Source organism: Balaenoptera musculus, chromosome 7 (genome assembly GCF_009873245.2).
Source record: "Balaenoptera musculus isolate JJ_BM4_2016_0621 chromosome 7, mBalMus1.pri.v3, whole genome shotgun sequence".
Lineage (NCBI taxonomy): Eukaryota > Metazoa > Chordata > Mammalia > Artiodactyla > Balaenopteridae > Balaenoptera > Balaenoptera musculus.
In genome coordinates, this window is record NC_045791.1 from 36,576,769 (window position 1) to 37,710,447 (window position 1,133,679).

The 1,133,679-nt window shown below is 36.1% G+C and overlaps 4 protein-coding genes and 2 non-coding genes across 9 annotated transcripts; 2 read left to right on the forward strand and 4 right to left on the reverse strand.

Moving 5' to 3' along the window:
- Positions 1–150,466: 150,466 nt before the first annotated feature.
- On the reverse strand, positions 150,467–151,923 carry RPRM (reprimo, TP53 dependent G2 arrest mediator homolog). The gene has a single exon (XM_036858597.1). It carries the CDS (start codon positions 151,699–151,701, stop codon positions 151,372–151,374), a length of 330 nt encoding a protein of 109 aa, XP_036714492.1. The 5' UTR covers positions 151,702–151,923; the 3' UTR covers positions 150,467–151,371.
- Positions 151,924–221,377: 69,454 nt separating this feature from the next.
- On the reverse strand, positions 221,378–221,503 carry LOC118898610. Its single transcript, XR_005020755.1, has one exon. It is a non-coding gene; the product is annotated as a U6atac minor spliceosomal RNA (small nuclear RNA).
- Positions 221,504–429,732: 208,229 nt separating this feature from the next.
- Positions 429,733–973,958, forward strand: GALNT13 (polypeptide N-acetylgalactosaminyltransferase 13). 4 transcript variants are annotated; one of them, XM_036856919.1, is made up of 13 exons: positions 429,733–430,087; positions 465,197–465,267; positions 494,998–495,243; positions 646,445–646,613; positions 753,830–753,996; positions 754,619–754,826; positions 757,566–757,736; positions 778,530–778,647; positions 807,042–807,222; positions 902,770–902,909; positions 922,867–922,965; positions 953,849–953,983; positions 973,585–973,958. In XM_036856919.1, the coding sequence occupies exons 3-13, from the start codon at positions 495,102–495,104 to the stop codon at positions 973,723–973,725; spliced, it is 1,671 nt and encodes a 556-aa protein (XP_036712814.1). In that variant the 5' UTR covers positions 429,733–430,087; positions 465,197–465,267; positions 494,998–495,101; the 3' UTR covers positions 973,726–973,958. The 4 variants fall into 4 exon arrangements, with proteins under 4 accessions (XP_036712814.1, XP_036712813.1, XP_036712812.1 ...); XM_036856918.1 differs by lacking the exon at positions 973,585–973,958 and adding an exon at positions 970,013–970,203 and having other exon boundaries at positions 429,733–429,960; XM_036856917.1 differs by lacking the exon at positions 973,585–973,958 and adding an exon at positions 970,013–970,203 and having other exon boundaries at positions 430,007–430,087.
- A 43,434-nt stretch (positions 973,959–1,017,392) lies between these two features.
- Positions 1,017,393–1,027,597, forward strand: LOC118897832 (lysocardiolipin acyltransferase 1-like). Its single transcript, XM_036857208.1, is given in 6 exon segments — positions 1,017,393–1,017,526; positions 1,019,075–1,019,245; positions 1,021,114–1,021,581; positions 1,023,481–1,023,485; positions 1,026,478–1,027,083; positions 1,027,086–1,027,597. Coding segments are annotated over 6 exon segments (1,896 nt in total).
- A 44,897-nt stretch (positions 1,027,598–1,072,494) lies between these two features.
- Positions 1,072,495–1,073,083, reverse strand: LOC118898123 (60S ribosomal protein L35-like). Its single transcript, XM_036858093.1, has 2 exons — positions 1,073,078–1,073,083; positions 1,072,495–1,072,895 (listed from the first exon to the last, which is right to left on the reverse strand). The coding sequence occupies exons 1-2, from the start codon at positions 1,073,078–1,073,080 to the stop codon at positions 1,072,542–1,072,544; spliced, it is 357 nt and encodes a 118-aa protein (XP_036713988.1). The 5' UTR covers positions 1,073,081–1,073,083; the 3' UTR covers positions 1,072,495–1,072,541.
- A 45,721-nt stretch (positions 1,073,084–1,118,804) lies between these two features.
- On the reverse strand, positions 1,118,805–1,118,937 carry LOC118898586. Its single transcript, XR_005020733.1, has one exon. It is a non-coding gene; the product is annotated as a small nucleolar RNA SNORA72 (small nucleolar RNA).
- Between the last annotated feature and the right edge of the window lie 14,742 nt (positions 1,118,938–1,133,679).

The window sequence follows — 1,133,679 nt, forward strand, 5'->3', positions numbered from 1 at the left end:
TATCACTTAGATTATGCTTTAAAAGCATATGATTTCCACTTTCAGTGCTGGAAGAATATGATGAAGTCTCATTTGCAGAGATGAGACTGGCTTCTGTGACCCTGGGCCTCTGATTTGGGTAATTCATTAGTTTGGAAGCCAAGTCGAACTGGCTTAAACAATAGAAAGAATTTGCTGGTGCCCATGCTGAAAAGTCCAGAGTATTGGCAGACTACAGACACAGATTAATCAGGCTCCTACTTCATCTTTCTGGAACTCTTTTGGCAATTCCTCCTTGGCTTGTTTGGCCATATTCTCTCAAGGTCTTAGAAGTGTTATAGCAGGTCTTGACCTTACTGTGTGAATTGTGGCTATACAGGACTCACCCTAGAGACTGGAGTGGGTTTAATTCCTAGGAGCAGCCCAAAGAAAGGAGATACTAAAAGGGCCCCTCTATCCTTAGATGTGATTATGCACCAAGGTCTTTTTTATTTTAAGTAAAAATGAGCAAAGTTTATTTTGAATGAATCACTAGTCCATGAATTTGATTCTAATAATGACCAAATAATTTTGCTTTTAGAATAATACACATGTAGGCATGTACAGTATGTCTGTCTCATAATAACCAAGCAAATTTATGACATAGATAGTATTTTTATTTCTTGAGAGCAGTACTACTGTGCTTATTTTGAAAAGGGTAGGAGACCATCTAATTGAGCCTAGGTTTTCTAAGAAGAGCCCACTGGTTGATTTAATGTAGAGATGAGGAATTAAAAATCAATACTTACAAGGTTCCTTTAGGGAAATACATTTTATTAGGTGTTAATCTAGCTGATTAGGCAGAAATCAGGCTTCTTTGTATTCCAAATAAAGCAGTTAATATGACAATATTGTGTCATTTACTCTGATTAGGACTCTCAATTAGGGCATGAAGGATATTTAAGATAAACGACAGGTGTAGGAAGAAGTTAGGATCTGGTTTAGAGCTGATGTTTCCAGATAAGAGCTAAATAAGACATCATTTATATTCGTGTCTTAATATTTATTGCATGGATACAATATTATCTCTGTGGCACAGAATCTCATATATACACTCATTCAACAATCATTTCCTGAATATCCATTATGCATATGAAACCTAAAAATACAAAATTAAGAAAGACACATGCCTTACATTCAAAGATCTTACAGTTTGATGGGGAAGATATATACATACATGAAGATAAGTCTAAGTACTGAAAAGAAATATAAATAAAATTCTGGTAGAAGAAAGAAGAGAGAACAATGTGAATACCCTGGGGGATGTGAAAAGTCTTCCTAAAGGAAGTGATATTTCAACTGGTGCTTGAAAGACGAGAACAGCAGTGATAAGCAGAGGTGAGACAGGACTCTGCCTACCCCCAGGAATTAGAAAGAGTGATGCCATAAATGAGGAATATACATAAATGTAGGTCACATAGTGGTAAATGATGGTATAAAGGTATATTATGACTAAATTTACAATGAAAGATACCTAGTCTCATGCTAAAAATTTTAAACTCCATTTTATGGATAGTGGGGAACTGTTGAAGAATGTACAATGACAGAGTAAAGGATTAATAAAATAGTGATTATATAGACTAAGAATTCTTATGGTTGCCTGAAGCATTGTTCATTGAGAAATTCCAATTTTCAAAGGAAAGGAGGAAGAAGATGGAGGAAAAACAGTTATCAAATGATCACAATAGTCCTATGAAAACCATTTGCATAGTTATCATTGGGGTGAAAAGCAAGAGTCAGAAATGAGAGACATTTAGAAAGTGGAATTAATAAATTTGATGATATGAAGGTTGAGGTAAGTGTTAAAGTCAAACATAACTGTGGCTGAGAATCTTGGTTACCTTTCAATATTTATTCTCCCTTTCATATTTAATAACATTGCCCAGAATTTCAGCTGGACACAGGGCCACCCAGGTAAAAGATTATATTTGGGGGATTCCGTACCTGAATGTGGCTGTGAGATTAAATTTGAGCCTGTGAGGCATGAGTGCAACTTCTAGAAATTCTCATTAAAAGAGAAGTGTTTCCTTCTCCCATTTCTTTCTTCCAGGCTCTGAGATGCGGACGGAATTGCCAAAGCACCACCAACCCTCCTATGCCCTGAAGTGGAAGCCACGTGCTGCAGACGATTTCCCTGCTGGTGCGGAGCAGAGAGGCAGGAGCCTGAGTCACTGATGATTGCCGGGCAGCTCAAGGATGCTTGTTTCTGGACACCTTTCATCTGCCACAAAAAAAGGTAGAAGTATCTTTCTGTCATTCACATTTTAATTTTTTGTGTTGTATATACCTAAGCTTATTCCTGATTAATTCAGTGACATCAGATTTCATATGTGAGAAGTTATATAGCAGTCAGAGTGGACTCAGTTACATTTTAATAACAAACAATCCCCAAATTTCAATGGCTCAGAACAACAAAGGTTTTTTTCTCACTCTGTCACATGATGATGCTTAACTTTAAGAGAATGTAGAAGTGTCATCCTCTTGTGTGCCTAGAAGAGTAGAGAACCAGAAATACTGGTGAACGTCATTAATATTTACTGCAGAAGTTTTTAAAAAATGATGACATTAACCAGAAAGAGAAGGCAAGAAAGAAGATGGTAGAGAAAATGGTTATAATTATGGATATCTTGTCTGTGGAATTCAGGTTTCTTTGTATGCAATATAAAACTGAAAATATGGATCTGGAATTTGAGTGACACTAGATGTAAGGCTGAAATTCATCTCTATATTTATAGAATTTGTGGGGACAATGAGACCATCAGGGGCCAGATTACACAGAAGAGAAGGTATGTAGCAAAATCTTGGAGAATCACTACATTTAAGTGTGCAGAGAGAGGGAAAGGAGCTAGAGAGTGTGAAGACTGGTCAGAGAATTAGCAGGAAAGCCAGGGCAGAGTAGGGTCACAGAACCCAGGGGAGAATTTTGCAGAGAAACCATGTCAAATTTTACAAAAATGATTTGAAGTATTTGAGCAAGCAAGTTTCAGAGCAGTGGTCCTGGGGGAGCAAGCTTGCAGTGAGTTATGAAGCAAATGGGGTGAGATGGAACCTATGATCCGAAAGTAGCAGTGAGGTGTTTAGAGAATGACAGAAAAAAAATAGATTAACTAGGACATACAGGAGCTCAGTTAGCCTTAAAAATGTCTAGGCAGATGCTGATTTTAAGAATTAACATTTTACTGAACAGTCATCTAAATTTTATAAGCACCCACTTGAAACCAGTATTGAATATTGATCCAGCCAATCATCCTGCATTTATACTGTTATCGGTGAGAATTCTTTCTTGACAGAAACATATAGTTACACAAAGGACTTTCTAATCACTTTACCCCAGTGGGACTGTAGTGTGCAGGAAAATAACACCATAAACCCAATGGCAAAAAAGTAAAAACTCAATGTAATGCAGCAAATATCTAGAAACAAGCAATGCCAATAGCCAAGACTGAGATTCTTCTAAAGAAACTGGAGTGATTCTCAGCACGCCTAATAAAGAACTCTGTCTGCTAGGGATGATCTATTGATAGAATCAATTTTCTCCCTGGTCCTGGCCTCCTTTACCTACTTAACCACCTACTTCAGGACCAAATAATTTTTACTTAGCAACAGAATAAATGTTCCTACTTCAGTTATTTGCTTCAACTTCCTTATTTTTTACTGGGTTTATGACTAAAGTGTAACATTGAGGTCTGAATAATAAATGTAACAATCAAGGACAAATCTGAAATAATAGATAATAAATAAACTTTTATGTAAGTTCAAATGAAACTTTAATTTTACTCACTATATGACAAAATTGTGCGTAATATGTGTGTGGCAGAGTGAAAAATCAACCAATGGTCAGTAAGCTAAAAATTGGAAGTATAATGGATTTTTTAAAAAATTTATTTATTTTATTTTATTTTTTATTTTTGGCTGTGTTGGGTCTTCGTTTCTGTGCGAGGGCTTTCTCTAGTTGCGGCAAGCGGGGGCCACTCTTCATCGCGGTGCGTGGGCCTCTCACTATCGTGGCCTCTCTTGTTGTGGAGCACAGGCTCCAGATGTGCAGGCTCAGTAGTTGTGGCTCATGGGCCTAGTTGCTCCGCGGCATGTGGGATCTTCCCAGACCAGGGCTCGAACCCGTGTCCCCTGCATTGGCAGGCAGATTCTCAACCACCGCACCACCAGGGAAGTCCCAGTATAATGGATTATTAACAAAGAGAAATAGTTATAATCTCTAGGTGAATAAAGCTGAATTTTCTATTTAAACTTATGAAAAATCTTTTACTGTTGAAAGCACCAAAAGTATCATAATATACAATTATGATACAATATGGCAATTATAGGAATCTTTAAAGAACTAATTTGGAAGTTGACTTCTGTAGCTATCTATATTTTAATATATTTAAGAAACTGATTCAAATAAATGTCCAGGTTCTTTCAGTAGCAAATTCATAAACTAGACACTGTGCCTTACTTTGAAGCAAATTTGAATTAAATAGTTTTCCCTTTTACAAATAATGAGGTCTCTGGGGGAAAAAAAGTATAGTACATATTACAGTAAGATAGAAGGAAATCCCACTATCTTCCAAGTGCTTAGTAACCATTGCATAGTATGGAGTTCACAATTCAGAGGGCCTATCTACTGAGCTTATAAAATATGTAATGATCACACACACAGACACACACTCCTAAGAAGGTTATATAGAATTATATCAAATATTTCCATTTTGAAATATCCATAATTAATGTTTAGTTGAATTCATTTCCTAAATGAAAAATTCAATTTCATTGGTTTTGAGAAGGTTTAAAAAATTAACCACAGCTAATTATCTAGAAGCATAAGCTTGAATTAGATTGGGAATTGTTGTATGTCATGAATTAAACTGGTACCTGAAAACAACCTAAACAGTATATTGGTAGGAAAGCAGTTTACGGTGGAGTTGAAGAAGGAAAAGTGTGGTATGTTTCCAAGTTTATCATTGGCTTTCTGCATTGCCTCCTTAAAGTTACTTAATCGGTATGTTTTAAATTAATTCATATAGAGTATCATGATAACACATATACCTAAGAATAAATTTGTTCCCTAATTGATTGTTCATTAAAGCCTCCAATTTACAATTAAGAGGCACCACAGTATCAATGGGATGAGAGCATTACCAAAACTCCACTTCCAGAGCTAATATGAGCCACTGATAAGTGGCAGATAAATCACTGTAATTCTTCATAAGACAGAAGAATATTCAGACTCATTGTGAAGATACAGAATGTATCTTGATGGGCTTTGGTATTTGAAGCAGTATGATAAATTAAAAGAATGGAAGTGGGTGAATATTAAAAAAAAATAGGGTAAGAGATGGAATTGGGGGCAGAAGTTTTGAATTCTCACCAGGAGAAATTTGGAAAGAAGTTGACTATGGGAGAACTTAGATAACAAACACCCTTTATCTATTCCTTCATTTGTAAAATACCAGGAACATTTCTGTGGAAAAAAATATTTCACATTTGATGAGTTCTTTCCTTTCTTTCTCCTCTCCAGCCCCTGGAAATAATGTTGATTTCTTGTGGTAATTCCCTGTTTACAAGATCTTCATTACTTGTAGAACTGATTGTATCGAGTAGGTGATTAGTTACTGTGACCAAATGAAATTTTAAGACATTCTATTTCTCTGCAAAACTTCACCCTTATAGGTCCTTTTTGGAGAAATATTGAAAGCAGTAAGGCTATTCTTGAAAGCAGGGATTCTTAATCAGGCAAGTAACATAAATGAGTGAAGCAGGCTGGGTAGAGGACAGCAGGGGACCATGGACTGTAGTAAATTGGAGAGTGTGTCCTGTTCAAAGGAGACATTCACCACTCACTCCAGCTCAGTGTTGCCACATCGAAATTAATGCCCATCTTGCCAGATCTTCCAATTTTTAAAGGCAAGACAAAAATCTGGACCTTTATGTAAACATCTCTTGGTTTTTCAAATAAATTCTTACAAAAATCTAAAGAATAATATTTCATCCAAATAAGACACATCTGTGCACCCTGTCTAGCTGACAGGCTGCTAGCTTACTACCTCTGTCTTGAAGGTGTTTTTGTTTCAGATTTTTAAAAATCTCTTTATTTTAAAATCAATTCAGAAACTAGTCATTAAATGTATAATTTAAGCATGGCAATGTCCCAGGTATTGTGAGGTACCCCAAAAATGTGTAAGATATGACCACAGGCTTTAAAGAACTTGAGAGAACAAGTGAGCACACATCAAAATAAAAACATAAAATGGATCATCAGTGTTTATGTTGCCCACTTTGCTACACACACACACACACACACACATATATTTCAATGGCAAATTAATCTATTTAAAATCCACCCTTGATGTGGGAAAATAAAGACAGAGTAGTAACTTGTATCTTTTCATATAAAAGCAAATAGCTGCTTCATAACATGACAGAATTTCTTGATTCTGGGAATTTTTACTTTCTAAGGAATCAATGCCAAAGTCAAAATACCATCCGACACCTTAAAGGAGGATTTTTATTTTATTTTTTTGTACAAAGCTCTAAATTCAGTACTCAGTGGTCAACATGTGCTACATTTTTAGGAGATTTAAATAACTGCTAAGCATGCAGGGAAATTTTGTGCTGAACTGATGTGTCAGCAAAGCAGTGAACCCTTATCTTAAATAAGCAGAAGAAAATTGGTCTTAAAGTAGCTGGCTTGAACTAAGGGCAATTTTAATTAGGTAGTTCATTTGTAAGTCTTTCTCTTTGTAGTTAAGTGGGGAACTGCATTAAAGGGAATGAGAAGTTTTCAGGGAACCTAAAAAGCGTTGATAATTTATTGTATAGTTTTGAAACGACATTTCTCCAGTCTACTGAAAGAGATAGTATTTTTCTCCCCCAAATTCTCTAGTAGATTTCTTTTTTCTTTCTCCAACAAGGATAATCCTTCCATCTTCTGTACCAAGAGTGAACAAGGATCATCAGAGCTCCAAGTGCCTTGTAACCTGGTTTTTTAACACCCTCCCTCACAATACATCTCAGTCTTTTGCTCCCTCTTGTTCTCTCTTTCCCTCTTGCCCACCAGTCAGGGAGGATTAACCTCCTGGAGTTCTGAGCTAAGGAGCCAGTCAGCTCTGTGTGTGTACCCCAGTTCTGCCTTACTTTTGATCAAAAACCCTCTGAGACTCTACCTGTGAAGTAGAGATAAGAAATATACACATTGCAAGGTTTTTTGTTAGAGTGAAATTAAATGATGATGCCTAGTGTCTTGTGGGACTTGACTCTGTCCCCTTCCCTTTCAGCGCTACTGCTAACTTTATTTTTTCTTTTCTGTCTTGCTGTTTGGTTTTTCAGGCGTGCTCAGGGGCAACCAAAGGAAAAGCTTTGTCCCCAGAGTGGTGAAGATGTTTTATGGTCTGAGACCCAGAAAGGCATCTGTAATTATTCATACCTCAGAATATAAAGTTTGAAGCATACTTAGGTTTTACTCCATTATTGTGATCTTTCTTAAAAATCTATCAGATAGCAAGTTAACAATAAATTGTTGAATATCTAGTATGTGCTGAGTGTTGTACAGGGTCTAGTTAAAGTATGATCTTTACTAGAGTTACCACACACCCAGATAAGCAAAATGAGCTTTAAAAAACAAAAGGAAAAGACAAAGCAACAGAGAAAAATAAAAGGCAAAATAAGCTGGTAAAGGGCAAAAGCACTCCTCTGGATCTTGCGAGCTTTGGAAATGAAATGTGAGTGGAGCTGGAATAGGCAAAGGTGGCTTGTGGTGTATGTGAGACCTGATGTGCTTGGAGAAAGAGAAAGAGGAGAACATTCCAGGGGGTAAATGCAACCCAAGGGGAAGTAGGGAGGAGTATGCCTTATCCCATTTGCTCAAGTCTCCACTCCCAGCTTAGAAACTGTTAGATTCATCAATGCCAACAAGGCCCAGGGCCCAGGTCAACATGTTCCTCCACATGTATTTAGTATAATTGAACTTCTACTTGGACATAGCACTTTATCTCCACAAGTATTGGTGGCCAGGTCTCCGGGGATGTATATTTAGATTCAGGCCTCCTAACAGTTGCATATTTACTTATCCCCTGGACGCTCCAGGCTATTCCCTCCATCCCCACCCAAGCCTGGAATGCTTTAAGTAAAAACAAAAATAATAATGTCAGCAACTATCTCAGGTTTACAGTGCTGAGCAAACTTCAAAAAATAAATTTCTGTCCTTCTTTCCCCAAAACATTTCATTGTTGACAATCCAGTCTCAGAAATTCTGATTTGGAGAAGGAAAAAGAAAAATGATCGTATTGATCATTGCCTCATAGCATTTGGCTCTGGCACTTTATTCTAGAGTCTAAAAAGTAAAGACATGTATTTGAAAGAGAAGAGATGAAAGGTAATCCCTGAAAGGGAGCCATTTTACTTCTGAGACAATGAGAAGACAGAATGATGTGACTCTATAAAAATCTCCTTCTACTTATTTTGGTTTCTGAGCAGATTTAAATAATATACAATGTTATATTTATTCCATGATGATAAGCTTAAACAATATGAGTAGGATTTTGCAGTAAGTGTAATACACAAACATGCACACATAAATACACACACATGCACACATGTAAGTAGATTGTACATGAGTGCTTTTTAAAATTTGCTACCAACAGGTACTTTGATTTAAAATCTGCCCCCATATCCCACTCGGTGTCCTGGAAGATGGGCTTCTAGTTATTGCTTTTCTATTAGCCGCTTTGTTTTGATTTCATTTGACTAACTTTGTTGTAAAGGAGTTTCATTTTCAATGCTTAAGCTATCAGTGTATTTTCCTTCTCTTTAGAAGAGTAGACATCAAATATTATTGGGAAATTTATGCATTATTAGCAACCTACTGAATTTATTTGCTGTCTCTGAGACATTCATAGCTGTATAAGATGCAGAAAAAATGTTTATTTTTACTTATTATATAAATAAAAAGTCACTCAGCATGACTTTTAAATAGTAGCTAAAATTTTATTTTTTACACCTTCAAGGCTATAGATTTTAATTATTCCCATTATCCATGTGTACAAAGAGATGAATATTTGGAAGTGAGATGGTGTAATTAAAAGCACCTGTCATAAAAACACTCCATATTCTTCTGGTTTGAATATTGAGGATTGATAACAGTATCTAAATCAGTAAAGAAAAAGAGGTCACGCTATAGTAGTATTCAAAATAAGTCATAAGGAGCCCTTGGGAGGAAAGGAATATTTATAGCACATAAAAATTCCTTCTAATCTATATGTCATATCATATAGTTACTTTGGGAATTGTGGAATGAACGGAAAAAAGGGAGGTGGAAGGAAGAAGGGAGGGAGGGAGGGAGAAAGGAAGGAAAGGAAAGGAAATATGGATTGTAGAGTTTGCTTTGTTACTTCTTAGCTTGTTAAACATCTTCCCTTGCTGTCATTTTCCACATCCTGATTTTTTAGGAGCTGAAATATGACCTCTAAGTGTACCTTAGCTCCACATTCTCTGACTCATTCATTAATCTAAATAAATGGTAGCAGTATTTTTATATTTGGCTCTTCAAAGCTCTAGTGGTACTACAAGCCAGTTGGTTATGAGAGGCTATGTGGTATGGAAGGAATAAGGACAGAGAACATGCCTCAGAGTCAGACATCCCTTACACAGGTTTCTCCTGAGCCTTAGCTTCCTCAGCTATAAAGCACAGATGTACTGGTTTCACTGGGTTGTGGTGAGGACTGGCAGGAAAGTGTTTAGTTTGGTGTCAGGCATTTGGCTCATTGTCAGGATTTCGGGTATATGGCACATTCTTGATACACTGAAAATCTTTATTAGAACTTCTAGGCATCTATCAAGGAAGGATTAACCATGAATTCATTAGCTAGAGCATAGAGTAATTAGATTTTAGAGTTTGAAGGGATCTTTGCCATCTTTCAGTCCAACTCCTTATACAAATTAAGGAACAGGAATTCCAAGTTTTGGGGACTTGCTAAGACCATAAGTGGTCTAGTTGCAAAGCCAACAGTAGAATTCTGGCCTCCTAACTCCCAGTCTAGGGTATATTTCTTGAAATAACTCAAGCCTAGAAATGCAGGAGGGCTGACTGTCGTAATACAAGTTTCTCTGCTTTGATATCCTGACACTTCTCCACCCCTATTCCCTGGGGTTTTTTGCTTTGAAAAATTGAGTTAGTACCTGAGGTTTACTTGGAGAGAGTAAAGGTAGACCTTCACACAGTGCTACTGGGCATTTCCTCAGGGACCACAATGAAAAATCTTGACCATAAGAAGGTGCCTTAGGTCTGCAACAGAATTAGGTGCTTGGTAAGGTGGCTATGTCAACAGAGTTCATCTTATGCTCTGAGGAACGCTGGCTCTACTCACTGCCTACATGCATGGAGTTGTTAATTTGCTAATACCTGCATAGAAATCTCCTTATAACACTGACTCAAACTGTATCTTTTCTGTTACTAATTTGTACAGTGTTTATTTGCAGCACAGCAAGTTTGAGAGCTACAGTCCTTTTCTAATATTTGAATTATACATTAGGATGTATAAGTTTTGAATTTGAATACTCTCATTAGTGATGGTTTGTTCGAGTTTCTTTTGCTGTACCCAGGTAGAAATTTACATACAAGTAGCACAGGGACAAGCAGGGAGATGGAGCTGGGGAATGAGCTGTCTGAACCAGAAACTCATAAGAGAGAAAGGCTCACCTCGGCAGTCTTAAGCCTACACTCACATCCACTGACTCCAAACTGGGGGTTCAGCTCCAAAGAGGCATAGGATCTAGAGCCAATCACATCGTTCACCAAATATATTGGACCACTATTACACACATTTTATATTGTAATGTCAGCAGGATGAACTAAAAAATTAACATCAGGAAAACTTAAAGGATAAAGGAAGGCCCTGAAGTTTCATTTTTAGCTTATAAAATACAGATGTGAGAAAGAGTTTTACAAAAATTGCCTTGATGGTGGTGAAAGGGTTATGAACCAATTCATATAAATAGGACTTTCCATGGCACCACTTGGGAGAGCATATATTGGAGAGGGCTCCAGACCAGGAGCAAAATACCAGGGCTTGTTTATCTTAGGTAAGTTTCTTAAACTCAATTTCTGAGACTCAATTTCTGAATCCATAATTGAAATAATAATTTTTACTTACTTCACAAGTTTATTATACAAGTCAAAATAACAGTGCTTATAAAAACACTTTGGAGATGATAAAGCTCCAAACAAATGTCATAATATACCCTACATCATAACAAAATCGGTCATAGAAGACTTTTCTACATTTCATAGATAGGCACTGGTTAGATTACAGTCCAGATCAGAAAGCAGTGATTAATATTAGTATTATATTTCATTTATTAAAATTAATGTTATTATATTATTATTTATGTTTCTCCCTATGAATAATACCCACTGAAACAAGCATTCCATGCAGTTCTGGAAGTTTTTGAACTATGTAGTCCAGTTTGGTTTTAATGAAATTATGTTTGGGGATTTCAAAAGTTCCCTATAATGGCCACTGGTATTCTAAGTTACCTTTGGTCAGATTGGTCCATTTAGTTAGAAATGCACATGAGGAAGAACTACAGTTTTTTTTAACATAAAATTGGCTAGAGTGTCTATAGGGGAGGTGCCCTCAAAATACTTAGATAACTGGGATCCCATTTCTCAGATTTTTTTTCTTCTCTAGAGTAAAGGACAACTTTCAAACAGCTTAAACAGCTCACAGCACAAGTGGCTTAACTCAAACGGCTTGTAAGCCAATCCTAGCCAGTCCTAAGAAGACAGATTGGTCCCAGTGGAGGCAGGCCAAAGGCTTTTTTCAGTCATACTCCAAAGGACAGTCTTTCCAAAGGAATAGGCCAAAAGCTGAAAAAACAGCACAGTTTCAAAGAAGCAGCCCCTTCCCGGTAGAAGTGGGCCGAAGGCATTTCAGCCAGCTTTGGTTGCAACAGTCTGATTTCAAGATCAGACTGAAGTACCAAACAAGTACTAGCACATAGAATAAGGCCTTAACCAGAAAGACAAAACATTTAAATAGATCCCCAAAAAAGCCTGGAGAGCTTCAGATGCAAAGATGGCATGAGCTCTGATCCAGGAGAAAGACGCGCCTTCAAACACTAGGGTTGCTGAGAAACGCAGAGTGACATTCAAGTTCAGCTGAGAATTGCAGTTCAAGGTCTGCAACCATGGTGAGTCACGTGCAAGTGCCCCCTCAGCAAGGGAAAGAGAAAACTTTTATAGAAAGGAAAAGGAAGTTGAGAGGGCTAGAGTAATCAAAGAGCGTATGGCTTTTCTTCATTAGCTGAGCTCTTTCCAAGAAAGAAGAGTCTTCTTGCTCTTGGGCTCTGCTATCATCACAGTGCGTGACAGCGCCTCCTTCTGATCTCCCAGCTCTATTTAACTGAGGTTTCTGTGTATTATTTTTTTACATATAATACTTATCACCATCCAGTATGTTTTGTGGCTTTCGAATGTTATCAGGAGTCAAAAATTGTCTCTGTGGAAAGTAAGTTTTTATTTATTTATTTATTTATTTATTTAATTATTTATGGCTATGTTGGGGTCTTCGTCTCTGCGTGAGGGCTTTCCCTAGCTGCGGCAAGCGGGGGCCACTCTTCATCGTGGTGCGCGGGTCTCTCACTATCGTGGCCTCTCTTTTTGGGAGCACAGGCTCCAGATGCACAGGCTCAGTAGTTGTGGCTCACGGGCCCAGTCGCTCCGCAGCATGTGGGATCTTCCCAGACCAGGGCTCGAACCCGTGTCCCCTGCATTGGCAGGCAGATTCTCAACCACTGCGCCACCAGGGAAGCCCAAGTTTTTAAAATTAACTGAGACAAATGAACAATTTTAAAAAGATAAAATGGCTCCCAAAGCCTCAGATTTCTCTTCCTTGGCTTCTTTGTCTCAGGCTTTGCGTCTGGAGTCATCTTCCTCCTCCCTTCTTCGCCACCTGTGCCTCCTCTACACCCTCAATTCCCCCATACTAATTCCCTTACCAGACTTTACGTTTTCTCTGAACTCTTTCCACTCCCTTTTCCTCTGAACTTGTCAGAACCTGTCCCTTTAAAATTAAGGCTTCTGAGGATCCAGAGGCTAAACAATTTCTTATACTCCCAGGACTAAAGCTGAATGTTGAGTCATAGTCAAATATTTTCCCAAAGTAACTGAAGATCCTCACAGATTTGCTGAGAAATTTAATATAGTCAGTCAGACTTATCACCTGGTTTCTCTGACTTACATCAGCTAGTCTGTATGCTTGTCAGCAAAGGCCAGGCCCAGCATTGGATGCAAACCACTAATTGGAAAAATCCTGAAAGGTCTTTAGAATTATAACTGGGAGACCAGCTTGCTAACTTATTATACAGTCAGGCTTGGGCAGTTGATAGGTGACTTTATCGAGCAATTCTTAGGGCTTTTCATTGGTCTGTTGATTAGAACAAAATACAGCCTTGCACACAAATCTCAGGAAGTTTGTCTCTGAAACTATTCCCTTTTATTTAGGCCCTTTGAGAGATGCCCACTCTTTTTTCCTTAGTTCCTCAACCCCCTATCCACTTGCTAGGCTGCTACTCCTTAGTATCATGCTGGAATTTCTTTCTCCCAGAAGGGGGAAATAACTCTAGAAATTGACAGTAGGCATCAAAGCACCCCACCAGGTGAATTAAATTACCCTCTGACATCTTTTATTTGTTCCTTCTCTAAGTGTAGAAGCCTTACAGCTATTACAGTCACAGCTTTTTTGGTTAAGACCACCTAGAAAGTCGTTGTGGGATCCCCTTTAACCATTTTTGCACCTCATACAATAGAAGCTCTCCTGAATTCTCATCACACTCAACATTTCTCAGCCAGCTGCCTCACCTACAAATTCCTTTTGTTAACTGCTCCTCACATAACTGTTTTACAATGTAATCGCCTTAACCTGGCTCTTCTTCTCCCTCCCATCACCAACAAAGTTTCTCATGACTGCTCAGTGCTGACAGCCCACCTCCTAACTGCTCATAATGATCTAAAGGAAATTCCACTGGGTAACCTTGACTTCTCATGGTTCACTGATGGTTCTTATTTAAAAGGTATCAATGGCAAATATGTGCTGGGTATGCTCTTATAAATCTTTTTGAGGTTGTTGAGGCAGCATCTTTACCTGTGGCTACTTCGACCCAATAAGCTCTTACATGGGCTGGTACTTAAGCCAAGGACAAAACTGCCAATATTTATACTAATAATAGATATGCTTTGGGAGTAGCTCATAATTTTGGAATGTTGTAGAAGCCACATGGCTTCCTTATTTCCAGCAGAAATAAAATTAAAAGTGGTTCCTATATTCAGGAATATTGAATGCAAAACTTTTACCTGCTGCTTTAGCTGTTATTAAGATTCTGATGCATTCTAAACTCGGCTCTCTGGAACCTAAGAGAAATCACCTTGCTGATATTCCTCCAAGGAATGCTGCCCTTCAAGGGACCAACAGCAGCCAAACCTCTGTCATGGTCCAAAGGGACATTTTCCCAAACAATAATCTAGAAAAACTGGCTAGAGCAGTTGGCCTCAGAAAAGGAAAAACAAGATTGTAAATTCAACAATTGTTGGTTTGATAAAAAGAGAAAGATTTGGTTTTGACCAAATAACAACCCAGGCCTACCTGAGACTCTAAAATGCTCATTCCTCACTACTGTACATGCATTAAACCATTGGTCTACTGACAAAAATGATACCATCATGAATCAATATTGGTGGGGAAACATTAACAGGGCCACAAAAAGTGCCTACCTCACTGTCCCACTTGTCCAAAGTACAGCCCAGGGAAGTCTGTTCCTACTGCTCCCAGACATTTTAAACTGCCAAATGGACCATTTGAGGTCTAGCAATTGGATTTCATACAACTTCCTCTGTCTAACGGATATAAATATGTTTTAGTCATGGTTTTGTATGTTTTCACACTGGACTGAAACCTTCCCTTGTAGACCGGCTACTGCTGCTTTTGTGGCTAAAGTCCTTTTGGAAAAGATTATCCCTACCTGGAAGAACTCCTCTTGAACTTAATAGTGATCCCATTTTACTGGCCAGATGCTTCCACAAGTCTATGCTGTTTGACCCGTTTTACAACACTGTCACGGTGCTTACTACTCTCCTACTGCTGGTTTAGATGAACATACTAGCAGCATTATTAAGACTCAGTTGGCAAAATTTGTAGAGGCCCTCCAACCACCTTGGCCAAAAGCATCGTTTATGGTCTTTCTAAATCTCAGATTTATCCCTTTTGAAACTCATAAGCTCTAACACTTTCATATAGTGACAGGACATCCAATGCACTTGGCTCCTTCTTTTTTTTTTTTCCCAACAACTGATAAAAAGGTACTCCACCATTGAAAAGGCCTACTTGCTTTTATTAAAAATAACCATGATTTTGTATAGCAATCTTGGCTGCACCTTCGGGAGATCAAGACCTTAAGCATCACACCTTGCAACCTGGAGATTTTGTCTGTTAGAAAAGACACCTCTGGAAGAACTCTTTTCAGCTTTGCTGGAAAAGCCCCATCAGGTACTGCTAACCAATCCTTGTGCCACTAAACTCCAAGGAATAGACTCTTGGATTCAAGTGAAACACCTAAAGAAAATGCCAAACCCTGACTAGAACTACACATCACCTGGTGACCTGAAAGTAAAGATACCCCAGAATTGAAGCAGAGGACATCTGATGAGACAGCTCTCCCAATATAATCCAGACCAGGCCTGTCAGAAGTTTTTGCCAAACTTTTGATGATGACATAATGCTTCAGATGATCTCCAATGTCTATGATCTTGGTAACATATGAACTTTAGATAAAAGTTCCTGAGAGTTCTCCCTCCTACCTCTCCTTATTATATGAATGTGACCTTAATAGTGTTCTAATCGGTGCACTTTTCCTCCAAAGTGAGATATTGTACCCAGAAAATATCTTTCCTGACATAAAGGGACAAAAAGTAGCTGAAACTGGAAAAACTGACTCTTGGTCAGTGAGGCTTTCAGAGAAAGATCTTAATCAAAAGGGGGAAATGTAAAACAAAACAAAACAACAACAAAAACCACAGAAACTTCAATTAAATAGAGTTGGGAGGCCAGAAGGGGACACCCTCACACCCCGTACAAATAGCAGAGCCCAACAGGAAGAAGAAAGACTCCTCTGCTTTCCTGGTAACAACTCAGTCAGTGAAAAGCCATGGACTCTTTCTTTACCATAGCCCTCCCAACTTCCTTTTTCCCTCTATGAAAGCCTTCTCCTTCACTTGCCATGGGGGGATTTGCATATGGCTCTCCATGGTTGCAGAACCAGAATCTCAATTCTCTGTTGATCTTAAAAAACCCAACTTTGCTAGAGGTATATCTGGCAGTCTATTTGTTTCAGATCAACATAGAGAGAAAAGAGAAAGTGGAACATAGTAAGGAAAACTGGGAATGTCATGATTGGGGGAAATTTTAAATAGGGTGATCAGAATTGGCTTTATTAAGAAGGTGCAAAGAACTCAAGTTGATGAGGAAATTTGCCATTCCTGTATCTGAGGAAGAGCATTCCAGGAGGAAGTACTAGAGAGGTTATAGAGTGTGGGGTCATGTAAGGTCTTGCATGTGGTTTTAAGGACATGAGCTTTTATTCTGAGAGAAATGGGGTCTTTGGGAAGGTTTGAGCACTGGAGTGACATGACCTACCTTATGTTTTAACATTGTCACTCTGACTGCTCTCTTGAGAATTGGCCTTGGGGAGACAGAAGTGGCAGCAGGGATAGGAGTTAAGAGGTAACTTAGGAGTCTAGGAGCAAAATGGTGGTAGCTCATTCCACACAGTAGAGGTGGATACACTCAAAGTAGAGCTGTGCAACAGCTTAGCTGACATACTGTTACTTTAGTAACAAGTGCATCTTCTATTTAGTGTTCATTTATATCTATGACTAGCAGCTGGGGAAGGCATTTTAGGGTATATCCTAAGATAAGGCAGACTGTAGGACATTCCTACTGGCAATATCGTGGATACATCCTTTTTTTAAGAACAGGCAGAATGTATCTCTAGTTTATCATTTTGGATTTGAAACATAAAAGCTTTGCAGTCGAGGTTTTGAAATCAAGTCCTTTTTACCAAACCCCATGATCTCCTCCATGAAAAGAATGGATTTTTAAAATTTATGATAGAGCATGAACTTCCTCAATGCAATATGACTCTCACCAGTAAGAAATTTGACAGGTCGTTTTTTTTTTTCAGTGCTAAGGATTGCTCCTGTGCCTTTTCATTTGCAGATTTTGTTGAGGAGAAGGATACTTATATTGGTTTTAGTACATTCATATTGGTAAAAAAATATAGTTACCTATTTTAAAACAACTTTGCAATGGCAGTCCTAATTTCTAAGCCCTATGTCTTCCAACTAAATGATTCTGAACCCACATTTACCCTTTGGAATATATGTATATATATATAATATTAATAACTTAAATATGCAATATATTTTATGTATATGTATAATAAATTTTATTAACTATGTAGTATATTTTAAATTTTAACATGAAATAACAAACATTACAGTACTTTTGTAAATTTCACAAATAACCTAATTTATAAGCATTATACACATTTTTCTGTAAGTTTTTTAAAAGACATAAGATTTTTGAAGTACTTAAATTTATCATCTTTTATTTATCTTTATTTCTTTTACTAGGTAAAAGAAATCAAACAATTAAAAAAAAAACTTTGCTATTTTAAGAGGGCATTTGTTTGCATCTCAAAGCAGACGAACCTCCTTAGTTGAGGATCTTATATAATTTCTTAGGGAAAGGTGTTGGCAGCCACTGAGTTTGTTGACAGGGTTTTACCAATTAGACTAGAGCTGTTTAGGTAGGCAGACCCTTTGAAACTCTGAGCATAAGTATTCCATAATCATGTGAATCCCAATTTGTTTGCCTTCTCTCTTCCCAATTCAATTATCTTCTTGAGATCTTTATGCAAACCTTGTACCGGTTAATCATAAAGTTAGAGCCACAGCTGTCCTTATGGTTTGATGTATAACCGTATGCCAGAAACCTTTCCAGCTTTTCATCAGACGTCTAATCTTAATTTGCTTTGTAGTCTCAACAACCAACTCAACAGTCTTTAATTTTTTGTCCTGTTCAGGGAAATAGATACATGGCAAAACAGATGTCTCTAATTTCTTTGGCTGATTTCAATTTGTTTTTGTGGTGTTCACCAATGTTTTCAGCTCTCTGCCTACCAAACCTATGGTAGCATTGCACTTCCTTGCTTCCTTAGGAGTTAGGTATGGCCGTACAATGAATAATTTTATGTGTTAACTTGCCTAGGCCACAGTAGCCAGATATTTGGTCAAACACTATTTTTCTAGATGTTTCTGTGAAGGTATATTTCAGATGAGATTAACATTTAAATTAGTAGGCTTAGAGTAAGGTAGATTACCCTCCATGTTGTGGTGGGCCTCACCAAAATGATTGAAGGTCTTAAGAGAAAAAAGACTGACCTTCTCAGAAGAAGAGGGAATTCTGCCAGCAGACTGCCTTTGGGCTCGAGTTGCAACACTAGCTCTTCCCTGGGTCTCCAGCCTACCAGCCTACCTTGCAGTTGTGGACTTGCCAGTCTCCACAGTCATGTGAGCCAATTCCTTAAAATAAAGGAAACACACACACACACACACACACACACACACACATTCTACTGGTTCTGTTCTGTGGAGAACCCTGACTAATACCAGCCAATGTGACTTTTTTAGCCAATGAAATGTGAACAGAAATAACGTGTGTCAGTTTCAAGCATAAGATTCAAGATCCAGTGCATGATTTGCCATATTCACTTTTTCTTGCCTCAGAAAAATGTGAAAACAGAGAAATGGAGCCTTCAGAGCAAACCATGATGAACATAGAACTTGTATAAGAATTAAACTTCCATTTTTGTAAGCCTCTATGATTTGGAGATTGTTCATTACTATGATATCACCTATATTTTTGTGATGGATACAACAATCTCTAAATTTACACTTCAGGGTCAGAATTTTCTTCCCCTCCTAGATTTTACTATTTCGCCTAATTCTATTTTTAGCTTGGGACTACAAGAATTTAAATTGGGTTCATGCAAATACCTGAACCACTTGCTTAATTGTCCAGTTGACTCAAAGAAAACTTCATCTCCTCAGGAGTGTAGAGCCAACAAATCCAGGCTACACAAGTGCTAATTCATCCTCACTTCCCTGGCTCAAAAAACTATTTGACTACCCTGCACTTGCAGAGCCTGACCATGAACTTCCCTCTTAGGATATTCTCATCATAAAGTATTCTGATACCTGACAACCTGAGGACTGTACAGAAGATGTTACAATTGTAGTGATCAAAAGATAAGTATTGTCATTCCAAATCAATATGTCTTTGTAACCCTAAGGAAAAGTTTAAATAATCATCTTTGTTTTTTTCCAGTAATAGGGTATGTTAGTTTTCTGTAGCTGCATAACAAATTACCACAAACTTAGAGGCTTAGGACAACACAAATTTCTCTTTTTTTAATAATTTTTTAAAATTAATTAATTAATTAATTTTGGGCTGCGTTGGGTCTTCGTTGTGGTGTATCGGCTTCTCATTGAGGTGGCTTGTCTTTTTGTGAAGCACGGACTCTAGGTGCGTGGGCTTCAGAAGTTGTGGCATGCGGGCTCATAGTTGTGGCTCATGGGCTCTAGAGCACAGGCTCAGTAGTTGTGACTCACGGGCTTAGTTGTTCTGTGGCATGTGCGATCTTCCTGGACCAGGGCTTGAACCCGTGTTCCCTGCATTGGTAGGCGGATTCTTAACCACTGCACCACCAGGGAAGCCCCAGACAACACAAATTTCTGATCTCAGGGTAGCTGTGGCATTCCAGGCCATTCTAGGAGGTTGTCCCACCTGGTGAGTCAGTGGCACAAGTCTGCTTCCCAAAGTCGCAGGCACGTGACAGAAGAAGCGGATGTCACAGTGGGGCCACTAATCTTCCTTGGAAAGGCTGGTGAGCATGTGTGGAGGGGTCAACCTCTTCTCCCACCTCAGTGACACTGGGCTTAGACCTGGCCGTGATGGTACCCCCCAACTCTGGCTGCTGTTGTCCTGACCCTCCCAGGGTCAGGATTCTGGCATGTTTTAGCTGTGTCTTCTGTTGAGTATCTCACAAGGCTAAACTGAATGTGTTGGCCATTTACGTCCTCATCTGGAGGCTCTAGGGAAAGAGAAACTTCCAAGCTCCTTTAGTTTGTTGGCAGAATTAATTTACTTGCAGTTGCATGATTGGGGTCCTGTTGTCTTGTCAGCTCTTAGAAGCCACTCCCAGGTCCTTGCCAAGAGCCCCCTTCTTAGGTGCCTTCATACTCCAATCTCCCTTCAGTCTGCTCTGAAGGAGTCTTATATAATTAGAAGTAATCACAGAATGACTATCCTGTCATCATTTGCCATATAACATAATTTAGTCAGGAGACTGACTGTCCCATCATATTCACAAGTTCCATCCATACTCAAAGTCAGGGGATTATACAAGATGTGGACACAAGGGAATGATTATTTTGGGGGTCATCTTAGAAACACGGGGTCAAAGTTGTACAGAATAGATAGGGGAAGTTGGGGCAACAGATCAGGTGACATTCCTAATTTAGCAGTTATGATCCCTTTCACCACCTAAATGCATAAGACCTTGATGCACAGACCTCCATGGATATCAAGGAATATCCCTTTTGGATACTGTTCCCATTCTACATCTTGTTTCTTATTTTCAGAAACTCTGTTGCAGCCCTTTCTTTTTTATTTTAATCCCTTCCTTGTCCTAGCAGTACCAGCTCAAGAGTTTCTATTTAGAAAGAATGTATAATTGCAAGATGGTCGGAGATATACATTTATGGTATATGGGAGAGTAAGCTTGAAGCTTCATTGTGAAATGTTTTTTCCTTGAAGATTGAGAAAAGGTTATATATGCATATCAGAGGGGAATCAGCTGATGAATATTTCAGTGAAGAATCAGGAAATTGACAAGAACATATTTGTATTTAAGAATGATTTCTTTGGGACCAGTGAAGAAGGGACTGGGATAGGAGAGTGTGTTTAGGAAGGGATGGAGTCGGTAAAGGGAGATTATTATAAACTATTGCAACTGACTAGGGGTTGTAAAATATTTTCTATAAAAAGCCAGATAGTAAATTTTTCAGGTTTTGTGGTCCAGACAGGATCGTTGTCATAGTGATTCAGTTCAGCTGTTGTAGTGTGAAAGCAGCCATAAATCGTATGTAAACAGATGGGTGTGGCTCTGTTTCAACACAACTATATTTACAAAATCAGGTAGCAGGCTGGATTTGGACCACTGGTTGTGGTTTACGGACATATGTAATAGACCATTACTGCACTAAAGCAATGACAGTGGAGTTGGACAGGAGATGGAATTGATTGGCTTAGTTTTACATGTTTGGAGCACCTATTTTGGGCTGGGTGCCCTTCTAGACACAAGGAGATATGCAGTGAACAAACGAGACGAAAATTCCTTCTTGAATAGAGTTTTCATTCTAGGAAAAATTTAAATACAAACATTCTACCACGTAGATTACCTATTAGTAAAGAAAGGAAGATAAATAAATTGGGGGGGGTTAGAAAATCCCTATTTCAATTCACAAAAATCCATTGTGGCTGGTCCAGGATGGTGCAAAAAAAACATGGTATTAATTAGAGAAAGCTTCCTCAATTACACATTGACTCATTTTTAAAAATCTATAAACATATGTTACCATGTGTTTTCTGCTCAATGGAATGTGTAAAAAATAATCAGCATACATAAGAAAATATTTCCATGTGAATGAAATGGAGCTTCAGCTAGAGAATTAATTTTGCACAAGGATGAATAATGTGACCATACAGTGAATTGTACAAGAACCGCACAGCAAAGAATAATAAAACAAATGCTCCTATCAGTAGACACTAAGCATGCAGCCATTCTGGGGGTCAAGTGGCAATTTTCACAGAAAGGCTGGATGATTTCTTACCCTTTTATGGAAAATGTGAAGAGGGCCTTGGTTTATTAGGAACATTGGATTCCCTTTCTTGTTGACCTTTGCCAGCCCTCTGTGTTGTCCAGCTGCCCATTCAGGAGGCCAGGTGAAAGGCTCCTCATAGCTAATAATGCAAGAAAAGTTCGTTTCCAACTATGGTATGTGTTGAGTGTGAGTATGACAAGGAATAATGATGTGAAATAATGAGAAGCTATGACATGGATGACGGGAGAGTAATTTGTAGATGGTTTTATCATCTGCTTTAATCCTCTGAGCCACATTTAGAAAGTAACCACAGGCTTAATAACTGTTTCTTCTGTAAGCTTATAGTTAGTTATATATAAAACATCCAACCAGTGCCTCTGTAATCAGCATCTGCTCTAATGAAAAATGCCCTTAAAATTGTTAGTATCAGAGAGTAAAACGATGCTGTTATTCATTTCTTGTTGTGGGATATTTGTTTTTCCTGTGTCTCCTGGATGAATCTTCAAATCAATGCATTTTATATGAGATATATGTTCAACCTCAGGAGACTTTATATATTTTATCATTACTTCATTAATGACAAGGTACAAGACTCTATGAGTTAATGCAGAGCATGGGAAGAATCAATAAAAATCTGTAAAAGCTCTCCATGGCAGGATTGAATGTCACCAGGAGAACTGTCCTTCCATGAAAGCCAAATAGTCACAACTTATGTGCTGATATTTTCAGGGTGTAGAGAAGTCCAGAAAAAAAATTACCTCACCCGGTGATGACCCACGGCTCCAATATTTTCAGTAGATGCTCCCAGCCTGGCACCCAGAATTGAATTAGGTATGAGAAAGCCATGCCTTGCAGTGGAGTGGGAGAGAGGGCTTGGAGAGGCAGAGTGGGAAAGGCCTAGCCAAGGGGAAAGAACTGGGGTACAGCACTAAGAAGATGAAATCTGCTGCTCTGGTTGTTGCTTCTGCTTGGTGTGCAGCGTCTCTTCTGTCTTCCTGCATCCTGACAGAACTCCAGTGTACTGAGGAATCCACTCTTCCACTGAATGACTCAGAGCTGACTTCATCCCAAGTCTAGTCATGGATTCTGATCCATCTGTAGGCTTCCTAAATTTCCCTGATTATAGGACTCACCTGAGAACCTTGTTACATATATAGATTATCAGACTCTTCTATTTAAATTCTTATTCAGTAGGTTTCAGTTGAGGGTCTCAGAAATCTGTGTTTCTACCGAACACTACAACTCTCCTGCCATTAGGGAAGTTGTAATGAACACTGATCTAGGGCTATTTGTGCAAAACCCAGGTGGCTTGTAACCAGTCCAGGAATGGGCTGGAGTCTCAAATTGGTCCAAGCTGACCGATGGGAAGGTCATTAATTTCAGTGTTTTTGAGAGAGGATTTTTTTTCTACTCTTCTTCCTGAATAAACAGACACATAGCTCCAGTTGTTGGTGACAGCTATCTCATGAAGGCGAGGGTAATTAGCCATAGGATGAAGTCAGTGTGTATTTGTGAGAGCAGAAAAGGAAAATGAACCAGAGATCTTAATAACAAAATGAGCCATCAATCAACTAATTCCGAAGGCTGCCCTGCCTCTGGACTTTTTGTTATGTGACAATCAATGTCCTTATTTGTTAAGCAAGTTGTATTTTGTGTTCCTTGCAGGTAAAAGCTTTCTAATTGATACACCTACTTGTGATTTTGTTTCAGATATATGTTCTTTCAATTAGAAAAAGGAGAATCTAGGAGTAGTATTTCTCATTTTTCTGCTATTATTATGTAAAATTATAATAAACTATTAGTCCTTATTATTTGTCTCTGATAATAAATTTAGCACCTAGGGAAGACTGATCAATTTTTACAATTATGTGATGAACACCATTTCAGGATCAATTTCTACAACTCTTGTGTCTTTGGTATTAGTGACTATGAAAAAATAACTTATTGGTTAATACATACATGGAAGTGTACATATTTGAAAATAAATTCAGGAAACAAAACTGGTTAAATACCAAAGTAATAAACATTTCTAGTCTACAGATTTAAGGGTGAGATTTAATTTTCCCATGAAACAGTGAAATGAAAAGTTTTATAAAAATATTCACATGTATGTGTGATACTCATTTTAGCTGTGAGATAAGCTTCCAGGGCACAGCCTCTGTTTGCTCTGGATGAGGCAGGTGTCACATTTCCTACAAGACATCCATTTGCATTTGGTGTTTGCATACTATTAGTGGGCAGAGTTTATAGGGTTCTTCCCCTCAAAAGCCTTTTGCATCCAGTAGGTTACACATGAGACTGATAAGTTTCCTTGGAGGCAAAAAGGGACTGGATATCTGACCTCAGTCTTCAAAATTTGTTTTTTGTATGTTTATTTTATTTTATTATTAGTCATCCATTTTATACACATCAGTATATACACGTCAATCCCAATCTCCCAGTTCATCACACCACAACACCCACCTCCCGCCGCTTTCCCCCTTTGGTGTCCATACATTTGTTCTCTACATCTGTGTCTCAATTTCTCCTCTGCAAACCAGTTCATCTGTACCATTTTCTAGGTTCCACATATATGCGTTAATATACGATATTTGTTTTTCTCTTTCTGACTTACTTCACTCTGTATGACAGTCTCTACATGCATCCACGTCTCTACAAATGACCCAGTTTCGTTACTTTTTATAGCTGAGTAATATTCCATTGTATATATGTACCACATCTTCTATATCCATTCATCTGTCAATGGGCATTTAGGTTGCTTCCATGACCTGGCTGTTATAAATAGTGCTGCAATGAACATTGGAGTGTATGTGTCTTATTGAAGTATGGTTTTCTCTGGGTATATGCCTAGTAGTGGGATTACTGGGTCATATGGTAATTCTATTTCTAGTTCTTTAAGGAACCTCCATATTGTTCTCCAGAGTGCCTGTATCACTTTACATTCCCACCAACAATGCAAGAGGGTTCCCTTTTCTCCATACCCTCTCCAGCATTTGTTGTTTGTAGATTTTCTGATGATGCCCATTCTAACTGGTGTGAGGTGGTACCTCATTGTAGTTTCGATTTGCATTTCTCTAATAATTAGTGATGTTGAGCAGTTTTTCATGTGCTTCTTGGCCATCTGCATGTCTTCTTTGGAGGAATGTCTATTTAGTCTTCTGCCCATTTTTGGATTGGGTTGTTTGTTTTTTTAATATTGAGCTGCATGAGCTGTTTATATATTTTGGAGATTAATCCTTTGTCCGATGATTCATTTGCAAATATTTTCTCCAATTCTGAGGGTTGTCTTTTTGTCTTGTTTATGGCTTCCTTTGCTGTGCAAAAGCTTTGAAGTTTCATTAGGTCCCATTTGTTTATTTATGCTTTTATTTCCATTACTCTAGGAGGTGGATCAAAAAGGATCTTGCTGTGATTTATGTTAAAGAGTGTTCTTCCGCTGTTTTCTTCTAAGAGTTTTATAGTGCCCTGTCTTACATTTAGGTCTCTAATCCATTTTGAGTTTATTTTTGTGTATGGTGTTAGGGAGTGTTCTAATTTCATTCTTTTACATGTAGCTGTCCAGTTTTCCCAGCACCACTTATTAAAGAGACTGTCTTTTCTCCATTGTGTATCCTTGCCTCCTTTGTCATAGATTAGTTGACCATAGGTGTGTGGGTTTATCTCTGGGCTTTCTATCCTGTTCCATTGATCTATATTTCTGTTTTTGTGCCAGTACAGAATTGTCTTGATTACTGTAGCTTTGTAGTATAGTCTGAACTCAGGGAGTCTGATTCTTCTAGCTCCATTTTTTTCCCTCAAGACTGCTTTAGTTATTTGGGGTCTTCTGTGTCTCCATACAAATTTTAAGATTTTTTCTTCTAGTTCTGTAAAAAATGTCACTGGTAATTTGATAGGGATTGCACTGAATCTGTAGATTGCTTTGGGTAATATAGTCATTTTCACAATATTGATTCTTCCAATCCAAGAACATGGTATATGTTTCTGTCTGTTTGTGTCATCTTGGATTTCTTTCATCAGTGTCTTATAGTTTTCTGAGTACAGGTCTTTTACCTCCTTAGGTAGGTTTATTCCTAGGTATTATATTCTTTTGTTGCAAGGGTGAATGGGATTGTTTCCTTAATTTCTCTTTCTGATCTTTCGTTGTTAGTGTGTAGGGATGCAAGAGATTTCTGTGCATTAATTTTGTATCCTGCAACTTTACTAAATTCATTGATTAGCTCTAGTAGTTTTTTGGTGGCATCTTTAGGATTCTCTATGTATAGTATCATGTCATCTGCAAACAGTGACAGTTTTACTTCTTTTTTCCAATCTGTATTCCTTTTATTTCTTTTTCTTCCCTGATTGCCATGGTTGGACTTCCTAAACTATGTTGAATAATAGTGGTGAGAGTGGACATCCTTGTCTTTTTCCTGATCTTAGAGGAAATGCTTGCAGTTTTTCGTTACTGACTTTGATGTTTGCTGTGGGTTTGTTGTATATGGCCTTTATTATGTTGAGGTAGGTTCCATTTATGCCCACTTTCTGGAGAGTTTTTATCATAAATGGGTGTTGAAATTTGTCAAAAGCCTTTTCTACATCTATTGAGATGCTCATATGGGTTTTATTCTTCAATTTGTTAATATGGTGTATCACATTGATTGATTTGCATATATTGAAGAATCCTTGCAACTCTGGGATAAATCCCACTTGATCATGGTGTATGATCCTTTTAATCTGTTTTTAGATTCTGTTTGCTAGTATTTTGTTGGGGATTTTTGCATCTGTATTGATTAGTGATATTGTTCTGTAATTTTCTTTATTTGTAGTATCTTTGTCTGGTTTTGGTATCAGGGTGATGGTGGCCTCATAGAATGAGTTTGGGAGTTTTCCTTCCTCTGCAATTTTTTGGAAGAGTTTGAGAAGGATGGGTGTTAGCTCTTCTCTAAATGTTTGATAAAATTCACCTGTGAAGCCATCTGGTCCTGGACTTTTGTTTGTTGGAAGATTTTTAATCACAGTTTCAATTTCCTTACTTGAGATTGGTCTGTTCATATTTTCGACTTCTCCCTGGTTCAGTCTTGGAAGTTTATACCTTTCTAAGAATTTGTCCATTTCTTCCAGGTTGTCATTTTATTGGCATAGATTTGCCTGTAGTAGTCTCTTAGGATGCTTTGTATTTCTGTGGTGTCTGTTGTAACTTTTCCTTTTTCATTTCTAATTTTATTGATTTGAGTCCCTCCCTCTTTTTCTTGATGAGTCTGGCTAATGGTTTATCGATTTTGTTCATCTTCTCAAAGAACCAGCTTTTAGTTTTTTTAATCTTTGCTATTGTTTTCTTTGTTTCTATTTCATTTATTTCTACTCTGATCTTTATGATTTCTTTTCTTCTGCTAACTTTGGGTTTTGTTTGTTCTTCTTTCTCTAGTTCCTTTAGGTGTAAGGTCAGATTGTTTATTTGAGATTTTTCTTGTTTCTTGAGGTAGGCTTGTATAGCTATAAACGTCCCTCTTAGAACTGCTTTTGCTGCATCCCATAGGTTTTGGATCGTCATGTTTTCATTGTCATTTGTCTCTAGGTATTTTTTGATTTCCTCTTTGATTTCTTCAGTGATCTCTTGGTTATTTAGTAATGTATTGTTTACCCTCCATGTGTTTGTGTTTTTTACATTTTTTTCCCTGTAATTCATTTCTAATCTCATAGCGTTGTGGTCAGAAAAGATGCTTGATATGATTTCAATTTTCTTAAATTTACTGAGGCTTGATTTGTGACACAAGATGTGATCTATCCTGGAGAATGTTCTGTGCACACTTGATAAGAAAGTGTAATCTGCTGTTTTTGGATGGAATGTCCTATAAATATCACTTAAATCTATCTGGTCTATTGTGTCATTTAAAGCTTGTGTTTCCTTATTAATCTTCTGTCTGGATGACCTCTCCATTGGTGTAAATGATGTATTAAAGTCCCCACTATTATTGTGTTACTGTCGATTTCCTCTTTTATAGTTGTTAGCAGTTGCCTTATGTATTGAAGTGCTCCTATGTGGGGTGCATATATATTTATAATTGTTATATCTTCTTCTTGGATTGATCCCTTGATCATTATGTAGTGTCCTTCCTTGTCTCTTGTAACATTCTTTATTTTAAAGTCTATTTTATCTGATATGAGTATTGCTACTCCAGCTTTCTTTTGATTTCCATTTGCATGGCATATCTTTTTCCATCCCTTCACTTTCAGTCTGTATGTGTCCCTAGGTCTGAAGTGGGTCTCTTGTAGACAGCATATATATGGGTCTTGTTTTCGTATCCATTCAGCATGCCTGTGTCTTTCGGTTGGAGCATTTAATCCATTCACGTTTAAGGTAATTGTTGATATGTATGTTCCTATTACCATTTTCTTAATTGTTATGGGTTTGTTTTTTTGTAGGTCCTTTTCTTCTCTTGTGTTTCCCACTTAGTAAAGTTCCTTTAACATTTGTTGTTGAGCTGGTTTGGTGGTGCTGAATTCTCTTAGCTTTTGCTTGTCTGTAAAGGTTTTAATTTCTCTGTTGAATCTGAATGAGATCCTTGCCAGGTAGAGTAATCTTGGTTGTAGGTTCTTCCCTTTCATCCCTTTAATTATATCGTACTACTCCCTTCTGGCTTGTAGAGTTTCTGCTGAGAAATCAGCTGTTAAACTTATGGGAGTTCCCTTGAATGTTATTTGTCATTTTTCCCTTGTATGTTATTTGTCATTTTTCCCTTGCTGCTTTCAATAATTTTTCTTTGTCTTTAATTTTTGTCAATTTGATTACTATGTGTCTTGGTGTGTTTCTCCTTGGGTTTATCCTGTATGGATCTCTCTGCACTTCCTGGACTTGGGTGGCTATTTCCTTTCCCATGTTAGGGAAGTTTTCGACTATAATCTCTTAAAATATTTTCTTGGGTCCCTTCTCTCTCTCTTCTTCTTCTGGGACCCCTATAATGCGAATGTTGTTGCGTTTAATGTTGTCCCAGAGTTCTCCTAAGCTGTCTTCATTTCTTTTCATTCTTTTTCTTTATTCTGTTCTGCAGCAGTGAATTCCACCATTCTGTCTTCCAGCTCACTTATCCGTTCTTCTGCCTCAGTTATTCTGCTATTGATTCCTTCTAGTGTAGTTTTCATTTCAGTTATTGTATTGTTCATCTCTGTTTGTTTGTGCTTTCATTCTTCTAGGTGTTTGTTCTTTAATTCTTCTAGGTCTTTGTTAAACATTTCTTGCATCTTCTCCATCTTTGCATCCATTCTTTTTCTGAGGTCCTGGATCATCTTCACTATCATTATTCTGAATTCTTTTTCTGGAAGGTTGCCTGTCTCCACTTCATTCAGTTGTTTTTCTGGGTTTTTATCTTGTTCCTTCATCTGGTACAAAGTCCTCTGCCTTTTCATTTTGTCTATCTTTCTGTGAATGTGGTTTTTCTTCCACAGGCTGCAGAACTGTAGTTCTTCTTGCTTCTGCTGTCTGCTCTCTTGTGGATGAGGCTATCTCACAATTTTTTTTTAAAGTTTAGTAAAGTAGGCAACTTGAAAAGAGTGAGTACAGTGAGCATTGGTGGAGGTGGTGGAGGTGCTTTAGATTTCTTTAGAAAATCTAAAGAAATTCTATTTCTCAGGCTGTTTGGAAATTATGATATCACACAAACCTACCTTGTGTTAGTCACAAATTCGTATTCCTATCCACATATTTCTTATATACTTGCCATGCACAGAGCATGCTTAATAATTCAGAGAATAGTCCTCAAGTGTGGGAGCGAATGAGAAATGAACACTGTATTCAAAGAAAAAGAAAACACAAGACACCTTCAGAAAAATATCTAATCAAAATATTTCAGATAGACTATTACATTTTTATAACGTGTCAAGTTATTTCATCTGTAGTTTAAAGTGCTGGAACATAAAGAAAGAATTCACATTTTGAAGGCAATTAAACTCTGAAAAAATTCTTAAAGTTTTGGCTTGTTTCTGAGATTCCCATTTCAGTTTGGACACTGTCGATTTGCCAAAAAAAAAAATTCCATAATTTTGTGTATTAATGGGGCATGCTGGAGTAATGTCAATTAATTAATAAGTAAAAGTCCTGAACTTTAATTAGCTTTCATCAATTTCAGAGATAATTTAGGAAAGCTTGTGTGGAACTACCTCTACTGGTTCAAGTACAGTGAATCTTGAGGTACTATATATAAACCCTCACTGGGAACACAGTTTCTCTTCCCCGTCTAATAAAGAAATTCTCATTAGATGAACAATGTTCTCTTTATCTTTGAAACAATGACCTATACCAGCCAATATCATGGCTTTTCTAAACTGAGGCTGCAGACACCTCCATGTTTCCCATTGCATTTCTGTTTTTTCAGTTCAGTCCAATGAAAATTATTATCTCCGCAAGTCATATACGTTTACTTGGGGTAATCAGAATCTATTTTTCTTATTTCTTCTTTCATTGATGTTTTGAGTGTACCAGATCTTCCAAATTTCTGCCATTTTTCCTAAGACGTGTTCTAAGTATTTTATGCTTGTATGTATGCATGCATGCATGCATGTTAGCTATACCCCTAACTTCTACCCAATAGGTCTCTTCTTCTAAGAGTATATCTAAGTCCTCTAAATGGAGAATTTTCAAACAAAGATAAGAGTCAGAGAAAATCTGTATCGATCCTAGGGTTCAGAAATGGCCCTTTAAGCACAAGGCCACTTTAAGATCCTCACTAACCCTAACTTTCTTACTTGCAGGGGCACCACACAAAGTGGAAAAAACTCATTAAAATATACCTACATGCCATAATAAGTATGATTTTTTTTCTGTAAAAAATGTTTGAAAGATTTTTATAATTTTGCTTTTGAAATTACTTGGCCATGAGTAACTTTCTTAAGCTTGACTATAATTTTTCTGGCAACCAATTGTAAATGATAGCTGGAAATTTTTGTGAAGTGAAAAATATCTAATCCACCAACAGTTTTGAAATGTAATACCGTAAGCCATGAATTAAAAGACTGATAATTTTTCAGTACATAAAATTAAGAACATGTGCACGTGCACACACACGCACACACGCACACACACACACACACACACACACACACACACTAATACATACAAAGCATATTAAGCAACTCTCATGCACCAGTTCAGACTCTCTCAGCCTCAACTGTCTCTTTTTCCAGTGATGGAAAGGCCAAGTTTTCATGAAGGGGGAGGAGACTTAATTTGACAATATTTTTCCTCATATTCATACCAAGCATCTCTCACATCCTCCCCTGAGGCTTCCCCAGGAGACACTGTCCCACACCCAGCATGCTTAATGTGGTAGTTTGGGGGAGTTACAGTTTGTTGGGAAAATTTTCATCAATTGGAGGTAGAGGCTGTTGGGTAAATTTTTTCTTTCTCCCTTTTGGGGGAACCAAAGGTACAATGTTATCTACATATAAAATTTCAGGAAGAGGTACTTAAGAAATAATTAACACTGGTTAACGTCTATGGAGTAGGATTGGTAGTGTGAAAACCAAGGTGATGTATTTTCACTTTTTCATACCCTTTTGCATCTTTCGAAAAAAGTTAACATGTTTATATTATGCTCACGCTAAAAATAATTTAACAAACACTTACATTTTAAAAAATTATTTCATTAAAACAGGGTAAACAAAAGAATTCCAAAGAGCTAAGGCCAAGGCACCTCTGATGGACATTTTTATCAACTCATTTGGGAAGCCCTGTTAAAAGAAATTGCACATGAAAACTGGGAGCTGTAAAAATTCAGGAATATATAAAATTGGTAGTATGGACCAATGGATTTTTGACGAAGTCTGACAAATCCTTCTTTCTCATTAAATACAACTATGACTTTAAAATGTACATTTTACCCTAGGGGTAAAACTTCTTTAACAATCATGGGATTCAGTAAGTGAGAAAGATCAAATTGGTATTGATGTTCAAGAACATGTAGTACTTGTACATGTAGAACATCCTGTTCTGGCTCAAAAATAAACAGCAACCATAGACTCTGTAACATGATCTATATTAAGCCTGAATGAATCAGTACAAATAAATAAGCAGCAACTAAAACAAAGCATATCAACCCAAAATTTGGCTCATTTTAGTAAGGAGTTTTAATTGAATGGATTAAAGGATATATAAATGAGCCCTTTATGGGAATTAGAAATATCTGGAAATAGAAAAAGGACTAAGAACTGAACCGAAGTTAATTACAGTGATTATCTGCATTTTTTTCAGCTGAAGATATTAAACCAAACTTTATTTGGTGTGAGGTGGGAGGGAAGTGGCAACTACACATTATTTATTTATTTTCCTCAGTCATCATCTCACTTCAGCAAATTTAAAATTAGAACTTCCAGTATCCTTAAATGTGTCAGAGATGCAGAGATATTACCAGTCCATGCAAATGACATTAAAGGAAAAGTTTTCATAACTTCAGCCAGTGTTTCTCATAATCCCTTTTAATAAGGCAGAAAAGTAATTTCTCAGCACAAACTGTGTGAAACACTGACACAACCAACAAGTGGTTTTGAAAAGCAATGACCTATTTTGTTGTATTCACTTCTTTATCTCCAGAAGCACAGAGTTTAGGCACTTGATAATATTTATGATTGACTACATGACTGACTGACCCTAAGTCAGTGGCTGGATGAACAAATAAATGGGTGGCTGATTGAATGAGTGTGTAGATGAGTAACTGAATAAATGAGAGGATTAATGAATGAACAGATGCAGGAGTTAGTGAGCTAATGAATAGGTGGATTAAAATTGAAGCTTAAAAATAACTACAATGGCATAACTGAAAGAAAAGCACCACGTTTTCTTCCTTTATGCCAATGGCCTTCAATCCTGCCTGCACATTGGAATCATCTGTGGAGCTTTAAAGTCAAATGTCAGTTGCCTCAGCCATGAGATCTGATTTCATTCGTCCAGAGTGAAACCCAGGTATGGCTATTTTTAAAACTATCCATCAGTAATTCCACTGTGTAGCCAGGGTTGAGAACAGCAGCTAGCTCACTCTTTGGATCACAGAACTCCTTTTTAGCTCTCCGTCTTTTACATATCATCTCTTTCTCTAAAAAGCCCCTGCATTTTCATCTCCAAGTACTAATTTCCATTCTCTTCTCACTCTGCCTAATTCCTGAGGACTTGGTTGAGAAATTGGGGCCATGAAAGCTAACGTATTTTCTAAACCAGTTAAGCTCCTGTGCAATTTACTTCAGGGGAATAGAGTGAGGATCTTCAGGTCAGAGGGTCAAAAATAAAAGGTGGGTGTAGCAGATGTCAAAGATTAAAAATTTATATTAACAATGACTTTCACAGTCTCCCAAGGCAATAGAAATGAAAACAAAAATAAACAAATGAGACCTAATCAAACTTAACAAACTTTTGCATAGCAAAGGAAACCATAAACAAAACAAAAAGACAACCTACAGAATGAGAGAAAATATTTGCAAATGATGTGACTAGCAGGGGCTTAATTTCCAAAATATATAAACACTCATACAACTCAACAACAAAAAAGCAAACAACCCTATCCAAAAATGGGCAGAAGACCTAAATAGACATTTCTCCAAAGAAGACATACAGATGGCCAATAGGCCCATGAAAAGATGCTCATCCTCGCTAACTATTAGAGAAATACAAATCAAAACTACAATGAGGTACCACCTCACACCAGTCAGAATGGCCATCATTAAAAAGTCTACAAATAGCAAGTGCTGGAGAAGATGTGGAGAAAATGGAACCCTCCTACACTGTTGGTGGGAATGTAAGTTGGTGCAGGCACTGTGGAAAACAGTATGGAGGTTCCCCATAAAACTAAAAATACAATTACCGTATGATCTAGCAATCCCACTTGTGGGCATATGTCCTGACAAAACTATAATTCAGAAAAAATATATGTACCCCTATGTTCATGAAAACAACCTAAATGTCCATCAGCAGAGGAATGGATAAAGAAGATGTGGTACATATATACAATGGAATACTACTCAGCCATAAAAATGCTTGATACCATTTAAAATAAAAGATAAATAATAAGTGGTAAAGAATTTAAACCCTATCTTTCTTCCATTTCATTATATAACCTTATCACAAAATATTTTCTAGATGTTCTTACAGCAGTACATCCGACTAATCTTGTGTCATAGATAATATTTCTTGTATCACTGCAAATTCTTTCAGTTGCATAGAAAACCCAATTTGAATTAGCCTCAAGTAAAAAATAGAATACATTGGTTCTAATAATTCAATCATTCAAGGGTATGCCTGGCATCAGGCTCTCCTAGAAACAAAGGATAAAGCAATATCATCTGTATCTAATTTCATTCATTCCAGAGGGCTCTTTCCTCATGGCTGCAAAATGGCTGCTGGAGATTATGGGACTGGCAAACCCAGTCAAATCCAACTTAAAAAAAAAAAAAAAGGTATAGTCTTTATACAGGAACTCTTGCTCTGGGAATTCTGTATAAAGATTTACTCTGATTGGCATGGCTTAGGTTACCTGCCCATTCCTGAACAAATTGATGTAGACATAGGGCACTCTGATTGGCTTAAATCTCTTACATAATCACCCCCAGTCCTTGTGAATAGGGCTCCATCCAGATGACGTGAGTAAAGAATGGAGAGGAGCTGAACTTCCAAATAAAAACGGTGATTCTTTGCATCAGAATGAGTCTTTTTATGCAGAATGAGGGATAGATGCTAATGTCTTCCATGTCTATATTTTACAAAGTAAGAAACTGTGTCCTAATAAATCTTTGTCTATGCTATTTTGCAAAGATATTATTATCACATGTTTTCTTTAGCATTCATAGTTTTGGCTTTTATTTTTAGGTCTAGGATAACATGGCAAAGCCATTAATGCATTATATACTTCAAAGTTGCTAAGAGACTAGATCTTCAATGTTCTCACCACAAAAAAAGAAATGATAATTAAGTGATGTGATAAAGGTATTAGCTAATGCTACAGTGGGAGTCATAGTGCAATATGTAAATGTATCAAATCAATATGTTGCACAACTTAAACTTACACACTGTTATATAATTATATCTCGACAAAAAAATGTTTAAAAATTGGTAGAGCCATTATTTACGGCAGGTTTTTCTGGTTTCACTATGTCACTGACCATCACAAAATTGCCAACCAAGGACTGAGAAGTAGATACTCCAGTAAGGATGCTAGAAAAAATTTGTGAGGCATTGGCGGAAAAATAATCTCTTTCTTGAAAGGTAAGATATAGGGACAAACTAGAAAGAATAGGTTTCAAAACCTGCATTTTATCAGCTGTTTTTATTTCCTGTATTCTCTGATTTTTTTTCTCTTTTCTTGATTATTAGCTTAACTAAAATCTTTTTGAAAATTATGGACTATCTCAGTTGTACTGAAAATATCAAGAGGAGGTGGTTTTATTCACGCTCAAGTGAAAGCTTTAAAAGGTGGAGAAATAGATCCGTGGGGTCAGTGTGGAAATGGCAGTGCGCTGTCCCTATCAAGAGATTCATTTGGCAGGACAACAACCTCAGGGATTCTAGGCTTTGTTTTAGTATGGGATGTTTCATAGCAGTTAATTTTTCACGGAATATTGAAGAGTAATTCAAAATGTCAGCATTAATTTAAAAAAATAGGATAATTCCATGGAAACAGCTTCAACATTAGCAAAATATATATAAAATATTCTCCTTAAAGAATTGCAGTTTGTTTGATTAAAGATTCTCCTTACTCTCAAAATCAGCAGGTGGGAAGTCATAGAGCTTTTAAATGTTTCTCATTTCTGGTTACACACCAGGAACTTTAAAGATACAAATAGAGTGCTTTATAAGCCTCTGCAGGTGTTGGGGGAATGAAGATAAGCATCTCTTCAATAACTTGGCATTTTTGAAGCATAAAGTGTATTGAATGAGCCCTAACCTCCATCTCGGCAGCATAAAACTACAGGAACTCAAAAGGAGCACAACACTAATGTTGAATTTCTAAGGTGTTCTCTGACTTGCTAAATTTTCTTAGCCAAGAGTCTTGAATTTTTCATTTTGTCTCTGGTGTAACCCTAATAGTGAGAGAGAAAAAAAACTGTACTTAGGGAGAAAAAAATAGAAGTTTGCATTTATTTGTGAATATCTTGTCCCTAGAAGCATTTCTCTTTTTATTGTTCATAAAGATATGTACAGATTTTCAGAGAGCAGTTCAGTTAATTTTGACAAATTCATATACCTGTGGAACTCACATAACTATCAAGATAAAGAATATGTCACTCCAGAATTTTTACTCTGGAAAACTACTGAGTCAGTCCCTACCGTGCCACCTACCCCTCACCCCTACCTCTGCAGTCCTGTTAGAATCTTGTTTGTTTCTTCTGGTTGCTGAATAATATCTCATGTTTCTTCATTCTCCTGCTGGTAGATATTTGGACTATTTCCAGTTTGGGGACTTTATGAATAAAAATTCTGTAAACATTCTTGTACAAGTGCTTTTGTGGACATATATTTTTATTTCTATTGAATAAATGATAGGAGTAGGAGTGCTAGGTTAGAGTTAGGGTAGACATTTAACTCTATAAGACATTTGCAAACAGTTTTCCAAAGTGGTTCTACCATTTTACATTCCCACTAGCATGCATGAGAGTTCCAGTTGCTCCATATGCTCATCAATACTCGGTATTGTCAATCTTTTAAATTGTATACCACTCTACGTGCTATCTCATTCATATACCCCTGATAATTAATGATGGTGAGCATGTTTTCATGTGCTATTGGCCATATGTATATCATTCTTTATAAGTGTATATTCAGGTTTTTTTTTTCCGTTTCAGAGGTTTTCTTCTTATTACTGAATTTAAGAGTATTTTATATCATCTAGATACAGGTTCATAGATATAAATTATGCAAGTATTTCCTCCTAGTATGCAGCTTGCCTATTCATTTTCTGATAAGTTTTAAATTTTTATAAAATCAAATATTTAATCCTTTGAATTTATTTAGACTTAATTTATGGCCAATCATAGTGAATGTTTAATGTTCACTTGCGAAGGATGTGTATTTTGCTGTGTTTGGGTTTAGTGTTCTTTTTTGTTTGTTTACTTATTCTATCAATAACTGAAAGAAGGCTTTTAAAATCTTTGTATTTATAGACTTGTCTATTTCTCTCTTTGGTTCTGGAAGTTGTTGATTAATATATTTTAAATACTTATTTGGTTCATACTCACTTAAGTTTGTCATATCTTCCTAATAAATTGACCATTTATTATTATAAAATGTCTCTTTTCTCCCATAATTCTTTTCTTGAAATCTATTTGTCTGAAATTAATACATTTTCTCAGCTTGCTTATAATTAGTATTTCCACAGCATTTTACTTCTAATTAATCTGCATATTTACATTTAAATTGTATGCCCTGTAAAGACCATCTAGTTGTTGTTCTTTTAATTTCTCATCTGATCTCTTTATTTTCATTGAAGTATTTAATCCATTTTAATGTAATTATTTACATGTTAATGTATAGTTCTACTGTCTTACTACTTGTTTTCTGTATGTCCCATCGGCTTTTTTTTTCCTTTTTATCTTCCATTACTGCCTTCTTATGGATTGAGTATTTCTAACTATTCCATTGTATATCCTCTATTGTTTAATTTTACATTGTAGTAATTTTATCAGGGTTAAAATACACATCCCTAACTTTTGAATTAATATCACCTAATTTCCATATGACATAAGAACCTCTTATTACTATATCTGCATTTATACTATTTCCTTTCTTTGTACTATTGTTGCCATGAATTTTACTTCTACACACTTTATAAATGCACCAAGATAACATTTTGTCATTATTTTTGTTTGAACAGTCCACTGTCTTTTTTAAAAATTTAAAAATAAAAAAATTTTATTTTCACTCACATATTTACCATTTCTGGTCTTTTATTTCTTCATCTTTCTATCTGGTATCATTTTCATTTAGACTAAAGAACTTAATTTCTTATAGTGTAGGTCTGCTGAAAACACATTCTCACCTTTGTCAACCTGAAAATTTTGCCTACATTTTTGAAGGATATTTCCACTGTATATATACTTATATACTAACAGCAATTTTTTTCCTTACATCATTTTAAAGATAACATTCCATTGTCCTTTGGCTTATAGTTTCTGATAAGAAGTCAGTAGAAATTGTTTTCATTATTCTAGTTGCTTTTTTTTTAACATCTTTATTGGAGTATAATTGCTTTACAATGGTGTGTTAGTTTCTGGTTTATAACAAAGTGAATCAGCTATACATATACATATATCCCATATCTCCTCCCTCTTGCGTCTCCCTCCCACCTGCCCTATCCCACCCCTCTAGGTGGTCACAAAGCACTGAGCTGATCTCCCTGTGCTATGTGGCTGCTTCCCACTAGCTATCTATTTTACATTTGGTAGTATATATAGGTCCGTGCCACTCTCTCACTTCATCCCAGCTTACCCTTCCCCCTCCCTGTGTCCTTAAGTCCATTCCCTACGTCTGCATCTTTATTTCTGTCCTGCCCCTAGGTTCTTCAGAACCTTTTTTTTTTTTTTTTTAGATTCCATATATGTGTGTTAGCATATGGTATTTGTTTTTCTCTTTCTGACTTACTTCACTCTGTATGACAGACTCTAGGTCCATCCACCTCACTACAAATAACTCAATTTCGTTTCTTTTTATGGCTGAGTAATATTCCATTGTATATATGTGCCACATCTTCTTTATCCATTCATCCGTCGATGCACACTTAGGTTGCTTCCATGTCCTGGCTAAATAGAGCTGCAATGAACATTGTGGTACATGACTCTTTTTGAATTATGGTTTTCTCAGGGTATATGCCCAGTAGTGGGATTGCTGGGTCATATGGTAGTTCTATTTTTAGTTTTTTAAGGAACGTCCATACTGTTCTCCATAGCGGCTGTATCAATTTACATTCCCACCAATAGTGCAAGAGGGTTCCCTTTTCCCCACACTCTCTCCAGCATTTATTGTTTGTAGATTTTTTGATGATGGCCATTCTAACTGGTGTGAGGTGATACCACATTGTACTTTTGATTTGCATTTCTCTAATGATTAATGATGTTGAGCATTCTTTCATGTGTTTGTTGGCAATCTGTACATCTTCTTTGGATAAATATCTATTTAGGTCTTCTGCCCATTTCTGGATGGGGTTGTTTGTTTTTTGATACTGAGCTGCATGAGCTGCTTGTAAATTTTGGAGATTAATTCTTTGTCAGTTGCTTCATTTGTAAATATTTTCTCCCATTCTGAGGGTTGTCTTTTCGTCTTGTTTATGGTTTCCTTTGCTTTGCAAAAGCTTTTAAGTTTCATTAGGTCCCATTTATTTGTTTTTCTTTTTATTTCCATTTCTCTAGGAGGTGGGTCAAAAAGGATCTTGCTGTGATTTATGTCATAGAGTGTTCTATCCTTCTCAAACTCTTCCAAAATATAACAGAGGGAGGAACACTCCCAAACTCATTCTACGAGGCCACCATCACCCTGATACCAAAATCAGACAAAGATGTCACAAAGAAAGAAAACTACAGGCCATTATCACTGATGAACATAGATGCAAAAATCCTCAACAAAATACCAGCAAACAGAATCCAACAGCACATTAAAAGGATCATACACCATGATCAAGTGGGGTTTATCCCAGGAATGCCAGGATTCTTCAGTATATGCAAATCAATCAATGTGATAAACCATATTAACAAATTGAAAGAGAAAAACCATATGATCATCTCAATAGTTGCAGAAAAAGCTTTCAACAATATTCTAGTTGTTTTTAAGGCTTTTTGTAATCTTTGGTTTTCAACAATCGAACTAAGATATGCTTAGATGCAGTTGTATTTATTCTACTTGAGATTCTTTAAGTTTCAAGGACATGTGGACTTATATTTTTTACTAAATTTTCAAACTATATGGACACTATTAATACTTCAAATATTTCTAACATGCCACTGTCTTCCTCCTCTTCTCTGAACTCCAAAGATTTCCAATCCATGAATACAAAATGTTTTTCCACTGATTTGGATTTTCTTTAATTTCTTTCAACAATATTTTAGGGTTTCCATTGTATATGTCCTGCACATTTTGGTACATTTTTAAACTATTTTATTCTTTTTTATGCTATTGTAAATAAAACCGTATCTTAACGTCATTTTCAGATTGTTAATTGCCAGTGTGTAGAAAGAGAACTGATTTTTTTGGTATATTGATCTTTACCCTGAAACTTCGCAGAACTTATTAGCACATTTTTTTGTGAGTTCTTTAGGGTTTTCCATATATATGATCATGCTATCTGAGAAGAGAGATAGATTTACTTCTTACTTTCCAATCTAAATGTCTTCATTTCTTTTTCCTGTCTAATTTCCTAGTCTAGGTCTTCCAATGCAATGTTTAATACAAGACGCATTGCACTGATTGATTTTTGTATGTTGAACCACCTTGTATTCTTCAATAAGTTCTACTTGGTCATGATATATTATCTTTTTAAGATGCTGCTAGAGTCAAAATGCTAGTATCTTGTTGAGAATTTTTGCATCTATATTCATAAGGGATATAAGTCTGTAGTGTTCTTTTCTTGTGATATTACTGCCTAGCTTTGGTATCTGGATAATGGTGGGATCATAGAATTTTGGAAGAGATTGAGATCTGTGTTAGAGATTTTAGTTTGTTTGTTTGTTTGTTTTTTGACTGACTGTTTCTCTTTACTTTCTATAGGTGTTTTCAGATATCCTATTTCTTAATAAGTTTTGGTAGTTTTTGAGTTTCTAGGAATTTGTCCATCTCATTTAGGTAATCTAAATTTGTTGGCATATAATTGTTCATGGTATTCTATTATAATCTTTTCTATTTCTCTAAGGTTGGTAGTAATGTTTGCTCTTTCATTTCTGATTCTAGTAAAATGAGCCCTCTTTTTTTTTTTTGTGGTCAGTCTGCTTAGGTTTGTCAATTTTGTTGGTCTTTTAAATAACCAATTTTGATTTTGTCAATTTTCTCATATTTTTCTACTCTCTACTTCATATATCTCCACTTTAATCTTCATTATTTGTTCCCTGTTATTTGCTTTGGATGTAGTTTGCTCTCTTTTTCTAATTTCTTAAGGTAGAATAGTAGGTTATTGATTTCAGATTCTTTGTCTTATTTTAATATAGGTACTTACAGATATAAACTTCCTTTAGAGCACTGCTTTTGTTCCATACCATAAGTTTTGGTACATTGTGTTTTTGTTCATCTCAGTGTATTATCTATTTATCTTGTGGTTTCTTCTTTGTCCCATCAGTTAGGAGTGTGTTGTTTATTCTCTACATATTTGTGAATTATTCAGATTTCCTTCTATGATTGACAAACAGCTCCTGGAACCAGCTCAGCCTCTGAATTTTTCACTTATTTGAAGCAACATATTTCCTTTCTGTAAAAACCAACTTGATTTGGATTTCCTTTCACTTTCAACCAAGACACTCCCAAATTATTTACTCTTATCACAATTACCTATGTTCAAAAAGGCCTCCCTCACCAGGTTAAGGTTTTAGCAAGCATTTTTACCTAATGGCTGCATCCCCGTGACACAGAAGTTTTAATTCAACTCCAGAGAGCTAAACCTTGTAGCTCAATCTTCATTATTATCTAAATTATCACTTACCCTCTACCAGGATGACTCCATTAGGGCTGGCCCATAGAAAGTCAGAATCTTGGGCCAATGCCAATTTTTTCACATTCTTAGCAATCCCTATAGTGATAAATAATTTAATTATGAGACAAAACTGAATATTCACTTACTATAAGACCTTAAAATTCACCTTGATAATTTATTATTTATTTTTTTACTCTTGTTCTTTAGAATACTAATTGTCATTTTTAAAAATTCAAAAAATACAGATGTGTATAAAACAAAAAGTGAGAGTTGTCCTTTATCAATTCATTGTTTTTCAGAATCGTACCTTATTCATTTTCAGAGTTATGGATTTCCATAGAGATGTACACACTTTTTGTGTCAAGCAGCTTCTGAAATGTCCCCTAATGATCTCATTCTGAGATTAGGTTAAAAAGCTGTGGCTTCCTTCTTGGGCACAGTCTCATTCTCTCTTAGATGACTTGCTCTGGGGGAAGCCAGTTGCCATGATATGAGGCAGCCCTTTGGAGAGGAACACGTGAGTGAGCTTTGAAGCAGATCTGGTGAGGCCTGTCAAAGCCATGTGAGTGAGTTTGGAAGTGGCTTCTCCCCTAGTCAAGCTTGAGATAGCTGCAACCCTGGCCAACACCTTAACTACATCCCATGAGACACTCTGAGCCTAAACTACCCAGTTAAACCGCTCCCAGATTCCTGACCCAGAAACTATGAGATAATAAATATTTGTTGTTTTAAGCTTCTGTGGTTTGGAGTAATTTGTTATGCAGCAATAGAAATCTAATGCACTTTTTTAACCTGCAGTTCTGATACACCTTTCTCCATATTTGGTTATTTGTTTTGATTAAAGTATATTCTTCCTTTTGCATGTTCCAAGTATGAGTCGCAGTCCTCCAAATCTAGATGATGTCCAAACCACCAAAATTTTAAGGTTGTTTTTACTCCTTTGTATTAAAATTTAAATTGTTTCTATTTATTATCAAAACTTTCACTGTATATGAATTTCTAAGGCTATTGGCATTGTTTATGACCCTTGTCTATATGTTTGCTACTAAAACTTACATTGCTTTATTTTTTATTCTGTGTATATTTTATTCCTCAAAAATATGGTCTTGCTTTTTATGTAAGGTATTGCTTCAGGCCAGAACATGAGGGTGATTTTAATGACCACCACATCTACTCCATTGTTTGTAAAGCTGTAGGAGGCATCACAAGTTTCCTCCAGCACTCTTCTGTCACACAATGTAGTATCCCAGGTAGGGACTACTCATTCTGCCTGGGTTCTAGAATGAGAAGTCAAGTGGATCAGAGCTGCTACAGAGGTGGAGCGATCCTTGCATCACTGATTTATAATCCAAAATTCTTAAACAAGATATTGACAGTCTTAATTCAGAAATATTTTTTAGAAAGAATAACTCAACATGACCAAAGTAAGTGTACATGCAAGGTTGGTTCAACATTTAAAAATTGAATAAAGTAATTTACTATATTAACAGATTATAACATAATAGATGAATGAAAATTATGTAGTAAAAATTGAATTCCATGCATGATTTTTAAAAATACTTTTTCTCAAATATTCCATGGTAGCAGAAAATGAATTCCTGGGAAGTGATTAAATACTTCTCATTAAAGCCAAGAAGAATATGATTGTGAGGATAGCCATAAAACTTATCAATGGGACTTTAAAATAAAAATTTTAGGGTTTATTATATCAGTCAGATTTGCGGCAAAAGCAAATAACCCTGAGAACTCAGTGGTTTATGACCATAGACATTTACATGTTTTTATTCCCAGTGTTTTATTTCTTGATTTAGGTGGCGATTATCTGAATGTATGCTTTATAATTATTCTTTAATCTATAAAACTATACATTTATGCTTTATGTACTTTTATTACATTATATTTCAAATATATTTTTTAATTCAAAAAATGGTAATGAATGAATTTTCCCAGGAATAGAATTTAGAGTTTAAAGAAAAGAGGTACCAGAATTTAGCCCAAAGAGACTCTCATTAATAGTTGAAAGTTTTCAGAAAAGAAATTGCTGACAAAGCAAAGAAAAACCAATCAGAGGAGGAATTGGAAATCTAGGAGAATGAGGTGCCATGGAAGTAAAAAAAAAAAAAAAAAAAAAAAAATGTTTCAAGGAGATATTGGTTAACTTCTTACAATGCTATAGAAAAGTTGTGAAAGATGATGACTTTCTATTTGAGCTCTAAAAGGAGCCTTAGCAGTGTTCTATTCCATGCCCTTATTTTACAACTGAGATTTAAAGGAAGGAAGGAAAGGAGCGAAGAGGGGAGGCAGAGAGGAGGGAGAGAGGGAGAAAGGAAGGAAGGGAGGGAGGAAGGAAGGAAGGAAGAAGAAAGAAAAAGGTCCAGAAGGAGGAAAGAACTTGTACCGTGCTATAGAAAAGTAATTCTGGAAATAGAACTGAGTTCTTTGACTTCCCACCCAGTCTTAAAACATAGGAATTTTGTTCTGGCTGGAGTGGTGGGGTTATTACATTTCATGAGTTTATACAGATCTTCTGTCAAATCTCTGATGCTGGCTTCAGAATGTAACAATTAGAAATGTCTATTTTATTTAAAGATACTAGAATTTTTTAGTCTCTTCCATTTTGGGGGAACTTTTGTAGTCTCCTTGCTCTTTCCTTCAGTATTAATTGCTGGGCATTCAGAAAAACTCACATTCAGCTGCTATGGGAAAAGCCTCATATATACTGAATATTGAAAGCTCTCATGATAGAAAAGACTCTCCTTTCTCTCCTGCATTTCATTATTCCATGTGCTAACTTCTGCCCATTTGGAAGTTTTCCAACTCCTGGCTTCTTTTTGGACTACTTCCATTTTACCCATTAACACAACATCCACAAAACATAATTTGCTAATCAGCATTTTTTTCCTGTTTTCTACTGGTTCTGCATTACAGTAGTTCTGTGGCTCTACACTTATGTGGGGGCCAGATTCCTGGAAGCCTGACCATTCCAGGATATAGTTATACATTCAGAATTAAGAGCACAGCCTCTGGCCTGTCAAAAGAACTTTGCAAAAACTCAGACCTTTATTCCTCAGAATGTCATATGATTTACATTATTAACCACATAACATGTGAAGCTCAAAAAAGCTTATTACAGAGTTGACCTGATTAGAGAAAATGGGACACAGGAAATTCAAATGGAAGTATTAGGTGGTTCTATTGAGGCAGCTTCATGTTATTTGTTAAAGAAGTAACATTTGATAGCAAGGGAAGAGATAGAGCAACTACAAAACGAGAATTGTACAAGCTCAGCAGTGTAGAGCCATTAATGTAAGTCAAACCAAAAAAGGTCAGATTACATTCAGTGGATACCATTTAGGAAGGCAGGGAAGTGTGTAATACATTCCAGAAAGATTCCCATCAAAATATTTGTTCGTGTTTATTTGCTCTTTAGTTTTAGTGCTTAAAAGACAGTTTTAAGTTTTATTAAGAACCCCTCAGTACTCAGCAGTGTTAGAATGATGAGGCATTCCTGTAACAAAGAAAATAAAAATAGCCCCTATGTTTTCATCACTTTCATCAGCAGCATCTTTTTCTGATTATTTTTGTCTTGTCTTTCAAAAGAGACATTGAATAACTACCTCTGTCTCTCACCCACACAAATTCTTGTTTGTATTTGAAAATCTGTTTATTTGCAGTAACATTTTACATGAAACATGCAGTACAAAAATAAAAGTAAATTATTGAGTTCATTTACACATCTGATTAGATGATAGGACTAATGACGAATAATAATTGGAAAGGGTCCCTGATCTCTCGTATACAAATTCAGTCTATTTTGTTATATTTTCAGAGTGTTAATGCTTGTTTTCCTGTAAAAGAATGTTTAAAAATATTGAATGAGGGGTGGGACCTTCAAGATGGCAGAGGAGTAAGACATGGACATCACCTTCCTCCCCACAAATACATCAAAAATACATCTACATGTGGGACACCTACTACAGAACAGCTACTCAATGCTGGCAGAAGACCTCAGACCTCCCAAAAGGAATAGAAGCCTAAGGACAACCTACACACAGAGGCGGGGCCAAAACCAAAGCTGAACCCCGGGAGCTGTGCGAACAAAGAAGAGAAAGGGAAATCTCTCCCAGCAGCCTCGGGACCAGCGGATTAAATCTCCACAATCAACTTGATGTACCCTGCATCTGTGGAATACCTGAATAGACAATGAATCAACCCAAAATTGAGGTGGTGGACTATGGGACCAACTGTAGACTTGAGGTTTGCTGTCTGCGACTGACTTGTTTCTGATTTTTATGTTTATCTTAGTATAGTATTTAGTGCTTACTAACACTGGTAGATTTATTTATTGGTTTGTTTGCTGTCTTCTTTTTTTAAATTACTAATTAATTTTTTAATTTTAATAAATAAAAATTTTTTTTTATTTTCATGATTTTATTTTAATTATATTTTTGGAATTTTTTTTCTTTCCTTTTTTTTCTCCCTTTTCTTCTGAGCCATGTGGCTGACAGGGTCTTGGTGCTCCGGCCTGGTGTCAGGCCTGAGCCTCTGAGGTGGGAGAGCCAAGTTCAGTACACTGGACTACCAGAGACTTCCCGGCTCCATGTAATATCAATCAGCGAGAGCTCTCCCAGAGATCTCCGTGTCAACGTGAAGACCCAGCTCCACCCAAGGGCCAGCAAGCTCCAATGTTGGACACACCATGTCAAACAACTAGCAAGACAGGAACACGACCACACCCATTAGCAGAGAGGCTGTCTAAAATCATACTTAGTACACAGAAACCGCAAAAAACACCACTGGATGTGGCCCAGCCACCGGAAAGACAAGATCCAGCCCTCCACACCAGAACACAGGCACCAGTCCCCTCCACCAGGAACCTTACACAAGCCACTGAACCAACCTTACCCACTGGGGGCAGACACCTACAAAAAACGGGAACTACGAACCTGCAGCCTGAGAAAAGGAGACCATAAACACAGTAAGTTAAGCAAAATGGGAGGACAGAGAAATATGCAACAGATGAAGGAGCAAGGTAAAAACGCACCAGATCAAACAAATGAAGAGGAAATAGGCAGTCTACCTGAAAAAGAATTCAGAATAATGAAAGTAGAGATGATCCATATCTTGGAAATAGAATGGAGAAAATACAAGAAACGTTTAATAAGGACCTAGAAGAACAAAAGAGCAAACAAACAATGATGAACAACACAATAAATGAAATGAAAAATTCTCTAGAAGGAATCATTAGCAGAATAACTGAGGCAGAAAAACGGATAAGTGACCTGGAAGATAAAATAGTGGAAATAACTACTGCAGAGCAGAATAAAGAAAAAGAATGAAAAGAATTGAGGACAGTCTCAGAGAACTCTGGGACAACATTAAACGCACCAACATTCGAATTATAGGGGTCCCAGAAGAAGAAGAGAAAAAGAAAGGGTCTGAGAAAATATTTGAAGAGATTATAGTTGAAAACCTCCCTAATATGGGAAAGGAAATAGTCAATCAAGTCCAGGAAGCACAAAGAGTCCCATACAGGATAAATCCAAGGAGAAACACGCCAAGACACATATTAATCAAACTATCAAAAATTAACTACAAAGAAAAAATATTAAAAGCAGCAAGGGAAAAGCAACAAATAACATACAAGGGAATCCCCATAAGGTTAACAGCTGATCTTTCAGCAGAAACTGTGCAAGCCAAAAGGGAGTGGCAGGACATATTTAAAGTGATGAAAGGGAAAAACCTACAACCAAGATTACTCTCCCTAGAAAGGATCTCATTCAGATTTGAAGGAGAAATTAAAACCTTTACAGACAAACAAAAGTTAAGAGAATTCACACCACCAAACCAGCTTTGCAGCAAATGCTAAAGGAACTTCTCTAGTCAGGAAACACAAGAGAAGGAAAAGACCTACAATACAAACCCAAAACAATTAAGAAAATGATAATAGGAACATACATATCGATAATTACCTTAAATGTAAATGGATTAAATGCTCCAACCAAAAGACACAGGCTTGCTGAATGGATACAAAAATAAGACCCATATATATGCTGTCTACAAGAGACCCACTTCAGACCTAGGGACACATACAGACTGAAAGTGAGGGGTGGAAAAAGATATTCCATGCAAATGCAAATCAAAAGAAAGCTGGTAGTAGCAATACTCATATCAGATAAAATAGACTTTAAAGACTATTACAAGAGACAAAGAAGGACCCTACATAATGATCAAGGGATCAATCCAAGAAGAAGATATAACAATTGTAAATATTTATGCACTCAACATAGGAACACCTCAATATATAAGGCAAGTGCTAACAGCTATAAAAGGGGAAATTGACAGTAACACAATCATAGTAGGGGACTTTAACACCCCACTTTCACCAATGGACAGATCTTCTAAAATGAAAATAAATAAGGAAACACAAGCTTTAAATGATACATTAAACAAGATGGACTTAATTGATATTTATAAGACAGTCCATCCAAAAACAACAGAATACACTTTCTTCTCAAGTGCTCATGGAACATTCTCTAGGATAGGTCATATCTTGGGTCACAAATCAAGCCTTGGTAAATTTAAGAAAATTGAAATCGTATCAACTATCTTTTCTGACAACAACGCTATGAGACTAGATATCAATTACAGGGAAAAATAATCTGTAAAAAATAAAAACACATGGAGTCTAAACAATACACATCTAAATAACCAAGAGATCACTGAAGAACTCAAAGGGGAAATCAAAAAAGAGCTAGAAGCGAATGACAGTGAAAACATGATGACCCAAAACCTATGGGAAGCACAAAAGCAGTTCTAAGAGTGAAGTTTATAGCAAGCAATACAATCCTACCTCAAGGAACAAGAAAAACCTCACATAAACAACCTAACCTTACACCTAAAGCACTTAGAGAAATAAGAACGAAAAAACCCCAAAGTTAGCAGAAGGGAAGAAATCGTAAAGTTCAGATCAGAAATAAATGAAAAAGAAATGAAGGAAGCAATAACAAAGATCAATAAAACTAAAAGGTGGTTCTTTGAGACGATAAACAAAATTGATAAACCACTAGCCAGAGTCATCAAGAAAAAAAGGGAGAAGACTCAAATCAATTAGAAATGAAAAGGAGAAGTAACAACTGACACTGCAGAAATACAAAGAATCATGAGGGATTACTACAAGCGGCTACATGCCAATAAAATGGAAAACCTGGAAGATATGGACAAATTGTTAGAAAAGCAGGAGACTGAACCAGGAAGAAATAGAAAATATAAACAGACAAATCACAAGCAGTGAAATTGAAACTGATTAAAAATCTTCCAACAAACAAAAGCCCAGGACCAGGTGGCTTCACAGGCTAAATTGTATCAAACATTTAGAGAAGAGCTAACACATTTCCTTCTCAAACTCCTTCAAAATATAGCAGAGGGAGGAGCACTCCCAAATTCATTCTATGAGGCCACCATCACCCCGATACCAAAACCAGACAACGATGTCACAAAGAAAGAAAACTACAGACCAATATCACTGATGAACATAGATGCAAAAATTCTCAACAAAATACTAGCGAACAGAATCCAACAGCACATTAAAAGGATCATACACTATGATCAAGTGGGGTTTATCTCAGGAATGCAAGGATTCTTCAATATATGCAAATCAATCAATGTGATAAACCGTATTAACAATTTGAGGGACAAAAACTGTATGATAATCTCAATAGAGGCAGGAAAAGCTTTTGACAAAATTCCACACCCATTTATGATAAAAAACTCTCCAGAAAGTAGGCATAGAGGGAACCTACCTCAACATAATAAAGGCCATATATGACAAACCCACAGACAACATCTTTCTCAATGGTGAAAAACTGAAAGCATTTCCTCTAAGATAGGAACAAGACAAGGGTGCCCAGTCTCAGCACTATTATTCAACATAGTTTTGGAAGTTTGAGCCACAGCAGTCATGGAAGACAAAGAAATAAAAGGAATCCAAATCAGAAAAGAAGTAAAGCTGTCACTGTTTGTAGATGACATGATACTATGCATAGAGAATCCTAAAGATGCTACCAGAAAACTACTAGAGCTAATCAATGAATTTGGTAAAGTAGTAGGATACAAAATTAACGCAGAGAAATCTCTTGTGTTCCTATACACTAATGTTGAAAGCTCTGAAAGAGAAATTAAGGAAACAGTCCCACTTACCACTGCGACAAAAAGAATAAAATACCTAGGAACAAACCTACCTAAGAAGACAAAAGCCCTGTATGCAGAAAACTATAAGGCTCTCCTATAAGGCTCTCATGAAAGAAATTAAAGATGATACAAACAGATGGAGAGAGATACCATGTTCTTGGATTGGAAGAATCAACATGTTGAAAATGACTATACTACCCAAAGCAACCTACAGATTCAATGCAATCCCTATCAAACTACCAATGTCATTTTTCACAGAACTAGAACAAAAAATTTCACAATTTGTATGGAAACACAAAAGACCCCGAATAGCCAAAACAATCTTGAGAAAGAAAAACAGACCTGGAGGAATCAGGCTCCCTGACTTCAGACTATACTACAAAGCTACAGTAATCAAGACAGTATGGTACTGGCACAAACACAGAAATATAGATCAATGGAACAGGACAGAAAGCCCAGAGATAATCCCATGCACATATGGTCACCTTATCTTTGATAAAGGAGTCAAGAGTATACAATGGAGAAAAGACAGCCTCTTCAATAAGTGGTGCTGGGAAAACTGGACAGCTACATGTAAAAGAATGAAATTAGAACACTCCCTAACACCATACATGAAAATAAACTCAGAATGGATTAAAGACCTAAATGTAAGGCCAGATACTATAAAACTCTTAGAGGAAATCATAGGCAGAACACTCTTTGAGATAAATCACAGCAAGATCCTTTTTGACCCACCTCCTAGAGAAATGGAAATAAAACCAAAAATAAACAAATGGGACCTAATGAAACTTAAAAGCTTTTGCACAGCAAAGGAAACCATAAACAAGATGAAAACCCTCAAAATGGGAGAAAGTATTTGCAAACGAAGCAACTGACAACGGATTAATCTCCAAAATATACAAGCAACTCATGCAGCTCAATACCAAAAAAACAACCCAATCCAAAAATGGCAGAAGACCTAAACAGACATTTCTCCAAAGAAGATATACAGATTGCCAACAAACACATGAAAGGGTGCTCAACATCACTAATCACTAGAGAAATGCAAATCAAAGCTACAATGATGTATCACCTCACACCGGTTAGAATGGCCATCATCAAAAAATCTAGAAACAATAAATGCTGGAGAGGGTGTGGAGAAAAGGGAACCCTCTTGCACTGTTGGTGGGAATGTCAATTGATACAGCCACTATGGAGAACAGTATGGAGGTTCCTTAAAAAACTAAAAGTAGAACTACCATATGACCCAGCAATCCCACCACTGGCCATTTGCCCTGAGGAAACCATAAATCAAAAAGAGTCATGTACCACAATGTTCATTGCTGCACTATTTACAGTAGCCGGGACCTGGAAGCAACCTAGGTGTCCATAGACAGACGAACAGATAAAGAGGATGGGGCACATATATACAGTGGAATATTACTTAGCCATAAAATAATGAAATTGTGTTATTTGGAATGAGGTGAATGGACCTAGAGTCTGTCATACAGAGTGAAGTACGTCAGAAAGAGAAAAACAAATACTATATGCTAACACATATATATGTAATCTAAAAAAAAAAAATGGTTCTGATGAACCTAGGGGCAGGACAGGAATAAAGATGCAGATGTAGAAAATGGACTTGAGGACACGGGGAGGGGGAAGGGTAAGTTGGGACGAAGCAAGAGAGTAGCATTGATATATATACGCTACCAAATGTAAAATAGGTAGCTAGTGGGAAGCAGCTACATAGCACAGGGAGATCAGCTTGGTGCTTTGTGACAACCTACATGGGTGGGATAGAGAGGGTGGGAGGGAGGTTCAAGAGGGAGTGTATATGGGGATATATGTATATATTTAGCTGATTCACTTTGTTATACAGCAGAAACTAACACATTGTAAAACAATTATACTCCAACAAAGATGTTTAAAATATATATATGAATATATACTGTATAACACAGGGAATATAGCCAATATTTTATAAAAACTAGAAAAAAAATATTGAATATTAAGTAGAAGAAAAATTATCCATGATATTACCTCTTTAAATAATACAATTTTGATTTTTGAATATATACTGTCTTTTTCCGTCTGTGTGTATATTTGCCATAATTGTATCTATTCTATATTCATAACTTATTCTGCTTTTCATCCAATATTATATGCTAATAAGCACTGCTTCCATATTTTATAATATCTTTTTCTTGAGGTAAAATACACATAATATAAAATTTACTATCTTAATCATTTTAAGTATACAATTTGTAAGATTTCTTAAATATTCAATTTAAAAACTTTACAATTGTTCATCCAGTAAATATAATGTCATTTACCTTATTAGTGTCCAATTGTTAGATATTTAGCCCATTTCCTTTTTTTTCAAAGCCTACAAAATATAATGATGAACAAATTTGTGTATACAGTTGTAAAGTTTAAAAATTTTTCAAGATAATTTCTCACAGATGAATCATTAGTTTTAATTTACCATGTTAACAGCAATGTATGACCTTAACACTCTCATAGTTAACTTTCAAAGATCTCTATGGCAAAACATTTTCATAATGCAAACACTTGTTCCTGGACTATCAGATTTCTTAGTTCGTTTTTGATATTTCAGATGATCTTAAGTCAAGGCTACATAAATGCTCTGAAACTAAAGTTCTCCAATATGCAATCAATCCCCCTGACATACAGAATAAATTGCCTTTCTGCTAATCCTTTATATGAGTAAAGCATGATCTGCAATTAATTAATTGTTTCTATTTTAATTCTTCAAATGAATCTTTATATTATTTTTTAAAAAAATAGCAGCACAACAATTGCAGGTATGATGATGACTAGTAATGATTAGGACGGCTGCTTTGAATTCCATTGGAAATTTTCAGACTTGTCTTCAGCATCAGGTAAACAAGCAGATGATTAATTATTTTAAAACTCAGTTTAAAAGACGGAAATACACTTTTATCAAAGGAAAATGTAAATATACATGGGCTAATAAAGTGTGCAGATGTTTAGCAAAAGAAACTGGAAACTTGCTGCCAGTTGTCATGTGATTAAAATTAAAATTAAAATTCTAAATATATATATGGCTATATATGACTTTATCAAATACTCTATTAAACATGAGTAATTTACACTAAATACATTCTGGCAGAAGAAGAATAAGGTAAAATTAATTAACCTCTTTTCAACGCAGTGCTGCTCATGATTGCAATGATAAAATTCCAACCAAGTTATTCCAATGGCTAAAGTATTTTGACTTCACACACCAAAGGAGGCAGGGAACAATCTAACTGCTGGGGAGAGTGGGCAAGATAGCAGAGGGGACTACTGTAGGAAAATGCATCACCAGAATATTCTAAAAGCTACAGGTCATAAAGACAGCCCTTATCACAGATTCTACTGCTATTAATGATTGTGAGGCCTAAAATACCCCACACTAGTCCCTTCTAGTATGTGCCCGATTTGGTAATCTGCTCATTTCATTTTCTGATTTTGACTTCTATGACTATTCCAAGGTTGGTCCTCATAGGTAGAAGAAGAAGGCAAATCCTACAGGAGGCATCAAAGGTTCTCTAGCAAGAGTATCTTCATAGATATTTGCTAATATCTTCCTGGAAGCTGAAAATCCTTCAAAAGAAGAAAAAGTCCCTAGTTTCACAATTCATGATGAGAACTAAAATTTTAAAAAAAAGAAAACCTGTCATGGGGAAGTAATGAACTCTCTCAGCCAATGGTCAACACTGGCTGCCTAATAATAGAATCACTGGGAAGCTTCTAAAATATTCTGAAGCCAAGACCCCAAATCAGCTGGATCAAAATCTCTAGGGGAGGGGCCTGGTAAATGTCACTTTTGAAATTTCTCCATACTCTAAGGTTCAGCCAGGCTGTAAATAATTCTGCTCCTAATTACTCATAGTTTTACAGCAGTTTACAGTTTACGAATCACTTTCTCTTTCATTATCTTGTTTGATCTTCATTAGCAACACAATGAATTAGAGTTCAGAGACTAGTATCCTTACTTTACAAATCAAAAAATTTGAAGTTCTAAGAAATTAAGAAACTTCCCCCCAAAAGTACAACATGCAGATTTTAAGATCAGAAAGAAGGAGCAGAATACAAGGTGTAGAAATTGGAAGGGGTTTGATGCAAAAACTCCAGAACTTAGGAGGAACATGTAGAAAATGAGACTGAGGCCATCAAAGGCAAATTTTGCCTGTATTTTTTTTTTCCTACTGTAAATTTTATAAACCCAGAACGTGTAGGGTCCATCACTGAATACTGATGAGGATGGATATTCAGCAAACCGCAAGAGACCACAATACACAAAACACCTGCAAGGTGAATTCCATGAGAACCAGCACTTGGTTAGCCTTTTGTTTTCCTACTGTCCCTAGTTAATTCCTAACAACATATTTTTGAACGACTAAATCAAGGTAAAATATTAAATTACCTAAAAATATTAAATTGCATTTTTCCAAAACTGTATATAAGATTACATAATCCTCAGAAATACTAATTTAAAATCTTTTGTTTCTGGCCTACCCATGTGTCTCACCTTTCAGCTACTCCACTTACAACTTTCTCCACAGTTCTCCCAATGTGCTTTTTACCTCCAGATTTCTTCCTGCAAATCCTCTTGTCACCAGCTGCAATGAGAAAGAATATTTCCTTTTTAGGAGAAGAAAGGATGGAGGGAAATTGATTTGGAAATCATAGCATTACTATTGGTGGGATGGAGCAAAGGTAAAATCTGTGACCATGCCCGTTTTAATAATTTATGTTCAGCCACACTTTTGCTCAACTGGGAAATGGGTAATTTCCCAGGAAACAAACATGAGGCTCTAGCATTTAACACCTCCATCTCCAAGGCTTTGCCTTCATTAAAGGGAGGAAAGATTGCATGGGAATATTTAGCTACTAGATATCCCACTTGTGTCACAAATCACAGCAATGCTGCTTATGACTCACTGGTAGCATTTAGTGGGTCTATTTCCCATGAGCCTGGCTCTGGGGCATCCTTTAATTAAGACTAGTGGACCTTCTTACACTCACGCAATTGGATTTCAGTTCAAGTGTCAACTTTCAAGGAATAGGGGAGTACTTGGGTGACTTCTGGCTTCTCACATTTGCCCTAGCACCTCAGGATTGAATTTCATCCTGTTCCTTGATGGTCAATAGATTTGATGCCTTTTCACCTTAGCTCAGTTGAGTTCACCTGTAGATGAGATAGGCAAGCTCAGCAGAGCAGCAGTCTAACTCTTACTAATTTCTGCAAATTGCTTTCATATGAAGTTGACTTAGGTGCTTCTGAGTATAAACTCAGAAAGTATAAACTTTTCATACTGTTTCTTGTCAGATGGCATAGTAATTCTTCTAGTATGGACACAAAGACAGAAAAATATTCCCTTGTTCACAAATATTTACTAATAGTTGTAGCATCTGATTATGGGTAATGGTCCAGCCTACCATACATTCATTCCAGGTAGTGAGTCAGTCTCCCCAGAAACCTCATTCTTGGTAACTTTGAGTTCATACAATATTTCAGTGCTAGACCTGGCAGTCTCTTCTAAGAGTAATGGCCATTCTCTGACTCCAAAATGGCCAATTCCTGAACCATGTCTTTCTTAATTTAGTGAATTCTCATTTGATTGTTTCAATCATATCAGTGTGGTCTTTATGGTTTTCTTTAGTTATTCCAATAACCATCAATTCAGGTATGATACCACTTTCTGCCAATACCCTCCCCTCATCTTTCCACAACTGTTCCAACAATTTGGCGATTATGATAAATAATCTCTCAGCTCTGGTATAGTATGGTCATGTGCCTAGGTAAGATCTAGAATCCTGACTCACAGTCTCCAAAAGAATAATTTTTATAAATTTGGTATCTACATAGTCCTGACTCAAAGTAGTGGCATAGTTTGTGGAAGCGTGATTGGGAACTAAAAGGAGTCTAACAAACACTCAAAAATATTTGCTTGCATGAAAAATTATGATAAGGCTCTAAATGCATAGTCCTTAGGAATCCCCTTTACCTGCTTTCTTTATACTCCAGGTATTTTAAACAATCTCATTATATTAACCCCAGCTTTCCCTTCATACCCATCTCCCATGCAAGTATTCTCTTCCTTTCTTCTCTCCTGCAACTCTATCACTATATGATGTTACAGGATCTAATATCTGTCTTATCAATTAAGAACACTCTCTCTACAGAAGGAGAGAGAGGAAGCAAAACATGACTCTCGTAGGATTCTGGAGAAAAGAAAGCTGTGAACATTCCAATGTTAATTCTTGTTGTATCACTAGGGGAAGCCAAACTACATTACAGTTTGAAGTAATGTTTCTTCTACTTACCTGTTCCTTGGACTCCAACCAATTTTCTCTTCTTAGTGTAAAGTCTCAATAATAGTAATTTGAGAAAGCATTACATGTTTCATGGAATATAGCCCTCCCAGTTTCTAGAACAGTTGTGGAATCCAAGAATAGCTGTCAGAATATTGCTCCAATTTGAGACCTACCAGTATAAACCATGACTGTACTTAGCATCATGGTATGATGTTAGTGGGAGGGAGGGTAATAAAAATCTTCTGAAATTATTAAGAACAAAATGAGAATAGAAGAAATAGTCTGAAAACATAGAGAAAACACCAAACTGAAATGCTTCAATGAGGCTGATCTTGAAGATGGGAAAATGAACAACCCAGCTATAAAAATTGAAACGTGTTAAATTAAATTGGATAAAAATTTGGCTTCCCTTTGGTTTTGCTGAGAAGTGGGGACAGGAACTAGTTTGATGGGAAGAGAGGGAGGCTGGCTAAGGTTTTTATTTTTCCTGTTCTCTCCTACTAGGTCACCATCATATGGCTGCTTCCATTACAGAAGGCCATAGGCCTATCAGATAGCCCTTCCCATCTTTTTTCTTTCTCTCTCTTTTTTTTTTTTTGGTAGTATTACATATACATTTTATTTTTTATTTTATTTAAAAAATTTTTTATTTTATATTGGAGTAGAGTTGATTAACAATGTTCTGTTAGTTTCAGGTATACAGCAAAGTGATTCAGTTATACATATACATGCATCTATTCTTTTTCAAATTCTTTTCTCATTTAGGTTGTTACAGAGTATTGGGCAGAGTTCCCTGTGCTATACTGTAGGTCCTTGTTGGTTATCTATTTTAAACATCTCAGTGTGTACACGTCAATCCCAAACTCCCAATCTGTCCCTCCCTCCGATCTTCCCACGCAGTTTCTCGTTCTTGTTTCCTCCTTGTTTGCCCTTTGGTACTGCAGTATCCCTTGTAAACCCCACCCACTCTTTTACAAATGGTTGCTTTATCAAATTCCTCTCAATTGTTGAGTTCAAGTGTGCTGTTTCCTGACAGCACCCTAATTCAGAATTCTTAAAAGGAAAAAGAAAAAGAAGATTGCCATGCTCTGAAACAACATAGTGAATAATTTCCGAACAAAATTATTTTTTGTTCTTATCCTACATCAACTTCCCACAATCTTCTCCCATCAATATTCTTTATAGTGTGATATATCCTCATACATCCAAGCTAAAGGAAAATATTCTATCACATAAAATACAAAAAAGTTTTATTAAAAATTATATTATTTGTCTTTGTATTGCATTATAATTTTTGGTGTGAGATGGGGAATACATTTCTCTTCAGAGATTTCTTGTGTTTGTGCCCCCAAATCCGTTCGCTTTTGAGGGTTGAGAGTGAGAAGACTGCTGATTTATAGAAAAAATCTATCCTGAGATGAAAAATATGACTCTAATTTTAATAAAGTATTAACCTGACCTCCCTGTAACATACATGTTAACTTCCTCCTAAATGCAAGCCATGTTAGCCTCACACAGAAACAGAATGATTTGAAGAATGTTAGGGGAGCCTCCAATAACCCCAAAAGTATCTCCCTCCTACAAGTGTCATAATGTTTGAAAGGTTTCCACTAGTGCTTCTTTGGGTTTGGTTAAGCAATTGGTTAACCATTGCCCTTTTCTTTCTATCCTCTCTCTTTCCTCTTCTTTGCAGAAACATTTATCTATATGGCAGGAGCCACATAATAAATCATTAATAGCTTAGAGCGAATTTTCTATCAGATCGTCTCTTCTTAGCAAGAGTAAGGCCTGCAAGCTGCCTAAGAGAACAGGGCTTTTGTAAACATGAGAGGGGGGACTAGCAAACAGAGAAGGAAAGTGCAGCATAGAGATGCTTTATGTGCTTCATAATTGATGTAATTTACAGTGCACACTTCTGTAGGTGGGCAGCACAAGTTTCTCAGTAAAGCCCTTAAAAAGAGACAGAGAAGGACTAGTAAAGAGGAAAAAGAAAAGAAAACGAGGTATCACTTTGGAAACTTTCCATTAAATCCACATAATAACCCATGAGTTAATTGCCGTAAACTAAATTATGAAATATTTTCTGACTGCCCCTATTCCCTACTTGTGATATAACAAATTGTTCTTTAACCTCTTCCTAAAGACTGAGCTCACAATGACATAAAACACCATTCTCACAAGCTTTTACCTGCATGTGGGTAACTGCAAAACCCAAAAAATTCTTCAAGGACTGAATCTCTAATAGTGGAATATCGGTCCCAATGACAGACGGTTTGAGCTTCAGGAAGCCTCACGTGATCCTCAGTCCCATCACAGAGGTGATCAGGAAGCCTGCAAATATGTAAATCAGCCTTAATCTGGGTATCAGTGATTATGTGAATGGCTCCTCTGCAAAGTTCCACCCTAGTTGTACACTTTCAACTTTTCTACCTTCCATGACTTAAAGTCATAGGCCACCTAAGTATTAAGAAAGTAAAAAAGTAATCAGATTTAGGAAGCATAGTAGATATATGCTAAGAATAACCACAATAACAACAACAGAAGCAGCTATAACAAAACCTTGGTGCTGGGGAGAAAAGGCATATCCTTTAATTCTCTGAGATAAGCTGCTCATTTGTTTGAATATGTTCCAAATTTCTCCTAAATTATGTGCTCAGAGCAAGTCTGGTTTAGCTGCACACAGGTCTCTCTGAGAATTCCTTTATGCCCAGATGAGTGTTCTATTCTTGAATCATAATTTTCTCTTTCTCTGTTGAATTTGTTGAATCACTCAGTTTGAACGATTTTTCTAACTCAGATATCTTTTTGGTTGGCACCTGGTGACACTCTCTGAGAGACCTGCTCTTGCTGTCTTCAAAAGGAACATTTTACTCTACCCTAAACTCTAAGCATATTTATTATTGCTGGCTCAACAATTGTGCTGCAAAGATTTAAGTCCTTTAGCAGCACCCTGAATGGCTCTTCATTATTTACTTATTATTTTTTCTAATTTAGTGTCATGTACAAGACAGAAATCTTGCTTTCTAAACCATCAATCAGCTCAACATTACAGATAATGATAAAGTTAGTGTGTACATGTTCCCAGTTGCCATTACAAAGACAAATATAAGGGGCTACATTTCCATACTTTTACTGCAAGTTTCTAATTCCATGTTGTCAATTCCTGAAAGGAGTATTCATTTCCCTCACTATTGTGGGCTGAACGTGCTGGTAAAATCCTTTCTTGTTCAAATATTCTGCAATTTCATGCCACTTCCAGTTTCCCATTAATACATTTTCATGTAATTTTTCTGGTTTTCATATCTTAAATTATCTTCCCTGCTTCACAGTTGTAAGTAGAAAAATAAAGACCTCCTTTGGGTTGACATTTAAAGGTTTATTATTCTCTCTCTGATATATGAGCTTAATTCTCATTAACACTAAAATGAGCCAGCTGAGAAAAAAAAGCTGCCTGCCTTCAAAGATCCTGGGATAAATAATGTAACATAGTCTCTTCCTTTCCTCCACACTAAAATGATATTAAACAATTCCACATTCTTTCAAAGTAAGCTTTTAAAAGTTTAATACTGTCTGCTTTCACTTTTCAAGGGAGTGCTAATGCTGTCCTGGAGTCTGGTTGCTTTGTTAGGAATTCTTTTTCCTCAGAATAGAGTTAACACATCTGCTTCCATTCCATTTTTTATATTTGTCCTTTAAATTTAAAGCAACCTCAAATCACCAAGTTCTTTGAAATTAAACATAAATCATGTAATCCTTTGGGAAATATGTTCACTTGGTCGTCTTGGGATTTAGGGAGCTCAGTAGTCAAGGTAAATTTTTTTAAATTGAAAACTTAAACACAGGTATTTAAATCAATATTTGTCCTTAATAAAAATTTTTTTCAGAATCCCTTTCTGCTATGTATTTTTACCAGTTTCTTTCTTTGTACATTTATTTCTCTCTTCTGTTAGAATATTTCAGGCTAAAGTCAAAACTACCCAGACTCTGCTAGGAACTACTAGAAACACAATTTGTCTCTTTGGGCCTTTAAATCATACCCTTTCACTCCACATCAGCAGAGAATACATCCTGCCATATTAGTCTGATGGCGATTTTATATAACTCTTCACAGATGACCTATCATATGAATCATGTACAGTTCAGGAAATCTGCTGTGTTTCTCTCTCCATCATGAACCCTAATTACCAAAATGATATTAAAACCTGGGATTTTCTGAGATGGAAAACACTTGGATTTTCTGGAACAAATATTAAATTTCCCAAAGGGATAAGAAGTTGTCAATTTTGCAAGGTGGGTGACAATTATCAGAAGTCCTTCCTCAGGGATTTTAACTTTAGTGGATAGCCTTCTATCCACTATGGTAGTTTTGAAAACAGAAGTTCTCCGGGAATAGGAGGTACAGGTACTTGTATTGGTGCTAACTTCAATTCCGATCTGGAGTCCCCTTTCCAGAATTTTCCACTTGCTCAAATTCTCCTTCCTCAAGTTTCAGTTGTTAATGCTGATCAGGATTATCTCAGGGTTCAGTTTTGTGTAACAGACTGTATGCAGAGATAACAAGATAGCTAGAGTTTTCATATCTGATGGGCCTTACTGTTTCAGCAGTCCAGATAGTGGAGCAACATTTTCCATCAGCTTGTCTGATACGTAGGGTCAAATACTGCGTACCTCTAATGCAGGTTTTGACCCTTCCTATGTCAGACATAGAAATGAGGACCAGCTAACTTGGGCTTCATTCATGGAAAACCAAAAGTCAAATGTATTAAATCTCAACTGTGTTTTCCTCAATTTGACCAGACATTGGCCTTTAACACCAAGTTTTATCAGTGCTTCTCAGACTTCAGTGTGTCTGAGACTCTCTGAAAACCTTATGATGCAGATTCCGATCCAGTAGGTCTGGAATTGTCGTGGGGTTCTGTATTTCTAACAACCTCCCAGGTGATGCTGATGTTGGTCCACAGACCACACTCTGAGAAATAAGAGACTCCAGAAACTTAGAAGTTCTCAGATTTTGGTGTGCCAAAGAACTTCCTGGCGAACTCATTTAAAATGCAGAGTCCCAAACTCCATGCCCAGAGGATCTCAGGTGGAGCCCAGGCATCAAGTTTTTGAAAAGCACTCCTGATGCTTAGGCTTCAGGGCATCAGCAGACCACTTGTTAAGTAAGACAAGTTCGGGATGAGCGGGATTCAACTTCGGGCAAGGCATCAGGCCAAGGTGCCATTCTTGGCTTTATGACTTACTAAGTCTGTGATCTGAGATAAGTAACATCTTTTAGGCATAGTTCCCAAGGCTTTAAAGTGGGTTTTGTATCATCTGCTCCATTGGCTTCCTTGCATTGCTGGGAAGTTCCAGTGGGATCATATATGTTTATGAGCTGCACGACTGTAAGTTTTCTGACCACCCTCACCCTCTGTAATCATTTTCAGAGTCACTTGATACCGAGATGTCACCACCTTCTCCCTGATGTGGTGCCAGTCCCGCTTTTCCGTGCTTTGAAATATTCAGAGAGGATCACAGTAGAATGCTCTGAGGGAGTCCTGGAACCTCACCAGTAAGCCTCAGATGCTGAGAAACGCAGCAGAGCATTTACTTAGGAGAGTCAGCCAGAGAGACAGCTCCACCTGCGTCTGTTAGAGTTGGCTATCGTTCAGGTCAGGAATAATTGCAGAGGCAAATTTGAATCTATAAAGCCCCAATCTCCTAAGAGATCACTTTTCTCTTCACACTCCAATAATACCTTTATATTCTTTTATCCTTGGAGCCTAAGCCTTTGGTTTAGAGACCTGTATGATGCAGTGACGATTTCTTTTTTCCTCCCTGATGAGTATAAAAGAGGATCAGTGACCTTTGGTGTGTGCATCAGACACATCTCTGAGGCTAAAGTGATTGACGGTGTTTTTGATCAACTGAAAACAATGCAAGTGTCAAGTGATACTCTAGCTCTTCTATTTCTTCCATTTCACTGAACATCTATTCAATCTCGTAGTCCCATCAGCCAGCAGAAATATCCTCTCATCTTTCCAAGTGCATCCCCTTCCACTCCCAGCTCCCTCACATTCGACATCTGTTGTTTATTCAAGATGCAGGAAATTCCCTTTTGGGAGAGATCATAATTCAAAGACACATGAATGTACAATCCCTTGGAAATAAGTATCTGAGCCAATACAAAATCCAAAGTAGTGACTTTAAAAATAAAATTAATTGAATATGTAAAAATGCTCTAAAAAGTATCTGAATCCACATTCATGCCAAAAGATGGAGAAACACACATATACACATACATGCACAAACAAATTTTAACCCTTTATAACTCAAAAGAATTTCATATGCAAAACTTGCACTGAACAAACAAGGACCTACTATATAGCATAGGGAACTCTGCTCAGTATTGTGCAACAACCTAAATGGGAAAAGAATTTGAAAAAGAATAGATACATGTATATGTATAACTGAATCACTTTGCTGTACACCTGAAACTATCATGACATTGTTAATCAAATCTCCTCCAATGTAAAATCAAAACTTAAAAAAAAGTATTAGGGATATAATATACAACATGATAAATATAATTAATATAATTAATACTGTATGTTATAGATGCAAGTTTTTAAGAGAGTAAGAGTTCCTAAGAGTTCTCATCACAAAGAAAAACTTTTTTCTTCTATTTTTTCTTCTTTTTCTTTTTTCTTCTATTTTTTTCTTCTATTTCTTTAATTTTGTATCTACCTGAGATGATGGATGTTCACTAGACTTAGTGTGACAATCATTTCATGAGGTATGTAAGCCAAGTCATTATGCTGTACACCTTAAACTTGTACAGTGCTGTATGTTAATTATATCCTGATAAACTGAAGAAGAAAAAAAAACTTGCACTGAGCACAGGTGAGTTGGTGAGTCTCTGTGAGACTTGCAGAAAGAAAGATGATTCCTGGCAACCTGAGTACTGTGAAGGTCTCCAGGAAAGTTCTTCCCATTGTAAATGCTCACCACTCATCTGCCTGCACCCAACCCTACATATCTTCCCTAGAAGACTGATTCCTGAAATTTTAACATTAGACAGTCTTTGGACTTTCTTGGGAGTTAAAAAAGAAAAGACCATATGTTAAACTTTGTCATTTGAATAGAACTTCATGTGAGTAAATCTCCTTCTTTCAGATAGATTTCTGTATTTGTTTCCTGTTGTTACTGTAACAAATTACCACAAATTTAGCAGCTTAAAACAACACAAACTACTTACAGTTCTGGAAGACAGAAGATCAAACTGGGTTTCACTGGTCTAGAATCAAGGTTTTAGTAGGGCTGCATTTCTCCTGGAAGCTGTAGGGGAAAATTCATTCCCTTGCCTTGTCCAGCTTGTAGAGGTCACCCACATGCCTTGGCTTATGGCCCCTTCCTACATCTTCCCAGCCGATAGTATATCTTCAAACATCTCTTTCTTTCTCTGACCTCTGTTTTCACCTTCATATCTCCTTCTCTGACTCTTCTGTCTCCCTCTTCCATCTTTTAAGGACCGCTGTGATTACATTGAGCCAATCCACATAACCCAGGATAATCTCCTCATCTCAAGGTCCTTAATCACATGTGCAAAATCTGTTTTGCCATAGAAAGTAACATATTCGCAAGTTTCAGGGATCTGGACGTGAATATCTTTGGGAGTCCATTGTTCTGCCTACCACTATATCTAGCAAATTACTCTAGAAAGAGGTTGACTTTGATAATAGAACACAGGTAGCAAAGGATTTAGGAGGCAGGACCTGGGTAAGAATGGGTCGACACCAAAGTAAAAATATTGAGCACCTGGGAAAGAGAAGCTCAAATTAGGGAGAAAAGCCCTAACAAAAAAAAAGATGAAAAGCGATGAAGGAAAATTTCACCTACTTCATAGTTTTGCTTTGTCTCTGCTACAAAATAAAAAATATGTAGGTGGTAAGCACAAATATGCTTATGACTATATATACATATATGTATATACATAAATATGTGTATACATATAAACATATTTGATGAGAATTATACTGGTTGTTTATTCATGGTGTTATATGGGTAATTTTTTCTTCTATTTTTCTGTAATTTCTCTTGAATCTACCTTCTAATAGTCTCTGCTCCTGCTGTGAACTGCCCTAGTCCAGGTTATATCTCTTCTCCCTGGGGTTACTACAGTAGCCTCTAAAATTGTCTCTTTATTTTTATGTTTGCTCCTTTAATCTCTTCTCCAAGCATCATCCAAAAATAGAATTCTGAACTGCATATCTGCCACCTTAGTCCCTGCTGCTTCTCCACCCTCAGCTTTTGGCTGGCTTTTCTCACACGCTCTTTTTCAGCCACACTGAACTTCCTGATGGTCATTGAAACCAGACTGCCTGCTGTGTTCTCCCGGAGAACCCTGAATACCTCCCCTACTATTTCACGCTGTCCTGATTTTTCACTAAACTCTATCTCCTTAAAAGCAGAGATTGTTATACCCAGGATTTGACATGATGCCCAGCATATAATAATTCTTAGCAAATGTGCTTAATAAATAATTAATGCATCACTTTTAAAATAAAAATACAGACAAGGTACTCCTTCCTCTCTTCTCAGAGAAGAACATAGAGTGTGCCCTTGCCAACATCTTGCCAACTACTCTTTCTAAGAGAGAACTTTATCCATGACAGCTCAATAGTCATTGGTCTACATCCTTTGGCTGAAAGTGATACACTTCAGAAAGCTAATCATTAAGACAGCAAAGAAATGACTAATTATGTATGAACTCTGGTCACAGTGATAGGAAACATAGATATAAGCAAACACCAGAAAATCTACAGCATCTATAGCAAATCTAAGATAGTTTTGTTACTGTAGTGGCATTATGTGTAGTGAGCTTTCTATTTTTAAAATGATTTTTAATTTGGTTCATGCATCTCCTCTCAGAGAAAGTGCTTGCTATTATTTACAGTGAACTAACCAGACAGAGCATCACATACACACACACACACACACACACACACACACATACACGAAGACATACCCACACACAGTTCAACTCAGTCAAATAGTAGGGGTTCTTCTTACATGTCTCCAGACAATTAGTTATTTTATACACATTTGACAGATTTGATACTTCATTTGGTAGTCCAAAAATGGATTATTTCCTTTTGAAGATAAGCATCCTAACAGCAAATATCCAATAAATCCATTAACTATGACGTGGACATGTTTTTTATTCTATGACCTAGACCATCTGTCAGAAACTCTAGAGCAAGAGGAGGGGTAATGCCTCGTGATTCAGCTCAAGAAACAAAAGTTACCCTTACAGTTTTGTGTAACTCCCAAGCCAGCATAGTGGTGGGGATGGTGGTTTAGGGACGCAGAGCTCAGGCAGTGACCAGAGTAACACTAAGGGGAAATGTTCACATATGAAATCTTTAGAAAATTTTCCTATTTTTTTTGTGCCATTATGTGATTCTAGGTTATGAGTAAAACAGATAAATCACAACCCCCAACTTTAGTGAGTTGGTGAGGAAGACAGATGCTATTTTCAGTACTCTCTCTCTTCACAGTACAGATGTTGATATCTTTTTCAGTCTAAAACTCAAGTTGTAGCATGTTACATAAGTATTGCAATGATAAAAAAGTAGCAACAGGGCTGTTTTCTGAAATGCTTCAGACACTGTATCATTCTGTAATTACAGCCCATCTGGTGAATCATCTATCTTAATCTTGATATTTCTATCAATACTGCCCAATTAACAGTCATGACTGAGACTGGTGACCACAGTCAACATTAACGGATCCTTGAACCTCTGTCAAATCAATCCCTAGAGATCAATTTTGTTTATTTTCTAAGAATACAGAATGGTTTTTTGGCTAAGACATTTAAAGAATCTCTAATAAACAAGGGGGAAAAGGCAAGGAAAATTTAAAACAATGGCTAGATTTAGATCTTTTAAATTTCATAGATCACAATTTAGAAAATGCTATTTATTCTGTCATGTTAATAGCTAATATAATTGCAGCATCAGGTTATATTTTCACAAATGGATAATACTAAATACATCTAATACTGCATTTTCCTTATATATAAAGTTGTAGCACTAAAGTATATCTTCAGTTTTTCTAAAGAAACTGTCAAGAAACTTCTCCATGCAAGGTGCAAGATAAGACTTTTAAAAGACAGAGGATCATAATATGTAGGAATTTAAAAAAATCATGCCTTGGTCTTGCCCTCAGTTATTCTACAAAGAGTACTGAACATGAAAAAAAAGTTCCACCACACAAAGTTACAGAAGTGCAATAGAAACAAAATGAGGAGATGAGTATGGTGCACTGGGCCCTGTTAACACAGGAGGTGCTTAATAATAACAGTTTGGGGGACTTCCCTTCCCTCGTGGCGCAGTGGTTAAGAATCTGCCTGACAATGCAGGGGACACGGGTTCGAGCCCTGGTCTGGGAAGATTCCACATGCCGCGGAGCAACTAAACCGTGCGCCACACTACTGAGCCTGCACGCCACAATTACTGAGCCCGTGCACCTAGAGCCCATGCTCCGCAACAAACAGAAGCCACCACAGTGAGAAGCCCACGCACCACAACAAAGTGCAGCCCCCACTCACCGCAAGTAGAGAGAAAACCTGCGCACATCAATGAAGACCCAACGCAGCCAAAAATAAATAAATAAATAAATAAAATAATAATAACAGTTTGGTAATGACGTATAATAAAGTTAATCTCACTCAGAGGTAACTTCTTTAACAGTGACAGCATTTTTGTAACCAGTGCCACCAAAATTCTTTAATAAATTTTTAGAGAATAAAGCACTTTTATAAAACTGTAACGGCCATGAAGAAACATATAGGGAATGGTTTTCAAACTTTAATTTTAAATAATGCTCTCTGTGTGAAATAGCCATGTTATTAGATCCCTTTGACACTTCAAACATTCCTGCTTAGATTAAGTTCAAGGCTAGCCTACCTTGTGCTAAAATTCTTAGCTAAAAACAATAATCACAGTATTAAAAAATATAGCTAAGAATTTTGGGGCAAAACAAGCAATTAAAAATTTAAAAGACAAGGTCTCTGTTTATGTCTGATTGCATTTATTTATTTAATAATTATCCTATCTGGATTTTTAATAGATAATAAGATGATTTGAAGTTAAGAATGGGATAATAAAAATACAAAAACAGACATTTATTTAAAAATAAATCGATTTCTTGCAATTGTTCAGATGTGAAAATTGAGCTTCACAGAAGTAAGCAAACTGCCTTTAATCACGCTGTTAGAAAATGATGCTGCCAGGATTTTGATCCATGTCCATCTTGACTCCATTTCCATGCTCCTAACTACCTTGCTGTACAGCCTTTGAATATAAGAAAACAAGTTAAAATAATACTCTTCCACTACATTTCATTGCATTTGTTTACTGAAGAGGTCCCACATGGCAGCTCATTGTGTCAAGTTGTGCCCAAAGTATACTCTATTTGGTTGACAGTTTACTTCTTTCCCACCTCATTCTTCCCTGGGACTGAATGTATTTGAGTTACAACCTCTAAGATAGCATAGTCTGTATTTCAAATTATTTTCAATGTATTTTCTCCTAATTGCACTTGCTACTCAGAATAAACTGAAAGGTTAACAGGAGATGCAGTACTATTCCTATACACAGAAAATTTAAATAACTCATCAAGGAACACATGTAAAACAGTGGAAAGAGCACCAGCTCTGACATAGATCCTCATCTGACTACTTTGGGCAAGTTTCCAAAATGGTCTGAGCCTCAGTTTCATCATCTATAAAATGGAGTTTGTATTACCTTTCCCACGGGGTGTGGTGAGGCTTAAATTAGCATATACAGATAAACCCTCCAACGGAATATCATCTAACAGATTTTCAATAAATTTTATTTTCTGTTGGTAATGACTGAGGACTAAGTTAAAAGTATGAAGAAATGAGGTCAGTAGATAAAATAATAAAGATCCCTTCTGCTCTGTCTCCAGGGTATGATCCTACTCACCATTGTGAATACAGATTAGAAGCTTAATTAAAATTGAAGAGTAAGATCAGTATATTCTTGGGCTAAATGAAAAGAGAATCAATTTCTAACTAGATTTTTAATTATAAAAATGAATATATGCTTATGGCAAAATGAAATCCAAAGATTAATAGGAATAAAATTAAAAGTCATCTGACTCAAAGCTACAACAACACTCCAGAAATAATTACTGCCGGTTACATCTATACCCTTATACTTTCTATATTTTTTCTAAGCATTTTTATAACAAATAATCATATGGATATTAGTATTTATATGTAGCTATCTACATAAAACAGATTATAAATACATATTTATGTGAATACAACCACACATACATAGAGACATGCACATATATGCATATATTTATATTAAATATAGCACATACTTTATAACATCTTTGAACTACTCCATAATTCAGAATTTTTCTGGCATCTTTAAACCATTTGAGCTATTATAACAATACTTCAACAAACATAAGTCTTTGCACATGTTTGAAGCTCTATCTCTAGAATACATTCTAGAAGTAGATTTCAGACAATTCATTCTTAATTGTGATAAGTTTTACCAACTGTGCTCCAAAAAGTTGTTTATCCCTCCAACAGTGTGTGAGTGGCTATTCACTCACAGTCTCTCCATTACTGTTTAATATTAAACAATTTGAGAAGAGAAAAATGTAATCTCACTGCATTACCTTAATCATTTGTAAAGGTTGAAAATATTTTTTTTGCCTTTGTAAATCTTTTTCTGTGAACCACCATTAGCTCATTTTCATATTTTTTTTAATTTGTGAGAGATTTTGTATATAAAGAAAATAATCTTTTTAGCATTGCTGATAAATTAAAATCAACCTTTTAAAGCATTGCAATATTTTCTTATATTGTTCCTCATCTTCTCATCTTTTGATTATGTTTATAAGGGTTTTTTTTTTCTTGACAATTTAAAAATATTTTTAAACAAATTTTATGTCATTTTATTAATGAATTTTGGACTCTGGTTCATTTGTATAAAGGCTTTTGCCACTCAAGATTATAAATTCACATAAAAATTTATTTTCATGCCTTTGTTTCAGTGTTTACATATACATATGAACTCCACCTGTGATTCCATTTTGATGTATCTAATGATACAGAAATGTGGTTTAATTTTTTTCCCACTTGATACACAGTCCTCACAAAAAATTATTGAAGCTTTTCCCATTGATTTGAAATTGTTCATATTCTAAAGTCTCATATGCATTGGTGTATGTTTTTGAACTCTTTATTTTGTTTCATTAATTCGCCTTTGTATTTTTAGACCTATATTATACATGTTAGATTTAAATGTATCAAACACATTTAATTGTTCACATTACTTTTCTTTCATGAAATTTTTTTGGCTTATCTCATATTCTAAATGAATTGTGTTGAATACAAATAAAGTCTGATTGATAATTTTGAGAGACAATATGGCATATTTAGGGTCCCTGGGTTATTATTAGCTGTGTGAACATGAGAAAATTATTTAAATGCCCTGTGCCTCTGTTTTCTCATATATACAATGACCATAGTGCTTGTATTTTTTCATAATATTATTGTGAGGATTATGGAGAAACAAAAGCAAGTAAAATACTTAGCGTTATGCCTGGCATATGGTCAACATTATAAATTTTAGTGATTCTATCATTATTTATAATTTATAGAATAATTTAGAGAAAATTGGCATATCTACCATATCACACTTTCTACAATTGAATGGGTTATATCCTTCCATTAGTTCAAAGGAAGGTTCCTTTTACATCATTTTCCAGGGCTTTAAATTTTCATGTATATAGAAGCTGAATGGTTTTGTTCAGCTCGTTTTGAAGGAGTCTCCCTCTACTATTAGTCATTATATTTTCTCATACATTAATTTTATTAGTTGACATTCAAATTATCCTACAGTTTACAGTGATTCCTGGGTTTATTCTCTTGTGTCATATCATTTAAAATAATGATAAATTATTGATAAAATAATGATTATCCAATTTTTTTAGTGTTTTTTTCCCATCCCAACCTCTTTTTTTAGTTTTTAAATTTATATATTTCTTCTAATTACCTTGCCTTAAAATTAAACATGTCATTTAACACTAAGGATAATCTAACCTTATCTTTTCTAGTATTCATACTTATTTTCCTACTTGTCTAATTACATTCGCTAGTACTTTTAGAAAAGGATGAATAACTTTTATAATTTCATAACTTTTATACTTTCATAACTTTTATAGTGCAAGTATGATAACTGACATCCTTCTATAGTGCCTAATTTAATGGTATTGCTTCTAATATTTCACCATTAAACACAATAGGAATTTTTAATTTGCAATGTATATTTTATAATATTAAGTGTATATCCATGACATACTAACATGAGTTTCTCTTACAAATAAATTCCAAAATGTATTAAATATATCTTGCATAATGTGTAAATATTAATATTTTTCTTCAGATCTGTCAGATCTATATAACAGATTTTTAAATATTAAATATTTATAATTCCATTCTACATAATTCTGCTTTCTTTAATGAGAGAAAATAAGAAGGAAAATGAAAATGAGAGAGAGAGAGAGAAAGAGTATGATAAGGAGGAGGATATATTTTATACATGAGTCTCATTCTGTTAAATATATTAGTCACTAATCTGAGCAGCATGGTAATGCAATTAAATTGGGATTTAAAAAAATATGTTTCTTTCTGATGACTCCAAAATATACTATACTGTGAATGCTCATCATAATTTAATGTTTATTTACTAATAGTTGTGGTATAGGTATTCCACAAAGTATTAAATCTCAACATATTTCTCACTCAGAATTTTTTATTTAAAATTAGACAAAGGTAAAAAATTACAACAATTTACAGAACAACTCAGTGAAAGTGACTGGAATATAACAGAAAAGATCTTCTACAACTAAAGATATAAAGAAGGAACCTCAGCAAGATAGGTAGGAGGGGCAGAGTTGCAGTATATTCAAGACCCAGTCCCCCACGTGGGTGATCCACAAATGGTTTCGTTTTTCGTGCTAGAAAAACGAAACCATAGAACATTTGGCTTTAAAGGCCAGCAGGACTTACTTTCAGGAGACCCAGTGGTCTGTCAGAAATAGAGACTCCTTTCTTAAAGGGTACACACATAATCTCACAAGCTCTGGGAACCAGGGCAGAAGTAGTAATTTGAAAGCAGTCCGGATCAGATGGGCAGGAACCAGACCTGGGATTTTCTGGACCCCTACTCCACCCACCAGATCCAGCACTAAACCCAGGGCCCGCCAGGGCTCTGCAGTCAGCCAACTTGTAACCTGGCCCCTCAAACCAGTGGCCAGAGCCTCTGCACAAGGCAAGGCCTGGCAACCAACCAGACAGGGGACCAGCCAAGAATCCCAGACAGCATACAGTAGTCATCCCACCACAACAAAAGAACACACACACAGCCCACATAGGGGGCACCCATAGAAAACATAGTACTGGTGATGAGAGGGGAGTGTACTGCTAGGATGCATGGTACATCTCCTACAAAAAGCCACTCATTCAAGGTTGGGAAACATAAGCAATGTACCAGCTACATAGAAATAAAAACAAAAAGCTAGACAAAATTAGGCAACAGAAGAACATGTTCCAAATGAGAGAACAAGATAAAAACCTGGAAGAAGAGCTAAGAGAAATGGAGACAGGCCATCTACCCAAGAAGGATTTCAAGGTAGTGATTGTAAAGGTGATCAAAGAACTTAGGAGAAGAAGAGCAAGAAGTTAGAAGTTTTTAATAAAGAGTTAGAAAATATAATGAACAACCAAACAGAGATGAAGAATACAATAACTAAAATGAAAAAACACATTGGAAGGAATCAATAGTGGACTAAATGATACAGAGGAATGGATCATTGAGCTGGAAGACAGAGTAGTGGAAATCACTGAAGGTGAATACCAAAAAGAAAAAAGAATTAAAAGAAATAAGGACAATTTAAGAGACCACTATGACAACATTAAGCTATAATGCAAATGGATCCAAAGGAGAAGAGAGAGAGAAAGAGCCTGAGAACATATTTGAAGACATAATAACTGAAAACTTCCCTAACCTGGGAAAAATAAAACAAATATCCAAGTCCAGGAGGCACAGAGAGTCTCAAACAAGGTAAACCCAAAGAAGAACACACCAAGACATACTGTAATTAAAATAGGAAAAATTGAAGATAAAGAGAGAATATTAAAAGCAGCAAGGGCAAAGCAACAAGTTACATGCAAGGGAACTCCCATAAGGCTATCAGCTGACTTTTCGTCAGAAACCCTGCAGGCCAGAATGGAGTGGTATGATATATTTAAAGAAAGAGAAAAACCTGCAACAAGTACTCTATTGGGCAAAGCTCTCATTCAGATTTGATGGAGAGCTCAAGTTTTACAGATAAGTAAAAGCTAAAAGAGTTCAGCACCACCAAACCAGCTTTACCAGCAATGTTAAAGAGACTTCTCCAAGCAAAAAATAAAAGGACACAACTAGAAACATGAAAATTGCAAAAGGAAAAAGCTCATCAGTAAAGGAAAATATACAGTAAAGATAGTAAATCTTCCACATACAAAGCTAGTAGAAAGGTTAAAAGACAAAAGTAGTAAAATCATTTATATCCACAACAAGCAGTTAAGGGATACACAAAACAATTCAATAGATAATATGATGTCAAAAATAGTAATCATGAGGGGAGGAAAGTACAAACGCAGGGTTGCTAAAATGTCTTTGAAATTAAGAGATCAGCAACTTAAAATAATCAAGAATATATATAGATTGCTATATATAAATTTCATGGTAACCACAAAGCAAAAATCTATAATAGATGCACATGCAAAAAAGGGAAAGGATTCCAAACATAACACTAAAGGTATTCATCAAATCACAAGGGAAGAGAACAAAAGAAGAAAGAAACAAAAAAGAATAACAAAAACAACCTCCCCAAATTAACAAAATGACAATAAGTATATACTTATCAATAATTAATTTAAATGTAAATGGACTAAATGCTCCAATCAAAAGACTTAGAGTGGATGAGTGCATACAAAAAACAAGGCCTGTATATATGCTGCCTATGAGAGACTCACATCAGATATAAAGACACACAAAGACTGAAAGTGAGGATGGAAAAAGGTATTCATGCACAAACATGCAAGCAGAAATCAAGAGAAAGGCAGGATAGCAATACTTACATGAGAAAAAATAGACTTTCAAACAAAGACTGTTCCAAGAGACAAAGAACATTACATCATGATCAAGGAATCAGGCCTAGAAGAAGTAATAATAATTGTAAATATATATTCAACCAACATAGGACCACCTAAATACAGAAAACAAATATTAACAGACATATAGGGAGAAACTGACAGTAACACAATAATAGTAGGAGACTTTAACATCCCACTTACATCAATGGACAGATCATTCAGATGGGGAATCAACAAGGAAACACTGGCCTTAAATAAAACATTAGATCAGATGAACTTAATAGATATATAGAGAACATTCCATCCAAAAGCAGCAGAATACACATTCTTTTCAAGTGCTCATGGAACATTCTCCAGCATAGATCACGTGCTAGACTGACCACAAGACAAGCTCAGTAAGTTTAAGAAAACTGAAATCATATCAAGCATATATTGTGACTACAACGTATGACACTAGAAATCAACTATGAGAAAAAAACTGCAAAAAAACACACAAACAGGTGGAGGCTAAACAGTATACTACTAAACAACCAATGGGTCACTGAAGAGATCAAAGAAGAAATTAAAAAATACCAGTAAACAAATGAAAATGAAATCACAATGATCCAAAATGTATGGGAACAGCAAGAGCAATTCTAAGAGGGAAGTTTATAGCAATACAAGATTACCTCAGGAAACAAGAAAAACCTCAAATAAACAACCTAACTTTACAACTAAAAGGACAAGAAAAAGAAGACCAAAGAAAACTCAAAGTTAGTAGAAGGAAAGAGATCTTAAAGATCAGACCCAAAATAAACAAAATAAAGACTAAACAAAACAGGGCTACCCTGGTGGTACAGTGGTTAAGAATCCACCTGCCAATGCAGGGGACACGGGTTTGAGCCCTGGTCCGGGAAGATACCACATGCTGCAGAGCAACTAAGCCCGTGTGCCACAACTACTGAGCCTGCATGCCACAACTACTGAAGCCCACGCACCTAGAGCCTGTGCTCCACAACAAGAGAAGCCACCACAATGAGAAGGCCATGCACCGCAACGAAGAGTAGCCCCCACTCACTGCAACTAGAGAAAGCCGCACACAGCAACGAAGAACCAAAGCAGCCAACAATAAATAAATAAAATAAATTTTAAAAAGACTAAAAAAAAAATAGAAAAGATCAATAAAACTCAGAGTTTGCTCTTTGAAAAGGACCAAACTTGATAAACTTTTAGCCAGCCTCATCAAGAAAAAAGAGGGCTCAAATCAATAAAATCAGAAATGAAAAAGGGGAAGTTACAACTGACACCACAGAAATAAAAAGTATCATAAGAGATTACTATGAACAGTTATATACCAATAAAATGGACAACCTAGAAGAAATGGACAGATTCTTAGAAATGTACAATCTCCCAATACGGAACCAGGAAGAAATAGAAAGTATGAACAGACCAATTACCACTAATAAAATTGAATCAGTTAAAAAAAAAAAACTCCCAACAAACAAAAGTCCAGGACCAGATGGCTTCATAGGTTAATTCTACCAAACGTTTAGAGAAGAGTTAAAATCTATTCTTTCAAACTATTTCTAAAAAATTGCAGAGGAAGGAATGCTTCTGAACTCATTCTATGAGGCCACCATCACCCTGATACAAAAACCAGACAAAGATATCACGAAAAAAGAAACTTACAGGCCAATATCACTGATGAACACAGATGAAAATCATCAACAAAATGTTAACAAACTGAATCCAACAGTATATTAAAAGGATCATATACCATGATCAAGTGGGATTTATCCTAGGGGTGCACGGATGGTTCAACATCTGCAAATCAATGTGACCACATTAACAAATTGAAGAAGAAAAACCATATGATCATCTCAACAGATGCAGAAAAAGCTTTTGACAAAGTTCAACATCCATTCATGATAAAAACTCTCCAGAAAGTGGGTATAGAGGTAACATACCTCAACATAATAAAGGCCACATATGATAAGCCCATAGCTAACGTCATACTCAACTATGAAAAGTTGAACACATTTCCTTCAAGATCAGGAACAAGACAAAGATGCCCAATCTCACTACTTTTACTCAACATAGAAGTCCTAGCCACAACAATCAAACAAACAAACAAGAAATGAGAGGAATCCAAAATGAAAAGGAAGAAATAAAACTGGCGCTGTTTGCAGATGACATGATATTATATATAGAAAATCCCTAAAACATCACCAAAAAACTGTTAGAACTAATAAATCAATTAATGTGGCAGGATATAAAACTCTTATTCAAAAATCTGTTGTGTTTCTATACACTGATAATAAACTATCAGAAAGAGAAATTACAAAAACAGTCTCATTTACAATAGCATCAAAAAAGAATAAAATACCCAGGAATAAATTCAAACATCAAGGTGGAAGATGTGTATACTGAAAATTACAAGACATTAAGAAAATAAATTTAAAAGACACAACTCAATGGAAAAATATTCTATATTCATAGATTGGAAGAATTTATATTGTTAAAATGTCCATACTACCCAAAGCAATTTACAAATTCAATTCAATCCCTCTCAAAATTCCAATGGCATTTTTCACAGAAATAGAACAAACAATCCTAAGATTTGTATGGAACTTCAAAAGACCCTTAGTAGCCAAAACAATCCTGAGAAAGAACAAAGCTGGAAACATCATGCTCCCTGATTTCAAATTCTATTACAAAGCCATAGTATTTAAAACAGTATGGTATAGGCATAAAATGCACACATAAATCAATGGAACAGAACAGAGAGCCAGAAATAAATTCATGCATATTTGGTCAATTAATTTTTGACAAAGTAGCCAAAAATAAACAATGGGGAAAGGACAGTCTCTTCAATCAGTGATGTTGGGAAAGATAGCTTCATGCAAAAGAATGAAACCAGACTACTGTCTTACACTGTACACAAAATTTGTCTCAAAATGTATTAAAGGCTTGAATGTAAGACCTGAAAAAATAAAACTCCTTGAAGAAAACCTAGGCAATAAGCTCTCTGACATAGGTATTGGCAATGATTTTTTGCATTTTATTCCAAAAGTCAAAGCAACAAAAGAAAATACAAGCAAGTGGGACTACATAAAACTTAAAGCTTCTGCACAGCAAAAGAAAACATCAACAAAATAAAAAGGCAACCTACTGAATGGGAGAAAGTATTTGTAAATTATATATCTGGTAAGGAGCTAATACCCAAAATACACAAAGAACACATACAATTCAATAGCAAAAAACATACAATCTGATTTAAAAATGGACAAAAGACTTGAATAGACAGTTTTCCAAACAAGACATACAGATGGCCAACAGGTACATGAAAAGATGTTCAAAATCATTAATCAACAGGGAAACGCAAATCAAAACTACAGTGAGATATCACCTCACACCCGTTAGGATGGCTATTATCAAAACAACAAGAGATAAGAAGTGTTGGTGAGGATGTGAAAAAAGGGAACACTTGTCCACTGTTAGTGGGACTATAAATCGTGCAGCCACTATGGAAAACAGTACAAAGTTTCCTGAAAAAATAAAAATAGAACTACCATATGATTCAGCAATTCCACTTCTAGGCATTTATCCAAATAAAACAAAAACACTAACTCAAAAAAAATGGATGCACCACCATGTTCACTGCAGAACTATTCATAATGTATGATGTGGAAACTACCTAAGCATCCATTGATGGATGAATGGATAAAGAAATTGTGATACACACACGTGCAGGCACACACACACACAATGGAATATTATTCAGTTATAAAAAGAATGAAATCTTGCCATTTGAGACAGTTGGGTGGACTTTGAGGGCATTATGCTAAGTGAAATGTTTGACGGAGAAAAACAAATACCACATGATATTTCTTTTATGCAAAACAAAACAAAACAAAAAAGCTCATAGATACAAAGAGCAGATTGGTGGGGTTGGGGGGTGGAAGAAATGGTGAAGAAGATCAAGAAGTTTTAAAAAAATGTATTCAATGTCAGAAAAGAGAGAAAGAAAGCTAGGTATTTATCTTTAATCAGTGAGGAGTTATTGCAAGTATTGGTCTAGATAAATGGGATCACCAACATTGTACAATTAATCAGCTAAAAGGCATAGAGTGACTTAGGTGGAGAATATTCTAAAGACAGGGATATAAGTTTAGCAAGTAAAATTGGCCATCATGTGGTCAAATTTTTTTTAAATTTTTAAATAAAAATAAAAAGATAAAGGCTCTAAAGTGTTGATTTTTGACTTAAAAGTTATGACTGACAATTTGGATGACTATCAACTTGAATTTATATTTTATTCCACTAATAGTATAAAGACAAGTACATTCTCTACTGTTTGACTTATTACAACAGTGTTGCTTTGAAGCTAGTCAGGTCTGTTTTAGTGATTTGTCAGCTATCTAGTGAAGGATTGCATAATCATTTTAAAATTTGAATTAAATTAAATTAAGGAATTTTTACTTTAAAAAGTGCATTGGAAGTCAAGCTACAAAGTGGGAGAATATATTTCAATACACACAGATGACAAAAGATCTGAATTTAGAACATATAAATAACTAAATTCAAATCAACAATAAAAAGCCAAAAGAACCCAACTTAAAAATGGGCTAAAGACCTGATAAAGGAGAGGATATTCAAATATCCAATAAACATAAGAATATGTGCTCAACTTTAACTGGTCATCAGAAACTACAAATTAAATGTGCACTGTGTCTTCTAGAGATTTGAGACTGTATTAACAAAACAAGAAACAGAATAAGAAATTTCATATATATGTAGACATTTCATTTATGAAAGGTGACATTTCATTTATGAAAGGTGACATTTCAAATTAGTTTGAAAAGGAGAGACTATTCAGCACATGGTGTGGGGAAAATTGGCTATCCATTTAGAAAACATATATTTAGATCACTACCTCACATCATAAAGAAACTTAAATTCTTTTATTTTTTAATTATTTTTTAAGTTTTTTAACATCTTTATTGGAGAATAATTGCTTTACAATGGTATGTTAGTTTCTGCTTTATAACAAAGTGAATCAGTTATATATATATACTTACGTCCCCATATCTCTTCCCTCTTGTGTCTCCCTCCCACCCTCCCTATCCCACCCCTCTAGGTGGTCACAAAGCACTGAGCTGATCTCCCTGTGCTATGCGGCTGCTTCCCACTAGCTATCTATTTTATGAAGAAACTTAAATTCTTGACTGATTAAAGACCTAAGTGTAACATTAAAATTATTAAAAGAAAATATAGAAGAATATATTTTATTTTTCTACTGGGCAAAGTTTTCCTATATAAAGCAAAAAAAAAAAGTATAAAAGAATAAATTTTAATAAATTTAACTAATTAAAAGTATAAAGCTTTCCTATGCAATACAAAGTGTAAAGACAAGTGATAGACTGGAAAGGAAAACATTACAATATATAATAGACAAAGAGATTTTATCAATAATATATAAAATTAATTTATAATCAGTAAGAAAAACACTGATACAGAAACAGGCAAACACTAGAAATAATAAACAGGAAATGAAATGCAAATGACATCTAAAAATATGAAAAGACACTCAAACTCATTAACGTTCAGAAATGCAAATTCAAACAACAATGAAATATGATTTGTTATCATTTGGGTAAAATTTAACAAATAAATGATAGCCCATATTGGTGATGATGTAAGGAAACAAGTACTCTCATAAACTCTTTTTTTTTTAACATCTTTATTGGAGTATAATTGCTTTACAGTGGTGTGTTAGTTTCTGCTGTATGACAAAGGGAATCAGCTATACATATACATATGTCCCCATGTCTCCTCCCTCTTGCATCTCCCTCCTGCCCTCCCTATCCCACCTAGGTGGATACAAAGCACCGAGCTGATCTCCCTGTGCTATGCGGCTGCTTCCCACTAGCTATTTATTTTACATTTGGTAGTGTATATATGTCCATGCCACTCGGTAGGAATATGATTGACACTTTGGCAACTTCAGTGTTTCAATTTCAATGGGAAAGAGCAATAAAAAAATTTTGTCTGTATTTTAGCCCCAAGTTTCACTTCCTGGAATCTACCTTACAGAAACACTGACACATGTATATAAAAGTACACTATTTGTAATGCCAAAAAACTAGAACAAACTCACACACTTATTAATAAATCAGGATATAGCCTCATCATGGAATACTTTCTCTCCATTAAAAAGAATGATGTAGCCAGAAGACAAAAGGATATCCTTTTGTTCTATTTACTTTGGGTAGATACTATCTTCCAGATTTCTCCACTGTTAAAGTAATTACTGTTCCCTTTGCAATTAATAAATATCTTGTGGGGAGGTACTCTGAGACTATATGTACTCTGTTTCCCATCAAACTTTTACTCATTAAAAGTTTCGATTTGGAAAAAAAAAATGATGTAGCAATATCTATTGAGACATGAGAGAGAGAGATGTGACGTAACCTCCAAGACATATTGGTATAATCAAAGAGAAAGTTGTAAAGGAATAGTTTGCTGTGATGCCATCTATGACATTTTAAAAATCCCTAAGTTAAATGTGTGTGTTTCTATTAAAAAGGCCTGAAGAAATGCACTCCAAACTATTACCAGTAATTACTTTTGAGGAACTGGGGTAGGAGGAGTATCAGAAGTTAGAGAGAACTTGATTTTAAATTTCTTACTATTTGACTTGTTTATCTCTATCAGGTATTTCATATATTACATTTATAATTTAAAAAAGAACATACTTGCAGTTAGAAATTTGTAATTTACCAAATGATTAATGATAGAAAGAAAAGAATGCTAACATGCCAAGTCTGATTGACCACAGTGTTGGTAACACCTACAGTCTTTGGAAAGATGGAATGTAGGCAACATTTGTGAGACAGTCTTCATAGTGTATACCTTAAAAATCCATTGACCTGAAGGCAACAAGAGGTGGAAGTGGATAAGATGCTGAGAGTAAGTGGAAGTAGAGGACATGAGGTCTTTAATATTATTCAAACCTCTGGTAGCAAATGAAAGACCAGGGAGGTGAGAGCAAAGAGAATGCATCCATACCTAGAAAACCAGGAGGTTTTGACAGGAAGAGGAAAGGTTCCAAATGCAGAGTCTACCAAATACAGGAATTTGGATTCCCAGCCCCAAGCTATAGAGAAGCCAGTATATGGAGCAGTTACAACTGACGTCAGGTACTGAGGTCCCAGATTTATTTTATCACCACATCTCCCCCCGGCATCTCCTCTTCAGCAGTTCTCTACAGAACTCCCCCACCGTAAACATCTCCTTCTCCTTTGCAGTTACTCACTCTGCCCACTTCTGCCTGTTAGAAGCAAAATGGAGTTGGCTAGAGAATGTCCTGGTACAAAACAGCAAGAACAGAAGAAAGTTCGTACCCATTTCTAGCTGACCACTGCTTCAATCTCATAGTGCCCACCCCCAGTGTGGTGTTCTTACAGTGAAAGACCCAGTGAGCCAGGTCTCCAATAATGGCAGGCAGGCCATGATTGAAAGATATAAATTATCTTAACAACACTTATGAGAATTACCAGAGCTACTCCTGCTGAACATCCCCAAGGAGTCCTCCTAGATGCTTGCTATGGTAAACAATAAATAATAAACTGAGCTAAAAAGGAAAACAGTCTAATCTTCATGCTATTTCTGACCTTTATTTCAGAAACTAATTAGAAATATAAAAAGGATGAAATTTAGTTTCAAATATTATATAAAATTAAGAATCTGAAAAATTTATGTAATCACACATACACAGTATATTTGACCAACAACCATGACATTTGTTTGTTCTCCAGTTGAGACGACTAAATGAAAAACTCACCCTCCTGTGACCATCCTTGAAAACCAGCAGTAGCTTAATATAATCCTCCATGTTACGTCTTCATGAGCAAGGCCATTTTAATTCCCAAATTTGATCATGAGCAATATATAAATATTTCTGCACCAACCATGACTCTTCAGACACTTTTTAATTATCATAGTTAATTATAATAACTATGACCATCATCAATATCACCTTCAGTTCACAGCATTACATCAGCAGATGACAAATCCAGCCATCATGGAGGGCCATTCTTTGGACTCCAGTAAGTAAGAAGTATAGGGTAAGAAGCATTATACTGGAGACAATTTAATTAAAACCATAAAGATGACTCTATGCAAAGGACAAAGAAGCAGCGCTTCTTACCAAATTTCTACCTAGTACCATTTAAATCAGTTATTTTTACCTCATATAATCTAATCTCTTTCTCTTTGTTTTTTGCACGTGTTCACTTTTTAACAATCATGACTGTGTGTCTCTGCAATTTAAATTGCATTTGGAACCAAAGCAAAGGAAACTGGCTAAGAGGTAGACACTGCATATAGTAGGTGAGAGTTTAGGCACGGAAGTCAAACTGCCTAGTTTTGATCTCAGCTCTATCACTTGCTAGTTCAGAATCTTAAGAAAAGTTACTAAAACTCTAACTACCATCTAGGACATGGGGTTGATGCTGGAATTAAGTGAGCTGATTTGTGGGGAGAACTGAGTTAAATGCCTGGCATTAGACTGTTAGCCCATGGGAATAGAAGTGCTGTGTTACTCAGCGTGATCTTTTCAGTACCTAACATGTCTGACACAGAGAAGGTGCCCAGAAAGTATATAACATGTTGGAATGTTTTTGTGGAAACCCAGTTTGCAACATGTGCAGATTACTATATATGGACTGCAGATTACTTGCATCAGGAGTTGAAAATCAGCTTTCAAAACCAAATTCTAGATCTCAAAAACTGGGTCTTTTGAAACAATCATGTGAATAAATAAGGTTTTCCATCCCTGGAGACCCATACTCCAGTTTAATTAGCTTAAGCTTCCTTCTAAAGATCCCTATCTCTCTGATTCAAAGTTACATTTGGGGGCTGTAAGACTGAGTAAGGGAAAGAACTTGATTAGTGGTGTAGAGATGTGTCTTTTCCTAACTTGGTCAAATATCTCAAATCAACATTCCAGTTGAAAATCTCACATTTCATTGAAGCACCACTATCATTCGTTCTCAAATAGATATCAGACAATAATATCAAAGTCACGGATTTCATTATTTCATATAATTGAAATTTAGCTTTATATGCCTTGATTGGGCAACTATGAGATAGGATGATTCTGGATCCCAGTGACCTTTCAAAATTAGATGTGAAGAGGAATGCCCAACCTCAGGACAGTGTGCTGTGCTCTCTGAAAACCCAGGTAGGCCTCCTTAGGAAGCATGAGAGCACATTATGAAAATGAGGCTCAAGTAGACCCATGTTAAGGGCAGATGAAAAATCCCTTGTGTAGATGACACTAAGGTAATACATTGGGATGCTTATTAATATAATTCCTGGAGCTTTAAATTAGTCCCTTTGAAGAATTACTCCTAATGAACCTGTTAGCACCATTGTTGCTATTTACCCAGCTCAGATATTTTTTAACCAGACTGCTCCAGCCATGTAGCACTCTTCTTATGTCATAAAAGTGGAACCTCAAATACCACCTAGTATTCAAAACAGTTGCTCAGGATGCTGCAGCCCTGCCCTCACTGACTGACTTTCACCTGACCTAGATCCTGAACTTAGCTCTGATTTATCATCACTTCTGCTCCTCCCGCCTCAATTTGGCATTCAGCAATACTCTCCTCATGCACCTGGAGCTTGCTCTGCAGCTAGCCCCTCTCTTTCTCCTGGACTGTGTTCCAAGGTAGAGACCCAAATCCACGGAATGAAACCCCCTCTCAAGGCAAGCAAGCCAAAACCTGATCCTACATAAAAAGAAGAAAAATTTTCAAAGCAGAATTTTTCAAATTTGAGCATTAAATGGATGCTATTCAAGGAAAATATTTATTTTCCTGAATCGTAACTTAAAGTATTTTTAAATAGAATGTGACTTTAAAAAGTACAGACATGAGGGTTTCCCTTGTGGCTCAGTGGTTAAGAATCCACCTGCCAATGCAGGGGACACGGGTTCGAACCCTGGTCTGGAAAGATCCCACATGCCGTGGAGCAACTAAGCCCATGCATCACAACTACTGAGCCCGCAAGCTACAACTACTGAAGCCCGCGGGCCTAGAGCCATGCTCCACAACAAGAGAAGCCACCACAGTGAGAAGCCCGTGCAGCACAACAAAGAGTAGCCCCCGCTCGCCACAACTAGAGAAAGCCTGTGTGCAGTAACGAAGGCCCAACGCAGCCAAAAATAATAAATAAATTAATTAAATAATTAAATAAATAATTTTTTTAAAAAAGTACAGACATGAAATTAGGTATATGCTTCTTTTATACCTTTTTGTAACTATTCCTAAACATCTATAAAACCAAATTAAGTAGAAACTACAAAACAAATACAATTCAGATTAACAAAATTAATATAATGTGACTTAATATTGTTTGGCTGAAAATAAATTTTTTGCTTTTGGTATGAATATAACACTGACTGCTTCAAGGCAGATTTTCTTGGGCTCTTCCACAATCCTAATGCCATGTGATGATTCAATTCTATCATCCCCTCTTCCAGATTAAGTTATTATAAAACCTTTTGCATAGAGTACCATATGACATTTGGCCTTCATTTCATGCAAATATATCATTTACCTCTGAGTCTGCGTATATTTTTTTATGTTAACTCATAGAATTTAAAGTAGTTTTGGAATAGTAGGTAAGTATTAAAGGCATCATCCAGGTAATTTCACAGATAGATCAATAGATCAATCGATAAATAATCATTGAACTAAAAGAAAAAAAATTAAGCTCCTGCACAGGTTGAATATTTGTATCCTCCAAAATTCATATGTTGAAGCCTAACCCCCAATGTGATGATATTAGGAGGTGGGACCTTTGGGAGGTGATTAGGTAATGAGGGCAGAAGCCTCATGAATGGGTTTAGTGCCCTTATAAAAAGCTTCCAAGAAAGATCCCTTGCCCCTTGTGAGGATACAGTGAGACAATGGCTGTCAGTGAGGAAGCAGGCCAGACACTGAATCTGTTGGTGCCTTGATCTTGGACATCCCAGACCCCAGGACTGTGAGAAATAGATTTTTGTTGTTTTATAGCCACCCAGTTTATAGTATTCTGTTATACCATATACACAGCCTGAACAGACTAAAACAGTTCCCATCATAAATTCATATGCCACTGAGAATAAGTCCAAGGGCACTGAATGGGTCCACAGACTCCCATTTGAGATCCTGTGAACTTTCCTTTAGAGACAGAATTTTGGTAAGAATCCTACATAGATTTGAGTACTTACAGGAATCAAAAATATTGACACAAGTAGCATTAGCTCAGAAATAATCCTAAGGGGTGTGTGATCTATCACAAACTAGAGAGACAAAGACCTGCCTAAAGAAGAAATTGCCACTCACCACCAGAATATGGTGGCCATGTAAGAACCATGCCATCTTTTAATTTTGCATGGATGTCAGTTTTTTTTAAAAAAGGAGAAATGGAAATCAAGGTTCTTATGTGAAACCTTCTAACTCTAAATCTTGTAAAGTAATTTAAAAATGTTAAGCCCTCTATGGGCCAAACAAATTTATATTTGTAGGCCAGATGTGCCCTGAGAGCCATAGTTTCTAATCTCTGATTAGTGCTGACTGGACACTATTCAGAACTGTTCTGCAGGTCAAGGGTTAAAGGTGACCCCATGGGAGTCATAAAGGAAAGGTTTTTAGACGCGGCTACTTTGGAGAGACATAACCAATGCTAGCCAGTAGGAGAGACCACTGTGACCTATGGCACTAAGCTGGTAGGAACTTGAGTTAAGAAGAGTCTCTAGAAGCCATTGGTTCAGAGTGAGCCTCCTGGGCAGAGAGTAGCTGCCAGTACTACCAAGAAAGATGATCTGCTCTGGGAGAGGCAGATAAGAGGGTTAGGTGGGGGAAACACAGTCCAAGTATTGAAGGTCTTACAACAAACCCTTTCATGTGCTACTCCCACACCTATCTCCAGCATCTCAGAATGAGTTACCATTGATAGCTGAAAGCTGTGAGCTTTGCCGTTTTTCCAATATACAGCTCACTGTGGAGATTAATGAATTTTTTTATGAGAAAACAAGTAGAATAAGATTCTCTGGAATTATGAAGAAACCTTAAATGGTAGGGACTTTCATTGTGGTGGATGTGGCCTAAGAGAAGAGCTCTATATATAAAACAAGCAAATTCACTTTATTAGAGTTTCTACCCAGGAAGTAACAGAAATGAAACACTCTAACCTAGGAGGTACCATGTGACCAATGACAATTATACACTCTCTAGGCAGCCTCTGATGTTTTTAAACAGAGAATCTGTGGTTTCAAAATAGCTTGCTTTGTTCAGCTCTGAATTTAAGGTTTGGGTTTGTGCCCTTGCAACACACATCCTGTGCTGTGAATGAAGTATCACGTCCTATGTCTTTACCACAGATTATTTTACTACAATCTGTTAATTCCTGAACATATCAAAGCATGTGTTTGTGTTGCTTTGAAATTGATTTAAAAAAAAAAACAGGTGCTGAAGTTGTAATTAAAGGTTAATGTTATTCTGACATCCTTGCCGAGCATTGACAAGGGGCAGTGCATGTTTTGGCATTTCCTTTTCCAGCAGTTGAAAACCACCACTCAGCACCATAGAAAATAACAGGACATATGCAACTAGGGAAGGAGATCTTTTCTGAGAGTCAGGTCCTTAAGAATCACAAGTACAGCTGCTGGAACCAATCTAATTTAACCCTAAATTAAATATTCCCTTGCTAGTGGGACCTCTGCATAAAGAAGAGGTAAATTGTCCTTTCTTTCTCATCTAGGAAAAATATGCCTTGTTTTGAAGTTCAGGACAATAATAGCCAGAAATAAAATTTGCTATGTCTATATTTCTAAATAATCCTTCTTATGAACTACTTCTTTGTGATTCCTTCAACAAGAGAAAAATTCTGAAAAGGGAGAATAATAGAGGTAATAGCTGATAATTGATGAGTTTGTGTCATTTATTTCACAAGATAGCTTAAAGGAACCATATCTGCTCAACTGAAAAGTATCTACCCTATTGTTAGTGTATATGTTTAGGCTAGAATCCTAAGAGTCTACTCTGATGTTTATTTAAAAAAAAACAAAAAACTTTCTATGAATTCAACCATTAAGCTGTTCTGTTTGCCTCTCATGCAAATGCAATGAAGAATCTTAAAAGAACATGATTTTATCATGTCCAAATGAGAGCCCTATTCCATACTAACAGCACTATCACATCACTTCACCATCTGCAAATTCTTCCCTGAAAAAGAGAGATATGAGAAACCAAGGAAGATGTGAACTCTCTGTGCCCTAGAGCTAATTTGCCTCTATTTTTTTAAACTGAGTTCAAATTTCAAAATTCTCATTTAAAAACTTCAGACAATTGGTTTGGGGTGGGAGAAGAAACCTAATGCGTCTGCTGGCATTGTTCCAGCCTCAGTATCATTGGCCTACATTCCTGGGAGTATCTCCATTAGCTAGAGGTGAAAAAGCTAAAGTGCAGTTTAAACCAAAGAAAGAGATTGGAGAAGAAGGAAAATGCCTAACATGCAAAGCAGTGGAGGAACATTAATCAATCTCTCCCGCCAGCCGCAGGTTAGGACAATCAAGAAAAGCATCATGAGTTTCCATGCCCAGATCTAAAAGAAATTTGGATGAGCCTAAAGCAAATCAGGAAAGAAGATTTTAAAAGCTGGGGCTTTCCTTAGATAAGTTAATAAGGTCTATAGCTTATCTTGTAGATTTCATGGTACTGTATACATGGGAAAACCCTCCAAATTCAAATCCTGAAGACTGAAAGCCTGTATTCTTCCTTTCTAAGTCTAGAATCAAAAGGGAAAATTGAAGAGGAAAATAAAGAGGATGTGGGAGTGGCCTGTCAACTTGCTAGGGGGAAGATGGATATAGTTTCTTAATTTTGAAAATATTCCTAGATGTGTATGTATCTATTTAAATCATGAGTTGTAATCATTCTAGGAGAAGGTTGCTTTACTGCAGTCCTGAGTATCTGACTGCCCTCTATCAGCCATTGTGAGCAACATAAAAGAAATTAGTCATAACATCACGATGAATTATTTGGGGCTCCTCTGTGTCACAGCTAATAAGATTGTGGCTTTGTGCCATTATTAAGTCAGCATCAGGCAGAAGCTGATTTAAGGCAGCAAGATACATCTTTGTCGTAAGAGGAGCTGCTTAAGAATGGTGTAGAGTGCAGGAAAATATTCACCACTGTTGGCCTGAAAGGTAAAATTGTTCTCTAAATCATAATGCTTCTATATTTCTGAGTATGTCAGATTGATTTACCCAAAAAGAGAATCATACCCAAGGTTCTTTATCTACTTACAAGGAAATTTTTAAAAGAGTAATAATAAGAGCAACTCTTCCCCAAATTCCACTAGAGACCTTGATTCATCCCTATTCCAAAGTTACATTAATCTTCAGCACATAGAAATAAATTAGCAGGCCTGATCATTTATTGCTTAAGTCAATCCCTCCCGACACCCACTTCCTCATAACCACCCAGCATGTACTCAGAGGCTTCTGGAGAGAAACCACATATGAATTCATTTGACCAAATATTTAATGTCTCTATCAAATTTCTTAGAATAGAGAGTCCAGAGCTTTCTAATATCGTCCGACAACTGGAACATACTTTAGTGGGCATCGTGGTACCAAAGTGCTAAGTGAATGAATATATAGCAATGAAACTCCATTAAGAAAAGAGTTTAGCAAGTGTTCTCTGCTCTCTTACCATTTAAGACTGTCTTCTCCCTCTGCTATTCTATAAAACTGCCATAGTTTTGACATCTGTCAAGTGTCATGGCAACTTGTGAAATGGAGGAGAGATCAAAAGACTTTCCAGGGAATTTAAGTGCTTTCTGGGCAGATAGAAATTTGGAGGTACTATTTCCTGACTGAACACTACTAAATGGATACTTTTCAGACTACTATCAAGTCATCAGAAGAAAGAAAAATATATATACCAGTCTAGAAATACTATTCATGCTTATAATAAAAGGAACAACTAAAAATGAGTGACAAAATTAAGTGTATCATGTACAGACCCATTCAACCAATGATCATTTTCAGGAAATAGAATTGGTTTTGCCTCAAAAATGGTAGATGATTGCTCCAGATAAGTGGTCGGCAATTTACTTGCACTTTACAAAAGGCTGCTGATTAAACACCACATAAAGAATTTACCCAGAAGGTTAATAAATATGAACTCAAGAAAAAGATCCTTTGGCATGATAGGAGGCAGCCTGGCTAAGGTACAGAGAGGGTAATGAAGAAGTTTAGCCTGGAGATGAGTGACCAGCCAAATGTCACAAGCTTCAATATTAGAACCAGTTTGCTTATTTATTTGAAAGATTAAAGTCTTGAAGAAGAAAGGTGTGAGAGTGATGACATTTCTGATATAAAGCTGGAGAACTCTCAAATTCAAGTTCCCTTTCATGGAGAATAAGATGAAGAAGGAGGAAAGCTATGCTTTAAAGTGCGTGCACCACTCACACCTGAAAATTAGATCTGGTACAAAAAGCATGAACAGAAAGAACCATAACCTTGTAGAATGGACTCACTCAGAGAAAGCAGTGGGTAGAATGAAAAAAAAAAACAAAATGTCAGTTCACACTCTTTAACTATATTAGAGAGCCTTTGGACCCTGGTTCCCTGTATTTTACTGAAAACAAAGTTGGTCAAAGTAGTTTTCTGCCTCAAGTATCTGGATTTGTATACAAGGTAATTAATTATAAGTCATTTCTACATCCTTAACCGTCTCTTACTCAGAAATTCCTAGCACTGGTCAAAGAATTTAATTTTTCTACCTAAACACAGAGAACTTTTAGAGATGGAATAAAATAAGAGATGGAATAAAATAAGTGCAAGTATATGTTGGAATTGAAAGCCGATAAAGATTAGTATAACTGTGCTTTGCTGATATCCTGGTATTATCTCCATTCATGGAGGTACCCAAAATAATTAAATGCAGGCATTTTCAATATTTAAAAAAAAAAACTAATCTATGCCCTTGACATAGGACAGTAATAGAATTTCAAAGTTAGAAAAGATCTAAGATATATATATAGATAGATATATATATAGATATTTTTAACATCTTTATTAGAGTATAATTGCTTTACAATGGTGTGTCAGTTTCTGCATTATAACAAAGTGAATCAGTTATACATATACATATGTCCCCATATCTCTTCCCTCTTGCATCTCCCTCCCTCCCAACCTCCCTATCCCACCCCTCTAGGTGGTCACAAAGCACCGAGCTGATCTCCCTGTGCTATGCGGCTGCTTCCCACTAGCTAGCTATTTTATGTTTGGTAGTGTTTATATGTCCATGCAACTCTCTTACTTTGTCCCAGCTTACCCTTCCCCTCCCCGTATCCTCAAGTCCATTCTCTAGTAGGTCTGCATCTTTATTCCCGTCTTGCCCCTAGGTTCTTCTGACCATTTTCGTTTTTTTCTTTTTCCTTTTTTTTAGATTCCATATATGTGTGTTAGCATACAGTATTTGTTTTTCTCTTTCTGACTTACTTCACTCTGTATGACAGTCTCTAGGTCCATCCACCTCACTACAAATAACTTAGTTTCATTCCTTTTTATGGCTGAGTAATATTCCATTGTATATATGTGCACATCTTCTTTATCCATTCATCTGTTGATGGACACTTAGGTTGCTTCCATGTCCTGGCTATTGTAAATAGAGCTGCAATGAATATTTTGGTACATGATGCTTTTTGAATTATGGTTTTCCCAGGGTATATGCCCAGTAGTGGGATTGCTGGGTCATATAGTAGTTCTATTTTTAGTTTTTTAAGGAACCTCCATAGTGTTCTCCATAGTGGCTGTATCAATTGACATTCCCACCAACAGTGCAAGAGGGTTCCCTTTTCTCCACACCCTCTACAGCATTTACTGTTTGTAGATTTTTTGATGATGGCCATTCTAACCAGTGTGAGGTGATACCTCACTGTAGTTTTGATTTACATTTCTCTAATGATTAGTGATGTTGAGCATCCTTTCATGTATTTGTTGGCAATCTGTATATCTTCTTTAGAGAAATGTCTATTTAGATCTTCTGCCCATATTTGGATTGGGTTGTTTGTTTTTATGATATTGAGCTGCATGAGCTGCTTGTATATTTTGGAAATTAATCCTTTGTCAGTGGCTTCGTTTGCAAATATTTTCTTCCATTCTGAGAGTTGTCTTTTCATCTTGTTAAGGGTTTCCTTTGCTGTGCAAAAGCTTTTAAGCTTCATTAGGTCCCATTTGTTTATTTTTGTTTTTATTTCCATTTCTCTAGGAGGAGGGTCAAAAAGGATCTTGCTGTGATTTATGTCATAGAGTGTTCTAAGTTTTCCTCTAAAAGTTTGATAGTGTCTGGCCTTACATTTAGGTCTTTAATCCATTTTGAGTTTATTTTTGCATATGGTGTTAGGAAGTGTTCTAATTTCATTCTTTTACATGTATCTGTCCAGTTTTCCCAGCACCACTTATCGAAGAGGCTGTCTTTTCTCCACTGTATATTCTTGCCTCCTTTATCAAAGATAACCATATGTACATGGGTTTATCTCTGGGCTTTCTGTCCTGTTCCATTGATGTATATTTCTGTGTTTGTGCCAATGCCATACTATCTCGATTACTGTAGCTTTGTAGTATAGTCTGAAGTCAGGGAGCCTGATTCCTCCAGCTCTGTTTTTCTTTCTCAAGATTGCTTTGGCTATTCGGGGTCTTTTGTGTTTCCGTACAAATTGTGAAATTTTTTGTTCTAGTTCTGTGAAAAATGCCATTGGTAGTTTGATAGGGATTGCATTGAACCTGTAGATTGCTTTGGGTAGTAGAGTCATTTTCCCAATGTTGATTCTTCCAATCCAAGAACATGGTATACCTCTCCATCTGTTTGTATCATATTTAATTTCTTTCATCAGTGTCTTATAGTTTTCTGCATACAGGTCTTTTGTCTCTTTAGGTAGGTTTATTCCTAGGTATTTTATTCTTTTTGTTGCAGTGGTAAATGGGACTGTTTCCTTAATTTCTCTTTCAGATTTTTCATCATTAGTGTATAGGAATGCAAGAGATTTCTGTGCATTAATTTTGTATCCTGCTACTTTACCAAATTCATTGATTAGCTCTAGTAGTTTTCTGGTAGCATCTTTAGGATTCTCTATGTATAGTATCATGTCATCTGCAAACAGTGACAGTTTTACTTCTTCTTGTCTGATTTGGATTCCTTTTATTTCTGTTGTGTTTTCTTTTTGCTTTGCGTCCTTCGGCAACTCTAGGTACTGTATCTTAAAGCTCAGTATTCTATGTTACATTACTGACTGTCTGAGAGCTTTTTTGGACATTATATCAATCCACATCCAGGTCCAATTTGTAAGAAATATAGCAACTTGAGTCTGTTGAAATTTTTGTCATTCCTATAACTGGCCTTAATTATGCTTAGGCTATGAATAGAAATAATGAATTTTAAATTTCTCAGATTCTGAATTTATTCTACATGAGCCAAAAGAATATGCCCATTTACTCTAGGATTCACCAATAATTCTGTCAAAGCATAATATGTAGGATAATGGATCATCCAGCAATTTTTCATTATCTTGTTTTAGCCAAAATCCCCACAAAGTCAGGACTATCTTTTATTACAGTCCTTGAATCCTATTGGATTCCTAGAAAAACTAGAATATGAGTACATCATCTAAAGATGCAGCCAAGCATATATTAAAGTACAAGAAGAAGTTGAAGGCTTTTATATACAGATTTAGTTACTGTATTTAAGTGAGGTTGGGGAAAATTTAAACAAATTTTTAAAAACTAGCAATGGAATTAAACCATATCAGCTCTCACCCACGTTAACATAATTCTTTGCCAACTCCTGACATCACCCTAAGCAATTACAGCAACCATGTGGTCTATTCATTCAAGTCCTTATTGTTCCTTTACCTCATCAACTCTAATGGTCTTCATCTCCACTCCAAGTACCATGGCTGATTCTCTAAAAAATTCTCTAAAAAGCAATCTCACCTTCCTTACCCTCTCTCCTCTACTTCATTGGCCCTAAAAATTCCCAGTCAGAGGTCAGTCCTATAATTTGCCTGCTCATATTCATCTACCTAGGTGTCTTAGCAAATACGATACAATCACTTGAGTCAAAGCCATGACAGATTTGAGAATTATAATTTTGGTGGCCCACTCAAATCTCTTTTGTCCCCATCTGGCAAATTTCATTCTCATTTCTTTGATGTCTTTTCTAAAACTTTACCAGTTTATTCAAGTATCTTTCTCATCAAATGATATGATCTCCTACTTCACAAAGATAGCATAGATGAATCAGCGTAATCAGGTTTGAATTGTCCAATGCACATTCTTAAGAAAAAAAGCAGACATCTATTTGTACTTGTATTATTCTCCAGTTTCAATGGATGAAATAGCCATGTTGCTGCTTGAAACTACCTCTGATCCCAAGATTCTTCACTGCTCCCCCTTTCTCTTCTGAGACCTTCCTACATGAGTTATCCCTTCCCTTTCTATATCTTCAGCCCCTCCCTGTCAACTGATCCTTTCCCTCAGTTTGTAAAACTGCCCATATTCTCTTGAACTTTTTAAAAACAAAGCCATCCTTTGATTCTGTGAAGCTCCTCTTTTCTCTTCTTCCTATAATGGACAGACTTCTTAAAATTGTCTTCACTTATTATCTTCATTTCCTTCATCTCCTTATACCCATTCCCTTAACTAGACTCAGGTTCTGCTCCCTCTGTACTTGAAGGCAAATGTCATAAATCACTTCCTTATTACCCTCACTTGAAACTGCCCTTTTTGAGATTACCAAAGTCATAATGTCCAAATCCAATGGGCATTTTTCAATCCTAATCTTACTAGCCTTCCCCCCAACCTTTATTTCTGTTATTGACAACCACCTTGTTCTTGAAATTTCCTCTTCTCTTGATTTCTACAACCTCCATCTATTCCTGGTTTTCCCTCAATCTCTCTGACCATTTACTCTTAGGCTTCATAATAGACTCTTTTTAATCTGTCGCTTCTTTATATGTTGCTCCACCCCAGGAGACTGTCACCTCCCCACTTATTTCCTCATTGTACTTTGTATCTCCAAAGGCATCTCCTCTATTCTCTTGATTTTACTGCACTTTACCTGCTTATGACTTCTACTCCTGACTTAGATTTGCTATCTACCTGGGCCTTTCTCTGTTTCCCTAAGGTGAAAACTTAGGTTATGGATTTTAGGTCTCTTTTCTAACATATCTATTTAGTACTATAAATTTCACTCTGAGCTCTGCTTTCATGTTATGCCACAAATTTTAATAAGTTTCATATTCACTTAAATTTAGTTGACAATATTTTTAAATTCCTTTTGAGACTTCTTCTTTGACCCATGTGTTCTTAAAAGTGTTTTGTGTGATTTCCAGAGATGTGGGGATTTTCCAGCATTCTTAATATTATTGATTTCTAGTTTAATTCTATTAAGATCTTTGTATGATTTCTATTCTTCTTCATTTTTATGGTGTAAATGGTGTATTTTATGTTCAGATTGTGTTGTATCTTGGTGAATGTTCTATATGAGCCTGAGAAAATTTTGTATTGTTACTGTTAGGTGGAATATTCTATAATGTCAATTAGATCAAGTTGATGAGTAGTGAAGTTCAGGTCCTCTATATGCTTACTTGTTATCTGCTTGGTCTATCAATTACTGACTGAGAGCTATTGAAGTCTTCCGCTATACCATTGGATTTGTCTGTTTTTCCTTTCAGTTTTATCAGTTTTTGCCTCCTGTATCTTGATGCTCTTATGTTAGAGGCATACACATTCATGATTGTTTTATCTTCTTGTAGAGTTTACCCCTTTATCATTATGTCATGACCTTCTTTATCTTTGAAGTCTGTTCTGAAGTCTGCTTTGTCTAAAATTAATATAACTACTCCAACTTTCTTTTGATTAGTGTTGTCATAGTGTATTTTTATCCATTCCTATGCTTCTAACCTATCTGAGTCTTTATATTTTTAGTGGTTTATTTGTAGGCAACATAGAGTTGCATCTTGTTTTTTTAATCATACTGACAATGTCTTTTTATTGGCTTATTTAGACCATTTACTTATAAAGTGATTATTAATACAGTTATATTAATATCTATCATGATTGTTACTGTTTTCTATTTGTTATTTTTTTCTTTTCCCCCCTCATTTTTTCCTTCTCTGTTTTAAATCGAATAGTATATATAATTCTATTTTATCTCTTTTCTTAGTCTATCAAGTATACTTCTTTTCAAAATTACTTTATAGTCATTGCCCTAGAGTTTACAATATATATTTAAACTAGTCTGGTTCACTTTCAAATAACATTATACTGCCTCACGTGTAGTTCAGGTACCTTACAACAGGATATTCCCAATTCCTCCCTTTGATCTATTATCACATGGCTGACATTGATTTCTCTTATCCACATCCTATAATCACCAATCCACTATTATCATTATTGCTTTAAATAGTTATCTTTTATCCTATGAATGAAAAATATATATATATAGTTTATTTAACCTTCACTCATTACTTCTCTGATGCAGACTTTTTAAATGTAGATTCATGTCTCTGACCCATATTATTTTCCTTATGCCTGAAGAACTTCTTTTAACATTTCTTGCAGGAAAGGTCTGTTGGTGATGAGTTCCCTCAGTTTCTGCTTGTCTGAGAAAGTCCTTATTTCTTGTTTGCTTCTAAAGAATAATTTCACTGAATGTTGCATGCTAGGTTGGTGATCTTTCTCTTTCAACACTTAAAATATTTCACTCCTCTGTCTTCTTACTGGCATGATTTCTGATTAGAGGTCTGCTTTAATTCTTATCCTTGCACCTCTATAGATAAGATATATTTCCCCTTCTGCCTTCTTTCTATATTTTTCTTTTGTCTTTAGTTTTCTGCCGTTTGAATATGAGATAGCTGCATATGTTTGATTTAGTTTGATATTTTTGCTGTTTGGTGTTCTCTGAGCTTCTTGGATCTGTGGTTTGTTGACTGTCATTAATTTTGGAAATCTCTCAACTATTATTACTTCAAATATTTCTTCTGTTCCATTCTCTCTTCTATATCTGGTTTTCCAATCACACATACGTTACACCTTTTTATACTCTCCCTAAATTCCTAGATGTTCTGTTTTGTTTGTTTTTGTTCTATTTTCTCTTTGCATTTAAGTTTGGGAAATTTCTACTGCCATATCTTCAAGCTCACTGAAGTCTGCATCGTACAGCTCTTCCAGCTGTAATCCACTCTTTCTACACTAGGGCCTTGTTGGTATAATGGTAAGGTGTGGGGGAAGTGAGCATTCTGTAATCTTCAGATTTAATCTCAGTATTGAATCAGCCCTGTATCTCTGGCCTGTGAATTTCACATGGGTTTCTCCAATGCCAGCCCTACCCCCTTCCCTGGCAGCAGTGTTCACAATCCATTTCCTTGAAGCCCTAACCCATGTTGACTATTTTCTTCCCTTAACTTAAAGAGGAAAGCTGGAAAGGCCTGGCATTGAAAAAAACTCCCTTCCCTGAGGTGGAATAAAACTTAAAGAGCAGATTTTGTTATGGAGAATGCTCTAGATGTGTAGCATAACTACTCATTAGCTCCCCTTGTCAAAGCCATGAAAGGATATTTCTCAGATCTTCACCATGAATTCCTGACAGTAGAACCCACAAAAATGTGTGTGTGGGGGTCTCCCTAAAACTTTCTGCCCCAGGAGTTTAAACTGTCTCCCAAAGTAGTTGAAAGCATTATATACAATAATGTACCTAAACCACTGAGCTTATTGCTGAAACATAATACTCAATAAATGGTCAATTTTACTGTTATAGTAATAACAGCTCTAGGTTCTACATTATATTTAAGGAATACAAGAATAATTAAACTGCCCTCAAGGAGCTAACTATCTAGAAGGAAAAAAAGAGTTGTAGACAGATGATTAATATATATTACAATAATTGCTATAATATGTACTAGCTGCATCTAACTGCAAGAAAAGTTATATTGGGGATATGTTATATGCTATTTCCTAATAAAGTTATTAATAAATTAGCCAACCAATATTTATTTAGCACCTGCTACTTGGCTAGCACTGGATTAAGGCTTTGTTAATACTCAGCCAAGGTCCTCACTTGATTTTTTGATCTTCAAAAGCAGAAAGAGCAAGTAGTGTTTTCATTCAAAAACTGGGTGTCAAAGAGAACAAATGACTTCCCCAAGTTTTCACAACAAGCTAGTGTTATAAGACAGACCATAATTCAGGACACATAAATTTTGGAGCAACCCCTATCAATTATACCAGACTAAATATATTTACTCCTATATAAAAGAAATGAGGCATTCTGTATTATTTTTCTCTCAGGTTCAGCAATTACTCAGCTTAGAGCACTTTCAAACAGAAAAGGATGAGATTTTTCCGTATCAATGATATGTTTTGAAACAGATTTGTTATCTAGAGCTTTCTACATCAGCTAAAAAGTTTCAGTTGAGAAATGATCATATTGTACAAACTAGTTGTTCTAGTATATTTTTCCCAATCCTAAACTGAATCATACCTAAAGTAGAGACTAGACTGTACACTGTAAAATGAATGGGTAACTTGATATCAGAGGAGACAAAATACCAAAACAGTCTAAAGTGGGTATAAAATTGGAAAATTGGTACTCACTAGGCTCAGCACTTAAATCACCTACAGTGCAGAAAAGGCAGTTCTAAAATCCTTGAGACAGCTGCTCAGCTGAGAAATAATGGATTAAATCACCGGTTGGTTTCTCTGTATTGAGGATCATAATACCCTATATACAACATAGAAATGGCTTATAGATCTGCCTTGAAGTGAGTGAGAAAAATGGTCTGAATTTCAAATGGAAGTTTCCCATTTTCTGCCAATGAACCAGAGCATATTCAGTGCTCAGGGAGATTACCAAAAACATTTTCTTCAAAACTTATTTTATAAGTTTCCATTTGTGCATAGTAATATTTACTATCAACTCAGAGCCCTAGCTTCCTGCTGGTTTCTTGAAGAAAATTCAGAGATAATGACTGAGTGGGTAAAGGATAAATTCTTCATTGGATTGGATGCTTTGGGACACACAGTTTATTATTTATCCTATTAGGTGGCCATCCCAGAAAGAGACTCTGAGATTAAATCTGATTGAAACTGCAACTGTTCTGTTGTATGTACACATAAACTGAAATTAAGGTATATTTCTAGTTTCTTCTTGGAATGTAGAGAGCTGTAAAGAGTGTCACTCCCTTCCCCTTACAACAACAGTGAGAAAGACAAAAGCCAAAGAAGCTGCACATTTTTTACTTTTTTGAACTTATCAGAGAGTCGAGGTCACAGGGCAAGTAACTAGCCCAAAATCTAAGGAGATAAAATACAGAACATGTGTACTTTCTTACCAGAGGACAGTTAGAAGAATTTAGTCAGAATTGTTAACAAATTGGTAGAGGTCAAGTGTGTGCTGGAGAAAGTGTGGACTCTCTGGGGACTGGAGATACAGCATTTCACAGATACTTGTAAGCTCTTCTCCATGGACCTCATAAAAAAAGAGAAAAAAAAGAAGAAAAAACAAACTGGGTGATTCCAAAGAGGGCATCCCTCGTGGTGTAGGTCTTGCAGAGGGGAACATAAGCCACTGTGGGAAGAGAATGAAGCCTCACTCAGATCCTTCTTCCTTATTTTCCTTATCACGTCTAAGGAACAAAAGTCTAAGCGTGGGAGGGAGGACAAATACTGTTGCCCTCAGCATTCTGGTGAAAACCCTTTCCGTCTGGGAAAGAAAATAGGAAAAAGCTGTTAAGAGAGTGGGTCTTAAATGAGACTACCACAAAAAAAAAGATAATTACTTGAGGGGATGGAGGTGTTAACTATCCTTACTGTGTTAATCATTTTACAATATATACATGTATCTAACCATCACATTGTATATCTTAAACTTACATATGTTATATGTCCATAATACCTCAATAAAGCTGGGGAAGAAAATAATAAAATAAAATTATTGAATTAGAATCTGGATGAAAAGATAAACAAATGGATCAATGAAACAAAACAGATTCCAGAATACATGGGCATATTGATTTGGGTCAAAAGTACAAAAGGCAATTGAGTGGATAAAGATAGTCTCTTCAACAAATGGTGTTGAACAGTTGGATATTTGTATGCAAAATAATAAGAAAGAAAAGAAAATTTGATCCTTTTCTCACTCTATATACAAAAATTAACTCAAATTGTAGCTCTAAATGTAAAGCCTAAAACTGTAAGATGTCTATAAGAAAACATACCAGAGTAATTATTATGACAGTGGATCAGGCAAAATTTACTTAGATATTATATTTCATCAAAGTATTAGCCATAGAAGAAAAAAATTGAACTTTACCAAAATCAAAACTTTTGCTCTGTGAAAAACACTATTAAGAGAATTTAAAAAATAAGCCGTAGACTAGTAAAAAATATTTACAAGTCACAAACTAGATACTAGACATTTGTATCTAGAATACATAAAGAACTCTAAAGCACAACAATTAGGAAACAACCCAAAATAAAAATGGTCAAAAAATTCGGACATTTCAATGAAGACATTATACATTGTAAAGCAATTATACTCCAATAAAGATGTTAAAAAAAAAAAGATGTTATACAGATGGTAAATAAACACATGAACAAAATGTTGAACTTCATTAGTAATTAGGGACATGTAAATTTAAAACACAATGAGATACTACTACACACCTGTTAGAATGGGTAAAATTTTAAATTATAAAAAGACTTACAATACCACACACCAGTGAGGATACAGAGCAACTGTAGGTCTTACTTACTGCTAATAGAGATATAAAATGGTACAGCTGCTTTGGCAAACAGTTTGGAAGTTTCTTACCAAGGAAGACAAATACCTACTCTATGACCCAGCAGTCTCACTCCTAGATATTTACCCATGAGAAATAAAAACGATGCTCTCACAAAAACCTATATAGAAATGTTTATAGCAGCTTTATACGTAATCACTAAAAACTGATACAACTGGTAAATGGATCAACAAACTGGGGAACAGTGATACAATGGAATATTACTCATCAATTAAAAAGGAATGAAATATTGATACATGAAACAATATGGGCGAATTTCAATGCATTTGCTAATTCTAAGAAGCCCAACCAAAATACATAGTGTGATATCTCATTTATATGACACTCTGGGAAAGATAGAACATAATGGATGGAAAATATTGCTGGTTGCCAGGGGTTGGGGTAGAGGGAAGTGCTTACTTCAAGGGGGAAGCCTGAAGAAATTTTAGGGGTTGATGGAACTCTTCTGTATCATGATCATGATGTAAATACAGTACTCAAAGTATTTGTCAAAATCTGTGGAATGGTACATCACAAAGTGTGAATTTTACTGTTTTGTAAATTAAAAAATATTTAAAACTATGTTGAAATAAAATTAGATAAAGCACTTTTTAAAACCCCATGGGGTGGAAAAAAATGCTAAAAAGAGTTATTTTGAATTTTCAATCTAATGGAAAAACAGGACATACAGAAATTAACACATACCAACAGAAAATTAAATATCTAAACAGACTGCATGATGTAATAGAAATAACATTAGAGAAAACATCAGAAGATTGTCTTTTTTGTTTTTTAGAAGATTCAGTCTTAATCCTGAACCTGCGCCATCTTCCTATATGTCCTGGGAAAGGTCACGACCTTCTCAGTTTCATCCATGGTAAAGTAAGATGTTAGTATTTTGTAGGGGAACGACATGGATTTTTCTTTTAGACAAACAGGCCTCATTTCAAATCCCCTCACTTTCAATTTTATGTTATATGATATTGAGTAAGTTATGAAACTTTATGGAGTGACAGTTTTATCTATAAAATGACAATAAAAACACTAACACGTAAATTGTTTTACATTTAATAAGGCACTGTATTTGGTGTGGCTGTGTGGAATATGCACCTTCTACATTTGATTGCATTTTAAAAAAATCTCTGATGGATAATAAGAAACTAATTACAGTGACTACTTCTGTGGGAATTTGGGGAAAAGGAGCAAAGAACAAGAGGGACACTTTTCAGAAAACTTTGGTAATAAATCATGTGAATGAATTCATTATCCAAAATACAAATTTAAAAAATTAAATAGACAAGATATAAAGAACCCATCTCGGGACTTGGCACTCAGAAGGCCTTTATAAGATATTCCAGGAATAGCGGTGGTGACTTCTGGCATTGCTGTAATAAAGCTAGCTTAGAAAGGATTCGAGAGGATGGTGTTTGTTCCAACATGTAAATACTTTCACAAGAGATAAGCATAGTCTCATTGGTGGATGGTATTTGGGGACTCAATATCTTTAGGTAACTTTCAGGGATATTTACAAATTAAGACTTCCCTAATAAAACATCCTTATTAATCAAACACTTTCATTTTTCTAATATCTCATTTTACAAATCTAGCAGGCACATTACGTACCTTAATTAAAAGTTTTTCACAAATCAACTTCTAAGTCTTATTCTTAAATGATCAAACTATGCTATTCTAAATATTAAGATACTGGCCTTACTATTTAAAATTTTGAGCAAATGTTTGAAGTCCCATTTACTTAAAAGGAAAAACCCGACTTTATATAGTAGCTATTAAAAGAGAACATTTCAGCATGGTGGCCTGTCATATAACACAGGACAAGGCAGTTTAAAGTCACCTGCTGTAATTCCTTGTGACAACAGTATGCAATCTGCTTTTCATAACAATTGATTTCACAAAAAGTGGGTAAATTTATGCAATAGGAATTACAATGATTGAATATCTGTTTTCTTATAACCTCCTGGCAAACGTTCCTTTTTCCATTTCAAGTTGTCATTGAGTCATCATAAATGTGCTCCCATACAGAAGGGCTGCATAGGATGCTGTCATTCATCAGCTACTGTCAGCTGCCCTAAAAGGCAGATGTTTCCCTGGTTTAGCTTTGCCAATATAGAATTCATCACTGGAGTCTACTATCACCAATACCATTCATGAGTATGATATGCTGTGTGGCGTTCCATTATCCAGGGCCCTGTTCAACATTTTACAGGATTCCTAACCACTATTTAGGACAAATGACTCTTTTAAAACACTTCATTCATTCAAAACTTGGTGGACAAAAGAGAAAAAATTAAATTAAACCAATAAATATTTTTAGTGCATACAATTCTAGAGACCTTCTCTCACGAGAAAAGAACACATGGATTCATTCTTGTCTGACATCAGTGTTGCATCATGACTCTGAGATTTCTTTCCTTCAAAGATAAACTGAGTTATGTCCAGCATAGGGTCTTATCTTCTTCTCTGTTTTTATTTATATGAAAGCACTACTCTTTTTAATGAACAGTGGCTCTCATTAGCATCTCAATACTTCCATTGTCTGCTGATAAATGCTCCACAGTTCACTGTATATTTATTTCATTTCATCCTCAAAGAAATCCCAGAAAACAGATATTGTGTCCACTTTACAGATGAGAGAACTGAGGCGCAGAGAATAAAGAAATTTGACCAAAATCACACAGCTGTAAATAGCAGAAATTGGATTGGAACCTCCATCTGTGTGATTCTCCAAATAAGCTCTTTCCAATACATTATGTTTTCTCCCCTCAAGACCAAGTCACATAATTGGTATCTTCTCCCTTCTCTTATACCCTTACAGCACCTGTGTAATAAGTACATAATGCTGAGAGACAGTTCTTCATGGCATTTCTGCACATCCTTGGACTATCGTTCTGACGTTTGTCTAGCAAACAGCCTTGGAAGATACAGGTAGTGTCTCCTTCTGAGGCAGAGGAAGATTTGTTTCCTGTCCAGAATAATAAAGATCATGTGTCCCTGTGTAGCAAAGGCAGTTTTGCTAACAAGTCTCTTTACAAGAATGAAGGGAGTGGGGTTTCGAAGCTCAGCGTCCTCAACTATGACACAAACCCACTGTGTGTGCTTCATCCATTTGGGCTGCTTTCCACACCCACGTGGGACTTGTGAGGTGGGGCAGAACCGATCCAATGAAAATATAACCTATGGAAACAAACCAATGATAGAAGCTCATGCTTCCTGCTGTGCTGAATGATGAAATCCCAGTGGTCTGGCATGGCTGGCTAACTTGTGAGCTTGCAAGCAGGGCAGAATTACAGCCCCTCACAGTTCTTGACTATAACAGGTACTCTATGTATACCTGCTGAATTTTTAAAGTACATAAGGCAGTATTCAAATATTTTTCAATTTAGTGAATCATGGATGTATAAAAACTCTGCTCTGAGTAATATTTCACTAAAGAATATTTTACTTAGACAGGTAATCTATTTTCTGACACAGTAACAGAACTTGATATAACCAACTGAGCAGTCACACAAATGCCTTATCTCTTTTATAATACTAAAGAGTCATTTCTGTAAGAATAAATAAATCAGGTAAGTAAGTAAGTAAGTAAGTCCATTTTCTATTCTGAGCAGCCAGACTACAGTGTAATCTAATTAATGTTATCAGATTAATAATTATAATAATAAATAAAAAGAATCTTTGATTCCCACTGTCCAAAGCCAATGAGATTAAGTTTCAGATTCTATTTTGTTTAATTATGAAAAGACAGTATGTAATATTTTGCTCTGAAAAAAAAAATGTTTTTTCTAACATCATTTCAAATGTACTTTTTGCCTAGTGAAGATTCTCATATCAGCTGAGTCACAAGTTACCTGACATTGTTTTTAGGAAATTTAAACTGCAAATACCAGCAAGAATTAATCATCCTCTCTTTTCTTTTGCTCTCAGATTATCTTCCTAAATTAGAGGCTTCTTATTTTTAAACTCCCTTAACTTAATTTATGAGCTTAATGATGCAATGTGTGCAATGAGGTGAGCACACTGTGCTTTAGAAGACGATACAGAGTGATAAAAATATTAGAAAAGGTTAAGGTAAACTAAGATGGGGTTTGAGCAGGGGGGAGATAAAATCAAATCAAGAAGCTGGTATTAAAAGATTTTTGCATGGTTCATGTTTTCCTTACTAGGTTAGGTTTTGAACTATTACCATGTTTGTAAATTCTACTAGACTAGTAATTTGAAGAGGATTGGAGAAGGAAGTGTACCTAGAAAGAAAAGAATAGGCCCATTAAATACTGGCAAGTTTTTGAATGTTCTTCGGCATTTGACAGTTGAATATGCCGGCTGTTCGGGAAACTACAGGATAGGCACAGCACCCAGATTCCTGAATACCTGGTTTTGGAGCAAATTTCTCTATTCTCTCCATAAAGTCTGTTTTTTCCCTCAGGGTCACTTTCTGCAGATGGCATAAGTGGGGAAAGAAGAAGCGGGAAGATGTTCTTGAGCGTGTTACCTGTTGTAAGTAACCTATATCTTTTTCTATGGTTCAGACTGCCGCTGACAACACAGTGTATTTTAAATCAATAGAGGGGAACCAGCCCTCTTCTTAGTGTACCATGTTTAACTCTTACTGTTTTCCGCCACCTCACACCCTGCCAGCAGTCTGCTCAGCCAGTGCTCCTAAGCTCTAGTGAACGTCAGAAACACCCGGAGAGCCTGTTAAATCACAGGCTCGCTCCTCTGCCCCTTGATTTATGCAGGGTGGGGAGGGGATGTGGATTTGCTTCAGGAACAGCTCCTAAGTGATGCCGATGCTGCTGATTCTGCAAGCACCACTGTGGCACACTACGTTATCAAGAATGCAGAGTAGGAAATGTACCAGACTTGAGGCTTTTCGCTTCTACATTTTTCTCCTCATGAAGATTAATGTTAAGGTTGGGGGAGAGGGGTAACTATGGCTTTTATGCTATCTTATCACTCTGATGGCCATAGAGAAAAATGTTGCATTTTGGAAGTTTTAAAAAGAATTGTTAATGTTAGAATTCCAAGGGCTATACTAAAGTTATTTTTTACCTTTAAAATTCCATTAAAGCCAAAATGATTATTGCCACATAACTGAGTATAAATGTGTTGTGTCTGGTCTCTGAGAAGTTCTATATAAAACCATTTTCTGCATAGCCTAAGGTTCAAAGTATGGTAGTTAGCTCACTGTAATTATTTATTATTATCATTATCAGTACCTAAGATTTATCAAGCATCTACTAAGGATGAAGGGCCAGAATGAGTGCTTTCTCAAATATTATATAATACAATGTCACTAAATATCATCATAGTAGAAATAGAAGACCCAATTTTTATTTTGGTCATATGATATGGTCTGGTTCTCTACAGGTATAAAGTTGCCTACTAAACCTACAGAACTCTATTTAATTGTGTGTAGACATAACCTTTGAAAAATTATTACATTCTGAACCCATTTTTTTAGGCCGGCATTATCCTGATACCAAAACTAGACAAAGACTTCACCACAAAAATATTACAGACCGTGTTCCTGAACATAGACACAAAAGTCCTTAACTATAAAACTTCTGAAAAAAAACATAGAAAAAAATCTCTTATAACTCAACACAACAAAGAGATACCACTGCGAACCTAATAAAATCACAAAAATTGAAAAGACTGTACCAAGTGCTGCTGAGGAGGCAAAGCATAGAACCCTCATATATTTCTGATGGAAATGCAAAATAGTACAACCACTTTGGAAAATAGTTTGATAGTTACCTATAAAATTAAATATACATTTATATAACCCACTAATCTCACTTCTAGAGATGTACTCAAGAGAAATGAAAATGAATTCTCACATAAAGACTCACATTCAAATGTTTACAGCAGCTTTATTCATAATTGCCAAAAACTGGAATCAGGTAAAATGCTCACCAGTTGAATAAAGAAAGTACGCTGCAGCAGTGCAATGGAAGCTTACTCAGCAGTGAAAATAACAGCCTACTGATGCATGCAACATCCTGGATGAATCTAAAAAGTATTATGCTAGATAAAAGGATCCAGACATGAGAGGCAACAAAAATATTCTGTTTCCATTTATGTATTTTATTTATATGACCTTTTGGAAAAGGCAAAACTGTAGGCACAGAAATTATATCAGTGGTTGCCAGAGACTGGGAATGTGGGCAAGTGATTGATTGTAAATGAGTAGGGGAAAACTTATTGGAGCAATGGAAATATTTTATATTTTGTTTTTGGTGTGCTTATTACACAACTGTACAATTATTAAAGTCATTGATATATACATTAAAATGTGCACTAAATAAAACTTTTAATATTTTTATGGTTTTTTATTTTGGTGGGGGAAAAGTGTTGTACTGAGAAGTGTTTTTGAGCGGCCCAGATGTTAGGGGTTTCCCCATCTCTTCTGGTCCTCCCAGAAATCTACATTTCAATTGTCAAGAGCCTAGTCATGGTCAAACAGTGCATTAACTTTAGTCACAAAAATCTAGTATGGCAAAGAATTTGGTATGGCCTAGAATTTGACAAGAAAAGGATTCATTCTCCTTAACCTAGCCTTAAGTATTTTCACATTACAGGGACAAAGTGTTTTCTCTAACAAAATTACATAACTGCACTGTTATTTTCCCTATGCCTTTTCATCAGAGAAACCTGGAACAAAATGATCTCTTTGGGGATTGTACATTTCCTAAGGCTCTAAAGAATAATCACCACACTGTACTATACTCCCATTTTTCTAACAGAGCCCCCAGAGCTTTACCCTCTCCTGGTTTGAATTTGTCACTGATGACTTCTCAATCAGGACTGGCTTACTCCATTCCAGCCAGTGTCACAGTTCCACTGACAGTCTGTGATTTGCAAACCCACTGTTAGTTATCAGTTTCTTTTCCAGTTGTATAAATAGCCAAGGATCACTGAAGCTAGCTCACATAAGTGAGGACAGGAATTGAAATTTTTTAAATCTTTTTCTTTTTCTTTTTTGACTCCCTTCATCCATTTCTCCCACCTCACGCCTTCTACCTCTGGCAATCACCAGTCTCTTCTCTGTATCTATGAGCTTGGTTTGTTTGTTTTTTAGATTCCACATATTAAAAAGACCATATGGTATTTGTCTTTCTCTGTCTGATTTGTTTCACTTAACATAATGTCCTGGAGGTCCATCCATGTTGTCACAAGTGGGAAGATTTTATTCTTTTTTTAAGGCTGAATAATATTCCATTGTGTGTGTATATATATCAAATTTTCTTTCTTTTTTTTTCTTTTCTTTTTTTTTTTTGGCCATGCCTTGCGGCTTGCAGGATCTCAGTTTCCCAAAGAGGAATTGAACCTGGGCCACGGCAGTGAAAGTCTGGGATCCTAACCACTAGGCCACCAGGGAACGCCCAGTATATATCAGAATTTCTTTATCCATTCATCCATCAATGGACACTTAGGCTGTTTCCATAATTGGCTATTGTAAATAATGCTGCAATGAACATGGGAGTGTTTTTAAAAAGTAATTATAAAGAGTTTTCTTTTTTTGCCTACAGCCTTTATAATTCAGGAAAGGTTATAGGTACTCCTTCATTGAGACTGTTTGCTTGCTTAGGTATTTCAGTCCTTTGTCACAAGCAAAACATTCTCCAAAGTTCTAGAAGGAGCATGAATTTTGAGGGGGGAGGAAGGTTGCACCTTTTCTCATCTTAGATATACAAGTTGTACACAATCCTTGTTTAATAGTTGTTTAATATTTGTTGCTGCCAAATACCTGAATGACACATCAAAAGACAATAAAAGTCACATTCAAAACATATTTTTATTTGAGCATCAATAAGGATAATAATGCTAATGAACAAACACACTTCAAAAAAATTTAAATAAGAGTTTATAATTATACAAATAACCAGTCACCGTGGGAGCATACCTGTAAACCAAATTATCATTTTGAAATGAGTAAATAAATAAGAGAATTAGTCACTTATTCTGTTTTTCCTATGTGAACAGTACCACTGGATAATTTAAAGGTAGATGAGAGGAAATTTAATAGAAGTATTGCAGCTGATAAATGAGGAAGAAATGATAGAATTATAGTATCAGCATTTAGCAATATGTTATGGATCTAGAAATTCGTCATCAATGGCTGTAACATCACCAAAAAAGATAGACAACAAGACTATCACTATCACTATTATGTGTGTTCTCAAGCAAGAAAGAAAACGTGTATTAAAAATAAATACACACACACACACACACACACACACAATCTGAACATGAATCAGATGCTTTGGTCACTACAAGGGACTGAGGAATATGTAAAACACACATGGAAAGGCAAACAGCACAATTCAGGTTGTGGGAAATAACTTTCAGGAGAAAACTGTTCCATTTCTTTGACAAATTAGTTATAAGGGGAAAAAGAGAGTGGGAGCAGTCTATAGATTGAAAAAGCCTTAAGAAATATATCAGCCATTTGCAATGTGTAGTCCTTATCCAGATCATGATTCAAACTATAAATGAAATATGACATTTGCAACAGAATAATGTAAACAGTGGATATTAAGTATCCTTAATAATGTCTGACAATTGTATTGAATTTATGATTATAAAAAGGGTCTTGAGCCTCTGAGAGAGTAAGGCAGTGTTGAGACCATCGGCACTGAATATGCAACTGAAACACAGTTAAAGCCTCTATATAAACTTTTAAGATTCTGGCGGGCAGGTGCAGAGAACTACTTGTCTTAACAGCTGCAGGAGACAAGTCTCTTATGTTTACAGGCCAGGAACATGCAAGAATCAAGAGCAAACGTATTTTCACCCGTGTGGCTGACAGGGTCTTGGTGCTCTGGCCTGGTTTCAGGCCTGAACCTCTGAGGTGGGAGAGCCGAATTCAGGACATTGGCCCACCAGAGACCTTCCGGCCCCACATAAAATCAATAGCTGAGAGCTCTCCCAGAGATCTCCATCTCAATGCTAAGACCGAGCTCCACTCAACGGCCAGCAGACTCAAGAGCTAGACTCCCCATGCCAAACAATGAGCAGACAGGAACACGACCCCACCCATTAGCAGAGAGGCTGGCTAAAATCATACTAAGTTCACAGACACCTCAAAACACACCACTGGATGCGGCCCTGCCCACCAGGAAGACAAGAACCAGCCTCACCCACCAAAACACAGGCACCAGTCTCCTCCACCAAGAAGCCTACACAGGCCACTGATCCAAACTCACCCACTGGGGGCAGACACCAAAAACAACAGGAACTACAAACCAGCAGCCTGCGAAAAGGAGACCCCAAACACAGTAAGTTAAACAAAATGAAAAGACAGAGAAATATGCAGCAGATGAAAGAGCAAGGTAAAAACCCAGAAGACCAAATAAATGAATAAAGGAAAAGAATGGAAAGAATTGAGGGCAGTCTCAGAGACGTTTGGGACAACATTAAACACACCAACATTCGAATTATAGGGGTCCCAGAAGAAGAAGAGAAAAAGAAAGGGACTGAGAAAATATTTGAAGAGATTATAGTTGAAAACTTCCCTATTATGGGAAAGGAAATAGTCAAGTCCAGGAAGTGCAGAGAGTCCGATACAGGATAAATCCAAAGAGAGACACACCAGGACACATATTAGTCAAACTCTCAAAAATTAAATACAAAGAAAAAATATTAAAAGCAGCAAGGAAAAAGCAACAAATAACATACAAGGGAATCCCCATAAGGTTAACAGCTGAACTTTCGGCAGAAACTCTGCAAGCCAGAAGAGAGTGGCAGGACATATTTAAACTGATGAAAGGGAAAAGCCTACAACCAAGATTACTCTACCCAGCAAGGATCTCATTCAGATTTGACGGAGAAATTAAAACCTTTACAGACAAGCAAAAGCTAAGAGAATTCAGCACCACCAAACCAGCTTTACAACAAATGCTAAAGGAACTTCTCTAGGCAGGAAACACAAGAGAAGGAAAAGACCTACAAAAACAAATCCAAAGCAACTAATAAAATGGTAATAGGAACATACATATCGATAATTACCTTAAAGGAAAATGAAAATTAAATGCTCCAACCAAAAGACATAGACTTACTGAATGGTACAAAAACAAGATCCATATATATGGTGTCTACAAGAGACCCACTTCAGACCTAGGGACACATATAGACTGAAAGTGAGGGGATGGAAAAAGATATTCTATGCAAATGGAAATCAAAAGAAAGCTGGAGTAGCAATTCTCATATCAGACAAAATAGACTTTAAAATAAAGACTATTACAAAAAACAAAGAAGGAAACATTATGTAGTTACATAATGATCAAGGGATCAATCCAAGAGGAAGATATAACAATTGTAAATATTTATGCACTCAGCATAGGAGCACCTCAATGCATAAGGCAAATGCTAACAGCCATAAAAGGGTAAATCGACAGTAACACAATCATAGTAGGGGTCTTTAATACCCCACTTTCACCAATGGATAGATCATCCAAAATGAAAATAAAAAAGGAAACACAAGCTTTAAATGACACATTAAACAAGATGGAGTTAATTGATATTTATAGGACATTCCATCCAAAACCAACAGAATACACTTTCTTTTCAAGTGCTCATGGAACATTCTGCAGGATAGATCATATCTTGGGTCACAAATCAAGCCTTGGTAAATTTAAGAAAATTGAAATCGTATCAAGTATCTTTTCCAACATCAACGCTCTGAGACTAGGTATCAACTACAGGAAAAAAACTGGGTAAATCCAAACACATGGAGTCTAAACAATACACTACTAAATAACCAAGAGACCACTGAAGAAATCAAAACAGAAATAAAAAAATACCTAGAAACAAATGACAATGAAAACACGACCCAAAACCTATGGGATGAAGCAAAACAGTTCTAAGAGGGAAGTTTATACCAATACAGTCCTACCTCAAGAAACAAGAAAAATCTCAAATAAACAACCTAACCTTACACATAATGCAATTAGAGAAAGAAGAACAAAGGAAACCCAAAGTTAGCAAAAGGAAAGAAATCATAAAGATCAGATCAGAAATAAATGAAAGAGAAATGAAGGAAACAATAGCCAAGATCAATAAAACTAAAAGGTAGTTCTTTGAGAAGATAAACAAAATTGATAAACAACTAGCCAACAAAAAAAGGGAGAAGACTTAAATCAACAGAATTAAATGAAAAAGGAGAAGTAATAACTGACACTGCACAAATACAAAGGATCATGAGAGATTACTACAAGCAACTATATGCCAATAAAATGGACAACCTGGAAGAAATGGACAAATTCCTAGAAACGTACAACCTTCCAAGACTGAACCAGGAAGAAATAGAAAATATATACAGACCAATCACAAGCACTGAAATTGAAACTGTGATTAAAAATCTTCTAACAAACAAAAGCCCAAGAACCAGATGGCTTCATAGGTGAATTCTATCAAACAATTAGAGAAGAGTTAACACCTATCCTTCTTAAATCCTTCCAAAATATAGTAAGGGAGGAACACTCCCAAACTCATTCTATGAGGCCACCATCACCCTGATACCAAAACCAGATAAAGATGTCACAAAAAAGGAAACTACAGGCCAATATCACTGATGAACATAGATGAAAAATCCTCATCAAAATAATAGTAAACAGAATCCAACAGCACATTAAAAGGATCATACACCATGATCAAGTGGGGTTTCTCCCAGGTATGCAAGGATTCTTCAATATATGCAAATCAATCAATGTGATACACCATATTAACAAATTGAAGGATAAAAACCATCTGAAAATCTCAATAGATGCAGAAAAAGTTTCAACAAAATTCAACACCAGTTTATGATACAGTCTCTCTAGAAAGTAGGCATAGAGGAAACCTACCTCTACATAATAAAGGCCATATATGACAAACCCACAGACAACATCATTCTCAATGGTGAAAAACTGAAAGCATTTCCTCTAAGAGCAGGAACAAGACAAGGGTACCCAGTCTCACCACTATTATTCAACATAGTTTTGGAAGTTTTAGCCACAGCAATCAGAGAAGAAAAAGAAATAAAAGGAATCCAAATCAGAAAAGAAGAAGTAACTCTGTCACTGTTTGCAGATGACATGATACTATGCATAGAGAATCCTAAAGATGCTACCAGAAAACTACTAGAGCTAATCAATGAATTTGGTAAAGTAGCAGGATACAAAATTAATGCACAGAAATCTCTTGCATTCCTATACACTAATGATGAAAAATCTGAGAGAGAAATTAAGGAAACAGTCCCACTTACCACTGCAACAAAAAGAATAAAATACCTAGGAATAAACCTACCTAAGGAGACAAAAGACCTGTATGCAGAAAACTATAAGACACTGATGAAAGAAATTAAAGATGATACAAACAGGTGGAGAGATATACTGTATTCTTGGATTGGAAGAATCAACATTGTGAAAATGACTATACTACCCAAAGCAATGTGCAGATTCAATGCAATCCCTATCAAACCACCAATGGCATTTTCACAGAACTAGAACAAAAAATTTCACAATTTGTTTGGAAACATAAAAGACCCCGAATGGCCAAGGCAATCTTGAGAAAGAAAAACGGAGCTGGAGGAATCAGATTCCCTGACTTCAGACTATACTAAAAAGCTACAGGAATCAAGACAATGTGGTACTGGCACAAAAACAGAAATATAGGTTAATGGAACAGGATAGAAAGCCCAGAGATAAACCCATATACATATGGTCACCTTGTCTTTGATAAAGGAGGCAAGAATATACAATGGAGAAAAGACAGCCTCTTCAATAAGTGGTGCTGGGAAAACTGGACAGCTACATGTAAAAAAATGAAATTAGAACATTTCCTAACACCGTACACAAAAATAAACTCAAAATGGATCAATGACCTAAATGTAAGGTCAGATACTATAAAACTCTTAGAGGAAAACATAGGCAGAACACTCTATGATATATATCACAGCAAGATCCTTTTTGACCCACCTCCTAGAGAAATGAAAAAAAAACAAAAATAAACAAATGGGACGTAATGAAACTTAAAAGCTTTTGCACAGCATAGGAAACCATAAACAAGACGAAAGGACAATCCTCAGAATGGGAGAAAATATTTGCAAATGAAGCAACTGGCAAAAGATTACTCTCCAAAATATACAAGCAGCTCATGCAGCTCAATATCAAAAAAACAAATAACCCAATCCAAAAATGGGCAGAAAACCTAAATAGACATTTCTCCAAAGAAGATATACAGATTGCCAACAAACACATGAAAGGATGCTCAGCATCACTAATCATTAGAGAAATGAAAATCAAAACTACAATGAGATATCACCTCACACCGGTCAGAATGGCCATCATCAAAAAATCTAGAAACAATAAATACTGGAGAGGGTGTGGAGAAAAGGGAACCCTCTTGCCCTGTTGGTGGGAATGTGAATTGATACAGACACTATGGAGAACAGTGTGGAGGTTCCTTAAAAAACTAAAAATAGAACTACCATATGACCCAGCAATCCCACTCCTGGGCATATACCCTGGGGAAACCAAAATTCCAAAAGAGTCATGTACCACATTGTTCATTGCAGCACTATTTACAATAGCCAGGACATGGAATCAACCTAAGTGTCCATCGACAGATGAATAGATAAAGAAGATGCGGCACATATATACAATGCGATATTACTCAGACATAAAAAGGAATGAAATTGAGTCATTTGTAGTGATGTGGATGGACCTAGAGTCTGTCATACAGAGTGAAGTAAGTCAGAAAGAGAAAAACAAATACCGTATATTAATGCATATATATGGAATCTAGAAAAATGGTACTGATGAACCTAGTGGCAGGGCAGGAATAGAGATGCAGTGGTAAAGAATGGACTCGTGGACACAGTGGGGGAAGGTGAGGGTGGGACGAATTAAGAGAGTAGCATTGACATATATACACTACCATGTGTAAGATAGATAGCTAGTGGGAAGCAGCTGAATAGCACAGGGAGATCGGCTAGGTGCTTTGTGATGACCTAGTGGGTTGGAATGGGGAGGGGGGGAGGGGGACTCAAGAGGGAGGCGATATAGGTATACATATAGCTGATTCACTTTGTTGAACGAGGGAGGCGATATAGGTATACATATAGCTGATTCACTTTGTTGAACGACAGAAACTGACACAACATTGTAAAGCAATTATAATCCAATAAAGATGTTAAAAAAAAGGTAATATGCCAATAAAAAAAAGGATTACTTTTGCCAAAGAGACCCTCACTGAAACCAGGCAACATGAATGTGAAGTAAACAAGATCTCTATATTTCTAGGATGATCTAAAGAAAAATTCTATTATAAAATACTCTTTTATAAAATTCCAATGTTGAATGAAAAATTGAATTAGAGATGATTAATATGAAAAGGAATTGAGTAGTGTAGGAAACTGACAAAGAACAGGCAAAGTTTTCCAGTATAGCCAGAAGGCTAGTGAAGATGGTAGTTTGGGTAATCAGTTGACAATTGAGTCTAGTGAAAAAAAGAAGCTTCAGTGGGTCTGGGGAAGTAGAAAACTATGTTTAGAAAAGGGAAGAACTAAGTTTGATGAGGCATGGATGGTGATCAAATGGAGTTTGTCAGTAGACTCTAAAACAAGAAAGGTAATGTGCGACTCCTTTACTGTGAGAGAACATTGCCTGTATTGTAAGAAGCTAAGTTCCATGGAAGTAAACAGTATTCTTTTCCAGTCATCATTTTCTTCTTCCTGATGAGCGTAGCTACTGTGGTTTAGGTACATTTTTTTTTAGATTCTAGTAATCCTTACCCTGCTGTACGCAGTGCCCACATAAATTATCTCATATGATCAATAGGATAATGTTTAAAAACAAAACAAAACACAATGGTCATCAAATACCTCCTGGAGTCCACTCATCACCAATTAAAAGAGTAAATGGAGGGACTTCCCAGGTGGCGCAGTGGTTAAGAATCCACCTGCCAATGCAAGGGACACGGGTTCGAGACCTGGTCTGGGAAGATCCCACATGCCACAGAGCAACTAAGCCTGTGCATCACAACTACTGAGCCAGTGCTCTAAAGCCGGCGAGCCACAACTACCGAGCCCACGTGCCACAACTACTGAAGCTTGCGCGCCTAGAGCCGGTGCTCCTCAACAAGAGAATCCATGGCAATGAGAAGCCGGCACACTACAATGAAGAGTAGTCCCCTCTTGCTGCCACTAGAGAAAGCCTGCACGCAGCAATGAAGACCCAATGCAGCCAAAAATAAATAAATAATTTTTTTAAAAAAAGAGTAAATGGAAAAGTTGTTTTTCTTTTTATACTGCAAGGATTTTAGCCTGAAAAAGAGTTTAAATCATTATTATATATTTTTTTGTGACAACATCAAAAATATGCAAGCAAAGCTTTGTTGGCCTAAAGTTCATTTTAGGAAGTCAGAGATGTCTATTTCTTTTGAATGTCCTGATTCCTCTCCTTTATTTGTTGGTATATCATACAGGCATAACAAACATAACTCCTGTGAATTACTGTGGACCCTTAGTGAACTGAAGAGATTTTAATGTGAGTTTTGTCTACAAAAACAAATATAATTAATTTATAGAACTTTTATTTTGTATAAGTTTGGAGTTAATTTAACAAAAAATGACTTCTTTATATAAAATATGTTAAGTGATCAGAAAAGTAACTTTAAAAGAAAACATAGTGAATTTAATCTTAATTTAGTAGATGATAGTTATATCATCTTGGCAATGCCATTTTACAATATCAACTACCTTACAAAAATGGAGGCAGCAGCATTAGTTAAAATCCCAGAGCAAAATTAATCTCAGACTTCAAAAATGAAAAAAAAAATATTAGTTTTCTTTATTTACCTGCTGCAGGTACTTATCTAAAGAAAACTAGATTTTTTTTGTGTGCCTTCTATTTCATGGAATGACTTCATTTCATGTACTGTCTATTTCTTTTTGAAACTCAGCAATCTTTTAACATCATAAAATATTTAGTAAACTTTGAAGTTTAAAATTTCTCTACCCCGTATTATTGCTACTATATCTTGCATTTATAAAACACATTTGCCTTCCTCATCCAAATGCTTTGACATGTATTACCTCACTCTGCCCTCACAATTATGTATTTTTTCAAAAGGTTTTACCCAGATTTCAAATATAAAAATGGTAACAATCACTTAATATTACTTTTAAAGTCATCACAACAAATGTAAATTGTATCCTCGCGAAGAGAGTGAAATACTAATAGATACAAGAATATGTTCTGTTTACAAGGAATTTCATAGGAATTTCTTTGCATGCATTTATACTGCAAGTGGGAACTGCAGTCACTGGAATTGTGTGAATCATTAGGTTTTCACAGTATGAGAAGACTTGCCTCAATGTTGAGTGACAAGTTTTGGATTGGACCATTAAATGTGTAATTCTATAGAGAGACAGCAGTATGGATTATTGAGGTTTGAGAAACAAATTTACGTACTTTAAATCCTAGAGCACATGACTTCTAAGAAAAAACTGGAGCCATGATTTTCAAAATGAATAGCCAATTTCAGTCTGAGTTTTTCTGTAGGGGAAAATGATGTTTAAATATTATAGTGAAAGCTTGCTAAAAAATTATAGCTATTACTTTAAGGAAATAGTCTCTTAGTGATAGTGGTTATGATACTGTGTGCTGTTGTAAGCATCAAGATTAGACATTGAAATAAGTAGCATTAATAATTGACTCTTTATGTTTGTGATTCACAGAGTGTTGGGGTAATTGTATTCTCTTGAGATTCTCATGAAAACTAGGAACCTCTTTCCCCTAAAATATAGGTGAAAGATAAACCGGTAGGTTGGTAGGTAGATACCTAGATACACAGATAGATACTATAACTAGTTTATATTTCTAGGGAGTCATAGACCACTTGAGTCTTTAAGTATCCATTGACCTCCTATGACCTTTGCTTCATATATTTGAATATGTCAGTAAACTGCTTAGACCCTGGGTATAGAGAACTCACCTGAAGATAGGTGAGTATATTATATTATATAATATTATATAATATTATATTATATGATATATTATATTATCTTGATATGAGACCCCTTGATTGACCTACTCAACCATTTAATATTTTATAAATGAAATATACTTATTTTAATCCAAATTCTCACCCGTTACTCTTATATTTTTATATAGAAGTTAAACCATTTATAAAGAGGAACAATATTTAAAAGTCTTGATACACTTAGGAACATTCTGTTTTATTAGGACAGTTTTTATTGATGTTATTAACTTAAATTAGGCAACCCTAGGATTGCCTAGTTAAAGTTAATAACCTACTTTTACCCTTTCTTTTCTTAGGCCTCAGGCATTGTTCCAGGTTTTCTCTGTTGAGCTCCCCGTTATTTTGGCTTTGAGATTTAACATGTTAGAGATAAGCATGGGGGAGTCGTGTGTCAAAGTCTTTCAACTAATAAATGACAGTCCTCAAACTGAGCCTGTAAGTGGTGGCTGTGCTGATAATGGCACTGATTCAAATTGCAGTTGCACAGAAAGGTAAAGAAGATGGCAGTTGTTTTGTCCCTTGGTTGTCGAGGCCATGTTTTGTCCCATTAAAGAAGACACAGTATGTGTGAGTCATCCTCCATTCCCCCTTGGGGCTTCTAGCCCCTTGGTTTTTGCTTTAGGTGAGAGCTCTGCTGAATAGACAAGTAGCAATGGGACTAGAGTAGGTGGTTCTCCAGTTTTCTGCTTCTGCCAAAGTCATGGGGAAGAGTTGCTTTTTCAGTTCTTTCTTAAAGGAGATATTTTAAAGGGGTCACCCACTTTTTTAAACATCTAGTATATTCCACATGCAATGGCTATGAAAAACTAACCAGTTACATGCATAACACTATTGTTTTCTTAACAATTGCTGAAGACAGTTGGAAATACAGCCAGAAGACAATCACATTATATTGAATGGCATTTGCATACTTCATTTATTTCCCCCTCAAGCACTGCAGCTGGAATAGCTGTTAGGAAGCTTTAAAAATATGCAAGAACATTTTAAACCTCCAGGAACACTCAGACTTCAAACTACTTTTTCTTCTTGTATAACATCTTTAAATAATTAATTATTTCTTTTGTTTCTTTTTTAGTCTTCTGGTTTGGGAAATATTAAGGTAACTGGAAACGAAAGGAAAAATCACAGAGGAATTTATCTGTGATTTTTCAATTCCCATAAAATCAACAACCTTGCTTTTGAGACTGCTGGAGCAGAGTCTGACTGAGGTCAATAGTACACTTATGTGTCACTGACATTTGTTAGCACTCCTACCTAAAAGCCACAGGACAGCATTCTGAAGCCTCTGCGAGCAACAGCACAATGGGTCCCCAGGATTCTCAGTTTCTATTACCATCCATGTGTTTCTTTCAGAAGCATTTTTGAGAAATGGTCGTAAGCTAGCATCAAATGGTTTGGAACGAATCTGTTTTGTTGGAGGAAGGGGTTTAATTAACTTTTGAGCCACACGAATTAATCTGGACCTGAGTGAGCACTCAAAAATTGATTGAACTGTGAGCACCTATTCAGAAAGTATTTGACCAGTAAATAAATTCATTTCTTCAAGGTCAGTGACCCTACAAGTTGATGGGTAGCTTAGATTAACGCACAGGGGGTTTCCAGTTTCAACCACTGCTTGGCAGAGCTTCCCACCCCCTCACCCCCCCTCACCCCCCCTCACCCCCCCACTCCCCTGCCCTCCACCCCCACCCCATGCTGCTGGCCGTCTACCTGATCTTGCTGTCACTTTTTTCTCTGGACCAACATTTTCTCGCAGAAAGTTTTAGCACCGTTTTGTTTTATGGGAGCGGGGTGTGTGTGAAAAAGGCATTGCAATCAGTGCAGTGTTTCATTTTATCCAAGGATGAATCATAACAGGTAATGATTAAAAATAAGACAGAGAATGGTCTTACTCAGATTCATTTTTCCTTCTGAAAAATATTAAATGGACATCAAATAGAATGTGTTTATCAGACAGTTTCATAAAATCCCACTTGATTTAATGGTCTGCCTATTTTTCAGCAGTATCTTTTTTTTTTTTTTCCTTAAGGCTAAACGTAAACAACACTCACACACAGAAGCATTTGGAGACTCTCTGTATATTATCTAGTAATGCAAGCTGGCAGGTCAGGTATTAACTGTAAGAGAATATTGAAATAATTAGAGAAATTTTGTTTAAGGAATGAGTGAAAAGACTCACTGTTTATTCTAAGAGGAAAGGAAATGCCCACCGCCCCCAGAAAGTCTCATTAAGTTAAGAGAATTTGAAACACAGTTCAACCTTGCTACCCTCTTTTAAAAAATATTAAATTGTGGTCTTATAAGGTTCTCATCTACTATATTCTTCCATAGTTTACATGAAGTGGCAATGGGATGATTTAAGGTGTTTCTGTTTCCCCTTGATTTAATGTCAAGTATAATTTAGCGGACAATTATATACAATACCTTTGATAATTAATTTCCCACACCAAATTAGGTTTGGCAACTCTTATCGTTGTATAATTTTTCTTGTAGAATAATATACACTTTCCTTTTTTTCTCTTTCTATATATATTTTTAATTATTTTTGAAATAAACATTAACTACTCCACACAATTTCTAAGCAAATCTTCATATTTTAATAATAAATTTGTTTCTTAATACAGAGTGAAACATATTCTTTGCAAAAAATAGTTAGCAATACCTCAGAAGTAAGTCAGTTTAGTAAAACAAAGTTTTTCTTTTTTAAATTAAAAAGCTTAAATTAAAAAATTCTGTGTACTTTAACAACTTCTTGCTCTGCAGGAGAAGAGTTTTAATATGACTAAATCAAAAAATACATTTGAAAAAAGTAGAAATAATGTCCTTATCAGATTTTGATATTTATGCTTTTAGAACAATTCAAAACATTCCTATGAATTAATGAAAGAAGTTATAACTTTGTTTTTCATAAAATAACTTCTGCTATCAATAGTATCTCCAGTCTATGGCCCAAAGTGTCTGATTAAATGCTGTTTTACTTCCTAATTTTTATTCCAAATATATGACTTGTGTCCCCAGTCAAATTGTAAGTTTAAATCAGAGACATGGCATAACTCTTTGGATTTCCTATTGCGTTAACATGATGCTCAGCAGATAGCAGATTCTCAATAGATTTGTGAATTTAATTGAAGAGGCTGGGATAGCACTGAGAAGCAGTGAGCAGCTGGCCAAATGGGTAGCTGAGGTCTCATAGCTTTGGGCTTCCAAACTACTGTGCCAAGTCAAGGAGACTGGAGAGATACCAAAAAAGATGAATGGCGTGGGGTACTAGCAATGATTAATTTTTTATAACCTTTTTTCCCCCGGAAGTATTAGATGGTCAATGTGAAAAATATACACCCCAGACAAAAGGAGAAAGGGGAAAAAGACATCCATAATCCCCAAACTCAAAGACAACCACTGTTAACATTTGTAACATTATAACCTAAGTATTAACACTTGCTGCATTCCACCCTGTTTTTTCATATCACATTGCTCTGGTAGTACTTGTGCAGCACCGTGTTATAAATTATCTTTATAATTACAGTTTTTATTGATTATATAATGGTCCGTTATCATGGCTTCTTTAAGCACTCTCTTACTGTCAAAAGTGCTAGACTATTTCTAATTTGTAATATTATGAATAATGACTTGATGAACACTTCTATGTGTAAAGTTTTTCAGACTTTTTATTTCCTTAGATTCCCAGAAATGAAATCAATGCATCAAAATATATGAACTTCTAAATATATGAACTTGGATCATTCATTGAGATCAAAGTTAAATGAGAAGGCACCATGTTCTAGGAAACCCCACTTAAAGGGCCACTGTACTTTTCATATGGATTGATTGTTGTTGATTCTGATTAGCCATATGCATTGCCTCCTTTGTTACCTGAAACAGTATCTGCTGAGTGTAGTCTAAAACTGCCTTGACTGATCTACAGAGCAATTGTAGCTTCTCCTACTAAGGGTTTGCAAAGCCAGCATAACTGGAAGTTAGGTTTGTGCATTTGTATTTGGATTTTGTGTGACTTACCAGCTTTAGGGTACTGATTGGGATAAAAGACCCCTTGTACAAACAATTATAACAGACTTTCTTGTGTTTTGATCCTATTTAAGTGAGAAATATTGCTTTTCTATATTTGTCAATAGCATCTGCAACCATATGAGTGGGTGGGGTGGGAGGATTCATAAGGAAATCTTGAAATCAACCTATTTTTATGTGTTTTCCAGCTTATTAGAATAGAATCCTATTTTTATTTTATTCCTATAATAGTTTATCTTTTTCATCAGGCAGACAAATCTTTGTTGTGTAGAAAGAAAATTTCTATAATGCTTCAGTAATCATAAAATTTCAGGTTTAGGGGGAGTTATTTTTAGTGATAAATTAGCCACTTTCTGTAGCCAAGATTTTGATCACAACTGTCAAATTTATGAGTATATACTGATCTGCCATTTATAGTAATTAAGGAACACATATTTCACCAAATTATATTATGTCCACTCAATGCTACTATTTGTTTTTCTCCAAGTTCCATTAAAAATCAGATTAAAATAATTCTGAATGCAATTTTACAGGTTAACACCCTCAGATCTATTCTGCCCCTCCCCTATTTCTATATCTCAGAACATTTCCTAAGGTCCCTTGCCCACTGGCATCTCAGAAGATTCAGCCAGAGGCAGTATTATGGACTAAATGTCTCCCCCACATTCATATTTTGAAGCCCTAACCCCTAATGCAGCTGTATTTGGAGATGGGGTGTCTAAGGAAGTAATTGCGATTAAGTGAGGTCACAAGGGTGGGGCCCTGATCTGATAGAATTAGTGTCCTTATAGTCAGAAGGCACCAGAGAGCTCGTTCTCTTTCTCTCTCCCTGTCCATGCCCTCTGAGGACACAGCAAGAAGGCTGTCTAACAAGCCAGGAAGAGCGATCTTACCAGAAACCTTGACCTTGTACTTCTAGCCTTCAGAACTGTGAGAAAATAAATTTGTTTTTTAAGCCACCCAGTCTATGGTATTTTGTTAAGGTATCCCAAGCAGACTTATACAGGCAGGCACTGCCCAAAGATTAGAGGGCAGAAGGAGGAGAGAAGTCTATCTGTTTCTGCCCCTTCTGCTTCCTGTGGTATGTCTATCAGTGACTGCTTCTCCATAACTCCAGTTCCCTCCAGGAAGCCCTTCACTCTGAGGTTACAGTTCTGACCAAGACATTTCCACTGTGACTCTGGTTCCCACCAGGTGGATAACACTACCTGCCATGGTTCCTCCTGCTCTTGAGGTAGTAATGGCTTCCTGCTATTGCCTTACTTGCCTCTGTTTGCTCCTCAACAACTCTATCATCTGTGAAACAAGTTTCTATATAAATATTTCTGAATTAAAGACCTAGAGTGGCTTCCACTTTCTTGGATAGGGTTTGACTAATACCCTAATACCAGGGCCTTTTACTTAACAAAGCTTATTCTTTCAGGGGTTAGAATGAGTCTTTTAGGTAATACATCTTTCAGGCAATAATTGTTGGAAGGTCCTTGCAATCCACTTGGACTTGATTAGTTGGTAATGTGAAATATGTTTCTCATTTTCTGCTAAAGTCTGTCTCTCTTTTTTTCTCATAACTCATATGCATTAAAAGAGCAAAACAGCATAAATTACGGTGTTCACTTTTATTTTCTTTCATGTTCTTCCTCCTTCTTGCTCACTTATTTTTTTGTTATAAATATGTCAGTTTGAATAAAAAAATGATGGAACCAAAATGATCCATGATAAAATTTACTGCTAAGAGACTCTGAAAAATCATGAACTCAGACACTGATTTTGTCACTGTGATTGCTTCTCTAAGCAATGGTCCTTTAATTGTTGCACTAGGTGATGAGTTCTGATTCCCATAGATGGTTTAATTTTTTTTTTTGTCCACCCTTTAAATGTACCTAGAAAATTCTCTGGATGGAATTTGATTGTAGATGTCTGTTATATTCTGATGAATGCATATCCAGTCAGTCTTCTAAAGCTTTTTCTATTAGCATGAAGCTAACCTTGTAATATAGTAGCACACAGGCCACTGAAATATCTCTCTTATGTAACAGTAGCCAGTCACAATTGACTAGGAGAAACTTTGATGGGGCTATACTGGAAACTTGTCTGAATATGTTCTTCACTTTGATTTCTTTCTTCAGGACCTTGAGTTTTCTTTAGCATATTTCCAGTGAGGGCTGCAAGGAAATGTGATACAAGATTTTAAATAAGACCTATCTGTCTAGTGTCCCACAGAAAGTGTTTTCTATAGATTTTGGCTATAAATACAAAGCATTTATTATACACAATTCATTATCATATTTCAATATTTATCAATACCCCTGGGAGATGTGGTGTGCTTTCTTCTCAGTTGCTATATATTTTTAGCCTCATTCAACCAAAAAGGCATTGTTTAATTATATAAATGTTAATAAACCAATACTTTAATTGGAACTATAAAAATAATCTAATTTATACCCTCATAAAATATATTTTGACCTAAAATTATTAGCATTTATTAACAAATTCTGTGCTCCTTTGTTCTTCCAAATTTTCATCTAAACAAATAGGATTCTTTTCTCAACTAGTACTGGAATTGGCATTAGCTTGGCCTCAATAACCTCTTCCAATCCATATGTGACACCATCTATTGTCACAAAGACCCAGTTAGCTAAACTATCAGAATTTTAAATATATAGAACTCTTTTCTTCTCAAGCTTGGGAAGAGGGTACCAATTTATCAATACCATTGATACCATCAATACCATTATCATTATCAAATAATACTTATTGCTCTCCCCCAAGTTCATGATGCTGGGCTGGAGACAACTAATTATGTTAACTGCCTCTGTCCCTTTTTTAGTAAGAGAAGTTTGCCCAACTGTTATGCAGTATAAACAGAGAATGTGAGAGTTAAATATCAGATCCAGATCATGTGTTCTGATGTGCCCCACCACAACCAGTATTTTACAATAATTCAAGTATACTGTATGTTTTTATTTTGAGCTAAAACTGAGCTTGGGAGAAATTTTTACTTTCTACACTGTAAATTTGCTATGCAAGAAATGGGAAGGAATGTCCCCAGGCAGTGTCAGAATGACTGCTGTTTCCCTTCTCACTGCAATTAGAGCATTCTGGCCCCAGGTGACTAGGTAGGTACAGACACAGGTGACTCATTCTTGATTGACAGGCTCTTGAAGCCAGATGTTTGGGGGATTCCTGGGAGTAAGTGGAGGATTCCTTTGCCTTCAGGGCCAGTTTTGGAATAAGCCCTGGCTTCCTGACTAAATAAAAACTTGGATTCTCCTTTCTATCAGTCAGCATCAGAGTTAGAGTTGGAAAGCACCTAAGTGACAACCTCTTAAAAAGCCAGCATCACTTATAAATCTTCTATAGCAGATACTGATTCCATCTCTAGCTGACATGGTTCTATGAGAATTTTAAAACTTTGGGTTTGCAGTTTCAGTACTTGATTCTTTTTTGCCTGCTTAGAAGTTTCCCTCCAACTGGTGCTGTGGACCAAACAACAAAACATATGGCATAAGAGTATGCTAATTTTCCTGAAATTAACATGTGGGTTTGTGACCAAATTGAAGAATTTAGGGTAAAATCTTTCCATAATTTAAACATAAAAGAATATAAGTATCAAAAAATATGAATTTAGGCTTAATAAGTGAAATACATGACTACTGTATGGCAGTAAATCTTTTCAAGTTGGAAGTAATCTCCTTTTATAAGTATTATTATTCAAACCATAATAGAACCACATTCTTCCTTTCTGACTCATCTAGAAGCCTACTTTAAGTAATTCCTAGACCAAGCTACTAATTTCTGACACTGTTCATTTTTACAGTCTGCTACAGAACAAACTTGGCAGCCAAGACCTATTTCTTGAATTTCAGGCAATTATATCTAATTACTTACTGGAAAGCTCAACTTGGATGTTCCATAGACTAACTGAAACTTAACCTGTAAAAAGTTGAAGCCATTATTTTCCCCTGTGAAAACTCTTTCTATGCTGGTATTCCTTAGTTCAGAGAGTGTCATCCCATATAATTATTTACCTAAGAAAGAAATCTGGAAATTGCCCCTTTGTATATTTCCATCTCTCTTGCCATCTCCACTGTCAACAACTTAGTTCAGGTCTCCTGCATGTCTTTTTTTTTTTTTTTTTTTAATTTATTTATTTATGGCTGTGTTGGGTCTTCGTTTCTGTGCAAGGGCTTTCTCTAGTTGTGGCAAGCGGGGGCCACTCTTCATCGCGGTGCGCGGGCCTCTCACTATCGCGGCCTCTCTTGTTGAGGAGCACAGGCTCCAGACGCGCAGGCTCAGTAATTGTGGCTCACGGGCGCAGTTGCTCCGCGGCATGTGGGATCTTCCCAGACCAGGGCTCGAACCCGTGTCCCCTGCAGTGGCAGGCAGATTCTCAACCACTGCGCCACCAGGGAAGCCCCATCCTCCTGCATGTCTTGAATGAAGAATATACCAAGATGCATGAACATATATATATATATATATATATATACACACACATACACACACACACACACACACACACACTGTAACATTATTTTAATGTCCAATAATAGAGGATTTGTTACATAAATCACGTACGCATGTCTCATTCAATAGAATACAGTGCAGCCATTAAAATGTTGATGTGTATATAACATTTACATGTAAAATTTTACAGAAAGAGATATGTGGTATAATTCCATTTGTAATTAAAAACGCACACACGGGGACTTCCCTGGTGGCGCAGCGGTTGGGGGGTCTGCCTGCCAATGCGGGGGACACGGGTTTGATCCCTGGTCTGGGGGGATCCCACATGCCGCGGAGCAACTAGGCCCATGCACCACAACTACTGAGCCTGCGCTCTAGAGCCCACGAGCCACAGCTGCTGAGCACGAGTGCCGCAACTGCTGAAGCCCGTGTGCCTGGAGCTTGTGCTCCGCAGTAAAGAGAGGGCACCGCGGTGGGGGGCCCGCACGCCACAGTGAAGAGTAGTCCCCTCTCGCTCCCACTAGGGAAAGCCCGTGCACAGCAAAGACCCAACACAGCCAAAAATAAATAAATAAATTTATGGGGGAAAAAAAAAACGCACACATGTGTATAGTTGAATGAACTTGATTTTTTGGGGGGAAGAAGATAACCTAAAACTGACAAAGTGGTTATATTGGAGAGCAGAATGAAGGATTGGGTGAGGAAGAAAGATTTTCCTTTTTCTTCTCTTTGTTTTAGGTGATGCTTGAATTTTTTTTCTTAATACAGTTCTTCCTTAAAAAACTATTTTAAAAATTCCAGTGGACTTATTCGTATGATGATAATTTATAAGGGTTAACAAACAGGAAACAAAGTTTAGTCTCAAGGAACATAACTATAGGAGTAAAACACATTACATGGGATGAATGAGATAGGAGGGTGGCTGGTAATTATCAATATCTTTTCAGAAATACTGAAATTGCATCAAAGTGTTGGCCCCTTTTTCTAGAGTCACTAAAATGGGCTGTATCTAGGCTTTCATAGAGCCCAGATTTGAGTCATCCTCTGGAAGAAAAAACAGAAAACATGAGTTGCAAGTGCCAAAATCTAGATGTGCTGATAAGGTGTAGCTGAGTATTGATAACCCGTGGTTAAGGGAAGCTCCAGAAAGTGAGTGGTGTTTACTGGGAGTGGCTTTCTGAGGCAGTTGTACCTCTAAAAACATCCATTTGTATGTACTCTCAGAAGAACACCTAAGAAAAATATTACTCACTTCTTCACTACCCAGCCATGAGCAGTAATCTGTTGTCACACTGTCCTGTTGGCTTTATATATACATTATGCTTTTAACCCACATGACAACTTTTAAATTAAGTAATTAGGGTCCCTGTGTTACAGATGAAAAAGATATAGTTTAGAAAGGTTAAATAACTTGCCTATGGTCAGATACGAAGAATCAGAGTCAGGATTTGAACCCAGGTGTTAGTGAAAGAAAAGTTTGGGTGACACACTTAGAAAAATGCAGGGTCCAGGCAGGTAGTACAAGTGAACACAAAGGACCAGGTGTAAGGTATCAAGCAGGAACTGGTGGGAACTATGTGAACTAGAGAGCTGAAAGCAGATCTGGTGTTGTCAGATCTCCTATTTTCTATGAAAAGCCAGAACCCAGCATGATCCCCTTAGAGTTGGTATGTTCAGGCCTTATTGCCTTATTTTGGGCTGGTGCTTACTTTCTTGGATATTTTGACACAGGATAGCCAGGCAACTGGCTGTTTCTTTGGCATAAACCAATTTGCCACAGCCTGAAAACTTTCATTCCTCCTGAGTGCCGTATATTTGGATGTATTGTCAAAATGACAACTACGTTTTGTGTGGAGACAGTTTGGACACTTTCATAAAACAGGTCAATAATTTTTTAATCTCAGTCTCAAAATTTATGTTACTGCAGCATGTGCTAGGAAAATGCCAGCTTGCCTGCTGGACTAGTACTCAGAGAACATACTTAACTCATAAAGGTCTTTGGAGACAAATCATCTAATCTCCTTCTTTCTTTTCCCAAACATCTGAAATAGAGACTGTGATAAGCAATATGTAAGGTTGCAGCTCAGATTGAAAATGGGACCTCGTTTCTCTCTCCCTTTACTCTTAAAAAAAAAAAAAAGTTATTAAGCACTATTGAACTAGGCACTTCACCCATATTATCCCATTTAACCCTCATAAGGATCCTATGAGTGGATAGAACTTTATACTGTTAATATGAGAAAACCAAGACTCTGAGAAGTAGTTGTGTATCTTAAAAAATCACCAAGTACGTGGTCATACACAGCCTGGTTGTGCATGATTCTAAATATCACTGCCTGAATTACAGTCACTTTTTTTCTGCCTCTTCCCAACCCATTTAATTTTCATTTTTATCGCACCAATCTCCATTAGGCATTTTCAGCTGCTGCCACGTTGATATCATTGTCATCACCTGCATGTACAGTCCATTCTCAATGACTATGATAATGTCATGAACAGAACTCATGATTGACTTCTGCTCCATACCCTCCCCATCCTGTTGAAGAGGCCAGAAACCCTGGAGTACTTCCTTGACACATCCATCTCTTTCTCATCCCATATCCAATCCATCTTAAAGCCCTATTGATTTTGCCTCTTAAATATTGTTCCACTACAAATTGTTCTTTCCATTTCAATGCTACCATGCTAGACAAAACTACTGTGATCTCTCAGTTGCACTTCTGCAGCAGCCCCTTCCCCTATGGCTTCTCTCTATGCCTTGAATCCATTATCCATAGAGGGAGAGCCACGGAGATCCCTCCAGCTGGAGGGATACTCCTAAAATGCAAATATTGATCAAATCAATCAACATCATTCTACCCTCAAGTCCTCACTCTATTTAAATATTTCAGTAGTGTTTCCTATCCTTTTAAAGACAATGATCAAAATCTTTAACCTGACCTAAAATGCCTATCTTATCTCGCTCTAGTATACCTCTTACTGCTTCCCATGACATGTGACCCCTTTCTCTTTTCATTCAAGCTTCAAAGAGAGGTAGGACAGGCCAGGTGCCCCCTGCCTTGGAGCCTGAGCCCACACTGTTCCTCTGCCTCATAAGTACCCTCCCACCACTCTTAATTTTGACCTCAGTTTAATATTTGTACTTTGGGAAAGCCTTTCCCACCGGCCTAACCAGATTTTCCCTCCTACTGATGATCCAGCACTTCACTTTTTGGGTACAAAACTTAATTTTATACCTGCTCGGATGATATAATCTCCTGATAGACTCTAAGCTTCATTTTATGGAGCCATTGTTGTACACTATTGTATTTCCAACACATCTCAATTCTTGGAAAAAGTAGTCACTCAGTCAGTGTTTGTTGAATTGAATGAATTGTTGAACGAATGTTTTCGTTTATGTTATTACCCATAAAAAAAACAAAATGGTCTTCCTTTCATTCATTAACTAAAAATGTCCATGTAGTTCATTCTGACTATTCCAGTAAGCATTATCTTCCTTCTTTGAATGTCACACATATTATAAATTTCTATTGGCATTTACTTGTTTTTCTTTTTCTCTAGGAGATATGCCCCTTAAAATCAAGGGTCATATTTTACACTTTTTTTGATTCACCCCCTCCACTGCCTCTCTCCATATTATGCTACTTCTTGTTGCACAAATACTGCTAATTTAGATTTGGTATTAAAGAAATACTAATTGATGTGAGGTTTCATGAAACTCATTAGGAAATGGATGGAGGGAGTATGAGGGAAACAACTTTGGCAAATTAACATCACTCTCTTTTTGGAATTTTATGTGTACCCGACTTTGGAAGTTTAAAAAAATTATATGGCAAAATGCAAAGATTTATTGAAAAGAGAAAAATGGAAAACTACATAATAGACAAATGCCAACAAACAAATTAAGGGTAGAAATATGAAAGTTATACAGAATGGAACTTAAGGAAAAATTTATTTTTAAATAAAAAGGAATAGTTTATATTGATTAAGAGCCAATCCATTAAGTACTTTTTGCATGTAAACTCATATGCACTGAATATAAAATCAACATAAATATAGTACAGACTGACAGAAGTACAATGAGAAACTGAACTAACAATAATTCTAGGAAGCTTTAACCTATCGTAAAAATGGTCATGCACACACACAGACACACAGGAACACACACATTCTCTCATACAACATTGAACCAAATAAGTAGGGACCTCACATCATTTGCTAATGCCTTCATGGTACTTATAGAAGTTTTTCATATGCTAGGGTCAAAGTAAATTCCCATAAATTGCTAAACCTAGATACTGTTAAAGCTATGCTGTATGGAGATAGTGCAAAATAACTAGATAGTATAGTGAAAAGTTATCTAATCACTTGGAAAAAGCACAAATTAATTTCTTAAATCTTGAAGACGAAATCACAAAACCAAATGTGTGGAATATATAAGCAAATTATACTGGATGCAAAAAGGTGGTATTTAGAAGAAAATTTATTGTATCACATGAGGACTTTAAAATTAAAATAAGTGTATTTAAATATATAAGATAAAATATACTGATATTTGGACTAATGTTGATACTTTGTGATATTTACTATAGATCTTTTTGTGATAAATAAACAACTTCAGATAAGGTTGAATTTCCCCCCAGTTTCCTCCAAGGTCCATCACCCTCTATCACAAATTTGATGTGCTTAAAGTACTTATTTTTATACTTATAATAATTATTTATAGTATAAGAAACCATAGTATAATTTTGCTTTTAATTACATATATGGTGGGTAACAAAATTCAACTTGCTTTTATGCTTAACATTATATTTTCAGGATCAGCCCAACTGATAAATGCATATAGAGATCACATTCACTCATTTTAACTGCTCTACAATATCCCATTTAGTTTATTTAATCCATTTTTCTACTCTTAGTCTTATAGGTAGTTTTTATTGTTTTTGGTTAGAGACAACATGGAGAAAATGATCATTGTACTGATTCCTTTGTTTACTTGTGAAAGAATTTCTCTATACCTAGAAGTGGATTTATACTTAAGAATTGGCATTATTTAGGTATATATTATACTTAAAAAGTGAATTACAGTGTAATTACAGGATGGTGGAGTACACGTTCTTCCACTTTGCTAGATATTGTGAAATTGCTCTCTAAAATAGTTGCAACAATTTATACTATAGTGTGCAGTTCCCATTTCCTCAAATCCTTAAGTCAATGTTTTTAACACATTTTTATTTTTGCCAATTTTATAGGTACACAACTATCTCATTGTTGTCTTAATTTGCATTTTCCCTGTTTACTATATGTTGAAACGATTTTCTTGTGCATATTGTTTTTTTGTGTATCCTCTTCATATACTTTCATCATTTTAAATCATATTATTTTTCTTATTCTTATGAGATTGTTAGTTACTATGGATTCTCATTTTTTGTTGTACAGATTGAAAACATCTTCTCCTAGATGGTGGTTTCTCTTTCACCTTGTATATGTTATTAAATATAAATCTCCATTTTAGTCTAGTAAATATGTTTACTACAAAAAGAAAAAGTCTGAAAACACTCTACTAAGTGTTCAATTAGAGAAACTATTTTTTAAGCCAAAAGGAAACTATAAGAATAAAACAAAATCAGAAGTGAATTAATCAGAAACTACAAAACTTATACAGAGAACAAGAACTGCTTCTTTGAAGATACCGGTAAAACTGACAAACTTCTTGCATGCCTGAGTAATAAAGAAGAGGGCAAATACAAATGATATTAGAAAGAAAAATAAGATAATCATAGAAATAAAATTAACAGATAATGAAAGAAAAGCATATGTAATATTTTACTAATGTTTTTAAAACTATGAACTAAAGGGACAGAATTCTTCAAAAATATAAAGGACAAATTTGACTCAAAAGAGTGAGAAGACTCAAATAGATCAATAACCATAGAGGACACAGAAGAAAATAGACAAAACATAGATATCCTCCATCTCCAAAGGCACCTGACACCAGTGGTGTATGCTGTTTTATCCCAGTCTTCAAGGAGCAGTTAATTATGTTATTTATGCTTCTCTCAATCACTGGAAAAAATATAGACATTCTCAAAATTGATTCTATGACTTTAACCCTGAAAAATTAATTCTAAAGTTCAAATCTAAGAGGAAATACAGTTGATCCTTGGACAATGTGGGGGATTAGGGACACCCACCCCCTGCATAGTCGAAAATCCACCTACTGCTGTCTCTGCCTCAGAAACAAAGGAATTAAAAAACCTAAGGGGAAGGAAGCTGAAACAGTTTGGATAGAATCAGGATTCAAATGCTAGTTCTTTAGATTCTACATACTGTGATCTCTAATCAAACACAAACTTTTCCCCACACTTAGTAACTTAAAGATCTGTAAAATAAAAATGCACGTACTGTATTTATTAAAAAAAATTCACAGACGTCCCTGGTGGCACAGTGGTTAAGAATACACCTGCCAGTGCAGGGGACACGGGTTCGATCCTTGGTCCGGGAAGATCCCACATGCCGCGGAGCAACTAAGCCCATGCGCCACAACTACTGAGCCCGCGTGCCACAACTACTGAAGCCTGCGTGCCTAGAGCCCATGCTCTGCAACAAGAGAAGCCACCGCAATGAGAAGCCCGCGCAATGCAATGAGGAGTAGCCCCCGCTCACTGCAACTAGAGAAAGCCCGTGCGCAACAAAAAAGACCCAACACAGCCAAAAATAAATAAATTTATAAAAAAAAAAAAAGAAAAAAATTCACATATAAGTGAAACTGTGAAGTTCAAATCCTTGTTATTCAAGGGTCAACTGTACTCCAGAATTGTTAAGCATATTTAGAAAAAGTAATGAATTCTGACTTGCTCTAACCCATATCAGAGTATAAGAAATACTTACAGTAATTTAAGCAACTTGGTATTTTTCTTAAATAGACAAATATCTTCATTTGGAAGAATATGCTAATTATCATTTCAAATCAGTTGTGAAAATAGTATAAGATTTGAAAAACTATTGGGATAACTTGGGGGAAAACATGTTAGCATTCACTTCACACCATGTCCAAAAAGATCTGTAAAAATTCAAGATCTAAATTTAAGAACCAAATATTATAAAATAATTTTAAAATGAAAGATTTTTAACTAACACAGGAAATACAACAGTTAAATAGAAAAAAAAAATAGATGTGACCTTTCAGAAATGTAAAAGTTTTATATGAGGCAAAACACATAAGTAATTGATAGACTCAGGGAAAATATTCCCACATATATAAGATTCCAATAAACTTATATCACTAACAGAGAGCATCTATAAATCAATAACAAAAGTCAAACAAATAGAATTTTAAAAATAAATAAATAAATAAAGCGGTAAGTTTGAGAAAAAGTGTCCAAGTGTCCAGAAAACACAAGCCCTGTCATACTAGAATAAAAATTAAAATAATAGCTAATATTCTTCACCTAAAAATTGGTGAACATTTAAAAAATTATTCAGTGCTATCAAGGGTGTGGACAATGGGGCATACCCATTCTTTTGGTAGATAAGTAATTGGTAAAAATGTTGGAAGATTTTAAATGTGTGTACCATCTGACCTTCTGAGGTTCTGCAGGGAGGGACCTATATGAATCTACCACCCAGCACCGTATTAGACAAGAATCATCTCAGTAGAAGCCACAGTGGAAAGATAAATTAGGATGAGAACAGGATGCCACCATTGCTCTTCCCAAAGCTTGGCATTTTGTAAGCTCACAGCTGTGGGCCCAACTCTGAGGAAAGAGGTGGGGTGTGATTGAGGGGAAGAAGTTATTCAGTAGTAGGGAAGCTCCTATTCTAAGTTAAGTGGTTGTAGGAAAAGAAAATTATCATTTTGATATACTTGAGTTTGTAGAGTGAAATTTGTGTCCGTCATCACCTGAATCGTTCTCTTTCTTCTCTCACTTTCTTTACATGCCAAACTCTCACTGTAGTAGCGTTCCCCCACCAAGAGTTTTTATGGAGCAGGTGGAGATTTTCACTATTTTCCTTATAAATGTCTATGTTGTGTTGAACTTTTTACAGCAGTACACATTTCTTCTGTAATTAAAAACCATAAAGAAAATAATAATTGACATTCTCCCACCCCCATACACATAAAACAGCAGGGTAAAATAAATCTCAAATGACCTGAAGGTTACATGTTTCCAAGGTAAGCATTCCTTTCATTATTAGCTGCAGTAATTGTTTGTATTTCTTCATTTAAATTTAAGTTAACTGACCAAATAATATAGATGAAGCCTTAAAAAAAAATGAATACTATGAAATGCTTTAGTTGGACCTTCTTCTTTTCGTAGCTTCAATTTTCGCAGCAATTGAAGTAACTTTTAACTCTGCTCATGCCTGTTAATGACCGGATGCAGTCTTTCAGAATTTTCTCCCTAAGACAGCAGGGCAGAATTAATGGCAGTTTCAGCTCTCTTGAAGATTGATGCAGCATTGCAGTGCTTAGCAAAACATGCGATCTTTTAATCAATCACTGAAATAAATCTATGCAACTGGTGTCAGGAACAAAAGTCATTTTACACTCACCTTCCCAATTCCCTGGAATCAAAGGAAATGGAATCCAGATTAGACTCACTGAGCCACACTACTGAGCCTCCACTCCCAAAAGGATTTCAAATTTGTCACTGTTCAGAAGACTTGTCTTGCAATGAAAAAATGGAGGTTGGCACATTTATCTATAAATACGAAAGTGATGGAGCATCCCTTATGGTCCTGGCTTATAAATAGGCTAAGTCAGAATATTATCGCATGAATCCATAATTCCTAATCGCTGCCATGTAGACTGTATCTTTTCATAGGCTGCTAGAAATATTTTGCAGAAATCTTATCATTCATTCCACTCACATAAGAGTTAATGAATACTTCTACACAGATTATTTTTTTACTTTTAAATATCTCAAGGAAAGAAGTTTCTCTAAAGGTATAATTTATAGCCTCACCCTCTTTACTTCTAGTAATTCCTTCCCCATAAAATCAACTCTTGATTTAACCCAGGTAATGGAAAACATGAGTGAACCAGTGAGTACAGAAGATAAATAATTTAAAAAGTAATTTAACCTTGCCCTGCAGTGTGGTGGGACCATTATGTAGTGAAGAACAATGTAATATTATCTTAGTAATGTTTTTAAGAGCTTTATTAGTTGACCCACCCAAAATTCAAGTGTGTATTAAGGGAGTGGCCATATTCAGCACTCTTCAAATTCAGGGCCAAAATAGCATCTTAAATCATCTTCTTGGCCTCTGTGTCTGAACACGTAGCCTCTCCCTGAACACTTTGTTATTTGCCTAGGATCTCACTGAATATGCAGGTAGAGAAAGCAGCACAAATGTATAGTTGACATGAGGAGATGTAGCTCTCAGGCTTACATTTGTCCTTTTTCTTTTGATTCATATCAGTCAGCATGGCATACATATAGACCCCCAGGATGAAAAGCACACTGGGGTCTTCATAGCAGATCAGAGGAATGGAAAAGAAATAGGGAACAAGTGACCAAAGTTGGGAAGCTAATTCAACTGTAATTTTGGCTCCAGATGAGAGGAGCCATCAGCTGTCCAAATCCCTGTATACATAGAAATATGGGTAACTTGAATTTATCCTGACTATCATACGTACCCAGAGCACATGCTGTAATTGTTGAGACATAATAGAAATAGTTTCAAAGGAACATTATGCTCTATGTAAAGAGCATTACAATACTAGATTGTCACAGCAACAGCTAGAAGTATATCCAAACAAAGTTCCAGCTTCCTGAGAGAAAAATTTTGGCTGGGTATCAGGATCAGTGCAATTCTGCAGCAGAAGCCAGGACACTGGGCAGAAACCAGCTATGTAGACTAGACAAACAAGTGGACTTCAGGGGAAAAGCTGTGGTTCTCTGGAATCAGGATTGTCTGGGCATCACCTTGAACACACCAGATATTGTAAGATCCCACCAGCTAGTCCTCTGGGAGCTACTATAATATTCTCTAATTGTCTCAGAAACTGGGCAGAAATGAGCCTTTGGTGGAGGGCCTCAGGGCTAAAGATTCAGCATAGTTGAGAAAGTCAAGAGCATCAGTTATTTCTATTAGCCAGATGTTTATAGAGTCCTCTCCCACCCAACCATTGTGCTTCCAGGTGCCCAAGAGACCTAGGACATGGATGAACCACAAGATTCTTTCTATGAAGCATGTCTCTCCCCATCGGAGTTTAACACCAAATCATCTGTTTTTTTTATGTCTAAGTTTGAAGATGATTTATTGTCATTTCAAAGCATATGCTACTTTGTGTTTTATAAATGGACACTCGGTGAGATATATCCTTTGAAAGACATTCTTTAAGGCTATGTTTAATCAGACTCTAGCACTCAGAATGATGGTGTTCTTGGCAGAATTTCAAAATAAAGGCCACTCTGAGGACAGGGCATGATATTATATTATAGCAAGGAGTATCTAAGCAAGATCATAAAATGGCAATGCCAATTACAGCGACTTTGGAATACAGGAATGAGAGGGCACACGAGGCTGTAAAATTAGGTCATTTTTGATAATAAGGTATGTTTAAGAGCAGTGTCACTTAGAAACATAGGCAACTCAGGTTTTAGGATTAAATGATTTTTCTCCTTTTATCATAAAATGTAAAACATATGCCATTAAGAAGACGTTTAACCAATGTTAAGTGTATAACATTTTCTTTATTGAAATAAATGATAAAAACCAGATGATATGTGGAGAATATTATAAACTTTCCCAAAACTATAATAGATATTTACATACTAGAAAACCCATAGTTAAGGCTTTTGTGCCAGGGATCAGACAAGCAGCACAGTGACACAATTCCAACAGGACTGATTTTAATTCAGGGTGACTGAGTAGTCTCCTGCTCAGTGAAACTTATTACCTCCTCTCTTTCCAGTGAGATGAACAGAATCAATCTGTATTCAGAAAGGCAGTCTTCATGTCTCCACTGTGTCTGTATCAACTAAGAACATCTCTGCCATCTGGAAAGAAGTCTATCCGAAAACATTACTCTTGTTGGAAAAATATTTTTAAAAAAACTTTTAGGAGTCATGACAAACTAAACTATAGTATTGTGGAAAGGTATTTTGGAATTTGACAGCACATTGGCGAAAACCTCATATCTATTCTTCAGAGCAGTGACTGTGTCTTTGCAATGCTGTGCAGATTCTGAAATACAATGCTGTAATTACAGGCTTGGATTCTGTGTGTGTTCTCAAGGCTTGAGACATAAAAGTATTAAATTTTCTTCTCTAGAAACAATGAAAGGTTTCTTAAATCTGATTATTTGGTGTGGCAGAGACCACATCTTGTGCTGTATTAGAAAGAATGATTTATCCATTAACACCTTTCACCCATACAGTAAGGAAACAAAATCCTGCTAAATCTATGAGAGTCTGTACCTCAGGGATCCTTTTGTTTGGGATAAATAGGTGCCCCCAAGCCAGCTTAGTTTTTCTTTAGAGGCAGGGAGCTTAATGGAAGAATTAGCCTTTGAACTTGGAGAAAGCTGAGAGGCTATGTCTGCACCTGAGTAAAATAATCTCAAAGTCATTTTGAGTGTAACTTCTAGACGAACCAATTAGGAGTGATCCATTTAGAACTGAGGTCAGAAACTTATATTTATGGCCAAGATATAATGAAAGATGGTTTTAGCACAATGGGAGAGTTATGAGAAAATGCAGGCATGTGAGTGAGAAAGGAGGATTCAGCCTTCGTATTTGTACCTCAGGTCTGGTTACTTCTGCCAAAATCCTGTAACTCAGGCAGGCTTCCTCCCAAGTCCCTAAGCAGGCCGCTGCTTGTTTGAGCTGGGCAGCAGAGCCACCTGCTAGGTGCCTGTGCTTTCCTGTCCCCCCCCAGAAAAGAGTCGAGAATAATGAAAGCGCAAGATTGGAAGGTGCCTCACAGATCTAGCCTAACCGTCTATTTCTTGAATCTCCTGTAATATCCCTGCTGAATGGACATCCAGAAACAAGAAATTTATTCTTTCCAAAAGCGGTTCACTTCATATTTGTCCAGCTCCAATTATTAGAAAAATCTCGTCTGTTAAGAGTTGAATTCTCTTTGCGTGTAGCTTCCTCTACTCCTCACTGTTGCCAGTTTTACTACTTGAATTCATACTAAACAAAAGTAAGCCTTCTTGTTTGTGGCAGTTTCTCAAATGTTGAAGCACAGCTATCTTGTTATCCCCGAAGCTTTATTTATTTATTTTTCTTCAGTGGTAAACACTGCCAGCTCTTTTGACCATTTTTCATCTAACATGGTTTTAGAACCTTTACCAGCATAGTTGTTTTCTTTTGAATACACTGACTCTGTTTACAACTTTTTAAAAATAAGGCATTAGGACCAGAACCACTCTAAAACTGGAAAAATCTAGAAACAAGAGAGGTGGCCTCTTGCTCCCCCTTATAAGATTTTTTGTTTCCATTAATGCAGACTAAGTTCACACTATTTTTTTTTTTCTTTTTGGCAATCTCAATATTTCATTGGCCTGTCCAGAGACTCTTCTTGAACAAAACTCTACATCTCTTATATTTATGGTCTGTTGATAAGCCACATTTCCCCCCATTCTATACTTGCACAGTGGTTTTAGACCCAAGTATTTTATTCTAAAATGTTGGGGCTTATTTAGATGATGTCAACAATTATACTTTAAGGTTAAAAGACTTGTTTTTAGACTGGGCTTGCTTACAAAATGATAACAATATGCTTTAATGAGCACTTACTATATATTTGTCCCCATGCTAATCACTCTCCATGTGTTGGATCACACAGTCTTCACAATCATCTTATGAGGTAGTTTGTATTTTCATTTATGAGGAAACTGAGGAGTAGAAGTAGAATATATTGACTGACTAAATCTGGGTACCAAAAGATTCTGAGAGATTTTAGTAATAGTCTGATTTTAGCAAGATACAATTTAATCTGGAAAAACACAAGGTCATGGTCAAAACTATATTGTAGGCTGAGTTTGAATGAAAAAATTTTAGAGCAACATGAAATAAGTGAATTCTAGAGGCCTTTACAATTATAGAATTAGAAGAGAAAAAAAATTAAATCTCTATGCATTTCCAAGTAAGAAGGCTACCTAACTGGATGAGTTGAGGCTCATTTTGAATTGCCTCCTAAAATCTACATTTCCACCTCCTAGGGCCATCTGCTACTGGCAAACTCTAAATCTACCAAAATGATAAATTGCTTTGCATTTCCTCTATGTGAAATCATTACTCAAAGCTATAGGGGTGAGTTGTTAATGACAAATCTCCATGTGTGTGAGAAAGTTGAAATTTTCCTTACTGTCAATTCATTACCAGAAGAATTAGCAGGATGACATATTGAAAATGCTCTTGGCTTGTAATGCTTTCAGATCTGGGTTCACATTGTAGCACAAGATCATTTTAACTGTGTGACCTTGGAAAATTTACTAACCCTCAGTCCCTCCATTTTCTCATTTATGGGAATGGGGTAGCAGTAACTTCTAGAATTGTAAGGAATTTGAAGTAACATATGAAAAAGTAACAACTATGATTAATATTAGCAGTTTTATCAATCACTCATATGCATGATGACGACAACAATCAACTAGAATTTATGTGATGCCTACCCAGTTTCCATGAGCAGAATTTGAAGATCAGCCATGCCAATAATATAATCCAATAGAATATAATAGTAAGAGAATATTAAAAATAGGAATATATTGTATTGTGTTTAAGTGCTTTGGAATCACTGTGAAAGTAAGATTCTCTTAAAATAATAACTTTTCTTAATTGAAAACACAGGATAGAAGAAAGCCAGATGAGCTTATAGAATGGCCTAATATTCTGGCACGTAATTTCATTAAAACATGGGAATACTAAAATTTCGTAACTTCACTCAACCTTTCTTAAGTGACTGCTTCATGCCAGGTAACCCACACTCTAAGAAGGCAGTGTCCTTGGTGGTCATAAAACCTTTCTCATAGCACTCTTCAAGGTCTAAAGCACTCTTTAGGAATCCATAGAATTGTAAATTGAAAATATTTTATCGGAAATCATTGAATCATGGAACACTGTTAACTTTTCCTTTCTTTTACTACATAGCACTTTAAGCATGAAATGAAACAATACCAATAGCAAATGTTCATCCTTTGAGTAGCTTTTCTTTATCTTAATAGTCAGTGAAGTCTTTATTTGCTTTGTAGAATGAAGTATGATGTTGGGAAATTAAAATACATTTAACAATTGCAAAGAATTCAATAAAATTTAATCTCTGTATTATACTATTTGAGGTGTACAATCTCATCCAAAAGATAAACATGGATTTACTGTAATTTTTAAATAGATGTTTGTCCAAAAGCTAAAGGAATCCTTTAACAAATCTCCTTTAAAATGAAGAATACATTTCAATTGTAAATTTTCAAATTTGGTTCTTTATATATGATCATTTTAAAGTGAAACATCTCATATTTACCAGAGTTAATTGTTTTGCCAACTCTAAAAGTTTTTACTTATAAATATTCCAAATAGTAGGGAATTTTAATAAAGAAACATTAAAAAAATATATTTATTGGGGGTGTGGCCAAGATGGCAGAGTAGGAAGACTTTGAACTCACCTCCTCCTACGGGCACACCGTAATTACAACTACTTACAGAGCAACTATCTATGAGAATGACCTGGAGATGAGTAGAAAAGATTTTGCATAACTGAAGAGATAAGGAAGGAGCCACAGATAGACATATGGGGGGGGTGGGGACACTGTATAGTTAGGACCCACCCTCCCAGAGTTGGTGACCCGCAAACAGGAGGAATATCACAGCCACAGAGGTCCTCCCCAAGGAGGGAGGGATTTGAGTCCTACATTTGGCTTCCCAGCCCAGGGGTCCTGCACTGGGAAGACGAGCCTCCAGAATATCTGGCTTTAAAAACCAGCATGGCTTACACATGGGAGAGTTGGAGGGTTAAAGGAAACAGAGACTCTACTTTTAAAGGGCACATACAAAATCTCACATGCTCTGAGTCCCAGAACAGAGGTAGTAGTTTGAAAGGAGCCAGAGTCAAACCCATTTGCTGATCTTGGAGAGCCTCCTGGAGAGGCAAGAGGCAACTTCGACTCCCCCTGGGAATGGAGACACTAGCAGCAGACAGTTTTGGGAATTCTACTGCAATGACCCTGGTGCTGGCAAGTGCCATTTTGGAATCTTCTCTCTAGCCTATTAGTGCCAGGGGCTTGCCCTGCCCATCAGCGGGTCCGCGGCAGCTGTGCACCACTAGGCTATGCAGCTAACCATGTAGGGATCTTGCTCCATGTGGCAGCAGGTGCAAGGTAGCTGCATGCTGCCAGACTGCACAGCCAGCCACATGGGGAGTCGGGCCCATGTACGAGCGGGCCCGCAGCCACTGCACAAGGCAGGGCCTTGTAGCCAACCAGGCCAGGGGCCAGTCCCACCTGCCCCCACACCCACAGTAGTCAGTCCCACCACAAAAGAAGGGAGCGTGCAGCCCACATACGGGGCATACCTAGAGGTGAGAATGCTACTTGGCCCCATAGGAAATCTCCTACATAATGCCACTTCTGCAAGATTGGGAAATGTAACCAGCCTACCAAATACATAGAAATAAACACAGAAATTTTGCAAAATGAAGAGACACAGGAATATGTTTCAAACAAAGGAACAAGACAAAACTTAAGAAAAAAAGAACTAAATGAAGTGGCGACAAGCAATCTACTTGATAAAGAGTTCAAGGTAATAAAAATGTTTACCAAACTTGGGAGAAGAATGGATGGACACAGGGAGAATTTCAACAAAGAGTTAGAAAATATAAAGAAGAATCAAATAGAGCTGAAGAATACAATAACTGAAATAAAAAATACAATAGAAGGAATCAATAGTAGATTACATAATACAGAGGAACAGATCACTAAACTGGAAGATAGTGTCATGGAAATCACCCAAGATGAACAGAAAAAGATTTTTTAATGAGGATAGTTTGAGAAATCTCTGGACAACATCAAGTAGAGTAACATTCACATTATAGGGGTCTCAGAAGGAGAAGAGAGAGAGAAAGGGGCAGAGAAGTTATTTGAAGAAATAATAGCTGAAAACTTTCCTAATCTGGGGAAGGAAGGAAACAGACATCTAGGTCCAGGAAGCACCGCAAGTGCAAAACAAGATAAACCCAAAGAGATCCACATCAAGATACAATTGCAATTAAAATGGCAAAAGTTAAAGACAGAATCTTAAAAGCAGCAAGAGAAAAGCAACTAGTTAGGTATAAGAGTACTCTCATACTACAATCAGCTGACTTTTCAGCAGAAACTTTGCAGTCAATCCATAAGACAGTGGCTTGACATATACCAAGTGATGAAAGGAAAAAACCTACAACCAAGAATACTCCACCAGGCAAGGTTAGCATTCACATTTTAAGGAGAGATAAAGAGATTTACAAGACAAGCAAAAGCTGAAAGAGTTCAGCACCATTAAACCATCCTTATCAGAAATGTTAAAGGGACTTCTCTAAGTGGAAAAGAAAAGGCCGCAAATAGAAATATGAAAATTATAAAAAGAAAATTTCACTGTTAAAGGCAAATATGTAGTAAAGGTACTGGATCAACCACTTATAAAGCTAGTTGGAAGGTTAAAAGTAAAAAGTAGTAGAATCATCTATATCCACAATAAGTAGTTAAGGGATACAGACAACAAAAACATGTAAAATATGATGTCAAAAACATTAAAGGGGAGAGGGTGGGCAGTAAAAATGTAGGGTTGTTAGAATGTGTTTTAACTTGAGATCATTGACTTAAAATTATATACTATAAAGACACAGTAATCTAAACATGTGGTACTGGCATGAAAATGGACACATTGATCAATGAAACAGAAAAAAAGAGCCCAAAAATGAACCCACACCCATATGGTCAATTAATCTATGACAAAGTATGCAAGAATATACAATGGGGAAAAGATACCCTCTTCAATAAATGGTGTAGGGAAAACGGGATAGCTACATGCAAAAGAATGAAACTGGACTATCTCTCACACCACATAAAAAATAAACTCAAAATGGATTAATGACTTAAACGTGGGACCTGAAACCATAAAACTCCTAGAACAGTGGCCCCCAACCTTTTTGGCACCAGGGACCGGTTTCGTGGAAGACAATTTTTCCTCAGACCAGGGTGGGGGGGTGAGGGGATGGTTCAGGTGGTAATGCGAGTGATGGGGAGCGGCAGATGAAGCTTCGCTCGCTCGCCCGCCACTCACCTCCTGCTGTGCGGCCGGGTTCCTAACAGGCTGTGGACCAGTACTGGTCCGTGGCCCTGGGGTTGAGGAACCCTGTCCTAGAAGAAAACATAGGCAGTGAGCTCTTTAACATCAGTCTTAGATGTCAAATATTTTTTTTTGAATCTGTCTCCTCAGGCAAGGGAAACAAAAGCAAAAATAAACAAACTAAAAAGCTTCTGCACACCAAAGGAAACTATCAACAAAATGAAAAGACAACCTACTGAGTGGGATTCGTTATTTGTCAATGCTATATCTTATAAGGGGTTAATATCCAAAATATACAAAAAGCTCATACAACTCAGCATCAAAAAAAAAACTCAATTGAAAAATGGGACCTGAATAGACATTTTTCCAAAGAAGACAAACTTATGGCCAACAGTCACATGAAAAGATGCTCAACATCACTAATCATCAGAAAAATGCAAACAAAACCACAATGAAACACCACCTCTCACCTGTCAGAATTGCTATCATCAAAAAGACAACAAATAAGAGCTAAGGTGAGCTTACCTGTTGTGATGAGCCATATGAGAAACACGCTCCTAAACACCAGTCTTTATGGTTGATCGATTTCCTCTCTGAGCCCCACCATCAGCTCCTCTTCCCACTTGTGAATACGAATGAAAAGGTTCACTCATACAAGTCTCATGGGAGGAGAAGATACTTGCAAAGCAGCTAGTCACAGTTAGCAAGGTAATTTCCCTAAGTCAGACGTGTGGAGCAGGCAAAGCAGCTGGAAACCCCCCAAAATGAACAATGACAGTTCAATTTCTATACAGATGAGAAAGCTAAGTGAACTGTCTGAGTTAGAATGAATTTAGATGAGGGGCAGTTAAGGAACAGAGAATAAGGAAGGATTCAAAGAAAGGTAATAAAAATATCACATGTACCTATAGGGCAGCAGCATTTCCAAGGAAGATGGGTCATGGCAGAGGCTTCATCAAAGTGAGTTTGTCAGATCACCTTGGGAAATGCTAAATATTTTCTCTATCCCATGGAGAGTCATGAAGCCTAGAAGAGAGATCCTGCAGCAAATGAATCTGCCTAGTTTTGTCTAGTACTACTTTATCATATTAAAGACACATTTTAGCACAAAATTTACCATCTCATCTTGAAGACATTTTTATGCCTTGTCAGGTCTATGGAGGGGGGATGATTTTATTCTCACAAACAAACAGAGATGTCAGATAACTGGTAGAAATTCATATCACCAGGTACAAGGTGGTGGCAATGCCTGTCCTCCAAATCCAGGTTGTTGTCCAGGCTCCTAGAACATCAGCTCAGACACAGAGACTCTTGGAAGAAATTATAAAAGGCTGCTGAGCCTTGCTGAAAGACAGTTGACAGAATAAATAGAGTAAATAATTTTAAAAGGAATGCTAAATTAAGAGTCAAGAGATGCAGGTCCCATTACTGGCTTCACCACTGGCTGGCTGTGTAGAACCTTGGGGAAAAAATTTACCTTCTCCAGGCTTTGGTTTCCTTGAACGAAGTGACAATCATTTTAGGCCATGCAGCAACATCCCTACTGCTTCTTCTAATAATAGAATCTCTTTCTCATGTAAGGACTCGTGGCCTTGTGGTTTGACTCTTGTGGAAGTTGAACTGACTCTATTTCCCCTTGCGACCTCCCCTCTCACCACACGGGTGGTATTGGCTGAGCACACCCTTCTTCTGGCACCTACCTCAGTCACAGAGATTTGTTCAGGGATGGATACATGACCCAAACAGGCCAGAGTTTGCCCAGGAAAAGACAATTTCTTCCTGCTATGGTTGTTAAGCTGGTATATATGGTAAGATGTGAGTGTGAGCCTATCGGAATCACTTTTATTCTTTTCTTTTTCCTGCCATGTGGAAAGAGCTTTACTGAAATATGGAGAGAATGGAAGAATCCGGTAACATCCTATATCAGCTTTTCAGACAGCTGAAGCACCGTATCCTTGGACGTGGGAGTTACAGAAGTCAGTAAATTCAGTTTTGTTTTTCTTTTTTAATTAGCTTGAATTGGGTTTATGTTGGTTGCGACCCAAAGAATCTTAATTAATCCAGCCCATTCTCGCTTGGACATTTCATGAATTTAGAAGATACTTATGTTACTTAAAACAAGGAGAGATTATTTTCTTAGAAAGTTCATCTATGAAGTTGGGGAGGGAATTTCACACTTGATCCTTTTGTTAATTATTCATTCACTGAAAATTCCTGGTAAGGGCAGTGAATAGAACACTCATTCCCAACCTGAATTTGTAGAAAAATATAAGTAGCCTCCAGAAATTCATTTGCAGCATTTTCTTCCAGCTTCCACCTTCATGCTCATTTTGAGCTTGAGTATATAATGTACAGTGAGCCATGTGTATGATACCTAAAGACAGGGAAAAGTCAAATTAAGTTGAGTAGGTCAGATCCCCCAAATCAATATAGAGAAGAATGGAGGATACTTCATGTGTAAGGGGAAAAGTCACAAGTGTGCATGGCTCATACAGCTGGATCTCCAAGGACACATGGGCACAAATCAAGCAGAAGATAGGATGGAAACGTAGAAGGCCCCTTTAAATTCCATGATATTTTGCAGTCAACTTCCAAGATCTAAGTTAGTACCCAGTGCAGAGTCATGCCATAATGGACACTAAATAATACATATTTATTGATGATAAAGATAAGAAGATCTGGCAAGTCCTCTTTGACCTCTGGGTATAAGAAAATTGAGCTGGCTAACAGGATGCTTGCAATTAGTCCAAGACTTTACAGAGTAGAAGAGAGAAATGGAGAAGGAATTAGCAGTCTTCCACATTCTGCTCACATTGCTGAGCTCAGTAGTCTTTGATCCTTTTATTAAGTCCTCTAAATGTAAAATTTTTTAGTCACTGTTTTGAGAATTCAGAATCTGCCTGTCAATTTCTAGAGACTTAACTAGATAGGTTCTTTTTGTTTTCATCGATCTTCTTCAAATTTAGGGTCCCCTCTCATTTCTCTTAGCTTAGCTTTTAAAGATTTTCAAGCTTGTACAATATATTATCTTTGACTTTTCTGTTCCTTGGGGATTTCGCTTCTTTTTCTTTCCAATTCTTAGATGAAGATTGAAACATATATCTCAAAATATAGATGTAAGACTCCAGGCACCTTCTATAAATCTTATTTACTGAACATTTTGGGAGTATTTACTTGCAACTTTTTCTATGCATTGTTTTATTGTAAGCAAGTAAATAGTGTAAAACAAAGAACTGGGGAATATGTGATGCTTACATTTAGTCTGCAGCGAAATGGATGTGTTTCATCGGTATACAATACAAGAAACACAGAGTGCGAGTGTGCGCGTGTGCGCATATGCGCCTGCCTCAATCAATACTATTTAAAATATGAACTACAAGATCCCGCTCAATTTATAGGAAAATAAATAAAGCCAAAGAGACACTCTGTATCCCAGAGGGATTCTTTTCCCAAAGCAATCAGACATCAAGAGTCTTGGTCTGATAAAAATCAATGACTCTTTCAGGGAAGTAGATCTTTAGATGTGGGTCAGGGAAGGAGTACATAATGAGAGAGGAATTGGTGAGGATAGAAGGCAAATACGAAAAATAATTGGTAAGAGAAACTGTAACATTGTCTCACTGTAATTAACCGTGTCAGTGCATGGGCTATGGCATGATTACGTATGTATACTGATATCACTGTGACTTCCAGACATAGTAAATAGAAACAGTTTATTTATTATTTGACTTTGTGGGTAGATCATATGCCTTCCCTTATGTGTGTTTATCTGTGCCTGTGTTTCATGGCTCAAATGAATAGAAATCATCTCATTTTTTTTAGTAATAAGTTGTACCACATACACATGGGTGCTTGACAAATACTATCTAATTGTTTGAATTACAAGTTCAAAACATATTACTATCTAATAGAAATCACTTTTAAAATGGGGGCAGGGCAGACTTTGGTTCCAACATTATCACAGATCGTTTGACCTTCTATATATTGATCACTCTGTGCCTGCATTTACCCACACAGAAATATTCAGCAACTGAGCGCTTACATGTATTTAGGAAACTATTTACCCATAATCCCTTCAAAGTATATATAAACAGTCAAATAAATGAAAATATAACTTGTTTATTCTCATTTAGGATGGATTGTTATTTGAGTTGGCAATAAGCCACTGTTTACAAGCTTACTGAGGAATATTTTAAAATGCATTTAGTTATCCTTACAATAATAGTCCTTGTAGAGCTCCCCTCCGATATATTCTGAATTTCTCAAATATAAGTAATAAATTTAGATTATTCTATTATGATCACCAGAAATGTTACATGACTTGCTGGTAATATTATATACTTTATTTTTTCCTGAACTATACTTTGCAAGAATTTTTAAATCTAAGCTGATGCTATAAAATTAATCCTGGACTTTTAAACATTTTAAGCATTTAAAACAATACAAAAATATCTGGAAAGAAGGACAGAGTGATATTGGCTATGAAAGCAGTTAACCATTGAGCCTTTAAATTCAGACATTAGGTAACTATTACTACTGTTGGAGCGGACATTAAAACACATCCCATTTGAGCTATCGTGCACATATCTAAGTGGAATTTATCAGGTGGGTAAAAGATGTATTGATTCCTGTTTGGGGTATTGCTGTAGACTTACTTCTTCAACAGGCTTTCAAACTAGATTTGAGTCTTCCAGAACAAACTGAACCCTGGATTCCTTTCCTGGCATTGCAACCCCCAAAGTGACAAGTCTAATAAGCCAGGGCTAAGGAGGGCTATAAACTGCATGCGAAACAGCTGTTGTGTGCTCTTGCAGAAGCTCAAAGGGAAAAAAAATGCTTTGAGGGAGAAAAATTGGCTGTTAATTAATCTTCGAACACCCAAAAAGTTTCTATAAACAACAATGCATATTAGTCTAAATGTATATGGACCTAGAGGAATCATTTGTTGATTATGTGCTCCCCGGTTCACTGGGCTTTCCTTTCATTGCTTCGTCCAGTGACAACACAGAGATCTGGGATATTTAAGGCACCGGTTAGATGATGTGTGATCTGTCAGCATAGAAACTGCTGTCTACCTAGGCCTGGCTAGGTGTCTGAAATTTTGCTTTGGCTATTGTAAATAACATCCCGAGTTGAGGAGCACTTGACTTTAGCGGGAGGGTGTTTCCTACCTGAAGGACCAAGATTGGAATGACAAAATATATTCTAAGATACCTATTGAAATGAGCTAAGAAACCTCTTAAGAGACAAGGAAATATTAAACAAATTAATTCAATAGAATCGTTGAATAGGAGTATCCTTTTATAGATAGAATCTATCTTCCTCATTTTAGGGCTGATGCCACTCAGTTATTTAGAGACCAGAACCAAACTTTGTTACATCATAGGCCAGTATGCTTTTTCCTCCCTCACTCAGAATTAGTACAAGAAGACACAGTAACAGACTGGCCCAGGATCCAATGAGAAGCCAGGGTGGCTTGAAAATCAGAAAACAGGCACAGGGAGCATTAGACTTAATACAGTAGTGTGACCTTTATGCTTAGACTCCCTCAAGCAGACTTGAAGGTGCTCAACACTCAAGTCCTTATACATTTTCAGAGAAAGTGGGAAGATTCATAACAACAGTCTTAAGAAAAATAACATGTATTAACAATTGGCTAAGCTACTTATGTAGAGGCCACCCAATTAGGCTCAGAGTCATCAGTGGCTATCTGCACAGCCTGAGAGGGGTTACAACCCTGCTAATCCACTTGCTGTGTCTCACAAAAACCTCTCCCTGTTTCTGCTGTATTTCCAGAAGCGTTACAGGAAGTATCAGATGCCTCCCCATGGACCACATGCCAGATCCAGCAAGCTTTTACAGGAAGCCATCTCCCTCTCTCTCTCTCTCTCTCTCTCTCTCTCTCTCAGGACTTCCCACTAATTACTGACCACATGGTGGACTTAAGTGTGGAATGATAAAATCTGCCTGTTTGCATCTATCCCTCTCAATTCCCAGTCTCTTAAGGCTGACATTGTTTTCTTATATGAAACCCAGAAAGTGACTTTTAAAACTTACTTTCCTTGTAGCACATCTGCGGGAAAGGATCAACGTGCCATAAACTCTAGGCAGGCTTTAAAAGTTTCATTTAATGCATTTGTTAGGATCAGGAATAAAGACAGTCAAAGGCAGAGTGAGACAGGGAGTGGTATAGGGCCTGAGAAAGTGGTTGCCGTGTGGCCACTGGGGAATAGGGAATGTAAAAAGCTTCTTGCACACATCGCCTCATCTATAAAAACCAGAACCACTTGGCATCTCTCTAAGTAACAAATGGATCTAAGGGCTGTCGAGAAGAGTTGGCAGGAAATGGTCCCCAGGGCTATGATATTTTCAGATCATGTGCATTTCCCTATAATGCATAGTTCATGGATTACAGAACTCTGTTCACATGTCTTTTCTATCTAAGAACTAAATTTTGCAGGTTATGATTTGTCTGACTATCACAGTTTCTGGTGGTAAGAGAAAAAATCTGGATAGTTGAGATAAGGAGAAACTGTAAATTTTGCTTTCGAGGTGCAGGGAAGAGGAAAGCAGTGTGAAGAAGTATTAAGAGGAAAAAGGATGGAGAGTGATCATAGTGATAGTGGAGATAAAGAGTATTAGTAGAGGAAAGAGTAGTAGGGGCCTTGGGCAAGCCCCTCTCTCAACTTTCAGGAATTTGGCTTTAAATGGAAACCTCTGTTCTTTACGAACAAATACAAATTGACCTGTAGGTTTGAGACCTTTCTGTGTCTGACATTCACTGTAAGCAGGTACCTTGTACTCAGCAGAGCACAATGTAAGATTCCTACACACACACTCTAGCTGATTGGTTTTTGATCCTAAATCAGTTTCCACTACAGCACTGTGGGCTAATAAATCTGTGGGAGGAAGAGATCCTCAGCAAGACATTGCAGCCACAAAACCCAAAAACTAAAACAAAAACAAAAAACTGAGTTTAATTTTAAAAGTCTGGTTTGTCCTTGAGTGAACTGGTTGTTCTGCTTTGTTTCTTTCTTTGAAATATGGAGGCCACAGAAACTGTCTACAAAATAAGAAGTCTCCATTTCCTATCTTACTCATTAAAAAAGTAAACTGCTTTCCACGACTCACTCTTGACTACATGTTGACCCTGCTCCCCTGCCCAGACATAAGTAAACAAGCAAACACTACCTGCTGAAAATACAGGAACAATAGGCAAAACTTCAAAGTCCTTGCTTTTGCAAGCCTGATATCTATTAGCAGTCAAAAAACCATTCTAGGTCATAATTCCTGACAAGATTTACTTTGGGAGTGAAACAGACACTTTAAGCAGACAGGATGTCAAAGGACACTCAAACCTTTCGATCCCAACCCTTGATCACTGACATTGTTTATACCAGTTGTGCCTCTTCCCAATTAAATGGGACACTTCGTTGCTTTTTTAAAAATTTTAGTCCATCTTATATCTGCTATTGTGAAACCTTTAATTGCTATAGCATAGTAGAGGATTCTTTATATTCTTGAAAATATTTAGGATCCTACCCCAGGTGTAAAAATAAACTGCTCAAAACCTCTTGTCAAGTTTAAGCTTGAAGCTATTGTTTCCTTTGGGTTATTTTCACATTCACGGTTTTCCAGGCTCTTCTTTCCAGATTCCCTTCAATTTCTGAGCCCAAAGACCATCTGTAGCTCCCTCCTGCCCAACTTTCCCAGTTTCCCAGTTTTAACACACATCTCCTGTATTCAGGACCTCGGCTAACTCCTCTGAACCTTTTTGCCCGGCCTGGGGCTGGTAAACCAGGCCGGGTTTCTCTTTTAATACCGCCCTTTAGCTAGAAACGTAATATGGCAAAGACAATGCATGTCTTGTTTTAGTAACAATGGTTTACCCCGGGGAGAATTAGCGTCACTATGTACTTTAGGACCTACTTTTCTTCGTTTTTTTTTATCAGCATCCTGACGCCGTTTTGCTGACGTTGGTCAGGGGAAAGATGCCCTCCCTGAAGGCTGGACAAGCCGTCTCTTCCTTTCATTAGCGGTGTAACCCTGTGTTCCCACCGGAGCCCTGCACGGAAGTGTAATCTTCCCGCGGGGGCATCCCGTCGTCTCGCCTGGCTCAGAGAGCTGAGCCTAAATGAAATATAAAATATTAACTGTAAAGGAAAACAAAGGATGCTGCCTCCAGGACGGCTCCTGTGCTGCGGCTTGGCCATGTCTCACTCGTCCCTGGGCCTCTCTGTCTCGCTCCCACCCTCGTCCCTGCGTAGGATCCACGAGTTGAATCGCAGCTCTCCAAAGCGAAATCCACCCCGGACCGGTAACCCGAGTCCTCACCGTCGCCCGTTCCCTTCTGCCGGGAGCGCAGAATGACCACCAGGAGGCCAGGAACAAAACACTTAAATGTTGCATTTATTAAGGAAATGTTAAATAAGGGGGGGAAAAAAAGCCAAAACGGTGTCACGAATGTCAAGAGCACTTTTGTGGCGTAAACCGTGCGGTCACGAGCTCTGAGTTCTATTCTGAGTCTTTGTCCCGGGGCCAGCTGGAGGGCCAGCCCCTCCCCCCGCCCCCCAAAGACCCAGTTGGAAATGCATGAAAAGAAACAACTCACCCCATTCACATTCACAGGCTCCCCCTCCCCCCACCCCTTCTCCCAACACAAAACTCTAACCCCCAGGCAGGCAAACAGGCCACTAGAGCGGAAAAAGACTTATCAAATATTTGTATTCAAGCAAACAAACACAAAATCCCTTAAAACGGCACGTTACAATCAATCATAGGTATTTACCGCCCCTCCTGCCAGGGCTGGGAGGAGCGGGAGGGAATGGGCGCGAAGCCGGACACGGATTTGTGTGTCCCCGTTAGTTCGGTTAAGTGGAGTATACGCGGGTCACTTTTCCGGTCACCAGGCAAGCGGTGCCGTTCGTCTCTCCCTGCCCGCCCTCTCCACCTGCCCCCAGAGCTTGGCCCACCTGCGGGTGGAAAGGGGCCTTGGACCGGCCGGTGTCCCCGCATCCCGCGCCAGCGGCAGCTTCCAAAGTTCTGCGCCCCAATCGCCTTCTTCTTGCCACTTGCTGCTGGAGTCCAGAGTCAGGGCTCTCTTCTCCTATAGCCAGGCCTGGGGACTTTCAGAGAGCCAGCGAGCAACGGGTCGCTTCATCCCGAAAGGCATAAGTCGAGAGAAATAATTGACTCCGACAGGTTTGCTTCGCCCAGTCTCGGATGGTGAGGGGGCGCGGCCCGGCTGGTGAAGTGGGGAGGCGTGGGGCGGCTGCCGCGGGGGCCGGGGGCCGGTCAGTAGGGCCCCACGACCACCGCCTCCACCTCCTTAGACGGTCTCCGGTCCTTCACTAGGAAGTTGATCATGCCCTCGGACTTGATGAGGAGGTTGCAGCCAAGGAAGAAGATACCGAAGACCACGGTGAGCGAGAGCACACACATGACGGCGATCTGCACCACGCGCATGATATACAGGCTACGCTCGTCCGGGCCGCCCTCCGCGAAGCCGTCGTCGGTCACCACGGATGCCTGGGTGCAGCAGCGCACGGCGCGCTCCAGCGCCTCACTGCTGTTGGCTAGGAACAGGCCGGCCACATCGGTCTGGTTGCCCAGCGCCGGATTCATCGCGGGAGCGGGCGGGCACCTCGGGAGGCGCGGGTCCGAGGGGTGGGAAGGCGGTGGCGCGGGAGAAACAGGTGAGCTGAGCGCTCACTTGCAGACTTGAGCGCGCGGGGACAGCTCGCTCTCTCCTTTCCAAAGTCGCCGGGGCCCTGGGAGTTTCCCCGGAGCCTTTCCGACGAGCGCCGCAACCTGGGCTGGTCTGCGCCGTCTGCTCCTGCCCGGGCGGCGCTCGTTCCCGGCGCTTGCTCGACTGGGGGCTGTTGGAACTTGGCGGGGCTGGGCCAGCGGGGCCGTGGGAGGTGCGGACGGCGGCGGTAGGGCGGCTACTCTGAGCGAACAGCGGCCCCTTCCGGCCGTGCCGCAGCTCTGCGCCCGCCGCCGTTGGGCGGTGTGGGAAGCAAAGGGGCGAACCTCTTCCTGCTTTTCTTGCTTCGCCTATTTTCCAGCTCCAAAGGCTAGGCAGAGGTCACTGTACATTTCTGGGCTTGATGGATGATTGAAGCGTTTCGGGTGGGGGAAGGGTTGCGACCAGCTGAAAGTTTCCTAAGAACTGGGTCACACCAGCTCTGCGTGTCCTTTGCCTCCCGCCCCTCTCACCTCCAGGAGGTGGAAAGTGGCGATGAATCGCAGGTGCCAGATGGTGCTGGCGAATGCATGGACCCGCCGCCTGTGCCTGACTTTGTCTTGCATGCGACGTATGTCTAGTGGTGTAGGGGTGTATTTTTACAAAAGCAATGATTTTAGGAAGAAAGAAAGAAAAGCTGGGACGGAAGGAAGGAGAGAAAGAAAGGAAGAAAAGGAGGGAGAGAGGAAGCGATTGGAAGACAGAGTAAGGCAGGCTTTATAGTGACTTTTGAGGCAAAGGAAAGGGGATTAGGAGAAGGAGGGGTTCTTCCGTGGCCTTTGTGTGGAGGTGGTCGCCAGGAACAGGGTCACCTCTCTGGTGAGGGAGGGGAAGGTGGACAGAATGGATATCCTTGTAATCTCAATTGCAAATGAGCTTTTGGATGTGCTTCCAATGTTTTTCTCTGTTGGCAGTAAATCAGTTGTTTAAGGGAATTGCTCATCAACATCCATCACCTAGAACACTAGCCAGCTGCTGGAAGCCCTCCCCATTTTCCGTAAGCTGATATATTTCACCTTAGTCATTTTAAACAAAGCTACATATGTTGTAGGGGCCTGATTGAGACTTCAGTCCGTTATGATTCTGCTTCTGGTTTCAGTGAAATGTTACGAACCTGTCAGATTGTTTCTTGAGCTCTAGAAGAATACTTCAGGTTTTTGTTTTATTTTTTTAAATCTTTTCTACTTTTTTAATTTTCTTCCCCCTCTCTTCTTTTTCATCTCTCCCTTCCTTCCTTTTTTCTTTCAACTGTGACAGCTGGAAACCAGTAACTTGAAGCCCAGTCCAAATTTCTGATAGACTATATTTACTAAATTTCTACTAAAACAAAGTAGCTGTCTTGCCATTTTCAACTCTATTCTCAATTCCATTATATTTTCTTGTTAAACCCTCTGATTTTTGTCTCCCCAAACATTATTTACTCCATGTTCAAAGGTTTCCTTAAATGTTTTCATAGTACTTCGTGACCACAATAAAACAGTGAACTGTATTTTACTGAGGAGTTTTCAACTTTTGGATGTTGATTGTATATCAGCCTCAATAAGTTTAGACCCTTCCAAATAGCTGTTTTTGTTTTGAAGGGATGTTTAATAGCTGAAGACCCAGGCTTCTGGGCCTCATCCTCAATTCACCTGATTTATTGCTCTACTTTCCCGTGGTTATAATTGCCTTGAAGAATGCTTCCACTCCCAACAATTTCTTCTTTGGACAAATTTATTATTTATTGATTGGAAAAAAAACATTTATATCTCACTATACAGACTATCTTAGTTTAATATGGGTGATACTTAACAGTAAAACATAATGCATATGTGAAAAAAATTATAGGAGATTTTAAGATAATATAAAGCAATACTACCATGAATGGTAGAGGCAAGTAGTAGAAATTTAGAAAAACAAAAGGTGGAGAATAGAGGTCCACTTCCAGGGATATTAACTTGCACAGGATTGTATGTTCAGTAGAAGTTGGGTGCAGATGATTAGAGACAATAGCCCTCTCTTTATGTGACAAAAACAAAGAGAATTATAGTACATTTGTAAGGTCCGGTTACAAAAAGTTCCTAAAAGTGTTAATTGAATCATTTCAGCATTTGAGTATATTTATTGATATTAACAGTATTACTGTTTTAGTCAGAAGTCATTGTTAAAAGGATCAAATTTTGGAGTCCAGTAGAGGTTTTATATCTTTAAACCTCTGGATTTGAGGGGTATGTTCTTAAAAGAAATAACGTAACACTCAGACTTCATTTTGTTTCAGCTTTACTCCCAGCAGCCTCAGAGCTGTGGGTAAGATAGCGCTCTTCCCATCAGCTAGTTCAGATCTCTCTTTTGTTTTCTTTACGCCTCCCGCCACCCCCCCCACCCCACCCCCACTCCCACCAACCTGATTTTGTTGGATAAGATTGCTTGGAGCATTTAGATGGAAATTAACTATAAACCTAGTAGTACAAAACTTACATTTATCACTCACTTATTACTGGATTTAAGGGGATACGGGTGGCTAGAGCTTTTCTACAGAAATTGTTTATCTTCCTCTTGTATTTGGAAAATTTTTCTCTCAGCTTTACTCCAGTTATTCACCTATTTCCTAGAAAAATCTTAGAGATGTGGAAAAGAAATGTTGATATAGAAAAACTTAATTTCTAGAAAAACAGATGGTGATGTGAAATGAGGTAATGTATTGCTAACTCACTTAAAATAAAAGGATTTTGATACATACAATGACTCACTGTTATATTTATTTAACTAATAACCTCTCCTACTTTATTGGAAAGAATGTTTGATTGCAAAAAAGTAAATACAGTACTCAGCATTTCACAATATACATGTTACACAAGGAAGGAAACATTTGTCTATTCTTTCCCAAAAATATATCTATGACATAATAAATTCTATAAAGATACTCCAGGCTGTTATTGATGGGCATCTGTGATCAGTAGACATTGGATCTATAGTTTGAATAGTCTTGCTATAGGACCAGAAACTTTCAATATCAAAGGTCTTTTCCTTGATTCTCTCTCTGTGTATATCATGAAAATAGTAAGTAGACATTTTTAAAAAGAGAATATCAGATATTTAAAGGATCTTTATAACTTTGAAGCAAACTTTTTAAAAGATAAATTACGCTATATTACACAAGATAAGCAGAAGTAAGAGTAAACACTCATATTCATTCATAAAGGCAGACTCAGCACCTGGAACACAAGAAGAAAGCCAGAAATAAGCCAAATAGGTCATCGAACCACCAAAATAGATATCATGAAAGCCAAGTACCTAAGCTTGTATATTTTTCTCCTGAGGTTGATCCCTCAAATTCCCTCAAATCTATGCATTTTTACTTCTCACACAGTTTTAACTCTCTCTTTTATCTCTTTTTCTTGATGACAGGACATCAGTATCAACATGTGGGTTGGAGAGGAGAAAACAGCCAGAGGTAGGTGCTTTTACAGCCACAAGGAATAACAGCAACAACCAGAAGGAAAAACATTAAACAACATATACAAATTTTCTAAGAGTGTACAGTATTGGTTTGGGGACATTAAATATAGAGACAGACATTCTTAGATGGTTAGGAGTCTAGCAAAATGTGTAAAGACATGGACTTTGAATCCTGCTGTCTTCACTTACTAGCTGTGTGATCTTGGAAAAGTTCCTTTACTTCTTTGTACCTCATTTACTTATCTGTGAAATGGGGTTGATATTTCACAGGAGGTTGAAAGGATTGATCTAATCTATGGAAATATCTGAGAATAGTTATTAAAAAAAATAGTTATCAAACAAAATAGTTACCAAATAAAAATATATTGCAATAGCTCCCGAGGAGACATCAATTGTATAGTTCTTTTAAAAAAGGCTGAATTTTGTTCAATATATTCTTTTTAAGAAGGCTGGAAAGTGAGTGATACATTTTAGAAATATTGCCATATGAAGTGATTGACCTTGTTAATGAAAAAAATTGCAAGGATGTGGAGAAATTAAAACCCTTGTGAGTTGCTGGTGGGAATGTGAAATGGTGCAGCCTCTGTGGAAAATAGTATGGCGGTTCCTCAAAAAATTAAACATAGGGCTTCCCTGATGGCGCAGTGGTTGAGAATCTGCCTGCCAATGCAGGGGACACGGGTTCGAGCCCTGGTCTGGGAAGATCCCACATGCCACGGAGCAACTAGGCCCGTGAGCCACAATTACTGAGCCTGCGCGTCTGGAGCCTGTGCGTCTGGAGCCTGTGCTCCGCAATAAGAGAGGCCGCGATAGTGAGAGGCCCGCGCACCGCGATGAAGAGTGGGCCCTGCTTGCCACAACTAGAGAATGCCCTCGCACAGAAACGAAGACCCAACTCAGCCATAAATAAATAAATAAATAAATAAAATTTAAAAAAAAAAAAAAAAAAATTAAACATAGAATTTCCATATGATCCAGCCATTTGACTTTAGGTATATTCCCCCCAAAATTGAAAGCAAGGGCTTGAACAGGTATTTGTACACCAATGTTCATAGCAACATCATTCACAGTAGCCAAAAGGTGGAAACAATTCAGATGTCCATCAGTGGATGAAAGGATAAACGATATGGCGGTATATACATACAGTGGACTATTATGCAGCCTTAAAAAGCAATACAGTTCTGATACATGCTGTAACATGGATAAATCTTGAAGGCATTGCGCTAAGTGAAATAAGCCAGACACAAAAGGACAAATATTGTATGATTCCATTTATATTAGGATAGTCAAATTCATAGAGACAGAAAGTAGAATACTGGTTACCAGAGGCTAGGGAGAGGAGGTAATGGGGAGTTATTGTTTAACTGAAATGTATAAAGTTTCAGTTGGGGAAGGTGAAAAAGTTCTGTAGATAAATGATGGTGATGCTTGCACAACAGTGTGAATATACTTAATGGCACTGAATTGTACACTTGAAAATTGTTAAAATGGTAAATTTTATGTTATGCATAACACAATAAAAATTCTAAATATTTTAATTAGATCTAACATAAATACTATATAAATTTCTGCAATTCAGGGAAGTTAGAAAATAACCCCCAGAAGTCATTATTCTTCTCCCCATAGCTCAAAGCCCTTAGAAATTTAGAGTATTTTCCTCCTGTCTTTTGCTATGGTTATTTTAACTTAGTCTTGACCATGCAGTAAATACAGTTTATACATTACTTTTTCCCCTTAACCCTATATTTTCCCATAGCATTAAAAAATTATTATACGCACATTTTTAATGAGTGTATAGCACTTCATTATTGAACATACCATTGTTTATAAACCATTACTTTGTAGCAGGGCAGTTATGTTCCTCTCACATATTGTTATTGAATCAATTACACACAGAGAAGTTCTTGCTCATTAATGTTTCTATATTTAGATTACATTGATAGGATAAATTTGCACAATTGAAATTTTTGGTGAAAACAATATTTTTTTTAAAAAAACAGCACACAGCCAAATCGTTTGTAAAAACGGTATTACCAATCTTCACTCTCATTTGAAAAGCATACAAATACACATTTTATCACGCCCTCTAGGTATTCTCAACTTCAGCTACTTTTAGAAACACCTAAAGTACTTAAAAAATTTTTGATATCCAAATCAAACCCACAAGGATTAAATCAGAATTTCTGAGGATAGGACCCGTGTCTGTATTTCTTAAAATTTCCCAGGTGATTCAATAGACCAGCTATAGCTGAAAACCACTGTTCAGAGCAGTGTTTTCAAATTTCCCCTATCTTAAGCTCACCTAGATTGGGCCGGGAAATGACTGATTCCCAGGTCCTACTGCAACCCAGTTGAATTAGAATTTCCCTAACTTGATTTCTGGGTCCATCCACTGGGATTCTGCTTTGGTGGGCCTGAGATGGGCCCCATAAATTTGAATTCTTAGCAAGTACCGTTCGGAAATGCTGTTCTTGAACACCAAGTATGATTTTAAAAATTATCATTGCATGCTTGATAGGGAAAAAACCAGTACCTTGTTTGAAGTTGTGTATTATCAATTATAGTGGACTATGTTTCTACATATGTATTATAAAGCTGTATGTCCTACTTGGTAATCTTTTTATTCAGGTTCAGGTCCTTTGTCTATTTCTCATTTGACATTTTATTGTTCATATTGATTTATTGATTTATAATAAGTCTTTATCAAATATATTAACCTTAAGTATGGCGTATTTATAAATATTTTTCCAGTTCATTTGCCTTTTAAGTTGGACTATATCCTTTTTGGGTACATGGAATTTTCTTACGTATGTAAATACTTCAACATTTTCATCTGTGATTTCTTTCGTTGCTTTTTTTTTTTTTTTTTAAAGGGGAAAGCACATATTTATTACATCAGAGAAAGTTCTTTCACATAAGACCCATCCTGGGGACACAGGTTCAGGCAAGTCTCTACCACAGCTGCTTTTGGCAGGTGACTCACTGGGGACATACACTTTGACCTGGCTCAGCTTTAATGATCTTGCAGAATGCTCCCGTAATATCTGCCAAGGCATCAAACTAGGATGTGAAAATGTTGCAAATTCATGTATGGGTTTTTCATCTTATGAACAATCTAGCATTGCTATCATAAAATTAATAGTTTCCCTAATAAAACACAATATCTGCATTTTATATCCAACATCAGCTCCTTCATAGCCAGCATTTTGAGTTTGCTTCCTTACTAGGTGCCAGGTACAGGAAAGCCATTCTGAATCTCAGATTATATAGGTTATCCACAGCCATCCACCAGAAGACATTTAGAAATAACCCACCCTAGGAGACCTTTCACATCCACCTTGTAAATTGTTTGGCTGATCTTGGAAAAGAATGGTGAGCAGTGGATGGTGTAGGCAGATGGTCCATTCACACCGGCAAACAGATCTATGGTCTCATTCTCCTGGTCAGCCATAAAACTTTAGCACAGAGATGAAAATAAAATGAAATAAAATGAATCCCTATGATGTACAAAGTTTAGCCAGCCCTAGTAATACATAAAGCCCACCTCAACTAAGTGAAATAAGCCAGTCACAGAAAGACAAATACTGTATGATTCCATTTATATGGGGTATCTAAAATAGTAAAACTCATAGAAGCAGAGAAAACAATAGTGGTTGCCAGCCGCTGGGGGTGGGGAAAATGGGGAGTTATTCAATGAGTAGGAAGTTTCAGTTATGCCAAATGAGTAAGTTCTAGATATCTACTGTACAACATAGTGCCTATAGTCAGCAATATGGTAATGTGCACTTCAAAATTCATTAAGAGCAGAGACTCACATTGTGTTCTCACCACAAAACAAACAAATAAAACCCAAAAAAACAAAACTAAGGGATACAAGGGAACTCTGAGAGGTGTTAGATATGTCTGTCACCTAATTGTGGCAATGGTGGTATGGGTGTTGCATATGTCCAAACTCATCAAATTGTACACATCAAATATATGCAATTCTTTGTATATAAGTTATACCACAATAAACCTGTTTTTTAAAAAAGAATTAATTAGTTGTCTAAGAGATAGAAAGAAGAGTGTCTCCCAGAATTCACTGAAGAAAGAAAAACAGGCTGAAGCATTTTGCAGAGATAGGTCCCTAACCCCATGCAGAAAAATTATCTGGTGAATTGTTACCATCAGCAAAGCTAGTGTGTGCTATGTATTTGGGAAGTTATGGATGGAGGGGGGAATTTTTTTATTGCTTCTAAACTTAGAAAATTTACCCTCATCCAGAATTTATTATTTATGTATTATTCTTTTATTTTTAAAACATTTTTTGTATTTACATTGCTTTATATTTAACATAATGATCTATCTGGGAGGCATTTTGGTATAAGTTTGCTCCCACCCTAAAGGGACCATAATAGGTAAATAATAACACTGACAAAATGTTAAAGTTTAGAACTTAAGGGATTTCAGGTATCAGTTTCTTTATAATAGAAAATATGCAAACTCATTTTTTTTAATATCTTTATTGGAGTATAATTGCTTTACAATGGTGTGTTAGTTTCTGTTGTACAACAAAGTGAATCAGCTATAAGTATACATATATCCCCATATCTCCTCCCTCTTGCGTCTCCCTCCCACCCTCCCTAGCCCACCCCTCTAGGTTGTCACAAAGCATCGAGCTGATCTCCCTGTGCTAATGAAAACTCATTTTTAATGAAAATTTTAAACTTTAAGCTTCTAAAGTATAGAGACTATATCTGCTTAATTTATCTTTTGATTTTTGCATCTACTTTGTTCGGAGGAAATACAGCCAGCAAGTGAAGGAAACAGTAACAGTTAAACCAAGTGTCTTTCCCTTCCTCTCGTATTTAAATACACGCCCTGGATCTCTGACCTGAGGCCATCTGGTGACAGTAAACTTCTTTCTGTGGAAGGAGAGTGAACACTGTCCTTGTGTTACACAGGTGACCTCTTTGAGTCAGAGCGTTCTTTCAGTGCATGGGCACATGGAGTAATATGGTGAGTAGCGGCCACAATGTTCTCATCTGTTAATACCTTTTTACTGCTGTTGAGTTAAAGGGCCAAGAAAAGCATGCAATAACTCACCCCCAAGCTTGATTAAAAAACCCTGACCACTGAACGTGCTGAGAAGTTCTCAGAATGATACATCGTAGGCCTAAGGTATCCTATTTTTAGATGTGCAGCATAGACAACTTTGGTCTCCATGGAATTTTTTCATTATTTCATTCTGATTTTCTGTCCACTTTTTAAAGTCTGCATGATTTAGACTTTAAAGTGAAAAAGCTACTGAGCTGCTTAAAGCCTTTAGTGCCGCTGGTGCATCCCTTCCCACATTAGAGAAACAGGACCTGTACCAGCCTCCAAATGGGGAGAAGCAGGTGGCTGCAAAGAGGCATGAAAAATGTAATTTCTCCAATTTCTAAGCTTCAGCTCAATCTGAGGCAGGATTATATCTTTCATTTCCATAGGACAAGTGTGTACTGTTTTCCTTGACTATATAAAAATATGAAGGAGAAATCAGACTGGAAGTAAAGGATGAAAACAAAATCTTTCCCATAGCATGTTGAATTTAGACTTATATATTTGAACTTATAAGGATTTATGTCTTCTGCAAATTTGTACACACAATGGAAGGAAACAATGCAAGTCACTTATTTTCAAATAACAAGTGGTGTTGTTTCTGTTATTCAAACACTGATAATAGTGGTAACAGTAGCCCAACATTTACTATATTCACATCTGTCACTTACCAATATCACTGCTCAATTTCCTTACCTGTCAACCATTTCTCTTTCCCCTCCCAAGACTTTTATGACAAGTAATTAGTGTATTTACTTGGGAAATAGTTATGGACTATTTTTTTTAACATCTTTATTGGAGTATAATTGCTTTACAATGGTGTGTTAGTTTCTGCTTTATAACAAAGTGAATCAGCTATACATATACACATATCCCCATATCTCCTCCCTCTTGCATCTCCCTCCCACCCTCCTTATCCCACCCCTCTAGGTGGTCACAAAGCACTGAGCTGATCTCCCTGTGCTATGTGGCTGCTTCCCACTAGCTATCTATTTTACATTTGGTAGTGTATGTATGTCCATGCCACTCTCTTACTTCGTCCCAGCTTACCCTTCCCCCTCCCCGTGTCCTGAAGTCCATTCTCTACATCTGTGTCTTCGTCTTTACTCCTGTCCTGCCCCCAGGTTCTTCATAACCATTTTTTTTTTAGATTCCATATATATGTGTTAGCATATGGTATTTGTTTTTCTCTTTCTGACTTACTTCACTCTGTATGACAGACTCTAGGTCCATCCACCTCACTACAAATAACTCAATTTCGTTTCTTTTCATGGCTGAGTAATATTCCATTGTATATATGTGCCACATCTTCTTTATCCATTCATCAGACTACTTAGGGTTATATAGCTGCTAGGGACTGAATGTGTCCCCCCAAAATCCATATGTTGAAATCCATATGTTGAAAACCATCATATGATGGTATTAGGAGGTGGGGCCTTTAGGAGATGACTAGGTTATGAGGGGTCCACCCTTATGAATGAGATTAGTGCCCTTATAAAAAAGACCCCAGAGGACTCCCTTGCCCTTTCCACCATGTGAGGTTATATGGAGAGTACAGCCATCTCTGAACCAGGGAGAGGGCCCTCGTCAGACACTGAACCTGTCAGCAACTTGATCTTGGACTTCCCAGCCTCCAGAATCATAAGAAATACATGTTTGCAGTTTAAGTCACCCAGTCTATGGTATTTTTGTTATAGCATCCTGAAAGGACAAAGACAAGAACTAAGAGATGCAGCCTCTGCCCTCCACTAATTGGGAAGGCAGGCCAACAGAGAGACCAATATTGTAGACTTTGGTTCTGTGGGAGATATATGAAGAGCACCTAATCCAGACTGGGGCATTGGGAAAGTGGTAGTGAGCTGAGCCTTGAAGGATGAGTAGAAGAGGGGTTAGCCGGGTGAAGTATGCTGAATACACCAAGGTTTGAGAGAAGGTGTATTTTACTGTTTTGTATCTTCAAGTAATTCTGTATTTTTGGAGTACTGACCACTGCAAGATGGAGAATGATTAAAGAGTTCAGAGAGGCCAGACTGTGGAGGGCTTTTATGTTATCTTATGGAATTTGGATTTCCACCCGAAAACCATGGGGGTACACTGAAGGGTTTTTAGCAGCAGACAGAAAAAGTCATATTTGCAGTTTAGAAAGAATCTCTGCAGGCAGTGCTAAGGATTATTAAGGTAAATGAGTCTCCATGAAGAGCATAGGGTCCTGTGATATTAAATAAATCACACCAAAGATGCCTGGTAGAACATTGACAGAGGTGGCTCTTCCTTTTTAGAACTCATTTAGTAATTCACAGAAGATAGCATCCAGAAGATAAACATTCACTTTTGTGAATGTTTGTGCTGGACACTTTTGTGAAAGAGGACATTGTCTCCACAGCGAACCTGACTAAAATGACCAAAGAAGGCATTTTCACCCTGTGAACTTCAGTTCTTCCTCTGTCATGACTGCTCCTCTTCTTGCAGTTTGTCTGCATTCAGCATGTCACATACACTCACAGTGAGCAGTGACTCTGAGTCCTTCCTGCTAGGGTGTTCTTTTAGGCACTACTTGTCTCTGAGCAAACCAGAGCTGTAATACTCTGCTTCAAGTGGAGCTTCTGTGATGCTTTCCAAATCATTTTTTTTTCAGTTTGCTGTGTGACCCACTTTCACTGTGATAGTTACCAACCAGTTCCTTGTCCTGCTCAGCTAATGATGTCTTTGGTGGTTCATGAATCCATCTAGTGGTCTGACTGCATTCTGCAAAGCCATTGCTGGAGAGCCTGCCTTGTATTGAATCTCTATGGAGCTCGTGTAGTAGCATTGTTGAAACTCATCCAAATTCTGGATGATGCATCTATGATACATCCAAAGCTATTTTCAATATTAGAAGAGTTAGACAATTGAGAATCCCAAGAAAAAACATAATGGAGCCCCATCCCATCCCTCTTTTAAAATTGTTAATCCTTAAATGTTAAATACCTCTTCATGCCCCCTATTGTCCAAGGATTTTTTGGATAGCACTTAGACATTTAGAGAAAAATTGGTGGGGTATATTTACTTTTTCTTAATCCTAGCTTATATTTCATTGTTGCAGGGTAGACTGTCAGTAGTAATTACTACATACAAGTGGAATTACTAACCTCCAAACTTATTTTTTCCCAGCTTTGTTGAAGTATAAATGACAAATAAAAATGGTATATATTTAAGGTGTACAACCAACATGATGTTTGGATATACACATACATTGTGTAATGATTACCACAATCAAGCTAATTAATATGTCTATCTCCTCATATAATTACCTTTTTTTGGGGGAGGAGGTAGTGAGAACATGTGAGATCTACTCTCTTAGTAAATACCAAGTATTCAATACTTTATTATTAACTATAGTCACCATGCTGTACATTAGGTCTCCAGAATTTATAAACCTTATAACTAAAAATTTGTGCCTTTGGATGGATATTTCCCCATTTTCCTTACCCCACCAGCCCCTGGTAACCACTCTCTTACTCTGTGTCACTATGAGTTTGACTTTTAGTTTGCACATATAAGTGAGATCATGCAGTATTTGTGTTTCTCTGTCTCCTGATTTCTCTTAACATAACATCCTCCAGGGTCATCCATTTTGTTGCAAATGACAAGATTTCCTTCTTTTCTTAGGCTGAATAATATTCCAATGTATGTATGTATATATTTGTGTATATTTAACAATTTATTTATCTATTCATCCATGGATGGGCACTTAGGTTGTTTCCATATCTTGGTAACTGTGACTAATGCTGCAATGAACATGGAAATGCAAATATCTCTTCAAGATAGTGATTTTATTTCCTTTGCATATACACCCAGAAGTAGGATTTCTGAATTATATGGTAGTTCTATTTTTCATTTTTTGAGGAACTTCCATACTGTTTTCCATAATGGCTGTACCAACTTAGATTTCCACTAACAGTGCACAAGGGTTCCCTTTTCTCTACATCCTTGCCAATACTTGTTATCTTTTGACTTTTTTGATAATAACCGTCGTAATAGGTGTGAATGATATCTCATTGTGGTTCTGATTCGCATTTCTTTGATGAATAGTGACATTGAGCACCTTTTCACATATCTGTCATCCATTTGTATGTTTTTTTTTTTTTTGGAAAGTGTCTAGTCAGGTCCTTTGTCCATTGTTTTTTATTAAATATGTGACAACGGGTTAATAGCTTTATTTTATTTTGTTAACTAATTAATTAATTTATTTATTTTTGACTGCATTGGGTCTTCGTTGCTGCGCATGGTCTTTCTCTAGTTCCGGCAAGCCAGCGCTACTCTTGGTCGCGGTAAGCGGGCTTCTCATTGTGGTGGCTTCTCTTGTTGTAGAGCACGGGCTTTAGGCATGCAGGCTTCAGTAGTTGTGGCACGCGGGTTCAGTAGTTGTGGCTTGCAGGCTCTAGAGCGCAGGCTCAGTAATTGTGGTGCACGGGCTTAGTTGCTCCATGGCATGTGGGATCTTCCCGGACCAGGGCTCGAACCCATGAGTCCCACAATGGCAGGTGGATTCTTAACCACTGTGCCACTAGGGAAGTCCCCCTTTGCCCATTTTTTAAAAGGTTATTTATTTATTTATTTGCTACTGAGTTGTATGAGTTCCTTGTATATTTTGAATATTAAACCCTAATCAGATATATGGTTTGCAAATATTTTCTCCCATTCCATAAATTGCCTTTTCATCTTGTTGATTGTTGCATTTATTGTGCAGAAGGTTTTTAGTTTGATGTAGTCCCACTTGTTTTTCCTTTTGTTGCCTTTGCTTTTGGTATCAAATACAAAAAAAAAAAAAAAAAAAAAAATCATTGCCCAGACAGATATCAAGGAGCTTAATGCTTACGTTTTCTTCTAGGAATTTAACAATTTCAGGTCTTTGTTCAAGTGTTTAATACATTTTGAGTTTATTTTTGTGTATGATGTAAGCTCATTCTCATTCAGAATAGACCACATGTCCTCTGGTGTACTTAAGAATTTAAGTGAGAAAATAGAACTATTACAAATCAATAGGAGAAAGGATGAGTTATAGAATAAATGGTGCTATAATTTGGATTAAATTAAGTCTAATTAGATTTCTATTCCATGTCATATATCAAAATAAAACCCATTCCATAAATGAGTCATAATATCTAGACTAAAATAAAAGGGATTTCTCATAATAAAAGTAACAGAAACTGAACAAATAGCATTTGACTACATTGAAACTACAAACAAACAAGCCATCAGCACATTTTTTGACCACAGTGCAATGTAATTGCTCTAAAAGTTAATTTAAAAGAATAATTTTACAATCATAGTGTGGAAATTGAAATGCCCCTGCAAATTATGTCTGTGTCCTGATCCCCAGAGCCTTTTTTTTTTAAATTATTAGCACCTTTTTATTATTTATTTATTTTATTTATTTTTTGGCTGTGTTGGGACTTCATTTCTGTGCGAGGGCTTCCTCTAGTTGCGGCAAGCGGGGACCACTCTTCATCGCGGTGCGCGGGCCTCTCACTATCGTGACCTCTCGTTGTGGAGCACAGGCTCCAGACGCGCAGGCTCAGTAGTTGTGGCTCACGGGTCCAGTTGCTCCGTGGCATGTGGGATCTTCTCAGACCAGGGCTCGAACCCGTGTCCCCTGCATTAGCAGGCAGATTCTCAACCACTGCGCCACCAGGGAAACCCCCCCAGAGCCTTTGAACATGTTACCCTACATGGCAAAGGGGAAAGTTGCAGATGGAAGTAAGGTTCCTAAGCAGTTGACCTTAAAATAGTGAGGTTATCCTGAATTATCTGGATAGGATTAATGTAATCACAAGGGTCCTTAAATGGGGAAGAGCGAGGCAGAAGAGGCCAGAGTGATATGACATGAGAGGAACTTTAATCACTATTGCTGGCTTTGAAGATGGAGGAAGAGGGACATGAGCCAAGGAATGTGGATAGCCTTTAGAAGCTGAAAAACTCAAGGAAATGGACTCTCCCCTGCAGCTTCTAGAAAGTAAAACAAGCCTGTCAACACCTTGATTTTAGCCCAGGGAACCCCATTTTGGACTCCAAGACTGTGAGATAACAAATTTGTATTGTTTTAAGCCACTAAGTTTGTTGTAATTTATTGCATCAGTCAAAGAAAACTATGATCTAGAGGTAGTTTTCAAACTTATAAGAGAATATTGTAGCAGTTTTATTCAAATACAGTTTAAAGCATTGTTGATTTGTTAGACAAATGTAAATTATCAAAATTGGCCCAAGAATAAGAAAACCTAGCAGGTCAAAACTCAGGTACTATATTTGAAAAGTAATCAAAATTTTCCATTCAAGAAAGATATCTGTTGCATTTTTATACACTAACAATGAAAGATCAGAAAGAGAAATTAAGGAAAAAATCACATTTACCATCACATCGAAAAGAATAAAATACCTTAGGAATAAGCCTACCTAAGGGGGCAAAAGACCTGTACTCTGAAAAGTATAAGACACTGATGAAAGAAATTGAAAATGACACAAACAGATGGAAAGAAATGCCATGATCTTGGATTGGAAGATCAATATTGTTAAAATGACCATATTACCCAAGAAAATTTATGGATTCAATACAATCCCTATCAAATTATCAATGGCATTTTTCACAGAACTAGGACAAAAAAATTTTTAATTTGTATGGAAACACAAAAGACCTCCAAATAGCTAAAGCAATCTTGAGCAAGAAGTATGGAGCCAGAAGAATCAGGCTTCCTGACTTCAGACTATACTACAAAGCTACAGTCACTCAAACAGAATGGTACTGACACAAAAACAGACAATAGATCTATGGAACAGTATAGAAAGTGTAGAAATAAATCCACACACCCATGGTCAATTAATCTATGACAAAGGAGGCAAGACTATATAGTGGAGAAAAGACAGTCTCTTCAACAAGTGGTGCTCTGAAAACTGGATAGCTACATGTAAAACAATTAAATTAGAACATGCTCTAACACCATATTCCAAAATTAAACTCAAAATGGATTAAAGACCTAAATGTAAGACAGGATACTATAAAAGTCCTAGAGGAAAACATAGGAAGAACACTCTTTGACATAAATTGCAGCAATATCTTTTTGGATCTGTCTCCTAGAGTAATGGAAATAAAAACAAAAATAAACAAATGGGACCTAATTAAACTTTAAATCTTTTGCACAACAAAGGAAATTATAAACAAAATGAAAAGACAACCCTCAGAATGGGAAAAAATATTTGCAAACGAATCAATGGACAAGGATTAATCTCCAAAATATAAACAGCTTATGCAGCTCAATACTGAAAAAACAACCCAATCAAAAAGTAGGCAGAAGACCTAAATAGACATTTCTCCAAAGAAGACATACAGATGGCCAAGAAGCACATGAAAAGCTGCTCAACATCACTAATTATTAGAGAAATGCAAATCAAAACTACAATAAGGGGCTTCCCTGGTGGTGCAGTGGTTGAGAATCCGCCTGCCAATTCAGGGGACACGGGTTTGAGCCCTGGTCTGGGAAGATCCCACATGCCGCGGAGCAACTGGGCCCGTGAGCCACAACTACTGAGCCTGTGCGTCTGGAGCCTGTGCTCCACAACAAGAGAGGCTGCGATAGTGAGAGGCCTGCGCACCGCGATGAAGAGTGGCCCCCACTTGCCGCAACTAGAGAAAGCCCTCGCACAGAAATGAAGACCCAACACAGCCATAAATAAATAAATAAATTTTTTTTAAAAAAGAAAAGATGACTACTGTCTTTAAAAAAAAAAGAAAAAAAACTACAATAAGGTATCACCTCACACCAGTTAGAATGGGCATCATCAGAAAATCTACAAACAATAGATGCTGGAGTGGGTGTGGAGAAAAGGGAACCCTCTTGCATTGTTGGTGGGAATGTAAATTGATACAGCCACTATGGAGAACAGTATGGAGGTTCCTTAAAAAACTAAAAATAGAATTACCATATGACCCAGCAATCCCACTCCTTCACATATACCCAGAGAAAACCATAATTCAAAAAGAGTCATGTACCACAATGTTCATTGCAGCTCTATTTAGCCAGGACATGGAAGCAACCTAAATGCCCATCGACAGATGAATGGATAAAGAAGATGTGGTACATATATACAATGGAATATTACTCAGCCTTAAAAAGGAACGAAATTGGGTCATTTGTAGAGATGTGGATGAACCTAGAGATTGTCATACAGTGTGAAGTAAGTCAGAAAGAGAAAAACAAATATTGTATATTAACACATATATGTGGAATTGAGAAAAATGGTACAGATTAACCAGTTTGCAAGGCAGAAGTAGAGAGTCACAGATGTAGAGAACAAATGTATGGACACCAAGGTGGGAAAGCTGGCGGGGGTGGTGGTGGTGGTGGGATTAATTGGGAGATTGGGATTGACATATATACACTAATATGTATAAAATGGATAACTAATAAGAACCTGCTGTATAAAAAAATAAATTAAAAAAAGAAATTGTTGCTGGGCAACTGGATAAATATATGAGGAAAAATGAATATTGAACCTTACTTTATACTGTACAAAAAACTAACAAGAACTGGATTATTGACCTAAATGTAAGAAATATAATATTTTAAGAAGGAAACATCTCTGTGAACTTGATGTAGGCAAATAATTCTTTGACAAGACACAAAATACATAAGCCACAAAAGAAAAAAAAAGTTAAATTGGACTTTATACAAATTTAAAACTTTTGCTCTCTGCAAGATAACTTTAGCAAAACAGAGGTAAGCAAAATAATGGGAGAAAATATGCATGTCCAAAATATGTACAATACTCTTACAAATTAGCAATAAGGAGACTGGAAACCTAATAAAAATGGACAGAGGATTTAAATAGACATCTCCCCCCAAAAATGTATCAATGACCAATAAGTACAATGGAAGAAGATTCTCAACATCTCAGCTGGCAAAATGAAAATGAAAACCACAATGAGATGTAACCATACAACCTAATCAATCGTGTCAAAAAATAGACACAGTTTTACTTCTTTTTCATGATTATTTGGCTTTGGTCTTTTTTTTTCTTCCCTTATTGTAATGGTTAAAATTTAAAAGGTGAAAATACTAAGTTCTGGTGAAGATGTGGAAAGGGACAGCTAGAATTCCCATACACCACTGGTAGGACTGTACAATGCTACAGCTACTTTAGAAATCTATAAAATGTTAGACATTCACCTACTGTAGGACTAATCCATTCTGCTCCTTGGAATTTACCCAAGAAAATAAAATATTTGTCCACAAAAAGACTTATCCAAGAATACTAGTAGTAGCTTACATCATGTTAGCCCAAACCTGGAAACAGCCCTACTTTCCATCAAGATATAAAATGGGTAAATAATTCTTTTCTATGCATACAACAGAATACATCTCAGAAAAACAAAACAAAAAGCACAAAGAAACCTATTGATGCAAACAACAAATTGAACAAATCTCACAATGCTAAGTGAAAAAACCCATACACAAAAGAGTACATAATATTTGGTGTTATTTGTTTAAGATTCTAGAGAATGCAAACTAATTCATAGTACCAAAAAACAGAACAGTGATTTCCTGAGGCCAGGAGGGAGTGATGGAATGCAAAGGGGGCATCAGGAATTTTTTGTCTTGGTCTTGTTTGTGATGGTGGTTTTCTGTGTATATATAATACATGTGTCCAAACTTACTGAAGGCCGACCTGAGAGGAGCAATGACTTTCCATGGAGGGAAAAGTTAGCCTGAAGTAACCTTGCAGGGAAGGAGCCAGGAAAATAAATATCCTGACCTCACTCTTCTTCTTTCCTTCGTCTCTTGCCAGACAACACTCCCATTGACTAATAAGTGACAGGAAACTGGAGGTTATGGCAGCCCTGTTGATGTTGTCCGTACAGACCAGTCTTTGGCAGCAGAAAGCAGGGTGGCAAAGGGAGGAGTAGAAATGAATGGGGCAAATGGAAGATACCTGGCACTGATCGTTTACCAATGTTCAGACAAAATATTAGGACTTGACTCTCCCTAAGCCTCAGTAACAGACTCTGTTGCAATGTATTTTTTCATAGCACTGCCCCATTTTTCTTTAGGTCAACAAATTCACATCAACCATGGTTTCTCCGAAGACAATGCTTTTTGAATCTCTTCTTTTCAAGGATCCTTAATGGCAGAGGAGAATCAATATTTACCCCCAGGAAATCTGGGAGCATAGCTTAAAGTTTATTGTGCACGTGAAATTTCTTCTGTTTCTTTTTGTTTGTTTCGGTTAAATAATTGATGTGAGTTTTGAATTGTACTGCATAAAACATTTATTTGTTTTTATATCAAAGCTACTTACAAAAAGGAAGAAAAAATCAAACTAAAAAATACCCTAGCTTTTTTATAGTCTTTTCAGATCTGTTAATTTCCAATAATTAAGTAAAAATAAGATCATGTTTTTTCTCAAATCTATAAAATATTAAAAGTCATAAATATTAAACCTTCACATTCCAAGCATCTACTGCCATTTCTTCTACTGCTTTTCAGTAGAACTCTGTTCAGTGAGAGACCAGTATTCCTTAAGATGGTATCATTTGTTAAATAAGACATGATAGGTACTGCATTCCCCTTTTAGAAATTTACAATCCATATTTAAATATTAGAAACTGAGAATTCCTAAAAATGTGCTTCAACAAAACCAACTTTTTAAATAGCCAAATGTTTCTCAAACTTATTTGATATTGTGAGTCTTTTCTGCTGAACACCTATTAAAATCTCACAGAGCACTAAATATCATTGATAAATATTGCTATAAGCTAAGGAAGGACAAGTAATAAACCACTTCAAACATAGATGAGTTTTTTAAAATGAAGACTAGCTATATTTCTTTTGGGCCTGATGTCTATGGTTTAAATCCCTTATGAGCCTCTTCCTCTATGTTCCCACAGATTTTGTTTATACCTCCTTCATGTTTCGATCTCCTGCTGCCTATGATGTTTGTCATATAGAAGGCACTCAATCACTATATGTTGAATTAGCTAATTTTTACTTTCTTTAAGTCTTTCCCAATCCCAGCATTTTTTAGAACAGGGACCATTATTTACTCATCAAATGCAAACACTTCTATTTGATATTAGAATTTGAGAAGGAGGGAGTTGATGATGAATAGAAAAACTATAATGTTGTTTTGTAGTTTAATGTATAGAATTGCTGGGGAAGGTGAAAAGAATTTATTTTTATGGATACAATTGACCAGATACAAGCAACAGTGCCTGCTCTTTGGGAAATATACCTTGAGATTATTGTGTACCATGTGCTAATCTTGCCTATAAGGATAGTAAAGAAATAGATCAAATTACAGCCAATATTTCAGGTCATACAGTGACCCCTAGTGTGTGTAGGAGACAGTGTGCTGGATTCACATATCCATCTGACTCTCAAAAGATAGAACTTTTTATTTTTTAACCTTTAAAGATTTTACCCTAAAGTTGTAAAGTAAAGGTAGTGATAAGTTTTGCTAATATAAGAGCTTGAAACTGTTTGTCATAAATAATTAGAAAATTTTAATGCACAGGCAGTAAAGAAAAAGCCTGGATAAAATATTTAAAGAAGTTTTACAAATAAATTGAGTTGATGGAATTCGCTAAAAGTATTATTGTAGTGTCAGTTGTGCAACAGAAACTAACACAGTACTGTGAAGTAATTATACTCCAATAAATATCTATTAAAGAAAAATAAAGTATTATTGTAGATGGTCATTTAGTTGCTACCATGTAAATAGGAGGTATCAAATTTCAGAATTCAGCACTGTGTTTGGGTGTGTATGCGTGTGTGTGTGTGTGTGTGTGTGTGATCTTATTTTAGCCAAGGGAGTAGCTAACTCTAACAGTCACTAATTACAACTAATTACAACTAGTTTCTTCCTCTCTCAGGGTTATAACATGCAAATCTTTTGTCCCTAAGAGATTCTCAGAAGTGACTCTGGCAAAAGGTCTTTATTTTTTGGCTCAGTGGATTATAAAGTTTTTCTGGAAGAAGTCCAACTTCATTTCATTAATTGCAGGAGATGGAGGGGCTGGAGTTCTTGTAATTTAAAAGTTTTAGTGCAGATATAGGACTGAATTTGGTTTTTAGTGAGACTTATTTTTACTATCCAATATATTTTTATTTCATTTTTACCCTGCACTGTGTTATTTGATTTTACTTATTTGATGAATGTTTTGGTACTAGTACCAAGACTTATCTCTCAGGAGCTGTGGTTCTTTAGGGTCTTAAAGAATTTCAGAAAAAGACAGAGTATATAAATGCAAGCAGAAAATGTTCCAGCTCAAGCGTGACTCAGAGAATACAAATCCCACAATGATTTATTTTAAGCCACAGAAATGTAGTATCTTTTTTAGTCTTGTCCCAATCTCCCCACCCAAATCAAAGGGATAATCCTAATGAAAGGGGCAAGGGCAAAGGTTTCTGAGGTGTATTGTTTCCAGAAGCCATGTCTGGTCTTTTGGTGTTCCATGACTTACGATAGCACCACATAGGCTATGGCTAGAATCCTTAGCTTCCCAGCTGGACTCATTTGTTCAGAAAGTGATTACTGAATGTCTAGGAGAAGCCAAGAACCATTTCAGGCTTAGCCTCGAGGCTCCTGCCCTCGAGGAGCTTGTATTTTATTTGGAAAGACTGAGAACAAACACACATACAAAGCAAAGATGGATAATAGGGAGTATAGGTTGAGGAGATGCTATTTTATTTAGGGTGGCCAGGGAAGACCTTGGTGATAAAATGGCATTTGAGTGAGTCAGGGGAGATATTTGAGAGAAGGACGTTCCAGGGAGGTAGACCACCAAGTACAAAAGCAAGAGCGTACCTGTCATGCTTCAGGAATAGTACACATACCTAGTGTGCTTAGAGTGGAAGGTGTAAAAAGAGAGAGAGTGGAAGGAGATGAGTTCAGAGTGGTCACAGGGGCTCATATCATAAAGGAGTTTAGGTGATTGATGCCATTAGATGTTTCTAAGCGATGGCATGACATGGTCTAAATAATATAAAAAGATTACTCTTGGGCTTCCCTGGTGGCGCAGTGGTTGAGAGTCTGCCTGCTAATGCAGGGGACACGGGTTCGAGCCCTGTCTGGGAGGATCCCACATGCCGCGGAACAACTAGGCCCGTGAGCCACAACTACTGAGCCTGCGCGTCTGGAGGCTGTGCTCCGCAACAAGAGAGGCCACGATAGTGAGAGGTCAGCGCACCGCGATGAAGAGTGGCCCCTGCTTGCTGCAACTAGAGAAAGCCCTCACACAGAAACGAAGACCCAACACAGCCAAAAATAAAAAAAATAAAAAAATAAAAAGATTACTCTTACTGCTGTCTTTGGTACAAGGATAGGATCAAGAAGACCAGCTATAAACTATAGCAATAATGCGGTAAAAGAAGATAAGGGCTAAAATCAGAGTTTAACATGGAAAGTGGTGAGAGAAGTAATCATAGTCTAAATTTATTTTGAAATAGAATTGGCTGACAGTTTGGAGATGAGACAGAAGAGTAAGAGAGGCATAAATGATGGCTCCAAGATAACAACATTTACCTCTGCATGGGTCCCTGTGGCTGGAAAGATGGAATTGCTAGTTACTTAGACAGGGATGAATGCAGAAGGACATGTTAACTTTGGGAACTATATTATACATCCAAATGTAGATGGCAACAGGGAGTCATATATAGAATTCCACAGTTCAGGAGAAAAGTTTGGGCTGCAGATATAAATTTAGAAGACACCAGGTATTTATGGTATTTGTAGCCAGGAGGTTGAATGAGATCACCTAGGGAAGTAGATGGAAAATACTCAAGGTCTGAGATGGAGCCCTGGGGGAACTCCAAAGTTTACAGCAGCAGGTCTCAGCCTGGCTGCACATCAGAATCACCTGGGAAACCTTTAACAAAATTGTCTATGCCTGTCACCTCGCCCTTAGAGACTCTGATTTAATTAGTCTGGTTGAGGCCTGGGCATCAATGTATTTTAAAAAACTTACCAGGTGATTCTTATGTGCAGCGGGAATTGAGAAGCCTTGGTTTAGAAGCTGGAGGGAGTAGAGTGTATCAGCAAAGGAAACGAAGATAGTGTGGTATCAGCAAAGGAAAGGAAGAAGCAAATGACAGAGCTGCATTACAGGTTTCAACTGAAGAAAATGCTTCAAGAAAAAGAGGGTAAACAGTCAGATACTGCTGAGAGCAGAGAATTGACTGCTGCATGGTATTTAGCAACAGGAGGGCACTGCTGGAGGCACAGACTCGTCAGAGAGGTAAGGATGAAAGCTCGCTCTCTCTCCCCCTTCCTTCCTTTCTATCTCTTTTGACAGGAGATATTAAAGTATGTTTGTATGCTCATGGGAGTGATCCAGTAGAAAGGAAGAAATTGATGAGACAGAACAAAGGAGACATTTTGAAGAGAATGTCCTTGCATGGGAAGAGGGGCTGGGATCTGGTGCAAAAATAAAGGGAGTGGTTGTAGATGGGAGCCCAAGCAGATCATCCACAGGTAATAGGCAGAGTGTATGAGTGCAGATTCAGAGGGCTTGCAAGGGACAGTGGAACTTCTCTTCAGACTATTTCTTTTGTCTTAATGAAATAGAAAGCCAGAGAGGGGAATGTGTTAGATGTCTGAGGCAAGAGAATAACATAATTCTAGGAGAGAGGGAACGTGAATGGACCAGGACCACATGAGATTAGTGGTTACGAATTAAGTTTATGCCAGTTAGCATGGTTGTGTATTTTTCACTAGCCACTGTCAGCTACGTTAGTGTAGGTGCAGAGTAAATGAAGTAAGTGAATTTGTAAATGAAGTAAGTTGATTTTTACCAGGGTTGGGGTCTTGCCAAACTCATACTACAAAATGAGGGAGGAGCCTGAGTTTCCTGCGTGAATACAAGAAGGTGTTTATAATGATGATCGATTTAATCTCATATTGGTAAGAGAGAAGCTAAAACCGGAAGGAGAGGTGGGGTCAGGAATAGGTGGTCAGTAAAATAAAGCAGATTCCAATGAAGATGAAGAGTAACTGGAGTCTGGGTGCTAAAATTAGTGTGCTGGAAAGATAAGAGGTTGTGGTCATAGAGGAGACTTCGTGGATATGAGATGATGGGGGAGATGCAGTTATTGTTCATCTATGCATGACCTCTTGCATGACCTTGGGTGAGAGGGGCTGAGATATGTTGGGCACAGGGTGATTGGAGGAGTCGGGATAACTGAACTGAGAGGCCAGGGAGTTGGAAGGGTTATGTATACAGACACTGGGACCACTGAAACCCATGGCCGGGGGAGTATTGGTGAGACTGCAGTGGTCAGGCTCTCAGTGTTTGAGGAAGGGAGGAGGACAGAGTCTGGAGTTGACTGTGCAAAGCAAAGGAGCTTATGGTAGACACTGATACGTTTTGAACTTAAAACTGGGTTTGGGGGGAAGAAGGAGGGTCAGTTGTTTGGAAGTAATAATGAGGGACGTGAAGAACACCTATGCCACTTTCAGGCATAATGAATGAAGCCTGTGGAAGAAAAAACAGCCGCCACTTGAGAAGGCTACAGACTTTTTACACCAGATGAGAATAAAAGCAACCTTTGTGAATCCATTGACAGCAGGGATATGTAATGATGGTTAAGGGCATGAGCTCTGGAGCCTAATTGTTTTATTCCAGTCATAGCTGCTTTACTTATTAGCTTTGTGATATTAATGCCTTAGTGCCTTGACTTCTTCATCTATAAAACTGGGAGAATAACAGTATCTGTCTCATAGGGTTACTGTGTAGAGCAAATGAGTTAATAGACATTAAAAGACTTAGGATAACACCTGGCCTGTGTTAAGAGTATGCAGTTGATAAACAAACATGGTTATTATGACGATTACTCATTTTTAATTTGCCTTTGAGGAACAAAAAAGATTATTATTGTTATTATTATTATTATTATTCATTCTTAATTTGCCACTAGGGAGAGAAAAACAGATGCCTGGCAAAGAAGAAGTGAAACAGTTTTCTGCCCAGCTGAGTTTACTCCAATGTTGTTTAAACATTTGGTCTTCATATGATATATATTAGGCATCTGTAGCATCAGGCTTCTGTAATATTAATTAATAGTTCTCAACATACGTTATTTGTTAATTTTTTAAAAAAATATTCTAAAATCTTCCAAGAAAAGAAATCCCAAAAAAGTGGACCATCTGTTGGATGCCTGAGCCTCGGACATAGTATCGAATTTTAACCCATAGGATAAAGTAAATATCCACTGAATACATACTGATAAAGATAAATAATTGAACAAATATACTATTCCCCCTTTTTTATTTTCAGTCTCTCTGTCTTCTTTTGAGTTTAATATGTTTCCTACAGACAATGTATTCCTGGTCCTTTCCTCCTTCTAATTTGAGAGCTTCTAATCTTATTTAGTTACTTTTATAGATTTATATTTATTGAAATTGCTGCTCTCCTAGAACCTAATTTTGCCATTCTATTCAGGGAATTTATTTTCCATAATTTCTTTTTCTTGCCTTCCTCATTCCCTTGAACAAATCAAATTCCTCTGCTTCTTCCTAAATTTTTTGGTCTAAATTACTCAGACCAAAACTTTTGCTTATTTTCCTTATTAATCTCTAAAGGTTATCAATACCTATATCTAGTGAATAAGAAAGTAATCTGAGCAGATTTTCACTTCCCTCAGAAAACTTCCACCCTTTTTTTTTAAAAAAAACACTTTATTGAGGTATAACCGACATGTAAAAAGCTGTACATATTTAATGTATACAACTCAATGAGTTTGGGAATAAGTATACACTCGTGAAACCCTCACCATCAAGGCCGTAAATATATCACCTCCCAATGTTTCCTCTCACCCTTTTATTAACAACATTCTTCTTTTGTCAGTTTGGTGCCTGAGTTTTGGTTGTGTTTATTTTCCCACTGGTTGTCATTCATCTAGAAAACAAAACACTTTATTAATTCAGTTACTGTACTTTCCAAATCTGTTTCTTCCTCCTGGACAATCCTTTCTTCTTGCTAGAGAGTAACCTCTAAATGTGAGAGAAAAAAAAAGACAAAGGAGTTTACTTTGTAAATTGCCGAAGACCTTATTATGCCAGAGAATATCTTTGTTTTACTTTTAAGTGAAATTTTAACTCTAAATAAAGATGTAAATTCAAAGTCCTCTTCCTCCCAAGCTGTGAAAATAGTGTTCCATTAGCCTCTTGTATCCAGTTTTGTTATTGATAAGTTTGGTGTCACTTTTCTTTATAAGTGATCTTCTTTATCTCTGGAAGCTTTTATATTTTGTCTTTGTTTTGCGTGTGTGTGTTAATAGACTTTATAGTTTAGAGCAATTTTAGGTTCACAGCAAAATGTAGTGGAAGGTACAGGAAGTTCCCATACATATATCCTCTGCCCACACACATGCATAGCCTCCCCCTTTGTCACCATCCTCCACCAGAGTGATATGTTTGTTACAACTGATGAACCTACGTTAACACATCATAATATCACAATCACCCAAAGTCCATAGTTTACATTAGGGTTCACTCTTAGTGCTGCACATTCTATGGGTCTGGATAAATGTACCATGACATATACTCACCAATATAGTATCATAGAGAGTAGTTTCACTGCCCTAAAACTCCTTTGCGCTCCACCTGTTCATCCCTCTCCCTTCCCAAGCCACTAGGGAAACACTTATCTTTTTACTGTCTCCATAGTTTTGCCTTTTCCAGAAGGTCATATAGTTGGAATCATATAATACGTAACCATTTTAGATTGGCTTTCGGTTAGTAAGGTGCATTTAACTATCCTCCATTTATTTTCATGGCTTGATAACTCATTTCCTTTGGGCATTGAATAATTTTCCATTGTCTGGATGTATCACAGTTTACTTATTCATTCACCTACTGAAGAACATCTTGGTTGCTTAACAAGTTTTGGCAGTTATTATGGATAAAGCTGCTGTATACCTCCATGTGCAGGTTCTTGTGCGGACATAGGTTTTCAGCCCCTTTGGGTAAATACCAAGGAATACATCTCTGGTGGTTTTAAAAACAGCTATACTATTTTATTGGGTGGTGCTAGGGTGGTGGAGAGGCTGTCTTCTATCCAATTGGCATTTGTATTGGATCCAGTTTATGGACCTTCTTGGATTTGTTTGGCCCCTCCTGTCCACAGTTTTTGGCTACCTGCTTGTGGAACATCCTGGACTCCACTAAGGCCGATAGCTGTCTCAGCTTCCCCAGATTAAGGCCAGAGCTTCAGCACTGCCTGGATTATGCCAACTGATGTGGTTTTCTTGATCAGGGTTGACGTGATGGGATTCAGGTCGGCTATGAGTTTTCCCGTTACTTTCAATCTCAGAGGAAGTGCAGAAGTGTTGGGTGAGGCAGCCCGGTTGGAGGGTAGGAGGAGCACATAACACAAACCAGAAGTTCAGGGAAGTTTATGCCTCGTGAGGCAATGAAGGACGGAAAATGGGAGGAGTTGGCAGATAAATCCTATTGCCTGAAACGCTTGCTTGTCTGGAATACAATGTGTATACCCAAGCGCCAAGCTCTGATTTATTTTTGTGAAGCTGTGGTGAGCTTGGAAGCACACCACCTTGTATTTGTTTTCCCTCTTTCCTTGCTTCACTTCCCTTTTTCACTCATTCTTGCCACCCTCGAATTGCAGTTGCCAAAAAATCTTCAGCCTATGAGTGTTGCTTTAAGCTCTGTTTTCTAGGGGATATTTATAACATTGCATTATTTCCAATCTAAGCTCTTTTATTTTTCTCTAATGCTGGGGAATTTTTTTCATTATCTTCAAATAATTCTGTTTATTCTTCTCACTCTGGAATTCCTAATGTTGACATTTTAACTTAATCCTCGTATTTTATCTCCATTTTTCCTCCCTCTATCTTTTGCTCATTTCTTTTTCAAGAGTTCCTTGCCCTAATCTTCCAGCTTATGAAATCATTTTTTAGGTCTATTAAATTATTAAATCTTTTTTTAAACACATTCATTGAGTTCCTTACTTCAAGGACTTTATTTTCTAAGCCCACCATCACCAATTGGTTGTTTTCTTGCTTCATGTTCCTTCTTTATCCTGCCCATATCTTCCCCAGCTCTCTGAAAGCAAATGGTTGTTTTATATTCTTACTTTTCTCTGTTCCATAGTTCTGCTACTCCTGTTTCAGACTTTTGTAGTGACTGGCCAACTTATCACCCACTTCTTGCTAATAATAGTAACTTTGGAAGAAGGAGGTAAAATCCTGGGCCCTGGCTTCTCCTCCTCTAGAAGAGTTGCAGGGTTTGGTGATGAGGGCCTTTTAATGGATGAGCATTTCTAGAGTTAGAATCTAGGTTCAAACCATCCCTTCTCTTCTCCTCCCCATCGTTCACCTCCTCTCCCTCCCAGGGAACTTACCAGGACTTCTACTTCAGTCCTTGCTGTTATCCATGGGCCACCATTCATGTTGCAATTGTCCATGGATTTGTAAAGAAGTCAGAATCCAGGACACTCAGATGCTTGTTTCTTTGTGCTATTAGCTTCTTCCTTCATGCTGTTAGATGTCTATGATTCTGCTGCCTCTAGAAGGTGCTATGCTTAGAATGTTGATTTCCTGCCCAATAATCCTGGTCAATAATCAGTCCAGGGCAACGTAGGAGAAGAAAAGTTCAGTTGACCCTTCAACAACGCAGAAGTTAGGGGCGCTGACCCTCCACTTAGTGGAAAATCTGGGATATCTGCAGTTCCTCCACATCCTCTGTTCCTCCGCATACGTGGATTCAACCCAGCTTGGTTCATGAAGCAGTGTAGCATTTACTACTTAAAAAGATGCACATATACGTGGACCTGCACAGTTCAAACCTGTGTTGTTCAGGGGTCAACTGTACACAGACAATGCTTTTCCTGTGGCTATTCACCCCCACGCCAATCTTTCTAGTCTCATGTCTCCTGGCCTTCTCTCAGAAGTAGACATCTTTTATCACCCCTCACCCCAAGATCTAGGGGTTTCTAAATGTTATAGTTAAACGCTAAGTATCACCCTAGGATCCATTGTCCTTCCCATCTTTCTGGTCCATTTCCAGGTTGGATTTTGGGGAAGGGATTGTAGCCCCAGCTTCTTCACTATCTTTTCTCCATTAGCAAAATTAAAGGGGTTTAAACCCTTCATGACTTCCTAAAGATACACTCTAAAGTATAAATTGCTTGATAGATCATCGTTTTTTCTGGTCTATCTTGTTACCAGCCAAACGCCCCCACTTCTCTGGCCTAGCGCCCTCTGCTCCAGCAACAGGGAGTCCTTTGCAGTTCCTGGAACACATGCTGCTATTTCAGGCTTTGGTGCTTTGCACTTGCTAGCCCCTTTGCTGTGAAAGTCTTCCTCTTTTCTACAAAATTCTTCGAAAATATTTACCCTTCCTTTCACAGCCAGCAAGCAATGAACAATCTTGATCATTGATCAAGATCAATCAAATCAATCAAACGATCTTGATCATCAAATAAAAAGCATGTAATTTTCAAAAAAAAAAAAAAAGCAATGAACCATCTTGATAATTCATTTAGTTAACAATATTTGCTAAGCAACAACCATCTACCAAAAACTGGGATATATGCTAAGACAACAAGGTGAGAAAGATGTTTCTTAGAACCTCATTTGGTGAAAAACGACAGCTCTTAATATAATGAATATAAAATCATAATACAATGTGACATGCGCTACGATCAGTATGTGATTCTGTAGGATCACTTAGTGCTGGTTCCCAGTGTAGCATAACCAGGGGAATTTAGGAACCCTTGCTGCTTGAAGTAACCTAAATATTGATTAGGAGTTAGCTGGAAAAAAAGATCCAGAGACAAAGAGACTACTATTTTATGTTCAAAGATCCTACAGTAAGAGGAAAAATAAGTGTCTGAGAAATTAAAAGGGCTCATTTTTTGTGGGAATGTATGCTGGAAGAGTGGCGAGAGGCTAAATAGATGGACCGGTGCCAAGTCACTGTGAACCCTGGTGGACACATGAAAGAGCTCTGCCTGTATCCTACCAAAGGGCCGTGACAGCAATTACATGATTACATTTATTATTGAGGAATCCCTCTGGCTACTGCATACAGAAAGAACTGTGGGGTCGGGGTGACTGTAAGGGAAAGACCAATTGTGAAACTGTTGCATTCTAGTCCAAATAAATGATATGACTGGAATTAGGGTAGGAAGGGCAAAGTTCTCTTTCCTCGATGCTGCTTCTGACTAGATATGTGCCATTATTATCATATTTATAGCTCAGTATTTTAATTATCTGTTTAACACGTATGTCTCTAAAATTTAGACTTGACCTGCTTAATGTAGCTATTATCTTTTTTTTTGGACCATGAATTCTCGATGCCGAATATACAATAAATCCCCAAGAAATATTTGTAGAATGAGAGTGAATTACTTTACTGGATGATTAATTTGGCTGAATGGTTTAAGGAGGTGAAGGATCTGAAAGCAGGGACCTAATCAGTTAGAAGTTACGGAATTTGCAGTAGTTGGGGGATGGAAGAGGTTGAGTGGTAGCCTTTTATAGGAACAGAGACACTTTATTCATAGTAACAGGAGGAAATGAGAAGTGTGAATATAGCTTTGGGTAGATTGCAAGTTAGGTGGTGGGCAGAGGAGGGATTTCCTGTGTGGTTGCTTCTATTTTCTCAATGGAATATAAGGAGAAGGCATCAGATGGGTATGGGTGGACGTAGGATATTTGGGGTAAGAGAAGAAGACGTGAAATAGCCATTCTAGGGAGTGAGAACATCCTAGAAAATTATAGTAGAATTGCCGTGCATTGAGTTCTTTTTATGTTTGAGAAATTGTTAAATAACCTAAATATTTATAAATGAATTCCGTCATTTACTCATGTCTATAGAAGAACATAAAGGATGAAATTCAGGGCCCACAGAAATACTAATGGACTCCCTTGATTCTTACAATTTTCTTGTACACAGTATTCAGGTGGGGGTCTTTTATTTTCTCCCCACAAATAAACAACTGGTCCTCTTATGAGGTGTAGTTGTATCTTCTACGCTTTTCTCAATTCTTTATTTTTTAAATTTAGTAATCATTCTTCTATTCTAGGTCCTTAGTATCTTCTGTCCCTGTGACTAGCCTTTTCTGCCCACGCTTCGATTCTAGGTCAGAGGAGTAGCTGATCTGGATAAGAGGCTGGGAGAGTCTGGGAAGGGAGATACATTGGGTTTGCTATTAGAGGATTCTCTACCAGTGGGCTAGTGGTAGTAGATGGGTAAGTCTATGAATATTTTCACCTTCATTTTTATTGTTATAAAAATTGCAGACACTTCCCATGCTGTTCAGGATCATGAATCTCAACCAGGAAAATGTACATGCTTACCTGTATAGCTTTTTAAAGATTCAGGTATCTAGGTTGCATCTTCAGAAATTCAGATTCAATAGACCTTCAGTTTCAAAAGCCCACAGGTGAATCTAATATGCACTCTGAGTTAAGAATTGCTCTTATTATCCAATAAAAGGAACCAGAGATTCTAGGCAAAGTGGTTGGTTTCAGGGCTGGAACAGGAAAAATATAAGTCTGGAACCCTTTGTGGTTCCAGATAACAAAGAAGTGCTCAAAAGAGATCGAGGCTTGTCAAAACAACACAGGAGGCAAAAACGAGGGAACTAATGGCCAAAGATGGAACAATTTGAGCAACAAAAACTGATTAACAGTATTGAATTTTAACCCATAAAATAAAATAAATTTCCATGAATCCTTACTAATATAAATGAATAAGTAAATGGGAGTTAAGAGCATTTCCTCACAGTAGAATTTCAGTTAATGCATGTAGAAAGAAAAGAAAAATAGAAAATAACCATTAGGCAAGTACCACAATAATAAATATTGCAGACAAGATCCACCAATGGATGCTAAAATTAGTGGGCAAAGGCTGAAGAGAAATGGGATTTGTATCATCTCCAAGTATCTCCATCAAGATAACTATCAACTACAGAGGGAAAGTAATACATGTACATTGAAGTGATCCAGCACACCGCAACTTAATGATGTGATCAAGGTAAACATCACTAGTGATAAGACATAAAGACATCATGAAACCTTTGATATGATACACTGAAAAGGACACATCATTTAAAGTTTTTTTGACAGAAATGAATATTTTTTCTACAGCCATGAGAAAACCTGATAGTTCTGCAGTCACACATGTTTTTTTCTTGAATGGACTGTCCTGTTTCCAGATCCCTGCCCAACACACATATTTTGTATTCTTGCTAAGGTTGGTTCTTTCTCATTTTTCAGTTCTTTTCTTCCATGATTCAGACATGTTCTCTGACTAACCAACCTAAATATGCCCTATTTTTTTTCATAGTTCTTTCTTTTTAGTTCTTATAATAATGAGACTCACCCTGTCTGTTTACTTATTTAGTGTCTACACTCTATGCTTCTTGATGGAAAGCACCATTTTTATTTTATTCATCAAGGTACATGGCATACATTTTTCTGTGAAAAAATGCCATTAGAATTGTGATAGAGATTGCATTGTATCTATAGATGGATTTTCACAATATTAGTTCTTCCAGTTCATGAGCATGGAATACCATTCCATTTATTTGTGTCTTCTTTAACTTCTTTCATCAAAGTCTTGTCATTTTCAGTGTGCAGATCTTTCATCTCCTTAATTAAATTTATTCCTAAGTATTTTAAATTATTTTTGATGCAACTGTGAATGAAATTGTTTTCTTTGTTTCTTTTTCAGATGTTTCCATGTTAGCATATATAAACACAACTGATTTCTGTATTTTGATTTTGTACCCTGCAACTTCAATGAATTTGTTTATTGGTTCTAACAGTTTTTAGTGGAGTTTTTAGGATTTTCTTGATAAAAGATCATATCATCTGCAAACCAAGGCAATTTTAATTCTTTCCACTTTGGATGCCTTTTATCTCTTTTTCTTGCCTGATTCCTTTGGCTTAGACTGCCATAACTGTGTTGTGTAGGAGAGGTGAGAGTGGGTACTCTTATTGTCTTTCTTATCTTAGAGGAAAAGCTTTCAACCTTTCACCATTGAATATGATTTTAGCTGTGGGTTTATCATATATGGCCTTTATTATGGGCAGGTGCAGCTGTTGGACAGAATGTTCTGTATATGTCTATTAGGTTTATTGGGTCTAAAGTACAGTTCAGTTCTAATGTTTTCTTGTTGATTTTCTGACTGGATGATCTATCTGTTGATGCAAATGGGGTATTGAAGCCCTCTACTGTTATTATATTGTTTATTTCTCCCCGCAGAGCTATCAGTATTTGCTTAATATATTTAGGTGCTCCAGTGTTGGGTGTATATATATTTTTGATTATTATATATGTTTAATGAATTGACCACTTTATCATTATATATTGACTCTGTCTCTTGTTTCTGTTTTTGGCTTAAAGTCTATTTGTCTGATACCCCAGCCCTCTTTTGGTTTCTACTTGCATGGAATATCTTTTTCCATCCCTTCACTTTGAGCATATGAAGTCCTTAAAGCTGAAGTTAGTCTCTTGTAGGCTACATATAGTTGGGGGCTGTTTTTTAATCCATTCATCCACTATGCCTTTTGATTGGAGAATCCAGTCCATTTACATTTTCAGTAATTATTGATAGGTAGGAACTTAAACAATATTTTAAATTGTTTTCTGGCTGTTTTGTAGTTCCCTTGTTACTTTCTTCCTCTGGGGCATTCCTTTGTGAATTTATGTATTTCCATAGTGGTATACTTTGATTCCCCTCTTTTAATCTTTTGTAAAAATACTGTATGTTTTTGCTTTGTGGTTATCATAGGCTTACATAACACATCTTATAGATAGAAGAGTTTATTTTACACTAACAATTTAACTTCAGTTGCACACAAAAACTCTATCCTTTTACTCCCTCCTTTTATATTTTTGATATCACAATTTATATCTCTCTATTTTTTATTCACAAACAAATTATTGTAGCTATAGCTATTTTAATACCTTTGTCCTTTAACCCATAGAGTAAATTTAAGTAATTAACAAACTACCATATTACAAGTGTTAGACTATTCTGAATCTGACTCTGTGCTTACCCTTACCAGTGTGTTGTATATTTTCATATGTTTTCATGTTACTAATCAGCATCCTTTCATTTCAGTTTGAAGAACTTCTTTCAGCATTTCTTGTAAGTCAGGTCTAGTGATGATGAACTCCTTCATCTTTTGTTTGTTTGGGAATGTCTTTGTCTCACTTCCTTTCTGAAGGACAACTTTCCTGGGTAAGGTATTCTTGGTTGGCAGTTTCTTTTACCACCTTGAATATATCATCCTGCTCTCTCCTGGCTGACCAAGTTCTCTGCTGAGAAATCTGCTTATAGCCTTATGGGGGTTCGTTTGTATAAAAGATATTTTTTTTTCTCTTGCTGCATTTAAAATTCTCTCTTTGTCTTTGATTTTAGACAGTTTTATTATAATGTCTCAGAGAAGGTCATTTTGAGTTGAAATTTTGGGGTAACCTTCATGTACTTGTATGTCCACATCTTTTTTTAGGTTTGGGAAGTTCTCAGCCATTATTTCTTTAAATAAGCTTTCTACCCTTTTCTCCTTCTGAGACTAGAGCCAGTTGTGTGCACACACCCAGCTCTGGGGTCCTGCTGCAGGTACGTGTGTAATGTCAGGGACAGACACATATGTAGTGGTGTGTGCCAGGGCAGATAGCAGGGACTGGGGCCAACCATGGACTCACAAGCACCTGCAGGGGCCCTGGCTGTTGGCTTGCAGTCCTGTGGCTATTCGGTCTCACCGAGGATGCATGGTAGTGGAGGCTGGTGATGGGGTTCAGGCTGAAGGTGTGCAGATGCACAGCGGCAGGGGCTAGCTGCAGGTGAGCACAGTGGTGCAAGCCAGTGACAGAAGACAGAGACTGATCTGGGCCCACAGGTAGCTGCACTGGTCCTGGCTATTGGTGCAATCTCCCATGGTTGCACAATCTCCCCTTGGGCAATGGCATGCAGTGGAGACCAGTGATGGGTGTCAGGACTTTGGCATACAAGTACTTTCAAGGGCTAGCCCCAAGCATGGTGATGGGGGTCAGCCAGAGGTGTCTAGGCTGGCGTCTTGCATTCACATAGCCACAGAAGTCTGGACTAGCTGTCAGTTCAGCTCCTGGGCTCCAGTGGTAGTGGTGGGGGTGGGGAGGGACTCGGGTGGCTGTTCTTAGTGAATGTGAACACCTGTGGGGTGAAAACTAGTGAAATCTGCAAAGGGTCATGGAGGCTGCTGGTCATTGGTTTCTTCGGTGTTGAAAGCTGCTGGGTGTATCTGTAGAGCAGGTCACTGTGAACCATGATTGTTCCTGCTGTGTGGCTGCTACTGGTAGCTCCTGCTTTTCTTCCTCATTCGTGTTTGTCCCTTTATGTCTCGGTTTTGCCAGTCTAGGTGGAGGCAGGACCTTTGTGCAGTGCCCTGAAAGGCTATGGGAGCTGGTCACTCTCCCTGCTCTTGTTTTCCTGGTGAGGGGAACACTTTGTAGCTGGGAAGTTCCCTGATGGCACTGAGCAGTGCCAGCCTGGGGATTGGATGATGCAGGCAAAATTAAGCTGTCTTCCTTCTCTTCTTGTACAGTTGTTCTCAGGCTTTTTGTTCCACCACATTGCTAAAGTTCCTTAAGTGGACTCCAGAGCTCTCCCAGAGCTGTTTTTGTTCTTGGATAGCTGTCTAATTATTGATCTTTGTCAGGAGATGAAGACTGGGGTCTCTTATGTTGCCATTTTGGTGATATCACTTTGGGCCTTGTTTTTCTTATCAATCCTAGGGATGACAAATTGATTTCATCTTAATTAAGAACTGTATTGAAAAAAAGAGGCTTGATTTGGCTCAGCACAATACAGTACTATAATTGGTTATTGATTTCTGCCTTAGACACATAAGGGTACATAATATTCATATGTTAGCCAGATCATTTTGATCCTTGGACTAAACGACTTATCATGTTCCTTAATTTTCTGTTAATTATGTCATTCTATACATGTTAAATTGCTTACATCTATAAGTGTCCCTAAGACATATACTTAGGAGTTAATGAGTGAGTCTATTGTGTCCAAGGCTCCTATGATTGTTAGCTACCCATTTAACCTAACTTTACACTGAAGTGGTGCTAGTTCATGCATGTTAACATCTAAATAGGATTCTTTTTATGAACTGTAAAATAGATATTTTCCAAAGTTTAAGTGGCTTTGCCTACTAATCCACAGGGCTGATAACATGTTTATTATAAAATATTGACAGTTGACTTTGTTAGCAGAGTTAATCGATCAGTCCTGGAGGTTTAACAATTTCCTTTGAGTTCTTTGCTTATTTGGAAAAAAACTGGGCACAGCATGACATAATGCCCCAAGTTAAAAAGATAGGAAAAATTCAAATAGGAAAGTAGACGTAAGTAAACAGGATCGTGAAAGTAGTTCATAAATCTCCAATGGCTAACAATGGTGGATTGCAGCGCCACCTGCTGGTCAGAAGTACTGTTTTATTACTGTTTCATGAGTTCGTTGCTCTCTTCCCAGGTTGTTCCAAGTACCTCATCTTGAAGGGTTTATTCACATAAAGTTTCTTTTTCAATTAATTGTAAAATCAAGCCATTCTATTGCCAGCCCTTTCTTGCTATAAATTATACAGCAATAGGCTTGAATGGGAAATATGTCTGTGACAAAAGTTATAAAACCGATTTTTCCCCCACCTTATGCCACAAATAGAATGCCACTGTCAGAAGCTAAAGTTGTGGTAGTTAGAAAACGAAATGACAAGGCACTGACATAATCTATTACATTTAGTCGCTCTGGGTTTATTTTAGCACTTTTGTATTATTTCTTAGATGAATCTAGAATACCTAGAGTGTTCTGGATCTATCATAAATGATGACTAGCATCCCAGCATCACATAATGTGGCCTGAAGATCTTTGCTTTTTAGAGCATGACTGCTTTTGTGGCTATTAATAACTGCAGATGTGGTCAATCTTTAGCCTCTCTCCGTGTTGGGCTGCAAAAGCAGCAGATGCTAAATTGAATACGTAAACATATGATGATGTAAGTATGAGCTGGACACCCACCTGTATCACCAGAAAAAAAACTCACTCATTTAAAAAATGATACATAACAATGAATTTGAGCTATCATTTATATTAATTATTTTGTTAGGTATAGTGACTTTTATTTTAGGCAGTAAGTCACCTAAGGAATGGATAATTGTTGCATCTTTCTCTCCAGGGATCATAAAGATAAGATGCACACTAAGCAATTCAGGCAGGTTGAGTTGCTGATTTGTTGGGAAGATTAGTGGCTAAATTTAGTGACCTCAGGAGAGTCATTGAACCTTGTAATTCTCCAAAATTTTCTGGTGACTAAAGAATGAAGATCTTTTTTCAAGCTTAATTTGGGCTCTCAAAACTTTAGGGATTGTTAGCTTCCTTGAGGATCTAAGGATTTACACAAAAATGCAGTCTGAAGGAGTCTGAACTCAGTCTGTCCTCAGTAATGCTTCTTTTCTTTTTTTTACTCTGTGGTAAGAGAAGGAGAACTCATTAGTGGTTCCAAGGATGGGTTTTATCTTGATGCTTGAGAAATAAAAGTAAACACTGAAGGGCTAGCATAGTGACTTTTCCCATTTCCTGGTACTGCTACCCTACTGCGTTTCATTTCTCTTATTAAAGACTCATTTTAAAGACATTTTCTCTTCTATTTTGATAATTTCCAAAACAGTTTAAGTGCCCTTTAAGTGGCACGTTATTATCTTGATGGGAATTACTAGAATATAATCATCAAATCTGAGTAATTCCCTGGCCGTAGACAAAAGTATGTGGACAGAAGAGACCATGAGATATTATGTAAATCACAAATAGGTTATTTTATTGATAAATATGAGCTCATTGAGATAATTAAATGGAAATTGCTCTTAAACTGCACATTTTGTCAGTGGATTTTTATGACATCCATTATAGCTTCAAAACTTTCCTTTTGGTATACAACAGATTTAATTATAATCCTGTTTTATACTCTTAAATGTGCTTATTTTCTTTTAAAGGAGGACAGTGACATTTAGGAAATATATCTAAAAATCACCATATAAAGGGTACTTACAAAGAGTATTTGGTATAGATAGGTATCTCAGTGCATAGTGCTTCCTACGATGGAGCTCCAAGCATTTCTTAAAGCAGTCTAATTAATTTATGCAGGAACATTAGGTAAAGTGAATGATAAACACTATTAGATAATTTTTCTAATGGAAAATTTACAGCATAAAATTTAAGTTCCCTGCCTAAGTTTATATAGTCCGAGGGCATAAAGTATATCAATTTTTAAATTGAACAAAACAGATATTTGCTTCTTATTTTTTTCACATTTTTATATATGTATCTTTAATTAGTAGCAAACTGTTATCAAACTACAGTTGTAGAGTTTAAAAGCATTTTTAATAAAACCAAGGTGTTTGATTAATAAATTTTATATTTAAAATTTTCTGCATACTATTTCCATTACCATGTTTGCATTAACTCTTAATACATAGGCTATCAAATAATTTTAACCATAAATAATAGAAGCAATAAAAACATCTAGATTTATGATAATATTGTAAATAAACTCTAAAGCCCATTTTTTTCAATTGAGAAGCTGAAAAAATTGTTATTCTCACCTATTAATTAGTTTAGATATATTCCTTTTTTCTCCAAACTCACAATATTCCCTGAAAGAATATGTTTACCAGTTCCGATATTTATTATTCTGGGTGTTCTTGCCTCTCCATATCTGTGTCTCTAGCTTCAGCCTTAGGTAAACTTCTGAGCCCTGTGTGATAGAGGAGTGGAACCAGCTTCCACTCTGCTTATCTCTTTCTTTTACTAAGGCACCTGTAGGTCCAGAGTCTAGTCTGACTCTTTTTCTTCTAAAACATTCTCCTTTTTTTTCTCTCTCTCTCTAACTATTTTTTATTATTTTTTATTGGAGTATGGTTGTTTTACAATGTTGTGTTAGTCTCCACTGCACAACAAAATGAATTAGCCAGACACATACAGATATCCCCTCCCTTCTGGACTTCCCTCCCATTTAGGTTACCACAGTGCATTAGGTAGAGTTCCCTGTGCTATACAGTATGTTCCCATCAGTTGTTTATTCATAGTATCAATAATGTATATGTGTCAATTCCAGCCTCCCAATTCCTCCCACCCCACCCCTTTCCCCTTGGTATCCATACATTTGTTCTCTACGTCTGTGTCTCTATTTCTGCTTTGCAAATAAGGTCATCTCTACCATTTTTCTAGATTGCACATATATGCGTTATTATATGATATTTGCTTTTCTCTTTCTGACTTACTTCACTCTGTATGACACTCTCTAGGTCCATCCATGTCTCTACAAATGACCCAATTTCATTCCTTTTTATGGCTGAGTAATATTCTAATATATATATGTACCACATCTTCTTTATCCATTTGTCTGTCGATGGACACTTAGGTTGCTTCCATGACCTGGCTATTGTAAATAGTGCTGCTATGAACATCGGGGTGCATGTGTCTTTTTGAATTATGGTTTTCTCAGGGTATATGCCCAGTAGTGGGATTGTTGGGTCATATGGTAGTTCTATTTTTAGTTTTCTAAGGAACCTCCATACTGTTTTCCATAGTGACTGTATCAATTTACATTCCCACCAACAGTGTATGAGGGTTCCCTTTTCTCCACACCCTCTCCAGCATTTATTGTCTGTAGATTTTTTGATGATGACCATTCTGACTGGTGTGAGGTGATACCTCATTGTGGTTTTGGTTTGCATTTCTCTAATAATTAGTGATGTTGAGCAGCTTTTCATGTGTTTGTTGGCCATCTGTATGTCTTCTTCAGAGAAATGGCTATTTAGGTCTCCCGACTATTTTTTGATTGGGTTGTTTGTTTTTTTGATATTGAGCTATATGAGCTGCTTGTATATTTTGGAGATTAATCCTTTGTCAGTTGCTTCGTTTCCAAATACTTTCTCTTAGTCTGAGGGTTGTCTTTTCGTCTTGTTTATGGTTTCCTTTGCTGTGCAAAAGCTTTTAAGTTTCATTAGGTCCCATTTGTTTATTTTTGTTTTTATTTCCATTTCTCTAGGAGGTGGGTCAAAAAGGATCTTGCTGTGATTTATGTCATAGAGTGTTCTGCCTATGTTTTCTTCTAAGAGTTTTATAGTGTCTGGCCTTACATTTAGGTCTTTAATCCACTTTGAGTTTATTATTGTGTATGGTATTAGGGAGTGTTCTAATTTCATTCTTTTACATATAGCTGACCAGTTTTCCCAGCACCACTTATTGAAGAGGCTGTCTTTTCTCCATTGTATATTTTTGCCTCCTTTGTCATAGATTAGGTGACCATACGTGTGTGGGTTTATCTCTGGGCTTTCTATCCTGTTCCATTGATCTGTATTTCTGTTTTTGTGCCAGTACCATACTCTCTTGACTACTGTAGCTTTGTAGTATAGTCTGAAGTCAGGGAGCCTGATTCCTCCAGCTCCGTTTTTCGTTCTCAAGATTGCTTTGGCTATTTGGGGTCTTTTGTGTTTACATGCAAATTGTAAAATTTTTTGTTCTAGTTCTGTGAAAAATGCTTATTTTTCTTTTTGACTATGATAATCCTTTCCAATTTAGTTTGTCATTTGTTTATTCAATTAATATACACTGAGCATCTAATAGTATAGAACTCTTTATTATGAAATAAATGATGATTTCTACTCTTAAAGTACTTACACTTCGGTGGGAAGACAAACAGACATGTAAATCAGGAATTTTAACAATGAGATAAAGGTTTTAGTCCAAAGATAATATATATAATTACAAAATTGTGCAAGTAAGACACACTTATAAAAGAATGTAAAGTAAAACATATTAAACTGTAAAAGACATTATATATAATAACCTATGAATAAATACATACTTATGAAACAGTGTAATTAAGGCTTTGACATTATTTTGCCTACAGTGCTATGTGCATTTAGTTAAAAACTAACTACATCTGACTGGAAAATCACTACACACACTTTTTTTCCAGCTTTGAGAGGTAATTGGTGTATAACATTGGAGGTGAATATTGAGCTGCCTTTTGAAGAAGTGTAGGATTTAGTAGGCACAGTAGGGAAAAGATAATCCAGTAAGAGAAATCAGTGTGTATGGATGCTCAGAGGTGTGTAATGTCTCCTGTGTTCAAGGAACCACAGCTGGTTATCTCTGGGTACGTGAGAGGAAGAGATGAGGCTGCAGGAGCTGGCAGGACATGAAGATGAATACTAAACTTGGCCTTGGAAACTTGGGGGTGATCACTGAAGTATTTTTAAATGGTTCATAGTTGGGTTTTCCAAAGAGCACTCTGGACTCTGTTGAACACTGCCCCTACCACGAGGCAAGAGCCTGAATAAGGCTGTAGCTGTCAGAATGGGCGGCTGTCAGAATCTGTTCATAGGAAAAAAGTGTTCACATCTGTTTGTAGGATAGATTCTTTGGCAAGTGGGTGATTGTGCAAGAGGAGTGTGCCCTCTGTCTTGAGTGGCTGGTGGATACTGGTGTCATTTGCCAAGTTGGGGAAGTGATCAAGAGGAACAGATTTGATGAGAAAGATTATGACTTGTACCCCATTGGGGAGGCAGCAGATATATTTTTTATTTTGCATATTTACCACCTCATCAATAAAAATACATATCCAATGAAATTCTGAGCTTGCATCCAACTTTATATATGTTTATCATGACTTAAATACCTATACATTTTGTGTGCAGTGCACATTATAAATAGAAATTATAAAAGACTGAGATTGAAAAATATCCATAGATAGAAGTTCTGATATTTTCTTTCCACGCTCCATTGATTGCCTTGAATATTGCAATTTGGAAGCCTCTGCTTTAAAACAAGTCTGTAGATGAGGTCCCCCAAGAATAATTGTTGAGTGAAAAGGCTAGAGAGGTGAAGGTGGATGCTTGGCAGTGCCCACATCTAAGAATTCAGTTAAGAATTGAACGGTTTACCATTGCAACAAAAAGAATAAGATATCTAGGAATAAACCTACCTAAGGAGACAAAAGACCTGTATGCAGAAAATTATAAGACACTGATGAAAGAAATTAAAGACGATACAAATAGATGGAGAGATATACCATGTTCCTGGATTGGAAGAATCAACATTGTGAAAATGACTCTACTACCCAAAGCAATCTACAGATTCAATGCAATCCCTATCAAACTACCACTGGCATTTTTCACAGAACTAGAACAAAAAATTTCACAATTTGTATGGAAACACAAAAGACCCCGAATAGCCAAAGCAATCTTGAGAACGAAAAATGGAGCTGGGGGAATCAGGCTCCCTGACTTCAGACTATACTACAAAGCTTCAGTAATCAAGACAGTTTGGTACTGGCACAAAAACAGAAATATAGATCAATGGAACAGGATAGAAAGCCCAGAGATAAACACACACACATATGGTCACCTTATCTTTGATAAAGGAGGCAAGCATATACAGTGGAGAAAAGACAGCCTCTTCAATAAGTGGTGCTGGGAAAATTGGACAGCTACATGTAAAAGTATGAAATTAGAACACTCCCTGACACCATGCACAAAAATAAACTCCAAATGGATTAAAGACCTAAGTGTAAGGCCAGACACTATCAAACTCTTAGAGGAAAACATAGGCAGAACACTCTATGACATACATCACAGCAAGATTCTTTTTGACCCAGCTCCCAGAGAAATGGAAATAAGAACACAAATAAACAAATGGGACCTAATGAAACTTAAAAGCTTTTGCACAGCAAAGGAAACCATAAACAAGACCAAAAGACAACCCTCAGAATGGGAGAAAATATTTGCAAATAAAGCAACTGACAAAGGATTAATCTCCAAGATTTACAAGCAGCTCATGCAGCTCAATAACAAAAAAACGAACAACCCAATCCAAAAATGGGCAGAAGACCTAAATAGACATTTCTCCAAAGAAGATATACAGATGGCCTACAGACACATGAAAGAATGCTCAACATCATTAATCATTAGAGAAATGCAAATCAAAACTACAATGAGATATCATCTCACACCGGTCAGAATGGCCATCATCAAAAAATCTAGAAACAATAAATGCTGGAGAGGGTGTGGAGGAAAGGGAACACTCTTGCACTGTTGGTGGGAATGTAAATTGATACAGCCACTATGGAGAACAGTATGGAGGTTCCTTAAAAAACTACAAATAGAACTACCATACGACCCAGCAATCCCACTACTGGGTATATACCCTGAGAAAACCATAGGTCAAAAAGTGTCATGTACCACAATGTTCATTGCAGCTCTATTTACAATAGCCAGGACCTGGAAGCAACCTAAATGTCCATCGACAGATGAATGGATAAAGAAGATGTGGCACATATATACAATGGAATATTACTCAGCCATAAAAAGAAATGAAATGGAGGTATTTGTAATGAGGTGGATGGAGTTAGAGTCTGTCATACAGAGTGAAGTAAGTCAGAAAGAGAAAAACAAATACAGTATGCTAACACATATATACGGAATCTAAGAAAAAAAAAAAAGCCATGAAGAACCTAGTGGCAAGACGGGAATAAAGACACAGACCTACTAGAGAATGGACTTGAGGATATGGGGAGGGGGTGGGGTGAGATGGGACAGGGTAAGAGAGTGTCATGGACATATATACACTACCAAATGTAAAATAGATAGCTAGTGGGAAGCAGCCGCATAGCACAGGGAGATCAGCTCGGTGCTTTGTGACCACCTAGAGGGGTGGGATGGGGAGGGTGGGAGGGAGGGAGATGCAAGAGGGAAGAGAAATGGGAACCTATTGTATATGTATAACTGATTCACTTTGTTATAAAGCAGAAGCTAACACACTATTGTAAGGCAATTATACTTCAATAAAGATGTTAAAAAAAACAAAAAACAAAACAAAACAAAAAAACAAAAAAAAAAAAAAAAAAAAAATTGAACGGAAGGAAAGGAGACTGACTACCAAGGTGACTGAGATGGTGTGGCCAGAGGCTAACGCACAGTCTCACAGAAGCTGAAGGGAGACAGTGCTTCTTGTGTTTATTGCACCAACCGACACTTTATTAATGAGTGCATGCTCTGTGGCAGAAACATTCGGAGGGTGAAGGGCTGGAGACTCAGTGTAAAATGAGACATTGTCTTTGCCTGAGAGAGGCAAAAAGTAAATCAATGATAATATTACAGGGTAATAAGTGCCTTAATTTAAAAAATACACATTCTGTATTCTTAATGGAGGTGTGCTTATGTGTGTTAGGGAGGTGAGATGCTTAAGAAAGTTTCTTAGAGGATGTAGTAGCTGAACTGAGTTATTTTGTTGTATTGTAGTTGTTGAGCAGTAGTTAGGCAGAGAAAGCTTAAAACATCTGTGACTCTGATCTTCTCGAAGAACAAAATTTTCAATACAGTACAAGGAATCACCTTCCTCCTGTCTGTCATCATCGTGAATACATGCAAGTACTGGCTCATTTATATTCCTGAAGAGTATTACATTCTTGCAAATTGTTACAGATGACAGTACTCACATTTAAATGAGAACTTTTAAATACCTTTCTCTATTTATAGCAGGAAAGGAAAGAAGTTTCCTGGTTCTACTCCCTGGAGGCGTTCATTAGGGGAAGTTTAATGAAGCAGGCAAACAGGTGCTTTTTATGTGCCTCTTATAAAGGGCTGCAACCGTGCCTTTCCCATCCCTTCAGCTTCCAACTGAGAGCACACGTCATCCACTGAGCTAATAGCTCACAGCAGGGTCCTTTCCTGTGCTCCACATAAATATTCAGAGGTTTATCGTCCTCTGCCTGGTGATTGATCATATGCGCAATAGAGAGAGAAAGATGAAAAGAATAAATACAGAAATGTACGATTTCTGTAAAGAAGTTAGTTTTGGCACAGTATGATTTAAGAAATATATACTGAATATGGGGTTCATGTTTGAATTTAATAAATCAATGCTGATGATTAATATTAGAGTTCCCTAAACCCCCAATATCCAGGGGAAAGTAATTCTAGTTTGTGGCCCTCTCTCTCTTCCATTGCTTTTTGATCTCTTCCCCTTGCTAACAATTCATAAGTCTGTGGGCACTTGAACATTTACAACCATTCTTAGCAGGTTGGACATAATATAAACATTGCATAAACTCTTTATTGGTTTCACTTAAATCAGGAAGTTATTTTAATCAGTTGGATACTTGAATACCTGTCAGTTTGCTAGTTCTGTTTCCTTATAACTTCCAGAGTGGAGAGTCACTTTAATTTGTTTCCCAAGCTCACTGAAGAAAAAGCCTGAATGAGGGAAATTAACAGAAATTATTGTCCAGTTTAGATAGCAACCCATGATTCAAGTGAGGTTTCTCATTATTTATTTAAGATTGACTTTGGAAAAATTTCCTAAACAATTTCTACTGGGTTACAAGAACAAAGTGTTCTGTAGCTGAAACTCAATTTCTCTATAATAGTGGAGACTGGAATATGTAGTTACTCCTAAATGGTCAGCATTGCTACTTCTTTTCAGGAAAGGAATCGAATCTTAATAAGAGCAATTACAATCCTGTTGAGTCATATAAGGTAAGATAAAGCTATGGCAAAATGCGAACATTGAAGAATATCCTTCTCAAATAGCTTAAAGAAAAACATTGATAAGGCAGGGGTAGAGGAGGGAAGAGATCTTACAGTTGGATGTTATCTTCCCAACAGGGGTCAGTGGTGAGCGCAGTAGCATAAAAAGCAGACTATATCTTTTATGCTATGCTTGGGATTACAGTTCGTCTGTGAGAAAGAGATCCAGAAAAGAAAGGCTTAAATGTTTAAGTTAGACATCTCTATCTCTTTTCCTTAAGATTGGTGGTGGGCAGTCCACAGCTGGTGAGGTGTCTTTGTGGCATGAAATCCTGAGAAACTCAAGTCCTTTGAGCTTCCTGCTCAGTCATCCCTGAAGTATGGCCCTTGCAGATACTGATTCCATGCACACATCATTAGCCATGACTTAGTCACACTGCATAATTATCTGCAAGGCTGACTGGAAAAATGCCTGCTTTACCCTAGGTGTCCTTCTGCCCAGCTAAAAGTCGAGGGGTCTGTAACTGTAGAAGAAGGGGAGAATGGATATCAGAGGGCAAACAGCAGTCCTGCCCAGGCTGGAAACGATGCGTTAGCAAGCAGAGCTGTTTCATGGGTGTGGACCCGTGCAGTGCCTAAGCCCCCAGGGATGAGTTCCAGGTTGCTCACTTCTCCATGCTCTGGAACCCTGGACACCATCCGGCCTTCTCCTCTTTACCCCACCCAGTCACTGCTGCCACCCTGCCCTACAGAGAGGGCCTGGGTATGGCTGTAGCAAGGGCTGGGGTAATGACCCTGCATCTGCATCACGGTAGCAGCCATCCCCACCCTGGCCCGGCGTCACCACGGCAGCCTCTCCTCCACCCGACCCGGTACTCGGGTACTCAGCACTGATGTTGTGATGGATTGGAGCGGCAGCCCTTGGGGAGAGCATATGCCTGACTCGACTTCCCCACCCTGGCCAAGGCAGGGCTTATCAGTGTGGTGGCTGGCAGGAAGCAGAGCCCAGCTGTGGTCGGGTCCCGACGTGTTAGCCCTGGGGTGTGAGCTGAGCCCCTGGCAGCTGTGGGGATCTGCACTTGCCCCATGAGTATTCAAGTTCACCTTGGGGGATACTATCTTCCTGAAAATGTCTTAAGGTCTCTTCTGGTCAGCTCCAGGTACTCTCAAGGAATAAGCCACAAAATTAGTCTTAATTTCAGTCATTCCTCATATGAGTTAAATGCTCTGTTAATTGCATTTAAAACCGGCATTTCCTCAAACTATTAAATTTAGAGTGGATAAACAACAAGGTCCTACTGTATAGCCCAGGGAACTATATCCAGTCTCCTGGGATAAACCATAACTGAAAAGAATATAGAAAAAGAATGTATATATGTGTATAACTGAGTCATTTTGCTGTACAACAGAAATTAGTGCAACGTTGTCAATCAACTATATTTCAATAAGAAAACTTAAACTAAAAAAACTGGCATTTCATCACATAAGGATGAATGGTAAAATCATGCTAATAATTAAAAATCTTAATATTCTTTACTAAGAGTGAAATTAAGTAGAAAATATAACAACAGCATGACAAATTGGAAGAGAGACTGCAGGAGAAAGGAAAAAGCCTTATATTTAAATGCCTTTAACGGCATTCTCTCCCCTACCTCGACCTCTGCTTTTTTGAATAGGAAGCTCCACACTTTCACTTTGCACTTGGCCTCACACATCATGTAGGTGAGTTTCCCTACTGAAATATAAGAAAATTTTGCTTTTGAAGTTTTGGACGCAAGTTTGTAGAATTCTATGAAAGGATTAATTAGAACAGCTACCCTTTGGCTGTGCAGGTGTGCCCTTCTTGTCAGGTGTCAAAAAAGATTATATGCTCACCTTCATCTCATTACCTACTTAGCCATTCACCATCCATGGCCAAATGAGATAGTCTCATTAATGCCAATGACTTGTGTGCAGATCAAATTTGATATTAGCATTAGATACAAAATAGCCTTGTCAATAAATCAGTGTGTATATTGCCTAGATAACCATAATGAAATTTCCAGCATGTCTGCTATAGATTTATCTCCTTTTATTATATTAAAGAAATACTGAAGGTCTTCTGTGTTTTCCTAAGTATTTTTGAGTAATTGCACCCTTTCCTACCTCTCTCAGACTAATTCTGGCAGTTCCCATATGTATAAATGGAAAAGACAACTTCTGCTCTAAAAGATGAGATTACATAAATGAATTTATTCTCTTGTTTTCCTTGGGCTATGGCCCACCTATTCAGGGTTCTATTTATAAAGCTAGCTTGGCATGTAATTTGGTTGCCTAATGAAATGGAGGTGAATAACAAGTGATCCCACTGTAAAATAATCATGTGTAAGATGGATGAAGTAGAATGTCTGGTTTCAAAAATTTCCTGCACTATTAGTCCCTTGGGTAATACATCATAACTTCTCCCAGTGCATATTGTACCACCAGTATGCTGCACATTTTCAGTTCTTGCAAAATGCACCAATGTGCCAGGTCCAGACTGACATTTACACATTGATGTTTTCTAAGAAAACAACAACTGACAAGATACATTTTCAGCCACAATACAGCTCCTTCAAGGTTGTACTGTGTCAAAATGCTCTGTGATAAGACGGCATGGTGAGGAGTTACTGCCGATGTATAACACCGTATTACTTCTGTTTTCATGGAGGATAAATGCATCAGTGCCACAACAAAACAGCCATTTGCATTCATGTTACAGGTAAAGTTGAAGGCTGAAAAATTGGAAGAGAAATAAGTAAAGATGAAATTTTGCTCATTTTAATAAGCCATAGGTGAGGTTTTGATGCATAAATTTGTTTGCTCATTCAACAAGTCTAGTGAGGACTTAATACATGTTAGGGTCTATTCTAGATACTGGCAGTGACAAGGACAAAAATTCCTACCTTTATAGCGCTTTAGTCCTCATGAATAGGTAAAAACACATGTAACTAGTTAAGGAAGTTTAGAAATTATATGGAAAGATCTTATTTATTTTTCTTCCTTTTTATGAATTAGACTCTGGAAATACTATTTGCAGGAATTACTGGGAAAGATAGAGTAATGGCGAGGAGCTTGAGCTCTAGAATTAGATAAACTGGAGTTTGACTCCTGGCTGTTTCTCTAAGAGCTGTGGCTTCTGGCAAGAAACTTGAGGTCTCTGAGCCTTGATTTTGATATCTGTAAAACGGCAAAAGTAGTTGATCGCCATAAGGATGGAATAACAAAAGGCCGGGAAAGCACATGGCATAGTGACTGAAGCATAGTTGATAGTCAGTAATTATTCTCTGTATTATTGGTAATAATAGTATTTAATGTCTGTATTCTCACAGAAGACTTTGACTAGGAGACTGAGCCTCTAGCTTTTTTTTCTATAGGAGCTCGATGAATTAAGATTGCTATATGGCATTGCTTCTCAAACTTTGATGTGCATGCAAATTCATAGGGATCTTGTTCAAATGCACATTCCTATTAAGTATATCTAGAGTGGGGCCTGCCATTCTGCATTTCTAAGAAGCTCACAGGTAATGCCTGTGCTGTGCCTACTGCTCTGTGGATCATACCTAGGTAGCAATGTTATAAAGCACCTTGATTTGACAATGATAAGAGAAATAATAAGACCTGACACTATAGGTTGATGTTAAGCAAAGTGTGTGCCTCCAAACAATAGGGGATATCAATGACCTCAGTTGATGAGGTATATTAATAACACAAAGACAGTAAGGGAGATACCTTGTTTATTGTAATATATACATATGTGAGAAGTGGAGTATGCAGAGGATTGAGAGTCATGGGAACAGAGATCACTGTCCTCTGGCTTCTTCCTATGGTGGATTGTCCTGTGCTAATTACCTTGGATCACACTAGTGAATTTGAACTTGCTGGGATAAGGGCCCCTACTAGAAACATATATCAACATGGACTTTTGTTCTCATCTCAGTATCTATGAGAATGTATAAAACACATTGGTATGCCTCAGTCAAGCATCCATCTAGTAAAAACTACTGAGTATTACAGTATAGCAAGACCCAACAATCCCACTTCCTATGTATACTCCAGAGAATTGAAAACATATGTTCATACAAAAATTTGTAGGCAAATGTGTCCATAACAGCGTAATCATAATTATCCCAAGGTGGAAACAACCCAAATGTCCATCAATTGATGAATGGATGAACAAAATCTTTATATTAATACAATAGAATATTATTCAGCCAAAGAAAGGAATAAAATACTGATACATCCTACAATATGGATGAACTTTGAAAACATTGTGGTAAGCTAGACACAAAAGGCCACATATACGATTTAATTTATATAAAATCCAGAAAAGGCAAATCCTTAGAGACAGAGAATACTTTAATGGTTGCCAGGGGCTGTGGGAAGGGGAGAATGTGGAATGACTGCTAATGGGCATAGGTTTCATTTTCGGGGTAATAAAAATCATCTGGAATTAGATCATGATGATGGTTGTGGAACTCTGTGAAGATATTAATAACCACTGAATTGCACACCTTAAAATGGTGAATTTTATGATATGTGAATTATATATCAATAAAAATGCAAAAAGTAAAAGTATATCAAGTGCTAGATGCCTCAACAGCTGGAGACCTACAAACAAAATACAGGAAGACTTTACCTATATTCTTTAATTCTGATTTAAAGGACCCAGTTTCATTATATAGGTCAATGGTAGAATGAAAATACAAATACATTCTTTGCAATTCCTCAACTCAAGAGGTGGAGTCTATTTCCCCACTCCTTGAAACTGGAATGGTCTCTTGGCTTGCCTTGTCCAGTAGAATTGACAGAAATTGATGTGTGAGATATTGATGGGCCTCAGGAGAACTGTGCTTTCACTCTTGTTTTCTTGGAAAACTACAGGCATGTGACCAAGCATAAGAAAGAGAGAGCATGTGGGGAATAGCCTTAGCTTTCCCAGCCATCCCAGCTCTCTTAGCTGGTGGCCCAAATACAAAAATGAGATCAGCAGAGACAAACTATCCATGAAGAGCCCAGTCCTAATTGCCTATCCATGGAATCTTGAGCAAATATATAGTAGTTGTTTGAAAACACTCAGTTCTGGGGTCATTAGTTACATAGCAAGTTCCTATTTGGTGGGATGGCTATCATTTCTTAACAGGACTTTGCTGAAAACCATACTAAAAATAAGAAAGACTAAAATATCTGGCAGCATCTGACTAGACATTTTTTTATATCTTTTTTATAACCTCCTTCTTCTCTCCAACCTTGGTTTTACAAGACCTTTCTAGCTCAGTCTTCTTCTGATTGAATAAAGGCCTGACCTCTAAAAGACCACAGCATCTTTAAGAGATTTCATGGGATAGGTCCAAATGGGCACCTGGTCTTATGCCAGAGAGAAGGATCTTGACTGAAAGACATGGAGGTCATTCCTTTTCTGCTCCTTGTTTCTTAGAATACCATTTGAGAGCCTGGCTCTACAAGATGCCAACTAGCTAGCAGCAAAATTATATATAAGTTTATTTTGGGCAGTTATTTCCATACCTATTTGCATGCTGACAATATATAAAAGCAGTCTTGGTAACTGATTGGTCATCTGTCTCTACCCAAATGTTCAATATATAACGAAATTGCTCAAGACTATCCTACATCCTTTTCTTTCTCAAGCCATATTGTGAAAACCCAAATGCCTTCAAAGCCAGCAGGTATTGCAAATGTGTTAAAATGGCAGAAGAGAGGGAAAATTGTTGAACTGGAAAATTCATGCAATATCTAAATACTATTGAATTCAGAAAAATTTAAAACATTTGGCTGGTAAAATTCAAACAATTTAAAAAATTAAATAATTAACCCTCTCTATTGGCTTGATTCAGCTCACTGAAGGCCTCCTCTACTCCCTCCCTTTAGGAAATCTCATGTCTGCCTCTGGCCTCATTTACCATTTGGCTAATGGCACTCAAATTTCTAGACCTTTTTTTGAGCTACATATTTTTATATCCATTTGCCCATTTGACATTTCCAGTAAGATATCCTATATTCAACATATCTCAGACCAAACCTCTCCAAATCTAGTTTTCTCCAAATGTTCCTTATCTCCACAAATTGACTCCCATCCATTCAGCTGCACAAACAAGACATCATTAAAAAGTCTACAAATAACAAATGCTGGAGAGGATGTGGAGGAAAGGGAACCCCCCTACACTGATGGTAGGAATGTAAATCGGTGCAGCCACTGTGGAGAACAGTATGGGGGTTCCTCAAAAAACTAAAAATATATAGAGTTTCCATTTGATCCAGCAATCTCACTCCTGGGAGTATATCCAGAAAAATCTATAATCTGAAAAGATATATGCACCCCTATGTTCAATACCAGCACTATTTCCAATAGCCAAGAAATGGAAACAACCTAAATGTCCATTGATAGATGAGTAAAGAAGGTGTGGTACATATATACAATGGAATATTACTCAGCCATAAAAAGAAATGAAATAATGCCATTTGCAGCAACATGGATAGACCTAGAGATTATCATACTAAGTGAAGTAAGTCAAAAGCTTATATGTGGAATCTAAAATACGACACAGATGAACTTATCTATGACACAGAAGCAGGCTCACAGACATAGAGAACAGACTTGTGGTTACCAAGGGGGAGGCGGATGGGGGTGGAATAGATTGGGAGTTTGGGGTTAGTAGATGCAAACTATTATATATAGAATGGATAAACAACAAGTTCCTATTGTATAGCACAGGAAACTATATTAAATATCCTCTGATAAACTATAATAGAAAAGAAAAAAAAGACAACTATGGGTTTCCTTGATGACTCCCTCTGCCTTACCTCACTTCCCTCCTTCTACTTTCCCCTATCTGATCCCTTACCAAGGCCTGTCAGTTACACCTTCTTAACATGTCTTTTCAGCCTTCTCTTCACCTCCACTCCACCAACTTTGTTTCATTGTCTATAGTATCTTGCTTGGACTTTTGCGACACCCATTTACAATCTTTTCATCTATTCAGCTATCACTCAATCCAGTTCTCTACACTGAAACTAGAGTAATCTTCTTAAAATATAAATCTGATCTTATTACCCCACTGCTTAATACCCTTCTACGGCTTCCCACTGCTCTTAAAATAAAATTTGAACTCCTTAACGTGGCTCCAGCATTCTGTAAAGTTAGGCTTACCTCATCCTCAAACTTCATCATTCTCCTCTTAGTTCTTTGCACCATAGCCCATCTGGCCTCCTGTAGCGGCGACTTTACTCCTTCAGTCCCTTCTGCCTCGAAAGTTTCTGCTATACTAACCTTGCCCAGAGCACACTCTTCTTTCAACCCTCAGTTAAGTGTCATTCCCTAGGAAAGCCTTTCCTGAAACTGCCCAGCCTAGAAAAGGATTCCTTTGATATATACTTATGAAGAAATATGTCTTTTCTTATCACAGTTTGTGAGTATGTGTGTGATGATTTGGTGAAAGCACGTCTCTCTCACTTAACTGGAAGCTCCAGCAGAGCAGAGTTTTTCTGCTTTTGCTCAGAGATGACATGCATCGTAAGTATTTTTGAGTGAACATATGTTTAAATAAAGTATAACCTAATGCTCAGTACAACCAGTGATTAGAAAGACTTTCAACTTAGAAAGACCGTAGGAACACCTAACAAGCAGCCGAGCTTCTCAGGCATTTACTGTTAGGGGATGCTGTTATTTTCCACTGCTCTGCTTGAGCCTAAGGCAACTCCATATATCCTCAGTGGGCAGAGTTTGCAGGTAGACCTAACTGGGGTTCTCTGAGAACAGAGCCAGCAGCAGCGTAGGAAGAGTTGTTCTGTTATTTGCAATAGCACCTTCAGCTGCAGCCCACATATCTTAGAGACGGCATCGTAAACATCCAGTGCTGACCTCCTTTCTCTGGTTTCCAACAGTGGTTTGTACTTTAAGTAGCAAATTGAGCTCTGCTGTCTTCCCCTTCCCAAGTTTGTTTGTAGGTTGGCATTTGTAAATCCACACCAAGTTCTATTGTTTTTAACAATAATCCTAAAACAGGTGTAGGAAAAATCAACTGCTTTCAGGCAATGACCCTCCCCAAATGGGAAATAATTCTACAGTATTCCTGTACATGCATACCTTCTGTTAAAATATATTGGTCGCATATTTCTCAAAGTATGTGTTATAGTTCCACTGAAAAATCATAAAATCTTACAGGTCATGTGATCATCAATTTCACTTTCATTTCTTTTCCAACTGACAAATGCAGTGTTTTGAACACAGTGGAAATTTCATAAATATAGATAACTAAAACATCAGGAACACTGGACAATTATAACAACAAGATATGGTAGTCTGTCTGGGAAGCTGGATATTTTGGCATGTAGAAATTTCATTATATTTTGGTGGTGATAAAAATGAATATTAGCAACTCTGAAAACCCTACATGTATTACTTTGTTTTCAGGACTGTATTAAGGCAAATCCCAAGCATTATGTGAACTCACCCTTAAATATATGCGTATGCATCTCTAGTGAGTAAAGGCATTTATTTTTGTAATATAACCAGCATTATTACAGCTAACAAAATTAATGATAATTCCCTAATGCTAGTTAATACCTAATTTGTGTTGAAATTTTCCTAATTGTCTTAAAGATGTCTTTTTACAGTTTGTTTGAATATGGATCCAAGCAAGATACCACATTGCTTTTCATTTTTATGTCTCTTAAGTGTCCTGTGCTCTAACAATCCCCCCTCCTTTTTTCCTCCATGCCACAGTGTAGTTGAAGAAATTGAGTCTTTTATCTTGTGGAATGTCCTATACCCTGACTTTGGCTGATTGTTTCTTTGGGATATCATTTACCTTGTCTTGCTATCCCCTGTATTTCTTGTAAAATCATAGTAATATAGAGAGAGATAGATTCAGATTCAGTTATGACAAGACATAGGTTGTGCTCTGTACTTGTAAATACATCACCTTAGGAGGCTTCACTTTCATTAATGCTTACAGTTAAGTAGTAAAAGCTTGACTCTTTCACAGCAATTTTTTACCTAGTAATTGAAATCCTTGATTATTGCCCATTAGTTTGTAAAATGGTGATGTTCTAATTTTATAATTTTATCTGCATTTACGAGCTGTAACTTCTCCAAAGAACTTACTTTATTTGGCTTTTATTTGGCTAGGAGGTTTTTAATTTTTCTCTTTTCTTAAAAAGATCAATTTTGAAGCTAATAAGATGTATTCTAACAAGTTTTGTTATATCTAGTCAGTTTTAAAGATATTATTTCTTACAGGTTTTACTATATCAGGTGTTTCAATCCATTGCAAGTTTTATACTGTCTGATGCTCAATCGCATGTAACTTAGACCAGTGGGATCCCATCACGTTGGCTCCTACAATGTTTAGACATGGTATCCTGGGATCATTTTCTACATTTCCCACCCCAGACCTGGTATCAGCTATTTCTCCCAAAGAGCACTACTTCCTTTTAGTGAGAAACAATATTTAGAAACCACAATCTGGGCCTTGAAGTTATCCTTTGCTGGTGAGTTGATATTGCTCTTAGGCTTTCTCAATGGGCAGAGCTGGACAATGTAAATATATTAAGGGAAAATTTTTGAGTGTATATGAGGTTTTATATTCAAATGTACAGTTACAAGGTTTATACATCTCTGTTTTTTTTTTTTAGTATCTAAGTCCTTGAATGCTGGGTGGGTGGATGAATGGATGGATAGATGAATGACAGATAAATAGATAGGTAGGTAGATAGACAGAAATGAAAATGTTTTCCTCTCCCAGGTTAAAAAACAAATTCAGGTTTTCTAGTAGTTTTATAACTTTATTTTTTATTTTGAAATTTCTGATCCATTTGGAATTTATCCTAGTATACTATATGTGGAATAGATACAATTTTATTAATTTCCATATGCTTATCCACTTGTCCCAATACCATTCACTAAAAATTGATCTCCCATTGACTTGAGATGACACTTTTATCATTACTAAATTCTATACATATCTGATCTTGTTTTGCATATTCTATTTATTTTCATTGGTCTTTCAGTTTATTAGTAAAATAACACCATGCTGCTTTAATTCTGGAGGCTTTGAAGTGTTGTAATATTAGGTATAAAATTCCTTCACTGCATACTTTTTCAGGATTTCCTTTGCTGACTTTGCTTATTTATTCTTTTTATGAACTTTATAATCAACCTGACTTTTTCCAAAGAACAGTGTCATGGTATTTGGTGGGGTGTTGATTATATTTACACAATTAACTTAGAATTGACACCTATATGAAGTTGAATTTTCATACTCAAGAATAAGGTATACATTTCCATTTGATCATGTGTCCTTTGCTTCTTTGATGAGTATATTTTTTCTCATATCTTTTACTGCACTTTTGAAAGTTTCTACCTAAATACATCATCATCATCATCATCATTATTTTATCTTAAATAGAGCCTTTCTTTCCATTATATCTTGAAAGTGGTCATTGCTATTGTTTGTAAATACTAAGGCTATTGTTTTAGGAATGTTAATTTTATATCCTGGCACGTTACTAAACTCTTTTATGGTTTGTAGTAGATTCTAATTGATTCTTTGGGTTTTTTTTTTTTTTTTGTAATACAATAACTTCTGCATATAATCTTCTAGATTCTTATGAAATAAACACACACACCCCAACCGGGTTAGATAATAGCTCCAATTTAATGTGAAATACAACTGAAGATGCTAGGTACACTTGTCTTGTTGCAGACTTCATTGGTAATATCACTAGAGTATTCCCATTGATTAAGTGTTAACTTTTGAATTGGAGTAATACAGATTTTATTATATTTAGGAAATTTCTTTTAACTATTAATTTAGTAAATTATGTTTTTCTTAGATCTATTAATATGTATTGTATTAAATTTCCAAATTTTGAATCAAACATATAGAACAATAATATTTTGGCCATTTTATAAGAAACTCCTATTTTCCCTTTATCAGTATTCATCAATTTTTTACACTTTTGCCCCTTTGTTTGTCATTCTTCCCCTTTCTCTCCCTCTCCATACATATGTATTAATATGTATATATGTGTGTGTGTGTGTGTGTGTGTGTGCATGCACACATGTGGGTGCGTGCACAGGGCATATGTATATATATTTTTACTGAACCATTTGTAATTAAGTTGGAGGTACTATGCCCTTTATTCAGTGTGCACTGACGGCTAGTGTTTTTCCTTAATAGTTACCTTAATATGTACACTTAGTCCATTATTTTACCAATCCACCACTTACATAATGTAACAATAATGGAATTAGTGAGTAAATTCCTTTTCATTCTTCTCTCCCTTTCCCCCAGAATTGAATTAGACATGATAGCCTCTAACACAAATTCACATCCTGTGAGCCAACAAACTTGTATATTCCATACACTCTGCTTTTCGTACCCACTGTTTTTAGCTGTAATACATTTCTTTTGTCAGAAAGCATATTTATGCTCTCTTTGTCATATTATCCCTATTGATTGCTGTTAGCTTTACAGTTACGTATATTCAATTTATTTTAGTCATAATTTTGCAGTGAAAATGCTAAAACTTCACCTGAATTCGTGGTGGGCTCCTTCTCTAATACATTCTCAGGAATGGATCATGGGATCAATATTCCCTTGTCCTTTTGCAAATTTATAACAGTATGATTTAAAATGAGTTTGGCTCCATTTAAGACCTGAGCCCATACTTTTTCCTTGAGTATTTACATCTCTCTTGTCTTATGTTATGAAGTGTTGCTGATGATGTCTGTTGCCAATCTCATTATCTTTCCCTTATACATGATTTGGTCTTTTTGCCTATATGCTCAAGAATTCTTTCTTTAACTTTAAACCCAATAGCTTTACTAGCAGTTGACTCAGTAGTGACCATTCACCAATAATTTTCCCAACTGCACGATGTACCCTTGTAAATATGTAGGTTCAAGCCTTTTATTATTCAAGATTATATGAATTATTAGTATTTGTGATATTTTTTCCTTCTTAGAATCACCTATTATATCTATATGACATCTTCTTTTATTCTTTATCTATCTAACCATCCATCCATCCATACATACATACATATAATTTCTGTTTGTTATTTTTCCTCCTTTTTATCTTTTGTTTTCCTTACTTTACCTTCCATGGTATTCATTCAAGTTTATTCTAGTTGAGCTTTCCTTACTGAAAAAAATACTTCTTTCTTTTTTGTTCTAATTTTGTACTTAGCTCTGAAAACTCTATTTTCAAATCCTCCTCTTGTTTTATAATCTCATTTTTGAGATTTTTGAATTTGTACTTTCAATTAAGCACATTAGAGTTTTCTTAATTTACATGATTTACTTCTGATTTGTAGTCAGACTTTTTAGTGGACCTTCCTTCATGTCTGTGTATTTATAGTAAGTTCATTTTCTTTCTTTTTTTTCTTTCAACTTCTTTGTATAAAGTTTGATCATAATCCATTTCTGTTATTCATGTTAACTGGCATGGGTTTTCTTGTACTTTAGAGGGATGTTTCTGTGATGGTGTGTGGGTCAGGGTAGCTTTATTTCTTGATAGCCCTCTTCCATCATAAAGCATTAAAAAAATGTCTTCTTTGTGTGGCCATGTCCACAGTTCTAAGAACTACCTCCTTAGGACCTTCTCCCATCTACTACTCAGAATCTGAAACTTCTTGCACCTTTATGCCTGAGATTTTTGCCTCACTCAATTTTCCATCTAGTCACAGAAATTTTTTTAACCCCCTTGGGTCTCTGTTCTTCCATAAGAGAGTTTTTGTTCAATAATTCCAAACTCCTTCATGGGCGAACTTAACTAGCACCTTCTGATATTTTCCTTGTTTTGGAACTCACTCTCAAATTGGAGCCGGTGTATCCTTATCCAACTTTCATGAATATTCTTAGCTCTGAATGGCTAAGGATTCCAGAAAAAGAGAGTTCTTTCTTTTTGCACGTGAATCTTTTGGCTTACTTATTGTTTCTGAGGTCTTAGTACCACTGGAGCTCCCTTTCTCTATACTATCTTTGTCCTGTACAGATCATGCTACCGGTGATGGTTTGACACCACCAATTTGTATTCTCAAAAGTTGATAGGGATATTTTGTCACTAGATTTTTTTCAGATGTTTGTGGATTTTTTTTTTCTTTTCACTACTCTGATTATTTGTTTTATGAAAAGATTGAGGAGATTTGAAGACTACACTAATAAATCTCCTTTTTACACACTGTCTGCACTCTCAATTCTCTATCCTCTCCATTTTCACAACTTTCTGCAAATGCTAATACTGTACTAAAATAATATTCATCTTGGCTTTTAAAAGAAGTGGAGAAGTATATCTTCATTGTCATTATAAAGAATAACTTTTCAGTATAAATTTTAAATAAAAAAGCAATATTCTCATGAGATCCATGCTGTTTTTTGACAGCATAAATATTTTATAAAGTGCTTGTCAATCAAACTTGTGAATACAGTAGGTGTAAATATTTAAATGACCCTGTGGAGGTTAAGGTCAAGTGTGGTCAACATATTAGCATTAGTTTCTTTTTTGAAGTTAGAAACATTGTTTCTGATTTTAAAAAAAACTCAGTGGACCCTATTCTAAGGCTGAAGTTCAGCAGTGTGGGTTACTAGTGATCTTTGGAAAAGAATTCTTAGCAAATTGCTATCATACAGTGTGGCAAACACACCCTAAGTGGACTCTCAGTGAATCACATCCTCGTGCCAAAGGGCATTCCCTTGATTAGGTTATATTATATTGCAAAGGTGTTGGAAAGTTCCTCCTATGGTTATGTTTATGTTGTGTAAGATTCTGTATTAGCAGAATTTGGCCGGAGATTCTTCTGATGGCCTTGAAGAAATAAACAGCTAGGCTGTGAACTGCCTATGGAGAGGGCCCCACAGCAGGGACCTGTGGGCAGCTTTTAGGGCATGAGGGTGTCTTCCAATAGCCACAAGGAAATGCATTCTTCTAACAGCTGATGCTTGGATGCAGATTCTTACCTAGTTGAGCTTTCAGTTGAGAACCTGTGAAAGCCTGAGCAGTGGACCTACCTAAGCTGTTGTGCCTTGACTCCTGACCTACAGAAGCTGTGAGATAAAAGATGTGTGTTGTTTTAAAGTGCTAAGTTTTTGGTAATTTGTTGTCCATCAGTAGAAAACAAATACACAGAGCATTACGAAGAGAAAAAGTGAAGGGAGGAGAGAAGGGAAAAGAGAGAGGAGAAAGGAAATACACACTGACATGGATGTTTTGACTATGTGATCTCAGTAAGGGTTAGAACCTCTCAAATCCAGTGGCTTTTCTTCAAATACATTAGAAAATGATAGTGAACTTTCAGAATTACATTAATTACTAGGCAGATATGTTTTTTTCTTAGTGGTTGGCATATCTTGTGTGTACTATCTCTTTGCTTGCAGATTATTTTTTAGCAAGTTTTAGGGCCTAAAAATTGTGTGTGTGTGTGTGTGTGTGTGTGTGTGTTTGTGTGTAGATAAGAGCATGGATTTATATCTCTATAATATATATAATATAATACCTCTCTAATACATCTTGTGCATAACCAAGTATACACATACACATACATATACATACACCTTTATACATATGCACACATAATTTAATCTGAAGTTACTTGACATTCAATTCCCTTATGGCTTCTAATGAAAATTTCTTCTCTACAAGGTTTATTAATTATTTTAGGCAAAAACAACTGAGAAGAAAATACAAATTCAAAATAAAGACTGGTAGGTAAAAAATGTATAGTGAAATACATGCAACTATATTGTACTGACGCTTTTAATATAGTTTTATTTCTGCCTTTTTTTTTTTTTTTAAAGTCTACAGTGGGGCTGGGAATCTGTATTTTTTTTTAAATAAATTTATTTATTTATTTATTTATTTTTGGCTGTGTTGGGTCTTTGTTTCTGTGCGACGGCTTTCTCCAGTTGCGGTGAGCGGGGGCCACTCTTCATCGCGGTGCGCGGGCCTCTCACTGTCGCGGCCTCTCTTGTTGCGGAGCACAGGCTCCAGACGCGCAGGCTCAGTAGTTGTGGCTCACGGGCTTAGTTGCTCCATGGCATGTGGGATCTTCCCAGACCAGGGCTCGAACCCGTGTCCCCTGCATTGGCAGGCAGATTCTCAACCACTGCGCCACCAGGGAAGCCCTATTTCTGCCTTTTTTATGCCCCTTGATTGTACGGTTTCAAAGTTTATTCAGTACATCTTTAATAATAAAATACTTCTTTTGTTATTTTAAACAAAATTATTTGGTAAACCTGGCAGAAAGAAAAGCATGATAAATATAAACTTCATCGTATCATGGTAAATAATATTTTAAAACAGAATTCTTTATTTGGAAAATATGTTTATTATAATATGGGTTCCTGGAGTTCTTATGATAAGTCTTGGTGCTGAACTACAGTAAGGTAAGATTCAGTCCCTACTGAGCCCCACAAATATTTAAAGACTTTTTCCAAAATAACAGGCTAGGTAATTACAGCACGTAGAATTGGAAGATACCTTAGAAGTTTCTATTCTAATCACATTTCAGAGAGGAGGAAGTGTCAGGTGAAGTCACTCCTCCAAGGTACCACAGTGGCCAAGTAGCCAAAGTAGGATTTGAAACTGTGTCCTGATTTATTTGTACTTCACTGTTCTTAGCATTATTCTGAAACTTTTCTAGTTAGACTAGTAGATCTCAAAATAAAAATTTTTAGTGGCAAATGTTTATTGAGTGCCTTTTATGTTCTAAGTCATAACCCAGTGGAGTCAACCCTAATATTATTTGTGTTTCATAGATGAGGAAACTGAGGCTGCTTGAATCTATGTCTGACTATCATGGTGAGTAAATGGGAAAGCAAGGATTCAACCTCTCTTTATCTGGCTCTGGAATCTGGAGTACTCACCATGGTTCTAGCAGTCAGTCCTCTGTCCCTCATTTCACTCTGACTAAGTCAGGGACGCACCCTAATTATTCTCATGAACTTTATGACTTTAGTAAATAAAAGGAATTTTACTCTCCTAAATAAAGAGAACTCCTGATCTAATCCAAACAAGCCATTTTTAAATGAGGAAACCAACAAGAGTTAGTGATATTTCCAAAGTCATGTGGTTAGGTCTGAGGATAAGTCAAGGTCTAGGACAACTGAAGCCTGATCTTCGTAGTTAAAGAAAAAATGCAAAGTTGAATGGACACCCAGTGATTGATTAAACAGGGCAAAGCCAGAATAAGCAAATAGTGGAGAAAGAGGCTATAGCAGTAATGTCCTCTGTTGAGTTGGCTAAAAAGTTCGTTCGGGTTTTTCCATAAGACATTATGGAAAAACCCGAACGAACTTTTTGACCAACTCAATACAAAGGAGACTTCAAAGTAACAGCTGAATAAGTAACAGTGCACAAATTGCTCTGACATATTCTTCCTTTTATCTCATACTCTTCTTTTTGTTTCTTGCATCTTCTTTTGTTTTCTCAGCCTTTCCTGTCTTTTAGTTCCATCTCAATGCTCTGATGCATGCCCAAGTGGGGCAGGATTTGGTAAACATTGTTAAGGATGGAGAATTCCAGGCTGTTCCTTGTCTTGTCACATCCTGAGTCTGACTGAGTCAAAAATAAAAGTATTCTGTTCTTAATTTCTGCCACCTTCTTGCTGCAGTTTTCACAAAGGCCTGGTTGAAATGGTTGCAACTCAGAGGTGAGAAGGATCCACTGGGCTTGTCATGCCCCTCAGAAATCAGCACTGTGAGGGATTCTAGAGGGAGGAAGCATAATGCATGTCAGGCTTATGGCTACCTTAGGATACCTTCCCAGGTGAGGTGAGATGGTTGAAAAAGAGGTTTGGAAACTAGCATTGGTAAAAGTCCGTGCAGGGACACAGAGGTCTGGGTGAGGAGGAACAGGTGAATGTCCTGGCTTGCAGGCAAAGCAGGGTTTTGGTAAAGCTTGGGAATAGGCAACGGTTCATTGTCCAGGAACACACTGGCAATCAGCACCAAGCAAATCCAGTGAGAACCACACAGACTGCAGGCCACAGGAAAAATAGAAGCACAGTGAGACTTCTGTCTAGAAAGTGCTCTGATGTGAGGCAGGACGTCAAGCAGGACACTCCACGGATCACTCAAAGCAGAAACCAGTGAACAGGAACTGGGTTACTAGGCAAGAACTGCTTAACAAGGAAAAGGCAAGAGCTGGTTATAAAAACATGTTATATAAAAGAAAACGAATTATAAAAAACAAATAATGCTAGTCTAGAGAAATATCGAGGACTACAAGACTGACATTATCAAACTACTGAATTCCTGGATAGGATTCTTTAAAGAGCTCCCTACATTTGATTCCAGAATCTGTGGCAGGGCGAGCATGTAGGTCACAGAGCTTAATTAGCATTTGGTTTGGGCATCTGAGGAATGCAGGACAGAGAAATGCTTCAGCTTCCGTAAGGCTTCCATTGAATTGTTGCCACTTGTTCTAGCCAGGTGATTTCTGTTATTTCTAACTGCACCTAAGGAAATTTTCAAATGATAAATTGGGCCTGAAATTCTACTTTTGGGTTTAGTCTCATGAGGGGAAAGTTTGTTTAACTTTGAACTTCAAATCTTAAACATAGATTAATTTATGTCATGAGGCCAAATCATCATTTATTTCTTTGAAAATGCTATTTTATATATTAAAATTTAAATATTTTATCAAGGCTTTTATTAACAAGATATATCTCACAACAAAAAACTAGCCCTTAATCTAATATAAAAATAAATGTAAAATAATAAATACATATTCTTTATTACATATTTTTATATTATATATTAATAGAATAAATTTTCCTTATTAATATATGTATTCTTTTGAGTCTAATTTTTTTCTCTCAGCATCATTTGAAATTCACCTGTAATATGGAAACATGTTTATAGTTCATTTATTCTCATTGTTGTGTAGTATTTCATTTGGCAGATGTGCCAGAATTCATTTATATTGATGAGCATTTGGGTAGTTTCTGACTTAGGGCTATTGTGAATAGTGCTGCTATGAACACTTCAGTGCATGTTTTTTTGGAAAATATGTAAATGTATTTCTGTCAAGTGGAGTGGAATTCTGGGCCATAGGTTATGCTCATGTCAGTTTTAGGGGAAGCTGACAAATAAGCAGTGCTTGAGAGTCTGAGTTTTTCTATGTCCTCGTCAACACTTATTTTCTGTTTTTATTATTTTAGCCATTCTGGAGCCTGTGTACTGATGTTGTTTTGGGTTTTAACTTTTATTTCTTTGATGACTGGTGAGCTGAGCAGCTTTTTCTATGTTTATTAAATAGTTGAATATAATCTTTTTTTTTGATTTGCTTCAGATTTTTTGCATTTTTATGTTTGGTTGCCTTTTTCGTTTGTTTTTTGATTTTGAGTTCTTTATGTAATTTTATATGAGTCTTTTGTTGAATATACATGGCATAAATGTATTCTCCCACTCTCTGTGGTTGCCTTTTCATCCTTAGTGGTCTTTTTTGATAAGCAAGAGTAATTAATTTTAACATAGTTAAATTTATCTATTTTTTTGTCATTGTTGGTGTGTTTATATCCTATTTAAGAAATCTTTGTTTACTGTAAGGTTCAAAAGATGTTCCCTGTTTTTCTCTAAATGTTTCATTGATTTACTTCCCAAATTTACATCTGATAACCATTTTGTATTTACTTTTTGTGAATGGTATGAGGTAGAGCGTCAAGATATTTCCACACCCCTCATATGGACATTAATTGCCCCAGAACTATTTATTAAAGACACCATCTTTGCCCCACTGTATTGTAGTGATGTATTTTGACATGACATTTCTAGAGGAATTTTTAAAAGAAAGACATGTTCAAGGTACATGCCATTACCTTTCCCATTGTTACTTAAACTTTTTTTGACTTATCCTAAATTGTAGATTGCAACAAAAAAAACCTTAGCTAGTAATGTGTCAAAATTATAAGGCCATGGTGTCAAAGCGTTGCTGGATTGCTTAGCTTTTAGAAGCCAAACATCCTGTCTTTCTCAGACACAGTCTGTTTCCTTATCACTATTCTTCCAGTCAATTATCTAATTTCATTTAATTTGCCTTTCTAACTCACAGAATAGCTACTTCCTTTATTTGAAAGAGAAAAAAAATTAAGAAATATATAAATATTCATATTAAGCCTTTGGAAACATTAAAAAAAAGAAAAGCTTGCTTTTTTTGTACTCCTTTCCTCAGTTTTCTTTGTTGGGTACTACAATCTCTCTCTCTCTTTCTCTCTCTCTCTATATATACACGCGTATATATAAATATATATATATTTATTTATATATATACACACACATATATGTATATGTATATATATGTATATATAAATATATATTTGCAAAAGATGCTCTTGTTTTAATCACAGTCTTGGACAAAATTGGACTAGTGGCTTTAGGCCACTAACTATTTCAAACACAACATTTCTTTCATAAAAGACTGCATCCTTGTAATGGACAAAATATTTTTTTTAAAAGTCAAAATGTCTTAAATATAAAATATTGTGTTCCTATGTCTGACTGAAAGTTTTTACTTAAATATACTCAACAAATGTATATTGACTGAAATTTACTCTATACTCTAAAGATTGTGACAATCCATCTCTGTATGTATGTTTATAAACATACATACATATATATTCACATAAGCACATATAAAAGACTTTTATTCAAGGAAAATATAATCAAAATGTATTTCTGTGCATACATTTATATGCAATTTTATACACATGCATATTATTTTCTAAGTATTGATATGTGCTTAGAGTCTTTTTTTAATGTTTTAAACTCTAAATTCCTAAGGGAGCCTGGCTTTAAAATAGTTCTCTTTGCACATTTATCACAACACCAATATATGTAATAAATGATTTTTATGTCAATTCTTGAGGTTAAGCCTCAAGGTTAGATCCATAACTGAGTCAATAAAACATTTTTACTTTCATGCTAGATTGTTATAGTTTAATTTTATCTCCAGGAAAATAGTACATACAAAACTAATTTTAATCTTAAGTCTTATTCCACTGTATGACCTAAAATTTAAATTCATAAGTTGTAATGTCAACACTAAGAAAACACATTTGGCATAGAGTGATTTTAATAGCAGCCTAGGAGATGTGATAACATTAGACCTTGAGGAAGTTAAATTACCCAGAGCAGAAAACGATGAATCACTTGTTAGGTCAAACCTCTTCTCCAGCTGAAAATTCACAACGGGAAAATGAAGTGTATGAAGAAGACTGATTCTCGGCAACATTGATGGTAGACCTGTCAGAGTGGAAATAAAGACTTAACGATTCTGAAGACACAAAGGCAATAACTTTAGCTGTTTAAACCTAGCCAGAAGACACAGGCTGAGAACAAAAGGTGGCTGTTATTTCATCCCAGGGGATTAGAACTATTTCGTCTGTGGATAGTAGAGATCCAGGGACTATAAGTCAGCAGAGCAGTATGTATGGTCTATTGCAATGGTCAGTAAGTAATATTTTATAGAGTTAAACTCACAGATGCTAAGATTGATCAGGTGTGTGAAACACATGGACATTACTCCTGGAATTATTAGCAGTCACCTGCAATTTAAAATGGAGTTTCACAGGAGACCATAAAATAGACGTAAATGCTATGAGCACTTACATGATAAAGTTTTCATTGCTAACATGACAATTAAATCAGACAATGAACAAAAGCCTTGGCTGTGCTAGTTATCTGGCTAATAAATTCTAGTCAGTCTCAAGTAACAACCTTAACCTTAAGGTTCTACTGTCTCCTAGGGTCTCTTAGGCATATTGGTTTGTATTGAGTGGGAAGCAGGAAAACTGCAGCTTTCCCAGAGGTTTTAGCTCATGGCATGGGGAAACATAACATCCCTGTTAGGTGATGGATTTTTGTGCCACTCTCCCTGATCTAGGGATTAAGATCTATCCTGGGTGTAGTTGACCCCATATTTATTGGAAAATCTAACCAGGACATAAAAGGGGCTTTGCCCATGAGTATTCTGGCTTTAAAAACAAAAAGACATCGAAGATTTTTTTTTCTAGCACAGAATTCCAAATTTTTATTTGTTAATATAGGCTTCCAAGTCTTATGGCTTTCTATTTACAATTAAGATGATTATGAGGGCTTCCCTGGTGGCGCAGTGGTTGAGAATCTGCCTGCCAGTGCAGGGGACACGGGTTCGAGCCCTGGTCTGGGAAGATCCCACATGCCGCGGAGCAGCTGGACCCGTGAGCCACAACTACTGAGCCTGCGCGTCTGGAGCCTGTGCTCCGCAACAAGAGAGGCCGCGATAGTGAGAGGCCCGCGCACCGTGATGAAGAGTGACCCCCGCTTGCCACAACTAGAGAAAGCCCTCGCACAGAAACGAAGACCCAACACAGCCATAAATTAATTAATTAATTAATTTTTAAAAAATTGCAGTTATAAAAAAAAAAAAGGTGATTATGAAACATATTGTTAAGGCATCAATAGAAGTGAGGTCAATCAGATACAGAAAGTCGTATGTCTTTCAGAGGAACCATATGGGGAGGGAATATGCTACTGTTCTGACTGTAATGTTATTTTGAATATTTTTTTTATTTTTAACTTATAAAATGACCACATGTTAAAAATGATCTGTAAGGCATAATACAGAGATGATGGAGAGTATACTTTGAGACAAGGAGTAGAACGGCACTGATGCTTTCCTGTTTATTCTTTACAGGATTTTACATAATTCATTGACTTTAAGTGAATTGTAACCTACCTCCGTCTTTGTGATTTCTTGAGATAGGGAAAGCATCCTATCTAGAGCACCCAGGGAAAACTCCCATGAATTTTAGCTTAGCTCAGACACTCAAATTTAATTTTTGGTATTTTCTCATCTCTTCAGGGAAACAAAGTGTCATAGTCACATGAAACACAGAATGGGCGGTAAAATGAACCATTTAGGTGAATCCTAACAGTTTTCTGCAAAGTAAGCCATCTTTACAGAGTACCTGAGTCGTCTGTAAGTTATTTCATTTTGTAGAAAATTTCACGGTTACAGAGCAATTTCTGGAATAGTCAACTTGAACAAATGCTTTCTAGCAGCAAACAAATTCATTTGACCAAGAAAAGTGCTGCTAGAGATAAGCCACACCATCTTGTTTCCAGTTCTCATTGGAGAACGAGTGAATAATCCATAGGCCCACCTAGAAACTCAGCTTTAGCTGAGGGACTCCAACATATCCACTGATACACCAGGTAATAGAACCAAGACAATGAAGTATGGACAGTGAGTTTTTTGCTAGAAAAATCTAAACTTAAGTGGACAACTGATGCAGGAGGACTGAGAGGGGACAGAAAGGACCATGAGTTTAAAAAGACTATACAGAGAAGAATAAAATGAAAATTTATTTTTTCTGGTTTTATTGAGATATAATGACATAATGTATTAGTTTAAGTTGTGCAACATAATTATTTGATATACATATATATTGCTAAATGATTACCACTTAAGTTTAAGTAACATCTATCACCTCACACACCTTGCAAGTTTTTCTTGTAATGAGAACTTTTAAGATCTAAACTTAGAAAACTTCAAATATACAATACAATATTGCTAACTATAGTCACCATGCTATATATTACATCCCCAGAACTTATTTATCCTATAACTGGATTTTGTACTTTTTGAGCACCTTCACACATTTCTCCCACCTACCCCCTGCCTCTGGCAACCATCAGCTTGTTCACTTTTTCTGTGAGTTTAATTTTTCAGATTCCACATATAAGTGAGGTCATACGATATTTGTTTATCTCTAACTTATTTCATTTAACGTAATACCCTCAAGGTCCATCCATGTTGTTGCAAATGGCAGAACTCCTTCCTTATTATGGCTGAATAATATTCCATTGTATACATATATATACCACAATTTTTTAATCTATTCACGTATCAATAGATAGTTGTTTCCACGCTGTGACTACAGTAAATAATACTGCAATGAACATGGGGGAACAGAAAACTCTTTGAGATCGTGATTTTGTTCCCTTTGGCTATATACCCAGAAGTGGGATTGCTAGATCATGTGGTATTTTTAACTTTTTGAGTAACCTCTACACTGTTTTTCCTACTGGCTGCATCATGTTACATCCCAATCAACAGTGCACAAGGGTTTCCACTTCTCCACATCCTAACCAGCACTTGCTATCTCTTGTCTCTTTGATGATAGCTATTCCTACAAGTATAAGATAATATCTCATTATGGTTTTGATTAGCCTTCTGGGATGATTAGCTCTTTTCATGTACCTGTTGGCCATTTGCATGTCTTATTTGGAAAAATGTTTATTCAAATCCTCTGCCCATGTTTTAAATCAGATTGCTTGGGTTTTTTTGCTATTGAGTTGTCTGAGTTTCTTATCTACTAACCCCTTGCCAGATATATAATTTGCAGATATTTCTCCCATTTCATATGTTGCCTTTGCATTTTGTTGATGGTTTCCTTTGTTGTGCAGAAGTTTTTTAGTTTGATGTCATCCCATATGTTTATTTTTTATTTTATTATCTCTGTTTTTGGTGTCTAAGCCAAAAAAGTCATTGCCAGGAGTGATAACAAGGAATTTACCTCTGTTTTCTTCTAGAATTTTTATGGCTTCAGTTCTTATATTCAAGTCTTTAATCCATTTTAAGTTGATTTTGTGTATGGTGTAAGATAAGGATCCAATAACATTCCTTTGCATGTGGCTGTCCAGTTTTCCCAACACCATTTATTGAAGAGATTATTCTTTCCCAATTGTATATTCTTAGCTACTTTGTTGAAAATTAATTGACCATATATATATGGATTTCTTTTTGGGCTCTGTATTCTGTCCCATTGATCTATGTGTCTGTTTTTTTAAATTCAAGTATAGTTTTTTACAATATTATATTGGTTTTAGGTATACAACATAGTGATATATTTTTATAGATTATACTTCATATAAAGTTATAAAATATTGCCTATATTCCCAGCGCTGTATATTACAACATTGTATCTTATTTTAGACCTAGTAATTTGTACCTCTTAATCCCCTTCCCCTATCTAGTTCCTTCCCCCACCCCTCTTTCCTGTGGTAAACACTTGTTTGTTCTCTGTATCTGTGAGTCTGTTTCTGTTTTGTTATATTCGTTCATTTGTTTTATTTTTTGATTCCACATGTAAGTGAAAACATACAGTATTTGTCTTTCTCTGTATGACAGTTCACTAAGCATAATATCCTCTAGGTCCAGATATGTTGTTGCAAATGACAAAATTTTATTCTTTTTTATGGCTGAGTAATATTCCGTTGTATGTATGTGTATATGTTTGTGTTTATATATATAATCTTCTTTATCTATTCATCTGTTGATACAAACTTAGGTTGCTTCCATATATTGGCTATTGTAAATAATGCTGCCATAAACATTGCTGTGCATATATCTTTTCAAATTAGTGTTTTTGTTTCTTCAAAAACAGTGGTTAGAGGTCATGAAGTAGGTGGTAATGCCTTAACCACATGAATATTGTCAGGCCTGAGAGGCTCTGCCATTCTTGTCAGGGGCAGTGCTAATCTTCTCTCCTTTTATACAACACTCTATGTGTCTGTTTTTATGCCAATATCATACTGTTTTGATTACTATAGTTTTATAACATAATTTGAAATCAGGAAGTGTGATGCCTCCTGCTTTGTTCTTTTTCAAGATTTCTTTAGCTATTTGGTGTGTTTTGTGGTTCCATAAGCTTTAAGATTATTTTTTTTTCAACTTCTGTGAAAAATCCCGTTGGAATTTTCTTAGGGATTGCATTGAATCTGTAGATTGCTTTGAGTAATATGGGCATTTTGACAATGTTATGAACATGGGATATCTTTCCATTTATTTGTGTCTTCTTCAATTTATTTTATTAATGTCTTACAGTTTTAAATAAACAGACTTTTCACCTCCTTGGTTAAATTTATTTCTAGACATTTTATTCTTTTTGATGCAATTGTAAATGAGATAATTTTCTTAATTTCTCTTTCTGATAGTTGTTAGAGTATAGAAACACAACTGATTTTTGTATATTGATTTTGTATCCTGCAACTTTACTGAAAATCATTTATTAGTTCCAGTAGTTTTTAGTGGAGTCTTTACGGTTTTCTGTATATAATATCATGTTATCTGCAAATAGAGACAGTTTTACTTCTTCCTCTCCAATTGGATGCCTTTTATTTATTTTTCTTGCCTAATTGCTCTGACTAGGACTTCCAGTACTATGTTGAATCAAAGTGGCAAGAGTGGGCATCCTTGTCTTGTTCCTTTTCTTAGAGGAAAAGCTTTCAGCTCTTCACCATTTAGTATGATGTTAGCTGTAGGCTTGTCATATATGGCCTTTATTATGTTGAGGTATGTCCCTCTATACCCACTTTGCTGAGAGTTTTTATCATGAATGGATGTTGAGTTTCATCAAATACTTTTTCTGCATCTATTGAGATGTTCATATGATTTTTATCCTTCATTGCCTATGGTGATATATCACATTGATTGATTTACAGATATTAAACCATCCTTGCATCCCTGGAATAAATCCCACTTGATCATGTTGTATGATCCTTTTAATGTGCTGTTGAATTTGGTCTGCTAATATTTTGTTGAGGAGTTTTGCATCTGTGTTCATCAGGGATATTGGCCTATAATTTTCTTTTCTTGTGGAATCCTTTTCTGGCTTTGGACAGGGTAATGCTGGCCTAATAAAATGAGTTTGGAAGTAGTCCCTCCTCTTCAGTTTTTTAGAAGAGTTTGAGAAGATTTGATATTAGTTCTTCTTTAAATGTTTGGTAGAAGTCACCAGTGAAGGCATTTTGATCCTGGAGTTTTCTTTGTCAGTGGTTTTTGGTTACTAAATCAATCTCCTTACTGGAAATTTGTCTTTTCAGATTTTTTGTTATTACTTTCTGATTTCAATCTTGATAGATTGTATGTTTCTAGGAATGTATCTATTTCTTCTAGATTGTCCATTTTGTTGGTGTATACTTTTTCATATTAACATCTATGATTTTTTGTATTTCTGTGATATAAATTGTAGTGTCTCTACTTTCATTTCTAATTTTATCTGTTTTAGTTCCCTCTCCCCCGCTTTGGTGAATCTAGCTAAAGGTTTGTCAGTTTTTTCAAAAAAACAGCTCTTAGTTTCATTGATCTTTTCTGTGATCTTTTCTATTGTCTTTTCAGCGTCTATTTCATTAATTTCCACTCTGATTTTTATGTGCTTCTTTATACTATCTTTGGGCTTTGTTTATTCTTCTTTTTCTAGTTCCTTGAGGGGTGAAGTTAGGTTTTTAATTTGAGCTCTTTCTTTTTTCTTAATGTAGGCCTTTACTGTTATGAACTTCTGTCTTAGAACTGCTTTTGTTGCATCCCATAATTTTTGGTATGTTGTGTTTCCATGTTCATTTGTCTCAAGACATTTTTTGATATCTCTGTTTTGATTTTTTTCTTTGACCTATTGGTTGTTCATGTTGTTTAATCTCCACATATTTGTGAATATTCTACTTTTGTTTTAGTAATTGATTTCTAGTTTCATATCATTGTGTTTGGGAAAAAATGCTTAATATGATTTTAATCTTTTTAAATTGACTGGTTTTTTGGTTTTGTTTTGTTTTTTTTTTTTTTTTGGCTGTGTTGGGTCTTCATTTCTGTGCGAGGGCTTTCTCTAGTTGTGGCAAGTGGAGGCCACTGTTCATCACAGTGCGCGGGCCTCTCACTATCGCGGCCTCTCTTATTGCGGAGCACAGGCTCCAGACACGGTGGCTCAGTAGTTGTGGCTCACGGGCCTAGTTGCTCTGCGGCATGTGGGATCTTCCCAGACCAGGGCTCGAACCCATGTCCCCTGCATTAGCAGGCAGACTCTCAACCACTGTGCTATCAGGGAAGCCCCAAATTGACTTGTTTTATGGCCTGGCATAGGATCTATCATGGAAAATGTTCCATGTGTGCCAGAGAAGAATGTGTATACTGCTGCTGTTGGGTATAATGTTTTATAAATATCTCTTAAGTCTGTCTGGTCTAACGTGCAGTTTAAGTCTAATGTTTTCTTACTGCTTTTCTTTTTGGATGATGTACCCATCATTTAAAGTGGGGTATTGAAGTCCCCTACTAGTATTGTATTATTGTCTATTTCTCTCTTTAGGTCTGTTAGTATTTGCTTTATATATCTAGGTGTGTCTATGTTGGGTGCATAAATATTTACAAATGTTATGTCCTCTTATTGGATTAATCCCTTTAGCAATATATAATGACCTTTTTGCTTATTATTAGTCTTTGATTTAAAGCATTGTTTTGTCTAATATAAGTTTGGCTATCTCTGCTCTCTTTTGGTTTCCATTTGGAAGAATATCTTTTTCCATCCCTTTACTTTCAGTCTATGTGTGTCCTTAAAGTGAAATGAGTATCTTGTAGGCAGCATATATTTGGGTCTTGATTTTTTATCCATTCAGCAAATCTGTGTACTTTGATTGAAGAAATAGCCCATTTACATTTAAAGTAATTATTGATAGGTATGTATTGCCATTTTGTCAATTGTTTTCTGGCTGTTTTATTTCCTTTCCTCCTTTCTTCTTCCCTTGCTCTCTTACATGGTGATTTGATGATTTTCTGTAGTGGTATGCTTAGATTCTTTTCTATTTGTCTTTTGTGTACCTACTATAGGTTTTTCTTTGTGGTTACCATGTAGCTTATATAAAACATATTTCTAACAGTTTATTTTAAGCTGATAACAACTTAACTTCAGATGCATACACAAGGTCTACATTTTAACTCTCCCCCGGTGCATTTCATGTTTTGATGTCACAATTTACATCTTTTAGCTTGTGAACTCATTAACAAATTATTGTAGTTATGGTTATTTTTAATACTTTTGTCTTTTAACCTTCATACTAGATTTATAATTTACCCACAGCCATTGCACATTAGAGTATTTTGAATTCAACTTCATATTTACCTTTAGCAGTGAGATTTATACTTTCATATGTTTTCCTGTTACTAATTAGCATCCTTTTGTTTCTGCTTGAAGAAGTCCCTTTAACATTTCTTGTAAGGTTGTTCTAGTGGTGATGAACTCCTTCAGTTTTTGTCTGTCTGAACAACTCTTTACCTCGTTTTAAATTCTGAAGGACAGCTTTTCTGGGTAGAGCCTTCTTGGTTGGTAGGGTTTTTTTTTTTTCAGCACTTTGAATTTATTCTGTGGTTATTCCCCTTAAATACATTGAAATCTCCTTCCTAATGACTTAAGAAGCACTCACACCACACTGATACGCTGATCTGGTTGTTACCAGTTGGAAAAAATATAAATGAACATCTCTTCTTCTCTCTCCCTAGTCTGTTCTCTCCTTTCTTCTTCCTGTGTGTTGCTTATAAGTAAGGACCTGATAGATATTACTGTTGCAGTTGTAACTAGTCTTTTCAAATCTATAATAATAAGGTTAAGGAGAGAATTTATTTCAAAACGTATACAATTAAATCAAGATTTCTATAGTAGGCATTGTGAAAGAAATTAAGTCATGTGTGGTTTTATACAAAGTTTTGAATATTTAAAGTATAGTACATGAGAAACTTAAAACAGGATCACAATATCTGTATTGTCATTTAACCCAGTTAAGGAAAATAATAAATATTTTGACTGCAAAAAAAAAAACAAACAACTTTTTTTGGGGCTGTAAAGTTTCTGCTGAAAAATTTGGTGATAGTCTTTTGGGTATTCCCTTGTATATAAAAAGTTGCTTTTCACTTACTGCTTTTAAGATTCTCTCCTTGTTTTTAACTTTTGACAATTTAGTTATAATGTGTCTTGGTGTGGTTCTCTTTGGTTTTTCTTTTTGGGGACTTTCTGGGCTTCCTGGATCTGCATCTCTTTCTTCCCCCAGGTTAGGGAAGTTTTCAGCCATTATTTCTTTGAATAAGCTTTCTACCCCATTCTCTCTCTCTTCTCCTTCTGTGACCCCTATAAAGTGACTACTGGTCTATTTATGTTGTCCCATGTGTCCCTTGAGCTATTGTCACTCTTTTCATTTTGCTCCTCTGGATTAATTTCACTGCCCTGTCTTTGCATTCACTAATTCTTTCTTCAGCCTGATATAGTCTAGTGTTGAACTCCTCTAATGAATTTTTCACTTTAGTTATTGTATTCTTCAGCTCTCTGATTTCTGTTTGGTACACTCTTATATTTTCTATCTCTTAGTCAAAATTCGCACTTTGTTCATGCATTGTTTTCCTGACCTCAGTGAGCATCCTTGTGACCATTATTTTGAACCCTTTATTGGGTAAATCACTTATCTCCATTTCATTAAAGTCTATTTTTGGAGTTTTATCTTGTTCTTTTATTGGTATCATATCTCTCTGTTTCTTTATTTTCCTTGACTCTCTTGTTGGCTTCTGCACATTAGATAAAACAGTCACCTCTTCCAGTCTTGACAGAAAGGTCTCATGCAGGAGATGAAATTTATTGCTTAGCCCAGTCCAAGTTCTTTATTGTCTCTCAAACAATTGTGATTGTCCAGACTACCTTCTTTGTTCTTAGTAGGTCTCAGTAGTGGAGGGCATGCCAAAACCTGTCCATGTCCCAGTGGGGAGGATCTCAGACCTAGGTGTAGGCTGATCGGAAGCCAAAACCTCAGGCAGTAGCTTTTGAAGTAGGCCTGTTTCAGGGAAAGACTGAAGGATGGGCTTTTCTGTCTGTCCCCTATGGGCTGAGTTCAGGAGGAATAGCTGGTTAAGAATTCATCTGTTTGCTAAAGTTGTACGAGGCCTGTGAACATAAGCCCCACTGGCCACCAGAGCCAGGTGATCAAGGTGCATCCCCTGGTAGTAGTTGCAAAAACCAGGGTACCAGACATGTGATAATTTCCCTCTAAGGAGACACTGGTGTCCTATTGTAGGCCAGAGGGAAAATTCAGAGGTGGTGCCCCTCACCATGACCCCCAGTCTCCCAAGTCTCTGGGGAGGCTCACAGTCAGCCCCTATATATGTGCTAAATCAGAAGCTTGACCGTTAAACAGCAGCTTTTGAAGTACACAAATAGGCCTGTTTTAAGGAAAAACTGGGAGTAGGAGTTTTGGTCTGTTCCCTCTGTGCTGAGCTCTGGGAGGATAGCCTCAGCAAGGCCTCGTGGGCCCATCAAGAATTGTTTCTTTCTGCTATGGTCTTATGGGTCTCATGGATGCAAGCAGGCCCTGTTGGCTTTCAGAGCTAGGTATTCTGAGGGCCCATCCTCCACGTGGAAGTTTAAAAAATTGGGGCCCTGTATGTTGGTCCAAACCTCTCACTCTTCAGGAAGAAGCTGGCAGTTGGAAGTTCCCTCCTAATTGCATGTTGCTGTATTAGGGATGGGGTGTATGGCAAGAGTGTGTCTCAGCCTCTCCAACCATTTTGATGTGAGTATTTTCTTGTTTACCCAATGCATGTGATATGAGTCTCTCAGCCAGGTTCTAGATTTCTTTCAGAGGGAATTGCTCCATGCGTAGCTGTAGATTTGGTGTGTCAATAGAAGAAAGAAAGTTCAGGAGTCTCCTATGTCGCTATTTTGGACCAGAACTCTGAAAATTTATAAAAATCAAAGAAAGGGGTTTTGCGGCATCTTGTTAGAGAAATAAAAATGGAAATATAACCTTTCAGTAAAAATGCTTTTAAAATTATGGATTTTTTTGTGACAAATGCTTAAAAAGAAACAACTTTTGGCACAGAATTACTAATAATAGGACTAACAGCAAAAATGTACACTGTAGTAGTAATAGCAGTTCCGGCAGTAGCATATACTCCAGTCATTCCTGTTTAGGTATATACTTGGTTGCGTATAAAGGAATTATTTTGGTTACCTCTTTTCTGAACTATTAAATATCGTTGTCCATATGTAAAATTCCTGTCACCCTTCAAAGCCTAATTCCAAATGACACCTCCTCTCTTGCCTTTATTGATCTAATCCGGATCCTTCCCATTTAGAGATCCTTAGGCATCCTCTACGATAGTGTTCAACTTCTTATGTTATAAGTCATTGTTACATGTCTTTGTCTTCCTCATATCTTATGTCATGTTTATGACCTTTCTTAATGTCTTGTTTGTATCTTCAATATTGGGCAGTGTATAGGACATTGAGTTGCCCGATAAATGTTCATTAGATTACTAAATAGATTGAAAAATGTCTCTTCTCTAGACTGGCACCTAATTTTTTAAATAATTCTCTTTTTGACTCAGAGTAATTTGATCAGTGAATAAATATTAAGTACCTAGAATTTTCAGGCACTCTGCTACTCTAGTGTGTTCACCATAAGTATCTTTGACTTTTTTCTTACCTTTTCCATTTTTTTTTTCTTCCATGTTTCTTTCATTGGCAAATACTGAACTGTTCATTTGTCCTTTGTCTTTATTCATATTCTCTTTACAAGCTGGCATAAAATAAGTACCCCAAAATGAAAATAAAAGCTAATACTTCTTTTCAAAAATAAGTATTAGTACCTAAAATTTCCATCTTCTCTGTGTATGAATGTGTGTGTGTCTGTGTGTATGTTTTACTGTTTTCTCTTGTAATATCCCTAAAGACTGAATCTGCTGTAATTAGAAGTAAGATTCTGAATCTTCTTTATATAAAAGTAAAGCTTGGTGTATAAGAAAAAAGATACACAGCCTTCAATTCATTCATTTAACAAAGATATATTGATGACTTACTATTTGTAAGAAACTAGAAGCATGCAAAAGGCCTAGGTTTTATCCTTGGAGATCATTTGATTCCCTGCCTCTCCCTTTTTTTTGCAATAATGGAATATGCAATAATTTTGGTTCCATTTATTTATTTTCTCATTCCTTTGGCCTTTATCTCTTCATAAATGGAAAATATTTAGAATTTATTGTTTATAAAACTGAGTCCTGGAAGAACTTTAAGTCTTCTTTTCAGCTGTCACTTACAAGGCAAAGCAGAACCTCCAGTTCCTGTAAGGAGAGGGAAGTTTGTTCTATGTACCTTTTAATATCTGTATGTTTATTTGGTGGGAACTCCTAAAATATTTGGGAAAGTGCTCAAAATTTCCTGGGTATTTGCCAAAATATTTCCAATTCCACTGCATGCTTACCACGCAATGCAGAATCAATCAGCCATTTTTCAGCTTAGTCAAGAGAATATTTGTAGTTCCTAAGCCATTAATCGCATTCAGTTTTCACTTGACTTGATTAATGTTCTACATTGATGACCATCTCAGAAGTAAATACACACTTGCCTAGTTTGGCACATTGTCATTTCTAAGGGATTTTATTTATCCGTGTAAATAATTATTCTGCTATATGCTATTGAATTTTGAACCATTCGAATACCTGAACAGAGTGTTTTTAAATTAGTCTATTAGAATTGATTATAACTGAGTAATGAGTCAAACTCAGGTGATACAGCAATTCAATAACTTCAGTTGCCAAAAACCATTTAAAGTTTTTGGCCAAAAGAAGTATACTTATCCTGTTTAAAATAAATCAAAAACTTATTTTAATAACTAAAATTCAATTAAAATTTTTTTAGCAAGCATTTTCTACCATTTTAATTATCTTAAAGATATTTATAAGAATATGGTTTAAAAATTATATGTCTGAAAATTATTTATGCCTGTAGAATTGCTATGTTTGATAAAGTATCTACAAATAACTCAGTCTTTTAAGTGAGTCAGATTAACTTTACATCTCCTTGAAATAAAAAATAATAGACTAGAAAAATAAAAATTCATTTTCCTATTACTAAGAAAGTTGAATGTATAAGGTACTTTAAGCTTTTTCTTTACTGTATTGTATTTTGTAACTTTAATGGGCATAAATTTTTCAGTGCAGAGTACATTTATTGAATATGAAAATAATTATTTTATTTTTAAGATTATTCATTTCATCCATCGCACAATTATTTGGCATATACTACATGCCAGGTGCAGTGCTGGGTACTGGAGATAAAATGCTAAACAAAACCAGACACAGTTTCTACTTTCATGTTGCTTAAATTCTGATGGGCAAGCTGGGCATTAATCAAATAATCACAAACACAATTTTAAAATTATAGCTGTAATACCTGCTAAAGGAATGTGTATGAGCATCCACAGTAGAGAGATTTAACTTATCATGGAGGATGCTATGGTCTGAATGTTTGTGTTCCCTCAAAATTCATATGTTGAAACCTAATCTCCAATATGAACATATTTTGAGGTGGGGATTTTGGAGGTGATTAGGCCATGAGACTGGAGCCCTCATGAATGGGATTAGTACCCTTATAAAAGAGTCTCCATAGAGAACCCTGCCCTTCTGCCATGTGAGGACACAGAGAGAAGACAAGAGTTAACGAAGAGGCAGGCTCTCACCAGACACTGAATCTTTCAGTCCCATGAACTTAAACTTCCCAACTTACAGAACTGTGAGAAATAAACGTTTATTGTTTACAAGGCACCCAGTTTATGGTATTTTTGTTATAGCTGTTCAAATGAATTAAGATAGAGGTCAAGGAAGGCTTCTAAGAGGAAGCATCACTTACACTGACATCGAAGAATTAATAGGCTCCATGGAGCTAGTAGCTCCATCTTTACATTCTTCCAATCTTATACTCCCCAGTAAGGGAGACTTTCTCAACTAAAATTTAAATATTAAGGCTTTAAGTCCTGGTGCCTTAACAAATTCATTGTTTCAAGGCAGTGGATGTATCACTCGTAAACAGTTAACTTTCTTATGCAACATCTTAGCTGGTAATAGTGGGGTACTATTTTGGGGAGAACTGAGAAAGTAGACATTGAAATCATTTTCTATGCTGTGATTCAGAGAGGAATCCCAACTATGAAAGGCTGAGGGAATTCTAAAAATATCCAGATCTAACTCTTAATTGTTTGAGTTATGCCAGATAATCCTCCATGATTCAATCATTATGGCCAGAAGCATGAAATATACAGATTGGCCAGACCTAATGCATCTGAAGGTCATATGCTGGGTGGCTTAAACTACAGAAATGTATTTCCTCACAGTTCTTGAGGCTTAAAGTTTAAGATCTGGATGCCAGCATGGTCAGGTTCTGGTGAGAGCTATCTTCCAGGCTTTCAGATGGCCACCTTCTCTTTGTGTTATCACATGGTGGGAGAGAGATGGCTCTCTCCCCTCCTCTTCTTATAAGGACACTAATCCCACATGGAGAACTCCACCCTCATGACATCATCTAAACTAATTACCTCCCAAAGGCTCTACTTCCAAATACTATCACCTTGGTGGTTAGGGCTTCAACATATAGATTTTGAAGGCACACAAACATTCAGTCTGTAACAATCAAGAAAGGAGTCAAAACTAGCCAATCATATACAAATTGTGAAAGGAGAAATAATGGTTCTGGGAAAGAAATACAAGGCATTGTTAACCACAGAACAGAAAAAGATGTTAGATGCTAAATAGAACAATAAATCTTTACCACACCATATTTAGATCTATTCCATGTCTTTTTTTTTTTAAACATCTTTATTGGAGTATAATTGCTTTACAATGTTGTGTTAGTTACTGCTGTATAACAAAGTGAATCAGCTATGTGTGTACATAGATCCCCATATCCCCTCCCTCTTGCATCTCCCTCCCGCCCTCCCTATCCCACCCCTCTAGGTGATCACAAAGCACTGAGCTGATCTCCCTGTACTATGCAGCTTCTTCCCACTAGCTACCTATTTTACATTTGTTAGTGTATATATGTCAATGCTACTCTCTCACTTTGTTCCAGCTTACCCTTCCCCCTCCCCATGTCCTCAAGTCCATTCTCTATATCTGTGTCTTTATTCCTGTCCTGCCCCTAGGTTCATCAGAACCTTTTTCTTTTTTTTTTTTTATTCCGTATATATGTGTTAGTATACGGTATTTGTTTTTCTCTTTCTGATTTACTTCACTCTGTATGACAGACTCTAGGTCCATCCACCTCACTACAAACAACTCAGTTTCGTTTCTTTTTATGGCCGAGTAACATTCCATTGTATATATGTGCCACATCTTCTTTAACCATTCATCTGTCGATGGACACTTAGGTTGCTTCCATGTCCTGGCTATTGTAAATAGTGCTGCAGTGAACATTGTGGTACATGACTCTTTTTTTTTTTTTTTTTTAATTAATTAATTTATGGTTGTGTTGGGTCTTCGTTTCTGTGCGAGGGCTTTCTCTAGTTGTGGCAAGCGGGGGCCACTCTTCATCGCGGTGCGTGGGCCTCTCACTATCGCGGCCTCTCTTGTTGCGGAGCACAGGCTCCAGACGCGCAGGCTCAGTAGTTGTGGCTCACGGGCCCAGTTGCTCCGCGGCATGTGGGATCTTCCCAGACCAGGACTCGAACCCGTGTCCCCTGCATTGGCAGGCAGACTCTCAACCACTGCGCCACCAGGGAAGCCCACATGACTCTTTTTGAATTGTGGTTTTCTCAGGGTACCTGCCCAGTAGTGGGATTGCTGGGTCATATGGTAGTTCCATTTTTAGTTTTTTAAGGAACCTCCATACTGTTCTCCATAGTGGCTCTATCAATTTACATTCCCACCAACAGTGCAAGAGGGTTCCCTTTTCTCCATACCCTCTCCAGCATTTATTGTTCCGTCTTTAAACTTACTTCTTTTGTAAGGTTTTTTGTTCTGCCAATTTATAGTACAATGTTGGTTAGAAATTTATTCCTAAATCAAGAACTATTTTAAGTACCTTGCCCACAGTTGAGTTTTCCTACCATGATTTTAATAATACATATTCCTGAAACAGAGTTTATATTAGTAATGATGGCAAAATATTGTCTTTAGTGATTTGAGACTATACAACATGATAAATACACATTATACTTAAGTGAACTATAATAAATAACTTGCAAATGATGCTGACATTTTTAATTGGTAAAAAACATGATATATATGCTTTTTTCCTTGAGGAGAAGGCAAAGAATGGTATTTTTTCTTTGAGAAAATTTCACTGTTTTTCTTTTCTCTCTCTCTCTCTCTCTCTCTTTTTTTTTTTTTTTGGTTTCAACCTTTCCACATATTTCCTTTCACTTCATGTCAGATGCAGTTTTGCAAACTGAGCAGGAGTAAACTCTATTCATTTCCACAATGTCACTCCTGTTCAGTTTGGTTATAAATGAAATGAAAGCATATTGTACAATAGACCCTTGCGTGTGCTGTAATGCCAGAAAGTGATTTCAATGCACAGAAACAAATGTTACATACACTTAGGCCTTATATGACTTTTTAGTATCACATGGGCACACATACGATGTTCCTTACTCTAAAGAAAAATGCAAAAAGACTCCACCAAATAATAGAAGACAGAATATAAATTGAAGAAGAATATACACCAAATAATCTTAAGTATCTAGGCAAGGAAGAGTTCTAGAATGCTGCATGATTCCTATGTAATCAAGGGACTTAACCATGGTAAATTGCTTGATTCATTCAGCCATGTGTAATAGGTCAATTAAAATGCATACACTGGCAAATTCTCAAAAAAGCAAATATTTAGTCCAATGTGGATCTATATCCAACAGATCTGTTACTACTGCATAAATAAAACAAAAATAGGGAAAGGCAAAGAGCAAACCAAGGGAATTTATAGATCAGTAAGTCCCCATTAATTATGCATCTGGCTTAGCAAACAGAAGGGTAGATAGGCGGAGTCCGTACCAGTCGTTTTATGCTTTTTAAGCTAAGATATAACATGTCATTAATATTATTATGCATCTTCTATGTTATAAGTACTGCTCTAGGCACTAAAGATGAGTAAAAGCCCCCCCACCCTGAAATTCCTGCTTTCATGGTGATTATTTCTAGTTTGAGGAACAGAAAATAAACCAAATACATCATGTCGTAGTAGTTAGTTGGTGAAAAGGGCTTAGGAGAAAAATAAAGCAAGAAAGGTGGATTTAGATTATTGGATGTGTGAGGGAGCTAATTTTAAATAAGGGGTCAGATAATACCCTACCAGAAAGGTAACATTGGAGAAAGACTTGAAAAAGGTGAGGGGGTTAGCCATGTGAATATATGGGGCAAGAAGTTTTGAGGAAGAGAGAATAGCAAATGCAAAATCCTTGAGGTAAGAGCATTCTTGATGTGCATAAAGGCTAGAAGTAAACAATTGTGGTTGACAGGGGTGAGCAAGGGGAGACTACTAGGAAATAAGAGGAAGTGATAATGGGCAACCTGATTTTATAATGTTTTGGAGATCATAGTAGAGACTAATTATCTGAGTAAAAGAAGAAGGCATAGGAAAGTTACCATCATAGAACTGACATGATCTGATTGTTAAATATTGTCTGGCTTCCGTGTGGAGATAGACTGAAGAACCCAAGTAATTTGCTATTGGATTGGATATGGAAGTGAAAAAAAAAGAGGATTGAAGGATGACTTTAAGACTTCTTGGCCTGAGACACTGAGAGATGGAGTTATTATTAATATAAACTAAAAAGACTATAGAGAAGTAGATTGGGATGAGGAGAGCCAAAGTCTTCATTTGGACATAATAACTTTGAGATGCCCATTTGACATCCAATAAAAATACTGAGAAGGCAGTTGGATATACAGGTCTGGAATTTAGGGGTAGATCTAGGTTGCAGATACAAATTTTGGAGTCACTAGCAGATTGTTCTTAAAGTCACAAAACTGGATGATATCACCAAGTGAACGGGTATAGATAAAGATAAGTAAAGATCCAAGAAATGAGCTCTGGACCACTCCAATGTTTTGTGGTCATGGAGACAGTGTATAACTAGCAAAGGAAAAAAAAAAAGGATAAGAGACCAGTGAACAAAAAGAATGACCAGGAGAGTATGGAGTCATGGAAAACAAATGAAGAACGTTTCTAGAGGGAAAGAATAATCAACTTAATACATACTGCTGATATAGCGTGCTGTGATAGAATCTGACACATATTGTCCTTTTGAGTATAATGGACTTACTGATTCTCTGTTAGAAGAATATTAATTTTAAAATGGTTGATTTTGTGGTGTGCTAAATTTGAAATTCTGACCTGGTTTCCTTTATGATTAATGGAATGCATTTATGAGATGGATTTTGGGTATTGTTTGCTTTTAAAAATAGAACCAAAGAAACTGACACTTAAAGGGACATGATATCTGGGCATTAGTGTTATTAATGTCATCTTTTAATCAAGGAACTTAAGAATGGGTTCAGATGTTGGTAATTAAAAGACAGGTCTATATTCAATACAACTTGATTGTCATAGCTATGCAGTTATTATATCTTGGGTAGTTTAATAGCAGATTATATTTATGATTCATCTCAAAAATAAGTGTATTGTTATAGTCTTCTAGTTTTCCCCCTTACATCACATGATTTGCAGGGTCATATGACCACTTACAATAAAGACCATGTTTTCCAGCTATGTTTACTGTCAGGTGTAATCTTATAATTAAGTTCTGACCAATGGAACATAAGAAGTAGTATGTATGCATCTTCTGGGAAGTATCTTCTAAAGAGGGGATGTATCCTTATCGTTCCTTTCCATAAGACATAATGACTGGAGAAAAAGAAGCATTTTTTTAACATCAGGTAATGTTGTGAATGCAAGCCACTAACAACACAAAAACATGAGGAAAATACCTGGAATCCTGAGGAATTTATTAATCAAAGCTGCCATATGTAGGTAGCCTACATCAAGATTAATTCTAACTTAGTTAGATCCATTTTGGAATGGATATCCAGATGTCACCATATGTTTGTGTGTATAGTGTGTTTAGAAAATAGTTATCTGACTCAAGATAATAATAACCCTAGTCTTTTACATTTTTGTATAGATGGGACCACAGTATTATCTACAGACTAAAAATTTTCAAGATTTCATTCATTTTCAGTTTTTGCTGGTTAAAACTACCATAGGCTTTGGTATGAAAATAATTACCCCTCAATTTTTCCTATTAGCAAAGAGAAAAATATGTCTCCTTGTAATATCTTGAATCTTGACAACTGAAGTTCTCCATTAGGCTATTTTATTAATAATATTTTAAAATCAAAAAGCTTGAGGTGAGATTATACTTGAAGTAGAAACAGTAAAACTCCATGTAAAAGAGCCTGAGGCTTAGGTCTCAAGAAAGTCACCAGGTGGTTTAGAGTCTTGTCTCAACTTCTAGACCCATATTTAAAACTCTGGATATAAGAAAATTCAAAAGAAGTCCTTAAGTCTTCTGTGTATTCATCATTATCTGTTGTATCTTTGTTAGGAGAGCTTCCTCTTCAACACAAATACCTTTTATGTTTGTCTTTAATATTCATTTCATTGGTAAAATGGTTTAATCACCATCACCATCAAATGAGTTACTTACAATGTAAGGATAGCCAGAAATCAAGATATTATTGACCAGGGAAAACACTTGGAGAAGGTGTAGCATTTGCAATGATTTTCCCCTTTCCTTCTGTCATTGTCTCCCCTTGTGTTCTGACTGTCTCTGAGGCCATCACCCTATGTCTATAGCCCTTTGGTTGTATTAAGTGTCACAAATGACAGCACCATACTCCATCTCTTTGAAAGGGGCATCAGTATAAACTGAAAATTTGTGAAAATAAATGGCATACTATTATAGGCATGTGAAACTTTTATGCAAATATCGTTTTTACCAGTTCCCCTCTCTCTTGTATCTGGATGGGACCTACAGAAAAAAAATAATTGCTATCAGACTTCAGTGCAACCAATGATTTGGTCTCATCCTTCAGTTATTTGGCTTTTGACCATTTTTAACATTAAAGTCTCAGCTGAAACAAATTTCACCTCGTGAGCAAGATACCTATTTAAATTGATATCCAGACAAATCTTCTGGAAAATATTCATTACACTTACTAGTTAGAGCCTATGTCAAAGTGCTATTTCAATTAAGCTTAATATTTCAAATTATGTGTGGCTTCTTCGGTTATGTAAATTGATATTCTAATAACTCAATGTATATTATCAATATATTTTAATAATTATTTTAATCTCTCTATATACAATACATGAATAAGCATGATGCCTTTCTCTGAGAAGAAATTTAACAAATAGTTTTTCTATTCACATAAGGAGTATTTATTGGGTGCCTATTGTGTGCCAGGCCCTTTGCTAGTTACAGAGGCTAAGAAGAAACACTTTGTCCTTGTTTTCCTGAAGCTCATATAGTAGAGCTTAGAGACTATCTAGTTCAATTGTTCATTTTTATGGCTGAGAAATACAAGACCCAGGTAAGTTAAATGACTTTCTTAAGATCATACAATTAGCCAGGACCAGAAGTCAGGTCTTCCAACCATCTGTCTGCTCAGTGCAATTCTACTTCTACAATATTTTGACTCCCTTTGTCCAATCTGGGTGCTTTAAAGCACAGAAAAGAAAAACTCTATATGCTCAGTCCATTTTCCTCCATTCCTGAAATTCCAAATAGCTTTTTGGCAGCTGTCAATTCTGCTCAGTCTAAATCCCATTCTTTTTGCTGTCAGGTAGCAAGTAATAGATAGGCTCTTTACACAGAGCTGGTAATCACTTCTTGATTGACTCCAGACCAAAATTAAACTCTCTCTTGTTAAGCAAGCTCATCTGGCCTTATGGACATAGGCTTTTCAATTATCCAAGACCATCGTACCTGCTCTTAAAATTGTCTCGTTTTCTCTGTTGTTAAGAATTGCCTCAGCATACAGCAGTGAGCTATTAGCACTGAAAAAAAATTGAAAAAAACTTTGACTTCTTACATATAAGGTTGTTCTTAGAGAGACCATGGCATATTTGATGAAAGTTTTTTAGTAGATTTTTTTCCCCTTGACTGGTCCAGATTCAAACAGTCTAAAATCAATTCCTCTGGAGGCACTTGTCATTTCTTGTCTTCACTTTAGCAATGTGGGTGAGCGTATGTCAGACTTTACTTTTACCAGAGTAAAAAAAAAAAAAAATCGGTTATCAGTTCTTGGCCTCTCTTCTACTGCTGTATAAAAATAAATTGGCTTCTTTCCACACATTTAAGCAAAACTGTCTCCAAGAGAGGTTGGTCAGAGTTTTGAGGATAAGGTAAGTAAATATATTTCTATGTTTAGAGAATTCAGGAAATTTAAGCTGTTCTGAGTTAAACCACTTTGAAAGGAGAAGATCAGAGGAGAAGAGGAAGCCAAATTTGCATTCATGCTGAGATTTCATGCAGCATCCTTATATGTCATGGACTTCATGAATTCTAACAGTAGAGGGTCTGTGATATGCTGTGAGGGTCCTCATAATTAGAACAACAGTGAGGAAGAGGAACATGAAAAAGGAGGGGGAAAAGGCAGCCAGAAGGCCAGTTCTAAACCAGGCAGTATTCAATTTCTCATATTTATATTCTTACAACCATCTGTTGAGGGCAAAAATAGTGAAGGAGTTTCATGCAAGAGCAATGAGTACCCATTAGATCCAAAGCAGGACATGTTCATTCTATGTAGAAGCCACCAATAAATACTACCCAATGATGAAGGGATGAAGGCATGGAACTACCCTTAGATTTACTCTAGGGAGGTTGCCTAACCTCTGATGTCACTCACCAGAGATTATATGATATATATCATCAAACATACACACATAATTATCTATCTATCTATCTATCTATCTATCTATCTATCTATCTATCTATCTATCTATCTATCTATCTATCTATCTATGTACTACTCTGCATGCAGTCAAAGCCTTGGGAGTCTATTGAAGGCATTGTTTCCATAGGCTATTTCTGGCTATTAGAAACACAGACTTTTAAGAGAAGTCTGCTGCATCAGCCAATAAACCCTACTCTAAGATGATATTTTGGAGACTAAGAAGACATAACTTTGAACTCTCAGGCCAAACCAGATATCCCTAATGGATTTCCCACTGTGAACCCTGGACTAGTGACCTTCAAAGTGGTATGACTAGTCACATGGCCCAGACTTCAGGCTTCTATCTCTACCTCAAGTTGGAGATCTGGTTCCTTCTCACCTCCGTAGTCTCCCCTTTTGCTTCTCTCCTCCTCATATTCTGCTCTCCAGACTTACTGAGCTGTTAAATTACCCTAAACATTCTGTGTTATCTTTCTCCAAGTATTTTTCATTTACCAGACGGGTTCTATCTCCATGCCCTCCATCAACCACTTCTGTTCTCTTTATCTCTTCACCTGAATAACACTTATGTAGCCTTCAAATTTCAGTATATATACATCCACTTCCTCTGGCCCAGTGTGTGAGGTGCCACTCAGTGTGCTCCCATAGCACTCAGTGCCATCTCTGTATGGGCAGTTACTGAAGTTGCTTGTCAGATTTTCATCCACTAGGACCCTATGTTCCATGAAGCTACCATGGCTACTTTGCCATGAAAGTCTCAGAACACACATTGTAGGTGTCCAGTGTTTATTGCTGAGTGACACCAGAAGTTAGGCAAGCCCTTAGAATAAGTTTAGTGGTGGCTCCATTCCTTCATCATTGATATTTATTGGTGCCTTGTATATACGAAGAATCATTCTAGACACTGGGTAAACAATGATTGAATAAAAAGTAAAGTCAAAAAAAAAAAAAAGTAAAGTCAGACAGACAGTAAAACAGACTGCCTTCATGATATGTATAGTCTTATTTTCTAAATACAGAAAATCATCAGAGAAAATTCATATTGAATGAATTATTCTGTGGTTTAAGGCAAAAATAAGAAAAAATACACAGCAAAGTTTCAAGTATGACTAAAGGCAGAAAATATTCAATTAGGATCTCTTCTAATCACAACTCTTAGCACCACCAAAACAAGACTAAAAAAATTATTGTCATTTTTTATTTCAACTGAAGTATTATAAATGTTATCTAAAATTTTAAAAAATTCCTAGGAACTACAAAATTGGGCACGGAACCTAAGTTGAATATAAGTATGTATTTGCACTAAAATAGACAAAGCTCTGTTCTTCTGTTTATTCCTTTTAATTTAATGAAATCAGCTATCAGGTATTTTTAGCAGGAAAATGTGGTGGTGTTTGGTATTAATAAAACTATCAAATGATTATTGGTAGTTTTGTAGCTATGATCTCCATAGCTCTTAGATATACCCCTATTTTTTTTTGGAAATCTTCATAGATATTCCCATCATAATTTTTAAAAACTATATTATGGAATTGGGAATCAAGCACATGAAACAAATGCCCCTAGGAGGGTCTTCCAGAAAAAGAGTTTTGAACACTTACCAGAAAAGGAAGACAAGTAGAAGTTAATATCATTATCTCATTTTGATCAGAATAAAATGAGTTTTTTTCAACTCATACATATATGAGCTCTTGTTTAAATTTAAGGTGCTTAGCACTTAACTAGAGCAAATAGCTACATGTACTTAAAGTATAACAGTTATTTAAAGGAAAAGCCACACATATTTAGCTAGATCCCCTAAAGTTTTCTTCTGTTTGTATCCAATATATATTTTTCTTCTTTAAAAATGTCTTCCTAAAGGAAACACTCCCATTAACCATTGCAACAAAAATAATAAATTACCTAGGAATAAACCAACCTAAGGAGACAAAAGACCTGTATGCAGAAAACTATAAGACACTGATGAAAGAAATTAAAGATGATACAAACAGATGGAGAGATATACCATGTTCTTGGATTGGAAGAATCAACATTGTGAAAATGACTATACTACCCAAAACAATCTACTGATTCAGTGCAATCCCTATCAAACTACCAATGGCGTTTCTCACAGAACTAGAACAAAAAATTTCACAATTTGTATGGAAACACAAAAGACCCCGAATAGCCAAAGCAACCTTGAGAAAGAAAAACGGAGCTGGAGGAATCAGGCTCCCTGACTTCAGAGTATACTACAAAGCTACAGTAATCAAGACAGTATGGTACTGGCACAAAAACAGAAATATAGATCAATGGAACAGGATAGAAAGCCCAGACATAAACCCACACACATATGGTCACCTTATCTTTGATAAAGGAGGCAAGAATATACAATGCAGAAAAGACAGCCTCTTCAATAGTGGTGCTGGGAAAACTGAACAGCTATATGTAAAAGAATGAAATTAGAACACTCCCTAACACCATACACAAAAATAAGCTCAAAATGGATTAAAAACCTAAATGTAAGGCCAGACACTATAAAAATCTTAGAGGAAAACATAGGCAGAACACTCTTTGACATAAATCATAGCAAGATCCTTTTTGAGCCACCTCCCAGAGAAATGGAAATAAAAACAACAATAAACAAATGGGACCTAATGAAACTTAAGAGCTTTTGCACAGCAAAGGACACCATAAACAAGACGAAAAGACAACCCTCAGAATGGGAGAAAATATTTGCAAATGAATCCACTGACAAAGGATTAATCTCCAAAATTTACAAGCAGCTCATGCAGCTCAATATCAAAAAAACAAACAACCCAATCCAAAAATGGCCAGAAGACCTAAATTGACATTTCTCCAAAGAAGATAGATTGCCAACAAACACATGAAAGAATGCTGAATATCACTAATCATTAGAGAAATACAAATCAAAACTACAATGAGGTATCACCTCACACCAGTCAGAATGGCTATGATCCAAAAATCTACAAACAATAAATGCTGGAGAGGGTGTGGAGAAAAGGGAACCCTCTTGCACTGTTGGTGGGAATGTAAATTGATACAGCCACTATGGAGAACAGAATGGAGGTTCCTTAAAAAACTAAAAATAGAACTACCATATGACCCAGAAATCCCCCTCTTGGGCATATACCCTGAGAAAACCATAATTCAAAAAGAGACATGAACCACAATGTTCACTGCAGCACTATTTACAATAGCCAGGACATAGAAGCAACCTAAATGTCCATCAACAGATGAATGGATAAAGAAGATGTGGCACATATATACAATGGAATATTACTCAGCCATAAAAAGAAATGAAATTGAGTTATTTGTAGTGAGGTGGATGGACCTAGAGTCTGTCATACAGAGTGAAGTAAATCAGAAAGAGAAAAACAAATATCGAATGCTAACACATATATATAGAACCTAAAAAAAAAAAAGCTTCTGAAGAACCTAGGGGCAGGACAGGAATAAAGACACAGACATAGAGAATGGAATTGAGGACATGGGGAGGGGGAAGTGTAAGATGGGATGAAATGAAAAGTTGCATTGTCATATATACACTGCAAATGTAAAATAGATAGCTAGTGGGAAGCAGTTGCGTAGCACAGGGAGATCAGCTCAGTGCTTTGTGACCACCTAGAGGGGTGGGATAGGGAGGGTGGGAGGGAGATGCAAGAGGGAGGGGATATGGGATATATGTATACGTATAGCTGATTCACTTTGTTATACAGCAGAAACTAATACAACATTGTAAAGCAATTATACTCCAATAAAGATGTTAAAAAAATCTTTTTTTTTTCCCTTTAGCAACCTATCATCAACTTTCTTTCTGTTCTTAAAGGGGATAAGTGGCCCCTTGGTGGATCAAGACGTTTCTGAACAAGCACCAGGGTCTTTAATCTGAAATGTTTATAGCAGAAGTGTCAGATTCTAAAAGCCTTCTAGATTGTTCCTTGTTCGGTGACAGCATACTGCAGAGGAGGTTAAGAGATTAATAGCAGATGAATCACATTTTAAATATCTTCTAACAAGCTGTATTTAAGCTTGTATCTGGTTCTGTAACATATTTAAAGGTGTTTCATTTCTCTGAGGGATTAATAAAAGTAATGATGACAAGTGTTATTTTTTAAGTCCCACAACTTTTCTCTCCTACATCACACCCATGGTGGTGAAATGTATTGAACATAGATTGGGAAAGAAAGAAGATTATGTGGCAATTTCAAAACAGGTAGAAGATTAAAAGGGAAATATTTTGTTCGTTTTTAAAAAAACATATTCACACTCAGTGTTTGGTTTAGTTGCTTCTGAAATCTAAAATGATACCTGAGTACCCATAACAATGATAGTACTTTATGCTTTAGCAGCAGCTTTTGTCTGAAAAGACAGAAGGGTTTTGAAGATAATTATTTTTGTGCCTTCTTTTTCATATATGTGTGTGTGTGTATATATGTGTATGTGCATATATATGTATATATATGTGTATATATGTGTGTATATGTGTATCTACATATATGTGTATATATATCTGAGACTATATATTTATATTGATATATTATTGATGTATAGATATATGTATTTGAGAATCCCAGAGGTGCTTACAGGCTCAAAGAAATGTTCTTTAAGCCATGCTAATTTCTGGGTCTTGGGTCACTCTCCTTCACTGAGGAAAAAGTGTTAGCGTAAAGGGATGATGATTTTAGTCATAACCAGATATACTGCCTGCACTTCTAAAGCTTCCCTGTGCTACAGTGTAGGAGTATAGCCAACCTTCTGCTCTGCTGTCTATTGTTGACTGCTGGGAGTGGGATGAAAGTCCCAGGGGATACGCTCATATTTTATCATTCATAGTGAAGATTAGTTAAAGAATATTATCAAAGTTGATGAAAAAATAAATAAGATTTTAAGTGTATTATATAAGGTTGGCACTATAGCCAGTAGAACTGAAACCAGATGAGAAAGTACCTAAAGTATCATACTAAACATGCACATACAAACACATAAGGAACACAAAACAAAAATCTTCATTTATTAAAATAAAGAAAATAAAGGATTAGAAATAGGAAACTTGACATTAAAGAAAACATTTTAATATGTGTAAATAAACAGATTGGGTAAAAAATCAAAGCCCAATTGTAAGCTGCATGTAATAAATATAGCTAAATGAAATGTTTCAGACACATGGAAAGTAAAAGATTAAAGTGAGAATAATGATATACTAGGAAAATGCCAACAATAAGAAAATATGAATCATATCGTTAATATTAAAAAATATCAATGCCAAGACAAACTTTTTCAATGAGAGAAAGAGGAAAAAGAACTTTTAAAAAGGTTACAGTCCACATTGGGCCTCAAGAATTTTTTTGGACCAAGACGCATAGTATTGAAATAAAGGGAAAACTACAGGAAATACAAGGAAATGTGACAAAATAGAAAGCCCAGAAACAAATAAATCAGGTAAGGAATGTAATTATGATAAAGGTCACATTTTAAATCAGCAGAAAAAGAATTATTATTTTACTTAAATGGTTTTGGGACAATTGGCTAACCATTTGAAAATATAAAGTTAACTCCCTAAGTTGTACTCTGTACAAAATTAAATCCAAATGGATTGAAACTTCACCTGTAACATATATAATAAAAGTACTGGAAGAATAGCCAAGTATTGTAGGTTCTAAGTGACTTGGTATTAAGTCAAAATGAATTTAATTGAATTGTCTTAAATGACACACCTAATATGTAGCTGACTGAGATTTGAACCTAGGCAAACTGGCTCCAGGGTCAATGCTTTTAAAGTACGCTTTGGGTAAAAACCATAGACAAAGAAACCATATATAATCCTAGGATGGAAAGTGCATTTTAAGAGTAACATGGAAGATTGGCCCTTTAAGGAAAACTTGATGAATTTGACTACATGAAAACTGCATTTCTTCTGATGTGAAAAAATGCATAACAAAATTGAAAGTCAACTGAGAAAATAGTTGCAATATATATGAAAAAAATTATTAATATCCTTAGTACATTAGAGGTCTTTTATCAATAAGAAAACAAACCTGAAGAAAAATAGGCAAAGAAAATGCAAGAAAATATACAAATGGTTAATAATTTTAGTAGTCACTAAATTAATAGCCAGTCAGTAAAAATGTTGTAAGAGTCTATTAATTTTCACGGAAAGATGAACAATCTACTGTTAAAAGAAAAATGACAGGCTATAGAAACAATAGGATAATATTATATTTGTACATTATTGTCCATGCTATATAAACATATATACATATATGGCATAGAAAAATTGTGTATAGTTGTTTGTAACTTCATCTCTCCTTGTCTCCTTATAGAGGATTTCATTTGTAGGGTCTTTTCGTAGGGCTGAATAGGAATAATGAATAGTGGGATATTGCAAGAGTGAGAGAGAAGCTGCGTAGAAAGGGCAGGTAATAGCGACTAATGGTTTCCTACTCAAAAATATGTCTCCTCTTCTTTCTGAACAAATCAGCATTTTGTCAGGTACTCCATGGACTCCTCTCCAGCCTCGTGACTTGAGTTTTGATTAGACCAGCTAATAATAGTTATTCCATTCCTCTTACCTGTGATTAATTTATCCATGAGCACATGATAAAATCCTAACCAATGAGACATTAGAATATTAGTGGGTGTTTCTGAGAAAATGTTCTTCATTCTTATGAAGGGACATGACTAAGGGGCTTAGTCCTATTCTTGCCTTTAGATGCTTTGGGATAAGAGTGTGGTATTTGTAGTTGGTGCAACCATCTTACTGCCATGAAAGGAAAACAGAAACAAACCAAAAAAATTGCAGAACAACGAAACTGAAAGCCTCACGTTGGTGAGCTGTTAAATAAGCACTGTGAACTTACCTTGCCTCCACTCTTCTTATGTAGGAAGATAAATTCCTCATTATTCATGTGATTTCTGTCAAAAAATATATTTATTTACCTGCAGCTGAAAGCATCCTGATACAGACAGGGAGATACTTATGCAGAAAATTAATTTGGAAGTTGACAGGAAGGAGAAGGAAGGAGAAGAGAAGGGAATAGAATCAGGGCAGATCTGAGATTTTGCTAGAGCATTTTGAAGGCAAGAAAGCAAATAGATTTTTTTTTAGCAGATAGCATGGGAATTTGACAGAGTACACCAACAGGGTGTGGAGGTTTTAAACAAGCTTTGCTGTATGTAAATTTAATATAATTACCCCTCTGTTGTCAATTTTAGAGTTCCATAAATATGTGCATTACTTTCTGAATATTAAGTTTGGATTTGTCTTTCTATGGGATGCAACACCATGCAAAGAGTGGCACTCAGATAATTCAGCCTATTAGGGTTATTATCTCTTATGTGAGATGAGAAAGTATTTTCCTTTTAATATAAGCTTAAAATATTTTCTGGGGAGACAGATTTCATAACCAAATTAGTTCAGGAAAATATATATCCTGTTAACTTCTTAGAACTTTATAATGCTCATGTTTTAGAAAAAAATAAGAAATCCTGACATAAGAAAAGCGTTTAACCAGGCATTCCCAAACTGACAAATGGTTATCACTGAAGGAATTCCAGGAACTATTATCTGAGTGGTTCCTAAATGGGGATGAGGAATGAATGAAGGCATAATTATTCTTTTACAATGATTTGTAAATACTCATTGTCTAGGACTGCTCTACAGATGACCAATGCCAAATCAATAATAGCATTAGAGTGAAGTCCCGTCTCAGCTTTAAAGACGTTATGCATAAAATGAAATTCATACAATCCTTACTTGATAGGATTGTTGTGAGAGTTAAACTGGATTATTATGAAGATTAAAGGAAATATTTCATTTAGGAAGTACTTGGCCCATTATAAATATGCATCATAATTATTATTAATATGATTACTACTATTATAATTATCATTTGTGAAGAAACTAGTAAAACAATGTGGATTTCTCCAGCACGTTGGGGAAAGTGGTTTAGCATCCTCCAGAAGACTGGAGTTGATGCCACAAGTCAGAGGTCAGCTTCCTACCTTGAACTGAATCATAGGCACAAGGACTTGAGTGGTGACTAGTGTTGCAAGGACATTTGGGAACTTTATTTCTACTTTACTTTTATTGCTATTTTCTCAAAATATTTTTGAATTTCTGTTTTGGAAATGCTATCAATCCTTAAACACATTGCTTTTTTTTTGTTGTTGTTGTTGTTGTTGGTTTTGCTTTTTACTTTTTATACTGGAGTATATTTGATTAAAAGTGTTGCGTTAGTTTCAGGTGTACAGCAAAGTGATTCAGTTTATACATATACATGTATCTATTCTTTTTCAAATTCTTTTCCCATTTAGGTTACTACAGAATACTGAGCAGCGTTCCCTGCCAGTATACAGTAGGTTCTTGTTGGTTATCTATTTTAAGTATAGCAGTGTGTACATGTCTATCCCAAACTTCCAATATATCCCTCCTCCCCGGGTAACCATTAGTTAGTTCTCTAAGTCTGTTAGTCTGTTTCAGTTTTGTAAATAAGTTCATTTTTATCATTTTTTTTTAGATTCCACATATAAGTGATATCATATAGCCCCTCTTTTTGTGGATTTCCTTCCCATTTAGGTCACCTCAGAGCAATGAGTGGAGTTCCCTGTGCTATACAGTAGGTTCTCATTAGTTATCTATTTTATACGTAGTAGTGTGTATATGTCAATCCCAATCTCCCAATTCATCTCACCCACCCTTTCCTCCTTGGTATCCATATGTTTGCTCTCTGCATCTGTGTCTCTATGTCTGCTCTATAAGAACATCTTTACCATTTTTCTAAATTTCACATATATGTGTTAATATACGATATTTGTTTTTCTCTTTCTGACTTCACTCTGTATGACAGTCTCTAGGTCCACCCATGTCTCTGCAAATGACACAATTTCATTCCTTTTTATGGCTGAGTAATATTCCATTGTATATATGTACCACATCTTCTTTATCCATTCCTCTGTTGATGGACATTTAGGTTGCTTCCATGTCCTGGCTATTGTAAATAGTGCTGCAGTGAACACTGGGGTGCATGTATCTTTCTGAATTATGGTTTTCTCTGTGTATATGCCTAATAGTGGGATTGCTGGGTCATAAGGTAGTTCTATTTTTAGTTTTTTTTTTTTTTTTAATTTATTTATTTATGGCTGTGTTGGGTCTTCATTTCTGTGCGAGGGCTTTCTCTAGTTGTGGCAAGTGGGGGCCACTCTTCATCGCTGTGTGCAGGCCTTTCACTGTCGCGGCCTCTCTTATTGCGGAGCACGGGCTCCAGATGCACAGGCTCAGTAGTTGTGGCTCACGGGCCCAGTTGCTCCGCGGCATGTGGGATCCTCTCAGACCAGGGCTCGAACCCGTGTCTCCTGCATTAGCAGGCAGATTCTCAACCACTGCGCCACCAGGGAAGCCCCTATTTTTAGTTTTTTAAGGAACCTCCATACTGTTCTCCATAGTGGCTGTATCAATTTACATTTCCACCAGCAGTGTCAGAGGGTTCCCTTTTCTTCACACCCTCTCCAGCGTTTATTATTTGTACCTTTTTGAAGATGGCCATTCTGAACGGTGTAAAGTGATACTTCATTGTAGTTTTAATTTGCATTTCTCTAAAAATTAGTGATGTTGAGCATCTTTTCATGTGTTTGTTGGCAATCTGTATATCTTCTTTGGAGAAATGTCTATTTAGGTCTTCTGCCCAGTTTTTGACTGGGTTGTTTGTTTTTTTGATATTGAGCTGCATGAGTTGTTTGTATATTTTGGAGATTAATCCCTTGTCAGTTGCTTCATTTGCAAATATTTTCTCCCATTCTAAGTGTTGTCCTTTCATCTTGATTATGTTTTCCCTTACTGTACAAAAGCTTTTAAGTTTAATTAGGTCCCATTTGTTTATTTTTGTTTATATTTCCATTACTCTAGGAGGTGGGTCAAAAAAGATCTTCTTGCTGCAATTTATGTCAAAGAGTATTCTGCCTATATTTTCCTCTAAGAGTTTTATAGTGTCTGGTCTTACATTTAGGCCTCTAATCCATTTTGAGTTTATTTTTGTGTATGGTGTTATGGAGTATTCTCATTTCATTCTTTTACATGTAGCTGTCCAGTTTCCCTAGCACCACTTATTGAGGAGACTGTCTTTTCTCCATTGTGTATTCTTGCCTCCTTTGTCATAGATTAGGTGACCACAGGTGTGTGGGTATATCTCTGGGTTTTCTATCCTGTTCCATTGATCTATATTTCTGTTTTTATGCCAGTACCATACTGTCTTGATTACTGTAGGTTTGTAATATAGTCTGAAGTCAGGGCCCCTGATTACTCCAGTTCCATTTTTCTTTCTCAAGATTGCTTTGGCTATTCAGGGTCTTTTGTGTTTCCATACAAATTGTGAACTTTTTTGTTCTAGTTTTGTGAAAAATGCCATTCATAGTTTAATAGGGATTGCATTGAATTTGTAGATTGCTTTGAATCGTGTAGTCATTTTCACAATATTGATTCTTCTGATCCAAGAACATGGTACATCTCTCCATCTGTTTGTGTCATCTTTGATTTCTTTCATCAGTATCTTATAGTTTTCTGAGTACAGGTCTTTTGCCTCCTTAGGTAGGTTTATTCCTAGGTATTTTATTCTTTTTGTTGCAGTGGTAAATGGCATTGTTTCCTTAATTTCTCTTTCTGATCTTTTGTTGTTAGTGTCTAGGAATGCAAGAGATTTGTATTAATTTTGTATCCTGCAACTTTACTAAATTCATTGATTAGCTCTAGTAGCCTTCTGGTGGCATCTTTAGGATTTTCTATGTATAGTGTCATGTCATCTGCACACAGTGATGGTTTTACTTCTTCTTTTCCAATTTGTATTCCTTTTATTTCTTTTTCTTCTCTGATTACCATGGCTAGGACTTCCAAAACTATGTTGAATAATAGTGGTGAGAGTGGCCACCCTTGTCTTGTTCTTGATCTTAGAGGAAATGCTTTCAGTTTTTCACCGTTGAGAATGATGTTTGATGTGAGTTTGCCATATGTGGCTTTTATTATGTTGAGGTCGGTTCCCTCTATGCCCACTTTCTGGAGAGTTTTGATCGTAAATGGGTGTTGAATTTTGTCAAAAGCTTTTTCTGCATCTGTTGAGATGATCATATAGTTTTTATTCTTCAGTTTGTTAATATGGTGTATCACATTGATTGATTTGCATATATTGAAGAATCCTTGCATCGCTGGGGTAAATCCCACTTGATCATGGGATATCGTCCTTTTAATGTGTTGTTGGATTCTGTTTGCTAGTATTTTGTTGAGGATTTTTGTGTCTATGTTCATCAGTGATACTGGCCTGTAATTTTCTTTTTTTGTGATATATTTGTCTGGTTTTGGTATCAGGGTTATGGTGGCCTCATAGAATGTACTTGGGAGTTGTCCTCCCTCAGCAATTTTTTGGAAGAGTTTGGGAAGGATGGGTGTTAGCTCCTCTCTAAATGTTTCATAGAATTCACCTGTGAAGCCATCTGGTCTGGACTTTTGTTTGTTGGAAGATTTTTAATCACAGTTTCAACTTCATTACTTGTGATTGATTACCGTTCATATCTTCTATTTCTTCCTGGTTCTGTCTTGGAAGGTTGTACTTTTCTAAGAATTTGACCATTCCTTCCAGGTTGTCCATTTTATTGGTATATAGTTGCTTGTAGTAGTCTCTTAGGATCCTTTGTATTTCTGCAGTGTCAGTTGTAACTTCTCCTTTTTCATTTCTAATTTTATTGATTTAGGTACTCTCCCTTTTTTTCTTGATGAATCTGGCTAAGATTTATCAATTTTGTTTATCTTCTCAAAAAACTAACCTTTGGTTTCATTGATCTTTGCTATTATTTTCTTCATTTCTATTTCATTTATTTCTGCTCTGATTTTATGATTTCTTTCCTTCTACTAACTTTGGGGTTTTTTGTTCTTCTTCCTCTAGTTCCTTTAGAAAGTTAGGTTTGAACACATTGGTTTTGATGGTAATACAGAGTGAAACCTGCAGGGTGACCTTAATTTTTGGAAGCAGCTTAATATTAATTAGAAGAGAGTCTGGTAAAATGTGAGTGATAGATTGGACATACCATTTTTTTAAAGTAAGGTATGACTATAAAGGGAGCCCATTACTGATGAGTATTTACACTGATATCTGCGGTGTTTTGAAAAAGGTAACATCATTGGAATTCACTTAAAGTGTTTAAGGTCACAACTTTGAATAATAGCATTTCATGGATATATAAGTTCTAACATATTAATTATGAATAACTATTACTACTTTTCAATACTCTCACCCACACATACACTTGGATTTTATAGTGATATTAGAATAAGATATATGATTTAACTTTCAGAGATCAAAAGGTCTTATTTACAAAGATTTTAAGTGATTTTGACGGGAAGTGAGTCATATTAATTTATAACTAAGAGGCAAGATTAAGGTCATATTTTAAGATATTCCTGAGATATGCTGAAGTAGTTGCTTGAATCATGAAGCATTAAAATTGCCAGAGAAGCACATTTTATGGCATTTCTTTAGAAACAGAGTGAACATGCCCTCTCAAGGTTAAGGTGAGGCAAAGATGATTTGTGTATTTAATTTATGGTCTAGCCCGAGGGCCAAGGCACTATGATTACTGGTGCCACAGTCACACACAATAGATATGAAAATGGAGACATTCTATAAATTTTCCTAGAAAAAGTGTCCAAATGTCTCAGGAAAATCCAAGCACAATGTCCTTTATCATTCTGCTGGTGATCATATTCATATTTATTATGCATGCCCAGAATTGTACACAAAATTTTAAAGTTCTTGTTAATAAAAGTTATATCTTTAATATATAATGTTCAACAGTCTCATCCTTCATAAGTTTCCACAGTGAGCTCATCAGTAAACTATATTTTGCTCTTATCTTTATCCCCAATATTAAAGTTACATTATATGGCAGATAAATAATAATAAGAATTTTTAACCTTATATATGAAATTAACACATATGTACTCTGGCCTTGGAATGACTTCTTGGTAAATAAATGAATGATGTGGCCATCCCTGTTGAAAATAGAAGAGCGTAGGCACATCGTGAGTTCTGTAATAATATAAATTTTCTAGTTTTTATGTTTAATATGTGCATTGAAGTGATGTGGGTATTGTGACTGTTCTCTATTAATTTTGAGGCTCAGCTACTTAAATTTGTACTCCCCATACAAATTAGATATGTTTAATTTAATCCCATGGATGAGGCTATTTATTCCTGCAATAGAAACACTATAATATGAGTGAGAGGTTTATAATTTCTATAATTGTCTTTTTTTCACTATAATCTATTAGGGCCCTATTCCAAGATCTACTTCTGACTCCTTTGACATTGGGCAAATTACTTTGCACTCTTCCTCAGCCTTGCTTTCCCTCATCTGTAGAATGAGTATACTTAGCACTACTTATCTCAACAGGAAATGTGTTTTATTAAAGGCATATTAGCTTCTTGAAGTATAAAATTGTAGTTTTGGTGGAGTTTGCTTTACTATGGCACTTGGCATCAGATTTTCTTTTGAAATCTTTATAAATGGCTTTCTCTGTAAATGTGCTTTCCAAGGACAAATGAGAAGTAGTTTGTTCTGCTACAAAAGAAGAGACTGACTTTATTCTAACAACAGCTGAACCTAAGCAGGTTCCTTCCAAATGATGGCAAATATTTTTTAGGCCCTTAACATAAAATAAAAATGGAGCAGTTATATAGAGAGAATAGGGTTAAATATAATTGTTATAGAAATATATAACCTGTGTGATAAAGAATAATATGCTTTGGTTTATTTAAAATCTTGTGTAACGTGGAGAATTCATGAAAATGAGAAACAGTTGAATTTCTAGTGAGAGATATATATAAGGGATGATTTAAAGATCAGGGATAAAATTTTATATACCCTTAAAAGTGAATTTCCTACTTGTTTTTTTATATCTTTACTGATATAATTCTTATTTAGGATCTAGTAAGGCAGGTACTTATTTGACAAGTGAGGAACTGTAGAAATTTCTTTAGGGATGATACTCTCCGCAGAGCCCATACACAGATTGACCTAAATATAACACCTCTGCCTGTGTTATGTGGAAGTCATTTAGAAAAGCTCTTTCCCATTACAGGTCTTCAACTATCTGTTTTAATCATGAAAATGTTTTTATCTTCTCTAATGAAGATGGTGTAGAGAAGTTGGGTGAAGGAGATGGTTAGGAGAGGAGAAGAAGAATATGAGATATTTAACTTACTTCAGATACTATCTTGATTATTTGAGCACATTATCCCAAAGGATTACAAAGTTAAATGAAAAATGGAAAGTCTTATTGTGATTCTTTCTACCCTATTTCAGAGCTTTTCTTATGATCCAAATAGTTACTCATTCACAAAATGTATCTCACGAGGGCCTTCCTGCTATACAGCATTTGTCTGAAACTATATTACAGGCATGTTGCTGCCTCTCTTTACCTCTCTGCCCATTGCCTTGTGACTTGGTGCCTCCCTCTAGTGGGAGATACTTCCCTGCCCTCTTTGGCCGATAGACATGAGCAAATGTGACAGATATTTTGAAAGAGCTTTCATGGTTCATCTCAGCCTCTTTTGCCCTCTGCCATAAAAACATGTCCCAGACAGGGACTGTACCTCCACCGTGAGTCCAGGAATGAGAAGGCTCACAGCAGAGCCAACCACAGTTAAACACTGTCAAAGCAGCCATAGCCAAACCCCAGTTTGCATGTAACGTGAGAGAAATAAAATGCTTCTGAGGTAATCCACTAAGCTATGGGGGTTGTTTGTTACAGCAGCAAAAATGTCCAGTTGAGAAAATAACTGCTAAACCTTGTGGGTTGATGTAACAAAAATGCCAAATATATGTGACAGAGATTTTTCTGGACGCCAGGAGATGGAGAAACTATTATGGGAAACTGGAAAAGTGTTATACAGTGGCAAAGTGTTTTGTAATATTTTTGTTTGAGATTGTTTGGAAGGCAGTTGATGTACAGTGAAGGGCTGTGGCTTTGGGCAAAAAGGTTTCAAAACAGTACATTACTAGCATGAGTCGGTTGTTATTAGGTGCATTTGAGAAAGCACTGTAAGAAAGCTGAGGTCGGAAAAGAATTGATGTGTTTGAAGGTGAGGATGAAAGGAAGTACAGATCTCAGCAATTCTGGAAATTGCAGAATTGGAAAATGGAATGATTCCTCAATTCCAATCAGTAAAACATAAAATTAGGAAATCTTTTGAACTACAGTCTAAATGCCAAACATGGCTATGTCATACACCATGTTAAGATTTCTGAGTGGATTAAGGTGGTCTTTCAGTTGGACTCTGAAAATGGCTCTGGTAAAGAGAAGGGCATGATTCTACAAAACTCCGATAGGCTCAAAGTACCTGAAATTAAGTCAGGAGAAAGAGCTATGCTCAAAGGAAATTGTAGAGGTAGTGATTGCTTATGGAGCTGACTGTCATGAAATAGAACTTTAAAAAAGTAACCTGTTTTTGAAAAATTGTATTGGCAAAAGTAAAAGGAGACTGGAACAAAAACCCTGTGACTGTTCAAGATATCAGTAAAACTTGATCCTCCAACTTTTATCTTTATATCATTATTATTGTTATTGTTGTTGTTGTTATTATTATTATTCTCCTTGGTTACATCTAAAGAGAGCAATGGAGAATGTTTAGACATGATTGCTTGATTCATCTTGGTCTTTTTTTCAGTCCTCTGCCATAGGAACAAAATATCCCAGATAGGAGCTTTTTCTTCAGTCTGGATTTCAGACTGAAAAGTTGGCAGAGAACTGATCAGTCCCAACACAGACATAGCCTACCTACAGCCTGCATGTCACATGAGTGGAAAAAAATGATAATGTAGGACACCCACTGAAATCCTGGAGCTGTTTATTGTCCAAAACTGATCAAGGCATCATTCATCTCTTTTATTCACAAGCCGTTACTCATTTCTATGTACTCCTTCAATTTTGCAAATTGGAAAACTTGTTCTAAAGTGAAATCATAATCTTTCAAGGGTATGATATATACACCCTCATAAGAGATGTATACCATAGAGATACCATCCCAATGCTCCACGAAGGTCACCAGCTTCCTAATTCCCACATAAGGAATTGGTTCCTAGCTGCAGATATAGAGGTTTTCCCAACCTGCTCAAAGGAGAGATATAAACTTATTCATGGAGCATATAGAAGGTGAAAAGTGAAAAGAGGAAGAACCCAACAAAAAGATAAATGTTATCATATTGAAACACATAATTCTTCACACAGGCTTGCACATGAAGATAATCAAGGAATGCTTGGTATTTGAAAAAAAGAGCTAAATAAGAAACATATTCTTCTGAATATGAGCTTTTTTTAAAAAAGCAAAATTTCTGAATGCTGCTTTCTCTTTTATAAGGGAGCCTCTGGAATCTAAAGATTCACTATATTCAGTGATTTCCTCTAATTATATAATTACTTTCTCAGTTCAGTACTTTTTTTTTTTAACATTTTATTTATTTATTTATTTATGTATTGGCTGTGTTGGGTCTTCGTTGCTGTGCACGGGCTTTCTCTAGTTACGCAGAGCGGGGGCTACTCTTTGCTGTGGTGCAAGGGCTTCTCATTGCAGTGGCTTCTCTTGTTTTGGAGTACGGGCTCTAGGTGCGCGGGCTTCAGTAGTTGTGGCACACAGGCTTCAGTAGCTGTGTCTCATGGGCTCTAGAGCACAGGCTCAGTAGTTGTGGCACACCAGCTTAGTTGCTCCGCGGCATGTGGGATCTTCCCTGACCAGGGCTTGAACCCATGTCCCCTGCATTGGCAGGCGGATTCTTAACCACTGTGCCACCAGGGAAGCCCTCAGTTCAGTACTTACTGTCTGAATAGGAACCTGGCTCACTTATGCATGGTTGCATTCTCCGTGCCTGGCACATAGGAAGTGCTCAACAATTTGTTGAATTGAACTGTATTCATGATGAAAACATAAAACATTGTATAGTTTACCATCGTTATTGTTGAAAGCCAGTTTTTGCTCAGCCTTAAAGCTAAGAATAGCTTTTACATTTTTAAAAAGTTGTAAAGAAAAACAAAAACAAAACAGAAGAATATGCAATAGAGACCATATGTGGACCGCAAAGTCTAAAATTTTTACTCTCTTCCCTTCTACAGAAAATGTTTGCCGGCCCTTGGTCTAAATTCAAAGAATATTTCCTGGTCTTAGTCCCAGACATCAGGAACTTATGCAATGACACATGCAATTTTATTTAAGATTATGAAACAATATTACAAATAGAGGAATATGCATATGGAAAGAGGAAGTTGCTGGAAAGTTATTTTCAGTCTTAAAATGGGACAAAGAAGAGATGCAGTGTTTCTCCTTTATTCTTGTGTGGGGATATAATGCTTGAGGGTGCTTGCAGCCATCTTGAGACCATGAAGGGACAAGCCTATTGATAAAAGCTAACACACTGAGCATTGTAGAGCAAAAAGATGAAGAAAACCTGGATCCTTAATAATGTCATTAAACCTCAGAATTGACCATACCTAGAAGTATCATAATTATGTATCTTGCTATGACTGATAATAATTTTCCCCTATTGTTTAAGTCAGTCCATTCAAATTTTATGTTCCTTGCATCTGAGAGCATTCTGAATGATGCTATAATCGAAATCTGATTGTAAAGTAGAATAGTCAGATATTCTTTGAAATACCTTGTTGGGGTTTGTGAACTGCTTAGATAATAGAGGACAGCTAGGCAAGTGAGCATGTCAGGTACTTTAGTTCTACACCAAGCAAGACTTTGTGTGATTTATTCAGTTGTTGTCATGTTATTATAGTGAGCGAGTAAAAAACAGTCCCAGTAACATCTAAGCCATGATGGTCCCAATTAAAATAAATGATCGTAAAATATAGACCATACTTGGGCAAGTCCTCTCTGTAGCCATGTTTGGGAAGACAGACATGAGGCTTTAACATAACCCTCAAAATGACTTAAACGTCCCTCTCTTTTGATTAACATAAGTGACTACTGCTTCTTTACTTATAATATCTATAGACTAGCTTTAATCCCCCACCTCTTGGATTAAAAATGATTAATATACCTGTTGTTCCCACCTCTGATAGCATTCAATCCAGAAGTGGCCCAAGAGTCCCTAGTCCCTCTTTAAAATTATCAAGCTCAATCTTATAATAAGCCATTCCCGAGACCCTATTACTGATAATCTCTCAAAGTTTCTCTGGTTTATGTTTTTCTTGCTGTAAAAAGTTAATTCTAAAATTTTTTACTACAAATATTTTCCTGGTGACCTTTTTATTATTTTTTAATCAATAGACTTTATTTTTTAGAGCATTTTTAAGTTTACAGAAAAACTGAGCAGAAAGTACAGAGAGTTCCCATATATTCTCCCTCACCCCTCTTCAGTTTCATCTTGCATTTGTGTGATATGTATGTTACAATTGTTGAACCAATATTGACATATTATAATTAACTAAAGTCCACAGTTACATGAGGGTTAATTCTTTTTGCACGTTTCTATAAATTTTGCCAAATACATAATGTCATCTAGCCACCATTACATTATCATACAGAATAAGTTCACTTCCCTAAAAATTCTCTGTGTTCCACTTATTCACGCTCCCCCCACACACACCACATGCCCTGGAAACCGCCGACTGATGTTTTTACTGTTTCTATAGTTTTGCCTTTTCCAAAAGGTCATACAGTTGGAATCATATAGCATGTAGCCTTTTCAGAATGGCTTATTTCACTTCATAATATGCATTTAGGATTCATCATGCCTTCTCGTGACTTAGTAATTCATTTCTTTTTATCACTGAATAATATTCAATTTTCTGGACGTACCACAGTTTATCCATTTACCTACCGAAAGGCATCCTGGTTGCTTCATATTTTGGCAATCATGAATAAAGTGACTGTAAATATTCTCATGTAGGTTTCTGTGTGAATGTAGGTTTTCAACTTATTTGGGTAAACACCACGGAGTATGATTGCTGAATTGTATGGTAAGACTGTATTTAGGTTTGTAAAACCTGTCAAGATGTTTTCCAAGGTGGCTGTACCATTTTGCATTCCATTTTGCAGTCCCAGTAGCAATGAGTAAGAGTTCTTGTTCCACATCCTCGCCGACATTTGGTGTTGTCAGTGTTCTGGAATCTAGTCATTCTAGAAAGTATGGAGTGGTATATCATTGTTTTACATCTGTACATGATTTTGGTGAGGTGTCTGTTCAGAAATTTTGTTCCCTTTTTAATTGGGTTGTTTGTTTTCTTACTGTTGAGTTTTAAAAGTTCTTTGTATATTTTGGATGCGGGTCCATTATCAGATATGTGCTTTGCACTTGGTGGTCTTTTGTTGTTGGGCTTTAACAACAGAGAGGAGACTTACCTTCTGAACAAGTAGATGCAACCAAAATTGAGAAATTATGAAAGAGGATTGGTATTGGTGGTGAAGGACAAAGGATATTTTCAAACATTAAATCATCACAGTAACAAATCTAAAAATGTCTCACTTCATTATGTCTATATTTCTAATGGAGAGCTGCTTGAGTTCTTCCCAGGTGATAGTCTCTTGCTTAATGAAACCTCTTGAGAGGCTTTTAATTCTATCATTAATAGCACTTTCCTTGTCTGTCTGTTCTAGAATTGTAAGAAAATCAGCAGGGTATAGAATAGCTGTGTTGATATGAGAGAATGGTCATGCCTTTTGCTTCTCATCAAACCATCCAACCGAATTTCAAGGAAATTGCTAAGCATAGTTTTAATTTCCAACATATATAAAATAGGAAATACAAGCTCTGTCATCCCCCACAAGGTTGAAATTGTGTACAGTTCAATGCATATTTGTAAATTGCATAGCTGAGAACATAAAGCCTTCTTCTTAGAAGAAATAAATGTGCTTAAGCTAGAGGAAAAAAGGCATTGTCTCACCAAGTGGTCTTTTTTTTTTCTCGTTCAATTTACTTCCTTTCATCATTGCAGATGATAATAAACTTGAGTAAATATTAGGTCTTTTTCCCTTGAAGGTTTTAAGAATGTTCCAATTATAAAGAGACTAGAAATATATTTAGAGAGTTTCTGTTATTTTTAGACACCCTAAAACCATAGCCTCTTCCAAGAAATGTCTTCTTTTTGTTTGCCTGCTACAATATTCCCCCTCTGCCCCCAGGAAACATTCATCACTTGGTGGTGAGTAACCTGCTGCAGTTTCTTAAGAAGTTGGTCTTTACCAGGTTTTTAAGGAGTGACTAAGTAATGGGTCCAGTGGGTAATCTATTTATAAGTATAGTGTTCATTGCTTATTTGTAGAGTACACCAAGCTTTTGAATTCTGATGCTGGAGATTTGTGAAAGCCTTTAACATTTCCTTGGCATCCTATATAAAAACCCCTGAATTTTTCATAGCAAAATATTTATAGTACTTTTTTTTTCTAGTGTTGTGGTCTTATAAACATCTTATTGTAATCAATAAAGTCTGTAGACAGAACTGTCAGTCTCTTTTCTTTTAATAATTCCTGATGTCTGACTTTTCAATTCTGTAGATCCTAAAGATTTAAAAATCTAATTAGCTATCTTTTGAGTGTTGTTGACGTAAAGATCATGATTTTCCATCATTTTATTGAAAGATGTCAGATGCAATGTAGAAGAATTTCTATAACTTTGTGTGGTATATTGACAAATTGTCAGGAAAATAAACAGAAGTTATATAGGGACTCAGTAGTCCAGAACCACTGGGGAAATTCTTAAGTAAAAGTCATACATAATTGTGAGTTTTATGATTTTACCCAGGAGAAACACATGTTGAGCATAAATAAGTAATTAAGTATAAATAATTAATCAAACTAGAATTTTTACCTTGTATGTTACCTACAATTATACATCTAGAAGGGCATTTTTGTTGAAAGTAGTATGAATGTTGCAAGTAATAGAATGTTGTAGCTGCCCATTCAATTCATACTCTTCTCTGATAATGAATATACTGTTGGGGCATTTTTATAATTGTTCTTTATAATATCCACTCCAAGAGGTAAATACATAAAACCTCTACTCTTATAGACTCTCTTCGTCCATACATCCTTGAGAAAAGTCACATATTATGTCACTAACTTGTGAGTATGATTTAAGGATTGGAAAACGAAAAGATCTTTATTGAGCATAAATTACACACTAAGCACTGTGATAGATTTCTCACATGCATTATCTCATCTTCCTCTGGGAGGCAGGCATCTTTAGCTCCAATTTGGAAGTACGAAAATTGAAGTTGAGAGATATTAGGCGCTAAAGCAGTGTGATTTTGAAAATCAGATATTCTAGGAAGCATGAGACTGACAATTACTTTGGAGGAAAGTGGATGTTGAAAGAGAAGAAAAAATAATTTCTAAGAAAGGGAATGGAGGTGAGACTCTTGAAACAAAACATATGCTTTATTATTTTCCTTTGTCCTTTAGTCCTTTCCTTAAGTAGACCCAGGTCTGGGTGTCTACCCAGCCGAAAATTATTTTTTTTTCTGAGAACTTTTACATTATTCAAGTGGTGGTCGTGGAGCACAATATCCTTCACAATACATTTCTTTTTCTTCAGGTAATTTGAAGTGAGTTCCTGGTATTTGTAATCAGAGGACCTTATACACATGATTTTTTTTCTACCCGTAGCATAGTTGAAAAAATTTTGTTTTCATTTTACCTTTTCAGCCTTCAAGATCAAACGAAACTATTATTTGGATGACTATAAGAAATTCCATGACACTAAAACTAAGCTAGGGCAAGAAGTTGGAAATGTAGATATTTAAAATCTTATACCAAGGTATTTAGCCTAAGGATGAATTTTGCAGAGTTAGAGGGGTACCTCTCACTCCCTTAAGAGCCATTCATGGGCTTCCCTGGTGGCGCAGTGGTTGAGAATCTGCCTGCCAATGCAGGGGACACGGGTTCGAGCCCTGGTCTGGGAAGATCCCACATGCCGCGGAGCAACTGGGCCTGTGAGCCACAATTACTGAGCCTGCGCGTCTGGAGCCTGTGCTCCGCAACAAGAGAGGCCGCGATAGTGAGAGGCCCGCGCACCGCGATGAAGAGTGGCCCCCGCTCGCCGCAACTAGAGAAAGCCCTCGCACAGAAACGAAGACCCAACACAGCCATAAATTAATTAATTAATTAATTAAAAAAAAAAAAAAGAAATACTGGCCTTCCATTGGACCTTCCCTTTAAAAAAAAAAAAAAAAGTCATTCATATCTTTGCCATGAAGAGGTCTGATGGTTCTGTGTCCATGCCTGCTCTCCCCAAGACTCTACTAATTTTATGCTACTGACTAGAGATCTATGAATTATATGCTTCTATATAGTTTCCATATTTTGTAGGTTAATGAACTTCAATGGACTCAAAGGACTCACAGGTTATTTGGGGGTTCTAATTTGTTTCTAGTATCATATTCTCGTGCACGTTTTAGAAAATGAGTTTTTAAATATCAGATGACTTGAGACAGGGAGAAAAAGAAACAAGAGAAATGCTTCATTTGAATAACATATTAAATAGAAACTAAATGTGTAACCATGAGAGGGGTGCGTGTGTGTGTGTGTGTGTGTGTGTGTACGCGTGTGCGTGTATGATGGGAGGACTGTAAAGAGGAAATCCCAGACTGTGCGTTTGTATATCACATTTGGTGATTACATTTTTAGCGTGCTGGGAAGGAAATCAACCACAAAACACCCATTACATAAGAAGATTTTTTTCTAATTCCCCGGCACCCCGCTGAATACATACCCATTTATGTTTAACTCCACACAATCAAAACATAGTCACATCTTGAATGGGAAAAGAGTTTAAACCAAGACAAGCAGTTACCTAGTTATCTTTTTATATTCCTCTCTCCTCCCTATTATTGCCTTTAACAAAGACATGAACAGCACAATACACATTTTAAAAAATTAAATATGTCTTGGTAAATAGGTTCAAAGAGTCATATTTTATATGATAGTCTAAAGGGAAATTTTGCCAATTAAGTAAAAGCCACAGGAGGACTTTTTACACACTAATATCTGAGAGTACTAATTTTCTGTTTTTAGGAGAGTAGCAAACTATGTTTAGCTGGAAATATAACGGTATATTGTTACAAAATGCTTTATATTTCAGGAAGCATTTTCCTACCCCAAAGTCCCTATTAGATAAAATGGGATATTTCCCTGGTTTTTAAAACTTGGAGAAATTAGGGCTCAGGGTGGTAAGTGCTTTGCCTAAGGCAACTCTAGTGAATGATTGAAATTGTACTACAATCCAGGCCTTTCATCCCTTAGGTCAGGGCTCTTACTGCTTCTCATTGTGCATCATTTAAACCCTCTGAAATAATGTGTCCAGTTATTTGTTCCTAACTATCTAGAGATTTAAGAAAGAAAAAAAATTAGAACTTAAGGAAATTATTACAGTAAGAAAGCAAAATCTGTGAAGGAAAGATAGAGCAGTTGAGGTAGTTTAGCCTGGAGAAGAGAAGGTTGAAAGGTGACTTGATATGTATCTTTAAGTAAAATGGTCCTGTGAAGAAGTGGTCTATATCTCTGTCAAGGAGATGGTGTAATACAGTGGTGAACTACTGGGTCACATGTAAGATAACATGGGGTGCATTAAATTCAAGAATAGGTGAGAAAAGGGGTGAAATTTCTGTTTACACTGAAGTAAAGAAAATAAACTCTTAGGATCCCTTTTACTTGATTATAACATTGTTTGTGGTTATTCAAGCTTGTCATATACCAAATTACCGAATTTCTAAAATGCTTAAATCTTATGTATAAAGATATTTATATGATGTGTTAATTTCCTTTGAAGTCCGCATTGCCTCGTCCCAATTGAATGAGTATTCTAACTGGAAGGAAGCTCAAGATATTGTAATCTATCACGTGATGTTTAATTAACCAACAGTACCTCAGGGTAAATCCAAAAGATCTGCTCATGCAGTAGGAATTCCAATTCTGGTTTCCCTTCTGCCTTTTTTCTCCTTTTGCTTCAGTTATTCTTCTTCCACATTTCATCACTGATAAGCTCCTCTCTGGATTATAGGATAAAACACAGAAGAACTGAGAATTTAAGATTTCCTAATGAGATTACTTCTTAGCTGACTTTGTTTAAAAAAATAGCAGGAGGGGGAAGAGGGAAATGACTTTGTTAAAAAAAAAAATAGCAGGAGAGGGAGAAGGAAATGAAATTTGTCGCATTTTCTTGGAGCTTTTAGATCCATGCTATCAGTGAGTATTTTAATGTATACACAAGATTTTATGAGCAGCTATCAGTAATTGAGCAGTAATTAAAAGTACTGTGGAGGGCTTCCCTGGTGGCGCAGTGGCTGAGAATCTGCCTGCCAATGCAGGGGACACGGGTTCAAGCCCTGGTCTGGGAAGATCCCACATGCCACGGAACAACTGGGCCCGTGAGCCACAACTGCTGAGCCTGTGCGTCTGGAGCCTGTGCTCCACAACAAGAGAGGCCACGATAGTGAGAGGCCCGCGCACCACGATGAAGAGTGGTCCCCACTTGCCGCAACTAGAGAAAGCCCTCGCACGGAAATGAAGACCCAACACAGCCATAAATAAATAAATAAATAAATAAAAAAAAAAAAAAAAAAAAAAAAAGTACTGTGGAGAATGTAAGAGAAGTCTAAAATATGGTCTCTATACATGAGTTCTTAGTAGTAGCTATTGATAAAAATAACTTTATAATTAGATGCTACTGACATGATACAGACTTTATGTGTTATAAATGCTTACAGGAGAACAGGATTGATCACATTGTACATTAATATTTGAGCACATACTATGTTCATTCATTCACTCATTCAATAAACTTTTATAGAGTGCCTACTAAGTGTTATGCATAGAGGACAGAGCCATAAATTCCTGCCATCATGAAGCTATGGTTTTAAAGAGGGTTGAAGTGAGAAAACACATAATAAACATGTAAATAAATGATCAGATATTGGTGAATGTTATGAAGGAAACTAAAGCAAATTAAGAAAGCTAGGGAGTATTGGGGGGCATGAAAGAAGGGTGCCATTTTATGTAGGTGGCCAGGAAGGCCTCACTGATTCCTTGAAGAAGCTAAAGGAACAAGTCTTTTAGATACCTTGGCAGGGTCATTCCAGGTAGAAGGAGGGAAAAGGCTCGGAGACATCTGAGGTGACTGGAATGGAGTAAACTTGGGTCAGAGCAGTGTGGGGAAGGGGGAGGAAATGTGAGGAGTACTGATGGGCAGATCATCTGGGTTCTTGTAGATCATTGTAAAGACGTTGGCTTGATCTCTATGATGGGAAGTTATTGGAGGGATTTAAGCAGATAACTGAGATCATCTGACTTATATGTAATACAGTCATTCTGGATGTCCATTGAGAATGGGCATTGGGAGGGTGAGAGGGAAGGCAAAGCAAGGAGACACATAAGGAGTTACTGTAATAACCAGACTGGAGAAAATGGTTGCCTGGGCATTGAAGGTAGCAATAACAATGGTGAAAAGTGGTTAGATTATATTTTAAAGTTAGAATGTGCATCAATTCTGATAGATTGACTGTGAAGTAGGAGAGAAACAATGAAATAAAAAATAAACTTCGAAGTTTTTCATATGGTCAAAAGAAAGATAATGTTTCAATTTGTTGTGTTTGGGATAGTGGTATGAGGATCAGATTTGTGGTGGGTGGAAAAATCAGAAATTGGATTTTTGGACATGTTTAGTTTACAACACCTACTAGCCATCCAAGGAAGCATATTGAATAAATATTTGTACATACAAGCCTTGAGTGCAGAGAGAGATCCAGGCTGGAAAAATAACTCTGAAAGCCATCAGCTTAAAAATAGCTTGGAAAACATAAGACAACATGATATTATCAAGGGCTTGAGTGTAGAAAGAGAAGAGGTCTATAGACTGATATCTTGGGAGAATCTACCATAATATGCAGACTGAGAGAAGAGCTCACTGAGGTAGGATGAAAATCAAGAGAGTGTGGCACCCAAGGGGAGAAAGTATTTTGGGAAAGATAAAGTAATTGATTATGTCCAATGTTTGCTGATAAGTACATAAGATGAAGACTGATCATCGAATTTAACACTATTAAGTTTATTGGTTACCTTAAAAATAGATATTTCAGTGAATCGGTAAGAACACATAATTTTTTGTTAGTAAGTTTGAAAGAGAATAAGGAGTGAGAAATTTGAAACATTAAATATAAATGTTTGAGGAGCTTTGATGACAAGGGGAACAGATAAATGAGGCGGTACCTGGATGAGAGTTGAGAGAGTTGAGATTATAATATTTTTGTCGATGGGAATAATCGCTAGAGGATGAACAACTGATGAAGTAGGGACAAGAAAGAAGAATTGCTGGAATAATAGGTCTTTGCATACGTGAGAGAGGATGAAATCTAGTACACAAGCAGAGGGTTGGTTATGAGCAGTTCTTCCATACTAAGAGCAAAGGAAGAGTAGCTTTCATAACCCTAATCCTAACCTTAAACCTAATTTATGTGGCCACAATGATAGTTAGGTGTATAGGTATGATAAGTATAGTGATGGGAATGGTAGAAGTTCTCTTCTGATGCCTCTGCTTTCTCAGTGGCATAGAAATAAATGTAATTGCCTAAGGGTAAAGACTGGCAAAAATCCCAGTGATTTGAAGAAAATGCAAAAAGTGCATTTTTCCTTAAAGGGAATGGGAGAGTAAATGTACTGGTACAATGAAGCAGGATTGTTGAGCAACATTAAGAGTCACTTGAGGTTTTGGTCATGAAATGAATGTAAACTAGAGAACACATCTATGTGTTTTTCTCCAGTCATATTTAATTGCATGTGTCTAGATGAAGAGTATTTAGAGAATTAGATTTAATCAGAATTGTGTTTTTGCCAGGCACTATTGTGAAGAGAGGAATGCTGAAGGCAGCAATAAATAGAAGAGGGTGATTGTAATTATGGTACATGGTTTTTAATGGGTGAAAAGGAAGGACATGAAGGCTACTAAGGCCAATGAAAAGGAGCTTAGGATCAATAGGTCTATATCTTGGTTTAATTAAACACTTACTGGAATTGAACAACAAAACTGAGGTAGCTAGAAGGCAAGGAGTTGATAGGTGGAAGAATTAAGATGCAAGAAATTACAATTTTGGAGGGAATAAAGTAATTGATAATGCCAAGATTTCTAAGAATATGATTGTGAAGAGCTCAATTTTTGGAAGAGAAAAATTCAAGGAACTAGATGGCCAAGAATTTGAATGACCACATACATGAACTTGGAACCACAAAGAATAAAACAGGGGTGTTGTTGGAAAGAGTGACAGCAATGTACAAGGGGATAAAATTATCAAGGAGTGAGAGGAATTTACCATGACAGCTCTGGCAGGAGATTCAAAGCTAGGAGAGTATAGGGCTGAGGAAGAATGCTCTGAAAGTGGCAATGAGGAATAATCCACTCCATCTCAAACACTGGAGATAGGAGAGGTGTGAGGGTAAACTTTGCCTACTTGTGAGGATTATAGGCTTAAACTGATTTTGGTTAAAACAAGGAATGGAAGGAAGAGTTCAAAGAGGGGTTTGAGGATGTGGGAGAGTCTGCTGATGACTGGCCACCAGTTCAGAGAGTACAGCTGTGAAAGTGTTTCAGGAGATGGACAGGTTTGGAAGATGGAGCCAGAGTTGGTGTACAAGGCAATCTGAGGGTTAGAGTTCTGAGGATGAGGGATGGTCTGGGAATTCTCAGCTTCTGGTAGTGATGATACATTCAGGGATAAAGAGCACAATGGGATTTGTCCTGATGATCTCAAGGCAGGCGCTGTTGGAGAGACTTGAGAGCTGATAGGAGGGTCGGTGAGGCAGTTTCAAATTACGCTGGGTTCTGGAGGCCTGACTTCACCTAGTAATGGTGTTTGAGAGAAGTAAACTGGTCTTAAATGTGACATCGAAAGCTCTGTGGCTTCCTCTTGTCTTTAGCTCTCAAAGATGAGGAAGCTGGAGAAAGGCAGTCCTTAGCAAAGCTCAAAGAGCACCAGTATTCCTTCTTGTCTCCTTCCAGTGGAGACCTGGTGGCCAGAGTAGGGTTATCACATCTTTAGCTCATGGACCACTCTAAATTTCAGGGATAGGAGGTGGTATGGGAAACATCCAAGAAAGAGTAGTGTTCCACCCTGTTTTTGAGAAAGTGTTCATTGTGGACTTGCTTACAACTGAGCTTAAGTATTGACTATATTTGGAAATAAAAAGTCAGTATAACTCAATGAGGAGACCAGAATCAAAGGCATTGTGGGGAATGTGAGAAGTTTGTCAGATGCAAGGTGGTCTTTGCTGCAGTGGAGGGCACATGTTGCCAAGTAGTGGAGAATGATGTTAGCTTAAGAAGTGGCAGCTTTCATATTAATCTTGAAAAATAATAGGTAGAGAGAGTAAAATAGCATTATTTCTTTCCAGCTCTTATCATCATGGCAGAAGACAAAAGACTGTAGGAATTCTCTTTGGTGCGTCTAAATGGTAACCCTTTGTGTATTTCTAGTACAGGAAGAAAAGTGAAGTGTGTGAGATGGCAGTGCTTCAGATGTTCTTTCTCAAATAATCTTTTCTTGTATCTAAACTTGTATTCAAGTAATCATTCCTTACAAACTTAATAATGATAAGCACTTCAAATATTATCTACTTTAAATCTTACCTTAATGCTCTGAGTTATTGTACAGTTTGGGAAAGTGAGGATCTACTCTAATGTAAATATCATAAGAACTAGAACTCTCCTGTTCATACTATATCTTATGTCTGATAGTGTCTCACAGTTAGTAAGTTCTTTATAAATATTTGTTAAATGAGTAGTTTTATTCAAACTTATCCAAACTGACATACAGATAGAAAATAAAAGAGCATACAACTTTACATGGGTAATAATCTAGATTTTCATGATTTATTAAAAAAATATTACTATCATGTTAACCTTGACCATATCATCTCTATGAGTATTGCTTCCTAATTCTCACTCATTCTCTCCACCCCATTTGGAACTGCCCAAATTAGGAAGGAAGAGTTAACAATTTTTGTTAGTTAAATGCAATGTTAGTGCTTGCTCTGTATTTACCTGTGATTGGGGACATTGCATGTTAAAAGATTATACTTATGGGTATAGCTCTCAGAGCAGCCCTGATAATTTATATGGGTCTCCTTTATTATTGCTTGCTTCTGTTGTCATGCTTAGAAAATACACACCTTTTCTTCTAGTTATATCATTTTCTTAATGATTACTTAGACACTCTAACAAATACAAAATCTACTTGGGAATATAGCATGAGAAAAAGTACAAATCAAACTGTGTATTTCTTTTCAATTCATTAAACAGTTATTCCTGTTAGTATATTCTAACTATCATTTATAATATTCTAGTTATTAAATTTATATCACAATTATTCTATTTAATAACATTTCTGAAGGACTTAACATTTCACTTCAATCATACATCAAATTCTTATACTTATTTAGGTGTTTGGGGATAGAGTTTCTGTTTTCTTCAATTGATTAGGTTGGTTATTCTGATGGGAATACTAAACTATTTAAATTATTTTATCTTCATACTGCCATGGATTAAAGTCTGGATTTTAAAAGTCTGGATTTTCAAGCCCTCATTTATTGTTATTATTTTCCCATATTTTCTTGGCTATTCTAGCTGATTTATTGCTGGGCTTGTTGCCTTTTGATAATTTTTAATAAATTTTTGATGTTTTTCAAGTTTCTTCTTATTAAGTTGAGGTGACCTTATTTTGTGTATTTTTGTGTATATATGTTAATTGTGATAGAACACATTTTTACTCCAATTCTATATGTTGTTTACAAGAGACATTTAATATACAGGAATGTGGAAAGATTTAAATAAAAGAATGAAAATATATGTAGCAGGAACATACTACCCAAATAACAAGTACCAATTTTAATCAGATAAAATAAATGCCAACAACGAAGTCATTTCTAAAGAACAAAAGTCACTTCACTACAAAATGATGAAAGGTTTAATTCTCCTGTAAGATACAGCAATTCTAAAATTGTATGTACCTAATAATATATCTTCAAAAACATATACAGCAGAATTTTACAAGACTACAGGGAGGAAACAAGATGAAACAAGATTTCATTTTGTTAATTATTAAAAGGACAAATATTCAGTAATTATTGAGCAAAACAATAACAAGTTTGCCTTAATTGAACCTACAGTTAAGACACATGATTTTACTGCATAACTGAAACCTTTACAAAAATTGCTCATGAACTAGGTAGTAAAGAGATTTTCACAAAATTCAAATACATTATCACACCAGTTCTCCAATCAAATGCATTTGTATTAGAACTTGATAAAAAATATATAACAACCCTCACATTTGTTAAGAAATGGATCTCAGTAATTGAGGCCAAGAAATTTAATAACAGAAATTTTAGAAATTATTAGAATTTACTAGTAATTTAAATACTACCTATTGTAACTTGTGGGGTGAAGCAGTCCTAAATTCCCAAATGTTAAACTTTATGTTAAAAAATTCAAATAAAGAAGTTAGAACAAATAAAGATGTTAAAAAAAAAAGAAAAAAAGGACAAAAAAAGAAGTTGGAACAATGTAAAGAAATATAAACACAAAGAAATTAGAAGTAAAGATATGCAAAATTTAACAGCAGAAATAATAAAATAGAACATAAACATATGATCAAGTAGATCCACAAAGAAAAAAAATTCTCTGTAAAGACTGGTAAAATAGACAAATCTCTAGTAAGACTAATTTGGGAAAAGATGGAAAAGGCAAAACTAAGCAATTCATTAGGGTTTTTATTTTTTAAAGGGGTCATATCTATAAATAGAGCAGCAATTAAAGAGTCAATAGAAGAACATAAATAGCTATATAGCAGTAAATATTAAAACAGAATAACTGGAAAAATTCTGAAAAATATATAATTTAACAGAGGTGACTCTTGGTGAAAAAGAATGTCTATATAGTTTTATAAAAATTAAATACATTGAATTTATTTTCTAAATCTTAGCCCAAAGAAACCACCAGATCCATATTCTATCAAATTTTCAAAGAACAAGTAATTCCAATCTTATAGAAAATTTCCGTATTATAGAAGAGTAAAATTCTAAAAACTACTGTAAGATATTAACACCACCTAGCAATGGTTAGAAAAAATAAAAGTGGGTGGAAATTTTAGTCTAATCTCACTCAGGAATATAGATGAAAACATTTAAAAATATTAGCAAACTGTGTCCAGAGTATATCAAAAGATAAATACATCACAATCAGTTTTGGTTTATCCTAACACTGGAATGGTAGTTTGACATTACAAAATCATTGAATATAATTCATTGTATTAGCGTATCATCTCAATAGACACAAAAAAATGTTTGATAAAATTCAATAGACGCTTACTATAAAAGATCTGGCAAACTGGCAATAGAAGAGAATATTTTTAAACTTCATAAAAATATCTAACAAAAACCTAGAACAATTATTCTTAATAGTTTTCTGTACTGTTCTCTTCAATATCAGGAAGAAGGCAAGAACATCTATTGTCAACATTTCTTTTCAACGTTTTTGAGGAGATCTTGGCCAGTAAGGTAAGACCATAAAAGAAATAGAAACTATGAGGGTTGCAAATGAAGGAGAGACACTGTCATTATTTGTATATGATATGATTGTTTAAGTAGAAAACTAAAGTACCAACAAAAATTATTAAAATCAATGAAAAACTTCAGTAAGCTGCTGGATATAAGAAAATATATATAAGATATATTTCATTTTCATATATAATTAGTACGAATATTTTGTTAATGCAGAGAGCCTCCTATCTAATATATGCAAAATACAGGAAATAAACATATTCTGAATGACAGTTCCTTAACTTTTTCCCCTCCTGAACAATGAGAATGCATTCTTCTTTGGCCCTTTCACTGTTCAGTTTGATTTTATTAAAATCCTTTCCTCATCTCTGAAGCTTAAGGGCTGGATAATTATAAGATCAGTTCAGTTATCTCTCAGACTGAGGTAAGTGGGGAGGAAACTGGAACTGTGGGTAGTACTAGTAGGAGGATGTCCAGAATTTTGGGTTTGTTTGTTTGTTTCCTGTGATTGTTGATACCTAGGATCCAGGGACATTGTATATAATGGTTTATTTGTCTTGGTCTCCACTCTAGCTATGAGGTATAAAACTACCTGACTTCCCTTCTTCCACTCCCATCTCCAAACCTGAACCTACTTCTTGACTCACTGGCTATACTCTCAGTCTTTCTGGTCCTGTACAGTTCTCCTACATTAGAATCCAACATGATGTATACGTGCATTTTCAAGATCAGATAAAGTGTATAAAAATTCTACATTCAGACTGGGACCAAGCCAATGATAGTACCAATTTGTCACTATTAAGATTCACTTCTTGGGCTTTTAATAGTCTTTCTGTCCACTTTGCTTCATGAACAAATGTGTCCATGGGGCAAAATCTGTGGCCATGATATTCTATATGTCCCTTTGCTGTGCTTACATTCCGATTTTTACTATTTCAACACTGCTATGAAAAATTCGTCAGTGTGGTTCTTTTAAAATTCATGTCAGAGGAAACTCTGTCTGCATGTGGCAAGTTCCCAGCTCCTTACTCTTGTGAAACATTTTCCCTAATTAAAAACATTCATAAAAATTAACTGTAAAGAGTTAGAGGCAAGGTTACTTCTGATTATATCCTATAAGAATATGAAGAAAAATGTGTGCTTCATGGTATAATGCTCTCTGCTGAGCAAGGGGCCTGATGTGGCTTTGCTCAAAGCTCGAGTTATATACTTAATTTTACACATTAAAATTTAATGATATTTTAAATGTAATATGCCTTTCCCAAACAGAATTTTTTTCTTTTTCAGTAGCCTAATTTCATAGTATTGCAGGAATAACATTTTGGAGTATAGTTGATAGGGTTTTCTTTCCCAGTATACATTTAACTATTTTTCATCAGTTTTAAAAAGCTTTTTCTTTAATAGCACTGCAAGTTTTTTCCAGTCCTGACAAAATTCTGAGGCAAAATTGTTTAAAGCAGGATATTATGCTTCTTTTGGCTTGGAAAAAATTTTTAATCATGCAAGTACCTACTTTTCTTTGACTGATTAAATCTATCTTCATATGTACATACAAAGCTGGTTTTCACTCATCAAAATTTATGGGTTTTGGGGACTTCCCTGGTGGTGCAGTTGTTAAGAATCCGGCTGCCAACACAGGGGTCACGGGTTCGAGCTCTGGTCCAGGAAGATCCCACATGCCGCGGAGCAACTAAGCCCGTGTGCCACAACTACTGAAGCCCGCGCACCTAGAGCCCGTGCTCCACAAGAGAAGCCACCGCAATGAGAAGCCCGCGCACCGCGACGATGAGTTGCCCCCGCTCGCAGCAACTACAGAAAGCCCACATGCAGCAACGAAGACCCAACACAGCCAAAAATAAATAAATAAATTTTTAAAAAATTTATGTGTTTTGTAAATTAAGATAATCTTGTATTAGAGAAAGCATATCTTGAAAAAAAATGCCTCCAGAAAATTTCAGGGACAAGTAGATAAGGAAAAGCATCTTTATAGGGGGTGGGAGGAAAGCTTGTTTCCCAATAATGCACTTATTTCCAAATGTTCCTGGCAAGACTTTCACAGGCTCTTAATTTTACATTCCTTTCTCCTGTGCACTTTTTTATTTCCCACCCAACAAATGAGGTAGTGAAAAGAGGTTACAGAGCAGCAGGGAGGCCTGTTGTTACACTAGGTATCTAGGCAACCAACATCCATCTAGTGTGTCACACAATGTGCTACTAAAATCTTAAATTTGTGGAGAGTGCTTTACACTTTACAAAATGGGTTCACATTTGCATGATCTCACTTGACCCCTGCCTTGTGGGGTATGCAGGAAAAATATTATCATTATTTCTATTTTGTGGTTAATAATGCCAAATATGGAGTAGATTGAGACTATTTTGGGTATCATAGTGAAAGGTGAAGATAAAATTTGACCCAGGAATTCTGATTCCATATCTGTTCTTCCTCTACCTCACTGCATACAGTGAACTTTCAAATAGTTGTTGGCTGACTGACTGAATAATAACAGAATATTTTCTTACAGCTTAAAACCATATATAAATAATTTTAAGAAAATTTTAATGACCCTCTCAAAAATATTATTCACTAGACGATTATAATGTTAAGATTTTGGCCTCTGCATTTCCAATAAAATTATTATTTACTCCAATAATAAAGAAAAATGTTCCGCAACTGAGAGAAAAAAATCTACAAAATGAAATAACTTAGAACTCTGGCTAAGTATTACAAAGTTTATGTGATACTGGATAAGTATCACAAAGTTTCTTAACTGAGGAGCTGTGTTTAAACTATTTTAAACAAAGTGCTATTCCATTCAAGTTTAAGAATTATAAGATTAAAACTTGGGTGTGGTGCACATTCATATTTCCTGTTATCAAACTTGTTGAGATAATGGGTTGAGAAATGGGGGTTGATAGCATCCATTACTTAAAATGTATTAGGTGGTGGTCTTACAGTTTTTATCAAGGGAGAAGATATAGTATCTGTATATCTCTTATTGTTATATTTGCTTCTGGTTACCAACATCAACATAATTTTTGCATAACTTTTTCAGTACTAGTGGGTGTCTTCCTGAGTAAATGACCTGTAAGCTTTCCAGTATTATCTAGCTGATAGGGTTACAGACTGTGAAAAAAAAACAATGACTGTCATAACCAAAGACAGAAGCAGCAATAGTCATCATTTCAAAATCCTTTTCTACCTCTTTTTAGTCTAGTCTACACTAGTCTATAATAGATGACAGTTTTGTTGTATGTGTCACATAGGTCATGTATAAAGTTCGATTTGCTAAATTTTTCATTTTGGTGATATCTTGAGAGTTTAAGCAAATATATTATGTAATAAATTTGTACATTCAAATATCTGAACCCATTATCAAAACTTGTAAAAGTATTTTACAATGAACTTGAACTTGATAATATATAAAACAGATGTAAATTTATAGGCAAAAAACCAGTGACTATGATTAATATATGTTCCTCTGCACTCTTGCCATTAGTTGAAAACTAAAATGCAAAATGGCACCAGTTCTTCTAAATGTAATTAGTCCTATATGCATTTAGAAATCCCTTCTAGTTTCTTTACCATCTGAAGCTGAAATTCTGATATTCTAAAATAGGAAAAAGCTATATTCAGATTAATACTATGTTATCAAAGAATTCATGATTAGGCAATAGAAAATTCATAGAAAGAATAAAAATGTTCATTTCATTTTCTTTTAAAAAAATCTTGGGTGTAGCTATTGATAATAAAAATAAGATAGTCTAAATTTTACATATATATGAACTTATAGGTCAGAAATACATATCGTAGGTAGAACATAATTTTGAGAGATTATTCTTGCAATTGGATCAAATTTGAGGTTCAAATTCCTGGAGTATTTGTGCCATAGTTTGGCTTCCCTGGGAACAGATACTGAAATAACAGTTGGGGTGAAATATGTTTATTAAGGACCAACACATGTGAAGGGCAGGAAGGAGGAGCATGACCAGATAGAGGAAAAAATTAACTGACTCAGGCTCAACAAAGTCTCCATTAACCCACTGGGGAGCTTTGAAGACAGAACTGCCCTTTAGAGACTCCCACACTGAGTCAAAATGGCTGGACCTTTATAAACCTTTCTCATTTTGTCATCAGATGTGGGCTTCCCTGGGAAGAACATTACATTGTGAGGAATTATTGTGAAATTATTTGTTCTAAATATTGTGCTTATGTTTGAAAAAGAGTCCTTATTTTTAAGAAATACTTACTGAAATATTTATGAATATAATGGCATATTGTGTGAGATTAAGATAAAGTGGAAATGTTCATTGCAGCACTATTTACAATAGCAAGCACATGGAAGCAACCTAAGTGTCCATCAACAGATGAATGGATAAAGAAGATGTGGCACATATATACGATGGAATATTACTCGGCCATAAAAAGTAATGAAATTGAGTTATTTGTAGTGAGGTGGATGGACCTAGAGTCTGTCATACAGAGTGAAGTAAGTCAGAAAGAGAAAAACAAATACCGTAGGCTAACACATATATATATATGGAATCTAAAAAAAAAAGTGGTTATGAAGAACCTAGAGGCAGGACAGGAATAAAGACATAAAGACACAGATGTAGAGAATGGACTTGAAGACATGGGGAGGGGGAAGGGTAAGCTGGGACAAAGTGAGAAGGTGGCATGGACTTATATATACTACCAAATGTAAAATAGATAGCTAGTGGGAAGCAGCTGCATAGCACAGGGAGATCAGCTCAGTGCTTTGTGACCACCTAGAGGGGTGGGATAGGGAGGGTGGGAGGGAGACGCAAGAGGGAGGAGCTATGGGGATATATGTATATGTATAGCTGATTCACTTTGTTATAAAGCAGAAACTAACACACCATTGTAAAGCAATTATACTCCAATAAAGATGTTAAAAAAAATAGATAAGGTAGAAAAAACAAGAGAAGAACCAAGTTCAAGTGGTTTCCAATGACCAAAGATGGGACAATTTGAGCATGACACCCTGCCCCCCCAAAAGACAATAAAGTATCAAAATACCTATATATATTTTTTTGTTAATAATAACCTTTTTAAATACCATCATATTGGGAGGTTACTTGGTCGCACCTACTCATTATTTTGAAAATAAATAAAGGAAACAACCTAGCACTTTTTCTGCTTCTCTTGTACAAATATATTTCAGAGTAACCAAACATTTGAGAAAAAAATTTTTTTAATTATTATTTATTTATTTTTTATGGCTGTGTTGGGTCTTCGTTTCTGTGCGAGGGCTTTCTCCAGTTGCAGCAAGCAGGGGCCACTCTACATCACGGTGCGCGGGCCTCTCACTATCGCGGCCTCTCTTGTTGCGGAGCACAGGCTCCAGACGCGCAGGCTCAGTAGTTGTGGCTCACGGGCCTAGTTGCTCAGCGGCATGTGGGATCTTCCCAGACCAGGGCTCGAACCCGTGTCCCCTGCATTGGCAGGCAGATTCTCAACCACTGCGCCACCAGGAAAGCCCTTGAGAACAATTTTTATAAGACAGTTTCAGGTAATTTATGCAGACGGAATGGTTGAATAGAAAAAATTATCATTTAGAAACACAATAAAATAGTGGATTTAGGAAATGATCACCAAGGAATGCTCAAACATTAGGAGAAAGATTGATGGAGAAGCTAATTGATGAATCAGGTTTAAACACCTGAACCAGCTATTCAGTCTTACCTAGCTGGACAAATATATTCCTCCTGGTAAGATGCATTAAGGCATACATGGTACCTCCTAAGGAGTAGCCGCACCAGTAATTAACCCTGTGTCTGATTACATCTCTAGCTCTAATTGAGTTTATAGGAAATAGGAAAGATAGAGAAACAATATAGGTAACAGCCAAATGCTAAAGCAAGAATGTGGAAAATATTATAAGACAGTTTTTTTCAACAAGTAATTTCAACAAGTGACTAATATGAAAAAGAAAGGGAAGAGCTATTATAAATTTAAAAAGACTTTTAAGATGTATAAACCATATGCAATTGTGCAAATCTTGTTTGGATGCTGACTTGAACAGATCAACTATATATAGAAATTTTATCATGAAATAAGTATTAGATGATATTAACAAAATATTGTTAATTTCGGAGGTATAATAATGTCATTGTGGCTTTAAAAGTTTATTAGAAGTCTTATTTAAACTAACACACCAAAAAAATGTCATAAATGACAGAAACTATGTTGTATGACAAATCTGGTTCAAAGGAATCTTGGCAATCGTCATTGTAAGCTAAATCCCACAAGATAAAATTTAACAGGAATAAACGCATTGCAAACTGTCAGAATGAAGGTAAGCTAACTTAACTGCAATTTGTGAAAAAGAGCAAGCCCACATTACTTGAAATGGATTACACTGTGTCTCTGAAGATTTTTTTAAACAGTCGATGCAAAGTAATTTTTCTTTTGCTCTCATTTCATAATAACTGAGGTTGCTTGGTTCTGCAATTTTAGTTGTATAATTAACGGGCTTGAAAATTCTGGGTTTTGCTTTCTTATCATCTTAAGATGTTGAATCAGGTTGTATTGGGCATAACTTGTGCACTATCTTGATGTCTAACATCACTGTTGCTCATCAAATGTACTTGCTGTAATATGCGTGATGATCCCTCTGGATACTAGGTTGGGTAGAAAAGTTTGCTTTACAGTAGCTAGTCTGCTACTCTTACTGCCTCCTTGGCTCATTGCTAAGTTCTCACTTCTTAGTATTTCAGCTCCCCAGGCTCAGGTCATGCTCCCTCCCCAAATGCCCAAATAATGGAGCTATCCAGCTTTACCTTTCCAAGTCATAGTTTAGTTTGAGTGTAGATCTGTTTCACAAGGGTAATTTCTTTGGGAGGGCTCTATTTCTTCAGAGTCTCCCTCCTTCCCCTGCTAAAATTTTATTCGGCTAGCTGAAATTGAGAAAAGGCAACACCTCATTTGAACACAAAGAACAAGGGACTGTTACTGAATATAGTAATCATTTGCACAGTAATACATTTTTTTCCTATTGGATTTAAGTCTCTGGAAGTTCAGTCTTTGGCTTGGAAAATCTGAGGGTTGAGAGTAACATTTGATGCTTGCCAGTCAAGGTTTCCCAAACTTGAGTCATTAGTATAAAATCCTTCACAATTTTTACTATATGAGCACAATTACTTATAAAATACACTTCATTAAATTAAATCTATTTTAACATAAATTTATTTAAGTAGAAAAATGTGTATCAGCACCACGATTGTATCTTTTTTTTTTTTTTTACAAAGTGGCTTTGAAATATTTACAATGAGCAAAAAACAAATTTTCAACTGTGTGCGACCTAAAATTATCTTGCTTACTACTGCTGGAGGAAAATTTAGTGTAGTAGATCCACACGTTACCTGAATTGTTGCCACCTCCACATTACATGTAAATTCCTGCTGTGAGAGATATTTTACTCTAGTTCCCAGTCACCTAGCATGCTGTCTAGCTTACATTAGGACTCAGTAAATGCTTATTAGACATGTTTATTGCATGAATAAATGCACCTAACTAGAGACATCATAATTTGAAAATCCATGTTATTACCAACTTTGATAAACTTTCACTTTGAGGAGTGACATTATTGAAATAATTGCCTTTTACATCGTTCCACACCAAATTCTCTGACTGTTCTATTGGCAAACACTGCTCTGATTTCTCTTGAGAAATAGCACAGATTTAGATTGTAAAGTTGACTTATTCATCACCTGTAATTCATCCACCCCAAAATACTTGAGATATTAAACATATTTGTGTTTGTTAGTAGATAGAAGGTAACAGTAGCAGAAAGCAGACAATTTCTTCATAATTGAAAGTGTTCAGTTGACTTTTATCTAAAATATGATTTCACAGGTATATTTTTCCTGTGTAAGTTATGTTTTTAAATTTTGGTATTCCCTAACAGCAACTTTTGACCCTTTGATTTAAGAGATGTATTGATTTTTTGATGTTAAGTGATGCTGTAATGCTCTAAAAAGAGAGATTTTTATGACTACCAATAAATAGATCCAAATTATGAACATGAGAATTGTAGATATCTATGGATTTGAAAACTGCCACCCTAAATATCAGGAAAAATGGCCCAAGTGAAGGAACAGCAGGTTATGTAAAGCCACTTAGAGTTATTGGTGCCTTGAAGATCTGGGAATAGAATATTTGTGTATTTTGTCCAGGAGGAAACTGAAAATCTGACATTTTATAGAAGCTGGGACATTTAGAAGCTGACAGCTTTTAAACCTTATTTCATATAAGAAAAAAATCTCACTCTTATTAATAGAATATTTGAAAAAAATGCTTATTTTCTTATAGTATTATGTCATTGATTGATGGGTGGGGAAGGGTGACTGAAATCCAGGAAGTGAGATTAACGTAGATGCCACAAAGTGAGCAAATATACATCCACAAAGTGAGCAAATATATTATAAGGAGTGTATAATATAATTCAAGAGATATCTTAAAGTAAATCCTTTAATAGGTATAGTGATTTCACATATAAAAATTTTCTATCAGTATTTCATTTAATCTTTATCATTGGAAGGGCTTTCCTACTACATTCAACAAAATGTGAAAGTCTCAGCAGTTAAACATTTTAATTGGCTTATGAATTAAATTAAAAATGTCTTAGTAATAAAGAGCTAATTTTAAAATTCTACCAACAGGTTTATTACTTCTGTACATATTTATTTAGCACCGAATTTACAGATGATGCTCTGCCAGATTCTAAAGAACAAGATGGATAAGACAACTAGACAATGTGCATACATTTTGCCCACAGTGATTGTCACAGTGCACTGTGATTGCTTTTTTGCATGTTTGTCTGACCACCTTTGCTCTTCCATTGTGTGTGTGTGTGTGTGTGCACGTGTGTGTGGTCATAATGTAAAAAAGTATTCTAACTGGGTAATAATTTTTAAAAAGGCTTGAAAAATATTGCACTTAACTGAGTTGCCTCCGAACAGAGAACTGTGGGCTGTGTGAGAAGAGACTCTTTCCTCTGTTTCTCCTGCAACCCACAGTATAGCTGGAATATTGTATAGACCCTCAATGTTTGTTGAGTCTTAGGCAAGAGAAAAAAGGAAACGTTGTTACAATAGTGATAAAGTTCCTCTAACCATTAAACCTCAAGACAAATGATGCCATAAGCAATAAGGTGGGATTATTTTTGTTGTAAATGCCATCTAGGTAATTTTAATGCTTCTATATAGGGAAAAGAAATGTTGGGGGGAAATTCCATCATAATGAAGAATGTTTTTTGAATGGGTTGAAATTTATTGAGGAAGCGGGCAACACTCAGACTTTGGGATGTTTAAGTGAGGTTAGCGTCCTAGGGTGCAGATGGAATAGGATGTGCAGCTCCAGCTTTAAGTGGCATAGACATATACACGCTACCAAATGTAAAATAGATAGCTAGTGGGAAGCAGGCGCATAGCACAGGGAGATCAGCTTGGTGCTTTACGTCCACCTAGAGGGGTGGGATAGGAAGGGTGAGGGGGAGGGAGATGCAAGAGGGAGGAGATATGGGGATATATGTGTATGTATAGCTGATTCACTTTGTTATACAGCAGAAACTAACACACCATTGTAAAGCAATTATACAATTATATATAGCAATTATATAAAGATGTTAAAAAAAAAAAAAGACGGCAAGGGTTTGGAAGCTGTCGCAATGTGAAAAAAATTAAGAATGGCAAGAGTCTAGATCCTCAGCTGGCTCAGTGACCACATGATGATGAAAAAATGGAGAAAAACGGAAAAGGGGTGAATGAATCTTGTAGTCGGGTTGCACGTGGTAGTGATTCTTCAGATGAATCTCTATGAAGTTATTGGCTTTCCCATAGGGAACCCAGAGCGTATTGAGAAAACTGTAAGATATGTTACATTTGGTTCAGTGAAGATGTTCTAGAAAATTACACAGCAAAGCCAGGTCTCAGATGGAAAGTCCAGGGTAAAGAATGGAGGATGTTATTTTTAGGCATTGGGGTAGCTATTAAATGTTTTGAACAAAGGAGTTAAGATCAGAAGTATGCATTATGGCAGTGCCCAGAATGAGCAGAAGAGGGAAGGGAATTAAGGTCGGAGTGGTAGGGAACTATTGCAATAGACAGTAGAAATAATAACCTTGGCTATGTGAGAGGCAGAGCACTAAGCAATTTATGTGTATTGCCCCCATTTGATCTCACAGTAATCTTATGAGATAAATAATAATTTTATCTCCGTTTTACAGTAGAAGAATCTGAAGTACAGGGAGCCTGTGTGATGCACTAAGGTCAGAGTGCTGGAAGGTGGGAGGGTACAGTCAGGAGGCAATGTCTGTTTGAGTATTAAGACAGAGCTCTCAGTTACCAAGCCACGTTACCTCCATGGATAGCATTCTATATCCAGAGTTATAATCATTACACATTTTAGAACAAAATAGCTCTGTGAATCAAGTTTTTCACAGTTTAACTTATTTTTTAATCTCTAATTTGTTTCTTATAGCATAAACCAATTAAGCATATGTTTGAGACCAATTTGGCAGATTTCACTGTAGTGTAACGAGCCTGGGCTCTTATTATGCCTTCCATGGTGTGTCCTTTAGAGCCTTAGACAGCCTCTGGCTGACTTCGGGTATTGATTCCAGGCAGATCTATTAATATACCCAAGTCTACGTTCTGTAGCACAGGCTTGAAGTTAATTTTTAAAGAATGAGCTTGCAGGCAGCTGTATTTCTTGGCCTTTCACATAGGATCATCAACAACTTATTGTCCAAAAATATAGACACCAGTCTCATTCAGGACCCCTCCAGAATTTTGTCTTATAACACTTCTCTAGCCACATCTTCTCTATTATTTTATATACATCTTTAATTCTGTCATCTGACCTAACTACCCTCTATTCTTTAAAATGCTTGAATACTATGTATCCCTTTTAATATATTCATTGCATAGCTGAATCCCACTCATTCCTTCAAAATCAAGATCACATCCCACCTCTGCTGGTGGCCGACCTCCTAGGCCCTGGGGTTGCCTCTCTGCACTCTCATATCTCTGATTAGAAGTAGCATTTATTAGTAATTTCATCTTTGACTCCTTTATGTGGTTAATCATATTTTTATGTGACCATATCAGTTTTAGTTCAGTAGATTATAGGCACCCCTACCCACCCAACTAGAGCAGGATCTTAGCCTTAACATTTATTTATATTTTTGAATACTATACAACACAGTAATTTCCGCATAAACCTCCAATAAGTATTTTTATTGTATCGACATCTTTAAAAGTTATCAAATTGTTTTTATTTTATTATTATTAAGTAACAGTGTATATTTTATATGTATTGTTGGAGCCCCAAACTCAGGAATGAGATAGATAAGAGTTTAGCAAGTCATTTGGAGATTACATGCCTTACCTAAAATGGAAAACACTACTTTATAGTGGCAAATTATTCTAATGCAGGAGTGAATGTTCAGCGTTACCAGACCTTGTTTATTTTTCAAGACAATCCAGAAATCCACACTTTCATGAGAAGTTTCTTCAATGTTGAGTATTTGCTGAAATAAGTTTTAAACACCCATGCAAGGCAAAATAAACACATCTGTTGGTCCATCTATCAGCCCACATGTTTTGCCTCCTAATGTATGTGTATCTGTCATTTCAACGTAATATTTAGAACATTGTACTCACAAGCATGATCATCATAATCTAATGCATTAAGATACATTATTTGTTCCTGCAGACTAAAATGTAATCTAAAATAAAACAGGACTTAGCACTATTACAAAATTCCATTCCATACATACATTTCAATGAGATTTGAGGAACAATTTCCTGTTGCACTGAAATGCAGTAGTGGTGGGAAATGCAACCATCAATTCTAGCATGAATTACTATACCATTTATAGAAGTATTAATATAGATATTTGTCAGGCCCTAATAGCAGTTACCAGATTCTATATCTGCAATAATTAAGCATTTCTGTGAAAATCCAAGAAAATGTAATTATTGCTCTCTCTTTTTTTCCTGAGTTTAAGTTTCAGTTCAATTCAACCAACATATACTGAACGTCTGCTTTGAGTGAGACCTAACAGTAGGTGCTGTAGAGAACACAAAAATGAGTAAAATGATTTACCCTCTGTGCACCTCTGTTCTCATCTTCTTTGCCTATCTAAATTCTGCCTATTCTCTCAAAGCCCAAATCTTATCCAACATTCTTTGAGTCTAGTTGAGAGGTAAGACCAATACTCAAATAAGTATTATACAAAAGATATTATGGCAGGTTCTTTAAAGGAATTAACAAAAATTTATCTGAGTATATAAACATTTTAGTATATGAAAATAAGCATAATGTGATAGAAAGTATCTAGTATGAACTGAAAGCAACGTTATTTAGGTTGATCATACAAACTCTCTTTTTGGAGATGTTATTTGAGCAGAATTCTAGTAATAAGGGGTTAACCAGATATGTTACCAGGGAGCCAGGCAGAGGGCACAAATTTGGCATATTCTATGAATAGAAAGAAGACAAGAGGGATAAGAATCAGGGTCAGCAAGGAGAAGAGTGTCAGGAAATAAAGGCAAATCATACAGGATCTTGTCGAGCATAAAGACTTTGGAAGTCCTCTGGAGTGTAATGGGCAGCCGTTGAAGGGTTTTAGGCAAGGAACTAATACTACATAATTTACATATTTAAAAGTCCACTTTGGCTTAAGTGGACTGAGTAGATGGTATTCATTTATTGAGATAGAAAATGTGGGCGGGAGCAACAGCTGTAGAGTGTATTAGCTCTCCTGTGGTAACCAACCCCTAAATGTCTATGGTTTACCAAACCATTTCTCATTCCATGTTATCTGTCAGTTGCTGCAGTTCTGCTGTTGTGGATCTGCTCTCTGTGCCTTTTTATCACTTGGCCAAGTTGAAGGAGCAGACCCTATTTGGGACATGTTATTCTCAAAGCAGAGAGCAAAGAACAAGAGCTGAAGCTTAATTTTGAAATTGTTAAAGTTTCTGCCCAGATGTGGTATAAACACATTCACTTCCATTGGTCAAAGCAAGTCACATGGCCAAGTGTGACAATGGGATCACTCTCTTCTTCTCTAAGGAGCTGCCGGTCAAACAACAACACATGAGTTTATGTAACCCTGTTACAGAGGAGGGAGTGAATAGTTGGATATACATAGTAGTAACATAATCCATCACAAGAGGTAAAGACGATAGGTTTAAATGGGAAAATAAAAAGGTGTTCATGAGAATACAGAAGAGTACAAATCATGTAACAGGAGGAAGAGTTACCTGGGATCTAAACTTGCTTTACCACTAACAAACTTGTGACCCTGAACAAGTCACTTAACCTACCTGGGCTTTATTTTCTTCATATGCAAAATAATAAAGTTATACTAGAATTAGGGAAGAGTAGCTTGGCTTTTGAGAGGCCCATCTCCCCTAATATTATAGTTATATAGATAGTTATCTTTATGTGGTATTATTTGACTATGTATATTTTCTGTGAAAAGGATGTTCAGCTGATCAAAACACTGGAACCTGAAGAAAGATACAAAAAACAACTAGGGAAAAATGACTTTTAATGTGTACAGTCAGCTTTTAAAATTCTGCATACATACCTGCTGAGGCACATAGAATCCCCAAGTTTAATAAATCCCTTTTTTCCATTTCCATTTTTTCAATTAAAGCATACTGATATAACAAGAAAACCAATACAAAGGAACAATTAATAGTCTCTAAACAACCCTGTAAATAATTGATGTTTACTCCCTGGTATGAATCCTTCCATGTTATTTTCCATGAATATGCAAGCATATATAGCCACTTCTATAATGCATAATTTAAATCATGCTTACTCCTTACAAAAAGGATGATGCAAATAAATTTAGACCAAACATATTTTCCACAACGGTTTTCCTCCTATGTAATATATTGTGAAGATCTTTTCAGAGTAGTATACATTATGTACTAATTTATCTTCACTAGCCTTATAATTGTTCATTGTGTGAATACACTGTAATGCATTTGACCATTCACCTGTTTAAGCACATTAAGATTTTCTTCATAAATTTTTTATTATAAAACATTAATATAAATATCTTTGCACATAATTCTTTACATGTTACTGCCTCTATTTTTTTATGATAGATTCTCCCAAGAGGGATTTCTGTGCCAAGGGTATGTGCACTCTGTTTTGTTGGAGTAGTGAATGTCATGATTCATTGCACAGATCTCCCCTCCAGGACTATGGCATTCATTTCCCAGCTGCTGGGAATGTTGATGGCCAACTTCTCTCAGCTGAGTTCCTCTCTGGATGAACAGAGCTGAATAACCCAAAAATTATTGGACTATGACCCAAAAGTTATTGGGTTATGAAAGTTCATGCCCCTATCAAGAGTGCATTTCACATCTAATGACTGATTGATGCAGGGGTATAAATGTCTAGTCTTCTTGCTCCAAACTGGGACAAGTCTATAGGGCCATCCCAGCTCTAGATCTCCCAGTATGGTTGGCTGGGTCTTTGTTGCAATTGCGACAAAGTTCAACTACTCCATTTGCCCAATTTGGCTTCCTTCATTCCCTCACATGTACTTATACCGAGAGTATTCTCCAACAGACTGCTGCATGTTAATCCCACTGATCTCCATCTTTGCTCCCCAGGGTGCCCAGTCTGTGACAGTGACGGATTGATTTCCATATTGACGATTTAGATCTTTCTGATAATCAGGAAGTCAAGACTACAACATTGCTCTGTAGACTTCTTAACAAAGTGCAGTTACCATAGAATGGCGCATCCTGTCACCCAGACTTCCTCAGCAGCAACTTGTCTCTTGGTTTTACTGAGTCTTCTCTAATGAAAATTCACTGCAATAAATGATTTGTTCACTTTGTCCAAATAATAATCATCTTCAGTAATCAAAGTGCCTGGTTTAGGATATTTATATAAATCATTTATTTGATATCAGTTGTCTTCAGAGAGATAAGGGTTTACTACTTACAATAAATGAAGCAAATGTTTACAAAGTATTTACAAAACCAGAATTTATATTTATTAGGTATACAAAACCAAAAGATAAAGTTTTTATGATTACCCTCATTTTTCTGTGTTCAGCTAGATTTCTATCATTTTGTCTGAAACCTCAATACTATTTCCCAGAGTCAGACTATTAAGTAGGAACTTTATTAATAGTGGGAAGCAATCCATTCCCATAGCAACACTTTCAAGGTGCTCCCCAGCTCTCCTGTCAGTGATACATATAGACCCACTCAGGGAGACTTGTGAAAGGAAGATGGAGGGAAAAGAGCAAGGGTGGGAAGAAGGAACTCTTAAAAGCAACAATAAAAATAAACGCCGGGATTGCTTTTACTGTGGGATTGAATATCTGGCAATAATTTTGTTAAGATATTTGATGTTCCAATAGACACAGCTAATTTGAGAAGTTTCTATAATTATTAACTTTTCCCTTTAAAAGTGTAATGATAATACAAAATGAGCGTATCCAGAAGCATATAAAATGTACTCAGTAAAATCAGCAGAGAAGTATGGTATAATAACTACAATGTTATAAAACTAGACTTTTCAAGATTTCCTTTAGTGGGTAAGAGGGGGCCGATATGGAAAGACTCTACTTTAACTTGATAAGCTTCCTTGCAATGTGCTGACAATAAATCACTAATTAATTTTGGCCATGTCAGAAAAAAAGTGAAAAGAAAATGTTTACTGAGCTTTAAGCTATTCCGTGTACTGCACAGAAATACAATAGATCGATTTCATTACCTGAAAGCAAATGATTGGCATTTTGAGTGTCAGTTTGAAATATGATTGCAACAAATCTCATCCAGTTAAAGAATTCCCCCCCAAAGAACAATCTTCCGTAGCTCTATGCTGAGGGACAGCATCGCGCTTATGATAATAAACTAAATGGCAGCAGCTGACGGTAGAGTGTTCTTCCTTTATTATCAACATCTTGCCCTGCTAATGAGCTCAACTTCACCCTGGGAGAGCTGTCTATTTGGGGCAGGGGAAGTTACTCTTTCTCCTTGCCAGCTTGTTTCTAATTCCTTCCTGAAAAGAAAATGTCAGTCATGCTTAATTGCATTAAATTAGGTGTGATAGTTTAAAACAGCACCAGGTCTTTCTAAAGTTCAACTAAATCACTCAAATTCTCACTTCTTTCTGAAGCCCCAGGTTGGGGTTTTAGGTCATGTCTAAGAAGTGTCGCTGTAGGGAATTAACATGGTGTATGTGTCCAAGGCACCTAACTTCATTTTCTGACCACATGTCATAATCATTGTCAAGAGGAATTAAATACCACCATGTGTACGGAGCTCTTCTAGGGACAAGCCAGAACAACAGACACCTGGTATGGCTCTTTCATAGAATTCTGAACCAGACAATAGGGTTGGTCACATGCACAAGTGTAGTGAAGAATATAAAGTCTTTATTAATTTGAATTTGACTCATTTGGGATCACTAATAATTCATGCCACAGATTTCATTTCATCTTTGAAGAAAGAATTTCTGAGAAGAGTAATACCAAAGATTTCACAAAGCAAGCTTGCCTACACAGAGAAATATGCTTTCCAAACATGGATGTATTTATTTCTGCATTCATTTATGTATGAATTCATTCATTCAACCTTAGTTCTAAGTGTTTATTGAATGCCTTCAATGATCATATAGGGATGTTAGAGGATCTGAAGTGATATACACTAAAGTAAGGTGAAACAACTATAGTCTTTGAGAAGCTGGTCATTTAGCTAGAGCTTATAGATATTTGTTGTTAATAAGACTGACTTGAACTAATAGGACATATTCTTTCAAAGTTTTTTTGACTTGTTTACTTTTGAGTTTAAAGTTTGGTTTTGCAGAATAAAGTTTTGTTTTTTATCTAACCTGAGCTGCTTCATTCTAGCTGATATTCACAATTAATTCCAAGAGATGTATTATTTATTATTATGTTATCTGAATTTTACAGATGCAGGTAACAGATTCTGAGATAAACAACATTCACAAAAAATGCATATGTATACTGTCCAAATATAGGTATGCATTAATTTTGAGAGCATTTATCATAGTACCAGGTACAAAATACGCATTTAATATGTTGATTTTTCCAATAAAATTTTGAAAGAAAAAAATACTTTATCTCAGTATTGCAGTCAACTAGCTCAGCTTAACTTATAGAATTTTTCTCAATTTATTTTCCATAATAGACGTTGAACTTTCTCAGAATTCTCATTTCATTTTATAGCCTAGTCTCTCTGTCCCATCTGGGTATACACCTGAAAGAGTTTGTGTGAGTCTTAGGAAAGGGGTCATTGTAGCATGTAACTTCTATATTGTTGATAAAGACATTCTCTCTATTAGACATTCTATCTAAGACATTCTGTCTATACTACAGCGGCAAAAGTAAAGCCACTTTTGAACTTTATCTGTTTCTGCACAATTAAGGCATTAAAGGAAGATCTTAATTTCTACTAAGATAAATGAAAATGAAGTCATTTATATTCCTGTCTTAGTTCATCCAGCTGTCAGTCTACCTGTCTATTTGTCCACCTGTCCAGCCAGACAGCCATTCAGTCACCCAGCTATCTCTGCCACTAATAACGTCTGTTCAATAAAGTGTCGTAAATTTAGGGGTAGAAATACAAGATACATTCACTGCATTAAAAAAAAAAAACATATAATTGGAGTAGAGGGAGAATAACATAAATCAGACTTGTTATAATTTAAGACAGTAGTTAGAGAGGGCAATTTGAGTTTAATGAATAACTTGATGACTCAAGAAAGGGAAAAATTCACCTCTAGGAAAAGGCATTTGGATATGCTTTTTGAAATCTAAAGTACCTTAATATTTGTTGGATGAGTGAATGAATGAATAAAGAAAGAAATGAATAATAATTAAAGCACAATCTAAAAACAACAGAATCTAGATAGGAAGAGACACAAGCTTAAGATGTCACTGGAGCAAAAAGCAATGTAAGTACTACTGCTCATACTTTTGAAAACACAAGGTAATTGGAAAATTGTGAGTAGTCTAAACAAACAGGAGTGTAAAGAATGTGAAAGAATCAAAGTCTATTATCATAGTTTTTACAAATATGGTCCCAGGTTCTTCAACATTCTTCCATCAGAAGTTAGGGTCGGTATACCCTTTCCTCGAAACAAGTCAAGCTTGTGACTGCTTTGACCAGTAGAGGACAGTGGAACTTCTGAAGCCAGGTCGTAAATGACCATGCAGCTTCTTCCTAGTTCTATTAGGGTATTCACTCTGGTGGACGCCAGCCACCATGTAAAAAATATGACCAAGCAAGACCTGGAGTTGATAGCCCACCTGAACTCCAGCCTCACCTACCAGCCCTATAAGCAAACCATTTTTTACAGCACGGGCAGCCCACTGCCACCCCTGCCAACGGCTAACTGCAACCAAATGAGAATTTCCCGAGTGGGCCCTTCCCACCTTCCTGACCCACATATAGTGAGCAAAATAAAATAGCTGTTATTTTACACCACTAGGTTGTGCACTTTTACAGGCAGCAATAGTAACTACACTAGTAACTACAATAAGATTTTGGTACCAAAAATTGGATCCAGACTCACACAAATATTAAATACCTGGCCAGTCTGGGCTTCTCAAGCCAGTCAATCAACAGGCTAGGAAGAGGTTTACTCTGCTGGCTGGGTTGATTGATCCTGACTTTTAAAGAAAAACTGGGATGCTTTACATACCTAAATTAGGGAGGAGAATGTTTAGAATAAAGATCCTCTGAAGTCTCTCCTCTTATGTCCTGTAGTAAAAGTCAACAACAACAAAAGAGCTACAACCCAACACAGGCAGTACTACTGATGTCCCAGTACTACTACTGTCCCAAATGAGGATTTGGGTCACTCCACCTGGCAAGAAACCGTGATCAGCTGAAGTGCTTACTGAAGGAAAAGAGAACTTAGAGTGAGTAACAGAAAAAGAAAATGATAAATATCAGCTCAACCACATGATAAGTTGCAAAAATCAGAATCTGCAATAGTTATGAATATTTATTAATTTTTATGTGAATATATATGGGTAACACAAGTCAATTCTCTTCCCCTACCACATCCCCCTATTTAACATAGACTGTATTAACAGTTGCCAACGTCATATCTCTTTATTTAAATGACAGATGTCAAAAGGGAAGAGTGACTCAGAAGAAAAATAAGCATTGTCCAAAGATGGATAAAGGGACTTGACATCTTTTTTTTAGGGGAGAGGGTCAGACGTTTTTGGTTGTTATGTGGCATAATTGCATCATACTGAGTAAAAACACAATTTGGCTATTGTATTTACTTGGAACTTTTAGGTATGATTAAAAGAATGGTTTAAGATGGTATAATGCTAAATTGTCAAGGGATAGACTCTGGTGGCTTTGCGTTATGTCAACTTAGCTAAGTTGGAACTATATTTTCCAGAATTCCCTTCCTGTATGCTTCCTAGTGGGCCACAGGAGAAATTAACTCAGGGTTTGGAAAGTGAAAGTGAAGCAGCAACCATCTCTTTATGCTCAGTAGGTCAAAACAGAGCCAGGCATTGTCGAAGCCCACGCACATTGCTGAGTCTGCTGGTTCCTCTTGTTTGTGTGAGGCAGTGTTTGTTTCAGCAGCTTCCCAGGTCCTGTTGGAGATCCTCCTGTTGGATCAGTTTCTTAGAATTCTGGGCCAGGTGCATGACCAGTTGTGGAGGAAAGAGAGCCAGCTTATCATGAGTACCATCTCTATCACCATGATTGGAGATTGTGAGAGACAGGCGTGGGTACCAGTTTGTCTTTGGGAGTTCCTGTTTGTTTTCTTCATGGATTCCAGCTTTTCCTTGCTTCCAACTCTGTACATTACATTTCCTTCCCAACCTCCAGCCCTGCTGACGACAAGAAAACACCAGATACAGGGGCAACAGCATTACACTAGATTGCCTAAGTAGCTCCCATGACTGCTTAGAGAATAATTTCTATAATAAATCTCATATTCTGTAATACCCATAGTGATTCTGCTTCTCTGATCAAACACTGACTGTTAAAATTTCAGAAACATATAACAATAGTTTGATGAAGAAAACTAGACTTGTATTTTTCTCCTGTCTGTATCATTGATCCACTAAATATATCATGGCAAACATGTTTACCTCAATTTCTTCATGTGTAAAATCAGAAGATAAACTCAATCCATCCCAGAAATATGCACATTTTATGCATAATCTACATCATTCATTTGTATATATTCAGTTTTGACAAATCTATCCAATTTGAGTCCTTTTCTGAGATTGCCTTCACCTGGTTATCCTTCCCACAAATTCAAGATCTTCCTTTTCATAAATCTTCTCTTCTGCCTTTTTAAAAAATGAAATATAGGTGACATATAATATTATATTAGTTTCAGGTGTACAACATAGTGATTTGACATTTATATACATTACAAATTGACCACCATAAGTTTAGTAACCATCTGTCACATACAAAGTTATTGCAATATCATTGACTTTATTCCCTATGCTGTATGCTACATCATTGTGACTTATTTATTTTTTAACTGGAACTTTGTACCTCTTAATCTCCTTTATCTATTTTGCCTAACTTTCCAATCCTCACTCCCAACTCCTCTGGCAACCATCAGTTTGTTACCTGTACCTATGAATCTATTTTTAGTTTTTGTTTGTTTTTTTTTAGATTCCACATATAAATGAAATCATATGGTGTTTGTCTTTGTCTGACTTATTTCACTCAGCATAATGCCCTCTATGTCTATCCATGTTGTCATAGATGGCATGATATCATTCTTTTTTATAGCTGAGTATACACCATTGTAATACACAATATATATACACACCACATCTTCTTTATCCATTCTTCTGTTGATAGAAACTTAGGTTACTTCCATATGTTGGCTATTGTGAGCAATGTTGCAATGAACATGGGAGTGCAGATATCTCTTCTGGCCTGTAATGTTGCTGCTAAAAAATCAGCTGATAGTCTAATGGGGGTTCCCTTGTACATAACAAGTTGTTTTTCTCTTGCTGCCTTTAAGATTCTCTCTTTATCTCTAACCTTTGACATTTTAATTGTAATGTGTCTTGATGTACATATTTTTGGGTTCATCTTGTTTGGGACTCTCTGTGTTCCCCGGACTTGGATGTCTGTTTGCTTTGCCAGGAATTTTTCAGCTGTTATTTCTTCAAGTAGGTTTTCTGTCCTTTTCTCTCTCTCTTCTCCTTCTGAGATCTCTATAATGTGAATGTTAGTATACTTGCTGTTTTCCCAGAGGTCCTTTATAGTATCCTCTTTTTTTAATTAAAAAGAAGTTTTTTAATATTCCAGTTAGTTGATTTCCACTACCCTGTCTTCCAGATCACTGATCATTCTTCTACATCCTCTAATCTCCTGTTGATTCCTGGTAGTGTATTTTTCATATCAATTATTGTATTATTCAGTTCCAATTGGTTATTTTTTATATTTTCTATCACTTTGTTGAAGTTCACACTGAGTTCATCCATTCTTCTCCTGAGTTCAGTGAACATTTTTATAACTATTACTTTTAACTCTGTATCTCGTAAATCACTTATCTCCATTTTATTTCATTCTTTATCTGAGGTTTTGTCTTGTTCTTTCCATTGGAAGATATTCCCTTGTCTCCTCATTTTGCATAACTCTCTCTGTTTGTTTCTATGTATTAGGTATACGACCCCCAGCCCTGCTGTCTATGAGGCCTGGCCGCAAATGCTGCAGGTGCATGCTGATATATAAGGTTGGCTCTGGTGCAACTGGCTGTGACTTTGTAGGGACACCAGTCCTGGCCAGGGTTGCCTGCTGGGTGGGGCAGTGTGGCAGCCAATTTGGAAGGGCAGGTCCTCAGGGGAGTGCTGGAGTGGGATGCATAGCGTTAGCTAGGATGATGAGGAGTGAAAGAAATGGTGTCCACCAGTACCTGGGCCAGCTAGGTGAAAGGAGATTTAAAAAATAAAAAAATGAAAATGGCCCTAGTCCCGCTTCTATTCCCAGAGAAAATTCCACCAGCTCCCTGCCCTTCCAGCACACACCCTAAAATTATTCAACAAATCTCCTTCTCATATGACCCAGGCATTTTCAAGGTGTTGCCTCTATGCTGGGGCTTGGTGCAAGTGAGTTTGTTCACAAGCCCTTCAAGAGCAGAGTCTTGGTTTCCCATAGCCCTCTGACTCTCCCTGACATAAGCCCCACTGGTTTTCAAAGCTACATATTATGGAAGATCATCTTCCTGGTGCAAGTCCCCACGATAGGGAGCCTGACATGGAGCTTGGACCCCTCACTCCTGGGGGGAACTCCTGCAGCTGGTGATATTTCTCCACTTGTGGTCACTGCACCAGGAGTGCCTAGACCATGTGTCTGCCCCTCCTGCCCATATCAATGTGGCCTTTTCTTTATATCCTCAGTTATAGAAAATCTGTTCTGCTCATCTTCAGGTCATTCTCAGGGTGTGGTTGTTCTATATGTAGTGGTAGTTTTGTGTATCTGTAGGAGGAGGTGAGCTCAGCATCTTCCTACTCTGTCATCTTGAGCTGGACTCCTCTTCTGCCTTTTTTTAAAGCTGTTAATTGTGTCACTCTTTTCCTAGTAGTCCAGACCTCAACAGATGAGTTTAATTCTGCAAATCGTTGTCAGTTTGGTTCTGCAAATCCTTTAAATTTGGGCTATGATATGGTGGTCTCTCATGTTCATTCTTTCCCAGTTATCTCCCTATCCCCACACTCCATCCTTCAATCACAGTCTAAACTCAGTTTCTTTCATGAATCTTGCTTAAACTTCCTCAATACACTCCCATACCTGCACAACAATTCCACTCTAATATAATCCTTCATTATTCTAAACTCCATAACATAGGTTTTCTCTTATGCAGAGTTTATCATCTGCCCAAAATTTTATTGTTTTATGTTTTTATCACCTGTCCTCTACCTCCATCCCAAAAGACTATGGGTAGAGATCAGGTTTCATCCTCGATTAAGAAGGCACTAAGTAATTTTTGAATGAAAAAATGAATGAATAAATGTAGGAAAAGATGTGGGAAAAGAAAAGAAGTTTAAGAATAAAACGAGTGGAGTACATTGTGGAGTGAAGTGGGTAAATGTTATATCATGCCATGTGATAAATGAGAAGTGGCGCTATGAAAAGATAACTGCTGTTTTATCTCTTGTCCTATATAGAGAGAAAATAAATGTGCCTATTTCTACTACCCCAAAGAAAGTCAACAAAAAGATTTCTCCCCTACCTAGAGAAAAAAATAGATTAGAATTTTTAAAAATAGAATACAATAAATAGCAGTTATATGTATTATATATATATGTATGTGTATATATATATGATTAGAATTTGTATAAAATGGAGTGGAAATAATGCTCAATGTGTAAATGTGTAAGTGGTAAGAATACAGAAATTATGGATTCCTCTCTCCACATAAATTTTGCGCAAATGCATAGCCACCTTCAAAGAATAACAGAATGCCCATAGGCTGTCTTAAACTTGATCACCTCTGACTTAAGCATGAATAAATGCATTTCCAGATAGCTGCTTACAAAGTCAGTTAGAGTGACCATGAAAATTCTAATTGTCTTTATAGGATTTTTTTTTTTTTACCTCTCTGCCCATGTGACCCACATTCTGTATGTTCCCAGACCAGCCCCTTTCTTTCATTCAAGACTATAATATTTGCCCATCCTATGAGAGGGCAACTGTGTATGAATATCTTACCATGTTGCCATTTTTACCATGAGTCCACGCAATTAAAACAACGATTAGAAATACACTGTACATAAAACCCAGATACAATTAGTATTAGTTTGCTAGGAATAATAGACTTTAGTGAAGCTAGATAACTTCTTTTTACTTCCCAGGCCTTTGGCCAAAACACTACCTCTGACGCTGAGAAGACAAGGTTATAAAGAGAAGTCCTCCAACAAACTGGTGCAACTCCACCAGATTTCCTGGGGACATTCACTACAGTAAATCCTTGATAAAGCTAGAAGAAGTGCTCCATCCTGTCTGTCATGGATAGAGACACTTTGTGAAGGGGAAAATAAGAACAGACCCTCAGTCCTGCAGGGATTACACCTGGCATAAACTGATAAATTTTTTTTTATAAATGGTACCTCTCAAGGGTTTAAACAAACCAAGTAGTTATAGGATTCTGTGCTGAAAAGACCAGATTCTGGCCTTGGATTATGTCATAGTAATATCAGTCTTAGAGATATTTGGAAGACTAAACTACTTTTCTGCAGTTTTGTTATCATTCCTGTAATCTTCTCTGGAATATTATTCTACCAATTATTTCCTCACTTTAATATTCTTCTCTTCAGGAGTGATGACATCCCTTGAATCTACAGATATGCTCACCTCCTCACTCCTCATCATTTAAAAAAACAAGAAAAAAAAAAAGACAACAAAGCTTTCCTCTTCATGCTACTGCACCGTTCTCAATTTCCCTTCAATGTCCCTCCTCAGAATAATCTTCATTCACTATCTCTGTTTCCACATTCTGCTCCTCTATCACCCACTCTTTGGCGCTTTGCAATCTGTTTTCTGTTCTCAACATCCTACTAAAATGCTCTTTTTATCAGTCAGCATCATGATCTCCTGTGAAACCTAGTGGCTGTGTGCTAGGATCTGAGCCTCATTCCAAAAGTTCACATTTAGGAGATACACACCAAAGGAATGATGTCAGGTTTTTCTTCACAAGGCAAAAATGGTCTGGGATTAAAATGCTACAGAGCATAGAGTTCTTATACACATATGCACAAGTAAGTCTCTATCACTGAATCCTCAGTTTCAGGAGATAATCCTTGATACAGTTTTCAAGCTGTTTCTCCTATGTACCGGAACTGGATGGTGTGGACCACTTTCTGTTGAATAAGGTTATTGGACATTCTTGCTCTAGCATCTAAGCATCATCCTGAATGTTCAGTGTTATGACATACACACTAGTGTGCACTATATGCTATTTCTTTTTAGAGAATTACATTGAGATCATCAGAGTGCATGTTTGGAAGCTTGCCTATAGATGCCTCATAAACTCTTCTTTATCCATATCTGTTTTGTTTTTTGCCATATTTGTGACATTTGTTTCACAGTGGAAAGTGTTAATATCCCCTTTGTTGAGTCTCCAGTTTCTCTTCTTTAAACTTCTCTTGTTACATATGATCACCCAAGATTGTATAATATCTGAGTAATGATTACCTCTTATTTTATACTCACTCCCTTGACTATTTTATAATTCAGCCATCACCTTTATACAGATTCCTACCTAAATCAGTATCTTACAAAGGTCTTCCCTTTTGAACTCCGGCTCAGATTTCCAACTGCTTACTTGACTTACCCACATGTGTATACTACTACTTGTGCAAACTATGCACACTTCTCTATCCTCCAAAGGCAGTAAGAAAACCCGACCTCATATAAATACATGTAAAACAAATTGATCGTGTAGTTCCTTAGAAATTTATATTCAACATTTTCATCAATGATTGGGTGAGACCCCAAGTGACTTTCTCACAAAATCTACAGATAACCGGATAGTGTACCATTGTTATGTATGACCAACTTGTTGTCTTGAAATATTTAGCAGGTTGAAATTATTTGATTTGTATAATAATATAAGATGTAATTGGGAGAAAGTTTAAATCCTACTTTTGGTTCTGAAACATACGCCCACACGCACACACACACACACACAACTACAGAATATGTTGTCATGGTTGAACAGTATGGCTCAATGGTCTAAAGCAACAAGACTCCTGTCCAATTTAATTAGAAATGCAGTGACCAGAAGGGAGAGCATGACCTTCTCTGTGCTGGATCGATTACAACACATCTCTATTAATATATTTAGTTATAGTTTCTACACTTAAAGATCTTGCACAGTTGGAAAGAAATATTTTGTGAAAGCCAAGTAAATGATTAGGAAAAAAGGAAAACAATGCTGAGAATACTTTGCTTGAGGGAGAATCACAAAAGCTCCATTAACTGATTTCAAATACTTAAAAGGTTTTGATATAGATCAGGGAGATGTACAGCATACTAAATAATGCTCAAGTTCTGATATCAAGCCATCTTGGTCATGGCCTTCCATAGTTGTATGAAATTTGAGCAGTTCATTTAAATCTCCAACCTTTAGTTCCTACAACTTCATTAAATGACTGGAAGAATTAAAATGAGAAATATAGGTGAAGTTCTAGGCATTGTGCCTGACAGGTATTAAGTGGTCAATAATTGTTAGTTATAATTATCAGTGAGTGAAATAACTTAAAAAAGTTTTCATAAAAAAGTATAGTTTGTATGCACATAATTGGAGAGTTTAACTTCAAGAAATTTCTCTTTATAAAGTTCAAGATTATCTTCATCTCAACAACTTCTCAGTGCTTTTGAGGGGATTAATGAATTGTATTATACAATATCTACTGTGTTATAATCTATTATGATTCTCCAATGTTAGTTATCTAATATATTTTTTTGGAAGGAATGAGTAGATAAACATAATAACAAATCCAGTGAGAGAAATGTCCTTGCCCTTTTGATGCCTCTTAAATTGTACCACCACTCCAAGGAGGCCATCTCTGCCTTCAGGTACAATCTGCTTAGGTAGGTTTGAACTCAATGGTAAAAATATCTTTTGCCAGTCTTTATGATTTCTAATCTTTTGAAAATAACTTCTTCTAGGATCTGTATATCCTCAGTGGTATGTTTTGACACCTCCTAGGAGCTTTTGTGTTTTCATTTCAAACCTGTGATGTTAGAAAGAAGCAAATAAATGGATAAAACTAAGTAACAACATAAGGAAAAAATATATATTTTTTTATATTTCTTTAATTTTGTATATATATGATGGATGTTCACTAACCTTACTGTGGTAATCATTTCATGTTGGATGTAAGTCAAATCATTATGCTGTACACCATAAACTTATACAGTGCTGTATGTCAATTATACCTCAATAAAACTGGACAAAAGAAATAAAAATTTCAAATGTATAACAAAATTGAATCATTTTGCCAGAAGAAGCGCCTAGAAAATAAAAAAAAAGTCATAAATTGTCCATACTGAATAATAAAATGTTGAAAGCCAACTTCAAAGAGTAAAAACAAACAAACAAACAAACAAAATTAAGTAACAAGAAAAAATTACCCCTCACATCTAACTACCGCTCTCCTTCAGAAACTGGAAATCAGCATTTAAAAAATCACCTGGTAGGAGCTTTTGATGAAATCATCAGCTCTTACTGACATATCAATATTTCCTCTTCACAATAAGAATACACAGGCCAGTAAAATAGTCAAAGCTTTTATTTATAAAGCTTTATATCATTTTATAGTTAGTGTGGGAGAAATTAAAATTTGACATAGGTAACACAGAAGTGATACAGTGGAAGCAATGGAATCAAATTTGTTATGATAATTATTAGTGTGAATTTATGTATGTTTTCTTCATGTTGTTTTCCCATTGTTCATTGTTCCTAGCCTATTTCCATAACAGCTGTCTGGGGTATTGTGTCTGTATTATGCCTCTTTTGACTATCATTATACATGAACTCCTCATTGCCTCACAGGGGAAAGTGGACTATTTTATTCCAACTAAATGCTACAAAAGGGATAATTAACCTAATTTTTTTTTTTTTCTGCTTGAGAATTGCATCACATTACATATGAAAATATTTAACTTGGGTATCAGGGAGCTCCATTAAGCATTCAACCATGCAGGATGGTGACAAGTGGTGTGAAACAAAATTAGAACACATTTATTTTGGCTTCAATGATTCTCTCAAATTATTTGTTTGTTCTTGATTGACTTCATTGTTGATAGTGTCAGAAGAAGAAATATTCACCACATCTTCAAAATTCACTATATTTCTTTTCTACCTTAAAAAAATTTTCTTTGTATGGAGCCTGGCACTCACTCATATCAGTATATTGTTTTCATCTGCATAACAATTAACAGTAATTTACTAAATCTTTGATCCTGTTGGAACTTCAGTAATTCTCTAGTGCAATAATTTGGAGCCAAGTGAAAAACACCAACCCTATCAAAAGCAAATGATTTAGCATATATGGAAGAATCTCTCTGTCAGCTTCCAAATGTAAGTACCTTAAGATACATCCTAAAAGCACAGATTGCCTTTAAAAGTTATAAAATATAGGAAATAGGAAGAAAAGACAGTATGGGGTATATTCTTTATACATATCCTTTCACATTCTGGCTTATGAAAATTACTAGTTACTTTTCAAGGTTGCATATTTACAAAAAAACATAGGAGACACTAAAGTAAGTATGGACATTACCCCCAAATGTTGAAAATATGCCAAAGTAACTACAGAGTTGTTTTTGTTGCTCTTAACCCCAGTAAAGTTTTCAAATTCTTTTCAGGCTGTTACTTTAATTGAAAGTAGAGGTCAGCAAACCATGGCCTCCCACCTGTTTTTGTAAGCAAAGTTCTGTTGGAACATAGCCTCATCCATTCATTCACTTATATGGTATCTATGCTGTTATCCTGCTGTGGTGGCAGAGTCCTGTAGCTGCAAGAGACTGTATGGCCTACGAAGCCTCAAGTATTTACCATCTGGCTCTTTACAGAAGAAGTTTTGCTGATCTTGTCTTAAAACCTTCTGATGGGAGAAAATTTTCCTAGAATAACTTGAGGAATCACCATGTTCTCTAACTTTAACAAGATGGTAGATTCCCAATATCACTAAGTATTTTTACCCTCTTCTTAATTTTTTAAAAAGAGATTTTTTTTAGTGAACTTTATATTGAAATATAGCACACACGCCAGAAGAGATGAAAATGAAAATGATAAAAATGATAGAAAATAAGTCTTGGCGAGGATATGGAACAGCTAGAATCTCATACATTGCTAGTGATTGTGAAAATCAGCACAGCCACTTTGGGAAAAAAATGTTTGGCAATATCTGGTAAATCTGAACATATACATGCTCTATGAGCCAGAAATTCTGTTCCTAGATATATACTCAACAGTATACTGATATTCTCCAAAAGACATGTATTAGAATGTTCATAACAATGCTATTTGAATTAGCAAAAAACTGGGAATGGCCCAAACACCCACTAACAGTAGATTGATAATATAACATGTAATATATTTGCATAATGGAATACTACACAATGATAAAAATTAAACATCTCTAACTCCACACAACAGTGTGAATAAATCTCTCAAATACAATACGGGCTGAAAGAAGCAAGATACAAAATTGTACACATTATTCCTTTTATATAAATTATATAAACAAGGAAAAGTAATCCATTTTGTTAGAGGTGAGGATAGTGGTTACCTTTGGGGTTGGTAGTGACTGGAAAGGAGCACAAAGGAGGTTTCTGAGATACTAGTACTGTTCTGTTATCTGGCAACTGGTTACATGGTGTGTTTGTTCTTTAAAATTTATCAAGGTGTATACTTATAAGCATTGTAGTTATGTATAATTTTTTAAATAAAAAAATAGTGTATCCCTGGAAATATCAAAGGTTGGTGCCATCTTCAAAGACTTGAAAACCATATATATATGACGATTCTTTTTGGCCCATACAGGAGAAAAATAGGTTCTTAGAGAATGACAGTGTATTATCATAAACTTGATCAGGTCTTGATTTAAGTTGTTGCTGCTATTTCAGATACCGCTTCTTTGGTTGGACTAAATCAACTCAGGCTCTGGCTTCTGGTATGCAGCTATTGATCTGGCAAAAGCTGTTTTCTCTATATTGCTTAGCAAAGACCACCAGAAACAATTTGCTTTCATCTGGCAGGACAGCAGCACACCTTCATTGTCTTCCCTCTGTCTCTTTGTCTTAATCTAATACCCAGCAACCTTGATCAACTGCCATCCCACACATACTGGGGACATCTATTTGTTGTCTTACCTCTGGCTCTTTGTTTTAATCTAGTGCCCAGCAATCTTAATCAACTTGCCATTCCACATATATTGGGGACATACGTGTGGTCTACTATATTGATGTTATTTTATTGTTTGAAAATGATAAACAGGTTTCCTGGGTGCTTTTATAAGACACAAGTGTGCCAGAGGGTAGGGAAGATTATGCCTCATGAAAACTCTTGCACTGCTTCCTTGGGAAGTTTCTAGAGCTCCAATGGCAAGGCTTATGTTGCGATATTATCTTCTAGTGAAAACAATGTTGCACGTTGTACTCTCAACACTAAAAGCTTGGTGGGCATTTTTTTGTATTAGAGGCAATATATAGGTTGTCTGAATGTGCTCTACAATCCATTTAATATTTAATCCAGCTTTGAGAGAATGCCAGAGCAAGAAAGTGCTCTGAAGATGGTTCTAGATACAGTGTAAGCTGCTCTACACTGGAATTTTCTGACCCAGCATATCCAATGGTACTTAAAATTTTGGGGGTTGTTAGAAATGCTGACTATCATATCTTTCGAGGCCCAATAGTAGAATTATAACACAGATGCTTTGGATTTGGGGGAAAAAAAGTCATGCCTTCTTCAAATAACTGTTCTATTTTTGTGAAAGAGATTCAGCTTTACTCCTGAGCCCTAGGAGGTCCAAGAAGCCCCTCCTCAGTGGGTATTTTCCCCTCTCATCATGCCATAATATTGGGCAGGTATAACAGCCCAAGACCAAATGCATCTTAAATTGGGCTAAGCAGCTCCTAAAGGTGCAAAGAGATTGCAAGTGTAGGTGACTCTTAGGATCCCATGTGTGTATGTGTGTTGCTTTGCCTATCTTTAAAGTACATCTATGACCTCAGAAGAATTTCCTAAGATCTGTAGACAGAAGTTTAAAAACTAGTGCTACATGTAATAATACTAATCTCACAGATATAATGAATAAAAGAAGCCAGACACAAAATGGTATATATTATATGATTCCATTTACAGACTTTTTAAGAATAGACACAATTATTCCGTGGTGTTAGAAGTCAGAACAGTGTTTAACTTTGGGAAGGTATTTATAGGATAGCACACGGAACCCTCTGGGGTGTTAGAAATATTTGTTATCTTGATATGGATGAGTTATGCATATATTGTAAAACTCACTGAGTTAAACACTTAGAATTTGATTTGCTCAAGTAAAAAAAATTTAAATATTAGAATGAGAGATCAGAGAGAATTTTCACAAATCTGCTCCTCATTTCTATATGATGGGTCTATCTAAGATGTTATAATTGGATAATAAGTTTTAAAACATGGTTTTTAAAAATAATAGAAGATCACAGCCATGGTATAGGGTCCCCAAGACAACCTCCAGGTTCAATGATTCGCTAGGAGCGCACACAAAACACAGCATGATGTTGTACTCACAAATATGATTTATTGCAGCAAAAGGATACAAAGAAAAATTAAAGAGAAAAGGCACATGGAATAAAGTCCATAGGAAACCAGGCACAAGCTTCCAAGAGTCTCGTCCCATTGGAGTCACACAAGATGCACTTAATTTCTCCAACAACGGATTATAACAACACGTGTGAAATACTGTCTACCAGGGAAGCTCAATAGAGACTCAGTTCCCAGAGTTTTTATTGGGGGCTTGTCACTTATGCATCTACTAGATATGTAACAAAAATCCAGACTCTTAGGAAAAAAGCAGGTGTTCAGGATAAACCACATGGTTTGAACAAAAGGTATAGGTACAGTGAGCCATTCTTATCAGGTAATGGTGGGAACCCTTCCCAAAATCCAGGTCCCCAGATATTAGCCAACCAACCTTGCAAGCAGGCCTTTCTAAAGATAGCAGTCTCAGGCCTGAAGAGTTAATTATTTTCTGCATAGCAATGAAATACGGGCAGGTCCACTACAGTCTCCAGTACTTGAAGGATGGAGATTTGATTTAGTCTACTAAGGAAGAATCATGCCTAGCTGAGCTGATGGATGAAGGGTAAGGATACTCAAAACATGTGGTAGAAAACAGAGGATAAAATATCAATTATGGCCTCATGATCAATTTCAATTACAGAAAGGAGGAAATTAGTAGTTGTCGATGTTCTTTTCCTGCCATTATAAGAAAGTTATTGTTGATTTAATCCATAGATTAAATTGTATTTTTATGAATGTGGGTTGTAACTAAATTGGAAGAAGTTATCATCACACAGAGGATGGGACTTGGGGTCTCCTTTTTGAAAGGAAGTAAGCAGATTTTTATTTTACAAGAGTTGATTGCATGATGTTAGGCAGAGGCAAGTTGTTTTAGGTCTTTTTTGTTTGCAAGGATAATATGGTTAGAATATAGATGCCGAGTAACCAAAGTAGGGAATTATGCTACTTTTTTTCTTGGCAAACTTATCCCTTTATAGATCTTCCCCTTTTCTGATGGGCTGAAAATGTGGGCCTACATTTCTCAGAGTCTCTTGTCTCTAAGGATCTGAATTCTGCCGCACTTTGCCAAGGAGATGTACTCTCATAAGAACTGAAAGGGGAATAGGGGTCAGAAGCCATTTTCTAAAAGTAGTAACATAGAGTGATGGGCTCCTGAAACTGTGAGAATTTGCAGAAGCCTTTATGTGTTTCCCTGAAAGTAACCTGCTCCGTTGCCAGGGCATCTGATTTCAGAAGTAGTTCCCACAAGTCTAACTAGCGTAGGAACAGCAATTTCTTTCTTCTTAACACCACAGTGATGGTGGTAAGTCTCAAAGCTAGCAGTGGTCTCTTCTGTCTGTTTCTCCTCTAGCACTTACACTGGTTTTGTAAACACCTAATCCCCTACATTAAATTCTTTCTGCTTATAAAGCCAAGTGTGGCTTCTGCTTTACTTGACTTTCTGTCTATGTATTTTTTTGGTTATAAATTCTAAAATCTTGTGCCTTCCCCAAATCAACACAGTTATTTCTATATTTACCACAGCAAGAGAAAAGAAAGACAAGAACATCATGCAGGGCTTGACCTAGAAATGACATCACTTTCACTCAGATTTAATTGCCTATAAATAGTCATATCACCCTGCCCCCATCCACAAACAACAGGGACCCAGTGAGGTGTAAGCTTCAGTATGCTTAGAAAGGAATGGAGAACTAGATGTTTATGAGCATGACATGTGAATATGTGGGGAGAAAAATATTCCAGATAAGGATAAAATAAATTACTAGGAACCTGAGGCAGGAAAATATCTGACATATTCAAGGACCAGTGAGGATGCCAGTGTAGTTAGAACTGAGTGACTGAGAAGAGAGTCGCAGGAGATAAAGTCAGAGGTAATGGTGGGTCAGATCACAAAGTGATTCCAAGGTCCTAATGAAGATTTAGACTTTTAATCTGAATAACTCACAAATATACTAGAGAGTTTTAAACCTAGGAGTGACATGATCTGACCTGTATTTTAAAATTGATTTGCTTTTGTCACTCTGGCAAGGAGACTACCAGGGTGGCAGCTGTGGGAGTAGTGAGGAGTGGTGTGCTTCTGTGTATATTTTGAGTATGTAGTCACAGGATTAATTGATGGACTGAATGTGCTATATGAGAGAAAGGAGTGAATTAAGGATGACTTCAAGTTTCTGGCCTGAACAACAGCAGGAATAGAGTTGCTTTTAACTTGGGTGGCATAGTCTTCAGAGGAAGCAATTTGGGGGGATATTAGAAGCTTGGTTTTAGGTGTGTTATGTTTGAGATGAAAATTCCAAGTAAAAAGATTAATATGTGAGTTTGATGTGCAGGACTAAGATATATTTTAGAGAGGTACATTTTGGAGTCATCAAAAATTAGATAATAATTAAAGACATGAAACCAGGTGGGATCATCTGGAGAGTGGACATAGACAGGGAAAAGTAAAAGAGCAAGGACTGAGCCCTAAGATGCCTCCACATTAAGAAGTTGTGGAGATGAGGAGGTACCAGCAAAGAGACTGAGAAGCAGAGGCCAGTGAAATAAGAGAAGAGCAAGACAAGTAGGGTATCCTAGAAACCAGGTGAGGGAGATGTTTCAATGGGGAGAATGAATAGATAAGTCAAATGATGCTGCTAGTCAAGTAGCAAGAGGCTTGAGAATTGACTTTTAGCTTCAATGATATGAAGCATCTTGATAATAGCAATTTCTATGAAATGATGTGAGTTAAAGCATGATAACAGTTTTCCATACACATTTTATGCTTTCCAAATATTTTACCATCATTCTTTTTCCTCTTCATTAAAGAAGTTATCTTAATTCCTTATTCCAGGTTACTGACTCTACTCCTTACTGTATCTCATTTATTATTTCTTAATGGTGTAAGTTTTGTCTTAAATTTGCTTTCTTCTTTTATTCTTGTTTCATATTCTTTAGGTGGTTCTCTTCCATTCCTAGAGGATATAAACTTAATTGGCGTACATTTTTCTTCTATTTCCTGAAGGTATATATTCTTTCTAGAACATATTTTTTAATCTTTCCTTTCTTCCTTATTCCTTTCCCTTTCTGCTGTCAATCTGTCTGCCTGCCTACGTTTCTTAGTGCTTTTGAAGAGTTGCTTTTCATTGTATCTAGCTTGTTCATGAACATCTCTAGTTGGAATTTTTATTTGCCTAAATGTAGCATGGTTAGATAGTGCTTGAAATCTGTTTCCTCTTTGCCAACTTGTCTGGTTCTTACTTATGTTTAGCGTCATCAATCTAAGATGAAAGTAGAATCAAATTAATTGCATCCTACACATCCTTTTATAGCAACTATCAAAAAAATAGCTCACAGACAGCAGTATACACTGCTTAGTTAGAGACTGTCAAATAATGGAGAGAACATGGATTATATTATTATGATGTAACACTCAAGTCACCTGAATCACTGTGGCACAGCTTCTCCTGAGTGAAATAAGGTATTAGATTCAATTATTTCTAAAGCCACTCTGCATGAAAATTTCTGTTTCTGATTACTTTAACATATGCCTTGACATAGAATGGAATAGTCCATTTTTTTTCAATTCCACAAATATTTTATTACATTTTTCAATATATTAAATCTTTAGGACACCAGTGCACTTTGTTCTGGTTAAAAACTTACTTTACAGAGATATTAATATAATAAGAATCAGAGAACATGGCTGACTTTTACATATAAGGCATTATAATACCCTAAACTTTCTTTTTTCTCATCACCAGAACATTAACGCACAAATATCGCTCAACGGTTTCACTCATAGAGAACCATTTTTTAGTCCAATTACAAAAAGTTATGATTAAATGCTAGCCTATTTGTAGACATATTAAGTAGGTTTAAAAAAATTGTGTTTACTTAAAAAAAATTATAGTTAAGGAAAATAAGCCATTCACTTGACTGACACTAAACACAACTGTATTATTTGAACATCATATTAACTTTTCCTTAAATACCTTCAAAAACTACCACTAATTTTATTCTAATTTTCAGTGCACAGTGAGTGGCATGAGTGTAATTTTCTGATTGAAAACACAATGCACTTCCCTCTCAATGTACAAATGCACTTCAGTTTTCAATACAGCAGAGTAAAATCTTCCTTCCTAAAACTTTGGAGCTTATTGCAATTATAATGAAATAGACAAGGTGGCTTTTGTTCAAGTGCATGTGTGACTTTGGAGAACTACTTTGGAATGAATAATATTTTCATTTTTCTGCTTCTCAACAGCAGCTACCGCCTTTCTGGGACATAAATGCCATCTGAACCAATGACTTATTTCCAGTCAGATAGCAAATGTAGACTGAATTCTTGCAGTTAGGTTAATAGAAACCCAAATATTTTCATACAGATTAACAACACAAGGATTTATTGCAGCATGAGAACGGAGCATTATCTTTCCAGTATTTATTTTTAAATGTAATAAACAGATCCCAATGACTGCCACTAAATTAATTCTTGGATCCACTTACTAGTCCTATGATAAACACTAACAGTAAATTTCCTAGAATTGTGGGGAAATTCAATAATTTCATTTATACTGATTGAGTTAATTTTGGAATGATCATGTCAGCCACTGATCACTGCATACCTCAGCATTCTTTAAAGCATCCAAGTATATTAGACTGTACTAAATATTATGCCATATGTGTAGATTTAGCAGAAGATGTTGATTTGGTACAGAAATTTGTTTTTGTACTGTGTAGCTAACACAAATATTGATAAATAGTAGGGTTTCTAATAGAGCCCTGAAGTGGGAGTCCAAAGTTGGTTTTGAGTTGTGACTCCTGCATTGGCTAGTCTTGGGAGAGTCACTTGACTGTCCTCAGTCTCTACTTTCTCCCTGTAAAATAAAGATTATAATACTATCTGTCCTAACTAGGTCATTAGGTTTGTTGATGAGAGCCATGGCAGCACTTCCAGGAGATTTTATGAAGAAATGTCTAGTTTTTAATGGAAGTATCACTATTAAACAAGGTGATGAAACTATTACAACTGATACCATAGCCTACATTAAATGACATTAAAATGCCAGACATTATACCAAATGACGTTTGGTATAATGGAAAGAAAGAAATCCACAGATACAGGGAGAAAGAGAGCAGTAGATTGGAGTAGACTCAATATATTGAAAAAAGTTCTTTCCATCCCCTTTGTCTTCCCCCATAGAGGGAAATCTGGTTCACTTTTACATTTCCAATTCTATGTTCTGTATAAGGCAGTCCTTGGACAATCTTTATTTTGAAATGAAAAAAAAGTAATTACCATTAGAATAGAAGTGTAGACTAGAGGACAGAGGACCTCCTGCAGCAACTGGTGTATGTTTGTTCTCTTCAGAAACAAGAAAAAGCCTGGATAATGCCAGGGTATGAGTTCCATAGTCTTTGCAAGGACTTCAAAGCAGCTTTATTTTGCCAGACAATCCTAACCCTGTGGGGTGTGTGTGTGTGAGAGAGAGAGAGAGAGATTGAATATAAAATAAAACTATTATCTATCCTTAACTATTATACAGTTATGTAACAATTATGCATTTGATCAGGTATGTATCAATTAGCTTTATTTTATGTATAAGCAACTCAAAATGTTGCTATCATGTCATTCAGTCTTCCAGTTTCATCAGGTGAAAGAATATCTGCTAATAACATTTAGAAATGGAAGAAGTGTTAGATTTAATGTAAATCAGTGGTTCTCAGGATCCTTTACATACCTAGCCTAAATTTTTTTGAGGACTCAAAGAGCTTGTGTTTATACAGGTTTATCTATTCATATTTATCAATTAAAAATTTAAACTGAGAACTTTTTAGAACAGAAAAATATAAAAGTGTTCATTCCACTTGCTGTCACAGAGGTGGTATTATCATACATGTGTAGCCTCTGGAAATTCCACATATACTCACTCACATACACTCATTTCACTTTCACAGTGAAAGTGAAAAAGGAAAATATCTTTTTTTTTTTCTTTTCTCATAATTGTCCTTTTTTTTTTTAACATCTTTATTGGAGTATAATTGCTTTACAATGGTGTATTAGTTTCTGCTTTATAACAAAGTAAATCAGTTATACATATACATATGTTCCCATCTCTCCTCCCTCTTGCATCTCCCTCCCTCCCACCCTCCCTATCCCACCCCTCTAGGTGGTCATAAAGCACAGAGCTGATCTCCCTGTGCTATGCGGTTGCTTCCCACTAGCTATCTATTTTACGTTTGGTAGTGTGTATATGTCCATGAAAATATTTTTGACCTTGTGGACCCTTTAAAAGGTCTCGGTGACACCTAGCATTTCCTGAACCACACTTTAAGAACAATTGGTGTAAATCTTTCTCCCTTTATCTGAACTGCACACATTAACCTTAACGGAAGAAGGAATGTGTATTTTGATTTCTCAGTTAGATTACAGCTCCTGGAGGAAATATCTTTGTTTTATGCTTCACTCTACTGCACAGTAGTAGGCATCCAACCATCCAACAATCTCAGTTCATTTACTCTGTGTGCCTTGCTTTAATACTGTTATCAGTTTGTCAATAAAACGATTATCATAGACATTGGGAACTATTTAAGCGACCTTGTTATGGTAAATGAATATATCAGTCACATTAACAAGTTCATACATTTCTTATTGCCACTGTGAATTTGATTACTTTTAAGAGTCAAGTGGTCTCCAAGAGTACAAATATCCAAAAGCAATGCCATCGTATGCTGCAAAAGGTCACTATTCTCCAGTCTATTTTTATTCTTAATCTGTTTCCTTTAATAATAAACATCTTGGAAATTGGACTTGATATTATTGAAAAAATAAACAAGAAACACTTGTACTGTGAGCGAAAAGACCTGCCTTTATAACAATATTTTAAGGTCCTTTTTTTCTGAGCTTTTTTTCATAGGAGTTTTGTTGTATAATTACTCAGCTCTAAACACAGCTCTCTCAACCATTTTAGTCACTAAAGCCAAGCTTTTGAAGGAGCCATTTATCAAAATTACTAAGCTCAGGATGCTGAAATGGATTCATAAAAGTTACTATCATAATTTGGCCTAAATCTGTAGCTTTATAACATTCATAGAGTGCATGGGGTTACATTAGTGGAAACATTAACTGAAAACCTGGCCTCAAGTTAGAACTTGATGTCATCATAAGTAACCTGAAATAACTTAAGCTATAGTTTTCTCTAGAAGGTAATTATAATAAAAGCTACCATGTATTGTGTAGCTTAATAAAATACGTTAGGAACTGTGTTCAGTTCTTATATATCTCCATTGTAATTGATTCAGTCATCTTGGGATGTAGCTATCATCATACCCATTTCATAGATGAGGAAATGAAAGTTCAGAGAAGCTGAGAACCATAACAATGTCACCCAGCTAAAAAGTGACAGAATCAGGAGTTGAACTCCCATTTGTTTGACATTAAAGCTGTGTTTTCTGATATATGCCCTGGTGCAAAGAAGTTAACAATTATACTGATCAGGAGAACTTCAGTTAGTAGTAGCAAATAAATCCATATTTGCAATGTCTATAATGCAACTAAACCTTGTTGCTCACTCATGCTATATGTCCATCATGGGGCAGCTGTGGGCTCTGCTCATGTTGTCCTTACTCAGAAATGCAAGTTAAAAGGGGTCCACCCTTTGGATTATCAGTGTTTGCTGTGCCAAGGAAAGGGGACATGGAGAATTGTGAACTGACTGTTAAAGACTTCGATTTTATTTGCCAAGGCAGATGTCCACACCTAACTTTGAGGGGTTGCTGAGGTGCAATCCTCCTGTACGCTGGGAAGAAGAAAAACCATAATCACAGTACACTTTTTGAATTTTTGAGTAAAATGCCACTATTTCTCCAAATGTCAGTTTTTTTGATACCACTAGAAATAAAGAATAAAATTGTTTGGTGGTTTGTGATTATTTTTGAGGCGATAGACAATTACACTTGCAATTGTAATTTTTTTTCCTTCTTTAGAAACTTCAGGGATAAGTAATGTATCTAGAAAATATAAAATATCCAGAAAAATAATTGGCAGTGCTTATACCTCCAATTTTTATTGACATGTTTAGAAGTACAGTGTTTATATTATTTCAATATGATAGTTACACTATTGCATATGACATTGTTAGAAATTATGGCTTGCCTTTTGAAAGAAGCTACTACTTTATTAGTCCTTCAAAGAAGAATAAGCTCATTGTGATTTAATAAATCCATGTTTTTTCATGTCTCCTTTCTCAGCCCTTAACTAACGTCACTTCAGTCTGTATCCAATCTACCCCTCAGTTCGTATCAAAGCTCACGAATCACTGTAACACATAATCTTTTCATTTACAAAAAAGGAATCTCATTATATCATTGAAGTTGTAGCCAAGTTCATTTATTTATTATAATTAGAGAATAAGTTATTGGTTTGAAGAGAATGGATAGGACGTGGTACCAGCATGGGAAATTCTCAGGCTTTTTGCCTGGTGATTTGTGTTAAAACCTGTTCCTCTTGCACCCACAGAGGTGAGGAGGGACAGAGGTCTGCCACCCCAGCACATGATTATTTCTGGATGCATTCACATGCAACTTTGAGGCGCACTATATGGAAATGGCCCGTTTTAAGTGATGAAGACTGCTTTCATGCATGGCCGTCTCCTCTACCATAATTTTGAAAATCATCAGTGACAGGTAGCTGGTATCTAATCACTGGAGCAGACATTTGACAGTCAGCCCAGGCAGAAACCCCTGCCCCCAGAAGTCAAATATATCTTGGCCCACCATTTTGAAAAGGCTGTCATCCTGCCTCACAGGGGGATCTAAATAAATAGATCCATGTCAGCCTTCTTGTGAAAGGATGGGTGGAGGCTAACACAATAAGCAGTCTGTGCTGTGGTGACTTGTTGTCCAACTGTGCAGAAGCTCCTACCGAGGCCGACATATAGATGAGTCACTCCAGGCTCTCTGTTAATGGCATGAACCAAGATTTATGATGGATATAGAATTTAAATTACAGAGATATAGAGGTTAAAGTTGTGTTGGTAAAATATTAGCATTTCTGAAACCAGAACAAGTACTACTATCAAATAATTTTATCTTTTAGATAAAATATAAAATATGTTTTAACATTCTACTTTATATGAAATAGATGCTACCCTTATTTAGTTCCTTTGAACAGATCGGCTTGAGAGCCAGCAAAGCTTGAGCAGCCATGGCAGTACTATCGATTCCCAGTTCTCCACCATCCACTCAGGAACATCATTGGAGCTACAAACATCCTGAGTCCTGGGTTTCCTCCTTGCTGGTGTCTCAGTGTCTCTCATTGCTACTTGGCTAAAGTCAGTTCTCTTCTATTACTATCTGTCTCTTATGGCTCTGTGCTCTTCCATAAAGAGGCAGTGTCCTTCAGTGACCACAGCGAACAGGAACAAAGTCAAATCTTAAACAAAAACTGCCAGCACCCTGACAGCTACTCTGCCACCACTTAGATCTCCAACTTCCCTTCTTGCTAAAATTATATTATTCACTGCCTCTTCCACTTGCTGGCTACCAGCATCTCTGAAGTTCTTAAAGAGTGCCTCCTCTTCTCTAGCAATAAATACTGCCCTAAATAAATTGTTCTCTCTCCTCCAAGTGACCTCTCCCAAATTTTAAGTCCCCATCACTGAGTCTGGGGAGAGTTCCTTTAGAGAACTTTAGAGTTGTCTTTAGAGACTAGACATAAGGCATTGAATGACACCAGTGTTGTATTGGAACATCACTTCTCCCTGTAGTTCTGTATCCCACAACAAACTCCTTAAATCTATCCTACATCATGATGAGTTCTTGCTAACCTGGGACCCTCCTCCAGAGATTTAGACACATTGGTTGTCTTTTTCATTTAGATTTGATATTTCCACTGAGATAGAACATATTTATTATTACCAAAATCCCCTTGACTTTTTCACCTAGGAGAGCCTTCATGTGCAAATGAAAAAACTGAAGGCCTGTTCTATATCACTGAGTTTTCATGGTAGGTTTTTGATTATGTAATTAAATATAATACTTTATAGGCATGTATATGGCTATCATATTTTAAAATAATGAATGAAGTCCTGCCTTCACTCACTCAACTATTTCACCATAAACTTCCAAAATTTTCCCATTATTTTGCCATATTCAAGACACCACATTCTAATGTGCACCCCTAGGCTCTGAAAGTCATGTTTCCCACTATCCTAAAAGTAACAAATATATCATAGCCATAGACCAGTTTTTTTAATGGTGAAACACTGGAACTGTTAAGCTTAAACAATTTGCCATGTTATAATTAAGGAAGTGGAAAATAGGCAGTGATCAAGTACTGCAATAAAAAGCAATTAATGTATCTATTCAATCTTCCCAAGAGCCTCCACCAGCCTAAATGAAGCAAGGCAAAGTGAAAATGGCAAAATTTAAAATCATGGGTCTCCACAGTTCTAAGGCTTGTCTATTTCATCCTACTATTTAGTCTGAATATTAATTGTCAAGAAACAAACAAACAGGGGATACTACTATAGACTCAGCCCTTACCTCCTTCTTTTCATTCATTTCAAGTCTCCTTCATTATACCTTTTCTCAAATGCCAGTGGTAGAGAATATCGCCATGAGCTCTTAATTAAGAGCTAATTAAAATTTCAAGTGCCAGTTGGGAGTTTCACATTCCTTATTTCACTAGTTTATCCATGAATATAAAATTATGTCTGAAGTAGTTCATTTTCTCTGTCATTGTCTAACTGTCATTTTATTTTGCCATGGCTCTGAGGGGTATCGCTTTTAGGGAACAATCAGCTTTCAAGGAAAAGGAGAGCTCAAGATGTCACACTGGTTTCACTCAAAATCCAATTGTCAGGCTCACACACCTCAGTTGTAAACTTCACTGGGATGTATGCAATTTATTATTTTAACTGATCTATAAAGGGTTAATTGTAATCAAGGGTATTTTCATGTGCCTACTAAGTGTTAATTGCTACCAATGGCTTTGCCGGTGATTGAATCCTGGAATGAAGTCTAGAACAAACTGTCTTTGGAAATACACAGAGCCCCAGAGGCAGTGGCTGATTGCTCTGCAGCCCTTCAGTCTCCTTGGCTCCCGGGGGTTTTGGCTGGCTTTGGCCCCTCTGCAGTGTATCGGCAGCTCTCTCAACTGTGACTGGTGCACTGCTTTTTTTAACAGCCTTAAATGGTAGATGCTAATGGCTTTGCAGTCTTGCAGTTCTCCCAGCAGGTTCTGGTGCCTCGTATTGCTTTAAACACAATGTACTTTGAAAACATACATAAATTAAGGCTATAATTCCATCTCCAGGCTTTGGCATGTTTTACTTGTCAACTTTTCTAAAAGCAAATGGCTGATGTAAGGCATTCCAGCAGACTGGGGTCAGAGTATTTCCCCACTCTGCTTCCCAACTATGTCCTGGACCTTCTGTCTTTAATCCATCCGTTGCTCTTTTCTTACCCTACATTTTCACCCTCAACCGGAAATTCACAGCCTTTTTTTGTTTACCTCTTAACTCTCCCTTTTCCCTATCTTTGTTTTGTCTGATTTTTGGCTTGGTTCTCAGAGCTGAAAGTGGCCACAATTTCACACTGATGTTTTAACATTTTACACACATATAGGGAAAAGGGCCAGGCGATGGTTTCTCTGGGGAAAGGACTTTGGGGTAACTGAGTATTCTTTTCGTTCTCTTATCATTGAAAGGGCAGTGATTGTTTCATTGATAACAAGGTTTTGAGAATTCATAAGAGATGCGGGAGATGCAAAGAAAACCCTTGCTCTGTAGGGTATGAATTGGGCCGGTTACTTTCTCACCTGTGGCCGGACCTACTACCATTATGTAAAGGAGTGAGTAGGAGCCAGAGAGAAAATGAGATGGAACTTAATTTCCTCAAGGAGCTTTGGGCTCACTGAATATCTCAGATCCTCGAGAGCTTACTCAATGTGGTATTTTCCAGTCAGCCAAAGTAGCCAGTCGTAACATTTAATTCTGAAATTCAGAAATGATGGTTTTCGTTAAGCCTCTATGAGTAGGAAATATTCTGTATTACATACAGCTCAGATTAAAATTTTTAAGTAAGGTGTTGCATTATTGTGCATTGGTCTCCACTGAAGACCTAACTTGCATATGACTGAATTTAGGGAACATTACAGTGACTGCCAGAGACCTTTTAATGGCTCATTAATGATTTACTGAGTTTCAAATGCCATACCAACACTACAAAAGAACTGCTATATCTAATAAACCAGACTGTGAGTAGCAGTAGTAAAATTACTCCTAGATCCATAGAAAGGGAGCTGAAAAATGAACAGCTTCAGGCTTCTCTGTTTCTAAATCAAGCGAACAGGAACACCTTCTACTCAAAGCATAGAGTAGAGGATAGTATTTTCATGTTCTTCATAAAGAGACTCTGTTCCTTTCAAGATGAATCCTGAATCCTAATAAAACCACTGACTCGAAAACATTGGTTTGCCATCTCATCTGTCATGCTCTGAACCACACCCTTGTCACTTCATCTATAGCAGTGAAGATTAAGGGGATAAAAAGTGTTTTAATAACTTTGTTCAATAATGCCAGGGCGCTTTGAAAGCAATGAAGTCTTCCTGCTGGGTGGCAGTGTTTATTCCCCTGAGGTGAAAGCATTCTCTGATGAACCTCTCAAAATAATCAACATTCTGCTTTGCCTTTTTTTCCCCCCTCTGTTGGTTGGTTCTTGTTTCTAATTGCTAGCAATGTTGCCACTTACAGGAAATAAAAGTGCATATTAGCCAGTTCCACTTCCATTCCACAGGGATTCCATTCCACTTCAGCGTTGTTTCAAACAATAGGTGAAGCAGACTTTCTGCTACTATTGTGGCATTTTTAGTAGAGATTTAAGCATCTATAGAAGAAATAACTCCTACATTATTCCAAAATAGCAATTTATACATTTTAGGTTGGATTTATACATTTCAGGTTTGGCTTTTAAATTATTTGGATTTGTGTGTGTGTGTAAAAACTCTTGAACATGGTGTTATGCAGAGAAAGAACACAACTCAAAGAACTATTACAATATTATCACTTACACAAGATACCAAGAATGCCTGTATTTAACCTTTACAGTTAATTTTTAAGTTTCTACAGGCAAATTTTAAACCTTTCTGCTCTGGTAGAACATTTCATAGCAAAAAAGAAAAGGAAGAAGAAGCACAAATGTTTAATGTTTCAATAACGTGCTAATTTTTAATGATTGAGGGTTTTATAATGACTGTTAAGCTAATCTAATGGCAGTCTGGTAACTGGCTTACTCTGAATAAGAACTGAACAAATTGTATAGCAACAAGCCAGAAGTCATATTTAATCATCAAGTCGAAACTTTCTCAACATTTAGCACTGAGTCATCAATTATTTACAGCTAAATTTACTTACTAAGTCCTCAAACCTAGTAGAGATGAGAAATAAAAATACCTAAAAATTAGTAAATTTTTTACTCAAAGCCACAAGAGGTCTGTAAACTCTTCTTTTGGTGTTTCTCTGGAATCATTTGAAATTGTGAGAATACTGTTTACCTCACCTTTTCCCTTAACCACGTCAATAAGATTCAATGCTTTTTTTTTTTAACTTACTGAAGAAGTCCATGATTTTCAAAAAGTAATTTTGAAAATAAATGCAGCTTTATTATTATTACTATCATATTGCAAACCTAACATAGATGCTTAAAAAATAAGCTAGGATATCATATGAGAGGTGAAGAGATGAAACTGATTGATAACAGTCAAATGCAAAAAAAGCAAAACTAAAACAAAAACAAAAATCAGAACTGAGACTGATTAAAAGCTAGTACCAGGACACAAAGTAAGATAGTGAAATTTGTCTTGGTTGTCCTTCACTGTCTCCCATAAACTGTCTTCCTGCTACAAGGTATTCTGGTGTAAGGTTAAAATTCGTTTTTGTTTTGTTTTGTTTAATTTTACAAGTTATTCTTAAAAAGTTAGAAAGCTTTTAAACTCCACAAGAATAAATCCCTATTTTGGAGTTTGAGGCTCACAAAGGTAATGGAGTTGATCTTTGCAGCTATGGGCCTTCTAGGTGTCCTTCAAAGCATGTTCCATAATCCTCTGCACATTTGTTTACCTACATGATGTGAAAAGGCAGGAAAGTGTGGTCAGAATGAGCGTGAGAAGAAATCCTGGGTGGAGGATTTGTTTTCATCCCCCCCCCCCCCACCAACTGTGAGAACTTGTATTCCCTTTACCTCTGTGAACCCTAGCTTTCTCATCTCTATGTTGTCAAGAACAATAACACCTATTCTGCTGACCTCTTGTGAGGATCAGGATTAGAATGTACTTTGAAAAACGAGAGGCACTATATAAACACAACGTGCTGCTATTGAACAGGATGTTTAAAGTCTGTATCTGAGCCATGTGTTTTTATACTCAATATCTCATTAAACTCTGGGATTCCATGTTTATGAAGGAACGAAAACCACGGAGATTTCCCTTGAGTTCCAGGGAAGAATTGTCTGTTGGTTGTAATTAACTAGATCAGGTTAACTCCCACTGGGACCTCTTCTGGGGTTTTTATTCCACTGAATATCTGACAATGATGGCAGGGAACCTAAGCCTTAGTTTTCTGTCTTTACGTTTGGTGCAGATACTATTAGGATGATTGCAACAACCATCTGATCAGTAGTGGTTTAAAGAAGCTGAGAATGTTTGGCTTGGAAAAGGGAAGACTAGGATGATAAGTTGAGACAGAAATTATGGTTTGGGTGTTATATTATTCAGGGTTCTCCAGATAAATAGGACCAATAGGATATATAGAGACACAGAGATATATATATAAGAGGAGATTTATTGGAGGAACTGGCTCACAAGGTTATGGAGGCTGAGAAGTCCCACAGTCTGCTCTCTGCTAGCTATAGAACGAGGAAAGCTGGTGGCGTAATTCACTTGAGTAAGGCTTAAAAACTGGGTGATGTGGTTGCAGGAGGACACAGGGAGAGGTACTGGTGTAAGTCTCAGAGTCCAGAGGCCTGAGAACCAGGAGCTCTGATATCAGAGGGCAGGAGAAGATGTCCCAGCTCAAGGTGAGAGAGAGAGAGAATTATCCCTTCCTTTGCCTTTTTGTTCTATTTGGACCCTCAACAGATTGGATGATGCTTGCTCACATGGGTGAAAGGGGACTTACTTTATTCAGTCTAGTAATTCAAATGCTAATCTCTAATCTTTTCCAGAAGCATTCTCACAGACACTCCCAGAAATAATGTTTTACTACCTATCTGGACATCCCTTAGTCCAGTCAAGTTGACACATAAAATTAACCATTACAGGTGTTATCCAATGTTAGAATTCCTGTCACATGAAAATAGATTGGATTTATCTGCAGTCCTCTCCAACTCATTAGATTCTGTGTTCAGGTGGCTAGCTTGCAAAAATCCTTTATCTGGGGGCTTAATTGACATTGACTGAAAGGTACCTCTTTACTATGTAACTGATGATGTGGAGGTATCTGCTTCTGTATTTGTCCAAAATCCCTTTGAAAAAGCTAATATGACTAAGATGCAGATGTTCTGCCTTTAAATTCCAAGATAATATAAAGTCATGGAAAGCTTTCAAAAATAAATGGATAAGGATAGGTCGAGAAAAGTTCAAGGAGACATTTTTTGTGGGGAAAAACATAAAGCTTATGATACTCTACCCCATAGTGTCCAAAACTCTGGTCCCATGCTGCCAGCTTCACAGATGTTACTTTTGAGGAAGATGGATGCCACTGGCAGTTGTTTCCAAAAATGTAATTTGAAACTTTAATTGGCATTCTTAATGTGCTGCACAGTTTAATCATATGAAAAAAGGGGTGTTTCTTGAATTTCCACTCTACAGAGTATTCACATTATGCTGAATGTTTAAGAGGTCTTTTTTTCCCCCTTTTGTTTGGAGTAAATTATAAAACATTCTTCGTACTATCTTTTGTGTGCATATGTGATAATCTTAATTAGTAATAATTTTTTAGTGTACAGCATTACTAAGAAATGCTTAGAGCCTCTATTTTTTCTTTAATAATGTTTTTTTGTTGTTGATACGGAGTTATTATTCTGTTGAGGATTTTAATTCCAACATAATAAATCTTAAAATGAAGACTTCTGAGGAAAATATTAACAGATTTCCTGTCTATTTGGAATGGTTTTTATAGTCCTTTGCTGGAAGTGCACACACAAACACACATACACATATATGTGAAAAAATGACCCAAGTGTGGTACACATCTCCATGTACATGGACATCATATGTTAGTTATTCTAAATTATAACTTGAGCCATTGTGAAGGTTCAATTTAAGTGACTGATTGGAATGATAAGCCAATGCTGTGTCTAGTTACTCTCACAGACATATCTTGCGTAGATTTTAAAAATTGCAAATTTATTTTTTTTTCATGGAGAATCAATACTTTAGGTTAATTTTTCTTTAGGCGTTCCCTAATGCAGCCATAATTTGAGTGTAATGAAATATGGCTTAGCCAGCCATATTGCATGAAATTCCTGCAAAAAGTAAATTTGATAAAGGATACTCCAAGCTAGGGGTTGATAGACCAAATAAAACTCATTCAGACAATGAAGGCCCAAACTTCTGCCCCTTCTATTTTCTACATAAGAAATTTCTTCATTTTAAAGTTATATACAACCAAAGCACAGCATTTAGCTCACACGCTTTCTCCCTCTTTTTTCTGTTAAAGAAATGCATATTAAGTAGCTTGTTTCCTGTTTAGAAGAATAGTAGCAACTCATGGGGTCCCTGCTGCTGACTTGAAATCACAAAATTAGAGCTTCTAAATCATAATATTGAGACCTGTGTAACATTAGCTAACTATCATATGAATTTAAGTTTTCTGATATAGATTCTAAAGCTTACTTTTCTCAGAAAACTGTAATCGAAAAGACCACACTTAGGGTTATTCTGAACTCGTTCATTTCTCTTGCATTTTCTGAAATCCTGCTCCATTGCCATATTAACTTTGCGATGGGTAAACGTTGCTCTGATTTCTAACAGAAGAGATTGGTTTTGTCTCTTTAGAAGCTTTGCATGAATAGAATTGCAAGGTATTGTTTCTGGATTCTTTTGATCAAAAATAGATTTATTATATTTACTCATAGTTTTGTGCATAGTTGTACATCATTCATTCTCATTGTTGTATATACTATTCCATTGTGTGAATGGGCCACAATTTATCCATTCTGTTGATGGATACTTGGTAGTTTTTTTGTTTTTTCTTTTTCCCTTTGGCTATTACAAATACTGCTGCTATGACCATTTAACATTCATTTCTGTTAGGACTGGAGTGCAATGGAGTTGCGGGATAATAGCGTGTGCATGTTCAGTTTTAAAGATACTGTCACAGAGTCTTATAAAGCAGCTTTACCAATTTCCATTTGTACCAGCAGTCTATGAGCATCCGAGTTTCTCCACAGCCTAACACTGGGTATTTTCTGTAGTTTTCATTTTCGCCAAACTAGTAGGTGTGTAATATTATCACACTCTGGTTTCACCTTATATTTCCTAATGACTAATGTAGTTGAGCCCTTTTTGTGTGCAGTAAGCATACAGTAAGGTCATCTGGATATTTTCTTGTGTGGAGTATATGTAAAAGCCTTTCACCACTTTCTCTCGTGGATATTCTGACCTTTTCTTATTGATTTGTAAGAGTTATTTAAGATATTCTGGATACAAATCTTTTGTCAGATGTATGTATTATGAATATCTTTTTCTTTTTATGAATTGACTTTTTACTCTTAATACTACCTGTAAGAACATAAGTTCTTGATTTTAATATAGTATAATTTATCATTTTTAATTTTATGGTTACTGTTTGTTGTGTCCTGTTTCAGAGATATTTGCCTATTCCATTACAAAGTTATTATGCTATGTTTGTCACTAAAAGCTTTATGGTGTTACCATTCATATTTAGATCTGTATCCCTCTGGAGTCAAGTTTTATATAGGGTGGGGAGTCAACTTTTTTCCAGTGGATTACAGTTGACCCAATACCATGTATTAAGAAGATTATCCTTCTTCCAGTGTACTGTGTTTTACCTTTGTCACAAATCAGATGAATATGTTAACACCATGTATGATATACATATACATATATATCATATACATATGTATACGTAAATACATATACTATATATAAGTTTTAAATTTGTAGGTTGTATTTTCTTCTGCTGGTCAGTTATCTATCTATGCCAATAACACACTATTTTAACCACCATATTTTATCAAAGTTTTTGTTCTCTGATAGATAAATCATCCAGTTTTGTTCTTCTTCAAATTTGCCTTGTCTATTCTTGACTTCTCTTCCATGTAAATTTTAGAATCAGATTTTTAATTTCTACAGAAAGTTCTTGCAAGGATATGCTTTTATGTATTGGATCCAAGAGCAGTTAACTAATTTAAGATTGAGACTTCCAATCCATGAACATGTTACACTTCCATTATTTGTTTTCTTTAATTTTTCTCATGTTTTGTCATTTTCAGTATAAAAGTTTGGTTAACTTTTAACCATGCTTTCAATGCACATAAGATCCCCCAAGTAATTAGCCCTTCATGAATTGAATTTTGTGTTGTTAAAACAACAACAACAAAAACAAGCTATGATCTGGGTACAAGAATTGGGTTTTAGTTTTAGCTCTGCTCCCAAATTGCAAGGAAGTCATAAACAGTCCTCAGTATCTTCAACTATAAAACTAGTTCAAATCTGAAATCTTGTCTAGCTCTATGATTTTAAATATATAAATTTGGAAAATTTATAGGAAGCTGGGAAGGTACATGGTTGCTGTTTTCTGAAGTTGGAAATACTGGAAATATTTCTTATTAAATAAAGTAGCAATATATTTGATACACTTCAGGTCATCCAGATTGCCTTATTCATGTCTGAACATGGCAGAATCAGCTTGAGGCCTGAGGTTAATATCAAAAAAACATGTAGTTTCAGTGGTCACATTAACTTACTCATTTACCAGGTCCATACCTGACTGATAGTGGCACATGGCATTGCTGAAGTGTATTGTATAAATATAAAAGTAGAGTGATATAAATATGGGATTCAAAATTTACCATGGAGGAGACTAATTCTATTTTTGTTGGTTAAATCTATTTTTTAGATAATTATTAATTGCTACTGTGACACTAAGGTTTCAAGTTAAGGATTGAGGTTAAGAAATAGTTTACATTTGTCAGTTTCAAATTTTGACATCATTTTGTCTGCAGTGTGGAGCTACTCTAAACGAATGTGAGAAAGATACCCTCTAAATAAAACTGGAGAAAAGATTCTTTGGTCGGTGAAGAGACTAAATGCACGTAACCAGTTTGCTTTGTTTTATTTTGTTTTAAACAATGTGCTTTACCGTGGTTATGTATCAACAGCCACTCACACTCACAGTGCTAATAAATAGTGATAGGGTCATGTGCTTCTTTTTGAAATGAATAGAAGACTCTTTTTTCTCATTTTAGAAAAAAGAAATATATTGAGACCTTGAATTACCTGATACTCTGTAGAGGCAACACAGTGAGATCTCAGGAAAATTTATCATTCTAAAAGTTTCTCTGGGCTGAAAATATCACTGGATTGTGTGCTAAATCCATAGTAGATGGTTAAGTGGGGTTCAAGGATACATCCCTAAGTTTTTGAGACAGCATTGTAAAGAGAGCCAATAACACCATCTTGTTCCAACCTCTTTTGATTTCACATTTAGTAGTTTTGAATCATTTGCCTAGTTCATGTGAGCATGTGAATGTGTGCATTAATTCTATTGAAAGAATATAAATAGAACATTATACATTATAATTGTGTTTGGGAACAGTTATCACAGTTGGTTATCATAAAGGGCTAATGAGGCAGAAGGCATGGGTTTAATTTTTGGATAGACCAGTTTTTGTGTTGTATTATAATCATGAACTCTACTCTAGCACCTTCCAGACTTGAAGATGAGTACAATGGCTGAATCAAGGTCCATGTAGGAGGATACAAATTTATCTTCTATATGGAGAAAATAATTAAAAGTGCATATTTTTCTATTAGTAAATGAATGGGAACATATTTGTATAAGAGAAACCCATACCATTGAAGAGTCTGCATATGGGTATTAAAACATGTGCAGAATCTGTGGTTGCTTATCCAAGTAGTCTTTCTTTCTTTACTAAATAAACCCTGATTATTTTTTAGGTAAATGAATGGAGGACTGAATTTCAAGAAAGGTGGATTTAGCCTCCATACTGGGCATGGACATATGACCCAATGCTGGCCAATGACATATAAAGAAATATTTGTCAGTTGGAAATTTTGGAATATTTTTCTCCCTAATGAAAGCATAGAGACAGAAAAGTTCTTTCTCAGCTATGGCCATTCTCCTACCCTTTTTCTTTTAAGGTGTTGTGTTGCTTGGAGTTGTAATAGCCGTATTGTAACCGTGAGGCAACAAGCCCAAGGTTAAAATTCAACACGTAGAAATGGCAAAGAAGAAGAATGGAAAGACGTTGGGATCTTGAATCACTGAGGACATGAACCAATGTTAGTCACTGCTTACCTTCGTATCTCTTCTAATGCAAGGAAAACTGAACCCTTATTTGATTAAGCTATGAATTATTATGGATGAAAACACTCCTACCTAATAAAACATAAACATTATTGGGTTGTAGATAATCTATCCTTTTCATCCATCATGTGTCCATTGATGTAGATTAGACTATGCAAGAAATTGAGCTAGTGAAGTTAGCCTGCCCCTTAAGTTGTCCTGTAAACTTCAAGAGGGCAGGACCTGTGTTTGTTTATTCATATTCAGCTCCTGATACAGTTCCTTACATGTAAAAACATTTCAGCAAGTATTTGTAGAGTGATTTTCTTTAAGCCACAGTGATAAGATCAGTTGGGTGCAGCTCCTCTTTTTCCTAATTATCCCTTTTCATACCCAATACCCACATGCATACATATTTGCACATTCTTGCTGCCATGTTTCTGTTCCCTATAAAAGGACTAATTCCAGCAACCTTGCAATACAGCCCTTTTCAGTGAAGACTTTTAGAATTAGTGTTATTAATCTCAGAAGTAGTTTTCTCTCTGTGTAAGGCATTTACAGCTGCTATTGAGCTAATGGTTATTGGCAATATCATGGTGGTCTAAAGTGGAAGCCACTGCAGGCATGTGGTGGTAAAGTGTTCATTTCATAGCAGGTGAACTTGTGGAGTAAAACTTAATGTAAGTTAAATCCTTTTGAGATCCCCTCCACTATGCAACCGTGTTCTCTTTCATATTGCTGAATTCATCTTAGAGCCGTTTCTTTTCATTTCATCAATGTCTGCACTTTCTTCCTTCACAGGAAGGTAGTAGGTTGTTTGATTGTCTCAGACACTCTGGCACAACTCAGGACCATATTGGGTGTCTATTTTATGCTTAGGAAGATGTTATTTAATTCACAAAGGCTTGTGACTACCTTAAGCTATGTAAGCCAGAAACCATGTTTCAAGTACTTCAATTAAGTTTATTGGCCTCTGCTCGCCTCCACGTGCACCCAAAAAATGTGCTTGTTTTCTTTTCCTGTACTTGGAGGCCTTTTCCTCAGCCCTGTAAAACATTTACCAGGAAGAGGTTTTAATTTTCAGTTTCATATGTTATAATTAACATACCTTCACATAAATAATTGTTTTCCCTTTTCTCTCATGTGTGAGCCCCTTATGATATTCTCCACTAGAAAACTTGTAGCTGCTAGTGAGAAAAAAAAAGACAGTCACCTGAATTGTTAACTGTTTTGACTTACTGACTTATCAAAACACAGCTTTGCCAAGTCTCGTCTCCTGAATTTACTGTATGCAAAGAAGATTGGAGTGGAATCTAAAGGGACATAAACAAGGGCTCAGGGATACGTCTGCACACAGGAGCAGCTTGCTTAAACTGCAGGCTGTTAGTAGATGTGCATAGTCGGTGTCACGCACATCTGCTAACATCCTAAAGACTGATGAGTTTTGATTGGTTACAAAAGGGATGGATCCTAACCAGTAACTTGCACTGCTGCTTCTTTAGGAGCAACCATGGGGTTTACATCTGCATAACATGCATTCCTCTCTAGGCTGTAACTTTAGATAGAGTTTGTATTCTGTGCTACTTTTGAGGTCAGAAATTACACTCTGATCAAGCTAATATATTTTGGCCCAAGTCAGAGTTAAACGTTTCCGGGTCATTTTGTTTGTTTGTTTGTTTGTTTAAATTTTTCCATACACATTGGCATTCTGTTTTTAATTGAAAATACCAGCTTTTGAATTTTAGATGGTAAGTTACTAGAAGTCCACAATCAAGACGTAGATCTGTCTTTTCATTTGCACCTCCCTGAGTATCTGGGGACATGACCTTAAACCAAGAATCTCCATCAGGACTTGTAGTTCCCTAGCTGTCTGGCAGAGTGACAGAACCACTGCTTGATATTACCTGAAGGACAAAACATAAGTGTCATAGCTGCAGGGATTCTTTACAGTGTGTTCTGTGTCATGTTTGGAACTGCATTTCTGAATTTTTATTTTCAGAGAATTTAATTAATACCCATAGATGTGCCCTACCTGCTTTTATTTCTGAGAACAATTCTTGCTTAATGGAATTTTTAAAATAAAAGAACTTTGAATTTGGTCTCTTAGAGCTTACTATTTTTTTTAAAAAATGGTTTTAGGTTGTTGTTCTACAGAGAGAATAGACTTTTTCCCCAAGCTCTCGTGTACCAAAAACATTAAGTTGTCAGACACATAGAAGTTTTTGAGTGACACACAAAATAAATTGCCTTTTTAAGAAGTTGCAGTTTAAAAATAGGTAAAATTGATGTTACTGGAAAGAAAATCTAAATATAGTTTTTTTTCATATTATCATGCCAGTAGGCCATCTCGATGATGACAGGCATTGAATTTGCCTTTAGTAATAAGCTCTGATGAGAGAGATATTACTACCATGCATTCCACAGACCCCCTCAGGCCTCCCCAGTTGTCCTAACAGTGCTCTCCATAGCCAGAGCATCCAAACGAGGATCATGTGCCATGTTTTGTTGTCATGTCTCTTTAGTCTCCTTCAGTCTAGAAGAATTTCCCAGTGCCCCATTGGGAACAATTTTTAAGATCCCAGGGCAATAATTTTGCAGAATATCCCTCAACCTGATGTTTTCGTATGATTAGATTCAGGCCATGCGTTTTTGGCAGAGATATAACAGAAGTGATGCTATTGATTTATTGATGCTAGTGATTCTATTGCTTTCTAGCAGGTAGAATATGATTTTGATTTGTCCCATTACTGGAGATGTTAACTTTGATCACTTGATTTCAGTTGGCGGTTGCCAAGTTTCTCCATTGTAACATTATTCTTTTTATATTTGAAATAATAAGCGTTTTATGGGGAGGTGCTTTGAAACTATGTAAACATTCCATTCCTTATCAAACTTTCACCCTCTAGTAAAAGCATCCATTGGTGATTTTGGTTACCAAAGATGACTTTCCATTTCCTCTATCATTTCTCCTATACTTGTGAACTGGCACTCCATCTCAGACAAAAGCTTTTTCCTCTCATTCATTTATTTATCCATGCATTTAAATCTAGATGAAGTCATGGATTCTCACTCTACTCAATGGATTTTAATCCATTGCTATCATTATTTATTTTGATGTCCAAATTATCTCAGATTTGGTCAGTGGGAGCCCCTTTGAGAGAGCTCCTGTGTCCTTTGGACATGCCCTACTAATCTTTAAGCTGTTATAAGTTCGCCTTGTTCTTTGCCTTCTCCAACCCTGGAATCAGATATTTCTCTCTCCCAAGAACCTCGGTTCCTTTCAATGTTGAATTGTATTTAGAAACCAAGATCTAGGGACCAGATATGCCCTGTCAGTAGGCAGAATATGGGATCATATGTATGTGTTTACGTGTGTATTCACAACAAAACACCAACATTTTCATGTGTATCTCTCTCATCTATCTTGAAAACTTTAGTGTAACACTGATACATCCAATTGTAATCCACCTCCAAAGGATGCACTTTACATTTCACCTTTCCAGCTACTCATATTTGTTCCTCTTTTCTTTGACAGCGACAAATCTGTTACATTATTTTACATCCCTCTGAATGCAACTTAGACCTCTCACTGCTGTCCTTGATGCCATGTGCTGCCATGTAGATGTCCCTGTCAACACATGCAGCCTAGCTCTGGGGCTGCTGTTATTACTGTGTTCCTCTCTCTGTGGATTCCTCTTCATTTCCACAACCTCTGACATCCTATCCTGGGCTACTGTTATGGTATCACCATTGGCCTCCCAGAGGGAAAGTCCTTCTTGAACCCAGTTGGGATGCAATATTCTGTGCTGGGCTATTGTCATTTCTGCCACAGACATCCTCTTCATCCTAGTCCGGCTGCAGCATCCCACACAGGGCCAGGCCTCCCTCCCAGGCATGCACTCTTTTTTTCTGAATGATCATTCATGTTATTCTTTCCTTTTTGTTGATTAACTTTTTATTGGAGTATAGTTGATTTACAATGTTGAGTTAGTTTCTGCTGTACAGCAAAGTGAATCAGTTATACATATACATATATCCACTCTTTTTTAGATTCTTTTATAGACTTAACTTATTCAGGAAGGCAGGAAGGAAGGGAGATAAGGTGAAAGGAAGAGAAGAATTTTAAAGAATCAGGGACCCAAGAAATCTTTAGGAAATTATTTTTACATTTTCTAATGGTACATTTTTTTTGATTTTTTCTACCCTTAATATCTTCGTTCAATTGTATTGTTTTTCAACAGGCTTTCTATGTTTCACTGGAATGTATTGGGTCTTTTAATTTTTGGTGGCCTAGCATATTATCAGGTTTTTTTTGACATTCCCCATGTGAGTTTGAAAATAAAGCACATTTTCTGTTTTCATTGTAATAAAATTGATAAATATCTACGAGATTTTATATATTCCTTAGGATATTCAGATTTTCTTCTTCCTTACAAAGACTTTAAAAATGTATCAAAATTTTATATAACAATTCTATTTCAATTTCTCCTTTACATTCAAAGAGTTTTGTTTATATATTATAAAACAATATTATTTAGCATGTGAAGATCTAGGAGAATTTCCCACAGGGATTAAGAACACAGAGTAGGAGTCACGTTTACCTACTGTATTAAACTCTACACTTTCCTCATCTGCAAAACTGAGGTAATAATTTAAATTCCCACATGGGTTTGTCGTTTGTATCCGACAGCTGTAAAGTTTTTGGAATAGTGTCTAGTTTCTAATACATGCTACTTATGTATTTATTATAAAAATAAACGTAAGTAATATGCTTTGGGGATTATATATTTCATAAATATACCAAACCATCTTAATCATTATTGTCCTACTTAATACCTTTTGATTTATACTTTATCTGATCTTAATCCTTCTATCTCTTTTGTTTTACTTTGCTTTGGTTTTGATTTTTATTTTTCCAGTATGTTTTTGTTAATATTTTAATTAAAAATTTTTTATTGATCATTTTTTCTCAAATAGAACATTTAAATGGGTTTGTTTAATCATTTAAGAGCCTTTGACTTTAATATATGATTTGTATATGTCAATGCTTTATATTTATAACAAATATTTGGACTTCCTATTTTCATCATAATTTACATTTTCTGTTTTTATTCTTACTCTCTTTTCTATTTCAATCTTTTGCTATATTGCACATGTTTTCTTGAAAGTGATACTACCTTCCCATTTCCCCAACCTAACAATTTGAAAGTTCTATATTTCACTTTTTTTTTTTTTTAATTTTTATTTATTTATTTATTTATGGCTGTGTTGGGTCTTCGTTTCTGTGCGAGGGCTTTCTCCAGTTGCGGCAAGTGGGGGCCACTCTTCATCGCGGCGCGCGGGCCTCTCACTATCGAGGCCTCTCTTGTTGCGGAGCACAGGCTCCAGACGCACAGGCTCAGTAACTGTGGCTCACGGGCCTAGTTGCTCCGCGGCATGTGGGATCTTCCCAGACCAGGGCTCGAACCCGTGTCCCCTGCATTGACAGGCAGACTCTCAACCACTGTGCCACCAGGGAAGCCCTATATTTCACTTTTATTAGTCCCATAATTACTTTTAAAGCATTACAAATTGCTTAAAATTATATTTTTTATTTATCAGCTTTTGAAATCTTGCCTCCCCCATGAATTCCTTTAAAAATTTTATTTTTATTTCTTTCTACTTTCTGTATATGTACCACCTCTGACTTCTGAATGATATACAATGAGCTTTCTGTTTTACACTATTATAATTGTTCTCATATTTACATTAATTTGTATTTTTAAAATTATAATATTTACAGTCTTTATAAATGTAAATAAACATGATAGCTATATATCTTTTTTTCTCTGTTGTTTGGATTATGTCTGCAAGTTGATTTTTTAGGATAGATAAATGAGTAATATACTCCTTGGGCTCTTTCATATTTGAACATGTATATTTATTGCCTATGTGTTTTACAATCAACTTATCTTAATATACAATCCTTGAGTCATCCACTTTACCCTCAAAATATTATAGATATTGCTCCATTGTCTTCTTTTTCCCCCAGTATTTTTTAATGAACATTTTCAAACATAGAGGGAAGTTGAAAGAATTTTACAGTGAACACCCAAATACTGACCAGTTAGATTCTATCATTAGCATTTTACCATGTTTGCTTTATCATATATCCATCCACCTATCCACCCCTGTATCCATTTCTTAATCCATTTTATTATTTGATGATTTTGAAATAAATTGAAGATATCAGTACATTTGTCTGTCCAAATACTTCACATGTAAATCACTAACTACATTTCGATATTTATTTATAATTTTTAAATTACAGTAAATAAAATTTACTGTAAATTACAGTGAATAAAATGCACTAATCTTAAATGTATGTTTTCAATATTTTGACAAATGGGTACCACTGTATAACCCAAATCCCTCTTTAGATGTAGAATATTATCCCCCACCCCAGAAAGTTCCCTGATGCCTCTTCCAAGTCAATCCCAACCTCACTCTCTGAGACAATAATTTCCAGCTGCTCTTTTTCACATCAGTATAGATTTGTTCAATGTATTTTTTAATTTAAAAAAATAGAATTATGCATTCAGTATTTTTTGTGTAAGATTTTCTTCATTTGGCATGCTTTTAAGATTCAGTCAGTTATTGCAAGTATCAGTATATGCTTTGATTCGTATTTTTTAATTTGATTTTTGTTCTTTTTTAACTTGCATACTAGTTCTCCTTCTATTTGTGTCTGTACACATACCTAGATATATCATGAATATTTTATACCAGTTAGTGTCTGCTTATTCCTTTCCTTACAGGTGTTTTTAAAAGCTTAAGAATAATTTGTCAACTATTTCTTTTATGGTATTGCTTTCTTTATGGTATTGGTGTGTCTTTAAGAAACGTTGGCCTATCTCCAAGTCAATAAGATATCCTCCTCTAAATGCTTAATGGTTTTTGATTTTACATTTAAGACAATGATCCAACTTAAATATACTTCTGTATGTGGTATGAGGTAGAAGTCATATTTGCTTTTATCCCCTATGGATTTGAAGCTATTTCAGCACCATTTGATGAAAAAAACCTTCTCTCATTGAATTGCTTGGCACCTTTGTGAAAATGATGATATACATGTGAATCTATTTCTGTACTCTTTTCTGTTCCACTTATTTGTCAGTCCTTTTATTTTTCTTTTTTAGTAAACCATATCTCATTGTCTTAATTTCTGAAGTTTTATAAGAAATCTTAAATTCAGATAGAGCAAATATTTCAACTTCATTCTTTTTCTAGAATGCTTTGGATATTCTAGGTTCTTTGACTTCCCATATTCATTTCAGAATCAATCTGTTAATTTCTACAAAATATCTGAGACTTTATCCTTATTTAAAGTTAGATTTTAGGGCTTCCCTGGTGGCACAGTGGTTAAAAATCCACCTGCCAATGCAGGGGACACCAGTTCGAACCCTGGTCCAGGAAGATCCCACATGCCACAGAGCAACTAAGCCCGTGCGCCACAACTACTGAGCCTGTGCTGTAGAGACCATGAGCCACAACTACTGAAGCCTGTGCGCCTAGACCCCATGCTCCACAACAAGGGAAGCCACCGCAGTGAGAAGCCCGCGCACCTCAATGAAGAGTAGCCCCCGCTCCCCACAACTAGAGAAAGCCTGTGCATAGCGACGAGGATGCAACGCAGCCAATATAAAGAAGTAAATTCATTTTTAAAAAATTAGATTTTAGTTTTAATTTAATTGAATCTACAGAATGGTTTGACTACAACAGTGAGTCCTCCAAACCATGAAAATGGTTTATCTCTCAATTTATTTAGATCTCCTTTTATTTATCTTAGCATTATTTTTAAATTTTCTAATCAGAAGTCTTGTACAACTTCTGTTAAATTTTTTCACATTTTTTATATTTTTGATGCTATGGAAATGGAATTTACTAGTGTTTAATTTTTATTTTTCAATATATTGCCTCTACTACATAAAATTCAATTAACTTCTGTTACTTTGAAACCTGAAATTTAAAAGAACTCATTATCAATTCTAGTAATATTTTTTGTACATTCCTTAGGAAATTTCATATAAATTCATGTCATCTGAAAATAGAGGCAGTTTTTCTTCTTTCTTTTCAATCTGAATACTGCTTTTTTGTTTGTTTGTTTGTTTTGCTTCTTTTCTTGCTTTATTGCAATGACTAAGATCTCTAGTATCATATTGAATACAGGTGTGAGAGAGGGCATCCTTGCCCTGTTCTCAATCTTAGAGGAAAGCATTCTAGTTCACAATTAGTCATGATGTTAGCTTAATAATTGTTTCATATATGTCTTTGTCAGACTGAGGAAGTTCCCTTCTAGGCCTGGTTTTAAGAGAATTCTTATCATGAATACATCTAAAATGCTGAAATGATGGTGTGATTTTTTTTCAATCTTTAATCTTTTCATATGATAAGTTACATTGATTTATCAATGTTACCACATAAACTTCCTGGAGATAAACTCTACTCCATCATAATAAATTATCATTTTTGTATGTTGCTGCCTTTAATTTGCTAATATTTGCTAAATAATTTTTGCACTCATAGTCATGAGGGATATTGGCAGCAAGTATATATACTTTTTTCCAGGACATGGAACCAACCTAAATGCCCATTGACAGATGAATGGATAAAGAAGATGTGGAACATATATACAATGGAATATTACTCAACCATAAAAAGAAATGAAATTGAGTTATTTGTAGTGAGGTGGATGGACCTAGAGTCTGTCATACAGAGTGAAGTAAGTCAGAAAGAGAAAAACAAATACTGTATGCTAACACATATATATGGAATCTAAAAAAAAAAAAAAAAAGGTACTGATGAACCTAGTTGAAGGGCAGGAGTAAAGAGGTAGACATAGAGAATGGACTTGAGGACACGGGGTGGGAGGGGGAAGCTGGGGCAAAGTGAGAGTAGCATTGACATATATACACTACCAAATACTTTTTTTGGTACTGTTTCTATCAGGTTTTGATAGTAGGTTTATACTAGTCTCTATTTTCTTATAGAGTTTGCATAATGTTGGTGGTTTTCATTTATTAAATATTTAATTGACTTCACCAGTGGAATCATCTGTACCTAGAGTTTTATTTGTGGAAAGACTTTTGATAACAAATTAAATATGCAGTTTCTTCAATATATATAGGAATATTTAAATTTTCTCCTTTATGTCAGTTCCAGAAAATTGTATTTTACAAAGAATTATCTATATTATCTCAGTTTTAAAATTTGTTGCACTGGAATTCTCTATGATTCTTGAATATTTAAATGGCTTTTTCACTACACTTGTGAAACTATTTTTAAATACATTTTCTGTTTCATTATTTCTCTTCTCTCCCACTTCAATTCCATTTATGCTTTGCATTTTGATATTACCCCCACAGGTTCCTGAGGGACAGTTCATCTTTTAAAATTATTTCTTTTTATTCATATTGGATCACATCTATTAATCCATCTTCAGATTCACTGATTCTTTTCTCTTCCATCTCCATTCTGCTGTTAAAACCATCTTGTGAATTTTAAATTTCAGATGGGGTATTTTTTTATCTCTAGAATTTATATTATATATATTTCTATTTTTAATTGAAAATTCTTATATCTGTATTCATCTTGGGAATATTTTTCTTTACTTAATGGCTTCTTTTAAATCCTTCTCTGCTAATTCTAGCATCTGGATCATTTTGGCATTATTCTTTTCTTTCTAGACTTATTAAAATTTTCCTGATCATTATATGTTGAGTAATTTTGGATTATAGCCTGGACATTATGAATGTTTTGCTGTGAAAACTTCGAGTTTCATAATATTCCTTCAGAGAGGCTATTTGCATTCAAGTAATCAAAGAGATATTGTTATTGTGTTAGAAGGCTATTAACTTTATTCAACTTAAATTGAAACCACTATCTCTTGGGTGGCAGTTCACATCTCAGTTGGGCTGCTTTGTGAATGCCCTATATATGCACAGTTCGGATTCAGCCAGAAACTTGAGGAGAGTTTCTGTATAGAATTTGGGAAAGCTTCATGCTAGTTCTGTTTTCCAATATTTCCCTTTCAATTTTGAGTGGTTTTCCTCTTATCTTTAAGACCAGAAAGACTGGATTTTCTACCACAGTTTTAGCATTCCCATGCAGTACCTTCACTTTAAAAGTTTTAAAGCTGGGAACCTTAGCTGCCCCAGAAGCAAAAGCCCAACTGCCTTGTATTCTGTCATTTAATGTTGATTAACAGAAATTGGCAAATATTCTGTATTTTTTCTATGCATTGAACTTCTTCCATCTAGGTTTCTTAAGATTCTTTCTTTGAATTTGAAATTTGTCAAATTCATCAGTATATGTCTCAGTATTATATTATTATTTTTCTGGATTATGATGAGCCATTTCAGTCTTTATTCATTTAGGAGTGTTATCTTGTATTATATGTCTAAATATGTTTTTCTTTTTCACTATTTCAGTTTTCTTCTCCAATCATGTCAATTATCTGTATGTTAATCTACTTTCCATTATAACACTGGTTTCAGTATTGTTGTTGTATTTTCTCTTTTTAGTTCTCTATCTTCATTTCAAGCTGTTTTATAAAGGAAAATTGTGAATCTACACATATGTTATAATTTTCCCCAGAAATGGGGCTCGTCAGTTTTCCCTAGAGCATCCTACTCTTCATAGTTAGCAATTTAGGTATGATGAATATTCAAACTTTATTTCTTTATTTAACTGGACTACATTTATTGTGGTTGGTTATTTTTTAAATATCTTACAGTAAGTGCCCAAACCCTCATCTCCCACTTACCCACTTCACCTGAGGGTAAAGTAATGAACATTTCCTGTAGCCTTAAGTGATTATTCCTGATTAATGTTTATATCATATTGATTTTGAAAGAAGTTGCTTCCTGTTATTCACTACCACATTTCCAACAGAGAATGATCTGTAAGCAGGTTGTTGGAAGAGTATGTTCCTACAAAAACCTTCAACCTAAGGAGGGAGGGAGACGCAAGAGGGAAGAGTTTTAGGGATATATGTATATGTATAGCTGATTTACTTTGTTATAAAGCAGAAACTAACACACCATTGTAAAGCAATTATACTCCAATAAAGATGTTAAAAAATAATAAAAAATAAAAATTAAAAAGCAAAAAAATAAGTTATAAGATTATATAGTAAAATTGTAGAAGTCTGGTTAATATACATTTTATATTTCTTAATTTCTTAAAGTTGATTGAGAATAAAAAGCATTTAAGCATGAAGTATATACAAAACATTATCCTCAGAGGGCAATCATATAAATAAGATCACATACATGAATAATTTACTAGGATCAATTTAATGTCTTTTGTGGAAAAGGTGATTATCAAAATAAATATTTTGCCTTGTTTAGATAGAAAGGGAAAAATACTTTGGTGACAAAACATATTTATAAGCCATGTCAATAAATATGTTAATTTAAGTGTTTATATGCTGTGCTTTGCTTTGTTAAATGAATCATTTCAGATGACACATTTGGTTGCAATAATTGTTTCATACAGTTAAACAGATTTCAATTTACTTTTGTCTCCTTGTAGTAGAACTAAATAAGACCAGTAACTCATATTTTATCAGCCCAATTTATTTAAATTTGAGCTTGCTTTTAAATCATACCTTAAGATTTCCCTTAAAAGAAAACTACTATACAAACAAAACATGCTTCAAATACCTTCTTTTTATTTCAGTACATGTTGGGTACATATATTTTCTAACTAAGAAGAACATTTGCTCTGTATTTCAACAGACTTTTCTGCTTCCCAGGCATACCATTTTCGAACTCACCATTGACTGGGCCTTCCATTCTAGACCAGTGTTTTCACAATGCTTTGTGAAACTTAGCAGGCCATTGTTTCATCTCTTTAGGGACCACAGGTGGGCTTTCCTCAGAAAAAATTTAAAATACACGCCCCAGTGCCCTAGACTTTATTTCTATTATCCGTTTATATTTTTAGAACACCCAGAGCCAGGAACACCAAATGTGCATGCATTCATTCATTCTTTCTTTTATAATTATTGATATTAGTTAATATAATTGATGATTAATAAATAAATAATAAATTGATGATTAATTTATAATTATATTTTGCTGATGGGACAGAATTTAATTGTTTTTAATAAATTTATTTATTTATTTATTTTTGGCTGCGTTGGGTCTTCGTTGCTGCACGCGGGCTTTCTCTAGTTGCGGCAAGTGGGGGCTACGCTTCACTGTGGTGCATGGGCTTCTCATCATGGTGGCTTCTCTTGTTGCGGAGCACGGACTCTAGGTGCACAGGCTTCAGTAGTTGTGGCTCACGGGCTCTAGAGCGCAGGCTCAGTAGTTGTGGCAGACGGGCTTAGCTGCTCCGCGGCATGTGGGATCTTCCCGGACCAGGGCTCGAACCCATGTACCCTGCATTGGCAGGCGGATTCTTAACCACTGCATCACCAGGGAAGCCCTAGAATTTAATTTTTAATGAACCTCTCTGGAAAGGTAGTTGAAATACATAATGTTGACTCTTATGTTAAAGTATATAGACTAACATATTTATAGTATTCAAATAATACATATAAATAATTTTAATAATGGGGAAGGTAATTATAATATATCTAATAAATCATAAATATGTATAAATAAATCATGATAAATGTTATCTTGAGAAAAATCAATTAAAAAATCCTGAAATATGGCAAAACTTGTTTAGTCTACATCACTGAACTATGGGCTTATAGGTGATGTTTCTTTTTTTTCTCCCTTTTAATTTTTTTATTTTTCCAAATTTCCTCTGATTTGTATAAATTAATTTTATAATCAAAAAATATTATTTAATAGATGATGTCACTGCAATTATCAGGAAAAATAGAAGATAAATTACACATTTAATTATATCTTACATAAAGGAAGCTGTATGTGCTTTTCAGGTAATGCAGAGTTTACTTGATTCAGCAAACTATTTATAAAGGTATAAAATCCAAATGTTCACTTTTCCCTGATCCCTTTGACAGAAAAATTCCTCTTTTTGTAAACTTACCCATGTTAAAACTTACTGAAGAACATAAATAATTTCCGGTACTTACCTCTGATGAAATTCTGCAAATGTGCAAGCATATTTTCTGAAAGTAGAAAACATATGAATCGTGAGTCATTTTTTACAGAAATGGAATTAATTAATCCAAAGAATTTTTACAAAAAGGTAATTGGCTTAATGGGTCAAATAAGAAATAATGCGATATTTTAAAAGAAGTAAATACAGGAGGATGGGGAGAGGTAGAGACAGAAAAGGAAAGTTTCTCTGCTCATTAGGACACCGAATGTATTACTAAAATAATGTCATGCAGAGTTTTAAAAATAGGTCACGATGCTTTCACCTTTTTAAAACTTACTAGGACATTAATTTGGATACAGTACATTGACAGAAACAAAATAAAGTCAAATACTGACACAGAACATAACATAATTGAATAAGTATTGATTTATTTACTATGGCAAATTTGAAATTTAGTTCTTCAATGTATTGTTAAAACCCATAAGGAGGGTTCATAGTAGCTCCACACTGCCTCATTAATATGTTGATATAGTCTACTCACTTTTTAGATTTCTATTAAAGGTAGAATTCGCAGGTATGAAATGAAAAGCACTCATATTATCATACAAACTATTCAATTACTAACAATACCTCACCTCTTCCCTGTAAACTTTCTTCATTCTTTCCCCAAACATGAACCTACCCTGGACCAAAATATATTATTTCCAAGATTAAGAACACTAAGGTGGATGGACCTAGAGTCTGCCATACAGAGTGAAGTAAGTCAGAAAGAGAAAAACAAATACCGTATGCTAACACATATATATGGAATCTAAAAAAAAAAAATGATCATGAAGAACCTAGGGGCAAGACGGGAATAAAGACGCAGACCTACTAGAGAAATGGACTCGAGGACATGGGAAGGGGGAAGGGTAAGCTGGGACAAAGTGAGAGAGTGGTAGTGTATATATGGATATATATACACTACCAAATGTAAAATAGATAGCTAGTGGGAAGCAGCCGCATAGCACAGGGAGATCAGCTCGGTGCTTTGTGACCAGCTAGAGGGGTGGGATAGGGAGGGTGGGAGGGAGGGAGACACAAGAGGGAAGAGATATGGGGATATATGTATATGTATAACTGATTCACTTCGTTAGAAAGCAGAAACTAACACACCAAAAATGCTTTACATAATTGTAAAGCAATTATACTCCAATAAAAACGTTAAAAAAAAAAAGAACACTATGTCTAACATCTTTTTTCTTCATCATGTACTCAGCTCATATCACACTACTTATATTTAATTTTATGCTGTCTTAAAAATATTCAAAAGTTGTACATTTATCTAAGACCAAGAATCGTATCATCTTTCTAGAGCCTTCCTCAAACACCATGTAGTGCGCTGAATAATACTGAATAACTAAGTACTGTACAATTGCCAGAAATTGTCCATGCTAAATATGCATCTCTAAGATTTCTTGGAATTTTTTCTTTTTTATTCCACTGTTTGCTTGTACCTTTAGTAAAACCCTAATATTAGTCATTGGAAAGTTTGTTCATAATAAATTATGAAATCATCCTTCAAATGAGGTGATGACCTCCTAACTGAAAATACAGGTGATTGAATAGGAAGCAAGAGAAGAAAAATTTTATTACAGATGCTAGTATTAAAATAAGGAAAATCTAGCCTGCCTGTTCAAGCACTTTTGTATTTAATACGGAGCTTTTACATAGGTGTGAATATTATGGAAAACAAGCAAAACACAAATTATGAAATCTACTATTTCCTTTGAAGTGTGCTTTCATCTACGAAGGTGGTTGAGAATAAAATACTTTTAAAGTTTGTATCCAGATATTTTTAAAAATCAAAGTGCAAAAAGATAGAGAGTTGTTTGTGTTTTACTTGTCACAGCTGGTTGTATGCATTTTTTGTAAACATCTGTACAAGACTGGTGATCCTACTCGAAGTCAATTTTTAAAAGCTCCAAAAATTTCCCGTGAAATATGTGCCATAAGGCCAAAGAACACCAACACTTTAGGTTCCCCCCACACCCCCGCTTTATCCTCCCCATGGCACTCTGCTAGTTTTCTCCAAGGGCAAAACATCCTCAGTGCTTCACTGCAGCTACTAAATGACTTTCTGTAGCTCTAAAATGTCAATTCCAGCAAAGCATTAACATCTGAAAGATGCTTCTTCAGTTTCTCAGTTGCTCACGCCTTTCATTCCTGATGCTCTCTATCCCAAAGATTTCTGAACTAACTACCTCTAAAGCACATATTTACTGAAAACAGTTGAAAAGTGAATGTTTAAAAAAAAACAAGAAAAGCCTGTCACCCTCTATAAGAATCTTTGTAGCTTCCCTTTGCTGTGCAGCCCTGACATTTCAGTAATTGCTTCAACCTTAGTGCCACCAGGCTTTGTGCCTTCCCTAGATGAAACATTTACTAGACTCCTTATTTTAGAAGTTCTCTGCTTTGATTACTAAGGCACTAAGTTTCTCCTCTGCCCTGGCCAAGGCTGCTTTTAGCCTGTCAACATGTCTGAATCAAGTTTTTTTCTCAGTGAAAATGGAATACCCATGGCGAAAAGTGGTTTCTTCATTTCCTGTCTTCTTTTAAGGCTCAGTCTGGTGAGCTAAATTTACTTGTGGAAGTTTTTGTTTCTTCTTCTGCTGCTTTTTTCTTTGTTTCTGTTTTGTTTTTGTTTTTGTTTTTTTTTTTGAAGAAGCTGATTGGCATTTTGTAATAACTGCAAAGCTAGTGGAAAAATGTTTATAATAAGTACCTCTGAAAGTTAGTAGCTTCTTTATAAGGTTTGTTGCCAATCAAGATTGTTTCAAGTTGAAATAAAACACTGTAAGGAATTATAAACACTTAGGGAGGAAATACACCAAAATTAAAGGAAAGAATAAGAAGTTACCCCTATTATCTTTCTTTCAGTGCACCAAACACTTTTCAGTGTTTCTGAGTGTTACCTGTTCCCGTGAGAGGTGGTGGCACAAGGAAGGGCGTGGAGAGGACTTAGATGCTGTACATTTCAAGAATAGTAGATTTTCTAGAGCAATCTAATGCAATCCTCTAATAATTTTGAGGGTAATAAAAGATGAGATTGAGATACTAGTTAAGCAACTAGTTATCTGATTAAGGGCATGGTTACAAAACCTCTAATGGCAACAGTAATTTAGAAAATTTAAAATTTTGAAAATTACTTGAGTATTTTATTCATACTCCTTCATACTACTTTATTTTTATTCATGACTATTTTCGCATGCAATCAGGTAAGCATTCTGAACCAGGCTTCAAGGAAGGGATAAGCACTGTAAAAGAAAGAAGAAACAAGAATAGAAGTCCATTCTTGGGTTTTGAATTTCATAACCTAGGCTACAGACAAATAAGAAGCATTCAAGCTATGAGCAATAGATTTCAGATATCATAAAGAATCTTGGCAAAGTTTCCCTGCCACAAACTCTACTTCTTATTCCTACCCTATTCTTGACTGTAAGGGGAAGCAGATTGAGGGCTAGTGAGGGTGGAGAAAAGAGCTTAAATTCTAAACTTAGTGATTCAATTTATTTACCAAGCTTATATACTAAGGTGTGAGCCCAGAAATTACTACATGATACTTCTAAGCCAAAGGGGCTTGAGACAGCCTCTCAGAAGTACTCCATACCCTGGCATTGCCCAGGATCGGTGGGTCTATTCTTGTGCACTTCAGGGTAGCAAGTGAGTAGTACAGCCATTTCTGCCCTCTTTTGTTACACTTGAGAGGAACAGAAGTGTAGGACAGAAAAGGAATAGATTCCAAGATGGCTTAAGGCCAAAAATAGGGACCACTCAGCTTATACTTTGTGAGTTCCATTGGTTGCCAGTGAGCACAGATAGTAAGATAAACCAGGTGTGCCCACCCAAGTTTTGTGGTACCTAGCCCACCTCTTAACCTGAAATCCCAGGAATTAAAGATGAATAAATGGTCAAGGGTAATAATTCTAAAATGTCTTGACTGAGAATCCTCAATCCAGTGAGAGGTGGAGTGAGAAATCATACTAAAATTTAAGTATTACCAGAAAATAAAGTTATATTTTCTTCTCTGAGTTAGTGAACTAAGACTACATCATCATTTGTTTATACAGTGGCAAGCAAAATTCCTTGGTGTATGTATAATACAGAACCATTACTTCAAATTATGTCTAAAACCAAAACTGAGAGACTGTTCTAAGAACAATCTTAATATCAGAAGAAAAAAACAAAATCTTTATATAATTTTCAGAAGCATAGAGGTAATATATTAGATTCACTGCTAGTCCTAGTCTAACCAAAGAGAAGATGATAGCTATTTCCCTTTTTTTGGCAGACATTTTGAGTTCACAATACATAAAGAAGTCAGAAGTGTTCTCCTTTGTACTAAATTTCCTATTTTTGTTTCCAACTCTATTAGGCTGTGGACAAATGCAGCAACAAAGTATTATCATCATGGTTTTCTATTTCCTCCCTTATCACTGCTTTCTTCTCTTCCTTATTTGTTTTTGTTTCTAGTGCATTTGTATGTATCATCTTTATCTTACTTCCTGCTCATTCAGTTTCTACATTTCTTTCTTCTCCCTCCTGTCTTCTCATAAATCAACAAGATAAATGTAAAAATATAGCACAGAACAAAATGGATTTAGATACAAGATAACTTATTTTTTGATAAGCTAAATAAACCTTCTCCACTTACATTAATTACTTTAAATAAATGACTACAAATTATTAACAAATTGTTGATAAAAATTTAAAATGAAAGCATAAAGAAATACTCAATCTCATTCATAATTCAAGGACAGCAAATCAGTGAAAGATATTAATTTTTACATACAAGAATTGCAAAATTTTAACATCAGTGAAATTATTCACTTAAAATAACTTACAATTTTATTTGTCAATTATATATAACTCATTAAAACTGAAAGTTGGCAAGACCTAGTTCAGGTTAAGTAAGGGATGGAGAAATAGACATACACATATTCTTTGGTGGAAGAGTAAATTGATGCAACATTTTTTGGCAATATCTATCCAACTTGCAGAAATTCCTAAATTCAGCAACTCCAGGTCTAAGAATTTACCTCAAAGATGTATTTTCAAATTAGTGACAAGGTATATGAAAAAGGATATCTATTATTATATAATATTTTATATATTGCAAAACTAAAAACTCGTGTCCTCCAGTAGAGCACTGACTGGTTGAATTAAATGCTTGGTGACTTTATAAAGGTGAGATATGTGCTGCTATGAAAAGCTTTCCATAGTTATTATTATGAGAAAAATAATCAAGGTATTATCTTTGTATGATGTGATGCCTCTTCTATAAGTACAAAGAATATATATGTATATCTAGGATTGAATAAATAAAAATCTAGATGAAGATAGACATGGAGTTAGATGCTGTTATATGACAATAATTTTTCAGAAAGATATATGAGAATTGGTAATAGCAGTTAACTTTGGTGAAAAAGACAGAGGGCTGGGATGAAGGAGATCAGACTCTAATTTTGTGTTTTTATTAACTATTTGAGCATTCTGTGCATGTGTATGTATCCCTTTTTCCTGTCAAAAGCGGTTGTCTGAGCTGGGACATTAATGCACATTCATATTCATTTAAAACTTTTCTGTATTAAATAAAACCATGTAAATGTCATTTTTTTTTTTAAAGGTTGAGCAGTCAGAGATTAACTCTCCAAGATTATGTTTTGCTGTTCTTTTGGTGTGGGTCAATTTAGCAGCTACTGTTTATTTATTTATTTATTATTATTTTTAAATTAATTAATTTATTTATTTTTGGGTGTGTTGGGTCTTCGTTTCTGTGCGAGGGCTTTCTCTAGTTGCGGCGAGCAGGGGCCACTCTTCATCGCGGTGCGCGGGCCTCTCACTGTCGCAGCCTCTCTTGTTGCGGAGCACAGGCTCCAGATGCGCAGGCTCAGTAGTTGTGGCTCACGGGCCTAGTTGCTCTGCGGCATGTGGGATCTTCCCAGACCAGGGCTCGAACCCGTGTCCCCTGCATTGGCAGGCAGATTCTCAACCACTGCGCCACCAGGGAAACCCAATGTCATTTTTAAAATGAAAAAATAACCAATTTCTACCTCATGTCTCTCATGCAGTTTGAAGTATAAGTTTTTAAACAATAGAATCTTTAGTACAATCTCATTTGGGGCCCTGCACTGAAATTAACTTTTTATGGTTTTCAACACTCCTCTTTTTTATCATTCTTCTAGATTCTTTTAATATAAACCATTTTGTACATTCTTCCTGTCCTCATTCTGACCAGGAATTGCCCAGACACACCACATGCATGCCTAATATTTACATGGAATTACTGTTAGCTAGAACTATTTAATGTACACTAAAATGTTGGTAATTGATAAATTTTTATGTATCATTCTTCCAAAAGTATTTGCATTTTAAAGACAAAAATGATTAATAACTCATATTGTCTGTTTTGGTAGAATTTCAGATATGATTTATATGTTGAAAAGGTATGTGTGTTTTAGAGGGAATTCCTATTCTCCCTGAAATGGGGTCATATAAGAATAGCATAGTCAGTTTAGGAGTAACAAACAGGGTCCATACAGGTCAGAATAGGGTAAGGTTTTGCTAAAGTACAATAACAAAATGCAAAAATGTCACTGGCTTAATACAATAAAGCTTGTCAAATGAACTCTCTTGACAGTGATGGCAGGAAAGAGTCGGCTGCAGAACTGAGCCAAGATAAGTCCATAGACATAACTGACACATTCCTCTCCCACTCACATTTCATTGGCTAACACAGTCACATGGCAAGCCTAACTCTAAAAGGCATGGGAGTGCAGTTTTCCTTCCATAATGGGAAGAGAACAGGATATTGGAAACAGTAGAAGTGTTTACTAAAATAGTCTTTTATTTAACCTACCAAATTCTATCTCCAAGTATTTGAAAACTAGTAGTAGAAGAAACTTAGCACAAAAATTATCATATTAAAAGACTTTTTAGTCCTATTCGCTTTGGTAAATTATTCCAACTCTTCTCAATCTCTATTACAAACTCTATTTCTACACTTTTAATTGATTTTTCTTTATTTTTTTTCTGAACTCTTCTTTGAAAGCTAGAAGTTAATCCATATAGTAAAGCAAGGACGGAAAATAGAATAGTGATAGGATAGCAAGTATTCAAGGCAGATCCAGATTAAAATCTCAGCTCTAAAATTTATTAGCTGTGTGGTCTTGGACCCATTAATTAATCTCTCAGAATCTGGTTTCCTCAGCTAAAGTTTGGAATGACCTATTACTAGGGTTTTACAAAGGCCAGCTAATGTTTATGAGTTCTTAACCCAGCCTAGTACGTAGTAAGTACTCATTAAATGAATTGACTTCAGAGATGGGCACATATATAGGGCAGTGACATTTTTTTCCCCTTGTTTTCACTGTAAAGAATTCTATGCATAGAGGGGAAGAATGCAAGTTCATTTATGTTTTTCATTGAAAATTCGACCTGAGCCTGTGAAGAGATGCTAATTAGTAGCTAAAGTGTTAGGAGTGTATTGTCTTTCTATTAAAAACTGAGCCAATGGCACACAATTTTTAAGTTATGGATTTGATACAGTTACTACAAAGACAATTCTGATTCTCAGGTGTCTCTTTTTAAAAATTCACTGCTGTGGTTTAATTCTTCAAGTGCACATACCATATTATTAGTAATTGGATTTTAAAACTTCAGTAAAATGGAATATAAAATACAATTCATGTAAAGCATCTTTTAACTTCATCTCCCATGATATACAAGAAAGATTTTTTAAATAGTACATTTATTATTTCAATATATTCTTATGAGCATTATATTCTTATGATCTCAATGTAAGTCCCAAATGCATTGCTATGTTCAATTTTTATATTATAAGATAATCTGGAAGGCAAAGCTAATCTGTATATCTCCAGGCTCACAGTAAAAAGAAAAGGTGTAATTTCTCATGAGTGATGGTTTTACTAGAGACTGCAGTTTTCGTAAAACATCTGGATTACAATAGCTAAAATGGTTTTGATTTTTCTTAGATGTAAATATAATATCCATACATAGCATAACAGGATTTTCAGCTTTTCTTTCTTTTTGTCAGCCCCTGTAATCACTGAATAAATCACGAACTGTTTACATTTTGTTCACTGTTCAGCTTCATTTCCATCTAGTTTAACATGTGTGGTGAATGTAATGTATTCATTTTTCAAGAAAATTCTCTGTTCTTCTGACACCATGCATGATTCAGCAAAACACCCTCAGAGTCAATGATAGCTTTGGTGAACTGCCCTTCTATCTCAGTCTGAATACCATAATAGTCTTACAAAGTAGCTGGCATTTTTTTCTCTTCCATGCCAGTGATCCATTATATAATGTTTCCATACAGCTCATATCTTAAGTCACATCTTCTTTACTAGCATCATCTTCTTTTGGACAGACTTTTAACATTTATACATTTGAAGCTATCTTCCTGCACATTTGACTTTAATGTTTAATTCCTCTTAAACATCACTTTAATCTACTTCTCAAACAACGAAAGTCATTTAAATTATCAGTATGGGCTACAGCTGATCCCTCAATGCTATAAACTGTAATCACACTGGGCAGTGCTTGCTTATACCTAACCTCTTATTGCTACAAATCTTACCCAACTTCAAACTTTTTATCCTGTGTTTCCAATTTTCATCATATTTCTGGCCTTAGGATTTAGTATAAATCTTTGCTTTTACTAACAGACTCTTACATAAAAGAATCTCTTGCTCTCTCTACTTACAATATCTTCTTGATGCTTACAGAGTCAAGTGCTAACACCAACCACTAGATAAAGCCTTGTAAGTTAGAGAAATAAGAGAAATAGTTCTGGGTGGGAGGACTACAGGACACACAATTAACGTTTCTTCAGGAGATGTTTTCTTTTTTAATGATATGCCAAAAATATAGACTACTTTTCACCCAAGTTTGAGAGCAAAAAAATACTGTCTACTCATTTGTTGCAGTAGTTTGAGGTCCTATCATGTGCCAAGCAGTGAACTAGGTGCCAGGGATACAGTGATCACTGAGAGACATGATTTCTGCCTCCCAGAAGTTTATAGTTTAATGGGGAAGATGGGTAACTGAATGTAGGACAATTCAGTATGATAAAACATATTTGTTGGTGAATATACAAAATGGTCAGATGCATGTTTCCAAAGCACAATCATAGGACCTGAGAGATAATTAGCTGTTAGCTCAGTGAAGTGGCAGTGGTGTGAGCATTCTTGGCAGAGAAAACATCATGTGCAAAGGGACTGAGGATTTTTGTTCATGTGCTTTCAACAAGTCTTGTTGCATAAAACATTAGAATCATCCAGTAGCCTTAATATTACACTTTTCCATTTTGGAGGGCAGCATATTGGGTTGAAAGCAATTGTAGTGTCAGAAACTATAAAGTTGTCACATTAGCTTTGTCACAGGGCAGGTTCAGGAGTGTGGCATGACTTTCTATTGCCTCATTTTCCTGATTCTCACCCTGCCATCTCACATTGTTACAAGAAAACGCACTTACAGACTTCTCGGTGTCACAGAATTAGAATGCACACTTCTGTAGAGAATTGATTAGTTTTCTTTCTAGTTGAGATGTACAACATGCGCTGGATGATGAAGCTTTGGCGTGCTTGCCAGACAAGAATAAGTAGGTAGTTACCACCCAGAGCGCGGATATCTCTTGGTGACGAGGAAAACTGCCATTTGAAAAGGAGGCTTTCGTTTAGCCAACATATGAAGTAGGTATTCTTGATTGTCACAGATCTCAGAAAGAATAAAAATGGGGCACTTTTTTCCCTCGAAAAACCGTCTTCAATTATAAAAAAAAAGCCAAAAAACTTAAATCTAAATGGAACAGGATATCAGATGTGACGTTTTCTGTTGTCGCAGAATTAGTCAATAGGAGTCAAAGTTGAGACAAGAGGTGACAATTGCTCCAAATTCTACAGAGAATTACACACAATTGGGGTTAGACACTGCTTCTTAAGAATAGAATATGGCAGAAGTGATACGGTGTCACATTTCCAAGATCCAGTTGCAGAAAGACTCTGGCTTCTGTTTTACTTATTCTCTCTCAATTTTTAGTTTGCTTGCTACGAGGAAAGCCAACTGCCTAGTTGCAAGTTGCCCATGGACAGGCCCTGAGGACAAGGATCTGATATCTGTGGGCAGCAGCCAGTGAGGACTTGAGTCCTGCTGTTATGGGCTGAATCGTGTCCCCTCACCAAATTCATATGTTTTAGCGCTGTAACTCCCCAAACCTCAGAATGTGGAAGTATTTGGAGGCAGGGTTTCTCAGAGGTAATTAAGTGAGGTCATTAGCATGGGCTCGGATACAATGTGAACCAAGTCCTTATAAAAAGAGGAAATTTGAACACAGCTACAGAGGGAAAAGGATGTGAAGACAAAAGTATAAGATAGCCACCTATAAACCAAGGGGAGAGGTCTGGAACAGAGCCTTCCCTCAGAAGGGACCAACCCTGCCAACACCCTGTTCTCAGACTTTTAGCCTCCAGAACTGTAAGAAAGTAAAATCTTTTGTTTAAGCTACCCAGTCTTTTATACCTAACAAACTAATACACCGGCCAACAACCATGTGTGTGAGTGTGTCAATAGATGTTTTGAGGCCTGTCAACAGTCAGATGAGTGAGTTTGGAAGAAGGTCCTCCCCCAGACTGAGACTTGAGAAATGGTTGCAGATCTACTGGAAATAGGCAAGTCAGGAAGGGGAATCCAGTGTGTGGTGAAAAATGATGGATGTATTTGGCTGTGGTGTAAATGTGGAAGTGATTTCATCCAAAGGCGTCACAGCTATTTGAGACTGGGGTTTAAGAGTGAGATGACTTCACATTGATAGAAACATCTTTGAATACATTACATATTTGATGCAGAAAATACATAGCAAGAATATCAATGTGGTAAGAATAAAACTTTGGAAAATAGCATAAACACGGAAGAGAGGCTCTGGCAGGAAAGCCCAGGAAGGACAAGTTCTAGAAGTGAGATAGCTACAAATGTATCTTGAAACCAAGGGGAGATGACCTAATCTTGAGGTTAACAAGACAAAAGAAGAAATAATCCCTGGAGCAAAGGTTTCTGTTTCTTTTCCTAGTTGAGTATATATACCAGAAAAATCTTCTACAACCCTCATTTTCTCCACTTCCCTTCTTTCATCAGTCACCTTCAATGGCTCCTTATTGCTTTGAGGGTACATTTTACTCACAACCTGGATTTCCACCCCTCCTTCTAATTGGCCAGGACCAAGCCTTATATCTGTCATGTGTATGTCATCTCTCTGCTCTACTTCATCATATCTCCTTATTACTGCCTCCTATATACAGTTTATTATTTCTAATTCCATAACTCAAAAAATTGACATATGCTACATTTGAGTGTGTGCCATTTGTATTGTTTTCTGTACGTTTCTGTGTATGAAATATTTCATTATTTATAAACTAAGCCAATGAAAAAAATATTTGGGAGCCATGGGAAATAATTTTTTATTAAATAGGAATTGTTCATAATTCTACTACCTGTTGGTAACCACTATAAAATGTTGGCCCATATCTTTTCAGTCTTTTTCTGTATATATGTCTGTATGTAATTATTTTATTGAGTGTTTAGATTATTTATATTGGGATTATGCTTTACAGTGTACTGTAACTTACTGTTATCATGTAAAGGTCATGCTGAAAGTTTTACAAAGCTTTATTTTTCCCAGCATGATTTTTGAAGGCTACATGTTAAAGTTTTGTATGCCCAAGTTTATATAATCAGTCTGCTACTATTGGTCATGAAAGTGATTTTCCTGTATCATAGAAATGCTTATTTGAATCACACTCTATCTTTAAGATAAATTTCTAAAAGCGGATAAGCATGTTCTTAAGGAATTTGATTTGTATTGTCAAAGAGTTCTCCAGGAAAGTTGTATATTCAATTTGGGAAGAATTGGCATATTTACAATATACGTGCTTCCTGGCAGAAACATAGTAGATTTCTTCATTGATGTGACTTGGTGTTCTGAAGTAATATTTTACAGATTTTTTATACAAGTTTTATACAATTTTCCTGTGCATTTTTAATACTCTTCTTTGAGATAAAATTGTTCTTTCACTTTCTCTCTACAATCAAAACCCAGGACATTCTTCAGAAAATGAGCACAATATTCTATAATCTATAACTCAGCTTCCTAATCCTTTAATTGTATAGTAGAATGTTTCTCAACTGATAGTTCCTCAAATGACAAAGATAAGCTATACTACTTCCTACTGCTTGTTCACTCTGCTTTCTCACTTCTGGAATCAAAACTGTAAAACTGAAACCTATTTTGAAAATACTCTTCCAAGGTTGGACAATGGCGTTGTTAGTTTTCTTTGTTCTTTTCCACACAAGAAAATTGCCTTCCTGTTTGACATGTTATGTATCAAAGGAAATTTCACATCTTTGGATATAAGGACTCATAATCTAACCTGGCAAGTAAAATGAAAGAGAGCATTTACTTATATTTTATACCAACCGTATTTCATGCATCTCCATAAAACCTAAAATGCAAGCAAGATAGAAACACTAGTTAAACAGATGAGTGAATACTCTAGAAATTTGGCAGTTTCAGGATGTAATTTCCCACAGTGTACATAGATTTTCTCTTCTAAGGAAGTTGATCCTATTAATGCTATACTTATTGTGATACCTCTTATCAGATTACTTTGAATTTTCAGAAGGTGAAAGAAATGTCCTTTTTACTATGAAATGTCTGTTTTAGCAGTCAGTATCAAAGTGTTGAGTTCAGTCTTGAAGACAGGAAACAAAGATGGGCAGCTTCAATCTTGGAATTTAAAATTACCCATCAAAAAGGACTTTTATTTCTCTTTCTTAAGATCTAAGTTAATAAACTTTAAAATTAAATCTCACCTAAAATTCAAAAAAAATGTTTCTTAAAAATCTTAACATTAAAACATTAGGTGATAATTTAGTGTCCTACCTTTATTTTTTTTTAATTCAGAGAATTTCACTGGAATTTTCTTTAAAATTTCTCTCCTTTCAATTTTTTCTCTTTTAGAATTAGTTTATCATCAGTTATTCAGAAAGATCTCTAGCACCATAAAAAATAATTTAATATAGCAATGTGCAGCTAAACAGATCTATGCCTAAAATTTTTTAAACCAGTGAATGTTAGCTTAGGTTCTCAGAACATATTCTGTTAAGTATATTAGGAAAACTTCACATAAAAGCAATATATCAGAAATTTTTTGAAGCAGAAATAAGACAGATTTACGCAATGATAAGCATAGTAAAAAGATGTGTTATTTCTATTTCTGGTAAAGAAATCTTTCACTTATAGATAAAATAATGCTTTAGCACAGTTCGTTCCATTTTGTTCCTTACCATAGTTTCAAAACACAGGTGACACAAATGAAAAAGAAGGTAAGAAAAGGTTAAACAAGCCTAGCAAATTTGACTTTTATCTGAGGGTGGTGGTGAGGGGCCTAAATTTGTTTGTTTGAAATGTTCCTCACTGTGTCAGTTTGCATTCATTTCTCTTTTTAAAAGAGTCACACAACTAATATCTTGCAATTGATTGACAGTCTGTTTATAATATTATAATTTATAGACAAAATAATCCTCCTGCATTATTTAAACTTGTTGGTTGGAAAATTGGCTGAAAATTGGGTCAACTTGGGGGAAATTTTAACACAGTAGCTAATTTTGTAGAAACCTTCCTTACGAAGCTAGTAGGAAATGCACTCCCTGTTTACCGCCATCAAAGCTGAAGGGATTATTCTCAGTGGAGGAAACAATGAGCCGAATTACCTGACCTTGGACTTGCTACACACCTGCCAATGATCACAGGAACTACCTGATGAACTCCTGGACACAAAACAAGAAATATATTCAGAAAAACAAATCCAGTTAGACATCTTTTTTGTCCCATTCATAAAAACCAATCTTTGGAAGTTTTCTTTATGACTTCTACAAAAAATACAATTTCCTCTTGGATTCCACCCAATTTAAGGTTACAGCTGATTCCTCAAAGAGAGCCAGTTGTGGATATTCACTATTAGAAAATATTATTTCACATTTTTATCACCGGGTCTGTTTCTTTTTTCTAGTTAGTTAAAGGCTACTCTCAATGTCATAAGCTTCTTAAATTCACCTGCTATGTCAAGGATGAAAAACCATGCCCACAGGCAGTCAATTCACAATTATTTACTTAAAATAAACTATCTGTGGTCCATTTTATACCCATAATAGGGTATGTAGGTTGGAGTGCTCTCTTCTAAGCGTGTGCTCTTTCCTCCGCCCTTGACTGGCATGCACTGGCAGATAAAATTGTACCAGAGTGCAAGGAAGACAAAAGCCCTCTCTTAAACTCCATAGATCAGAGAGTACAAAATTCACTTGACTCCTTTCTTGCACACATGCAACTTTAGTAATGAGGGCATTTCTGTGCAGATAGGGAGTTTATATAGATGATGTGTTTCATGCAGGAAAGAACCCATTACAGTGCACATCATCAATGTTTTCCACTCGACTTGTGTCCCATGGTCAGGCAGATTCTGGGATGCCACAGATTGGGAGAATGTGAGGCCAGTTACTGTGGAACAGAGGAGAGAAGAGAGGGTAGAGTGGGAAACGTTTCCTCCCGAATACAATGTGAATCTCAAAAAAAATAATAAAGAAAAGAAAAAGGTATCTGTGCTGTGATCTGCACTATGCATTATTTAATAAAACACATTATATCTGTCATAACGAACTCCAATGTTTATATTCTGCAAGCAATCTAGTGACACTGAAATTGCTCATATGGAGTAACTAATTGAAGCCCTGGCTTACCAATTGCCATGGCAAATGATCTTTTACAACAATAAAGATGATCAGTTAAGCATAACAGAAATTATATCATGAATTTAGTACACTGAAATTTAAAGAAAACATCTTTGGCTGTATAAGATGTTTGAAATTCAATGCATGTTTCCAAATAAGCATAGAAGACATTGCTATAAAATACATTTTTTGGCCAAAATATTCTGTTTCCAGTGTAATGAGGTGTCTATTTATAGAATTTTGTATAATATCTCATGAAGGTGAAAGTGGCCTTGTTGCCTCTCAATATTTTCTTTGGTGCCATAAACTTAAAAAAAAAAAAGTTAATGTCGATTCTTTCTCTACTGCCTATTTGGTTACTGAGCCCTTCTATTGTGAACAAAAAATACGTTTTATATTTTCAGAAAATAAATGTAAATCATTAAAGGGAGTAAATTTCTCTTCCCTTACATGTTTGGTGCAATGAATTAAAAGGTTTATTTTTTACCATTAATTTCATTTTAGTCACATTTTTTTCACAAATGGAGAGAAATGTTTTAAGCTTTAGTTTTGTATGACCTGTATTATCAAAGGAAGAGTTAATAATGCATTTGCTGATCATTAACATGAAAGCTAGCACACGGGCTACAATTAAAGCTTACCTAGTCAGCAGACACAGAAGAGAGGTGAATAGAAGAGAGCCTAATGGCAAGTCTGTTAAGTGTGCCATTGACAGAAGGGTTTAAAAATTTTTTTTAGACAGTAAAAGCATCTAGTACCCAGCTTCAGTCTGAGAGAGAAAATGTCCAGGAGCATTGCCATTAGGCTATAAATCACTATTGGAAAGAGGTAAGCTGTGTTTCCATAAGTAGTTTAAAAAAAAAAAATGACTTGGTGTTGCTCTTGGTCTTTTAAAAAGTGTTAGGTTGTCATCGGACCAAAGGCCTTTTTTGAACCACTCTCTGAACTGACAAAATAGCATTCACTTTGCACAGGTTAGAGACGATCAAACTCTCCTAAGAATTAATCACATTGGCTAAACATGTTTAATCTCATGGGATCCCTCTAGGACGTTTCCTATGACTCTGCTTCCTATTTCACCTCCAGTCGGCAGGGGTAGAGATCAGAGGCTTAATGTGTTTCCCTGAAGAGCCCGCCAACTACATTTTTTTTGGTCACTAGTAGTACATTATAAAAGAATTACAAACCTCCCCTTACAATCAGAGGTAGAACTCCTGTGGGATTCAGTTACACCTTTGAAATGAAGTAAAGATAAAATTACAACAAAGACAAGCAGTGCATAGGCCTGCCGTCTGACCTTACTGAGTCCCCTCTCTCATGCTATTGTTGGCCTATTGAAGTATTCTCGTAAGCGTATTAGAAATACACTGATATTTGGCCTAAAGCCAGTGGAAGCACGTGGTGTAGAGAGCCTTCTATACTCTATTGTGTCTTTCTGGAGTAATTCTGACATAGGTTCTACCATCATCTAGCCCCCAGCTACTTGTGGGCCACACCACTGGAATTACCTGGAAGCTTGTTAGAAATGAAGAATCTCAGCCCCTTCCCAGAACTACTGAACCAGTATCTGCATTTTTAAAACATCCCCAGGATATTTGTGTGCACATTGAAATTTTAGAAGCCCTATTCTGTTTTCCCTATTTGATTTAAATCAATATATAAATTGCTCTATGCTAACCAATAGTTTCTCTTAATCTTACAATTCAGGGTTTCCTGTGCTTTTTCTCCTGCTGCCTTTTTACTTTTCACTGGATGCATAGAAAATCACTTAAACTTTTCAGTTTTCAATTAAATTTTTTTTTAATAAATTTATTTATTTATTTTTGGCTGCATTAGGTCTTCATTGCTGCACATGGGCTTTCTCTAGTTGCGGTGAGTGGGGGCTACTCTTCGTTGCAGCACGTGGGCTTCATCATTGCGGTGGTTTCTCTTGTTGCGGAGCATGGGCTCCAGGCGCATGGGTTTCAGTAGTTGTGGCACGTGGGCTCAGTAGTTGTGGCACATGGGTTCAGCTGCTCCGTGGCATGTGGGATCTTCCCAGACCAGGGATCAAACCCATGTCCCCACCATTGGCAGGCGGATTCTCAACCACTGCACCACCAGGGAAGCCCTCAATTAAATTTTGAACAAAGTTTACTGGTGATAAATGTAACAAGGAGTAGAATAATTAGAGGTAAAACAGAACATATAAGTGAATTATATATTTTCTGAGTTATTCCTGAGGGTGTATGTGTGTCACTGTTTAATCCTATGTTTTATGTGTACTTATCTCTTAAGATAGATGCAGTGTTTACTACTGATGATTCAGTAATAGTAAATTGGATTCCAAAATCTTCAAAAATGAACTGGGACTTTAACACAACATAAAAATGTCCTGTTAGATTTCATAAAGATATACTTGCAATCAATTAGCTCCTGTTTCCTAGTGAATAGGGAATAATTAAATTTCCAAAAAGACTCCTTTAAGAACCAGTTTTAAGGGGAAAATTCATTATAGTGTTGTTGCATGGGAAAAGATTCTTTTACCTAAGTTATTATAACAGATGTATTAATTTTCAAATTGGACTCTTTAAAAAGTTGTTTGGTATCTTTCCATGGTATAGATAAACCAACAGTTGTTTAGAGTTTACTACCTTTTACTTAAAAATAGTTAAGCTGATTTTTCCATATTTCTATCTGTATAGCACTGAGTGCATTATTGCTGATGTTTTAAAGAGGATATTATAAATGTTTCTGAATAAGCATGTATGTGCATCTGAAAAGTACTGGTAGATTATTTTCACATCATACAGACACCAAGTCTATATTTATTAACTAGTTCTAACAGGTTTTAATTTTCCAGAATGCAAAATGCCAGCTCATAAGCCTACCCCATCTATTGGATGACTTAATAAGTGTCCATATGGAGAAAAATGAGGATTATGAATGCCATAAGAAAAGCCAAACACAGTTACAAATAAAGTGAAACCTTGGTGGATATTTTCTGTTAAAAGTCAATATTTATTTTGTCAAGTTGTATGTGTTCTTGTTAAATTTAAAACATCAATCTTGCTTCATTTCCCTGAAAGGATTAAAAGGGCAGCTGCATAAGCCAGAGCTTCTTGGGGCTTCTTAACCTCTTATTTAGGTGGCTCCAGACTCTGCTTACCTCCCCCCAGCCTCCCTGACCAGAAAGCCTCCTAGAGTTGCTGGAAATTCCATTCATTTCAACACACTCAAACCCTGAAAACATTCGTATGTGCTAATGAAACAGGGAGTGATGTAAAGGAACTGGACAGACACCCAGGAGTCTCAACAATCGCCAAGCCAAACCTCTTTCAGAACCAAGAATTGTCAAGTAGCTATCCATTGCTTCCTATTCTATTGCACTGCCATTAAGGTAACTGTCCTCAATCATGTTATTGTTCCAAATTACTTACTGTCTATTCCTATGAAGAACATATATTTCCCTATCCCATATCCCTATATCAGGCTTGATTGTATGATTTAGTATGGCCAATGAAATGTGAACAAAAGGTGACAAATGCTATTTCCAAACAGAAACTCTCCCTCTTTAGAGGAGATAAATGCTATCTCTCTTTTTTTTTTTTTTAAACATCTTTATTGAAGTATAATTGCCTTACAATAGTGTGTTAGCTTCTGCTTTATAACAAAGTGAATCAGTTATACATATACAATATGTTCCCATTTCTCTTCCCTCTTGCATCTCCCTCCCTCCCACCCTCCCCATCCCACCCCTCTAGGTGGTCACAAAGCACTGAGCTGATCTCCCTGTGCTATGCGGCTGCTTCCCACTAGCTATCTATTTTACATTTGACATTTGGTAGTGTATATATGTCCATGACACTCTCTTACCCTGTCACATCTCACCCCACCCCCTCCCCATATCCTCAAGTCCATTCTCTAGTAGGTCTGTGTCTTTATTCCCGTCTTGCCACTAGGTTCTTCATGGCCTTTTTTTTTTTTTTTTCTTAGATTCCGTATATATGTGTTAGCATACTGTATTTGTTTTTCTCTTTCTGACTTACTTCACTCTGTATGACAGACTCTAACTCCATCCACCTCATTACAAATACCTCCATTTCATTTCTTTTTATGGCTGAGTAATATTCCATTGTATATATGTGCCACATCTTCTTTATCCATTCATCTGTCGATGGACATTTAGGTTGCTTCCATGTCCTGGCTATTGTAAATAGAGCTGCAATGAACATTTTGGTACATGACTCTTTTTGACCTATGGTTTTCTCAGGGTATATTCCCAGTAGTGGGATTGCTGGGTCGTATGGTAGTTCTATTTGTAGTTTTTTAAGGAACCTCCATACTGTTCTCCATAGTGGCTCTATCAATTTACATTCCCACCAAGAGTGCAAGAGGGTTCCCTTTTCTCCACACCGTCTCCAGCATTTATTGTTTCTAGATTTTTTGATGATGGCCATTCTGACCGGTGTGAGATGATATCTCATTGTAGTTTTGATTTGCATTTCTCTAATGATTAATGATGTTGAGCATTCTTTCATGTGTCTGTAGGCCATCTGTATATCTTCTTTGGAGAAATGTCTATTTAGGTCTTCTGCCCATTTTTGGATTGGGTTGTTCGTTTTTTTGTTATTGAGCTGCATGTGCTGCTTGTAAATCTTGGAGATTAATCCTTTGTCAGTTGCTTCATTTGCAAAAATTTTCTCCCATTCTGATGGTTGTCTTTTGGTCTTGTTTATGGTTTCCTTTGCTGTGCAAAAGCTTTTAAGTTTCATTAGGTCCCATTTGTTTATTTGTGTTCTTATTTCCATTTCTCTGGGAGCTGGGTCAAAAAGAATCTTGCTGTGATGTGTGTCATAGAGTGTTCTGCCTATGTTTTCCTCTAAGAGTTTGATAGTGTCTGCCCTTACACTTAGGTCTTTAATCCATTTTGAGTTTATTTTTGTGCATGGTGTCAGGGAGTGTTCTAATTTCATACTTTTACATGTAGCTGTCCAATTTTCCCAGCACCACTTATTGAAGAGGCTGTCTTTTCTCCACTGTATATGCTTGCCTCCTTTATCAAAGATAAGGTGACCATATGTGTGTGTGTTTATCTCTGGGCTTTCTATCCTGTTCCATTGATCTATATTTCTGTTTTTGTGCCAGTACCAAACTGTCTTGATTACTGAAGCTTTGTAATATAGTCTGAAGTCAGGGAGCCTGATTCCCCCAGCTCCATTTTTCGTTCTCAAGATTGCTTTGGCTATTCGGGGTCTTTTGTGTTTCCATACAAATTGTGAAATTTTTTGTTCTAGTTCTGTGAAAAATGCCAGTGGTAGATTGATAAGGATTGCATTGAATCTGTAGATTGCTTTGGGTAGTAGAGTCATTTTCACAATGTTGATTCTTCTAATCCAGGAACATGGTATATCTCTCCATCTATTTGTATCATCTTTAATTTCTTTCATCAGTGTCTTATAATTTTCTGCATACAGGTCTTTTGTCTCCTTAGGTAGGTTTATTCCTAGATATTTTATTCTTTTTGTTGCAATGGTAAACGGGAGTGTTTTCTTAATTTCACTTTCAGATTTTTCATCATTAGTGTACAGAAATGCAAGAGATTTCTGTGCATTAATTTTGTATCCTGCTACTTTACCAAATTCATTGATTAGCTCTAGGAGTTTTCTGGTGGCATCTTTAGGATTCTCTATGTATAGTATCATGTCATCTGCAAATAGTGACAGCTTTACTTCTTCTTTTCCGATTTGGATTCCTTTTATTTCTTTGTCTTCTCTGATTGCTGTGGCTAACACTTCCAAAACTATGTTGAATAATAGTGGTGAGAGTGGGCAACCTTGTCTTGTTCCTGATCTTAGTGGAAATGGTTTCAGTTTTTCACCATTGAGGACAATGTTGGCTGTGGGTTTGTCATATATGGCCTTTATTATGTTGAGGAAAGTTCCCTCTATGCCTACTTTCTGCAGGGCTTTTATCATAAATGGGTGTTGAATTTTGTCGAAAGCTTTCTCTGCATCTATTGAGATGATCATATGGTTTTTCTCCTTCAATTTGTTAATATGGTGTATCACATTGATTGATTTGCATATGTTGAAGAATCCTTGCATTCCTGGGATAAACCCCACTTGATCATGGTGTATGATCCTTTTAATGTGCTCTTGGATTCTGTTTGCTAGTATTTTGTTGAGGATTTTTGCATCTATGTTCATCAGTGATATTGGCCTGTAGTTTTCTTTCTTTGTGACATCTTTGTCTGGTTTTGGTATCAGGGTGATGGTGGCCTCGTAGAATGAGTTTGGGAGTGTTCCTCCCTCTGCAATATTTTGGAAGAGTTTGAGAAGGATAGGTGTTAGCTCTTCTCTAAATGTTTGATAGAATTCGCCTGTGAAGCCATCTGGTCCTGGGCTTTTGTTTGTTGGAAGGTTTTTAATCACAGTTTCAATTTCAGTGCTTGTGATTGGTCTGTTCATATTTTCTATTTCTTCCTGGTTCAGTCTCGGCAGTTTGTGCATTTCTAAGAATCTGTCCATTTCTTCCAGGTTGTCCATTTTATTGGCATAGAGTTGCTTGTAGTAATCTCTCATGATCTTTTGTATTTCTGCAGTGTCAGTGGTTACTTCTCCTTTTTCATTTCTAATTCTATTGATTTGAGTCTTCTCCCTTTTTCTCTTGATGAGTCTGGCTAATGGTTTATCAATTTTGTTTATCTTCTCAAAGAACCAGCTTTTAGTTTCATTGATTTTTGCTATTGTTTCCTTCATTTCTTTTTCATTTATTTCTGACCTAATCTTTATGATTTCTTTCCTTCTGCTGGCTTTGGGGTTTTTTTGTTCTTCTTTCTCTGATTGCTTTAGGTGCAAGGTTAGGTTGTTTATTCGAGATGTTTCCTGTTTCTTGAGGTAGGCTTGTATTGCTATAAACTTCCCTCTTAGCACTGCTTTTGCTGCGTCCCATAGGATTTGGGTTGTCGTATCTCCATTGTCATTTGTTTCTAGGTATTTTTTGATTTCCCCTTTGATTTCTTCAGTGATCACTTCGTTATTAAGTAGTGTATTGTGTAGCCTCCATGTGTTTGTATTTTTTACAGATCTTTTCCTGTAATTGATATCTAGTCTCATAGCGTTGTGGTCGGAAAAGATACTTGATACGATTTCAATTTTCTTAAATTTACCAAGGCTTGATTTGTGACCCAAGATATGATCTATCCTGGAGAATGTTCCATGAGCACTTGAGAAAAATGTGTATTCTGTTGTTTTTGGGTGGAATGTCCTATAAATATCAATTAAGTCCATCTTGTTTAATGTATCATTTAAAGCTTGTGTTTCCTTATTTATTTTCATTTTGGATGATCTGTCCATTGGTGAAAGTGGGGTGTTAAAGTCCCCTACTATGATTGTGTTGCTGTCGATTTCCCCTTTTATGGCTGTTAGTATTTGCCTTATGTATTGAGGTGCTCCTATGTTGGGTGCATAAATATTTACAATTGTTATACCTTCCTCTTGGATCGATCCCTTGATCATTATATAGTGTCCTTCTTTGTCTCTTGTAATAGTCTTTATTTTAAAGTCTATTTTGTCTGATATGAGAATTGCTACTCCAGCTTTCTTTTGATTTCCATTTGCATGGAATATCTTTTTCCATCCCCTCACTTTCAGTCTGTATGTGTCTCTAGGTCTGAAGTGGGTCTCTTGTAGACAGCATATATATGGGTCTTGTTTTTGTATCCATTCAGCCAGCCTGAGTCTTTTGGTGGGAGCATTTAATCCATTTACATTCAAGGTAATTATCGATATGTATGTTCCTATTCCCATTTTCTTAAATGTTTTGGGTTTGTTATTGTAGGTGTTTTCCTTCTCTTGTGTTTCTTGCCTAGAGAAGTTCCTTTAGCATTTGTTGTAAAGCTGGTTTGGTGGTGCTGAACTCTCTCAGCTTTTGCCTGTCTGTAAAGGTTTTAGTTTCTCCATCAAATCTGAATGAGATCCTTGCTGGGTAGAGTAATCTTGGTTGTAGGTTTTTCTCATTCATCACTTTAAGTATATCCTGCCACTCCCTTCTGGCTTGCAGAGTTTCTGCTGAAAGATCAGATGTTAACCTTATGGGGATTCCCTTGTGTGTTATTTGTTGTTTTTCCCTTGCTGCTTTTAATATGTTTTCCTTATATTTAATTTTTGACAGTTTGATTAATATGTGTCTTGGCATGTTTCTCCTTGGGTTTATCCTGTATAGGACTCTCTGTGCTTCCAACACTTGATTAACTATTTCCTTTCCCATATTAGGGAAGTTTTCAACTATAATCTCTTCAAATATTTTCTCAGTCCCTTTCTTTTTCTCTTCTTCTTCTGGGACCCCTATAATTCGAATGTTGGTGCGTTTAATGTTGTCCCAGAGGTCTCTGAGACTGTCCTCAGTTCTTTTCATTCTTTTTTCTTTATCCTGCTCTGCAGTAGTTATTTCCACCCTTTTATCTTCCAGGTCACTTATCCTTTCTTCTGCCTCAGTTATTCTGCTATTGATCCCATCTAGAGTATTTTTAATTTCATTTATTGTGTTTTTCATCATTGCTTGGTTCCTCTTTAGTTCTTCTACGTCCTTGTTAAATGTTTCTTGCATTTTGTCTATTCTATTTCCAAGATTTTGGATCATCCTTACTATCATTATTCTGAATTCTTTTTCAGGTAGACTACCTATTTCCTCTTCATTTGTTAAGTCTGGTGTGTTTTGACCCTGCTCCTTCATCTGCTGTGTGTTTTTCTGTCGTCTCATTTTGCTTATCTTACTGTGTTTCGGGTCTCCTTTTCACAGGCTGCAGGTTCGTAGTTCCCGTTGTTTTTGGTATCTGTCCCCAGTGGCTAAGGTTGGTTCAGTGGGTTGTGTAGGCTTCCTGGTGGAGGGAACTAGTGCCTGAGTTCTGGTGAATGAGGCTGGATCTTGTCTTTCTGGTGGGCACGTCCACATCTGGTGGTGTATTTTGGGGTGTCTGTGACCTTATTATGATTTTAGGCAGCCTCTCTGCTAATGGATGGGGCTGTGTTCCTGTCTTGCTAGTTGTTTGGCATAGGGTGTTCAGCACTGTAGCTTGCTGGTCATTGAGTGATGCTGGGTCTTGATGTTGAGATGGAGATCTCTGAGAGATTTTTGCCGTTTGGTATTACGTGGAGCTGGGAGGTCTCTTGTGGACCAGTGTCCTGAAGTTGGCTCTCCCACCTCAGAAGTACGGCCCTGATGCCTGGCTGGAGCACCAAGAGCCTTTCGTCCACACGGCTCAGAGTAAAAGGGAGAAAAAATAGAAAGAAAGAAAGAAAGAAAGAGGCTATAATATAGTGAAGTAAAATAAAGCTATTATAAAGCAAAGCTATACAGACAAAATCTCACCCAGAAGCATATACATATACACTCACAAAAAAAGGAAAAGAGGAAAAATTAATATGTCCTGCTCCCAAAGTCCACCTCCTGAATTTGGGATGATTCGTTGTCTATTCAGGTATTCAACAGATGCATCACATCAAGTTGTTTGTGGAGTTTTAATCCGCTGCTTCTGAGGCTGCTGGGAGAGATTTCCCCTTCTCTTCTCTGTTCGCACAGCTCCTGGGGATCAGCTTTGGATTTGGACCCGCCTCTGCGTGTAGGTCGCCTGAGGGCGTCTGTTCCCCGCCCAGACAGGACGGGGTTAAAGGAGCAGCTGCTTCGGGGGCTCTGGCTCACCCAGGCCGCGGGGAGGGAGGGGTACAGAGGAGGCGGGGCGAGCCTGCGGCGTCAGAGGCTGGCGTGACGTTGCAGCAGCCTGAGGCGCGCAGTGCGTTCTCCCGGGGATGTTGTCCCGGGATCACGGGACGCTGGCAGTGGCGGGCTGCACGGGCTCCCGGGAGGGGCGGCGCGGAGAGTGACCTGTGCTCGCACACAGGCTTTTTGGAGGCGGCAGCAGCAGCCCCAGCATCTCACGCCCGTCTCTGTGGTCCGCGCTGATAGCCGCGACTCGCGCCCGTCTCTGGAGTTCGTTTAGGCGGCGCTCTGAATCCCCTCTCCTTGCGCGCCGCGAAACAAAGAGGCAAGAAAAAGTCTCTTGCCTCTTCGGCAGCTGCAGACTTTTTCCCGGTCTCCCTCCCAGCCAGCTGTGGTGCACTAGCCCCTTCAGGCTGTGTTCACGCCGCCAACCCCAGTCCTCTCCCTGAGATCCGACCTAAGCCCGAGCCTCGCTCCCAGCCCCGCCCGCCCCGGCGGGTGATCAGACAAGCCTCTCGGGCTGGTGAGTGCTGCTCGGTGCCGAGCCTCTGTGCGGGAATCTCTCTGCTTTGCCCTCCACACCCCTGTGGCTGCGCTCTCCTCCGTGGCTCTGAAGCTTCCCCCCTCTGCCACCCGCGGTCTCTGCCCACGAAGGGGCTTCCTAGTGTGTGGAAACCTTTCCTCCTTCACAGCTCCCTCCCACTGGTGCAGGTGCCGTCCCTATTCTTTTGTCTCTGTTATTTCTTTTTTCTTTAGCCCTACCCAAGTACGGGGGGAGTTTCTTGCCTTTTGGGAGGTCTGACGTTTTCTGCCAGCGTTCAGTGGATGTTCTGTAGGAGCAGTTCCACGTGTAGATGTATTTCTACTGTATCTGTGGGAAGGAAGGTGATCTCCGCGTCTTACTCTTCCGCCATCTTCTCTCCTCTCCCGCTATCTCTCTTTATACTTGCCCAGGAGAGCGGCGTGTACCTGAATCCTAGAATGAAGAAATGGAACAAAGCTACAGCTAACCTATGACTTATGTTGTACATGATGTGAAGGAGAAATAAGCAATTTTTTGTTAGGCATTGAAAATTTCGGTTGTTTGTTATGATACCATGATCTTGACGAGGCTGACTGATAAAGTGATCAGCTATCCTCTGTCGTTGTCAACTAATTTCTCTTCCCTTTAGTGCTCTCCTCATTCTTGCTCTCGTGTGTTCTCTTTCTCTCTTTTATATATAACATTATATATATATTTTTTTTCATTGTTTCTGCTTATGTATATAGTATCATGTCTTCTCCTATTGTGACTTTAGTTATTTTTGGACTTCTACGTCTTTCCTCTTCTGTTTCTAACACCTGCTACCAACCCTCTAAGACTCTCATTAAAATGCCCAAGAGCATAAGTCATTTTATCATCCTTGTTGAATGGAATTCTCCTGCCCAGCCGGTTAACTGGCCACTAGTCAGCCTTTATATTGGTATATATAAGGAATCTGTTCTGGCATGGCATTTGCTATGTGGATATTATTTTGGTAGCAATTTCTATGATTGAAAAAATATTGCATAGCTTTAAGTTTTCTTAGAAATAATGAATAGTTATTAGAGTCTCCCTCTTCAAGCCTTTTTCAAAACATTAGCATCTATTTATGGAGTAACTGTACAATATTACCATGGAATTTATTAAGGAAATCCAGAAGTAACCAGAAGCTATAATAAAATTACTGTGTTATGAGTCCATCTAATCCTTAAAACCACCTTTCAGGTTTACAATTCTTAAAACATCAGTGGATATGGATGCCAATTTCATGAAACATCCCTGAGAATAATACATCCTGAGTTATTTTTATAACTTAGAGTGTTCATCCTGCAGAGGAGAAATAGCTTCAATGTTCTTTCATTTGTGTTCAATCAATTTTTCACAAGTTAATATTCCTATACAGGCCTGTTTCATTTAGTTACAGCATTACAGAAACCAAAGGTTCAAAATACCTCTAGGAAAAACCCTCAGAAAAACTGTGAAGTTTGTAATCACAGCAGAGGGAGAAAGAATGCATTAGAAATAGTACTGGGTCTTGGCCTTAAATGTTTCTGCTATTTTTTGGGTGTGTGATCTTCACTTCTCTGAATTTCAGTGCTCAAAACCATAACACAAATTAGATTCAGTATTCAGTACAACTAATTGGAGACTCTCATTTTGATGACATCCTATATTCCCCTAATTCAATGTCTACAATTACAGGCTGCCTCTGTAAACTTAGTCTTCCTCAGGACCCATGTTAGCCTATTAGGCCAAACAGTGTCTCACACTTTCACCTTTCTCAAACTCAACTTTCCCCTGTTCCTAATCCAGATGAATATTTTCATTGTCTTATTTAAGAAATTAATTTATTTCATTGTACTAATGCTATGGACTGAACTGTGTCCCCATAAATTTCATACGTTAAAGCCCTAACTCCCAGTGTGACAGTGTTTGGAGATAGGGCTTTCTGGAGGTAATCAGAGTTAAATGAGGTCATAAAGGTGAGTTATAATCTGATAGAATTGGTGGCCTTATAAGAGGAGGAGGAAAAAGAGATTTCTCTCTCCCCGTACATACAAAGAAGAGGTCTTGTGAGCACAGCAAGATGGTAACCAATTACAAGCCAAAAAAAAAGGTCTCAGAATGAAACCTACTTTCCTGGCACCTTGATCTTTGGGCTTCCCAGCCTCCAGAACTATGAGAAGTTTCTGTTATTTAAGCCACTCAACCTGTGGTACTTTGTTACGGCACTCTGAGCTGACTTCGTAATTAATCACTATATTACCTCCCATCCTCCTAACACACAACCTGCTGGAGTGGAAATGTCAGCTTTTGTCAAAAGCCTCTTTAGACATCCTGAAACCAGTGAAATGGCATAAATAGTAGGGCTGGAATGTCTGGCTTGGAACATGCAGCAGAATAAAATTAGCGTTAATGTGATGATAATAAAGAGCAGATAAAAGATTCTGCCAACAAGGGGAATGTGTCAGAGGTGACAAGACTTATGTGGAAAACCCTCAATCTGATCATCCTCTTGTTCTCCTTCCTTGGTTTTCAAAAAAGCTAGTGACTAGTTAGAATGGAAAAGGAAGAGTAGTTATTTCTTTCTTAATTATTTAAAGAAAATGTTTAATTTTTTCCCTATGGTCTGAAGAAGTTCTGAGCAAATGATGTAGAAATAACTAGAAGAAAAATGTAATTATTTCATGTTAAAATAGGGGACAGAAAAGTATAATGTCAAACCCCATACATTTTTATAATATAAAAGAATGGATCAGAATGACATCTACAGAGAATGAAGCAAATCAGAAAGATATACTCAAATGAAGTATGAACAGTTTCACATTTTATTTCTAAGTGAATTGAAAGACATAAAAATGTTATAAAATAAAAGAAATAACTTTAATAGGACTTAGAAAAGCTTGGAACATGAGTGACAATTTAAGAAAAAATTAGATATAAAAGAAAATATTATTAGAAACTAAAACTAGACTAAATTAACACAAGAACAAATGAACAAAAATTTGGAATATAAGTATATATGTAATTATGTAACATGTATAATATAGCATATGAAATATAATGTATAATGTATGTGAAATAAAAATGAAAAAGTAAAAGTAGAAAAATTAAAAATCAAAAAGAAAAGAGGGGTGGGATAGGGAAGGTGGGAGGGAGATGCAAGTGGGAGGAGATATGGGGATATATGTGTATGTCTAGCTGATTCACTTTGTTATAAAGCAGAAACTAACACACCATTGTAAAGCAATTATACTCCAATAAAGATGTTTTAAAAAAAAAAAAGATATGGAAAAGGAAAAAAGGATTAAATTAGGAAGTGGGAGCTATTAGTAGGTAAAGAAAAGCCAATATATGCATAACAGAAATCTCTGAAAAAAAAATCAAAGCAAGGGTATAGAATAAATATAGCAAGTAACTTATACTGAAAAGAAAAACTTATATTGTCGTTAAACTTTTCCACACCAGTGATTTATATCAAAAGAAAATTGAGCAATATAGTAAGATACTCAAGGTATGAAAATGTGAGCCACAAATTTTACAGCAAGCACAACTTACTTTCTCACATAAAGGTGACAGACTAACTGTTGTTGACACGTATAAATTCAGGGAAAATTGTTCCCTTTTCTGAGGAATCCATTAGAGGGCAGCCATTCAGAAAATCAAAATGAGTAGGGAGACATTGACATAAGAACTAGTGATGAACTGTAAACCTAGTTATTTGTAGAATTAATTTTAAATGAGAGTTAAAAGGGAGAGAATATAATATCTTCAGACCATCTATATATAGTACACCTATCCCAAAAATAAGGGGCGGGGAGTATGAGAATAATATATGCAAAAATATTTTTTGAGAATTATCAGTGGAAGTGGTGATATTAATATTGTTATTATAAGACTTTAGTATATGTAATGTGTGGGAAAAATTAGTAATTGTGGAATTTTTCATTTCTAAAATCCCCTGTGTTCTTTAAAACCAGGATTCTAATTCATGGTGAGGAAGAAAACATATTTAGATGTAATACAAATGATTAATTTTAAAATCCTGTAGTACTAAATTTGAAATGGAAGTATGAAATCAAGAGTATTTATCCTGATACATATTATATGTATATATGTAGTGTGTACATACATGTGTGTATATATGTACATATATACACAAATAGTATGTGTATGTGTGTGTATATACATATACATACATACATATAAATATAAATGTATTCATAGCTTTAGCACCAAAAAGTCTAGAAACAGTGGCCAACTCAGGAATAATTAGAATTTTTAGCACCAAGTATGCAGGTTGTAGTCTTGAAATATCTCTTACCATCAAAATACTATGCTTGGAAAAATATCTGATGGCAGATCTGGGGCAGCCTATGTACCAGCTAAGCCTAGAACACTTCGTTATACCAGTTGGTTATGAAGCTATCAAAGTTTACTAGGGTAATGTTTAAAATGACTACGGTTATGTCAAAAGGAGCAAATTTGAAGAAGCTCCCACTGGCCAAAGATGGGATAATTTATACTTCAATAAGGATAATAATTGCAATTGATTTAAATTTATAGATAAACTATCTTTAAAATAGTTAAATAAGGGGAAAGAAACAAGCACATATCTTGTACCACTGACTAACTAAGTAATAGATGAGGAGTATCTCTTTTAGTAATACTTCAGCTAAAAAATAAGCAATAAATGATGGAATTGAAATACTATTAATTTGGCAGCTGTTGAATGGCTATACAGTATTCAAAGGATCATAAAATTATTTTAATTGTTTTATCAAATACTATGTATTTACAAACATTTATAAAAATATGAAAGATATAAAGAATAGTGATACAATGAAGACTTGTGTTCTATCCCCCAGTTTAAGAAATATGTTAGTAACTTGGAAATTCTCTATATGTCAGACCTCCCATTCTTTCTCATAGGTTATTTCATAAATCAACTTGGCTACTGTCAAAGTTTCTTGTTCTGTGCTATTTCCAAGATTTCATTCCATTGCTTTACATATATTATGTACAGTTATTTTAAAGTCTGTGTCTAATAATTCTAATATCTAGTCTTGAGATCTTGAGATTATGCTGTCTAGAATTTCCATTTGACCATGGGATCTTGTCTTCTTGTACATTTTGTAATTTTTTTTCCATGAGTCCATAATTTTTGGATCTTTATTTATGAAAATGCAGTTTGAAACTTAGATTAAAGGTGTCTTTTTTCCTAATGAAAAAGCATTTTTTGCATATGCTTTTGATAGATGCCTGGCTAAACTATTAACCTGGAAGCATTTTCAAATGAACTCTCAACTTGAGATTTTTAAGGCTACCCTACAGAGGTGAATTTTCTTATCACTGGCTCTTCAATGTCTACTTAAGAGTACATGGAACAAAGTAAAAATCAATACAAACAGCCAAAAGAGCTATATTTAATATTGTGGGTGGCACTTTAAAATGTGAGTTATAGGGATATGACTATGTTTTTCATCCTATAATACTGACAACCTTCTTGTGTTTTATATGGTATCTCATTTTATCCTCAAACTACTCTAGACAGTTAATATTAGCCACATTCTATAGTTAAAGAAACTAAAGTTCATAGAATTTAGCTAACTTTTTCCCACAGCATTAGCAGTTTGTGCCTGGTTTTTCTGTCACATTCCATTACTGTAGGACTTGGAGGTGGAATAATTTTTCTCCTTAATTCTCATTACCAATTTCAGCCCATTTCTCTTTTCTGCTCCCTTTTCTTAAAGACAGTCCTTTGGAGTGCCTGATTTCAGACTAGATTTCCTATTAGTTCTCCATTTTGCTGTCATCCAAAGTTTTGAAAGTTCTTCTCTTAGTTGTTAAATATCTTAGTACCTAGCTCATTCCCTTTGCAACTTTATGCCTATCATTTTCCCATGATTTTACCCTCCATTTTATTGACGTGTTTAGTACTTAGCCTCTCACAAATGTCATATATAAGCACCCTCCTCTGACCACCTCCATACTCTTTTGAATTCACTTTAGCTTCTTCTCTCCAGCAATTCTTTTGCCTTCACTGAAGCATCCAATCTTTTGACCCAACCTATTATTCACTGTCATCTGCCTTATCTTATTCTCAATTTTCTCTTTAACCATGTTAGCTTCCATGATTAATCACTTTAATCACTCCCTCGTAGAAGCCCTCAACTCCTCTGCCTTTCTGCAGTGCTTTCAAAACTTGCCTGACAAAATGCCAAACCTGATTTTGCACATCACTCTGCTTACTCTGTACACTCACCTGAATATCTGAACATGCCTGGAGAGAAAACAGAACCATACTGACTGTTTTGCTCTTTAGATTTCTAGTCACTAATCTTCAGTGGGCACTCAGGAGTGCTAAGCAATCCTCTAATTCCCTAGTAAATTTGCTGGTCTACTCATCAAGATGATTCTTTCTTATTTCCCCTCTCTCAAACATCTTAATCCCTCTCATTTTCCTCGAGGACAGTCAGTAACATCTATTCTTGCTTCACTGATAACATAGAAGCCACCAGGAGACAATTCCCTTGTCTTTTTATCATCAAATCTTTCAAACTCCATGCACATGCATCCAATACTCATTGAACCAGTTAGGATGCTTTTGCCAGCAAGCAGCAAAATACACTATTAAAACTGTTTTTTGGGTTTTTTTAACATCTTCATTGGAGTATAATTGCTTTACAATGTTGTGTTAGTTTCTGCTGTATAACAAAGTGAATCAACTATACATGTATATTATATCCCTATATCTCCTCCCTCTTGCATCTCTCTCCCACCCTCCCTATCCCATCCCTCTAGGGGGTCACAAAGCACCGAGCTAATCTCCCTGTGCTATGCAGCTGCTTCCCACTAGCTATCTATTTTACATTTGGTAGTGTATATATGTCCATGCCACTCTCTCACTTCGTCCCAGCTTACCCTTCCCCCTCCCCGTGTCCTCAAGTCCATTCTCTATGTCTGCGTCTTTATTTATTTCCTGGCCCTAGGTTCTTCAGGACCTTTTTTTTTTTTTTAGATTCCATATGTATGTGTTAGCATACGGTATTTGCTTTTCTCTTTCTGACTTACTTCACTCTGTATGACAGACTCTAGGTCCATCCACTGAACTACAAATAACTCAATTTCATTTCTTTTTATGGCTGAGTAATATTCCATTCTATATATGTGCCCCATCTTCTTTATCCATTCATCTGTTGATGGACACTTAGGTTGTTTCCATGTCCTGGCTATTGTAAATAGGGCTGCAATGAACATTGTGGTACATGACTCTGTTTGAATTATAGGTTTCTCAGGGAATATGCCCAGTAGTGGTATTGCTGGGTCATATGGTAATTCTATTTTTTGGTTTTTTATGGAACCTCCATACTGTTCTCCACAGTGGCTGTATCAATTTACATTCCCACCAACAGTGCAAGAGGGTTCCCTTTTCTCCACACCGTCTCCGGCATTTATTGTATGTAGATTAAAAAAAATTTTTTTTAAATTTTTTAACATCTCTATTGGAGTAAAATTGCTTTACACTCGTGTGTGAGTTTCTGCTGTATGACAAAGTGAACCAGCTATACATGTAGATTTTTTGATGATGGTCATTCTTACTGGTGTGAGGTGATACCTCATTGAAGTTTTGATTTGCATTTCTTTAATGATTAATGATGTTGAGCATTCTTTCATGTGTTTGTTGGCAATCTGTATATGCTCTTTGGAGAAATGTTTATTTAGGTCTTCTGCCCATTTTTGGATTGGGTTGTTTGTTTTTTTGATATTGAGCTGCATGTGCTGCTTGTAAATTTTGGAGATTAATCCTTTGTCAGTGGCTTCATTTGCAAATATTTTCTCCCATTCTGAGGGTTGTCTTTTCGTCTTCTTTATGGTTTCCTTTGCTGTGCAAACGCTTTTAAGTTTCATTAGGTCCCATTTGTTTATTTTTGTTTTTATTTCCATTTCTCTAGGAGGTGGCTCAAAAAGGATCTTGCTATAATTTATGTCAAAGAGTGTTCTGCCTATGTTTTCCTCTAAGAGTTTTATAGTGTCTGGCCTTACATTTAGGTCTTTAATCCATTTTGAGATTATTTTTGTGTATGGTGTTAGGAAGTGTTCTAATTTCATTCTTTTACATGTAGCTGTCCAGTTTTCCCAGCAACACTTATTGAAGAGGATGTCTTTTCTCCATTATATATTCTTGCCTCTTTTATCAAAGATAAGGTGACCATATGTGTGTGGATTTATCTCTGGGCTTTCTATCCTGTTCCATTGATCTATATTTCTGTTTTTGTGCCAGTACCATACTGTCGTGATTACTGTAGCTTTGTAGTATAGTCTGAAGTCAGGGAGCCTGATTCCTCCAGCTCTAGTTTTCTTTCTCAAGATGGCTTTGGTATTCGGGGTCTCTTGTGTTTCCATACAAATTGTTGAAATTTTTTGTTCTAGTTCTGTGAAAAATGCCATTGGTAGTTTGATAGGGATTGCACTGAATCAGTAGATTGCTTTGGGGATTATAGTCATTTTCACAATGTTGATTCTTCCAATCCAGGAACATGGTATATCTCTCCATCTGTTTGTATCATCTTTAATTTCTTTCATCAGTGTCTTATAGTTTTCTGCATACAGGTCTTTTGTCTCCTTAGGTAGATTCATTCCTAGGTATTTTATTCATTTTGTTGCAATGGTAAATGGGAGTATTTCTTAAATTTCTCCTTCAAATTTTTCATTATTAGTGTATAGGAATGCAAGAGATTTCTGTGCATTAATTTTGTATCCTGCTACTTTACCAAATTCATTGATTAGCTCTAGAAGTTTTCTGATGGCATCTTTAGCATTCTCCATGTATAGTATCATGACATCTACAAACAGTGACAGTTTTACTTCTTCTTTTCCCATTTGGATTACTTTTATTTCTTTTTCTTCTCTGATTGCTGTGACTAAAACTTCCAAAACTGTGTTGAATAATAGTGGTGAGAGTGGGCAACCTTGTCTTCTTCCTGATCTTAGTGGAAATGGTTTCTGTTTCTCACTATCAAGAACGATGTTGGCTGTGGGTTTGTCATATATGGCCTTTATTATGTTGAGGTAACTTCCCTCTATGCCTACCTTCTGGAGGGTTTTTATCATAAATGGGGGTTGAATTTTGTCAAAAGCTTTTTCTGCATCTATTGAGATTATCATATGGTTTTTATCCTTTGATTTGTTAACATGGTGTATCACAATAAGTGATTTGCATATATTGAAAAATCCTTGCATTCCTGGGATAAACCCGACTTGATCATGATGTATGATCCTTTTAATGTGCTGTTGAATTCTGTTTGCTAGTATTATGTTGAGGATTTTTGCTTCGATGTTCATCAGTGATATTGGCCTGTAGTTTTCTTTTTTTGTGACATCTTTGTCTGGTTTTGTTATCAGGGTGATGGTGGCCTCGTAGAGTGAGTTTGGAAGTGTTCCTCCCTCTACTATATTTTGGCAGAGTTTGAGAAGAATAGGTGTTAGCTCCTCTCTAAATGTTTGGTAGAATTCACCCGTGAAGCCATCTGGTCCTGGGCTTTTGTTTGTTGGAAAATTTTTAATTACAGTCTCAATTTCACTGCTTGTGATTGGTTTATTCATATTTTCTATTTCTTCCTGGTTCAGTCTCGGAAGGTTGTGCTTTTCTAAGAATTTGTCCATTTCTTCCAGGTTGTCCATTTTATTGGCATAGAGTTGCTTGTAGTAATCTCATGATCCTCTGTATTTCTGCAGTGTCAGTTGTTACTTATCCTTTTTCATTTCTAATTCTGTTGATTTGAGTCTTCTCCCTTTTTTTCTTGGTGAGTCTGGCTAATGATTTATCAATTTTGTTTATCTTCTCAAAAAACCAGCTTTTAGTTTTATTGATCTCTGCTATTGTTTCCTTCATTTCTTTTTCATTTATTTCTGATCTGATTTTATGATTTCTTTCCTTCTGCTAACTTTGGGTTTTTTCTGTTCTTCTTTCTCTAATTGCTTTAGGTGTAAGGTTAGGTTGTTTATTTGAGATTTATCTTGTTTCTTGAGGTAGGATTGTATTGCTATAAACTTCCCTCTTAGAACTGCTTTTGCTGAATCCCATAGGTTTTGTGTCATCGTGTTTTCACTGTCATTTGTTTCTAGGTATTTTTTGATTTCCTCTTTGATTTCTTCAGTGATCTCTTGGTTATTTAGTTGCGTATTGTTTAGCCTCCATGTGTTTGTATTTTTTACTGGTGTTTTCCTGTAATTGATTTCTAGTCTCATAGCGTTGTGGTTGGAAAAGATACTTGATATGATTTCAATTTTCTTAAATTTACCAAGGCTTGATTTGTGACACAAGATATAATCTATCCTGGCGAATGTTCCATGAGCACTTGAGAAGAAAGTGTATTCTGTTGTTTTTGGATGGAATATCCTATAAATATCAGTTAAGTCCATCTTGTTTAATGTATCATTTAAAGTTTGTGTTTCCTTATTTATCTTCGTTTTGGACGATCTGTCCTTTGGTGAAAGTGGGATGTTAAAGTCCCCTACTATGATTGTGTTACTGTCGAGTTCCCCTTTTATGGCTGTTAGCATTTGCCTTATGTATTGAGGTGCTCCTGTGTTGGGTGCCGAAGTATTTACAATTGTTATATCTTCTTCTTGGATTGATCCCTTGATCATTATGTAGTGTCCTTCTTTGTCCCTTGTAATAGTGTATTTTCAAGTCTATTTTGTCTGATATGAGAATTGCTACTCCAGCTTTCTTTTGATTTCCCTTTGCATGGAATATATTTTTCCATCCCCTCACTTTCAGTCTGTATGTGTCCCTGAGTATGAAGTGGGTCTCTTGTAGACATCATATATATGGATCTTGTTTTTGTATCCATTCAGCCAGTCTATGTATTTTGTTTGGAGCATTTAAGCCATTTACATTTAAGGTAATTATCCATATGTATGTTCCTGTTACCATTTTCTTAACTGTTTTGAGCGTGTTATTGTAGATCTTTTCCTTTTCTTGTGTTTCCTGCCTAGAGAAGTTCCTTTAGCATTTGTTGTAAAGCTGGTTTGGTGATGCTGAATTCTCTTAGCTTTTTCTTGTCTGTAAAGGTTTTAATTTCTCTGTCGAATCTGAATGAGATCTTTGCTGGGTGTAATCTTGGTTGTAGGTTTTTCCCTTTCATCACTTTAAATATGTCCTGCCACCTAAAACTGGTTTTAAGATAGGGTTTTTGATATTTCCTTAAGGAAAACCAGAGATATGTGGTTTCAGGAATGGTTAATTAAACATCCACCCCTCTACTTATCTACTGGATCCCATCGCCTCTTAACTTGCTCAAGGATTTTATCCCTCAAATAACCCCCGTTTCTTTTGCATCAGCAATTTCTCCCTTCTAAGTAATTATTCCCCTTATCATACAAATATGCTTTAATATTACTTCATTGAAAAATTCTTCCTTTTAACCTGAAGATCCCCACCAATTACACCAAAGAAACAAACATTTTTGAAAGTTGTGTATGATCACTGTCTTCACTTTCTCTTTATTCCCTCTAATGAGATTAAATTATTGGCAATTTACGGTACATTTTAAGAACTTTTATCTAGTTAAAATTTTTGTATTATTATGGGTTACTGTCATCACAGGTGTTCTGAATGTGTTTCACTAAGTTCCATTGACTTTGTCTTCTTACTTATATCTTTGTTATTTTATAATAGCATCCATTATTTTAATTAATACCAAATAGAAAAGAAAGAGAGCTGGGAAAAGAGAATTGAAGAATAAGGAGAGGATAATGAGTGTATGGAAAAGATCAGCAAAATTCTTGGAAAAGTGTAGGAAAGGATGGAGTGAAGGGAAGACATCTTTATATGAGGGACTGTCATGGCCATTGTCTTTAGAGTCATGACCTTTTATTAAATCAACGCAGAGTACCATTTACATCTTTGTGGACTGCAATTTGTCTAGTAAAATGCCTTGCTTATGAATAGGTACAAAGTAGTTATTTGTCCATTTAAAATTTTCAAATTATAGAGTATTTTCAGAAAGACTAACCAAACATCACATGTAATTTGCACAATCACTTGGTGAGGAAAACTGAATAAGAATGACTATCTTTGTTTTATTGCATCTGTGATTTGGGACCAGTCATTTAACCTCTCTGAGCCCTAATTTTATCATCAGTAAAATGAGTATAAAGGCCCATATTAATAGAGCTTTAGTGAGGATAGAATTAATTTAGCACCCAGCACATAGCAAGGGTATTTGTGTTATCTGTTTTTTTTGTTTTTTTGGGTTTTTAAAATTTTTTATTTATTTATTTAGTTAGTTAGTTTTGGCTGTGTTGGGTCTTCGTTTCTGTGCAAGGGCTTTCTCTAGTTGCAGCAAGCGGGGGCCGCTCTTCATCACGGTGCGTGGGCCTCTCACTATCGCGGCCTCTCTTGTTGTGGAGCACAGGCTCCAGATGCGCAGGCTCAGTAGTTGTGGCTCACGGGCCTAGTTGCTCTGCGGCATGTGGGATCTTCCCAGACCAGGGCTCGAACCCGTGTCCCCTGCATTGGCAGGCAGATTCTCAACCACTGCGCCACCAGGGAAGCCCCCGTGTGTTATCTGTTAATATTATTATCATTATTATTTTAAAGAAAGGTTAGACTTACCCAACTGGAGAATGATGAATTCTTGATTGTAGTCCAGGTATTTTCATTTTTAAATGATCTTCTGCTTTACCATATCGTTGGATTCAGTGGGTATCACTTAGCATGGGTTTAAACATAAATTTAATTCCAGGCAAATTTTTATTTCCTTTGGGAGATTGATATTTGTCTTCTTTCCAGATAACGAGAATTAAAAAACTGATTAGCTTTACCTCTGTTCACTGGCTGCTGAGAAGCTGAATCAAATTTAAAGTGTAATCATAGCAAATTATCTGTCTTTATTGCCTTTATCTTCATTGCTTTTATCTATTTCTTATTAGTATTCTGCTTTTCCCTGGTAATTATTTTTTACATATATTTTCTTATTAGCTGTCCTTCTGAATTTCTTAGAAGAATTACTCACCACTGTTGAACAAATAAATCTCTGCTACTACTATTGTTGGAAGTTGCAATGTAGAGTTACCCATGTGAGAAGTAGGTAAATTGCAAGCCAAAGCCTACAATTTGAAGCTTCCACCCTTGTGGCTTTTTATTTAGGGCTCATAATTGAAACCATTATTTGTTTTCTCTGTCTGTGATGTCTTAATATATGCGGAATAGTTCTTCCAATTGTCAGTTACACAAGCCTTTTTTGTTTCTCAGGCTCAGCTGCTCTGGGGGATGACAGTCTTTCTTTTGAAGTGCTCACACCAGGGTTCTTCAAAATTAACACATTTGCCACAGAACCTGTACCTTTTTTCAATCTCTATCTCTTTCTAAATTGAGATATAATATACATAGTAAAGTGTATAAAGTACAGTACTCTTAATTATGCAGTTTAAGAATTATTTGCATGTTTACACCTTTTAACCACCACCCAGATAAAGATATAAAGCATTTCCAGCACTCCATGAGATTCCTTTGTGCCTATCTTGTCTATACCACTTCCCCCAAGAGGTAACCACTATTCTGATTTCTATCATCATCAGTTAGTTTTGCCTGTTCTTGAATTTTCTGTAAGTGAAGTCATACATACAGTATTAACCTTTTTGTGCATCTGGCTTTTTTCTTCCCACTTCACATGTCTATGAGATTCATCCATATTTTTTCTTGTGCCTGGTATTTGGCTGGTGTTATTTGTTTGATTGCTTGCTACACCTAAAAGGCTCTACTTAGCTAATACAACAGATTATTCTATTTTATTGTTATGTCCTATTCCATTGTATGAATATAACTCAATGTATATTTCAATTCTCCTTTTGATAGACATTTGGGTTGTCTCCAGTGTGGGAGTATTATGAGTCAAGCCACTTTGAGCACTATATATTGGCTGTAAAACCATCTCCATCTAGGTATTTATACGATGTAGAAGAGACAAAATTACAGCAACATACATTATTTTACTTTCCTTCACTCCTGGGTTTTTGTTGTGAAACGCCTCGATTCTTTGTAAAAATGTGATAAAGATGGAAGTCTTGCAAAGGAAGAGGAAAGGAAACTAAAGGACATAAAATACCAGTTAGAAGGATAGAATGGGAGAATTTCATTTACTATGAAAAATATTTCTCTACACAATTTCTTCAGAATCACAAAACTAATAGAAATTTTAGTTTTCTTTACACCATGTTTTACCTTATTACTTTGCACCCACAGCATAATAGAGAGAAGAAAAGACTTGTTTAGCTGTGGCCATCTCCTACAGATTATTTTCCTCCCCAGCCCTAATTTATATTCCTTTCTGTTTAACGTTGGCCCCTTACTCCTTTGCTTATCTGAGGTAGAGGCAGAGAATACCCAATGGTTTTCCTAATCTGATCTTATCTGGCAAACACTGGCAGTTTCTCTATAGTGTTTGTACTGCTTTCTCTATGCACAGAAATTGTTCCCTTTCTTATATAAATTATGATATCTTATAGGAATGTGACTTTAAAAGATCCTCCAGGTTTTCTTCATCCTTACAAAATTATCTGAACCATTTTACATGCAGACATATAGTTATTGTGTTATCTTATTCAATGATATTGCTGATAGATTAAAATATATTAAAAAATTCAAAAGGGTTTTCCCCTTCATCTTACCTTTTCTCTTTTTATCTATGTTTCATTTCTTATCAACTTTGTACAGAGATCTGACTTCTTGTTGAGTTCATCACCACATTATCATTCTTTACTTACATTAGAGTCTGTATATGAGTTTTGCATTCTTATCTATTTTCTTGACAGGGATTCAGAATCTAAGTATACAGTTCTCTATTGCAAACCAGTGGAATAATATTACCAAACTGGAGGTAGAAAGAGAGTGAACAAGTGTAACACTGTTTTTCAGGATTTGGGGGGACTGAAGCATTTATATATTGATAAAACAAACTTAATATCATGCAATATTGTTACTTAAAATATATTTTAAATATTTATTGGCTATCAAGAAAACTAGAAAAGTGTTCTCAATTTTCCTAAGTCTTAAACCTAAGCAACTTTGAGTAAATTCTGGAATCAGAAAGTAACAGATCACCCAGACCAATTCCCCTGCCTTAGTCAGCTCAGGCTGCTTTAAAAAAATACCAAAGACTGGGTGGTTTAAACATAAGAAATTTATTTCTCACTGTTCTGTAAAATGGGAAGTCCAAGATCAAGGTTCCAGTCAGCCAATTCAGTTCCTGGTGAGAGCTCGCTTCTTGGCTTGCAGACAACTGACTTGTAGCTGTGTTCTTACTTGGTGTTTCCTTAGAATATGCACGCAGAAAGAAAGAAAGAGACAGAGACAGAGAGACAGACAGAGGCAAAGAGATGATTTGTTATAAAATCACTAATCCCATCTTGAAAACCCCACAGATTAGGGTTGTTGCTCTAACTGCATATTGTCAATGAGGTCATTCACTTGGTTGCATTCGTCTGGAAGCCAGGCTGGGCCTGAAGATTCACAAAGGCAATTTGGTACTTCCCCACATCATCTCTCTTTCCTTGTGGTGTCTCATCCTTTAGTCTCTACATGGTCCTCTCCCCAACAGGCTAATCTCTAACTCCCTGTAGCATGGCATCTGCCTTCCAGGAGAGAAGACAGAGCTGCCGGGCATCTTAGAGTCCAGATTCAGAACAGGCACATTGTCACTTCTTCCACATTCTATTTATTGAAACAAGTCCCGAGCAGTCTAAATCAAGGAGTGGAGTGGGGGACAGTAAAAATAGACTCCATTTCTTGATTAGAGGAGCCACAGAGTCTCATCACCAAAGGTTGCAAGATAGGATATCATTGCAGCCACCTTTGGAAACATTCAACCACATCCAGAATGTAATAAAAGGGACCAGGACTACCTCTTCTCCCTTACCCTCTGCCAATCAATGTTCCTGATTGTTTTCATTCCCATGTTCTCTCCACCCAGTTTCAAAGACCTTCTGACTCAGGCTTTATGAATTCTAATCTTGAACACTAATTCTGACCCAACTGAATTTTTTATAATATGTTAATAGACTTTAGTTTTTAGAATGATTTAGGTTCATGACAAAATTGAGTGGATGGTACAGTGATTTTGCCTGCTCCCACTCATGCATAACCTCCACCATCAGAGTGATACATTTGTTGCAACTGATGAACCTACGTTGACACATCATTATGTTTGGACCCAAAGTCCATAGTTCACATTAGGGTTTGCTCTTGGTGTTGTACATTCATTGATTTTGGACAAATTTATAATGATGTATGTCTACCATTATAGTATCAATTGATAAACACTTGTATTCTTCTGAAATACAGCTTTGCTCATTCTTTTAACTGCCTGAGGTTGAAAATCCCACCTCACTGAGAGGAAGTAGGGAAGAATTGATCAGTGTTGAAACACCTCTGCTTGTCAGAAAGATTCTCCACAGAGTGAATACAATTCAGTGCCTTATAAATATTATTAATTTTTCTTAGTTTTATATGTAAGCTCTATTTAAGTACTAAAGACCATTACCACACTCCCATCTAAGTTTTGCTTGCTCTTTTCTAAACACTCCTATCCTCTGTCATTGTTTCCAAACCCTTCACTAGCCTGACCATTGTCTTACCTATGGGCTTCATTTGGCTGATACATCTCTTAATGGGAACACAGTTCATTTGGAGAGTCTGGGCAGTGCAAAATAGAGAGTGTCATCTATGCCCTAGTTCTGGACACTATAAATCTATTGACACTCTTGTCTTTGTTTGAGCTTGTGAACAAACAAAAATTCTTAGGTTTTGTTCACACTTTCTGTCCAGTCGTCTCTTCCTCATCCTAGAGACAATACATCCATTTTTCTGTGTATAAACTTAAGTGAAGTGTCTGGGGACATTTGAAGAAACTATTGAAAATTTACATTCACCTCACTCAGGTAGAGCCTGACAAAAAAATTGAGGTATATACATCTTCAAATAAAACTTCTAAATGAGAAACTCATAATTTTTAATACTGTTAAAATTTACTCCTTCCGACTCATTAATCTCCAAATATACACATTTTGATACTGTTAAGTAATAGCTATAAGCTACCTCATAATGGGGGCAATGCAGATCTGGTTAAGTAAGGTCATTAACTCTGCATGTCTTAAAATAAGAATGGTTCCATTCTTAATAAGTTTTTGCTAAACATAATGGAGCATTTAGAAAAAAAATGTTCTCAAATAGTTACTTGTCATAAAATCCTGAGGTAAGATTTTGTTATAGGTCTCAACTCCTATTATTGTGTTCCATTAAAATGTGCTGAAGGTTTATTCTTTTGTATTAAGAAAAGTCTTCACACCTGAGATTCTTCATTCTAATACCCATCCAAGTTTTTAATCTTACACCCTGATATACATTTATTTATTCAGTTAAAAATGTCAGTTTCTTCTTTCTATAAAATGACTATCCATGATAATCCCTCTATTTTCTTCATTCCCTCATTCAACACCTGTGCTAGATGGAAGGCATATACCAGTGGTCCAGGCAGGCAAGTTCCATGCTTCTGTGGAGCTTACATTCTTATGGGAAAAAATAAATAACTAAAAATATGTTATAATTTTAAATATAAGTTCTATAAAGAAATGAAAGAGGGGATTAGAATGAAAAGTAATGCAAAGCAAGGAGAAGTGAATGGAGGGAAGAACTACTTTACAGGCAGTCCGGGAAGGGCTCTCTGAATCTGTGGTGGTATCTGAAGAGAGACCTGACTCCTGAGAAGGAAACAGTCTGAGGAGATGTGTAGGCATTCAGGTCAGAGGCACAGAATGTGTGAAGGCCAGAAGGTGGACCAAATTTTGTAAGAAAAGGGGAAGTGATAGGAGCTGAGGTCGGGGAAGTGCGGAAGGACAGTTCATGAAGTGATTTGCATGCCATGCACATATTGTTCAGCTTTTAGTTTTGAATACAGTGGAAACTGTAGCAAAAACTGCTGGTGCCACACTTAGAAGTATTCTTAGATCCATTTATCAGGCTACTTAAAAGGCTGTCATTTTTTAGTAGGATCTACAGCAAGAGACAATTTTGTGACAAATTCAGATTGTGGTGCAAGCAGTCTTGCCACTTGATGCACAAGGTCTGGCAAATTCCAGAGTTCTTTAAGTATTTGTGGTAAATAATGGCAACATGTTGAGTCTCAGGCAACCCCCAATAAGAGAATTCAAAGCAGAGTCTTTAGCTTCTAGAGCAAGATCAGACATTATACAGAAGAGAAACCTACATTGTTCAAAGAGCATCTCCTGCCATGGTATTGGGCCCTGGTAGAGAAAGTAACTGACTGCAGAATATCAAATGTCTGTGCAACCAGAGTTTCCATCATAAATTAGTTTTTTTCACCCACCAAGTTATAATGTCTGGCAGGAACAGCAACAAACCACCATATAAGAGGAGTGCTACATGTGGGATCAGCCCTTAGCAGATGGCTCAGAGCCCAATGACATTCCTGCACCAGTGACTCTCCCTCAGTATAATTACATACAGAGTTTAATAAGGTGTTTATTAAGTCTGTCTGATAGAGGAGGAAAACTCCTGGCTGGGTTCAAAGGTGTATTGACCCACACAAAAATTTGTACATGAATGTTCATAGCAGCATTATTTATAGAAGCCAAAAAGTGGAAACAACCCAAATGTCATCAATGGATGAATAGAGAAAAACATGTGGTATATCTATAAATGGAATATTATTCAACCATATAAAGAAAGTAGTACTGATATATGATACAATATAGATTAATCTTGAAAATATTATGCCAAGTGAAAGAAGTCAGTTACAAAGGACCACATATTATATGATTCCACTTATAAGAAATGTACAGAGACAGAAAGCAGATTAGTGATTGCCCATGGCTGGGGGAGATGGAAGGTTTGGTGGATGATGGATAGCACTTTTTTGGAGGGAGGGTCATGAAAATGTTCTAAAATGGCAACATTGTGATGGTGAATGCACAATTTTGTGCATATACTAAAAGTCATTGCATTGTATACTTTAAATGGGTGGGTGAATTGTATGGTGCATGCTTTATATCTCAATAAAGCTGTTTTAAAAGAAGATGGATTGGCTTGTTAGCATGCTAAAAGCTTAAAATTGGGTACTGATACATTATAGCTATAGGTAGCAGTGGTCCTGAAAGACAGTGATGAGGGGGGTAATCCTCCCAATTGGCAGAACTTTGAGCAGGACTCCTAGTCACCAATTTAGAGGGGAGAGAGAAGTGGTTGAAATTAAGGATATACACAGATTCTTCATCAGTGGCAAATAGTTTGATTGATTGGTCATGGACATGGAAGGAGCAGGCCTTGAAGATCCAATGCAGTAAGGTCTGGGAAAGGAGCATGTGGATAGATCTATAGGAATGAGCACAAAATGTGTGGATCTTTTTGTGTCACATTAATGACTACCAGGAACATCCACCATACTGAAAATTGGTGGATAGAGTGATCAGCCCACAGAGATCAACCAATTTCTGCCCTCAACCACTTCACTGCTTGCACAATGGGCCCAAATTGGAGAGGCTCTGGGAACAAGGATGGGGAATATATATAGGTCCAAGGCTGACCTAGCTACCATTGTTGCCAAACATCTAACCAGCCTCAGAAAAAACTCTGAGACCCCATTCTTCCAGGAGATTAACAAGTAACTTGGAACAAGTTGATCACATCGGACCTCTTCCATCTTTAGAGGGGCATCAATTCAACATTATTTAGATGGATACATATTATGATATGGGTTTACATTTCATGCCAACAGTGCCTCAGCTAGCACCACTATTCAAGGGTTCCGAGTGTTTGATTTATCAAGATGGGACTCAGCATAATACAGCCTTGGACCAAGGAATCCACTCTTTTTGAAGGAGGTGTGATAATGGGCATATGACCATGGACCCCACTGCTTCTGCCTTATACCATATCATGGTGAAGCTGAGAGACTGATAGAACATTGGGATGGTGCGATAGGCAGAATTCTAAGATGGGTCCCCAAGAGTTCCATCCCCTGGTGTATACAACACATTTTCTCCCACTTATTCAATCAAACACTAATCTAGCTTTTCTATAAAGGGATTTGCTTATGTGATTAATATTCCAAATCAGTTGATCTTAAGATAGTATGATTATCTGGATGGATCTAGTCACATGAGCCCTTAAATGCACACAGTTTTCTCTGGCTGGTGACAGAAGGGGAAGTTAGAGATTCAAAACACCAGAATGATTTGGTGTGCTGTTGCTGACTTGAAGATGGAAGGGGCCACTTGGCAAGGAATTCAAACACCCTTGATGAGCTGAACGTAGCACCCTGATGACATCTAGCAAGGACTTTACAGGGGACTTTAGTCCTAAAACCACCAGGAACTGGATTCTGCCAATAACCTGAATGAGCTTGGGAGTGGGTTTTTGTCCCTGAGCCTCCAGATGAGAACTAAGCGCAACCAACTCTTCGATTTCAGCCTTGTGACACCCTGAATCCAGCCAAGCTGTACTGAACTTCTGACCTACAGGAGTGAGCTAACAAACGGGAGTTATTTTCAGCCACCAAGTTTGTGGTAATTTGTTACATAGCTATGGAAAACTAATACAGATGATCTCCGAAACGTACACCTAGAATGCCAATCTTATGGAGTTGGGACATTTTCTTTCAAGCTGCAGCATATACTTTGAATTATCAGCTATTATATGGCGTTGTGTCCCAATAGGTAGAGTAATTAGGTCTGGGAACAGAGAGGTGGAAGTAAGAGTGGACTATCTAATTGTCACTTTGTACTTTTCATCTCTACAACTTTAGGCTCGTTTGGACTAGAGATCTTGGTTCCAGGCATGACATGATATGGCCTTCCACCAGGAGATGCAGGTAAGGTTCCAGTAAACCTAAAGCTATGGTGGCCACCTGGTCATTTATCAATCCTCACACCGGTAAGTACAGATAAAGAATGGAATTGCTTTACTGGCATGAAGAATTGAGCCTGATTTTCATGAAGAAATAGTGATGATCCTATATAATGGAGGTAGACATTATTATGCTCGGAACTCAGGGAACTTATTAGGGCTTCTCTTGTTTTATTTTTGCCCAGTAATAGCCATGATTAGGCAATTACAACAGCTACAGCCTGCCAGATTCAGCCTGACAAGTGTACAGTAATGAGAGGTTCAAACCCCTAAGGGTAGAAGGTAACGATGACCCAAAAGGCTATTCACCTAGTGCTTCTCAGCTTGGAGAAGGGGAAAATTTTGTCCCCTGGGGGACATTTGGCAATATCTGGAGACTTTTATGATCACAACTTGGGGGAAGGGGTACTACTGGTATCTGTGGGTTGAGGTCAGGGATGATACCTGACATCCTACAATGCCCAGGGCATTTCCCATAACAAAGAATTATTTGTCCCAAAATGTTAATAGTGCTGAGGTTGAAGAACTCTAACTTAATTCAACATAAATGCTGACCAATGTTAAATGGAATGTAGAAGCAGTGATAGAGGAAAATGATAGATATTAATCTCCACCTTGAGATCAATTTCAGGAATGGACTCGTACTGTTGTATGTCTATATGTATGTAAAGGATACAAGCCATTTTCCTGAGATTAAGTAAGTCATGCATGGATCAGAGTGGTACAAAAGGTGCAGTATCATTTAGCTCTCAGGGTTCCATCCTTGATGGAACTTAACTTTTCTAGGCCCTCAGGCCTGCCTTCCAGTTGTCAGTGTCTATGACTCTTTGCTTGAGTGCTCTCTCTCTCTCTGTCTCAGTCTCTCCCTCTTGGTCCACGGAGGCTGTTCCACATGAATGAGTGGCAGGCCAGAAATGCTGGGGAATCAATGCCTACGGTCCCCAACTACCATCCCTTGTAGGAAAAACCTCAACAAATGTCTAACAGGAACTGACTTCTTTGCTCAGCCAAGTGGGATTACATGAGGCACGTGTTCTATGCTGGCTTCTAGAATTCCCTACAGGATTCATCTTCACTTGCTCACCGTGGCAGTTTGCTTAGGAATGCACTGTTTATGGCTTCTTCCCTTTTTCTGTCTTATGTCCCCAGTCTGACTGGTATTCCTTGGGATCAGCTGTCAAATAAATTATTTGTACTTCATCCCTTACCAAGGTCTGCTTCTGGGGAAATCCAAATTAAGACAAACTTTTGGAGATTTTTAAGGTGGAGAATGATGTCATCTAACTGACATTTTTAAATAGCTACTGTAGCTGTTTCATAACAAATGGGCAATTGGGAGGGTGAGCCATAGTGTAAGCAAGAAAAACAGATAGAAGGCTGTTTCAGTAGTTCAAGAAAAATGCTGGAGCCTTGGACCCAGATAGTAGCATTGGATTAGGTTACAGCTGGGTAGATTAGGGAGACAGCTGGAGATTGAGAAAAATGTGAAAATTTTGGCATGAATAATTAGATGTGTTCTTAAGAAAATGAGGAAAAGGAAGCTGCTGACGCATGGGTGCTGAGGATATAAAACATGGCAGAGGGAATAAAAATTTCTTTTTTTTACATGTGGTCATTTGGTGAACTTTAACTTCTAAGGTTAGGTGCTGGGTAGACAGTTAAATGTGTGAATCTGGAGCTCTGAGAAGAAGTCAAAAAATTAATCTTGAAATAATAAACATATGACTGGCGTTTAACCTATTAGTTAACCTAGAAAATAGAATTTGATAGTTGATATCTGACAAATGCTCAGAAAAATGCTTGTATACTACTGAACTTTAGAGAACTAGCAGTTGAAGTCTGAATTTAGAGAAGTCTGAATTCTTTTATTTTGCTATTGTAGAAGAAGTCTCAAGTCTCTCCAAATTTAGTTTTGGGGGTAATGAGGAAACCTATTGGCTCTAAGAATGATGTTCAATTTCTGAGTAAATATTTCCTTCTTATACGAAAAGAACAACTATACCTTAGCAGTCTGATTTTATAAATGGCAACTTTTAAAAAATATTTTAAGAAGTAAAACAATCACTAATCATTTCACCATACTGAGACAATAACTATTAATTTTTTGTATATTATCTAACATCATACCCAAAACATTATTTTGTATTTTGCTTTTAATTTTTACTTTGCATGTTTTGAAAGGTTTCTGAGTTTATCAAATGTTTATTTTTAGAACACTAAAACATATCAGTGCAACATATTTCATCACATAGCTCTACTACAATTTACTTATTGTTAGACATTGAGTTTATTTACAATTTTCTATTACTATAATAGAATATACCCTTACCAAGCCTTTGACTACACCTCTGTTCATTTTCTCTGGTTAGATACCTAGAAATGAGAAAGTTGTTTAAGGTTGTAGGCACATATTGTTATCATGTATTCTAAGCAGGCTGTGCCAATTTAATACTGCCAGCTGAGTGTGCGAATGTCCTTATTATCGCCTTGGCAATTTCATACAAAAAATATATATAAATTTTTCATCTTATCTGCATTTCTCTAATTACTAAAGAGAATTAATTTTTCATATATTTTTTGCCATTTTTATTTCTTCTTTCTCATTACATGTTCAGATACTTTGCTCATTTTTCTAAGGAGAAATGTTTGTATCTATCATTTGTTTGTAAAATTTTTGCATGACAAGAACTGTGTCTCGTTTTCTGTACAAATTTGCAAAATTGCCCCTATGTACCATCACCCTTTCATTTTTGCATGTAATGACTTTGTTTACAAAATTTGCACATTATATGTAGTCAGTCGAACTCTTCCTTTGAAGTTGTCCTTTCTTTGTGTTCTTATATATTATTTCCATACTCTGAACAAGTAAATGGCAATCATTATTTTCTTCTATTTTTTAGTGTCCTTATTTTACATACTTGAAATTTTAATTCAACTGAAAATAAATTTGGTTTCAAGTGTGATATATAAAATAAAGGTATCTTAGGTTTCTTCCTAACACCATATATTAATTAATCATTATAAATTTGAAGATATAACAGAGTCTATTTCTCAACAGTTTGTTTTATTTAATTAATTTCACTATTTATATTGTGGAGTATTGTTTGGAGTATTGTTTATCATGGATTTTCATGTTCATAATATAAAGTCACTTTTATTATGTTTGTTGATTATCTCTGCCAATTTTTTTTTAATTACAGTTGAACTCTAAAATATTTGTTACCATCATTCTGCCACCCAAACCATTTATATCTATAAAGGTACTTGGGGAAAATGGACATCTGTTGTACCATCTACTATGTTATTGTCTCTCAAACCCAAACCCACCCTTCTACACCCTGCTTTGTGATGCTGGAGCTCAGGCTCTACAAGCCACCTTTCCTCTTTGTGTCAGCTTCTTGGAGGGAGGCTATAAGGCAAGAGAAGGGTCCAGGAACTAGCTCCTTCTTATCTGCTTCCTGTGGGCTCCAGGTATACTTCCGTTCCTGTGAGCATCTCCCTAGCAACACTTCTCCCCTTTGGCAGCAGCAACTGTATTCATTTTGCAGATTTTCCCACCTTCACAGAATCAGCCTAACTATGTCCCCTCCGAGACCTCAGCACCAACTGCCAGTGCCCCCTCCTCAAAGGTCTTTCAGTTCTGTGAGACCTCCGCAAACGTCAAAGTATTAATAAATCCAACTTCTTTCCTTTGTTTCCTCAGCCCTAGGAGTGGTATCCTTGTGAATTATAGAGTTCTCTTTTTACCTCAGTGATCTAGTTAGGAGCTTTTTAACTTTCTCTTTTAATTGGGTCGATTATTTTCCTGACTGGGCTCTAATAACTGGAACAAAGTATTTCTCCTCTGTATTCATCAGGGTTTTCCAGAGAAACAGTACCAATAGGATGTATACTTATATATGATTATATACAGTTATGAGATGGGCAAGTCCCGAGATCTGTAGGGTGAGTCAGCAAGCTGAGGACCGAGCAGAGCTGCTGGTTTAGTTCCTGCGTGCGGGCTGGCAAGCTCGAGACTCAGGAAGAGCCAGTGTTTCAGTTCAAGTCAATCAGTCAGGAAGAATTCTCTCTTACTCGGGGGAGTATCAGCTTTTCTATTCAGCCCTTCACTGGTTGGACGAGCGGCACCCACGTTAGGGGGACAGTTTGCTTTACTTAGTCTATTTAAATGTTAATCTCATGCAAAGACACGCCCACAAAAACACCCAGAGTAATGTTTGACCAACTATCTGGGCAACCCAATGCCCAGTGAAGTTGACACATAAAATTAACCATCACATCCACATTTATTGACTTAACTTTTAAGTCTTTCAACAGAATTTCATAGTTATAGCTATACATTCTATATTATGCATTTCTAGTTAATTATGAAGTATTTTATGCTTTGTTGTTTGTATGCTGGGAGTAGCTTTCCAATATGCTTTCTAGCAGATTATTGCTGGGATAAAGGAAAACTTTATTTTCATTTTAAGTGTTTCTTTTTTTTTTTTCTGCAGTTAATGAAAAAAGAGAACTATACATTGAGAGGACAATTATGTTTCTAACAGTATATATTAAAGCCTTTGCTAGCATAAATTGAAACTACCTGTTTCATCAATGCTTGAACAACCTGACTGTCTAGGTGAAGGTCTATATCGTAATACACATTCACTGGTAAAAAAAATGGGGAAGGCTTAGTGGAGACTAGTAAAGGCAGGAAATGTCACAGGAGGCATTGCTAGAACTGACAATTATTTCCAAAAGAAATTCTATTTATAATGAATTACGAATGTTATTGGTGGATGTGAATTAGAATTAGAATTAGAATTAGTATTGGCTGTTTGCTAACAGAGTTCAATATGAATAAATGTCATTGGTGATATTGTGTTACAGTCCTTCATTTCAACCAAAGTCAAAATGAAGGGATTAAATTAAACTGAGCCAGAATTTAGATTAGGTAGGAGAAGAGCCATTCTCCTACCTAATTGCATTAGAAGGGCCATTTTGTAATATATTTATATAACATATCTGTAATATATTTATTTAGTATGTCTTTCTTTAGAATAGGGATAGGCAAGCTTTCTCTGTGAAGTGTCCCATAGTAAACATTTTAGGCTCTGTGAGCCAGTCAGTCTGTCACAGTTTCTCAACTCTGACTCTGTAGTGTGAAAGCAGCCACAGACAATAATAAACAAATAGGCAGAGCTGTGTTCCAACAAAACTTTGTTTACAAAACAGGCAGCAGGCCAGATTTGGGCCCTGGGTTGTAGTGTGCCAACCCCTACTTTAGAATATTAGAAGAGAGAATGTAAAATCTACTTGCCAGGGAGAAACATTTTGGTTTTTAGCAGCTCTCAAAATATGGTGAGAGTTCAGGGCTTTGTACCACCAAGCTTTCTCTTCCATGTGATCCCCTTCTGAGGCTACTACTGGGTATCTGCACCCTGCAGTCTTCTGACTTATCACCCTGAAAAGTGTTGTATGATTTCTAAGTCATGTTACTGATAAAAGTTGTTGAATCTTCCTCCAGTGGAATTTTTCTTTTGTTATTTAAACATACTTAAGTTTGTTTTCATTATGATAAATTAGCTATGTTACTATATTGGCCTGCCTATCCTTACTCTCTTGCAAGGGAAATTGCATCACCTGTAGCTTCTTTTAGTTACGTAGCTATATTTTCTGCTCTAAAGCCGCCCTCACTTTCTGGATCAGGGGCCTGTGGTTTCTTCTAGAGAAGCTCAGTCACAGACTGGCCACTGTGTTGTGATGTACCTAGTGTGCCAAGATGAGATAAACCAGGAGATGCAAACTGGAAAGCTCCCAGAGGCCAGGCAGATAATATAAAAGACTGAAGGAGGCCAGGGTAACAAGTAGTTTCCTTTCTGCTGCTTAGAGGTTCTCCTCTAAAATAAGTCAGTGCATAAAGACAAAGGTAAAAGGCAAAAGAATTTCAGCTTAGTGTGGGACACAACTGGGAGAGGTGGCAACCTGGACTCACAAGCTCTGTCTAGAGGGCTGTAGCTAATCAGCCCCAAGTCATTGTTACTTTGAAAAGAATGTCTAGTGTTGCCAGAAATTCTCCCTACCCCCTTCCTCCAAGGGATAGCAGAAATTAAATTTTTTTTCTGGAAGAAGTTTTCAACTTGTAAATATCAGGATAAAACCCTGTTATGGGGCCAATAATGTGTCAGTTTCAAGCAAAACAGATCTGGATGGCTTGAAATAACCCTTGAGCCACAATTTACAGCTTCTGTAGTAGAGAGCAAGTTTCTTTTTGGAGAATTTAAATTTGGAAACATAAAGAGGCAGGTAATAGGCTTGTGTCAGAGGCATAAGAGGAGGAAAGAAACTGACAGAAAATGAGACAGAGTTGGAGCCATGGCAAAATGAAATCATCTGTACCTAGAACACAGGTTGTGCTTAGTAAATATTTGCTTTTCAAATTGAATAAACAAATCTTCAAGTTAGATATTTGAGCTACCATAAAGTATGAGTCAGCAGGGTAAGTCAATTGGCAGTGTCTATTGAGAGAAGAGCAGAAAAGACATGCAAAGAAAAATAGAAACTCAAAAGGTGATCATTTACTCTATGAGAGAAAAAGGAAGAGAATGTGGTCACTGGAGTTGCCTCTTTTCATGATGCTTATTCATTCTAGTTCTGGACCTTTACCACGCATAAGCTTACAATAAAGTCTTCTTACCCTGGGCTAACTTCAGTGGATTTCTTTTCTTTGTAATTAAAGAATCTTAACCAAGCATATAACATTACTGAGTATACCTGGTTGTTGTAAAATCAGTGAATATAGGATCATAGTGGTTCATCTTATCTGTGGGGTCCAAAGAAAGCCCATAGGCAAAATATGTTCAACTCCTAAACATAGGAATTATTCATCATCCAATGATGTACATTGTTGTCAGTTAATTTAAGATTATAAAAGTCGTTACCTATCATTCAAAGACTCTTATGCAATCTTTGGTGCAAAAATTTCAAAATACATAAATGCTTTGTTATCCAATAAGTGTATACTTCATAATATAAAAAAGACTATCCAACTATCACATATATTTATATCATTATTTTAGTGCTATCATTTCATGTCATATTAAAATATTTTAAATATACATTTCAAGAACAGATTTTAGATTTATGGAAACAGATGCCAAAAACTCAGCCTTTGTACACCAGTGCTGAATTGAATCTGGCAGACAGAATTTTGGGTGAAGTAGAAAAGAATAGCTTTATTGCTTTGCCAGGCAAAGGGGGACACAGTGGGCTCCTGCCCTCAAAAACTGTGTGTCCCCACCCGGGGGATTTGGTGAGGAGTTTTATAGCAATAGTTCAAGGGTGGGGTTGCTGATAAGATTAGGTTGTGTGCAGGGCTTTCACTACTTTAAATTGGCTTCAGGTAATATCTTGATGAGTTTCTCTGGTTCCTTTAATCTGGCCTCAAGTGGTCTTCTCTGGAATGAAGAATGCTACATCTTCCAATTGGGGGTTTTAGTTCTATAAAGAGCTCAAAAGATATTATTATGTGTATCCCTTGAAGGGGACCCAGGACCTTGCTCCAAGGCTGCACTATTGTTTCTTGGCTGCTCCTCTCTTATCTCTGCATCCCCTCCCTTCCCTGATTAGCAACTGTTTGAATCTGCCCTCTGGAATTCAGGGAAGGTCATGGAGGCTGGAGTCTATTCCCTACAAGAAACGGGGGACATGTAAAGTCTTCCGTGCCCAGGAGCCCCACAGGGTCCTGCTTGGTTTCAAAACTAACAGATTAACTCAGATTTTGATGGGTAATGAGGCCACTTGTTCCACGTGACTTGAGACAATTTGCCTACTCTAAGATTGCATATCAGATTAATCTATACTAAGTCCATTTTAGTCGTGCCACTTTTTGGAATAGTGAACTTAGCAGGAGCACTAAACTCACCTTAATGTGCTGAATAAAATAAAGCAGTATGGGTTGATTTTTTTCCACCAATCCTTGCTTAAGATAATATAATTTTAAAGACTTTAATTTTAGACTTCCATTTCCAGTTGACAAATTATCAAAAAAAATCTGGAGAAAACATGCAGCTTTAGCTATGGCTTTAAAATCTGAATGCAATGAAGGTGAGATAACACAAGAAGAATTTATTGATGTGATAAGAAAAAAAGTATTATAAATTTTTATTTTAATTATAAAACCATCTCACGGTATTTTTGAACTTGAAATCCATATACCTAACAGATTACTCATAATTTGTAGCTTCATTCGATGCTGAACTTTTCCTGAACTGTTTTGAAATGTACATTTTTATTATTTTTTAATATTAATAATACAATTAGAAACTGGAAAATCTGGGCCCATGTTAGATGGACTTTCTCTTCTGAATCACCATGGAGACTTTGCATGTTCATGAACTAAAATACTCACAACTTCAAGACGGGGAGTAAGGAGCAAATAAAACACAATTTTAAAGTTAGTAAATGTACTGAAACAATCATGAAAATCTGGCTCTATAAAGAGTTTAAATTTGCCATTAGAAGATGTCTTAGTAATGGTGAGAACATAAAACATTTTTTTCAAAAAGTGGTGGGATAGGAGATGGGGTGAAAGGTACTCTTGGTAAGTGATTATGCATATTTTTCTCTACTGCCAAGTAATGTGGTTGGCACGTAGAGCTATTGCGTGTTCATTTACTTGCATTTTTCTATGTAAATTTGCCCCAATGCACTGAAGAACTTTAATTACAAAAAAGTATATACAAATAAAGTAACACATAATATAATGTAAATCCATTGGCAAGAGCATTTCACTGGACTGTTTTGGATACATTGTTTTTCTCAGGGTTTTGAAAATTTTTGGCATTATGTAATTATTATCCTAAAATATCTATTTACATAAATTTACTTTCACAATTAAAATTACATGTTAAGAAACAAAATAGGAATATGTGACATAATGCAAGAGTGATTGGCCTTATGAACATACTTGAGGATCAGAACATTCTATGTAATCTATGTAGTAAATCAAAAACTTTTCAGGAAGCAACAATCTGATCATACTGAGAAGCATAAAATGTTTAGTAAAGAACCACAAAATTCTGAGCTTCCAGTTAAAGACTTTCTGTATGTATCAGGGTCCAAACAGAAAAAAGATGGAGCATGCAACTGGGTAACTTGAAAAAAGCTTAATAAAGGGAAGAACAGAGGTAAACCACAGGGATAGTGCAATACCCTGAGGCTTGTAACAGCAGCTTTTAACAGCTATGTTGTGAGGACTGCCTGGCAAACAATATATAAATAAAATAAAACCTTAAGCAAACAATAGAGTCAGCCCAGAGTGACCATGGAGGGAGGCGATACAAGGATTATATACATTGACCTCACTCTCTTGCCTCCCTCTAATCTCCTGATAATGTTGCCCATTGGGTGAAGTCAACCAGAAGCCTTTCAGACCACAGTTCAGATTACACAAGAATGGAGAGTGTAACTGAAGAGGTAGATCAAAGGTATTCAACACAGATTCCAATTTCTTATTTCTCAGCCTTTGTATGTGTGTAACCTTGGAAAGTTACTTAACCTTTCTAGGTCTGATAATCTTTTAAATACCATCTTTTAAATACCACCCCTTACAGTTCTAAGCTATCATGATTCTCTGAACACAACTTTAGAATGAGTTTTGCTTTAATTTGCAAGGTTTTACACTACTTAAAATCTATTTTTAAAATATACTTTAAAATCTCATAACAATTTAAAGGTTTATTTTCAACTACTCCTAATTTTTATATGCCTTTATGACCCTATTACTTACTCTTGGCAATTAACCTAACCTTAAGTACAAAGGTTCTCTAGTAAGAACTTTAGCTATTTAATATTTTTCCTTCCTATAAAGGAATTCTTTTGAGCCTCAAATCATTTCTCCTCTATAATTCATTTTTAAAAAAAAATATATACGTTTACCTACTTTTCTTTCTTCTTTTTATTAATTAATTAATTAATTAATTAATTTTTGACTGTGTTGGGTCTTCGTTTCTGTGCGAGGGCTTTCTCTAGTTGCGGCAAGCAGGGGCCACTCTTCATCGCGGTGCGCGGGCCTCTCACCATCGTGGCCTCTCGTTGCGGAGCACAGGCTCCAGACACGCAGGCTCAGTAATTGTGGCTCATGGGCCCAGTTGCTCCGTGGCATGTGGGATCTTCCCAGACCAGGGCTCGAACCCGTGTCCCCTGCATCGGCAGGCAGATTCTCAACCACTGCTCCACCAGGGAAGCCCTTCATTTTGTTTTATATGTAAAAATTTTCATCACCTTTAAAAATATGTAGATATTTAACCTAAAATAATCTATTCCCTTATGATTTTAAAACCCAGAATTCCAGTGTAATTCTAATTTATTGCTAGATACTTTTACTTAGCATGAAAAATTATTTTCAAAGAATATGAATAAGTGACTAATATTGATTGAGCAGTTTGAGTCAAGCAAATTTTGAGTTACACATTTTATACCTATTTTTTCATTTAAACTTACAAAATCCTCATATTACATATGTTACATATGTTGTTACATATGTCGTTACATATGTCATTACATGTTACATATGTTATTACGTGCATAACATATGTTGTTACACATGCTACACGTGTTGCTGCACATGATACATATGTTATTACATATGTAACATGTTGTTACATATGTTACATGTTATTACGTATGTTACATATGTTGTTACATATGCATTAATGACTGATTTAACAGAAGAGGAAATTGAGGAGTAAGGATTTTAAATCCTAGGTCATATAAGTAATAAGTGGTCAAGCCAGGATTTGAGCACATATCCATCTCATCCATCTCACTTCCTGAAATACACAACATAGTATTTATACTCTTCTCCAGCTTTCTCTAATAATTTTTACTATACAAGATATGCCTATGTTTTGAGAAAATCACATGAACATCTGTGTTATGGTTAGATTTAAAGTTTAAAGTGGAGCATCTGTAAGTACAGAATTATATTGAGGTCCTTTTTTAGTAAGTGATCTGTGTCTATAACAATGTATTTTTGAGATCTAGAGAGTTCAACACTCAAAGTACACAAAAGATGGTGTTTACATTTTTAATTTTTATTGTTGACATATTTCAGGTTTAAGATTTAAGCTTGTTGATCCAAGGGAAAACAAATGAGGCAAGTACAAAAATCTTAGGGAATGTGTTTTCCTATACAAAAGAAAGTACAATGCATGTAGAGGAGGAGGGTAGAAGTTTAGAGTGATTATATTTCCAATAATGGTAAAATAGCTTGTTGGTGAGCAACTACACCACTGAGAACAGCTAGAAAAGATGAGAAAACAAAAACAAAACAAAATCTGACCGGCAAGGTAGCCAGAATGTGAAGAAAGGGAAATAAATTGAAATAAGCCCAATATTTAATCCCTTTTTCTTTTAAAATTATTTGCCAATTCATGTCATACAGAGGTGAGAGACCAAGAACTTAAGCAAAAAGTGGCATTTAATGGATAAGTAACTGCACAGATTTTCAGACGTCTCATAAACTGATGAGACAAATATTGAAGAACAGAGAGTATCGAAGAGAAGAGGTCCTGGATAGTACATTTGGGAACCTGAAAGTGTCACAACCTGAGAGCAAGAGTGACCTGGAAATACACCAGCTTTCACAAAGGACTGAAAAATATCTTCAAACTAGCTCAGTCCCCAACTGGATGAAGGTCATCTTTTCTTACTCAAACTGCCTGCAATAAATCAGAAGTATGTATTTTTTTCTTATGGAAAGAGACTATATCAGTTAGAACCTGATTAATTTTTTAATTTTTATTTTTTATACACAAGGACTGGCATATAATAAAAAATAAAAATATCAACAATGCCAAAAGAAAGGCAAATTATAAAATAAAAATCAGAGGAAAAGGAAAACAAATTACTCCACCAAATAATCCAAATATTGGAGTAATCATACATGGACTTTAAAATAACTGAGCTTAAAGTGCCCTGGAAAATGTATCACAAAATTGAAAATGTCACCAAGAAACTGGAATATATAAAATGGAATATATTGGACATTCTAGAACTGAAAAAAATACAATAGATTTTATTAAGAATTTGATACATATATAAATATATAATAGCAAATTAAACATAGCAAAAAAGAAGATTAGTGAACTGGAAAATATGTCAATAGGAACTATCTATACTGAAGCACAGAGAATAAAAAGAATACAGAGTATGTAAAAAGAGCTTATGAGACATGATAAAAAGATAAAGCATTGGTATTTTGGAGGTTCCAGAATAAGAGAAAGGAGAATGGGCAGAAGCAATATCTGAAGACATAGTGGTGAACATTTTCCAAAATTGGCAATAGATATTGTGATGGTTAATTGTATGTGTCAACTTGACTGGGCCATGGAGTGCCCAGACATTTGGTCAATCATTATTCTGGATATGTCTGTGAGGGTTTTCTGGATAATATTAACCTTTGAATTGGTGGACTGAGTAAAGCAGATTGCTCCCCCTAATGTGAGAAAACCTCATCTAATCAACTGAAGGCCTGAATAGAGCAAAAAGTCTTAGTAAGAGGGATCTCCTCCTGCCTAATGGCTTGAGTTGGAACACTGGTATTTTTTTGGCCTTCAGACTCAGACTGAAACATGAGTTCTTCTTGGTTCTTGAGTTGGCCAGCTTTCAGACTGGAACTTATCCCATCAGCTCTCCTGGTTCTCAGGCCTTTGGACTCAGACTGGAACTACACATTGTCTCTCCTGGGTCTTTAGCTTGCCAACTATATACAGATCTTGGGAATTCTCAGCCTCCATAATCACAGCATGAACCAAATTTGTTTTATACACATACGCAATCCTATTTGTCCTGGAGAACACTGACTAATGTAGATATTAAGCTATTCAAGAATTTCTTTGAAACCCAAGCAGGATAAATATAAATTATCACACTTCAGTATACTACTGTCAAACTTTTATAAACCAAACACAAATCTTAAATGCAGCCAGGGTAGAAGTGTATTATTTTCCAAGAATAAACAACAAGAGAGCTGATTTCTCAACAGAAATAAAGGAAAAAATAAGACAGTAAAATTACATCTTTAAGGTGCTGAGAGAAACTGCCAGCCTAGTAAAATATCCTTCAAGAATAAAGGCAAAGTAAAGGAAAGGCTTTTCCAGACTAAAAACAATTTAGAGACTTCTGTATCAGTATATAGGTACTAAAAAATTACTAAAGAAAGTTCTTCAGGCAGAAGCAAAATGATTCAATATAAGAATAAAGAAATAAAGGAAGATGCATGAAAAATGTTAAATAAATGGGGAAATCCAAATAGATGTTTTATAAAACACTGATAATTATTGTTTCAGGGGTTTAAATATACGTAGAATTCAAAGAGAGGATTAGAATACATACAAGGTGGGAGGGAGGTAAAGAGAGAGAAAGTTATCAAAACACTACCATTGTCAGAGAAGAAACAAAAATAGAATGTGTGTTGTAATATATACAGATATTCATCACGAAAAAAAAATAAATGCATACTTAAAAAGTGAATGAGGGGCTTCCCTGGTGGCACAGTGGTTGAGAATCTGCCTGCCAATGCAGGGGACACGGTTTCGAACCCTGGTCTGGGAAGATGCCACATGCCACGGAGCAACTGGGCCCGTGAGCCACAATTACTGAGCCTGCGCGTCTGGAGCCTGTGCTCCACAACAAGAGAGGCCGCGATGGTGAGAGGCCCGCGCACCGCGATGAAGAGTGGTCCCCACTTGCCGCAACTAGAGAAAGCCCTCACACAGAAACGAAGACTCAACACAGTCATAAATAAAAAAATAAATAAATAAATAAATAAATAAATAAATAAATAAATAAAAGAATGTGAATTTCTTTAAAAAAAAAAAAAAGTGAATCAGATCACAGCAAGATCTTTTCTGACCCACCTCCTAGGGTAATGGAAATAAAAACAAAAATAAACAAATGGGACCTAATGAAACTTAAAAGCTTTTGCACAGCAAAGGCAACCATAAACAAGACAAGAAGACAACACTCAGAATGGGAGAAAATATTTGCAAAAAAATCAATGGACAAAGGATTAATCTCCCAAATATATAAACAGCTCATGCAGCTCAATATCAGAAAAACAAACAACCTGATCAAACATTGGGCAGAAGACCTAAATAGACATTTCTTCAAAGAAGACATATAGCTGGCCAAGAGTCACATGAAAAGATGCTCAGCGTCACTAGTTATTAGAGAAATGCAAATCAAAACTACAATGAGGTATCACCTCACACTAGTTAGAATGGGCATCATCAGAAAATCTACAGACAATAAATGCTGGACAGGGTGTGGAGAAAAGGGAACCCTCTTGCACTGTTGGTTGGAATGTAAATTGATACAGCCACTATGGAGAACAGTATGGAGGTTCCTTAAAAACTAAAAATAGAATTACCATATGACCCAGCAATCCCACTACTGGGCATATACCCAGAGAAAACCATAATTCAGGAAGACACATGCACCCCAATGTTCATTGCAGCACTATTTACAATAGCCAGGAAATGGAAGCAACTTAAATGTCCATCAACAGAGGGATGGATAAAGAAGTTGTGGTACATATATACAATGCAATATTAGTCAGCCATAAAAAGGAATGAAATTGGGTCATTTGTAGAGATGTGGATGGACCTAGACTGTCATACAGAGTGAAGTAAGTAGGAAAGAGAAAAACAAATACCATATATTAATGCATATATGTGGAATCTAGAAAAATGGTACAGATGAACCGATTTGCAAGGCAGAAATAGAAACACAGATGTAGAGAACAAATGTATGGACACCAAGGGGGTAAAGGGGGGAGGGGGGGTGGGATGAACTGGGAGATTGGGATTGACATATATACACTAATATGTATACAACAGATAACTAATAAGAACATGCTGTATAGGACAGGGAACTCCTGTGCTATACAGCACGGGAGTACACTTCACTGTACAGTAGAAACTAACACAACATTGTAAAACAACTGTACCCCAATTTAAAAAAAAGTGAATGAGGATTTTAAAAGTGCTGAAAACAGCAATTAATCAAAAAAAAAAAAAAAGGAAAATAGGGGGAAGAAATAGAAAACATTTGTAAGATAGTAGATTTAAACTTAAGTAGAAATCACATTAAATGCAAATGGTCTAAGTAATTTAATGTGAAGATGATAATAGATAATTCTCATAGCAAATTAACTCATGAGTCTAATATAGAAATAAAAAACACTTATTATTGAAGAGTTTAACTCAGATTCATGAGTAAACTTGGCATATGTTATAACCAGTTCAAAAGAGAATTCTAAGAACAGGCATATTTATAAATCAGGAATAATAAAATCAATATGTATATAGTGGGAAACTTTTTTCCTCAGTATGGGAGGAAAGATAAATCTCCACCAAACCAGACATCATTTGCATATATACAAATTTACTGATTTACGAAATAGCTCAAAGATAACGAAAGGCTAGAATTAGTTAACCTGGAGAGATGTCCACATTAAAACAATTTTTTTCCAGTAAAGATTTCTAAAATAAATATAGAAACAAAATATAAGTAATGCTGTTTATAAAAGAAACAAATACAAGGATACATGAAAATTGAAAGTAAAAGCATGAAAAAATATATTGCATGTAAAAACTAACCAAAAACCCAGTGTAGTCAAATGATTATCAAAGAATTTAAGAAAAAAAGTATTAATATAAATAATATATTTCACAATGATAAAGGGATCTGTCTACCAGGATAGGTTATTTATATTGCAATTGTAAATTTTAATGCGTCTAATACTAACCTCCCCTCAAATTATATAGAAAGAATTGACAGATTTGAATAAATAGACAAATCTACAAGCATAACCAAGGATTCTGAATACAAGTCTCTCAGTAACTCATAGAAGCAGACAAAAAAAAAAAAAAATAGAAGATTTGAATAACATGATTAACAAATATATGTGCTCATTAACACACATACCCAACACACATAATATTGCACCCCAAACTAAAAAAGAGTGATGTAGATATGGAACATATACCAAAGTTCTAAAAAAAAATTGAAAAAAATGAAATCATACAGAATGTTTCTCTGATCATACTGGAAATAAACTAAGAATCAGTAATAGAGATATCATGAAAATTCCACATATTTAGAAATTAGGCAACATAATTCTAAATAATCCAGGGGTAAAAATGTAATTATAATGAAAATTTGAAAACATTTTGAGCTAAGTGATAATAAAATTAAGGTATGTGTCAAATTAGTGTTATCCAGCTAAAGCAGTGCTTAGAGGAAAATGTGCAGTATGTATTAGGTTTGATTTTCCCAGAAGCTCTCCCTAAGCCAAGGATGTACTGGGAAATGCTCCAGAGAGAAACTGATAAAGGAGTGAGTGAGAAAGCAGGTTGCTGAAATGTAAAAAGCCACAAAATATGTGATTTCCTCTAAAAAACTCAACCTCAGTCTGATCCTGTGAAGAACTCTAGAGAGAAAATTTCGTCTCAGTGTGAGTCTCCTCTGGAAGCCAGAGAGAAGGCCTCTGGACCTCTGAATCAGTTAGCAATTGACTAGTCTGTTCCAGGAAGGTGTAAACTTCTAGGCACTTCAACCTCTCCAAATAGTCAAGGTGGCTTAAGTATTCCAAAGGGAATTCTTTGAGGATGGTCTCAACTGCAAGCCAGAAACTGAGAGATTCAAAGGCACTGGTAAAAGGTATTTGAGGGAATCTATGTACCATACAAGAGGGATTTAAGCTCCTGGGCACTTATGGATCTTCATGGATGAGGTAGTTTCAGTATCCTGAGGGTAATACTCAGAGAAAGATTATAGCTATCCACAGTCAGCAACAAAGAAGATAGAAACTAGGAGATGGGTATATAGCACTGGTAAAATGAATACAAGAGGATTTGAGCAAGGCATTGATGGTGTCCACCAGATACACTTAGGCTGAAAATTAGTCTCTAAGATTCCATCTCAAGAAGTCAGAAAACTATAAGTAAATTAAATGTGAACAATGTAGGAAGACAAAAATAGTAAATATGAGAATAGAAATTAATGACTAGAAAGCAAATATGAAATAGAGAAAACCAACTAAGCCAAATGTTTCTTGGAAAACACTAGTGAAATTAACCTGGTAATATTACCTATCAAGAAATCTGAAGAAATACAATTTACCAATAACAGGAATTTTAGAAAAGGTGAGTATCATTACAGACCTTACAGGTAATAAAAACATAATATGAGGAAATAATGAAAAAAAAAACCCTATGCCATAAAAATTAAAATTTAGAGAAATACACAAATTCTTAGGCTGTTACCCCAAATGGAAACAATATGAAATAGATAATCTGAAGTTTTCATAGCTATTAAAGTAATCAAATCTATATTTGAAAACCTTCCCAAAGAAATTACTGGCTCAGATGGTTTTATTGGTGACTTCTACAATATATCAAAGAAAGATATTGTACTAATATTATGAAAATTCTTTCAGAGAATAGAAAAATTTATTTTCCAAGGCCAGCAAAATCTTGATCTCAAAACCTGACAAGGACATTAGAAGAAAGAAAATTACAGGTCATTCTCTCTCATTTATTTAGCTGTAAAAGTGTTTAAATACAGTGTTAGTGGGCTTCCCTGGTGGCGCAGTGGTTGAGAATCTGCCTGCTAATGCAGGGGACACGGGTTCAAGCCCTGGTCTGGGAAGATCCCATGTGCTGTGGAGCAACTAGGCCCGTGAGCCACAACTACTGAGCCTGCGCGTCTGGAGCCTGTGCTCCACAACAAGAGAGGCCGCGATAGTGAGAGGCCCGTGCACGTGATGAAGAGTGGCCCCCACTTGCCGCAATTAGAGAAAGCCCTTGCACAGAAACGAAGACCCAACACAGCCAAAAAATAAAAATATAAAATAAATACAGTATTAGCAATCAAAACCAATGAAATATGGAAAAATACTATATCAAGATCAGGTTGGATATATTCCAGGAGTGTAAGATTGTTTTAATATTCAATTCACTGCACTAACAGAATAAGGTAGTAAAAACTATATTGTTATCTCAATGGAAGCAGAAAAAGCACATGAGAAAAGTTAAAATATTCAGGATGAAAGTAGGAATAGAAAAAACTACCTTAAGCTGAAAAAGAACATCACAAAATTCTACAACAAAAATCATACTAAATAGTGAACTATCTAGAGCTTTCCCTTAGAAAATAGAACAAGACAACAATGTCTGCTCTTAAGTCTCTTATATCAATAATGAACTGAATCCAATATTGTATTCTTGCTTAGCAGTGAAATGAGGAAGGAAAGGGAATAATGTTCAAAGGGTTAGAATTCTGCTTCCAGCGACATGTATGAAAAAACAGTTTTCAGACAGCGATGACTGGGCAATGGAAGATACCGATCTATCAGAAAGGGGAAAACAACAAGGTGAGTTCTACAATTACCACAGTTTGTGACCTTGAGAATGTAGGGAGGGAAAACCGAGATAGGTCTCAGCAGTCTCCCTGAGTTGAGGGGACAGAACTGGGAGGACAGGGAGGGCAGAGAGGCCAGGCTAGTAGAGTTTGCAAAGCAGACGTCTGGAGAGCTGCACAGAGAACTCCAGAAATCTGTAACGGGCTCTTTAAATAGTCAGCTGTGTACTAATAAGCATATATGTGTAGAACCTACCTGGGGCTGCCAAAGCAGAAAGAGCAATCCTTGGAGTTCACACAGGTCTGGGAATAGATTCTGTTCCTATTAGTAGGATGCTGGATAGAGTCATCAGAATGGTTTCATCTCTGTAATGGGGAAAAAGCCTAGAATAAAAGCTGTTCTGGTCCTGTCTAACAAATCTCAAAATCTAGCCTTGAAAAATATCAGTCTATCGCTAGACAAATTAGCTGTGTTTCAGAACAAAGCCCAAGGAAATGTATAGAAATACAAAAATTTCAGCATTCAATGTCTGTCATCCAAGCAAAAATTACCAGGAAAGAAGCTGGAAAATCTGATTCATAATGTGGTGAAAAATCAATCAGTAGAAGCAGAAACAGAGGAGACATGTATGGTAAATGATAGACATGGACATTAAAACAATTTTTATAACTATATTCCATATATTTAGATGATGGGGAAAGATTGTGCATAATTAGGAAATGCGAATATATATTTTAAAAAATAACCAAATCAGACACCTAGAGGTGAAAAATAAAATTTCTGAGATGAGAAATGCACAGGATAAGAGTAAATGCAGATAAGACATTGTAGAAGAAAATGTAGAAGAGTAACAGAAACTAAAATGATACAGGAGATAAAAGACTAACAAAAACAGTGGAGGAGCATCAGGATCTATGAGACATCTTCAAGTAACCTTGGTGTAACTAGAGATCCCAATGAGGGTGGAAGGAGGTGATAGAGGAAACAGTAAGAAATATTTACAGCTTCCCAGTGCCCCAACCCCTCCCAGCACCACCAGACATGGGCATGCCCACCAGAAAGACAAGATCCAGCCTCATCCACCAGAACACAGACACTAGTCCCCTCCACAAGGAAGCCTACACAAGCCACTGAACAAACCTTAGCCACTGGGGGCAGACACCAAAAACAAAAAGAACTACAAACCTGCAGCCTGCAAAAAGGATACCCCAAACAGTAAGTTGAGCAAAATGGGAAAACAGAGAAACACACAGCAGATAAAGGAGCAAGGTAAAGACCCACCAGACCTAACAAATGAAGAGGAAATAGGCAGACTACCTGAAAAAAAATTCAGAATAATGACAGTAAAGATGATCCAAAATCTTGGAAATAAAATGGAGAAAATAAAAGAAACGTTTAACAAGGACCTAGAAGAACTAAAGAACAAACAAACAATGATGAACAAAACAATAAATGAAATTAAAAATTCGCTAGAAGGAATCAATAGCAGAATAACTGAGGCAGAAGAACGGATAAGTGACTGGGAAGATAAAATAGTGGAAATAACTACTGCAGAGCAGAATAAAGAAAAAAGAGTGAAAAGAATTGAGAACAGTCTCAGAGACCTCTGGGACAATATTAAACACACCAATATTTGACTTATAGGTGTCCCAAAAGAAGAAGAGAAAAAGAAAGGATCTGAGAAAATATTTGAAGAGATTATAGTTGAAAACTTCCCTAATATCGGGAAGGAAATAGTTAATCAAGTCCAAAAAGCACAGAGAGTCCCATACAGGATAAATCCAAGGAGAAACATGCCAAGACACATATTAATCAAACTATCAAAAATTAAATACAAAGAAAAAATATTAAAAGCAGCAAGGGAAAAGCAACAAGTAACATACAAGGGAATCCCCATAAGGTTAACAGCTGATCTTTCAGCAGAAACTCTGCAAGCCACAAAGGAGTGGCAGGACATATTTAAAGTAATGAAGGAGAAAAACGTACAACCAAGATTACTCTACCTAGCAAGGATCTCATTCAGATTCGATGGAGAAATTAAAAACTTTACAGACAAGCAAAAGCTAAGAGAATTCAGCACCACCAAACCAGCTTCACCAGAAATGCTAAAGGAACTTCTCTAGACAGGAAACACCAGAGAAGGAAAAGATCTACAATAAAAAACCCAGAACAATTAAGAAAATGGTAATAGGAACATACATATCGATAATTACCTTAAATGTAAAGGGATTAAATGCTTCAACCAAAAGACATAGACTGGCTGAATGGATACAAAAACAAGACCCGTATATATGCTGTCTACAAGAGACCCAATTCAGACCTAGGGACACATACAGACTGAAAGTGAGGGGATGGGAAAAGACATTCCATGCAAATGGAAATCAAAAGAAAGCTGGAGTAGCAATTCTCATATCAGACAAAATAGACATTAAAACAAAGACTATTACCAGAGACAAAGAAGGACACTACATAATGATCAAGGGATCAAACCAAGAAGAAGGTATAACAGTTGTAAATATTTATGCACCCAAGAAAGGAGCACCTCAATACATAGGCAAATACTAACAGCCATAAAAGGGGAAATATCAACAGTAACACAATCATAGTAGGGGACTTTAACACCCCACTTTCACCAATGGACAAATCATCCAAAATGAAAATAAATAAGGAAACACAGCTTTAAATGATACATTAAACAAGGTGGACTTAATTGATATTTATAGGACATTCCATCCAAAAACAACAGAATACACTTTCTTCTCAAGTGCTCATGGAACATTCTCCAGGATACATCATATCTTGGGTCACAAATCAAGCCTTGGTAAATTTAAGAAAATTGAAATTGTATAAAGTATCTTTTCCGACCACAACGCTATGAGATTAGATATCAATTACAGGAAAAAAATTTGTAAAAAATACAAACACTTAGAGGCTAAATAATACACTACTTAATAACCAAGAGATCACTGAAGAAATCAAAAAATACCTAGAAACAAATGACAGTGAAAACACAGTGACCCAACACCTATGGGATGTAGCAAAAGCAGTTCTAAGAGGGAAGTTTATAGAAGTACAATCCCACCTTAAGAAACAAGAAACATCTCAAATAAACAACCTAACCTTACACCTAAAGCAATTAGAGAAAGAAGAACAAAAAACCCCCGAAGGTAGCAGAAGGAAAGAAATCATAAAGATCAGATCAGAAATAAATGAAAAAGAAATGAAGGAAACAATAGCAAAGATCAATAAAACTAAAAGCTGGTTCTTTGAGAAGATAAATAAAATTGATAAACCACTAGCCAGACTCATCAAGAAAAAAAGGGAGAAGACTCAAATCAATAGAATTAGAAATGAAAAAGGAGAAGTAAAAACTGACACTGCAGAAATACAAAGGATGATGAGAGATTACTACAAGCAACTCTATGCCAATAAAATGGACAACCTGGAAGATATGGACCAATTCTTAGAAAAGCACAACCTTCCAAGACTGAACCAGGAAGAAATAGAAAATATGAACAGACCAATCACAAGCACTGAAATGGAAACTGTGATTAAAAATCTTCCAACAAACAAAAGCCCAGGACCAGATGGCTTCACAGGTGAATTCTATCAAACATTTAGAGAACAGCTGACACCTATCCTTCTCAAACCTTCCAGAATATAGCAGAGAGAGGAACACTCCCCAACTCATTCTATGAGGCCACCATCACCCTGATACCAAAACCAGACAAAGATGTCACAAAGAAAGAAAACTACAGGCTAATATCGCTGATGAACATAGATGCAAAAATCCTCAACAAAATACTAGGAAACAGAATCCAACACACATTAAAGGGATCATACACCATGATCAAGTGGGGTTTATCCCAGGAATGCAAGGATTCTTCAGTATACACAAATCAATCAATGTGATACACCATATTAACAAATTGAAGAAGAAAAACCATATGATCATCTCAGTAGATGCAGAAAAAGCTTTCAACAAAATTCAACACCCATTATGATAAAAACCCTCAAGAAATTAGGCATAGAGGGAACTTACCTCAACATAATAAAGGCCATATATGACAAACCCACAGCCAACATCATCCTCAGTGGTGAAAAACTGAAACCATTTCCACTAAGATCAGGAAGAAGAAAAGGTTGCCCACTCTACCCACTAGTATTCAACATTGTTTTGGAAGTCTCAGCCACAGCAATTAGAGAAGAGAAAGAAATAAAAGGAATCTAAATCGGAAAAGAAGAAGTAAAGCTGTCACTCTTTGCAGATGACATGATACTATACATAGAGAATCCTAAAGATGCTACCAGAAAACTACTAGAGCTAATCAATGAATTTGGTAAAGTAGTACGATACAAAATTAATGCACAATCTCTTGCATTTCTATACACTAATGATGAAAAATCTGAAAGTGAAATTAAGAAAACACTCCCATTTACCATTGCAACAAAAAGAATAAAATACCTAGGAATAAACCTACCTAAGGAGACAAAAGACCTGTATGCAGAAAACTATAAGACATTGATGAAAGAAATTAAAGATGATACAAACAGATGGAGAGATATACCATGTTCTTGGATTGGAGAATCAACATTGTGAAAATGACTCTACTACCCAAAGCAATCTACAGATTCAGTCCAATCCCTATCAAACTACCACTGGCATTTTTCACAGAACTAGAACAAAAAATTTCACAATTTGTATGGAAAAACGAAAGACCCCAAATAGCCAAAGCAATCTTGAGGAAAAAAAACGGAGCTGGAGGAATCAGGATCCCGCAATTCAGACTATACTACAAAGCTACAGTAATCAAGACAGTATGGTACTGGCATAAAAACAGAAATATAGATCAATGGAACAGGATAGGAAGCCCAGAGATAAACCCACACACCTATGGTCACCTTATCTTTGATAAAGGAGGCAAGAATATACACTGGAGAAAAGACAACCTCTTCAATAAGTGGTGCTGGGAAAACTGGACAGCCACATGTAAAAGAATGAAATTAGAACACTCCCTAACACCATACACAAAAATAAACTCAAAATGGATTAGAGACCTAAATGTAAGGCCAGACACTATCAAACTCTTAGAGGAAAACATAGGCAGAACACTCTATGACATAAACCACAGCAAGATCCTTTTTGACCCACCTCCTAGAGAAACGGAAATAAAAACAAAAGTAAACAAATGGGACCTAATGAAACTTAAGAGCTTTTGCATAGCAAAGAAACCATAAACAAGATGAAAAGACAACCCTCAGAAGGGGAGAAAATATTTGCAAGTGAAGCAACTGACAAAGGAGTAATGTCCAAAATTTACAAGCAGCTCATGCAGCTCAATATCAAAAAAACAAACAACCCAATCCAAAAATGGGCAGAAGACCTTAATAGACATTTCTCCAAAGAGGATATAGAGGTTGCCAACAAACACATGTAAGAATGCTCAACATCATTAATCATCAGAGAAATGCAAATCAAAACTACAATGAGATATTATCTCACACCGGTAAGAATGGCCATCATCAAAAGATCTACAAACAATAAATGCTGGAGAGACTGTGGAGAAAAGGGAAACCTCTTACACTGTTGGTGGGAATGTGCTTTGATACAGCCACTATGGAGAACAGTATGGAGGTTCCTTAAAAAACTAAAAACAGAACTACCATATGACCCAGCAATCCCACTACTGGGCATATACCCTGAGAAAACCATAATTCAAAAAGAGTCATGTACCACAATGTTCATTGTAGCTCTATTTACAATAGCCAGGACATGGAAACAACCTAAGTGTCCATTGACAGGTGAATGGATAAATAAGATGTGGCATATATATACAATGGAATATTACTCCGCCATAAAAAGAAACGAAACTAAGTTATTTGTAGTGAGGTGGATGAACCTAGCATCTGTCATACAGCGTGTAGTAAGTCACAAAGGAAAAAGAAATAATAGGCTAACACATGTATATGGAATCTATAAAAAAAAAAAAAAAGGTTCTGAAGAACCTAGGGGTAGGGCAGGAATAAAGACACAGACATGGAGAATGGACTTGAGGACACGGGGAGGGGGAAGGGTAAGCTGGGACGAAGTGAGAGAGTGGTATGGACATATATACACTACCAAATGTAAAATAGATGGCTAGTAGGAAGCAGCCGCATAGCACAGGTAGATTAGCTCGGTGCTTTGTGACCACCTAGAGGGTTAGGATAGGGAAGGTGGGAGGGAAGGAGATGTAAGAGGAAGAGATATGGGGATATATGTATATGTATAGCTGATTCACTTTGTTATAAAGCAGAAAGTAACACACCATTGTAAAGCAATTATACTCCAATAAAGATGTTTAAATAATAATAATAATAAAAAAAAAAATAAAGAAATATTTACAGATTTACCACATTTGATGGAAACTCTCTACCCATAGTTTTAAGAATCTCCGCAAGAAAGAAGAAAACTACACTGTAACTTATCATAGTCAAATTGCTTAAAATAAGTAATAAAATCTCAGAATTACCAAGAGAAAAAAAAAAGACACATTACATTTAGAGGGATAAAGAAAAAATTTCTGTGTAATTCTTGTTGAAAAGAATTCAAGTCTAAGGTAATAAAGCAATGCCTTTGAAATGCTGAGAAAAATGAAACCCCACAATCAATCTTGAATTCTATATCCTTATCCTATGTGAGGGAAAATATCTTTTTAAAAATGTAGCCAATTGAGGACTTTTAGAGAGAAAGAAAAGCTGACAGAATTAGTTGCCAGCACATCTCCACTATAGCAAATTATAATGAAACCTCTTTAGGCAGAAGAAAAATGATGCCAGATAAAAACATGTATCTACTCAAATGAATGAAGGGCACCAAATATGTAAATATATAGATAAATATAAAAGACCATTTTTCTTAGTTTTAATATCTTTTTTTAAGATACTAAATGATTTAAAGCAAAAGTGATAACAATGTATTATAAAATTTTCAACATATGAAGAAATAAGATGCATAACTTGAATAGCACAAAGGTTGGAAGAAGGGAAATAAAGTATACTGTTGTAAGGCCTATACTATATGTGACATATAATGTTACTTGAAGGCAGACTGTGGTAAGTTAAAGATATATACTATTAATCTTAAATCATTTGTCAAAATAACAAAGAATTACAGCTAATAATCCAAAAAACGAGATATAATGGAGTCATAAAATTACTCAATCTAAAAGGAGGCAGAAATAGAAGAAAAAGGAAACAAGTAATTTATACATGCAATAAATAGAAAACAAAGAGCAGGATGATAGATTTAAATTCAACTGTATTAATAGTCACATTAAATGTAAATGGTCTAAACACAAAAATTAAAAGGCAGAAATTGCCAGACTGGGTAAATTTAAAAAAAAAAAAAAAAGACTTAACTATACACTGTTTACAAGAAAGATACTTTAAATATATATCAATACTATGCAAACATTCAGGCTGCAGTGGTGATGGTAATATTAGATGAAGTAGGTTACCTAGTCAACAAGGTTTTCAGAATTTCAAAATACATAAAACAAAAATGCAAAGCAATGAAAGGAGAAATAGACATATTTATAAATATTTAAAGATATCAACAGTGCTCATTCTATAAGTGATAGAAGGACGTGGAAAATCAGTACTTACATAAAAGACTTGAAAAACTATCAACTGAATTGACTTAATTAAAATTTATTGAACAACCCATGTAACAACAGTGGAACACACACTGTAAAATGGTATAAGTACTGAAAAAAAAACACTATGGTGATTTTTTAAAACTTTAAACATATAACAGCCATTTAATTCTCAGGTATTTAGTCAAAATAAATGAAAGCATATATCCACAGAAAGACTTGTACACAAATGTTCATAGCAATTTTATTTGTAAGAACCCAAATCTGGCAACAACCAAGTATCCATCAACAGACAAATGGATAAACAAATTTTGATATATATATGGAATACCCCTCAGCAATGAGAAAGAATGAACTACTGATACATGCAACAACATGGATTAATACCAAAATAATCAGACAAAAAATAATATAAACTGTGTAATTCATTTATATAAAATTCTAGAAAATGCAAACTAATCTATGGTGACATAAAGCAAAATAATGATTGCCTTAGAAAAGGGAAGGGAGTTGGTATGAAACTCATGAGGGAGCAATTACAAAAACACATGCAGAAATTTTGTGGGCTGATGGATATGTTCATTATTCATTGCAGTGATAGTTTTAAGGGTGTACACATATGTCAGAATTCATCAAATTGTACACTCTAAGTCTCTGAAGTTCATTATATGTTAATTATACCTCAACGAATCTATAAATATGTATGTATTGGAAAGAAAGAAATACAATGGTCATTATTACAAGTAACAGTTAAGGACCTAGAAAATCCAAAAGTAACCACAGATAAACTGTTAGAAATATGTTGCTAGATATAAAATTAATATATAAAAAGCAATTATGTTTCTAAATTTCAGAAATAATTTTAAAATAAATATAAAAATACAATTTATATTATCAAATAAAGTCAAATTCCTCAGGATGTAGTAAAAAATGCACAAAATATTTGCAAAGACAACTTCAAATATTATTGAAAGTAAACAAAGGAAACAATAAATGGGAACATATAACATATTAACAAATAGGAAGAGTCAATATTTTAAAGATTCTTTTTTGTTTTTTTTGGCCGTGCCACACGGCATGTGGGATCTTAGTTCCCCAACCAGGGATCGAACCCATGCCCCCTGCATTGGAAGTGTGGAGTCTTAACCACTGGACTGCCAGGGAAGTCCCTTTTTTTTAAAGATTCAATTCTTCACAAATTAATATATAGTTTCAGTATAACTCAAACAAAACCAAGCAGATTTGGAGGGAAAATGGACAGAATGATTCTAAAATGTATACGGAAATGCAAAGGGCTAAGAATAATCAGGTCAATCCTGAAGAAGAGGAAGAAAAATGGACAACTTCAGCTACAGAAATCAAAACATTATCATACTACATTAATTCTGACAATGTGATATTACTATGAAATATATCTTGCAATGATATAGACTCTGGAAACAGTTCTACATGTATATAAACACTATATTTGTAACAAAGTTAGAATTTAAGAATAGTGAGAAATAGATTGTTTTCCCAATAAATGGTATTGAATCAATTAAATATCCACATAGAAAGGGTTAATCTTGACCTATATCATATATTAAAAATTAATTCCAACATAATATAAATTCAAATGTCAAAGATGAATCAGTAATGCTTCTAGAAATTAACATCAGAGAATATCTTCATGACCTAGGAATGGGGAAAGGATTCTTGAAAAAGACATCTAGAGGAGATTAACCAAGATGGCGGAGTAGAAGGACGTGCTCTCACTCCCTCTTGTGAGAGCACCAGAATCACAACTGGCTGCTGGACAATCATCGACAGGAAGACACTGGAACTCACCAAGGAGGATACCCCACGTCCAAGGACAGAGGAGAAGCCACAGTGAGACGGTAGGAGGGGCGCAATCAGAGTAAAATCAAATCCCATAACTGCTGGGTGGGTGACTCACAGACTGGCGAACACTTATACCACAGAAGTCCACCCACTGGAGTGAAGGTTCTGAGCCCCACGTCAGGCTTCCCAACCTGGGGGTCCAGCAACGGGAGGAGGAATTCCTAGAGAATCAGACTTTGAAGCCTAGTGGGAATTGATAGCAGGACTTCGACAGGACTGGGGGAAACAGAGACCCCACTCTTGGAGGGCACACACAAAGTAGTGTGCGCATCGGGACTCAGGGGAAGGAGCAGTGACCCTGGGGGAGACTGAACCAGACCTACCTGCTGGTGTTGGGGGGTCTTCTGCAGAGGCGGGGGGTGGCTCTGTTTCACCGTGGGGACAAGAACACCGGCAGCGGAGGCTCTGGGAAGTGCTCCTTGGCATGAGCCCTCCCAGAGTCTGCCATTAACCCCATCAAAGAGCCCAGGTAGGCTCCAGTGTTGGGTTGCCTCAGGCCAAACAACCAACAGGGAGGGAACCCAGCCCCACCCATCAACAGTCAAGTGGATTAAAGTGTTACAGAGCTCTGTCCGCCACAGCAACAGTCAGCTCTACCCACCACCAGAGCCTCCCATCAAGCCTCTTAGATAGCCTCAACCACCAGAGGGCAGACAGCAGAAGCAAGAAAAACTACAATCCTGCAGCCTGTGGACCAAAACCCACAGTTACAGAAAGATAGACAAGATGAAAAGGCAGAGGGCTATATATCAGATGAAGGAACAAGGTAAAACCCCAGAAAAACAACTAAATGAAGTGGAGATAGGCAACCTTCCAGAAAAAGAATTCAGAATAATGATAGTGAAGATGATCCAGGACCTCGGAATAAGAATGGAGGCAAAGATTGAGAAGATGCAAGAAATGATTAACAAAGACCTAGAAGAATTAAAGAACAAACAAACAGAGATGACCAATACAATAACTGAAATGAAAACTACACTAGAAGGAATCAATAGCAGAATAACTGAGGCAGAAGAATGGATAAGTGACCTGGAAGACAGAATGGTAGAATTCACTGCTGCGGAACAGACTAAAGAAAAAAGAATGAAAAGAAATGAAGACAGCCTAAGAGACCTCTGGGACAACATTAAACGCAACAACATTCGCATTATAGGGGTCCCAGAAGGAGAAGAGAGAGAGAAAGGACCAGAGAAAATATTTGAAGAGATTATAGTCAAAAACTTCCCTAACATGGGAAAGGAAATAGCTACCCAAGTCCAGGAAGCGCAGAGAGTCCCATACAGGATAAACCCAAGGAGAAACACACCGAGACACATAGTAATCAAAATGGCAAAAATTAAAGACAAAGAAAATTATTGAAAGCAGGAAGGGAAAAACGACAAATAACATACAAGGGAACTCCCATAAGGTTAACAGCTGATTTCTCAGCAGAAACTCTACAAGCCAGAAGGGAGTGGCATGATATACTTAAAGTGATGGAAGGGAAGAACCTACAACCAAGATTACTCTACCCGGCAAGAATCTCATTTAGATTTGATGGAGAAATCAAAAGCTTTACAGACAAGCAAAAGCTAAGAGAATTCAGCACCACCAAACCAGCTCTACAACAAATGCTAAAGGAACTTCTCTAAGTGGGAAACACAAGAGAAGAAAAGGACCTACAAAACCAAACCCAAAACAATTAAGAAAATGGTCATAGGAACATACATATCGATAATTACCTTAAACGTGAATGGATTAAATGCTCCAACCAAAAGACACAAGCTTGCTGAATGGATACAAAAACAAGACCCATATATATGCTGTCTACAAGAGACCCACTTCAGACCTAGGGACACATACAGACTGAAAATGAGGGGATGGAAAAAGATATTCCATGCAAATGGAAATCAAAAGAAAGCTGGAGTAGCTATACTCATATCAGATAAAATAGACTTTAAAGTAAAGAATGTTACAAGAGACAAAGAAGGACACTACATAATGATCAAGGGATCAACCCAAGAAGAAGATATAACAATTATAAATATATATGCACCCAACATAGGAGCACCTCAATACATAAGGCAACTGCTAACAGCCATAAAAGAGGAAATTGACAGTAACACAATAATAGTGGGGGACTTTAACACCTCACTTACACCAATGGACAGATCATCCAAAATGAAAATAAATAAGGAAACAGAAGCTTTAAATGACACAATAGACCAGATAGATTTAATTGATATTTATAGGACATTCCATCCAAAAACAGCAGATTACACGTTCTTCTCAAGTGCTCACGGAACATTCTCCAGGATAGATCACATCTTGGGTCACAAATCAAGCCTCAGTAAATTTAAGAAAACTGAAATCATATCAAGCATCTTTTCTGACCACAATGCTATGAGATTAGAAATGAATTACAGGGAAAAAAGCGTTAAAAAGACAAACACATGGAGGCTAAACAATACATTACTAAATAACCAAGAGATCACTGAAGAAATCAAAGGGGAAATCAAAAAATACCTAGAGGGCTTCCCTGGTGGCGCAGTGGTTGAGAATCTGCCTGCCAATGCAGGGGACACAGGTTCGAGCCCTGGTCTGGGAAGATCCCACATGCCACGGAGCAACTGGGCCCGTGAGCCACAATTACTGAGCCTGCGCGTCTGGAGCCTGTGCTCTGCAACAAGAGAGGCCGCGATGATGAGAGGCCCGCGCACCGCGATGAAGAGTGGTCCCCACTTGCCGCAACTAGAGAAAGCCCTCGCACAGAAAGACTCAACACAGTCATAAATAAAGAACGTGAATTTCTAAAAAAAAAAAAAAAAAAAAAAAAATACCTAGAGACAAATGACAATGAAAACACGACGACCCAAAACCTATGGGATGCAGCAAAAGCAGTTCTAAGAGGGAAGTTTATAGCTATACAAGCCTACCTAAAGAAACAAGAAAAATCTCAAGTAAACAATCTAACCTTACACCTAAAGAAACTAGAGAAAGAAGAACAAACAAAACCCAAAGTTAGCAGAAGGAAAGAAATCATAAAGATCAGAGCAGAAATAAATGAAACAGAAACAAAGAAAACAGTAGCAAAGATCAATAAAACTAAAAGCTGGTTCTTTGAGAAGATAAACAAAATTGATAAGCCATTAGCCAGACTCATCAAGAAAAAGAGGGAGAGGACTCAAATCAATAAAATCAGAAATGAAAAAGGAGAAGTTACAACAGACACTGCAGAAATACAAAGCATCCTAAGTGACTACTACAAGCAACTTTATGCCAATAAAATAGACAACCTGGAAGAAATGGACAAATTCTTAGAAAGGTATAACCTTCCAAGACTGAACCAGGAAGAAACAGAAAATATGAACAGACCAATCACAAGTAATGAAATTGAAACTGTGATTAAAAATCTTCCAACAAACAAAAGTCCAGGACCAGATGGCTTCACAGGTGAATTCTATCAAACATTTAGAGAAGAGCTAACACCTATCCTTCTCAAACTCTTCTAAAAAATTGCAGAGGAAGGAACACTTCCAAACTCATTCTATGAGGCCACCATCACCCTGATACCAAAACCAGACAAAGACACTACAAAGAAAGAAAATTACAGACCAATATCACTGATGAATATAGATGCAAAAATCCTCAACAAAATACTAGCAAACCGAATCCAGCAACACATTAAAAGGATCATACACCACGATCAAGTGGGATTTATCCCAGGGATGCAAGGATTCTTCAATATACGCAAATCAATCAATGTGATACACCATATTAACAAATTGAAGAAGAAAAACCATATGATCATCTCAATAGATGCAGAAAAAGCTTTTGACAAAATTCAACACCCATTTCTGATAAAAACTCTCCAGAAAGTGGGCATAGAGGGAACCTACCTCAGCATAATAAAGGCCATATATGACAAACCCACAGCAAACATCATTCTCAATGGTGAAAAACTGAAAGCATTTCCTCTAAGCTCAGGAACGAAACAAGGATGTCCACTCTCACCACTATTATTCAACATAGTTCTGGAAGTCCTAGCCACGGCAATAAGACAAGAAAAAGAAATAAAAGGAATAGAAATAGGAAAAGAAGAAGTAAAACTGTCACTGTTTGCGGATGACATGATATTATACATAGAGAATCCTAAAACTGCCACCAGAAAACTGCTAGAGCTAATTAACGAATATGGTAAAGTTGCAGGATACAAAATTAACGCACAGAAATCTCTTACATTCCTATACACTAATGATGAAAAATCTGAAAGAGAAATTATGGAAACACTCCCATTTACCATTGCAACAAAAAGAATAAAATACCTAGGAATAAACCTACCTAGGGAGACAAAAGACCTGTATGCAGAAAACTATAAGACACTGATGAAAGAAATTAAAGATGATACCAACAGATGGAGAGATATACCATGTTCTTGGATTGGAAGAATCAACATTGTGAAAATGACTATACTACCCAAAGCAATCTACAGATTCAATGCAATCCCTATCAAATTACCAATGGCACTTTTTATGGAACTAGAACAAATCATCTTAAAATTTGTATGGAGACACAAAAGACCCCGAATAGCCAAAGCAGTCTTGAGGGAAAAAAACGGAGCTGGAGGAATCAGACTCCCTGACTTCAGACTATACTACAAAGCTACAGTAATCAAGACAATATGGTACTGGCACAAAAACAGAAACATAGATCAATGGAACAAGATAGAAAGCCCAGAGGTAAACCCACGCACCTATGGTCAACTAATCTATGACAAAGGAGGCAAAGATATACAATGGAGAAAAGACAGTCTCTTCAATAAGTGGTGCTGGGAAAACTGGACAGCTACATGTAAAAGAATGAAATTAGAATATTCCCTAACACCATACACAAAAATAAACTCAAAATGGATTTGAAACCTAAATGTAAGAGTGGACACTATAAAACTCTTAGAGGAAAACATAGGAAGAACAGTCTTTGACATAAATCACAGCAAGATCTTTTTTGATCCACCTCCTAGACTAATGGAAATAAAAACAAAAATAAACAAATGGGACCTAATGAAACTTCAAAGCTTTTGCACAGCAAAGGAAACCATAAACAAGACGAAAAGACAACCCTCAGAATGGGAGAAAATATTTGCAAACAAATCAACGGACAAAGGATTAATCTCCAAAATATATAAACAGCTCATTCAGCTCAATATTAAAGAAACAAACACCCCAATCCAAAAATGGGCAGAAGACCTAAATAGACATTTCTCCAAAGAAGACATACAGACCGGCCACGAAGCACATGAAAAGATGCTCAACATCACTAATTATTAGAGAAATGCAAATCAAAACTACAATGAGGTATCACCTCACTCCTGTTAGAATGGGCATCATCAGAAAATCTACAAACAACAAATGCTGGAGAGGGTGTGGAGAAAAGGGAACCCTCTTGCACTGTTGGTGGGAATGTAAATTGATACAGCCACTATGGAGAACAATATGGAGGTTCCTTAAAAAACTAAAAATAGAATTACCATATGACCCAGCAATCCCACTACTGGGCATATACCCAGAGAAAACCGTAATTCCAAAAGACACATGCACCCGAATGTTCATTGCAGCACTATTTACAATAGCCAGGTCATGGAAGCAACCTAAATGCCCATCAACAGACGAATGGATAAAGAAGTGTGGTACATATATACAATGGAATATTACTCAGCCATAAAAAGGAACGAAATTGAGTCATTTGTTGAGAAGTGGATGGATCTAGAGACTGTCATACAGAGTGAAGTAAGTCAGAAAGAGAAAAACAAGTATCGTATATTAACGCATGTATGTGGAACCTAGAAAAATGGTACAGATGAGCCGGTTTGCAGGGCAGAAGTTGTGACACAGATGTAGAGAACGGACATATGGACACCAAGGGGGGAAAACTGTGGTGGGGTGGGGATGGTATTGTGCTGAATTGGGCGATTGGGATTGACATGTATACACTGATGTGTATAAAACTGATGCCTAATAAGAACCTGCAGTATAAAAAAACAAACAAAACAACTAATACTAAACTTTCATTGGGTTATTTGTATGGAAATATGTTAATATAAATGTTTCAGACATTACATGAAATTTCTAAAAATCTTATATGTTCTGGTATAATGTTATAAGTCATAATCCTAGTTATTACCTTAAAATGTATATCTCAGAAATAACTAATTTTCTTGTCAACTGCATTATTATGAACTTTCATCAAATTTTTAACTGTGGTCATTTTTAAGTCTTTTGTCATTTACAGACAGTTCTGTGTGTACTCTGATGCTTTTGCAAATATGTTCCTATAAAAGGGTTTCATCTTTAAGAAATTCATGGAAAAGACTCTGACAAGTACAGGTTTCTGGTAACTGACTGTACTGCTGAACTGAATGAATAAGCATTTTCAGAACTCTAATGAAAAACTGATGAACTCATAAAAGTGCTAACAAAAGATCAAGATGAAAAAAAAAATTAATTACATGGGACTGAGTGAACTGATGAGGATGAGTATAATTTTTGTGACTTTCTGTCTGAATTAAAAAAAAAAATCCAACAAGGACTCAGAGGCAAAGAATATACAAATCAATTTTCACTGCAAAGTAAAGGAGCTGTTACAGTGGAGGATTACTGGACTGAATGTCAGTATTATGACATAGTATGAGTGTGTTTCATGTTTGGTAATTGCAATCATTGTTGCTTTTGTTGTGGTCATCCATGTACAATGCTTGGTGTCAGTCTATTTATCTCTTGTAAAAATAAAATACAGTGTGTGTGTGTGAAAAAGACATCTAATGCATTAATCATAATAAAGATTGAGAACTCTTAGAACTCAATAATAATAAGAAAAATAATCTGATTAAAAAGTGGGCAAAGGAAAAACAAACAAAAGATGGGCAAAGGACCTGAATAGACATTTCTCCAAAGAAGATTACGAATGCCAATAAACACATGAAAAAATATTCAACATCATTAGCCATCAGAAAAATGAATATCAAGGCCACAATGAGATATCACTTCACACCCACTAGGATGGCTATAATCAAAAAGACATAATAACTAGTATTGTCAATGATATGGAGAAATTGTAACCTTCACACACTGCTGGTGGGACTTTAAAATGTTGCAGCTGCTTTGGAAGAGGGTCTGGCAAATCCTCAAAATGTGAAACATGGAGTTACTGTATGACCCAGCACTTCTACTCCTAGGTATATACTCAAGAAAAATGAAATCCTATGTCCACCCAAAACTCATATATGAATGTTCATAGCAGTATAATTCATAATAGGAAAAAAAGTGACAACAAATTCAAATGTTGAATGAATTAATAAATATAATGTAATGTATCTATGCAACTGAATATTATTCAGCTTTAAAAAAGAATAAAGTACCAATCTGATCTCAGCAGTCATTAGGGAAATCAATTGAAATCCAAATGAGATATATCATGCCAGAATGCATAAAATTTTAAAAGACTAAAAATTTCTTGCCTAGATAAAAATGTGAAGAAACTGGAATTCCCACACACTCTAGTCAGTAGTGTAAATTCATGCAATTACTTTGGAACCATTTTTGGCCATTTCAAATAAATCTGATATATCCTCTGATTCATCAATTCTTCTCTAAGGAAGAAAGTGTGGCGAGTATCAGCCCCCAGAAATGAGTGTATGTGTTTACCAAAGGACATCCATCAGAATTTTCATAGCAATATTATTTGTAATAACCAATGACTAGAAACAAACTAAATGTTTGCCAACTCTAAAGAAGAGTATAAATCATAGCATCATACAGAATACTATACTGCATTGATAATTAATGATCTACCAGTACTTTCAACACATGGGTGCCTTTCATAAACACAAAAATGAGAGAAAGAAACCCGATGTGAAAGAGTGTGTATGATTACTTTATATTAAGGTTAAAAAATAGGTGTTAGAAATCAGGATACTGGATACCTTTGGGAAAGAGGGAAGTAGTGATTCGAGGAGAAACATGATAGAGCTTCTTGGGTTTTAGTGATATGTTGCAACTGCGTTGCATCAAGTTGCAAGAACTGATTGTTAAATTTTTTAATTTTGCAAGCTGGTTGGCATCAATTTGGTAGCTTGAAACTGGCCATGCTGGGAGTATTCACATTATGGATGTTGTGTTTTTCCAGTGTGCTTTTGTTTTTTGTTTTGTTTTGAGGTGGGGGGACTAGTTGTTATATACTTATCAGCATAATACTGGTCCAAGATATGCTCACTTTGTGAAATTCACAGAGTTATGCACATGTGATTTGTGAACTTTTCTTTATTTATATTCTACTTCAAAAGATAATTCATATTTCAAATGAGAAAAAAGTGTAAGTCACTATAATTTCAAACAAATATCCTTAGTATAGGTTAATCCTAATCCAGAGAAAGTGGGGCAGGAGAGCTAGGTAGGCAGCTGTGAGAAGCAATGGGGCCAAAGCACTAATACAATCATTGATTTATCTGTTTTCACTACTTAAGTCAAAGGTCATGACCTTTTATTTTTAGAGGTCAGACAGGTGACATAAAAGAGTGAAGATAGAGTTTGCATATTTATGCACATAGGAATATTCTGTACCTCCACACAGAAATTTTTTTCTATTTTCCTTGAAAATCACATACTTCTTCTTGATATATTTGTAACCTGGTCATTAGGATATTGAGCCCTTATATCAGACTGACAAGGTTTGAATATAGCTTTTTTATTTTTTAGTTATGTGATCTTGGACAAATTATATAACTCTAGCTTCTAGTTTCCTCATTAGCAAAGTAGTGAACATAATCATACCCCATCACTTATTCATTCAAAGAAACTTATGGAGCAAGGGCTATGGGCCAGGGATGATTCTTAGAGAATGGGATATAGCAAGAAGTAAAATATACAAAGATTCATCATCTAAAATTGTTTCTATTATAAGAGGGACACAAAATAAATAAGGTACAAAAAATCTGTATGTGGTGCTAGCCATGAAGGGAAGTCAACTAGGGAAGGGAAATAGGGGTGTTAGTGGCTTAATATTCAATTACCTGGTTAGTTTTCACAGAGAAGATGACATTTAAGTCAAAACTTAAGATACAACTCTTTGGGGGAAAGGTGTTATAGGCAGAGGGGACAGGAAATGCACAATCATGCTTGAATTATTTGAGAAATAGCAAGGAGGCCAGCATGACTGGAGTAGAGTGAGAAAGTGTCAGAGATATAGGCCACCATAAGGATTCTGAGATGCGGGTGTGTGCAGAGTTTTGAGCAGAATAGTAACGTGACCTAACTTGTATTTAATGGGATCAGTTCAGCTGCTTTGTTGACAATAGATTCAAGGAAGGCAAGGATGGAAAAAGGAGGCTGTTATAATAATCCACATGAGCAATGACAGATGCTTAGTCCAGTGAAGTAGCTCCATTTTGCATTTAGCAAAGTAGGTTCAATTTTTCTAGATCTTCTAATTTTTAAGACAAGCCACATATCAAGATTTTTAGTGAAAAATATCCTAATTTTCTAATATTGAATTAATTTGTTTTGTTTTTTTAACACATGAAGACACATATACAAAACCTGTATCTACAGATGTTTTACTAGAATCATTGTGTCGCTGGAATACTGCTTCTAGTTCTCATGACTGCTCTTTGTAGCTAGGTCTATTCTTCATAAACAGGTGAGTCTCCAATCAGGTTCTGGCTTGATGTTTCTCCTTACTTATTCCCTACTTTTTGGTATTGGATTTCATTTCCGGTACTGAATCTTGAAATATGACACATTATTAGAGAAATATATCCCTTACTAGAAGAAACAAATAGGAAACTTACTAGTGTTCTTTTAGCCCCGGAGAGCTATTTTTGGCAATATTTTTTCTTTGATATTTATCTCAAAATATGAGAGGTTAATAACTGACAGAGGAAGTAGATGAGTAAAACACTATCCAACTATTAATATTAGAAGAAAAAAAGCAACAACATAGATTGGCTCTGAACCACAGATAGTGACTCTAAAGTGCAGATTGGGGAACACTTTCTAATGTTACTGACACACCCATCTAAATTTCTATTTAAAAGTGAATATTTATTTTAAAATTTAAAAATCATCATTTCAGGGACTTCCCTGGCGGTCCAGTTGTTAAGACTTTGTGTTCCCACTGCAGCGAACCGGAGTTCAATTCCTGGTCGGGGGACTAAGATCCCACATGACACGCTGTGCGGTCAAAAAAAAAAAAATCATCATTTCAGAACTTTCTAATGGGAGACTTTGCAAAACCTTGTAGTAAATTCTGCAGTATTATTCAGTATTAATAGAATAATTGGCTTAGAATCCAGTTCAGATAGTTCTGTAGCATGGTTTATCATGGTGAAGTTTATAACTTATATGTATAAAATTGGCTCTTTTTTCCTTTGGAACCAATAACAAAAAGTCAGTAGTTAAAAGGTAGATTTAAAAAGTGGGAAAAAGAAGTCCTAGATATCTACTTCTCAATAATGGGTAAATAAATCAAACTAGGAATATGAGAGAGAGTTACCTGCTTATTTACTTGGTCCTAAATTGGTTGGATTGTATCCTCCTCTTCTATGTGCAAAGTTATAGAGGATTCAGCAGGTGGTTGTTGGCAAGATGTTCTTCACAGAGGAGCATTCATTGCCTAATTAGGGGCCATTAAAAAGGTTGATCATGAAGAGACTGATAAAAAGCTAGTTTTCTCCTGGTATACAGTGGTTATTGAGGAGAGAAGAATATAGGCCTATGTGATGATACATGCTACTTATTGGGCCCTTATTAAGTGGCAGGCACTCAGTTCTGTCTACTGGGGCATTTTTATGACCAATGCAGACAAAGCCCATGGAGCTTACATTTTAAAGTGGAATCTGTATGCATATGTGTGCTCAAGTAGGGTTGTGTGTGTGATGCTTGCACACATGCACTTGTGCAAATGATAGGGGTAGCAATTAAGACTCGGCAACTCTTCATACTGCAAATGTTTATTCTGATTCTTGGTTAGAACCATTACTGAGTTTAGAGATTTGAGGAGGGGGAAAAGCAGTGAGAGAATTTCTGATACGTACTCAGTTTTGATCACCTTAGCTCCTATCCCAACATTGTTCCCAAAGCAGGGAGCATGAAATCTAAGATTCACCTTAAGAACCCATTATATTTGAAAATTGATAACAACAGCATTTAAAATACAGGAAACTTAGAAATAGTATCACTTCTTGGGTACCTAGTATGAGCCAGGTATATATACTGCATCATTTAATTCTTAAAACATCTACTTTGATATATAGTGCATACTTATTTTACCAAAAAAGTGACTACTTCTCAGAAAGGTACATGCCCAAGGTCACATTGTTGCTAGGTGTCAGAACATTTGCTCCATGTCTGTTTTGCTTTAAAGTCTACAAACTGATTGTGGCCCTCTGAGCTTGAGAAGAAAGATGATGTATATATGAAAACACATACACGCTCAATTTTGTATAGGTTGATGAGTAAATATGAGTGTGATTTTTTCATTTACTAATTTCTGTGCTTTGTTTATGATGGAAATGGAAGCGGAAGCACCCCCTTTTGAAAAGCTGATTCTAATATAGTTAACTTTTGATGTGCTTTCCTTTCTTCAATGGGTTTCTAGAGGCCATGAAACTAAGTTTTATATCAATTTTTAAAATCTAGCTACTGGCAGCTCACATGGCTTGTGGATTTGGGGGGAAGGAAGTATTAATTTCAATTATTCACTCTGAAAAATTTCATCATTGAGTACTGAAGTATCCTTGAAAGTCAATATAACGCCTACATGTTACGTGGTGTACTTAGTCCCAGTCTGTGTTTAATGAGAGGTAACTCTAAAAGCTGATTTTCACATTCAAGAATCTTAGAGGAATTGCACACTTAGAAAGATAACTCTGGGCATTCATAAAATTAAAAGTTATAAAAGTTAATTTTACTATAATTCATAGATTCACACACACAGACACACATGTACACACATACATATGTACATATATAATGACGTTTTGTTCAGAGAAGCAGCAAAAATATGTCAATCAAATTTATATAGCTGAAAATATGGAAAGATTTTGAGAACTGTTTTGTATATTCTTGGAGCAAAGATACACTTAAATACATTAAAATCTATTTTCTTTTCAAACTTGAGTAATTGTTAACATCTTAGTATATAAATCGTGAAAGGTCAACTCCCTTGTTTATGAAATTCTTCTTGGAGTCTATTATTATTCTCTCTCTTTTTTTTTAAATTTTATTTATTTATTTATATTTATTTATGGCTGTGTTGGGTCTTCGTTTCTGTGCGAGGGCTTTCTCTAGTCGTGGCAAGCGGGACCCACTCTTCATCGCGGTGCGCGGGCCTCTCACTGTCGTGGCCTCTCTTATTGCGGAGCACAAGCTCCAGACGCGCAGGCTCAGTAGTTGTGGCTCACGGGCCCAGTTGCTCAGCGGCATGTGAGATCCTCCCAGACTAGGGCTGGAACCCGTGTCCCCCGCATTGGCAGGCAGATTCTCAACCACTGCGCCACCAGGGAAGCCCTATTATTATTCTCTTTATGGCTAATACAATTGATTGCTTTTATATGATACTAGTGATTGTTGCAAGACAATAGTACCTTAAAACATCATTGCAAAGCAGCCGCATAGCACAGGAAGATCAGCTTGGTGCTTTGTGACCACCTAGAGGGGTGGGATAGGGAGGGTGGCAGGGAGACACAAGAGGGAGGGGATATGGGGATATATGTATACGTATATCTGATTCACTTTGTTATACAGCAGAAATTAACACAACATTGTAAAGCAATTATACTTTAATAAAGATGTTAAAAAACAAAACAAAAAACAAAAAACATCACTGCATACTCTGCCCTAACATGTCTTCCTTAATATTGTCTATTAAGTTTAAAATCATGGGGCCTATTGTTTAAATGTTCCATAATTTTTCTTATTCTTAATCTGTTAAGTTTTAATTCTATACTTGTTATTACAATACCTTACATTTGTAAAATGCTTTCTATTTTTCAAGGAAATATATATATATATACATATATACACATATATATATTTCCTCTTTCTATATCATAATATAACTATTACATATTTCTGACTTAATAGATTATTATGCATTTCAGGCTAATTAATGAAAAATCATAATAACATGTTCACTTTTTATATTTAACCTGTAGTATAATATGAACTACTAATCTTTCAAAATAAAGTGAAATATATCTTTATTTAAATTTCATAAATTCCTCACAGTTAATTGTAGTCCCCTTTCTTACTAAATGATAGTCATTTTTCTGTCATTTAATGTTGAGACAGTTGCCTCATCACATAAATTTGGCAACACAAATGGATTTAAAGTGAAACAGATTCTCTCCTTTTATCCAGACTCTAACTGGATATTTAGATAGAGTTCAAGACAAAGAATTTGTGACACTCTACTGAATATTTTCTACTTCCTGTTCCCTGTTAAACACTGAATAATTTATGAACTTGACTATTTAAAATTTTCTTGTCCAGTACACATAATTTTTGTTTTGTACATTGTGTAGCAGCATAAATAATTTGCCTTGAATAGGATAGCTGAAGAAAAATGAGGCTGAAAAAGAAAACGTCATATGATTCTGGGAATCATTTTTTCATATTTAAAATTAAAAATAGTGGCTTTGATACTTTTCTTTGTTCCTTATATCTGACTTTCACTCTGTAAGACGATAGCTTTTAACTTTGTGCATTGATGGAGTAGAGAGCTATGGTAGCTATTTGTTGGCTAAAATATTCTGTGGTTGTTACATTAATATGCTGGAGTTATGAGTAAAGCTTCAAATAACTAATTAAAACACACTGGAAAATTCTTCATTACAAGAGGGTGATGTTTTAAATATAGCTTTAAAATACAGAAATCAATAAAGTTTACCTGCCATGTAGTTGTTTCCAATAAGCATTCATATTCAAATTTTAAATAGAGAGTACTAGATTTTTAGATGTGAAAATAGTTTTGCCAATATAATGGATTATTCCTGACCTTTAACAAGCAAGTGAAATATTATTGACAGGATGATATAACTTAGTACATATATTTAATGAATACATGGCTAATACTCATTATGTGCCAGGCATTGTACTAAGTGATACAGTCCCTGCTTTCCAGGGATTTATCTTCTAAGAAGGGTTACGTCCACATGGTATATATATATAAGTGAAAAACTCCGAGGTTGTGGATATGTGATTGCTTCATGTTTTGAACTCTGATGGTACTTAACATTTTACTTCATATTTGCCTTTTGATTTAAAGGAGATACAGAGAGGTTAAATGATAACAAACCCACATTCCCTTAAGTGAATGCCAATGATTTGCCACATTGTCCTGCTTTCCGTCTACTTATTTATCTCTATTTATGAATGCTGAATAGTGGCTTAGTTTCTTCCACATTGGTCTGCTTACTATCTATTTACGTATCCCTGTCAATATATGTTAAATAATAGCATAGTCAGGCTGGTGTGACCCCTAAGTTAGTTGGGAGACACTCATTTGTCGCTCTCCGTGGTGCTGAAAGATTTTAGTGGGCTAAACATGAGTTGTTTCCCCTAATTCTTTGGCACTAATGATTACTGCCCAATCAAGAATTCAAAACAAGGAGAGAAAAAGTCTAGGAAAGGGAAGGAAAGATAACATAGGACGATAAAGGAAAGGGAAGGATAAAAAAGAGAAAGGTTTACAGGAAAGGCATAGCTGTTGATTAATAGGTGGTTGGATTGATTTATTCATTAACAACAAAAGTTTACTGTACAACAGGCACCCTGCTTGGAGTGAAGTTACAACAACTCCCTCCACCCCCACTGCCACCTTATAAACCTATACTTTACCCTGGTGTATCCTACTGTATATTGGAGGAAACAGACATTAATCACACAAATATGGAAAACTAAATTTGCAACTATGTTAGATGCTAAGAAGGACACAGGTCTTTGTGGATCATGAAATAAACTAGAGCAAATATTAGTGTATCAATATGGAGCTTGGTTAAAAATTAGTTACATTTTCTTCACATTATTAAATTATTATTATAAAAATAATATATCAAGGAAGATAAGATCTACTGAATTGTTTGACTTCCAAATAAAATCTTTAAAAAATATTTTAATGAGATCTTGCCTCCATGAACTCAACTTTATATTTATGCTTGAAATAGCTATAATATTTCCTAATCATGACATTTTCAATGATGATATAATAGTTGGTCAACATCAAAGGTGAGAAAATTTGTTTGCACAAGTAGGTAAAAAGGAGTTTAAACATTTACTTTTATGACCAAATATTTATATCTGTTAAAATGGTATTTAAAATATATCAGCTCTACTTTTATTTCATTAATAGTTGTGATTTTGAATGTTTGTGGATATAAATGGATTTCAAATATGTTCAAAATGATTATCAGAAAAATAAAAATAATTATAAAGTTTGAGTTTAAAGAATGCCTGAGCATTATTAAAATAGCCAATCTGCAGTTGACATGGCTACCACAAAAAATAGCAAATCAGCTGCATACAGAATAGGATTATCTGTTATTTCTGTTGCTGGAGCTTTGGGTCATTAACTGGAGCTATGCTCACTAGAAGTTCCTGCCCAATCTCCTTGCTCCCCCATCTGCAGTGGGTCACATTTTGAACTTCATGTGATGTTCCTTTGCTCCTGAAAAAAAAATCCTCAAATCATTCCATGAGCCCTTGTCAGTTGTTTGCAGCTGAATGCTGAAGCAGATGTCCAGAAGTAAACACCTCTTTATCTATGCCACAGGAAGAATTGAACACACACTCAGATACCACTTGCTTAGGCCATTATCCAAAGAGCTGTGAACAAGTTTCTAATGATCAGAGGCTGCCTGACTATGGACTCTGGCAACTTGAGGCCACCCTACTTGGCAACTCCTGATGGGTGAGGTGATCAATATATCATGTGATATCTAAATATCATTTGTGGCAAACTAGTTTGAAAGCTCAGCTCTTGGCCTGTTTCAATGTTCTTCTGAGAATTTGTTACCACCTGCCATAGTTACATACTTGCTTATTTGTTTAGAACATAGCACAACAAAACGTAGCATTCATGAAAGCAGAGTCATTGTCTTTTTGCTCACTGTTGTAGTCAAGTTGCATGGTCTAAGTATTCCATACATATTCATTGGATGAAGGACTAGACTCTAAGTTCAATGGGACTGTCTTTATTCTTTATCTTCAGTACCCAACCCAGTGCTTAGCTCATCGTAGGTACTAAGGACGTAAGTAGGGCCCAGATTATAAAGGTTTTGTAGGACATGTTTTAGACTTTAGACATGTAGGAATTTTAGACTATTTCTTAAAAGCAATGAAAAGCCACTGTAGTATTATAATTAAAAAAAAGTATTGCCCTCTCCCCGCCATGCGGGGTCTCGGGCGGCCAGCGGACCACGTGCTGCCCCGGGCGGGTCGGGGTGGGGGCTCTCCCGGGCAGGGGCTGGTTCTCTCCCGGGCAGGCATTGGTCCCAAACAGAATTCTCAGCCCCTCGGGTCTCTCGGTGCCCTTAGCTCGTGGATCTAGCCTGCTTCGACTAGCGTTCCTGCCGAATGTTTTCTAGAATTTAATTGTACCGACCCAAGGGTCTGCTGTGTGCCAGGTGCTGAGGGTACAGCGGGGAACATCGCCTGATGGAGTTGACAGTCCCGGAGAGGGCCAGGCACCAAACTAATCCCGTAGATAAAACTCCCAAGACCCTGGCGATGTAGCACAACAGGAAGCAAAGCAAAGGGAAGCAGAAATGAGAAACAGTATCTTAGCCCAAGTTCTGGATCAGTCAGCCCGGGCCCGATTAAGTAACTTAGCACTTGTAAAGCCTGAGAAAACTAAAGCAGTAGAGAATTACTTTATACAGATGGCACGGTATGGACAACTAAGTGGGAAGGTATCAGAACAAGGTTTAATAGAAATCCTCTAGAAAGTAAGCCAACAAACAGAAAAGAAAACAACAGTTAAATTCAGCAGAAGAAAAGTAATGGACTCTGATGAAGATGACGATTATTGAATTTAAGATGTCTAGAGACTGGGACTTAATGGAGCAATTCTAGGAGAGATAATACTTGGCAGAAGTTAAGATCTTGATGGGATGTTTGCTTTGTTTACTGTCTATATGCCTTTTAAAAATAAACTTGTTATGCAAAGTAAAAAAAAAAAAAAAGAAGTATTATTTCACTAAAGTAGATTTTCACTTTAGAAAATAAAATTCTTGCTTTCTGATTCTCTTAACAGAGAAATGTTAGGCATCTCCTTTCTCCTACTCATCCAATCTTAACCTCTCTGAGTTATATAATACATTTTTCCTTCTCCTTCACTGCTAATAATTTGCCCAAACCTGACAATTTAATTTCAGCATATATATGTGTGTATATGTAATTTGCCTTCTTGGTTAACCACAGGATGGGCAAGTGTACCTGATAAACTCATATTCATATCTTCAGTATATTCTCCATCTAAGTCACTCTGTGCCTTATAACTGATTAATTGTACAGTGTTGGTCATCCCATTTATGTAAACAAATACTTGCAGTAACTCCTTATGGATTAAGTATAAATTTTTAGTGTCCTATTTGAAACAAAGTACAATATAAATTTTTATTATATTTAACACTCATTTACATAAATTATTACATCTAACCTTCTTGTAAGATAAGCAGACTGTTTCTGCTCTCATTTGAAAGAAAAAGAAGGAAAGAGAAAGGAAGGAAGGGAGGAAGGAAGGAAGGGAGGGGAAGGGAAGAAGGGAGGAAGGAAAAGGGAAAGAAAATAGCAAATGTTGGCAAGGATGTGGAGAAATAGAAACCTTTGTGCACTGTTGGTGGGAATGTGAAATGGTGCAGCTGCTGTGGAAAATGGTAGGAAAAGTTTAAAAGAGAATTACCATAAAAAATAAATAAATAAATTCAAACTTAAAAAATGTTGCAAACTTACTACAAAGAATTCCCTTATATTCTTCACCCAAATTTAACAACTGTTAATATCATTCTCTCTATAGATGTTTCTGAATCATTGTGAACAAACTGTAGCCACCAGGCCCTTTTTATTCCAAAATATTTCATTAGAGTAATCACAAAAACTAGGACATTTAATATTGATACAAAAGTAGTTGTAATTTAACACAGATAAAAGACCTAGAGATGAGATATTACAGAGTTTATTCATATTTTGCCAATTGTTCCAACGTCCTTTATAGTTATGTATTTTTTCCAGTTGAGTATTCAATTCACATTGTATTACATGTTGCATTTAGTAGTCATGTCTCTTTAATATCCTTTAGTCTATAACAGTTCTTCACCCTTTTATTTTTTTAACTTTCATCACAGTGTCATATATGAAAAGTACAGATATTTTGTGGAGTTTCTCTGTTTAGGTTTGTCCTTTGCTTCCTCATGATTATAGTTGCTTATGCTTTTATTTTTTGGTCTGGAATACTAAATAAATTATATTGTGTATTTCTTAGTGCATCACATCATGAGGCTCATAATGTCACTTGATACCATTATTGGTGATTTTAATCTTGATCACTTGGTTAAGACAATGTCTACCAGATTTATTCACTTTAAGGAATATTTTTTCCTTATAAATTTCCCTTGTAATTGAGGAGAAACTATGGATTACAAAAATGGCCTCAGGTACTTCCTTCCCCTTTGTGTGTACATTCTTCTCTGCAATATGATTTTGCAGTTTCACCCATCAAGACATGGAGTATATTACTTCATCCTTTGAATCTGGGCTTGGCCATGTAACTTCCTTGGGTAAATGTGTGTCAGCAGAACTATGAAAAATGCTCTACATTGGAGTTTGCACTATTCTGTTGCTTTTCGGAACAATTTGGAAATTATAGATGTTTATTGTTTTAAGCCACTAAGTTTGGGAATGGTGTGCTATACAGCAAAAGATAATAATTCGCAGGGAGATACTTTGGGACTACATAATTAACTGAATGTATAACTTTTACCAACTAGTTTTATGATTCTTGCCTTAGTTAAGTATTACTACAAAGCTTGCAAAATGCTATTGCTATCTTTTTTAGAGATGAAGAATGTAAGAATGGGGGCTTATATGTTTTTCAAGGACATATGTCTAATAAGTGGCTCTGCCAGCGTTAGAAGCTCAATCTTTTACCTGCTGGTCCATAACTTTTCTCAATATGCCATACAGAGGTGAGTGATGTGATGACAGAACTCACAACAGCAAGCAATAGAGAAAAAGACCAGTGTCCTTGGTGTTATGAGTGGCACCCTGTGTCCTCACACATGCACAGAAACCCCTCTGGTAGATGCTCCCTAATTGATGAGATGGGGGCGGGGGGTTGGGCAGGATGGACAGTGTAGGAGGAAACATTAAATATAGTTACTATCATACCAGTTTAGATAATAATTGATTCATAAAAGGATATAAAGATAACATCTCTAAAAATTGCCTTTCATGAATATAATCAAGAATGTCATTGACATACTAGATTAAAATTAATATTTTTGTACAATATGGCTCTTAATAGTTTTGGAGTAGGTCTCATATCCTCCCCTACTTTTGCCACATAAACTAAAAAGACGGAGCTAAGACAACATGAAGTGACCCTGTGAGAGGAGGAAAGGACCCCTATGTTACCCCCTCTTACAAATAAGAAAACTGAAACTGTATTAAGTCAAGAACCAAAACTGACCAAGAGCCAAAAGTGAATAAATGGCAAAGCAGAGACTTGAACTCAGCAACCCCAATTTCCTAGAAGAGTCCCTCCCACATGGCAGTGGGGGATAGGTCCCAAGTCTCAGAATGCTAATAATACCTCAATCTTAAATTTGTGCCTTGTTCCATGCACTGTTCTAAAATCCTTACATGTATTTTAACTCATTTAGTATCATGGACTTTTTATGACACTACACAGTAACTTTACTCTGAAATGCAAGCATTCAGGCGCCTGTGTGTGTGCATGTGTGTGTGTGTATGTGTGTGTGTGTGTGTGTGTGTGTGTGTGTGTGTGTGTGTGGTGTCAAAGACCCTATCTTCCTGACTGAGAAAGGAATTCAAAGCCTCGCTTTTTTCTTTACCGCTCCCTAAAAAATTCAAGAGCACAAGGAAGCGCTTTGCGTTTCCAAGTCGCTTACAGTGCTTTTGGTGGCAGCAGCTGTCGCTAGCCAGAACACTAGGATCCTGGCAGGGTAAACGAACTGTAATGGACAGGAGGTCAAACTCTTGTCTGTCCTTTCTGCTTCAGGGCGCCTAAACCTCAAGTTCCCCGCAGCCTCTCTCCACTGGAGAGCCGACAGCGGGGGTGAGGTTGCTAGAGCGTTCCCCGAGGGCCGTCTGCGAGCCCCTGCACCCCCCCTCCCCACGCCAGCACCCCTCTAAGAGGCGCTCTGGTGCACTGGGCCGACACAGTGCACGCAAGCCTGTTTTCTCACGGTGGGGCCCAGGGGCGGCCAGGGGTCGCCGGACGCTCTCGGCGGAAAAGAGCCGACCCCTCGGTTGCAGCTGGGGGCCGTGACTGCCAACTATCGCGGGACTTGTGCACATCGCAGGAGCGCCAGCTCCAGAAGCAGCTGGAGCGCGCTCTGTGCGCACCGCCCAAGCCCGGGGAGGAGCGGGAGCCGGGAGGGAGGAGGGCCGGGGGGGGCTGGTTACGTAAATGATACTAGCCCAGTGAGAGGCCTTCAGGCTGTGGCTACGGGAGGGGGAGGAACCACGCGAGGAGGAGGGGCTGGGAGGGAGCGGGCTGGGGTGGGAGGGGGCAGGGGGGCGAAGTGACCAGGCGGTGGCGGCGTCTCTGCCGAGGTGACAATGTGCTAGGAGCCCTCGCTTGTTCTCCTGCGCGTCCTCGGCCTCGGCGCCCGCTCTCGCGGAGCCCCTCCAGCCCGCCGCTGCGCTATGAGGGCGCCTCTCCGGGGCTGGCCGAGGCCGGAGCCGGCTCGCTCTGCTCGCGGGGAAGTGTGAAGAGAGAGGCGCGGGCGGGAAGCGGGGCTGCGCGCGGCGCTCGCGGGCCGGCGCGGGTTCCAGGTGAGCGCGGGCTCCGCGCGCCCCGCACTCGGCGCGGCCGGCTGGCGCCTGCCGGTCTGGGTCGGAGGCTGAATTCCGTGCGTGGACCGCCGTTCCCTCTTCGCGGGATCCCTGGCCACGATAGCAGGTCTCCGTCTCTCTCTTGCTTCCCCTCTCTTCCTCTGATTGTCTGGGGCGAGTCCTCTCTGGGCGGCCCGGAGTGCCCGGGTGGGCGCCGCAAAGTCCCGCAGCGGGTGGCAGGGCTCAGAGCCGAGCGCCCCGGGTCGGTCCCGGGGCGGGGGCGCCGGCGAACCCGGTAAGGCGGCCTCCCGGGCTCTAGAAGCCCGCTCTCCCGCTGCTGCAGGTGCCGAGGGAGGACCGAGAGGCGCGGAACTTTCTACCGCCGCCCGCCCTCTACCCTGCTTTCTCCGCTACCCGGCCGAGCTGGGGGGCGCTGGCCACCCTCTGCGTTCCGGTGGCGCTCGGCGCCGGGGGCGGCTCGGCCTTCCCGCCCCGGCAACTTTCTCCCACTAGCTGCGGGCGGCCGGGGGCTGCGGTGCGCGGGCGCTTCTACACCGTCCGTCCGACACCGGGGACGCGCTGGGTCTCGGGTGTCTTCCTCGACGGTTGCCTTCCTCTCTATTTCTGCTTTCCTTTGCCTCTCAGTCTCTCTGTCTGTTTCTGACTCGGTTTCTTTCTCTGATTCTTTCTCTGGCTCACCGCACCCGCTCCGGGTCTCACTGTTCCTTTTTCGTTCTCTTTCTCCCTGTTTTTCTTGGGATGTCCCCGTGTGCCTGTTATTCTGTCTCTTACGTTGTCTCTCCGTCTTGCCGTATTTTCTCTTTCTGTTTCTGCCTCTCGCTGCCTGTCTCTGTCTCCCTCTCTTACCTCTCCTGCCTGGTCCTCCCGAACACCACCAGCTCCCAGATCCCGAGGCTCCTTGTCCAGGAGAGCACACCCCGGCCGGCCCACCTTCTGGGCACCTCCAGGTACAGAGATCTCCAGGTACGGAGACCTCCCTTCTCGGGGCCGGAAGGGACGAGGGGATTGGAAACAGAGGGCTCTTGTCTGGGCTGTCATAGAGTCGAGGGGCTGAATGAGGGTCGCGAGGGCCGCCTCCCCTCCCTGGGTCCGAGGGAGCTGCGCTGCCACGAACCCGGGCGCACGGAGGCTGCTGGTTTGGACAGCGAAAGCTGCGGGCGCCCCTCCCCTTACCCCGTTCTTTGACTAGGATCAGTTGAATTTCCAGGTGGAGAGCCTACATCTCCAACCTTTACAGGCAGCCACAGGAGGAGACAGTGGGCAGATAAACACAGAAGCTTCGGGATCCAGGGAAAACTAACCTGGAAAGGGTGGGAGCTTTCCTGAGGCAAAGGTGTTGCTGACGGAGGAGAGGAGCGCTGGGGATTGCCTGCTTTCGACTGTCATAACACTCAATCCTTGTGCGGTTTCCTTGGGAGAGAGCGCGGTCACTCTTCCCACAAATACAGCATGAAGATTTTATTTGCAGGGGTAAAGACACTTGGCTGCCCGAGCCCCCTGAAATTTCGAGCATCCTTGGGGCCCCCAGATCTTCAGCTTTGTATGAAGGCTGCCTTTGCTCAGGGTTGCCCCCACCACCGTGTGTGTGTGTGTGTGTGTGTGTGTGTGTGTGTGTGTGTGTGTGTGTGTGTGTTTGCGTTCATGCCCTCTAGTGTTAGAGAAACCTGCTGGTTTCAGACTATTGCAAAGTAAGGTCAACCTATTGGTGACTTACTTTTGATCTCTCATCTTCCCAGATCATTCTCCTTGCCTTCACCCATCCTTTCCTTTTCTTCATCTTGACTTTTCTGTTGCATTACTAATCTTTCCTTTCTCCGGATCTCTGCAAACTCCTCCTCTCCTGCAGAATTAGAACCTTAATATTGAAACTGTTAGAGTGATTTCAGAGGTGGATAGATTTGGAGAATTTTCACAGCCTAAGGCGGGCTTTGAACATAAGAAACGTGCATTTCTCTGCACCATTCACCACAAACCAGGATTTCACATCTCTTCCTTATGCCCCTGCCCACCTTCAACTCCATTGAGAATTTTCCCTGGCTGCTTTTGCTTGTTTAGTTAAATGTTTTTAATTCACCATTTCTGTGATGCTCATCCCATTCTAGGGCTTAAGCTGCTTGCTTAAGTAGAGGCACTGTGTCTTAGATAAGATTTGGGGGAGAAGAAAAGAAAGCTTTTCCAAAGGAAACACAGTGCTGCTGGTATAGATTAATTCTGGATCCCAGTGTCCAGAGTGGGACAGGTGCTGTTTCAGATATGCAGGCCCTAGCACAATGTAGGAAAACTAGTAAATGCTTGCTGGAAACTTGTTGGTTGATTGATTACCATGGAGCTAATTATTGGCTTTGAAGTTACCTAGCTATGCTTATAAGCCTACATACAAGAACTTGAATTCTGCCTCTCTTTTTTGTTTCATTTAGTCTTTTATGAATGGGAGTTGAAGACTAGTAGAAGGGATGTTGAAACGTGAGTCCTCTGTGTCGTTTTAACTCATTCGCTGCTTGAATTTGCCCCTCTGGGCAAGTGTTTAACTTGACTGATATTCTTTAACAGTCACTGCAGAACTAAAGAAATGAGTTTAGAGGCTCTGATGGGTGGCCTCTCTCAACCTTCTTACCTGAAAGTGAACTAGGGCATGACATCATTTGCGAGTGAATACTTTCCTGTGTGTGTGTTTTTTTTTTTTTAAATTAATTAATTAATTTATTTTCGGCTGTGTTGGGTCTTCGTTTCTGTGCGAGGGCTTTCTCTAGTTGCGGCAAGCGGGGGCCACTCTTCATCGCGGTGCGCGGGCCTCTCACTATCGCGGCCTCTTGTTGCGGAGCACAGGCTCCAGACGCGCAGGCTCAGTAGTTGTGGCTCACGGGCCTAGTTGCTCCGCGGCATGTGGGATCTTCCCAGACCAGGGCTCGAACCCGTGTCCCCTGCATTGGCAGGCAGATTCTCAGCCACTGCGCCACCAGGGAAGCCCTTTTCCTGTGGTTTTAACAAGTGAAAAGTTCTCTTTTTTAATATAAAGAACAGATGTATCAGCTTAAAATATTTGGGGGCTATAAACTGGTCTTCAAACTGAATCACTTACCGTGAATAATTTATAGGTTTCCTTACTGCTTCAAATATATATGAGAGGTGTGATACTACATGTATATGAGAATTTGCCAAAGTACCTGGAAATGTAATGCCTCCTGATACAATGTACTAGTAGGAATCCCTGTGCTGCAATATTGCTGTTTTGATGATATGTTAGTTACTTCTTAAAATAGTTGGGGATTTACCATGAGTATTGTTCAGGAGCATGTTCAAGGCAATTTTGCTTTAAAAATATTACTTATAAATCAACTCATACTCTATGCAGTTTTTTTTGTATTTAAAAATAGCAAAGACATAGTGAAGGTGGACATGCTGATATTGGTTGAGTTACATTCTGATTTCTAACTGATAAGAATATTGAGACACATTTAACTTTCTAACTTAATGTACATGACTTTCAGGTTAAAGTTATGTCAGAGTGAAATACAGTGCTTCCATTTTGCCACCTTGATTTTTAGAAGTGGTAGTTGTACTAGGAACATTTCCATGTAATAGAGATTTTGCAGCTTTTTAAAACTTTGGCATTTTAGGAAGAGGGTGAGAGAACATGAAATAAATGAATATTTTTATTCTTTCTAGTTAGGAAAATGAAGAAGATATTGGTATTTCTGAATAACAAGAAAAGTATAGAAAATGGCTGAGAGTAAAATATGAATAAAGTCCCACCATGTGAAATAAATAACAGTACTACATGTCTCTGATAAGTGTTTATTGTGCTTTATGAAAATGAACAGATCCTATAGTTTTGTCCTTTAATTTGCCTTATTAAACATCCTGTTTTCAAGAGGCACCTTTTGCAATAAACAACAAATTCTGGATTGTGACTTTTAATACATCACGTTTTTGGGCTTATGTCGCCATCAGTAGTAGGAACGTGTAGACATCTTAAACCTATTGAGATCTAGCAGGACCACTACTTTGAAATCTGAGTGACCATATGCCTAATTATTCAAGAATTTTAATTGGGCTTTGGTTCTAAATGCTTCCTGTCATCAGAATAAACACATGTGAAGCATCAAATCAAGACTTAAGTATATTTATACTCATATTGACTCTGAAGTCTATTTGATGACATTTCTTAATATCCCCCCTGCCCTCTCCACCAGATACATAATAAGCATATGTTTGAACACATAAATCACATTTAAAGATCCTGTACTGTCTGCTTTGATAAACCATTTACCATTTTAGCAGATTAGACTTCTATTTACAATTTCTATCTTAAAGCACATTGTTTAGTTAAGTATTTCTGCCATTCAGTTACAGGCATACATTTTTTTTTCAGGGTTTAGGTGGTGATTTTATTTATTTTTTTAAATTAATTTTTATTGGAGTATAGTTGCTTTACAATGTCGTGTTAGTTTCTACTGTACAGCAAAGTGAATCAGCTATATGTATACATATATTCCCTCTCTTTTGGATTTCCTTCCCATTTAGGTCACCACAGAGCATGGAATAGAGTTCCCTGTGCTATGCAGTAGGTTCTCATTAGTTACCTATTTTATACATAGTATCAATAGTGTATGTATGTCAATCCCAATCTCCCAATTCCTCTCACCACCTCCCCTTACCCCCTTGGTATGGATACATTTGTTCTCTACGTCTGTGTCTCTACTTCTGCTTTGCAAATAAGATCATCTATACCATTTTTCTAGATTCCACATATATGCATTAATATACGATATTTGTTTCTCTCTTTCTGACTTACTTCACTCAGTATGACAGTCTCTAGGTCCAGCCACATCTCTACAAATGACCCAATTTCGTTCCTTTTTATGGCTGAGTAATATTCTGTTGTAAACAGGCATATATATTTTTGAAGAGTCCAGCTTTCCATTGCGAAATTTAGTACTTAGAGAATTCAAAGAAGTTTGTGAAAATGAATACACATATGAATTTAGTAGTAGTTGGTCATTCATTGAGGGCATTATAAGCAGTTATCTTTGGGAGCAAAGTATAATCAAATAGGTTTTATTCATTTGATACTTCTTCTTGATTCAAATTTATATCTATCTGTATGTTTTCAAGGTAGTTTATTTATAATAATATGTTTAATTGGTCCAAGATGATTACCAAGAAATAATTACAGGTGGCTAAAGACCTCTGTGTGATTAATATGTATTCTAATGTCCCTTTTAAATACAATAACTAAAATTCATTTTTAGCTATGAGTTTTCCAATTTTTTTTTTAGTATATCTGGGACCAATTTATTGAAGCTGAAATTCTTAATTTTTAAAAGTTATTACTGCAGGTTATTAAGAGATTACTGGAGCCTAACTTTCCTCTGAGGGCCCAGCTTTACTCAAATGTCCACATAATTACAGACCTCATGAACTATCAGGTTCTCTCTTAATGTTTACTATAATTGTCCTCCCTTCACAATAGACCTAAAGCAAGATGCAAAGTATCAATTGTTAAAAATTGTTCCGTATTAACGGTTAATCCTCCCAACATAGCTTGAGAGGGATGTAGGGAAAGTAGTGACTGTTACCATCATAGGTGTGAACATATTTGTGATTCTATTTTCTGTTATGTGAGAAAATTAAACACACTGTCCATATTAAATACTCAGGCTTCTTTCCTGTTTTTTTTCAGGAGTGCTTACTGTTAAGATATATGGGAACTGTCCAAGATATATCAGGATTTTTAACATGATGTAGAATTAATTGGGACTCTGTTTAGTACATTAAACTACATTGAATTGTCACTTAAATCTTATTTAAGATCTTGTAGAACATTATAGGAAGAGTGTGATTAAATTCTTCGTTGGCACTTTGGTGAACATAATACATGTGCTAAGTAGCCACTGTAAATAGAAGAATTTAAAGCACAGCCTGCACATTCAGAATCTTCTAAATTACACCGCAGAGACTGTAGTAAATGTCAACTTAGTCTCTTGCCTAATATTAATTGCCTTGATATTGTAAGCACAGTGCTTTTTTTTGGTTAAGAAATGAATTTTGACATATGGGGAGAATTATCTTATTGTAGATCAGAAGAATAATAACTTAATTTCCTCTTGAGATTTTTGTTATATAATTAGTTTTAGATAGAGAGGATGAGATTTACATGACTATCAAGACCCGCATGCAGTACTGCCATTAGTCGAATGCAAAAAAATTGGGAATAAATACTTGGAAAAAAATATATGTAAAGTTACAGCCATTTCAACTTTTTATGAGGGAGTTAAAAATGAAGAGTTACAAACTGATAAAATAACTAAAATTTATTGGATACATACTTTGCACTTGTATTGTGAGTAAGTAAACATCTAATAGCTTGAACTACATTTTATCCTCATAATCGTATGAGCTGTAAGTAGTTATTACTATCCCCACTGTATAAATGAGGAGTCACTTGCTCAAAGTCACACAGCTAATATGTATCATTAAGGCCAGGGATCACATCAGTTCTGTCTGTCTCTGAAGCCAGTACTCTGATAGTTCCCAGTCTGACATTTTCACTAACTAATAAAATTAAAAAACAAAAATGAGCATCAACCTCCATGTGAACATTTTCTTTTGCATGGTAAGAATGATTTTTAAAAGTCTATTATCACCATCATTTTATGAAAGACCGCACATTGTAACACCAACTAAGGTGGCAGTACTAAATCTCAAAATATAGTTCTTAAAATAGAATAAATTTAGCTCCCTGTGCATTTTTCTACATTGCATTTATTTTTCTAATTTAACAAAGACTGAAGAAAATTTCATCACAGTCTGGTAATTTATTTCACCACATTCTGTAGCCTGCGATTGGGAACACTTCCTTAGTCTGAACCACTAGATGTACTGCCTACCCAGTGGATCCCGAGCACCCAAGCAGCACAGGCCAGCATGGTTGTGATACTCGTGACTTTGTCCTTATAGCTATTCCCTTCTCTTTCTACTTGGAAGTTTGGGCAATAAGATTTGTACCTAGGAAGGATGCTAGCAATTACACTAGCCTCAGTTTATTGCATCAGTGTTTATTGAAAGGATTGGAGAATTGGAGGCAACTTGCTCCGTCGTGGCACTTAACCACAAATCACTGTCACTAAGATGGTGCCAATCTGTGTCCTTGAATAAAGAATGAATGCTGGGCAAAAACAAAAGGAGCATGTCTTAAGAACTTATTCTGTCCTTCCCTTTAACCAGTATGTCCCAGCCTTTAGGGATCAGTTTGCTCCTTTTTTACGTCTTTGTTTGCCTTGGTGAGGACAAAGCAGTTTTGCTTTAGGTAAGAAAGAAAATTCCAAAGCTAAACTTCTGCTCTTGGAAAACTGGCTGATGCTATTAAATTCCAAGTTGCTTTGGATAGTGACTATTGCGGCCATTGAAGAGGAAAAGGACACTGGTGGAGTGTGTGAGATGTAGTTAAACTGAACTGTGGCATCGTATAATGTCACTGCTGACAAACCAGTTTGGAAATTGAAATTACCTCAAGAGATTTTTGTTTGTTTGCTTGTTTTAATACAGGTTGTCAGATCCTACTGATACAGATTCTCATTTGCCTGGGATGGATCCATAACGATCTATCTTCATAAACATTTTTCCAGATGAGTCTGTTGTACAGTGAGGTTACAAGCAACCAAACTACATCTAGTACATTTTTCAGATTTATTTAATTTTTTTTCTTTAACAAAATATAGAAGCTACTATGTTCTGGACATTGTTCTGAGTGCTTTACAGATATTAATTCATTTAATTATAACCACCCTCCAAAATAGGTTTTATTAGTACCTCTATTTTACAGGCAAGGAAATTGAGACCCATAAAGGTTAAGTAAGTTGTCCAGGGTAAGCTGATGAGTGACGGGGTACGGACTATGCTATTTTGATGAAATGATTTAAATGATCTGCTTTAAGTCACAAAGTATGAAGCAACAGAATTGGAAATGGAACCCGTGTTTCTATGTTTTGTTTCCTATTTGAGTAAGTTTTGCCTTTGAAAGTGAAGGAGGAAAATCTGACCAACAAACTCAGATTTGTAGAGTTGGAAACAAAAAATATTTACCTTTTAGAAGTCATAGCACCAGATTAAGAAAGAAAACTAATTATGAAAGGGACAATAAAATAAATATGGAAAAATCAGAGTGATTTTCTTCAAGTAGATTCATTCTTGTCTCTTCATAGGTGCAGGCCACCCTCCCCGCTCCCCGCCCCAGTCCCCAGTAAAAAAGAAAACAAAAAACAAGTTAACACACAGTGATGCAGACCAAAGAAAAAAAATTAAAATCTATAAGTAGGATTTCTATATATAGACTTCAATCTATAACTAAGATCTACATCTGTAACTAACCTAATAAGAAATAGCTTATTTTCCTGCAGTACTATTCATAAATTGTTTAAATTACATTAGGAAATACTAATATTTTCATAAATATTAGTATTGGAAAAATCCTCCTGAAACTTCCGGATTTTTTTCTCCAATATGTTTTTTGTAAGCTTTATACATTATAGAATATCTATATTAATTTGTAATCACTGTTAATCTGTAAAGAACTGATGTATTAATCTTTGATGAGGTACATTTTTCTCCTTACTTCTGGCCTTTGGTTGATTTTTAGCAACTTTCTGTTACTTATTTTGGTTTAATACACTCCTGCAGTGTTTAATGACGTTTCTTCAGTCTTAAAAATATTATTTTAGACTGACTGATACTTGATTAGATTGTGTAAATTATTTGAATTCGATACCCTAGTAATGAGTCACTCTGGTTTTTTTAAAAAACAAAAATCTACTTAAAAACAGTTCGGTTTTCAGATTCTTTAAGTGAAGTGAGGTTTATGAGATTACTGACTAGCTGAGTTTTAACACTTAGTACTGCAGTCTTTTCTCTTTCTCTCATGGCAAATTCCACCTCTTTCTGAATCCTCAAGGCTCATGTTTCTTTGATTCTCTTGATAGTTCAGTCTCAAATGGGACTATACATCCCTCGTCCTGAAAAATATTAGAAACCGGCCTGTGTCTGTTCATAATTCAGATTTCACTCATATCCTATAGATTTTCAGTGCAGCTCTGCGTTTTCTTCTCAAGTAAATACTGTTTCATCATTTCTCAATACACTTTTTCTTCCATATCTTTTTCCCGCTCCTCTTTCCCTTTCTTCCTTCTTCATGATGCTCTCGACTTTCAGTTGCCTTTCTTCTGTGGCTTAATACATCCTCATGTAGCAGGCCTGGACTATCTAACTATCTATTAGTTCTCTTGATTCTATATAAAAATGTAAATAAAAAAGAGCTCCTGTTCATTTCATCATTTAGTCCCTGAGTAGGTAATAGACAGACTCTCTAGCTCTTGCATCTGGGTCATTTAACCGGAGGATGGGGATTCTAAATTCGCATCTCATTACCTTTGTCTGCTTTTAGAATTGTGTGCTTGGGCCCCGTGGTCAGTTGGCAGGCCCTGGCTCCAAGGGACCACTGTATTATTTGAGGGGATGCCAATTTCAGTGGCCACACAGTTCTCACATTCCTTGGTCAGATTTTCCTTATAAAATTTCCAATATGTATTTCATTATTAACTCTAGACTATTGACTTCATGTCAGAAATTCGTTGTGATATTAATTGATAGATTGTGATGGATAATTTTTATAATTTATGTTCTGTGGCTCCTACTCCCATTTCGGGATAGTATTTTTCCTATGAGTTAAACCTAGAGCATATATTTTGTCACAGATTTTTAAAGAATTTTATTGTTGTGCATTAAGTTGAGATGAATTGTAGGTAATTGGATGGTGCAGCGGAATTAACATGTTGAATTGCTGGTTATGAGATACTTCATTTGCTGTTGCAGACAACAGTAGACCCATTTTGCTTCTACAATGCACAAATTCTTATTACCTATATAAAATTCTAATTCAAGTGGGATAATATGTATGCATCATTTCCATTCCTTTTGTAGGGAAAAATAACCTCCACAAATATAAGATATTTGCAACTATCTCATTAAATAATTTTGAACTTCAATACATCTTTTTTTTTTTGAGAATGTTAGTGAGTTATTGCCCACAAAAAGGACATTTCAGAAACATGAAATCAGTAGTCCTTTTTACCCTGTGTACCCTAAGATACATGCAGATGTGCAGTTTGCATTTATTTCAGTACAGAGCCTTGTCTGAATGATTCTTAATAGCAGTGTCGCCATGATGACTATGGTGATGTGCAACAGTATAATAATTACGTTTGTTCTTGGGTTTTCTTCATTTTAGGTGTTTTAAGGGCAGCTTCTCTAGGTCAGTGAAAAGGCTTTTAAACAGATGAGTATTTATTTTACAAGGAAGGATTGAGGCGTACCTTTATCTAAACTTCCTCCTGAAACCTCATTAATTTATGCATTAAATTAAGGAGTTAAAAAGATATCAAACTGTTACAAATTGGATGCAATGAAGCAAGGCAGAGGAAACTGCCAAAGATGGGGCGAGGAGGGAGCCCTTTTGCCCGAAACAAGCACCCAAAGGCTTAAGGTTCAACAGTGCCAGGAAAAATAGAGGACAGAAGTGAGACGCTGGGGCTGAAACAAAATCATCAACGTGGATAGATGGACTAGCCACCCTTCTATTCACCAATTCTACTTCCTACACAAATATCCTTGTAGCAAGATTTTTTTCACTGCCCCTCCTGACCATCCCCCCCTAGACTAATGAAATTACATGGACTGCTGAGGGACAATAAGGGCAATTAGGAATGCATCTTACAACGGTAGAATAAATTCTCTTTTATTTTGATACTTAGGGACTTTAAGCCTAATGATTAGCTGCTGGCTTACCCTAAAGTAAAGTCTTCTAAACAACAAGACCCACTCAAGTACAGAGGGCTCAGCCATTTCTGTTCCTTTATTCTTAAATATAAAACAGCAACCAAGTATCACCAGACATTTAAGAAATAATTTAAGAAAAAAAATTAACAAAAATATGCAACATGAAAAAGAGACAGAGCCTTGGCTTCAAGATGGTGGAAGTGTAAGACATGGAGATCACCTTCCTCTCCACAAATACATCAGAAATACATCTACATGTGGAACAGCTCCTACAGAACACCTACTGAATGCTGGCAGAAGACCTCAGACCTCCCAAAAGGCAAGAAACTCCCCAAGTACCTGGGTAGGACAAAAGAAAAAAGAAAAAACAGAGGCAAAAGAAAAAAGAAAAAACAGAGACAAAAGAATAGGGATGGGACCTGCACCAGTGGGAGGAAGCCATGAAGGAGGAAAGGTTTCCACACACTAGGAAGCCCCTTCGTGGGCGGAGACTGCTGGGGGTGGAAGGGGGAAGCTTCGGAGCTACGGAGGAGAGCACAGCACAGGGTGTGGAGGGGAAAGCGGAGAGATTCCCACACGGAGGATCGGTGCCGAGCAGCACTCACCAGCCCGAGAGGCTTGTCTGCTCAACCACTGGGGCGGGCGGGGGCTGGGAGCTGAGGCTCAGGCTTCGGTTGGATCTCAGGGAGAGGACTGGGGTTGGCGGCGTGAACATAGCCTGAAGGGGCTAGTGCGCCACGGCTAGCCGAGAGGGAGTCCGGGAAAAGGTCTGGAGCTGCCGAAGAGGCAAGAGACTTTTTCTTGCCTCTTTGTTTCCTGGTGCGCGAGGAGACGGGATTAAGAGCCCCGCTTAAAGGGGCTCCAGAGACGGGTGCGAGCAGCGGCGATCAGCGCAGACCCCAGAGATGGGCATGGGACGCTAAGGCTGCTGCTGCAGCCACCAAGAAGCCTGTGTGCAAGCACAGGTCACTCTCCACACCTCCCCTCCTGGGAACCTGTGTAGCCCGCCACTGCCAGGGTCCTGTGATCCAGGGACAATTTCCCCGGGAGAACACACGGCGCCCCTCAGGTTGTTGCAAAGTCACGCCGGCCTCTGCCGCCACAGGCTCACCCCGCATCCGGACCCCTCCCTCCCCCCGGCCTGAGGGAGCCAGAGACCCCGAATCAGCTGCTCCTTTAACCCCGTCCTGTCTGAGCGAAGAACAGACACCTTCAGGCGACCTACACACAGAGGCGGGTCCAAATCCAAAGCTGAACCCTGAGAGCTGTGGAACATTCTCCAGGATAGATCATATCTTGGGTCACAAATCAAGCCTTGGTAAAGAAAATTGAAATTGTATCAAGTATCTTTTCTGACCACAATGCTATGAGACTAGATATCAATTACAGGGAAAAATTTGTAAGAAATAGAAACACATGGAGGCTAAACAACACACTACTTAATCACCAAGAGATCACTGAAGAAATCAAAGAGGAAATCAAAAACACCCAGAAACAAATGACAATGAAAACAAAATGACCCAAAACCTATGGGATGCAGCAAAAAGAGTTCTAAGAGGGAAGTTTATAGCTATACAAGCTTACCTTAAGAAACAAGAAACATCTCAAATAAACAACCTAACCTTACACCTAAAGCAATTAGAGAAAGAAGAACAAAAAAACCCCAAAGTTAGCAGAAGGAAAGAAATCATAAAGATCAGATCAGAAATAAATGAAAAAGAAATGAAGGAAACGATAGCAAAGATCAGTAAAACTAAAAGTTGGTTCTTTGAGAAGATAAACAAAATTGATAAACCATTAGCCAGACTCATCAAGAGAAAAAGGGAGAAGACTCAAATCAATAGAATTAGAAATGAAAAAGGATAAGTAACAACTGACACTGCAGAAATAACAAAGGATCATGAGAGACTACTGCAAGCAACTCTAGCCAATAAAATGGACAACCTGGAAGAAATGGACAAATTCTTGATTGAATGATGAACCACCTTCCGAAACTGAACCAGGAAGAAATAGAAAATATGAACAGACCAATCACAAGCACTGAAATTGAAACTGTGATTAAAAATTTTCCAACAAACAAAAGCCCAGGACCAGATGGCTTCACAGACGAATTCTATCAAATATTTAGAGAAGAGCTAACACCTATCCTTCTCAAACTCTTCCAAAATATAGCAGAGGGAGGAACACTCCCAAACTCAATTCTATGAGGCCACCATCACCCTGATACCAAAACCAGACAAAGATGTCACAAAGAAAGAAAACTACTGTCCAATATCACTGATAAACATAGATGCAGAAATCCTCAACAAAATACTAGCAAACAGAATCCAACAGCCCATTAAAAGGATCATACACCATGATGAAGTGGGGTTTATCCCAGGAATGCAAGGTTTCTTCAATATACGCAAATCAATCAATGGGATACACCATATTAACACATTGAAGGAGAAAAACCATAAGATCATCTCAATAGATGCAGAGAAAACTTTAGACAAAATTCAACACCCATTTATGATAAAAACCTTCCAGAAAGTAGGCATAGAGGGAACTTTCCTCAACATAATAAAGGCCATATATGACAAACCCACAGCCAACATCGTCCTCAATGGTGAAAAACTGAAACCATTTCCACTAAGATCAGGAACAAGACAATGTCACCCACTCTCACCACTATTATTCAACATAGTTTTGGAAGTTTTAGCCACAGCAATCAGAGAAGAAAAAGAAATAAAAGGAATCCAAATCGGAAAAGAAGAAGTAAAACTGTCACTGTTTGCAGATGACATGATACTATACATAGAGAATCCTAAAGATGCTACCAGAAAACTACTAGAGCTAATCAATGAATTTGGTAAAGTAGCAGGAAACAAAATTAATGCACAGAAATCTCTTGCATTCCTATACACTAATGATGAAAAATCTGAAAGTGAAATTAAGAAAACACTCCCATTTACCATTGCAACAAAAAGAATAAAATATCTAGGAATAAACCTACCTAAGGAGACAAAAGACCTGTATGTGGAAAATTATAAGACACTGATGAAAGAAATTAAAGGTGATACAAATAGATGGAGAGTATACTATGTTCTTGGATTGGAAGAATCAACATTGTGAAAATGACTGTACTACCCAAAGCAATCTACAGATTCAATGCAACCCCTATCAAACTACCACTGGCATTTTTCACAGAACTAGAACAAAAAATTTCACAATTTGTATGGAAACACAAAAGACCCCGAATAGCCAAAGAAATCTTGAGAAAGAAAAACCAAGCTGGGGGAATCAGGCTCCCTGACTTCAGACTATACCACAAAGCTACAGTAATCAAGACATTATGGTACTGGCACAAAAACAGAAATATAGATCAATGGAACAGAATAGAAAACTCAGAGATAAACCCACGCACATATGGTCATCTTATCTTTGATAAAGGAGGCAAGAATATACAGTGGAGAAAAGACAGCCTCTTGTATAAGTGGTGCTGGGAAAACTGGACAGTTACATGTAAAGTATGAAATTAGAACACTCCCTAACACCATACACAAAAGTAAACTCAAAATGGATTAGAGACCTAAATGTAAGGCCAGACACTATCAAACTCTTAGAGGCAAACATAGGCAGAACACTCTATGACATAAATCACAGCAAGATCCTTTTGATCCACCTCCTAGAGAAATGGAAATAAAAACAAAAATAAACAAATGGGACCTAATGAAACTTAAAAGCTTTTGCACAGCAAAGGAAACTATAAACAAGACCAAAAGACAACCCTCAGAATGGGAGAAAATATTTGCAAATGAAGCAACTGACAAAGGATTAATCTCCAAAATTTACAAGCAGCTCATGCAGCTCAATAACAAAAAAACAAACCACCCAATCCAAAAATGGGCAGAAGACTTAAATTGACATTTCTCCAAAGAAGATATACAGATTGCCAACAAACACATGAAAGAATGCTCAACATCATAATCATTAGAGAAATGCAAATCAAAGCTACAATGAGGTATCGTCTCACACCGGTCAGAATGGCCATCATCAAAAAATCTAGAAACAATAAATACTGGAGAGGGTGTGGAGAAAAGGGAACCCTCTTGCACTGTTGGTGGGAATGTAAATTGATAGAGCCACTATGGAGAACAGTATGGAGGTTCCTTAAAAAACTAAAAATAGAACTACCATATGACCCAGCAATCCCACTACTGGGCATATACCCTGAGAAAACCATAATTCAAAAAGGGACATGTACCAAAATGTTCATTGCAGCTCTATTTACAATAGCCAGGACATGGAAGCAACCTAAGTGTCCATCAACAGATGAATGGATAAAGAAGATGTGGTACATATATACAATGGAATATTACTCAGCCATAAAAAGAAATGAAAGTGAGTTATTTGTAGTGAGGTGGATGGACCTAGAGTCTGTCATATGGAGTGAAGTAAGTCAGAAAGAAAAAAACAAATACTGTATACTAACACATATATATCGAATCTAAGAAAAAAAAAAAAAGTCAAGAAGAACCTAGGGGCAAGACAGGAATAAAGACACAGACCTAATAGAGAATGGACTTGAGGATATGGGGAGGGGGAAGGGTAAGCTGTGACAAAGTGAGAGAGTGGCATGGACATATATACACTACCAAACATAAAATAGATAGCTAGTGGGAAGCAGCCGCATAGCACCGGGAGATCAGCTCTGTTCTTTGTGTCCACCTAGAGGGTGGGATAGGGAGAGTTTGAGGGAAGGAGATGCAAGAAGGAGGAGATATGGGGATATATGTATATGTATAGCTGATTCACTTTGTTTTAAAGCAGAAACTAACACACTATTGTAAAGCAATTATACTCCAGTAAAGATGTTAAAAAAAAAAAAAGAAAAAGAAGAGACACCAAGATAAATGAATACCAATGACAAAAAATGACCTTGCATGGTACAGATCGTTTAAAAAAAATCATAAAAGAGACCAAAAAATTAAAATTTTTTAAGAGATTCAAGAAAATATTACATTCATAAAACAAGAAGATGATAGGGAAGAGACAAAAACTAAACGAGAAAAACTGTTGGAAATTAAAGATTTTCAATCAGTAGTTTTAAGGGACATTTGTAATTTCAAATAGAGAAAATCTCTCAACAGTGCAAAGAAAAAGAACAAAAAGATGAGAAAGATGAGTCACTGAATCTCCCTGAAGTGTGACTTCCTGCTAATTGGAGTTCTGATTGTAAGAAAAGAAAAAAATAAAGTCAGAACATGTTTTAAAAATTAATAGAATAATTCTCAAATTTATGAAGGAAGGTGATTTGCAACTCAAAATTCCAAAGAAAACTAAGAGAAGGAATAATTGACTGTATTAATAGGAAGAGTATGGAGAAATGTGGAGTGTGGTATGTGAGATAATTTAGATAATGTCTAAAGTACTCTGGGTCTATTTGTTTGGTCAATGTTTTAACTTGATTTTTTTAAAAAATATGGTTTCTTTAGGTGTGTCTGTACTAAATCTGTACCAGATTTCCAGAGATTCCAGTCACTCTCTGTTGAATCCCCCTGGTCCATAAAGACATTTGAATTTAAGCTTTTTGTTGTGGAACTAATAAACAATTAAAGGTGATTCCTTCTGAGGAAAGAAACAGGTTGGGGTTCGGGGAGGGGGCTCCACTGTATAAAGAAATATAAATCCTTGGAACTTCTGTTACTAAACACAGTAGCAGTCATCCCTTACAGTATGATAAAGATTATGGGACTAAGAGGAGAGAATTGGATTCTAGTCTTGGTAAAACCATTACTAAATTCTGTAGCGTGTCATTGAAGTTCTTTGGATCTCCGTTTCCTCATCTTTGAAATGATGCAACTGGTAAAAAAAAAAAAAACCTAGTATGACTCTATATTCTAGTGTTTATTTATTTTGCAAATATAGGCCTATCATTTTCTTTGAGAATGAAATGAACTATAAATTTTCTAGGTCTTATTTTCTTATAATTAAAAAAATAACTTTTATTTTTGCTGATGTAAAAATGCAAAGCCTTACCGAATGATTCTCTAGAAGATTTTATCTCCATTCCACCTCTGTTTTCCTGAACATTTTAATAGTACTAAACAATAATTTTAAACAACATTTTGTAGTGGTTTCCAGATAGAGACGGTAAATTTTATAGTCCTCTGCGTTATTAAATTATACCAGTTATTCTGATTACCTGATGTGTCTGCAGATTCACAGAGGAATTGATAGATGAAGGATGGCCATTTCAACATTGCACAGATGTGAGGATATTGCCAACTTACATCGGCAGCTGCTCTGGAAGTTCTCACTGCTTCTTATTATTTGGACTAACACTTTAATTTTGTAGCTCATCAGAAATAGTTGCTTTAAAGATGCTAGCTATTCCTATTGAATGTGAGAACACAGATGGGTCCCATAAGAAATGTCTAACCTGCTGGTTGTTAGATTTCTCTGTGTGTGTGTGTGCATGCATGTGTGCTTTAGCATCTTTTAACTACGAATATCAATTCAACAAACCAAAAGAAAATTGTAATAGCTTTCTATAGATAGATAGAAATAAAGAGATTGACAGAAAGAGAGAGGGACGGAGGCAGAGACAGAGACAGGCAGAGAGGGAGAGGAAGAGAGATAAGGAGGAATGAGGAAGTTTCCCAGTCTCTCCCCACCACCAACTTGGGGCTTGTATACCACAATAATGTATTGTGAAATTTGAGAACACAAATTACATATTAAATAATATGTTAAGATCAATTACGTATTAAATAATATGTTAAGATCTAGTATTTTTATGATTTGGAAGGATAGGGGATTCTGAAATGAGAAAAAAGTTAACAATGAGAGGCATTCTTTAAAGCTGTGGATATCTGGTTTCTGTTGACAGGTTGTGATAATAATCCCTTGGGTCCCCTCCTTTTACCATTTGCTGAGTGATCTGGTTTTTGGACAGTCACTGGGGGGCAGTGAAGAGCTCCTCTGTCCTGTTATCTCACCTGGTTCGATGAATCGAGGGTCCATTAAATTTCCTTTTAAAGGTGAAGTTCTTGGCCATTAATTAGAACCGTTAGCATATGAACCATCCCTTGATTCTAAGATAAGGAAAATGCCTGGACTCAAGTTTGGAAGAGGCAGTGGAACATGGTTGTGCTAAAGCTACAAGTTTAAGACTATGGTGCCTGCATAAATGCAGTTCACAAGTTCTGAATTATCCAATTACTTAGCAGAATGACAAAGCATAGTTAGATAGCCTCTGTGGGATTTAGTTACTTCATCTTTAAAGTGAAGGTAATAGTAATAGTGGCTAACACTAATACGACCCAGGTTTCTAACTGGTTTTGCGGGTTTCTTTTAAGTGCTTTACATAATACTAGCCCTTTTAATTCTCACGATTCTAAGAGCTAGATGTTTATTTTCATCTACCTAATAATTATAACTGCTTTAATGTGTTGAGGTGACAATGCATGTAATGTACTGATTATTGTGCTTGGCACTTAGCATGCGCTTAACAAATACTAGCTGTTATTAGTGTATCTCCTCTTCCAGGGTCCTCTATGGGCATTTAGTATGGCAGGTGCCTAGTAAATCTGGCCTGCTTAACCGATTTCTGAAATAAAATTCTCAGACCTGGAAGAGTTATTGTGAAGAGTAACTGCAAAATCAGATCCCAGGAGGCAATAAATAAATACCAGTCAAAGATAGGATTGAAGCCCAGCAAAATAGAAACACAGTAAAACTGTATTAGTGAAATATTTATAAATCTTGTTTAATAGAGAGGTGAAGGTAAAAGAGGGAAGGCAAAGGAATATCATCATGATAAATATATCATAGTATTGCACACGTTGTACACAGTGCTGAACACTGAAATGCCACTTTGCAGAAAGTGCATCTAGCTTAAAAAAAGGGTGGTAAGATTCTTCTATTTCCTTTAACTTCTAGTTAAAAAATTCTAGTGTCACTGCTGATTTTTGTTAGGTGTTCTTGGCTATGTTGAGCGGTCATCCTCCCCTTTCCCCTTAGTTTTTTGATCAGCTTTGACTTATTTTTTCTTGGCTGATTCTTAGAGAAATTGAAAAGTGAGTGCTTTTTTTGTGTGTGTGAGTATGAAAAATAGTAACAATTTTAAAATGTTTCCAATCCTAGCCTTAGTCCCTTGAGTGAAAAAGATGAAACATTATTATTTTTTGTTCTTTAGAGACACAGACTTCATTTTTAGTATGTGATGTCTTGTTGTTTTTAGTGATTTTTATAAAAGCTTAATTGGAGAATTTCTATTTTTTTATGTAGAAGGACATAATTTGAGATAACAAATTGCAATTGATTTCTCATTTAGAAATATTTGAATTCCAGTTCTCTTTTCTTGTCATATGAGGAGAATATGTTGTTTTGAACACTGATAGTTTGTCAGTTCCTTCACAATAATTTGTACAAATGATAATTGTACATAAATTCATAAACTGCTGGTGGGAATTTAATGATGCATCATGCTGTTTTTGATTTATTTCTGAATCATTTGCAGTCTGTTGAAATGTACCAGGACTAATTGTTTAATGTAACCTGTAACTTCCTCAACTCCAAAAACATGTTCAGTAAAATAGAATATTTATTTTTAAAAAATGATGAAGGACTCAAACAAAACAACTAAAAAAAAAAAATGATGAAGGACTAGCTTATCTTTTGTGAGAGTTTATAAGAAGTGGTTGTATGGGTTATTAAATAGTTTATGTGTTTTATCTGTGTTTAAAAATCCTTTGCATATTAAAAATAATGAAATTAGTTAAATAACCTTTTACTACTTTTCTTATTGTGATCCAAACAGTTTTCTAGAGCTGCCTAAAATAACGTTGGGTCCTTAGCTTACATTTGCCTAGTACTCCTGTTGCCTCCCATTCTGAAGTTTTGTGTTTGAATATTTTTTAAAAGTGATTAAAAAGAAAAGTTTAACTTAAACTTCAACAACCTTTCAAGAAATCTCTACATGAGAAATAATTACAATCAAGTAATAACTCCTTCTGTGTCTGGGAACCATGTATGAGGTTAACCATTTTCAAACAAGGTTACATTAAGTCACAGACAGACAATTGATTTTTTTGTAGTGTTGCATCTATCTGCCAAAATACTCCACTTGTAATTATTTTATAGTGTGATAGTCCACCGATAATTAACCTTGTAAACTCACTTTGTGAACAGTTTTCATTTTATTTAAAAGTGCTTTGGAAGTTAGTAGCTCACAAAAATATTCACCATCATTGTAAATATAAAACCAAGATATAGAAAGATTTAGCATTATCATTGGTTTTGCAGTGTGTTTTTGACTAACACTAAATCAAAGATATATACTCTTTCCTGTCACAGAGCAGGGCTGATGCCCACTATGTGTGTGTGTGTGTGTGTGTGTGTGTGTGTGTGTGCCCATGCACGCACGAGCATGCGTGTTCCACAAAGGGCTTCTACTGAAAGTTGAGTTTTTCTTTTTATGGGTTTCCTGGGTATTTATTTTATGGACTATTGATTTACAATATTGTGCTTTAGGTATACAGCAAAGTGATTCAGTTATACATACATATATACACATACAAATTATTTTTCAGATTTTTATCCATTGTAGGTTATTATAAGATATTAAATATAGTTTGCTGTGCTGTACAGTAAGTCCTTGCTGTTTATCTATTTTATATATACTAGTGTGTATCTGTTAATCCCATACTCCTAATTTATCCCCTCCCCCACTTCCCCTTTGGTAACCATAAGTTTGTTTTCTGTGTCTGTGAGTCTGTTTGTTTTATAAATAAGTTCATTTGTATCATTTTTTTAGATTCCACATATAAGTGATGTCATATAATATTTGTCTTTCTCTGTCCGACTGACTTCACTTAGTATATAATCTCTAGGTCCATCCATGTTGCAACAAATGGCAATATTTCATTCTTTTTTATGGCTGAGTAATATTTCATTGTTTATATATACCACATGGTCTTTATCCATTCCTCAGTTGATGGACACTTAGGTTGCTTCCATGTATTGACTATTATTGTAAGTAGTGCTGCTGTGAACATTGAAGTGCATGTATCTTTTCCAATTAGAGTTTTCATATTTTCCAGATATATGCTCAGGAGTGGGGTTGCTGGATCATATGGTAGTTCTATTTTTAGTTTTTTAAGGAAACTCCATACTGTTTTCCATAGTGGCTGCACCAATTTACATTCCTGCCAATAGAGTAGGAGGGTTCCCTTTTCTCCACACCCTCTCCAGCATTTATTATTCGTAGACTTTTTAATGATGGCCATTCTGACTTGTGTGAGGTGATACCTCATTGTAGTTTTGATTTGCATTTCTCTAATAATTAGTGATGTTGAGCATCTTTTCATGTGCCTGTTATCTATATGTCTTCTTTGGAGAAATGTCTATTTAGGTCTTCTGCCCATTTTTTGATTGGGTTATTTGTTTCTTTGATATTAAGCTGTGTGAGTGGTTTGTGTATTTTGGAAATTAAGCCCTTGTCGGTAGCATCATTTGCAAATATTTTCTCCCATTCTGTAGGTTGTCTTTTCATTTTGTTTATGGTTTCCTTTGCTGTGCAAAAGCTTATAAGTTGGATTAGGTCCCATTTGTTTATTTTTGCTTTTATTTCTTTTGCCTTGGAAGACTGATCTAAGGAAATATTGCTACTATTTATGTCAGAGAATGCTTTACCTATGTTCTATTCTAGGATGTTTATGTTGTCATGTCTTATATTTAAGTCTTTAAGCCATTTTGAGTTTATTTTTGTGTATAGTGTAAGGGAGTGTTCTAACTTTATTGGTTTATATGCGGCTGTCCAGCTTTCTCCTGGGTGTTTTTGAGTGTGGCTCTCCATGATCTCTTGGGCACCACTCAAGTTACTTATTTTATGATAATTCAGATTTATTCTTGACTGTTAGTTGTTTTATTAACTTTAGGGTTTGTTTTGACCTTTTGTTGGACCAAATTAAGTTTTGGTCTAACTTTTTTAAACTTCTCTATCTAAAAGCTTATCTTCATTATAACTTTCTTTTCAGGTTTAATTCAATAGTTTTGAGTTTTTAGCCAATCTTCCAGGTTCACACCTTCTACTTATTAGAAAGTTCATGAATTCCTATCTTTTTGCTGATACCCATATATAGAGCTCCCTTTGCAGGGCCAGGTGTGTTTATTGAAATGGCCTGATGCCAACAACATTTCACCACCACCAACTCTTCATATACCCTTTCACTTTCTCACTCCTCTTCACAATAACACACCCTAAAACCCCCCCATTTAGTCATTTTTTAGCTGATGTTATTTTCTGTCCATCTATTTTTTTTATCATACATGTATTTAGCACTTGCCTAGGAAAAAAAATTATGTGATTTTAATAAAGTTGTATGCATCTGTATTTTATTATAAATCTCTAAATACCCGTGCACTTTTAATTGGCCAGAGGACTACATCTCACAATAACTTGATATATAAAATTGTGGGCTAATAAAATGTTGCCACATTTTAATACGGAAGTGCACTTCATTGCTGCATGAAATGATTCCTGCTTAAGCAGTCAGTATACATAATCAGTTAATAAATCTGGCTAGTGGTTTTGGGGTCTACTTGGTTTAAGACACTATGTAAATGCAAGATCAGGAGCTTCCAAAATTTCGTTAAGAGGCACATACTTACAGATGGGTTTTCAGCAAGGGGTTCATGTGCACTGCATGCAATTACTGAGTGCTTTTGCAATTCTAAAGCCCTGGGGGGTCCACGTGGCAAAATCCTTTTTTCTTTGGGTCTGCCCTTCTTTCTTTCTGTCAAGTCTCTGCCTTACTGAAGTCTCATACTATTAAAAAGATGACTTTCTCTTTCCTGCTTCTAGGGGTTATGTCCTCATTCGAAATGAACATTTGCAAAATAGAGCTACATATTTTCATAAGGCTAAGCCATTCTGTCAAGAAAGGGTCTCTTATACCATAAAAAATATAAATGTCAAATCTTTCCATGTGAACAATATTACAAATTTATTAATAAGGGGCATTAATTAGAGACATTGTTATCGTGTAGAATGTTTACTTTTTCTTCTCTGTGTTTTTCAGCAGAGGCATTCAGACTGTGTTATTCGTGGCTGTATTCTATAGGAAAATGTGTGCCTTTACCACTGTGCGGGGGCTTCAAGGACAGTGAGCTTCTTCAGTAGCTAAAATTCTCATCTGATGATATGCTTGGCTGATTGCCATCAAGCAAGTCATTCAGAGTACTTAAGAATTCTGATTTCACACACCGTGTGTCAGTCTCAGGGGTAAAATTCACACTGCACCCCAACTTCAAACTTTTTCACGTGTTAACTTTCTCAATCCAGGTTCACACCTTCAAGTCATTAGGAGTTTCATGAATTCCCGCCTCCTTGCTGACACCCATATATAGCGCTCCCTAGGCAGGGCCAAGTGGCCCAATACCAACATCAACAACAACAGAAAGGAAGGAAGGCAAGAAAAGGAGCTTGTATCCCTAGAATGATTCCGTGCTGTGGTTGGCCTGTTCTCCCTCCCTTTAAGCAGCTGCAGTCCTGTGGCTTGTTGTGCCTCAGACCCCTTCACTGACCTTGGCTTACAGTGCTGTTAAATCTGAGTAAGGCAAAGCTTTCCTTTTTCCTTCCAGCAAGTCTCGGGAGTGAGATCGTGTCACTGGCATTTATCCTCTGACCCTCAGCTCTGTTTCTCCTTGAAAGGGCACTAATCAAGTTGTCCCACTATGGATGCTCATGAAGCATTTAACATAAGTACATACATTTTTCTTTCTGCAGTTTAATGAATCCTTCCTTTCATCGTCCTAAATTGTAGATGTATGTCTACATCCATCTGTCTTTAATAGATTATGAAATGCGAGAAGGCAGTCAAACGTAGTTCTTTTTGTGCTGTACCTAGCAAAGTGTCCTACACAGTTAAGTCCTTCCTACATGCATTAATTAGATTGCACATGTACAGAGAGGTCCCCTAGGCCTTCCAAAGCTGTAGACGCTACTTTGGAAAATGATGCAGGCCCAGAAGGATTTGGGTCAGTCAAATTTTTATCTGGCTTTCCCAGAAGGATAGTTGAAAATGCTTCTACTGTGCTGTATTAATCTCTTCCTTGTGATGTTCTTCCCTCTCACGTTCCATTGTCAGCTCGTCAAAGATTGTGCACTTTCTGTACTTCTTGTCAAACTCATTGGGTATTTGAAATAGCAATGTCTTTGTGAATTTCACCAGAGTGGCCCAAGAGTTCTGCCACCTCTGTCATTTTAAAGAATTTGTCTGCAACTTGTTTCCTTTGCAAGGGACATAAGTCACAGAGTTTAAGATTGAAAGGGATCTTGAGGGTGATCCTGTCACCCCACCTTCCCTCAGTCAAAGTGGTACCTAATCTAAACCCAAGACTGACATCTTTCTTTAAAATAAAGTTACTCCACATCGTGTAGTCCATTACCTACTCCACACTGCCAATAGGGGGATCTCACTACATATAATTCTGGGCATGTAACTCCTGGGTGTAAAAACCTATGAAAGTTCTACAGGTTAAATTTCAAATTCTTTAGTATTGATATATCATTCAAAACCCTTCATAGAAATTTATCCCAATGAGCTTTGCAGCCTCACTTCTCATTTGTTACCCTCTCCTAATCTATTTCAAGGATTCACTGAATTATCTCTCTGTTACCTGGACATGGCATAGATATCCATGACTGTTTCTTTGCTCATACTGCTTTGTAGCCTTGAATTACCTATCTTGTCCTTTCAAGGATCAGCTTAAATGCTAACTCTTTTTACAGGATTTCGCCAATCTCTAGGGCAGAATTTTTTCTATTCCTTTTTCCAGTTCCCACAGTACTTTGTTCTTACTGCTGTTGCTAACTTATACCATGTTATCATGGTTTTGTCTTCCTCTGTCTCCGATTTTAAATTATAATCTTTTTCACAGTGGAGGCACCACATTCCTCATTGTTCCCCCGAGGCCTACTAAGGTCCATAATATAGCTAGTTATTCAATAAATGTCTTGAAAACATTGATTCAGTAGGATAAAGGGCTGTGAATTTAATGATGCTCTATTGAATGAATCTTTGTGACACTCCTCATATCTGTTTCTAGAATATGATGGGAATATAAAAATATTAGCATAATCTATTCCAAAGATAATCACCACAAATTTATCAAAATAGTGGGTTCAAGAGGGTATTTAAAAAACATTTAATTCCAGCAACAAGCCACAACTTGAAGTCCCTTTCAGCATTTCTGGAGAGTGGACCTTCAACTTCTTGAACTCTTCATTTGGCCCTTTCTTAGGGAAGCCCATTCTATTTTGTCATTCTTTATAGTAAGAGGGCTTTTCCTTATGCTGAGCTTAAATTCTATTCCTTGTGACTTTTCTCATTGGTCTTTTTTTTTTTTTTTTTTTAATTTTATTTATTTATTTATTTATGGCTGTGTTGGGTCTTCGTTTCTGTGCGAGGGCTTTCTCTAGTTGCGGCAAGCGGGGGCCACTCTTCATCGCGGTGCGCGGGCCTCTCACTATCGCGGCCCCTCTTGTTGCGGAGCACGGGCTCCAGACGCGCAGGCTCAGCAATTGCGGCTCACGGGCTTAGTCGCTCCGCGGCATGTGGGATCTTCCCAGACCAGGGCTCGAACCCGTGTCCCCTTCATTGGCAGGCAGATTCTCAACCACTGCGCCACCAGGGAAGCCCCTCTCATTGGTCTTATTGGTCTTAGTTCTGCTTTTTGGGAGCACAGAAAACAAATTTAAGCCGTTTTCCACATTGTCAGTTCAGCCTTCAGGTTTCTGCTATATATTCTGTTTTACAGGCTGAATGGCCCCGAATTCCACTGTGTGTGTGTGTTTGTATGTGCACATAAATGCACACACACACACACACACACACACATATATATATATATCTCCATGTTTTATACATATATATATATAAAACTTCTGTGTTAGTGCACGATCAGCCAGAAAGCAATCGGAAATCATTTTAACTGGATGTAAGATAACTTGCATAGATAGAGGTAGAGACAGAGACAGAAAAATAGGTTACCATATAAACAATTCACATTCTGGTCAGTATATGTTCATATATACAATTTTAGATTTTACATAAATAAAGGATGACAAATATTGCGTTATACTTCTAGATTTTAAATTCTAGGATGATCACATTTTCTGGTTATTTTATTGCTATGCAAGAAATTATCCATACATTTAGTGGCTTAAAAATAGCAATTTATTCTAATCTCTCATCGTTCTGTGGGTTGACGGAACTCAACTGGGAGATCCTCATTTGGGGTCTGTCATGCAGTTGCCATCAGGTGGTGGCTGGGACCGGAGTCACCTAAAGGCCGGATGAACTGGACGCCAGTATGGTTTCTTTACTCACATGTCTGATACCTTGTGCTCCTCAAAATGGCCACTCTCTCCAGAAGAGTGGCCTGAACTTCTTCCATGGCAGCTGAGGTCTCCAAGAGGCAGAAGACAGAAGATGCGAGTTAAGGGTTCACTCCTGGTCTGGTACAGTGTTGCTTCTATCATATCCTCTTGGTCAAAGGAGTCCTAGTGTCTGCTCAGATTCCAGGAGGTAAAGAAATAGCTTCATCCTGTGATGGGCGAGTGTCAAGCTCACACTGCAGAAGACCATGCAGGATGGAACATGTTGTGGTCGTCTTTGGAAGATACAACCTGCCACACTCTATATTTGGATGGTGTAGTGGAGTTAAGGATGCACTTTCAATCAGTTTTAACTTATTCTCAGAAGAATTGAATACAAATGTGTACATTTAAACAGTGGTGTAAAACATGAAGAAAGCACCAAAATTGTCCATAAAACATAATAGAAAACTAACTCACATCCTCTACCTAAAGTTCATCACATATTTACACTACATTTCTAATTGGATCTCATGACTTGAAAAGTCCCAGTTCTAAATTTAGGTTCAAAAGAAACTTCACTTTAAAAAAAAGCTAATATCTAAATAATCTTTAGTTTCTGGAAATTCATTTTTAGTGTGTAATATAATCTCTCCTGCTACTGTTAAAGCAATTTCATTACATGGAGTCTAACTTTAAAAATAATCCTTCATACAATTAAATATAACTAAACTACTAGGTATTTCCTTTTATGAAATATAAATTTTTCTATCTGAGCCATTTTTAATGTATTGTAATTTCCTAAATGTTAATTCTTTCCATTCCTCTCCTCTGAATTCCTTTGAATTTTTTTTCATTTTAAGTATTATTTGACATATGAACCCTAAGATTTGCTAATATATTCTGGTCAAATAATCATTAAATCCTTGACAGAGAAACATTTTCTTTATTCTTACCTGCAAATTCTCAAGTAGTTGTATGTTTCACTTAGAAATTGTGTCCATTGTTTGCCCAGAGTGGCCTGAAGAAATTAGTGCTTTATTTTTCCCTCACAAAATATGAAGTCTTGATGTCAGCAGTCCAAGCCTGAGAAGCCTGGCTCTTTAATGTCACCAGGGATCTTGGATTCTTGTAGACATTTTAAGATCTCAAAATAGCTGCCAGAGTTCCAATCATATCTACATGTTGGGCAGGCAAAGGCCAAAGAGCGTGAAGTACATATAGCGTCTAAGGCCGGAGAGAATAAATATTGGGGAGGCAACTGGTAGGTACAGCCATATCACATCAAAAAAATCACATTTTATTAACTTTTTGAGAATTTAATCTTACTGCTTATTTATGCCCCAATTTTGTCTATACTAGTCTCCAGCTCTTTTAATGCTGAAGTTCTGCCTGATTTATAGCTCTGTATTTGGTTCTTACATATGCAGTGTGTTGCTTTCGTTCCCTCTGAGTTTTCAAGCTAGTATTCTTTCTTTTTGAATTATAAGATTATATATATATATATATATATATATATTTGCAGAAGGTTTGCAAAATTAAGTAAAATATTAAAAAGTAAGTTCATATTACTTATATTTTTACATTATTCAGAGATTATAACTATTAACATTTTGCTGTATAGTCCTCCAGTCTTTCTGAATTTTATACATATATTTGTGTATATGTAAATACATGTGTGTATACATATTTATAATTATTTACACAATTGCTACTTTATTCATCATGTTATTTTAGAAAGTATTTATATTGTTTTAAAAATATATTGATATATTGAAGATTTCTGCATATAAATAAATACTGTTTGAGACATGAGTTCTGTGGGTGCCTGGCATTCTATCATCTACACAAACCACACCTTACTTAGTTGATCTCTAGTTGTTAGACACTCTAGTTGCTTTTAAGGATTTACAGTTATAAATATTATAAATGACACTGATGAAGTTCTCTGAACATAAATCTGCCTGAATCTCTAATCTGTTCTTGGAAAAACTTCATGAAAGTGAAGTGAGTCAAAAGATAGAGATATGTAAAGGAAGAGGTGAAATTTTTACAGTGAGTAGAAAGTAATGAGGGAAGGATATAAAATAAGTCATGCTTTACTGTGTGTTTGCTGAGAGTGGGGTTAAGTGAGTTAAGCAAACATGCTTCACCTTTCATCTCTGAGGATGAAGGAACCAACATCTTCTCATATCTCTGCCAGTGAAGCAGGGGATGAAGGTGAAGGCATTCAGTGTTCTTTACAAGAGAGGCTAGTGAATGTTTGGAACAATCACTTTGCCAGTTCCTTGAACATTCAGTGGAAGAAAAGTGAAATAAAGTAAAGGGAACAAAGAATTGACTGAGAACCCCCTTGAGTTAGGAAACAGGTCTTGACTTCTCAACTGGATGAATAGAGAAGAGGGACGGATGAAACAGTCTTCAGTTAGGGAATGCCACAGTGTAGACACTGTCTGCAAGGTAAGCACACTGTCAAAAATCAAGGGGTGAGGGTGTTCAGGATCTTGGTCAAGGCATTGCCTACTGTTTGAACCATGGAGTAGACCCGATATGGAATTATGCAGTGACTTAAATTGGCTAATGGGCTTCAGGAGAATTACATTTTTAAATGCAATGTTGAGGAGATCCTGATTCGGCATGCTGTTCATGATAGAAGTTATCATAGGGTTATTACCAAGCCGTATTTACAATAGAAAGTGTACAAGGAGTTGACTTAGGGTTCTTGAATGCCAAATGAAAATGGGGAGGGAGAGAGAGAGAACACAGTGATGACTTTAGAAGTTATAGATTAATCAGCTTGCTTTGATACTTGCTTTTATTCTAGGAAAATAGAATAAATCAAAAAGACATTTGATTTTTCATACACCTCAAAGGGCAGAACAAATGGGGGTAACAACCAACATGGCTTTAAAAGAAGTAAATCACTGCAAGTTCATCTAATTTTATTATCTGACACAATGACAGGACTTAAATATGGGGGGAAGCAAAGAGTTCATGTATCTTCATTTCAGTAAGGTTTAGTTTTTATCTCATATGACATTCTCATCAACCAGTAAAGAAAATGTAGTCTTGGGTAAGGGGAGGCATGGTTTGTTATGTGTTATTGAATCAGTGACCTGCCAGGGCAGACCAACTGGGACTCCAGAAGGGTTGATTGGGTGCTTATACTGAATAATATTTGTATTAATCTCCAGAACTTAATAATACAAAATATGGATTCTACAGACTAGGAAGGTTGCTAAATCTGTGTGAATTTGCAAGAATACAAAGTAAATATAGGAAAAAAGAAAGGTGGCTAAAGTAACTTGAAGACTGATGAAAACTATCAATTAAGGTGGCACTTAAAATGCTAATATCTAACATAATAAAATGTAAATGGTAGTATCTAGACATACTGATGCATTGTTGCTATAAATTAGAAATGAGACTTGGTAGAGGGGCTTGGATTATTCAGGGGTCTCTAGTGTTTTCTGTCTTTGCTTGCATCACACGTCATGTAGTAATCAATCCTCTTGTATGTTCTCAGTTACAAGACTGTAACATATCTTCATCTATTTTCTTCCTTAGGTCCTGTAAAATCTCAACTGTTGCTTCCTAAGAAAATAGGAAGTGTTAATTCCTCCAAAAATAAATAACTATTTTACTTAAAACTGCTCTGTTTCCATGCTTTTCCATACGAACAATTTTTTATTTCAAGGTCAAATTTTTGGCTAACCTCTTTGTAGACATTTTAAAAGGTAAACTCAACACTTGTAACACCAAGAATGCATAAAACTCAATTCAAGACATGACAATTTGAAGAGCTAGGGCCAAATCAGGACACAAACATGCAAAAAATACTGTGTCACAACTGCAAATGGCTGCAGTGACTGTAAAATATAAACTGATTGTGGGGTTGTTCAAATATGAAAATTTTGTGCATCTGTGTTAATAAAATATAGTTGAGCAAATTTTAACAGCCTCATGCTATTTGATCTAGCAATTTCCCTTCTGGGTATTTTATCCTGAGGAAGCAATCATGCTATGGCAGAAGATACATTCAGAAGGACCTTTGCAGTGTTTTTTATTTTTTGATAACTGATACTTGATAACAAGTTATAGATAAAAAATATTAAATCAATGATGGCATCGATGGGATACCAATCAGTGAAATAATTTTGCATTGTAACGATAAACAAACATGTCACGGAACGAAATTCACAATAGAGTAAAAAAAAAGAATCTAATTATGAGTTTATATTGTATAATTCTTTAAATAATGGTTTGGAAATAAAGACAGTAAATATATTGTTTGAAATGAAATATATTGTTTTAGGAATTAAGGGTGATTTTTATTTTTTTATGTTTCTTATTTTTCCTGAATTTGAAAAAAACAGAAGTTGGTAATTTTGATTTAGCAAAACAGTTATATAAGGAAGAAACACACTGATGAACTTCAAGGACTGTTTGATAATCTTTTTTTTTTTCTTTAATTGCTGAACACTTTTATTTGTGCATATCACTTTATTATTTAACTTTACGTTGCTGAATTCACTGACTGTAAATTGTTTGTATGGTTTATTTAAAAACCCAAAGCTAAATTACATATTTACTTTCATTCTCCTTTATTTTATGAATTTAATATGCATATATAAATATATGTTATTAAAAAGATATCTGATTTAAATATATGCATATTTAATATATGAATTATATATAATATATAAAATGCAGGAGAATGTGTATATATATCTGGATTTTTGTTATTTTAGTTGTCCAAAAACATTGAGCAATGATTCTGATTTGTTTTTTAACTTCTTAATTTTTTTCTTAATTTAAAAACACTTCATTGATTATCTCTTTGGCTATTTTTCTGTGATCCCAAAATATCTCAATGAAAGTAAGACATTTATTTATTTCTACCTATTTCCTCTAATTTAAAATTTTGATATAGCTTCAAACATACAGAAAATTGTAATTATTATACTTAAGAACCCTGAATACTCTCTGTCCAGATTCGTTAGTTATTTACATTTTACCCCTTGTGCTTTATTATTTCTGCTTGCTCTTTCTCTCTCCATATATGTGCATATATATAGATAGATATAGATATGCATTGTATAATTACATAATTATATATACATATATGTATGTATATATGTACATATATATATATAATGTTTCCCTGAATCCTTTGAGAATAAGTTACATGCAACATGCTTCTTTACTTGAAGTATTTTAGTGTGTATTTCCTAAGAATAAGGACATTTTCCTATATAACCACAGTACAGTTGTAAAAATTAAGAATATCATTTTTAACAAAATACTATTATATAACTCACGGTGCGTCTAGGATCACACGTGCATTTGGTTATCATGTCTTTTTAAAATTTCCTTCAATCGGGAAAATTTCTTCAGTTTTTAATGACTTTGAAGAGTTCAGGCCACATATTTTTAGACTTTCATCAATTTGGGTTTTCCTGATATTTCCGAATTATTGATTCAGTTTACACATTTTTGGCAGACATACCACGGATTGATGTTGTGTCCTTCTCAAGTGCATCATACTTGGAGACTTGTCACGTGTGTTTGTGCCGTTTTGATGATGTTGTCTTCGATCATTTAGTTAAGGTGATCTCTGCCAAGTTTCTCCATTGTTTTCTCCATTGTAATTAGTAAGTGATTTGGGGAAGATACTTTAAGACTATGGAAATATCTTGTTTGTCAACACACTTTCACCCATGAGTGCTGATCCGCAGGTGTTTTCTTGACTAAATCAGTTAACTATAATGTGCGCTTAGTGGTGATTTTCTGACTCCAAGGTATATTCTACAGAAGGGGAGAGTTTCCCAATTCTTCCTTATATACTTTCTTTTATTTATATTTTATATTCTGTAATGAAGTTTAATTCTTTATAATTATTTATTCTGATTTTCCAATTGTCCCAGATTTGACTTGTGAGAATTTCTTGAAGCTGGGGCCTAAGTCCTTTTGACTTAGCCCCATCATTTTAAAATGCCTTATTCCTCCCCAAGAAAAAAAATGTTGTCACCTTGAATTCCGTCTACTTTTTTTTTTTTTTTATTAATTTATTTTTGGCTGTGTTGGGTCTTCGTTTCTGTGTGAGGGATTTCTCTAGTTGTGGCAAGCGGGGGCCACTCTTCATCGCGGTGCGCGGGCCTCTCACTATCGCGGCCTCTCTTGTTGCGGAGCACAGGCTCCAGACGCGCAGGCTCAGTAGTTGCGGCTCACGGGCCTAGTTGCTCCGCGGCATGTGGGCTCTTCCCAGACCAGGGCTCGAACCCGTGTCCCCTGCATTGGCAGGCAGACTCTCAACCACTGCGCCACCAGGGAAGCCCCCCTGTATATTTTTAAGTCTTCTCCCTGTGTTCACATTATAATATGTCAGGATAATTTTTCAACATTTTCACAGTTTCAGTGGACTTTCTGAGAGTGAATTTTGTGTCACTCTTAGGACCTTTGTTTTCTTCTTCTCTCTCCCTCAGTTTCTAGACCCTTTAGATAGATCACTGTAATACATATAGTGGGAGCTTGAAAGGTAGCTCTGTTAGAAATTGGTGTTTAATTTTCTGTTTACAGGTAATCTGACATTTTTATTATCCTCCAACTTCCAGTTATGCTGAAGGCCTAGGATTTGTGTGTTTTTATTTGTTTTTGTTGGCCGTATATTTTACAACGTGTGTGAAGAATTTCAGATTTAGGTGGCTACTGTTACCACAATTATCCCAAATTACAGGTCCATATTTTTTAAGCATTCTACAAAACATATTGATATTTTAAGTTATTTGCAATATGCCATGATATAACCAGAATGTGTGGGCTGCATTGCTTTACCTTTAGTGGTCACTGTTCTCTTAATCTAGTTTATTTAATTAAATTAAAGGTTTTTTCTTTATCATTATAATTATTTTGTCGAATAGTACACCTATCAACCCAGGAGGTATCTCTCTGAAAGATGTGTCCATTGTAAATGAAAAATCATGATTTGAGATGATTAATGCTTATGACTATGTACCAGTCAACTGTGTTTTAAAATTTCTCCTTTAGCTTTAAAAATTATCAACTATATATTTATAGTTTCTGGAATTTCAAGCTCTGGAATTTCAAGCCCATGAAATTTTAAATTGTATATGTAGGTTAAAATAAGGTAATCAATAACGCCTGATTAGGAGAGTATAGTGAAATGTAGTTAGAAGCAGTCACTTCAACTAATGAAATATGCTCTTGGAGGATAATTAATATTATTCTTCCTGTTTCACAGCAAAGAGGTCTGATAGTAGTTGGTAGGTAAAGGGGTTTTTTGGATCAGGAGCAAAACTCTCTGGTGCTTGACAGCTGCAGAGTAGAAGACAATTTGCAAAAGTAGGAATTAGATGAGTGCAGGAGGCATGTCCCATGTGAGACTGGCAACGATTTCTCTGCTGTCTGGAAGCTGTGAACCCAGCCTTAAGATATCTTTGCTCTTTCAAAAAAAAAAAAAAAAAAAGAAAGAAATTAGAACTCTTATGAGAAATCTCTTGCTTTTGAATATTTTTTAACATGCCCCAGTTTGCAACTTCTGCCCTGCATGAGGTGTAGGCACTAGTAGGTGTTGTAGTGGAAGAAACTGGGGTCGGAAAAGCTGGGTCTGAGTCCAGGATCACCCCTATTAGCTGTGTCAGATTGGGCAAGTCATGGAATTAGTGTTAACTTCAGTTCTCTTGCCTAAGAGGATGACTATACTAAAGCATGAAGAAATACACAGACCTGCTAATTGTTATAACTTTATAATTCTATTGAAATTATGTGTGGACATGAGTTTGTATCTTCTATTAAGCTCTGAGTTTTAAACTTAGAAAAATGAAATTTATAAAAATACATGGTTTCTTAAAAACTTTTTGACTGACTTTTGACCTTTAACTATAAATTCGCTAACTATCTCTAGTTTCCTCCTTTTGAGAAGCTCTCTGTTGGGGATTAGTAAAATCATTCATTCCTGTACCAGGTAGAGGCCAGTGCCATCCTTTTGTCTTTCACACACTAGAGGAAGATAAATTAATTAGACGTTCGACTCAGAATGCCTGTTCTGCTGTTGAACTGTTGATTTGGTAAGCTAGTATTTCTGCTTAGTCCTATAAACAACTAAATATCTGGGCGGAAATTCTGCTGGTTGCTGAAAACTAACGTCTCTCTAAAGATGTTTGCTACTTTGTATTGTCCATAGTGTGTTTAATCTGTCTGAAACAACATGTTGTACTTTGAAGGGTTACTTTAATTATCATTAGGTTGTGTTTTGTTTTGTTTCATCTGAACAGTTCTTTTATAAAACAGTATACCCAGAAGCATAAAATTCACTTAAGCTGAAATATTTTGCACTTTGAAATTACTGTGCTTTCCCTAACACCTCTCCGCTAAAAAGAGCACATTAATTAATGAAATCTGATTAAATAATTTTCTCCTTATAATTGGCCTTCTGAAAAAAAAAGAAATGAATGTTTGTCTATTTTTGTGAGGTGTTCAAGTGGCATGCCTGCATTTTTCTCAGTACATGGTTTTCAATTAGAATTGAAACACAGTTACAAAGTGAATTGGTGTAATTCTCTGAATAAATCAAGCAAAATTCTCCTCCGACTCAGTGATCTTCATATATTAGACAAAAGTACATTTGCAAAACTTGAATTATGTAATAACTACTTAAAATCTCCAACTAAATTTACTTATAAATATCTCAGTTTTGAATAGCTTTTATGTTATTCTGACTTGTTCTAGGGGCCTGTGTTTCTTGCGTGTATTTTGGAAGCCAATGTGCAGATTCATCTTAAGAGTGTCCTCCTTGACTGATGTGTAGAATGTTTGCATATAGTTGGGAACATTTCTGTTCATCAGCCCATTATAATATATTAGATGTATAATCTATATTTTGCAAAAGCTCATTTCGGTATGTTAAAATATGTGGTGTCTAAGGGAGTGTTGTTCTGGATTAGTTTTTCTGTGACCTTGGCAAATTGCTTACTCTTTTGCATTTCTTTCTTTTCACAGATGCATTTTGTAGGAGTATTTTGAGGATGAATGTTTGCAAATCATTTTGAAATTGCCAAGTGCCACATACAGTAAGTAATATGTATTTTTATTTTTCCACTCAATTGCAGTCATGCTGAATAAATTTGGCAGACAGTCATGAAAGAATACATTTCTATTTACAGTTCTTGATATTTGTGAATACTGAGGAAAAATGTATATAAAAGATAAAGATTTGAGCTATTTGCTAGTCTGAATTAAGTTGTATAATTTCAAGATTTCTAATGACTGATTTTACATTTGTTCTGTGTACATAACTGGTACATAATATTTATCACTTTTTATTTAAGTGAGTTTTTTTCCTTTTAATCATAAGCTGACAAGCATGAAGAAAAATTAGTGTTATTAGCCAGTGTTGCTTTGGAGATTTTAAATAGGAGTACAGAATTAAATATTTGGATTTGCTGAGGATTAAGATTTGCTGTGTATCAGGCATTTATATACTTTGTCCTAATTCTCCCCAAAATATTTTAAGATTACTATTTTTATTCCCATTTGATAAATGAGAAAACTGAGATCCAAGAAGTTTTAATAACTTGCTCAGTATCTATTCAAAGTGAAGACCTGGGCTTTGATCAAAACACACAGCTTTTCGAAAAATATTACCTTCACCAACAACTTAGAAAAAGTTAAATTAATTTTATTTAAGAGCCTGAATATTTAAATATTTATTTAATATTTAATAAGAATACAAACATTTTCTAATTATTTCTTTGGATTTTTGTTTTGCTTAAGCAGTATCATGGAAATGTTGCAAATTTTTTTTCTGTATCGTCTGTCATGTCATTGCTTCCATTTCAAATGATGCTTTCAATTCCTGACTTGGATGGCTTTGAACTAGTAGGAAATAAGTGAAAATGTTAATTCTGAAAGAAAGTTAATGAATCACCTAAATTATTCTTTGATGAAAAGTGTTTAGAATTAGAGTTCTGAAATTCTCTAAAAGTCATCTTTCATTTATTAAAAAAAGCAAGTGCTCTTATAGTATCATTTTAAAGTTGGAAGGAACCATAGAATCATAGAGTCCTAGCCTCTGCATGCTCAAATTCCTTCTTTGGTGAATTGGGATAATCTGGAGGACAATTCTAAATTAAAATTTCCAAAAAATGTAGAGGCAATGATGGCAGTATTGATGTTTGTACATTGTCTCCCAGTATAACTACTTCAAAAAAAAAAAACAAAACAGGTGGCATAGTGTAGTGTTTTAAGAATTTTGACTCTGGATCCAGACTTCCTGGGTTTAAATTCTGGATTTATCTCTTTTTAGCTGTATGACTTTGAATAAATTACTTTAAAATGTCTCTTTAAAATGGATATAAGATTAGGAACTACTGAATTTGTGGTGAGTTAATACATGTAAACTATAGCACAATTCCATCTACATAGTTAATGCTCGATAAATGTTCATGGTTATTAAATTGGAATTGATTCATTTGGATATTTCAATTCAAGTATGTTTGTTAATAAGCATCATAACTTCATGATCACGTCATATAAAATATACAACAAAGGTACTCAGTGAATACTGTTGATTGATACGCTCAAAAAGAAACTAAACTTCAGCTTTCTTCATACACAAATCAAGATGCTCTTAGTGGATGCTTTTCCTCCTTGAACTCTTAGTGAAGAAACAAACTATTTAGTCAAACAATATGTATATCCTATTATGTGGTGATTGCAAATCTAGACTGAAAGTGTGTTTGTGTGCTTTTTGGAGAAAAGAGGGGGAAGTTGTGTGCTTATGGAATCTGAAAAGCTTGTTTTGAAGGAAGCCAGGCAAACTAATAGATACAGAATAAAGAGAATTGTTAAAATGATTGTCAAATAATTTGGAGGAACAACCTCATCCAATGTTTTGTTAAACGATTCATGGAAATTGAAGGGATGTGGGCAAGAAAAAATATATATTAAGTATCGACTCTATCCCATGTACTTTGCATTCAACATCTAAGTTAATGTAAGCAATAATATCATGAGGTAGATATGATATCTCAATTTTCATGTGAGGAAAATGCACCACAGAAAGTTTAAATCTATCATTCATGGGAATGAAGCTTGAGGTTTATCTAACTTTTTATTGAAGCATAATTGACATAAACATTGTGTTAGTTTCAGGTGTACACCATGATTCAATATTTGTATATATTGCAAAATGATCAGCACAGTAAGTCTAGTTAACATCTATGACCACATATCCTTATACATTTTTCTTCTTGTGATAAGGACTTTGAACATCTACTCTCTTAGCAACTCTCAAATATGCAATACAATATTATTAATTATAGTCACCATGCTGTACATCACATCCCCATGACTTTTTATTTTATAACTGGAAGTTTGTACTTTTGACCCCCATCACCCATTTCACCCACCCTTCACCCTCTCCTTTGGCAACCACCAATCTGTTCTCTGCATCTGAGCTTGGGGTTTTTGTTTGTTTTTAAATTCCACATGTAAATGAGATCATATGGTATTTAGCTTTCTCTGTCTACCTTATTTCACTTAGCATAATGCCCTCAAGGTCTGTTCATGTTGTTGCAAATGGCAAGCTTTCATTCTTTTTCACAGCAGAATAGTATTCCATTGTGTGTTTATATACATCTTCTTCATCCATTCACCCATTAGTGGACACTTAGGTTGTTTCCATATCTTCATCATTGTAAATAATGCTGCAGTGAACATGGGGGCACATATATCTTTTCAAGTTAGTGTTTTTATTTTCTTCTGATAAATACCTTGAAATGGAATTGCTGGAGCATGTGGTAGTTCTTTTTGTAATTTTTTGAGGATCTTCCATACTATTTTCCACAGTGTTTGCACCAATTTACATTCCCACCAACCGTGCACAAAGGTTTCCTTTTCTCCAGATCCTCACCAACATTTGTTATTTCTTGTCTTTTTGACAATAGCCATTCTAATATGTGTGAGGTAATATCTCATTGCCGTTTTGATTTGCATTTCCCTGATGATTAGTGATGTTGAGCATCTTTCATGTGTTTGTTGACCATCTGTATGTCTTCTGTGGAAAAATGTCTAACTTGAATCTTCCACCCATTTTTTTAGAGGTTGATCTAATTCTAAATCTTCTTTTCTTTATCCTCTTAACCTGATGTTGAGCACTGAAATTCAGTGACTGATCTTTCTTTTATTTGCCTAAAAACCTTACTCTCAAACCTCAGATCATAGATATTAATTCTTTAGTAAATAAGTAGTTGATAATTGAATTTCAACTAAATAAATGACAATTGCTTTATATTAAGTGTTGGTAGGACCACTCAGCAACCCAAAACTTATTACCTTGAAAAAAGTGCTGTTTGAGTACAGAAAACTTGAAAAATACCAAAGTTTCTTCCCTAAGGCCAGAGATCATATCTTATGCTTCTATTAATCTTACTTCATAGAATCTGAAGTGACTGAATGAACACACCTTTTTCTTGCAGTTCTTCAGCCACTTCATGCAATGCTGAGAGATTTGAAGAGTCCAGCTTGACTTAATCATTCTCCTCCCTAGTCATCATTTTCAGGTGTGTCCAAACTCAGGGACATCCTTAGCAACACACCAGTGACACTGATACTTTCCCTTTCGCTCTTTGGTGATCTTCATCTTCTTCCATTTCAGTCATCCATCAATCCCAGTCCCTTTACACATCACTTCTTGAAACAAACCATTAGCAACATTTTACCTCAGGGATATTTTCAAACTTACTAGTATACAAAATATTATTGCTCTAAAAATGAATGGGTCAAGTCTTTGCTTGTTCTCACACTACTCTTGGTTTTGAGCCTGAAGGACTTATGGAATTCTCCTACTTTCAATTTCCAGAGTTGATCCCTGAAAGACAAAGCTAGTGATTACATTTAATAATTCTATTTCACTCAATTCAATAAATACTTATCACATGCTGCCATAATATGAGAGGCACTGTGTTGGTTAAGTATGAGAGCAGGTGGGAGGGAGAGACAAAAATGACTTTCAAGAAAACTCTGTCTTCAATTTGAGGAAATAAGATATGCCCAGGCCTAAATAAAGCAGAGGATGTGGTATTAGTTTATGATATCATCAAAATAGTCTAAACTAGTCAAATTAATAAAGTCATTTCAAATAATTTGAGAAATAATAAGGTTATATTAATGTATACATATATATGAAAAATAAAGCATTAGAGGAGATTTATGAAAGGAGATACATTTCTAAACTGCATTCATTCAAGGTTTCACCATGGAGATTGCATTTGTGCTAGATCTTTATGCAGGTGGAAAATATTAACAGAAAAATCAAGGAAATGACATATCCAGGGTTAGAGGTGAAAAGGTATACTTCACATTCAATGAATGGTCAATTAATTAGTTTGACAACAGAATAAGTTTCTTGTCTTGGACTGAAAACAGAAAACACTGGAAAATAAGGCTGGAGCTAGTTTGTAGGAAATACTGATCATCAGAATAAGAAATTTGAATTTACTAGGCAATTGACAAAACAAAGAGAATATTTTGTAAGGCCAATCCTGTGAACAAAAGTTTCTTATTTGAATATTAATCTGGTGTTGTCTTCACGAAGGAGTCCAGTCGTAGTCAAGAAGAACAATTTATAGGAAAATGTAGCACTATAAGAATGAAGGAATGAAGGTGAGACCTAGGTCATAGCAGTGGGAACGGAGAGAAAGGAATAGACTTGGGTGAGATTTTGAAGGCAATAGGTCAGGGAGTAATAATAGTAATTAACACTTGTGTAGCATTTACTATGTACTTGGCTCTGTTTTAAATGATTTACATTTATTATTTAACTTAAACTCGAAACAACCGTGAGCAGTAGACACTAATGTCATCCCCATTTGCACAATAGAAACTGAGGCAGAATTAACTAAGTAAATTGTCCCAGTTCAAATAACTAGAAAATAGCAAGGCTGATACTCGAGCCCATTCAGTCAAACTCCAAAGGATCCATAGTTCACCACTGCATATCATTCCTCTAAAAAATAACTGAGATTTCCAGGTTGACTGAACTGGAAAATGATGTTACCAATAATCAGAGAAACATATTTTTTTTGTTTTTTAAGAGTTTTCCCCTTGTTTAGTTAAGTCTTTGGTAGGGAGAAAACTCTTCTGACCTTTGGGGAAGAATATCCCTGTGGTTGGGATGAGTCTTCTATACATATTCACTTCTATGCTGGGCAACAGGAACAGTGTAATTTATGATATTGCTCAATTATAAATGAGGAAAGTAAATATGTCATCTTAATGTGATTTGTCTCCCTTCCTTAGCAGAGCTTACAATGAAACAAGGATAGAGTGCTAAATTAAAGATTTAATATCTTGTATCCATGAAAGATTAGTATTTCAAACTTAGTTTACCTATCATACTAAACTGTAATTTTGACAAGAGAAGAAAACTAACACCTAGCATAGGGAGTATCTCTCTTTTTCTATATTGGAGACATAGTAGAATGCACTACTTAAGAGCATGGACTCCAGAACCATACTAATGCATGGGTTCAGATCTTAAAATGAGACCTCTGTAGCTGGGTAACATGTAAGCTCTCTCTGCCTCAGTCTCTTCACCTCTGAAATGTGACAGTAATAGTACTATGTCTTCTGAAAATTGTAAAGATCAAATGAGATAAGGTACTTACAGTGGCTCCTAACACAGTAAATTCTCAGTAGATGTTAGTTATATTCATTGAACTTTGTCTCATATATAGTTGACCCTTGAACAACATGGGAGGGAAGTTAGGGATGCGCACTCCTGTGGAGTCAAAAGTACGCTTACTGCTATCTCTGCCTTAAAAATAAAGGAATTGATAAATGATTCAACCAAAGGCAGGAAGCTGAAACAGTTTGGATAGACTCAGGACTCAAACACTAGTTCTTTTGATTTTACATACTGTGATCTCTAATGAAACACAAACTCTTCCCCACACTTAGTTAAAGAAAATACAGGTACTATATTTATTGAAGAAAATCCATGTATAAGTGGACCCACATAGCTCAAACCCATGTTGGTTAAGGGTCAACTGTATCATAATTTTTAATTTGTAAAATTTAATTACAGAATTATTGCCATTTTAAACTCTTTTTACTGTAAATTTTTATACATTAAGCACACAAAACAATAACTTTTATAAGCAAAGACCCATGCATCCATCATACAGATCCAGAAGTAGAAAATTTTCTGCATTCCAGAAACGCTGCTTTTTCTTCTCCTAAAGATTAACCCCCCTTCCGTCAATTCCCTGACAGATAACATTTTTGTGACCTTTGCAGTAATCATTTCCTTGCTTTTCATTAGAGTTTTAACCTTTCATTATGTGTCGCTAAATACAAAATTTTAATTTAGCTTGATTTTTGAATTTACATAGATAATAGTCATATAACAAGTATTCTATTGTGTTTGGTTTCCTTTCCTGAACATGTATTTCTACGTTTCATTAATTTTTTTATGTGGTTCATTAATTCTCATTGCTGTATGGTATTCCATTGTATAAAAATACTACATAGTATTTATCCACTGTGTTGTTGATGGACATTTGGGCTGTTTCTAGGTTTGGGCAATTATGAATAATGCTACTATGAACATTCTTTTAAATGTTTCTTGCTGCACATGTACATGCATTTCTATTGGATATATACTTGCCAGTGAAATTGCTGTTATATTTTATGCAAATTTTCAATTTTAGTAGCTATTGCCAAACAGTTTTCCATAGTAGCTATACCAATTACACTCCAGTCAGTAGTATATGAGAATTCATAACTGTTTCATCCTTACCAGTACTTGATTTAATCAGTCCTTTTAATTTTAGCCATTCTGATGAAAGTATAGTTTACATTTCCTTGTTGAATAAGGCGGTCATGCTATGTGGTTTAATTGCCATATGTTTATTATTACTTATAAATTGTTCAGGTGCTTTTGCTTATTTTTCTATTGTGGTGATTTTTAAAATTGTTAATATGCAGAAATTAGTTATATTTGGATTAAGAACCCCCTATAAATTAAATGTTGCAAATACCTTTTCCTTCTCTGTGACTTGCTTTTTCAATTTCTTAATGGAGATTTTGATGAGGAAAAGTTTTTAAGTTTAGTCTTAATTATATTTTTGCCTCTTTGCATTTAGATTATTCCAGTTAAATTGATTTTCATGAATGGTTTGCGGTAGAAGTGAAATCCTATTTTCCTTTCAAATGGATATGTAGTTGTTACAGAATCATACTGAAAATTCTCTCCTTTGCCTACTACTCTTCATTGCCAGCATCATAAATTAAATGTCCATATGTCTATGTTTTGGGGGCAATTATTCTTTTTAATTGGTCTTTTAGTGTCTTCTTACTACTTATGACACTATTTTAACTATGGTCACTTTTTCATTATTCTTGATATCTATTAAAACACACTCTCTGTCTCTCTTACTTCACTTAACATAATACCCTAAAGGTTCATCCATGTTGTTGAAATATATGTGGAATATAAAAAATAAATAAATACATGAACAAACCAAACCAAACCAAAACCAAATACATAGTTACAGAAAACAGAGTAGTGGTTACCAGAGGGGAAGAGGTAGAAGGTGAAATGGGGAAAGGGGGTCAGCAGTACGGTGACTTATGGAAACTAAACTTTTTTGGTGGTGAACACACTGTAGTGTATACAGAAGTCGAAAAACAATACTGGGCACATGAAACATATAATTTTACATACCAATTAAAAAATATTCTCCCACAATATTTTTATTCAAGGAATCTTGACTTTGCCTTATTTCATATAAATTCTAGAATTACTATGTCAAATTTGACAAAAAAGTTAGGATTTTAGTTGGGATTACATTCAATCTATTGCTAAATAAATTCTTAAAGAGTTGGCATAATTACAATGTTGACTCCTTTAATCTATGAACATATACAAAGTACATACTTTATATATTTAGGTCTTTTTAATTTCTCTCAATTATATTTTCTGGCTTTCTGCATAGAGGTCTTATTCATTGTGGTTAATTTGTTCCTAGAAGTTTTACACAGCTTAATATTATTATGTATTATATATTTTTAAAAACTTAATTTTCTTTCTGTTCCTCATATAAAGAAATGTAAGTTTTATATTGACCTTGCATACAGCAGGTTGTAGACTCACTTATTAATTTTTATAGTTTTTGAGTGGATTATTTTGGATTTTCTACATAAAGAACTATGTTGTCAGTGATCAAAGATAATATTATTTAATAGTTTTCAAATTTTATACTTTTCCTTTTTTTTCATATCTTATTGAATTAGCTAGAATGTTCAGAACAAGGCTGAATGAAAGTGGGAAGAAGAGTGGAAATTCTGTTGTTATTTCCAAATCAAAGGGAATACTGTCACCATTTTGCTATTAAGCATGATGTTTATTGTAATGTATTTTGTAAATATCATACATTAGATTGAGAAATTTATTTTTATTCTGATTTTGTTGGGATTTTTAATCATAACTGGGTTTTGCATTTCATTAAGTGCTTCCTCTGTATCTATTGAGATTATCGAATGATTTTTCTTTTTTTCTTTGTTCATCTAACAGTTTATACGGATGGGTGTTTTTTTTAAAGACTTCCAGTTCCAGCAGCAGTGCGGCTGCTTCCTTGTGCTTAGTGTGGGTCCTAGAGGGCCAGAGGATTTTTCTCGGCGTCTGTTCTCTACCCTCCTACGCTTGCAAAATGCAGGAAGCCTCGTGTCACATCTTGTACCTCCCCAGGGTAGACTGCTGGTGCTTGTTACTTGGCGCTGTGCTCCTGGTGGGAGCGGAAAAGTTCTGGGTTACTTTGCTCCGGTCTTAATCTTACGATGTCCTGTGCATCTGGGCCTTAGTTGTGTGGCTTTTTCAGTATTCCTACCCATTCCTCTCATCATGCTCACCTTCTTCCTTGATTCTGGGGTTATTTGGTGAGAGAAAGTGTCCTGCTCTTCCCCCAGTGGGAACAGATCTCTGCATTGCGTTAGGGTGAGATTCGGGGCTCAAGAGTGTTACCTGCTCCTCCAGCAGGGCCTGATGACTTTTGCTTCTACCTCTTTCCCAGAGACTGTGCATCTTTTCCAGGGCCCTTGGGGGTATGAGGGTTTTCTGTCCTAAAAGGCTAAATTTTGCTTTTTATTAGAGAAGGGTGTGGGGGAAGCAGAAAGGGTTTTGTGCCTTTGTGAAACCAAAGTGCTCTCTCTGGCTTTCTGCCCTGACCTTAATCTTGCTGCTGAGCTGCCAGGAGATGCCTAAGAAAAAGAGCTTATGAATGAATGTGTATGCCTTTGTGTCTGGGAGATCCCAGGGTGTCTACACTATTCTGTCAGCCCATTCTGGCCTTTGAGTATTTGTTACCATTTTAGCTGTTTTCTTCTTATCCACTTTCAAAATGAGCACCCATCCCTCTCATGTTCTGCTAAAGGTGAAATCGTTCCTATGTCTTGTCTCTCCTCAGAATGGCTGTTACCCTTTGAAATTGAGTTAATCTCTTGGCCTTGTGACCCCAGCTCTCAGATGAGCTCAAGAAAAGTTATTACATTATAGATTATCTGGCCCTTTCTCATTGTTACGATAAGAGTGATATTCTGTTGTGGCTTTTCACCTTCTAAGTGGTAGCAAAACTGCAAATTTTTTTTCATATATGTATATTTTAACCCAGCTTTTTAAGTTTTCCAAAGCAAGATGAGTTGTTGTTTTTTTTTTCTCTATACATTACCTAGTCTGCACTTACCAGAGCCAGAACTCTTGAGTCAATACTATTTTTAGTAGTCTTTCCACACAAAGTGAATTGTTGCTATCACAGTTTTGTGAGCAATTGAGGCTCAGTGGGTTATGTATAACAAAATTTCATTGGTTTAAACAAGGTAGAATTCAAGTTTTCTCCTGCATAAAGGAGTCTGGTCACTGGCATGTAGGGCTGGAATTGTGGTACTTTGGTCATTAGGGAATCAAGTTTCTTTATCTAGTTCTGTTCCAACATTTTAGCAGTATGACTTCATCCTCAAGGGTTTTCCAATGGCTAAGCTGACTCCTGGATCCCAGCCATCATATTTGGGTTCTATGCAGCAAGAATGAAAAAATAAGACACAAGAGGGAGGAGATATGGGGATATACGTATATGTATAGCTGATTCACTTTGTTATAAAGCAGATACTAACACACCATTGTAAAGAAATTATACTCCAATAAAGATGTTAAAAAAAAATGCAATGGCAAAAGAGCATGCTACCAGCTGGTTTAGCCCTGCTCAAAAATATTCCCTGGAAACTTTACCCAATATTTTCTACCTGACCATCATTACTCTTTGCTGCAAACAAAACTATTATGTATAGTGTTTTAGCTGCACACACGACTCCTCTGAATGTGTCCCTAGTAAGGAAGGGGAAGATTAGTATTGGGTAGGCTCTTAGCAGTCTTAGACACAATTAGAGGATGGGGACTACATTTAAGTAATCAGATTTCTGAGGCAGGATGGTGTGGATTAAAATACACAGCTTCTGTCATCAAACAGAGCTGGGTTCTGATCTCAGCTCTGCAAATTACTAGGTATGTGACCTTGAGCAAGGTCCTTATCCTAACTGGTCCTACTTGCTCAGCTGTAAGAGAGCATGATAGCAACTACTTGAAACATTTTTGTGAGGATTGAATATGATAATTCATGCAAAGGGTCTATCACATAGGAGAGGATCAATAAGTGGTATGTTTTATTTCACCCACCTTATATTAACATAAGTTCAGTTATTTAAGGGAGGACAGAGTCTATTCATGACTAATACTGATTGAGAGCGTAGAAAGGCAATTTGCCTTGTTTCTCTTGGGTAAAGCTTTACCTTTTAGCTGGGATGGAGAGTCTCAATTTCTACCCTTTAAATAGATCCATTATATTCTTTGAACTATACTGAAATATTGCTCAAAATTTAGGTTTATGATAGTAATATGTATGTAATGTCACACCGAGAAACAGATAAGAGGAGTTCTAGTTTGAATTCTACCGCTAGAAGTTATGAAACTTGTGAAAGTCATCAGAACTCGCTGGACCTCAGTTTTGTCAGCTGACAATGAATTAGGTGGACGAGTGGACCTCCACTACCTATTCCACAGCTTTAAAGCACCACAATTCTATGCATTTTTATTTGCCCCAGACAGATCTTCTTGTCAAAAGAAATATCCTAAAGACCAGGAAATAAGTGATAAAGACATATTTAGTCAAACTAAAGTTGAATTTTTACAGGAACTGGCTTGGTGGGGAGGTTTTGCCAGTTCTGAAAGAAACAATAGGTATTCGTTAAACAACATGGTGTGTGTTAGAAAACTGGCTTCAAATTCTGGTTGGGAAGATGCTGGCTTAGATAAGTGTGTCATTTGGGGCAAGTCACTTAAATTCTCTGAACCTTAGATTACTTATTTATAAATTGGGCAATATTTATTAAAGCCATGATGAGCGTAAAGAACAACATAAAAGTACTTTTAAAAGCTGTGCAACTTTAGTGCTAAGCTCTTTAGAAGGTCCAATGGGTAAAGTACAGAAAATACCCTCACTCTTTGGTATGGAGAGTGTAAGATAAAATTTTATAAATAAAATACAGCAAAATAAAGCTACTAAGGACCACTGTTTTAAAGTTTGTGTTAGATTTTGCCAATGTATTTTTCTGTCCATGTTATGTTGTAGCAAGTGGTACGTCTAGCTCACCCCAGAGAGGCCAGACCAGCAAGGCATGTGTATGACTTGTGTATGAAGTCTCTCCTTGAGGTGAATTTCTAGATGTGATCTTTCTCTCCATCTGAGGCATTCAGCTTGCGATCCAGTGAAGCTGAAACAAAAAGCAAATCATCTGCAGTGTGTGGCTTTTAGGGCTGTCTACTCTCCTCAATTTGTCCAGTCGAAGTGACAGTTAAGGTTCCTTCTCTATAAATAGCAAGTTGTTAGTAAAAGCATGGTTGCCATATGGCAAAACAGTCTCTGTTGTTAAACTGATTAAATGCAACAACAGTGTCTGGTCTTTAAGAAGATGTTATGTTCTGTGATAAAAGCCTAGAGATTATTTTTGTTTTAAAACTTATACCAAGCTTATAGAGCTTCTGTTTCTGTATGTGTATGTGTGTTTATTCATCTTGTCAGCACCTTTTAAAACTCTAGAAGTATGCCATATGTATATTAAAGTGTGTAAAGTGCACTAATATTAAGTATACAGATTGATGAATTTTTACATAGTTATGTACTTGTGTTACTACTACCCAGATCAAGATACAGAACATTTCCAATCCCCAAGAAGTTCCTCTTATATCTCTTCCCCATCAATAACCTTTTGGTTTTTAATATTCTTTAAAATTTTGGCTTTATGATAGCGCATATGAAAAGGAAGGAAGTCTTTTGAAGGGCAATCCAACCTCTTTAAAAATTTTGGAAGTATTAATAATAGTTTCAAAAAATAAAAACCTCTAAACAATGATGAATAATGCAATGAACTATAGTAATAATATTGTAAACAATAAACTTCATTACACATTCACTGGAATGAAACAGAATTGCAATGTGGAAACCTTATGAAATTCTATCCAAATCTCCCACCTGCGAACCAAAAAATAGAGCCACCACACAGGCTGGTGAGTGTTCCATTGGTCATGTTGCCAGGCAACCTCAGTCAGTACCAGAGACACCCAATTGAGCAGCAGAGAGTCAAACTATAAGGTATCTTGGAAACAGTAAAGTCCAGGTGAAAAAGAGGGAGGGAGGAGGGAGAGAGAGAGAGAGAGAGAGAGAGAGAGAAAGAGAGAGGGAGAGAGAGGGAGAGAAATCGAGTCACTTGGGCATTTATCCATGTTAGTCACGACCACAGTTTTTTTCCCCCCCAGTAACCTGCAGCTAGCTTAGAGCAAAATTCTTTGGGTTTCTACTTACTTCACTGTGCTTTCCTCCTTTGCTGTGTCTGTAGGTATGAGTGCAAAGGTTTGGCAAGATGCATCATCATTAATTTTTAGGAAAGAAGGGTGTTACAAGTCATTTTCAGCCCATCCAAATCAGGTTAACTAAGAGTTCATTGAGATTTGAATCATACAGTATTCTGTTTGCTTTAGTCATACTTAATTAATCTGATTTTTAAACTGATATACTTTGTTAAAAAAAATGAAAAGTATAAAATAAAATACCTACCACCTGGAGTTAACCCCTTTCATGGAAGGCATAAAGGAATAGCGAGGGAGGCATGCCTGAGTCCCTCTGGGCAGGCATCAGAGGTGATATACCCCAGGCAAACAGGGTGAGAATCTGGGATGACAACTTCGGCTGAGCCCTCTACTCTGAGATGCAACTTCTATGTATTTTTCTAGAGAGATATATCTTCCATTCTCTATAATTTGGTATAAAACCTTTTCTACTGTCCTGTGCTCTAACCCCACACTACTCTCCTTTTCTCTTTCTTAAAAGATGCCATACAGAGAAAATAGCATCTGTGAACTTCAAGGTTCCTGCTAATTTACTTCTATCCATAAATCCTTTCATTCTTCCCTTCTGATGTGTCTTCCTCTGTGAGCCGGTGCCATCATGCATGCTCTGGACCTTATACCTGTATGTGTCCTAAGAGCCCTATAACTCAAATGAATATTTTCTTCCTCTTCTGTATCTTCAATCTTCTCCCTCTTTCCTGATTTCCTTCGCATTGGCATTAAACATGTCAAAGTATCTTTCTGCTTAAAAACAAATAAGCATCTATGCACAAATCCTCCCTTCATTCCAAGTCCACCTTCAGCTATACAGTAACTCTTATCTCTACTCACAATTAAACATTTCCAAGAATTGTTTCCATTCTCTGTCCCAAATCCTCATCCTCCATTCACACCTCAACACACGGGGGCTTGCTTTCCCTGCTTGTCTGAAACTGTTTTTTCTTACACCACTGAAGTTAGTCCTGGGACTACATATAGACTATACTTCTTTGATCTCTTAGCATGATCTTGTACCATTAATCATGCCCTCTGTTTTACAATATTTCTTCTATTGGAATCTTTAACACTACACTGTCATGATTTTCTCTTCCCTTGATAGACCTCGTCCAATTTCACTTGTGGGCTTAACTTTCTTTTAAATTGGACTCCATAGGATTCTTTGTGGAAATTTTGATGCCTTTAATTAACATTGGTTTGCTAACTCCCTCATCTTTATCTGTCCTAAAATTCAACTCCTATACTCACCTGCCTTCTGGGCAGTCCTACTTTATGTCTCATAGGTGCCTCAAAATCGTCAAAGTCTACCAGCGAATTTATGAACACCCCTAATTTTTTATATAATAAACTTAATTAAGAGATATATAAAGTGATGGAATGCATAAAGAACAAAGTAAAAATAATAAAATGGGTACTCTTAACAGTGGACCTGCTCTTAGCAGGTCTTTGATTTTATCTGGAAGTACTGTATTAAAAGCTCTGAGAGGAAAGATGTCCCAAACATCTAGCATAGGGTTGAGAGACTTTAGGTACTTAAATTTGCCAAATAAATGAAATAAATAGCTTATATTTGAAGGAATCTTAAATACTTTTCTCTTTCTGAGTTGTATTAACATATTATTAACATAATATTGATCACAATAGTAGCAATGGCTAAAATGTACTGATTAGCTACTATGTGCCGGTTCCTCTGATTCTCATTTTATGTGCATACTCTTTCCCATAACCTTTTAAGTAGGGAGAGCTCTTATTGCTATTTTATAAATCTGGGAACAACTGGACTTAGTTGGGCAAATTAACCTCTCCAATATCTCCAAATTAAAGGATGGCAGAGATAGGACTTGAATCAAAGTCTGTCTAATACCCCTAACCATACTGCATATGGCTGCATTTTTAGAAAAAACAACACTTTGTATGTTTCTGTCTCTTTCATATAAATGTTCATTGTTCTGGTATTTTTGCTATTATTTAGCCTCCTCAATGTCTTAGTAGTAGCACATGACTACAAGTACAGTCTTTCTTAGGGATCATCAATTGTCATTTTGGTTTTGGTTGGAATAAAGAAAGAACTTAGAATATGCATTCAGGCGCTGGGTAAGAGAAAAGGAGCTTCTGTATAATGGCAAGTGGAGATTATGGAGAAATATTGGGATGGTCAAGAGATATGGTGTTTTCTCCATAGAAGAGGAAGAAAATACAAGAAAGCTGGAAAAGAATGGGAAAAATAATTGACATGTGGAAAAAACAACTGACAAATATATCCTGCAAAGCCAATTGTAAATTGAAATGAAAAATCCTGGTTCGGTGACTTTTATAACTGGAAAAAGAGGACAATATGGCGAGGAAATGAGATGAATAAAAAAGGAATATACGAAATATGATGAAGAGTAACATGATTAAATCTGATCAAAGAGAAATGTAATTTAATACAATGAGAGAGTGTGAATAACCAGGAATTAAAATTGGTATAAAGAAAAAAATCCCATGCAGCGCTTAATAGGTTTCATTGATTCAGATTGCTGCCTTTGTACCTATCTGCCAGAAATGTGAAGCAAAAAGAAAAATAAAATGTTGATTGCTGTTCTGCTGGGATGGAGCTGAATGGATGTGGGAAATCTGATAATTTTTATATTGATTATGGTTTTTTGCAAGAGAAGAATCGTACCAGCATTTTCTTTCCCAGTTTGAACACTTTCATTTCACAGAAATTAATAGATAAGAGATTTTGATGTGGAGCACACCTACTTATTTGTTCGGAGGTCAATCACTGGTTGGAATTATTTATTCTGCTTATTAACATCAAAAGAAAATATCATAATCATTCAGCCACATAAATAGTGGAGCTTTTCCTTGTACTAACAGATGTTATTGATCTTGACGCTTTATACTTTGCTGTTTAAGCTATGAAACTGTAAAACCTTTGCAGAAAGTTTATGAGTTGTTTGCTTTTAGAATTTGACTCTAAAATTTTGACCTTGACTCAAAAATAAGCTGTAATAAGAAAAACTGCCTATTAATAACATTGTTTCTTACTGCTATGATATAATCTATAAAAATACCATTTCTAGAAAGGAATCTAACAATTGAGATAAGTTTGAGTAGGGTGATAATCACTTTTCTCCTGCCCCTTACTACTCCCTAGCCCCCTACCATATTCCCCATTGCTAATTTCTGGTGAATAATACTGAAAGAAGAATTGTTTCCAGAAGTTGAGTTAATTGGCAACAATAGGCACAAAATGATAAATGGACATACATTTTTTTGTACCCCAGAGATGTAGTGTTATTTAATTATTGCATTAAAATGATAACTAAGGTCACTTAAGACAGTATTTTTAGATTGGTTGTTTAAAAACAGACTGTAGGATAGATTGTATTAGCTGTATACTACATCTGGTTGTTTTTTTTTTTTTGGACTCTGCATAAAAACAAATACTGGGGTGCCTTGCTTTTAACAGGGAGGTTTTCTTGCTCCTGGTGATTTGATTTTTCAATCTAATCATTTTTGCCATTATCTCAGTAATGATTTTTTCAAATGACAGTATACTATTGATAGGAGACTTTTTCTAGAGTAGCAATCACTGTAGTTCTCAGGTATTTCAATTAACATGCCATTTCAACCTAAATCATTTATAAGGGAAGAACATTTTGGGGTCTGAATAGGTATGTCTTCAATATATTACAGTTTCCTTACATAAGTGAAATACAAAATCCATTTGTGTTGTTTCTTTTGTAAAAATGTAGTTGGATTTGATGAAATGCAGGCTGCAACACTGAGAGTGATTAGAAGTCCTTAGTCTTCCCCAGTTTCAGTAATTGCTTTTAAATATTGGTCCTGATGGTTTTAAGAGGGTATTTATTTGGAAGAAAGGCCACAAATGCAAACAGAAAAAAAATAGCTCCTGCATCTTGGGTGAAACTCCAGGTTTGGAAAGTTAGCCATTTTTTAAAAAGGAATGTGGAGGTTAATAGAATATGACATGTAGGGTGAAATTTTATCTTTCCAAAGTCACATAGATTCTCTAATACTGGAGACCAGTAGAAGAGAGAAATTCTGAAACAGAATACTTAAATCAAGCTTTATTTTTAATGGGAGGTTCTGCCTTCCTTTTCTTTCTTATTTATTCTGTTTTGTGAATAACTTTTGACAATCCTTTGGGTCTCTCTATTTGTTATAATTTATCATAACTGTGTATACCTATGTACTCTTTTTATAAATAATGCTGTCATAACATTGTCTATGAAGCCTTTTCTTTAGTATGGCGTTTTAACAAGAGAGTTTTGCAGTGGAGAAATTTAGGATTATTTTTAAGAAAGCAGGTCAAAAATCATTTTTATTTTTGATAAACCACATTTCTCCCCAAAAAAGTTTTTACCAATTTACATTTCTACCTGTAAGGACCCATTTTATCCCATCTTCGAGAAAACATAATTTTCTCAAAAACAGTATTTAATTTACAGTTTTTTAATTGGCATAATCCCTAATTAAATGAAATAATAGTTTCTCCAGATGATAGGGGAAATGTAACCTTGTTTTCCGCTTGCTTATTCATGTGCTTATATATCATGGTAATCTCTGCTCAATTTTTAAATTTTGTAAAGAGGCATATTTTTCTCTTTCTCATGTATTTTTGGCAAATATCCTTACTTTATAATATTTCTGTGTTTTCTATTATTGGATTACATACTTCGTTATATTAGATTGCTTTATATTGATTAACAAGTTACAGTTTTTAGCAATTTCCTATGACAATGTTGCTCTGCTAATAAGAATATGAATGTTAATTGTTGGGGGATATAATAATTTTACTTTACTTTTAATTAATTGGAGGCTAATTATTCAATATCCTGATTTTTAACTATTTATTTACTTCTTTCCTCTAATTGCCTGTCTTTTATGGCACTTAATTTATGGTTAATAACTTTACCAGGAAGGTTGCAGAAAAAACCCCGACAAAACTGAAGCTGCAAATCAAACTAATAAGTAAGGATATAGTGGCTTTAATAAAGTGTTTTTTGGTTTTGATTTTTGTTTCTTTTGAGTGGAAGAAGTTGAATATTTTACTTGTTAATAATTTTAAAACTAGTTTTAAGAAAGGTGTGCATTTCTCTCATGTATCAATTATGGTAAAAATTTTACTAAATTAAAATATTCAAGCCGACAAATAAAATTTTATTTACATTTGTGTAATTTTAGGATAGAATATCAGAAAGCAGCTTTATTTAGTCTATTTTACTTTTGGAGTTTTCTGTAACCAAGACCCTTCTGCATCCTTTCCTTTGTGCTGCTGGGATCCTTTTGTGCCCTAGAGTTCTGGGCTTTTGTTTGATGATACTTCACTCTCTTTTTATCTCGCACTAATTGCTTGTTGAAACAGAGTGGCTGTGATATAATTTTACAAGCTAATTTAATATTATTCTTCATTATTTTCTACAAATAAACACCCCTGTTTTGAAAAGAATATCTAGACTAGAAATAGCCACATTACCCTGACTATTTCAAAGAAGGAACACTTGTAATTCATTCCTTACATCTTTTGTCATGAAGAATTCAAAATCCTTAAGGCCAGCTAGGAAGTAGAAAGCTGAGGTTAAGATTTTCTAATGGTTTAATGTCTCAGGGGATTCATTTATTTTCTTTTTAATCATGTGATTTATGGCAGAAGATGGCCAGCTTGCTGGTGAAAGTCTACTGGGAACTGTCGAAATGCTCTACTGTTGTCTTAAATCTCTGGGTTTTATATCCAGTTGAACACTTTGGATTTCTGTTTGCCTCTCTTGGCAACTATTAATGAACAAGCTTAAACCACTGGTATGTCATGTTATAAAATGAATACTGAGCAGTTATTAAATACCTTAAACAAATGAAAGATGAGCAGTTTTTAGGTTGATACAGTTTTTACAGCACTTAATTTCATTATTTTTTGAGGGTCATGTATTGCTTTTTATAAGCTTTTTTAAAATGAAGACTTAATTTCATTATGTTTTAATGAGAATCTATTGCTTATAGAGTCTCATTAACATATATTTTAGGCTTTAACATTCACAGTATCTTCATAGAATGCATATTGCTATACCCAAGCGTGACTGAAAAGACCAGTGTGTAAAAAACTGCCTTGAAAAATGATGTCTGCCACATACACATTCTCTATAAAGTTTCACCTTTCTTTCACTCTCTCTATGCCCAATTATCCTATCTGTTGCTGTATTCTCTTAACATTAATAATTACACATTATAACTATCTGTTGAAAAGAGTTCCACATCTTGGAATCACTCCAAATGTTTCGCTTACCTCTTTTCTTATCCCTACTCTGACGCTCTTGTCTATCTCCCCTACTGGATCGGAAACAGGAAGGCAGAGATTGCATCTTTGTATCTGTTTTATCTTTGGTGCCTAGCATAGATGTTGGTATCTGTGTAGATACTCAGTTTTGTCTGTAGGATAAATGAAAGGCGTACATTACTTTTTATAATTAAAGTAGTAGTTTTATTCTGGAAATAATACATGCTTTTATTAAAAATTCAGAACTACAGAAGACTATAAATCAATTCTCCTCCTAGAGATTATCAAGTTTAGCGGGTGCATCCTTTTAGAAAAATTTCTATATGTATGAAAATCCACACAACACACATACACACTTCCTGATTTTTCTGTGTGATGATTTCAGGTCTCTGAAGGGTCTGGAATTTGATTGTACTTAATTAAACACTACTAAGTTAGATTGTTACTGTTTCATGGACGTTGGCAGAATAGACTCCTGTGTCAGGGCAAAGGACATTTTTAGTCATGGCACAGCAAGTAGCTTAAGTTTCAACATGTTTGCCTCAGCTCCCCTTGCCTCCCAGATGCCACAGAGGTAATGGGTACTGCACCAGTGGATGCCCGCACACATGACAGGCTGCATTTCAGGAAAAGAACGATAACCATAGGGAACCCACCCTTTTATCGAAAGCAGTAAAAGGTTGCTCTTTGTCCCAGAGAAAGACCTCACCTCATTCTTTAAGTTGCTCGCTGTAAACACAGCCCTGAGAAATGGCCTGTGTGAAGAGTGTTTGGGGCCCTGCCTATAGGCATACACAGCGAGAAGTGTAGGAGTGTGAGAGACCCTAAGGAGGAGGGTCTCCCAACAATAGCTACCTTTGGGTCCTCCATCATTTTGGCTTCTGGTGAATTTTCACATGAGTCTGCCATTCCGTTGAACATCTTGATTAATCTGATAGAGGCTGGGAACGATTCCATTCAATTTTTCTCATACTGTATTTACTTAAGGTTATTACGAGCAAAACTTAAAACAGCAGGATTAGGCAAACCTGCAGTTTTGACTTCAATCATGTCTCCCAGGGTCCTGGACTCAATCGTTGTAAATAAGTCTCAGAGGGTATCAGTAGGTCTTGTTTTATGCAGCCCAGATGTAGTCTAAGGCCACCTTATTATCCAGGGTGACTAGTGCAAGAGAATTTAGTCCGATTTGCCGATCCTTGGTTGTCATTGCAGTAGGCAATCAAGTACCTCAGTCCCCAATGGCAAGATAGTCCATAGGCCATTCTGCCCCAGATCCAAACATAAAGTCCAAAGGGACATGGGTCACTCTAGTTCAATATTTGTTGATAAACTTGATTTGGATCACCATTACATTGATATGGTTAAGCATGTGCCGTGTCACTGAAGACTTATTTATAGCCTGGATTGCCATATAGAGCATAACCCAAAGCTGCTCAGACATCAGGAGAAGCAGAGAAAGGGTCTCTTTTTGGTAGCTGCCATTGAGGGCATCAGGCACAGCAGGCTAGTTCAGGTCTGGTCATGCCCATATGAGTGTTTCGGTTTTATAGCATATGGATGAGGTGACAAAGAGATAGTAGTTCAGACTGCCAGCTGCGGAAGCTGCTTCACTCGGGCAGGCCATGTGATTATATTGCCAGGCTCTAATGTTAGGGTGACAAAGAGAGTATGAATTGACCGCCCCCCGCCCACCGCTTCCCTCCACCTCTTTGGATACAGTTTGTTTTCTCCTCAGATATCAGGGTTGTTAAGCTCCCTCCATAGCCATGACATTTTGTGTGTCCTAGCCTAATAAATATAACATCATCTCTTTTTTTCAACATCTTTTACTGTGACCCAGACCTTTCATACGGAAGGGTTAAATATGAGTGGGACAAGGGCATTTTTACAAAAACTACAGATACCACCTATGTTGGCTCACATTGTCCATTGTAGTTGGATTCCATTAGCAGTGTACACAACAAAGAGCTTATTACCCTCATGGTCTAGGACCATGTCAGTCCAACACAAGAATCCAGGTGGTGGAGTCAGAATTAAGTTTTAATGCTCCAGGCCTCTCTGTGGCTGCACTGCCCGTTAGAGGTATGCCAACCGGACTGACTCGAGGTTGTTGTTGGGGAGAGAAAAATGCACCATGTTCAGGAATGGACAGGGTGGAATCCATATGTTCAAAAATAATTTTATAAAATTCCCCACCCATTTCATCCTGATCATTAATCAGTAGGCGGCCACGAGAGGATGAACTTTCTTTTGGGAAGGCCAAACTTAGGAAGCCACTGTCTTGCTCAGGTGAGTGGACCAGGAGTTGATTAGAAGTTTGCTCAGATATCTTTTTCAGTCAGTTTCTGAGGAGGTCATTCCAACATTCAGCAAAAACTTTGGTAGAGTTTATGGAAAATCTAATACCTTTACTATTACTCCATCATTGAGTGGCCTTTGCGACAAAAGACACAGCATTGTCAGACTGTAGGCGGTCTGGAAATCAGAAAACCGACCCAGTTTAGTTTCATGGGCCACAGTACTGTTGCCAGAGGTGGCTGATGGGACGAGAACAGCAACAGTGTAACCTGAGACTGGGTAAGATGATGACTTGGATGCCTGTACCAAACAGAGCCATACTCAAACAGAGCTGTAGGTGGAAATTGTCCTCCCACCATCCCCCCTTAACTTCTGAACCATATTTATACAGGTACATATGAACTTCAGTCTGCTCTGGTAACAACCTCCCTCACCTTCACCCTTAATCATATTTTTGTCTTAAAGCAGTTGAAGTCAGGGTAGAGGGGACCAGAGGTTTCAGAGGGCATGGAGCAAGAGAGCAGCTTTATGCTGGTGAACAAGTTATTTTCAGTTTAGAGCACCATTCACCCACAGCTCAACCAAATGAATGTTTAATGTTTTCAGTTTTCATTATTATGACTGCCAGGGTTTGTTTAATTTTCCCCACGTTTTTACCAGACCTTTTACTTCTCGGTCCTTCTTGCATTCATTCATTTAACAGGTGTTTATCAAGCACCTATTTTGTGCCAGAAAATGTTTTTGGTGTCTTAAGGATAGCACAGAGAATAATAGACATAATTCCATGGGGGGAAGCAGGCAATAAATAAATTAACAAGTACTAGTGATATGTATTCCGAATAAACCACATAAGTATATTGCATAGATGGTGGAAGGGCATTATCTCAGATAAGTTGGCCGAGAAAAGAAGACTCTGGGGATGTTTGAGCAGAGATCTGAATAAAGGGTGAAGGGTTGTGCCATTGGATTACTTAGGGGAACGGCGTTCTAGAGGGTACTTCAAGCACAAAGAGTCTGGAGTGCATTAAGTAAAGGAGAGAGAGTTAGAAGATGAAATCTGAAAAGTAGTCAAGGTCCAGATTTGTTTGTGTTATAGTGAAGTTAGGGATTTGGAATTTACTTTAAATGTGATAAAAAAGCCATTTGTCAGTAATGATCAGAACATAGAAGAGATCTGATCAAACTTAAGTTTTAGCATGATCAGACTGCCTTCTGTGTGGAGAATAGATTTCTATGGGGGTGTATTTAAGAAAATAATTGAGTGATCCCACTCCTATGTATATACTTGAGAAACAAATACATATGTCTGTATAAAAACTTGTACATGAATGTTCATCACCAAATTATTCATGATAGCCAAAAAGTGGGAACAACCCAAATGGGGATCAACTGCTACATGGATAAATAAAATGTGGTATATCCATACAATGAAATATTATATGTCAAGAAAAAGAAATAAAGTACTGGTATATCCTACAACATGGATAAAGTCTTGAAAACATTATGCTAACTTAAGAAGACAGTCACAGAGGACCACATATTGTATGACTTCATTTATATGAAATGTTCAGAATGGGCAAATCTATAGAGGCAGAAACTCAATTAGTGGTAACTTAGAGCTAGGGGCAATGGGAGGGTTGGAGGGTTATAGCAAAGGGGAGTTGCTTTCTTTCAAGGTAATGAAAGTGTTCTAAAATTGATTGTGGTAATGGATGCACAACTCTGTGACTATACTACAAACCATTGCATTGTACACCAAATGGGTGAATTTAATAGTATGTGAATTATATCTCAGTAAAGATGTTTAAAAAAAAAGAAGTTGAAACAATATGTCAAGTTGGTGATGGTGGCTTGGTTTAGAACGGCAGCAGTGGAATTGGTGAGAAGTGTGTTAAATCTGAAGGTAGAGCCAACAGAATTTGCTGTAAGATCAAATAGAGAATGTGAAAGAAAAGAGTTGCCAGAAAAGAGTACAAAGTATTTTGGCTAATTTACGTCAAATCCTGCCTAGGAGTTTTGTAAGATGATTGAGAATTGACAATTGGACTTGACCATGACTGTATCCAAAATGTTTTCCATATAGTGGAAGGAGCTTAAGCCTGTTGAGTTTAAAAGAGAATGAGAGGATAAGGATATGGGATGTGTAGACAGTGATTATACATAATTCTTTGCAGAATTTTGCATTACACGTGAGCAGAGAGCTGGAAGGATCGCTGAAGAGGAATGTGGGTGGGGTCAACTTGGTTTAAGATGATTTTCCATATAGCATCTTTGTATTGATAGAAATGACTCATTCGAGAAGAAAAACTGGTGCAAAAGAGACAAGTGCATCAGTAAAGTTCGTGCATGTGTGGGAGCGGAGGGTGTCGTACTCCTAAAAGGAAAGTTCCTCCATTGTCACACTTGGACTTGCAGATTTAGGGGTGGCAGTAATAGGAACCAGCAAGTTGATACACTCCATGTGGCAGTATGCAAAATTCTCTTCTGATTGTTTATATCTTCTCTGCTAAATGAATACATGTGGTGATGAGCTGAGAGGAAATAGTATGGAGATGGCAGTCTGAAGGCAAACAAGGTGCAAATGTTATCTGAGGGATGGAGATTGATTTGACTAGAACTATTGCAGCATGGCTGCCAAGCACTGCAAGTCCAGTGTGAATTCATAGATTTAAAATGAGAACAGGCAGCATATTTTTGGGGTTTCTTTCTAGTCATGTTCATCTGTTTGCATGTAGGAGTGGTGTAGGGGAAAGTTAAATTTAACCAGTGTATTGGTTTGCTAAGGCTGCCATAACAAAGTATGACAGACTGGGTGACTTAAACAACAGAAATTAATTTTCTCACAGATTTTAGAAGTCCAAAATCAATGTGTCAGTAGAATTGGTGTCATTCTGAAGCCTCTCTGTGTTGTGTGTAGATGACCACCTTCTCTGTCTTCACATGGCCTTTCCTCTGTGTGTGTCTGTGTCCTAATAACCTCTTCTTAGACAGATACCAGTCATATTGGATGAGAGCCATTTGTATGACCTTATTTTTACTTAATTACCTCTTTAAAGGATCTATCCCCAAATACAGTAACATTCTAAAATACTGGGGGTTAAGACTTCACATATGAATCTTTTGGGGGGAGGGAGGAGTACAATTCTGCACATAAAACACTGCTAGAATTTTAAAATTTAAATATATTGAAGTGAGAGAGGGCATATGTAAGAGATATGAAACCTTGTTCTCATACAGCTTACTATTTAAGAAAAAGGGACAAATAATAAACAAATTACAAAAAAACTTTTTTTAATATGCTGGGAGGTTGTTAATAGGTACAAAGAGAAAAATAAAGTGAGCTAAGGAAATATAGAGTGATTAAGTTGTGTGCTCTTTTATATAGGTTGGTAGGAAAGCTCTCCGTGTGCTAGAAGCTAAGATTTGAAGTAAGTAAGAGCAGGGAGCTATGACCATATCAGTGGGCAGAGAAAAGGGACTGGTCACTTGGTAAGAAATGAGATCAGAAAGGTCATAAGTAGAAGCACTCTTATCTGATGCAATTGGACTATAATTTCTTTAGTTAATCAAAATGTCATTAAATCAGGGAATCATATAATAGGTACATAACCATTTTGGTTTTGCCTTAAGAAAATGAGCTATAATTTACATAGAGTGAAATGCACAGATCTTAAGTGTAGAGTTCAATGAGTTTTGACAATTGTAAAATCCTGTGTAACCCATACTCCATCAGCAACTACACCTGTTAAATATATTTTTCATAATTAAATATAAAATATATTTGTAATGCTCAAATATTGAATATATTTAACGTTAAATACATTTTCAATTTAATATAAATATACTTTAAATACTGAATATATTTGTGATGCTCATCTTGTCTCCTGACCCCCTAAACATACATACTGAACATATACTGCTTCTAGAAGGATTGGGGAAGAGAATTCTCATTCTTTTTTTCTTGTTCTTTCTATGCTGTTCATGATGATAATATTACTACTAATAATAACTAGTGTATATTGAACTCCTCCTATGTGTCAGGCACTGTTATAAGAGCTTTATGTGTATTAATTCATTAGATACTCAGAGTCTTATGAGGTAGCGCCTACTGTTCATATTTTGTGAATAGAAAAATGGAGGCATAGAACATCTAAGAAACTTGAATTAAGCCTTACAATTAGTGAGTGTGGGAACCGCGATTCAGATCATGGCATTGTAACTCTGCAATATAGAGTCATAGGTCTTATGCTTGGTTTCATTCTAATAGTCAAATTTTATGAATATTTGAAATTTCCTTAGTTTAAATGCAAGTGAAGTAATTTTTTTTTCTTCTTTTCTGCCATCTTTCCACATGAGGCATTCATTTAACATTATCATTGACTGCTTCTTTGTCTCTTAGTGTATCTTTCCTTGTGGCATGGGTTTTACGGTTTACAGTGGTTTTTATGGTGGACTCTGGTTTAGGCTGCAGATAGATTCCTCTAGCCCACCTGAATTTTAAATCTTCATTCATGTGAAGATCAGACTTTCTGTCAATAAGACATGTAACTAATTCAGGGTATTTTTTCAAAGCTTACTCACTAGATGTATCAGTCCTTAAACCAAACTGCATAATTGTTCAGTCATCAGCTCTCAGAAGCTCCTGCCTAGCTATTTAAAACATTTAAAGTGTGTTGGGTCCCTGAAAGTTCTGGAAGTACTGCCCACAGTCTTCCACGAGCTTCATCCTTCGGCAGCCTCAAGTATAGCCTCATAAAACAGATTTAATAAATTTGCACCTATTATGCAGTTTTCTACAAAAGAAAATATTTGGCTACAGATAAAAATATGTCTAATAGCAACTAGAGTAGATTCCCCGGGTAAGTGATAACTTCCTAATTAAAAATAAAAATTTCTTTCTTATTTTAAAAACATAGTTACCAAACTCCTAAGCTTTACTTAGATCTTATTTTTTTATATTTGAAATACATTTTTTTATAGAATAGTAAAAATGGTGTATATTTTCAAACAAAAATTCTGTAATATCTCAGAATTTCTGGCTAACACCATTATCTAGTGGGCAAGAAGAAAAGGAAAGGCAATATGACTAGCAAGATGGCACTTGAGGACTTCCCTGGTGGCGCAGTGGTTAAGAATCCGCCTGCCAATGCAGGGTACACGGGTTCGAGCCCTGGTCCGGGAAGATCCCACATGCCGCAGAGCAACTAAGCCCGTGCACCACAACTACTGATCCTGCGCTCTAGAGCCTGCAAACCTCAACTACTGAGCCCACGTGCCACAACTACTGAAGCCTGCACGCCTGGAGCCTGTGCTCCGCAACAAGAGAAGCCACTGCAATGAAAAGCCCGCGCACCGCAGTGAAGAGTAGCCCCCGCTCGCCGCAGCTAGAGGAAGCCCACGCGCAGCAACGAAGACCCAACACAGCCAAAAATAAATATAAATAAATTAATTAATTAATTAAAAAAATAAAAAGATGGCACTTGATAGCTTTCTAACTCCTGACGTTTTCCTATCTAGAGAAATATTTTTAAAGAGGGGAATAACTGTGCTCAAAAGATTTTGAAACGATTAGAAAAGGGGTCGTATTTTTGGATAGAAGAGCCTGTAGTTTATGCAAAGTTAGTCATGCTGCACACTGATTTGGCAAGCCAGGGATATTGCAGAACTTGGATTTGGCTTGAGAAACAGAGTAGTGTTTGCAAATAAATAGGGACTTACTGGAATAAAAACATAATACAGATGCTGATTCTCTTAAATAAACCTGGGCCACCAACTGTGCTTATGTTGGTTAGTGTTACTTTGTATATGGTACCATGCTTCTGCTCAATCAGTTTTGTTCTTATGAAGACGAGTATTGAAACAGTGTAGGAGATTACTATTTTACAAGTACCACCAGATAAAGAATGACAAAATTTAGTATGTTTTAGGTAGAGGTGTTTTCACAGTAGATAGAATTAAAAACTTGAAATATATAAGGAAAGGTTGTTTCATAAATAAACAAAAATATTTACAGCAGCTTAGTTTTATCACATAAAATAGTAAAGTCAGAGTTTTCTCAGTGTTAATATCTTGACATATAGATGTACCAGGGTATGAAGTTAGAATAATTTGAATGATGCTTGAAGTGGCAATAAGATGTGATTTTCACTTTCTATTATGGCTAAAGTTTAAATTAAATTCTCAATAACCTCTACTGTTAGGCTTTTATTAGGAAATGACTTATCTTAGACATTTTAATATTTAATATTAAGTGATTTCAGGTTTTCTATTATAATAATATTCTTTATATTTCTTTTAAAAAATGTTCTCATTCGTTATTTTGCTTAAGCCTTACAAGTTTGTGAGATGGATGGGGAAGGAAATATAAGTAAAGAAAATGAAGCACAGAGAGGCAAAATGCCTACCTAAACTCATGTTTCCATTTTATGACACAGCCAGGGATGGTTCTTTTTATGTCTTTTATTATAGATCTTTATGATAAAAAGATCCTGTAATATATAGATCTTATATAATATATAGATTTTTATTATAGGATATTTTATTTTAAGGTATTCCTTCTAAATCTGGGAATGGCCATCTAGTTACCATTAGTGTTATATATGCTTTTCCATAGGACTTTTTTCTACAACAAACTGAAGGCACCTGTTCCATCTTAGGACCAAAGAAAGACAGAAAATTTAACAGCTTGAATTGTTTCAAATATCATATTCAGTGAAATATACATAAAGTAACAGGAAATATATATATGGGAATCCTTCCCTTGTCGTCAGGTTTAGAGGTTGAGTTCCAGTGTTTAGTTATAATTTTTACAGAAAAATGAAGTTGAAACGAAATAAAATAATTAGCATGCCATTTTTTCAAGAAAAATAACAAATAAACCTCAGATATCATGCATTCCTTGGATTTGTACATTTTGTATCTTTCTGTTTTAAATATATGTTGAATAAATGTAAATTTTATGTAGACATTGAAAGTAGAGTCTTTGTTATAATAATTTTTTAAATTGTCACTTCATGTAAACTTTGAATTTGTTACTAGTCTGGTTAGATTTGTAACAGGCAACAGCATTTGTGTTGCTTTATGATGCAAAGTCAGCTGCCATTAATTTAAAGAACTTCTGCCTCAGCAAATTGTACTTTGATGTTTTTATTTTGAGACAAGTGTTTCTGAAATAGTCCAAGTATCTTTGTATTTAATAGCTGTTCTCCTCAAATATCTGTCAAAACTGTTACTTATCTTATTCACATCAATAAATATATACTTCAGTTTCTATTATTTTAATGTAGCAAATTATATGAGACTTTTATTTTGATATAGTTACTGTATAGATAGAAATGAATTAACCAGGTAGTTATTGTTCTATGTAGTGTAAATAAAACAAATATGTGTATGGTATTGAATATCTCTCAATAATTGCACACATGTCTTTGTTATGCCTTTAGAATTCTTGCTCTGGTTATTTTAAGTCACTTTATATTAATGTATTATCCTCTGAAATTATTCTCTGATAATTTCTTTGAATGTGTACTGCCCATTCTCAAATGCACATTTGTAGTGGATACTTTCTATGCAGACCAGATGGGCTTTTTAAGTCTAAATAACTGGTGACTTATTCCATGTAATTGCCCTTTTTGAGAATCTGAGAATTTTTTGTGTGTGTTTGTTTTATATCTTAACATTAATAACTATGTGTTCTGCAGGACAGTTTGCAAGTGTTATCGTATTTGGTCCTCATAGCAAATCTTTAAGTTTGGCATTATTATTTTCATATTATAGATGAGGAAACTGAGGCTTAGAAAGTCTCCCCTACATAGGAAGTAAATAGGCCCAGGCCTATCTATGCATAAAGTCCAGCTCTTAGCCACTGCAATATATAGTAGTCCAGGATGATTTCTAGTTCAGCAGTATTGGCTCCTTAAAAGTGCTGAATCACAGTAAATTTAGAATTGCACTATTTTACAACCTGGTGCTTTACAGAATACCATGACTGGTCTTTAAGATAAAGGCAATACAACTTGAAGAAATCAAGTAGTTGTCAAGGGCCCAGCAGAGTAGTGGCAGATCTAGGATTAGCTGTTAGAATTTTAGCCACCTGGCTTATTTACAACTTTCATTTATTTGGGCTTTTAATTCTGAACTTGAAGGCCAAGTGCCGGTATATATGGGAGCATTAAATAAGTCATATATTTCATGTTATATCACATTTATGCAAAATAAACTGTTCAATAATTAATTTTTCTTCTTCTTCTTTTTTTTTTTTAAATACAGTGGGATGCATCCTGCCTTTATCCTGGAGTTCACCCCTGTGGCTTGGATTTATCACAGTTGTATCTGTCTTCGATCTCTGTGTTAACTAGAAATCAAGGAAAGACATGAGGAGGTTTGTTTACTGCAAGGTGGTTCTAGCCACTTCACTGATGTGGGTTCTCGTTGATGTCTTCTTACTCCTGTACTTCAGTGAATGTAACAAATGTGATGACAAGAAGGAGAGGTCCCTGCTACCTGCCCTCAGGGGTAAGTGCTTATGAAGCAAATGTTTCTTTCATAGCGATAAAAATGGTGGTGACTCATGACAAAGCATGAAATTTCAAAATAGAAGTTTATTGACTCAGAAGTACATTTGGGCAGAACTATTAATGTACATTTAACCATGGGAAAGCTACTTTACGTTTCTTGGCCTCAGGTGTCTTGTCAGAAGAAATGAGGAGTTAGCTAACCTCTAAGGTACCTTCTAATTCTAATAATTCCAATGTTTTGTGACTGTAGTGAACATTCAAATTGGACAGAATTTTAAATTTAGGCTTCCAGAAGCATAAGCCTTTAGAGTCCAAGCGCATAACATAAAAGAGGAAAACTACTGAAGTGAGATGGTGAGGATTGTAGCAAAATGAGACTACACATGACAGCCCTTAAAACTTCCAAAAGCAATGCAAAAAAAAAAGGCACAATGTATTTTTAACAAAACACATGTTGGTGGCCAGATTTAACCTGTGGGCTACCAGGTTGTTGCCCTATGTTAAAGGCAAAAGATAATTTCAAGTGTATTATAAAGTCACTTTAACTCAATATTCCCTATTTAGGAACCAGTTTCAATGACTAGATAAGAGTGAATGCTAAAGAAACATAATAATTTATATAAATGGTGATTTATTAAGTAAAGTCATAGAGATTCATTTCCTGAAGTTATTCCAAGTACTTTTTCTATGCTTTCTATTGACTTAAATACCTATTAATTTACTTCTAAAATATTCCTAGTAAATGAGTGCTTCTAAAGTACTTAAGCATGCTTGAAATTAGTTTTATTCTCATTGAATTAAACATTTAAAAAAAAATCTAGTTTACATTAATTCTCTACTTAGCAAAATGTTTCTTTATAAACATGACAAAAGGTAAACTTTGAGTCCCTGTTGATATGTTTGTATCTTTTGGAAAAGTGGATCTAAATTACTGACTTGAGATTTGCATTTATTTAATGAATGTAATCTGCTTTTAATGTTACAGATATTTTTGAGGTTATTTATTAATCAAAATATGCTAATGAAATGAATTTCATTGATACTATCAGTTGTGTGAGGTTTAGGGAAACAGAGAAAAGCATTTCCAAAAATTAATTTTTGTCAAAAGAGTTTGTTGGACATCTTTAGTTTGCTTTGCAATAATGCTCTGGCCCAACTGGAGAAATTCTGATTATCTTCCTCTTTTCAAAATGAGTCTAATTCTCTCACTACAGTTTTTGACTAGTACAAAGAATTGAGAGAAAGTACTTTGGAACTGACAGAACTTAGACCCATTTAGGTAGTTTATATACATTTTTTATGCCTCTAACTAGAATTATTCAAAGAGGAGAACTTTATGAGTCCATCAGTTTTTGATAAATGAATATGGGGATTAATTTGCTGAACTTTGGTTAGGATCCCAGAATAAATCAGCCTTTTTTGTTTTTTTGTTGGAACCAGTTGAGCTGATGCTTGGCTGAAAGTGGAAGTGTGTTTTGATGGATCACATCAGTTTAGAATGATCACTTTGTCATTTGTTGAACGGAGACTTCTAGATTGGTCACAAAAAATGTTATAATCTGATTCAGCAAAACTATGACAGCCTTTTCTGGAAGTACCAAAAAAGCAGTTTTGCTGATTTAAGTGCTTAATGCTCAGTTTCAAATCTCAAAATGTAAAATTTAATGATGCAAGGCAAAAATAGTAATTTTTCCATGTACTTAAAATGTAAAATTAAACAATACTCTCTTTATTTTTAAGACTTATTTAATGTTATACAGTAATATTTGTCTTCAAAAAATGAAAATTAGGCTTTATGGTTTTTAATTTCAACTTCTACTGTTACTTATTATTTCAGAATATTACTTTATTTAGGAATTTGTGCCATGTATTTCAAATAATATTTTATTTACAGGTAGGTGATGTTGTGCAAAGTGCACTTGACTGAAACTTTCATGTTCTAGATATGTTAAAAACAGGCTTTTTTGACAAAAAAGTTGATCTTTCCGGACCTTTGTGTCTCCATTATTAAAACAAAGGGCTTGGAATAGGTGTTTTCTGAGATCCCTTCTAGTTCTAAATTTTAAACAATTTATAAATACCCAATATTAGCATACACTCTGAATTAATTTTTGAGATATGTTCATTCATTCACCAAATCATCAATTATTTAAGTGCCTCTCAAGTTAACATGTTGTACATCTTAAACTTACACAAAGTTGCATGTCAATTATATCTCAGTTTAAAAAAAAAGAAGAAGAACATAGCCCAGTAATGGGCAAAGAAAAAAATCCCAAGCATCAGGACCTCTGGCTTCATAGGTGGTATAACAAGATTACCCCACAGTTAAAAGCCCAGCTTTGTTGACCAACCTGGTCCTCACCTCCTCTGCCTTGAATTAGTTGTGTGACTTTTGGCAAATTCCTTAACAAAATCTTGGTGATCAAGACTGTAGTAATTGGCACAAAGGGCAGACAAACTGCACAATGCAACAGAATAGAGACCCTAGAAGTACACACACACACGTTTGGAACATTCAGTATATGACTGAGGAAGCACTACAGATCAATGGAGGAAAGAAGAGCTCTTCAATAAATATAGCTGAAAATAAAATAGTAATCTGGGTGGAAAACAGATAAAGCTGGATGCTTAACTCATGTCATAAACCAAGATATACTTTGGAAATATTAATGTCACAAGAAAACTTAACTTTTAGCAGAAAAAAAATAGGCATTTATAAGACCATGAATTAAGGAACAATTCTAAAACACTATACAAAATCATTGACCATAAAAGAAAATATTGATAAATTTGACTATATTAAAATTGAGAAAGTTGATTCACTTAAATATACCTTAAAAAAAGTAAAAAGGGAAGTTACAAACTGTAGAAGATGTTCAAAGAACATGTAACTGAGAGGTTATTGTCAGGTATATATAAATAACTCCCGTTATTAGTAAGAGAAGCCCACATAGGCCAACAGGAAAAAATGGGCAATAAACATGAATAGACACTTCTTGGAAAAGGAAACAAATATAACAAAACTAAAAAAGAACCTTATGAAAAAATATTTAACATTAATTGTGATGAGGGAAATGCAGACCAAGACTTTAATGATATATTTATATTCATTCAATTGGCAAAAATTAAAAAGGCTGATAATACCAGTTGTTAGAGGTGATGCATCTCCACATTTTTATAGTAACTTCAGATAATGGTTTGGCATCATCTCTGAAATCTAAAAAATTCATGGATGACTCAGCACTCCTAGTGATATAAGTTTTTCCATATAAACAAATGTTTCATAGTGCTACTGTTCATAAAAATAAAAGCTGAAAATAATCCATAGGTCAGTCAAAGGAAAAGCTGATGTATGAATAGTGATATAAAATGAAATAGAATAGTATATTTTAGTCAAAATGAATGAACTACAGCAACCTGTACCAGTATGAATTAATCCTCATGATACAATAGTAAGTACAGAAGTTATATTGATATCTTTCAGAGATGATATATGGCATGGTACAGTTTGAAAAGCTAAAACTAACTAAAAATGTAAAATATACACTTTAGGACTCTACAGAGATATGACAAGACTTTTTATAAAGCAATAAAGCTAATTATGAACATAGGATTTAGGATGTCGTTTGTCATGTGTAGGGGGCAACAGTGGCATGGGGTGGGTGTGAGTACTTTGACTGAATGTGGGGCGTAATTAGGGTCCTAGATTTGTTTTGGATGTGGGTTTGATGTATCTGTTACATAATACAGATAACTAAGCGAGTGAATAAGAGCCACTGAATGGATCTGAAAAAAATGGGAAGCCACTGAAGAGGTTTAAAAGACAGCAGACATGATCACCTCTGTGTTGTGGAAAGATCACATGTGGAGACTAGACTGGGGAAGAGCCACCTCTTCACGGAGGCAGGGTAGGAAGTTGTGGTAGCCTTTCGTGAATTCTCTGTGGGAAGTGAGGCCTGCTTAGAGTGGAGTAGTGCCAGTGAGTTGTGAGAGAAGTGGGTAAAATGAAGAGGTATTTGAGATACTGGGAGCTTGCTTGACTGGCTCTGGCAGGTGGAGGAGATGGAAATGTCAAGGACAGATCTCAGGTTTCTTGCAGGGTATTCTTTGATCCAGGTTCCTGAGAGCAGAGATGGAAGAGGAGACGATTTGAGGGTGGATACTGAGTTTATTTTGGACATGTTGAGTTTGAGACACGTGTTGGGCAACTGAATGGAACAGTTCAGTAGGAAGTTGACTACATTATTAAACTCTAAATATCAAACTTAAAAGCCATCATTATTCTTTCTAAAATGGATTACATTCTTCTCTTCCTTATTAAATGGAGTATATGGGATATAATTAAATCTTTGCTTCTGAGTCAGCATTATCATTTCATACATCAATTATTGAACGATGCTGTAAAAAAAATGATTATTTTAGGGACTTTCATGGGAGCACAAAGACTTGTTCCAATATTAGATACAGACCCATGAATCCTTTTCCTTTTCCTATTTTCTAGAGGATTGCTTTTGGGTCACATAAGTTCTTGTTAGGGGAGTGTGTTAACTCTTTTATGCCACTCTGGGGCCACTTAGAGCTAAAATGCACTGAAGGATATTTCTTTCTTATTTATTTATTTATTTATTTACTTATTTATTTATTTATCTATGGCTGTGTTGGGTCTTCGTTTCTGTGCGAGGGCTTTCTCTAGTTGTGGCAAGTGGGGGCCACTCTTCATCGCGGTGCGCGGGCCTCTCACTATCGTGGCCTCTCTTGTTGCGGAGCACAGGCTCCAGACGCGCAGGCTCAGTAATTGTGGCTCACGGGCTCAGCCGCTCCGCGGCATGTGGGATCTTCCCGGAATAGGGCTCGAACCCGTGTCCCCTGCATTGGCAGGCGGACTCTCAACCACTGCGCCACCAGGGAAGCCCTGAAGGATATATCTAACTCCTAACTGGTATGGAGTACTAAGTGGTGCTGCTCCCAGGTTGGAAGAGTTAGAATAGCTATTTGAGAGAACAGGTATTTAAAAGGACCAGTGCTGCTGCAGTGCACCCACAAACGCTTTGGGGACGTCTGAGGTCACGTGGCCAGTCTGCATGAGCACCATGCATAATGAGTCCTCCTCCACCTCCTCCGCCCAGGGCCGCAAGTCCTCAGGCAAGTTAATTTGTCTCTCTGGGCCTCAGTCACCATCTGTAAAACGAAATGGATATGAGTCATGGTTTTAAATCACGCTCATCTCCAAATGAAGAATTATGTTTCTGGCTATTTTTTTCAATAAAACTATGGGAAATGAACTATTTTCGTATCTGGCTTTTGGTCAGTCCATAGACAATGTGTAGTCTGCTATGAGAACTGGCGATGTGGAAGTGACATGGGGAGAGGTCTGCTTAGAAACCCCAGAAGAGCCTTCTCATCATCACAGAAGACAAAAGGGATATAAAGTTATGAAGGGAAGGAACCTGCAATTCTTTAACTGATCTTGAATCTCGAACATATTACACATACTTGGGAAATGAAATAAAATTTACCTTCAAGAAAAGGGGAGGGAGAGGAATATCTAAGAAAGAGTTGTTGCTTGTATATAGACAAAGATAAGTACATTAGCCAATGATAACAAAAATAATTATAAGCTATGATTGTTCTAAATTATTTACACATGTTAACTTAATTTTCACAAAAAATATGTGAAGTAGACGTTCTTCTTCTTTTACATATAAGGAAACTGAGGCAGAGTGAGCATATGGGGAAATCACTTCTGTGTTTCTCTTTTACTCACACACACAATACTTCTAACACCAGATGTGTGGACTTTTCCCCCACACCAAGCAATTCTCTGCGACATCAGCTGAGTGTCCTACAATTCTGACACTGCCTATCTGGAGTGAGCACCAGACCCCACAAGTTAAGGGCTCAGTCCCACAAGGATGCCCCCACTTCATACACGGATCGCCGGTCCCAGGTTGTCACCAGTACTTCTGATTGACCAGCTATAACTTGGTGTTTCCTTGACCTCTTCTTGAGTTTGATAATTTGCCAGAATGCCTCACGGAACTCAGGGTAACATTTATTTACATTTACCAGTTTATTATAAAGGATATAGTAAAGGATATGTGTGAACAGCCAGATGAAGAGTTACATAGGTTGAAGTCCAGAAAGGTCCCAAGTGCAGGAGCTTCTGTGCCCATGGAGTTGGGGTGTATGACCCTCCTGTCATGTAGGTGTGTTGACCAACCCAGAAATTCTCTGAACCCTATACTTTTGGGATTTTTATGGAGGTTTCATCATATAGATATGATCGATCACCAACTCAGTCTCCAGCCCCTCTCCCATTCCTGGAGGGTGGGAGGTGGAGCTGAATATTCCAAGCATCTAATCATGGCTTGGTCTTTCTGGTGACCAGCCCCATCCAGGAGCTATCCAGGAGCCCACCCAGAGTCACCTCATTAAAACAAAAGATGCTCCTATTAGATGCTCTAATCCCAGGAAATTCCAAGGGATGTAGGAGCTCTGTGTCAGGAACCAGCGTCATGGACCAAACATTAGAACAAAAGATGTTTCTGGTGCTCTTATAACGTAGGACATTACAAGGGTTAGAGCAGTGCTGTGCCAGGAGCTGGAGCCAGAGACCAGTACCTCCTATGATTTCACGGTGTGGTTAAGAGGGAGTGCCAGAATTTTAACAACCAATGGAACAGGAGTTGGGTATTACAATGCAAGTTCAGTAAAGGGCTTTGTTATCACTTAATGCCAGTTTGCACTGGAGTTTAAGTGCCATGCTTTCATTCAAATACCAGTATGGAGTACACAGTCTGAAAATGTGAATTGAGTGTCTTGTCTTCATTCTCAGAGACACTAGAGAGACTTAGCCAAAACTCCCTGTCTAGTAGGATGTATAAATCCCAGTCAGGAAAATATTTCCTAGGGACCATTATGGTTTCAGGTCGTTTATAAAACAGTATCACCTTATCTGGTATTTTAAGGTTTTGCAAAGTTACTTTCATCCACTTGTATCCCTTAAGACCTCTTCACTGCTGCTCTGAATTGGGGGAAATCAAGAAGATGAGTGGAATTGTTGACTGGAATCTCAATGCCATACCTCCACGTTTCCCCTGGTCCTGCCTGGGACACTCCCTGGTTTCTTCTCATAAATCTGGGGACACAGGTAGCCTTGCAGGATCTTAGTTTCCCAGCCAGGGATTGAACCTAGGCTCTGGCAGGGAAAGAGCAGAGTCCTAATCACTGGACTGCCAGGGAATTCCCTCTTTTGTTTCTTTCTAAATGATCTCCTCGTAACATTAATGCCTAGCCATGTACTTATTTATTAAACAGTAAATGTTTGTTGATTTTGTTTGATTAATCTTTAGTGCTTCAGGGGAGAGTTCCTGTGAGTAGGTGTGAGAGGAAACTGAAAACTTGTGAATTAAAGTGTTAAAACTGACACCACATTTGGGACTTCCCTGGTGGTGCAGTGGTTAAGAATCCACCTGCCAACTCAGGGGACACGGGTTTGAGCCCTTGTCTGTGAAGATCCCACATGCCCCGGAACAAGTAAGCCCATGCGCCACAATTACTGACCGTGCACTCTAGAGCCCGCGAGCCACAACTACTGAGCCTGCGTGCCACAGCTACTGAAGCCCATGTGCCTAGAGCCTGTGCTCCACAACAAGAGAAGCCACTGCAATGAGAAGCCCGTGCACCACAACGAAGAGTAGCCCCTGCTCGCTGCAACTAGAGAAAGCCCGTGCACAGCAACGAAGACCCAACGCGGCCATTAAAAAAATTAATAAATTAATTAATTAAAAAGAAAAAAAACTAACAACACCACATTTTTCTTGTTTTTTAAAAATATGACTTTACCTTTTGCGGGGAGGATAGAAGAGTGTGATTGGTTAAAATGCACTGTCAGTATTGGAATTGCCCCGCATAAATTATGATGACCACTGGAACTTTCAGGTGATAATATTTATAGTCATACAAAAAGTGGGACACATGGACAGTCACCTTGGATTAAAGGCATGTATGTCCCAGATAATTTTCGATCAAGTTTATAAATAGTTTTCAAAAGTTAATAGACTTTATAAAATTTTGACCTTTGATTTTGCTTTTGCCTTTCATAGTTTTATTTATAATTCACTCTGAGCCCTTCTCCAGTCCACACGGACATAGCAATGTCAGGAAGAAAAATAAATTGTAATAATGAACAATTATGAGGTTTACTGTGCCAAGTGCTTTATAGATACACTGTTTCGATTAGTTCTCACAGTGGCATTGAGGGTAGGTACTATTATTATTCTCATTTACATATAAGAAACTGAGATCTGAAAAGGTTAATTAATTTCCCCAAGGTTGCAAAACTAAGAAGAGGGAAGAAAGGGCTCACAGCCTGGTTTGTCAGACTTTTGAGCCCACGCTTTGAACTACAGTGTTATGCCGTGTCCCTGACTCAGGTGCCTAGACTCCTTTAAGGCAAAATAATCATGACATTTATATAGTATTTATAAAATATTTACGCATATAGGAATATTTCTGGAGGACAAAGAAGGAGGTGGCCACGACCTTGGGTAAAAAAATGTCTTATTTGATTAGGAGAAAAGTACTCTGGCAGGCTTACCCGTCTGAAACGTAGGCTTTCAGACTTTAGCAATTTTACATTTATTGAGTTTCTACAGTATACAAATTAATTTAGGTTGCAATTTTCCTCAGCAGTTTCCTTTGGGGCCAAGCCTCTGAAGTCTTACAAAGAATGATTAAAAGTTCTGAGTAGTGAAGCACTGTTTTTTCCCAAGACTTTAATAAAAACAATTGATATAATTTTTGCATCCATTTATTCAGTGGTGCTGGGCTAGGTACTATGAAATATCCAAAGTTTAATCAAATAGAACATCTGTCTTCAGGAATCACACAGTCTACTGGAGACATGACATGTACATTACAAGATAGAGAGTGGTGGCTGCTATAAGAGAGATACCAAGTAAACTGCTGTGAGAGGCCCTGACAGATATAAATTATGTGGACATCTGAAAATTGGGAGGGAGCAAGTACCAGGAGGGAATAAATTATCAGGGGAAAGCTACTGGCTTTCCCAAAATGAGGATGTAAGAAATCAGTGAATTGGTTGATTGGGGCAGAGTCAGACTCAAAGGGGATTTCTAGATTTTAGGTTGAAAGTTAGGATAAAGACAGATTTTAAAGGACTTTGAGTGCTGGGGAAATGAATTTTTAACTTTGTTCTTTAGGAAATGGGGAACCGTTGAAGGTTTCTGGAAAAGAAAAGATGTGTTTATCATCAGATAAGGTTTGGAAGGGTAATGCAGTGCTGTTTATTAAATATGCAAGAGAATAGCACTAATACATTTTTATTTTTATTTATTTATTTATTTATTTTAACGTCTTTATTGAAGTATAATTGCTTTACAATGGTGTGTTAGTTTCTGCTTTAAAACAAAGTGAATCAGTTATACATATACATATGTTCCCATATCTCTTCCCTCTTGCATCTCCCTCCCTCCCACCCTCCCCATCCCACCCCTCTAGGTGGTCACAAAGTACCGAGCTGATCTCCCTGTGCTATGCGGCTGCTTCCCACTAGCTATCTATTTTACATTTGGTAGTGTATATATGTCCATGCCACTCTCTCACCCTGTCACATCTCACCCCTTCCCCTCCCCATATCCTCAAGTCTATTCTTTAGTAGGTCTGTGTCTTTATTCCCATCTTGCCACTAGGTTCTTCATGACCTTTTTTTTTTTTTTTTTCCTTAGATTCCATATATATGTGTTAGCATACTGTATTTGTTTTTCTCTTTCTGACTTACTTCACTCTGTATGACAGACTCTAACTCCATCCACCTCATTACAAATACCTCCATTTCATTTCTTTTTATGGCTGAGTAATATTCCATTGTATATATGTGCCACATCTTCTTTATCCATTCATCCGATGATGGACACTTAGGTTGCTTCCATGTCCTGGCTATTGTAAATAGAGCTGCAATGAACATTGTGGTACATGACTCTTTTTGAATTATGGTTTTCTCAGGGTATATGCCCAGTAGTGGAATTGCTGGGTCATATGGTAGTTCTATTTTTAGTTTTTTAAGGAACCTCCATACTGTTCTCCATAGTGGCTGTATCAATTTACATTCCCACCAACAGTGCAAGAGGGTTCCCTTTTCTCCACACCCTCTCCAGCATTTATTGTTTCTAGATTTTTTTTAATCTTTATTCAGATAGAGACTCAGACGCTTAAGTTTTATTTATTAATAAAACCACTTGAATTAGATGGTAACTAAATGGAATATTAATTCATTTAAATTCTTTGCTCTGTAAATTAACTGGTAGAACAAGAAAGTTTTCTGTTTTTGTAAAATCAAGTTTAGATAGTGTATAAAAAAGTAACTCTTCAAAATCTTTACTTATTTAGTATGAAATAAAATGAGACAATCCATTCAACAAACATTTGAGTGCTTGATTGTGTCAGAGCTGGGGTTAGAAAAATAATCACTCTTATTTTCACGTTTAGAGGGGGAGAAAGGAATTCAGAATTGTATGAATGAAATGTCAGCATATCAATGCTGTGCTATCAGGAGGAGTGAGAATATATGAAATAAAGAGAAAAAACATCAATAAGCCAATATCTGCCTTTTGAGGACAAGATCTAATTTTCAATTCCATAAAGACTAGAGTAGACTGAGCAGAGAATGGAGGACAAAACGTATTACCAAATAGTCCACCAGTAAAATGGAAATGGACAAGTTTTATCTCTACCCACTGGAAATCATGGTCACTAAAGGGCTGTGTTGCAGCAGAGACAGGTACTCATCCTGGGTGCTCAATTAATAATTGTTGAATGAATGAAGAATGAAAGCACAAGCAGCGTGGCACTTTCTGAGTGTTCTCGTGATAATGGAGTATCCAGTATAGGTGGATGATTAAGCAACTTGAAATAACTCAATTATCATGGCAAACATATTGTTGTTGTTGTTACTGTTTACACACATAGTCCAAACATTTTCTTTTGCTTTTTATTGGCTTATGTAGTTTGATTTACAGCCCCAACTGGCAAATGTATAGCCAAGGGACTCTCTTTTTTTCCTTCAGAATGTGTCTTGCGTTGCACTGTTATACACTGTGATGCAGGGTGTCTAAGAACACTGCATATTGACACATGAGAGTGCTGTCATTGAAGAGAGCTCTGATGGAACAGGCAGATCAGGTAGGATGTGTGGAATGAACTAATACATAGAAGACCCAGAGGAACATTTACGAAAGTTCGACTGAGGAATATTGAAAAAGATGTAAGTGTGTGGTAGATTTTATTCATCTGTTAAAAGAAGATGGGAAAATGGAGATGATGGAAAATGAATAAAAGAAAGTAATACTGGACAGGTTTAAAAGTGAAAAAAATCCAATCAAAAGGGAAAATTACCAAGAATAAAGTGATGGAGTTGTAGAACAGGACCCACGGTTAGTCAATAAGTAAGGCTCTACGTAAATATAGCTTTGGGAATGATTGAGGATAGTAGCTAGATAAGGAATATTATTTTTAAATAAGTTGTATTGAGGTATAACATAATGCTCCCTTTTAAGTGTGCAATTTGATGAGTTTGACAAGTGAATCCCAGGGTTCAACCTCACAAGGATGATCCCCCCCTAAAATGTTCCCACATATCCAAAGCAGTCAATCCCTCCACTCTAGCCCCAGACAACCACTGATAGGTCTTTTGTGACTATTTGTTAGTTTTTCCTCTTCTAGAAAATCTGATGATGACTATGCATTTTTGTGTGTCTGGTTATTTTTGCTCAGCATATGGGTTTTGAGATTAATCTTTGGTGTTGAGTGTATCAGAGCTTCTATTTCTGATCAGTATTCTGTTGTATGTATATATTACAATTTGTTTATCCTTTCACCTGTTGATGGACATTTCCATTCTTTCCATGGCTGTTGTGAATAAAGTTGCTACATTTGTACACAAATCTTTGTTTACATATGTGGACATATGTTTTTACAACTCTTGGGTAAATATCAAGGAGTGGTAGAGCTCAGTCATATGCTAAATGTATTTTAATTTTGTAAGATACTGCCAGTCTGTTTTCCCAAGTTGTTAGACTTTGCTATTCCCATCAGCAACATAGGAGAGATTTAGTTACTCACATCCTGGCCAACACTTCCTAGTCAGTGTTTGTAATTTTAACCATTTTTGTGAGTTTGTAATGATATATCATGGTGGTTTTAATTTGCGTGTCATGATAACTAGTGATATTGAGATTTTTTTCATGTTTTTTTTTTGGCCAGTTTTCTTTTATGAAGTGTTGGTCAGATTCATTTGGCTATTTTGTAATTGGGTTGTTTATGGCTTGCCTTTTAAAAATTTTTTAAAGGTATCTTTCAAAGAGCAGAGATTTTTTATCTTGATGAAGTCCAGTGTATCTTTTTTTCTTCTTTTATTGTTCTTTTGGTATCCTATTTAAGAAATCTCTGCCTATGCCGAGGCCACTCTGTATTTCTTCTAGAAGATTTATGGTTGTAGTTTATAAGATTTGAGTTAATTTCTATGTATGATGTGAAGAGAGTCAAGGTTATATTTTTCCAAAATAAAAACTCAGCTGTTCCAGAAACATTTGTTCCTTTTTATGTTTTATTGTATTTACATTAAAATTTTACTATTAAATACTGAACATAAATATATGCTGTCCTCATGTTCAGAGTTTTGAAATGTAAAGATAAATGGATGAAGGCTTAAAAGATGTGATATATTAGACATTGTAGAATATATTAAGCAATTACAGAATCTGGGTGTTGGTAAAATTCTGCTTCTAACTATGACACATTTGGTGGTACCAGTAAACTCCATAGAGAAAGGAAGATAAATATAAAACTTTGGGCTGTAATTGGAGGAAAGACCTGTTCAGGACTAAACTGAGAGGTTCTTGTCTTCACAAATTCTTTGAGTTTTTCTGTTTTTAATTTTTTTCACATTGAATGATTTGATCAGTATATATTTTATTTTTGTGTAATAATGAGGATGTATTTTTTTCAATAATTACTTGTGACGTCTTTCCTCTCATTACTGATTTGTAATGTTAAAATTGACATGTAGAAAATCTTTATATCTAGCAAGGTCTTTATATGGTCTATTTATTTGATTCCGTTGATTCCTTTCCATATGACTAAAAATGATACGATTTTAAATCATATTCCAGAGTTAAACTATTTTAATTATTTAGCTTTATATTATCTGATGAAACACTTGACAAGTTGCAAACTGCTGTAGTCAGGAAAATGAGTACATTATAGTTCTAATCTTGGCTTTGCTACTTTTAGGGTGTCTCCCTCTCCCTGTATCACTGTGCCTTGATCTATAAAATGAGAGGCTTGGAGCAGACCTACTCTTCTCTGTATCTAAACTTTATGATTTTTTTTCATGATAAATGAATGGAAAGTATTGTGCTATCATTGAATCTCACCATATTTCTAAATAGAATCAGGCTGTGGAAATGTGCTAGAATATTCATCTAAAAATTATATTTGGCATTACTAGAACCAGTATACTTAATCTTTTTTGTTTCATACTTTTTGGAAGTACTTTCACATGAGTTTTCTTATAGGTCTGTCTCACTGATTCTATTGAGTTGGTATAATGAGTGGGGATATTGGATATAAAATAGTATAGTGGCAAGAACACCCGTCCTGTGGTTGGAAGATCTGGACTTTATTATGGCTCTGGCCTTAACTAGAAGTCTTATCCAAACAGAATCTCACTTCCTCCATCTTTTGAGGATTAAATAGATGCACTAAAAAAATGCTTTAGGAATCATAGAAAACTCTACAAAAAGAAATTAGTGCAAAAAGACCCCTAATTTACCTGAAGTTAATAATTCTCAAAACAAAATCTTATTCCTTTAAATAAAAATACTTTACAAATATTGTTATTATTAAAAATCCCTTAGGACTTCCCTTGTGGAGCAGTGGTTAAGAATCTGCCTGCCAATGCAGGGGACACGGGTTCAATCCCTGGTCCGGGAAGATCCCACATGCTGTGGAGCAACTAAGCCCGCGTGCCACAGCTACTGAAGCCTGCATGCCCTAAAGCCCGTGCTCCGCAACAAGAGAAGCCACCGCAATGAGAAACCTGGGCACCGCAACGAAGAGTAGCCTCCACTCTCCGGAACTAGACAAAGCCCGCACACAGCAACGGAGACCCAACGCAAGAAAAAAAAAAAAAAAAAAAAAAAATCCCTTAAATATAATACATGATTTCCTCTTTGGAAGATTAATTCTTCTTTCAAGTTACAGTAACACACAATCTTTATTTAAAAAATGTTTTTTCAATGTAGAAAAATATAAGAAAGGATATAAATATACCTATAAGCGAACCACATATAGATTATTATAATTAAAGTTTTGGTTTTTTCCTTTATATTTCTAATAGGGATCCTACTTTATTTCATTTTTATATTCTGCTTAAGTCTTTGAATTTATATTTTGGACATTTTCCTGCCACATCAAATATTCCTTAAAACAATTTTACTGGCGGTACAATATTCTATCTCATACATCATAATTTGTTTCCCTCTAGCTTTTAAAGGGAGGATAAAAAGTATCAAAAGTCTTTATTAGTTCCTCACTTATAACTGTCTTCATTATTTGCTGCTGTGTAGTATGTTTCTATTGTAGTTTTGTCTTTTTCTTTAGGGTAATTGATGAGTTGTAATTTATTTCATTATTAATGTACCCATTTTGGGCATGCCTAATTTACTCATTCTTACATGAGATATAAACTGGATCTCAAAAGATAGATTCCTGGAGGTGAGAAATTGTTGTTGAGGAGATTGGCACTCCTATAGAATTAGAAGTTTTGTGTGCATAATTAACAACATCTTTACCATCATTAGAGCTACTGCTTATTGTCTACTGTATGCCGAGCCTTCCACTCAACCATGTGCTGTATCGTTTAGTCTTCAGACATCTTCATGAAGAAGTTAAGAGAAAATTATCTTAATAGAATTTTCTGAACTCACTGTTTTGAATTATTGCTTTAAAATATAAACTACTCCAATCAGTTTCTTTCCACTATGACTTCACCAAGAAGACTTTTTATGAAGACAACTTACCTCCTCCCTCTTACTAAAATCCAATGGCCAATTCTCAACTCGTATCTTACTTGACTATGAATAACATCCGAAACACCTTAATCATTCCTATCGCCTTGTAATACTTTTGTTACTTGTCTTAGAGGGTATCACACTCTCCTGATTTTCTACCTCATTGACTGCTCCTTCTCAGTCTCCTTTGCAGGTGTCCTCCCTTCATGTCACCTTTTAATGTTGAGGTAGCTCAGAAAATGGGATTGGATTTATCTGTTCTTTATCTATACTCACTTCTTTAGTGATCTCATCCAATCTGATCTCATTGCTTTATATGCCATCTTATAATTTTACAACTTGAAAATTGATAAATCCAGCTCACACGTTTATCTTAATTTTTAGATATTTACAACCAAGGCTTACTAGATATATTCTTTTGGATTCTGAGACCTCTCAAACTTACTGTGTTTGAAATTGAATTATGAATCTTCCACCAAATACTTCCCGACTTGCAGTCCTCTCTACCTCAGTTTTTAGCAGTTCTGGCACTCCAGTTGCTTAAGCCAAAAATCTTAGTCATTCTTAACTCTTCTCCTTCTCTCACATTTTATATTAGCACATCCTATTTATTCTTCCTTCAGAATATATTCAGAATTCAAGCACTTCTCACCAGTTCATTGGCCTCCCTGTTTCTACCCTGCTCACCTATAATCTATTCTCAACAGTTCAGCCAGAGTGATTCTTTTAAAACTTAAGTCAGATAATGCCTTTCCTCTGCTCACACCACTTTGTTGTCTGTCACTCACTCAGCTGGAAGCATCAATGATTATTTTCCTTTTTCATATAACTTTATAACATTAATAAAAATTTGTGCCTTGATATATATGCTAATTTATATAAATTGGTAGAATATTTCATAACTGCTTTAATAGGTTGAATAATGTCTGAAAAAAATTCATGTTCACCTGGAACCTTAGAATGTGACCTTGTTTGGGAATAGGATCTTGGCAGATGTAAGTAGTTAAGATGAGAGTTACTGCCTTAGGGTGGACCCTAAAGGCAATGAACCGTGTCCTTCAAAGAGAAAGAGTAGACAGAGAGAGACACAGAGGAAGAAGAACACCATGTGTAAATGGAGGCCGAGATTGGAGTTATGCTGCCGCAAGCCAAGAAATGCATTCCAGAAGCTGGAAGAGTCAAGGAAGGATTCTTCCCTAGAGCTTTTGAAAGGCTCATGGCCCTGCTGACAACCTGATTTTGAACTTCTAGCCTCCAGAACTGTGAGAGAATAAACCTCTGTTTATAAATCTCACGTCAGTGCGGCTTCAAACTTGGCGGAGGAGCTGCTGGTCACATTTGCTATATATTCCTGGGCTTCCATTACAGGAATGCATTTGCTTTTTAGCTTCTCTGGATTTCCACATTCAAAATTACCTGCTTGGATGGCCAGAGAATAAACCTGCCACCAGGTTTGTGGTAATTTGTTAATGGCAACCCTAGAAAATGAATACAACCACTAAGAACCATTTTTAAAATGTTCCATAGTCTTGAAAGCATAGAAAGAGTGAAGACATGGCTTGTCCCAAATCACAAAGTAGCTCAGTCAGGATACTGACAGTGATATTAAGAAGTCTTCATCTCTGGTTCAGGTACTATCGCAAATACAATTCTCCATCTTTCTAACTTTGATATAAAGATAAAAATAAAATATTTTAGAGTTATGTAGGAATACATATTTCAGAAAGTCACCTCTGCTAGAAAAAAAAAATTAAGAAATATTGAGACTATATAAACTTTTACCAACTTATATAAGCAGATTACTGGAGTGATTGTCTTATTTCATAATTTGAAGTTCTCATTTCTCATGACAAAAGGAGCTACAATGAATTGGGAGCTATGATGTCATAATATGTGCATGTAACTCTTTATAGTAGGTACGCAGTGTAAATCTCACTAGTATGGGTCACTCAGGGTTATCTATAAAGTGGCCTATTGGTAGAATTTATATTATATAGCATTTTAGAATTGATACCCATATGACTAAGAGCAAATGAGAAGTGGTTACTGGTTCATAGACTTTATTTTTTCTAACAAAGAAATGAAGATCCAAGGAGGTTATATCAACTATCAAACTTAGACAAGTAGTAGAGGCCAAGGTAAACCTACTGAGAGTCTTGAGGATTCCAACCTAGAACCCTACTTAAAAATTATAGTGACCATGAAAGGGCCTGTACAATTTGCAGTCTTGCTTTTGGCCTCATGAGTTTTACAATGTCTCTTCCAGAAATGCATCACGATAGTTATATTTTTTTGTTCCCAGTGTCATTAAAAGTTATTGTGTTTACCAAGAATTACACACAAAATCCATTAATGCATTATTTTGGATGTACTTTGGTGGAATATATTTTATAGCTCAGTTACTAGCAATTCACTGAAGATTTCTGCAATCCCAAGTTTAAGGTTATCTGTTTCTCCTCTCAGTTCACATAGTACTTTATCTAAACTTCTTCCATCATAATGTCTTTATTTTCAGGCTATTTATGTGCATTTTGTTGTTGTGGTATTGTTCTTACTAAGGGCACTTTGTATTCGGGGATTAAGATCCATTTCTGACTCAGGAAATAATCTGAGTGTCTTTCATAGAGTAAGTACAGAACCAACATTTGGTGAATGAATAAACTTTTTACTACTTTGGATATCCTTTTCTACTTTCACTTTTATTTTTACTGTGGTTCTTTGAAGATCTTTCAGTTATCTATGCTATTCACATGCCCACCAAGTGGAATGAAATGGACATGACCATGTACAGATGATCTTGTCTTATTACTTGACATAAAATGTTTGATAGAACCTGTTGATGACTGTTATGAACGTTGTGTGCCCTCAATAAATATTTGTTGAATGAACATTTATAACAGGTCTGCATTTCACAGGTGAAGAATAATTTGATGTTACCAGTGATTTATAGACTTTATTTTGACAAGTTCCTAAAATTATCTGGACGTCGTGCTTTTTTCTTTGAACTATATTGCTGCCTTGTTGTTCTTCTCCTTCCCATCTATTCTCCACAATGATGGCAGATAAATCTTCTTGAAACATTACTTTGATGCTGTTACTTTCCTGCTCAGTGTCCTTCAATAACTTCCAACTAATGGCAGCTCAAAGTCATAACTCCTTACTCTGGTACTAGAGGCTGTCTGCAGTCTGACCACAGCACAGAATTCTAGTCTCAGCTTTAAATGCTTTACTAAAGATTAGTGTGTAGTGGTTAACACACGGACTTTAGGGTGAGAAAGATGTGCATTTTAATCCTAAATTTGTTATTTCCTAAGGATGTGACCTTATACACTTCATTTGCCATTTTGAGCCTTAGTTTCTTCATCTGAAAAATAAGAATAATGATCACATCTACTTTCATTCCATTCTTCAATAAGTATTCATTTATTGAATCACGAACTATGTGCTAGGCACTTCTCTAGATGTTGGGATAAATCAATAAACAGATTTGACAAAATTATTATGGAGCTTGAATGCCAGTGGGGAGGATAGACAAGAAATGGAATAAATGAATGAATAACCTAAATAAAAAATAAGAAATCTTATTTCAGAAGGTATAAGTGCTATGAAAAAATGTGGGTAAGGAATTTTAAGAATTGGGAAGAGGTGGCAATGAAGAGGGAGGATGGAAATCAGTCGTGGAACTACTGAGGTATTTTTCCTGCCTTGCTTTCCAGAAGTCACAGAGCTACCAGAAGAATTCAGATTTTAGAGATAAAACGGATTCAAGTTTCCTATTACTTGTTGGTCAGAGGGTCCTAGGACACTGGAGTTATGTGTCAGGAAAAGAATTTGGTTTTGACACTTTAATCTTCCTGAGTCTTTGTAATGTAAAATAGTCTAGATGAAGAAAAAAATGAATGTTTTTTTCTTATGTGATGAGAAACTTTCAGAATTCTTGATCAGTGTATTATATGGGTATCACCATTAGAAAGAATAGAAAATGCTTTTATACCATTCTCTGCTTGCACGTGACCAACTTTGTTTTCTCTGTGTTTGTGTATAAATACACAAATTAGGTAGAAGGAAAAACACATGAAGAATTTGGGCAAAGTATTTATTCTGAATCTTAATTCAAGGCTATATACATCTTCATGACATTATTGATTTCCCCCTGAAAACCCTGACAAGGCATTCATTGGCATTCATTGACTAAAACCAAAATTCTTATTGTGCCTTCAAGTCTGTGGATCATTGGTTCTTAACCTGGAGGACTTAAAAACAAATGCTTCTGTTTGAATACCACTTCTCCCTCCCTCTGCTGATGGGGCTTCTGGTGGGGCATAGGCACTGGTGCTTTGTAAAATTCCTCAGGTGACTTAACGTGCAACCTGGCCTGAGAACTATTGATTTAACTGATCTAGATTTTGCCTTTCTTCAACCTCATTTCCTACCATTCTCTCCATAAATTACCTTTCTCTGCACATAGGCCTTTTTTCCATCCCCCGAAAACTGCAAGTTACTCTCATCTCAGGATCTTTGCATTTTCTACTTTACTGAAAATGCTTTCCCACAGATGCATTCACTTAACATTTCAACAAATGTTTATTGATCACCTTCTCTCCCTACTGTGGATAAAACGGAAAAAAAAAAATCCCTCTTAGCTTGGCTGCCTCTTTCTCATCATTAAATGATTCAATTTAAATATCAAATCCTGATGCACCTTGCCTAACCATTTTAGCGTAAATAGCCAGTTCTAAACTATTCTCTATCTCCTTACCCTTTTAAATTTATAGCCCTTATCTTGTTATGTATTCTGGATTTGTCTAATCTATTTATGTATTATTGTGTCTCTCACCTTTAGAACATATGCTCTAGGAAGATGAAAATTTTGTATGTTTCATTCAACATTTCATTCTCAGTGCCTAGAATAGTATTGGTTATTCTGTAATATTGGAACATACTATTGGAACACAGTAGGTACCCAATAATTAATGAATTAATCAACAATTATATAATATTGTACAACAAAATTTGGGCTCTAGAGTTCCTAAACTGAATCTTACTGGCCATAAAGCTACTGAAGCATAAGCTTTAGGGTCCATATGATCAGGAACCATTTTTGATTTTATATTCTTTGTAAAGACGTCCTCCAAAATTAATACATTTCAAGCTTTGTAAAACCTGGATGTCACATGTATCTCAACTAAATTTTCTGCCAAGCTAATCAGATATTAATCTATCAGAATAATATTTGTATTACCTTAATTACACAAGTAAAATAATTCTCCTGTAAAGAACAGGCTGTGTTGGAATCATGTGAGGTGAGTGAATAAAACATTTGGAACCAATAATAAATGTCTGAGGTAATAGCTCTCTTTGGAAAACAAGAGGAGTTCATTTTAGCTTTTATTTCAGAAACAGGTTTTTCTGTCAGTCTTCTATGTTGGGCTATTTACAATAACTTACTTAGTAAATATATTTAATACCATACTGTTAAGTAATTAATTGCTGCAGAGCATTTGATATTTGTATATTTACTAGAACATTTTCGGTAAAAAATGAATGACATGGAAATATGTGAACTGGCAGTCTTCAATGCTTGATTGAGAGTGGTGTGGTACTCATACGCATGTTAAAATTACAGAAGTAAGGTTCAGTTTTTGAGATTCTAACTTTTTTTCAAGATCACACTCACATCCGTACCTGTTGAAGTCTTCCCTGAATCCTCTAGAGAAATATAATGTCTCAAACCTAGGAATTATTGTATTTTTAAAATATTGCCTTTAATTACTATTATTTGTATACAGCGTTCTTCCTTGAGGATACTATTCATGCCTAAATCGTCCTGTAGCAAAATGGGTTTCATAGATTTCCCAAAAATGTTCTGTCAGTAATGTCTATGCTTCCCAGAACTTTGCAAATGGAATACTGAATTTAATGCAAACTAAATTTCTCTGAGGTAAGAAGACAGAGTATTGTCTATAAACTCCATAAGCTATTGATTAATTGCTGGCATTGCTGGTTCTGAGTCAGAAACTTTCCACTTTCTCCCTCCCTAAGATGGAAAGAAAAGTTGAGGAAAGAAAAGCTGAAGAAGCTCCCTACATTTTCATTATGGCCGAGGCCCTATAGAGTTATGCTTGTATCATCATCTCTACTTGCAGTGAGACAGCCTGGGTGTGAATTCTTGCTTTGTGTGATTTTTGGCAAGTTTATTAGCTTTCTAGGTCTTAGTTTCCTCATCTATTAGATAGGGATAATAATAATACATTAATATACTACATACTTCATAGGGTTATTATTAGAATTAAATTATGTAATATCTGCAGAAAATTTTGCATAGTCCTGAGAACATTCTGAAATTACTATTATTAATTAAATTAGTAATAGTAGTAGTATTTTGTTATTTTAAATCTAGGTTACTTTAGTGTAGCTATCCAGGGAAAGCTCATGCAAAATTTCTTAAAATTAAATTAATTTATATTCACCTTTAATAAAATTATACAAAATCAATGGTTTTGAACTTTAAATATGGATAATTTCATGAATCTTATCAGTAATTCAGCTAGCCACACTTATTTAAATAATTGCCAGGTTGTTGAGGGGCAGAGGATCAAAAAATTAATGTGGTAATAAAGGCTTCCTTGCTTTTGAACAGATCAATATCTGTAAGTGAACAAGAGGCATTTACAGCTAAATATTTAGGAATGAAATAAAAATAGATTCACTGTTGTTGGATGGAGCTAGGGATCTAAGATTATGGTCTCTGCCAAAACTTAGTGGCCTGAATACATATTCCTCTTCTACCATCCTCCCTTTCTGTAATTCTTGTTAATATCAGTAGGTATTGATATGCTTGGATGCTTAAAAGATACTAAAGGGTCAAGCTCTTTAATCAGTAAAAACTTTGAAAATACAAATGCAAATCATAATCATTCTCTAGTAGAATCTTTGTACATAACATCATATGTACAAATAAAACATTTGTATGTATGATTCTAGACATTCTTCAACCTCATTAAATGTATAAGATAGCGGAAATAAAATAGAGAAGAGCAATTTCAGAATCTAAAATGAGGCTGATCTGCTCCTTGAAAAGAGACTAAAAGGATTTAAAACTTTAAATCTTATCAAAAGTCTACAAAAATCAAATGAAAGATAGGTCATACTCTTCTCCAGATCCCAGATTATCACTTACAAATTCAGCCGATAAAGGCTCATGAAGCTCTATTATGTGCAAGGCATTAGGCTATGTGCTGGGATATGAGCGTAAGCCAGACAGTCCAGCAAACATGAACATAAACTTTAAAAACAGAATTGCATGTTGATTTACAGTTGTGATAAATGCTTCTAATCCAAAGTGATATGACAGCATTTAAATAAATGACCAGATCTTATCTGCATCAAGGCCCTGCAGCAAACAGGAACTGACAGATTTTCAAGACTGAGAGAATGGTAATATTGCTGGAGGACAGAGCCCAAGGAAGCTAGTGGTGTGATCAAGTCATTCTAGGTTATATTAAGAGGTTTGCTTTTAATTTTAAAAGCAGTGGGACACCACTGAAGGATTTTAAACAGGGAAGACCTAAGGTCATAACTAACTGCTGTGTGAAAAAATAGATTAGAAAGCCTGAGGAGTGGGTGGGAAGGAAGACCTGTTGGGAAGTAATTGCCGAAGGACACATAATGGTAGTTTGAACCTTTTAGTAGCAGTAGAGCTGGAGAGTGGGAAAAATAGATGGACTTGAGAAAGAAACATCTAAGAAGAGTAATGGGCATAGCTTATAGACAGCTGGAAATTGAGGATGAGTGAGAGGGAGGTGATGAGGACAATACCAGGTTTCCTTCTTGAGCTAGTACACGGGTGATCGTGATCTTTGCTAAGAAAATGAGTTTAGTCTTGGATATGTTACACTTCAGGTGCCCTTGAGAGATTCATGGAAGAGTGTTGAGTAGGCAGTTGGATACATGTTTCTGAGGCTTAAAGAACTAAGAGGCAACTTTAAAATTTGAAAACTATCATTTTAAGGCAAATGAAAGGAAATACTTCTGTACTCATCCTATGAACCTAGGAAACTTGTCATCTTACTTTTCTTGAAATGTGAGTAGGAAATAGTAGGCTTGCAAAGGATTTAGAAGCATGCAGTGGTTTGCAAGCTTATTTTTTTTCTTCTTCTTTTCTCAGGGCTCTAAGGTATTGTGAAGGAGCCTCAGAGCACCCTGTGTACTAAAGTGGTGCCTGGGCATAGGAAGCTAGGCCCTTAAACTCCTTTTCAAGGAAAGGAGTTCTCTCACCTAAAATATGAGTTGCAATTTCAAATATTATACTTTTAAAAGGATGCATTTTTTAAATTAAAAAATACTTACATTCCTGGATGGAAATGCTCTGATCCATTATTAAAGATGAGTGAGGGGGGGTCTCAGTTCACATCCATAACACATGAAGATGAAGTCTTGAAGGACAACTACTCATAATTATCTCCCAAATTATTTCTTTAGAGACTAAATATTGGATTGGAAGGATTGTTTGTTTGGTCTCATGCAAATTTATTTTCATCATTGTGATAGTTTTGAAAGATAATTTTCAGAAATGATAGAGCAAAAGTAGCTTCAATTTGCAGGTTCATATTGTGAGTTTTGCCTTGTCACCTGAGATTAGCAATTCACTGAACCAGATTATCGCCTTTCAGCCTGCAGATTTTTTCTAATTGCATGGATTATAGACTAGTGATCCATATCCAGTATTCCTCTTCTTGAGATGGAATGGCTTATTTTGTCTTGCCTAGTTACTTTTTTCTAAAGTCTTATTATTAATATACTATACATTTTATCATGTCTATTAATGTAATGTCATCTGCAGGATTAGTGAGTCGTCTTGCCCTTTTTCTTGCTATGAAGGACAATTACCACACACAGAATACCCCTCTACTACAGTACCTGTAAAGGTATAATTTCAGCTTTCTGATGTTCTTTTAAACTAACACTCAACTCTAACAAATCTATGCTGGGAGAAATTAACATTTTTTTTCTCTCATATTTCACTACAATCCACAAGAACAAACACAGTTTCAACGTTGATCATTTTAGGCCAGTGAAACATTAGGAATCAAAGTGACAGGCTCAAAGAGAAGTTATACTGTGGAATTAAACTTTATGATCCATTTGCAAGGATGAAAATGTACGTGGCTCATCTTAATACGTAAATACTGCTAAATTTATTTAAATATTGATCTGTTTTCAGTAGAAGGATTAAATGAATTTCAAAATGGGGAAGTTATAAATAAATATATGCAAAACATTTTCTACTGTATACAAATCCTGTGCCGTTTCCCTTTACAAGTCTGTAAATAGATTGCTGATAACTGCAAATTCTGTTGTAGGTTGTAACCATCATCTATCACCAAGTTTATATGTTGAAGTCAGTGTTCCTAAGAAAAAATAGTGACAGGGGCAGATTAGTTTCTTCATAGCATCTGTCAGTATAGATAGCTACCTCATTTTATAGGTGAAAAGCTTAACTATCTTTAGCAGGTATTATAGGGCTGACTCTAAGATCCACTCTCTATTTCCTTTAACAGGTAGCATGATGAAGCTATAACTTCTAACTTGACTTTCAGAGATAAGTTGAATGATCTTAACCACACATGATGTTTTGTTTATCAAGATGATGCATAGACGATCACATAAGTATAACTTTATACAAAAATGAAACAAAACAAAACAAACACCACACAGACAACAGCAACAAAAGCCCCCAAAACAGATAATAGTAGTTCTTAATCTGCCTGGAGAAAAAAAAAATGTATTCGATAAAAAGTTTTAGTGTTTTCTGTACCAAGGTGCTGAGAGTATTTAAGGTACTGGGTATATTTAAGATGCTGAGAATTTTTGTTAGCACTTGGAAAGAAAAAAAACAAGAAGACTAAATTTACTTAAATTATTGAAAGGTGAGCTATTTCTATCTGGAAATAATTCAGGTAAAAATAAGATGTATTTTCTAGAGTTAATTTTTCAGAAACAAAAAGAAAATTTGATATGTCTATTCTATCTATAAACTGTCTAATTTTCTCTATTATGTACAGAGTGAAATTTGGTATCAGTAGTGTGTAGTGGGATGTGCTATAGTTTTCTGCAACTTTTACTCTTTTTAAAATAAATACAAATGTTACTTTAATCTTTATCAATTCTGAGCTGGGGTAGAACGTCCAAAGGAATTTGATAACAGGTTATTACATTAGCTTAAAAATATAATTATTTATGGCATTGAAATGTTATCATCTCCACATTATGTAATTTTAAGAAAATTATTTTCTTTTTCTTTCTTTTAAATATATATCTCAGTTTTTTCTACCTAAAAACTAAGGTATGTTAATCAGGCTAAGATATATATTTATAAACTTTGTAAATATTAGAAACTACAACTTAGATTATAAATTTAAAATAATGTAATTTAGTTCCTTTCACCCTCTTTCCTCCATTTAATTTTTGCTTTGGTTAAGATTATTTGGGGAAGAGGGGCAAGATGGCGGAAGAGTAAGACGCGGAGATCACCTTCCTTCCCACAGATACAGTAGAAATACATCTACACGTGGAACTGCTCCTACAGAACACCCACTGAACGCTGGCAGAAGACGTCAGACCTCCCAAAAGGCAAGAAAATCCCCACGTACTTGGGTAGGGTGAAAGAAAAAAGAAATAACAGAGACAAAAGAATAGGGACGGGACCTGCGCCAGTGGGAGGGAGCCGTGAAGGAGGAAAGGTTTCCAGGCACTAGGAAGCCCCTTTGCGGGCAGAGACTGCGGGTGGCAGAGGGGGGAAGCTTCGGAGCCGCGGAGGAGAGCGCAGCCACAGGGGTGCGGAGGGCAAAGCGGAGAGACTCCCGCACAGAGGCTCGGCGCCAACCAGCACTCACCAGCCCGAGAGGCTTGTCTGCTCACTCGCCGGGGCGGGCGGGGGCTGGGAGCTGAGGCTCGGGCTTTGGTGCTAGCCGGGAGGGAGTCCGGGAAAAAGTCTGCAGCTGCCGAAGAGGCAAGAGACTTTTTCTTGCCTCTTTGTTTCGCGGCGCGCAAGGAGAGGGGATTCAGAGCGCTGCCTAAACGAAATCCAGAGACGGGTGCGAGCCGCGCGTCTATCAGTGCGGATCCCACAGCAACAGGGGCGCAGAGGGAAAAACGGAGAGATTCCCGCACAGAGGCTCAGCGCCGAGCAGCGCTCACCAGCCCGAGAGGCTTGTCTGCTCACCCGCTGGGGCAGGCGGGGCTGGGAGCTGAGGCGCGGGCTTCGGTCGGATCGCAGGGAGAGGACTGGGGTTGGCGGCGTGAACACAGCCTGAAGGGGTTGGCGTGCCGCGGCGAGCCGGGAGGGAGCCGGAGAGGAGGTCTGCAGCCGCCGAAGAGGCAAGAGACTTTTTCTTGCCTCTTTGTTTCACGGCGCGCAAGGAGAGGGGATTCAGAGCGACACCTAGACGAACTCCAGAGGCGGGCGCGAGACGCGGCCATCAGCGCGGACCCCAGAGACTGGTAGGAAACGCTAGGGCTACTGCTGCCGCCGCCAAGAAGCCTGTGTGCGAGCATGGGTCACTCTCCACACTGCCCCTCCCGGGAGCCGGTGCAGCTCGCCACTGCCAGGCTCCCGTGACCCGGGGACAACTTCCCCGGGAGAACACACGGCGCGCCTCAGGCTGCTGCAACGTCACGACGCCTCTGACGCCGCAGGCTCGCCCCGCCTCCTCCGTACCGCTCCCTCCCCAGGCCTGAGTGAGCCAGAGCCCCCGAAGCAGCTGCTCCTTTAACCCCGTTCTGTCTGGGCGGGGAACGGACGCCCTCAGGCGACGTACATGCAGAGGCGGGTCCAAATCCAAAGCTGAACGCTGGGAGCGGTACGAACAAAGAAGAGAAAGGGAAATCTCCCCCAGCAGCCTCAGAAGAAGAGGATTAAAGCTCCACAAACAACTTGATGTGCCTGCATCTGTTGAATACCTGAACAGACAACGAATCATCCCAAATTCAAAAGGTGGACTTTAGGAGCAGGATATATTAATTTCCCCTTTTCCTCTTTTTGTGAGTGTATATGTGTATGCTTCTGGGTGAGATTTTGTCTGTATAGGTTTGCTTTCACCATCAGTCCTAGGGTTAGGTCCGTCCATTTTTTTTTTTTTTTACTTAAAAAAATTTTCTTTTCCTAATATATGCTTTCTTAATAATTTTTTCCGTATTTTCTATTTTTAGAAATTAAAAAAATTTTTAATAAGTTTTTTCATATTTTTTATTTTAAAAAATCAAAAAAATTTTTTCTTAATAAATTTTTTTCTTAAAAATTTTTTTCTTATTTTTTACTATAAAAAATTAATAAATCTATTTTTAAAAATTAAAAAAAATTTTTTTCTGAATACATTTACTCTTAATAATTTTTTTTCTTATTTTTTATTATAATAGCTTTATTTTATTTTATTTTATCCTCTTTTTTTCTTTCTATTTTTTTCTCCCTTATATTCTGAGCTGTGTGGATGAAAGGCTCTTGGTGCTCCAGCCAGGCATCAGGGCTGTGCCTCTGAGGTGGGAGAGCCAACTTCAGGACACTGGTCCACAAGAGACCTACCAGCTCCACGTAATACCAAACGGCAAAAATCTCTCAGAGATCTCCATCTCAACTTCAAGACCCAGCTTCACTCAACGACCAGCAAGCTACAGGGCTGGACACCCTATGCCAAACAACTAGCAAGACAGGAACACAGCCCCATCCATTAGCAGGGAGGCTGCCTAAAATCATAAGGCCACAGACACCCCAAAATACACCACCAGACGTGGACGTGCCCACCAGAAAGACAAGATTCAACCTCATCCACCAGAACACAGGCACTAGTCCCCTCCACCAGGAAGCCTACACAACCCACTGAAGCAACCTTACCCACTGGGGACAGATACCAAAAACAACGGGAACTACGAACCTGCAGCCTGTGAAAAGGAGACCCCAAACACAGTAAGATAAGCAAAATGAGGCGACAGAAAAACACACAGCAGATGAAGGAGCAGGGTCAAAACACACCAGACCTAACAAATGAAGAGGAAATAGGTAGTCTACCTGAAAAAGAATTCAGAATAATGATAGTAAGGATGATCCAAAATCTTGGAAATAGAATAGACAAAATGCAAGAAACATTTAACAAGGACGTAGAAGAACTAAAGAGGAACCAAGCAACGATGAAAAACACAATAAATGAAATTAAAAATACTCTAGATGTGATCAATAGCAGAATAACTGAGGCAGAAGAAAGGATAAGTGACCTGGAAGATAAAATGGTGGAAATAACTACTGCAGAGCAGGATAAAGAAAAAAGAATGAAAAGAACTGAGGACAGTCTCAGAGACCTCTGGGACAACATTAAACGCACCAACATTCGAATTATACGGGTCCCAGAAGAAGAAGAGAAAAAGAAAGGGACTGAGAAAATATTTGAAGAGATTATAGTTGAAAAATTCCCTAATATGGGAAAGGAAATAGTTAATCAAGTCCAGGAAGCACAGAGAGTCCCATACAGGATAAACCCAAGGAGAAACACGCCAAGACACATATTAATCAAACTGTCAAAAATTAAATATAAAGAAAACATATTAAAAGCAGCAAGGGAAAAACAACAAATAACACACAAGGGAATCCCCATAAGGTTAACATCTGATCTTTCAGCAGAAACTCTGCAAGCCAGAAGGGAGTGGCAGGATATACTTAAAGTGATGAAGGAGAAAAACCTACAACCAAGATTACTCTACCCAGCAAGGATCTCATTCAGATGTGATGGAGAAATTAAAACCTTTACAGACAAGCAAAAGCTGAGAGAGTTCAGCACCACCAAACCAGCTTTACAACAAATGCTAAAGGAACTTCTCTAGGCAGGAAACACAAGAGAAGGAAAACACCTACAATAACAAACCCAAAACATTTAAGAAAATGGGAATAGGAACATACATATCGATAATTACCGTGAATGTAAATGGATTAAATGCTCCCACCAAAAGACACAGACTGACTGAATGGATACAAAAACAAGACCCATATATATGCTGTCTACAAGAGACCCACTTCAGAACTAGAGACACATACAGACTGAAAGTGAGGGGATGGAAAAAGATATTCCATGCAAATGGAAATCAAAAGAAAGCTGGAGTAGCAATTCTCATATCAGACAAAATAGACTTTAAAATAAAGAATATTATAAGAGACAAAGAAGGACACTATATAATGATCAAGGGATCGATCCAAGAGGAAGGTATAACAATTGTAAATATTTATGCACCCAACATAGGAGCACCTCAATACATAAGGCAAATAGTAACAGCCATAAAAGAGGAAATTGACAGCAACACAATCATAGTAGGGGACTTTAACACCCCACTTTCACCAATGGACAGATCATCCAAAATGAAAATAAATAAGGAAACACAAGCTTTAAATGATACATTAAACAAGATGGACTTAATTGATATTTATAGGACATTCCACCCAAAAACAACAGAATACACATTTTTCTCAAGTGCGCATGGAACATTCTCCAGGATAGATCATATCTTGGGTCACAAATCAAGCCTTGGTAAATTTAAGAAAATTGAAATCGTATCAAGTATCTTTTCCGACCACAACGCTATGAGACTCGATATCAATTACAGGAAAAGATGTGTAAAAAATACAAACACATGGAGGCTACACAATACACTACTTAATAACGAAGTGATCACTGAAGAAATCAAAGGGGAAATCAAAAAATACCTAGAAACAAATGACAATGGAGATACGACGACCCAAAACCTATGGGACGCAGCAAAAGCAGTGCTAAGAGGGAAGTTTATAGCAATACAAGCCTACCTCAAGAAACAGGAAACATCTCGAATAAACAACCTAACCTTGCACCTAAAGCAATTAGAGAAAGAAGAACAAAAAAACCCCAAAGCTAGCAGAAGGAAAGAAATCATAAAGATCAGGTCAGAAATAAATGAAAAAGAAATGAAGGAAACAATAGCAAAAATCAATAAAACTAAAAGCTGGTTCTTTGAGAAGATAAACAAAATTGATAAACCATTAGCCAGACTCATCAAGAGAAAAAGGGAGAAGACTCAAATCAATAGAATTAGAAATGAAAAAGGAGAAGTAACCACTGACACTGCAGAAATACAAAAGATCATGAGAGATTACTACAAGCAACTCTACGCCAATAAAATGGACAACCTGGAAGAAATGGACAGATTCTTAGAAATGCACAAACTGCCGAGACTGAACCAGGAAGAAATAGAAAATATGAACAGACCAATCACAAGCACTGAAATTGAAACTGTGATTAAAAACCTTCCAACAAACAAAAGCCCAGGACCAGATGGCTTCACAGGCGAATTCTATCAAACATTTAGAGAAGAGCTAACACCTATCCTTCTCAAACTCTTCCAAAATATTGCAGAGGGAGGAACACTCCCAAACTCATTCTACGAGGCCACCATCACCCTGATACCAAAACCAGACAAAGATGTCACAAAGAAAGAAAACTACAGGCCAATATCACTGATGAACATAGATGCAAAAATCCTCAACAAAATACTTGCAAACAGAATCCAAGAGCACATTAAAAGGATCATACACCATGATCAAGTGGGGTTTATCCCAGGAATGCAAGGATTCTTCAATATACGTAAATCAATCAACGTGATACACCATATTAACAAATTGAAGGAGAAAAACCATATGATCATCTCAATAGATGCAGAGAAAGCTTTCGACAAAATTCAACACCCATTTATGATAAAAGCCCTGCAGAAAGTAGGCATAGAGGGAACTTTCCTCAACATAATAAAGGCCATATATGACAAACCCACAGCCAACATTGTCCTCAATGGTGAAAAACTGAAACCATTTCCACTAAGATCAGGAACAAGACAAGGTTGCCCACTCTCACCACTATTATTCAACATAGTTTTGGAAGTGTTAGCCACAGCAATCAGAGAAGACAAAGAAATAAAAGGAATCCAAATCGGAAAAGAAGAAGTAAAGCTGTCACTGTTTGCAGATGACATGATACTATACATAGAGAATCCTAAAGATGCTACCAGAAAACTCCTAGAGCTAATCAATGAATTTGGTAAAGTAGCAGGATACAAAATCAATGCACAGAAATCTCTTGCATTTCTATACACTAATGACGAAAAATCTGAAAGTGAAATTAAGAAAACACTCCTGTTTACCATTGCAACAAAAAAGAATAAAATATCTAGGAATAAACCTACCTAAGGAGACAAAAGACCTGTATGCAGAAAATTATAAGACACTGATGAAAGAAATTAAAGATGATACAAATAGATGGAAAGATATACCATGTTCCTGGATTGGAAGAATCAACATTGTGAAAATGACTCTACTACCCAAAGCAATCTACAGATTCAATGCAATCCCTATCAAACTACCACTGGCATTTTTCACAGAACTAGAACAAAAAATTTCACAATTTGTATGGAAACACAAAAGACCCCGAATAGCCAAAGCAACCTTGAGAACGAAAAATGGACCTGGGGGAATCAGGCTCCCTGACTTCAGACTATATTACAAAGCTACAGTAATCAAGACAGTTTGGTACTGGCACAAAAACAGAAATATTGATCAATGGAACAGGATGGAAAGCCCAGAGATAAACCCACGCACATATGGTCACGTTATCTTTGATAAAGGAGGCAAGCATATACAGTGGAGAAAAGACAGCCTCTTCAATAAGTGGTGCTGGGAAAATTGGACAGATACATGTAAAAGTATGAAATTAGAACACTCCCTGACACCATGCACAAAAATAAACTCAAAATGGATTAAAGACCTAAGTGTAAGACCAGACACTATCAAACTCTTAGAGGAAAACATAGGCAGAACACTCTATGACATACATCACAGCAAGATTCTTTTTGACCCAGCTCCCAGAGAAATGGAAATAAGAACACAAATAAACAAATGGGACCTAATGAAACTTAAAAGCTTTTGCACAGCAAAGGAAACCATAAACAAGACCAAAAGACAACCCTCAGAATGGGAGAAAATATTTGCCAATGAAGCAACTGACAAAGGATTAATCTCCAAGATTTACAAGCAGCTCATGCAGCTCAATAACAAAAAAACGAACAACCCAATCCAAAAATGGGCAGAAGACCTAAATAGACATTTCTCCAAAGAAGATATACAGATGGCCTACAGACACATGAAAGAATGCTCAACATCATTAATCATTAGAGAAATGCAAATCAAAACTACAATGAGATATCATCTCACACCGGTCAGAATGGCCATCATCAAAAAATCTAGAAACAATAAATGCTGGAGAGGGTGTGGAGGAAAGGGAACTCTCTTGCACTGTTGGTGGGAATGTAAATTGATAGAGCCACTATGGAGAACAGTATGGAGGTTCCTTAAAAAACTACAAATAGAACTACCATACGATCCAGCAATCCCACTACTGGGCATATACCCTGAGAAAACCATAGTTCAAAAAGAGTCATGTACCAAAATGTTCATTGCAGCTCTATTTACAATAGCCAGGACATGGAAGCAACCTAAATGTCCATCGACAGATGAATGGATAAAGAAGATGTGGCACTTATATACAATGGAATATTACTCAGCCATAAAAAGAAATGAAATGGAGGTATTTGTAATAAGGTGGATGGAGTTAGAGTCTGTCATACAGAGTGAAGTAAGTCAGAAAGAGAAAAACAAATACAGTATGCTAACACATATATACGGAATCTAAGGGGAAAAAAAGCCATGAAGAACCTAGTGGCAAGACGGGAATAAAGACACAGACCTACTAGAGAATGGACTTGAGGATATGGGGAGGGGGTGGGGTGAGATGTGACAAGGTGAGAGAGTGTCATGGACATATATACACTACCAAATGTAAAATAGATAGCTAGTGGGAAGCAGCCGCATAGCACAGGGAGATCAGCTCGGTGCTTTGTGACCACCTAGAGGGGTGGGATGGGGAGGGTGGGAGGGAGGGAGATGCAAGAGGGAAGAGATATGGGAACATATTGTATATGTATAACTGATTAACTTTGTTATAAAGCAGAAGCTAACACACCATTGTAAGGCAATTATACTTCAATAAAGATGTTTAAAAAAAAAAAAAAAAGATTATTTGGTAAAGTTTGTCTGTGATCATACACTGAAGTGTCCATTAGATGGTTTATGTTCATAGTAATGAAAGGTTTAGGCTTTAAACATTCTCTCAGACTGATTTCCAAATATGACAAACTAAAATTCATTTGCATAATGAAGTAATAAGAAAGATTTTGAGTGGGATTTATTTCATTGCAACCCTTTATGTCCTTGGCATTCTATTTTAACTTTTAATGCCCATTTAACATGTGGCAGTGTGTATGGTCTAAATGAAATAAACATATTTCATTCTGTTCCCTTTGTAGTGTGACATACTGGCAATTTCAAGAAAGGTGGTGTCACTTACCTTGTTCCCTTTAGAGAAAATATTGTGCTGAATCCTAAAAGAAAGGAAAGATAACATGAGACTAGAAATAGGTAACTGTTTAATGGTGTCACAGAACTGCAATAAATTTTACTGTTTAGCTTAAGGAAAGATCTATCATATTTGAGTATACCTGTCATCTTTAATTTTAAAGTTTTATTTTTTACAATAAAATGCTTCTTTAAGGAAATACATTGAATGCTAATTTTTTATTTATAGAGACTGCAGCTTTAAAAATTTAATGACATACCTAATTCTTACATTGTATTGTGGTCAGGGATGATTTCCAATAATATAATGCTTTCTTTGGGTTCTTATGTCTTAGGATTTATGTGGAATTTGAAATTAAATAAAATAGAGGCCACGTTTATGGAAACCTTATTTTTGTGATTGACTACTTAGATCACTGGCAATAGTTCTGATGTAGAACACAACCACTGTGTTTGTAGTTTCATCCTAGATACTTAAAAGTGTATTTGGAGGCTAGTATAATAAAAGGTACTATACTAGCTCCAGAAGACTTTGATGTACTGAAGGCAGCAAGAGAAGTTAACATTCACATATATGTATATTAAAAGTGAAATTTAGAGAAACAATTACCTTTAATATTATCTAAATATTACTAGTAATAATATTAACATTAATATTAGTAATGTTTTAGTAATATTGTTTAGTATTACCATTACCTTTAATAATATTTAACTCTTACTAATTGAATTACATAAATTCCAACTTTTAATTTCCATGAGATGTATCACAGTCTTTTTTTAAGCCAAATGGTAAGTTACCCCCTTTCAGTTTTTTCTTTAATCAGCTTTATAAACAATTACATTCACCAATTTTAAGGGTGCACCATGATGAGTTTTGACGAACGTACACAGTTGTGTAGTCACCAACATGGTCCTCTCCCCTCACCCCAGCCCCTGGAAATCACTGACCTTGTTTTTGTAACTATAGTTTATGTCTAACATGTCACTGATGATTCTGTTTACTTCTTAAGGTGTTTTCTTTTCCTCTCTTTGTTTCATTTTGGATAGTTTTCATCACTATCAGTTTCACTGCTCTTATCTTCTGTAGTATTGAAACTACTGTTAATTCTACCCAGTTCATTGTTCATTTCTATTACTGTATTTTCCATCTCTATAGGGACTTCAATAATAAAATATGCATAATTTTTCAAATGACTATGCAGGATCAAATCCTGTCTCTGATGTTTGAACATGGGGACTTTCATTTGTAAAATGAAAAAAAAAATTATATGTGCCTCATAGTATTAAATGCAATTATTTATTTACGTATAGCCCTGAACTGTAAATAGTAAACTCTCCGTGGGTACTCTCCATGTTATTTTTATTATTACTCAGTATTCACGACTTATTAAATGATGATTCTTGGATAACTAAATATGTTCATTATTTCTAGTTGTCAGGTCAGAGCATCACTTTCCTAAGAAAAAGCCCCTTGCTTCCTGGTTAATTCCTCTTCCTTCCAAAGTTCGAATGTCAATTTCTTTTGAAGTCCTCTTGAGAGCATTCTGCTCAGATTTCTCTCCTCACCTCCACACATACAACATAGCTTCTCTACTGATAGTTGAGTTTTGTGAAGAATTCCTTTCCTATTCACTTGGTATTCTTTTTTATACCAATTTTTATATTAAACTTAGATTTATTTATGAATTCCTCTCCTTTGGACTGGGAACTCCTGGAGAAATTGGGTTTTCATCTTATTTGTTGTATTTTCAGTACCAAACATAATATCTGGCATAATAGTTATACAATATTGAAGGGTAATAGGTAACAAATTCTGGAAAAAACAATTAACTTTCACATGTGTCATTTTCATTTTAGCAGTTGTGATGGAATACATCAGCTTCACACATTAATGGCCTTCCTTCTTACCTATGTTGGCAAATTGCAGAATATGAAGAATTCACCCCAACAACTCCTTGACAATACATGAAAACATGTCCTGACCAGATGCCTCCAGAAGCATTCCAGGCCTGTTTGCCCAATGCATTTCTCTGTTTCATTATTTGTAAAAAAGCTCTTCAGGATGCCAGATTTGGTGATGGTTTGCAAAGCTGTGTTTTTATTGGAAATCTTTGGCTGTATATAGTTTCTTTGGTATAACTTGTTATGTGATCTCAGCACAGTTGGACAGGTTAGAGCACTTTTCTACTCTTGTGGTAGTTCTAAAACTGGCCCTCAGCCAGATTATCAAGCATTATCTACAAGTAATGTGAAGTTGCTAGATAGCATTTCCAATGATGAGGTACTGAAACACTGAACAGGAGCCCCTGGGACCTAGCTTTCTCCTACTCTTTGATTCTGGCAATAAAAAGACAACTATATCTCTGTGACTTTGCCTCTTTTCCAAATCATTACCCTACATTTGCTTTTTAGAGTTAATAGTTGGCTTCCAAATATCGAATGCTACATGCATTGATATGGAGGTTGATTTATTCTTGGAAGAGTGTCACCTAGAGATTACAATATTTTCTTCTTGACTCTGGGCTTTCAAATCAGAGGAGAAACATGACATTCTCAAATAATGTATATATATCTTATTCAAACAAAAGGGAAAGATTGCTACTGTTCCAAAGGAGATGTTCCAGTTTTAATTAGCTGTAATATGATTAGTGGGTACTAGAACTACAACAGTATATTTGATCATATAACAACCATCAGCTATATGAACATCGGGATTTAGTAATCACACATTTGAAAATCATTAAGATGGAGACATAATCTTGGCATCCCAATTTGAATTTATGGACATTTGCAATTGTAAAATTGCCTTGGTGTTTATTTTTAACCCCTCAACCCTGAAAACCTTTTATCTCAAGTTTATCCCAATCACTTGTGGCTAGATTTTCATGTCAGAGTGGAAGACTCAGTGTTCTGTACTAGTGTTTTGAAAAGTAAAACACCCTCTAATTGTGGAAACCTCTACAAAGAGCCCAGCCTGCCCCCCAAATTAAGGCCATATTGGGTTTAGCCCAGTGGATGAAGGGGGGAAAGTGAAAATTGTAGAAGGTTAGGCCAGAGGCAGCTAATGCAGGATCTTCTAGGTCCTGATAAAACTTTGGATTTTATCTGAAGTATAGTAGAAACCATTAAAGAATATTGACAATAGAGGAGGTGCATGAGAGGGAAATGACATAATTAGCTTTACATTGAAAAAATCTCATTGTGGATAGTATTTAGTAAAGAGTTGGAGGGAAATAAGAGGAGAAGCATGAGGACCAATAACTAGTCTATTACAGTAATCCAAGGGAAGAGAAGAAGGGGGTTTGAACTTAGGAGGAAGAAATGGAGATGGAGAGAAATGAGTGAAGTTGAGATACATTTATACACAAATGTGTCTTGTTAATAGATTGGATCTGAAAGATGAATGAGTGGGAAGAATCAGGATGAGATTCAGAACTCTGGCCTAAGCAATGTATAAATGCTGAAGTCATTTAAATAAAATCGAACAACCTTGTGGGGAGAGGAATTGATTGGGAGTAAGGGGAAGGAGGGTTCTTGTGAAACCCCAGTTTGGTGTTGGCTATTAGATTTGAGAGGCTCATAATCCATCTGAGTGGAGTTGTTAGGTAAGTGGTAGAAAAATTAGTCTGGGCTTAGGTAAGAGGACTTTGCTGCTTCTACCTTGGAAACAAAATAAATACTTCACAAGAAAATAGGTACATATCCAAACATTAAAGGAGATCAATATTATTAGACACAATCTTTGTGTTTAAAGATCTTATATTTTAATTGGAGAGATCAAATGTATATATACATGTTTAAAGAGTCCCAGGATAGAGCCTATGTTGTGCTTATTGTAAGGAATTTGGGCATGTTAACTCATGCCAGAGCAAAACAGGGATTATATTAGTGTGAGGTGTCTTTGGAGAAATTATACTACAAAAGTAAGTGCTGAAAGATGACCTCAAAGTCTTGGCCTCATAGTAAAATCATAGAAATAAGATTTGCCCCTTAATTTCCTAGGCATAATACCAGATGGAATGGAACTCATCCTGAGTTTGGGGACAACTGACTTTAAGCCAATGGAAATATATTTTTTGCAGAGAAGGATGTTATAGAATCATTCGTTTGTTTTTCTAACTCTGTCGCATCTTTTGCAATAGAATTAAATTGAAAAGATTTGGTCAAATAAAAGAATTGTAATATTAAGGGCTCTTTGTCAATCCGCAAAGTAAGCACTAAGTTCCATAAGAACATGGTGGGAAAGAACACTGTGAACCAGGAATTAAAAATATGGACAATGTTGGAATAAAGCACTGGCAGTGATGTCTAAGTCAGCTGACATCATGTGGTTGTGAGAAGCAAGGACATTAGTGGCCCTCTGAGTAGTATGTGTCCACCACCACTCTTGAGGAAATTGTAAAATTTGAGAGGACAGTGAGGACCTAAAGTCTTAATATGTAGTTAAGGCTATACATATTTTTTTTAAAAACCTTTGAATTATTTATTAACTTTTTTTTTTTTTTTACTGAACTCAGGTGATGAAGTGAGAAGGGTGGTTTATGCATAAATCAGGAAATATATTGAGTCTATGAAAGAGTAAATGCCAGAGATGGTAGTGAAAAAGGATGAGCCCTTCTCCCTGAGAGAGTTACCATGTTGGATTTAAATTGAATCCTACCAGATGGGGTAATTTATGTCAAATTTGATTAATCCTGGCCATGGTACATGCTTGCCATGATAGATAGAGGTGTGATTATGGAGCAACTATTAGATATTATTGTTAAAATAGCTTGACCAGTATATCCGGAATCCCTGAATCCTCTCTTAGTCAAACTTTCCCAGAAATTTTCTAGGGAATTAATGCATAATGATTCAAACCAAGGCAAAGAAATGTTTTATGAAGATAGATTTGGTTCTGTTGAAAACTCCATTATCTGACTTGTGGCCTTAATAATCTAGATCAAATTACAATGATAGGTCTGCATTGTACATGTCAAGGTCTAAGTATAAAGCTAAGTCTCAAATCATACCCCCCTATTGCTTGAAAAGGCCACATCCTTTAGGGCCAGAAGGAAAGAAGCAGAGAGTGGAGAGTTCTTGGTCTTTGCCTGATTATTTATATGCCTTCCTCTAAGCCATCAGTTATTAAATAAATGTGGCCCAATTATGACACTAAAAATCAATCCATTTAATTTTCCCCTTTGGGGTGGTGCACAAGGAAGCATGGAGATGAAGTGAACTTTGAAGCAAACTGATGGGTAGAATTTGGATATCTGTAAAGATGTGGAATGGTCTTGGCCAGTTGGATTGTGTGAGGAAATGTATATGAATGTAGAAAGGCCAGGACAATTTCAGGGAGAGAATGAATATCACAGAGAACTCTCTGCTGAGCATTTTCCATATCTATTCACACTCTAAAATACTGCAGCAGTAAAAAGATGCCTTAGGAACTTAGTTAGAAATGTTAGGTAGTAAAAGATACTGATTGAAGTGATATTTTAAGGTATGTTGATAGGATCTCAGAACTCATGAAGTTTTGGACAAAGAAAAGTCTAGAGGTAAATAAACCTGTCAGAATACAGGTAAATACACTTGTCAGAAGACAATAATATTAGTTCCTTTATGAGAAGGATGATACCTGTAGAGAGAAAACAAAACAAAAAAGATCAACAGTGTATCAAAATATGCTCATTGAAATGTAGCAGCACATCAGAGTTTAATCTTTCTTGGGTCTAGAGGAGGTATACTATTGATAGCAAAATGACTAGCATTTATTGAAGGCTTCCAGTGAACAGTTCTATACAGCACAAGTATTATTTTATTTACTCTATCTATAGGTTGGTGCTTCACCCCTCCCCTATTTTTTAGATGTAAAAAAATTGTCACACAGAGCTTCAATAACTTGCTCAAGATCATACAATTAGTAAATGGTGGAGCTGGCATTCTAAATGAGTCAGCTATCATTTAAGAAAAGATGAAAAATATGTAAAAATGTGGCAAGCTGTCGCAGAGGAGCAAGAGAGAAGATATATTTACCAACAATGTGTTCTTGTATCATAATTTGTATTTAGAAGACTTTCCACACTTAATTATATGGATTGCCAACATTAGAATCCTAAATCTCTGTGGTATACAGCATACTTGGAATAAATAAATGAGTAACTAATATGTGCTTTCAGTTTCTTAGAATAAAGTCTTTCCACATTTAATGTAGAAATGAAAATGAGTCACTGGAGGATGATAAATTTTAGAGATCCCTACAAGGGAATTAGCTTCACTTAATCATATTTTAAAAATATGTTTCAGAGTCTGGCGTGACATTCATTACAGAGAGTGGTGCTCAGTTACTTTGGAAAGTAAAACAAAAGAGTAGGCTTGAGAATATGGAATGATAAATGATAAATAAACTGTGCTGGAAGCCAGTTTAAATGAATAATCTAATGTGCACTTTTCTAGTCATACAGTTTACGAAGCAGAACTTAAAGCTTTCTTCTGAAACTTTGAGCTGGTTCAGACTAACATTTTAGAAAATTGTTGTACAAATGATGAAAGCTATTGTCTCAACATTTGTTGAGCAGACTGAAACACAAAATCGGCTATTAGCCTAAAGCTTAAATACTTTTTAGGAGGGGGAAAACAACTGAAACTAGCAAATCGACTTCTGTTTGGGGTCGGTGCCCAGAGTTCTGCCTCAACTCACCTGTGGTAACTTTCAAATCTCTGGAGACATGTGCTCAACTGACCTTTAGGAAATGGAGCAAAGAGAAGCAGGGCAGATTTATAGAAAACCACACTCGGAGTTTCACTCAGCAAATCCTTCTCCGGGATAGTCAACCAGAACAAATCATCACATACATTTCATAGAACTTGAAGCCTAACTGGGAGAAGGACAGAACCATTCTTCTCTAATGTTGGGAACAGTGTACAACTCGTTCCAATAAACCATTTGGCTGGGGCAGGATTGTGCTGGGACAAAGAACGTGAGAAGGAGCTGACTCCTGGCTGAGAGGAAGACTGGTGGAGAGGACTGAGCATGAGCCTGAATAGGGTAGCAGAGAGAGAGACCAAGAGTACAGAGGGTCAATCCAAAGCAGAGAGATTATGAGACCTGAGCCTGCACTGCAGGACGTGGGCAAGATTCAGAAGAGAAAGGGTGAACTTTTGCCCAAGGTGCAAGTCAGGGAGGAGTCTACGGGCAGGGGAGTGTACAGAGCGTTTCTCCCTCAGAGACTGGTCTTCACTCTTCAAAGAAGGAACTATCATTCAAGCACTGTTGAGTTATGTTACAAGAAAAGAAGGAATTTGGGGGACTTCCCTGGTGGCGCAGTGGTTAAGAATCCGCCTGCTAATGCAGGGGACACGGGTTTGAGCCCTGGTCTGGGAAGATCCCACATGATGCAGAGCAACTAAGCCCATGCACTACAATTACTGAGCCTGTGCTGTACAGCCTGTGAGCCACAACTACTGAGCCTGCGTGCCACAACTACTGAAGCCCGCGTACCTAGAGCCTGTGCTCCACAACAAGAGAAGCCACCGCAATGGGAAGCCTGCGCACCGCAAGGAAGAGCAGCCCCCGCTTGCCGCAACTAGAGAAAGCCCACACGTAGCAACGAAGACCCAATACAACCAAAAATAAATTAATTAATTGTTTAAAAAAAAAAGAATGGATTTGGTGTAGTTCATTCTACTGAAGAGTTTAGAAGCTAGTGGTGAATATAGACCTATAAACATAATTACTGTATAATGTATTAAACAGAGACATTATCATGTAGTGGTCAAGGGCATGGGCTTGTCCCTCATTTGATTCTTATTTCTGCCACTCCTGGACAAGTTAACCTTGAGAGATTATTTAGTTTATAAGCTTCTATTTCCACTTCTTTAAAAGGGGTTAATAACATTACTGATGTTATTGGGCTGTTGTTGTGGATCAGTGTTTTGAAGATTATCAAACCCTTCCACTTTACTAGGGTCAAGATTAGACTTAATGCCAAAGATAGATGTAAACTTTGTGGAAGGCTGATGGCATCAATAATGTTTGAAATAATGCGAGAGTGAAGTCACACTACTGAAATATTAATTTCATAATTGTTACACTCCTTGGGAAAACTAAACCTTTTACAGAAATAATATTATTTTTCCTAAAATTTGAAGAATGAGTCAATTATCATTGGTATATTTTTATGCTATGCTTTCAATCCATGGGTTCTTCTAAATAACAACAATCAACCACTGTGTTTATTTAAATATTTGAATATCACGGGGTAGAAGAACTCAAAATGAAGTGATAAGTAATAGTTCAGTGTATTTTAATATCTCATATGCATGTTTGCAATTAGTGTGGTAAGATAACATATACTTGTTCATCTGACTAATTTCTAAAGGAAAAGTTCTGGCACAAACCATGCTTTGATGAAAATAAAATAACAGTGAATATCAGGAATATTTAAAGCTATTTAGAATGCATATTGCAAACTACCTCAGTCTGTAGAAACATATCTGGAGCTAAAATAGAATAAGACCAAGTAATTTAATACTAAATTATTCATTTTATATATAATTCATTGAAAAAACATGTATGGACAAAGTTGGATTCAACCTGAACACTGAATGACGTGATTTTACAACTTCCTTCTGGGCTTCTATGGTCACAGAACTGTTTTCTTAGTAATAATGGTGATTCTGGAATAAGTGTATCTGTTTCTAGTAACTTTCCTAAAATACAAAGTGCATTTGTAATATAATGTCCTGGATTATCATTTTAGTTTGGGAAAATATGACAGTACTCATAATTTTTTCTATTTTAGAAAACAAGGTGGAATAAAAACTCCTGGCAGCACTAAGAGCAAAAAAGTCAATGTGTTCTAACTGCTGCTTCATCACCCATGCCTACTAGTCAAGTTAATTATTATCCTCGAAGCCCACAGAAGTAAACTAATTTTCATGATTGTTTTCCTTGCACACCTTGTATCTTTCCCTAATTCTCAATTTTCTCCCATCATTAAAACTTTAAAACCTTACAAATGTCTACTTTATAAGAAAATATACTGTGAAATCAGACATGATATAGTTTGGGGAAGCATTTACTTGATTAGGGAAGGTTAGTCCAAGCTTTTCTTTACAGGGTAATTTTGAGAAATTCAGAAGTCCTCTATTAGGACTAATATATTTTATATTCTTACCAAGTATGTAAAGTCAATTTTTAAACACACACCAAAAAGTTTAGATAATTCAAACACCAAAGTGTTACAACAATTAAATATTTTAAGTTGCTATATTTAGCGACTATAGATTTTTGCAATAAATTAAATATCCAATTCATGCTGAATAGGTGGATAAATTTTTTAAATGGCTGTAAATTCACTAAGTAAAACAGATTAAAATATTAATATTATTTAATGTACTGAATTGATTACGGCTATACTAGAAAAATTAACAAATGATTTTTTCCAAAATTCACTGTAGAAGCCAGCATTAATATGGTTAAATTCTACTAATATTTTAGAAGAAATGCTGTAAAAATGCAAACATTTTGTGGTAATGATTTTTATCCTCTTGCTTTTCAAAAAATGTGTGTAAGCCCACTGTGCATCCATGATCATACTTTAATTACTTAGAATAAAAGAAAAATTTTCTTATTATTTAACTCATGTATTTTAAAAAAACATTTTAAATAGTATAAAATATCAAATAATTTAAGAAAGTTGAAGTCTAGTGGAATGAACCCATATATATCTAATTAAGATAAAGAATATTGTCATGGATACCTCTTAGGTTAGTATAGATGCTTTTGAATTATTTGCACATGCAAAATTATTATTTATCAACTTTTAAATAGATTTGTTATAAACATTTGCTTATCTATTTGAATCTTTTTTTTTTTTTTTAAATGCAGGTATTTTTTTTTTTTTAAAGAAATTCACGTTCTTTTATTTATTTATTTATTTATGACTGTGTTGAGTCTTCGTTTGTGTGCGAGGGCTTTCTCTAGTTGCAGCAAGTGGGGACCACTCTTCATCGGGGTGCGCGGGCCTCTCACCATCACGGCCTCTCTTGTTGCGGAGCACAGGCTCCAGATGCGCAGGCTCAGTAATTGTGGCTCACGGGCCCAGTTGCTCCGTGGCATGTGGGATCTTCCCAGACCAGGGCTCGAACCCGTGTCCCCTGCATTGGCAGGCAGATTCTCAACCACTGCGCCACCAGGGAAGCCCCAGAATCTTTTCATTTTTTAAAGTTCATTTATATATTTAACAATTTTAAAACACACATTGGTAACTTGTGTAAAATAAGTAAATCAACTCTTGAATTGCTTAAGTGGTAAAAAGAAAAACCAAACTTTAAAGACTTTCAATTCATTTTAATTAAAACACATTTCACTTTATTTTACTCTTCCGAACTTAGTCCCGTGTCAGATATACAAATAAACACCAACTGCCTATTAATTTTGGAACCAATAAAGCATTTTTTAATAAATTAATAAGACATTGCTGTTGCTCTCAACTTAGAGGCAACTTAGACATATTTTCAGTTATTTCATAACTGACGTTTTAATTTTATTTTAATCATGTTGAATACATAGTATTCTTGTCTACGTAGTATTCTTATCTACATTTGATTTTTTTTTCCCACAGGATTATGCCTAATTGTTACTAGTTTACTATAGAGTATCCAAATAAATTATTCAATTCCCCTGAAATTCTAAACTATTCACTATGGACCTGACTTCATAAAATGGAGTTAAATACAGTACATTGAAAATGAGATTAGTTTCTAACAGAACATGGAATTAAAATAAATATGGGTCACCTTTTCTTGCTATGTATTGTAAATTGGTCTTTCAAAAATTTTTTTATTTGCCGCTACCATCTCAGTGGGTCCAAAGATTAGTACTTACCTTTAATGGTACCAGTGCCACAAAAATTGATCTGCTTTCTCTCAGTTAGCTCGTTGATGGCATAGGATGAGCAGCTATTACAACTTTTCCATTGGTGAGAATACTTATAGCATAATTATCTTTCAAATGTGTATCCTTGATTGTGAAGAGAATAAATCTTTACAAAATTCTAATAAGCAAATAAACATACCAGGTGGATAGTGGCTCAGTAATATCTGGATTTTACATATTATTTTATTGCTTGTAGTCTCAGGAAAATATTTAGTCACTAAAGAGTTATATTTCAAGTTAGAAAAATATGGAATGGCAAATTTAGTCATTTTAAATTTAGGATTTACATAATATGTAGCTTTAGAATTCAGTCACTGTGAGGAAAGATGATCATATTCTGTGTGTTTCATTTGTGACCTTAGGTTTTACCGCTTTTAATTGCTGTGGATACTACATATTTTTGAATTTTGTCTTTTTAGGTCATTTTAAATAATTAAACTTTAAATTTATATCACGGTTTTATTGAAAATGGTTTAAGTTGTTGGTGAAATGGCTGTCATATTGATATTGATATACAAGCAGTAATTAACTTACCTTTCAGAGGAATTCCAAGCAAGATACTACTATATTATTGTTTTGGAAGCTTGATTACTTATGTCATTTCTTTTTATTGGTTGTGAATTTTATTTTCAGGGTTATGCTTTTACTCTGTGAGTTCTTGGTGTGTTGGAAACTTGTACCCACTATTATATTTTTTAAAATCCACTTTAAACTCTTCACTACATAATCTGCGAGACTGAAGTGTTAGTATCTCTGATTTATCTTTCAGTTGTTTGCACTGTGACAGAATTTATGGCCCCAAACCGTCATGTGGAAATGAGAAATAACACTGGAATCTACATGCAGTCTGGGACCCTTTGCCCTGTGTCCCAGAGGTGTATCCAAGCATGGGTGGATTTATTATCCTCTTTCTTCTTGATGGGACCGCTTGTGGACTAATTCAAAGATGGGCACAAATATAAGGGGGAAATTTCACATATACGCTTTGATCTCTTTGTTTGGTGGTTGTTAAAAATTCCTGCTGCTATCGAGAGAGCTAGATTAATGCTTCTCAAACTTTAGCATGCCACAGAATCACCTGGAGAGACTGTTAAGACACAGATCCTTAGCTCTAAGCCCCAGAGATTCAAATTCAGTAGGTGTAGGCTTAGGGTCCTTAAGCTCCCAGGTGTAGCTGATACTGCCTGTTCATGGACCACTTGATGAGTAGCACTGAGGTGGATAACGTTAACCAAGCAAAGATATCAACCAAATGTTTAAACCTTTGAGGAGAATGAGTACATTTATTAATTAGGCACACAAAAACATCTTCCACATGTTTGAACGTTAATAATTAACAGAACTTTAAGGGCCCAAATTTGGTGGTAATTATGCTGAACATCTATTTTGTTTCATAAAAATTTTACATTAGAATAATCCTGTGAGATTCTTAATTCCCAAAACTCACTGAACTAGTTTAAGCCTCAGAATAAAAGCTGTTTCTCTTAATGATCACTTATCAAAGAAAAATAATAACATGCAAATTATTGATTATTTTAAAGAATATTTTTTAAAATATCATGTCTGATGCATACACTAAAATTTTTGCTTAATGTCCTTGGTGGTGTGAATTACACTTAAGCAGAATGCTTAACATTAAAAGCGGATTTTTAAAATCTATTTTCTAATTAATTTATCACAGATGTTACTGATTAAAAGAGCAGCTTTTCTTCAAACTTTACAACTTGCTAGCTTATTATTGTTATGCTACATCTTGTAAATTCACCTTTTGCAAATAAAATCTCAAGAGATACCCGAATAAACAATTTCGGGGTCCAGTGATGGTGGACCATTTTGTTGCAGATTAGCATTCCTAATAAGAACAACCAGGAAACCTGGATGCTATTTTTTTTTAATAAATAAATTTAGCTAACGTGTTTGAAAATCAAGCCAAGGCAGGGAGCACACGAGGGGCCAAGGATCCTGGAAAGCAGGGAAGCTGAGATGGGAGCCCAGCATTCAGATTTATTTCTCCGGTAATTGCTAATTTGCAAGTGATAGTTACTAGACTAGGAAGTCAAGCAGAGCTTCTGATAGTTTTCCAGGGCTATGGAGTATACCAAGCACCCCAAGGAGGAGCTGTGATAAATATGCAAGCTTTCCACTTGAAGCACGGAAGGGTGCATCTTGGATATAAGGGTTGTGCTAGGCAGAATTCTAAGATCACTCCTCAATACTGGGGTCAGCAGAATTCTAAGCTGGCCTGAATGATATCCACATCCTTGTATCATCCCCTCCTCTTGAGTGTTAGAGAACCTCTCAGTATGATAGGATATCATCCTGTGATTCGATTTAACTGTGTGACAAAGGTGAAGAGATTTTGCAGATGATTTTGAGTTAATCACAAAGGAGATTTTCCTGGGTAAACCCAACCTATTTACATAATTGCTTAAAAGAGTGACTAGGCACTTTCTAGTGAGAGAGATTCTCCTACTGGCCTTGAAGTAAGAAGTAGCCATGTTGTGAGACGGCCCTGTGGCCTCTAGAAGTTGAGAACCGCGAGAAAACTGAGACCTTACTCTTGTAACTGCAAGGAACTGGATTTTGTCAACAATCATGTGAGCTTAGAGGAGGATTCTAAACTCCAGAAAGGCACATGGCCTGGCAAACAACTTAATTTCAGCCTTAGTAAGACCCTGAGCAGACGGCATAGCTCAACTTTGCCTGGAATACTGACCCATGGAAACTGTGAGAATCTTCAAAGGTAAGATGAAAGGTTTTGATTAGGTAATTTGTATAGTGCCTTTCATTTCTAAGTGTTATATTCCCTAATTGTGTTAATATTACATCCTGAATTGAGGTTTTTAGAATGGACTCTGTGTGAAGAGATTTGTTCTTTGTTTCATTGAAAAGGATTTTATATACCTAGGAAAAGCCCTATGAGAAAATTTGCCGAATCCTTAACATTTGATGTCATTTTGGCTACATTAGGCATAGGATTAGAAAGTGCTGGATGGGAGAAAGAGAAGAAAACTCTAACATTTTCTTTATACACTTCTATACTTTTGACTTTTTGGTAGGAGTGTTTACTCTTCAGCCTCTTGCACCCTGATATTAACTTTGATATCCACACTAGGGCCAAAAATTATTTCCATGTGCAGTCCTGAGGGAGTCCATTACCAACTACAGCCTAACCTAGATTTAATGCTAGTGAGGAATCCATTCTGTATTCAGTGAAAAGAAAGAGCCCTCATGTTGCACTTCTTCCCCATATCCACTCCTTCTTCGGTGCTTCCCAACTACAACCATAACCATCAAATTTTGGTTTCTGGATGTCCAACCTCAGTTTATAATTTACTTCATTATTCTTTATTAGAATCTTATTATAGTTGGTAGAGTGATCCAAAATCTTTCTCTCAAGAAACAGGGAATTGAGTCTGCTTACTTACTCCATGCTCCTTTATGGACATTTGGGTTACCCATTATCTTGCAACATAATGCCATATTCTCTTCCTATCTGACCTTAGTGTATTACCACTTGTGCTAATGATTTATTCCTCTTTGGGGTCAATTTTCTAGTTGTTTTTTCTGCAACTTTTTATCTGTCTGACAGTTACCTGTATCTACCCGACTAAATATACCAATAGAAAATATATATGATTTCCTTTTATTGACATATATATGAAATAGAAAAACAAAACAGAACATGCACATACTATGTACAGAAAAATATTTATCCAATCTTTAAGCCAGGAAACAAGCATTCATATATGTCAGCACAGGAAATTTAAAAAGATAATAGGTACTGCTTTTCCAACATCAGAGTTTGAAGTGCTTCAATTTTTACATAACTTTAAGATTTGCCATAATAACTTAAAATATAAAATCGCCATCAAAAGAAATCTAATTTAGCAGATTTAAGCATCTTATTTTTAAGTTGTGAGTGGAGAGTATGAGAAAAAAAATTAACAAAATTACTTATTTCCTGATACTAGATAAGACCCAAGGCATGGCATCACTGATTAATTTTTTAGGAAATCCCTTTGCTGAAGTAAGGGTTTGCAGTTAATAGGTGGGATTCTGCCATTTATATCAGTAAGGGGTATCTGTAAACTGTGGCTGGTGACATCGCCATGTTCTCTTCTCCTTAATGAAACCTCCGTGGTTTCTCAGTTCCTCTATGAGAAAAGCCATCTCTCAGTGAACAACGTTATTTAGTCCGGATTTTAAAAACTAATTTTTTAAAATTTCACTTGGAAACATATGTTACTCACCACATTGCCTTCTCTACACTAGTCGCCCTGAGGCTTGGAGGAAATGAACAAAAGCTTAAATTTAAAAAAGATAACGTCTACAGGGAGGATTTTACTCCCAGATATTTTGAATGTTCCTAATTGCAATCATGTTTTTTTCCCTCGGGTATTTAGCTTGTTAGTGCCATAACTTTGTATTCTTCTACCTGAAAAATAAATCCTATGTTCTTTCTTTAAACTTTTAAATCTTTGTAGTCCCCCTAACATCTTACATAACAAAAAGCAAGTACCTGTAACTATGCGAATTCTGATGTGAAAATGTGAGTTTTAGGTACAGCCTCAGGTGCCAACCAAAATGAAACTAATTAGTATCTACTTGTTCTAGGCAGTTACCAACCCATATGTAGCAAATTAGGTTATTCTTTGTCTTAAGATACGTTGTTGGCCTGAAATAAATAGACAGCTAGATATTTCTCCAGCATAGATGAGTTTATTTGGGATCAGCAGAGAATTGCAGTAGGGGATCCACAACTATGGTGAGCCACGTGCAAGTCCCCTCACTATAAGGGAAGGAGAACTCTTCTACAGAGAGGAAAAGGAACTTGGGAGGGCTATAGTAATCAAAGAGTCCCAAATTATATGTGTCCCACTCTGGAGAAATACCTGACAGACTGACATGGACCGCTTGAGAAGCATGCGCCTTTGATTGATAGTGGAATGGGAATATTGAATATTATAACTATAAATTAGCTTAATACAGTCTAAATAATTTTAGATGGCTCCCTCTCAATTTTCCATGAACAATTGATCTCAGTTTCCAAGATTGGAAGCTGGGACAAAGTGAATGAAACAGAAATTAAGTTGCATATAGGATTATAATATTGGATTGTTTGTTCATGAACGTGGAGGCAATTTTTACAGTTTTAGTTTTTGAAATTTAAGTTTTTATTGTTAGCCTCCTCAGAAGAGATTGGGCAGATTGTCATTGTGCCAGACCCTTAAATCAACAAATCAAGCCAACCAGATGATTTGAATAACTTATATGAAACAGCTAGGAAACTGAATAACAGTAATAATTTCTACTTTTAAATGAGATAAAAAGTCAATAACTGAATGCTAACGGGTGTGATGTAGATGATCATTATTGAAAGGACAAAGTGATAAGTCAAGAGGAGGTTTTTCTTAATGTGCTAGGGCTTAAGAATGAAGAAAATGGAGTTAATAGGAATTTCCTGAGCGTGTGGGTAGGAAAGTACAAGTAGAGACATGGAGGAGTTGTATAACGTATCTGGCAGGATTATCACACAGATAATAGAAGATCGATGAGGAGCCCATGATCTTGGGAAGAACGGTGTATCCATAGGCAGCGTGGTATCCCATAAAAAGCACTGCTAGGAATTCAGAGACCTCCTTTTTTATTCATAAAGTGGGAATTGTTGATTCTGTTTAGTCTAATATGAATTTTTTTTTAAATTAATTAATTTATTTATTTATTTTTGGCTGTGTTGGGTCTTTGTTTCTGTGCGAGGGCTTCCTCTAGTTGTGGCAAGTGGGGGCCACTCTTCATCGCGGTGCGCGGGCCTCTCACTATCGCGGCCTCTCTTGTTGCGGAGCACAGGCTCCAGACGCGCAGGCTCAGTAGTTGTGGCTCACAGGCCTAGTTGCTCCGTGGCATGTGGGATCTTCCCAGACCAGGGCTCGAACCCGTGTCCCCTGCATTAGCAGGCAGATTCTCAACCACCGCGCCACCAGGGAAGCCCCTAATATGAATTTTTGAGTGTATTTTTAAAGCTAAGTTATGTGAATGTTATAATTGGTATTATTAAATGTAAATGAACTTATATCTGCATATACTCTTAACTTACCTGTATAAGTGGGAATGGGAAGTGTGGAAGTACTAGCTTTGGAACCATAATATGCTCACTGGTTTAAAAAACCATCAAAAGCCATTCTCTTCTTAAATAATTGCTATGATATTACAGTGTAAAATGAAGAACACTATCTTTGGAAATAACAAACACACTACTTTAGGTCTTATTCAAAGCTTTGTTATTTATAAATTACTAAGGTGTTATTTATAATAGTAACATTTGGAAATCTACATAGTTTACAAGTAATTTGGCATGGATGTAATGACTAGTATTTTTTATTGCCTAGATGCACAAAAATTAACTTCCTATATATGACTGACAAAAGTATTTAAATCTCCTGCCAAGCATGAGCAAAACCAGCACTTTTCTGAAATACAGGGTTAACTTTTCTTCTCTAAATAACCATTTTTAATACGTTTGAAACTTATTGTGTTTGTATCTTGCCACTGCGACTTGACGTGCACAGTGTGGACTTTATTTTGATTCTTCATATGGACAATATTTGGCATTGCATTATAACTGCCTTCTGAAATGCTGAAATGAGCTTTAGTTATGACATGTACTGTCTTCAAATTCTAACTTGTATCTTTAGTACATACAGGTGAAAATGAGGTTATTTGCTGACACTTGTCATTGTGTATTGCTCTTTTATGCCCCCCAAAGTTGTTCTTTTTAATCAGTGTACCTTTATTCCACTTCAGTTTTCATAGCAATGTAAAGATGTAATCATGTCAGATTTCATTCTCTCCCTTTTGCAACTGAGGAAACTGCTAATTAGAGAAATTATTGGATTTTATCATTGTCACATATATTCTAAATGGGAAAACTGGTTTAGACTCAAGTTCTTATCTCATGTCTTGTGGTCTTTATTATATATCTCTCTAATTTGTTATAATAAAATTTGAGTGATTTTTAGAGGATTAGGTAGTTGTAGTCAAACAGAAGAGCAAATAATGTATACTGACATATCACTATTTTTGTTAGCAATATTTGTTCTATTGTTTCTAATTGTTTTTATTTGTTTTTTAAAAAAATTGAAGTATAGTTGATTTACATTGTTGTGTTAGTTTCTGGTGTACAGCAAAGTGATTATATATATATATATATATATATATATATATATATATAAACATATATATGCTGTTATATATATAAATATATATATGCTTTTCCATTATACTTATTACAAGGTATTGAATATAGTTCCCTGTGCTATATAGTAGGACCTTGTTGTTTATCTATTTTATATATAGTAGTATGTGTCTCTTAATCCCATACTCCTAATTTATCCCTCCCCCTGCCTTTTCCCTTGGTAACCACAGTTTGCTTTCTGTGTCTGGGCATCTGTTTCTGTTTTGTAAATAAGTTCATTTGTATCATTTTTTTTTAGATTCTACATATAAGTGATATCATGATATTTTTCTTTCTCTGATTTACTTCACTTAGTATGATTATCTCTAAGTCCATCCATGTTGCTGCAAATGGCATTATTTTGTTCTTTTTTATGGCTGAGTAATATCCTGTTTGTGTGTGTGTGTGTGTGTGTATATATATATATATATATATATATATAAAATCTTCTTTATCCATTCATCTGTCGGTGCACACTTAAGTTACTTCCATGTCTTGGCTATTGTGAATAGTGCTGCTATGAACGCTGCGGTGCATGTATCTTTTCCAATTAGAGTTTTCATCTTTTCTGGGTATATGCCCAGGAGTGGGATTGCAGGATCATATGGTAACTCTTTTTTAGTTTTTTAAGGAACCTCCATACTATTCTCCATAGTGGCTGCACTAATTTACATTCCCACCAACAATGTAGGAGGGTTCCCTTTTCTCTACACCCTCTTCAGCATTTATTATTTGTAGACTTTTTGATGATGGTCATCCTGACTGGTGTGAGGTGATAGATACCTCATTGTAATTTTGATTTGCATTTCTCTAATAATTAGCGATGTTGAGCATATTTTCATGTGCCTATTGGTCATCTGGATGTCTTCTTTGGAGAAATGTCTATTTAAGTCTTCTGCTCATTTTTTGATTGGGTTGTTTTTTCTTTGATATTGAGCTATTTGGGCTGTTCGTATATTTTGGACATTAAATCCTTGTCAGTCGCATCATTTGCAAATATTTTCTCCCACTCTGTAGGTTGTCTTTTTATTTCTATTTTTATATGTAAATATTCAAGGGTGATAGCAACCTGAGAATTATCCTTTTGGAAATCTCAGATGGTATATTCCCAGCTATAAATTCAAAATCCTAGTAAATGTATGAGTGAAAAACAATTTTTACATTTTCATTTGTTTTGCTATTATTGCATTGTTATTTATTGCTTAGGGTTTATTCTCTCCTATAAACTGGCATTCACAACTGTAGGAGGAAAAAAAAATGTATTTGTAAAATATAATCTGTTAGCCCCTCCCCAGCAATCTAGACACAGCTGATTGGCCACACATTATCCAAGCTGAGCCAGTCAGATTCTTTCAGAAGTTTAGAATTGGGATTCATTGATGTTAGTCTCTATGGTCACTCAAACTAAAGTAATATGAACTCAAAATGGAAGGGTTCAGCCTTGCTTAGTCTATGTGTACAGAAAAGCACAGAAAGCCAACCCAGAGAGAGAGTGAGGAGAGGGGGATATTCTAAGAAAAAAACAAACCAGATGTATGGAGAACAGCATGATCAAGAGATTAGGTATCCTCAGAGAAATAAAGATTCAGGTTGCAGACATCTTTTATTCCCTCATTCTAGTTCCCAGCATCTTGACTGAACAACTTGCTCTTGGCTTCTTTGAGTTGCACTTGTATTGTTTGTTCATTTATTTTGCTTCATTCTTACAACCCTAAGAACCTTAACTAAGACATAAATTAAATCAAAGCTTTACCAGTCTCATATTTTGAAAATACACACGTTTAACAAAAATAAAATTCACCTCTAATCCCACCATCTGGAAGTAGCTTCTGTTAACGTTTGGTATATTTTGCTGTAATCCTCTGTGTATGCCAGCATGCACTTGAGCGCACACACACTCACACATATTAATTCTAACTGAATCATGATCAACAGCATGTATAGTTTTATGTTTTATTATTTTTATTTAACAAAATTATTTTTGGAGATGGTTTTTATTTATGTAACACCATTTAATGAACCATTTTCCTGTTTATGATCATTCTGATTTTTAACTTAAAGGATATTAACTGTAGCCTCATTGGTTCTTTGATTTTTTTTTAATATCTTTTTTATTCAACAAAATCTTGTGTCCACTGTGTACCAAATAGTTTGATACAACTAGCTAATAAGATCTGTTTGCTTACCTTGTGGGGATTAGAGCCTTAATGTAAAAGAGCAATATGTTCATCAAATTTAGATCAGTCATTTCTTTGAGGGAAAAGAGGTGAAGAAGTGCTTCTTAGGGGAAAACTGGGTCTTGAACTGAATATTGACATATGAATAAATGACATAAATGACTGGAGAGGAGGGTACATGTGAAACAACAAGAGATAAATTAGAAAGGTAAGCAGGGCCCAAATCATGGCCATTATATAAGCAATGGATAAAACTGACAGTTTCAAGGAGGAGGGGGGCTTGGGAGATTTGCATTTTCAATTGATTATGTGACAGCAGAAGATGGATTGCTCAGGTGTAAACCTTGATGTGAGGAAGCTACTCGAAGCGAGAAATCTGCTAAAATAGTCCATGTAAAAAAAAAAAAAAAAAAAAAAAAAATGAGATCCAATATCACCACATTAGGAGTGGAGAGAGATTAAGTTATGGATATATTGAAAAGATAATTTATGGTAGTTGATGGCTGTCAGAAGGTGAAGGGTAAGGAGAATCCCAGATTGTTCTCAGTCTTCTGGCTGGCTGCTATTACTTGTTACATAGAATACAAGAGAAGGGGCAGGTTTAGTGAAAGATGATGAGTATTAATTTAGATGTGTTTGGCTTGAGTTACCTGTTGACATCCAGGTAGAGATGATCAGTAGTCCGCTGTGTACTCGTCAGTTCAGGCTGATTATAAAATTACCATAGACTTGTGGCTTAAACAACAGAAATGTATTTTCTCATAGTTCTAGGGGCTGGAAATCCAAGATCAGGGTGCTGACATGGTCAGGTTCCGGTGAGAGCTCTTCTCCTGGCTTGCAGTGCCCACCTTCTCTCTGTGTCCTCACATGGTGGAGAGAGAGCGAGCAAGCTCTTTCACTCCCTCTTCTTCTAAGGCCACAGTCCTATCAGATTAGGGCCCAGCCCTTATTACCTCATTTTACCTTAATTATCTCCTAAAGATCCTATCTCCGTATACTGTTACCTTGGGGCTTAAGGCTTCAGCATATTAATTTAGGGGAGACACAATGTAGTCCATAGAAGCTAGATATAAACCTAGAATTTAAGTGACATCTTGGAACTGGAGATATAGTTGAGTATGCCTCATGAGAATAGATGAGTATGCCCAGGTTGGACATCCAGAGTAAGAAAGGAAATGGGTCAAAACTCAAAGATTCATGTTGCGCTCTATGATTCTGTTACATTGTTTGTAATGAACATTGTTAATGGCACAGCATTTAGACTTGCCAACTATATAGAAATGTTGTTTGATGTCTACTCTTCCATAGTCAGCAGATTACAATTTTTTAATGTTAGATCTTTTAAAAAATGGTCATTGATGAAAGTTTGCATGGGATTAGTAGGGACAGATTGTCGAATAGGCAGACAATATCCAACTGGAGAAAATCTGTCACAGATGTGTCCCCCTTCAGATGCCAAACCATGTTGGTTCTCTATTTGGAGTCATTCGAATGATACACGAGATATATAACTCAGAGGACATGAGCTTAGAACTGTTCAAGCATGAACTTTCCTGAAAGAAAAAATTTTTTAAAGAGTTTGTTTTCAGAAGGAAAGATATTGAGAGTTAGTGTTAAGAGAACTTAACATTTTTCGTGTTAAGAAAAGAATGTTAGGAAAAGATTTACAAAATAAATTCTGTATAATATATAGAAATATAATGAAGGAATGTATAAGTAGGAACTGGAAATCTGTCTCCAGATATTCCACAGAACAGTTTGATGACAAAGGCATTTCCATAAGCTTAAATTTAACATTATGTTGAATTTAAAAAAAGAAATTAAACAATATTTGTTAAAATTCATCTCATATGTTATTAAATATTACATATCAAAAGTATATGTGAATGACATGAATATTATATATCTTCTTTTTTGGTAAACTTTGCCTATAAAATTTTGATTTTTGCCATCAAACATGAACCTTGGTTATCACATGGTAATAGCCGTATCTCTAGAGCATTGTGGCCAAAGAAGTATGGCAAACTATTAGTTAATGCTGAACCTCCTAGCATGTAAGGACGTTTGGTATTTAGACAATGATATGAACTGAAGGGAATATTGACTTTGTCTTAAACATTACTTTCTGGATTTTTAAAAGTATTTAATTGAGGCCCAAATCAGAAGCTATGTAAGGTCACAGTATATTATAGCTTATCATTTTGCCTATAATATTTTGCTACAGAAATAAATTTGATCGTTTGATAAATTTATTCTTCACAAAGGCATGATGATATTTTTTTCTTCAATAGCCTGTAATTTTATTATAGCTTGCAAATTGATTTTTTGTTTTATGATTTGCACCAGTATATTTGCAAGCATGAAACTTTAGTATCCCTATCAATTGGGGTGTTATTCCTTCATTTGCTTCTTTCTACATAAACATATGGTTTTAGGAAATGCAACATAATTGCCCATTTCCAGTCTTCTAACATCTTAATAATATTCCATGAGTTCTAATAAGTAATAGGTAACTTTTCTGTAATTATTTTTACCAATTCTTTCAGGTAATTGGAGCCTTGCCCAAAGTACATAAAATTTATTTATAATTTAACCTGACATGTGTTTATGAGAATTTGCTTATACTTTAGTTATGGCTTTTAATTCTGCTGCGTTTTAAGGGACATGATCATGCCTTTATAAAGACATATGATACAACGTATGGATCAGTAAGTAAACAAGAGACTTCTAGTTTCTGCTTGGGATATAGAAATCTGGATGGAACATTACTCTAACCTTTAAAACAGCAATAATAATAAAAGCTGGACAATCTGCAAATTCACAGTTTTTCTTGGACACATCAGAGAGCTGAGGTGATAGGGCAACCAACTAACTTGAAACTTAAGACAGGACACAAGCACTTGTTTGCTTGGGTCCGATGCCATCAGTCAGAAGTCATGTATGAAATCAGTTATATGTGGAATCTAAAGCAGCTAACTCATAAAAACAGAGTAAAATTGTGCTTACCAGAGGCTGGGGGTTGGGGGGATAGGAGAGATGTTTAAGTGTACAAACTTGCATCATGTAGAAAGTAAATCCTAGAGATCTAATGCACAGTATAGTGAATATAGACAACAATATTGTATTATAATCATCAAACTTGCTAAGAGACTGATCTTAATTATTCTAACCACTAAGAAGAGATGGTAATTATTTGATGTGAGAGGTGCTAATTATTGCTACAATAGCAATCAAATTACAAATATAAATGTGACAAATCGATGTTATATACCTTAAATTTACACAAAGTTATATGTCAAATATTTTTCAGTAAAAACAAATTTAAAAATGAATTTAACTGAACTCTTTAATTAATAAAGGCAATGCAGGTTAGAAAGAGAATATAGTATACCCAGAGGCCGCAGATTTAAGGGGGATTTTTGTTCACTTGTATGCTTTTCTCCATGGACCTTAATGGATGCTCATTAAGAAAAATAAAGGTTGGCTGGCTGGAGTCCTCAGAAAGCATCTATTCTAGCACAGGCTTAGTGTAGGATGCAGCAGCCACTCTGGGAAGGGCAGGAAACACCACCTGGATTTTTCATTCCTCCTTCTTTATAGAAGAAAAGCCTCAAGCTGCTAGGGGAAGGGCAAACCATGACTCATAGCGTCCCAGCTGAAAACCCACTGAAGCAGGGGAAAGGCAGCGGGAAAATACCCTCCTTCCCTAGAGAAAAGGCAAGAATACGCCTAGTTTCAGATCTACAGCTGGAGGAAGAAATTGAAGTGCTGAGAGGACCACAACCTCTAGGCCCAGAGCCACAGAATCTAGTTAAGACTGAGGGTTAATCAGAACAAAAGAGAATACCCATCATCCCGGTCTGCCACCAACCAGGCTAACAAGCTTCAAATGAAAGTAACAGTGCAACACTGCTGGGTGAGTAAAAGAACATGCAGAGAGACTTTCTCAGAGGCACAGAGCAAAGGGAAGACTAAAGTTGAGGGTTGAGAAGCTATTGAGGAAAATCCCTCCATACAACTAGTCCCTACCCTAAACAAAGATAATACTTGAAGAATATGAGTCCTGTGATGCAGACAGTAAACTTGGTAACAATAAATGCCAAATCTGGCTCAACTCCTGAGCATATTGATCCAAACCCTAGCACTAACAGAAGGACAGTCACTCTCATTTAAAAACATAAAAACTATTTACTCAGTCTCTAACGTCCAGCTTTAAAAAAAATTCATGAGGCACACAAAATGAGACAATAAAATGGACACACTGCCAAGAAAAAAAATTCAACAGACATATGACCCAGATAATAGAACTATCAGACACATTATAAGTAAGTATTATTAATACTTTAAAGACCCTAATGTAAAAGGCAGATAATATGCATATCACATAGGCAATTTTAGCAAAGCTGGAAACCATAAGAAAGAATCAAACAGAAATGTTAGTAATGAAAAACACAGTAACGGAGTTGAAGAATGCCTTTATGGGCTCATCAGTATGCTTGGTACAGCTGAGCAAAGACTTATTGTACTTGAATAGTAGGTTCATAGAAATTACTCCGACTGAAAAACCCAGAGGAAAAAAAGTTTAAAACATAGAAAAATCAGAAAAAAACAAGAGTTATAATATCAAGTAGTGCATTTGTAATACCAGAAGTAGTTTTACATATATGTAATTGTAATCCAAGATGGAGAAGAAAGAGAACAGAACCAAATAAAATTTGAAGAAAGAATGGCAAATAATTTTTTTAAATTAATAAGAAAAACGTTGAGAATTTAATGAGAAAAAAAACGAGAAACACCAAAGCACAGATTGAAGAAGCTCAAAGAAGAAATTACAACCAAATGACAAATTAAGACAAACAGAAAATCTTGAAGACATCAGGAGGAAAAGACATATTATACACAGCTGACTTCTCATCAGAAATAAATCCAGAAGATAAAGGAGTTGGAAGTCAAACATCAGGATTTAGTATAATCTAGAACTTTAAAATGGCCCAGAACTAGGTTATATTTCACCTACACTGGTTAATGTCACTGCAAGTTGTCTCTCCATCACTGAACTATATATATAGTAAGAAAATTAGCAGATGTCTAGTGTGCTGTGATTGAACAGTTATTTTTTTTAAAGTAGGAAAACTATTTCAAAGTGGAGTCATTTAAACTACTAATTGATTTTAGTTTAAACAGTATGTGTGATCCATGGAGGCAGACATATTTTGATCACTGTGTTATTTATTAGTGCCTACATCAGTGATTGGAACATAGTAGATATCTGATGCATATTTGTTGAAAATTTTGTTAAATGAATCTGTAATGAGAACACATCATAACTAAATATAACAAAACCATTTTTCTAAGGCATGCTTTAGTAAAATCTAGAATACACACACACACACACACACCCCTTGAACATGTTTTAGGATTTTAGTATTATTGTGCTACAAATATTGATTGAACCTTACTCATAGTTGGGGGACAGAATAGTGAAAAATAATTCGCTTTTAGGTGAAGACCTCCTTCCATGCCTAATATTGTAGGTACCCAATAATCTTTGCTGTTGATAGACTTATAAACCTGGCTTTCTATTATGTCCTTATTTTTTTGATGATTTCTTTGTTCTGGTGTTTCTAATTTGTCCCTAATAAGAGCTGAATGGTTATTTCTCCTAAATATATATATATATTACACACACATATATATAAATGTATCTATTTTGAAGAATTATTGATTAAGAAAAATTTTTGTCCCATTTATTGATGCAGTTTCCCAACTCTTAGTGTCCAACTTAAATACTGCTATAGCAGCAGTGACTTCTCTAGAGACCTTCTTCAATCTTAAAGTCAGAATAGTTAATATTACAGCTCCTTTGTTTATATTTATCTCTACTGAAAATAGCAAAATTGATCCCTCGATATATTCTAATTGCCTAGAATGTGACCACAAATTCTGCATTGCAGTTACCGTCATGGTAAATGCTGTTTACCTTATGCAAAATTTATAGAATGATGACAAAACAAAAGCTTCTGAGAGAATAATTGTTTCACCACAAGATAGTTTATACATCTCAGACTCCATTCCTAAAGTGGAAATCAGCCTTGACTTATCATTGACTCATTTGATGCACACAAGTAATGGCAAGAAAATATACAGTATTAAAGAGACATTCTATTCTTCAAGTCCCATGTGTGTGTGTCTGTGTGTGTACACACATGTATATATATGTATATTTTTTCACATAAACTTTCTTCTTTTAACTATTTTTTTTTTCATTTTTCTTTATACCATCATGTGTTGTTGCTTTTACCTCTACAACCTAACACAAATCTGCCCTCTAATCCAATAAGGGGAGAAAGACAACACTGCCAGAGTTGATGAAAACTCAGAAGTCCACAAACTTGGCTGCACATTGGAAACACTTGTGGGGTTTTAAAGAAATATTGATGCCTTGGACACAGCCCCAGGGATTCTAATTTAAAATTTCTGGTGCGTAGATGGGATATTAGGATTCTAAAAATATCAACTCCCCAGATGTTCCTAATGTGCAGTAAAGTTTGAAAACCACTGCTCTAGAAAACGTAGTATATATAAGTACCTAATAAGCAAGGCTTCTTGTGTATTTTAAAACAAGAAGCAACCATTTTATTAATGTTTTACAACATTAATAAATGTTGTAAAATCATTTTATTAATGATTTACAAATGTGCTGAAGTTATTTTTATCAGGAATTTAAAGTGATTTGATGTACCACAGCAATCTTCAAGAAGGGGTAGGAATTAAAGTGTAACTTGTTCTTTTTGTGGAGTGTACGTAAGGGAAAATGACCCGCCTTAAAAGTCAGAAAACATGGGTTTGAGTGGTGATTTTACCAGTTCCTAAGTATATTGCTTTGGCTGGGCTTCTTATGAAACTTCCTTATGTATAAAGTACAGGTAGTATTGTAGTCCTTATGGTATTTTGCAATTTCAATGGAGTATGTGAAGGAAATTCTTAATCTTATAAGTACTGCACAGATTTTAGATGTAATTATTCACTGTTATCTCTAGCCTTTTTGTGTACAATGTATGTTTTTGAGATCATTTTACTGACGTATTTACTGTTAACTCATTCATGTATGTTTTCATTAAGTAGTCCTTTATTCAAATGCCTGCTATGTGTTTTTCAGACCCTTGCTAGGTATTGTAGATACAGAGCCAAACCTGGTTCCTGTCTCAGTTGAATCACTGTCTAATGCAGAAGAAAGATACACACACACACACACACACACATACGCAATTGTATTTTTGATGGTGAGAGAAAGCTAAAAGTCCAGGATACGCATCACTAAAATATGAAAATGCCAAATCCAGAAGGTCATTTTGAAGTCCTTTAAAGCCTAAACCAAATGTATTCAAATATAAGACATTTTTCTGATGTCTCTTGGGCATTGACATTTTGGTCCATTGAGTGGAATACACTGTGATTAAAAAAACGTTTTTATTGGGAGGTAGTATAAACTACTAATGGATAAATGTGTAGGCTCTGAAATCATGTTGTCTTGCTTCAAATCTTTGCTCTACTGGAAGTCAGCCACACAACCTCGGGCAGATTTTTAAATTCTGTTTTACTCTCCTCATCTGTAAAATAACAATACCTACCTCTCAGAATTGTGAGAATCAAAGAGGTAATACCTTTAAATTTCTTTGAATGATGTGTGACACATAGGGAATGGGCATTAGTCACAATTTATTGTAAAATTGCTCTGATGATATTGCTTAGTCAGGGAGAATATCCTTTCTGCTTTTGTATGTGTCAAAATATTTAAGTGGAACTATATTACTCTTAAGGTAGGTGCGAGCCATTACTGAACTAGAGAAAAAATGATTTCATTAGCAAGATAAAGGAAAAAGTTGGCAAATGTGAAATACTTTTATTTTAAATCATCATATTTTCTTTTTCTGCTTTCTGACTCAAACCTATTCATTATTATTCATAAGACACTCATATCCTTTATAATACCATGTGGTAATTTTAAAGAGAACATCTGTTTTTGTAGAAAGTGCTGCTATGAAACTTCATCAGTAGAAAAATAGTAAACCTCCTATAAAAAGTTTAGGACTACTGCTAAGGCATGGGATTTATATTGATTTGATTTGACTGTTTATTATGTGTAGGACACAGTTATAAGCTAAACTACACATTTCAGATGGATTGGTATTGTAAATTCAGTGGTTATCTTGTTCTTTGATAAAAATCTTTATTTTATAGATTTCAGGGCTTCTGAAGGGTCTTATGAAATGTGGCTTCCTCTTCCGTGGCTGAATGTGTTTTTTTGTAAAAATTACTCAAGCTAACTTAAATGGGGAACTCTCTGGACATTTTTTAGACTATGGTATTTTGCTTGTTTTTTCCAATAAGTACATTGTTACTTTTAGGCGTTACGCTCTTGCTTCTTTTATATATATATATATTACGAAGGAGTCTCTTGATAGATTCAAAAAATGGAAATTTTTCATTGCCTTTTTAAAAAAAATTTTATTGGGGTATAATTGATTTGCAATGTGTTACTTTAAGGTGTACAGCAAAATGAATCTGTTATACAAATACATATATTCTCATTGCCTTTTAATTGTAATTTTTGTCTTAGAAAATGTGCTGTGGTTTTTTTCTGGGCCAGTATTATGACAGAATTGAACTAAACCAATGTAAACACAGTATTAACTTTACACATGAGAGAAGAAGTATACCATGAATTAATTTACATAAATCATCAAGATGGCCATAAAACCTATTGAAAAGTGAGAAGTTCAGAATTCCTTCAGCCTAGCTTATCCTGTTGAGAGTACATATTTTTAAACTGACGTAAGGATTTATACAGATACTCCAGAAAATTTCTCTTACAATATAAAATATAATTTGTATATAGTTACTGCTGATATAGGAAACCTCTAATGTCTTCCAAAATCATCATGATGTTGGAGATGAGCTTTATAATACATAGCTAATTCAGATATAGATTTTACGACTTTTTCTTCTTTGTTTCTACACAAGCTGCTACACCAACCAAAAATAAAATTGAACTAAGGTATGATTTTTTTCCTCATCACAAGGCTATGTCTAAGACTTAATATTAAATCACCATAATACGTGTACAGCCACAAATCAACTGCTAATTTTATTTTTTTCCTGACACTTAGAAATAAAGACAGAGAAAAAGAAAAACAATTCAGAATAGGTGAAACAACTTTATCAACAAGAAACATCTAATTTATTCAGTTAAACAGTTTATTGGTGCATTTTCCCCTTGGATTGTAAGCTTCAATAAGCCTTTTAGGGCTAAAGCTTGTGTGTTTTCTTTTGTTCTGTACCTTGAACAGTTCTTTGAACATTTGGATGCTAACTTCTGCTATGTTTCCATCAAACTTCATGCCTTATAGTGTTTATAGTTAGTTTTTCTCATGTTTGTCTTTCTGACTAGTTTTTAAATCTCACGACAATAAAATAATATTTCTTTCTTTCCATGGCATTGTATAAACTAGGTGTTTGGTGAATTTATGGAACAGATTCAAACCGAAAACTTTAAACTGCAATGTTTTCTAATTGATTTAAACACATCACAATGCAAGTGGTATTCTTTCTATACAATAACTGTACTCCATCTACTACAAATATATCAACTCTGTGACTTGATACAGAAGACTTACTGGCAGTATATCATAGCTTTTAAAAGGAGGAGCAAGGTCAAGATTTTGATGGGTAAAAAGATTGGAGAAGCAACTCAGGCAGAACTTGGGTTCTACTCTGAATATCCATTATGATTTAACTTCTTTGGATCTCTTACCTTGCAAAGAAATTGGAAATGATCACATTTGCCCCATTTAATCAGTTTTTTTTTTTTTCAGCCACCTTAAAGATAGGTACTGAGTACTATTATGTGCTACTCATTCTTCAAAGTACTAAAGGTTTAATCCCTACCTTCAAAGAAGGATCTTACAGTCAGTGGGGTAGACAAACTAGCAGACTCTTTTATTACAGGGTTACATGTTACAGCATTATAATTTGAGTTTTATTTCTTGGTCACAGCTTAAATGACACATCTTCAGAGAGGAGATCCCTGACCACCCAGTCTAAAGCAGTCTCCCTGACAATATCATAATCATTTTTAAAGTGCACAACACTCTCTAAATCTTCCTTCCTTCCTATCATTCGTTTGTCTATCTATATCTATCTATCTATCTGTCTATCATTTATCTATCTATCTAATCATCTGTTTTGTTTCTCCCAAATGAAATGTCAGTCCTGTGACAGCAGATGCTATTTTATTCACTTTTTTCCCAGTTTTATTGAAAAATAAGTGACATACATCACTGCATAAGTTTAAGTTGTACAGCATAATGGTTTGATTTACATATATTGTGAAGTGATTACTATAATACATTCATCTAACATCCACCTTCTCATACAGGTACAATAAAAAGAAAAGAAAAAGATGAAAAGAAAAGGAAAAAAAAAACTTCTTATTATGATGAGAAAAATTAGGATTTACTGTCTTAAAACTTTCCTATGTATCATACAGCAGCATTAGCTACAGTCGTCATGTTGTACTTTACATTCTAGTACTCACTTATCTTATAATTGGAAATTTGTATCTTTTGACTTCCTGCATTTCTCCTTCCCTCACACTTCACTTCTGGTAACCACAAGCCTAATCTCTTTTTCTCTGAGTTTGGTTTTTATTTTAAGTGAGATCATAACAGTATTAGTCTTTCTCTGTCAGACTTATCTCACTTCACATAATGCCTTCAAGATCTACCCATGTTGTCACAAATGGTAGGATTCCTCATTTTTAATGGCTGAATAATATTCCACAAATATTTATACAACAACTTCTTTATCCATTTATCCATTGATGGACACCTAGGCTGTTTTGATGTCTTACCTATGTCTTGCCTAAATAATGCTGCTATGGCCATGGGAGTGCAGATATTTTTCCCAGTTAGTATTTTTGTTTACTTTGAATATAATCCCAGAAGTGGAATTGCTGGATTATATGGTAGTTCTGTTTTTAATTTTTTGAGGAACTTTCATACTGTTTTCCATAGTGACTCTACCAATTTACAATCCCACCAACAGTGCACAAGTATTCCCTTTCCTCCACATCCATTCTAGTGTTTGTTATTTCTTGTCTTTTTGATGATGGCCGTTTTAACAGATATGAGTTGATATTTCATTGTGGTTTTAATTTGCATTTCCCTAGTGACTAGTGATGTAGAGCATCTTTTCATGTACCTGTTGTCCTTTTGTATATCTTTTTGGAGAAATGTCTATTCAGGTCCTTTTCCCATTTTTAATTGGGTTATTGTTTTTATTGCTGTTGAGTTGTATGAGTTCCTTATATATTGTGGGTATTAACCCCTTATCAGATATATGGTTTGCAAATATATTTTTATATTCCGTAGGCTTTCACTTTGTTGATCGTTTCTTTTGCTGTGCAGAAGCTTTTTAGTTGGATGTAGTCCCACTTGTCTATTTTTTATTTTGTTGCTTATGTTTTACATGTCATATCGAAAAAATCATTACCAAGACCCATGTCAAGAAGCTTTATTTTTATGTTTTCTTCTATGATGTTCATTGTTTTGGGTCTTACATTTAAGTCTTTAATCCATTGCAAGCTAATTTTTGTGAGTGGTGTAAGATATAAGTCAAGTTTCATTCTTTTACATGTGAATATCCGATTATCCCAGCACCATTTATTAAGGAGACTATCTTTCTCCGTTGAGTATTCTTGGCTTGCTTGTGAAATATTAATTGACTGTATATGCTTGGGTTTATTTCCAGGCTCTCAATTCTGTTCCATTGGTTTATTTGTCTGTTTTTATGCCATACCTGTATGTTTTTAAGACTACTGCTATATAGTTTAGTGTGAAATCAGGAAGGTTCTCCTCCTTTGTTCTTGTTTCTTAGGATTTCTTTGGCTCTTTTGTGATTCCATATAAATTTTAAGAGTGTTTTTTCTACTTCTGTAAAAAAAAAAAAAAAAAAAAAAAAAAAAAGAAAAGAAAATGCCATTGGAATCTTAATTGAGATTACATTGAATCTATAGATGACTTTTGTTAATATTGACATTTAAACAATATTAATTCTTCCAATCCATGAACATAGGATACCTTTTCATTCTTCAATTTCTTTCATCAGTGTCTTTTAGTTTTCAGCATAGAGATCTTTCATCTCCTTAGTTAATTTATTCCTAAGTATTTTATTGCTTTTGGTGCTATTGTAAATGAGATTTTGTTTATTTCTTTTTCAGGTAACTATTGTTAGTGTATAGAAACACTACTGATTTTTGTATGTTAATTTTTTTATTCTGCAACATTATGGTATTCATTGATTAGATCTGGAATTCATTGATTGGATATGGCAGTTTTTTTGGCTGAATCTTTAAAATTTTCTATATATAAAATCATATCACCTGCAAAGAGACAATTTTATTTCTTCCTTTCCAATTCTGATAACTTTTATTTATTTTTCTTGCCTGATTGCTCTAGCTAGGACATCCACTACTTTGTTGAATAAGAGTGGTGGAAGTGGGCACTTTTTGTCTTATTCCTGGTCTTAGAAGAAAAGCTTTCAACCTTTCACCATTAAGTACGATGTTAGCTGTGAGCTTGTCATATATGACCTTTGTTGAGATATGTTCGTTTCTTCTATGCCTAATTTGTTGAGAGTTTTTATCATGAATGGATATTGAGTTCTGTCAAATGCTTTTCTGCATCTATTGAGGTGATCATATGATACTTTCATTCTATTAATGTGATGTTTCATGTTGATAATTGTATAGTGACCTTCTTTTTCTCTTTTTACTATTTTTAGTTTAAAGTCTATTTTGTCTGATATAAGGATAGCTATTCCTGCTTTTTTTGGTTACCGTTTGCTTGAAATGTCTTTTCCCATCCTTTCAGTTTCAGTCTGTGTGTGTCTTTAAGACTAATATAAGTCTCTTGTAGACAGCATATTGTTGGATCTTGTTTCTTCATCCATTTAAGCCATCTGTGTCTTTTGATTACTTTCATTCATTAACATTCAAAGCAATTATTGATAGGTGAAGACTTACTACTGCCCTTTTGTTAAATTTTTCTGTTTTTTTTGTACATCCATTGTTCCTTGTTTCTTATCTAGCTGTCTCTTTTTGTGTTTTGATGTCTTTTGGTATCAGTATGCTTTGACTCTTTACCATATTGTGTTGTATAATTACTACAGGATTTTTCCATGGTTACCATTAAGCTTACATAAAATATCTTAAACAAATGAAGCCCTATTTTAAACTGATAACAACTTAACTTCATTAGAATTCATAAACTTTACACTTTCACTTCTCCTTCCCTTCACATTTTAGGTGTTGCTGTTACAATTTGTATGTTTTTTATGTAGTGCAGCTAATAACAAATTATTGTAATTATGGTTATTTTTACTACTTAAACGTTTAAGCTAGAGTTTTGACTTATGTACCGCTTTTACCATATTGCAGAATTTAACCATGACTGTATTTACCATTACTAATGAGATTTATGCTGCCTTTTTATATTTTTATGATGTTAATTAGCATTCTTTTACTTCCACTCAAAGAATTCCCTTTAGCATTTCTTGTAAATCAAGTCTGGTTTTAATGAATTCCCTCAGCTTTTGATTGTTTTGGGGATGTCTTTATCTCTCCTTTGTTTCTGAATGACAACTTCACTGGATATAGAATTCTTGGTTGACATTTATTTTCTTTTAATATTTTGAATATGTCATCTCATTTCCTGGCCTGAAAAGTTTCTGTTGAGAAATCTTCCCCTAGTCTTATGGGGTTTCCCTTGTATGTAACTTTTCTCTTTTCTCCTGCTGCTCTTAAAATTTTTTCTTTGTCTTTGACATTTGCTAATTTAATTATAATGTATCTTGGTATAGCTCTATTCAGGTTCTACCTATTTGGAGTATTTATGGATCTGGATGTCCATTTTTCTCCCCAGGTTTGGCAAGTTTTTAGCCATAGTGCTTTACATATACTTTCTGTCCCTGTCTCTTTCTCTTCTTCTGGAATTCCCATAATGTGATTTGTTTTCCATTGTGTTTCATAATTCCCATAGGCTTTTATCACTCTTCTTTATTCTTTCTTTTGCTCCTCTGACTGGGTAATTTCTAATGTCCTATCTTTCAGGTCACTGATGCTTTCTTCTGCTTTGTTGAATCTACTTTTGAAGCTCTTTTGAATTCTTCAGTGCAGTGACTGTATTTTTCAACTCCATGATTTCTGTTTTTTGTTTTAGTTTTTTTTTTATGGTTCCTATTTCATGGTTGAACTCATGCATTGTTTTCCTAATTTTGTTTAGTTGTCTGTTTGTGTTTGCTTGTAGTTCACTAAACCTCCTTAAGAGTATTATCCTGAATTCTTTGCCTGACAGTTCATAGATCTTCATTTCTTTAGGGTCAGTTATTGGAGCTTTCTTAGTTTCCTTTGGTGTCATATTTACCTGACTTTTCATGATCCTTGATTTCATATGCTGGTATCTGCACCTTTGAGTAATGGGGCTCCTCTTCCAGACTTTACAAGTTTGCTTTGACTGAGACAGTTCTTCATCAGTCAGCTCAATTTGGATTTCTGGGTGTGTCTGCTGTAATGTCCTTGATCAGGTGGGGCCTGCTATTATGGTCTATTTTGGAGCAAGGCAACTGTTCGAGCTCTGTGGACAGAGAAAGGGAGATGTGGCATTGGCTGAGAAAGTTAGATAGGACTGCTGGCTTGGTTCCCTGCCCAAATAAGGATGAGTTTGGGGTTGCCTGGAATCTCTAGTCAGACGTACTAGATGGTCAGGACTGGATACTATATTCAGTAGTAGATGGGACTATGAATTAGCTTCCCTGCTCTGGCAGGACAGCAGGCCAAGTCCCAGGGCCTGTACAGCTCATTGTTTGGGGACCTGAATCAGGTCCTGAGTGTGCAGTGTATTCCCTGATTAGGTGAGGCCATCAGTTTTACTCTGCAGTTGGGAGAAACTACATGATGTTCTCTCTGTTCAAGTGTCACTGTATGTAGGGCTGGTGAATGGGCTTTGTAGCTTCCTGTGTGCTCTGTTTAGGTTGCCTAGTCAGACCCACTGAAAGCTGTATTTAACAATGAGTAGGGGTATGGATTAGATTCCCTGCCTGGATGCAGTAAGAGAAGCAGCTCTAGAACCAGTAAAGCACTTTGTTTGTTGTCTTAACTCAAGCTGACCTGCACCCCAAGTTCCTGGCTGAACAGGGCTACTGGCTTTGCTCTGCAAAACTATTGGATCTGCCTTCCTTTCTCTGTTTGAGCACTGCTGGGTCACACTGCTTTCAGGTGTATTCACCAGCCCTTCTGGCAAATAAATAAGCACAGATAAAGCAACTTCATTCATTGAATGGGTATTTATTATGTGTTTACTGTGTTTCAGAAACATAGTACTTGCTCCTGGGAATACTGTGTGAATCTTAGCTTGCTGGGGAGACAGACGTCAACCAACTATATAATTACAAATAATTGTAAATACAATGAATGAATAGTCCAGGGTGGCAAACAACCATGTAACAAAATATAACCTAATATGAGAGATCAGAAGCCTTTTGAGGAAGTTTCATTTGGGCTAAAACTTGAGTGACTTGAGTTAACCATGCAAAGGTAGTGATACTGTCATACGCAAAGGCACTGTGGTGGTGGTAGCCGGGGTCGAAAGTGAAAGAAGTATAGGTGACCTCTAGGGAGCACATGGTACAGTAGGAGAGATGTGACCAAGATCTTGAACCCAGAACATGTAGAGCATTTTGCTCCATATTAATAGTTAATATCAAAAAGCAAAATGTATATAGAGGAAATAATATAAGCAAAGGAAAAGAGAAAAAAGTCAATGATACATATAGTCCTGAGCTATAAATGGGTTACTTTGAAAGATCAACATTTTCAAAATCTCTTCTCCTACTTCTACTGTAAGGATTTAAATGTGTTACACACACACACACACACACACATGCACAGGCACACACACCCATTGCACACAGAAATAAGATATCTATGAAACAGTTGTCAACAGTTATTTGCTAGTCGCTTATATTTAGATGGGTAAATCTTTGAGAAAGTAAACAGCTATCTGTCCAACTGAAGTAAAGTAAAAACAATAGAGAATGGAAAATTGCAAATACATTTACAAATAAGTCAAACTATTTATTGAATATCTACTTGGCATAGAAGGAGATAAAACAGCTAGTTCTACTTTCAAAAAAATCAACTGAGAGCTAAAACTTATATACGTAAAAAGTATCATAGCAAACACAAGGCTGATACATAATTTAAAAGGGAAGAGATGAGTAAGATCTGGGCTTAGTTAAGTATTTAAAGCTCTGAAAGGGGTCAGATTTGAATTTGATTTTGAAAAAAAAGGTGTATATTAATGAATAAGTGGGGAGAATGGGAAAAATGTTAATAACAAAGGCACAAGGTCCAAGTCAAAGAAGTAAGAATTAGCTAGATGTGTAAAGTTAACGTAGATTGATTTTTATGAAAAGACTAAGTTCAAGAGTATAAAAACCAAGACCTTAATTGAAAGTTACCTTGACAAAATATTATAATGAAGTAGATCTTGCACTATGAATTACAAAGGGAAAATAATTCAACATCTAGTTAAAATTCTAGAGAAACTGGCTAAAAAGCTTTCTAAAGCATAATATTATCATTTATGTATGAGTTGAAACTTTGAATTATCTTCAAATATAATATAAATTGATCTCTTAAAAATATTGCCTTCAAAGTAATTTTCCTATTTTTGAGATAAACACCTTTCTTGTTTCATGGAATTGCTTCTTAACATCCTACATTTTTATTTTCAAAAATATTGAGCCTAAGTAACAATTTTTGCTAAAACATGTACAAATACTTCTTCACAAGGCCCTTTAAAATAGCAAAATATTGCTTTTCTTTTTGTTAAATTGGTTACAAGCTAGTTATTTACTGATATAATGGACACTTTTGCTATGGATATTACTTTGTATCAATTTTATATCTCATGTAATGGTAAGGTATTTTCTTCTAGGATTTCTGTGGAATATTTCACAAGATATCATGTCACATGTAGTAACATTGTTTTTGCTTAAAATATTGTTAGAGTATCATTAATATACTCCTACACATTTTAATATAAAAAGATACCAAGGCTTACCATTTTCTTAAAACTCTGAAGTTAAGTAATGCTTTAGGTTTTTAAACATCAGAATTACTCTTACATCTATAAAAGTTGTTTGTGGATTATCTGTTTTTATAATGCTTCCAACTAATATGGTACTATACATATATTAGATGATTAATCCTTGTTTTGTCAATCAGTTATCATGCATCTATTTGGAATCTTCTGTGGAATAATTACTTTGATATATTCTAGGAATATATAACTGAAAAAAAAACTGCATGATCCAAACCTTCAAATTGCTCACAGGCTACTTGCTGGGATAATGTACAAGGAATATGTTTTAAGATTATCAGTGTAAAAACAGAGTTTGTACAAAATAGAATTTTGGAGAAGATGTGACCAAGTCTGCCTGGTGAAGTCAGGGAAGACTTCATCAAATAGGTGCAATTGAAATGCTTTAACACATATATAAGAATTTATGTGAAGGATAACAGAAGAAAAGGCATTTTAGATTGAATCTCCCAATGTAATAACTTGGAGACATTCACCATCAGTCATGTGCCAGGATGATATTGCTGGCTTGGGGATGTCACAGTGGTAGAAGTTGACCACTACTCCAGGTGCTAGATCAAGATGGGCCTTGGTTCCCCTGCTTAGAGCTATAGTTTGGTGCATTAAAAAAGGATGGAGTGACAAAGAAGAGAGTTAGGATGCTAACACACTGGGCTAGGTGGGGGATGATGAATAACATGGTGAAGAACACAAAGAGGCAGTACTAGATGTGAGAGGCTTTTAAGGAGTCAGTTCAGTAGTATTTAATGAATGACTGGATGTGGGGGAGGGTGAAGTGGAGGGATAGTGGAGGTTGATTCTTCGGTCTGTCTTGGCTGAGTATGTAAAGGGAACCCTGGGACAAGAGCAGCTATTTTTGGAGGAGATAATGAATTAACTGTTATGTTTAACCCGAGGTAATTGTGGGAGATACAGGGTAAGATATCCAGAGGGTAGATGGATTTTTAGGTGCAGCTCTGGTATTATCCATTTGGAAGGCATCAAGTGGAAATGGACTGTCTATTAGCTGGGCTTCAGAAGATGTGGTGTCTATGGTCAGTACAGGGGAAAAGAGAAGACATTCTGGGCTGACTGGTGACATGATCTTGGAATAATGAGGAGACAGACATTACTAAACTGAGTGTGTTTTGGAGTAATGAGTAATAAGGATGGATCGTGGACCTACAGGGCGAGGCCAAATTATGCAGAGAAGTAATAGAATGATTGAGTCCTTTTTAATTGAAGAGACTTTTAGAAAAGGGGAATGAAATCACATGATGAAAGAGCTGTTTAAGTAATCAAGTTGAGGTTGAAGGGGGAGAGCTTATTACAGTCAAACCCATGTGAGTTTTGGTTCCTGTGGTTAGAAGAGATAGAGGAACATGACAGACATGATACAGGAAACTAAGAAAAATAATGAAATGGAAATTTATATTAAAATGACACAAGATTGATAATTATTAGTGATTTGCTTATACTTAACAAATGTTCTTTGTTGTTATCATGCTTCTTCTTATCTTGCTCCAATTAGCCGTTTTTCTAAGAAAACATTATGATGCTTGCTTCAGTCATCTCTCCATTTGGTCTTTTCCTTCTGTTCTGCTTGACTCTCACTCATCTTTTCCTCTTTGTTTTTGCTGTCCTGCTGAGTAGGCAGACAGCTCTGGAGGCAAGTTGTGTTGCTTCAGGAGTATGGGGAAGAAAAACATGTCCTGCAGTTATGATCTTGCTTTCGTGGCAGGCACAGAGAAGCAGGCTTTAAATTCTAGTGAAAACAACTCCCTTAGTTTCAAGGCAGAAGTTCTGAGGTTCCTGTGAGTTTAGGGAAATTAAAAAAAAAAAAAAAAAAAGCAAGAACAAAGAAACAAAAAAGAAACCTAGCTGAAAGCAGAGGGACTCCAGATTGCATTTATCTCTTCCTCACTGACACAAAGATCCAATACACTTTGACTGTCAGTGCATTTTTGCCATTAAGGTCTTTCATTTATTAATTTATTTTTCTGTCTAGTAAATGTGGGGAAAACATTACAGGGCTATTGATGAGACCATGATTGCCATTTGTAGACACAAATTTCAACATGGGTCTGGAAAAAGTTGAATCTTGGCCATCTCCCTTTAGGTTTAGTGCCTGTGGTGCCACCTTGGAATGACACTGTGCTATTTATTCTCATAACTGTTTTATCGATTTTTCCTAATATCTGACAAACTGTTCTTTTAATCCTCCATAAAAGAGTTCTGGGCAGGTGAAACCCCATGTGTTCTCAGAAATTGTCCTTGGTAGTTTGGCAGAATTATGTACCCCCAAAATCTAATGCTGAGGTCCCAACCCCCAGTACCTTTAGAATATACCATATTTGGAAATAAGGTCTTTAAATAAGTAAAAATGAGGCTGTTAGGGTGGGGCCCTAATCCAATGTCACTGGTATCCTTATAAGAAGAGGAAGTGAAACAAGTGTTGTGCACACAGAGGAAAGGCCATGTGAAGACACAGCCATCTGCAAACTAAGGAGAGAAGCCTCAGGAGAAACCAAACCTGCCAACACCTTGATCTTGGACTTCTAGCCTCTAGAACTGTGAGAAATAAATTTGTTGTTTAAGCCACCAAGTCTATGGTATTTTGTTCTGGCAATCCTAGAAAACGAGTACACTGTATTTTCCAGGTAGTAAGTTTGTATTTTTCCTGAGAGAACTTTTGGTAGCCTATAACTTGTCTCTGCTGTACTGAAAATATGAGACCTCCTCATGATTTGATGAGGCTTTCTCTTATCCTAACTTGCTTTTACACTTGTAATATTATACCAGAGCTAAGTGTTTTCTGTTCTCATTTTCTTGTTAGTGTGATGTGTTTCACTTAGTTGCATCTTTCATTCTTCTAGACATTGTGAGTACGTTTGCTAAAGCTGCAATGAGAATCTCAGTAAATAAATAATGATTTAGTGACATCTGCTGTGTCTTAAACTTTTATTGATCTTCAAGAATGGGATTTTCAAAAAAAAAAAAAGAATTGGATTTTCTAGTAGAGAATAATACATCAGGGTTTCTATAGATTTTATTAAATATGATGCATTTTCAAAAACCTATGTCAGAAAGCATGTTCTCTGATCAACACGAAGACTATACAGTTGACCCTAGAACAATGTAGGGGATGGTCTGTGCAGTCAAAACTCTGAGTATAACTTCACAGTGGGTCCTCCGTATCCACAGTTCTGCATCTGCAGATTCAACCAACTGCAGATGGTAGTACTCTAGTATATATTTAGGGAAAAAAATCCACGTACAAGTGGACTGGTGCAGTTCAAACCTGTGTTGTTCAAGAGTCAACTGTATAGTGATGTAGTCGAGAGTATATGATCTAGAGTTAGCAGGCTGTGGTTGAAATCTTGGCTCAGCTTCTTGGAAGATGGGTAACACTGAGCAAGATAATTAAGTTAAAGTCTCATTTTTGTCATCCATAGAAGAAGGTTGATAATAATGGTGCCTAACACATAGGACTGTGGTTAACACTGATAAGAGAATAAAACAGCACTGGCTCATGATAAATACTCCCTACATCTAAGCTATTATTATTATTTTCCTGAATCCTGTTGCTTGCTGGTCTGAAAAATCATTTGTATTAATATTCCTATTAGAACCTTATTGTGGTATTAACTTAAGGCAGGGTTTCTCCCCCTTGGTTCTGTTGACATTTTGGACTCGATAATGCTTTATTGTGAGGGCTATCCTGTGCATGCAGAATGTCTAGTAACATCCATGAGCTCTGTGTATCAGATTCCATTAGCCAATGCCAATGGCCTCTAGTTATGACAACTAAAAGCACCTGCTTGACATGGCCAAATGTTCCCTGGGGGACAAAATTGTCTCCAGTTGAGAATCACTGGAAAATATTTGATTGACAAATAAAAACCTGATTTGGAAAATATTACATCTATTGCCTGCTGCTTAAGTAAGCTAACCTGATGCTTGATTTATTTTAAGTGTTACTATTGGGATTTTGTAAGACAGTTTTTCTTTTAAAATACAATTAAGCTAGGTCAGCTGAAATGTAACACAATTTCTTTTATTGTGGCATAAGGCCAAAATATCTTGGTATGTCTTTTTTTAAAAATGATAATGTATAGTAATGAAAACATATAATTGACTGAAAAATTGATCAGATACATTGTCATGAAGATCTCTATTTGGATAAAACAAGTTATACCCACATCTTATCAGAGTAAACTCAAATATTATCAGCAATGGAAGTAACTACTGTCTGATGTTTCTCATGTACTGTAGAAAACTTTGACTAAAGTAGTATTGGGTGTAGGAGAGAGAAATTTAAATATTCATCAAAGTGTGCTGCCATATTTCATGGTCAAAGGTGTAGAAAGATGAAGTATCTGGGGAATTTTAGAAAGTACCATAGATGTATATTTTGTTAGAGAAATAAAATACATGGTGGTTATACAGATATGAATAATTCCATCCTCTACATTACAGTATTAATGTGATGTTCTTGTGTTTTAAACAATAGAACCAGTAAAACAATAGAAAGTTTTTTTTTTTAAAAGTCCAATGTATTTGTGTAAATCCCAAAGTTTAATATATCAAATCTTATCTCTGACATTTCTTTGGGATCAGTCAAAATGATGAGCACCTGTCAATTACCATCCATTACTCCTTTGCTCCTTGGAAGTTGGGGTGTATCATTACTGTATACTGGTCCATGGAATAGTAATATATGTGTGTGTATATATATGTGTGTGTATATATATACATATTTCTTTAATACATGTATCATACAGCTTTTGTAATTCTCAGAATTTTAAACTTACTTCTTTTATTTTCATTTTCTTGGATACATTTTCTCTTGGACCAATTGCAGCAGGTCTTTCCAAAATAAGAATATAGCTCTACCTAAACATATCTTCCTTCCTCAGTTATTTTAAATGTTTATTATTGGTTTGGGTTTTTTCTCAATGTTATTCTAATTGTGCCATCAAAAAATTAGACGCAAAATTTTTTTCAATCCTACTTCCTTTCTCCTTTCTTCTTTTTGTCTTATAGAGTCAACATTGAAATCAATAATAGAAAGAGAAACAAGGGATTTTAAATGTAATGGTAATTAACATTTGTATAATTTCCCATGCATGACTTTTTTAAAACTTTCATAACAGTACGGTGATGCAGATGTAATTGCTTGTGGTGGGAAAACTTGAGCCTGTGGGTTGAACAGGGCTTGGTAGGTGGAGCAGAAAGAGGCAGAATTGGTATTTGATCCTCGTTTCTCCAACTCCATAGCTGGTGCTCTTTTGTTGCACCACAGTGTCTGCTGGATAAACTTCTCTCACATTTGTTGCTGAGAAAATGAACTTGGGTTCCTTATTGTAATGTGTAATTCCTTTTGGTGGAGTCTTTGAAAGACCAATAAAGAGAGCCACAAGGTTTTGGAGGATGATGAAGTACTGCTCCCCCCAGCTTTTCTTCATTTTACAAAGCCTTGAGAATCTCTCCTTCTGATGCTGAAAAACACAGCAGCCAGTTTAGAAGGGAAATAATATTGAAATATAAATATTCATTTTAACAGTTAAATATCAGATATGGTGGAGTGCTCAAAGAGGGAATATGTGAATAGATTGCTGCTTTATTTTCAAGGGTTAACAATATTAGGAGATATACATGTAAATATATATATTACATATATACATACTATAATTGATATTTATACTATATATATACTATACTATCATACTATATGATATTTATGATATGTATATATGATATATGTTATGTATATATGATATATATTATGTATACTATATATGATATATAGAGAGATATATAGTTTATATACTATATATATAATAGAGAGAAAACTGAGTTGTTTTACTTCATGGGATCCAGCATAGTGAAATATTTTAATGCTTAATATTTTCGTTATGGCATTTTTCTACATACTCATCATCTTCAAAATCAATTAATCATCATTTCAGAAATACTGTGTCCTTATATTGTACTATACTGGAAAAGCCCTGAATACATCATTGAAAAGTTTAAAAGAAATCACATGTCATTTGTTTCAATAACCAAAGCTGAGTATTTTCTGTCTGTTTTATAGCACAGACACACTATTTGACCCCCACTGTGAGGACATAGGACATTATAAACTCCTGAATAGAATTTCTCTTGGAAACTTTGGGAGCATTGTGTCAGACTGAGGGGTGGTACTCAGATAAGAGCCAGCAGTAGTTCTCACTCTCAGTAACAATATCTGTCTGATCATCTCATGAATCCGGCATTGTCTGAGTGGAAATCAGAAGATAATGCCAAGGAGACATCAAATGCGCAGAATGTTCTGTAGAGTAAAACTTGTTAAATTTCACTCCTGTTTAAATCTCAATTACTGAAAGAAGCAGGTGGTGAAAAATTATCTCCTTTCTAGAAGTTAAGCCTTTAACAATTAAATATTAATTGAGGTTTGAATCTAGTTAAAGAATCTATTTAATTTAACTTTTCTCCTCTAAATAGAGTGTACATACTCATTGGTACAAGTATTATTAGGTGGATGGAAGTCATTAAGGTGTTTAGATACAAATTACTTTTCTTTCTAGATTAACATATTATAAATTCCACTCCACTATATGAACTTTATGCTCTATATGTAAACCTGCTTTATTTTCAAGGTTTAACAATATTAGGAGATATACATGTAAATATATATTACATATATACATACTATATATGCTATTTATACTATATATATATACTATACTATCATACTATATGATATTTATGATATGTATATGATATATATTATGTATACTATATATGATATATAGAGAGATATATAGTTTATATACTATATATATATGGTACTCAGATAAGAGCCAGCAGTAGTTCTCACTCTCAGTAACAATATCTGTCTGATCATCTCATGAATCGGGCATTATCTGAGTGGAAATCAGAAGATAATGCCAGGAGACATCAAATGTGCAGAATATTGCACATTATAATGTGATTCTCCTATTTAGCAAAACATTTTATTCAGGGTACTGTCCCATCCAAACTCTAAACGTTCAAAAGTCTATTTAGAAATGATTTTCGTTTATAAAACACTATATATTTCTCATTGTTCACACTTTTTAGCAAAATCAAAGTTAGGATGCAAAAGAAAATAGTTTGAATTTTTTTTACTTGTTTTCCTGGTTATACTAATATTCCTCTACCATCTCACCTCCCAAAACCAGCCTGACTGCTTGAAAATCTTCATTAAGAGCCATTGCTTCTTTTTTTTTTTTTTGGTCCCAGCTTACCCTTCCCCCTCCCTGTGTCCTGAAGTCCATTCTCTATGTTTGCATCTTTATTTTTTTATTTTATTTTATTTTTTTTGCATTTAAGAAAGCTGTTTAATTTTGTTAAATCTAGTATTTACCAAATTTTTTTTTTTAACATCTTTATTGGAGTATAATGGCTTTACAATGGTGTGTTAGTTTCTGCTGTATAACGAAGTGAATCAGCTATACATATACATATATCCCCATATCCCCTCCCTCTTGCCTCTCCCTCCCACCCCCCTATCCCACCCCTCTAGGTGGTCACAAAGCACCGAGCTGATCTCCCTGTGCTATGCAAGAGCCATTGCTTCTTGAATAAAGTCCAAACTCCGGAGCCTCTAGACTTTGCCTTCATGAGGGCAGGCACCTTGTGTGTCTTGTTTGTGGCTAATATTGTCAGTTCCTGCTGTTGTGCCTGTCTTTTGGTAGGCACTCAGGAAATATTTGTCATAGGAAGAATAAATGTCATAGCAAGGCATGCATTATCTGACCTCGGTCTACTTTCCCAAGGTTATCTCCCATAACGTATCTCCACATATTCTATGTGTTAACCCAGTGAGCTTATTCTTTCTGTTTCCTGTACATACCCCCACTTTCTCCATGCATTTTAAGTGCTTTTTCTCCTTAACATGGCATGTCATCATATCTGCTTCTCGTTCTAAGAACCAACAGCTCAAGTGTAGTCTGTTCCTACGGTTTCTCTAATCTTCCCATTTAGATTTTTTTCTTTTTGTCTTCTTAAAACTACCTCAGCATTTTGTTTGCATTTCTTTTACTAAATATTTTTCTCTATTCTTTCAAATCATGGTTACTGGATATATCTTTTCTCGCCTCCTTGAGGTGCCTGAGTCTAAGAGGTTGGAGTGTGTCTTAACTCCTCTTGCTTCAGTGGTACCCAGCATAGGCCCTTCAGTGTGCTGATGCTCAATGATTGTTGAATGAATGGACACATGGCTTCCTTGTCCACACTTCACTACAGAATTGATTATCTTTTAGTTTGTCACTTTTTTCCTGGATATCTTAAAAACGTCCCACAGTTCATGTGATTCATTAGGAATTCAACAGAATTTGGCTCTTAAAGTTATCTGAAGAATAACTTTTGATTTGAGATACATAACAGGATTGAACATTGAACTGGGCAGAAGAATCTTGACTTCTATGATTGCCTTCTCTACAAACTGGTTAAATAAACTGGTATCAGAAACAATGATTCAAAATAACTAACATCACGTGAAAAAACACCTAATATGGTGTATGGTAATAATAGGTGCTCAATAAATGCCCCCCCTTTTTTATCATTTTCTATTTTTCTTTCCCTTCACTTTCCTATTCTCCTTTCCTTTCCTTTTCTGTCATCCCATTTGAAAATAGTAATTTTCTTAAATAAATTTTAATCCTTTTAAACTTTTAACTCTTTGAAAACTTCTATGACCTGGATTTTATATCAATTCATCTTTTTTTCTTTTAGAGCCGTAAAATTTGTCCAGTTTTTGCATATGGGAAATCAGTTTGTTTTATGTTGACTATATAAAGCAGAAGACTAGTGAAACAATACTGCTTTAAGCTCCTAGGATGAAGTATATGAACACAACTATTTTAAAAAACATTATTGGTTGGCAATACCTAGATATGCTTCTGGCATCTACTTCCTAAGTCTCCTTCAGAATGAATTGCTTAAATAGAGAGGCCAGATGTAGACTCACACATGTATGGTCAATTGATTTTCACAAAAGATGAAAAGGCAATTCAAAAAATTACATTAGAACAATTGAACATCCATATGCTGAATAAATGAACATTGATCCATATTTTGCACCATATATAAAAATTAACTAAAAAATGGGTCATAGGCCTATATCTAAAACCTAAAACTATAAAACTTTCAGAAGAAAATGTTGTAGAAAGTTTTTGTGACCTTGTGTTAGGCAAAAGGATTTCCTAAATAAAACTCCAAAGCATAGCCCATAAAATGAAAATACTGATAAATTGACCTTCATCAAAATAAAAAAATCTGCTATTCAAAGACACTGTTGAGAAAATGAAAATACAATCAACCTACTTGTAAGTTATCATATACCTGATAAGGTTCTTTTACCCAGATTATATAAAGAGTTCTCAAAACCCAATAATGAAAAAATCCAAACAACCCAATTATTAAAAGGTCAAAATATTTGAATAGGTATTCAGCAAAAAGGTATACACCAAGTAAGCACATGAAAACATGCTCAGCATCTTTAGTCTTTAGGGGAATGCAAATTAAAACCACACTGTGATACCATCTTATGCCTACTGGAATGGTTAGCAACAACAAAATTGATAATACCATGGAGAGCAAATTGGACTTTTAAATCCATACATTGCTAGTGGGAATGCAATATAGTATGATCACTTAGGAAGACTGTTTGGCTGTTTCTTAGGAGGTAAAGTCACAGTTACTGTGCAACCCAGCAATTCCATTGTTAGGTATTTACCCAAGGGAAGTAAAAACTTAGGTTTACCCAAACACCTGTATGCAAATACTTAGAGCAACTCTGTTCCTAGTCACTTGCAGACAACCCAAGTGTCCTTCAACTAGTGACTGGATAAACAAACTGTGGTACATCCATTTAATGCTATACTTCTCGGCAATTGAACTAACTACTGATAAATGCAACAACTTGAATAAATTTCACATTCATTATGCTAAGTGGAAAACTGGACTCAAGAGGCTATAAACTGTATGATTCTTTTTATATGACATTCTGGAAAAAAAAGATGTTTATAGAGACAGAAAACGGATCTATAGTTGCCGAGGGAAGGGGACAGAGGGTGAAATTTTCTACAGAAGGGCACAAGAGAGTCTTGTGGGGATGGAACTGTTTTATGTCTTGATTGTGATAGTAGTTACACAACTGTGTGTGTTTTCCAGAACCGATAGAACTATACGCCAAAAAGGGTGAATTTGGGGGTAGTGGAACTACTATTTTATAACTCACTTTTGGTGGTGATTACATGGCTGTAACTCTTAGAACTGTACATAAAAAGTGGTAGGTTTTTCTGAAGGTAAATTATGCTTTAATTTAAAAAATAAATTATTTCATAATCATTCGGAGAAAGTTCACTTCTGGTTACCTTGGAACCAAAATTACATAAGTCAGTGCTAAGTAAACTCTGGTTTAAATAGAAGATTGGAGGGTAAGGACCGGTGTTGCCACAGCTGATGCGATTTCTGGGTCCTATTATGGGTATTTCTACCTCTACTAAGATATCTGGGAGGTTAAGAGTTATTGGGTGTGGGGTCCGTGTTTCTGGTTTGATGCAAAGAGTGAGTAGGCAAAGGAACTCTGGCTGGAGGACCCTGCAGGAGGTACATTGGCCTTGGCCAATTTAAATGACACTCATAAACTTTGTGGGTTCCTTAGTGAAGAAACAGAGTCAAGTCTTTTGTGGCTTCTTTCTTTATACTTATGGATTCAGGAAGAGAAATATTGTTCTTTCCTATCCTCAGAGACAAGTACGTGTGAATAAATATGAAGAAGAAAGAAAAAGTATTTTTTTAAGAGAAAAGATCTCTTATATCATCATATTGCCTCATAGGATGACTCACTCAATGATGGTGCTTAATTCAAATTGTTTTTATTTGAAACCTAGAGAATTTAGCTATTGTGAAAAACATTTAAAGTGACTTTACAATTAAGGAAAATTGAGACATGGCAAAAAACCTAAATAATTTGCTGGTGGTTGCATAGCTAGTTAGTTGCCAGGTCAGCCCTTTAACATAGGATGCTTCATGAGTAAAAGCTCAGCCTTATGAGTTTACCCACATCAGGTTTATATTATTCTCACCTCCCCCAACTACAGGACTTAAATCCTTGGACAAATTACTTAACTTTTTGTACCACAGTTTCTCAAAGTAATTGTAATGATAGCACTTATCCCATAGGATCATTGTGAAATAATACATGTAAATAACAGTGTTTGACACATAATAAGTGTTCAATAAACTTAGCTTGTTTTTATTTAAAACAAGTTCTCTTTCTATAGGGCTATCTTGCCTCCCTGCCTGAGACAAGTATCATTTCTAACATTGAGTTCTTTTTGTGTTAAGGTATTTAGATCCTGTGTCAAACAGTAGAGTGGATGTTTTTAGATATTAGAGTATTCGTAAAGGAGTTTAGATAATTTGCAGTTTTATGACTTCGATTTTAAAGAAATAGGGTTTAAAGAAACTTGTAGTTTGAATTTGGGCTAACAATGGATGAAAGGCCAGTGTTGAGAGTCACTTTTGAGGTAAATGCTCTTTTTTGGTTTCTTTTTCTGACTTTCCTTTTCTTATAAAATCAAAGAGTATATCTGTTCTACTATGTTTTGGGTGATGATAAACATTTAACAGAATGGGTAGATTTTCCTATTAGTGTACCTACAGGTAAAACACTGGGTTCTTGACACTTCTCTTTCTCCTTTTACCGCCTTCTTGCATGAGGAATTGATTATTTCCCTTTATATTATAATCACAGTAGTTTTCTTCTTTGCTTTTACTCTCTTCATATGAATACAATGCATTGTTTTTGCATGAAACTTCTCTTTTACGTTCACTTTTAATATTTTATCATTTGAATATCTATTATACTGATGGGAGGTTTTCTATGTATGATTGTTTCCTTTTTATAGTGCAGGTTCAGTGTCTGTAAATGTAATATATATATATATATATATAAAAGTTTCAGGTGTACAGCATAGCATTATAATTTGGCATCTGTATACACTACAAAGTGATCAGCACAAATCTAGTTACCATCCATCACCATACAGCTGACCTCCTTCCCCATTTCACCCACCGTCCAACCCCCTTCCCCTTTGGAAACCACAAATCTATTCTCTGTATCTATGAGTTTGTTTGGTTTTTTTTTTTCTTTTTTAGATTCCACATATGAATGAAATCATATGGTACTTGTCTTTCTCTGTCTGACGTATTTGACTTAGTATAATATCTTCAGGATCTGTCCAGGTTGTTGCAAGTGGCAGGATGTCATTCTCTTTTTTTAATGGCTGAGTCGCATATATATAAATATACCACACTTTCTTTATCCATTCATCTGTCCATGGACACTTAGGTTGCTTCCATATCTTGATTATTATAAATAATGCTGCAATGAATATTGAACATAGAGGTGCATATATCTTTTTGAATTAGTGTTTTCATGTTCTTTATATAAATACCCAGAAGTGGAATAGCTGGATCATACAGTATTTCTAGTCCTAGTTTTTTGAAGACTCTCTATACTGTTTTCAATAGTGGCTGCACCATTTTACAGCCCCCATCAACTGTGCATGAGGGTTTTCTTTTCTCCACATCCTCTAATATCTGTTATTTCTTATCTTTTTGATAATAGCCATTCTAACAGTTGTGAGGTGATGTCTAATTGAGGTTTGATTTGCATTTCCTTAATAAGTAGTGATGTTAAATCTTTTCATATGCCTGTTGGCCATCTGTATGTCTTCTTCGGAAAAATGCGTATTCAGATCCTCTGACCATTTTTTAATTGTTCATTTGTTGTTGTTGTTGAATTCTATGGGTTCTTCTACATTTTTGTTATTAACCCTTATCTGATATGAATTGCCAATATCTTCTCCCGTTCAGTAGGTTGCCTTTTCATTTTGATGTTAATTTCCTTCTCTGTGCAGAACCTTTTTGCTTTGATGTAGTCCCATTTGTTTATTTTTGCTTTTGTTTCCCTTGCCTTTGGATTCAGATCCACAAAATCATTGCTAAGTCTAATGTCAATAAAGTTACTGTCTGTGTTTTCTTCTAGGAATTTTATGGTTGCAGGTTTTACATTCAAATCTTTAATCCATTTTGAGTTAATTTTTGTGTATGGTATAAGATAGTGGTCTAGTTTTATTCTTTTGTATGTGGCTGTTCAGTTTTCTCAGCACCGTTTATTGAAGAGACTATCCTTTCTCCATTGTATGTTCTTTGCTCCTTTGTTGTAAATTTATTGTCCATATATGTGTGGGTTTATTTCTGAGCTCTTAGTTCTGTTCCATTGATTTGTGTGTCTGTTTTTGTGCCAGTACCATACTGTTTTGATTATGGTAGCTTTGTAGTATAGCTTGAAATTATGGAGCATGATACATTCAGCTTTGTTCTTTCTCAAGATTGTTTTGACTATTCAACATCTTTTTCTTGGTTTTCTTTTTGGTGCCCCCCCCACCCCGCACTGTGAATGTTTTCCATGCTACTTTTTTCTTATTTTTTTTTCCAGAATGCTTTCTGAACAATTGTGTTGTGAATTTCAAATAATATACTTTTATTTTCATGCTCTGAAGCAACATTCTCTGTCTCTGCTACTATCCATATGAGAAACAAAGATGGAAAAGTGATAAAAGAAACATAAACTCAACTATCAAAGTTGCTGCCAGTTGATTACTTATTCTAGTATTTAAGAGATTTATTCATGAAATATTTTGCATTTCACTTAAAAACCCATGATAAATAGGGAAAAAATTCTTAATATTCATTAAAAAAATTAAGGTATAAATCATGTGTGCAAGCATATGTACAATTCCTCAAAATTATATTTGTGTACCAATATTCACAAGAATAATTTCCCCATTCTGTACTGACTCCCTTCTTGGCCTTATTCTTCCATTTATAACATCCCTAAGTGCCTTATTTCCATTTATAACATCCCTTGAGGAATGTATGCTGGTAGCCAACAGAGCAACTTCTATGTAGCAGGAAAAAAGCAATCAAGCTGATCAAGTTGACAATAAAAATATTGGTAGAAGTTTCTTTACAGGAAGCTTTATGAAGTGAAAACTGTATCCATAATAAAATATCTAAGCAATTAGAAATTATGAGAACACCTTCAAATGGTCTTTAAATGCTCTGTATAATTTCAGTGGGCTGTATGACATGTTCAGTGTCTAATTATATTGCTAAAATGTGATGTGGGACAAATTTTGTTAAAAGTAAAAGAATTCCTATTGTAACCCTTTGCATATGTATGCCAAATTACTCTCCTCAGGCAAAGTTAAGTGGAGGTTTGATCAAGGATCTAGACTTTCTGGGTCACTAAATCCCACATAAGTATTTCTCTACTCATATGATTTCCCTTATAAGTAGGAATTTTTGCCATACAATATTTTACTTTGCTACTTATGTAGATACAGCTATCACTCTGAAGCAGCAGTTCTCCCTATGAGAAGGCAAGATACTATCTTTGATAGGTTTATCCACAGCAGGAATCCTTCTTCTTGAGCCACATTTTCTAGCCTGTAACCTGTAGATCTTTTTTTCTTTTTGTTTAAACCAGTATTGTTCAGGAAATACAGACTGAAATAAATACAATGCCTTTTTTTTTTTTAATTTAATTAATTAATTTATTTATTTATGGCTGTGTTGGGTCTTCGTTTCTGTGCAAGGGCTTTCTCTAGTTGCGGCGAGCGGGGGCCACTCTTCATCGCGGTGCGCGGGCCTCTCACTATCGCGGCCTCTCTTGTTGTGGAGCACAGGCTCCAGACGCGTAGGCTCAGTAGTTGTGGCTCACGGTCTTAGTTGCTCCGCGGCATATGGGATCTTCCCAGACCAGGGCTCAAACCCGTGTCCCCTGCATTGGCAGGCAGACTCTCAACCACTGCGCCACCAGGGAAGCCCCTACAATGCCTTTTTTATGGGACTGTGATCAGTCCATTAGTCATCTAGTATTTATTATCTCACCACAGCATTCACAGCAATTCAGACATATCCCTTCCTCTGCAACCTGTACAGAGTTTCAGAAACAAAACAAATGTATAATCATTAAAACAGGGATAAGCACATAATTACAAGATTGCATTGAGTTTCAGCTATAAGAATGGGAGTGACTATTTAGCGGAAGTATCCTAGGTACAATTTTAGGGAAGAAAGCTCTATGGATAGGAGGAAGGATGCTGTTCTATGGAATTAAAACAATCTGAGTAGAGTAGAGGAGGTTCACTTTTAAAAATAAGCAGCTAACTACAAAGACAGCACAAAGACAAGTTAGTGTCTGTATTCATAAACATATGCTTGTTAAATTTCCAGTTTCAGACTCATTCTCATTAAGAATATTACATTTCAAATAGGCTTTTAGAGGCTTGTGACCTAACCAGAACAAAGGCAATAGGGTATGATCTAATGGTCATTCTCCAACTTTAATGCATAATATATCTGTCTACTGGATCAAGCATTGGCTATTCCGTCAGGCAAAGAGATTAACTGAAATCTAAATTTTATTGTTAAATAAACCAATAAGAAGTTTTATCTTTGTAGTTATAATTCTGTGATAGGCTTTTCTTCATGACAGAATTACTGATCCTCCATAAAGGCAAAAGCTTAGGTAAGAAAAATGTGTTAAGCTGATTTTATCCCTATTTCTTAGAGCTGTGCATCTTTTTATATTGTCAAGTTGAAAAGAAAAAGAAAACCAATGAGTTATTTTTCTGGATAAAATAATTGGAAAACATGTTGGCTAAAGTCAGTACAACTCTGAGTTTTTCTCTGAAAATGCTCTCCAATTTGAAAATAAATAAATAAATTCCTGAGTTGATGATACATTTTATTTGCCTATAATAATTTAAGTGTTACTGGAGAGTTAGGTTTATCTTATTCATCATAGAAATATCTTAGTAGCATCCTTACATTTTTAATCTAAGGCAAAATATTGATCAGCCTATCCTAGGATGTAGTTAATACATTAGCTGATCAATTTAACTGTTCTGATAGCTTCAGATTCATAGATCAAGTGCTTGATTCTTGTGCTTGAATTAGTTTTCAGTCTTCTTGCTGTACTTCAAGTTATTGTTGATAGAGCCATCATTAAATAAATGGGAATTTGAAATCAAACCCATAGCTGATACTGAAGAATTGCTCAAATGTTAGTTAAGCTCTTAAATATGCCTTTGCTTAAAGCACCATGACCCAGGATCCCTGAATTTGTTACAAACACTAGTAAAATTTTCATGGTACTCGAGGGGTGATAAAGAGTGTTAAAACAATAAAAATATTAGCATGTTTATGTGACATTTTGAAAACAGTCAATTACCTACATGTAGTAAAACTAAAACATTAGAAAAATTAATTCATTTTAGTCTTAGGTTGAGTTTTCATTCTTTTGTCTGGGCTTTTATATAGGCTTCTTTTATCTGACTACTTACAACTGAAGAAAACTTTAAGAAAAAGGCAAGAAGGAAACTTACTTCTTCTTTTTCTCAATTTTGAAACAATTAATACGTTGACAAGTTGCAAAAAAATATAGAGGGAGGTCTGTGTGCTTTCTTATTCTTCTCTTTTTTCTCCTTTTTATTCATTAAACATTTATGCAGTACCGACTTTAAGTGCTGGGAAAACTAAGGTGAATGCAATAGACATAGCCCTGGAAAATTTCTTAATCGATTATGGGATAGAGACACGTTAAGAGATAACCCCAATCAAATATATTAAGTGCCATGGTGGTACAAAGAGAAGTAGAACCACGTAATCCAGCTTTGGAGCTGAGATGGGAGTGGAGAGCAAATATAAAGGGGAGTAATGACAAGATAAATCTTTCTGTTTTGGTATGTTTGAAATATATATACAGAAATATTTGAGTAGGATTTACTCAGAAATTAGAAATTCCTTTTTTGTGAAAAAATTGTATTATGATTTTAATACATTTAGATATTCAATATCATTAACCTACAGAATATGTTTATTAGAAAAAACCTTTTAGAGTACCTAACAATTTTGGAGGCATTCAATACATATTTTTTTGCATGTATTAATTCATCAATTCATTCAACAAATTTTTATTGAACACTTGCTTAGAGCCAGTCATTGCACTTGAGTCACAGGAGGCCATAAATAATAAATGGAATATATAAATGATATAGAAAGTTATAAGACAATAATTCTTGTGAAACAAAGAAAATAGAAAAGAGTGGGGGATAGGATGTTTGGGATGAGGGACATCTTAGAAATATTAAGTAGGAGGTCTTAGTAGACCCCTTGAAAAGGTGACATTTAAGAAAATACATAAAGTTTATCTTGTGGATCTTTGGAAGTTGAGCATTCCAGGCAGTGAGCATAGCTAGTATAAAGGTGGCAATCATGCCTGCTGCATTTGTGGGGCAACAGGGAGACCAGTTTGGCTAGAGGAGAGAGAACGTGTTGAAAATTAGTAGGCAGTGAGTTTTGAGAGGTAATGGGAAAAAGATCACATAGGGCCTTTTAAGCAGGTGTAGACTTCGGGTTTTACTTTGAGTGAAGCGAGGAACCATTGTAGAGTTTTGAGGAAAAGTGTGACATAGTCTGTCTTCCTTTTAAAGGGATTGTTCTGGCCACTGTGTTAAGAAGAGATATTAAGAGGCAATTGGAAGGATATTATAGTAACCTAAGTGAGAGGAGAAGGTAGTTCAGATGAGGGTGGAGCAGTGGAGAAAGTGATGAGTAGTCAGATTTTATATTTTGAAGTCAGAACCAATAGTTTTTGCTGATGGATAGGATTTGAGGTACAAGACAGAGATAGGAATCCAGGATGACTCCAAGATTTTGAGACTGAGCAACTAGAAGATGGAGTCAACATAAACTGAATGAAAGAAAATGTCCCCTTTTACCTAACCTGCTGATATTAATATTCAGTGGTAGAATTCAGGTAGATTTTGTTAAAGAATATGGACAGAATATTTTGAGAAAAATGAAGAGAAGATAAAGAAAAATTAAGGAAAATAGCCGTCTTTTGTATTTAAATTGCTTTTAGTTACTTTGACCCTTCCTTTCCCTTGAATGGTCTTTAGGATGTTAACCATGGCTGCAAGGAGAGTGATAAAATTTAAGTGATAATAATTTATAATGTAAATGATCAGAAATAGCATGGGCTTCATTTCGTGTTTAAGGTGTTGCTTCTGGTATCCATATATAAATATTTAATCCCTACCAAACTATATATGCACCATTACATTAAGCTACTCTGTAGAAATCTTTTGAGAAAACATATGATGCTTTCTTAACACAATTAGTTTCATCTTTTTTTCTTCTGTGAAACAGTCCATGTAGATATTTCAAAATGATTAATGTTACATACTATTTCACTGCTTCTACTAATAATTGCATTTTTTATAATATACAGTTTTCAGAATATTTTCATCACTTAAGTACATTCCATTTTTTTGTAGGTTTTTTTGTTTTTTGTTTTCCATTAGTATTTTGTACCAGACAAGATCCCTGCAAGAAAGATACAACACTCTCAAAAAAGAGTGACTGCGGAAAAGCTTAATAAAGGGAATATTTACAAAAGTGTGGGCAGGGTTAAAGGAAACCAACAAGCGGCAGTGAAGCTTGGCAGTAGGCTCACAGACTAAGGTTGCAGTTACATCCCCTAAGCAAGGGAAAGAAACAGTTTTGCAGGTTCCTGAAGATAGAGTTGTAGCTTTAAGTACAGTTGTGTCTGTTCAAAAGGACCACTCAAAAGACATAGTAAACTTTAGTAGAGGAACAAAGCAAGCTTGACCTAACTTATATCACACATGGTGATCCTACTTGCATATCTCATTGGATAAACACAAGAGAATACCTTAGGAAAAGGGAGCCAATTCATTCAGTCCATAAATGTCAGCATCCAGAGGGACACAGCAAACTGTAGAGAGCCAGAGACCAGATTTGGAGGAACAGAGAAATCCAGCCAATGTGAAATTATATTTTGTAAGGGAGGAATTGATTTATATTGAGATCCACAAAGACATCAAATGTTATGACCCCTCATTATACTCCCCAGTAAATACATTTTGCAAATAATTTTACTTTTTTAGTTTATACATATTTTTGAATTTTTTTAGAAGATATTTTCAAACATAGAAAAGTTGCAAAAATGAGTATTATGAAGAATATCTGTATATCCTTTAACCAGATTTATTCTTTGTAAACATTTTACTGCTTTTGCCTTACCATATGCTCTTTACCTCTTTCTCTAATATATTTTATGTTATACTATTCTGTTCTAAGAACATGGCCAGCCAGTAGGACCTGGGTCCTTGACTAACAACTTCCTCAGAGACTGCAATGTGCTGGCATCCACCAAGTCTGGTGTGGGCAGCTTTCCCCCATGAGGCCCGAAAGATCACACACCCAAACACTGGACTTTGGCCAGGAGCCAGACTCTTCAAACTTTGTCATAAATTATAATTTCATGAATATTATTTTTCTACCTGTGATTCCACCTTTGTTTTAGTCTTAATTCTAAAAGAAAACATATGGAATGCTCACCATCAGTGCCTTTGCAAGTTTTTCCAGTCCTCTCTTGGTTAGATGAAGCTCATCCTCAAGTAGACTCCTCTGGGAGTGTACACGTGTACAATATTCCCTGAGTCCTTCACATTTAAATCTGTTTTTCTATAGCCTTGATACTTAAAAAAAGGTTTTGACTAAAGATAATGCCTTTGGCTCATGCTTTTATTCTTTAACTTTCTCAAAAATAGCCCTCTACTTGTGCCTTGCTTTGTATTTGTTTTTGAGAAGTCTATTAACATTCTAATTCTGTTGAATTTGCATCCCTTTGTTTGAAGGTTCTGAGGACTTTGTCTTTAAACTTTAATAGCTTTGCTAGATATGTGCCAGAGTTTACTGTTCTGTTCGGAGTAAATTCAATATGTGGAGTCAGGTATTCTTTTGTTTTCAGAATGTTTTTTGATTATCATTGTAAATATTGAAATATTAATTTTTATTCTTTTGATTTTCCTTTTTATAGACTATAATTATACATGCCTTGGACTATTGGTTTTTTAAAAATTTTATGTATTTATTTATTTTATAGAGCATGTTCTTATTAGTTATCTATTTTATACATATTAGTGTCTATATGTCAACCCTTATCACGCAATTCATCCCTCTCCCACCCCTGCCTTGGACTATTTTTGATTGTCTTCCAATTCAAACACTTTCTCTCTGGCCCTTTTTACTTTTTTTAAATATAATTTTTTATTCTCCTGGGGATTTTACTTCTTTTATACAATGGCCTTTATTAAATTTTCATTTGAACCTCTTTTCCCTTGGGAATCTTTTCCTTTAGTCTTTATTTCTGATATGTTACTCTTTTTCTTTTATTTCTTTTGTGAGTTCATTCAGTTCTCTTTTCTTCTAATTTGTCCATTTCTGGTATTAGTTTTTGTATTTATAATTCAAGGTGTTTTTTTCATGGCCCCAAATACATGTTTTAGGATATTTAATTCAACTTGGAATGTTTTTGTTATTTCTTTTAGCTTCATGTTTGTTTCTTAGGAGATAGTTTTCATCAGTAGAATTGCGACTAAAACAATTAAAAAATTTTAAGTCATTTTATATTGACATTATCTGCTTTTTTCTATTGTTTATTCTATGAATAGCATTCCTAATTCAAAAGTACAGTTTGTCATTTTTGCTCTTTTCTGTTCAGTTTTTAAAAGAATGTTGTTGTTGATTGGTGTTGGAGAGTTGGAGAGTTGGTGTTTTGTCACCTTTTTCTGCAAGAAGCATTAATTTTGCCCTGTTATTTTCTCATATTCCTTCATGCCTCATTCCAGCCTCTTTATATTTCTTTCTCTTCAGGAAGCAATGCTTCTTCCAGGCTGCCACTGCTGATCCTATATACTACCAAGCCCCTTCTCTATAGCTAGTGTTATGATCAACCACATTTTACCTGAACTTATTATTTTGGAATATAATGCTGCAGTTTGTTTTTTGGGAATGATTTGGTCTGTGTTTCATCTATGTCCTCTGCTTCCTTCACATATTTTCTTGGAGTCTCTTATGCCTTTTCTCTCTCGCTCTTCATACCTGCAGGCTTAACATCAGGTGGAAACTCTGTTGGAATCTTCTTTTCTCTGTTTTTAAAGATTGTTGTATTCTCTGTCTCTTAGGGATGTTGAAGTCATGGGTTATTTTTGGATTTATTTGCCATTATTGTCATTTTTATGATTTATTTGGAAGGGTGTGTGGGGGAGATTCAGTGTCAGTTGGCCATCATTGTTCTCCAAGCCCAGCAATATTCATTTATCTTTATTTTAAACAATATCAACAACAGCAGCAAACTTCAAAAACTTTAGTTATTTTGTTTAAATAATCACAAAGTTTTACTGTTAAAAATGCTGATTATGAAATGAGAGATCTGGTTTCAAAAGCAAGGGATTTTTTGCAGAAATATGTATTCTATAAAAGAACAATATATAAAGTTTCTTATTAGCATAAGACAAGTAACAAGAGACATACTTCTTTAGAATTTTGATACTCTAATGACATTAAAATATTTGTGACACAAAGCTAATCTGCTGCTTAGTAGTGATATAATTAATCATGAATAACATTAAGAAAAATGTTTAGTAACCAGCGTGTATTTACAAGTTTCTGAGAAAATGTTAAGTATTCTAATTTATCTCTGACTTTTTCTAAAACAGTTGGCATACTTACTGTTTTGACTAAATTGACAGGGCAATTTAGTCATTCTACCAGTTTGATAGACATTTTAATGTAATTAGCCACTTCTTTGAATAACATCATTATAACTTAGAGTATTTAGAAGTCAGTAAGATCTAACTTTAATGACTGTCAAAAACTGAACACGAGTTTAAGTGGGATGTTCCTACCTTGAAAAAATGAGATAAATTTTCAGATAAATTTCCACTATTTGGTAGAATGAAGTTGATGGTAGCATGCCATTGTTGTCACTGAGAGAATTTGGGGAAGAAAATGACAGATATATTACAGATTCCTATTTTTAAAGGATGTCAGAAAGCTGTGAAAACAAAGAGTATTTGAATTAAAGTTTCAGATAGGGAAGAGCCTTTCTCAGGTGTCCTGAAATTATGTCATTGGCTTTTCTTCTCTTTTTCTCTTCTTCAATCTCTCTCTCTCTCAATCTTTCTCTGTTCCTCCCACCCACCCTGGACATAGGATGGGTTTGGGTTAGACAGAATTAGTCTCATGGAGGAATGAAATATCAGAGCTTTTCATATTTTGTCATGTCACAGATCAAAAACTAAAGGACAGCCAAATGGCAGCTCTTCCTATCCCCTCCCTCATGGGCATGTGCTGAGCTCTGGGATCGTAAAGGAGAATAGGTTCTTAGTTAGGAAGGTCAGAATCAACTTCCCTTCTTATTATGTTGCTTGGGAAACAAAGTCCCACTAGAGGGAGGAGCCTGAAATAACCACGAAAGAGATTTCATCCTTTGGATAATTGAAAATAGAGGGTGGGCTAAGTGTAAGTAAAGTTCCAACCCAGCCTTGACTCAGCTTCTCAGTCTACCTGCCTAATGGAAGAAATGCAGCCCACTTGAGGAATTATTGTAGGAATTTTATCTCAAAGTTATTTTTAGTGTCTACATAAACTAATAAGAGAAAAATACTAGACATGCTAAGAGGCAAGAAAATGTGGCCAGTAAGAGAAAAGGCAGATAATAGAAGCAGAACCACAGGTGATCCAAACAAGGACTCACACATGACTATTATAAATATGTTAAAGAAAATAGAAGGAAGAATGGAAAAAAATCAATGACAAGAGATCTTAAACAATATCTGAATATATATATGTGTGTATATATATATATAAAATATAAAACCAAATGGACATTTTAGAACTGAAAAATACAATATATAAAATTAAAAATTCATTGGATGAGGATTAACTGCAATCTTGACAGAATTAATGAGCTCAAGTCAGGCCAGTGGAAAACATACAAAGTGAAGCTCAAGATGAAAAACTGAAGAAAAAGAAAATATATTATAGGAGAGATGTATTATGTAGTCAAAAGGGTAAAAAATGTAAATGATTAAAATCTCAGAAAGAGAAGAGATAGACAGAATGGGACAGAAACAATATTAGAAAAAAATAATACATGAGACATTTCTAAATCTACAGATTTAAGAAATTTAGTAATCCCTAAAAGGTATAAATGTGAAGAAAACACCACCAAGACATAGCAGGGCCAGATGTTTGATGCCAAAGGTAAAAAGAAAATCTTGAAAATAGCCAGAGTAAAAAATATACATTACCTTTGTAAGAGCAACAATAAGACTGGTAACTGACTTTTCCCTGTTGCAGCAAGAAAACATGAAATGATGTATTTAAAGGGCTAAAAGAAGAAAAAAAGTCAACATAGAATTCTACACTTGACAAAAATATTCTTCAAAAACGTGTACAAAATAAATACTTTTTAAACAAAACAATGTGTCTATAGCAACTTTCACTACAAGAAATACTAAGAAAGTTCTTTGGCTTGAAGGAAAATAATTCCAAATGGAAGCACACACTGCAAAAATAGTAAAACAGCTCCAGAGTGGTCAATTATAGATACAGGTCAGTATATAAAAATCACTTCTATTTTTATATACTAGTAACAAATGCTTACAAAATGAAATTTTAAAAATACCAGCTATGATAGCATAAAACCACAAAATACCCAGGAGAGAACTTCACAGATGTGTGAGATCTCTATACTGAAAGCCTTAAAACATTGCTTAGAGAATTTAATGAAGAGCTAAATAAATGAGGAATATAATTGATCTATAGATTTATTACTATTCCAACTATAAGTATAGTTTTTCATTTTGGTGGATATTAATTAGATAATTTTCATGTTTATATGGAAATTTAAAAGATATAGCATAGCTAGTACAATCCTTAAGAAGAATACATGCTACCAGATTTCAGGACTCATCATAAAGTTTGAGAAGTTAATAGAGTATGGGATTAGTGCAGGGATCAACAGGTCAACCAGTAGGACAGACTGAAGTATAGAAATAGACCAACACATATACATTGGGGAAAGGATGATCTTCTAATGAAAATAGTGATTCTTTCTTTCCATACATAAAATTAACTTGAAAAATGGCAATTGACAGAAATATACAGTATCATTCATTTTCTATCCCAGGTGACTCACACAGTTCAAGGAGTATATTAAATAAATAGTTGATAAATCAGTGACACTTAACATAAACCTCATTACTGAGAAAATTTTATTAGAATGCATAGTTAAGACTAGCAATATGGCTGACCCAGAGTTTAGCCTCCTAGAACCTTCCCTATTGAGGGTTAGAGGAATATAAATGAGGGCTGTTCCTACAGGTGCTTGATATATGACCCCAGGTTTAACTTAAGGAGATTCATAACTGAGCTGTCATCCAAGGATTTATAGTTTTGCATTAACTGAGCCTATCACAAAGCAGAGTTGTTTACTTGGTTTTGAGGCTGGTAGAGCAAAGAAGAAGTGGAAGGGTAGTCTTTCGTGTTGCTTCTCTGTCACTAAATAAGGGAAACTTCATCATATAAGATGATTTCTTAAATTTCTGAGGTTTAACATTATACTATCATATAGTTCCACATATTGATAACTCCATACAAATTAGTTGACTCAAGAAGGTTTAATCTAACTTACCATGAAAACCAGATATAGGAGAGACTAATATGGATGAAATAACATGGGGCTGGTATATTTTAAAGAATATGAGAGGACTTGGAAAAAGAAACAAAGAAAAACTGTTAAGTCACAAAAAAAAGAAAAAAAACTACTACTTTTTCCTCTTCATATTGTGATAAAGCATGATTCAAGTCTGAGATAAGAAAAGTTGTAGCATTTAGCCATTATTAAGGAGATCTTAAAATACTTATGGATGATTTAAAACAGATAATAATGAGGTTTTTCTATAAATTGTGTTTCTACATTTGGTTGCCTTCTCTAAAACTTCTGGAATTAATCCTAGTCAGGGAAATTGTAATTTTCCAAAAATGAATTTTCAAAATAAAATTGAATGCTTCATAAATGTTTTCTGATTTATTTTTTATTCAAGTTGGCACTTTTTCTTAATTCAAGCATCATAGCTTTTCTACCAATATTCCATTCAATACGAAAAACTAATAACTGAAATGTATTTTCTTTCATTGGACTTATACTGGGAATTGATGCATTTGGATGAAGAGCTCATAATTAAAATTGTTCAGAATTTCTGGGTTTTTAATGTTACACCATATGTAACAAGCTAATTTAATATCCTTAATAGTAATACAGTGTCATCTCTAAACATTAGAAATTTATAGGTGAACACTTTCATTACCGAAAGCAAAAAAAAAAAAAAAAATACACTTGCAGTTTCATCTTTCTGTTCTTGGTTATATCTTTTTTATAATTCCAAATACCTTTGAACTTTAAATTCTGTGTAAGTACAGTAAAGCCTCATTATTTGTGGATTTTGTGTTTGTGAATTCACCTACTCACGAAAATATACTTGTAACCACAAAATCAATACTTACGCTGGTGCTTTTATACTTATTCTTGCACATATGCAGAGCAGCAGAAATTTTTAGTTGCCCAATATACACATTCCCAGCTGAGAAGGTAATGCCTGCCTTCTTGTTTTAGTTCTTATGCTGTAAAAAAGCATCCTTTTAGCAGTCTATTTAGTGCCACGTTCTTTGCTTTTTTTTTTTTTTTTTCTTGGTGCTTTTGCTGCTGAAAATAGCCCTCAAACATAGTGCTGAAGTGCTGTCTAGTGTTCCTAAGTGCAAAAGGCTGTGATGTGCCTTATGGAGAAAATACATGTGTTAGATAAGCTTTGTTCCACCGCGAGTTATAGTGCTGTTGGCCGTGAGTTTAATGTTATTGAATCAACAATAGGGTCCACCCAGAAAAAGGAAGAGAAAGTTCACTGATCTGTACATGAGGCCACTGTACAAAGTGCCAAACTAACGTGTAGTGCATGATAAAGCTGTGGAAAAGACGAGAAAGTGGCTAAACTTGTACATTCATGAGATGATGACCCATAGAAAGCATAGTGGGCAGCACTGTCGTGAGGCTGATAGCCAAAGAAATTGACCGTCACGTTACCCAGGGTTAGGAAAACGCTAAACACTTCTCGGCTACTGCTAGCTGCCTTGCTCATTTCGAAGGGTAATACAGCAAGAAAATGTTAAACTTGCAAGTGAGGCAGGTTCTGCAGATAGGAGGCTATAGAACAATTAAAAAAAAAAAACAAACCCTGCGAAAAGGGTTATGTAGAAGAGTGGATTTTCAAGGCAGATATGTCTACCTTAATTTATAAGGAATTTAGCAAACAAACCTATATGACGCAAATAGTGTTTTGAATGACAAAAATGCTGTGACCACAGGCTTGCAGGTACCTAACTCTGTATTACCCCTGAGAGCAATAGTTCAGTATTGATTAATTCAGTATTCACAGAAACTCTATAGAACATAACTACTGAAAATAATGAGAATCAACTGTACTTTATCTATTACATATGTGCATAGTAATCGTACTTGAGCATCAGACTTCTGTATGGGACTGTTTTTCATATCTAGGGTGGAAAACAAAACATTGACATATAGCTTATAGCCCTACAGCTCATGACTGTTAGTAGTTGATCAGAGCCCATACCTATACTTCCTTGTTTAATGCTCCCTCATCTACAGCATTTCACCCAAGAGATTATGTCATGCTTTAACAGAATCAGTTGAACATTGTTGCCTTTTCATAAGTAAGCTTCGTAAGACTGAAGCTACCCATCTGTCTACCCCTGGGAAACCTTAGGACAGGTAGAGGTGGGTCTGCAGCTTCAGCATGTAGATAAAGTTGATACGATGAGACTGAAATCTGCTAACAAATTTTTTACTGGAAAATTATTCACTGGCTCTCAGGAAAGTGAAGAGTTAAATGATGACAGGAGAAATTTCTCCTAGAAGGATAAAGTGTAACAAATTCCTCCCTACCTTGGAGAAGTAAGAATATGTAAACATTTGTATGACTCCAGGACTTGTATATGTTCTATGTTGGTGATTCTGAAATTGAGGTCTGTGGACCTCTGGAGATTCCTGAGACCTTTCCAGAGGGTCCATGAGATCAATATTTTTTTTTCATGATAATACCAGAATATTCTTTGCCCTTTCATTTTGTTAAATTTGCTCTTATGGAGATAACAAATAGTGAGTTGAGTAGAACTGCTGATAACCTTCATAAGAATGAAGTCAGTGAGTATATATCATTTATGATAAAATGGGACGTAAACATAAAGCACTTACACCTCATACTGTCTATGCAGTGGCTGTCTAGAGTAAAAGCTCTTGTGCAATTGTTTGAGTCGTAAGCTAATCTAACTACTCTTTTCATAGCATCATTTTAAACTGGAAGAATGACAGAGAAACTGTGGGGATTCAAAGTTGGTTATTTGGCAGATATTTTCCTTGAAAGATAAAGTGAGTCATTCACCTCAGAGAAAACAATTAACAGTATTTATTGCCAATGATAAAAGTCGAGCTTTCAAGTGGAAATTAGAATTTTGGAAAACTTGTATGTCTTCTACTGTGAAGTTCATAGTTCCCTAATACTTAAAGGCTTTTCAGAGGAGATCAGTGATGATATAAGCAGATGTGATTTTTTTTATATTCTATATGAAATGTCCCAACATTCGGAAGATCTGCATAACTCAAACCAGTATTTCCTATGCATAATGTTACAGTGCGTGATGTTACAAAATTATTCATAGATTTAAAAAGCCAGTTCAACGTGCAAGGTGGACCGGCAAATTTAATCTACTCTAGTATCAAATATTCATTGTATGGCTTCCATTTCCTCATTGCAAGTAACCTTTCAGAAGCTATTACTTGTTGAATTTTGATGTAGTATCAAAGAAGCGTATCCACAATTATTGGAAAAATGCTACAAAAATACTTCTGTTTTCTAACTGAATATATGTGTGCAGCAAAACAGTGTAACCAAAAATAACATATTGCAACAAATTGAATTCAAAGGCAGATATGAGGATTCAGCTGGCTTTTCTTAAAGATAGATACTATAGAGATTTTTTTTTAATGTATAAAAATGTTACTCTTCTCACCAGTTTTTGGAAAATATTATTTTACATTAAAATATTTTATGTGTTAACATGTATTAGGTTTATTATTATTTTACATTAAAAATAATTTTTGAAATGGGTAGGCTTAATTTGTAATACAGTAATTGTTGATAGCTATGGCCAAAACAAACAAATGCTCTTTGGGTCCTTAATCATTTGTAAGAAAGTAAAGAAGTCCTAAAAGCAAAATTTGAGAGCTGCTATACTACATGTTGAAGATGTCTCAATATGCGTATAAATTTTCATTATTAAGTTATGCTTAAAAGTAAAGATGGCAGTTATACAGAGTAATCAAAAGGAAGGTCTCGAGACTTAGCTATTTTATTACCAATTGAGGTAGTACTGTTTGACACAGTCCCTGGAGTAAGTACATGGGAAAAGAATGACAGCAAAATTCTTATTCAGTTGTTATGTGGTGAAAGGATGTAGACAAACCACAAGAACAGAAGAAATATTTTGCTTGCTTGAGGTCTGGAGAATCAGTCAACTGGTATAGCGTAACACCTCTTCTTATTCATGAGTGGGCAGTAAGATGCTAACATTTATTGAGAACAGTTTTTACATATATGATTTTGTTTCCTTTCCACACAACCAGTTGAGGTGGATACTACTATCATCATTTGGTGGATGTGGAAAATGTGGCTCATTGACTAAGCTGAAATCACACAGAAGTGAGTGAGTTAAGCCTCAGCCTAGGTATTCTCAACACCACAGTCCTTGCTATTTCTGTTGCACCACATTGCAATGAGACGGATTTCTGTTTTTTTCCTTTTCGGTTTTACATACATATACATACAATAAATAAAACCTGGTATGTTTTAATTTTAAATGATTTTTATTATTATAAAATTAATGCATGTAAAAATTGAAAATATAAAAGGCAAGAAAATTACCCATGTTTTTCTGAAATGGAATTACTGTATACTCCATTTAATATATCTGTCTATAATATCTTTATAAATATATATATATATTTAACATTCTTATGTATCGTTGATATTCCTCTATATCCCTCTGTAACAGTTTACTTTCCTAAGAAGAATTTAACTGTATGGCTATACCAGAATTTATTTAATGGATTCCTCTTATTAAGGATCAATATGCTTCCAGTATTTTGCAACTGTAAATAATGTAGCAGTAGATACTCTTCAATTAAAATTTAGAATATATCCATCATTCCTTCCCCAGAAAAATATTGAATCTAGAATTACTGATATATACCTCTGAATTGTACTGCAGAATACATTAATATAAATCTATTCTGATATCTATTGTTAGGTTACTACTGCAATAAATATTTTTGTTTTAATGTTAATTTTTAATTTTTATCGCTAATATCACAATGAGCTTTACATTGTTTCATATGATCATAAGCTATTTACAATTAAAAATATTTATTAAGATATTACTAGAAGTAAGCATCATCAATTATATATTAATTACTGTGTGCCATGCACTGTTCTAAATGTCATATATATATATGTATGTATATACACAAATATATATATTATACCGATGTAACAAACAACCCAAGATCTCAGGAGCATACAACAGCAACTGTGTTTTATTTCTTGCTCACATTACATATCTGTTGTTGATCAATAGCAGCTCTGCTCTACCTTTTCTTCATTATAGGACCCAGGCTGAAGAATTAGTCTCTATTGGGATTTTGTCAATTTTATGACAAATGGGAAAGAGAAAAGGCTTAACCATACAATGACTCTTAAAATTTCTGTGTATAAGTCACTTTTGTTCACATGGCTTGACCGAAAGAATTAAATGGCTAAACGTATCTTAATGGGGTGAGAATGTATAATCCTTTCATGTGGAGGGGCAACACAAATCACAGATCAGTCATACTTTCAGTGGGGAATGGAAAATATTACCTTCTTCATAAGGATGGGTGGAAAATACTTAGGAACAAAAATATCTGTCACATTAGATACTATCACTTTCCACATTTTATGGTTGAGAAAACAGAGTTCTAATGTTTCTAACAGCAAGCTTAAGTAACTTGCCCATACTCAGAGATTTAGTAAGTGTTGGAGCCGGGATACAAGCCCAGGCACTCTGGTTTTAGAGACTATGCTCTGGTCCAATGATACAAAATAAATTACATCCAGTAAAAATCACCTAGCACCTCATAGTATTTTATAAATATGACAGATCTATAATTTATTGTCCAAACCTGGGCCCCTTTTCTGATAATGCTTAACTGAATGGGCTATATGGACCAGTTTTAACCTAGGGCTATCCCAAGGAAACCAAGATGAGTGGTTAAACTAGAGACAATTTTTATAAAACATTGTACTATTTGACAGTAATTAAGGGCTTTGGCAAGTTTGGATAAGGAATATTAATCATGTAAACCCAGAGGCTTCACTGCAAAATACATGAAGTAATACCATTCAAGGCATAGTAAATTTCTAAGTTGGCTTTGCTTGTTTGCTGTACACTGTAAGTGAAACTTATTAATCTTTGTAGTGTTTTCCAAGATGGTCTCTAAAATTGGCTCTATTTTAGTTTAACTACTCTGAAGTAGTAAATATCCCTAAAGGATGCTAAATAATAGTTCCAAAGTTTTAATATTTAGAGTAGAATAAATAATCAAACCTAAACTAAGAATTGATTAGTGTAACAATGAAAAGGACCAAGATTTTCTGACCTGAGATTCTGTACCTATTGTTGTGTGTGCTTAGTGAAGGGATTTATAAATGTAGCTGAGTATACAAACTATAAAAGCTTATTAATTTTAATATTGCTTATTCATGTACTAGAAACCTTTAGGGGAGTTTTGGTTTATAAGCATTTATAAGCTTACCAGACTCATTAACTGCCCTGGAGAACTTTTATTTACAAGGCTTCTATTGGCTTCTAACATTCAAAATTGGAAAATACAGGATCTGAAATAAGCAGAATATTCCCAAAAGAAATATAAAATAATAGTAAACAAAAATATATTCCATATCACTTGTGATGTTATTTGTGAATACCCCTTTAAATTATGATAAGACACCATTTTCATCTACCAAACTGGAAAAAATTTTCAAAAATATAACATTCAGTGTTGGTGAGGGTGTGGTTAGATGAGCATTCTCATATACTGCCAGTGAGAGTTTAAATTGACACAACTTCTGTGGAAAAAAATCTGAAATAGTAGAGCAAGCTTTTATAAATATTTCTACACATTGACAGCAAGGAATTTATCCTTTGGAAATACTCATAAATTTGATGAAAATGTATCTACCAGTATTATTTATAATATTGAAAAACTGGAAATAATAATGAATGGTTAAGCAAATCATGCATCGTCTCTTCATATGATGTCTTGTTGTGAGTGTCTTTATGTTCATCTTATTTGGGATTCTGTGTTTCCTGTGCCTATAGATAAGTTTTCTTCTTCAGGCTCAGGAAGTTTTCAGCCATAATTTTATCAAACACACTTTTGACCCTTTTCTCTCTGTCTTCTCCTTCTGGGACCGTCCCCACCCTGACCTCGTCCAATGCAAAAGTTAGTATGCTTGTTGTTCAGAGGTTCCTTAAACTGTTCTCATTTATAAAATTTGTTTTTCTTTTTGCTGCTCTGATTAGGTGATTTCCATTATTCTGTCTTCCAGGTCACTTATACCTTCTTCTGTGTCACCTAGTCTGCTCTTCATTCCTTCCAGTGTGTTTTTCATTTCAATTATTGTATTCATCAGCTCTGACTCGTTCTTTCTTTATATTTTCTAGTTCCTTGTTAAAATATTCAGTTAACAGCTTTATTACTGATGCTTTGAACTCTTTATCTGGTTAATTATTTATCTCTGTTTCATTAGTTTTTTTTTTTTCAGGGTTTTTTCCTTGTTCTTTCATTTGAAACAAATTCCTCTGTCTTTTCATTTTGTTTAACTTTCTCTGTCTCTATGAAATTAGGTGAAACAGTTACCTATCCTGGCCTGGAAGGAGTGTCCTTGTGTGGGAGCATCCCTATGCAGTCTGTGTGTGCCCAGTGGCTTTGGTGGGAGAGCTAGATCTGAAGTGAGCACTGGCTGTGTCTTCCCCCAGGGTGTGCTGGCAGCTATCATGTTGGTGGGAGGTGGGGCTGGATATGGAGGGGCTAGAGCCAGAGCCAGGTGTGAGCTGGGGCTTCTTTTATATTCAGTGGCCATCACCACCTTATCAGTGGTGGGGTTGGGTCCCAAAGTGCTGGAGCAGAAACCATGAATGTAGGGTCTAAGCAGGGTCTGCCGTTCCCTCTAAGTGTGCACTCTCCCCCTCCCAGCAATGGCAGCTTTGCCCCAGAGGGAAGCAGTACTGAAGCAAGAGGGGCTGGAAGGGGCACCTTGTGCAGGTTAGGGCATGCCCTGGGCCAGTCCCTTCACAGCAGTCAGAGTTCCAGACAGCTCCAGATCCACTGCCTCTGTGAGAGCCAGTAATGGCCGCACTCACCCCATTCGGATGCAGTGCCAGATCGAGCTGGCTCCGTCCCTTCCCAGTGTGCACCTTCCTGGGCAAAAGCAGCCTTTAACCTAGTGGAGAGCTATGCTGGAGATAGAGGGGCCAGAGTCCCGGGCAGTGTCAATCTGCTTCCACTGCCTTGTTTCCAGGAGTAAACAAGTGTGTGTGCTCTTCGCAAGCTGAGTCTAGGTTTCTTACAGCCCTCCTGTAAGTCCCACTGATTTCCAAACCAGCTAAGGGGACTCGTCTTCCTGGTGTCAGACCCCAGGGCTTGGGTACCCACCATGTGGCTCAAACCCCTCACTCCCCAAGGAGGGTCTCCAAGCCCTTGATATCCTTCTCCTCCTCTGTGACTCTTCCTAGGAGGGTGGGTTCTTAGCTGACTGCTTTCCTCCCTTCCTACCCGACTCTGTGTGGACTTTTCTTTACAGCCTTGGTTATAGAAAAGCCGTTCTACCAGTCTCTGGTTTGTTTTCAGTGAGAGCTGCTCCACATGTAGATGTATTTTTGATGTGTTCATAAGGGAGGTGAGCTCAGGGTCCTCCTACTCTGCCATCTTGATCTCTTCCCTTTCTGTATCTTTCCAAACTACCAAATACATTGCACATGTGAGATAAATGATTGAGACTAAATTACTAACACATGTTTGCATTCACACAGACAGGCAGTATACAATGCTTGAAAGAGCAAACTCTGGACCCAAATCGCTTGTGTTTGAATCCCAGTATGTATTACTACGTGACCTAAGGAAAATTACTTAACTTCCTGTGCCTCAGTTATCTCAAGTATACTTATATGGGGAAAACAATGCTACCCATCTCCAGAATTGTGAGAATTGCCTGAGTTAATGCTTACAAAACACTTAGAATAGTTCCTGGCACATAGCACGTTTAGTTATTATTACTGGAAGATAATTTCCTCTCTCAATGACTACAATGATTTCAGTATAAACATAAACATATACAAACCTGGGAATAATTTGTTGGGAGCTCTACTGTTATATGTAGGGATGTTGGAGATAATCGACATGTAGGCTAATCAGGAATGTGTGATAACCTGATTGCTTATTGATTAATTTATAATTAGATAAAACTTTTTAATGATATCCCATAACATTCATGAGCTTTTAGAGGATGATACTCTTACAGTATGTTGATAAATATTCGTGGAGCAGGGTAAAAGCAAGTCTTTAATCTCGATAGAAGACATTATGCAAATAGTTTTCCTTAATTGAAATTTTCTTTTTTAAACTTAGATAATTGATAAATAAGAATACTTTGAAGTACAGAAAATAACCTTTTAAGTAATTTACAAATGTAAGTTGTTACTACTTTTCTTATTAACTATCACTATCAAACATAAAAATTTAATACAAAAAATCAAATAACTTTGAACCCTCTTTAATAACATTGAAAATATTGAGAAAGAATATGGAGCTAAATGAACATTACATTTTACCCTTTTGTTTATTTTTAAATAGTTTTTTTTTTTTTTTTTTAGGTAATCCATATTATGGACTTGAGAATATTTGAATATAACGTGCCCCCAAAATACTTTGGACTCCTTCCATCCCTTTGTTTTCTTAACAACCTTTAGTTAATAGAGTTGATGATCTGCGCAAGTATTATTTCAACAAAGCATGCTAGGAAGGAAGTATACTGTGGAAGTCTTTATCTAGGCAACTTGGCTGCTTTACTTGGCATCATTTATTTATTCTATAAAAATTCACTGGGTATGGACGAGAATATGGGTGACTCTCGTCCAGTCCTCCCCACTGATGATTGAATGAAACTAAGGGGGGGAAAAGAAGAAGAAGAAGAAGAAGAAGGATTAGGGGTTATCTTTATGACCAAGGTATTGAAATGGTTGCTTTAGCGTTTAATGAATAAATTGAGAACAGAGAGTTAAATAGCAATAAGGAAAAGTTAAAATGCACCTGGACTAGGATATCAGTCTGTAAATATGATTAAATTCTAGACCCAGCAATCAGTAGAAGGAAATTTTAGATTTTTTTTTCCCCTTAGGGTTCTTAAAAAACATGGTTTTCCTATAAGGATGTGGCAAGGGGAGGAGCGTTTACTTGATTTCTAACTTGGCACCCTCTATAGATTCTCCTGACATATTACATTGCCAAATTCCTGGATATCCAGAGCCCAAAGCATCCTTCCATACTCCAGAGGCACCTGTATATTCACTTTCTCCCTAATCCTTAGGCTCTTCTAATGATGTTATCAAAGCGTGATGATTTCAGCTATTCGTCTCTGTGCACTGGGAACCTACGTCAGCAAAACTAACTACTAGTGTTAGTAATTTTGCAGTTCCTTGGGTAAATTCAGAGATCAGGCTCTCTAAGCAGAGCATCACATTTATTCTCTGAAACAGAGAGCAGAAAGTGTTGGATTTTGAAGAAAGTTTATTTTTTCATTCTTTCCATGGCCTCTAATATATGTCACCATGTTATGTGGTCACACTGCAACATTTGATATTATAGTTTATGTTGCTCTGCATACAGGATTCCCTGATACTTCTCATACATCCTGAGTTTTATGCCCTCGCTGTCTGGCTGTACCTGGGGAGCCTCTATAATCTAGTTGATTTTAGTATAAACTCCACGAAGACGTTATGAAGCCTGCAGGACTCATCCTCTATCCAAGTCTCTCCTTCATTTCTGGATACTGATCTCCACCCTAGCACCCTTCTCTTGACTTTTTCATTTCTAATTTCCTTCTACATTCTTTTCATATTTGATACCACCTCAATATTAGCATACACACTTCTTTTTGAGACAGAAGCAGGCATTCTCTTAGCCTTCTATGTCTGCTCTCTGCTCCACGACTGCCTCTGTTCATGACTCACCTTCTTATAATGACTTAAATCAGTTTTAATTAAGCAGTGCCTTTGTGTCCTCTTACCAGAAAATCCACATCACTGCCCATGAGTTCCTTTTATGTAGCAGAACCAGCAGTTCTATTTCAGTCCTTGCTATGAGTGAATGATAGTAGAAAAATGGACTCTGATGGACCAAACTCAGGTCATAGACCCTGAACACACCCTGAATTACTTGCTACTGCTATTCCACACCCAGATTATACCCCTTTACCCCACATTGCAATGATTTTTCCCATACTACTGAGTGACTTCCCATGGATATGAATGTTATCAGAAACCGAATGCAGTTTACTTTGAAAATAGTCCATTGTCAAATGACCATTGATTTATCTTATTCATGTTTGGATAATATGTCTGGTGTTTAACAATATGAGGTAGCCTCAACCTTAAATGGACACTTGTGGTCAAACCACAATAAAGCAGTGTGCTTGAGCCTTGGGTTCTCTTAGTCTCTGGGCTCTAATTCAAGCAATTTCCTGTCTCTACAACCAAAAGATTCTTTAAACATTCTATAAATGAGACAGATTTCTTCTCAACTAACATAGGTTATTAGTACCTGGCTCCAGGGTAAAATCCAGAAACCAGTATACTATTCCCTGTCCAAACAGATTTTCTGGGTACAGGCTTATTCTTAACTATTAGGAGTGCCTTATATCCATGAGTGTAAAGAAAAAGAACATGATCATGGTTTTATGAGCTGACATTTGGCCAAGTGCTGTGTGTCTTCAAAGCAAGAAGCTTTCTCTACCATGTTTCAGAGCAATTGAAATTTCTATATGACATTAAAAATCTCTTCATATTTATTTCATAAACTTTGAAAATTAATTTGATTATTGATTCTATTAATTTCCTTGTACCTCTGTTTCCTCACTTCTTAATTTGGGTTGTTGAACACAATGGTGTCTAAAGTTCTTTAATGCTCTCACTTTCTGAATTAGCAGGAATGGTTGTGTTTTGAACATACCTTATCTGCACCTCTGTTATGATGAATATCATGAAATGTAGTAAATAATTCCTTCCCTCAAAGGAAGAAATGATAAATATCAAATGATTGGTAAAAGATATAAGTGGTGTTGTTCCGCTCTCTAAGTTGGAGAAAGAATAGGCTTCCTTGAGGAGTGAAAGGTGAGAGAGACATCTTCCTTCTGTCCTCTGCTGTCTGATGCATGTATGCCTCTTTTTGGGACTCACCTTTTTATAATGACTTGCACACTGATAATTAAGCAGTGTCTGTGTCCTCTCATCTGATAGTCACATTCTGTGTGCCATTTCCCTTTCTGTGGGAGCAACAGTTCTAGTTTAGTCTCTGCTGAAGTGAAAAAGGCAGCAAAGTAATGGTGGGGGAGGTACGGGTGACAATGACAGGATTTAGTATCAAGAGGAGATGGCCAGGACAGGGGAGTCCTGGAAAATAAGTGTTAAATGTCCTGAAGAATAACTCAACCTTGATGTTTTCATGGATAATAGGAAGGGAGAAAGGGCTGTATTCTGAACCCAAGGGCTGAAGGGGCAGCTATTTTGAGACTGTCCATCTGGTGGAAGTGGAGAGCAGATTGGAGGGGTTTGAGAGAGTTACCGTGTATGCAAATGGCTGCCTCAGGAATACTAAAAATATATGCTTTTCAGTTTTTACTATAGGAGAGATTTAACTTAAACACTATCTGTTGGTGGCTATTTTTAGAGGCCCAAGCAGTAATGCTCCATAAGTAATATTTTAACTATAAATGTCGCTTTTTATTGTAATAGATTAAAGGATATGACAAAATCATTTTTATTAAGTTCCTTATATTTGTTTTCCTGGGATTCTCTCTATAATCTAATTATGAATTTATTACAGGAAATTTGTTACTGAACTGGTTAACAAGATTCTTGGTTTATATAGTTTCTACTATACAAATCCGACTTGGATTTTATTTTAAAAAATTGCTTGATATATTTGAGTATGAAAAGGACTGTTTAAAACTAAGTTAGATCCATAAAACAGTATTACAACTCTAAGGTAAGCTCACTAAATTTCAGGAAATTAATTTTAAGTATAACGTAATCCCTAAATTATTTAAATATTCTTAGAAAGGTCATATTTTATTTAAAACTGCTTACTATATAATACTAATGTTTTCACTTGCCTCTATCACAAATGCTGACAAACCCATGTATGAAAACAAATTCATCTTTCATGCCAACTAAAACAAAGGTATTGGTTTTAGCTAAAATAATAGGGAAGCTTGCTCTTAATGTTCAGATAAGATTTCATGCTATGAGTACTAAGATAAACTAAGATAAACTTCAGTACTAAGATATTATGAATATTTCCTTCGTCATTCTGAATGTTATTCTTTCATTTTTACTCCTCTTCATAGACCAATGATTAGTCACGTTTTATTTAAAATTGTTCAGAAATCTTTTATATTTTGAGTAATTTACCACAAGCATCAATTTTGAACATTCACATCAAATTTTGTGGCTAAGAATGAAATTCCTATATTGTCTGTCATGGTTCAATTTTTTTTTTTCTTTTTTCTCACTGAGGCAGTTTAATTGCTTTCAAGCAATTTCAAGGTCATGCTTAGTTATTGGTCCTGTGCCTGGTCCTACAGAGGATTTTCCGGAATGAAAATGCCAGAGAACCCAATTCCATACAATTGATTTATATTTATATTCCTGCTGAGCTGTGTTAGTCCCCTTTCACCCACCCCTCCCCTTGCTCAGGAAATAGAAATATTTGGCAGGACTAATTCTCAGAAGATAAAAACACTCTAATGGAAGAAAAGTGCCAATTTAGATAATTTCTTTGAAGAAGAAAAATGTTCCTTATTTTCTTGCTTAGGTTTGAAATAGTGGGAACTGAAAATTGTGGATTGGGACTCACTGTTATAACAATGAACAATTATGATTTTAATATAAGCTGAAAGTACAGTATATGAATGACTTTGTTTCTGTAAACCTTTGTTGTTTTCAGGTGCAGCTTAGCCTCACAAAGCTAGTTGTAGTAATAATTACATCCAAAGGAACAAATTGGAGAAACCACACTTAGAGGTTTCATTCAGAATTCCTTGACTTTGTGAGAGACAGGAGGGTGTGTTAAGAGTCTGTGTGCCCTAACTGATGAGGTACAAAGAAGGCACTAAAGCCTGGAGAGTTCCAGAGTCTTGGGTTTGATTTCTGCTTCCATCATTTAATTGAAGTAAACTTCAGGCAAATTACCTAAACTCTGAGCCCCGCTTTCTCATTGATCAAATAACAGAGTTTCTATGAGGATTACATGTGATAATATATTTTAAGCTTTAGGCATAAATAGGATTCATCTCCCTCCTACCTTCTGATTTTTTCAAATGAAGATTAATTCATGAAAATTTTATTTTCTCAAGTCCTTTGTAATCTGGTTTGTTTAATTTTACAGTGTCATTATTAGTCTATGTTAAAAAGTTATTATACTGTGTTTGTTGCCCATTGTCAGTAGACAAACTTTCAGCAAGCTGTAGTATGAAACTGACCAACCCTTCATCCATTTGCCTTTAGTGAGATGTATACTTTTCTCTTTGCACAGAAAAATCTTTTTATATATACTTTTAAGGTTTTGTCTCAGCTAAAGATATGAGTACTTGTAAATTTATAATCAGTATTCTACATACTCATCTACTTAAACTTTTGATTGTGTGCATCTTTATTCAGAGCACTAATTTTTTTTTTTCACCCAATAAATGTAACTCTGTCCACAGAAGATTTACCTTTGAATTTGTTTTTGGTGATACCTTAAAGTATGAGTTAACTTTTAGAAAACTGCTGTTTAAATTACAACTTGGAAACTAAATATTTACTAAAGCAAGGTATACCTATTTATATTTCTAAATGTTATCAACATAACATAGAGGGAACTGGCAGATTTATAGCCTCAAGAAAGTGACTTTATTAAAGAAGATGGAATTAATTTACAGACGTACTATTAAACACAACTAAAACAGCTTTCTGGATGATAAAAACAAATCTAGCTTGTGATGAAATAGGTGGAATTAGTTCACTACATGGACTATGTCATCGTCATTTGTTTTTCATGAAAGAATTTAGTTATCTGTATAGAAACCTTAACTGTTTGTCAAAAAAATTGTTCTTCTAACAGTGTTACCTATACCATTGGCTCATAGGCTAATTTTTCAGAAGTTGTACAGATTAGTGGAGCCTTAGATAAACACTATGGTACATGATTTTTTTAAAAAAAGTCTCTGAATCATTAAGTATCAAAATATGTTGCATGTTAACTGAAGGCACATTGTGTGTGTAATTCATAGCACTTATATTCTGATTATACAGACCTTTTTTATTTTTTACAGGGTCCTTTTTTACTTTAACATTCATAAGTCTGCCTTGGAGTTTCTTCAAATTCATTTTATTTTAATGAGACTATGATTTGATATCATAATCTATTATAAGTTTACTTGTCTAGGTCTTGCTGTCAATTTGTCACCATCGCTTCTTTTTTTTTTTTTAATTTTATTTATTTATTTATTTATTTATTTATTTTTGGCTGTGTTGGGTCTTCGTTTCTGCACGTGGGTTTTCTCTAGTTGCAGTGAGCGGGGGGCTACTTGTGGTGTGCAGGCTTCTCATTGTGGTGGCTTCTCTTGTTGCAGAGCCCGGGCTCTAGGCGTGCGGGCTTCCGTAGTTGTGGCACGCAGGCTCAGTAGTTGTGGCTTGCGGGCTCTAGAGCATAGGCTCAGTAGTTGTGGCACACGGGCTTAGTTGCTCCGCGGCATGTGGGATCTTCCCGGGCCAGGGCTTGAACCTGTGTCCCCTGCACTGGCAGGCGGATTCTTAACCACTGCGCCACCAGGGAAGTCCACGGGGGCCACTCTTCATCGCGGTGCGCGGGCCTCTCACTGTCGCGGCCTCTCTTGTTGCGGAGCACAGGCTCCAGACGCGCACGCTCAGTAGTTGTGGCTCACGGGCCTAGTTGCTCCGCGGCATGTGGGATCTTCCCAGACCAGGGCTCGAACCCGTGTCCCCTGCATTGGCAGGCAGATTCTCAACCACTGTGCCACCAGGGAAGCCCATCACCATCACTTCTTGACTCCAAACAGTTGAAAGACTTTATTCTTCTAAAATGTGATTATGTTTGCTTGACTAGTAGTCTTCAAATATATTTATTCATGCACCCCCTAAAATAACGGAAATTGTGTAAATTCGATAACATTTTCAAATTTGATAAATTCAATTTAGGATGCTACTATATTTATGGTGCACTTTCCTGTTGTTACTCAATATTCCCAGAATGAGGACTTGTTGGACATGTTTCTGTCAGACCTCAGTGCTGGGATAGGCTGACCTTTAGAGCAACAGTATAATTTTCTTGGAATAAAAATGTGTAACTAAAACTCTTCATGTTTTTCTCTTTTCTTTGTCAAAAAAAGAGTCAGAACTAAATCTGTATCTTGACTTCATAGTTATTTTGAATCTTATAACATTTTTGCAGGAATTATTCATGGCTTTATGCTACTGATTGTTTTCCACTTTCCATTAATGCTTTTGTTTTGGAGAGTTTTCAAAGTGTTTCTGTAAATTGTCTTATATCCTTTTTGAATGAAGTAGATTATAAAAAAAAAATAAACAGAGAACTATAATACAGTGTGAAAAGTTTTACCATTTGGTGAAAATGTATTAACAAAAGTGGTCACAGGCTGTGTTCTTTATACTTGATTCTTTACAGTAGCCTTGAGGCTCTAATTTTGTAAAAGTAACCCCAGACTTCATCTCTTCTGTTCTATCCTATTATTCTTTTTTCTTGTTTAATCTTTAGTAGATATGGAGAAGAAACTATTCTGTACTTTCATTGAACTAGATTCAGATCCTATTTCCTTTGCCTGTTGATCTTACTTTAATCGTCCATTTTCTATGTATTTTAAAAATATTTGTCCACCTTTTCTATGAGTGTTCTGTATATAGTTAGTCATTTCTATATACAGCAAAAAGTAGAGGTAACCATGCTTGTTTTAAAATAAATATCAGGACAACTTTGGGAAGCATTTTGCACAAAGTATTAGAGCTGTGTTTGTTGTTCAACACCAATTGCCAACTGATTGCTCTATTGTTTTTAAAAATGCCTGGGATTATAAATTTCTGCAGAGTCTGATCCAATTGCATTGACTCCTTTGCAGAGGTAATGTTAGAGACTAGTCTTTGAGATTTGTTCTGAAGCCAGGAGGACTCTTCTTGCCTGTTTCTTTATCTGGTTTCCTGCCCCCTCCAGTTCTCACTTCCCAATAATTCTCGTTATAGAGAATGCCTTTAAGCTTGATCTTCTCTGCACTCTGTTCTAAACAAAGCTTGTTCCTTTGGGAAGAACTTTGGAGCTCTCTGTTTTTATGGCCTGCCTTCCCCCTGGCCAAAATCTCTGTGCCTGTCTGCTCTGAAGCTGAGGGTGGGACAGTGGTCTACTTTTCTTAGGAGTGACACTCCTGTTTCACAAGAAGGATACTGATGGAGGTGGTAGCTTCTGGTCTTCTTGGTTTGCCTCTCCTAGCATAGAACTTTTGGCCTATGGGTGTGTGTTGGGGCAAATGTGATTAGGCCCCACTATTTTTGGCCTGCCAGGTGTTTTTTCACCCTGCCATACCTGGGGTATGGGGTATGGCATACCCAGGCCACTCAGCCATTATTGTCTGGAATAGAGCTTCTGCAACACAGACCTTTGGTGGGGGAGGGGTGGGTGATAAGAATGTTGTCTGTCTACAATTTAAAATTTATTTTATTAATTCAAGCCCCAAATGTAAACCCATTAAAAATAGCAAACTTGTTTTACTCATTCTATCCTTTTGAAAACCCAGATTTTCTATGCTGCAAAATGTACCTTCAGCACTTTTCCCAGTCTATTTTAAAATAACCTCTGTGGTTGAGCTTATTCCACAGTCTCAGGAAGCTGTTCCATAATTCATTTTATTGTTCGTAGTCAGGAAGTTGCTCTCGATATTCTGAGTAATATTGAGTAAACTCAATATATTGAGTTTAAGTAAACTCAAATTTAGTTTAAGTAAAGTTTAAGTAAACTCAAATTTCCTTTACTGTTAGAAAAATAAGTTTTCTCAATTAGGATAATTTATATTTATCCTACTCCCTTTTATGCCCCTGTTTCGTTCCCCATTTTGCATAAACATGTATGTTACAATTGTCCAACAGAAATATCTATACATCAGCACCCTTTGAAATTTAAAAAATCTAAAATGCAGCATTAAAGAATGTAATGCACCGTATTAGATTTCTTTGATATAGGAAGAAAACAGCAAATGTTCTCATTAGAATCTTTTGCATAATGGTTTAGGTTCTTAATTTGATGGGCCAGACTAAATATTAAATATAGAATTATCAAAATTATTAGCAGGGATGAAAAAGGGTAATTCAGTAAGAGCCAACTGTTGTTATAAAAATTGCTTAAAATGATTTAGACTACATAAATAAACTATAATATTGTAATGATATACAATAAATAATATTTTCCCTGTTTTATTGCTAAGACTATATTTGAAGTCTAGGGCTCAAGGTATTTGAAGTCTCTGATAATATTCTTGTTGAGAAGATTTCACTTTAGAATGGAGACAATACAGTATATGCTGAATGACATATTTATATAGGTTTATTCACCTATGTCTATATAGTTTTATTAACTTATTTAACTGATAGTTTTATTTTTAATATTTATATAATTTTATGTACTTTTATAAATGTATAAATAAATTTGATTTGTATTCAGTTTTTAATCTTCTACTCTTATTATTGATTAGAATGATGATAAAAGGGCATGCTTATTACATGTTAAAAGATGGCCACCCTGGGGAAGATATTGATTATGTGGCTCAAAAACTCAAGACTCTCAAAATAATCTTCACAAGCTGAAGAAAATGATCATATCAGTATATACATATAGTCTGTATTAAACATTAAAATATGCTAAATAAAAGGGATGACATTACCGTTTATCATTTTTATAGCATACATCATGTTTTCTGGTTGTATGTTATTAAACCTGTGCTTTCAACAGTTTTAAATAGAAGAATTGAAGACCATTGATTAAGAACTTTGCCATTTTCAGTATCTTTTGTAATAGGGGATTATTATATTAAATCATTTTAAATAATCTAATTTATATATAAAAGTGTTCATAAACCCTTTCCTCGGAATTATAAGCATTTCTGTCAGACAATGACACATAATGGTTAAACTGAAAGTTTTTATTTTTCACTCTATTGGGGTAATTATAAATATTTATTTAGATATTAATTAATGGCTTAAGGAGATCAAGTGACCAGTGTAAGGCTCTATAGTCAATAACTAAATGGGTCAGTTAGATTACAGAACTGATTTGAGCTAATCAGATATTTAATGGTATCCTGAGTGTTTATTATCAAAATTTAGATAGGCAGAAGCCCTGCCTGGCAATGCTGTTATCACAAGCTAAGTATAGAGAATCTTGCTGTCAGGGGAGGCATTTTATGCTTCATGTCCGCAAAAAATGCTGTAATTTAGTTGTGTACGGTTGTTCAGATGGTTTCAAGTCGGCGCTTTGACAGTCTAAGTTCCAGCTGCTCAGGCCTCTGAGTCCTCCTGTGAAAAATTGTAAACTCCCAGCCAAGTTAACTGCAGTAATTTTTGACAGATCTCATTTATATTGGTAGGGATTACTCTACACTGCTCTCTTTAAAACTAATTTGGTTCTAAAATAAGAGCCAATTAAAATTATTAAGAAGAAAATTGAGGCAACGTTTGACGTTTTGTATGCATTAGAAGGCCCTATCTTTTCTGTGAAGGTGTTTTGCTAGACTAAATGAGATATGCAAAATGTCTGTTTTAATATGGATCTTTTGGAGTTTAAAAGCAACTACCCAATTTGAAATGCCTGCTCCATGTAGGCTATATCTCCTGGAATGCTGAAAATATCTCCTCCGATTAACTTAATTAACTGAAAACTGTCACTGTTGGAATTGCGCTGGCATAGTCAAATACTTAAAATGTACAATTATTCTTGCTAGAACCAGAAGTTGCTTTAAGAGGACCTAGGACTGTACTTAGCATCAAGACTAAGAAATTTATGGTTGTACAGAAGGATCGTTTACTCTATAATCAGCACTACCAATGGTAACTGAGATGAGGTTAGGTTAGCACCTAATTTTCAATAAGAAAAATAAATTGTGTGTACTCGGTAAGAGGCATGAAACATGAGTACAGGGAACATTGTAGGATGTAGGCAGCTGAAGGTACTTCTTTACTTTAAAGGACTCCTTGCAGAGAAAAATGACTTGTTTCTGTGCTGTGCCCAAGTAAGTATCTGGATTGTGTCCCACTGCTTGTTCAAAAAATATACAATATTCAACACATCTACTTTTATAGCACTAAGTAGAAAAATTTAAAATATAAATTCAAGTACTTAAAGGCTCAAAAGATTTCATGTCCCATTAAATGAAAATAATATAGTCCTACTTATGTCTCAATAGAATCTCAATTGTAGAAGAAATAAAATAATATGAATAAAGAAAATGAGATGTGAAATAGGTAGTAAATGCTGAATATTTCTTTTAAACTGTATTTTTATCAACTATTTGAGGACAGAGGATTCTCTTTTATCTTTTTCTTTGGTGCCTTATCTTTAAGTGATATTTGTAACCAAAATATTAGTGATTGTGGAGATTAAGAGAAACCCAAAATACAATTAATGCTTATCTGTAGTCAACACTAATCCCCTTAAGCATTTAAAAAACATTAATTTTAGCTTAATGCAGTTCATCAGTATTTGTTTAGCATCTGTAATATACTATGCTGTGCCAGTACAAAAATGAATAGTACATACTTGCTGTGGGTTTGGTGAGGAAGATGAATTAGTGACTCATTTGCACTAGCTTCAAAAAAAAGTCCAAACTGAAAGTTTAGGGGAGACTTCTTGGAAGAGTTGCCACAATAAAGGTAAAACAGTTAAATAAAAATAAATACAGAAAACCATTTACAAAATATCCTGTTAACATTTAAATTATTTTGCCAGACTTTGTTTCATTTGAATCTCATAGAGATTCCAGACATTTCACAGGATAGTTTCCTCATTTTGCAAATGAGACAATTTCTCATAATATGGTAAATATCCTTGCTCAATATCTATATACTTCAGTATACAATTAGCATATCATAAAACTTAACTCCAACCCAGGAAATCTTGTTCTAAATACTTCCCCCCCCTACCCCAAAACTACATCAAGCTGTTTGTTAAACTGAATAAAAGTAGTATATAAATGTGACCACATAAGGCAATAAGTGGAACTGCCTGTTGACTTATTTTAAAAGTAGTATCTTTTGATGTGATGGTTTTGTGCCCATTTGCTACATGTAGAGTCTGTCACTGTTTAGAGGTTGGCATTTAATTTTCCCAAGATGTTGCAGAGAGTTATCTCCGAGTTCATAAATATAAAGTGTCTTTAAAACTGGGTACATGTTCTGTGTAGATAAGTTATTATTATTGTTTTTCTCAAGCTTGTTTCTTCTGTATAAAACTCAATGCTATTGAGCAGCCTGTTAAAGCCAGCTGGACAAGTTCTTATAAAACTAGGCCACCAGGCAGTTTCCAGGGTAGCAAAGTATAGTAGCTTCCCAGTGAGAGGAGCAAAAAGTGCAGTCACGAAAGGAAATATTTGGGCAATGAGGTTCCCTTCTGTGAGATGGCTTGCTGGGCTCAAAGCCTTGATGTAATGCTGTGCAACTTCAGCATATACTCTTACCATCCTTTATTACACTAGTCGCCTATGATTACTAAGGCATTGACTTTAAGACACAGGATAGCAAATGTGTAAAAATTATTTGCCAGCAGTAACTCTTGTCTTAAAATTGCCACTTCAGATAAACTCTAAAGACCTATTTGGTTGAAGAATAAATGTATCTTTTAAAATAAAAAGTAAGATATTTCATTTTAATTGGTACATATCATAATCTTGTATTCAATCAATTTTTCTTTCTCTGTGTCTCTGCCTCCTTTTCTCCCTCCCTCCCTTCCTCTCTCTTTCTCTCTCTCTTTCTCTCTCTCTCTCTCTCTCTCTCTGTTTCTCCCCAAATACATTTCAATATTTAACTTGGCACTGAGTAGTTATGTACAATACTTAACTGGCTGACTGATTTCACTTCCGAAGGAAAATATTTATTTAACACATTCTCTTGGTTTACACGTTAACTATTTCTCTCCCAGTTAATTATCTTGCTTGCCCTCATCTTCAGTATTTCTATTTTCAGAGCTCTCAGTCTTATATAACCTAATTTATTTGTTGAATTAAGGAGAAAAGACGAATAAAATAATTTTATGTTCAAAATAATATAATGCATATTACTATTTTTGTTACTATACAATGCTTTCTGTCAGTTAATTTCCCAATACCTACACTTATTTCATTGACTCCAGGTCTAGTTTTAAAAGCTGAATATTTTTGGAAAATAATATGGAAAAGAATATATATATATATGTGTGTGTGTGTGTATATATATATACATATATATATATATATGTATATATATACACACACACACACACATAAATATAAGTGAATCACTTTGCTGTGCACCAGAAGCTAACACAACATTGTAAATCAACTATACTTCAATTTTTTAAAAAAGCTGAACATTTTTTTGTTTCAATAGAAAAAACACTTATTTACAGAGGATGAATGTCTGTCAGCTCTACCTGATGCAAAATTGTCTGATGTGAGCGATGTTTTCGAAGTGAGAATTCCTATCGCAAACATCTAGTACTTAATAAATCTGACCTGTGTTGTTCAGATATAGCCAATTTAATGGTGCACCGACAATTTTAGTGGCTAGATCTTTTCTGTGATTCTTTGAGCTGTTAGTTTATTGTCCAGATGTTCTGATATCTTTAAGTATCATTTAGTCTAATCACTACTTCAAAATTATTGGAGATAGTAGATTTGGTACTTCGTCATGTTATATGATGAGTTAGAGAAGAATTTATATTACTGTATCATAAATTTGCTTTTTTAATATTTTTATAACTGTATTTCAGTAGAATTAATGTCTCGTATAACCCTATACATTTTATTTTATATATTTAAAACATTAATCTGAAAAGAGCTATAAGAGCTTCACTGGAATGCCAAAGGGATGTATGGAACAAATGAAGGGTGATGATGACTCCTATTTTTAAAGGTTTAATTTAATATTTACTTTCAAATCATTGCCAAAAACAGGCTAATTTTTGCACTCCACTCCCAATTCATTTTTGTCCTGAAATCTCTTTCTTTATGCATAATGCATATGGTCTCTCTGCAAGAAGAGAAAAGGAAGAGAACAGCTTTTTCTTTATATCTGAATAGAATTCAGTTCTATTTATTTAGTTCTATTTATTCATGGGTTGTGCCCAAAAGTGTTCTATTTATTAAACTTAGAAAAGAAGTGAATAACATGGATTACTTATGGGATTATTTAGAATTTGCATGTTTTTATCTGAATAAATTTTAGGAAATTAAATCATATTTTATCATATTTTAAAAGGCACTGGCTTTAATATTTATAATATTGAATACATTGATTTTGATTTTGTACCTTATGAAAGATTTCAGTGTTAATCATGAACCCCATAAGTTGAATACTGTCTTTTTTCAAAGTATGCTCATCAGCTCCTATAAACCATAAAATATGTAGATTCAATAATTGAGTTTATTCTCTCCAGATACCACATCTGTTGATAATGTTTATCTTCTCATTAGCCATGTGCTAGACCCGATAATGATTTGAAATTTCTCTCATATCTGAGAACAGGTATTCTATTCTATATATTATTAGTGTATGTATAGTAAGGAAAATTATATTTATCCTTAAGATATCACTTTTATTAAAATACATATTTTGTAGACAAGCAAATTGAAACAGGATTTGAAGTCTCCCAGTGAAATTTATGTAACATATTGAAAGAAAATAAAATCACAAGAAAATAAAATCACAAAATATTGTTTTTCATCCTCATTCCTGACACCATTCTTGGCACTAGGTACATACCTACTCCTCTTCCGGCTTCTGGCTCTAGAACAAACTCAACTAGCATAATCAGTAGAGTGGAGAAAAGAGACAAAAACTTTTGTTATGAATCAGAAGAAGTTCATAAGAGACATGCCATCTTTCCAACTGGCTGTGGGCAATGACATTGAAATGGCTATAGTAATCTCAAACTGAGTTAAAAATAACAAATATGTCTCAACACTGAAATGGTTCTCAAGCCTTCTCATCGCATATATACAGTGGCTCAGAGACTTGGATACACAGAAATGTTTATCATCACTTACAGTATTTTCTCCAATGATATTCTTGCTTTTCATTTTTATCATAAACAACCATTCCCTTTGCTAACACTGATTAGTTATAAAATACTATATTTACACCATGTAGTTCAAATACGATTAATAACTTCTTCTTGCTTCCAGGATAAATCCAAAATTAGTAGCATAGTTATCAAGTTCTTGCGGGCAGTGTCTGTGAGGAATACCAATAAATAGCAGCCCTCTTCCCTGCATGGGTCCTAAAAAACTGAAAAATATAAAAAGGTGTTAGTATTTGCAGGTTAAAATAGGACTTCTATTAATGATAAAGATTAAATTGCAAGACAGAGCTTCGTATGAGAACCAAATGGTCCTATTAAATGAATCAGAGAATCAAGCACACCTGTCCAGTGTGACCCAGGGTACTTTGGGAATACATATCTTGTACCATCAACATAAGTAAGTAAGTAAGTAAATAAATAATTTTTAAAGCCTTGAAACACACAACAGATCACATCCAGAGTGATCTTGTTTGTTGTGATTGTTAGGTCTTTAACAGGGGATTTGCTGTACATTTACACAGTTTTGTTTCTTTCAAATTAGCGCTAGATTATTGTTTTATTGAAATTTTATTTTGTGCTTACTCTGTTGAAAGCATCGTACTAGGTTTAATGGGGAAATAGAGACTAGGAAAGTCTCTGTGCTCCCGTAGTTCATAAACTAGTGGGTAAGATGGATGCACAAATAAAAACAATAACACAAAACCTCTGGGATGACACTAAATATGGGAAATGCTATTACATGTGAATGATGTGCTATGACAGTAGGAAGGAAGAAAGTTAAATTTCTGTTCAACAGGAGATTCTACTTAAAAGAAAAATGTTTGAAATAAATCAGAATTAAGAAAAATCTTGTTTCTGTATTTTTCTTGATAAACCTAACATGGAAGATAATATACACTATTCATTAAAATAATCATATTATTGAAACATCTCTCAGGAAATATTCTGAAATTTGAAACTTTAGTACCTGTTCCATTGTGACCCTTCATCAAATACTGCAGTACTCATCATCTCCGTTAAATATGCCTAATACAATAACTGTTAGGTTGTGAAAGGTCCTTCAGATTTAGATTTTGCTTAGGAAAAAAATAAGAAGCTTAACAACATCTTATTTTTTCATATTATAAAGAACTTGGACAGGACTTTTAAAAGTTTATTTGGACCAGTCTAGAGAATCTAGATAGTGCTGTCCCATACAACTCTCTGCAAAGCTAGAAATATTTTAAATTCTCACTGTCCAGTAAAGTACCTACTAGCCCCATGTGAGTCTTGAGTACTTGAAATGTGACCACTGCAACTGAGGGACTGAATTTTTATTTTATTTCAATTAATTTAAATTCAAACAGCTACATATGGCTAGTGGCTACTATATTGCACAACACAGCTTTAGAGAGTATTTATGAAAACTATCTGGGGTATTCTTGGTTAATTGATGAGACAAGGAGGCCAGAATGACAAACCAAGGTAGAAACTGTTGCAGCCTCTCCTAGTCCCTGAAGCCCATTCAGCCCTCACTCTTCTCCTTCAGTACATAACTAATGAGGTAGGTTTCCCACTGAATGTAAAGAACAAGTAAAGGAACAAGTGATCCAGACAATTGGAGTCATGAAAAATGATGCATGTAGGAGGTGGCAAAGTGAAGCCACCTGCATCAGGAAAGTGACAGCTAATGGATTTCATAGTTTCCTTATCTATGTGCATGTCCAGTAGGAAACACTCGGTTCCTTGCTGAGTAGATCATCAAAGTGAATTAGCTCTATAATCAGAAAGGAGTAAATAAATGGGAAAGATGGCAAGTAGAATGCCTAGCATTTGGAGTTAATGGAATGGAGGGGCTCTGGAGAGATTTGTTCAAAGTTGACCACAAAGAAAAATTGGGAGCCATTAACAGAAATACCCAGGGAAAGAGGTTGGTTTGAAGGACAAGATGATACTGTTGTAGTCCTGGAATTTACTTGAAGGACCTGGTTATGCTTGCCTACTTTGGTAATGTTTACTATCCACGTTATTAAAAACAAAAAAGAAACCATCCCCCGTATTTTGGTTAAATCAAACACTAACTAGATTGGGTATTTTTCTTGTATTTTTTGTTTTAAGACTACCATTGTTGTTTTTTATTCACAACTATGAGGTACATAAAGTGAAATAATAACATCAGTTTTCTTTTTCTTTTTTTAAATCTTTATTGGAGTATAATTGCTTTACAATATTGTGTTAGTTTCTGCTGTATAACAAAGTGAATCAGCTGTATATACATATATCCCCATATCTCCTCCCTCTTGCATCTCCCTCCGACCCTCCCTATCCCACCGCTCTAGGTAGTCACAAAGCATCAAGCTGATCTCCCTGTGCTATGCAGCTGCTTCCCACTAGCTATCTATTTTACATTTGGTAGTGTATTTATGTCCTTGACACACTCTCACTTCATCCCCACTTACCCTTCCCCCTCCCTGTGTCCTCAAGTCCATTCTCTACGTCGGCGTCTTTATTCCTGCCCTGCCCCTAGGTTCTTCAGAACGATTTTTTTTTTTTTTTAGATTCCATATATATGTGTTAGCATACAGTATATGTTTTTCTCTTTCTGTCTTACTTCACTGTATGACAGACTCTAGGTCCATCCACCTCATTACAAATAACTCAATTTCATTTTGTTTAATGGCTGAGTAATATTCCATTGTATATATGTGCCACATCTTTTTAATCCATTCATCTGTCGATGGACACTTAGATTGCTTCCGTGTCCTGGCTATTGTAAATAGAGCTGCAATGAACATTGTGGTACATGACTCTTTTTGAATTATGGTTTTCTCAGGGTATATACCCAGTGGTGGGATTGCTGGGTAGTATGGTAGTCCTATTTTTAGTTTTTAAGGAACCTCCATACTGTTCTCCATAGTGGCTGTATCAATTGACATTCCCACCAACAGTGCAAGAGGGTTCCCTTTTCTGCACACCCTCTCCAGAATTTATTGTTTGTAGATTTTTTGATGATGGCCGTTCTGACTGATGTGTGGTGATACCTCACTGTAGTTTTGATTTCCATTTCTCTAATGATTAATGATGTTGAGCATCCTTTCATGCGTTTGTTGGCAATCTCTATATCTTCTTTGGAGAAATGTCTATTTAGGTCTTCTGCCCATATTTGGATTGGGTGATTTGTTTTTTGATACTGAGCTGCATGAGCTGCCTGTAAATTTTGGAGTTTAATCCTTTGTCAGTTGCTTCGTTTGCAAATATTTTCTCTCATTCTGAGGGTTATCTTTTCGTCTTGTTTATGGTTTCCTTTGGTGTGCAAAAGCTTTTAAGTTTCATTAGGTCCCATTTGTTTATTTTTGTTTTATTTCCATTTCTCTAGGAAGTGGGTCAAAAAGGATCTTGCTGTGATTTATGTCATAGAGTGTTCTGCCTATGTTTTTTTTTTTTATTTAGTTAGTTATTTTTTTTATTTTTATTTATTTATTTTTTATTTATTTTTTATTTATTTTTTGGCTGTGTTGGGTCTTCAGTTCTCTGCGAGGGCTTTCTCCAGCTGCGGCAAGCGGGGGCCACTCCCCATCGCGGTGCGCTGGCCTCTCACCATCGCGGCCTCTCCCGCTGCGGAGCACAGGCTCCAGACGCGCAGGCTCAGTAGTTGTGGCTCACGGGCCCAATCGCTCCGTGGCATGTGGGATCCCCCCAGACCAGGGCCCGAACCCGTGTCCCCTGCACTGGCAGGCAGACTCCCAACCACTGCGCCACCAGGGAAGCCCCCTATGTTTTCTTCTAAGAGTTTTATAGTGTCTGGCCTTACATTTAGGTCTTTAATCCATTATGAGTTTATTTTTGTGTATGGTGTTAGGGAGTGTTCTAATTTCATTCTTTTACATGTAGCTGTCCAGTTTTCCCAGCACCACTTATTGAAGAGGGTGTCTTTTCTCCATTGTATATTCTTGCCTCCTTTATCAAAAATAAGGTGACCATATGTGCATGGGTTTATCCCTGGGCTTTCTATCCTGTTCTATTGATCTACATTTCTGTTTTTGTGCCAGTATCATACTGTCTTGATTACTGTAGCTTTGAAGTACAGTCTGAAGTCAGGGAGCCTGATTCCTCCAGCTCTGGTTTTCTTTCTCAATATTGCTTTGGCTATTCGGAGTCTTTTGTGTTTCCATACAAATTGTTGAAAATTTTTGTTCTAGTTCTGTGAAAAATGCCATTGGTAGTTTGATAGGGATTGCATTGAAAATGTAGATTGCTTTGGGTAGTATAGTCATTTTCATAATATTGATTCTTCCAATCCAAGAACATGGTATATCTCTCCATCTGTTTGTATCATCTTTAATTTCTTTCATCAGTGTCTTATAGTTTTCTGCATACAGGTCTTTTGTCTCCTTAGGTAGGTTTATTCCTAGGTATTTTATTCTTTTTGTTGCAGTGGTAAATGGGAGTGTTTCCTTAATTTCTCTTTCAGATTTTTCATCATTACTGTATAGGAATGCAAGAGATTTCTGTGCATTAATTTTGTATCCTGCTACTTTACCAAATTCATTGATTAGCTCTAGTAGTTTTCTGGTAGCATCTTTAGGATTCTCTGTGTATAGTATCATGTCATCTGCAAACAGTGACAGCTTTACTTCTTCTTTTCCAATTTGGATTCCTTTTATTTCTTCTCTAATTGCTGTGGCTAAAACTTCCAAAACTATGTTGAATAACAGAGGTGAGAGTGGACAACCTTGTCTTGCTCCTGATCTTAGAGGAAATGGTTTTGGTTTTTCACCATTGAGAATGATGTTGGCTCTGGGTTCGTCATATATGGCCTTTAATATGTTGAGGTAAGTTCCCTCTATGCCTACTTTCTGGAGGGTTTTTATTATAAATGGGTGTTGAATTTTGTCAAAAGCTTTTTCTGCATCTATTGAGATGATCATATGGTTTTTCTCCTTCAATTTGTTATTATGGTGTATCACAATGATTGATTTGCATATATTGAAGAATCCTTGCATTCCTGGAATAAACCCCACTTGAGCATGGTGTATGATCCTTTTAATGTGCTGTTGGATTCTGTTTGCTAGTATTTTGTTGAGGATTTTTGCATCTATGTTCATCAGTGACATTGGCCTGTAGTTTTCTTTTTCTGGGACATCTTTGTCTGGTTTTGGTATCAGGGTGATGGTGGCCTCGTAGAATGAGTTTGGGAGTGTTCCTCCCTCTGCTATATTTTGGAAGAGTTTGAGAAGGATAGGTGTTAGCTCTTGTCTAAATGTTTGATAGAATTCGTCTGTGAAGCCATCTGGTCCTGGGCTTTTGTTTGTTGCAAGATTTTTACTTACAGTTTCAATTTCTGTGCTTGTGATTGGTCTGTTTATATTTTCTATTTCTTCCTGGTTCAGTCTCAGAAGGTTATGCTTTTCTAGGAATTTGTCCATTTATTCCAGGTTGTTCATTTTATTGGCATAGAGTTTGGTTTATCAATTTTGTTTATCTTCTCAAAGAACCAACTTTTAGTTTTATTGATCTTTGCTATTGTTTCCTTCATTTATTTTTCATTTATTTCTGATCTGATCTTTATGATTTCTTTCCTTCTGCATACTTTGGGTTTTTTTTTTTCTTCTTTTTCTAATTGCTTTAGGTGTAAGGTTAAGTTGTTTATTTGAGATATATCTTGTTTCTTGAGGTAGGATTGTATTGCTATAAACTTCCCTCTTAGAACTGCTTTTGCTGCATCCCATGGGTTTTGGGTTGTCATGTTTTCATTGTCATTTGTTTCTAGGTATTTTTTTATTTCCTCTTTGATTTCTTCAGTGATCTCTTGATTATTTAGTAGGGTATTGTTTACCATCCATGTGTTTGTATTTTTTTACAGATTTTTTCCTGTAATTGATATCTAGTCTCATAGCATTGTGGTTGGAAAGGATACTTGATATGATTTCAGTTTTCTTAAGTTTACCAAGGATTGATGTGTGACCCAAGATATGATCTATCCTGGAGAATGGTCCATGAGCACTTGAGAAGAAAGTGTATTCTGTTGTTTTTGGATGGAATGTCTTATAAATATCATTTAAGTTAATCTTCTTTAATGTATCATTTAAAGCTTGTGTTTCCTTATTTATTTTCATTTTGGATGATCTGTTCATTGTTGAAAGTGGGGTGTTAAAGTCCCTTATTATGATTATGTTGCTGTCAATTTCCCCTTTTATTTCTGTTAGCATTTGCCTTATGTATTGAGGTGCTCCTATGTTGGGTGCATAAATATTAACAATTAAGACATCAGTTTTCATAGGCAGAAGAATACATTAAAGCTTCAAATGAGAAGTTTGATTTATTGTTAACACAGGATCAGCAAAAAAAATCAGTATCAGTTACATACATCAGTGGGATCATATTCAAAACATTTAAGAGCTCTTCCCAAATTTATGTATGTGTGTATGTATATGTGTGTGTGTGTTTGTGTATATGTGTATATATATATATATATATAAAAATTATACTATGAGCCTGTATATAGAAACGTCTCAACACCTTTTCTTTTTTTGACATCTGACACCATATCCTTTCATTTCTTTTTAGAAAACTGTAGGGGTGAAAAACTTTTCCTTTCTCAAGGCTCTTTGGGTGATTTAATAATTATATTGTCATAAGCCAGATTAATGAGAAAAATTTAATTTCGTATGTACAGGAGCCCCATTAAAAATATGAGACTTAAAGAAGTGATCAAGGCAGACAACTTTTATATCCTTTAGTCAAAGAAACAATAAATATGTGAAGAATTTAGAAGACAAAGAAATTTGGGCTTGGTGTAATAAATTAGTGAGGAAGTAACAAGGTTTATTTTTATGGCCTTCTTGCCCCTAAATTCCCTATCTCTGGTGATAAGGATGTCTCTCTTTTTCCTGGTACAGGAGGGTACCTTTTACATGGGAGATTTATTTCCTGTTTTCAGGGGCATAAAGAAGGGTCAGAGTATACTTCTTGCACTGGCTGTTTCTCAAGCAACTTTAATTCAAATAATCCATATGCCAAAGTAGCAACTTTGGGGATACCGTATTTTGCTCCACTTAAAAACAAAGGATAACAACTTTTCATGAACATAATATGCAAAAGAATGTATTTCAGACTAACTTTAGTCATCTTAAGCTTTTTAAAATGATTTTGCTTTGTTAGCAATGATCTCATTTAGGCTCAATGGAATTAATGGATATATTGAGGTAGACTTGAAAAGGATGTTGTTTGAGAGTATGTTATATATATTTATTTCAGTTGGGGTTGTATGATATGTTTATCAAATCAAATTGAATTGAGGCTTGTTAGTGTTGCTTTGGTCAGACGTTGTTTATTTCATTGTTAACAAGGGATAAACTCTAGGACAAGGCAATGCTCAGACTTGAGTTGTTTAGCAGTTATACTTCAGATAATAAGCTGAAGCTGTTTATATCACAGCACAGGAAGTACTATGAGAAATGAAAAATATATGGGTAGAAACAAATATTCAAAATTATGTGGAAACTAATTCTGCTCTTCTCTAGCAGAATTTGTCTCTGGCAAAATATTTGGAGTCAGTAAAATATACTAAAATAATATGAATTATTACTATAAAATATAGTGTCATGTAATTGTAAAAGTGTTGCTCATAGATTTTGGTGACTATAAATAAATCTGCTGTAAACATTCACACACGGGTTTTTATGTGAACAAAAGTTCTCAAATCAGTGGCTAAATACCCATGAGTGTGATTGCTGGTTTTAAACATAGTGTTTAGTTTTGTAAGAACCATCTTACAGTCACTTGGAAGCCAGACTGTCTTCCAAAGTGACTGTACCGATCTGACATGTGAGCTTGAGAAGAATGTGTATTTTCCTGTTATTAGAGTAGTCTATAAATATCAATTAGATCAAATTGATTCATAGAACTATTCAGGTCATCTGTATCCTTACTGATTTTCGACCAACCAGATCTATGAGTTACTGAAAAAGGAGTGTTGACATCTTTAATCATACAGTGAGTTTCTCTATTTCTCCATACAGTTCTATCAGATTTTGACTAATTTATTTTGGTGTTCTTTTGTTAGATGCATATATGTTGAGGATTATTATCTCTTTTCAGACATTTGACCACTTTATCATTATGTAGCACCTTTTTACCCCTGATAATTTTCCTTGTTCTGAAGTCCACTTCGTCTGAAATTAACATAGCTAATTCAGCTTTCTCTGACTTGTGGTAGCATAATCTGTCTTTCTTCATCCCTTTACTTTTAACCTAGTTTTTATATTTAAAGTGGTTTCTTGTAGACAGCAGAGATGCAGTTCCATTTTATTAATCCACTTGGACAGTTTGCCTTTAGTTGGTGTATTTAGACCATTTACACTTAAAATGTTTATTTGTAGTGTTGGATTAATATCTTCCATGTTTGTAACTGTTTTCTATTTATTACAGTTGTGCCTTGCATCATTTTTTCTCTACTACTTCTGCCTTCTCTTAATATAATTGTGGTTTTATATGATTCTATTTTATTTTCTCTTACTGTATATATACTTTTAAAAATTTGCATTTCTCTAATAATTAGTGATGTTGAGCAGCTTTTCATGTGCTTTTTGGCGATCTGTATGTCTTCTTTGGAGAAATGTCTATTTAGGTCTTCTGCCCATTTTTGGATTGGGTTGTTTGTTTCTTTAATATTGAGCTGCATGAGCTGTTTATATATTTTGGAAATTAATCTTTTGTCCGTTGATTCATTTGCAAATATTTTCTCCCATTCTGAGGGTTGTCTTTTCATCTTGTTTATGGTTTCCTTTGCTGTGCAAAAGCTTTTAAGTTTCATTAGGTCCCATTTGTTTATTTTTGTTTTTATTTCGATTACTCTAGGAGGTGGATCAAAAAAGATCTTGCTGTGATTGATGTTAAAGAGTGTTCTTCCTATGTTTTCCTCTAAGAGTTTTATAGTGTCTGGTCTTACATTTAGGTCTCGAATCCATTTTGAGTTTATTTTTGTGTATGGTGTTAGGGAGAGTTCTAATTTCATTCTTTTGCATGTAGCTGTCCAGTTTTCCCAGCACCACTTATTGAAGAGACTGTCTTTTCTCCATTGTATATCTTTGCCTCCTTTGTCATAGATTAGTTGACCATAGGTGCATGGGTTTATCTCTGGGCTTTCTATCTTGTTCCATTGATCTATGTTTCTGTTTTTGTGCCAGTACCATATTGTCTTGATTACTGTAGTTTTGTAGTATAGTCTGAAGTCAGGGAGTCTCATTTCTCCAGCTCCGTTTTTTTCCCTCAAGACTGCTTTGGCTATTTGGGGTATTTTGTGTCTCCATACAAATTTTAAGATGATTTGTTCTAGTTCCATAAAGAATGCCATTGGTAATTTGATAGGGATTGCATTGAATCTGTAGATTGCTTTGGGGAGTATAGTCATTTTCACAATATTGATTCTTCCAATCCAAGAACTTGGTATATCTCTCCATCTGTTTGTATCATCTTTAATTTCTTTCATCAGTGTCTTATAGTTTTCTGCATACAGGTCTTTTGTCTCCCTAGGTAGGTCTATTCCTAGGTATTTTATTCTTTTTGTTGCAATGGTAAATGGGAGTGTTTCCATAATTTCTCTTTCAGATTTTTCATCATTAGTGTATAGGAATGCAAGAGATTTCTGTGCATTAATTTTGTATCCTGCAACTTTACCAAATTCATTGATTAGCTCTAGTAGTTTTCTGGTGGCATTTTTAGGATTCTCTGTGTATAGTATCATGTCATCTGCAAACAGTGACAGTTTTACTTCTTCTTTTCCAATACAATATATATTTTAAACTAATCTAAGTATATCTTCAAATGATGCTATACCATTTCACATATAGTACAGGTAATTTTTTTTTCCGTTTTAAATATGTGTTTTAATAGAAAGTTAAAACCTAACTACAATAGCTGGTCTTCCTATACTCTAAGACATTTATAGTACAGGTAACTTTTAACAGAGTATTACCATATACCTCCATCCTATGCCTCATGACATTTCTTTCATTCACTACTCTTATGTGTATGCTATCATCAACCAGTATCATATTACTATTATTACTTTAGACAGTTATTGGTCATTTTAAACAATCTTGGAAAGGTGATTCAAAAGAGATAGGACAGTCTTTCCAACAAGTGGTGCTAAAACAATTGGCTACCCACATGCAGATATAAAACAACAACAGAAAACTGAACCTTAAACTAAACACTTATCTATTAAAAATTCATTTTCAATGAATTATACAGCTATATGTAATAGGCATGACTATAAGAATTGTAGGAGAAAATCCAGTGACTTAGGGCAGTTAAAAATTTCTCAGGTAGGACACAAATGAGCAAATAATAAAGGAAAAAGACATTGATAAATTGGAGTTGATAAAAATTTAAAATTCTGTTTTTCAAAAGATACCGTTAAGGAAAAAAAAATCACAAAGTGGCAGACAACATTTGCAAAACACATATCTTATAATGTACTTTATCCAGAATACATAAAGAACCCCTATAACTTTATAATGAGATGACAGACTACCCAAGTAAAACAAATGGGCAAAAAATTTGACCAGACGCTTCACCAAAGAAGATCATTTGATGGCACGTATGCATATAAACAGATGCTGAACATCATAGCATTAGGGAAATTCAAGTTAAATTCAAAAGAAGAACACACATGTACTAGAGTGGCTAAAGCCAAAAGACTAAAAATATCAAGTTCTGGCTAGAATGCAGAGCAACTAGAAATCTTATTAATTGCTGGTAAAGATGGAAAAAGATACACTTTGGAAAACAGTTTGATAGCTTCTTGTAAATTTAACCATGTACTTACCATATGCTCCACCAATCCAATTCCTTAATATTTAACCAGGAGGATATGTCCACACAAATACCCATGTGCAAATGTTTATAACTGCTTTATCTTTAACATCTAACAATTGGAAATGATCAAATGTCCATAAACTAGTGAATGAATTAAACAAATTTTGATACATACTTACTGAGAAGTACTACTTAATAATAAAAAATAAATTAATGCACAGAGGAACATGGCTAAATATCAAAAACATCATGCTAAGTAAAAGGAGGCAGATACACAAAAAGACACAGAAAACTGAATAGTGTGCAGTTCGATTTATATGAAATTCTAGAATAGTAAAAATTGTAGGAACACAAAACAGTTACAGTGGCTATTGGGCTGGAAGTGTGAGAAGTGGATTGTCTGCAACTGAGCACAATGAAACGAATTGAAGTCTGGAAGTAGTGTATATTTTGATTTTGGTGGTGATTATATCTATATACATTTGTCAAAACTAATCTTAAGGATGAATTTTATTGTATGTAAATTATATTAATATATCTGATTACAAAAACTTTAATGGGATAGATAGAATAAACATCAAACAACCCAACTCTTGGCCAGATTCTCATAAATTCTCACAGTAAAGGCCTATTTACTTCAGTATTCATTACCCTCTACAAGTTTGCCTTTCAACAAAAATTTCTAAGGCGTGCCAGAAGGCAAGATAAAATATATTGAGAAGCAACAAAGTCATCATCAGAACCAGACTCAGATATGGTTCAGATGCTGTAAGTATCAGATATGGAATTTAAAATTATTATGATAATGTTACACACTCTAATGGAAAAGGTAGACAACATGCAGCATCACTTGGATAATGTCAGCAGAGATATGGAAACTATAACAAAAATTTAAAAGGAAATATTAGAAATTAAAAACACCGTAACAGAAATATAGAATGCATTCAGTGTGCTCCTGGCAGACTTAACTTAAGCAAGGAAAGAAAGAACAAACTTGAAGATAGGGCAGTAAAAGTTACTCAAACTGAAACGCAAAGAGAAAAAACATTGAAAAGTTTTTTAAAAATCCAAGACTATAAGAACAAGTAAAAAGTGTAACATTTGTGTAATTGGAATAACAGAAAGAGAAGAAAAGGAAAACGAGCAGATAAGATATTTGAAGAAATAATAGTTTCCTTGAACCACAGATCCCACAAGCTCAGAGAACCCTAATAGGATAAATAACAAAAACACACACCTAGGCAGGTCATATTAAAATTGCAGAAAACCAAAGACAAATAGAAAATGTGAAGGGGGAAAACCTTACAAAGGGATAAGAATTATAACAAACTGCTTATCAGAAACCACGCAAACAAGAAGAGAATGGAGTGAAATCATTAGAGTGTTGGGGGGGAAAAAAAAAACTACCAGTGTAGACTTCTATATCTAATGAAATTATCCTTCAGTAATGAAAGTGAAACAAACATTTTCTTAAACATAAACTGAGGAAATTGATTGCTTGCACACCTGTACTGTAAGAAATTTTGAAAGAAGTTCTTTTAAAGAAGCAAAATAACATAGCAGAAAGTTGGATCTACATAAAGGAAATGTGTCAGAAAAAAAGCAGATGAATATCAGTATATTGATAGTGTTCTACATGCAAAAGATCTATTTTTACAAACAAGGACCACGAGAGATAGAGGTGATATCTATTGAAATATCTGAGATCAGCAAAAATTGGAAATGGGATCATGTGTGACTGACACACAGAGAAGCATAAGTCAGCTTTTATGATGTCCAGCTAGAGAAAGAAATTTTTGTCATGTGGACATAAAATGTATTTCTATAGTGTCCTCTCTAGAACTGTGTAGGGGAGTTGAAGCTAATTGTTTCCTTATTGATGCCCCTACAATGCCTCAATCTAGGCTCACCTCCAAAAGTTTGCCAGATGGAGCTCAAGACAACAAATATGACACTCATACTACTTATCTAAATATTTACAATTTATAAATCAATATCAAACTATCAAATAAAATATATTTTACTCTTAGAATAAAAGCTACAATGAGATGTAGCTGCATACTCATTTTTAGGCCCAAATCAGAAATGATAACAACATCTAGTAGTGGTGAGGATGTGGAACAACTGGAACTCTCACACATTGCTGGCAGGAATGTGATTTGGAGAAAGATTTGCAATTTCTTATAAATTTAAAAATACTCTTACCATACAATCCAACAATTTTATTCCTAGGTGTTTACTCAAGAGAGATGACTACTGATACACTCAGTAGTCATCTCTACAGACGCATCTTAACAATATGCTGAGGGAAAGAGATCAGACACAAAAGACTACATACTGTATCATTTTATTTATACAGATGCTATAAAAAACAAATCTAAACTCTATTGACAGAAGACATAGGAGCAAGTTTGAGCATCTGTGTGGGCTTGACTGGAAGGGCACATGGGGACTTTGGGAATGATGGATATTCTGTGTTTTGGTTGGAGGGGTGGTTAAATAGATATATACGTTTGTCATAATTTGTTGAACTGTACACAAAATGAGTGTATTTTATTGTGTTTAAATAATATTTAGATAAAGTTAGTTTTGAAAAATATACCTTAACTATGAGGGCCAAGAATTAACCTTAAGACTAGTGGCATTTCTGGGTTTTCTTTTCTTTTTTTTCTCTTTTTTACCTGAAGATGGATATAACTAGAATCTACTTCATTATCTCAGGAGATATTTAATCATCCAAAAGAGGGCAATCTCATTTATACGGAAGTTAGGGAAACTATATTTGTATCTAATAAGTATATAGATGTGATAAAAAAGAAAGAGATATCCAGCATTCACAGGTTTCTAGCCAGGAGAAATATGCTCACAGGCTTGGAACAATGGATTTAGAATAAGAACCAGGTACATTTGTCATTAGGTATTAAATTGATTAACTTATTCTGACTCACTAAGGTTTGCTCTTTTATGTTTTATTATATGTCTGTGTCAAATTAACAATATGCAAATTAAGCTACTATCTAAAGGGACTTTATGTTTCCTTCAGAAATAATTATACAATTATTAGAATCATTTTGTAAGGATGAAATATTTGGTTGTATAGACTGCCTATGCTTTGTCACAAGGCAGAAAAGTCATGGCATTAGGGAGTAGTAAAATATATACACTATTCTCTTAATACAATATATCTCTCACTTGTAGGGAAAATTTAATTATTTTTAACAGATGTGAATTCTCTGAGTTAACATGAAGAATATCAGTTCCATATTGAAGAGGGACATTTTAAATCAGTGACCATGAGATTAAGTTAAATTGATTACAAAAAGGAAAAATACTGTGCTCTGAAAATTATTCAGTAGAATTTGATGCCTTTAGATTGATTTTAAATATACAGCATATTTTCAGCTAAATCAGAGATCCTGAATTGAGTTTTGGATTGCTTTGCTATCAAACAGATAATTAAAGTAACCACATTAAAAGGAATGCTATAAAAACCTTTCTGGAGAGATTTTGGGCTGATACGGGGTGTGTGTGTGTGTGTGTGTTTACTGGTAAATAGCGCAAACTCTGAGGTTAAGCTGCCTGGGTTTGATCAGGACTTCACTTATTAACTGGGCAAGCTTTGACATTATTTAAGTTTTCTCTATTTCTGTGTTTTCTCTTCCATAAAATTGGGATTGTGATAACTAGTGCACATTCCATAAACTTGTTATGCAGATTGAGTTAAGTATTCTGCTAACAACAGTGCCTAGCACATGAACACAGCTTAAGTTTTGCATGTTTTGTTCTTGTTTATATTGGACAGTAACACAACTTTCCAACGAAAATTTTCTAGTGGTACTGGTAAGAAAGATATCATAGAAGAATGAAAACTGTTGGTGGGTGAAGCAGAACTGTGGAATGTATAAGATGTAAGAAACACTAGGGTAGAAATTTTTTCTGTATTGTTTACTGACACGTGCCCAGCATCCCAAATAGACCCTGGCATAGTGAAGTCAATAAATGCTTGTTGAATTAAATTGAATTGAATGTGAGGAGATGGTTCCATCATATCTTATAAGAGTTAAGTGTTCAGTTATATCTCAACAATTATAACTAAACATGCAATATACATAAAAACAGAACTTGAAACTGTTTAATGAAATACTACCCCACACACGGGGCTTCCCTGGTGGTGCAGTGGTTAAGAATCTGCCCGCCAATGCAGGGGACATGTGTTTGAGCCCTGGTCCGGGAAGATCCCACATGCCACGGAGCAACTAAGCCCATGTGCCACAGCTACTGAGCCTGCACTCTAGAGCCCCTGAGCCACAACTACTGAGCCCACGTGCCACAACTACTGAAGCCCACGTGCCCCAACTACTGAAGCCCACCCACCTAGAGCCCGTGCTCTGCAACAAGAGAAGCCACCGCAATGAGAAGCCCACGTGCTGCAACAAAGAGCAGCCCCCGCTCGCCACAACTAGAGAAAGCCCGTGCACAGCAATGAAGACCCAATGCAACCAAAAATAAATAAATGAAATAAATAAATTTATAAAAAAAAAATACTACCCCACACTTGAAAAAGGAAATCTGCATGAACTGAATAATTTGTAGGCAGGAAGAAAGGCTACAAAATGTCTTGATAAGTTGTTGGGATCTGACAGGACAAAGAGAGGGTGACAATAATTCACATTAGATGAGAAAAATGGGAAGAAGAGGAAAAACTCTAAGAAGAAAAAATTTTATTAATCTATGAATTTCTGAGTTGTACTCTGTGGGGAAATATATCCTGAACCTTGCACAGTTAAACTTGACAAAGTTTGGTTCTGTGTTCCCTGCTTGCTTTCTTCTAATCTGCATAGTTTAAAATGAAGATTACCTAAATAATTACAGTTAAATAATTATAACTTCTGCCTTGCACCTCCTCTTAAGCTTGCTTTAAATTTATGGGAACATCTTTTAGCAAGAGCAGAATGCTTTCACATAATGATCCCATATTCTTTCTTACAAGGGAGATATCGTACCATCTTTACCATCTCAAGCTGGGGATCCCTAAGTAGTTTTCAGTGAGTGAACATGTTATGTCAGTTAATGCAAGGCAATAACAAGTTGCTACTATCACATGATTCTGCTTATTTGGATGTGATACTCAGTATGTAAAGGAACTTTGCTGCATTAGTTTACCTGCTTTATTTTCCCATGAATCTATTTTTCCTGAGACACTTTTTATTGTTAAGATCATAGAGATAAATTTGCAAAACATTTGCAAGCTAAACTCTGTTTTGTATCTCAGATAGCTGAGGTAAACTGGCTCTAAACAATTCTCTGTTGAAAACACTTTTGTGCATTCAGACAAAACACCTAAATTTCCAATCTTGAGATATTGTGAGTCTATAATTTTATAAGCTATGTAGGTGTCTGGGTTTTGATGAATACAAGTCAGTATGGCAAAACGTGATGCATATAACCTGTCCAGATTAAGTCTTTTCATCCAATTGGTCTCCCATTTGAGACTGTATGAATTAGCAGAGTACATAGGAAAAAAGAAGCCAGAATGAAGAGACAGAGCTGGAAGGAAACGATATTCTAAAGGATAGTGAAATTTTTTTTTGCTGTGCCACAATGGACAAGGAACTAAAATATGGTCAATAAACAATCTTAAAATCCACTTATTAAAAAACTCATAGCTGCACTTCAAAAAAAGGAAGCAAAACCACCTCATTTTGAAATCACTGGAGTATTTTTACCTCTTTGAAATAAAAAATAAGAAAGGTAATAATTCAAATCAGTTTATTCATACAGAGGAATAAATATAAAATAACTGAAAATAAAACAATATAATGATACATATGAAATTAGCTGCTCCTTCCCAGTAGCATGAATAAAGAGCTATTAACCATAAATTGCAATGGAATTACCTATTGGATGACATTAACTACTAATGCAAACAAATTTTAAAGTTGTTTCCTAAAGTGACTGCTATTACTTATTTCTACAGAAAACTGGATCTATTACAAACGTTGGAAGGCAGCTATGCCAGAGTAAACTGCTTTTCCTTCAGGTTAAAATAATTTCATGGGAAAAATTACTCAAAAGATTCATAGTTACCTTGAAACTCAAGTCCTAGGGCAAAATCTCCATAAATAAATGTTAACCTCAATAGGTTTTATGTAGTGGAGGATTAAACTAGCAATGTGTATGTAATGAAAATTAAACACTTCTATAGGTAGTTATGAAAAGGTGACAATGAAATTATTAAATACGAAAGAAAAAAGTAGTATCGGTAAAGATATTTTAAAACATTACCATCCCCCAAAATCTGTGTATGTATGTATGTGGGTATACATATATATTTTTGCACAAATATAAACATATATGTGTGTATATGCATACATATATATGATATACATATTATATATAGTCAGGTAGAATGTTAAGGATTTTAAGAGTAAACTATAGAGAAAGATGAAGAAAGGGGTCATTGTTTCTCCTCAGGCTCAGAGCACCGTCTGTTGTTTTTTATTGGGTCACTAATTTAATCTGTAGCTTGTCTAGGTGAGTAAGCACCCACAATTTGCCCTTGACCTTACGAAGTAACCAAAATTTCCTTTAATAAAAATGGTTTAGATAATAAAAGCCAGGGTATATTTGACAGTATTTCATATAGATCTGATGAGTTTTAAGGAAGAGTGTGTTCACTTAAATATGTACCTTACTGGTGGTTGAGCATTGTGTTGATTTTTATAACAGCATTTAAATTTTAAAATTATCATACTTCTTTGGCACAGACAGTAAATGCTTATTAAGTGAATTTTGATTTAGGCCTTGTGTATTTTGAATGGTGAGTTCCTGGAATATTTGAACACTTAAAAAAGGACAAAGGTAGTATATGATGGATTTCTGAAATTTTAATGACTGACATATTTGCATTATTCAGCCAGCACATTCAATTTAATTCTATTGACTATTAAATAGTCACCCTTTATTATAGCATATTATTAGTATTTTGGTTATTTTTATTATTATTAACTAACAAAATGCCTGGAGGCAATGGAAAACTCACAACTTAGTATAAAGTAATGCTAAGTAATAAGATTTATAATAACTGTGAATAAATGCAAAGATCAGCAGCTGGTTTATACAGATGGCCAATAAAATGTGTGAATGCCCAAAACATATAAGGGGTAGCGGCAGGAGGCAGGTAATGATTAGCTATGTGATCACTGAGGTTAGCTTTTAGTTTGGGTAGAACATTGGACTTTTTTTTCCTTCTACCAGAAATTGTCTCATGAAAAATAATTATCAAAATGTTACATTTCACATCATGATGCCTCTTGCAGCAAATTTACATCAGTTTGTTCTGATGGCCTGAAATTATTGCTGGAGCTTCTGAAAAAGATCTGATTTAAAAATCAAGTCACCATTTAGGTAATAGGAAATCTGAGTCCATTACTCGACAGCTAAATTGAAGAATTGATGTAATTTCATTTTTCGGAATTTACTGATGAAAAATGCAAGCTTCCTGTGAGGGTTACATCTGATAATTCTGAAATGCAAACCTTACAAACCTTCAATTAGCCCCATGATGTTTTTAGCATCATAGAAACTGGCAGTATTTCCTACTTCAAGGAATATATTGTGATTAATACTTTAAATGAAACAAGAAAATTTACTTTCATGGTTTCATGCTATGTGCCTCACCATTCTAATCTTCCTTTTTCAGTTTTTGTCCTCCCCACCAACCCCACTCACCATTCCACATCAGAATATATACATATATACAACACCTTAACACACCTTATGCCATGAAATGTGACAATGTGATTATCAGTAAAGGCAGCAGAACATGTCTACCATTTGAACTTAATCCATATATTTGCCCTAAGAAATCCTATCCAGTAATTTTATTTTTTTCTTGATATTGTACCATTAAGAATAATCAGTAAGAAGGTCAGCCCTATGCCTAGCATCAAGAGGTGAGTACCAAAATGAAGTAGTACCTACATAACAATCAACCAACGATGACAACAAACAGACAACATCTTTTGACAGCAAAATGTCTTGAGACAAGAAGAAATGCGTGTTATCATCATTGTATTTACAGTAATTTGCAAAATGTGCTATAGGCACCCCATGTTACTTCATTGGGGTGGGAAAAGAAAATATTACAATTTTTCTTTGTTTTTTTACCTTACCTCTAATTTTTTATTTTTGGTTTGCTGCGATACCTATATTCATCATCAACAAAAAACATGAATTATTATGAATACATGCTCGTACAGTTTTTAATTGATTAGAGAGCATGGCTGCAAAAGAAAATGTTGAAGACCGTTAGGAAAGTATATTAGAGAGTTAAAGTATAATTCAATCCAGAGAAAATGATGGGTTAAGTGCTAGTTAAACTGGTCAAACCATAAACTTTGTCATGTAAGTGGGGAATCCACTACAGCTCCCACATACCTTTTTAAACTTTTATAAGCAGGAAACAGATGGCACTTTCAAGCAAGTAGCCAAGGAGAGTATAATTACAAGGCTGTTTACAAAAGAATCAACAGAGTTTAGAGAATGCAACAAAAGATGGTTGTACACTGGCGCTAGTAATCAGGGGTTAAATCATTACCACTCCTGGACTTTAAGTGGGAGGGGAGGAAGCAATTATATGAACTCGTAAAAAATACCTCTATGGAGAGGGCTACCTGAGAGACTATGGCCTGTAGTTTGAGGACATAGCCAGTTTGTGGCTACTACACAAGAAAAACCCAAGGGAGTAAATGTCTTGATTTTATTTTGTCTTACTGTCCAACTTCTTACTGGTTAGTCTCATTGGCCAAATCCAATCTGAAGCCAGAGAAGACAGTGTATAAAAGTCAGCCTCGGGCTTCCCTGGTGGCGCAGTGGTTAAGAATCTGCCCGCCAATGCAGGGGACACGGGTTCGATCCCTGGCCCAGGAAGATCCCACATGCTGCGGAGCAACTAAGCCCGTGGGCCATACCTACTGAGCCTGTGCTCAAGAGCCCATGCTCTGCAATGAGAGAAGCCACGACAATGAGAAGCCCATGCACCACAACATAGAGTAGCCCCTGCTCACCACAACTAGAGAAAGCCCGTGCGCAGCAATGAAGAACCAACACAGCCCAAAATAAAAGCAAATAAATAAATAAATTTATTAAAAAAAAAAAAAAGTCAGCCTCCTGGGGCATAGTTTGAGAAAGGTTAAGAGTGGAACGTGGATCTGGAGGAACAAATGGAAAATTTTCTGCATTCCATTCCTCTTTTTTTTTTTTTCCAGCATATGCTCTTTTCCAGGTAAAAAGTATGTGTCCCTAGTACAAGGGATATGTGAATCATATTAACTACCATATTCTTATGAATTGATATCAGTTTTATCATAGTCCCAAACAAAATCTAAAATGTTAGTAAACCTCAGTGCTCTTTGTATAAGGTAATCTAGAAAAAAAAAGTAAGGAAAAAAATTCTTAACATAAACTATAGCTGTTATAGTCTTATGACATGTAGCTGCTCATGGGGTCTTAGATGATAATTATACATTCTTTTAGCTACAATTATTCTAAGTGTATCCTAAGCTGTGTCAGTAACTAGTCTGTATGGTATGATCAGACTAGTTACTGGTGGTATGATCCTGTGTTACAAGCCTGATTGGTCTACCTTTATTGTGTTGCCTCATTATTCTATTACCCAGCTTATCATATAAATAAGACACTCCAGAGAAACCTCTAGGTTCAGAAATAGTTCTCCTTGCCCCCATTATGTGGCAGCAATCTAATTTCCTACTGGTAAATAATATCAATCACCTCAAGCACTATTGTTGTCCCTTTCTCTGTAGAGAAGGTTAGACAGCTTAAGGAGTTCATAATGGCCAGAGGACAGACTCAATTTCCAATTTTACAGATCCTTGATTGTGTTCTCTAGTGGAAGCATTTTTTCCCATGGAAACTAGTACCCTTCTCCCCATAAAGGCTAGGTTGTAGACATAGAAATTTTCCTTCAGTGACTTAGCTGATAGAGGCCACTCTCACATCCTCCCTTGGTTCCTGGACCTGTGCATTCTGTCTTAGGAGATATGACATTATCCATTGGATAGTGCTTTAAGGTACATAACATCCTGTGGGATGGCACCCCCAATCCACAAGATTTTTCTCCCCAAAGTTTCTATAGTAGTCTAACACATTATTCCATTCTATCAAGTCAATTGCTTCTAGATGTTGGGGGCTTGAGATTTTTTTCTTTTGGTGAGCCCGTGGTCATTTTCTTTTTCCTCCCATAAATTATTTCCCCTGGTCTGTGGTAAGACTATGTCAAAACCCAAGTAAAATAAAGATTTTGTAAGTCTACAAATGGTGGTGCTGACAGAACTGTGGCCAGAGAAGACAGATCCCAGACATCTGTTTCTCCCTTTAAGAAGACTTTTTTTTTTTTTTTTCCCACAATGATGAAAGGGGTCCAATAGAATTGACCTCATACAAATTGGTCAAGAATGGTGCCGTATGATTGGCTGTGTGTTGTCTTTTACTATTGGCAAGTCGGGTGGCCATAACCATGTCAACTGTGGTGAGAAGTTCATGTTGTCAAATCAGTGCATAGTGTGCATTTGTGCCATCCTGGCCTATTAGTACTTCTCCCATTGAGCAAGCACTGGATTAATTGAAAAAAAAAAAAAAAAAAGAATGACAGCTATAGGAAGGATAATTTTGTCCATGTGATTATTGAGAGGCTCCTCTACCATGGAAGCCCTCTCTGGGAGATTACATGCGACCTGAATCTCCATCTTTTGTGCCCATTTCAAGGGGACCACTCATATACTCCTCCATCATACCTCTTTGCCATTGATTTTCCAGTCTTGGTGTTTTAAGTCCCATATCAGTTGTCCAACCTGTTAGCCATGCTCATGGATGAGTGTAGATCCCTAACTCAAGCCATCTCTCCTGTCACACAGTATTCAGCCAAATTTCCTCTCTGACTTTCTGCATGATGGGAGGATTTCCTTTCACCCACTGACTTTCAGGACCAACCCTGAGTAGAGCTGTAAAGTAGCAGCTTTTAACAAGGACTAGTAGATTCTTAGTTAATCCAGCCTTGCACTGTTTCTTCCTTCATTAACTGGTCATAGGGCACTCCCCATGAAATAAATTATAGTTGTGAGTGAGAGAACCAACCGTCAGCAACCCCACAGAGAAGGAACCAGGGAAATAAATACCTCAACCTCTTTCATCTCCTATCCCCTAATATCTGTCAGTGCCTTCCCAACCAGAAGTCAAAGGACAGGGGAACCTGGATGATGTGAAATAGAGGTCAGCAACCCTTGAAACAGCAGGCTGGAGATGTTGCAGAGGGAGACCTAGTGGACCAAATAGACATTCAGCACAACTGCCGTCAAAAAAGCACAATCCAGCAGTAAATTTAATTTTATGGCTTAAAATACTTTAGGGTATTTGAGATGAACCATTTTTCTGCTCACAGTATTATAATTTTTAATTGCAGACCTTTGTGAAGGATTTTTTTTTTTTTTTTACTTCTGACATGTGGAATCATAAGAACCTCCTGAGTAATATTTGCTTCACATTTTCTGTGACTAATAGTAGCTAATAAATTTCGAGCTTTATCGGACATCTTATGCAGTTTCATAATAAGTAAAATGTTACATTCAGAAATCATTTTAAAAATATGTATCTACTACCTCAATTAGATGTACAGTCAATGAATGCAGTGCTTTTCTTTTTTTTTTTTGGCCAAAGTGGGTATATTTTTGCGAACTTGGTGAATCATATGTGTGATGATATATCAAATGCTGAGAGTTTATTATTGTGTATTTTAGGAATAATTTGTAGTGTTGGGTTATGTAAGGGGCTTCTTTAAAATGGCCATTGTTCCACTGCGATGTCTCCTTACAAAGGGCTTCCCAATGCATCTTGAAGCCAAAATTCGTGTTCTGTTTCAAAAAAAAAAATTTTTTTTTTTTTTTTGGCAGTGTAGGCAGAAGTTGGGGGATGGGGAGATTTCCTATTTAAAGCTGAGACTAAGGTTATTACTAGAGCCATTGCAAGCTGAGGACCTTTTCAATACTTTTAATGAGGAATCTCATTCTTAATGCAGAAGAAAATAATTTCATGTTTCAGCATTATTATATTACCTTAGTGAACATTTTAAAAGTTGGGTCTGTTGTTTCCAGGAAATATTTATGACTGTAACAGGTGCCAAACAACCTCTTAATGTACAGAAGAATAGCACTGGCTTTAATAGACATGTAGATGGTTTTGTAAGGATGATTGTGAAAGGAGAGTGAAAACATTTTATACTAATAAAGAAATTTGCTTTTTCCTAAAAGAGGAACCAAGAACTTTGCTATCTGTCCTTACTCAAATAGTTTTCCTTATCTGTAAATTATAGTGGAGCTCCTATAATTTCCTTATCTGTAAATTATAGTGAAGCTCCTGTGAGAACTTTCCTGCTAAAACAAACCATAATTCTTTATGATACTCTTCTACCTGCTCGTCATCTTAGGTACATTAAGTAGCTTTCCTTCTTTCAGGAACTCCACTCAACACTGTTGCCTTCTTTTTCATTCCCCCAACATCCACTAACTTCACCTTCTGTATCTATCACCGTGAAAGCCATGTTATATCCATCATCACTGAAACCAGAGTTTTGGTTAATATGCAGCTGAAATCCCCGTATTAAGTACAGTTGAACTGATTTAAACAATACAGATGATGCTAAAGAAAGAATGTAAAAGTTCTTCTAATCTAAGGAACCACTGCAAGTCTCCGTTGGTGACAGATGTTTATACATCATATAATTTTTTTTCATAGAAATGGGCGTATTTTTTAGTATTGTTTCATGACCTCTTTTTTCACTTAAGTATAATATGAACATCTACATAATTAAATATTTTTCTATAGCATAATTTTAATTACTTTATGTTTTCTGTATGTGGATATAACATAATTTATATTGTATTTAAAATGTAGTATATGTAGTATTTAGTATAATATATATGTAGTATATAGTATCTATATGGAGAGGGAGAAAATATACATTTATTTTTTTCTTGCATGTAAAAACATATAATATTACTTTAATTATCTATGCCAGTAAAATTTGGGACATATCCATATTTCCTTAGAATATATTTTTATAAAAGATTTCTGAGTCATAATTTATAAGCTATGTTTCATTTTCTTTTATAGAATATTACAGGAATGTGTGATACGGGCATCTACTGTAGTACATATATGCATTGGCATATAACTTCCATTTATGTAACACTGTGAAGTCATTTAAATATTTTACAAAAGAAGAAATTATGGACAAGAAAGAAGAGTCCATTATTGTAAGGCTAATTGCTGCCAGTATTTAAGCAGCCATACTTTGTATTGAGTTATTATTGAGAACCATTTGTACTAGTTACACAAACTACTATTTTTAATAAAAATTACCATTGGGGTCTGAAATAGATTAATTGCACACTCCACTTTATTTAAATGGTTTCTTTAACTATCTGCTTAGGGTCTGATTTGTGATCTAATTAAAACCTCTTAAGGCCATAGTCTTCACACATTTTAATTGTGTGCCACTATCTGTAGAAATTTTTCAGCTTGTATTAATGTATCTAAATTTATTTAGTATGCATACATATATTATTCTCAACCTAAATATTAAATACTAGTGAGGACTAATTTTTAATATAAAAAAATAGGTATGAAGCAGAGATTTTACTTTTTTTTAAATACGACATGGATCATTTTATACATCTGAGGTGGGAAAAACCTCTACTTTAATTGCTCTGTTCATCAGTCTCTCGATAGAACTAGATTGTCTCAAAGTTTCCTTCTACTTTTTTGAACTTATTCACTGATTGAATGAATGGTGTCAGGCACTGAGCTGAGTCAAAGTTGAGGCAGAATACATTGGTGAGTCTTCATAGACCAAAGGGGAAAGAACAAAGTGCTCTAATAAAAATAACACTACCAGGTATAACAGATAGGTCTGCAGTCCCAATGGTTTAGCAAAATAAAGTGTTTTTGCTCTCATATAAATTATGCAGTGGGCGTACCTGATCAGCTGGTGGCTGTCGTCCAAGTGGTGATTCAGGAATCTATGTTACTGCCTCCTTGTGATGGCTCTGCCGTTTTCAACACGTGGCTTCCAAAGTTGCTATAGCCAAGAAAAGAGCATGGAGAATTGCACATGGGAAATTTTTATTGGCCAGGCCCATAGCATTTCTATCCTCAGTTACAAAACCACACTTAAATGTAGGGGAGGCTGAGGAATGTTGTATATCTGTGTATCCAGGAGGAACTAAAATGGGACAGTTCACTAGGTAGACTCTCTGCCATTACATGTAAACAGTGGTAATGGAGTATTATAAAAGGCGTAATGGAATAAAGTAAAAGAGCTATAAAAACAGAGAAGAGAGAGTGTTTACCTTATCTGAAAGTTGAAATTGGTGAACAGAGATTATTTCAGTCATCAGACATAGGAGGAAATTCCTAGCCAGAGGAATATCAGAAGGAAAAGTCAAAAAAGATGAGATAAACAATAATTATATTATAGCATGGTTAATCTGTAATTTCCTCATTAAATTTCTACCATATTTTCAAAACAAATTCTTAAACAAATTTTTAAAGATGTAGACTAAGGAAGAAAATTAATTGAATCATCATTTATAATAGAGATTATGGAAACAATATAAATGTTCAAAGGCAAAGAATTAGTTAAATAAATCATGGTAGAGCCATGTTATGCTATATTTTGCAGCCATTATAAGGTAGGTATGGATTCACATATTTATTTGGGTAGATTTTCACAATTGCTTTTTAAACGATAAAAACAAGTATGTATGATAATGATAAATGAAGTGATAAAATTCAGCATGCATGAATGGTCATATTTTAAATACATAAGTATGTTTCTGAATAAATTAAAGTTGACCATTCAAGCAGAAGTTTAACTGATTTTTCACTTTTTTTTCATCGTGGCTAACTACCTATCTCTCTCTCTCTTTCTTTCTCCCTTCCTTCCTCCCCTTTTCTCTCTTTCTTTATTCTTTCTTTTAAATGAGCATGTATTATTTTTATATATAATAAAAAGAATATATATATATATTTTTTTTTAAGAATATATTTTTGATTTAAAAAATAAGTAAAAGACAGTTTTGGAAATTAGTGTTCCCTTGGTCCTGTGAATGATCTCTCACTTAGCTGGTGGAAAATGCTGCCTTATTAATATCTAAAAAGGGGTACCACCCTACTGGGAAATAGTAGCTAATATCTGCTGGACTTGATCCCATTGGAGCTTGCTATTTGCAACATTCTTGCTGCATAAAAATCTAGTTACTGAAATGTAATGAGCAGAAACCAGAACACCACATATGGCCATGTTAAAATTTTTAAAAAAGTATTATTGACAGATGTATGAGATTTATAAAAATGCATAGTTTTTTTAAAAGTGTAGTAAATGAATTGCCATTTATTCCCACATAAAATAGAATGAATTTTGTTTGATATATATATATATATATATATATATATATATATATATATATATATATATATATATATATATATATTAAGCTCTGTATTATAATATTGATATTTGAAGTCTATCATTGTTTCTAATAGAAATGGGCCAAAGTAAAGATATACTGAGTTCCTTTACTTTAACAAGAATTATTCTTTATAAACTCAGGGTCTGTAGATTTGCAAAAGAGCATGGCCCACGGAACACTGAGTGGAAGGCAAAATGGTTTGGATGGTGGGATGGTGATCCAAGGGCTAGTGTGATTTCCTCATCTTCTGACTCCACTGCAGACTTGTTTATGATTGACAAGACAAACAGCATTGTCTTAGGGAAACTGATTTATTAGCCATGAAGTATGAATATTCAAAGATGAGAGAGATTAAAAGTCAAGGTTTTAAATTTATTTCAGTTGACGATTTGGAAGAGATGAAAATTAGAGAAGAGCTGCAGTATCATTGAAAAGAAAGATTTTAAAGACAAATATACAGAAATTAACAACTGAGTAGATCTGAGGATAGAAATATAATTTGAGGTAATTTTTTGGAAAGTATGGCAGATGGGATAACATTTAGATTTTGGTCCAATGTAATGCTTTTACCAATATGCATCATATATTACTGTGTTCTTTAACATAATAAAATCACTACTTTAAAATGACTTAAATTTTATTTTACTCAAGTTTGTTTTTAAATATAAACTGTCTTATCTCTCTTTTTTCAAATAGACAGTGCTTATTGTTAATGGGATATTTCTGCAACTGAAAAAGTGTTCATAATGTACATAAGCCAATAATGCAATTAATATGTAGTATTCGTTTTGGTAGACTGATCAGTTGGTTTATTTATATTTTTGTGGCCATCATTTTATCAATGGGAATTCTGTGATAAAAATAAATCTCATTTAATCTATACGGTATGCACTATGTTAAAGAAAATGAAAGATATATGTTATATATATGTACATATATATAATGATTCTGCTTTTATATTTCAACAAGTTTTATAATGTCATATTGAGTCAAATTATCTATCATTTTTAATTATTTAACCATATTATTAGGAAGAAAATACCTTCCAGCATAGTATATTAATTTATTTTTACAGTCCAAACCAGATTTGGAATTGGGACATTTCCATCCATATTTAAATCAATAGTCAAGGTATAATGTAGATTTAGTTGCCTTCTCCATTATATTTGCCTATTAAGAGTGGAAAAGTAACACCAAAACTTCAATGACTTTTCTTTCTGTTTTTTTACTTTGGCCGTGGAGGAGCATGGTATCTTGTAGGTGTGTGGGTGGATTTTTTTTTTCTTTAAACTATGTAGAGGTGAGAAATAAACAGGTGAGAAAAAAAATAAAAGTTGCTATTTAAAGGTACTGGAGATCAGAGATAAACTACATACTAAACTGCACAATCTTTTCTATTTCCTATTTATATTATTTGAACAACAACAACAAAAAACTGCTTCTTCTAGCAATATGTATTCTGCCAGGTAAGAGCCAGGAAAAGAAAAAGGCTGGTTCCACGTTATAATCCCTTAGCATTTTTTCCTTGAGCAAGGTGAAAAATACCAATAGGTCTGCTCATGGATAAGAAAAAACATTTTGTAAAATGTCAAATATGCATTCATTAGAGGCTATTATAGAAAAATATATTTAACTTTGGGGAGGAAACATTTAACCTGATACACATTAAGTTGTCATCTATTCTTCACTAAGAAGTGAGAATAATTAAGGAGAATGATTATATGTGCTTGCAAACTAGTTCTAAGTATATGGATACTGTTTATGACAATTTTATTTTTATTTTTTATAACACTACAAGATGATATACTTACTCTACCACTGACAAAACTATAATTTTCATAATGCTAAGCAAAGGAAATGGTCACAGCTTTGAATATATTACAAAAAGCAAGTACTTCAATGTGCTATAACTTGATCTTCATTCTCTACAATGATGGAGTTGAGCCCCATGGTTTTTCTACATAGCGTAAAAGTCATTCCTATCTATTTCATAGTCTTGGTAGCATTGCATTGATGCTAGCGCCTTTCTCTGCAATGTAATGTGTTTTTGTTGGAATTTATAGAGGACATTTTAAAGAACTGTGAATGGTGAATGAATTGCTTTCTTAATTTCTAAAAATTCTAATTTTTTAACCTCAAATTCTTTAAGCTCTCTTTAATGTATCAAAAATCAAAAATTCTTTTTCCCAGAAAAAAACTAGTCCTATATTTTCTGACATTAAGGTTACAGACCAGAATATGTAAAATATCTATTATCTACCTGTCTATCTATCTATCTATCTCTACCAGTCTAGATTGAGAATCTATTTCCTTCTAGATAGATATAGATATAGATACAGACACATACATAAAATATCTATGGTCAGTGGGTAGTATTATATAGCCTGATTATGTCCTTTACTTCAGAATTAGAAGGACTCCTATGGAAACTATAAAAATTCTTTTTAACAGTTTCTATGGAATCAAAACTTAAAGAAATCCTAGAAATGAAAAGTACTTTAAGCCCTATCTAAGTCCAGCGTCTCACCAACAGCACAAATTCACCCAAAGCCAACACCAACAACTCCATCTGATTTCAGGGACAATAGGCTTACTAACTCCTGAGGGAACATATTACTGTTAGAATTCTAATTCATAAATTGAACAAAACATGCTTTTTCATAAAATTCCTGCCATCATTTCTATTTTTGCTTCTTAAAGTGAATGAGAGTCTTCATAAGCTTTAAGATAACTTTTTTTAATAGTTTTAGGTCGAATACATATATCTTTTTCATTTAAAAATTTCCCGGTTCTTACCATTTTTCTACGTATAAGAGGATTTACAGGCTAATTACCTTCATGATACCCGTATCTGAAGTTCCCCAGAGATGCCTAAATCTCTTTTATAGTTTGACTCCTGCCATTCCAAAGTCAGAATAACCTTTCACAGAAAATAATCTACTGGAAGACCCATTGTATATTAGTACTAGTAATATCAGTCTCGATGTTTTATAACTATGGTCAAATCAGAGGAAAGTCTCCTTATTGTGTTCTACCCTAGTTTTGACCATATTCTTATATTATATTAGAATTTATATTCCATGAAATGCTATAACTTATGGATTATTTTCACATGCTTTTTATCCTCTAATTTTATATTGAAGTATAGTTGACTTACAAAATTGTGTTAGTTTCAGGTATCCAGCATAGTGATTCAATTTTTTTTTTTTTTGCAGATGATATTCCATTTTAGGTTATTACAAGATATTGGGTGTAATTCCCTGTGCTCTACAGTAAATCCTTGTTGCTTATCTATTTTATACATAGTAGTTTGTATTTGTTAATCTCATACCCCTAATTTGTCTCTCTCCCCCTCCCTTTCCCCTTTGGTAACCCTGAATTTGTTTACTATGTCTATGAGTCTCTTTCTGTTTAGTATGTACACTCATTTGTATTATTTTTTATATCCCACATATGAGTAATATCATATAGTATTCATCTTTTTCTGTCGGTCCTATTTCACTAAGCATACTATTCTCTAGGTCTATCCACATTGCTGCAAATGGCAATATTTCATTCTTTTTTATGGCTGAGTAATATTCTATATATATACATATATACACATATATATACATATATATACACATATATATATGTGTGTGTGTGTATATATATATATATATATATATATGCTTGCCACATCTTCTTAATCCAGTCATCTGTTGATGGGCACTTGGGTTGCTTCCATATCTTGGCTCTTATACACAGTGCTGCAATGAACATTGAGGTACAGTGCATGTATCTTTTCAAATTATTGTTTTAGTTTTTTCTGGATATATAGCCAGGAGTGGAATTGCTGGATCATATGGTATTTCTAGTTTTAGTTTTTTAATATTCTTTAATTTTTAAAATACATTTTAAAGTAATCTGGGTCCAAATATTTGCCCTTTAAAGTATATGGAAATTAAACTCAGTAAGATTAATGTGTTAGGTGCTATAATACAGCAAAATGTTGGAAGAGTCAAGGCCAGAACTACCAGTTTCTTTCATGGTAACCTAATTTAATATCATTATGAGAAGTAAGTTAAGGGTACATTAGGATTAACTGGAACCTTGGCTTATTACTATATGTTAGCATACATACAGACATATGCATGCATGTGCCTACACACACACACACACATTGAACCATGTATTTTATAGCTAGAAGGGACATTTTTGTGGTGATAACTTGGAGGAAATGGCAAGAACATTAGCTTGTATAGAATCCTGAGTGTTCTTAATAAAAACAGTCAAGCCCAGAATATTGCTCTGAAATTCCAGTTATGGAACACATAGCCTCCAAATCCAACTTGACATTTAAAATTACATGTCACTGCTATGAAAGTTCTTTTCACTTATTTGAAAATGATTTGACAAAGAAATCAAATTCTGTTGGGGATAAAGCATTGCCAACCTTACTTGCTTTTATAAAGATATAATGGCAGTAGATATTTGAAATACCAAAATATTTAAGTGGATGTGAAAATAAATTAATCTTGGTAAATTTTTTAAATTTCTCTTTTATCATTTTGCACAGCTTAGTCTGCCCAGAGCTCAACTTCATCCCTTTCTAATTAGTGTATTAAAAGACATGAAAGAGAAGTTTTAAGTTTTGGTGTTTTGTGTTGCTTAATTATTAAGTCTTAATGATTAGTCAGATCATATATATGTGATAGACTTGAAGAACAACATGCAGCATTGAGTTAATGAATTAAAATAAGTTGTTTCTTTAGTGTAGTGCATGGTTTGTAAGTGGCAATAGAGATTTGATGATTGTATCATTAAGCCAGTTTATAAGTGATACCCTTTAGAATCTAATCCAACACATGAGTTTATATTTTCAGTTCATTATCTGTATGTTTGTATGTATGTGTGTACCTGTGTGTGTCTTACAGCTGTTATTTCAAGAAACCAAGAAGGGCCAGGAGAAATGGGAAAGGCTGTGCTGATTCCTAAAGATGACCAGGAGAAAATGAAAGAACTGTTTAAAATCAATCAGTTTAACCTTATGGCCAGCGATTTGATTGCCCTTAACAGAAGTCTGCCGGATGTAAGATTAGAAGGGTGAGTTTACATTTGTTTTATAATCTTATATATTAGCAATCCCCAAATTTCAGAATATCTCAGAACTTCAATTAACTCAGATTATTTGAAATCTAGAGCTATATGGTTCTGAATACTTTTGCCATAGCAGGAATTAACTGTGCATACGTATGATGAGAGATATGAACTGTCTTTCTCTGGCAGAGCAAAATATGTTACTTGCAAAGACATTGCAGAATACACAAACCTAACAGGTTTTTCCTTCATGAGATGTCTTTTTGTTTTACTTTGCTTTATCTTGCTAAAAATAGAGCAAACATGATCTTTGATAAATTATTTTCTTGCCTGTATAAAAAGCTCTTATACTTTGCTTTGAAAAACTATATGCTTTGCTATTCCAGCATAAAAATAGCCAACTGCCTGTGTGATTCTTTGACCCTTTAAAATTATTTATTGTGAGCTCTTTAGCAATTTATGATGCTATTTATCGATATAATTAGAAAGCTCAGTTAATCAGCCATGGAGGAAATACTCGCTTGGAAATAATAATACTGCATGAAAAATTATGTTGAAGAATTCAACACTTATGTGATTAACTGTAAGCCATGCTCTAGATAGTTGAACATATTTTAAATGGAGGTAATAAAAATCAGAATATTTAGTGGGAGTATTGTCATCCTTGTATATAGTCCTTATAAAGAAAACTCTTGGCACTTAGAAAAGATACGTCCTCAGTTTGTAGAAAATCTCCAAGTTTACAAATATCCTCCAGAACACACTTCCATTTAAAACGAAGTTGTTCTTTTAGACATGTAATGGCCTATACATAGTTGATGCATACAAAGTTTGCTACATATAATGGCTTATATTACATTAGTGAGATGGTGACATTGACATATTTACTAAACATGATTTTTTTCTCCTTTCTGAATTACTTCAAATAAGACCAAAATAAATTAATCCAAGCCTTGTTGAGATGCTGGCCTGGGTTGTCAGAAGGTTCATTTGATAGCTAAGTAACTGGTTTTGTATACCCCTGTATGCTTTTGAAATGTCTCTCTCAACAAAACCACAAATAACTACATATTATGGATATTTTTGGTTCCTAGCAAATAGCTTAAGCATCAAATTTAACATTTTTGCATTCCAAAGGCCTAAATAATTTTACAGGTAGTTCTGTCCTTATTTGTATGTGTGTGTTTGTATATGTTTAGATACATTTGAATTTTTAAAGAAATACAGTAAGCATATTCTTCTAAGTAATTTTGAGCATTTTATATGCTGAGTTCATAATGTTATAATGTGCATTTATTACCTTGTTTTATATACTATGTTGTGATAAAATGGGAAAATGTGATACGTGTTCAGGAAAACCATGTACACACTATTTCAAATTTTTTTAAATCTTCATTTTCAACTATCAGAACATATAAAATTAAATTTTATATCAGATCTGGTATAAAATTAAGGTAAGAACTATTTTAATACAGAGCCGTCACAAAAGAAAAAAAGAAGCAACATCATTATTGAGCATCCATTTAAAATATCTGTGGCCAGTGGTATTACTTGTTTTAAGAATTACTGAGTGTATTAAGTACTTGAAGATTTAAGTCTTAAACTATGGAACAATTCAACATTTAAAAAATGTAGGATTCAAATCTCAGTATCAAAACTATAAAAAAATGCCATACCTACTGTAGATATTATTGCTTGAATTTTGAGATTTTGCAAATAATAGTAGTGAAATAAATCATTTTCTGTTTTATTCTTATGACAGCACAGTGTGTGCAATTAGTAAAAAAAAAGAAAGAAAGAAAGAAAGAAATACCATCTACAATTCCTAGACAAATTATAAAGTGTGTGTGAAGTTCACTGAGGACATTTGCAAGTCATCTTGAATGACTCAATTGTGTGACTGCCTGGAAACAACTAATGTTGAGAAACACACCATGAATCAGATATCCAAACTTATTTAAAAGATGTAAAAAGCTGTTAATACTCATTTGATGTAGAAAGCTATATTTTTTCCAATTTTGGTATTACAGTTCAGTTTTTGGATAGTTACATCTCAAGAGATGACACATAAAGCTAGCCTCAGTGATGACTGACATATCAAGATGTAAAAAGATGGGATTTATAAATAATTAGTTTAAAAAAATCTTATTTTAGTGAAAACTGGAGTCGATATTTATTTAGAAAGGGTCTGAACTGCCCAAACTGTGAATTCATTAAAACATCTCAGCATATTTTATGACTGCATTCAGAAAATTGTCCAAATAGTTTAATGTTGTGTTTGGCTTTAACATCAATCTACAAATATTTGAAGATGTGTTCAGAGTGTTGACCTGAAACAAATAGATTGCCAGATATTTCTCCAGCAAAAATGGGTTTATTTAGGATCAGCAGAGAATTGCAGTTCAGGGTCTGCGACCATGGCAAGCCACATGCAAGTCCCCACACAGCAAGGGAAGGAGAACACTTTTATAGAGTGAAAAAGGAAGTTGGGAGGGCCATAGTAAACAAAGAGTCCATGGCATTTCAGTGGCTGAGTTCTTGCCAGGAAAGAAGTCTTTCTTTGTCCAGTTGGACTCTGCTATTCTTGCAGGGTATGAGACTCCCCTTTCTGATGCCCAAGCTCTATTTAATTGAGGTTTCTGTTTATTAATTTTTTTACATATCCCTCTTTTGATCATGATATTTCTCTAAAAGCATCACTGATCAAGAGTCAGGTTTTCAGGTTTCAGTGGCTTTTTGTCCCTCAGTGTCAGGAAGGATCTTTCCTGGGTGGTGTCTCATGTCGGAGGGAAAGTGCTCAGATTGGAAACCTATTAAAGTCATATTCAGGTAACAAGGAGGGTGAGGAGGGAGAACTCTCAGGCATTATTATTTAAAGTCTGTATGTTGTCAAGATCATAGACATTGGAGATCATCTGATGTGTTATATCATTATCAAAGGTTTAGCAACAAACTCCCAACAGGCCTGCTCTGGATATCTTGGGAAAACTGTCTCATCAGATGTCCTCTTCTTCAATACTGGGAATTTTTTTTACTTTTAGGCCACCAAATTATGTGCGGGTCCAGTCAGTGCTTGGCGCTCTTTTTTAGGTGTGTCATGGAAATCCAAGAGCCTCTCCTTGGGGTTTGGTGGCACAAGGGTTGCTTAGCAGTAACCTGATAGTGACCTTTCCAGCAAGGTTGAAGAGAGTACTTCTGGAAGTGTCTTTTTCAATAGAAAAAATCTCAGGTTGCAAGGTGTGATGCTTGAGGTCTTTGTCTCGCAGGGGTGCACTGTGAACAGATTGCTCTACGAAAACTCATAGTGATTTTTAATAGAACGAATTAGGTCTTTGCAATATTGGAGGGTCTCTCCTTTTAGCAGTTGTGGGTCAAAAGAAACAAGAGCTAAGTGCACTGGTGTTCTATCACTATCTCAAAGGGTGAGAGTTTATGGGTTCAAAAAGGGGTGAATTTGAGATTTAGAAGGATCGACCACAGTGCTTCTGGCCAAGCTATTTGGAGAGCCTCTACAAATTTTGCCTGTTGAGTCTTAATGATGCACTGAGTGTGTTCTTCTAAACCAGAGGATTGAGGCCACAATCCACACCAGTGACAGTACTGTAAAACCAGCCAAACAGCAAAGACTTGGCAAAGCACCTGGCCAATAAAATGGGTTACTCGAACACTATGAAACGCAAGAAGACTTCTTCCGGGAAGGAATAATCTTTCCCAACTTTAGCCACGGAAGAGGCAGTAAATGGTCTGCAAGGGAAGGTTTCACTCCACGGCGAAGACATATAGACTGTGACTGAGACATATTTATATCCATTAGACAGAGGAAGTTGTATGAAATCCAGTTGCTAGACCTCAAATGGTCCATTTGGCAGTTTCAAATGTCTGGGAGCAGTAGGAACAGACTTCCCTGGGCTGTACTTTGGACAAGTGGGACAGTGAGGTAGGCACTTTTTGTGGCCTTGTTAATGTTTCCCCACCAATACTGATTCATGAAGGTCATCATTTTTGTCAGTAGATCAATGGTTTAATGCACGTACAGTAGTGAGGAGTGAGCATTTTAGAGTCTCAGGTAGGACTGCATTGTTATTTGGTTCAAACCAGAGCCTTCTCTTTTTATCAAACCAACAATAATTGAATTTCCAATCTTGTTTTTCCTTTTCTGAGGCCAATTGTTGGACCTCTCTAGCCAGTTTTTCTAAATTATCATTTGGATAATTTGGAAATACCTTTTGGACCATGACAGAGGTTTTGGATGCTGTTGGTTTCTTTAAGGACAGCATTCCTTGCAGAAATATCAGCAAGGTGATTTCTCTTAGCGACCAGAGATTTCAAGTTTAGAATATCCCAGAATCTTCATAATAGCTAAAATGGCAGGTAACATTATTGTGCACAATAATTCCTGAACGTAAGGGCCATTTTTAATGTTATTGCCACTGGAAATAAGGATGTTGTGGAAATGTTGCTTCCACAACATTCCAAAATCATGAGCTACTTCAAAAGCCTATCTACTGTCGGTATGAACAGTTTTGTCCCTGGCTGAAGTTCAAGCCCATGTAAGAGTGTGTAATTCAGCCTGTTGAGCTAAAGTAGCCACAGATAAAGATGCTGCCTCAACAACATCATAACAAATTACGATAGCATGCTCAGAGCACTATTTGCCATTGTCACCTTTAAAATAAGAACCATTGGTGAACCTTCAGAAGTCAACATTACCTAATGGAATTTCTGATAGATCACTATGAGGAGTCAGGAGGTGGTCCATCAGTGTGAAGCAGTCATGAGGAACTTTGTGGGTGATGGAGGGGAAAAGAGTAGCCAGGTTAAGGTTATTATAACAGAAAAGAGTTATGTGAGGGGCAGTTAACAAAAGGACTTCATAGGAGGTAAGACAGCTGGTGGAGAAATATTGAATGTGGTGAGAATTCAGGATAGCTTCTAATGCATCAGGTACAAAAATAGTTAAAGGGAATTCCACAACAATTTTCTTGGTGGCTTTAACCAAAAAGGCAGTGGTTGATATGGCACTAAGGCAAGACAGGTATCCCGGTGTCAGAGGGTCTCGTTGCTGGCTATAATACCTTATGAGTCGATGGTGGTCTCCATATTTTTGGGTGAGTACCCCAAGGGCATTCCCTTCCTTTTCATATACAAAAAGGAAAAAGAAATCCGATAATTGGGATGCCCAAGGACAGGTTGCTTCATCAAACTCTCCTTTAGGGCCTTGAAAGCTGTGTCTTCCAGTTCTTTCCATAAAACTAGATAAAATTGGGTTGGGGTTGTTATTGTTGAGTAAAACATGCAGAGGTTTGGTCATAAGAGAGAAATTTCAAATCCAATTTTGGCAAGAATCAAGTAGCCCAAGGAAACCTCACAGTTGGTGCTTACTTTTGGTTTTGGGGAAACTTAGGATACCATGAAGTCTCTGTGGATCTAGGTAGAGCCCTGTTTTTGATAGCATATGCCCTAAATATCAAACCTGGGGGACTTCCCTGGTGGCACAGTGGTTAAGAATCTGCCTGCCAATGCAGGGGACATGGGTTCAAGCCCTGGTCTGGGAAGATCCCACATGCCATGGAGCAACTAAGCCCGTGCGCCACAACTACTGAGCCTGCGCTCTAGAGCCCGTGAGCTGCCTACTGAGTCTGTGTGCCACAACTACTGGAGCTTGCACACCTAGAGCCTGTGCTCTGCAGCAAGAGAAGCCACCGCAGTGAGAAGCCCATGCATCGCAACGAAGAGTAGCCCCCACTCGCCGCAACTAAAGAAAGCCCGCATGCAGCAACGAAGACCCAATGCAGCCAAAAATTAAAAAAAAAAAAAAAGAAAAAGAAGAAAATATCAAACCTGGGTTTGGCCAAACTGCAATTTTCCTTTGGTGCCCTTATGTCCCTTTAAGACTAAAGGCTTTAACAAGCAGATGCTGTCTTCCTGTGAGGGCACTTGAGAAGGAGAGTAAAGAAACAAATCATCCAGATATTGCAACAGAGTAAAACCTCTAGGGAACTTGATGTCATCCAGATCCGCCTTCAGGATTTGCAAGAAATAAGAAGGACTCTCAGTAAAACCTAAGGCATTACTGCCCAGGTGAATTGTTTTTTCTTCCCAAGTGAAGGCAATAAGTACTGGCTAGCTTCATCATCTGGAATACTAAAAATAAATTGCATAAATCAATTACATTAAAGAATTTACTTCCAGTGGGAATGGATGTTAGTAAGGTATGAGGGTTAGAAACAATAGGGTGTCCAGGGATAACAGTGTTGTTTATTGCTCTGAGGTCCTGGACAAACCTCTACCCTCAGCCCTTAGGTGTTCTCACCAGTAAAATGGGAGTGTTACAAGGGCTAGTACAAGGGGTAATGAGTCCTTGAGCCACGTAATCTTCTGTTATGGACTTTATGCCTTGAAGGGCTTCTTTACTTATAGGATATTGATTAATTCTGGGAAGAGGTTTTGAGGTATCTAATTGAAATTTGACTGGAGGTACGCTGTGAATTTTGTCACATCAGTTGAAGATTTTGCCCATATGGAAAGTGGTAGTTGATTCAGTAGGGACAAGTGACCAGTGTTTTCAGAATCTGCTTTAGTACCATCAGAGTAAGAACAAATAAAAGATGTCAAAGGGCTATTTAATTCACCTGGGGGTTACTTTGATGACTACTGTCAATTTTTAGAATTATTTCCCCTCTGGGAGAAATAAATTCTGGCATGATACTTCTCTAAGCCTCAGCTTAATAACTGAATAGGGGCAGAGGAACTAAGGATAAAAGAGTGAGGATCTCTCAAAGGACCTAAACAAAAGGGAATAGGTTCAGAGACAAGAACCTCTTGAGGTTCATTAGAAATCCCCACTATTTGAACTATTTTAGTACTCCGAGGGAGGGGTTGCTTTATAGTAGTGGGGTTGAGCACTAAGCATGTGGCTGTGCTGTCATTTAGGACAGGAAGAGATTCCTCCCCAGTCGGAAGAAATGTTTCTCCAAGTCAGGAGGGAGAACTGGGAAGAGCCCCTGTAGATCCCCAGAGCCCTGTCATTGAGAATAAGGACATTGGGAAGGCTGGTTAGAGGGCTGAAGGTGCCTGAAGTGCTTAAATTTGTAATAGTCTCTTTTCCAATGTCCTGGCTCTTTGCATTAATAGCAGAAACTAGAGGGTTTCGGTTTTGTGTAGGAGCTTCCATTTGCTGGAGTTGAAGATGAAGAATTTCGGTGGCCTTCTTTGGAGGTGACTCATCTAGAGTAAGAGAGCTACTTTCCAGATTAAGTAAATGTGGAGTGGACATAGTTTCCCATTCCATCTGGGTCCTTTTTAGTAGAAGGAAGAGGTCCCAGTTCAGCCCATTAATAAACTAGAGTTAAGAGCTACTTGGATGGAATCAACATCTTAAGGAAGACCAGAATTTTCTTTGAAAACAATCTGAATTCAATAATAAAAAATCACGAACAGGTTCAACATATTTTTATGTGCAAGCCTGAATTTTTTTCTAATCAACAGGCTTTGGAAAAACTCTAGGAATTGCTCAATGATGTCATCTAGCAATTGTCTGAGACTGATCATGTAATAAGTTAGTGGGCTGTTCTCCTGGTTATAATTCTAGTGACCTTGCAGAACTTTCCCAATTAGTGGTTTTCATCCAATACTAGACCTGACCTTAATTGACAAGCATATGATCTAGCTGATATAAGTCAGAGAAACCAGGGTGATAAGTTTGAATGACTATAAAATAAATTTCTCCACCATCCGAGAGGATCTTTGGTTACTTTGGGAAAATCTTTGACTATGGCTCCTAGTTCAGCTTTAGTCAAGGGAAGATAAGAAACTAAGGGTTTAGCCTCTGGAACCTCAGAAAGCTTAATTTTAAAGGTACATGTTCTGACAACTTTAAGAGGAAAAGGGAGAGGGGACAGTTTCAGAGAAAAGGGAAAGATTGGCAAGAAAATTAAGTATGGGGGAATTGAGGGTATATTGGAGGCAGCATAGAATGGATGGAGGAAGGTGGCACCAAAGGTGGAATCTGGACATGAGGAGAAGAGCAATCGAGACAAGATGGGACGAGAAGCAGAGCCTAAGACAAAGAAGCCAAGGAAGGAGAGCCTGGGGCTTTGGGAGCCATTGTTTCTCTCTTTAATCATTTGTTTGCCTTAGTTAATCTTAAAATCATACTTTGCAGAGAGGCAATTTTAGATACCTGATAACATTGGGAAGCCTCAAAATACCAATTGAAATAACTGTTCCAGTCAGTTTTGGAAATTTTTGAACCAGTTCAGTTTTAAGGAAATTAAGTTTAGGGATTTCAAAAGTTCCCCATCATGGCCATTGAGATTCTAAATTGCCTTTGGTCAAGTCAGTCCATTTATTTAGAAATTGTGCATGGGGAAGGACCTTGGTTTTAAAAATAAAATTAGCCAGAGTCCCTGTAGGGAAGGCACCCTCAAAAAAGCTAGATAACTGGGATCCCATTTCCTAGAGGTTTTTCCTTTAGAGCAAAGAAAATTTTCAAACAGTTTAAACAGTTTGTAGAACAAATGGCTTAATTCAAAAGCTTGCAAGCCAGTCCTAGCCAGTCCTTAGAAAACATTGGTCCTGGAGGAGCCAGACTGAAGGCTTTTTTTGTTTTTTAGCCAGTCTTCAGAGGACAGCCCTTCTAAAGGAATAGGCCAAAAGTTGAAAAACCAGAACAGTTTCATCTGAAGCAGCCCCTTCCTGAAAGAGTTGAGCCAAAGGCATTTTTAGACAGGTTCAATTGAAATAGTCTGATCTCAAGATCACACCAAAGTGCCAAAGGAGTAGTTACACACAGAACAAAACCTTAACCAGAAAGACAAAGCCTTTAAATAGATCCTGAATAAAGCCTGCAGGGCTTCAAACACAAGAGGATGTGAGCTGAAATCCAGGAAAAACTTCACATTCCCGTGCTGGCGAGAAATGCAGTGAGAAACAATGGGCTCAACTGTAGGTACCACCCCTGTTTGTTCCGCAGCCCTGGAGCCATAGGGAGTCTCCTCTGGTCCCTGAAAGAGCCACCAAAATTTTGACCTGAAGCAAATAGACTGCCATCTCCAACAAAGATGTACTTATTCAGATCAGCAGAGAATTGCAATTCAGGGTCTACAAACATGGCAAACCACAGGCAAGTCCCTGCACAGCAAGGAAAGGGAGACACATTTATAGAGAGGAGAAGGAAGTTGGGAGGGTGGGAAAAAAAAGTCCATGGCTTTTCATTGGCTGAGTTGTTGCTGGGAAAGAAGGGGAGTCTCTCTTCTTCCTGTTGGTCTCCACTGTCAATGCGGGGCATGAGAGCTCCCCCTTCTGATATCCTGACTCTATTTAATTGAGGTTTGTCTTTATTAATTGTTTTACAAGAGGAATAAATCTAAGTAAATATCCCATGTTTTCAAAGAGAAGAAACTAAATAAAAAATGTTTTTCCATGGAGGCAATTGTGATGAAACATCAGGACAAATTGGAGTTAAGTTCTAGAATGTCCATCCCTAGGGATGTTTAAATTTTTATATTAATTTGCTTATTTACTTAATATATTTATTAAATTTTATATTACACTTATATATTATCTTTAATTATTTGAGGGACATAAAATGATAGTATCACAAAGAATCATGGTACTTGGATATTTTAAGTACAGTCAAGGCTGAAGCACTTACCAAATTTCTTACTTTTTTGAAGGCCCTCAGTTTCTGGGATTCTTGTGGTTAAATCTATATAACTATAAATAAAATTCCAGACAGCTATAAGCAATCCTCTCTCCCCTTTGCCCATCCTCCATAAATTAAAAAAAAAAAAAATAGTACAATGTCATAAAATTCTATTCAGAACTTTGAGAAAAATGACTAGCAACTTGCGTCAGTGGATCAGCATTAGGGATTAGTTAGCATGTTTCTCATCTATTACGGGTCTAATATTTTGTAAATTGACATAGTTTGAATTTAAGAAACTGGGCCTAAATATTTCTGTTTAAAAAAGCAGCAAGTAAATAAGTGTCATTTTGTTTGGTTTTCAATGTAAGAGTTTTCAAGTAATATTTAAATAAGAGAGAGAGAATATATTACCAAACTAAAGAAACCCATTAAGTGATATTAAACACATTATTTTAGCACCTAATATGCTGGTTTGTGCCAAATACTGTTCTGTGTGCTGGGGATATAGCAGTAAACAAAACTAAGTCTCTGCTTCATGGAATTTAGAACAAATAAAAGAATGAAGAATGGTAAGCGATAGAGAATAGAGCAGTAAGGGGAGGCCTCTTTAAGAAACTCTCATTTGAGTAACCTGAGTGGACCTTAAGCAACTAAAATGTTATAATTTCCTTTTACTGATAAACAGAGCTGTTACATATTTACTGGGATCCTGAAACAGACAATGCTAGAAATATAGCAGACCTATGCATATATAAAACTCCATAAAGATACAAAAGCAATGGAACAAATGTTAAGCAAATGCATAGATATATGTTTGTTTGTGCATGTGTATTTGTATCATTTTTTGAAAAGAGTGTTTGAGCTATATTTCCATGAAATCCAGCAAAAATCACAATTTGGTTTGCAAAAGCTGTCTGCAGCCAATGTTATCCCATGCCTCTAGGCTTTTCTGAAGCAGAGAAAACAATATGACTATGATTATAATCAATGACGTACATGACTCTATTCCATTATATGCAAAACAAATAGGTGGAACAAAAAGCCTACTGTGGAGAAATTTTTCAAATAATTAGGGGGAAAATCTCTAGGTATGGAGCCAAAACACATAGGTTTAAGATCTGGCTCTGTGGCTTTCTACTGGATCTTGGGTAAGCCATTAATTTTCTAAGCCCCAGTTTGCTTTCACTGATGAAACCAAGTAATCAGTTAGTCAACCAACCAATCCCTGTCATTTACCTAATATAGGTTTAGCCTTGAGAACAAGAAAATGGATATAATAGCCCCTGACTGTGAAGAGTAAAAAGAATATATTTACATAAACAACAAATTATAGTATCGTATGAACACACCAAAAATGATGAAGGATAGAATTGTGCTGAGTTCCTAGTGAAATTTTTAGATTCATTATCATTATTATTCTGTGGAATTCTTTTATGTCCTAGCCTTCTTTTTTGGACTAAGCAAGGAAACTTTTTAAGCAATTGGCTTCTCCCTTTACTCTGCCATTCTTTTTGAATAAGAAATTAACAGTAATTATTGAGTGAATATTTATAAAATAGCTGTGGCCAATTAAAACAAAATGTTAAGGTTTTTTAGCATTTACTTGTATTCAGACATTTAATAGCACTTCAAGTTCTGGTATTGAGTTGTTTGAAGGTTATAATGCAGCTGGCATTTAAATATATTTCATCAGGGGAAAAAATGAGGAAATAGGAAATTTATTTCAGCTATTTATATCCTAGACAAATAACTGCTTCTTACGTATGCACACTTGCAAGGTGATAAAGAGAAAAAGACTCTAGTGGTCTTGCGATATTAGTGGAAAGGAGCTCTAGCATACAAATTCTGAATAAGATGCTGTCAGAGGACAAAGAGTTTATTTACTACATCAAACAGAAATAAACCATAGTATATATTTTTTCTGTGTTCAGTCTCATAAGTGTACCTTTATATGGATTATCTTTCCTATGAATTAAAATACAATAAATACAGCATTGATTGCACAAGGAGACATAGAAAATGAGACTATTAATTGGATTTCTGAACTCTGTTCCACATCTTTTCTTTATAATTTGAGAATTACTACAACTTTCATATGCTGGCAAAAATTTTGCCTCTGAAGATAATAATAATTTCTATAATACTTTGATTTATGTAGTGTGCTCATGTGTAGAATTAATTTCACTTCCCCAGTTAGAAGTGGTGTGTAAGAATCTCTGTCTCTGTGTGTTTGTGTATGCACATAAATATATACATTTAGATATATTTATTTGAAGAAGATAAAGATGTTGATAGTTCAAAGATAGATAGATAGATCACAGATACTTAGATCAAAGATAGTTCTGTTCTACAGAACTCTGATCTACAGAACTATAAAATAATAAATTTATACTGTTTAAGCCCCCCCCCAAAAAAAAGATAGAGATGATAGATATTATTATTATCTTTGAAATAATAATACTGTTTCACTATAACTTTCCTTTCAAATAAGAAAGTTGATTACAACATGTCTAGGTATGTTTTCAGGGGCACATTTGTGTACCACTGTAGGCAGAAAGCATGCTGCATAACTCCATTTACACCTGAACTATCCCTCGACAATCAATTTAATTTTCTAACAACTATTACTTTGACTTTTAAAAAATTATAATAAGCTATACAAAACATAAACTTTACCATCTTAACTATTTTTAAATATATAGTTCAGTAGTGTTAAGTATGAAGGGGATCAGAATATGCCATCTTTAAATATACCACTTTGGCATGAAGATTATTTTGACTAAAGGCAGTTTAGAAAAAACAGGCACAGGAAAAGCTGTCTTCACTCCCTCGTCTGCCTAAAAGCAAGGCAAGTTTCCCCTGTGAAGATGCCCCTGTCTCTTGAACAAGAAAAGGAACAATAACCTTTATCACTGGTGATGGACATGGCACTGAGATGACTGCATAAACTCAACCTTACTAAATAACCCTTATCTTCTGTTAGTTTCCCCCATATATTTGCCTTCCCACATTTTACCACCCCTAAAAGCCCAGATACCTTTTCCTTTGTCTTTTCCTTGATTCATCACCATTTGTTAAAATGACATCTAAGACCCCCCAACCCCAGCCCGAGTTTAACCACTTCTTTTGGGTCTTCCTTTATTTTCTAAAAGACCTCCATATACATAAAAACCAAAACATTAACATCAAAATAAAATGTATATGCATTTTCTCCTGTTACTCTTTCTTTTGTCAGTTTAATTGGCTGGCCTCTAGTACTAACCCAAGGTGAATAACCCAAAGTTTTTTCACTACCCTACAAGTATATGCGCACTGTTGAGGGACCAGTCTCCAGAACTCTTTATGTTGCAGAACTGAAACTCTATACCTATTAAACAACAACTCCATATTCTCCACTATCCCCAGACCCTGGCAACCCCCATTTTAATCTCTGTCTGTATGAATTTGGATATTCTTGGTAACTCATATAATTGGAATCATACAGCATTTGCCTTTTTATGAGTAACTTATTTCACTTAGCATAATGTCCTCAAGGTTCATCCATGTTGCAGCATGTGTCAGAAATACCTAACTTTTTAAGGTGAATAATATTCCATTATATGTATATACCACTTTTGTTTATCCATTAATCTGTCAATGGACACTTGGTTTCCTTCCACCTTTTGCCTACTGTGAATAATCCTACTATGAAGATAGCTGTATAAATATCTCTTTGAGATCCTATTTTCCGTTCTTTCGAGAAATGGAATTGCTGGATCATATGCTAATTCTGTGTTTTGAGGAAGCACCATACTGTTTCCTGTAGCAGCTGTACCATTTTATTTGATTTTATTTTTTGACATGAAATAAGTCTATGACTTCTTTTTTTTAAGTTTTTTTTTGATGTGGACCATTTTTAAAGTCTTTATTGAATTTGTTTTCCTTAATGTTTTGGTTTTTTGGCCACGAGGCATGTGGGATCTTAGTTCCCCCACCAGGGATCAAACCTGCACCCCCCACATTGGAAGGAGAAGTCTTAACCACTGGACCACCAGGGAAGTCCCTATGGCTTTTTTTTTTTTTTTAATATATATTGATGCTAATTCTTTTTTTTTTTTAATTTTTATTTATTTATTTATTTATTTATTTTTGGCTGTGTTGGGTCTTCGTTTCTGTGCGAGGGCTTTCTCTAGTTGTGGCAAGCGGGGGCCACTCTTCATCACGGTGTGCGGGCCTCTCACTATCGTGGCCTCTCTTGTTGCGGAGCACAGGCTCCAGACACGCAGGCTCAGTAGCTGTGGCTCACGGGCCTAGTTGCTCCATGGCATGTGGGATCCTCCCAGACCAGGGCTCGAACCCGTGTCCCCTGCATTGGCAGGTGGATTCTCAACCACTGTGCCTATGGCTTATTTTTAAATGAGAAAAACAAATTACAGGGCAGTTAAAAAAACAAAAACAACTGAGAAAAGTAAAATTATTGATCACGTCTAGCTTAGAAATGAGGCCTTGCCTCATCACCACTGTAATACTTGTTAAATGACCACCTCCAGCTGAACCTATATACTGACCTTTTTTGTTACAATGGAAAAAACATTTCATTATAGATATGTGGAAAAAGTTCTCCAGAAGTAGCTGAAATAGCTTGGTTGTGAGAGCCTTAGACTGAAGATCTAAAGGTCCCTTGTTTGATCCTGGGTTTTGGCAATGGTTTTATTATTTTTATTTATTTATTTTTTATTGAAACATAGTCGATTTACAATATCATATTAGTTTCAGTTGTACAGTATAATGATTCAGTATTTTTACAGATTATACACCACTGAAAATTATTACAAGATAATGGCTGTAATTCCCTGTACCTTGTTTCTTATCTATTTTATACATAGTAGTTTGTATCTCTTTATCTCATACCCCTAATGTGCCCCTCCTCCCTCTCCCCACTAGTAACAACTAGTTTGTTTTCTATATCTGTGAGTCTATTTCTATTTTGCTATATATGTTCATTTCTATCATTTTTTAGATTCCCCATATAGGTGATATCATACAGTATTTGTCTTTCTCTGACTTATTTCACTAAGCGTAATATTCTCTAGGTCCATTCATGTTGCTGCAAATGGCAGAATTTCATTCTTTTTTATATTGGGTTTTTAATATTTATATTGCTTGTTTCTGTATTATGGCTATTGTAAATAGTATTGGTATGAACATTGGGGTGCATGTATCTTTTCAAATTTGTGTTTTTACTTTTTCCAGCTATATATCCAGGAATGGAATTATGGTAGCTCTAGTTTTAATTTTCTGAGGAACCGCCATACTGTTTTTGATAGTGACTGCACCAATTAACATTCCTACCAACCATGTTCAAGGTTTTCCTTTTCTCCACACCCTTTCCAACATTTGTTATTTGTCAATTTTTTGATGATAGTCATTCTGACAAATGTGAGGTGATACCTCATTGGTGTTTTGATTAGTGTTTCACTCATGATTAGTGATGTTGAGCATCTTTTCATGTGCCTGTCAGCTATCTGCATGTCTTCTTTGGAAAAACGTCTATTGGAGTTTTCTGACCATTTTTGATTGGATTGTTTGTTTTTTTGATATTGAGTTGTATGAGCTGTTTATGTTTTGGATATTAACGTTACAAATATTTCCTCCCATTCAGTGCGTTGTCTTTTCATTTTGTCAACAGTTTCCTTTGCTGTGCAAAAGCTTTTAAGTTTAATTAGGTCCCATTTGTTTATTTTTGTTTTATCTCCTTTGCTTAGGAGACAGAATACTACAATTTATGCCAAAGAGTGCTCTGTTAATGTTCTCTTCTAGGAGTTTCATGGTTTCAGGTCTTACATTTAGGTCTTTAATCCATTTTTAGTTTATTTTTGTATATGGTGTGAGGAAATCTTCTAATCTCACTGTTTTATATGTGGCTGTCCAGTTTTCCCAGCACCACTTATTGAAGAGACTGTCTTTTCTTCATTGTATATTCTAGCCTCCTTTGCCATAGATTAATTGCCCAAAGGTGTGTGGGTTTATTTCTGGGATCTCTGTTCTGTTCCATTTATCTACATGTCTGTATTTATGCCAGTACTATGCTGTTTTGAATCCTGTAGCTTTGTAGTATAGACTGAAGTCAAGGAGTGTGATACCTCCAGCTTTGTTCTTTTTTCTCAAGATTGCTTTGGCAATTCAGAGTCTTTTTTGGTTCCATATGAATTTTAGGATTATTTGTTCTAGTTCTGTGAAAAATTTCATGGATGTTTTGATAGGGATTTCTGTAGATTACTTTGTGTACTATGGCCATTTTAATAGTAGTAATTCTTCTGATCCAAGAGCATGGGACATCCTTTTATTTCTTTGTATCATCTTCAATTTCCTTCATCAATATTTTATAGTTTTCAGAGTATAGGTCTTTCACCTCCTTGGTTAAGTTTATTCCTAGGTATTTTATTATTTTTGATGTGATTTTAAACAGGATTGTTTTTTTACTTTCTCTTTCTGATAGTTTATTATTGGTGTATAGAAAAGCAACAGATTTCTGTATATTAATCTTGTATCCTACAACTTTGCTGAATTCATTTACTCTAATAGTCCGCAGATGGAGACTTTAGGGTTTTCTATGTAAAATATCATGTGTTCTGCAAATAATGACAGTTTTACTTCTTCCCTTCTAATTTGTATGCCTTTTATTTCTTTTTCTTGTCTGATTGCTGTGGCTAGGACTTTCAATACTATGTTAAACAGAAGTGGCAAGAGTGGCCATCCTTGTCTTGTTCCTGAATTTATAGGGAAGGCTTTCAGCTTTTCATCATTGAGTATGAGATTAGCTAAGGTTTGTTATAAATGGCCTTTATTACATTGAGATATGGTCCCTTGAAATCCTTTTTGATGAGCGTTTTTATCATAAATGGATGTTGAATTTTTTCAAAAGCTTTTTGTGTATATGTTGAGATGATCATGTGATTTTTATCCTACCTTTTGTAAATGAGGTGTATCACATTCATTGATTTGTAAATATTGAACCATCCTTGAGTTCCAGGAATAAATCCAACTTGATCATGGTGTATGATCCTTTCACTATATTGTTGAATTTGGTTTGCTAATATTTTGTTGAGGATTTTTGTGTCTATATTCATAAAAGATATTGGCCTGTATCTTTATTTTTCTGTACTATCTTTGATTGTGGTATCAGGGTAATGGTAGCCTTGTAAGATGAATTTTGGAATGTTTCATTCTCTTTGTTTTTTTGGAATAGTTTGAGAAGGGTAGGTATCAATTCTTCATTGTATGTTTGGTAGAATTCCCCTAGTCATTCTATGCTAGGCTTTTGTTTACTGGGAGAATTTTTTATTACAAATTCAATTTCACTACTAGTGATCAGTCTGTTCAAATTATCTGTTTCTTCTTGATTCAGTCTTGGCAGGTTGCGTGTTTCTAGAAGTTTGCCCATTTCTTCTTGCTTGTCCAGTTTGTTGGCCTATAACTATTCTTATTCTCCTATTTTTTGGTATCTCTATGATATTAGTTGTTATTTCTCCTCTTTCATTTTTAATTTTTATTTTTTGGGTATTCTCTCTTTTCTTCTTGGTGAACCAGACTAAAGGTTTATTGATTTTGTTTCTCTTTTCAAAAAACCAGCTCTGGGTTTCATTGATCTTTTCTACTGTTGTTTTTTAATCGCTACTTTATTTATTTCCTCCCTGATCTTTATAATTTCCTTCCTTTTTCTGACTTTGGACTTTGTTTGCTTTTCTTTTTCTAATTCCTTTAAGGTGGGAGGTTAGGTTGTTTATTTGAGATTTTTTTTTTTTTTTAAATGAGGAAAGCCTGTATAGCTATAAACTTCCCTCTTAGAAACTTTTTTCTGCATCCCATAGATGTTGGAGTGTTGTGTTTCCATTTTCATATATCTTGAGTTAATTTCTTATTTCCTCTTTGATTTCTTCATTAACCATTGGTTTTTTTTAGTAGCATGTTGTTAATCTTGTTGTTGTTTAGTGTTTGTTCTTTACCATTTTTCTTTCTGTAATTGATTTCTAGTTTCATACCATTGAAGTTAGAAAAAAAATGCTTGATATAATTTCTGTTCTCTTAAATTTGTTGGAACTTGTTTTGTGGCTAGCATGTGACCTATCCTGGGGAATGTTCCATGTGCACTTTAAAAGAATGTATATTCTGTTGTTTTTGAATGTAATTCTGTAGCCATCTATTAAGTCAAACTGGTTTATTGTGCCATTTAAAACCACTGTTGCCTTATTGACTTTCTGTCTGGATGATCTGTCCACTTATGTAAGTGGGCTGTTAAAAGTCCCCTACTATTAAAAAAAAAAAAAAAAGTCCCCTACTATTATTGTGGTGTTGTCAATTTCTCCTTTTATGTCTGTTAGTATTTGCTTTATATATTTATGTGCTTCTGTATTGGGTGCAGATATGTTAACAAATGTAATATCCTCTTCTTGTATTGACTCCTGCATCATTATATAATGCCCTTCTCTGTCTTTTGTTATAGCCTTTGTTTTAATGTCTATTTTGTCTGAAATGAGTATTGCTACCCCCACTTTCTTGCTGTTTCCATTTGCATGAAATATCTTTTTCCATCCTCTCCCTTTCAGTCTATGTGTCTTTAGCTCTGAAGTGAGTCTTTTGTAGGCAGCATACATAAGGATCTTATTTTTTTACCCAGTCAACCACCCTATGTCATTTGATCAGAGCATTTAGTCCATTGACATCTAAAGTACTGGGTTGGCCAAAAGGTTTGTTCGGTTTTTTCCATAAGATAGCTCTAGTAGCACTTAGTTCTCTTTAACGTCATTCAAGACAATTTTGTTAGATTGTGCGTGACAGCTGTCATATCAGTGTGCACCTAAAAAAAGACATCAAAATTGGTGAATTTTTGTGTAGCCATTTTAATATCAAAGATGGAAGATAAAAAGCAACATTTTTGGCATATTATGCTTTATTATTTACAGAAAGGTAAAAATGCAACTGAAACGCACAAAAAGATTTGCACAGTGTATGGAGAAGGTGCTGTGACTGATCGAACATGTCAAGAGTGGTTTGCAAATTTTCGTGCTGGAGATTTCTCACTGGATGATGCTCCGTGGTCGGGTAGACCAGTTGAAGTTGATAGCAATCAAATAGAGACATTAATTGAGAACAATCAACCTTATACCACATGGCAGATAGCCGACATACTCAAAATATCCAAATCAAGCATTGAAAATCATTTGCACCAGCTCGGTTATTTTAATCTCCTTGATGTTTGGATTCCACGTAAGTTAAGCAAAAAAAACCTTCTTGACCATATATCCCCACATGCAATTCTCCACTTAAACGTAATGAAAACGTCTGTTTTTAAAACAAATTGTGACGGGCAATGAAAAGTGGATACTGTACAATAATGTGGAACAGAAGAGATAATGGGGCAGGCAAAGTATACCACCACCAACCACATCAAAGTCCAGTCTTCACCCAAAGAAGGTGATGTTGTGTATATGGTGGATTGGAAGGGAGTCCTCTATTATGAGGTCCTTCTGGAAAAGCAAACAATTAATTCCAACAAGTACTGCTCCCAGTTAGACCAAATGAAAGCAGCACTTGATGAAAAGCGTCCAGAATTAGTCAACAGAAAATGCATAATCTTCCATCAAGATAATGCAAAACTGCATGTTTCTTTGATGACTAGGCAAAAACTGTTACAGCTTGGCTGGGAAGTTCTGATTCATCCACCGTATTCACCAGACATTGCACCTTCAGATTACCATTTATTTAGGTCCTTACAAAATTCTCTTAATAGAAAAAATTTCAATTCCATGGAAGATTGTAAAAGGCACCTGGAACAGTTCTTTGCTCAAAGATAAAAAGTTTTGGGAAGATGGAATTATGAAGTTGCCTGAAAAATGGCAGAAGATAGTGGAACAAAAGGGTGAATACATTGTTCAATAAAGTTCTTGGTGAAAAAGAAAAATATGTCTTTATTTTTACTTAAAAACCGAAGGCACTTTTTGGCCAACCCAATAATTATTGATAGGTATGTAATTATTGCTGTTTTCCAGTTGTTTATGTAGTTCTTCTCTGTTCATTTCTTCTTCTTTTTGTTTCTTCCTTGCAATTTGATGATTTTCTTTCATAGTATGCTGTGTTCCTTTCTATTTAGTTGTTGTGACTCTATTGTAGGTTTTTAAAAAAAATATCTTTATTGGTGTATATTTGTTTTACAGTAGTGTGTTAGTTTCTGCTTTATAAAAAAAGTGAATCAGCTATACATATACATATATCCCCATATCTCCTCCCTCTTGCATCTCCCTCCCACCCTCCCTATCCCACGCCTCTAGGTGGTCACAACTGTGGTTGCCATGGGGTTCATAGTTGTTGACCCATAATTATATCTACTTGTTTCAAACTGGTAGTCATTTAATCTTGCTGGGTAGAATATCCTATGTTGCAGGATTTTCCCCTTTCAGCACTTAGAGTATATTATGCCACTACCATCTGCCCTGCAAAGTTTCTGCAGATAAATCAGCTGATAGGCTTAGGGAGGTTCCCATGTAGATAACTTTTTGCTTTTCTCTTGCTGTCTTTAGAATTCTCTCTTTAACTTTAACTTTTGCCATTTAAATTATGATATGTCTTGGTGTGGATTTGTTTGGGTTCATCTTGTTTGGAACTCTGTGTGCTTTCTGTATCTGGATATCTGTTTGTTTGTTTTTTTTCCTTCAGGTTTGAGAAGTTTTCAGCCGTAACTTCCTCAATACATTTTTGATTTGCTTCTCTCTCTCTCCTTCTTCTGGAACCCCTATAATGTGAATGTTGGTATACTTAATATTATCCTAGAGACCTCTTAAATTCTTTTCGTTTTTTATAATCTTACTTTTTCTTTTTGCTGTTATGATTAGGTGATTTCCATTATTCTATCTTCCAGATCCCTTATGTGTTCTTCTGTATCACTTAGTCTGCTATTCATTCCTTCTAGTGTGTTTTTATTTCAGCTATTGACTTCTTCACTTTTGATTGGGTCTTTTTTTTTTTTTTTTTTTTTTTTTAAAGAGAATTTTTTTTTTTTTTTAAATTTTATAGCTACTTTTTTAAAATTTTTATTTATTTATTTATTTTTGGCTGTGCTGGGTCTTCGGTTTGTGCGAGGGCTTTCTCTAGTTGCGGCAAGTGGGGGCCACTCTTCGTCGCGGTGCGGGGACCGCTCTTCATCGCGGTGTGCGGGCCTTTCACTATCGCGGCCCCTCCCGTTGCGGGGCACAGGCTCCAGACGCGCAGGCTCAGTAGTTGTGGCTCACGGGCCCAGCCGCTCCGTGGCATGTGGGATCTTCCCAGACCAGGGCTCGAACCCGTGTCCCCTGCATTAGCAGGCAGATTCTCAACCACTGCGCCACCAGGGAAGCCCTGATTGGGTCTTTTTAAAATATTTTTTAATATCTTCTAGTTCCTTGTTAAAATGCTCACTGTATACATTATTTTTTCCCCTAATCTTTTAACATTTTTATTACCAATGCTTTGAATTTTTTATCTGGTAAATTGTTTATTTCTGTTTCATTATTTATTTTTTCAAATGTTTTTCTCTTGCTCTTTCAGTTGAGAGTAGTTCCTCTGCCTTTTCATTTTGCTTAACTTTCTCTGCCTCTTTTAATTTAGGTGAAACATTTACTGATTGTGGCTCTTGTGTGAGAGCATCCCTATGCAGTCTACATATGCCCAATGCCTCTGTGAGAGAGCTGGATTTGATGTGGGTCTGGAGGTAGAGGGGATAGAGCTGGCATCGGGTGTGAGTTGGGACTTCCTCTCAGTTAAGTGGCCATCACCACCCTATAGAGGGTGTGGTCTGATCCAAGTTGCTGGAGCAGAAACTCTGAGGGATGAGTTCAAGCTTGCTCTGTTCCCTTTAAGTGTGTGTTTTCCCCTTTCCCTGTACTGGGACCCTTGCCTCAGAGGGTCATTGTGCTGAAACAAGTGGAATCCATGTGGACTCTCAGCTCATGTTGGCTACAGACCAAAGTCCTGTTCACTGCCTGTGCAGGTGACCACAGCTCTGCTCAGATGCAGCCTTGGGTGCAAGTCCCTTTTGTGCTTCACAGCAGATAACTGCCCCCAGCCTCCATTGCCCCTGCCCTATTGTGAACTGTTCTGCAGGGAAGGTGGGGCCCTTGTGGCCTCTCAGTGTGTATGGGGCAGGTGAGCTGAAGTTTAGTAGCTGCCATCAGAGATCTGGGCCGCTTTTTTTGCACCGGGTAAGCTCCAACAATGCCACTCCCTCCCCATCGATGCTAAGCCCTGGGACCAGGTCGCATCTGTGTCCCACAGTCGAGTCTTCTCCCCAGTCATGGCTGTCCCAGATCCAGTGCTGCACTGTGATGTGGAGTGAGTGGGGCCAGAATTTTTGCCCAACTTGGTCTGAGGTGTGCTGTGAGGCAGTCTCAAGAAACTCAGCAGCCGGTAGAGCAAACCTCTCTCCTCCCTGCCTCGGGGGCAAGCCAGTGTGCACACTCCCTATGAGCAGAGTCTGGGCTTCCCACAGCCCTTCCGTTAGTCCCAAGGGTCCTCCAACCAGCCAAGGGGGCTTGTCTCTCCCACATAGGACCCCAGGACTGGGGTGTCCAGTATGTGGCTCAAACTGCTCACTCCTCAGTGTGGGTGTCCCCCCCCCTTGTAATCTGCATTTTCCTCTGAGTCCGTTTCCAGGGTCACAGTTCCCAAACTAATTGCTTTTCTTCCCTTCCTATCCAATTATGTATATATCTTTCTTACAATCTTCATTGTACAGCAGTTCTTCTGCCAATCTCCAGTTAGTTTTCAGTGAGAATTTTTCCATATGTAGATGTATTTTTGATGCGTTCATGGTGGGAGATGAGCTTCATGCCCTCTTACTCCATCGTCTTGATCTGAACCTTGGGGCTGTACCATTTTACATACCAGTGCGCAAGGGTTCCAGTTTCTCCACATCCTTGCCAACATTTTTTTAAATTTTCTTTTTTTCTTTCTTTCTTTCTTTCTTTTTTTTTTTTTTTTTGATAGTAGCCATCCTAGTGGGTGTGAGGTGGTATCTCATTGTAGATTTGGTTTGCATGATTAGTGATGTTGAACTTCTTTTCATGTGTTTTTTGGCCATTTGTATGTCTTCTTTTGAGATATGTCTATTCAGGTTCTTTCCCCATGTTTTAATTGAGGTATTTGTTTTTTTGTTGTCACTGAGTTGTATGAATTCTTTGTAAATTCTGGATATTAACCCCTTATCAGATATATGATTTGCTAATATTTCCCCCCATCTACAGGTTGCCTTTTCACTCTGTTGATTTTATCCTCTGATTAAAAACAGAAGTTATTAATTTTGATATCATCCAGTTTATCTATTTTTATTTTTTGCCTGTACTTTTGATGTCATATATAAGAAAATATTGCCAAATCTAATATCATGAAGCTTTTCCCCTATGCTTTGTTCTAAGAGTTTTAGAGTTTTAGCTCCTGTGATTAGGTCTTTCATCTACTTGAGTTAATTTTTCTATGTGTTATAAGGTAAGGGTCCAACTTCATTTTTCAGCATGTATATATACAGTTTTACCAAGATTTCTTGAAGAGTGTTCTGTCCCCATTGTGTAGTTTTGGTACTCTCGTCAAAAACAATTTGACTGTATCTGTAAGGGGTTACTTCTGGGCCCTCTTTTTATTCCATTGGTCTATGTGTCTGTTTTTATGCCAGTGCTAGAGTTTTTTGATTACTGTAGCTTTGTAATAAGTTTTGAAACCTGGAAGTGTAAGACTTCCAACTTTGATCTTTGAACAGTTTTTTTAAAGGTAGACACTTTCTTCCCAGAATTGCAATTATAGTTTTCAGCTTTCATTCACAGCCTCATCTTTGTATAAAACAAAAATCTTTTATTATCTTATGTATTTGCACTTATCAAGATCTAGTTGTATAACCATGAAAACCAAATGATACAGTTCTCCATTAGAGAATGTTACACATGCAAGACAGAAAATGTATTAAAAAATATGGTATATGGAAATATGAGTTTAGAAGTACCATTGTATGGAGGTGAGTTGAAGGAAAGCTTTATAAGAGGGTGTATTTGGAGCCAGGCTTTATAGGGTGGATGTGTGTGGAACCACGTTAGATAGAAAGGAGATAACATTTTGGGCAGGAAGAAAAGCATATTGAGGAGAAAGCCAGTTCTGATTAGATCAAAGACAGTGAAACTACTTGTTAAGAACATGGATTATAAGCAAACTGGGCTTTGTATCTGGCTATTATTTCATTTTTACTCTTAAGAGTTTATATAGTCAAGCTGACCAAATACATTTTTTCTTTTGTTTTGTAAATTGTGATTGAGAAAGCAGAGAACTTAATTTTTATTTTCTAAATCTACCATGGCAATTATATTTTTATTTACATGTTTCCTCACGTAATTTAGGACTAAAAGGGTTTTTATACTTACCCACTATTATGGCTGTTAAAATTTTCTTCTGTGTGTGTATGTATATATATATTACATATATGTATACATATACACACACACACATATATATATAGTTTTCTACATATGGATTCTCTGTAATTTGGGGCAGAATGTTTATTTTTTAATCTTCATTAAAAAATAGAGCTCATATAAATAAAATGAGATAGTTTTTGTTCTAAAAAAATAAAGAAAAAATTTAAAAGGTAATGAGAAAAGCAGTCTTTAAAATGCAGAAATTTTGGATGATTAAATGGAAAAAGGTGATAGAGTCTAGACAGAAACTGTATGAGGCCTTGTTACACCTTGTACAACTAGAATGGAAGTTGTAACAGCCATTCTGGATCACAGGCCTAGAGAAGATGATGAAGAATCTTAAAAATAATACCTCTGCCTTTGTTTAGACATGTCATGGTAGGCAATGTGGAGGTGTTGGAGCAGAAATTTGCCATGAACAAAATGATACTTGGAAGAGATATATCTGAAGTTTTATATAGCAAATATTATAGATAGGAGAATCTTGAATTTAACAGGATTCCCTACTGGCTATTATATTCATGTAGATATGATTAGATAGGAATTTGTCTATAGCAGTTGCCTTAGAAATATAAAGCAATGTGTAGTAATATGCTAAAATGAAGGGAAATGATAAAGAACAAATTCAGGATAGCTTCAGGAGAGATGGGCATGTAATTGAATTTTCAGTTGTATGTGTGTGTGCATGTGTCTGTGTTTTGAACCTGAAGCAGATAAGGAGGAGGGACAGGAACTATAAGTAGAGATGATCCCAAGTATATTTTGAAGTGACATGTCAGAACTGGTGACTGAATACAAGGCAAGAGAAAACAGAGGAGTCACAGATGACTCTAATGTTTCAAATTTGAGTGACCAGGAGATGGGTGGTATTGCTGATTTCATACACACACATAATCCCACTCACACATACACTCTCTCACATATACAGAGGCATACTTACCACTTTTAATCTGGGTAGTGAAATTAAAATGTACACATTAGATAAAACCAAGGGTTATAGAAACTATTGTTATCCATAGTTTCTATAAAAGTTTTTGCCAGCATATGAAAGTTGTAGGAATTCTCAAATTAAAAAGAAAAGATGTGGAACAAAGATTAGAAATCCAATTAATATTCTCATTTTCTATTTCCTCTTTGTGAAATCATTACTATATTTATCTTTACAGTGTTAGCAAAATTGAGTAAAATATAAATTAAGAAAATTTTGAGATTCTAATATTCCTAAAATTGGCCCTTGCAAGTTGATTTTCTCATTAAAATGTGGAGGTTTTTCCTTACTATATGAAAAAAATCCAATTTCAAAAGTAAAGAAAGTTTCTTAAGAAACATTTGCATATTGATTCAACTTAAGAAAGTATGTAGTTCTGCTATTGCTACAAAAATCCTATGTGAAAGGAATATATGACTTCTATATAAAAATCTTCCAATTTTTTTTCCATGGACAGATGTTTTCTATACACATATTAGTGCCTTAAGGGAAGGCTAAATTGGTCTAATGCCAACTTGCAATGTTATTTTTCTGAGGAAGAATTTGATTTCATAGTTAATATAATTTAACCCATGAAAGTAAGACAGTTCCATTGACATGGAGATGTGGCATGTCTAAAATTCTCATAATATATTGCAATTAATATTTTCATGACCTTGAAATGTCTCCTATAGAAGCCAATCCACTTTCTGAATGACAGTTGCTTTATAAATAAGACAATTTGTGATTAGTCTTTGAATTTAAATGTTTAATATCTTAAATGCTATGTAATTTTGTTGTATCAAAACATATTGAAAACAATGTCAAAAATAAATTTCTCTATGTATACTCCAAGTTCAACTTGAACTGTGTAGAGCATATGTAATTGTTATAATTTTAGGACAGAAAATATATGTGTACAAATACATGTCCCACTATACCCTTATTTATTGCATTTAGCACATCTTGCTTTATTTTTCCCCTGAGGAAAGGCATTCTTTCTGTTCCTTTTTTGTCTTTTTCTTTCTTAGCAGTGAAAAAGTATACACATAGATGGAGACATTTTCACTAAAATGTCATAGGAAACTATCTGGTTATACTTTATGAGATAATTTTTTAAGATGGTATTCTAAGAAATTCAAATGGAAAGATCCAGTATAAAGTAATTATTTTATCATCATACTAAGTAAGATAAAGTTAAATTTTACAATGTAAGTTAATAAGTAAAATTCAATTTCATAAACACTCATCCAGTGCCTCCTTTCTGATGAGTATTTTGTGAGAAATTTTAAAGCAAATATAGCACACCATCCCTATACTTAATGAGCTTACATAACATAGTGGTTAGGGAAAGATTTTTTTCTCCCATGACTCAATATACATGAATTAATAAATTGTGTAATAATAGTAAATGTAGCTAAGAGTCAATATTTGTTGAACTTTTACTACCTGACAGGCATTGCATTAAGTAGTTTACCTGCATTATCTCATCAAATTCTCAGTGAAAGCCCCATGAAGTATATTCTATGTTTTATTGTGTTTGTTTTATGGATTTAGAAACATACCCAAGAGGTGAAGGAACTTCTCCAAGGTCATGCAGCTGACATTTGAATCGAGGCAGTATAACTCCCAGTGCGTACTCTCAACCACCAGAGAACACCAATGAATTTAACAGGGTAAAAAACAAGATAGAGAGTTATGTTACAGAGAGCTTTGTAGAAAACATGAGCCCTGGGTTAGCCCTTGAATAATTATGTGAGACATACAGATATAAGAGAGCACAGAGTGTCCAAGGGAGGAAGAGATGAGGAGTGGACAAAATATGATGACTATATGGTGTGCTGAAGAGAATGACCTAATACAATAGTGAGTTATTTTAAAGACTACTTGTGTAGTCCTGCTGACTCATACAGTTATGGTCACTACATTCAAGGAAGCCCCTGATGCTATCCATCAACTACATGAAACTTCCCTTGTCTATTTTCTCTTCCACTTTGTGCATTATTATTTCATAATTTCAGCACTCCCTTCACACTTTTGATACCTCTTCTCCAATCCTTACTCTCAGCTTATGATATTACTTTCTTTTTTATTGAGAAAAATAGAAGGAAATAGAAGAAAACCTCCAGTAGTCCCACCATCACATTCACCCTCTTACTTGCATTTGCAGCCCTGTACTCTGCCTTCTGTCCTATTATTATGAGTGCATTGTCCCTGCTTCTAATGACAGGCAGCCCATCTATTGCACACTGGATACCCTCCCCTCTAAATTATGCAAGTGCATTGTTCCAAAAACTCTGCCCACCTCTTCGACATCAATTGTTTTTTCTCTCTTGGTTATTCCTAGCAGCATGGAAGCACCCTGTGTATTCTCCCTTAAAAGCAAACAAACATATAAATAAAATACCTCTTGAGACAACACTTCTCACAGGTACATCCACTTCTCTTCTTGTTCAAAATCTTGAAAGAATTGTCTACATTCACTGTCTTTGACCACTCCCCACCTCCATTTTGTCCTAAACCCACTTCAGCTAATTTTATTCTTCACAATGCCAGCACTACTGCTCTTGCCAAGGTTGTTGATGATCTCTATGTTGCTCCATTTAATCATATATTCTCAGATTTCATAGTTCTTGAGCTAGCAGCATGGTTTGACACAGTTGATTTCTATCTCCTTTTTGAAACAAATTTTTCACTTGGCTTCCAAGTTACTATGGTGTCCTAATTTTCTTATACCTCTATGGGCTTATATCTCTTTGTTATTTACTGGTGCTTTTTTGTTTTCTCTCCCTAGCCTCTAAACATAGGTATGTCCCAAGAATAAGTCCTTGGAGCGGGCCTATTTTCTGTCAGTACTCACTCCCTTGGCAATTTCTATAGTCTCTTCATTTTAAATATCCTCTTGACCTCCAATCTTGACCTCTCCTCTGACATCCAGAATTGAACATCTAATGGTGATCTCTTTACTTGAATATGTAACACTCATCTGAAACTTAACATCTCCCAAACTCAGCACCAGATAATCCCATGAAACCCCCTCTTTTCATGGAGTCCATCATCTTAGGAAATGGAAACATCACTCTTCCAGTTGCTCATGCCAAACCTTGGAATCTCATTTGAGCCTGCTCTCTTGCAACTCACATCTGACACATAGCAATTTCAAAATATTAGCTCTTTTCATCATCCCCACTGCTACCATATTAGTCAGAGCCACCAACAGTTTTCCCCTGAATTATTGTAGTAACCTACTAAGTGCTTTTTGTTTTGTTTTGTTTTGATTTTTGCTTTTCCTTTGGTGTACCCTACAGTCTCTAATTCGATATAGTGGTCAGAGTGATCCTATTAAAATTTAAGCTAGTTTTTGCTACTACTTTGTTTAAATCTCTCCAATGCTTTGCATCTCCTTCAGTGAAAAAACCAAAGTCCTTTTAATGTCCAAACAAGCTCTACATGATCTAGCTTCCCATTACATCTCCCACATCCTGTGTTAGTACTTACCCACCTTCTCTCTCAGTTCCAGGTACAGTGAACACTGGAGCACACGGGGAGCACTCCCACTTCAGGGCTTTAGAACTTTCTATTCCCTCTGTCTGGGATGTTTGTTCCCTGAATATTCTTATGGTTTGCTCCCTTACCTTCAAGGTGTTTGCTAAATGTCACTTGCTCTCTGGGGTCTTCCTTGGCCACATTATATAAAATTATACACCCATGACACATTCTATCTCCTTTCTCTACTTTATTGTTCTCCTTTATACTACTGGCTACTTAACATAGAGCATGTTTTACTTATTTATCTTCTTTATTTTCTGCTTCCCACACTAGAGCATAAGTTCATTGAATGTAGAGATCTTTCTATGTTTTATTCACTGCTGTATCCCCAGCTCTTAGAAGAGTTTTTGCTGTATGATGGGCACTCAATAAATATTTGTTGAGCAAATTTATAAGTTAATAAATGATAGGATATATTCTGATGGTATATAGGGAATGTGACAGGCGGAAAATCTTGACTTTGATTTTGTAATCAAAAGAGAGCTGTTACAGGTTTTCAGAGGGAAACTGACATGATGACAGAAGTATATAGATCTGCATTGGGCTAGGCTGGCATTTTTGTCATCTTTTCTTTCAGCAGGACAGTTAGCCTGGAGCAGAATAAGAAAAAAATGAAAATTGGAAATTGTTCCATGTTGGGAATACTACAATGTGTTCTGTGAAAAAAGATCAGAAATAAATGAGTAGCTAGAATTTAGTGATAGCTAAGACAGTGCTAACAAATTGTTAAATTTTAAGTTGAAGTGTCCTTTTTTTAGTTTCCATTTATTGAGAAATTACTGGGTGCAAATCACTATGCTAGGTACTTATAAACCATCAGCCTTTTGTTCTCCTTCTCAATACTCAAATTGGGCTTTAAAAGTAAGTGGCATTATTCCCATTTTACAATTAAGGGAACTGAGGGGAGAAGAGACATTTTTGTTTAGGCTGAACTATTGGAAATGGGTGTTTTTCCATAATTTCTTCTAAACTTGCTGCCAGAACTGTCTTCCCAGTCTTTGGATGATTGATTTAGTTGCATCTTCTGGCTATTTTCAACTAGTACAAAAGCCACATTTTCAAATAGTAATGGTGTAACCTAGTTTTTGGGTAAAAGTGAGTGGCCATCATATTCTCCAATGTGGCAGGCATCCATGTTTTCATTTTTAGTGAGGGGCATTTTGGAGACTTCTTCACTGAACAGTTGTCAGCATGGACCAAACACCTCAGCTGGCATCTTTTTGTCTCCCACCCCAGCCCAGGTTTCTGCTTCAGGCAATAAACCAGCCAAAGACTTGCTTCTGGGGCTCCCTGCCTCAGCAGACAGTCCCATAGTGCAGAGCCCAATCTAGAGGGCTTGAATCCAGCTACCTTTTACCCTGTCCAGTTGTTCTTAGAAACCCGTGGCTCCTCGCCACAAGAAAGTGTGGAAATGTACTTCTTCAACCACTGATACTTCTTTTCCCCACCCAGTCCTTCAGACTCCTCTAGAATATTTCCTGCCTCACATATCTCCAAACATCAAGGAAGTCATGCCACAGTTCCCCAAGTGCTTTCTCATTGTATGAGACCAGCGCATTACTACAGGTTACAGTTTCACAGCCAATAAATATCTATGCAAGAGTGAGGTGCTGATCTCTAAAAAGCAGTCACAACCTCTGAAAATTAATATCTTGGGATCCCGGTCATTTGGCTTGAGAAGTGAAAAGTACCTTTCTTCCCTGCCCCAGAAGTAGGAAATACCACCACATATCCAATGCCTTTGAATTTCTTTACTTCATTGAACACTTCTTCAAATTCCTACTCTTCTCTCATAGAGTCTGGAGGAGGGTGATAGAGATTCAGAGTCACAGTATCCGCTCTGATATCTTTCCAGCAGTTTCTTTTAGAATTTGGGTTACCTATCACTTTCTGGCTTCAGTTTTGAGACTTGCTGCAATTCCAAAAAAGTATTTTTCTTATGCCATTATACCTATCTATATTTATCTTTTATCAGACAGCATACAAGTTGTAAAGCCAGAATTTGTACAAGGCTCTATGACTCCAAAGTTGTACCCTTCCTGTTGTTCCTTACTTGAGTTCCTGGAGAGGGCAGAGGACAATGAAATATGTGTAGAACAATGAAGAGGCAATGGTAAGAAGATTGAGATTATAAAGGGCAAGCATACATATCTATGAAATGCTTCAGTGTATCTTGTTCAATGTAAACTTGAGGTCCAATTAATGTGTACTGTACTATTAACGAGTACTCAGCTAGAATGGATATGTCTGCATTTAAGGCATCTAGAAGTTCATGCCAAATGCATCTCAAGACCAGATGATTTAAGTGGACTCTGGCATAGAAAGGAAAATGAATGTGAGTCCTACAGTGGTACCATTTTAGGGAGTCCAGAATTGACATGCATTGTGGTGGGAGTGGGGCAAGAGGCACAACAGGACTGATTAAGTGGGTGTCTGAGACAGATGGTGTAGACTTCAAATAAAGAAATCCACAGGGTGGTGGGTAAGTAATGATGAGGGTAGCATTGAGGAATAAAGAAAAACTGGCCATGGACAACCCCGTTTCAAGAATTCAAGGAATGTAAGATGAGATAAGATCTTTAAATGTTTACTACCTTTGACAATAAAAATTATGCAAGATCAAATAACACTTGGAAGAATGTTTCTTTCAGTGTTTTTGTTATAACCTCTTATTATAGTCAAGAGGATCAGGTAATAAGAAAAGATAAGACTGAGCAACATATCAGAATCAAGCATATCTTTTTAGAAAAAATTGTTGTTTTTCCATCCTAACATAAATACTCCATCAGAAACAAACAATAAACTGAAGTTGAGTGAGAAAAATTGTCGTATACCTGGAATTTAAGTAATAAAGAAAATTTCATTGGTAGAAGAGCCACCAATGTGCATATGTGGGGAAATGTCGATTTAATTGTGAAATTTTTGTGTCATGTACAATTCCAAAATAATATAATAACTTAAAAAAAAAAGACATTTAGTGCCTTTCATAAACAGTGTCAGTCATCTGAGAGTCAGTTCAGCTGTGAGTGATTTTAACAGAAGTAAATTGCTTCAACTGTGTGTTTAATAGACTGTGTCACAAAACTGCAACTCGAAAACAGGAGGCTGAAAGACATGAGGCAGGCATGAGATGCATATGTTTCAGCCATAGCCTGGCTGTGGCAGATACCTCCTGGGAGAGCCTGGCTGGGGCTACACAACTACCATGTTTTCATATTTATTCTTGATAATATAAGGAGTAGACAGAGATAGGGTCTCCCTAATAAAGCATATTCCTTTGTTTTTATATATGCATGGAATATTTGTGTCTTACAGAGAACATTGTTAGAAAGAGATAAAGTAACACAAGGTAACCATTTTCACTATGCTTAAAAATGGCAACCCAAAATACTTATGGGTAGATTATTAGTTTTACCTTTATGAAATTACAATGATGAAAGTTTTAGTTTGGTGCCACTTTGAAAGATGTGAGTAGATTTCACATGGCCCTTGTTGTGTTTGTAGCGACCCTTACCCTTACAATTATGTTTCCCACTCACATGTTTCATTACATTCAGTACACAAAATGTCAGATGAGTTAGTGTCATCATCATCACGTATAATGGTTAGCTGAGTTTCCCAAAGTCATTTATGTAAAAGGACCACACTATGTCTCAACCCACAGTCTTTGAATACATAGGAGCTCCCTCTTCATCTCACTGCTGTTGTCCATTTGACACCCAGGCTGTGGCAGCTATGTGACCATTGGGGCAGTTTTCCATTTGACATACGATAGCTGTGCATTCTTTGGTACAGAGCACACCAAACTAGTTCAACTAACTCATTCAAGAAATACGTGTTATTAGAGCCTACCACATACCAGGAACTGTGCCAGATCCTATGACTGCACATATGAGTTAGACATATTCCCTGCCACTGTGGGATTTAAATTCTAGTTGAGGTAAAGAGAAACATACACAAGAAACACCTTGTATGTTTGAAAACTTTGCATGATCAATTGATCTGTTTCTCTAACACACACATATAGCACTTTTAAAAATTGTATTTTTCGGGCTTCCCTGATGGCACAGTGGTTAAGAATCCACCTGCCAAAGCAGGGGACACGAGTTCGAGCCCAGTTCCGGGAAGATCCCACATGCCGCGGAGCAGCTAAGCCCGTGCGCCACAACTACTGAAGCCCACGCGCCTAGAGCCCATGCTCTGTAACAAGAGAAGCCACCGCGGTGAGAAGCCCGCGCACCACAATTACTGAGCCTGCTCTGTAGAGCCTGTGAACCACAAATACTGAAGACCGCACACCTAGAGCCCGTGCTCTGCAACAAGGGAAGCCACCGCAATGAGAAGCCTACACAGAGCAGACAGGAGTAGCCCCCGCTCGCCGCAACTAGAGAAAGCCCGCGCACAGCAGCAAAGACCCAACACAGCCAAAAGTAAATAAATAAATTTTTTTTAAATTGTATTTTTCAAGGGCTGATAGAAGACTTTTAATACTAATTGAGCTTTTGATGATTAAGCAACTTTGAGGAATTAGTTTAAACGTCTGAAAGTTTAAAAAGAAAAGGCAAAATTTTCTTCGAATGAGCTTTTTGGAAGTAGTCACAACAGCAGCAAACTTCTCCTTTGCCAGCAGCAAACTTTTCTTCTGCATTCAAATAAAGGAAAAGGCTTTTTTCTTTTTCCTTTCCTGCTCATTCCCCTTCTCTTCTCAAAAACTAAACATTTTGGTCCAAAAGCCATTAGGTAGGGCTGAGCCTGGGAGGAGGGCCATGGTCAGCCAATCAGAGTCAGAGGCCATGCAGGATGAGGAAGGTGTCCGTGTGTGGTGCTAGTGTCCGAGCCTGTGGAGTACAAGGAGGACAAACACACGGGAATCCGAGCCCAAGCAGGGTGAGGAGAAAGGCCTCATAGCTAAGTGCACTTGTATGGGGTATCAGAAGCTGGGTAAGTTCAGATGCCAGTCCTGTGGGAGGTGGCCTGGAATGGCATATCAGAATGTGAACAGCACTAAGAAAGCATCCTCACAGGAGAGCTACCAAGAATGGTTAGCGCCTGATTGAGGTGAACAGTGCTTTCACATGAGGGCCAGCCTGTTGGAGGATTCATAGCCAAGTCAGATCTGCAGGACATCAATGCATGAGGAGAGGCATTTTGCATGAGGAGTCCAAGTGGGGTGAATAGGTTTCCATGCAGAAGCTGGCTCAGGGCAGGATGCTGGATCCTAGGTAAGGTTGAGGAGGACTGCTGGGTGTCAGGGTAGTCCAGAGCTGCATGGATAAGGTGTGGACGCAGCTGGCCACATAGAGTTAGGGCAGCACACTATGCTGAGTTTCAGAGGTCATGTATATGGGGGAGATGATGACAGAGGTGATGGGAGATTGGTTTCATACAGTGGGATTGATCAAATAAATCAGGATTCTTACTGTCAAAAAAGAGAGAGAAAAACATGGAAAGGGAAAATTTAGAATGAACCCTGTGGAATTGGAATGGAATTGGGGATATCAATATTAACTTCTAGATTCTATTATAGAAAGAAAGGTAAAAAGATATTTTAAAGGCAAGTGTGCATGTGCATCCTATGTGCTTGGGTATGTGTGTATACACACACACATACACACACATATATTCCGACTGCTGTCCACTGAGAGGGCTTGGGAACAATGACATCCCAATAACAGTGAGCATACCTATCACCCACATCTTGAATTTCTTAATAAATCTAAAAGGATTCAGAGCTCCTTAGAGAAATGCCTGATTGCTGTCTTGGGTCAGGGATAGTGTGAGTTTAGAACATCTTGTCCCGAGAGCAGGGGAGGGCAAACAGAGTGATGGAGGATCCAGAAGCCAGGGTGAAGGGGCTCCAACTACCCCAATTTGGGACAAATTTAATGTCAAATAAATAATGATATGAATGGATCATAACCTATTGAAAAAAAAATAAGATTCCATGAATCTATACTATTGCAAATAAATGAATACGTAAGTAGACATTTTGGTGAGCAATGGAACATCTAAACAGCTTTAATTGTCCTCCACACAAAAATACTTATTAATTACAAAGGGAAAATAGAGGATACTGTGTTAATTAATGAAAGTGAACACCATCAGCAATCGGATGAGTCAAAATCTTACCCCATCTGATTGTGTGTAGCAGCTCTTATTCAATATTCCTGCCAGAGATGTGTAATTTGAATCTAATCATGAGGGACATTAAACACATCCAAGCTGAAGGACATTCAACAACAACAAAAACTGGCCTGTAAACTTCAAGATGTCAAGGTTATAGATGTCAAGGATAGCCTGAGTTTGAAGAGCCTAATGAGACATGACAGTCATATGCCACTCATGAATTTGAACTTGAGCCTTTTGCTGTAAAGATATAAAGACTTTATTAGAACAGTTGGTGAAACTTGAATAGTGTCTGAGGATTAAGTGGTAGTAATGGGTCAATTCTAATTCCTTTATTTTAATTGTTATATTGTAGTTATATAAAAGAATATCCTTATTTGAAGAAAATTCTAAAGTATTGAAGTTGATGGCTCATCATGCGAGTAACTGTATCTCACATCATTTGTGCTACTTTGTGTTTTTGAAAATACAATTTTTTTAAGTAGACATAATTGAAGATGGGTCATTTGTTCAAAATTATTTCAGAAGCTGAAAAAAATATGTGTGTAGTATCTTAAGTATTATAGATTAGTTTCCTTATGAAGATTATTCTACAGTAGGTTTATTAGAGAGTGCTCTTGGGATTAATATCTTTGGGCAGGAAGAGAAGGAAGCAGGATTGTGCAGATGGGAAATTCCAGTGGTTTGCTGATAAATGTTTAATATATGGTTCTCTGAAATAATAGTGATATTTTTAAAGCCCTGATTTATATTGTTTATACTTTCCCATAGTGTGAGTACTCTCACTGTGGCAGATTTTAAGGTACCCACTTGACATCACTGGATGTAAAGTAGAGGAACAGTTAGATGCACAAACCAGCCCTGGCGTGCTGCTACTAGCCAGTTCCAGCACATCACTGAGTTGAGCTGTGATGCAGTCTGAATGGAAGCTTCAGCCACTCCTATGGGAAGAGTTTTGAAGATAGAACGCACTTTCAAAATGGTCCCAGATTGGCATAAGTGGGCCAGATCACTATACCCATGGATTGATCAGCCATTGAATACAGGTGCCTTAGGAAGAGGGCATGCCATTGAGAAAAATCAGCTCTCTTCCCCCCAGGCAGTCTTCAAAGCCAGCCTGGCAACTGGGGCTATTTGCCAGCAGCACTCAAGCATTTGGATGTTTGTTTGTTTGTTTGTTTTCCCCTGTGTGAAGAATCTAGGTAGCAAATCATAGCACCCATCATGTTCAGTGATGAATCCTCATATTTGGGTCTTACTCAATTCATAAGAAGAAATCAGGGACCATATATATATATATATATATATATATATATATATACACCATATATATAGAGAGAGAGAGAGAGAGAGAGAGAGACAGACTCTAAGAAACTCTTCTCACTCCCAACTCTGTATCTGCTCACACCATATCAGGAGTTCCAATCAGTTTTACTTAAAACTCCTAACTTTAGCGCGTTCAATGACATTTAAAACAAAAAAAGTTATGAAAAGTGTACATTTTTTTAATTCTGAAGAATCTTTATAAATAGAATGATAATCTGGGATATATAGAAAAAGCAATTTCTTTCCCTCTTTGGAGGTAGCTTTTTGCAATGATAGTCCATCTTTATTCCCATAGTGTTTCATTAAGTTGCCAGCTTTTGGAGGCTGAATGGTGCCATTCCCCCCTCCCCCCGCCCCATATGTCTACATCCAAATCCCCAGAACCTGTGAACATTATCTTATATAGCAAAAGGGACTCTGTGGATGTGATTAAGTATATTGAGATGGGGAGATTATCGTGGATTATGTGGGTGGGCCCAGTGTAATCACAAGGGTCTTTAAGAGGCTGCAGGAGGGGTCAGAGTGAGAGAGAAGGCCATGTGACAATGGAAGCAGAGACTGGATTGACACATTTTGAAGAGGGAGGAAGGAGTTGCAAGGCAGACTGCAGGAGCCTCTCCAAGCTAGAAAAGGCAAGGCAGTGGGTTCTCCCCTCAGAGCCTGCAGAAGGAACCAGCCCTTCTGATGCCTTAGCTTTAGCCTAGTGAAACTAATTTCAGGCTTCTGGCCTCCAGAACTATAAAAGAATAAATTTGTGCTGTTTTAAGCCACCATGTTTGTGGTAATTTGTGACAGTAGCCATAAGATATGAATACACCAACCTACCCAAAGGAGAGCCCCAGAGTTGAAGGTGTTCTTCTAGGTCTGGCATTCAAAATCTGCTTAAGGATTACAAGGACTTGAGATGCTGATTGTAGGTGATGAGCAGCTTTCGTGGGATGTAACGAGTCCTCTAGGTTGACCTTTGTACCAACTATTTTTCTTTGGTTTCAAGGATGAGAAGCCATTTCTAACTGAAACACAAGCTAAATATATTTATAGTATGTGAAGTAATACACAGAATCCAAGGGAAGAGGAAAAGTGAATGTCTAAATGCACAGAAACCCAAGCATGTCCAGAGATTGGGGGAGCAGGAGCCTGACTTCTGGAATGAATGAAGCTCACCTGGTTTTTGGGCAGGCCAAGATTCCGATTCCCAAAACAGGCTTTTTATTGTCCAACTTGGGTCACAGAAAAGGTGTACTTTTAACTGATAGGTCTACCAAGACTATGGTCAGTGGGGGGGACGTAGGAGATATCATTCTTGACGGCTCTCCACTTTGTCTATGGTGACCATAAATCTGATTGACTCAGGTCTATACCTGCTGCCTGGAATAATTATTAATTATTAAGAGCCCAGTATGGACAATAAATCATATAGTTATTATAACTCTATTGCTTCTGCCAGAGAGGCAGCATAGCGTCATGGCTAGTGTCACAGACTTCCTCTTTCATCTGTACCCTGGAAATAATAATAATGCCTACTTTTAAGATTGTGGTGAGATTTAAGTGAGCTAAAATATGCAAAAATATGAATGCTAAAATGTTGGAACAGCATCTGAGTATTATTACATTTTCCTCGTGATGTCATTTTATATTCTCCCGAAATGATTAAATAATAAAATAACCCTATAATAAAATTCCAACATGAAAACATCCAGCACTGGTGATTAAAGAAAGGTTTAACTTAACAAATGATGCCTCCAGAACAACTTGTGTAATTTGATGGGAAATCTTTGCATTCAGAAGGCCTTAGTCAACTCCAAAATTGAACAAGCAGTAGTCGTGCCTTGGGTATTTTACTTAAACTTTCTCAGCCTCGCTCTTCTCAACTGTTGGGTTGTTAATGATCAAAAATGATATCTTTAAAGCACATAGTATCTGGCTGGCCTTATTAGACACTCAGCCACGTTGATTTCCTTCTCCTGGCTGAAAAAAGTGACTAAGCCTAGAAATATTTTTTCAGACTGCACAACTACATAAAGGGCTTGGAAGGAGTCTTCTAAACAAACTTCCCCAGCCAGAGGAACCCCAACCGCTCTTTATCAAGTTACAAAATTCTCATTCACAGGGTGGGACGGGAAGGGGTTAACACTACCTGCCATTCTAGGAACTCCTCCTCAATCCCACTTGCTTCCCACCATTTCCCTGTAACTTGAAACATAATAACCCATAATAACTATATTATAAATTTGCATGCTTTCAATCTATAAAATGGTTTCACATACTACATCTCAAATGAATTTCATAACAGCACATGAGTTGGCAAGTTAGATAATAATCCCATTTCACAGATGGGAAGTACGAAATTCCAAGAGGTTAACTGACTTGACATAGCCAATATCGTTAATAATTGGAAGAGACAGGTAGGATAGGAAGCTAGTTTTCTTGACTCCAAAGTGTCTGTCTACTTTGAACACTCTGAGGTCCTTGACTCTGAAATAGAAGCTCCTGGATGTCTTATCAAGGTGAGCAGCAGTGAAGTATGAACACATAAGTGCTAAACTGTTTCTCAGCTTCACAACTTGTTTTATCAGCTATTTCAAGATTATTCCACTTGAGAGTTTTGTACTTCTGGCCTGCTGTGAGTCACTAATGATATAATCCATTTGTGGAAGTGGTGGTAAATTGTGGATTATGATAACTTTGCTAGGAGTTTCTTATTAATTACTTGCCCTCACTTTCCATCTGATACTTTGCTGTTTAGTAGACGTGGTACTTGTGCTCAACATAGAATGAAGTACAGAAACACATACATATACACACACAGTGTTAAGCTAAGCAAGTGAGGTTTTACTTTACTTGACCTTGAGTTTGAATATCAACTATGAATCTGGATTCCTTAAAACTGAGTTTTAAATTACTTCAAAAGAATTTTGAGGGTCAGTTTCAAATGGCCATTCCCAATAAAAATCTTCTTTGAACTTAAATTAGGCATAATTTAATTGCAACAAGTTTACAGTATATGATTTTCTTAGCTTGTTATCTTCAGGAAGGAGATTTAAGGTGCCTTGAAATTGTGCAGGCTCAGTCTCTTCACTGATAGGTTGAATGATCGAAGAGTAGCTAGACAGTGTCAGCAAACCTCTCATCAAATACCAGTGTCCGCGTTAAGGGGAGGTGGAGTGAGGCAGTTGCAGCCACTGTGTGAGCTAGGTTACATAGCCCTAGCCTAGAGCACAAAATCTGTGGAGCCACACAGAAAGCAGATACCAGTCTATAGAGTAAAAAAGGCTGAGAAATCAGGGAAATATGGGATATAGGGGGTATGATTAAATAAGAAATTCAGGGAAATAAATTCTAGGATTTTCTAAGCTTGCATCCAGTTCTATGAGCATGTTGGAAAGCATTTAATGGAGTAGACACACATAAAATTTGAAAACTTGTCTAAATAATCCTTTTTAGTCAAAGGAAGTTTTTAAGCAAGACTAATAGGAGTTTTTGACTTTTATTAGGTTTACTTGAAGGTATAACTTATATATTTTAGCCTCTATGTAAGGATACACAGGAAATTTGACTTTTGCTTTACTCACTTTTTAGATTTGGCATTGAGAAAGAAAGCTGAAGCTTTTTGAAAATTCTAAGCAATTGTGAAAGTAGGATTTTGTTTTTGTTTTTGCTCTCTCTCATTTTTTATTGTTGACTACAATAGATCATCACCACACTTTTCTGGCTGCATATCTATTATCATAAGGAAATGTTTTTAGTCTTAGGGAAATAAGGAAATTCTTCTTGTCAACATAACTACATTGCTGCCCATATGCTTGATTAAAAAGTCTCTGCCTATTAAAAAGAGATTTATCATGAGTTCTTGTGAAAACTTGAGCTGATATTATTTCATTTCAATTTGGTTGTAATAACCATTATCTTTTTCCTAAGCAAATTGTGGTAATATTTCCTATCATTTTGTTAGTTTGATTAGAGAAGTTGTAAATTCAGGTTTTCTAGTCTTTGAAAAGAACCAGTGAGCCAAACATCTGCCTAGTCTTACCAAATAAATCTATGACATCATTGAGAATTTAACTAATAATTTGAAAATTTTTACTTTTAGCTTTCTCTCCTCACTTTCTGAGGAAGCTTGGTTTATGCAACGAATATATCTGTGTGTGGCATGACTAATCTGTTCATTTCAGCTATTCTCCTGATCAATACCCTGGTCAACTCAATTTATAGAGAACCACATCGATCATATCACTTTTGACATCCAGAGGTTCATTGAGAAAGACCTGAGTCTTCCTATTGCCTGAAAAACCACATTTCTAATGTACATACCAAATATAAAAGGCAGTAATCAAATGGCAGGATTGAGAACTATTCTGGATGGAATAATTCAAGCCAGTGGGATCCTTAGGGCTAACTTGGAACAGGAAGAATATTTTTACCAAGTTCTGCAGGGTTTCTTAAACTTTAGGTGTCATGGACTCCTTGGGACATCTGGTTAAACCTATGGGCCCTTTCTCAGAGTGTACAAAAATATGAAGAAAAGGAAAAAGAAGCCAATTGTATAGAAATATATCCACTAAACTATTTTAAAATGAATTTTGTAATAGAATAACATGGCCTGCCATGTTACTTCTATCTTGAGGTACTTCTAATAACTACCATAATTTCAAAACAGTGTCAAATATAGATGCAACTATGATATGCTTATGAAAATATCTATGATTACTATTAGAGTCAAAGTAATAGGTACTACAATATGTCCATAGTTTGTTGCCTACATTTATAATTAAAGTAAATGCTGTTTCTCATTTAGAAATATGTATTTTTCCTATCCAAGTTTATGAAACCCTGATTTATATCCATGCACCCTCTTTGGGGTAATAGAAAGCCACAGTAGGCAACCTTGTGTCAATCGTTCCCCTGAGAGGTAGAAATTATAATAAAAGTCTTGGACTATGCTATTTAGATTACACACACACACACACACACACACACACACCACTGTCCCATACACACGCAGGAAAAAAAGGAATGTTTCCCATTTTGTATTTGAATTTCTGTCCCTCTTTTATGAGGCTATATGCCTCTTGGAAAGTCTGCGCGATCCAGAATATTTTTGTTGAAGTTCTAGTAGAGAAACATATAATTTAATTAATAAATAATCATCTTAAGTAACCCTGGTATCAAACGAATGAAAAGCAGTTACTTTGGTTTAAGATACAAATCTATTAGGAATACTGGTATGAATGCTTTTATACAAAATGGAAAAGAGGAAACAATTCTGATGGAGATGTTTCTTTATTCTGTAGTGTTTCTGTTATGGTTATTGCTGTATTCATATTCCCCTAAAAATGTGGATGTTGAAAAATAGTGTCCGTTATGTCTCATTTACCACGTCAACTAAAGCTAAGGAAAAATTCTTCATGAGAATACTATCAGTGACTTAATTTTAACCAAAAATTATTCTTAAGCCATATTTATAGTTTGGATGATCTAGACCAGTGTTACTCAAACTGTGGGCCAGGGACCAGCAGCATCTGCAGTGGCTGGGAAAGTGTTAGATATGCAAATTCATGAGCTCCCTTATGATCTGTTGAGTCATAATTTGGGGGAGTATGGCCAAGGGAAATTTTTTTGTCTTTTAACAGACACAGAGAATGGTAAACAACAGTAACAACAACCTGAATTAGTTGCCAATATTTAAACAATAAAAAATCTTCACATTATAAGAATCTAGAATTCTAGTTTCATGAAAAAAAGAAAAAGGAGAAGGCCAATCTTCTGTGTTACATCCAGGCAATAGAGTATTACTTAGTGATAAAAAGAATGCGCTTTCAAGCCGCAAAAGGACATGGACGAAACTTAAATGCATAATGTAAAGTCAAAGAAGGCAGTCTGAAAAGGCTACATATTATATGATGCTACATGACATTCTGTAAAAGGCAAAACTATGGAGATGGTAAAAAAATAAATAAAAATCAGTGGTTGCCAGGGCTTAGGGCCTAGGCAAGGAAGGATGAATAGGTGTAGCCCAGGATTTTAGGGCAATGAAACTATTCCGTATGACACTATAATGGTGGATACATGTCATTATACATTTGTTAATAATGATGTCTCTATACTGGCTCAGCAATTGTAACTGAACATCCCACACTCATGCAGGTTGTTAATGACTGGAGACACTGTGTTGTGCAGGTCGGGGGTGTAGAGGGAAAGGTGGTATAAGGGAAGTCTATATTTTCTGCTCATTTTTTCCGCAAACTTAAAACTACTTTAAAAAATAAAGTCTTTTAAATATGTATGTAGACACCAGACCAAAAAAAAAGGATCTGGCAACACTGGGCTAGATTTTTAGTATAATAATACCTTGCAGCTGTGTAGTAGCCATTCTCTTCTGAAGGGCCCAGACACGTCAGTTTGCCTCAATGCCCAACTTGCCATTTTAGGAATTTGATTTATATACTCCAAGCCCTCCCACCTTAATCACTCAAATAATCCAAAAGTAAGTTTTAAGAGCAGAATTGTCATTCCATTCATTCCATAATTGAAGTCCTGTCCTCTTGAGCACTCTTGGTGAAATGACCTGCCGCCATATCTGCTACTCCTACACCTCGCTGTGATCATTCCTCGGATGGACCAGGATGTGCCTTGCTTATTCTAGCTGGTTTACTACTCTTAGGTTGACCTCTATGAGTTAGGTGCTAAAAGATAGAAGCTACTTGCTTGAGGTCATAGGAGCACTAAAAGGAAGAAGTGGTAGCATTTGTCTACCTGCCTTCCAGCATACAAAGCCAGTGCTCAGAATTGCCCGCCTTGACCAAAACGTCCCTGACAACTTTTGCATTTGACAGGTTCGACAGGGCTTTTTCAAGTGGGAAGTAGAATATAGAATGAGGAAATAATGTCTAAAACATGGGAACTGCTAAGTTTGAGAAATAACTCAAAACTTTGCATGTCTTCCCTCTCATGACTACCTCATATTGATAGTCACTGTGTCCTTAATTCTATCAGTGACATATTCCTCAAGTCTCTCTCCACTCTTCCAGTTGCACTGTCCTCATCATTTGCCGCCTGAGGGTTTGCAATAGCTTCTTAATTTATCTCCCTGCCGTCAGTTTTGCGGTCAACTTCCTTCCCCATTCAGCCAGCTCCAATTTCTTTCACAAGTCTGCTAGAATTATCTTCTAAATGCAAATATGATCATATGGCTCCCTACCTAACATCTTTCACTGACATCCTAGTCGAAATGCCTTGGCATCATTTAAAACTCCTTCAGACACCCTTTCTAAGTTCATCTGCAGCCACTGCTCCAAAGGTGCCTCAGAATCCAGACATACAGGATGCACTTGGCGTTTTTAAAGCACTCAGTTTTCTCTTACAGACATAACCTTTTTACTGTGTTGTTCTCTTTTCTAGAATTTCCTTCCTCACCAAGTCTGCCTGATAATCTCCCACTTATCCTTCACCACCCAACAAACGCATCTCCTTCCTCTAAAATCTTTTCTAATTCCTTCCACCCCTAATTCTACCCCAGGTCTGGTAAGAAGTACCCCTCACCAGAGCACCCTCTTTACACCTTTTTAATAGCACTTATTATACGGTTTATTATGATTATTTTTTTTTACATGTCTGTTTCCCTCCTCTAAAGTACAAAGCAGGGACTATGTTTCCTTCGTTTCTCTTTTCCTAACGTATAGTAAATATTTAGTAACTGTTCAGTCAGCAAACAGATACATGCATACATGGGTGAATTAATCTGCATGTGAAATCCATAAGGTTATTTTTTTCAGCCTGATTTCATTACAGTTAAATTACAGAAAGGGAAATTTTGTGGCAAATTGCACATATGATTTAACTTCTTGTAGGTTTTCTCTTAGTCACTTTAAAATTAGAAGTGTGCGTAAAGTTTTTCCAAAGTGAGAGAGGGTAGGGAGAAATTATGTAAAATGTGGAAGATAATCCCTGAAACAGAGTGATTTTTCCAGGGTTGTAGGATTGAGTGTCAAATGACTTTACTAACACACTTGTAAATTTTTTTTTTTTTTTACTCTGAAATAAGCCCTGAGGATACGCTAAATGTTAATTTTTAAGGGCTGTTCCTTTCATCTGACATTTATAACTTAAAGAGGCTTCAGCAATACTTTCGTATCCAGGCTGAACAGCATTTCAAGAAAAACATTTAACTGTCAGTGTTGTTGGGTTTAGGGCCCTCTTTCATGATGAAAATTTTGAAAAGTGTTTTTGGCTAACTCTGACATAATTCTATTTGTTACTTGACTGCATATCCAATTAGATACTTTGGGAGGCAGATATTTTTGGACATGCATTTCTCTATAGCTGACTTAGAGTGCATTTTATTATGTGCTTGATTTGAAAACAAATATCACAGCAAAATTTACAGAAATATGCTGCTTAGTTTGTAGTGTAATTCACATACTCAGCATGAATACCCGATTTATGAAGGTGTCATCAAGCTGCTTAAACCAACCCAAACACACATAATACAGATGGCATTGAAGGCATCAGTGCCTGAAAAATAATTTGTGACATCTGTAGCCTTCTCATAATCATTTCAGGTTTTTGTGATTTTTGTTCAGTGACTATTTTAAGCTATTTCAAATACATGGAGATTCATAGCAACATGGAAATTGTTTTCCTGAGCATTAAAAATTAAAAAAAAAACTGTATATAATTATTCTGTAATCTTCTATTACTTTAACATAACTAGTATGTTAAATATGTTTTGGTAGTTCATTTTCTTTCCTTGTTTGTGTGTGTGTGTGTGTGTGTGTGTGTGTGTGTGTGTGTGTGGTTTTATTTCTCAGTCAGTTCAACAAACCACTTATTTTAAAAAATCAGTGTAAATATTCCTTCTGAATATCTACAGTTACAATTTCTTAATGAAAGGTACACATTTCTATCATTATGTATTTGTTGAAGCAAGTAGATTTATTTCTGCTTATAAATGTAATAAATGCATTTGGGAATTTTTCTAAAAAATTTATAACCACGTAACAAAAAAATCTAAAAATTACCACCCAAAATAAGCATAGTTAAACATTTGCTATTCATGATTCCAAGCTTCTTTTTCTAAACTAATACCTCATATAACTATCTCTATCTGTACATGTAACTAGGCAATTCATCTATGTATGACTTAGTCAGATTTTATGGATACTTTTAAAAAAATCTGCTCTGTGTATTTAATTTCGTGGCTATCTTTCAATATCAATTAACTGTAGATTTTCATAATTATGATAATGATAAAAGTATTCAATAGATATACTCTTATTTAATTACTCTTTTATTGTTGTATATTGAGTCATTTTTATGTTGTTGTAGACCATATTGACAAGCATTTAATAGGAGAATAGGCTTTAGAAGTAAGATCAGAATCCAGAAGCACATTAAGAAAATGAGAATCTAGTCTTTAAAATAAAAATATTTTATCTTTGAAGAGAAAGCATTTTAAGGCTTAATGACCAATAAGGCATTTATTTAATACTCATATTTGTGGCATTTCTCCCATTTACATTAAAATTTTCCTTTCTGGTAAGTACTTTAGTAAAATAACAATTTTAGGTTTTATTACGTGATTTAAATTGAATTCGTGCTTTTCCCAAAAAGATAATTAAAACTTGAAGATGAAGCAATGCCATTTTGCTTTTTTAAAGCCAGTAAGCCAGTACTTTTGATAAAATTTCACAACATGAGATATCGCCGTTTTTTTTTTTTTTTTTTTGGCCCTGCGGCACGTGGGATCTTAGTTCCCCAACCAGGAATGGAACCTGGGCCCTTGGCAGTGAAAGGATGGAGTCCTAACCACTGGACAGCCAGGGAATCAAAGACATGTTCTTTTTTTATATATATATAATTTCATTTATTTATTTTTGGCTGCATTGGGTCTTCGTTGATGCGCGTGGGCTTTCTCTAGTTGCGGTGAGCAGGGGCTACTCTTCCTTACAGTGCCCGTGCTTCTCATTGCAGTGGCTTCTCTAGTTGCAAAGCATGGGCTTTTGCCACGCGGGCTTCAGTAGTTGTGGCACAAGGGCTCAGTAGTTGTGGCGCGCAGGCTCAGTAGTTGTGGCACACAGGATTAGTTGCTCTGCGGCAGGTGGGATCTTCCCGGACCAGGGCTTGAACCCGTGTCCCCTGCACTGACAGGCAGATTCTTAACAACTGCGCCACCAGGGAAGTCCCAAAGATATGTTCTTTTTAAAAACTGGGGTGTGGGGGTATATGGGCATGTGGGGGAGAAGGAATTCATTATAATTATTTTTACCACAGAGTTTTTAGAAATACGCTTGGAAGCTTTTCTTAACAGTTCCAAAATTTTAATAGATGCAATGTACAATAGACAGTAAAAGAGAGGGAGAGAGGGAAGACACAGAGAGGGAGTATAGACAGTGGCAGAGAGGGTGTAGACAGATTCAGAGTAGAGACAGAGACAAAGAGAGAAGAGACAGAGGCAAAATGTAGATGGGACAGAGTGTAGACAGATGCGGAGACGGATGGACAGGGGCAAAAAGCGTGGCTGTATGTCATTCACTGCTCCCAAAACCGGAAGGAACCCCCTACCTACTGTTGAGAAGGTTGAGATCTCAAACCTGAGAAGGTCCAGACACGCCCCACTCTGGGTGCCAGCCTTCCCTGTTTCCATTTCTGTCTCTCCGTTTTGAACTTACGATGTCACCCTCTCTTCTGTGACAGGGTCCTTCCCTGCCCCACCCCCTCCAGGGCCCACCCCTGCATCTTGGGGTGGAAATGTGTCCTTTTCTCTAAGTCTTGCCCCCTATCCGTAACTGCCTCTACATCTCCCTCCCCAGCCTGAGCGATCCCCCCACCCTTCCCTTCCCGGTGAATAATCTTGGGCCCGCCATTCATTCATTCATCAAACATTTATAAGCAGTTCCCATGTGCCGGGACCCTGCTCAGCAATGTCGGGGACCCCTTGACCTAGGCCCTGTCTTCCCCCACCGCCATCTATCTAGGAGGGGTGGGGTATGGGAGGGCCATGTAAGCAGTGATAACAGCGTGCTCTGAGTTTGATGGGGGAACATAAGACACTGTCAGCCTCAGAGAAGATACCTAACCTGGCCTAGACAAGAGAATGGGACAGGCCTGAGTCTCCGATGTGACACCCGGACCACCCAAAGCCCCGCCCTCAGCACAGAGCCGGGCTCAGAGAAGATGTGGTCCCTCAGCCTAAGGGATTTGTGGCCACGCCCCTTCTCAGACCCAACCCATTAGCGAGAGATACCGCCTTTTAAGTTTTCACTGCAAAACACTTTTTGCAGTTCACTATAAACAGCTACTAGATTTCATAAGTAAAAATAGAAATCATTTATTTTCTTATTTGATCCAGGATAACTGCAAGTTACATTTACATGTCTCTTGGAGGTTGTCAACAATTTTTCTTACTTTAAAAAATGCATTACAGATAAATACTTAATATTAACAGTATTTCATCATTTTAATCATTCCCTTAATATCTAAGCCAATATTATGAATGTCAAAGTCCACTAATTAGTGTATTCTTTAATAACATTTTTAGACGTTCTCTTTTTTTACTCTTATATTATTAGTAAGTATCTCTCCTCTCTCAGAAAGTCTTTTAATCTGGAAACCTAATAAGAACAATAAATAAGAGTGAAAACATAATTGAAATACTGACTAATACTTAGAGGATTCTTACTGACTGTGAGATGCTATGCTAAATATTTTATATGCGTGGTCTATTAAATCTTTTTGGGGCCGTTGAGGCTGGTACTATCACAGCTCTCTTTGCTTGTAAAGAAACAGACTTATTATATAGAGGTCAAATAAATGGGCCAGGCTGACAGAACTAGTAAATTGAGAAACAGTTTCAAACTCAGGCTGTCTGGCTTCCAAAGTTGTGCCCATCATTTGACTACCAATTCATTCTATGACAATGTTTTGTTTCTTCCATGCATGTATAGTTACCCAAAGGGCAAAAGCACAGAGTACTGCAATTGTTTTGTGAATATGGTGGCAGTATTTCTAGATATTTGAAAGTTGTCATCCTATTCTACATACCATGATCAGAACTAGTCTGAGCCTCAAGGGCTGCTCTGGTTTACAGTGATGTCGGTTCTATTCTGGAGTCATTAAGGATCTTTCTTTCCCACTGTCAATGTGGAGAATAAACCAATAGTTCTTCAACTTTAATCTTAAAATTTGTTAAAGGACCCTCAAATGGTTTATATATGTCGATTATAACAAATGATATTTATTGTATTAAAAAATAAAACAGAAACTTTTAAATAAATATTTATTGATTCATTTAAAATAACAATAAACCCATTATATGTTAAATAAAATGTTTTTATGAAAAGTATTTTACAAATTTAGAAACTGAGTATTATTAACCTCTTTAATAGCAGTTTTAGAAAACTACTGATATATCTGCTTGTGCGTTCAATCTGTTGGAAATGTTGGTTTGGTTTAAGTATATGAGGAATATTAGACCTCACAGAGATGTATAGTTGGAAAGGGGAGATGTATTTTTATAGTCCTTGAAGATAATTATGGATATTTAAAATTTAATACTCTACCAAAACTCAAAGATACTACACCAAAACTTTAAGAAAGGTAGTTTCTTAAAGATCACCTGCGATGTAGCATCTGAAACAATATCAGTGAACTTTCTATACTCTGCTGTATTAAAGTCTTCTACTCATGCAATATTGGTAACATTATTTATTGTTTACTGAGGAAATATTTGTTCACTGAATTATGTTTGTTTTCCAAATTTAACCCATTTCCTATCACACAGTTTGACAGATTTACAATAGCAAAAAATCTCATTGGTAAATATCACAACCAATCTCATCATATAACTTTTATGAAGCTGTTAAGCTATTTATGAAGCTGTTGAGCTCAAAGAGATGGATCCAAGTTCTCCCAGACTGTAATTTTTGCTCTAAGTCTTGACTTTTTATCATTGGCAAAAATCTACTACCATCATTTGTCTTCCTTGAAAAAAGCAATGATTTTTGTTAATTTTCAAGAAAACGTCAGGCAAATTCCCAGTTGTTAAATGATAGCTTGTCTGTCAGTTGTTCCTTCAGGTAACAGTAACATTCCATGAAACAAGCAGCTAGTTAATTTGCAACTCAGGTGATCTCAAGAGTGCTTTTCTTTAGACAACCATTAAATTTAGGTATGTTGCAGGAGTGCTTTAGGCATTGTATTAGTCTGGATTCTCCAGAGAAATGGAACCATAGAAGGTGTGTGTGTGTATGTGTGTGTGTGTGTGTGTGTATAGAGAGAGAGAGAGAGAGATTTATTATAGGAATTGACTCACTCAGTTATAGAGGCTGAGAAGTTCCACTGTCTGCTGTGTGCAAGCTAGAGAACCAGGAATGTGGGTGGTGTAATTCAGTCTGAGTCTAAAACTTGAGAATGGGAGTTGGGGGGTGGCGGCAAAGGAGGCTGATGGTATAAATCCCTATCTGAGTCCAAAAGCTCAAGAACCAGGAGTGCTCATGCCCAGGGGCAGAAGAAGATGGATATCTTAGCTCAGACAGAGAGAGAAAGCAAATTCTCCCTTCCTCTGCTTTTTTGTTCTATTCAGGCCCTCAACAGATTGGATGATACTCACCCACATTGTGGGGGGGTGGGCATCTGCTTTACTCAGTTCACCAATTAAAATGCTAATCTCTCCTGGAAGCATCCTCACAGACACACCCAGGAATAATATTATATTAGCTATCTGGGCATCCCTTCACCCAGTCAAATTGACACATAAAATTAACTATCAGAGGCATACTTTCCATTTCATCACACAGAATATTTAAAAGGTATTTGTTATTGTTTGTATTGCTTGTTTGCTGGGAGATGTGTTACTATTGCTTTTTACTGGGAGGTATATTGAAGGATTTAATGTTCTCTCATACAGTTTGGTGCTGAAGGAGCCAACAATTACTCACCATTGATTTTAAACCATCAGTGCAAATGTCAACTCTGAAATAAAGGCAAATAACATCTTAGTTTTGTTTGGAAGCTATTTGAGAAACGCTGCAACAATCCATCCACATTTCTTTACTTGATTCTCCTTGAAATTAGCTATGGATATTTGTGAGCTAAAGTTGTAAAATTGTTTTTCACAGTTTTAAGGAGATTTTCAGATTAAACCTATGACTTTGATCCTGAATGCACAGGAGGACCAATTTAGAATAATAGGTTGCATAAGAACCTGCTGTATAAAAAAAAAGTTTTTTCATAAAAATAAATTAATTAATTAAATAAAATTCAAAAATAGAATAATAGGTTGCATTACTCGTAGTCCCTCTCTTTGTCTTCAAACTTAAGCTAAACCATATAGGAAGGCAGATGTCAAGGAAGTGTTCCAACATCTCTTCAAAATTTATATAAACAAACTGTATATTAGGAAAGCACTTTTCTCGCTAGCCACCATATTAGCCTGAGTAAATGTAAGAAGCATGATAAAATAAGAGAACCAAAAGAGACTGAGTCTATTATGAAAATGAAATTGCACCTAAGCAGTCTTGCGATATTTCTAGTTTTATACATTTTACAACAACGATCTGAATTGGTGAATTTATTGTGCTACAGAAAACTGTCATGGTTATATGAAGAACAGCAAATTCTGGACTGCCAATCCATGTTGCTTGATCAAGACATAATAAAATCCTTGAACTTGATGCTTTGTGTCAAATATATATGATTTTAAGTTATTTTAAACTGTCCACATAAATGTGGTTTTGATTATTTAAATATAATTTTAATAACTCTTTTTGTTTAATCATTCTTAGAAACTTCTTGAAATAGATGAGTAAATGAATAAGGACAAGATAGAAAAAATTTTTTGAAACGTGTGTGGAAATCTCTAGTGGAATCAATTCTGAGCGGCTTGAGCCAGAGCAAGCATCTAATATATCAGCACTCACCTCTTGGTGATTTTGGACATTTCCCTCTTTTGAAAATGCTGGTTGAGGCAAGTAAGTCCAGTGGTACATTTATAAATGTATAAGTATAGATAATCTATCCTTTATAATTACTACAGCACATGACTCAGTAATCATGCTAAAAGTTCTAGTAGAACAGGGATACATATGAGTTCAAAACGATTAGATGTGAAGCTTGAACAACTACCTGAGATCACACTTAGAAATGAAAAACTGAAAATGGGGGAAAGAAGTACAACTAATTTGTAGTACATATTGAATATATTAAAGATGGAGTTTTGTTTATATTACAGTTAAAAATAAAGTAAAAATCTTTTCTGTTCCTATGGCATTTTTATTAGGGTTCTTTTGACTATAAGTAACAGAAATACAACTCATATTAGTTCACCAGTATGAGGTAAATAATGTACATTGTCGTCCTCTATTAGTGTTGATGAGAATAATTTCCTTATTTTACAGAATAATTAAGCCAAGGAAAGAGTAGTGATGCAGCTGGGAATTGGGCATCTTTCTCTGTTTCTCATTTCCACTCTTTTCTCTGCACTAACTTCATACGCTCACACTGTTGTACCACTTCCCCAAACAGTGGAAAACATGGCCTTCCAAATTTTTATCTTACAGTAACTTGACTCCTCTGGAGAGATGGCCAAAAATTAACAGGGAAGGGACTCATTGGACCACCTTTGGTCAGACAAACACTGTGGACCACACAGAATAATGACCAAGAACTAAAATCATGGAAGTCCCCATTTGTACTAAATGGATAGAGTATAGGATGATGACAGTATCCAGATAAAGAATAGCATTGTCCCTGAAGAAGGGAGTAGCTGGTAGGCAGAAAAATAAATGTATGCACTGCAGAGATTCATTGTTACAAGATTTTTTAAATTAGTCTATTAAAAGTTATTATAAATTATAGTCATAAAATGTATCCATTATGAATAAAAATGAAATCCATTACTAGGCTGACTACCAGCTGAGGAAAACAAAAACACAAAAAAATGCTATGATTATTAGCCCAGCTGAAGCTTTGCATGTAAGTTAATTAGTACTTATTAATGTTAAAGCAGGAAAAGATAAGCATATTAATCTCCTAACAGCAAAGAACATTTGATAAACAGCAGACTATTTCTCAATTAGATTGGTGAATGTTTCATTTATACTTGCATATAACAAATGGAGTAAGATGTGACTTTTATTATTTTCGTTTACTTTTGAGTTGGAAACAAAAAGTCATCATAGGGAAAACAAGTATTTTATTTCATTCTTAAAATATAAAGCATTATCTCACACTCAAAATACGGCCTTTCATTTTTCTGCACCTTGCCTTAAATTGAAATTATTTTTAAGTCTCTGCTTTCTCCACTTACTAACTATAATAGTCTTGAATCAATTATTTAAATGTAGTGTGCCTCAGTTTCCTAATATGAAAAACAGATCTAATAATCCTATCTCATAGGAGTGAAAGTTTTGAATGAGGTGATATAAGGGAAACACTTTGAACTGGGATGATTAAAGTGTTTCTCTTCATACATAATTCTTCTTCCTGACCTTTCTTTTTTTTTTCTAACCTTTCTGACAGTAGCACATATAGAGAGAATGGAGACATTCTCAGTCATAAATAGGACATATAAAACTAAGAAGTGGGATAAAAATTAGAAGTTAATTTAGAAAAAAATAGATTGAGACTAGATATGTATGACTAACAGCACACATCACCCGCTCTTACTAAGGTGGAGTGCAGGGAAAATGTTTTAGTGATAAGTAAAGCTGTTTTACCAACAATAGTAAAAATTGCCTCATCTCAGAGAAAAAAAAATAGAGAAAGAGGCACATTTTTATAACTACAATAGTGCTGCTTGAATTCTTCTGTCATTAGCTTTAACTTGAAAAATGCAAGGGGTAATCAAAACCATAAAAAGTATGAAAATAAAAGTTTTAAGCCAAAGTGTCCAATCATAAAAGAAACTTTGTTTTTCTTCTTGTGTGTTTGTGTTTTCACTGTCTTGTTCTCAGTGAAATTCTCTCAAATGCTCCTCAGAGGCAGGCTTGCTTGCAGCAGGTTCCGTGATGTGAGAGAACTGTAACGCAATTTTCTGATTTCATAGTGCAGGGCTATTCAAGCATGAAATTAACTCCTTCATGTAGAGCAATCCCCTTTGCCTGGCAAGTCAAGGCTCAAAAACTTGATGTCTACTGTGATTACAGCTGTTGACCCAACCAGTTGTTGCTGGAATCAGAGTTAAGCTTTTCTGTTTACCCTACTGAAGAAAATATGCCTCTTCAGACAGTTACAAGGTGAAAATAGATATGGGGCTTTTATTAGAATCTAAGCACTATGTGATTAACATGCTGGGTTAAAAAGAACCAGATAGGATTATAGCACAGATGGAAAATGTTGTATTTTTAAAATTGACTAGAAAATGTTTTCATTAGGTATAAACAAGTTTCTTTTAATAAAAATTCTACCAGGTTTAAAAATTATAAAGGAGGCAAAGTCTAGCTCAGCTTTGTCTCTGACCATCTGCTATGCTGGAAACAGTCAATTTGTTTTTTCCTCATTAACTTAAACACCCTAAGTGCTGTTTTTTTTGTTTTGCTTTGTTTTGTTTTTTCCACTGAGGCCTGTGAAGTCTGAAAAAGGTAATAGTGTACAGAGCTGTTCAGTAGCAATCTAATTTGAACCACAAATGCGAGCCGAATATGTAATTTTATTTTTTCTAAGGGGTCACTTTTAAAAAGTAAAAAGAAACAGGTGAAACTCATTTCAATAGCATATATTTTAATTCACCCAATATATCAAATACATGATTATTTCAATGCAATCAGTAAAAACCATGTTTGATGAGAGATTTTATATTCTTTTTATATACTAAGTCTTTGAAATGTGGGATGTAGTTTACACTTATTGTAATCTCAATGTGAAGCAGCCATATTTGAAATACTCAGTAGCTACATGATCCTGTTATTGGGTGGTACAGATCCATTATCCTTAAAATCCTAAAACAATCTGGACTCAAGAGTTCTTGGAACCCTTTAATAAGTGGCAAACACTGGAGATGTGGAATGGTTGGGAGGAAATGACAAGGATACTTAATTTAGTTGGGGCCTTTTTCAATATGATAAGGCTATAAAGGATGTTTCCTTTCATGTACAATGGAAACAATAGCAAATATTCACACACACACACAGAGCACTATTTCCCTGGCTCACTTACTTTTCTGGTCTTGAGCAAAATATAGATTAAGAAGTTTAGATTTATTTAGATTTTAAAGGATAGAAAACTACTATTTCAGAAGAAAAGGTAGATCTGGAAAGGTTACAGTTGGAAGCAAGAAAAGAGTCATTGTTGGATGAGATTTAGGGAGAGTGATGGGAGAGGTTGAAGGAAGAGAACATTTCCTTGTGCGATAGGACTGTAATCACCCTGAACTATCCATTCCATTGCCTCTGGTAAAGACTTAAATCACTTTTCAGCGTGATGAGATGTTGAATTAATGGTTTTTAGAATGTGACATGATACCTAGATGGCTTATGAAGCTGGCTAGGTTTATTTGGGTTACGTTTATATTCACAGGGGTTAAGTGATGGACGGAATAGCTTTATTTTTAACAAATACTGAATGTGCCTGTCACCAGTTAAATAGTGTACACAACTGTCTATACTTGACAGAAATACGAACTAAAATTGTGTTTTGCCTTTTTGTTTTTGTAAGTGAACTTGGAAAAACACTACGTCTATCTTTATAAAATTTACTTTTTCATTATCCTTCTTAGCCAGAAATTAGGTTGATGTTCATAGAGGTTTCTAATAAATAATTTCCGTTTATGTCAAATACATAACATTTTCAGAAACACCTTTTAAATTTTTTAAAGTCAGTACTTGGAAGACGAGGAATTTTCTCAGCAAATTCTAAAAGTTTTAAGGTTGTTGTTTCGTGATTTACTTAAGACTTAGGTGTAGCTTGAATAAAATATTAAAATACCTTTGTTGCCAAGGGCTTGTTTCAGTATTTTAGAACCACGTTAACTTAAAAATGACATTAATAATTCACATTCACAGCAACACAAATTGAAATTTGTCAAGTTCTTTAAATTGGCTCTAAGTTCCATGTCTTGCATAAAAGAGCTATTGACAAACATTAATTAAAGTAGTTAAAGAGTAAATATCACACATGCGTTTCTGAACAAAAAAATAAAAGCATCATGCATGTGTTTTGCTTCAGATCACGATAAGAAATCAGATGTCTCTGGCTATTTCTGAATAACAATGGCAAATAATTTTGTTTGAAAATACCTGTAAAGAACTTATAATTCTTGCCCACAGAATCAGATAAGCATATATATATGTATATACCTATGTGATTCACCCCATCTTCTCTCCAACAAACTTAGATGGTACTGATATCTCTAGCTGGTTGTTTTTCATTATTACTAAATAGAACCCATGGGCTCAGGCTGGAGGTATCCAAGTTTGTGTCCTTCAGTTGTCTCTCCAGAATTAGGGCAACCATCTTTCTGGGACAGTTGCTGGCCTTCCTTAGAGCTGACCAGTCTGCTATAGGCAATTAGTTCCTGAAGAACCATGACTGAATATCACTTGAACGTTAGAAGTTTTCCTCCTTCTACAACTTTCCTCAGGGGGCCTGATTTCCTCCAGACACCTGGTCTGCGGTCAGTCACAGTGCTATCTTGACAGGGTCTGACAGAAACACACTGCTCTGTCCAAAGAAGCTCCCACTGGAGTGCTGCACAGAATTCCCCTTTGCCATAGAGATAATAACTAACGACAATTTTCCTCACCTAATTTACCTCCACTAATTCCTTGAGGGTGAATGCCAAAAGTTTGCTTTGCTTTCTAATACTTCCAGGCAATAAGTGGCCTCTGGAGCCAGACTTCCTGGGTTTCAATCCCAGCTCCACTTCGTACTAGCCATGCTGCTTTGGGCAAGTTAGTTAACCTCCCCATGCCTCAATTTTCTCATCTGTGAAATGGAATAACAATAGCAGCCTACCTGTTAGGATCATTGTGAGGATTAGATGAGTCGAGGGTCAAATGAGTTAATTCATGTAGACCACACTGAATAGTGCCTGGCACTTGGTAAACGACCAGTGGATGTCAGTTACTATCATTACAGGATAATAGTATTCTCACAGCAGTGATTTTAGATTGCACATCAGAACTACCCAAAAAATTCTTAAAAATCACAGTATTTTAGCCTCAACCTAGACTTACTGAATTAGCATCTTGAGAAGTAACCTCCATCATGTGTTCTTTTTCAAAAAAGTCCTACAGGTGTTTCTGATATGCAACCAAGTTGGAGACTGACTGCTTTAGGAGACATTATCATTCTAATGGATGTCCAGTTTTGAGTGGTTATAAACTGATCATGTACTAACAGCGAGCACGTTGTGTTTTGATGCTAGACCGCTATTTAATATCTGTATTTACCTGGAGATCTCAAATGAGGGGATGAGACTAATTTTATCTATGCCATACACATGTAGTGAAAACAGTGGAATTAGAAAAAGGTGCACAAGCGGTTAAAGTTTAGCCATGAAAAGAAAATGTAGGCAAAGAGAGAAATCAAGATTTCTGTTAAGCACCTTGGAATGAACCATCATTTCCTAGGGGACTGATGGTGAACTTGTTAGGTCTATTTGAACCAGATGGTGCATCTAAATCTTTTTACGTCTTTCTTTACCCCTAGACTTCCACAGTTCCTTCCAGAGTACAACTGCACTCTACTCAGGATAAACTTCTTGGGTTATCCCCATTATTATTGTTAGCTCAGATTTATTAAAGGCAGTCAAACACTATTTACTGGGAGTCAAACACTATACTTGTATGGGCTTTGCATGATTTTATCACAACAATGCAATGAACCAGGAACTAGTAATATCACCATTTTACCTATAAGGGATGTGTGGCCAAAGAGCTTAAGCAACTTGCCCAAAGCCATACAATTTAGAAGTGATACAGCCAGGATTTTAAGCATTTTAACCTTAAAGAGTCAACCCCAGAGCCACATTTTTAGCCGCTGCTCTGTGCTGCTGTCTCCCCCAACTGCAATTCCTCAGCAAGATCCTTCTGAGATAAATATATCCCTTTATATAGACTACTGTTTCTGAGAAATGAAAATATTCTTACTTAGGAATTTCTCTCTCCTGACTTTTGTCTTTAGCTCCCAGATTTGGCCAATACCATACCTCCTTAGCTGAAATGGCTGTTCTTAGTATTTCAAGTCTGAATGCTATTGAGAACTGTTTTCCATTTTCTTCTAAAAATGTACCACGGGAGAAATACAGCCATTTCTCCTTCAGGGTTCTTTCCTTTAGACATGATTAAATACTCTATATCAATATATGTGCTCAACCAGGTGAAACAGGGAATTCCTAAGAAACCATAATTCTCATAAGTTTTAAAGCTGCTTCTCACTTCAAATTGTTCAGATAAAATACTTCACCTTAAATTCAGCTTTAATCATATCATTCCAATCTTCTCTGCCCTTAGCACTTCTCAGATTTTCAACACTTTGGTCTGACAAAGAAGGTTTCATATATCTTTCTTTGTTTAGTGCTTAAGGCCTTCCAACAGATGGGGAATATAGCACATAGCTTCTTAGTGGTAATTAAACATGAACTTCTTCAAAATTTGAAAAAGTCGCAGCTATTAGACTTGAATTATTCTGTCTCAACTTTTAGACTAGTGGATAATTATATGTGCAAACCAACCCTGCACAACTAAGTTCTTACCGTGAAATGTTTTGCCACTGGCAAACATTCTTCCTGCTGCCCACACCCACTTCATGGTAACAGAACCCCAACATCACTCTGAAGAACTGTACTACTTCTATTCATAGAACTATGGTTTGGGTAATATTGACCCAACCAGGCTAGAAGCTGAATTTATGAAGTCCACTCTTCTGCCCACATTCATTTCATCAGGCATGGGTCTGTGAGTCAGTTTGGACCAATAAGACATTGCAAATATTTGCTGGTGTTCTCTGAGTATGAAGGTTCCTCTTTCCTCTGAGGAAACATGGGGAAATATGGGCTCTTTTCTTTTGGACATTGGGATATAAGATTGTAAAGGGACTGTTGCAGCTATTTACTATAGAGAGAGAAAAGCCAGTCCTAGAAAGGATATGATATTAAGAAAAAAAAAAAAATCTCTAACAGCGTTGCGAGAATTCAGATCAAACCATATGGGAAGTCAGAGAACCCTGAACTTTTCTTGCTTACGGCTATGTTGTCTGGGAATTTGATTACACACAACATAAAGAGTCCTAATGATACTTCAAGAGAGAAAAAGAGGAGTTCATTCTTGAATTATAAATCTTTACAGTAGTTCTTTTATTTGTTTTTAATTTTTTTTTAATCTACCAGTGTTAGTCACACCAAAGACACAGGGAAGTGAATTCCTTATCTAATCATAAAGTCAGAGGTAACATCAAGACAGAAATATGTAATATAATAGAATTCGATTCCTGTTTAAAGGCTTTGATTAAATCAAACGATTGATGTGTATTTGAAAGCAATGGTGAAACTAATAGGAGGCTACTACTGGTCACTGTTGGTAAGTTTACTTTTAATTATATCAACTGTGATCATTACAAATAAAACCATGTTTGAATAGTTACATTGTAATTGTAGATGTGGACTTTTCTGTTTTTTGATGCTCTTTGTATTCCAATTTCAAATAATGAAGTTCTCTTAAAACCATCATTTCGTGAACTTTCTTTTGAATACCTTTGGCAATGTAATTGCTAAGGGGTCATCAGCCTATGTTTAAGCCCCATGAGTTCTAATTTTGTTTGGTTCTGTTATTCTCCTGCTTTCTACATCAAAACATGAATTATTCCATTGCTATTCCATTGCCTTGGTGCCCAATAGAAATTCTATTTACACATGAAAGCCTTTTAGAAATTTAAAGATACATTTCATAACTCTTTTTTCCCCAATCTCTAACATCTTCTTCAGGATAAATTCCCTCAACATTCTCAAGTTTTTGATTACTTTTTCAATGTGTTATAAATATAACAGGGTGCTTTCCCCTTAAGGATGTGACTACAATCTTGGAACAGGAAATTGGGATGGAGAAGGTAACTGACAGAGATTGTAACTTCCTCCACTTTTATGGAATGCGACTTAGAGTTCTAAGGGATACTTTGAGCATATAGCCCTTTCAGCTGAGATTACAGAACAGAATATAAATGTTATTAACCTCAACAAAATAAAAAGTAAAATGACAACAACAAGAAGACAGAATGGGGTAGAGTTCAAGGGTTGAGGCGTTAATATGCTCATCTTAAAAACTGGAAAATCAAGATATACTATTTGTGGTTGACAGAGCAAGAAATAGAGATTTAAATATGGTACTTACAAATATACAAATATCACTAATAGAGTAATTGACAATAGTATTAAAACTATATTGCAAAGAGGAGCATGATATAAATGAACTAAATATTAACCTATTATAGCTGAATTTCAATGGTTATTTTTAAATAACAATAAAAATGAGCATATATGTTCAAATTTAAAAAAATAGTAGTTTATTGTTTGCAGCTATGGAAAAATAACAACAGAAAGGGGCTCCAAGTATATATATATATGAGGAGCTGGACACAGTGGGGAGGATAATCAGGAGATTATGGCTTATAATTGTTAAGTTCCTCTATAATTTCTTTAACCATTTGCATGTATTGCTTTTATTAAAAAAATTTTTTTTTTCAATCATCATTTTTTTAAGTTCAGAAAACTGATTCTGTTCTGCCACTAGTGACTCTCTTAAATGTGTGTTATATCTAAATTTTAATTTTTTTTTGTTAATGGAAGCGTATACCTATTATAGGATTACTGTAAAAAATGGAATGCAAGAGGAAAGGGGAAATATTTTCACTCTAAGAAGTAGAATAAAATACATTATAAATAAATGTTTTTAGGTTTAGTATATTGGAAATACCTTGATTTTAGGGAAGATTTTAAGCTGTATTATGCTTTCTTTATAATCAAACACAAGCACACAGTGTGTACATTAAACTTCAGGAAGCTTGAGATTTAATCACTTTGCTTTCCTTAACACTTTATCCAATATCACAATGGTTTACTTAATTTGATTTTTAACTTTTATGCAATTTAAGACAAAGTAGTTAGTGAGATGGTTTTGCAACTATTTAACAGTAGAAGCTAAACAAGGTATGTCTGAGTGGAGTAATTTTTGCTTATTTATATGTTAAAATATTTTATTCGTGCAAAAATAATCAGTCTTATAATTTTGTCATAAAACTTGATTAGGGACATAAAACCGGAGAGTGTAATGCTATTAGAGTTCGGATACTCTGCATTTTTTTTAAATCTAATTTTAAATGTGTCTCCTTTGGATTCCAAAACAAGATTTTTTGACCCCAGGGTAAGAAATCTTTTATCTGAACTCTGTCTTGAATTTTCTAAGACTTGTCATAATCAAGGCTTAGATTGAAAGCATAATACATTATTCAGATATGCAGTATGTCCTTCATCTTATAATTGCAGAGCAAGAAGCCCAGAGACGTGCACAGTTGCCATATTCCACGTAGACTCCTCAGAAATCATATCTTCAACATATGTAAAATTATTTCCACTAGCAAGACATTTTTTTTGGCTGAAGGTGGTGGAGGGATTAACTCAAAGAAACTTAAATATTAAGGCATTGAAGTTTCTATAAATTGTTATCCCTAAAGATTTTATTTTAGGAATCATAATGATACGTTGGGCAGTGAGCATAGAATTGCACGTTGTCCTTGCATATTGAAGTCAATTCTCTAGGTATTAAACTTAGGCGTGAAGAATACTTTTTCTTGTCTCCTTTACTTCGAATTAAAAGCTTTTGCTACTTAAACCATGGCAGTGGGTGTGGCGAATAAGGAGAGGATCCCTCCAAAGATAGCAATGTGTGGTTTGGTGAGGGTGTGGCACGAGGATGGAGGAATGCCACTGCACTACTTTTAAATGCGTTTTCCCATGGAATCTATGCTATACAGTTTGGCTAACGTATATGACGATACTGTTCATCTTTTTACCTATACTGTGAGCTAAAGAGGCTTTAGGGGCTTAGCCTAGAAAATTCAACACCTTATATAATTTTGTTTTTCTAAGAAAGTGCAATCCAATTTTGCAACAACTAAATGAACTTTAAAAAGATGTTTTGGAATATTATCAGTTCTTACATTTGAGGTCACTTTATATGTGTGCGTGTGTGTGTGTGTGTGTGTGTGTGTTATCATATTGGGTGGTATATGTGTAAATAATATGTTTTGTATTAGTTCCTGAGAGTTGTTATCAAGTTCAACTGCCCGATTGAAGGAATCATGGTCGGCCTATGAAGAGTTGTCATAGGTTTTAATAATTTAATCTGAATGACTGTGCAGTGATGAAATTATAATGACAGTAGTTAATAAAGACAATAGAAAGTCTTGCATGAGTGTATATCGATGACAGCTGTGGGAGAATAATTCTCTCTAGGTGCACTTTTGAAACCCTGGCATGTCATAGAGGCTTTGTCTGATTTGTTGATGTTGCTTTCTTGACAGAAATTCAATTTAGGAAGGAAGTTCTAAGACCAACGCATCTGTTACTTGCTTTGTGAAGCATGGCATTGAAAGCTGTCTCACACCTATTAGCAGTCATGACAAGAAGACATTTGTGATGACAGCACACATGTGTATTGTCAACCTTTAACTTTATTTAGAGTGACATGGGATTGGTCCCCTCAAATAACTATCCCAAATGGGCTTAGATAATTTTGCCACTTCAACACAGAGACAATCAAAATCATAAGCCATAAAATGTTGTTCTTTAGATCACATTTTTTTTAAACATCCTTCATTATCTGCTCCTTTCACAGGCTTCCTTTATCTTCATTTGTGTTCTGATAACGGTTAAGAGTCAATGTTAAATGTTTTTTGCCACAAGCATGTGTATTTGAGAATTCTTTGTTTTTCACATACAGAACTGGCATCTAGTTGAGCAGGTATGTCCAGAAAGATTGATTTGTCTGTCAGTGGTTTCCTTTTACCTAAGCTCTTGTTCAGCTGGAGTGACTCATGTTGAAGGATACTGGTGCCGTCTGTGATTCGTGCTTGACATCTCAAAGACTGAGAGATTTACCTAACTTTATTATTGCTGTTTACAATCTGTCTCTTGACAGTCACATTTTCACAACTAACCTGCATGGAGGAAAGTAACCTTCTGGCATTTATACTGCTGATACTGCTTACCCTGAGATTTAATTCAATCCAAAATGCTTTTATGAAACACCAACTCTACGCCTGGCTTCAGGAGAAGTTGCTCTTTGTCTAGCAGGGGAGACAGATAGATAAATACATGACTGAAGAAAAATGCAGACATATATAAAGTGTTAATGGAGTATCCGTAGTGGAGAAAATGAGAACTTTGCCTTTCAGTGGAAGAGGCTCAATCAGGGTAGTCAGAGAAACCCTAGTAAGGTAATATTTGAACTAGACTTTGAAGGATATATGTATTTAAACTGCATATAGTAAGTATGGTATGTTCCCTGATTAAGGATCTTTTTTTTCAGGGAACACTGCATCTCTGAATGTCCTTGAGAAAACAATTCTGCTTTTGGATTAGTATAAAAATTAATGAAAGCAGCATTTTTTTTTTTTTAATACAGATCCTTCAGGTGGACTCTTCACAGATTAGGACGATGGCTAACAGTATCCTCTTTCTTTGACCAGTGTCGGAAACCCAGAATAACTTAAAACCATATGGTGAAGTAGTAGATTATTAGCTTGAGAGAATTTAGGAGGTTTATTGGCAACCTGATGGCCAATACCAAGGTCCAAGCTTCTGTCACTGAAATATTTACTAATCATAATTTTATCCATCTTTCACCACCATGACATTCTATATAGAGAGATGCTTTGTTTATGTTTAGAATCTAGACTCTTGATATTCCAAATAGGCTAAGACCATATTCCTTAGCACTTCATGATATATATTAATAATCCCTATTGACCACTGTGAGTGATTTCAACCTAACTGGGCATCAGATTCACCCAGGGAAATTAATAAAAAGGCAGAATCTTGAGCCTAGCATTGAATGTTTTGCTGTAGTAGGTCTGGGGAAGAAAAATAAAATAAGGACTTTGAATATGTAATTTAGGTGATTCTCATTGTTAGTCTGTGAACTGGGCCTGGAAACCATTGATTTAGATTTTGTATACCAGTTGGTGAAATATGCATTTCTTACATTTTCTAGTCTGTGCTTTTGTTCTCAGGGGCTGTGATTAGCCCCCAAACAAAAATATCCCAGCACTTAAAACTTACTGCAACCCAGTTAGGGGAGATACTTCATAATGAAATTCATTGTGAGTACTCATAACCATTCAGCCATTTCTGTCTTGAGCAGCCCTGGCAAAAGATGATGGGGGAATGAATTGTGAGTGTTTTATATTTCTTCTTGTTCACTTCCAATTCTGTTTTCCTGTTAAACCTCTGGATGATTAATAACTTATTAATATTTTGCCTTAGGAAGCTCTTAATATCTTAATAATAAGGTTGAAAACCATGCTGTCAAGCTATCAGGATTGGCATCCCCAGTTGTAACTGAATTGTCTTTTCTGTGATATGTCGCATGTCACATATCTACATATATGTATATTTTTAATGTCAATTTTTCCTTTTGCTTCAAAACCACCTCCTACTCTTGTAATTTCTTTCAAAGTCATTCACACTAGAAGCCTGAGGCTTGCCCTAACTTCTGAATCCTAGGGGACCCCCTTCATCTGTCTGACCTCCGGTCTTCCCTACATGAGTGAGTAACAACACCATCCACCCAGTGCTTTGGAGAAAACTCGAGGACTCTTTCTAGATACTTCTCTTTCAATTATACCCCATCCTCAATTTCAACTATCTGAAACACTTATTCATCTAATTCCGTAATGCATCCTGAGTCAGTCCACTTTTCTCTGACTGTTAGGCTGTCACCCTACATCACTGCCATTGCCCTTGTTGCCTATCTCCAATCCATTATCCACAGAGTAGCAAGAGGGGGGGACCTCATAAAAATCACATATGACAATGTCACCACTCGGTAGCGACTTCCCAGTAGATTCTAAATACGTTAAATGAAATGCAAAATCTTTACCTACTAGGTCATCAACAATATGGCTCCATCCACTTCTTTGACCATACTTACCACAGTCCCACAAGCTCACTGTGGTCAGATGTACAGGACATAGTACCGTTCTTTGGACACTGAAGCTCATACACTCTGGACCACTGCCCTTTGTTATCCTCTGAGGCACTTCACTCCTGACTGACTCCTTGTTAATCAAGTCTAAGTTCAAACATCAACCACCTCAGATAGCCTTCTCTAAACAGCCTAACTATAGTGCTACCGTTTCATTCTCTCTCTCAATACTTTACCCCATCTAATTGTTTCATGGAATTTAACTTTTTTAGATTGTACATTGATTTAATCCAAACTTGCTCCCCCTTGAAATGTGAGATTTTCTCTGTCCTGTTATTACCATACCCTCACCCTGGAAAAGTGCCTTATACATTATAGGTACATAATAAATATTATTTGAATAAATGAATTAATACATTTCAATGCGTGATAACTTGAATTCTTGACTTTTTTTTCCATTCTAAAATCTGAATTATGAGAGGACTTTAGTATGTTTTCTTTTTTTAAACTCCCGATTATTAATATTCTAACAATTCTTTCTCCAGTTTTGATTTCTCTGCAGTCTCTCTTCCACAGAGTTGCCAAAGTTAAATTTCTAAACGAATAAGATGATGGACTTTTACAGTCCCCCAGATCCATAAGATAAAGTCCAAAGTCCTGAGCACGGCCTAAAGGCATTTTGTAGTTTAGTCTCCATCTTTATTTCTACCTTCATTTTCGCTACTTCCCCTTATGAACCCTACTAACCAATCACATAAAACTATGTATAGTCTCAGACATACCATAGTACTTTGTGATCCATGCCTTTGCCCATGTGAGTACATTATTTCTATGGGCGTTCACCTCATTGTCAGTTCTCCCCTCTTCATGGGCAGTTAATGGCTTGTACAAGTCTCCATTTTAGCAGTTACTATGCCAAATGGTCATTAACTCTTTATGTGCTACTGTAGCTCTGGAGACTAACATAGTGATCAGCATATGTTCCAAATGTGCAAATTGAATGAGAGATGGATGGGTGGATGGAAGATGTCTTCCTAGTAATCCATGATTATCATGTGGATAGAATCCTTTCTAAATCATCTGAGTTTTGCCTTGACACAGGGCTTTAAATGTGCTAAGGTCTTAAAACTCTTTATCAAACGAGTGTATAAAATAACTAATTACTTATTTTTTTATAAGTTTTTATTTTACTTTTTAAATTTAATTTTATTTAGTTTTTTATACAGAAGGTTCTTATTAGTCATCAGTTTTATACACATCAGTGTGTACATGTCAATCCCAATCTCCCAATTCATCCCCCCCCCACCCCCCGTCGCTTCCCCCGCTTGGTGTCCATACGTTTGTTCTCTACATCTGTGTCTCAATTTCTGCCCTGCAAACCGGTTCATCTGTACCATTTTTCTAAGTTCCACATATATGCGTTCATATACGATATTTGTTTTTCTCTTTCTGACTTACTTCACTCTGTATGACAGTCTCTAGAGCCATCCACTTCTCAACAGATGACCCAATTTCGTTCCTTTTTATGGCCGAGTAATATTCCATTGTATATATGTACCACAACTTCTTTATCCATTCATCTGTCGATGGGCATTTAGGTTGCGTCCATGACCGGGCTATTGTAAATAGTGCTGAAATGAATATGGGGTGCATGTGTCTTTTGGAATTACGGTTTTCTCTGGGTATATGCCCAGTAGTGGGATTTCTGGATAATATGGCAATTCTATTTTTAGTTTTTTAAGGGACCTCCATACTGTTCTCCGTAGTAGCTGTATCAATTTACATTCCCACCAACAGTGCGAGACGGTTCCCTTTTCTCCACACCCTCTCCAGCATTTGTTGTTTGTAGATTTTCTGACGATGCCCATTCTAACTGGTGTGAGGTGACACCTCATTGTAGTTTTGGTTTGCATATCTCTAATAATTAGTGATGTTGAGCAGCTTTTCATGTACTTCTTAGCCATCTGTATGTCTTCTTTGGAGAAATGTCTATTTAGGTCTTCTGCCCATTTTTGGATTGGGTTGTTTGTTTCTTTAATATTGAGCTGCATGAGCTGTTTATATATTTTGGAGATTAATGCTTTGTCAGTTGATTCATTTGCAAATATTTTCTCCCATTCTGAGGGTTGTCTTTTTGTCATGTTTATGGTTTCCTTTGCTGTGCAAAATCTTTGAAGTTTCATTAGGTCTCATTTGCTTATTTTTGTTTTTATTTCCATTACTCTAGGAGGTGGATCAAAAAAGATCTTGCTGTGATTTATGTCAAAGAGTGTTCTTCCTATGTTTTCCTCTAAGAGTTTTATAGTGTCCGGTCTTACATTTAGGTCTCTAATCCATTTTGAGTTAATTTTTGTGTATGGTGTTAGGGAGTGTTCTAATTTCATTCTTTTACATGTAGCTGTCCAGTTCTCCCAGCACCACTTATTGAAGAGACTGTCTTTTCTCCAATGTATATCCTTGCCTCCTTTGTCATAGATTAGTTAACCATAGGTGCATGGGTTTATCTCTGGGCTTTCTATCTTGTTCCATTGATCTATGTTTCTGTTTTTGTGCCAGTACCATATTTTCTTGATTACTGTACCTTTGTAGTATAGTCTGAAGTCAGGGAGTCTGATTCCTCCAGCTCCTTTTTTCCCCCTCAAGACTGCTTTGTCTATTCGGGGTCTTTTGTGTCTCCATACAAATTTTAACATTTTTTGTTCTCGTTCTGTAAAAAATGCCATTGGTAATTTGATAGGGATTCCATTGAATCTGTAGATTGCTTTGGGTAGTATACTCATTTTCACAATATTGATTCTTCCAATCCAAGAACATGATATATCTCTCCATCTGTTAGCATCATCTTTTATTTCTTTCACCAGTGTCTTATAGTTTTCTGCATACAGGTCTTTTGTCTCCCTAGGTAGGTTTATTCCTACGTATTTTATTCTTTTTGTTGCAATGGTAAATGGGAGTGTTCCCTTAGTTTTTCTTTCAGATTTTTCATCATTAGTGTATAGGAATGCAAGAGATTCTTGCATTAATTTTGTATCCTTTACCAACTTTACCAAATTCATTGATTAGCTCTAGTAGTTTTCTGTTGGCATTTTTAGGATTCTCTATGTATAGTATCATGTCATCTGCAAACAGTGACGGTTTTACTTCTTCGTTTCCAATTTGGATTCCTTTTATTTCTTCTTCTTCTCTGATTGCCGTGGCTAGGACTTCCAGAACTATCTTGAATAATAGTGGTGAGAGTGGACATCCTTGTCTCGTTCCTGATCTTAGAGGAAATGCTTTCAGTTTTTCACCATTGAGAATGATATTTGCTGTGGGATTGTTGTATATGGCCTTTATTATGTTGAAGTAGGTTCCCTCTATGCCCACTTTCTGGTGAGTTCTTATAAATGGGTATTGAATTTTGTCAAAAGCTTTTTCTGCATCTATTGAGATGATCATATGGTTTTTATTCTTCAATTTGTTAGTATGGTTTATCACATTGATTGATTTGGGTATACTGAAGAATCCTTGCATCCCTGGGATAAATCTCACTTGATCATGGTATAAGATCCTTTTAATGTGTTGTTGGATTCTATTTGCTAGTATTTTGTTGAGAATTTTGCATCTATATTCATCAGTGACACTGGTCTGTAATTTTCTTTTTTTGTAGTATCTTTGTCTGGTTTTGGTATTAGGGTGATGGTGGCCTCATAGAATGAGTTTGGGAGTTTTCCTTCCTCTGCAATTTTTTGGAAGAGTTTGAGAAGGATGGGTGTTAGCTCTTCTCTAAATGTTTGATAGAATTCACCTGTGAAGCCATCTTGTCCTGGACTTTTGTTTATTGGAAGATTTTTAATCACAGTTTCAACTTCATTACTTGTGATTGGTCTGTTTATATTTTCTGTTTCTTCCTGGTTCAGTCTTGGAAGGTTATACCTTTCTTAGAGTTTGTCCATTTCTTCCAGGTTGTCCATTTTATTGGCATAGAGTTGCTTGTAGTAGTCTCTTAGGATGCTTTGTATTTCTGCGGTGTCTGTTGTAACTTCTCCTTTTTCATTTCTAATTTTTTTGATTTGAGTCCTCTCCCTCTTTTTCTTTTTAAGTCTGGCTAATGGTTTATCAATTTTATTTATCTTCTCAAAGAACCAGCTTTTAGTTTTATTGATTTTTGCTATTGTTTCCTTTGTTTGTATTTCATTTATTTCTGCTCTGATCTTTATGATTTCTTTCCTTCTGCTAACTTGGGGTTTTGTTTGTTCTTCTTTCTCTAGTTCCTTTAGGTGTAAGGTTAGATTGTTTATTTGAGATTTTTCTTGTTCCTTGAGGTAGGCTTGTATAGCTATAACGTTCCCTTCTAGAACTGCTTTTGCTGCATCCCATAGGTTTTGGATCGTCGTGTTTTCATTGTCATTTGTCTCTAGGTATTTTTTGATTTCCTCTTTGATTTCTTCAGTGATCTCTTGGTTATTTAGTAACGTATTGTTTAGCCTCCATGTGTTTGTGTTTTTTACGTTTTTTTCCCTGTAATTCATTTCTAATCTCATAGCACTGTGGTCAGGAAAGATGCTTGAGAAGATTTCAGTTTTCTTAAATTTACTGAGGCTTGATTTGTGACCCAAGATGTGATCTATCCTGGAGAATGTTCCATGTGCACTTGAGAAGAAAGTGTAATCTGCTGTTTTTGGATGGAATGTCCTGTATATATCAATTAAATCTATCTGGTCTATTGTGTCATTTAAAGCTTCTGTTTCCTTATTTATTTTCATTTTGGATGATCTGTCCATTGGTGTAAGTGAGTGTTAAATTCCCCCACTGTTATTGTGTTACTGTTGATTTCCTCTTTTATAGCTGTTAGCAGTTGCCTTATGTATTGAGGTGCTCCTATGTTGGGTGCATATATATTTATAATTGTTATATCTTCTTGGATTGATCCCTTAATCATTATGTAGTGTCCTTCCTTGTCTCTTGTAACATTCTCTATTTTAAAGTCTATTTTATCTGATATAAGTATTGCTACTCCAGCTTTCTTGTGATTTCCATTTGCATAGAATATCTTTTTCCATCCCCTCACTTTCAGTCTGTATGTGTCTCTAGGTCTGAAGTGGGTCTCTTGTAGACAGCATATATATGGGTCTTGTTTTTGTATCTATTCAGCAAGCCTGTGTCTTTTGGTTGGAGCATTTAATCCATTCACGTTTAAGGTAATTATCGATATGTATGTTCCTATGACCATTTTCTTAATTGTTTTGGGTTTGTTTTTGTAGGTCCTTTTCTTGTCTTGTGTTTCCTACTTCGAGAAGTTCCTTTAACATTTGTTGTAGAGCTGGTTTGGTGGTGTTGAATTCTCTTAGCTTTTGCTTGTCCGTAAAGCATTTGGTTTCTCCATTGAATCTGAATGAGATCCTTGCCGGGTAGAGTAATCTTGGTTGTAGGTTCTTCCCTTTCATCACTTTAAGTATATCATGCCACTCCCTTCTGGCTTGTAGAGTTTCTGCTGAGAAGTCAGCCATTAACCTTATGGGAGTTCCCTTGTATGTTGTCATTTTTCCTTTGTTGCTTTTAATAATTTTTCTTTGCCTTTAATTTTTGTCAGTTTGATTACTATGTATCTCGGCATTGTCAATTTGATTACTATGTGTCTTGGCGTGTTTCTCCTTGGCTTTATCCTGCCTGGGACTCTCTTCACTTCCTAGACTTGCGTGGCTATTTCCTTTCCCATGTTAGGGAAGTTTTTGATTATAATCTCTTCAAATATTTTCTCTGGCCCTTTCTCTCTTTCTTCTCCCTCTGGGACCCCTATAGTGCAAATGTTGTTGTGTTTAATGTTGTCCCAGAGGTCTCTTAGGCTGTCTTCATTTCTTTTCATTCTTTTTTCTTTATTCTGTTCCACAGCATTGAATCCCACCATTCTGTCTTCCAGGTCACTTATCCGTTCTTCTGCCTCAGTTATTCTACTATTGATTCCTTTTAGTGTAGTTTTCATTTCACTTATTGTATTGTTCATCTCTGTTTGTTTGTTCTTTAATTCTTCTAGGTCTTTGTTAAACATTTCTTGCATCGTATCATTATTTGCCTCCATTCTTTTTCTGAGGTCCTGGATCATCTTCACTATCATTATTCTGAATTCTTTTTCTGGAAGGTTGCCTATCTCCATTTCATTTAGTTGTTTTTCTGGGGTTTTATCTTGTTCCTTCATCTGGTACATAGCCCTCTGCCTTTTCATCTTGTCTATCTTTTTGTGAATGTGGTTTTTGTTCCACAGGCTGCAGGATTGTAGTTTTTCTTGCTTCTGCTGTCTGCCCTCTGGTGGATGAGGCTATCTAAGAGGCTTGTGCAAGTTTACTGATAGGAGGGACTGCCTAATTACTTATTAAGTGGTTAAAATAATGGTATTCTAATATCTTTATCTGAAGGAGAATTATCTTCCTCTTAAAAAAGTATATTTTCCTATGTTTTACACCTGTGTTCTCTAATATAGTAGCCACTAGTCACTTGATTCTACTGACCACTTAGAATGTAGATTGTGCAAACTGAAATGTGCTATAAGTATAAAATACTTGCATAGACATAGTAAAAAACAAAGAGTGTAAATTACCTAGGTAATAACTTTAAGTGGATTACATACTGAAATGTTAATAATTTGGATATATTGTGTTACATAAGCTAAATAATTTAAGTCAGTTCTACTATTGATTCTATTTAAATCAATGTTACTTTTTTCTTCTTTAATTTGGCAACTAGAAAATTTAGAGTTACATGTATGACTTGTGTTTTATTTTTATTTTATTACAAGTGTAGTTGTCTTTTTCCAACATGTCTCTTATTTGTTAACAGCAGTCATTTCTGACACATGCCATGTTTATCCCCATGATGCTATTCTGTTTCTAGGAGTTCCTCTTTTCATCATATTTTCTTTTTGTTGAGATTAAATAATGAAGTCAGATGAGTGTCTCTATCAGTTACCCTCCCAAGTCATAATAACCAAGAGTGACTCAGTTTCATTTTTACCTCCACCACCTGAAAAATCTAGAGATTATTTATTTCCAAAATTTTGGAATATGCCCAACTTTAGTATCAGAAAACAATTTACGGCTTTAGTTTTCTTTATTTAAATTTCATTCAGCTTTATTTGTAAATGTTTTATTTTGCATTGTGTCCTATGTATAAGATCTGCCTTACACGGTTTGGGACATTTATGATTTTTATGTTTACTTATAGTAAGGCAAGTTCGGTTTTTGAAAACTTTTATGTATTTTCTTTATTTGAGTGAGAGTCATGGTTCTAAAAAGGTCTGCTTATTCAGGCACAGATATTTACCTACTAAACATCCTATGTTTAGGGTCACATTTGTCTCAGAGTGAAAGAGGAAGTGGACTTTGAAGTTAAGGAGTAAGTATAAGGTCAATAGTAAAGAGTCTACTTCACCAGGTAGAATCAGCCATCAGGATGCATGTATAAAATTTGTTCATCTGCCTCACCTCTGATAGCATGTCCTATTCTAGGACTTTCTTATCTTTTACCTGGATGACTTCAAAAATCTCCTGACTGCTACCCAGTACTCTCTTCATCAAATTTATTCTCTGTACACATGACTACCAGAGAGTTGATTAAATATTTATAACCTGAAAATACAACTTTTCTATGTAAGAGCCCCTGTTAATCATTAACTATCAGCTCATTAAGTACAGAGATGAAGTCTAAACCCCTTGATAGAGCATTCATGGCTCCCATGTAGTTGAACTTGTGGCTGCTTCTCCAACATTGTGTCTTGCTGGCTACTCTCTACTTCCTGACATTTTCTAGCAGCACAATAGCATCTTTCTCATCTCCACACTCTGCTCCTCTGTTTGCCATTACTCAGTTCTACTGTTGCTCTCTCCTTAAAAACCTGTTACTTTATCTGTCATTTCCAAACCCATTTTATTATGTATCTGTTTATTATAAATCTCCCCACTTGACTTTTCTATAAGGCTGAGATCTTGCCTTATTTTTTGTGGCTTAGTTTCCTCATAAGTGAGAATGACACATTACTTACTTTATAGGAGGATGGAGTGAGTTAATACATGTACCTGGCAAATAGTCAGTGTTCACTGTGTTAGTTATATTGAGATTATGTTGTCGTTATTATAATTATCAATAGCAGTAGTAGTTTGTTATTATCACTTTGTTAACACATAGTAGGCACTCAGTAAATGTACGTAGACTGAATAAAATTAGGTAATCAACTTCACCGAGGAACCCAGGAATAAGGGACAGGAAGAGAACTGATTGAATTAAGAAAGACAGAACTGTGATAAGGAAGTTGGAGGCCCGAAAACCTCAGCTAAAACTAGTCATGCCTCCATCCTTGTCTGAACCTTGATCACTCAGTTCGACTGTCCCCTGAGGACTCATTTTTCACATAGTCATTATAAGTTCCCTCAGAGACCATAGTAAGTATTAGCTGATGTTGGATAGGATTAAGGGAGCATATGTAATGATGAAATGGGACTTTTCAGTGTACCCTCTATAGCAATATCCTGATTTACTTCCTACAGTTCTGTACTACTAATTTGACTCTTTTCTACTTAAACAATAAATAGTGTAATTTTTTAAGCAACCAATAAAGCTGTTAGCAATTTTTACTAAATTTTCAATTAGATGAAAGAGGAACTATATCATGTAATTTCTAAAAACAGCATTAATTACCAAAAGATCATCCCAGAAAAAGCTGTAAAAAGAATAATTCTATATTAATTAATAGTTGGTTTTTTCTTTGTGCCTGGCATTCATTATTCAGTAAACGTAACATGTTGATTTATAGGATAGGACTAGTTCCTGGGCTTTTGAGTGTTTATTATGAGAAAAAATAGAACTTAGAGTCAGAAAAAATGAATCTGTATATTGTATTTATAAAAAAAATGAATATAGTAGTATTGAATATATATTGTTATAAATGTAATATATGAAATGGTATGTGAAATCTAATAATATTAGATCATTTTATTGATTATTTATTATGTTTTCTTATTTAATCTTTACAGTAAGATGGGGCTAAGGTTAAGTATGTTTCCTAGAGACATGAAGTCACAAAAGCACAAGGTCCAACCTAGATCTGTTTGACCCTGGAGTCTGATATTTGAAGCACTGCACTATCTTCTTTTAGTCACTTATGTGTGTATGTCTGTGTGTGTGTGTGTGTGTGTGTGTGTGTGTAGCTTATTGAATATTTATGCCTAGAACAGTGCTAATCATACTTTAGATGAGCATAATATGTTTTTATCACCACAAATGCCCTCAAGTGTCGTAGCTTTTCATAATCACTTATTATAATTTCCCTTCATGATCCCTTTGAATATACATATATTTTATATCCCATCTGAATATTTTTTATAAGGAGACCATGACTGTGTTACTTGTATTGAAGTACAAAGAAGTAGAAATTCTTTTTATTTCAACTAGGTCTCTGTTGTGCTGGAAGGGGTACCCATGATAATAGTACTTAAGAATTTGATGAGTAGGTCTATATATCCCCTTTATATTTTCTGTATGACTTTAAAAACAGTGATCAAGTCCCTACCAACCTGTCCTAATTCCAGATCAAAGAGTCAGAATCTTCGGTGTGTTGATGTATTAAAACAAAAACAGGAAGGATTAAAGGGAAAAAAAGGAAAGGAAAAGAGTTTGTGAAAGTTCAGGAAAAAGAAAATCAATAAAGGGGAGTAAATAGGTTTCTGACTGGATAAAATGAGAATACCCAAATCCTTCATAAAAGCCAATTTAATTAAATCTCAGGATACATGGGGTTCTGCTGTTATGGTTTGTTGACCTATTTTTAGGTCACAAATCCTCAACGGAGGATTTAATGAAAGCTTAGATTCTTTTCTCCCAAGCAAAATGCATGCATGCAAATAAATATGAAATTTTTTCATGTAATTTCAGGGAATAAGACCCAAAGGATGGACTTTAGGTAAATAACTTCTGACCATATCTATAAATTAAGATTCACTTTACTGAAGTGCACTCAGCTTCCACTCCCTCCTGCTAAAGATGTTTTCCTTCTAAGCTATAACATTTTTTCTTTTTTTACTGCTTTAGCACTCATCTCCTCCCATCATTTACATAATGCTGATGTTAGAAAGTTTGTTCCCAGTAAAAAGTTTTAGAAAAAAATCCAACCTTTCAAATATTGTCCTCCATGCCTAGGACAATATTTGAACATCTTCTGAGTGATCATTGCATGTTTCTTCAATTCTAGTCATATGTCCATATATCTCTCATGACAAAATCAGTAAATTTAAACTTCTTGAGGGATATTATGTCAACCTTCTATCCTAGTTTCTACACTAGAGTGATATACAGTCTTTCTGTATTTTAACTTTCTTACATGTTCATGTAAAACATTTAGATCATTAAAATTCCTTGAATATTCAGGTCGTTTATCTTAACAATTGTGTTCATAGGTTTTTTCCCCCGTTTTTTGTATTTTCCTCATATTTTATGAATATTTAGTTATTGGAAAATGCTACCAACTTTTGGTGATAAGGTATAGAGTGCATTTTAAATAACATTTTATTAATTTATGTACTTACGAAATATATGTACCCAGGAACTTGCTACATTCCTGGAATACAATGTGATTGATACAAAATAGACTCTGCCCCAGTGAGGCCTACAGTTTAGAAGAAGATAGCTGATAAATCATTAAGCCACAAAAGGGACCTGTAATTATAATTTATAACAAGTGGAAATGAGGAAATGTCAGGGTATTATGAGATAAGATAATTTATGAAGGGACTTAGTTCACAAATATATCTGGGATAATATATGTTTATAATATTTGGGGGAATATATATATTCAAGCTGAGGACAGTAGAATGACTAGCATCTGACCAGATGAAAATGGAGAATAAAATTTGCATTAAAGAGAAAAACCTGACTTGAAGCTAGAAAAATCTTGGCACATTTAAGGAATTAAATGAAGGTCCATATGCCTACATAGATAAGTTATTGGGAGAATGTCAGACAACGTGGTTTGAGAGGTAGGCCTATTCCATATTATGCAGGGTCTTGAGGGTTATGTTGAAGAGTTTGTATTTCATTTAAATGTAATGAGGACCATTTAATGGTTTCACAGTGGGGAATTATATGATCATAATTCCATTTTTTAAATATTGTTTGAATGGTTTTTGAAAAGTGGGTTGGAATTGGACAAATATGGTGGCAGGGAAAGCCTTTAGGAGGCTATTTTTCTACTATTGGTAAGGGAATTATGGTGATTTGAACTAAGAAGGTATAGTGATGATAGGAGCAGATAGATTCAAGATATATTTAGGAAATATAGTTGACAGAATGAGGGTGGGTGGGGCAGTATTAGAAATGACTCATAGGTTTCTAGTTTAAATAACTTAATGGATATGGGTATCATTTATAGAGATGCTGAAAACTAGAAGCGTGGTAGGTTTGATAGTTGAATTTTGAGCCTGTTAATTTTGAGATGTCTGTGGGACATCCAGGAAGTACTGTCCATTCTTTGCCCTTGTCCTAAGCTTATCTTGAATCCAGCTCTAATTTTCCATCTCCTTAGGGTAAAGCCTCATCATTTATTACATGGTTTACTAAAACCTTCTCACTAGTGATCCACCATATGGACCTAGCTTGTCGTGCTTTTGTTTTTCCTTCTCATCCTCACTCTCATCTTATTTAAATAACATTATCCCAGCTCATAATAAGGGGAACCATCTTTTCGCTACTATCAGTCTATGTTGATTAGAGTGGAATTGCTGCCAACTCCCTGCCTTGAGGGGTGGGCTTGTGATGGGTGTGCTGTTAAGAGCAGTGTGTTCCTCTAGCCACAGTGTTGGATTCCGGAATGGCACTTGACTAAAGATGATCTATGAGAACACTCACTCAATTTGAATTTGGGCTGCTTGGGGAAATGCCATATTTTTCAGAAGTATTGCTGAGCTGGGTGGCGTATATAAGTCAAAAGTTTCTGGTGGCTAATTCTGCAACCACATGTGGAAAGAGAAATCAATATAGAGGAAAATTGAACCTAGATGGAGGAGAGGGTTGCAACTTGCAACCCCCTCCCCTGACCTCCATGGAGGGACGAGGGGCTAGAGATTGAGTTCAGTCACTACTGGTCAATGATTTAACAAATCATGCCTATGTAATGAAGACTTCATGAAAACCGTAAAAACCCAAAAGGAGAGAGAGCTTCTGTGTTAGTCGACACATGGAGATGTGGAGAGAGTGGCACACCTGGAGAGAGCATGGAAGCTCCATGCTCCTTCCTTCATACCTTGCCTTTGCATCACTTTTATCTGGCTGTTCCTAAGTTATATTCTTTTATGATATACTAGTAATTCAACAAGTAAACTGTTTTCCTGAGTTCTGTGAGCTGCTCTAGAAAATTAACTAAACCCGAGGAGGGGGTTGAGGGAACATCTGATCTAGAGCATATCAGTCAGAAGCACAGGGAACAACCTGAACTTGTGTTTGGCCTCTGAAGTTCGGGGGTAGGCAGTCTTGTGGAACTGAGCCCTTAATCTGTGAGATCTGACTCCCAATTCCAGGCAGCTAGTGTCAGAATTGAGTTAAACTGTAGGATATCCAACTGTGTGCAAAGATTGCTTTATATTTGAAAAACTATCCCACATTTGGTGATCAGAAGTGACAAAAGTGAAGCTGAATATTAAAAGTAGAGAAGACACCCTGGGTGAATGTTTTTCTTTTAAAATTTGATATTCAAGACTAGATTCAGAGTATGTCATCATTATAAACTGTGACATCTGAAGGAGTGACTGAAGGCTCTTCATTCTTATAGACCAAAAACCTATTTATATTGCAAATACCGCATAACATTAGAGAGCTGTTTTCCTTATATATTTCCATATTCATCACCTTCCAGGTATAAAAACTGATTGGCTTTTGAGTATTTTTTCAATAATATTCAAGAAGTCAGTGAAATAGAGTACCACTGTACACATGAGGTTATCAAGCAGTTGAAATATGGCTAGTCCTAATTGGGATGTTCTATAAGTGTAAAATATACACTGGTTTTGAAAACAGTGCAAAAAAGGTATGTAAAAAACCTCAACAACTTTAATTTTGATTATGTGTTGACATGATGATATTTTGGACATACTAGTTTAAATAAAATATATTAAAACTAAAAAAAAACTATATGTTAACTATCATTGTTTTGGAGTGACAATATAATATATGCGTAAGATTTTCTATATCATTTTCAGCATTTTTTAAATTAATTAATTAATTATTTTTTTTTTTTTGGCTGTGTTGGGTCTTTGTTTCTGTGCGAGGGCTTTCTCCAGTTGTGGCAAGCGGGGGCCACTCTTCATAGCGGTGCGCGGGCCTCTCACTATCGCGGCCTCTCTTGTTGCGGAGCACAGGCTCCAGACGCGCAGGCTCACGGGCCCAGTTGCTCCGCGGCATGTGGGATCTCCCCAGACCAGGGCTCGAACCTGTGTCCCCTGCATTGGCAGGCAGATTCTCAACCACTGCGCCACCAGGGAAGCCCCATTTTCAGCATTTTTGACGTTTTCTACAATGGATGTCTAATGCTTTCACAATCAGAAATAACACACACACACACGCATGCACACACACACGTGCACACACACAAAAGAAAGAGAATGTCCTCCAAGGAGTCTTTTTCTTCTTAACTAATGGAAGCAAGAACAACGCTTGCTTTGGTGGAGGGGAAGGAACAGCATTTGGTTTTTTGGGTTTTTTTAAATCTCTGTAGCTTTTAAAGAGAAAATGAATGCTGCAAAACACTCATTTCTTCTATGCTAGTTAAATTCGGCACTCAGGGCAGAGGCTAAAGATCACATTGTTAATTTTGATTTTGATTTTTCTGAAGGGCAAGAGATCAAAAACCTTTTAAGGAATTAATGTCCATTCTCAATTTTGTTAAGAGGGTGATGACTTATTGGGTCAAGAATGTTTACTTTCTTCTCCTGTTCTTCCCTCAGTTTCCTCATCTGCAAAATGAAGAGGTTGATGCAATGATCTCTAAGGTGTCTTTAAGATCTCACTTACAGTAATTCTAAGATTCTTCCTGCAACTCATTTATTTACCATTTGAAAATGCATGCTCCAAAGTGAAAGGTCCAATTCTTTAATTTGCTTTATACTGACATTATTCTAGTAACTTTCACAGAAGCCCACACGGGCAGTTCTTTGAATATTGTTTTCTAGTTGTACAAATATTAATGTGTATAATAGAAATTTAAAAATATAGAGAAAAGAAAATAAAAATCACCTACAATCCCACCAGTGTAAGAAATCCCAACCTTTCACAGTGTTTCCAGTATTTTTTCAGTGCATGTGTAATTTATTTTTAAAAAATTGATCTAATTTTTAATTTTATCTATTGTGACATATCCCCATGCAATTAAGTTATCTTCTAAGTAAGCAGTTATCTGAAATGGCTAGATAAGATTTAATAATTAAACATTTTTCTTCATTAACTATAAAAAAAAACTAAAAAAAAAACTTAGTAAGAATGTAGTTGTTTTATAGATCCTATTTCCTCCATATGAAAAAAGTTTTAATTGTTTTTCTGATTATTCATTATGATAACAAATTATGAATTTGAAATGTAAATGACTTCCATTTCAAAAATACCCCAAATATTACCCTTCCATTTATTAAAATGAGACTAAACCAGGAAGATCCAAAATATTACAATATTATTTTACTTTGTTTTTATTTTTTTATAAATTTATTTATTTATTTATTTATTTTTGGCTTCATTGGGTCTTTGTTGCTGTGCGTGGGCTCTTCTCTAGTTGTGGAGAGCAGGGGCTACTCTTTGTTGTGGTGCACGGGCTTCTCATTGCAGTGGCTTCTCTTGTCGCTTAGCACGGGGTCTAGGCACGCGGGCTTCAGTAGTTGTGGCATGTGGGTTCAGTAGTTGTGGTGCGTGGGCTTAGTTGCTCTACAGCATGTGGAATCTTCCTGGACCAGGGCTTGAATCCATGTCCCCTGCATTGGCAGGCAGATTCTTAACCACTGCACCACCAGGGAAGTCCCACTTTTCTTTGTTTTTAAATCATTGCAATTTTGTATAGGTAGAACTTTTAGGATAACCACTTTCCATAGATTTTTATCAATGTTTTTGCATATATGTATTAGGAAGAAAATACAATATTAATCTACTTCCCTTCTTTAAAGTGCTTTGTAAATGGCAGGTATATTAAATATCTTCCATTTATTTTTATTTCTATTTTTTAAATTTATTCAATTTGCTTCTATCTTCCTAAAAGACTTTTATATTTTATACTAATGGAGAGGGTGGGAGATAGGAAAGGTCTTTATCATTTATCTTACCTCTGGTAAACACTACCTTGAAGAACATGTCAAATATCAAATAAAATTTAAAATTCAGTTTCTAGTGATGAAATTCTCACTATTTAGTACATAACTCACATTTAGCCTCTTATTTTGAAACATAAAATTGAGCAAAGTACTATTTCTGGAGGGGATTATATCTGGCCATACACTTGGAAACCAGCCTGGTGTGTTTGAAGGGAAAATGTAATTGTGTAAGTTAGTGGAAAGAAAGGTTATCAACATTTTAAAATGTATATGTTAATTTTGTATATTATATGTTTTATTCTAATTTATATACCTCTTGATTTCAGTGGCATCAAATGATATTATACACACGTTCTGGCAGTTGTTAGCTTCATGAATTTTATAGCCCAAGCTGACTCTGATAATTCCCTTACATACATAAAGCTTTGGAAATAGCTATCCAAAAAAAATCCCTTGCTGAGGAATTAGCACTCCAGTAATATAAAAATTATGCAATGTTAAGATTAAAATAATTTTCATTTTTCATGATTCTAAGCAAAGTGAATGCTCATGGCTAAAAATAAAAAAGCAACAAATTAAAACTGCACAGTATTTAAAGTAGAAAGTAAAAAAACAAACAAACAAAAACCCTTTTCAGAAAAACATTTCAAGACATTTTCAAAAGAGTCTGTGTGAACAGAATTTGTTAGACTAAACCTCTGGCCTTAGATGACAATAGAAGAATCATCCAAAATAAGATCTCACCTAAGCAGTCTAGGAGGTATACACTGCAAGGAAAGACCAGGAATATTCACCAAAACAGGAAGCATCTAACAATGACATAGTGTGGTGATATGAGGACATTTCAGCTTCCAGGACACCAGAATATGACAGCAGATATGGATCAGATACTAGATTCCAGGAAATAATAGAAATCTGATGAAAGAGCTAGTCAATAGAAGGTCAAATACATAGATCAGTGAACCCAAACAGAGAATGGTCTGACAGTGGAGTGTCAGTAGTCAGCCTGAGACACTGGCATTCAAGCAGGATTATATTGATATTTACTCAGTTTACTCAGAGACTGTGAAGAGGTGATGCTATCTATACATTCTGGTATCAGCCATAGACAGAGATGTGTCAGTAACCACAGTTCTTTCCTCATTCTTTGAACCCTCCTTCCCTACTCACTCCTTCGACAGCCTATAATCACTCTGACATCACTTCTATCATATAAACAACCAGGTAAATTAGCCTACATACAAGAAATATGTCCTCAACCCCCAATCCTCCAAATGTTGCACTATTTCTCACTGTTCCTTAACAGCCAAAATTTTAGAGAAAGTAGTCTTCACTGACTGTCTCTACTTACTTACCTCCAATTTATAACTCTATCTAGTGTAATCTTTCTGTCCCCAAGACTCTGTATTGAAATTTCTCTCAGTAGGGTTACAGAGGGTCTCTGTGTTGAGACATCCAGCAGGGACTTTTCAGTCTTTGTCTTACTATGTGCTACTGACTGTGCCTTCCATGAAAGCACTTTGTCTTGAATCTTATCTAAATTCTCTGAGTTCTTCCAAGGCTCCTCCATGAATTCTTCTTTTGCCTCTCACATCTTGACCATTAGAATCCATTCTTGACACATATTTTTTCATGCATTATTACCAATTTGTGAGAGATTATCTGTTGATAATTTCCCATTATCTGTCTCAACATTTGACTAACCCCAGAGCTTCAAGGTCAAATATTTTATCTTTTGCTTACCATATCTTCTTGTATCTATCAAAATCAAAGTCAACAAATGACCTAAAATGATGCATGATCTCTCTCTTTGCCTCTTCCGTACCAGTTCCTCTTAGGGTATTGCTTATGTCTGTTAGTGATACTTGAAAATCTGAGGTCTTCTCAAACTCCTCCATATCTTTCCCCACACATCAAAATTAATCACCAAGACTCAAATATCTACTGTGTGACTTTAATTTTTATCTTCTTCCTAGCCTATTTTAATAATGATTATAATAATAATATCTAACATTATTAGCTATGTTCTCACTATGATGCAGTCACTGTGCCAAGTGCTTTACATGTTTCAATTCGCTTGATACAACATCTTTATGTGTTGTAATTAATTCCATTTTAAAAATGAGAAAAGATGAGAGATGATAAGGTCACTCTACCAATTTGCCATCCCAAGTAAATGATGGGGTCAAGGTTTGAGTCTAGGTGTTCTGATTCCAAAGCTTGCCTCCTAATCTCCTTACCTGTCTCCATCTTTCAAATATTACCACTTCCCAAACTTAAATCTAAATCTATATTTAAATCTTGCTATGCATATTTTTAAGGCAATACCAGTTGGAAATCCACATTAATAGTATGTTTTACACCAGTAGCATGCCTCAAGTTTAGTTTCACTATTTCAAAAGTCTCTTACAAACAAACCACTTCAGCTTCTACTTATGATGAAGTCACGCCTCACCTGATCCTGCTCCCAGTTGAGCTGTTTTGAGATGGCCTTGGCCTTGGGAGCGCTTTGGGAGCTAACATTTTGCCAACACACCTCTATGGTCTCTGGCCCCAAATGTGCCATGATCAGACCCTGTTCCCTGCTGAGGTAGAAGAATGCCACTCTCCACCTGAGAATGATGGTTTTTAGCAGAGTTTGTGGTTTTCTAAAACAATTAGTGCTGAAATCTCAGTCTGTGGGCACATATGACCTCTAGATGCCTGATGCACTGAGATAAAATTGTGTTCAGCGAGAAGGAAGCTAATTTCTGATAAGTGAGGAATGATGAAATATCTCATATACTTCATACTCAGCTTCCAGAGCAGATCTTTGTTTGTGGCCCTTGAAACAAACTATTTGGGGGTCTTCTTTAAGAGAAAAATAATAAAAAATGAGATTATAAAATTCGATAGTGTGCTGAATAGGCTGTGCAATGGGCTCTGATGCTTGATCTTCTTTGGCTTTATGGTACGTCTGCCTTGATCCACTTCATTAAGTATCAGAATCATGTTGACTCAACAGTTACCCCCATGAGTGAATGTTCCATATGTTCCAAGAATAAATTTTATCCATGAGACATAAATGAGAAGTTTGACTGTATAGTAAAAAAAGACTTGAAGTGATTTTAGAGGTTACAATGTAGAATAAGAAACTGAAAATAAATATTAGGATTAGGAAAATCTTGAAGCTCAAAAAACTGATGAGAAACCAAGTTACTCAATGATGTACTCCCTCCCCCCCCCAAAAAAAGGAATCACCCACTTTCCAGTACTCACATTCTCTCAGAAATTATCAAATCATTTTCTTCTAGATCACAGGCTCTTATGTTAATTTCCTTTATGTTTATTTCTTCACTTGAGATCTAAAAAATACATGTGCATATATGCATACATGTACATGTGCATATAAACAAACATATATGTATTTCTGAAGAATCAAATGTTATTTTAACTTGGATATTTATATTATGACCTTGTGTTAGAAGTTCTTAAAATGTTAGTATTATGCAAAATCCTACACTGGTATTTCTTATTATGAATTCTACTATTTTGGTGTTAATAACACTAAAAAACAAGCTGTAACATCAGCAGTCAAGCATGAATCATCTTCATCACTATGTTCAAAGCCAGTATCTACTGTAATTAGGATTCTTATGAGAATAAATCCTTGACTTAGTACTTCACCTAATTGAATTGTTCTGTTTTGGGGGTGGGTATTTCTTTTGACTGTTGGCTTGAGGTTAATTTTGTTTCCTAAAATTGGAATCCATAATGTACCATTTGAGATCTGAGAGAGGAGTGACATTGAGTATGTAACAATTTGACAATCACACTGCAGTAATTTCTCCTTGAAGTATGAAAGGCAGTAAATACTAGTTGAGGTTTCTAGTAACAGATTCTAATGATAACTCACTTATTCCTTCAGCATGTGGAAAAAGGAATTAGATCTGACCCTAACTCTACTCACTGCTCTTGAAACCTTTCTTACGACATGGAGACATTCTCTTTCGGAACACAAAGATTGCTGTTAACATGAAGTTTGTTGTTGTCCTGGCTAAAAACACCTCTTATTTCTCTTATTATAGCAAATCATGTGTTTTACTTTTGATTAGTGTTTGAAGTGGGGCACAAAGTGGCCTTTCCTTTTTTCTAAGAGGCTACTATAGTCCTCCAAGAGATGGGATCACCCCAACATTTCTCTGTAATAGTTTGCGGTTCCTCCATAGTTGTCTCAGTTCAAGCTTTGTTTGTTATATTGGGAAAAATTTTAAATGCTAGGTATGACTGCCTTTTACTAACATTTCAGGAACATTTTAATCTTTTCTCTTCACCATTTATTCTGTATATACCTTTGTTCTATTCCTGCCTGCTCCCTTTGTACAATTTACAGGTTGATCTCACTCTCCCTAGAGAAGAAAGCATTGAGTATTTACTCTATAAATCCTACACAGGAAGTCTTAATGAAATCAAGTATCTAACCTAGATAAAATTTAAATTCCTAAAAGAATGCTATAATAAATTCTACAGTGAATTATAAAAATTATTGGTCAATGAGAAAAGCTTTTGAAAACTTTCACTCCTTTTCCTAATCAGTACTATGTTGTTTCAATGAAAATATGTATTTTAAACAGCCAACATCATGAGAGATAAACAAGGTTTAATAATAAGAAAACCAGACAAGGATAGACTATACAAAAATGAAAGAAAAAGTACCTTATAGTAATCCCTAAAATTATTTTTGAAAAACCACTGAATGAACTTTGACCTGGCCTGTTCCTTTGGTTTTTAATATGTTGCTATATGTTTCAAAGGAGGTGAAATATGTAAAGCACTCGTATTTTATGGGTGAATTTCCCCCAGTAGCTCCTAGATATACTGAAGAGACAAGGTCACTGTTCAGGGATTTCAAAGACCTAGAATTTGATCACAGCACAGCCACCAACTATTTGAGAGATTTTGTCAGGTTGTTTTCTTTGTCTGTGATTCAGTTGCCCCATCCATAAAATTAAAGTTATTAGGTGGTCTGTAAGGCCCCTTCTTTGTCTGTGATTCTGCGGATACTATTACAAATATAATATAAAGCAAGGGAATAGGAAATATACACTCACACATAGCTTTGCTCATGTGGCAAGAAGCATGGTTTCTTAAGGGTCTTGGTTCCTTAGTAAGACCCAGTCTTGATATCAGTCATTTCCCCCTCCTCTTTTGCTAGCTTCCACCTCTGCTTCCTACATCATGGGGCCAAATGTCTCTATGGATATAATTCTTCAGAAAGGAAATTGGGTTAACTGTCCCAGGGAGTAAATTCCATTGCTGGTACCAGGAGTCTAAGCCATATGAAAACTAAATGAAACAGGGGTTGCAATGAGAAAATAGAAGCTAAACCTCCCCAATGTGGTTCTCTCTCAGGAGGAGAAGTTAGGAAAAAGAGTCAGTGCACAAATGTTGTCTCTTCAAGTCGGGACTGATTGAGCAAATGTAAGTGTATGGAGTAGCTTTATGAGCAGGAGAGCACCATTGATGGAGTAGGAAATACAGATGTGAACAGAAGAGAGAGGCAAACAGTTTTTTTTTCCCCTACTTTATTCCCAAAGGAATAAAAGCAAAGGAGCGTGTCAATTAAATAAATCATAAAGAAGACTAAATTATGAAAAATTTCCAGGCCTAGTCCAGAGCTTATGTGTGGCAGAGCAGAAATACTTATTTTAAGTATGTGATTTCTATTTTTAAAATATAAAATTGTAGCTTCTGGTTAATTTATTTGAACATAATATCTATAATTTCTTTAACATATAAAACTAGAAAAGTATTCACCTTTAAGTATTTAATCAGGTGGTCTAAAGTCTTAAATATGATTTAAAAGAGAAACCCATTATACTGATATTCAATTTGTTTTATGGAATACAGATCTGAATTTTTTAAATACTGAAATTAAGTGAACACGTACATGTTTTAGATAGCTCAATACAACAGACACCAGCAACATGCAAAGGCTGCTGGACGGATAACAAACCTCTTGGGCAGTAATTATAGTCACTATTTCTCTTCACTAAGTGATTGTAGATGAATAGTGGTCTACTTTGCTAGAATTCCTTACTTCATTTTTAATAAATCATTTGGAAATTATCTTATTACAGGTAAAACTATTTATCACCCAGGATTCTCATTCTTTAATAGTAATAGCTGCTCTTAACTAACATTACATTGAAATTAAGAATAGATGTATTTGACATTTTGATATTGCTTGCAGTCACTGAAGCATGATATTTTATGTTACATTTAGCAATAACAATTGAGGCTCAGGACATTTATGAAGTGTAATGATGAGAAGGGAGTAATTGATATATGGAGATTGCTTTGACTTCAGTTACTCATTACAATTCAGGAAATGCTTGGTAATATGTTGTTCTTCAGATTTTTTAGGTAGAAAGAGAAGTTTACTTTTTTTTTTTATTGGGGGGGTGTGTGTGTGTGTATAAGAGAGAGAGAGAATATAATGTCTTATACAAAAGAGCACATAAGATTTACATATTTCATTGTATTTAAATTTTATACTAAAAGGAAAAAAAACTAAGAAAAAAGTAATTAAAAATCAAACTCTAATAATTGTGCTGCAAACTTTAAGGGGGAGTGCACTTATACTTTGAAATGCATTAACATAAGATGGATAGGGAATAAACATGCCAGAATAACGATGCAAAAAAAAAAAAAAAAAAAGCTGTAAGAGAGAACTTGGCTTACCATACAATAAAACATAGTATAAAGCTCTATAATTAAAACAGTGTGATAGTGAAACATAGAAAAACAATGAAATGAAATAGGATGTATAGAGATAAATAACAAGAATAAATGGAAGTTTAATATAACAAAGTGACATCTCAAATCGCTGCCCTGCTCCTAATAATAATAATTGGTTAGTCATTTGGAAAAAGATATAACTGGATCCATACTTCACACCATGCTAAAGAATAAGCACCGTATCAATCAGCAATCTAAATTAAAAAAAAAAAGGTGAATTCCTCTATAACCTTGATGAAGAGAAATACTCTTCTATTTGTCATTATAATGCATGTGCATAAAAGAATATATTGATACATTTGAATACATGTAATAAAAAGCCTTTCACATGGAAAAATATAAGTAAAATAAAAATATAACTATCAACCTGATAGAAAATATTGAAAGATATATCACAAATAAAGGGACCATTATTTCTATAATTGAAGATTTCTGAAGAATCCAAGAGCACAAAGCAAAACAAACAAGCAAAGAAACAAAAAACCTTCAAAACAAAAACGGACAAAAAACTAGAACAGATATTTACACACACCACACACACAGATGGAAAGTTGACTTTTAAACATATTAAGCACATTGAAAGATGTTTGACTTCATTCCTCCTTCGAAAAATGCAAGTTAAAACTTCTTTGAGATATTTTCACTCACCTATCAGACTGGTAAAAATTTTAAAGTTTGATAACACTTCCTGTTTGCATAACTATGGGAAAACAAAAGCTGTCAAGCATTGATGATGGGAAAGCAAATTGGCACAGCGTTTATAGTCAGAGATTTGTCAATGTCTAATAAAATTGTATATGCATTTACCTTTGAATCAGCAATTATACATCTAGATATTTACCCTGAGACAACCCCTTGAAATATATGAAAAATATACATACACAAGACATATATTAGAGGCAATAATCATCAATGGATGGTATAACTAGTGAGTGAAATTTTGATAAAATAGAATATTTTACAAAATCTCAAGTTATCTCCTCACAAGAGATTACAATGGGAAAATACATTGGGGAAACCTGGCAGACTCCACCCTACTCAAGTGGTCAACATTAATATTAGTAATGACACAAATCAACGTCATGAGCCTCCTGTTATGATGCACTAAGAATGACACAACATCATTTCTGTTGTACTCTTGCCCCCAGATGGTGACCTAATGATGTGGAAACACCAGACAAAACTCCCTTCCCCCAAAATGATGTGCCTGTTGTTGCCATTGATAAGAATGGTTGTATTTAATGGGAAATAATGGGGACAGAAAAGAAATTATTTCTTATTTAAAACTGGGTGGGAGAAATATTAAAAAAAAGAATTTCATGATGCATAGTCTTTTAATTGATACTTAATTTAGCAGCAATTAAGCCTTGCAATTACTATTTGATATTTTTAAATTTTTATCTTAGTAGATAATGAAACGGTTTCTATTATTTAATTTCTTCACTTGTTTCATACATGAGACTTTGATCTTAATTTTGTTCTCATTCATGGATTTAAAATATTTTTGTAAAAATATATAACATATGGTATTTATGTTCTGTGATAGGGGAACAAAGTATAGTTGTTGCCTGAATCATTCCTTCAGTGTCAGAAATCCACGATATTCAATTTCATAGAGTATTATTGAGTATAACTTATACTGTTTTACTTAGGTATTTTTATAAATAAATATAAATATAGATATAGATAGGTATATAGACATGTAGTGCATTATAGCAAACAAAGCTAGAAATAAGTGAAAACACTAAGCCAAAGGGAAAAAAATAAGTTCTTACAAAGCCCACATACTTTACTCCATACAGATAGGCTTTGCACATTGACCCCATTCAAATAAAGTGCAATGACCTGCCTGAGTTTTTGCCCCACTAGTCATTATATCCCCAATTCTTAATCTAAAGATACAACTGTGCATTTGAAAACAGAACTAATCACCTCTGTAGTTAGGATAATTAAAGTATTTTAAGCCTTAGGGCACCCCTGTAGAGTTGTCCAGTGTGTGCACTGCACAAAGTCATCCTGCTGAAGGAGTGAGTGGTGCAGTCTTACGATGCTGTGGACCTCAGTGAGGGGCTGTGTCTCACTGGAAGAAAGAGTGCCTCTTTCTGGGTACAAAAGCCAAATTTGCTATTAAGTCTGTTGTAGCAGGACTCCTCTGTCCAGAAGGCACACATTTTTCTAATCACACAGTGTAAGCTAGCTGTGGCCCTGATTCAAGTTCAGCAAGTCCATTTCACATCTTTCCTCATCCTGTGTATCACTTTCAGATACCATGTTGATACTAAGACGTAGTTCCTATGTTATACCCTAATCCATGAACTGAGCATGCTTCCTGTACTTGTGTGTCAATACATTTAGCCCAATAAAGCAGAACCCCAGTTTTTTCATGAGTGAATTCTTTACTTTCTCTGACCTTTCAGGGACTATGGTCTTCTATTTCTGAATATATCCCCTGGATTTGACCCTTGTTACTTGATACTATTCCCACAAATATCACCGATTTCTCTGTTAGTATCTTTCTTTTGCTTGTTGCTAGGCATCCCATGGCAGTGCTTTCATGCCTTGCCAACACTGCATTGTTCTTTTTTTTTTTAATCTTTTTTTTTTAACATCTTTTTTTTTTATAACATCTTTATTGGAGTATAATTGCTTTACAATGGTGTGCTAGTTTCTGCTTTATAACAAAGTGAATCAGTTATACATGTACATATATATCCCCATATATCCTCCCTCTTGCATCTCCCTCCCACCCTCCCTACCCCACCCCTATAGATGGTCACAAAGCACCGAACTGATCTCCTTTGTGCTATACAGCTGCTTCCCACTAGCTAGCTATTTTACATTTGGTAGTGTATATAAGTCCATGCCACTCTCTCACTTCGTCCCAGCTTACCCTTCGCCCCTGCCCGTGTCCTCCAGTCCATTCTCTACGTGTGTCTCTTTATTCCTGTCCTGCTCCTAGGTTCTTCATAACTAATTTCTTTTTTTTTTTTTAAGATTCCATATATATGTGTTAGCATACGGTATTTGTTTTTCTCTTTCTGACTTACTTCACTCTGTATGACAGACTCTAGGTCCATCCACCTCATTACAAATAACTCAATTTCATTTCTTTTAATGGCTGAGTAATATTCCATTGTATATATGTGCCACATCTTCTTTATCCATTCATCTATCGATGGACACTTAGGTTGCTTCCATGTCCTGGCTATTGTAACTAGAGCTGCAATGAACATTGTGGTACATGACTCTTTCTGAATTATGGTTTTCTCAGGGTATATGCCCAGTAGTGGGCTTGCTGGGTCGTATGGTACTTCTATTTTTACTTTTTTAAGGAACCACCATACTGTTCTCCACAGTGGCTGTATCAATTTACATTCCCACCAACAGTGCAAGAGGATTCCCTTTTCTCCACACCCTCTCCAGCATTTATTGTTTCTAGATTTTTTAATGATGGCCGTTCTGACTGGCATGAGGTGATACCTCATTGTAGTTTTGATTTGCATTTCTCTAATAATTAGTGATGTGAGCATTCTTTCATGTGTTTGTTGGCCATCTGTATATCTTCTTTGGAGAAATGTCTATTTAGGTCTTCTGCCCATTTTTGGATTGGGTTGTTTGTTTTTTTGATATTGAGCTGCATGAGCTGCTTGTAAATTTTGGAGATTAATCCTTTGTCAGTTGCTTCACTGGCAAATATTTTCTCCCATTCTGAGGGTTGTATTTTCGTCTTGTTTATGGTTTCCTTTGCTGTGCAAAAGCTTTTCAGTTTCATTAGGTCCCATTTGTTTATTTTTGTTTTTATTTCCATTTCTCTAGGAGGTGGGTCAAAAGGATCTTGCTGTGATTTATGTCATAGAGTGTTCTGCCTATGTTTTCCTCTAAGAGTTTTAAAGTGTCTGGCCTTACATTTTGGTCTTTAATCCATTTTGAGTTTATTTTTGTGTATGGTGATAGGGAGTGTTGTAATTTCATTCTTTTACATGTCGCTATCCAGTTTTCCCAGCACCACTTATTGAAGAGGGTGTCTTTTCTCCATGGTATATTCTTGCCTCCTTTATCAAAAATAAGGTGACAATATGTGTGTGAGTATATCTCTGGGCTTTCTATCCTGTTCCATTGATCTATATTTCTGTGTTTGTGCCAGTACCATACTGTCTTGATTACTGTAGCTTTGTAGTATAGTCTGAAGTCAGGGAGCCCAATTCTTCCAGTTCCGTTTTTCTTTCTCAAGATTGCTTTGGCTATTTGGGGTCTTTTGTGTTTCCATACAAATTGTGAAATTTTTTGTTCTAGTTCTGTGAAAAATGCCATTGGTTGTTTGATAGGGATTGCATTGAATCTGTAGATTACTTTAGGTAGTATACTCATTTTCACAATGTTCATTCTCGTTCTTCCAATCCAAGAACATGGTATATTTCTCCATCCGTTTGTATCATCTTTAATTTCTTTCATCACTGTCTTATAATTTTTTGCATGCAGGTCTTTTGTCTCCTTAGGTAGGTTTATTCCTAGGAATTTTATTCTTTTTGTTGCAATGGTAAATGGGAGTGTTTCCTTAATTTCTCTTTCAGATTTTTCATCATTAGTGTATAGGAATGCAAGTGATCTCTGTGCATTAATTTTGTATCCTGCTACTTTACCAAATTCATTGATTAGCTCTAGTAGTTTTCTGGTAGCATCTTTAGGATTCTCTATGTATAGTATCATGTCATCTGCAAACAGTGACAGCTTTACTTCTTCTTTTCCGATTTGGATTCCTTTTATTTCTTTTTCTTCCCTGATTGCTGTGCCTAAAAATTCCAAAACTATGTTGAATAACAGTGGTGAGAGTGGGCAACCTTGTCTTGTTCCTGATCTTAGTGGAAATGGTTTTAGTTTTTCATCATTGAGAACGATGTTGGCTGTGGGTTTGTCATATATGGCCTTTATTATGTTTGAGGTAAGTTCCCTCTATGCCTACTTTTTGGAGGGTTTTTATTATAAAAGGTGTTGAATTTTGTCGAAAGCTTTTTCTGCATCTATTGAGATGATCATATGGTTTTTATCCTTCAGTTTGTTAATATGGTGTATCACATTGACAGATTTGTGTATATTGAAGAATCCTTTCATTCCTGTGATAAACCCCACTTGATCACAGTGTATGATCCTTTTAATATGCTGTTGGATTCTGTTTGCTACTATTTTGCTGAGTATTTTGTCATCTATGTTCATCAGTGACATTGGCCTGCAGTTTGCTTTTTGTGTGACGTCTTTGTCTGGTTTTCGTATCAGGGTGATGGTGGCCTCGTAGAATGAGTTTGGGAGTGATCCTCCCTCTGCTATATTTTGGAAGAGTTTGAGAAGGATAGGTGTTAGCTCTTCTCTAAATGTTTGATAGAATTCGCCTGTGAAGCCATCTGGTCCTGGGCTTTTGTTTTTGGAAGATTTTTAATCATAGTCTCAATTTCAGTGCTTGTGATTGGTCTGTTTATATTTTCTATTTCTTCCTGGTTCAGTCTCAGAAGGTTGTGGTTTTCTAAGAATTTGTCCATTTCTTCCAGGTTGCCCATTTTATTGGCATAGAATTGCTTGTAGTACTCTCTCATGATCGTTTGTATTTCTGCAGTGTCAGTTGTTACTTCTCCTTTTTCATTTCTAATTCTATTGATTTGAGTCTTCTCCCTTTTTTTCTTGATGAGTCTGGCTATTGGTTTATCAATTTTGTTTATCTTCTCAAATATCCTGCTTTTAGTTTTATTGATCTTTGCTGTCGTTTCCTTCATTTCTTTTTCATTTATTTCCGATCTGATTTTTATGATTTCTTTCCTTCTGCTAACCATGGGGTTTTTTTGGTCTTCTTTTTTCTAATTACTTTAGGTGTAAAGTTAGGTTGTTTATCTGAGATGTTCCTTGAGGTAGGATTGTATTGCTATAAACTTCCCTCTTAGAACTGCTTTTGCTGCATCCCGTAGGTTTTGGGTCATTGTGTTTTCATTGTCATTTGTTTACAGGTATTTTTTGATTTCCTGTTTGATTCCTTCAGTGATCTCTTGATTATTAAGTAGTGTATTGCTTAGCCTCCATGTTTTGCATTTTTTACAGATTTTTTCCTGTAATTGATATCAGTCTCATAGCATTGTGTTTGGAAAAGATACTTGATACGATTTCTTAAATTTCCCAAGGCTTGATTTGTGACCCAAGATATGATCTATCCTGGAGAATGTTCCATGAGCACTTGAGAAGAAAGTGTATTCTGTTGTGTTAGGATGGAATGTCCTATAAATATCAATTAAGTCCACCTTGTTTAATGTACCATTGAAAGCTTGTGTTTCCTTATTTATTTTCATTTAGGATGACCTGTCCATTGGTGAAAGTGGGGTGTTAACGTCCCCTACTATGATTGTGTTACTGTCGATTTCCCCTTTTATGGCTGTTAGCATTTGCCTTATGTGTTGAGGTGCTCCTTTGTTGGGTTCATAAATATTTACATTTGTTATATCTTCTTCTTGGATCGATCCCTTGATCATTATGTAATGTCCTTCTTTGTCTCTTGTAATAGTATTTATTTTAAAGTCTATTTTGTCTGATATGAGAATTGCTACTCCACCTTTCTTTTGATTTCCATTTGCATGGAATAGCTTTTTCCATCCCCTCACTTTCAGTCTGTATGGGTCTCTAGGTCTAAGGTGGGTCTCTTGTAGACAGCATATATACGGGTCTTGTTTTTGTATCCATTTAGCCAGTCTATGTCTTTTGGTTGGAGCATTTAATACATTTACATTTAAGGTAGTTATCAATATTGTATGTTCCTTTTACCGTTTTCTTAATTGTTTTGGGTTTGTTATTGTAAATGTTTCCCTTCTCTTGTGTTTCTGTCCTAGAGAAGTTCCTTTAGCATTTGTTGTAAAGTTGGTTTGGTGGTGCTGAATTCTCTTATCTTTTGCTTGTCTGTAAAGGTTTTGATTTCTCTGTCGAATCTGAATGAGATCCTTGCTGGGTAGAGTAATCTTGGTTGTAGGTTTTTCCCTTTCATCACTTTAAATATGTCCTGCCACTCCCTTCTGGCTTGCAGAGTTTCTGCTGTTAACCTTATGGGGAGTCCCTTGTATGTTATTTGTTGTTTTTCCCTTGCTGCTTTTACTATTTTTTCTTTATATTTCATTTTTGATAGTTTGATTAATATGTGTCTTGGAATGTTTCTCCTTGAATTTATCCTGTATGGGACTCTCTGCACTTCCTCGACTTGATTGACTATTTCCTTTCCCATATTAGGGAAGTTTTCAACTATAATCTCTTCAAATATTTTCTCAGTCCCTTTCTTTTCCTCTTATTCTTCTGGGACCTCTGTAATTCAAATGTTGGTGAGTTTAATGTTGTCTCAGAGGTCTCTGAGACTTTCCTCAATTCTTTTCATTCTTTTTTCTTTATTCTGCTCTGCAGTAGTTATTTCCACTATTTTATCTTCCAGGTGACTTATCCATTCTTCTGCCTCCATTATTCTGCTATTGAGTCCTTCTAGAGCATTTTTAACTTCATTTATTGTGTTGTTCATCATTGTTTGTTTGCTCTTTAGTTTTTCCCGGTCCTTATTAAACGTTTCTTGTATTTTCTTCATTTTATTTCCAAGGTTTTGGATCATCTTTACCATCATTACTCTGAATTCTTTTTCTGGTAGACTATTTCCTCTTCATTTGTTTGGTCTGGTGGGTTTTTACCTTGCTCCTTCATCAGCTGTGTGTTCTCTGTATTCTCATTTTGCTTAACTTACTGTGTTTGGAGTCTCCATTTTGCAGGCTGCAAGTTCATAGTTCCCGTTGTTTTTGGTGTCTGCCCCCAGTGGCTAAGGTTGGTTCAGTGGGTTGTGGACGGGACTAATGCTTGTGTTCTGGTTAGTGGGGCTGGATCTTGTCGTTCTGGTGGGCAGGTCCGCATCCGGTGGTGTGTTTTGTGGTGTCTGTGACCTTATTATGATTTTAGGCAGCCTCTCTGCTAATAGATGGGGTTGTGTTCCTGTCTTGCTAGTTGTTTGGCATAGGGTGTCCAGTACTGTAGCTTGCTGGTCGTTAAGTTGAGCTGTGTCTTAGCGTTGAGATGAAGATCTCTGGGAGAGCTTTCGCCGTTTGATAGTACGTGGAGCCAGGAGGTGTCTGGTGGACTAGTGTCCTGATCTCAGCTCTCCCACGTCATAGGCACAGGCCTGACACCCAGCCGGAGCACCAAGACCCTGTCAGCCACACGGCTCAGAAGAAAAGGGAGAATAAAAAAGAAAGAAGGAAAAAAATACAATAAAATAAAATAAAGTTATTGAAATAAAAAATAAGAAATAATTATTAAAAATTAAAAAATTTAAAAAGTAATAATAAAGAAAAAAAGAAAGAAGAGAGCAACCAAACCAAAAAACAAATCCACAAATGATAACAAGCACTAAAAACTATACTAAAAAAAAAAAATAACGGACAAACAGAACCCTACGACAAATGGTAAAAGCAAAGCTATACACAGAAAATCACACAAAGAAGCATACACATACACACTCAGAAAAAGAGAAAAAGGAAAAAATTATATATATAGTTGCTCCCAAAGTCCACCGCCTCAATTTTGGGATGATTCGTTGTCTATTCAGGTATTCAACAGATGCAGGGTACATCAAGTTGATTGTGGAGATTTAATCCACTGCTCCTGAGGCTGCTGGGAGAAATTTCCCTTTCTCTTCTTTGCACAGCTCCTGGGGTTCACCTTGGGGTTTGGCCCCGCCTCTGCATGTAGGTTGCCTGAGGGCATCTGTTCCCTCTCAGACAGGACGGGGTTAAAGGAGCAGCTGATTCAGGGGCTCTGGCTCACTCAGGCAGGGGGGAGGGAGGGGTATGGATGTGGGGCAAGCCTGCGGCGGCAGAGGCCGATGTGACGTTGCACCAGCCTGAGGCGCACCGTGTGTTCTCCCAGGGAAGTTGTCCCTGGATCACAGGACCCTGGCAGTGGCAGGCTGCACAGGCTCCCAGGAGGGGAGGTGTGGAGAGTGACCTGTGCGTGCACACAGGCTTCTTGGTGGCGGCAGCAGCAGCCTTAGCATTTCATGCCCATCTCTGGGGTCCGTGCTGATAGCCATGGCTCACGCCCATCTCTAGAGCTCGTTTAGGCCGTGCTCTGAATCCCCTCTCCTCGTGCACCCTGAAACAATAGCCTCTTGACTGTTACACAGTTCCAGACTTTTTCCCAGACTCCCTCCTGGCTAGCTGTTGGGCATTAGCCCCCTTCAGGCTCTGTTCACGCAGCCAACCCCAGTCCTCTGTCTGGGATCTGACCTCCGAAGCCCGAGCCTCAGCTCTCAGCCCCACTCGTCCCAGCGGGCAAGCAGACAAGCCTCTTGGGCTGGTGAGTGCAGGTTGGCACTCGTCCTCCGTGCGGGAGTCTCTCCGCTCTGCCCTCTACACCCTTGTTGCTGCGCTATCCTCCGTGGCTCTGAAGCTTCCCCCCTCTGCCACCCACAGTCTCTGCCCGTGAAGGGGCTTCCTAGTGTGTGGAAACCTTTCCTCCTTCACAGCTCCCTCCCACTGGTGCCGGTCCCATCCCTATTCTTTTGTCTGTTTTTTCTTTTTTCTTTTGCCCTACCCAGGTATGTGAGGAGTTTCTTGCCTTTTGGGAAGTCTGAGGTCTTCTGCCAGCATTCAGTAGGTGTCTGTAGGAGTTGTTCCACATGTGGATGTATTTCTTATGTATTTGTGGGGAGGAAGGTGATCTCCACGTCTTACTCTTCCTCCATCTTGAAGGTCTACCCCACTGCATTCTTCCTGATATAGACTTGTACTCTGAAACCCCATCCATCACAATTCACTCTGGATATAGAGCCCCACTTGACCAATTGAACTTTCTTTCGTTATCTATAACTCCATCTTTCCTCAAGAATATATGGTTTATAATATATATATGTATGCACTTGATACACAAATGAATATTTTATATTCAGAGAATCCTTTAGCTAGAAAGTCTCATTAGAAGAATACTGAGAAGAAAGGGTTCTTTTCTGGGAACATTTCAGACCTTTTCTTGAAAACAGTAGCTATAGTATGATAGGGAGTTTTCCACACACTTCAGAATGACTCCATTCTCGATAGTTAAGTAGGTTACATTGAAACTGGAAAATGTTTGACACAGTGAAAACCCAAATTTTGCAATGTGGTCATAATCATGCAAAAGATGTAAATGCACAAAAACCAGAAAAAAAAAAACCCTTGTGAAAATGAAAAAAAAGAGAAGGAAAAGGGAATAAATACATAAAATGTTCTGGGAGTTTAGGAGAGTGAACAGTTGGATATCCGTGCAGGAAATACAGTTTCATTGAGGAAGTGTGACTTGAGTCCTACCATGAATAATGTGTGTGAGCACTTCAGGGAAGACAGCATTCCAAATATGAGGAATTCTAGAGATTGAGGAAGATAAAGGCATGAGAGAGCTTTGTTTCCTGAAGGAACTTTGAGATGTTCAGTATTGTAGAAGAGTTAAATGACATGGTGAGAGGAGAAGGTGACATGTGTGAGACTAAGCCAGGAAGAGCCTTTAGATTTTAACATTAGGCAGCGAAAAGCCATCAAAACATTTGAATAAAGGAGTGGCTGCTTAGATCTGCATTCTGATCTGCAATGAGAAGGATATACTTTGGGGGTCAAAATGTCCCCCAAATGCACCATATTGATGCCATGCAATAACTTAGAGAAGGGATGATAGTCTATGCAGAGGACATAGTAACAGTGAAGGACAAGAAAGATACTGAGGGAGGAATCATCAGGATTGGTGACTCATGATGTCAACATCACCACCATAATGTCAACATCAAAGTTTCTGCCTGTGAACCTGTACGGTGGTTTCATTGTCTAAGAGAAGTGAAACCTATAAGGCTTAGGGTGGTCAGTTGACTTGGATAAGGCCATGAATGAGGACAGAAGCAAAGCTTGTTCCAGATTCCAGGCCTTATTGAAATCAGTGTTATTTTCACTAACAAATGTGAGAGTTTAAACTTATGAATGACAATAGTGAGTAATTTTGTTGCAAAGTCACTTTAATTATAGTTACTGCATTCAACAAGCACATTCATTTTAGACAACTCACTGTTAAGTACTTTCAATAGCATGAAAGAATTATATTCAGAGGTCATAGAAAGAGAACAACCTTCTAAATTCATGTTCCAAAACAACAAAGGCCACAACACTTACTTGAATGGTGTTCTTTTACTTCTAGATACAGAGTTGAATTATAGTTCATTTCCAAAAATGAGAGTTCTTCACAATAGAAAAAATATAAAACTTGCTTGTACAGTGCTTATTTTTATGTGCTGGAAAAAAGAGATTGTTTAGCAACTGTTGACATGGAAGTAACTCCAGTGGGAGTATACGGTTGCCATTTATTTGGTAGAAATTAGACTTATGATAAGTTTTATTTTTTAATATAAAGCAGATGTCAACTTAGTGTACCCAGTCTGTTAAAGTCAAGATAAGTCAGCTTAAACCCAAAAGAATCGTCCTCCCAAGATTTACTCAGTTCCCTGGTAGACATTCTTTTGTGATTGCTTTTGTGACTGCTTTCTCAGTTCCTCACAGTGCAATCCAGATACTACACCTGGCTTCTTTCTTAAATGAGAGACATACTTATGTAATTACCAATGCAGTGCATTTATGAGTAGGGCAAATTTAATGGATAATAGGAAGGGAGGTGGGGTTGCATTATAACATTGTAGTCAAATATGAATTTTAGACATAACTCATCTTTACAACATCTTGCAGTTGTCACATCACTGAGGAAAGTCCACTGGCCACTTTAGCCTCTCATCATTTTACTTGCTCATCTCCTCTCCCTAGTCCCTTTTTACTCCTTTCTTTAGTCTTTCCCACCTCAAGTGCCCACCCCCCTGGAGCAAAGCAAAATTTCCCCTCACCTCATTCAAAGCAATTAATGTTTTCCGGGAATGCATACCTTCAGGCTCCCCAAGTACCTATTCTAAGAATTCTCCCTAACAAAGGCAGTTTCTTCTCTAAATGAGAAAGGGCCTTATCCTATCAGGAAAGAGGTTGAATAGCAGCTATTAAAGTCAGATTTCCAGGGTTTGAAACCCAGCTCTGTCACTTAGAAGCAAGTTACTTAACTGATCTGAACATTATGTTATTATCAAATGGGAGTAATTTAGACTATTATAAGCATTGTAATTATAATTATTATAAGAATAATTATTATATGATTATTATATAATAATTATTAATGATTATTATAAGAATATTATAAGGACTCCACAAAAGATCACCAGAATAACCACCACCTTAACAGACAGTTCTGATGAGTTCTAGTAGTCTTGGAAAGAGAGGCCACGTTAGAGATTTATCGAGATTGGGGATCTGGGTTTAAGTGGCTTAAGACTGGTCTTTTAATGCAGGAATCTTATTGAGCCTGGTCAGTGTGTGATGTAATAGTTTAGGATTGGTGGACATATTGAGGAAAAAGTCTTGAGGTCAACTGATAAGCAGTTTGTTTAGTTAAGATACACATTGTCCTGAGAAGACAACCAAGCAACATACTCTCCTTAAAAGGGGATTGTTTGAGCAATTAATTGTTTGAATAAATTTATTTTCTGGAAGTTCTTGAAGCATGTAGTGAAGCTATTTATGAGTTCATAGCCTTCTCTTAGTTCTGATATTTAACCTGTGGGGTTGCAGGAGATTTCAGTTCTCAGGGTCAAATGAGATGATACATAGAAAACATATAGTACAATGTCTGCTACGTAACTAAGAGTTCAGTAAATGTTCGCCACTTAGTACTAGCTTTCTTATTATGATGTTTCTTAAATCAGAGCTTGACTACAGGAGGAGATGGCCTAACCGTAGCTGAGGAATGCAGGATTTGATCATCAGACCGACCTATAGGGTGGGGATCTATTCCAGCTTTGGTAATAGGAGGGAACACAAGTTGATAGACTTAACTCATGGATATTCAAGAGCAGGCAAGAAGCAGAGATCTCAGCAGAAACTGACCCTTTGAGATCTTCCAGCAGAAAATAATAAGCAGAGATTAAGGTGAGCAGGAAGATTTAATAGCAAGCAGCCACAGCCAGCAACAGAAATTTCAGATTACGGCAATAAATGATATTTATTTATTTATTTATTTATTTATTTATTTATTTAATCAGTCATCAATTTTATACACATCAGTGTATACATGTCAATCCCAATCGCCCAATTCAGCACACCACCATCCCCACCCCACCGCGGTTTTCCCCCCTTGGTGTCCATACGTTTGTTCTCTACATCTGTGTCTCAACTTCTGCCCGGCAAACCGGTTCATCAATAATAAATGATTTAAAAGAACTAAAAGGGAAAGAGGCAGGACCTTTATTCCACACTGCTACACTGGACAAAGAAGTAAACAGTTCTCAAGCCAGGATGGTCTAGACACCAGACCTGTTATTGAAAATGCATTGGAAGCAAGGAATAAAAGGGATGCTTGGCCACAGAAACTAAGAATAAAAGACAAGTTAATATAGCTATGGTCAGAATCCTATCAGCAGCAAGGCTGAGCCAAATAATTATAAGACCTTATCTCTAATATTTCATATAGTGCTTGATAATATAAGAATAGTATAATAATAAATTACATTCATATAATTCCTTAATAATTCCATTTGTTTCCTCAAAAGTCCTGTGATATAGATATGGCAAGCAGTTTTACTCCAGTTTAGGTGATGACAGAACTGAAACTTCAAGAGTTTGCTCATAGATCCTAATGGCAGAATGAGGAGATAAACATAGATTTTCCAGACACAGAGCCTCCTCCAGTATATCAAAATAGAATGATGTTACTTATGTTTGAGGGGATGTGTTATAATAAAATGACTTGCAGACCAATTTTCTGATACTCCTCCCCTTTCCTATCCCTAGCTCATTTATTTGCCCTGGCTCTAGAAGCTTGAAAACCAAAACCAACTGAAAATATAAAAAGATGTAGAAAAACTGGTATTTCTACACCTCTAGTTCAGATTATAATAGTGTAGAACTATGGTTGGGGGACTTCCATGGTGGCACAGTGGTTAAGAATCTGGCTGCCAGTGCAGGGGACACGGGTTCGAGCCCTGGTCCAGTAAGATCCCACATGCTGCGGAGCAACTAAGCCCGTGCGCCACAACTACTGAGCCTGCGCTCTAGAGCCCGTGAGTCACAACTATTGAGCCCTCGTGCTCCACAACAAGAGAAGCCACTGCAATGAGGAAGCCTGCGCACCGCAACAAAGAGTATCCCCTGCTCACCGCAACTAGAGAAAGCCCATGCACAACAACGAAGACCCAACACAGCCAAAATTTAATAAATAAATAAATAAATTGATTTTTAAAAACTACGATTAGGAAGTTAATCTGATAATTAGTACAATAGCCTGCCTCTTGGTGAAGTTTTCATGCGTCAACCCCTTACTAAATATATTTTGTGATATGCAGAAGTCTAGTTTCTGGAGACACAGAGATAAATAAGATTAACCTTCCCTCTTCTTTTTAAGAAGCCCCTAGTCTACTGGATTAGATGTATTTGTTGTGAAAGAGTATAATAAGTAAAAGGATTGAGGCATATATGAAGTACAAGGTTGGGGGAGGGGCTGAGTAGTCTTCTCTGGGATTAGGGAAGTAGAGAGAAAGAAATTCCCTGGCTCCCTGTTCCTCCTTTCTGCTGCACAGCGCTCTCCACCCAAGGTCCTCATGGCATATTTCAAACAGAAACTGACAAGCAGGGGCGTCTTGGAAGAGCATCCTGCTCAATAACTCTCCTGCTCCGCCCACCCCAATACTTAGAAGAAAACAGAAGGAGCAAAGAGTAGATCTGATAGCAAATAGGCAAAGGATGAGTACAGGGTCTACCTGGATGTTAAAATAAAGGTGATTGGGACAGGTGAATAACAATTTGATTTTGTAAAAACAGAAAAAAAATTGAAATAGTCAAGTAATTATGACTTACAGGAACTTACTTTTGGAAGGTTTAACACAATGGAAGTACAAATCAACATATAGAAACCCATGCAAAATTAAGTGCTTCATTTTACTGAGGCACCAAGCTTTCAATTATGAAAGAAACACTTTCCTGTTGCCCAAGTTTTCTTTGCAGGGGTGCATTGGAAAATGATGGAATTTCTCTCTGTGAATATAAATGTTAATGATGGGGATACATGGAAACCACACATAATTCTGCACGGTTCAGTGCAATTCCCACAGCTCTTAAAAATAAGTATATAGAGGACTTGTAAGTCTTTATTTTAAATCACTGTTATTACTCTTCTTTGTTTGAGGCAGTTAAAGGTATTCACTGAGCAGCAATCCAAAAAGGCATGCAAACTACAGTGTTGACAGCCTTTGTTTGGAGTCCAAAATGCACTGTGTCTAACTAAACCACTGTGTCATTATGGATCCTTTATGATTTCCCATTCTCATCTTATAGTCAGTTTTTCTTTGATATGGCATGTTGTGTTCAGTAGCTTATCTGAAATCATCAATATGGTTTTGAAAAGGATAAAATCAAATTGTAACAGTCTGTGTTCCCATAATGTGTGCATAGCCAAAGGAAAAGATGGTAAGTAGGTACACTATCTCACTGTTTCCATGTTCCAGACAGTGGAAAAATGATTCTACCCCCGAATTATCTCCAAAGAAGAGCAGTTGCATTTATTTCTCATATATTTACAAATCAACAGCTGATATACAGAAAACTGAATGAACATTAATATGTATCCAGATGACAGAAGAGATTGTAAATGAAGTAGAGACTTTCTGACTCCAGTACTTATAATTAAAGGAAATAGTGCCTTATTTTAGTTCATATAAACACAAAAAGAGATACTAACCTTATACATCCTATTTTAAAATGTTGATGTAAGCAAAAAGAAGGTTTTACGTACATATATATGTATGTATATCATATCACTGTTTCTGTTAAATACATTTAGGTAACAGTTGTCAGCTTTGGCTGCACATTTAAATCCCCAGGAGAGATTTCTTTTTAATCCCATTACCCATGGCCATACCCCAGACCCCTAAATCAGAATCTCTGTGGCTGAAACCCACATATCAGTAATTTTTCTTCAAGCTCATGGGATGATTCCTATGTGCAACTAAGAATTAGAGCCAGAGATAAATTATTACAGAATTAAAAGGAAATAAACTTTCATTTTCTTTCAACTATTATAGATTTAGAATGTCAAAATATAGTGCAAATATGAAATGCTGCTGTGATAAAGCTTATGATCTTATTGGAATACCAGATTTCAGGACCTTAATTTGAGTATTGGGTATCAGATATTCCTTTCAAATTGATGAAAATTGCTGTTGCAGTCTGCCACTTTTACTCTCAAAGTTAATTACATATACATTGTGTTCCCACAATTATGTCAAATTTTCCAGTTCTATTTAGATGTTTACATAAAAGAGAAATAATGTCTTTGAAAGACAGGTTGCTAAGAGTATTTGATCTATATGTACCTAATTTCAATGAAAGCTGTCTTTCTATGCTTAGTTTTAATAAAATGATCCTAGGAGAATCTACTTCTCTTTTTGACTTAAAGATAAATATTTATAAAGATATAAATTATTTAAAAAAGCATAAAAATGCTTTTTTTCTAATTTTTCAGACACCAACAACATCATTTAAGACATCTAGCATATAATATGGAGCAGAAATCATTACTATTACTAATATTATTAAATAATAAATTATTTTATTAGTGGTATTATTTATTACTTTATTATGCAGAGTATTGAACTAGCTCTGTGACTTGAGACTTGTATTCTGTGAAACAGATATTTGAATTAGTCAACTTTGAAAGTCCTTTGCAATTCCACCTTTTGGAGATTCTGAGCTTTACTCTGCTGTGGAGACCAAGCAATGTCTACCACACATTTCAGAGTACATACTTTAATCTTATTATGAGAGATGTAAAAGCTGAGGTGAACAGTGGTGAAATTCTTCCTGTAATACCACAGAGAAGAAGTTTGTCATGTGTGAGGGTGAAGAGATTATTAGAGAAGTCCAAACTATCTATTTATTTTAAGTACTTACCTCCACCTACATCATATAGGTTCCTTGTTTTGTTTTGTTTGTTTTTAACTATTTCTGGAAAAATCAGCCAGTTAAAAAAACTCTGCCAGTTTAGATACTAAAGGCATTAAAAAAAAAAAAATTTGAAAAAATCAAACAACACTTTAGTACTTATCTGTGGCTAAAGAAAAAATTATTGTATTCACCTGTTTTAAGTGTACGCTTTATACCTTTTATATGTCTGAAATCAGGATGAGTTTTACAATTAATGATTAGTTACAAACATTGTCTACCAGCTGGCAGTTGTCATGTAGGCAATATTCCTTAAGCTTGTGTGAATGTGGTCATGGCCGTTTACATAGTCAAACTTCAACTAAGTTATGTGCACTATTTGTACTGTATGTGTAGAGTTTGTCATTCAACATTTCTTCAGAAAGATTACAATATGATTCAGTATTAGAACAAAAAGTTATTGTCTGAACAGAAAGGCAAGGAAACAGTGGCAAAAATTATATTTCATTTGATGAAGCCAATATTTATGGTTGGAGCAATGACTGCAATTTCATATTTTCTTGTTAATCAACAGCTGACTGATTTATAGAGCCTTGTTGCTTATCATGTCAACTCAGGACCAGCAGTGTCCACATCACCAGGCATCTTATTAGAAATTCAGAACCTTGGGCCCATCCCAGATCTACTAAATCAGAATCTGAATTTTATCAAGATCCCAACATAATTCTTTTGCAGCTAGAAGTTTACAAAGCACAGCTTTATAGTACCACTGAGGAGACTCACAAGATGAAGTTGTTTTGTATTTTGTTACTGAGGTATGTGCTAAATGCATGCCTCTCATTTGTTAAGCAATACAACCTAAAGCTGGAGAAATCCCCTTAGAATAGATGAAAGAAACTTCAAAGCAACAAGAAACTCGTGTGACTGATTTATAAGCAAGCCTGAAAATATTGATAGGAATCTATGTCCAAATAAGTTTAAAAGCTTTTTCTATAGGCTTTACTTAGGTATTGAATAGAGCCTATTCAAGATAAGAAAGCATTATATTTTAGTTTATTTGACAACATTTTTCTAGTGGAACGTAAAATTTTTCCTAGTGAAACATTTTTCTTTCCTAGTGGAACATAAAATCATGATGTATCTAACCCTAGGTGAAACAATAGGTTTGATGTATTACGGGCAATAATTCAAGTTCAGTGTGTCACAAATCCATTAAAAACCATGAAAATAAAAACTCTTGTTCATACGTATCTATGCACTTGAGATAACTGGGTAAACTGACATAGAAAATGATTAATTTGTGTAACAAGAATTATCCTATGAATTATTTTATTATTATACAAAGTTTTCTTTGTTAAATAACAGTTTACATAGGAGGAAGAGGAAGAATTAATAACATTAGCCACATTTTATTTTTATGCTACATTAAATAATGACATGGTGGAAGTTTTCTCTTAAGTAAGCAAAATAGCTACATTAATAGTAAATTAGTTCATTAGAACTTTGTCACATATTATGAATATAAAATTAACATTTGTGAGTGGACTTTTTTTAACCACAAAAATAAAGCATGCTGGAAATAGTTTAAGAAGCTGGATCCAAATGTCTGCTTTTATTTCGATATTTTAAATGATTTATCTAAGTTAATATCTCATGCATTTTTTCTTTATTAGCACTTAGTGTAACATCTGAGAGATTTAGTTTAAAAGAAATGATTTGTGTCCAAATGATACTAAGTAGACTTTATAGACTGTTATCCTTGGGTTAAACCAGTATTTGTTGACTGTTGGACAGATTTCAGCCTGCTTTTCCAGCTTTACTTCTTTATTGATGATAGTGATTATCTTTATGATACATTTTGTTCAGCATGCTGAAAGTGAAGGGGGTGTTTTGCTGAGACAGAAGAATGGAGGTTTGAGGAAAATCATGGCAAGAACCTTTCTGACTTACCAAGACAGCTTTCTTTCTTTTTTTTTTTTTTTTTAAACATCTTTATTGAAGTATAATTGCCTTACAATGGTGTGTTAGCTTCTGCTTTATAACAAAGTGAATCAGTTATACATATACAATATGTTCCCATTTCTCTTCCCTCTTGCATCTCCCTCCCTCCCACCCTCCCCATCCTGCCCCTCTAGGTGGTCACAAAGCACCGAGCTGATCTCCCTGTGCTATGCGGCTGCTTCCCACTAGTTATCTATTTTACATTTGGTAGTGTATATATGCCAAGACAGCTTTCTAAGTTCATTTAGTGATGAACTGCCTGGAGGCACAAGTCAAATGATGGTGAAGCATATAGAAACCATTTGAATCTTGCTACCAGAATGGGAAGAGATGACTATGAATCAACCTACTTTTCACCCCCTACATTTTGATTTTTCTTATATACACAGTGTCCTATATAGTGTGTCTGCTTAATGAATGTTATTCAAATAAATATATGCTGAAAAAATGTTATGGTTAGACACATGCACATTCTTATCTGGCTATATTGCAGAGCACTTCACTGAGTAGGTGATATTTTACACTGTTTTAAAAGATGATTAAAATCTCAGCAGGCATGCAGTCAGTATTTGTTTTATTACATGCCTTTGATGCCCACACTTTAGTGGATTTTTTTTCACTCACCTGTGAAGGAGACTAATTTTAACGATGCTAGTTTTGTGTCATAGATTAGGTCATTTATTGGTGGGAGGGTGTATCTGGTTCATTTTACTTTATGGAATTATTTTTAATTTTCTAGCTCTTTAGAATATTTTACAGGAAAAAATAACCTAAGGTGAATAAACGTCTATTCCTGTTCTGGATACCCAGTGACATTCTTTTTTTAATATTCTGTAATCACAGTGATTTAACATTACGTGACAGAAATGTCTAAATGTTGAAAGTTGATATGGGTGAGAGCCATCTGCATGTTAAATTTGGGGTGACCACCTAGAACATGCTGCATGTTATTTATCAAAATGTACCTTTTTCAATTGATGGCTTGAAAAGTAAAATCTGGAGTTCTTTTAACTTATAAGCAAAATTAAAAGTTTTTCTCAAAATATCAAGTTCTAAAAGTAATAACAATTATGATGTAACCTCTTACTAAATAGTGTGCTCCAGTGATCAGAAGCATCTGAATCATCTGGAAACTTTTTAAAAGCTGCATATTCTCAGGCTGCACCCCAGATCTTCTGAACCAGAATCTGCATTTTAACAAATCCCTAGGCAATTCCTCTGCACATTAAAGTTTGAGATGTTCTGGTAGCCTATACCCTTTCATAATCTCTGATTTTGATTGTATAGTACTCATTGAGAATCTGTAAAGTGTATCCTTGCCCCTAAATCTTTACCTCAAAGTAGACATGAATTATGGCATTCTCAAACAGAATAGAAAGCATACGTGACTAGATTTTAGAATAGAAAAAATCATTTCAGTTTTACAAGCTTCAAAACCCTGTGAACATATGCCTTTTTATGTTCTTAAGACTTTTTGAGTTAAACAATAATTCTTTTTCTAAACAAAGAAGACAGTTATATCTACTAAGTGAATTCATCTGTCCCTGTTGTACCTGGTCTTCTATTGATAGACTCAGAATGCTATTTTAGCTTTCTTAGACTTTTATAAATCATGCCTCTTTGTTCCCTGGAGTTAATGTAAAATTAGTCAAAAATAAAATCAGTTAAAATAATATTAATAAGTATGCATATTTAATTTTCAAAGTGCCGAGTGATTACTCACAGCAAATATTAAAAGGAAAATAATTTTAGATAATCATAAAGTGTTTCTGTAGTAAGGGGCTTTCAAGTCTAAAGTTGTGTCATAATGGATATTTTTATTACAATGATCAGAATGAAAAATGAACTTCTTAGCATGTCCCTCTTCTTTCCTCTCTTCCAGATGCAAGACAAAGGTCTACCCTGATGAACTTCCAAATACAAGTGTAGTCATTGTATTTCATAATGAAGCTTGGAGCACTCTCCTTAGAACTGTTTACAGTGTTATAAATCGTTCTCCACACTATCTACTCTCTGAGGTCATCTTGGTAGATGATGCCAGTGAAAGAGGTACAAATATTTTTTTTGTATATTTTTTTAATTAGAAAGCTTTACTGTGTTCAAAAAGATAAATGGGCAATGATCTGTATTTTCCTTGTAATTATACTAACTCTGTAACCACCTATCAAATTTTCGTTAATATACCAACTCCAGAAACAAGTAACTAATTCTTTGTTTATCTCATGATTGCATGGTTCTTACTAACCTAAGGAATCAGCCAAAATGACTTTCATAAGTGTTTCTTTTTTTTTCCAAGCTCAGTTGATCTTATGACTGAGCATTTATATGACTTCATGGATATTTGTCTTTTTATTTTTTTTAGTGTAGGTAAAAGAAAAGTAACTTCTAATTAAGGAGATTGCATTTGCCAATGTGGCCCAGTTTCTAAATTAGATTCTGGTATATTAACTTCCTAGTATATCCTTATCCTTGTCAGCCAAGTGACAGAGTCATAATGAACTGTATACTAATTCACTGATGAAATCTCTACATCTTTATTTTGTACAATGCAAAAAATGTTGATAGGAGTTTACCACCATTTCTGCGTGTTGAATTTCCATCTGGGTAGTAGTATCTCTTCTCTGTCTTAAAACAGTTTCAAAACTTTATAAATTCTTATTGCACGTTACAGATTTTCTCAAGTTGACATTAGATAATTATGTGAAAAATTTAGAAGTGCCGGTAAAAATTATTAGAATGGAAGAGCGCTCTGGGTTAATACGTGCCCGCCTTCGAGGAGCAGCTGCTTCAAAAGGACAGGTCATAACTTTTCTCGATGCACACTGTGAATGCACGTTAGGATGGTTGGAGCCCTTGCTGGCAAGAATAAAGGAAGACAGGTAAGAATTATGTGTTATGTCTGTCTGGGTTTTGACTGAACCTGTTAGGACATTTTCAGCTGTCCATCAAAACTTTTCTTCCAAGTTGCTATTTTCAGAATGTTTATTTCCTAGCTTTTAAAAAAGTAGGCCCCCTACTCCGTATTTAATAAAGATCTTGGCTTATTTATGCTGAACCTGAATATTTGATTAAGAAATAGTCAAACAATTCAAATAGTAAAGATGTGCTGAATATTCATTTTATAGGTGATGGAAATCAGTCCAATCAAAAATAGTATCATATTTTATAAAATACATTTTCAAAGCACCTTTGTCTTCACCATCACCCTGTGAGGTAGGTAATAAAGGTATTCTTGTCTGTATTCAATAAGAGGGAGGAACAAATGAGTTAAATAACTTGTCCCAGTTATTGGAAGTGATGGGAACAACAGTTTAGTTCTTCCCACTCCCAGAACAGTCTTTCCTCTACTACGTCAGTGCCCTTATTCAAAGTCTAGTCCAAAGCCACCCTGAAGATCTTAAAAATAAACTCACACTCATGCACCCCACTGAAATGAAATCGGGATTTAAAAAAAAAAAAGCATAGAAAGCACAGCTGTAAGAATGTTTAATTATTTAAATAATATTGTCCTTTTGTACAGACATATTATGAAACCTGAAGAGTTGAAGAATATAGAAATTAAGAACCCTCATAGTTAGCTGAAATTCTTTCTGATGATGATGGTATGAAGTGGGTTTTTTGCAGATACTCGTAAACATGGGTGGTAAATGAGTATCATTCCTAAGCGCCTAACGAAGACAGCTATGCTGATAGCTGTCTGATATAGTAACAAAGCATTGCATAACACCTTGCTTGCATAGTCATTTCACCTACAGTAGAAAGGTCTTTTTAGAATTGAAGTTTTTAATTAAGCTTCCAAGACAGGGGCTGCTTAGTGTGAGCTAGTGCAGCTGTATCACATAAATGGCAGGATTTGGTACTTGCCAGGAAGATGGATAGAAGTTGTCAGTAAAATGAACCATAGCAGTTGAAGAAAGCAGTGGGAACCTTTTAGTCAACTGAGTGTAATATATGGCTAATAACATTTTTCCATTCTGTGTATTGTACAGTATGCACAGGAAGGTAAGGCTGGCAAAGTAAAATGAACTTAGAACATCTTAAATTCATTTCCTGGCAGCTTTTCATACATTATGCTGCTTTTTAAAACATGTGTTTCGTATTCAACTTAGTGAGTTTTTAATATAATGTTGTTTCACTATGGTCATGAATGGATCATTTATTTTTTCATCTAACAACATATTTAGGTTGTATTTGCATATAGTGAACTCTAATGCCTTGTCCTGCTTATATATTCTAAAGTTGCCATAACTAGATAATAAGGTCCTATGCAAGGTTATTAGATCTAATTTCATCTCTCTATAATTTAAATTATTAAATGTAATGAAGAAAGAGAGAAAGATATTGCTTTTATAAGGGCCAAAGTTACCAAGAAGCTTTTCCAAGGCTAAATTAAATCTATTAATTTCAGAGAACTCCACGTGTTGGCCAATTGTGTGGCATATAAGACCTAATAGAAAATGAGTGTTGGTGATGCTGGTGTTACAAAACCAGAATAAATAATGGACAGCATGTCCTTGCTTTCCACATCTATGGGTGATTCAATTGTATGTTTACCTTCTATCTTATATGAAAAGGAAGCTCTACTCTTAGGAATTAGCTACAAACAAGGCTCAGTTGTTTGAACATTTACTGTGGAGATGACAAAAGGTTGATCCCATAATAAAACATATAAGCCTGGAGTAGGGGAAGACTGGAGAAAGCACAGCATGGATTAAAAGAGTACCTAATGATCTCCCACAGTGAAAAGTTCCTTACCCTAAAAAGCCACCGTCAAGAGTATCAAATCTGTATATGTATAACTGAATCACTTTGCTGTACAGCAGAAATTAACACATTGTAAATAAACTATATTTCAATAAAATTAAAAAAAAAAACCAAATCTCCTGGCTCTTCCTCTTACTTTAAGAAAAAATGGGTCATGAAACACCAGAAACTGAAGTTGCTTATCTTTTCCCATCTTAAAATATGTAGATTGTTAGTGTAAACTTGTTTTTTTTTTATTTTAGTGTAAACTATAAGTCTAGGACAATTCACTCAGAAATTGTCATGACACTAATGTCATTCATAGGAAATATTTACTTATACTGATGATCATGATTTTTATCGTTGCTTCTTGGATTTTCATTTGGTTGTTTTTCTATGAAGATTTTCTCTGAACTATCTCTTTAAACTTACCTATCGCCTTTGAGAGTCAAACTACCAGATCTAATTTGCCATCATTCATTCTTCACTCCCTGCATGCTGTTGCTTTTCAGTGGTCTATAGCTAAAATGATGCATAATATCAAAGCAGCTCTACTAATCATGCTGTGAGTGGAGGTTTTATGAAAAATAGACCATGTTCATCCTGCTGAGTTAGTATTTAGAATGCATTTGGAAGTCAGTTTGAAGATCAATTAGTATATTTGATTAGATTATACATGATAGAATAAAAGTAGACTGAAGTAAGATGCAGTAAAAGGAAGTAATTTTACAGAGAAAAAGGATAACATGAAAATAAAGGAAAATTAAAGTCACAAAATAATTAAATTTCAACATATCAGCTATATTAAGTTTAAAGAAGCTAAGGTAACATTTAAATTATTATTTATATGTAAACTAATTTTAATTTTTCTGCAGGAAAACAGTTGTATGCCCCATCATTGATGTGATTAGTGATGATACCTTTGAATATATGGCTGGGTCAGACATGACTTATGGGGGTTTTAACTGGAAACTGAATTTCCGTTGGTATCCTGTTCCCCAAAGAGAAATGGATAGAAGGAAAGGAGACAGAACATTACCTGTTAGGTATGTAGAGCATATCTTCCAAAGCATAGCATGTGTATTCCTATAATAATTAAGGAATATTATCAATTTGTAAGCTCATTTTTTAGACTTTTGAAGACATACTTTTTATTCATATGCATATATGTATTATCATGTTTTACATGATCATCTAAGAATCAATGACAATATTAAATCTAATTTAAATTGCACAGACAAATTAAGTACTGGAAGAAGTGCCAATTTTTTCAAAATTGTGTATTCTTATATTCAAAATATATGTATTGTGAATTTTCTATGTGACAGGTATGTGTTAACCTTGATACTTCAGGTAGATGTAATATAATTTATAACAGAGGTATAACCAAAAATGTTTTAGTAAATATTTTAAATTTACCAACCTTAAAGAGCTATCTTCCCTATAGATACAAAAGAAAGATCCATTTGGAAAATTTTAATATATGAACAATTATGAAGGATTTATTGTTTGTTCCAAATTATTTAAAAAGCTACTTAATTTGAAATATTTATGTTTAAAATATGTGTTGCCCTTAATACAAAATAAGAACTATCATATAAATATTTAGTTGTCTAGATAAGCATTATCTACTTTATTAACATAAAATTATCACCTTCTTATTTTAACATATTATTGTGTACCTCTTGCCTGCAACCAAAAATTGATTTCCTGAACAATACCTGGGGAGGGAGTTCACTAGTTTAGCTCTTTAAAGATGAATTTGGTAAATCATCATTTGGTTGGAACAATAAAGAAGTACCCTAACATTCTAAAACAATATATATAACCTATTATCTAGACAAGAATGTCTCCTAGCCTACTGAGAGAATGACTTATCCATTGGCAAGACTAATTATATAATAATTAATTAAAACTAGCTCAAAAAATTGCCTAATGGAAGTGAACAGCTCTAAATGCTTGTTATTGGACAATTAAATATTGGGACTGTTAACCCTCTTAAGGATACATTAACTACATCAAAGAGAAAATAACATGTAGTTCCAAACAGTTGCGTAAGGATGCAAAATTATTATGTCAATATTTGGAGTGTAATTTAGCAGTCCTTAACTCTTGCTGTCATCTTCACATTCACCTTGTATTATTGATCCTTGCCTCTAACAACTTGAGGAAATACAATGGCTCATATTACCATTGTTTGTTAGAAATCCTATTTTCTTAGATCATGGTTTCATTTAGTGTTAGATAATTTTTCAGCTTCAGATCCCAAGTGAAAATTATCAAAATACATGACCAATACACTCAAATATAGACAATATGTTATTTATTTGAAAAAGAGGTTTAAAAGATTGCATGTGCATACTTATTTTTTTAACACATTGGCAAAAGACATACTTTTTTAAACTTTATCTTCTCACAGAGTCAAAAGCTAAATAATTAAGAGCTAGCCAACATTCATAGTAAGAAATTGCTCATCTTATTCATAAAAGTAAAGATCTACATAGAGATCTACCATTATTTCTCATCTTTCATTAACTAAAGCAAAAGAGGAAACATCCAAATTGCTATATTTTCATCACAGTTTATGTGATTTTATTGTAATACCATGGAGAGATATGAAATCTGAGTATATTTTATTTGTTTGCCTTAGTAACTGCACAGTATTTCACTGTGAAGGAGCAGTGTTTCAATGTTAAGAAAGCTGGAGCAAGAGAAAGAGAAAGCTCAGTCTTTGCTGAAGTTGCTAGATTCTTATGGCAAAAGGTTAATTAATTCACTGGCTCTGTTGTTACAGCCTGCAGGTAATTTTCATCAGCATAGCTGTAATGTGAACTTTCTTTGTACTTGTAATCTATTACTCGAGGATGTGATCATTTTTCTCACATTCATACAAATAGATAAATCATTCTAGGTGTTAAAGACAATTTTTTTCCTACTTGATTAACAGAATTCTGAATAGCTAAAGTGATTAAAATTAGGTTGAAATTTTGGTTTTCTTAGCTGAATGCTTTATTTAAAATGTCAGTTATGACAGAACTTTCTAGTGACTATAATTGGCTAGTTAGTCATCATTTAGAAATACAATCATTCATTTGCATACATAGAGGAACAACTTGAACTTGTAACCTAACCTTAGTTATACCTCATTTAAAGTAAAGTTTATAATGGTTATACTTATTATTCTATTCTCAACCTCTGGGCTTTGATATTTTCTTTTTGATAATAAATGGAGTTTGCGAAATGCTTGGCAATTGTGAAGTTATGAGTATGGAATAATAGCATAGCATACATAGTCCAGCTTTGTTCTTCTTTCTATTTAGTTTTCTTTAATCAGTAAACTGTCCTTGATATTAATTTAGTAGTCAAATTATATGACTTTTCAGGAATATCTCAATTATATGTGCAACAATACAGTAATCAAATCGTTAAACCAGAGGTCATAAACCAGGAGCCTGTGTGTCAAATATGCTCTGTTGATGTGTTTTCTTTAGCCTACATAATGTTTTGCACTTATTAAAATTACCAACATTTAAAAAATGAGATATTTTAACTGGTAGCGTAAGTTATCTGGTAGTGCAGATAATCTCCCAAATCATTTAATTAGTTTGGGGGTGTAGTATGCATTTTTTCTATATAATAAATATAACTGTTCAGCTGATTTGGTTCAGGCTATTGAAATGAGTTGGATTCCACATGCAAAAACACATGCGCGAACACTGTTGAGCACTGTGTTAGGTTCTACACATGCAAAGCTGAATAGAGCTATCTCTGCACTAAAGTTGCTCACTATCTGGCGCCAGCTATAAGTCTGCTGGATAAGGGGGAAAGGCCAGCACAACTGACTAGAGAGTGGATGTACAGGAGTTAAATTGTGTCAACTGATAGAGTGGTGTGTGCTTCTGGAAGAGAACCTGGCTCTTTAATCTTATTGATGGCGTTAGTCTCCTAATTATGCTCTGTAAGTAACCCTAAATAAATAGTTATAAAAGTATTAGTTTCTACTTTAATTTCTCACTGATTGAAATAGATTATTTAATTAAAAGCCTACGGGTTATTTATCAAGTCTATTTATCTTTCTTTACCCTTTTTGTCTTACCTTATGGACTTTTTTCACATTTAGTCATTATTAATATTCTCAGTATGACTCCCCTCTTTCTTACATTTGAGTACCATGTTCAGTATTTTTCTAAAGTAAAACAAAAGAGTTTTAGATTTTCTTCTAATCCATGCTAGCATAATAAATGAAACATAGATGTATTGATAACTATGAGTTTTTATTTCTGACACATTTGACTTTGGTATCCATTTTTATTAACATTTGTCTGATCTCATACATTTATTTTTCTCTCAATTGGAATTAGGAATTTATAAAGAAGATCAAATAAATTAAACAATGGTATTAATAACAACTTGGATTACAATCATTGTGAAAACTCTTGGAATATTCACATATATTATTTCCTGTATCCTTCTAGTATGATATCATAGAAGAAGCATTAAAGCTGGCTTTGGAGGATCTGGGTTTTATTTCAAGCTACTCCTATTGGGAATTTACCCAATTCTTCTCAACTATAAAATGGAAAATTATTCTCCCTGCCTTGCTTAACTGGTGAAGTGCTATAAAATATTAAATGAAATTTGAAATTATTTGCAAATAGTTATTTTAAATTTATTTCTGGTAATATAAGTAACAGATATATGCATTGAAAAATAAATGTGACAAGTATCTATAAGTTTAAAGAAGCAGAACACCAATGAACCAGCTCTTTTAGTATTTTGTTATATTTACTTCCAGAGCATTTCTTTCCAGATACATTTCCCCACAATTTAAAAATTGATATATCATTAGTATTTTTCTATTCCATTAAAATTTTATCACAAATAAAAATTTTAATGGCTGTTAATATCTAAATGTTTTACTAAACCCTGTCTCTATTTTTAATAGTCTAAAGTCAACTAAGAGTTTTACACTTTGTTTTTGCCATGTATGTCTGTGATCTACAGTTTTTGCAATAATGTAATCTCTTTAGAATTATGCAATCAAGCAATATGAAATTTGTTTTAGTATTCTTGATACCTTTTGCCAATTTGATTTTCTCGCCCCAAATCATCACTGACTCCAATTTATAGTTCCTCTAGGAAGTATAATAAATGAAAAACACCTAGTTTATTCTGTAAAATCTTATACAAATATAAGACAATGTTTGTAATTCTATAATAGCAACTAGTAATATATTTCTTAATTTTTATCTATCAGGTTTTCTTTATTGTATTTTCCTCAGTCTAATGAAAATACACTTTTAAATTGGAGGAAAGAAAGCAGAAACAGATAAAGCCTGTGAGACACTTCTTTACAATAGGAGATACTAAAACAACAGCACAGGGAAAGGTCAAGGCTGTGCATAGAACAGACTTTGAAAGGACTTCAGAATGTTCAACAGTTCAACATTCAACCCTACTTGTGTTAAAATCTAATGTATGTTGACTTTGAGAAAAAAAAAAATTCTACCTCAGGTGGAATCTTTAAATATGTATTCTTTGGAGAAATTAGTACATTTACAGTATATTACTTCCTAATGGTTTAGGGGATAATTTACAAGACTTTCCTAGCAGTCTGTTGAGATGAGAAGAAAACAGGAGTGGTATAGAAAGATTACAGGGTGATGAACTAAATATCACATTTATATACTGAATAATTGTATCACATTAACAAAAACATTTTAAAACATCTGGCCCCATTGTTATTTTGACCCCTCTGAAGCATTAAATGAAAACAAAAGGAAAGGTTAAAATTTGCACCATTTACTGTACATTCTCTTTGGAAGCTTAAAGTTTTATCAGGTGGTGAGGATTATGAAAAAGGATTAAGGAAAAAGGAAAAAATAACTATTCCTTTTTTGGTAATATAGGTCTTTAAGCACAGGTTAAGGTATTTGATTCCAATATTTCATGGTAAATGGATTCTTTGGCAGAAAAACGAGCCATTTGCCCATACTAAGCAGAACTATCCTTTAAAAATCGCTTTGATTAGGCTTGGAAGAGGGGCTGGAAAAAGTTGCTGCTGCAGGCGGCCTGACTTTAGGAAGACCAGCTTTAACTACATGTTGAAAATTTTATCCCATAAAACAAAAACCTAGGTCTGAGGGGGCTAATGGCAGACTCTGGGAGGGATCATGCCAAGGAGTACTTCCTAGAACTTCTGCTGCCAGTGTCCTTGTCCCCATGGTAAGCCACAGCCAACCACTGCCTCTGCAGGAGACCCTCCAACACTAGCAGCCGTGTGGCTGACAGGGTCTTGGTGCTCTGGCCGGGTGTCAGGCCTGTGCCTCTGAGGAGGGAGAGCTGAGTTCAGAACATTGGTCCACCAGACACCCCCCTGGCTCCACATAATATCAAATGGCTAAAGTTCTCGGAGAGATCTCCATCTCAACGCTAAGACCCAGCTCCACTCAACAACCAGCAAGCTACAGTGCTGGACACCCTATGCCAAACAACTAGCAAGACAGAAACACAACCCCACCTGTTAGCAGAGAGGCTGCCTAAAATCATAATGAGGTCACAGACACCCCAAAACATACCACCGGACGCGGTCTGCCCATCAGAAAGACAAGATCCAGCTTCATCCACCAGAACACAGGTACCAGTCCCCTCCACCAGGAAGCCTACACAACCCACTGAACCAACCTTAGCCACTGGGGGCAGACACCAAAAACAACGGGAACTATGAACCTGCAGCCTGCAAAAAGGAGACCCCAAAAACAGTGAGTTAAGCAAAATGAGAAGACACAGAAACACACAGCACATGAAGGAGCAAGGTAAAAACCCACCAAACCAAACATATGAAGAGGAAATAGGCAATCTACCTAAACAAGAATTCAGAGTAATGATAGTAAAGATGATCCAAAATCTGGGAAACAGAATGGAGAAAATACAAGAAACGTTTAACAAGGACCTAGAAGAACGAAAGAGCAAACAAGCAATGATGAACAACACAAAAAATGAAATGAAAAATTCTCTAGAAGGAATCAATAGCAGAATAACTGAGGCAGAAGAATGGATACGGCACATGGAAGATAAAACAGTGGAAATAACTACCACAGAGCAGAATAAAGAAAAAAGAATGAAAAGAATTGACGACAGTTTCCCAGACCGTTGGAACAACATGAAACACAGCAACATTCGAATTATAGGGGTGCCAGAAGAAGAAGAGAAAAAGAAAGGGACTGAGAGAAAATTTGAAGAGATTATAGTTGAAAACTTCCCTAATATGGGAAAGGAAATAGTCAATCAAGTACAGGAAGAGCAGAGAATCCCATACAGGATAAATCCAAGGAGAAACATGCCAAGACACATATTAATCAAACTATCAAAAATAAAATACAAAGAAAATACATTAAAAGCAGCAAGGAAAAAACAACAAATAACACACAAAGGAATCCCCATAAGGGTAACAGCTGATCTTTCAGCAGAAACTCTGCAAGCCAGAAGGGAGTGGCAGGACATATTTAAAGTGATGAAAGGGGAAAACCTACAACCAAAATTACTCTACCCAGCAAGGATCTCATTCAGATTTGACAGAGAAATCAAAACCTTTACAGACAAGCAAAAGCTAAGAGAATTCAGCACCGCCAAACCAGATTTACAACAAATGCTAAAGGAACGTCTCTAGGCAGGAAACACAAGAGAAGGAAAAGACCTACAATAATAAACCCAAAACAATTTAGAAAATGGTACTAGGAACATACATATTGATAACTACCTTAAATGTAAATGTTCCAACCAAAAGACATAGACTGGCTGAATGGATACAAAAAGAAGACCCGTATATATGCTGTCTAAAAGAACCCCATTTCACACCTAGAGACACCTACAGATGGAACGTGAGGGGATGGTAAAAGATATTCCATGCAAATGGAAATCAAAAGAAATCTGGAGTAGCAATTCTCATATCAGACAAAATAGTCTTTAAAATAAAGAATATTACAAGAGACAAAGAAGGACACTACATAATGATCAAGGGATCGATCCAGGAAGAAGATATAACAATTGTAAATATTTATTCACCGAACATAGGAGCACCTCAATACATAAGGCAAATGCTAACAGCCATAAAAGGGGAAATCGACAGTAACACAATCATAGTAGGGGACTTTAACACCCCACTTTCACCAATGGACAGATCATCCTAAATGAAAATAAATAAGGAAACACAAGCTTTAAATGGTACATTAAACAAGATGAACTTAATTGATATTTATAGGACATTCCATCCCAACACAACAGAATACACTTTCTTCTCAAGTGCTCATGGAACATTCTCCAGGATAGATCATATCTTGGGTCAAAAATCAAGCCTTGGTAAATTTAAGAAAATTGAAATAGTATCAAGTATCTTTTCCGACAACAATGCTATGAGAGTCGATATCAGATACGGGAAAAAATCTGTAACAAATACAAACACATGGAGGCTAAACAATACACTACTAAATAACCAAGAAATTGCTGAAGAAATCAATGAGGAAATTAAAAAATACCTAGAAACAAATGACAATGAAAACACGACGACCCAAAACCTATGGGATGTAGCAACAGCAGTTCTAAGAAGGAAGTTTATAGCAATACAGTCCTACCTCAAGAAACAAGAAACATCTCAAATAAACAACCTAACGTTACACCTAAAGCAATTAGAGAAAGAAGATCAAAAAACCCCCAAAATTAGCAGAAGAAAATAAATCATGAAGACCAGATCAGAAATAAATGAAAAAGAAATGAAGGAAACAGTAGTAAAGATCAATAAAACTAAAGGCTGGTTCTTTGAGAAGATAAACAAAATCTATAAACCATTAGCCAAACTCATCAAGAAAAAAGGGGAGAAGACTCAAATCAATAGAATTAGAAATGGAAAAGGAGATATAACAACTGACAATGCAGAAATACAAAGGATCATGGGAGATTACTATAAGCAACTCTATGCCAATAAAATGGACACCCTGGAAGAAATGGGCAAATTCTTAGAAAAGCATAACCTTCCGAGACTGAGCCAGGAAGAAATAGAAAATAAACACAGACCAATCACAATCACTGAAATTGAGACTGTGATTAAAAATCTTCCAACAAACAAAAGCCCAGGACCAGATGGCTTCACGGGCGAATTCTATCAAACATTTAGAAAAGAGCTAACACCTATCCTTCTCAAACTCTTCCAAAATATAGCAGAGGGAGGATCACTCCCAAACTCATTCTACGAGGCCATCATCACCCTGATACCAAAACCAGACAAAGATGTAACAAAAAGAGAAAACTACAGGCCACTATCACTGATGAACATAAATGCAAAAATCCTCAACAAAATACTAGCAAACAGAATCCAACAGCACACTAAAATGATCATACACCATGATCAAGTAGGGTTTATCCCAGGAATGCAAGGATTCTTCAATATATGCAAATCAATCAATGTGATACACCTTATTAACAAATCGAAGGATAAAAACCATATGATCATCTCAGTAGATGCAGAAAAAGCTTTCGACAAAATTCAACACCCATTGATGATAAAAACCCTCCAGAAAGTAGGCATAGAGGGAACTTACCTCAACATAATATATGACAAACCCATGGCCAACATCATTCTTAATGGTGAAAAACTGAGACCATTTCCTCTAAGATAGGAAAAAGACAATGTTGCCCACTCTCACCACTGTTATTCAACATAATTTTGGAAGTTTTAGCCACAGCAATCAGAGAAGAAAAAGAAATAAAAGGAATCCAAATCAGAAAAGAAGAAGTAAAACTGTCACTGTTTGCAGATGACATGATACTATACATAGAGAATCCTAAAGATGCTACCAGAAAACTACTAAAGCTAATCAATGGATTTGGTAAAATAGCAGAATACAAAGTAAATGCACAGAAATCTCTTGCATTCCTAGACACTAATGATGGAAAATCTGAAAGAGAAATTAAGGAAACACTCCCATGTACCATTGCAGCAAAAAGAATAAAATACCTAGGAATAAACCTACCTAAGGGTACAAAAGACCTGTATGCAGAAAACTATAAGACACTAATGAAGGAAATTAAAGATGATACAAACAGATGGAGAGATATACCATGTTCTCAGGTTGGAATAATCACCATTGTGAAAATGACTATAATTCCCAAAGCAATCTACTGATTCAATGCAATCCCTACCAAACTACCAATAGCATTTTTCACAAAACTAGAACAAAAAATTTCACAATTTGTTTGGAAATACAAAAACCCTGAATAGCCAAAGCAATCTTGAGAAAGAAAAACGGAACTGGAGGAATCAGGCTCCCAGACTTCAGACTCTACTACTAAGCTACAGTAATCAAGACAGTATGGTACTGGCACAGAAACAGAAACACAGATCAATGGAACAAGATAGAAAGCCCAGAGATAAACCCATGCAGCTATGGTCAAGTAATCTATGACAAAGGAGGCAAAGATATACAATGGAGAAAAAGTCTCTTCAATAAGTGGTGCTGAGAAAACTGGACAGCTACATGTAAAAGAATGAAATTAGAACACTCCCTAACACCATACACAAACATAAACTGAAAATGGATTAAAGACCTAAATTTAAGGCCAGACACTATAAAACTCTTAGAGGAAAACATAGGCAGAACACTCTATGTCATAAATCACAGCAAGATCCTTTTTGACCCACCTCCTAGAGAAATGCAAATAAAAACAAACAACAAATGGAACCTAATCAAACTTAAGAGCTTTTGCACAGCAAAGGAAAGCATAATCAAGATGAAAAGACAACCGTCAGAATGGGAGAAAATATTTCCAAATGAAGAAACTGACAAAGGATTAATCTCCAAGATTTACAAGCAACTTATGTAGCTCAATATCAAAAAAACAAACAACCCAGTCCAAAAGTGGGCAGAAGACCTAAATGGATATTTCTCCAAAGAAGATATACAGATTGCCAACAAACACATGAAAGGATGCTCAACATCACTAATCATTAGAGAAATGCAGATCCGAACTACAGTGAGGTATCACCTCACATCAGTCAGAATAGCCATCATCAAAAAATCTTCAAAGAATAAATGCTGGAGAGGGTGTGGAGAAAAGGGAGCCCTCTTGCAGTGTTGGTGGGAATGTAAATTGATACAGCCACTATGGAGAACAGTATGGAGCTTCCGTAAAAAACTAAAACTAGAACTACCATACGACCCAGCAATCCCACTACTGGGCAAATACCCTGAGAAAACCATAATTCAAAAAGAGTCATGTACCACAATGTTCATTGCAGGTCTATTTACAATAGCCAGAACATGGACGCAACCTAAATGTCCATCAACAGAGGAATGGATAAAGAAGATGTGGCACATATATACAATGGAATATTACTCAGCCATAAAAAGAAATGAAATTGAATTATTTGTAGTGAGGTGGATGGACCTAGAGTCTGTCATACCGAGTGAAGTAAGTCAGAAAGAGAAAAATATTGAATGCTAACACATATATATGGAATCTAAAAAAAAAAAAGAAAAAAAGGTTCTAATGAACCTAAGGGCAGGACAGGAATAAAGACGCAGATGTAGAGAATGGACTTGAGGACACGGGGAGGGGGAAGGGTAAGCTGGAACGAAGTGAGAGAGTAGCAGTGACATATATACACTACCAAATGTAAAAGAGATAGCTAGTGGGAAGCAAGTGCATAGCACAGGGAGATCAGCTCGGTGCTTTGTGACCACCTAGAGGGGTGGGATAGGGAGTCTGGGAGGGAGATGCAAGAGGGAGGAGATATGGGGATATATGTTTATGTATAGCTGATTCACTTTGTTATAAAGCAGAAACTAACACACCATTGTAAAGCAATTATACTCCAATAAAGATGTTAAAAAATAAAGGAAAAAAAAAGTAGCTCTGATTAAAAAAAAATAGCAAATCAAAAAATGGGCAGAAGACCTAAATAGACATTTCTCCAAAGAAGACATACAGGTGGCCAACAAACACATGAAAAGCTGCTCAACATCACTAATTATTAGAGAAATGCAAATCAAAACTACAATGAGGTATCACCTCACACCAGTTAGAAAGGGCCTCATCAGAAAATCTCCAAACAACAAATGCTGGAGAGGATGTGGAGAAAAGGCAACCCTCTTGCACTGTTGGTGGGAATGTACATTGATACAGCCACTATGGAGAACAGTATGGAGGTTCCTTAAAAAACTGAAAATAGAGCTACCATATGACCCAGTAATCCCACTACTGGGCATATACCCAGAGCAAACCATAATTCAAAATGAGACATTCACCCCAATGTTCATTGGAGCACTATTTACAATAGCCAGGACATGGACACAACCTAAATGTCCATCAACAGAGGAATGGATAAAGATGATGTGGTACCCACATACCATGGAGTATTACTCAGCCATAAGAAGGAACGAAATTGGTTTTTTTGTAGAGACGTGGATGGACCTAGAGAATGTCATATAGAGTAAAGTAAGTTGGAAAGAGAAAAACAAATATCGTATATTAACGCATATATGTGGAATCTAGGAAAATGGTACAGATGAACTGGTTTTCAAGGCAGAATTAGAGAAGAAGATGTAGAGAACAAATGTATGGATACCAAGGTGGGAAGGTGGGGTGGGGGATGGGTGATGGTGGTGGGATAAATTGGGAGATTCGGGTTGACATATATACACTTATATGTATAAAATAGATAACTAATAAGAACCTGCTGTATAAAATAAAATAAAGTTCAAAAAAACAAAAGTAAATTAAACCTTGTCAAAACCTAAAAAAATAAAATAAACAAAATAAAGAAAGAATAAAAATAGCTTTGAAACTGTGTTCCATAAACTCTACAGGATTTGAGCAAGCTTCCTTTTCTCAGAGCCTAAGTCAGCATAAACTTTTAAGGTAACAGTTTCTTCTCTACCAAAATCTGCATCTCCTTACTCAACATATGTTCAAATGAGTGTTGTGGTGTGCAGTATTCCACGAAACTTCCTATTTTTTTCTCTGAAAAAACCTTTAATTACATTCAACATGCAATTATTCGTTACTCTAGTAAAAGAATGGCTATGCCTTTGATTCCTTTCTTCTGTTTTCTATATTGAGTATAGTTGACAGAATATGGAAGGACAGAGAGATACTCACAGCGTCTAATTTTCCTTTGGTTTCTAAACCTTCACAGAGGTTAACAAAATGAAGTCATTGTATTTTATGATTTGAAAAAATCAAAATTATGGCAATGTTTCAGCTATTTGCCTCACATTTGTGTAAATAATAAAATACTTATGCTTATCATTTCTCTTTATCATGGTTTATAATATATGGGAAATGTTATTAATACAGAGCTAAACACTAACAGTCTAGATATTGTGTAATTTGACCATTTCAAATAACAGCCTAAAGCTGTGCTATGGTCTCACAAATCTTCTTTACACTTTTTCTCCAGAGATCTTGGTTATTTGCCAAGTAAGATTAAATAGAATCCTGATATATCAAAGGATTAGTGAGAAGAAATGATGTTTCAATAACTTTAAAAGAAATTGCTTTGAAGAGCAGTACTAACATTCACAGGAAAACATGGTACATAAATTTGGAGCTTGAAATCAGAAAAAGTGTATCTTGAATTAGCTACCTCAAATCCTTTGTTGTGTGAGTTATAAGGATAAATTGAGAGATGACGGATTGGCAGATGATTAGATAGATAGATAGATAGATAGATAGATAGATAGATAGATAGATAGATAGATAGATAGATGATAGATAGATAATTTATATGTAGAAAGAAATTGTTTTCCTAACTGGACCACTAACTACCTGGGGGTGTCCTTGAACAAGTCATTTAAATACATTGCAATTAAATTTGGTTGACCAAATCTGTAGGGCTTTTAAAGCTCTAAAATATTACAATTCTATTAAAAATTGATTAGACTCTGAAAACAATAAGATAAAGCTGATTATAATCTTGATAAACAGATGTTTTCCTCTTCTTCATTAAAATTAGTATTTAAATGTGCAGTACTTGCTTTGTGTTGATAGTATTCTAAGAGTATTACATTAAAACGTATATCCCCATTTTACAGACGATCAAATTAAAGCATAGAGTTTAAGTGACTTGCTGAAGGTCACACTGTGGGACTGAGTTTTGAACCCAGTCAATCTAGATACAAAGTCTATACTCCTAAAAACGAATTGGCTGCCTCTTAGAGTCTCTTTACTGTCTGCCTGCTTTTCACACACATGGTGGTTATCCCAGTGTGAAGTACGGGATATATTGTCTTATTGGAGAAAATGCAGGCCTTGCATTTTAGCATTACTGAATAATCAAATGTATTCTATCACAATTTCTTTGGACTTATCAAGTTCTGCTGAAAAGCTTCAGTATTTTTCCAGGTCAAATGCTTACTTTTTGAGTCCTTTACTACTCTACATTGTTATATAAAGCTTTATATCTGTAATTCTAAAATACTATCAAACTCAATCCCCAGAACTCTAAGTAGAGGATAAGGTCTTTAAACACCCTAGAATTAGTGAAGGCATCTTTATTATCAATTTAGCAGATGTAAGCAAAGAATTTTTTTTGCAATTTCAGAAATAAAATTGCAGGTAATTTTGACTTTCAAACATGGAAGGCAAATACTCAATATTCATAATACTCAATAAGAAGTGACAATTGCCTTGAGAGAAACAGAGTGCTATAGTACAAGGTAGAAGGGAAAGATTACAACCAAACTGGAGGGAAGAGGCTTGTACTAAGGCCAGCCTGTATGGAATATATAAACTTTGCATTGACCTAAGAATGGAGCAGGTTTGAACATATAAGGGGAGTTTACAAAGGAAAATTCAAGTGGCAAATTGATGTGAACAAATGCACCAAGGTGGGAAAGTATGAAGCATTTACTGGTATAACTAAACACTTTAAGTACAGATAAATAGTTAAAAGGAATGGAGGAGCTCATTGGGTAGGTCCAGATCCCTGCTGCCAAGATAAAAAGCTGGAATTTATTAAAATAGGTTTTGGAACATCTGGTTAACAGTTTCAGAGGAATTCTGATTTAGAGAAATTAATCTGGCAGTGATTTGTAGGATACATTTTAGAAGTAGCAGACTCTAGAAGCAAGAGAGTTCCATTAACAAATGGTTAGAAATAAAAGGACTAAAATTGGAAAGTGACCATGATAACAGAGATAAGTGTCAAAAATACTTAAGAAAAAAAAAGGAAGTATTTGGGAAATGACTGAATGAGGCAAAAAAGAAAAAGGTGCTGGAAGGTGGTTTGATGAAATAAGGTCTGATGAATAAAGTCTTAGGACGCTAGAAAAAAATAGAGGACTTTGAAAGAGAAACAGATGTGGTAGCACATTCTCAGTTCTATGTTACATACACTGAGAAGAGTCAGAAGGAGTTTTTTAAGTAAACATCTATTGAGTACTTAGAAAAGCACAACCAATGCAGAGGAGGGAAGAGAAAAGACAACATAGATCAGGAGTCATCCTCATAGAGGTGATGGTTAAAGGCATATGACCGATGATCTGATACAGGTAAAGAGTTAGAAAGAGAAAAGTGCCACTGAGAGACCCTTGAGAAGACTACATTTTGGGGAAAATAAGATAATTATTAAGCACATATATCTGCAAAACAATACTGTACTGGTATATTATACTCATGTCACAGATGTGAAACTAAGAGCTTGACTGAGATCTGATAGCCAGCAAGGGAAAGGAAGAGGAAGGGGAATCAATAAGCATCATAAAATAAATATTTAAACTGATAGAAGGAAAAACCTCTCTAGAACAATGCAATGGGAGTCAGAAGTGCAAAGAATTTAAGCAAGGAGATCGGTAAATTGTGTTAAATGGTTTCAAAGGAAGAAGGCAAGGAAAGGCTGTTGAAGTTCATAATCAATGGGCCCTTTCAGAAAGAGGTTATTATAGAGATGGGAGCAAGATCCAGATTCTAGTGAGAAGGTCAAGAGGAGTTGAGGGAGTATGTAGAAAGTATCCTTTCAATAAGGTCACCAGTGAAGGGAATAGAAAATATATGTCCCTGGTTTGAATGAGTAGTAGGATGGAGTGAAGATGTATTATGGTTTAGGGTAGAACTTAGTTGAGCAGTTTTGTAAGCTCAAGGGGACAATCTAGAAATCAAAGACATAAAACACAAATGTAATAGTCAATGAACAAGTAGCTGAAAGAGTACAGGCATAGCTCAGAGATTGTGGGTTTGGTTCCAGACCACTGCAATAAAGTGAATATCACAATAAAGCAAGTCACACAAATTTTTGGTTTCCTGGTGCATTTAAAAGTTATGTTTACATTATGCTGTAGTCTTTTAAGTGTGCAATAGCATTGTGTCTAAAAAAATATACATACCTTAGGTAAAAAATACTTGCTAAAAAATGCTAACCATTATCTGAGCGTACAGTAAGTCATAATCTTTTGATGGTGAAGGGTCTTGCCTCAGTGTTGATCCCTGCTGACTGTGGGAATATCATAAAATAAGCGACAGTAAAGTTTACCCCATCGATTGACTCTTCCTTTCACAAATTATTTCTCTGTAGCATGCAATGTTGTTAGATAGTATTTTATCCATAGGACTTCTTTCAAAATTGGAGTCAATCCTCTCAAATCCTGCCACTGCTATATCAACTAAATTTATGTAATATTCTAAATCCTTTGTTGTCATTTCCCAGTTTTCACAGACTCTTCACCAGGAGTAGATTCCATCTCAATAAACTATTTCCTTTGCTCATTCATAAGAAGCAACTCCACATCTGTTAAAGGTTTGTTATGAGATTGCAGCAATTCAGTCACATCTTCAGGCTCTATCTCTAATTCTAGTTCTCTTGCTATTTCCACCACATCTGCAGTTACATCCTACACTGAAGTCTTGAACCTCCCAAAGTCATCCTTGAAGGTTGGAATCAACTTCTTCCAAATTCCTATTAATGTTGATATTATGACCTCTTCCTATGAATCATGAATGTTCTTAATCGCATCTAGAAGGGTGAATCCTTTCCAGAAAGTTTTCAATTAACTTTGCCCAGATCCATCAGAGGAATCACTGTCTATGGCAGCTATAGCCTAATGAAATGGGTTTCTTAAAGAATAAGAATTGAAAGTCAAAATTACTCCTTGAGCCATAGGCTGCAGAATGGATGTTGTGTTAGCAGGCATGAAAACAACATAATCTTGTTGTACATCTGCATTAGAGCACTAAGGTGACCAGGTTCACCTTAGTAAGTCTCAACAGTGGGCTTAAAACATTCAGTAAACCATGTTGTAAACAGATTTGCTATCATCCAGGCTCTGTTGTTCCATTTATAGTGCACAGGTGGAGTAGATGTAGCACAATTCTTAAGGGCCCTGGGATTTTCAGAATGGTAAATTAGCATTGGCTTCAACTTAAAGTCACCAGTTTCCTTAGCCCCTGACAAGAGAGTCAGTCTATCATTTGAAGCTTTGAAAGTCAGGCATTGACTTCTCCTCTCTAACTATGAAAGTCTTAAGATGGCATTTTCTTCCAATATAAGGCTGTTTCATCTACATTGAAAACCTGTGTTTTAGTGTAGCCAACTTCAATAATTATCTTAGCTAGATTTCTGGATAATTTGCAGCTTGTACATCAGCACTTGCTGCTTCACCTTGCAGGTTTATGTTATAGAGACAACTTCTTTCCTTAAACCCAATAAACCAACCTCTTCTAGCTTTAGAAGTGTTCTTCTGCAGCTTTCTCACCTCTCTCAGCCTTCATAGAATTGAAGAGAGTTAGGGCCTTGCACTAGATTAGGCTTGGGTTTAAGAGAATTTTGTAGCTGGTTTGATCTTCTATCCAGACCACTCAAACTTTCTCCATATCAGCAATAAGGCTGTTTTGCTTTCTTAACATTCATGGGTTCACTGGAGTAGCACTTTTAATTTCCTTCAAGAACTTGCCATTTGCATTCACAACTTGGCTGTTTGGCACAAGAGGCCTAGCTTTAGGCCTATCTCGATTTTCAACACGCCTTCCTCACTAAGCCTAATCATTTCTAGCCTTTGATTTAAAGTGAGAGATGTAGGACTTTTTCTTTCACTTGAACACTTAGAGATCATTGTAGGATTATTAATTGGTCTCAGGGAATAGGGAGGCCCAAGGAAAAGAAGAGAGACAGGGGAACAGCCGGATGGTGTAGAAGTGAGGACACACACAACATTTATTGATTAGGTTCACTGTTTTATATGGGCGTGGTTCGTGGTGCACCTAACTACAATAGTTAACATCGAAGATCACTGATCACAGATGAGCACAACAAATATAATAATAATTTAAAAGTTTTGAAATAGTGTGGAATTACCAAAATGACACAGAGACATGAAGTAAGCAAATGCTGTGGGAAAAATGATGCCGATAGACTTACTCAACTCAGAGTTGCCACAAACCTTCAATTTGTAAAATACACAATATCTGCAAATCTCAGTAGATCAAGGGGTAATAAAAGCAAAAAAAGTATGCTTAGAGTCAGAAAAGAGCTGGCTGAGGGCAAAAGGGTGAATGCTATCCCACAGTGAGAGGAAAGGAGACATTGTTTTCTCTGAGACAAGAGGAAGGAAGAGGCCCTGAGAAACACACATATTAATGTAGAGATTGAGGGAGGTTAAGAGTTCATGATTGAGAGAGTTTAGATTTTATGCATTGCCTCAATCTTCAATTTCTTGAGAAGAGTCCAAAACTTTTGGAAAATATTCAGTTAAAAATGAGACAGGTGAACAAATAGAGGTAAAAGGATTGTTAGGTCTTTGTGGACTTGCAGAGGGTCAATAACATGGACTTGTAGCGGGACCAGATGACCTCAGCTTATTACTTTTTAGTGATTCTCTAGGTCTTAGGAGCAGAGGTAGATGAGGAAGGGTAAGTTTACCCAGGAACTAATATTTATAAAAAGAGAATGGGATCAGTCAGGCAAGGACAGAGAACCTAGGGTGCTCAGCTAGGTGCTCGCTGACATGGCAGGGTCTTGGAGAGGGGGTGGGAGGAGGGAAGCAAACAATTTCTGCAGGGAGTTATTCTGTGAGAATATGGAGTAGCTAAGGAACGATAACCATCAATGAAGGATAAAAAGTGACTTCCATAGGATTGAAATAGGAGGGGTTAAAAAATTAAAAGGTGTGTTCAGAGAGGCAGATTTCAGAGTTCAACCTGTTGGATCTGAAGTGTTTTTAAATGATTTTGAAATCCAAAATGAGAACATGTATATGGGGAGCCAAAATTAATTGAAGGACACTTAAGATTTTGATTGAATGATTAATATCAGCAACAACAAGAAAGATGTATTACCCAGCCTTATTAACTATTTATAATGTACCAAGTGCTGTGCCAAGTGCTTCAGTTCTATTAACTCAATTCATCTTCACCTACTTACTGTGTGGTAGGTAATATTTGCAGCCATTGGGCTGATTATATTTTCCCCAATAAAATTGATGGAATTGATTGGTCTGACATTGCAGAGACACAACCTTAAAAAGACAATTTTAGCTAACTCAACTATAATCAAGGTTTTTAATTTTCTAGGTACCCTGAAAACTTAAGGTCTGCACAGGAATATGTAAATAGTTCATGGGGGGACATTACAGAGCAGTTAACTTAGAACAGAACATGCTACACAGCACTGTCTGTGGCTGTAGATATTATTTAAGGCACCATCTCCGGACTGTTTGAGAGAGCTAACTGACATTGCAAATACAAAAAAAAAAAAAATTCTCCCTAGGAACATCCATCTTCAGAAAATACAGGAATTTTTTGAGCAATATTTTTTTAAGCTTTTGTTACTTTTCAACTAAAAGTAAAACTTATTTGAGTCATTTTTATGGTTAAGTATATAATTAATTGTAGCCATTTATAATATATTTCTCACATATTTGTAGGAATTATCACCAACTCTAAGATGAAACTCAATACATGTATTTAAGTTAAATGCATTAGTTCCCTATTAGTAAATAGATAAGTGAACAGGCACTCTAATTGTTAAAAATGCATCCTTAACATTCTTAAGCACCTGGTTACATTATGATAGGATAATTGCAGCAATTTCTGTTCCTCATTTCATTAGACTATTCAGCACTATAATACCTTATACAGTTATTTCCATGGAGTTCCAAAACTCCAATCAGGTGAGGGTCATGGCTAGTCCATAATTACCATCTGCTTAGCTTTGTTAGTGTTTCTCTTTATTACTCGGTAGGTCAATGATACTGTTCTTGATAGGAAGCCAGCAAGACCAAAAGTAATAAAACAGCTCAGACCAAGTGAGGCTCTGCTACTCCAACTGATGGACAGTTAATTACCTGAGTATAAAACAGTGAGAGCACTGGGAGAAATAGAGAACTCTGTGATACTGTAGATATCCAAGTACAATATTATTTGGTGGTTTTTCAATGAGCTACACTGTTCAGTTAGAAAACATGATCATATCCTGTGGCAGAAGAGGATATAATTTTGAGAAAAATAGAACATTTGGTTTTCTAACAATCTCAAACTATCCTTGAATAACTCAGGGGTTAATCTGAGTATAATTTATAGTCAGACCTTGGTATCCAGGGTTTCTCCACATCAGAGGATTCAACCAACCATGGGTTGTGTAGTATTGTAGTAGTTACTGTTGAGAAATATCTGCATATAATTGGACCCAAGCAGTTCAAGTCCATGTTGTTCAAGGGTCAACTGTACCTGGATGAGCATTCCAAATCTAAGTTATTAGATCAATTTCTCCTCTTTAGCAGCACAGTAGACTTATCTGGGAACTTTATACAATATCAAAGATCTGACCGCACTCCTGGCCAATTAAATCTAAATCTGCAGAGAGTGGCACCCAAGCATGGAAATGTATTTTTTAAAGTTGCCTCAGGTGCTGCTAATGTGCTACAAAGGTTGAAAACCTCTATTCAAAAATAATCATTGCTAGTATAGATTCATTTGTGAACAACTAGAACTTTCTTTTTCAGTTTCAGTTCACATTGCTTATACAGAAAGACTTGTGTGGTTCATACATTAACCACTGATTTTAATGAAACTTTTCAAATTAAAAATTAATTATTCTTTTTGAAACTTAACACCTGACTTCTTAGTTTCTATAGAGAAAGTTTGAATATGAGAACCAAAAATATTTATTCCTAGTAAAAAGTTTTGGATCTTGGCCAACTGTCCTTCTAAACCTGTGAATAGCATACAGGATTTATGTTTATCCATAGGGTTATATGATTCATTCTATCATTTTAATTAGGTAAACAGCTGTAAACAATTAGATATAAAGTTCTATGGTACTTATGATACTTATGTAACTATCATTAGATACTTATTGCCTATAAACATTTTACAGCATTTAATATTTTTCATATTTAAATAGGCTATAGATCTTTTCATAGAGAAACCACTTCTATATGTTTCTAGAGTTCATATTAAAATAATTTATAATTAGGTGACAAAAGACAATTGGTAGTTTCATGACCAGTTCATCTCTTTACGAATAGTGCTAAGAGCCCTAACTTCTCTTCACTATGCCTTTCAGAAAGGATATATATGCCTCTGTCTTAAATGGCCAGTGTTCCTTCCTTGTATCTGTTTGATCACCTATAAGAAAAATATAGACTAATCTAGATATAGTTTTACAGAAAGTGTGAAATAAAATGCTATTTATTAATTTTAAAACCTCTAACAACTTGGCTTTATGTTTCCAGTTTGAGATTTTTGAGTACTATTTTTTTAATTTAAAATGTCTCAAAAATATTTGCTGTAGTCTCATTAAACTCCACACATTGTTTTCAAAAGATATTCTTTTCTTTTTGTTTTTTTTCAACTAGGACCCCTACTATGGCTGGTGGCCTATTTTCTATTGACAGAAACTACTTTGAAGAGATAGGAACTTACGATGCAGGAATGGATATCTGGGGTGGAGAGAATCTTGAAATGTCTTTTAGGGTAATTGCATTTTACTTTATTTTGTGACTCTGAACATACTATGCTGTAGCATGCACATATAGACTCAGTAATTTACTGTCAAATATTTTTTGTAAAGTGATAGAAATTACTGATCAGTTGGTCATTTTAATACTTGTTTAGAAACTCTGCTAGAGTCTTTTTGCATGCAATATTTACTGTTAAATGGGAAATTAGAGGCAATTTTTAAGTTTTCAAAATAATTCTTTTATACATAATTCAAAGACACTAGGGCTTTTCTAAAAAGACGGGCTTTATTTTTTAATAAAGCATTATCCTATGAAATCACTTTGTGTTTTTGAACTGAAACTTGGAAGTGTTTGTGATATCTGAATTTGCAAGTGCTGCTTGAGGTTATTCTCAAATACCTTTAAGAATAACCTGTGGTCAAAGGAATTCTGGGTAATTCAAGTAACATGACTGTTTTCACAATCATAGACATTATTGTTTGATAAATCAGTTTTAATAATGCAAATGCACTTATTAAATGGCCTTCCAAGTAAACAAAAATTAAGAATTAATCCCTCGTATAACCAATACTAGGAAGCATATGAATAATTTTAATATATTATTACATTCAAAAATTTTAAATACACATAAATGTTCCTTACTAAGAAACAATAAGGGATAGCATACTGTTTTTTTCTTCAAACCACATTCAGTATCATTTAAAAAATGAGTTAAATTAATAATACTGTTGTTTTTTTCTTTCCTATAATTTAACCTGAATGATTTGAAACACTGTATCGTTTTGCTGGCATTATTTGCACAACAAAATTATTAGAGTTTAGATATATTAATCTATGAAGTTCAAGAGTTATACCTTTTAATTTCTTATTTAGAAAGTAAACTTTGTTTTTCACAAATATAAATATGTTTGATGTTGTGTAAGCGAATGTCAAAATTTGAGAATAAGAATTACTTTGAATTTATATAATGTGGAAATTAATGGATCTTGGATAATCTGAATTATTTTAGAAGGACTAGGATGTCCTTGTTATACAACTTTTTGCCTATAAATCTTCCTAATAGTCCAATGCCTGAGAAGATCATTAGTTAATGAAATTTTATTCTTCCCATATTTGCTTATATACTCATAGTCGGACGGAGCTTGCTCCACAAGACTTAGTAGCATACCCAGGAATGTCTTCTTGTTATGAAGTACAGAATACATCTTTGCACAATCTTTGGGACATTTGGGGACCCAACTTTTTTACTCAGTGTAGTTCTCAAAGTACAGAATATAAGAGCTGACAGTTTAAAAAGGAAGAAGAAAAAAGAAAGAAGGAAAGGAGGGAGGGAGGGGGGAAGAAAGGAAAGATAGTATACTCAAGACCTGAAAAACAATTTTCTCTTACCCTTAGATTTAATGAAGAGAATATTTATACATTCATTAACCAATATTCCTTGGATGCTGTGCTGGAAATTCATAAGCAAAAAAAATTAACATAACAATACTACTCTTACCTAGTGATCCTATTACCCATCTTTTTTTCCTTCTTTCCTAACATTCTTATTCACCTCTTTCCTGCTCACCTGTTAAGCTTGATTCTCTGCCAGTAGACTCCCCTTACTTTCATCACAGAACTCCCAGATTAGATGGATGCTCTTCATCTAACTGATTGAAAGATGTGTCAGGGAGGAATGTATTAGGAAGGAATTTAGTGGAATAATATGATATGCCAGGAGAACATGATCAGGAAATACAACAGAGATATTAAGGTATCAGAAAGGAAGATTTGAAAATATGGTATGTGATGCAGATACCAGGTGAACAGAGTGAATGCAACTAGTGGCCATAAGAATGATCAGATCACTAAATAATAACACAGGAGGTTTTCTGTGATTGGTTGTTTGAGATTATTAAGAGATAAAGTACTCCTAAGTGATTGGTCTTTGATTTAGTTTCCGTATGCTATCAATAGAAACAAAATGTATATTTTGCTTTTTATTAGACTCTTGATTCATGTTTTACTTTACTTTTCTCTCTATGACATGAATATGTGTTAGCTTAATAGTTGGTACCCTGGCTGAGGAAGATATTGAGTGAGAGAAAACGCTGGAACAGTACATTAGCAAAGGGATGACACTCTCCTTTAGATTAATTTCATAACAAGATGTGTGACTTCAGGAAATGAGAATATGTTGGAGATTTATAATCAGAATATCTATGTCTAATATCCAGCTTAATTATTATACAACAAACATATATTGAACATGTAGTATGTCCTTTACACTTTCCGGATCCTGAGACTGCCAAAGTGAAGAAGGCCTGATGCTTTTACTCTCAGGGAAGCACATCTCAAAGAAGAGGTACATAGGTATCAGTGACAGTAAAATGTGATCATTTCTTTTGTAGATTTATGTATGAGGTTTTCTTGTCTCCATCATGTTAGTATAGGCAAATTACTTAACCTCAACTGTGAAAAGGTGATTATAATAATAGTAAAGTTATAGTTGTCTTATAGCTCTGGTCTATGTAGATTTGAGGATGAAAAACATAGAAATATTAAATTCCTGCAAAAAACTAGTACTCTGGCTGGCCTTATGGGAGTTTAAGCCAATTCAAAAGAATACAGTTTGGGGGATTTATTTATAACAGTATCACTTGATCTTTGATGCCCAGAGTATTGTAAGTACTGATAGACCTTGAATATCTGATGAAAACTGTAGACCTTCCAAGAAAAATGCATCCGTCTCCTACACACAGTAGGTTTGAACACAGTTTCAAAGGGTTGAAAAATCCCTTGAAGTCTCTGGATAAAAATTCTTGGCATAAAATAATAGTGACTTCTAATATTTATAGAGCTAGTAAGTAGAGTAGTTGAAAATTGAACCCCAGCATTCTGAGACCAGTGGCCGTGCTGCTAATTACTGTACCACTACCTCCCCTATAAAGGTCCATCCCTCCCTAACATGGCAGTCCTGACAGCTGATGGTGTTATCAGGAGAGAGGGGAGAAGCTAACATGCAAATGCGATCTTCCTGAACAATGCTGAGACGGTTGTCTCATCTAGTGACTTTATCTTCTTCTTATACGCTTCAGCCTCTTATGGATAATACATGTCCAATATCAGTGAGAATATGTACAAGTAGATCCTAATGCTCCTGAAAACTTAGTCTCAGATACTGTTCTCCACTCCTTTACACAACAATCATCAAAATAACATAAATTCCAAGATGTAAATGTAAATTTTAACTGATATTATTGATTTCCTACTCAATAGGTACAGGGCACACAGTTGTGAACAAAATAGACAAAACCGTGTGTCCTTATGGAACTTATATTTTAGTGAAGGAGACAGACAATAAACAAGAGAAGCAAAATACATTAATATATTAGTGATAGGGCTTTCCTGGTGGTGCAGTGGTTAAGAATCCGCCTGCCAATGCAGGGTACATGGGTTCCAGCCCTGGTCCAGGAAGATCCCATATGCCACGGAGCAACTAAGCCCGTGCACCACAACTACTGAGCCTGCGCGCCGCAACTACTGAAGGCCGTGAGCCACAACTACTGAAGCCCACGTGCCTGGAGCCTGCTCCGCAACAAGAGAAGCCACCGCAATGAGAAGCCCGCGCACTGCAACAATGAGTAGCCCCCGCTCGCCGCAACTAGAGAAAGCCTGCGTGCAGCAACAAAGACACAACGCAGCCAAAAATAAATAAATAAATAAATAAATTTTAAAAAAATATATATACTGGTGATAAGTGTTAAAGAGAAAAAACTAAGGAAGAGAAGAGGAATATGAAATGGTAGATCTTGGAAATTGTTAGGGGTTGAAATTTTATATAGGAAGAACTCAGAAATGAATATTCATATAAAATAGTTTATGACAAAATTAACCCAGTATAGTATGAATTTATCATCAAAGGTATCACCTATCTTTAGAAGTCCAATGCACTATCCATTGCGCACAGAGCCACTCATCTATCTTTGAATAATATCCCTGATGTTATCAGTACCACCCAATAAGCATCACCACCTGAAATCCTTGCCTTGCATGAGGCAATAGTACAAGAGCATTATTTCCAAAAGCGCACAATATGTGAGATAATCTGTTACTGTAGAACCAACTGAGGTCGTTAAAAAGAGTCAGAAGGCAGCAAAAGACTCAGAAGAGTGTCCCACTGCCCTGAAGGGTAGACTAGTGGTTACAAGAATGGTCTGGGAGGGAGGCAACCTGGGTTCAAGACCTAGCTCTAGCACTTATTAGCTGTGTGAGTTTGGGTAAGGTAGCATGTCTCCTAAGCTCTAGTATGTTTGCATCTAGGCCTTAACCATAGATAATCAAATGAGAGAATGTTCATGAAAAGCCCTTTAAAACCAGAATATGCAATACGTATATAAAATACTGCTGCTCTAAGTGTTAGTCAATATGTGGTTCTAAATCTCTCCTGACCAGAAAGAGATTAAATTTTAGAAAAAAACAAAAAACAACAACAACAATAAAAAAAAACCTTTCTTTTTAGACTGCTGCAACATCCTCTGAGATAACCACTGACATTCTAAGAACTTACAGTGTAAAATGTTTACCTACACTCATAAAATGGCTTAAATAAAACAACTGAGTTTAAAAAGACAGGAAAGTGTCATCTAGAGTTGGTGTAACAGGTACTGAATTTATACATACACACACAGAGACAAACCTAAGTCAGTTTTTTAAATGGACAAAATATATATGAAAAAAGAGTTTCAAGACATTGGACAGTAAGTCATAAATGATGATGGTCTCTGAGAGATGGGAAACAAACAAGGAGGGACCTTGAGTTGCCTTGGCTTACTGCCTTGAGATGGTGTCTAGACTTCAGCAACATAAAGGGAGACTTAGCCAGATCCCAGTGGACTCCATGAGTTGAGGAAATGGACCTGAGTGTCTGGAGAGCTCAAGGCAGCTAGAATTTAGTGGACAGAGTAATGGAGAGGAGAGAGCTGCACAGACAGAGAACTCATGAAATATGGAATACTGAACAGTGCACATGTGTGAGAAGATGACCCAAGTTTGAGGAAAAAACTCATAAATCTTAGAGGTCTCACTGCCCCAGTGCTCACTTAGGACCAGCAATAATGCCTGTACCCTCCAACCACACTGATTTGTGGAGCATGGTGTAGAGTAAATATTGGGAAACTACATAATATGCTTTGACATAGGCCATGCAACAGAAAGAAGTCAAAAGTAAGAGTAATAATATTTTGGACTGAATGAAAATTAACATAAAGCATATCAAAGTTTGTGGTGCCACTAAAAGCAATACTTAGGGGGAATTTATAGCACTAAATGTCTATATTAAAAGAAGAAAATATAAACGATCTAAAATCAATGACTTCAGCTTCTTCCTTTAGGGACTGGAAAAAAAGGAGGCGAGTAAATCCAAAGTATGTAAGAAAGGAAATAATAGAGATCAAAATAGAAATTATGAAATATAAAAGAGGAAAAGTTTAGATAAAAGCGAGTAAATCAAAAGCTGTTACCTTGAGAAAATCAGTAAAACTGATAAATTTCTGACCACACTTAATAGGAAAAATAGAAGATACAAATTACCAACACTGGAAATGATAGCAGTCACATCATTATGGATTCTACAATTCTGTAAAGGATTAGAAAATATTATTTACAGTGTTATGTCAATAAACTTGGCAACTTTGATAAAATAATTTCCTTAAACAACAAAGACTATCAAAGAAGAAGAAATAAATCACAAGAAGAAATAAATCAACCCAATAATCATATATTCAGCAAAAAATAAATAAATAAATAAATTTGTAGTTTAAAAATCCTTTTCACAGAGGAAACTCCATTGCCAGCTGACCACACTGGTGGATTCTACCACACGTTTTGGGTGGAAATAAGAACAGTTCTATACAAAGTTTTAGAAAATTGAAGAGGAGATAATACCTCCTGACTCATTTTATGAGGTCAGCATTTTCAAAGAGCAAAACTTGACAGAGACATTACAAGAATTGAAAATGACACACCAATGTCCCTCATGAATATAGATCCAAAAATTCTAAATAAAACTTTAGTAAATCCATCTTCTCAATATGTAAAATGAATGTACATCATAACTTAGTGAAGTTCATCCCAGGAAAGCAAGACTGGTTTAACATGCAAAAATCAATCAACTTAATTCACCAAATTAACAAACCAAAAAAAGAATAATCAAACAACCATTGGAACAGATGCCGAAAAGTATTTGATGAAACCCAAATTCTATTCCTGATTAAAAAATAAAAAGAAAGTGAGAAAAAGCCCTGAGCAAACTAATTATAACAGGGAACTTCCTCAACCTAATAAAGGGCTTTTGTAAAAATCCTACATCATTATTTAATGTTGAAATACTGAATGCTTTCCCCATAAGACCAGGAAAAGATAAGGGCATTGGCGTTTACCTATTCTACTTAACGTTACGATGGAGGTTGTAGGCAGTGGAATAAGGCAAGAAGAATAAACAAAACATTAGAAAGGAGAAAGTAAGCTGGTCATTACAGATGACATGATTGTCTAGAAAATTCAACAGAATGTATTAAAAAAAAGCTACTAAAACAAACATGATCTTATGTTTGCAGGATACAGGAATACTATAGTTGTATTTTTATATACTTGTAACAAACAATCAAAATTAAAATAAAAAGTAATTTAAAATAGAATCAAAACTATGAAATAGTGATAAATCTGACAAAAGATATGCAAAGACCTTTACTCTGAATACCACAATATATTGCTGAGGGAAATTAAAGAGGAACTACAAAAATAGACAGATATATACATTTATGATTTGGAAGACTCCATATGCTATTAAGATGTCACGTGTATGGACAACTAATTTAAAAGAAATAGGCAAAGGCTATTTAGTGGAAACAGGATAGTATTTTTAATAAATAGTACTGAAACAACTGGATATCCATGTGGAAAAAGTATCTAAAATGCACACCTCACACTATATAAAAAGTTAACTTAAAAGTAAAACCTAAAATTATGAAATTCTAAAGAAAACATAGGAGAAAAATTTTTGTGACCTTTGATTAGGCAACCCATAAAGGTAGAAATCAATAAACTGGACTTCATCAAAATGAAAAAAAATTTGCTCTACAAAGCCACTGTTAAGAGATTGAAAGGACAAGTCACTGACAGGAAGAAATTGTTAGTAAATAATATATCTGATAATGGACTTGTATCCAAAAAAAAAGACCCAAAGGTTCTCAAAACTCAGTAATAAAACAACCCAAGGAAAAATAGCTCAAAGATTTGAAGAGACACTTTACTAAGGAAGGTATATAGATGGCGAATAACCACATGAGAAAATCTTTAACATTATTCTTTATTAGAGAAATGAAATTAAAATAATGAGATAGCACTACACATGTATCAGAATGGCTAAAATTTAAAAAGACCATGTTGGTGAGGATGTAGAAGAGCACATATGATTGAGGTGGGAATGGTACAATGGTACAATAACTCTGGAAAATAATTTTACTGTTTCTTAAACAGCACCTAGGTATTTCCCCAAGGGAAAGGAAAACATGTCCATACAAAGAGATGTACAGTAATTTTCATAGTAGCCTTATTTGGAATAGCCAAAATCCAGAAACCATGCAAATCTCCATCAAAGGTGAATAAACTATGATTTATCCATACATGGAATTCTAGTCAGAAAAGTGAGTGAACTATTGATACACCCGAGAACATTGTGAATCTTGAAATAATTGCGAATGAATGAAACAAACCAGACAAAAGGATAACATACAATATGAGTCCATTTACATAAAATTTTAGAAAATATAAACTAACCTGTGAATGGCAGGAAGCAGATAAATTGTCTAGGGTCTGGAGATTGGGGTGGGAGAGGAGAGCTGGAGGGAAGGATTACAAAGGGTCATATGAAGACTTTGGGGGCTAACGGAGATATGCATTATCTTTTTTTTTTTTTTAATTTTATTTATTTATTTATTTATGGCTGTGTAGGTTCTTCATTTCTCTGTGAGGGCTTTCTCTAGTTGCGGCAAGTGGGGGCCACTCTTCATCGCGGTGCGCGGGCCTCTCACTATCGCGGCCTCTCTTGCTGCGGAGCACAGGCTCCAGACGCGCAGGCTCAGTAATTGTGGCTCACAGGCCTAGTTGCTCCGCGGCATGTGGGATCGTCCCAGACCAGGGCTCGAACCCGTGTCCCCTGAATTGGCAGGCAGATTCTCAACGACTGCGCCACCAGGGAAGCCCCATGCGTTATCTTGATTGTGGGGATGGTCTCACGGATTTCACATATGCCAAAACTTATCAAATGGTACAATTTAAATATATGCAGTTCAATGTATATTAATTATACTTCAGGAAAGCTATTAAGTATTAAAACACACACACACACACACACACACACACACACACAGGCATCTTCCAAAGAGAAACAAATGAAGGAAAATATTGTAATTGATGGTAACTAGTCAGCTGTAGACCTCTATAGTTTAGGGGAGATTCTCATTATTCTCATTATATCTTAGCCTGGTTTCTTTTAAATACACTGGATATGATTCTAACAATCTACTTCTCAGGACAGCTATGTGGATTAAATAAGACAATACTTATTGAATTTTTTATAAACTGTACCATACTGTGGACATTTTAATTTTATTATTATCACTACCCTTTAAAAATAAGCTGTTTTGTCAACAACCAATAGTTTAATTAACAGGGTGGAATTTACTTTAAATGCCCCAATTTTCTTTCCTTCCAAGTCACTATGTAAGCAGCAATATATTTATCTGAAGAACATAACCAAGTGAAATGTTTCATGATGTGAAATCCATTTATTTCCAAATTGCACAAGAAATGAGGTAGAAAAGAAATGAGAGTTGACATAATAAATAATGGAAAAATGAAAGGCAGAAGTTTTCATTGAACAGAATAGCATGGTAAATGAGGTGAAAATATTTGTAGACTTTTTGGGGATTGTGGTACCCAGGCTTTTGAAAGTATTAAAAGAAAGTAAAGAATTTTCTAGAAATATCCGTGCAGTTCTAATTTTGACAAATGAAAATGTCAGTCATAATAATTTGTTAAATAGAAATCAATTTTGACAAAAGTCTAGTTGAATTATTTGTTAGCATTCTTTGCTTTTATTTAAACTTAATTCATGCAAATCTAAGCATACTGGATTTTCTATCAGTATATAAAACTTGACTGTTTTTGTTTTATTTGGCTGGTCATAGAAATCAGACTATAATAGAAATCTTTTAGTTAAGTTAACTTAATCTAACTAAGTTCATGTGTTATCCACATGAACTTAGTTATCCTTAGTTATCCTTACTTATCCTTACTTATCCTTTTCGTGGAGATGGTTTTGTGAAATAGTTTGATTTAAATATAATAAAGTACTCTCTTAATATTAACGTAGAGATTTCTTAGCCTCTTTTCCCCCCCAGATTTATTGAGGTATAACTGACAAAAATTGTATATATTTGAGGTTTACAACATGATGTTATACATATGTGACGTGGGAAATGATTACCACAATCAAGCTAATTAACACGTTCATTACCTCACATAGTTATCTTAAGATCTACTCTCAGCAAATTTCAGGTATATAATACAGCATTATTAACTATAGTCACCATACTGTACATTAGATCTCAGAATTTATTCATCTTATAACTGAAAGTTTGTACCTTATTGGCCTCTTTTTTAAAAAAGTCTAAGAGGTCATAAACTTAGACATAAAAGTCCAAGAGATCATGTTCACGTACAGCCTCCATAAAGAATATAAACCAATATCAATGATTTAGTCCAGCAAACTACTCTAAGGTTACCTATCTGGTGCAGGATAAACCTTAAACACATTGCAGATGGCTTAAAATTTTTGCTTCTGTGCTTACAATTAGATTTTCTGGCATGTGGGCCACCACTCTAACTTAAACAATTGTTTAAGCATCTCTCTTTATTCAGTCTCCTTATCCTTTGTTTAATTGATATTATCGAATAAAATATTTCTAGATAAGGGATAGCTGAGACTTTGTTTCTAGGGACTATGTTACATCTATTATATATTTTTAGAACATTGGGTCAGTAGGATCATATAATGGTATTTAATTAAGGTGTCTATAGAGAACTCTATTTTTCCAAAATAAATGGGTTAGAATTTTATTTTGAATGTTAAGTACAATACACACCTGATTTCCTGTGCTCCCTTAGAAAGCACAAGTTAACGACAGGAAAATTAGATATTAATCAAACTTTAGGATAGTGTTAGAAAATGTTAGCAGAACTTGTTTTGCTTTTAAAATTATAATAGCCTAAGGCTTGGTAATTTTCATAACTATACCTCTTCATTTGAACTTTCTAGTTCACTGAAGCAGAATATGAGAACAGACTTACACTGGATAGCCATCTATGTGATGTTTCACCTCGTAAACATTCACTACATGGAGACATACTTAGTTTTTGAAATATAAGGCATTGTAGGAGACTTAGGTACACTAGAACTTGTTATTAATCTCTGGTTCCCTTTTACGGTCACTTAGTTATCTCTTAAAGTGATTTTTTTGAAAAATATTCTTTGGGGTTGTTAGTACCACTCACAGTTTAGTACCTTCTTGAACCAATAACATTCATTGCTTCTTTTTCATGACCTCATAAAGTCTTATCATATGAGTGTTTCTCTGAAAATGTAAACATATACTATATATGTCAACCTGCAAATATACTCATCTAATGTCCAACTTATTCTGTCTGCTCTCTGTTTATTTTATCCATTTATCTGTCTATCAATCATCTATCGATCTACCTATCTATCTAAATTTATGTGTATGTGAGTCTGAGTGCAAATAATTAAATATTCATGAAGACTCAGAATGCAAGTCTCGTAGTTATTGTAAAGGATATAATGTGACAATAAATATATGGATTTTAAAGTTTACAACTTAAATGATCTCTATTGCAAATGAGTATTGAGAGATACTCACCAGACATCCTGAAGGAGTTGGGACTCAGATAATTAGGAGAATTAGTGAACTATGAAACTCTGAAGATAGATAGAAATGAAATGCATAAAATGAGAAAGAAATGGAATGAAAATGATATAAAAATAGTTATCTGTAAAATCTACATTTTTATTTCCATTAATATATAAACCAGAGTTGAGTGATATTTTTACAGGGTTTATTCAGAAGTACTCATTGGGAATACATTTTACTGCAAGATCACTCTAAATTTTTCTTCTGTCTTCTTGAATTAAACCATTAAATGGAAATAAAGATACAGGAAAGAGGAACTATTGATTTCTGAACTATGAGAGAAACATTTTTTTTTTTAAATTTATTTATTTATTTTTGGCTGCATTGGGTCTTCGTTGCTGCCCATGGGCTTTCTCTAGTTGCGGCGAGTGGGGGCTACTCTTTGTTGCGGTGTGCGGGCTTCTCATTGCGGTGGTTTCTCTTGTTGCTGAGCACGGGCTCTACAGCGCAGGCTCAGTAGTTGTGACCCACGGGCTCTAGAGCGCAGGCTCAGTAGTTGTGATGCATGGGCTTAGTTGCTCCGCGGCATGTGGGATCTTCCTGGACCAGGGCTCGAACCCTGCATTGGCAGGCGGATTCTCAACCACTGCGCCACCAGGGAAGTCCCGAGAGAAACATTTTTGATGATGTTATTCTTTAACAAATGCAGGTACATTTCAGAGATACTAAGAGGAATTTCCCTGTATATAGCAATAGCAATAAGCCAGATGTACCTAGCTTTTTACTGAGTTTTAGCACATTAAGAAACCAACAATCTTTATTAGAGACAAATATCTGAAATGTCACTTTTGGGAAACACACTACAATTCTTTGACTGTTTTCTGATCCTTCTCTGCTAATGTGCTGATATCCCATGTGTATTCACGTTAACTATAAAAATCTTTATGATCCTTCTGATGCTAAATATGAAAGACTTCAATTTAACTGTTTGAATTTATGGTGACACAAAGCACTTTTTGAAGAATTTAATGTGCTCAGAATTATTGCAAAGAAAAATTTGACACTTTCTGCCATGGCCATATTTTACTAAAGCTTCCCATTAAGTGTACTTAATCATACAAAATGGTGCTAAGAATTAAGTCAATTATCCTGCTGATTTACATTTAAAGTGTGCCTAAAATATTTTGATAATGAAATGTTTAACTTTCTTTTTGTATCTAAATATGTGCTCAGTGAATTAACTTTGAACTATTTATTTTACAAATTAAGGTTCCATTTTTTTTCTTAATGGAACAGGAAAGTTAAAGCAAATAACTTCCAAAAATATTTCTAGTTTTGAAATTTTAAGGATCATTTATATATCTTGGGTTTGGTGAAATGAAATAAACCTGCCATTAAATTCAAACAAAGTTTGCAAGTAAATTTAGTTTGGAGAATTCACTAATTAACTCAGAAATATTTGTTAGTAGTTGGACATACAGACATGTAGAAGATCAGTCCCTGGTCTGATAGAACTTGTGCTAGAGGAAGATGATAGACAATAAATGAGTAAGCAGAAAAATAGTCTGTTAAATTCAGATCAAGGTGAGTGCCTTGAAGAAAGTAAAATGAGAGGTAGAGCATTGCATTACCTTAGAGTGGTCAGGGAAGACCATTCTAAGGAAGCATTTTAGCTGAGACCAAACTGACAGGAAGACTCCAGCTGTGCAAGGCTTTGCAAAGAGAACATTCAATATAGAGCATAATGCAAGACAGAGTATTACAACTCTCATTCCAAGTCTGTAGGAGCACAAATATCCTAATGCTTTGGGGGAGGGAAATCTTTCTTATTCAACAGTTAAGAACAATTTATTCTCTCAGAACAATATTTGCTGAACAAACTAAACTCCTCTAGGAGTTTATTTTTTGAGGAGGCTTTACATTTGAATAGCGCTTTATAGAATTCTTTTACACATATTATCATAATGGATCTCAGTAGGTTTTCTCCCCCCATATATTTGGTTTTAACTTTAATGCATTTGTAATGTTTGCATTATACTTCAGATTACCTCTCTATAGCAGTCAGGTATCAATCTACCCTCATCTTATCCATCAATCAATATAAATAATTATATACCTAGACCTGCACTAGACACTCCGGATGGTGTATCTGCAAGGTATACCATCTCCAAATTGATTGAGAGTTTGGAGAGTATAATGGCATCTAAGATCATTTCAAGTTGCAAACATAAAACTCATTACGTTCAAAGAAGGGAGAGATTTCTGTGATCTAAGATAACCAGGGAAGAATTTATAAATGAAAAATTCAAGAGTCTTGCCTTATAGACAGCAGGGCAGAAGAGGAACAGGGGCCAGAAATCAGTGAAATCTCAGATCTTTACTCTTGTGATCCTACTTTGTGCTTTGAGCCATACCTATGTTTAGGCTAGAATGTCTGGTTCCCCCGCCTTTTGTTTTCCCTCTTGAGAATAAAATATCAGTAAGCCATTAAATATATATTTTGCCAAACTAGGCTTCACGTGACAGAGTTAATGAAGTATCCATTAAAAACTCCAGAAATTGAACCTATTATTTTTTTTATATACCTATATTTGACCCCTTGAAGATTTCTAGGACAAAATTCCAAAACTGTTGTTTCTATATATGTTCATTCAATTAGGAAACCTAGTGTACCTTGCTAACCAAAATGAACACATTCAAAATCAAATTCATGTACTTTTTATTAAAGAGCCAAATTTAAATCTCTATGGTAACTACTGCAGTAAATGTACAACATCTTAAGCTATGATTATACTGTCACTCTTAGTGATGTCTGTCTTAAGTACATGACTACCAGTCGTTTCACTGTTGTTCTAGTCAACCAGAAATGTAGTTTAAAAAGGAAACCTATGATGAGATTTATTTAAATAAGGCTGAATGATTTCAGCAATAACTGATTCTAGATGCCAGGAATGATTCTTTTGAGGGTGTGAGATAATGTGGAGGGAAGACTTTGATCCAACTGTTCAGAATTTGAGTATTATGTACCAATGAAATTGAATTTTAAGTGCCATTGAAAACGTAGTTGGAGTTTTTAAATAGATTTTTAAATCACTCTTAAAAATATATCTATGTTGAAAAATTTCACTATATCTGCAAAAATTCAAACTTGATGAATTAAAAATTCTTAAAATATTTTATTACCGAACAACCACTGGTTTACACTGAAAAGACTCTAAAATTGAAATCAAAATTTGGTGTAACCTTTCTCTATTGCCACCATCATGTGCCTGGATACTAAAACATGTTTCTACATGAGCTCCTCCATTGTCAAAGATTTGACTACACTTTTCTACTCATTTTTATTATTTCATAGTTCAACGATATGCAGTCTTGATCTTATATATTTTCTTTATTTTAATTGGTCAACCAAAATTTTGTTTTATTTTAATCTTTTTATTGAACTAGAGTTGATTTACAATGTTGTGCCCATCTCTGCTGTACAGCAAAGTGACTCAGCTATACACATTAGACATTCTTTTTTTATATTCTTTTCCACTATGGTTTATCATAGGATATTAAATATAGTTCTCTGTGCTATACAGTAGGACCTTGTTGTTTTATTTATGTTTTTAAATTCTGTATTTTAATTGGTCAACCAACTTTATATTCTATATTTTTATTTGGGTTTGAGAAATCATCTTAACCTCTGGAATTCCTGAATTAAGATAGGAATCTATAAATAAATTGTTTAAGGGTAAAATGTCCCACACTAACCCTGTAATGATGAATGGTAATTAGACCTGATGAAAGACTAGTGCTCCTTGATCATTTCCCTGGCCCTGCAAGAGAAGACCCCAGGAACTACAAGCTTTCTTTTCATTTTGGGAGGACAGAATGGAAACTTGACTCTTTAAGGTCATGGAAAGTTAAAGGTGTACCTGAGGAAGTTGGAAATGTGTTACAGAGTGGAGGCAAAGTATAAGGCAGGTGACAGATTTGAGAGTTAGCTTTACAGAATTGATAGTTTAATGAGCATATGAGAATGGATGTTTGCCAAGAAAGAAAATACAGAGGGCGGAATAGCAAGGCATGTCCTTAGGTAGCACCTACATTTAGGGGTGGGAGAAAAAAAGAGAAAGCAAACGCTAGGACAAAGCTGTCAGGGAAGAACAAATATATATATCAGAAGAACTTAGAATGTTATGGTGATTGTCAACAGTGTCAAATGCTGCAGAGAAGTGAGAAAGAATAATGAGAGCTCATAAAAAGTTTCATGTGTAGTTTCAGATGATAGAATTGAGATACTAGAATATAAGATGTTAAGAAAATTGAACTGTAAAGATAACGTAGAGAAAAGCCAAACTTTTTAAGAAGTTTCTCAGCAAACAGGAAAGAAAATGCATGGTAACTTAAAGGGTAAATATGATCAAAGTAATTATTTTATGTTAGCTATTCTTTTATTTTATCATAGGAGATAAAGTAAATGTAAGATGATAGAAAGGATTTAAAAATCTAGAAGGTACTGAAGAAGAAAGAGAAAGGAACAACTGATGAGATAAATATCTACAGATGTTGGAAGAATATTCTAGATATAATAAAGTACACCTGTGTAATACTTTTTAGTTTACAACACAATTTTATGCTCACTATTTCACTATGTTCTTACCAGAGCACTGTGGGTGAGTCGTTGTTATTGTCTTATTCTATAATTAAAGGTTTTGAGTTGCAAAGAAACTAAGTCATGTGGCTGGAAGTTGTAAGGGCTGAGCATCAAACCCACACCTTCTGCTTCTAGTCTACAATTCCTCTATTTGAGTTTAAGGTCCTAAAGGCAGGATATTTAACTTTGGAGAGTTGACTCTCTTTCTTAAAATGGAGAGAAGGAGCTAAGGCTATATGAGATATTTCAAGGTGGAAATGAATAGAAAGTTGGAGCAACTGTTTCTGAGCTCAAGAAAAGTGGAAAGCAGAAGATTATCTACAGAGAGGATGGGATTGATATTGGGAGCTTGATGAGAGGAGACAGATTTGGATTAAAGGCAGCTTCTTCAGCAAGCATCTGAATGAGCAATGATGTTCTCTATGAAACAATCTTTAAATGTCCTAAGGATGACATCTTGCAATTTTAATGAAACAGAGAAGAGGAAATTATCTTCCCTGTGCTTTGAGCATTATATCTGGAGAAATAAACCATGCACTGCCTTCTCCTGGTTTGTGAAGCAAAGTAACATTCTACGTGTTGCTATTTCATGGTTCCTCCTTTACTCTTCTTCTAAACTGTAATGTAACCTACATTGACTACTACCAATTTGTTTTTAAAAAACTAAAAACTGTCAAAGTAGAGTATAACTTCCCTTCATAGTGAGTTTTGTGGGTATTTGTAATGAGCGCCTGAGGTGATATCAATGTGGGTAATTTTATATGTTTCACATTTATCTCACTAAACATTTTACAGCAAAAAAAAGATACCTGTAAGATGATTTTTGGAAGGGAATCATAGTGTTCCATAGATGGCATTCTAGTTTTATAGGTGTTGTCAAGGGAAATTCTTTATCTGAAGCAAAATGTATAGCTTTGTATGAAAATGTCTCAGGTCCTTGATAAAAAAACAAAATGTCTCCAGCTGATTAAAAACCAGGAAAAGAAAATTCTGTCCATGAAGGGATTATGGTTGAAGTGAGTACCTCTTAAGACAGTCCTTTTCTTGTAGGCATGAGAGACAGTTCTTCAACTGTCAAGTGCAAACTGATGACTAGACATTAATATGCTCAGTCCTAACACTCACAACACCTAGACTGGCCTGTGAGCTACTTGAAGACAGAGAGCCGTGTTTTATTGTCCTTTCTCTATGCCCCAGAGCCCAGCATGGTGCTTGACACAAAGTCAATGGCTAGTAAATATTTGCTCGGTAGATGCCAGCCAAGTTCTGAGGGAAAATGCTTGAGAGGAGAGAGGTCATTCCCTCTCCTCAAATTTATCACGGGCCTTCGATTTGAAAAGCACTTGACAGCTTTGCAAGTTATACAGGAAGTTTCATTTAAACTAAAATGTTATAGCTGCAATCAGGGGAGGTGGATGGTTTAAAGATGGAGAAATTGAGTCACTGAAGGATAACTCTTTGGGAGGTACCAGGTTTTCTTTTCCTACCCCATCCAAGTTCTTTTTAAGTATCTCTGGCGTTCGTAAAGAGCACGAGATGTTGTCACGCACTGTAGCTGGATACCCAGGTGGTCTACTGGTATTCAGAGGGGACCGTTCTGGCGTGAATTCTAGGGCAGCATCACACAGCTGTCATGCGCTGCTCTGTGGCTGCAAGCGGCAGATGTTACAGATGCCTGACAGGCGGTCAGATCGTCAGACACAGGAGGACACCAGTGTAAAATGCAATGCAAAATATCTGACCCAAATTTCATTTAATAATCACAGACCCTTTCCATCTAGTTCTCAAAAATCTCATCTATATACAATTTTTCATCGTTTAAATGTATTTGTAGGATTAATTATACAATGAGGAAAGCACAAATTCCAATCATTCTAGATTTTTCTTAGTCACTAGTCCCCTTAAAAGCACTAACAATATTCCAAAACCTCCAGTATTATCAAACTTTAAGATTATTGATTGTTGGGCTTCCCTGGTGGCGCAGTGGTTGAGAATCTGCCTGCCGATGCAGGGGACACGGGTTCGAGCCCTGGTCTGGGAGGATCCCGCATGCCGCGGAGCGGCTGGGCCCGTGAGCCGCAATTGCTGAACCTGCGCGTCTGGAGCCTGTGCTCCACGGCGGGAGGGGCCGCGATGGTGAGAGGCCCGCGCACCGCGATGAAGGGTGGCCCCCGCTTGCCACAACTGGAGAAAGCCCTCGCACAGAAACGAAGACCCAACACAGCCATAAATAAAAAAAAAAAAAAAAAAAAAAAAAAAGATTATTGATTGTTGAAAGATGAAAAAGTGTCACTGTATTGCATATTATCTGTGTTCTTTTTTCATGAATTATCTGCCTGTGACCATCTATGCTAATAAGAAAGCAATACTTTATTGTAAACATGAAAAACTAGGCCCTAATTTTCTTAAGCAGAACCACCTTATCTTACATCGTCGTTTCAATATACGGTAGGCTACTCGATGGTCTTCATTTTCACACGTCATTTAAGCAGCAGATGGGAGATTTGCCATAACACAGTCAGGACTATGTGTTGCTCTGTTGATCTAAAGGGGAACTGGGAAATTCTGCAATACCAGCCGTCCTAATAAGATGTGGAATAACAACAGGTAACAATTCTCCTGATGCCAGGAAACACAGTGGCTATAATGTGTGGTAATTCTGAAGGTCAGAATGCTCCAAGTCTAAGAAAGTTGTTGAGAGGCAAGAAGTTAATAGTGGAATTTATATATTAAAATGTTGGCCTGTGTACATTTAAAGGTATTTCCACTATTCTTTTTTTTTATTATTAATTTATTTTTGGCTGTGTTGGGTCTTTGCTTCTGTGCGAGGGCTTTCTCTAGTTGTGGCGAGCGGGGGCCACTCTTCATCGCGGTGCGCGGGCCTCTCACTATCGCGGCCTCTCTTGTTGCGGAGCACAGGCTCCAGACGCGCAGGCTCAGTAATTGTGGCTCATGGGCCCAGCCGCTCCGCGGCATGTGGGATCCTCCCAGACCAGGGCTCGAACCCGTGTCCCCTGCATTGGCAGGCAGATTCTCAACCACTGCGCCACCAGGGAAGACCCATCCACTGTTCATTTTAACTGCTGAGAATGGGTGTTTGTGTTTGAGAGGAGTGGGAGATGAGGTTAAAAGGACTCCATCTGTGACCACAACTACCTCACTATACTTGTGATGCACACTGGTTCAAACACAGACTGCCTCAGTTCCTTTTCAGAATAATTCCTCCACTTCGTCACATCCAGTATGAGCACACCTTTTCGTGCTTCTGCTCTGTGTTGCTTCTCTCCCTTCCTTGTACCTCATCCCCTACACCTCAACCCCCAAGAATCACTTGCTAAGTCTTTGGCAAAGGAAAAAGATTAACTGGCTTGGGAGACTGCCCTTAAACTCATTTCAGGATTAGTTTGTTAAGTCCTTTATCAAATGAGTAGATATAAGAGGGTCCATTTTGAATTTGGGGCTTTCAGGAGGTTCAGTTCTAAGTTAAGAGACAAAGTATAAGGGAAAGCAGTTGATAACTGGATATTTTTAGAACCAAATTAATGGGATATATGAAATGGTATAGATTCAACTCAGAATTTTCTACATTTAATGCCAAGGTGAAAATGAAATCTTCAAACAAATTACTCTAATATATGGCTATTTCTTGAAAAACTCTTGGAGAACAAAAGTGCTTTTGTTGTTTTCCTTGTTTTCATAACATTTGTGACCTTTCTAAAATAGAATTCCCAAACTTGAAGGGAGAAGACACATTGATTGCCTCATAATAAGTTTTGCAAACTCAGACTTTCTCTTGTTCAGAGAATGGTATCTTTACCATGTACTTCTAATTACAGCTAAAGTAAAGTAAGCTCATCTAAGGAGGAAAATGTGGATTCAAATTTTGGAGAGTTTTATCATTCCCATCTAAAAATCTGATCTCTGAAAGTGGTATTTACTCTATACAAAGAGATTAATCTGAATCCTAGAAACCCAGAAGAAAACTTAGTCTTCTTTTACATATGAATTTTCTGAGGACTGTCAAGCTTAAGTGACTTGTTCCAAATCCTGCAATCAGTTTGTGTTGATTTCAAGTCCAGAATCCAGCTTTCCAATTTCAAATCAGATGCTTGCTTCTCTTTTTCATACAAATAATAATTCTATTTAAAAAATTGAATTATCAAGTACTGGATAGATTCCTCAGACATGTTGAATCTGTGATCTCTGGCAACTCAGGTGAGCACTTAAAGGCCACAGCAGCTTGATGTACAAGAGTCTTCATCTTGAGTTGTTATGGTGATATCAGGATATGACTTGAGCTCTAGAGACCTCTTCCAGATCACATAAATGGCCTCAATTACACTATGAAGTGAAAACTAGGTTAAGAGACAAACCAACCAATTAAAGAAGACATTCCCCAAATCAAGCTGACTATGAAGAATAACTGGGAAGTCTCTTGTCCAGAATGAGTAGAAAATGCCTACTGAGCCCCTTATCATGCCTTCCATACCTCCTGTGTTTCTGCCAACTTATCAAGGATCACAGCGCCTTCAGGATGTCACTGAAGGCTCTTTTAGACTTTGTTTCAACTGTAAGAATTAAAGGATTTGTCATCAGTCTACTTGAATACATATAAACAAAGTGGAGACTTGAAGTGCTGAAGGGGATTATTTGAAACAGACAATGAATGTAGAGTGAGACAGGTTGAAAACTGAGTCATAGTAACTTGTTTCATTTTTCGCTTTGCCAGAACTAGGAAAATAATAGCTTTTGTTCCCAATTCCACTTTATAATAGATACATTTTGTGTACACTCTGTAATTTTCCAGATTTCTCTATATCAATATTAAGAGATCAATCAGTTAATATGTACTGAGCACCAATATTTCAAGCACTTTTTAAACTTTGCACACACTTATGTCACAGTATATTTAAGCTGTGATTTTTTTCACTATGTGTGAATTATACCAGTTACGTAAAGTGAAACACGTGATGATGAAATTCAGTTTCATAAAGTGACTTTCAATTTCATGTGATGATGATGTTTAGTCTCATAAAGTGAAATGTGTGATATTTTTTCTCAAAGAGATAATAATGTGGTCAGGGAGATAAGACTAATATATACAAATAATATATTTATGTCAGTATGCACACACATAAATATACATGCACACACACAAATATTTATCAAGATGGCATACTATATAGAACTGAGAGCTAAATGGGGTAGAGTGGGATGGATGTACAGTAGTAAATGCTATGAGTCAGTGAAAATTAAGATCAGTGAAAGATAGCATAGTTAAGAACTGGTTACTGGAAGAAAATGTATATGAAATGAGCTTATTAGAGAGGACAAAATAGATAAGGGAAAGCACATACACTAATTCTTAATTTTAATCCCCCAAATTATGTCAAGTTATTGAATTCCCTTCTGTTTCCCTTGTCATCACTCTGGTCCCGGTCATTCTCATCTCTTTCCTAGATGATTACAATAACCCCTTAATAAATCTCCCCTATTTGCTTCCTTCCAATTCTTTTTCACATAAAGGCTAAGTATTGTTACGTTCACTGCTTTGCCTCGCTCCTCACAACAACCCCCTGAGGTGGCTCCTTCAAGACATGTTATTACCTGAAACCTGAAGCACAGAAAGATGAGTTCACCCAGCTGGTAAGTGGCAGAGCTGGGATATGGTCTCAGGAACTAGAGCCTACACACTCATAACCATTGTGCTTCATGCCCTCCGTGATGTATTGTTGTGGTGGTTGCTATTAAAGCCGTATTAAGCAGTGACTTTGTGCCAGTGACAGTACGTGTGTGGGCTGGGGGTGGGGGGTGAAGGTTAGTATAAAATAAAGCAGCTGCATGAGTTTGGCATAACATCTGGACAGCTAGAAACCATCGTAGCACCAGAACTGAGATTGCGAAGTTGGAGCTTGTGAAGTTTATGAACCTTAATTAAAATGTCACTGATGGGAATAAAGATGCAGACATAGAGGATGGACTTGAGGACACGGGGAGGGGGAAGGGGAAGTTGGGACGAAGTGAGAGAGTGGCATGGACATATATATACTACCAAATGTAAAATAGATAACTAGTGGGAAGCAGCCGCATAGCACAGGGAGATCAGCTCAGTGCTTTGTGACCACCTAGAGGGGTGGGATAGGGAGGGTGGGAGGGAGACGCAAGAGGGAGGAGATATGGGGATATATGTATATGTATAGCTGATTCACTTTGTTACACAGCAGAAACTAATACAACATTGTAAAGCAATTATACTCCAATAAAGATGTTAAAAAAAAAATGTCACTGATGTAGGTACCAAAAAACATGAAAAGGATAATGTATGTTAGTTAATTGTCTTCTTTCTAGGGGAAGAAAATCAGGTACATAATCAAATGAGCAATGGGCATTTTGCATTTTGATTAATAACCTTCTCCATCATCAAAAGACTCTCATAAAAATATCTGGGAACAAAGACAAGTTACCAACTAGCTTCAATCCTCTGTGGATAAAAGGACAGTTTGTATGTTACACATGGTCAAATTTATTTGAGAGAAGTAATATACAAATATTAATCTTTTTGGAAGCCTAGAAAATAACAATCAGATATGCTCAATGATACAAAGTAATTCGGACATCACATGTTTATGTGGATGAGACATCATGTTTTATTCAGTTTATATTGTATGTTTAAACATTGTAAAATAATTTCAGAGAACAAAATGTAGTGTTCTAATTGGGAATGAATTGGCAATTCTTTTAAACTCCTCACCTAAGTCCCCAGACATTGATATTGCAATTTCAAAAAGAGGCAAAACTCACCAAAATGTAGCTAAATATTTTTTAAGAAGCAAGAATCAGCTAATAATCTACATATATTGGTTTTCCTGAACAGCAGGAACTAATATACAAATAACATTTTATTTCCTCCCATATGAGGTGTCAGGCATGGTGCTTGATACACACAATCTCATTATGGTCTTAGGAAGCAGTTATTATTATCCTTGTTTTCCAATGGGAACATCAAGGTCTTGGAGATGTAAATAATTTTCACCAGTGTACATAGATAGTAAGTGAGAGAGCCCCTAGAAAATTCTGTTTGCTTATTTCCAAGCCCAAATTCTTAATGACTGTGTCATACTCTTCCTTCCTTTTTTTCTTCTTTCTTTCCTTTCATCCATCCTTCCAAAATATTTATTAAAGATACACTAAGGGAAATTATCATGGTAGTCATTAGGGACTCCACTCAATTTGAATTCTCTCCACTTTAATATTTAATCATATAGTTTTCTGGGAACTGTTTATTTTTTAATTATTTCACATTACCCAAATGTCTACTAAGTACATAGCAACTGTCTGGTCAATATTTGATCAATTAAATATTTTGTTTTTATATTAACTGGGTATTATCATGACCAGATATCAGCCTAATTAATGCATAATGTTATGCTTTTCTACCTTGATCTTTTTATTTTAGTGTAAATTTGGGGGAGATGCTTTACTTTGGAAATGCAATATGAGTATTTATTCACACATTCTATGAGCACAGATGGCAATGGGAAAAGTACGCATTTTATTCCAGGAGTCAGTAGAGTATGATCCACAAGCAAAACACAGGCCAGTATCCACTGAGTTATAGAACAGTTACCTCCACCTCTGTTATCTCTCCTAAATATACTAAAAAAATCTGCCTCCATCTGTGAGAATCAACATCAGGGGCAGGTTTTCCTTCTGTCTTGTAAATCAACAGTCATTATTGAATTATGCCTTTACATGTACACACAAAGATCTCATTGCAAGTTAGAGGATAACCAAAAATCAGCACTTTCATATAAGGAGTGAGACCACTGGAACTCTACTTTTAAAGGATTTCAAACTAGATTTTTTTTTTTTTCTTTTCTGTGTGCAAGCTTGGGCCATAGAAGCTATAAGGATACAAAGCCAGGGTAGGGCCGAGAAGTGGCAGAGTAGAAATAAAGTGCCCTCACACAACCACAGTACTAATCCATATTTGCAAAAAGGCAAATTGGGAACCCTGAGGACAGCTGTAAATCACTGGTTTGTTTGCAGTAGGGCTTATTGCATAGTCTGAATTTAGTAAGCACACACACTTAAAATGGTTTTCCTTTTTCTCCAATCATTGCTTCATGCTCTGAAGAATATTCCTTTCCAATCTGACATCATTTAGCACAGATTCTATAGCTTTCTGGTCACTTTCAGTTATTAAAAATACTAGTAATGTTCAGCTTAAAGGCTTTGATTTTGTAAGCAATCACAGTTTACCTTCTCTTCTCTCCCCAGGACAATGCTGATAGAAGCTCTTGGAATGGGGAAGGGCAGGGTTCTCTGGGTTGCCACTTCTACAGTGTATGGGGTCAAATAAGAGGGCTAGAGAAACAGCAGGTCTTACCTGAAATATTTTATGATGTCTGCCTGTTGTTGGCTCAGTGTGGTTCCACTTGCTACTAGTGGCCTCCATCTATATGATAGGCTTCTATACATGGTTTCATTGTTTTATTAAAAGTGTTCTGAACTTCACCTTTTACCGCGTCTGTTATCCAAGGCCCTTTTGAAGAGGGAAATCTTAGTCTCCATCTCTCACCCTGTAAGGTCCCCAGCTGCCTTTTTCAGTGGTACATCTCCTTGCTGATCTGCCATATTGCTAGTCCCACAGATCACTCTTTTCTAGTCTATATTCCATGCTCTATAGAGTTTTGAAACCACTGAAGTCTTGTCCAGTCGTCTCCAAAGACCACTCCCTTCCAGGGTCACTGCATCACTGGACCTATCAATTTTGCTGGAACAAGCTTGTTCAATAAACCCCAACCCACCTTCAGGATTCTCTAGACTAGAGGTGGTCCCCATTTTACTAGGGTCATGTTTTTCCCCACACTTGAGGCTTTCCCATAGACTCACTCACCGTATTCTGCTATGTTCCAATGGGAACACCAGGCTAATCTGCTGAGTTTGCTGCTCAGCAAGTGTCCAGCCAGGAGTGAAATGCCAGTCTCTCCTTCATTCATTTAGTTCCCTTATATGACTTGCGTGAAGGAAGAAAGGAATTCTTTAGTCATACCTAATCCATAGAGGAGAAGGGAAAGCTCTACGACTCACACTGTGCTCCTCACAATAAGGAAAAGGTTTTCAATTCCCCCTCAAGTATAACATATCATATGCGATTTCTTCTGAATGCAGGGCACCTTGCTGAATGGTGTGGTCGCCGTACAAACACCTGAGTACTTTACTAAATCATGTTTTTAAGAGAGTATGAGTTGGACTGAATTGTTACTTTGAAAACACATTAAAAATTAAGAATATGTTATTGAGCAACCTTGTTTGCCATAAACCATCAACCATTTCTGATGTTTATTTGTTGTGTTGTGACCTCCAAAGACCTTCCTCAGTTCCCAAGACATGTGGAACAGCAGTTGCGTATCATTTTACTAGACTACTCTGCCTAGTTTGGTACTAAAAATATTTCCTTAAAAAATGCAATGTAAAATCCCTCCAAAAATATGTCTGTTTAAATCTCATCATTCTGCCAGGGATGCTTTTTTAATGTTAGTCTTGGTAGTTAAATTTGAGTTTCCATTCTTCCATTCAACCAACATACAGTGACACCTACCATGTAACAAGCGCTGGGCTGGGCTCTGGGGGTGCAACCATGAGTAGACCTCTCCACTGCCCTTTTAGAGTCTACATTCTAGTTGGGGGAAAATGTGCATAGCCAAACAATTAGAGAAATAAATTGCAGATTGTGATAAGCAATGAAGGAAACAAATAGGGTGCTATTAGAGAAAATAACTTGGGTGGGGCACTTTAAATATGGCAATTGGGGAAAATCTGATGAGGTGATATGTTAGCTGAGATGAGAAGTATGGGAGAGAGGCAGTCCAGTGAAGGGCTGACAGAATTGTTTTCCGGGTATAAGGAAAGCACGTGTTGAGGCTTTGGTGTGTGAAAAAAAATATGTGATTTGTTATTCTAGGAAATGGCAGAGAGCCAATATCATCGTAGTTTATTGACAGAAGGGGAGAGTCATGTAGTTCTTAGAGGTCCTGACAAAGGATTTTATTTATATTCACAGTGCAGTGAAAAACCATTGCAGGATTTGAAGCAGGGAAGTAAAATGACATGATTAAGAATTTTAAAGACCACTCTGATTTCTCAGCAGAAAACAAATTATAGAAGAGCAACAGTGAAAGTAGAAAAACAATTAAGAGCCTATTACAACTGACAGACAAGAGATGTTGATGATTAGGACAAGGATGGTGGCAGTAGAGACAGAGAGAGATGGATATACTGAGAATTGTTTTATAGATAGCACCACCAGGATTTGTTAATGGATGGAATATAAGTGATGAAAGAAAAGAAGAAATCGGCGATGACTTCTAGGGGTTTTTTGGGGGGGAGAAGGGAGTTCTGTTGTCATTTTTGTTTTGTTTTGTTTTTGGATTGACTGCCTGGGTGAATAGTGGCTCCATTTATTGATGGTTTACAAAAAAAAAACTGAAAGAAAATAAGATCTGGCTGACAAGGTGGAGATAAATTAACAATTCCACTTCAGACACGTTTATTTGGATGCCTCTGAGTCTTGCAAGAGGAGGTATCAAGTCGGTGTTTGGATACACAAGTCTGGATCCCAGAGGAAAAGTCTGGGCTGAGATGTTACTGCGGGGGTTTTGTGTATTCAAATCATGCATAAAATAATAAGAACAAATAAGACCACCTAGAGAATGAATAAAGAAGGAATAATGCCAACATTTAAATAAAAATTTAGAGTGAAAATGTATAAATAATGAAGTAGTAGGATGGAAAGCAAGAGGATCCAAGAAAGGAGTTGGCTAGATATACATCAAAGGAAAAATTTGTGATTTTCATCATGGCAATATTGTGGGACTGCGGAAATAAACAGCATTTCACAATGAGTAGAAAAACGGATGAAAATTGAGGAAGGGATATAACGTATATCAGTAAAAATTTTATATTAATTATAGTGAGGGGAAACAGAAAAAAGAGATATGTTGGATGGGAATATAGATCAAGGGATGAACTTTTTGTTGTGTTTTGTAATTTTAAAAATTTGTTTATCTCTATTTTAAATCTGTTTGAAAGATAGGAGGTTTAGGAGGTATTATGCAAAGATAGGCATAATCCAATTATGAGGGAAATGATTGATGTTTCAGGAGAAACTCAAGGGGAGGACCAAATCAATGAAGTCGTTAAGACAGACTTAAGTAATATGCTCTAGACTGACATATAAGTATTGATTTGTCTTTGGTAGGAGAAGGATCAACTTCCTCCATTTTAATAGAAAGGAGGACTGTAAAGAGTTGTGTAATTACAAGAAAGTTTATAGACTTTATGCTAGAAAGATGAGAAAGTTACCAATCAATTAAGTAATTTGATTATTTAAGAATGAGCCACCCGTCTTTCTAGGGAAATGGTGAATTCCATTCCTCTTTTATATTGTCCATCATTTCAGTGTTGGGTTGGAACATCTTTTCTATTAGCATCACACTGTTTAAACAATTAGAAAATGAGATAGAATAGATTGTACATGTAATGCACAAACATTGTTGATGAGTACAACTTATTTATCATCTTTCATCTTCTAGAAAAAATGTCTCTTACTGCTACCCAAGACCAATAGCAGCCCTCTTCTCAGATGAATATTACTTGAGGGATCAATAGGAGAAAACCTTTTCTTCCAAAATAAGCAGCTCTTCTTAAAATAAAAATAATGTTATTTATGGTATAAAGCCAAGTCCTTCCAATTACAGATGGCAGGAATTATGACTTTCATTTATTGGGATGAATAAATGTAGTATATGTATATATATATCTATATATTTTATATATTTATATGTATAATATACATGTATAACACACATACACATACATACTATTATTGTAACCTATGGGTATATAATATAATTTTATAGAAATAAATGTTTTATGGATACTTAATACCTATCCTCAACTGAACAGTAAATCTAGGATACCAAGAAATATATAGCATTTGTCTTTCAAGGGTTTATAATTTTAAGGGAGCAATAGTGAAGTAAACAATTTAAAATATTGAATTGGCCAAAAAGTTCATTTGGGTTTTTCCATGCAATGTTACAGAAGAACCCGAATGAACATTTTGGCCAACCCAATACATTGTAATATGTTCTTAATACAACTGTGTTTAAAGTACAAAAGTCACACAATACTAAATCTCCCCACAGAGCTTCCTAGAAGAAATGATCTTGGAAGTGGGCTTTAAAGGATACATAGAAGTTGAATAGATGTAAAGGATACTTAACATGCTTTAATAAAAATAATAGCGTATTCAAAAGCCTAAGATACAGGAGATATGGAGAGGTGAAAATGAATGGTTACTTGAAGTTCCAGGTGGATGGGGTATAGCAGATTCATTTTCTCCAAATCAGACTTAGTTATTGACCATGGCATCCAACATGTACAAATTCATTTATTTATAGAAAATTTTGGATACCAAATATCTATTAAATAGAAATTAGGTTAACTATTAGAAACTGAAAATTAGGTAGTCTAATAAAGGCACACAAAAATAATTACATCTTCCTCAATTCCAATACTACAATATTTAAATACATCAAACTCTTCCAAATTAGAATCCTTTGCCAAACCCAAGTATACCCATTCTAAATTTTGTGTTCATCTGATGTTTGTTTGAACCATGTAAGATCTGAAGATTTGGTCTTAACTGAGTTAGCCTCAGTTGCTTCTCAGACAATATTACTGCATTATCTGCAATGATTGCTATACAACAATTGCTCTTTTTTCCAGATTTGGCAATGTGGAGGCTCATTGGAGATTGTGACTTGCTCCCACGTGGGTCACGTTTTTCGGAAGGCAACTCCATACACTTTCCCTGGTGGCACTGGTCACGTCATCAACAAGAACAACAGGAGACTGGCAGAAGTTTGGATGGATGAATTTAAAGATTTCTTTTATATCATATCCCCAGGTAAGCAATTCTGACATTTTCTTCCTCTGCAAGGTAAAATAAAATATTAAACATGCTGAGTATGTGTTGCATTATTGCTCCTCTTCTACTAGTTTAAATAAGATATTGTTTATCACCACAATATTGTAGAAAATTGTGTTTGAGAAGTTGTCCTATGAAGTCAATTTTGACCTAAAATGAGAAAGACTATATTTATCTCAAATGCCTAAATATTCTTTTTTCTTTGTTTCTTTCTGGGCACAAGTATTATGCTAAAAAAATGAAGTAATCAATATATAAGGCGATCCAAATTTAACTGACATGTACCAGCTCAATTTAAGAAAAAAAATTTTAAGGGAATAAGTCTATTTCTATGTTACACACATAAGGCTGACTGAGTTGGTAAGGAATTTTTTTAATGTTTATAAAGAGATGTTTTCTACTGCCTTATTTTCTTAAATATCTGAGTAGGGAAAGATGAAATGATTTCCTACAGAAACAAGATGGAAAACTGTGCAGATATAAAAATTTTTATTTTTAAAGAATATTAAATGACAGTAAATTACTCATCGATAAATATGTGAAAAAGCATAATATGGGACAATAAAATATTATCCTACTTTAGTTACAGAGAAGGATAGATATGGAAATAGAAGTAAATTTAGGCTATCGCTGGGTAGTGAGATTATGAGTAATTTCATTATTTTCCTTATACTTTTCTATATTTTATAAATTTTCTTTATAAAACAATTATTTTTCAAAATTCATTAAAAACAAATTTTAAAAGAAAATAAATAATTAAAAAATTTTAAACATCATTAAAAAAGAGAAAATAAATAAATCATTGTGAGAAAACCCCATTACTGGTTGGCATCATTATGAGTTATTGCATTCTTTAAAATTTTCTAGGATTTCTCCAACAGTCATATTAATTATTAAAAAAACCTCTGAGATATTACATTTTTTAAGGAAAAAAAGAAACATATGAGAAGATACAAATAAGAGGAAGACACAGGTATGTCTTCAAGATCTCAAAGTCCAGACAAAGAAACCAAAGCATAAATTAATATAACAGGAATTCAGCTGTATTTATAAAATAATTTGTAATGTTCTATTTTTGATAGTTTATGATAGGCCTTACAGTCATCAATGCCATTATTATGTAACCTGTAAGAACAACAACAAAAATCCATGCCCACATCCTCTTTTCTACATTATCATCTATCACAGGTTTAGAAAAGTCAGTATGGGTTCTAATTGACATGCTCTGGTTCTGAAAGTATATATAAGGCTGTGAACATCCTTCTTTTATAGATGAAAAAGGGAATGAGCAGTATGAACTTTCTTATTAAGATCCAACATTACTCCACAGAAAAGAAAAATTGGGGCAATGCATGTGTAATGTGTGATTAGGAGATGGATTTTTTTCACGCATTTTTAACCCTCCTCTATGTCAAGAAGCTATTGCCAGGAACACTATTTCGCATATAGTTGTATTTCTCTTTACAACAGAAACCCAGTCCAGATGTTATATAACCTTTTCATTTTCTTTTGATGATACTTTTTGAATTCAAATCATTACTTGTAGAAATATATAAGCTCAAATATGAAAAAAGAATTAATGGAAGAAAGAAATGTGTTATGTGTGATTATATACAGCGTACATTCGAGAATGTAAGTGATTGAGAATAATTGTAACCATATGTATTCTATTCACTCATGATGAATATTATTTGTAAAAAGTCAGGTGTTAGTCTTTTGTATAATTTCCCATTGAGTGCAAAAGGCAGGTAAGTGGTAGAACCATTTCTCAAAACGTAATGAAATATCAAGCTTTAGAGTTTAAAGGATGAAAAAGAATGCCTGCTATCTGGAACTAATGACTTGCTGCTCAAGAGGGACTGTTTGTATATTCTGGAAAATGTAGTTTTTACCTTACAATAAATATCATTTGGAAGGTTATTATTCTTATAAAATGGGCTCATTTAAGCCCAGAAATTACTTTGGAAAGCAGTAAAAGGACATTTGGGGAATATGCTGAAAGTATCTGGGAATTTCCTAAGGGGCATTTATGCTTCTGGATGTCTCAGAGACAGCATCGCTGAGTGTGAAACCTGCCTGCTGTGTGTGGGCAAAGAGGGAAAACCAAAAATGTGAAACAATAAATTGTTTCTCAGTGGAAAAGGAAGAAGAGAAGTAAACTGGAAACTAGAGTTGGATGCCTATAAACAATGCTAGCCCTAGCAGGTTTCAAATCATCCAAAAATCAGATAAAGTAGGCTGTATTGGGGAAGTCAGGAATCTGTCATTTGTATGATGGCAAGCCTTTGTTGAGTGGATAACTATTTTTGTCATTACTGGCAGTCTCTGTTACTCTTAAAATCAAAATCATGGATTTCTTCGCTATCATCTAAAATTGTTGGGTTTCTGTTTTTCATCTAAGTTTGTAAGAAGAGAAGTTGGTATGGGGGAGTTTGGAGGGACACATGCTTGCACCTTTACACTTAGAATTATACCTTTTTCTATAGTATACATAAACACACACGGAAACACACACATGTTTACGAAAAACTCTAAAACAGTTTATATTGAGTTTTGTTTAAGTCTCCAGAACCTCCATAATAATCTGGCTAAGGAAAATGTTACAGTTCTTTCTAGAAGCACCTCCATGTATCTGTTCATTTGCCCAAGATGTTTTATAAGGAGACTCCCATTTTTTTATACCAGGGTTTCTAGTACCACATCTTATTCTCCACTTATGCAGTTGTTCGAAATGTGATCTTTAAGTACTGAGTCTTTATGATTGAATTTTGACAACAATTTTGCTTCCTTCCAATATGCTCCTACCTACTTTATTTTTTGGTTTCAGGGATGCTTCAGTTCTCTCTTGAACTAACTGGGTATTCTTTCTCTCTCAAAGATGTATTTCCTGCAGTTTCGATACCATGGCCAATCCATCATTGCTATGTACTATATTGTTTTATTTTTATTACCTATATCTATTGCCAAAGTAGTTCAGAGACTTGTATTTACCATGCTTAGCAACTTTCCTGTCACTTTGCAGTCCTTGAAAGAAAATATGTGTTGAATAATTAGAAGAATAAGTGAATGACTAAATGAATGGGTGAATTTTTGAAGGGAGCCACTTTTGTTTCTTCTTTTCTACTGAATTCTCCATGGATATCTCCTCTATACCAGGGAATCTCTTCATAAGAATTGCAGCAAATCGGAACCCTTTGTCCCACTTCTCTAATCCAACCTGAGAAAGGACCCACTGATAAAAGAGAGGTGAAAGGTATTCTTCATATGCCTGTACTATCATTCCTCTGAGTCTGCCATCAGAAAAGAAGGTTCCATTGGCTTATCCGTGTGCTTTGGGTTCTGTGATTCCACCGTAATCACTGGCACACATAGTCATATAATCTTACCTTCCAGGACTAATACAAAAGTCTAATAGGCACAATTTAGAAGGACAATGACATTTTCTAATAGAGCAGCATAATACAAGAGCTCATAAACTTAAAATAAGATACTTTTACACATGTTGATTTGTATTTTTCTCATGACCCCCATTAATTTAAAGTTAAAAGGAGTCATATAAATAGCTACATGTGTGAATTACTTTTATCTGATTTTTTTCAAAATATTTACTCTATGTCCTAATCGTCTTGCCCTATGTCCATTAGCCATCGGCAATATTGATAGAGTTGCAGTGTCTAATTATGTCTCCTAAATGGGCATATGAATGAAGAGTAGAAATACTTTGAAATAGTGTTGAAGAATGCATTTTCAACATTTGTTTAGTTTGCTTTTCGGCTGTATTTTTAAGGATGCAAATACTATAGCATCACGATTTTTAAAGCCCTGTAGGCTCTTAAAGCCTGAGGCAGTTTTTACTAGTAATTGGGCTGTTTCAGCTTCAGCCAACCTGATTGTCCTAGCAAGTCCTTTGAAATGATGTGATGTAAGCAGAAACCACTCTGCACAGAACACCCCATTATAAATGGCAACGTTTTTTTTCCTATTGGTCACAGGTAAAAAGCTGAAGAATTTTAAAATAGAGAGTAGTCACAGAACTAACCATATATTTGAAATGCTGGCTGTTCTATAAATATTGATTTTCTTTCTTTGGGGAGGTAGATTTCTAACAGTGTATCAATTGACATGGTGATTAGATGCAGCTGTCCTTACATAACCTCCCGTTGTTCTTTTTCCTTTTCTTTATGGACAGCTGTACTCTTGTTTTGAGCACAAATTGAAGATAAAATGGTAAAGACTCCCCAAACATATCTTTAAAGGTATTTATATGTAACTGGGAAAACAGCTTATTTTCCTTGACATTATTGTAGTATTTTCATCTGTATTCCAAGTAAGCATTTAAAGAAGGATCCTTGAACTTATTTTGAAGGTTAACTCTCAATTGCTAACCTTTCAAAAATGCTTTTGAAAACTCAGCTCATCAAAGGTAGTCTTTGTTAATAGCATCTTTGGATCATTATTAAAGTTTAAGGACTTTATTCATTTCTATCTCTTGAAATTTGTATCTATAAAATATAAATGTTTTTCAACACGCTGATTTTTTTAAAGATACAATATTTAATAACCAGCCCTTTGCGTTTAGGGCCTAATTTCTTTTATGAGTCATAAAAATGTGGTTCCAGGCTGATTTCATAAGCACAGGTTTTGATGTTTCCAGCAAAATGTGCAGCATGTAGATATATTTTTTTTTAATAATCCAGAGATATCAGATTTTGGTTGGGTTAACATGAATTCATCTGAAAAGAGTGTGGCACTTCTGAAAGTAAAGTATGTTTGTACCTATGAATATTGGATTTTTATTACTTAATAAATGCTTTTTTAGCAGTATCAACCATGGTATCGCTGAGCGAATATGATATTATGAGGAGGAAATTCTAAATCATTTTGATATGCTATATTGTAATAACACAATTCATATACCTGTGTGATTCCCTTGAAAAGCTAAATGTTGAAGTTAATGATGACACCTACATTCAGTATTGTTGTAGTGGACAGACAACTGCTTTTCCTTGCTGTAGTCGATCACTGGTCAATTTTTTTTTTTTATTAAAATAGTAATTTATTTACAAATGAAGAAGTTAAGATCTACAGTAACTCCCCTACATAGAAACAAGTTCTGTTCCGAGAGCATGTTCATAAGTATAATTTGTTCTTTTTTTTTCACACACACACACTGTATTTTATTTTTACAAGAGATAAATAAACTGACACCAAGCATTGTAAATGGATGACCACAACAAAAGCAACAATGATTGCAATTACCAAACACGAAACACACTCATACTATGTCATAATATTGACATTCAGTCCAGTAATCCTCCACTGTAACAGCTCCTTTACTTTGCAGTGAAAATTGATTTGTACATTTTTTGCCTCTGAGTCCTTGTGGGATTTTTTTTTTTTATTCAAACAGAAAGTCACAAAAATTATAATCATCCTCATCAGTTCACTCAGTCTCATGTAATTAATTTTTCTTTCATCTTGATCTTTTGTTAGCACTTTTATGAATTCATCACTTTTCCATTAGAGTTCTGAAAATGCTTCTTCATTCAGTTCAGCAGTATAGTCAGTTACCAGAAACATGTACTTGTCAGAGTCTTTTCCATGAATTCCTTGAAGATGAAACCCTTTTATAGGAACATTTGGCAAAAGCATCAGAGTACACCCAGAACTGTCTGTAAATGACAAAAGACTTAAAAATGACCACGGTTAAAGATTTGATGAAAGTTCATAATAATGCAATTGACAAGGAAATTTAGTTATTTCTGAGATATACATTTTAAAGTAATAACTAGAATTATGACTTATGACATTATACCAGAACATATAAGATTTTTAGAAATTTCATGTAAAGTCTGAAACATTTATATTAACATATTTCCATACCAATAACCCAAAGAAAGTTTAGTATTAGTTGTTTTTTTTGTTTGTTTGTTTTTTTATACTGCAGGTTTTATTAGTCATCAATTTTATACACATCAGTGTATACATGTCAATCCCAATCACCCAATTCAGCACACCACCATCCCCACCCCACCGCAGTTTGCCCCCCTTGGTGTCCATACGTTTGTTCTCTACATCCTTGTCTCAACTTCTGCCCTGCAAACCGGTTCATCTGTACCATTTTTCTAGGTTCCATATACATGCGTTAATATACGAGATTTGTTTTTCTCTTTCTGACTTACTTCACTCTTTATGACAGTCTCTAGAACGATCCACGTCTCAACAAATGACCCAATTTCATTCCTTTTTATGGCTGAGTACTAGTCCATTGTACATATGTACCACATCTTCTTTATCCATTCATCTGTCGATGGGCATTTAGGTTGCTTCCATGACCTGGCTATTGTAAATAGTGCTGCGATGAACATTGGGGTGCATATGTCTTTTTGAATTATGGTTTTCTCTGGGTATATGCCCAGTAGTGGGATTGCTGGATCATATGTTAATTCTATTTTTAGTTTTTTAAGGAACCTCCAGACTGTTCTCCATAGTGGCTGTATCAAGTTACATTCCCACCAGCAGTGCAAGAGGGTTCCCTTTTCTCCACACCCGCTCCAGCATTTATTGTTTCTAGATTTTTTGATGATGGCCATTATGACTGGTGTGAGGTGATACCTCATTGTAGTTTTGATTTGCATTTCTCTAATGATTAGTGATGTTGAGCATCCTTTCATATGTCTGTTGGCAGTCTGTATATCTTCTTTGGAGAAATGTCTATTTAGGTCTTCTGCCCTTTGTTGAATTGGGTTTTTTTTTTTTGATATTAAGCTGCATGAGCTGCTTGTAACTTTTGGAGATTAATCCTTTGTCAGTTGCTTCATTTGCAAATATTTTCTCTGATTCTGAGGGTTGTCTTTTCATCTTGTTTATAGTTTCCTTTGCTTTGAAAAGCTTTTAAATTTAAATAGGTCCCATTTCTTTATTTTTGTTTTTATTTCTATTTCTCTAGGATGTGGGTCAAAAAGGGTCTTGCTGTGATTTATGTCATAAAGTGTTCTGCCTATGTTTTCCTCCAATAGTTTTATAGTGTCTGGCCTTACATTTAGGTCTTTAATCCATTTTGAGTTTATTTTTGTGTATGGTGTTAGGGAGTGTTCTAATTTCATTCTTTTACATGTAGCTGTCCAGTTTTCCCAGCACCACTTATTGAAGAGGTTGTCTTTTCTCCATTGTATATTCTTGCCTCCTTTATCAAAGATAAGGTGACTATATTTGTGTGGGTTTATCTCTGTGCTTTCTTTCCTGTTCCATTGATCTATATTTCTGTTTTTGTGCCAGTACCATACTATCTTGATTACTATAACTTTGTAGTATAGTCTGAAGTCCAGAAGCCTGATTCCTCCAGCTCCGTTTTCCCTTCTCAAGATTGCTTTAGCTATTCGGGGTGTTTTGTTTTTCCATACAAATTGTGAAATTTTTTGTTCTAGTTCTGTGAAAAATGCCAGTGGTAATTTGATAGGGATTGCATTGAATCTGTAGATTGCTTTGGGTAGTATAGTCATTTTCACAGTGTTGATTCTTCCAATTCAAGAAAATGGTATATGTCTCCACTTGTTTGTATCATCTTTAATTTCTTTCTTCAGTGTCTTATAGTTTTCTGCATACAGGTCTTTTGTCTCCCTAGGTAGATTTATTCCAAGGTATTTTATTCTTTTTGTTGCAATGGTAAATGGGAGTGTTTCCTAATTTCTCTTTCAAATTCTTCATCATTAGTGTCTAGGAATGCAAGAGATTTCTGTGCATTAATTTTGTATCCTGCTACTTTACCAAATTCATTGATTAGCTCTAGTAGTTTTCTGGTAGCGTCTTTAGGATCCTCTATGTATAGTATCATGTCATCTGCAAACAGTGACAGCTTTACATCTTCTTTTCCAATTTGGATTCTTTTTATTTCTTTTTATTCTCTGATTGCTATGGCTAAAACTTCCAAAACTATGTTGACTAATAGTGGTGAGAGTGGACAACCTTGTATGTTCCTGATCTTAGAGGAAATGTTTTCAGTTTTTCACCATTGAGGATGATGTTGGCTGTGGGTTTGTCATATATGCCCTTTATTACGCTGAGGTCAGTTCCCTCTATGCCTACTTTCTGGTAGATTTTTATCATAAATGGGTGTTGAATTTTGTCAAAAGCTTTTTCTGTATCTATTGAGATGATCATATGGTTTTTATCCTTCAGTTTGTTAATGTGGTGTATCACTTGTTTGATTTGCATATATTGAAGAATGCTTTCATTCCTGGGATAAACCCCACTTATTCGTGGTGTATGATCCTTTTAATGTGCTGTTGGATTCTGTTTGCTAGTATTTTGTTGAAGATTTTTGCATCTATGCTCATCAGTGATATTGGCCTGTAATTTTCTTTCTTTGTGACATCTTTGTCTGGTTTTGGTATCAGGGTGATGGTGGCCTCATAGAAGTTTGGGAGTGTTCCCCCCTCTGCTATATTTTGGAAGAGTTTAAGAAGGATAGGTGTTAGCTCTTCTCTAAATGTTTGATAGAATTCGCCTGTGAAGCCATCTGGTCCTGGGCTTTGTTTGTTGGAAGATTTTTAATCATTGTCTCAATTTCAGTGCTTGTGATTGGTCTGTTTATATTGTCTATTTCTTCTTGGTTCAGCCTCAGAAGGTTGTGCTTTTGTAAGAGATTGTCCATTTCTTCCAGGTTGTCCATTTTATTGGCATAGAGTTGCTAGTAGTAATGTCTCATGATACTTTGTATTTCTGCAGTGTCAGTTGTTACTTCTCCTTTTTCATTTCTAATTCTATTGGTCTTCTCCCTTTTTTTCTTGATGAGTCTGGCTAATGGTTTATCCATTTTGTTTATCTTCTCAAAGAACCAGCCTTTAGTTTTATTGATGTTTGCTATTGTTTCCTTCATTTCTTTTTCATTTATTTCTGATCTGATCTTTGTGATTTATTTCCTTCTGCTAACTTTGGGTTTTTTGTTGTTCTTCTTCTTTGTCTAATTGCTTTAGGTGTAAGGTTAGGTTGTTTATTTGAGATGTTTCTTGTTTCTTGAAGTAGGATTTTATTGCTATAAACTTCCCTCTTAGAACTGCTTTTGGTGCATCCCATATGTTTTGGGTCATTGTGTTTTCATTGTCATTTGTTTCTAGGTATTTTTTGATTTCTCTTTCGTTTCTTCAGTGATCTCTTGGTTTTTAAGTAGTGTATTTTTTAGCCTCCATGTATTTGTATTTTTTACTGATTTTTTCCTGTTATTGATATTTAGTCTCATAGCATTGTGGTTGGAAAAGATACTTCATACAATTTGAATTTTCTTAAATTTACCAAGGATTGACTTGTGACCCAAGATATGATCTATCCTGGAGAATGTTCCATGGGCACTTGAGAAGAAAGTGTATTCTGTTGTTTTTGGATGGGAAGCCCTATAAATACCAGTTAGGTCCATCTTGTTTAATGTATCATTTAAAGCTTGTGTTTCCTTATTTATTTTCATTTTGGATGATCTGTCCATTGGTGAAAGTGGGATGTTAAAGTCCCCTACTATGATTGTGTTACTGTTGACTTCCCCTTTTATGGCTGTTAGCCTTTGCCTCATGTATTGAGGTGCTCCTATGTTGGGTGCATAAATATTTACAATTGTTATATCTTCTTCTTGGATTGATCCCTTGATCATTATGTAGTGTCCTTCTTTGTCTCTTGTAATATTCTTTATTTTAAAGTCTATTTTGTCTGATGTGAGAATTGCTACTCCAGCTTTCTTTTGATTTCCATTTGCATGGAATATCTTTTTCCATCCCCTCACTTTCAGTCTGTATGTGTCTCTAGGTCTGAAGTGAGTCTCTTATAGACAGCATATATATGGGTCTTGTTTTTGTATCCATTCAGCCAGTCTATGTCTTTTCGTTGGAGCATTTAATCCTTTTACAATTAAGGTAGTTATCGATATGTATGTTCCTCTGACCATTTTCTTAATTGTTTTGGGTTTGTTTTTGTAGGTCTTTTCCTTCTCTTGTGTTTCCTGCCTAGAGAAGTTCCTTTAGCATTTCTGGTAAAGCTGGTTTGGTGGTGCTGAATTCTGTTAGCTTTTGCTTGTCTGTAAAGGTTTTGATTTCTCCGTTGAATCTGAATGAGATCCTTGCTGGGTAGAGTAATCTTGGTTGTAGGTTTTTCCCTTTCATCACTTTAATTATGTCCTGCCAGTCCCTTCTGCCTTGCAGAGTTTCTGCTGAAAGATCAGCTGTTAACCTTATGGGGATTCCCTTGTATATTATTTGTTGTTTTTCCCTTGCTGCTTTTAATATTTTTTGTTTGTATTTAATTTTTGATAGTTTGATTAATATGTGTCTTGGCGTGTTTCTCCTTGGATTTATCCTGTATGGGACTCTCTGTGCTTTTTGGACTTGATTAACTATTTCTTTTCCCATATTAGGGAAGTTTTCAAGTATAATCTCTTCAAATTTTTTCTCAGACCCTTTCTTTTTCTCTTCTTCTTCTGGGACCCCTGTAATTCAAATGTTGGTGTATTTAATGTCCCAGAGGTCTCTGACACTGTCCTCAATTCTTTTCCTTCTTTTTTCTTTATTCTGCTCTTCTGTAGTTATTTCCACTGGTTTATCTTCCAGGTCACTTATTCGTTCTTCTGACTCAGTTATTCTGCTATTGATTCCTTCTAGAGAATTTTTAATTTCATTTATTGTGTTGTTCATCACTGTTTTTTTGCTCTTTAGTTCTTCTAGGTCCTTGTTAAATGTTTCTTATATTTTCTCCATTCTATTTCCAAGATTTTGGATCATCTTTACTGTCATTATTCTGAATTCTTTTTCAGGTAGACTGCCTCTTTCTTCTTCATTTGTTTGTTCTGGTGGGTTTTTACCTTGCTCCTTCATCTGCTGTGTATTTCTCTGTCTTGTCACTGTAACTTACTGTGTTTGGGGTCTCCTTTTCGCAGGCTGCAGGTTTGTAGTTCCCATTGTTGTTGGTGTCTTCCCCCAGTGGCTAATGTTGGTTCAGTGGGTTGTGTAGGCTTCCTGGTGGAGGGGGCTGGTGCCTGTGTTCTGGTGGTTGAGGCTGGATCTTGTCTTTATGGTGGGCAGGACCACATCCGGTGATGTGTTTTGGGGTGTCTGTGACCTTATTATGATTTTAGGCAGCCTCTCTGCTAATGGGTGGGGTTGTGTTCCTGTCTTGCTAGTTGTTTGGTGTAGGATGTCCAGCACTGTAGTTTGCTGGTCGTTGAGTGGAGCTGGCTCTTAGCACTGAGATGGAGATCTCTGGGAGAGCTTTTGCCATTTGATATTACATGGAGCTGGGAGGTCTCTGGTGGACCAATGTCCTGAACTCGGCTCTCCCACCTCAGAGGAACAGGCCTGACACCTGGCCTGAGCACCAAGACCCTGTCAGCCACTCGGCTCAACTTGGTACAAGGGATGCTTGCCAGTGAATTAAGGTGCGAAAAAGACACAAGGCATAAATACCTCAATCTTATACTTTAAGTCTTGAATAACTCTGGCAGATAGAAATCCAGACTTTAATGAGAAACAACACACACCTTATGTTCCAGGCACTTTGCTCTGCTTTGATTTCTTTGTCCTCGAGTAGCACACAGTCCACAAAAGTATTGCGTGTGGTGCCAACTCTCTGTGTCCAAGGACCAGAAACATTCTTGAAGCAACATTTTTGTGAACTTGAGAGGTTAATTCTAAGAAATGTAGTAGCATTAAGAAAGAGAGCTCTAGCAGAATTATAGATCAGTGGAACAGGATAGAAAGCCTATAGGTAAACCCACACACCTATGGTCACCTAATCTATGACAAAGGAGGCCAGAATATACAATGGAGCAAAGACAACCTCTTCAGTAAGTGGTGCTGGGAAAACTGGACAGCTACACGTAAAAGAATGAATTTAGAACATTTTCTCACATCATATACAAAAATAAACTCAAAATTGATTAAAGACCTAAGTCTAAGGCCAGACACTATAAAACTCTTAGAGGAAAACATAGGCAGAGCACGCTTTGACATAAATCTCAGAAAGATCTTTTTTGACCCACCTCCTAGAGTAATGAGAATAAAAACAAAAATAAACAAATGGGACCTAATTAAACTTAAAGGCTTTTGCATAGCAAAGGAAACCATAAACAATATGAAAAGACAACCCTCAGAATGGGAGAAAATATTTGCAAACAAATCAACTGACAAAGGATTAATCTCCAAAACATAGAAACAGCTCATCAATATCAAAAAAACAAACAACCCAATCAAAAAATGGGTGGAAGACCTAAATAGACATTTCTCCAAAGAAGACATACAGATGGCCAACAAACACATGAAAAAATGTTCAACATCACTAATTATTAGAGAAATGCAAATCAAAACTACAGTGAGATATCACCTCACACTGGTCAGAAAATGATCATCATCACAAAATCTACAAACAATAAATGCTGGAGAGGGTTTGGAGAAAAGGGAACCCTTTTGCACTGTTGGTGGGAATGTAAACTGGTACAACCGTTATGGAGAACAGTGTGGAGGTTCCTTAAAAAACTAAAAATAGAACTGCCATGTGACCCAGCAATCCCAATATAGGGCATATACCCAGAGAAAACCATAATTCAAAAAGACATATTCACCCCAGTGTTCATTGCAGCACTATTTACAATAGCCAGGACATGGAAGCAACCTAAATGTCCATCAACAGAGGAAAGGATACAGAAGATGTGGTACATGTATACAATGGAGTATTACTCAGCCATAAAAAGGAACGAAATTGGGTCATTTGTACAGAGATGGATGGACATAAAGATTGTCATACAGAGTGAAGTAAGTCAGAAAGACAAAAACAAATATCATATATTAACACGTGTATGTGGAATCTGAAAAAATTGGTGTAGATGATCTTATTTACAAAGCAAAAATAGAGACATATGTAGAGAACAAACATATGGATACCAAGGGGGAAGGGGGGAGTGGGATGAATTGGGAGATTGGGATTGACATATATACACTATTGATACTATGTATAAAGTAGATAACTAATGAGAACCTACTGTATAGCTCAGGTGCTCTGTGGTGACCTAAATGGGAAGGAAATCCAAAAAAGAGGGGATATATGTATACATATAGCTGGTTCACTTTGCTGTACAGTAGAAACTAACACAACTTTGTAGAGCAACCATACTCCAATAAAAATTTAAAAAAAAAAGAAGAAAGAAAGCTCTGGTGGCAGACTGCCTGGATTAGTTCAAATCTTTGTTCCATATAACCCCTCTATATTTACTAAACCTCTCAGTACTTAGTTCCCTTACTGTCAAATGGAAATATTATAATAGGGCTTTCCACATAGAGTTTTTTGAGACTTAATTGAAAAAAAAGATACATAAAGCACTTAGAACAATGCCTGGCAAATATTAAACATTCAATTAGTGTTAGATATTTCTGTAGTTATTGACCAGATTGATTCATAGAAGTAGATTTATTGGATCAATGGATATGTACATTTATATTTTGGTAGACATTTTCAAAACTTCCATCCCAAAAGACTGCAACAGTGCTTGAGCACTTACACTATACTATTAATATTCCAGATTCTCAATCCTTATTTTTGCAAATATATTTCTGTGTGTACATATATGCAAGCATTCATTTATATTTGCATATATTTACGTGTATATACAGTTTCTCTTCTCACACTGCTGCTAGAAATGAACGTCTTTCGCCACTTTTTTTATTTGGATTTCTTCTTTTCATTCATATCCTTTTTTCATTTTACTCTTGGATCTCTTTTGTTCTTTTATATATTCATAGATCTTTATGTATTCTGGAAATTCATCTTTTGTTTGTTATATACATTTCAAGGGTTTTCTCCCAGACTATTACACATGTTGTAACTCAATTGATATAAAAAAAGATATTTTAAAAAATAATTTGTTTATGTAAAATCTGTTTATCTTAGCCTTTATGGCATTTGGGATTATTTGTTTTTGTAAAAAGTTTCCCCCAAGCCTAGTACATTGTATGTGCCCCGGAAGTATTTGTTGAATGATTTAGGTTTTATTGAGTAAAATGCATGCTTTTTTTTTTTTCAAGTGGTCAGTGAGCTCTCTGGGCAATAAGCATGAGCAGAATGCCAGAAACAGATAACACTCCTTATACAAAATATTGTTATCTTTATCCATGGAACATAAATAAAACTATCAGCCATAAAAGTTATGATTTTAAATAAATCTATTAATATGATTATACCAGTTCCCATTACAGTAATTCTTTCCAAGTGTCTTGAATTGTATTCATGGTTCATAAAGTTAATAAACAGGTGGTATAAACAGTATTTATTGAATCTTACAAAAATATTGAATTGAACAGTAAGAGTGGATCATTGTATTGTCAGAGTCTTTGATTAGCAATTCAACAACTATTTCTGATAATTAACCCCTTATATAATGTTACTATTATCAAATCTGGGCAAGTTCAAAGTATTTCTAGAGTGAATAAATATAACTTAAGTTCTAGTATAGATCTGTTCACAGAATAATCAGTACCTTCTAGGGTTTAGATACCAAAATCATTTATACATTTAGTTTTTGCACCCCCCTCAAACAAAGTGTGTATAGCCCTAGTCTAATCAGTGTGTGTGTATATGTGTGTATGCAACCAATGTGGTACTCTGAAGTTTCCAATTAGTAAATTCTACCCCAATTGGATTGGATGGATCATGATTAATTTTCATTTCCTTAAGGCTTGTTCAACTAGTCAAAGTAGAAGATGTCAATGTTTTTTAAATTAGTACAAATGATCAAGAACACTTGTGTAAGATTCATGGGTTTTTACTGTCAGGAGTTGGCTGAGAGTTTTTGTTTTATGTAAGAGCATTAAATATGAATCAAACATGACTCAGGTGCATACAGAGGTTTTTATCATACCTACTTTCATCTTGTCGTCTTCAGAGTGCCCTAACTTCATTATTTAATTTTAGAATAACTAAAATTGAACAGCTTAAAAATTATATAGTCAGTACATTGCATTTCAATCCTAATTCTTAACTGAATTAAGTGGATCACTCAATACTCAGCAGTGGTCATTACATAAATTTACTGGTGGTCAGGTAGTTACACATTGCAGATTTCGTATTTCTAATACTCTCAGTTTAAGTCCCCCTCATAAGGTGTTCTGGTGGACCATCTTTGCCTAATTTCTATGTTATCATCATCCTTTAGCTATTTTAAAATAAAATAGTAAAATATGAGTTTAATTCTGGAATTACTTAGTTACGTCAACTCATGAAAGTGAGCAGTGTCAAGGATAACTTTTAGAGAATTAGGAAACCCAATCTTTTCTAGATCCAGTAATGATATATCAGGTAGTTTAAACTTTTCAGATGTGCTAAGTTGAGGCTCTTTAAATAGTCCCCTGAAAAAATAAGACAAAGCCAAAAAAAAAAAAAAAATAACCTACCCACATACTTGCTTACCAGACATTCAACTCTAATGAAAGACTACCTCAGCATCCTAATAATTTACAATCCATTGCCCTTGGGAGTAGCTCTTCTTTAGCATAATAACACAGATTCTCTAGAAAATAAAAATTTTATTTTTAGTAGTTGTCTTTATCTAGTGGGGTTATGAGTTGAAGAGAGCTTTGCATCAAGTCCTTGGTAGGAAGGAATGCCGAACAATGGATATAGACCAGGATGAAAAGGTGCATTAGGGAGAAAAGGGGAGGGCTTTGCAAAGGGAAGGGGAGACAGTTTCTGAAAAGGTAGGATGCCTGTTTAACAAATAGGCTTTCTGCATAATTTTATCAGAAGCAGCAGTAATATGGAGTAGTTACTGTAGATGTGGGTTGTCAATGCCTAAGAGCAGGTGGCTGCCATATTGATAACTGTCTGGCTCTGAGTCACTTGATGAAAAGCTCTACTTTAGCATCTACTTGGCTCTATTTTATTTCACTGGGCTTTCCCGTCTTTAGAATCACTGTATTTTATTAACAAAGAAGTGAACAGGAAGGAAAGCAATGAGGTACGGGCTTCTTGGCAGGCTTCCAAGTGCATGTACCACAGGGATGTTGTCCAGAAATGTTTGTGTCACATGCCACAATGTGCGCACAGAAGTCTTTTTCCTCGTGGCTGTCAGTAAAGAGCAGTAGAGGAGGTTGGTGGCTACGTGGTAAAAACTACAAATGCATGGTCTAACGCAAACCATACCATAAAAGCTTTATTTTATTTGTAAATATACTAACGTTCCCCAATGACGAACCTTCTCCACATTCAGTCTCCACAGCTTTCTTAATTATCTTACACGGCCAGTCTAGCCTGTCCGAGGCATGGAACAGAGAGATTCAAGAAGGCTCTTTTTTTCTTCTACTTTCAGATGCCATCTCATTCTGGTACTGAAAGCTGGATGTCTCTCTGCACAAACCTAGGTCATCCAAGATTCTAAATTTGATTGCTAACCTCATCCCAGATTAGATTCCTGGGGACATTAACACTGAAAGGATGTTTTTTTTTACCAGTAGAACCTTTTCCAGTAAGAGTTACTTGATGTTTTGGTTTCCCATTTTCTTCTGGTGTTTATTGGCCTCACTTGGGAAAAGCCTCAAATCTAGGTGGGAAAGACAGTAAATAGAAAACCAGCTCAGGGAAAAGGTATTAGCTACTAGCATCATAGATGTGTTTTGCTTAAGAGTGGTCCAGGTAAGTGGAAGATGAGAGGGGATGCCAGGATCTAGCATAAGCGATTATAGGCCAGGGAGGAGCAGAGATGGAAGAGGAGAAAGAGACCCTAGGGTTGTAACCCAGGAGTCAGCTTGGCTGCATCATGATGAAGGGCACTACATCTGGATGAAGAAAGAGTTGGAACAATAGTAGCTGTCTCTTACAGGTGGAGCTTTGGTGGTGTTTTCCATTATCAGCCTTTCTTCCTTTCTCCTAATCCATGATCCTTGTTAGGTGACCCCTATTTTTCCATACCTGCTTCCAACTGCTTTTATTCTACCATCTTTTTAAACTCCTTAGTTAGTTGAATATAATCAATAACTGCTATTTCTTCTCATCCTCTTGTCTTCTCTGCAAATTAAAACATTAATATAGAAAATATTTCAACTTTTTTGATCAAACGTATTAATATAGAAGCAAAGTCATAATCCAGAATTAGCTATGTAACCTTGGACAAGTATGTAATCTCTTTATGCCTCAGTTTCTGCATCTATGAAGTGGGAATTTTATAATATTTATCTCACAGTATCTCTTTTGATATTTTGAGATTCTCGTTTATCTCACATATTCCATTTTTGTGAGCAATAATGAGATAAATTATGTAAAGATATTGGAACTGTATCTGAAGCATACTAAGGACTTAATAAATTATAGATAATAATAAATATCTGAAGAAATAATAAAAGCACTGGCCCAGGGTCAAGTATTTTATATGTAAATATGTGTGTATTCTATTATTTTTGGAAAAGTTATTTAAAATATTGTTGATAAATAACATATATGTGACAAAATATTTGTATAATAAAATGACATCTTCTTTGATATAAGAATACACTTCTGGCTTACTTTAAGACAATGTTTGTCAACTTGGGGCAGAGATCACAAACTGCTTTGAAAATCTGTGAAGTGTATAATAAACTATTCCCAGTCAGATACATAAATACACAACCTTATTCATACAGATTTGGAATTCATGGAAGCTTTCATTCCTATTTATGGAATTTGAAGGTACCTAGAGCCCAGGACCCTGGGTCTAGGACTCTAGCTTTAAAGGCAAGAAGGTAAATTAGAAATCTTGTATTCGAATTTAAGATCTAAACATGTAGATTTTTAAAATTATTTTGGGAAAGTGACAATCTCTGGGGTATTGAATATTTTCTTTAAATTAGCAGCTGAAAATGCTGATCTCTAACTTTATTTCTAACTTTCTATATTCTTATGAAACAACTAGCTTCTCCACTCCTTTGGAAAGATGAGACCATTTTCAGCCACCTGATTATGTTGATATAAAGGGGAAGATTCAGCAGCACTCACTAAGGAGGTATGCCTTCCTCCGACTCAGATCTTTTAAATTGGGACAAGGCACAGGGGGCAAGAGCCAGAAACAGAGAGGATCAAAGCCTTGCTCTCAGAGACTAGGAAAACAATTAAGTAGGAATATATCTGGATGTTGTGGCAGCCTTAGTTTGAAAGGCTCTGACTCAGGGTAGAAAGCAGTTTCAGATGTTATAATACCATTTTGTTTATCTTTGTCTTTTAGTCCTTCATAATTTTATCCTTGATACCTAGACTTTAAAATTGGTGGTAGTCAGGTGTTATTATTAGTTAGTGTTGATTCTTGTTTTCTATTACCGCATAGCAAATTATCCCAAAACTTAGTGGCTTAAAACAGAAGATTTCATTATATCTCACGATTCTGTGGGTCAGGAATTAAGGCAGGGCTCAGCACAGTGGCTCCTCTGCTCCGTATGGCATTGACTGAAGCTGCTCAGTGGTATTCAGCCGGCACGTGGGATGGTCTGGAGAGTCCACCATGGCTCCTCTTGCATATCTGGCCCCTTGCTATGATGGCTGAAAGGCTGGACTGAGGTAGGATGGTCAGCTGAAGTGCTTATCAGCGGCCTTTCCAGCATAATGGTCTCAAGGTACTCAGATAACTGTCAAGGAAGCTGTCTTCCCCTAGAGTAAACGTTTCAAGGGGCCTGGGCAGAGCCGCAAGTATTATAACTTATAAGAGCCTTGAGAATCCCAGAATGGCCCTTCAGCTACATTCTGTTAGTTTAGCAAGTCATTAAGGCAGACAGAATCAAGGAGAGAGATTTTAGACCCTATGTCCGTCTCAAAGGAAGGAGTAACAAAGTATCTGCGACCATCTTTAATCTATCACAGATTTTCCCCCTAAACTTTGGGTAAAGAGGATTTAGTTAATCATACTTTTTGGTTCATGGCTATGGCTTTCTTTCTTCTTTTCTTTCTTTCCCTTCCTCTCTTCCTCCTTTCTTCTTCCTCCTCCTCCTCCTCTCCCTCCTCCTCCCTCTCCTCTTTCTTTCTTTCTTCTCTTTCTCTTTCCTTCCTTCTTTTTTTCTTTCCTTTATCCCTCATTATAGATAACATAATTTGTTTAATATGTATATTTTGTTTGAATGATTTATTGAACTGTGTATTGTTAGGGGTTAATTTATTTTTAATTAGTATAAATGGCATTGAGTTATATATGTCATTTTTTTCTTCTCTTTATAACATAAACATTGTGATTTTAACACCCATTCCAGGTTTTTAAGCACACGTCTATGTGCTGCAAAGCACTCAGTGGTGGGAATCCACTGCATTTTAACTATTCACTTTCTTAATGATGATTACTCAAAGTAGCTCCAATTCCCTGCCACCATTAACATTACTTTCTTCAACAAATAGTATCAAATATTAACTGTGTGACAGACACTGTTCTAAGTACTAGCAACATACATGTTTTTATGAACTTATATAAGAATGGGAAAGGGGATTTATGCTCTGGAGCAAAATTTGTGAGTCGTAGAATTTCATCGGATGTTTTTCAGAATCCCAGTATCTTATTCCAGGTTCCTATTAACTGTCCATGTTTTTTTCATTAAGCAGGATTCATTTTTTAAAAATTTTTAAATGTTTATTCTATTTTGAATACATAATGTATTCAAATAGTTCAAAAATAAAAATAATATAATGAGGTCAATATGGAGAAATCTTGATCCAACCCCATTTCCACCTATCCCATTCCTCTTCCATTCTTTGTCTTAATTTCTTCTGCATCATTCCAATGAGAAATCCTTGATTTTGATGTAACCAGATTCGTTGATTTTTTTTTTTTTCCTGCCTTTTGGTTTATGCTCTTGAAGACTTTTTAGAAAACATTTTCTAGTATTTTTTATTCTTTAACATTTCATTTCTTTATCATCTTATTAGTATGAGATATTGTATTGTCTTAAATATTCTCAACTATGTCTTGTTCTTACTAACTTTAAAATCATGTGCAAAGGGTACAATTTTACTTTACTAATTTTTTAATACATAGAATCTGATCTTTGTCCTCTGGAGGTTATTGAGCAGCACAATGCATGAAGATTTTTGTTTTTATATTGTGCTATATTTAAATGACACTTTCTGAGAAGCTTTTGCAAATGACTTGGCAAATGCTACATCAGCATCTTTTTTGCAGCTCTGATCTGTGGAGATAAGGCAGATTGATTTGCCTCAGGAGCCCATGGTCTTCCTGAAGGGAAAGAACTAATCCTCTTTCAAGTTCCACAATTAAGGGGTTAATTGGCCCCTGTAACAGATGCACAGGTTTTTATTCAACATTGAGCCCCTTAATTCTAAGATCAAAGCACTAAGCTTTATAATATGATTTCTCCATATACAAAGGGATTCCAGGACCCCTCCTCCCAAAATAAGACTCCATGTTAAATTTGAATGTCAGATCAACCACAAATAATATTTTAATGTTCTGAGTAATACTTGATACTTGGGTCATATGTATACCAAGAAATTAATTGTTGATAATATGAAATGCAAATTTAACTGGACATCCTGTATTTTTATTTTCTACATCTGTCAACTCTACCTATAGACCAAAACTCCCCATTGTAGAACTAGTAATTTCTGCCAGCATCAATATGAATATTTGCTAAAACAGTTGTATCTTTTTATATAACAGTTTTTCAGTTCCTTGCAGACAGAAATTGAAATCCTGGTCTCTGCCCTCTACTAAGCCAGCATCTATATGCCTTTGTATACCTACAAAAGATGTCATTGAACAGAGCCTTATTATCTTAAACAGGAACTGGCCCTGAGATACAGAACACCCTACTCTCTAACATTTGTCAGAAGAAAGGACTGAAAATTAACTATGAAAAGCCAAAAAATCCTGTTTTGAAAATATTCTCCAACATAAAATATCGGTAGCAACTAACTCTCTGCAGTAGATTAAATCTTTCAGGTGCCAAGGGTACATGTCACAACTAAGTCATTCTGGCATGCCCATCAGGAGTCCCTCTTGCTTTAAATGTGATACTCTCCCTGCTGGATCACTACTAAAGGTTAATCTAGTCTTGGAGGATGACTGGTAACACCTGCTTTGAGTGGGTTTTTTAAGGTCAAAATTGTCTCTGCTATAATCTGTGCTGGGAATTTGCAGCTGAATACAGGATTGGTGCTGGGGGGTAACTAAGACGTTTTCCTGAAGAAATCTTTTATTGGTCGTCCTTGGGCCCAACTCTGTGTGGAGATGAAGTGCACTTTTATTTGAATGAAAGTACTGGATGAGAGCACTCTTTAATTTCAATAATGTAAAGTCTGTCCCTGCTCGCCAGGTTTCCAGAACTTAGGTAAATGACCTTAATCAGCAATATTATTACTGCAATTTAAACTGTGACTATAAGAGTATTATTGATGTATAATTTGTAGTTTCTACCTAAAGTCTCATAGAAGATAATTTAAGGCATATGCTGCTAACAATGCACCCCTCTGTATATTTAAAGTCTATTTTTGGATCAAATTAGAACATCAGAGTGATATAAATGTAATCATATCACTGGTAGAATGGCCCCTTCTGAATTCTCTTTTTAGGTTTTGTCTTCAAATTTTATCAATTGTCATATAAGATATGGTCGCATGCATTTTAAAATTTTCACTTTTTAGTCTTGTTAACCTCATTTTCCCCTTTTATATTACATTTACATAATATTTATATTAATTTATATTGATATTAAGGACCTAGTGTAGAAGATTTTGTTTGTTTTTATTATGCAAACATTCATGTGATAAAGTACAGTTGAAAGAATAATATCAAAATAAACATCTTTGTACACAAATGCTGTTTAAAAACTAACTACTAACTGTACATTAAAAGCACCTGTGGGCCTCTTCTTAACTGCCTCAAATTGGCCATCCTGCTGCTAGAGTTGGGTGGTATCCTAAATGTTGTGATAAATATTCTCTTGCTTCCTTCCCTTACTGATTTTTACCACATACATGTTTATTTGCTTGCTTTTCATCTTTTATATAACTCGAATTATTTTGTATGTATTCCTCTGAACCTTATTCTTTTGCTCAGTATTTTTATTTTTAATGTTCCTCCACACTGATTCATTGTCACTGCTGCATAGTATTCTATGGTCTGGCTATATCATAATGTTTATTCCTGCTACCAAACATGGCTATGTGGGTTGTCTCCAACTATCTCATTGTAAATGATGCTGCTCTGAACATTCTTTGACATGGCTCCTGGTGCACAGGTACAAGAGATTCTGTAGGGCTTGGTACCAAAAATGTGTGGTCCAAGGATTAGCTGCATTACCTGGAGCTTGTTAAAAATTCCTTACCCTAGATCTACTGAATCAGAATCTGCATCTTACTGTATCTTCTATGGATATTAAAGGTTGAAATGCACTAGTCTATGGGATATATCTAGGGGTGAACTTGCTAAAGCCCAGCGTTTTTCCCTTTTTGATTTTAAGGTATTCTTTATATATTCTGTTTATTATTCCTTTGTTGGCTAATAGGTGTTGAAAGTATTTTCATCCAGTTTGGGCCTTGTAATTTTAATCTCTTTATGAGGTTGTTGATTAACTGAAGTTCTTATTTTTAATAATAATGAAATTATCAATTGTTATAATGGTCATCAGTGTGTGTGTGTGTGTGTGTGTATGTGTATATGTGTGTGTGAGATTGTGTGCTTTGCCAGTTTGGTTCCTTTGGGCATCTAATTCTTTACATTTTTGGAAACAGAAGTCATAGTGAGGTTCCCATACCTGGACCTTCCACCCCCTTCATATCGTAGCTAATGAGTTCTTAGTGGTAGTAGTGTACAGACAAGAAAAAAATAGCCATATGGGAAACAAAGATCACATCATAGCCAGGCAGATGATTTGCACCCATCTTCAAAGCAAGATTCCAGAGAAGACACAATCTTACTAGGAACCCAGTCAGAGGCAATTAACACACACACACAAACACACCTGGAGCAAATGCTGTCCTATAGGAGAATGGGCAAGTGGTAAATGAATGAACAAATGAACAAAAGTAGTATTTAATTTTTCGAATATATTTGAACACTATGTATTTATAATTTATGTCTAATCACCCAATATTGTCCAGCATGTAAGTTGCTTCAGACATTATGACCTCTGAGAAAAGCTGAAGGGTTTGATGGTATTAAAGAGAAAAGAATTGAGGTTGTCATTAAGTGCATGTGACTATGAATGTTGTATATGTATATTAGTGTTGTATAAAAGATAAAGAGATATTGTTTTCTACATCAGCCGAATCTAGATAACATAAACCCAGACTTTGTAGCCAGATGGTTCAAGACCTGGTTTTACAAGACTTGTCTAGTTACAGTAAATCCTTGAATCTTAATGGGTCTCAGAAACCCATCTGGAAAATGGGAATAATAAATTCTGTCCTAGATACCCCACAGAAAAACTGAGTATCTAACCAAGTGAGACATTAAAGGAAATGATAAGTTGTCTATAAAGCCCTGTTTCGTGGTTTGCAAAGGAGATCTCTTTTTTTAAGTAATATTCTTTACTGGGCCCAATACTCTAGATGCTGAGAATTCAAACAAACAAGTTGAGGAGACGCTTTACAGTAACACACCTACCTATTCTAGTTGCTCGCCCAGCAACACAGATATCACCAGAAAGTGAATGGATCTCCCTGTGCTCAAACTTGTCTGTAGCTGCAGCCTATGCTTCCCCACTCCCAGAGCCAGATGTCTGGTAAGGTATCTGTTGAGATCCGGCAGAGTTATGAAAGTATATTCAAGCCTAAAATCAAATGAAGAAAATTCATTTGTCTTCTTATCTGGCAGCAAAAGAAAATGAATGAAAAATAAGAAATCTATTTACCATATATCTGTTTTCTATTACTCAAATATTCTGTTGTAGGAAAATAAAAAGCACAGAGGTATGTGCTGCCTCCTTTGGAAACTTTTCTACATCTCACGTCTCCTTTTCCTAATTCTTCCTGAGCAGAATTAGGCATTTTGTTCTCAATGCTTCTGTGGAATTGCTCAAACCTTGGATTGGAAATGTCGTACTGATTTGAAATGATCTGTTTATGAGTCTGCCTTCCCCACCAACAGGGACGTGTTTTAGGAAGCCAGTCTTTTCCTCTTTGTATGGCCAGGACCTGCATAGATCTGTACCTGGGATTCAGAAGGGCCTCAGGAAACACTGACTCTTGAAAAATAATGAAAGTTTTAAACTTTTCCTTCAGACCCTTTAGTATGAAGTATGTTCTGAAAGAGGCAAGGAGAGAACAGAGCTTGAATACATGGCAGAAAATGGAGAGGTTTGGGAAAAGAAGAAGCACATGACTTTATTTTTCAGAAAGCTTGGTAATAATAGAAGGCTGTGTCGCTGCTTCCACTTAGCCCTGAGCAAATGAGGATTTTTCACTTGTCGAAGCAATACTCTCTGTTTATGTGGATACATTTATGGAAGGGACATAGGAAAGAGAGAGCTACTCCAACAAAGGCCATTACAGAGAAGGGTCCTAGGAGTCTGTTATTAAGCTTAATATCCTCAGTGTTCTGGCACTGTAAGGGCTCAGCTATAGAACAAATAGGAAACATGCTTGTGAGAGAAAAATGGATTTTATTTCTGCAGAAAGCAGAAAATAACCCAGCCGTTGAAAGGGGAGAATAAGAAAACATTGGAACAATAGAAAAGAAGTGGGATGCCTTTGGAATGATATTATTTTAGACACTTAGGATAGGGCTAAGGAGTTTAAAGCCCTGAGCTGGAAGAAAATTAGGTAGTTCTGTTTATGTGGCAACAAATTTGAGTTGTAATGAAACGTATATGAATAATTTTTGCTATGAAATCTTGAGTGCATTTTTTTTGATGAAGAAATGTTGAATTAAAAATCATACTCCCCATTCTCATTAATTTTACCACATAGAGGTGAATGAAGGCAAGTAAATAAGGCATTAGGATGCAGTTTAAAAAGTAGGATGGGGGATGGAGAGATGTAGAACAGAATGTATAGAAAGTCTTATGAAAATAGCTTTAGGAAGCCAGAGCAGTCTTTCTGAGTGAAGCGATTTCAAAGCCAAAACATAAATGATAAGCAGAAGTTAGCCAGGGACAAAGGAGACAGTGGGGAAAAATAGAGTTTTCCTGACAGAAGGATCAAAGTTTGTCACTGCAGGGAATTAAGAGAGAGCATGATGCTTTCCAGGAACTGAAAGTGAGAACTTTAATATGTTTGGAAGAGTTAAGCAGCAACATGGGAATTTATCTCAAAGGGCAACGGAGTGTCATTGAAGGACATAAGTGAAAAGTGAATTATTTTGAGAGATCACTCTGACTGTTATATGGTAAAGGAATTGCAGTGGGGATGAGACTGAAGTTTGCAGGATGTATTCTAAACCAAGTGTAAAATGTTGACCGCCTAAATTTGTATAGTAGTGAGAATGGAGAGATGTACAAAAAGTCCAGGGGTACTGTGAAGTAGAAATAACAAAAGGTAGTGAATGCTTGAAAGTTTTAAATTAAGAGAGAGGAGGAGTCAAAGATGGTGGCGAGTCTTCTGAAGCAAGCAACTAGATGGACAGTTACTGCCTTTGTTTGAATGGGGACCCCAGGAAAAAGTTCTGGGGTAGTGGCTATAGGGTTTAGATGACAAGGACTGAAAATCCACATCCATTACCCAACATTTTTTGCTGTGTCATATTTATAGCTCAGATTTATTAAGTGCTTAGAATGCTTCTAGTTCTGATTCAGTTTAAAGATTGTTTATTGATTTCTTAGACATCAATGAGTTATCTTGGTGGATGTTATAGGAATCCATATTGAACTTATGATGTGTCGAATACTATGATATCCTACAGCGTTTCAAAGTGCAGGCAAAAAAAAAATCTCAAGATGACAGGGAAAATGATTTATAAAAATTTGAGATTAGCTTGAAGAATCATACCTTGAACACTAATGGAATGAATGTCTTAGTTTTCTGTTATGGCAAAGAAAATCTTATGGGAATCTTCTAGAATGTCGTTTGTAAGGAGACGGAATGGAATGTTTAAACATCTTATAAAAGAGAAGAGAAAAAAAATGTCCATGAGGAAACATGACAATGAGAGTTCAAAAGCTATATAAATGACTGGCTGTGTGATTGGCACCCCCAACATAATGAACTCAGCTGTCTTTGAAGCTTTGCAAGTTACTACAATTGTAGATAAAGGCCTCTCTGATATGATCTTTCATGATTAGTATCCAAGCAAAGGCACTGGATAAGTTTCATTTGTTAAAACAAAAGGCTAGTTTCAAACAAAGCATCAGCTGCCACTTTCAGATTTGGTAAGAGAACAACTCACTTTTTCCTTTAACAGAGAGAAATATTCATCATTTTAATTTGTCTAGGAGAAGGGATAAGCTGCTAATTGCCTTTACAATAGCAAGAACTATTCATTTATAACTTAGTCATTGCTCAACAATGATGTTTTGAACCATTTTTGGCATTTCTTTTGTAAATCAGAGATATAAAGAATTCATTGCTATTTTAAATGAATTCAAAATTAATATTATAATATGAAATAACAGAGGAAAGTAGGACAGTGTTACAGAAAATAAATGCCTGCACAATTGAAGATTTGCAAAATTATTTGCTTCCTTCAATGACTTTGTTCAACAAATGGCAAATGCTAAACATCATTATTTTGAACCCAATAATATAATTGTATTTCTTACTTTCAAAGAATAAAGCTTTCTAGATAAAGCATTTTCTTTAATGCAGCACTAGAGCAACTAGATAAAGAATCACTTTGATCATTAAACCACTTCATTTAATCATTTTTAATAATTTATATTTCTGTTATCATAAAAAGAATATGTCTGTGCAGGAAAAGTAGAAATAAAAAGATTTTTTTGAAAAAAGCAATGAGAAACAACTATAAATCTAATACCAGTGATAATCACTGTGAACATTTTTGTATATACTCTTGTAATCTCCAGATAGAAAACAAGAAAGAAAAACAAGTAATCTACATATCTTGAACATCTTCCAATTCAGAAATTATATTTACACTTCATTATGACTACATTATGTTAAACTATGTGGATTAATCAAAATTATTTATTCAAACCCTAATTACTGGGATTCTGGGTCATTTATTATAAATGGTATAGCAGTGAACTTTTTGGAATTAAATCTTTACCTAACCTTAGTATAAACTATTAGAAATTAAAATTTTGGGATATCTAGTAAAATAAAAGAATCACGTTTCCTCATGATCTGACAGCTTCCTTTATCTCTTTTATTTCCTTTAAGTCTACATTTATGTCTTTTTGTGTCTATTCATTAAGTATCTACCTGGTACTTTAATTTGTTAGGAAACCTTAGGGATTCTAATATGAATAATGTATAGATAATGGCTATAAATAAGCATATGTATATCAAGATGAATGACAAATACACAATAATACCAAAGGGCAGAATAGCATGAATAGTGGGTCAGAGAAGGAACTGAGTGCCGTCTGCATACAGAACTATTAAGCACACCTAGAATTTTGATTCAGTGAGCTCCTGCTATGTTTGGGATTAAAAGAACAGACTATGAGACACAACTGGAATGGTTAGTGGTAAAAAATATTTTAAATTAGAGGTACAGTTTACATAGTCAACAGCCATAGACTTCGCTTTTCTTTTAAAAATGGCCCTCACCTGGCCAACACAAAGACCATCAGGGAAACCAGAAAGCTTTGCCAACCCAGGCAATTAGAGACCGTGCACATGGGTGATAACTCCTGCGCTCTAATCAAGGATATTCTTGGCTCCTAGCTCATTTGTGAGACCACAGGGGTCCATTTCAATTTCAAATCATCAACTGAGGTTATTTCATTTGTAGAACCTCTCCTATTAAGCACCAAAGGAGTACAAAGTTATTCAATAGGCAGAACATTTTATTTACAGTGTGGTTATATTTAAATGATGCTTTTCGAATTCAGAGATCATGGACAATTTCTTTTGTCTAAGCAAACTAATAAAACCACAATCTTTTAAATATATTTATAACATTAGTTTGAAAATGATCAAATTCATTTTCTAATTAAAAGCCCTTGTTTGTAATTATAGCTTGGCATCTAGTTTAAAAATTTAACGTCCCAATATTTATTAGTAAGGGAAGCTACAGTGAAATTAACTGAGCACTCCTCTGCAGTGGGACTTCCTACTGCAAGAAACTTCTGGTATACCTAACCGTGTAAATCCCTGGAGCAACAGTTCTAATTAGTTCAGAGTGTTAGAGTGCTTTTCTGGGGGATATGACCAAAATGGCAGAGTAGGAAGACCGTGAGCTCACCTCCTCCCAAGGGCACAGCCAAATTACAACTATTTATAGACAAATATCTTTGAGAACAACCTGAAGACTAGAAGAAAAGATTTTCTACAACTAAAGGTATAAAGAAGGAACCACAATAAGACAGGAAGGATGGGCATAGACATAGTAGAGCCAAGACTCACACCCCCAGGTAGGTGTCCCACAAACAGGAGGAAAATCACAATTGCTGAGGTTCTCCCCAGAATTATTGAAGCAAGATAAGTGTTTATCAATAGACAAATGGATGCAGATGATGTGGTATATATATATACAATAGAATATTACTCAGCCATTAAAAAAAATGAACTCTTGTCATTTGCTACAACAGCGTGGATAGACCCAGAGAATATTATGATGAGTGAAATAAATCAGACAGAGAAAGGCAAATACCACATTATCTCACTTATATGTGGAATCTAAAAAAACAAATAAAACAAAATGAAAACAAATTCACAGATACAGAAAACAAAAGAGTGGTTGCCAGAACAGAAGGGGTGGAGAGGTGGGTAAAATGGGTAAAGAGAATTAAGAATTACGAAACTCCAGTTATATAATAAATAAGTCACTGGGATGTAATATACAGCATAAGGAATATGATCTATAATATTGTAATAACTTTGTATGGGGACAGGTGGTTATTAGACTTATGACCATTTCACAATGTGTGCAAATGTCAAATCATTATATAGTACACATGAAACTAACATAATATTGTATGTCAACTATATTTCAATAAGTAAATAAATAAATATAATGTTCTTTTCTGCTTCCATGCTCTAAATGTTATCTAAGCAAAAAAGTTATAATCAGTAACTTTGCAGATATACTATCTCTAACTATTAATAAACGAATATAAATTTTAAATGGTTAAATATTTTACTATAATGACTTATGTATGTATTCCCATCAAAGAATCCCTGATATGCCTGGCAGCCTCTGGTGGAGTTTCATGTCCCTTATGTTAAGCATTCCATGTTAGGGCCAAGGTTTAAGTGGAAATGCTACTAGTTAAAATGTAAAATGGTGATGCAGATTAGTTCAGTATGAAGAGACATTAGAATGCCACACCAGATATATTTAATGCGATTTTCCTAATTACAAAGTAATATATGTTCACTGAAGAAATTTTTTAAGTATAAATGGACGATAATGGCATTATAGGTAAATTATGGGGAGGCAGGAAAAGAAGAGGGATAAGTGGGGCGTTTAGCTGTGTAATATTTTGTTTTTAAAAAATAGATCGCAAGCTAACATGGTAAGCTATTTGCCTTTGTTACACCTAGATTTTGGGTACATGGTTTAACTTATCTATTTTTTAACATTTAAAAACCTAAAATAAAACATTTTAAGACACCCATAAACTCACCACAGTGTTACTCATTCAGCATTTTAGTGTTCAGCCTTCCAGCCATTGTTATATGAGTAACCAAATACATGTTTTGTTATAAATGTGGAATTGTAATTTTTTTATCTTTGTGTTTGAACAATGTGTTATGTGTTTCCATGTAAGATATATTACATATTATAGGTTATATATGTACATATATGTACATATCTAGACAGAGAGATAGATAGATAGATGATAGATAGATAGATAGATAGATAGATAGATAGATAGATAGATAGATAGATAGAATTAACATCACTCTATTCCATTAGGCATTTTAGTTAGTTGTAGGGTTTTTTTTTCTATCACACATTGAGTTAATTGTTGCAATACTGATTTAAGTACTTTCAAAATGTCTTTTAGGACATTTGCGCGAGACTATACTCAGAATGATCAGTTTAAAAATCTTGGCCAACTTCATAGGTGAAAAATCTCTCATTGCTTTTATATGAAATTAATTTTTTTCCCAATTGTGGAGTTGTGTTTAATTTGCCCATAGTTTAAATGGAAATACTGTCCCAAAGAAATTGTGTTTTAAGGATACTGGTATGTTTTAATCAGGTATAGTAAAACATGTGGACATGTAAACGACTGTCATGAAATGTTTGTTATACTCACAGATCCCTAGAAACAGGAGACATGGCATACCATACAGGGGGGCAACTTGGGAAAGTTCCAGAATCAGTCAGGAGGCAGAGGGAATGAGAAAAATGTGGACAAGAGCCTCAATTGTGGTTTCCATGGGAAGGCAGGGTGAGCAGGCTTAGGATTGGCTGATTTGAATATTTTCATTAGGCTCTGGTATTAATATATATGGACTGTCCCTAGTTGTCTGGTACCTGGGTGACTGGAGCAAGTGGTAGTAGTGGCCACAGAGTTTGAGAGCCCTGTGGAAGAGGTGGCTGGGGTGTGAGCTCTGTACTGGTTGGTTTGCACTTGGCAGGCACACATCCTGCTAAGTTGTTTATCTCTAGAAAGTAACTGACCCTGGGAGGGTCAGTCCATCCAGGGTCAGCAAGGTCTCAGATGTCAATGCATCAGAATACAGAAAATAAGAAGGCATGGTTAAGACAAATTAGTATAAAATGTGGTGCTTTTAAAGAATGAGCAGGTGTGCGTAATGCACTTGGTGGATAAGAGACCTAGACCAAAGATAAGGTGGTTGTGAAAAGTATTTACTCATTCATTAGGCAGTTATTTTCTGAGCACCTACTACATGTTAGGCATTCAGTCATGGGCAAAACCAGATGCAGGCCCTCCTGTCATATACTCTGAACTTCATTTTCTAACACGTTATAGTGGAGTAGCTTTCTCATAGTTTATATTAATAGAAGAAGTTTCAAAACCAAGTGTAACTAACATGTAGTTGGTACATCTACCATTATTTTCTATATCCTCTCTATATGAGAGTTTTTCAAGTTTGTCTTGCTCTTTAACAGAGACAATAGTTTATAATCTGTTGATCACAATTTGGAGGAATTTTAGATAATTGCAAGCTTTTTTTGCAGTGACTCCATAAGCCAATAAACATATTTTAGGCTACTATTCCATTATACTAGGAATGAAACTGCAGGCGTTTTTTCCCTAATATAGAAGTTTTTACACAGACATATTTGACTGGAAATAATGAATAATAAGGGTTAACATTTGCTTTGAGTTTTTAGGGAGAGTTTTAGCCTTGAATACTATTCAGTTCACATGCAGAAATGGATATCCACTTTAATGGCATTGGGAATTAAATGATTAGGTTTTGCCAATTACTGATTTAAATTCTGATTCCCTAAGAATGATTGCAACCCCATTTAGTAGTGAAAACTCTATTTTGATAATCAGTTTTGGTTCCTAAGCCTTCTCTCTCTGTATACACCAGAGTTTCTCAGATTGATGGCGTGATTCCCAATGACTAGAAGGGATTTTTATGTTCAATCTACTAGAAGTTTATTGGTAGATAAAATATACTTTCAGTTGTAATACATGTCTTATAAACATATGTTTCACGTTGTTTATCACAGGAATATTTTGCAGGTACATTAATACCTTGATATAATACAAACTGATTTTAAAAGCAGCTATCCTATTTCTGTTTTTAAATGATAGACAGGGAAAGAATTGGAATGTTGTATGACTTTGAAGTAATAGAACCCGTTGACACTTTCTAAGCCAGCCAGCAGAGTATTGTGTTATTCCCATTGCCTGTCTCCTAGCAGATCTCCATTGCCCCAACTTTCTAACTTAATTAGATGATGGTTCCCTCATCCCCCATCTTCTGCTTATGACTCCATTAACTGTCCTTGAACCCCTTTATCCCTTCTCATCCTTCCTCATGTGCATAGTACACGTATATTCTTCAAATGCAGTACATGAAAAGCATTTAGCTCTTAATGCCACTTGACACTGTTTCCATAATGACTTCAATTTAATTTTTTTATTAATTTTTATTGGAGTGTAGTTGATTTACAATGTTGTGTAAGTTTCAGGTGTACAGCAAAGTGAATCAGTTATACATATACATACATCCACTCTTTTTTTAGATTCTTTTCCCACATAGGCCATTACAGAGTATTGAGTAGAGTGCCCTGTGCTATACAGTAGGTCCTTATAGTTATCTATTTTATATATAGTAGTGTGTATATGTCAATCCCAATCTTCCAATTTATCCCTCCCCCACTTACACCCTGGTAACCATAAGTTTGTTTTCTACATCTATAACTCTCTTTCTGTTTTGTAGATAAGTTCATTTGTGCCCTTTCTTAGATTCCACATATAAGAGATATTGCATGATATTTGTCTTTCTCTGTCTTACTTCACTCAGTATCACAATCTCTAGGTCCATCCATGTTGCTGCAAATGGCATTATTTTGTTCTTTTTTTATGGCTGAGCAATATTCCATTGTGTATATGTACCACATCTTCTTTATGCATTCCTCTGTTGATAGACATTTAGGTTGCTTCCATGATCTGGCTATTGTAAATAGCGCTGTAATGAACATTGGGGTGCATGTATCTTTTCGAATTATGGTTTTCTCCGGGTATATGCCCAGGAGTGGGATTGCTGGATCATACAGTAGTTCTATTTTTAGTTTTTAAGGAACGTCCATACTGTTATCCATAGTGGCTGTACAAGTTTACCTTCCCACCAACAGTGTAGGAGGGCTCCCTTTTCTCCAAACCCTCTCCAGCATTTATTGTTTGTAGATTTTTTGATGACGGCCATTCTGACTGGTGTGAGGTGATACCTCAGTATAGTTTTGATTTGCATTTCTCTAATTATTAGTGATGTTAAGCATCTTTTCATGTGCTTTTTAGCCATCTATATGTCTTCTTAGGAGAAATGACAATTTAAATCTTCCGCCCATTTTTTGATTGGGTTGTTTGGTTTTTTAAATATTGATTTATTTCTTATTTATTGTTCCTTGTGTCACCTGATGTACTATAGTGATGTTGATGGTGAAATTGAATTTTTTCAAGATTCTTCTCCCTTTGCTCCTTCCATATCTGGAGAAAACTCACTATGCTATCACCTTGAATTTAGATTCAAAACTAGTCCTTCATTAAATTCAGATTACAGAGGCCATGAGACAGAAATAAATATGTGAGTGTACTTGAGTCTATTGTTTATCATAAAATGATTAGTAGAAAAATATATAGTAACCTCTCTTTGTAATGATCTCATGTTGAGCAGCCTTTATTTTATAAAATATTTTCAAAAACATTTATCATATTTTATCATCACAATAATATACATATAAGTTAGGCAGTTATAGAATATCTTTTTGCTTTATCATATATTTGTATATATAGGTATATATGCATATATAGGTATATATATGTATACACGTGTGTGTATATATATAATAGATAACTTTTTATCTTATTTTAGTCCTACAGATAAAAATTCAAGTTATAGACTTTTGAACTTACTGAAGTTCACACAGATGTAAAGTGACATATTCAAGACTCGAGCCCAATATGTGTGTCTCTTGATCTAAAGTCTGCCCTACTTTTTCTTCTTTTTAGTAGGAAATATAGGCATGCACAAAGAAAAGAAATAAAAATTGCCCACAATTCCATCACCAAAAAATGCTCAGTTATCCAACAAATACATTTTGAATTCTTACTATGCCAGGTACAATTCTACTCCACTAGGGTGAACTACAGTGAAAGAAGCAAATAAAAATGTGTACTCTCATGGAGGTTACATTCTAGTAAGGTGATTTAAATAGTTAAAATGTGCAGTATTTGTCAAATGGTGAGAACGTGATGGAGAGAAGCAGGAAAACAGGAACATACTGGGATTGGAGATATGGGATGTAGTATGAAATCGATCAATAATCAAGAAATACGTCATTGAGAAATTAACATTTGAGCAAAAACCTATGTTCCAAGCATTAGATACAGTATTCCAGACAGAGGTGTGACTGTCATGCTTCAAGCGCCACAAGGAGACCAGTGTGGCTGCAGCAAGGTGAGCAGCAGCAAGAGCTGAGGAAGATGAGGTCAGACAGGTTGGGAAGGGGGAATAGAGGGCATGGGGAATGTAGGGAAATTATGTAGGACACAGCAAGGACTCTGGCATTTTCTCTGAATGAAATAGAGCCATTAGAATGTTGTGAACCCATGAGTGACATGATCTAACTTAGATTGTAACAGATCACTCTGAATCTTGTATTGAGAATAGACTGTAGATGGCTGAGGGGAGGGGACATAGTGGCACCAATTGGGAGCCTACTGCAGTAATGGTAATGGTAAATGGCATTGATGGTAACAGTAGGGACGACATGAAGCGATTATATTCCGGGTATATTTTGAAGTTAGAGCCAAGAGTGTTTGCAGGTGGAATAGATGTTGTGCTGTAAGAAAAATAAAAGAATCAAGGGTAGACTCAGGTTTTGGCCTGAACAAATAGAAAGAGGAGTTGCCATAAATTGGGATAAGAGGACTATGAGAGAAACAAGTTTAGGAGAAAGATCATGAGTTTAGTTTTGGACATGTCAAGTTTGAGATGAACTTTAGATATCCAGGTGGAGATATTAAGCAGGGTTTTTGAAATATGAGTCTAGGGTTCAGAAAAAAGTTCAGGTTGAAGATATAAATTGGAAGCCATCGACGTGTAGATGATTATCAGGTCAGAACACTGGATGAGCTCACCAAGAGAGTAGGTGTAGAGAAAATGAGATCTAATAAGGAATGAGTGCTAAGGCAATTCAAAGACACTAATAACAGAAGAGTTAATTCACCTCTCCAAAGGTGATTGAGTTATTAAGTCAGCATGTAAGGAAGGAAAACTGTATAGTAAACATTAATCTTAAAAATTCCCTAAATCACCCATAAATTTCAGTATACATGGCTTGGTTTATGCCAGAGGTTGGCAAACTATGGCCATGGGACAAATTCAGCCTGCTGTCTTTTTTTAAATGAGAGCTAAGAATGTTTTTTACATTTCTAAATGACTAGGAAAAATCAAAAGAAGAATAATATTTTATCACACATGAAAATTCTATAGAATTCATATTTCAGTGTCCATAAATAAAGTTTTATTACAATATAGTCATGTTCATTTTTTTATGCATTATTTAGGGCTGCTTTAACACTGCAAGAGCAGAGCTGAATAGTTGCAACAGAGACTGAATGTCCCACAGAACCTGAAATCTTTACTACCTGGCTCTTTACAGAAAAGGCCTGGCTCATACAATTCTATACAGTTGTTTGTATGTATGTATGTACAGTAAAGTGCATTATATAATTAAGAGTATATATATATATATATATATATATATGCAAGGTATAACTCCAGCATTTTAAAGACATTTAAAACATTTTTTTCTTTTGTAATGAGCATACATTTAATTCACCTGAGTTAAGCTCACTGCACTTATTATCATGTCTTGAGCATCTGCTATGTGCCTAGTGCTTTGTAAGTTATCACATTTAGCATGAATTTGCTATCCCCGTTTTACAGACAAGAAAGTTGAGGATCAGAGAGATTGAATATGTTACCAGAATACAAGCTCAGGCTGATCTGGGTTTTAAGTCTGAGGTCTCTTTTATCCTACCACAACCCTGCCATGTGGAGCTAAGCATGTGGGGCGTCAGCACCTGACATACTGTATGCAGATCCAGCAGGTCCTCACAAAGGAGATCCAGAGATTTGGAGAATATTCAGAAATTTGGAGAAAGGTGAGAGAAATGGTTTTTAAGGTGTCAATATTAAAGAGCTGTTACCTGACTCAGAAGACTTAGAACTATGTGTTTTAGTGGGGACTTGAGTACTATCAGTAAGTGCATACATTTACTCATTCCTAAGTTCATTCATTTTAAGAAAATGGTTTTAATATATGGTATTAGGCAGTTTCCTGAGATCTGGAGATAAAAGAGGTAAATGACGCGTTCCTTGACTCCAAGAAATTTTCAAACCAGTGAGCAGATAAACAGGCAACTTTATTACGAATATTAAAAGAGGTAAATGACACGTTCCTTGACTCCAAGAAATTTTCAAACCAGTGAGCAGATAAACAGGCAACTTTATTACAAATAAGGTACAAATAAAATGTGATTTCATAGGTCTGATGCATTAAAATATGAAACATTTCATTTTTTTAAAGTGTATTTAGATATTCATTCCTAACCCTTGACATTTACAAGAAGTCAGTCAACAAACTACAGCCATACCTTTCCCAGCATGCCTTTTGTGGCATCTGTCAAATGGCATTCTGACTTGACTGAACCTTACATATGATGACATCCTGGAAGTCCTAGGTAATCTTGAATGTGCTATCCCAAATTGTGGATACAACATCATGCTCAGTAAAATGCACTTATAATGACTGGTATAATTAGAAAGAGACGAGTCCTCCTACAGGTTTTTGGTTGCTTGAAATGAGATAGTAGATTATGAAAATATTTTGAAAAAAAAAATTTCATGAGCTATTCAAGCTTGGGAAGGTGGCTGTTCTTATTGATGTTACTGTACTTAATCCACCCTTGAGAAGAACATTTTTCATTTTGAGAAGACAAGTGATTCTGTCACTTGTCTATTTATAGACGATATTTCAATTTTTTGAGTGGCACCTTAGTGGCTTGGAAATATGAATACAGCTGCAAATATACACTCTTTTCTCTTCCTTTTGAGAGCCTTATGACCCTTTACTTGATAAAATATGTTTTTAAGAAAGGTTTTATGCTTCCTGTCTCCATGATCTTTACAAATTCTTTATTAGGCAGTGACAGTAAGCTCACATCTAAAACTGTCTGCTTTTAAAACACAAAAGACTTTGTTTGCAAACTCTATAATCACATGGTGTAAATTTATACAATTTAAAGTAAATTAACTCATACTACACAGCTCCAAATGGAAGGGGTTCTTGCTTGTTGAGTGGCCTGACAAAGACTTTTAACACGCCATTATGTTGCTGTTATTGTCATCCTTTTATCTTCGAACTAACATAACATTCTGACAGTGTTAAAGGACATCTGAATTTTTCTGCAGAAAGCAGCCCTGAGCTGACATCAGCGCTTTCACAAAGTCATAAAATAACACTGGCAAAGATATTAGCTTGACATCATGGGGAAAAATTGTTAGGATGGATTTATATCGAAATCCATCATCCCATTTAACCTTCACAGAAACCATGTGTTGTAGGCATTATTGTCCCCATTTTTCACATGAAGAATTCAACTCAAGACAGTTAAATACTATGCCTGTAGCTACATAATTAAGAGGTGGTGGAGGCAGAACCAAACTCAGGTTTTCTTATTCCATTTTTTTGTTCTTTCAATGATATAGTCTTGGGGAATTCCCTGGCGGTCCAGTGGTTAGGACTCCATGCTTCCACTAAAGGGGTCCCGGGTTTGATCCCTGGTCAGGGAATTAAAAAAAAAAAAAAAAAAAAAAAAAATATATATATATATATAGTCTTGGAATACTACTCCCCACACCAGAAAATCCAAGTACTCTTATTTCTAAGGTGTTCTCATTATGCCATCACCATTAATCATTAACTACACAGACAAGAATTAGTTAATGAAATTAGCTGGAGAGAATAGAATTCTAGAAAGGTGTATTTTGTTGGCCAGTGGAGGGTAGAGGAGGCAGGATAAATTTTAAGCTTGGAAAGAGTTCACTCGGATCAGGTGATAGGCTTCAGGACCATGGGAGGATATTGTATGGGCTCCAAGAATACTGTGGTTAAAAATATGGAAAAATATAGAGAGACTCAGAACAATAGGGGACTGTTGCTAAAAAAACTCCACATTCTGTACAACTTTGCTCCAAATTGGAATGCCTTGGGATCCACTATTTGGGGAATGAAGTCAACAAGGGTAGGATTTTCCCATGAGCAGCCTTTGTATATCTCCTGAGATAGGACTCTCCAAAGAACTCTTAGATAACTATGCACTTCACTCCTAATAGTACATATTATTGATTGAGAGTGATTCTTCTATCCTTTGCTGTTCTTTCCTGACCGCTTAGTAGGTGGAAAGTGCATAAATAATTCCCAAACAGCTGGAGCATGAGACAGATGGTCCCCTGAGATCAAGAATAATCCCACAGAAAGAATCCAAGCTCACCAAATGGTTCAATAACTTCCCATGTTCCCTGAGTTGAAGGTTTTCCCCCAACAAAGAAGTAGCCAGTCTGTAGGAAATTTGTTGCTCAACAGCATAGTCTGCAGAGATGAAAATGCTCTATAATCTTGCACTGTTCCATATGGTAGTTACTAGCTATATGTGCCTATTGAGCACTTGAAATGTACCTAAGATGACTAAGGAACTGCATTTCTAATTTTATTTAATTTAAATTAATATAAATTTAATTATGTGGACAGCACAGCTCTAGAATAGACAGGATGAGGCTTGACCCAAAGCATAGCCCTAAAATCAAATCACTTTTGAGACCTAGAATGCTAGTGTCACAAACTCCCGATAATTATAGACGTTCAGTCTCTTCTGGGATCTTCACTAACTCTGGAATGGACATTCTCAGAGTCTCTGTTGTAAAGACTTTCAAGTCAGAATTTACTGACAATGCTTCTAAGCTTCACTGCAGTCTAACTCCTCCTTTAGCCATCAGTAGGACTTTTTATCCCAATGTTGTCAAAACAGCAAGTTTGAGAAAACTTCATTTATATGTGTTCACTTTCTCTCTATTTACCCTCATCCTCTGTCCAAAATCTCTATGATAGTCTACAGTAACACTTGATTCTTTATCACTGAAGCTCATATAATAATACTTTTTATATCCAGGTCAGCATAGTGGGAAGCAGAGAACCTTCATTTGGGAGACTTAGGTCCAAGCCCTAGCTATAGTTCTACTGGTTTCTGAGCTTGGGGCAGGGAATTATTTAACCTCTTTGAAACTCAATATCCTCGTCTGTAAAAATGAAATAATATATATTGTACAGAATCATTAGAGGGATTAAATTAGAGAAATGTATATGACGGTGCTTTCCAAGAAATAAATAAATAGAATACTAGGAAAATATCAAAAATTATAATTACTTTGTCAGTCATCTACTTTCTCACAGACTTCCCCCTTCTTCCCATTGCTAAAGTTGCATCCCTAATATCTTATATTCACAGCAGACATTATTTTTTCAACATACTTTTAAATATAACACCATGTATTTACTGTCTAATGCATAGATTCTCTCTTAGACTCTGATCGAATGTCTGTGCAATTTAGAGTTTCCAGAAATATTCTCAAAAAATATATAATACATAATCATTGTACACAGCAACCAGTGCATTCCATGGTCTCATTCTGGTATGAAAATTGTCCACCACTCCTGCATCTGTTCATCTGTTATCCAGTTAATTATTACAAATTTACAGTTAAGAATAGTATAACCTCATTTAGAAAATTTGAAGGGGGAAATTCAGTGTTAGAAACTTAGAGTTTTATTAGGCATCAACACCAGCAGTAATCATCATTAATTTAAATTTTAAAATAATTAATGGGTGATTAATCCTTTCTCAATATTTTAGTTTGTATCCTTGGATTAATAAAAATTCTGGATATTTTGTTTTATGTTTATTTAATAGTTGTATTTCCCCTTTTGTAAAGTCTGTCCTTTTGCCCATTTATTTATCAAGGCCTTAGTGCATTAATTATCATTTATGTGAGCACATACTATATAAAAGATAATAACCCTTGATCTCTCATGTTTCTTATAAATATAACGTTTTATTCCAAATTCCTTTCTTGTTCTTATTTTGGTAACAGATATTTTGAAGATCTGATTTTTAAATTTTTATGTATTCAAAACCTGCAATTATTATTATTTTTTTTAACATCTTTATTGGAGTATAATTGCTTTACAATGGTGTGTTAGTTTCTGCTTTACCTGCAATTATTTTTCTTTGTAATTTTTTCTATATCTTCTCAACTTTATAAATCATTCATCCTTCCGTGGTTTAACCAATTACTGTGAAATCTAGTCTCTCCATACCAATCAGTCACCTATACAGTATATTTTGTTTGTTCTTAACTTTGTTTTTTTCTGCTAATATTGAAGCTAATAGAATTAAGAGGTTATATTGCCAGAAAAGAGTCATGGAAGAGAAATGTCTAGTCTTTTCATTTCTGCCCAACTGAAATGACGGACAAAGATCATAGCAATAGGTTTCCAATGAAGGCACAAGGGACTAGCCAAGTACTACAGTAGGTACTTGGCATATGTGACCTTATTTCGTGTTCACCACAACTTTCAAAAGTAGGTATTATTCTTATTTACAGAGGAAGCAACTGAGGCTATGAGAGGCTAAGTACAGTGGTAAAATCATACAGCCAGAAATCAGAGGAGCTGGCTACCTAAGCCAGATCCAGCTGGCTCAAAGTAAGTATTCTCTTCACCAGACAGGTATTTCTGAAGTCTCTAACCTTACCAGGACTTTCTGTTTATCCAGTACCTTCATGTGAATAATAATTCAGAATAATGATTCAGAAATAGCTAATAATTATTGACCCTTCCTAGGAAGCAGGCACTCTGCTCAAGATTTGTCATGCTTTATCTTATTTGATAATGACCACAGTAATGTAGAGTGGTATTATATGTCTATTTTTAAAATGAGGAAATAGAGACTGAAGGTAACAAAGTTATGAAGTATTAGAGGCTTATTACCATGGTCTTGTTCCTAACTCTTGGCCCTTAACCACTCAATAATCCTGCCTCATACTTACTCTGTACTTGACTCTTGTCTCATACTTTAAATGCCTTCCCAGTCATTGAGAGTGGAAAAAACCTACTCTTATGAATCATTGCTCAAATAATTTTTTAGCACATTTCTTTGATTAGGCACTCAATATATTCACTGCCAATTTAATAGTGTTAGTAGTGCTTAATAGTTTTGCAGTGTTAAAATGTGCTTTCTTTGTTTGCTTGTTTAAGTGTATTTTTACCAGGCAGAATTTACAGTCAAGAGGGAAAAAACACCCACATCAGTGTTAGGTTTCCTAGCATGTCCTAGAGCTCCTTTGAAAAACAGCATGCATTCCCTCCACACAGGAGTGTTGACCCTGAAGTCTGCCATATTCATAACAAAGCCACAGTGTCTGTTTCATGTTTGGGCCTGGCCTGTCTCTGATGTGCTATGAGCTGCCTCCTGACCGTGTGTCCCGGCAGGGGAATCTATTTGAGGAAGTCCCAATACTATTTTATACTAGACAGTCGGAAAGCCTTCACAAAGCAGTCCCTGACACTTTTAAATCTGCAAGGTCTTGGAAATGCACTTGAATATCTGGCTCTCTGGAGTCTGCACGTTATTCAGAGGTGAGCATTAAGGATGAAAGAGCATAGTCAGAATCAAACAGAGCCTTTCCAGAACTTTTTAAAGGGTCATGGAAATGAAAAGACTAGTGGATTCATTCTAATAATTCTTCTTTTCTCCATTTTTCACTAAATTTTTAGAAACACATAGCGTGATTTCAAGATCACCACTGTTGCAGGTTCACTAAAATACTTTAGATACCAAATTATTTGAAGTTATCATAGTATTTTAAAATATCATAACAAATTATACTGGTTCTATTAATCAAATGCCATTCTAGAGAGTACCAAGAATGTCCCAAAGAATGTTCACATGAACAATCATCAATAAACTGATTTGTATAATCCAAGGAAAGAGCCATAAAGTGGGAATCAAAGGATCTCCATTTAATTATCATCAATAATTAAACACATAAATGAGGGAACAAGTCACTGGATTTATCCTGTTATAATTTCCTATCCATGAAATGTGGGTAAAATAACACTATCTTATCTTGCTTACAGACACACTGCAAGGATCATGTAAAGTACCATGTAAAATAATTCAAGGCAGTTTTAACAAAAGGGACTGAATTCCAGGTCTTCCTGCTCCTTGGCCAAAATATAGATGAATATGATAAAAGTTTTTAGTTATAAATATTTCCCTTAGAAGTTGGAAGAAATCAAAATGTTATTTGCATAAAATCAAATTATTCACAAACAATACTGTGTTAGATCCAACATTAAAATTGTCACAAGTCATGTTTTAGGATGTGGCTGACCATGGCTCAGTTTACTGTGAAATCATTCAAATTGGTAAAGACCTGAGAACTGATATAAATCCAAACACTAGGGTGACACAGGTGCAGGAAAATAAGCCAGGAGGGAAGGAGATGGGCGTATCCAGAATCTGATGCTAGGAAGTGTCAAATCTAACAAACAGACTTAATATCCTAAATCTACGGACTCTGATAATAGGTGGCCACCCAGGCCCAAAGGCAACATAAAATGGATCCAGCATTAAGTAACTCTGAGTCTTGCTCATGATTGAGGAGCATAATGAAGCTAGATGAAAAGCAGGAGGAGGACCGCGCCAGTCGAGTCTGCTCAAAGTGTCAGGGCTCTGCTCATTAGACTGTGTGCAGATCAGAAATAGAAGTCAGTTCTCTTAGGTGCTACTAAGAGCAAGAGAAACACTCAGTAACCTAGAGCCTCTGAGATTCAAGGACAAAAGAATAAAGCTGTATTAAAAATAGACCGTTAATTCAGAGTCAGAACAGCAGTAAGAGTGACTTTTGTTTATTTGTTTGTTCATTCAAAAATATTCATGAATTCCCTACTCTGGACAAATGAACATACTGGTTTCAGGAATGTAGCAGTAAAGGGCACAGTAGCCCTTACATGCTCACATTCTAGTTAGGAGACATGCAGGCAAACAGACAGGAAGTAGCATTGTGTGGCAGGGAGCACAAGACATGTGGGGTTGAGGCAACGGCTTCCCAGAGAACTTGACACTTGCATCATGTCTTAAATGACAAGTAGAAACTGGTAGTGACACTTCAAGAAGAATATGTAAGACAGAGGAAATGTGTATATATGTATGTGTGTGTGTGTGTGTGTGTAAAAGCTTGGTTTATTGGAGTATAGTAAATACTTTGCTATTCCTGAAGATTAAGGTACATGTATGGGGAAAGGGGTTTGAGCTGGAGGTGTGGATGCAGAATTTGAAGCTGAAGAGAAAGAAAGTTTACAGTTTCATGAAGGTCCATATATGCCACATAAAGAGCTCTAGTCTTTATCATGAAGAACATAGGGAGGCATTGAAGGACTTTTAACCACAGGAATGACAGCACAGTTTTCATTCTGAGTCAGTCTAAGCATTAATGGCAAGGCCCTGCAATATCTTTTGGAAATGATGTAAACATGACATTATTTTTTGAAAGATCTCAGATTTAATAAACCTGAAAAAATTTCATTTGGAACCATGAGTTAGCATTATAATATTGTTTGCATCTTGTTGTAGAAGTTTTCAGTTGTGAGCTTCTAGAGCTGAATTGAAAAAAAAAAAATTCGGTAAAGACCAGAGTTCTATTTCATGAGATCATTCAGTCCCTAGTACACAAATAAATCTCTTATAAAATCATATTTATCCATGCTTCTCTATCACAAGGAAAATATAGTTCTAAACACTTTGATCAATAAAACAAGTAGTTTTATATAAGCATATAAAAAGGAAAAATAAAATACACATATTAATCAATCATAGAAATCATAAAAACTTCACCATAATGTCATTTTTCTTTGAAACAAAGTATTTACTAAATGCACCATCTTTCAGGAAGTCTAATTATTTCATGTGAAATTTTTCTACATTTCAGTTCCATGAGGATATTTTTTTTCATACTTTTTCAGTGGTGGTTGACAATAATAATACAAAGTTAGATTATATATTATTTCAATTTAAGGAGTGTATTTACACAATTTTATTTGGTTGTAAGTCTTATAACATTCTATGAAATAAGAATCACTACCCCTTTTAATAAATGAGTATATTGAAGCCAAAGGAGGAACAGAGACTCACCCAGTGTCACTCCATGTACATGCCTCAACCCCATGGAAGTCAGCCGGCCTCGCCTTTGCTCTAATAAACAATAAAGTGAACCACTGATGTGTCATTGTAACTGCCCTCCCATAGCTCTACCCAACCTGCTCCTCTTCTGGGCCAGTCTCTCTCTAACTTTGTACCAACTTTGGTTTCCTTAAAACTTGTTTTCAATTCTCAGGTAAATGAAATAGGTGTTACCTTTACACATTGTCTGAAAAGTAAACTGTGTTGCCTTCTAGTCAACAAATGCTACTATTTATTTAGTGTTTGTTAATACTGTCAGACATAGTTCTATGTGCTGTCCATGCCTTATCTCATTTAAGCCTCATAACCCATGAGGTAGGTCCTTTTTAATTTTTTTAATTAATTAATTAATTTATTTATGGCTGCATTGGGTCTTCGTTGCTGCGCGCGGGCTTTCTCTAGTTGTGGTGAGCGGGGGCTACTCTTCGTTGTGGTGTGCAGGCTTCTCATTGCAGTGGCTTCGCTTGTTGCGGAGCATGGGCTCTAGGTGCATGGACTTCACTAGTTGTGGCACACGGGCTCAGTAGTTGTGGCTCGTGGGCTCCAGAGCGCAGGCTCAGTAGTTGCGGCGCTTGGGCTTAGTTGCTCTGCGGCATGTGGGGTCTTCCCAGACCACGGCTCAAACCCGTGTCCCCTGCATTGGCAGGCGGATTCTTAACCACTGCACTACCAGGGAAGTCCCAAGGTAGGTCCTTTTCTTTTTCTCACTTTACAAATGAGAAATTTGAGGTTCAAAAATGTGGAAGAACTTCTGATGACAGTCTGCCACATAGGACGTGGTGGAGCAAAGCTTGAATTGAATCCAAGTCAGTCTGACTCCAGGGCTGGTGTCCTTGCCAATACCGCATTGCCCCTCTCTTCTATGGCCACCATTATAAGAAGTGATTCTCAGTCCTCCTACTTATGTTCCTTCTGTGTACCTACTAGTGTAGGAATCTTCAGTGTCCCTCCTCCTCCGTGTCTCCACTTGCTCTTCTCCAGCTCTGCCTACTAAAGCTTATTTAGCCTCCCTGGGCGCTCTGAGGACTTAACAAGTCCAGTGCAGAGTCTAACTGAGAGCGTCTTCTCTGGGCAGCATCCAGTTACTCTTACCAGTAGTATCTTTACTTATCTTGTTGCTCTGGTCCTCTGGCAACTAGAGACTAACTTTGAATGACAGCTCCTCAGGAATGAGTGCTGGCCTTTTCTCTGGTGAATGGGTAATTTTCTTGTTTAAGGTCATGGAAAGATTGTGAGTTTTGCATTACAATGACCCGGTTTCAAACATCAACTCAACCGTTTACTAGGTGTGCAACTTTCATCAAGTGACTTAAACTCTTTGAGCTCAATTTTACTATCTGTATAATGGATATTACTATAAAATATAGCCCATTAGGCTTATTGTCAATTCAAATTAAATAATGGATAGAAAGGACATTAGCATAGTGCCCCCTGTATACAATAGTTAGGCTTCAAAAAGCCCTTCTTATCATAATTCTTAACTCTAGGCTTTCACCAATTCTCTCTTCTCTACTCCAGCTCTTTCATGCCTGGGTTCCTGTACTTGAATACTAGTGTTTCTATGCCTGCGACGTCCCATTTGTTTCTATGATACCAATTCTCTAGCTGTCTTGGTCTCTGCTATAATCCTTCAAAGACAGAAATTAGACTGGAATTACTAGTTGGAATTTAATAATAATCATACAATTCCTAACTTCTGTGGACTGATTTTGAATTTATGAACAACTTTTAAGCTTTAGTCCCCACTCACCTGCTAGCAGAATAATGCACTCCAGGCTTGCACCCATGCTGACTCCTATGTCTTGCCTCTTCCCAAGCTCAGGTTGTATTGCCTGTACATATAGGTACTAAGTACTTTCGGATTTGCCATCTCATTTGATTGTTTCAATAAGTCAGTTAATGGCTTGTAAAGGGTCAGATGAAGAAATAGAGACCTGCCTTTTTAAAATAATATTTAATCGAACCGTATGAAATTGCCGATATTTGAACATTTTTGACCTACACAGTTTCTTATGATTCAATCTAATACCTTCTTAAACATGCAGGATGTGAGTTCTTTTTCTTGGTTCTTGAAGTGCATCAGCACAGTTACCTGTAAATGTCACACTTCATCCTGACGTTATGGCATTTGCCACATTGAAATGAGAGAAGCCATCTTTAAGCTTTCTACTTTGGCACAAAACACGGGATTCCAAAAGACAGATGCTGTCTTGATGTCATCAACTGGCACAACATGAAACCCTCCTCAGCTTATTGCTTCTCTTCTAGAACTCAAGAAGCTAAATTCTTGGCCATACTTAGAAGGTTGCCTAGATGTTCTTACCTAGTCTTATATCCATTAACGCTTCTTCTGTTAAGTGTTCGATATGAGAAGGACTGGTAACCTTTTGTGGAAACCTATAAAGCACAGTATTAACCAATATATCCCTCTTAGCACAGTTAAGTGACACATTGTAAACTACTTAATAAATCTTCTTTAACTGAATTGATAAATTAAATAAAATAACTTAATTGGGTACAACTTAATGAGTAGTATAAGTATATTAATATTTTATTATGTAAAATAGTTTCATATCTATTCTGTTGTTAAAAATAGGAACCTGAAAGTAAATGATTTCTGGAATATATTCGTTCTGAGATGTTCTCTTGTATGAAATTAGCTCAATCATGTTACCAAAACATTAATTTTCTCAGAATAGATAAAATAACATACATCAGTTAGACATTGTGCCTTGGGCACTTTACTTAAAAGTGTTTGTGCTTTTACTGATTTATTTTATAAGCACTTCTTAGCACTACTAAACAAGATTCTTGAGAGTCGCATAAGTTTTTTTTCTAAATGCAAAGAATAATTATGATTATATTCTAATAATTAAATTCAAAGCTTATGTTTAAAATGAAAGAGAAAGGTAGTTTTTGTATGAACACCCTTTCACTAAAGTTGTGATCAAAGATACATGGACAAGTGCTACAAAAATACTGTTTATGCTTTAGTTTACAAAAGCCACTGGGTGCCTCTAACCTTCTCATGAGGATGTTATTACAGAATTTAAATGATTTTTAAAATCTTGTTGGTGAGTGTGGTGTTTAATGAGGAACACAGAAGTCTTTGTCATTATCAAACCAACTTTAATGAATAATAGCACTGTCCTTATAGTCTCCATATTAAGCTAAAACACCCTAAATAATTTTGTTTTGTGGCAATATGTTATCCAATAAATTTTTTATGTCCTAGCAGTGATTTTACCTGTCTACTATTCTATCTGTGGATAAAATAGTATTATTTTTTCCTCAAAATTTTATGAAAATTTTCAAACACACAGCTAAGTTGACAGAACTTTACAGAGAACAACTGTATACCCAACCACCTACATTCTGCTATTAACATTTTACTATATACTTCCTGTATCACATACCTATCCATCTACCTAGCTTTCTATCTAATAATCCATCCTATTTTTAATCAACTTCAAAGCAAATTGAAGACATCAGTACACTGCCCATAAATACTTAAATTTAATACTTTAAGTATGTAAATACTAAATGTTTAATATTAAATATTTAATACTTAAGTACTTTAAAAGCACTAAACACTTAAATAGCACCAACTAAAGTCAGTATTTGTTTAGAGGTTTTTTTTGAGGTGAAATTTACATACAATGAAATATAAATATCTTAAGTGCATATTTCTGAGTCTTGACAAGTGTATACAATTGTGTAAACCAAGACTCTGTTCAAATTATAGCACATTAACATCACTGCAGAAAATTCCCCTGTGCTCTTTACTTGTCAGTCCATCCTCCCAAAGGCTGATGTTTTTGAACCATGGATTAGTTTTGCCTGGTCTAGAACATCATATAAATGAAATCATATAGTAAGGCCTCTTTTACTGTGCAAGTTTTTTTCGACTTATCTATGATACTGCATGTCTCAGTTGTCTCTTTCTACTGCTGAGGAGAATGCCATTGTGCAAATACACCACAGTTTGTTTATCCATTCTCCTATTAATGAATGTCTGGGTAGTTTCCTGTTCTGTTTGGTCTTGTTTTGCCATTATGAATCAAAATGCTATGAACATTTATGAACAAGCGGTGCTAAGGCAGCAATCAGGTAGCTGGTGACCCTTAAGATATTTATATTTCACCATTCCGGGGAATGTATGGTGGTATCTCATTGTGGTTTTAATTTTTATTTCCCTGGTAACTAATGATATTGAGTACTTTTCTTGTGTGCTTATTGGCCATTTGAATGTCTTTATTTGAAATATCTCTGTTCAGATATTTTCCAGTTTGTAATAGAGTTGTCTTTTTATATTATTGATTTGTAGGAGGGCTTTATGTATCTTGTATATCAGTCCTTTATCAAATATGTTTTGCAAGTATTTTCTGTTTGTGGTTTGCCTCTTATTTTTTAATAATGTCTTTTGGTGAGCAGAATTTTCAGAATTTTGGTGAAGCCTAATTTGTCAATGGTTATTTTATCCTAAGAGTTTTTTCCCTACACCCATGTCACAAAGTTATTTTCATAGGTTTACTTCTAAAAGCTGTATGGGCTTAGCTTTTATATTTAAGTCTGTGATCAATCTTCAATTATTTTTTATGTGTAGTGTGAGGGAGGGGTGGAGTGTTTTGTTTTGTTTTGCCTGTAAAGTTACTCAGTTATTTCAGCACCATTTTTGAAAATATTTTCATTTCCCCATTGTGTTGGTTTGGCACTTTTGTTGAAAATCAAATGTCCATTTAAATATATGACTATTTCTGGACTCCTCGTTTTGTTCCACTGACCTGTGTGTCTGTGCTTTTGCCTACCACACTGCTTTGATTACTATAGCTTTACAAGTCTTGAAATCAGGTAGTTTAAATCTTCTAAACTGGTTCTTTTTCAAGATTGTGTTGGGTAGAGTAGGTCCCATCATTTAAATTGTCCATTTAAAAATAATAATTGGCTATTTTACACTGTTGGGAGGTACAGCAGGAACTGGCAAAAGATATTCACTTTATATGAATACTTTTCTAAAATAACTCAGTTTTTGTTTCTCTTCAGTGTCTGTATATCTAAAAATTTAACTAGAGTTTTGTCATTAATGGATTGGTCATCTTAGGAAGATGTAATGTTTCAAAATATTTCCCTAGAAGGTAGGGATTCTTTAAAAGTTCCTAATAAGATACTCTTCAATTATTTAAACATAATTTAAAGTAGTAAAACACGTAAAACTTCTCAAACGTTGTAAGTAACATGATTTCTGTGTAAGAATGGTTACAAGAGACTTCTGATTACATAAGCCTAGTGCTGATTCTTGTAATGTTCATGTGTGTCTGGGCTATTTCCTTTTTTTAAATTAATTAATTAATTTATTTATTTATTTTTGGCTGCGTTGGGTCTTTGTTGTTGCACACGGGCTTTCTCTAGCTGTGGCGAACGGGGGCTATTCTGCGTTGCGGTGCACGGGCTTCTCATTGCGGTGGCTTCTCTTGTTGTGGAGCATGGGCTCTAGGCGCGTGGGCTTCAGTAGTTGTGCAGTAGTTGTGGCACACAGGCTCAATAGTTGTGGCTTGTGGGCTCTAGAGCACAGGCTCAGTAGTTGTGGTGCACAGGCTTAGCGGCTCCGCAGCATGTGGGATCTTCCTGGACTAGGGCTTGAACGCCTGTCCCCTGCATTGGCAGGCAGATTCTTAACCACTGCACCATCAGGGAAGTCCCTGGGCTATTTCTTATTCATTCGTGTACTATGTAACTCTTAAGATGCCTAACAACAAGTTGTCTGTGGACCTAATTTATTGGCCTTTTTGGTTATTTTAACTATTGAGCTTAAAAGAAGATGCCATGTATTCCTAATGAAATTGATGGGACAACCCAGGCTTTTGAATAAGACATGTTTAATTCTAGGCACCTAATAGGTATTTGGGATATGTTCTTAGGTACTATTGATGAGAGCCCCAATTCCTTGAACCATCATCACTACTGCAGATAATTCTAGATTGAATTTTCATTCTTATTTTAGATAATGTGATTATTGTCTCTCTTTAGGCAAATGTAGTTTTCCTTAAGCCATATGAGATGAATTACAACTCTGTTTGGCATTGTTTAAAATTTGTCTTTAGGAAATATATTTCAGATTTTGGTGGATGATACCTCAGAATATATGTTACATAATACAGTGCAATCTGCCTTTTAAAATCATATGTGAAATCATATATATGAAACATAATCATAAAACATATGTATGATATAGTAAAAGTTTATTATACAACAGTGAAAAGTAAGTTGTTCATTTTCATTATTGCTGATATGCTTAACTGATAACCCCAGAGTTTATTTATAAATGTAATAATAAAATCTCACAGCACCCACAGGACAGCTTTCAGTTTGAGAGACTGCATAAAATGAGTACTTTCCTCAAGCAAAACTATCTACTTAATAATGTTCTAGAAAGTTAGACACTGTGTTCTGAGGTTAAATTGTTTTTGATAATGGTCTGTGAGGTCACATTTTCTTCTTGCTGCCAGCGGACCAAAGAGAGGATTTAAAATTTTACTGGTTAGAGCTAAGAGTCTCAGTCTCAGCGTTCTGCCTTTCTTCCTGCCAGTATCTTTAATTGCCAGTTATTCTTATTGAGAGCAGAATTTCTTGTTTGTCATCACATTCCCCTTGAAATTAAAATGGTTTCAAACATCTCAAGTGGACTTCATTTAGGTCTGATATTGTTCACTAAATCCCTACTAAACACAATTTCTAGTGATTTCTCTTTGATCACCGTTCTATTATTATTTGTGAGCAAAGCCTCTGAGTTGGTTGAAAACCTTTTTACTTTATTTTCTACAAAGTTATCTACAGATTTTCCCCTTAGCTCTCTACTGTTAAGCAAGTAAATTTAAATCTAACTGCTATTAAGTAGATTTTTCTTAGCACTCTTTGGAAAAAAAAAAAAAACTTGAAGAAATGTGTCTCTGGTGTATTATTCTGATTTTCTAAACTCAGACTCTAAAATCCTGTGCTTTCACTTAAGAGCCTGAGAACTGCCAGTTTTCAGTATGTTCAGATTAAATTTTAGTTGTGAGAAATCTAGATCCATGGAAAAAGTGCTTTTTGATCAGTTCTTGAAATCAATAATGCAATAAAGCAATACATGAGAAAAATTATTTTTAAGAAATTTATAGGGTAAATATCATGGAGTATTCTAGCTCATTTCATATTTAAGTAAGTTATTTTGTCCCTCACACTAAATTATTTTATTTAGGAAACCCCATCACTGGTACAACTTCTGGTAAATAAGTACTCTTTTCAATTTTATATGGCCAATATATTCTACTTTAGATCAGTATTCCCCAAACCTCTGTCCTTAATTTATCTCTTTCATTACTTTTGCCATATCATAATCTATATTTACATTTTTAAAAATTGATTTTAAATCTCCTTACAATTTAACTGAGCCTTAAACTATGAAACTGTAGGTTGATACGTGTTAAATAAATACTTAGCTATCAAGATGTAAATTGATATCCGTATACCACCTAAAAGTCATCATTTTTTCCACTAGTGGTACAGGTATCTCTGTTTAAGAAAAGCTTTCAGTTGTCTTATATGATCTATTATATATAAATGCATGCACTTGACAATGCATGTTTTTATTAACCTGGGGTTGATTGAAAATACAGATGTGGAGATTCAGGCAGTATGTTGAAAATAATATTGTATTGGAAATTAGATAAATTAGATCTACCTTCTAATTGCCATTGTATCTTTTTTTTGTGATATAATTTTGAGTACATATTTTTCTGAGGCCAAATCAGTTGTTTCACATCCACATTAAAAGTATATATTCACTTACATAATCTTTAAGATCCCTTCTAGCTTTTAACTCTCTAGGGGAGTCAAAAATACTTTATAGCACTCTTGAAAGATGAGTGCTTAATATTTGGCAATGCATTTTTTTTTAAGTTGTATTACTATTACTATCTTTTTGGTTTTGTTTTTCTTGTCTTGTAGTACTGATAAGAGTGCTACCCTTTGTTTTAATAATCAATCTGAGTTCTTGTAACCTCATTAGAGTTCACTGTCTGCTTTGGGATCCCAAGTCGATTCGTGGTTTCTCATTTGGCTACATGTTCAGTTTAGGACATAGCGCTTCTGATATTCAATGAATGCAAGTTCTTTAGTTGGCTGAGTTAAGTCACTACCAGGAGGCAATGATGAGGCACTGTGCTTTGGCAGAGAACAGTTGGAGAAAGACTTGACTTTGATATTCTCTGTAACATTGGGAAAGCTACTCAAATACTCTGGTCTTCCACATTCTCCCCTGTAACAAAGCTTCATTTATTAAAACTGCCACGAAAGTATTGCTCAAGGGATAGCTGATCATTCAGTGGGGGTACTCAGGACACTCTCTAATACCCCAATATCAGTCATGTTTGACATTCAGCTAGAGTGATGGCAGGAGTAGGTAGATATCACTGGTCTTTTGGTGTGTGCCTTATAAAGGATAAAGAATGACTATGAACCTCTGTTATGTTCCAATGGGCCTTATAAAAGAGACTGTTAATTAAATGACTAACTAAGATAAATTACAAATATTTTAACTTTTCTCTTTTTATTTAAATTTACTAATTATTCTTTGGTCCTCTATACTGAGGTTCCAACTTACTCATATCAGTAAATTTTGAGTATATGTGAGCTTTAAGTGGACTCTGCCCTTGCAAACTGTAGATATTTCTGTAAAATGTGACTGTTTTTGCATATTGCTTAAGGAATACTTGACTTATTAAAATCATCCTCTGATTTGCTTTGCCCTGACACAAATTACATGGTGTTCTAAATATACATATTAAAAATAAGAATGCTGCTCTTCCAAACAGCAAGTTTTGTTACCATAGAAGAGTGATCCAGTTATCTTTGATATTATTTTTCTTCCCTTATTTCCTTTAGAGAATTACTCAACTTAGAAAAATCTGTCATTTTTTTCATAAGGTGATTTCTTTTAGGTGAATTGTGGTATTTCAAAAAAAATTTGTTCTCTCTTCTTCATAATGTGAACTCAGAGCTGGTTATCTTTTACTAGATACTTTGGTTAAAGATCAGCAAACTGAGAGATCACTTATAATGCTAAGCCATTTCTATAAACATCCATAGAACTATGTTCACTTTTATGTAAAATTTTACATAAAAATGTCAAGGTTCAAAATCACTTAATTTGACATTTCCATGTTATATAAGAACTTACTCTAAACAATTGGAAAAGGTTACACAGGACTGAAAGTAAGAATCATAATTGGTGCTGTCTTGGTTTTGTTTACTTGTTTGCTTTTTTTTTTTGTCTTTTCAGAATTTAAAGAAATGAATCTTACCATTTTTCAAAATATTTCCTCACTTGCTGATTTGATTCACATATTTGTGTGATCTTTTAACAAAGGGCCTGCCCATTTTCTTTGTGTTGTTCCAATTTTCATACATCTAACTTTAGTACTTAGATACTTGCCAAGTGCAGTCTTCAGCATTTTTAAGTCTACAAGTAGCTACGATGAAAGAAATGCATGGCCTTCATTCACAGTACTATGAAGTTTTTTTTAACTCACTGAAATTCACTAAAAACAGAACCTATTTTCAGCCATTCCTTATTTCAATCTGCATTCCTTGCCTGAATAACTGTAATAAAATAGGACAAAACAAATTTTGATGGGCAATTTCACCACAGCCCATCTGTTTAGTTATGCTGTGAGGCAGAAACCTGGACTTATCTGTCCCAGTGCTTGTAGGGCTGCCTTACTAAAGTGTGGAGAATCAGAATGACAAGATATTCATTTATTTCTATTTCTGTGCTGTTGGTTGACTCCCCTTCCCGCCCTTCACAGCAGCACTAAGGCAGCAATCAGGTAGCTGGGTGATACCAGAGATGAGAGCTCAGATGGAGTTGGAATAGACCAGGTATCCTGTTCAAGGCGGTCCTGACCAAAAAGCATTAGTGGAATGAATCCAAGCTATAATCCGCTAGGGAGAACTGAGATTCAATCACTAGAGAGACCAACTATATACTCCAAGTTCAGATGACAAGAGGGATAATTAAAGTGAGGGTTCAGAGCCAACAGTGAGCAGGTGGGCAGAGACCAGATCGGCATCAGAGCTGGTCATAATCCAGCAAAGAGGATTGCTGCCTGGAGCCATGGTGACTGGAACTACTGTTTACCAGCTGGAGGTTTCCTAGGATTAAAAGATCATGAAAATGCTGACAACTGCTTCAGTACTTGAGGACTAAAACTAGGCAAATGTGAGAACAGGACTTTCTCCTTACTTTCCTGGTAAAATTCCTCAGATATTCTGCTTCATTTGACAGACTGAAGGGAGACAATCTGCTTGTGATTCATGGGTCACTTGTTCTTTCTCCAAAATGGCCTTGCACATTTTATTATATTTTATTTGAATGTAAACACAATTACTGAGCAATAAATAATGATTTTCCCTACCCACTGATTACTGAGTGCATGTTGATGGTAGAGATGCATTGATCTGTACAAGCCCAGCTTAAAATGGGGCAGATGGGTATGTAAAGGTTTACTCAAAATCGATGTGAATTCGATTGCTGCTCCCCAGTAAAATGGATTATAAGTTAGAATGGATTATAAGAAAATGGCTATTTTCTTAAACCTAATGTGATAGAATGCTGTCTAAGGCAATCTGTAAAGGTGGACTGACTCAAAATGTAGCCCTTGATCTTAAAAGTCAGCATTCCAAAAGAAACATATGATTTAGTGAGCAGAGACATAAATATCAGATGAAGGGACCATATTGTGTCTCTGAAAGTGTAGTTAATGAATTTTAGCAAATCTCAGGGAAAAAAATGCTTGGCAATAAATCTTGTACAAAAGAAATATAAGCATGTTCTTTTGCGTTAAACGGTATTACATTGACTGCATTTCTTCCTAGATTGGGTGTTTGCAAATATTCACATATATATATATATATATATATATATATATATATATATATATATATCTCACAGTAGTTTAGTCATTGTACTGTTCTGAATGCAAGAGTGCTGACTGGAGGGCTTCGGTTAAAGGAAAGTCATTAACATTTATGTCCTTGTTTACTGCTGTCGCTTACAATGTAAAGAAAATGATCATCTGTGTACAGTCCATTGGCTGCCTATTCGGGCTACTTCCTTCCTTTCACACAAAAAGGTCTAGCCATTCAAGTCCCTGAATATTAAGGGAATAGACTATTCTTTGTACAGGTCTTTTCCTAGCTAGATCTTGGAGGTTTGGAAAGGCCAGGCAGGAGAGGAAGGTGCCAGAGGGAGTGCAGCCAACAGGGTTTTAGCCCAGTACGGTGTGCTGCTTTGGCAGAAAAGCGAAACACATTCTAAAATGATTGTGGGCTTCTGGTTTCCTACCAGAGATGCGCATCAGATGGGTTGTGCTTATGATTCCATGTCCATTTTTAGAGTGATTTGCAACAGTGTACCTATGTGTGGATAGATATCCCCCAAAAAGTCCATTTTCATAAATGAGACTGCTCAGTAAATCTTTATTGAGTATATATTTTGTACCAAGTAGTATACTGTGCACTCAGGATTTAAAGAAACATAAAGCAGAGCTCCTGCTTTCAAGGAACCCCCAGTTTGTTGTGGCTCCATGATAACCATCAGGCAGTATAAACCCTATGCAAGCTGTGTGAATACAATGCTCCAAGAACTCAGAGGAGAGAGTGTGATATTAATCCAGCCAGGGAGGATTGTAGCATTTGAGTTGGGTTAAAGATGAATCATACTTTGCAGGATTGGAATAGCAGGGAGAAGATGGGATTGGTGAAAAAGCTAGGGAATTCAAAAGAGAGAAATGAAGATACAATGCAAAATTTGGAAGGGTGGGTTAAATAAGTAATTAGAACATAGATGGTTGGTGGGAAAATAACCTAGAGGGATCTTGAATATACAGCCTGTTTTCCCTGTATATTTTTCAGACTAAAACCTAAAGGAAAATTATTTATTTTTGTCTGATTATTTAAGTTTGAGAAAGATTTTATTGAGCAGAATATGCTCACCACTGTGGGGTGTAATAAGGAGTGGGCATATTTGTAGATCAATAGATTTAACCATGTATTTATATACAGTTTACATACATTTATAGTATAAACATTCCTTTCAAGGTTGGTGTGTGTGTGGCCTTAATTAGATGATCATTTCAGTTCTGACACTGGCCAAATAAGTAATTTTTGCTTAAGTTATTAACCCTTTTGGAATGTAACTAGATGGTCTCTAATATTTATTTCAGCTATAACCTTCTTTGGAGTGACCATATAATTTTTTGGTTCAAAGCAGAATATTTGGAGTCAGACTGTCTTGGGTTCAAATCCTAGCTCTGATGCTTACCTGCTGTGTAGATGTTTTCATTTTGCTGTAATACGGGGTACTCTCTAATCCTCAAATTTCTCTTGTATAAAATAGGATTAAAAATAGTGCCTACTTATAAGGTTGCCTTCAGGTTAAATGTAAAGTGTTTGGGTTACTTTCTGCCACATAGTGAGTCCTTAACCAATGCTACCTATTATTATGATGACACTGGATTGGTTAGTAAAATAATAACGTCGACTTAATTTCTTAGCCTTTGAATGTAGAAAACCTGCCTTTTTATCAATATTACTCACCTCAGCCTTGGTCAGTGACTCCTCAGGCTTGCATTTTAGTTCTGGCTCTCCTAGGACTTCATAGTTTAGACTCCCCTAAGGTCTGATTTATTTTTGGAAAACTAATTAGACCCATTTCTTAAGGTAACTCTCCCTTGACTGCCAAACTTGATCTAGTTGTTCACACTTCTGGGTAAGAGGCACCACCACTGTTAGCCTAGTTGCATGGAATTGACGCTGACTAGGCTATCACTTCAGAAAGAGAAAATAAGGAGTAAAGTAGGCAGTGAGGATACGTAAAGAATTGAGGGACCATAGAGAAACGTGGCACCCTATTATTTTCACAGAAACAAAAGAATGGGAGTGGTCCTTAGAAGTTTCTACTCTAACATGCATTGTGAGAGAGTGGCAAAAATGACCACAGATTCTTCCCCTCCCATCAAAAGTGAGTCTAGTTTTGCACCTCTTGAGTATGCACTTTGCCTTTGTGGCCTAAGTGACATAGAGTAAGTTCTGATCCTAGGACTGAAGAGGCCCATATGCTTCATCTCTCTCTTTTGAAAGGGAGAAGGCTTGCTGTGTGAGGAGGTCACTTCTAGCCCATTGGAGGCTCTGAGAGACGTGCGGAGAGACGCTCTGTTACATCCTTGCCTTCCTAGCCAAAGTCATCATAAACTAGCCAGCCCTCACCAACCTAGCAGCTCCTCACAAATGCAAAAGGAAGGAAAGAAAGAAAGAAAGGAAGGGAGGGAGGGAGGGAGGGAGGAAGGAAGGAAGGAAGGAAGGAAGGAAGGAAGGAAGGAAGGAAGGAAGGAAGGAAGGAAGGAAGGAAGACAAAAAGCCCAGTTAAACCCAGCCAGATTACTTACTGACTTGCAGAATGGTGAGCTAAACAATCGGTTATTGTTTTAGGCACTAAGTTGGGGACGATTTGTGCTATAGCGAAAGCTAACTGCTACATTTACCAATGCATGAAGCACCTCTAAACTGTCCTCCACAAGCGGCCAACTAGCTTTTGCATTCAAGAAGACATTCCATTCGTTTTCCCCATATTCATTTTCATGACTGAGGAGACTGTATTGGCTCAATAATTAGTTTAGGTCAATCTTTAAAGTCCTTTAAAATGTTAAATACATTAATTGAGTTTTCACTATAACAGATTTTTTTTTCCCCCCAGGAAATTGCTGACTAGATGGCCACAGTTTGTTGGCCCAGTTTGGGAATATTGAGTTGGGAGATCACTGAGCTAGCAGGATTTAAACTCCACCTCCCCTCTGGGTCTCCTGCTACTTTCCTGCCAGCCTCCTCCCTCCACCCCTGTCATATTCCATCCCCAACCTCAGAATAAGAACTTTATTCTCCTTCCTTCGTACCACCTGTGGGGTTGGGTGATGGATAGGGGCACTATAACAGATTTAAATCACAAAATGTGCAGTCTGTTTTCGAGGTACTAAATTCCATTGTGCAGCTTTTAAAGTGTCATTGTCTTAGTGTTCATTCTGATGTCTGATTTACTTTAACCCAGTAATATTTTCTAGGCTTAAATGCATTCAAAGCTTGTTTTTCTGTTTTGTTTGTTCGCTTTCTCGCCAAGCATTTCAGATCTCTGGGGTGCTGAAGTTTTCTGAAGCCAGTTTTTATTTTTCTGACTCTCTCTAGTTGTGTCATACCTTAGTTGTGTCAAAAACCCAATAGGCTTAGTAAACTGGATGTGTTCCTGTCCAGCCAGCTCACCCCATTTTGACTCACTGCTCTTTCATCACCCATCTTCACGTTATGGCTTAGATGTGCTCAAACTTTGGCTTGCTTCCAGCCTTTTCGGAGTGGCACTCTGAACTATGTCTATGGCATTTGCTTCATCTTTTTTTGGGTAAATGTCCTGATCATTTATTTTATGGATTTCTGTGATGGACTAGTGAGGATTCTGCCAGCCATAGTTATCTCTATCAGTGCATCAGCTAATTGCACGACCTTTTCTTAAAAATGCAATTTCGCTGCCATCACTGTTCTGCACACTCTGACCCATTATAGTAATGAAAGAAAATTAAACCATGCTCCGAAATATGAAAAAAAGCTAAGAGCAGCATGTTGAAATGAAACGGTTATGTCTGTAGCCTAAAATTTAAATGTTGGGCAAATTCTTTGTCTGCAGGGAGTTTTTACGTGAAGCTCTTTTACTATAAATATAAAAGATAAAGACTGGAGTTAAATAGAAGTGTTGAATTGACTCCCCAGGCCTATGCCTTCCACATCATGTTTATGCAATCGTGTTTTTAAGTCAGTGTCTTTATTCATCTGAAAATATCATCCAAGTGCGTTATCCCATCTACAAAGGAATCACAGTTGAGCACTGCTCAGTGGGTTGGCATAAAAGTTTTAATCCCTTTATAACCATCAGATGAAACTAACTGGTGGTCTAAAAAGTGAAACAGTCTAAATCATTTACCTTTCACTAATTATTTTTTGATGTAAAAATCATTTAAAATTCACCATCCTTGAGCTGCAAATAACATAAGGTGAAAATCACACAGGTTATGTATTGAATGGAGTACAATGAAAAGTATCTTATATTGAGCAAATAGAGGTGAGATACTGTTTTCTATCTTTACAGAATTCAGATGATAACAGAATATCTATTTGTAAGCAAGCAATATTGCATTGAGAGACAAAGAAATAATTTACAACTCTTATAATTATGAAAAGGTCATTTCTAATTTTATCTCATGGAGTTAAAATAGAAACTTAATGTTCAATTAATTAACCTCAGTTCTGGGAACATTAATAATACAACCTTGTTGTTGGCAAGAAGATATTTAACCTAACGTAACTTTATGATGTATTAACATATTGTTCAATATTACTTCTCCTGTGAGAAATGAGCAAAACTTGATGGTTATGGAGGAGTGGGCTTAAAGGTTCAAGGGATAGCATAACATTTCCAGGAATTCCACCAAAGCTATGAGAATAGTGTGATAGCAATTAGAAAGTACAGCAAAGTAACATCCTAGAAAGACTACTTTGGACCCAGTGAAATCAGATCTTACCTAAAATGCTTTGTTTTCTAATGATGTGTTTTAGAAATTAGATTTTAATCCATTTTCCTCTATGACTGTTAAGTATTGTTATCTTACCCTTTCTTTGCGCATTTGCATTTTCTATTTTCTGCAAAAATATAACTGCCAATTTTGTACCTCATAGATAATCTAGTTCAACACCCCCTTACTTTACATATGAGAAATAGAATCCCATTTAGTTGCGGTGATTTTCCCATTCTGCTCTACTGCTTTCTTCTTCTTGAATGGGTAGAATCATTAACTTCATCGAGGCTCTGTTTATCCATTTACTTCATTCACTAGACACCTTTGTCAAGTCTGTTACTACATTAGGTTCTGGGAATACAAGAATAGACATGTTCTTCCCATAATCCAATCAATTGTTGGATGTAAATAAATAGTTTTTATACAAATCATTCCTGCTGTAACCTTCAATTTAAACAAACCAGAAAAACACAACTATACCATTATCAAAGAATAGAAAGAAAAATATAGTTGTTCTGTTTATAAGCTTAAAATATTTAGAAAAGAGAATAAAAAATGTTTCAATACATGTAATTAGATTGATTGACTGACTAAACAGTCTTTACTGCACTGAAGGAACTATCTCTATAAAAGGAACCCCCTTTGTAGCCAAATCTTCTGAACGATGTCTTCAGTGCAAAGAAGAATGAGTATTTCCCTCCAGAAAAAACTGATCTAATATCTTGGTGAAGAGACCTAGACCTATGTCCATTATTCTAAAGTCAATGCTATTGACATCATCAAATGGTTTTATTCTTTCCACTAGAGTACTTAAGAAATAAATATCATTGATGAGAACTAAAGCCTGTTGATGTGTTCCTGTAATTAATCTTAATTAATAATACATTAAATATTTTCCTGATTGTGTGCACATACATCACTTAACATTGATTTATGCCAAAGCCATTAGGAAGGATTTTGTGGCATATCACAGCCAAGGTTATTCTTTTCTTTATTTATTTTTTCTTCCTTACCCATCAAAAAATGTCACAGTTACCAAGAATTAACTAATCTGATATTTTTATTTGAAATGAAAGTATGGCTCCTGCCTCCTTTAAAAAAAAAAAAGATTTCAAAAATTGTGTCTTTGTCTAAAATATATAGTTTAGAAAGTATGTGTATATGTATGTGTATACATATGTATACATACATATACACAATAATGCATATATATGTGTGTGTGTGCACGTTTCTCTATATGTATAAATATATATATACAAATTTTATACATTTGTCACATATGTATATATAACAGAGAGAATTTAGTCATGAACACCATGCCTGTCATACATGCACAGTTTCAGACAAAAGTCATGCTAGGTTCACCTACTAAAGAGAGGAATGTGATACTGACAACCAGAACCCAGTAGGAAGACTGGGTAAACCAACAGACATCTCCTCTTTTGGACTGATGGGATAACAAATGCAATGACTTAAACTGTTAAAGCAAATTCAAATCTACTCCAAATCAGCATCAATTTCCAAAATGTGGACATTATATAATATATATATTATTATATAGTATATATTATATATATTATATAATATATATTATAATTATATATTATTACATATAATATATAATATATATTATATAATTATGTAATATAATATATATTATAATATAATATATAAATTATATAATATCAAGACTTCTGAGCACAGTTAATCAAGTGAAAATTATCAGGTGACAATTAAGGTGATCTGTAAAGGGACTAAGGAGAAATACACACACAATGGGAGGAACCCTGTCCATAAGATGGATAGAGACTGGGATGAGCAATGACCAATGTATTAAAAGAGGTCACCAGGGAGGAGAGAAAGAGAGAATAGTTACACAAGAAAAGCAAGGCCAAGTCTGAGGTCAGATAGTCATAAATGAGTCACTTCCAAGATGTCACTAAAGGTGCAGGAACCCTAACAAACTGGGTCAAATATTGAAAGTAAGCATATGAGGACTGATTAGTTTGGATTATGGGTGATGTAAATCAAGAAATACCGTGCAGTACTCTTTCCTTGATGCCTGGTTGGATACTATGAGAAGAAGGAATTTCATTGCAACTACCTTTTATCTTCAATTATTTAAGTACCATAGGTACTGTGATATCTTTTTTAAATTTAGGCTATCCATAACTAAGTTATATATTATATTAATAATAGAGCCCAAAGTTGATTTGGTCTGCAAAATAGAATTTATCCTTGGAGATGAATAGCATAGAATTTGACTATATCCTTGGAGGAATCAAAATAAAGTAGTTAAGAGCACAGGTCAGGAACATCTGCCTTTACATCCAGACTCCAATCAGTTATTAATTATGTGACCTTGAGAAGGCAATATTGCCTTATTCATCCTCACTTTCTTTATATATAAAATGGAGAAAATACTTTTATCTCAAAGATTTGAAAGAAGATTAAATGAATTACTATACATAAGGTGATTTTTCACCACAGCTTGGAACATAGTAAAATCTCAATAAACAATTGTTGTTGTTGCTGTTTATTAGTGGTGTAACCCTCTGAGTTATGACAAGGTTTTAGAGATCACCATTAAAAATACATATTAAGAAGATTAAAGAGGGGCTTTCCTGGTGGCACAGTGGTTAAGAATCCACCTGCCAATGCAGGGGACATGGGTTCAAGCCCTGGTCTGGGAAGATCCCACATGCCGTGGAGCAACTAACCCCATGTGCCACAACTACTAAGCCTGTGCTGTAGAGCCCGCAAGCCACAACTACTGAGCCAGAGCGCTACAACTACCGAAGCCCGTGCGCCTAGAGCTTGTGTTCCGCAACAAGAGAAGCCACTGCAATGAGAAGCCCGCGCACCGCAACAAAGAGTAGTCCCCGCTCACCACAGCTAGAGAAAGCCCGCACACAGCAACGAAGACCCAACACAGCAAAAATTAATTAATTAAAAAAAGAAAAAGAAAATGGACTTAAAAAAAAAAAAGATTAAAGAAAGATCGAATCCTAAAAGAACAGGAGAAAACGTGTTGCAAATCAAAGAGAAACATGTCAATAAAAGATGGTGTTTGAAGGCAATAAAATGAAGAAATGAACTTTGTCTTTTAATTAAAATTTCTGTAATGGGGTAGAAATAGAATTTGCTTTATACAGTGTGGAAAGTTCCTGGTTTGAGACAAGGGATGTTTAAACTGTGAATGAAGAGATAAAACACAAGTGATGCAAATCTAAGCAGGATCAGTTGGCTTACTGACAAGGAACAAAGAAATTCAAGACTTTAAGAACCTTCCTATATGCAAGGAAAGGGAAGTTAACCATATCAACAACCTCCCATCTGGATGTGGTACCTGGAAATAGAAAAATAATCTTAAAAATTAAAAGAAAATTAAGGGAAGGAAATGATAATGTAGACAAAAGGTCCAGAAATGAGTCAGACAACAGAAACCAGGATTTTGTTAGCCACTAGTTACATAGAGCTGGTTACTTTTGTCCCCAACTGAGTAGTCAGACAGTATTCCTGAAAACCCTAGCTGATTACCAGTAAATTGTGAAGAAGATGGTTTACTCTCTGAAGCCAAAGGTCAGCATTGTTATTTTTTAACCTGATATACAATTTCATTGTTTACAATTTCAAGAGTAAAAAATAACAATGAAATGGGCTGTTTTCCTAATCTGCATATTTTGGAAAATCACATGTTTTCCTGGTTTCTATTGCAAACATGAATAAGGATGGTCCTGACTATAAAATAATCAAGAGGCTTTAACTTCTATCTTAATGAAAAAATAAGGCTAAATTTTTAGGACCTTGTCAATTTCTCTATTGATAAAGCAAGAGTAGGAAGGGAAGATATGATCCAGAACCATTTTTAAATGACAGGTATGGATAAAAAATTGTTCAAAGTAGAATAACTATGAAACAAAAGCATTTAAGGATGAAAACATTTGTCATAGGAAATGGAAATACTGGGAGATAAAAAGAAAGTTCAATAGTAAAGTGTGAAAATTTATGATAATAGAGTTTCACACAATATTTTCTGAAATGGGGTTGAATAAAAATGAGTAATAGTAGATTGTAGCAGTCAATAAGCCAGTAATACAGATAGGAAAGATTGAGTTTTGGGAAAGAATGAATTTTAAAAGGTTGGTGTTTGTTTGTTTGTTTTTCCTTAGAATGAACTATTTGTATATGTCTCTAATGAATTCACTTTGATTAAAAGAAAATCCAATGGATAATAAATTGGATAAAACATGTAACAAAATGTTTCTGGCTCTGATGAAAAATCTCACAGATTTGCTACCACAACGTATTATAACTTGTTGATAATGAGAAGCCCACATGAATTTTTTTACTAATATTCTTAATAAGAGCTTGTTCCCATAGGAGATTAGACAACGAAAAGGGCCAGTATTGCTTAGAAAAAGCTGGCCACAACATAGAAATCCCTGCCAACATTGAGAAACTAGCAAAGCCCTCTCTGGGTGAGTGGCTGACCAGTGCAGACCAATCTTTCTCTTAAGGAACCATGGGTGCTGCTTACGCGGGGTGAAGAAAATTCTTTTATGAAGGATATTCAGTCAGATGCTTCCCTAACATTACCTTGTTTATGTTTTCTTTGTGGAGTAAAAACCTCCTGGGTTTTAACTTTGGAGGAATTGGCCAGAGTCAAGGAGATGGCTTCAGTTGGCCTAACTGTGGAGCTCAAGAGCCAGAGCTCTGAAGTCAGATTTGTCGTCTTGAATCCTGTTTCTGTCATTGCCTTGCTGTCAGATGGCTCACAGTTAGTTGATTTCTCTGAGCCTCAGTTTTCTCATTACTAAAATAGAGAAAACACTTGCATGATACAGCTATGGGAACGGGGCCTAGGACAGAGGAAACTCTCAATAAATGTTGACTATTGTCATTATTACCTCAGTGTAACATCCCAGAAAATTCTCCACCACTTTCTGGCAGCTAGTAAGAGATGAGGGCAACAAGATGTTACTGGGGGACCATTCTCTTTAACTTCCATCAAAGGTCAGATCTTGCTGGTTTTGTACCACAATTCATCAAGTGAATGTTCCATTGTGTTCTAGAATCATAGAGTATCTGGTGGAGACTTTAAGGGGCCACCAAGTTTACTTTCTTGAGGGTTGTGCTTAATTTATCCAAGGCAAATCTTTCCTTGGCAAGCCCTAAAAGCCCGAGACAGAATTTCTTTCAGATGACACTGTGTCTAGTTGTATCTAAAAAGGACTTTGAGAGAGGCTGCATAGTGCTGTTGAGTGAGCACACACTTTTTTTTTTTTTTGCTTTTTTTTAAAATTAATTTTTATTGGAGTATAGTTGCTTTACAATGTTGTATCAGTTTCTACTGTACAGCAAAGCGAATCAGCTATATGTACACATATATCCCATCTGTTTTGGATTTCCTTCCCATTTAGGTCACCACAGAGCATTGAGTAGAGTTCCCTGAGCTATACAGTAGGTTCTCATTAGTTATCTATTTTATACATAGTATTAATAATGTATATATGTCAATCCCAATCTCCCAATTCATCCCACCTCCCTTTCCCCCCTTGGTGTCCATATGTTTGTTCTTTATGTCTTTGTCTCTATTTCTGCTTTGCAAATAAGATCATCTATACCATTTTTCTAGATTCCAGATATACATGTTAATATATGATATTTATTTTTCTCTTTCTGACTTACTTCACTCTGTATGACACTCTTTAGGTCCATCCACATCTGTACAAATGACCCAATTTCGTTCCTTTTTATGGCTGAGTAATATTCCATTGTATGTATGTACCACATCTTCTTTATCCATTCCTCTGTTGATGGACATTTAGGTTGCTTCCATGTCCTGGCTATTGTAAATAGTGCTCCAATGAACATTGGGGTGCATGTATCTTTTCAAATTATGGTTTTCTCCAGTTATATACCCAGTAGTGGGATTGCTGGATCATATGGTAGTTCTATTTTTAGTTTTTTAAGGAACCTCCATACTGTTCTCCATAGTGGCTTTATCAATTTACATTCCCACCAGCAGAGGGAATGTAAAGCAAGAGGGTTCCCTTTTCTCCACACCCTCTCCAGCATTTACTGTTTGTACATTTTTTAATGATGGCCATTCTGACTGGTGTGAGGTGATACCTCATTGTAGTTTTGATTTGCATTTCTCTAATAATTAGTGATGTTGAGCATCTTTTCATGTGTTTGTTGGCCATCTGTATGTCTTCTTTGGAGAAATGTCTGTTTAGGTCTTCTGCCCATTTTTTGATTGGATTGTTTGTTTTTTTGACATTGACCTGCATGAGCTGTTTGTATATTTTGGAGATTAATCTTTTGTCAGTTCCTTCATTTGCAAATATTTTCTCCCATTCTGAGGGTTGTCTTTTCGTCTTGTTTATGGCTTCCTTTGCTGTGCACATACTTTTTAAACAGCCTGGGCTAAATCCTGCTCACTTACCTGTAACTTTGGTTAAGGTTCACTTATATGAGCTTCAGTTTCCTTAAATGAAATGATATCATAATACACATGTGCCTGAGTTTTGTGAAAATTATTTAATAAACAGGTATCTAAGAACTATACAAAATGTTTATCCAGTCAGCTCTCGGGAAAGGAGGGAAGTTGAAGACCTCTGTTTAATTATTGTGTGTTTGCCAACACTGTATCAATACCTCACATAGCTCTTTGAAATCACTTGAATGTTTTTCAGATGATGGAATTTGTCTCCTTTTACACAGGCCTTTTGGCTTTATTAAATTTTGGTTTGAGTTCCAGATATTTACTCATTCAACAAGCATCTGTTAAGCTACTACTACATACTAGGCATTGTTCTAAATGCTAGTGATGCCACAGTGAACAGGGTAGATACAGTTCCACCACTCATAGAGTTTAAATTTAGTGGAGTAGATGAATAATTTACGAGTAAGAAAATAAATAGGACAGTTTCAAAGACAAAGCGCTGTTGAGAAAATAAAATAGTGTAAGAGCAACTGGAAGAGATGGCTGCTTTTGATTGAATGATTCAAAAAGGCCTCTCTGTGAAAGTGGCATTTAACCAATGAATAGGTGCAACCGTATAGCAATCTGGGAGAGAATGTTTAAGGCAGAAGACAAAGTGCAAAACCCTTAGATAAGGATAAGCTTGATATTTCTGAGGAAAAGGAAGAAAATCTGTCTTAGTCTTCTCAGTCTGCCATAACAGAATACTGTAGACTGGGTGGCTTAAACACCAGAAATTTATATTCTCACAGTTCTGGAGGCTGAGTAGTCCAAGATAAAGGTGTCAGCAAGACAGCTTTCATTCCCAGGCCTCTTCTCTTGGTTTGTAGGCAGCTGCCATCTTGCCGTGTGTTCCAAACCTCTTTGTGGGTGCACGATGAGATCTCTCCCTCTCTCTCTCTTCCTCTTCTTATAAAGTCTATAAGATTATAATCCCTATTGGAGTGGGCCCCACCCTTATGACCTATTTAACATTAATTACATCCTAAAGGCTCTATCTTCAGCTATAGTCATATTTGGGGTTAGAGTGTCAACATATGAATGGGGGGGTAGGGGAGGGACATCAGTCTGTAGCAGCTAGTGAGGCATAATTAGTGAGGGAGGGATTGATAAAAGACACAGGTGGAGAGGTAGAGAGGGACTAGGTCATGAAAAGTCTTCTAGATTATTCTAAGGAGTTTGATTTTATCCTAAGTGATGGGAACTCATTGGAGGATTTGTAAAGCATATTAAAATATGACTTACGTTTTTGAAAAATTACTGTGGTGGCTCTGTGGAATATTGAACATAAAGGGGAAAGAGAATAACTAAGAAAACCAGTTTGAAGGCTACTTCTACAGTCAAAAGGAGAACTGATGGCAGCTTCAACTGGGACAGTAGTAAGAGGGAGGGCATAAGTGATCTGAATTAATATATGCCATAGAGGTAGAGTCAACAGGGTTTGCTAATAGATTGGATGGAGAGGAATGTTAGGAGAAATAAGGTAAAAATCTTTAAGATTTTAGTTACTTATGAGCTTACTGGGTGGTTGGAGGTGCCATTTGCTAAGATGGAGAGACTGGAGGAAGGGCAGTTTCAGGTTGGGTAGGGCTGAATCTGGAGTTTTGTTTTGGACTTGTCGAGGTGCCCCCCCCTAGATATTCAAGTGCAGATGTCAAAAAGGCAGTTGGACTCAAATCTTGAGTTGTTAGGATTAGTGTTAACAATTTGAGTGTCATCTGCTATGGATAGCATTTAAACCCATTGAACTGAATGAGATTTCCTATGAGAAAGCTTAGATTAAAACAAAGAGAGTCTCAGAATTGAACCTCAGGGCATAGCAACACTTAGAAGGCTAGCATAGGAGGAGGCACCAGAGAGAATCCAGGGTAGCTGCTGAGGTAGAAACAAAGCCAGAAGAGTGTGGTGTTGTGGACGCTAAGAAAAGATCAGCTGGCAGAAAGAGAATAATCACTTGCCTGGAGTGCTGCTGAGAATATAAAGTGAGGATAAAAAGTGACTAGTATATCTGGTAGCGTGGAAGTGATTGGTGACCTTGCTGAGATTCAGTGGAGAGCTGTTGATGGAAGCCATCTTAGAGTAGATTGAAGACCGAATGGGAAGTGTGGAATTGGAAACAGAGAATACACACCCATGTTTTTCAACCCTGGATTCACCTTGGAATCACCTGTTGAACTTTGGAAATTTCCAATACGTAATCTCAGAGCAGGCTAATCTCAAATCAATCATAAAAGAGCTTCTGGGAGGGAGGGGGAGGACCTCGGAAGTATTTTCGGAGCTGTATTTTTAGAGTTCCCCAGATAAATCTAATATGCTGCTGGCATTGAGAATCACTATAATCAACAAATGTTTTCAGAAGTTGTTTTGTGTGTGTGAAAGAGAGCAGGGAGGTGACTATGTAGCAAGAAAAGTGTTTGTTTTTGTTATTATTGTTGTAGTTTTGACGATATTTTTTTAATCAAAAATACTGGAGGATACTTATGTACCCATGAGAAAATCTAGTAAAGAGGGAGAAATTGATGATTCAGGGTAAAGGTAAACAATAGCAAGAGGAAAGTCCTTGAGGAGGCCAGAGGGGACAGAAATTGTATAATTTCAAGCATCTTATCTTCTGTTGGCAGCAGTAGACATTTTTATTTCCCACCACTGGAGGAATAGATTTTGCCCAATTTGCAGCTATAGTCTGATCCTGAGTGGGGGAAAAGGTATGAAACAAGTCCTTAGTAAAAAAAAAAAAAATGCTTTCCCCGAAACAATTTTAAAGGATGTCTCTAATTTTTAATATCTTTTTTAAAAAATACTTTTAAAAAGACAGTCCTCATACATGTTAGTGCTTTAGTTAAATATTAATTTCCCATAGAAACATTAGTCTTTTGGGGTCATTATGATCAAGAGCCTGGGCATAACATATAGAAATACTCATCTATACCATATTTAGTTAATTAGGACTGAACTATTTATTTGATACAGAGCTTTTCAAAGTTTAAGAGCACAAGCCTAAGACCTTATACCTCACCCAGACAAATACATAAACAAAATGAAAATCCATTACCTAAAATCAAATTTGATAAGTATTATAACGTATCAGAAAAGAAGAGATGCTTTCATCAAAATTGGCAGATATAGAAGGCTACTTTTTGGTGAATAGTCCAGACATCTTTGTGAAGATTCTAAAGCTTAATGGCTTTATAAAAAACAAATAAGCCTTTTTTTTTTTTCAGTTTATAAGAAAATTACTTGGATTTATACAGATGGTTTAATTCAAAACTTCCAAGAGTCATCAAATTGAGTGAGGCTTTATTGTCACACTAACTTGAAGCTTGTTTAATTAGAGAGGAGAATAGAATTTGCTCAGACTAATAATCATAAAGGTCTCAAGATCTTAGGGTGTGGAAGAATTCACTATTTCCTCTGCTTTGCTGATATATTTGTGTGGTTGTACATTTTCCCTAGTAACTAGAGGCAATAGAAAACAGAATTTTGGTCTCTGAAGCCCTATTAAGAAAGAGGTTATTACAAAATTCATGCAAATATTTATGCACAAATGCATTTATCACAGTGTCATTTGTAATACTGTTCAGGGATAAGCTCTGACAACAGTAGGGACCTAAATAACTAAATAATGGTACATTTAATAGATTATCATGCAGCCATTAAAATATTTACAAAGTGTTTTTTATTAGGAAATTGCTTAGGAAACAAAGTAAAATAAAAATGCAAAATACAGTAGGTTTTCAGCTAGGTGAAAAATACATAGATGATAAAGACTAAAAGGAAATGTCATAAAATGTTTCTTTTGCTCATTTCTGGGTAGTGGGATTATATGTGATTATTACTTTATTCTTCCTTTTCTGTATATTTTCTGTATATCCTTCCTTTCCATATATTCCACTGAAACTTTCCATGATGACTGTACACTTCCCCATGTTAAAAAAAGGTCATGACTTTTATAGGTGAACTCAAATCATGGAAATGTTATAAACAACCACACTTACTTTTTATTCCTTTTCAATATATGTTAAAATAAGTTAAAAGATGGATTCCATCTTTCATATAAACATTAATATATGTCTAAAAATATTTTAGAACTTTTTTTAAGGACACTATTTCCAGGAACTAAAGTAAACTAAAATTGAATTTTGGTTTTATAAAGTCAAAACACTAATTTTAAAAAGTATTTTAAAACCAAAGAGTCATGAAAACATTATAAAAAATGAATACTGTGCAAAAAGGATTCCTCAATTTATAATAAAGCTTCACCACCTGTAATTTATTACCAGATGTTAATGCTGAGATCAAGACATCTGGCATAATATATGAGAAAGCATACTAATTAAAAAGGGAAAAGAACATTGAATTTAGCTGTTTTAGTAATCAAACTAAATACAGGAATGACATGACAAAATTGAAGTTGTATTATATGTAAGTTCTTCAGACTTGAATCTGAATAACACCAGAAATTTTCTGTCCCTTTCTTCTTTGATTCTGTGTGTTCATGTCTCTATAATTCAAAGCCTTGAAGGTAATTTAAAGATCATTGAATCCAGTGCCCCTCCCTAATTTACTAAGAAAAAAAGCAGTGTCCCAAAAGTCATATTCCTTATTGAAGATCACAAAGATTATAAGAGGTAAACAGAGAGCTTCCTCAGTAGACTTTTTTCCTTCAAAATCTTACAAAAAAACCATACCTATTTTTAAATTTTATTTATTGAAGTACAGTTGACTTACAATATTATATTAATTTCAGGTGTACAATGTAGTGATTTGATATTTTTATAGACAACACACCATAAAAAGTTGTTATAAAATATTGACTATATTCCCTGTATGGCATATTACATCCTGTTACTTATTTATTTTATAACTGGTAGTTTTTACCTCTTAATCTCCTTCATTTATTTTGTGCCTCTCCCCACCTGTCTTCCCTTTGGTAACCACTAGTTTCTTCTCTGTATCTGTGAGTCTCTTTCTGTTTTATTATATTTTTTATTTGTTTTGTTTTTTAGATTCCATATGTAAGTGAAAACATATGGTATTTGCCTTTCTCTGTCTGACTTATTTCACTAGGCATAATATCCTTCAGTCCTATCCATGTTGTCACAAATGGCAAGACTTCATTCTTTTTTATGGCTGAATAGTATTCCATTGTGTATATATATCACATCTTCTTTATATATTCATCCGTCAGTGGGCACTTAGGTTTCTTCCATATTGTGGCTATTGTAAATAATGCTGCTGCAATGAACATGGGGGTGCAGATATCTTTTCAAGTTAGTGTTTCATTTTCTTCAGATAAATACCCAGAAGTGTAATTGCTAGATCACATGGTAGTTCTATTTTTAATTTTTTGAGAATCCTTCACACTGGTTTCCATAGTGGCTGCACCAATTTACATTCCCAGCAACAGTGTACTAGGGTTCAAGCTACAGTATTCAAAATTGTATCCTACAGGCACAAAAACAGACACAGACCGATGAAACAGAATAGAGAGTCCAGAAATAAACCTACCCACATGGTTGATTAATCTATATGAAAGGAGGCAAGAATATACAATGGGGAAAAGACAGTCTCTTCAATTAGTAGTGTTGGGAAAACTGGACAGCTACATGTAAAAGAATGAAACTAGAACATTTTCTCATACCATATACATGCATAAGCTCAAAATGGATAAAAGACCTAAGACTTGAAACCATAAAACACCTAAGAGAAAACATAAGCAGTATGCTCTTTGACAACTGTCTTAGCGATATTTTTATGGTCTGTCTCCTCAGGCTAGGGCAACAAAAGCAAAACTAAACAAGTGGGACCTAATTAAACTTAAAAGCTTTTGCACAGCAAAGAAAACCATAAACAAAACAAAAAGACAACCTACAGACTGGGAGAAAATATTTGCAAACAATGTGATGAACAAGGGCTTAACTTCCAAAGTATACAAACAGCTCATACAGCTCAATATCAAAAAAACAAACAAACCTATCAAAAAATGAGAAGACCTAGATAGACATTTTTCCAAAGAAGACATACAGATGACCAACAGGCACATGGAAAGGTATTCAACATCACTAATCAGGGAAATGCAAATCAAAACCACAATGAGATACCACCTCACACCTGTCAGAAAGGCTATCAACAAAAAAGACAAGAAATACCTGCTCTTAAAATAAGCATCCTATGTTTAATTTTTTTTAATTTAATTTTTTAAAAATTGCTTTGTCTTACAAATAGCTGAGTCAAAGACATAAAATCAGTTTTGATCACAGAGTGGTAACAGCAAATGCTTTTCCATCTTAGGTATGAATCTCACCTTGGCCTTGTAACAGTGGTTTACAAGTGTGGCAGGAGTATTGCTTTGATGACTTTTAAGGATTTATAAATAGAGTGTGAGTAACAACAAAGATATTCAGAGCTCTGTGTGGTTTATGTGTAAGTTGCTTTGTTTGTTTAAGGCAGATTTCATACATCTGAGCGCCAGTTTTGGTCTCTTAAGTTGTGAGACGACAGTTGAGTTCAGATATGCTATAACTCCCCAAAGACTTTTGTGAGTTCTTCCTCCAGACTTGTCAACTGAGACAGTTCACCAGTTATAACAAAGTATTATCTTTGTTTCTGGCCTCCTCCCTTTTCCTCTTTCCTTCTTTCTTGGCTCTTGTGCAGTATAGAAATTGGGGCTCTGGGAGATGAAACCCTCCATTTTGCAAAATGGAACATTATTTCACTGTATTGCTATGAGCCTTTTAGATACATGGCGAAGCTCCAGTATTCAGTAAACAACATCCAAATAGTTTATCCAGATCTCTTCCTGCTAAAGAAAGGACACTTACATACTGTTAACCTAGGGACGTTGTTGTAGTTGCTGCTTTTCACATCTGAATTCAGTATATTGCCTTTTTGACCTTAAAAGTATACAGGAGATGGTTAAATGAGTTTTCAATGAGACGTGACCTGATGACTCTTGCTTAGTACAAGGAAAAGTGATGAGCAGTTAGAAGCCATTACCAGAGATAAGGCTCTAAATTAAAGCTCAACTGTACACTTCAAAACTGAGTAACGAAAAGGGAGTGGGGGACCCAATACCTAACTGTGATGCAGTTCAGTGGAAAGAGGGTGATACTGATGTCAGGTACCCTGGCTGCCCTTGCAGAGGTTGCCGCCGTACATAATTGTTTCATTAGTTCGACTTATAAAAACATGGAAAAACCATTCAATGACACCTTTAGAATTAAAGAAAAGTGTGGTTTTTCTGTCAAAGTGTAAATTCCATATTGAGATTTGAACTGAAAAAAAAAAAAAAAAATACCCAGCTTAGACTGTACATTGGAATGCCCCAAACCCAGACTTTTTATTTTTTATTTATTTATTTTTTTTAAATTTTTTTTTTGGGGAGACTTTTTAAACTACCCTGGTTTTTCATATCTTTCAAAGAGACAGAGAGCAACCTAATAGACTAATAGTGATTTAATTCATCTAATAATTAAATCTGATCAATTATTTAGAATGCAATCATTCATTCCCTGGACAGTCAAGTGTAAGGATAATCTACGGATGTTCTCAGAGATAATGCTCAGGACTCTGGTAAGAAGGCAGAGGTGACCAGCCTAAGAAAGGCAGAAAGAGGCCATAAACAGGGACAAAGAGCAAACACTGTGTGGCCACGCCCACGAGCCTCACCCCTCAGGAGAACACTTTGCTCATCCCAGAAAGCCTAATTCAGAATGTCTTTCTCTGCTCAGATTGCTCCAAAAGAACTCTAATGTAAGGAAACAGATGTAACCACTAGCCTAAGGAATGTATCACTGAGAAAGGGCAACAAGAATGTGGACACTAATGCAGGAAGACAAGCAAGATTGCAGCCACCAAGAGCCCGGCTTCAGGAGTCAACGATTTATTTATTCTTTCCTTTCTCATTCAGCTCATAGGGGTCAAAACAACTTGACTTTGATAATGAAATTTTCAAACCACTTACAAAGCAGGTAAATTGTGGTCTTTCTGACATGCTCTCAGGAGAGCAAGTGCTTTTTTTCCCCAGCTATTTCCAGCTACTCTTTCAGCAGGAATAGCAAGTCCAACTGCAAGCTTTGGAAGCAGTTTGAGTTTTAAAAGGGAAAGGCTTCCATCTACTGGATTCTTTGAGCAATAAAGAGTATGAGAGTCCACAGCAGATTTTCTTCTGGTGTTGGCCATGCATAACCTGCCATGTCCACTTAGAGGTTTCATAATTCTTTTAACTTGCATTTTATTTGAAGAATCTATCTGTTAATGAATACATTCAGCTTTTACAAAATATAAACCCCACTTTATGTCACACAAAGGAGTCAAAAGAAATATATAACTTGCCTCTCTTTTCACTTGGAAAAAGTGATATGGAGCAGTAATATAATCAACAAAACTTATATTTATTAAGAAAATTCATAATAAAAATAACCTTTCCTGCAATATCAAGATGATTGGAAAAAATGAGGCGTTTTATTTATACAGACAGTCACTTCACTTTTTTTCATTTCTGAAAATTATCTTTTCATGAACAAATCTCATCTTCATTAGAGTGCCCCTACTTTGAGTTCAGCTAATGCTACTTAATGACATACCATCTTGTTCATATGTTGCATCACCCAGTTAGATAATAGCAGGAATCTTTTGGGGACATACTTTGAAGTACACTAGAGGGTATATATACAGTTTAAGATAATTCATGTAATATTTCTTTTCTGTAATCTTTCACTGAGTCAGTACGAAGAGGTAAAGATCATTTTTTCCTCGGTAGAGTTGGATTCTTAAAAAGAATGTAAGAGTTTAGAGTTTTATTTAAAACAAATTATGTAACAGAATGAAGATGTGGGTGCAGCATAACTTTTGGGTGTCTGGTCTTACTGAACTCTCATGAACTTGTAATCCCAATTTATGTCAAAGTCATACTGAATATCTTTTACACTGAATAAAAATAAGCAGGAATTGGCAGATTAATGTCCATTTATAACTATGGGCATTATATGAAAAAATAGACAAAATTTTAAAACCATGACAATTTTTTTTTACTTCAAACTCATAGATATTGAAGACAGTCTTGTTTGTGGGTTTTCCATTGTCCTATGAGGCCAGATTGAAGAAATAAAGCAGAAAAATCTTAATATCTGTCTCCTAAGTTACAACAAATATCTAAGGATTCCCAGATGGGTTCTCTATGGCTTTAACTAATTCCTTCCCTTCTAAAGTAGTGAATATAAATTTTATACCTAGAAAATAATAAATCTTGGGAAAGTAGAATTCTGTTAGGGTTGCTATAGACTTCATTTTGAATACTCCTAGCACCAGAAGCTGGAATATACTAGAATGTTAGGATTGACCCAGTCAAGATAGGACCTTAAATGTACCTGCAGGATTTCCTAAAATAGTACTTTTGAAGACAGTGAAATGATTTGCTGAGAATAATAGGCAATGTAAATAGTTTATGTTTACATATATTAGCTTGGTAAGTATATGTAACAGATATTAAATTATAAAATGATGTAATAGTAGTTCCTCTTTAGTAAGGACCTCTTTTACTCCTGTGGCTTCCTCTTTTTGATTTTTCTGTGTTCTGTTGTCTTTTTTTGTGACCAACCTCTTCACATATCTGTGACTCACGTTGATTGACACTGGGATTTTTTTTTTTAAACTTTGTAAGTATTTTAATAAAGCTTAATTTTTTAAAATACAAAACCTATTGTTTTTTCATATGTAAAAAGATCAATTGAAATTTTTAAAAACCAAACATATATATCTTATTTATATTAAGTCAAATATTTATATTAAACATGTGTTCCCAGACACCAAAATAATTTTTTTTAATTCTACTATACTAATAGACCTATCTCATGTATGTCTTTTTTTTAAAATAAATTTATTTATTTATTTATTTTTGGCTGCTTTGGGTCTTTGTTACTGCACACAGGCTTTCTCTAGTTGTGGTGAGCGGGGGCTACTCTTGATTGTAGTGCGCAGGCTTCTCATTGCAGTGGCTTCTCTTGTTGCGGAGCACAGGCTCTAGAGTGCGCAGGCTTCAGTAGTTGTGGCTCGTGGGCTCTAGAGCGCAGGCTCAGTAGTTGTGGCACACGGGTTTAGTTGCTCCGCGGCACGTGGGATCTTCCCGGACCAGGGCTTGAACCCGTGTCCCCTGTGTTGGCAGGCGGATTCTTAACTTCTCTGCCACCAGGGAAGTCCTGTGTCATGTATGTCTTAACTAATTTGTCCTTCTGCAGGTGTGTGGGTTTCATGAGCTTCTCATGAATGATATATGTGTATGCATATGCTAATACATGCATGTAAATGTACATGTTCATGTGGGAGTGTGAGTGAACATGCTTATTAAGAAGAATTATTTTTTTACATCTTCATTGGAGTATAATTGCTTTACAATGTTGTGTTAGTTTCTCCTTTATAACAAAGTGAATCAGCTATACATCTACATACATCTACATACATCTACATATATCCCCATATCTCCTCCCTCTTGCGTCTCCCTCCCACCCTCCCTATTCCTCCCCTCTAGGTGGTCACAAAGCATCGAGCTGATCTCCCTGTGCTATGCAGCTGCTTCCCACTAGCTAGCTATTTTCCATTTGGTAGTGTATATATATCCATGCCACTCTCTCACTTCGTCCCAGCTTACCCTTCCCCCTCCCCATGTCCTCAAGTCCATTCCCTACGTCTGCATCTTTATTCCTGTCCTGCCCCTAGGTTCATCAGAATCTTTTTAATTTTTTTTTGATTCCATATATATGTGTTAGCATACAGTATTTGTTTTTCTCTTTCTGACTTACTTCACTCTGTATGACAGACTCTAGGTCCATCCACCTCACTACAAATAATTCAATTTCATTTCTTTTTATGGCTGAGTAATATTCCATTGTATATATGTGCCACATCTTTTTTATCCATTCATCTGTCGATGGACACGTAGGTTGCTTCCATGTCCTGGCTATTGTAAATAGAGCTGCAGTGAACTTTGTGGTACGTGACTATTTTTGAATTATGGTTTTCTCAGGGTATATGCCCAGTGACACTGGGAATTTTTTTATCTTATTTTTACATCAGATAATTTCTTGGCATTTGTGAGAGAGATTAGCCTTTTCTTTGCACTTGGTCCACTAACAAAATCAATCCTAGACCTTCTAAATTTAACAATAAAGGAAGAATCACTCTGTAGCTTTAGTCTATGCATTAACATTAAATTATTTAAAAGAGACTTTAAAAAGGAAATAAAATGAAGTTATACAGATGTAGTTCCTCTGACTTAAAAGTAATAGTTCATTCACTCATTCACTTAACAAACATTCATTATTTAATATGTGCCAGGCATTCTTCTAGGTCCTGAGGATGTAGAAGCACAAGAAACAGACAAAGATATTATTTTTATGAGCTTACCTTGTAGCATGAAGACAGACAATAAATGAGATAAGTAAATAGTATGTGTGATTATGATAGTAGCTAAGGAAATTAGTGGATAATGAAAGGGGACTAAGCGGAATGGCCATGCCATTTTAGATAGGGTGGTCAAGAAAGGCCTCACGGAAAAACTTTAGTGATTTGACCATCCTGGCACAGTGGACTCCTGCTGGAATGAAGCTCAGGGGTCTCTAAGGACATGCCAGCCTTTTGAGGTGCATTCCATTTTAGCTGGGTTATTCTGACCTACCTCCCCATGACCAGGTACCTATGACCCCCATCATCTGGGATTACCCTTAAACCCAAGCAGACTACTCAAATTTCAGACCCCATGACCATTTCACCTCCAGTTTCCTGTCCAGGGAACTGACGCAGGGAACACCAATTCTCTGTAAGAGAATCCTATCCCTATATACCACACTTACATTCAATCCCCGTTCAAGAAGCTCACAGCAATCATAGCAGGATACTTGCTCAACGTTCAGATTAAAATTGATTATTTGTTCCAGATGTTACTGTGCCCTCCTGGCTGGCTATCTTACAAATGACCTGAAATGTGCTGCTTTGTGCCTCTTCTCTTGAGACAGTCTAGAAGTGTATTATAACTAATATGTTAGAATGTCTTCTTCATGAGCTTCCTTCTCATAAGAAAGCCTGAACTCTAGGAAAGTTACTTCAAAACAATTATTCAGCTTCTCTGTTGTAGGTGCCAAATCTAATGTAGTTTACACATGCATAAAAATTGCATTTCCGTTTTTCTATGTTAAACAATGCAGAGGGCAGGTTGGTTGCAACAATTTCGTGTATTACAAAGGCATGTATTTAAAGTCATGTATTACAATGTCAAAGAGTTTTTCTCTGATTAACCATAATTACTTTGTCTTACATAATTAAGAATCTTCTCTCTGCACTTAAAATTTGATAAACTGTGACTTAAAAAAAATGTTAAATGCCCAGTCTCATGAAGATTTCTTGTTATGCTATATAAAATGGAACCAAAATAATAGCAATAATTTCAGAGAACATATAATATGTGGCTGGAAATACATAATGTATGCTTAATAGATGATACCTAGCTCTTTTAAGCAGAAAACAAAACTACATTAGCAGCACTTTTTTTCAAAACCACCTAAATTTTAGTCATTTGCCCATCTTGGCAGGACAGTTGAAAAATTTGTATTTGTGTATGCTAATAAAACATATGTCATATTGGCTAAGGACTAATAGTATGTTCTAATAAAATAAACCCACCATCCAAAATGCTATGTAGCTTTTCCTCCTTTTTAAGAAAGCTTTAAGTTGGATTTTATTAACAAGGTTTGATCAAATGTTCTTAATCTTTTGTTAGTGTTACTATTAACCATCTTTAAGAGTAGAGACCTTGGTTATGAAGCTATGAGTGAAAGTTAAAATATTGCTTTAGTGTAAATAATTTTAAAGTAATTCATCTTTGGTCTATTACCATTGTCAATATTCTCCCACATTTTCAGTTCCTTAGAAGCCTGTTGGATTCTCATGTTGTATATCTAAAAGAAACTTTTAATAATCATCTAGAAACTATTTAAATGTAAAAGCATACTGATGTGTTAATAATTACTGAATATTACTTAATTACCTAATATTACATAAGTCCTGTAGTGTCTGTATTCTGTAAATGTTGAAACAGCATTGGTTTATTGTCAAGCAGAAGTCTATAATTATACCATATAGTAAGTAACCATACAATTTTAATGTTCTTAAAAATTTGTGATGAATTTGGTAATACTGCCTTGCAGAGTATTTAACTCAGCAAACACTGAACATTGGGAAGGAAAAAAAATACAAGATTGAAGACTACCTAAAAAAGATTAAAGGGATTAAGATTGGTGAGCCCTGTGAAAGTATTAATAACTAATAACTATTATCTGAATTAGCAAATATCTTAATCCATGACTCAAATCACTGAAAATTGCTTTAAAATTTTTCCAAGCCAGCAGAAGGAATGCAATTATATTAAAAAAATTTCCCATTTGTATCTAAAAATTCAAAAAGTGGAATAAATAAGACTGTAATCTATTATTAGGTTATGAAATACTTTACTGCAAAGTTTATATAACTGAACAAAAGCCATTTATAATTTTCTGACATAACAATAGTTAAAATATTTGAGCTCTCACTTTGTGCCAGGGTACTTTGTATACAATATCTCATTTATTTTTTCACAATGATTCCATGAAGTAGTTACAATTATTACCTCTATTATACCTTATACAAGTAAAGTAGTTTATTCAAGGTCATATGGCTAGTATGTGGTGGATCTGGAATTCATAGTCAGGTGGATCATTCACACATGCAATACTGTAATTAGTCATCTAAGTTTCTGTTGCTCTAGTTTTCAGCCTAATCCTTTTAAGACTCCAGTACGATATTTCAGAAAAATGGTGTTAGAATATCTTTCTTTATGTATTCTTAAATGGATCATGTATTAATACTTCCAGATGTTCAACTTTAAAAGACTTTTTAAATGTATATATTAAGAAGTAAATGATTATCTAAATAATTTCAAAATATTCTCCCCTAGTTTTTTTTTTTAGGTTTTCGTAGTTTTCTAGGAAGTTTTTATAAGATGATAGATAAAGAAAACATTTCAGATACAGTCTAAAATGACACAAAAAGGCAATGGACTATCTATTGATGTGTAATAACTTACCACAAACCTAGTGGCTTAAAACCACACACATTTTATTGTCTCACATGTCCTGTGGGTCAGGAGTCTGGGCAAGGCCTAATGGGGTCCTCTGCTTCAGGGCCTCTCACATGGCTGCAATCAACATCTCAGCCAGGTCTGCTGTTTCACTCAAAGCCCAACTGGGGAAGGATCCGCTTCCAAGTTCACGATTGTTTTCAGAATTTAGCTCCTTGCAGATTGTCAAAGTGAGGGGTTCAGTTCCTTGCTGGTTATGCCAGCAGTTTCATGCCTCTCCATTGAGAGAGTTGCATATTGCAGCTTACAACAAGGCAGCTTAATTCACCAAAGCCAATAAGGGAGACAGCAACAAATCAGCTTAATTCACCAAAGCCAATAAGGGAGACAGCAGCTTAATTCACCAAAGCCAATAAGGGAGACATCTTGCCAGCAAGGTGTAAGTTACGATCTTAATGTAACATCATCACCTTAGTGACATCCCCTCACCTTTGTCATATTCTGTTAGAAGCAAGTCACAGGTTCTGCCCACACTCAAGGAAAAGGGACCACAACAGGGGCCTGAATTCCAGAAAGTGGGGGCAATCAAGGCCGTTTTAGAGTCTGTTTGTCACAGAAAATAATACAGAAATAAAGCATGATTCTTGGTAATAGCCACACAACTTTTATTTCCCTAAATATTCCTAAAAAATAAAACCAGATGGCATTTTGTGTAATGCCCATCCAATTCACTCTCCATCTCACCCCACCCATAGTTGATTAACATTTCAGCTCAATGATCACTTCCTTGGAGAAGCCTTCCTGACCTCTCCTCCCTAACCACCAGCTAGGATCAGCTGCCTATTCTATGCTTTTATACTCTGAACATATCTCAGATACATTTGTAATTTTACATTTGGTAATTTTCATTTGTGTTGGTTATTTGATTAACTACTGACTAAGCCGTGAGGGAAGAAACTGTATGTAGTTTTTGTTCAACACTTTATTTCTATCACCCAGTACAGTATATAACACAGAGAGAGAAACAATGAGAACATATTGGGTGAAGAAACATGTTAAAAGCACTGAACTGAAGTCGAGAGACCTAGGTTCCAAGCCCTTTCACTTATCAGCTGTGCTACTTCATGCAGGTCCAATTAGCTTTCTGAGCCTTAGGATTTTTTCATCTATGAAAGGTCAGTTCTAACTCAGTTAAAATTTTGATGCAATTTTGTGATTTTATACCGTTCTTAATCAGTAAATATTTACTGCATTGAAATTTTTTCCCTGAGTTTTCAGTAACTACCTCCTTTATTTTCTGACCAATGATGTTGAGGTTTTAACCTATTTGCAACAAGCAAAGTCAAAGGACAGGAGAAATAATGTGAGACACTTAAATCAACATTTGCAAGTTTATTTATATTTTAAGAAACACTCCTGATACTCTTCAGAGTTTGTGCATTTGAATACCATAGCTATGGTATGATTCAAAATGCTTTCCTTTCCCTTAACGTTTTCCTTTCCCTTAACATTTTCCTTTCCCTTAGACAAATCAAACCTTCACCAGAAAACAAAAAACTACATTATACACATGCTATTCCTTTCAAGATGTTGGCATCCTGCCTTCCCCTTCAGCTGCCCAAACCCCCAGAGGGTTTGTTGAATTAGATGGTAGCATAGACTTAGACCAGTGACATCCTAAGAAAAATACGAAGCTCTAAAAAAAAAGAAGAGAGGCATCTTAGAATTCTCTGTGTAATGGAGTACTAGACTCTAATGTAGAAGAATATTTTAGCATCACAATAGTACAGCTGACACACTTGGCCTGTTTTCATCATTACTGAACGTTGCCCTTACTTGGTAACTGCGGAGAAGTTCTCACACCAAGCAGTATTAAGTGTGGTTTGTGAACTGTATCTTTTGTATGCAGTAAATAAACTTTGCTTTGCTTTCACTATCAAGTCTTTGACATGACTGGTGCTACAAGAAGATAAATACTGCATGGGAAACCCAGGAACAATATGTTACTCTACCTTTCCCCCCAATCATAAGTCAAACTCATGCTTATTGAAATTTTTGTCATGGGTTGCTCCATAGTAAGAGTGCACAGTGTCCCTGGGGTGACTAATGGCTCTTCTCTAGCCTTTTTCAGCTCACTCATTTGTAGTAGCTCAGGACAGAAGGGGGAAATTTTGTTGTTGACAATGGAGGTTGAGAATATTTTTATAATTTTTATTTCAAAACAGAAATCGATATGTTCTCTTAGAACAGTTTTTTTCTTTTCTTTTTTAATCTGAATTCCTACTGTTTTTAGTAGTTTTCTTCTTAACTGAAAAACCATGATTACGGAATTGTGTTTTTCTTGTGTGGCATATGTGTCAAAATCACCATAATGCACAAACGTAGTAGGGGAAATATAAGTACAGAGATGTGTGGAGCTTCAGCTTCATTTTACTAGTACTTTGGGGTTAGAAAAATGCTTGGATTGAGACCTTAAATGATACCTGTAGGAGTGCAATTCTGAGAAGTCTTGAAAGTGAGGTATGCTATGCTTCTCACTGAAAGGGCATCAGGGCCAATGTTAAAGTTGTTGATTCCCACTCCATCTGATACACAACAGAAGTGCACAGGCTCAGAGAATTACTAGCCTACTCTTCTGTGACTGGATGATGTGCCCCTTGAGGTCCATATCCACATTAAAACAATCATCCACAATAAAACAATAGCAAACATAATAGGTAACATTTAGTGAACACTTACTATGTATCATGCGCTGTTTAAGTGTTTTACTTGTTAACTCATTTAATAATCACAATAACACTATAAGGAAGATGCTATTATTATGCCCATCTAATAGAGGAAAAAACTGAGGCCCTATGAGGTTACATAAATTGTTCAATATCACACATCTAGTACATTGCAGAGCAGAATTCAAACCCAGGCAGTGAGAACCAGTCTCTCTCTAAGTGAACTGGTGTGTTCTTAATGTCCTTTAATCATATCTCCGTATATTCAGAATTATTTTCCTTTGCTGAATAAACAAATATTTAAAAGATACAGAAGTCATTCCTGTTGAAATATATATATATATATATATATACACACACACACACACACACACTGTAGGTTTACATTTTGTTAGCCTAAATAATCAAGAACTGCCTATGTGTACTTAGTATTTCTTCTGTTTGAAACGTGCTCCATAATATAATCTCAGGTATTGCTTTAGTTTATAAAATGTAATAACCAATTCACACTAGTCTTCCTGGGCCATATTAGTTTTTTTTTTTTCTAATAACTCACAATCCAAAAACATAATTAGATGTACTTATTGGCTTTGCAGACAAGGCTGACAAAATACAGACTAGGAAAATGCACTCAAATATTTAAAATTGTTAATGATGTTCTTTGTTAATGAAACCAGATAATGCTCTGGAGCCAAATTTTGTATATAATTATTTCTCTCCCCACACCCCCTCCCTCTCTCTCTCAACACTTTCAGTAAGTGTTAAGTAGTAATTCTAAGTCATGAAAGCAAATAGAGACATACTTCTTAAATAGAGACATACTTCTCTCTTTTTTCTAATTTGTATTGGAGTATAGTTGACTTACAATGTTGTGTTAGTTTCAGGTGTACAGCAAAGTGAATCAGTTATATATACACATATATCTACTCTATTTTTTTTTTTTTAGATTCTTTTCCCATATATGCCATTACAGAGTACTGAGTAGAGTTCCCTGTGCTATACAGCAGGTTCTTATTAGTTATCTATTTTGTTTATAGTAGTGTATATATGTCAATCCCAATCTCCCAGTTTATCCCTCCCCCTCCCCCTTATCCCCTGGTAACCATAAGTTTGTTTTCTATATCTGCGACTCTACTTCTGTTTTATAAATAAGTTAATTTGTACCCTTTTTTTTAGATTCCACATATAAGCAATATCATGATATTTGTTTTTCTGTGTCTTACTTCACTTAGTATGACAATCTCTTGGTCCAAACATGTTGCTGCAAATGGCATTTTCATTCTTTTTTATGGCTGAGTAATATTCCATTGTATATATGTACCACATCTTCTTTATCCATTCCTCTGTTGACGGACATTTAGGTTGCTTCCATGTCCTGGCTCTTGTGCTGCAATGAACATTGGGGTGCATGTGTCTTTTCGAATTATGGTTTTCTCTGGGTATATGCCCAGGAGTGGGATTGCTGGATCATAGAGTAGTTCTATTTTTAGTTTTTTAAGGAACCTCCATACTGTTCTCCATAGTGTCTGTACCAATTTACATTTCCACCAACAGTGTAGGAGGGTTCCCAAGACATACTTCTTACACACACATATATGGGAGAAAGTGAGAGAGAGAGAATGAGATGGAATGAAAAAGAGGGAAGAGAGAGCATGTGCCAGAGATTAGTACAACTAATATTTAAAGAATAACTATTGGCACCAGGTACTGTTCTAGGAACTGAACATAAATACACCCATCAATGAATATATGTGTTTGTATTTACTACCATTGTCTCGGTTTAATTAAAATCTTTTTAAAATAAATTTATTTATTTATTTTTAGCTGTGTTGGGTCTTCGTTTCTGTGCGAGGGCTTTCTCTAGTTGCGGCAAGCAGGGGCCACTCTTCATCGCGGTGCGCGGGCCTTTCACTGTTGCGGCCTCTCTTGTTGCGGAGCACAGGCTCCAGACGCACAGGCTCAGTAGTTGTGGCTCACGGGCTTTGTTGCTCCGCGGCATGTGGGATCTTCCCAGACCAGGGCTCGAAACCGTGTCCCCCGCACCGGCAGGCAGACTCTCAACCACTGCACCACCAGGGAAGCCCTAATTAAAATCTTGCAATGGAAACTTGCTAATGAAAAAATCTGAAAAGCATATAGAATTTTTCCCCCCACAAAGGTTTTTCTCTAACAGGATCAATTTATGTCCTGTAAATGACTAATTTTTTTGCTTAGACATAGAAAATACAATAAAGCTATGTTTCTCAAAACGTTTTCAATGGAGTATTATTGTCACAAAATTTTTCAGAAAGGACAGTTAAATTTGGGAAATATTACTTTCGATATTCAAAATGCACTGTAACATAGTAAAGGTTATGAGAAGTCTTGTAGTAAAGATACTTATTTGACTTTAACTCATTGTTTCTATTAAAATATGACCAGCTAATAAATGTTTAAGTACTATATTTCATCTAATTTAAGCTGTCATCAATTTAAAGATCACCATTTTCTTATTTGCTGCTAAGAAAAAGTCTCCACTTTAAGTATAATGTATCACTTCCTTTTCACTTAAAATTATTTTGTCCCTATTACGGGAACTCTTTCAGACATAAACTATCCAGATAGCTTTTTGATCATATGTTATTCTTGTACTACATAGAATTTGTTTTAAATAAGCAAAATAAATTGGTCAAGCAACTTCTTCATATTTGGAGGCTGACTCTTTTGAATCACTTTTCAATGCAGATTTACTGCTGTGTATGTGTTTTCCATCCACTGTCATTCTCAGTACCATCAAGATGATTGATAATGTGGGCTTTCTTAAAACATTGTTATTCCTGGGATTTTCTTTAAAGTCCCTAAAACCATTCACGAAATTTTCATCTTAGCACTTTCTTGTTCTTACCAGAAGTATCAAAGGAAAGTTTTTCAGACAATAATCAGGACGTATTTAAATGCCTATTGATTTAAATTTGCATTAATTAATTACTGAAACTGCAATTGGCTTGTTATTCTACAAAGAGGAAAACAAGTTTGCACATGTTCAAGCAGCATCAGTTACAATACAATGTGTTTTGCGCTCGAGCAATTGTAAGATGCCATTGATTATAAAATATATTGCTACTTCAGAGAAGATATAATAATGTGTGTCATGAAACTGAAGAAACAGTTATCTCCAGCATCCTGCAGAATGAGGAATGGATAGTACAAAATTCATGAAGCATTTTATGGAAATATTTTGGTTGATCATTCAATTGCACACTGAAACTTTCTGGCTTGTATTTAATTGTCAAATCAATAGAAAAACTCCCAATTATATCATTACTGATCATTTATTTCTATGAATTCAAGTTTGTCCTGGATCTTGGATCACATTGATCTGTTAGGACTGGGAGAATTTGCCAAGTGGATCCTATCCTTCAAGGAATGATAATTACCATGTCGTGTACCACTATCCAGGGAAAGATATCTCTGTACAGGTTTTTCAAAGTTTCTCCAATTTTTCGATGTTGTTCTAGTAGAATGGGCAAGAGCTTGGACTGTGAAAAATGGATGTGAATGACTTCTGATCCTCCTCCTGATATTTTCTAAGTAAGCTTGAGCATGTTATTTAACCTTTTAAAGTCTCAATTCTTTCATCCTTAAACAAACAAAAAATAACAATAATAGATAGGGATATTACAGAGATTTAATGAGAAAGTATGTATGAGAGTATCTATAGTGGACTTCAGGAAAAAACATGAAGTGAAAAAATTTAAGAATTACTTTACGTTTAAGGTAATTACTGATAGGTATGTACATACTGCCATTTTGTTAATTGTTTTCTGGTTGTTTTTGTAGTTCTTTTTTGTTCCTTTCTTCTTTTGCTCTCTTCCCTTGCAATTTGATAACTATGTTTAGTGTTATGTTTGAATTCCTTTCTGTTTTGGGTGTGTATCTACTCTAGGCTTTGGATTTGTGGTTAGTATGAAGTTCATATATAACAGCCTTTATATATAAATATTTTAAGTTGATGATCTCTTATGTTTTAATGCATTTTAACAACCTGCATTTTTACTCCCCCTTCATGTTTGTTATTGACATATTTTACATTTTTTTGTTTCATGTATCCTTTAATTACTTATTGTGGATATAGATATTACTACTTTTGTCTTTTAACCTTCCTACTAGTTTTATAAGTGGTTGATTTACTTTTACTGTGTGCTTGCCTTTACCAATGAGATTTTTCCTTTTGTAACTTTCATATTTCTAGTTCTGGTCTTCTCTTTTAGCTTTTGCTTGTCTGTAAAACTCATTATCTCTCCTTCAAGTCAAATGATAGCCTTTCCACGTAGAATATTCTTTATTGCAGGTGTTTTCCTTTCATCACTTTGAGTATAGTGTGCCACTCCCTTCTGGCCTGCAATGTTTCTGCTAAAGTCAACTGATAGCCTTTATGGGAGTTTCCTTTAAAAATGTAACTAGTTGCTTTTCTCATGCTGCTTTTAAGATGCTCTCTTTAATTTTTGCCATTTTAATTATAAATTGTCTTGCTGTGGACCTCTTTGGGTTCATCTTGTTTGGGACTCTCTGTGCTTCCTGGATCTAGATGTCTGTTTCCCAGGTTAGGGAAGTTTTCTGCTATTATTTCTTCAGATAAGTTCCCTTACCCTTTCTCCTCTTGGGACTCCTATTATGCAAATGTTAGTATACTTGATGTTTTCACAGAGGTGTCGTAAACTATCAGCATTTAAAACTTTTTTCTTTCTCTGTTCAGCTTCAGTGATTTCTACTCCTCTTTCAGTCCACTGACCTTGTCCTCTGTGTCATCTCTGTACTGTTGATTCCTTCAAGTGTATTTTTTTATTTCAGTTACTGTACTCTTCAGCGCATTTTGAGTCGTCTTTATATTTTTTAACTCTTTGTTAAAATTCTAAGTTCATCTATTCTTTTCCCAAGTTTGTTGAACATCTTTATGATTATTACCTTTAAGCCTTTGTCAGGTAGGCTATTTATCTTCACTTCATTTAGCTTTTTTCTATGGTTTTATCTTGTTCCTTCGTTTGGAACATATTCCTCTCTAGCCTCATCTTGCCTAACTTTCTGTGTTTATTTCTATGTGTTAGGGAGGTTATGTCTTCCAATGTTTGAAATGTGGCCTTATTTAGGTGGCTTCCTATGGGGCCCAGCAGCACACTCCCCTCTGGTCACTAGAGCTTTGTGCTCTTTATGCTCTATGTGGCAGCATGTTGCCTTCTGCTGTGGCAGAGCCGACTACTGTTGGCTTGCTGATAGGCAGGGCTGGTCCCTGGCCAGGTTGATTGCCAGGCTTTGCCTGGTGTGGTAGCTGCTGGCCCCCTAGTGGGCAGGATTGGGTCCTGGAGTGGCTGGCTGCAGAGCCCAGTGGGGTGCAGGGCTGGTTTCTGCCTGCTGGTGGGCAGGGCCAGGTCTTAGAGTGACTGGTTGATGACCAGGGATGCCAGGGTTGGTGCTAGCCCACTGATGGGCTGGGTCCCAGCATGGCTGACTGTGGGGCCCGGGGGTCATGGGAGTGGTGCTGGCCTGCTGGTATGCATGGCCCAGTCCCCACTCAGCTATCTGCATACCACGCAGAATTGGGGCTGTTGCTGGCCCCTGGCACTTACAGGGTAGAGGGAGGATTTCAAAATGTCACTTGCCAGCAATAATGTTATAGGAGTAAAATGATCCCCCAAAAATAGCGGCCTCCAGTGGCCATCTCCTTCTTCATCCCCAGAAGGAGACCCAGTTGTCTCCTGCCTCTCCAAGATCAGCAAATGGGTCTGACCCAGGCTCCTTTCAAACTACCATCTCTGGGCTTTGATTTGGATTGTATGAGATTTTGCATGAGCCCTTTAACAGTGAAATCTCTGTTTCCTATAGCCTTCCCACTCTCCTAAACATAAGCCCTGTTAGTCTTCAAAGCCAGACATTCTAGGGGCTCATCTTCCTGGTGCAGGATCCCTGGGCTAGGTGGCTCAATATGGGCTCAGACCCCTCATTCCTTGCAGAGAACCTCTATAATTGTGATATCCCTTCCATTTGTGGGTTGCCAACCCTGAAGTTTTGGATTCTGACTATACTGTGTCTCCATCATTCCTACTAATCTTATTGTGGTTCCTTCTTTTTTTTTTTTTTATTTTTATTTTATATCGGAGCATAGTTGATTAACGATATCGTGTTTCAGGTGTACAGCAAAGTGATTCAGTGATACATATGCATGTATCTATTCTTTTTCAAATTATTTTCCCATTTAGGTTATTACAGAATATTGAGCAGAGTTCCCTGTGCTATACAGTAGGTCCTTGTTGGTTATCTATTTTAAATATAGCAGTGTGTACATGTTAATCCCAAACTCTCAATCTATCCCTTCTCCCCACCCAGTAACCATAAGTTCGTTCTCTAAGTCTATGACTCATATCATACTATGTGGTTCCTTATGTCTTCAGTTGGAATAAATCTTCTGGTCATTTGCATAGATAGTTATTATGCAAATAGTTTTGGTTTGTCTCTGGGAGGAGGTGAGTTCAGGGTCTTCCTACTCCACCGTCTTTGCCACCTTCTGACCTGCCCACACTTTTGACTATAAAGATCAGATAGACTTAAATAAATTGAGAAGTTGTCTGATACTTGATTCTTCTATGTGCTACTGCTCTCAGCAGAAGCTGTGATCTTTGTACAATTCATTATTTCATTTTTATTCCGTTAAAATAAAATTGAAGTAATAATAGTAAATGATAAATTTAACAGATAATCACTGTGTATTATTAGCTGGCATGGGTCATCAGCCTCTTAATATAGTTCTATCCAGTGACTTCCTAATGAACGGTTATGAGCCTGGGTAACTTGTATGCAAATTAAGAATGGGTAAAAATTAAAATGGCAGATTAAAAGAGTATTTTTTAATTAAAAAATATATTCCAACTAATCTGCTAAACATCTGACACAATATAGTACTTAGATACTCTAGAACACAGTAATCCCTAGTTGGCTTAAAAATGATCTTTTCATTACACTTGAGAAGAAAGAAATGTAGATCCTTATTCAAAAAGCTTTTGATGACAATTTTTCAAAGAAAATAACAAAATAAGGACGATTTTCTCTTTATAAGGAATTTTGAAAATATCAAAAAATTCTTAGCTGAAACTATGTATACTTATCTATAATAAGCAAGTATATTGTTAATATATCATTGTAAATAAAAAACTTTGGCTGTACAGTTTTAACTTTTGTGCTTAAGGAAAAAATAGATTTTTTAACGTTTTTTTCTTTCTCATTTTTTAGTAGCAAAGGGAATGTGCTGTTTTTATTTTTGTTATTTTTGTTGTTCCATATATTTTCATTCTACTCAGTTATAATGACAGTGTAATAAAAATTCTTTATATTTTATTTACTTTTCCCATATTTTATAGACATAATTATTTCAATACAGCAATTATATTTTGTCAGTTAGGTATAGCATTGATTTACTTAAGAATTCCCTTATTGAAGGAAATTATTTCCCCTTTTCTCCACTTTAAGCTATGCTGCAATATGTATTCTTATGCACAAAACTCTAAACTTTAGTCTATAATCAGGCTATTCTGTCATCAGGTACTTTGATTACAGGTAACCAGAACTATTAGGCTTATTAGGTATCTACTTGGGAAGAACTTAACTGAGATTATTATGACCTTCTATCTATTATCTATTTAAAGAATTAAAGCATAATTGTTCTATGTATCTAAATTTATTACCACCATGAAATAGATTTTAAAATGATGAATGACAGGTTATTAAATAAAACTGACCATAAATGTTATCATTTACCTATTAATCAAACCTGCAAATGTAGAGTTACTTAAAATACTTTTCATTCTAACTCATCATGAAACTCAGTCAGAGCTTCTCCAGCATTTGTGCAAGTCCCATTGAAAAACTTACCTTAAAAACTTGCAACTCCTGTAAGTTGCCTTTGAAAAAAATCATAATTCATTGATTCCTTCTATTGCAACCTTCTTCCCTCACCCTATTCTATTTTTATCATAGCACGTATCACCTTCTAATGTATTACTGTTTGCTTATGTTTCCTTACCCTAGAATGTAAACTCCATTGAGGAAGATACTTTTGTTCACTGATGTATCCCAAGTGATTAGAAAACTGTGCCCTGTATATAGCTGGAAGATGATAAATATCTGCTGACTTAATGTTGGCCTGGCTTATGCTCTCTATCGTTGCCTGCTTTTCTTTCCATGTTTATCTTACTCCTGTATCGGCTTCACTGTCTTAGGCATTCTCTCTATGGTAGCCTCAGCAGCTCCAGGCTTTAATCATCTTTATAGCTAGTAATTCCAGAAGAAACAGAGCTTCAACTTCCTAACAGTCCTAGAAAGTTGTCAGAGTATACTTTTATTAGCCTGGATAGTTCACGTGCCCAATCCTGAGCCAATCATTATGATGGTTGTTGAGTAAGGCTGAGAAACGGACTGCTTTGATTGTCTTGGGTGTTACTCAGAATTTGGCCTGAGCACAGCAGCATCCCCTGGGAACTTGTTAGGTATGCGGACTCTCAGGCCCACCTCTAGACCACCTGAATCAGAATGTGAACTTCAGCAAGATTCACTGGTGATAATGCCTTTATTCTATGATCCCAGTGGAGCTGGAAAGGCAGGAAGGGGAACGCGGTCACCAAGACACACAAAGTGAAAGTGGGGCTGTGATGGTTGCCCAAAGAAAACTTGAATGCTCTTACCAAAATGCAGAATGGATGTTGGGCAGGCAAAAACAACAGGTGTCCATTACAATACATAATATGTATTCAGTAATTATTATATACCACGTACTGTACTATGCCTTTTTCAGACATTATTTAGTATTCACAACATCGTACAAGATATCATCAGACAGAATACCTTAGGCTTCAAGAGATTAAATAATTTGTCCAAAGTTTTCGTTGGGGAGGCAATGAGAGAATTAACCTGTGATATGATATCACGTACTAACAAGTATGCTGGAGAATAATTAAGCAGGATAGAGGGATAGAGCATTACCAGGATGATAGGAAGGGTGATCAATTTAGATAGGAAGGTCAGGGTGAACCTGAGGGAGTAAAGTTTGAGCAGAGATTTGGACAAAGTGAAGGACAACTCATCTAAGTTCCAGGGTAATACCTTTCCAGACAGGGGGGGAAAAAGAGAGAGAAAGAGAAAGCCAGTGTTGCTACAATGAAGTGAATATAGGTGATTAATTCAGAGAGATAACCAGAGTCATTTCATGAAGAAGCTTTGGCCATGGCTAGGATATTGTCAATTACTTTTAGCACAATGGAAAACTACTGGAAGCTCTGGAGCAGAGGAGCACATGATTTTATTTATATTTCAAATATATTGCCTAGGGAGCAGGCAACAGTAAATAAAGGATAGATGCAGAAATGTAAGATGTCAGGAGGACGAGTGAAGAGGCTATGGCAATGCTAGTCTAGGCAAGAGATGAGAGAGAGTGGGACGAGGATGGTGATGGGGATGGTAGAGGGGCTGGGGATATACAGATAGTCCCTGACTCATGATGATTCAACTTAATTTTTTGACTCTACTATGGCATGAAAGCAATATGTATTCAATAGAAACTCTACTTCTCAAATTTCAGTTTTTGATATTTTTCCTGGCTAGCAACATGCAGCGTGATGCTCTCTTGAGAAGCTAGGCGGCCCCAGCTCCCAGTCAGCGTGCAGTCAGGAGGGTGAACAACTGATATACTTAAAACCATTCCGTACCTACTCATTCATTTCTGTTTTTCACGTTCAGCTATTCCGTATCCATTCAATCATTCTGTTTTTCACTTTCAGTACAATATTCAATAAAGTACATGAGATATTCAATAATTTTTTATAAAATTGGATTCATGTTAGATGATTTTGCCCCCTTGCAGGCTAATTTAAGTGTTCCGAGCACATTTAAGGTAGGCTCAGCTCAGCTATGATGTTTGGTAGGTTAGGTGTATTGACTGCATTTTTGACTTAACGATATTTTCAACTTATGATGGGTTTTTCAGGATGTAACCCCACAGTAAGTAGAAAGATCCATATTGTGAATTGCTAATGAATTGAAAGTGTGTGCGAGATAAAAGGAATACTCCCGTGTTTTTGCCTTGAGAAAATGGGTGGATATTTGTGCTACTTACTGAAATGTAGAACCTTGAAGATGGATCATGTGGGAAATCAAGAGGACCTTTTTGGACATGTCAAATTTGACACACCTATTAGAAATCCCAGTAAAACTGCTGGGTAAACAATGGGATAAACTACTTCAGAGAGGTTTGGGTTGGCAATAGTTTAGGAAACAAGTGAGAAGGTATTTTAAGCCATGGAAATGAATAATCTAATTCAGACTCTGTTTCATAGTCACTCATTGACACTAACAAAGGTCTCACCATCTTGTAGCTGCACACACAGGAGTATGAGGCCTGTGGCAGAGGAAAAGAGCTGACGAGTCTCGTACAAGTCCTTCTATTCTTACAACCAGAGGGACATTGGTCAGAACCAGTCAGATGTCCTTGCCTAACTGCAGCATTCTGAGAAATGTGGAGGAATTGATGAAAGTTTGGTGAGCACTTCTGTGTCTTACATAATACTGAATATCTTACCTCTAAGTAGGAAAATATCCATACAGAGGGGGAAAGCAATGCTTACCAAAATATTAAGTCCATGGTATTTTTGTGCATTTCTAATGGTAATCTCAATAAGCTCTATCATTCTCTACCAACCACCCTTTGAAAAATCTGATGTGGGCAATTAACATTTTCTCTTATCTCATGTAAAATATATGCAAATGAACCTTTAAACTTTCTTCCAATCAGAAAAGTGCTCATAAAAGCCTCCTAGGAAAAAATTCTGGAGTCAGGAATACTAAATCTGAACATGATGAAAAGGGAGCATACTGATATATAAATAAGCCACTTTGAGTAAATTTGCCCACCTCGAAAATGAAACGATAACCGTAAAACTAACTGTTGAACTAAGTCCTTTGAAGCAGCAGTGCCTTTTTTTTCTGGGTCCAATAGCATATTTTTATAAGATTTTCAAGACCATATATTTGTGTAGCTCTTAACACAAAGAGAAATTCTTTTAGTGATCTATTTTGTAAATGTTTTTGAACCTCTTCTTTTGAAAGCTGCACTCCAGATTGGAAGTTCTGGATAGAATTATTTTGAAGGGAAGTATTTATCTGTCTAAAAAGCCCAAAGATCACATTGTTTTCATCCAAACACTAGCTAGAAAAATCAATATTTTATCTTAGAAGGAAATGGTTTGGCTGCTTAAGCACAGCAGAATGCTTTCTAACAACAGTAAGACATTTAATTTTGAGAAAACAAAAATTCTGAAAGAAACAGGGGTGGTGGGGGGTGGGAAGGACGGGCAGGTGATTGAGCTTCAAGAGTATCGCCTCATTTGAAAATAGTGACCCAAGTAATGGTATTAGTTACAGACATTTCAATTTCCTAAACAGTTGTTCCTTTCTTACAAAATGACTAATTGGCTTTGCTGCTTGGTTGGGACAGAATATACTAAATACTGGGCCATTTTTTTCCTGTGCTAAAGTCTGGTTGCTTACTAGTCTTAAACATGTTAAACAGAGACCTTTTCAAAATAATCTAAGAAATAATTGTCATCTTATCACAGTTATTTAGTCACTTCAATTGTCATTTTAATATTAATGAGCAATTCATGTCACCGTATCTTTTATATAAAACTTAGTGGCATTGTTATTTTTCTCAGAGCATTCTTTTATGATCTTCAATGGAAATATTCATTTTAAATTCATATAGTCTATTATATGAAGTACAATTAAGCAATTTTAATATACACATGTAAGTATATTTCATTTACTTATGTTTCTTTATGCTTATATATTTACTAACTTACTCAAGGATTTGAAGTGGTTTACGCTAACTTGTAAAATAAGATAGGAAAAAAAATCAATAAAAAAAATATTAGGTCTATGGTAAACCTAGATAGAATAAAAATTCAAGAAGAAGTAAAATTTAGAACACATATGTGCCGTCCATTGTGAGGACTATATTTATGTAAATTTCTCATGAAATCCACAAGTGGTGAATAAATGACACTAAAGGGAAAATATGAGCAATAATAAAAATAGTGGAGCTACTGAAATTTTTATTAAAGAGAAACAACCACGTTATTACACAGCTCAATTAAGCTTTGATTATGAGATACTAAATTAATACCAAATTACACTTAGTTGATTAATTATTGAATCTAGGAAGTACAAGTACTTGGTGATAAATATTTGCATTTGAAAAGTCATAACCAATGGAAAACCTTTTAATATCCATTTAATGTACTAATTGGATGATAGTAAGAAAATCAGTGTAGTAGCAGCTGCATATGCAGTTCAATTTGATGAAAGTTTAATTATAGAGAAAAAAACTGATAGCAAAGTAAACAGAGTGAAACAGTGCTGAAATGAAAATAGCACAAACTGATTTGTGTGTTTCTCTGCAAAATTGCAGGTGTTGTCAAAGTGGATTATGGAGATGTGTCAGTCAGAAGAACACTAAGAGAAAATCTGAACTGTAAGCCCTTTTCTTGGTACCTTGAAAACATCTATCCGGACTCCCAGATCCCAAGACGTTATTACTCACTTGGCGAGGTATGAATTATTTATTTTGGTTAAGTTATAAATATATTTTGCAAAAGGAGCAATTTCTAAGGAGCTCAATATTTTTTTAACATCTTTATTGGAGTATAATTGCTTTACAATGGTGTGTTAGTTTCTGCTTTATAACAAAGTGAATCAGCTATACATATACATATATCCCCATATCTCCTCCCTCTTGCATCTCCCTCCCACCCTCCCTATCTCACCCCTCTAGGTGGTCACAAAGCACCGAGCTGATCTCCCTGTGCTATGTGGCTGCTTCCCACTAGCTATCTATATTACATTTGGTAGTGTATATATGTCCATGCCACTCTCTCACTTCGTCCCAGCTTACCAATCCCCCTCCCCATGTCCTCAAGTCCATTCTCTATGCCTGTGTCTTTATTCCTGTCCTGCCCCTAGGTTCCTCAGAAACATTTTTTTTTTTTAGATTACATATAATATGTATGTGTTAGCATATGGTATTTGTTTTTCTCTTCTGACTTCACTCTGTATGACAGACTCTAGGTCCATCCACCTCACTACAAATAACTCAATTTCATTCCTTTTTATGGCTGAGTAATATTCCATTGTATATATGTGCCACATCTTCTATATCCATTCATCTGTATATGGACACTTAGGTTGCTTCCATGTCCTGGCTATTGTAAATAGAGCTGCAATGAACATTGTGGTACATGACTCTTTTGGAACTATGGTTTTTCTCAGGGTATATGCCCAGTAGTGGGACTGCTGGGTTGTATGGTAGTTTTATTTTTAAGGAACCTCCATACTGTTCTCCATAGTGGCTCTATCAATTTACATTCCCACCGACAGTGCAAGAGGGTTCCCTTTTCTCCACACCCTCTCCAGCATTTGTTTCTAGATTTTTTGATGATGGCCATTCTGACTGGTGTGAGGTGATAACTCATTGTAATTTTGATTTGCATTTCTCTTAACGATTAGTGATGTTGAGCATCCTTTCATGTGTTTGTTGGCAATCTGTATATCTTCTTTGGAGAAATGTCTCTTTAGGTCTTCTGCCCATTTTTGGATTGGGCTCTTTGTTTTTTGATATTGAGCTGCATGAGTTGTTTGTATATTTTGGAGATTAATCCTTTGTCAGTTGCAAATATTTTCTCCCATTCTGAGGGTTGTCTTTTCGTGTTATGTTTTCCTTTTCTGTGCAAAAGCTTTTATGTTATGAATAAAATGCTTTAAGGGTTTTTAAACAGATCTATTTTAAATGACTTCTCATAAATTACAAAGACCATAAAGGTGTATATCACTGGGATTTGTAAAAAGTAAGAACATAGTTGAAGATGGAATAAATAGTATTTTCTTGTTTCTTTAGAGAACTTTAAAAAGTTCTCTAAAACTTTTTAGTCATATGGAACTTACACTCTTAAAATTTATTGTAAACCATGAAGAGCTTTTATTTATGTGGGCTCTAATTATTAGTATTTATTATGTTGAAACAAACTGGAAACTTTAAAATTTATTAATTTATTGAAGGTAATATGTAATAATCCATTACACATTAATATAAGTAACATATTTTTGAAAAATATAAAGCAAAGCCAAATAGTAAGAAGAAGATTAGCATAATTTTTTTTAATTGCATTAAAAACTGGCCAAAAAAAGATAGTTGGATTCTTACAAATGCTTCTATATTCAGTCTAACACACCATGTAGCCTACGGAAGACTCCTTGCACATTCATGAGAAGTGAGTGAAAAGTATTATCATTATTATTATCAAAATCATATAGACTTTGTGGACACACTGAGAACCCTTGATCTGCACCATCCTTTTTCAAAATTTTTTTTTATAAATATTTTCACTTCTTTAATAAAAGTTTTTCACTCACACTCATCCAGAAAGCTACTTTTTCTAATTACCATGTGCAATTCAGAGAATAACCCTACCCTAACTTTATTATCTAGAGAAGAATAAAATGCTTTTGTCTTCTTTATTTCTTCTTTCTCTATGACTTTTAAAATTTTTATTGGAGTATACTCGATTTACAATGTTGTGTTAATTTCAGTTGTAGAGCAAAGTGAATCATACATATACATATTTCCACTCTTTTTTAGATGCTTTTCCCATATAGACCATTACAGAGTATTGAGTTCCTTGTGCTATATAATAGGTCCTTATTAGTTACCTATTTTATATATAGAAGTGTGTTAGATATCTTTCCCAATCTCCCAATTTATCCCCCCCCCCCTTTTCCCCCATGGTAACCATAAGTTTGTTTTCTACATCTGTGACTCTGTTTTGTAAATAAGTTCATTTGTACCTTTTTTCAGATTCTACATATAAGCACTATCATATGATATTTGTCTTTTTCTTTCTGACTTACTTCACTCAGTATGACAATCTCTACGTCCATCCATGTTGCTACAAATGGCATTATTTTCTTTTTTATGGCTGGGTAATATTCCATTGTATGTACGTACCACATCTTTATCCATTCCTCTGCTGATGGACATTTAGGTTACTTCCATGTCCTGGCTATTGTAAATAGTGCTGCAATGAACATTGGGGTGAATGTATCTTTTCGAATTATGGTTTTCTCCAGATATATGCCCAGGAGTGGGATTGCTGGATCCTATGGTAGCTCTGTTTTTAGTTTCTTAAGGAACCTCCATCTGTTCTCCATAGAATGTACCAATTTACATTCCCACCAACAGTGTAAGAGGGTTCCCTTTTCTCCACACCCTCTCCAGCATTTATTGTCTGTAGATTTTTTGATGATGGTCATTCTGACTGGTGTGAGGTGATACCTCATTGTAGTTTTGATATACATTTCTCTCATCACTAGTGATGTTGGGCATCCTTTCATGTGCTTTTTGGCCATCTGTATGTCTTTGGAGAAATGTCTATTTAGATCTTCTGCCCATTTTTTGATTGGGTTGTTTGAGCTGCATGAGCTCTTTGTATATTTTGGAGATTAATCCCTTGTGGGTCTCTCTGTTTGTAAATATTTTCTTCCATTCTGAGGGTTGTCTTTCTTTTCATTTTGTTTATGGTTTCCTTTGCTGTGCAAAAGCTAAAAGTTTAATCAGGTCCCATTTGTTTATTTTTGTTTTTATTTTCATTATTCCAGGAGGTAGATCAAAAAAGATCTTGCTATGATTTATGTCAGCGAGTGTTCTGACTATATTTTCCTCTAAGAGTTTTATAGTATCTGGCCTTACATTTAGGTCTTTAATCCATTTTATTTTTGTGTATGATGTTTGTTAGGGAGTGTTCTAATTTCATTCTTTTACATGTAGCTGTCCCGTTTTCCCAGCACCACTTATTGAAGAGATTGTCTTCTCTCCATTGTATATTCTTGCCTCCTTCCTCATAGATTAGGTGACCATAGGTGCATGGGTTTATCTCTGGACTTTCTGTCCTGTTCCATTGATCTATATTTCTGTATATGTGCCAGTACCATACTCTTTTGATGACTGTAGCTTTGTAGTATATTCTGAAGTCAGGGAGTCTTATTCCTCCAGGTCCATCTTAAGATTGCTTTGGCTCTTCGGGGTCTTTCTGTGTTTCCATATAAATTACAATTTTTTTGTTCAAATTCTGTGAAAAATGCCATTAGTAATTTGATAGGGATTGCACTGAACCTGTAGATTGGGTAATATAGTCACAAAATATCTATTATCTTTAGAAATTTAAAAATTGGCTTTATCATAACTATACAGGCATATGTACCTAATACATATTCAATTGCTCAAAATAAGAATTAATTATTCCTTTATGAATTATATGTTCCATACTGATAACTTCCCACCTAATGGGGATTAGGTTTGAGAATCAAAACTAATTTAATATTGGTTGTAATTAAAGCATTTCAACAGCAATAATACATGCATTTCAAAAATATTTATTACATTTGTTGAATGCCATTTTTATAGGTCATAACAGTAGAATATCTGAAAATTCAGTCTAATGCTTTTTGGTACATTTGCCAAGATATCTATGACTTTATCCACTCCATAACTATAAACATCACTTGTGATTAACTAGAAAATAATTAAAGAAAAAAAAATGCAATTTGTTCCTAGCTGAATTGTTTTTAAAGGCTGTTTGTTTTTCTGTGCCTTATCCATGCACTGTTTGCCAAATCTTCACTTACTCATCAGCCAGGTAAATATCTCTATAGAATTTTTCAGTTTACATCTATTCAACATTAATCTGAATACTGCAGTGCAAAGGTTCATGTGTAATAACACTGAATACACTACTTTCTAGGTGTAACTTTAGTCACTAGTCCTGTGCCTCTGGTGTTTTTGGTTTTGTTTGTTTTCATTGGGAGGGTGTCATTGCTGTTGTTTTCAAATATGCAGTATTCCCATGTTAGCACTAATGTCACAGGGATTTATTTATATTCAGTACATAAAATATATGAGAGTGTTTTTTAAACTGGAACACTGTTTGCATGCGAGTTATTATTATAATCTAGTTCCACTGAAGATCCCCAATAAAATACCTAACATTCATTTCTTTACTGAAAAGTTTGTTGGACCAAGTGTGAATCTGACTGTACCTTTAGAAGAAGGGAGTTTTTCTATTCTTGTAGTAGAGTATTTCTCCCACGGTAATCAATGGACCCAGCTGATGAGTAAGCACTGATAACTCTTTCTAAAAGAAGGTATGACCAGGGCCTATATAACAAGACAGATATGAGTAAAGAGGGCTTTTTGGAAATTCTCTGAGGCCACCGGGGTGACTCCTGAGAAAGATTCAGGGCTCTGAAATGGAACCTAGATGTTTACTTCCGTGTTAAAAATTCAGTTTTATGCTTTCCTGCACTACATCAAGAAACCTAATTAATTGACTTTCTGAAAAAGTGAAAATGAAGTGTGGGAAAATTCCTTTATACAACCTACTGATTTTAAAGTAACTATCTTCTGTAATGAATCTTATAGAAATCGTTTGAAAAACTTTTAAAGATAGAGATTACACCTTTCAGGGTTTTTGAAACATATGCAGAAGAGGCAGCACGTTGTACTGAAAAAATCCCAGGCTTCGGAATCAAGCAGAGGAGGGTTTAAATACTGACCTCACAGTTTAGGACTCAGGTAGCACTAGGTCTTCTCTCTGGTACTTGTCAGCAGCAGGAGGGTAATCATACAAGGTTATAGTGATGATTGAGGATACAGAGCATCTACACCACCACCTAGCAAGAATTAGTAGCAGCACCAGTAGTTACAGGTATTGTAATTATTATAGCTACTATTTACTGTTTTCTTACTATGTCAAACATTATGCTAGATGCTTAATAATAATTGGAGTATTTAAAAATCACAATTCAGGTTTTGTTATTATCCCCAATTAAATATGGAACCTATATGGAGAAAGTTCATGTGACTGACCTAATGGTTACAGAGCTAACTAAATATTGGAGTCAGGATTCAATACATTTTAGTCTGACACTAAAGCTCACTTTTTCTTATAACTAGAAGGAGAAAATAGATTATATTACTATATGTTATTCATTCAAAATGCTTTTATTAAATAAGAGATTAAGCTAGAACCTGTGTTATATGCTAACAATGCAAAGTCAATAAGGAAAGACCTTTACTCTTAAGCCATTCTACTGAAATGGGGGTGGGGGGAATGGCAAAAGAGAATCAAACAGGTAAGAAATTAAGTAGAAATAAACATGTGGTATATAGGCATGCTATAAGCTGCTGTTTCAAAAACCCAATAAATTCAAAAATCTATGAGATATATTAAGTTTTGAACTTTCTGGAATATTAATGTACTGCAATTTTCCACTTTAAAACCATCCTTAAAGAGATGCAATCCTGCACCTGTTTCCTTGGAAACAGAAGGACAAATTCACCAAGCATTGCTTTCTAATTCGATTTTGCCTAGTCATGTATACATAATTTGATGGACACTTTGATAATGAGTTCGGGATGAACTGTTAATGGACAACAGTCATTTACTTAAATCTTTTTCTTTCTTACTACCTGTCATTAACCATCAATTAAAAAATGTAAAAAACTACCTTTCCTTATATATGAAGGTACTCTCTCTCAAATAGTTAGTCTCAAAGTGGTATCAGGTGTCCAAAGCTATTATCTAGAGGACAAAGTTATTTCTTTGTAGTAATTCATATGTACTCCTCACTTAATTTCAAATGAAATTGTTAGGATTTAACAATTTACAATTTCCTTGAGTTTCAATGTTTTTCAAAGCCTAGATATTTAATATTGCAGTGCATTGGTGAATATAAATATTTTCATGTCAATTTCTCTTTATAACTTTCCTAGTTGTATTGCAAGATAGAGGCAAACATGGTATTCAGTTTCTATTATCGTGTATTGTCACCAAAATAATCATCAGTATTGATATCAGATAGCTGTTTTAATTTCTTACATTTGCATTTTACTCAGGTAACTGAAATATTACTTTACCCAGCCCGTGAATTACATGCAGCTTCCAATGGGAAGTTAAAAGCTGTGCAATTGCTTTGAACTAAAACCTTTAATTAAGTAGCTTAATGAAGCATATGCCTTTTAGACTTAGTAAGCAGATCATAATGGAATAAGGAAGTAGAGCTTCTTGCAGCATTAAATTCTCTCTTAAGTAGCCCTTTAGCTTATGTATATTTAGTATGTCAGCTTCTGATCTTGTAAATATAAAAGCTAATTCAAGTATAAGATTGAAAAATGGCTTTCTAAAGTAGTAATGCTTCACCCTAAATTTTTGGCCTCAGACGGGCCAGCATTTTGGAAAAAATGTGAGCTATGTAGAACACAAGAATAGAGAGGGCAAGAAGGGAGAGAAGAGGATTGCTGGAGCCAAGTGACTTTTAACTCCTGGGGCTTAATATTTGCATTTGCATGCTGCTTGGAAAACGTTTTGACATTAGTCTCTGCATTTTGTACTGCCTGCTTGACCTCAGCACTTCCTTTTCCTCTTGTATTCTTTAACCTTATCAGCTAGTTAAGATCCTTGCACACATTGACACTGTGTTCCTTAAATATTGTTAAAGAGCAAATTTAAGTAACTAAAAATAGACATCATCTATTGAAGCTGCTAGGCTGCAGGGATTAAGGATAAAATCAGTTACTGCCAAATGCAGAGGCTAAAACCCTGAGAGTGTTACCCTTTCTGTTGGTAATCAGGAGATCTATTTATAAATTCACCATCTTCTTGACCCTTTAATAGGATAACCAGTAAGAAAGCCTCATTTTATACAGCTTGGCACAAGTGGGGGCATTCTCTCTGCCCATGATGATATTTCCAAAACTCCTTGGGACCAGTAGCTGATTTTTATCCCAGTGTAACTAAATATGCACATATACAGGCAGAATATATTACTCTTCATCAGATGTTAACCTTAAAGAATGTTGGGCTGGGTAACCCACCTATGGACAAAATGAGTATCTTACTAGAAAAAAAAATTTTTTTTTTTTTTTTTACTTTACACTGCTGATAAATAAATTAGAATCAATTCTATCACTTAAATATGTATTGGCACAAACAACTGCAACAAACTATATTCCAGTTAAGCATTTAAGAATTCTCCTAGGATTGTTTGCTTTTGTTATCCACCAAAATAAATGAAATTGTTCAGTTTTCTGTATTCTTTACTGTTTTGTTGAAGGAGGTTAAGATATCACATACTCATAATTTTTAAATCTCACAGTCAGGACATTCTAAACCCAGGTTTACATAAGAGAAGTCAGCTTGGGTTTGTTAATTAAATAGATTTTGCAAATCTGTGTAAAATCATCCTTCTGATTTATTCATAATTTGGTAAAGAGAAAATATACTTAAATGCATATTCACTGCAGCAATTAATTACATGGAAATATTAACATTAAACTCTGGAATTCACTGCAAATGTGCCTATTTCCTTCTTTACAAAGTAAAGAGAAACCAGAGGAGGTTGACATATTTAAAATAATGATAATGAGTAACAATGTGCAGTTGAAAGATAAGCATGTGCTGGAGTAATTAAAGCCCAAAAAAAAGCTACTTTAAGTTTAGACTCTTATTTTAGAATGAAGTTTACCTGTTAGTTTTGAAGTTCAAAGGTGGTGAGGGTGGGAGTTTATGACTCTTTTTTAGAATTGGAGTTCTCATTGTTGCTTGCTGTTACAATCCAGTAGAGGGAGCAAAAGCTAATGAACAAACCATGCAAGTGGTAAGAACATTACCAATGATACTACCAATGAGTAGAAACATTTAGAAAAAGACTTGCTGATTTCAAATATTAAAACACAAGTGGGAAAAATACTCCCAAGTTTATGTCATGAAAGATTGTTCTCAGGCAATAAAAGATTATGTGTAAACAAAGAAATGTCCAAGCAGACAACAAAGTTAAAACTACATTGGCCCTACACCATATATTCAAAGCTATACCACAACATAAGGAATGAGTCACAAGAATTTCTCAGAATGCAGAACTACCTGTATGTTCTACTTATGTTGATACAGGTTGGATTCTGTAAGGAGTTTCTATGGATGAAGTTCCTCCATGTTTGTTTGCCTAGATTTTTCTCAGGATTAATGAATGGTATGATCAAGCAATTGGTGTTGTCAGGTAATATGACACCAGTGACAAGATCAGGATCTTTCCTGAAATTTCATTTCTTTGCTTAAATAGCATTCTTTGGGAATATATATATTTGCCTCAGTTCCAGGGTGTTCTTACAATGGTTCTGATTTTAAAATCATGCAAAATCATCCTATATCTGATCATCCTTTGCATCTCAAAAGATGAGATGCATAGTTTGAACTTTCCTGTATGCCAGTATCTTATATTGTGCATTAAGATTTGCTTGTTGAGGACTGTCAGAAGACACTAGTGACTATTTTTATGTTTGAAGAAAATATTACAGATTCCCACTGTTAGGCTCATTGACTTGAGAATAACCTGATGTACATCAGGCTGCCTTCTAGATGTACATGCATTTTTAAAAAAAATCTGGATATCATAGGACTACTCACAAAAACCTCTCAGAGACTGTCTCTATCCAGATGATATGTCCTTCTCAATTTTTTAAGATGGGTATTGATAGCCCTGTTCCCTGACACTCCATATTGGTATCCAGTGTCATGATAGCCAGAAGTCATTTTCATGACCTGGGCCCAACAGTCTGACAGACACTCAGCATGGAAACCACTTTGCTTCTAGCCTTTTTGACCTGGTTCCTCAGGTCTGATCCTAGGCCCCTTTCATGTTCCATGTGTCTTTGCCACTGTCTGGATGACCTGTCATTTACCTTTACCTTTATTCAACTAGAACTTAATCCTCCCTTCCTCCTTATAGGACTCCTTTCTGAACAACACTGCCTACCTGTCTGGATGGCAGGACTAGGCAATTCCCAAACTCACTATAATAACTTTTAATAACTTTTAATAACTTATTTGGACAAACTACTTAACCTCTTTGTATCTTAATGTTTTCATGTGTAAAATGGGGATAATAGGTTGGTTTTGAATTAGTTATTACACATAAGTGCTTGGGACAGTTCATGGCACATACAATTACAATTATAAATAATAATTATTATTGTGGTGATTGTGGTGGTTGCCATCCCTGTCTCATTCTGACAGCTTTCCTAAAACCACTGACTCCTAATTATTTCTAGTCTCCTAGAACCCATGTCCAGCCAGCCTCACCAGATTCGACTTGGGTTCCTATACTATATCCTCTTAGCACCTGCTGCATTCTAAGGGGCAATTAATATTACATGTCTGGAAACCATCAAACCAATTTTTAGAAAAGTTAGAACATGTCATGAATAAAACAAACAGGCTCCGAAGTCCCCAAAATGAGTCTATTCTGGAATTCTGAAAAAATAGCAGCAGCAGTGACACTGTTTGAATCTCTTTGAATTCCTCCATTGAGGCAGAGAGAGCATCCAGGTTAGCAAAACCAAAAACTGATGGACAACTTTAACAATAAAATTAGGTGACAAGATATTCTCACCAATCCCAAAATATGACCTGTAAATTTCATGACCATATGATAATACAATCATTGCAGCAGGAAAAAAGGGAAGCAATGGGGTGTCATCTGACGGAAATGAGACCAGGATAACACCTGAGTTGCCAATAGATACTCATGAGAAATTGTTTTATGCCAATTTAATAATAGTAGTTGAAACTGGGAGAAGTGTTTTCATAAAATCCAATGTGCAAGTCAGTGAAAAGTCCCCTCTCTAAATGTCTGAAGGGTCTGAAAACTCTGCAGCCTGTGAATTCTTACAACTCAATAGCTGAAGCTCTTTCTCAGCAGCAACTTCAGGGAATAAAGCCCAACTTAAGGAGGTAGGGACAACAGTGACAAAGTCCAGATAAAAATGGGAGAGGTCAGGGTGGGGCAGGGGGGTGGCAGTAGAGACAAGATAGCAGAGTAGAAGGACCTGAGCTTGCCTCCTCTCACGAAAACACCAAAATCACAAATAACTGCTAAACAACCACTGACAAAAAAGACTGGAATGTACCAAAAAAGATAGTAGTCTACATCTAAAAGACAAAGAAGCCACAATGAGACAGTAGGAGGGGGCCCATGTGCAAAACAATCAAATCCCATACCCACTGCGTGGGTGACCCACAAACTGGAAAATAATTACATCATAGAGGTTGTCCGACAGGAGTGAGAGTTCTGAGCCCAACATCAGGCTCCCCAGTCTGGGGGTCTAACATTGGGAGAAGGAGCCCCCAGAGCATTTGGCTTTGAAATCCAGTGGGGCTTCATTGCAGAAACTCCACAGGACTGGGGGAAAGAGAAACCACCCTTGGAGGGTACACACCAGGACCCATGGAAAAAGCAGGGACTCCATAGGAGCCTGGGCCAGACCTACCTGCTAGTCTTGGTCTCCTGGAGAGCAGGGGGGTGGCTATGGCTCACTGTGGAGAAGAGGACACTGGTGGCAGAGGTACAGGGGAGTACTCATTGGCATGAACTCTCCAGGAGTCTGCCATTTTGTCACCAAGTCCTGGCCCCACCCAACAGCCTGTAGGCTTCAGTGCTGAGATGCCTCAGGCCAGACAACCAACCCGGTGGGAACACAGCTCCACCCATCAGCAGACAGGCTGCCTAAAACCTTCCTGAACCCACAGCTATCCATTAAACACACCCCTTGACACAGCCTGCTCACCAGAGGGACAAGACCCAGCTCCACCCACCGATAGGCAGGCACCAGTCCCTCCTACCAGGAAGCCTGCACAAGCCTCTTAGACCAGCATCACCCACCAGGGAACAGACACTAGAAGCAAGAGGAAATACAATCCTGCAGCCTGTGGAACTGAGACTGGAAACAGAGAAAGTCAGACACAATGAGATGGAAAAGGAATACGCACCAGACAAATGGAAAAGATAAAACCCTGGAAGAACAACTAACTGAAGTGGAGATAGGCAATCTACCTGAAAAATAATTCAGAGTAATGATGGTAAAGATGATCCAAGATCTTGGAAAAAGAATGGAGGCACAAACCTAGAAGATACAAAAACAGTTTAACAAAGAGATAAAGAACAAACAGAGTTGAACAATACATAACTGAAATGAAAAATACACTAGAAAGAATCAATAGCAGAATAACTGAGGCATAATAACTGATAAGTGACCTGGAAGACAGAATGGTGGAAATCACTGCTGTAGAACAAAACAAAGAAAAAAGAATTAAAAGAAAAGAGGACAGTCTCAGAGACCTCTGGGACAACATTAAACACACCAACATTTGCATTATAGGGGTCCCAGGATGAGAAGAGACATAGAAAGGGCCCGACAATATATTTGAAGAGATTATAGCCGAAAACCTCCCTAACATGGAAAAGGAAACACTCACTCAACTCCAGGAAGCACAGAGTTCCATACAGGATAAACTCAAGGAGGAACATGCCAAGACATATATTAATCAAACTTACAAAAATTAAAGACAAAGAAAAAATATTAAAAGCAACGAAGGAAAAGCAACAAGTAACATGCAAGGGAATCCCTATAAGGTTATCAGCTGATTTTTCAGCATAAACTCTACAATCTAGAAGGGAGTGGCACAATATATTTAAAGTGATGAAAGGAAAAAACCTACAACTAAGAATATTCTACCCAGCAAGGCTTTCATTCAGATCTGACAGAGAAAACAAAAGCTTTACAGACAAGCAAAAAATAAGAGAATTCAGCACCACCAAACCAGATTTACAACAAATGCTAAAGGAACTTCTCTAGGTGAAAAAGAAAAAGCCACAACTCTAAACAAGAAAATTAGGAATGGGAAAGCTCACTGGTAAAGGCAAACATTTAGTAAACATAGGAAACCATCCACACACAAATGATATCAAAACCAGCAATCGTGAGAACAGAACAATACAAATGCAGGATATTGGAAACACATTTGAAATTAAGAGAACAGCAACTTAAAACAATCTTGTATATATATATATAGACTGCTATATCAAAACCTCATGTAACTGCAAACCAAATATCTATAATAGATATACACACAAAGAAGAAAAAGGAATACAAACACAACACTAAAGAAAGTCGTCAAATCATAAGAGAAGATAATAAAAGAGGAAGGGAAGAAAAAGACCTACTAAAAGAAATCTAAAACAATTAACAAAATGGCAAGAAGAACATACGTATTGATAATTACATTAAATGTAAATGGATTAAATGCTCCAAGCAAAAGATGTACACTGGCTGAATGGATACAAAAACAAGAGCCATATATAAGCTGTCTACAAAAGACCCACTTCAGAGCTAGGGACACATACACACTGAAAGTGACAGGATGCAAAAAGGTACTCCATGCAAATGGAAATCAAAAAAAAACTGGAGTAAGCAACACTCATATCAGACAAAATAGACTTTAAAATAAAGACTGTCAGAAGAGACAAAGAAGGATACTACACAATGATTGAGGGATCAATCCAAGAAGAAGATATAACGATTATAAATATTTATGCACCCAACATAGGAACACCTCAATACATAAGGCAAATGCTAACAGCCATAAAAGGGGAAATCAACAGTAACACAAGAATACTGGGAGACTTTAACACCCCGCTTACACCAATAGACAGATCATCCAGACAGAAAATAAACAAGGAAACACAAGCTTTAAATGACACACACAACAAGAGACCAGATGGGCTTGATATTTATAGGACATTCCACTCCAAAGTGGCAGAATACAGTTCTTCTCAACTGCACACAGAACATTCTCCAGGTTAGAGCACATGCTGGGCAACAAAGAAAACCATGGTAAATTTAAGAAAATTGAAATCATATAAAGCATCTTTTCCAACCACAACACTATGAGATTAGAAATCGAACACAAGAAAAAAAATGTAAAAAACACAAACATGTGAGGCTAAATAATATGCTACTAAGCAACCAATGGATTGCTGAATAAATCAGAAAGTACCTAGGGACAAATGACAATGAAAAGACGATGATCCAAAACCTATGGGATGCAGCAAATGCAGTTCTAAGAGGGAAGTTTATAGCAGTGCAATCTTACCTCAGGAAACATGAAAAACTGCAAATAAACAACCTAACCTTACACATAAAGCAAATAGAAAGAAGAGTGAACAAAATCCAAAGTTAGTAGAAGGAAAGAAGTCAGAAAAATCAGAGCAGAAATAAGTGAAATTGAGATGAAGAAAACAATAGCAAAGATCAATGAAAGTAAAAGCTGGTTCTTTGAAAAGATAAACAAAATTGATAAACTTTTAGCCAGACTCATCAAGAAAAGAAGAAAAAAAAAAAAGAGGGAGGGCCAAAATCAGTAAAAATTAGAAATGGAAAAGGAGAAATTACAACAGACACCACAGAAATACACAGGATCATAATAGACTACTACAAGCAACTATATGCCAATAAAATGGACAACGTAGAAGAAATGGAAAAACTCTTAGAAAGGTGCAACCTTCCAAGACTGAACCAGGAAGAAATAGAAAATATGAACAGACTGATCACAAGTACTGAAATTGAAGCTGTGATGAAAAAACTCCCAAAAAACGAAGTCCAAGACCAGATGGCTTCACAGGCAAATTCTATCAAACATTTAAAGAAAAGCGAACATCTGTCCTTCTGAAACTATTCCAAAAAAACTGCAGAGGAAGGAACACTCCCAAACTCATTCTTTGAGGCCACCATCACCCTGACACCAAAACCAGACAAAGATATCACAAAAAAAGAAAATTACAGGCTAGTATCACTGATGAATGTAGATGCAAAAAATCCACAACAAAATACTAGCAAACCTAATCCAACAATACATTAAAAGGATCATACACCATGATCAAGTGGGATTTATCCCAGGGATGCAAGGATTCTTCAATATACACAAATCAATCAATGTGATACACCATATTAACAAACTGAAGAATAAAAACCATATGATCATCTCAATAGATGCAGAAAAAGCTTTTGACACAATTCAACACCCATGTATGATTTAAAAACTCTCCAGAAAGTAAGCATAGAGGGCACAAAGACCATATATGACAAACCCATAGCTATCATCATTCTCAACTGAAAAGCTGAAAGCATTTCCTCTAGGATCAGGAACAAAACACGGACGTATGGTCTGGCCACTTTTATTCAACACAGTTTTAGAAGTCCTAACGACGTCAATCAGAGAAGAAAAAGAAATAAAAGGAATCCAAATTGGAAAAGAAGAAGTAAAACTGTCACTGTTTGCAGATGACATGATACTATACATAGAAAATCCTAAAGAGCTACCAATAAACTACTAGAGCTCATCAATAAATTCAGTAAAGTTGCAGGATACAAAATGAATATACAGAAATCTCTTGCATTCCTATATACTAACAATGAAATATCAGAAAGATAAATTAAGGAAACGATCCCATTTACCACTGCATCAAAAAGAAAAAAATACCCAGAAATAAACCTACCTAAGGAGACAAAAGACCTGTACTTGGAAAAGTATAAGATGCTGATTAAAGAAATCAAAGATGACACCAAGGGATGTAAAGATATACCATGTTTCTGGATTGGAAGAATCAACATTGTCAAAATGACTACACTACCCAAGGCAATTTACAGATTAAGTGAATTCCTATCAAATTACCAATGGCATTTTTCACAGAACTAGAACTTAAATTTTTAAAATTTGTATATTAACACAAAAGACCTCGAATAGCCAAAGCAATTCTGAGAGAGAAAACTGCAGCTGGAGGAATCAGACTCCCTGACTTCAGACTATACTACAAAGCTACAGTCATCAAAAGTGTGGTACTGGCATAAAAACAGAAATATAGATAAATGGAACAAGATAGAAAGCCCAGAAATAAACCCACACACCTATGGTCAATTAATTTACGACAAAGGAAGCAAGAATATACAATGAAGAAAATAGAGTCTCTCCAACAAGTGGTGCTGGGAAAACTGGCCAGTTACATGTAAACGAATGAAACATTCCCTAACACCATACACAAAAATAAACTCAAAGTGGATTAAAGATCTAAATGTAAGACCGGATACAATAAAACTCTTAGAGGAAAACATAGGTAGAACACTCTGACATAAAACTGTAGCAATATCTTTTTAGATCCACCTTCTAGAGTAATGAAAAAATAAATAAATAAACAAATGGGACCTAATTAAACTTAAAAGCTTTGCACAGCAAGGAAACCATAAACAAAACAAAATGACAACCCACAGAATGGAAGAAAATATTTGCAAACAATGCAATGGAGAGGGATTAATCTCCAAAATATACAAGAAGCTCATGCAGCTCAATCTCAAACAAACAACCCAATCAAAAAATGGGCAGAAGCTCTAAATAGACATTACTCCAAAGAAGACATACAGATGGCCAATAAGGACATGAAAAGATGCTCAGTGTCACTAAATTATGAGAGAAATGCAAATCAAAACTACAGTGAGGTTTCACCTCACACTGGTCAGAATGTACATCATCAAAAAGTCTACAAGCAGTAAATGCTGGAGAGGGTGTAGAGACAAAGGGAACTCTCCAACACTGTTAGTGGGGATGTAAATTGGTATAACCACTATGGAGACCAGTATGAAGGGTTTCTTTAAAAACTAAAAATAGAACTACCATATGTCCAACAATCCCACACTCCTGGGCATATATCTGGAGAAAACCATAATTCAAAAACAAACATGCACCCCAATGCTCATTGCAGCACTATTTACAATAGCTAAGACATGGAAGCAACCTGAATGTCCATCAACAGAGGAATGAATAAAAAAAGACGTGGTATATATTGATATATACAGTAGAATATTACTCAGCCATAAAAAAAGAATGAAATAATGCCATTTGCAGCAACATGGACGGACCTAGAGATTATCATACTAAGTGAAGTAAGTCAGACAGAGAAAGACAAATGTCATATGATATCACTTATATGTGGATCCTAAAAAATGATACAAATGAACTTATTTACAAAACAGAAACAGTCTCACAGACTTTGAAAACAAACTTATGGTTACCAAAGTGGAAATGTGGGGGGAAGGATAAATTATGAGTTTGCGATTAACATATACACACTACTATATATAAAATAGATAATCAACAAGGACCTACTGTACTGCACAGGGAACTCTATTCAAAGCTCTGTAATAACTTATATGGGAAAGAATCTGAAAAAGAATATATATATAACTGGACCACTTTGCTGTACACCTGAAACTAACACAACATTGTAAATAAACTATATTTCAGTAAACATTTAAAAAAAATAAAAATGGCAGAGTTGAACAGAACCAAGAGATCTCAAAAAACAGAAGGCAATTTTTTTCAACTCTTTCAAAAAATACAGGAACAGATCTAGATTAGTGAAGTTAGAAATGGTCTCCAGTGTAAACATTTCCTGTAGGTACAGCTGGAAACATTTATTCTTAAACATACCCAACGGGTAGCAGGGAAATCAGCTTTGCTACAAAAACCTCCTTACCTTTCCACCAGCACTCAGAGTTTTCAAAATGATTCACAGAATTAACAGGCTTCTAGTTACCAACTACTCTATTGTGTTTTCCTGATAAGGGGAGTTTCAGCCCTGATTACACATTTGAATTATCTGGGGAGCTTTTAACTGTATTCTGGTCCTACTCTAGACCATCTGAATCAGAATCTATGAAGTTCACTGAAGCAAAGTAGGAGTACATTCTAAAAGCTTTCCAGGTGAGTCTACAGGGCAGCCCAGGTGGAAACCACTGAAAAAGAAGTTACTCAAAAAAGGAAAAGTAACTGTAATGTCACCATTCAATATCAAGACATGCTATACCTTCCTCCAGAATGGTGTTTGCCAAACTCTGTACATTTTAATCACCTGGGGAGATTTTACAACACCTGATGGACAGGTTACACCCTATACCAATTAAATGAGAATCATCTGGGCATAGATACCAGGTATCAGAATAGTTTAAAGATGTCAAGTGATTCCCCCCATCAGGAAGGAAGGGAGGGAGGGACAGAAAAAGGGAAAGAAAGAAAGGAAGAGACAAAGAGAGAAAGAGAAAGAGAAAGAGAAAGGGAGGGAGGGAGGGAGGAAGGAGGAAAAATTACTTCCTAATCAAATTCTCCCTCTTAAAAGATCCAGAGAATTTGTTTCCTGAAAGAAAAAAAATAAAAAGGAAAGGAAAAGAATAGAAAAGGATCACTACCATAAGAATAAAGATAATAAAGAGTAAAATGATAGCTCTACAAAAAATGAAAGCACACCAAAACTTTATGCTCATAAGACAGAGGAAAATTGTAAACTAATATTTCAAAACAAGCCAAGGGAAATTTTATAATGATAAAATAAGTAAAAGAACAATATAAATCAAATTTAGAAAAACCTCTGAAAGGAGGGCCTGAAATGCAGGGAAGAATTAGAAATTAAAGAATGAATCATTTCAGAAATGACGGATAAACTTAAAGAACAGATGAGTCAATAATCCCAGGAGAAAATGCCGTAAGAGTTTTAGAGGGGGGAAAGGAGGAAACTTTTAAAAATAAAAAAGAAATAAAAGACAAAACTATTGAATAGAAAATGACATATAGAGAAGCAAGAAGATCCAAAATAATAGAATTTCCTAATGAGAAAAAGCAATGAGACAAAATGAACACTAAAAATTATAACTCAATATTCATTGAATTATATATAATTCAATTATATATAATACAATATTATTCAACATTTACCCTTGAAAATAAATTTGGAACTACATATTGAAACAGAACACCATATACCTGGGCAAGTGATACAGAATTAATTTTAAGATATGTTGTGGTAAACCTACTGAACTTAGTTTGGCATTCAGGCAAACAGACATTTGTAAGAATAAGGGAAAGAAAATCAGACTATCATCAGACTTTTCAAAAGCAACTATTTATGCTGGAAGTGAATAGAGTAACATTTTAAAGATACTCAAGGAAATATATTGTAAGCCAAGGATTTCAGATCCACAAAATGGATTTTCAAGCATAAAGACCACAGACACAGTTATCAATGTGTAAGAACTCAGAATATTGTTCCCAGTAAATGGAAACATCATCTACCTATTTGCTCAGGCCAAAACCTTGTAATGCTTCTTGATGCCTTTTTTTTCTCTCCTAGCTCATTTCCAATTCAATTGCAAGTCCTGCTGGCTCTACCTTAAAAACATCCTAAATTTGACCTCCCCACCTCCACTGTTATCCTATTATTCCAAGTAACCATCATCTCTTGCTGGCAATGACTCAATAGTCTCCTTATTTGTTTCTCTGTTTCCACTCTTGCCTCCCTCTAATCATTGGAACAGGGCTTGACCACACTGCTCAGTTCTGCCCAACCCCTTACCAAGTGTGAATTCTACTCCCCACTAATTTCAGTTGCTGATTGGGGTTTACTGCAAATGACAATACTTTTCCTAACTCTGGGAACCACTACCTGACCATAGGGTTCTGTACCATACAAAAAAGTTGAATTGTATAAACCTACTCCAGCCTCTATAGAAGTTTCTAATCATATTCATTTGCCAGTAGGGAGAAACATGTACCTAAAGCATAGATAACTATTATAAATAAATATATCCAAGTAATGTGTGAGTGAACAGTAATATGTGTCCAAATAAGAGTCAGAGGTAAGAACTTTTCGGAAGCAGAGTGGACAAGTACAAAACATACTACTTGGAGGTAAGACTAAGGAAAAAATTCTAAAACATTCCATCTACTAGAAAGGTTTTTCTTTTTTACATTCACTTGTGCTTGATTTAGTAATCTGGGCATCTTTAAACTCAATAAATGGCTTTTGTAATTGCATCTGGCACAAATATGTATTAATGTTATGTTAATTATAGGACTAATGCAGTGTTTGAGTGTAAACCATGAATCTTATGTTTACAGTTGGCAATTTAATCTTGGTTTTGAAGAATTTTCATGTGAAATCACCATTTAGCCTTGTAATAGCTTTTCTTAGGGTCAGCTGCTTTCCACTAAGTTTGGCACTGGGAATGAAAAAAGATGTGTATATTTTAGTTAAAGAAATAAACAGTGTAATTAATCTTTATAAATGTACAGAATGGAGCATCTAGTAATGAAGCAACTAAAAATACATAAATTTGAATATTTGACCAATTTGTTTCTATTCCTTTCTCTATAGGACATCACGAATACACTATAGTTATCTGAGTGGCATTTGGAAACCGTCCTAATTTTAAAAGGATTTTGGGAAGAATTCCTAATTTATAATATGTAGAGGTTTTCTTCTTTTCTGATACTATGCTATAAACAAAGAGTGCCTCTTGACTGGATGGTAATGACAATGCTCACGCTATTCAAGTTTACTTGAATGAGAGTTTAGAATCTTATATAGATCTCAGAATGGACACAGAAAAATAAAAATAAATATTTAAAGCAATGTGTTCTCCTTGGAGAAATCTCCTTACGAACTCATATTATTTTGTTACCAATTTGCAATTTGAAAATACCAGAAAGACTTTCTGACTTACATTTTTGTGTGTTTCCTTTAGATAAGAAATGTTGAAACAAATCAATGTTTAGACAACATGGGCCGCAAGGAAAATGAAAAAGTGGGTATATTCAACTGTCATGGTATGGGAGGAAATCAGGTAAACTCTCCCTTTTTTATCAGCTTCATATTTGGGGGGAGAAATGTTGTGTAAACTATTCAGGTAGACGATGGCTTAGGTTAGTAAATTAATGGGCATTCTAATCAAGAATTAATTTGCCTATGTTATTATCCCAAGTATTGTAAGAAAGCACTGAAGAATTTAATAAAAAGAGCAACATCTTCAATGAGCCCATGGTGAATGAGGACAGCCAGATGTTTGAGACTCATCTCATATTACCATGTATGAGTAAATGAGGACTACATTTTATTCTGTTGTTAACTGAATCATATAAAATAATCACTCAACAACTATGATGTTTTCCCGATGGTGATTATCCTAAATTTCTTTTTCAAATGTTTACATATGTCACGTTTTCTATGACTTTTGGTGGTTTAATAAAATTTTAAAGTGCATAGATAAGCACATCTGTTACAACTTTGCTTTGGCTATCTGAAGACGCCCTTTGGACCAGGTAAAAATGTCTTTAAACAAGATTTATACTTGACTGAAATTCTAGGACACCTTTTTCTGTGTGACAGTCCAATTAATTATCAGAAACTTATACTATAACAAGGATTCTTGTGTTCTCTGTAAGCACTGGAAAGTGGCACTGCAAGGTGGGCCACGTGGAGGCTACTTGGCTGTGAGTCTTGCTGCCATGGCTACTTTCAGAGGCCGAATTTGGAGTTCGTGGGAACTTATAACAAAGCACAGTTAGAGATAACTGCTCCTCTGTACACAAGTTGTCTAAAAGGGTCAAGATGAAGCACAGGAGTGAGTTGTTTAGTGCTTTAGAGTGAGCTGAGGAAGCAAAAATTATTCTGATCAGCACAACACGATGGTTATATTTGTAATGCAGCTGAATGTATCAAGAATTCATAGAGCGATCTTAGGGATCAAGATGGCAGAGGAGTGAGTAGGACGTGGAACTCACCTACTCCCACCAATACATCAAAAATACATCTGTAAGTGGAACGATTCACACAGAACATCTACTGAACACTGGCAAAAGACCTCAGATTTCTGAAAGGGCAAGAAAACCTCCCCTGGAGGTTGGATAGGACAAAAGAAAAAAGGGGAAAAAAAAAAGAAAGGAACTGGGATGGGAACTGCACCCCAGGGAGGGAGCTACGAAGGAGGAAATTTTCCTGCACCCCGGAAAGTCCCCTCTACGGTGAGGAGATCAGCCAGGATGGAGGAGAAGCTTCAGAGCCTCAGAGGAGAGTGCAGCAACCAGTCTGAGGAAGGCAAGATGGAGGGTGACCTGCACAGATGGTCACCGCCGCCCTGTGCTCCCCAGCCTGAGACGCTTGCCCACCACTGTGGGCAGGGGCTGGGTGCTGAAGCTCGGGCTTCAGAGGTCAGATCTAGGTAGAGGACTGGGATTGGCTGTGCAGAGACAGCCTGAAGAGGCTGGAGTGTGGCAACCAAGGGTGTACTCAGAAGAAGCTTGGACACTCCAGAGAGACAAGGTGCCATTGTTGGGGAAGCGTGCAAGGAGAGGGGTAGGACCGCCATAGGAGCTCCTTTCCCTGCGCGCACCCTTAGGCAACAGGACACCACCTACATGAGCTCCGGTGGTGGGCACGAGCCACCACCGCCACTAGGAGACCCACAAGCAGGTGCCAATCGCCGCCCCTGCTGTCCCGGGAGTGCGCAGACTGCCACTGCTGTTGGGAGACCCAGGAGTGGGCACTGTTCACTGCCCCTGCCATCTGGGGAGCACGCATGGGCGGCAAGCAGTCACCAATCACTGCCCCTGTTGCCCCGGTGGTGTGCAGGGTGCCACTACCGTTGCGAGACCCAGGAGCAGATGCAAGGATTCTTCAATATCCGCAAATCAGTGTGATACACCACATCAACAAACTAAAGAATTCAAACCACATGAGCATCTCGATAGATGCAGAAAAAGCTTTTGACAAAATTCAACACCCATTTATGATAAAAACTCTCCAGAAACTCAGCATAGAGGAAACCTACCTCAACATAATAAAGGCCATATATGACAAACCCACAGCTAACATTATTCTCAACTGTGAAAAGCTGAAAGCATTTCCCCTAAGATCAGGAACAAGACAAGGATGTCCACTCTTGCCACTTTTATTCAACAGAGTTTTGGAAGATGCTCAACATCACTAATTATTAGAGAAATGCAAATCGAAACTACAGTGAGGTTTCACCATCATCAAAAAGTCAGAATGGCCATCATCAAAAAGTCTACAAGCAATAAATACTGGAGATGGTGTAGAGAAAAGGGAACTCTCCTACACTGTTGGTGGGGATGTAAATTGGTACAGCCACTCTGGAGAACAGTATGGAGGTTTCTTTAAAAACTAAAAATAGAACTACCATATGTCCAGCAATCCCACTCCTGGGCATATATCCAGAGAAAACCATAATTCAAAAAGATACATGCACCCCAATGTTCATTGCAGCACTATTTACAATAGCCAAAACATGGAAGCAACCTGAATGTTCATGGACGGAGGAATGGAAAAAGAAGATGTGGTACATATATACAATGGAATATTACTCAGCTATAAAAAAGAATGAAATAATGCCATTTGCAGCAACATGGATGGATGTAGAGAGTATCATACTAAGTGAAGTAAGTCAGATAGAGAAAGACAAATATCATATGTGAGGAATCTAAAAAATGACACAAATGAACTTACTTACAAAACAGAAACAGTGTCACAGACTTCGAAAACAAACTTGTGGTTACCAAATGGGGAATGTGGGGCAGAGGAATAAATTAGGAGTTTTGGATTAACATATACACACTACTATATATAAAATAATCAACAAGGACCTACTGTATAGCACAGGGTACTCTACTCAATATTCTGTAATAACCTATATGGGAAAAGAATCTGAAAAAGAATGATGTATGTGTATAAATGAGTCACTTTGCTGTACACCTGAAACTAATACAACGTTGTAACTCAACTATACTCTAATATAAAATTTAAAGAAAAAAAAAAAAAAAGGATCCATAGAGAAAAAGCCAGAAGGAAATGGCCCTGTTGAATTTTGGCACCACACTTCAAATCAGACTTTTGTATGATTCAATGGAGAACACTAAAATGAAGTTTCTCCCTAAAACCAAACAAACAAATAAAAACAACTTAATTATTAAAATGTTAATTAGTGCTACACAGTTTGAATTTAAGCAAGAAAATATTTGAGTCAAACTTTCTAAATTGCAGCATGGGAAAACGACCATATGAAAGAAGACGATAGAAACAACAACATAGCCAGAACAATGACAGCATTCAAAAATGGTCCAGCTTACTATACTGATTCACGAGTGTGAGAGGCTTCTACTACCAAAACCCAATGGAGTCCTGATGAATTCAGCCTCAAATGGCAAAAGCTGTCAGAGGACTAAATATACAGGGGTTTAATTTTTTCACATAATAAGAAATCTGAAAGTAGTCAACTGTTGATAATTTGTTCCAGTCCTCAATAAGTCCACCAAGAAACCAGAAGCTTTCTGTCTTTCCATTCTTCTTAAAGTTAACTTTTATCATCAGCTGATCACAGGAGGGCTGCTGAAACTACAGACATCATGTCCACATTCAAAGCAGGAAGAAGTGGGGGTAGAGAAGAGTTGAAATAGCCATGTCTGTCCTTTCATTAGGCAAAGCAAATGCCTTCCTAAAGGCTCAACACATCTCCATGTATGTCTCTTTGGCCAGAAATGTGTTACTTGGACACCTCATGGCACAAAAACACTAAATACTTCACCTCACACTCATGCACAGCTTCTCCTCACAGTTTATTTACCACGGGTATCGGGTGGACATTTAGAAGTGTCTCCCATAATGTGTTTCAACAGCTTATGAAAAAATCCAGCTCATCACCTGCACAGTGATTATCTGCAGAATTCAAAAAGGGAAACATTATTTATGAAATCACTCTGATTCTAATACAGATGAAAATGAGGGAGGAAGATCCTTCAGGTGAATTATCCTCATGGAATCATTAAGGTGCCAAGGTTACTGTTAAAATGGATAACCAGGGGCTTACCTGGTGGCGCAGTGGTTGAGAGTCTGCCTGCCGGTGCAGGGGACACGGGTTCGAGCCCGGGTCTGGGAGGATCCCATATGCCGCGAAGCAACTGGGCCCGTGAGCCACAGCTACTGAGCCTGCGCATCTGGAGCCTGTGCTCCGCAATAAGAGAAGCCGCGATAGTGAGAGGCCCGCGCACCACGATGAAGAGTGGCCCCCCGCTTGCCACAACCGGAGAAAGCCCTCGCACAGAAACGAAGATCCAACACAGCCAAAAATAAATAAATAAATAAATAAATATTTTTTTTTTAAAAAAAAAAGGATAACCAGTCATATACTTAAATTTGTCTAAATGAAATGGAACACCTAGATCATAAATGTGTAAAATTACATTATTCATTTACATGAATAATAACCAGAAATAAACTATCCTACTCTACTGTAAACTTCCTGTTGGCTGGGGCTATGTCTTACTCCTCTCTTCCTCCCCAGCACGTGGCACTTAGAATATGATAGGCACTTAATAAATACTAGTCAAGTAAATAGATGAAAGAATTCATGGTCAGAATAATGGATTTATACCTTAGTACTATGTAGACATTGCCAAAAATGCTGTTATTATCATAGAAACCAAAAGTATAGACAGACACCAATCTCAGGGATTCATAAATAAAGGGAACAAATAAACAGCAAGTAAAAAACCCATACCTACATATTTTCTAATGTCTCTGTTATCTACTTAATAAGATAAAATTTAAAACCAATATTTTTTCATCTATGTGAATACTTATTCGTGCTACAAATGTTGAAAATGCTTATTGAAGCCCATTTTGTTACAACACAAATAATGGAAACAAATATGTACCAAGAGGAGAATGTTTAAATAAATCATGGTGTATCCACAGTTCAGATTACTACATCGCCACCAAAATGACTGACAGGTCTAAATGTACTCTCATCAAACATTGAAAAGAGGGGAAAATAATGCACAGTACAACTTACTTTGAATTTTGAATGATCTCATTTGTGGAAAATGTATGTGAACATTTTCCTCTATATAGTATCTGTAATATATATATGTAAATGCTATACAATTTATTAGAAATGTATACATATCTATTTGGAATACAAATGACCTCTGGAGAGACGATTAAGCTGGTATAGGAAATTTTACTTTTTACCCCATATTTTTCCATATATATTTACTACTTTCATAATTAAACAAATAAAAATGGAGAAACTGAACTGTTGAGAATAAAAGAACATCATTTTATAACACTATTCAGATCTGATTAATTGGGTAACTTATCATGATAAGTTACTTAGTATTTTTTGAGCTTCAGTATTTTATCTATAAAATGCATAAAAATTTTCCCTCAATTTTTTTCTCTAAAGATTAGTAAAAATTTATGAAACAACTAACATTAGCATGGCATATACTAAATAGTACATTTTGGTCTACTGCTATTAATTATTCTCTTTATTATTTCCATTTGTGTTCTCAATTATCTCTGTTTTTACTTCTAAAAGTAAAAAATAAAATGTTTATTCAGTGGCTAATGCCAGAGGCAAGATAAAAGCACAAGACACTTCATGGTATTGTTAAGCTCAATAAAATGCGCTGCCTCTCCTGTTATTCTAACAAATATATATTATGAAAAAATTAAAACATCACATAAAACCCTATTATGGTATCTTTTTGATGGAACTCAATATTTCTAGCATGATTAATACTAGGGACATGTTTAAAATTTTGACTTACTTTTAAAAAGAACAGATCTTAGGATTTTATTGAGAATGAATAAATTATTGAGAGAGCTACCTTCTCTGTCTTTTACTGCTATTCTTTTATGTTATTGTGGAAACAGCATCTATTTTTATGGTTATTTAGTTTTGAATTTTTAGAAGTAGCCCCAACTCCTAAAAATATTCAAATCTCGGACTTCCCTGGTGGCACAGTGGTTAAGACTCTGCCTGCCAATGCAGGGGACACAGGTTCGAGCCTTGGTCCGGGAAGATCCCACATGCCGCGGAGCAACTAAGCCCGTGCGCCGCAACTACTGAGCCTGCGCTCTACAGCCTGCGAGCCAAAGCTACTGAACCATGTGCCACAACTATTGAAGCCCACGTGCCTAGAGCCCGTGCTCCGCAACAAGAGAAGCCACCGCAATGAGAAGCCCATGCACCAAAACAAAGAGTAGCCCTGGCTCTCCGCAACTAGAGAAAAGCCCACGCACAGCAACAAAGACCCAAAGCAGCCAAAAATAAATCAATAAAAAATTTTTTTAATTTAAATTTCTTTTTCCTGATTTTACACAGAAGTCAAAACAAATGTTAATGCTTTTTTTTTTAAACATCTTTATTGGAGTATAATTGCTTTACAATGGTGTGTTAGTTTCTGCTTTATAACAAAGTGAATCAGTTATACATATACATATGTTCCCATATCTCTTCCCTCTTGCATCTCCCTCCCTCCCACCCTCCCTATCCCACCCCTCTAGGTGGTCACAAAGCACCGAGCTGATCTCCCTGTGCTATTCGGCTGCTTCCCACTAGCTATCTATTTTACATTTAGTAGTGTATATATGTCCATGCCACTCTCTCACCCTGCCACATCTCACCCCTCCCCCTCCCCATATCCTCAAGTCCATTCTCTAGTAGGTCTGTGTCTTTATTCCTGTCTTGCCACTAGGTTCTTCATGACCTTTTTTTTTTTTTTTCCTTAGATTCCATATATATGTGTTAGCATACTGTATTTGTTTTCCTCTTTCTGACTTACTTCACTCTGTATGACAGACTCTAACTCCATCCACCTCATTACAAATACCTCCATTTCATTTCTTTTTATGGCTGAGTAATAATCCATTGTATATATGTGCCACATCTTCTTTATCCATTCATCCGATGATGGACACTTAGGCTGCTTCCATGTCCTGGCTATTGTAAAGAGAGCTGCAATGAACATTTTGGTAGATGACTCTTTTTGAATTATGGTTTTCTCAGGGTATATGCCCAGTAGTGGGATTGCTGGGTCATATGGTAGTTCTATTTTTAGTTTTTTAAGGAACCTCCATACTGTTCTCCATAGTGGCTATATCAATTTACATTCCCACCAACAGTGCAAGAGGGTTCCCTTTTCTCCACACCCTCTCCAGCATTTATTGTTTCTAGATTTTTTGATGATGGCCATTCTGACCAGTGTGAGATGATACCTCATTGTAGTTTTGATTTGCATTTCTCTAATGATTAATGATGTTGAGCATTCTTTCATATGTCTGTTGGCCATCTGTATATCTTCTTTGGAGAAATGTCTATTTAGGTCTTCTGCCCATTTTTGGATTGGGTTGTTTGTTTTTTTGTTATTGAGCTGCATGAGCTGCTTGTAAATCTTGGAGATTAATCCTTTGTCAGTTGCTTCATTGGCAAATATTTTCTCCCATTCTGAGGCTTGTCTTTTGGTCTTGTTTATGGTTTCCTTTGCTGTGCAAAAGCTTTTAAGTTTCATTAGGTCCCATTTGTTTATTTGTGTTTTTATTTCCATTTCTCTAGGGGGTGGGTCAAAAAGGATCTTGCTGTGATTTATGTCATAGAGTGTTCTGCCTATGTTTTCCTCTAAGAGTTTGATAGTGTCTGGCCTTACACTTAGGTCTTTAATCCATTTTGAGTTTATTTTTGTGTATGGTGTCAGGGAGTGTTCTAATTTCATACTTTTACATGTAGCTGTCCAATTTTCCCAGCACCACTTATTGAAGAGGCTGTCTTTTCTCCACTGTATATGCTTGCCTCCTTTATCGAAGATAAGGTGACCATATGTGCCTGGGTTTATCTCTGGGCTTTCTATCCTGTTCCATTGATCTATATTTCTGTTTTTGTGCCAGTACCAAACTGTCTTGATTACTGTAGCTTTGTAATATAGTCTGAAGTCAGGGAGCCTGATTCCTCCAGCTCCATTTTTCGTTCTCAAGATTGCTTTGGCTATTTGGGGTCTTTTGTGTCTCCATACAAATTGTGAAATTTTTTGTTCTAGTTCTGTGAAAAATGCCAGTGGTAGTTTGATAGGGATTGCATTGAATCTGTAGATTGCTTTGGGTAGTAGAGTCATTTTCACAATGTTGATTCTTCCAATCCAAGAACATGGTATATCTCTCCATCTATTTGTATCATCTTTAAATTCTTTCATCAGTGTCCTATAATTTTCTGCATACAGGTCTTTTGTCTCCTTAGGTAGGTTTATTCCTAGATATTTTATTCTTTTTGTTGCAATGGTAAACGGGAGTGTTTTCTTAATTTCACTTTCAGATTTTTCATCATTAGTATATAGGAATGCAAGAGATTTCTGTGCATTAATTTTGTATCCTGCTACTTTACCAAATTCATTGATTAGTTCTAGTAGTTTTCTGGTAGCATCTTTAGGATTCTCTATGTATAGTATCATGTCATATGCAAACAGTGTATCAAGTATCTTTTCCGACCACAACGCTATGAGACTAGATATCAATTACAGGAAAAGATCTGTAAAAAATACAAACACATGGAGGCTACACAATACACTACTTAATAACGAAGTGATCACTGACGAAATCAAAGGGGAAATCAAAAAATACCTAGAAACAAATGACAATGGAGACACGACGACCCAAAACCTATGGGATGCAGCAAAAGCAGTTCTAAGAGGGAAGTTTATAGCAATACAAGCCTACATCAAGAAACAGGAAACATCTCGAATAAACAACCTAACCTTGCACCTAAAGCAATTAGAGAAAGAAAAGCAAAAAAACCCCAAAGCTAGCAGAAGGAAAGAAATCATAAAGATCAGATCAGAAATAAATGAAAAAGAAATGAAGGAAACAATAGCAAAAATCAATGAAACTAAAAGCTGGTTCTTCGAGAAGATAAACAAAATTGATAAACCATTAGCCAGACTCATCAAGAGAAAAAGGGAGAAGACTCAAATCAATAGAATTAGAAATGAAAAAGGAGAAGTAACCACTGACACTGCAGAAATACAAACGATCATGAGAGATTACTACAAGCAACTCTATGCCAATAAAATGGACAACCTGGAAGAAATGGACAGATTCTTAGAAATCCACAACCTGCTGAGACTGAACCAGGAAGAAACAGAAAATATGAACAGACCAATCACAAGCACTGAAACTGAAACTGTGATTAAAAATCTTCCAACAAACAAAAGCCCAGGACCAGATGGCTTCACAGGCGAATTCTATCAAACATTTAGAGAAGAGCTAACACCTATCCTTCTCAAACTCTTCCAAAATATTGCAGAGGGAGGAACACTCCCCAACTCATTCTACGAGGCCACCATCACCCTGATACCAAAACCAGACAAAGATGTCACAAAGAAAGAAAACTACAGGCCAATATCTCTGATGAACATAGATGCAAAAATCCTCAACAAAATCCTAGCAAACAGAATCCAACAGCACATTAAAAGGATTATACACCATGATCAAGTGGGGTTTATTCCAGGAATGCAAGGATTCTTCAATATTCGCAAATCAATCAACGTGATACACCATGTTAACAAACTGAAGGAGAAAAACCATATGATCATCTCAATAGATGCAGAGAAAGCTTTTGACAAAATTCAACACCCATTTATGATAAAAGCCCTGCAGAAAGTAGGCATAGAGGGAACTTTCCTCAACATAATAAAGGCCATATATGACAAACCCACAGCCAACATTGTCCTCAATGGTGAAAAACTGAAACCATTTCCACTAAGATCAGGAACAAGACAAGGTTGCCCACTCTCACCACTATTATTCAACATAGTTTTGGAAGTGTTAGCCACAGCAATCAGAGAAGAAAAAGAAATAAAAGGAATCCAAATTGGAAAAGAAGAAGTAAAGCTTTTTTTTTTTAAGCATGTTTTACTCAGTTACCTTTCTAAAAGAATGCACTTTATATTTCTAGACAATTATACCTTTAACCATTTCTCCTTGCAAGGGTGTTTTTGTAGTTTAGGTTTTTTTAATTTTGGAGATATCAGAAAGAAACTTACTTTTCAGTAGTTCTTGGAAATATTTTTCTTAAACATTTAGATAATCAAATATCCAGCATACTCTTCTCTCCTCATTCCTAGCACCTGGCACAGTGCTTGGGATACTGTAGGCACCTAATAAAAATTAGTCAAGTAAATAGATGAAAGAATGCATGGATGTTTTTGTATCAGGAATACTGTAAAAACAGGGTAGCAAGTGGAGAATTATTATTAAATTCAACACTTGATCATCTTGAGGTGGTCTCTTTAAAACCTCAGTAATAAAAGACTTCTACCTCAAAGAATAATGACAAAATTTGATACTCCATCCCTATCTGCTTTCGAAATGCTTTCTTTTCATTAGCAAGTAATATCATGATGATCATTAAACACATTCGAAAGAATGAAAATAAGAATATGATTAAAACTTGAACATAAATTTCTACAAGTGAAAGAAAGAACTTAACAATTTACTGGTAGAAAGTGTGTTACTAGAAGTTATGGGATTGTCTTCTTTATACTTCTGAAAAGATGATGTGGATTCCTGGAAGCAGTTTCATGTCCCCTACAGTACTAATGACTCAGATTTATATCTTCATTCCCAACCTCTCTCCTGAGCTCTGGAATCTATTGCTAATTAATAATTGGGATTCTTTACAGGCATCTCAAAATCAAAGCTTTCCAAACTGTACTCATTTTCTTCCCTTTCACACAACCATCCAAAATTAAAATCTGACATAGACACTTCACTTCTGAAATTTCACTGGCCACCAAATCCCCTATTTCTATGAAAATGATGTCCCTTGACTCCTACCTCTAAGTCCCTTTAAAACTAGGACCTCTGTCTTTGTCCTAGCCTACACCTTCTTTCACCTGTATGGTAAAAAAACAAAACAAAACAAAAAAACCCAACTCATTATTTCCATATATCATATGGAATTCCATAAGTACATTCCATACATGGCATATTAGAATTAAAATCAGATTAAAATCTCCAGCAATTCTTCTCTGTCCAAAAATAAAGTACAAATTCCCTAGTTATGATATTCAAAGCCCCTCTTAATTTCATCCCCATCTGGCTTTCCTGCTTAATCTCCCTTGACATTATAGTTCCTGCGCTCTAGACATGTTTGATAATTCTTTGTTCCTTGCATGCTCTGTGCACGTTCATGTCTCCACAGTTCACTGGTACTGTTCTAATTGCACTATTGGCCAAATACTGCTCCACTCACAAACTTAAGACATGCTCACTGTTTAAAACCCAAATAATTTAGCTTCTTTTCTGCTACCTATTGGCTAACAACTTCTTACCCTAAGCAGGGCATATTTTAATGGATAAACTATAATTTATTTCATCAATCCTGTACTGTTTAACACATAATGTTATTTATGACTTTTCATTGTTATACCCCAGGCTCATCAATACCCTTGTAGCTAAAATCTGGTGAGCTTCCATCCATATTTATTTCTTTAGAAAGAATGTCTACAAGTAAGTTTGCTAGATCAAAGGTTATGCAACGTTTTAAGGTTTTTAATATATAGTGACAAATTGTCCTCTTTAATGTTTCACCAATTTAATAGGACAAATAGCTAAAATAGGAAGAGGTACTATGATATACATTTAACATGCATTATCCTCTTTGGTTTTTACAACAATCAATGAAGTACATGGTGTTATTATCCTGATTTTACTCATGAGTTTAATGGAAACCCTGAGATTAATAATGTGATTGAGGTGGTAAAGCCAGTCTGAACCTGAATCTGCCGACTCCACACCAGTTTTACATTCACCACATCTGTATTGATTCCCAGCCACGCTCCCCCAGGACTGTGATTACAGTGGCCAACCCTAACTGGATACTGTCTTTTCCTTGTTTCTCATCTTAGCCAGTTTAGTATGGAAGAAACATTTTATCTTACTTTAAATCATATTTCTAACATTATCAATGCACATAAGCATTTTTAAAGTTGGCATTAGTACTTTATGAATTTCACAATCATGTTTTTGCTTATGTTTTCATTGGAGTTTGAGGTGGTTCTTTATTCTCTTCACCACTTATAAAAACACTTCATTAAGATTATTATCTTCTGCCATACACATTACAGATATTTTTCTGACTTGACATTTTGTTCACATTGTGTTTTCACATACAGACTTTTAAACAGTTTATCCCAATGTTTGTCTTTATGTTTTCTCTTTTTGATGTCAAAATACCATTCTTTTCTAATGAGGTGCTTTTACATGACATTTAACATCATCTTAAAGGAGCCAATGGTAAATAGGTCTTAGCCTCATTGGGCATATACTAGATCTACTCAAATACTGACACTAATTTTTACTTAAAACTTATATAAATTAAAAAAAAAAAAACATATAAATTTTACTTAAAATATATATACATTTATATAAGTGGGTCAAATTAGATTAATATACTATTTATAAAATAAACATTTTTTGATAAAATGTACATATATCATATACATATACATAATATATAATGTATCAATGTAAAATTTTTTAAAACCAATGGTATTTCCCTTTGAACTACAATATATCTTTAATCAAAAATAGGGAGAAAAGCAGCCTTTGTACATATTGTACTTATTCCTTCTAAAGACCAAAAATATAAAGTGATGGAAAAACACTCACATTTTAGCAAATGCATTTATAATGTTTCTCTTTCTCCCTGTAGCCACTCATTTGGAGAGAGCTAGAAAGCACATGGAAACATTCCATGTAATTTACTGCAGTAAATGATTCAGAGCCATTTTTCAAGGTAGCAAGCCTTTAGGGAAGCTTATGCTAGCCATTTATTAAAACCCCATTGTCTGCCAAGATAAAGAAGAGATCATTAGGTATTATCTATACTTTCATACAAATGTCTCCTCTTCCTCTAAAACGTGATTATTTATACTTAAGAAGAATCTAACCTTATGACAGGTACATTACAAATTTTGAAAGTAAACAAATACCTTCTCTCCTCATTACAGACCCTCTCCTAGGGAAAATTATTTTAGTAATACATTCTAATATACTCATAGATTGTAATGGATATATTCATTGAAGAGATATGTATTCATTTTAAAGTTTAGCTTTTTATACGTAAAGTTTACATCTTATAATTACTTATAAGCCATTTCTACACTAGTTTGGTCCCCTTTTAATAACTTGCACACTGGAATTAAAACTCACCAGGGATTTCACAAAGTAAAATCCCACAACGGCCTGTGAGGAAAAAAAAGAACATTTACCGTTCATTAAATGTTTAAATGAGTTGGATACATGAGAGCTAGAAGAGAGCAGTTATTATAACCTCTATAGAAATTGGGATTATTCCAAGAGCCTTTCAGTCTCATTAATGCTTGGCTGGGAGAACTTCTCTTGACTTTGGTTGGCTTATGCTCCTACCAGGAGACTAAAATATACTGAGGATGGAATGGTAAATTGTCTCAATCACTCATCCAACAAAACCTGGTTATGCTAGCCTATAATAGATACTCTAGATGAGGTTAGCAGATGATGTTAGTAGGAGGAAATATCTAAAGACATACATTTCACATTGACCTGGTTTTTCAGGGGGTCATGTGGTATCTGTTCATCAAGTTCATCAATACAAGCGTTAGTTCCCTTCCAAGTAAGTCTCAGCAGGGCCTGCTATCATGGGATCAGTCTGGTATCAAAAAACCCTTTGGGATACATATACAAGTCAATGAGACCATTATTTCTATGCTACTCTGTTTATTCTTGATTCTTTTCATTCTATTTTCCCAGGAAATTAAAGCTCCAAAATCATACCAATTCCTGGGCTTACACCCATTGCTTCAAACTGACTAATGCACATTTCTACTTGAATGACCAAGTGTAGCCTCAAACTCAGTGTGTCTATAATTAACTCATCTTTCATGAAAAGCCCTTTTTCTTCAATCTTTGTATTCAACTATCTTTTACATTTTCTTCTTTTATCTCTTATCACACACCCTGCCCTTCTCGAACTAGGCACTAAGCCTTGTGGATTCTTTCTACAAGAAAGAATTTCCCTATTCCTTCTTTTCTTTTATTAATAATTCTACTTTCCAAATCTTGGCCTTGATTGCTTCATATTTGAGTTACCACAATAGTTTCAATATAGTTTCACCAGAGCTCCAGCCCGTCTTTACTCCACCCTCATTCAATAATGAAAACTCCTTTAAAAATACCATTCCCAACTGGAAAAACAAAAAACTTTAGAGCCCCCAGTTATTACAAGATAAAATTAACATTCTTTACTAGTCAAAGCTCTACACAGTCTGACTCCTTCTTACCCTTGTAATTTTATCTCCTGTTGCTCACCCATACAAACTCTCAACTCTATCAACTCTATTGAGTATAGCCAGAACAGACATTTTAAAAATTGTTACTGTAATCCATTTTTAAAAATCATATCCTTGCCTTTTCTTTTACCCACCTGATATCACCTTTCTCCACTTTTCTAACTACATAAATTCTAGTTTATGTAATTCCATAGTTTACATTGTTCTAGTTCCACTTCAAAATTCACCGTCCTCCATATAATAATTTGTTTTTTTCTGATTTTCAATATACATTGATACTTCCTTTTTCTGAACTCACAATACTTTAATTTTTCGCATTTGTTTTTTACTTACTCATATACCATATCTCGATGTTTCTCTTTTAACTCTCATAATTTCATTCAATTGTGTTTATTCAACTCATTTCCAAAAACAAACTGTAAACTTTTCTTGAAGCAAGTATTAGTTAATTTCCTTTTCTTAATCCTTCTACAGTAATAAGTGCTTATTGAAAGAATGAATGGGTAAACAAATTCATACAAAATTTTCAAAGTTACTCAAGGACCTGCTGTTAACACAGAAATAGCTTCAAAATTTTAGGGAAACCACATAAGGGAAAATCTTCCTGGAAGATGAAACTGTTCCTATGAAAATGCCTAGATTTGAGGCTGTAATAGGCTGAAAGATGACCCACAAACGTATCCACATCCTAAGCCTTGGTACCTGTGACTGTTACCTTACATGGGAAAAAGGACTGTGCAGATGTGATTAAGGATCATGATATAGGAGATTGTCCTGGATTATCCGGTTGGCACTAAAAGCAACCACATGTATCCTTATAAGAGGAAAGCAGAGGGAGATGTGACACACACACAGACAAGGAGAAGGAAATGAGACCACAGAGGCAGAGATAGGAGTGATGTGGCCACAAGCAAAGGAAATATAGTCTGTTGCCAGAAGCTAGAAGAGGCAAGGTACAGATTCTCCCCTAGAGCCTCCAGAGGGAACACTGCCTTGCTGGTTCCTTGATTTCAACCTAGTGAAACTGACTTCAAATTTCTGGCCTCCATAACTGTGAGAGAATAAATCTCCATTGTTTTAAGTCATCAAGTTTGCGATAATTTGTTTCAGCAGCCACAGGAAACTACTGTAGGTCCTCACAAAGAAAACTCCAGGAAGTCTCTAGCTCAGTGTTCTTAAGCAATCCACCCCTTCGGAGGTTTAAGATATAAGATACGAAACCTTCCTCAAAGTTAAAAACATATATTACTTTATCTTGCTACTTCAAGAAATCAAGTAGTAGCTACAAAGAATGGCTCTAAATTATACTGGTCCTACAGAATATTTTAATTATAGAAAATTTGATTTTGGATATTCCATTTTAACTTGAGTATTTGTATTCTATTTTAGTGCAATTGTAGTAGTAAATAAAATTGTCAATACCTCTAAATCCTATATTAATAAAAATTTTAAAGTATAAAATAACTAAAAGTGAATCCATAAATATTAAATGATGATGGCCTTTTCCATTAATAGTTAATAACTTCTGCACAGAAGTTTTAAAATTGTTTTTTCAAATCTTAATTCAAGAACTGAGTAAACAATCAACAGGTAACATTTTCTTAATTCAAACAAATTACATTATCTTTTGTATTAAAGAAACACGTATTAAGCTTGAAGTTGATTAAAACTTGCAGGAACTTAAACTAATGATCGTATTCTGCCTAGTTTTGCCTGGCCAGAGTGTTTCCTGGAATAGAAATAAATGGCAAATTTGTTGTGTTCAATCCTTTTCTTTCCCCTTGTAGGAGTTACTCAGAGATTGTGAGATTGTTTTCTTAATATTTCCAAAAACTGAGCACTAGTATTGTCTATTTCTTAGATCTATCTTTTCTTCTAAGTGTTGTACAGTCCAATTTTATGTATTTCTGCTTAATGATAGTTAACATCTATCACATTTGACACTTTTTTTTAAAAGCTATGGAAAAATTGGCAATGCAAGTCAACCTAGAAAGCACTTTTACTATTTTACTGTAAAGTGTTTAAAATTAATACCTGAAATCCTACATTCATTTAAATAAGCCACAACTTTGGCTCCAAGCTTTCTAGCTGTAAGTACAACACTGGTTATATGATTTATTGGGTCAATAATATAAAAACAAACCAGCTTCAAAAAGGTTCAATTATTTCTGGTGTTGAGATAATAAAAATGTCTACCCTGATTCCTGATAAGGAGAGCATTATATGGAAAAGGAAAGGCACTGGACTAAACTTGGAGGGGACAACAGTCTCTAGGAGGGCATCTAAGGAAATGATGATGATATCAAAGTATGTGCACATAGGGGGACAAAAGAAATACTTATTCTATTGATTAATCAATTAAAGTGTATCATCATATCAACCCATGCTCTAAAAAGCTTAAAATTAAATTTCTATAAAGCTTAAATATTAAAATACTTTAAGATCTTTGGGAAAATTCACATAAATTTGTATTCATTTTATTAATGGAATTTCCAGAATATTTTGAAAAACCCCCTTTGAAAAGTGAAATATCACACACTTTCACAAAGCAGAAAATTTAATACTACTGTATTTTTACAAAATACACACACACACAGGCATATGTACTTCTCTTATTGCACACCATCAACAGAACTTTTCTTACTAACAAGGGTAGACTGTTAACCGAAAAACTTATTAAAAGAAAAATGTTTTGCTACTAGCAGTATCAGTGTGCTCCCTCAGCCCACCAGTTTCTATCTTCTGAAGCTTCTATTACTTAGAGATGGACTATAAGCTTTCTGCTAACTTCATCATGATACGTTTGTCTCCACTGAACAATTCAGTCCCAGAAGAACCTTCCTCCTCTGTATTTTTTCAATCTTCTAAACCTCATTCCTTTCTCTATTTTATCTTCAAATTCTTTCATCCTGTCTTAATGCATAATTCTTGACTTAACACCCTGGTCTTAATCATTACCCTGAGCTGCTTGCTTGTTCAAGTCATCTTCCTGCCAACATTTTAGTATATTTAATATTAAAAAATTTAATGAATTGAATGCATGAATCTACTATATATGAAGAATATTAAGGTCCTTTGAAATGATCCCCTCTTCTCCCTTAGAGAGTGTGTGCGCCTAAATTTTACTGAGGACATAAATAATTATTTAATATTACCATTTGAAGCACTCTGTAATAGCTAAAATAATATCTTGGCTTACTCTAGTAGAAAAAACCACTTTATTAGTTTCTAAGTAAGGTAAATAATGTCTGTAGTTTCTAAATTAACAGTGTTGGCTACCCCAGTTTTATACTCACCAGAAGCCAAGCAGAGCCCATACTTATAATTATATGCTTTGCTATACCTAAGATTTTCTTCATCTTACTGTATTCCCAATTCTATCCTAGTTAATAAATTCTTACAGTATTGGAAGAAAGTAACAAGTAAGGGTATACCTAGGGTTTTTTTCCCTTCCAAATATGAAAACTTGTTTTTTGGGGAAGGAAAAGATAACACATGAAGCCTAGATAACAAAAAACTGGACAAGAAATTTATGTTCAAATATTTAACTAACCAATGCAAGGAAGAGAAACAAAGTTTAGAAAAAGGAAAAGTCTAAGAAATCTGCAAGCCAAATAAAATGTCAGGTATAATATTTTTATAGCACCAAGATTTTTAAGGCATTCTTTGCTTAAAACTCACCAATTTTTAAAAGATGTCATCATATACAAGATTTTATTGAGGATAACCCAAAATGAGGAGACTAATCAAATGCAAGCTTATACACTTACATGGCTGAAAACAAAATGTTTTAAATATTTCATTTGTTCGCAAATAACTATATATCCCATATATATTTTGCCTTGTTGTTAGAAATCCTGATATAACAATAGTGACAAGATAGCAACAAAATATCTTCCATATTTTAATGACCTTAATTATACATTCTTTGTATCAAATACAAAAATTATACCTGAGATATCATGGAATTGTCATCATTTTTCTGTATAAACTATGAAGAACAAATCTTTCTAATTTTTATTAGGTATTTCTCCTAGTTAACAATCTAGCCTCATCTTTACAAACTATTGTTTTTATTTATATGGAAGCCAATATTTCTCCTTTGCATGAAACAATTTTTTTCTACATTTTTCTAGGATTAATTGCATCCTACACTAAATTAAAGCATATATCCATAGTATGAGTTGGTTTAGTTATTAATATCTTTTAAGTTCTTTCTGGGTATATTATGAGTGCTTCTTCCCAAAAGCCTATGGCAGTGATGGGGGTGGAAATTATATTGAACACTACTCCTATAGTAAACATTTGCAGGTGTTTTAAGTATGTATATATAATTTGAGTCTCACAATAACCCTGAGAGGAAGGTATCATAATTAGGTTATATACTTCATATACCCTACTACACTACACCATACTTGATCTGAGTCAGCTTTGGTGAAAAGTTAAGATATCATCAGAGGACCTGAGTGTCAAAATCCCTCTGTGACTCTTAGTCTGCTTGGACTGCTATAACACAATACCATAGACTGGGTGGATTAAACAACAGACATTTATTTTCTCACAGTTCTTGAGGCTGGAAGTCTTAGATGAGGGTGTCAGCATGGTCATGTTCTGGGGAGGGCCCTCTTTCTGGCTTGCACACAGCCACCTTCTTGCTGTTTCTTCACATGACAGAGAGCAAGCAAGCTCTGATCTCTTCTTCTGCTTGTAAGGGCAGTAATCCCATCACAGGGCCCCACCCTCATGACCTCATCTGAACCTAATTACTTTCCAAATACACCACCTCCAAATACCATCACACTGGGAATTATAGCTCAACATATGAATTGGGGTGGTGGGGTGACATTCAGTCCATAGCACAGGTGTTATGAAGTCCCTTGTCCTTTCTGGCCCTCAATTTCTAATCTGTAAATTGATACGGTTGAACTAGATGTTCATCAGTTAATATTCTTTATCTCTATTGCTAGATAGGCAAGAGATAAGTCCAGATGATTTGTGTAACCTGCAGTCTAGTGACGAGGACACGAATTTAGAAAGCTTGAATTTAGGGGAAAAAAATTTAAAAAACAAATGTTTTTAGAAGATAGAACAATGTGAAAATTTTGAGCAACCTGCCAGTCACAAAAAACTGATGATTTAAAGAAAAAAGAGGGCTTCCCTGGTGGCGCAGTGGTTGAGAATCTGCCTGCTAATGCAGGGGACACGGGTTCGAGCCCTGGTCTGGGAGGATCCCACGTGCCGCGGAGCAGCTAGGCCCGTGAGCCACAGCTACTGAGCCTGCGCGTCTGGAACCTGTGCTCCGCAACAAGAGAGGCTGCGATAATGAGAGGCCCGCGCACCGCGATGAAGAGTGGCCCCCGCTTGCCACAACTAGAGAAAGCCCTCGCACAGAAACGAAGACCCAACACAGCCAAAAATAAATAAATAAATATATAATAAAAATAAGTAAATTAAAAAAAAAAATTACTGAAGACTCCAAAAAACTTAAAAAAAAAAAAAAAGAAAAAAAAAGAAAAAAGAACCTATTAATCAGTAATTCATTGAACACCATATATATATATACCCAGTAATATATGGGCACCAAGAGGAAATAAATATACACTTAAAACTCAAACTTCTTTTTGTGTATAAGGATGTAGGGAAGATGCTGTTTGTTACATGGCATAGAGTCCTTTCCACGAGTAACCCTAAGAGAATTTCATGCTAAACTGAGTATTGGAAGAGCTGTTTGCCTCCTGAGAAGCAGGTTTTTCTTTTCTTTTTTACTCCAAATAACATGGTTCACCCAGAGACAATAATTTTATAATATTAATTATAAAATCAGTAATATTCTATGGACAAGTATTTATCCTGGCACCATACCTGGATTAATTTTATTATATTACCATTTTTATGTAGATGGATTTTGTCTCATCTCTCTCTCTCTCTCTCTATATATATATATGTAAAATTCTGTTTAAATCCACTTCCACTTTTTAATGAGATTAAATATAAATAAGTAAATGGGCACACAATCCCTACCCTCCATCTCAATGGGAATACAAAACAATGATTCTTGAAACAAAGAATATTTGTACTATTATACAGAAGGCATTCAGAAAAAAGGTCTGGTACAGACAGGAGTGGGTCTAAAATGCTTCTCCAAGCTGTCAGGGAGCACAGAGAACGGAGTGTGTGCAAGGACAGCGAGGACACTAGCCTAAATAGAGTGGAAGGCCTGGACTAGGGAGAGTGGAAAATTAAGGTTTATAAGTAGTGGAGCTAAGATTTTAATAGAATGTAAATGTCAAGCAAGGAAATTTTGACTTGAGGGGACAAAAGGAGCAATAATCTTTCAGAGTGCAAAGGTTGCCAGAGGAGAGCTTGTAACCTATTTCTAATACAACCTCATGAGAATACTTGCACATGCACTTTTGTTATTAAAAATGGCATGGTGAATGTGGCCAAAATGAAAAGGGCTTTTTATTCTTGTTATTTAGTACCCAAGTATAATTTCACCACAAGCAGGGACAGACTACAGAACTTTTTGTCAGTTCCTTTCTTTTATTCTATTATCAAAGGACTTGATCCAACACTGAGCAAGAAGCTACATGTGGTATGTACAGAAATGATACCTTTCCATTAAAGGAAAAAAGGCTTCAGTGGGTTACCATGGAAACAGCCTACCGTCCATTCCAATTTCTAGTAAAGAATCTTAGTCTTCTAATGAAAACCTACCAGATAGATATACTTCTACTCCATCTCTCTAGTTGCTAACTTTCTAAACAGATTTTGCAGTGTTCTTTTTATTTAAAGCAAGTAAAGTGTGCTTATTTGGCTGGGATATGCAGAAATTGTTTGTTTTAAGAGGCACTTTTCTCCCCCCCAAGAAAACAGCAGCTAGCAAATTCAGAGGTGCACCGTACAGTCCCTGTAACACCAAAGAATGATCAAAGTGGTCTCCCTAGGTCACGGTGGCCAGTGTTCAATCCACATCTTACACACTGATGAGACCAAGTACTATTTCTAGGTGGTGGAAATCATTACGTTACAATGTGCTCACTAAAGAGAACTTTTCTTCCTTCAGTGGCCCAAACAAGTGGCCCATGAGGTAGATTTATTTTTTACTATGAGAATCTTAATGTGTTACATATAAATCTGATATAAAGACATGGCCCCAGTTTTAGACTGAAATTTTTAGAACATGTTAATATTGATCTCTGAGATCTCCTATACAGAAGAATTCCAAATAATTTATGTAGACAAGTCCCCCTCCAGAAGATAGAATTTATCTCTCCTCCCGCTTGTGTGTGGGCTATGCTTACTGACTTGCTTTCTAAGAGTAGAATATGGAAGCGGGTGGTGGTGACTTTGCAGTGGAGAAACATGGCAAATGCTGCCTTGGGTGAGTGATCAAGGTTCTACACTGTGAGTCATGTTAATACCATGCACCCTTGATAAAACGTGAGGAGAATGGCACTTCACTTTTGTGATCTTCCCCCAAAAAATCTATAACCCCAATCTAACCATGAGGTGAATATTAGACAAACCCAAACTGAGGTACACGCCACAAAATACCTAACTAATGCTCCTCAAAACTGTCAGTCATCAAAAAGAGTAAAGTCTGAGCATCTATCAGAGTTGGCTAAGGAGATATGACGACTACATGTAACGTGGTATCCTGGATGGGATCCTGGAAAAATGAACATAGGACCATATGGGAAATTTAAGGAAAAACCTGTGAAATCTGAATAAAGTTTGGAGTTTAATTTTTAAAATATCCCAGAAGCAAAATGTTAACTGTGTGAAAAGAGCATGGGATTTGGAGCCTGACAGACCACAGATCAAAGACAGGTTCTCCCACTTGCAAACTGAGTGACCTGGAATTTATCTAACCTTTTTGAACCTCACATTCCTTATTTGAAAACAAGAAATTATAATACTAACCCTGGGACTTCCCTGGTGGCGCAGTGGTTAAGAGTCCGCCTGCCGATGCAGGGGACACGGGTTTGAACCCTGGTCCAGGAAGATCCCACATGCCGCGGAGCAACAAAGCCTGCGCGCCACAACTACTGAGCCTGTGCTCTAAAGCCTGCGAGCCACAACTACTGAAGCCCGCGTGCCTAGAGCCCGTGCTCCGCAACAAGAGAAGCCACCGCAGTGAGAAGCCCATGCACCACAACGAAGAGTAGCCCCTGCTGGCTGCAACCAGAGAAAGCCCACGTGCAGCAACGAAGACGCAATGCAGCCAAAAATAAATAAATAAATAAATGTATTAAAAAAAAAAATACTAACCCTGAAAAGTTACTGAAGAAACGTATAATTTATGATATATGCTATATCATATTTAATATACTAATATTTAAAATGACTGCTATCTTGCCAAACACACGGCAGGTTATCCCAAAATGTTGGCTTTCTCTCCTTCCACCTGCTTCCAGCCCAACATCCAAAAGGCCAGAATCTCTGTCCCTTTGCCTGCTGGTTTTCTCTGCCAGAGGCTGCTTTGCCCACCTTGTCACACCTGGGGAATTAATCAACTCTACTCCCTGGAAGCACACCTCAAGCAAAAGCTGAGGGCAAATGGTATAATTATCCCAGGTCCTTCACCCTTCCAGGGAACTGAATCTGAGGCCTGTTCCATCTGGTTGCCAGTTTCCCAACAGGATAAGGCTCCAGTTATCTACAGTGTAACTAGTTTGTAATATACCCTTTATTGGCTGCTTTGCCTTCCCTGCACTCCTACTGGTCTTTCTTGGGATCATCTACATAATAAAAACTACTTGCACTTGAATCCTTGTTCAATGTCAGCTTCTGGAGGAAGCCAAACTAAATTGATCTTAGTTGGCAGCAATGATGAATGACATAAGTAGGATTTCTTTAAGTTTGAAACCACCTAGAAAAGTTCAGTATTATTTGATTCAGTGCCAATGTTGTGCTAATAATATGGAGGTGAATTTTTAAAATTATGTCTAATTTAAACTAAAGGGTAGTTTACCTTTACAGATAAGATGTAGTTACAACAGATACACAATAAGGGTTTCTTTGTGCTATCTTAAGGACATTATAATTTGCCTTTTGAGACTTAATATATTTAGTATAATTCTTCTCTAATTATATGCAACATACCAGTTTTAGGAAGTGTCTAATAATACAATGTATGTGGAAAAGTTTCGAATATAAAATACCAGTAAAAATATATGCAGAAATGATATCACAAAGTCTTTTATCATTAATTTGTGGCTAATAAAACAAACACTAAAATGAATATATAGTCTATATATATACATATATATATCATGTGAATAATATATATTATTACTGCTATGTTTATTTTACACTCACAGGCATAAATGAGTAAGAACCTCAAAGACCAGATATCTTGCTGCTCCATGGTTCTAACTAATGATATAGTCATAAAGGGAAAGTATGTATTAAATTGCCCATGACTGAAGGAGAATATCCCATCCAGGAATTTACTTCCCTTGCAATTTATATGTGTGAAGGCCAGTTCTTCAGATAAAAAATATTTAAGGAATAATTCAGTGGGGGAGAACATAGGAAAGAATATCATCAAGAGAAAGCTAATTTGTTACAGAAAATCAATACAATGAGAACATCAAGAACAGAGTTCAAGCAGGTTGGAATAGTGGAGGAAACTCTTACAGAAATGTTGGCACTCACTTGGATGTCTGCATATCAAAGTTTCATGAATGGCCTATATGGTTCAGATAAAGCCTGAAACATTTAACATTCTCAAAAGTATCAATGAATAAATAGATGGATGAATCACTGAATGAATAGATAAATGATAGAGACATAGCATGGGAGAAGGTGTTCTACATGGTGAGAATAATTTAGATTTTGCATGCATCTCCTTTAACCTGATGGTCACTGTATTAGTTTCCTATTGTTGTATAACAAATTACTACCAATTAAGTGGCTTAAAACAACACAAAATTATTAACTCACAGTGTTATAGGTCAGAAATTCAGGCACAACGTGGCTGGGTTCTCTGCTCAGGGTCTCACAGGACTGAAATGAAGGTGTTGGCCAGAGCTGTGATCTTACTGGAGGCTCCAAGATTCCTGGTTATTGGCAGATTTCAGTTCCTTGAATTTGGAGGACTGAGGGCCCATCTTTCTCAGTCTGCAAAGACACAGTCTTATGTAACATAATGTAATCATGAAGTGACTTTCCTGTCATGGTCACAGTCTCACCAACATTCAAGGGCAGGGTGTTAAACAGGGCATGTACACCAGGGGACAAGAATCTTGGGGCCATCTGAGAATTCTACCACAGTCACATAAAAAACAATATCTGCCATTCAAGTGTTATCTCTTGAGGTATCTTTTGGAAGGAATTCCTACTAGGCTTATATTTGCAATTATATTCTTCAATATTACAACAATACAACATACAACAATATGAGTAAACATATTATGAGTATGAGTTTTATGAGTATTATGAGTATGAGTAAACAATACTCATACAACAATATGAGTAAATATTTGGAAAATATTTGAGTATAGATTCCTGAATTGCAGACTTCCTTTAAAACCCTTCAAGGCAGAGTACGTTATTAAACATACATAAACTTTAACACCTGCAGTGTTTAAAATGGGAGGATTTAGCAATGAAGTAGAAAGAAAATAGAAACAACAGTCACATTTTATTATATTAGTGCATCCTGCTTATTTTATTACCTTATTCTCTTGCTCTGTTTTCCATAAAGTGTACTAAAGAACTCCAAAGAGAAATTGCTTTCAATGAAATTCAGCAAGTAATTACTGGACACATACTCTTCTCCTAGAATTGTTTCCATAGGTATTCAAAATATATCTCTAGCATTATTACTGGGGCAGCGAGGTTTAAAAAATAAAACAAAAAGATGAGACCAACTGTAATCAAATGTAGATTATATGCCTGGATTTTGCACAGATAATTACTGATACTGAGATGTCACTTGGGCTAAGTACTGTGTTTAGAGTTTAGATGAATTACCTCATTCAGCCTCTGAAATAGCCCAGGAAACAGGAGGCATCTTTATCCCTTTTCCCAGATAAGGAAGCTAAGGTTTGGTCAAAGTCTCACAGTAATTCTTTCTGAAGCGTGTGGAGGAAGGTCTCAAACCCTGGTCGTGTCATTTTCCAAAGCCCATTGTGTTAGCGCTGTTCTGCTCCAAAGATATGCACAGATGATATCATACCTACAATAAAGTGCAGATAAGCTATCAGGGTAAGAGTAGTTACAAAAACGCTACGTGAAGAAAGTGACGAATGTACTAAGACTTCAAGGAGGTGGTCTTTTCCTGGGCAAAGTGGAATGGATAGTCCTAATGATATGATCAGCACATACCAGGTCAGGGATGGAAGAATGAGGTGACTTGCTGAGCACCAACAGGGAACTACCAGAGTGTTACATACAGTTATATTGAAGTGAAAGGGGAAAGAGTTAAGCCTGCATAGGTGATACTGAGGACAGACTGGGAATACTGAACTTGAGATACACACTCACATCTTGTTTTTAACAAGTCTTTTAGAGCATTAAAACTGTAAAAGACCATAGATGCCATGTAGGCATGTAAGATAAGAGTACACAGCTAGAAGCTACCTACATCTCCTTACCCTCTTCTATATAAACCACTGGGCTAACAGGCTATAAACAGAATCTGAAATCAATTAAGACAGAAAAATCTTTTGTCTGAGAGCAAAAGTCTCTTTGCTTGGCATCTCCATTGATGAATTCAATTCCATCTCTGCATTCTCCATGCTAATATCAGGATGGTGTGATATATAGTAAGAGAGAACGTGTTAAAAAATAAATCACACTGCTAAATGTTGAATTTTTATTGCTAAACAATTTTCTTTGTTATTTCAATATAAATGTTCCTGGGCTATTTTTACAGAATGAGGAAAAAACTATTATGATATGTTTATTTTCTTATAATTTGTCCTTCTGGATGGTTGTTAACAGATTTCTCAAACTGACTGTATTTCAAATACCTAAAGGGATTCCCAGAGGGCCCAAAGCTCCAAAATGGGTATGTAAAGGGCAGTATGGTCAAGTGAAAGAACAGTGGCAATGAGCCTGGGGTCCAGAGAGACCTCTTTCGCTAAGAAGCTCTGGCAAATTGGGTGAACCCTGTAACTTTACTGACCTCAGTTTCTTCATCTAGAAAGTGAAGCAGTTGGCATAGAGTAACATATAGAGTCTCTTCAAACTGTGAACTTTTATAGTAAATACTGTCCTGAGGAACTCAACAGGAAAAGTATTTTATAAATTCAGAACTAAATCTAGGGAAATCACAACCTGTATAATTAACAAAGCTGAATCAAATACACATGTGAGCCTTTTAAATACACACATATTTTTTGGCAAAATATTTCTTTATCTAAGGATAAAAGAAGGAAAGAAACCTTATGTTGAGACAGAGCCAGCAGAGGGCGTTTAGTCCCCAGGCCTCTTGCTGAAGGAGGTGTGGTCCAGGTCCCAGTAACATAGAACAGTGTCCTTGGTTTGCAACTTGGGCTGCTCTACAAGGTTTTGTGAATGGCTGCTATGCTGCTCGCAATTATTCAAAGGGGTACAGGTATAAGAGTATTTTTAAAGAAATAGCTATACATTAGGATTTTAAGCAAGATACAATTTTTAAAAGAATGTATTGACACATTCTTTCATTGTGGGAAGTAAAGTACTAATTTACTGCAGAATATTTTAGACAATTCTCACACAGTCCTTAAAAAATGTTTAAATGTTGTTTCAATTTTAGATATTTGAAGAATCATAAAATACCTTTGGACATACTTCCCAAAAAGAAAAATCCAGAACAAACTGTATGCATGTGTGATATAATGAAAAAGCTTACCTTCTCTGAAAAAATATTAAGATTAAAAGGAATTGAGACTGGGCTTGGCTATCATCTTTCATATGTTGGGAGTTATTCCTAAACTCATTTGAGTGCATCAGTTCAGAGACAGAAATCAATCTAACCTCAATAAAGTATACATAAAAGCAAGTAAATCATCTAGTCATAGTAAAGAACCACTTTACAAAGATATATTTAAATGGAAAAATGATTATGAAAATGATTGCTCTGATGCTTTTGGAAAGTATAACTGGATGTTACAATTTTAGGCCCAGATATTGAGATACAATAGACTTGAAATCTAAAATCCAACTTTTCTATGCAAAATTTGCGGTGACATTTGGAAAGGCTTCAACCAGCATTAGGAATAAAAGGAAGTGTATTCGTTTCCTCAAACTGCTGTAACAAACCATCACAAACTGGATGGCTTAAAACAAAAGAAATTTATTGACTCACAATTCTCGAGGCTGGATGTCTGAAATCAAGGTGCCAGAAAGGGCATATTCTTTCTGAAACCTGTAAGGGAGAATCATTCTTTGCTGCTTCTAACTTCTGGTGTTTGCCAGCAATCGCCATGACTTGTAGATGCATCAGTTAATTTTTTTTCAATTGCAAAGTCCAAAGAAAGATAATTTCATATATAGGGCCAGAGAGTATTCTACAGATATCTTTCTTAAATGTGATGTAAATTACATATCTATTAATTGACCCAAAAATGAATCAAAATTAGAAATTGAGGAACAAAGAATGCTTTGTGGACTTCTCTCTAGAACTTTCAATAGTTAAAGTTTCCAAACTATCATTAGAGACCTGAGGAGAATTGATGCTCAGGCCATGATTATACTCATTATGCAAAATTAATGGTGAATATGGATGCTTTGGTATCTCCATTTACATTGCCATCTGTATACAACTAAAATAAAGCAATTTCAAAGTGGAAAATTATCCTTCACATTGATATAATGGGCAAAAGAAATTTCTCTAGAAATTACCCTCTCTCACATCAAGGTTTACTACCAGATTCATTTATTTAATTAAATACGCTTGTACTTGTATTAAAAAAAATACTAACCATGTTTGGGAAGGATACAAATACTTATCTTAGATGGGTGTTTCCTTTATTCTTCTTTTGGTTACTCTTTTTCCATGAAAAATATATACATTGAAAAGTATAAAAAGTATACACATATACATGATACTTCAAAGATAGGAAAATCTTTTCTGAATTCGATACACGAAATCTATAATATATTTTATACTATTTAAATAAATGAACTTTATACACTTCCCAAGTTTTTATATTGTTAAGTAAAATGTATAACCTTTGTGAAAATTTTCCTTTTAAGATATTGGCTTAAGAGGGTACTTGGGTTCCATCACTGACTTGTGCATCTCCCTCTTACCACTACTTGTGATCTTCCTAGAAGCCCTGAGTAGCAGTGCTACAGAGGCAACCATTTCAAGACTAACTTAGTCAGCTTACAGGCTAGGACTCAGAGTTTGTAAGTGATTTGTAGAGCTGACTTCCTCAGATTTCATCAGGTTGCTTTGGGAAATGAAAAGACCTTGAAATGACCTTCCTCATCATACTCCCTCTCGATATTGCAAAGAAAAAATAAATACCCACAGAATACTGAAGCAAGCTTATCATAACTAACAGAAGAAAACAACTTTTATAATTATGTATTTAATAACCCTCACAAAACTTTAATAATCAACATTATAAATAAATTATTCACACTAGGAACAAAATAATAGAGGTTATTATAGCATCAGTTTGAATTAGCTAACAATGAGTCTTCTATCTACCTTGACATTTCTTGGATATTTTGAGAAGAATTATAGTCAAGCCCAGCCAAAACCACATGAGAAAGGTAAACATAGAGCCTGCCTTTAAGGAGATCTCTAAAGACAATTCTACAACCTTCAGAAACCCACTGACAATATTGAATAAAGTTTATGTGATGTACTTATGTTATAGAAAGGAAACTGATGAAAAACATCATTGTCCCTAGACTTAGGGAATTGGTCATATGGTGGTGGCAACAAGGACTGCCCTTTACGGAGCTCCATAAAGTTTACAAACTTTATTTTATTGAACCTGTTGTGTAAGTTTTATAAGGCAAATATAGTTCAGAAAATACAATGCCACCAAATAATAAGAATTTAATAATGTAGTTAACATCCTCTAACACCATACAGAAAAATAAACTCAAAATGGATTAAAGACCTAAATGTGAAACTGGATACTATAAAACTCCTAGAGGAAACATAGGCAGAACACATAAATCGCAGCAATACCTTTTTGGATCCATCTCCTAAAGTAATCAAAATAAACACAAAAATAAACAAATGGGATCTAATTAAACTTAAAAGCTTTTGTACAGCAAAGGAAGTCATAAACAAAAAGACAACCTACAGAATGGGAGAAAATATTTGCATACGATGCGACCTACAAGAGATTTATCTCTAAAGTATACAAACAGCTCATACAGCTCAATATCAAAAAAAGAAACAACCCAAACAAAAAATAGGCACATCTAAACAGACATTTCTCCAAAGAAGACATTACAGATGGCCAAAAGGCACATGAAAAGATGTACAACATCGCCAATTATAAGACAAATGCAAATCAAAACTACAATGAGGTATCACCTCACGCCAGTCAGAATGACCATCACCAAAAACTCTACAAACAATAAATGCTGGAGAGGGTGTGGAGAAAAAGGAACCATCCTACACTGTTGGTGAGAATGTAAATTGGTATAGCCATTATGGAAAACAGTATGAAGTTCCTTAACAAGCTAAAAATAGAACTTCCATATGATCTGCAATCCCACTCCTAGGCATATATCCAGAGAAAACTGTAACTCGAAAAGATACATGCACCCTAATCTTCACTGCAGCACTATTTACAATAGCCAAGATATGGAAGCATCCTAAATGTCCATCGACAGAGGAATGGATAAAGAAGATGTGGTATATAAATACAGTGGAATTTTATTCAGCCATAAAAAAGAATGAAATAATGCCTTTGCAGCAACACTGATGGACCTAGAGATTAACATACCAAGTGAAATAAGTCAAAGAAAGACAAATATCATATGATATTGCTTATATGTGGAATCTAAAAAATGATGCAAATGAACTTACAAAACAGTAACAGACTCATAGACATAGAAAACAAACGTGTAGTTACCAAAGGGGAAAGGGGTAGGGATGTGAAGGTATAAATCAGGAGTTTGCGATTAACATATACACACTACTATGTACGAAACAGATAACCAACACAGACCTACTGTATAGCCCAGGGAATAATACTCAGTATTTTGGAATAACCTATAAGCGGAAAGAATCTGAAAAAGAATACATAAACATCACTTTGCTCTACACCTGAAACTAAACATTGTAAATCAACTATTACTTCAATTTAAAAAAGGAAAAAAAAGTTAGAATTACAAAAATAATAATAATTTAGTTTGTTAAACTGAGTCTTCACAAAAAGCACATGACACTGTACATATTTTGTAGTTGAAGAAAAGGACGCAGAGAGATGAACTAGCTTTCTCAAGATCACACAGCAGAGATCATTTGAAAATACAAGTTTATCTGATATGAAAGCTTCCACAGATAAATCTGCTATACTGCAACTTTTTTTTTTTTAAAGAAGATATTATTTTATTGGCTGACTCTTATATTTTCAGGTATTTTCTTATACTGCTGACAAAGAAATCAGAACCGATGACTTGTGCTTGGATGTGTCTAGACTCAATGGACCTGTAATCATGTTAAAATGCCACCACATGAGAGGAAATCAGTTATGGGAGTATGATGCTGAGGTATAGTGTTTTCTTAATTTATTTCTTATTTAATGCTTAGACTCAGTTATGTATTTCAAATAAATTTAAATCCTAAGCTATTTTTTCTCTGCATTGAAAGAATTGTGTTTTCAAGCATGCATGCTCATAGCTGAAAACATTAGGATGGTATATCATATAAATAGGTTTTTGCCAAACTAGGCCATTAGTGTAAAATATAAATAAGGAAAATAAAGTCATTTTTATGTGCTTAAACTTTGTTATCACCATGTACATGCTCAACATAAATTAGGTAATGGGCAGGCCATGCCTATCTGAGAGGTGTGTGTGTCCTGTATGAAAATGTGCATACAGGACAATATCACTAATATTCTCATATTTTCAAATTTTAAATTTTACATAGTTGTAATCGGTGATATTTATGCTTCTCAACTTAAAGGAAAAAAGAAAATAGCCACAAGAATTAGCATGAATTAGTATTCTTTACATTAGTAAATACTCTTCAGAATTCAATGAATTAATTAGATACATAATCAGCTAAGGAGTATCTTCACAATATAGCACATTTTTCTGATAGAAGAGAGGGATGGAAAACAATGAAATTACTGTTGGGAATTTATAGCCAGGCAGTGTGTAAAAACCAGATCAACCATCAGATGGAGCTAATAAAAAAAGAAATATTTTCCTCTGCATAAGGAAGGTACATTGAAACAGCTGCATTTCTTTCAGTTCTCTTTGCTTAGCAAAATGAATTGGTCATCTTTGCTACATTTTCCACATCATTAAATGGTCGGTGACTTATTCAAAGATAAGTAAACTTTGTTCTTACTAGATAAATAATACAAGAGAGATAAAAGAATTTCACAGATGCAGTGTTCTATGCAAGCTTATAATACTCTGCAAGAGTAACATTTTAAAAACCAACCTTCAGAGTTGTTGGTATTACTGATAGCTTAACAAGATCTTTTTAAACACTTTTTGAATGTCAATTTTATTTGCAAGACGTAGTTTCTTAAGTGGAATATCAAGAAAACACTGAATTCTAATGTGATCTGAAACTAGTTATGTAGGGTTAAAACTGGGCCCTAAAATTTATACAAAATTACCAAGCTCCTTAGACAACAAATATTTTTCTTCTGGGACATTATTAAAGACAAACACCCTGAATCCTTCCTATATTGCACCAGTGTGTTCTATTCAGACTCTTGCCTTGCTAATACGTTGTTCATCTTCTCTGTCTAACCATCAACTTTTCTCTTCAACTGTTATCATCCATCACCATCCTTTATGTTAAGACTGGGGATGGATGCTGTTTCCTCCAATAATATGTGTGGGTCATCCTGGACCCTGAGCTCCCTACCTCTTTAATGAGGAAAAGTACAGATAAATGTACAAATAAAGGAGAAACAATGCAAGTTTCAAAATAAAAACTTTTGTTGTTGTTGCTCTTTAGTTTTCACTAGGAAACAAGGACTTTACTGGGCTTGTGCTAAAAAACAAAGAAATCTAGCATATATTAAAAGGAAAGGGAAATGAGTGTACATATTTTTTATAAGATGAAGCAGAATTTCAGAATACCACATCTAATCTTTAAACTTTTCTATAATTTTTGAGTGACAACGGCTTCTATAGTCATAATTCAAATTCCTTCATATTTGAAATAACTATTTTTGGTAATTCTGTATATTTGTTTATATTTTTATCAGCCAGTAGCAAGATTACTGAATATTAGGGGATTTTGAAAGAAAAGTGAAAAAAAATAGCTAGCTTCAGCTAAGATATAGTTTTTTGTAAATTTACTATTTTGGATAACTAGTAGTTATTCTGTTGCAGTATTTTAGAGCACTGTTATATTTTGTGTCATGTAAACTTTATTTCTAAAACACACACGATAAAGCTTATGTCATAAATGTTGAGAAATGTTTATTTTTAAATAAATAATCCAATCATCTTAATAATTATATAAGTTTAATTTACTCTCCTATGTTTAGGTTTTCAGAATTAAATTGTGATGTTCAACTTGTCTAAATTTAAAATTTTAAATCATAATGTAGATTTTTTTTGCCAAATTAAAAAATGTAGAAATCATAATGTAGAGAAGACACATGAGAATAGCTTATAGAAATAATGCACTGCCTTTCTGGAAATTTCAACTTTGAAAGAAAACACTGATTTTATTTGTGAAGAAGTCAGCGGAAAGACATGATTTTTTTAATGAAATTGAAATACAATATTTATTTTTTATGATTACCTTTTCTTTAAGTTTTAGGTTTATGATCACTTTAAGTCTACAAAATAGTCTCAACAACTGCTATCCAAAGTGTAATTCTAGGACTAGTGCCATCACCTGGGAACTTGTTGGAAATCAGGAATCTGGGAGACCACCCTAGACACACTAAGTCAGAGTCTGTATTTTAGCAAAATCCCCAGGTCATTTACGTACATGTTAAGAGTTTAGGAAGGACAAGTCTAGACAGTGGCCAAACATCTGCTTATCTTTCTTAGTCTTTTTATATGCACTACTGAAAAATATTGCAAAGTTAGGAAAAAGCATAAATACGTTTTGGAAAATGACAAGGCTTCCAGGAGAGAGGGAGGAGGGAAATGGAGCATAAGGGTGAGAGGTGCTGAGATGAGAAAGGGGAGTAACTGCCAAGCAGCTCTAGTTTCATATTACAACCAGTGGAAAGTAGAAATAGCACTTGCTATTTTTTAAATTCTTTATCTACGGCTATCAAGGGCAAATTAATACTTCTTTGAGAAACCTCTGAGGTGGCGCACTTTCAAAGCAGAATAAGGAGTTCACAGAATTACAGAGCTGAAATTTACCTTTCAATTCTCTCCTTTTAGCCTTTATTAGGAGGAAGCTAAAGTACAAAGATTACACCACCCATGGCTGAGGCAGGATTTAGGTCCTAATAAAGTAATCAAAGAAAGCTAGTTATCAATACAATTGTGGATCTCACAGTGTGAACAACTGAAACATTCCATCACCTTATCTCACATAGTCCTTTCAATCTTAAAAAAGCAAGTCATAAATGGGAAAATTGTTCAAATATCCAGAGAAAAATTGAAACAGTATTGGTACAGGAAGGGGGAACCCTTCCAGGGCCCGAGAGTGGGCTCTCATCTAACACTTGGAAATGAATTGTCTGAGGAGACACACATGCTGACAAAGCAAGAGTCTTTACTAAGAAGGGGCACCTGGGTGGAGAGCAGGAGGGTAAGGGAACCCAAGAGGACTGCTCTGCCATGTGGCTCGCAGTCTCGGGTTTTATGGTGATAGGATTAGTTTCTGGGTTGTCTCTGGCCAATCATTCTGACTCAGGGTCCTTCCTGGTGGCAAGTGCATTGCTCAGCCAAGATGGATTCCAGCAAGAAGGATTCTGGGAGGACATGTGGACTAGTGTCCCCTGTCTCCTTTTGACCTTTCCCAAATTCTTCCGGTTGGTGGTAGCTTGTTAGTTCTATGTTCCTTACCAGGACCTCCTATTGTTAAGATAACTCATGCAAGTGGTTACTACTGGGCCTGGCCAGGGTGGGTGGTTTCAGTCAGTGGTTCCCCTAACAACTCCCCCGGTGAGACTTCATACTCAAGATACTTCTTGGGAATTGGGGTAGAGGGTCTCTTTCTTCTGTAACTACTTCCTGCTGAGAATGGGCATAGTCCTGCCTAGTAGAGTAGAAGTCTCTCTCCAACTGATCTAAATCAAGGTATTCTGTGCCCAAAACCAGCATTCACCCTCGTGGTAACAACAGTTTAGCCTGAAACTCTTGGAGCCTATTGGAGATGAAACAGACAGGGGCCAAACAGGAGGTCTAACAGGATGGTCATCACCAGGCCCAGAAAAGGAAGGTAAAATCTGGGGTGAGAGCTGCACGGTGTGTGACTTCCTTCTGATTGGTTGGTGGTGAGGTAACAGGGTGGTGGCTCCAGGAACCTTGTGCTCAGCCTGAAATTACCATCCTCTACCTGGGTGGGGGCCTTAGTTCCTGCAGAAGAACTCAAAGATGTTGTTATGCATACTCCTTAGGAGGAACCAGGACCCTGCCCCAAGGCTGTACCACATTTGACTGCTCCTCCCCTGTTCGTGCATCCCCTCCCTTCCCTGATTAACAACTGTTTGAATCTGCCCTTTGGAGCTCAGGGAAGGTCTAGGAGGCTGAATGAAGTCTATATCCTATAAACAAGAAACAGGGGACACAGAAAGGATTTGTACTCCAGAGCCCCACAGAGTCCTATCAGTTTTAATTCAGGAAACTGGGCGATGACAGCACTGGCCACTTCCTGCTAAAATGGGGCATGGTCCTGCCTCAATTTGGAAAACAGACACTGAATTGGAAATATTTCTGAGTTCCAAGTCCTGGATCTGAGTCTTGTATGACTAAAATCTCAGTCCCTTGATCTGCCATTTTAGTGTAACAGACCAAATTAGAAGTAGTTGGAAGAGTGACAACTGGAATTTTAATAGGCAAAAAAAATCTCATTTCTTTTCAGGAGAATAAGCCTGAAACCCAGTCTGGACCAGGCACTTTGGAGAGACTTGTAGCCACGTAGCCAGTTGTCTAGTTTTATCTAAGTAGGTTTTAACTTTTAAGGTGGTGTTAACACAAAGATAACAGGTGCTACTGGTCACCATACATGTCTCTTTTTTTTTGTTAATGTATGATCTAAAGCAACTCCATTGTCTAAAATGTAATAGTTACAAGAGGAGACCTTTAAAAAGTAAGGTTGCAGTTACCAGCTGCCAGCAGACATTGTTTTGAGAATGGCTGGTAGCATCCAATTCTGACACAGCTCAGAAAACTCAAGTTCTTAGCAATACAAGGACTTGTCTGAAATCACACCCATAGTGTCACCTAGTTACTCCACTGGCTATCTGAACCACAGCTACTCCATTTTGACTTTTAATTGTAATACTATCCTTAATAAAGCAGATGTCACCGTTAATGATGTTAGTATTTCTCTAGCTATGGGAAGACACAAGAATTTGGGCTCATAAAATCTCCTGAAAGTATTTAACTATCTAAAGGCCTGTTCTGCCAGTTTTTGTCAGAGCACAGAGTGCCTCATTCCTGATCTCCACTCTGAATTCCTTTCAGGGGGTGCTGAAGGTCAGTGGCCACAGTGGCCATTGACTTAATCCTTGCAGAAGCAGATGGCAAGTGCCAGTTTCCAGTCAGCAGGACCCCTTCTTGGTCATAAATTTGGTAAATTCGACCATGGTTTGGGGGGGTATTTCATGACCATTTTGTCCCACGGTGCTGGGAATGCTCATTCCCAGGTCCGGCAAAGATTTCACTGATAGGCCACTCAATGTGCTATTACTGGACTAGGTCTTATTAACAGTGCCAAAAATCTCTGTACCACCTGTCTTACTAGCCTCTTACAGTCCAGAAAAATATTCCCTCTTGTTGCTTCGTCCCATATCTAGAGTTGCGCTATTACAATCATTGATCTCATATGGAACTACATATCATCATTTTATCAGAGGCTCAGTCACACATTTGGTAATACAAGAAACAACAATGTTGTAAAACAGGCAATATAAAAAACAATATAGCTAGCAGATTAGTGAGGTCATAAGTAGGAATATAAGTCAAGAACTTCCATTAGGTGAAGCCCAGTATATCGCAGGTCATCTGACTTAGTCTGTTCTGTACCAATCCCTATCTTTAAGGGAAATTATATATTGGCATTGTCCATAAGGCACCCAGTGCAGTTTCCTAGTGTTACTAGACTGATTATCCTTAGTATGATTTATTTGTTCCCAACAGAGAGGAGCTTTTTACCTTAAATTACCATAGCCTGGTGTTATCTACGTAAGTCCGTCCCATAATTGTGGGAGATTTTATTCCTTGGCTGAAACTTTGCTTGTTGTCTGACTGAGCTTGAGTAATAGAAGAAAACTTGTATTTATGGCCAGGGTCAGAGCAGGCATTATTAATTGACCAGGTGAGGGGATTCCATCTAGTAATATCAATAGTAACCTGAACATGACTATAATTTTTTTTTGAAAGTAAATTTCCTCACAGCTAACTAATTAGAGCCCTGGAGTGGAGAAATCCACCAAGGTAACCCAGAAGTACTAGACACAGGTAACTGGCCACAAGCCCAACAACTGGATTGATTTTTAAAACTAGCATAGGATCATGCCTATGATAGAAAGGCATTTGATTCATACGCAAAGATCCAAGAATCAAGAAAACATTATAAATGATCATACGAGTCAGGTCCAGGATCTTGGGCTAGCTATTTCTGATAACGTCTTTTTCTCATCCTAGGAGGAATGTAGTTCCTCCTCTGTTTGAGCATTGTTTTAAGGTGAGTTTGAGGTCAGCAGGCCTCTCTATAGACCAGTCCGGTACAGGGGCCCTTTGTAAGTGGAAATTAATCCAAGAGTCAATTCCCTTCAGTTTCACTGTGCATGAGCTAGTTAAGAGTACCTGATAAGGGCCCTTCCGTCCAGGTTGGAGATAGTCCTTTCAATTATGCCTTTTCCAGCATGCATAATCCCCTGGTTGCTAGTTGTGGGGCATCTGATCTTCATCCAAACATAGATTACTGAGATAAGCTTCAGAAACAAACTTAGAGTGTCCTTCAATTAAACTTTACATTAATATAACATAACAGCAAGGAACTACCTGGGAGGTGAGTCTTAGTAAATACAGACCGCCATTAACAAAACTGGAATTTAATATTCACTGAATCATAATCTTTTTCTCTCTAAAGTTACCCTCATTTTTACCAAATATAACCAAATTAAGACTAGTCTGTTTGCAAAATAAGTCTGGTCTCAATAAACTTGGCCTGATGAGTTATATAACTGTAATTGATCATATGGGCTTTTTGCTTGCTGAAACTTTTATAAGGAGTCTCAGACTGAACTTTTAAAAGTCCTCTCAGGACTAGGAAAGTCACGCCAAGGGCTTATCACAGATTTTGCCTAACAGATCTAGGTGAATGCCTTCCTTTTCAAGGTCCCCAAAATACCTTGAGATTTCTGTACCTGTTATTGAGGTAGCCTTCCTAATTTATCTGATAAAGCTGCTGGAAACCTAAGGGTTTTCACTCTTGAAGGAGCAGATAGAAAAGATAAATGTTTCAATTCTGCTTACAAAGGTATAATTTACCAAATTACTGTAAGTCATAATTAGTGTAAGGGGGAAGGTTTTCCTTACACCTGGAAAACACAGATTTAAACCAGTAATTTTTCAGATAGAAACCATAAAAATTACAACCATATCAACCAGTTCACTCAGTCCTGTGTAAGTAATCCTTTTTGTTAACAGCTTTACGAAGCCATCAGGCTTCCCATTAGAATTCTTCAATTTCTTACCCAGTTCAGCATTATGGTCTGAAAGTCAGAAACTTGTATTTATCCAAAAGTCCTTTCTATAAATCTTCTTGAAGAGGAAGCATTTTTGCAAAGGCATCAGAATGAAACCATATCTGTCTATAATGACAAAAGACTTCAGGAGGTACGTTTAAATCTGTTTACAATGCAACTGACAAAGTAACTTGGTTACTGCTGTGACATACACTTTCAGATAATAACTAGAATTATGACTGATAACATTTTACCAGGACATATCAGATTTTTAGGAATTCCATATAATCTCTATATCTATATTAGTAACATGTACCACACAATATAACCTAAGAAGATTAAGTTCCCATGTAATTTAACGTACCAAATGAACCTAATTAATTTACATCTCTCTTTGGGATGTTTCAGGGGCCCTTTGAAGCATCCCAAAGTTAGCTAGAGGTCAAAAGGACTTCATTAGAATTTGATTTAGGAACTTTTGTCAAAAAAATATCAAAAGGGTTTAAAACAGTCAGATAATATCATAGGTCACTGTGAAACAATAGTTATTCACTTAGCCAAAGTAACAATAAAAGATTTCAAAAGCAAATACAGATCACTCAAAAGGTAAAGAAACTTAAAATCTGTTATCAAAGGCAGTTCAGCATTTTAGGAAAACCTGTCCTCTTAACAGAGAGAAAAGCCAAATTCAAGTTTTGCACCAGCTTACTTTTAAAATTCATTTACTCAATCAAATTTATTTCAAACTCAGTCAGCCCTGACCATGCACAAAACTCTTTTCTTGGGGTCCACTTTCCACAAAACTTTTTATCACTTTCTGTATCCATCACTTTATTTTTCCATTCAGAAACAGCCAGCTGTAAGTCAGACCTACTTCCTTTTGCCTTAATAAAATGCAATTCCATGCCTCATACCTTTTTTTACTGAAAACACACATCCTACTTTCTTTAAGCAACCATGGACTGTCCTTTATATCAGCACTCTGCAGATTGGTAAACATAAACCCAAATAATTTCTTGAAAAATGTGCTTTCTTATAGAAAATATCTCAGTGTGGCACCAAACATATTTATTAACGGTCCTAAATACCTTTTGTTTCTCTGCAAAAGGAAGCCAATGTTCAGTAATTAATGTTTCAGTATCTTATTTGGGAATGACCTAGCTATTCAATAACCTTCCATCACTTAATTTAGCACAACTCTAGAATTTCAAGTTACCAGAATCTGGAGAGACTATTTTAGACAGACATTCCTAAAGCATAATTATTCTTAATAGAGTTTATCTAAAAGCTCTTATCTCATTTACATTTTCTTTCCTTAAAAGTTTCTTTACATTGAGTTTTGTTTTGTTTTTTGCTGACAAATTTGTAACAGATATAACAAGATTTTATTTAGCTTATATTAAACCTAGGTGCAGTAAAAGTATTACACTTAATGTTGATAACTCTGAAGACATGTCTATATCAATTAGATTGACAAACTTATACATTAATACCAGATATTAATTTAATACTGAATATTTCCCAGTTCACGTGAACCCGAAATTCATTTACTTTTAAGTCAGTTGAACAGAGCTCATTTACAAATTAACCTCAGCAATATTATCCAAAGACAAAGACACATACTGAGACATACAAATATCCAGACAGACACAATGAAAGATTTAGCTTCATTTTCTAAACTTAGTCATAAATCAGGTATCACAATATAAAATTCACTAGTTTATAAATAACAGTTGGAATAAGTAAAATTTTTAAAGGCTTCTTCCCATTTTCCTCTCAGTTGCAGCAGTTAGAGATGGTCTAGATAAGGGTTCCTGAGAGCCCTGGTCTCAAGGCACAGAGAGAGAAAAATCATGTTCTCCTAGTAGGACTTGTTCCCTTAGGGTCAAAATTCTGAAAAGACGTTTGATCAAGCTTGCTTTTACTAACTGTATATGCAAAAAGAACCAGTTTTCAAGAGTTTTACCTAAACCAACTTTCTCTGGAGTCTAAACAATATGGGCCACACATATTCCCATTTCACAAGGCAGAAGGGCCATCACAAATCACAACACAGAACACAAAGTATAAAACACACACAGGCCCGGCCATCCTAATCAGACACTCCCTTAAGTACAAGATTGCAGTCTCTCAGAAAACCTCCTATAGAGACACAGAACTTCAGATCCGAGTACTAACAGAGTAAATGGAAATATCTCAGGTCTTCAAAAATTTCAAAGTAAGGAAAGGAGGCCAGGTTGAAGGAAGAGGGGAAGGAAAGGGGACAAAAGGGGTGGCCTTATGGATGTCTCCTGCCACCAGCAGACACCCAGGTGTCATGTGACCCTTCCCTGGGCTTCTAGGAAGGGAGGACGGGAACTCAACCCTACCAGAAACAAGAGACCAGACCAGAACCAGAATCCGAGTTCTCTGCCCACCAGAGGTGATCAGGCTCCGACCCTCAGTTCAGGCTGAAGCCCTTCAAGCAGACTCCTGCGTACAGGACCAGGACAGAAGAAAAAAGGGTAGGACAGGAGAGGTTGAAAAGAGGAAAGAGAGGGAAGGGGAAAGAGGTCAATACAATCTCTTGTTCCTTACCCTGTTGGGGCACTCTGGCCAGTCGTCCAAGTCAGGAGGAGACCAGGTAAAAAAGGGTCCCGGTTGCGGCCACTGGGTCTGGTCCGTTGGCAGGTGAGCTGGTCCCCACGTACCCTGTGTGGTCAGGATGTCAGTCATAGCAAAGAAGATGTCCCACCAAAGTCGCCATTTGTTGCAGGAAGGGAGACCCCTTCCAGGGCCCGAGAGTGGGCTCTCGTCTAACACTTGGAAATGAATTGTCCGAGGAGACACATGTGCTGACAAAGCAAGAGACTTTATTGAGAAGGGGCACCTGGGTGGAGAGCAGGAGGGTAAGGGGACCCAGGAGGACTGCTCTGCCATGTGGCTCACAGTCTCGGATTTTACAGTGATGGGATTAGTTTCTGGTTGTCTCTGGCCAATCATTCTGACTCAGGGTTCTTCCTGGTGGCACGCGCATCACTCAGCCAAGATGGATTCCAGCGGGAAGGATTCTGGGAGGACATATGGACTGGCATCTCCTGTCTCCATTTGACCTTTCCTGAATTCTTCCAGTTGGTGGTGGCTTGTTAGTTCCATGTTCCTTACCAGGACCTCCTGTTGTTAAGATTAACTCATGCAAGTAGTTACTATCGGGCCTGGCCAGGGTACAGTTTCAGTCAGTGGCTCCCCTAATGGTATCATAAAGCCTCAAAACATGGAGTCTTTCCAGCTGCTTTGGTTTGTTTACTTCTTAAGTGAGTGGGGGGAGGAAAGAGAAGGAAATAAAGTTTACTGAATGTCTTTAATTCTATCTGTTTTCTCGTGCAATTCTTACAACAGTTCTGTACGATATTATTATTTGTATTTTTCACATCAATCAAGTAGAGATTAGTGTGTTTAAATTCCTTGTGTAGATCTGCACAGCCCAGGTTTCTGGCACTAACTCCAGCAATCTTTCCACTACACTACCTTGCTTCCTGAGGTCACTGAAAAACTAAATATAATTGGATGCTTTCAAATGATGACTGATGATCTTTATACAGGTGGGACCTGGGACCCTCTGCTGCAGTGCTTGCACCTGGACAAATGTCTCCTCAAGCTACAAGTTACAAAGAAACTAAAAGGGACTAAAAATAACTGTGTGCATGCGCAGCTGGGGCAAATTATGGACAAAAAAATACAAAAAGACCAAAAAACCCAACTGCCACTTCTAAAGAGCCGGGAGCAAAGACAGGGTACTGCCCATGCCCCCTGCACACACCAGCTCGCGCCCCTCCCCCTTGGAAAGGCCACAGGAGTGAAAAGGTTCCCTTGCTCGCTCCCCCAAGGTGGGGGGGTGGGGGGTGCGAGCTTGTTCCTTATATGGGGTGAGGGTAGGGGTGTGTTCAGGGGTCGGGCCAGAGGGGTGGCTTAGGTGTTTTTCCCACCCCTTTGGTGGTGTTGTGCACAGGGGGCATAATACCCTGCTTTTGCTCCCGGCTCTTCACAAGTGGCAGTTGGGGGTATTTTTTGGTCTTTTTGTATCTTTTTGTCCATAATTTGCCCCACCTGTGCATGCACAGTTATTTTTAGTCCTATATAGTTTCTTTGTAATTTGTAGCTCAGATGTTTGTCCAGGTGCAAGCATTGCAGCACTGCAGCAAAGGGTCCCAGGTCCCAGCCTGTCTCAATTTGATAAGTTAAATGTACAGTATTACAAATGAAAGAAATGGTTAAATATTATCAATTATTTGTGGTACCAAATTGTATTCACACAGAATTTCTCCTTTCCTTAATAACTGGAAAGATGTACTGCAATAAATTTTGTCTATTTAGATAAACAGGCAGTCATAAAACTACTCTGTCAGTATGGTCTGATTGCTTACGAATTTTAGCCACATGTATTCATAATATAATTAATTAATATCTAATTGTTTCACCTTTCATTTGAATGAAACTAAGAACTTGTTGGTAATAAATACATGTCTTTGGCCAATTCTGATTTGAAATATGGAGTTTCCCACTTTCCTAACTAAATATTTCTTAAACAACACAACCATGCATTTAATTCACTATCACTTTATACCTGGCCAAATATGTTCATTTTGGGGGCAACCTGAGCATCATTAGCAAAACTGGAAAATCCCCACCTGGTCTAGAATCTCTTGAAAAAATTACTTGAACACTTTGGTGCTTTGAAAGCCCATTGCCACAAAGTTAAAACAAAAGAAAAAAACCCTATATCTCATCTCACTGAAATATTTTAAAGATTACTGTTATAAAGGTCCATCATCCATCCATTCTCTTTTATTCAAGTTGTCTTATATTATTCTATTTCATTGCAATTGGGTTCCAATCCATTTGAAATCTGTATTTTCCTGCAATAAGTGCACATAATCACATTTCTTTTTGAACATTCAGGCGGCTACATACAGTGTGAGAATCTAATTTTAGAACAGAACACTTACGCTCAACAAACACTATGCAACAAAGAAAAAAAAAGGAAGCAAAATATGGTGCTAAAAATAAGTCTTGTTTTTCATGTGACTGAGCAAGTTGACTGAGAAAATGCTTGTTATGAATTTGATATCCATCTGTGTCAAATGTTTCTCAGAGACACAACATCAGGAATTTTTTTTCAGTAGGTAAAATATATGGGATTTATATTTACTGAAATCACAGAAGCTTATATTTAGATTTTACTTAATACCTCCTCTTTCATTTACCTTTATCAGAAAGCAGGTAAATGGGAATATAATTTCAAGGTAAGTTGTCTATAATTGCCAACCCAGCCATTTCCCTGAGTAGGATTCCTAATAAAAACAGTGGCTTGATTTACCTTTTGAAGGCTGTGTATATCAGACAAGTATTATATTTCCATAGTCCCACTGACCCAGAGCTGTGATTTCTTATGTAGAAACAATTAGCAAATAGGAATTTCAGTAGTTTAGCATTGTGCTTTTAGTTCTTCTTTGTTAAATACCTTCACTTGCACACTTATTTTTTTTAATATTCATATTCTATTCTAACAAGTGCACAGATCACCTTGTCAGGAAATCATATTTAAAATTTTAAATAAGAACTTTATTATATTAATATTTAAATAATTGTTATTCTGTACTTGATCAATAGGGGAAATCCTATTGTTTTTGCTATTAAATACCTATAACAGTCCAAATTCAGTCTTTATCATTATATATAATAAAATTAACCAAGTTTCATTTTAAACTTTTCGTATGGCATCTTTTAAACTGACACCTGTATGATTGGTTCTTCAATCAACCATACAGTCACTTCTATCTGTTCATTAAAATATCAATTTTTTTACTTAGTGCTTTTTCACCCAAAGGTATGACCTCATTTTATAATTTTATGGTTCTTATTTTGTCACCAAAATTGTTTCCCTAGCCTGATTCCAGTTGGCTTTCAGTAGTAATTGTATCTTTAAAAGGGTAGATTTAGAGATACTCCATGACACATCTTGTTTCAGATAGCAAAAATATGTTTAAAGGCAGGAAGTATTAATTTTTTCTTATGCATCTTAAAATAGTATGATTGAAATTTTGTAAATCCCAGGAAATACTAATGCTTTATATTTCAACAGAGAACAATTAAGTAATGCTATGTTATAAAGAGAAACCAATACCAGCCTAGGGTTCATATTATCCTGTTTTCTAGTCAATATTTTAAATAATGCTATAGGAAATGATATTTGGCAGTATGCTGCATGTCAGCCTGTATGTCACATTGCCTTCAAAACTGAGTTAATATGACAGTTTCCTACAGTTGTGAGAGGCATTTGTAACAAATATGACAAGCGCTGGTATGCTTAAAAAAGAGCATTTAAAAGAAAAAATATAAATATACAATATATTTATTTATTTTTATATATATATATATATATATATATATATATATATATATATAAAAATATCCAATATTAAAAAATCCAATATCCAAGGTCTTGAATACAGCATAGGAGAAATATAAATTAACCAATGAAAATGAAAAAAAAAAGGTATTTAAATAACTATAAAAAGCCATTAAATAACTGTAAAAAAAGTCATTTCGTATGTATTCTTTTATCCATATCTTTATTTATCCTGTCCATATGTCAAGAAATGTTTATAGTGGCAACACACAATACTGATGCAGATGCAGTGAAACTGACACAAATACAGTATTCTGGAATAGAGTAAGCACAAGAAAACTGCTGTTGCTATTATTGCAAAATAATTATTACAGATTTTTTTAAAATTTACTAATATGTATTAAAATGTTCATACCTTTTGATCTTGTGATTTCACGTCTAAGAATCATCTCTAAAGAAATGATTATAGATGTGGAGAGAGATGTTCAGAGATGTTTATCACAGCATTATTTATAGTAGCTCCAAATTGGCTATCCCCCAACCCCAATGGAAAAGTTAAATGATCTCCTTTGTAGAAATTTTTTATTTTTTAGGTTTTTAGAATATTTAATTATAAGAATGATGCCCACAATATAGAGTGAAGTCTATTTAACTAGATGAGCTCAATTACATAAATTTGCATAAGGGATTAAAAATACTAGAAAACCAATAAAATATTAACAATTGGTATCTCTTCTAGACAGAATACTCAGGTAAAAAAAAAACTATACTTTTTTTTTCTCAAACAAATGAAAGCACTAAATGTTTTTGTGGGTTTTTAAAAATGAAAAATAATTTTTTATCTCAAAGGAGTTGTTTCAGATTTCTAATTTCTTCTGGTTTATGGTTTTTCAAAAGTACCTAGAGTGAAATTTCTTTGAATTTTTTTTCATTGTCATTCATGTGATGAACATTTTGGGGGAAAATATTACAAATATATATTTTTTTCAACAAATATATTTTTTATGGAAAAGTTTATACTGTATTCATGTTCTGGAGGTACATTTCCTGAGTATAAGTAAAATCAAGTTTTTATTTTTGTTTTAAACCAAGGAAAACTTTATAATTCACTTTTCTTTTTAATAACACATGAAATTCATAATCACTAACACTGCGGTCTTTGATGTTAACATGACATTTACCAAAAAAATGTTCATCGCAAAAAGAAATCACTAAGGGTAGAGGATTATCAAACCCAGAAATTTAAAACAGTATAGATAGGAAAGGCAAGCTTGATTTCATAAAAAGCCCAAAAAACTAGTCTCCTTAACAAATCAACTATATGGTGAACAGTATCATTTCACAAATAAAATTTATTATATATGATAATGTTACCTTTCCTATCTTTGTAAATCATTTATCTACCATTTGACTGTAGAAAGTAAGTCCTTGAAATGGAAAAATCCAATGATTTGTATCCAGTAAGCTGCCCAAGAGATGTAGTTTAATTTTATCAGAATTTATTTTCTGCATTGGTCTTCCACTAAATATTTCAATCAACAAACTTATAGAGTACCTCATGTTAGCAGGCACTGGACTTCATGATGTAGATAGTCATGGTCCCTGGCATTCCTGGAGCTCATGTTCCTGTGGAGGAAATAGACGGAAAACAAGAAACAGACAAATAAATTAATTAGGAGAATTATGTCAAATTAAGAGCCCAAATGGAGTTAATCATTTTCTTTTTCCTCCCTTCATTAACTTTCTAATTGACATTTAGATGAATGTAGCAATGCATATGTGGAACACTTTTAATGCCACCAGGTTAGCCCTGTGAAAACACAGTGGAAATAACTTGAGTACCATACTGTACAAAGTAAAGCAAAGCCTTAAAGCTAAGTTATCCCCTAGATTCTTCCCTGGCATCCACTCAAGTTTAGGGCAAAGGAATGAGGGAGCCAAACACCACAATCGAAAACTCACTGCACTAATCAACGGTTTTGAATATGCACTCACAAAATAACTCATTTAATGCTAAGAACATTTTATTGCTGGAATGAACACTAAGAATATAACCTTTTCTATCCAAAATAAACTTTTGCCCCAAATGTTTCATCATTTGATCTCAGGCTCTTCTCCATATTCTCAGTCTTATCTTCAGTTACTCCTACTGAATACAGTTGACATGAAAGTCAGCTAAAGGGATGTGGCTCACAGCTCCATGGATGCAATTATTGTGACGTGTGCTTTCAGTGCTTATCCAGTAGAAATTGTATGTTGCTGAGAATGATTGATTTATTACTGCCTTTGTACTAGATTTTGTCATTACTCATTATTTTCTTTGTCAAACAGACCCACACTCTTCTTCACATACTCACCCAGTCCTGTCTCTCAGTAAGCAAAGTAGCTGATGGCTCCCAACAGCCCACTGTGGAAATATGTAATGATAACCCTTTGCAAAAATGGCATCTAAGAAACTATACAAGAATGGAAATTTTTAGAAACATTTTTAAGAATTCTACTGATTACTTTCTCAAATAATTTCGGAGGTTTGTGTTGCAGACTTTATTAAATTTATTTTAGTGTTTTTCTTATGTTTTGTTATTGAAATCTAAACTTATTTCTTTAAAATGTGGTTTAAAAAAATCTTTATGTGCTATTTCTCCATGGAGTAATTTTTCTGTCTTTTACTTCTTAGCTGCTCATTAATTTGGAGGCTGCATATATTAAGTGGTGTTTGTCTATTATTAATTAATAGGTATTTTCCTATTATTAATAGGTATTAATAGGTATAATAGGCATATATTAAGTGGTGTTTGTCTATTATTAATTAATAGGTTTGTCTATTATTTATTAATAGGTATTTGTGTATTATTTATTAATAGGTATTTTCTTTATTTCAAATATACACATGCATAAGTATAACTGATGGAATACATTATGACATATTAGCTCTTTCTAACTATAGCCATGTCTATATGACAATAGGTTTTGTAATAGAGCTGAAAAAACCAATAAAAAAAACTAACATAGCCCAAAAATTGTTTTTGGAACACTGAAATTATTAAATTTTGTTAATTTTTATTTAGATACTTTGTGTGCAGATACAACATATCCTTTCTAAAATTTACTATTTTAACCTGAAACTTAAAGCAAATGCATTATTGAAGACTAAGATGTAATTTTCAATAACTTTATGAAGTAAATTATTTCTGAGCATTTCTTTGTGGTTGGTTAAATGATATAATTATAATAATAAAAGCTTTTAAAAATTGTACTTTTCTGACTTGTATGATTTGTGAGTATCTTCTCAGTAGGCAGTAAAATGAATTATTATTCAATTCAAGTCCAATACGTACCTGTCCTAGTTCTTGATCTTAAGGGGATTATTGTCCTGTAAATAAAAGCTATTATATAGTCCAATACCTCGCTATGAGAACACATGGGAAGTTAGGGAGTTATTCTGGTTCAGATGAATCAGTTAAAGGTTGAATTGAGCTTGGGATACTTGTGACAAGGCTGGGAATGGAAGTATGGAGAGGAGGGGGAAGAGGGATGTTGTTTAGATTAGACTTACATTTGAGACAAGGGCATTCCAAACATACATTGGAAAGCTGGAAAAGTCCGGACCTTTTGCACAAGGCAATTTGCATATATTATCTTAGTTTGTTTTCAAAGAAACCATACCTGGTAGGTGCAATGCCCACCAAGTGGTCATCTCAGATTTAACTATTTAGTCTCACAAAATTACAAGTCTTTTGCACTTAAAGAGGCCCACTATTTGCCTTCCTATCTGGCATTATAATGCAGTTTATCAGATGCAGATGAAGTTAATCAATCAGAGGTCATTTTTACTGTAAGTCATTGTTGCCTATAAACATAGTTAACAATTTTACCCTTAGGTTGCAAGGGATCACAGATAGCTGACTAAAGGTCAAATTTTTTAAGCAGTAGGGGAAAGAGCATTTTTCCATATTAATAAGTATAATTAAGCATCTGACAAAGTATGTCCTCAGAATGATTTGGTGGCTTGCCCAAATTTTCATGGCTAGTAACTTGGGAAGCAGAAATTCACACTTATTCACACTTATGGCTATCTAACCCTAAAATGTCTGATCTTTCTACTCCACTACACTGAAAAGGAGAGTATTTTCCTTGGTTGGTTATCTTAACAGCAGCGGCTTTTGACTACTAATGAATTCCTTCCAAGAAAATATTTATGCATTTTTTAGAAAGAACAATACTTACTAATATTTTAAAAATTATAATCATATATGTAATTGACAACACACATTCAATCTAATCCTTAAAGTCATATACGTGTTTTTTAAAAGGATCTAATAGAAGCAAACAAGGGTAAGTGGCTTTTTTGGAAAAGGACATATATACACAAAGGACTCAGGTACGTAACAAAAATGAACATTTTGATTTTTAACTAGAACTTTCTAGAAAAAAATGCTTGTTTTCTTTTGTATCTTTTTCCAAGTTGGCTTTTGGTTCATAAATGAACAAAATAATTTCTGGCATCATAAGCATAAATCAACTATCTTCTTGCCTATCTTTGGCCATTTCTTCTTTTGTCCATTTTTCAGTATAAATGGCTTGATTCCATGTACTGAAAAGAGCAACAACAAAGGCCTAAATCTTCAAATCTTCACATCTAATAGCCTTGCTCTTTTAATTTCCTGTTTGTTGTCTATTAAGCATCCTTTACCACAAGCCTATTTTCCATTCTATCTTTTCTCAGGACAGCGCAGTTCGGGGTGTTTGTAGTCCTAATCCAAAACAAATTATAAGCGTCTAGGCAGTGTTTCACCACCATTTTTTTGCATGCCCCCTGCATTTTTTATCTTCTGACTTTCAATATAATATCAAGAGCCCACCCCCCCCCAAAAAGTATTTGTCTACCTTTAATTTTGGTAATTTGCAACAAAAGTATAATATATGGATACTTTTTTCAAGATATATCTCCAAATCACCTCCCATATTCAAACACGTCTCTTCTGGCTGGGGAGTTTTTCATGTAGTATGGTTCTAGGCATTGCCCATGAAACTGAGCAGAACTGTATATGATAATGTATACAATTAGTGCATAAGTTAGTATGTAAAACCATGTGGACTTAAAATGTATATCTGAAAAGTCCAAAAATATGACTTCAAAATGTAAATGTGAACTCAGAAGAGAAGACTGGTTAACCTGGTGCAATTATTGGAATTACATTTCAGCATTTGGGTACTGAGAGGATGATTATTAATATTGTTGTTATGAAAATATATATAGGTATAATATTTTAAAATATATGTCCATCACATCTCTGTTTTTATTTGATGCTGGTATTTTTTAAGATCCTTAAAAATGCAAACTAAATATGGTGAGCACACCATCAAGTAAGATAGATCTTTGTTGCTATGGTAATTACTCTTCTACAATGAATGTCTCACACAGATACTATGGGTTGCATAGTATTTTGAAAAGGGAACATCTCCAGCAGTTTTGTTCATCTGGGTCACACCTGTGACATCTCTTTTCATATTTACCAAATGGTTACTAAGTAACACATGCCTAAGAAAACTAAGATTCTGTAAAAGCTTGTTAATATTTGCACTCCTCAACTGAACTCTAAGCTCACAAATGGGCTTTTTGCAAAGGAGCCTGAATTCTTGGCAATGCATGATAAATGTCGGCCAATTTCTTCAACCATCTGCAGATAAAGGTGCATTAGACAATGATAAAACCATAACAGTGAAAGTTGTATAATAATTAATTCAGAGCCACCTGTACACACAGTTCCTTTTACAAACATATCGCAATGTTTATACCAAAAAAAAAAAAAAAAGGATTTTTTTAAGAGCAGATTTAATCCAATGTGCTAGTGAAGTTTAAGATAAAATATGTTGCACTGATTATTGGTTATCTTTTACAGAGACTCACCTTGAGACATGTTAACAGTAATCAATGTCTAGATGAACCTTCTGAAGAAGATAAAATGGTGCCTACCATGCAGGACTGTAGTGGAAGCAGATCTCAACAATGGCTGCTAAGGAACATGACTCTGGGGGCATGAAGACCATTTCCCCTAAGCCATGAAAGTGTCTACACTTATGCTTTTCCATTATTTCAATTAGGAAAAAATATTAACTTTGTTGAATTGAAAGTTTTAAAATCCTTTTAGTATTCTAAAACACAGTTGTTTATAATTCATTTTTAGGAATGTTTGCTTATTTCCCTACTAAAATTTGTATCTGATTAAAAAGCACACAGACAGAATAAATAACAGCAAACTGTTATTAAACATCAGAACAACTTGAAAAACAAATTGTGTTTGCTTTTAAAAAAAAAATTATTGCCATCATGTCACAGGATTAGTTTGGGGGGGGGGTATTTTTATTTTTTTCTTATAATGTGGAAAAAGGGACAATGTAAATGCCTTATAAAATAACTTCATTATGAAATGTTATAAATTGTTTTATAAACTCTGTTTCTACTGGACCTTCATGGAAACATGTTGAATTTCTATGTCAACAGCAAGGCCATACACTGAATTACTTCTGAGCAATGAATTTGTTGCTCAAAAATCAGTTCCAAATTTTGTACCAGGAAAAAACTTAAATTGGATATTGACATCTCATAGAGTTCTTATAAAAACATCACATTTAAACAAAAAAGTGGAGGAGAATTTGAAAATTCAATTTAAAGTACATGAAATCAGAAGAAACTAGCTAGTCATTGAGGGGAGCAAAATGAAGCTAAAAAACAACAATTGAAACATTTTAAAAAGATATTGTTTGGGTTGCAATCACTTCTAACACAGGCTGAGTGTAACAATCAGCTTGGTCCCAGAATTGATGTGGGAAACTCAATTTTTAACCACTTTGTCTCATAAACTATACAGTTGTTTCTCTCTTCACTCTAGAGACTGGGACTTGTCACTTAGGCTACACAGAATTGTAGGTGAAGGGTAGAGTATTAGCCCTAATTTTTAATTCTTTGGCATTTAGGATTTTAGTTAAGTCACTGTGACTACTTTATTTTTATATTTAAATAAAATAATGCATTACTATCAGAATTTCATTGCTATGCCAGAATATCGAAAGTTTTCATCACTGGGGGAATGAACTCAATATATATCCATTAAACTTTTATTTTAACTGAAATGCTAGATATCATTTGCCATAAATTGACTCAAGGAACACAGTCATAATTAGGCTACCTTCACATGTTCTTTTTCCATCTTAAAGCACTCTGTGTTCAAAATACATAAGTAGAAAACATGAAAAAAAAGAAAAATCTGTGACACCATTTGACACCATTTAAAATGCCCATAAACTTGCTCTACATACGTATTTTATTCATTGTAAATGCACTCAGCAGCTAAGAGAAATTTTAGGCAGGGGGTGGTGGGGGAATGGAAGACGTGACCTCTAGAGTAGAGGATGTCATATCGTTGGCTCTCATCCTTTCTTTAAAAGCTCTAATAGGAAATATTAATCAGTTTGATCAGGTAGGCTACAGGCAATCTCTCTCTCTCTCTCTCTCTCTCTCTCTCACACACACACACACACACGGAGCTCACTTTCTAAAAGCTAGTAATATCGTGTACGATTTTCTCAGCTAGCATTCCTTCCTTTTTTGGCTTTAAACTGGTATAACTCTAAGGAAGAATTATACTACATGGAGCATTTCAGGTTTACTCCTTAAAGTGTAGACATCCCTCACCTCAAAGTCTCTGAGAATACCTGAATTTTTTTCCATCTTTAAAACCCTTTGCGTTCAAAATACATGAGCAGAAGACATGAAAAGGAAGAAAAATCTATCCGTGAAATTTGTGCTGATATGTTTTAAATTTATTTAAATTTAAAATTATAAACAAAATTTTAATGTCGGGGCATTTTTTTCTGACGAGAGAATCCATTGCTTACAGCAAACTTCTAAGGAAGCTGTGACTCCTAAGAGCTAGTAAACCACTGCCGTAAATTGACAGTGGTCTCACAAGTCAACTGAGGTCTGACTTGACAATCACATTTTCCATTTTAACTCTCTTCTTCCCTCTTTTCCTCTTGTCCTGACTAAAATATGACAAAATGTCCCTGCAAGGCATTCTTCCTTAAATTTAAAAAGCTTAAACACTCAAGAACTCTTTTATACAATCTGTTTCACTTATTATGGACTTGTCAATCAAAATGCATATGTTATCTAGTGAAGAGTCAATGACAAGTTTTTAAAAATATAGCTACTCCACTGAAACTGAATTTGACACATTTTGGAAGCATTTTAAGTATTTGAAAGTTCATTATGGTCATAGCAAAAATACAGGAAATATGAAAACTGCCTGAGCTTGAATGCCAGAGAAGAATTTTCAAAGAATCCTCATATGGTTTCAGCAAATGCTGTGTCTAACAAACAAAAAAAAATATTAAATATTACAAACCACCAAAAACTAATGACTAATTAAATTTTCTTTTCAAAAATACTGTATTCAATACAGAAAATTAAAATCATGAGTAGATTCACAATGCATTCATCTAATACACTCCTTGTCTATGGAGCTAGACTAATAAATATTTCAAATGACTTGAATCTTCCTCATCTGAGGTCTTCCCCATTGAAGTTAATGTCAACTCCAGGCTTCCAGATGCTCAGATCAAAACCCTAGAGTCACTTTTGACTCCTCTCTTTCTCTCTCAACTTTAATTCATCAGCAAATTCCCTTGATTCGGTATCTGAAATATAACCATAAACCAACGACTTGGCACCACATCCACTGTGTCACTACCTTTTAAATTGAAATATGCATATAATTTGGTTTCCTAATTTCCCAATCCTTGCCCCTAATTGTCTTTTTTCAATACAACAGCCAAAGTCATTCTGTTAAACATAAATTTGATTGTTGCGCTTCTCTGCTCACAACCCTGTGACTTCATGTTTCTCCAACCAAACTTCTTACAGTGGTCCTCAAGGTCCTTCATGAATAATATCCCTCTACACACACACACACACATTTCTGACTGCCCCTTACTTATTCTACTGTGACTGCCAAGCAAATTTCTGTCTTACTGTTTTGTTCTCTTGCCCAACAGAACTCTCACTCATTTCCTTTATGTCTCTGTTCAAATACCTCATCAGTAAGGCAAACTCTTCTCCCTCCTGCCCTCTCTATTCCTTGTACACTCTTTGACAAACTACAAATTTGCTTCTTTATATTTTGTCTATCATTCTACCTCCTCACCCCCCAACATCCCCATCTCATACCCTAGAATGTAAGCCTCCTAAAACCCTGCACTTTGTTAGTTTTATTCACTGTGATATTCCCGGTAGAGTTCTTGGCACATGGTAAATATTCTTTAAACATTTATTGAATTAATGAACTGAAAAATGTGTGTTAAATTTGCTAAGTGCTACTGTATCATATTTTTGGCATATTATTTTATATTTTAAAGTAAAGTCTAGTAATATATTTAGACAGGATTTGCATAACTGTCTCCAAATATAATTTTCTTACTAATACTCTTCACATTCATGTATGGACTATGTTTTGTTCTGTATGATAAAATATCCTGCCTTATGGAAATGAAACGACATTTTATAAACATGCTGCTGTATTATATAAGTTGCTCTATTAAGATAAAGTAATTTTTATTTTTATTTTTTGGTTGAGTTCGGTGGCCATTTGAAGGCAAAGATTTTTATTTCTAGAGGGGAGACATACCATTCTCTTAAGAATCATATGTATTTTCATGGTTTCACAGGAGCAATTACTAAATTTATTTTCTATGAGCAAGTCTATGAAAAAAACACAATTGTAGAAACTTTGAAAGGACTTTACAGATGACCTAGTCTTAGTTTACCTGTTAATAGATAACAAGCCTGAGACCCAGATGTGTAATGTGGCTTGCCCAAAGATCATAAAGCTGTAATCAGTGTTGCCAGGACTCATCATTGTTAATATAACCTAATATTGTCTTCAATTAAAAAGCACTCAAAAAAGGCACAATAATGAGAAAAATGTCTTTGTTAAACATTTTATGGTAAGTACATTGATTATTCAGAGATATATAAATTCTCACTACCTTTCGTGCTTAAATAAGATTAGTTCTATAAAATACTGCTATAGTAAATAAAGAAAGACCTGCAGCAAAAAATAAAGAGATTAACAGGAAACAGTATGATTACAGAACATTCTAGTATTACTGGGCAATAGCCTCTTCCGCAGTAACTAACAGAGCATCCTCCCCCCTCACTTCTATTTTCCTTATAATTATGTTCAAAGTAAAAGATTGGCCTACAGCTTGCACAGAATTAGACCATCTATTACTGTGACCATTGGGTAGGTTCTAGGTTATGCAGCTTCAAAGACTGCAGGGTAATAGGCAGAGACTTATAAGCTCCCCAGTGGAGCTCTGCAGACTGTCATAAACACAACCCACAATTTCAATTTTGCCATGGTGCTTAGAAACAGCCTAATAATAAAAAGGGGAAAAAAAGTAAAGAGAGAAAAGAATACAACAATAAAACAACAGGAAAGATTTTACCTTTTTAATTTTTTGGTGGGAGGTTAAGAATATAGTACAAATTGGTTCCATAAAACTTAAAATTTTGGCTACCCCCCTACATTGTTTTCACCACTTGTGAAATGATGATCTTATCTGATCACAACCATTTTACTGGCATCTTATTTACAGATGCTAAAACTAGTTTCAGAAGAGGCAAAACTTGTATGCATTCTCAAGTTATAATGCATGCTGATTTAATAAATATGAAGAATTTAGGAAATTCAAGATCTTAATGGATGTGTCATCATCTACAATCTGTCTTTATGCACAGCTGATATCTACAAATCTTGAATAAATTTCCAATCAGTTGGGCAGCAAAAACTTGGTTAAGTCTTAAGACAGTTTGTGTTTCAGGATTCAGCCACTACTTAACATTTTTTCTCATTTTTCCTCAATATGTCAAAATACGGAATCAATAAAATCAGCCACTCTTCTGTATAGCACACAAACACATCTGGTGTGACTTACACCATGTTCAAATTGCTATTAGGTATAAGGTATTGTATGAATTTAAGGTACTGAATGAACACCAGCAATGTGTTTTAAATAGTTTGTATAAATTTGTGTCCAACTTTTGTTTTATATTGTTCAATAAGTTCTAAAGGCAATTTTAATTGTATTTGTTTAAAAAAATCCTTCTGTAATACTAGTGATGCAGGGCAGCTTTTTTGTTAACTATCTTTTAAGACAAAGACCACTTCTATGATATTTATATCATCATTATAAAAAGTTATCATTTTGCTTTTGTTTTTAGCTAGGGAGAACAAATCACTTAATATTTTGTTTTTAATGAGTAAGAATGAGGACGGGAAATTAGATGATTAAGGCTATATCTATAATGGTTAAAACATGAAATTTTCATCATGCTTTTAATTTGGGATAAAATGAATGTAAGCTGCTGCTTGGTTTCAGTTGTACTTTCAGATAAAAATAGCACAAGTGGGAAAAAAAAGGACTTGATGATTTTATGATTTTTTTTTTGGAGCTTTTGCTTTTTCGGTCAGTGTAGCCACAGCTAAGGAGAAATAATTTCAAAACTGTTTTAGATTCATGCTTGGCACACAGTTCTTTAACATTTATAAAAGTAGACTGTGCATCAAGAATTACACATTTTAAATGTTGTAAGCATTACTAAATAATTGTTCCTCTGCTATAAATTTCAATATTTATACATTTTTGTAGAATTAAAATATACTAATTTAGTCTTCTTTTATGTTGTCTTTTTAAAAAATTTTGTCAGCATTTCAAACAGACAAATAATTTCAATATTTTATGCTTATGTTCCATTTTGTAGATTTTAAATAAATAATAAGTGCCTATGGATATCTCTTGGCAGTAAGAAAATACTGTGGTCCCAGTACAATTTTGATACCAAAAATATATAAAATAGAAACATTAAAATGTGCATATTTTAAATTTATCATTTTATTTACTTAAAATTGTTTGATTTTTTTCTTTTTCTGTTTATAAAAATGACTTGAAATAGAAAAGTTAACATTTGCTATTATATGATGAAAATTATTTTTCAGAATACTGTGCATCATACCCAATTCCTTGATTCGTGTGCTGGAATCCTGGAAGACAAGTCTTGTCAGAGTTTGGAGGAGCAGATGGAGGCTACCCACACTACAGTGAAGTGATTCCCCAGGATCAGCCCTACATTCCTAGCCACACACAGAATCACGGGATAAAACAATAAAATACCATTTCATTTGCTAAGCTAAAAGAAAGAAGGAAGGAGGAAGGAAGGGAGGGAAGGAGGGAGGGAGGATTCTAATATCTATTTTCATAATTTTATTCTGAAGAAAACTCACCTAAAATATTGCATTATGTTTGCATGATTGAGAAGCTCACTGATTTGAAAACATTATGAATAACACATTGCTTCCAAAACTTTTTCTATAATTGTCAGTAAGAGTAAAGGATATTGTCTAGATTTTATATCTTATGCCCAAAAAGTCCCTTCTTGGCTTTCTGTAACCTGGTGGGACTCCAAGTTACACCTTTTTTTCTGCTACATTATTTTCTGTTACTCTTGTCCAAGAGCACAACCTTGTCTTTCAAGTGCACCCCAATGTTTATAGCAGCACTATTTACAAGAGCCAGGACATGGAAGCAACCTAAATGTCCATCAACAGAGGAATAAAGAAGATGTGGTACATATATATTGAAACAATGGAATATTACTCAGCCATTAAGAAAAATAAAAATAATGCCATTTGCATCAACATGGATGGACCTAGAGATTGTGATACTGAGTGAAGTAAGTCAGAAAGAGAAAGACAAATATCTTATGATAGTACTCACATGTGGAATCTAAAAAAAAGTTACAAATGAACTTATTTACAAAACAGAAATAGAGTCACAGATGTAGAAAACAAACTTATGGTTACCGGGTGGGGGGAAGGGGAGAGGGATAATTTGAGAGATTCGGATTGACATATAACACACTACTATATATAAAATAAATAACTAATAAGGACCTACTGTATAGCACAGAGAACTCTATTCAATACCTTCTAATGGCCTATATGGGAAAAGCATCTAAAAGAGTAGATATATGTGCATGTATAACTGATTCACTTTGCTGTACACCTGAAACACAACACTGTAAATCAACTATATTCCAATAAAAATTTTAAAACAAGAATATAAAAAAATTTACTTACTGCTTTTAATGCTCACTTACTTACTGCCTCCTTCTCTCCACCCTCCACGCCCACCAAGCACCCACCACTTGAATAAAAAATACCAAAGAGCAGGGATCTCAATTACATTGTGATAATGCATGTATCTAGAACAATGCATGGCACATACTAGGCACCCAATAAATATTTTTTGTGTGCCAAATGAATTCCATATTTTCTCCCTTCTACTGGTGTACTATATTCCATGCCTAGGGTGAGGGGGAGGCAGAAAGAAAAGGACTTTGATATTTTTCTTGTTCTTTTTATGTTGATACATTTTAACCTCCTCTTTACTTTTTAAATGTCCTCCTACTAAGATTACACTGTCTTTCTTCACTGCAAAACTATTAATTTTTAAGGGAATGGATGCATTTGGAACTTAAGACAACTCCATAATTATATGAGTATTAGAGTAATTAAATTTGGTATGACTCAGATGGGCACTTTCCCTCTAACAGAAGCATGGTATTTTGTGATAGGATAATGGAATGTTAGGATGACAAGGCAGCTGGAGATGTGATCAACCCCTGAATCATAAAATAACATATGCTATCACAGACTAACTTTATTTGTACATATATATTGTTATTTCTCTCTAAGGTTTATTTGTAAAGACTACATACATACTACTTCCACATTCCTAGGAATATACATTTAAAGTGAAGACATAAATTTATAAATTCCAAATTTAAAAAATACTGATAATTAAACTCTCTCTACAGCGCCCTTTATTAGCGCCCTTTATTGGAAACATTTATGTGCACGAATCTCTGGAGTTGAGTAGGGAGATGGGCTTCTCCCTCTTATGTTTTTCAAACCTGAAGTGGTATCAGCTCTCCACCTTGACAATCTCTTCTCTTCCACCTACCACCGATAGATCCAGGAGGCCCTAACACTGTATCATTTTTGGCAAGAGGTAGAAGTGCTGGTGGCAGACTCTGAAGACCTAAGGACAGTTGATTGCACCCAACAGAAATCTCTTTCATTACCAGTCAAGCAGTAGACTGGTACTCTTGCTTCGCCACTCTTGTGAAGTTAACCACTCAGGTCAGTTTTTTTAACCTTGAAATAGATCCTGATATTTTAATCCTATAATTAGAGTGTGGTGGGAAGAGTAAGAATTTTAAAACCTGGTGACTTACATTGCCATCTCTCTGTGGGCTGAGCTGGCAAGCTTCTTGGTCCTTATCAGCCAACATGCCCACTAAGGGTATTCCTTGAAAGGGCACTTGAATGGATTAACAATGATTCAGGTAGAGTGCCTCTTGAAAAAAAATATGAGCTACCTAAGGGCAGGTTTATGGTATGTATGACATGTTAAGTGTTGATTCCTCCATCTAGAAGAAAAGCAGACATAAACAATGGTTTTGATGGATAAGAAATGTCCAGGCATTTTGAAACACAGGAGAAGAAGAGGACCTACAAAAACAAACCCATAACAATTAAGAAAATGGTCATAGGAACATACTTATAATTACCTTAAACGTGAATGGATTAAATGCTCCAAACAAAAGACACAGGCTTGCTGAATAGATACAAAAACAAGACCCATATATATGCTGTCTACAAGAGACCCACTTCAGACCTAGGGACACATACAGACTGAAAGTGAGGGGATGGAAAAAGATATTCCATGCTAATGGAAATCAAAAGAAAGCTGAAGTAGCAATTCTCATATCAGAAAAAATAGACTTTGAAACAAAGACTATTACAAAAGACAAAGAAGGACACTACATAATGATCAAGGGATCCAAACAAGAAGATATAACAATTATAAATATATTTGCACCCAACATAGGAGCAGCTCAATACATAAGGTAACTGCTAACAGCTATAAAAGAGGAAATCGACAGTAACACAGTAATACTGGAGGACTTTTAACACCTCACTTACACCAATGGACAGATCATCCAAACAGAAAATTAATAAGGAAACACAAGCTTTAAATGACACAATAGACCAGAGAGAGTTAATTGATATTTACAGGACATTCCATCAAAAACCAGCAGATTACACTTTTTTCTCAAGTGCACACAGAACATTCTCCAGGATAGATCACATCTTGGATCACAGATCAAGCTTCAGTAAATTTAAGAAAATTGAAATCATATAAAGCATCTTTTCTGACCACAACGTTATGAGATTAGAAATCAATTACAGGGAAAAAAACGTAAAAAAAACAAACACATGGAGACTAAACAATACGTTACTAAATAACCAAGAGATCACTGAAGAAATCAGAGAGGAAATCAAAAAATGCCTAGAGACAAATGACAATGAAAACGCGACGATCCGAAACCTATGGGATGCAGCAAAAGCAGTTCTAAGAGGGAAGTTTATAGCTATACAAGCCTACCTCAAGAAACAAGAAAAATCTCAAATAAACAATCTAAACTTACACCTAAAGGAACTAGAGAAAGAAGAACAAACAAAACCCAAAGTTAGCAGAAGGAAAGAAATCATAAGGATCAGAGCAGAAATAAATGGAATAGAAACAAAGAAAACAATAGCAATGATCAATAAAACTAAAAGCTGATTCATTGAGAAGATAAACAAAATTGATAAACCATTAGCCAGACTCATCAAGAAAAGGAGGGAGAGGACTCAAATCAATAAAATTAGAAATGAAAAAGGAGATGTTACAACAGAAACCGCAGAAATACAAAGCATCCTAAGAGACTACTACAAGCAACTCTATGCCAATAAAAAGGACAACATGGAAGAAATGGACAAATTCTTAGAAAGGTATAACCTTCCAAGACTGAACCAGGAAGAAATAGAAAATATGAACAGACCAAACACAAGTAAGGAAATTGAAACTGTGATTAAATATCTTCCAACAAACAAAAGTCCAGGACCAGATGGCTTCACAGGTGAATTCTATCAAACATTTAGAGAAGAGCTAACACCATCCTTCTCAAACTCTTCCAAAAAATTGCAGAGGAAGGAACACTCTCAAACTCAATCTATGACGCCACCATCACCCTGATACCAAAACCAGACAAAGATACTACAAAAAAAGAAAATTACAGACCAATATCACTGATGAATCTAGATGCAAAAATCCTCAACAAAATACTAGCAAACAGAATCCAACAACACATTAGAAGGATCATACACCATGATCAAGTGGGCTTTATCCCAGGGATGCAAGGATTCTTCAATATATGCAAATCAATCAATGTGATACACCATATTAACAAGTTGAAGAATATAAACCATATGATCATCGCAATAGATGTAGAAAAAGCTTTTGACAAAATTCAACACTCATTTATGCTAAAAACTCTCCAGAAAGTGGGCATAGAGGGAACCAACCTCAACATAATAAAGGCCATATACAACAAACCCACAGCAAACATCATTCTCAATGGAGAAGAACTGAAAGCATTTCCTCTAACATCAGGAAGAAGACAAGGATGTCCACTCTTGCCACTATTATTCAACATAGTTTTGGAAGTCCTAGCCAAGGCAATCGGAGAAGAAAAAGAAATAAAAGGAATCCAAAATGGAAAAGAAGTACAATGTCACTGTTTTCAGATAACATGATACTATACATAGAGATTCCTAAAGATACCACCAGAAAACTACTAGAGCTAATCAATGAATTTGGTAAAGGTGCAAGATACCAAATTAATGCACAGAAATCTCTTGCATTCCTATACACTAATTATGAAAAATCTGAAAGGGAAATTAAGGAAACACTCCCATCTACCATTGCAACAAAAAGAATAAAATACCTAGGAATAAACTTACCTAAGGAGACAAAAGACCTGTATGCAGAAAACTGTAAAACACTGATGAAAGAAATTAAAGATGATACAAACAGATGGAGAGATATACCATGTTCTTGGATTAGAAGAATCAATATTGTGAAAATGACTACACTACCCAAAGCAATCTACAGATTCAATGCAATCCCTATCAAATTACCAATGGCATTTTTTACAGAACTAGAACAAGAAAATCTTAAAATTTGTATGGAGACACAAAAGACCCCGAATAGCCAAAGCAGTCTTGAAGGAAAAAAACGGAGCTGGAGGAATCAGACTCCCTGACTTCAGTCTATACTACAAAGCTACAGTAATCAAGACAATATGGTACTGGCACAAAAACAGAAACACAGATCAATGGAACAGGATAGAATGCCCAGAGATAAACCCACGCACCTATGGTCAACTAATCTATGACAAAGGAGGCAAGGATATACAATGGAGAAAAGACAGTCTCTTCAATAAGTGGTGCTGGGAAAACTGGACAGCTACATGTAAAAGAATGAAATTAGAACACTCCCTAACACCATAAACAAAAATAAACTCAAAATGGATTAGAGACCTAAATGTAAGACCAGACACTATAAAACTCTTAGAGGAAAACATAGGAAGAACACTCTTTGCCATAAATTACAGCAAGATCTTTTTTGATCCACCTCCTAGAGTAATGGAAATAAAAACAAAAATAAACAAATGGGACCTAATGAAACTTAAAATCTTTTGCAAAGCAAAGGAAACTTCAAACAAGATGAAAAGACAACACTCAGAATGGGAGGAAATATTTGCAAATGAATCAGTGGACAAAGGATTAATCTCCAAAATATATAAACATTCATGAGCTGAATATTATATATAAAAAAAAAAACCCAATCCAAAAATGGGCAGAAGACCTAAATAGATATTTCTCCAAGGAAGACATACAGATGGCCAAGAAGCACATGAAAAGCTGCTCAACATCACTAATTATTAGGGAAATGCAAATCAAAGCTACAATGAGGTATCACCTCACACCAGTTAGAATGGGCATCACCAGAAAATCTATGAACAACAAATGCTGGAGAGGGTGTGGAGAAAAGGGAACCCTCTTGCACTGTTCGTGGGAATGTAAATTGACACAGCCACTATGGAGAACAGTCTGGAGGTTCCTTAAAAAACTAAAAATAGAATTACCATATGATCCAGCAATCCCACTACTGGGCATATACCCAGAGAAAAGCATATTGCAATAAGACAGATGCACCCCAATGTTCATTGCAGCACTATTTACAATAGCCAGGTCATGGAAGCAACCTAAATGCCATCAACAGATGAATGGATAAAGATGTGGTACATGTATACAATGCAATATTACTCAGCCATAAAAAGGAATGCAATTGGGTCATTTGTAGAGACGTGGATGGATCTAGAGACTGTCATACAGAGTGAAGTAAGTCAGAAAGAGAAAAACAAATATCGTATATTAACACACATATGTGGAACCTAGAAAAATGGTACAGATGAACCGGTTTGCAGGGCAGAAATAGAGACACAGATGTAGAGAACAAATGTATGGACAGCAAGGGGGGAAAGTGGTGGGGGGGTGGGGGGTGTGATAAATTGGGAGATTGGGATTGTCATATATACACTAATATGTATAAAATGAATAACTAATAAGAACCTGCTGTATAAAAAAAAAAAAAAATGTCCAGGCATTTTGTATCTATCTTTTCCCTCATTTTCCCAGCACGTATGAAAATTGGCTTCTGTTTTGAACCATAAACGGACTAAAAGCCCTGTGCTTACCCCTTGTGGGCCCCCAGTCAGTGCAGTAAGATTTAAACTAGAACATCCTGGGGCAGTCACATTCTGGATTGTAGGCACTTTACGTAAGAAACTCTTCACATCAGCTTCTCTGAAAATTACCACTTTACATTCGCAGAAGTAAGCCCAGAATGAAATCATTTTTGGCCATCTCTCAGTAGCTACTGTACTGAAATAAAAAAACTCTGCTTATGATAAGCTCTATTGATCCTAAATTCTGGGTTTCACAGATGAATATTTTAAAATGATATCCAATGCTATTAGGGTTACTGCTGCATGGTTTGTCAAAAGATGCAATTATGGGCTTCCCTGGTGGTGCAGTGGTTGAGAATCTGCCTGCCAGTGCAGGGGACACGGCTTTGAGCCCTGGTCTGGGAGGATCCCACATGCCGTGGAGCGGCTGGGCCCATGAGCCACAATTACTGAGCCTGCGCGTCTGGAGCCTGTGCTCCGCAACAGGAGAGGCCGTGACAGTGAGAGGCCCGCGCACCATGATGAAGAGTGGCCCCCACTTGACGCAACTGGAGAAAGCCCTCGCACAGAAATGAAGACCCAACACAGCCATAAATAAATAAATAAATAAATAAAGATGCAATTAGCATCAAAGTTCATATTAATGTACATGTGCCTGTACCCGAATCATTATATAAGTTATTTCTAACTTTAAGAGCTGAAGTTGCCAATAGCATTGAACTTAAAAATATTAATTAGTATCAAGGATCAAAAATTAGACCATTAACTTTTCCCATGACTTATTAGCATATTTTCTAATGTTTAATAAGTTCTAATACTAAGGTGAATTTTAAAAAGCTGAAATCATATCAAGCATCCTTTCCAACCACAACACTATGAGATTAGAAATCAACTACAACAAAAAAAACTGTGAAAAACACAAACATGTGGATGCTAAACAATATGCTACTAAACAACCAATGGATCTCTGAAGAAATCAAAGAGGAAATCAAAATATACCTAGAGACAAATGAAAATAAAAGCACAATGATCCAAAACTTATGAGATGCAGCAAAAGAAGTTCTAAGAGGGAAGTTCACAGCAATACAATCTTACCTCAGGAAACAAACAAACAAAATCCCAAATAAACAACCTAACCTTATGCATACAGCAACTAGAGAAAGAACAAACAAAACCTAAAGTTAGTAGAAGGAAAGAAATCATACAGATGAGAGAAGAAATAAATGAAACAAAGACAAAGAAGACAATAGCAAAGATCAATGAAACTAACAGCTGGTTCTTTGAAAAGATAAACAAAATTGATAAATACTTAGTCAGACTCATCAAGCAAAAAAGGGAGAGAATTCAAATCAATAAAATTAGAAATGAAAAAGGAGAAGTTACAACTGACATCACAGAAATACAAGGGATCATAAGAGACTACTACAACCAACTGTATGCCAACAAAATGGACAATCTGGAAGAAATGGAAATATTCTTAGAAAGGTACATGCTCCCAAGACTGAACCAGGAAGAAACAGAAAATACGAACAGATCACAAGTACTGAAAGTACTGAAATTGAAACTGTGATTTAAAAAAAACCCCAACAAACAAAAGTCCAGAACCAGACGGCTTCACAGGCAAATTCTATCAAACATTTAGAGAAGAGTTAACACCTATCCTTCTGAAACCGTTCCAAAAAATCATAGAGGAAGGAACACTCTCAAACTCATTCTGTGAGGCCCCCATCACCCTGATACAAAAGCCAGACAAAGATACCACACACACACACACACAAAATTATAGGCCAATATCACTGATGAACATAGATGCAAAAATCCTCAACAAAATACTAGCAATTCGAATCCAACAATCCAACAACACATTAAAAGGATTATACACCATCATCAAGTGGGATTTAACCCAGGGATGCAAGGATTTTTCAATATCCGCAAACCAATCAGTGTGATACACATCAACAAACTGAAAAATAAAAGCCGTATGATCATCTCAATAGATCAGAAAAACCTTTTGACAAAATTCAACACCCATTTAAGACTGAAACTCTCCAGAAAGTAAGTGGGCATAGAGGGAGCATACCTCAACATAATAAAGGCCATATACGACAAACCTACAGTTCAAATCATACTCAATGGTGAAAATCTGAAAGCATTTCCTCTAAGATCAGGAAGAAGACAAGGATGACCACTCATGCCACTTTTATTCAACATAGTTTTTACAAGTCCTAGCCACAGCAATCAGAGAAGAAAAAGAAATAAAAGGAATCCAAATCGGAAAAGAAGTAAAACTGTCACTGTTTGCAGATGACATGATACTATACACAGGAAATCCTAAAGATGTTATCAGAAAACTACTAGAACTCATCAATAAATTCGGCAAAGCTGCAGTTACAAAATTAATAGACAGAAATCTGTGGCATTTCTATACACTAAAAACAAAAGATCAGAAAGAGAAATTCAAGAAATAATCTCATTACCAATGCATCAAAGAGTAAAATACTTTGGAACAAACCTACCTAAGGAGACAAAAGACCTGTACTCCAAAAATTATAAGACGTGATCAAAGAAATCAAAGACGACACAAACAGATGGAGAGATATACCATGTTCTTGGATTGGAAGAACCAACACTGTCAAAATGACTATACTACCCAAAGCAATCTACAGATTCAGTGCAATCCCTGTCAAATTACCAATGGCATTTTTCACAGAATTAGAACAAAAAAACTTAAAATTTGTATGGAGACACAAAAGACCCCCAATAGCCAAAGCAATCTTGAGAAAGAAAAACGGAGCTGGAGGAATCAGGCTCCCTGACTTCACAATATCTTACAAAGCTACAGTCCTCAAAACAGTATGGTACTGGCACAAAAACAGAAATATACATCAATGGAACAGGATAGAAAGCCCAGAAATAAACCCACGCACCTATGGTCAATTAATCTACAACAAAGGAGGGAAGAATATACAATGGAGAAAAGAGAGTCTCTTCAATTAGTAGTGCTAGAAAAACTGGAGAACTATATGTAAAAGAATGAAATTAGACTACTCTCTAACACCATACACAAAAATAAACTCAGAATAGATTAAAGACCTCAATATAAGACCAGATACTATGAAACTCCTAGAGGAAAACATAAGCAGAACTCTCTTTGACATAAATTGCAGCAGTATCCTTTTGGATCCACCTCCTAGTCATGAAAATAAAAACAAAAATAAACAAATGGGACCTGATTAAACTTAAAAGCTTTTGCATAGCAGAGGAAACCATAAACAAAACAAAAAGACAACCTGCAGAATGGAAGAAAATATTTGGAAACAAAGCCACCAACAAGGGATTAATCTCCAAAATATACAAACAGCTCATAAAACAACAACAAAAACAAACCCAATCGAAAAATGGGCAGAAGATCTAAACAGACATTTCGCCAAAGGCGGCATACAGATGGCCAAGAGGCACATGAAAAGATGCTCAACATCACTAATTATTAGAGAAATGCATATCAAAACTACAGTGAGGTATCACCTCACACTGGTCAGAAAGGCCATCATCAAAAAAATCTACAAACAACAAATGCTGGAAAGGGTGTGAAGAAAAGGGAACCCTCCTACACTGTTGGTGGAAATGTAAATTGGTACAGCCACTATGGAGAACAGTATGGAGGTTCCTTAAAAAACTAAAAATAGAGCTACCATATGATCCAGCAATCCCACTCCTGGGCATATATCTAGAGAAAACCATAATTCGAAAAGACACATGCACCCTAATATTCATTGCAGCACTACTTTTAATAGCCAATACATGGAAGCAACCTAAATGTCCATTGACAGAAAACTGGATAAAGAAGATGTGGTACATGTCTACAATGGAATATTACTGAGCCATAAAAAAGAATGAAATAATGCCATTTGCAGCAACAAGGATGGACCTAGAGATTATCATAATAAGTGAAGTAAGACAGAGAAAGACAAATATCATATGATATCCTTTGCATGCGAAATCTAAAAAAAAACTGCACAAATGAACTTATTTACAAACAGAAACAGACTTAGAAAACAAATTCATGATTACCAAAGGGTAAAGGTGGGGACGAGGGATAAATTAGGAGTTTGGGATTAAATATACACACTACTATATTTAAAATGGATAACCAACAAGGACCTACTGTATAGCACAGGGAACTCTACTCAATATTCTGTAATAACCTACATGAGAATAAAATTTGAAAAAGAAGGTATGTGTATAACTGAATCACTTTGTGGTACACCTGAAACTAACACAACATTTTAAATCAACTATACTCCAAAATAAAATGAAAATTAAACTAAAAAATTTTTAATGTTAACTAACAATATCAGTAATAATGTGATTAACATGATTAATAATATGAATATTAAGTAACAGTCATCATTTAAACTATTTTTAAGCACCTATTTTCTGAGGACTAAAACTAAATATTTTTAAATGATTTTAATAGACCCATTACCTACTTTTTATGAACTTATGAGTTAATATGATTGAATAATATTTTTGTAGTAATTTTTGAATTTTCATCAGTTTCAAAAGTTTCTATTCAGCTTCCTTTCATATCAGCTTAAGATCCTTCTTCTTCAGTTATTGTGAACTTCTTAGATTGCTTAACACCTTAGAGTAACTTAGAGTGTTAAAAAAAAAAAAAAAACAAGGAAAATAATCAGTTTCAGTTTTTATAGCTGAGTTATATATACTCTTTTTAAATGAAAAGTTCAATGAAATTGGCACTTGCGGACTTAGATTTAACAGGCTGAATCAGTTTTGTACTTGAATCATAGGAAAATCTTCATTTCACAGATGAAGATGTAATGTGATGTTTAGGTGATCACCAGAGAATTAGTTGGACCAAAATTCAATCCCACTTTTAAATAGATCTGAAACATCATGGATCACTGTTTTCTGCAGTATCCCATGCAGTCAAAAATGTCATGCTGACTCCCAACAAATCAGTACTACTTTTTAAAAACTTTCTCTTTTTTGTGGACTTCTTTGAGCAGCTAGAAGGATTAATCTTCTTCTTCATCAAGATACAGATAACACAATACTGCATAATGAATATACTAATACAGTTGTTTACTCAGTGATTGCTTGTTATGTAATATGAACTATAATTTCAAAATATGTCTGGGATATCATTCAATGTATATTATATAACGTTAATTAATAGCCAACAAATGCATTTCTCTAAGAATCTTTAAATAAAAGGGGCTCATCTCAAGGAAAGAACAGAATCTTTTGTTCCTTGAACTGTACCTGAATCAAAAAAGCAAAAGTAAAAAATTTACAGATGCACACTTTTTCACGCTGAAGATACACAAAAAAATTTAAAAAAAGAAATGACTACAAACAAGGCTAGGCATTACATCATTATTTGTATAAAAATATTTTTGTATAGCAAAACTGCTTTGTACACCAAAAAAATTAAAATATCCATCATTAGGGAGCAGGTTGAATGAGCTTTGGTATAATCACATAATGGGATATTATACACTATTGGAAAATAAGCAAGGATTGTCTGTATCAGGGGTCCCCAACCACTGGGCCGCGGACCGCTACGGGTCCTCAGCCTGCTAGGAACCAGGCCGCAGAGCAGGAGGTGAGTGATGGGTGAGCGAGCGAAGCTTCATCTGCTGCTCTCCATCACTCCCCATTGCTCACATTACTGCTTGAACCATCACTCACGTTACCGCCTGAACCGTATCCCTCCCCCCCACCCCCCCCCGTGGAAAAACTGTCTTCCACGAAACCGGTCCCTGGTCCCTGGTCTATGTGACTCTGTAATGATCTCAGTTGAGATAAAAATTAAATAGATAAACATATCAGGTTGCATAAGAATAGCCGGTTATATTTTCCAAGAATTGTGCAACATATCTTTCATCAAACATCCAACATGTTCATCAGAACTCCGCTACTCCTCCTTCAAGAGGTGGAATATACATATATTTATCTCTCCCTTTGAAAACTGGAGGACTTTTTGACTGTCTCAATTAATAGAGTATGGTGGAAGTGGCATTATGTCACTTCCAAGATGATTAACTTCTACAGCCACCAGGTTATTTTTGACCACATTCACCATGGATGGGGTGGCACTAATCCTGGATGTGGATTTGCCTTCCTTTCCGCAATGCTTCTTCCAAAATTACCATCCTTGGATTCATAACATGCCTTATTTGCCTTCATGATATTCCACACAGTATCACTTCTGATCAAGAAACTCATTTGCAGCAAGTGTACAATAGGTTCATGCATATAGTTGGATTGGCCTTTTGAAAACTCAGTTATGGAGTCAAATGGCTTACAACACTTTGTGGGGTAGAGGTGTATATTTTCCAGGATGCAGTATGTATTCTAGATGAGTGTACGGTTTCTCCCATAGGTAGGATTTATAAGTCTGGGAATCAAGGGATGAAAGTAGGAGTGGCTAGTCTCTCTGTAACCTCTGAGATATTTTAGTTGCTTCCTATATCTGTAACATTGGACTCTGCTGGTATAGAGGTCTTAGATTAAAAGCGAGAAATGTTTCCACCTTCAGTGCATACAGCAATGAATAATTAAATTAGAATTAGCAGGCAAGAAAGGGATTGATTTATGGTACTTGCTGGATAGATAGATCCTGAATATCAAGGGAAATTTGGGTTGCTACTACACAATGGGGCTAAGAAAGAGGACAGCTGAATTCAGGAGCTCCCCTACGGTACTGCTGAGAACACCCATGTCTCCAATGAGGCACTGATTCTAGTAGCCCAGACATTCAGGAATAAAGATTTAGGTCCAGGCAAAGAACCACCATTCATCAAGGTGCTTGCCAAGGACAAGTGGAAACAGTAGATGTAGTGGAAGAGGGACATATATTGGATGACAAGTTGACAAAAGATGGACTGTGGTGGCTTTGTATTGTTTCAACTTAGCTTAGTTGGAACTAAGTTTCCCAGTATTCTCTTCCATGCACAGTTCTAGTTTAGGGTTGGCCACACGCAAAACTGGCACAGGATTTGAAGACTGATCAGAACCAGCTGCTAGGTTCACTCAGGTCAGTGTGAGATCAGACACTGTTGCAGCTCAAACAGTTTATGACATTGTGGTGGATCTGCATAGGGCAGCTGTTTGACAGGCAGCTCCTCCAACTTCCCCTGGACCTCCTCTTTCAACTTCTCTGAACACATGCTGGGTGCTAATGTTGTGGCAAAGTGTCCTAGTTCTTTTGCAGGTTGCCCACACCATCAAAGTCAGGGGCTTGGAGATGCTGACACCTCATTGCTGGTTCAGGTTAAGAGATGGATGTGGATCTTAATAGGTCCTGGTTTGCCCTCCTCACCCATCCACCCCTGTTCTCTTAACTTTATGTGAATCATTCCTTCCTGCTAGTCCTGCTGACTTCAAGCCCAGACCCGATCCAGGGGTACTGGGCTTACACAGACAGCTAAACCAGGTTGTGTAATGTCTAATCCTTACAATAAATCCTTTATATCACTCACAGTGGTTCTGCTTCATTGACCAAATCCTAATAGATTCAGGAAGAGCTTGTACAGTATGCTGAATTTATTTTTTTAAGAGAAAAAGTGGAAGGACACAGTGAGGGAAACTATCAACAAAACAAAAAGGCATCTTACTGAATGGGAGAAGATATTTACAAATAATATATCTGACAAGGGGTTAATTTCCAATATATATAAAGAACTCATACAATTAAATATCTAAAAAACAAAGAATCCAGTTAAAAAATGGGCAGAGGACCTGAATAGACATTTTTCCAAAGGAGATACACAGATGGCCAACAGGCACATAAAAAGATGCTTAACATCACTAATCATCAGAGAAATGCAAATCAAAACTACAGTGAGATACAGACATCAACTGAAACCTGTCAGAATGGCTATCAGCAAAAAGACAACAAATAACAAGTGTTAGGGAGGATGTATAGAAAAAGGAATCCTCATGCACTGCTGATGGGATTGTAAATTGGTGCACCCACTATGGAAAACAGTAAGATTGCTCAAAAAATTAAAAATAGAAGCACCATATGATCCAGCAATTTCACTTCTGGGTATTTACCCAAAGAAAACAAAAACATTAATTTGAAAAGATATATACACCCTAATGTTCATTACAGCATTATGTACAATAGCCAAGATATGGAAGGAACCTAAGTGCCACCGAGAGAAGAATGCATAAAGATGTGGTATACATATACAACGTAATATAACTCAGCCATAAAGAACATGAAACCTTGCCATTTTTGACAACATAGATGGACCTAGAGGGTATCATGCTAAGTGAAATGAGTCAGAGACAGACAAATACCACATGATCTCACTTATATGTAGAATCTAAAGAACAAAACCACAGACTCATAGATACAGACAACAAACCTGTGGTTGCCAGAGGGGAGGGAGGTGGGGGTTTAAGAGTTACAAACTTCCAGTTATAAAATAAATGTTATGGGGACATAATATACAGCATAGGGAATATGGTCAATAATATCTTAATAACTTTGCATGGGGACAGATTGTTACTAGACTCATTGTGGTGATCATTTTGTAATATATTTAAATATACTATATTTTGCACCTGAAACTAACATTGTATTGTCAACTATATTTCAATTTTAAAAAGTGGAAGGATTATCTGGAAAGAAAAAATGGTTACTCCATTGGAAGGAAAGAGTAAAAAGGGGAGAAGGTGAAGCTGGAAACCTAAACTATTTTGGTTCATAGTTTTGACTTTGGAATTATGTCAATATTTTTCATGAATTAAAAGCTAAAATTAAATAAAAACAAACAGAAAACCAAAGCAATCCCTTAAAATGGAAATGAACAAAAATAAAATGAACAGTATATAAGGTTGGTGGAATAACCAGATATAGAAGGGTTATTTCAAATGATTTTTTAAAACACAATACTTATTTTTTTTTTTTGGTCACACCGCACAGCTTGCGGGATCTTAGTTCCTCCGACCAGGGATTGAACCCAGGCCATGGCAGTGAAAGTGCCGAGTCTTAACCACTGGATCGCCAGGGAATTCCCAAAAAACACAATACTTTAAATAAAAATTGCAGAATTACATATTCTAAGGTCTGAAAAGAACCACACAGATTTTAAAATGCTTTCAGCGGGCAGGTTTATTTTTAATGACAATGCAGGTAACTATACTTTGTGTATATACAAACTATTTTATATACATATGTATTATTGTAAAATAAAGCAAATATAATGTTAATGTCTAAAATTTTCAGAAAGGGAAAAAATACACATATTTTAAAAATCAAGTAAAGTTTTATACATTAAGTAAAACTCTGTAATGCCAATTCCAAATATCAGTATGAATTCAAGATTTATTGTTTTCCTAAAATTTGTATATTTTCTGACTCTGTGCCCTGAAAAGTCCTAGAAGCAAAAAGCATCTCTAATGCTCATACTGTCATCTCTCACTGCAACTTCCTATGAAAGGAAGCAGGACTCCTTGGACAAATGGCTGACTCAGAGTCTAGGGCAGGAAATGTAAAAGATGAACCTGAAATATCCATTTGTACCTAAAAAAGGAAGAAATCCATCAAAGAAAGAGGAGCCAAGAACCTCTGGCACTGACAGGACAGCTTGAACATCAAAAAGAATAATGGCTGCAATGGACTGAAATCATAAAATATGTTAAAATCCATGAGTTCTGAAAACAAAACAAAAATTAAAAATGACAAAGCAGAGCACAAATTATTGGTCTCCTTAAGAGTATACAAGGGCACCACATCATTATTTTGAGAACTGGCAAGGAGGAAGAATCACGCATCTAGCCTACCTGTCTTCAATAGAGTTTCAAAGTCATAAAATTGGATATAAAGATCTTCTTTATGTAAGAATCACGGCTAATAAATGCAAGGATAATGATAAAACTACCAAGTCACTATTTTGCAATATCAAATAAAATATCTAGGCAATACAATAGATGCTAAAATCCTTAGGTTAAAAATTTGATAGATATATGAGAGAGAGATGGCACTGTGGGAACCTATTGATGAATCTTTACAATACATTTAGACAACCAGGTAAAACGTGTCTCTTGATGGCATGCAAGAGGATGCTCAATAAGTAGATCTAGCTACCTATTCATAGAAAATAAAGAAAATCATTGATGAAATAATCAGAGCAGAAAGTTTAGCATTGTTGAAGCTTGGCTATAGGAACATGGGAGTTTGTTTTATTATTCTCTTTATTTCTATGTGTAACACTGGTAAAGAAATATCTCTATACTGGTGAAGAAACATTTTAAGGAGCAGCTTAATTTAAGGTCCTTTGAAAATCTGCAAATTGTATGATTCCATACTTTTCTTCCTTCTCTATCATTTTACAAAGAATGGTATGTATACGTGTTACTCTACAATGAACACAAAGTATTATAATAAGATGTTGCCCTTGAAGTGAGAAATTTGGCAATATTTCTAATATTTGTGCAATGTGTGACTTACTAAAAAGAAAATAAAACACTATTCTGGTTTTAAAATGTTGTTTTTAAATTCATGTTTTGTAACAAAACTACAAAAATGAAAGACTTCTGCTTTTTTAAACCTTAAAAAAATCTTACTGGTAAAAAACTACTGAATAGGTGTGTCACTACAATTAATTTTGTTTGGGTCCAAAGTTCAGATTTTGATTATTTCTTCCTTTTGAAAATTTCTTTTAGCAGTGAATTTATGAAAGTGTGTGTCATTTTAAATCAATGAGTGAGTTTTATCTAATGAGCTCAGAATCATAGGCATATGATATAACAATGGCATAATAATAAGCTTAAATGAGTTTGGGAAACTCTTACCTAGAATTCCAAGTTCTCGGTTTCCTTGTAACAGGTAATGGGTGGGCAGGGGACAAGCTTCCTAACAGCAGTAATCAACAAAAGTCATTTGCAAACCCATTTTTCTCTAAAGAAACTGTATCTTGATGATTTTCTTTTATGGACAGTAACTGTGCCTTTGTGGCTTGCCCTTTGTTCTCCAGTCCACCAGAAAATATTATGGTTAATGGGTGGACAATAAGGAATGAATGAAGTAGGAGAAATCAGAGATCAGAATGCCCAGACCAGCTCTAAGAGGTTAAGCAACTAACACTTAAAGAGTTGCTGAAAAAGTGAAGAGCTGCTCACCAGAGCCCCATCAGGGAATGTTTTCCAAGGCAGCTGCGCAAATAGACCCATCGAGTAGGGCAGCTTTCACCCTGCAAAGTTTGGAAAATATATCCTCTAGGCTTCTGCCTCCTGCTGTAGATCCATACGGTATATTAATGGCAGGCAAACAGTAGCGTGCTGTGTCCAAATGCTCAGGGCATTATTTTTTTTCCCTAAAGTCTGCATCACGGAATATCTTACAAAATGTTTCTAAAGGTCATTTGGAATCTTCTTGAAACCAAGAAAACAATGAGATGGCTGGAAATGTTCAGACACTTCCTTTCAAATTGATAGCTGAAAATACAATAAGCCTATATATATGTCATTATCAAGACAGCCTTCATTTTCCGCAGAGATGGTCTCTCCCAAAGGAAGCAACATACCTTCCTTCAGTATAATCAGTGCTGAAGTTCTTAAGATATATGTTGTTAAACTCCTATCCCAAACCATTCTGCATATTTCCAAAAATACTGGGTTGGCCAAAAAGTTCCTTCGGTTTTAAAGTAAACATAAAGACACATTTTTCATTTTCTCCAAGAACTTTATTGAACAACCTGTTCACCATTTTGCTCCACTACCTTCTGCCATTTTTCAGGCAACTTCATAATTCCACCTTCCCAAAACTTTTTATCTTTTTGAGCAAGGAACTATTCCAGGTGCCTTTTACAGTCTTCCAAGGAACTGACATTTTTTCCATTAAGACAATTTTATAAAGAAATAAATGGAAATCCGAAGGTGCAATGTCTGGTGAATACAGTGGATGAAACAGAACTTTCCAGCCAAGTTGTAACAGTTTTTCCCTGGTCATCAAAGAAACATGTGGTCTTGTGTTATCCTGATGGAAAACTATGCGTTTTCTGTTGACTAATTCCGGGTGCTTTTCGGCGAGTGCTGCTTTCAGTTGGTCTAATTGGGAGCAGTATTTGTTGGATGGAATTAATCATTTGGTTTTCTGGAAGGAGCTCATCATAGAGGACTCCCTTCCAATCCCACCATATACACAACATCACCCTCTTTGGATGAAGACCGGCCTTTGGTGTGGTTGGTGGTGGTTCATTTCGCTTGCCCCACAATCGGTTCCATTCCACGTTACTGTACAGTATCCACTTTTCATCGCCCAGCACAATTTGTTTTAAAAACAAAATGTTTTCGTTACATTTCAGTAGAGAATCACAAGCGGAAATATGGTCAAGAAGGTTTTTTTTCGCTTAACTTATGTGGAACCCAAACATCAAAGCGATTCACATGACCAAGCTGGTGCAAATTATTTTCAACACTTGATTTGGATATTTTGAGTATGTTGGCTATCTCCCGCTTGGTATAATGTTGACTGCTCTCAAGGTCTCAATTGGATCGCTATCAACTTCAACTGGTCTACCCAACTGTGACGCATCATCCAGAGAGAAATCTCCAACACAAAACTTCACAAACCACTTTTGACACATTCGATCAGTCACAGCACCTTTCCCATATACTGCACAAATCTTTTTCTGCGTTTCAGTTGCGTTTTTATCTTTCTTGGAATAATAAAGCATAATATGCCGAAAACATTACTTTTTCTCTTCCATCTTCAATCTTAAAATGGCTACATAAAAATTCACCAATTTTGATAAGTTTTTTTAAATGCATGCTGATATGACAGCTGTCACAATACAATCTAACAAAATTGTTTTGAATGAAGTTAAAGACAACACAATACAATCTAACAAAATTGTTTTGAATGAAGTTAAAGACAACTAAGCACTACTAGAGCCACCTTACGGGGAAACGAACGAACTTTTTGGCCAACCCAATATAACTTCATTCCTGTCACAGGTCATTTCCAATAATTAGAAAAGAGTTACTAAAATGTAGAAAATCAAAATCCTCACAAATGTGCAGCTAAAGATTCACCCAATGTTAAGATTCTTAAACACAAGTCTCATTTTTCCCCAATAAGCAGCAACACCGTTTAATATAAAATCCTCTGCAACCAATTCTTTTCAATTCTAATAACATTAGTAATGATGTTGATTAAAATAATCATAATGGTCAGAATTAATATGCTTCCATTTGAGAAATATAGTTATTTACCTGTGAACAAGTTAGTGGTATTTACTGCTTATAAATTAAGACAAAATGTTTACTGTATAATATTGTAATTATTAGCAAAATAAAATTTTGCTTAATAATTTTGACATTCATGAAAATCATGTCAAAGTATTCCATTCTGAGGAGTGTGTGAGAAGGGAGACTTATAAAATAATAAAACTTTAGAGCTGAAATGAACTGAGATCATTTCATATAACTTCTTAACTTTTTCACAGAAGGAAACAAGAGGCTCACGAAGGCAGGAAAGCAATAAGGTCAGCAGGCATCACTACCTTTTTCAGGAGCATGAAAATTCTGGCCCTCCAACTTGGGTAGAGAGGTGTCCATTCCTGTCCTCTCTGATTTGCATTCTTCCTTTTGTATACTTATTCTTCATGACATTTCCAAGTATATGGTATAAAAACAATTTGGGGCAGTAGCATTTAGGTCTGGGGTGACCAATTAATTTAAGGTGAACCTGCTCTCTCTGTACTCACAATAAACTCTGATTCCTCTATATCCAATTGGGAGATTCATGGGCACCAGAGGCTACTCCATATCAGGATAAGATGAAATAAATATAATACAGGTAACAGCTTTCTAAGGATCAGACACTGTTCCAAAACCCTTTATATGAATAATCTCATTTAAGCTGCCTGCCTTCCATGAGCTGGTTATCACAGATGATGAAAGTAGAGCACATAACATTTCAAGTGATTAACCCAAATCATATAAGCAATGTAAGTGTTGGATCCAAAATTTCAATCCAAAGCTTATGAATCTAGACCCTGTTCCTGACAATTATTCTATGCTAAATATGAAAATTATGCCAAATCGACCATTAAACATTGCATTTGCAGTTAATTTTTTAAAGTTTCGTTTTGGTTAAGTTCAACTTTAAGAAGCATGTGTTCTATCACAACTCATAAAAAGTAAATAACACTGATAGGATTTTGTCTTGGGGATGGGAGGTGATTCCTGTGGAAATAGAAAACATCAATCTATTCAACAAATAGTATCTATTTTGCATATCACGCATCAGGCATGGAGATACAGTAGGAAGCAAGAAAGACGTAAGGAACACAAGTTGTATGACAAAGAAACAATGAAAAATAAAAATCCAATTAAATTTTAGATTTTAAAATTTTTCATGAACTCTCTTTAAAAAGTAGAAGAGATGGTAACTTGATGATTAGAAAGAAGAAAACAAGATAGCTTCTACAAGCAGAAACATGAAGACTGACTTTTAAAGAAATATTGAGCACTGAAAACACTTGACGTCAAAGACCTTTTTTCTCCAATATTGATTAGTGTAGAGGAAAGACCAAATTCTCTTTTGAAGGAATAACCTTGAAAGAGATTTCATTGGGTCAGTGAGTGAGGAAAGAAAGAGCATCTCTTTCTTTAGCTCTCAAGAAAGCATCCATTTTTATTTCTTATTCTTCCCTGAACAAAGAAAAGGTCAAGGGAATTTTTTTTAAACCTCTGCTATACAGCCAGTAAAAGAAGTTTCTTCCATATTTCTTAAGTATGGCAATGAGATTAACAGACAATAAGACCATCCAGAACATACAACGTGGAATGTGATTTAGTCTTTTTCCCCAAGATAAATCAGAATATTAGAAGGGAAAAATGAAACTTATCAACACTACAATGGGAAACAGCAGTGAACTTGGCACTGATTTATTTTTATTTATCTCATTCTTCTAACACAGTGTACTTCCCCTTGATCAAAATTAGAAGCAAACAATCTATGTAATATTCATATAAATTTGACTGAGGACTTCTGGGCTATATTCTTACAAAATGATTGTGTATGTCCATATTAACACATTAGTCTTATATAGAAAAATCTGCTGGGTTAATTCTCTTCGTGCTATTCTAGACAACACATGTAATTAGCTCTGAAACTAAAGCTTGCTGAAGAGGGTGACTCATATGCAAATATATCTTTGCTCCAGTGTGCAGCAGTAAGGAAAACCTCATCATCTCCAGTCTCTGCCAACTGCTTTAAATCTCAGCACCTAGATACTTGTTAGACATTCTTCCCTGAGGTCAAGAGATCTTTTTTTCTTCAGGACCAGCTGAGGAGGCACCACAGTGGCTTTCGGACAAAGGCTCGTGTGTGGTCACATCCTCAGGAAAAGAGTGCTCCTGTCTGGGTCCCAATATCTAAGGAGGGGCTGTGCCAATTCTTATCCAGGATATTTGTTTCTTAAATAGCAGCACAGAGCCTTCCTATTCTGATGCTCCCACGTGGTTTACTCTCTACTTTCTCAGGGCTAGAATATTTTGTGAGTGAAAACTCAGAGAAATACAGGTGGCACCTGAGTTCTTGACAATGCAATCACAGAATTACAGGAGGGGAGAGACAAGATGGAGACGTAGAAGTACGTAAGCTCACCTCCTCTCCCAAAAACACCAAAAGCACAACTAAATGCTGAACAACCAATGAAAAAAAAACATTGAAACCTAACAAAAAAGATATTCTACATTCAAAGACAAAGGAGAAGCCACAATGAGATGGTAGGAGGGGTGCAAATGCAATAAAAATCAAATCCCATACCCACCGGATGGGGAACCCATGAAGTGAAAAATAGTTATATCACAGAGGTTCTCCCACAGGAGTGAGAGGTCTAAGGCCCAAGTCAGGCCCCCTAGCCTGGGGGTCTGGCATCGGGAGGAGGGGAGGAGGAGCCCCCAGAGCATTTGGCTTTGAAGGCCTGCAGGGTTTGATCACAGGAACTCCACAGGACCGGGGGAAACAAATTCCACCCTTGGAGAGCACTCGCAAGGTCTTGCGCGTACTGTGACCCAGGGGAAAAGCAGTGACTTCAAAAGGAGCCTAAGGGCTTCCCTGGTGGCGCAGTGGTTAAGAATCCGCCTGCTATGCAAGGGACACGGGTTCGAACCCTGGTCCGGGAAGATCCCACATGCCGTGGAGCAACTAAGCCCGTGCACCACAACTACTGAGCCTGCACTCTAGAGCCCGGGAGCCACAACTACTGAGACCATGTGCCACAACTACTGAAGCCCGCACGCGTAGAGCCTGTGCTCCGCAACAAGAGACACCACTGCAACGAGAAGCCCGCACACCACAAAGAAGAGTAGCCTCCACTCACCGCAACTAGAGAAAGCCCATGCACAGCAACAAAGACCCAACACAGCCAAAAATAAATAAATAAATTTATTTAAAAAAAAAGGAGCCTAAGCCAGAACTACCTGCTGGTCTTAGAGGGTCTCGTGGTGAGGTGGGGGGCAGATGTGGCTCACTGTGGGGATGGAGACACTGATGGCAGTGGTTCTGGGGACTGCTCATTGGCAAGAGTGCTCCTGGAGGCCACCATTTTCTCACCAATACCTTGCCCCGCCAAAAAGCTTGTAGGCTCCAGTGCTGAGATACTGCAGGCCAAACAACCAACAGGGCAGGAACACAGCCCCACCTATCAGCAGACAGGCTGCCAAAAATCTTCCTGAGCCCACAGCTTCCCACTAAATCCACCCCTTGACATGGCCCTGCCAACCAGAGAGACAAGACCCAGCTCCACCGACCAACAGGCAGGCACCAGTCCCTCCTACCAGGAAGCCTGCACAAGCCTCTTAGACCAGCATCACCCACCAGGGGACAGACACCAGAAGCAACAGGAAATACAATCCTGCAGCCTGAGGAACTGAGATTGCAAACAGAGAAAGACAAACAAAATGAAATGGCAAAGGAATATGTACCAGATGAATGGAAAAGATAAAACCCCAGAAGAACAACTAACTGAAGTAGAGATAGGCAATCTACCCAAAAAAGAATTCAGAGTAACAAAAGTAAAGATGATCCAAGATCTCAGAAAAAGAATGCAGCCACAAATGAGAAGATACAAGAAATCTTTAATTAAGACCTAGATAATCTAAAGAACAAACAAACAGATATGAACAACACAATACCTGAAACGAAAAATACACTAGAAGGAGTGAGAAGAATAAATAAGGCAGAAGAATGGATAAGTGAGCTGAAAGACAGAATGGTGGAAATCACTGCCATAAAACAGAATAAAGAAAAAAGAATGAAAAGAAATAAGAGATGCCTGTGACAACATTAAACATACTAACATTCGCATTACGTGGGGTCCCAGAAAAAGAAAACAGATAGAAAGGAACTGAGAAAATATTTAGAGATAGTAACTGTAAAATTCCCGAACATGGGAAAGGCAACACTCACCCAAGTCAAGGAAGGGCAGAGAGTCCCAGGCAGGATAAACCCAAGAATGAACATGCCAAGACATATGGTAATTAAACTGACAAAAATTAAAGACAAAGAAACAATATTAAAGACAACAAGGGAAAAGCAACAAATAATGTACAAGGGATCTCCCATAAAGTTATCAGCTGATTTCTCAGCAAAAATTCTGTGGGCCAGAAGGGAGTGGCAAGAAATATTTAGTGATGAAAGGGAAGAGCCCACAATAAAGAATACTCTACCCAGCAAGGTTATCATTCAGATTTGATGGAGAAATCAAAAGCTTTACAGACAAGCAAAGTTAAGAGATTCCAGTACCACATAAGCAGCTTTGCAACAAATGCTAAAGGAATTTCTCTAAGCAAAATAGAAAATACCACTACTAGAAAAAAGAAAATTATGAATGGAAAACCTCACGGGTAAAGGCAAACATAAAGTAAAGGTAGGAAATCAACTAACACAAAATCACATCAAAACTAGCAACTGGGGCTTCCCTGGTGGCGCAGTGGTTGAGAGTCCGCCTGCTAATGCAGGGGACACGGGTTCGAGCCCTGGTCTGGGAAGATCCCACATGCCGCAGAGCAACTAGGCCCATGAGCCACAACTACTGAGTCTGCGCGTCTGGAGCTTGTGCTCCGCAACAAGAGAGGCCACGATAGTGAGAGGCCCATGCACTGCGATGAAGAGTGGCCCCCGCTTGCCACAGCTAGAGAAAGCCCTCACACAGAAATGAAGACCCAACATAGCCAAAAATAAATAAATAAATTTAAAAAAAAAACAAAAAAAACAAAAAAATTAGCAACTGTGAGAGGACGAGAGCACAAATGAAGGATATTGGAAATGAATTTGAAATTAAAAAAACAGCAACTTAAAGCAATCTTGTTTTTATATAGACTGCTTTATCAAATCCTCATGGTAACCACAAACCAAAAATCTACAAGAGATACACACACAAAAAGAAAGGGAGGGACTTCCCTGGTGGCACAGTGGTTAAGAATCTGCCTGCCAATGCAGGGGATTCAAGTCCTGGTTCAAGTCCTGGTCCAGGAAGATCCCACATGCCGTGGAGCAATTAAGCCCGTGTGCCACAACTACTGAGCCTGCTCTCTAGAGCCCACAAGCCACAACTACTGAGCCCTCGTGCTACAACTACTGAAGCCTGCATGCCTAAAGTCCATGGTCCGCAACAAGAGAAGCCACCACAATGAGAAGCACATGCACCGCGACGAAGAGTAGTCCCTGCTTGCCACAACTAGAGAAAGCCCGTGCACAGCAACAAAGACCCAATGAAGCCAAAAATAAATAAATAAAAGTTTTTTAAAAAGTAAAAAAAAAAAAGGGAATCCAAACACAACACTAAAGTTAGTCATCGAATCACAAGAGAAGAATGAAACAGGAAGTGAAGAAAAAAGACTTACAAAAACAAATCCAAAAGAATTTAAAAAATCACAGTAGGAACATAGATATCAATAATTACCTTAAATGTAAATGGATTAAATGTTCCAACCAAAGGACATACACTGGCTGAATAAATACAAAAACAAGACCCATATATACACAGTCTACACGAGACCCACTTCAGATGTAGGGACACATACAGACTGAAAGTGAGAGGATGGAAAAAGGTATTCTATGCAAATGGAAATCAAAAGAAAGCTGAAGTAGCAACACTCATACCAGACAAAATAGACTTTAAAATAAAGACTCTTACAAGAGACAAAGAAGGACACTACATAAGCATCAAGGGATCAATCCAATAAGAAAATATAACAATTGTAAATATATATGCACCCAACATAGAAGTACCCCAATATATAAGGCAAATACTAACAGCCATAAAGGGAGAAACCAACAGTAACACAATAATAGTGGGGGACTTTAACTTCCCACTTTTATCAATGGACAGATCATCCAGACAGAAAATCAATAAGGAAACACAAGCCTAAAATGATACATTAGACCAGAAGGACTTAATTGATATCTATAGAGCATTCCATCCAAAAGCAGCAGAATACACATACTTCTCAAGTGCACATGGAACATTCTCCAGGATTCAGCACATGCCGGGCCACAAAGTGAGTCACAGTAAATTTAAGAAAACTTAAATCCTATCAAGCATCTTTTCCGACCACAATGCTATGAGATTAGAAATCAACTATAAGAAAAAAAACTGTAAAAAACACAAACATCTGAAGACTAAACAATATGCTACTAAACAACTAAGGGATCACTGAAGAAATCAAAAAATGCCTAGAGACAAATGAAAACGAAAGTGCAATGATCCAAAACCTATGAGATGCAGCAAAAGAAGCTCTCAGAGGGAAGTTTACACCAATACAATCTTACCTCAGGAAACAAAAAAAAAATCCCAAATAAACAACCTATCCTTACACCTAAAGCAACCAGAGAAAGAAGAACAACAACAACAAAAACCTAAAGTTATTAGAAGGAAAGAAACCATAAAGATCAGAACAGAAATAATTGAAACAGATGAAGAAAAAAATAGAAAAGATCAATGAAACTAAAAGCTGGTTCTTTGAAAAGATAAACAAAATTAATAAACTTTTAGCTAGACTCATCAAGAAAAAAAAGGGAGAGCACTCAAATCAATAAAATTAGAAATGAAAAAGGAGAAGTTACAATGGATACAACAGAACTACAAAGGATCATTAAGAGACTACTAAAACCAACTATATTCCAATAAAATGAACAACCAGAAGAAATGGGCAAATTCTTAGAAAGGTACACTCTCCCAAGACTGAACCAGGAAGAAATAGAAAATATGAACAGAACAATCACAAGTAATGAAATTGAAACTGTGATTAAAAAAAACTCCCAACATACAAAAGTCCAGGATCACATGGCTTCACAGGCGAATTCTATCAAACATTTAGAGAAGAGTTAACACCTATCCTTCTGAAACTGTTTCAAAAAATTGCAGAGGAAGGAGCACTCCCAAACTCATCCTATGAGGCCACCATCACCCTGATACCAAAACCCAACAAAGATACCAAAACCCGACAAAGATACCAAAAAAAAGAAAATTACAGTCCAATATCACTGATGAACATAGATGAAAAAATCCACAACATAATACTAGCAAACTGAATCCAACATCGCAATGAAAGGATCATACAACATGATCCAGTGGGATTTATCCCAAGGATACAAGGGTTTTTCAATAACTGCAAATCAAACAGTGTGATACACCACATCAGTAAATTGAAGATAAAAAACCATATGATCATCTCAATAGATGCAGAAAAAGCTTTTTACAAAATTCAACACCCATTTATGATAAAAACTCTCCAGAAAGTGGGCATAAAGGGGACATACCTCAACATAATTAAGGCCATATATGACAAACTTACAACTAAAATCATACTCGTTAAAAGCTAAAAGCATTTCCTCTAAGATAATGAACAAGACAAGGATGCCCACTCATGCCACTTTTATTCAACATAGTTTTGGAAGTCCTAGCCTTGGTAATTAGAGAAGAAAAAGTAATAAAAGGAATCCAAACTGGAAAAGCAGAAGTAAAACTGTCACTGTTTGCAGATGACATGATACTATACATAGAAAATCCTAAAGATGTTACCAGAAAACTACTAGAGCTCATCTGAGAATTCAATAAATTTGTGGGATACAAAATTAATACACAGAAATCTGTTGCACTCTATACACTAACAACAAACATCAGAAAGAGAAATTAAGGAAACAATTGCATTTACCATCACATCAAAAAGATAAAATACCAAGGAATAAACCTACCTAAGGAGGTAAAAGACCCATACTCCAAAAACTATAAGATGTTGATGAAAGAAATCAAAGATGACACAAACAAATGGAAAGACATAACATATTCTTCGAATGGAAGAACCAATATGTCAAAATGACTATGTCACCCAAAACAGTCTACAGATTCAAAGCAATCCCTATCAAATTACCAATGGCATTATTCACAGAACTACAACAAAAAAATTTTTAATTTTTATGGAAATAAAAAAGACTCTGAAGAGCCAAAGCAATCTTGAGAAAGAAAAACGGAGCTGGAGGAATCGGGCTGACTCTACTAAGACTACTTCTTCAGACTATACTACAAAGGTATAGTCATCAAAACAGTTCGGTACTGGCACAAAAACAGAAATATAGATCCATGGAACAGGATAGAAAATCCAGAGATAAACCCAAGCGCCTATAGTCACCTAATCTATGACAAAGGATACAATAATATATAATGGAGAAAAGACAGTCTCTTCAATAAGTGGTGCTGGGAAAACTGGACAGCTACATGTAAAAGAATGAAATTAGAACACTCTCTAACACCATACACAAAAAATAAACTCAAAATGAATTAAAGACCTAAATGTAATGCCGGACACTATAAAACTCTCAGAGGAAAACATAGGCAGAACACTCTTTGACATAAATCGCAGCAAGATCTTTTTTGATCCACCTCTTGAGTAATGAAAATAAAAACAAAAATAAACAATTGGGAACTAATTAAACTTAGAAGCTTTTGCACAGCAAGGAATCCATAAATAAAAGAAAAAGAAAACCCTCAGAATGGGAGAAAATATTTGCAAACAAAGCCATCAACAAGGGATTAATCTCCAAAATATACAAACAGCTCACACAACTCAAAAACAAAAAAAACAAACAACCCAACTGAAAAATGGGCAGAAGACCTAACTAGACATTTCTCCATACAGATGGCTAAGAGGCACATGAAAAGATGCTCAACATCGCTAATTATTTGAGAAATGCAAACCAAAACTATGAGATATCACCTCGCACCAGTCAGAATGGACATCACCAAGAAATATACAAACAATAAATGATGGAGAGGGTGTGATGAAAAGGGAACCTGCCTACAACGCTGGTGGGAATGTAAATTGGTACAGCCACCATGGAGAACAGTATGGAGGTTCCTTAAAAGTCTAAAAATAGAGCTACCATATGATTCAGTAATCCTACTCCTGGGCATACATCCAGAGAAAACTGTAATTCCAAAAGATACGTGGGGACTTCCCTGGCGGTCCAGTAGTTAAGACTCCGTCCTTCCAATGCAGGGGGCGTGGATTCGATCCCGGGTCAGGGAACTAAGATCCCACATGCCACATGGCGTGGCCAAAAATATATGTATTTTTAATTAAAAAAAAAAAAAAGAAAGATACATGCACCTCAATGTTCATAGTAGCACTATTTACAATAGCCAAGACATGGAAGCAACCTAAATGTCCATCAACAGAGGAATGGCTAAAGAAGACGTGGCATATATATACAATGGAATATTACTCAGTCATAAAAAAAAGAATGAAATAATGCCATTTGCAGCAACATGGATGGACCTACAAATGATCGTACTAAGTGAAGTAAGTCAGGCAGAGAAAGACATATATGGTATCACTTATATGCGCAGTCTAAAAAACTGATTCAAATGAACTTATTTACAAAACAGAAACAGACTCACAGACTTAGAAAACAAATTTATGGTTACCAAAGGGGAAAGGCAGTGGCGAGGGATAAATTAGGAGTTTGAGATTAACATATATACGCTACTGTATTTAAAACAGATAACTGACAAGGACCTACTGTATAGCACAGGGAACTCTGCTCAATATTCTGTAATAACCTAAATGGGAAAAGAATTTGAAAAAGAATCTATATATGTACATGTATCACTGAATCACTTTGCTGTACACCTGAAACTAACAGAACATTGTAAATCAACTATACTCTAATATAAAATAAAAATTTTTTAAGAAGAAAAAATAAAGTCTCAGCACCTAAATGATTGAGACACTTAAAAGTTCTCTGTTTCTTACAGCCCTTTTGGATTGATCCATTGTTATTTTACTCTTTATAAAATAAACAACTCTTAAGGGTGGTGGAATTATTTGCTGTGAATCAATTGATACTGGAAGGGCCTTAATACCAAAAAAAAAAAAAAAAATTCTAACAGAGCCTGGGTCATACATAATATTTTCACATTTAGCAACAATACATGGCAGGCATTGCAAGTGTTGAATGAATGGATGAATCCCTTTTGGTCCAAAAGTTCAGAAGAAACCTATCAAAATGAGATTAGAGCTAATTGAAATCAAGGCCCTTTTTAAGTGGAAGAGCTTAGGCCTTTGAAGGGACAGAGAAAGGAGAGTGGAACACCTGGAGGTCATTCACAGGCCATTAAATCCAGAGGAGAAGGTCTCAAAGACCAACTCTCCAATTAACTGCTTTGTACAGCACCTTGGATAGAAAGTCATAAAATCATAAAATTATGTGTGTAGACCTTATATATTGAAACTATCAGGTAACAACGCTGATATTGTTATTATATAAATGGGAATTGTGTCAATTATGAATTATTGCTCTGGCACAATACTAACAATGAATTATCAGAAATGAAGATTTAGGGACTTCCCTGGTGGCACAGTGGTTAAGAATCTGCCTGCCAATATAGGGGACACGGGTTCGAGCCCTGGTCTGGGAAGATCCCACATGCCGTGGAGCAACTAAGCCCATGCGCCACAACTACTGAGCCTGCGCTCTAGAGCCTGAGAGCCACAACTACTGAAGCCCACGGGCCTAGAGCCCGTGCTCCACAAGAGAAGCCACCGCAATGAGAAGCCCGCACACTGCAACGAAGAGTAGCCCCCGCCTACCGCAACTAGAGAAAGCCTGTGCACAGCAACAAAGACCCAATTCAGCCAAAAATAAAATAGATAAATTTATTTAAAAAAAAGAAGTGAAGACTTAATAACCTTCAGAAAAATCATTAGTAAGCCTCTGTTATTTTAGGCATTGCAAAAGATCAAAGAAATATAGGGAGAGGGCTCCCACACTTTATGATGCACATTATTTGATGCTTATAACAATAAATGGGTATTATTTTCTATTATGTTACAGATGGGCAAATGAAGCTCAGACAGGTTAAATATTTTGTTTACTGTCACATAAATAGCAAGAAACTAAACTAGAAAATTTACCAGAAGCCCATTTCCTTTTTATTATTCTACTCTGAAAACCCATGGTAGAAAAAAAAAAAAATGCATAGTAAGCACCAACACTCTTGTAGAAATCAGGGGACAGAAAAATTATATTAGCAGTGTGCCTGGCTCATAATAGCTCACCTAACTAATGCGTAAGGAGTCTGTTAGCGAATGAGTAACACATTTAACACATTGATCTTTAAAATATTTTTATTGGTTTGTATCCAATTTATTGGTCTGTATTCGCTAACAGACCATTAGAATATCCCCTCAACCCTTACCACCCTTTTGCCTAAATTAGCTGCATTGTTGCTTTTAGTCTCTATTTTCATGGCAACTGAAAAGATATGGTGAACAGGGTCTTCTTTTTTCACTACAGAATCTGCAAGTCTAGCCACAGAGGAGTGACTTATTAAAGATTAAATTAGAAAAGTGTTTTCTCATCCTCTGTCCTTCAAACAATTTTGGGTTTGAATCTTCAGACTTAGAAACCAAGTTTTGCAAGTTCCAAAGTTACATGAGAACATGGAATGCAGTCTTTAAAAGACAAAAAAGGGAAGAGAGTGCATCCTAATCTTCAGAACATTCTCAGGGGTTTATTAATATTTCTCCCAACAAGCTGAAACTATGACTTCAAATGCCGTTGAGGAAATTTGTTACAAAGCCAGGGATGTGGGTGTGGACTTTGGTCTATTTTTATTCCTTCCTGAAAATTCTCTTTGGTTTTCACAACAAAGAAGTGGTGGAAAGGATGGCATTATTAATTACTTTCTCCGTGGTTTATTTATGTTTCATACCCGGCGGCTACTGGATTGAATTTCTGGGGAGAATGTGAAACATGTCAGAGTCCAAGAATGGTGTGAATACCCACCTGGAGATTCTAAGATAGTGAGCCTGCACAAAAAACCTATGGAGCAGGTATAGTGACTTGTTACTTGAATTACCTCACGATACCTGGAAGCTCAGTGAGGGCCTGGGAGAATGCTACCTGGGAAGTTTCCTGATGTAAACATTTGAGTTTATAAATAGAAAAGAGTACGCTGAGAATTTACCTTCCAATTCAGCATGCTTTTTTTTTTTTTTTAAATGCAGCTATAGATAAAGAGTTATATAATTTGTTCTAGATTCAGAACCCAGACTCAAGATAAAATACCGGCTCTAACACTTACTAAATATACCACCTTGAGAAGTTAGTCTCTTTAATCCTTAGTTTTTTTAATATGTAAAATGGGGAAAGTAATAATATCTACCTCATACAGTTGTCTGGATAGTTCAATGAGATAATCTATATTTATTACTTAATAACAGAAGGTGAGGCACAGGAGTGCTCAAAAATTATTTTGTTGGTGATTATATTCTTATAGCACTCAAGTTGTTCTCACATTTATGATCTTAAGTTTCTTCAGATAGCTACAAAATAAGTAGTAGCCTCAAATTCCTGGAGAATAAGGTTTCATGAAACCAACAAAGGAAACAAACACTTCATCAATTAATTAAAAAACGATAAAAATTAGGAAGAACAGAGTAGAGAAGGAAGGTTTTCTTGCCTCGGTGCATTCAAGGTTGAGTTATTCTATCCTTAAAAGGTATAGGAAGAGCAAAATAATAACCCCCTCCTGTTACTATCAATGGGGATATTTAGTTGACTAGAATATGTGACTTTCTCAGGATCACAGAATGATTTAGTCACAGATGGAAACCAGAAGCCTCGTGAGTGTTAAATCCCCATGGTCAAGGCTGGGTCTTTTCCAGGCTTTTCCGTTTTTACATTGTTCTTTCTACTACTTGACAATGGCACATTAAAAACACTAAGAGGGCTTCCTTGGTGGCGCAGTGGTTGAGAATCTGCCTGCCAACGCAGGGGACACGGGTTCGAGCCCTGGTCTGGGAAGATCCCACATGCCGCGGAGCAACTAGGCCCGTGAGCCACAATTACTGAGCCTGCGCATCTGGAGCCTGTGCTCCGCAGCAAGAGACGCCGCGATAGTGAGAGGCCCGCGCACCGCGATGAAGAGTGGCCCCCGCTTGCCGCAACTAGAGAAAGCCCTCACATAGAAACGAAGACCTAACACAGCCATAAATAAATAAATAAATAAATAAATAAATATTAAAAAAAAAAAAAAACACTAAGAAATTTTAAGACTAAGAATATTTAGGGAATTCTCTGGTGTTCCAATGGCTAGGACTCTGTACTTTCACTGCTGAGGGCCTGGGTTCAATCCCTGGTCGGGAAACTAAGATTCCACAAGCTGCACAGTGCGGCCAAAAAATATATATATATATTTTAAATTTTACTACATACTTATGAGGTAGTATCTGTCATCACACAGTAATGACAACACAAATGATAGATAACGGTAGTTACTGCTCTTCAGGAACCACAAGGAACATGATCCAGACCAGGGCTCTATTCATGGAGCCCAAGCTTAGCCCATATACCTGATAGAACTTACTGGAGGGAATCAAGCATATTTAATGTAAAAATTTTGACTACAAGCTATATTCTAAGATTGTGTCTGCCACTTGAACCACATTTTACTTCTTATCCTTGTAACAGTGATCGTTCCTATTGTATGTGATTATAAAGATCAGATTGTGGCTGCGGCTGAACTGCATCTCTTTGCAGGGATATTTTTTTCAAACTGCAGAGGTTCTGGTGTGTTTCAATTAAAGTTGAGTTACTCTTACCTGGTTAACTTCTTTAATCCTTTGCTCTCTCCCATCCTGTCACTTCCCCAGGATGTTCTTGCCTGGGTGTCAGTCAAAGCCAGGTAACTAGTTATAAGTGCAAGCTAGGGCTCTTTTGTCCTGCAGGGCACTTTTCTCTGTTAGTAATTCATGTTTGTTACTGAGCTTATTTCATTAATGCTCAACTACCTGCACTAAGCTATAGATTCAGCTAAAGCAGAGACCGTGTTTCCTTTACTCAACAGTATCTCCCCAGTTCATTATAGTGCTGGGCACCAAATGACATCCAACAAATATTTGGTGACTGAATACCTGTTTTGAATTAGGTGGAGAAATGGTTTCCTGGATTGTCATAAAAAATTTACCCCCTGTTCATTTTTGGATAAAAGGTTTATCTGAAAGTAGTATCAATAGTTCTAAATTTTAGTTTTCAGGAAACTTCTGATCAGTGACATTTTTAGGCTTTTATCCAAAAATAGATTTTTTATGTTGGGTGGAAGGAGTCACTGAGTTTGTGTTTACAGTGGATAAGCAGATAAATTCAAGTGTCAGGTTGGTGATTGGTTCTGAACTCTTAGAGAAGGGTGAAAACTTTCTGTCACACCTGAAGTCGCCACATGAGTTTTGTATGCGAGGCCAGCACTAGACAGCCTGGTCCTTACCAAGGTCCTCTGCGGACAGCTCCACAGCAACCAGCTGGATGACTGGTCCAGCATGGATATCTGAGAGGGAGCAGCAGCCGGCACAGATCAACCGGCCTATGCCTTTCTTAAGAAAAATGAGCTCTTGAATGTTTTTGTTTTTGCCAGTTAATTTTGGTAATTCAATTACAGTTTTAACCCAGAAGTTTGCTGACTTATAACCCCTCACTCAGGACTAAGGGAGCACAGCTAGGAGCTCCCCAGTTGTCTCTAGGCATTACAAAGGGGTGCCTCACCTGTACCATCAAATTTTTTTGTTAGCTTCAGTACCATTGTGGTTTTTTCCCATCCTGCTTTGACTCCCTCTTGAGTCTTGTCTGACCCTGTTGGGAAAATTTTGCCATTTCCATGACATACATGGGAATGCCTATACCCAATGCCAAGAGACGCTCTCTCTCTCTTTCTATATACCGGTAGCTTAAGTGTGGAAACAGTGCTGAGTTCCATGTAGGAAGAGGAAGAAGGTTCTCTCCAACTTCTAGACATGTCACTCATGCTGTGCAGCCTAGGTTCCAGTTGCAGAAACTGTTTTTAATCATATAGACTGTTTGTGTTTTATCAACGGGATGCCACAAAGGCCCCCAACAAAAACAGACTGAACCTCCTAGATCCAAGATATCGGGCAAAGTAGGCTAAAGGTCACAACTTTCCTTGCCCTGATTTAACGCTGTGTTTGTTTCAAAATTACCTGGTGTTGGGCACAGATGCTTTGCAGCTCTACGTTGAGAGATATACAGTAGTCAATGGCCCTAACTGGCTGACTTGACCACAGGAACACACCTGTGCAGATGAAACCTAGAGGTGTCAGAAAGTCACCTTTGCTTCATTACCATGCTAAGATCTTTGCCCAAAGGGGGGATCTGCCCTCTGCTAGGCACAATATGGGCCTGAAGGACTGCGCAATGCACAGGCTATTCCTGGAAATCTCCACCCTTTCCCCCAGTTTCTGATCCTGCACGTGTCCCTTACCCCTTAAAAGTCCCCCGCTTTTCACCCTTCAGAGAGAAGGTGCCTTTAGAGCCTGAGCTCCCTTTCTCCATTCTCTGGCCATTGAATGAAAGTCTGTTTTGCTTGCACCAAACTCAGTTTCCTTACTGGCAGCGTGAACCTGAGCAGGAAAGAACTCCCTGACCAGGCAAGAACTCCCTGCCCAGGCAAGGGGACTTTGGTTCAGCTAGGGCCCCAAGAGGAGGGCTTCATGTCTACTTCGGTAACAGACCTAACCTCCTACCTGAGAACTGAACTTTCACAAACCATCCAAGGAACTGTTTCTGTAGATCTGGCCTATAATTCCCATTCACAGATAACCAATTCTATGAAAATTATATGCTAGACACACTGCCCTAAACTGACACTGAAGGAGAGAGAACGATGCAGGTTCCCATCTCATCAGTTGTTTTCCTGCTCTCCATCCCTTCCTGCTACAAAGAGGGCAAGATGTGAATGTAGAAAACTGGGACTTAGCTTAGGGTGACTTAGCTAGTCTTAATGTCTTCTTACCTAGGCAGCAGTACTGATAAGAAGAATTTTCAGGGGCACCCTAAAAAATTAATATTATTTTTGCCACCCTCTCTTCTCCATCTCTTATCCCAACTTCTTCTCCATGGAAATTAAGAGCTTCTTAGTGTTCGGTGTCTAAATATTGTCCCCCTGTTTCTTTCTGGCCATCCTAATAGTTTCATGTCATTGCTTACCCTTACAAAGCAAGAGGCTGGGAAAAGAATTACATACATTTCAAAGAAGCAGAGGAAAAATGTACAATCACAATTTTTCTAAACTAAATGCTTTAAGAAAAGGGAGGGCAGGGACCTATGATCAAGAAGAAACTTGCTTAAGCTGAGGGGAATGTTAAGACTGCCTCGGTCAGTTACAATTCAGAATTGTCATGGGAAATGTAAAACCAACCAACCAACCAACACCCAAACCAAGAAATCCCCAGACCCCAGCTGAGATCAATGAAATCTGTATCTTTAGTGACCTGGGCATCAATATATGCATTGTACTTTGGTAAAGAACGTACAGCATGAAATCTACCTTCTTAACAAATTTTGAAGTGTAAATACAGTACTGTTAACTATATGCAAGTTACTGGACAGATTTCTACAATTTTCTACAATTTTTACATCTTGCATGGTTGAAACTCTAACCCATTAGAAAATATGGTTTATACATATTATTCAGGCTTAAAAGAGAAGGACATCCTGTCACATGCTGCAACAGGGATGAAGCTTGAGAACATTAGGTTAAATGAAATAAGCCAGCCACAGAAAGATAAATACTGCATAATTCCACTTAAATGAAGTATCTAAAATGGGCATCAATATTTTTAAAAGCTTCTCGGGCAACTGTAATGTGGCTTGAGAATCACATGTATAGTGCTGTTCCCATAACACCCATACTCCAAAACCCCTTGACTGAGCTATGAGGATATTCCTCATCCTTCACTATTTTACCTTCCTTGCTCCATGATTTCTTTACTGGAAAGGATTATTTTAGATTTGGTGATGGTGCAGTCATTTCAGTTTTAGTGATGGTGTAAGTGTTAGGGAACCATTGACCAAAACCACCCACCCTGGCCAGGCATGATGATGACTGCTTGAGGGAGTTATCTCACAACAGGAGGTCCCAGTAAGGAACACGGAACTAACCAGCTGCCACCAGCCAGAAGAATTCAGGAGGGGCCAAAAGGAGGGAGGAGACGCCAGCCCATAGTATGTCCTGCCTACCTCCCAGAAACCTTCACATTGGAATCCATCTTGGCTGAGAGATGTGTGCACCACCAGGAAGGACCCTGAGTCAGACCAAATATGGGCACAAGCAAGATGATTGGCCAGAGACAACCCAGATATTAACCCCATTACCATAAAACCTGAGACTGCAAGCCACGTGGCAGAGCAGTTCTCCTGGGTTCCCTTACCCCACTGCTCTCCGCCTGGGCGCCCCTTCCCAATAGTCTTGTTGTCGGTACGTGTGTCTCCTCAGACAATTCATTTCCGAGTGTTAGACGAGAGCCCAGTCTTGGGACCTGGAAGGGGTCCCCCTTCCAGTAACAACTGGTGACTCTGGTGGAACCCCTTCTTTGCTACGAATGACATCCCAACCACTCAGGGTACTCAAGGACCAGCTCACCCGCCGACAGACTAGACCCAGCAGCCACAACCGGGACCCTTTTACCCCTGGTCTCCTCCAGACTCGAATGCCTGGCCAGAGTGCCCCAAATGGGTAAGGAACAAGAGACTTTGTTGACCTCTCTTCCCCTCCCTCTCCCTTTCCTCTTTTCAACACCCACCTACCCTACCCTTCTTCCTTCTATCCTGGTCCTGGATGCAGGAGTCTGGTTGAAGGGCCTCAGTTATCTGAGGGCCGGAGCCTGATCACCTCCGGTGGGCAGAGAACTCGAATTATCTCATATCTAGTTTCTGATTGGCCCGAGCTCCCATCTTCCCTTCCTGGAAGCCCAGGGAAAAGTCCCGTAATGCCTGGGCATCTGCAGGTGGCAGGAGATGTCTGTAAGTCCACCCCTCTTGTCCCTCCTCCTTCCCCTCTTCCTTCAACCTGGCCCCCTTTCCTCCTTTTGAAATCTTTGAAGACCCAAGATATTTCCATTTACTCTGTTTGTCAGTACTCAGATCTGAAGTTCTAAGTCTTCATAAGAGATTTTCTGAGACACTACAATCTTTCCTCCCTGTCAATTGTGCTTTCTGTTCCTGGGGCTATAATTGGGTGACAGAAGCCCTCCATCAGACACCCTGTTTCTATAAATTCAGTCATTTGGTCGTCCAACTGACCGAGTGTTTCCAAGTGGAAGTGGTTGACGGGGTTCCATACAGTCTCACCTGGTCTTGGATGAAAGTTAACACCTCAGATGTATGTCTACAGGTTAACTTACCAACTGGGACCAGCCCTACAGGCCCTCTGATTGTGCTTACCACTGAGCATTTCCTTTGGCACATACACAATCAGGCACTCTGGGACCAAGAGAGAACTTACAACCTCTCTAGAGGTTGTAGAAGCTGGCACTGGTCCTCTGGCGACAGGATACAAACTATACAGCCATCAAAATGGGGAACAAGCCTAGTTTCCCTTCGGACACATCACTGGGTTGTCTTTTAGTTCACTGAGAGGGATACTGGCTGGATGGACTAAAAAGGAAAAAAACGTATCAGATGTTGCACCCAGGACTGGCCTACTTACTCCTTGGGGTAAGAGGAAAAATGGCCCTCTTCGGGGTCACTAGGATTTAACACCATTTAACACGAGGGTAAGAACGATGAGGTTCCCTGTGTCCAAGCCTTTATGGCCCTCTTCCAAGATCCTGAGAAAAGGAGAAAATGTAAGCTCAGGGACCCTGATAAATGCCCTTTCAAAGTACTTTTGGCAAAGGTTGGGACGGAAGACACCCTCTACGTTCTCCTGATTCCCCCAAGGCAGACGGGTAGGGCAAGGGAAGGGAAATTCTGGCTGCCCCGGAGACCATAAGATCTGGGGAAAGTCTCCTAGCCTCAGCTCCGCCTCCTTATACCCTTTCCCCCATGAGATTACAATCAGGAAATAAGTTTTACCCTCCACATGAGGAAAGGTCTTCCTCAGGCAAAATTCGTCCATGAAGAGAAGTACCAGATGGGGAAGGGAGAACCATGCAGGTTCATGTTCCCTTTTCCATGCAAGACATCACCCAATGTGGGGAATAAGTGGGTTCATATTCTGAAAACCCCCAGAATTTACTGATGAATTTGAGCGTCTTAGCCTTAACTTCTCTTTCACATGGAGGAATGTGATGGTCATTCTCACCTGGTATTGTAATGAAGAAAAAGCTAGAATCCTAGATCAGGCCAGAACAGTGGCTGATGAACTGCGGTGGATGGATGCCAACCTGGCCCCTGCAGAAGAGGCAATCCCCTCTGCAAAGCTGGATTGGGACCCCAACACAAATGCAGGGAGGTAATCCCTAAGATACCTCATTATTAGCCTACTGCAGGGAATGACCCAGGGGGTCCAGAAGGCCATTAATTATAATAAGATAAAAGAGGTTACCCAGAGAAACAGTGAAAATCTGGCCCTCTTTTTGAGAACGCTCATGGAGGCCTTCAAAAATTTTACCCAAATCGATCTACAAAGTGTTGAAGGTACAGTCCTACTGGTCCATTCCTTCATAACCCAGGCAACCCTGGACATAAGGAGAAAATTACAAAAACTAGAAAAAGGACCAGAGACCCCATCTCTGAGCTAGTGGATGAGGTTAAAAAAAAAAAAAAAAAGGTGTTTCTAAATAGGGACCAAGAGGAGGAGGCCAAGAGGGAAAAAAGAGAAGCCTGAAAAGATAGGAGGATAGAGAAACAGACCTGATTCTTCGCCAATCTACAGGCTAAAGTCTTGACCTTGGTTCACCCTACCACTGGGTGAGGCCCACGGAGAGAGTGAGAAAGGGAAAAACACCTTAGGGGTCACTGTGGCTGAGACGAACCCAGTGTGCCTACTGCAAAGAGGACGGACATTAGAAAGGGGAGTATCCACATCGCCCTAAGGGAAGGCATGTGGAGACCCGTAAACCTGCCCTGTCTGTGTTAGTCCTGGGAGACCAGGACTGAAGATGCCCAGCGGCTCGACAAGCCCCCTCAAATGGTGAGATCCAAATCACACTTCTTAATCCTTGGGTGATTCTGCAAGTAGAAGGTAAGGATGTGAACTTCCTTTTGGATACAGGGGATGCCTTCTCTGTTTTTCCTTTCCAGCTAGGACCTTTAAACTCCCTGACTAAAACGGTGACGGGGTACACGGAAAACACCAAAACTCAAATTTTACTAAGCCCCTCCACTGTAAGGTGGGCAACTGGCAAGGGACCCTTCTTATATATCCCCAGTTGCCCTGCTCCCCTATTGGGGAGAGACCCCCTTTGCTACCTCCAGACCAGAGTGACTTGGGGAAAGCTAGAAACCAATAACTTTCTTTGTCTGGTGTCTGAACACTTGCAGTCAGACACAGGAAAGAACTCCCTCCCTTTCTCGGATGAAGTCAATCCCCAGGTGTGGGATGTCTCTAGACCGGGACTAGCTATAAATGTTTCACTAGTAAAGATCCTCCTGAAGCCAAATGCTCCCTACCCCTGGAAAAGACAATACCCCTTGAAACCAGAAGCTCTTGAGGGCCTTAGACTGCTAGTTAACAAATACTGGGATTTTGGAATCCTAATCACCTGTGAGTCTCCCTGCAACACCCCAATCCTGCCTGTTAAGAATCTGAATGGATCTTATCAATTCGTCCAGGATCTAAGAGTGGTCAACAAGACTGTGGTTCCCATCCACCCCACAGTCCCAAAACCAATATACCCTTCTATCCCAAGTCCTGGGAACCTCTAAGTACTTTTCAGTGCTGGACCTTAAGGATGCTTTCTTTCGCATTCCCTCCATCCTCAGTCCCAAAAGCTCTTTGCCTTTTTGAGTGGCAAGATCCAGAAACAAGGTAAGCCACACAACTTTGCTGGACGCAGCTACCACAGGATTTCAGAGACAGCCCCCATATATTCGGGACTTCCCTGGGGAGAGAACTAAGACAATTAACCTTAACAAACAGTAACCTAATACAATATGCAGACGACTTGCTCACAGCAAGCCCAGACTTTACTAGCTCTCAAATGGATACTATTAAAACCTTAAATTTTCTTTATGAAAGGGGATATCAAGTGTCCCTTAAGAAAGCTCAAATAAGCTTAACCCAAGTAAAATACCTTGGGTTCATAATTACAGAAGGGAAAGAATGCTCGACCCTCAGAGGAAATCCTTTATCTTAAATACCCCCTGTCCCCAAACTAGAAAACAGCTTTTAGGGATAACTGGGGTTTGCCAGATCTGGATTCCCATTTATGGGAATCTGGCCCGACCCCTATATGAAAAACTAAAAGGGAAAGAAGGGCCACTTGACTGGGATAAGACCTGTAAGGTGGCCTTTAATACTCTGAAAGAGGCCGTCACTATAGCCCCAGCTTTAAGCCTCCTAAACCTAGAAAAGCCTTTTAGGTTGTATGTCTCTGAACGGGTGGGAACCGCTTTGGGGATGTTGGGACAAATGGTGGGGCCTGTATTACAGCCTGTGGCCTACCTCTTGAAACAACTAGACAAGGTGGCCAAAGGCTGGCCCGCTTGCCTCTGGGCAGTAGCAGTCACCGCTCTTATGGTTAAAGAGGCCTCTAAATGGACCCTGGGTCAACCCACCACAGTGCACACGCCCCACCAGGTGCAAGCAGTCTTAGAGACTAAAGGGGATAGAGGAATGGCGGGAGGGTGGGGGAGGGATTACCCAATACCAGACCCTCCTCCTTGTCACCCCAGAAATAAAACTAAGCATCTGTCAGACTTTAAATCCAGCCTCCTTAAAACCAGATCCCCATACTTCCCCCGTAGACCACCAATGCATGCAAGTTATAGATGAATTATACTCTTCTCGTCCCAACCTATCTGAGACACTAGTAACTGACCCAGAAGGAGAATGGTACAAGGATGTCAGTAGGTTCGTGGAAAGAGGAGAGAAGAAAGTGGGATATGCCACAGGGAGCCTAGAAGAAACCAGGGAGAGGGGGTCTCCTCCCTCAGTCACCTCAGCCCAGAAGGCTGAACTTTTCACCCTGACAAGGTGAAAGGTTCACCACTGCTCTCCACCTGGCCGCCCCTTCCCAATAAAGTCTTTTGCTTTGTCAGTATGTGTGTCTCATCTGACAATTCATTACGGAGTGTTAGACAAGAGCCCATTCTTGGGCCCTGGAAGGGGTTCCCCTTCCGGTAACATAGCTCTGAGTGCTTAGATACGTGGGTATGTTCTTGCAGATGCTGCTGGTAACAAACTCTCCTTCTCCCTCCTTTTTGGCTTACATATTCTCAGTTGTGTTTGGGCAGTGACATGCGCAAGGAAAGCAGACCCCCACACCCACAGATTCAGGAAATGGGATATGACTGATCAAAGACAAGTAAGCTGAGGGCTACCCATCTGCTTAGGAGTAAACATGACCCAGTGCTGGCAAATAAGATGTAAGAGAAATTGTCCTGGGTTGCTACTGGGCAGGACTTTTCTCCCTGATATAAAGAGTGAGAAATCTTGCCTTTTCTTCTTACTTTGGATGGATTGCATAGCAAGTGATGCTTAGAGCTGAAGCAGCCCTCTTGCAACCAGGAAGCAACAAGCTAAAGGATGAAAAATCACTACTGAAGATGGCAGAGTAGAGAGTTAAAAAAGAGCCAAGTTGTTAATGATACTATGTGACTGTACGTCGCTTAGAATCACCTACTTCCAGATTACTTTATGTGTATATAAGATTTCTTTTTCTCCCTAAGCCAATGTTAGTTAATTATTATTGTACTTACAACTTCAAGTATTCTATCTGATGATATATCATAACATGATGAGCAAAAACAGACTTATGAAGAGGTTGCAGAAGTCATCAGTACAAGAAAAGTGCTATTTTTACATCTTTGCACATAGCCACAATTCATCTCTCTTTCCACAACACAGTAGAAACACTTAGCAGAGATTCCCTTGTTTTAAAATTATTGATATGTGTGCCTCTCTTCCCTATTAGACTGTGATCCCCCAGAAGGTAAAGGCTATGTTCTCTTTATCTTGGAATCCCCTCCAGCCCTAATTTAATGCTTTGCATGTGCTAGCTCAGTAAGTGTTGAATTGAGCAAATTGAAGTTTCAAGTCTGTAGCTGAGTGATTTATGAAGAATGGGATAATGTGTGAGTTGCATGAAGTTCTCATGGAGATAAAAATGTTGGGAAGATTAAACATGTCTTCAAAAAACACTTTACGAAATGAATGTCAAGAGATCTTTTTATAATAAGTTGGTCTTTGTACCATCACCATTTTCCCATAAACACTCGAATTATTAAGTTTAGGTAGAATAATCACACTAGAAAATCCTTGTAACTTTGCTTCAGGGATAAACATTTGGTATTCCTGATTAGTTCACTAAAATGGCTGTTTTATTTTATTTATTTTATTTGGATTGTGATTCTTTTTTCAATGTTGTCTACGACCTTAAAGGATCATGTGAAAGTACTAGCTGCCCTCCATCTCTCTCACCTCAGCAACAGAAACATCACAGCAGTTTGGCTCACTTGCCCAGCAAGGACAGTCATGTGCACTGATAATGGAGTTAAAAATAACTCTCTCTGTTTCGAATTCAGGATGGGTAGGAGACCCATCAACCTCCAAGGCCACAGCCTTTCAGAACTGTCAACTGCCACACAAGCAACTTAACATAGCTGCGAGGCATTTCAATAGCAAATATGTTCCACACAGCCAGAATGATTCAAGAGTGTGCAAGAGAGAAGGAAATCCACTTAGGGTGGCATAAACTCAAAGGGTCTCCTTTGTTAAAGTTATGTGAACTCTCATTTAACATTATTATTTAATTGTACATAGAGCTCTAAGGTGTCTTAGGAGGCTCTGTAGTCATGTAGCCCTTTGACTGTAGGAAGGTCAGTGTCTGCACCATCCACCACAGATTATTAGCTATTCAATTTCTAAAGGTTGCCAGACATGGGGATTTCACTGACATTGAACAGAACCTGACCTGGTGTTAATCAGCGTTAGAGTAAAGCAGTTATTTCATCTGATCTGTTAATCACCGTGATATGAAATAAATGGTGTATCTATCTGAACTTGCCAAGGAGACATGAGGAGCCATTTTAGACCAGCCTAAGAATAAAAATTTAAACTTCATCACTAGAAAAATTAACAATTCTGTGCACAACAGATTCCTAAACTTTATTCTCTTTTGACCATCAGTCTCACTCTAAATCCTTCTCAAGAAGACTCATTCTGGGACTTCCCTGGTGGCTCAGTGGTTAAGAATCCGCCTGCCAACGCAGGGGACACAGGTTCGAGCCCTGGTCTGGGAAGATCCCACATGCCGCAGAGCAACTAAGCCCGTGTGCCACAACTACTGAGCCTGTGCTCTACAGCCCGCGAGCCACAGCTACTGAGCCTGCGTGCTGCAACTACTGAAGCCCACGCGCCTAGAGCCTGTGCTCTGCAACAAGAGAAGCCACCACAATAAGAAGCCTGCGCACAGCAACGAAGAGTAGCCCCCGCTCTCCACAACTAGAGAAAGCCCGCACGCAGCAACAAAGACCCAACACAGCCAAAAATAAATAATTAATTAAAAAAAAAAAAGACTCATTCCAACCCTAAGCCTGATGCCACCCATCCTTCCTACTCTTAGCAACTCTAGCAACATGAACCACAGTCATTTTTCAGGAGACTCTATTGTCTTATTTTGTATACAAATAGTTGTATGTGTGCTGAAGTATGGCTCCTTGCTTTTACTGCAAGGTAAAGTCTATAGTTCTCATGTCTCAGAAAACTTTTCACTTTCATGTGGTCTCTTAACCAGATAAGGATAAATCTGAAAAAATATGCAAGGTCTGTGAACACACTGCAATCTACAAAATATAGCTGGGAGAAATGTTAAAAGATCTTTAAAGATGGTCTTTTTTTTTATTAGTCGAAAGCCTCAATATTGTTAAGATGTTAGTTCTCTCCGAGGGCATTCTCAGATTTAATGCAATCTCAATCTAAATCCAAGAGGGAATTTTTGTAGAAATTGACAAGTGGATTCTAATATTTTTAAGGAAATTCAAAGGACAAAACATCTTTAAAAATGAACAAAAATTTTGGAGCATTAACACTATCTGATTTTAAGACTTATTCTGAAATGACAGTAATTTTGGAGTGTGGTGTTGCTATCAGAACCAACAATACATCAATGAAACAGAGCAGGGAATCCAGAAATAAATCCAGATATATTTGGACAACTGATTTTTGACAAGGTGCAGAGATAATCCAGTGGAGAAAGAATTTTTTTTTAATAGTGAGGCAACAAATGCAGCTCTAGATGAAGAAGATGAACACAAAGAAGAAAGAACTTCAATCCATAGTTCACATCTTTTACAAAAAATTATTCAAAAATTTAGTAAGTTTGGAAACTAAAACAATGAAACTCCTAGAAGAAAACAAAGGAGAAAAATCTTTGTGACCAGAGTTAGGCAAAGATTTCTTAGATGACACTAAGATGATACTTAGATGAACACATACAAGGGAACAGTTGCTTCTGCTGGAGTGGTCCTGTGCAAGAAAGGAAGGGAGCTGACTGCAGGATAAAGGAAGGAAGGGCTTCTAGCCAAAGGAGAAAGCAATGCAAAGTTAGGATGAGTGAGAGGGCATAGGTGCCCAGGGGTCAGACTAGAGTTTTGCACGTGTTGCTGAGAGAGAAGTCAGGAAAGGTTAGAGCAAGACTGTGAATTCTCAGCTCAGAGACTGACTTTATTCTGTGGGCAGCGGTACATATAGAAGGATCTTAATCAGATGAGTGACATGATCAACTTTATGTTCTGGAGAGGGGACTTTGGTGGTGACAAGGTTAAAGACAGAATGTAAGGAAGAGACCAGTTAAGGGGAGTTTCCATGCTCCAGACCATGAGAGATGGCATGAGAGGTGGTGAGGGAGTGATCCAGGGCATTAACTAGGACAGAGCAAAGTTCACATCCGCCACACACATTTTGAAGGCAGAATGGAAGATTGGCTGGTTGTGAGGACTAATGGGGTGGGGTGGGGGAGGGGAGCACCTACTGAGCAAGTAAAGAGAAAACTAAGGTGTTTTGTTTGCTTTGATTTTTTGATAACTATACTGTTGGAGATTGGAGATACCATTAATTAATTTAAGAACAAGGATAGAACAGGGAGTTCTTTGTTACTGAGTTTCGGGAGAACTGTAAACCCCTTGAGGTTGTTGGGTCAAATAAGGTATAACAGAACCAGGCTTTACAGAAACCTCTAGGCTTCTGATTTCTGAGACTACAGAACACTTAATTATATCATCAAAGTCAGCAGGGTCTAGTGTAAACGTGGCCCACTGTAGGAAAGGCACTCAAAGGGAAGAATCATCTAAGGCACCATTGAGAGAATGAAAGGCAAAATACAGACTAGAAGAAGAAATTTGCAATTCATCTGTCTGACCAAAGACTCACATCCAGGATAATCATGGTATCATGGAGAGGGATTTACTTTATACTCACTCTATTTTGGGGAAGCACTTTTGGAGAGGGATTTACTTTATACTCACTCTATTTTGAGGAAGCATTTTTGTAGAGGGATTTACTTTATACTCACTCTATTTCAGGGAAGCATTTTTGGAGAGGGATTTACTTTATACTCACTCTATTTTGGGGAAGCATCTTTGGAAGCATTTTCATGTTAGGTCCCTTTTCACCTTTGATGTTTGTAAACCCATCTTGGTGTCACTGGATCAACAACTGCCTTGTGGCAACCCGGCTCACACTACCTGTGGCACTGCTGGAGACCATGTTTGGTGTAAAAGTGATTATAACAGGTGAAGCATTTGTTCGTGGAGAAAGAACTGTTATCATGAATCATCCAACAAGAATGGACTGAATATTTCTGTGGAATTGTCTGATGAGACATAACTACCTCAGATTAGAAAAAATTTGCCTCAAAGCCAGTCTCAAAAGTATTCCTGGATTTGGTTGGGCCATGCAGGCTGCTGCCTATATCTTCACTCACAGGAAATGGAAGGATGACAAGAGTCATTTTGAAGACATGACTGATTATTTTTGTGATATGCATGAACCACTTCAACTCCTCATATTCCCAGAAGGGACTGATCTCACAGAAAATTGCACGGCTCGAAGTAACGAATTTGCTAAAAAGAATGGACTTCAAAAATATGAAAATGTCTTACATCCAAGAACTACAGGCTTTACTTTTGTGGCAGACTAAGAGAAGGTAAGAACCTAGACGCTGTCCATGACACCACGGTGTCATATCCTCATATCATTCCTCAGACAGAGAGGCAACTCCTCCTCAAGGACTTTCCCAAGGAAATCCACTTCCACGTCCACCGATACCCAGTGGACACCCTCCCCAAGTCCAAGGAGGACCTCCAGCTCTGGTACCACAAGTGGTGGGAGGAGAAAGAAGAGAGGCTGCACTCCTTCTACTGGGGGGAGAAGACTTTTTACTTTATGGGACAGACTGTAATTCCACCTTGCAAGTCTGAGCGCAGGATCCTTCTGGTCAAATTGCTCCCTGTACTGTACTGGACCCTGTTCAGCCCTGCAGTGTGCCTGCTCATCTATTTGTACAGTCTTGTTCGGTCGTATTTTATAATCATCATTATCATCTTCGTGCCGCGGGAGAGAATATTTGGTGAACTGGAGATCACTGAACTTGCATGTTTTTTAGACAAACAGCCACATTTAAATACAAAGAAAAATGAGTAAGATTGTAAGGTTCAGTCTAAAAACCTAGGAGATATTCTGTAAATGTTTACAAATGTCTAAGTCTTTGTAAAATGAGATGCATTTTTGCACAACTATGTCAAATATTTCTTACTACCATCATTATTTGTTAAAGATATTTTGCACTTAGTTTTGTGGAAAAATACTGCTACACATACAATTTTTTTTTTTAAATCTCTGAATGTAATTTCAACATTGTGTAGCAGGGAGCGACCCCTGTGAAATAACTTAGGCCAGAGTATTAGTAAACAATCGTCAGGCTGTTAGCAGACAAGGTACACACAAGATTGTCTTCAAGGCCCAATCCTACTTCCTAACAAACTCCCCAGACTAGAGGCAGATTTGGGGCTCCTGGGCACTTGCCCGCGGAGGTGAGGGCCCTTCCTCCTGGCTTCCTCTCGGCACTTTCCCCACACTCCTTTCTATGCCAATCAAACACTTGCATTCTTCCTTAAGACCAGAAAACAGAAATCCTTTGTCCTTAAGCTGAACAAACATTTTGATAGGAAGCCCTTAATTATTCATAAAATCTTGGCATTTAGTCTTGCGCTGACCTAGACGTCAGAAGACCACCAGTGCCCTCTACTCACCAGAAAATAAGACCTAGATGAGTCTCACAGAGCAACCACAGGCTCTCCACTCAGAAACCTTAGTTTGAATTTTTAATGCTAGGAATTCATACAGTTTAGTTCTTCCACGTCTGCATAACCTCGCATGTTTAGTGCTGGTTTCTTCACAGCTTATCGGCAGGTGTCGCTTTTCTGCATTAAAAACGGTGCTCATCAAGTCATTTACCATTTTAAAGGAAAGCGTAGAAGAACGTTCTGGTACTGCCATCAGAAACTCTCTTTTGAAGTTATGTCTTGGTTGACACAAAAAGGAAGGTTATTGTATTTTCTAAATGTCCATGGGTGTTTAATTTCTGCCATTAAAACAATAACAACAATGCTTACACACAGGGCCCTGTGGTTTAACCTAAATTATTCAACCGTTGTAGCTCTGACAAATTTTATTCTTAAAACCAAAACGGTCACGCAAAAGTGAATCCTTTTTTAATTATAGTGAGGGATCTCTCTCTTTTTTAGCCCCAGGTTTCCTCTTTCATTAGTAAAATTTAAACTCACTTTTGACCAATTGTTCACCTAAAAATTCCTGTTTATTTAGAGTCAATGGAAAATCCAGCAAACCAATGGCACCAATCTCCTTCTGAGGCAAAGAAATGTGGTCATTGTTTCCACTCCACTGAAGCCCTACAACTACTTTTTTTGTCATTATGGGAAGGCTGGTCTGAGCAGCAGAAAATATGGGGCAGTTACAAGTCTTTAGCAAACAGCAGATTAAGCAAACCTGTCAGCTTATTTCTGCCCTGAACCAGCCTAAAACGCTGTTTCTTGCTTTGCGTACTCTTTTGGCGAGTGCCTTCTCATTAATTACAACTCACTTTTGCTGGACAGTGATTTCCACCCTTCAGTGGACACGGCTTCGCTGCGAGCTGGACTTACCGAGCAGACTTCCAGAAAGTCCTGGTTCCGGCAGCACTCTGTTGGCACACCATTTTTACTGGAAGAGTACTAACTGGCTCTACTGAAACGCACCAATCTATATTTAACTCCTCCCCCCAAAGCTGCTTTTAATCCCGCCAGGGGCTACTAATTAGTTATTATGCACATTTGCTCCAAACCCAGCTATTTAACTTCCCTGGGTTTTAAGGTGGTTATTTTTTAACATTTTTTTTCCTTAATAAAAGAGGTTTCTAATTTAGGTCTCTCTCAGACTTAATTTTGGTTAGATTTGGAAACCAGAAATAGTTTAACAGTCAGGATTGCATTTGTCCTGGGTCAGAGAGAAAAGCTGTGCGTTCTACCCCACAGGTGTTTGTAATGCAGCCTCTCCCCCCTTCCTCCAACTTCTCATGGCTTATTTCATTCAAGGTTTGACTTTAAAGGCATGTCCTCTTTAACCCTCTGAAACCTGTAAAAGGAGAACTTTTTTCCTTTTTAAAACACGTTTTCCTTTGATCGTAAAAAACAGGCTTAAGATAAAATGCAAACTCTTTTTTACCTAACCAGAATTCATAAGCACTGAAACTGAGACCTTGTACTTGCCCTAAGAGTTAGAAATGATAATTTCAAAAAGAGAAAATTTGCCTTTTTTGTTTTTTGTTGTGGGTTTATTTTTTTTTCAATAAGGCTTCTTTTAAAATTGTAATTATTTGTGTTTTCCTACACAGCTTTTTCTTCTCTTATTTAAAAAAAATTTTTTAAGAAATATACAGTCTATGATTTGAAATCTAAAATTGATAACAAAGTGTCAAGTAGAGCTTAATGCAGCTTCAATATTGTGCTTGGCCTCAATATTGATCCCCCTCCTCACCTCCCACTCTTGTCACTCTGGACTCAGCAGCTGCTTGTCTGGCTGCATCTTATTTTTTCCACTTTGGAAAACAGTATGAAAGTTTCTAGAAAAAAAATACACCTACCATATTATCTAGCCATTCCACTCCTAAGTATTTATCAAAGAAAATTAAAGTATATATTCATACAAAGATTTGTGCAAAAATGTTCATAGAAGCCTTATTTGTAAAAACCCTAAACTAGACACAATCCAAATGCTCATCAACAGAATAAGCAATTTGTGGTATATCTATGCAATGAAATATTACTCAGCAATACACACTATTGATAAACACAAAATTGTGAATGAATATCTCCCCACTCATGCCATGCAAAATTGAAACAGAAAAAAAGATTATATATGATTCCATTTATATAAAATGCAAATTCATTTATACAGATTGAAAGTAGATTAGTGGTTGCCCGGGGAGAAGGTTAAGGATGGGCAGAAGGGAGGGATGGATCACTGGGAAACTTTTGGGGTTGATTGATATGTTAATTACCTTCATCCTCGTCATGATTCCTTGTGTATACATATGTCAAAATAGCAAATTGCATACATGAATGTGTACAGTTCATTCTATGTAAATTAAACATTTACTATTATAATCAGTAAGAGCATCACCAGTTTTATTATGTGCAGTAAGTTAACTCTAAGTTTCTACTCAAATATTTGAGTCAGCAGTGATGCACTTAGCTTAAAAAGAAATAAATTAAAAATAAAATAAAAACATGAAGAGGAATAGAGTAGTTGGCAGTCATGAGCGAATAAATGAGTGAATCCCAAATATGCTCCTTCCTGGCAGATTCCATTTGAGAGCAAAGAGCAGAGGGAAGAGTGCTAATGTAGAGTCTTGCCTTTGCAGGTACTAGTTATCCAGCTTTGGGAAAGACAACTGACATTTTTTAAGACCTAGCTTCTTCATCTCAGAAAGGACAGCAATGATACCTATTCTGGCATCTGCAGGTTTTTGGTGATGATCAAATTTGATAACTACATAAAAGCATGTTAGAAGCTGTGAAATACCGCATAAACGTAAATAGTGAAAACCACAAAACCAATTTACCAGTGGATCAATGTAAGGAAATGCAGTATGGGCACATTAGAAAATGGATTTATTTTTTTCCGTTACTATTTTCAAATAACTTTTGTCAAATCCTTTTCCTTTTTTCTGCATGCTATCTCTCAGATGCCTTAGATTTTTTTAGACAGTCTCAGGAATTAATTTTTCCAAGTATAAAAATATTAGTTCAATTGAAGTAAAATTTTCACTCTCTCATTTGACTGAAAGCTTGCAGGGGAAGTGAAACCGAGCAGGACCCTGTGGGGTTCCTGGGCACAAAAGCCTTTCTGTGTCCCCCATTTTCTTGTTAGCAGGAAATAGGCTTTATTCAGCCTCCATGACCTTCCCTAAATTCCAAAGGGCAGGTTCAAACAGTTGCTAATCAGGGAAGGGAGGGGATGGAGAAACAAGGGTGGAGCAGCCAGGAAAAAAAAAAAAAGCAATAGTGCTGCCTTGGAGCAGGGTCCTGGTTTTCCCCAAGGGATATTCATAACAATATGTTTGAGCTGTTTTGCAGACACTGAACCACCCACCAGGTGGGAGAAGTTAACTATATGCTGCCCACAAGCACGTAGACCCAGACCAGTTGTAACCAGAAGGTTGATGACGCTGACTCCCACTTACCTCACCCCCAACCAATCAGAAGAATGTCCCCCAGCTGGTCATGCCCTCTTTGAACCATTACTATAACACTCCTCACCACCCCCTCCAAGTCGGGGACACACAGTTTTGAGGGCATTAGCCTGCTGTGGTCCCCTTTGCCAGACAAAGCGGTAAAGCTGTTCTTTTCTACTTCACCCCAAACTCTGTCTCCGAGATCAATTTGGTACTGGGGTACAGAGGCCGGATTTCGCCTACAGAAGGACGGTGAAAGGTTAATGTTGCTCTGTATCTTTTCCACCTGCTGGCTCCCTGTCTCGTAACTCCACAATTGCAAGCACGGGTTGACCAATTCTAACTCGAATGGTGCTCTCTAAATTTGGCTTTGGCGTTCTCTGCGACATGCCCAAATGCTATTTTTCTCATGGAGTGATTTTGTGACCTCGTAGAAGATCCACTCACCTGTGACATCCCACAGTCGACTGTCTCCTCATAGGCGACTCCTCCCTCAGCTCCTGGCTTCTACTGAGTTGGCGTCCACCATCCCTTGAGGCCTTGCATGTGGGGTGCCTTTTAGCAGGACTCAGTTCTAGCTCAGTTCTGCAGGGGCCACGACTGACTCTTGAAAAACAAGCACCTCTGGCCGCCCGTGGTAGATGAGTGACTCCTTCCTACTGCAGACTTCGTGTTTCCTTTTACACGAGCAGCTCCAGCCAGACTTTGACTTTTAGAAGTTGTTTACATACGACACATACACAGTTGTTGTGGCCACCCAATTTCAAAGGACACATGTCAAGTTCTCCAAGGGGTTCTTTTTCTTTTTTTTTTTTTAAGAAATGTTTATGGCAGCCGTCGCAATGTCTCCGTGCTCTCCACCGGCTGCTTGAGTCCCGCAGCTCAGATGCCAGGTGCCAGAGCGCTGCGAAGCACCGCACAGACAGGCTTCTTTGGCTTCAAACACCCCTGCAGGAATGCAGGGCAAAAGACGCGACCGCAGGGCAACTGCACCGGCTGCTCGGACCCCTCTAACCACTCGGGCCACGCGAAGCGGCCCAGGAAGCCCTCCGTGCCACGGGAGAGCCGGCGGCGGCATCGCCATTTTCCCGCCTCGAAGCCGCAGTGCTAAAGCGGCCGGAAAGGAGGAGCCGGAAGGGGCGGGGCGAGGGCCTCCAAGGGGTTCTCTTGAGTGCCGTGCAACTTGATTAAGGGAGGTGAAAAACCTGTCCTTTCTCTGAACAGGTGGACAGGGAGAAAAAGACAGCCCTTTGACAGTCTTCACAAAGAAGTTTCCCCGTGCATTCTTCCTCCTGATGTTCCTCAGCCTTCCTTTCGGTAGTCTTGAGGTGGTAAGAGGGCTGGTCTCTCCCATTGCTTTGGAAAGTGAGGGTTCTTTGACAGAGCTTGTTCTTAGTTTAGCCAGAAATTTCCAAACAGGAAAAGGCTTTTTAACCTCCTATTAAAAAGACTAAAGTTTGATTAAAGAATGGAGGAGAAAAAAAAAAATGCAAGGAATGATCTGTTGAAAGTATGTTGATATAATTTTTAGGTCCTGGTAATGAAACAATACAACTATATGTCTTTTTATTATTTTTATTTTTGCATTTTTTGAAAAAGAAAGCATGTCTTTGCATACTCTGATCATTTGTAAGCCAGAATAGTTTGTAAAGACTATTGAGTATGTGATGGTTTTCTCATCAAGAATATAAAATGGAAGGAAAGTAATGATTATGGGAAGAGATGTACTCATATAATTGCTAATTTGACTTGTGTGCTCGTCTTTAATAAAAAAAAAAAAAGGATAAATCCGTTGCTTTAATTTTCAGAATAAGCCTAGGCTGTGGAGTTCTTCTCTTCAAAGTTAAAATTATAATGATAATTTTGCTTACTCTGAGCATAGCTTTTCAAAAACCATGAAATTATGGGAGCAGATGTCAAAGTCGATAACCGTTATTGTAAATAAGACTATTCATCTTTCCTATCCTTTTCAATGTGCTATGACCAGAGAGTTTCCATATGAGGGAATGTACCTATGATTGGAAAAATAATTTATATCCAATATCTCAAAATCATTAGTGTATATACATATTTAACAATTTAATTAACAAAAACAGAATAATCATTTTAAAATATTTATGTGTAAATACTTCAAAATGTAAGAGTTGTCCTGCCTTAATTATACATAGTAAAAACAATACTTAAAATCACTTTATATAGAATAGTTAAAATTTTGTCTGCTATTCTTCAAATCTGTTAATGTGAAAACTGTGACTTGTTTACTTTCTTCGCTAGTCCTAGAAGAAATATTTATAGCTTAGTTACTGAGAAACTGTCATTCTGTATTCTTAGGAGGCCACTTGTTGTCAGACAAGTAATGCTAGGAGGATAAAACATACGCTGAAAAAAACTACACACAAACAGGATATTTGTTTTATTTTACTTTTGACGAGTAAAGTTACATGGTATTAACATCTAATAGCTCTGACTCCATACAGGGAGTATTTTAATGTCTTCATATATAAAACAAAACAAAACTAAGAACCAAGCAGGATATTAAATACAAAGGGTGTTACATATGGTTGTAAATATTTTATATCTGGATTCAGAATTGGATCAAATACCCTAAAACTGCTTAGTCCCCACATCCTAAAAATGTGTCAGTAGTTTATATATTATTTTGATTGACTTGGGCAATGAACGGTTAGGTAAAATTTGACTCAATCATTTAAAATGCTTTCTAAAAAATTTAAAGAATTAGAAGCTTGAGAATTTATTTTATTCTTGGAAGGTTGTTAACAGTAATTAAACGTGTATTTTAAAATAATTAGATTATTCATGTATGATGTAATTCTTCACATTCCCCATGAAGCAGAATTGGGATTGCCTGCAATAGCTAAACCAAAATACTTAACCCTCTAGTTTTCATTTGTTCTATCTCCATCTTTTGCTTCTACTTTGATTGTCCATCTCCTCTTCCCTTCTACATTTTATTATAGATGCTAAAGTGCTTTTGCTCTCTTCTTATCTCTTCATCCTTTCAACAAATGAGGCATTTAGGTAATCTTTTTTTTTTTAATTTTTATTTATTATTTATTTATTATGTTTATTTTTGGCTGTGTTGGGTCTTCGTTTCTGTGTGAGGGCTTTCTCCAGTTGCGGCGAGTGGGAGCCACTCTTCATCGCGGTGCGCGGGCCTCTCACTATCGCGGCCTCTCTTGTTGCGGAGCAGAGGCTCCAGACGCTCAGGCTCAGTAGTTGTGGCTCACGGGCCCAGTTGCTCCGCGGCATGTGGGATCCTCCCAGACCAGGGCTCGAACCCGTGTCCCCTGCATTGGCAGGCAGATTCTCAACCACTGCGCCACCAGGGAAGCCCGGTAATCTTTTTAAACTTGCTGATTTATAAGCTGATGACCCATTCATTTTAAGAAGTTTTAGCCAGTGCCTTAACTCTACCAATGCTTGGTCTTTTAAGCCTTTCTAATTGGGAATGTTGACATCTTCAAGCATAATGCAAGGTATTTTAAGCAGCTGGCAGATCCCTGAAATTATCCTAGAGCAATTAACAAGAATCGTTTTAAAGATCAGGATGACGGTGATGTAAGGATTGTAAAGGAGATATAAGGCAGAAAGGACTTGTTCCCAGATAATCTCTTCAGAAGTCAAAACTGAGACCAACTGCATCCAGAGTTTAATTGCCAGGATTTGGACATGAGATCACCTGTGTCAACTTGACTTAAGCACTTTTTCCAGGAAATTCTTACCCAGGAAAATAATGCTGTAAAATTACAAATAACTTCAGAAAATTCGTAAGAACCAATTTGTCCAGGCAAATATTTGTCTCACCTAAGCAAACAGCTAATTTATCAAATAAAAATTTAATTAAATTTGAATTAAACTACTGAGACGAAACCCAAAGCCTTATAAATATCTTTATCTGATCTCGCTCTTCTGAGATCCTATTAAGACTGTCAAGATATTGTTCACCCAGAAATAACTTTGATAAACTTTGCTTTGCTTGATCAAAATGTTATTTTGATGGTCTTTTCAAGGGAGTAGACAGTTGGCAAATCTTAAGTTCTGTTTCTGGAGGGGATTGTTGTTATTTTATTCTAAGCTGACCTGTCCTGCACAGATGACCCATACGATATCCACTGTCCACTCTCTGCCATCCTCCCTATCCTCAGAGGGACACTGTGGGTCTCTTCTGTGCTCCAGTACCACAGGGGAGATATTCTGTTTGTAAAACTATGTACAATTTAGTTTTTATTATCATACCCTCACCAGAAACTGTGATTTCTACCATCTTGGAACACTTTCTTATCTCTGATTGCTACTTCTAGGAACTACATTTCTGATAGAATTGTCTAAATTTTGGTAATTTAATTAATTTTAGCACAAGACTTTGGGAGTAGATAACAACTGAGGTGTCTGAATGCAAATATTCCAAGATTCTCTGAATCTAGCTTGTTCTTGGATTGTGTTCTCTTTATGACTAGGCAAGACAACAGGACTACAGTATCTGCCATTCCACTAATTATCATAGTTGATTTAGCAGATTTGCCTGGCACATCGTTTTTTCTTAGAAGAGCTACATGGAATTTTACTGAATCTCAGAGTTTGTTTAAAAGTATAACCTTCTTTAGTAGTGATCTATCACAGTTATTGGAGTTCAAAGAGCAGAACAGTGGGCTTCCCTGGTAGCGCAGTGGTTGAGAATCTGCCTGCCAATGCAGGGGACACGGGTTCGAGCCCTGGTCTGGGAAGATCCCACATGCCGCGGAGCAACTAGGCCCGTGAGCCACAATTACTGAGCCTGCGCGTCTGGAGCCTGTGCTCCGCAACAAGAGAGGCCGCGACAGTGAGAGGCCCGCGCACCGCGATGCAGAGTGGCCCACACTTGCCGCAACTAGAGAAAGCCCTCGCACAGAAACAAAGACCCCAACACAGCCATAAATAAATAAATAAATAAATAAAAATTAAAAAAAAAAAAAGCAGAACAGTAAGAGTGAACTACAGATTAGCAGTCTGTGAATACAATGCATTTATTCATTTACTTTATACTTTGAGGTCTTAATAAGATTATGATGAGGAGACTTTCCATTCCAAATGACTTCTAATAAAAATAATTGAGAAAGTTATCATTATTAATGTGACCTAAAAACCAGTAAAGAATGGACAGACTTAAATAAAAACTTTGTCAGCTGCACTCAGGATGACCAAAAATTTCATGAAGTCATTGGGCTTTAATGTATTGAGTTCTGATTTTAGGTTGATAAACACATGTATGATACTTTCCAGAAATGAAAATGGATTGTAGAATATGGTAAATTGGGTTTTAAGACAGTATAAGTAAAATATTTACAGATTTTATTTTCTAAAATTTAAAGTGTTTGTATAAAAGATACTTACATAATACTTAAACATTTAATAAAACTGATTAAATTACAAGCTAGGTCAGCATGTATAACTTATTTTAGGGAAAATAATTAACATCATGATGTATAATAAATCCTACAGATAACAATATGAACATTCAAATGTAAAATAGGCAAAATAATTACATTTGAAACATACATAAATTGAAATATAATGGTCAATAATGTTATGAAAACATTCCATTTTGCTAACAGTCAAATAAATAAAAATTAAAATACCAATAAGATATAACTTTTCAGCTGTCACACTGGTAAAATCTTTTAAAAGTCTGATTGTAGCCAATATAAAGGCTCATACACAGCTGATAGAAGTCTCAACTGATGCCACTTTTTAAAAAAGAACAATTTGACAATGTATATCAAGTATCCTTAAATGTATCCTTAAATATATATCAAGTAAGCTATCCTTAAAGATAGTCACACTAACACATAAGTATGCAATGCTATAGAATCAGGATACTTTTTGAAGCACAGTAATTGCACAATAAAATGACACAAAATAAATATTTTCCCATAGAAATTTGATTTTTTTAAAAATGGATCATCCATACAATGGATTACCTGCAGCCATTAAAATAATGGCATAAATCTACATATACTGACACTAAAATATGGTCACAATTTATTGTAAATAAAAGTGCATGCTACAGAACATAGTATATAATCTCAAATTGAGAAAATTAAAAGTATAAGGAGGTAAGGAGTTAGATATGGAGATAGGTAGCCCCCTGAAGACTAACCATCTAGTTTAACAATGGTTGTTTCTGCAAAGTGAAATTGTAAAAACAAGGTGGGAGGGGTTCATCTTCTGTTTTAAACACTTCTTTATTATTTAAATGAGCCTATTTTATTGGTTTTATATCAAAAGAGAAACTTCCATATTAAGAATAAACTAATTTTGGAATCCCTCTCTGGCTATTATCCAATTTGTAGTGTTACTTCTATATGCTTTACCAGTTATTCTTTGTCTGAAAATTGCCATTCCTATCTACCCCAGTCATTCAGATATTTTTCCAATACTGCTTCTTTGAAAAGGCAAGTAGGATTACTTACCACTTTACCTGGAAATTTCTAATATCTGAACCTTTGCTGTTGAATCCCCCAAGATGGTAATGTAGAAAGTGGAAACAGGGCAGTATCAACTCTCCAGATACCTACTTTGCACAGTTAACGATGGTGCTGAATTGACCCTGGAGAAAAAGTCTTTATAAAATACCATACACTATTGTATATCAGAGAAGCTCATGGATACTTATCATTCCTTTTTAGATTTATGAGACTTTGAGCCTTGGTCACCCACTTCGGGTGGTTAAATGCTGTTCCTGGCAATTGCCACCTGACAATGCAACCACCACCAGTACTAGGTATAATGACCCACCAGGGTACTGTCCTTACCACTTCCATGTTTTACCAAGCAAGCAAAATGGCATAAGCCCTTCTGCATTTATAGAAGATGGTTGAGTTCTCATGGTCAGACATCCAACAGGTTTGAGTTTAATTCCCAACTCTTCCACGTAACAGCTCTGTGGATTGAGACAAGCTATGAAGCCTCTCAGGCTCTGCACCCAATCTGTAAAATTGTAGTAATAGTAGTACCTACGTCATAGAGTTATTGTAATAATTAAATAAGATAACACATGCAAAGTGGTTATCACAGTGCCTACACATAGAAACACTCAAAATATTGGATCTTATTGTTTATATACAGTAGTAAGATATACATATTCATATGATGGGGCTTAAAGTATGCTTATGAAATTTTAGTGTTCACATAAATCCATAAAAATCTTCTTAAAATTCAGATTATTATTCACCAGGTCTAGGAAGGACCTGAGAGTCACTGAGTATCGAAGCATTAAGGGACACTGACAACCAGCTAACTATAAAGACTAAAGTCTGAAAATAGTGTCTGAAATCCCACACATAAGTATTTCTTTAGGTTGATTAATTGGACCCAGGAAGGCTAAATTAGGTTTTACCAAAGATGGAGGACATTTTACCGTGGAGTCTCATGAATGAATTAGCATTAGAGTTCATCAGATTAGCTAGTATTCACTAAAACCTGGTCTTAAGAGAATGAGACACACAAAAAATGCATGTTTACATTGGAATATGAAAAAAAGAGGCAAAGATCTAGAACGCAGAGATGTGTCTGGGTAGAGGGGCTAGCCGGGGTCTTTGCGGCAAATAACATCAGAGTCTGCAGAGTCTGTAAACGGGATTATCTAAAGGAGAGGGGAGCACTGTTAGAAACAAGAAGGGTGTTGGAGATGAATTCCCATCCTTGACTGTTCAGCACAGAGACAGCCCTGAACATGTGAGTATGATATAAATACTGGGAATTTAAAAGATAAATAGCATTCTGGTGGCATTTGGTCTTAAAGACAATTGTACAATTTTGTTTCTTTTAAAAGGGTTTGGAATATGAAATTATTCTTTAAAAAAAACATAGAAATTCTTTGGTTCAAAAATACGGAATTTAATAGAATTGTTGATTGATTTATTTCCATGCTGGAAAAACCTAATTGCCTACACTAATGAAAACTAAACAATATAAGTAATTAATAGCACTATTCAAGTTGTTTAATAGTGTCTTATTTCTCAAAAGTCTTATGTCTACAGGCAGCTTCAATCCAGTTTTTCAAAACCAAGTTTAGATCCATCATGTATTGTTACCCTCAAAAACCCAGTTTAGTAGATACTGTGATTCTCTGAAATATTCAGCATCAGCCCCCATCAAGGGCAGTTCTACTCCGGTTGGTGTGGCATTCCAAGGAAAGTAAAAGGAGAAGAGCAATGTCCATTTTCTGGTTTTTGCCTATGTTACATGCTTCTGATTAAGGGGGTATTGCACAGTAATTACAAAGATGTTAAACAATCTCATTGTCTTTCAGAGAAGGCCTGTCAATATTCTTTTGAAACAGAGCTATGCCTATGCTGTGCAGTGCGGCCAAAAACAACAACAAAAAAAAGAAACAGAGCAATGAATTAAAAGCTAGCTGAGGGATAAACAAAATGTTAGAGGTAATGATCATTTTTAATGAATAAAGGGGAGCTATCAAGTGGGATGCTAAAGAAATTGTGTGAGACCTCACAATAACCATCTCTCACATTAATCACCCAAAAACGAGAGTAAACATACTTTAATTAAATCTGCAGATAGTACTAAATAAAGTTCATTGTTAACTCTGATGGAGGACAGTGTTTTTGTGAAAAGGACTCTCTCAGTTGGAAATAAGGTAATAAAATGCCTGAGATATGATTCCCAAACAATCCATATTTATCAGGATATTAGCATCTTGCAATGTAAAAAACAACTACCTTTTCTTTTTTCTTTCTTCTTCTGCTTCTTTTTTTTTTTTCGTCTCTCAATTTTTCATTATGCAGTGCTCATTATGGACAAAATTGAAAATATACATAATTAAAAAGAACAAAAATTAATAGCTACTATTAACATTTTGTTCTGTGTTTCCAGATAATTTTCCCTTAGGTATATAACACATTCACTACCATGTTTGCAAATGGATTGACTTCTCTAATTTTTAATTTTAATAGCAATCTATTTCTCCATTTTCAGGAATCTGGAGCTGCCTGTTGCTTCAGCTGATCAAGCACAGGCTTTTGCATGGACACCGCTCATCATGGAAGCTGCATCTCTTATTTTGGTTATGTCCATAGCTATTCCAGTAGCTGGCTGAACTCTGAAAAAAGTCAGGCAGGTGGAGCAGAGAGAGTGCAAGGGAATTTTTAACCAGTAGAAACAAGGTGACCACATTTTCAAAGATGTTACTTTAGCTGTAAATACATATTAATATAACCAGAAAACTCAACGATCACATTTGAGTCATACAGGTACTTCATAAGAAAGAACAACTATTTTAAATCTTATTTCACCATTTTAAAAATTATTATTTTATTTATTAAGTGGTAAAATATACATAAAATATTTTACCATTTTCAAGTGTTCAGCTCAGTTCCTTTCAGTACACATACACTGTTGTGCAGCCATCGCCACCATCCATCCCCAGAACTCAGTTTATCTTGCAAATCTGAAACTCTTTACAATAACACCCCATTCCCCTCCCTTCAGTCCCTGGCGACCACCATTTCATTTCCTGTCTCTATGTATCTGACTACTTTAGGTACCTCATGTAAGTGGAATCATATATTATTTGTCCTTTTGTGACTGGTTTACTTCACCTAGCATAATGTCTTCAAGGTTCATCCATGTTGTAGCATTTGTCAGAATTTCCTTCCTTTTGGAGGCTGAATAATATTTCTTTGTATGTATAGATCACAGTTTGTTTATCCATTCATCCTCTCATGGACATTTAAGTTGCTTTCACCTTTCAGCTATTGTGACTAATGCTGCTTTGAATATGGGTCTAGTCCCTGCTTTCAATTCTTTTGAATATATGCCCAGAAGTAGAATTGCTGGATAATATGGTAATTCTGTTTTTAATTTTCTGATGGATGGCTATACCATTTTCCAAAGTAGATGCACCATTTTATATTCATGCTACCAGTGCTCAAGAGTTCTAATTTCCTTGCCCACACTTATTTTCTATTTTTATAGTAGCCATCTCAATGGGTAAAACTTTATTTCACTTACATTTGACAATGTATTTTAACTGAGTTATAATTAACATACAATATTATATTAGTTTCAGGTGTACAGCATAGTGATTTGATATATTGGTATATTATGAAATGATCAATGCAATAAAAACAGTTACCATCCATCACCATACAAAGCTGTTACAATACTATTGACTACATTCCCTACGTGTACATTACATCCCCTGACTTACGTATTTTAGAGCTGAAGTTTGTACCTCTTAATCCACTTCAACTATTCATCCATTCCTCCATCCCCTTTCCTCTGGTAACCACCAGTCTCTGCATCTATGAATCTGTTTCTTTTTTGTTTTCTTTGTTCCTTTGTTGTGTCTTTTAGGTACCACATATAAGTGAAATCATATGGTATATGCTTTTCTCTAACTTATTTCAGTTAGCATAATACCCTTTAGCTCCATCTATGTTGCCTCAATTGGCAAGATTTCATTCTTTTTTTCTGGTTGAGTAATATTCTGTTGGTGAGCATCCTTATGACCATTTCTTTGAACTCTTTATCAGGTAAATTACTTATCTCTGTTTCTTTAGGGTTTTTTTTTCCCCCCTGGGGATTAATTTTTTCCTTTCATCTGGAGCATTTTCCTCTGTCTCCTTATTTTGTTTGACTTTCATTTTTTTGTTTCTATGAATTAGGCAAAACAGCTGTCTCTCCCGGTCTTGAAAGAGTTGTCTTGTGTGGGAGTGTCACCTGTGTAGATTGCTTGTGCCTGGGGCTTTGGCAGGCCAGCTGGAGCCAGAACAAGCATGGTCCAGGAGGAGTCCCTGCAGGGCTCAAACAATGGCACTTGCCAGCACACCTGACTCCCGAGACAGCTCCAGCAGTTCCCTGCCTGTTTGGCAGGAGCTCTAAGGTTAGTAAATAGATTTCCTTCCCTTAGAGTCTAGGTGCCCTTTAAACTGCTGGGTTTTTGTTTTTTATTTTTTCTGCTGAGGAGACTCTGCCCTTGGGACCCTCAGCAATATCCCTCCCTATTGCAATTCACTGCATTGGGGGTGGAGTTCCCCTGGATACTGTGTCTGCATCTTCCTTACCCGTTTCTCTTGGTCTTTCATGTGCAGCAGCTGTTCAATCAACCCTCAAGTCTTCAAGAGAAATTGCTCTATATAGATTCAGTGTGTCCATGGTAGGAGGTAAGCTCAGAGTCTTCCTACTCTGCCATCTTAGACCACTCTTGACAGTGTTTTTAATTTAAGCTTGAAAAAGCATGGCTATTAGACATGTTAGTTTTTGTTTCCATTTCAGGGAAGGACAACTGTTATTGATAAAATAATAATTTGGTAGATTATTTTTGTAAAATGAAGTTACTAATTACTATTCATTGAAAGAGAGAAGTAGATTTCCATTTCCCTACAAATATATTATGGAAAGCTTTCTTCCTACTTCTTTATACTGTCCATTAGAATATTATATTTGATTTAGAAGAACACTACATTTTTGCAGAGACAAAAAGGAATTTGTAAGTGATAAAGTCACGCAAATGTGACATATGTCAACTCACCATTGCTTCCATACTGACCTGCTGTTCTCTACTTTCGAGTTGGCCAAATATATCATAGATATTTCTGTTAGCAATTAGAAGCATGAAATTTTATGATTAAATACTTTAAGTCTTTAAAGAAAAAGAATTCATAGAAAATTTTAAATACAGGAAATAACCTTTATTTGTTACATGTCCAACTTTTACTCACTGCCAAACAGAAGCAAACAGAATGTAAGCAAAAGAAGTAAATAATACACCAGAAAATAAAACAACAATAAGCTTGATGAAATCTGTTTTGTTTCTCTCTATTATTGCATAACGATACATAAGCACAACCATCTCCCAATTGCTCGAACATCCCTTTCTCTTCAAGGCCCTTCATAATAAGCCTATATGCTAGTGCAGGTATTGACTGCATACTATAGAACAAAGGAATAAAGAGAATGCTGATCTCATACATTTACCTAGTATACATATCATTCAGAATTATATCAATTCTTAGGGAGAAGTAGTACAGTGCGACATTATTAGATTGCCAAACACATAAAATCTCTCACTTATTTCAGTGATTGTGAGCCATTTCAACAGACACCTGTGATTGCTGAGAGCAGAGTACAAAGGAAAAGAGTAAGAATCGAGTGGGAAGCTTCAAACAGAACTGTGGTCAATGAACACATCAGTAAAGTGAAAATATCTAATTCTCCAGTTGCTGCCCACAATTAAAGAGATTTTAAGATCTTGACTTTTGCTCCTTACCTAAAATTGATGTTTGGCTTGATTTACTTAATTTACTAGTCTTTAATTCTAAGCTCTCAAAGTCTCATAGTCTCCTAGTTCTTTCTGAAATGGAACCAACATATGTGGAGCATGTGGGATTTGTGAATAATGCACTTCGTTGGGCCAACAGCCTCAATGCCAACCTAATTGTTCCAAGTAGTGGTTTGTTCCTTAATGAAGATTCCACAATGCAATTGTTGTAGAAAAATAATCATTACTTTAGGACAGATGGCAAAGTGGCAAGATGGGGAAATGGTCCGTATAATTCTGACTCTCAATCCTGAGTCTGATGAAGGATAAGAGTTTGAGTACTCCAGGAGGTGTATTTATACAGCTCTGAATCACCCCCTTATTGCTCAGCAATTCATTCTCTCTTCCTTAAATAATGCAAACTTTGCCTATGGGGCTGAAAAAGTAAATGACAATGTTTATCCTTTAACTAATTAAATACTTTGAGTAATGCCAAAGCATGGTTATGTTTTTCCCTCTGTGTGTATGTGTTCTAAATTCTGAAATACAAGGGGAAGAAATAAAACTGGAAGTCCAGATAAGTATATTTTTAAAATTAAAACATAAATGACTCAACCATCTGTATTTTTTTTTTTGATTAAATGTGAATAGCTCTGTTTTTTGACTTTTGCATTTGTTGCTGTAGCTGTAGATCTATATGCAAATATCATGTATGTATCTACTTCTGCAATATGCCTCTCTGGGACTATGAGCTTATGGACACATATCTTAATTTAATAATGAAAATCTTTGGTACATTGCATCAATTAAACTAATACTTAATTGACTTATTATTCTATTACTTATTATTATCAATCATTTTTTGGTTCAATCATCTACTAGAATATATAATACTATTGAAATTTTTCTTGACATAACATTTAAACCTCACCTAACCAAGCATTAGCGAAATTAATGATTGATTGTATCAGGAACTTTTAAGCCAAGCTCAGTAAAGCCTTGTGAAAATTTTACAGAAAAATTTGTGAATGCGAATACACTTTTCTTCTAAGTGATGTTATTTGAATAAAGCACCTAAATACTATATATGGCTATGAGACTTTACGTTGCCTGGCCCCTACATAACTCTTTATCCTCAACTTGTACAAGCTCTCCCCCTCCCCACCCACATTTATTGTTCCTTAAACTTGTCTTCCTGGCCTGCAAATATAAAGTCCACTCCTATGCCCCCAATTTATAATTATTTACCCTTAGTTCACAATTCAAAATCAACTGTCATTCTCAATGGATTTTTCTGTAACCCTAAAAATGTGCTTTGTTTCCCCTGTTTGATATTCCCATGACATTACGTGACTTCCCTTCAAAGCACTTATTATAGTTAAAATTAGACTCATGGTTGGTTATTTGATTAATAGCTCTTCCCTCCTTTGGACCCAGAGTTCCACGAGGGCAGAAAAAACAGTTTTTTCTTGCCCATCATATAATCCCCAATACCTTTCAAGGAGGCAATAAATATTCTTTCAATGAATGAGTGAATAAGTGAACCAGTGTTGATAAATGTTATGAGGAGAATCAGTATTTTCTATATTTAAAATAAAATAATAACAACAATAATAATTTTTATAGAGTAATTAAATCCCAACTCTCAGGATTTTCTTTCCTCTATCCAAGGAAGGTGTCAGGTTGTATTTTACAAACCTGCATAAAAGAAAAAAAAGGCCTACTGGAGAATATGCTATATGTACATGTAAATAGGAAATTAATCTCAATTAGTTGAGGGCTATTTAACTACTAGGAATGATCATTTAATGAACTGGGGGGGGTTCATTAAATAGCACTTTCTTTTTTCTATGCCTTCTATAATGAACCAGAAAAGGTCTGCAAGGGAAAGTAGGTGACTCTTGCAAACCCAGCTGTAATCTGGACCATCCTGATGGCAGTGAATTATTCTCTTGCTAAAGTGTTTTATCACCACTGCTGAAAATATGTTTCTGACTAGGATGAACTATCTCCTTTTGCTCCAGTTTCCCCCAAAATGCTCAAATTAAACTGAGTACATATTTCCAATTACAAGTAAATTCTAGTGTTATAATTTGCCTGCTACGCTAAAGGATCTTACTAACTAAAATTAATGAGCTGGCAATGCTGCTGCAGCTTGGCCTGTGAGGGGGATGTTGAGGGGCTATGGATACAGGTGCTGATAGCGAGCAGCAGCCTGGCCCACTTCTAGGTGGGAAATATTTGTGAACACGTGAGTTAGCTGGTCAGCATGAAAATTTCCTGAAAAGTATCGGTCTCATGCTATAATAGTTTCCTACTGTGGGCTTCCAACTTTCAATACCTAGAGAACTTGTGAAAAATGATGATTCTCAGCCCCATATTCAAATATTCTGATTTGGTTGCCTTCACAAACATCTCAGATCATTCTGAAACCAGTCAGTGTTCTATGGACTACAGTTCTGGGCACACTGGCCTCCTCAGCAGCCTGCGATTGACTCCTGTTGGACTCTCTAGTCCTGTTGACGCTAGTCACTCACCCTGCTTCGCTTCCAACCTACTTTCTAGTTCCAGAGAGTGCTAATCTTAACACTGAGGCTGTTTGATAACTTTTGCCTTTTTTCATACATTTCCCTTTTCTTTTTCTTTTATATTTATTTATTTATTTTTGGCTGTGTCTGGTCTTAGTTGTGGCACGCAGGATCTGTCATTGTGGCGTGCGAGCTCCAGAGCACATGGACTCTGTAGCTGTGGCACACAGGCTCCCTAGTTGTGGCACGCAGGCTCAGTAGTTGCGGCACACGGGCTTAGTTGCCACACGGCATGTGGGATCTTAGTTCCCCAACCAGGGATCGAACACGTGTCCCCTGCATTGGAAGGCAGATTCTTAACCACTGGACCACCAGGGAAGTCCCCATTTCCCGCTTCTTTGATTGACCTTAACCACCTTTGCCGTATTGAGGTCCAATTTGCAAGGCTCTTACAGATGTCAACTCTCCTCTAAAACCTCAGATCACTACCCTTCTCTGTGTACAGCTATTGTATACCACACAGCAGAGACAGCAAATAGACAACATGCAGATGGACCTTCTCCATCCCATATCTATGGTAATCATCACTAATTGATCATGCTTTTGACTCAGTTCCAAACCCTTCTAAACCATGTTCCAGAAGCTACAACCTACCTATGAGGTTTGGCGGCTGAAATGAAACCTGTTGGTCATTCTGGCTGTTAGTTTTTTAAATTATTATTATTATTATTATTGCTATACTATTCTATAACATTAATTTGTTTATATGTGTGTCTCCTACTAGACAGAAACAGGGATCATGCTTTATATTTATACACCATCAGCTCCTATCCTAGTACCTGGCACAAAGTAGGCCCACAGACTTCCCTGGTAGTGCAGTCATTAAGAATCTGCCTGCCTATGAAAGGGACACGGATTCGAGCCCAAGTACAGGAAGATCCCACATGCTGCGGAGCAACTAAGCCCGTGCACCACAACTACCGAGCCTGCGCTCTAGAGCCCATGAGCCACAACTACTGAGCCCACATGCTGCAACTACTGAAACCCGTGCGCCTAGAGCCCATGCTCCACAACAAGAGAAGCCACCACAATGAGAAGCCCTCACACCACAATGAAGAGCAGCCCCCGCTCTCCACAGCTAGAGAAAGCCCATGCAGAGCAACGAAGACCGAACACAGCCAAAATAAATAAATTAATTAATTAATAAATCTTAAAAAAAAAAAAAAAGTAGGCCTACAATAAATGTTTGAATAATGAGTTCATAACTGAATGATACTGCTTTCTTGAGGAAGGTAAAGATTTTCTGTGTTCACCTACTCTTCAGAAAGAACTTCTGCTCTTTTAGCGTTAAGATTATAACTTCACTCAATAAGGTCTTTATAATCATTCAATTGAGGGCAAAAGCTAGATGTAAATTAGTCTGACTGAGAAATATTTTAATTATATCATTTGTATTAATATGAGGTGAAGATCTCTAAACCAAGACATATAACCATGAACCTTTTCTTACTGATATTTTGAGTAAAGAATTGGATACTTCTCTACCTCTGATCATCAGGAATTAACAGGTGATGAGAAATCTAAGGCTAAAATCTCCTCTGTCAATTCTTGGGCAAATGTCATTTTATCATCATAGCAATAGCATTTGTTAAATATCCTCTAAGCTTCTGACTTTAATATACAAGAGTTTCACTCTACTGACCTGTCCTTAAAGAGCTTCAATAAAGCTTATTCCTCTTAATGGTGTGTGATAAGATTGCACTGGAATGGAATTGGCATAATCAGAAAGAAGGAACCAAGAGGAACAAATGTTCAGAGCAGTATAGATACAATTAATAAATATCTTCAAAATAGAAACATTAAATTTTCTAAAGTCCTTGTTATTAACAAGAATACTATCATTCATAACATTACTGTTGGTTTATATAAAAAGTATCCTCCAAAGAACTCAAAATAAAATAAATGTACTGAAGATAGCTGTTCAGTTTTGTGAATTGACTCTCCAAATAAGTTATTAATATGGGTGAGAAAAAAATAACCTATAGGCCTAATTAGTCTAGCTTCCAGAGCTCTTTGAAATATGTTTAGGCATCATGCAAATGTTTGGTGAGAGAATTAGCTGGCAATATACATGCAGTATATTAGCTGGCATATACATTTATGGGAGGTCAGTTTCAAAGAATAGCACTGATGTTTTTCCTGAAACATCAGGAGATTCATTATTTTAAAAAGATCTCTTTATGGCTGTTCTGATTGTCACCCTTGAGTTTGTAAAACTCTGTTCACCCTTTTTTTCTTTTTTAAACATCATCCGCATTCATTCTATTGGTTTAACAAATGCTCTGAACTGAGCATTTATGTTTAACCTCCTTGCTTAATAGGAAATACAACAGTGAGAGATTGGCATATCTCAAAATGCTCTTACTTAAAAAAAAAAAAGAAAGAAATCTCAGAGTTGTAATTGCCATTAAGGATGATGTGGGTCCCTCAGAGAGGCAGCATGGTATAAGAATAAGACTGACGGGCTTGGGAGAAATGCAGGATGAAGTACAAGGTTGTTAATTATAGCAATGTTTATAATAGCAATGACTGGGAACAATCTAAATGCCTAATAACAGTGGACTGGTTAACAAATTATGATACATCCATGTAAAAGAAGACTAGGTAGCCATAATAAAAAAACAAGTTTTTTTTCTAAGCTGATAATGAAAATTAATAACTTTTTTAAAAAAAGCAAGTTGTAGAGGAACATATATTACGTGATAGTTTGTGTTTTAAAAAAAACAATTATATATGCACATATATACGTTTTTGCTTATTAATGCTTACAATTTTTCTTTTAGGACACATCCAAAACTGTTAGCATTGATTACTAACATTTAGAAATTGAACAATGTGATTATAAAACATTTTCAAAAAATAAGCAAATACAGTTTTAAATCATTAGTTACATTATAAAGGATAGGGACACCAGACTTTTTTCTGGGTTTGAAGCTTGGCTCCACTGCTTGTAGGCTATGTGAATTTGAGTAGTTTCACTTTGTGGATCAGAGTCCTTGACTACACAGTGGGACTAAAATAGTGCTTATTCCACATCCTCTGGGAAGGACTAAATGAGATAGTACCTTGAAAGCATTGTCTGATACATAACACCACTCAGTAAATGATTCCACTATTATTAAAGTATAATACCTCACTGAGCTCATTTGCCTGGTTTAATAGTCCTTTCTCTTTCAAAAGTGGCCCAGAGTTAAAGAATGTTTTCACTTCCCATCAGCTAAGAATTAGAAGGAAAATAAAGAAAAAATCTATAAATTTTAAAGTCTGATTTTTTTAAAAGCTTTATTGTGGTTTCTTGGTTACATACTCATTGAAATGGGATTTCTCACTCTATGAATCTGCAATTTTTAAGGTTTCAAATGACCTACTTGCTAAATGTAATTCCTTTCTCCGTTTTCTTTCTTCCTAGCTTTTGCAGCTTCAAATTTCCTTTCTCATTCTCTGAATTCCAACAAATGACCATATTTACACAAACGAGAAGTGATACGGAATCCTTGCTGTACCATGTACAGATTCCTGATGTTCCAGCTTCTCAAGCTTTCCCACCATTAAGTTCCCTGTAGTGGATATTCTCTACTTTGCTGCTATTTTCTGAGGATCAAATTAGGCTGTCAGTGTGAAAAGGCCTGGCTTACATTAAATGTCCTATTTCCTTTCCGTGAACAATTCTATTCTTACTGAGTCTGTAATTAGTTATTTTTTGTTTTTATTTTGCTTTCTTTGCTGGTTTTTTATCTTCCTTTACATGCCACTCTTTCTACAAACCCAGGCCAAATGCAGACTTTCCCAGGCTTAACACCTGGTCAGTCTGTTTCCATAATGAACAGGTGAAGACAGTGAGTTAACATCATGCTATATCATTGGTTATATTTGTAAATAGTTGTATATTCATTTTCTCCATTATAAAATACACACTTCTTAAAGATACAATCGTCCTATCAATTTGTTTTCTTCAGGGCTATTTTACCTCTCAGACAGCTGGCACTCAGAAATGATTTGTTGATTGTTCATTGTAAGCAGGTGAAATCTGAAGACTATATTTTTATGAGAATGTGGTATTTTTTTTCAAAACACACTTCATACTATTAAAAAAAAAAAAAAGGACACCGAGCTTGAACAAAGGATATTTTTCTCTAATTTGTGACTTATATAAAAAGTTCATAAAGGAATAACCATTCAAAACTGAACATTTGTAAAAATATCTTTATTGCATCTAATTACATGACATGAAGTCTGTCTGAGACAAATATGGAAGAGTGGTCAACTGTTTCAGTGATTTATTTCTCTATAACAAACTGGTTATATTGATTTGGGTCGTCCAAGAAGCAGATACCAAGATGGGATTAGATGCACAAGACATTTCTTGGGAGAAACACCTATGAAGTAAACAGAAAGGAAGCCATGGAGGGTTTGCTCCTGTGAAGGACAAGAAAGGAAGGAGGATTGGGTAAAAGGAATTTTAGATTGTATCACAGTTCTGATAATGTTTTCACTCAGCTGATAAGGAATCCTCAAGCCAAAGTCATAAGCTAAAGCATTCCTACGCCTCTGCATTAGCGCCCCTGCCAAGCAAGACAGTTTCCACCTGTTGATGGTGAAAGACTAAATAATTTGTGGCCATCTTTAACTCCCCACTCTTCGCCCTCAGTCTGATGACTCTCACTTAACTTCCCTTGATTTGACAGGCCCACCCTTCAAATCCCCTTCTTTGTATGGTTCTGGATTACGTTGGCCAACAGGGAAATATGTGTGAGCTTTGGAAAGTGGAAGTGAAGTAGCACTCCCTCCTCTCTGAAAGTCTGGAGTATTAGGTGCCGTGACAACACAGACCCATGGGTGGTAAGAGGTTCCAGCTTCTCCTTGCTCTCCCCCACTCCATATCCAGCTTCCACCCAACTGCTGATCTTATTGACCAACAGTGGTCCAGAGCTCATCAGCAGCCTGTGGGCTGAAGACCAGAGAGGCAGCAGTTTCCCTTAGACTTCTTCACCAGCTCACCCTTCAGAGTTCTACCTCAGTGGCTGCACTTGCTGGCTTCTCACATTGACTGACTGGTAGGCATCTCCTCTGATCCCCCTACTCTCACGTTCAAACCTTTCCTTGCCCAGTGTTTCCCCTAATTGTGTAAGGTCTGATTTTTTACAATAAATCCTTTATCACATAACTCCTAGGAGTTCTGCTTCTCTGATTAATTCCTGACAGATATACCATGTAACTCTCTTCCTTACAAAACTTTTTAATTGATCTTTTAAATCTCTGAAATGCAACACTTTAAATTTTATGAGGAAGAATTTTAGATCATTATCATTGATTTTATTTTTATCGCATTACATTTTCTGGGACCAATTATGCTTATGAAAAAGTACACAAAACAATAAAAGGCATGTAGTCAAAAGTATTTATTGACAACATTTGTGTAGAAGTCTATACAGTATACTGTGGAGAGAACCATAAAATCAATTAAAGAAATGGTCCCTTACCGAAAGTCATTTGACTAACATTGAAGACTGTATTCTTTAGGTACAAACAGTAGAATCTCAGTGGTTTAACACACAAAGGTTTGTTTTTGCTCTCACTGTATGTCTGGCTTAGGCCACTAGGGAGATTTGCCCTATAGCATCAGTAGGTGACCCAGGCCAAAGTAGATGTCACCATTTGACACGTGCATTCTTCTAGTGGAAGAGACAATTGGAAGGTTGAACTCTTCTACGCTTTTGCTCAGAAGTGACATATCACTTATTCTTCAGCGCATTAGCCAGAACTATTCACGTGTCCTTACCTAACTGCAAAGAGGCTGGAAAATATGAGGGAAAAGATGGAATGTTTCATGAGGACCACTCACTCGGCCACAAGTGGCAAATGATCTGCTGAGCAAGGATGAGTGGTTGTAGATAGGTCAGATTTCCTAGTAAAAGAAGAAAATTAGAGATTGTTGATTAAATGCTGACAATTAAGTTGAAATCTCATGAGTGAGAAAAATGAATGGAAGGGAAAATAGTGAAAGAGTAGAGAAAGCTTAAAAATCAGCTGAGGGGATGGTTAGTAAATAATAAACATGAATAGATAAAAGAAGACAAAGATAGATAAAGGTAAAGAAGATACAGAAGAGAGTACTATTATGAAATTATGCACAATGGGTAAATTTACAGACATAAAATTAAAGACTTTAATGCTTGGCTATAATCTAGAACAAATTTTATTTGTTCTTTAGATGAGAGAACTGAGATCCAAAAAGGTTGGGACTTATGCAAGGTCTTACAAGTATTTTCCTGCAAAGATATAGGATATGACATGTCTTCCTTGATTGGCCTCCATAATACACTGACTGACCATTGGCCTTTAATGCAAATGAGACATCAACACAAATAAGCATTTAGTGTTAACTATACCCTGGAGGAAAGTAACCAGTGAGTATCAACCTAACACTTGCAGTGAAGTAATGACAAAATAGATCTGATAGTGCAGCCAGGAGGAGTGGAACTGGTTAAGAGAGGGAGAGACAGCAGATAAAGACTATCTATTTGCAGGGTTTAGACAGTATTAAAGATCAAATTAAGAGGTATTGGTACCTAGGACATCTGAGCTGAATTGTGGCTTAAGCTTTTTTAAAATTACAATTTGTGCTTCATAATTTTAGAACTTTGCAGTTTTATTTCTTCCAGGTTTTCTTTTGGCGTAGCCTGTCACAAAATTCAATTTTAAAAAGGTCAAATCTATTAAAAAGCAAAAGTGCTTGAGCTATTTTCTTGTTCTTCCTTTATACATTCTTCCTTAATTTTGAATGGTTAATTGGAAACCAGCTTCAACTTCAAATGCCCAGTTGTAGTTGAAGACAGCTACCCTTGTAACTGTTGCTAGCTGACTGTCAGACCTCCTCTAGAGACCTGTCCTTACTGATTTGGGAAAATTTGAGAGCTGAATTAACCAATTGTACCCTGTGTAAGGGAGAACAACAGGGCTTTTAGCTTTGGTGTCAGCAGAGCAAGTAGGAAGTGATCCTTTAACAGTTCCCTCTTGATAATATTAGAAATTCCTTTGATCTCATGTGTCTGGTTCTTCTTGTAATTAGGAAGGCTCACTTCTTCTTGTCAGCCCCCAAATAACCTTGAAATCCATTTTGCTATCAGGTAAAAGGCTAGGTGGGTATACAACCAATGTGTTGTCTTTCTGTATGTTTAATACACCTCTCTCTGGGTAAGACCAGAGCTCTGGCTCCCAATAAGGGAAATCCTAGCCCCTCTAGTTACCAGCTTCTATCCTTAAGTAGACTATCCAGGCTTCACTTCCTTTAGTCTTAAAATTGAGCTAATAATAGGCGCTGTCATGCAAGGTTGTGTTGAACATTAAATGAGATAGCACTTGTGAAGTCTTTAATATACTGTCTTAGAAATACTAAGTAATTTGATGAAAGCTAATAAATGATGGAGTCTGGATTTGAACTGGATTCTATATCTTTCCTCCACAATAAATATAATGGTGGGCCCATAAATGTATTTGGTTAGCATCACTATTATTATTGTCTTCAAGAAAATCGGTTAGTTCCTGTGGAATTACCAAAGTTATGTGAAACCTTTTACTCTCCTCTCTATTGCCTTAGTGCAATACGGTTAAAGGGAAAGGACCTTCATACAAGTGACAAATACTATTCAGTAGCCCATAATATGTGCCAAGTGAACAGTAAGTTTTAGGTATATTAAGATTTGGGTTGAGGGAGAAATTTCTTAAAACTGATGTGAACAGGCAAAGTTCGTGAAGAAGGGACTTGACTAAACTTTGAGGGATTAATCAAGTGTGGATAAGCATAATAAGAAATGGAGTGTATCCCAAGGAGAAATTAAATGAACAAAGACAAAGAAGCTGGTATGGATGGGGGATAATTAACATATTTGGCTGCTGGAATGATTTGTGTAGAGAAATAATAGGAAATGTATTGAAAGAGAGAGACAATGATGAATGGGAGAGCACTTCGAATGCCAAGCTAGAGTTTACGGATAATGGTAAGTTGATGAAAGGCTTAGGACCTTTGAAGAAATATTTTATATTCTGATCAAATTTGCTTAAAAATGCTGTCTGAAATTGTGCCATGTTTTCAGCTAACATTGGCTCAAATTTCATTAGTTAGATAAGAATCTCCCATTTTTCTCAGTTTAGTAAAATCTATCTTTCCATCTTTTTTACAATGAAAGAAGAAATCAGAATACCTATTTGAAGCTCCTTAGGAAATATTAAACACCAAAAACATAAAACTTATAAACAAAAAAATTCCTGACAGAAAAATTTTCAGTAGAAAAAATAAGACAAATCTTTATTTACAGAATAATTAGAAAATAATTTATGTCTAATATTATCTTTACTATTATGAACATAATAAGACTATATCAAATCTAAAGCCTGGAAACATGCTATTGTTTTCATGGCCACAGAGGATGCTATATTATTGATATAGAAATTGACATTCTGTAGGCTGTGGGATGGAACTGTGGGCTATATAGCTTTCCTCTCCTGGTCTTCTACAGACTCTGCCTTTGTTAACCTGGTAAGTGATTCATAAAACTAATTATAGATATTACTTGATCAAAAAACCCGAAATACTACCTCTAAACCTACACACTCACACCCTCTCTACCATATTCTATCATTCTTTTCTAGCGTTCTCTATTTTAACAAATAGGACAGTCATCTATGATTTTTAAAGTCTGGTCAGTGTTTGTAGGAACATAATCCAGCTCAGTAGTTAATGCTTACCAACATTTCTTTTTTATAAATCTCTGTTTTTAGAGGTTTACCAGTTAGCTTTAAAAATTCTGTTATGGTTTAGAACTTGGTGTACATGAACTCTGTCAAGACAAGGTGGTTTGACCTCTTTTTGTTTCTCTTTAAAACAAGCTATTTTGACTACTTCTTAGTTTCAGAATAGCTGGGCTAAAATGAGATTGTAATTTTTATACTTACTCTCTCACAGCTACAAAAATGGCTTCATTAAATGAGTAAAACCGTTTTAGGTCATCACACTCTTATGTGAAGGGAAATATATTTAGTAGCATAACAAGAATTTGACATTTTAAATGTAGTCAAATTCTAAAAAGTATTAAGTTGCTGACTGACTGCCAATTATACATATATTAGGAGTGTTTAAACAAAAGTTAGCATTTCTTTCCAGCTTTAGAGAATATTTTTTTGACAGTCTCAGACTCAACTCTTTTTCAAGATTCGCTTACAGCCACCCATGCTTGGATAAACTTTTTAATTCATTTCTTTTTTTTTTTTTACTCATAGAGTCTTAAATTTATTGAAAAGTATTAGAAGGATATTGTTTGAATCTCAGATATAGCGTAAACCTTTTTTGTTATTAAAAGAGACATGACAGTATTAAAAAAATTATGACAAAAAGTAGCTTATCAATAAATTGCAGATATTTGCTCGTTTAAATTTTAGTAATAAGAAATGTTACTTACATTTTATAAAGCTTAATAGCATTTAAATCACTTTCTAAGAAGATTATGTAACTTTATACTCACAGTGATAAGAAAGGGAGGAGAAATGTTATCTCCATTTTACAGCAAGTAAAAATAAAAGCTTCAGAATTTGTATTTCTTTTGATTCAATCGCTCTCACCTCTCCCAGTAATCTTAATTGTGAAATCAGGGTGCATTTCTGGGGATATATATTCATTGCTCTGTCTGACATCAATACTTAGCTCTCTCTATTTCACTCACAGCTCCAAAGTGAATTGGAGAGTGAGGTTGCGACCTAGCTTCTCCGAGTAGCTGTAGCACTGTCATCTTGCCATCCAGCCAAGAACAGCACGGCCTGAGCAGGAGGTGGGAGCTGCCCTAGCTGTTGGGTCAGTTTCTTCTGTCCTCTATTTTGCTTAAACTTGCTTTTTTGGATTAGTATCAAATTTCAAATCCCCTTCATTTTCACTCTTTCTTACTGCATTTCCATCCATTTTTAAATTACCTGATAATACTGTGAACACAGACATATTCATCAGTTCGAGGTTGTGGGTTTTGTTTTTGAGTGTGTGGTTAGTAATACCGCCGCAGTGGTTGTTATAGTAACCAGTTCTCTTCAGCAGAGAAAGGAATATGGGCATTTGACAATGCCTAAGATTTAATAGAAGGAGATGAAGTTCCTAAATTTCATATTTCACTAGCAGATGAATCCAGGGCAACAGCTATCTTTTAAAGTCTCTCTTTTTAAGTAAAGGATAAAGTAGATGCAGGTGCCAACTTCCCTTTTTCCTGAATTAACTTGGATAAATTGTCTCCATCGGGTAGTTTGTTTTGTTTATGTAGTTATTCATCTAATGTGCGTCCAGAGATAGTAGGCAAAAGTGCCCGAGTTACCAGGAAAAATGAGCACATTACATAAAGCTGCAAAGTTAGTTTTATATGACATGGCCACTCACAGCAGGCAATTTGCAAAGAACAACATTCTCAGTGGGCTCTTCCGTCTTGCTTCTTGGTTTGATTTAGCTCATTTGTTTTAATTATTCTTTATTTCATCTGTTGGTTTGAAGCACATTCCTTCTTTACTCTCCATTCTCAGTTGTTTCCCAGAAGCAGTGTCACTAACAGATTTATTTGTGTGCAATAATAAGAATATCAATATACATACTCCTGCTTAAATCAATGTTCATACACATATATAAGATTTAAAAATATTTTATCATAGAGTATCGGAGTTACTTTTATTCACTTAATGTACTATGGAATACTTTCCAAATTAATACATGACAATATACCTTATTAAAATTAAAGAGTGCATAGTCTGTTTGCCTACTAATGAGAAGTTAGGTGCCTGCCAACTTATTGCCCTGAGTAACCAGTGTCGTAATGAGTGTTCTCATCTGCAGAGTAAGCATTGATGGAAGAGAATTGGCTGCATCATGAAACAGGAACATGTCATGTTTTATAAATATTGCTAAACTGCCATCCAAAGGATGTCACCACTTACAATTCTATGAATGACGTATCAATATAAATGTGCCAATTTCTTTACATCCTCATCAATGACAGATATTATTTCTCTTTCAAAAGTGTGTTGCCAATCTGATAGGCAAAAAATGGTATTACATGGGTGGCTTTATTTTGGAGGAAATAGGGGAGTGAAGACCTCTTTATAATTGTAAGTATGGATGCCAACCCTTGAACAGGTTTATCATACATATGGAATACGTATATATATATATATATAAATTACAAGAAATTTTCTTGTAATTTTTATACAATATCATTCATTACACAAAACTACATTTTTGTGCAGTCAGATCTGTCTGATCTTTACTCGGGAGCTTCTCTGTTTTCATATGTTTTAATACCAGTATTTTATTTTGTTGTATCATTTTAAACTTTACATCTTTAATGGAACTTGAGTAAATTTTCATATATAGTATGACATACACATATAATTTTTTCCCCAAATTGAAAGCTAAATTTATCAACACATTGAATAATTCATCCTTTTCAAATGGCTAGAAAAACACTTTACTATTTACTAATTTCTACATATAAAAGCATCTACTGTTAAACTTTATTTTCATCGATTGATTCAATTCCTGTAACAGCACCATTATACACACACGTACACACACACACAATTTATAGAGTAATATGATATATCTTTACAATATTGTGTCTTCCCATGCAGAAATATATTATTTTTCTCTAGTTTTACAGAAAGTCTCTTATGTTCTTAAATAAAATAGTATACTATTAGATAAGTCTAGCATATTTTGGGTTACATTAACTTTCAATAGGTTATAGATTTTGTTGCTACTATGATAGGGATAGTCTTAAAAGTATGTCCCAATTTGCCTTATCTGTGTGTAGAAAATTTTAGATTTTTATTGCTTATTTATCCAAATAACTTTCTAAATTACCATGTTAGCTGTATTTGTACTTTACAGGATATTCTTTAATGAGAACGCTTCTCATGTTTTACCATTTAAATACAGATACTATAAGTTTCTAGATGATACATTTTATTAGGTTAAGTAAGTTGTTTTTGTTGTTAAAATACTTAGAAAAACTTGTTTGGTGTTAAGTATTGAATTATGTAAACTTTACAAAATGTATCAAATGCTTCTGGACAAATTTAATGCAAGATGTGAAAAATCTACATACTGAAAATTATGAAATATTTCAGAGAAAATAAAGACCCAAACAAATAGAGATATACACCATGTTTATAAACTGGAAGAGCTAATAGTGTTACAATGTCAATTTTTCACAAAATCTAAAGATTTAAAGCAATGTCAGTGAAAACCCTAACAGGTCTTTTTTTCTAGAAATGACAGGGTAATTTAAAAAAGTATTTGAAAAGAACTAAAATAGCAAACAAAATTTTTAAAAAGAACCATTGGAGATTTTGCCTTACCTGAAATCAAGACTGAATTTTTAAATATAGTAAGAAAGACAGTATGATATGGGGAAAAAATAGATCGATTTCTGAGACTTAATATAGAAACCAGAAATAGACACAAAGCATATATTGTCAAATGATTTTTTTTCCAACAGTCAAAAGCAATTTCTTTCAATTAAAAAAAATCTCTGTAATAAGTGGTACTGATATATTTACAGAAAAAAAGAAATCACTTTGATTCTTATCTCAGACAATTTAGAAAAATCAGTTTGGGAAGGATCATAGGCCTAAACATAAAGTCTAAAATACAGAAAAAATAGAATATTTTCATGATCTTGGCAAAGATTTTCTCCTTCCTTCCTTCCTTTCTTTTTTTCTTCTGTTCTTTCATTTTTCATTTTTTTAAGCAAGACGTCACAAAATAGGAAACATCATATTTACAAATTAGACTACATCAAAATTATAAAAATAACTGCTATGGAAGTCCCATTAACAATATGAGAGTAAAGCTACAGATTCGGAAGGATTTCTATAGAGGCTATATATTTGAAAAAAAAATTCCAACAACTCAATAATAAAAAGTCACCCAAGAAAGAATTGGGCAAAAGACACACCCAGACACTTCCTCAAAATTAACATACAAAATGAAATATGAATGGCCAATAAGTACGTGAAAAACTATTAAATACCAGATAATGTAAATGAAAACTTCCAGTAGATACTACAACACACCCATAGGAATTCATAAAATAAAAAAATGATTGACAAAATCCAAATATTATAGAGGGAGTGGAACAACCAAAACTCTCATCCATGGGTGATGAGAGTGTCAAATTGTACAACCACTTTGGAAAACTGTTCGACAGTTTCTTAGAAAGTTAAAATACAACTTACCAATACCACTCATAGGTATTTATCATAGCTACATATCTATAAAAAGCCTTACACTAAAATGTTCATAGTAGTATTATCATAGCAATATAATAGACAAATACAAGAAAAGATCCAGATTTCTATCAATGGATGGACAAAAGTGGAAACTAAGCAGCAATATAATAAACAAGTGATAATGCAATAAAAAGGAAAGGAATATTGCTACATTCAAGACCATAGATAATTTTAGAAGTATTAAGCTAATTGAAAGAAAATGTATGAGTCCATTCATATGAAATTTTTGAATATGCAAAACAAACTTATGATAGAAATCAGATCAGTCGTTGCTTCTGTTAGGAAGGGTTTGAGGTTGACCAGGAAATAGACATCAGGGCACGAGGAAACTTCCTGGGGAGATGGAAATGTTTTATATTTTGATCTGAGTATATCACTATATGTGAATACCTCAATTAAACATACATTCTTCTCATCAAGAGGCACTATCAAGAAAGTAAATAGACATGCTAAACCATGGGAGAAATTATTCTCATTACCTTATACCTGACAAAGTAACTTTTATCCGGAATATATAGTAAGCTCATTCAAATCAATTTTAAAAATAAAGACAACTGAATTTAAAAATGGGCAAGGAACTTGAATGGATACGTCATAAAAAAGATGTATGAATAGCCAATTATCACAAGAAAAATTTCTGCATATCATTAGTGATCAGGGATTGCAATTAAAATCACAATGAAATATCACTATGTACACATTAGAACGACTAACTCTAAAAATACTGAAAACGTCAAAAGTTGGTGAGCATGCAGTGTAATTGAACCCTTACATTGCTGAAGGTATTGGAAAATGGTACAATCACTTTGGAAAACTCTTTGGCACTTCCTGATAAAGTTAAATATGCATCTACCTTACTATCCAGCAATTCTACTCCTGGATATTTACCTGAGAGAGATGAAAATCTATGCCCACAAAAAGGCTTGCACAGGAATATTTATAGTGGCTTTAGTCATAACAATCCAAAACTCAAAGCAGCGCATATGTCAATCAACAGGGGAATGTGAAAACAAAGAGTGCACTGTTGATACAGAAAAACAACATAGATAAACCTCAAAAGCATATGTTGAGTAAAAGGCCAACACAGAAGAGACCTTATTGCATGATTCCTTTTATACAACGATAAAGAATAAGAAAAAAGAATCAGGGACTTCCCCTGTGGCACAGTGGTTAAGAGTCCGCCTGCCAATGCAGGGGACTGGGTTCGATTCCTGGTCCGGGAAGATCCCACATGCCATGGAGCAACTAAGCCCCTGCGCCACAACTACTGAGCCTGCGCTCTAGAGCCCACGAGCCACAACTTCTGAGCCCACATGGCTACAGCCCGTGCTCTGCAACAAGAGAAGCCACTTCAGTGAGAAGTCTGCGCACCACAATGAAGAGTAGCCCCCGCTCACCACAACTAGAGAAAGCCCGCGTGCAGCACCGAAGACCCAACACAGCCAAAAATAAATAAATAAATTTATGAAAAAAAAAAAAAAAGAATCAGAACAGTGGTTGGCTATTGAGTGGTAGTATTTGAAACGGGCATGAAGAAACTTGGTGGGGTGATAGAAATGTTCTATATCTTGATGGGTTGGTAATTATATGAGTGATTACATCAATCAAGAGTTATTAAATGTTTATTTAAGGTCTGTGCTCTTCACTATATGTAAATATTACCTCAGTTAAAAGATATATGTAAATATTTATTGCTCTGCTACATGTGATATTAATATTTTGAACAAAATTTATTGCTAAAAATTAAGTGGTGTACCAAGCTTATAAAATATTATTCTGACCAAGCATGCCAAGGCAAGGATGAGTGATAAGCAGGACAGATTATTCTTTTGTGACTATTAAAAGTACTAAAGTGAGAAATCTGCAGTTTAAAATAGAAAACAAACAAATGTAATCAGTGTTTTCATAGCAACAAATGTTGGAACCATTGTGTTCTCCCATGAACTGTCACAGAGTGGTTTTGTGTTTCTGGGGTAATACTAGTGGCAGTAAGTGGTAACTACTCTTGTCTAGTGAGAAAAACCCTTCTGTAGTTAACCATTTTCTCCCTCTTTCAACCTTGTCTGAATATAATGTATTCTTTCCACGTCAGTGCATTTTAAAGTTTTCAAAAACCATTTTTTAACCCTAATAGTTCTATCCAATAACATTGTTACATTTGCTATGGATTTTTGGATTTTGTTGGGGATTGAGAGGAGCGAGAATTTGGAATCGATAAATGTTTCAATCTTGGCTAAACAAGTTAACTCTGGGGGTCTTAGGAAATTAAATGAATATACCGGAGCTATAGTAAGACTGAGTTGCTTTAATGTACAGTTACAAAATATATACGTAAAGTACCTTGGTTTTGGTAAAGGCACAATAAATGTTGGTTACCTTTTATTCCATTTCTATGCATATATATGAGGTACCAAGTCATTCTGCTTTATTCATTCATTTATTAAATGATTTACTTAAATACCAATTATCACACCTATTCAGTACTGCAGAAAAAATTAGTAGTAATATCAGAGAGGAATATAGAAAAATGAGAGAAAACAGGAAGAAATAAAGATTAAATTCTAAAAGCAGGTAACATGCCTTTATAAAGGTTTTCATAAACTAACTTAAAATAACGTACTAACATATTCACAATTGTTTGTGAACTCCATAAAACATTTAAAAATAAATAAAAGGATGCTTTTGAAATAAATTCTGGGATTCCAGTGTAAACAAAGTTGACAGACCCTGTGTACTTACTTCCAGTCATTTCCCAAATCTCATTGAAACGACAGAAAAGAATATGATTATGAGAATAAATTCATAATGGTACCAGCAAGAAAAGGTGCCACCCACAAGCCAGAATAGATAGGAATTCAGAAAATTACAAAGCAAATGTTATCAGTTTGAGAAAGAAACCCAAGAGAACTAAGGATTCTGCAACCTCAAAGTGGAAATCTCTCCAAAAGCTGAATTTCCTGGGTACGACCACCATAATCCCACTGTCAGAGGAGGTGGTGCAAGCTGACCAAAAGAAAAGGCCATGTGGAAAGACTTACCTGTTTGTTGCATGATTTTCAGATTAAATCTGTGCATATAATTCTCCAAAAAAGAAGGATGTGATTACCAAGGAGTCTTCCAGACTTGGCAAGAGAGGCAGAACAGTGTCACAGCTACTGAGGCCACCAGAAGGTAAGTCATCCTTCCTAGAATAAAAGGTAAGTTACCTTCAACCCTAGAGGGAAGGCTCCCCAGGGGCAGACCTTCCTCTCCCTTGTGCAGCCCCTGGCTTTGGGCTTCTTGTGAGTCTCCATCTACCCCACATAGAACCAGCTCTTCTCATGATGAGCTCTTCTCTAATCTGATGTCCCAGATAACATCATCTCTTCAGGGAAGACTTCCATGTCCAACCTACCTCGAGTAGACCCCCCCACACACACACTTTGTTAGTCTCTATCTCAGCCCTCATTTTTTTTTTTTAATCAGGGCATTTATTACGACTATGACTTGGAATTATTTTATTCGACTGCTTACTTCCATTTGTCTCCTTCAATTCAAATGTAAGCTCCATCCCTGTGACACTGTTTCTGGTTCATGGTGCTATTCCCTGCCTTTTCCAGAGCCTGGCAAAAACAAATAAGTTGCTCAACAAAAGTTTGTTGAATGAATGAGTGAATTAGAAAGGTACCCATGGAGCAATTAAAAATAAGCCATAGTTTTATCTACAAGGAAAAATTATTTCCTTAGAAATAATATAGGATATGTTCTTTGAAAGCAATGCAATACTCTAGAAATTAGTCACAAGATGATAGCAAGAAATGAAGCACAGAAAATCTATCTCTATGTACCTAAACCCCTTATAAGTAACTCAAAAAAAAAAAAAAACACTGAAATTACAGATATTAGAAATGGATGGAAAGCAAAAACTACACAGATAAATGGTTGTTTATATGTTTTAGAAACTATCTTATTACTGAATAAAGCATGGGATCAAAAGAAAAAAAACAACTATTTCCAAGACCTTGTTCTAAAAGAAGACCTTAATAGGATTGACCATCTGACCATCCATAGTTTGTATTATAGGTTCTATTTGCCGCCTGTAGCAGCTTCAAACCTAATAGTGGTGAGATATTTAAAAATCAGTTGAATGCTAATTATTGGACACACATTTGCTCATACAATCCTTTGCTGTTTTTAATAAGTAAATTATTCCAGTGCAGACTAAAAGCTGTTGAAAGGGTCTGAGGGTCTATCAATAGCAACCCAACCCTACAGATACTCATGTTAGAACCCTGCTTCTCATGACCACACCAACACAGCCCACACTTTCTATATGATATGCTGGTCCTTCCAAAACAACTCAATTTTATTTTAATAACTGCTCAATGTCTCTCTAGGAATGTTGCATAAATAACGCGCCTAATATTAATCAGAGTTCAGTCTCACACTTAACTTGTGCTATGGGCTGGAAACTTAAAATTACATTTCTTAGACTCCTTTGCCAGCTGTTCACTGGTTAGGTTCTGCCAAAGTGAGGCATTTGTGCTAGACTGGAATTTGAAAAGAGAAGAAGTCATTATTATTTCTGCTGTGGCTTCTGCATAGCAGGCTACTGGCGATGCTCTGGCAGTAGGGAAGGCTAGCACTTCAGATGGAGAAAGGACTCCAAGCTCTTGCACTATCGGTGTGTGGCCTCCTAGCCGCCTGCCTGTCTAACTTAGTGGCATTTGCACTGCACTCCCTGCGGGCATGACGGCCCACTTTAGAGACGGGCTTTGAGTGAAACTCATTTCTCTTTCACTCCCTGACCCTTCTAACACTTTTAGAACCAGTTCCTCTATTAAGTACTGTTTCAAATAACTAGGGTGGTTTTGGTTTCTCAGCCGGGATGGATACAATATGAGATATAGAGGAATTTGAAGACTTAAAAGGGTTATAGAATATAGATATTATTGGGCTGTGCCCCACAGTCTCGCAATCCTTGTCATTGCCCAGCCACTAGACCAAAGAAAGAACCCAGAGTCAGCGACACAGACATCAATGATTTATTGGATGGGGAAACTTACAAGTCAGAGGCAAAGGTCCTGGAGCAACAGCCCACCAGGTACAGCCTGCAGCAGGCAGGACTCAGAAGCAATATTGGCTACACAAGGGAGGAGGAGGCTATCAGTTATAGGGGGCATAGCATCAGAAGGGCTCCTTGGTTGCCAGGGTGACTGCTGGACAACGTGTTCCCACAACTCTTTGGGTTAGCAAACTTTGCGAGGGCTGCTGTTTCCTGTTGATGACCAAACGTACTGGAGGGCTAGAAAAATCATTAGCTGGGGGTCTGGCTGATCATGTAGGTGGTTACTGATTAAACTTTCAACTTAGGAGGGGAAGGTGATCACGCCCTTAAGGTAAGGGTGAGGCAAGACCAGGTCGGACAGGCGTTGTACAGAGAACAAGAGAGCAGCCATCTTATTGGGCCTGATCATACGGATGTGAAATCTTAATAAACTATGAAATATTGTGTTGTAGTTAAGAGCTTGGGCAAATAAGTGCTAAATAAATAGTAGTGGCTATTATTTATTCTGTTTACTGAACAATAGTAACATTTAAAAATTACTCTCAGCTAGTATTAACTACAGGGATTTGTTAGCTTTAGGAGGAGTAAAACTTGGAATGTCTAACTATATATGGGCTCTTCTGTTTCTTTCATTATCTAACTAACTGGATTAGGACAGCTCTGGTAATCTACTGCATAGTTTTTGCATATAGCCCTTACTGCTCTATTAGGAAACTAGGTTTCCCTTCGGCATGTAAAATTTTTGCAGGTTAGGATTTTAAGAACACCATCCTAAAATTAGCTCTTGAAAGAAAAATATTCTTGGAAATATATTTACCAAGAATACATGACTCAGGATAACTATTTCAGTGATGTTATTTTTGTAATCATATCAACTTGTATCAAAGCATACTCCTTGGAGAGCTTCAGACATCACCTTATTCACTGCCAGAGGGTCCATTAATTCTGAAGAGGTTTAACTTTTGACAAAAATGAACATTTCCTAGCTTTGTCTTTACCATTTGTAGATTACACCAGAAACCAAAAGATGCCATGATTACTGGGGCAGGAGGTTGGGAGTGAGTGTGGAGTGAGGTGGGGAAGATTTTTTAACAAGAGGTTAAATAGAAGAATTACAACATGGAGTTTTATGTGAAATGAATGCCATACAAGTGATAAAATGCATAGATTTTTGCAAGTAAAAAGCTTACTTATTATTTGAAATTGTGTATTATTTTTTAAAGTATGTACTTCATATATACAGATCTATTTCAGATCCCTAGTGTTTGTAAGATAAGTACAGAAATATAATACTATACACATTACCCAAAGAACCATACACTTCAACCTAAAGTGTAAGAATTGTCCTACTGAGCAAATGATTCCTGGCAGATGAAATAATGTTATATGAGCTATTTTTAAAGTGGTTAGATGTATCACAAAGCTTTTCAAGAAATATATACTTTAAAATCTAAAGTTAAAAAAGTGTGTGCTGTTCCTCTAAATAGAATGTCTAATACAGAAAATAGAAACAAGTTAATTTCAGTTCTAAAAATTTCATATAACAAGTCTGCTGGAAATTTTTGTAGAGTTTAGTGATAAAAGCTTGGCACAGGGATTGGGAATTTATATTCTAAAGATGTCTTGCATTCTTTCTTATGGACCAAACCAATTGTGGTGAGGGGAAAAAAAGAATCAGCCTTCTGTTTTCTGGATGCGGATTTGAAAGCTAAAACAAACTCTCTTATTAATGTTTAATTCTTATTTTTTAAATTGATAAAAATTCACACAAGTAACGCTATAAAATAAAACTTGATTGAACTATGAGAAATCTAAATTTATAGTCCCCAAACAGCTCATAACTGGGGGTAATATCTTAATCCATTCAGAGTCTTTATTCTGGATTATAGGAGACACAGGCAGTAAGAAACCTCTGTTAATAGGGTACCCCAACTCTAGTCATGAGCAAGTAAAATCTGCAGAAGTCTTTAAGACCTTCTGGCTTAAAACATCTCTGGCCTTGTTCAACAGCAGAAAGAGACACTGGAAAATGGCCTTTTTCTCAAGGGGAGAACCACCTCTCCCTTGGCTTTTCAACCATTGATGAAACCTAAACAATACACAGAACTCTAGCTAAAATGCATATGGGGAGTAGAAGTGTATAAAAGGTGTGGGAATGAAGATACTGAATGATCACACAAAGCACATGTGTAGGACAAGAAGAATGTAAATATAAATCACAAGGAGTTGAAATATACACTCTAAATTCTCTGTCATTTTCCGTAGTTGATTTGTTTGTTTGTCTGCTTTTTCAGCTAATAGGAGATTTGTTATGGAGTGCTTTTGGGGAAAACACCTGTGAGAGGTAAGGAAAGGGAGCAAGATTGGGCAAAAGGAAATAGTCTTAAGGAAAGTATCAACTGACTTTACTGGGAATCTCAAAATGGGATAACCTTCAGAGCTGTCCCAAAAGTTGGGTCAAAAATGCCAGGTCTTTACCCATGTCAATTAAGCACTGCTTGTATTCTGCCTCAAGAAGGAAGAATGGCCTTGGGTGAGGCAGATCTCAGCTAAGGCAATCCTCAAAGGAGACTGCTAGGTGAGAGATGTCTGCTGGCAACATTTTCAACAGTTGAGGTAATAAGACCTTTAATTCTGAAGAGAGTCTGGTGATATAGCCAGCCTCCCGTACAGGCCACTCTCTGTGTGGCTCAGATCCATTTCTTCAAATAAAGTCTGAGACACCTCTTATGGAATTCTAATGGACCTGTCTTCCTGATGTCTTGAACTTCATTTCTGAGGGTTCTGGACCTCTGGTCACCATGGCTTTCTCAGTCTATTTACTGCTAAAATTGACAAAGGGAGCAAAGAGTGGCCCCCAAGTTGGTCACTTAAGCACTGCCCATATTCTCAAGTGCTCCTGCTGTGTAGTAGTAGCCCAACTCTTCTTCTTACCTGCTGGTCCCTTGACACAAGGAGCTTAAGCACTCAGGTGGCGATTATAGTTACAGTTTAATGGGACTCTTGCCAAGTCCCTGACAGAAGTATTCCCTAGCAGAAGCATTTATTATTTTATTAGAAATTAAAAATATTTTTTGCAAGAATTTTCCAACCCAGAATCTTTTAAGAGTGAAAGGGAATAATAGTAGGCAAAATGTGCTATATGTTTACTGTAATCACCTATGACTCAGTGAAAACAATTATGCAACTGTTGCTAGGGAAGAAAATCTTACTTAACATAATAACACACAGAGTTTTATTTTAATGGAGTGGTTGACTTTTTCTGTACTGTTTTATTGTTATGGATGATTATGAAGGGCACATTAACATGGGGTAAAGATATCGTTCTTTTATGTGTATATGTATGTATATATTTTAGAACAACTATGCAAATGAACCTTTTGGTAGGTAGATGAGCATTCAGGATTTCTCAACTTTCACCATAATTAAAAAAAAAAAAACTTTAGAGAAAGATTAATGTCATTATCTCTAACTTGTAGAAGAGCAAAATAACAGAAATAATGAATCCATTATAAATAATCTAAGAAATTCCTGCTCTGTGCATGTGCTCTGAATGACTACTAAAAATAAGATATTTTTCCTTGGTCAGAATATTTTTTTATATTGCTCATCCAAGATCAATAGGGCTAATGCTTTGGAATATCCTGGAATGTTGAATGGGTCAAATTTTGTCTTTTGGACAATGAGGGAAAAAGGAAGAAAACTAAAAGACTACAATATTAAAAATTAGGTATGACTTGTTGACATTTATGTATATATGAATGCTACATAACTATCCATGTTTATATGTAAAGAGAAATTGACTTTTTCTGAAAAGGTCGATGTACCTTGTTTTATTCACTGTAGACTGGGTATCTAGGAGAAACCAATGAGTAATATTTTCTGTGTATTCTCAAGGGTCAATTGCACTGAAATAAAATCTCTTACACTTTAAGGAGTAAAGGTTTAGAATATTTGACTACTGAGTTATCTTTATAATTTTCATATTTTCTCATATTTTCACATCTTTCCAGTGGATTTATTTTCATTCTTCCATTCTATTCAATTACCACATCAAGTTAACTATCCAGTTCTTTCAGTTTTTTGTACAAATAAGCTTCCCCACAAAGTTTATTTAGAGTCATGGCTGCAGAATATTAGCAATTTGCCAGCATTTAGGTGCTAAATGTGACTGTTGCACTCTCCCAGCATTTCTTACAAATGCTTTGTGTGTAACTATAGAAAAATAATGTATTTGTGCAATTAGATATTCTGTATTTTGCACCCTTAACTTTTGGGAATGAACATTCCTATAAAGCCAAAAAAACACAACTTGGAATTTTCTTAGCACATGGAACTTTAAAAGTCTTGTTATTTACCCTTACAGATGGGTGAATTAAGTGATTGTAACTAAAAAGAAGTAACCCAACACCACTTACCACTTGTTTTAGATTTCAAATTTTAACACAGAAAAGTGATATCATCTCTATTACTTTTAGGGGTTCTCTATTGTTCTAATTCTTTCCTGTTTTTTCTTATCCTTATTTTGATATAATTTTCTAAAACTTTTTCAATAAATTGGATCTCTAGTATAGTTATAAGAGAATTTTCATTGAGGAGTCTCACTAGAAAATTCTAAGCATTTAAACAATTTTTCCTATTTAGAGTTCAGTCATTGAGTCTTAACAACAAGGTGCTTATAACAAGTAGCTTATGAAAAGCATTATAAAAAAAAAAGTCTATCATTCCTGTTAGGTGAGAATGCATGAGGTAGTTTCACATGAAAAAGCTAAGGCAGAGTCAGAGGTATAAACAAGGCAGCATTTCTTCACAGGCATAGATTACAAGTACTCATAGATGGAAAGATGCATCTGTTGGAGCAGTAGGTCTGGGATGCTCTTGAAAATTATGATTCATTGCTGTAACATGATGATTTGTGAATAAGAGAATCTATCCTGGGATGTTCGGATTCCACTAAATGTTTTAAAATCAACAGTAAGAGTCTATTTCCATCATTGGTGATCTAATCACAGGAAATGACATCAATCGAATATTTACTATGGAATAATTCTTCCATGACTTGTATAATATATTTTCTTTTTCAAAGCAGCATGAAACTTAGCTTTTCCATGCACTATGCATTATTTAGGCCTCAACTCAACCATCAATAACTCAGAAAACATTTACTAACCTTAGTGATCAATTCAACTATGTAAATGTTACATTATTATAGCTTCATTGATATCCACTTCTTAATACTTACCACAGCTATAATTTTACATTTTATCAAATTATTTGATGGCTACGCTTCTACTAGATTGTGAGCTACATGACAGGAATTTTGTTCTTTGGTTTTATTTTCTTTCTTTTTGGGGGCAATAAGATGGTGCTTTCATCATTCTACAACCAGTGACTAGTAGAATGCATGGCAAAATAGAAGGCAAATAAAATGTATTTAGTACCTCAGGGAATGAATAATGAATAAGAGAAGAATTGAAAATCATTACTGATTTTAATGATCTGGGTAGTTGTCAGGTTGAAAAATGAAGAGAACCATGTCAACATGGCCTTATGTAGGTTAATTTTAGCATCTCCTCTCAAAACAACAGAAAAAATACCAGTGAAACATGAAACACATAAACAATATTTTAAAAGGATTAACTGTGCTAAATAAAACCAATAACCAACAAAATATTAAACACCTCTGTACACCAAAAATGGGGAAAAAAACCCATAATGGGTGAACTGGGCAGATGCCTCACTGAAAGCTGAAAAAAATGATGGCTGTGGGTGGGATAATGGAGATCAAAAGCACCATACAGGTGACAAGGTCCAAAGCTAAGGGGGAAATTATGAAAATAGGGGAGTAATGGCCTGTGCAAGACAAATAAAAAGATTTCAATCATCATATGAGATCAATAGTCTGGGCATAGATACTTTTAAGGCTTCCCAGGTGATTCTATTGTATAATCAAGGTTGAGAAACACTGACTAAGAAAAGTTATTTTCATAAATAGACATACCTTGTTTTTAATGTGCTTTGCAGACAGTGTATAGTTTATAAATTGAAGGTTTGGGCAACCTTCCACCAAACAAGACTATTGGCATCATTTTTCCAATAACATTTGCTCACTTTGTGTCTCTGTGTCATATTTTGGTAATTCTCACATTATTTCAAAGTTTTTCATTATTATTATTATATTTGTTACGGTGATCTGTGATCAGTTATTTTTTTTTATGTTTTACTTATTTTATTTTATTTATTTACTTTTGGCTGTGTTGGGTCTTCATTGCTGTATGCGGGCTTTCTTCTAGTTGCGGTGAGCGAGGGCTACTCTTTGTTGTGGTGCACGGGCTTCTCATTGTGGTGGCTTCTCTTGTTGCTGAGCACAGGCTCTAGGTGTGCGGGCTTCAGTAGTTGTGGCGCGCAGGCTCAGTAGTTGTGGCACGCAGGCTCAGTAGTTGTGGCTGGCAGGCGCTAGAGTACAGGCTCAGTAGTCGCGGTGCAAGGGCTTAGTTGCTCCATGGCATGTGGGGTCTTCCCGGACCAGGGCTCGAACTCGTGTGCCCAGCATTGGCAGGCAGATTCTTAACCACTGCACCACCAGGGAAGCCCTGATCAGTGATTTTTTTTTATTTTAATAAATTTATTTTATTTATTTATTTATTTGGCTGTGTTGGGTCTTCGTTTCTGTGCGAGGGCTTTCTCTAGTTGCGGCGAGCAGGGGCCACTCTTCATCGCAGTGCGCGGGCCTCTCACTGTCGCGGCCTCTCTTGTTGCAGAGCACAGGCTCCAGACGTGCAGGCTCAGTAGTTGTGGCTCACGGGCCTAGTTGCTCCTCAGCATGTGGGATCTTCCCAGACCAGGGCTCGAACCCGTGTCCCCTGCATTGGCAGGCAGATTCTCAACCACTGCGCCACCAAGGAAGCCCTGATCAGTGCTTTTTGATGTTACTATTGGAAAAAGATTATGACTTGCTGAAGGCTCAGATGATGGTTAGCATTTTTTAGCAATAAAATATTTTAAAATTAAGGTATATGCAATTTTTTTAGACATAATGTTTTTGTACACTTAATATACTACAGTATAGTGTAAACGTAATTTTTATATGCACTGGAAAACCAAAAAAAATTGTGTGACTAACTTTATTGCAGTGGTTTGAAACAGAACCCACAATATCTTTAAGGTTTTCCTGTGCTTAACAAAGTATGCACAATCTCTGTGAAATACCTGCTACAAATAGACAAATGGACTCTACATGCTCATAATTCAGAGACTAGGAAATAGGGATGGCCATACAGTGAAATAATCGTGTAAAAATGTATTCCAGTTAAGTAGTATTCAGAGAAATGAAAATTAAAGCATTGTTGAAAATTATTCCATATTCAGATATTCATAAGTGTGAAAAAAAGAACCTTAAATGTTAGACAGGGTGTGGAGAGATAGAAACATTTATAGATTACTAATGTCAGTGTGATAATAAAATGACTGAGGAATGTTCTGAGTTAGTACTAAAGGCTTGAATAGTTTTTTAATAAACTTTGGGCAAGAATATTTCATTGATAATGCTCTATATCTTTTTTTTTTTTTTTTTTTTTGCCAGTTTGTTTGTTTTATTGACACCTGGATGCTCAGGCCTTGACCGCCTACTTCCGGAGCGGGTACAGCCGCTCCTTCCGCTGCTGCTTCTTGGTCTTCAGGTTCTCTTCGTGTTTGTTGAGCCGGCGGCGCATGGCACGCGTTTTCTTGGGCCGCAGATCCAGGGGCTTGTACTTCTTGCCCTTATAGAATTTCCTGAGGTTCTCTTTCTGAGTCTGGTTAATGACGGTGAGTACACGGGCGATGGATTTGCGAACAACTCGGATCTTGGAGAGTTTGGAAGCCGCGCCGCCTGTTACTTTAGCCATGCGTAGCTGGGACAGCTCCACTTTCAGGTCCTCCAGCTGTTTCAGCAGCTCCTCCTTCTTCTTGCCGCGAAGGTCTCGAGCCTTAATCTTGGCCTCTCCTGGTCTAGGCCTGCGTGGGGAGAAAGCGAGAGGCCGGCTGGGGCGGCGCTAGGCCATTCCGCAGGGCCTCCCACAGGCCGGGCTGGTAGATGGGCTCTCAGGATTCGCCACGCGCCCCCCACCCCAGCCCCTGAGCCCCACAGCGCGCGGATGGCGCCCGATTTCCCTACACTCACCATAACTGTATCAATGCTCTATATCTTATATTGGATCATAGCAGAAAGCATTTGATTTTAGGTGGTACCATTATTAGTGGTTTTAGTTTTGATCACTTGGCTGTGGTAGTGACAGCCAGATATTTTCTTTGGAAAGGATTTTCTGTTGCGTTTAAAAGTAACCTAAGAGGTAATGTGCAAATATTTGCTTCTCATCAGCCTTTCATCTCATGGTTTATCATTTATTAATGATATTTGTATGAATCAATTATTTCATTGGGGGTGGCAAAATTGTAATTTTTCTAATTCTGTCACTTTTTCTTTATTAGCTGGCATTATTACCTAAGGATAAGACTTTGATCATCCACTGTGGTGAACTCCAGTGCCTTATAAAAATGCAGGGTAAATCGTTAATTTTTTACTTTTAATTCCAATTTTGGAGTATTGTGTGTGGGCAGACTACTCTTTTGAGAAGCTTCATGGTTTATAAAAAAGTGAAGAAAAGGATATAATTACTTTTTCAAATAGAAATATAACATTTATTTATTTTTTTTAACATCTTTATTGGAGTATAATTGCTCTACAATGGTGTGTTAGTTTCTGCTTTATAACAAAGTGAATCAGCTATACGTATACATATATCCCCATATCCCCTCCCTCTTGCGTCTCCCTCCCACCCACCCTATCCCTCCCTTCTATGTGGTCACAAAGCACCGAGCTGATCTCCCTGCGCTATGCAGCTGCTTCCCACTAGCTATCTATTTGACATTTGATAGTGTATATATGTCAATGCTACTCTCTCACTTCGTCCCAGCTTACCTTTCCCCCTTCCCGTGTCCTCAAGTCCATTCTCTACATCTGCATCTTTATTTCTGTCCTGCCCCTAGGTTCTTCAGAATCATTTTTTTTTTTTAGATTTCATATATATGTGTTAGCATATGGTAATTGTTTTTCTCTTTCTGACTTACTTCACTGTGTATGATGGATTCTAGGTCCATCCACCTCACTACAAATAACTCAATTTTGTTTCTTTTTATGGCTGAGTAATATTCCATTGTATATATGTGCCACATCTTCTTTATCCATTCATCTGTCAATGAACACTTAGGTTGCTTCCATGTCCTGGCTATTGTAAATAGGGCTTCAGTGAACATTGTGGTACATGACTCTTTTTGAATTATGCGTTTCTCAAGGTATATGCCCGGTAGTGGGATTGCTAGGTCATATGGTAGTTCTATTTTTAGTTTTTTAAGGAACCTCCTTACTGTTCTCCATAATGTCTGTATCAATTTACATTCCCACCAACAGTGCAACAGGGTTCCCTTTTCTCCACACCCTCTCCAGCATTTATTGTCTGTAGATTTTTTGATGATGGCCATTCTGACTGGTGTGAGGTGATACCTCATTGTAGTTTTGATTTGAATTTCTCTAATGATTAGTGATGTTGAGCATCCTTTCATGTGTTTCTTGGCAATCTGTATATCTTCTTTGGAGAAATGTCTATTTAGGTCTTCTGCCCATTTTTGGATTGGGTTGTTTGTTTTTTTGATATTGAGCTGCTTGTATATTTTGGAGATTAATCTCTTTGTCAGTTGCTTCATTTGCAAATATTTTCTCCCATTCTGAGGGTTTTCTTTTCATCTTGTTTATGGTTTCCTTTGCCGTGCAAAAGCTTTTAAGTTTCATTAGGTCCCATTTGTTTATTTTTGTTTTTATTTCCATTTCTCTAGGATGTGGGTCAAAAAGAATCTTGCTGTGATTGTCATAGAGTGTTTTGCCTATGTTTTCCTCTAAGAGTTTTATAGTGTCTGGCCTTACATTTAGATCTTTAATCCATTTTAAGTTTATTTTTTTGCATGGTGTTAGGGAGTGTTCTAATTTCATTCTTTTACATGTAACTGTCCAGTTTTCCCAGCACTGCTTATTGAAGAGGTTGTCTTTTCTCCATTGTATATTCTTTTTTTTTTTTTAAAGGCACAGGCCTTTTTTTTTTTTTTTTTAAAGATTTATTTATTGATTGATTGATTACTATGTTGGGTCTTCGTTTCTGTGCTAGGGCTTTCTCTAGTTGCGGCAAGCGGGGGCCACTCTTCATCACGGTGCGCGGGCCTCTCACTATTGTGGCCTCTCTTGTTGTGGAGCACAGGCTCCAGACGCGCAGGCTCAGTAGTTGTGGCTCACGGGTCTAGTTGTTCCGTGGCATGTGGGATCTTCCCAGACCAGGGCTCGAACCCGTGTCCCCTGCATTAGCAGGCAGATTCTCAACCACTGCGCCACCAGGGAAGCCCTCCATTGTATATTCTTGCCTCCTTTATCAAAGATAAGGTGACCATATTTGTGTGGATTTATCTCTGGGCTTTCTATCCTGTTCCATTGATCTATATTTCTGTTTTTGTGCCAGTACCATACTGTCTTGATTACTGTAGCTTTGTAGTGTAGTCTGAAGTCCAGGAGACTGATTCCTTGAAATATAACTTTTAAAAGAGTACCTTCATATTCTATGAATACACACTAAATGTCCCACGTGTTTAACTTACATAGTGAAAACCTTATGTCTTGTATACCAAATGCACTTTGCTAATCAATTAGCTATGTTAGATTGTAATACACTAAAATTTTGACTCCAGTAATGAATTTCATTGTTTTTCCATTTGCATTGCTCAAGTAAAGTAGCATATGGAACAAAATTCAGTGATAGTGTCCAACAAAATCTCTTTAGGTATGTTGCTTATTTCAGGAGCTTCTTTCAATAAGCAATTTCAGGATCAAGATTAGATTCTTATAAGTTATCCTCTAATTTCCTTTTTCAAACAACATTGTAGTTTGAGTTAATTATTTCTGAAACCTTGGAATTTACTAGAAGTTGTTTTCTAAAAACAAATGTAAATGAACGTATTAATTATTGCTCTAACTTTTATTGCATTAACTCAGAGTGGGTAAATTTACAGTATTTATGATTCTGATTTTATCTTCATCATCTTTTACCTTCAAAATGTTTTCTACACTTTAACTTATCTTGCCACCCCACTCTCAAAATATGGTTTTCCATTATTCAGTGCATGTGTGTGAGAAATGCCCTGTTTTAAATAATTAGACATCTTATTTACCTTTCAGCAACCAATGTCTTATTAGTCTCTTTGGGGACTAACTGACTTCATTAAAATTTAAACAAGAGTCTTTAAAAAATTCTAAAAAAGTAGCACTGATTAGTCAAAACAAGAAAAAGAAAATTAGCCTTACTCTGTTAAACATTAGCATCGAGAAAATTGCTTAATAAAGCTACATTAAAATTTTAATTTAATAGTCAAAACATGGCAGAATTCCATGCACACTTCATTTACATTTTTCTCTCTCAAACACATCATGGGAATTAAATAAAATTGATATGATGATAGTCTACTTTATCTGCAGTCAAATTTTAAAAATTAAAAAACACATTACTTTTCAATTTTAAAAAATTAGGTCTTTAAAGAAATCTCAGTTCTTTTACCAGTTAAGGAAGCACAGGACCCAGGTATAATGGATATATTTTCGAACATTTTCCATTTTTTTCTATTTTATAAAATTTTGTATGCAGGTTATTTCAATAATGAATTTAATTTGCCTAATCCATATTTTTTTTGTATTTGAAAATTGTTATTCAGAACTAGTTACAATTTTGCCATAAAGGAAATAAAGACAAAACAATCATAAGCTTAATTATAAATATGAATTTATAAATTAAATTTTATAGAAATCGTTGCTAATTTTGCAAAAATTTTTCCAAATAATATTTGCAAAATGTACGTTTCTTATTATTTTGCTATATATTTTGCAATTCTGTTGCAAGCATTCACCTTTCAGTTCATATAACACAATGATCCTTATGGTGTCTGAACACAGAAACCATATTGGGAGTTTCTAAACTTTTTACCCTTCCTCACAGTGTGAAAATGGTCTGAATTTTTCTCACAAAGAAATGTGATTGAGAGATATATTACCACTTTACTTCAAAATTCAAAACCTTGGGCTCTAAGAAAGACATAAGCAAAGTTAGTATTTTAGGTTAAAGAGAAGATGGAAAGGGCTTGAATATATATAACACGGGTGTTATGTAATACTTATGGCATATAACATAAATAATATGCTAATATTACATATTAAAATGTGTTTTCCACAATTCCATAATAGAGTAGAAAGAGCTAAGATCTGGAAGATATGAAAGCCAGAAAAAGTATGCTTCAAATCCTGCCATATTTCTCACTTGGGCAAATTTCTTAACTTTTTCCACTTTCTTTTCTGTAAAATGGGGCAGAAAGATACCTAATTTACAGAGCTTTTTAGGATGGTCTGAGATAATACTTGCAAATAAAAAATACCTGACATCTTTGTGCTAGGATAGCAATAAGTACTTTCCATATACCAAATTTCCAAAATCCTTTATTGCAGATTGTATTATTATCCCAAATTTACAAAGGACGGGAGAAAAAAAGACCAAGGCTCTGTGAGAGTAAACACATGGCCTGAAGTCACCCAGCTTGTGTAAACAAGGATCCAAATCCAACTTAGCTTGGCTTGCCACCTACTTCCTTTAATACACATCAGCTTCCACAGAGCTAGGTATGCAGTAGGTGCTCAAGAAATGCTGACTCCTTTCCTCACTCTTTCCTAAAGTTAAATATCCTGAGGAAGTAAATTCATTTAGACTTTTGCCAGATGTCTTGCATTTGCTATGGAACCGAGATACAGACAAACAGTGAGTGATATAAAACTTCACTATCAGTGTTAAAAAATAGGAACACAATTGTGGAAAACAGACAATATAAGGGCAATTTTTGCACTCACCCCAGTGCTTTATGATACACCTGGGACAAAAGTTTAGTGGGCAATAAAGTTCTCTGCCCAGTGTTATTACCCACAGCACAATCTATGATCATTTTCTGTCTGCAGTTTGTCATTTGGGCTGAATTTACTACTAAAGAAAAAGACATATTGTCAAGCCAGGAACATAAGTCGTTTGTTGGTCTTTCCAGCAGACATGGTAATATGTGTTGGGATCCCCACTTGGTTTCATCAGCCCCTAACAGGAGTATTCTCTGTCACAGAAGTGATTTAAATTTCCTAACTAGTTAACTTTTTTGAGAAATCATGTACTTGGTTGTTTATTTTGACAAGTCTTATTTGTTATCCTTCATTTTCTTATGCTTACTTATTCCTTCTCATCTCAGAGTCTTTTGGCCTCTGTCACTGAGTGAGGATGATTTAAAAATACAGAACCCATGTGTCCCATCCATTGGTATTCTGTTTGGATCCTCAATTTACTCATTCTTAACATGCGTGTGTCCTGAGGCTGTGCTTTCTTTAAACCAGAATTAGAAACTCTCTGCCCCCTTTAAAACCTACACTTGGGAGAATGTGCATGAGAGTTATTAACAAGGATATTACTTTCCTACATTTCTGTACTCTTTGTAATGCAAATTTAAAGCTTTCACATGCCTTTTGTGCTCTTAACTATACCTTAAATTAGAAAGGTAAGTAACATTATCCAAATTCACAAACTGAGAAATTTAGGAGTCAATTATTTGTAAGGATACCCAGCTGGTAATTAATACTCAACACTCAAACTTGAGTCAGGATTTCTAATCCACTCCTTTTTTCAGCAAATAACAAAAGAAAGAAATTATCATAGTTTGATGTCATTTATTTCTTAGCTGCTTTAAATAATGTTGAATAACTAACTTAAATAATTTCTTGGCAGTTTCCTAAAAAAAACTGAGATAATATTTTTATATCGTTTTATCTTACATTTTAAAGCAAAATAAAAGCACATGGTACTGTATGAATGAACTGCCTGTCATCCCACTCCTAGGCTGAGCAAAATTTTCTATAAAAAGCAACTTCTCAGTGTAATTCCATTGAATCTGGAAGCTACTGTGAATATGTTAAGCTTGGCATGAAACTAAAGTCAGCAGAACAATTAAAAATTGGTTGGAGACATCTGGTTTCAATCCTGACATGTAATGAGGTTAGAAGTCATCACTTCCTTCCTTACAACAAGAAAAAGCTGAACAGATTGAAAAATCAGTAACTTTTCTTGGGCCCATCAGAGAACTGTGGCTGTAAGGAAAATTGCCACCCTGAAATCTGGAGAGACAACTAACTCCATGGAGCTACGGGTTGAGATTTGCTTACCTGAAACAGAAGTCTCTGGAGCCAGGTATCAACCATGCCTTCTATTTTATATATTCTGATGTCTTGACGTCTGGGGTCTTGCTGACTCTGGAGGGACTCCCCCTCTCAAGGTTAGCTGATTCCTAGAGATAATGAGCCACCTGCCAGCAACTCTGCTTTTCAAATGCAAACCAACCAATTCAGAGCACACACACAACCACCTCCTTTCCTAGGCTCTTATATCTATTAAAGAAATTGAACTAAATATTAATATACAGTTGACCCTTGAACAACATGGGGGTTAGGGGTGAGACCCCCATGCAGTAAAAAATTTACATATAACTTTACAGTCGATCCTTCATATCCATGGATCCACATCCAAGGTTCCATATCCTTGGCTTCAACCAAATACAAATCATGTGGTACTGTAGTATGTATTTATTGAAAAGATTCCCTGTATAAGTGGACCTGCACAGTTCAAACCCATGTTGTTGAAGGGTCAACTATATTCCAAAAAAGAAAGCAAGAGGCTCAGATTTTTTTACTGCTGAATTTTACCTTACATTTAAGGAATAAATGACATCAATTCTCTACAATCTCTTCCTGTAAATAGAAGCAGAGGAAACCCATTCTAACTCATTTCATGTGGCCAGCATTACCCCAATACCAAAACCAGGTAAAGACATTACTAGAAAAGAAAACCACAGATCAGTATCTCTCATGAACATAGATGTAAAAATCTTCAAAATATTAGCAAATCATATCCGATAATGTATAAATTATACACCATACCCCACACACCACTACCAAGTAGGATTTTTTTCAGGTGTGCAGGGCTGATTAAATATTTGAAAACTAATCAGCCAATATAATCTATTATATCAGCAGGTTAAAAAGGAAAATCATACGATCATATCAATCAAGGCAGAAAAATATTTGACAAAATCCAATAACCATTTATGATTTTTAAAAAGTCACAGCAAATTAGGAATAGAGGGGAATTTGCTTAAGTTGATAAAGAACACCTAGAAAAATTCCTATAGTCATTTTGATGGTATGGATCCTTGATATGTGATACAAATGGCACTTTACTTCTGTGTTTTTCCTTTCAAAACCTATAACCTCAGACTAATTATGAGTAAAACATCAGACAAATCTCAGGTGAGGGACATTCTACAATCTCTCTGATCAATATTCCTCAAAATTGTCAAGGTCATTAAAAACACGAAAGTCTGAGAAACTCTTAACAGCCTAAAGGAGCCTAAGGAGACATGATGACTAAATGCCATGCGGTGTCCTAGAAGGGATTTTGGAACTGAAAAGGACATTAGGTAAAAATTAAGGAACTCTGAATAAAGTATGGGCTTTAGTTAGTATGTATCAATATCAGTCTTTAATTATACCAAATATATATGCTAAGATAAGATGTTAAGGATAGGGAAACTAAGTGTAGGCTTATGGAAACTCTCTGTATTATCCTTTTAATTTTTCTGTAAACCAAAAACTACTCTAAAAATAGTTTATTTTAAAAAAGATATCAAAGGTATCCGATATCAATCTCAACATTTTCCAAACAGCTATGTTTACAAGTCTTTGTTGTAGACTGCTCCTTAGCTTGCTATTAAATGTGTATAAACTTTGCTCTGTACTCAGATGTTCTCTTTACCTTTATTGTTCTGTGTTTCCTTGTTTGTCACTTGGGTAGAAAGGACTGAACAATTTGGAAAACTCTCTTAGTATTTGTTTCCTATTGAAGGCATATCTTGTTTTATCAGAAAAATCATTTAATGATATAATTCGCATCCGTTCTCAAAAAGCAAAGAACATTTTTTTAAAAAATAGTGATAAAGCACATTTTCAAAAATATTGAAATGAAATGTTTCTTTCTGTCACTTCCTTCCATATTATGCCTTGCCTACTCTAGCCCTTTTCAGCCATAGGCACTGAGGCTGTTAAGTGCCAGATTTAGTCCTGCCTTCTTTCTGAGCTAACCGTTATGTATTAGTCTTTTGGTCTGGACAAGGTGAAATGCAGGTTATTCATCCTTGGGCATAGCTAGACAGCAAGTCAAGTCCTGTAGATTTGATTCTCACATGCACTGGCTTCCTCCTCTTTCCAAACTGTCCCAGGTAACCCAAGTGCCATGATGTCTTCAGGCTTAGCCTGAAGTGGAAGTTATAATACTAATACAGCACAGAATATTCTGTCACAAATAATAATCCAATCCCAGTCTCCCATGAGAGTTTTTCAATATTTGAAAACAGTCATCAAGTCACCCAGAAATGTCCTGATGAATATATACATTTTCTCCAGATGAAGTATATACACTTCTGGATCCTCCAACACCTTGATTATCCTTTCAGAAAGAGATCTTCCATTTGGATGTGGCCCCCAAAGACAGGACCATTATCCCAGTGCTAAATCCAATTATCACCATCTTCACTATCAAGTGCCTATGAAAATACTAACATGACTACCATATAGAGTGGTTTGTGGAGTACAGTACGTAGAAATACCAGACAGTGTTCTGACTTTTAAGTTCTAAAAATTTTATAAAACAATTAGAAAATATGAAGCATGTGATAAATCCCCACCGAGTATCTAGCCATGAAGATTCCTGGGAATTAAGAAGAATCAGAGGTCACTTAATATAAATAGAGAAGGCTTTAGGGAGAAGGTGGTTTAAAGCTGGACCTTGAAGGACATAAGAAATATGTTTTTCAGAGGAAAAAAGCTATTTTCTTTCGGAAAGGGAGAGGGCATGCTAAAGTCATTATCAGGGGCTCATCTTCTGATCAGACTTTTAGTATACAGCATGAGATTAGTTGCTTCAAATATGAGAAGTTTGAGAAAAAGGAAGATGATTCTGAGCACAGAAATCCTGATATAAGGCTCTTATACCAGACCTTACAGAACCTTCAGAAGATTCAGGGACAATTATCTTGTTCATCCCTTAAGCCTCAAAGGACTCACTCTCAGGACAGCAGAAATGTGGTTTGAATAACCAACATGGACACCAAAGAGTTCTAAAGACACTTATGGTCTATAATAATAAATCTTGACTCCTTGAAACTCTAGAATCATATATCCTAAATGTGGGGCTAATCTGGCATAAAAGGCTGTGGGTAATGAGAAACCTTAATCATAACAACAAAAGTTTTCTAATTTTTCTGATGTGACCTTATATCTATACAATTGCCCCTTTTTTTATATATTGTTTTAGAATTGTTATGTTTGAGCTTTCCAGGATAGAACCTGTGTTTTTTTCCTCTTTGTATTCTGAGGATATAGTGGAGCCCTCATCCCATAGTTGATGCCCAGTAAATGAACCTTCGGCAGGTGATCTACTGAAAGTTTTTTAGCACAGGGTGAGTGAGATCAAAACACTATTTGGAAAAGATGACTTTGGCAGTGGTGAGACGTGAATTGGAGTGAGGAAGACTAAAAATCAGAGGTGTGGTTGCAAGGTTAAGTGCATGAACCAGGAAGACTACAGAAGAAATGCCATCCAAGGGTCCATGGAGAAAGAATCAACAGAATTTGTTAATAATCAGATGTGATAGAAATCCTTGCTACATAAAGTGTGAAGACTGAGCCAGCAATATTGGCATCTTGGAAGCTTGTTAGAAATGTAGACTCACAGGCCCCAGGGGAGACCCAGTGAATCAAAATCTGCATTTGAACAAATTCCCCAGGTGATCTGTATTCACATTCAAGTTTGAAAAGCACTGGTCAAAGAGGAAGGAAGAATAAAAGATGACAGGCTTCATTCTTTTGTTTCCTAGTCAAAGGATGTCTCAGTATTATCTTCTTTTACAGATCTCTTTACAGATTCCTATGAAGTGACACTAGGCCAGGAACAGGTGAAACATATTGGTTGTCTCAAAGATCCAGAGAAACAATTGAGAATTTTTTTTGTGGAAAATAAAGCCCCGTTATCCACAGAAGGTATGTATACCTTTAGAAAACTCATAATGAAACATGAAACAATGAGGTTTGTTTTCTGTTGCATTTCTGTGGCAAATGCTTCTTAATATCTTAGAGAGTGCAAGGTGCATAAGTAACCTTAATTCTCAGGTAACCCAGTGAGGCCCTCAACTCAAGTTTATCTTCCCCATAGGAATTTTAAAAATCTTCTTTATATCTTTTATTTCTAATAGTCTTGTTCTTCAAATTCTGATCAGTTAATCCAGTAGATTACTTGTAGTGTGACAGTAGGTTAATGGTAAGAGTACATAATATACATAATGCTTATAATATGCCAGGCACTGTTCTAAGCACTTTATCTATACCAACTCATTAAATCTTCATAACAACACTATGATGTAAGTAGTATTAACGTAGCCTTCCTCATTTTACAGGTGTCACACTTGGAGAATCATTTCATTATGTGATTTCAAACTACCTCTCTGTGTTTGCTAATTTTTAGCTTACATAATTATGTTTTTAAATTGTTTTTTTGTAGGAACAAAAAACCTAGACCCTTATGAATTGTCTGAATTGAGAATCCTCAGATGGTTTGAAAATAGCATTTTTGAATTAAGTGAAAACTTTTGGAATGTCTCATACCAGATACACACTTACCATCTTTCCTTTCAACTAACACTTTTTCATTAATTCTGTTCAGACAATTTTGTTGACAAATTTTTTATTATCCCAGAAAAAATAATTTTCTAAATGTTTCACTTCTGAAAGATATTAAATCTTGGTCCCAAAATAAGGTATATAAAAAATTTCAGAACTTTTATAGAAGTGGTAGGATACCCATGAAGCCGAGTTCCCCTAAAACTGAGTTCCCCTGCCCAGTTTATGATAGACCCATCCCTATTCAAAGCTTTATTCTTTTGTGTTGTTCCCTTTCTTGTCCCCCTCTGACTTTAATCCTGTGCTAACTAAACAATAATCAACCAGAGTCAGATGTCTAAAATTGATGTTGTCTATAACATTGGTAATGTATAAACTCAGGTTGTTTCTCCAAGGCAGGATGATCTTACACACCCCTGGGTCAGGGACAACCAGACTAGAGACTTGTAAGCCATAGACGTTCTTTTTTTTTTTATTTTTATTTTTATTATTTATTTATTTTTGGCTGTGTTGGGCCTTCGTTGCTGTGTGCCAGCTTTCTCTAGTTGCAACGAGGCGGGGGGGGGGGGGCTACTCTTCGTTGTGGTGCACGGGTTTCTCATTGTGGTGGCTTCTCTTGTTGCGGAGCACAGGCTCTAAGCATGCAGGCTTCAGTAGTTGCAGCATGCAGGCTCAGTATTTGTGACACACGGGCTTAGTTGCTTCGCTGCATGTGGGACCTTCCCGGACCAGGGATCAAACCCATGTCCCCTGCATTGGCAGACGGATTCTTAACCACTGTGCCACCAGGGAAGTCCAACCATAGACATTCTGACTCCCAAAACTATTATCAAGAAATGTCACACGACCATGATTAACCTCAGCTTCTTTGTTCTTCCCTTTTAAAAGACCCCTAAGTCAAAGACCAACTTGGAGTGGATCTGAAACTTGTCTCCCACTCCCTTGCTTGGTGTTCTGCAATAAACACTTTGTTACAAACACCCACTGTCAGAGTATGGCTTTCTCTGATGCTGGCGCAGGAGCCTATTGCTCGGTTTCATCTAGATACTCTAATTGTTTCTGCTTAGTCATTAATTACCTGCCTGCCCTCTGACTCATCACATGACCTCTATTGCTTCATTTGTAAAAGGAGAGTCTTGGACTAAGTGTAATTGTTTCCTTTGTCCTAATCCTGTGGATGGACAATTCAAGATGGAGGGCCAACAACATCCCATCAGAGACCAGATTAGAGGCCCTACTGCTGAGCCACTTTATGATGTTGCAAAGATGCCCATGGCTTTCTTGTTACTAAAAAGGAGGAAATAAAAGAGAACTCTGCCAACAGTCTACTCATCATGAATCTATGCAATGGTGACAGTTAATCTCCTCTTCCTATTAATAGATGCAGATGCCTAGGGGCTTAACATTTTCCTACTAGCTTAATAAGGAGAAAAATATTGAAGGGGAGGCAGACAGAGATGCCTAATTGCATAGCCAGCAGCTATTGCACTGTTGCTCAAAGGGACAGACTCAAAAAGAAGAGAAAAAGGAAAAAGAGGCAAAATGGTAATTCAACATTGCCCACGCCAGCAACTTGCCCAAAGGAAATTAAAAGCAAGTCATTCTGATCTGTTTTGGTGCATCTCTAGGAACACATTCAATTAAAAACCCAGATGAACTTTCAGTTACCATCATGATTGCCCAGCTATATAAAACAAAGCTAAAGCTATATTGATCTCCCTGAATAGGCCATGGAATACTTACTTCAAGAATACAAAAGAAAAAAAAAGCTAAGTCCCCCTGGTTTTGCAAAATCATTGTGTTTCTCCAGTTCAGGAAGTTATCAGGGCTCATTATGCTCATATGTTTCATGGACATTTGATCACAGGAAGCTTGTGGTAGAGAAAGGGTCATATATGTTTGTAAAGTGGAAAAACATTTCATATATAAGTGAATTATTGCATTTTTTCTAGCTAAATAGATTTCTAACACATCGAAAGTACAACACCCTAAGAGTTACTTTGGGTTCTTCAAATAATTTGTTCCTGGAAGAGAAAAATAGTACCTTGAAAATAAAATGTAAATTGAGAAGAAATTAAAGTTTATATAAAATAGGCCAAATCTTGCACACTGAATGAATTTATCTTTGAGGAGCTTTCTTTGACTGATGTTTATTAAGCTGCTATTCTGATATTACAAATAATGTCTCCATTAACCACATTGCAAAGAATCTAATTTGTACCTGGGAACTACTCAGTACTTTGAAATTGATCACTCTTGTTTGAGTGCTTACTATGAGCCAGGTCTTCTACTAGAGGCTGAGCACACAGGTACGAAAAGATCATTGCTTTAACCTGAGTACGTTAATGAGGAATCAAGGCTGTTGCTTACAAGTAATAAAACCTCTGGTTAAATTCTTGTATTTCCCCAAAGGGGGTAAGTGTGTTTGGATTCTGGGAAGCCCTGAGGTAACTAATGTCTGCTGTAACTCTAATGAAAGTTCATGTAATTTAGCACAAATATGAGATTTGCCTCAGACTGTTTGGAGAGTCAGAGAAAGGAATATAGAAGTCATAGCATTTGAGCATAAGTTGAAGTTAGAGCACTTTCAACTTTGCAAAATTTTATCAGGTTGCTTGCTAAAGTGGTTGTCTCAATCCACACCCACCAGCCATATATGAGTTCCTGTTGCTCCACTTTCTAGCCAGAAGTTAACATTGTCAGACATTTAAAGTTTTGCCAATAGGATAGGTATGAAATTATAAAACATATGGTTTTATTTTGCATTTTTCCATTTGATAGTGGGGTTGAGGGGGGGCCTTCAAGATGGTGGAGGAATAAGATGTGGAGATCACCTTCCTCCCCACAAATACATCAGAAATACATCTACATGTGGAACAACTACAGAACACCTACTGAACGCTGGCAGAAGACCTCAGACTTCCCAAAAGGCAACAAACTCCCCACTTACCTGGGTAGGGCAAAAGAAAAAAAAACAAAACAGAGACAAAAGAATAGGGATGGGACCTGCACTTCTGGGAGGGAGCTGTGAAGGAGGAAAAGTGTCCACATACTAGGAAGCCCCTTCACTGGTGGAGACGGGGTGTGGGCAGGGGGGAAGCTTCGGTGCCACAGAGGAGAGTGCAGCAACAGGGGTGCAGAGGGCAAAGTGGAGAGATACCTGCACAGAGGATCAGTGCTGACCAGCACTCACCAGTCTGAGACACTTGTCTGCTCAACCGCTGGGGCGGGTGGGGGCTGGGAGCTGAGGCTCAGGCTTTGGAGGTCAGATCGCAGGGAGAGGACTGGGGTTGGCTGTGTGAACACAGCCTGAAGGGCTATTGCGCCAGAGCTAACCAGGAAGGAGTCTGGGAAAAAGTCTGGATCTGCCTAAGGGGCAAGAGACCATTGTTTCAGGGTGCACAAGGAGAAGAGATTCAGAACACCTCCTAAACGAGCTCCAGAGATGGGTGTGAGCTGCGGCTATCAGCACAGACACCAGAGACGGCCATGAAATGCTAAGGCTGCTGCTGCAGCCAGCAAGAGGCTTGTGTGCAAGCACAGGTCCATACCTATCCATACCTCCCCTCCCAGGAGCCTGTGCAGCTCACCACTACCAGGGTCCCGTGATCCAGGGACAACTTCCTTGGGAGAACACATGGTGTGCCCCAGTCTGTTGCAACATCATGCTGGCCTCTGCTGCCTCAGGCTCTCCCTGTATTTCAGTTATAACTACTGTACCCCTCCCTCTCCCTGACCTGAATGAGCAAGAGCCCCCTAATCAGCCACTGCTTTAACCCCCTCCTGTCTGGGCAGGGAACAGATTCCTGAAGGCAACCTATACACAGAGGTGGGGCCTAAACCAAAGCTGAACCCAAGGAGCTGGGCAAACAAAGAAGAGAGAGGGAAATATCTCCATGCAGCCTGAGGAGCAGCAGATTAATTCCCCACAGTCAACTTGATGTACCCTGCATCCCTGAATAGACAACGACTTATCCCAAAATTGAGATGGTGGACTCTGGGAGCAACTGTAGACTTGGGGTTTGCTGTCTGTGACTGATTTGTTTCTGATTTTTATGTTTAGCTTAGTTTAGTGTTTAGCGCTTGTTATCATTGGTGGATTTGTTTATTGGTTTTGATGCTCTCTTCTTTTGTTTTTAATGATTATTATTTTTTAAAATAATTTTTTCTTTTTTTTATTTATTATTTTAATTTTTTTTCTTTCTCTTTTTCTCCTTTTTCTTCAGAGTTGTGTAGCTGACAGGGTATTGGTGCTCCAGCCTGGTGTCAGGCCTGATCCTCTGAGGTAGGAGAGCCAAGTTCAGGATATTGGACCACCAGAGACCTCCCGGCCCCATGTAATATCAATTGATGAGAGCTCTCCAGAGATCTCTGACTCAAAGCTAAGACCCAGCTGCACCCAACAGCCAGCAAACTCCAGTGCAGGACACCCCATGCCAAACAACTAGCAAGACAGGAACACAACCCTACCCATTAGCAGACAGGCTGCCTAAAATCATACTAAGTTCACTGACACCCCAAAACACACCACTGGATGTGGCCCTGCCCACCAGAAAGACAAGATCCAGCCCCACCCACCAGAACACAGGCACCAGTCCCCTCCACCAGGAAACCTACACAAGCCACTGAACCAACCTCACCCACTGGGGGCAGACACCAAAAACAACAGGAACTACAAACCTGCAGCCTGTGAAAAGGAGACCCCAAACACAGTAAGTTAAGCAAAATGAGAAAAATGCAACAGATGAAGGAGCAAGGTAAAAACCCACCAGACCAAACAAATGAAAAGGAAATAGGCAGTCTACCTGAAAAAGAATTCAGAGTAATGACAGTAAAGATGATCCAAAATCGTGGAAATAGAACGGAGAAAATAAAGAAACTTTTAACAAGGACCTAGAAGAACTAGAGAGCAAACAAACAATGATGAACACCACAGTAAATGAAATTAAAAATTCTCTAGAAGGAATCAATAGCAGAGTAACTGAGGCCAAAGAACGGATAAGTGATGTGGAAGACAAAATAGTGGAAATAGCTACTACAGAGCAGAATAAAGAAAAAAGAATGAAAAAACTTGAGGACAGTCTCAGAGACCTCTGGGACAACATTAAATGCACCAACATTCGAATTATAGGGGTCCTAGAAGAAGAGAAAAAAAAACAGACTGAAAAAATATTTGAAGAGATTATAGTTGAAAACTTCCCTAACATGGGAAAGGAAATAGTCAATCAAATCCAGGAAGCACAGAGAGTCCCATACAGGATAAATCCAAGGAGAAACATGCCAAGACACATATTAATAAAACTATCAAAAATTAAATACAAAGAAAAAATATTAAAAGCAGCAAGGGAAAAGCAACAAATAACACACAAGGGAATGCCCATTAGGTTAACAGCTTATCTTTCAGCAGAAACCCTGCAGGTCACAAGGAAGTGGCAGGACATATTTAAAGTGATGAAAGGGAAAAACCTACAACCAAGATTACTGTACCCAAGAAGGGGGGAGTAAATCTGACTACCCATTCAGATTTGCTGGAGAAATTAAAACGTTTACAGACAAACAAAAGTTAAGAGAATTTAGCACCACCAAACCAGCTTTACAACAAATGCTAAAGGATCTTCTCTAGGCAGTAAGCACAAGAGAAGGAAAAGACCTACAATAACAAACCCAAAACAATTTAGAAAATAGTAGTAGAAACATACATATCAATTACTACCTTAAATATAAGTGGATTAAATGCCACACCCAAAAAACATAGAATGGCTGAATGGGTACAAAAACAAGACCCATATATAAGCTGTCTACAAGAGACCCACTTCCAACCTAGGGACACATACAGATTGAAAGTGAGGGGATGGAAAAAGATATTCCACGCAAATGGAAATCAAGAGAAACCTGGAGTAGCAATTCTCATATCAGAAGAAATAGACTTTAAGATAAAGACTATTACAAGAGACAAGAAGGACACTACATAATGATCAAGGGATCAATCCAAGAAGATATAACAATTGTAAATATTTATGCACCCAACATAGGGGCACCTCAATACATAAGGCAAATGCTAACAGCCATGAAAGGGGAAATCAACAGTAACACAATAATAGTAGGGGAATTTAACACCCCACTGTCACCAACAGACAGATCATCCAAAATGAAAATAAATAAGGGAACACAAGCTTTAAATGACACATTAAACAAGATGGACTTAATTGATATTTATAGGACATTCCATCTAAAAATTACAGAATACACTTTCTCCTCAAGTGCCCATGGAACATTCTCCAGGATAGACCATATCTTGGGTCACAAATCAAACCTTGGTAAATTTAAGAAAATTGAAATTGTATCAAGTATCTTTTCAGACCACAACGCTATGAAACTAATCAATTACAGGAAAAAAACTGTAAAAAATACAAACATATGGAGGCTAAACAATATGTTACTAAATAACCAAGAGATCACTGAAGAAATCAAAGAGTAAATCAAAAAATACTTAGAAACAAGTGACAATGAAAACACGGCAACCCAAAACCCATGGGATGAAGCAAAAGCAGTTCTAAGAAGGAAGTTTATAGCAATACAATCCTACCTCAAGAAACAAGAAAAATCTCAAAAAGACAACGTAACCTTACACCTTAAGCAATCAGAGAGAGAAGAAGAAAAAAAAACAAAACCAAAATTAGCAGAAGGAAAGAAATCATAAGATCAGATCAGAAATAAATGAAAAAGAAATGAAGGAAATAATAGCAAAGATCAATAAAACCAAAAGCTGCTTCCTTGAGAAGATAAACAAAATTGATAAACCTTTAGCCAGACTCATTAAGAAAAAAAGGGTGAACACTCAAATCAATAGAATTAGAAATGAGAATGGGGAAGTAACCACTGACACTGCAGAAATACAACGGATCATAAGAGACTACTACAAGCAACTATATGCCAATAAAATGGGCAACCTGGAAAACATGGACAAATTCTTAGAAAAGCACAACCTACTGAGACTGAAACAGGAAGAAATAGAAAATATAAACAGACCAATCGCAAGCACTGAAATTGAAACTGTGATTAAAAATCTTCCAACAAACCAAAGCCCAGGACCAGATGGTGTGAGAGGCGAATTCTATCAAACATTTAGAGAAGAGCTAACACCTATCTTTCTCAAACTCTTCCAAAGTATAGCAGAGGGAGGAACACTCCCAAACTCTTTCTATGAGACCACCATCACCCTGATACTAAAACTAAAGAAAGATGTCACAAAAAAAGAAAACTACAGGCTAATATCACTGATGAACATAGATGCAAAAATCCTCAACAAAGTACTAGCAAACAGAATCCAACAGCACATTAAAAGGATCATACACCATGATCAAGTGGGGTTTATCCCAGGAATGGAAGTGTTCTTTAATGTATGCAAACCAATCTATGTGATATACCATATTAACAAATTGAAGGATAAAAACCATATGATCATCTCAATAGATGCAGAAAAAGCTTTCAACAAAATTCAATGCCCATTTATGCTAAAAACTCTCCAGAAAGTAGGCATAGAGGGAACCTACCTCAACATAATAAAGGCCATATATGACAAACCCACAGCCAACATCATTCTCAGTGGTGAAAAACTGAAACCATTTCCACTAAGATCAGGAACAAGACAAGATTTTCCACTCTCAGCACTATTATTCAACATACCTTTGAAAGTTTTAGCCATAGCAATAAGAGAAGAAAAAGAAATAAAAGGAATCCAAATTAGAAAAGAAGAAGTAAAATTGTCACTGTTTGCAGATGACATGATACTATACACAGGAAATCCTAAAGATGCTAACAGAAAACTACTAGAGCTAATCAATGAACTTGGTAGAGTAGCAGGATATAAAGTTAATTCACAGAAATCTCTTGCATTCCTATACACTAATGATGAAAAATCTGAAAGAGAAATTAAGGAAGCATTCCCATTTAGCATTTCAACAAAAAGAATAAAATACTTAGGAATAAACCTACTTAAGGAGACAAAAGACCTTTATGCAGAAAACTCTAAGACACTGGTGAAAGAAATTAAAGATGGTACAAACAATAGAAAGATATACCATGTTCTTGGATTGGAAGAATCAACATTGTGAAAATGACTATACTACCCAAAGCAGTGTACAGATTCAGTGCAATCCCTATCAATCTACCAATGGCATTTTTCACAGAACTGGAACAAAAAATTTCACAGTTTGTATGGAAACACAAAACCCCGAATAGCCAAAGCAATCTTGAGAAAGAAAAACGGAGTTGGAGGAATCAGGCTCCATGACTTCTGTATGGTACTGGCACAAACACAAAAATATAGATCAGTGGAACAGGATAGAAAGCCCAGAGATAAACCCACACAAATATGGTCACCTTATATTTGATAAAGGAGGCAAGAATATACAGTGGAAAAAAGACAGCCTGTTCAATAAGTGGTGCTGGGAAAACTGGACAGCCACATGTAAAAGAATGAAATTAGAACACTTCTTCACACCATACACAAAAATAAACTCAAATTGGATTAAGGACATAAGTGTAAGGCCAGACACTATAAAACTCTTAGAGGAAAACATAGGCAGAACACTCTATGACATTAATCGCAGCAAGATCCTTTTTGACCCACCTCCTAGAGAAATGGAAATAAAAACAAAAATAAACAAATGGGACCTAATGAAACTTAAAAGCTTTTGTACAGCAAAAGAAACCATAAACAAGAAGAAAAGACAGCCCTCAGAATGGAAGAAAATATTTGCAAATGAAGCAACTGACAAAGGATTAATCTCCAAAATATACAAGCAGTTCATGAAGCTCAATATCAAGAAAACAAGCAACTCAATCCAAAAACGGGAGGAAGACCTAAATAGACATTTCTCCAAAGAAGATATACAGATTGCCAACACACACATGAAAAGATGCTCAACATCACTAATCATTAGAGAAATGCAAATCAAATCTATAATGAGGTATCACCTCACACCGGTCAGAATGGCCATCATCAAGAAATCTACAAACAATAAATGCTGGAGAGGGTGTGGAGAAAAGGGAACCCTCTTGCACTGTTGGTGGAAATGTAAATTGATATAGCCACTATGGTGAACAGTATGGAGGTTCCTTAAAAAACTAAAAATAGAACTACCATATGACCAAGCTATCCTACTACTGGGCATATACCCTGAGAAAACCATAGTTCAAAAAGAAGCATGTACCACAATATTCATTGTAGCACTATTTACAATGGCCAGGACATGGAAGCAACCTCAGTGTCCACCTACAGATGAATGGTTAAAGAAGATGTGGCACATATATACAACGGAATATTACTCAGCCATGAAAAGAAACAAAACTGAGTTATTTGTAGTGAGGTGGCTGGACCTAGATTCTGTCACACAGAGTCAAGTAAGTTGGAAAGAGAAAAACAAATACTGTATGCTAGGCATATATATGGAATCTGAAAAAATAATGGTTCTGATGAACGTAGGGGCAGGACAGGAATAAAGACGCAGACGTAGAGAATGGACTTGAGGACATGGGGAGGGCGAAGCATAACCTGGGACGATGTGAGAGAGTGGCATTGATATATATACACTACTGAATGTAAAATAGATAGCTAGTGGGAAGCAGCTGCATAGCACAGGGTGATTAGCTCGGTGCTTTGTGACCCACCTAGAGGGGTGGGATAGGGAGGGTGGGAGGGAGACTCAAGAGGAAGGGGATATGGGGATGTATGTATACATATAGCTGATTCACTTTGTTATACAGCAGTAACTAACACAACATTGTAAAGCAATTATACTCCAATAAAGATGTTAAAAAAAAATAGTGGTGTTGAGGATCTTTGATGGTTATTTCATTTTCAGTTCTCCCAATTTCACCTTCTGTGATGTCTGTTCATATCTTTTGCCTCTTTTTTTCTACTGCATAGTTTATAGTTTTCCAATTGAGTTGTAAAGCCGTTTATTATTAATTCTGGTTATGAATTCTTTGTCTATATTACTGATGACAGGGTAGACAAAATCTCTATGAATTATAGCAACAGTTTGTTTCTGGCATGACACAAATTCTGCTTGGTGTCTAGGCAACTCTTTAAGGATTTAAGTTGCTTTGAATTTGTGGTACCTTTATGACCATGTTGGGGAAAGAAAAATGGAAAATTGTTGATAGGCCACTCAGAATCTTTTGGGTGTAAGTAGTTATATGGCTCTGACTGGGTATGGGAAATATAGGGGAACATGGAACATTTGATCAGCATACTGCCTCTATTACCAATACATTATATCACATATGAAATAAAATATTAATGTACTAATAATCCTTATGAGTGGGTGTTTCATTTTATAAAAGTATTTCCCAGTGATTATTAAGCTGTTCATATGTGTTTGTCTTTTATATGTCAATGTGATAAATTATATTAACCAATGTTTGATTGTTCAGTCAACCTAGCATTAGTGGTAAAAACCCAACTTTCTCATGATCTACTCTATTTTTATATGTTGAAGGACTCAGATCACTAGTATCTTGTTTAGAATTTTTATACTATGTTCATCATATTGAACTTTAATTTATCTTTCTTGTAATTTTTTGCTGAATTTGTCATGAAATGAGTTGGTAATTTAGTATTTCCTGAGAGAACTTGAAGGCAGGTGAAATTATCCATTCATTGGATAATGTGTAGTGAACTTGCCTGAAAACTCCATATATTCTTGTGTTTTGATTCTGGTTTGTTTTTTGTTTTAGGGTGTGTATGTGTAGGTTAACATCTATTGATTTAATTTCTTAAATAGTTACATTTAAGTATTCTACTTTTGGGGGTCAGTTTTACTAAGTTTATTTTTCTTGAAAACTTTCCTTTTCACCTATGTTTTGGCATGAAAGCAATTTTAAAATTCTCTTTCATCTATACTGTATCTATAATTGTTGTCTTTTTGTAGGCCAATCAGAGGTTTGGGCTGTTTTATTTGTCTAGCTGACTTAAAAAAACACGGCTTTTTACTTGTTTGACTTTTTTTGTTTTCCTTTTATTAATTTCTGCTCATATTTTAATTATTCTGTTTGTTATCTAATGTCTTACATTGAAAGCTTAGCTCATAAATTTCTTTTTGTTCTCTTCTAATATAAAAACTTTCAGAAAACAAATTTTTCTTTAAATTCCTGGTAGCTGTGTGCATCACATTTTGATTTGTATTATTTCTTTATCATTCAGTTCTTTGTCTTTTTCAATTTACACCATCATGGTCCTTGTTTTGTTTTTGGTTTTTGCCCAGTGAGATATTTTGAGGTTGTATGTTAGTTGTACTTTGAGGTATATGGGTTCTTTCTGATGACTCTAATTTTCTGATATCTATTTCTAGTAACATTGTAATTTATATGAATCAATTATAAACTATTTTTGAGATCTTATGGCTTAAAATGTGATGCTTTATTTATTAATATAAGCTTGATAAATATGCATTCTCTAATTTTGGAGGTAGAGAAATCAAGCTGATAAATTGTATTGCTAAAATAGTTTCTATAAATTTGTGTCAGCTTGATCTATTAATTTAGTAAGAAAGTTAAAAATCTTAGATGTTGAATGTTTGCATTATGAGGCTGTGTTAATAAGCTTTCAATTTTAGAACAGAACACTACTTCTGATAAAATGAACCTTTTGTCCTTTAGTAGTGACCCTCTTGCTCCCTGACAGCGCTTTGTTTCTTAAAGAATAGCCTCATATTAATATAGCAACAGCAGCATTCTTTTGCTTATATTTGACTAGGTATCCTTTCTTTTTCTTTTTGACTTTCAAGCTGTGTTTTTTTTGTTTTTTTACTCTTTTCAGAAGCCTAAAGTAAATCGTATATTGACAAATGATGAAGCTACAGCAGCTGAGGGAAATTTCAAGTAACTTTGCTTTTTTTTTAAAAAATTAATTAATTAATTAATTTATGGCTGTGTTGGGTCTTCGTTTCTGTGCGAGGGCTTTCTCTAGTTGTGGCGAGCGGGGGCCACTCTTCATCGTGGTGCGCGGGCCTCTCACTATCGCGGCCTCTCTTGTTGTGGAGCACAAGCTCCAGACGCGCAGGCTCAGTAGTTGTGGCTCACGGGCCCAGTTGCTCCGCGGCATGTGGGATCTTCCCAGACCAGGGCTCAAACCCATGTCACCTGCATTGGCAGGCAGATTCTCAACCACTGCGCCACCAGGGAAGCCCTCAAGCCGTGTTTTTAATGTAACTCTATAAAACCATATGCAAGTGAATTTTCTTTTGTATCCAGAAAATCTTTGATCACCAAACATTCTTATTCTATGCACATTTGTTGTGATTACTGCTGTATTTGGATTTATTTCTGCCACATTATTGTGCCTTCTGTAAGACCTGATTTCGCTATTTATTAACCTCCTTTCCTGTCTTCTTTGTATTACTTAGTTTTCTACAACTGTTTGGATATTAAATACTGCATTTGTATTCTTCTCATGGTTACTTTAAATTTTTTCTGTATTTACAAAGTTTAAATCAAACCAATCTCTACCTTCTTTCTAAATAATAAAAATCTTAAAAATGTCATATCTTTCCTGTCAGTCCTGACTTACATGTTATTGTTGTCCAGTGTTTCAGTTCTTCCCAACTTTTATTCCCCAAATAGATGTTGTTATACTATTATTTTTTTAATTCAATTACTCTTTGATTACATCTTAGTAATTACTTTCTCATTTCTTTGTTCACATTGCTGTGTTGAATGTTAGATATTTCTACAGGATCATTTGCACATTTTCCTTATTCCTGAAGTACATCCTTTAGAAATTCCTTTAGTGAAAGTCTATTGATGGTAAACTGTTTCATTTGTCTGAAAGTGTCTTAATTTTACCCTTGCATCACAATGAATGTCTTTATTTCATCCATGTTTTTCAATAAGAATTTAACTGAATATGTTTTAACTCTGACTTTCTTGCAGCATCTTGAAAACATTTTTCCTTCTCTTTTGTCTTCTGCTGTTATTAAGAAGTCTGCATCAATATACATTCTGAATCAGACTGTTGCAACTCAAATTAGACCTCTGGAAGACCTTTCCACTTTTTCACATTGCATGAGCTCTTTTTATTTTGTATCTTGTACATTTTGGGTTGTACCTTCAGATTCATATTTCCATGTCATTAATTTCATCTTCAGTAGTGTAAAGTGTGCTGTTTAACCTGTCCTTGGAGTTATATTTTATTTTAAAGATTACATTTGTTTCCTTAAATACACTCTAATTTCCTTTCAAATCTGCCTAGAGTTTTAAAATTGTATCCTGTAGAAAGACCCTATGCTCCTTGATCATGTTCTTATTTCTCTTATTAGTAATTTAAGCATTTATTTCATCATTTTAATTAATCAGTTTACTTTAAAAATCCTGTCTTTCTTTTTCTTTAATATACTATTAAATTTCTATTTAATACACTATTTTGTATTCCACATCTTATAATTTAAATGTACAAAACCCTCGTGGGACTAAAGTGTGTTGTTTTTGCAAATTCTCACGCATAACACTCATTCCATATCGGTGTGAATTGTGAGCTGATGTTCAACTGCATGACAAAACACTGAATGTCAATCCAGTGATTATGAATTCTCGGAGACATTTTCTTGCACTCAGAGCCTTGGCCAGGATAGATGTAGTCCCAATCCATTCCCTTTCTTGGGCAATAAATGGTCTTTAGCCTCTATTTTAAGGATCTGATTTTTGTGGGGTATGCCAACTCCCCAACCTTGCTTGCTTTCAGAATCTTGTCTCCTGTTCATAGTGTGCCTGTTAAGTCAGATGTTTCTTAGCCATGGAGATTGGCATACCCCTGACAACTGATTAAAACTCTTGTTTCCACTCCATTGTCATTTTTGACCCTGGGCATATCGTTTAATTTGGGAGAATGTTTGTTGTATTTGTTCCAGTATTTCTAGATATTTGGTAGTAGGAAGCATTTTTAGACAATATTGACTCCTAGGTTACCAGAATAGATACCAGTCTTATGTGTTCTGTTTAAAAAGGTAATCACATTAGGAACTGCACCTAACTATGGAAATGCTCAGAAGCAACAGAATGTAGTGTCAGGTACCAAGCTGCTCGGCTTCTCATTCTGATCCCATCACTTAATTTTTTCATCTTCGATACATTGCCTAACTTTTCTCTGCCTTCGTTTCCTCATCTGTAAAATGAGGATGATGCCTTATGGCTTACTTTGAGAAGTGAGTCAGTAAACCCAGCAGCGCTTGTGTGTGCATTAAATTTTAAATAAATATGAATTGATCAGCATATCATATGTAAGTAGAAGCATTAAGTTACTTTCACAGGAGCTGAAAATGGAATTATCATCTCCTGTGCTGCTGGTCTCCATAAGACACTATGTAGCTTCTGTATTATGTTGACAAGTATAATCCTCACAAGAAGTCTTTTAAGTGTGCAAGTATATTTTTATTCCTATTCTATATATGAAGAAAATTGCTCACCCAAAACTCACACTGCCTTTGCATAGTGGAGTAAGAATGAAATCCAGGTTTGTCTTGCTCCAAAGTCTAAATTTGACATCAGAAGATTTAAGTTCAAGTCTAGACTCCGTCAGTTACAGTTTTAAAATAATAATATCCAATACTTATGTTGTACTTTCTATGTGCCAAGAACTGTTTAGGAGCATTTAAACTCATTTGTTTACCATAATAAGGATTTGAAAAAGGTACTATCATTTCCATCACTCCACTTTATGGATGAGGAAACTGAAGCACAGAGAGTTCAAGTAGCTTCCACGAAGTCACCCAATAAATGAAACGTAGAGAAGAATTTGAACCCAGTGTCTAGTTCTCAAGTCCATACTTTATTAATTTGTGCTATAGAACTTGTGCAAGCATCCTGTTCTGCCTGAACTTTAGATTCCTCATCTCTAATATGAAGATTAATGTACATTAAGAGATTTTTGTGAGGATTTAATAACATCATACAGATGAAAGGTTTGTTTTGTTTTATTTTTTAAAAACCCTACAGCATCTTAAAATGAAGGTCTTTACATGAAAAATTTTTGTACTATGGGCAACAGTTTAAGCTCATAAGATGAATAAATTGCAATCTTGATAGCTTAATATTTACTTTGAATTGTCTTTTATCCAAAAGAGGTTGTCAACACTGAAATGATTATTTCATCATCTTTTGTGGAAAAATGAATTTCATCAGAGTGATCCCATCTTGACTATCATTTATAAATACTTACTTATATCTTCCCCTTTCATTATAACAATGACTAATCATGCATCATCTAATCTTGATTATATGAGTGATTTAAGAAACATTGAATTATTTTTACATGATTGAGGGTTCGGATATTCAAGAGAGTTGAAAATTGTCAACAGAGGCACCTGTGAATTGAAGAGATTAGAAATTGTATTGTTCATGTTTGAAATTTTGAGGCCTAAGATAGATATGGATATATTATAAATATCTGCCTAAACTTCTTATTCCAGCCCCTTCAACTTCCCATGAAGTGAAATATCTGTATGGATATTACTTTGTAGTAAAAAAGAAACTTGGGGAGGCGCACTTTTTTTTAGTGTCACAACCAGCTAATGGGAAGAACTGACTTTTGACATTATCTGAATAGAAATGTCCTGAAGACCATAAATGGGGATGACTTTCAAAATGAGATTAATATTAATCTTTTTATTCAGATGCTTCAGATTGAGTATGTCCTCTATACTATGTGTTATATTTTTTCATTTAAGAAATAAGACAAATTTGTTTTGATCAACTCACTTGCATGACATAGCTTTTATCTCAATTCCTCAGTTTATATTAACAGGTCAATTATAATAGTGTTTAACTGCAGGGGACCCATCAGAAGACTGATAAAACACCTTGACTGTGATGAGAGCAATTATGAATACAAGCAATAGCAGCTTATAGAATAGGTGTGAGATTCATCTGCAATATAATGTACAGTAGTGGGAAATCAAGCAGTTCACCAGGGCACAGTCCTTTTCCTAAATGACTCAGAGAGAAAATAGTTACAAGTAAGAAATGTTTTGTCTGAAGCAGTTTCTTCAAGGGTAGATGTTTCTTCACTTAAACTGAAAGCTTGATACATTTTTCTGTTCTTTTATTAGCATTGTCTTCTTATAATTTTCTATTCTTTTTACACTACCAGTGTGTGAAACTATTTCCCCAATATGCATGATTGTGAAAGATAAAGAGGGTTTTTAAGCATAACAATGTATTTAAGCTATATTTTCATTCCTATACAAAGATATTTACCTTTTTTATTGAATGGCTGTGTAATATTTCACAATATTATGATCTAATGCCATTCTCCTATTAAACTTTTAGGCTATTACTATAATTTTGCTCATAGAAGCAATGTGGCGATGAACACTTTTGTATTATTGTGTACACATGGCTGTATAGAATCTTAAATAATGATGTTTCTGGAGGTAAAAACTATGCCCATGTTAAATATCACAGACACTGCTAACTTTCCCTTCAAAAGGCTTATGCCAATATATACAAACATAAGCAAGTGAAGGAGGAGGGTTTCTCCCCATGCCGCCAACATTCTCAGTCTATCTTAAGAAATTTTTAAAAAATGTGACTGTATTTGTCTCTCCACACCCCTTATTGATTCAGGTATAATTGATTTACAATATTATATTAGTTTCAGGTACACAACATAGTGATTAGCTATTTTTATACAGTACAAAATGATCACGACAATACGTCTAGTTCCCATCTTTGGCCATACAAATTTACCACAATATTATTTACTATATTTCCTATGCTGTATATTACATCCTGTGACTTAGTTTATAACTAGAAGTTTGTACCTCTTAATCTCCCTGATCTATTTCACCCATGCCCCCCAAGTCATTCCCCTTTGGCAACCACCAGTTTGTTCTTTGTATCTATGAGTCTCTTTCTGTATTTGTTTGTTAGTTTTCTTTTTAAGATTCCATGAATAAGTGGGAGTCCCCTGGTGGCCTAGTTGTTAGGATTCTGGGCTTTCACTGCTATGGCCTGGGTTCAATCCCAAAGATTCCACCAATAAGTGAAACCATATGGTATTTGTCTTTCCCTGTGTGACTTATTTCTCTTAGCGTAATACCTTCAAGGTCCATCCATGTTGTCACAAATCAACATTTCAGTCTTTTTTATGGTGGAGTGATATTCCGTTTTGTGTGTGTGTGTGTGTGTTTATATCACATTCCATTTTACCCATTTTTTTAATATCCATTCATTTATCTATGGACACTTAGATTGCTTCCATATCTTGACTATTCTAAATAATGCTGCAGTGAACATAGGGGCACTTATATCTTTTCAAATTTGTGTTTTTGTTTTCTCTGGGAAGATAACTAGAAGTGGAATTGCTGGATAATATGGCAGTTATATTTTTAATTTTTTGAGGAACCTCCATACTGTTCTCCATAGTGGCTGCACCAATTTACATTCCTACCAACAATGCACAAAGGTTCCCTTTTTACCACATCTTCACCAACATTTGTTATTTGTGGTCCTTTTGATGATAGCCATTCTGATAGGTGTGAAGTGATATCTCATTGGGATTTTGGTTTGCATTCCCCTGATGATTAGAGAGTATTTTGATATGAAGACTGTGTTTGAATTATTTTTTTTTAATAAATTTATTTATTTATTTATTTTTGGCTGTGTTGGGTCTTTGTTTCTGTGCGAGGGCTTTCTCCAGTTGCGGCAAGTGGGGACCACTCCTCATCGCGGTGCGTGGGCCTCTCACTATCGTGGCCTCTCTTGTTGCGGAGCACAGGCTCCAGACGCGCAGGCTCAGTAGTTGTGGCTCACGGGCTTAGTTGCTCCGCGGCATGCGGGATCCTCCCAGACCAGGGCTCGAACCCGTGCCCCCGCATTGGCAGGCAGACTCTCAACCACTGCGCCACCAGGGAAGCCCCTGAATTATTTTTTATTTTATTATGTTTTACTGCAGTTTAACTTGTCCCTCAAGAAGCAGAGAGAGAAAAATCAAGTTATATTGAACAAACTAGAGATAGTGCTCACAGTTATTATTCAGATATAGGAAAATAAATTTATTGCTATTCATTAAAATGACAATTTTTAAATTGACCTAACTTCTATATTTATATCTTTATATACATATATTATTTCATAAAGAAAGACTTTCTTTCCAATTTCCTGGGAATGGAGGATGAAACAACAATTAAATAAAATGGGAGATGAGAAGGTTTTTCAATGAAACTAAAATGATTTTTAAAGCCCAGAGTAGCTCCTGGCCTTAGAAAATTGACTCATTTGTGCAAAAGATAATTCTCTAGCTGTGGTAGTTGACTAATATTGTAACACTAAAGACCAGTTGACACTGTATAGTGAATACATGTAATAGTGGCTTTCTAAATATGTTGTTAATTTCCCTTGAAAACTGCTTTACATTTTAGAAGTACCAGCTATGAATAAATGTTTCTATAATATACTCTTACTTTCAGGTTTTTAGAATTATTTATAACAACTTGCTGCATAAAAAGTTGTCACATTTCCAAGTTGCTAAACAATACATAAGTTGCTAAATAATTTTATATAGTATTAGTTCTACTATATAAATTTTAAATATGTTTGAACTAAAAATGGAGTGTATCAAGTATCAATACATTACATTTCATAAAATATTGTTTTAAAATTTTATTTTGTAACTTAAAATACTAAATAAGATCCCCAAACAATATAACAAATATAGCACCACCCCCTAAAACCTAATTATTAATATTCTGTGAAATTTAATTCCAGTATTTTTTTAGAAGAATAAAACTGTGCTTACGTAAAGGATTAAATTGTCAAAGCAGACTAGTGAGAATCACATTTAACCAAAAGAAACAACCTTTCACTGGTACTGCATCTACATGTGTTCAATAACTGGAATTGTGACTAGTTATGGTTCTGTAAATTCTGGATTCCATCAACGTTTCTATTTCTTGTTGACTTAGTTTTTATAAGTTGGAATTTTCTAGGAATTTGTCTATTTCATCTATATACATTTTCAGATTTCTTGGTGTAATGTGCATAGTCATATTTCGATATATTTGTGATGTTGAAGGTTCTGTAGTATTCCACCCTTTCCATTCCTGAAATTGTTTTATGGTGTCTTTCTTTCTTAATCAGTTTCACCACAGGTGTGTAAATTTTATTTATATTGTCAAAGAATTAACTTTTAGCTTTGTGAATCTTTTATTATACATTTGTTTCCATTTCGTTATTTTCTACTTTGGTGTTTATTATTTCCTTCCTTTTACTTTCTTTGGGTTTATTTGCTGATTTTGTTTTATTTCTTTTCACCCCAGCTCTTAGAATGAATATTTTATTAATTTAAAAGTCCTTATTCTTTTAATACTTACATTAAGCTTGACAAATTTTCTTCAAAGTAATCTTTTAGCTGTATCCTTTGTATTTTTATATGATCCAGTTTAAAATATTTTAAAATTCTCATAATTTATTTGTTGATCCATTTGTTACAATCGACCCTCAGTATCATGGGAGACTGGTTCCAGGACCCCTTGCAAATCGGGGATTCTCAAGTCTCTTATATAAAATGGTGTAATTTGCATTATAATCTGCAATTTCCCATATACATTAAATCATCTCTAGACTACTTATAATACCTAATACAATGTAAATGCTATGTAAATAGTTGCAAATACAATGTGAATGCTATGTAAATAGTTGCCAGTGTGCAGCAAATTCAAGTTTTGCTTTTTGGAACTTTCTGGAATTTTGGGGCGGTATATTTTTGATCTGCAGTTGGTTGAATCTGTGGATACAGAACTCACAGATTAGGAGGGCCAAGTGTATTTGCATTTGTATTGTACACTTACAAACATGGGATTTTTCTAGTCATATTTTCTTTTTTTTAATTTTAATTTAATTTAATTTTATTTATTTATTTATTTTTGGTTACATTGGGTTTTCGTTGCTGTGTGCGGGCTTTCTCTAGTTGTGTCGAGCAGAGGTTACTCTTTGTTGCAGTGTGCAGGCTTCTCATTGCGGTGGTTTCTCTTGTTGCAGAGCACAGGCTCTAGGCACGTGGGCTTCAGTAGTTGTGGCATGTAGGCTCAGTAGTTGTGGCACACAGGCTTAGTTGCTCTGCAGCATGTGGGATCTTCCAGGACAAGAGATAGAACCCATGTCCCCTGCATTGGCAGGTGATTCTTAACCACTGCACCACCAGGGAATTCCCTAGTCATATTTTCTTATTGTTTTCTAGTTTAATTTCATTGTGTTCAAAGAACTTCTAATGAATAGTATTCCACCATGTAAATATACAAAGCAGTTTACTCTTTCTATGGTTGACATTTGGGTACTCACGGATTTATATGTGTGTGTTTTTATTCTCCAGATTTGTGGATTTATCTTTAGACTTATATAACTGTAGCCTTATAAAACTTGATCATTTATATAACTTTGTATGTAACATATATAAGTTTATATGTAACATATAACATTTATTTAGCCTGGTATTACTATATACATTTACCTCATTTATTTTGAAGCTGTTTTATTAGGTACAGATAAATTTAACATAGTTATATCTTTCTGGTTAACTGAAACTTGGGATCTGGTCTATTTAGAGTATTCACGGAGATTGTTTTTCTCCTTTGCTAATTTAAAATAAAAATATTTTAGATTTCTAATATATCTAAATGGTAAATTTTCTTATATATCCATTCTTGTTTCTCTTGATTCTTAATCCCCCTATTCTTATTATAAAGAAATCTTTCCATTATTTATCTCTTTGATGGTTTGTGCCTAAATCACAACTATGAAGTCCCTTTCTTAAGGTAACATTCACAGGGATTAGGATATGGACATATTTGGGGTGGTGGCATTATTTGGTGCATTAACTCCATTTTGTTTCATTCACCTATTCCTCTATCATACTGTCTTATTTACTGTATATAATAGATCTTGTTATCCTGTAGAATAAGTATAAGAATTGTTCTTCTTCAATATTATCTGTTATTCTTTGCCCTTTACATTTACATCTTAATGATTATCGACTTGGCAATTTCCACATGTACACACACCTACTGAAATTTTCTTTTGATTGTAAAACATCTATAAATTAATTTGGCAAAATGTAACACCTTTATATTTTTGTCTTCAATTATTCCATGGATTTAGAAGGTACATTTAAATTTTCTAAACAAATACATCTATTTAGAAAAAAATTCTGTTAAAGTAAACTAAACTTGTGTAGGTCATAATCATTCAGTGTATACCCAATTAGTTTTAGAATATTAAATATACCTGACTCCAGTTACCTATGCACTTACTGATTCAATGTTAACTTGAAATAGTTCCTGCTGGTAATCAATTTGCTTGTGTTGTCATCTTTTCTATTCACTAACTTGCTGAGGCCAAATTTCTTCCTTGGATCTTGGTTCTCTAGCTATATTTTTTTCATTTATATTTATTCCTAGTTCTTCATGTGTGCTCCTGATGAGAATAAAGGAAACCAAAGACGCTCAGCATAGTTGTAAAACAAGAAAAGCCTGATTTGTAAAGAGATATTGCAGACATATTTTCCAGAATGTAAAATGTTAATTCAGAGTCTTTGCAACTTCACTACCTGCACAAAATATGTCTAGAGATGCCAGGGACTTTAAAAGATATTTTAAATGATTTATCTCCTGTATTGAGTCAGGTTCCCTAGAAACAGATTGAAATGAGTATTTGTGTACATGAAAGAGACTTGCTAAGGGCAAAAGCTGTAAGGGAGTTAGGGGTGATAGATAGGATAGAAATAGCAATACAACTTCCTGTTGTCAGGTGAAGTCCAGCCTCACCTTATTCCTCAAGGAACTCTGGAGCTTATACTGCAATGCAGATTCTGTTTCAATTTTGGGCAATAAAGCAAAAACTTTTGTAATCCCCACCAGTCTTTCATTGAATATACATCTGGTTGTATACCCTCAAGGCAACCCCCAGACAGATGGTTTCAATTACCCAGGCAAGACTCAGAAGTTACTGGAGAAGTTACAGGTGTGAGCCTTGAGCAACACTTGTGGCTGTTGAGGGATGGGCTTATTGAACAAGTACAAAGGATTCTGGTGGATGTGGTTAGGGCCACCATCATGTGTCACATCTTTATTCCCTTGAGAGCTCTCTCTTACATGAACCAATGCTTATAACAAATACCTATGTCATTATTAATCATGATTTCTTAGAATATATAGTATTATTTTATTGTTTAGAATGAGTCATAAGAAATTCACTAGTCTGCAGGTACACATAATTTTAGAAGAATGTTCTTTGATTTCTTATGTGGGCTTAAAAATTATATCTGGATATCAAACATTTTGAAAGGAACACATATTGAAATTGTATTGTGAATTAAGGGGATATTAATAGAATTAAAGGCCTACAAAAGACACTGGTTAACTATCTACCATAAAGACTTCCCTGTTTTTTCTTTTCTTCTCAGACTATTTCAAAGCCTACCTTTATTGCGACTGAGTTATGGCCAATAAGATGTGCATGGCAGTGATGTATATGACTAACAACACTGGCCTATAAAAATCTCTCATTTTACCCTTCAGGCTTTATTTTGCTGTGTATGTGGGATGGATGTCAATGTTTAAGGTGGCCTTGTGGGACGTGCATTCTAGATGCAGACCTTCCATCAATCTGAGTTCCTGAATCACTAAATACTGCATACCCCCTCCTTGCCTCTAGTTGAATTTTAAATAAGCAACAAATAAACTTCAATAATATGAAGTAGTGGAGATTTCAGGGTTTATATAATACAGTAGCTAATGTTAATTTACTTAACATGCATACCAAAATACATTTTCAGCAACATATAGATTATAAAAATTGTTAAGCATATTTGTGTGTGGCAATAAACCAAGTTTAAAATCTTTCTAGTCTGTCATTATTAGAAACGTATTTTAGATATTCTCCAATAGTAAATAGTATTGCTTAATATCTTGAAGCTAAATCTCCTTTGGCTTTATATATTCTGCTTAGTCTTTAATATAATTATTGAAGATGAAGAAAACAGGAGTAATTTTAGACAATGTAGAATGTGAACATTTTAAGGGTTCTGAGGGCAGTTGTAAAATTTCCCAAGAAGTTTTTTTTTTCAATTTACTTTAATTTTATTTCCCTTTTTTTTTTGGTAAAAATTGTTATAAATTGACCCTGAGCCACAGTTGGTATTGGATCTATTTACTTTTCTACTCTCAGCTTATATATCCAAGCTGCAAACCAACTTCTCAGGGAAAATCAGAAAATATCTATTCTTTCAGCTACAAATTTGATTACAGTAAACTCACCAGGTACTGAGGTGAGCTTTTACTGGAAAGATTAAAGGAAACGTGTCTGCTCAGACGCAATATTTTATGCTCCTGATATTCTTCCAACCAAAATAATTTTCAAGAACGTAGAATCTCCAGAAATATCATATCAAAAATAGGAAGGTTAATTAGTAACTCAATAACATTCATTATCACAAGAGCTTGATTTACCAGGGAGATTATCATCAATGAAGAGCAGATATAATTCAGAGAGGTTTTGAGAAAGAGAAGACAAAAGTGAAGGCCTATGTTGAATTTCTTTTTGTTGATATCCTAGGAATAAATGTGCTGTTTGTGAATAAACATTCTGCTGTGTCCGAACAGTGGAAAGGGATGAGTTCATCCACCGTGGAGGACGAGACAACACCAAAAGTTCCCACTATAGGTTGCAGCCAGGGCCAATCTTTTCTCAAAACAAATACAGAACTTAGATGGGTTTGTTACTACATTATCTTTAAGGCATTTTCTTTCTTATAGCCATGCTTACAAATCTGATGGGTTTTCTGGGGGGAAAATTCTATATAACATGATAAAAGTTGTGGTGCTGTTACCTGGGTCATTGTGCCTTCAAAAAGAATGTTATTTGAGGAATAATTTATTACAGTCTTTCCTTCTTTTCCAGGCTACTATCTCCCAGAAACATAACTGTATTCATAATTATGCTCAAGCATTATGTTTGAAACTCAGGAAATTAAATGTATGTTCTACAATATTTTCAAAAGTCAAAGCATGTGTACCTAACAATAAATATTTATTAATCACCTATTTAGTTAAAGACATGTTAGAAGAACAGTATAGAATTCTAAATGTGTTTAATTTTATTTCCCATATTTAAATATGATTGTGGTGATCTGAACTATTTCTTCAAAGGCTGTTGTAATAAGACTTCCTTCAATGGAAGATTTCTAAAGATCTAAATTGTGGATTATTATTATTATTTTTTTTTGCTTTGGAAAGTAGTAATTGTCTTTCTTTATTGCTCATGCCAGTAAACTATGTGTGATTAATCCATACATGTTTTCCAAAGAGCTAAAAAAAAATTTAGGTACTAGGTTACAACTCCTTTTTTAGCATCATTATTTGAGATTGTGTAAAATAAAACAAAAGTTTACCTGTAATTATTTTTTATTCTATTGGTGATGGGGGTCATGCAGAGTACTTTTGTTCATTTGAGTTTCTTAAAATCCTCAAGGTCATCAAAATTCCTTAGCAAATTGCTAAACTGAAAATGAAAACACTCCAAGATTGTCATTCAGTTTCAAACTGCATCTATTCTCTTAAGTAAAATGACATCTTTTCCAATCACATACAGAGATGTTACTCAAGTGTTCTTTCAAAGGTGGCTATGAGATACGATGTGGTTTAGATACTACCTGAAGATTTGATCCTGACTAACCATACAATTTTGAGGAGCGTCATGGAGACTCATTTGCTCTCCTAAACCGAAAGATTTATTTAGGTAAAATTCGGATTTGGTGAAGTAAGTTAAGATATGGAGGGAGGTTGGACATTTAGGGTTGAAGGAAATACTTACACATATTTAGCCCGTAGTATTTGCCAAGTTTTGGACTAGGTACTTCATGTACAGTATTTTACTGAATCTTCATAACAGCCCTGTGAATTAGACATTATTTTCCCTATCGTACAGCCAGTGGTCTTCTAGGGTTACAGTGAGAGAAATGCAGAGATAAGAATTCCAATGGGCTATTTTACTTGAGATCACTTGAGTCTTACTTGAGATTTACTTGAGTCTTACTCTGCACCTTCTCCCGGAGACAAAGCACATCTCTCTGAGCGCTCCTGGGACCTTCATCCCTCAACTTTTCTTGCCTTGTGTAAGGCACTGAAGTGAGAGAGGGGAAAACCATCTGGGGTAAATAGCTGTGAAAACGTGGATACAGGTTAAGGTCTGAGGAGCTATCAACTACTGAGGAGAACTCGAAATCTTAAAACAGAGAAACAAACCTATTTGTGGGTTGAATTCCTAGGTGTTTCCCTCTTAGGTGGCCAAACCAGCTCAGCAGGAAGGGTAGCAAAACCATTGATGTGCAAATTCCCCATATCTGTGTCTCAGAATAGCAGGTTTCTCACAGTAGCAAGACCAAAACCTTGACTAAAAAGCGCTACTTGTCTTCTAACTTGATTGGTTCTTCCCAGCCCCACTCAAATCCTTGCAAACCTCAGAGACAGCAGGGGATGAGATTAGTAAATCCATCATAGCAAGTCCAGCCTTGGCTGGCCAATGTTTATCTCTCCATGTCATCCCACCAGCCCTGTGCCTGGGAATGTCTGTTTTGAGATCTTACTGTATATTATTTGTGCTGATTAGTTTCATTCTTAATTCAAAAATAGCTTGATGGAAGTCTATGTGGTTCAGGCCCTGCCCCCCCCCCAGAGATGGCACCTTGGCATATTTTGTATTTCAAGCTGAAGGAATTTGAGAAATGGTATGTGCAGGAGGAACTTTCTGACTGTCCCCTGAAGCAGGTCATAAGACTCCTATTTGAGGGATGCCTTCTCTATATCCGAAGAAAGGAGCGTCCTTATCTCCAAAAATAAAGAGACACAGAGAAGAATCTGCACAGGCCTTGCCTCACCTTTGTCCTATCACATCTTTCAACCACTTTTCATTCTTCATCAAACTAGCATAAAAACACTCAGGTTTCATTGTGTCTTCATTCCCTTATGAAGGTCCCGTGTGGCTTAAAACTTATATTAAATAAATCTGTATATTTTCTCTTGTTCATCCGTCTTTCGTTACAGGGACACCAGTCAAGAATTTAGAAGGGGAGAAGAAAAAGATATTTTCCTCCCCTACGAAATTATTCTCCTCATCCTGGTTGCTTGTAGAACCGTAGGCATAACTTGGGGCAGCAATGGCACTTGCAGAATTCCAGAGGCAAAGCTCAGTATTGATTACCATCTGTGTCAGAGAGAGGGAAAACTTTCTCTTATACCATTTGTTTTTACCATTGCTTAGCTTAGCACTTCATATTTCAAATGGGAAAATTCCAAAGCAAATAAAATATCTAAAAAGCCGCCACTGCATTCTATGTAATAAGAAGGAAAACTAGCAGCAGAAAGGTGAGATTTATATTTCTAGAGTCTACCTTCCGAGTGACATCTGCATTAAAAGAGGTGGCAGGAAGGGAAAGAGACACTTCTGTTATATAGGGTAAAGTTCACGGAGTTTTTAATTGAGAGAAAAGACTGATGAAATAGCAGAAGGCAAAACTTTTGTCAGTATCAAAATTATTGATGAGAATAGAAAACAGTCTGTGTATGCCTTATTCAATAATTTTTTTCTGCACTCTATATCTATTTATATTACAGCTGTCAGAGTAGGTGCAGGTTTTCAAACAAATAAACCCAGGCAACGTGTTCACTCACGTTCTCTCTCACTATTTATTTCTCTCAAGTGCAGGGTTACAACTCGCCCTCAGACTTGCATCCTGCCTCTTCATAACCATGGCATTTCTAGCAAAACTGGTGTCAGTCTACTTGAAAGTGCATTTCCATTTCTTCAGTGGACTAATTGTCTCCTTCAATGCCACATACACTTGCAGAGATTGTAAATTAAGCCCTAGAAGATAAAACAAGTTATATAGTTATTAATGAAATGACATGGTACCAGAATACGTCAAGAATTTAGCAAAGTGGAAATGCTTTACCAGGCTATAGTATGTATAATCAAGTAAATCTTGCAAATGGTAAAAGTCGAACAGAAAGCTATATATTTATTTCATTGTGTATGATGACACTTGTTAGTATGTATGAAATGGTTATTTGGAGTCTTTCCTAAAGCAGTAAATGATCATTATCCATAGATGCCTCCACTATTTCCCTATTGACTGGCAATCTGATATTTAACTAAACTAGCTTAAACTGAAATGAATTTCAATTGCACAATTTCCTTTGTGAGCTTGAGCAGATTGCAATTTTAAAATTCAGTAGGCTATGTTACAACTGATATTAACATATCACAGGAGGAAACTGATTTCTTAACCAATTGTCACTTAAAAAGAGAGACAAAGAGTTAGAATAAACCTTGGGCTTGCAGACTGCAGGCATAGAATATTTGTTCCAAAATAACAACAACAACAGCAGCAACTAGAAAACTGAATCTTGACTTAATGAAAGTATATTGAGATCTGGCTAAACAAATTACTAGGCTTTGTTAGACAATTTTTAAAGAATACTTGAAACTAAAATAATACTGTTTCTATGGCAAAAAATGAAGGGTTTAGTATTTACTTGGTTATTCACTTACACACTCATTCTTTTTTTTTCTATTTATTCATGAATAGACATGTATTAAGCACCAATCCCTGGGACCAGATATAAAAGTTAAAACAGATTACTGGCAACAAATTTTATCAGGTTGCTAGTATTTAAATTGGTGGGAATTATATGATAATCACATAATAGAGGATAACTTTTTTTTTAATTTGCCAAACAGTGTCTATGAATTGCTTTTCATCGAATATATGTTTGTAAATACACATTGATATCAATATAAATAGAGATTTGACAGGACTTGATTCATTTTGTTAAGTTTGAAAATTTTACATTTCATTTAAAGAGAGATTGCTTCTAACACAGTATCTGCTGAGAACATTTTCAGCACCAAATATCATCACCCATGTCCAGGGCCCCAGAAATGCTGATGGAAACTAAGTAGTGAAATACTTGGGCTTTTCTTTTTATTTCCTGATGTCATGGGCATCCTAAGACTCTTTGGAACTGAATGGTGCTATTTTCAGAAGACCGTATATGTGTGGCTCTTCAAAATTTCTTCATCGTTTGTTTCATCTTTACCATAATAATATTTTTATGTTTATTTTATTTATGTATTTATTTATTTTTTGGCCATACTGCACAGCTTGCAGGATCTCAGTTCCCTGACCAGTGATTGAAGCCAGGCCTCAGCAGTCAAAGCCTGGAATCCTAACCACTAGGTGACCCGAGAACTCCTACTATAATAATATTTTTAAAGCATTTTGGTATTTGCGTTTCTTCTTTTCTACTTCTACTTCAGTTTTCCCAAAGTCGTGTGAAATTTCCCCAGTCTGATCAACACACTCCAAATTCGGATGCATAAGTAGACAGCCCTGCTGCCCAAATTCTCCTGTGTGTCTAGCAGACATAAATAAGTAGCTCTCATTAAAGCCTTCACTGCCACCTTACTTGTTAATATAAATCATTAAGAAAGGGAGCAGCTCTGTTCTCAAAAATGGTTCCACTGACAGCTCTAAGAAAATTAGAAAACATTAGCCAACGTAAAGTTAGGAAGGGCAGAGACTTTATATGTATTTCCTTCTTTATTTCCTAAGCCATAAATCTATGTCAAGTGTCTACTTGATAATTTGATCTTTACTGCATTGAAAAACTTCCATAGTATTTTCATCAACAGTTTTTTATTCCTCCCAATACATTCTGGTTGTAATGAAATAAATTCAATCAAATTCTATCTTTAAGTTATTTTTCAGAGTTAAGGAAACAAAAGTTTGGCAACCCCATATTTTTCCTTTAACTCCTTTTCCTCCCATCTTTATCCACCTCAGGAACGTTAGAACCCTCTAAAGTTTGTTTCTTTAATTTACAAGTAATTTATTTTCCTATCTTTTCCAAGTGAATCGTATCTTATGCTACGTTCATGAGTTGCGATAGTCAAGTGTCACTGATGGGATTGCCAATGTCTGCTCAATGTGGCCACTTTAGCACCTCTACCCCTCACCCAGAAATGTTTATATGACCGTAGACCTTCATTCTTTGTCCTTAAGCAACATGATGTCAAAATAGGCACTTGATAGATCCAAATGATTCTTGAAAAATAAATCAATAAATTGCTTGGTTCCAGTGACCAGGCAATGAAATATTTAATTCTTTAGCATCTCACTTTTGTCCCCTTGAGTTTGTATATTTGCCTAGGTATGGGAACTTTGACCTCAAGCAGTCTCTTGACTGCTGCCACAAATTGTGCTGTAGTTTGACTTACCTAAAATGATGGCTATCCTCCTTTTTCTAAGAAAAAAATCAGCTTTTAAATACATAGATTAAAAAAAAAAGGTATATTGATTTTGGCGGTTCATTACACGAGTCTCTTAACCTTTGTGTTTCAAATTTTCATAACTGAAAAAATAAAATAAAGTCCAGTTGTTTTATGTGAAAAACAAAATAAATGCATAGATAAATCTGGCTTTAAATAAAACATAGTAATGATAGCTTTAACTATTCAAATAATTCAGAAACCCAGTTATGTTCTTGTCATCGGAGTCAACATATTTGAAGAGGGAAAGGGGAGTAGTTTTGAATTTAACAGGATGAAAACTATGTTTTTATTTTACTTTTTTAACCTTTTGCTTTGATGTGGGCCTATCACGTTTTTCAGTAAAACCAGGATCTGCTTTACCTGTTACAATCAGCATGTCTTAATGAGCCCCATGCAGCTGTTTTAAGAACTGGAGGGCTTGGGGAGCCAAACCTTTGACTCCTCACTTTCATAACTTCCTGCCAGAGAATCTTCCTTCCCATAAAAACCATAATTTAAAAAGCTGGTTACTGCTCAAATCAGGTTTATTTTGGAACTCATTAGATGAAGGAGATTTGTGACAACAGCTGAAAGAACAAAAAATATGGGGAAAAAAAACCCCTAGCAGCTCAGAAATAAATAAAACTGATGATTATAAAATATCTGCTTTATTTTTAAGAATAAAGGACTATTATTCCATGTTAAATGTGGCTGCCATTCTCTGTGAAAGCATTGAAAATTCTAACATATTTTATTCCTTAAGTTTTTGTTTTACTTACATTATTTCCAACTTAAAAGCCAAAAGCAAGTCTTTTAAGACAAAGCAAGCATATAATTTACCTTATAGGTAATTATTGCAGCTAAGAAACAAAAGCTGGAGTTTTTTTTTTTTTTTTTAGAGAATTTTAATGGTCTTACCCTCAGATAGCTTATAATAAGATGCCAGATTAAATAAATAATATTTTTAAAGAGTGCACTTGATTCTCTCTAAAACCAAAAGGAAAAATCTACTCACCATATTTACCCTTTGTATCTAAGCTACCCTCAATTAGCATTTTCCTAATTCAGGAGGTTGTTTGGAAAGGCCAACACATCACAATTGTCTTGTACATGCTCTGCCCTGCACTTGCACTGGAATGCTGAGGTCCATTTCTCCTAGCCATTTTCCAAAAATCTTTTTGAGGATATCGTCCATTCATTCATGCTTTCATTTTTCAACAAATATGTATTGATCTCCAACTGTGTTTTATGTTCTGTGCTGGGGATATAGCAGTAAACAGGAAAGACAAAGTCTGTCTTGCCCTCAAGAAGTTTAATTTTAATCAGGGAAACCCACAGCAAGCATAAAAACAAATTAATAATTAAAATACTTTTAGTAAAATAAAATCCTGGGTGCTATATTAGTCACGATGATTTGGTAGGACCATGTCAAGGATGTGTTTAAGCTGAGAAGTGAGTGAGAAAATGAGCCAGCTGTACAAATGGCTGGTGTAAGAAGACTCCAGACAGAGGAAACTATAAGAACTAAACCCCTGAGGCTGGCATGAGCTTAATGAGGAGCTGCAAAAAGGCTGAATTTTGGAGCCTGATGAATGAAGTGTGAGGTAAGAGGCTGAGGTAATGAAGCTGCTGCAGCAGCAGCCAGATTGAAAGGAATCACTTAGGCTGTGGAAGGAAGGAGGGGTTTTTTGTTTGTGTTTGTTTTGTTTTTCTAATAATATTATAGTGAGGATTTTTATTATGGGAAATATAAGATCTGATTCATACTTTTAAAAGATCAGGGATGAAGAATGGGCTCTAATTAAACCATATGGAGAGGGACAGGCTCACACACAGGTGTGTCTATCCTACCACTGCTTCTACTTAAAAGACAATATGCTGCATCGTGTGTAGCATGATTCTTTGCGGAATCTTTCATATTAAAGTTTAAAGAAAAGTTTCAGTCAGAAGCCTCTAAGTTTGTTCCTTATAGCCACACTTTACTAAGGTGTCTTTTCATTGTTTTCTGGCCTTTCTGGCCTGAACAGGGAAGAGCTTCCACTCAGTGACACAGAGACCAGTTGGTCCACGTGTCTAGTAAACTCTCCTCTTCCTCCAAGACCAATCCCAAATGACAAGGTGCGAATTTAAAGATGTATGATTTGTGACCTCAGCGAGCTGACACTCACATTTATAGCCAAAATCATTGCAAGAGATACCCTGAAAAGAGCTATACCTTAGTGTAGACACATTACAACAAGGACAAAAAGAAGGAGAGAATATTCCTGACTTGAGGATGTTAGGGAAGATTTCATAGAGGACGTGGCATTTGAACAAGAACTAAAGATGACTTGAAGAAGTTCTAGGCAGAGAAAACTTGAATATGAAATTATCCTTAAATTATAATAGGAAAGCATTATGAAGTAATGTATGTAAGTGTGAATACATTTGATTTTAAAAATAAAAGGAAAAGCCCAAGACTTCATTAGAAAATGTGAACATTTCTATGTCACTGGCAATGGTAGGAAATGAAATTGAAAATCTTGATACTTGATACTTGATACTTAGTAGACTAGAAATTCCTCCACATCCTCTCATAATCATACTGATTTTCCATTTGCATCATGAATGCGGACTCTCTTTAAGCAAGGTGCAGTATGCTTTGCTCTTTGAGTTGGAAACATGTCTCCCACATATTAGTTTTGTCAGTGTATTTAATGTTTGTTGTCTCCTTCAAAGGTGAATTCATTTTGACTGAGCCGTTGCTCCTAACAGGCAATAGGTTCACATATTGTTTTAGGTTCTGCTTCATAAAGCAGCTGTAGATTTTACTTACTGCTGATTCATATTTTATACTCATGAATTTAGTTATCTTCCATCCACTTCAATTATTCCAATCTAAAGAAGGTATGGAGTTGCAATTCTATACCAGTACTATAAATTGGCTACTACATAAAATTAAGATGTGCTCAGCTACAAATAACAAAAACTCAACACAACTATTTTTTAAAAGGAGAGATACTTATCTCATAAATCCAAAATATAGAGCAACTACTAGGTTGATTGAGAGGCTAAACATCAAGAAGACAGTTTCTTTCAATCTTTTTGCACTGCCATTCTCATCATACTGAGTTGTCTTTTTAGACTGGCTACACTCATGGCCTCAAGAAGATTCTCAGTTCCAGACATCCAGAAAAACTGGTGGTTCTAGTATTGTGTCCCTTTATAAGAGTTAAGAAACTTTACTAGGTGCTACCACCAGACTTCCTGTCACATCTCGTTGGCCAGAATTGGAACACTTGCTCTGTCTAAGCCAATCGACTATAATGGCAAAAGTGATGAGACCACCATGATTGGCTTAGACTTATCTTCCTCAGAAACACATGACCTTATCTTTCTCAGAAACACAGAACCCTGAACAAAATCAGGGTTCTGTCTGCAAGGATGGAGGAGCATGAAGGATGGTCTTACAGGTAGGCAACCAACAGTATTCACCACTGCAGCATTCCTGAAGGATGTTTCTTCTGGAGTATTTTGACATTTGTTAATTACATAGTATGATCTCTGGGTAGATAACACTCCCTTAATACCTGCCTGAACCTTGGAGCTTCCAGTATCTATTGGTCACTCATTTGGAGAAAGTGGAGAGGACCAGATATCAAGGTTGCTACCTTTTGGAACATAGTCTCAGGAATTTGAACTGAACATTGGAAAATTTTAATATTGGTCCTTGCTCAACGCCTTTTTCAGTGCCAACCATTTTGTTATTAGAATTTGTTGAATTCATGCTGTTCTGTGACTGCTCAGATATTTTTTTCCCTCATCTAAGTATTTTCTCCAATTAGTAGATTTATTTTTCAAGCTTCTCTTTCATCAAAGTGTACCTGTCATATCTTCTGAACCATTTCTGATTAATCTAAGAAACTAAACTTTATCCTTGTATCCACTGGAACTAGTAGATTTTTTTAGAGGCATCTCTCAAGCAACAGAAGTGTATTTTGACAAAGGTATGGAGATTCTAAAGATTATTCCAAAGAGGACACTCATTGGAAAAGAATCTTCTAGTCTGCTGCCTACTTGGCATTTGATATTTGACCATGCACTGGTTATAGCACATCTCAAAATTAAACATTCCTACCTCCTTCTCTTTAAGGACCAGGTGAAACAATATGTTTAAGAGGGTGCTGTCATTGTGAGGCGCTGCCTCATCTGCCGGTAAGGAATTCTTCTTGGGACCTGGGGCAAAAGGTACAATCTGAGAGCCCAGGACCATGATGAATGGTGCTTCAGGGAGCAGTAGTTTCAGTTTCAGTTTTCAACAGAAGCAAAGAGTGGAAACTCTGACAGGTGATGGTGTCAAAAATCTCTGGGAAGCCAAGGAGTAACTATTTTACAAGCTATTAATGTTTGATGTCCAGCTACCTAAGAAAAAATCTCTTTAATTTCTATAATTGATGAGCAGCTATGGTATAGTGACACCAGTCAGAAAATAAATATTATAATGATTATGACAAATGTCAACTCTTTATACAGAAACATAGCATTAAAACAACTAGAGATCACCAGCTCTGTATATATGTAGAGGCATAAGGAAATTCTGATGAATCTCACACTGGTGTAATAAATGTATGGCTTTACAATCTACATACAGAAAGTGGGTCTTCAATGTCCTGAGTATTTAAAACAACAAGAAAACTTTATTTGAAAGGTTGTGATGATAGAAGAGGGGAGTTAAAGAGCTTCCATTTCTTTAATCTTTTTTTCCTCCTTCAGTTTTTCCAGATTTCATATCTGTCTTTCTCTCTGAATGCCAAAAATATTTTAACTTAATAGGGTCTTGAAAAATGATTTAAATTATTAAAATATAGCTCCTGCAGGTATAAAATGTTCATCCAGGCATTTTATTCTTCGCTATTTCAGAATGACTTTCTGCTCTTCTCCCCACTTCTTGGGTTTATCCACTTGTCTGAACACAAGTGACATCTCTTATGTGTAAAGACTCAAGTGAAGTACCGTAAACCATTTCCTTTTTAATGTTTTCCATTAAGCAGTGCCTCTCGCTGTCAAATAGAAACCCACGTTATTCTCTTTTAGGCTTAAGCCTGATAAGTTGTTTTTTGCTTGGAGTACTTTTCTGTTTTACTTTGCTTCTGCATTGCTTCTTACATCAGGTTTTTTTGCTCCATGACTCCATTAGCCCACAGTACTTCTTTGTATTTTGGCCTTGTTATCCAGTGGAATAGGATATTCCAAAGCCCTAAGCATCTGAAAACATGATGATTTAATAACAAACAGTGTAGAGAGCCTAATAAAAATATGATTGTGAATTATAAAGTGTAAAATTTAACAAATGTAGTTTGAGAAGGAAACATTACAATGACCAAGAACAAAATAAAAGTTTCACTTCTTTGTCAATCATAGGTAGAGTGTGATAGGACAAACCCTAGCTCAGGAGTCAGAAAAGATCACTACCTTTCTCATCTATTTTTTTTTCTAGAAAATAAAACACAATAATTTTTTAATTCATTTAATGGCAACTTGTAATCATCAAATATCAAATTAGCAATGGTTATCTTCAAAAGTTATTACACTAACAGTGCTGTCATTTCTCAAGGTTGATTGGATACCTAGAGTCACAGACATTTCCCACATAAGATGCATCATATAAATCAGACTTTATCACCAGCATTTATACAACCAAACCTAAGAAAAGAACTAGGTCTGGGGACACATGCATGATCTTAATATAGCGAATGTTTAGCCTGCCCTGAACCTCTGTCATCTTATACAAGTCACTTTATCCTCCTGACCCTCTGTTTCCACATTTATAAATATGGAATTTTGAGCTAGATGGTCACTACAATCCCTTTCAGGTCAAAACAATCTCTGATTGTTAATATAATAGATATCTCCTTTAGGTTATATTATTTTATCTTAATATGTAGGAAATAAAATTTTAATGTTCTTCTTTCCTGAAAACAACTTCTAAAGCACAATTTGTAATTATAGTTCAGGAGAGTCTTATCAGAGGGTACAGATATTTTAGGCTATTTTCTATAATGAATCAGAAAATTTCCCAGGAGAGTTTAGGACAGGGGCAGCTGCATACAATGTTTATTAGAGAATATTGATTACATCTTAAAGAAAGGAAATCTACTTGAAAGGATATTGCCCTATATTTCCACTCCATTTTTCAGTCTTTAATTCTACAATTGCAGTCTGAGTCTTAATATAAGATTTTTTGCTCCTCATACAGAAAATGTATTTGGTAACTGTCCATTTGCTACCCAATCTGGTTAATGCTGTAGAACAGGTTCATTGCTCATAATGTATCCCTTTCTATCCAAATCAATTTGTCTTTTTATTTTAAATAACAACCATTTAGATAAACAATTTGGATAGAAAGAGATATCATTAACTTTATTTGGTTCTACGATTTTGGATATCAAGAGTCCAGACAGCAAGATTTGAATGTGAAGGATGTGGAAGGTACTATGTATACTTGGGGAAGCAGAATTACTTACTGAAAAGGGTATGAGAATTCAAGTAAGGAGAGTCAGGTTTACTCAAGTCGTTTTTCGGCCATTTACTATTTAGGTGACCTGGAACAAAAGAATAGACAAGATATATATGTTAGGATTCATGGTTGTAAGTAACAGAAAGCAGCAACTCTAGCTAATTAAGTGAAATTTGATTTATTGCAAGGATCTGGGTAAGGCTTGGGGACTGAAAAGAATAGGCAGGAACTAATACCTGTTCTAAAGGGCTAGAAAGCAAGAAAAACAGAAACTGTTTCAAATCTGGGACAGCTGCAGGTATAAGACAAAAGACATAAGCAGCTACTGCCCCCTGTCCCACTGGGATAAATCACCTCTAAATATTCTCCCACTCTTGCCTCAGATGCTCAAGATTCAGTGCCTTTGAAAGGAGACCAGGATTGTGACATACGTGGAGCCCAGGTGTTGTTGGCCAACATAAGGGAAGATATGACACCTTTGACAGCCACAATGTCAATTGTTCACTCCCTGCAAGATGACCAAAATGGGGCAGAAGTAATTCCTTAACAGGAAATTTAGGTGCTATGAGGAAGGAGGCAAGGATCCTCACAGACAAAAATTATTAATGTCCATCGCATAGCAAATAAACAAACACAAAACATTTAATTTCTCTGATCTTTATCTTCAAAATTAGTTATTCAGAATAATCATCACAGTATATTATTTAGCTCTAGACTGCTATCAATTCTACTGTGATTTCTATAAATGTGTTATAAGTATAGTTATTACTATCTATCCTCACCAATGAAGATACTTTATAGAAAAAGATAAAATATAAATTATCAAATAAAAACTATAATTTATTTCTGGAAACGTTAAAAAAGTGGAGAGTTTTTTTGACAGTTTATGCAAGTGTCATAACATCATTGTAGTAGGTAGGAAGGTGTCCCAAAAGGTCTATAATTTTTCCAGATTAAAAGATAGATATAGACTAAACAGCATAACAAGAAAATGGTTTAGAAATATGATTATATTCTTACCTCTTAATAGAGGTAAGAGTCTGAGACAACCATTAAGAACATGGGCTTTAGACTGAGTCTGAATCTTGCTACTTGCTGACTTACCATCTTTGTGACCCTGGGCAAGGTCCTTAGCTTTTCTATGCCATAATTTTGCTTAGCTCAAAAATGGAGCTGACAATAGTCAAGTGTACCTCATAGAACTATCATGAGGATTCCATGAATTATTATTTGTAAGCACTATGCAAATATAATATTAAAACAGACTTAAATATCATTCTTCCCAATGCAGACTCTCACTAATTCATATAAATGATGTATATCAAAGAGTTGTTTCTTTCTTCAGTTCATTGAGTGTCTACATAAAACTCCACGTTATTAGATGCTTAACAAATATAGATGAAAATTCAATGGGTATGTATATAAGTTAAATAAATCAGTTTCCAAATTTGAGTCATTGTGTTACATTTCCATTGTAACTGCTTGGGATGGAGGTGATATGTTGTAAATATCATACAATTTCTGAAGCTGATGTTATACTAGTGCTTTTTGGCTTCTAGTACTAATACACTGTTAAAAGGCTATTTCATAAGAACATGAAGAACTTAAATCGATCAGTAGGTAGTGAAAGACTAAAAATCCTACCAGGATCTGTTCATTTAATTTTGTCTTGTTCTTTTAAACAATGAATCCATAATGTATAGCTCTCAGGTGAGGAAACAATATTGAAATCCTTGTGTAGCACTGTTGAATCAAATCTCATTCAAGGGATATAGATGTTAAAACAATTTTATAATAAAATGATCTCTCTCTTAAGATGGTTGCCAGAGACCAAGACCTCACCAACTTTTTAAAAATTTGTTTCTTTGTTTTACTTTTCCCCCTTAGTTATTTACCAATCTCTGATTATTACCTGTTCTACCTATAGCCATCTTACTCAGTTTTAGCCATACACATTTATTCTGAATCTCATTAAAAAAATTAGGTTGTTTAGTATATGGCTGTTTTCTTTTTATATGAGCTTTACAAATAACAAGTGACAGGATTGGCCATCCAGTAAACCACAGTTAAAGGATATGGTTTATTCATAACCATGTTAATCAGTTGGCAGAATTTTCTTGTTAATCTTCTGATAAACCAGTCACAAAAATGACCAAAACCCTCTTTGGTATAAAGAGAGGCAAGGCTAATTTGTTAAAATATTAGCCCTAGCTTGAAAAATGTAGAGTCTCAGTCATTATGTTTTCTAAAATGTTTGTAATAATTTTAAAAATTATTCTGTAATTATCACTTTGATGTGAACTACTTGAATTCTTGTATTTTAAATATGAAAATAAAAGAGAATTAGCTTATGGTCTGAGATCTGGACTTCAGAATTTTTCAAATTTTTGACTACCTAAAATGAAAATGAAGCATTCATTATACACAATCCTTATCATTGTGACAATTTTACTTGATGATAAATAATAAGGAAAAAGTCATTTTTTCCCATCAAACTGAAGTAGGCATATTGATATATAACTAGAGGAAATAGTAGTCAACTTCAATATTAATATATTTGATTTCCTTGTTATAAATGCAGATTTCTGGTTATCACTTCCAGAGATTCTGATTTGTTAGATTAAAAAAAAACAACATTAGGACATTCTGGTGCAGAAACTCAAGTACCAGATTGGAGAACAGTGCCTATATCAGACATTTTTCTTGATTTTTTACAACTCCATTGGTAATTATAATTGGGTGGGTGATCCCTTACCTGAGATGTAGTTCTCACTTCAGCCTCACTCTTGGCAAAAATCCACCTTGTTAACAAGGTTTTGACTGTAATAGCAGGTAGCATTCTCCTCAGGCATCTTTGCCTAAACAGTGACAGCCAAGTACTTTAAGTGATGTTTCTTTGCTCTACCCATGACCTGTGAAACTGCTATTACTGTCAGTGAAAAGATGGAGGAAATCAAGTGAACATAGAAAGGAGAAACCCCTTACTTTTAGCCACCAGCATTTTTTTATGATGAGATAATCTGTCAATGGCTGCACTTGTTATCTCAGCATAAATGACAATGTACTGATTCACTCACATCAGATGTGCAAATTAGAGAAGACCAAAAGCTAGCATCATTTTACACCCAAGTTTCAGAGGAGAGATGCATTGACTCTATTTCTTACATGGCTAATTTGCTGGGACCACTTAATATTAACATTGTGTATGTTTTACTGTCATGCAGCGTTCTGCCTTGAGTTCTGCCAGCAGAGGCAGTTCAGTTACCCTCGTCCTCAGGTGCCTCAGCCTTGCTATTGGAGCCATCACCTTTTTCCATAAAAAATAGACATGCACAAGTTTAATGATGCACCAATACATGGCTTTTAAAAAGCCCTGTAGAAATGTATAAACTATTCTTTAGAAACACACAAGAATAAAATGTCATATGACAAAACTAGTCAGTGATGTGATGCAATTAATGGTCTGTGCTAGAACTGCCATAGCAAGGCTTTTCATACTCTTATAGCCACCAGGCATTGAATAGATATTAACACAATACATCTATTTCCTTCTTTACATATTATTATCTATATAGTTGGAAGGTATAAGTCAAAATAAAGTGTTTTGGTAGAAAAGACATTCTAAATTCAAACAGACCTATGTTTGAATCTTGACCCCTTCTGTTACTAGCAAGTTTACTTAGCCTGTATGAATTGGGGTTCTACCTCACGGGATTTTTCTGAAACCGTGACACATTAATAATCTTAAAGTGACAAATTGAATCTCAGTAAATCTGGGTCTCTTTTCTAGGTGCGTAGATGTGGAAAATGTGCTATTTTGTGATGCTCTAATGCAGATATATTTATGGTGTAGACTCCCTGTAGACTGAAATCACATCAGCGTAAAAAGACGTGATGGGAAAGACAGAGCAGTGATTTTGATGGCCTGGGGTTAACATAAATAAGATTAGTGGCTTTATTCTATATATAGTCCTATGCCCTTTGCATAATCATATTTTGTGATTTTTAAAAAAAATTACATAGCTCCCAAAATTATTTTCACTTTAAAATTTATTTATACTTACTTTTCTGTAATGAGACTTTCAGCCACATACACAAAAATCCCAATGAAAATGATAATAAAAATAAAGTTAGAAAATCATAACTGAATAATACAGCAACTGGCTAATATGGTAAATGTAAAAAAATAAAAATCATTCAGGCCTCATGTTTGTTTCCAAGTTCCTTTTAGCCAGGGTAATATTTGTAAAACAAGTTACAGCATTTTATCATCATAGGATAGGATACATATCATTTCTTCAGTTGAAGTAAGAAAAATTTTCAGATGGGCCTTCAAAACAGACATTTGATGATAAAATGGGCAATATTATTGATAAATTCTTGACAAATATAGAAACAAATTTTCTATGACTATTTCAGATCTTTAACGATCTTAAGATACGATAAGTATTCTTAATTCAGTGAAAGTTATCCTAAGAAGCCCTAAGAAAATGTGATCCACACATGCATTTTTCTAGCGGTCTGAATAATATTTATAGAAGTGGATAAAGAATGGAAAGCATTTTGCTTAAACAACTTCCCATGAATATCACTTCCATAAGTTGAGATTTTAAGACTGGGTGATTTGATGTGGGTTAGTAATATCAGTGTTCTCAGTGCTGACTGATAGTAAAATCAGATTCTTTAGAGATCAGCTGAGCATAAGACAAAACTGATAGGACATTAGGAAAGGCACAAAGTGCATCCATGATTTTCTCTTCATTAAATATCTCCCTACTTCCACACATGTGGTCCGAGAGACTCCAAAACTTACGTTTGGCGATGAAAATACTTATAAATTGCTTTTCTGTTCTCTTCTATCTTTTGACCTTATGTATGATTAAAGCATAATGTCCTTGATTGTCTCCTTTTCCAATTCCCTGTACATCTCTCACTGAACTCTTTCTCCTTCGACCCTTGGGGATTATCTACACCCTACTTAATCAGAAGATGAGGCCTTTATTCTTTAATTCATCAACAGCTTCCACTTCTAATGACATATTTATCTATTTCTCAACTTTATCTCCTTGCCTCTAATCACAAATGATACAAGACGTTGCTTTTTTCTCAGGTCAGTCCAAAGGTTAACCCAGATCAACCCCATGTATGCCTGACCTCCATGTCTTACTGTGAGCTCTTCACTGCACTTCATACAGCTTTGGTGTTCTGTAGCAGACTTATAGGTGGCCTGCCCATGTCCCCTGGGCCTTACTATTTTAATGCACTAACCCCTACATCTCTTTGCCTGGGCTTTCTCCATGGGCAGGGCTGCTGTGCTCACATGCACCTCATATGGAGGTCCTAGAGAATTAATCACCCCTTTCCCTGACCTGGCTTCAGCCCTCAAATGATGACTTAAGAAAGCTAGTATATAAATAGTCCAGCCCTCTTGCCCCACAGGTGGGAAAAATATTAGGCGCATGCTCTACACTGCCTTCCAGAGTTTGCCAGCAGGATTAAATTCTAGCGACCCAGAGTAGTAACTGACTTAATTATACACCCTTCATTGGCTGCTGTCCCTTCTGTCTTCATTCCTGCCTGACCCAGGTGCTTCCTGAGATCGCTTCCCAAAGAAACAACTTAAAGCCAAACCTTAGTCGCAGAACTTGCTTTTTGGGGGAGAATAAAAAAATTTTCCTTGCATCTAACTCTGAGTCCATCACATAGTAAGAACTTTATAAGTGACTATTGAATGAATGAATGAATAAATAAGTAAGGTTAATGAACCATGAATCTTGCCATGTTATTGAATTATTTTTAAGGTTTGGAATGACTCAACGACTGCTCTGCCCATATTTTTGCACTACATGGAATTCAGAATCATGTCTAGAATGTAGTAAACTTAGATTGTCTTTGTTAAAATTGCTTCACCTGGGCTTCCCTGGTGGCGCAGTGGTTGAGAATCTGCCTGCCAATGCAGGGGACACGGGTTCGAGCCCTGGTCTGGGAAGATTCCACATGCCGCGGAGCAACTAGGCCCGTGAGCCACAACTACTGAGCCTGCGCGTCTGGAGCCTGTGCTCCGCAACAAGAGAGGCCGTGATAGTGAGAGGCCCGTGCACCGCGATGAAGAGTGGCCCCCACTTGCCACAACTAGAGAAAGCCCTCGCACAGAAATGAAGACCCAACACAGCCATAAATAAATAAATAAATAAATAAATAAATAAGTAAAATTAAAAAAAAAAATTGCTTCACCTTCTCCGTGCATATTTTTCCATATTGATATTTTTCTAGATTGTAAAATATTTCCAGAAGGATAAAGCATGTGCAGTCTACACACTATAGTTCTCAAATAGAAATTTAGGATAACGATGCCAGCTCTATCTTTAAAACAGATCACGATGACAATTGTAAGCTTCTCCTGTTGGTGTGAAAAACACATCTTTGCTGCGCCTCCTAAATAAAAAATAAAACCTAGTCACAGAAGGCACAGCTGTGTTAGGGACAAGCTTCATTGGAATCTCTTATTATTTCTCAGCTTTGCTGGACCATCACACCCCTGAGTTTTTTGTGATGTTATTTGCCTCTCCTAGCTTCTCAATAAATGTAAATAAAATTAGGTATCATGTCAATAAGGAAAATTACACACACAAAAAATTAGGTACCATGTCAAACTTTCGGATTTGAACGTGTTTTTCTCCTTGCCCCACAGTCCAGTGGAGGGAGCAGTGCATCACCCAGAAAAGCCTCAGCCACCTACGTACCTGAGTATTGGACTCTGAGGTAGACAGATTCTCGCATTTCTATATGAGGTTATCCCTGGCAGAAACAGAGCAGAGGCTCAAACAGCAACGCTAGTGAAAATGGAAAGGACAGTCACTTTGGTAGAATTTAAGGGATTGCGCCAAACATTTCTCAAGCTTAAATCTCTTTCATGATCAGTTCTTTTACTGATGCATTACAGATTCCTCTGAAAAAAAAAAAAAAAGCTTTCAGAAGAAGAGAAAGACACTCCAGGGCATTACAGGTCACAGACGTCCTCACCAGGGTTAGTTAGCTGGGAGCAATAGGTGAGATGGTTCGGAGCGTGAAGCTTGAGCTCACACTCCAAGGGAACCAGGTTCAATCCGGCTCTTGCACATATTATTTGTGTGTTGTTATGCAAGGGATGGAAGGCTTTTTACATTCAAATTCTTCACCTTAAAAACAAAAAATGATAGTATCCACTTCATAGTAAGGTTGTGAGTATTGAATGAGATAATGTTTATGAAGGGCTTAGCATAAACAGGCCAATAGTATCTTAGCGAACATTAGCCCTTTTTATTAGATTGATTGAAGTTATTTACCAGGGCCCTGAGGAAAAGGGACATGTTAATGTGAATTTCAGTGTGAATTAAGAAAAAGGGGAAATTACATAGAAAGGAAATTCTAGGGAGGAGATAAATGATGGGTATCGAATTTTGGAGGCTGCCCAATGTGTCTACTGGAATTAGAAACCTGAGAACTGAGGTAGGAAGGGAGGAAAGAAGGACACAACAGAAGGCTAGACTTTACTTCCAATATTCCTTACCTCTTGATACCCACCTGAGAGTCACATTTAGAAATCATAGCTTTTCATAACATGCTGAGTCATGACACTCTTGGACAGGACAGATTCATCCAACAGAGGAGCCAATCCATCTTCTGTAGATGGTAGTTTTGTTTCATAGAGAGGACTTCAGAGGAGGAAAAAGGAAAATTGTGAGTTAATATTTATTGTAAACCAAAGAGACTAAAGAGAGAGACACTTATTATAGCACACACTGAGGAATACACTCAAGAACAACTGTACCAGATGCCAATTTGCAGTATGTTCTAGGGTAAAATGGGGAAAAATGGAAATGGTTTTCTGAACCCAAGGTAAAAATGAATACAAAGAGTAATAACACTAATAATATTTGTAAATGAGGAACTCACTTACAGAATATTTTTACACTCTGAGTCCTGGTGCTTCTTAATTTTGAGATATAAATTAGGTTAAATTTCTTCTACTTTAAAAATGATTCCCTCTGGTATAATCTTCTTTAATATATAGTAATAGAACAGCTCGAAAGCTTCCTCACAGAAGGTTGCCACAGCAATGCCTCTTCAATATACATGCACAGAACCAGGGGGTTGGGAAGGGGTAGGAGAAATATAGGTGAAATATGTTGGACTCTAGAATGTAATATAGTTGACTTTCAAGGGAAAAATAAGAAATCCGAGAGAAAAGGAGAAAAGGGAAAGCAGCAAACCGTGAGAATGTGCAGATTATTTTAGCATTGGTCATCTCTCGTCTCATCTCGTATAACTCAGAATATACCTCCGGAAAACCTAAAACAGAGAGACGTTGCTCCTGAAAGACTGGCAAGGAGCATGGACACAAAGATCATCTTTAGGGCATGAGCAGGGGAACAGAGATCGTGTGAGATTGCCACACCAAAAAGGATGCTCATCACCTTTATTCCCAGCTGCATTTTATGCCCAGTGTTCACATCTTTACCAACATTTTTGTGCTTTTTACATTCTAAAGAAAAATTGACTTGAACATAGTTCAGCATTGAGTTTAGCTATTTCATTTTTGTCTTGAACATTTTGGTCTTAGTGAAAGAAGAAGTACCTGCCAGAATCAAGCCAGTTAAGTATATAAAGAAGGCAGTGCTTGACTTAAATATCACCCCCGCCTTGCTTCTTTTGGTGACCTATCCTTCCTTTCCTCCCTTCCTATGTCAGTTCTCAGGTGCCTAATTCTAGTGGACACATTGGGCCACCTCCAAAGTTTGATACCCATCATTTATCTCCTCCATAGACTTTCCTTCCTATGTAATTTCCCCTTTTTCTTTATTCACACTGAAATTCACATTAACATGTTCCTTTTCCTCATGGCACGGGTAAAGAATTTCAATCAATCTAATAAGAAGGGCTATTATTTCTTTAAATAAACTCTCTGCTCCCTTCTCCCCCCACCCCTTCTTCTTCTGGGATATCCATTTTCCTAAAGTTTCCCTTCCTAAAAGAGTTCAATAGTTCTTATAGAATTTTGTCATTTTTTGAGATCTTAATTTTCTCTCCTCTCTTACTTGTATCACTTCTAGATTTCTATCTTCAAGTTTGCTAATTCTCTCTTCCATATGGTCTGCTCTTTTTTAAATGCTTTTTAACGCATTCTTTATCTCATTTATTGAATTCTTTAGCTCCATAATTTCTGTTTCGTTCTTTTTTAGAGTTTAAATCTCTGGTCAAGTATTCCTCCTGTTCATGAATTTTATTCCAAATCTCATTGAACTGCCTTTTTGAGTTTTCTTGTAGCTCATTGAGGTTCTTCATGATAGTGATTTTGAATTCTCGTTAGATTGACTTTATGTTTAGTTTCTAGAGAATTGCCATTTTATTTTTGTGATACTGTGTTATAGGGATTCTTCATAGTGTTTGATGAGTTGCTCTTCTGCCAGTGCATTTGAAGTAGCAAACATCTTCTTTTTTTTTGCAAACATCTTCTTAGGTAAAGCCTTTTTTCTTTCTTTTTTCTTTTTTCCCCACTTCATTCTATTCAGCGGGTTAGAATTAAAGGGCTTTCTACTGGTTTCCAGTAGGTGGCGCTACAGTACAAATTTTGGTTTCTCTTACCTGAGCTACCCCTGGTTATATTTGAGAGTTGGCACTTTCCACCCTCTACCACCTCTCTCAGAGGTGTTGCCTGGTGCCCTTGTCCCTGCTTGTGCCTCTGGTGCCCTTGTCCCTGCTTGTGCCTTTCTGCTGCTAGTGTCAGTGGCATCCCTGCCTGGGGCACAAGGATGGCAAGCCCTTCTGCCACATCTGGGGTCTCTTGTGTTGCAAGCTCTGCTGCCGTGGGAGGACAGTGAAGGTGAGGGAGGAGCCAGGGTAGCGGGTGCCTCTGTCATGTCTGGGATTGTTGGATTTGTGGGTGTCATTGCTATGGACAAGAAGGGTGGTAAGAGTCATGAGCACCTCCATCACTGGAGGGACAGGGCCCCACTGCCACTGCTGCTTCATTCCCTGTGGCCACAGACATCACTATGGCCGAGAGGCTGGAACTGTGTGCTGCCTACCCTGATGCTACTGTGTTCTCTGGAGCAGTAGGTTCAGACACCACAGCTAAGGATCTGGGATTGCAGCATTACTGGTTCCCCTGTCCTCTGGTTCTACTTTCTCTATGTGTTTCAGTCTACCCACCTTTAGATGTACAGATGTGTGGAATTCTCCAGTGTCCTGGTGTATTGAGTAGAGGCACCTTTGTTGAGTTGTGGATGTTTCACTGGTTGCAGACTGAAGGGGAGAGACAAAGGGAGTGTCTCATTCTACCATGATACTGACATTACTCCCTGCAGATATCTTTTAATGCATTTAATCTATACAAGTCTAATACAGAAGTGGTTATGAGGAAATGGATTTTTATTGCCTGCAAGCTGTTACACTTAGAAGTAAGAGAATTGAATTATTTAATTCATCATATGAACGGTAAGTCTATATATGACAATAGAACTCTAAACTACAACTTCATCAGCAACAGGCCTGGGAAGCCAAAGCACAACCTCTGTAGACCTCAGCTTAGAATGGTCAAGACTTGGTCAATGACTTCCAGCTTCTCTAATTTTTGCCTACATAGGAAGCCAAATATATTCCCCTGATCAAGCACATAAGGTACCCCACTTGTAGTTAGCCCACCTTCTCATGCCAACAACTTCCAATCAATGCATGCCTGAAGCATTCTTCTTATTCTTTTATTTTTAATTTTTTTTCACTATAAAATTTTCCCACTTTCTTGCCTGCCTTTAGGTCTCTGGCAAATACTAGTGGTGGTGCCTGACTCCCTTGCTATAGTAAGCTCTGAATAAATAGGATCTTTGTTCTCACTTTGGTAGTCTTTATTTATTTCCAAAGTGTCATGTTTTTGAGCCTGGATACATTGTGCATTTTTGTTTCTACCTTTGAAATTAAAATAATAGAAAATTATTATAATAGTCCAGTTATAGATTGGTCTTTCTTGTTAGTTTTGTGTGGAATTCTGTGGTTACTATTATTAAGTACATTCAGTCCTTTTTACATTGCCAGATATTTTTTCCATATTGTATCATATATTGTTACTTCTCTTTCTGTTTTTGTATTTCTCACTTAGAAGTAAATGTCATTCTTATTTAGGTCTCAGTTCTCAGAATTCCATATCTTTTATCTTCTCTGTCATGGTTCCCACAGTATATCTTTTATTTTCTTATTCTGTTCTGTTTTCTCCCCCTTTGCTTTTAGTCTACCCTTATTAATGTAGGTTTGATTCTACCACTGTCTTTTGGGATTTCTTACATTCTTTTATTTCTTCACCTATCTTTTCTGTGTCTCTATTCCTATTTAACTTTGTTTACATCTTACAAACATCTGCACCATGTACTTTGCAATGTTTCTGAAGACTTCAGCCAGAAATCTTCCAATTTTTTTTCTACTTACTTATGAAAATAGTTTTCAAACTACTAATCTTAACACTGGGGAAAGAGTATATATCAATGAGTATGAAAGAGATAGTCTTCAATTAGCACATTCACTTTGATTCTTCCTGATTGTGCTGAGTTAGTCAGATCTCTTAACTCCTGTTTCTTAATTTTCTCACCTGAGAGTGGGAATAATAATATTTACCTGTTTTGAGCCATTGCAAATTCTTCTTTTGGAGTTAGTTTGTAGGGTAAGCATGAATCGAAAAATTTTTCCCTGTCTTCTTTGTGTTTGTGCCAGTGGTTCTTAAATTTCAGTAAGTATGAAAATCACCTGGAGAGCTTGGTAGACCACAGATTCTTGGGCCCACCCACAGAGTTTTCACAGGTTGGGGCCTGTGAATATGCTGTATTTGTGTTTCCAAAAAATTCCCAGGTGATGCTGATGCTGGTCCATGGTCCCAGGACCACACTCTGAGAACCTCTGGAGTGTGCTTTATTTTTTTTTCTGTATTTTGTTTTTGTTTGTTTCCCAAAGGTAAAACACATGGTGCATAACTCAGGTCTCTGCTTCTTAATGAATTACCATCAATAATAAAGTCCATGAACTTTTCTCTGCCTATGGTTTTAATCTTATTTTTGGCTCCAGTGCTACTGTTTGTTTTTGGTTTCTTGGATATATTCATAGACATTTTAACAGAAAGTGTAGAGGACAAATATTAAAGCTAGAAAATCTTGTAACCATATTAATCCAGGAGTCCTATATTTCTATATACAATTTCACCATATGTAGCCAGTTAATTTGCCTCTTCTGATTGTAAGTTCAGTGTTCCAAAATCCATGCTTTAGATGCAGAAAATGATGGATTATAACTTAACCCTGACAAATGATAACCAAGAATAATTTTTACTATTATTAGTACTATTTGCCTAGCACTTTATTGTTTACAATATAGTAACAAGTATGGTTACAAGTTGGTTTCACACATGCAATCTCACTTAATCTTCACCACAAACAGGCTATTTTGGTTTTATTTTCCCCATTTTAGAAGTGAAATTACTACTGCTAAATGATAGCACATGGCAAGGCCAAGCTTCGGCCCATGTTTTCTGATTCTAATTCCAGTGCTCTCTCAAATACAGAACAGGTAGTGTGTGAGAAGAATGGATGAACAGACGGGACCTTCAAGATGGTGGAGGAGTAAGATGTGGAGATCACCGTCCTCCCCACAAATACATCAGAAATACATCTACATGTGGAACAACTCCTACAGAACACCTACTGAATGCTGGCAGAAGACCTCAGACTTCCCCAAAGGCAAGAAACTCCCCACATACCTGGGTAGGACAAAAGAAAAAAGAAAAAACAGAGATAAAAGAATAGGGATGGGACCTGCATCTGTGGGAGGAAGCTGTGAAGGAGGAAAGGTTTCCACACACTAGGAAGCCACTTCACTGGTGGAGACTGGGGATGGGTGGGAGGGGAAGTTTTGGAGCCATGGAGGAGAACACAGCAACAGGGGTGCAGAGGGCAAAGCAGAGAGATCCCCACACAGAGGACTGGTGTCGACCAGCACTCACCAACCTGAGAAGCTTGTCTGGTCACTCAGTGGGGCGGGTGGGGGCTGGGAGCTGAGGCTCCGGCTTCAGAGTTCAGATCCCAGGGAGAGGACTAGGGTTGGCTGTGTGAACACAGCCTGAAGGGGGCTAGTGTGCCACAGCTAGCTAGGAAGGAGTCCAGGAAAAAGTGTGGAACTGCCTAAGAGGCAAGAGGCCATTGTTTCGGGATGTGCAAGGAGAGGGGATTCAGAGCACTGCCTAAACAAGCTCCAGACGGGCGTGAGCCACAGCTATCAGCACGAACACAAGAGACCGGCATGAAATGCTAAGTTGCTGCTGCAGGAACCAAGAAGCCTGTGTGCAAGCACAGGTCACTGTCCACACCTCCCCTTCTGGGAACCGTTGCAGCCCGCCACTGCCAGGGTCCTGTGATCCAGGGACAACTTCCCCGGGAGAACATGGGGTGCACCTCAGGCTGGTGCAACGTCACTCCGGCCTCTGCCGCTGCAAGCTTGCCCCACATTCCATAACCCTCCCTTCCCCTGGCCTGAGTGAGCCAGAGCCCCCTAATCAGCCACTCCTTTAACCCTGTCCAGGCTGGGCGAGGAAGATACGCCCTCAGGTGACCTACATGCAGAGGCAGGGCCAAATCCAAAGCTGAACCCCAGGAGCTGTGCGAACAAAGGAGAGAAAGGGAAATCTCTCCCAGTAGCCTCAGGAGCAGCAGATTAAATCTCCACAATCAACTTGATGTACCCTGCACCTGTGGAATATCTGAATAGACAATGACTCATTCCAAAATTGAGGCGATGGACTTTGAGAGCAGCTATAGACTTGGGGTGTGCTTTCTGCATCTAATTTATTTCTGGTTTTATGTTTATCTTAGTTTAGTATTTAGAGCTTATTATCAATGGTAGATTTGTTTATTGATTTGGTTGCTCGCTTCCCTTTTTTTTATATATATATATATTTTTCCTTTTTCTCTTTTTGTGCGTGTGTATGTGTATGCTTCTTTACGTGATTTTGTATGTATGT

Coding starts and splice junctions, on each gene's coding strand:
- RPRM (XM_036858597.1), bottom strand. CDS start 151,701: ATGAATCCGGCGCTGGGCAACCAGACCGATGTGGCCGGCCTGTTCCTA.
- GALNT13 (XM_036856918.1), top strand. CDS start 495,102: ATGAGGAGGTTTGTTTACTGCAAGGTGGTTCTAGCCACTTCACTGATG. Junction 646,614..753,829: donor CCGGATGTAAGATTAGAAGG/GTGAGTTTACAT, acceptor CCTCTCTTCCAG/ATGCAAGACAAAGGTCTACC. Junction 922,966..953,848: donor ATGGTATGGGAGGAAATCAG/GTAAACTCTCCC, acceptor TTATATTTTCAG/GTATTTTCTTATACTGCTGA.